The sequence below is a fragment of the Homo sapiens genome, chromosome 2 (genome assembly GCF_000001405.40).
Source record: "Homo sapiens chromosome 2, GRCh38.p14 Primary Assembly".
Classification (NCBI taxonomy): Eukaryota; Metazoa; Chordata; class Mammalia; order Primates; family Hominidae; genus Homo; species Homo sapiens.
The window spans coordinates 99,283,780-100,437,212 of NC_000002.12; the positions used below are offsets into that span (position 1 = coordinate 99,283,780).

The window sequence follows — 1,153,433 nt, forward strand, 5'->3', positions numbered from 1 at the left end:
TCTAGGGTTAAGATGATGCCAGAAAGTTAGCAAGTGACTTTCCTAAAGCCATTTCATACAGTATATGGGGCTGGCTGCCATCTTACCCTTTTTCTCATCAAAATTTTTCAATTAAAATGTGAAACACTGACTTTTATCAAAGAAGTTAATGTTAGGGTTGCCAGATAAAATATAGGAAGCCCAGATAATTTTGAATTTTAAATAAACAGTTAATAATTTGTTAGTGTAAATGTGTTCTAAATATTGTGTGGGACTTATACTAAAAAATTATTTGTCATTTCTCTGGAATTCAAATTTAACCTGGGCTTCCTACATTTTGTTTGCTAAATCTGGCAACGCCAGTCAGTGAAAAATAAAATTCACTTCACAGAAAACCCACAGCATGGCTAATGTCCATGAGAATACCTTTAAAGAAACACGGCCCTTGATCCACACAGACATACACTACATATTATAAATGCAGGTCAAAATTCTTCCTTTAATGTGATTCATGTTATTTTAATGACTTTTAGGTCAAACTCAGATTCCCAGTTACAGGTGCCCTTGGCTAGTTTTATCTGTGTAACATTTGAGGCTGCATATGTGATCATGGTCTTGGGTTTCATCTGAGATGTTAGAAGCCATGTCTCTTGAGGTACTTGGCTCGTGCAAGGACATCATTGCAGAAGTCACAGCTCAGGTCCTGGCTGCTTCGGACATAGCCAGCACCCCCACTGTAGGCACAGAGTCCACCTGAAATGCATGAGATAGGTTAATGCTGACCTAGGGTACTCAGCAGTTAACTCTGATTCTCTTTACTAACTACCTAACAGGAGGCAGCTGGAGTTTCGGGGAATCTGGTGCAATGTATTATATTTGTCCCTATTAATTCTGTGCTTGAGACAACTGACTGATAGCGTTACACGTACCTCTCAGGTACTGGTCAGGGGTCCAGGTTGGAAACCTCCTCTGGATTTCTTTGATTCTAGTAGTCAGAACTTCAGTTGTCTGGGAAACCTGAGACTCACTAATCCAGGATGTGGGAGCTTGAGAGCCAGGGTCCTGCAGGGAAGGAGGCAGAGAAGAAGCCACGTAAGCTGGGTGGGAGGGTGATCCGGCTTACTGGGCTCAATGGCGCTTGTTCATTTCCTGTCTCTTGTTCTCCTTTCACCTTTGATGGAACCAATGCCACCGTCAGTCTCCTGTGAGGTAGGTTAGATAGGGTGGTCATAGCCTCCCTTATGGGGAACAAATTTGCCAGACAGGTGGAGAGAACAAACCACTGACAGTGCACAAACTACATGGTCAGAATATCCTACAGTGCCAGACACGGTGGCTTATGCCTGTGATCCCAGCACTTTGGGAGGCCAAGGTAGGTGGATCACTTAAGCTCAGGAGTTCGAGACGAGCCTCAGCAACATGGGAAAACTTCATCTCAACAAAAAATACAAAAATTAGCTGGGCGTGGTGGTGTGTGCCTGTAATCCCAGCTACTTGGGAGGCTGAGGTGGGAGGATCACCTGAGCCTAAGAGGATCAATTGAGCCTGGGAGGCAGAGGTTGCAGTGAGCCATGATTGCACCACTGCATTCCATCCTGGGTGACAGAGTGAGACCCTGTCTTAAAAAAAAAAAAAAAATATTTGCAGTAAGGAGACAAAGAACAGAAGGGAAAATTCCCAAATCCATGCAAGCACAGAAACCCATGATTAGTGTCCTTGGGCTGACCTATGCTCATTGTAAGAGTGAAAAAAAAGCACACTCCTGGGTGGAGAATTAAAATGCTGAGACACGCGATGTATGTGCTAGCATGCACAACAATAGCGCATGTGCATCCCGGAGACCCTGAAACATGCTTAACAGCAATAACCATCCCCTCTGTCTTATGAATAATCATATAAGCTTTCCATGAAGGGATTTTCCCAATGTCACATGAGGCTGTCTCATTCTCCACCCAGCTACCAGAGTGTAGTTTTGCTTTGCAATAAACTTCTTCGCCTACTTTTAATTTGGACTCGTGCCCAAATTCTTCTGTGCGGCAAAGTCAAGAACTTGAACTGGCCCTCCAACAACACCTGGAGATCAGACAGTAAAGCCATTTATACCTGTTAGAATAGCTACTGTCAAAAATGCAAAAGACAGGTGCTATAATTTGAATGCTTGTCCCTTGTGAAATTCATGTTGAAACTTAATCCCCGATGTGGCAGTATTGAGAGGTGGGGCTTTTAAGAGGTGATTAGATTAATCTATGAATAGATTAATAGATTAGTGGGTTAATGGTTATCACAGGAGTGAGGCTGGTGGCTTTATAAGAAGAGGAAGAGAGACTAAGCCAGCACACTCAGCCTCTCACCATGTGAGGCCCTGAGCCACCCTGGGACTCTGCAAAGAGTCCCCACCAGCAAGAAGGCTCTACCAGATGTGTCCCCTTGACCTTGGGGTCCCCAGCCTCCAGAACTGTAAGTAATAAATTTTATTTTTCATAAATTACCCATATTTAGGTATTCTGTAATAAGTAACAGAAAACAGACTAAGACAACTAGGGTTGGTGAGGATGTAGAGAAACTGAAATCATTGTACATTGTTGATGGCAATGCAAAATGGTGCAGCTACCATGGAAAACTGTACTGTGGTTTCTCAAAAAATTAAAATTAGAACTACCATATGGTCTGGGTGCAGTGGCTCACACCTGTAATCCCAGCACTATGGGAGGCCAAGGCAGGTGGGCTCACCAGGCAGGAGTTTGAGACCTGCCTGGCCAAAATGGTGAAACCCCATCTCTACTAAAAATACAAAAATTAGCCAGGTGTGGTGGTGGGCGCCTGTAATCCCAGCTACTCGGGAGGCTGGGACAGGAGAATTGCTTGAACCCAGGAGGTGGAGGTTGCAGTGAGCTGAGATAATGCCATTATACTTCAGCCTGGGCAACAAGAGTGAGACTGTCTCAAAAAATAAAACAAATTAAAGTAAAAATTAATACCATATGATTTAGTAATCCCCTTTCTGGGTATTCATCCAAAAGAATTGGAATCAGGATCTCAAAGAGATATCTGAGCTCCCACATTCATTGCAAAGCTATTCCCAATAGCCAAGAGGTAGAAACAACCTAAATGTACCTGACAGATGAATGAATAAAGAAAATGTGGTATACACATATCATGGAAGATTATTCAACCTTAAAAAGAAGGAAATCCTGCATTATATGACAACATAGATGAATCTTGAGGACATTATGTAAGTGAAATAAGCCAGTCACAGGACAAATACTGCATGATTTCACTTATATGAGGTATCTAAAATAGTTAAGTTCATAGAAGCAAAGAATAGAATGATGGTTGCCAGGGGCTGATGGGGAGAGGGAAACTGGGAGTTGCTAATTAATGGGTATAAAATTTTAGTCATGCAAGACAAGTAAGTTCTAGAGATCTGATGTATGACATTGTGCCTATAATTAACAACACTGTATTGTATGTTTACACATCTGTAGCCAGCATTATCCTTAGCAAACTAACACAGAAACAGAAAACCAAATACCACATGTTCTCACTTGTAAGTGGGAGCTAGATGATGAGAACACATGGACACATACAGGGGAACAACACGCACTGGGGCCTATTGGAGGGTGGAGTGTGGGAGGAGGGAGAGGATCAGGAAAAATAACTAAAGGGTACAGGCTTAATACCTGGGTGATGAAATAATCTGTACAACAAACCCCCATGACACACGTTTACCTGTGGAACAAACCTGCACATAAACCCCTGAACTTAAAGGTTGGAAAAAAGGCTTTCTTTTTTTTTAATATTAGGTTTGTGACTGTAAATCTCCCTTAAAGCATTTTTACCATATCTCATAGTTTCTAATATCTAGTGTTTCTCTATCATCCTGTTTTAGTTATTTTTAAGTTTCACTATGATTTGTTTCTTTAACCTAAGAGTTACTTAGTGTTGTGTATGTGTGTGTGTGTGCATGTATTTTAAATTTCCATATGATCAGAGATATTTTTAATTTTTAAAATTATCTTCTAGCATAATTGTATTATTGTGATATCTGAAATTTTTGAGGATTTCTTTAATAGATGATATATGATCAACTTTTGTAAAATGTTCCTCATGTGCAGGAAACAATTGTGTATATCCTAATGGATACGTAAATAATTACATCCCCCTCATTTTTCTCTCCTGCTCTCCCTCCCTCCCCAATTAACAATCAAGCCTCTTAATTGTGTTCTTATTACATGTGTTAATTGTTTTACTTATTTTTCTTCTATATCTTTGCTGGTTTGTTTATTGTATAACCTGTAAATAATCAAGAGAGATGTGTTGAAATTTCCCATTATGATAGCAGGTTTATTATTATAGTAATAATAATTTATGCTGCATATATTTTGAGGCTATTTTACTGGCATCTACTTGTTTTAAATTGCTGTATGTCCTGGATAAATTCAATCTTTTTTGTTATGTCATAATTCTCTCCATACCAAATATTTTTTCTTCTAAAGTGTATTTTATTTAATATATCATAGTTATCAACATTATTTTGATTATTGTATTCCTGATAGGTCTTCTTTTTACCATACTTTTACTTCAAACTTTTGCATATTCAAATGCTTTAAGTGTTTCTCACATAAACCATGTAAATCTGGATTTGGGCTTTTAATCTCGTTCATACATCTGTGTCTTTAAACCAGTAGGTTTCCTATATTTATATTTATTGCCATTATTAATATCGTGTAGTTGCTACTATCATCTTAATTTGTTATTTCAATGTGTCTCTCTTTTTCTACATTCCTTTTTACTCTTGTCTTAACTATTATTATTATTAATATTGTTAGAGGTAGGGTCCCACTCTCTCGCCCAGACTGGAGTGCAGTGGCGTGATTTCAGCTCACTGCAACCTCCGCCTCCCAGGCTCCAGCGATTCTCCTGCCTCAGCCTCCTGCGTAGCTGGGATTACAGGCACCTGCCACTACTGCCTGACTGATTTTTGTATTTTTAGTAAAGACAGGATTTCACCTTGTTGGCCAGGCTGGTTTCAAACTCCTGACCTCAAATGATCCATCCGCCTCAGCCTCCCAAAGTGCTGGGATTTTAAAGACGTGAGCCACTGTGCCCAGCCTATTTTGTAACCGAAACTATGTCTCACCCTAAATAAGGCAAGGACTCTCTGATCCTTTGTCTCCCCACCACTGCTTCCAGCACCCATCATATTGACCAAACCTATACCCTGGGTTTTACTTAAAATGTGGTCCGGGAACCAGCAACATCAGCAACAACTGAGAACTTATTTATTAGAATTGCAGAACTTTGGGCCCCATTTCAGACCTACTGAATCAGAATTCTCATGTAAACAAGAGCTCCAGGTGTTCATATGCACAATAAGCTTCGAGAGTCAGTAAACTAGACTTAAAAAACAAAAATCTGTGGCCGGGTAAAGTGGCTCACACCTGTAATCCCAGCACTTTGGGAGGCTGAGGCAGGCAGACCACTTGAGTCCAGGAGTTCGAGACCAGCCTGGGCAACATGATGAAACCCCATCTCTACAAAAAATACAAACATTAGCCAGGCATGGTGGTGCATGCTTGTAGTCCCAGCTACTTGGGAGGCTGAGGAGGATCGTGTGAGCCCAGGAGGCAGAGGTTGCAGTGAGCTAAGATCATACCACTATACTCCAGCCTGGGTGACAGAGCCAGACCCTGTCTTAAAAAAAAAAAAAATCTGTTAAGATGATAGATCTCATGTTAATGTTAAGTGGTGTTCTTGCCAAAGAAAAAAGATAGTCAAGTTACAAGGTTTGGGCTAAGGAAGGGATGAGCAGACCTTTCACTGCTGCTTCAGCTTAAGGGTGTAACTCAGTTAATGACTGAGTTAGTGTAGGTAGCAGTGTGATGCCCTCCTTCAATGCTGCCAGTGCAAACCCTCCAAACAGTCCAGAAAGGGATTTTTCTGTCTGAACTTGTAATTCTTTTTCCAGATAGTCTGAACGTCTAAAGGGACTTCTAACCCTTCTTATACGCCTTTGATTATCACTTCCATGTAGGTTTCATCATATTTGGGAGAAATGTCCAAATCTAGAGAATTCTCTTGTTTGTTGTTGTTGTTGTTGTTGTTGTTGTTGTTTTTTGAGATGGAGTCTCGCTCTCTCGCCCAGGCTGGAGTGTAGTGGCATGATCTCAGCTCACTGCAACCTCTACCCCCCAGGTTCAAGCAATCCTCTCACCTCAGCCTCCCAAGTAGCTGGAATTACAGGCATGCACCACCATGGCCAGCTAATTTTTGAATTTTAGTAGAGATGGGGTTTCACCATGTTGGCTGGGCTGGTCTCGCACTCCTGACCTCATGTAATCCACCCTCCTCGTCCTCCCAAAGTGCTGGGATTATAGGCATGAGCCACTGCGCCTGACCCAAATCTAGGGAATTCTTATTTCATCTTCAAAGGAAATGGACTCATCCTTTCCTCAAAAGCCAGATTTTACAAAGGAGACAGAACAGCGCAGCAGAAATGATGCCAGCCCTAACATCACAAGATATTCAGTCCCAGTTCTGCCTCTTGCAGCTGCCATGTGACTTTGTAGCAGCAACTCCTTCCTTGTGATTCTATTTCCTCACTTGTCAAGGATGGATTACGTGTCCCTCACCTCATCTTATCAGATTATTGGATGGGTCTCCAAATCGAAGTAAAATAAAGTATTTGAAAGTACTTTAAAAGTATCATACAAAAAAGTCAAGGGAAGCAAATTTGGAGAGATCATTGAGAAATAAATTTTTCTAAAATCTTAAAAAAAAGACTGCAATACTCACAGGTTCCTCAACAACAACCACAAAAGCAGTGTGAGATCAATGGAAAAAATCAAGCCTCATTCTCACCCTTGCCATCACTGATTCCCTGGCGCAGAGTTAATTCAACAGTGGATTAGTGACCATTCCCCAGAAGTCTCTATCTGGCAAGTGACACCAGACGGAATTCATGCAAAAATAAAACTCAATCTTCAGAACTAAGAATTGTATAGAAAAAGGTAAAGGAAAATAAATTTAACATTTTTTGAGAATCCAACAGATATCAGGTACTTTTTTGCATTGTTTCATGGAATCTTCATAATAATGCTGTAAGAATGGCATTTTATAGGTAGAGAAACTAAGGCCCAGTGAGATTAAATGACTTATTCAAGGCCATGTGGCTACAAAGTAACTGAGGAAAGATTTAATCTGTGATCTTTCTCTTGGACCACTTAGGTCCAGAAATCCAGAATAGGGTGGCCCGGATGATATTCTGGAAACACGGCATTATTTACTGTGAAAAGAAATTGTGGCTCAACATGAAACAGAAATGTTGCTGCTCATATCTCTCAGGCAGAACTGTCACTGTCACAGCTCTAGAGACCTTCATTCATGCTGTGTTCTGTGAAGCTTTGCCATCATCCAAAAAACAAAGCAGTGGTGCCACATAGCAGAATGGCCACATGTGTCAACGGATGAAGAGTTACCTGCACCATGCTAGTCCTATCGCCCATGTTGACCAGAATTTTGTCACCGGGAGACTTCCTGGACAAGACACCAGCGATCACGGCAGGATCCATGCAGTACTTTTGGCCAATGGTTTGCATCATGGGTTGATATTTCAGGAGGTATGGCATGTCTATTTCAGCCAGCCTTTCAGAAGCACGAACTCCTAAACCAAACGCAAAAGGAATGATGCAGCTTGTTGTGACTTATGCTGCAACAGGAGCTCAAGGGGAGAGAGAAAGAACAATCCAAGGATCTGAGTAATGGTCGAGGACTGACAATCCCAGATTTTGGTCTTAAATCTTTAGTAGTGGCCACTCCCTGACCTGAGGTTAGGGCTCTCCTCCTGTGAGCTTGAGTCAGCATCCCCTGAGCCAGGGTCCCCTGTGGCTGTCAGTGCCCTTCGACTGGGCTCTCAGGGGCTGCTCTGGCCCACCCAGGACAATTCCATGGCCATAGGAACCATTGGTCCCATTCTAAGCACCCCAATAAAATGAAATGTGCCTGCCTATCAGCTGCAACCTGACATGAAGGAGAAATTCTGCAAACCCTTCAATAAGTCTTTAGATAGTGTTCCTCAACAAGTTTGTTCACAATTGCACAGTTTTCCACTCCTAAACGATACCAACAAATCATGCAAGTTTAAACCTTTCTGAAATAATAAGAATGCTGGGCAAAAGGAAAGCCAATATTAATCTACTTAGCTAGCCTTACCTTCTAGGTGCTTTTATGGTTTAAAAAGCACCCTCGGCCGGGCGCAGTGGCTCACACCTGTAATCCCAGCACTTTGGGAGGCCAAAGAGGGAGGATCACCTGAGGTCAGGAGTTCGAGACCAGCCTGACCAACATGGTGAAATCCCATCTCTACTAAAAATACAAAATTAGCCAGGCATGGTGGCACATGCCTGTAACCCAGCTACTCTGGAGGCTGAGGCAGGAGAATCGCTTAAACCGGGGAGGTGGAGGTTGCAGTGACCTGAGATTGCACCATTGCACTCCAACCTGGGCAACAAGACAGAAACTTATCTCAAAAAAAATAAATAAAAATAAAAAATAAAAAGCACCCTTGTCCACATTGTGTCAATCAGAGCTCACAACAACACTGTAAATACCGTACTGCTAGCCGCCTTGCCACGGATGCAGGGGCAGCTAAGTGACTTGTTCAAGAAGCAGAGCTTTGGGACCCCATACCCGGAACTCTTTCCAACACTCAGTAGCGTGAGGCATGGGAAACAGTGAAAGCCGGGGGATAGGTTGAGAGGGCGAAAGCTCATAGCTACCACAGTAGTTCAGGCCGTGACGTCTTCCAATCCCACAAGATGCTCCAGGGGTGTCCAGGCTTTGGATGTTTCCATAGCATCCCCAGTTGCTGCTTTCAGACAAGTCTACAAGTTGAGAAAAGTTCAGCCTAAGGCATGGAACTAGTTCTCATCATTCTTCTGTCCATGAATAAAATTACATTAATAAAAGTAACAATAATAAAATCCATTACATCACCTTCACTCTGCAATTGAAACTCTTGAAATTTAAATGAGAAATATCCCATAAATGATCACAAAAACTTCCTCAATACCAAATTCTCACCTGCTCCCCTGCAGACATGAGTAACTACTGGAGCTATTGAAGCAGTTACACTCTTTGTAAAGCTCTGGTGCCCTTTGATGTTGTCAGGTGGTATCTTGGAACACAAAGGAGAGGATTTGTTCCCTGTAAAGTAGTCCTCATCTTACTTTTTTTTTTTTTTTTTTTTTTTTGAGATGGAGTCTGGCTCTGTCGCCTAGTCTGGAGTGCAGTGGCACGATCTCGACTCTCTGCAACCTCTGCCTTCTGGGTTCAAGTGATTCTCCTGCTTCAGCCTCCCAAGTAGCTGGGATTACAGGTGCATGCCACCACGCCCAGCTAATTTTTGTATTTTTAGTAGAGACGAGGTTTCACCATGTTGGCCAGGCTGGTCTCGAACTCTTGACCTCAAGTGATCCGCCCGCCTCGGCCTCCCAAAGTGCTGGGATCACAGGCGTGAGCCACCGCGCCCAGCCTCTTCTTTCATCTTATATGAACTCTGAGCACTTCTCCGTCAAATACTCCTAACTTGTTGCTCTGATGAAATATTTATGTTTGCTCTGGAGAAACAAGTATAAAACCTGGATCTCTCTGGGATATCAACCCAGATCCAAAGTAAGGCACTGCTCGTAAATGAGGATTTGAGGCTGGCTACACTTTCTCTCAGGTACACTTCTAGATAAGAGCCTAAGGCTGCAGAAGGGAGTGAAGGAGAGAGGCATGGGACCAGTCTCCACATGGGATCACCCACTTTCCACTTCTTCCCTTTATCTCTTTCTCCTTTCCATCTCTCTCTACCTCTGTCATTCTAGTCATCACTGAAGGGGAGGAGTGGTTTCAGACACTCGGGATTTCACAAAGGCCATTGAAGAGGAGAATGTTCTTTCTCTTCACACCAGGAGGAGAGTGCATGAGTATTTAGATCTACAATTCACACAAGGTGGGTACACAAGTATTTATAATATATCTACAATTCACACCAGAATGGGGACACATGAGTCAGTACTAAGATACCTACAGTAGGCAGGAAATTGCTCCTTTTGAGAATCATCTCACCATTATAAGGCTGTAAGAATGTCTCATTAGATTACTCTTTAATTAATTAATTAATTAATTAATTTATCTATAGACAGGGTCTCACTGTCACCCAGGCTGGAGTGTAGTGGCATGATCATGGCTCACCACAGCCTCAACCTCCCAGGTTCAAGCTATCCTGCCACCTCAGCCTCTCAAGTAGCTGGGACCACAGGCACAAGCCAACACACCTGTGTAATTTTTTGAAGAGATGGGGTTTTGCCTTGTTGCCCAGGCTGGTCTCAAACTCCTGAGCTCAAGCAATTTGCCCGCCTCGACCTCCCAAAGTTCTGGGATTACAGGCATGAGCCACCGCATACACCTGGTTTACTCTGTTTAATCTATTTGATCCTTTGACTAAAGTAGATTAGATTATCAAACCTTAATGATTTGCAGATCTTTGGAGATATATCTATTGCCTATAATCATATGTGTCCTGTGTGTTTACATAAATGCATTTTCAGGTTCTACTTTCTTAGAACTTTATGGGGTTGATAAATACTCGTCTTTTGGAGTAAATACTTCTACTTTACAAACTTGTGATAAGTAACCTAAGAAAAATGTGGAAATGAAAAGACTAGATCTTTTATGAATATACTAAAAATTAAACCAGCTGACAGGTTCTTTTTTATTTTTTAATCAGTGCACTTTTATCTTTATGACTGGTGACAAATACCCTTAGTACTGCAGTTGGTTTTATCACTCCTTGGTTCCTGCCTTGTGGACCTCTCCCTAGCCACACTCTATGATCCTCAAAATTCTTTGTATTCCCAATGCTTAGCACCTTGTAGGCATTTTTAAATATTTGTTGAATGAATGGGTCAATAACTAAATGAATGACTATGAGACCTCATCTAAGAAATCTATTAAATTTAGAGTCAGGAAAATTTAGCTTCTCCTGAGGAACTTTGCTTCCTCCTTTTATTTATTAAAAAACAAGTAGGCTGGGCGCAGTGGATCACCCTGTAATCCCAGCACTTTGGGAGGCCAGATCACGAGGTCAAGAGTTTGAGACCAATCTGGCCAACATGGTGAAACCCTGTCTCTACTAAAAATACAAAAATTAGCCGGGTGTAGTGACAGGCGCCTGTAATCCCAGCTACTTGGGAGGCTGAGGCAGGAGAATCGCTTGAAACCGGAAGGCAGATATTCCAGTGAGCTGAGATTGCACCACTGCACTCCAGCCTGGGTGAAAGAGCAAAATTCCATCTCAAAAAAAACAAAAACAAAAGCAAACCAACAAAAACAAGTACTTTCCCTTTTTCCTCCAGCTGCAAAGCTGAAGTTCAATCACAGCAACTAAATCAGCCTCAGTGATTAGCTTAGTCATGTGTACTCGGTTGCCTTGATTCTGGTTTTCTATTTGAATTAGTCTTATTCATTAGTCTTATTCTGGCAACCACCTCAATTCTTCTATGGAAATAAATGCTTTAGGAATAAATTCAATTTGGCATTTTTTATAGTGGACAATGAGCAGCTATTGATGGTGTATATTTAAAGTCTGGCTTCAAGCAGTGCTGTTTTAAGCCCACCTTGCATTCCAGAGAACCCCAATCTTTTGTGGGACATTTGGGGAGAGGCTGATTGTTGGTGGCTGTTCCTAACTCCAGGATTTGTTGGACAGTTTAGGGAAAAAATAATCTTTTTTGTTGCATTTTCAAGTATTAGAAGTGCCATTGTGTTCCTGTGCTTATCCTTCCCATCTCCAAAGTCATTTGTAAAAATCAGCCACACTCACCCATCAGGGCAAGGAGGCCCAGCAGCAGCCACAATGCAGACATGATGACGATCTGGCTCTACGGCTCCTGAAACACTTTTAAAACAAAAATTAGCTTGAGAATACAAAAATATCAGTCATCATCATAACCACATGTAATATTTCCACAGAAGCAGGGGTGAAAAGAACAAATTTCCCCATATCTGACCTAAGAAAATGAATTATTTGAATCATAGTGAAAAAAAAGCAAAAGTAGGACAAGTAAGTGCTCCATTCATCCTTTCAATTAATCTAAAAATGAGAAGACTCTTACTCAGCCCACAGGAACTCAACATACAGTCAAGTTACTAACTACTTTATTTCAAGAAGGCAAGACACTTTGAATCTCAACCACCAAGAAACATACTGACCTGGCTCCAGACCCTGAAAAGCAAATTTCTGATGCCCATACCTCATCCCAAGAGCCTTTTTATTATCTCCATTATCAAAAGGAGAATTTTGTATTGGTGACTTCTTGGAATTTAGGTCCCTTCTTCTTCAGGTTTGAGGAAAGACCACGCTTTCCTCAGTGCCCTGGAATGTACACTGGTTGGAAGACGTTTCCCACTGCTCTAACCCCAGCCTGGAATCACAGACCCCCTTTATCACCTTGAGCCATGTTCCCCATTCCCCCTCTGTAAAACCCCAATGCGGCAACAAACCTGGACCAGAGCCCAGGGAGAATGGAGCTACCTCCACCAGCAAATCCCCAAGAAGCTGGCTCATGGGCAGGGGTCCCAGGATTGAACTCATGAGGTGCTCACAAGACTGGAGAATGAACACGTGGCCAACATGGAGCACCCGCTCATGTGCTCTCTCTCTCTCTTATCCCAACCATTCCCCTAATCACCTTCCATGAGTACAAACAGCCCTGGTTCTCCTACTGGCTACCAAACCAATACACAAATACCACCAAGGATAGTTTGCTGTTAACCTCAGGGAATGGTAGAGTTTCTGGACCTTTGCCTCCAAAGCGCCTCCCACCAAGCCCTGCCACTCCAGGGTGTATGTCATCATTGCCCCAGTCAGCAGAGCCTGGCAGCCTAGCATTTTGAATTATTACTGTCATTACATGTAGGAATGTGCATATAAACAAGGCACTTGGTACTTTCATAATGCTTCTCTCATCTCTTTTGTTTTGAGGTTAACCTTATGGGTTGTTTCTTTCAAACACCCAGGAAGAGATCACATCTCAAGATGGAGAGGCTTTAAGGAAGTCATTTGAAGCCAGGTGTGGTGGCATACACCTGTAGTCCTAGCTACTTGGGAGGCTGAGGCAGGAGGACTGCTTGAGCCCAGAGGGTCAAGGGTGCAGTGAGCTATGATCACACCACTGCACTCCATCCTGGGAAACAGAGCAAGAGCCTGTCTCAAAAAAGAAAAAGGAAGTTATTCGATTTCTGTCTTCTTAAACTGAGGGGGCATATGCCCTTCAGTTGCAGTCATGCTTTTTGTTATTCTCTCTACAACATTGAGATGGTCTGTCCGATTTTGCTTAGTTGAGCACAAAATGTCATGGTCAGTCCCAACACCAAAAAGATTCAGGGACCTGGAATCTTAGCTGGGTCTGCAGGAACGCTCAGATTTAATCACCCAACAGGAGTCATTTATTCAGCATCCTGAGCCTCCAGCAGTAAACAAGAGAGGACAACCAATCCCAGGAGAAAAGAATGGACAAAGAGCTGCTTGGGTATAGGAAAAGCTCATGGTCTCATGAAAGTGCATCACTGGCTTTATGGAAGGACCCTTCAGGAAAAAGCACTGCTCACATTCAAATGCTCCACCCAGGGTATTTCACTCTTTTTGCTGCTTTTCCAGGAAAGAAAAAATACTTCCTCTTGGAAACCCAAGTGGAAGGACTCAGCTTTTATTGTAACAGGAGAGCTACCGTATTTTCCATGCTTGGAACTAAATATCTGTGTTGAGAAGTCACTTTAATGAAAGAGTCTATGTAAATACATGTGCCACTTAATGGGAACACAGAATTACTTTCTAGTTGCTCCTGGGACCAGGTCATCAAGGTAAAGTTTTTCAATTTCATCAGGGAAGAGCAAGAAGTGACAATGGAATTTTTCTTTTTTTTCTTAGAGCCAGAGTTTTACTCTGTCACCCAGGCTGGAGTGCAATGGCACGATCACGGCTCACTGCAGCCTTGACCTCCTGGGCTCAAGTGATACTCCCACCTTAGCCTCCCAAGTAGCTGGGGCTAGAGGTGTATGCCACCATGCCCAGATAATTTTTTAGTTTTTATGTAGAAATGGGTCTCACTATGTTGCCCAGGCTGGTCTTGAACTCCAGGCTTCAAGTGATCCTTCCACCTCAGCTTCCTGAGTAGGTAGGGTTACAGGCTCAAGCCACCACACCTAGCTTGGAATTCTTAAATGGATGAACAATGTCATTTTGTCCATAAATACAGCATATTGAAGCAACCCAAACTCTATGGCCCAACTTTACAAGTGACGAAAAGTACTCTGTGTTTAGAAGAGATTGTTGAGACATCACTCGGGTGTGCTCAAAGAGTGTCTGTCAGTTCCCTATGACTCATTTGTTAATTCCCCTGTGGCTCCCTGCTTAAAACCATTATGAAGATGTCAGACCAAGGCAGCACAGTGGTCATGATGTCAAGCACAATGTTTATGGTAGCATCCCTCTTCTCCCTTCCCAGAGAGCAAAATAGTAACAAACAGCAAGGGGGTGTCAACAAGCTGGGGCAACAGGCCTGCCAGGCACACTGGAAACTGACAACCAGAGCATCCCTCAGGAGCTACCTCATGTTCCTGGTGGCTTTGATGGGGACATCTTCCTCTACTCACCCTCTCTCCACTGAGTACTTTGGAATTCCCAAAGCACTGTGTAAGTTTGTAAGGCATAATGGACCATGTCTTCTTCAGTTCATCAATTTTTCTAGAAAAGGTAGAAACAGGTATCTTTGGTCTTATGGTTTTCTCACCTTAGAAACTTTTCCATGAATGCTCTCAATCTTTACCTTGAACAGTATCATTGCAGGTCATTGGGGCCCTCCATCCAGCCCAGAAATGTGACGTATTAACACCTCAACGTGCCCAATGAAGGTGCCCCTGCCCCATTGTGGTGTCCCCATCTAATCCTGAGAGAACTGAGAACTCCTGTATGCATCCACATTAGGCATGGTCTCCTGCTCTAAGCTGTGTTGTCACCCTTGTTTATTGCTAACATGTCTCTGTGTCTACCTACTCATTGTGTGCCAACAGGCCTTTCTTTTTTTAATTTTTTAATTTTAATTTTAATTACTTTTTGTTTTGTTGGGTTTTGCTTTGTTTTGTTTGAGACAAAGTCTCACTCTGTCGCCCAGGCTGGAGTGCAGTGGTGCGATCTCAGCTCAATGCAACCTCCGCCTCTTGAATTCAAGTGATTATCTTGCCTCAGCCTCCTGAGTAGCTGAGACTACAGGCACTCCACGCCCAGCTAATTTTTGTATTTTTAGTAGAGATGGGGTTTCACCATGTTGGCCAGGCTGGTTGAGAACTCCTGACCTCAGGTGATCCACCCACCTCAGCCTCCCAAAATGCTGGGATCATAGGCATGAGCCACCGCGCCCAGCCCCTGGGTTTTTTTCTTTTTCTTTTCTTTTTGTTTTTTCTTTTTCTTTTTCTTTTTTTCTTTTTTTTTTTTTTTTAATCGAGACAAGGTCTCACTCTGTCTCCCAGGTGGGAGTGCAGTGGCCCAAAATTGTGGAATCATCTCACCATTATAAGCCTGTAAGAATGTCTCATTAGATTACTCTTTAATTTTTAAAATTGTTTTAATTTTTTTTTTTTCAAAACATAGTCTGACTGTCACCTAGGCTGGAGTGAAGTGCTGTGATCTCGGCTCACTGCACCCTCGACCTGCCTGAGCTCAGGTGATTCTCCTGCCTCAGCCTCCTGAGTAGCTGGGATTACAGCCCTGTGCCACCACGCCCAGCTAATTTTTGTATTTTTAGTAAAGACGGGGTTTCGCCATGTTGGCCAGGCTGGTCTCAAACTCCAGGGCTCAAGCAATCTGCCTGCCTCAGCCTCCCAAAGTGCTGGGAACCACCAACACCTGGCCTGTTTTAAAATTATTTTTAATTTTTTATTATTTTAACTTTTTAATTTTTTTAATTTTTGTTTTTTTAAAATTTTTAAATATTTATTTTATTCCATTTTTAAAATGTTTAAGTTTTTAAATTTCTTAAAGGCCTTACCAGTAGCATCATGTCGTACTCATCCTCTTCTTGCTATTCTAATCTTCTCCCTCCCTACATATATACACACACACGTACACACACACACGTACACACACACACATGCACGTACAGCAACACTCCAGCCCATTGCCTCACAGATTGCTATGCACCAACAGGCCTAAAATTAAAATAGTAATAGCAATGTAGTCACAAATATAAAATAATATAAAATTATTCTGCCACTAAGATCTTTTTTTTTTTGAGAAAAATACAACTTTTTAGAGCAAAAATATAGGGCAGCAACAGGAAGGCTCATTTTAAGCTGTTACGCTGCGTAGAGCTGCACCTTCACATGGCCTGTGAAAATACCTATTCACTGAATTTGGATTGTAATCAATAATTACCAGCCTAGAAGACCTCTGAAAGTTTGATCATTTTCTTCCCTCTGGGCAGGCAAATCTTCCCTGCATAGAGACACTGTGAGCTGGAAGGGAGTTCCTTCTCTCAGTGCGTCCTCTGTGCCTGCTTTTCCCATTTGCGTTTTTGAGAGTTCAGAACTCCAGGAAGGATCATCCTATGCTGGAGATTTCCCCGTGAACGTTTCCTTCTGCACAGAGCAAATCAGGGAGACTTGGCCCCTCTGTTCCGTCTATGGACTCTAGAGGCGTATCTGTCTTTTTAGTCTGTTAGCCGAGGCTGTTAGACATGTTGGCCTTAGTTCTTACACAGCTTGCAGAGAAAATAAGATTGTTATAGAACCAATACTCATGGTCTATGGGTTAATGTAGCATTGGCAAGACTGCCCATGAGGGCAGGCAAGGGATTTACCGTCTGGCAAAATACAAACACCTTAGTCTTTTGGCTTTCAGTTAACAAATATGACGTCGCATTTGGCCCTATTACAGCTACAGTTAAGTGCACACACATTTCTTTTCTCCCATTATTCGATTTGCACATGCTCACAAATCCAAAAGTAATGACATACTTGCATTAAAAGATATCTAAATTTTGATGAGTGTTGTAATGAACAGGAAAAATTATTCTATCATCTACAAATCTTTTCAAACTTGGGTTTTCTTTGCAAGGTCCTTAAGTTTCGCCTGAGTCCAATATTTCTTATGCAGCAGAGACACAATCATTGCCAACTGATCACCATACACTGGATTTTCATCCTCAATAAGCCCGAGTGTAAGATCCATGCCTCTGCTTCACACTCACCTGTCTTCAGTCAGTGCTCCTCCTTAGAGGTGGTGAGCCCACAGCGATTTATATAGAGTCCTGTTCTCTTGTTAAAAGTGTTCATCTCATCCTATTTTGGAGAGATTTATGACATCTCATAAATTATAATAATAATCATAATTATTATAAATACTCCGAACTTATATAGGGCCTTTTATTCGAGAATGTCCTGGCATTTTGCAAACATTAACCAATTTGTTTCTTGCCATACCTCAGAAGGCAGATCCTAGTTGTAGTTTAACTTTGACACATTGAGGTCCAACACTTGTCTTTATTCACATCATTTTCTGGGAATGTGGGTTAGGTAAGAAAACAAGGAAGGAAGAGAGAGAGAAAGAGAGAGAGAGTGAGAAGGAGAGAGAGAGTGAGAAGGGGAAGGGAGGAAGGGAAGAGGAAGGGAGGAAGGGAAGGAAGAAAGAAAAGGAAGAAGGAAGGAAGGAAGGGAGGGAGGGAATTGAACTTGGTGTGTCAGAAACTCATTATTGGTTTGTATTTCAGGTAAGCAGAGCGCCTAGACCAGGGGTTGGCAGCTTTTTCTTACAGACCCAGACAGGTTTTTGGGCTACGTGGTCTTTATAATGCCTCTGACATTGTAGCATGAGAGTGATCATAGATAATATTTAAATGAATGGCCAAGACTGTGTTCCAAAAAAAAAACTTTCTTTACTACACAGGTGGTGGCCCTAGGGCCGTAGGTTGCTGGCCCCTGTTCTGAACCACCGAGAGATACCAGTTCACATGTCCTCAGTTCAGCAATGTGGGGAGAGATGATCGGCTGGATGATGCTATTTTACAGACACCCAGGACCTACAGCGTGTTCCAAATGTCTACATCAATAAGTACTTTGAGAGGGTTCATATGAAGTTTCCAGGAAGGATTCTTTCCCAAGTTGTGGAAAGGGTGCATTTCATGACTGAAAGAGGGAGCCCCCTCCCTCACCACACCCTGTGCCCCAGCTCAGCTGAACAGCTTGATTTTCCCCAAACACAGCGCCATTCTTTGCACTAGGCATTCCTACAGGATCTTTCCTTTTTATCTAAACCCTCAGGGACAGGGGCTGTGTCTCATTCGTCTTTATAATACCAGCATGCAACACTCTGCATGATACATATTAGACACTCAGTAAAACACGTGGAATCAATGGCTTGCTTATCGGCTGACTGGTATACAGTCTGTTTCTTCTGCATCCCCTGCCTTAGCTCCCTCCCCATACCACAACTCAAACACAAGCTCCGTGAGAGCTGTGAATCTGGCTACTTCATTTATAAGACTGAGTCTTCAGTGCCCAGATAACAGCCTGGCACACTGTAAGTGTTCAGTAAATCTTTGTTGAATCAGTCAATGACTGAAGAATTCCTACAACCTCACCCAGCAAGATTTGGACTGGGCTTCCAATGCTGGGCCCCAGGTTAGACGTGTGTTCCTTGTGTTTCAAGCAACATGTGGATATTTCTACCATAGCACCTACAGCACTTTGGTTTGTTGTTGTCTTGAGAACAAAAACAAAGGCTTTTTTCTCCTGTATTCCTTATGGCACATAAGGGGTATTCAGTACATGTTTACGGAATGAGTAAATGAATGATTTAAAGCGTATTTATGACTTTTTGGAAGTCACTCACTCTGCATCCCCAGTGCAGACATTGAGGGTTAAGATTTTGTTATTCTCAGCCGGGCACAGAGCCTCACGTCTGTAATCCCAGCGCTTTGGGAGGCCGAGGCAGGTGGATCACTTGAGGTCAGGAGTTCGGACCAGCCTGGCCAACATGGCGAAACCCCATCTCTACTAAAAATACAAAAATTATCCAGGCATGGTGGCACACACCAGTAATCCCAGCTACTCGGGAGGCTGAGGCAGGAGAATCAGTTGAACCAAGAGGGAGAGGTTGCAGTAAGCCAAGATCATGCCAGTGTACTCCAGCCTGGGCCACAGAGCAAGCCTCCATCTGAAAAAAAAAAAAAAGAAGATTTTGTTTTTCTCTACTTGTGACTGAGATGGTGAGACCACAAGGCAGGGCACTGTGAGCAAGGGTCCAGATTTGGACACCCAGGGAGTTCCTGAACTTTAACTCTGGGAGGGGAGTGTGAGAACACTGGGTTCCTCTCGGTTGTTGGCAGAGTTGGGGTAAAAAGAGAACTAATGCACCCATTAAAAACTCTATCCTGACCCCCAAAATGGAACTCATCCATTTTATTTTTTCCACCAAGCTCTAGCACATACCAACAATTAAAAGGTATTACAGTGTGGGGAAATCTGGGGATGCCCAGCTCCACCTACAAAAGCACCCTGTCATCAGCCCAGAGGGCCATGTTAGCATCCTGGGAGGTTCTCCTGGGCAGCAGCCAGCATGTTGCCTGGCAAAGGCTCCACAGAGACGAAATGGCTTCTCACAAACCCTGCCTCTCTATGATGACTTCCACCTCCTCACCTGCTGCACCTGGGTCCCCACCCTAAGAATCCTAGAAGCTGAGGAGGTCGTTCTCCATCCAGCCTCCGGGACACTCCGCAGGCACATGACGGTCAGATTTATGTTTTAAAAAGTGTCCCCTGGCTGCTGATTGCATTGGAGGTGAGCCAGAGTGACTCGGGAGACTTCACAGAAGACCAGAAGAGAGATGATGGTTGGACTAGAGTGACGGGGCTATGGCTTGGCTGTGTCTCCACTGAAATCTCATCTCAAATTGTAGCTTCCATAATTCCCTTGCATTGTGGGAGGGACACAGTGGGAGACAATTGAATCATGGAGGCAGTTTCCCCCATACTGTTCTCCTGGTAGTGAATAAGTCTCAAGAGATCTGATGATTTTATAAGAAGAAACCCCGGCCGGGCACGGTGGCTCACGCCTGTAATCCCAGCACTTTGGGAGGCCCAGGCAGGCGGATCACGAGCTCAAGAGATAGAGAACATCCTGGCTAACACAGTGAAACCCCGTCTCCACTAAAAATACAAAAAAATTAGCCAGGCGTGGTGGGGGCACCTGAGACTTCAGGGGATTGTTGGGAAGGCAAGATTGGTTTTGAAATGTGAGGACATGAGATTTGGGAGGGGTCAGAAGTGGAATGATATGATTTGGCTCTGTCCCCACCAAAATCTCATCTCAAATTGTAGCTTGCATAATTGCCTTGTGTTGTGGGAGGGACCCAGTGGGAGACAATTGAATCATGGAGGCAGTTTCCCCCATACTGTTCTCATGGTAGTGTATAAGTCTCATGAGATCTGATGATTTTATAAGAGGAAACCCCTTTCACTTGGCTCTCACTCTTCTCTTGTCTGCTGCCATGTGAGACATGCCTTTCACCTTCCGCCATGATTGTGAGGCCTCCCCAGACAAGTGGAACTGTGAATCTGTTAAACCTCTTGCTTTTGTAAATTGCTCAGTCTCAGGTATGTCTTTATCAGCAGCATGAAAGTGGCTAAGAGAAAAAGGAAAGATATTACAGATCTATTTTAGAGGTGGAATTGACAGGACTCAGTTTGGGACAAGACGCCAAGGATGAGAGCAAAGAAGAGGACATAAGTGCCTGGGAGGATGGTACTAAGTCTGGAATGCTGAAGATGAAAGCACATTTACCAAAGAAGATGAAGTTTTAGGCTGGGTGGAGTGGCTCACGTCTGTGGTTCCAACACTTTAGGAGGTCAAGGCACTTCAAGACCAGCCTGGGCAACATAGCAACATCCTGTCTCAATTTATGAAAAAGAAAAAGAAAGGATTATGTTTTAACTCCCATGTAACAAACCTACACGTGTACACCTCAATCTAAAAATGTTTTTAAAGAGAAAAAATAACAAATTGTGGTGTAGATATGGAGAAATGGAGCCCTTATACACTCTAGGTGGGTATATACACGAATCTAGCCATTATGGAAAACAGTATGGAGATGCCTCAAAAAATTAAAAGTAGAAGTGGCATATGACCCAGAAATCTCACTGCTGGGTATGTATCCAAAGAAAATGGATATGTCAAAGGGAAATATGCACTCCCATGTTGACTGCAGCATTATTTGTAATAGCCAAGACACAGAATCATCCTAAGTGTCCATCAACACATGAGTGGATAAAGAAAATGCAGTATATACACATAATGGAATAATATTTTGTCATTAAAAAGCATGAAATCCTGTCATTTGCAGCAACACGATCAACCTAAAGGACATTAAGTGAAATAAGGCACAGAAAGACAAAATCACCCATTTGTGAAATCTAAAAAAGTTGATCATGTGTAATGGCCAGGTGTGGTGGCTCACGCCTGTAATCCCAGCACTTTGGGAGGCCGAGGCAGGCAGATTACCTGAGTCGGGAGTTCGAGACCAGCCTGGCCAACATGGTAAAACCCCGTCTTTACTAAAAGTACAAAAATTAGCCGGACATGGTGGTGGGCACCTGTAATCCCAGCTACTCAGGAGGCTGAGGCAGGAGAATTGCTTGAACCTGGAAGGTGGAGGTTGCAGTAAGCCAAGATCCCGCCACTGCACTGGGAAACAGAGCAAGACTCCATCTCAAGAAAAAAAAAAGGCGATCTCATAGAAGTAAAGAGCAGAATAGTGGCTACTAGAGGCTGGGGAGGAATGGGGAGAGATTGGTTGCATGCAAAATTACAGCTAGATAGGAGGAGTAAGTTCTGGTGTCCTATTGCACACTGCAGTGACTATATTTAACAATATTGTAGTGTATACTACAAAATATCTAAAAGGGAAGCTATTTAGTATTCTCATCAATTTGAGGTGATGGATATGCTAAATACCCTGATTTGATCATTACACAACTTATCCCATAAATCTATGCAATTCTTATGTATAAATTAAAAATAAAACTTTTACAAAATATATAATATCTTTTTATTTTGAGACGGAGTCTCGCTCTGTCACCCAGATGGAGTGAGCGTGATCTCAGCTCACTGCAACCTCCGCCTCCTGGGTTCACACCATTCTCCTGCCTCAGCCTCCCGAGTAGCTGGGACTACAGTAGCCTGCCACCATGCCCGGCTAATTTTTTGTATTTCTAGTAGAGGCGGGGTTTCACCGTGTTAGCCAGGATGGTCTCGATCTACTGACCTCATGATCCGCCGGCCTCAGCCTCCCAAAGTGCTGGGATTACAGGCATGAGCCACCACACCCTGCCTCATGATTTCTTATAAGTAAAAAACACACAAAAAAGGAGAGACCAGAGAATTGAATCCAGCCATCTAAATGGACATTGAACCCACTCAGCATGACAGAGTCAAGAATAAGACTTTGAGACAAGTGTGAACGTTTTCTTGAAAAAGTGAGGATCCAGGAGGTCTGAAAGGACAAGCCAGGGACATGGTGGCTCATAGCACAAGTTTCTGAGACACAGCCCCTGTCCCTGAGGGGTTAGATAAAAAGCAAACAGCCTGTAGGAAGGCCTAATGCAAAGAATGGCGCTGTGTTTGGGGAAAATCAAGCTGCTTAGTTGAGCTGGGGCACAGGGTGTGGTGAGGGAGGGGGCTCCCTCTTTCAGTCGTGAAATGCACCCTTTCCACAACTTGGGAAGGAATCCTTCCTGGAAACTTCATATGAACCCTCTCAAAGTACTTATTGATGTAGACATTTGGAACATGCTGTAGGTCCTGGGTGTCTGTAAAATAGCATCATCCAGCCGATCATCTCTCCCCACATTGCTGAACTGAGGACATGTGAACTGGTATCTCTCGGTGGTTCAGAACAGGGGCCAGCAACCTACGGCCCTAGGGCCACCACCTGTGTAGTAAAGAAAGTTTTTTTGGAACACAGTCTTGGCCATTCATTTAAATATTATCTATGATCACTCTCATGCTACAATGTCAGAGGCATTATAAAGACCACGTAGCCCAAAAACCTGTCTGGGCCTGTAAGAAAAAGCTGCCAACCCCTGGTCTAGGCGCTCTGCTTACCTGAAATACAAACCAATAATGAGTTTCTGACACACCAAGTTCAATTCCCTCCCTCCCTTCCTTCCTTCCTTCTTCCTTTTCTTTCTTCCTTCCCTTCCTCCCTTCCTCTTCCCTTCCTCCCTTCCCCTTCTCACTCTCTCTCTCCTTCTCACTCTCTCTCTCTTTCTCTCTCTCTCTTCCTTCCTTGTTTTCTTACCTAACCCACATTCCCAGAAAATGATGTGAATAAAGACAAGTGTTGGACCTCAATGTGTCAAAGTTAAACTACAACTAGGATCTGCCTTCTGAGGTATGGCAAGAAACAAATTGGTTAATGTTTGCAAAATGCCAGGACATTCTTGAATAAAAGGCCCTATATAAGTTCAAAGTATTTACAATTATTATGATTATTATTATAATTTATGAGATGTCATAAATCTCTCCAAAATAGGATGAGATGAACACTTTTAACAAGAGAACAGGACTCTATATAAATCGCTGTGGGCTCACCACCTCTAAGGAGGAGCACTGACTGAAGACAGGTGAGTGTGAAGCAGAGGCATGGATCTTACACTCGGGCTTATTGAGGATGAAAATCCAGTGTATGGTGATCAGTTGGCAATGATTGTGTCTCTGCTGCATAAGAAATATTGGACTCAGGCGAAACTTAAGGACCTTGCAAAGAAAACCCAAGTTTGAAAAGATTTGTAGATGATAGAATAATTTTTCCTGTTCATTACAACACTCATCAAAATTTAGATATCTTTTAATGCAAGTATGTCATTACTTTTGGATTTGTGAGCATGTGCAAATCGAATAATGGGAGAAAAGAAATGTGTGTGCACTTAACTGTAGCTGTAATAGGGCCAAATGCGACGTCATATTTGTTAACTGAAAGCCAAAAGACTAAGGTGTTTGTATTTTGCCAGACGGTAAATCCCTTGCCTGCCCTCATGGGCAGTCTTGCCAATGCTACATTAACCCATAGACCATGAGTATTGGTTCTATAACAGTCTTATTTTCTCTGCAAGCTGTGTAAGAACTAAGGCCAACATGTCTAACAGCCTCGGCTAACAGACTAAAAAGACAGATACACCTCTAGAGTCCATAGACGGAACAGAGGGGCCAAGTCTCTCTGATTTGCTCTTTGTGCAGAAGGAAACATTCATGGGGAAATCTCCAGCATAGGATGATCCTTCCTGGAGTTCTGAACTCTCAAAAACGCAAATGGGAAAAGCAGGCACAGAGGACGCACTGAGAGAAGGAACTCCCTTCCAGCTCACAGTGTCTCTATGCAGGGAAGATTTGCCTGCCCAGAGGGAAGAAAATGATCAAACTTTCAGAGGTCTTCTAGGCTGGTAATTATTGATTACAATCCAAATTCAGTGAATAGGTATTTTCACAGGCCATGTGAAGGTGCAGCTCTACACAGCATAACAGCTTAAAATGAGCCTTCCTGTTGCTGCCCTATATTTTTGCTCTAAAAAGTTGTATTTTTCTCAAGAAAACATGATCTTAGTGGCAGAATAATTTTATATTATTTTATATTTGTGACTACACTGCTATTACTATTTTAATTTTAGGCCTGTTGGTGCATAGCAATCTGTGAGGCAATGGGCTGGAATGTTGCTGTACATGCATGTGTGTGTGTGTGTGTACGTGTGTGTGTGTATGTAGGGAGGGAGAAGATTAGAATAACAAGAGGAGGATGAGTACGATGTGATTCAACTGGAAAGGCCTTTAACAAATTTAAAAATTTAAACATTTTTAAAATAAAATAATTTTTTTTTTTGAGATGGAGTTTTGCTCTGTCGCCCAGGCTGGAGTGCAGTGGTGCAATCTTGGCTCACTGCAAGCTCCGCCTCCCGGGTTCATGCCATTCTCCTGCCTCAGCCTCCCAAGTAGCTGGGACTACAGGTGCTCGCCACCACGCCTGGCTAATTTTTAGTGGAGACGGGGTTTCACCATGTTAGCCAGGATGGTCTCGATCTCCTGACCTCGTGATCCGCCCGCCTCGGCCTCCCATAGTGCTGGGATTACAGGCGTAAGCAGCCGTGCCTGGCCAAAGTAAAATAAATATTAAAAAAATTTAAAAACATTAAAACAAAAATTTTAAAAAATTAAAAAGTACAAATAATAAAAAATTAAAAATAGCTTTAAAATAGGCCTGGTGCTGGTGGTTCCCAGCACTTTGGGAGGCTGAGGCAGGTGGATTGCTTGAGCCCTAGAGTTTGAGACCAGCCTGGCCCGCATGACGAAACCCCGTCTTTACTAAAAATACAAAAATTAGCTGGGCGTGGTGGCACACGATTGTAATCCCAGCTACTCAGGAAGCTGAGGCAGGAGGATCACCTGAGCTCAGGCAGGTCGAGGGTGGAGTGAACCGAGATCATGTCACTTCACTCCAGTCTGGGTGACAGTGAGACTCTGTCTCGAAAAAAAAAATTAAAACAATTTTAAAAATTAAAGAGTAATCTAATGAGACATTCTTACAGGCTTATAATGGTGAGATGATTCCACAATTTTGGGCCACTGCACTCCAGCCTAGGAGACAGAGTGAGACCTTGTTTCAATTAAAAAAAAAGAAAAGAAAAGAAAAAGCAAAAAACCCAGGGGCTGGACATGGTGGCTCATGCCTGTAATCCCAGCACTTTGGGAGGCTGAGGTAGGTGGATCACCTGAGGTCAGGAGTTCGAGACCAGCCTGGCCGACATGGTTTATCTTCATGGCCTCAGGCACATTTCTTTTTTCTTTTTGCTTTTTTTTTGAGACAGAGTCTCACTCTATTGCTCAGGCTGAAGTGCAGTGGTAGAATCTCAGCTCACTGCAACTTCTACCTCCCAGGTTCAAGCGATTCTCTTGCCTCAGCCTCCTGAGTAGTGAGATTACAGGCATGTACCACCACGCCCAGCTAATTTTTGTATTTTTAGTAGAGATGGGGTTTCACCATGTTGGTCAAGCTGGTTTGAACTCCTGACCTTAGGTGATCCACCTGCCTCAGCCTCCTAAAGCGCTGGGATTACAAGCGTGAGCCACTGCACCCAGCCTCCTCGGGCAAATTTCTGAGTCGGCTTTGTCGTCTGTAAAATGGGAATAAAAAGAGTACCTACTTCACAGGGTTGTTGTGATGATTACTCAAAATAAAATATTTGTGAAAGATCATGACAATAGTAGCACAACTAACTCATCACAATGCCTGGCATGTAAATGTTACTTGTTAACTAAAAATAAATAGGTCTTTGAGAAGGTTAAATGGGACGTACAGAATAAACACATCCATGGCAGTGCCAGGTACATGTGTAGAAATAGAATATATGATCTCTTTGGAGCAGAAGATTTTGGGGTTTTCTTTTTTTGAGTCAGAGTCTCACTCTGTTGTCCAGGCTGGAATGCAGTGGCCCAATCACGGCAGCTCACTGTAGCCTCCAACTCCTGGGCTCAGGTAATCCTTCTGCCTCAGCCTCCCAAGTAGCTGGATCCTTGGCCTCGCAAAGTGCTGGGATTACAGGCATGAGACACCACTCCTGGCCAGAGCGGTGGTTTTCAATGGCTGCTCATTAGAATGATTGGAATCACTAATGTGATTCCAGCCTACTCCCTGGAACCTATGTACATGTTAAGTTACATGGCAGAGGAGACTCCAGTTAGTAGATGGAATTAAGGTTCCTCATCATCTGACCTTAAAAGAGATAGGATATCCTGAATTATCAAGGTGGGCCCTTAAATGTGGAAGATGGAGGCAGAAGAGTCAGTTTCACAGAGATGGAACCAGCTCTTGCTGCCTTTGAAGATAGAGGGAAGGGGCCAGGCGCTAGGGACTCTTGTCTCTAAAAATAAATAAATTAAAAAAAATAAACTTACATTGTTTTAAGCCACCAACATTGTGGTAATTTTTACAGCAGCAGTGGGCAACGCAGCCACATTTATGAACCACTGCAGGAGGGGTTCTGCTGCCTCTTGGCCATCGTTTGCCAAAATCTTTTCTCCGTTCCTTCCTGAGAGGCAAAGGCTAGTCCCAGCTGTTTCCAGTCTTCTTGATCAGAATTTTTCCCTTTACTTAAGAGATTCACCCTGCTTTAGTTGTAATTTGTGTCTTTTTTTTTTAAGAGACAGGATCTCCCTCTGTTGTTCAGGCTGGAGTGCAGTGGCACAATCATAGTTCACTGTAACCTCAAACTCCTGGGCTCCAGTGAACCTCCCATCTCAGTCTCCCCAGTAGCTGGGACTACAGGTGTGTGCCACCACACTGGGCTAATGTTTAAATTTTGTTTTCCAACTGGTCTTCTGACACAGGAGAATTTTTTTATCTTTTGTGGAGATGGGGTCTTCCTATGTGGCCCAGGCTGGTCCCCCTGCCTCCTTTTTTTTGAGGCAGGGTCTCTCTCTGTCTTCCAGACTGGTTTGCAATGGTGTGATCACAGCTCACTGCAGCCACAAACTCCTGGGATCAAGTGATCCTCCCACCTCAGCCTCTCAACTAACTAGAATTACAAGTGCGTGCCACCATGCCCGGTTAATTTTTAAATATTTTGTAGAGATGGTGGGGGAGGGGGTCTCACTATGTTGCCCAGGCTGGTCTCGAACTCCTGGGCTGAAGTGATCCTCGGCTTTGACCTCCCAAAGACGAGATTACAGGCATGAACCACCACACCCAGCCCTCAGGCTGGTCTTGAACTCCTGGCCTCAAGCCGTCCTCTATCCTTGGCCTTCCAGGCATGAGCCACCATGCCCAGCCCTCAGGCTGGTCTCGAACTCCTGGCCTCAAGCCATCCTCTGTCCTTGACTTCCCAATCCCCTGGGATTACAGGCATGAGCCAGCATGCCCAGCCTGATTTTTGTCTTTATGATCAGATCCTTATTGTTGCTATGCAATTTAAAACTTAGAAAACCATAGTTTTAAGTAACAAAGTTTTATTATATTAGCCCAAGGATGCTAATGACAAGCTCAAAATTATTTGTCAGTTGGTTTAAAAATACATGAAAAGAGTTAAGCATTTATATCCTGTATAATAAAAAAGGAAAAATAATAATACACATTTAATCAGACAGTTTTATGAAGGCCATAAGTTGTTTGTTTGGATGAACCTGGGAGGCTGAGGGGGCTCAGGCCCCTCAGAGAAGGGGCAGAAAGTAGGGATGGAAGACCCTGGCAGTCATCTCTAAGGGAAGGGAAGCCCCTAAAGGGGCCAGCCCTAGCAAAGAAATAGCAGGAAGAGCCTTGGTTCCCTCTCACCTCTTCAACCACTCTCCACTGACCAAGCCCACACCCCTTATTCTGTGGACATTTTCCCACTAAAATATTTCACTTGGCACTTTGGGAGGCTGAGGTGAGTGAGTTACTTGAGGTCAGGAGTTCAAGACCAGCTTGGCAAATATGGTGAAACCCCGTCCCTACTAAAAATACGAAAAATTAGCTGGGCGTGATGGTACATGCTTGTACTCCCAGCTACTGGGGAGGCTGAGGCAGGATAATTGCTCGAACCCGGGAGGTGGAGGTTGCAGTGAGCCAAAATCGCACCACTGCACTACAGCCTGGGCAACAGAATGAGACTCCGTCTCAAAAAAAAAAAAAAAAAGAAAGAAAATATTTTCATATGTACCATCTGCACAATAGAACACTTTGCATTAATTAGAGAGGTGGCACTACTGTGATGACATAAGAAAATGTGCTGGCTGTACAGGTAAATGGGAAAAAAACAAGTTGCAAAATAAAATGTACTCAGTGACCCCATTTTAACAAAGACAAATGTTAGTGTATGTCTAGAAAATAAAAATTTGGGAGAAATGCATCAAATCTTGAAAGAAGTTATCTGTGGAGATGAGACTAGAGAACATGCTTATTTTACATATTTCATATTTCCTTAATGATTGACATTGTATGCCTTATTGCTTTCATAATCAGAAAAAATAATTGTATAATTAATGGTAAAAACTGCCAACCAAGGCTGGGCACGGTGGCTCATGCCTGTAATCCCAGCCCTTTGGGAGGCCGAGGCAGGAGGATCACCTGAGGTCAGGAGTTTGAGACCAGACTGACCAACATGGAGAAACCCCATCTCTATTAAAAACACAAAATTAGCCGGGTGTGGTGACGCATGCCTGTAATGACAGCTACTCGGGAGGCTGAGGCAGGTGAATTGCTTCAACCCAGGAGGCGGAGGTTACATTGAGCTGAGATGGCACCATTGCACTCCAGCCTGGACAACAAGAGCGAAACTCTGTCTCAAAAAAACAAACAAAAACAACAACAACAACAATAAAACAAACAAAACTGCCAACCAAGTCTTTTTTCTTCTTCTATTTTTTAATTGAAATAGAGACAGAGTCTTGCTTTGTTGGCCAGGTTGGTCTTGAGCTCTCGGCCTCAAGTAATCCTCTCACCTTGGCCTCCCAAAGTGCTAAGATTACTGGTAATCATGCCTGGCCTAATCCAGTCTTTCCCCCTACTTTTCCCTAGACATTTAGAATATGGTGATATATAGTGATAGGGTTATAAAAGTCAGTCATTTTAAATTGTATCCCTAAATAAATGCCTGTAATCAAGACCATCTTGTGCTGGGTGCAGTGGTACATGCCTGTAGTCCTAGCTACTCAGGAAGCTGAGGTGGGAGGATCACTTAAGCCCAGGAGTTTGAGGTTATGGTGAGCTATGACCACCACTGCACTCCAGCTTGGGCAACAGAGTAAGACCTGTCTCTTAAAAAAAATCTTCTCTCAGCAGATCAGCCATCAAAATTATTGTTAGCCTGATGAAATATAGGTGGGCATACAATGTTAGAAGCCACCCTGACCTCTGCAGGGACTCCAAGTCCTCATAAGCACAAACAGTTCTAGCCTGCCATTGACAGTTTAAAGAGGGTGTCCTTTTGTCCCTCCTACATTTCTCTGTTTATTCATATCCTTCACATTTTTCTTTCTTTTGACCTATTTCATTCCTAAAATATTCTAACATCTGACTTCTCTCCCAATTACAATAGTAACAATACATCATGGGTTTTCCAGTGTAGTTACTTTTTAGTATATATTTTTTCAATAATGGCTATTCATTAAATATATATGATTTGTTTTGGGGCCACTGAAAGACTTCATATAGGTAAGTTCATATCATACTGTGATAAAGTTTTTGGTTTTTGGTAATGAAAACATGGATTTTGCACTGATTGCTCTGCGGAATTTCTCTCTGGATGATGCTTGATGACCTTCACATGGCCTCTTAGTCTTTTTTTCAATTTACCTCCTTTGCAGCCTTTAAAACTGTGAATCAAGTCTTCCTGTTTCAAATCTCCTTCCTTAGTTTTCATGAATCTACACTGTCCTTCCTCTGTAAATGCTTCTTTGGCCCTCCATATCCTTGGGTTCTGCATCTGTGGATTCAACCAACAGCAGATGGAAAATATTCCAGAAAAGGAAAAATATCTGGCTTTGTCTGTACCTATTAGGTGTAGACTTTTTTTGTTGTCATTATTGTCTAATCAATACAGTATAACAACTATTTATATAGCATTTACAATGTGTTAGGTATTATACATAATCTGGAGAGGTTTTAAAGTGTACAGGAGAATATGTGGCAGGTTACATGCAAATACTACACCTTTTTTTTTTTTTTTTTTTGAGACAGAGTCTCACTCTGTCACCCAGGCTGGAGTGCAGTGGCGCGATCTTGGCTCACTGCAACCTCCACCTCCTGGGTTCATGCAACTCTCCCATCTCAGCCTCCTGAGTAGCTGGTACTACAGGCGCATGCCACCACGCCCAGCTAATTTTTGTGTTTTTAGTAGAGACGGGGTTTCACCATGTTGTCTGCCTTTTTTATTATAATCATCCTGGCTGGTGCAAAGTGGGATGTCATTGTGGTTTGGATTTACATTTCCCTGACAGTTAATGATTTGAGCATCTTTTCATGTACTTACTGCCCAACTGTCCATTTCTTTTGGGAAGACGTACAGATCCTTTACTCATTTTTTTTTTTTTTTTTTGAGACGGACTCTCACTCTGTCGCCCAGGCTGCAGTGCAGTGGCATGATCTCGGCTCACTGCAAGCTCCACCTCCCGGGTTCATGCCATTCTCCTGCCTCAGCCTCCCGAGTAGCTGGGACTACAGGCGCCCACCACCACGCCTGGTTAATTTTTTTTTTTTTTTTTTGAGATAGAGTCTCACTCTGTCACCCAGGCTGGAGTGCAGTGGCGCGATCTTGGCTCACTGCAAGCTCTGCCTCCTGGGTTCATGCCATTCTCCTGCCGCAGTCTCCTGAGTAGCTGGGACTACAGGCGCATGCCACCATACCCGGCTAATTTTTTTTTTTATTTTTAGTAGAGACGGGGTTTCACCGTGTTAGCCAGGATGGTCTCGATCTCCTGACCTCGTGATCTGCCCGCCTTGGCCTCCCAAAGTGCTGGAATTACAGGCATGAGCCACCGCGCCCGGCCCCTTTACTCATTTTTTAAATTGGGTATTTATATTCTTTTTATTGGGTTGAAAGAATTCTCTACACATTCCGGATACATTTTATCAGATATATGATTTGCAAATATTTTTCCAATTCTGAGTTGTTATTCTAATCTGTTGGTATCAATTGCAGCAAGTGTTTTTATATTTGGTGTTCATCTATTTTTCTTTTGTGACTTGTCACATCAACAAGGCTTTGTGTAACCCAAAGTCGTGAAGATTTACCCTTAGATATTCCTCTTAGAGTTTTATAGTTTTAATTCTTATATTTAGGTGTTTGTTACATTTCGAGTTTAACTTTTGTATATCGCATAAAGGAGGGGTCAATATTTACTTGTCCCAAAACCATTTGTTGAAGAGACTATTCTTTCCCATTTGAATTGTCTTGGAACTTTTGCCAAACATCAACTGACTACAAAACACAAGGGTTTATTTCTGGACTTTTATTTCGCTTATCTTTATGCCTGTCTTATAATTGTAGTTTTGCCCTAAGTTTTGATATCCGAGTGAGTACTCCAAATATGTTATTTATCAAGATTATTTTGGCTACTCTGGGTCCACATAAATTTTAAGATCAACTTGTCAATTTTTGCAAAAAGGTATCTGGGAGTGGAGGTTTTTGTTTTTTTGAATTTGTTGAATTTGCAGATTAACTTGGCAGGGGCAGTATTACAATCTTAAGACTTAGTATCAAGTCCTCTGACTCATAAAATAAAGCTTTGCATTTCTTTTTCTTTTTTTTTTTTTTTTGTTTTAAACTTAAGAACACTGAAAAATGAAAAAACAAAAACAAAAACAAAAAACAAAATAGAGACAAGGTCTTGTTCTGTTGCCCATGCTGGAGTATAGTGGTGCAATCATAGCTCACTGTAGCCTCAAACTCCTGGGCTCAAGTGATCCTCTTGCCTCAGCCTCTCAAGTAGTTATGAGGTGGATGCCACCACACCTGGCTAATTTTTAAAAATTTTTTGTAGAGATGGGGTCTCACTATATTGCCCAGGCTGGTTTTGAACTCCTGGCCTCAAGCACTCCTGCCTCAAGCTCCAAAGCGCTGGGATTACAGGAGTGAGCCACAGCATTGGGCCAATGGGTTTTCTTATACACAATGAGTAGTTTTTTTTTCTGTTTTCAAGATTTTTTTCTTTCATTGTTTTCACTATAGTTTTGGTATGCATCTTTCTATGTTATCTTACAACTTGATCTTGGATTAATGTTTTCATCAAATATTTGATTTTCAGGCATCATTTCTTCCAATAATTTGCTGATTCTTTCTACTGTGAACACAATCTACTGTAGAGCTCCTCTAATGAATTTTTCATTACAGTTACTTTACTTTTGAACTCTAGAATTTCTATTTGGCCCTTTTATTTATTTTATTTTATATATTTTTTGAGATGGAGTCTCACTCTGTCGCCCAGGCTGGAGTGCAGTGGCGCAATCTCGGCTCACTGCAAGCTCCGCCTCCCGGGTTCACGCCATTCTCCTGCCTCAGCCTCCCCAGTAGGTGGGACTACAGGCGCCCGCCACCACGCCCGGCTAATTTTTTGTATTTTTAGTAGAGACGGGGTTTCACGGTGTTAGCCAGGACGGTCTCGATCTCCCGACCTCGTGATCCGCCCGCCTTGGCCTCCCAAAGTGCTGGGATTACAGGCGTGAGCTACCGCGCCCAGCCTATTTGGCCCTTTTAAATTCCTTTCTTTGTTGATATTCTGTTTGATGGAATATTGTAAGCATACCTTCCTTTACTTCCAGCAGTTTCCTTTAGTTTTTTTTGGAACACACTTATAATAATGCTTTGAAGTTTTTATCTGCTTCCAACCTATTGACCCTCTCAGTTTCCTTTGATTGCTTTTTCGCTCCTTGTATGGATTAGTTTCCTGTTCTTCTGTATGTCTTGTAGTTTGTTGTTGAGGACTGGATATTTTAGACACTGTGTCACAGCAGCTCTGGATAGTAATTTCCCTCCAACCCCTACCCTCTGCCCTCCAGCGCATTTCTTCTTGTTTAGTTTCTTGGCTGGATGATTTCAGTTAAGTCCACTTACCCTGAAGTATGCAGGCTCTGATGTCCCTCCTCAGAGTACAGTCTGGGCGTGTGCAGTCACCATGACTACTCCCTCTAGCCCCAAGGACAGTGGTTTTGATAGGGCTCTCTTTTACCTTTTCCTGATCTTTCGGGAAAGGTTCTAGTTAGTTAGAACCTCTTTTGTTATCACATCCTACTATTAGCACCCACTAATTTACTAGCTAACCACTCATTTTTTTTTTCATTTTTTATAGAGACAGGGTCTCACTATGTTGCCGAGGCTGGTCTTGTACTCCTGGCTTCAAGTGGTCCTCCCGCCTCCGCATCCCAAAGTACTGGTATTACAGGCATGAGCCACCACACCTGGCCACTCTTTTGTTTCTGACAATGCTCTGGGGCACAAGTCGCCGCAGTTTAATCCAGTTAAATTCAGGCCCCTGTAGAGTATCTTTGAGGCTTGTCTTAAACCTAGGACTAATAACAGCTGCCTCTATTTTTTTGAGACAGGGTCTCACTCCGTCACCCAGGCTGGGGTGGAGTGGTGTGATCTTGGCCCACTACAACCTCTGCCTCTCGCGTTCAAGCGATTCCCATGACTCAGCCTCCTGAATAGCTGGAATTACAGGCACGTGCCATGATGCCTGGCTAATTTTTAAACTTTTAGTAGAGACAGGGTTTCAGCATGTTGGCCAGGCTGGTCTTGAACTCCTAACCTCAAGTGATCTGCCCGCCTTGGCCTCCCCAAGTGCTGGGATTACAGGTGTGAGCCACCGTGCCAGGCTCTTTCTGTTGAGCTTGTTGGCATTCCCTTTTGCTTGTTGCCATCAGGGAGCTGTCAATACGCTCTTAATTGCTCCCCTCCCCAGATCCAACGTATTTGGTGGCACCTTTACACTTCAACATCTTCCCTCATTCTATTCTAGTCAGTCCCTTTATTAAATATTTTTAGTAGAGACGGGGTTTCACCAAGTTAGCGAGAATGGTCTTGATCTCTTGACCTTGTGATCCACCCACCTCGGCCTCCCAAAGTGCTGGGATTATAGGCGTGAGGCACCGTGCCCGGCCCAGAGCTGTTTTTATGACTTGCCATTTCCACTGGACAGAACCTCTGTTCTGCTGCTCCAGAGCTACGGGTGGGGACAGTGGCCTGCTTTTCTAGGAGTTATACTCACAGTCTACAAGGGGGAAAGGGGTGATATAACCCCTGGTCTCCTCCAAGTGCATCTCCTTGCATGGAACCTTCACTCTACGTACGAGTAAAGAGCCTTCATCCTATGAGTAAGCTGGGGCAAAAGCAACTAAGGCCCAGTATTCTCAGTCTGATATTCCTGGGTTAGAGTTTCTGTGCTGTAAGTGGGGACTAGGTGGAGGAAGGAGTGCCAAACCTCTTGGCTACTCTTGCTTGCAAAAGGGCTTCTGCAACACAGAGCTTCAGGGAATGAGGCATGCTAATAATCTACTCTTCCAGAGGAGAAACTGTAGTCCAGGATTGGGAACTGGAGAGAGGGAATGGGGTCATGGCTCCAATGCCACAGACTCCCTATTCTAAAAGATTGACTTTCTTGAAAAACTGTTTTTGTTGGATGTATGCTTTTATGACAATTTCCACATAAACTTCCAGTTACAGGTATTTTATTGAGCAGAGACAGTGAAGTTCCTTATGCTGTTATTTCAAAAGTGTTTCCTGGTTTCTTTTTAATGAATGTCTTAAAATACAAGCAATCAGGACCCTTTAAATAAGGCAGTATGTTCACAAATCAAAATAGCTTTCTGCTGGCATCAGTTGATTCAACATCAACATGCAGTGTCCAGAATGAATAAGCAGTTCTTTAATGGTTATTTAAATATATTCCAGAAGAGCGTTTATAATTCATTTACAAGTGCAGTATTGCGCTAGTAAATGTTACTTGACCTCTTGTATAAATAATGCCGATTAAGAATTAGTCCTGGAATAGTTTTCGAATTTCTAACTCTGTAGATCTAAAACACAATTGTAAATGGTATAAAGATGTAAGAATCATATTGTGATAAAGTCAATCTCAAAAATAGAGAATCCAGACCCTTCCCAGATAATTTAAGAACTGAGTTTTCCTCAACTTAAACATGATGGCCACACAGAAAACAGTAAAGACACTTTTCGATGTGATACAACTGTATAAAACTCGAGAATATGAGTATTTAGGTGACCAATGTATAGACATTAATAGAATTTTAAAAACACATTTAAATCTGAAGCAGAAAAAAAAAGACAATTTACAAAGAATTATTGAGCTCTAATCATCATCAGAGTCTGAATCATATTTCTTTCCTCGGATAGTTTTCTTTTCCAGCTTTGTGAAGTTTGTTCCAAATTTCTTTTGGTTCTGAAATGGTGGCTCCATTAAATTTCCACTTAAAAAAAAAAAAAAGCATTTTATTCTTTATGATTTAGTACTAGTATACTAAACTGCACAAAAATCTATCTTTGTTTTCTTCCTGTAACATAGAATAAAATTTCTTTAAAATGCTGGTGTCAGGGAAGAGGTATAATGCTTATATTGATATTGATGGTTAATAGCCTTAAACCTTATTGTGTCCTACTGAATGTTTTAGATCAATTTTATTTTCCTTTCTTTTTGAGACAGGGTCTCACTCTGTGGCCCAGGCTGATGTGCAGTGGTGTGATCACAGCTCACTGCAACCTCCAGTTCCTGGGCTCAAGCGATCCTCCCACCTCAGCCTCCCGAGTAGCTTGGACTACAGGCGTGTGCCACCATGCTCAGTTAATTTTTACATTTTTTGTAGTGATGACATCTCACTACATTGCCCAGGCTTGTCTTGAACTCTTAGGCTCAAGCAATCCTCCTGCTTTGGCATCCCAAAGTGCTGGGATTATAGGTATGAGCCACTGCACCAGACCTATTTTCCTTTTTATCATTAATTATGGATTAACATTTGGTTAACACAGTGCTCAGTTGTCACCGGAAATGAGAGAAACCATCACACACCTCCCGATATGATGCATCACTTCCATAATATGCCCGTCAAAAATCGATAATCTGAATCTAATCTTGAGGAAATTTAAGACAAACCCAAACTGGGAGATGTTCTCCAAAATAAACAGTTTGTACTCTTCAAAAACATCAGTCTTAAGAACCAAAGAATAACAATGGTAACTAAAGACGTAATAACTAAATGTGCTGCATTTTTGGTATGAAGGACAATTATTGGGACAATGAGAAAACTTGAAATAAGAGCGGTAAATTACACAATAATTCCTGTTTCAATAATTGTACTGTCGCTACGTAAGAAAATGTTCTTGTTCTTAGAAAATATATATGGAAGTCTTTAGGAGTAAAGGGACACTGTATTCACAATTTCCACTCAAATGGTTCCCAAAATACTTCATAGTATCTATAAAGACAATGATAAAACAAATATAAAATGTTTAAAATTGGGTAATATGGGCAAAGGGTCAATGAGGATTCGTTGTACTAGTCTGCAGGGGGTTGTTTCTACTAGTTTTTTGTAGAGACGAGGTCTCATCTCACTATATGTTGCCCAAATTGGTCTCAAACTCCTGGCCTCAACTGATTCTCCCACCTCAGCCTCTCAAAGTCTGTAATCTTCTGAGATTACACAAGTGCCCCACCCGGCTGCAATTTGTTTAAGGCTTAAAATTACTTCAAAATATATAACTTTATTTAATAAATATTAATATTTTATGTTAATATTAAGGAAATGAAACCAATTTCTACAACATAGGAATGATTTCGGCATGTCTAGGAGAGTCAGAGAAAAGACGGGAGGGAAATGGGGGAGAAAGAAAAACGTGAGAGAACCTTCTACTTCCTGAAAGGCACCATGACTCTGGAATGGTAAGTGCACAATTTTACCTGTTACTTTTGCAAATCAAGAAAAGGCAAAAAAGACAAGATGATATGCTCTGATTTGTGGAATTAGATAAATTATTTGTCTGAAGAAGTGGACAAAGAAATGGAAGTTGGATTTTAGATTGTTTTCAAACTAAAACTGTTCTTCATAGCAAGCAATGTAAGCTAGGCATAGAAACCTTTTTCTATTCATCAGCCTCTATAAGTAAAACAGAAATATCCATGTTAAAAATCTAGTATTTTAAAATATAACTTTCTTTGCAAGAGTCTGCTTTTAATTTTTATTTTATCAAAGAGAATCACTTAAGTCAGAATTCATTTGAGCAATCTGGCTTAAATTGGGGAATAGTCAACACTGGATTGCCATTTTAAGTTTCCAGATTAATACAAAATTAGTGTCAATAGTATACGTTAAGCTGAAAACTTTTATAGTCAGGAGTACGGTGAGACTCAGTTTTACCTATTAAATCAGTTTAATCTGTAAATCTGATTTTGCCGTAAAATCACGCTAATATTACACACTTCAAAAAAACATGCTTTTCCTTTGAGAAACTTTCCACATCTCAGCCAAAATGCCTTAATTTCATAAAATAAATGTTACAATACAAAAATCTTTTGTAAAAATATCAACTATATATGAATTAAAATCAATCTCTTCTTTTGTTAAAAGTTACCTGTAATTAAGAATGTCAGAAGAACCGAGCCTCCATTCTAAAGTTTCTGTGGTGAAGTCATCTGTATTTCCTAGGTCAGTAAACCCAACAACATAATCTTGTGTTTTCCCATCTTTTAGCAGTGCTAGTGTGGGAATGACTTTGATATGCAGTCTCTCACAAAGGAAAGGTGCTTTTTCCACATTCAGCTTCAAAAATTTGGTCTCGAGGTGTTTCTTGGACAATATTGCCAGATGTCTGTCTAGTATTTTACACCTGTAAGTGACCACACATAGAAAATTATAAGCTAAAACCACAGATCGCTTTTTTCAAAATAAATATCATCAAGGGAAATCTAATTATGTAGTTTTTCTGTTGACTCTCATAACATGGCAGCCAACTTAAACTTGTGTCAGATGACCTCACTTCCAGATCAGAGGTTAGCTGCCTGATTACGAGATGGGAAAACAGCCTATAAGATTCTAGAAAGTCAGATTTGCATTAATGATATTCTCTTTTAAAATATTAAATATATGCTTTAAGTCATAAAGGAAGTTGTCCTATCTCCTACACAGGAAACTTGAAGAGGAACAAACTGAAACTTGACAAAACTCGGAAGAGACTTACAAGAATCAGAAGTGCACACATGGTGCCATATTTGGAAGTCATGAAGAAAAACTGAACAGCATTACCGAGGAAAAACTTCTTACTCCTAAATATGCAACGCTGTCAGTAAGAAGCACATTAAGGCTAAGGGTTACTAATAATATTTAAATAAATGTGGCCATTATGCTTCTAGGAAATTAAAAAATACCAGTAGTAACTTTTTTATTTTTTATTTTTTTGGAGGTGGCGTATTGCCCTGTCCCCCAGGCTGGAGTGCAGTGGCACAAGCTCGGCTCACTGCAAGCTCCGCCTCCCTGGTTCATGCCATTCTCCTGCCTCAGCCTCCCAAGTAGCTGGGACTACAGGCGCCTGCCACCATGCCCGGCTAATTTTTTGTATTTTTAGTAGAGACGGGGTTTCACTGTGTTAGCCAGGATGGTCTTGATCTCCTGACCTTGTGATCCGCCTGCCTCGGCCTCCCGAAGTGCTAGGATTACAAGCGTGAGCCACTGCACCCAGCCTACCAGTAGTAACTTTTATTAAGCCATCTTCCAATGAAGACGGAAACAGAAGTGAGATTTTCTTGGCCAGGTGCGGTGGCTCACATCTGTAATCTTGGCACTTTGGGAGGCTGAGGCAGGCGGATCACTTGAAGTCAGTAGTTTGAGACCAGCTTAGCCAACACGGTGAAACCCTGTCTCTACTAAAAATACAAAAATTAGCTGGGTGTGGTGGTGCATGCCTGTAGTCCCAGCTACTTGGGAGGCTGAGGCAGGAGAATCACTTGAACCTGGGAGGTGGAGGCTGCAGTGAGCCGAAACTGTGCCGTTGTACTCCAACCTGGGCAACATAGTGAGACTCCATCTCAACAAACAAAAAAAGTGACATCTTCTTTACATTAAAATTTATTTTCTGGCCTGATGCAGTGGCTCACGCCTGTAATCCCAACACTTTGGGAGGCTGAGGCGGGCAGATCACTTGAGGCCAAGAGTTCAAGACCAGCCTGGTCAATATGGTGAAACCCCATCTCTACTAAAAATACAAAAATTAGCTGGGCGTCATGATGGGCACCTGAAATCCCAGCTACACAGGAGGCTGAGGCACGAGAATCACTTGAACCTGGGAGGTGGGGGTTACAGTGAGCTAAGATTACACCACTGCACTCCAGGCTAGGCGACAGAGTAAGACTCTGTCTCAAAAAATTCATTTTCAACTGGCCAATTCACGAGTGTTTCTAAAACAGACTATTGTAACAATCTTTTAGACCGGTGGTTCTTAACCCCAGGTGTTCATTATGATCAACTTTTATTTATTCATCTTTTTTGAGTTGGACTCTCACTCTGTCACCCAGGCTGCAGTGCAGTGGCGCGATCTCGGCTCACTGTAATCTCTGCCTCCTGGGTTCAATCGATTCTCCTTCCTCAGCCTCCCGAGTAGCTGGGATTACAGGCACCTGCCACCACGCCCGGCTAATTTTTGTATTTTTAGTAGCGATGGGGTTTCACCATGTTGACTAGGCTGGTCTTGAACTGCTGACCTCAAGCAATCCACCTGCCTCAGCCTCCCAAAGTGCTGGGATTAGAGGTGTGAGCTACCACACCCAGCCTGCCGTCAACTTTTAAAATATCCAGATGAATCAAAATTCTCTGGCAGTGGAGTTGGGAAACATACAGCTGTTCTTATGCTCAAATAAAGCTTGAGAACTACCTCTAGATGACTCACACACAAAATACTTCATGGTTATTTTTACCAGTAAGCTTTTTGTGCACTTGATGTAGTTTTTCCTGAACTAAGTTTGGCTCTAACATAAGTTATGTGTAACCTTGGTGCCTCATCACTTTTTCCCCGGATATGTTTTTTCATATGTTACTCATGTAGTTCAGTAACGAGATTTCAGTGAAAAATGGTAAGAGAGAACAAATTAATAAATGGTTTTTAAATAAAGCTCAAAACAAATGATAAATCAACCTTTATATGAGAAATATGTTCCTGAAAATTTGTAAATAAATCAACTCCATACTTTAACTGCAGTAAGGAACGTATTTTTTTTTTGAGATGGAGTCTCGCTCTGTCGCCCAGGCTAGAGTGCAGTGGCACGACCTCTGCTCACTGCAACCTCCACCTCCTGGGTTCAAGCAATTCTCCTGGCTCAGCCTCCTAAGAAGCTAGGATTACAGGCACCCGCACCATTGCCTGGCTAATTTTAATTTGTATTTAAAGAGCAAGACAGAGTGTCTTGCTCTGTTGCCAGGCTGGAGTGCAGTGGCACGATCTCAGCTCAATGCAACCTCCGCCTCCCAGGTTCAAGCAATTCCCCTGCCTCAGCCTCCTGCACAACTGGGACTACAGGCACGAGCCACCATGCCCAGCTAACTTTTTGTATTTTAGTAGAGATGGGTTTTCACCATGTTGGCCAGGATGGCCTTGATCTCCTGACCTCATGATCCACCTGCCTCAGCCTCCCAAAGTACTGGGATTACAGGCATGAGCCATGGCGCCCAACCCGTCAATCAATTTTTAAAAATCCAAAACAACAGTCATGGTATAAATAGCTATAGGCCTTTACGTATGTTTAAAAATAACTAAAAGAGCATAATTAGATTGTTTATAACACAAAGGATAAAAGCTTGAGGTGATGGATATTCCATTTACCCTGATGTGATTATTAAACACTGCATGCCTGTGTTAAAATATCTCATGTACCCCATATTTACCTACTACTACCCACAAAAGTTAAAAATTAAAAAAATAGCAATAGGCTTAAAACATGGGTTCCAATCTCTCTCTTTTTTTTATCATTTAGTATCTGAGTGATACTAGGTGAGTCAATTTCTCCAAATCTTGGTTTCCATACATGAAATACAGGAATAATAATAAGTGCCTCTGAAGATTATTGTGAATGTTCTAGGGATAATATACATGAAAGCATCCTGCCTACTATGTGCTAGGAACTTTGCTAATATATAAAGTTCACTGGATGATTTTGATTTTTCAGTTCTGTTTGAAGGTGAGTACTCCTGGTGATGCACTGTTTATACACCATCAAATGTATTTATTGACCACCTACTATGCGTCAGGCAGTTGCTTTAGGGCTATGATCCCAGAGAACAGTAGGTCACAATACAGGCAAATGCGCTGCCTCTACAAAACGAACAATCTAGTTGGGAAAGACATAAAAAAAACAAGTGAGGCCGGGTGCCGTGGCTCATACTTGTAATCCCAACACTTTGGGAGGCCAAGGTGGGTGGTTCACCTGAGGTCAAGAGTTTGAGACCAGCCTGGCCAATCTGGAGAAACCCTGTCTCTACTAAAAAGACAAAAGTTAGCCGGGTGTAGTGGTGGGTGACTGTAGCCCTGGCTACTCGGGAGGCTGAGGCAGGAGAATCACTTGAACCCGGGAGGTGGAGGTTGGAGTGAGCCAAGATCCTGCCATTGCACTCTAGCCTGGGTGACAGTGTAAGACTCTGTCTCAAAAACAAAAAAAAACAACAAAAAAAAAACAAGTGGACAAATAATATTTTACATACTAGTATATTTATATATCACCTCATCATATTTGTCAGAGGTTGGCAACTTGAGGAATGTGTGCCAATGCGAGATGGTTGTGTACCATAAGGGCAGAGGTTTCTCTGATACCTTTCTACCTGCCTAATCCCTTCTCTCACTGTTCCTCACAAGGGATTTCACCATCTCAATATTTTGTTTCATTTTTATTCTCTTAGTCAATGAATACCAGGCAATCAATTCTTGAAAGGTGTTAACTAACAATGAAGCTGTTGGGTTGTGAGATCAAGACAAAGGGGCAAGAAGGCCACAGAAATGAGAAAGAGAGCAGGGCTGAAACCACAGTGAGTGCCAGAGACTCTAGAGCACAGTGCTTGTCTGTCCTGGGTAGGCAGGTGCCAGTCAGCAGATGACTGCCATCATAGTTCCAGCTATGCTATTAGCAAGTTTTCTGATTTTTTAAAGAAAAATTCTAAGTGTGGATATTTTCAAAAGGAGTTATCTCTCGATTTTTAAGTGTTGGCAACTAATCAAATCTGTGCACAAAAAACCACAAAGGCTTGGGTCCTTTGGTTTACGATGTGACCTCTTCTGAGGAGGTATTAACATTTTATAAGAGATCTGCTTCCTTAGAGAAATTTGGAGACCTAGGGTGGTCTAAGAAAAATCACTTCTCCTTCTAGCCAAGACTGGCAGTCCCAACTCTGCTCTGGTGAAAGGTTTGGCCAAGCCACCATCTCCCCACCACAGTTGCTAGTTCCTTCAAGGAGGAACTGAAGGAACACTGACTCTCAACAGCTGTTGCCCGTTCCCAATATCATGGCTACATCACAATACTAGAGGGAAATAATTACTGTCATGGTGATAAGAATTTTAAGTGTACATTTCTAAGATGTTTTTAGTTAGCTAGTGAAAATACAATTCAAAAATATAAGCCATTTATATGGGAATATTGACTTTCAGTAATATTCATTTATACTTTTGCATGTAACTGTTCTTTAAGTTACTCTTTAAAATAACAATTAACTTTTTTTTTCTTTCTTTTTTGAGATGGAGTCTCACTCTATCGCTCGAGCTGAAGTGCAGTGTCGCGATCTCCGCTCACTGCAACCTCTGTCTCCTGGGTTCAAGCAATTCTCCCACCTCAGCCTCCCCAGTAGCTGAGACTACAGGTACCTGCCACCACACCCGGCTAATTTTGTAGTTTTAGTAGAGGCAGGGTTTCGCCATGTTGGCCAGGCTGGTCTTGAACTCCTGACCTCAAGTGATCCACCCCCCACTTGGCCTCCCAAAGTGCTGAGATTGCAGGCTTGAGTCACTGGGCCCCTGCCTGCTTAACTTAATACTAAATAACATATGAGAGAGTACAATGAAACAACTTAGGAAGTTTTTTCTTTTAGTTTTCTTCATTTCTCTAGTAAGCCAGTATATCTCCAGCCAAACAATTCACTGTGTTTTTTTAGAAAAAGTCACAGATGGAAACAAAGTTACCTGAATGTGGAGTCTCTGTAGAAATGGCAAACCACATTTTCACTCTCCTTGACTTCTTGAAAAAAGTCTCTTTCACTAGGGATTTCTCTGTATTCCCCATGTCCTTTAGAAAGCCATTCCTAATTTGGAGAGAGGCAAAACATTACACATGTGAGATATCTCTTTCAGAACCACTTGACATTTTAAGTGTCCAAATCACCATCGTATTTTGTAATGAAGTCAATTAAAAAAAAAAGTTTTTTTTTTGTTTGTTTTTGTTTTTTTTTTTTGAGACGGAGTCTTGCTCTGTCACCAGGCTGGAGGGCAGTGGCGCGATCTTGGCTCACTGCAACCTCCGCCTCCTGGGTTCAAGCAATTCTCCTGCTTCAGCCTCCCGAGTAGCTGGGACTACAGGCGGGCACCAGTATGTCCAGCTACTTTTTGTATTTTTAGCAGAGATGGGTTTTCACCATGTTGGCCAGGATGGTCTCGATCTCTTGACCTTGTGATCCGCCTGCCTCGGCTTCCCAAAGTGCTGGGATTATAGGTGTGAGCCACCGCGCCCGGCCCAAAAGTGTTATTTATTTATTTTTTTTTTGAGAATGGGTCTTGCTAAAGTTGCCCAGGATGGAGTGTGGTGGCATGATCATAGCTCACTGCAGCCTCAAACCTCCTGGGCTCAAGAGATCCTCCTACGTCAGTCTCCCAAGGAATTGGGACCACTGGCGCATGCCACACCACGCCTGGCATTTTTTTTTTTTTTTTTTGGTAGAGACGGGGTTTTTACTATATCGCCCAGGCTGGTGTCAAACTCCTCGGTTCAAGCAATCCTCCCACCTTGTCCTCCAAAAGTGCTGGGGTTATAGGCATGAGCCACTGTGCCTGGCTGAAGTCAAAGAAAAATGAATGTTTTTTAGCAATTTACTTTCCTGTTTCTACTGTCAATGCAAAACTAGTCTACGGACAGTGAACGTCTCCACAGCATGGCCTGGGTTCAAGACAATTACCTGTCTTTGTAGCTTAAAACATCTATTTTCTCAGAACTTTCAAAATAAAAATTTAGACTTGAGAGACTCAGAATGTAAATATCCACTTAACTCTATCCATGTACTCTTAAACTACTAAAACCAGAAGCATTTGATCCAAGTTACTACAAGTCTTTTAAAAATAATGCTCATGAGGCTGGGTGCAGTGGCTGATGCCTGTAATCCCAGCACCTTGGGAGGCTGAGGCGGCTGGATCACCTGAGGTCAGGAGTTCCAGACTAGCCTCGCCAACATGGTGAAACCCCGTCTCTACTTAAAAAAAAAAAAAAAATACAAGAAATTACCTAGCTGTGGTGGTAGGCGCCTGTAATCCCAGCTACTTGGGAGGCTGAGGCAGGAGAATTGCTTGAACCCAGGAGGCAGAGGTTGCAGTGAGCTGAGATCACGCCACTGCCTGGGCAACAGAGTGAGACTCTGTCTCAAAAATAAATAAAAATAAAAATAATGCTTATGAGATAAACCCAATTCGTCTTGGGGAGAAAAGGAGGATACTGCAGCTCTGAAGCTCAAGAGCCCTGTCTGCTTTTGATAACCACTTTATAAATGCTTAAAAAGTCTCTATACCTGCACTAATTGTTAGAAAGGTCATCTCACACTGAACTGCAATATATCCATAATTCTGGTCTGTGGATTCCAGCTTGGATAAAGATTAAAGTTTTAATCTCTTTCCCACGTGGGCCCTTCAAACATCACATATTGCCTAAGTTTTCCCTTCTCCACACTGAACACTTCCAGTTCCTTTTAACTGTTCTCATATGAAAAGATTTCTAGAGTTCCTACTCTTCCAGGATATCAACTAAACACACTCTAATTCACCAATGTCTTCTTAAAATGTGACAGAGGTCTGAATCCAGCCTCCAGAAGGGGTCCAACCAAAGAGCCAGGAGGGCCATCTCCCTTCCTCCTCTGGACGTCAGTGAACGTGGCCCAGACTATATTGATGACTGCGGTGTCAAAATCACATCCATTTACATCGAGCTGACACTTGCAGGATACCCTGATATTTTCTTATGTGAAATTTCTACACACAGTTTAACTCTCAAATACAATTCCCTAATGACATATGACATTTCATGACTGCTTTCACAACTTACCAATGATATGTGCCCTTAAAAAGTATTTGTTAGGCTGGACGCAGTGGCTCACACCTGTAATCTCAGCACTTTGGGAGGCTGAGGCAGGTGGATCACTTGAGGACAGGAGTTTGAGAACAGCCTGGGCAACACGGCGAAACCCTGTCTCTACAAAAAATATGAAAATTAGCCAGGTGTGTTGGCACACACCTGTAATCCCAGCTCCTCGGGGGCTGAGGCACAATAATTGCTTGAACTCCGAAGGCGGAGGTTGCAGTGAGCCAAGATCACACCACTGCACTCCAGCCTGGGTGACAGAGCAAGACCCTGTCTCAAAAAAAAAAGTATTTGTCTTTTAAAAAGCTGCTATTTCTAGGCCGGGCGCAGTGGCTCACGCCTGTAATACTAGCACTTTGGGAGGCTGAGGTGGGCGGATCACCTGAGGTCAGGAGTTCAAGACCAGCCTGGCCAACATGGCGAAACCCCACCTCTACTAAAAATACAAAAATTAGCCGGGCATGGTGGCAGGCGTCTGTAATCCCAGCTACTTGGGAGGCTGAGGCAGAAGAATTGCTTGATCCTGGGAGGTGGAGGTTGCAGTGAGCCGAGATTGTGCCACTGCACTCCAGCCGGGGCAACAGAGCAAGACTCTTATCTCAAAAAAAAAAAAAAAAAAAAAAAAAAAAAGCTGCTATTTCTTTTCATTATTTATTCTCAGGTATTTAACCAAGAGGCTGAAGACCCGAACCTGTCCTGGGCTCCTTTGAGGGAGGATGTGCCCATTCCAAACCTCTACCAATGCTCAGGGCCTCTCCTGACACATTCACTACACCCCTGTGCTCTTAGCATAGCCCCTTTTGGACAGCATGTGCTCCTAAGGTATCTGCAGAACAGAATCAAGCAGGATGGGCCTACCTGAGGCATGGCAGCTGGGCAGCACCTGGCTGTCAGTGGCTGTCACCCAAGCCTCTGCTTAACTCCTATTTCTTACCTTATCCCTCTATTCTGCTCCCTACCTAAGTGTGCCAGCTCTAGTTAACAGTAGGAGGGTGCTTGGCTGACAGAAGAATATAGATTCACCTAGGTCTATTAAGTGCCGACTGTAAGTCAATGCATACAATGATCTCCCCAATACCCTCGTGGATCAGAAAATCAAAATTACTGCATAATCTAATTACTGTATAATCTCTTATAAAAAGAATATCTATACAAATCACTAGGTTTCTTGACTATTTCCAGAAAATATTTTAATAAAAGACCTACTAAAATGCAGTGAAAGTTCTAAAATAAGACCCTCTGAATTACTCGATGACAAATTCATTTTAAATTGATTTATACATTAATAATAAAAAAGGCTTATAGCCAGTCTGCCTTAGTTGGTTTTAATTATATTCAGACCACTGTTTTGAACTGCCAAAAAGTTCCTTTAAGACATTATTTAACGTATGTTCATCACTGCAAATCAGGTGAATTCAGTCTCTCTACAAAAATATCCTAGTTACAAATAATTATTTTTAGTTGCACATTAGCAATTAGTACTTAAATGTGACTATGAAATATGAGTTTGTGGCAGAACCTAAACATATATTACCTTAAATTCCAATAATCCGTCCTTTGCATACTAATTATCAGCCCTATACTATGAAAAGAAGCCAATTGGGCCTGGTGTGGGGTGGCTCACACCTGTAATCCCAGCACTTTGGGAGGCTGAGGCAGGCGGATCATTTGAGGTCGGAATTTGAGACCAGCCTGACCAACATGATGAAACCCCATCTCTACTAAAGTACAAAAATCAGCTGGGCATGGTGGCAGGCACCTGTAATCCCAGCTACTTGAGAGGTCAAGGCAGGATGGGCAACAGAGTGAGACTCCCTCTCAAAAAAAAAAAAAAAAAGAAAGAAAAGAAAAAGAAAAGCAGCCTATTTTTTAAAATACGGTAGGGTACAGGTAAAAGCCATATAACGTACTCTATTTTAGAAACTCAAAATATAAAAATTTGGACTCACTTATAAAAGATTATTTCCTTTTGTAGTAACTCTTCTAAACATGAGGGTGTAAACATATCAAAGTGATGCTACAGCAATACAAACAAAACTCCTTCTCTTTTTTTGTGGGGGAACTGGGTCTTGCTCTATCATCCAGGCTGGAGTGCAGTAGCACAATCTCGACTCACGGCAACCTCCACCTCCCGGGTTCAAGAGATTCTCCTGCCTCAGCCTCCTGAGTAGCTGGGACTACAGGTGTGCGCCACCACACCTGGCTAATTTTTGTATTTTTTGTAGAGACAGGGTTTCACCATGTTGGCCAGGCTGGTATTGAACTCCCGACCTCAGGTTGTCCGCTCACCTTGGACTCCCAAAGTGTTGGGATTACAGATGTGAACCACCATGCCCGGTCAAAACTCCCTATTTCTTCAGAAAAGTTAAGCCTCATGTTTAAGTCACAGTCAACTGAAAAGGAACCAGAGTTGGTGATAAAGTATTTCCATGTAACCCAGTGGAAAAAATGTTTTAATCAAAATTCAATTTGGCCAGGTGCGGTAGCTCACGCTTGTAATCCCATCACTTTGGCAGGCTAAGGTGGGCGGATCACTTGAGGTCAGAAGTTCAAGGGCAGCCTAGCCAACATGGCGAAACCCCATCTCTACTAAAAATACAAAACTTAGCCAGGCATGGTGGTGTGCGCCTGTAGTCCCAGCTACTCGGGTGGCTGAGGCAGAATAATTGCTTGAAGCCGGGAAGCGGAGGTTGCAGTGAGTTGAGATGACACCACTGTACTCCAGCCAGGGTGTCACAGCGAGACTCCATCTCAAAAAGCAGAAAAAAAAATTTCAATTTACAGAATTTAATCCACTGGTTTCAGTCAGAGTTTACAACTCTGCGTTTATTCTACACAAACATTCTAAGAGGCAACAACGATAGAGCTGTGGCCACCTTTGTTACAAAGCATGCATTCTTTTGAATATGCCACATAATTATTTCATTGGAAATGCCTGAAATACATTTTTCAACATAAATTGACTTAATTGCTCTTATCTCATCTGTCTTATCTCGTTTGCTTTGAAAATAGCTAAATCGGCTTTAATATTACCTGAAATGGAAACCAATGACTCCCTAGCCCTCCATTCAACCAAACAAATCCAAGCTCAGAAAAACGATCTTGGGCAGATCTTTCTTTTACTCGACTGTGGATTAATATAGAGATTGGGCTAATTTTGAATGTCTTTAAAACATATTTTTTTCTGGGCAAATTTTTAACAGTAATAGGTATTCTGAATTTTAAAAACCCTAAACACAAAGAACGAAATGTAACTACTACAGCACATGTATATATAAGTTGTTAGGCGCATACTGTTATAGCAATTTCAGAAAGCAGGGCAGAGAGGTTACTTGTTTCTGCTGTTGAGCTTTCCTTAGTGCCTGGAGTCTCTTTTCTTTAAGGCGTTCCAATTCATCCTCATCCATCTGATCCAGTTTTTGAATTTCAGAATCCAAATGTTCTTCCACCAGTTTGGTAGTCTGAAGCAGCTGATGCTCCAGGACTTTGGAAAACATGTCAACAGATGCATCAGCTTCCATTCTTCCAAATGGTACAGAGTTCAGCCTGGGTGCTGGGGAGAAGATTTACAAAATACATTTTAAAAAATGCAAACAATAAGCAAGGTTTTCTCTACCATTTTCAAAAATTCTGGCAAGTGTATAATGTGTACTCTATGGAGTATTCTAACGACATCCAAGCACTTGATGCTGGGCTTAACAATTTTTATGTGTTTTTAAATTTAATTCTCAGTAGGTTCTAGTCACACCACTCAAAAACTACTTACAGCAAATTTAGGGTGCTTCTGATTTAGCATATGTTTTACTATACTAAAGCCAAGACAAGTCTTTAAGACCATCACCAAACCACAGAGAAATGAGTTGTGAAGTTATACCTAGTGATATATACTGACAATCAGTGTTCTTTACCAATGGGAAAGAGAAATCAGAAACAACTGCGAACAATAGGAAGGTATACCTACTGAGGTTTTACACATAAATATATATATTAAACTTTACTTAAACACAGAGTACAGTTGAGCAAAACACAGATTTTTTTCATGGCTGCTGCCCAAATGAGTTTCATTTAACTCCTAAGACGTCTCATTACCATTTATGTAAAGAAGAGTGCCTGGTGTTCCCTGAGCATTAATGTCCATTCCTGTTCTCCCATTACCTAACAAAAAAGTCTATGAGGTCACAAAAATTAATACTGGTTTCCATTTACTGACAGTGTTAACTTTGATGTAAAACACTCCAAATACTTTTCTAAATTTTGGGTTTTTTTCCAACATCACTCCTCTGTGTAAAATCAGAGTTTCAAAATAGAACTAATTCAGATTAGAAAGGAAGACCTATCTCAATTAGTCATGCATCACTTAACAATGGGAATATATTCTAGGCTGGGTGCTATGGCTCACGCCTGTAATCCCAGCACTTTGGGAGGCCAAGGTGGGCAGATCACTTGAGTTCAGATGTTTGAGACCAGCCTGGGAAACATGATGGAACCCTGTCTCTACTAAAAATAGAAAAATTGGCCAGGCCCGGTGGTGTGTGCCTGTAGTCCCCGCTACTAGGGAGGCTGAAGTGGGAGGAGGATACCTTGAGCCCAGGAGGCAGAGGTTGCAGTGGGCTGAGAACGCACCACTTGCACCCCACCCTGGGCAACAGAGCCAGACCCTGTCTCAAAAACCAAAAACCAAAAACCCACAAAACAATGAGAATACATTCTGAGAAATGCATCATTAGGTGATTTTGATATTGTTTCAAACATTATAGACTATTTACACAAACCCAGATGGTACAGCCTGCTACACACCTAGGCTATGCCATACAGCCTATTACTCCTAGGCTACAAATCTGTACAGCATGTTACTGTACTGAATACTGCAGACAACTGTAACATAATGGCATTTGTGTATCTAAACATAGAAAAGGTACGATAAATACAGTATTACAATCTCATAAAACTGAAATGTCCTTATGTGGCACATGACTATATATTTTAAAAGAAATGGAGTATTTTGTACTAGCAATTAGTACAAAATTTTACTTTTTTTTTTGAGACGGAGTCTCGCTCTGTCGCCCAGGCTGGAGTGCAGTGGCGCATCTCCGCTCACTGCTAGCTCCGCCTCCTGGGTTCACGCCATTCTCCTGCCTCAGCCTCCCGAGTAGCCGGGACTACAGGCGCCCGCCACCACGCCCGGCTAATTTCTTTTTGTATTTTTAGTACAGACGGGGTTTCACCGTGTTAGCCAGGATGGCTACGATCTCCTGACCTCGTGATCCGCCCGCCTCGGCCTCCCAAAGTGCTGAGATTACAGGCGTGAGCCAGCCGCGCCCGGCCAAAATTTTACTTCTTTTAAAAGAAATGGAGTATTTTGTACGAGAAATTTTATACCAACAATTAGAGGGCAAGTTTATGTGTATCTCAGGGTTATTACTGCAGAAATGATTTATAATTTGCCTATCAAAGCAGGAGGCTGTTGCATATCAATGAACTATGATACATTTGCAAATAATACTGAAGCACCCCAAACTTCACAACAAACTGTGAATTCATTCACTCAGCTTCTGACACAGATTCTGACCCACACAGGCCCTCTATAAACGTTGAGCTGAAGAGAAATATTCTTGCAAACTTCAATTCTGATTCCTTTTTCTTTACAGGAAAAGGATTTGAAAAGCATACTTGATTTCATCTTTGTATCTCCATAGAACACAGCAGGTACTCAATAAACATGTATTTAACGTTGAATGAACACGTGCCTGACTTCTGTTCAAATTACTACACTGTTAAGTTTCAAAAGTATTTGAGTCTAAAAAACCAAATTGTAAGCTCCTCGTGAGTGCTATAAAATTGGAAAGGTGCTGTATTTCAAACACAGCAAAGATTTCCACGCTCCCTATCGCCCAAGAAAAATGTCAGTAGGACTGTGACCCTCAGTGAGGGGGCTGGAAGGAGAAGATAATAAGATACTGAATTGAACGTTGGAAGCTGTGCTCCAGGGATAAGCACAGAGAATGCCTACCCTGGAACTTTATAGAATGAGCCCAGAATTTAATTATGGGATAACTGGAAAAAGACGAGATTAAGAAGAGCTATTCTGGGTGTAGGTGTTGGTGGTCAGAGCATTGAGAATGGGGTAAAGAGACGATGCAACCCCTCGTTAGCTTTTCATTTTTCAAACCACAGCCTCTGATTCTTCCTTTTTACAGCTCCGCTGGAAGGGTGGGACGGGACACAGCGCGTCCTCAAATTCCCTAGTCATTTCCTGGACACCCTTACAGGTATCCGCCAAAACAATCAAGGGGCCTGGTCCTTAACTGAACCCCAGGTACCTCCCCAATGGCAAGCCGGCCACTCCCTGCGCCCGGGGAAACAGAGGAAAGCACAGTCCCGGTGGCCCCAACTTCGACGCCTCCTGGTGCGCTTGCGCAAGAGCCTCTGCCAGGACACCGACACCGGTGCTGGGGCCGCGCCCCTCCTCCGCTCCGGATGTGGAGCAGCAGAATGTTCACCAGCACCCGGACGTGGTGGTCGGATTCTTCTCACTACCCTCTGCCTCACCTGAGCTCTCGGTGACGCCTGAGAAGTGAAAGAGCAGCAGTTTCAAAAGACACGTCCACTCCGGCTTTTGCCTTGCAGTAGCTGCCGGCGGCTGCAAACGGGCCGTCACATCCGCCTCCTTATTGGCTGCGAACCTCGCGCGATATCACCTTGGACGCCAGAGGAAGGGGCGGGCGGTCGGGTGGCGAACAGTTCTGCGCGTGCGCCTCCCGCCCAGCAGCCCGGAACCCAAGGTGTCCGACCCTTGCTTTCCTCCGGGTACACGGCCGAACTGGAAGGCCGCAAAGCATTGTGGGAGTTGCAGTTTCTTAGTGCGCAGGCTGTCGTGGCCGGACTTTCTCAGGAGCGTGCTTCAGTATTCACGGTCCAGTGCGCCAGACTGGAAATGAGACAGCTGTGCTCTCGCTCAGCCGTGACGCTTGAACTGCGTTTCCATTCTGTTAGTGTTGAATGAACATTTTTCTTTTTTTTGTTTTCTTTTGTTAACATTTTTCCTAAAGTCGAGGCATAAACATATACAGCACAATTAACTTTTGCATAGTTAAAACCCAAAATATCACCGGCCAGATCCAGATATAGAACATTTTCCACCACCCCTGTAGGTCCCCTCTTGACTCTTCGAAACACAGGAATTTTTAGAACTCGCCCTCGCTTTGAGGGTGAAGCTGAAGACCTATGTTAGGGAATTGATCGGCTGTGTCCTGTTCTGTTTTATTCAGTGACTGTACATAATGCATAATGCATGGATGTTACTGAGAGGTCCCTATTTTGTCCTGAATTTATCTCTCTCGCAAACCCCCAGAGGACTCTATTGGTTCGTTGTGGTTCTTTACTGAACTTCGTGCGGCTGAGAATACAAAGATATAAAGGGAAGCCCAAAGCCCACTCCTGAACCGAAGCGTGCGTTCCCCGTTGGGAGAGGGGTGAGGTGGCGAAATTGACAGCTTCATTGTCCACCTCCGGGTTCTAGAACGTGGAAAACCCGCGGGTGTCGGCTCGTGGCGGACGCTTGAGGGCAGGGGGCGCTCGGGCTGCTGCCTGGTCGGCCGGTCAACCGGAGACGCTCTACCCGAAGCGCAGCTCTCGATGAGCCGCGCCCTGCGTCCTCACGCCGAGGCGGCTGGGCGATGCGCTTGCGCACTGAGAACTCACACCATATGTGTCCTGTTCCAGTGCGCGGGTCTGTGGAGAGCCGGGTGCGAGCGGCGGCAGCACGAGGGGAAAAGAGCTGAGCGGAGACCAAAGTCAGCCGGGAGACAGTGGGTCTGTGAGAGACCGAATAGAGGGGCTGGGGCCACGAGCGCCATTGACAAGCAATGGGGAAGAAACAGAAAAACAAGAGCGAAGACAGGTAGATAGGGGTTGGGTCCGTACGGCGGCGGCCGCCGTGGCTCAGTGGAGTGTGCGGGTCTCGCCGGGCGCGGCGTCGGACCGGGGTCTGGGCTCGCGATGAGCTTCGCGGGGTACCAGGCCTGGGCCCAGAGTGTGCGGAGCGGGCCCAAGCCCCCGGGCCGGGTGGGCACGTAGGGCCTCGACGGCGGGCGGGTCCTCCCAGTCGAGCCTCGCTCCCCCGGCACCCCTTCCCCGGCCTGAGGAGCGGGGTAGTCATTTGAGGGTTCCTGGTCGCGCGGGGAGGGTCAGGCGGCTTCGCCAGCGTGGCCCAGGCCAGTGTGAGTTTTTTTCCGCGCTACTCTTGGCGAGGGTGGGGAAGTTCTTTTTATGCCTCTTATACCTGTGAGTACTTTGGGAGGGAAGGGAGCTTGAATGTGATGTACGGCCGGGTTTCTCTACTCGCGGTTTCAGGTACGTTAGAGTTATGGGGAGGTGTTTAGCAGTTCGCTGTCTCTCAACTTAATCTGATTTGGATACAGTTTTCGTTTATTTAAGGGCTGATTGTCCAGCCCTCATGCTTTTCGCTTTCCTTCTTCCGGCCTGTTTTTTTTTGTCGTTTCTTTGCTCTCTAGCCTTCCCCTAAGAAAGGAAGGGAAGAAGAAGAAACCAACCAACCGAGGTCGCTCCTTTCTAACCACCTGCAATGCTTTGGGGAGGGAGGATAAGGGTATATGCGAGTTACTTACCTAGAGATTTTTGAGACATTTCTGTGTGTCACATTCGATTGAGTTCTGTTACTCATGATGGAAAGAGTTGACTTCCTGGGAGTGAACAACATCTGTTACATTACACGTTCGTACACTACCCACCAAACTTAAATACGAGGCGGAGAGTAAGGTAAATTAAAAAAACTAGTGCTAGTTCATCAGTCTGACTCAAAACAGATATGTTGTCTTGAAGTTAAAATAAGTTTACTAATTATAAATTGGAAGCCTGGATCGTTTTCTCACCTAGCGTTTGACTAGCTTATGAGTAGAATTAAAAGACAACAAAGATAGTCTTGTATTTCAGTTTTAGGTCTATTGGAGGAAGTTAATTGGTTTGGAGAATTGAATTATTGTTAAACCAGATGAATGAGAAAATAAGGATTATGGGTGATGTAGGGGAACACAAATTTCTGTACTTTTGACAGGAATTTTTGATGTATAGGGTACTTTTTTCCTTGCTAATGTTCAGCTGTCTCTAGAAAATAGAGAACTGAGTATAATGAGCCTTTATGTATTAATTACCTGCCTTCAACCATTGTTAGCACATGACCTGCTTGGTTTCATCCCACCTACTAGAAGTGTGTGTATATATATATATATACAAATATATATACACACATATATATAAATATATATATATACAAATATATACACAAATATATATATACATTTTTTTTTTTTTTTTGAGACGGAGTTTCCCTCTTGTTGCCCAGACAACAAGAAACTTAGGGCAATGGCGCGATCTCGGCTCACTGCAACCTCCACCTCCCTGGTTCAAGCGATTCTCCTGCCTCAGCCTCCGAGTAGCTAGGATTACAGGCATGCACCACCACATCCGGCTAGTTGTGTATTTTTAGTAGAGACGGGGTTACTCCATGTTGGTCAGGCTGGTCTCGAACTCCCGACCTCAGGTGATCCGCCCGCCTCGGCCTCCCAAAGTGCTGGGATTACAGGCGTGATCCATCGCCCCTGGCCCCCACCTACTAGATATTTTAAAGCAAATCTCATTAGCTTTTCATCTGTAAATCCACCAAGTATATCTGTAAGAAATATTAATAGTGATTCTTAAACATTAGCAAATATTCAGTCAGTTTGCTGATTTCCCTGATTGTCTTATTACAGTTTTTTTTTCAATTCGTTCGTTTGGTTTAGGATTACACAAATGTGTTCTTTAGATTAAAATTACATATATATGTGTTTTTGTTTTGTTTTGTTTTTTGGAGATGGAGGGGCAGTCTCACTATGTTGCCCAGTCAGGTCTTGAACTCCTGGCCAGTGATCCTCCCACCTCAGCCTCCCTAGTAGCTAGGACTACAGGCGCGATCCGGCTTATATGTTTCCCTACTTACACTTTTTACTTTCCAGGCTCTTTCACAATAGAAAAAAGCCATTGGGAGACAAGATGTTTATTCTTGTCTGTGTCTTTTTAGGGAAAAGTGAGTGTCTCATTGATTTATAAAGATTTTCAGGGATGCTGTAAAGTTTAAATTGCACACTAGACCCTGTTGTTAAATGATTGGTTTGGTTGTGTAGAAGAAATGCTGTTTTTTCCCCCTCTCAACCTAATCTGTGTTTTGTTGTTGTTGTTGTTGTTGTTTTGGTTTGTTTGTTTTTGGCTCATGTTGAAGGGAAAGTGGTGGCAATATAATTTTAAAACATTTATTTTCTCATATACCAATATATGAAATTGATACATTTTGTGAGTGTGTGTGTGTATAAATGCCTCATGGACTCCTTTTTATGAATGGCTTTCAGATTGTGTTTAAGAAATCCTGAGCTTTAGCAGAGTTCCCTTTGACTGGAACTGCTTGGGTTTTTATTTTGGTCTTCCACATGAGATATTGGGAGATGGGGAATGGGAAGTTCCACTGCTTTGTGAGTCAGCTTTTTACCTTTATTTTAATATTTCTTTCCTTTCTTCAGGGATATTTTGAATATTTGTAAATGGGACAAAAACACAGACTGGAAAGAAAATCTAGAGGGAGAAAGTCCAATTTTAGGATTAGTATTCTTGTTTGTGTAAAATGAGATAGAGATCCGGTTTTATTCTCCTGGGTGAAGGTCCACACTTTAAAGATTTTACTGTCATTCCACCTCCCCTCCTTGGCTATGTCAGGCATGTTTCTGGCAAGGTGTGAACTGTGTGAGAAATGACAACTGCTTATTTAGTTATCAAGAGAAGGCATGGAGCCACTTTTCAGTTCTTGGACAGAACATACAATACTCACTGTCCTTAATTCTTATATTTAATTAATCCTTATTTTAACTTCTTAGCCACTCAGTATTCATTTAAAATTAGATTTTAACTTACCTAATTTTATTTGTACAGCATGTGTCAGTGATCAAGATATTTATTCTTGTCTGTGTATTTTTAGAATTCTAGAATTTTGCTTAAAGACCAAGTTCTAGAATTCTGTTCCAGTTTGTGAAAAATCTTCTTTTTTTTTTTTGAGATGGAGTCTTGCTCTGTCACCCCGGGTGGAGTACAGTGGCGCGATCTCCACTCACTGCAACCTCCGCCTCCTGGGCTCAAGCGATTCTCCTGCCTCAGCCTCTCAAGTAGCTGGGATGACAGGCGCCCAACACCTGGCTAATTTTTGTGTTTTTAGTAGGGACAGGGTTTCACCATGTTGGCTGCCTGGTTTCAAACTCCTGAACTCAAGTGATCCTCCCACCCTGGCCTCCCAAAGGCCTGGAATTACAGGTGTGATTCACCACGCTCAGCCCCAGTTTGTGTAATTCTAAGAATGAGATTTTGATGTGGTGTTTGTTCAGCAAGTTTTCCTGACCTTTTTCAGTTGACTCGGGAAACTTGTTGAGACAAAGGCTAGGATTCAATATCCACATATCAAACAAATATAATACACATAGCCTAGGTTTAATAAAGGAATTCATTTCTTACTTGCATATATTTGAATGAAACTCTTGTCTGCATAAATTACATCAAAAAAAGATGCATAATCAGAATTCTTTTGGTCTAGCCTGTTCCTATCCTGACGCTTTAGGAAGTGGTAGGGGAAGAAGTCCTAGTTTGCTATAAATTAATAAGAAAACAGATTATAGATTTTTGTTGATAGTAACCTCTCTAGCCTTCCATGCTGTCCCTGTGGGGAACTCATTCAGCTACTTTTAATGTTACTTGCTCATTTGTTGTGCTTTATTTATGCTTCTAAGTTTATTCCAGTATTGCAGTTGATCTATAAGGTGGGCAGAGTGTTGTTTTACCAAGGAACTGAGTGTCAGTGGTTAGGTTAGAATAGCAATTCTCAAATTCTGGTCCTAGACTCCTTTACACTCTTAAATTCCTAAGGAACACAAAAGGCTTCTGTGTATGTAGGTTATATCTACCAGTTACAGGTATTACAAACTAAAACTGAAAAGTTCTTCAAATATTTAATTTAAAAATAAAAATAAACTTACACTATGATACATAACATTATTAAATAACCATATTTTCAAAAATAGAAGAGCTAAGCGTTTTTGCAAACATCTTCACTATTATATGACTTAATAGAAGATAGATCCTCACATTTGCTTATGCATTTGATCTGCAGCATCATCACACATCATTTAGCTTCTGAAAAACTCCCCTGTACAGTTGTGAGAAAATGAGAATGAAAAAGGCTAGTATCCTCTTAGTATTATTTTGAAAATAGTTTTGACCCCCTAAAATAGTTTAGATTCCCTAAAGAGACCTTGGGAATGAATTTGAGGACTGCTGGCCTAGGGATTTCTAAACTAGATTTAGGCATTTGTGAGACATTTCTCAAGCTGTTTGACCATCGTTCATGTATGTCTTACAGGTGCTGAGAATGCTTGAGAATCACTTAAAGGCAACTGAAGACATCTGTGGGCATGTTAATGTTCTTGATATTTTAACAATTTGAGATTTTTCCTTTTTTTTTTTAAATGTAATACTTGCCAAGGTAAATATCAGTTGAGATTGATTTCAATTGGGAGTCCATTAAGTTTATAGATTATTTGTGACACTTGACATCTTTATGGTGTTGAATCATTCCATTCAAGAAATATATTGAGATTTAAGCACTTGAGTGCCAGATATTTTTCTGGATGCTAGAAATATATTTGTGAACAAATAAGTAATATGATTTGCCTCTCCATTTAGTTGGTTAATTTAATTCTATAACAGTAAAATATTATTTTCTTCATTTTAATCTTTAGGATTTGGCTTTTTCCCATGTATCACAGAATTTTTGTTGCTGTTAATGTAATCATTCCTCCCCCTCCTTTTTTTTTGGTAAATTGTAAAATTTTGTCTTTTTTGTCTCCTTTTCTCCTTCCTTTCTGTTGAGAGATGGAATCTCACTCTGTCACCCAGGCTAGAGTGCAATGGTGTGATCATCGCTCCCTGTAACCTTGAACTCATGGACTCAAGCAGTCCTCCCTCCTCAGCCTCCCCAGTAGCTAGGACTGCAGGCATACACCACTGTACTCAGCTAATTTTTAAAAATTTTTTGTAGAGATGGGGTCTCGCTTTGTTACCTAGGCTGGTCTTCAGCTCCTGGCCTCAAGTGATCCTCCCATCTCAGCCTCTCAAAGTGTTGGGATTACAGGTGTGAGCCACTGTGCCTGGCCTGGGTTGTCTTTTTCTTTCTTTCTTTCTTTCTTTCTTTTTTTTTTGAGACCGGGTCTTACTCTGTTGGCCAGGCTGGAGTGCAGTGGCGTGATATTGGCTCACTGCAACCTCTGCCTCCTGGATTCAAGCGATTCTCATGCCTCAGCCTCCCAAGTGGCTGGGACTACAGTGCCACCATGCCCAGCTAATTTTTGTATTTTTAGTAGAGATGCGGTTTCACCATGTTGGCCAGGCTGGTCTCGAAATCCTCACCTCAGGTGATCCATCCGTCTTGGCTTCCCAAAGTGCTGGGATCATAGGTGTGAGCCACCGCACCCAGCCTGGGTTGTATTTTTATTGTTGGGTTGTAAGAGGTCTTGATATAGTCTGGATACTAGATCCTTATCAGATATATGATTTGCAGATACTTTCTCTGATTTCTGTAGTTTGTTTTTTCCACTGTCTTTTAAAGTTTCTTTTTCACAAAAGTTTTAAATTTTGTTGAAGTCCAGTTTATTTTTGTTGTTGTTGCTTGCATTTTGGTGTTGTATCTGAGATAATCTGTTGCCAAATCCAGGGTCGTGAAGATTTACCTGTATGTTTTCTTAAGAGTTTTATTGCTGGCCGGGCACAGTGGCTCATGCCTGTAATCCCAGCACTTTGGGAGGCCGAGGTGGGTGGATCACCTGAGGTCAGGAGTTCGAGACCAGCCTGGCCAACATGGCAAAACCTACTACTAAAAATACAAAAATTAGTCGGGTGTGGTAGCACGCGCCTGTAGTCCCAGCTACTCGGGAGGCTGAGGCAGGAGAATTGCTTGAACCTGGAAGGCGGAGGTTGCAGTGAGCCAAGATTGCACCACTGCACGTCAGCCTGGGTGACAGAGTGAGACTCCATCTCTAAAAATAAAAAAAAAACAAAACTTTTATTGCCTTATCTCTTGCATTTTGGTCTTTGTTCCAGTTTGAATTAATTGTTGTATGTGGTATGATGTAGGGGTTCATCTGCATTCTTTTTTTTTTTGAGACGGAGTCTCGCTCTGTCGCCTAGGCTGGAGTGCAGTGGCGCAATCTCAGCTCACTGCAAGCTCCGCCTCCCGGGTTCATGCCATTCTCCTGCCTCAGCCTCCCGAGTAGCTGGGACCACAGGCACCTGCTACCACGCCTGGCTAGTTTTTTTGTATTTTTAGTAGAGACGGGGTTTCACCATGTTAGCCAGGATGGGTCTCGATCTCCTGACCTCGTTATCCGCCCGCCTCGGCCTCCTGAAGTGCTGGGATTATAGGCGTGAGCCACCGCACCCGGCCTGCATTCTTTTATATGTGGATATCTAGTTGTCCTAATACCATTTGTTGAAGAGAAGATTTCTTTCCCTATTGAAAGGTTCTGGCACCCTTGTCAGATCATTAGATGCTAGATATATGGATTTATTTCCGGACTTTAAGTTTTATTTCTTTGGTCTGTATGTCTGTGTCAGTGTTGCCACCACAGTTTGTTGTTGTTGTTGTTGTTGTTGTTGTTGTTTCTGGGTTTTTTTTTTTTGAGACGAAGTCTCACTCTGTCACCCAGGCTGGAGTACAGTGGTGTGATCTCTGCTCACTGCAACCTCCGTCTCCTGGGTTCAAGGGATTCTTCTGCCTCAGCCTCCGGAGTAGCTGGGATTTTAGGTGTGCGCCACCAGGCCCGGCTAATATTTGTGTTTCTAGTAGAGACAGGGTCTCACCATGTTGGCCAGGCTGGTCTCAAACTCTTGACTTCAAATGATCCACCTGCTTCAGCTTCCCAAAGTACTGGGATTATAGATGTGAGCCACTGCATCCAGCCGGCACCACAGTTTTGATTACTGTGGTGTGAATTTCCTTAGATGAAAAATTTCAAACACATACAAAAGTAGAATAGTCTAATGAACAAACATGTGTCCATCACCCAGGTTCAAATTCATTCATAAATCTCATTTCATATGTATTCTGCCCCCTCCTTTCTTTTCTCCATTATCTTGATACAACCTCAGACATTTGTAAATATTTCAAGAAATTATATAATGTATTATAAGAAACATTTATATCTTAAATATAAATTTTTAGAAGTGGTACATTTCATTCATTTGGAAAATTCACATACAATGGAATCGTTGTCTGTGTTGTCAGATAAATGAAATGTCATTGTACTTTTTCAGAGGCATTTAAACTAGCGTTTCAATTTATTGCTTCAGAAAATTCCATTTGGAAGTTTTATGATCAAAAGTACAGTAATTATTATAGTGTTAGACGTGTTTTTTATTAAACTGCTGTGTTGAAACTGGTTAGCCTTGCCTGTTGTATGAGAGTCGTGATTGCCACTCCAGAATAGGACTTTTTCCTTATTTATTAGTGCCTATTTGAAATGTCTAACATGCGACCGGGCATGGTGGTGGCTCGTGCCTGTAATTGCAGAACTTTGGGAGGCCATGGCGGGTGGATCAGTTGAGCGTAGGAGTTGGAGACCAGCCTGGCCAACATAGCAAAACCCCGTCTCTACTAAAAATACAAAAAATTAGCCAGGTGTGGTGGTGCATGCCTATAATCCCAGCTACTTGGGAGGCTGAGGCATAAGAATTGCTTGAACCCGGGAGGTGGAGGTTGCAGTGAGCCAGGATTGCACCACTGCGCTCCAGCCTGGGCAATGGAGTGAGACTGTCTCAAAAAAAAAAAAAAAAAAAAGGAATGTCTAACATGCCTTTCTGGTTGCCACTTGTAGAACATAGGTAGGTGGGCGGGGTGCGGTGGCTCATGTCTGTAATCCCAGCACTTTGGGAGGCTGAAGCAGAAGGATTGCTTGAGGCCAGGAGTTTAAGACCAGCCCGTGCAACGTGGGGAGACCCCATCTCTACCCCCTAAAAAAAATAGCTGAGTGTGGTGGTGTGTGCGTGTGGTCTCAGCTACTCAGGAGGCTGAGGTGGGAGGATTGCTGGAGCCTTGGGAGGTCAAGGCTGCAGTGAGCCATGTTTGTGCCACTGCACTTCAGCCTGGGTGACAGAGCTAGACCCTGTCTCAAAAAAAAAAAAAAAATGTGGTGAATTGGGAATACAAAAGGGAGTTTGCTGTTCTCAAAGGGAGTTACGTTTTAACATAGCAAATAGGCATATGCACAGATAATACAGAGTGAAGTGCTGAAGGGAGAAAATGGAGTATGAGAGTACCACCCTCGAGATTTCACATTTGCCTCTTAAAGTTATTGTTTATGCATCTTTAAAATCCTTTTCTAATTAAGTTTGCCATCAAGAGAGCGTGCAGATTGGAAGGAATGGGAGTATGCTGTGTGTTTCTGTGTCTCTAGAGTACCAAGGGTGACCATGAGGAATATTTGAGATCTTCAGTTGCTCCTGTATTGCCAATAATTTTGTACACAGGTGCAGCCAGACCATTCTAATGATGGTGTTCACCAAATTGGTTATTCAGAAATCTGGTCTTGAGAGTGGTTGTCTACATAAAACTTTTTGTTAAAATTTATTAGTAATTATTAGTTTGTTAATATTAATGATTTATTAATATTAGAGTGCCAGGCACTATACAAGTTAGGTGGGGAAAATCCTTTAACAGTGATTAAGGATCAGAGTTAACTTCTATGGAGTACAGAGACTGAGTTTGCTTTGAGCACTTACCATGTGATTAGTTATTTTAGAACATAAGTTGTATCTCTTTTTTTTTTTTTTTTTTTTTTTTTTTGAGAAGGTGTCTCAAGCAATCTCAGCTCACTGCAAGCTCCACCTCCCGGGTTGATGCCATTCTCCTGCCTCAGCCTCTCGAGTAGCTGGCACTACAGGCACCCGCCACCACGCCCAGATAATTTTTTGTATTTTTAGTAGAGACGGGGTTTCATCGCGTTAGCCAGGATGGTCTCAATCTCCTGACCTTGTGATCCACCCGCCTCGGCCTCCCAAAGTGCTGGGATTACAGGTGTGAGCCACTGCGCCTGGCCCATATAAGTTGTATCTTAAGGTGTTTATTGAGAATGTGGATCTGAATTTTTATCAATATTATATATATCTGCAGACATAATCCTAAATATAAACTTGTATCTCTGTAATTATGAAACCCAAAATATTCTTTTTTTATTATTATTTTATTTTATTGAGACAGAATCCCACCCTGTCGCCCAGGCTGGAGTGCAGTGGTCTGATCATAGCTCAGTGCAGCCTTGATCTCCTGGGCTTAAGTGACCCTCCCACCTCAGCCTCCTGAGTATCTGGGACTACAGACGCATGCCACCACACCCAGCTAATTTTTTTGATTTTTAGTAGAGATGAGGTCTTGGTTTATTGCCCAGGCTGGTTTTGAACTCCTGAACTCAAGTGATGTTCCTGCCTTGGCCTCCCAAAGTGTTGGGATTACAGGCATGAGCCACTGTGCCAGGCCCCCAAATAGTCTTATATCAAATAGTAACAAATATAAAATTTTGTAAAGTTCCAATCTGCAGTATTGATTTGAAAGATGATGCCACGTTGTTGAATCTAAATCAGGGCTTCTCAAACTTTGTTCACCTGGGGATCTTGTTAGAATGGAGATTTTGATTCAGTAGATCTGGGGTGAGGGTCTGAGATTCTGCATTTTTCAGTTTTTTTTTTTTTTAACAGGCCTGAGATTTTGCATTTTCAATAAGGTGATGATACTGATGCTGCTTGTCCTATAACTATACTTTGAGTAGTAGGATCTAAATGACCATTTTCATTGTGAATGTATTGCCTCTTACAATGGATTTCTTTTGAGTTCAGCATGCCTGAACTAGCAAGAGCTCAATTCTTCTGATACTTTTTTTTTTATTTGAACTAGTGATTTTGAGCTTTACATGACAGATTCTTCTCTTGACAAAAAGGTTTAATTTACCTAGTAAGTGTGCATCTGATCTTTTTCATCAACCGGAAACAATTTTGGGGGGTAGGGGTTGTAAACAAAACCTTGGGTTGCTGTTCTATGACAGTATACTGTGATAAAGTGGCTGTCTGTATTCATCTTAAATCTTTATTATCAAATTAAAATTTAAAACAGGTAAAACAGAAGTTGCTAGAGAATTTTGAAGCTTCTGAAATCCCTGCAACTCTGTGTTCCTCCCCACTTAATCCAGTTTGTAAAAGCTGTACTGATCTGATAGTTAGACATACTGGAATCTATAATACATATGAACTTAGGGTATGTGTATCGGGGGCGTCTACAAGATTTGTATTCTTATCAAATTAATGTATCAGATATTTAGAAAATAAAGGGTTAGGCTGAATTTTGTAGAAGGTGATAAGATACACATACCCTTTGCATTGCATTGTATAATATAGTAGCAGTATGGTTTCATATCCCTTTTAAAGGAGTCACGACTTCATAAGGACATCGTAAGCTGGGAGGGTTTTCTTTTGAGACATAGCTAGTTCTCAGCTTATTGATTGTAGTACTTGAGCCATAACTTCATTAAGAGAGTTGAGAGTGAAAACTGTTAAGATTTGTGGTTATAAGTGGTGGGGGCCACTGAGGAGCAATGACTGCTGGGCTTTCCCTTCTTTTGTCTTGTTTTTCCTCTTTTTGTATGTAACTGTTGATGATCAAAGATGTTCTGGGTAAGAAGATGAAGACTGGGGAAATGAGATGTCAGAAGGTAACCTGTAGAGAAGGTGGGACTGAATTTCCCGGTTTCTCTTATTGCAGCTGTTACTGCTGAGATAGAGTTAAGAATAAAGAGAAGGATTCCCTCTTATGCTCTTCTTGTTTACTATTATTAAGAGTTTTGGCGGAGAGGGGCAGAAGCCAAAGTAAGTGAAAAAGGGCAGCAACAGTGTTATATGTGACTTATCCTTCCTTTAATACTTTGAGGTTTTGGACAATTTGTCCATCAACTTGGGGATGGGGACGGAGGAAGGAGTGGTGTAGTTTGGATTTTACACTTCTACCAACATGCTGTCCATTACTATAGGTCCTGGTATTGATTAGGAATAGGAAGAAATATGGGGGTGCTTCGGTTATTATTGTACCATAACAAGTCATCCCAAACAGTGGCTTAAAACAAGAAAACTTGTGATTATCTTTCATGGTTCTGGAGGTTGACTGGGCTTAATCAGCTGGAGTTGTCAGCTGGAGCATCTCTATTTGATCTCTCCTCCTGACCTGGACATCCCCATTAGCTTGGCAGTGAGCATTCCAAGAGACAGGAAGCTGCCAGGTTAAGGCCTAGGCCTAGAAACTATAACAAAAGTTGCATCCTTCTATTTAGCAAGCAGTCATACAACTCCCACATTAAAGGAGATAGACCTCCACCTCTCAAAGAGTGTCAGAGATATTTTGTGCCAGGTTTTAAAACCTCTGCAGTGGGTAAAGAGGCATTGGAGAAGAGAGGTTGGTAAAAAGGAGTCTTAGACATCTTGGAGATTTTGAAGTGTGGAATAATTTGGAAAGGAGTTGAATTTCCTGTGTTTCTTGTCTAACTTTACATTCATTACACAAGTTTTCAGTGGAAAATACCTGTCATTATCAAATGAAATTTGCTAAGTTTGGAATTGAGAGGAGATTTGTACATGAGGTTAATTTTCCTTTTACTTTGCAGTGAACAATTTTTTGTAATATGTGTCTTTAAAAGGCTTTCTACTACATTGGTCTCAAGATGAAGTATTTGTCTTACTTTTTATTTTTATGTATGATTTTTATTTAATTCCAAAAGCCAAACTCCAAAGTTGAGTACATGCCTGCACACACAATAAAGAAATACTGTTTTTATACAACTGGAAAAATACAAGTTGTATTTTGTTCTTGACACATAATAATTGTACATATTTATAGGGTACAATGTGATATTTTGGTATCTGTATACATTGTGTAATGATCAGATCAGGATGATTAGCATATCTATCACGTCAAACACTTGTCATTTCTTTGTGATAAGAACATTCCAAATGCTCTTTTCTAGCTGTTTGAAGTATAATACATTATTGTTAACTATAGTCATCCTACTGTGAAGTAGAACACCAGAACTTATTCTCCTAACTGTAACTTGACCAACCTCTCCTCATTCCCTCTCCTTCCTACTCTTCCCAGCATCTGGTAACCACTATTCTACTCTTTACTTTTATGAAATCAACTTTTTTTGATTCCACATATGAATGAGATCATGCAGTATTTGTCTTTCCATATATGGCATCTTTCACTTAACATAATTACATCCAAGTTCATATGTGTTGTCACAAAATGACAGGATTTCATTCTTTTTTATGGATGAATAGTATTCACACTGTGTAGACGTACATTTTCTTTATCCATTCATCTGTTGATGGACATTTAGGTTGACTGCACATCTTGGCTATTGTAAACAGTGCTGCAGTAAATGTGGGAGTGTAAATATTCTTCAACATAGCAATTTCATTTCCTTTGGCTATATAGACCCAATGGTGGAATTGTTAGATTATATGATAGTTCTGTTTTTTTGAGGAACTTCTATACTGTTGTCTCTAATGGCTGTACTAATTTACATTTCCCCCCACAGTATATAATAGTTCTCCTTTCTCCATATTCTCACCATATTATTTTTTGTCTTTTTGTAAAAGCTAGTCTAAGGTGTGATATCTCATTGTGGTTTTGATTTGCATTTCCCTGATGTTTTTTTCATATACCTGGTGCCCATTTTTATGTCTTCCTTTGAGAAATGTGTATTCTGATCTTTTGCCCATTGTTTAGTTGGATTATTTGCTTTTTTGCTATTGTTGTTTTGAGTTCCATATGTATTCTGGATATTAACCCCTTGTTAGATATATAGTTTGTGAATATTTTCTCCCGTTCTATAGGCTGTCTCTTCACTCTGTTGGTTGTTTCCTTTATTGTATTTGTCGGTTTATGCTTTTGTTGCTTGAGCTTTTGAGGTCTTAAACAACGTTATGAAGTGTCTCTCCTGTTTTCTTCTAATAGTTTCATAGTTTTGGATTTTACATTTAAGTAGTTCATTTTGAGTTGATTTTTGTTAAGTGGTGAGATGAGAATGAAGAAATAAAGAATAAAATGTTTTTAAAAGACTCCTTCATTAAGTATCATTTTAACTCCACATTACTGTGTTTAATAGAAATTAAGATACTAGAAAAAGATTATAGATTTGTTCTTATTTTTGTAACTTATAAAAATGGATAAAAGGGCCAGGCATGGTGGCTCACCACTGTAATCCCAGCACTTTGGGAGGCCAAGGCAGGTGGATCACTTGAGCCCAGTAGTCACTGTAGTTTTCATGTTTTATTTTTGGTCACTGTAGTTTTGCCTTTTCTAGAAATTCATATAAGTAGAATGATAGACTACATAGTCCTTTTTGGCTGACTGGGTTTCACTTAGTACAGTATACTTTTGAGATTCATCTATGTTAGTGCTTGTAGCATTAGTACTTCCCTTTTGTTACCCAGTAGTATTATTCCATTGCCTGGATATATGACAATCTGTTTATATATTATCTGGTAGATGGATATTTGGGTTGTTTCCAGCTTTTCCTGATTTCGAGTAAAGCTGCAATGAACATTTGAGTATAAGTCTTTGTGTGGACATGTATTTTCATTTCTCTTAGGTAAATACCTAGGAGTGGGATTAGGAGTGGGATTGCTGGGTCGTATGGTAAGTGTATATTTAACAAGAAGCTGTCAAACTCTCTTCCAAAGTGACTGTGCCATTTTTGCATTCCCTCTAGGGATGTATGTGCTCCAGTTACTCCATATCCAGTCTCAACACTTGGTATTATTACCAATCTTCAATTTTAGGATTTCTAGTGGCTGTGTAGTGACATATCATTGTGTTTTTTTTTTGTTTGTTTGTTTGTTTTTGAGACGAAGTCTCACTCTGTTACCCAGGCTGGAGTGCAGTGGCGTGATCTTGGCTCACTGCAACCTTTGTTTCCCAGGTTCAAGCAATTCTCTTGCCTCAGCCTCCTGAGTACCTAGGATTACAGGCACGAGCCACCATGCCCAGCTACTTTTTTTGTATTTTTAGTAGGGACGGGATTTCACCTTGTTGGCCAGGCTGGTCTTGAACTCCTGACCTCATGTGATCTGCCCACCTCGGCCTCCCAAAGTGTTGGAATTACAGGTGTGAGCCACCACACCCTGCCTTTATTGTAGTTTTAATTTATGCTTCCTTATTAGTGATAACATCTTGTCATGTGTTTGTCATTCTTTCATCTCATTGGTTATGTGTCTGTTCAATCATTTTCCCATTTAAAAAATTGTGTTGTTTCTTTGTAGGCAAATCCTTTATGAGATATATGTATTGCATATATTTTCTCTCACTCTTTGTCATGGCTTTTCTTTTCTTCATTTTTTTTGAGACAGAGTTTCGCTCTTGTTGCTCAGGCTGGAGTGCAATGGTATGATCTCAGCTTACTGCAACCTCCGCCTCCTGGGTTCAAGCAATTCTCCTGCCTCAGCCTCCTCAGTAGCTGGGATTACAGGCATGCGCCACCATGCCTGGCTAATTTTGTATTTTTAGTAGAGATGGAGTTTTGCCATGTTGGTCAGGCTGGTATCCAACTCCCAACCTCAGGTGATCCACCCGCTTTGGCTTCCCAAAGTGCTGGGATTACAGGTGTGAGCCACCGTGCCCAGCCTGTCTTGCCTTTTCATTTTGCTAATTGTGTCTTTTTTTTTTTTTTTTGACAGAGTTTTGCTCTGTTGCTCAGGCTGGAGCACAGTGATGCTTGTGCCTTAGCTTCCTGAGTAGCTGGGATTACAGGCATGTGCCACCGTGCCTGGCTAATTTTTTTTCTATTTTTTAGTAGAAACAGGATTTCACCATATTGGCCAGGATGGTCTCAAACTCCTGGCCTCAAGTGATCCACCCACCTCCCAAAGCGCTAAGATTACAGGCGTGAGCTACTGTGCCTGGCCTATTTTGTTAACAGTGTCTTTTTTAAAGTTAAACTTTTATTTCAAGATTATTATAGATTCATATAGTTGAGACAGGGTCTCACTCTGTCGTTCAAGTTGGAGTGCAGTGGCACAATCATGGCTCATCATAGCCTCCCTCTCCTGGGCTGTCAATCCTCTCACCCTAGCCATTGGAGTAGCTGAAAGTACAGGCACATGCCACTATGCCTGGCTAATTTTTTCTTCTTCTTCTTTTTTTTTTTTTTTTTTTTTTTTTTTGAGACGGAGTCTCACTCTGTTGCCCAGGCTGGAGTGCAGTGGCATGATCTCAGCTCACTGCATCCTCCACCTCCTGGGTTCAAGCAATTCTTCTGCCTCAGCCTCCTGAGTAGCTGGGACTACAGGCACACACCACTACACCTGGCTAATTTTTGTATTTTTAGTAAAGACGGGGTTTCACCATATTGGCCAGGCTGGTCTCAAACTCCTGACCTTGTGATCCGCCAGCCTCGGCCTCCCAAAGTGCTGGGATTACAGGCGTGAGCCCCCGCGTCTGGCCTGCCTGGCTAATTTCTTTGTAGTTTTTGTAGAGTCAGGGTTTCGCCATGTTGCCCAGTATGATCTAGAACTCCTGGGCTCAAGCAATCCACCCACCTCGGCTTCCCAAAGTGCTGGGATTACAGGCGTGAGCCACTGTGCCCAGCCATTACACAGATAATGACATTGATACAATCCACTGATTATATTCAGGTTTGCCGAGTTTCATTTGTACTCTTTGTGTTTGTGTGTGTGTTTATATATTTAGTTCTGTACAATATTATTACATGTGTAGGTCTGTATATCCATTACACAGTCAAGATGCAGAATATCAGTGCAAAAATCTCTCATGTTGTACATTTGTAACCATCTCCTTCCTGTACTCCCTACCCACCTCCCCAACCCCTCACCTGTCTCTAACCTCAGGTGTCTTGTATGTTTCTAAACTTTTGTCTTTCAAAAATGTTGTATTAATGGAATTAAGTATATATATGACCTTTTGAGGTTGGCTTCTTTCTACTCAGCCTAATTCTCTTGGGATCTATCGAAGTTGTTGCATGTATCAATGGTTCATTCCATTTTATTGATGAATAATATTTCATGGAATGGAAATGAACCACTGTCTATTCAACCATTCACCTATTAAAGGACATGTGGGTTGTTTCCAGTTTTTGGCTATTGAAAATAAAATTGCTATGAACTTCTGTCTACAGATTTCTCCATGAACATAAATTTTTGTTATTTAGGTATAAATGTGCAAGAATGCAGTTGCTGGGTTATGTGGTAAGTACATTTTTAGTTTTGCAAGAAACTGATAGACTGTTTTCCAGAGTGGCATTGCCATTTTATATTTCTACCAGCAGTGTATGAATTTTCCAGTTCCTTTCTATCCTTACCAGTATTGGTTATTATCACTATTATGGGGGAGGAGGGCATTCTCATTGGTATGTAGTGATTCGTATGTAGTGATATCCCATTGTGGTTTTAATTTGCATTTCCCAAATAGCTAATGATGTGAACATTTATTTGCCATGTGTATATCTTCAGTGGAATGTCTTTTTATGCCTTTTGCCCATTTTTTAATTGGATTGTTTGGATTTATTTTACTGTTGAGTTTTGAGAGTTTTGGGTATATTCTAGTTGTTAATCCTTGTGATTTGGAAATATTTTTTCCCATTTTGTAGCTTGTTCTTCATTCCCTTCACATAGTCTTTCACAGCAAAAGTTTTTGATGAGTTCCACTTCTTTTGGATTGTGCTTTTAGTTTCAAGTCTTAACTCTTAACTCTTTGCTTAGTGCTAGATCTGAAAGATATTTTACTCTTTTCCTAAAAGTTTATGCTTTTATTTATTTTTTTAAGTACATCATATATCTTGGGTTCACTCTTGGATAAGGACTGAGGGTGAGGTTCATTTTTGTGTGATAGGTGTCCATTTGCTGTAGCACTGTTTGTTAAAGAGGCTACCCTCTGCTTTTGCACCTTTGTCAAAAATTAATTGGTTGTACTTTTTTTTTTTTTTTTTTTTTTTTGAGACAGTGTTTCCGTCTGTCACCCAGGCCGTAGTGCAGTGGTGCTATCTCAGCTCACTGCAACTTCTGCCTCCTGGGTTCAAGAGATTCTCCTGCTTCAGCCTCCTGAGTAGCTGGGATTACAGGCACCTGCCGCCACACCCAGCTACTTTTTGTATTTTTTAGTAGAGACGGAGTTTTACCATGTTGGCCAGGCCAGTCTTGAACTCTGACCTCAAGTGATCCACCTGCCTCGGCCTCCCAAAGTGTTGGGATTACAGGCGTGAGTCACTGCGCCTGGGCCTAAATGGTTATACTTCTGTGGGACTGTTTTTGGGTTCTCTCTCTTCTCGTCTTGATCTGTGTCTATTCCTTTGCCAGTACCAAGAGCTTTGCTTAAGTCTTGAAATCTGGTAGTATGATTCCTCACATTTTAGTCTTTTTTCAAAATTGGTTTAGCTATTCTAGTTTCTTTGCCTTTTCATATAAATATTAGAATAACCTTGTCTCTATTGGTTATGTCCTAAAAATCTTGCTGAGATTTTTATTGGAATTGCATTAAACCTGTATATCATTTTAGGGCTGATTGTCATCTTTACTGTGTTGAGTCTTATAGCCCATGAACATGGCATGTCTCTTCACGTAGTCAAGTCTTGGATTTCTTTCATAAGCATTTTGTAATTTTCCACATATAAGTACTTTACATATTTTGTTAGATTTAAGTATGTTACTTTCTTTGGAATAACTATAAGTAATATGATTGTTTTTTCCCCCTCAGTTTTTCTGTTTGTTTGTTTTTTTGTTTTTTGGGTTTTTTTTTTTTTTTTTTTTGAGACAGAGTCTCATTCTGTCGCCCAGGCTGGAGTGCAGTGGTGTGACCTCAGCTCTCTGCAACCTCCGTCTCCCAGGTTCAAGCAATTCTCCTGCCCCAGTCTCCCGAGTAGCTGGGATTACAGGCATGTGCCACCACGTCCAGCTAATTTTTGTATTTTTAGTAGAGACAGGGTTTCACCATGTTGGCCAGGCTGGTCTCGAACTTCTGACCTCAGATGATCCACTTGCCTGGGCGTTCCAAAGTGCTGGGATTACAGGCGTGAGGCACTGCACCCGGCCTCCCTGCTCAGTTTTTAAAAAATAAACTTTAATTTGTAGAAGTTTTAGATTGTGAAGATAATACAGAGTCTCCATGTGCCCCACACCTAGTTTCTTCTGTTATTACTATATTAGCATGGTACACTTGTTTCAGTCAACGAATCAATATTATTAAGCGAAGTGCATACTTTGTGTAGATTTCTTTAGTTTTTCTCTACTGTCCTGTATCTGTTCCAGGGTCCTATACAGGATACCACATTACATTTAGTCAGCATTTATCCTTAGATTTGTCTTATCTGTGATAGTTTCTCAGATTTCATTATATCACTGATGTCGATGTTGATCACTTGGCTGAGGCTGTGTTTGTCAGATTTCTACATTATAATGTTACTCTTTTCTTCCTCTTTCTATATTGTACTCTTTGGAATGAAATCACTGTACACAGCTCATAGTTTAGGAGTGGAAAATTATGTTCCACCTCCTTGAGGATGGGATTCTGCATATTTAGCTTTCTTCTGCACACGTTTGTCTCTTCCCCATTTATTTACTTAATCATTTCTCTCTAATAGTATGACTAGTGGAATTATTTCATACTTTAGCTTATAATTTAATATTGTTACTTAATTTGTTCTTCTAATTAATTAACATATTAATTTGTTGCTCCCATTGCCCATTGGGAGCTCTTTCAGTTGGCTCATGTGTCCCTTTGTCATAGACTCAACATTGTGTGTGTGTGTTTTCGTGTGTTTTGGCATTTTCTTGTTTGTGTGTTTGTTTTTTGTTTTTAAATCATTTCCTTACTTCCTACCATTACACAGTGCTCCAGGCTTGTTTTGTCTGTGTCCAGCCCCTGCCCCAGAATCAGCCATTTTGCTTTCTTACCAGGAATTGGTATTGTCAGTTTCTTGGATTTTAGCAACTCTGATAGGTATATACCACTATCTCTTTGTTTTAATTTGCATTTCCCCAGTGACAAATGATGATGAACATTTTTCATCTACTCCCCCTGCCCCTAATTTGACAAGGTGACTGCCCACATTTTAATTGGGTTGTTATTGTTGAGTTTTAAGAGTTCTCTGTGTATTTGGGATACAGGTCTTTCAGCTAGTAGTGCTTTGCAAATATCTCTTTCAGTCTGTGGTTAGTGTTTTCATTTTAATACTAGTATCCTCAGAGCTCTATTTCTGGGCTGCCTGGTCTGTTGCCTTGATCTGTGTGTCTCTTCTTTCACCAGTACTACACTGTCTTGATAGTAATTTTATAATAAATCTTAAAATTGAGTAATGAGGCTTGCAGCTTTGTTCTTCAGTATTATGTTGACTTATGCTAAGTCTTTTGCCTTTCTGTGTAAACTGTAGGAATTTCATAGCTATGTTTGAATTTTTCAAGCAAGTAAAAAACTAGATCATTTCCCATTTTCTAGGAAGGCAGTAGAACCTGGTGTTAAAATTTGGGCTTGAATTCCTGGTATGCTACTTTGTAGCTGGTGGCCTTTAAAAAATTACCATCTTTAAGAATAATTTTATGTAATTGTTATGAATATTAAGTGACAGTGTATATATTATGTCTAGGCATTGGTCAGCACAATGCCTGAATATAAGCATATTAAAAAACTGTTCATCTTATATTGTTAGTCACAAAAAGCCTTTCAGACTTAATAATGTACAAATGTAGTCCTATACTTTGTTATCCTAGAGATGTTTATTGATGAATTCTCCAGAAATATAGCTAATCACAAGAAGATTCTTGAAGCTATTTTGATGAGGTGAATATAGTTTGGGTGAGGGCCGATAAATTTTTGGAAATGAGATGCCAAACTTCAGCCTTCTCTTCTCATGCAGTTGTCAGAAGCTGCTGTAGTGTGAAATGTTGCCAGAGATGCCTTTGGGGATACTCCTGGGAGATGCTAGGGCAGACTTAGGTTCTTGTTACCTGAAGAGACCTGAGAATTGTCCTTGATTCTTCCTTACTCCTTTCTATATTCATCCTGTTGACCACTTAAGTGTTGTTGATTCTATTCCCTTAATATTTATCTAACTCATTTACATCTTGCCTGCCACTGGTGCAAGTCAGGTGCTCATTGTTTCTCATTACAGTTACTACAAAAGCTTCCTAACTGGTCTCCTTGCTTCCTGACTAGTCAGGATTCAGCCCTGCCACTCATTGTACCAGATGTAGCATTCTAAAATGCTTTTATATATATATATACAGGGTTTTACTCAGTGGCACAATTCTAGCTTACTGCAGCCTCAACCTCCTGGGCTCAGGTGATTCAGGTAATCTTCCCACCATAGCCTTCCAAGTAGCTGGGACAAGAGGCATGCGCCACCATGCCTGGCTAATTTTTTTATATTTTTTAGAGACGGGGTTTCATAGTGTTGGCCAGGCAGGTCTCGAACTCCTGGGCTCAAGTGATCTGCCTGCCTCAGCCTCCCAAAGCGCTGGGATTACAGGTGTGAGACACTGCATCCAGGCCTAAAATACAAATTGGATTATGTCAGCAGAAGTAAGACATCTGGCTATGGAATCAGACTTCCTGGATTCAAATCCCATATCTCCGACTCGTGTGATCCTGGGCAGATTCTCTGTGCCTCAGTTAGTAGTTACTTCATCTGTAAAGGAAGAAGAATGACAGTGTTCAGATCTGGTACACAATCACCTGGAAATATTGTTGCTAAAAATATACTGCCTGGCTTCCCCCTCAGTTTCTGGTTCCCTCTATCTTGGGTGGGGTCAATAAATACATAATGCTCAAACATTTCTTGGGTGGTTCAGATGCCTTTTGTGAGCCCTCTTGAGGCATAACACACCTTGTTGCCTTTAGGCTTTTGTACTTACTGTGTCTGGTATGTGTACCCCTTTTACTAAGAATAAGGTGCCTCTGACTTTCCCATTCTGGATTTGGTACTGTAGGAAGTCACCACCACTGCAGCAGATCAGTGTCAAATTATCTAAAATGTAGGAAGAAAAGGAGCACATTTCAATTCTGGCCAACTATTTATAAAAGCATTAAGTTCTTTTACTTCAAGGCATTTAACATTTTGCAATTTGGGGTTTACTGGTTTGCTGTCTTCCCTATTAAGCGCCTTAAGGCTAAATTCTATATCCTCAATGTCTTGTCATATAATCTTTTAATTATATTTATAATATGGTTGAAAGTTACTTCTCTTTAGAAATTTTCTTTACTGAGACCGGGAGCAGTGGCTCACGCCTGTAATCCCAGCACTTTGGGAGGCCGAGGGTGGCTGATCACAAGGTCAGGAGTTTGAGACCAGCCTGGCCAATATGGTGAAACCCCGTCTCTACTTAAAATACAAAAAAAAAAAAATGAACCGGGCATGGTGGCGGGCTCCTGTAGTCCCAGCTACTCGGGAGGCTGAGGCAGGAGAATCGCTTGAACCCAGGAGGTGGAGGTTGCAGTGAGCCGAGATCACGCCACTGCACTCCAGCCTAGGCGACAGAGTGAGAGTCCGTCTCAAAAAAAGGAAAAAAAAAAAGAAATTTTCTTTACTGAACTAAAGCATCTCTTACAAGGTGTCCATTATAAAGGCCACATTACATGAGTTGTTTTCTTACTGTGCCATTCATTTGGATTCATCTGCCTTTGCTACTTGGACATTTTAGACTGGACTGCCTTCATTTTCTGTAGGTTTTAGCTGGAACTTAATTTGGTTTACTCCAAGTAAGTTGGTAGGTGACGACATTGTTGGATGGATCCAGAAATGAAACCAGGAGCAAGCAGGTTTAGTTCTGGATTTTTGGTTAAGTATTTTATTTAGTGAATCATTCCTAATTCATTTAGATTTGAATGTGTGGTTATGTTTTTCTCAGGACATTCAATCCTTGTGCATTTTAGTTTTCCCATTGGTAAAATGAGATAATAGGCTAGGTGACTGATCTCTAAACTTCCTTCCAACTCTGAAATTTCTGCTATTCCAAGTAAAAATGCACAGGGATCCAAATATTTAGGTGTTGTTATTGATCGTCGAGAAATAAGACTTGTTTTATGTTTTAAGATCTCCCATTTTATAAATAACTTCATTCAGACGCACAAAAAACCTTTGGTATCTGTAAAAGTTAATTTCCTTTTCTTGATTACCCTGATTTTTTTCTGGAGCTTTTCATTATCTGTTCCTTATTTGAGTGTAATCCAGAAACTTCACTGAAGCAGATGTAGGGAGGCTGATAAGTAGATGTAACTTGTGTTGTAATGAAAGAACTTGCCAAATGATTTTTCTCATTGTGCTGCTAATGCATGAAAAAGGTTAAAATGATAAAATCTATATAAATGAATGATTATTTTGCTTTTAAGTAGCATTTAGGATGTTTTTGTTTTCATTTAAGCACCAAGGATGACATTGATCTTGATGCCTTGGCTGCAGAAATAGAAGGAGCTGGTGCTGCCAAAGAACAGGAGCCTCAAAAGTCAAAAGGGAAAAAGAAAAAAGAGAAAAAAAAGCAGGACTTTGAGTAAGTATATTTTAAATATATTTGATTTTTATTTGTTTTGGTACTGGATTCACTTAATAAAAACTATACCAGTGCTTCACAATGTATTTTAATCCTTTTCTAGTGAAGATGATATCCTGAAAGAACTGGAAGAATTGTCTTTGGAAGCTCAAGGCATCAAAGCTGACAGAGAAACTGTTGCAGTGAAGGTGAAAGACAGACCTTTGTTACCTATTCGTATTTCGTATTCTATTCTTTCTTCTTAATGTTGGTTTGGGGAGCTACATTTGGAAACTTTTGAGCAGTGTACAATATGTTATTTAAAAGCTTCTATGAAATCTGATGTCAAAGGGAAAAATAGGAATGTAAAGGTATTTTGTGGTATGTTGATTGTTCATAAAATTGGTACATTTGGAGTTGTGATGTAATCACTCGTTCCATCTTCAGTTTTCTCTGTTGTTTCTTTTTCATCCTTCGAATTTGGATAAGCCTCAGAGTAATGGGAAAATCATAGATATTTTTTCTTCTTTCAACTTGTCCCTTAGGCTTTGTAAAGTTAGTAAATGGGTGGTGACTAGTGCCTGTTTCAAGAGCCCCTGGATTCTGCAATTTACAATGATGCGAGATGTGTCTGAGGCCAAGGCCAACCTCTCTTGCTTGTTTGAATTTTATATTCCTGTGAAAAAGACTTTGAAAAAGATTTTGAAATCATTTTGAGATTTTTAAAAAATGTTTACTTAATGAAGCACATGACTCTGGTCTCAATTATAATTCTGTTAATTTTTTCTAACAATGGAAATTTTTTAGCCAACAGAAAACAATGAAGAGGAATTCACCTCAAAAGATAAAAAAAAGAAAGGACAGAAGGGCAAAAAACAGAGTTTTGATGATAATGATAGCGAAGAATTGGAAGATAAAGATTCAAAATCAAAAAAGACTGCAAAACCGAAAGTGGAAATGTACTCTGGGAGTGATGATGATGATGATTTTAACAAACTTCCTAAAAAAGCTAAAGGGAAAGCTCAAAAATCAAATAAGAAGTGGGATGGGTCAGAGGAGGATGAGGATAACAGTAAAAAAATTAAAGAGCGTTCAAGAATAAATTCTTCTGGTGAAAGTGGTGATGAATCAGATGAATTTTTGCAATCTAGAAAAGGACAGAAAAAAAATCAGAAAAACAAGCCAGGTCCTAACATAGAAAGTGGGAATGAAGATGATGACGCCTCCTTCAAAATTAAGACAGTGGCCCAAAAGAAGGCAGAAAAGAAGGAGCGCGAGAGAAAAAAGCGAGATGAAGAAAAAGCGAAACTGCGGAAGCTGAAAGAAAAAGAAGAGTTAGAAACAGGTAAAAAGGATCAGAGTAAACAAAAGGAATCTCAAAGGAAATTTGAAGAAGAAACTGTAAAATCCAAAGTGACTGTTGATACTGGAGTAATTCCTGCCTCTGAAGAGAAAGCAGAGACTCCCACAGCTGCAGAAGGTTGGTTAATACTTTAGAGGAAAGAGCAAAAGGCTTTTGATTCACAGTATAAGTTGTAATCATTGTGCCCCAAGGTCGTTTTGTTATTTGTCCATGGGTATAAAGACACTTGATTGTAAGGAGCCATCTAAAAAATTACGTCTAAGTATTTGACTTGATTTGCATTGTTAATTCTTTACATATATAGTATAAATATCTTTCAGATTATTTATGTACAGACTGGAATTTTTATAGAATTGCATTATGAAAACTATTTTTTTTGCTGTTGATAAAGGCTATAGAAGTTACTTAATGAAAAATTTATTCTTCCTTTCTGATAACTCAGTGTCAGATAATATTTGAATTCTTTCCTGTCTTTAAAAACCTAGTTCAATTTATGAAATTCACAAAGAAATGTTTTCATGAAGTTGCTAATATTTTCTGCTTCACTTAAAACTCAACATGCTAAAATTAGTGTCTTTTAAGCAATAATGAGCCATTTTTTTAACAACCAATTATAAAATAAAAGTTCTAGCTAATTTCTTCCTCTTATTTAGAATGAAAATAGCTAAAGATCAGATGGTTTGCATGGCCATACTATATTCTTAAAACAGTAGTTTTTGGGCTGGGCGCGGTGGTTCACGCCTATAATCCCAGCACTTTGGGAGGCTGAGGCAGATCACGAGGTCAGGAGATATAGACCATCCTGGCTAACATGGTGAAACCCCATCTCTACTAAAAATACAATAATTAGCCGGGCATGGTGGCGGGCGCCTGTAGTCCCAGCTACTCGGGAGGCTGAGGCAGGAGAATGGCGTGAACCCAGGAGGCGGAGCTTGCAGTGAGCGGAGATCGCACCACTGCACTCCAGCCTGGGCAACAGACTGAGACTCTGTCTCAAAAAACCAACAAAAGCAGTAGTTTTTCTTTTGACTGGAAAACTTTTAATGGGAAAATTGACACAACTTTTTTTTTTGAGACGGAATTTCACTCTTGTTGCCTAGGCTGGAGTGCAATGACACGATCTCAGCTCACTGCAACCTCCTCTTTACAGGTTCGAGTGATTCTCCTGTCTCAGCCTCCCAAGTAGCTGGGATTACAGGAGCCCGCCACCATGCCCGGCTAATTTTTGTATTTTTAGTAGAGATGGGGTTTCGTCATGTTCGCCAGGCTGGTCTCGAACTCCTGACCTCAGGTGATCCATGCACCTCAGCCTCCCAAAGTGTTGGGATTACAGGTGTGAGCCACCGTGCCCAGCAACTTTTTTAAATGCTAGCATATTTATTATCTGGATATATTCGAGGAGGAACACCATGAAAGTACCTTCATAGCTTTTAATTCTTTAGAGTTCTTGGAGTATAACTACCTATATTTTTGTATTTTATCCTACTAATACCCCCTAAAGTGGACATCATTCTCATTAACTCCATCTTGTAGAAGTGAAATTAGCTACAGAACTTACGTGGGTGTTAGTTCATTCTGATTGTTAGAACTTCATATAAGCATCTGTTGGACACCAGCCACTCAGGTACCATGGATTTAGAGATACATTAGGTACAGGATTGCCCTTTTGCTGCTGACAGTATCCTTCTGTCTTACTGTATTCCTCAGGACATCTGAGACCAACATCAGTATTGCAGACTTCTCAGGAGGCCATCTGTGAGTTATTCTGAGCTATTCTAGTTACCAAAGTGCTCAGGATGCCTTGATGCCTGTAGAACTTAGCCTGCTGCTGGCATCGGCCTTGGCCCATTATGGTCCTTGAATTGTGGTTGGGTTTTGCTCGTCATCACCACAGGGAATTGTTTTTTCATTTCAATGCTTTGCCTTTATTCTTTTTGGTAGATGACAATGAAGGAGACAAAAAGAAGAAAGATAAGAAGAAAAAGAAAGGAGAAAAGGAAGAAAAAGAGAAAGAGAAGAAAAAAGGACCTAGCAAAGCCACTGTTAAAGCTATGCAAGAAGCTCTGGCTAAGCTTAAAGAGGAAGAAGAAAGACAGAAGAGAGAAGAGGAAGAACGTATAAAACGGCTTGAAGAATTAGAAGCCAAGCGTAAAGAAGAGGTATGTTTTCATGAAGTTGGTAACATTGATATTGTGTTTAACTTAAAATCTATTCTCTGTAAAATATCTTTACTCTTCTAATTCTGAAAATTTCATAGTTGCATGGTAATTCAGTTATATTATTGTTCCGATACAAATAATAAGATGAAGAGGTACAGCACATCTTATCTTTATTTTCTCAAGAACAGATTGCTCGATACATAAGTTGCTTATGTATCATTGCCAATAATCTGATGTGATATTAATTAATAATCATGTATAACATTTAAAATACTTTGATTTGGAATCTCCTAACATAATACTTTGCATGTGTCTCAAGAGATTTATTTGAAGTTTGGATTGTTTACATTTGAATTTTATAGTTCATTAAATGAATACAGGTTTTGTCTGACATGTACTCTTTTATAGGAACGATTGGAACAAGAAAAAAGAGAAAGGAAAAAGCAAAAAGAAAAAGAAAGAAAAGAACGCTTGAAAAAAGAAGGGAAACTTTTAACTAAATCCCAGAGAGAAGCCAGAGCCAGAGCCGAAGCTACTCTTAAACTGCTACAAGCTCAGGGTGAGTGGTACTCTTCATTAACTGAATGGTCAGAGAGCTCTGCACATGCAGTTATATCCCTTAATGTTCAGAAGGAGAATGGAATTTGCATCAGGACAGTTCCTATGAAAAATCTGTGAAAAAGTTCAGTAAAACGTAAGGAATAGGTGATGTCATTTCATTGTTTAGGAAGATGACATCTACATGAGGATAAAAATTTATATGTAAATGATAGTATGTCTAAATAAGTTATCCTCCCACAAACAAGAATAGTGATAATAATAGAATGAGTCCCTGTGTACCTATCAGCCAGCTTCAACAATTAGGACCATTTGACATTCTTGTTTTGTACCTCTCCATCTACTTTTTATCCTAGCATGTTTTAAAGTGAATCCCAAAAAATAAAAAAGAAATACAGTGATTCCCAGACAGCATATTAGTTTGCCCACATGACCACGGTGAAAAAGTATTCATGACCATTTTTTTTTAACCCTTTCCTTACTTTCTGATGCAACAAGATATCCCAGGTTCATCTTGCATGGGCTGAGACCTGGAATCGGTTGTTTATCCAAAGAGCTTTTGTTCCTTTTAGAGGGTAATAGTGTTTAGAGATCACAACTGGGCATATAATTTATTACTTTTTTGAAAGGTAAGGTGATTTAAAATAGTGTCTTTGCTCCAATGAGAAGAATATATTGGGACCTCTCTTAAATTTCCTGCTCCTATATTCCCTAGATTTTTATATTACAGTCATTTTGGTGTTTATGCTATAATTACAGTAATAGCTACCATTTATTGTGTGCTTAGTGTGTAACTGATGCTACAATGTCTTTGACATTGTCTATTTTTCCCTCATAAAAAAATCTTATAGCTATTTTTACTTCCATCATATAGATGAAGAAATGGTGGTTCAGAGTGTAAACAGCTTACCCAAGGCCACAGAGCTGAAATTTAAGCTGGTCTGTGCAACTTTTTCTTACGCATATGTTCAGCTAGGAACATTAGATGTGAAGAAACCCAGTACTTAGATTTTAGAAAGTTTTATTCTTAATGGAGAATATAGCTTTTGTAAAATTTTAAATGAAATTAGGTACAAACTTGAATATAGTTAGCATTCATACATCAGATTTCATTGGTGACTATTGGAGAGGCTAAAAGCACCCATGAAGAAATTCAGATGGGACCAAGCAGGGAGTAATTTGCCAGTCTCAAAAATGCTGTTTTAAGGAGCAGTTAGACTTGTAGTTATGGAAATTACAGTGTAGAATGGTGGACTTTTAGCATCAGTCTTTAGCATTAGGCTTGTAAGAGATGCTCTCTCAAGTGGCATCCCTGACGCTGGTCTCTTACTCTTCATAGTGTTGTCCAGTGTTTACCATCTTATTAGTTCCCTATTGTCTACTAATAAGAATCCAAATTCCTTAGCTTGACATTCAAGGTTCCCCCCCACCCACAGCCCACTCATGTGAGTCATCTCATTAAAAGATCCTACAGTGTTGTTTCATCGTATGTTTGAAAGACAGCTGCTTACCACATTTATTACCTAGAATATTGTAAAACTTATTCATTGAGCTAAAAATGTACTCTCAGAGAGTGTAGGCATCTGCAGGTGTCTTCATATAATTGCTCTGAAATGTGCAGCAGGTTAACTTTTCAGTCATCCTTTAGCCTGTGACTACTAAGCATATACACACACACACATATATGAGTACTTTATCAATAATTTGTAATAAACTCATTTCAGGCAAAGAGCTTCTTCAAGAACTTGATTGTTATGTCTCAGTTTGCAAAGTGAATGGAATGTCTAAACACATACAAGTCTTGGTGTTGATTCCAAGTACAGCAGCTTATTTGAGAGTCTGAGACTAGAGCAGTAGTCAGTTGATTAAGTCTAGGGTGTTATTGGGACCACCCTTCAGGTAATCCAGCCTACAGTTTCCCCTCAGGCCCATGCTTTTCATCTTAGTAGGTGTAGGCTGCTAGGCAAGGAAAACTTAAAGTGATGATCTCTGCATTCTCAGCTGGCTTTATCCTCTTTCTTTGGTTTGTTTAATGTATTCGTCTTACCAGTCATAGCTATGGTTTTACCATTCTAGCCATTCTTCAGTACATGCACAACACACATCCATATACATTCCTACGTTAGAGATAACATTTTTAGTCATTTTCCTTTATTAGTGACTTCATTCAAAATCCCATGGTATACAATTTCTGTTGTCTTTATTCTAAGGCTTCTGCCCATAGTGAGAGACTGAGTCAGTAATCCAGTAATCTGTAGATTCAGTTCAATCCCAGTCAAAATCACAGCATGGTATTTTGTAGCTATCTGTCAACTAGTTCTAAAATGGATATGAAGAGACCAGAGAGTTAGAATGGCCAAAATATGTTTGAAAAAGGAGAACAAACTTAGAATACCTGATTTCAAGACTTAGTATAAAGCTATAGGAATTAATACAGTGTGATATTGCCAGAAAGATAGACAAACAGATAAATAGTCTATACATGGTTAGTATATAGGTGAAAGGTAATTCAGTGGATAAAATACAGTATTTGTAGCAAGTGGTACTAGAACAATTGGACATCTGTATGCAGAAAAACCCAAAACCAGTTTTAATTCCCACTGTATAAAAATTGACCCAAATGGGTATCATATGTAAATGTAAAATATACAATAATACTTTCAGAGGAAAACATAGGAGGATATCTTGTGTTAGGCAGAGTGCTTAGATAGGACTCTAAACCATAAAAGGAAAAAAGATACATTTTGAGAAAGACCAGTTCAGAACTTTTCTCTGCAAAAGACACTGTCAAGAGAATTCCAAGACAGTACCTCCAAGTCAGATATCTGAGAAAGAATTAACATCCAAAATATATAAAGACCTCTCAAAATTCAACTATAAGAAAACCAATAAGTTCATTTAAAAATGGGCAAAAGGTATCAACAGACACTTTCACCAGAAAGCTATACGCATCTGAAAAGAATGTTCTAAAAAAAGAGAAACCTTTACCACATTCAGAGCAGTTGAAACTCTTTTTTTTTTTTTCTCTCTTTTTTTGAGACAGAGTTTCGCTATTGTCCAGACTGGATTGCAGTGGCGCAATCTCAGCCCACTGCAACCTCTGCCTCCCAGGTTCAAGTGATTCTCCTGCCTCAGCCTCCTGAGTAGCTGGGATTATAGGCACCCACCACCACAATATATATATATTTTATATAATACAATTTTTTGTATTTTTAGTAGAGATGGGGTTTCACCATGTTGGCCAGGATGGTCCTGGACTCCTGACCTCAGGTGATCCACCCACCTCGGCTTCCCAAAGTGCTGGGATTACAGGCGTGAGCCATTGCGCCTGGCCAAAACTCTTCTGCATTAGTGGTGGGAATGCAAGATAGTATAGCCACTTTGGAAAACAACTGGCAGTGTCTTTATAAAAATTAAGGTCATATTTACCTTATGTTTCATCATTCACACTACAAAATATTTGCCCAAGAGAAATGTTCACACAGAAACCTGTCTGAAAATGTTCATACCTGCTTTATTCATAATTGCAAAAAACCAGAAACAACTCAAATGTCCTTCAGCTGTTGAATGGATAAGCAAACTGATATATCCATACAATGGAATGCTGCCCAACAATGAAAGTAAACGAAGTATTGACATGTGCAGCAGAGTGAGTGACTCTCAAATCCATTATGATGATAGAGGCCAGACCGTAAGATTCCATTTATGTGACATTTTAGAAAAAGCAAATCTTTTGGTTGGAGAACAGATCAGTGGTTACCAGAGGCTAAGAAGGTAAGGAGGGTTTGATTACATGGAGCAGCACAGGATGATGGAGTGATGGAGCTTTTCTGCATCTTCATTGTGATGGTGATACACGTATCAAAACTCTCACTGTATGTGAAACGAGGATTTTTACTGTATGTAAATTTTAAAATACCTTATATGTAAAAGATACAAGTTTTTCCATGAATATCCTTTCATATTTTAGGGTATGTGTCTCTGTGGTGAATGAAATGCTATCCTTTAAATAGTACTTCTCAGGTGACATGCAAGTAGTATAAGCCTGAAGTTTTTCATTTTTATCCCTCAGGTGTTGAAGTGCCATCAAAAGACTCTTTGCCAAAGAAGAGGCCAATTTATGAAGATAAAAAGAGGAAAAAAATACCACAGCAGCTAGAAAGTAAAGAAGGTTTGTATACAAAATAGCCTCTAATTTAGGAAATATGTTGTTTGCCTTTCCCCCACAATCTTCAAAACAGTGTCTGTAAAGAAGAAAGGAAAAAATCCGAAATGCATATTGAAACTTATTTTCTAAACTTATTTCTTATTAATGCCATTATTCTCACTTGATTCAAATGACAAGCTAATGGAAAAAGTATTTTACTTTGAAAAATCTGGGTTCTACCCTATGAATATTGTAACTGTTGTTAACTCTGAGAAGTAAAACTACCATTCTTATCTTTTCTTGGTTTCCTTCTTAGCCTTCTGTGATTTTTGTATTTTATTTATTGAGCAGAAAGAGTAGTTTCCTGTAAAACATATGACTATATTTAAACATTTTCTAAACTTGAAGAAATAGGTTTGCACAGGCTGGGTACAGTGGCTCACGCCTGTAATCCCAGCACGCTGGGAGGCTGAGGCGGGCGGATCACCTGAGGTCAGGAGTCCAAGACCAGCCTGGCCAACATGATGAAACCCTGCCTCTACTGAAAATAAGAAAATTAGCCTGTCATAGTGGCAGGTGCCTGTAATCCCAGCTACTTGGCAGGCTGAGGCAGGGAGAATTGCTTGAACCCGGGAGGTGGAGGTTGCAGTGAGCTGAGATTGTACCACTGCACTCCAGCCTGGGTGACAGAGCGAGACTCCATTTCAAAAAAATAAAAAATAAATAGGTTTACACTACTGTTTTTTATTCAGTACTTAATGGAGTATCTTAACAGAAATTATACACCAAAAAAAATATTATCTTGGTTTCTGCCCCTTTTTCAGTGTCTGAATCAATGGAATTATGTGCTGCTGTAGAAGTTATGGAACAAGGAGTACCAGAAAAGGAAGAGACACCACCTCCTGTTGAACCAGGCGGGTAGTGTTATCTGATTATTTAATTAGTGAATTCTTATTAAATAGTGTTGGTGTGTCATAAGTTGTCTTAGTTATTATAAATAATTGGGGAGAACCAAATAAGTATCTGGCTGGATGGCCCTCTTTCTTCATAGTTCTTTCTTTTCTATTTCTTTTCATTTCTACTTTGAATAAGTATCCAAGTGAGACTTGAATCAGTTGTGTTCTTTTCAGCAGTGTTAGAAAATGTTTTGTAGAAAGGATACACTTTGGGAGGGTGAGGCAGATGGATCACGAGATCAGAAGATCAAGACCATCCTGGCTAACACGGTGAAACTCCATCTCTACTAAAAATACAAAAAATTAGCCGGGGGTGGTGGCGGGTGCCTGTAATCCCAGCTACTTGGGAGGCTGAGGCAGGAGAATTGCTTGAACCTGGGAGGCAGAGGTTGCAGGGAGATTTCAGTGAGCCTAGGTTGCACCATTGCACTCCAGCCTGGGCAACAGAGCAACAGTCCATCTCAAAAAAAAAGGAAGAAAGGATAGTAGGTTTTGGATTTTCTCTGATGCTTTTATTTATGAGTCAGAAATCTCAAAAAAAGATCTGAAGGTCTTCATTTAATGCTTCAGAAGCAAATTGGAAGGATTTTTAACTAGAACTTTTTAAGAACCATAAAAATTGGCATTTTTAGACCTTCCTAAAGGTCGGCTTCTATTTACAATAATCAGAGAATTCAACTTACTCATTGTGGGGTATCTGTGTATATGTTGAGGAGTTGGGGAAAAATCTCTGGTTTTAAAAAAAAAACATTGTTCTAACTCTTACGACTAGATATTGATGGGAGAGCTGGGGCTGCCTAAATGTATGTTTGGTATTCAAGAGAATCCCCAGCGATTAAAGATAGGATCAGGAATGGGAAAAGCCTTTACAGAATACTAAGCCTGATTTACATTGGTGAATTATATTATTGATAGTTCCTTTCCTTCTTTTTCTCTTTTCTCTTCTGAGCGAATAGGATCATCTCACCTGGGTAGACCTCAGCCTAGCACTGATATGACGAGATTAGAGAAATTTAGATTGATATGCTTAATAGCAGTCCACTATTTTAGATCGTATTTTTAGCACCAGAAAGAATTGCTAATTTAGATGGATGTTTTGGGTACCTGAGTCTCATTTCCTCCTCAAGATAACTTATGCAGGCTTGTTAGTAAATAATGATTATTTCAGGGAAGCAGGTACCACATGTCCTACCCGTCATCTTACTTTCATTTAAGAATAGTTGTGCCTGGTTAGATTTCAGTAAAGAAAAGCATTCTTGTTAAGAAGAGTATTAGGTCTTTAATGTCTAAATAATATTCAGAATTTTAGCTTTCTGGCTGTTTTGGGGTTATGAGCACAGCATTGACCCAGAGTGATGGTGGTAGTTTTGTACCTTCAACTTCAGAATTTAAGTATATTTAAATACCTGTAAAGGTTAAAAGCAAAATAATAAATTCCTTGCATAAAGTATGAGTTGGATGATCAAAAAGAAGATATATATGAAATTTCATTTGTTTTCAAGAACTGAGTATATTCATGTAGCTTTTTCAAGATCTAAAGAAACATTTAAATTAATTAAATTAATGAAACAATTAGCTTGAATGTAAAATTGGTTAAGTTTAATATGTTGGCAGTAGTAGGAAATGGAAGCATTTAAGTAATAGTAAATTATAACATGCTAGCTATATTAAAAAGATAGTTCTGGCTGGGCGCGGTGGCTCAAGCCTGTAATCCCAGCACTTTGGGAGGCCGAGGCGGGCGGATCACAAGGTCAGCAGATCGAGACAATCCTGGCTAACACGGTGAAACCCCGTCTCTACTAAAAATACAAAAAATTAGCTGGCCACGGTGGCGGGCATCTGTAGTCCCAGCTACTTGGGAGGCTGAGGCAGGAGAATGGCGTGAACCCGGAAGGCGGAGCTTGCAGTGAGCCGAGATCACGCCACCGCACTCCAGCCTGGGCGACAGAGCAAAGACTCCGTCTCAAAAAAAAAAAAAAAAAGATAGTTCTAAAGATAATAGCTGCATACATATTTTTTACATAATTAAAACATTCTTTTTTTATGTCAGAGCATAATTTTTTACTTTTTTCTAAAAGACCTTCATATTTCTAAATAATTTTTGTGTCTTAAATGCAAATTTTTACTTACAGAAGAAGAAGAAGATACTGAGGATGCTGGATTGGATGATTGGGAAGCTATGGCCAGTGATGAGGAGACAGAAAAAGGTGAATACCTCATAAGCACACACTGATACATCCAGTGGTTATTAGAAATGAATGATATATATTTAAATGAATAGTCTTTTGATTATGAAAGCCATATGAACATTTCTGGGGATAGGGATAAGTCTCTTGTTCTCTCCTTTGCCATGGTTTCTAAGTCCTCAAGTGGATCTTCATTTTGTGAATGAGTGGTTCCTCAGAATGTTATTTGTAAGATAGCTGCCTAAGGTTTAGAATGCATTTTTTCAGAGTGATGATGTTACAAAATAGGGTTGTTACTAAAGCTGACCTACAAAAAGCACTGTTAACTTAAAAGGTAATGAGATAAATACTATAGTTCCTGATAAGTATGAATAGAAAGTAAACGTTTTTGTCATTGTTTCCCCTTCTTTATTACTGAAATCTCTACTTCGAGATTTAATTTCCTGTTAATTTTACTAACTTACTGATAATGATATCTGGCTCTTTGATTTTTTTCAGCCTCCCCCCATCTTTGTTTTTAAAGCTATACCTTTTTCTTTAAGCATGGCTTTAGTCAAATTCTGTAAGTCTGATATGTTGATATTTTCTCATTTTCATTTTGATGTATTAAGTTTTACAAGATTTATTTAGTGTATTTCTTTTTTTTGAGATGGAGTTTCACACTTGTTGCCCAGGCTGGAGTGCAGTGGCGCAATCTCGGCTCACAACAACCTCCACCTCCCGGGTTCAAGCCATTCTCTTGCCTCAGCCTCCAGAGTAGCTGGGATTACAGGCATGCGCCACCACGCCCAGCTAATTTTGTATTTTTAGTAGAGATGGGGTTTCTCCATGTTGGTCAGGCTGGTCTCGAACTCCCGACCTCAGGTGATCCGCCCGCCTTGGCCTCCCAAAGTCCTGGGATTATAGGTGTGAGCCACCACAGCCCGCCTAGTGTATTTCTTAATTTACAAAAATGGGCATTTTCTAATTGTCTTTTGTTACTTCATTGTGATCAGAGAAGATACATGATTCTATCCTTTGAAATATGTTGATTATTGCTATACAACCTAGCATGGTCAGTTATTGTAAGTGTTTCATGTTTGGAAAGAATTTATATTCTGCAGTAGTTGGATGCCTTGCTTTCTATATTTAGGTCAAGTTTGCTAATCATTTTGTTCAAGTCTTTCATAGCGTTCTGAGGGTTTTTTTGTTTTTGCTTTTGTTTTTTTTCTGATCTGTTTTTTCTCTCTGTTACTGGGACCAATGCCTTAAAATCTCCCATCATGATTGTAGATTGTCTATTTCTCCTGAGTTCTGTTAATTTTTGCTTTATGTATTTTTATGCTGTGTCATTAGGTAAACACAATCTTGTATCTTTCTAATGAATTGACTCTTTTATCATTGATATATATATTTCTAACAATGCCTTTTGATATAAAAGTCTACCTAAAACTCATATAGGTACACGAGCTTTGATTTACATGATCTTTTTCTATCTTTATGACTCTTTTTGTATCCGTAAATAGCATTATCTTAGTCCATTTGTTCTGCTGTAACAAAATACCACAGACTCAGTAGTACTAAAGAACAGAAATGTGTTTCTCACAGTTCTGGAGGCTGGGAAGTCCAAGATCAAGGCACCAGCATTGGTGCCTGGTAAAGGCTGCTGTCTGCTTCCAAGATGGCACCTTGGTGCTGCATCCTCCAGAGGGAAGGATGGCTGTGTCTTCACATGATGGAAGGGAGGGAAGGGCAAGAGGAGCAAACTCTCTTTGAAGGCACTTTTCTGCGGGCGTGAATCCATTTATGAGAGTGACTTAATCACTCCCCAAAACCTTCCCCACCACCCTCCTACCTCCTACCAGCAAAATGGGGATTATGTTTTAAACATGAATTTTAGAGGGGACACCATTTACAAATCACAGCTAGGATCTAGTTGAGATTTTTTCAATCCAGTTTGTCAATCTTTATATTTTACCTAGAGTACTTAGCCTGTTCATTAAATGTAACATTTGGTGTAATTAATGAAGTATATTGATTTTAAACATTTCATCTTACTAAGTCGTTTTTTGTTCTGCCTGGTTCTTTTTCTCTCCTTTCTAATCATCTTTTGGTTACTAGGTTTTTAAATTTTTATTTTTTTTTCCTTTCATGAGCTTAGCAGTTGTATACCTTTCAAACAACTTTTTAGTGATTAAGAAAATTTTTAGCAAGTACCTTTGAACTAACAATGTCTGATGTTATCCTCTAACAATGCAGGGACTTTAGAGTACTTGAATGACATTTACCCAATACTCTATTTAGATATCATTGCTCTCGGCCAGGCATGGCGGCTCACACCTGCAATCCCAGCACTCTGGGAGGCCGAGGTGGGCGGATCACTTGAGATCAGGAGATTGAGATTAGCCTGGCCAATGTGGCAAAACCCCACCTCTACTAAAACTAGAAAATTTAGCTGGGCGTGGTGGCGTGCGCCTGTAATCCTAGCTACTCAGGTGACTGAGGCATGAGAATCGCTTCACCCTGGGAAGCAGAGGTTGCAGTGAGCTGAGATTGCGCCACTGCATTCCAGCCTGGGCGACAGAGCGAGACTCTTACCTAAAAAAAAAAAAAAAAAAAAAAGATATAATTTTTCTCATTTCTTTTCATTATCTATTTAAAACCTCAAATTAGCTTATATTTTATATAGTCAATACTTACTATTTATAAGTTTACCCACATTCTTAACATTTTGTTGCGCTTCGTTTCCTGCATCTTGTACCTTCCATTTGAGATCATTTCTTCCTATCTGAAGAACACTTTAGAGTTTTTTTTAGTATGGATCAGTTAGTAAGACATTCTGTTTTGCTTTCTAAAAACATCTTTATTGCATCTTCATTCTTTAGTTTTATATGTTTACTGAGTGAGGAATTATTGGTTGAAGTTTAACACTTTGAAGTTATTATTCCCTTGCCCTGGCTTTCATTGTTCCTGTTGAGAAGTCAGGTATCAGCCTAAATTTTTCATATGGTCTTGCTTTTCAGCAGTTTTATCATGACGTACCCAGAATAGGCTTTTTAAAAATATATTCTACTTGTAGAGCTTTATTAATATATGGTTTTATGTTTTTATCAGTTTTATGTTAGGAGTCATTTTCTCCCTCAGAATTCCAATGATGTCTCTGATAGGCCCTCTTATTGTATCATTGTTTCCTATTTTCTTTTCTGTATTTTCCACCTAGTGAGTCTCTGTGGTTCATTCTGGATTGCTTCTCTTGACTGTCTTCTAGGTCACTGATTTTCTCCTTGGCTCTTTCTATTCTGAGGTTAGATCCATCTTTTGAGTTCTCAATTTCATTTGTTATATTTTTCAGTTTTAGTATTTCCATTTAACTTTTTTTATAGTTTTAATTCACCTTCTAAAATTTTAACTTTGTCTTTTGCTTCTGACTGAATGTTAGAAGCACAGCCATTTTAAAATTTTGATTTTATGACTTTATTAAAGTCCTTTTGGTGTTTTATATGTTGGTTCTTCTCACGTAAATTGTTTTCTCATGTGCCTTGCTATTTTTATAGCTGGATATTTTGCTTGGAGAAGTAATTTGAGGTCAAGGATGATGTTTTCTTTTCTCCAGAGCTAATTTATGTGTTACTTCCACAAGGTACCTGAGTGAACTAGCAATATGGAATAATCTTATTCTAGATTTAGAATCCAGAGGATCTGAAGGTGATCTGCCAATAATGGGGAGATCCTGTTTATTTCTTATTCATCCTTATTCCTAGGGTACAGCTCTTCATGATTGTACCCCACAGTAAGGGTGTAACCCAATGTCTGCTCACTGCACCCCACTGAATTCTTAGTATTTTGGTAGGTCTGGACTCCCAATGCAGCTTAGCCTTTCATCTGCCTCTTCCCGAATCAACAAATGACCATAAGGGGAAAGTGGTACTAAAGACTGTTCCACCTCCTTGAGTTTTGTTCTCCCATGGATTCTGTCTTACTAATACTGACTTCAGTCTGGATTACTGCCTTAAGGTTTTACTGTTAAGTGACAGATTTCGTTTTAGCATATAGACAAACACCTTGCGTTTATGATGTATGAAAACACCATGTTACTGCCTTAAATACAAGTTGAGCCTCTGAAATTCAAAAATCTGAAATCTGAAATGCTCCAAAATCAAGTTTGAGCACCACTACGTGACGCTCAAAGGATATGCTCATTGGAGCATTTCGTATTTCAGGTTTTTCCGATTTCAGATGCAAATATTCCAAATTAAAAAAAATATGAAGTAAGTATAGAATGCAAATATTCCAAATTTTAAAAAATCTGAAACAGTTCTGGTCCAGGCATTATCTCCTCCCCTTACTTTAAAGCAGGCTTGTCCAGTCTGCAGCCTGTGGGCCACATGCAGCCCAGGATGGCTTTCAATGTGGCCTAGCACAAATTTGTAAACTTTCTTAAAACGTGAGACTTTTTTTTGTGATTTTTATTTTTAAGCTGATCAGCTATTGTTAGTGTTAGTGTGTTAGTGTATTTTATGTGTGGCCCAAGACAATTCTTCTTGTAATGTGGCTCAGGGAAGCCAAAAGATTGGACACCCCTGCTTTAAAGTCTCTTATCTTGATATAAATCTATCATATTAATGTTTATTTATTTAAAAATATATTTGCTTTCGTAGTAGAAGGAAACAAAGTTCATATAGAAGTAAAAGAAAACCCTGAAGAGGAGGAGGAGGAGGAAGAAGAGGAAGAAGAAGATGAAGAAAGTGAAGAAGAGGAGGAAGAGGAGGGAGAAAGTGAAGGCAGTGAAGGTGATGAGGAAGATGAAAAGGTGTCAGATGAGAAGGATTCAGGGAAGACATTAGATAAAAAGCCAAGTAAAGAAATGAGCTCAGATTCTGAATATGACTCTGATGATGATCGGACTAAAGAAGAAAGGGCTTATGACAAAGCAAAACGGAGGATTGAGGTATTTATTTTACCGTTTCTCTCTACTTTTCTTCCCACTCCTCTGTGATGATTAAAACAGTACTCTACAACTAAAGGCTTTGAACAGCACTTTATGTATTCTCAAGAATAGAACACCGTTCAGTTTTTGTAATGTTGAAATATTACTGGCCTTTGATACTGGTCTTACCCAAGGACCCCCCGTCCCCGCTCTTACCTAAGATAGAATGGTGTGACTACTTCATTTTTTTCTTGTTTTCTCCAAATTTTAATGTACTCTTTGAGTGATAGTTTATAAGTATGCAGAGGTATTCTGAGCATATGCCCTCTGCTTATAAACATCAGTTATGTGTTTGCCTCACATATTTAGGTTAGTCACCATGAGGCATCTGATCACTATAGTTATATAAATCTGGTGGGTTGATGAGGCTTCTATTTAGTAAAGTCCGATACCTGATAGACTTTCTGTATTTTTCCTACTTAATGCAGTAGATTTCAGTATGCTTCAAGAGAAAGTTTTCTTTAGTTCTGTCAGCTTAATGTAAATAATACATTAAAATCTAGTTTGCTTGAGGATATTAAACTATTTTAAAGCTAAAAACTATTTTAGCTTTCCTTTTTGTGTATTATTAATTTTTTAATTTTTTGTTTTACTACCTATATATCAACATTTGCTTTTTCTCCTGTAAAGTCTAGGTATGGATAAATTGTCTAAATTTCTAAAGGACTAAGAGGATTTGTTATTCTAAATTAGGGTTTCTCAGCCTTGGCACTATTAAAATTTGGGGGCCAGATAATTCTTTGTTGTTGGGGACAGGGACTGTTCTCTTCCTTGTATGATACCAAACAACATCTTGGCCTTTGCCTACTAGATGCCTGTAGCATTCTTCCCCACCTGGCACCTCAGTTATGACTGTCTTTTCCCGTAGCACCTACTCCCACCAGCTCCCTTGCCATATACCCATGTTCGAGAGAGTGATGGAATATCTGTACTGTGCTTGCTGATTAACAAACAAAATAAGTATAAAGCAGAAGAGTTTCTCAATTATCCTGCTCCCTAGATTAGTTAATGGTAGTGTGTATGAGCTTCATGTTTTTAAAAATAAAGGCCCTAGCCCCCAATATAGTCATATGAGGGGTTAGGGCTTCAAGGTAGGAATTTTGGGGAAATGTTCAGTCCATAACAAACTTCATGGATCCATAAACCTTGCTACATATTATGATTTTCTGAAATTCACTCCATTCCTGGGTCAGAATCTCCATTGTGGAATGGGGTTTGTATTCTTGTCCTGTCATTGCTTCAGTATACTTAGAATTTCTGAGTCAGTTTGTAACTTATTGCCCTCCAAAAATTTTTAACACTTCACTAAGTGTGGGAGAGAGAGGCAGTTTTCAGCCATATCAAATAAAGTCATGATGTTTGAATTTGAGTTGTATGTACTGTGAGGTTGTCGGGTACTACTCTTTGCTAGTGATTAAGTCCTACTTTGTGCTCATCCCTGGCATCTCACTTTTGGTATTTTAAAAAGTTTTTCAGTTTCAGTTTCTACCAAAAAATCTAATGTCTAGTACTAGAAATGCAAGTAAAGGGTTCTTACAGAAATGGTTTTTAGATGAAAAATAGTTTTGTAAATGACATTACTTCATAGTTTTTGCTTCAAGTTTATCTAATTTGAATGCCAACTTTACTGTATTTGAGAGGTCATTTCAAAGAAAACCTATTGCTGGCATGTGTTTTTGGTCCTCAGAAAGCTGAAGCATTTAGGTAAATGCAACGGAGAAGCACGTTGTGGTTCAAGGAAAAGCTTTCTCGCTCTTACTGGTGTTCATAAAGTGGTAGAGCCTTGGAAAGTCAGGACATGTTTTACTTATTTAAGCTGAACCTTAAATAAACAGTCTCCTCCTTGAAAGGTTTTATAGCATTTGTATATTGGATAAAAGTGTGAAATAAATTGCCTTTAAAAATCTTTAAAATTCTTAGGTTCCAGTGAATTTTTTAAAATGTACAAGTTCACCTGTTTTTATATAAATCCTCACACAAATTCAGGGTTGCACTATATAGTCAGTATGATGGGAAGATTGATTCCTTTTCTAGTCATTATATTCCATTAAAGTAACTGTGTACAAAAGTATTCAAAAATTTTGAAATGACACTTTACAATATTCCTATTCGTATTCAGCAGTGCTGCTGTGAAATCTAAACAGGTTTTTCCTTATCCAGAGGTGCTGTGATGGGAATTCGATTGTAAAGTTCACATTATAAATTCCAATTATGTGTAGTCAAATCAACAAAGAACTTGGATGCAGGTTGTAGCATTCTTTTGCCAAGGCAAAACAGAAAATAAGGATAGTGAGGATTTGAAATAATATTTAATTTTTGATTTTTTTTTTTTTTTATTTCTAGAAACGGCGACTTGAACATAGTAAAAATGTAAACACCGAAAAGCTAAGAGCCCCTATTATCTGCGTACTTGGGCATGTGGACACAGGGAAGACAAAAATTCTAGATAAGGTAAGAAAGTATTAAATGTATTGATAGAACTTTGAAAATAAGTGAATGGTACCTTATAAAAAAAAACTTTAGAGACCAATAGGACATATAAGCAATTCTGCTTACAATAAATAAGTTGCTAATTTCTTATTATTTTTGCTGCTATCTTTTCCATGTTCAAATACCAATCTGTATTTGCTGTCTTCTCATAGCTCCGTCACACACATGTACAAGATGGTGAAGCAGGTGGTATCACACAACAAATTGGGGCCACCAATGTTCCTCTTGAAGCTATTAATGAACAGACTAAGATGATTAAAAATGTAAGTACATTGTATTTCATGTATTTTAATCTCTGACAAAAATTAAGATATGAACTATTTCAAACATAGAAAAAGGACAGAGACTAGGATAACAGCTCCATATACTCACCATTCAGAATTAACATGTACTATTTTGCCTATTTTGCTTTAGATCATTCTTTTTAAAGAATAAAACACTACATATTATAGGAGCTCTCACATTCCATTTCCTTCCCTCCCTCTCCCAGAGGCAGCCACTATTCCACAGTTAGTCATTTGCCTCCATGCTTTAACACTGATACCATTTATCCCCATAATTTAAAATTTTGTTTCCTTCTCTACTCTTTTCCCCTTCTAATCTAATCAATTTCTTTTCTTTTTCTCCCATATTTTTCTACTTGTTTGGAGGTATTCAGTTTATGTATGTTAAATGTAACACAGTAAGATAAATGTAAAGCTTAAAGAATCAGTATAATACACACCACCCTTTAAGTGTCACCTTTGTTGAGCAATATAACCTTGCAAGCTGCTTCAGAAGCCCTCCAGGTGTAGCTTTCCAATCAAAGATCTCTTCTCCAGCCACAACTTTTTAAGATAATCTCTACCTTTTAATGTGTTAGGAGTTGCAAAATGTTGATACTCGAACTCCATCAGCCATTATTGGATTACTTCTATAGAGAAACGTTACCTAATCTACTATTTGATTATTCAGTGATGGCTTATTTAGGAAAGGCAGAATTAATGCCTGATCCTTTACCTTCTTTTAACCAGCTTTTAAAATAAAAAGTGGCCAATATGATTTTTTTTTTCTTTTGTTTGCCCTTCATAGAGACAGGGTCTCCCTATGTTGCCCAGGCTGGTCTTGAACTCCTGTGCTCAAGTGATCCTCCCACCTCAGCCTCCCAAAGTGCTGGGATTACAGATGTGAGCCACTGTGCCCAGCCTGATTCTGTTTTGTATTATTATGAACTCATGGATTTAAACATATTTACTGTGCATTAGTCCATTTCAGTTATTATTGTGCTGAGATAGTCCCATCTTTGCCCAGTGGTTGGCTCTTGAATCTTTCTCATACAATTCTGGTTGTCCTAGTTTTGGTTGCATTCATGCTGTCTGATATAGCAGGATGTTCCCGGCTCATGTAATATAGAAACTACCCAGACTGAGAACTGGGCCTTGTTAATAATTCCTCAGTTTCATTATCACAGAGCAGGTGAAAGTGGTAGCTTTGGAACTGAGAAGCAGTAAGTTGAAAAACAAACAGAGCATATGTTATTATATGCTAATGTCCCCTTTTATTCCTTATTGAGTCTTAGTTCTGCATGTAAAAAGAGTCTATGAGTTTGTCTCTCCAGTTTTTGTTTTGTTTCTTTGTGACTGGGTTTTATGAAGCGTGTCTTCTAGTCAATTTCTAAGGAAGGAATTAGAAGAATTAACATTCCTTGAATTTTTGAATATTGAAGAGTTATTTTGTGGCCTTTATACTGGAAAGTCATTGGCCACATATAAAATCCTTGGTTGACATTTTCATTCCTTAAGTATCTTGTGTCCCATTTATTCTCGCATAAAGTATTGCTGTTAAGTTTGATCATCAGCTGAATTTCGTCTTTTTATAAGGCCTATGATCGTTTTACATCTTGATGTCGCTTCTGAGTTTTCCAGTTATGTGGTGTTCTATTATAATATGTAGTAGTGAATTTTTATTTTAGAACAGTTTTCTTGAATTATAGCTTTTCAAATTTATAATTTATTTTCATCCTATTTTAAACAGTATTTCTATGTTTTAGTCACTAGAGGAGAGGGTTCATAACACCTTATTCCACCAGTTGCCAGAACTTGAACTCTCGTTGTTATTTTAGAACGTAAGGAACAAGATTATTATTAGGCCTGTATTAAAGTTCTTGGGATAACCTTTATATGACAATTGTAATTACTTACTGTTAGTATATAAGACACTAAAGTGGAAATAATTATGGTGCTCAGTGAACCAGAATGCGGATCTGAAATGTTTTACGTTGCATTATTTTGATGTAGATCAGGATACCAAATTTTGGAAGATCATTTGAAGATTAGCAAAAAGAAAATGTAGATAAGCATAATACAAAAAGGGGGTGTGTGTGTGTGTGTGTGTGTGTGTGTGTGTGTGAAATTAGTTGGTCAGTGTTACTTTTTAGACTAAAAGGGAATGTCCAGATTAGATCTGTTGTAATGTTACTTCCATTCATTTATGTCCTTTTGTCCAGAAAGTCAAGCATTTATGACGTTATTTGAATACAACAGGGTATGCATTTACTCTTTAACACTTTTGATCAATGTGGTAAATTTACTTTAAAATGTACTTTTGGGATATATTTGAAGTCAGAATTGCTTTAAAATTGGACCACATAAATTTTCCCAATGCTGAGAACCACCTCTTGCATGTCAGATTTCTATAGAATATTTCAGATGACTGCCCTGCGATTCGTATCACCACTTACTTAATAATCTGCTCAAACTTGGACTACAGTCATAGTTGTAAGACCTTAAGAAAGGAGATATTTTCTCATTTAGTATTTTTTTGTTAAAATGCCTTTGGATTTTAATGAAAATACTGACAACTGTACTTTGCTGGTTAACTCACTGTTTCTAAAGCCATTTATATGGAAAAGGGAGTAGTGATACTTTCAGAGTTTTATGGCAAAAGGATTGTTCTGTAAAGAAGCTTTCATGTCTGACTTTCTTAAACTTTGAACTTTTCCCCATTGTTTCTAGTTTGATAGAGAGAATGTACGGATTCCAGGAATGCTAATTATTGATACTCCTGGGCATGAATCTTTCAGGTAAGAGCAATTTGAGTCTTTTCTCATCAAGCAATCTACTTGAAACCATTAAGTCTAAAAGTTCAGCAGAGTCATTAACCTTTGAGTAGTAATTTGATCTCTATAACTACCACTCCACCTTTGTACCTCATTGATTTAGTAATGTTTTCTTTGAATACTTGTTTTTTATAGAGGGAAGTCTTTACTGCTTTAAAAGAGCACCCCCTTAATGTGGAATGCAGAAAACATGCTAATACATGCCAGGCCTATCTCCTGTAAAACCCGTTACAAGTGGAATATTATGCTGTTGTCTCTTGTCCATATTCTTTAACACAGAAAACTTGGTCAGTAAAATTATTAGAAATATTAGTTGGTTCTAAAACTAGCTCATTCCACTTGAGGTCAATTCAAGTGATTGGTAGATGAGCCTTTGGCAAGTTAAGGGCTAATAGTACTTGAACAATTTAATACATATACTCTATTTTGTTTGGGTTTTACAGAGAAGTTTAAAAGTTTAAGAAAAGTATTAATTTCAAGATTTTCTACTTATAGATCTTTTCCTTCTTTTCAACAGTAATCTGAGAAATAGAGGAAGCTCTCTTTGTGACATTGCCATTTTAGTTGTTGATATTATGCATGGTTTGGAGCCCCAGACAATTGAGTCTATCAACCTTCTCAAATCTAAAAAATGTCCCTTCATTGTTGCACTCAATAAGGTATGTGCGCCTTCTGAAAAATTAACCTAGGAAAACATGTTTCTTAATTTTTTGTGATTAAAAAAAGTAGTATAATTAACTTACAAGCATAGCTCATTTTATTGTGCTTCACTATATTGTGCTTCACAGATATTGTGTGTGTGTGTGTATTTGTGTATAGTTTTTTTTTTTTAAATACAAATTGTAAGTTTGTAGCAGCCTTGCATCAAGCAAGAGTATTAAGTCTGTTGGTGCCATTTTTCCAACAGCTTGTGTTCACTTCTTGTCACATTTTGTTAATTTGCAATATTTCAAACTTTTTCATTATTACATTTGTTAGGTTATCTGGGATAAATGATCTTTGTTATTTTAATTGATTTGGGGTGCCACAAACCACACCCCTATAAGATGGCACACTTAGTCAATACATGTTGTGAGTGCTCTGACTGCTCCAGCAACCAGCTGTTCCCTTGTCTCTTTCTCTCTCCTTGGGCCTGTTTCCTGAGACAGTATTGAAGTTAGGCCAATTAATAAGATTACAATGACCTGTAAGTGTTCAAGTGAAAGGAGGAGTCACACATAGAATATCAGTCCAGCCACAACACTCCCTTAAGCCAAAGCCTAATCTAAAGCAAGGCCCTCTCTTCAATTCTGTGAAAGTTGAGGAAGGTGAGGAAGCTGTCGAAGAAAAGTTTGAAACCAGTAGAGGTTGGTTCATGAGGTTTAAGGAAAGAAGCTGTTTCTGTAACCTAAAGTTACAAGTTGAAGCAGCAAGTACTGATACAGAAGCTGCAACAAGTTATCCAGAAACTCTAGCTGAGATGATTGATGAAGATGGCTACACTAAACAACAGATTTTCAGTGTAGACAAAAAAGCCTTCTATTGGCAAAAGATGCCATCTTGGACTTTCATAGCTAGAGAGAAATCACTGCCTGGCTTCAAAGCTTCAAAGGTCAGGCTGACTCTCTAGTTAGGGTCTAATGTGGTTGGTGACTTTAAGTTGAAGCCAGTGCTCATTGACCATTCTGAAAATCCTAGGGCCCTTAAGAATTATGCCAAATCCTTTGGGAGGCCGAGGCGGGCGGATCACGAGGTCAGGAGATCGAGACCAAGGTGAAACCCCGTCTCTACTAAAAATACAAAAAGTTAGCCGGGCGTAGTGGCGGGCACCTGTAGTCCCAGCTACTCGGGAGGCTGAGGCAGGAGAATGGCGTGAACCCGGGAGGCGGAGCTTGCAGTGAGCCGAGATCGCGCCACTGCACTCCAGCCTGGGTGACAGAGCGAGACTCCGTCTCAAAAAAAAAAAGAATTATGCCAAATCCATTGTGTGCTTTATAAATGGAAATATAAAACCTGGATGATAGCACGTCTATTCATAGCATGGTTTGCTGAATATTTTAAGCCCATTGTTGAGACCAACTGCTCAGAGAAAAAGATTGCTTTCAATATATTACTGCTTGCTAACAGTGTACCTGATTACCCAAGCTCTGATGGAGACACACAAGGAGATTAATGTTGTTTTCGTGCCTGCTAATACAGCATCCATTCTGCAGCTCATGGATCAAGGAGTGTTTTCAACTTTCAAGTATTGTTACTTAAGAAATACATTTTATACGGCTATAGCTGCCATAGATCGAGATTCCTCTGATGGATTTGGGCAAAAGTTGAAAACCTTTTGGAAAGGATTCACCCTTCTGGATGTTATGAAGAACGTTCATGATCCATAAGAGGACAAAATATAAACATTGATAGGAGTTTGGAAGAAGCTGATTTCAACTCTCATGTATGACTTTGAGGAATTCAAGATTTCAGTAGAGGAAGTCACTGCGGATGTGGTAGAAAAATAGCAAGAGAACTGGAATTTGAAGTGGAACCAGAAGATGTAGCTGAATTGCTGCAATCTTAAGTAAAACTTGAACAGATGAGAAGCTGCTTCTTATGGGTGGGCAAAGAAAGTGGTTTCTTGAGGTGGAGTCTCCTTCTGGTGAGGGTATTGTGAACATTGTTGAAATGACAAAAAAGAATTTAGGATAGCAATCAACTTAATTGATAAAGCAGTGGCAGGGTTTGAGAGGATTGACTCCAATTTTGAAAGAAGCTCTATTCTGGGTAGAATGCTCTAAGCAGCATTACATGCTACAGATAAATTTCTTTTTTTTTTTGAGACAGAGTTTCGCTCTTGTTGCCCAGGCTGGAGTGCAGTGCTGCAATCTCAGCTCACCGCAACCTCTGCCTTCCGGGTTCAAGCGATTCTCCTGCCTCAGCCTCCCGAGTAGCTGGGATTACAGGCATGCGCCACCACTCCCAGCTAATTTTTTATTTTTGGTAGAGATGGGGTTTCTCCATGTTGGTCAGGCTGTCTTGAACTTCCGAGCTCAGGTGATCTGCCTGCCTCGGCCTGCCAAAGTGCTGGGATTACAGGCGTGAGCCACTGCGCCCAGCCAATGAATCTTTCATAAAAGGAAGAATCAGTTAATTGATGGGACAGACTTCTTTGCTGTCTCTTTTAAGAAATTGCTACAGCCACCCCAGCCTTTATGAGCTACCATCCTAATCAGTCAGTAGCCATCAACATCGAGGCAAGACCCTCTACCAGCAAAAAGATTATGACTTGTTGAAGAATCAGGTGCTCGTTAGCATTTTTAGCAATATTTTAAAATTAAGGTGTATACATTGCTTTTTTTAAGAAGATATAATGCTGTCACACACTTAATAGACTACAATATAGTATAAGCATCTCTTTTAGAAGCACTACTAGGAAACCCCAAAAATTGTGTGGCTTGCTTTATTGTAGTATTAGCTTTACTGCAGTTGTCTGAAACCAAACCTGCAGTATCTCTGAGTTACGCATGTATAAGAAAATGCACCCCATGCTAAGTGTTTAATTTGTTTTGACAAATTTACAACCACTGTCATTCAGAACATAGACCATCTCCATATTTCCAGAAAAGTTCTCTCATGTTACTTTGCAGTCATTCTGCTGCCCTCCCTAAACTCAAGCTAGTATTGATCTTTCTGTGTCATATGGACTAGTTTTGCCTGTTTTATGATTTCATATAAATGGAATCATATAGTATGTAATTTTTTAAGTTTGGCATTTTTTGTTACTCATGTTATTATGCTTTGTTCATGTTGTCATTACATGTATAAAGGGTTTTTCCTTTTTATTTTTGAATAGTAGTCCATTATCTGAATAATACTGCACTTTATCCATTTATCTGTTGAGAATTCTAGTTCCTGCATATCTTTGCGAATACTCGCCCTACCTCCAGCATTCTAGTAGGTGTGTAGTTGAGTGCAAAATTATTGTGGTCTAGTTTGTTTCCACAGTGACTAATGGCTTTATGCATCTTTTCATGTACTTATGCTTAGAGAGATGACCATATCTGTTTCTTTGAAAAATATGTTCAAAATCCTTTGTTCTTTATTAGATTGTTTTATTGTTGAGTTTTAAGAGTTCTTTATACTTCTGGTTCTATGTATATAATTCCTTTTTCACTTGTATGTACTGCTGATGTATTCTTATGGTCTGGGACTTGGTTTTTCATTTTCTTTGTTTTGTTTTGCGTGTGTGTGTGTGTGTGTGTGTGTGTGTGTGTGTGTTGGAGACTGTCTCTTGCTGTGTGTGTGTGTGTTTTTTTTTTTGGAGACCATCTCTTGCTGTTGCCCAGGCTGGAGTGCAGTGTGGCGCACTCTTGGTTAACTACAACGTCCGCCTCCCAGGCTCAAGCGATTCTTGTGCCTAAGCCACAGGTAGCTGGGATTACAGGCATGCACCACCACACCCGGTTAGGGTTGTTTTTTTCTGGGGGGCGGGGGGGCGGTGTGTGTGTGTGTTTTAGTAAAGATGGCCAGGCTGGTCTCAAACTCCTGGCCTCAAGTGATCCACCGCTTTGGCCACCCAAAGTGCTGGGATTACAGGCGTGAGCCACCACGCCCAGCCTCCTTTTCTTAATAGTGTGTTTTGAAGAGAAGAAATTTCTGATTTTGGTGAAATCCAACTAATTTTTATATTTTATTTATTTTTGGGACAGGGCCTTGCTCTGTCACCCAGGCTGGAGTACAGTGGCATTATCTCAGCTCACTGCAGCTCTACCTCCTGGGTTTAAGTGATTCTTGTTCCTCAGCCTCCCAAGTAGCTGGAATTACAGGTACATGCCACCACACCTGGCTGATTTGTATTTTTAGTAGAGACGGGGTTTCACCATGTTGGTCAGGCTGGTCTTGAGCTCCTGACATCAAGTGATCCGCCAGCCTTGGCCTCCCAAAGCCCTGGGATTTCAGGCATGAGCCACCGTGCCTGGCCCCAATTAATTTTTTTACGATTTGTGTTCTATGTAAGTAATCTTTTCCTATCCCAAGTTCATTAAATTTTTCTCTGGTGTTTCCAGATGTTTAATAGTTGGAGCTTTTTTTACATTGAGATCAGTGATCTTTTTTTTATATAGTGTGAGGTCAGGGTTTACTTTTTTTCCATAGAAATATTTTGTTATTTAAAGACTCTTTGCTGAAAAAATTATTTTTTTCCCCATGGAATTAGTTTGGAATCTTTGTCAATAATTAATTGACCATATATGTCTGTTCCTAGAATTTATCTTTTGTTCCATTGCTCTATATACATTCCTATGCCACTACTACCCTGTCTCATTATAGCTTCATAGTAAAGTTTTGAAAGCTGGTAGTGGTAAATCCTTCAACTTAGTTTTCTTTATATTGTTTTGGCTATTTTAGGTCCTTGGATTTCAATATAAAGTTTTCAGTCAGCTTGTTCGTTTCCACAAAAAGCCTTTTAGGATTTTGATTGGGATTGCGTTTCAATCTGTAGATAAATTTTGAGAGAATTGGCTCTTTTAGCAATATTGCATCTTTTGATCAGTGAGCATGGTATCTCTGTACATTTACTTAGTCCTCTTTACCATTTTTAAAAATTATTTTTCATTTTATTTATTTTTTTAAATAGAGACGAGGTCTGTGTTACCCAGGCTGGTCTCGAACACCTGGGCTGAAGCAATCTGCCCACGTCAGCCTCCCAAAGTGCTAAGATTTAAGACCTGAGCCACCATGCCTGGCCAGGCCTTCTTTACTTTCTCTTGGCAATATTTTGTAGTTTTATTGTCCACATGTTGGACATATTTTTCTGAATTTATCCCTAAGTATTTCATGGTTTAATGCTATTGTAAATAGCATGAAAACTTCTTAAATTTCCAGCTGTTTATCACATTTACACTCAGTTTGTATCTTGTGACCTTGTTAAATTCACTGATTAGGCCTAGTATCTTCTTTTGTAAATAATGTGAGTTTTTCTAAGTATGTTGTTATGTTATCTGCTTATAAATGCAGTTATGTTTTTTTCCCCTTACCTATATGCTTTCTACATCTTTTTCTTCTTTATTGTACTAACTAGACCTTCTAAATAATGTTGAATAGAAGGAATGACAGTAGACATCATCCTTTCCTTATTCCTGATATTAAGGGAAAGTGCTCAGTCTTTCACCCTTAAGTATGATGTCAGCTGCAGGGTTTTTGTTTTTTTGGTTTTTTTGTCAATGCCCTTTATTAAGTTTGAGGAAGTTTCCTTCTATTCTAGGTGGTTTAAAGTGCTTTATGTTTTTATTTCTTTAATCATGAATGGTTGTTGATTGTGTCAAATTCTTTTCCTGCGTATGTAGAGATGTTCATGTGGATTTTCTCCTTCATTCTGTTAACAACATAATTACTGTTGAATTTTTAGAATGTTAAACCAACTTTACATTATTAAAATAAACCCTAGTTGGTTGTCATTTGTTATCCTTTTGATATATTGCTAGATTTGATTTGTAATGTTTCATTGTTGTTTTGTGTCTATGTTCATGAGTGATATGAGTATGTAGTTTTCTTGTAATGTCTTTTATCTGGTTTTCATATCAGAGTAATGTTGGCCTCCTAAGACGAGTTGAGAAGTGTTTCCTCCTCTGTTTTCTGAAAGAATGTGCAGGAATTGGATTATTTCAAAGAATTAGCTTTTGGTTTTATTGATATTCTTTTCTAATATAAGCATTTAAAAGTGTTAATTTCTAATTACTAGTTAGACATGTTTTTATTATTTAGCTTTACAAGCTTCAGGCTTTTCCTTTAAAGGTGTTGAGCATGTTTATAAATATTCTAAGGACCTCATATGCTAATTTTAACATCTTCGTCATTTCCTACTGATTTGTCTCCTTAGTAGCATTCAGATTCGTCTGATTCTTTATTTTGTCACCCTAGACTCTGTCCCCAGACAGATTATGCTTTTGATTGTTTGTTTGGCTAGCAAGTATTTTTCATTTCTTCTATGCTCATTTATCTCTCATGTTGAAAAGTGAGGGAAAATAGATTCTGTCATTAACAAAACAGATTTAATCCTAATTTGAGCAATAAAATAATTAAAATAGGCTGTTCCCTTAGAAAATATATATTTTTTAATTTTTTGGTATATAATTTTATAGTGATGGTACTTGCTGGGATTGATTGATTTGTTACAAAAACTGTTTCGGAATTCCAACAATATACATTAATAGTCTTAGGATAATTCTAGGATGTTATCTTTTGCAAACAAATGGCAGCCACTTAGGAACTCATGGAGGCTGACAGGGGCAGCATGGCACCACAGCAGTTTCTAATTTAAGAGCAGGTGCCGATAAGCAGTCTGAAAGGAGCTTTTGGTACAATAAAGTGTATGAGTAAGTCACACTGTTCTGTATATATGAGACACACATGAGGAATTTTCTGGAGCTATTAATACAGTTCTTGAATGTTCTGAATTTTTTAGAGATCTTTCTCATGAAAAAACTTTTTCAGATTGATAGGTTATATGATTGGAAAAAGAGTCCTGACTCTGATGTGGCTGCTACTTTAAAGAAGCAGAAAAAGAATACAAAAGATGAATTTGAGGAGCGAGCAAAGGCTATTATTGTAGAATTTGCACAGCAGGTAAGAAGGCCTTCCTTCTTTCTGAAGAGCCTATCTCAGAATATGTATTATATTATCTTTATAATGAAGTCAGCATTTTCATTAATACTGGTTCTTTTCCTCTGTTGACAGCAATTACTTTTTTTAAATTCTTCTTCCCTTTTCTCCTTTTTCTTTGCAGTCTGAATACTTTAATTTAGAAAACTGAGTTGACTTAGAACTACTTTGCTATAATACAGTTAATGCTTATAGGATATACATGATCATTTTTAGTGTTTATGAGGAGTTTCAAAATGATGAGCCATTTGCTCATCCGGCTTCTAGTGAGGCACACCTATTCCAGATACGTTTTCTTTACAGCCTGGCATTTTGGATGATTTTTGCTCCTAGGGTTTGAATGCTGCTTTGTTTTATGAGAATAAAGATCCCCGCACTTTTGTGTCTTTGGTACCTACCTCTGCACATACTGGTGATGGCATGGGAAGTCTGATCTACCTTCTTGTAGAGTTAACTCAGACCATGTTGAGCAAGAGACTTGCACACTGTGAAGAGCTGAGAGCACAGGTGATGGAGGTAATGATCAACTTTTCAGTTTATTGTTTTTTTTTTTTTTAAAAATAGCAAGTTCCTTGAGTGGAGGATATTTACTACTTTTAGATTTAATGAACATGGTGCATTGTATGTATGTCTTTCTCTTTGCATTAATGCCTTTTAGGTTAAAGCTCTCCCGGGGATGGGCACCACTATAGATGTCATCTTGATCAATGGGCGTTTGAAGGAAGGAGATACAATCATTGTTCCTGGAGTAGAAGGGCCCATTGTAACTCAGATTCGAGGCCTCCTGTTACCTCCTCCTATGAAGGAATTACGAGTGAAGGTATGCTGAGGTGGGAAGCATTGACACGTGGGGACTTGTACAGTGTTTAGAAGTTCTGCTGAGATGGTTTCCTCACTTTGAAAGCTGTTTGACTTAATACAGAACACATACATCCCTCGCTCTCCCTTTTATTTTAGTTGTCATCATACAGGAAGGCCTGTCTGTCAGAGTAGAGATGTGTGAAAGTACCTGCTTACCAGACTGGGCCTTTGCCAGATTCTAAACTACACTGTTATGGTTCTACACTGCTAAATACGGTTGACTCTTGAACAACATGAGGGCTAGGGGCACTGACTCCCTGGCCAGTTGAAAATCCACATATATTTTTTGACTCCCCAAAAACTTAACTCCTAATAGCCTACCATTGACCAGAAGCCTTACCAATCACATACACAGTCGACTAACATGTTTTGTATGTTTTATATATTACATACTGCATTCTTACAGTAAAACAAGCTAGAGAAAAGAAAACGTGATTAAGAAAATCATAAGGAAAATAGATTTACTATTTGTTAAGTGGAAGTGGATCATCATAATGGTCCTCATTCTCATCTTCATGTTGAGTAAGCTGAGAGGGAAGAAGGAGAGGGGTAGGCCTTGCTGTGTTTGGTGGCAGAGGCAGAAGAAAATCTGAGTATAAGTGGACATATGCAGTTCAAGCCCATTTTGTTCAAGGGTCAGCTGTAGTTTTTTAACATTTTTAATTGTGAAATAAAACATTGCTCCTGAAAAGTACACACAACATAGAAGAAAAGTTTAACACATTTTTGGGAAGCAACCAGATGGAGAATCAGAACGCTGCTGGCACCCAGAAGCTTCCTGTGTGCTTCTTCCTGATCAACTCCCCTGCCTTCCCCTCCTACCCCCTGACCTTTCATAGAGTTAACCATGGTTGCATTTTATGACAGTAACAAATATCCTTGCTTTGCTTTGTTTTTGTGTCTAAGAGTACTTCCCTTAGAAGTGTCTGTAGACTTTATGTAGAAATGGAGTTATTCTCAGTGTGTACTTTTATAGCTGGCTCTTTTTTTTTTTTTTTTTTTGGTGATAGGCTCTCACTGTCACCCAGGCTGGAGTGCAGTGGTGCAGTCACAGTTCACTGCAGCCTCAACCTCCCCGGGGTTCAGGTGATCCTCCCACCTCAGCCTCCTGAATAGTTGGGACTATAGGTACGCACCACCACACCTGGCTAATTTGTTTACAGATGGGACTTTGTCATGTTGCCCAGGCTGGTCTTGACCTCCTGGGCTCAAGCAATCCACCCACCTTGATCTCCCCAAAGTGCTGGGATTATAGGCATGAGCCACCATGCCTGGCCTATATCTGGCTTCCTTTAGTGAAAAAAAAAAAGTATATAATTTTAAGATTTCTATTCCATTGTGTGACTATATCACAACATATCTATCTGTTCTGTTGATGGGAAATGTAGGTGATCTCCAGTTTTTTATGTTTATTTTATTTTATTTTATTTTGAGATGGAGTCTCAGTCTGTCATCCAGGCTGGGATTACAGGTGCACGCCACCACACCCGGCTAATTTTTGTATTTTTAGTAGAGGTGGGGTTTTGCCGTGTTGGCCAGGCTAGTCTCGAACTCCTGACCTCAGCCTCCCTAAGTGAGCCACCGCACCCGGCCCAGTTTTTGATTTTTGTTGTTACTAATAATGCTGCTGCTGTGAACATCTCTTGATGTGTTTGTGCCAGTTTCCCAGGGTATGTATACCTAGGAGTGAAGGCCACACTTGTCTACAGTGGGTGTAACAAATTATATTCTCAACTGCAGTATTTTAGTTTCATTGTTTTACAGCTTCATCAGTTCTTGGATGTTAGGTTTTAAATTTTTTTTGCCATTCTGCTAAGTGTGTAGCTCATTGCCGTTTCAGTGTGCATTTGCCTAATTGTTAACCTGGTTGGTCATTTAAAAATGTTTATTGGCCATTTATTTCCTCCTTCGTGAGATGTACATTTTTCTTCTGCATTATCTTTCTTACAGATTTATATGCGCTTATATATTCAGGATACCGGTTTGTTAGTTGGTGTGTTTTGCAATATCTTCTACTCTTGTGACTTTTTTTTTCCTGTGGTATTTTGAGAAATGGAAATATTTAATTTTAATGTTAAATTTATCAGTCTTGTGATTATTGCTTTTTGTGCCTCGTTTAAGAAACCTCTCTCTAATATCATGATGAGATTCTCTTATATCATCTTCTACTGCTAACCACTTTTAAAGTACATTTGGTAACAAATGTTTTTATCTCTGTAGAACCAGTATGAAAAGCATAAAGAAGTAGAAGCAGCTCAGGGGGTAAAGATTCTTGGAAAAGACCTGGAGAAAACATTGGCTGGTTTACCCCTCCTTGTGGCTTATAAAGAAGATGAAATCCCTGTTCTTAAAGTAAGTTCATTTAAAAATTTTTTTCCTTAAAAGCTATTTGAGTTCTGGCATGTGTCAGCATTGCACATGCTAGGGATGGTGACCAAAACTGGCTTTGTCTTTGTGAAGCCTGCCATTTCTTGGCCTCTTAGCAAACTTGATGCTTTTGAATTACTTCAGTTTGTACAATCATAGAAATTGGTATAATTTTTATATGTACTAGAATTATAAAAATAATGCATTTTATTCAAATAAAAAAATGAGTCAAAAGCTAGAAGTCGGCTGGGCATGGTGAATGCACACCTGTAGTCCCAGCTACTTGGGAGGCTGAGGCAGGAGAATCACTTGAACCTGGGAGGCAGAGGCTGCAGTGAGCCAAGATCGTGCCACTGCACTCCAACCTGGGTGACAGCAGGACCCTGTCTAAAAAAAAAAAAGCTAGAAATTGTATATTCTTTTTGGCCCATGTCCATTGTAGTTTCATAAAAGTGGACTTTGAGCCATAGTTTGTTCATTTGCCAAAGAGAAAATACAACTGTTCCCAGCACATGGCTCTTGTGTCCTGGGGCCGTGTTTATTATTTAGGCAGCATCAAGTCATGCTGTTGGGAATAAGCTATCTTAGGGCCAGTGAGAGAATAGGGCAGGCCTGTCTCTTCACCCAGTCCTGAGTATGGAGTGGACTTACGTCCCTTCAGTGGCATTGATAAACTTGTTTTACTTATTTCTGGTTAAAAATCTCTTCTTCCATTTCCCGACAAGCAGTGATGGAGGAAGGAGCTGCTGAGATCATGAGATTATGGTATTTCCTAGTTAACACAGACAAGCTGAACTTTTGGGCTATCATAACACATTACGTTTATGTGGTACTTTTTTAACTTTAAAAAAATTTTTCTTCTCTACTGTTTAATTCTGCCCACCCATCTACTGTATTTGCCAAGTGGAGCGGAGATTAAACATATTTCAAAGTTAGTAAACCTAAGACAAAGGTGAAGCGAAATACAGTTAGGGTATGGCCCCGAAATCTCCTCCTTCATTCCAGCACAGGTTCTGTGATGCCTTGCTCTATCTAAGCCTTAGTTTCATATTTGCAGATGAGTACTTAACCAAAGAGAGAAACACAATTTAATTCTAGACTGCTGAGGATAGAGGTGTGTTGACAACCTTATCAAATCTGATTTCTTTTCAAGGATGAATTGATCCATGAGTTAAAGCAGACACTAAATGCTATCAAATTAGAAGAAAAAGGAGTCTATGTCCAGGCATCTACACTGGGTTCTTTGGAAGCTCTACTGGAATTTCTGAAAACATCAGAAGTGCCCGTAAGTAACTACAACTCGCTCCACAAGTGAATGGTGGTTGGTCGTGGTTTTTGGTGCCATCGCCATTACCTGATACATACAGATAAACATGGAAACTCCCATTTTTTCAGTATGCAGGAATTAACATTGGCCCAGTGCATAAAAAAGATGTTATGAAGGCTTCAGTGATGTTGGAACATGACCCTCAGTAAGTAATTTCTCTTGCTATGAAGGCTTTCATGTTACGTAGCTATCTTAAAACTGTCCTATCTTAAAAAACTGTCCTCTGTGACATACTCTGTTTTTCACTGAATGGTCTTTGATGTGTTTTAACCTTTTAGGTATGCAGTAATTTTGGCCTTCGATGTGAGAATTGAACGAGATGCACAAGAAATGGCTGATAGTTTAGGAGTTAGAATTTTTAGTGCAGAAATTATTTATCATTTATTTGATGCCTTTACAAAATATAGACAAGACTACAAGAAACAGAAACAAGAAGAATTTAAGTAAGTTACTGTTTTTATTTACTTTGAGTCTTTGTTAATGAACATGATTGAGAATTACTGAATTCCAGAAAGGGCTGTAAACAGCAAAATCATGGCATTTACTCATCTACCAGAGGCTGCATCCTGAAATGGTGTGTTACAAACCAGAAACCCAACATACTGGGGACATTCCAGCAGTATGCAAACAAGTCTTGTCTGTGACTTCAGTTTAATAATCTTGGCAGACTTGGGTCTTGTTAATGGGTTCGTAGTTATTAAATGTAGGGACTTTATGTTGCTCATCTGGGATTATATAGATTGGAAGTAACAAAACTTGAGTGAGGAAAACCGGGAAATAAGAGATTCTGTGGGAGAGAAGTCCATTCCTCTACCAAACTTTCACTCAAGCACTCACAGTACCTACATTGCTGCAGTGGTAGAGGAGGCATCAGCAGAGAACCAGGCCAGCCTCCCTCCTCCTTTCCCTTTGAGACAGGGTCTCGTTCTGTCACCCATGCTGCAGTACAGTGGCATGATCATGGGTCACCCCAACCTCTGCCTACTGGGCTCAAGTGATCCTCCCACCTTGGCCTCCCGAGTAGTTGAGACTACAGGCTCACACCACTATGCCTGGCTAATTTTTTGTATTTTTGGTAGAGATAGGGTTTCGCCATGTTGGCCAGGCTGGTCTTGAACTCCTGAGCTCAAGTGATCCACCTGCCTCTGCCTCCCAAAGTGCTGGGATTATAGGTGTAAGCCACTGTGCCTGGTCTGGGACATGCTCTTATTGCAGGACAATTGACACATGTTGAGAAGTGCTGAAAAACCAAATAAAGCAGGGAAGGGCCTAGATAAGGAGAGGAGGGACTGTGATTAATGATGTGGTTTGGGAAGGCATCTCACCTCTTCAGACAGAGTAAGCCACACAGGCACATGGGGAGTGTCCAGAGAGAACAGCAGTGCGAGGCAGAGTGACCAGAAGGGACAGTGATAAATGAGGTCAGAGAGGGTGGCAGGACCTGTATCGTCAAGGATCTTACAGGCCATGGGAGGGATTGAGCTTCTCTGAGTTTTGCAAGAAGCCATTGCCAAGGCTGTGTGTTCACAATCAGACTGGTTAATTGGGTTGTTATGTGGACCTTGGGTTGTTAGGAAGTCAGTGGCAAGAGCCTGTCAGGAGGCTCCCACAGTCCAAGCAAGAGGTCTAGGTGATTCAGACCACAGTGATGATAGGAGTGATGGCGTAGTTTGGGATACATTTTTAAGTGGAGCTTACTAGTAAATATTAGGATTTAGACTGGTATATGCTCACTTTAGATCATGAAACCTGAAGTGAGAAGAATTCTACTTAACAAGACTGCTGGAAACTTTTAAAGCATTTTAAGCGTGTGCTCAATAAGCAGGGTAGTTATGTAGTGGCCTTTTGGATCAATGGTTTGGGAACGTGGTGGAGAAAAGGAGGGTGATAATACGGTCTGATGCCTATGTGATCCCCCAGTAGCCTACATATGTGCCTAACGAAGACCTGCCTGTCACCAGGTACTGCCTAGGTTCTAAGCCCCAGACTGTGGCTGACATCTTCAGCAGCCAAGCTCAGTGTTTTAGACTAGGAACAGAATGCTCCTGTGATGCAGCTTCTTTTGGAGGTAGGGCTTTAAAAGAGAAGAAAGCAAAGACTTGGGAAGCAACAGAATGGGGAGGAGGAGGTTAAGAACAAGGAAGAAGCGCTCTGGGCATGGGGTGGCCCTGGGCTGCAGCACCCTGCCTGCCCCTCTCCTGTGGCCGCTGGGGAAAGCTGCTTTCCTCTAATGGGAGAAGCCTGATGTTCAGCTGCAGTTTTTCTTTTTATGTTTAAGTGATTCTGTAAGCTTAAAATTCTTTTCTTTTTTCCTTTCAGGCACATAGCAGTATTTCCCTGCAAGATAAAAATCCTCCCTCAGTACATTTTTAATTCTCGAGATCCGATAGTGATGGGGGTGACGGTGGAAGCAGGTCAGGTGAAACAGGGGACACCCATGTGTGTCCCAAGCAAAAATGTAAGTTCTAGTTGTACATTCTGTGGGTCATTTCTTAAAGCACTAAATGAGTGTCCAAGAGTCGTACCAACACAGCTTTGTGCCTGTAGTTCACAGTACTGTGCTGTGTATTTAGTGTGGTCTCCACCTTCTTAACAAATGTTTCAGTGTTTTTACCTCAGTAGGAAGAAAATGTGGTAACTTTAAAACAAGCAGAGCCTGTCACCTTCTGTTGTGCTTCAGTATTGGTAAATATCAGTGCTCCATAGTCAGTGTTGACTCAGTGCTGATCTCAGTGCTTCAGTTAATTGGGGCTCCAAGGCACTTTACATTATTGCCTTTTATTTTATTTTGAAAGGTTTCAAGCCTGTGGAAAAGTTTAAAAACTAGTATAATGAACACTCATGTTTACCTTCCCTTTCTGTCAGCATACCTAAGAAAAATTAATAATATTTCAACAATATCCTATAATTTGCAGCCCTCAACATTATTTCACCAGTTATTCCAAAGATGTTTTGGTAACTCTCCCCACCAATCTGGCCCAGTGCCCTGCAAGCTGCATTGCACTGGGGCTTGTTTTGTGGCTGAGCCTCAGTCAAGAACAGTCCTCCATTCTTTTTGAAGTGTCCCTGTTGTTTTGCAAATCCCTCCTCCATTTGGATTTATCTGTTTCTCTCCCTCCCAACTAGACACAGGTTAGAATTATTGGAAAGACACTCATGCAGTTTCCCTGTGTGCCTGCCTCTTGCATGACCCAGCCTGTCTGACTGCTGCTGATGCTCTGATTTCCTGGGGAAAGTGCTAGACGCCAACCATCTCCATTAGAAACTTGCCCCTTTATAATTACTCTGTAATCTGTCTGGTACCTGGAGTTCCTAATGGATATCCTGTTTCTCAACAGCCTTTATCCCAGTGCCTTTAGTACCCACTGGCAAGCGTTGCCTAAGTCAACTATTACGTAGATGGTTGCAAAATTGTGGATATACCTGTCCCCCCATTTCTTACAAAGAACCTCTTCCCACTGACCTTTTTATTGAGTCATAGACTCAGTGGGTTTTTTTTTTTTTAATATAATCCATTACCTTTATTCTTTTGATACTCAGATTTTCTATTGTGGTCAGTAGGAGCTCAACTGGCTCCTGTATCCTTGACACACAGCAGTCTGAGCATCATCTTCCTTTCTGGTTGAGATGTTCCAGCCTCATCTAGTACTTTCCCTGGCCCAAACCTGGTTCTTGTAATGGGCAATGGCACTTAGAAGTTGTCATTGCTTTTCTACCATTTCAGTGGACTAAGCCTGGACATTTATTTGTGTTACTTTCTATGTGGCTTTGGCCTCCTAAACCAACCAGAGCTCTCCCTGTTTTCACTCTTACTCTCCTGAATCTTTTTCTCCACAAAGGAGTCAGGGTTTTTTGCCCCAAACTCTGAGATCACATCACTCATCTGCTCACAGGCCATCATTCTTAAAATTTCAGGATTGGTCCTCACTCTGACTTCATTCCCATCAGCCACTTCAAGCTCATTCCTGACTCAGACCCTTTGTGCCTGCTGATCCCTCCTATTACGGCACCTGTCACGTGAAATGGTAGAGCAAAAATAGGAAATGACATTGGGTCAACAGGGCACTTGGAATGTTTTGCAAAGCACATTATCTCCTGTCATTCTTACAACCATCATGAAGGGAATAGGGTGTTGGTGGTGCCAGCCTAGTTTACCAAAATGTTACACCGTGAGTGATGAAAGGATCGCACTGCCATGACTTTTAAAACAGGCTTTTGCTCTAGTTCTTACTTCAGCTATCCAGCCATGGCGCCTGTGATTGGCATGAATTCTTCTGCATGCATTTTAATTTGTTCTTATTTTATAGTTTGTTGACATCGGAATAGTAACAAGTATTGAAATAAACCATAAACAAGTGGATGTTGCAAAAAAAGGACAAGAAGTTTGTGTAAAAATAGAACCTATCCCTGGTGAGTCACCCAAAATGTTTGGAAGACATTTTGAAGCTACAGATATTCTTGTTAGTAAGGTAAGTATTTCAGCAAAAGTGGCACACTTTAAGCAACAGGGAATCACTCTTCTTGGGTCACCTGTACCTGTAGCTCCTTGGGCTTCAGTTTGATTGTAGAATCTGATGGGACTGGATCCCCCATTAGGGCTTGACCTCTAGCTGGGCCTTGTCTGTTGAGGAAGTTGCTCTATCAGGAAAGCAGCACCAACAGAGAAAGCTAGGACTTTTAGGTCCCCTCGTGCCTGACATGCAAACCAGATGTGATTTTGGAATTCTACTCCCTTAGGCAGGCAAGCCCTGTTTTTTATTTCTGCTTAAGCTTTTTAGTACAGTGAGAGCGGGCATCTGGGGCCACAGCTTTCTTTGGCACGTTTGTTATGTTCTGTTTACCCTGTTTGTGCCTCGGGCATTGCAGATCAGCCGGCAGTCCATTGATGCACTCAAAGACTGGTTCAGAGATGAAATGCAGAAGAGTGACTGGCAGCTTATTGTGGAGCTGAAGAAAGTATTTGAAATCATCTAATTTTTTCACATGGAGCAGGAACTGGAGTAAATGCAATACTGTGTTGTAATATCCCAACAAAAATCAGACAAAAAATGGAACAGACGTATTTGGACACTGATGGACTTAAGTATGGAAGGAAGAAAAATAGGTGTATAAAATGTTTTCCATGAGAAACCAAGAAACTTACACTGGTTTGACAGTGGTCAGTTACATGTCCCCACAGTTCCAATGTGCCTGTTCACTCACCTCTCCCTTCCCCAACCCTTCTCTACTTGGCTGCTGTTTTAAAGTTTGCCCTTCCCCAAATTTGGATTTTTATTACAGATCTAAAGCTCTTTCGATTTTATACTGATTAAATCAGTACTGCAGTATTTGATTAACCAAGCTTCTGCAGATTTTGTGATTCTTGGGACTTTTTTGACGTAAGAAATACTTCTTTATTTATGCATATTCTTCCCACAGTGATTTTTCCAGCATTCTTCTGCCATATGCCTTTAGGGCTTTTATAAAATAGAAAATTAGGCATTCTGATATTTCTTTAGCTGCTTTGTGTGAAACCATGGTGTAAAAGCACAGCTGGCTGCTTTTTACTGCTTGTGTAGTCACGAGTCCATTGTAATCATCACAATTCTAAACCAAACTACCAATAAAGAAAACAGACATCCACCAGTAAGCAAGCTCTGTTAGGCTTCCATGTTAGTGTAGCTTCTCTCCCACAAGTTGTCCTCCTAGGACAAGAATTATCTTACAAACTAAACTATCATCACACTACCTTGTATGCCAGCACCTGGTAACAGTAGAGATTTTTATACATTAATCTTGATCTGTTTTAATCTTGATCTGTTTTAGTAGAGATTTTTATACATTAATCTTGATCTGTTTTAATCTTGATCTGTTTTGTCCTAGAAAATTCCATCATACACACATTTCCTGATATTTGGGCTTAGTGCTTCTAAATTGTTGCAGACACAAAACTTAATGATTCATTCGTAGTAGTAATCTGTAGCTAGTTTTAGGGTTTTGCTGAAGTCAGTGTGGGGTGTTTGTTTGAGGAAAAAGTTCCAAATATCCACTAGCATAGAATTTTAAACTATTTTTATTTTAAAGTTATGGCATAACATATAACATAAAAATATTTTATATACGTTTGAAAAATCTATACCGTTCTTTTTTATCATCAAAGTTTCTCAATGGCCAGTAGAAGCAAAAAGACAACACCACCTCTGATCTACGGGACATAATGTTCCCAGGAAAAAAATCTTCAAGTGGGTGTGAGGGTGTTTCTAATTCAAAATATGTAGATTTCTCCGCATGGAAGAAGTAGTAAAGATTTTCTTAACATGCTCCTGTGTTCATGCTTGGAGACAAGAATAAGATGGTTTAGAAGCTTTACCCTTTCTTGGAACAAGTAGAATCCCGGTCTGAGACCTCTCAGGAATTTCAGAGCTTAGCAGTCTGGCCTGGAGGTTTTTCAGCCTTTTAGTATAATAAACAGTAGTTGCTTCCTAGAGTTGAGTTTTTAAGGATTCACAAAAAGGAGCCTGTACAAAATATACATACAGTTCTTTATTAAACAACTGTAAACACTTCACTGTAAAAATCCATAAAACTTTATAAACAAACATTTTGTAAATAGAATCTATGCTACAGTAAAATAATTAACACAATTATTTACATGCAATACTGACAAATTTGGCACTTTTTGAAAAGAAATGTACAAAACACTTGCTTTAAAAGAAATTTAAAATTATAAAAACTCCGAGCATTACTATCATGCACTTTGCAAATACCTCACAAGCACTTATGGCACAGCTATCAGAGAGCATCAGGCTCTCTGGTAATATTTATGTAACTTTTAATGTGCTTCCATAAGTTTGTTGTAAAACCACCTGGACATTGTCAAGAATAAAGTCAAATGCCATATTCCAAACCGATTCCACCGATTGCTGCATCAGCCTAAAGGTGGGGAGAGAAGAAATGTCATTAGGAATTAGGAAAGGTCCTTAAGACTAATTATTCCTTTTTATATATAAAAATTGACTTTGGCAAAAAAAAAAAAAAGTCCTGGCCAGGTGCGGTGTGGCTCATGCCTGTAATCCCAGCACTTTGGGAGGCCGAGGAGGGCGGATCACCTGAGGTCAGGAGTTTGAGACCAGCCTGGCCAACATGGTAAAACCCCGTCTCTACAAAAAATAGAAAAATTAGGTGGGCATGGTGGCACATGCCTATAATCCCAGCTACCCGGGAGGCTGAGGCAGGAGAGTCACTGGAACCCAGGAGGCAGAGGCTGCAGTAAGCCAAGATCCTGCCACTGCACTCCAGCCTGGGCGACAGAGTGAGACTCCATCTCAAAAAAAATAAAATCCTAGAACACTCAAATTTTTTTTTATTTTGTTTTGAGACAAGCTGTCGATCAGGCTGGAGCCATGCAGTGGTGCAATCATGGTTCACCGCAGCCTCCACCTCCCAAGTAACTGGGACCACAGGTGGGCACCACCACCCCCCCAGATTATTTATTTTTTGTATTTTTCAGTAGAGATGGGGTTATGCCATTTTGGCCAGGCTGGTCTCAAACGATCCACCCACCCCAGCCTCCCGAAGTGAAGTACAGGCGTGAGCCACTGTGCCCAGCCCACTTCCTATGGTTTTTTAATCACATGTAAGACCTTGAGGGCAACATATTTGGAACCTTATTTGCTACTTAGTCAACATGGCAAAATAAAGGATATCACTTTCTCATTAACCCTAATGAGTACAGTTTCCCAGAAAGTTTAAAACAACTCAGTACACCCTCAGCCATTGTGACATGCCATTTTTTCCCATTTGATAAAAGTGATGAATTACTACCTTTTCATGTATTTTATAACTAGATCCAGTTTTTCCAAATCTTTTTCTTCTATTAGATCAGTACAGTATTTCACAACTTGGAGAATGTCTTCTTCCATTGGATCTAGGAAGGGGGAAAAACTTCAAATGAGGACCAGTCTTTTTGAAGGAGAAAGTCAGAGATCTGCATGGATAAAGGAAAACTGCATTTCTACAACTATGTCACTAACAGCTATCAAAGGAATGGGCTTTGTTACTTTTCAAAGCAAGTCCCAGAATTTAAAAGATTTGGGGGTAGCTGCTTTAAGCTTATCAGAGTTAGAGAAATGGGTTAAATCTGCATAGTTTAGTCTGTTTATGTTCTCAAATCATGAGACGACTACATCTCAGCCTTGGGCCATCTAACACAGGCCAAGCCAACCTGAAATTGTAGTTATCCATTCTCTGAGCAAGGTCTTCACATCATTGAATTCAACAGCTCCAGCTAGATTGGGTGCTGGAGGTCTCACACAGCCAGCTGGGTCAGACTGCAAACTAGAAAGGCCTGGCACACCTGAAGTAGAAGCAGAGAGTTCTTCCTGTTAAGAAAACAAAGGATAAAATTGCTATATTCACACATTATCCAGGTATATTAAGATCTCATAAAGGTCAAAGTTAAGGAATTACCAGGGGTTTCTCTGCAGGAGGTCCTTCATGTTTTAGAAACCCATCAATTAACTTCTGGGGACTGCCACAGGCCCCTGGCAGAGTTTTTGCAGGACTGTTAAGCAGCTTGTTATTCAAAGGACTCTGAATCCTTTTTGGTGAACCAATGGTTTTTTTCTTCTTGTTTCTTTTCTTTTCTTTCACTGCTGCCTTTAGATGAAGTAAAGGATTCTTTGGCACTAAGAGCAGATGGATATAAGATCCTCAACAAAATGATAGTATGGATAGTCTGGATGACAGTATTGGGTTCTCTTTTCTCCTCCCAAATACAACAGGCTCCCTAGCCTACACCTCCCCTCCTGCCCCAAGTGAGAGGCAGTGAATGGCAATGGCCCAAAGTACAGGCTCTCCAATTCTCTCTTTGCTTTGCCACTTACTAATTTGACCTTTGGCATGTTGCTCATCTATGATGGGTAGTACTAAATGTGGGTTTGATGTTTGTGATGCATTTTGAACCAACATCCTTTAATGTATTCATCTCAAAGGACAACTAGCTGAACAAGTATTTAAGACATTTGTGGTAATGTCCTATTCCAACTTTTTAAAAAGTAAAAAGTGGTGTGTTTAAATCCTGAAAGTACAGACACAAATCCAACTAGAAATATGATGATATTTACTCATACTGTATACTTCAGATATTATCCCAATATGAAGAGCTCTTAATGCAACAGCTTAGACTTTGCCCATTATATACTGCAATAATTAGACAACAGTGACTCCATTACTCTTTGTCTTCATTTTTGTTACATGCCACTTCCAAGGCTCACCAGATGCGCTGGCTGACTGCTGGTGAGTGCTGTTCTCGCCCTGCCTTTGTCTTTGATCATACGCTGCTTTCAGCTCCCTCTGAAGTTCAGCAGGAAGGGCAGCAAATACCTCAGGGTCCACCTAGTGGAAAAGACGAGGTCAAAGTCAAACCTGAGCTAATTGTAGATGGTAGCTGGTTTCTCTTTTTCACAAAACAGACTTTGTTTTCAAATCTCACTTTTCTGATCTGTACGAATTCTTAACAGTTCCCCAATATCAAAGCTGATTAAATCTTCAAAATGGTTAGAGCAAGAATAAGGAATTAAGAGCAAGAATAAGGAATTAAGAGTACTAACTTAAAGAAACCCACTACAACAGCAGAACCTGGGCAAAATGCACTAGTAGAAAATGGGAAGCAAAACATTGAAACAGGGACTCAGGTTGTTACTGTCCCCCATGCAGGATTATACATCTCCGCTCTGTTGTATTCAAGTGTGGCCATTGATGTGTTTGCCCCAGATCAGTGTGTTTCTGTCTTAGCATGCCCTCCCCCGTCTCTTCCCTGCTGCTTCAGCGGGAGGCTGCTCTGTGTCTACATCCTGCAGATGCAGGAGATGGAGACAAGCCCACTCTCCCCTCCCCTCCCCTCCCCTCCCCAGTGGATGTGGTGTCAGATACAGAGGAGAAAGGGAAGTGAGACAGGTCCTAAGTTGGAGCAGGGGGGTGAGAATATTGAAACTACAGCAGAGGGTTCCCATATTTAACTTACCTGTGAAAATGCTGGAAGGGCTATTAAATTTATTCCTGCGTCACTGTTCGATTCTTGAGGTTCTGGTATTTGCAACAAGACTGTCCCAACTGGTTGTGGCAAAATTCCTGTATTACAGCCATTTACTGGTTCTTTCTTTTTGTCGCCATGTGACTCTGCTTGCTGGACAGCACAGACTTGCTCTACTTGTTCCCGGAGATCAGGTGGAAGTGCTTCTAAAACAGACTGATCCAGCTATAAAATGCCAAACATATGAGTAGGAAGTTAAAGCATGCTCAGAGATGAGGTGTTTGGGAGTTAACACGCCACTTTAAATTTCAATTTGAATACTGTGGATAATCAATGTAAGGTACAGACCATCAAGCTAGGAAAGCCACCTCCAAATCAGCACATTTTTGGAACGTCTTGGCCTTTTGTCATTGAAGCCTGAAGTACTATGTGTAGTCTGGAAAGAAGTGTATATATACTACCAGCCACTATCACATGACCAGGTAAGTCCAAATATACTCACAGAATGTCCTGCAATTGGGGCCAACAGATATGAATAGCCTTGGTGAAGCTCAAATTAGATCCCACCCCAGGGAGGGGTGAAGGCCTGAGGCACATGTTAAAATTCTGGACAGGTAACAGTCCTGGGTCAAAAGTTCACCTTTCAGATGAGAGACTGCCCAAAAATACAAATAATTCTACTCTGAGAGCAGCACACTGGAAGAAAGGGTTTCTAGAAGCTGAATTTTCTCTAACTTACAGGACAGAATCCACTGTTCCTTTGGCCAGGGCCTACCTGTGCATCCACATCTGGCCCTTTGGAAACATGCAATCCCATCAACTGGGTGGACCAATCTTATCTTGCCAGGAGTAACTAATTGTGGGTATCTGTCGCCATACAAGCATATCAGCATTGCCCTTTCCCCTAGTTTTGCAGCCAGTATTTAACATCTCCTTCCGCCTCCTTCCATGCAGGGGGAGCAGAGGCACAAATAAACTTGCCCAATATAGCTTAAGGTGCTACCTTACTTTCAAGGACCAGCAGTATATCACATGTACAGCCCACACACGCTGAATTAAACCATCCAAATCTCCAGAGACCTGTTTGCAAATACTGCAAAAACCCTTCGACATAAGGCCTCTACTTCACCACTAATCACCAAAGCTGCCTTGCTGAATACAGTAAGTCTGCATGATGACCACTGTCACAGACAATGGCAGTCCACAGGAGGACTGCCTTTCAGCTATGCTTTACAACTTGCAAGAGTGGCAAATCTTTGCAAAAGCACTTTCACTCAACCCAAATATTGCTTATTTAGAATCCAACATCATGATCTACCCAAACAAGTGGCCCGTTCTCCCTTTCTTGGTTAAACGGATGAAGAAATAAAAATGCCATTTTCATTTGTAAACTTGTATTTTTGTATTTATATTTAGGAGTATAAAATGTACTTATATTTAGGACTACAAAAATGTACCTGGGAAGGTGACGGGACCTCTATACTCAGGTTAAGTCTCGACTGCACACTGACAGGAGTATGTAGACCATTCCATTTCCCTGAAGACTCAGCCTTGTTAGTATCAGGACTGGTCGGCAGATGTGCAGGAAAAGGTGGCAAGAAAGTGCAAGTTCTAGAAGCAGATGATATTTCCAGATCCACAGCAGCCCGAAATACTACAAAAAGAAAATATATAAAATAGCCTCTTCAGATCATCGGGCAGGGCCTTTAATCCTCTGTCCATTACAAATAAAAAAACTTTATTACTGATTCATCATAATGAAGAATATAAATTTTTAAAATCACATAAAGCTGTGTCAATTTTAAAACCAACTGCCGTCTTTCCAAGGACATAAGCAGCACCTAAAAAAGAACCACATTGATGACCACCAACCTTCTTTGTGCTCCTCTTCGGTGGATTTCTTAGCTTTCTGAACTTGGAAGACATCACGGACAGAGTATGACCCACTAGGAAAGTGGCTTGACTGAACTGATGGGCGACTGGGACATGTGGAAGGGTTCAGATTAGTTGGAACCAACTGATTCACGTGAATCCCAACCTAGAACCCAGAATAAAGAGTATGCTTCTAGGAAAACTAAAGTGAAAATATGAATTCAGCTAAGCAAAATCCTCAGCAAATCCTTTTCACTATCTCCTGGATCCTGTTTCTAGAATAAAGGTAAATGAAAGTATTCAAACAGCATTCTATATGACTTATTACAAAAACAATTTCTAAAGTAGCTAGTGAGTGGTCATTCATCTCAAACTTCAGAGTATCCAATTCTCCCAAAATATACCAAAAGATCTTTAAAATCAGAAAATCCAAACAAGTGGAATACTGTATTCCACTGATGTTCTCGTCAACTAAGGTTTTAAATTAGGATAAAAAAAAATTAAGAGAGGACAGTCTACTTGGAAACTTCACTATTTTTATCTTTTTTAAATGAAATACTTCTCAAAAAATATTGGCGGGAGTGATGAACAGCAGGTACACTGCAGACCCCTCCATAAAGTGCCATTATAACAGTATTTCAGGGAGAAATCACAATTACGGCTGGCTTAGTGACTAATCTTTCAACAAAGCCCACATCAAGCCAGAACAACCCTTTACTTACATATGCACACATAAAACTAAACCTACAAAGGTTCTTTTTTTTTTTTTTTTTTTTTTTTTTTGAGACAGAGCCTCACTGTGTCACTCAGGCTGGAGTGCGGTGGCACGATCTTGGCTCATGCAAGCTCTGCCTCTTGGGTTCAAGTGATTCTCCTGCCTCAGCCTCCCGAGTAGCTGGGACTATGAGGCATGCACCACCACACCCGGCTAATTTTTGTATTTTTAGTAGAGATGGGGGCAAGTGCCTGTAATCCCAGCACTTTGAGAGGCTGAGGTGGGTGGATCACCTGAGGTCAGGAGTTTGAAACCAGCCTGGCCAACATGGTGAAACCTCATCTCTACCAAAAATACAAAAAATTAGCTGGGCGTGGTAGCGGGTGCCTGTACCCCCAGCTACTCGGGAGGCTGAAGAAGGAGAATTGCTTGAACCCAGGAGGCGGAAGTTGCAGTGAGCCGATACAACGCCATTGCACTCCAGCCTGGGCAACAGGGCAAAAACTGTCTCAAAAAAAAAAAACCCCACACAAAAATCTATGGTTTTGACATTTTGATGCCTCTTGCCTGTTTCAAAGGCATCTTGATGTGCCTGTGGTTTCACTCCCTTCTAGGTCATCATACAGCAGATGCAGAGTATGTTTCTGATTAAAAAGGAACTTAAAGGTACAAAATTTATGTATTCATATTCCTCACAGTCATATCTACTTCTAGGAAACAAGAACAGGGAAGACATGTATATTAGCCCCTGGTTAATCAGGGGTACCTTGGAAAAGTACAGTAAGAATCTAAGAAAATTATTCTAAAATGAAGGAGGTCAAAATGGAGGAAGTCAAGAATTTTTGTTTCTCTTTTCCTTGTATTACAAAGCAGCTAAAGACCTACATATAAAGTCCCTATACACCAGCAATAACCCTTTTGAGAGCAAGCCTCAAAAATGAGAGATACATTACACAAAGTCAGAATTTACAATGTTACTATATACTTACCCCTCTCATATCTGATATATTTAGTTTCATTGTATGAAACATGTTTAGCATCGCCTTTCCAATTATTTTTGCATTATCTGTTGCCTGGTCAAGAGTTACAGTCCTGTAAGTGATAGAATTAAAAAACAAAAGCTTCATTCCATATGTATTCACTAGTACTAAAGTAGTATGGAACTGTTTAAAAGAGTTATAGAAAAGTTGTAAACAGTTACAAAGAAGATTATAAAAGTGAATGCCATAGTCTCCCTTCAAGGAAGCCAGAAATACCAAATTAGTTACACTGGCAACCAAGGGGGAAAGAAAAATTATGGAACACTAGAACTTTAAGGTAAAAACCGTAATGGACACTTAGGTCAACTAAAAATAAGTTGAGAAATTTAGAAAAAGGTAGATTTTAGCTAACATATGCACAAATAAATACATATTTTCCAGCTAAAGCACAAGTGAATGGTAAACACAATGTTCTTGATTCCAAGAGAAGTTTTAGGTTCCAAGATTATGTATGCTGAGGTATAGCAAATATTCAGAAGAGAAAGATAAATTCTCTGTATGTTGTTTCTTGACTCTCCTTTCATTGTGTTTACAGTACAGCCAATAAACAATTCTTAGATCTTTAAGAACTCTTGAAGGAGGACCAAATGGTCCATCAGCATTATTAGGTCTCAAAGATGTGCTGACCTCACCCACCATTTCCTTCAGAGCCTTTTGAGCTTCTCTGGCATGAGCGGGCTGTCCCATTGCAAACAGAATTACTAACTCAGTAACAGATTAACAAATTACTACCAGTTCTCTTTCCAAAGGAAAGTTATTTCGTGTTTTGGATGATCCTTTCCATGTATAATGAACAAATGAAGTTCCAGGCCATTAAACAAGAAATATTCCCAGAAAAAATTATTATAAATTGAATTGGATTTTCCCATAGAAATGTTTAAGAAGATAATCACATTACTTCATCTGCTTATAGAAATAACCACTAAAAGCTGAGCACAGTGGCTCACACCTGTAATCCCAAAACGCTGGGAGGTCAAGGCAAAAGGATTGTTCAAGGCCAGCCTGGGCAACAGAGCGAGATCCTGTCTCTACATAAATAAGTTTTTAAAGTAAATAAATAAATGACCACTATTTACTATTTGAGATACATGTGTATCATAACAGGTAGGTAAATATAATTCAAGATAACCAACTGATAAAAAATGTATTTTATAAATTATGTTCTCTAATTGTAATTTATAATTCCTGCTTTCATGGTAACTTGGGAGTTTCTCTGTTTAAGAGCAGTCGTCTCACGACTTAGCAATATCATCATATACATGAATGCACCATGTATGGTTGGCATGAGCTAATCTTTAATGAAACTATACTTCATATTGTAAGTAGCTTTCAGTGTCAAAAGTCTCAAAATTTTGGTTTCACAGATGAAATACAGTGCAATATAAAATGACATGTAAAACCACACATCTTCATATTGGTCACGAATCTTACATGAAGTTTAATATTAAGTAGTTGGCCCTGACATAAAAGACGAGTGTTTCAGACCGGGCACATTGGCTCATGCCTGTAATCCCAACACTATGGGAGGCTGCGGTGGGCGGATCATTTGAAGTCAGGAGTTCAAGATCAGCCTTGCCAACATAGTGAAACCCTATCTCTACTGAAAATACAAAAATTCGCTGGGCATGGTGGCATGCCCCATAATCCCAGCTACCCAACAGGCTGAGACAGGAGGATTGCTTGAACCCAGGAGGTAGAAGTTGCAATGAGCCGAGATCGCACCACTGCCCTCAGGCCTGGGTGACAGAGCCAGACTCTGTCTCAAAACAAACAACCCCCCCCCCCCCCAAAAAAAACAGCGTTTTTAAATGCTTTTACCAGTTTTCAGACATTACAGTGATTCATTCATCTTTTTACCAATTAAATGTATACACCTATGTAAATGAAGTTGCTCTCCTTCACCATCATTTTTCTAGCTACTATAGTCTGCCTTTGTGTATCATTTTTTTGAGACAGAATGTTGCTCTGTTGCCCAGGCAGGAGTGCACTGGCGCGATCTCAGCTCACTGCAACCTCTGCCTCCTGGGTTCAAGCAATCCTCCTGCCCCAGCCTCCTGAGTAGCTGGGACTACAGGCGAATGCCACCATGTCCGGCTAATTTTTGTACTTTTAGTGGAAATGGAGTTTCACCATGTTGGCCAGGCTGGTCTCAAATTCCTGGCCTCAAGTGATCCAGCTGCCTCAGCCTCCCAAAGTGCTGGGATTACAGGTATGAGCCACCACACCTGGCCTGTATCATTGTTTTTAAGAACTACATTGAAATTTTCCTCAGGAAAAAAGTTTCACCAAGTCCCGAAACTATAGCAGTCCCTTTGGTCTGCAGCCTTGCCCTTTCTTTCTGTCCATGCAGTAAAGTTAACAGCCCAAAGATGCCAAGCAAAGGCTGCCAAGGTCAGCAATGCCGTCAAACCAACCTCCTGTGTGTGGGCCTCGCTGAAACCAAGTGCATTAACCTAAGCTGAATGCCTTGGGCTGATGCCTGCTTCTACAGAATACCAGATTAACGGGTTTACAGGTCTTTATTCAAACTCCTCCTTGGTTTTCTTCATTTTCTATTACTTACAACAACCTGTACTGAAATATAATTACCAATATCATTTCTGAGGTGAGCTTACCTGGCAATGTTATCACAAATTCCATGGCCTCCAAATTTTGCAGTTTCTACAGGAGCCCCAGGCTTTCGTACCATGATTTTGAGAGTTAGACGTTTACCCTTCATGCCAGTGGCTTCTAGTCTTCTTTGAATTTCTTCTGAAAGACTCAGAAGAAAAGCTTCTGCCTCTTTTGGCTATGGAAAGACAAACGTGGAGAAACTACCATTCCACTTTCCTATATACCTAATAATTGTTCTCAAGTATTTTAACTTTGAATATTAAACATGTTGGTTACTCACTATCACGCTCAGCATCTATTAAAAAGAAACGTGGCCAGGCGCGGTGGCTCACACCTGTAATCCCAGCACTTTGAGAGGCCGAGGCTGGTGGATTCGTCTGAGGTCAGGAGTTCGAGACCAGCCTGGCCAACGTGGTGAAACCTCATCTCTACTAAAAATGCAAAAATTAGCCTGGCGTGGTGGCGGGTGCCTGTAATCGCAGCTACTCAGGAGGCTGAGGTAGGAGAATCGCTTGAACCCAGGAGACGGAGGTTGCAGTGAGCTGAGATCATGCCACTGCATTCCAGCCTGGGCGACAGAGGGAGACTCCGTCTCAAAAAAGTAAAACTACAACAACAAAAACTGTTTGGTATACCCTCAACTATTAAATACAAATACCCACCTTCCCAACAAAGTGAAAGTAATGAGTACTTTTAAAAGATATTTTTCCTTTCTTTCCTTTTTTTTTTTTTTGAGACAGTCTCATTCTTGTCCCCCAGGCTGAAGTGCAATAGCATGATCTCGGCTCACTGCAACCTCCGCCTCCCAGGTTCAAGTGATTCTCCTTCCTCAGCCTCCCGAGTAGCTAGGATTGCAGGCGCCTGCCACAATGTCTGGCTAATTTTTTTGTATTTTTAGTAGAGACGGGGTTTCACCATGTTGGCCAGGCTGGTCTCCAACTCCTGACCTCAGGTGATCGGCCTGCCTCAGCCTCCCAAAGTGCTGGGATTACAGGTGTGAGCCACCGCATAGGGCCCCTTTCTTTCTTTTCTATGCCATCACTGACTTGTCGAAAATTCTTTTGTAACTATGTTAATAAGTTCTGCTAATAAAATGTGTGTTCCAACACTGTGCTTACAGCCCAAACATCATCTATCTCCATGCCTAAGGAAACAAAACTCCTGAGGTCCACAGTGTAGGCACAGAGGGTAATTAACTCATCACATTTCAAATCCTTATGATATGGTGTTGTTTGTACATACAAATTCAAGACATATCCAGCCGGGCGCAGTGGCTCACATCTGTAATCCCAGCACTTTAGGAGGCTGAGGCGGGCAGATCACAAGGTCAGGAGTTTGAGACCAGCCTGGCCAACACGGTGAAACCACGTCTCTACTAAAAGTACAAAAAATTAGCCGGGCGTGGTGGCGGGTGCCTGTAATCCCAGCTACTTGGGAGGCTGAGGCAGGAGAATCTCTTGAATCTGGGAAACGGAGGTTGCAGTGAGCCGAGACTGCGCCACTGCACTCCACCCTGGGCAACAAAGTGAGACTCCACCCTGGGCAACAAAGTGAGACTCCATCTCAAAAAAAAAAAAAAAAAAAAAAAAACATATCCAAATCCATAATCTGAAGGAAAATGGAAACTACTCAGCCATCTGTGCTGCAGCTTTCCAAAAGCTTGCATAAGGAGGGGTTTGCTGAAACTTAATTTTAACTACAGCTTAAAAAATATTTCAACATTAAAAATATTTTTCTCATCTTTTTTATTTTTTCACTGTTAATTAGAATAATTATAATCTCAAGTTCTCTAATAACTGGCCTCCAAAGCATAATCTTTTAGTATATTTCCCCAAGAGCTAAGTTTCCTCAGTCTCAGTCTTATCTGGGGCTACACCTTACCACACAGTGCCTTAAAAGGCCTTCTTAAGGCTCTGGGGATACAACAGTTTTAAGACTTAATTTCAAGCATTGAGGGTCTAATGGTTTAGTTGTAGAGGTAGGACTATGTAAAAATATAAAGAGCAACAGATGGCAAAATCTGTTCAATGATCAGTACCTGAGTAAACCTTATTCCATAGTTGATCTCAGCTGAAACAGATTTTCTTTCCTTTTCAGTTCGAACTGGTCTATCATCCAAGCCACGGCAGAACCTATAAAGCATCTGACCTGTTTTGGGACCAAATTCTTTTTGGAGTTTTGCCATGGTCATATACTGCAAGTCTCCACAAGTTTTAATTCCCAAAGATGCCAACTTAGATTCCATTGAATGTCCAACTCCTAGGAAAGGGAATATAGTTAAGTATGCAGAATAAGCTACTAATAACAAGTTTATTAACACAAAATACCCACCATTTATGCACAAAACAACTAGTTTAAAATAATCTTTAAAGTCTTTAGGCAACATAACTGAAGCATCCACAGGCTGAAGAATTTTTTGGTGCAAAATCATGCTAGTAGATGTATTTCTAGACTCTACTTCTCAATTTGGACTCCACATATAGATGAACCAGAAACTTTTAAAATATGTATAACTCAAGTTATCAAAAATGTCACTTTCTTTATTAGTGAATAATACCAAGATATGTATCTTAGTCACAAAATCAACTAAGGAATCAACTGTCATTTAAACAAGTCTATAGTGTGACTTACAGACATACTAACCAACTCACGAAATGTAAGGGATCTATTATGATTTCGGTCATCACCAAATCTCACAGTGGTATCAGCCACATTTTTTCAGTGAAAAACAGAACAAGAATTCACAAAATGGGCCAAAGTCCAGAAATGTTACATGCTATCACACATACCACTGACCTGAAGATGAAGGACCCTAACCAAACCAACTGGTGGTTGGGGTAGAAGACAGACTTTTTTTTTAATCAAAAGGATGATCTCTCTGAAGAGATATGAACTCTCCTACAGCTGGGCCAGCAGGCAGCAGTCCCTATGTCCTATTCTGCAAGATGTAACGTTTGAGCCCCACCTAAAGGATACTGATTAATTCTGTTGCTCTAAGTTGGAGTCTTGGTTTTCTTCAATTTGCCCTAAATGCTTTAAAAAGGTCCACAAATTTGGGAAAGAGGTTTGGAGTAACTGAGGGAAACTATAATGCTTATTAAAATGGTTCCACACCATCAAGTAAAAATTTTCCATCAATGAGGAAAAGACAGCGTTGTGTTTCTGGTCTTCTGTAGGAACTTATCAAAAGAGAACTCAGGCTGGGTGTGGTGGCTCACACCTGTAATCCCAATACTTTGGGAGGCCAACAGTCTGAGTTTGAGGACAACATGGGCAACTGAGGTAGACCGTCTCTATAAAATAGAAAAAAGAATTAGCTGGGTGTGGTGGTGCGCTCCTGTAGTCCCAGCTACTTGGGAGGCTGAGTTGGAAAGATCCCTTGAGCCCGAGAGTTTGAGGCTGTAGTAAGCTATGAACCTGCCATTCCATTCCAGCCTAGGTGACAGAACAAGACCCTGTGTTTAAAAAAGAGAGCTCAGAGTGAAGTCTGCTAACTTCTGTTCATAGCTCCCATCCTCCTGAGTGGTCTTCAGTAGCAGAAAAACTATCTAGTCCAAGTTCTGCCAGGAAAACCTCTGGAACCAGTATATAACACAAGGTTAGGAAGTCATCAATGTGGGTCAGACAAGTTTAAACCCAGACACTTTATTCCTTAATGGAAGTGAGATGAAGGCGTTAAGCGTGCTCGTTCACAATTGTGCCATTTTAAAGTCCAAGCCAGAACAAAGGGCAAGTAAATACCAAAGACCCCGAGTTAACAATTTAAAAAAAAAAAAAAATTCCTCCAGAGAAGTACCATTCACCAAAAGGTAAAATTTTAAGTGAAACCTAAGTGCTTTTCAAAATGGGGAGGAGAAACACAAGGGAATAGACAAATTACATACTTGGGTTTGTCAAAGGTAGACACTTTGCACAGCTATTTGCTTTTAAGAAAGACTTTTTTCTTCAATTTGCTCTTTTTGTTATTTCTTTTTTGTCATAAGACTTCTTAACATCAGGGAAGACTTTGTGTCTCTCTTTTGTCCCTCCCACTATTGCCTCACTTCCCACTCCCATAATCTGACCATGATCTTTCCGTTACAGTTCTGGGGAACAAATCTGTTCTCAGGGACTTCCAAGATTAGCAAGAGACAATCATCATCCTGGGTTGTGTTAGTGTGTCCATGTGTTGGGGTGGAAACCCCATAGTTTAAAATTTTAGAGTATCTTGAGTATACCACAACAAATTATGCACTACAGGTGCAAAGGAAAGGCTATATTAAACATCACCAAGTTAACCGTAATCAATCTAATCTAAGTGGACATCCCTCTATGAAAGAAGCACAGTTCTTCTCCATGCAGGCTCATCTGATGGAATGAAATGGCCTGAACCGGAGGTGGGGGAGGGAGGCAGGGCATGTGGTGTACCTCCAACTCCTATTGAGTGGGGGTGGGAAAATTAAACTTGGAGCCAGGACCAAAACCTTGAAGAGGGCTGCTAGTTTTAACTAAATACGTCAATTAAGTAGGTGTTTATAAGGGAAAGATGGCAACTCTATGGACAAAGTAAGGGGGGCTCCGGGCCCAAAGAGTGCAGCCACCTATTAAGGAAAAGGTGAAGGAAAATATGCTCTTTTAGAATCAAATCTCAACGAAGAGAGAGTCAAGGAGGCTCCTGGTCAAGCAACTGGGACAAAGACTTGGCATCTGTCCTTGAAGGGGAACTATTACCCTAGGTTAAAAGTGGCCAATAATGTCCCCTCCTTGGCATCCAGAACTTGGCTATCCAATACAGACATAGAGGAGTAAACTTCAAAGAATAAAGTTTTCACCATCTACAGGAGTGCTGTTCAACTGAACTTTCTGCAGTGATGGAAATGTTCTCGTCTGCTATCCAATACAGGAGAACCTTGCTCCATGTGACCACTGAGCACTTGCCATGTGGCCAGGGCAGTGAGGAACTGAACTGGTAGTTTTATTTAACTTTAATTTAACTCATATTGTACTAGCTTCACTTGGCTACGTAGCTACTGTATTAGTGCAGACTTTATGAATGCCTACATGATCATGGTGGTTCTCTGAAAATGGGATAGAGAGGGAATCCATATGCTAGATGCACAAACCTAGCAAAGGCTGAATGAGGTGCAGAGGGCCCTTCATTGAAGAGTGCATGCGCAGGTAAAAAGCCCTGCAAAGATCCAGAGAAAAAGTAGAAATGGTTCTTCAAACTGTAATAGTCGTTGGGGTCAATCCTTTCTTTCATTAGGTAACCGGATCATATTAAGAAACGTATTTATTAGTGTAATACACAATTATTATTCTGTGGAGTCTCCTAAAGCAAAAACTTACTATTGTGTTTTTCCTTCTTATGTAGTTATTCTAATTGTTTATTACTGTGCGCAGCACGTATGTGGTCACTAAACATTTATGGGTACAAGGGACTAAAGAGGTTGGAGATGGGGCAAGTTACCACTGAATTTCTCCTGGTTATGGTTAGAGAGCCAAGTTCCTCCAAAGCGTGTTCCACAAGATATAAATAGGTACTGTATATTTATCACCAAATATCTTTGAGAAATTACTAGTCTTTAACAAAGATAAATAGGTTTCTTTTCTAAAATAATTCCCAGGACTTTCACTGTACAAACCCCTCCACCACAGAAGGTTCCCTCTCCTATATGAAACCCCTTTTTAAAGGAACAGCTTATAATCTGTGGAACACACTTCAGGACAGGAGTAACAATGGAGAAGGGAGATATTTTATAGACCTGAAATGTTCTATAACAGTCAGGTTAAGGATTTGGGGATTTTATGAAAACCACATGAACCACTGTGAGCAATACAGAACCTGGCTCTGAAGAAGAGAAGGCCAACTCTGCTGCCCTATCTTTCAAATCTCCCTTAGGAAATTCAAGGCTGTGCCTCAGCTTGGCCAGGACATGTAACTTCACACTTGCCCTTCAAGAAATAAAGTCTCACTGGGCACGGTGGCTCATGCCTATAATCCCAGCACTTTGGGAGGCCGAGGCGGGCGGATCATGAGGTCAGGAGACCGAGACAGAGGTGAAACTCCATCTCTACTAAAAATACAAAAAATTAGCCGGCTGTGTGGTGGGTGCCTGTAGTCCCAGCTACTCGGGAGGCTGAGGCAGGAGAATGGCGTGAACCCAGAAGGCAGAGCTTGCAGTGAGCCGAGATCGCACCATTGCACTCTAGCCTGGGCAACAGAGCAAGACTCCATCTCAAAAAAAAAAAAAAAAAAAAAGAAATAAAGTCTTTCCAGCCAGGAAGCAAATGAAGGTGAATGGTAGGATTACTAGGTCAAGTAGCTAAAACGTCCCTATTTCTATTAAAACAAAGAAAACTACAAAAAGGGTTCGATTTAAAGATGGTGTTTTGGACTAAACTGTGTCTTCCCCAAATTTATATGCTGAAGTCCTGACCCCAGTACTTCACCATGTGACTGTATTTGTTTTTGTTTTGTTTTTTTCAACACAGTCTCACTCTGTCACCCATGCTGGAGTGCAGTGGTGCGATCTTGGCTCGCTGCAACCTCTGCCTCTCGGGCTCAAGCGATTCTTGTGCCTCAGCCTCCTGAGTAGCTGGGACTACAGGCATGTGCCACCTACCCCCAGCTAATTTTTTTTGTAGTTCTAGTAGAGACAGGGTTTCACCATGTTGGCCAGGCTGGTCTTGAACTCCTGGCCTCAAATGATCCATCTGCCTCGGCCTCCCACAGTGCTGGGATTACAGGTGTGAGTCACCATGCCCGGCCACAGTGTGACTGTATTTGGACACAGAATCTTTAAAGGGTAATTAAGATAAAACAAGGTCATATTGATGAGCCTAATCCAACATGACTGGTATCCTCACAAGAAGAGATCAGGACGGAGACATGCATATGGGGAAGGCCATGTGAAGACACAGGGAGAGGAGGGTCACCTACAAGCCAAGCAGAGGCTTCAGAAAGAGCCAACCCTGCTGACACCTTGATCTTGAACTTCCAGCCTCCAGAACTGTGAGACAACGCATTTCTGTTGTTTATGCACCCCAGTCTGTGGTACTTTGTTATGGCACCCCTAGAAAACTAATACAGATGGCTAGTGTAATAAACTTAAAACTCAAATTTTACATGCAACTTTAAATATACCAGTTCCTTCTTATATAAAACTTCAGTAAGATTTCTTATTAAAAATGTTTAAACTGTGTTGTCTACTACAGTAATTTGCTAGTTTGATTTTATAAAGTATTCTCAAATTAAATGTGAAACTAACCATCAAAAATGTCATATTACACATTTCTGACACTAATACATCGTTTTAAGTTATATACTACGGGGGTCAGGAAGCTTTAAAACTAACCTACCATAAAATGCCATTTCTGTCGTTTAATATTTATGGCCTGTTAACAGAAACTTCTAAGTTAGTTCGGACATACTTTTATTAGGCTTAAAAATAGGCATCTAAAAATGCCACTAAATCTACTTTTAACAAATGAATTTTAAAACTTTCACTATAAATGAAGATGGAAGACTTTACAAAGCTGACAGAGGCACTTTATAATAAATAGGTAACTACACAAAAATATGAAATAACTGAACATCCTGCCCCTTAGGTGAGAAAGGTTAAGATGGAAGGTTTTTTTCCATGAGTGGAGTTAATTGAAAACACAATCCTTCTTTACGTTTCCTTTTTCCTAATACAGCTCACACACATTCTATTTATACTTTTAAAAGTACTTGTTTAATAAACTCAGAAAACTGTCGCTAGTCCTGCAGCATGACATAGGAGAATCGAAGCTCAAAACTTTTATCTTTAGCCCAGGAGTAAACTATTTCAATAATCATTTATTTAAAGGACTGAAAGTCAATTTCATCATCCTCCCTTTTAACATTGTTTCTTAGAATCTTGCTACTTGAGAAATACCTAAAGTAAAACTGAATAGAAGCAAAACAAAAATGTAACATTAAGGTCCTGACAAATCATTTTAGGGGATATTTAATGCAGAATTCCAAATTTTGTTTTTCATGGCACTCAATAAGACTTAAAAATTTTTATATTCATGTCTGGGCAAAAAGAGGTCTCACAGTTCTATATTATAGATATGAAAAGTACTTGTAATGCCTGTAATAAAAGTATTGTTAAAATATTTCTATTTACCTGGTAGATTGGTCACTAGCTGGCCTCTGATAAAATCATCTACTTCTTCTGGTTTTAGGTGGTACTGCCCATCTGGTTTTGCTTTTCTAGTTGCCATTCTAGCCAGGAGAATATTAGAACCTATTAAAAAAAAAAGTCATCCAAGAAATAGTCACAATTATTTTTTAAATTTCTCAACAAAGATCTCTTCATACAGGTTATCCATCAAGTTTCTAAAAACAATGAAAATAAATTTTGATTATTTCAAATAAGGTGTAGAATTTTGCTAAGTATTTAGATTATAACCAACAGAGTACCTGGACAGAGGTTTCTCTTTGCTCTAACGCAAGTGCCACTTCAGCATCTAACCAGAAGCAGGAATAGAGAAAGCAGTCCTGATTTTTTTTTTTTTTTTTTTTTTGGGGGATGGAGGCTCACTCTGTTGCCCAAGCTGGAGTGTAGTGGTTGTGATCTCAGCTCACTGCAAGTTCCGCCTCCTGGGCTCCAGCCATTCTCCTGCCTCAGCCTCCCGAGTAGCTGGGACTACAGGCGCCCACCACCATGCCCGGCTAATTTTTCTGTATTTTTACAGACGGGGTTTCACCATGTTAGCCAGGATGGTCTCGATCTCCTGACCTCATGATCCACCCGCCTCAGCCTCCCAAAGTGCTGGGACTACAGGAATGAGCCACCGTGCCCAATCAGCAGTCCTGATCTTCAGAGTGGGTGTCTGTAGGAATTGAAGGCCATGATCAAAGAGTAGTTCATGTTCCCAACCACAGGAGACAGAGGAGGTAGGGAAATGACAATAAAAAGTGCGCGACTGGACTGGGGAAACCAGAAAGCCCAAAGCAGCAGTGGGAACTGAGGGTAGAAGAGTCCTCAAAACACAGAGACAGGCAGTGAGGTTCACGGTGTAGGTGTGGGCAGGGGCCACAGAAGCAGTGGAGGAAAAGGGCACCAAGCCCTGAGAAGGGGCAGGGATCTGCAGAGCTCAGCTGCTAGGTGGGCTTCTCCGTGAATAATAAAATCTCCAAAGGGAAGACTTATATTGAGGACATATCTTGGTTTTATAGAAGACTTATATAAACAGAGATTCACGAACAGGGAAAGTTCTGGGAAGTCACACCAAAATGATAAAAGTAGTGAGTTCAGGGGAGGGGAAAGGCACTGAGGAGTGGAAATATAAAGTGGGACTTTGGCATTACATATGCTTGAACTTAAAAGAATGGATTCACATGATCACTTATAAATGAAAATTAAGGACAATTAAAAACAAAAAAATAAAATTGTGCCTGACAATGGAATATAGAATTCCTAAGTGAAATGTTACCAATGTCTGTGGGCCAACATCAGGGGGTAAAAGGTAGGCTAGCCAGTAGCTGTAGGAATGCTGGGAATGTATTAATCATACTTTTTATTTTCTGTATCTCGCAGTGTTTTGAAATCTTAAAAATCCTGCTGGCTGGGGAGAGACTGCCCTCCCAGGGCTGGCTAATTCCTAAAGACAGTAAACCTCTTACCTGGAAGCACACTTGTCATATGCAACCTAACCACCTCCTGCCCTAAATTGTCCCAGGGCCAGCTACCAGGCAACTAGGGACCACCCCTATAGCCCAGAGCCCACCAGAATTACTCAAACTAGCCACTCCTAAAGTGTTTCCTCAGCCCTGCCTTGCCTTTCTGAAAAAAACCCTAACAAAGGCTCTGGAGCCTAGGCGCTCCGTCTGCCACTCCTTCAGCTTCTGTCTCCTAACCACCCTGGTGCTTCCCCAGTAGTCCTGTGTAGCACGGTGTGCCCCTCCTCTCGGGAAATGGAAGTAACAAATTCTTCTTTCAATGGCATTAGCCTCTCTGCATCATCACTCAGTCATTAGTAAATTTCATGGGTACAAAGGAGACAGGGAACTTTGGAAGAAGAAGGGTTTTTGGATGAAGATGGAGGAATAATGGTTGAAAGTGACAATGGCAAGCTAAGACAGTTAACTTTACCTTCCAAGCCTGTGGTATACTGAGTATGGCAGGGACAAACTGGCTCTAGTAACAGAATGGCAAGAAAAGGGGTATCTTGCCAGAAGGTAATGAGTGGGTTAAGAAAGGAAGAGGTGACTCAGGGAAGCTTAAGTATGAAAGAGTTCCAGAGGACACGGCTGGAAGAATCAACAAAAAAGCAGGGTAAGTGCTGGGAGCAGCTGTGGAAACAAAGTACAAGGTTTAAAGACAGCATGGATGGAGATGGAGGAGAGACTGGACAGTTACTGAGAGCACTTGGAGTCAGGGTGACTTCTAGAACTGAGTGAAGACAGGAATAGCTCCATGTGCCGGGAGGCTGAAGTGCAGAGAGTAACAAGACTCAGACTTAACACGCAACTCTAAACCCATACCACCACCTAGCTTTAAATACGGTTTCCGTTCACTTTTGGGAAAAAAAAAACTGTTTACAAATGTTGAATGAAACCTTCCCAATTTTTTAAGAATAAGTAAGAAATATTCTAACTTATTTATTGCGAAGATTATCAACCATTTACTTATATTTCCAGCACTTATCTCGTGTGTCACACAATTGTAAGCAATGCTAAAAACGGTTTTACAAGTGAGAGGAAGCTAATAAAAAGAAAAACTCCATAAAATTAACTGATATTCAAGAATCTCAAAGCAACTCTTTTGAGTACAAGATAAGCTAGATACTAACCAATTCCAACAGAGGCAGCACATTTCGTCTGGTCTTTGATTTCCATACGAACAGCATTTGCAAATTCATCAGGAGTAAGTTTGGTCTCTGCAAGGATTTCGGTAATGTCTACCAGCGCTTCATCACAACTGACAGCTTCAATGTTATGAGTGTAGCTATCAACACAGAGCAAAGGCAACGAATCACAGCCACAGCCACCATCTGGTAGACCCAATGTTGCAAAATAGTCTTCTTATCCTCTCTTTTTTCTATTTCCTCACAAAGCATTTTAAATGAATTGGCTGAAGTACCATTTTAGTCACCCAACTTTTAACTGCAAAGTTAATTAGTGTGTTCTCTTTCTCCTTATTAACTACCAAAATACAGCATATTGGATAGGAAAATGTTTGAGGAGTAAAATAACCAACAAAAAAAATTTAAACACAAAAAAACAAAAACACAGCATAAATTATTATTTCAGTTTCTCTATACTGACAATACTTCTATAAACCTTTGAAGAGTTGAAAACCGGTGGGTGAATTTGAACTGTCAAAACATTTAATCTAATGGTTTATGAGAATCCTTTAAGGAACAGAAAAATTAGACAAATCAGTAATTGCTACTCTCCTAAAACCAAAATATCACAGTTAAATTCCACTCACTGTAGCAGGCCTAGAATACAGAAGGAAAAAGTGGCCAGTCATCCCAACTGCTTGTCTGAGAATAGTTATCTACACTCTCTGCATGTGGACATACTTTTTAAAAAATCATCTCATAGGATCTATCCACAAAAAGGATTTGTTTTAATTAGAGAAAAGAAAAAGGAAGACAAGAGTTGCTATGTGGCCCCCATGCTAATACGAGGACTAAGAAATCACAAAATAGAACTGGACCAGAAATGGGAGGAAACTTTCCCAAGAGGCCTCAGGATCAAAACTATGTCTTTCATAATCCACTTGGTAATGTAGACTAGGAGGGCGGTCCTCATCTCTCACCTACACCTTACTGTAGGTAGGTTACAATCAGATTAAGATCTCTATTAAAGAAATAATCTATTAAAGAAATAAGTATGTTTTGTTTAGGCTTAAAGTATGACATTTTTAAGAACAGAAGGGTATATCTGGTATGAGGTATTTTGCTTCAGAGTGAAAGCTGCCCTGAGACAGGGAGAATATGAAGCTGAGATAGGATTTCCCAAGGGTGGTAGAAGAACACTACTGTGGATATTTTTCCCCTAAGAATAGAAACATGCCACTGAAACTGTCTCCAGCCTTCTACTGGGACCGTGTGCATGTGACTGTGTAGGAGTATAGGTCACAGCTCTCTCTCACATCCTCATAACCTCAGGCACAGGCTGATGCTTGCTCTAGGGCTTCAATACCCAGGACACAGGAGCACCACAGTACTGACCTCAGTCACCCATCCCTATCTAGCCCTCGTTTGGATGCTACCACTGACTTCCTCCTTTCAAAGAGGATTTAAAGCACGTTCCACTTGACAATACCAACATTCCTGTATTTGGGATTTATTTATTTAGTTACCCAACTTATAACTGGAAAGTTAATTAGTGTGTTCTCTTTGTGTTAATAGAATAGCTATAATAAGTGTCTTATCATTCAGCACTCACTCCTACATAATGACGCCAGGAAATAATCAGTTCCTTCACATTTTCTCTCTCTCTCCTACTAAAGCAAGCTCCCACAAGGGCAAGGATTAGATATTCCCTTCTGGACTAGCAGCATCTAGCAGTCACCTGTACTTAGCAGATACTGGTGTTCAAATTAACGCATAAAAAGGAAGAGGCAGAGGTGAAAACAGAGGCAAGAAGTCTATCTCTTGGAACATTAATACTGCCCAGGAGTTGACAAACCTTGGCCTAACATCCAGTAAATGCATTTTTACTGGAACTACACCAAGCCCATTCATATACATTCCCCGTGGCTGCTTTCCATTCACAACGCAGAACTGAGAACTTCTGTTGAGTGACAGAAACTTTATCTGGCTCCCTTCAGAAAACTATGCTGACCCCTGGTTTACAGCATAATAGGCTGGTTATACTTTTAAGAAATTTGAGTCCTGAGTTAATATGGAATATATCTACACTTTTAAATATTTTTAAATACATCTACAATTTTAAATATTTTTAAAATTAATCACCTTTTCTCAAGCCAACTCATCAACCATTTTGAAACTATTATTAAAGACCCACTTTTATGAAAACTAACTTTTGGCATATCCAATGATTTTAAGAAGATAAAGGTTTTAAAGTGTCTCCACTTGTTATCAACCCATCAGTTCTAATTTTGAACAAAACTATAATTAAAATGAAATAAAAGAGAAAAACCAGGTTAAAAAATTCCATCCTTCATCTATCTGGCTCCATGGGAAGAAAACCAGAACCACAGACTAGAAGTAATATAAGCAAATAATCAGATCTTACATCAACCAAGGAAGCACATGAACAATTTTGGCAATACAAAACTATCCTTTGAGATTGAGCTACCTGGAAATTGCCCAAAGAAAGGTCTCAAACTGGGATGCTGAGGAGTGGTTCCTGGAAGATAAAATTCTAACAAAAGTGATCCTGACAATCCTAAAGAAAACTTGAACTGTCTTTACTATTAGCTAAAAGAAGGAAAACACAGACACAAAATGACAGTTTGATACACTGTACCTTGCCAATGTTTCATACAATGTTTGTGCGACTTCCTTATATGCATGAAAATCGTATGGAACAGCTTGAAGATTAGGACATAGTTGTTTAGCATGCCCAAAAAACATTCCGTTCTTAATGCCAAGTTGCCTAGAGCGAGAACAAAACACAATGGAGGTTATTCTAGGAAGTTTTCAACTCAAATATTTATCAAATATGTTGATATCTCCCCATGCCACTAATTTATAATTTCCACTTAACTCCATTCTCATTAGGGATTAAAGATAGGCATTAAAATTTACAGCCTTGTTTTCCCCCAAAAGTCACAACTGTCTGAATAGTGTAAATGACACATGTAGATGTGCCAACTATGTCATTAAAATACCAGGTTTGGCTCTTGTATCTGAAGCTTTCTCCTAAAACTCATACCTCTGGCCCCTTTGCAGAGATGCCAGCATGCCATATGCTGGTGATATCACAACCACCACAGAGCAGGAATATGCTGTCAAAAAGAGGTTTTCTTCCCCTAATACAAGGCACAGTTTGGCCAGGGTTCATCCCCCAAAGACAAAGAATATAAACAAAAGAACTACACAAAACAGTGCTATGTGACAAACAGACAAAATGTACTCATCCTATTACCACCCAATTCCCAATTGACCAATTCCATGCTCCTGAAGTGGCTCCACAGTGGTTGAGATGCCAACAGCATTGTACATGGTAGGACATCACTCTGGGCAGGAGCCAGGGTTCCAGAACTTTGAGGGACCTAATTGAAAATGGTAAATTTTAAATCTGTGTGTCTCAGTGCCCCACATTACCTTTGACATTTGGAGCATTCACCACAAAACTATAATTATGGAATTATACATAATTAGTAAAATTCTATTTTATCACTCTGTAAAGAATCAAGAAAAAAAATTATAGTAAAAACAAGCAAAATAATAAAGCAATGTTTCACCAAATTACATATTATATAATAGGATAATGGTTATTCTATATATATGTTCAATAAATATTTACTACACAGCATGGAGACGTGCCTTGTTTTAAGAAACGTATATACAAACAGTTGCCAATTACTCATAGGCCTCTGGCACCCTCCCAACATCCAGACCATGAGAGCCAAGAAGAAAGAGTCCTCCAAGTTACTCAGCAGTAGATGCAAAATCACATGCATTTTTATGTTTATAAAAATAGTAATATTATAAATGGTCTCAGTGCTAAGTCCCTAGTAGATAAGAAATACCTAAGAGGAAGGAAAATGACAGAGTTGTAAAGAAAACAATTCTTGATGTGTCGAGGACTTAGCGAGGTGCTGGGTATAGGATGGCAAATAAAGCAAACTCCATGACCTCCATGGGGACAACCTTGCACTTGCCTAGAAAAGGATGACCTATGGTCAACAGGCTTTGTCCACTAATGAAGAAAGTAGATACCTAACAGTTTAGACATATATGTAGAAACATAAAATAGTTTAGAAACTTTATCAGAAAGCAGAAAAAAGGTCTGGTGTTGAAAAGGGTAAATTTCAGGTAATAATTATGCCAGATATATAGATTCAGCATGTAAAAGCTGAGTTTACAAATTAAAGATAACACATTTTTTAAAAATGTGTTTATAAGGCCGGGCACAGTGGCTCATGCCTGTAATCCCAGCACTTTGGGAGGCCGAGGCAGGCAGATCACCTGAGAGGGGGAGTTCGAGACCACCCTGACCAGCATGGAGAAACCCTGTCTCTACTAAAAATTAAAAATTAGCGAGAAGTGGTGGCGCATGCCTGTAATCCCAGCTACTTGGGAGGCTGAGGCAGGATAATCGCTTGAACCTGGAGGGTGGAGGTTGCAGTGAGCCGAGATCGCGCCATTACACTCCAGCCTGGGCAACAAGAGCGAAACTCCATCTCAAAAAAAGAAACCCAAATATGTTTATAGTCCAGGCGCGGTGGTACACATCTGTAATCCCAGCACTTTGGGAGGCCGAGGTGGATGGATCACCTGAGGTCAGGAGTTGAGACCAGCCTGGCCAACATGGTGAAACCCTGTCTCTACTAAAAATACAAAAAAATTAGCCGGGCATGGTGGCACACTCCTGCAATCCCAGCTACTCGGGAGGCTGAGGCAGGAGAATCGCTTGAACCTGGGAGGTGGAGGTTGCAGCGAGCCAAGATCGTGCCATTGCACCTCAGCCTGGGCAACAAGAGCGAAATTCTATCTCAAAAAAAAAAAAAAAATGTGTTTATAATCCCTATAAATATCATGTTCTTATATTTACAATATTTTCATTTTCAAAACATTAATTTACACAAAAATTTTCCGAAGCACATTACTTAGTAAAATATAGTACATCTACTTATGTACTCATGTAAAATGTACCCAGAGAAAACTGTTTAAGAGCCATTAGACACTATAAGGAAGTTACAAACAAAAAACGAAAACCTTTTTCCTTTGGTTTGCCTTAGGTTTGCCATACTAAGGGAAGCCAAATACCTTGAGTTGATGGCTGGGAAATGAGCTTTGTTCCATAGAAAATAAATGAGTAAAGACAATTACAAAAAAGTCCAAAGTGTCTCAAAGTGTCTCTTCATTACCGTGACTCATCTATTACAACTAAAATCCCATACAGGATAAATTACCAAAACTTCGTTAAGTGTATGCTGCAAAAACAGCTTATTCCTACATTTAAAGCACAGAGGACATATTCTGTCTGGCAATATGCTTTGTTCAGACAGTTGTATTTGGTGTTGGATTCAACAATATTAAAAAATTGCTGGCCGGGTGCGGTGGCTCACTCCTGTAATCCCAGCACTTTTGGGAGGCCAAGGCGAGCGGGTCACGAGGTCAGGAGTTCAAGACCAGCCTGGCCAACATGGTGAAACCCCATCTCTACTAAAAATACAAAAATTAGCCAGGCGTGGTGGCGGGAGCAGTAATCCCAGCTACTCGGGAGGCTGAGGCAGGAGAACGGCTTCAACCTGGGAGGCAGGGGTTGCAGTGAGCCGAGATAGCACCACTGCACTCCAGCCTGGGCAAAAGAGCAAGACTTCATCTCTGGGGGAAAAAAATTGCCATCAAACCACTGTCACTGTCCATTCTACATACTAAAATACATCCATAAAGTAAGAAAGGTAGTGGGTCCTTACAAAAGCACAAGAAAATGGGGTTTAGAAATTATATGACTTTAAAGATCTGTGATTCTAGGATATCTGTGTATCGTTACCTATTCATGTACAATCTACCTTCTCACTGATTCCATATAAAGTTTGCTCTCTACTGTAAGTATAGGCCAACTACTAACAGCAGTGCAAACTGTGACCCACATATACACATTCTACTTTGTATTTCTACCATTTCATATTCACATTCTATCCTTTGCTGGCCCCATTATTAAGCTATGTATAGTGAAAACTCACCAGTGCATCAAACTGAGCAGATCATCCCCACAATCTAGTCCCCACTCCAAACTCAGTAACATTTCTCTTATGCAAATTGTTAAAAAAATTTTCCTCAGATAAGGAAAATATAACCTGTTGGATGGCCACAAAACAAGTATCCAGAAACTATTTTCTAGAAACTTTCACTAGGAATAGCCTTCTAGAAAACAGAAAATCACAATTAAGGGACAAAAATCTTACGGCTGCATTTTTTTTTTCTTCAAGTTAAATTCATTTTCATCACTTTATGTATCTTCTTAAACATCTGCACTTAAGTGGCACTTGAATGGCTCACTATATAGTATTCTGTCCTCATATAGTCACCCCAATTATTTTGCAAGGCATGAAGCTTGACCAAATTTATAAAGGTAAATTTATATTTACCGTGGGTAAATATAAATGCACCATCCAAACACCCAACAGAAGCCTAGTGCCTACACACAATTGTGGCTCCTGGAGTCCAAAGCCACCAGAGCTGGTGACACTTTCACCTGGAGGCAGCCCTGCTCCCCAGCCAGCATTCATCTTGGTGGGGGACTGGGTATGAAGGTATAAAGGGAGAGACCCTGCAGAGGCAGCCTTAGCAAGGGTAAACGGAGCTCGCATTTTACCAACTAGCGAAATTCAAGGACTGGGAATATTTCTGGGCTTCATCACACCCTCCAGATACTGCACATAACTGTCTAGCCATCTGAAGTCCAGGCCACCATTCATTAACTTAGTAGAGAAAAAGAGACTAGCCTACTGAGCACAACATAAACTCAGCTCTAGAGTGCCTGTGGTAATAAAAAGCAGTATAACAATTCAAAACGTATTTGTATTTGACTTAATTATCATTTAAAGTAAGTTTCAATTCCTTGGCCACAGCATCAAGTGACAATGAAAACCATTAAAACATAATTCTGTTAATGAGAAAGGCAAAGTTAGCTGGGGAGGAAAAGTTTGGCATGTCATGAATGGAAAACAGTTTAAAATATAAGCATGCACGTTTGAACTTAATGCTTTTTAACTTAAATATACTTTAAATAAAATAATTAGCAAATTTAAAAAAAACTATTATGATTAGACGATGCTGAGCTCAAATATTTTTTCTTCAGATTAGATGCCTGAATAGCCACAACTCTGAATCAAGACTAAAAAGATGTAACTAGGCCAGGCACAGTGGCTCACGCCTGTAATCCCAGCACTTTGGGAGGCTGAGGCGGATGGATCACGAGGTCAGTTAGCCATCCTGGCTAACACGGTGAAATCCTGCCTCTACTAAAAAAATACAAAAAAATTAGCCGGGTGTGGTGGCGAGCACCTGTAGTCCCAGCTACTCGGGAGGCTGAGGCAGGAGAATGGCATGAACCTGGGAGGTGGAGCTTGCAGTGAGCCAAGATGGTGCCACTGCACTCCAGCCTGGGTGACAGAGCGAGACTCCGTCTCAAAAAAAAAAAAAAAAAAAAAGATGTAACTGATCTAAGACTCTGTTTCGATTTGAAATTATTGAATACTTTAACACTTGCCAGCAATGTGTAAGGGCTTGCTGTGTGATATAGGTAAAAATGTCTGTGTTTGGTTGACAAGGAAAAAAAAATGAAGACTTCTCTTTTTAATTATTACTCCCTCTACTTTTACAACTATTCCAATTATTTCAAAACGGTTTTTTAAATTATGAGGAAGATATATATATATGAGTGTGTGTGTGTTTCTTCCTATACTGAAACAGCCAATTATAATTATGGTTTCAGATCACTATAAGATAAAGACCTATACAAAAAGTTGGTGCTAACAAGTTGACAACACTCTTAACACTTTTAAGTGAAGAGATATTAAGAATGCCAATAATTCAATTATTTACTTATAATTGCATAGGCAAATGGGTTTTAACACTAAAAAAACTGAGTATCAGGAAGTATGGATTACAAGATTTTTTCTTAGCAATAAAAACAAAAGATTAGAGGGAATAAATATTAAAGTCCTCTTCCATTAAAAAAAAATCTAATTCTTTTATTTCACTCTTCAAAAGACAGTAAAAACGATGATCCCCAATTTCTTTTGGTTCCTACTACATGACCTATTGGTTCTCATCAGGGAACTAGTAAGCTGTTTGTTTAAAGTTATCTAGCACTGGTGGGGGGTTGTGGGGGGCATAGATGAGATGATTAAGGCTAAAACCTCATAACACGTCTGTAACATTTAAATCCACTTCAAAAGATTATAGTTCAAGAAATTATATAAAAATAATTAACCAAATTATTCATTAAGAATTGTAACACACAACTTCTACATACCTGGCCTCATAACTACAAGATGCAATTTCAGCCCTTGACAAAACAGAATCAATTCCATTTGCTTGCGCAGAATCTGGATTCTCCCACAATGATGAATCTGGTATATCTGCTTTAAAAATAAAAAAAAATTAATGGTTATATGTTATAAACTGATTTTCCCTCACTTTTTCAAGAAATTTGTTTTCCATTACTTTCATATAAAAATGTTCAGTAAATTCCAAATACAGTTATCTCTATTGGTATTATCTCCTTATCTAATAAAAGAAAACTCTAAAATGGTTCGCTTCCATTATATTCTTCATCAGCAGATAAAAACTTATAATAAATTCAAAGTGTCCTGGGAGGTTTGTTTTTTTTTTAAATACACCAGAAGATAAATATAAAATATCCTATAACACACAGTCCCTGGAGGTGGACATGGATGAGAAGTGATCAGGGAGATGAACTCCCTCTTATAACCTTAAAAGGACTGTACAGCTCTCGGTAGTGGGGAAAAGTTAACGAAAAATATAAATTTCTCTGAATATTCTTTGCTGTTTCCTAAAAGAACTATCTGTAAAACTTAAAGCTAACTAACGGGTACAACAAACATGAAATTCCTACCATCTATCTGATCAAACAATAATTTAGTAGGTCACAAAACATGAAGAGGTTTCATCCTAAATTCAAGCTTTTTCTTTTGTACACATGTCACATTATCCCCCGCTACAGGTAATTGTATTTTGGTTTAATAATGCATGTTCAATTAAAAACATTCAAGTGTGATCAGAGTATCGATGCTTTAGAGAACACAACTGGAGCCTAGTGTGGCTTACCAACATCTCTTAATATCCAAACCAAATTTACAACTTTACACAAGAAAACAAAACCACACACTCTGGAGAGCCTACTGGCTGCATGCCACTTTACTTCCTTTGCCACCTTTAGCTTCACTAGTAATTGAGAAATAAATTAAAACACAACTTCATCATAGGTCTCTTGGGATACTACTATTAGGTTCCAGGAAGAGTATGCTGTAAAAAAAAAAATCACATTCTAAAACCACAACCTCAGCCACATCTCTACTATTATAAACAAAAGTACCATGAGTAAAACAAACCCAAAATATATCACTTCAGCTATTCCAGACAAATCTATTTTGAGTGCACTGTAACAACACATAACTAAGAAACCCAGCATTTCTCTTTTGTTTATTTCAGACTCACTGTTCTGTGAAGTCAGCCACGTTAATGCACCACCAGGAAAACTGGCAAAGTCTCTGGCTTCATGGGCTTAAACAACTCTTCCTGGTTTGACCAATAATCATCAGCATCTTTCATCTAACTATGCAACCCATACAAGCATTTCTGGATTTCGGCAACCATATATACACAGCATAAATGCAAATCAAACTGACTAACATCTCGGGTCAAATCCTACTTGCTTCAAAACAGCAGAGTGTGTAATGTGAGCTAGTTTCTGACATATGAATAACGTATGCTAGCTATACTATTACAAATTAAAGACAGAATCCCAAGCAGATTACCCAGTGTTTCTGGAGGGTTTTAAAAGGGTAAATATAAATTTTAATAGTCCATTCATCTAAGCTGAAAAACTGTAAGAATTTCAGGACTGTCAGTATCACACTTCAACAGAGGGTGCTACTAGACCCCAAAAAAAGGAGTGCTGAAGCTTGAACAGCCACAACCAACTGTCTTTCCAAGGTGTAACCATGAGTTATGCCTTACAAGTTGGAGAATTACCTGACTTTGGTATCTGAAGGGCTAGTTATCTAAGATATTGTCTTGAAAATAACAGAAAACTTATGCTTGAGGAGAGAACAGTCTCTGTGGTCCATGCGCCCCCAGTGCCCTGGCCTGAGAGGCAGCACCATCGTGTTCCTCTCCATTGGGCTGGCTGACCTGTTCCACAGTGCAGCAGAGTGCGTGGGTCCCTCCACGAGCGGAGTGAGTTGCTTCATGTGAGATTCAGGGAAATGCAGGGACACACTGTCCTCACTGGAGGGCAAAGTAGAGAACTGCTCATCAAAACTTGACAAACTAGACGGGCACATGGAGAATGTGGAGGAACGGTTGGAGAAATCAGAGGCCAGGACCCAAGTCTGTGAAAAAGAAATCGCTGAGAATAAATCTATGACTAATACGATTTTTAAAACTGTTGTTCTTTAGAATGAAAACTGAAGTTGTCGATGGGATAGAAAACATCTGTATCCTGGAAATCCAGGAAGGGGTAAAAGGCCCCAACCATGAAATTTGGAGCATAAATTGTTCCAAACAATGAGATCATCAATGAGAAGTGTGACTACTGAGTACTGCTCAGGAAGCAGCCTCCAAAAGAAGTCATGGATGGATGAGATACCCTGGTTGCACGGGGCTAATTAAAGAGTTTTTGGATACGACAACTAAGAAACTAAAGTTTCAAAAAGGACTAAGGATGCTATTTGTCCTAATACTTTGTCTAGACATATAAGCCAAACATTAGAACTGATCTTTTTTTTTTCAAAGCTAGTGCACAGAAGCCAAAGATTCTAATTCCTAAACCGATCCTCAATATTTTTATATTTGGTGCCATGTCTGATAATGACCCAGAGAAAGAAAGATCAGGGAATAACAAGCAAAGAGGAACAAAAGCACTGAAAAAAGTTCTGAGCACAAGCTTAGTTGTAATCAAACTTTATAATAAAGGATAATCTATTCATTTTATATGTAGCAAATATTCTGGTGAGCTCCTAATACGTGAAAAGGCTTAGGATATAAAAGTAAATGACATCAAGTTAAAGTAAGAGTATAAAATACAAACTGTCATATAATCTTTTTCTAGTGACGGGACAATCTCCTTTTGACAATTTTCAATGGCAAGTGAAATTTAAATATTTCTCCTAATATTACCTTCTGGTTTACCACCCACATTTAGATGTGAAGGGGATGTGATTATAGAAGGTCATTAAAATGTTATAAAAATTAGGTGACTAAACTGATGAAGACAAGTAACCAATGACAGTACTGTGTTAATAAGCCATTTATAGTAAGATTGTAACAGAAGAAAAGACAAAAGAGGACTAGCTCTCTGCTACTCCTAAGGAATGTGAGCTTGTCAAGGTTAAAATTTTAAATGTAGGCTGCCGATAAAAGGACGTGTGTAACAAGACTACCTACCAGAGAGACTCTGAGCACTGAAGATGCTACTGCAAGTATATACATGGTGGTTTTTCTTCTTTCAGCATTCTTTAGTATTTCATAAATGCCTAATATATGACAAGTATTGTGTACTTCCTTAAGCTATTTCTTATTTTCTAGAACTTAAGATTTCATCTGTTTAATAGCACACAGAAAATACAAAAAGAAAAACCAACCTACCACAAAAACCATACTACCAATACCTAAGAAACTACCTATACCATAATACAAGTAAATCTCAACAAGTTCAGTAACAGCTACTCCACATCTACTCATGACACACAAAATTCTAGAATCTCAAAAATCTCTGAAAAGATTTAAAGACCAAGAAAACCTTTATAAAACTTGGAAATAAATGTACACACAAAGCATAAATATGTATCTGCAATTATGTTATTTCATACTTAAGACCACATAAACAGATGATCAAAACCAACAAAAAGACTATAATCCCAAAAAAGGTCCTCAGAGATGTTCGCTGGCTTTCCTTTTGCCTTAATTTCATTGGAGTCATTGTGACAAGCCCAACGTTTTATAACTGACAAGGGCACTGAAATAACTGCAATAAAACTAAACTGCATGCTTTCCATTTCACTGTATATCTAACTTCTGACTACTTTCTGGGTAATATATTTCTGAGAAACTAATTTTAAAAATTCTCTTTGGCTTTGCAAAACAACCATGAGAAAACTAATCAGTTACCAAAAAAAATTTAATTTCTAAGAAAACATTTCTCAGTGAATTTACTCAGGGGAAAAAAGCAATAGACACATGAAAATCTTAATAAGTATTATGACTAGTACAACTTATGATTTTGCTTATTAATATCCAAAATTAAAAAGTCAAGAGAGGCAACAAGGTTATTTCTCATAACAGGTTCACTAAAGCATATGGAGAATGATTACTGGTGTTTACTTTTAATTCCAATAAATTAAAAGTTCTACTGTTTGTTATTCTACTTCCTCATACAAATCTTGAGCAAGACAAACTTTAACATTCTTACTGTGATACAATAACCAGTAATTAACTCTCACAATAGAAAGAGGCTTCTTTAAATTCTGCCCATGATTTTTATCCCCAATCTAAATTTATACAAAGCAAATCAATCATATCTTGTAAAACATTCTTCACTCTCTACTTCAGGAAAATATCACCCTCCAATTCAACAAAACCTAACAGTGACATCCTTAAAACCCCTGAATGAAAAAGCTAATTGCTACAACTCTGCACTCATTTCTATTAACAACCATGCCAAATAGCAAAATCCAGAAGCCATCCACAGGAGCACTAAGACTTCAAAGAGAGCTCATTTGTACCTGCTTTGCCTTTCAGGATTTTATTCTGGTAATACTGCCACTCCAGCTGGGGGTTAGCGCCAGGACGTAAAGGTGCCCTTCCTGTGCCTCTGTTACTTGTAACAGCCACTGGTTTTCCTGTGAGGAAAATATTAAATTATTTCTGTATGTGGTACAGGAATGTTAACAACATGTAAGCAAAAATTTTTCAAAGGATTTTAAAAACATGCCTTTTTTTTCTTTAGCTTTACTTAGACATTAATCCTTAAAGAAGCTAATACTTTAAAGATTATCAATCACCATGTAAATGTCATTTAAGTTTCTTAGCACCTCCAGAAAAGCCAATTATTTGTGACCATTTTGATACATTTATTCAACCTGAAAGCAGCAGTCAACTCAGCCTTCCATGGTTTTTGTTTGATTTCGTACTGTAGGAAAGAGGCAACTCAAGAGTCTAGATTCAGACTTAAGTAGTGGGGAAAGAAAAACTAAATTTTTTTTTGTATTTCTAGAGTTAACATCTATACTTATCTCTCAATTTTACGCAACAGAAACTAAATACATATGCATAGGAATCACAATCTGACCTACCACATTATCAAACATGAGCATACAGCCCCTCAATTTTTGCTTTAGTATAAACTTACTTTCCTGTATCATTTCCTTTTGTATGCATGTTAAGTTACAAGATTACTATAAATTTGTAAAGCAATAGCAGGGATAAATATATATTTACTTAATGCATTATTCTGAGGACCAAGAAATAAAATCAACAATGCATTAAAAAGCTACTCTATGAAAATCAATTATTTAACATTCTAAAAACTCCTTTCAGAGCTGAGGAACTACTACCCATGACAAAAATAAAGTCCTGGTTTTAACACAGCAGCTTCTGTGCCATAGTGATTCCTTATTTAAGGGAAGAATTGATTCTCAGAAGAAAACACTAAGTTATCTCTTTCAGACAGAGGTAAACACTGAAAAACCCAGAATGTATGCTTTTTAAAATACTGACTAGTTCACAAATATCTGCAATTTCACTAAGACAAAGACTGTCCAGACGACTTAACACATTTTAGCAATATTCAATAATGCAAAACTATCCTACAATCAAAAAGTTGGGATGTTCATGGGCATCAGGACAGTTAATCAAGTTATTTGCTCAAGAGAAAGCATAGTGACCCAAGTCTCAAAGACAAGAGCCACCATAAAATTTCCATTCATTAACAAGGAATAAATACAGATAAAAATTTAGAAAATGCCCAATACAGATCCTGCCTACATTAGTCTTCGATGACATATCCTTCAGCTGAAGATGAATATTCTTCCCTGAAGATCCCTATAGGGAGAAAGAAAAACTCTAATTTCCCTATACCTTCCCTGATAATCGAATATAGAAAATTTGGAAGAACCGATTTTCCCAAGGAAAATCATAATTTTTTAAAAAAAGATTTTGTAATCTCTTTGAATATATATTTATAACAATATATCAGTTTTCTTAAAACATAAGCAAGAATACAGACCTTTGAGATCTGGTCTATTTCGTATACCCACTGATACAAAGAAGCAATCCATATCAACATGCATTATACAGCTCTGATGTCTGGGAGAATTCAATACTGACATATCTCCTAGAAGGAAAAAGACAGCATTCAAACCCCAAGCTAATTTTTACTATTTAAAACATCAGGTCTAGTTAATTTTAGAAATTATATTTAAAACATGCTTACACCCAGAATGGAGTCTTTTTAAAAAACCAGAATTGAGTACAGATTATTTCTATCACCTCAAGAGAAGCCAAATTTAATTAAGTCTCTAATTAGTCAAAAAGTGCATCTTAAAATTATTTCACTGTGCTGATTATTTTATAAAAATACAAAGGTGTTGGCATACATTTAGTTACATGAAGCTAAGTAAAACTTTTTTTGATGATCACTATTCCATGCAATCTACAAACGCGCCTGGATAAAATAACAACAATAAAAGTGACTACTATTATCCAGTGCTTGGTAGGTGTCAGGCACTGCTGTTAAGAGGTTTATGTGTATGTATTTATTTAAATTCTCACAACTATGAGGTAGGTAATCGTATCATCTCCATCTTGTAGACTAAAAGTTTAAGTCACATAGCCTATTATTAAATGGTTGAGCTGTGATTCTGTCTCAAGCAGTCTGATTTCAGAGCCTTTAAACTACCATGTTGCTGTTCTAAGTACTTAAAAACAGTCTATAAAATGTAAATCTGTACATTTTTATCCTTATGCCATTAAATACTATTAAAGATCAGAGCTGAATGACATATACCACATTTAAGGAGATAAAGGTGAGTGTCCTCACCTAAGGACAAAAGCTTCTAATCATCCTGAGCTACAAAGAGATTCATCAGGGTCATTTTAACCCTAATCCAGGCACAAGCAGAGCTTTCCTCTATTATCAGTCTCATCCTTAGCCTGTTCGTCTGGTCCTCTAAGATACACAAATCCTGGAAAAAGAACCCTGGGCTTGTAAAAAGTTCTGATCTCATAAAGGAGTTTTTCTCAGGCTTAAAAATATTAGTACTGAGGGTCAGTCTTTATAATAGGCTTCCAAAAACAGATATCCCCTAACAGTTTTGGACCACTCCATTTACCAAACTGTGACTGTGATAGCATGTACCTAATTCTCCCCCAACTTTTTTTTTGTTTTTTTTTTTTTTTTGAGATAGGGTCTCACTCTGCTGCCCAGTCTGGAGTGCAGTGGTGCGATCTGCAACCTCAACCCCTAGGGCTCAAACAATCCTCCCGCCTCAGCCTCCCAAGTAGCTGAGACCGCAGGTGCGTGCCACCACGCCCAGCTAATTTTTTTTTTCTTTTTGGTAGAGACACGGTCTCACTGTGTTGCCCAGGTTGGTCTTGCACTCCTGGGCTCAAGCAATCCTCCCGCCTCGGCCTCCGAAAGTGTGCGAATTACAGGCATGAGCCACTGTGCCCAGCCTGCTCATGTATTCTTAAGCTCACAACCCCATGAGGCAAACATCATGGACTATCTATCACTTCTATTCACAAAGAAAACTAAGACTCGGAGAGGTGAACTAACTTGCCCATAGTCCTGCAGCCTAAGAGTGGCAGAGTAAGGATTTAGATTCATGCTAAACTATCTAACTCCAAAGCCAGATACTTCCTTACTACCCTCTATATTATCTCAAGAAATGATTCATAAAATAATCTTAATCACAATTCTGCTGTATAAAAGTATTTTTCAAAATATCATATAAACATAATGCAAACAACTCAAAATAACGCTTTTAAACATTCAAGTAGTACAGAATGCATAAGCCAGTATCTACCAAATGCTTTCATACAATAACAAAATTTCTCATTTTATTCCCATTCACAGAACTAATTAATCATAGTTCTTAGAAGCATTAAGAATTAAATAACCTTCAGGTAACAAGGCCAAGACATGATGTAAGGATAATCTAGTATCTATATTATTCTGAAATATTTCATAAATACCAAAAAGCATTTTTTGACTAAAAGCACATAGGAATACATCAAACTCAGTAAAACATAACAGAAAACACCCCACATAGAGTCTCTATCACTTTCTAGGACAGAACCATGAGCTTCTCTCTATACCTCAGTTTCCACAGCTATAAATTATAGAGTATTAATCTCTGAGGTCTCTCCCCATAAAAAAATCCTATAATCTGTAAAAGGAACTAAAATTTCAAACCAGATACTAATTTATAATGACTGGCCCAGAAAAACAGTATGCTACTGTGTGTGCATTTGTTTTTGATGACAAGAAAAGTATTAAAAAACAAAATACAATGAACCAATGTACTTAAGATGTGAAATAATCTCACTGAAAGTTTACCACTGTTAATTACAACAGCTCTATGTCAAAATTAAAAAATCATTATGATGCAAGCTTCTAGAAATTAACAATTACTCTTATCAAACCAATTTCATTCTTACAGGAGTTTAAGCACTGGATAGATGTTATATTAACACAGTTCAAAACTTCACCAACTGATAAGGTCTACGTGAGGAATGAATGCTCAGAATCCCAACCATCTTACTGTTTAAATTCTCTGAAAATTTTCAGTCAGCCACAATTATATCTAATTGTTTTAAAAATATTTTAATAAATTAGCTTTCTATGTTATGCTTACTGTAACTTACATGATTTGACATACTTAGAGACTTTTATGAGAACTTCATATTGACCAGAAATACCAATAATAGCATAAGAGCAAAATGATCAAGCATGACTGTTTCTTAAGAAGACAATTTTAATAAGTATCTACCTGTGTCAGTTACAACAAGTGCAGACCTGCCTGTTTTCATTTTTTTTAACTTTTCCCTTCCTGGAAAGATACCATTACTTTGTCTTTGTAGGGTATTGACAAACTCAGTCAATTCACACTTCCACATTGATATGTGATGCAGTCTTGAATGAGAATAGAAGTTTGAAATAAAATTGCAGTCTGAAGGTTTGGATGGCACTGAAGGTGCTGCCTTGCTAAACGTAGATACTGAAGAAGTGCTTTTTGTGCTTGAAGGCCCCTGAACAGTGGAGTGGTGAGCACCATTGATTTTAGTGTTACTGTGCAAAGGTGATAATGAGAAAGAATTAGTTCTGTGTGGATTCCGCAAAGCATCTGTGTTTCTGGTGCTTTGCTGCAACTGCTGCAGAGTGCAGTCTCTGAAATCAGTGCTGCTCTTCTCAGCCTTATCCTCCTCCTGGGAAAAGGCTGGAGAAAGCCTGCTGGCAACACTGTTGACCATGGGCACCAAGCAATCCTGTGTCTTTAAGGCACCATTAGAGCTAGGAGTGTGTCCATTAAAAATGGCAGTGCTCCCTCTGGGATGCGGAATTCCATTCTGTTTCCTTCCCGGAGAGGTCTGCTCCAGATCCACAAAACTAAAATCATTATTTTCATCTTCTTCATTCCAACTGTTCATGCCATTGACTTTGACTTCATTTTCCGTTTCAATCTTCTTAACGATGTGATTTCTAAAGCAGGAAAAAATTTTTGAGTTAATAATATCTGACTTTTAGGTTAAAACAATTTTTTCATTTCATCATTTTCTTAGTGGTACACAGTTTGGTATTTCCCCCTTTAAAAACAGAAAATTCTTATATTGAATATTGACAATGAAAAAAAAAAACCCTGAAACTTAAACCACAAACTTTATATTCTGATTTGACAAAAGATCATTCTTTGCAAAAGTAGCAAGATAACTAGAAAAATTCTAGAATATTAACAGCCCTTTAGGTGTTTTTTGTTTGTTTTTTATTTTCACTTCAGATAGTCCCAAAGAAGAAATAAAATAGAACATTTCTCATGGCTGAAGAAAAACCCAAAAAACTTTTCAGTTATTTTTCCCATAAAAAATTAATTGGAATCTATAAGCTGTAAATACCCAGTTCTGAAGCACAGTGCTTGGCATTTACTACATGGTCAATAAATATCTGCTGAATTAATATACTACAAATAACTTTCATAAAAATGGATTTAAAAACCTTACTTGAATTCTTATTCCTAGTTTTAGTTTTTATGAAAGGTACTATTCAACACATTAAATCTAATACGAAACCAGATGGTTTCAGTAGGAAAAAAACTGACTATATTGATTAACCTATTAATGAGCTAACTGTTGCACAAATAGACAAAAAGTAAAGCCATGTCAATGTGTGGGGGTAATTCAGTAAAATTTACACCTAGAAAAATAAGGACGCTTGCCTTACTGAGAAGGGAAATTGCACTTCATTTCTAAGAAATGCATATTTAGATGCCAGGGTGGTACAAGGCAATCTGGACCAAGTTTCCTGATGACAGCTTTATAAATGCAGAACCCATGACAAATGTTATGCTAAAGTCACATCCTGGCTCCTCTAGACGTTTGTTTAGAAATGCATTCACGAGAATCATCTAAGTAACAAAAACAAAAACCTGAATTACAAAGCAGTAATTCATTCTACTTAGGAATGTCCAAATGTCCATAGCATTAATTCAATTACAGCGCAGGCTCCAGATGAAGGGCTGCCCTACAGAGTAGTAAGCCACAGGTGAAATTACCACAGTATTATCAGGTTCCACCTAAAGCCCCTCACCCTAATACCAACTTGGTTTATTAGTAATGAGAGCCTGACTACACAGAAAAGTCCCACAAGCTGGATGATCACCCATTTCTGGGTTAGCTCAGGCTCTGGCTAAACATCATATGGAATGTGACAGGCAACTGTGAGTAGATGCCATGCTCACAGATGATCATGCCAGTGATGGGGAAAAAGACAAAGTAGATATGATTAAAAGAAGAAAAAAAGAAAACCTAATTTGTCACATGCAGAGAAAGTTCAGCCTCTTGAGATAAACAGAATGCAAGGGAGCAAGAAGTCACAGATGAGCATTTCAAAGAAATGTACAAAATGTACTGAATATACCCCCCAAAAAAACCCCAGAAAACAACAAAAGTGATGTACGTCAGAAAGTCTTACATCTAGTTTTGTGTCAAAAACATTCAGACCCTTTACATGCATTATAGCAACACATGCAACAGAAAGCCATATATTGGCAGGAAAATACATTGTTAACATACATTCTTGCTGTACTATAGTTTCTCAGCCTAGACAAATGGACATTTGCAAAGTAGCTGTACTGGAAATATCACGGGTAGAGATACATTTTTTAGGCAATGGCATAAATGTATTAAGAAGTAAAATCTAAAAGGTAATTTCTTCCTAAAGTGTCACAAAGAAGATTTTGAAAAAACATATCTATTTTCTACTTTTATTAATGTGGGTAAGAAAAGAAAGCTAAAGCTACGTATTCTGTGAAAAGGTTTTCTGGTATTATTTGCTATATACCTTGATAGCACATTAAAAAAAATTAAAAGCTACAGGTAACATGAAAAATATTTGAATATGCTTGTGAGTACAAGTTAAATTAACAAATGACAACAAAAATTACAGAAGGCAGTGATACTGGATCCTCTCAGATTAATTAGACTCCTGGTGTTTTCGAAAAAAAATATATCCAACTCCCAAAGCAAGCAATTTAATAAATAAAGAGAAGGCTAACCATAATGAACCACCTGATATACAAGGTAAGGCAACCCACCAATTAATTGTGAAACAATTTATCCAGGGTTGCAATTAAAAGCTTAAATTAAAAAAAAAAAGCAGCCACATGGAATAGTCTAGATTCACTTTCAATTCTATAACCAAGGGTCACCAACTAAACTTCCATTTATATATTTACATATTTAGAATGTTATGAATTTTGAATTTTTCAAAAATAACCCAGAAATATTAACATTTTCATTGTCTTTCTATGCATGGAACACAACAAAAATATAGCTGGTGCAGTTAGTTCCATTTTTGAGAAAGCAATACAGCAAATTACTTGTGAGGAAATAATTACTTTCATAAAAATCCATGAAAAAACTTATTAACAATTAAGATCCACTAGTTTAAGGTGAGAAACCAGTATGACTGTAAAAACTTACTTACATTTATGAAATTATCATTATAAAAATAATTCATTTTTAGATAAGACACTCATACACACATATTTCAACATGTTTATTATAAGTGAATGGCCAGGGTTTGTATCTGCTTCTGTCTGACTGTAACAGAGCAGGGGCCATGCTCACTGCTAAAAACCAGCTTTGTGGCCAGGCGTGGTGGCTCATGCCTGTAACCCCAGCACTTTGGGAGGCCAAGGAAGGTAGATCACAAGGCCAGGAGTTCGAGACCAGCCTGGCCAAGATGGTGAAACCCCGTCTCTACTAAAAATACAAAAATTAGCCAGGCGTGGTGGCACACGCCTGTAAGCCTAGCTACTCGGGAGGCTGAGGCAGGAGAATCACTTGAACCTGGGAGGCAGAGGTTGCAATGAGCCGAGATCATACCATTGCACTCCAGCCTCGGCAACAAGAGCAAAACTCCATCTCAAAAAAAAAAAAAAAAAAAAAAAACCAACCAGCTTTGCAGTAATCCCCAACTAGACAAACTTACACCCTGTTGTTGAGCTGTTTGGCTATATTGCTTGGACCTGGCAGAGGATCCTCAGGTCTGCATACAGGATTAAAGCTGAGACCTTTCTGCACACTGGACTGCTTGGTGTACAGCTGATATGGAATGTAGGAGAGGAGTCGTCCAGCTTTGATGCTGAAACAAAAAGCAACACCAATTTAGAGTTCCATACTTGGTGACAATGAGCTTCATGAAAAATATTCAATGTCCTTAAAGATACAGTATTTCACCAACAACAGGTCATCTGTTTTCCTAGTTTATTCCTTCTTGCTCGGTTTTAGTGGTCCTAATACAATATGATCTTAGAGTGGGGAAAAACTGCAAGCACAGAGCTGAACTAGTCAATATTTTAAACCTCATGACTTTAGTATTTACCACCCTGTCAACAGTTAACAGAGAATCATCAAGACTTCATCAAAATCTCATCTATTAAGGTTTTCCAAGATAAATAAACTGAATAAGGATGCTCAATTTCCAAATTCATGTCAGAAACTGTAAAATAAAAATATAGGACAAAATAAAGAATCTCAACTTCAAGAGTAATAATTTATACTATTTTTATGTATACAAGAATGGTTAAGAGCCAAGGCCATTTGAAGATATGAACTCTACAAGGGCCAAAACTACCATGTACATCCTCACAGCATATCACACAACACCACTCAAATCCAGGGGAACACCAGTGTTCTAACGCTAGGTGGTACTAGCACTGTAACTGAAGTTCCCAAATGTCTGCTTCCTTTTGTACTTCAGAACTAAAACTAATTTGATTGCAGTATCTAAAACTGACATTTTCTTGCTAATAAACTGAGTTATATATGGCTACTCTACCTTTAAAATTATCATTTCACTTCAAATTTAAAAATAACCAATCAATATACTTATGCTATCATCCAAATTTCAAAACAAGCTACTTTAATATTAGAAAATATTTCAAAACAACCTCTGGATTTTAAACCTAAAATATATACCAAGGAATCATCCCTCAGTTATTTAGAAAAAGACTGATAAATAACATGATAAAAATATGTTTCTTATTGTCTCATAAATCCAAGACTTGACATTTTCATTTTCTTAAATGGTGTCACACAAAACTTTTTAAAAAATAATCATTTAAGAAATGACTGAATTGGCTTACAGAATACTAATTAAAAATAACTGAGTCAACAACTTGGAATACAGGAAAACATACTAACAGATTCTAAAAACGGAACTATATATGATACAGAGTATGTCCTTTATATAATTATGTCAATATATATTTAACAATTCTACCTAAAGTACCTTAACCTATATCAAATGCTATAACTATTAAATTATGATGGTAAAGAACATACTATACTAGTCGCAAGACATGTAACCAAATGGATTTATGACCAGGCTAAATGTTTTACCAAAATTCAGGTTACATTCAAAATACATTCAAAATTTCAGGTTACATTCAAATATTAGAATCGAAACCCTAAAATTCGACTATTTTTTACTTTATTCTTCCTCAAACCAACTTTTCTTCCTTTTTTTTTTTTGAGACGGAGTCTCGCTCTGTCGCCCAGGCTGGAGTGCAGTGGCGCGATCTCGGCTTCACGCCATTCTCCTGCCTCAGCTTCCCGAGTAGCTGGGACTACAGGCGCCTGCCACCACGCCCGGCTAATTTTTTGTATTTTTTTAGTAGAGACGGGGTTTCACCGTGTTAGCCAGGATGGTCTCGATCTCCTGACCTCGTGATCCACCCGCCTCTGCCTCCCAAAGTGCTGGGATTACAGGTGTGAGCCACCGCGCCCAGCCCTTTTCTTCCTTTAATAGTTGGTCTCAATTGCCTAACTATAAATCTTTGTTCTGTGGTATTATGTATATCAAACTCACTTGCTTCCCCCACCAAAAGAAGTACAGCTACTTAATACCTGAAATAAAATCCTAACCTTAGCTTTCCATCCTTTATCATAGATAGCTATAACTAAGAGACAAGTAGAGAGTGAAACTACACCCACTGTGCCAGCTGCACATCTCAGGTAAAACCAAAAGTGCAAGGAACAAAACGCCCTATGATCATTCTCGCTTTTCCTGCCCTACTGACAGCATGCTGGAGTGATGCAGACTCTACAGGTACTCTCTATGGTCAGCACTGATCATATACAAGGGTGTCAGGCCTTATCCAGCTCCTAACAAGAGCCATGTGGCCACCCACAGAATTCTTAGGCTTACATAAGTCAGTCCATGGAGACTGCTACAAAATTAGACAGCCAATTTAAATACTGCAAGTCTCAAATCAGATATCCTCAGAGATACTCAATAAAAAGAATTAAAGCCCAATGCACTACAGTAATGTTAGTGAAGTAATGTCAGTTATAATTTGAAGCCTAAACCACTATCTATCAGTTGTATACTCCTAACTACCCCTGCTTGCCCATTTATCTATCTATAGATATATAGACAGAAACATTATCTGAAAGCATATTTGTATAAGACCTTTTTAAAAATCTCTCTGGGATTAATTTCTCACATTTACTATTTCCCCTCTTGTTCTAAGCGCAAAGGAACTGTACTGACATTTTCTACTATTCTTTCAAAACCAAAAGGAGAGGATAATAAAAAAATCCATCTTTATCCAAAAGATAATACTACACGGTTTCCTTATACACTGAGTTTTTTCATGTACATTGAAACTATATTCTGATATATACATGAAAGAGTTTACATTCTATACAACGAATCAAAACATAGTCATAGCAAGTGAAATATTCATCTATTTTGGGAAGTCTTACTCTTGCTTTGTCCTACAGCCTCTGCGTTTAGGAACAAAAAAAAAAAACACAAGGAATGGCAAAAAAAACTCATGAGAGATAAAATTGCAATCAACTTTTATTTAAATGAGTTGCATAAGCACTCTAATATTTAAACACTGAATGTAATTAGAAACCAAAGTTTTGACTCATATGTAAGCACATGACAAACGTATATGGTTTGGGAGTTTAGAAAGAAAAGATAAACTGAAAGTCCTACTAGTAGATCCCATTGAGCTGGCATGAACCAGAACAATAAATTATCATTCTGTCTCAACTCCCAACAGATCTATGTGACCATCTAATCACGGGATATACAAATATAAAAAACCCACGCTACAAGGTTCTCAATCTACAAGGATCAACACAAAATCAAGAACAACAAAAACAAGAACAATCTGTAGCAACTTAGGACAATATTTTTAAATTATGCTCCATGACACTCCTCAGGTTTGGTGGGCCAGTGGGGTACGTCATAGCAGCTTCTCATCTATTCCACATTTCAAATTTCAAGGTAAAATTGTCTCAAGACAAAGACTGTGACAAAAATTTTTTAAACCATTACTTTTAATACACTATGTACAAGTGTGAGATTTACAAAACAAAGGTTTTAGTAAAATAATTTCACACTTTAATGTACACAGGCTCCTCATGAAAGGATTCCCTTGCCTCTTCAAAGTCAGGGCCCTATAACCATGCCTACATTAACTCAGATCTACTGACATACAGACATCAGGGAACTGAAATTAAAGCAACACCCCACATACTTACAAGTGGCAGTTCCTTTTCAAACTGCTCGAATAAAAACAAAAACTAATTATTCAGAAGAGTATGTAACGTTTATTAAATAGCTAATACATGTTAAAATTTTTAAGTATAATAAAATCTCATTAAAACACAGCTAAGAAGAGATCAACCAGGGATTAGAGTGTGAATAAAAACAGTGCCATGATTTAACCAAAAGGATTCCCTGTTACAATGACATAATGGACTCCTGGCATTTAAGATATATGCCAACACTGATCCATTTCCACATGGGCCATCTATAACAAGCTTAATTAAATGGTAAAAAGAGGACACAAACAGGATTCAGAACACCTGGACTCTAAAACCTACTCTGTTCTTGGGCAAGTCAGTGAGCCCCACTGGCCCTGTCTCCTCAAATACAAAATGAGGCCCATAGGATATATAATCATGCTGTCCAAAATCACTCTTAATTATTTAAAGACAAATGATTAAACCTCAGTCCAGACTAAGATAAAATCCATTAAAGTGAATTTTAACTATCTAAGTTGCTTTTTCTATCTTATGATCTCCCTAGGCGCATCTGGCAAAAAGAACACGTGCAAAACAAGCAACTGTAATGGAAAATAGCATTTTCTTTTCTTTTTCTTTTTTTTGAGACAGTCTCGCTCTACCACCCAGGCTGGAGTGTACTGGCGTGATCTCGGCTCACTGCAACCTCCACCTCCCAGGTTCAAGCAATTCTCCTGCCTCAGCCTCCTGAGTAGCTGGGATTACAGGCACCCAACACCATGCCTGGCTAATTTTTGTATTTTTAGTAGAGACAGGCTTTCACCATATTGGCCAGGCTGGTCTTGAACTCCTGACCTCGTGATCCACCCACCTTGGCCTCCCAAAGTGGGGGGATTACATGCATGAGCTATCGCACCCGGCCGGAAAACACCATTTTTCTAAGTAAATCAATTCCCCCCAGCAAGATCGCTTTCCCCTCAACTCTCCTCCTGTCCACAGAAATTCCCCATTCCCTCCAAAGCCTAACTATTGCCCCCAGATAAAAACTCTAGCTCTAGTGACAACACAGCTCAACTCTGAGTGATCCAACTTCATATACTAAGACCAAGTCCTTTGAAGAGACACATACCTAAAAGCCATTTTAATCAATACTATATCATTGATAGACAGTGGTTAGGTCATGAGACCACAGTGCAAAGGAAGGAATCAGTGGGATGTTATAGGGACGAGCCTTTGACTTTATCCCTCCAGGTTTAAAAAATCCTTAATATGTAAAATGTTATTTATTTGACTTTTTTTTTTTTTTAGACAGAGTCTCACTTTGTCGCCAGGCTGGAGTGCAGTGGCGTGATCTCAGCTCATTGTAACCTTTGTCTACTGCAACCTCTGCCTCCCAGGTTCAAGCGATTCTCCTGCCTCAGCCTCCCGGGTAGCTGGGACTACAGGCGCGCGCCACCACGCCCAGCTAATTTTGTATTTTTAGCAGAGACAGGGTTTCACCAAGTTGGCCAGGATGTTCTCGATCTCTTGACCTCGTGATCTGCCTGCCTTGGCCTCCCAAAGTGCTGGGATTACAGGCGTGAGCCACCGCGCCCAGCCAATATATTTGACTTTCTAGAGATAGTAATGTACTTTTGAATTTTTGGAATTTTCTAATAATTGCTAATGTTACAGAATAAAAATAAAATAGTAACAGTAGCTTCTTATATATTACACCTCTACAACATGCTAGGCACTGCACCAGGTTGTATGGACAAATGATTTTTATTTCTCACATAACCACAGCAGGCAGATATTAGCCTTCTTTCACAAATGAGGAAACAAGGTCCTGAGTGACTGCATAAAGTTTTTTTTTTTTTTCTTTTTCCTGAGACGGAGTCTTTCTCTGTTGCCCAGGCTGGTGCAGTGGCGCCATCTCAGCTCACTGGAGCCTCCCATCTCCTGGGTTCACGCGATTCTCCTGCCTCAGCCTCCCAAGTAACCGGGATTACAGGCACAAGCCACCACTCCCAGCTAATTGTATTTTTAGTACAGACAGGGTTTCACCATGTTGGCCAAGCTGGTCTCTGCCCACCTCGGCCTCCCAAAGTGCTGGGATTACAGGCATGAGCCACCATGCCCGGCCAAGCATAAAGTTTCTAAAATTATACCAGGTTATATGGATACTGAACTGCCGAGTTTGGAAGTTCTGAAGCCAAGTATGTCTCCAGAGCCCAGGCCCAGCCTTTTCCACCACGCTGCTTCTCCGTGAATTTATGCGGCTAAATACACTATACAAAGGAACTGAGTTAATACTTAATTTGTGGAACAGTTAATGGAGGGTGTTATAATTAGTAAAAGCAAGAACTAGAAAAAAAATTCAGCAACTGACTTAAAAAGATAAGCAATCTCTCATACACTGATTATAATCTATCCATACATAAAATTACTACTTTAATATTTTACTTCTTTTATAAATCAGTAATTGCTCATATGTATTACATACCTCATGTCATTTAAAAATATAAACCACTTAAGTTTTAGCTCATCTCCAAGGTTTCAGATGACATATTTAAACTTAGGAAGTCAATATGAATGTCACCACTGATTTACAACTTATCATTTCCAAACCAACAGCAGAGAAACCACAATATAATCATTAAAAAACAGTAAATAATACTGCGACTGTACTCCCTCCTTTCCCCCTACTCCTAGCATTCTAGGTCCACATTATCTTGATGTATTACCATGCTAAAAACCTATGTGATAGACAACATGGTATAATGTACTCATACATTACTCATTCTTTCTCTCCCAACAGAATATAAACTCCATGAGGTAGTGAAGGGATCTTTGCTTTGTTCATTGTTATTTCCCAAGAACACAGAACACTGCCTAGTCTTTAAGAGGTGCACACATATTTGTTGAATAACACGCTTGCTCCACCTTCTCCCATAACTGCTTCCTGACACTTTCCTGAGTCATCACCCCTAATTCCTGGCAAACACATTAACATGCTACTTTTATTAGGATGCCAAATCCTAGGCTATAGTATTATCAACATGAGCTTAAACGGTAGTGTTGTTTAAGACATTATTTTTCACCCTGTCAATCAGGAGGCAATATATTAGTTACAATTTTATAAAAGAAATAGAAAGGCCATGCGCAGTGGTTGTAGTCCCAGCACTTTGGGAGGCCAAGGCTGGAGGACTGTTTGAGTTTGAGACCAGTCTCGGCAACATGGTGAAACCCATCTCTACAAAAAATCAGCCAGGTGTGGTGGCGCCTGCCTGTAGTCCCAGCTACTCTGGAAGCTGAGATGGGAGGGCTGCTTGAGCCTGGGAGGTTGAGGCTGCAGTGAGCCATGATCATGCCACTGCACTCTAGCCTGGGCGACAAAGCGAGACCCTATCTCAAAAAAATAAATAAATAAAAAGTATTCTAACTTTAAAAATTTATTAATTAAATTTAATAAATTAAACTTACCTTTCCACAATCCATTCTGGTCGAATTACTTTTTCCCCCTTTAATTCTTTAATTTTGGCATTGGGAAGATTTGTGGCAATAATATGTGTTGTTTTAGATCTGGAATAATATACATGGTATTGACCTCCATGCAACATCATTAGTTTTCTCAATTCCTCAGCGGAAGGATCTGCAAAATTTATATTAAAATATATTAAGAGTCTTATGTGTAAGAAGTAGAACCCTAATGAATAACTCCTTAAATAGGTCAACTTTAAGAATGTCATTGGTTCACCTTCTCCTTGGCTGTGTTGCCAGTAAACAAAGCTGGGAGGTAAATCACAAAGTGAGAAAGCTATGTTGCTTTTAGTACATCCCCCTTCCCTGGCTGCCAGACAACCAACTAACACAAAAACATCTAAGAAGTGCCTAGCAGAGCAAATAGGGACCTCAAGTAATGAATCAAATACTAATAACAGTACAAATATTTTTACATTTTTTACTATACTTAGCATATGACCTTGATATTGTGTTTTTAAAAATTAACAACTATAAACCCATTTATGAATCATTTTACAAAGACTAATCCTTCCACTCCTCCAGAGTATACAAGAGGAGTCAGATAAATAATAGTTACTCATATTTACTAAAAAGGAGACTTACTGTAGGGCTTATTAGTAGATTTTACTTCTAGAAAGCTTTATAATTTTTATTTTTATTTAAGAAAATATCTTAAAACTTAATCAAATAGTAAATATTATCCAGTTCCCTAATATGAAATTTCATTAAGGCCAAAAAATAAAGTCCAGCAAAACAAAAAAGACTGCAAACCAAGAAACACCAATTTTTTTCAATTTTGTTTCAAATGATTTATTCTTAATAAAACTACAGAAAATATCTTATATGTCTTAAATATTGGAAATATTTTAAGAAAATATCTTAAAGACACAATGTGACTTATGCTTCCCCCTAAGAAGAAATGTCTGATTCACTAAAGTCATATTATGGCCTGCATTACTAGCATCACATTAATCATCACTGTTCTCTTTCTTTCACCTATCATCCTAATGAATGCTCTAACTCACACCTCCCCTAACAACAGCTGTACCCAGGGGGAGTTTCCACATGTGGCTTATCGCAAGCTTAATCCCAAGCAATATAGGTCCAAGTATTTAAATAAACATTTTCATTATGACAATAATTAGGTGAGCTTTAGTTTCTAGAAGATAAAAAACTAACAGCACATACAGACATACCAGGTTTGTCTAAATTTTACAGCACAAAATTTGACATTACTGATTACAAATATTAGCACTATTCAGTAGAAAATATTATGCAAGCCACATAAATAAAAATTTTCTAGTAACCTTATTAAAAACAGTAAAAAGGTGAAATTAATTTTATTTAACCCAATATATCCAAAATATTATTTCAACATGTAATCAACAGAAAAAATCTGAGATATTTACTTTCTTTTTTCTTCTTAAATCTCTGGAATCCAGTGGGTATTTTACATTTACAACGCATCTCAATTTAGAATAGCCATATTTCAAGTGCTTAACACATGTTACTAGCAGCTACCAAACTGGGCAGTGTCATACAAAGAGATTTAAAAGCATCCTTTTAAACAAAATGAATTCAAAATTAATAATGGAAGTTTTCAGGGTTAAGGTTAAGTTAAAAACTGAACTACAGCATCAGAGTGATTTAATGTGAAACAGTAGAAATTAAACAGCTAGCCAGTCAGGAATCTACAGTTCAGTTTCTTTCTCTAACACTAAAGAACCTGGCTGATCTTATAGAATAACAGTGAGAAGTATCAAATTAAAGGCTACATTACAATGCATTAATATGGGCACCAAATCCAATGAAATCACAGAAATCTAAAAAATTAATTTGCAAGTTAATCTGTAACTTTCCTAAACTAATTCTATTTAATGACTTAAATAGAAAACGGCTGTCCTTTACCGAATAAAAAGACACGTCAAGAACACATTAACTTTCCATATACATACTCATAAAGTACTCACCCGTCTACTAGCTGCTCTTTGAAAACTAATTACTCCAGAAATTTGGAACTGGAAAATACATTGCCCTTCTACTGGATGAAGTTAAGAGGGCTCTTTGAAGTTCACTTCTGAAAGCTCTTACATATTCTTCAGTGTGAAGTGAAGCATGAAAACCAATCTAGTTAAAAGGCAAGATCACATAAACTATGGAATAAGACCGATCTGAGTTTAATCTTAGCTTTCACACTCCTGAGTTGTGTGACTTTGGAGAAGTTGTTTAACTTCTTTAGGCTTTCTCCTCTTTCTCCATAAACAAAGCTGTTACAATGAAATTAGTCTGGCATGTAGAGGTCACTCAATATGAAAACTGCTATTATTATAAACTATGATCACACTAGAACTCCTTTCGAGTAATGTATATGACCTCAGGATCCTGCCCTAGACTCTACGAAAAAAAAAATGACAGAAGACAATATACATAGGCTGACACATGGTGACCCAAAGTTTCAACAAAAACAGACCTGCCAATAGTGCACTATGGACAGCAGCCAGGGACCACTTTGTCAGGTCCAACAGGCTGGCATGCTAACTGTTGGCATGCATGGTCGCTGGAAGCTACCCTATTTTGAATTTTTTTTTTTTAATTTTTACAGCAGTATTCCTCTCTGGTTCTATTTCTTCAATACTAGAACATACTCCCTTATTACAAGTCCAAAAGAACATACACGATAACTGCAGATTTGCATAATAAATTCATTTTTGTATTTAACACTCTCCTTTAATTCAGCAGATGTGGGGTTAATTAGAAAAAAAATTGGGAGCCAAGCACAGTGGCTCACACCTGTAATTCCAGCACTTTGGGAAGCCAAGGTGGGCAGATTGCTTGAGCTCAGGAATTCAAGACCAGCCTGGACAACAAAGTGAGACCCTGTCTCTACAAAATATGGAAAAAAATTAACCAGGTGTGGTGGTGTGTGCCTGCAGTCCCAGCTACTAGGGAGTCTGAAGTGGATACCTTGAGCCAGAGAGGCAGAGTTTGTAGTAAGCTGAGGTTGCACCACTGCACTCCAGCCTGGTTGACAGAGCCAGAGCCTGTCTAAAAAAAAAAAAAAAGGAAAAGAAAAAAAAAGGGGGAGATAATATCCAACATCATGAAAGCTATATGACATTAAACATTGTGTGACACACTGCCTACAGAACCCATCTCTGCAATGTACTGTAACAGTTAACTTTCTCCATAGCACTGATAATCTGAAATTACCATGTCTGTTTGTTTACTTGTTTACTGTCAGATTCCCCCCTGGAACATATGCTCTTTGAAGGCAGGAACCTTGTCTGTCAAGCACTTTCATATCCCTGACATAAAGCAGGTGCTCAGTGAGTATTTGCTAAATTCATTAACATCCTCAATGCATCCCAGACTCCTGCCTAGAATCCACCCTCCAGCAAAAGTGGAGTACAAGTGGTATAAATACTTAAAATCTCAAAACACTTATTCACTCACTCACAAATTAGAGACGCCATATAATGTATTAAGAGGACAGACTCCAAAGCAGGAATGACTAAGGTCAAATCCTGGCTCCATCATTTGCTAGTTACTTGGATTTCAGGCAAGTTATTTAACTTCTCAGAACCTCAGTTTCCTCACATGTAAACTGGGGATAATAATAGTGTCTCAAAGGACTTCTGTGGGAATTAAGAGCTAAAAATTATAAATTACTGAGAAAAGTAACTTGCATATAGTAAAAATTATGTGGCCAGGTGCAGTGGCTCACACCTGTAATCCCAGCACTCTGGGAGGCCAAGGGGGAGGGATCACGAGATCAAGAGATCGAGACCATCCTGGCCAACATGGTGAAACCCCGTCTCTACTAAAAATACAAAAATTAGCTGGGCATGGTGGCACGTGCCTGTAGTCCCAGCTACTCAGGAGGCTGAGGCAGCAGAATCGCTTGAACCCAGGAGGTAGAGGTTGCAATGAGCTGAGATTGTGCCACTGCACTCCAGCCTGGCAACAGAGCAAGACTGTCTCAAAAAAAAAAAAAAGAATTATGTGTCAGCTCTTAACAATATTATCAGTATTATTTTTACCATTTCTTACCCCAAACCGGGAAGCAAGAAGGAGCTCTAGAGCTAAAGCTGCTCTCTATTCACACAAAACATTAAATTTTGCAATTCATAATCCCTCCTACAAATCCTTCTCTTGTTGCCCACCCTTCAGTATATACTCCTTCAAGAATGTCCTTGATGTACTAGCAAAGAATAAACAGAAAATAAAAAATCAAAACAGGCCAGGTATGGCGGCTCACACCTATAATCCTAACACTGTGGGAGGCCAAGGCAGGCGGATCACAAGGTCAGGAGTTCGAGACCAGCCTGGCCAACATGATGAAACCCCGTCCCTACTAAAAATACAAAAATCAGCTGGGCATGGTAACACGCGCCTGTAGTCCCAGCTACTCAGGAGGCTGAGGCAGGAGAATCCCTTGAACCTGGGAGGCGGAGGTTACAGTGAGCCAAGATCACGCCACTGCACTCCAGCCTGGGTGACAGAGTAAGGCTCTGTCTCAAAAAAAAAAAAAAAAAAAAAAAATCAAAATAAAACAAAACTAGATTCAGGGAAATTCTATCCTCCAAATTTTTACAATCAATGTCACTGTTTTGAAATGTCAGAGTGAGTGCTTTTCTCCTCATTGTTCTTTGCCTTTTTATTTTTTATTTAGAGACAGGGTCTGGCTCTGTCACCCAGGCTAGACTGCAATGGCTCTATCATAGCTCACTGTAACCTCAACCTCCTGGTTCATGCTTGTAATTTGAAAGATTTGGGAGGCTGAGGCAGGAGGATCATTTGAGGCCATGAGTTTGAGACCAACCTAGGCAACACAGCAAGATCCGTCTTTTAAAAAAAATCCACAAAAAAACAAAAACAAAAACAAACAGAAAAGGCTGGGCACGGTGGGTCACACCTGTAATCCCAGCACTTTGGTAGGCCACAGCGGGTGGATCCTCTGAGGTCAGGAGTTCAAGACCAAGTCTGACCAACATGGAGAAACCCCGTCACTACTAAAAATACAAAATTATCTGGATGTGGTGGCATGCGCCTGTAACTCCAGCTACTTGGGAGGCTGAGGCAGGAGAACCACTGGAACCCAGGTGGCAGAGGTTGCAGTGAGCCAAGATCCCGCCATTGCACTCCAGCCTGGGCAACAAGAGTGAAACTCCAGCTCAAAAAAAAAAAAAAAAAAAAAAAAAAAAAAAAAAAAAAAAACCCAAAAATTACGTGTGGTGGCACACACCTCTAGTCCCAGCTACTCAGGAGGCTGAGGCAGGAAGATCCGTTGAGCTCAGGAGTTTGGGGCTGCAGTGAGCTATGATCAGTCTACTGCACTCTAGCCTGGGCAACAGAGCTTATCTTAAATAAACAAATAAATAAAATTCCACAATACTCCTACTATTAGTTTTATTTTGCAGAACATTCTATATGCAACTAAATTTGAGGTTTAACTAAAACCAGACATAGTGACAGACAATTGAAAGCACAGTAAAAGTAAAAGCCATATACAAGGACCACAATTTAGCCCACGTTTAGACCTAAAGCCCTACAAGTAAAATGTCACAAGAGCAAATGCCACCATATAACATCAAAACAGCCATATGAAGACCACTTTCACGTCTGTAGGCCCAGCTTATAGAAAGTTTTGCTCATCTGGTTAAAACAAATTCTATAAACAAAATTTTTAAATCTTGCACAAAAGCTTTCCTAGCTAGATCTCTATTGAGAAAACATTTACTATATGCACCATTTCCTCCTGCATATCCAAAGAACTTAATTAATTGTTGACTGTGCTATATAAATCACAGAAAGAAGTGAGGTGAATGGCTGCTTATACCTCCTTTGCTCCTACCATGGCAACATCTTCATTATTTCATTTGAGTTTCACAATCTTATGAATTAGAAAAGATAACTTATTGATGAGGCAACAGAGAAAACTTACTGTGCATACCCTTCTGTCTTTGGACTCCTGTCCCTCAGTTTCTGCAGCAGCAATACTACTCTCTTGACTCTTCTCACCCCTAACTACCTCAGACTTACCAACAGAGTCACCACAATCAACTAAAAGCCACGGATACACTCAACCAAACAAAAACTGAAGAAAAGTTTCAAATGCTTAGGGAACAAATTTTTGAGTACCAACTAGGTGCAAATTTCACATCAGGTACTAGCAAAATTACAGGAGGTGGCATAAATTAATATGGTAAGTCTTCTATGTCAGAGGTTCAATTCCTCCATCTCTTATCTACAAGATGAGAGTCTCACAGGAAATGGAAGGAGAGATATTATATATCCATACAAAATAATATCTGGGAGGCATTTATTTCCAAAAAATTAGACTTGTCAACACTAAAGAGAATCCTCTCCTAAAACACCACATTTGTATGTTTAGAAAACATCAATGTAAGCTGTCAGCTTTCAAACAAATCCTTATTTGAAATATAAGTCTGTTACACTTGCATATTCCCCCTTGTTTCATTTTGTGAATTGTGCTAAAGTACTTGTCCGGGCCCCCCTCCACCTGCTTTTTCACAAACTTCAGCAGTGCCAAAATCAAAAGACCTGGTCTTTTACCCATGTACTAAAGGAAGTAGAAAATAACCTGAACACCTCTTTCCATATGAACTGTCCCAATCTCACACCACTAAAGTGCAACCACTGTCCACTAAGTCTGAAGCACTCACTCCCCCTGGGCAGCTTTCACAAAAATAAACATGCCCAGAGCCTACCTCCCAGATTACAATGCAGGCCTCAAATGTGGCCCATTCCTTAAGACTGAGTTGATTTAGCATCTGAGTGAAAATATTTTAACATTCTGATGTACAAATACAAAACCTGTTATTTATTTATTCATTCAACTAATACTTATTGAGTATCTACAATGTGCCAGGCAAGGTTCTAGGCACTGGAGATATGGCAATGAACAAGACTCAAGTCTGTGCCCCGTGATAGCACTTGTATTCCACTGAGGAGACAAAAATAAGTCATGCAAGTAATACCATTTTAGGTGCAAATAAATGAAGAGGAAGGTGGATAAGGGGTTAGAGAGCGACTGGAGGGCAAAGTACACCTGTTTTAGATAGGTGAAGTCAGGGAAGGTCTCCGTAAAAAGGTAACATTTGAGCAGAGATCTGAATGATGAAGACCTGAGGAAGCAGAAGGAACTGCAAATTTAAGGCCCTGAGGTGTTATCTCTAATCCATGTTTGGCAAGGGATTACTATACATAAAACAGGCTTCCTAACGCCAAAGAACTTAATATAGAATTAAGACCTAACAACACAAGACAAAATCCAGGTGTCAAAATAAATGTTTCTAGCAATAATGCTATGAATTATATATCTCTCTATATAAAATACTACTACTATGGACTGGCTTAGACAGGGAAGGAGGCAAAACCTAACTATATCTGGATCTTAATGAATGAATATACTTCCAGTTCACAGAAGTGAGGAGGGAAGGAGTTTTTCCTCAGAGGCAAAAGAACAAACAGAAACACAGAACTGTAAAAGTAAAAAGACAAATCTAGAATATCAGGGTAATCTTGTTGAGCAAAATTTAAGAACATGAGGTTGAAAATGTAGGTCAGAATTAGGACTAGAATGTCTTTCTCCATTTTCATTTGGAAAATGCCTATTTATCTAAGACCAAGCTAAACATTTCGATTCCTTTATGAAGTATTCACTCCCACTCCCAAAGGCAATTGTTTCCTCTTCTGTGTTGGCACTCACCCTCCTCTGTTGATGTCTAAGGCTTAGAGATTACTTTTTCATCACAAAATCCACATTCTCCATCAACTGCTATCTCTTTTCAAACATAGTTCCTAACCCACAAGCAGCATCCAAAATATATCTGTTCAATCAACTAAAGAAAAATAAAATGGGATATAAGGTCTGTAAACTAGAAAACTCAACATAGTAAAGATGTCAATTCTCCCCGAACTGATCTACAGGTTTAATGTAATTCCTATCAAAATCCCAGCAAGGTATTTTGTGGATAAATGACTTATTTTAACATTTATATAGGTCAGGTGCACTGGCTCACACCTGTAATCCCAGCACTCTGGGAGGCCGAGGCAGGCAAATCACCTGAGGTCAGGAGTTCGAGACCAGCCTGGCCAACATGGCGAAACCCCATCTCTACTAAAAACACACAAAAAATGAGCTGGGCATCATGGCATGTGCCTGTAATCCCAGCTACTCGGGTAGCTGAGGTACAAGAATCGCTTGAGCCAGGGAGGCAGAGGGTGCGGTAAGCTGAGATCATACCACTGTACTCCAGCCTGGGTGACAAAGTGAGACCCTGTCTCAAGAAAAAAAAAAAAAAGAGAGAGAGAGGCGTAGGTCCTAGAATAGCCAGAATTATCTTGACAAAGAAGAAACAAGTGAAAGCAATCACTCTACCTGATATCAAGGCTTACCACATAGGTACAGTATTTGATATAGTGTGGTACTGGTGAAGGAACAGACACAAACATCAATGGAAGAGAACAGAGAACCCAGAAACAGATCCACCAAAATATGCCTAACTGACTGTGTTGCAACAACTGGAAATCCACAAATAAAAAAAAAAAATTGTAAAACCTCAAAATGAAACATTAACTTCAATGTAAAACATAAAACTATAAAATCTAAAAATATAGAAGAAAACATTTGGGATCTAGCACCAAAGTGACAAGTTCTTAGACTTGCAAGCACAATCCATAAAAGGAAAGATCAACATATCAGATCTCATCAAAATTAAAAACGTTCTGCAAAAGACCATTTCAAGAGGATGAAAAACTACAGACTGGGAGAAAATACCTGCAAACCACTTTTATGACAAAGCAGTAGTCTCTAGAATATATAATGAAATATCAAAACTAAACAGTAAAAAATACTAAATCCAATTAGAAAATGAGGAAAAAAATATGAACAAATGTTTCACCAATGATGATGTAAAGATAAGAAATAAACACATGAAAGAATGTTCAACATTATTAGCCACGAGGCAAATGCAAATTAAAATCACAAAGAGATACAACACCATCTATTAAAATGGATAAAATGAAAACCACTGAATGCTGGCAAGGATGCAAAGAAAGTTGATCCCTCATACAAGGCTAGTGGGAGTATAAAATACTACAACCACTTTGGGTAACAGTTTGGCAGTTTCTTACAAAAACTAAAGATGTAACTATTACGGGAACCAACAACTGTACTCTTCTTATACTCATACAAAAACTCATACACAAATGTTCATAGCCTACCAAGAAATAACTGTGATGTCCCTAACAGATGAAAGGTTAACAAACTGGTACATCCACACTATGAAATATAACTGAACAATAAAAAGGCAACAATTTTGATGACCTGACAGATAATTTATGCTCAGTGAAAAAAGCCAGCCCCAAAAGGTTATATGCTGTATGTTTTATTTATATAACATTCTTGAAATGACAAAATTATAAAAATGGAGACCAGATTAGTGGTTGCCAGGAGTTAAGGAAAGGCGGAGAACAGAAGTGGGTGTGACTATGAAAGAGTAACATGAAAGATCTTTGTAGTGTGGAGGCCGGGCGCGGTGGCTCACACCTGTAATCCCAGCACTTTGGGAGGCCAAGGTGGGCAGATCACGAGGTCAGGAGATCAAGACCATACTGGCTAACACGGTGAAACCCCGTCTCTACTAAAAATACAAAAAATTAGCCAGGCGTGGTGGTGGCCACCTGTAGTCCCAGCTACTCGGGAGGCTGAGGCAGGAGAATGGTGTGAACCCGGGAGGCAGAGCTTGCAGTGAGCCGAGATCGCGCCACTGCACTCCAGCCTGGGTGACAGAGTGAGACTCTGTCTCAAAAAAAAAAAAAGAAAGATCTTTGTAGTGTGGAAATGTTCTGTATATTAACTGTATCAGTATCAATTTCCCAGTTGTGACACTGTTTGCAAGTTTATTACATATTACCATTTGGGGAAACTGGGTAAAGGGTTCACAGTATCACTATGTGCTATGTCTTACAACTGCATGTGAATCTACAATTATCTAAAAAAAAATTAATTTAAAAAATGGATAGGCCAGCCATGGTGGCCCATACATGTAATCTCCACACTTTGGGAGGCTGAGGCAGAAGAATCGCTTGAGCCTAGGAGTTTCAGATCAGCCTGGGAAACACAGCAAGACCTTGTCTCTACAAAAAATTAAAAAATCAGCTGGACATGGTGGTACACACTTGAGGTCCTAGCTACTTGGGAGCCTGAGGAGAGAGGATGGCTTGAACCTGGGATGTTGAAGCTGCAGTGAGCCGTGATAGTGCCACTGCACTACAGCCTGGGTGACAGAGGGAGACCCTATCTCAAAACAAAGAAACAAACAAAACAAACAAAAAGGATAGAAGGCAAAGAAGTCAATCTTAACAAGCAAAAAACATTTTTGGGGCCAGGTGAAGGGAAGAATAGGTTGACAGGTGAACTATTAGAGGGTCTTCCCTCCAAGTTCAAGTTCAATGTTAACTGGGTTGGAAGGTATAGGGACTACGAAATCATGAGAGGCTCAAATGGCTGAACTGGGAGCTTTAAAGGAATCAAGAACACTTGGATTATTACAGTTTGTGGGGAGCATGGTTAAGAATCAACAAGAAGGGACACCACAGCTTCTTTTACAGTGAAAACTGCATCTCCCAGGTTTGCAAACTGTTCACTGGAATGAAGTCTCTTTCCTCCAAATTCCTTTTCAGAGAACTTTCTATTTTCTTTTTTTCACTCTATCGCCAGGCTGGAGTGCAGTGGCGCAATCTCGGCTCACTTCAACCTCCGCCTCCCGGGTTCAAGTGATTCTCCTGCCTCAGCCTCCCGAGTAGCTGGGACTACAGGCGCACGTCACCACGCCCAGCTAATTTTTGTATTTTTAGTAGAGACAGGGTTTCACCATGTTGGCCAGGATGGTCTCGATCTCTTGACCTTGTGATCTGCCCGCCTCGGCCTCCCAAAGTGCTGGGATTGCAGGCGTGAGCCACCGTGCCTGGCCTGAAAACTTTCTTTCACAATAGCAATGAGCAAAACTGACAAAGTCTGCACCTTTGGTGCTTACATGCTAATGGAGAAGAAAGATGATACCAAAATATATATATAGGCATTTTACAAAATAGCTGACCAGTACTCCTCAAGACTGTGAAATAAAGCTTATTTTTTTAAATCAAAAACAAAATAGCACCTCCTACTTGTCTTATTACATCTAAAGAGTTATTTTTACTTGCTAATTGTTAATGCTGTTTTATCTATAAAGTGGTAAAGTATTCACTAAAACTTAATTTTTCTAAAAATAAAGTTATTTTACAGCACCACAGTTTGGATATCTCGGTGAAATTCAGCATAATGGAACTTTATTTGTACAGTTATAATGAAATCTTAATAACAAGAGCAAAAATATTATCATCTCTATCCTGCAGAAAAGGATAGAGATAATAACAGATCTAAACAGAAAATGTTTTACAGTCACACAAAAATTAGTGATAAAAGCAGATTTAGAATTCCAGATTCTCAATCAAAAAGTGATTACTGCAATATTCATTTTTCTTCCCTCACACAAAGAATCTCTTTTTCTTCCTCCTATGTGAATAAGGGTGCTCTCTTGAACTGGAGACTTCCATGACTGGCTAATGTAAGAAGCAATGCCTGTTTTCATTAACGTTTTAATTTTTCATAGAGCATCTCAGGAAGTCCACAGAGCTTGAATTTGTCAGGATACCTTCCTACACAGAAAAGTTACAAGCTTTCTGCATGTGAACTTCCCAATGCTGCACCAGCATTTATTTTGAGATGACATTCTTGGACTAAATTCATCATCAATGATGCCTAATAAAACACTTAATTACAAGCAACACACTCTTCTCTTACTAAACCAGATAAATGTACCAGTTAATTAATACTTAACTCCAATTCAACAAATATGTCCTGAATGATTGTGTCCAGTCACTGTAGAGGCACTAAGGATATAGTGATGAAAATGTAGCTCCAGCTCTTGTCCAGTAAACAGACAACTATGGAAAGGTCTGAAGAATTCTAAGATGCAGATTCATTCAGGGAGCCATAGCTCCAGAAGAGCACAAGAAGTCACCTAAATCAGTATGAAGACAGTCAAACTATCAAGGGAAAGCGAGGCATGGAGACCTGAAAGATAGCAGGTATCAGCCAGCTGAGAAGGGGACAGGGGAATATGTAACAGACTGACACAAATATTTACAGCCATTCACTTCAAAAAATACAATGAAATGATAAGAAGAAGAATCCCCAAGAAAATAGAGAAAAATTTAGGCAGAAAACCTGGTAACTAACAGGCAAGTGCTAACTGACTTTACAGTTCAGCGAAAGATAAAACTGAAGCTGGCCATATGGAAGCTTGGAAAGAAGCTGCTTGTTACCAGTAAAACAAAGAGAAAGTCATGAAATAAACACACAGGCACCTTCAAAAGTGGATGTGTGGATAAATTCATCCTTGAAACTGTGCAACAGGCAAAGAAGCATTTGCACATTTCTTTCCTTTCACCAAGAATAAAGACTACACTACCCCTTCCAGATACCGGACTCAATGACAATAGGCACAGCTGGTGGGGAGGAGGTAGGAATGAGAAAATGAATAGAGAGACTAAGTGAAATTTTACTTCCTAAACTGTGAGAATTCAGGTCCTTTCCTTCCCTGCTTGGCGACCCAAATGCTGGCAGTTTACACTCTTCTACAGACAAGAGAGTAAAAGATTCTTCTCTAGGAAATCTGACACTGACACACACCCACACACCACCCCACCCTAAAGGACCTATGGACAATGACATCTAGAGATTTACCAATGAAATGGACCTACAGTGAAGCTCACAGTTTACAAGTCCTACTACCCATGTGTGGTAATTTCCCGTTTTTCATTTTAAACCTCACGTGACTTTTTGAAACTATGTACTTTGATAAAAGTTAAAGACAATGGCAGGTAAAAGCAACATGGAAAGGAAAAAGAAGTATCTAAGCAGATGATTTATTTCTTCTCATCTTACAATCATTTGTCTATAATAAATGAGTAAAAATAGAATTTTAAAACAAATCATTCTCAATCCTAATAAAAATACATGCCAAAATAGGGTTAAGTAAAAAGTACTCAACCTGTGTATCCATTAACATAGATGGCAACTCCACTAAAAATTGTAGATGAAGTCCCATCCTTCTGCATAGCAGCATCTGATCGAAACTGTTCCTCCAATTTCTGGACCTTGGCAGCCATATACCCACCCTAGAATTAAAGAAAAGGTAAACCAATCACAAAGGTTACATTTTCTCCCCCCTTTTTTGAAAAAAAAAAATTTTAAAAACTAAATAAATAAATGGACCTTATTCTGTGCTAGTGACCAGAACATAATGATGACCTCATAAACATAAACCATAAGGCAAGGCAATAAATAAAACAGGAAAGTTGGGCCGGGCGCAGTGGCTCACACCTGTAATCCCAGCACTTTGGGAAGCTGAGGCAGGCGGATCACCTGAGATCAGGAGTTTGAGACCAGCTTGGCCAACATGGTGAAACCCCGTCTCTACTAAAAATACAAAAATTAGCCGGGTGCAGTGCCAAGTGCCTGTAATCCCAGCTACTCGGGAGGCTGAGGCAGGAGAATTGCCTGAACCCAGGAGGTGGAGGTTGCAGTGAGGTGAGATGGCGCCACTGCACTCCAGCCTGGGTGACAGAGCAAGACTCCATCTCAAAAAAAAATTATAATAAATAAATATAAATACATAAAACACATAGGTCAAAGAAGAATTTTCCCTCTATCAACTCAAGTTTTAATTTTATTACATTCTTATGATTATAAAAGTTACTTTTAAAAAAAGCTAAGTCAATAATAATAATACTGGCTGGGCACAGTGGCTCACACCTGTGATCCCAGCATTTTGGGAGGCTGAGGTGGGCAGATCACCTGAGGTCAGGAGTTCGAGATCAGCCTGACCAACATGGTGAAACCTCGTCTCTACTAAAAATACAAAATCAGCTGGGTGTGGTGGTGCATGCCTGTAATCCCAGTTACTCAGGAGGCTGAGGCAGGAGAATCGCTTGAACCCAGAAGGTGGAGGTTGCAAACGAGCTGAGATCGTGCTATTGCACCCCAGCCTGGACAACAAGAGCAAAACTGCATATCAAAACATAGTAATAATATCACAAAATATTGTTCTTATGTACACAATTGAGCAAGCTACACCAAAGTTTAAACCAATTACAAATTTGACAAGTGGTCTCAGAGCATATTTTATTTTATTTTTTTGACAGGGTCTTGCTGTTGTCGCCCAGGCTGGAGTGCAGTGGCACGATCTCAGCTCACTGCAAACTCCGCCTCCCAGGTTCAAGCAATTCTCCTGCCTCAGTTCCCAAGTAGCTGGGATTATAGGTGCTCACCACTATGCCCAGCTAATTTTTGTATTTTTAATAGAGACGGGATTTCACCATGTTGGCCAGGATGGTTTCCAACTCCTGACCTCAGGTGATCCACCTGCCTGAGCCTCCCAAAGTGCTGGGATTACAGGTGTGAGCCACCACGCCCAACCTCAGAGCATATTTTAGACTGGCTTCCACTATCTCCCACATACAGAGGGCTTAAAATGAATTATTTCAGGTAAAAATGAGGCAACTGGATAAACCAGTGTAGTCCTCCCTACACATGGGAAAGAATACAATGAATGCTCCAGTGGCTAAATTCTGGATCTAATCAATCTATTTGATAGTAATATTAACTTTCATTAGATAACATTCACCTCACAATAAATATTAAAAAATAATTTTTTTTGCTAAACATCTTGACAGATCTAGGGATTCAACTATACTTTTCCTGAACTTTGATATAATTAAGCTTGATTTCAATTATTAGGTCTTTAAATTAAAGGTGTAGGTGGCTAGAAGTACATGATGTTTTTTTCCCAAAATGGAAATGACTGCATTATTTTTGCTGATTATTAAAATATTATATGCTCACTATGAAGTTTCTTTTCAGAAAATACAGGAAATATGGGGAAGAAAATTAAAACTGGTATAATCCTATTCATTAAAACTTTGGGGTGTTGTTTTCAAAGCTTATTTCCATAACTCAGAGCACAGAGGTTTTACAAACATATAATCATACAAAATATTTCTTTGTAACACATTGTTTTAGTCAAGGTTATCCTTCCAGGTTGAGATATATAAAGCTGAATAATGACTGTACAGTGCTCCACTATACACAGATAACTTATTTGACCAATCCCTTATTATTGGATATTTATGTGTTTTCCTGTTTTTCTGTATTATTAGCAATGCTGCAATAAAATCATCATATAGTAAATTATTGTGCACTAGGCATATTTATTTCCTCAGGGTAAAATTCCTGAGAGTAAAGTTTAGGGGATAAAGTTTATAAACATCATAAGGCTTTCAATACACTGTGAAAACTCAAAGATGTGGTGTCTAAAGTAATTTACAATTTAGAAAACAACTTAAACCACATTATAACAGAAGAATGAAAAATAACTAGACAGTTCGATATAATTATTTTTACTCTTTTAAAACACACCCATGTTTCCCAGCCATCATTTTCAGCTCGCTTCCTCCATCCACCTCGCCTCATGGTGGAGCTTCTGTATTGGGGAGGAAAAAAAAAATGTCAATTTTATAACATAATGTATTTCTAAATGATATTTTATTTCAATATCAAGAAAATGAGAAATTAAATTCAAATGTCCAACTGATGAAAGTATACAATATTAAGTAAACTTTTTCTGAAGTTCTCCATTCTCCAGCTTTACAAGTGAAATTTGTCTATAAAACACCCTCCTACACATGTTTAAATTGTAACTCTTATATTTAAAATTCAATAGAAAAATATCTTTATGCATTCCTGAGCACCAATCCTAACATTCACTTACATAAAACACCAAATCCAACTAACATGGCCATGCTTACTTTACTTGTTACCATTATATAAGACAATCTAACAAAACATTTCCCTTCATGAGTTGTCCTATAGTGTGGCTTTTAAACTCTGTCTTTGCTATTACATACTGGACACTTAAGAGTTCAGTCATAGCCTGATTCACATATTCTGCCAAAGCCCTAGAAGAAGTCAATTAAAAATGATGCAGAAAAGATTATCATTGATAATAAACTATAATAGTAAATCTGTCATTCTCCTTAAGGCAACACTTACTTAACTAACTATACTATAAAACCACCAGGATGACCAAATGATGGCTCACATTAAGTGGCAGCTGGCTCAGTGGCTAGCAAAATATATAATTCATAAAAAGAGGCTAAATGAAACCCCTTGTAAAGTCAAAGCCTTTTAACACAAACAGCTACATTTTGGGCTATGACTACATTTATTCTTAACAAAATTAATATGACTTCTATTAAGATAATTTTCTTCTAGTAACTATATACATGTGTATCAAATGGTTACCATATGAAGCCTTATATATTATCCACGTCAAATCAGCTCTGATATGATCTATGAGAATTTTTTACTTAACAACACCTTAAACCATGACACTTTACCCCACACACATTAGCAGATAATTTCTTTCTTTCTTTTTATTTATTTATTATTTTTTTTGAGACGGAGTCTCGCTCTGTTGCCCAGGCTGGAGTGCAGTGGCGCAATCTCGGCTCACTGCAAGCTCCGCCTCCCGGGTTCACACCATTCTCCTGCCTCAGACTCCCGAGTAGCTGGGACTACAGGTGCCCGCCACCACGCCCGATTATTATTTTTCTTTTTTTTGTATTTTTAGTAGAGACGGCGTTTCACCATGTGAGCCAGGATGGTCTCCATCTCCTGACCTCGTGATCCGCCGGCCTCTGCCTCCCAAAGTGCTGGGATTACAGGCGTAAGCCACCGTGCCCGGCCTCTTTTTTTTGAGACAAAGTCTTGCTCTGTCACCCAGGCTGAAGTGCAGTGGCACGATCTCGGCTCACAACCACCTCCGCCTCCCGGGTTCAAGTGATTCTCCTGCCTCAGCCTCCTGAGTAGCTGGGATTACAGGCACCTGCCACCATGCCTGGCTATTTTTGTATTTTTAGTAGAGATGGGGTTTCACCATGTTGGCCAGGCTGGTCTTGAACCTCTGACCTCAGGTGATCTGCCCGCCTATGCCTCCCAAAGTGCTAGGATTACAGGCATGAGCCACCATGCCTGGCCAGCAGATATTTTCTTATGAATATTTTTATTCTTAGTATACTGCAGGATTTGGTTTTTGTTTGTTGACATTTATAACAATTTGAATTTTTACTGTCACCCTTAAAAGATGCCTAAAAGACATGCAGAAGTGTTGTCAAAAGGTTAAGTCCCAACAGAGAGACAAGATAATACAAACGTTTTAGGGGCATGTGCAAGGTGCTCCGAGAAAAGGTGGTAAACTGATTAACCCTGAGGAGAGATTTCTTTTTTAAGTCTGATGAAGGCAGGAGGAGCATGAATACCCAATGTGCTCATTATCAAGTCCCAGAAGTACCACATGCTCTGTTAAATATTTCTCCTGTTTTCAAGAGGCTCATTTTGTCCAGTCCCAACAGACTTCAGCCCTTAAAGGAAATCTGGGAGATACATTAACACACAGCACTGGACTACATGTAAACTGAATCCATACACCTGCTGGAACAAGTAAAGAGTTTGGGAGTTCTGGCCATTATACACTAAAAACACATACCCCGATAATTAAAGGCAGCTATTAAACTGTTAAATAAAGGTAAATAAAGGAGTAAAGTGTATTTTAATACATTTGGTGGCCCAATCATTTAAGAGATCCAGTTGTGTAACGTCTGTTGTATACCTACTGCACAAGGCCAATAAGAAAATTCCTTAATGATGGTTTAATGAGGCTAGAAGCATGAAACACAGTTATAATACAAAAACAAAAATTAAAAAAAAAAACAGCTATTAAGGGTTCTTTCCCCCAACTCCAAAGTAACAAAACTATTCCAGACAAATGTTTAAAACTTTAAAAGGAAAAGGAAAGAATGAAGGACTGAAAATTTTAGCTTCGTCATTTCCAATAACTTGACTCATGAACAACAAACTCCTATTGATCCAGAAATCAAACAATCAAAAATTACTAGCCAACATTCCAAAGAGGACAAAAATCTTCAGAGATCTGCCACCCCACCTCTCTTCCCCAAACCAGATTATTTTTCCCTCTGAGAACATTTGGCAATCCTAGAAGAGTGGCTGGGAGACTGGGCAAAGTTTCTGACAAACAGTGCTAGGAGAGAAAAAGTAGAGTCCAAGGGTCTTCCAAGGATAAAGATTGCCGCAATTGCTATCAGAACCCTATGAGTAACAAGAAATTGGAAGTAGACAGACCAAACTTTGCAGAAACTGTATTCATTATTTCAATCTCTGAAAACAGATTAAGGTGATCGTGGGCCAGGCGTGGTGGCTCACCCCTGTAATCCCAGCACTTTGGGAGGCCGAGGTGGGTGGATCACCTGAAGTCAGGAGTTGGAGACCAGTCTGGCCAACATGGTGAAATCCCATGTCTATTAAAAATACAAAAGATTGCTGGGCACGATGGCTCACGCCTATAATCCCAGCACTTTGGGAGGCCGAGGTGGACAGATCACGTGAGGCGGGGAGTTTGAGACCAGCCTGACCAACATGGAGAAACCCTGTCTCTACTAAAAATAAAAAATTAGCCGGGCATGGTGGCGCATGCCTGTAATCCCAGCTACTCGGAAGGCTGAGGCAGGAGAATCGCTTGAACCCGGGAGGCGGAGGTTGCGGTGAGCCGAGATTGCACCATTGGACTCCAGCCTGGGCAACAAGAGCGAAACTCCATCTCAAAAAAAAAAAAAAGAAAGAAAGAAAAATTAGCCAGGCATGGGGGCTGTTTCTGCTAATCAGCAGGGATCTTCGAAAAAGAGACTCCGCCAATGCCTCTGTAATAACATCCAGGGAAAAGTTCTCCACACTAAGATGACTGATTTGCTTCTTTAAATAGGACTTTCCCTAGAACGGAGGAGGGCATTTAATCAGGATACCACTACTTGACAGAAATATCCTTCAGAAATAACACACTCCCTCTGTTTTTATCCTGTTCCAAGCAACCTCCTGAATTACAATGTGTCCTCTTGACTAAACCTACTCACTAAGAAGTGACTGCCCTGTATTGACAAACCATCCAATTATCAAGCTAGACTTGTAAACAAAAATTGCCTTCTAGTTTTCAGAGGAACTCTTGCAGACCAGGCTCCCAATTTAATTCCACATAACTTGATGACCTTGAGGAATGTGATAACAGTTTCTGAAACTGTGATTCACAACCTAAAATAACCTGCCAATCTCTCCTTATCCAGTAACTTTAACAGGGCAGCCAATTACTGTGTTTCAAAAAATTAGTTTAAAAAACGGATGAAGAGTGAATACATGAATGCAAAAGTACCCTTACCCTTAACATTTAGGGTACACCTTCAATAAACATTAACTACTGTTATAGTAATCTACTCTGCCAGTCTACAGAGTGAAAATCGAGTGAGACTACACACGTGGAAACCCTTTGAAAACTATAACACAGAGAACATCATTATTTTAAGTCAGTTATCCATGGTCTACAACATAATGATAACAGTAGACTAGATACGGACTCAAATCCCAATTCTACGACTGCCTAACAATGTGATTCAGAGTGAGTCTAACAGCACTGAGCCTAACATTTCTTCATCTATAAAACAAAGTTCGACTGCAGAATCTTTGTGGGGCCATGACTGGATGAAGGGTGGATATGGTGGGGAGAAGAAAAAAGTTGGGGGTAAAAACAGCAAGCAAGCAAGGTTCCAGTCTCTAAGCCCACCTTCAATTTTAGCAGCCATGCTTTTTTTCCCCCGTAAGTTTTAGGTTTAGGGTCTGAACAAGATTGTTCTTGAAGAAAAAGCACGACAACTTGAAAAAGACTGATAACTAAGAGTAATGAACTAAAAACTAAGTACAAAATTTCTTGGTTCTTTTCTGTTTCCATGTGACTCTGTAAGACAGTCACATGTGGAAATCTCCCAACCCTCGAAAGGTTCACAAGCTAAAACTCACCTACCAGCTAAAACTCAAGTAATCAAATTATAAAGACCAACTGAATTACAGGCTGTCAATACAGCCATGTCCAGTCCCCAGTGCTAACATGCAGTAACAACTAGCCAGGTGAGGTAAGGTTAAGGCAAATGGGAGAGCAGCTCTGTCTATGAGGAGCCCAGGGATCCTGAATGCCTACACAAGACTTCCTCTTTCCATTCTCTCAATAGGGATGTTCAAAACTCTATCAAGAGTCTCATCAAGGACATGCTTATTTAAAAATATAACAAGACTACTTATGCATGCATTTTTCCTAATGTTTTATCTTTTGCTGGAACACACTACTATCAGTTCATTCTAAACTTTATTCTGCTTTCTTTTTACTATAGTTATTGGTAGATTTTACTATCTACCCCGAGAATTATGTTTATCACCAGGAACATTCATTTTCATGTAAAAATGATATTTCCTAGCACTCTGGGGGGCCGAGGCGGGCAGATCACGAGGTCAGGAGATCGAGACCATACTGGCTAAAACGGTGAAACCCCGTCTCTACTAAAAATACAAAAAATTAGCCGGGCATGGTGGCGGTCACCTGTAGTCCCAGCTACGTGGGAGGCTGAGGCAGGAGAATGGCGTGAACCCGGGAGGTGGAGCTTGCAGTGAGCCGAGATTGCACCACTGCACTCCAGCCTGGGCAACAGAGCAAGACTCCATCTCAAAAAAAAAAAAAAGATATTTCATCTATTTACAAAATAATTACTAGCATTACAAGGTTCTAAACAGTTCATCACACACTAGAAAAACTTCCACTACATATCCACAAAATGTTCAAATGTTCAGTGTTAATCTGATGGTTACATATCTGTAACTCTAAAGTCTGTTGATTAACTAATGAAATTCATTTTGAGTGGCTTTTAATCAGTCTTTATTAATACAGTCATATATAAATGTATACATTTGTAAAAAGCAAAGTAGAGGTTCCTCTTCAGACTCTCCTCCCCGTGTAATTAGGAATAAATAGTAACTTCTCTTAGAAGCAAAATTTATTCAAAGACCTGTGCTAACATTCTTAAACATCTGCTAGCCGTAATAAAGAAATCAATGTACTTTATGTTCTTAGCTCCCACAATTTAGCCTAAATATTTGCCCCGGCAAGCTTATACTGGTCCAAGCAAGCGTTAGGTCATAGCCTGTTCCTCTTCCTTATTTGAAGGTGTTTTTACCTTTCTCTACATTCCACAAGTTACTTCCTCCTTCCTTTGTTCTCCTCTGCCTTTGCCTCTTTTAAAACAAGATTGGCTAAGTTGCTAGCCAATCAGAACAAATACAGAATGTGAGGTCCTGTTCCAGCCAATGGAAACCGGGCATAGCAGCAGGGTGGACGCATCAGGTTATAAATGACCCGGTCTCCTTTGTTCGGTGTACTCTCATGGCAAAACTGCTGGCGAGTGTACCCTTTCTGCAGAAAGTATAAAAATGGCCTTGCTGAGGAAATTAAATTTATGTTCAAGTGCTACTTCTTTACAGCACCAGGGAACAAGCATTCCAAAGAGGTTTATCCTATCTTTATGTAATAGTTATCTAAGAAATATTTACTGAATGTAGTTACAAATTGACATGCAAAGAATATGCAATGAATGAATGTGCACATTATAGTAGCATAACATAATTCATGAATATGACACAAATGCAAAGAAAGCAGCCTGTGGCCACCCCTTATCTAGGCAAGGTTGAAACACAATTTGCCTTTGGTGCCCTGCCATATCTCTACTCAACACCTCTCTGTTTTCAGTGCCTCTTTATCTTACTTAGCTGTCAATTCTCTGCTAAGGCATTTATTGACAACTAAGGAACTGGTTAATAAAGGGCTTAAGGTATGATCCAACCCAGGGTCATCTGTGTTTAAAAGAACCTCTTCATGACCATTCAATGAGGAAAGGACAATCTTTTCAACAAATGGTGATAGGAAAACTGGATATCACATGCAAAAGAAGTTGGACCTTTACACCATGTTAAAAAAAAACTTAAAGTGTACAAAAGACATAAATATAAGAGCTAAAACTATCAAACTCTTGGGAGAAAACATAAAAGCTTCATGACACTGGATTTTGCAATGACTTTTTGGGGAAAATGTAACAGAAAAAAACAGATAAACTGGACTACATAAAAATTTAAAACTTCTGTGAATCACAGGGCAAAAAAGGGTTAAAAGGCAATCCACAGAATGGGAGAAAATATCTGCAAATCATATCTGATAAGGGGTTCATACACTTACCAATATAAAGAACTCCTACCATAAACTGTAATAATAAACACACAACGCCACTAAGAAATAAAAAAAGGATCTGAACAGACACTTCTCTAAAGAAGATAGACAAATGGCCAATAAGCACACAAAAAAACGTTCAGTGTCATTAATCACTATGGAAATGCAAATAGAAACCACAATGAGATACCACCTCACACCCAGCAGGATAGCTACTATTAAAAAAAAAAAAAAAAAAAAAACAAGTGTTGATAAGGATAGGAAGAAATTGGGCCCCCGAGCCCTGTTGGTGGGAATATAAAATGGTGCAGCTGATATGAGAAACAGTATGGCAGTTACTCAAAAAATCTGAAATAGAATTATCATGTAATTCCACTTGTGAGTATATATCCAAAGGCACTGAAACCTGAGACACAAAGAGGTATTTATTTGTACATTCATATTAATAAGCATTATTCACAATAGCCAAAAGGTGGAAGCAACCCAAGTGTCCATCCACAGATGAATGGGTAAACAAAATGTGGTATATACATACAACGAAATACTATTCAGCCTTAAAAGGAAGGAAATTCCAAAGCGTGCTACAACTTGCATGAACCTTGAAGGCATTATGGTAAGTGAAATAAACCATTCACAAAAAGACAAATACTGTATGATTCTACCTATATGAAGTATTTAAAGTAGTTAAATTCAGAGACAGAAAGCAGAATGGTGGTTGCGGGTGGAGTTACTGTTTAACAGGTAGAGTCTCAGGCAAGGTGAAGAGTTCTGGAGATGGATAGTGGTGATGGTTGCACAACAATGTGAATGTACTTAATGTGACTGAACAGTTAAAATGGTAAACTTTTATATGTATCGTACCACAATTAAGAAGAAAAGAGTTTTTTAAAAAAGTAGTTCTGAAGCTGGAAACACTGTATAGGCACCTGCAAGCTGCAGTGGACAGGATCTTCAGGTGGGGTGCAAAGCTGGGAAAAAGGCTACTTCAAGAAATCTGTACAGCAGTACCTGGGTGTTTTGTTTGTTTTTTACTTTGAATTGGCAGTAGTGGGAGGCCATTTGTAGAATTTACAAGAACCAGGTATTGCCTTTATGAGTGACTAAGTACATAAAGTGCTAGCACGCATGCCCTAAAAAAAGTTTGGTAACAGTCTGCTCCAATGTGCTCTTATTCTGTCCTTTAATGGTAAAAGTTTTAACAGCACAAACAGCTTTTTATGTAACATTTAGATATAAAAATACAGCTGTTTGTGGGTTTTGTTTTGATTCAACCTTACAGACCATCATTGTCTACGGCTACAGTTTTCAAACAATTGCTGAAGTTGTACGGGCACTACAGACATGCACATCCCACAAACTAGTCAGGTTTTGATCTTGAAGGGACTCTCACCAAGGTATATAAAACAAAACAAAAGGCCGGGCCTGGTGGCTCATGCCTGTAATCCCAGTACTTTGGGAGGCTGAGGTGGGCAGATCATTTGAGGTCAGGAGTTTGAGACCAGCTTGACCAATGTGATGAAACCCTGTCTCCAAAAATCCAAAAAAAATATTAGCTGGGAGTGGTGGCGCATGCCTGTAGTCCCAGCTACTCAGGAGGCTGAGGCAGGAGAGTCACTTGAACCCAGGAGGCAGAGGTTGCAGTGAGCCAAGATCGTGCCACTGCACTCCAGCCTGGGCGACAGAGCGAGACTGTCTCAAAAAAAAAAAAAAGAAAAGAAAAGAAAAGAAAAAAGAAAAAAATTCAGACACCTAGGTGAAGGGCACAATTTCCCAGAAGTACAAGTACTGGCTCTGGAAACCTCTACTTGCTTTTAGCGACTGATTCTAAACCAAGCCAACAGTTCACATTCTAAGCATAGTGCTGCGTGTCTTTCATGTATTTAAGATATCTTTTAAAAATATACAAGTCTAAGATATTTAGATCAGGCTTTATTCCTAACCTAATAAAACCCATTTTTGCCACTTTATGTGTTTTTTTTACACCTTCAGCATACTGAAACATTTTCCTGTTGCTAATTTTTTCTGCTGCAATAAAACAATTTCTGTACCAGATGAGATACTATCTTGATAAACACAGAATTCAAAGAACTTCAATCTATCAAAGTGGCACACAGCACTCTCCACAGAAAAAATTACAGGTTTTGGTACATAAGCCTTTTCTTGAAGTAAGTATGATCTTTCCATCTTTTCTTGGGACATTCTCTATTATTCCTTCATCACTGACTTGTGTTTATACACTGCTTTGTAATGCTAAGTACAGTATGCAATCCTGCTAGGTGTTCCTTTTCAAAAATAGTTTTTCTTGCTCTATTTATAAAAGCAATTCGTGTTTATTGCAGAAAATTGGAAAATACAGAAAACAGAAAAGGAAAGAATTACCCAAATTCCTACCACCTAAAAAAATTCACCTATTAACTGACACTTTATATTTCCTTCCTTTTAGTGTTCCTTTAATTTTTAACATTCAAATTTAATTTATTTACATTTCACATTACTAGTAATACCTTTCACTTCTGAAGTATCCTTAGTTTTCCAAGACCCCTTTACATCTACCATTTATCTTTACAACTCATCCATAGAGTGAGTCAGCCAAGTCCTATTTATTTTGCACACAATAGTTGACTTCTAGGGTAGAGAAGCTAAAAAGTTCTGTAAGGCTGCACTGCTGGCTTGTGGTACAAAATCATACTCATCTTCTACAAAATTATGTTCCCAAATCTTCAATGGAAAAAATAATAATGGTATCAATATGAACTGCTAAAAAGTTAAGAATACTCCTATTGATCTGAAGTAACCTAACACAATTCAACAAAACAGATGCTTCTTCACCAGGTAATCTAGCAACAGTCTGGATCATAATAGAGCCATATATGTAACAAAACTAAGGAAGAAAACAGGTCCTACAATTAAGCTCCATCTAGACCCCAACTAGTCCATATTGATAAGCAGAAGTCGGGAGCGATGGCTCACGCCTGTAATTCCAGCACTTTGGGAGGCTGAGGCAGGCGAATCACATGAGATCAGAAGTTTGAGACCAGCCTGACCAACATGGTGAAACCCTGTCTCTATTAAAAAGAAAAAAATCAGCCGAGCATGGTAGCAGGAACCTGTAATCCCAGCTACTTGGGGGACTGAGGCACGACAATCACTTGAACGCGGTAGGCAGAGGTTGCAATGAGCCGAGATTGTGCCACTACACTCCAGCCTGGGCAACAGAGTGAGACTCCGTTTCAAAAAAGAAAAAAAAAAAAGAAGTAGAGATTCAAAGACAGCATCAACTTTGTTGCTAACCGGTTCTCTGAACTTAAGCAAGTCATAATCAGTCATATTTTAGTTCCTCCGTATGTGGAAAGAGTTGGACCTGTTTGAAATGCTTGTTCCCCGGTGCCATAAAGAAACAGCACTTGAACATAAATTTAATTTATTTAGTAAGGCCATTTTTATTTCCTGCAGAAAAGGTACACTCGCCAGCAGTTTTGCCATGAGAGTACAAGGAACAAAGGAGACAGGGTCATTTATAACCTGATGCGTCCATCATACTGCTGTGTCTGGTTTCCATTGGCTGGAACGGGACCTCACATTCTGTATTTGTTCCGATTGGCTAGCAACTTAGAACTTTTTAAAAGAGGCAAAGGTGGAGGAGAACAAAGGAAGGAGGAAGTAACTTGTGGAATGCTGAGAAGGATAAAAACACTTTTAAATAAGGAAGAGAACAGGATATGACCTAATGCTTGCTTGGACCAGTATAAGCATGCCAGGGCAAATATTTAGGAGCACAGGTCTTTGAATAAATTTTGCTTCTAAGAGAAGTTACTATTTATTTCTAATCAGATGGGGAGGAAAGTCTTTGAAGAGGTACATCTACTTTTACTTTTTACAGACCTGACAAATTCTAGAGTCTTTTGCAATTTTTTAAATGTACATGATTCTGCGCTTGAACCCAGGAGGCAGAGATTGCAGTGAGCCGAGATTGAGCCACTGTACTACAGCTTGGGTGACAAAGCAACACTCTGTCTCAAAAAAAAAATAAATAGGCCAGGCACAGTGGCTCACGCCTGTACTCCCAGCACTTTGGGAGGCCGAGGTGGGTGGATAACAAGGTCAGGAGTTCAAGACCAGCCTGGTCAACATGGTAAAACCCCATCTCTACTAAAAAATACAAAAATTAGTCAGGCGTGGTGGTGGGAGCCTATAATCCCAGCTACTCCGGAGGCTGAGGCAGAGAACTGCTTGAACCTAAGAGGCGGAGGTTGCAGCAAGCTGAGATCATGCCACTGCACTCCAGCCTGGGTGACAGAGTGAGACTTCGTCTCAAAAAAATAAATAAATGAAAATAAACAAATGTGTATGATTCTACACATCTAGTTTTAAAAACGCTTTCAACAAACACATACATATTATGCAACTTTACGTAACTTTTTCTATGCTTGCCAAAAAACAACAAGATGTACCTATCCACAGATGTGGCTGTGCAGTAAGAATCCTAACCCAAACAGATGTTTGGCCTTTGCCCTTGGTTCCTGGGAGGTAATCCTTTCTTTTCCCCCCCTTCACATGGTCCAAGATGAGACTGGGAGGTAACCTCTAAGCCCTTAGAACGTCCACCTTATGGGAGCAGTGACTCACGCCTGTAATCCCAACACTTTAGGAGGCTGAGGCGGGCAGATCACAAGGTTAGGAGTTCGAGACCAGCCTGGCCAACATGGTGAAACCCCATCTCTATTAAAAATACAAAAATTAGCCGGGCATGGTGGCACACGCCGGTAATCCCAGCTACTCAGGAAGCTGAGGCAGGAGAATTGCTTGAACCCGGGAGGCGGAGGTTGCAGTGAGCCCAGATTGCGCCATTGCACTCCAGGCTGGGTGACAGAGCAAGAATCTGTCAATAATAATAATAATAATAATAATAATGTCCACCCTGTTAAGTGCTTTTGTTTACCTGGGGGCTTTGAGCCACTCCAGATAGTTTTGCACTGTGATTTAAGGTGAAGGGCTTTGAGCCATGTATTATCAACCTCCTGAAGGGCTGAAAACTAAAGGTCAACCATGCCAACAGTCAATCATATCTAAGTGACCAAGTCCCAGTACAAATGCTGGACACCAAGGCTTGGGTGAGCTTCCCTGATAGGCAATCTCCATGAGTAGTGTCACACATCAGTGCCAGAAGTTGGCACCGTCCATAACTTCGCTGGCAGAGGATAACTGGAAGTTTCGTAAGTGGACTCTTCTGTGTGCCCCATGCACCTCTTCCCTTGGCTGATTTTATTCTGTATCTTTTCACTGTAATAAATCCAACCATAAGTAAAAGCCCTTTCAGGAGTTCTTTGAACCCTTCTAGCCAATTATTTAACCTAAGGATGGTGTGGATCCCCAAACTTGCAGTTGATCTCATAAGTGAGGGTGGTCTTGGGACCCCAACTCCACGATGGCAAAACGGCACTGTCCTCCAGTATTCATTCTTCTTTCTTACTTTTAGTAATGGAACACCTCTCCCGCCCCTCTTAGCAGGAGGCAGAGTGGGCAACCAGAGACTACATTTCCCACGCTCCTCTCAAAATCGGGGGTGGCCATGTGACTAAGTTCTGGCCAAGGAGGTATGAGCAGAGTGATGTGTACAAAAATATGAACCATATTCCTAAAGAAAGCTGTTTACTTCTTTTTCTGGGATGCAGTTGTGAGGTAACCCAGCTTCAACCATGGGAATAAGGACAATACCCTATGGAAGGGCTAAGCACACAGAGAACTGTGGAACCCCTAAAACACTGAGGTGCTCACCTACTACGGACTGCCTATCTACCTCTGGACTATTACAGGAGAAAGAAAAACTTAAAAATTGTTTGTTCCATTGTATTCTGAAGTCCCTGTTACAGCAGCTTAGCCTGTACCCTAATGCATAAGTACATCTGAGCATTTTAATATGATTTTGATTCAATATCTATATAAATTAAAAATAGACAAACAATAAGATGTACTGTATAAAAAATATTTGGATATATTAAACCTGAAAATGTATAACAAACATTTGTATGTCCCAGTTTGAGGCTGATCTGATTAAAAGGAAAGCGTCTATCCCAAACAATTCAATACAACAAAGAGTTTTCTCTTATTCTTCTTGTTATTCATAACTACCAAAAAAAGATGCTTGATTTAACAAAATCAATAGTTAATACAAACTGAAGGGGGCTTCCTGAAACAACGACTAATGCTTTTCTTCCCTTCAATTACAGATTTCCATAGAAAGGGAAAGAAGTAGAGACACTGTTTTAATAAAGTACCTAGGAGGCTAGGCACAGTGGCTCACACCTGTAATCCCAAGACTTTGGGAGGCCAAGGCAGGTGGATCACCTAAGGTCAGGAGTTCGAGACCAGCCTGGCCAAAATGGCAAAATCCCATCTTTATAAAAATACAAAAATTAGCCGAGCGTGGTGGTGCACACCTGTAGGTAGTCCCAGCTACTCGGGAGGCTGAGGCAGGAGGATCACTTAAACCCGGGAGGCAGAGGTTGTAGTGAAACTGAGATCACACCACTGCACTGGCCAACACTGAGACTCTGTCTCAAAAAAATAAAAAATAGAAAGTACCAAAGAGAACTGCCTTCTCTAGTTTTCCAGAGTGCGGCCAAATCACCCACTTTCCAAACACCTTCCCCTCAATTTTCCTGCTTTCCTGTGTTCCAAACCACATGGCCCAATTGCATTTATTAAGCATCTCCACTAGGATGTTCTACACATCTCAAAGTCAGCATGTCCATAAGCAGGATCAAGCTACGAAGGAACACAAAAGAATGTTCTAGAGATGACATGATAAAAATTAAGAGTCTAGAGGAAGGAGGAAGAAGCCACTGATCTTCACTAAGGAGAAGTGGTATAATCTCACAGGAAAGCCAAATGATTATCTGTAGAAAAGTTCAAGGTTGCAATAAATCAGGGATTCCAAAGGCCACAGCAGAAGAGCTAGTAACAGGAAGAACAGAACTTAGCTGAAGAATAAAGGAAATAATATCAAAGAAGAGGGAAATATATCTAAAGCAGTAATTCTCACACGTGAGCATGCATCAGAATCACTAGCACAGGGCCTGTTAAAACACAAGATGCTGGGCCCCAACTCCAACGTTTCTGATTCAGTGAGTCTAGGGCAGGGCTGGAAATTTGCATTTCCAGCTGGACTGCGGCACACACTTTGAGAACCACTGGTTTTGCCTGTACCTAAAAATGTATCTATAGTGGTGATAATAGAGAAAAGGACAGTTCAGTGGTAACGAGAAAGGTTATATACAGTAGAGAGAATGATGCTACAACGTGTCCTAAGTAGAATGAATTTCACATCAGGAGTAATGCAATTCACCAGGTGAAGGTTTTAATTAGATTGCAGGCGACAGGCTGGGCACAGTTGCTCATACCTGTAATCCCAGCACTTTAGGAGACCGAGGTGGGCGGATCACGAGGTCAGGAGATCGAGACCACACTGGCCAACATGGTGAAATCCCGTCTCTACTAAAAATAAAAAAATTAGCCAGGTGTGGTGGCACTCCCCTGTAGTCCCAGCTACTTGGGGGCTGAGGCAGAAGAACTGCTTGAACCAGGGAGTCAGAGGCTGCAGTCAGCCGAGATTAGGCTACTGCACTCCAGCCTGGGTGACAGAGCGAGACTCTGTCTCAAAAAAAAAAAAAAAAAACAAAAAGATTACAGGCAACAAAATCTCGCCTGTCCTGCCCCCCACTTCCCCTTACCCCAAATTCCAGGTCTGAGCTAATGGTTTTTCTCCATTCACTTAGAATTTACTATAATCTATAGTTTTCAAGGTGAGTAAAATGAGAATAAACCACAATCCAAGGTTATCAGAGATTTGCATATAACTATAATATGAGATCTGTAATCCCAGCATTTTTGGAGGCCAAGGTGGGAAGATCTCTTGCGTGAGACCAGCCTGAGCAACACAGCAAGACCTCATCTCTACAAAAAAAATAAAAATAATAAAAAGAGCCAGGCATGGTGGCACACACCTGTAGTCAGGAGGCTGAGGTGGGAGGATCGCTTGAGCCTGGAAGGTCAAGGCTGCAGTGAACCACTGCACTTGGCCTGGGAGACAGAACAAGACCAAAAAAGTAAAAATAATAATAATAATAATAATAATACAAGATCCTGCATTATAGGCACTAATGGAATGCAATAAATGCACAGAGAAAACAGCCATAAATCTCATGTTCGAGAAGACACCCAAGAAAGCATCACTGAGAGGTAGATCTGAACTAAGAACAATCAGTAGGATTTTACAGGATAGAAGGTAGGATAGAAGGTAGGTGGGAAGGGGTGACATGAAGGCAAAGATTTCAGGAAGAAGAAAAATTCATAATTAAAAACATAAAAGGGCCGAGTGCAGTGGCTCACACCTGTATCTCAGCACTTTGCGGGGTTACGGCAGGAGGACTGCTCAAGCCCAGGAATTCGAGATCAGCCTGGGCAATGAAGTGAGACCCTTGTCTCCACAAAAAATTTGTTTTTAATTAGCCAGTCATGGTGGTGCACGCCCATGGCCACAGCTACTTGGGAGAGTGGGATGGGAGAACTGCTTGAGCCTGGGAGGTTAAGACTGTAGTGAGCCATCATCACGTCACTGCACTCAGGCCTAGACTATAGAGCAAGACTCTGCCTCATAAAAAATACAAAAAGATGTTTAGGACAACATTCTAGAACTTACCAGTATGTAGGAACATGGCCAGATGTAGAGGTAGACAAACTAAGGTAGGTGGAGAAATATAACAGAAGGCCTTGAATATATCATACTAAGAAGTTTAAACCTTACTTTGTAAGTTTTAAGCAAGTGTAAATTGGGTGGGAGAGTTTCTGGCTCCTGAGCCTAGCCTACACCATAACGTATAAATCTTAGCAGAAGTCCTCACCTTGTGCATTCCACCCACACAAGTCATTAGATCTCTGAACTCACAAGGTAACTGGCATAAACAATGACACATAACTAAAAACAAATCCCTCAGAGCAACTGCAATTCAAAAATATAGTCAAACTCTTTTTTTCTGGACCTGCTATCAGTTCCAGCATTCACAAATCCCTTTTCTCACAAATGCTTCTATTAAATGTAATTCCAAATAAACATAAAGGAAGCAGAAGTTGTCACTGCTTCTGGAATTTTCCCTTGCTTACACCAAGAATATATTTAAAATTATATACTTTTAAAAAAACAAAAACATTACAACATGCTACATTCTTCAAGACACCAGAAGTCTTATTCAATGTAACAATTTAGCACACTATAATCTCTGAGGAACAGTGAGTTCCAAGATAATTCAATATAATCTTCAAGTGACAATCTGAAATAAGATTAGGCATAAATAATATGCAAAAGAATATTAACCTCCAACACAGTAAACTTGAAGTGTTAGTAACTTTGACTCAAGTGCTAAAATTCAAAACAGCAATTAAGTTACTGAAACATTTTACAACCCTAACACAAATAGATTATCAATGCCTCCACCCTACCCATAAATATCTCACTTCATAATTTCTTCTTCCAAATAACTAATGAATAATTACGTACATCTAAAAGTACAAATTCAAGACCAATACCAAAATTCAGATTTTTTACAGCCAATTATTAAGCTTTAAAGTATCAAGTATACAGTTTATAACCCAAGCTACAAAATTTATGTAATTAAAACATTTAACTCAAGTGAATAACCCAAGTTTTAAATTATATTGTATCAATAAAAAAAATGTTATGTAGTAATTCTCAACAGAAGGCAATCCTTCTATCCATATTCAAATGCAACCTGTTCCAATTTTTAATACAACAGAGGTAACTGGGTTACTATCACTACTACTAGTTTTAGCTGTCATAAATTGAGCAAGTGTCTGTTCTCACTTCTTTAGCCAGCATTGTGTAATAAAGAATTTGGGGCCCAGGCACAGTGGCACATGCCTGTATACCAGCACTCTGGGAGGCCAAGGCAGGAGGATCACTTGAGGCCAGGAGTCTGAAACCAGCCTGGGCAACATGGGGAGATCCCTACACACACACACACACAAAAATTTAAATTAGCCAGGTGCGGTGGTGTGTGCCTGTAGTCCTAGCTACTGGGGAGGCTGAGGCAGGAGGATCACTTTGGCCTGAAAGCTGGAGGCTACAGTGAGCTATGATAGCACCACTGTGACACAGTGAGACCCCGTCCCTAAAAAAACAAAAACAAAAAAATTTGACTGGCCATTGTCTGATTCCTGGAAAACTCTACTCTTGGAGTCTCCCAACTGATAGGAGTGTCTTTGTTATCCATGAATCCATAATGGGTCCTCCTTGGCCCACAGCTGAGTTTCTATTAACAGGGTGACTCCCAGTAGGCCCCTAGTTTCAGGATGGGGCCTGGCCATGCTGGAAATGCCAACCATGTGAATAGTGGGTTGGGCTTTGAGCAACCTGACATCAGCCTAACAACTTGACCTCCAGGGAGAAGGGGACTGGGGACTGAGTTCAATCATACCTATGTAATAAAAGTCCCATAAAAACTCCAGATGCTGTAGAGTAAGTGAGGTTTCCTGGCTGGCAATCATTCACTGCTGTACTGGAAGGATGACACGTCCTGAGGACATGGAAGCTTCATGTTTGGGACCCTCCCAGATCTTGTTCTATGTGTCTCTTTAATTGGCTGGTCCTGATTTGTATCATAACTGTAATTCCAAGAACAGCACTTTCCTGAGGTCTGCGAGTCATTCTACCAAATTATCAAACGTGAGGTGTAGTGGGAACTCCGAAAGTTGTAGCCAGTTGGTCAGAGTGTGGATAACCTGCAAGTCCTGGAGTTTGTAGCTAATATAAGAAGTGAGGAGAGTCTTGCAGACTGTACCCTTAACTTACGATGCCTTACCTAACTCTGGGTAGCAGGTGCCCAAATTACACTACAGCTATAAAATAGGATATGCTGCCTTACTTCTCTTCCCAGGACTCTTAAGAGAATTAAATGAGAAAAAAGTTAGGTAAAAGCACTCTTTAAGATATAAAACGTTGTGTTTGCTTCGGCTGCACATACACTAAAATTGGAATGACACAGAGAAGATTATCATGAGAAAAAATTCTGTATTAAAAAATTTACACTTTGGGAGGCCGAGGCAGGCGGGATCACCTGAGGTCAGGAGTTCGAGACCAGCCTGGCCAACATGGTGAAACCCCGTCTCTACTAAAAATACAAAACCCAGCTGGGCGTGGTGGCAGGTGCCTGTAATCTCAACCACTTGGGAGGCTGAGGCAGGACAATCGCTTGAACCTGGGAGGAGGAGGTTGCAGTGAACCAAGATCATGCCATAGCACTCCAGCCTGGGCGACAAGGGCAAAACTCCGTTTCAAAAAAAAAAAAAAAAATTTTTTTTTTGTTACGGTCTTTAAGATATTGAAGAAGAAATTGTTAAAACATTTGTAAAGTTCAGAACTGTCCAGGTTAAATGCTTTAAAAAAAAAGGCTTAAAATAAAAAGCTAAGGAGTCATCAAGAAATTGAATTTATTATGAGTAAAATACAGAACTTAATGAAAACCATTTAAAAGAGCAAAAAATCTAAGTAGTTTCAACTACATAACTCAGACCAGTGCCTAAAAGATAAAAATGCATTAAGTCCATTCCTAGAAATAGCAAATGTAGAAATGATGGAGCTTAGAGAATGTAAGATGCAGCCATTATTTTGTGACTAAACCTCCAAAAAGTTCATTTTAGCCTTGGGTATGATCAGGAATGACTGAGGTCAGTAAGCAACACTTTGCTTAATAGGCTATGAGTTTGAATACGAACTACTCACATCACAACCAACTTTTTTTGCCCATCACTACCTAATATTTTAATTCAAGCACAAAGCCATGGGACCCGACTAGTCTTTAAAAGGTTTCTCAAAGCATCCTATGTGGATAAGGCAGTCTCCTGCCTATATGAGAAAGTATCATTTTCAACTGCATTATAATAGAGGACAAAATTTTTTTCTATTATGTTCCAATGATAAAATCAAGACTTTAAATCGTAATTTTACAAGAACATATCGTTTTATTTTCCACCCTCTTGAATATGAGATACTAAGTGTTGCTGGTCTTTCCCTCAGTAATGCAGGGAACAGTTTGGTGTAGCAGGGGGAAAAAATGGCCTTGGGGGGAAAACCTAGGGTCTCATCTTATTTCTCCTCTTTAGCAGGCAAATGACTCTTGGGGTCTCACTTTCCTCCAGTAAGATATAATGGCATTGCCTCTGGAGTCTGTAAGATTCTTCCTACCCCTGACATTCTGAGGTGTTGAGAAGCCAATAACTCATAATTTAGATATTCTTACAAATTAAAAAAGCCTTGCAAGGAAATGTCAGAAACCATTAAAATTTATGTAAAAACATCCCACCTATGTGTTCCTCCTTATTGAAGGAGATCCAGGTAAAGATCTCCTATGTAGGCTATTATCCTTAGCAAACTAACACACGAACAGAACACCAAACACCACATGTTCTCACTTGCAAGTGGCAGCCAAATGATGAGAACTCATGAACGCAAAGAAGGGAGCAATAGACACTGAGTCTACTTAAGCGTGGAGGGTGGGAGGAGGGAAACGAGCAGAAAAAGTAACTATTGTGTATCAGGCTTAATACCTGAGTGATGAAACAATCTGTACAACAAACCCCCATGACACTAGTTTATCTATATAACAAACATTCATATGTACCCCAGAACCTAAGATAGAAGTTTAAAAAAAAAATTGCCCCATAGTCAGCAGGAAACACATCACTAGTAACTTTTACTAAATATTTACTTGCTACCTCCAATTTAGCCCTGAGCAAACTTAAGACATTTATGTTTTCTTAAATCTAATGTATTATATGCAAAACCTTTTCAAACTATTTACAAAGCTGAAGCACCAAGACACATGATTCTTTGACTTATTTTTAATGACTTTTAAATATGAGAAAAACATTAATTACGATGCAAGTCATCATCCTATTAAAACATTTCACTTATAATACAAGCATTTAAGTATAGTAGTAGTAGTTAAATCTAAAAAAAAAACAAAAAATTAGCCATAAATAATGATGAAGCTGCCAGTAGTTAACAACACACACTCACAAATAATGAGATAAATTTAACGGCAAGCTTCCAAACAAAAACCTTGTCATTTTAAGGTGTCCCACAGCAGACCGGTTATGACCTCGGGAACTGGCCTGAAATCTTGCCTCCTTTCTTGTGTAACCAGCCAAATAACAACACCTCTCTAAATCTGTTTCTTTATAATGGTGCCAACCTTATACGGTAGCTGTAGATATTAATTAAGACACTGCACCTAGGAAAGAGCCTAGCACACAGTAAATAATAACTCACAATTATTAAATTTTGGAAGAAATGTTACACAAAGCAGCAGCCCTTTGACTTTTAAAAAAAAATTTACACCTAGGGTTTAGGATCCTATTACTTGTTAAAGTTCAGACTGAGAAATGAAATAACAATCCTACAAAGAAGCATTTTACTAAGGACAAGTGAATTTAAAATAACTGGTATTATGCAAGTTCAATTACCACAGGCAGAATCTTAGTTTATGAGAATAATTCAAGTTGTATTAGCTGAAAATATCTATTATTACAAAGTCACTGTCTCCATCAATTCTTTCTTCTCTTATTTCTGTATCTGCTAAAGAAAAATAAATCATTATGAAAAGAACAGAAAGATACAGAGCACAGCTGGGTTACTTTAAGTTCCAATTAATAACCAAATATAATCTGAGGGGAAAAACCCAGTGAAAGAAGGGAGAAACTGAACACAACTAAAGATGATAAAAATTTCCTTCCCAAATACTACAAGACTCATATTTCAACTGGATCTTCAAGGACTTTCCTGTCTGAAGACACGAAGCCTCCAGCAAGTCCTTTCATCACCACAATCAGATCTCCAGCTGAACTTCAAAGGGAACTCTATAAAAGCCACTCTGGTGGGCGGTTGTTGAGATAATCACTCTTAGCATCTTCTACAGATTGAAAAATAAAAAACCTGACTTACACATTAAGACCAAACACCAGTCACCATTCTCAACAGTTTATTTTTTAATTTGCTCTAGACATCCACAAAATGTATTTTTTAAAGGCGTTCCATAAATACAATTTTGGTGGCTAACAAAAATTCAGCACCAAAGTAATAAATATAAAATTTAGCCAGACACAGTGGCTCACACTTGTAATCCCACCATTTTGGGAGGATGAGGCAGGAGGATGAGGCAGGAGACTGTAGCCCAAGAGTTTGAGACCAGCCTGGGCAAAACAGTAGGACCCCATCTTTACAAAACATTAAAAGACTAGCCAGGCATGGTGGCACATGCCTGTAGTGCAGGCTACTCGAGCGCCTGAGGCGGGAGGCTGGCTTGAGCCCAGGAGGTTGAGGCTGCAGTGAGCCGTGATCACACCACTGCATTCCAGCTTGGGCAACAGAGCAAGACCCTGTCTCAAAAAATGTTAAAAAAGAAAAAAATTCAATTAACCCACCTTTATCTCATGCCAAAATACAAAATCCTAAGTGAACAAGCTAATTTCAAATAGTTCCTAGAAGGTTTAAAATTTCCCTGTTCTGGGCTGGGACCAGTGGCTCACGCCTGTAATCCCAGCACTTTGGGAGGCTGAGGCGGGCGGATCACGAGGTCAGGAGACCGACACCATCCTGGATAACACGGTGAAACCCCGTCTCTACTAAAAATACAAAAAATTAGCCGGGCGTGGTGGCAGGTGCCTGCAGTCCCAGCTACTCGGGAGGCTGAGGCAGGAGAATGGCGTGAACCCAGGAGGTGGAGCTTGCAGTGAGCCAAGATGGTGCCACTGCACTCCAGTGTGGGCGACAGAGCGAGACTCCATCTCAAAAAAAAAAAAAATTACCCTGTTCTAAGCACTTTACATACATTAACTCAATTATTACTCACCATAATCCTGTGAGGTAGGTATTATTACAGTCATCCTACAGATGAGCAGAACTGAGGCACCACCAAGTTATTAACTTGCCCACAGTCTCAATCAGTAAATGGTGGGAGCCAGAGAATTCTGACCCTAGCTGTCTGATTCCAGAGCCAATATTTAAATCAACTATACTATTCATTTACTCAACAAGTTTTACTGACAGCCTACTATGTACCAGGCACAGTTCTAAGCACTGGGGATAAAGCTGTGTACAAGTCAGACAAGACCTCTGCTCGCTTGTTGAGAACAGGGCTGGCAGCAAACAAGTCTAAGGGGGGAAATAAATAAGTGGGAAAAAAAAAACAGTGTATCTTCACCTAGTAATAAATGCTATGGAGAAAAAGAGAATAAAGAATAAAAGATTATAAAGGAAGGGGCTGGTTCCTATTTTAGAATTAGAAAAGGCCTGAGGCGATGACATTTGAGCAGAAACACAAGACAAGACATGAAGAGCCTTGACCACTTAGAGGAAGGGGTGGTCCAGCTAAAAGAATAGTAAGTATAACATCCTAAGGAAGAAACACTTTGTTCAAGAACCGGCAAAATGACTATGGGACTGGGGTAGGTTGCTGAAAGTCAGTCACCTAGTAAGAGGTAACGTTAGAAGCTGGCAGCTGCCAAATCATGCTATGCCCTGATGGCGACTAAGATTCAAATGTAAGTGGTTCACAGGATGCTTTTAGAGGACACTAAGCAAGAAAGTGACAATCTGATTTACATTTTTAAAAAGATCCCTCTGGTTGTCAAGGTGAATCCCTAGGGAACAGTCAGGGAGCAAGAGAAATAAACCAGTAAAGGCACTATGGAAACACTCCAACCAAGAGATAATGGAACTTAGACTAGGATTCATGTACTGTTTATAAGTAGATGCTAACAGAAGAGCCTGCAACCTAATTGCCTCTAAAGAGCCTTTTTAATATCCCTTTTCCCGTCTCGTCTCCTGACTTGCCTTTGGAAAAAAATAAGATTATTTTTTAATGTCCATGTTAACGCTTCAGTTGGTGCTATTATAGTAAAAAAAAACTTTTCATTTTTAAATGTTCTGTTTAATATACTCTATGATTAGTAATACGCCACATATACACACCCATACATTCTTGAAAAGCAGAAAGACCCACAATGCTCTTTAGTGTAGGACTTGTTCATTTATTTGGAGACGAGAGGTACCTGTCACCTCTTCTGATTACCTTTCCTCTCACGCTTTGTCTCTAGCACATCCTGGCTCATTCTAGATTGTGAACTGCAATAAACAGGTATACCAAAGGGAATATGTATTTACTGAGCACCTCCTGAGTACCATGGTGTCACTAGATGTCTCACGTTTAAGAACTGATTTAATCCTCAGCTACCCAAGGTGGGAAATGGTATCTTCATTCTACAAACGAGAAAAAATCAGAGATACTAGTAACTTAACTTGTCCAGTCACCAGCTAACAATTTGTAGGGCCAGAAATCTAACCTCCATGTAACTGTGAACTTCCTGTCTTTCCACTACAGCAGCTATCAAAGAAAGTGCTTTCAAATATATATTATATGTAGTCACTGCAACTTCTTATGAATAATGACCAGTTTGTTGCTGGTGAGGACAACGTTTCCTTAATGCTCTTATGTAGAATCAGAGTTTTGAAGTTGCGAGTGGGAAGTTGGAAATGTAGTGATCTTATATATTCAAGCACATTATTTTTTAAAAATTATGTTCTACTTGAGACCTCATAGAAATTAATTTTAAAAGAGCAATTCCCATCTTTACAAAAAAAATTAAATATGTACGGTTTACCGTAAAATAGCGGTTAAGGTTCTACAACAAAAGATAGGAGTTTGGTACAGACTCTACCCTCAAAAGGTCCTACACAGTAAGAGAAGACAGGGCTAAAAAGATAAACGCAACACAGGAAAAGGCGCAAATAGCCTAAGAATTGAATGGAAGAGAGCCTTGTATACTGGAGAATGATTCCTGGAAGAGGAACTTTAGGTGAGCTCTTAAGTGTCCAGTACAGGAAGGCAGGGAACAATACGCAGCACTGGTCCCTGCACGGGCAAACCCAAGAATATGTGTGAAAGGTTGGTGGACAGATAGATGGTTCCCACAGGCTGATTTGCTACATACAGAACTCCATAGAAAGAACCAAGGTTATGGTTGGTCCTACCCTACCTAAACAGGAAATGGCTTATTCTCGGAGACTAAAGTGCCAAGTCCGGAAAGACCAGACAGATACACAGAATTACAGACTGTTACATAAAGTCCTTAATAGTTACAAGCCCTTGTTGTGCTATGTGCTAGTCTGCATTATTTTCACCTAAATGAAACCATTTCTACTTAGTACATGGCGTGAGAAGACGTGGAGATAAAGAGAATTAGCAGACGTATATTATCTGCAATTTATCTTACGGAGGAGTACATTAAGGAGTGTTATGTGAGATTATTTCTTTACAAACTGAGAATAGGTAGGAAGAGCAGCGAAACACAGCGCGGCTCGGTGCGCCCAGAGCGGCGTCACTGTAACAGTACAGAAGTGGGCAAGGGGCTCTCGGAAGGACAGTTGGGGAACGGCGCCCAGCGTATTTAGCGAACGGACAAGCAGCAAGGAAAAACAAGGGAGCAACAACCGCCTTCGGACATTCCGACCGGTTCTGGGATGCACCGGGGACGTCGAAGGCGGGGTGCGGAAAAACGCTGTGGCTGGAGTGCGGGTGGGAGCGGCGGCTCGACCGGGTCGACATTCTACAAACGCTTGTGGAACGAACGCCCGAACGCGCGCGTGAATGAATGGCGCGGAACTGAATGGCCGGCCGAGGCGCCGGCGCAGGAGGAAGGAGTTTGCGGCGCGGTCTGACCGGGCCGGCGGGATGCGGCCGGGCGCGGAGGGAAGGGCCGCTGCGCCAGGGGTCGGCGCGGGGCGGCCCATGGGGCTGGCGGCGGCGCGGGGCCGGCCGCGCCATGACGGAAGGGAAGGGGAGGGGAGGTCACACATTACATAACCCGGCGGCTGCGAGCGTCAGGGGAAGGCGCCGTGGACAGCCCAGGCCGCGACAGGACGGCCGCGGGCCGGGGCCGGGGCGACGCACCCCTCCCCCGCGCCACCTCAGGCCGACCGCGCTCTGGCCGCTGCCGGGCGGGTCTGCGGCGCCTCCGGGCGACGCGTGTCCGATCCCGCCCCTCCCCCACCCCGCCGCCGGCCCGGGGGTCGCTCACCTTCCGCGTTGCCCCAGACCACCATGCCCGGGCCCGGCGGCCTTCTCCGGCCTTGCGGACCCCGGCCCCGCCGCCGCCAGTGCCCTCGCCAGGGACCAGGGAGGAGGGCCGGGGGAAGGCAGCCCCACCGCTGAGCAGCGCCGCGGTCCACGCTCCCCCACGCTCGCGGCAACCAACCCCGCGCGCGCTCCGCGGTGGCTCTCCGCCCCTCCCCCTCCGGTTAGCGCGCGCGCCGCAGCCACGCCCCCTAGCGTTCCGCGCGCGCTCCCCGGCCCCGCTCGCGCTCACAGCCGCGCGGCGCACGCGCTCTGCTCCCCCCGGCCCGGGGCGACCCCAGCCTCGGGCGTAGCACCGCGGCGCCCGGCGTCGGCCTCCGTGTTCCTCCCCTCCCCGGCCCCGCCCTGTTGTTCTGCAGCCGCCCGCAAGGGGCAGCGCCTGGGCGGCACGTGACCGTCTCGCTAGCTGGGCGGAGGGGAGCGCAGCGCGGGCCCGCCCACGCACTGCGCCGCCTGCCCGCCCGTCCTGCTCCGGTCACCCCCGCGCTTCGTTGACCGGGTCGCGGCTCTTCGGTTGCCATTCGGACAGCGCGCCGCTCCGTGCACAGCGAGTCCCCGCGCCTGCCCCGCCTTGGGGCTCCCCAGTGGGGAAGGACACAAGTGCAGACACTGACCGGGCTTCAAACCCCGGTACTGTGTGAAGATGCGCCAGACGCCCGGGTTCCCTCCTTAAGCAATTGATTTACAGTGACATCTAGTGGAGAAAGGGACACACATGAACTGACATTTTCCTATGTCCAGAGCAACCGAGAACCACGGCCCACTCAGGTTCGCGGGAAGGAGCACTGCGCCACGGCGTTTTCGGGATTCGTGGCCTGCTCCCGCAGGGCACAGACACTATCTTCTGTCCTTTGAGTGCCCGGGCAGCATTGCGCCTGAGTATTTGTAAACGGAGGGCCGGTATCCCATCCCATGTACAGCGCTGGAGTTACCCGAGAAAGCAGTTTTCTATGAATATAAAAATAATATCCTATATTATGTATGCGTAAGTACAATTCTAATTGAGGGCCTTCTAGCAGAAAACAATCCGTCCATAAGGACCACTTTCTCCCTCTTGGCAGGGTCGCTTTGAAGACTCCACATTGTTACATAATAGTCTTTATTGTTGTAATGCACAAACATGAAGATACTTTTTTCCCACTCATTCCCTTGCCTAAAATGCTTCAGAGTTTGCAGGTACTTAGGAAACAATCAGTATTCTTTTGAAAACTGATTTGCAGAGTTGGAACTTGTTTACTAGCAACACAGAGAATACTCAAATAGCTCATTTCTTTCCCTTTCAGTTTTTTGCCATTTTATAGACTTCTATAAATGCACTTCAACTTCAGTATTCTCGTCGCTAATCCAACGAATTTAGATTGCATACTTTTCAAAGACGTCATAATTTAAAACAAATTGCGTAATTGCTTTCTTTTCTTTTCTTTTCTTTTGAGACGAAGTTTTGCTCTTTTGCCCAGGCTGGAGTGCAATGGCGCGATCTCGGCTCACTGCAACCTCCGCCTCCCAGGTTCAAGTGATTCTCCCACCTCAGCCTCCCGAGTAGCTGGGATTACAGGCATGCGCCACCATGCCCGGCTAATTTTTGTATTTTTAGTAGAGAGGGGGTTTCACCATGTTGGCCAGGCTGGTCTGGAAGTCCTGACCTCAGGTAATCCACCAGCCTTGGCATCCTAAAGTGCTAGGATTATAGGCGTGAGCCACCGTGCCTGCCCATAATTTTAACAGACTCACGACCAGTTGCCGACTGCAACACCAGGAGGTCATCTGCTGAGATGCTACAGAAAAACAGTGGTAACCCCTTGTTATGGGTGAGTTTTGTTTTGGTTGTTGTTCTTTTGCTTGTTTTAAATGTCTAAATGGCAGCATTCCTGCACGATTGTATTTCAATTTTCTTTTCCACTCTCGTATTCAAACCGAAGATCTTTTTTTTTCTTCTTTTTGTATTTTTCTCAAGGAAGAAACACAAACCTTGAGCCAACTGACCTTGGCAATACCTTTATAGAATACAGTAAAATGGTATTAACTGCAAACTAGTAGGCAGCCTCTGTAAAGGACGAAAAAAAATCACGTTGCTGTCTACATAAAATAGGATAAAAAGAGAGATGGGGAATACATAAATAAAAATGTATTTATGGACAAATTCTAGCATCCTTGTGACAGGGTCTTGCTCTGTTGTCCAGGCTGGAGTGCAGTGGCAAGATCATAGCTCAGTGTAACCTCAAACTCCTGGTCCCAAGCGAACCTCCCACCTAGGTGTTCCAAAGCACTAAGATTACAGGCATGAGCCACCTCACCCAGTCCAAAGTTTTATTTTTGTCCATTCCAGAATATTATGTTTTATGCCATCACATAATGAAGTCCTCTTGTTTCAATTTCATGCACCTACATTTATTCACCCACTTATCTATTTATATTTATTCTCATAGGATTATCTTTCTCATGTAAGGGGAGTCAGGCTGACCTTTGGGCCACTCTGGGGGTCTAGAGATGGCCGCGCTGGACCCCTACACTTGGGGGAGTGCTTTGGGGCACTGTACCTTATTTCCGTTTTCTGAACCTCATTAAAATTCATTTCATTACTGCTATCTCAAAAGGCCTATGAAAGTGCCAACCACTGACCTTTGGAGGGACAGCCATGGATAAGGACATGACTTCTGTCCTTTCACCTCTGTATCTGGCAGTAAACTTTCCTTGGAAACATTTACATCTAGTCTCTCAAATACCAAAAACAAACAGCATGAAACTACTAAAAACAGAGGTTTGTACTCAAGTCCCTTGGCTGATGTAGACACAATAACATGTGATTTACTCCATAGGAAAGAGTGTGCTGATTGTAATAAGGATTCAGTGCATTATGCTGAAAGATGAAATAATAAGGCAGAATGATCTCACACCCACAGAAACTTAGGAAATTGGCAGTGGAATTGGTTCACCAAGACTGAACTCTTTCAAACATACCATCATGTTTGACAATATGACTGAACTCTTTCAAACATACATGGACAGGTGTATATATCTGTATTTAAGCAACACTGTTCACAGATTTTAGGATGATGCAACAATCAGTTATCATGTACATTCTATATGCCTGTCCCTGTGCCAGACCCTGTAGGGTCAACAGTGGACAAAATACATTGCCTGCCCCCAAAAAGCTCCCAGTGTAGTGAAGGAGGCAAACAAACAGGTACCTGCAGTACAGGCTCAGGGCTGTTACTTGAGGGCAATCTATGAAGCACACAGGACAGGTGTCAGGGAGGCTTCCTAAAAATGTGACATCTCAGTAAGTTCTGAGAGACTAGTCCAGTTGGTTAGGAAATGCCATTTCCAGAGGGAGCGAGATGTGCAAAGGCAGAGAAAGGAGAGAGAACAGGGAACATTTTAGAAACTGCAGAGTGCAAAGTGCAGAGTGGTGTGGGCTGTGGGGAAGGGTCCATGTTGAAAAGGGAGGTTGGGGAGGCAAGTAGGGTCCAGCGCATGAAGGGCCTGGTGTTAGTCTGTTCTCACGCTGCTGTAAAGAACTTCCCTGAGTCTCAGTAATTTATAAAGGACTGAGGTTTAATTGACTCACAGTTCCACATAGCTGGGGGGGGCCTCAAGATACTTACAATCATGGCAGAAGGGGAAGCAGGCACCTTCTTCACAAGGTGGTGGGAGAGAGAAGAGAAAGCAAAGGAGGAAGACCCCCTTATAAAACCATCAGATCTAGTGAGAACTCACTCATTATCACAAGAACAGCATGGGGGAAACCGCCTCCATGTTCCAATCACCTCCGTCCTTTGACATGGTGGCGAGGGGATTACAGGTCCCTCCCTCGACATGAGGATTAAAATTTGAGATGAGATTTGGGTGGGGACACAGAGTCAAACCATATCAGGCCCCATAAAGTATCTTACTGCATTTTGACTGTATTCTGAGGGTGCAATGAACCCTTGAAAGGTTTTAGGCAATAAAGTGAGTTTTGAAAGTCTCTCTGGCTGATGCATGGAGAATGGGTTTGAGAGGTGGTCACGGGGTCTTGCAATAGTCCATGTGTACAGGTGCAGCCTAGAGAAATTAGGGGGCTAGATTTCACCAGGGTAGGGGGTCTGTAAAGCAATATAATGAAACAAGAAGAAGGCAAGGAAGTTGAGGGTGTAGGCAAGTGGGAAATCATAATGATTGATTGTGGAACTTAAGCTGAAGGGGAGAGAGCACATGCCAAGGGTAGGTGGAGGTTGCTGAAAGATGATATCAATGGGCGGGGGCTGAAGGGCAGGCATGGAGGTTGTTTGAAAGGCTCTTTGGAGTCAGGTATTAACATTACATTACATGTGGCAATGACAAGATTGCAGAGGGAGTTAGTGGCTGAGATACAAGGGAGGACAAAGTCATGGAAGAGAGAAGTTCAAGGATATGAGGGGCCAGAGTGAGAGAAAGATCATCTCTGTGTATATCGAAATCATCAAGAATAAAGACTGGAGTCGTGTTGGAGCAAGGGGCAGTGAGCCAGAATACGATCTTGATGGCTCCAGGTCAGAAGGATGAACATCATTCAGTATATTCCATTCTAATATAGTAGTGGTCTTAGGACAGAGGTTCCCAAACATTCTCTGTTCATGGCATCCTTAGTACCTCAGTAATTTTTTCCCAGCATCCCTAAGAGTTTTGCCAAAAGCTATATCTAACAGTTTTGCTTATTAAATAGGTAGGGCCAGGCCAGGTGCGGTGGCTCTAGAGTGGTAATTTTTTTTACCAAGTGGATATCCTCTTCAGCAATCTTTCACCATATGGTTTCAGCATCTATTAATGATTCTGGCCTGAATAAACCATTTTATTGATGTCTCAGTCTATTTTGATTGCTGTAAAGGAATACCTGAGTCTGGTTAATTTATAAAGAAAAGAGGAAGGCTGGGCACGGTGGCTCACGCCTGTAATCCCAGCATTTTGGGAGGCCGAGGCGTGTGGATCACTTGGGGTCAGGAGTTTGAGACCAGCCTGGCCAATATGGTGAAACCCCATCTCTACTATAAATACAAAAATTAGCTGGGCATGGTGGCAGGCGCCTGTAATCCCAGCTACTAGGGAGGCTGAGGCAGGAGAATCGCTTGAATCTGGGAGGCGGAGGTTGTAGTGAGCCAAGATCCTGCCATTGCACTCCAGCCTGGGCAATAAAAGCGAAACTCTGTCTCAAAAAGAAAAGAAAAGAAGTTTATTTGGCTTACAGGTCTGCAGGCTGTACAAGAAGCATGGCTCTGGTATCTGCTTTTGGTGAGAACCTCACTCAGGCTGCTTCCAGTCATGGCAGAAGGCAAAGGGGAACCAGCATGTCATTCCAAGAGAGGAAGCAAGGGAGAGCGAAGTCCCAGGCTCTTTTCAAAAATCAGCTCTCTCAAAAACTAATAGAGCAAGAACTCATTCATCACTTTCAGGATGGCACTAAGCCACCAAACTGTTCTTAAGGATCTGCCTGCATGACCCAAACACTTCCCACTAGGCCCCATCTCCAGCATTAGGGATCAAATTTCAACATGAGTTTTGGAGGGGACATACATCCAAACTATATCTAGTGGGTTGCAAAGGATGTTTTCCTAATTCCATAATTCCTTCTGCATTTATTAGTTGGCATTCTTCAAAGAACCTCCCATACTAACTGGGATAAACTATAATTTCTTCTTAAAAAGCAGCCAAGCAGAGTCTCAGCCTCCTGGATATCAGCTATTGTTCCTAGATGTGACTCTGATGGGCCACTTTCCTACCTCTTGCTGACTCTTAAATTGGACAACTTCCGCCTCTGACTCAGCATTTGAAATTAATTTCCCATGTGGGAATTTGCAAATAATCCTTACTAACAATTGATGTGTGCAGGACGGCCCAGCCACTGGCTTTCCCTGATAATCACAGCGATGACCCCAAGAAGTGCCCAAAGTTTGGTTATGTGTGACTAGTTTGTGTCTAAAAATGAGACCAAATGGTGCTTCTAAAAAATTCCAGTGACTTTCCCAAAGCTTTTTTGCTGGTCGTTTTCACACAATAGGTGTTTCATTTCTAAATTGTTGTATACTCTGATTTGGTCTTTCTGTGTTGCTTTGTTTATCATTTATTTTTCCCTTCAAGGTAAACGTGCTTCTTCCTATTTTGAAATCTTTCAAGTTTCACCTATATCTCTGTTTATTTGCTGAATACTCCTGAGACAATAATATCTGGGCTTGGCGCTCTGCTTGGCTGAAATGCATTCTGCCTGTTAATCATTTCTACTATCAGCACCCTTTAACTTAGCCTCCTGGATATCCGCTATTGTTCCTAGATGTGACTCTTCATTTTGGCAATTCTCTACTCTCTCCCTCTGTGAGTAATGAAATTGTCTTTTCAAAATCTAGTCTGTCTTTATCTCTTTTGTACTTTGAACCCTTCTTTTTCCCTGTGTAATAATATTTTATGTCTGTGTATATGGTTAAAAAGCCCATGATTATGAATACTGCTTGCAATATTGAGCCTCTTGATTTTTAAAATATTTTCCTGATTAAACTCATATATCATGATTAATTCTGCTTGTCTTTTATAATTCTCTTATCTTTATTCTGGCTTCTTCATATTATTTTTCTTAAAAGTCCAGAAACAAAAGTCTTCTCTATTGTTTTTTCTTTCTCTTTCTTTCCTTCTTTCTTTTTTTTTTTTTTTTTTTTTGAGATGAAGTCTTGCTCTGTGGCCTAGGCTGGAGTGAGTGGCATGATCTCGGCTCACTGCAGCCTCCACCTCCCAGGGTTCAGTGATTCTCCTGCCTCAGCCTCCCAGGTAGCTGGGATTACAGACACGCACCAACAAGCCCAGCTAATTTTTGTATTTTTAGTAGAGATGGGGTTTCATCATTGTTAGATATGAGTTCTAAATGTCTTTTCAAAGAATCAATATGTCAGTATGTTCAATTCTTTACCTTCTACTTTTAAACTTAACTTCCTCATAAAGCAACCTGTTCCATCCTGATTCATTTCAATCAGCTGCTCCACCCCGACTCATTCTGATTACCTGCTCTGTCATAACCATTTTTCCTGCCAAACCAGTCACCCCATCACTCTCTTTAAATTAGCCAATCGGAATTAGTTTAGCCTGTGTGGTCTAACCCTAGCCAATAGGGGAATGACACAGCAACAGGGGCCACATGCGTCAGGGATAAGAACCCCTTCCCCTCCCTTGTCCAAGTGTGCGCTCACCATTGCTCCATCTCTAAGGGTGCACCCTTCTATAGAAGTACCTTGCCTTGCTGAGAATTAAAAAGAAAATTTTATATTCAGGTGCTATTTCTTTTGCGGCACCAAAACTTTATATATAACACTTTGGGGGCTCACCCGTGATTACATTCCCCTCCTGGGACGGTCTCTGGTTCTCTCTCGTGAGGAGGCATGCGTCCCGCCCCTTGTGGTGGCCTCAGGGGTGAGAAATCAGAACCCACCCAGTGTGAGGAATAACCCAGCTCTCAGCAATGTGGGGGGAAAGAAAAAAAACAAAACTGGCCAGCAGTGTAGCTTAAAGGATCCTCACAAACTGTAGCGATGACTCTGTGCACAGCCCAAGGAAGGAGAAGCTGCAGGAGCCGGTAAAGTATTTCCCTGGTGTTCGGGACCAAGGTAAGAAAGCTTCAGGAGGTGTAGGGGGTGAGGTACTCCTTGGTCGGGTTGGCTTAGAGGTTAAAAAAGAGGCAAGACATCCCCATTGGGGGCATTTAACTTCACACAAATCTCCAGTAGTACAAAAGGTAAGAAATTTCCAGTGGGGAAATTGAGCCTCACCCCAAAAGGCAAGAAATTTCCAGTGGGGGGAGCCTCACCCCAAAAGGCAAGAAATTTCCAGTGGGGGAAATTGAGCCTCACACCAAAAGGCAAGAAATTTCCAGTGGGGGAAATTGAGCCTCACCCCAAAAAGTGAGAAATTTCCAGTAAGGGAAATTGAAACTTGAACCTTACCCCAAAACCATCAAGATGGGAAATACCCCAAGCAAGACAGGGAGCAAGGGGAATAAAGATGGTAACAAATATATCCCCCAGATAACACCCTAGGTCTCATGCTAAAACACTGGAAAGATAATGAAAGGATGAAACATAGGAAAAAGCAACAAATGATAAAATATTGCTGTTTTATTTGGACTCAGGGACCCATCCTCAGACCCTCAATTTTCTGGCCACAGTTTGGGTCAAATGAGGATGTAATGTGTCAGCTTCTAATCTGATATGTTAATGATAAAAGCCCAGTGTCTCAACAAGAACTAGGCTATGCCCTTTGTTGGAGGCAAGGACCTGCCCTCCTTTTCCCTTAAAAACAAATAGGGAGGAACCCAATCTGGCACCTCAAAATGAAAAGTCAGAGGAGCCAGCTCTCATGCCTAAAGACTCCAGCGCATGGGATCCCTGAGACTATCTCCCCCACTCATTGTCCCCAATCTTTCCCCTCAGACAGCCACTACTGCCTCAGATCCCATTCCAAATTCCCCCTCTTCTCACGTTATCCCTCCTTCTTATAACCCTGACACTTGGGAATTACCATCCCATCTCAGCCTGTTCCTTCCCAACCTAAATACCCCTTTCTAAAAGGACTCCAGCATGAAGTAGAACTATGTAAAAAAGATATTCAGAATTTCCCATTTCCCTCCATACCTAAGAGGTCAGCCCCGACTCTCTTCCCTTTGAAAGAGGTACCACAAGGAGGGGGCACCATTGGCTTTGTAAATGCTCCCTTAACCAGTTCAGAAGTCTGGAATCTTAAAAAGGAGCTTAAACCGCTAGTAGATAACACTTATGGAGTGGCAGACCAAATTGACCAATTCTTAGGACCTCAGTTGTACACTTGGGTCGAGTTAATACCCATCTTGGGCATCCTGTTTTCAGGGGAAGAAAGTATGATTCGTAGGGCTGCTATGGTAGTTTGGGAACGTGAGCACCCTCCCGGTGAAAACATTCCTACCGCGGACCAGAAATTCCCCGCCCGAGACCCCTGGTGGGACAATAACAACGCAGATCACCAGGAAAATATGCAGGACCTAAGGGAGATAATAATAAAAGGAATTCGGGAATCAGTACCCCGAACCCAAAATCTTTCTAAAGCATTTGATATACAACAGGAAAAGGATGACCGGCCTATGAAATTCCTAGACAGACTGAGGGAGCAAATGAGGCAATATGCAGGCCTCAATTGGATGATCCCCTTGGGCAAGGAATGTTGAAACTCCAATTTGTCACTAAAAGTTGGCCAGACATTTCAAGAGTTACAAAAGATAGACAATTGGGAAGACCCTCCCCTAAGTGAGCTTCTCAGGGAAGCTCAGAAAGTATACATGAAAAGGGACGAAGAAAAACAGAAACAAAAGGTAAAATGTATGTTTCCACCTTCCAACAGATGGCTCCAAACCCAGGTACTTCTAGACAGTTTTCAGGGAGCCAGAAACTATAAAGGGTCTGAACCCTCTTTTAAAGGATCCCAGCTTCCATCTGGAGGACCAGGGTTCTCGTCTACCAGGCTCCCTAAAGAGTATGGGGGAGAAGGGTTAAAGAATCCCAGAACTAAGAGGGAGGAAGGACAAGATAGGTGCTATAGATGTGGAAGAACAGGCCACTTCAAGAGAGGATGTCCTGAACTAAGAAAGGAGAAAGAAGCCCTTCCACTCATGACTTTTGAGGAAGAATAGGGGGATCAGGGGCTCTGTCTCTTTTATCTTGAGTCCCACCAGGAGCCCTTGATAAATTTGGAGGTGGGACCTAAACATGAGCTTATCACCTTTTTAGTCAATTCAGGGGCTGCTCACTCCTCTGTTTGTTTCCCCCCGTCTAATGTTGCCACCTCCTCAGAGGAACTTTTAGTCTCCAGGATAAAAGGGGAAGGAGAGGGGAGAACAGCCGCATAAGCAGCTGGCAGAGGCAGGAAAGACCAGCAGAGAGGAAAGAGAGCGAGAGAGAGGAAAAAGAGAGAAAAAGGCAGAGAGAGAGGAAGAGACAGAGACATAAAGAGGGAGTCAGAGAGAGAGGAAGAGACAAAGAGGGAGTCAGAGAGAGAGAAAGAGACAGATAGAGAAAGAGATAGAAGTAGTAAAGAGAAAACAATGTACGCTATTCCTTTAAAAGCCAGGGTAAATTCAAAACCTATAATTCATAATCGAATGTCTTCCCCGTGACACTATAACACTCCAATACCACTTTGTTGTCAGTGTTAACAAGGGCATAGCCTGAAAGCACTGAGGCTACTGATGACCCGTAGCCTTTCTATCAAAAATCCTTAAGCCAGTAACCCGCGGATGGCCCAAATGCATTCAATCTATAGCGGCAACTGCTTTGCTAGCAGATGAAAGTAGAAAAATAACTTTTAGAGGAAACCTTACTGTAAGCACACCTCACCAGTTCAGAAGTATCCTAAGTCAAAAAAAAAAAAAAGCAAAAAGGTAGCTTACTAACTCAAAAATCTTAAAGTATGGGGCTATTCCATTAGAAAAAGACGATTTAACATTAACCACTGATAATTCCCTTAGCGGGTTTCCTAACAGGGGATCTAAATCTTAATTACCATACAAAGGTCCAACCAGACCTAGGAGGAACTCCCTTCAGGACAGGGGGATAGATGGTTCCTTCCTAGTGACTGAGGGAAAAAGACATAATGGATATTCAGTAATTAATAGGGAAACTCTTGTAAAAGCAGAGTTAGGAAAATTGCCTAATAATTGGTCTGCTCAAATGTGAGAGCTGTTTGCACTCAGCCAAGCCTTAAGGTACTTATAGAACCAGGAAGGAAACATCTATACCAATTCTAAGTTAATTTGGACTAAACAAGGTCTTATTAATAGCAAAGGATAATTGAAATCCCAAACTTACAAGGTTTTCAAAAAAGTAAAGTTTGCTAAAAGTTAACAGTGTAACATGTATTATCCTGACTTCTAATCTTGTGGCGTTAGGCAGTCTAGTCCACAGACATGAAGGAAGTTCACTTTGGAAAAGAATGGTTATCATCTTTGGAAAAAAAAAAGGGGGGGAGTGGAGAATTTACGTAAAAAGAATGCTATATGGTAAATTATTGTGCGAAAATAAATTAACTGGTTGTTTAAAGAAAGGGATGTTTGCAACAAGACAAAGTTGAGGCATATCGAAGAATTGTCTGTGGAAGTCGTGAAAAAAAATGCATGTTATAAAAGGGGATTTATGCAAGAAATGTTGTATAATTTAAATGTATTTAGGTATCCTGAATGTAAAACTATTGAAGAAACAGTTTATGTGCAAGGTATATAAGGAAAGTAAAATATACTTTTGGTAAAAGGATTATAAGGAGGAATAAGAACGTGGATTTTTACCTACATTTAAAGGTTAAAAAATTGTTTTGAGGGTTTTAAGCAAGTTTAAAACGTTAATCGTAAAGGAAATTCTGTGTGCAAACGTATTGGCTAAAGTTATAAGGGTATCATCCAGTTTTTCTGTGAATTGGACATTAAAAGCACAGCGGGTTTTTCTTAAAGCACTAACCTGCTCTTTAACAAAAATTATAAAAGGTTAAAAAGAGTCTATAAAAATCTTACCTTATGGTCAGAAGTTAAAATTAGATAAATATGTCTACAAGGTTTTATTAAAATTGAGTTTAACATTAATAAACACTAATATAAAGGTGAAATTTAGTTTATCTGGTATAAAAATCATACAGGAAGCATTGTAAAATATCAAATGGTGTTTGGCTTTCTTTGGTCTAAAAACTAATAAAAATAGGTGATAAAGGAAATTTCTCAGTAAAAAGTCACCAGGAACTACAAAGTCCACTGCTGATGTCCCCACATTTAAAACAAAAGATTGATTTCTTAGAAATTATATACTTGGTGTATCTTCCACTTTCCTTTTCCTCAAAACTAAAAGTCTTTTAGCACAGGTACCACCCCTAGAATTTCTGGTAAACCAGCACCAGCCTGAAGGTCACGTTCTCATCAAAGAGTGGAAAGAAAGAAAACTCAAGACAGCCTAGGAAGGACCCTACCTTGTGCTGCTAACCACCAAGACTGCTGTTCGTACAGCAGAAAAGGGATGGACTCATTACACCTGAGTCAAGAAAGCACCGTCCCCTGCAGAGTCGTGGGCCATGGTCCCAGGGGAAAACCCTACCAAACTAAAGCTAAGAAAAGTTTGACTCTTTCATCTACTCTATTACTCTTTCTTCTTTCCTAGCTCTATTGCTGACCATCTAGTTATTAACATAACCAAGTTAATTTCGCCTCAAACTGTTGCATTTAATGCTGGCCTCGTTATACCCTGTGGGGGCTTGCCAAGTCAAAGACAGCTCTTGACTTCAGAAAAGTACCTCTGTCTGGCCAGGCGCGGTAGCTCACGCCTGTAATCCCAGCACTTTGGGAGGCCAAGGCGGGCAGATCGTGAGGTCAGGAGATTGTAGCCCTCCTGGCTAACACGGTGAAACCCCATCTCTACTAAAAATACCAAAAGAAATTAGGGCATGGTGGTGGGTGCCTGTAGTCCCAGCTACCCGGGAGGCTGAGGCAGGAGAATGGCGTGAACCCGGGAGATGGAGCTTGCAGTGAGCCGAGATCACACCACTGCACTCCAGCCTGGATGACAGAGCGAGACTCTGTCTCAAAAAAAAAAAAAAAAAAAAGAAAAGTACCTCTGTCCCTCCTGACTCTCCTCAGACTGGGCCTTAGTAAATTGGGACCATTTAATCCAGGGAGATTTTGATAAAGACCCCCATGTCAACCAGGAGTCTTGCCCCCCGATATAGAGCTTTTATGCCCTAGTTGGTCCAATGTTCTGTGGACCACTGAAGAGCAAAGATGGACTGCCCCAACCGGTTTTTGTAATTTCCTAAAACCATGCATTCATCTTACTAGAGGATCATAGAAGTTAAAGAATTAAAATAAACTTTGGCAATTAAGACAGGATACCAACATGCAAATGCCTGGTTGGAATGGATCAAATATTCTGTCCACACGTTAAACAAAAGCAATTGTTATGCTTGTGCACACAGCAGGCCAGAGGCCCAGATTGTCCCCTTTCCACTAAGGTGGTCTTCCAGTCGACCAGGCGTGGGCTGCATGGTAGCTGTTTTCCAGGATTCTACAGCCTGGAGTAGTAAGTCGTGCCAAGCTCTCTCTCTGCTATATCCCGAAGTCCAGCACCCTGCCGGTCAGCCCCTGAGGGCCATCCAGCTTCTGTCTCCCAACCCTGAGTTCACTTCATGTCTCTCATGACAGGGAGGAAACTTAGCATTCCTTGGAGACCTGAAGGGATGCAGTGAACTTAAGAATTTTCAAGAGCTTATCAATCGGTCACCTCTTGTTCATCCCGAGTGGATGTGTGGTGGTATGAGCGGATGTATGGCGGTATTGTGGTGGACCTTTACTGGACACTCTGCCAAATAACTGGAGTGGCACTTGCACTTTAGTCCAATTGGCTATCCCTTTCACCCTGGCATTTCATCAACCAGAGGAAGGAAAAATAAGACATGGTAAAGCGAGAGCAGCCCCTAATGGATCTTTCGACTCTCAGGTCTATTTAGATGCAGCTGGAGTCCACAGGGAACACCAGATCAATTTAAAACCTGAAGTCAAATAGCTGCAGGATTTGAGTCAATATTTTGGTAGGTGACAATTAATAAAAGTGTAGATTGGATAAATTACATCTACTACAACCAACAGCGATTTATTAATTACACTAGAGATGCTGTTAAAGGAATAGCTGAACAATTAGGGGCTACTAGCAGATGGCTTAGGAAAATAGGATAGCAGACATGATATTAGCAGAAAGAGGAGGAGTTTGCATCACGATTAAAACTCAATGTTGAACCTTCATCCCAAACAACACCACCCCTAATGGGAGTATAACAAAGGCGTTGCAAGGTCTGACTGCTCCGTCCAATGAGTTAGCCGGCAACTCAGGAGTAAATGACCCCTTTACAGGATGGCTAGAAAAGTGGTTCGGTAAATTCTTACTTCCCTCACAGCCGTAATGGGTGTACTTATTCTTGTCAGGTGCTGTGTCATACCATGCATCCATAGGCTGATACAGAGGCTCATAAAAATGGTACTTACTGAAACCTCCCTTAACTATCCTCCACCTTATCCAGAGAAGCTGCTGATTTTGGAAAATCAAGCAAAACAACTAAGCCAAGACATGTTAAAACAAGTTTGAAAAGAAAGCTGTAAGGAAATACCAGGGGAGGGGTTGTTAGACATGAGTTCTAAATTTCTTTTCAAAGACTCAATATGTCAGTATGTTAAATCCTTTACCTTCTACTTTTAAACTTAACTTCCTCATAAAGCAACCTTTTTCAATTACCTGCTCCACTGTGACTCATTTCAATCACCTGCTCCACCCTGACTCATTCTGATTACCTGCTCTGTCATAACCATTTTTCCTGCCAAACCATTTACCCCATCACGCTCTTTAAATTAGCCAATCGGAATTAGTTTAGCCTGTGCAGTCTAACCCTAGCCAATAGGGGAACGACACAGCAGCAGGGGCCAAGTAAGTCAGGGATAAGAACCCCTTCCCTCCCTTGTTCAAGTGTGTGCTCACCATTGCTCCATCTTTAAGGGTGCACCCTTCTATAGAAGTACCTTGCCTTGCTGAGAATTAAAAAGAAAATTTTATACTCGAGTGCTATTTCTTTTGTGGCACCGAAACTTTATAACAATCATGATGGCCAGACTGGTCTCAATCTCCTGACCTCAGGTGATCCGCCCACCTTGGCCTCCCAAAGTGCTGGGATTACAGGCTTGAGCCACCACACCTGGGCTGTCTTTTCTAAATTGAATATATTTCTGTAACCATTCTATCTTTTTAAAGTTATAGTAAATGAATTGTATTATTTTTAATATTTCAAGACAACATGATACAATCATTTCAACTCACCTTTAGTTTCAAAATCTTTAAAATGAAGGTTTTCATACAATTTTGGAGCTAGAGAATATGTTATGTACTGTAACACTTTCATTTTCAGACCAAGACTTTGAGGTCCAGAGAAGTTAAATTATTTGTCCAAAATTAAATAGCTCATTAGTTACAACGTCAGAACAAGAAGCCTGGTTCCTGCCTTCCTGTCCAGTGCTCTTTCTATAGCAGGACTGCATCTCCATTTAAAGTGTCATTTATATTTGAATACCATGAGTATAAGTCATCATTTTCACATCGTGTGTATTTTTCCCCTTCAGTATTCATAATTAGAACACCCACAAAAGAGAAATCTTCCAATAAAATTGGATGTCCCTACAGGTCCCCAGAGTTGTTATTGACAGAGTGAACAGTGAAAGTCCCTGGGCTTTATGTTCTGCTCTGCTGCTGATTTGGTGTATAACTTTGAGATTATTTCCCCCTTGGGCTTTCCTAATGTGTTGGATTCCAGTTATAGACAGAATATCTGAAAGCCCTCATCTAAGTCAGTCTATTGAGAAAAATGTGTATACTAACAGGAAAAATAGAAAATTAAAAAGACAGTTGAAAAACAAGATATACAGCATCATTTAGGAAATTAAATTTGAGGAAGTGCACTTACTTTTAACCCAGGAACTTGATCCTCATGTCTCTCACGGTGGTTAAGGGTATATTTCTAAGCCTCTCCTCTTAAGTGTAATAATCACTTACATAGATTATTGATCTATCTTGGCCAGAAAGCACAGACTCTGAACATCTGACATAAGTGTTATAAAGGACCAATTAACTGACCTAAGTATGAAAATAATCGTTTGTTAATTAAAAAAAAATCAAACAAGGTGACTTCCTGTTAAACTCTTGATTGAACACACATTAGTTTCTCTGGCCATTTTCAAATATAAAAATGACTGTAAATTTCTTTTTAATAAAAGGGACTTAAATACACAAGGAAAGGGGACTGGGAGAGGAGAGGAAATGTATACAAAACTTTGGAAGCTGGAAATCAGAAGGTGCGTGGCCGTATGCTTGACTGACCAGGAGAAGCTGGAACCAGGACATCACTGCTCAGAAAGTCTGTTAGGCAGGGGACAGTGGCTCATGCCTGTTAAATCAAATTTAGCCTAAAGCTGCCTCCTTACATATTTTAAGTTTGGCTTAAAGATTTCTCTGTACATGGTGAACTCTAACAAGTGGAAGTGTGAACAGACCATAGCCTACACTTGTGCCAATCACCAAGTTTTGGCCAATCAAATGTAGCCAGCTGTTTGAACTGTGTTCAAATAATGCTCACAGCTCACTGCAGCAGAGCCATCTTCCCCCACCATTCTGTCTGAAGTTGCTGCCACCACCCCTTGGTTCACTCTGCATCACACCAACATCCGTATCTTCTGTCTCCTCTTACACATGCACAGGTGGTCTTTGTCATTGTCTTCCCTCGTGGGAATATGAGCTCCTTTCAAAGAAGGACTCAGTTGTCTTGTTCAGCACTATGTCCCTGCCTGGTATGCTTTGCTTGCGTGAATGAATTCATGGTGATTATTTAGTTCCTACTAGTTCTTACAAAATGTATTTTCTTCCAAAATGCTGCCATCTTTATTCCCATAACTACCGTCTTGGCACAATCCCTCATCTCTTTACTCTGAGGTAAGCACAGTTGTTTCTCAATTACCCAGAACCCCACATGTTACTTCTAGACGATTCTTCCTAAAGTACCATCTTTGTTGTGAACTCTCCCTAGGATGGTTTTGTCGATGCCTGTCAGTCAAAGACCACCAGGAACACACTGTTAGTTGAAGAAGTTGGGTTTATTATTCATTGCAGTGAGAGAGAACACACGCCATGGGGACTCATGGGTGTCTCAGACAAAGGGCGTGAGAAAGAACCTATTATGTGACTTGGCAGGCGTGGTGGCTCATGCCTATAATCTCAGCATTTTGGGAGGCTAAGGTGGGTGGATCGTCTAAGGTCAGGAGTTCCAGACCAGCCTGGCCAACATGGCGAAACCTCATCTCTACTAAAAATACAAAAAAAAATTAGTTGGGCGTGGTGGTGCATACCTGTAGTCCCAGCTACTCAGGAGACTGAGGCAGGAGAATCGTTTGAACCCGGGAGGCTGAGGTTGCAGTGAGCTGGGATCATGCCACTGCTCTCCAGCCTGGGTGACAGAGTGAGACTCCGTCTCAAAAAAATAATAAAATAAAATAAAAAATAACCTATTATGTGACTTGGCTTTCGTTGAGTGATCTGAGGAAAGGCCCAAGGAAGTGCGGTATGCTCTAGATTGGATGTTGCCAGAAAGCAGGGGTGATTCTATGATTTCATGTCTTAATAAATCTTTGTTGTTGTTGTGGTTGTTGTTGTTTTGAGATGGAGTCTTGCTCTGTCACCAGGCTGGAATGCAGTGGTGTGATCTCGGCTCACTGCAACCTCTGACTCCCAGGTTCAAGCAATTCTCCTGCCTCAGCCTCCCGAGTAGCTGGGACTACAGGCACATGCCACCACGCCCTTCTAATATTTGTATTTTTAGTTGAGATGGGGTTTCACTATGTTGGCCAGGATGGTCTTGATCTCTTGACCTCATGATCTGCCCGCCTCGGCCTCCCAAAGGGCTGGGATTACAAGCATGGGCCACTGCACCTGGCCAATACATCTTAACTATAGGGAGAGGAGTTTAGAACTAGGATAAAGTTATAATTGGTAAAGAAGCAACAGCCACTCATTGGGGTGGGAAAGGGGGTGTTTGGTATTTTGTGATTGGGAGAGTGACCTTGTTTTGCCTGTGCTTAGATCAAATTAGGAAGTGGCCTTGCTTTTTCTCATTTTATCATGATCTCTTAATGGCTTTGTCTGAGATTGGGATTCTGTGAGATTGTTTATACCTATCTAATAGGAGATTAATATGCCTAGTTGGGAGAGTCAGACTTGCTTCTGAATGTCAGGGGCTGCCTTTTTTTTTTTCTTTTTTTATTCCTTTTATTTCCCTTTTGGCCAACGGCAGACAAAGTCAGACCACAGGACATTAATGATTATATCCAGATTTTCATCATTGCCAAGATATTGTTGATTAAGATCAGAAGATTGCTTGTTGAATGTAGCCTCTGATTGATCTAGGGTTAATCTTTCCTTTACCTTCTGTTGTAGGATGAGTGGCTGCACCTCTGATGAGACAATGGCTGCACAGAAGCATTTAAGACTCTGCACAGGATCCATCAGCCAACTGCACCACAGGCCATTATCAGAAGCAAAATGACAATTAGTTTTTACATTATGGTTTGAGGCCAAGGGCCTAGATTATGAAACCCAGGCAATGAAACCATGTCCCATAATCCATCTGAGAGAGCCAGATGGCTTTTTCTTTTAGCTTAGTCATTTACTGTTCTATTTACCCAGAAGTATTTATATAGGTGCAGCTGAAGTGTTTGCTGTGGCACAAACTCCTGCTTGGCTGGCTAAGAGAAAATCAAGGGCTGTACAATTGTTCATGACAACTCTAGCTAATGAGCTTAGATTAGTTCGTTTGGCTCCAAGAGCAGGAGTAGTGTTGTTTACAACTCCTGCTAAAGTCAGGGACAAATTTCAAATTTCAAGCCACTTTTTTTTTTTTTTTTTTTTTTTTTTTTTAGAGACAGGGTCTCCCTGTTGTCTAGGCTGGAGTACAGTGGCGTGATCATGGCCCATGGTAACCTCAAACTCCTAGGTTCTCTCTCTTCCTCCCACCTCAGCCTCCTGAGTAGCTGGGAGTATAAGTGTTTGCCACTACACCCGGCTAATTTTAATTCTTTTTTTTGGTAGAGATAGGATCTCACTTTTTTTTTTTTTTTTTCTGAGACAAAGTCTGGCTCTCTTGCCCAGGCTGGAGTGCGGTGGCATGATTTCGGCTCACTGCAACCTCCGCCTCCTGAGTTCAAGCAATTCTCGTGCCTCAGCCTCTTGAGTAGCTGGGATTACAGGCATGCACAACCACACCTGACTAATTTTTGTATTTTTTAGTAGAGATGGAGTTTCAGCAAGTTGTCCAGGCTGGTCTTGAACTCCTGACCTCAGGTGATCTGCCTGCCTCAGCCTCCCAAAGTGCTGGGATTACAAGCATGAGCTACTGCGCCCGACCAGGATCTCACTATGTTGTTCAGGCTGGTCTTGAAGTCCTCGGCTCAAGCGATCCTCCTACCTCAGCCTCCCAAAGTGCTGGGATTACAGGCGTGAGGCACCATACCCAGCCTCAAACCACTTTTCTAATTGTATTATTCCTATTATAGGAATCACAGCTTGCAGAGTATACATGAAGAGGAAATGAGGTATTGCTCCTGAAAGTTCCCTCAAATAATTTGTGTTTGCTTCATTTTGAAGGCTTCTGGATATCCTTCACAAGGATATAGGATCCAATAGAAGGATGATAGTTTTAAATATTTGGAAATCTCTGACAATTGCTCTGAATACACAGATCAGTGATCGTGAGGTAGGGAGGTATACACCTGATGTCCATTTAAGGAGTAGTATCCTTAGTGCAACATAGACTGAATTCCCTCGAGATTAACAAATCCCTTGAGTGGAATTAAACAGTTCCTGCAAGGCAGGCTGAAGTATCTCTGAAGAGAACAAACTGTCATGATCAGGATAGCCCAACATTAGCGTTTATTACCTATTGACTAGACTTTGCTGATACGATTGTGATGATCTCAGTAGAAACATTTCATTGATATAAAGTTAAGATTAATTTTTTGCAAGATTAGAGGTTGGGATTAATGACTTGAGGAAAACTCCAGCACCAGAAGGGTTCTGTAAAAGGGAATTTTCATTCTAAAGTATTTAAAGGAACAGCTGTTATATTTTTGTCCACAGGGTCAGTTAGGGGATTACAGATTCAGCAATCCATTGGCTTCAGAGCCACAGCTGTGATCTGGGAAAAACATATGAGAGTTTTGCTTTTTATTAAGGAATACAAAAAGATCACAACGGTCAGAAATATCAGGATGGGTCAGGCGCAGTGGCTCAGGCCTGTAATCCCAGCACTTTGGGAGGCCGAGGTGGGCAGATCAAAAGCTCAGGAGTTCGAGACCAGCCTGGCCAACATAGTGAAACCCCGACTCTACTAATAATACAAAAATTAGCTGGGCGTGGTGGCGCGTGAAAAAAAAATATTAGGATGAAAATAAGAGGCATTATATTAGTGTTCTAGAAGGTGTTGAAGTGGTACATTAGACAACATTGTATTGTTAAGGGAAATCAGAAAATTGATGACGAATCTGAAAATGTATCTTGTTCCTTCATCTTCAGGAGAAGCTGTCCATTTTGGAGCTTCATTATTTGTTCCATAATCTGGGGTCAGTGCTGTCCATTTCTGAAGTTGACAACTTCTAGAGAATTCCTAAGAATCTTCAGTTTAAGGCTTCAGATGAAATGGATGTTTAGTAGTCAGGAGGAAGAGATGTGTGTTTTTTTTTTTGAGACGGAGCCTCGCTCTGTTGCCCAGGCTGGAGTACAGTGGCTCAATCTCAGCTCACTGCAACCTCCGCCTCCTGAGCTCAAGCAATTCTCCTGCCTCAGCCTCCCTAGTAGCTGGGACTACAGGCACGTGCCGCTGCACCTGGCTAATTTTTGTATTTTTAGCAGAGACGGGGTTTCACAGTGTTAGCCAGGATAGTCTGGATCTCCTGCCCTTGTGATCTGCCTGCCTCGGCCTCCCAAAGCGCTGGGATTACAGGTGTGAGCCACTGCACCTGGCCAAGATGTGAATCTTTTGAACTGGGAAATGTGAATCAGAGGAACATTACTTTGGCCTTTTACTGCTATGTTATTTGTTAATAGTACCTGGTAAGGTCCTTTCATTGTGATTCAAGGGCAGTCTTTCTCTAGGGTCTTTTCCAGGAAGACTAAACCTCCATGTTGCAGATTATATAGAGGTTGTTCAGAGGGTGGTTTGGAAATGCACCTTTTGCTTGTTGATGAAGTAATTAATCATATCTGCCTGTAGAAAGATAATGTGTTGGCTTCCTAGGACTACCAAAACAGAGTTCCACAAACTGGATGGCTTAAAACAACAGAATACAGTTCTGGAGGCCGGAAGCCTGAAATCAGTGTATTGAAGAGCCACTCTCCCTCTGAAGGCTCTAGGGAAGAATCCTTCCTCTCCATAACTTTTGGTGATTGTTGGCCACACTTGGGTTTCCTTGGCTTGTAGAACCATCACTCCAATCTCTGCCTCCATCACCACATGGCCTTCTTTCTGCGTGTGTCTCTGTATCCAAATTTCTCTCTCTCTCTCTTTTTTTTTTTGAGACAGAGTCTTGCTCTGTCACCCAGGCTGGAGTGCAGTGGTGCGATCTTGGCTCACTGCAACCTCTGCCTCTCTGGTTCAAGCGAATCTCGCGCCTCAGCCTCCCTAGTAGCTGGGATTACGGTCACACATCACCATGCCCGGCTAATTTTTTGTATTTTTAGTGGAGACGGGGTTTTGCCATGTTGCCTGGGCTGGTCTCCAACTCTTGAGCTCAGGCAATCTGCCCGCCTCAGCCTCCCAAAGTGCTAGGATTACAGGCATGAGCCACCGCGCCCAGCCCAAATTTCTCTCTTCTTAAAAAGATGTATGTTGGCTGGGCTCATGCCTGTAATCCCATCACTTTGGGAGGCCAAGGTTGGCAGATAGCTTGAGCCCAAGAGTTTGAGACCAGCCTGGGCAACATGGCAAAGCCTTGTCTCTACCAAAAAGTACGAAAATTAGCTGGGCGTGTCAGTGTGCACCTGTAGTCCCAGCTACTTCGGAGGCTGAGGCAGGAGGGTTGCTTGAGCCCAGGAGGCCGAGGCTGCAGTGAGTTGAGATCACACCACCGCACTCCAGCCTGGGCAACAGAGTAAGACCCTATCTCAAAAAAAAAAAAAAAAAAAAAAAAAAAAAAGCACGAGGACACCTTGTAATTGGATTAGGGCCTACTGTGATCCATTGTAACTTAATCTTGATTGCATCTACCAAGATCCTATTTCCAAATAAGGTCATATTCACAGGTATCAGGGGTTAGGACTCGAGCATAAATTTTAGGGGAGACAATTAAGGTAGAATATAAGATTGGGGGTGAAATTCCCAAATACATGGGGCAATCTGTTATTAATTCATAAAGAGATAATCTGTGGGTTTTCAGAGGGGGTTCATTTTATAGACATTAAATCTAATGGTCATACTTCAGGCTATGGGAATTAAGAGTTCCTGAGTGCTTTGCTAATTTTATTTTAGAATTCCATTAGTTCTATTTTTTCCCTGAGTATTATGGATAATGCATTTTTGAGTAAAAGACAAAACTTTACAGAGTATTAGTAGTACTAATAAAAAGAATAGTACTAATAAAAAGAGAGATAAGTGGGAATTTCCCAAGTGGGAAAAACAAAAGCAAGATTTTTTTTTTTTTCTTAGAGGCGTAGCTCTCTGGCAAGGAGAAGATTCAACCAGCTCTGAGAATAAATAGACAATAACCAGAACATATTCATAACCCAGTGCAGGAGGCATTTATATAAAGTCCATCTGGAGTGTTCAAAGGGCCCTTGAGGTTTGGTTTCTGTCCATGTCTGATCTTTACAGTTTTGCCAGGATTGTGTCACTGGAAGGTAGGAGATGTTTTGGAAACATCCTCAGCACTAACTCTAAATTTAGCCCGCTTATGTTAGTCTAATATTGTTGCCAATTTATTTCTGCTATTACTTGTAATATCATGAAGCATCTTTACTAAATTCCATTTTTCATTTTTTGGCACTACTGGCAGATCATTCTGCAAATGCCAAATATTATCTATATGCAATGAGCATCCTAATTTTTTCCATTTGCTTTTTTCCAAACCAGGAGCTTGTCTCTGACAGTCAATAATAGCCTTTTTGAATTCTCCAAGGCCTCTCTTTTCTGTGTTATTACAGGAACAATTATGTTTGGCTAATGTTGCCTTTTTTGGCATAGTGGTCAGCTAAAGCACTACCATGAGATTTGGGATCCTTGCATTCTATAAGCAGGGAAGTAACTATAATAAAAGTGGAAGGTCATAAATTTAGGGCTCAGCCCTAAGTTTCTATTTTTAAAAAGAAACCGTCCACAAATAAAATTACATCAGATGGCCGGGTGCGGTGGCTCACGCCTGTAATCCCAGCACTTTGGGAGGCCGAGGCAGGCGGATCACCTGAGGTCAGGAGTTCAAGACCAGCCTGGCCAACATGGCAAAACCCCGTCTCTACTATAGATAAAAAAATTAGCCAGGCATGGTGGCAGGTGCCTGTAATCCTAGCTACTGAGGAGGCTGAGGCAGGAAGAATTGCTTGAACCTGGGAGGTGGAGGTTGCAGTGAGCCGAGACCATGCCACTTCACTCCAGCCTGGGTGACAGAGTGAGACTCCATCTCAAAAAAAAAAAAAAAAAAATTATGTCAGGGATATCTGGGGAATTGGTAACAAACCTGTATAAGATTCAGGTAAATCTGTAAGACGGACTTAATTGTGAAGTTCTCCTTCAGGTAAAGGAAGGGGAGTGGCTAGGTTTAGAGTGTTGCAGTGATAGTGATGTTTGAAGGTGAAAGCATAGCGTTTGATAGGATGTCAGGCAGCTAGCTGAGAAATGCTGACTATTTTCCATTAATAAAGGAGTGTGTACATGAGAAACCATTAAGTTTCATGGAGAAACTAGAACTGAGCCACCTGAGGCTTCCATAAATATGCTGGTGCTGCTATAGTTCTTAGACAAGGTGACTACATCTTAGCTACTGGATCTAATGGGAAGACTGAAAAAAGGGCCTCTGATGGTTGTCAGGTAATTGGGTTAGTATTCCTAGTGTTTAGACTTTTAATAACAAAATAGGAAAAGGGTTTATGATAAAAAGGTGACCCCAGGTTTGGGGACTGTTGCAGAGACTTTTTTAGGTTTCGGAAGTCTTATTATATGAATCTTCCTAGAGTAAGAGGTTCAGGATCTAAGGACTTAATTCACGGAAAGGGGTAGCAATGGCAGAAGAGGTTGGCACCCATCACCCATAATATATAGTCACCCTAGGAACCCTCAAAGTTGCTTTGTAATAGTTCGTTTGGGAAAACTGAATAATTTGTAATTTTTATGCTGCGAGAGATTTGCCTTCTTTTGATGGTGTGTGCCCTAAATAATGAACATTTTGTTGTTGCTATTGTTGTTGTAGCAGAATTTTAATTTCTCTTTGAAGGCTTTATGTCTCTTCTGAATGAAGGTCTTTAATAAATACACCAAATCAGTCTTAAAGTTTTGCTCATTTTTTGAACATAGTAAAAGATCATCTACGTATTATATCTACATATTATATTAGAATAGACTCACAAGGAAATCTCAAATCCTTGCAGTCCCAATTAAGAACCTGAGAGAAATAAGAAAGGATCTTCAGTAAATCCCTGAGGCAAAACAGTCCAGGTACAGTATATTGTTGATTTTCCCATGAGAAGGGAAATAAATATTGACTGCCTAGATCTAATGGGATGCTAAAAAACATAAGCCCATCACAGTGAAGTGAGTGGCTTCGGGTAGTATTGAAGACAAAATAGAATTTGAATTAAGGACCACTGGGAAAAGAGGAATCACGATCTTATTTATGGACCTCTGGTCTTGCATAAATCAATATCTATGCCTGTGAGGTCTTTTACAGAGCAACACTGGAGTACTACAAGGGCTGGTGCAAGGAATAATGAATGAGTCCCTGTTTATAAAATCTTCCATCATGGGCCTTGATGCTTTCTTAGCTTCGGGCTTTAAAGGGTATTGAGCAAGAACAGGTAAAGGTTTAGAAAAGTCGGTTTCTGCTTTGATGGGCTTGGTCCCCAGAATGCTTCCCTTATCAGAACTCTTGTCCCAGAGAGAATCAAGTACCTTACGTAATTCCTCATATAGACATTGGGTTAAACGTACAAGGACAAACAAAGTGCCATATAAATTGCATTATTAAATGATTATGCCTGGGAGAGTTTTTAGGTGCTTTTAGAAATAGGCCATCTGAGGAACATTTGAGTTGACAGTTCCATTCACACAAAAGATTCCTCCTGGCCGGGCATGGTGGTTCACGCCTGTAATCCCAGCACTTTGGGAGGCCGAGGCAGGTGGATCATGAGGTCAGGAGATCTAGACCATCCTGGCTAACAGGATGAAACCCCGTCTCTACTAAAAATACAAAAAAATTAGCCGGGTGTGGTGGCAGATGCCAGTAGTCCCAGCTACTCAGGAGGCTGAGGCAGGAGAATGGCGTGAACCCGGGAGGCGGAGCTTGCAGTGAGCTTAGATTGCACCACTGCACTCCAGCCTAGGTGACAGAGCGAGACTCCGTCTCAAAAAAAAAAAAAAAGCATCCCTCCCAATGCAATATACTTGTGTGGTGTCACAGAGACGAAATACATGCTGACTAGTGAAGAGGCCAAGAATTACAGTTACAGGTTGCGTAATGGGAAGTGTTTGAGTGCTGTTTTGAAATTCCAGAATAGTTTAGTGACTTTAAGGAAGATGAGTAGGAATCATGGTAGAATTTATAGTAGACAGAGTAGCACCTGTACCTATCAGAAAGATTTGCTTTCTCCCTCTATTATTAAAGATAATCCTCCTTAATGATTTGAAGGAGAAATTGGGCACTATAATATTGCCCAGAGTCCCTTCATTATTCCTATTTAGAATAACAGGGAAGGAGCATTACTTCTGTTTCATTTTAGTTAAGATGGGTTACTTTTCCTAGTGCTCTCCCCTTTGTTAAGTGCAGTTGGCCCTCTGTATCTGTGGATGACACATCCATGGATGTAACCAACCTCAGATAAAAAAATTTGGAAAAAAATGAAAAACAATAATACAAAAATAAAAATACAAATTTAAAGAACAATGCAGTATAACAACATTGTATTAGGTATTATAAGCAATCTGGACATGATTTAAAGTATAGGGGAGAATTTGTATAGGTTATATGCAAGTAGTACACCATTTTATTTTAGAGACTTGAGCATCTGTGGATTTTGGTGTCTGCAGCAGGTCCTGGAACCAGTCCCCTTCGGATATCAAGGGAGGATTGTACAAGTAAGTGTTTTTGTCAAAGGGAAGGTTTTTACTGTCTCTTGAGGTAGAGGAGGATAGAAATAATTGCTTTAATTGTTACATGATGTGCTTTGTTTCTGTGTTTGTTTTCCTTCTGGGTATCTGAAGCATCTTCAAAATGTTCCACTAAATGTTGAAGTTCAGGCAATATGGTAATTTGTAAGCCATGTTTTTTGAGTTTACGTTCCATATCTGTCCAACAGAAAAGGTGGGAAGGGCACTAGAAATGCCAACATCAGGTGTTAACCTAGAACACTATCTAAATGTGCTCGTTAGTCTGTCACCAAAGTCCCTTTGGTGTCTCTTTTGCTATTTGCAAGATTGAATCAAGGTCCAGTTTACTTTCTTTATTATTTTTATTTTTAAAATTAAAACAAAATTATTGTAGTAATAGTGTTACCATTTTATTTTAGCAGGAAGGTCTTGTGTTATAATTCCAAGAGGTTGTCACCCATTTGCTGTATTTTAAGTACTCCCAATTGAGCAAAATGCATTTGATTTTTAAAAATTAAATTTTATGCATGAATTCACATGCAATTCTGAGAAATAATACAGATAAATTTCATGTATTCTTTACTCTGTTTCCTCCAATGGCAACATCTTGCAATTATAATACAATTTCACAAGATACTGACATTGATACAATCTACCCATCTTGGTCAGATATCCACAGTTTTACTTGTATGCATTTCTGTGGGTGTGTGTACTTAGTTCTATATGATTTTATAGGTAGGTGTAGGTTTGTGTATTCACCACTACAGTCAAGATATAGAACAGTTCCATTATCACAAGGATCCCCTTTGTTGTTCCTGGATAAACCCATCCACCTCTCTCCCACCCCTTTTCCCCAAACTTCTAACGTCTGGCAGCCAATAATCCATTCTCCATTTCTAAAATTGCATCATTTCAAAAATGCTATATAAATGAAATCCTACCGTGTGTAACCTTTTGAGATTGGCCTTTTTCACTCAGCTTACTTCTCTGGAGATTCATCCAGTTGTAGCATGTATCAAATAGTTTGTTCCTTTTTATTGCTGAGTCGTATTCCACTTCTACCAATTCACCCACTGAAGGACATCTAGGCTGTTTTCAGTTCTTGGCTCTAATGAAGAAAAATTGATATGAGGATACATGTACATGTTTTTGCACAAACATAAGTTTTCATTTATCTTAAATAAATGCCCAAGAATATAACTGCTGGGTCATATGGTTGTTGCATGTTTAGTTTTATAAGAAACTGCCAGTTTTCCAGAGCTGCCGTACTGTTTAACATTCCCACCAACAATGCATGAGTGATCTAGTTTCTCCACATCCTTGCTCACATTTTTTTTTTTTTTCTTGAGACAGCGTCTCTCTCTGTCTCCCAGGCTGGAGTGCAGTGGCACGATCTCGGCTCACTGCAACCTCCACCTCCTGGGTTCAAACAATTCTCCTGCCTCAGCCTCCAGAGTAGCTGGGACTACAGGCGCACAACACCATGCCCAGCTAATTTTAGTATTTTAGTAGAGACGGGGTTATACCATGTTGGCCAAGCTGGTCTCGAACTCCTGACCTCAGATAATCTGCCCGCCTCGGCCTCCCAAAGTGCTGGATTACAGGTGTGAACCACCAAGGAATCAACTTCTTTCCTGATGAAGCCATTGTTAGTTTTGAGTCTCTGTCACAGCAGCTGAAGCAAGATCCTAGCTAATTTTTGTTTTGAGCCTCCTTCGCCCGTGAGTGACAAAAATTCTGCCTCAGTCAACTTGCTTTCCCTCAGTTTTTTATAAATTTGAGGTTCTTCATGGGACCCGGGCACTTCAGGGTCCTGACAGTGTCCATCTACGCAGGCTGATCCTGCTGTCATCCATGCTGGCTGCCGGTCCACATCCATGTCCTCCCGAGGCCCAGGCACCTCCACACTTTTCCTCTCTGGGTTTGCTGCCTTCGTGGGCTGTGTTAGGGAGGAGGGCATGGCCACTTTCTGCTCTTGGCTCCCACACACGTGTCTAGGGGTTGCACTGTCTGTAGGGCTCTGACCTGGAGCCAGTTCCTGGGCCCTCCCTGGAACCCGTGTAAGTCAACACTCATACCATATCCTCAGCCACACTTCCCTCAGCCAGCCTGGGATCACTCTCTAGCCTCCAGCGAGGCAACCACTCTCCTGAAAGCCTACACTCCTACTCTTGTTAATTTTAGGGCTGTGCCCTAAAATCCTCTCCCCTTCCCTGGGGGTTTTGGCTTTTGGGTTTCCCTCTCTTTTAGCCGGACACATCTTTCTCGTGAGACGATGAGCACAGAATATTGAGAGTGCTTGAATTCTAAGGTGAGGACAGGTGATAAGTTTAAAAATGTGGGAAAACAACTGACAAATACCTCAAAAAGTATTATTCTAGCAGAAGAGGAAATATTTAATTCCTTATTGATTCTGCTGATATTCTGTATACGCTACCTAATTCTTCTCCTCCTTCCCTTCCTTCTTTTCCCCTTCTTCTTTTTTTTTTTTTTTTTTTTGAGAGAGGGTCTCGCTCTTTTGCCCAGGCTGGAGTGCAGTGTCACAATCTTGGCTCACTGCAAGCTCCGCCTCCTGGGTTCACGCCCTTCTCCTGCCTCAGCCTCCCGAGTAGCTGGGATTATAGGCGCCCACCACCATGCCCAGCTAATTTTTATATTTTTAGAAGAGACAGAGTCTTGCCATGTTGGCCAGGCTGGTGTCGAACTCCTGACCTCAGGTGATACGCTCGATTTGGCCTCCCAGAGTGCTGGGATTACAGCCGTGAGCCACTGCACCCGATCCAGAGTGAGTTTTGAAAGCTGATAAGGAATCGGCTGAGGGAAATTGGAGAAAAGTGGTCTAGGGAGTGGGAAGAGGGTACACCAAGGCATGGAGTCACTCAAGTGTGGCTTGTTCAAGAATCCCCAAGTAGGCTCAGCATAATGGGAGCCCTCCATGGCAAGAAGTGAGCAGGTTAAGAGAGGCAAGGGCCAGGTCACTAAGGCTCTTATGTATCAAAGAGTTGGATTTTCTTCTAAAGCAGTGGTTCTCAATGTGGGGTAATTTTGCCCCTCAGGAGACATTTGGCAATGTCTGGAGACAGTTTGCATTGTGACATCGTGGAGACAGGTTGCTGCTGGCATCTAATGGTCAAGAGGTTAAGGTCAGTAAACATCCTCCAACGCACAAGGATATCCCCACTCCCCACCTCACCCCCAGGACTGGCTACGTAATTTGTAAGGTCCAGTGCAAAGTGAAATTATGGGACCCCTTGTTCAAGAAGCAGGAAAAAGGTGCCTTTAAAAGCATTAAAGGCCGGGCATGGTGGCTTACGCCTGTAATCCCAGCACTTTGGGAGGCCGAGGCAGGCGGATCACCTGAGGTCAGGAGTTCGAGACCAGCCTGGCCAACATGGTGAAACCCTGTCTCTACTAAAAATGCAAAAATTAGCCAGGCGTGGTGGCAGGCGCCTGTAATCCCAGCTACTTGGGTGGCTGAGGCAGGAGAATTGCTTGAACCCGGGAGGCAGAGTTTGCAGTGAGGCAAGATGGTACCACTTCACTCCAGCCTGGGTGACAGAGTGAGACTCCATCTCAAAAAAAAAAAAAGTATTAAAATATAAGGCCAACGTAGTGGCTCACATCCATAATCCCAGTGCTTTGGGAGGCAGGAGGATCTCTTGAAGACAGCCTGGGCGACATAGCAAGATCCCGTCTCTACAAAAAATTTAAAAATTAGCCAGCATGGTAATTTTTACATGCCTGTAGTCCCAGCTACTCAGGAAGCTGAGGCAGGGGGATCATTCGGGGCTGCAGTGAGCTATGATCACACCACTGCACTTCAGTCTGAGTAATGGAGCAAGACCCTGTCTCTAAAATTTTTTAAAAAGTATTAAAACCTAAAGTTTTTTTTTCCCCTTTTTTCCATGGTCTCTTTTTATTTGTCATCACGGTGTTTTTTATTTGCTATTTAATGCTATTCTAAATACATAAAAACTTAAAAATTTAAACTATAAGCATGAATTTTACCATTTACCTTTTTATCACTCAATGCCAGTTTTAAATTGCAAACATAAGAATATTTAATCATCCGCAGAATCATCAAAATTAAGCTATTTGTATGTCATAGTTCGTACATGCATAGGTATTTTGTTCTTACCAGAACAGTAGAAATGGTGCACAAAACTCAGCCACCTGTTTTTATTTCACTTCTTCATATTGGCACATTCCACCAATCCTCTCTACCTTCTGCTTAGTAATGAGGGAGGAAAGGCTGAAAGGAAAAGGAACAGAGTTTCCCTTTCCTTCTATGTAGGGTTACCTGATGAAATATAGGATTCCTAGTTTAATTTGGATTTTGGGTAAACAGTAAATAAAAATGTATTATAAATATGTGCCATTATATATTTTGGGACATATTTATACTAAAAAATTATTTGCTGTTTATCTGAGATTCAAATTTAACAGGTATCTTGTATTTTTATTTGCTAAATTAAACCCTTCTTCTGTAACATCATTTTCAGCATAAGTAGTTGGCAAGTTCAGGGAAGTAACATTAGTAAGAAAGAGTATGTTGGAGTTTCTTGGCCATTTGCATTTCTTAGTAGCCATTGCCTGCTTTCTGCATTCAAAGCAGGGTGTGGTCGGAAAGCATCTTGGGGCTATCAGGGACCCTGTGTACTCAACTGCAAACTCAACACACTTATTTTGTACTTGCTCTGATTTTCACAGAACCTCCATGCATCATGGGTCCACCCGAACTCTGTGCGGTGGGGCACTGGGAACATTATATTGCAAATGGGGCAGCAATGGCCATGGCGTGCATACTGCTGTATCTGCTCTGCTCATGGGCACACTGCATCGTCCCATTGGATTTAACTTACAAAACACAAGTTTATTTATTTTTTTTGAGACAGAGTGTTGTTCTGTCGCCAGGCTGGAGTGCAGTGGCATGATCTTGGCTCACTGTAACCTCCATCTCCCGGGTTCAGGTGATTCTCCTGCCTCAGCTTCCCAAGTAGCTGGGACTACAGGTGTGCACCACCACACTCAGCTAATTTTTGTATTTTTAGTAGAGACTGGGTTTTGCCATGTTGGCCAGGCTGGTCTCTAACTCCTGACATCAGGTGATCCTTCCCCATCAGCCTCCCAGAGTGCTGAGATTACAGGTGTGAGTCATTGTGCCTGGCCACAAAACACATGTTTAAAGTTAAGATTATTAGAATGTCAAGATGCTGAAGCAGAGCAGGAAACCAGGAAGAGGGCCCTTCTGAGTACCCGGCCCTGTGGGACTGTGTGAGCTGCATGCCCACGAATCCAGCCCTGTATGTGGCCCAAAATGTCAATACTGCTGAGGTGGAGAAACCCTGTTCTAAAGGAAATAGAGAGCCATTGAAGGATTTTAAACAGTTAGAGAAGACTGAGTTTGGTGACGGGTGGCAACAAAAGATTATGCTTTAGAAGAATCTTTTGGACACACAGTGTAGCATTTGGGTCCAAGTAGGGGAGGAGTGGACTTGCATCTTTCTTGCAGGGGAGAGGATTAATATATTTTATTTTTTAATTTTTAATTTTTTTGAGATAGAGCCTCACTCTGTTGCCCAGGTTGGAGTGCAGTGGAGCGATCTCAGCTTACTGCAACCTCTGCCTCCCAGGTTCAAGTGTTTCTCCTGTCTCAGCCTCCTGAGTAGCTGGGATTACAGGTGCCCACCACTATGCCTGGCTAATTTTTGTATTTTTAGTAGAGACAGGGCTTCACCATGTTGGTCAGGCTGGTCTTGAACTTCTGACCTCAAGTGATCCACCTGCCTTGGCCTCCCAAAGTGCTGGGATTACAGGAGTCAGCCACTGTGCCCAGCCATTAATATATTTTAAAAAGTGTGGATTGAAAAAATTGCATGTAGTCAAATACCCTTAAAATCCCTTAGGAAGGTGCTGGGTGGTGAAAGTCACACCTGCTTGCCATGTGCTACACCCAACCAGGTTTCCTCCAGCTTGGGTGCAGATTGTTCATCCTTCAGTTGGGATGATGTGTGAAGTTGGGAGCTTATGTTTAGCATCTGTGTTGCATGAAAAATGTTTAAACACTGGAATTGCACTCAAGGTAGGGAGACGCTCATGCCACCAGCAGCCCACAGGTACTGAGACTGACTGGGAGGAGAGCAGACACTGGTCTCTGTACCATGCTCACTCTAGAGTGGCCAGTCATTGGCTCACCATACATACTGGTGGGTAGGATTAGCAGTGCCATTTAAATTGCTGCTCCAGCATCCATGATCTCCTTGCCCCATTTTGTAGCAGCCATGTTGTGTGGGGAACTGACCCCAACCCCTGCCCTAGGCATGGGTCCTGACTAGTCTAAGCCAACCAGGTTAGTTCTATCCCCTAGCCACAGTGATTGGCTTGAATAACACAGGCCTAAGTCACCAGACAATGGCGGTCCCATGGCCACAGCAAAGAAGTGGCCAACCAACTTGAAGCCAGGACTTCTGTTCCATGATTTGGACCTGCTTGCTTTCTCCTTCTTGGTGTAAACAAGGAGTACCAGTTGCCACTGGAAGCCATATTGTCATGATGAGGAAAGCCATGTCAGCAAAAAAGCCAACACATGAAGGAAGACAGAGCTGAATGTAAGAATTAAAGAAAGGAGAGAGAAACACGAAGGTGGCTTGACAGTCAACAGGTTTATTTCAGAAAACAAACCTGGGAGGGACTTCTGACCAAGTTGGGTTAGGAGCCACACCCACTTACAGACTAAGAGTTTTTAAGGATTCAGGGTGGGAGAGTTTATTAGAGTCTTGGACTGCTTCTGTGTCTCTTTGTTGTGCTTATCTGGGAGGCAGAATTGCATGTCTGTTCCCATACATCTTTCTGCAGCTGCAGGCATATCCCCCGAGTCGGCTTTTAGCTTCCCTATATCTTAGTGCACCTGATGGGAAAGGAATGTACTTATTAAGGCCCACTAAGTTTTACTGGGGCCCATTGTATGAGGGTGAAGTTTGGCAGTTACCAAGAGACTTTCTTCCCACCTCCCTCTGTGCCCAAGCTGTCTTATCTGTGTTTTACTATCTGCTTTTTCTGGCTGCTTGTAGCTAGAAGAGAAATAATTTCTGGCTGGGCGCGGTGGCTCACCCCTCTAATCCCAGCACTTTGGGAGGCCGAGGCAGGCAGATCATGAGGTCAAGAGATTGAGACCATCCTGGCCAACATGGTGAAACCCTGTCTCTACTAAAAATACAAAAATCAGCTGGGCATGGTGGCATGCACCTGTAGTCCCAACTACTCGGGAGGCTGAGGCAAGAGAATCGCTTGAACTCAGGAGGCAGAGGTTGCAGTGAGCCAAGATCCAGCCACTACTGGACTCCAGCGTGGTGACAGAGAGAGGCTCCGTCAAAAAAAAAAAAAAAAAAAAGGCCAGGTGCGGTGGCTCACACCTGTAATTCCAACACTTTGGGAAGCCGAGACGGGCGGATCACGAGGTCAGGAGATCGAGACCATCCTGGCTAACACGGTGAAACCCCGACTCTACTAAAAATATAAAAAATTAGCTGGGCGTTGTGTCCCAGCTACCTGGGAGGCTGAGGCAGGGGAATGGCGTGAACCCAGGAGGCGGAGCTTGCAGTGAGCTGAGATCACGCCACTGCACTCCAGCCTGGGCGACTGAGCCAGACTCCATCTGCAAAAAAAAAAAAAAAAAAAAAAAAGAAAAGAAAAAAAGAAGTAATTTCCTTGAAATAGATGAGGCTAGAAAGGGAGCTGGAATTTAAAGTGGTGGTGTTTGTCCAAGGTGACGGTGCTCCTGCTCTGTCAGAGAGAATTGCCAATAAATGAAGCCAAATCATTGACTGAATTATACCTTAAGCCTCTTCCCATTAAGCTCTTAACTTTGCATTACAATCCTCTTTATGGCTTACTCCAGTTTGAAGTAAACTGAAGTTGAGTTTTGTGATGTTCTCAAGCACAGGCATCCTGCCTTTCAAGCAGGACCCCACTGCACACACAAGATGAAAGGTGTGCCGTCTTGTTGAGGAAGAGAGAATGAACTCTCAGAGAAGGGGGAAAGGGGTTCTGCTGGGTGTTCTCAGTTGACTCATACCCATAACAGCTCCCTTTGGGGGTGTATTGTCACTATTGTATCCATCTTGTGGGAGGTTTTATGACTTACCCACAGTTACATGCCACAGTGAAGTTGAATAAAGATGACTCTATCACCCTGTGCAGATGACTTCCAGAGGTTTGATGGTCCTTGGGTGCCACAGCGAAGTAATATTGATGAGGCTTAGGATACATGAATGGGAAGGTTGTGCATAATGAGCCAGTGCACACTCAACATCTAGTGTGAACTGGAATAGTCAGAACTCCTCTCTCCTCCCCGGTCAACACTCCTCCCCTCTCCTGGTTTCTGCTTTGCTCTTAGCCAGTTCCCATGTGGTAGGCAGAATTCTTAATTGGCTTCCCAAGATTTTCCACCTTAATCCCTGGGCCTGTGACTTTAATGAGATTATCCGCCCATGATTATGTTGTGTTACTACTGGCAAAAGAGATTTTGAAGATGTAATTAAGGCTAATAATCATTTGGCTTAGAGTTAATCAAAAGGGAGATTATCCAAGTGGGCCTAACTTAATTACATCCTTTTTAAAAGCAGAGTTTTCTTTGGCTGGTGGCAGATGAGGAGGTCAGAGAGATTCAAAGCATGAGAAGGATTTGGCATGTCCTTGCTGGCTTTGAAGATAGAGGGACCACACTCAAGGACCAGAGAGAAGCCACAGTTGCTGACAGTGACCCTTCACCAACAGCCAGCAAGGAAATGGACCTCAGCCCTGTGGCTGCATGAAACTGAATTCTGCCAGCAACCCCCAAAGAACTTGGAAGTGTGTTCTTTCCCACAGCACCCAGATGAGAGCCCAGCCAAGCTGACACCCTGATTTCAGCCCCTGAGTAGAGAATCCAGTAGAGTCTGCCTGAACTTCTGACCCATAGAAATGTGAGATAATAAAAGGGTGTTGTTTTAAACCATTAAATTTCTAGTAATTCATCACAAAGCAATAGAAAACTAATACACTCCATTAAGGTGTCAGCTAGTAATTCCTCAAGTGCTTTTTATTAGGAGCTCTGGAGGTAGACAAACTTAAACATGCAAATGTATGAATCTCTATTTTAAGCACCTGGTTGAAGAGGAAGATATTTTGGGTTAAGAGGTATGTCTGGCATCTTATTTTCATTTATTTATTTATTTAGAGATGGAGTCTCACTCTGTCACCCAGGCTGGGGTGCAGTGGTATGATCTCGGCTCACTGCAACCTCCGCCTCCCATATTCAAGCGATTCTCCTGCCTCAGCTTATTGAATAGCTGGGATTACAGGCATGTGCCACCACACCCAGCTAATTTTTGTATTTTTAGTAGAGATGGGGTTTCACCATGTTGGTCAGGCTGGTCTCGAACCCCTGACCTCATCATCCGCCCACCTCGGCCTCCCAAAGTGCTGGGATTACAGGTGTGGGCCACCGCGCCCGGCCTATTTTCTTTCTTTAAAAGCTGAGACCGATGATGTGGGAGCAATCACACACCTCCTATGCATATATAAAAACCAGTAAGATCCTTAAAAATAGGTTTGGTTTCCAATCATTGTTAAGGTTTTCAGGCTGGGTGCGGTGGCTCACGGCTGTAATCCCAGCACTTTGGGAGGCCGAGGTGGGTGGATTGCGAGGTCAGGAGTTTGAGACCAGCCTGGCTAGCATGGTGAAACCCTGTCTCTACTAAAAATACAAAAATTAGCTGGACATGATGGCGCTCACCTGTTGTCCCAGCTACTCGGGAGTCTGAGGCAGGAGAATCGCTTGAACCCAGGAGGTAGAGGTTGCAGTGAGCCAAGATCGCACCACTGCACTCTGGCCTAGGCAACAAGAGCGAGACTCCATCCCGAAAAAAAAAATGTTAATAAAAGTTATAAATTGGGAAAGGCACAATTATAGCTTTGTGAACAGGCATATGTAACCCTGATAGGCGAAGGGGCTGTCTTAGTCTGTTTTGTGTTGCTATAACAAAATACCACTGACTGGGTAATTTACAAACAGTATAAATTTATTTGGTTCACTGTTCTGGAGGCTGAGAAGTCCAAGATCGAGGGGCCATATCTGGTGACAGCCTTCTTGCTGCCTTATACCATGATGGATAGAAGGAAGGGCAAGGGAGGGCGGGAGAGAAAGCATGAGGGTCAGACTCCCTTTTATAACATCAACTTTTTTTTTTTTTTGGAGACGGAGTCTTGCTCTGTCACCCAGGTTGGAGTGCAGAGGCGCGATCTTGGTTCACTGCAACCTCCGCCACCTGGGTTCAAGCAATTCTCCTGCCTCAGCCTCCCAAGTAGCTGGGATTACAGGCATGTGCCGCCACACCTAGCTAACTTTCTGTATTTTTAGTGGAGACAGGGTTTCACCATGTTGGCCAGGCTGGTCCGGAACTCCTCACCTCAGGTGATCCACCCGCTTCAGCCTCCCAAAGTGTTGGGATTATAGGTGTGAGCCACTGCTCCCAGCCCTCCCTTTTATAACATCTGGCTCCCTCAAGATAACTAACCCACCCCCAAGTTAACGACACTAATCCATTCACCTCTTATTAAGCCTCACCTTCCAACATTGTTGCATATTAAGTTTCCAACACATGAACTCTAGGGGACACATTCAAATCACAGGGGGGTCTGATATAGTAACCTGGGAAAAGATAAAAACAAAAAATATTCCTTGACCTGTCTAATGACCATTTTAGAGGTGAAATGCTGCATTTAGGTACTAAATAATTTAAGTCTAAAATACATATTCAAGTAATGCATTTTAATTTTTTTTTTTTTCTTGAGACAGAGTCTCACTCCGTCACCCAGGCTGGAGTGCAGTGGCTCAATCTCGGCTCACTGCAACCTCTGCCTCCTGGGTTCAAGTGATTCTCATGCCTCAGCCTCCCAAGTAGTTGGAATGACAGGCGTGCGTCACCACACCTGGCTGATTTTTGTGTTTGTAGTAGAGACGGGGTTCTGCCATGTTGGTCAGGCTGGTCTTGAAATCCTGACCTCAAGTGATCTACCCACCTCAGCCTCCCAAAGTGCTGGGATTACAGGCATGAGCCACTGCACCTGGCCAAGTAATCCATTTTAAATTGGTACAAATGAAAGCAAAGAGGCAAATGCATGTATTAGAGTTGCAGGGCCAGATTCTGCCCATGAGGGTTTGTAATTCTCTTTACCTGAGTCTGCAGGTGGAGTGCATGAGTGTTGCCAAGGGAAACATCTAGCCCTTTCCTTGTCAAACATTGCTCTGAAAGCCAATTCATATGTACTCTTAATTGAACACCCAGTAATTTCACAGTATGTGCAAAATATCATTAGGCTGGGGGGTTAGGTGGAAGGATGAACAGGCAGAGCACAGAGGATTTTTAGAGTGGTGAGGAAACTGATACATGTAATGGTAGATACATGTCAGTATACATTTGTCCAAACCCACAGGATGGACAACACCAAGAATGAACCCTGATATCAACTATGGACTCTGGGTAATGATAATGTATCAATGTAGGTTCATCAGTTGTAACAAATGGACCACTCTGGGGAGGGACTTTGATAATGGGGGAGGCTAGTCATGTGTGGGGGCAGAGGATATATGGGATATCTTTGCACTTCCTCTTAATTGTGTTGGGAACCTAAAACTGCTCTGAAAAATTAAGTCTTAAAGATTTGGACAGGAAAAAAAATACATCAGGCCTCAGGAAGCTGAAGAAGATGCCTTTTGACCTAATGTGCTGATCAGGACCCCTTTGCATCATAAATATACCAACTCCCAATTATTGCACCTCTGTCTCATGTAAATTTCCTTCCAATGTTAAGAGGAAATGCAGCCTGTTCAAAAGTTTTCTTTCTTTATGCGTGTCCCATAAATCAACAAACAGGTAAAAAGAAAAACCCACTGTTTTTCTAGACATTAAGAATGCAGAAGGCAGGAAATATCAACAAAGTCTCTTCATTCATTCATTCATTCAACAGAGAGCAGGACTCTGCACAGCACACCACAGGCCGCCTCATTGGTTTTGGAGGTCAAGCTGGCTCATGGGGCTTCCCAAAGTCTAGGACCCTGGATCATCAATCCTAATGTAAAAGCCTGCATCTGTGAGTCCGTACTCCTGTCAATTCCTCTTCCTGTTCAGAGCCTCCCTGCATCTTACTTTCTGTGCACTCCGCAACTACCTCTTCTACTGCCTAATTGTTGACCTCAGATGTAGAATTTTCTTTCTCTTTTTTTTTTTTTTTTTTGAGATGGAGACTCCCTCTGTTGCCTAGGCTGGAGTGCAGTGGCACAGTCTCGGCTCACTGCAACCTCCACCTTCCAGGTTCAAGCGAGTCTTCTGCCTCAGCCTCCCAAGTAGCTGGGACTACAGGCACGTGCCACTATGCCCGGCTGATTTTTGTATTTTCAGTAGAGACGGGGTTTCACCATATTGGCCAGGCTGGTCTTGAACTCCTGACCTTGTGATCCACCTGCCTTGGCCTCCCAAAGTGCTGGGATTACAGGCGTGAGCCACCGTGCCTGGCCAAGATGCAGAATTTTCAAGTCACCAACTGTTTGGAGATTCTCAGGCCAAACCTGTCCATTTTCAGAATGAGTCTTTCATAGAAAGATACGAAGCGGCAATCCAGTGGGAAAGGATTGGTGGGCACAGATTCAGCCTGTGTGCCCTGTTAGAATTTGTCAGACTGTCGTGATCATTCAACCAGATAGAAGGGGCCTCCCTGAAGGTGGGAAATTATTTTCCTGACATCAGACATTCATCTTAGCATGGATGACGGCTCCTTCCTCTCCATCTTAATGAATCCATGTGAATTAAAAGAAATCAGGCAGATCTAAAGACGTCATTCAACTGTGTTTCCCTTCCTTGCTCCCTCCCTGCCTCTTCTCTCTTTCTTCCTTCCCTCCCTCTCTGCCTCCCTCATCTCCTTTCTCCTCCCTCCCTTCTTCTTCCCCTCTAGGGCTCAAGCGTGCACCATGGTCAACAGGTCTCTCCCTTACTACCCTGAGCTGTAGAGAAAGAGGCTGGGACCACAAAGAGGTGGCAGAGGGAAGAGAATCCACAGAAACCTCTAACAGTCCTCATTTTTCCTGGCCAGTCTGAGGTTGGGTTATGTGGCTATAGAGGAGAACAGAATGAGAACCTGTCCCTGCTTTACTCAGTGATTTCTTCATCGTGTTCTGGACCATTTGGAAGCTCCATGAGTGGAGTGAAGGAGAGAGGCTGAGCACCATCCCCGCTGCCCTCAGCTGTGTGACCATGAAGAAGTTGCATGTTTCCAGTTTCACCATGTGTAAGCCAACCTTACACCAGATAGGGAGCCCTAGCTTCCTGCCCCACTTGTTGCAAGGGCTCAGTCAATGGCAGGCCTGTGTGCAATGGGTTATTACATGAAATGCCAGTGCGGAAGGGATTGTAGGGGTCATTGAGCCCAACTGCTTGACCTTCCTGATGTGGAGACCACAGCCCAGAGAAGTTAATGCACTTTTCAAGGTCACAGGTGTTATTTAGTGGCACCATCCCCTGGGCCTCAGAGTCCTCGGCTGGAATTGTCAGCGCTTCCTAAACCCTTCTTGGAGTGAATACTCCAGAACCATTGAAATATGCATTTGCGTCTTCCATATTTTCTTTGATATGTGTACTGGCCATTGCTGAATACAGGGTTTGAAGCTATCTTTTTTACACCGAAACAAAACAGAATAAAACAAAACAACCCATTCAAGATGATTTACAAATTGAAGGCACCTAATAATAATACCTCGCATTTTTGGAGAGCTTTTTATTTGCAGAACACTTCCCAGACAGTAACTAATGAATTCTCCAACTCCCCTTAGGAATAGTGACATATGCATTCCCACGCACACTAGGAACTTAATTTACATGAAACGAAGAAAAAGTCATTATAAAGTGGCATTCCCCTAAATCATAATTACAACCTTCAGCCCAAGATAAACATGCTGAACCCTCCCAGGGATGCTGCGATGTTCACCCACTGCGGGGGTCTCCACTTCGATCCCAGCGCTGCCTGCATAAGGAGGACAGACCAGGAGTATTCACACAAAGTCAGTTCTCTCTGGGATCAAGGTCCCATTTTCCAGCCAAACAACTGGAGGTTAATGGCTTGTTAGGGGGCAAGTGCTGGGGCAGTGGTCTCCTTCTGTCAATTAAAAAGAAGACAGAGTGATGGGATGTCATGGAGGTGCCAGGGACTCGTGTGTGAACCGGGAATGTGGGTTTTTACAAAGAGGAGTCTGGAGGTGGACCTCCAGGAGTTTTTGGTCCCTGAGGGAGGGGCAGCAGTCTTCCCGGCACTTCATGAACCACATACTGGCTGTTGCTGCCTTCGCCTCCCCAGGGGGCTGGTCCCATGCTCTGGCGGCCAGGCTCAGGCATCCACCTGTCCACTCAGTGCCCTGGCCCCCTGCCGTGGGTCTTGCCTTATTTAGCACAAATAACCCTCAGTGCATTGTGATGACATCAGCCACCAATGTCGATGTCTCCATGTACCACATTTGACATGTCCCAGGCTAAATAGCTGCTTTTTTTTTTTTTTTTTGAGATGGAGTTTCACTCTGTTGCCCAAGCTGGAGTGCTGTGGTGTGATCTCGGCTCACGGCAAGCTATGCCTCCTGGGTTGAAGCGATTCTCCTGCCTCAGCCTCCCGAGTAGCTGGGATTACAGGCACCCGCCACCATGCCTGGCTAATTTTTGTATTTTTAGTAGAGACGGGGGTTTCACCATGTTGGCCAGGCTGGTCTGGAACTCCTGGCCTCAGGTGATCCGCCCACCTCAGCCTCGCAAACTGCTGGGCTTCCAGGCGTGAGCCACCGCGCCCGGCCAATGGCTGCTTTCTTAACGGCACAATGACTAAATGTGGAACTGCTCCTCTCTGGTCAGCAGGCACATTGAGAATGGGTCCCAGGGGGAGGACTGCACCCTTTTACCTGCTCCTCATCCCTCAGCCTTTTCCTGCCCATGGCTGATGCCAAGCGCCCCAGGCTCTGGACTCTGGGCTGTCCTGAGTCAGAAGCCACATCTCAGCCCAGGTGGCTCAGTCCACCCTCCTTGTGCTGCTCCAGCTCATGTGTCCCCGCATTAATAAGTGGCTTCTGGCCGGGTGCGGTGGCTCACGCCTGTAATCCCAGCACTTTGGGAGGCCCAGGGGGGCGGATCACGAGGTCAGGAGATCGAGACTATCCTGGCTAACACGGTGAAACCCCGTCTCTACAAAAAATACAAAAAATTAGCCGGGCGTGGTGGCGCGCGCCTGTAGTCCCAGCTACTTGGGAGGCGGAGGCAGGAAAATGGCGTGAACCCAGAAGGCGGAGCTTGCAGTGAGCTGAGATTGCACCACTGCAATCCAGCCTGGGTGACAAAGCGAGACTCTGTCTCAAAAAGTAAAAATAATAATAATTAAAAAAATTAAAAAATAAGTGGCTTCTGGCCAGGCATGGTGGGCGGATTGCCTGAGGTCAGGAGTTCCAGACCAGCCTGGCCAACATGGTGAAACCCTGTCTCTACTAAAAACACAAAAATTAGCCAGGCGTGGTGGCACAAGCATGTAATCCCAGCTACATGGGAGGCTGAGGCAGGAGAATCACTTGAACCAGGGAGGCAGATGTTGCTGTGAGCTGAGGTTGAGCTACTGCACTCCAGCCTGGGTGACAGATCGGGACTCCACCTCAAAAAAAAAAAAAAAAAAAAAAAAAAGGTGGCTTCTGCCCTTGTTCCTGGACTAGGTTCCTGGTTCATACCCAGCATAGGATGTACTGTGTTGACCCGCAGTGGGTCGGAACCATCTGGCCTTACTTCTGAGTGCACCTGTTTCAAGGCCAGGGTAGAAATGGTCTCAACGTGATCTCTGATAGAGAAAATATTTCTGCCTCAAGGGGATATTTTTAAAGGCTAAATTAGGAGTGCCTGCCAAAAATCTACCTCACACTAGACTCACAGCTGTGGCTGAGACAACAAAGGCCAAAAACAGGTTGCAGGGAGGAGAGACCTCCCCAGGGTCCCACTGGATGTACTGAGCAGAGATGTGGCAAAGCAGCCAGCGGGAATGAACAGCAAAGTGAACCAGGAAGGCCAGAGTAGCCAGAGCTGGAGCCAAGTAGGGTGGCAGCCAGCAGGGTTGCAGCCTCAGTGAGGTGCCCAGATGGCCAAGGCACTCTCAGAAAGCAAGTTAGACGGGGCCGGGTGCAGTGGCTCATGCCTGTAATCCCAGCACTTTGGGAGGCTGAGGTGGGCACATCACTTGAGGTCAGGAGTTCGACACCAGCCTGACCAATATGGTGAAACCCCGTCTCTACTAAAAATACAAAAATTAGCTGGGCGTGGTGGTACACGCCTGTGGTCCCAGCTACTTGAGAGGTTGAGACAGGAGAATCACTTAAACCCGGGGGCAGAGGTTGCAGTGAGCCAAAAAAAAAAAAAAAAAAAAAAAAAGAAAGAAAGTTAGAAGAAGGAGGAACCCACCCACCAGCATGCAGAACACCCCGTGGGAAGTCTGAGCTGCGTCAGATCTGAGGCTTACATGGAAATTCTCCTGCCACTGGCAAACATTTGATTTATTTTATTTTATTTTATTTTTTGAGACAGAGTCTTGCTCTGTCTCCCAGGCTGGAGTGCAGTGGTGTGATATCAGCTCAGTGCAACCTCCGCCTCTTGGGTTTGAGCAGTTCTCCTGCCTCAGCCTCCCATGTAGCTGGGATTACAGGCACGTGACATGATGCCTAGCTAATTTCTTTTGTATTTTTAGTAGAGATGGGGTCTCACCATGTTTGCCAGGCTGGTCTCGAACTGGCAGGAGACTTCAGGTGACCTGCCCACCTCGGCCTCCCAAAGTGCTGGGATTACAGCCAGGAGCCACCATGCTTGGCTGATGTTTTTAAAGCAGAGAGAGGATCAAGACAGCCATAGAGAAATAATAATAATAATAATAATAATAATAATAATAATAATAATAATGATAAAATCCATGATTTCATTAAAAATCAAGAAAGGGTGCCTTAAAAGGTCCAGGAGCTTTGAGGCACCTCTGAGAGATGGAAGAAGTGTGGGATCATTGTGAAGAAGGAAATCACAGTCCAGAGGCTATGCAGAATGAAAAATATAAGGGCCAGCTACAGTGGCTCATGCCTGTAATCCCAGCACTTAGGGAGGCTGAGGTGGGAGGATCACTTGAGGCCAGGAATTTGAGACCAGCCTAGGCAACATAGGGAGACACTGTCTCTACAAATAAAAAATTAAAAAATTAGCTGGCCACAGTGGAGGCACACCTGTAGTCCCAGCTATTCAGGAGGCTCAGAAGTTCAAGGCTATGGTGAGCTCTGATCACACCACTGCATTCCAGCCTGAGCAAAAAGAATGAGACCCTGTTTCTTAAAAAATAAATAAATAAAAAACAAAAAAAGGCACAAAAAGAAAAAAAACCCTAAAGGATGGGCTGCTTATGCTCATGGAGGATCCCTAGAGGAGCAGCAACTTCTCCATCCTCAGGCCAAGAAGCAGGCAGCAAGATGTGAGCCCCTAGTATAGAGCAGAGGGTTCAGATGGTTGGGATGGAGAGGTCGCTGGCGCCCCGGCAATGCCCAGGAGGGATGGCATGCTCTTTCTGTCCAGGAGGTGAAATGCAGGCTATAGAAAGAGCATTGGTGGAGAGGCTGCAAACCGAATCCCAGAGTTGAGCTCACACCAATAACCCCTCAACATTTGAGAAAAGCCATAAGAGAGGTATCAATCCTAACAAATCGAAAAGTTTACATCCAAAGAAGCAGTTTTAATAGAGGAATCCACACAAGGATTTGGCATATATATAATTAGAATCCTCAGAGAGAAGTAAAATGATATTGCATCCATAAAAAGGAATGTTTTAGAGATCTTGGAAATGACAAATTTGATGATTGAAATAAAAATCTCTGTAAATGGGCAGAAGCATTGGAGATTATAGAATAAATTGAAAGCCTGAGCCACAGGATGCTCTTAGAATAGCAAAAATGGACAAGGAGATGGGAAGTACAGAAAATGGTTAAGAGAATTCGAAGATAGACCCTATAGTTCCCAACGTGCACCTAACAGAGCTTCAGAAGACAAGACAGAGGGACCGGAAGAGAGAGTGTGCTCAGAGCAATCATGGAGGGTGGGCTCCCAGGGCAAGGGCAGGTGACAGCCCCAGAGTGAAAGTGCCCGGGAATGGCTGAGCAGAATCATGGGCAAGCTACAGCATGGTGACATTTCAGACAACAGGGATAAAGAGAAAACCCCAAATGCTTCTGCGGTCAGGGGAGTGGGGAGAGGTGAGACTGTATTACTACAAAGATGTACTGAATGCAAGAAGAAACTGGAGCAATCTCTTCCAACTTCTGAGGAAAATACTCCTGAATTAGAGTTCCACAGCAAGGCCAGGTGCGGTGGCTCACGTCTGTAATCCTAGCACTTTGGAAGGCTGAGGCAGGTGGATCACCTGAGGTCAGGAGTTCAAGACCAGCCTGGCCAGTCACGGTGGCTCACGCCTGCAATCCCAGCACTTTGGGAGGCCAAGGTGGGTGGATCACTTGAGGTCAAGAGTTTGAGACCAGCCTGACCAACATGGTGAAACCCTATCTCTACTAAAAATACAAAAATTAGCTGGGCGTGGTGGCGCATGCCTGTAGTCTCAGCTACTCGGGAGGCTGAGATGGTAGAATCACTTGAACCCAGGAGGCAGAGGTTGCAGTGAGCCAAGATCGCGCCACTACACTCCAGCCTGGGCACACAAAACAAGACTCTGTCTCCAAAAAAAAAAAAAAAAAAAAAAAAAAGCCAGGTGCAGTGGCTCATGCCTGTAATCCCAGCACTTTGGGTGGCTGAGGTGGGTGGATCACCTGAGGTCGGGAGTTCGAGGCCAGCCTGACCAACATGGAGAAACCCCGTCTCTACTAAAAATACAAAATTAGCAAAATTAGCTAGGCATCATGGTGAATGCCTGTAATCCCAGCTACTCGGGAGCCTGAGGCAGGAGAATCACTTGAACCCAGGAGGCCGAGGTTGCAGTGAGCTGCGATTGTGCCATTACACTCCAGCCTGGGCAAGAAGAGCGAAATGCTGACTCAAAAAAAAAAATGTATAGGGTTCAGTAATTTTTAGTATATTCACAAGTTTATGCAACCATCCCACTACTCAATTCCAGAATATTTTCATCACCCTAAAAAGAAACCTTGTCTCCATCAGCAGTCACTCCCCATTCTCCTTCCCCGACCTCTGGCAACCACCAATCCACTTCCTGACTCTCTGAATTTGTCCATTCTGGACATTTCATATGAATGGAATCTTACAACATGTGGCCTTTTTTGTCTGGCTTCTTGTACTTAGCACAATGTTTTCAAGGTTCTTGCATGTTGTAGCATGTATCAATATTCCTTTTTTGTTCTACTATATGGGCATACCCACTTTGTTTATTGATTTATCAGTTGATGGGCTGTTTTCTTTTTTTTGACTATTATGAATGACACTGCTATGAAAATTCATGTACACATTTTTATGCGAATATATACTTTCAGTTCTCTTGAGTATATACCTAGGAGTGGAATTGCTGGGTCATATGGTAACCTGGGTTTCACTGTTGGAGGAGCTGCTAAGCTGTTTTCCACAGTGGCTGCACCAGTTTCTGTTCCCACCAGCTGGCCCTGTCCTCTGCCTGAAGGGTGGTCACTTTGCTGGGCACTGCAAAGAGAGACAAACCCCACGGTGTCATTAGGCCTCACTTGAAGCCACGCAGGTCTTAATTCTAGTTTAATGGGAGGTTCACACAGGACTCTGTTTTCTGAGGAGTCCCCAAGACAGTAGGTGTCAACCACTCTCGTGTCCCACAGTGAGGTGAGGCCTACCACGCAGGGAGTGCAGATAGCAGAGAACTGCGCTTCAGAACCTGAGTTGAGATGACTTGCTTCAGGCCTGGAGAGGACGCTGGAGAGGCCACAGGAAGGGCTAGGACTACGGACAGGAAGAGGTGCTGTGTTCTGAGTCTCAGCCCTGCTCTCTGTGTTCCAGCACATCTAATGAGAAGTGCTGAGGAGAAAGTTTGGCCTGTGCTTCTGCAGCTTGCGTAGTGGGATAATTTCTCACACTCACAGGTGTGGAAGTCAAAGCTGCCTGTGGCAGCAGAGAAGGGATGTGTTTGGGAGGTAACCAGTGCCCCCCTGTCCTGCTTGGGTCAAATACATGTCCTTCTGTGTATCAGGTGGGGCCACATGCAAGAGAGCTGGTCTAGGCTTGATTTAGAGCCTAGCCTCCAGTCCTGCCCAAGATGTGTCCTGGAGAGATGTGGAGGCCTCAGCAGAGAAGCTGGGGGGTCCCATAGGATGCCCAGATGCTGAGGAGGGGCTGGATATTTGTTTGCTCAGGCTGCCCTAACAAAATTCCACAGACCTGGGGCTTAAACAACAGAAATAGACTGTCTCACAGTTCTGGAGGCTGGAAGTCCAAGATCAAGTTGCTGGCAGAGTTGGCCCCCTCTGAAGGCTGTGAGGGAGGGATCTGTTCCAGGCCTGGCTCCTTGGTGCTGTGCACCCCTGGTGGCTGTCTGTGTGTCCATATCTCCTTATAAGGACACCAGGTAGAGTGGATTAGGGCTCACCCTAACAGCCTCATTTTAACTTAATTACGTCTTTAAAGGCCCTATCTCTAAATGCAGTCACATTCTGAGGCACTGGGGGCCAGGACTTCTGCCTGTGAATTGTGGGGACATGCTCAGCCTATACAAGTTGGCATACTTCTGTCTGTCTGGGGAACCACAGGTGAGAGATCCCTGTGATGGGAGTGGAGGAGGCAGGAGGAAGAGAGTTTTCTTCCAGAGTCACGTTAAGGACACCCCAAGACAGAGTCAGCACCAGGCTAGGACCCCAATCCCAGGCACATCCAAGCCAGTGAAGGAAAAATCTCCCTCCCTACACTTTGGGCTAGAGTTGGAAGTCACTGAAGGAATGCTGGGCAGGGAAGCAGTGAAGAGGTGGCCACAGCCCTTTGCCTCTGATGACCTGCCACCAAAGGCACCAGGCAGTGCCTTTGGGTGGGACAGAGTGTACAAAGCAACAAATCCATGCAGGGTGCAGCAGGGCCGGAGCTAGGGGTGAAGGACCAGGGACAGGGGGGCAGGGGGAAGCTGCTGGAGTTTGCAGTCATAAAAATTGCTGGAACAGCTTTGTGCTTCTATTTGCCCCCAGGTCACCATGGTTTGGGGAGACATATTACATGTATAAAACACTGCAGCTTGGTGGGCAGGGGGCAGCTGGACACCAGCCCAATAACCCTCATATGGGCCTTGTCTCTTGGAGAACAGAGACTGAGAATGGTCAGGAATTTGGTTGGCAGTAAAAGGCTCATGAAGTCATTCGGTACTTTTCATACAGTCCTGTAAGCCATGCTACTAAGGCATGTAGTATTTTTTTTTTTTTTAAACTGGAACAGATAGTCCCCTGTTTGGAACAAGTTCATTTATAGGAAATATGATATGCAATGGATAGTTAATTTAAAAAGAAACATTTAGCCCAAAATAATCTTGCAAAAGAAGAACAAAGTTGGAAGACTCACATTCCTGATTTCAGATATTACTACAAAGTTACAGTAATCAAGATGGTGTGGTGCTGCCATAAGGATGGATATAGAGGTTATTGGAATGGGAATGAGAGTCCAGAAATAAGCCCTCGTGTGTGCAGCCAATTCATTTTGGACAAGGGTGCCAAGAAAATTCAATGGGGGGTGGGGAGAGAATACTCTTTTTAATAAATGGTGCTGAGATAGCTGGATATCCACATGCAAAAGAATGAAGCTGCACCCCTACCTCACACCATACACAAAAAGTAACTTAAAATGAATCACAGATCTAAATACTACAGCTAAAACTTTGAAAGTCCTTGAAGAGGATATAAGAGCAAATCTTCATGACCTTGAGTTGAACAAAGCCTTCTTATATATGACATGAAAGCCTGAGACAAAATTTCAAATGGATACATTAAACTTCATCACAATGAGAAACTTTTGCACAACCAAAGGCAGTATCAAGAAGGTGAAGAGAAAACTCACAGAATTTGAGAAAATATTTGCAAATCATATATCTGATAGGGATCTAGCATTCAGAACATATAAAAACCCCTTACAACTTAACAATAAAAAGACAAATAACCTAATTTTAAAATGGGCAAAGGATTTGCATAAACATTTCTCCAAGGAAGATATAAAATGGCCAATAACTATATAAAAGGATGCTCAACATCCTTAGTATTAGGGAAATGCAAAGCAGAACTGCTATGCAATATTACGTCACACTTACTAGGATAGTTAGAATAAGAAAAGATGGACCATAACAAGTGTTGACAAGGACATGAAGAAATGGAAAATCCCGTTCCTCGTTGGTGGAAATATACAATGGTGCTGCTCCTGTGGAAAATGCATTGGCAGTTTCCCAAAAGGCTAAACATACAGGTAGCACGACCCAGCCATTCCACACCTAGGTATATACTGAAAAGAATTCAAAACATATCTTCACACAAATACTTGTGCTATGAATGTTCATACTGGCATTATTCATAGTAGCCAAAAGGTGGAAATAACCCAATGCCCATCAACTGATGAATAGATAAAAACAATGTGTTTCTCTCCATGCAAGGAGATATTCAGCTGTAAATAAAAATGAAGTGCTGATAACATGCTACAATATGGATGAACCTTGGAAACACTGTGCTAAGTGAAAGAAGTCAGACACAAAAGGAGACATATTGTATAATTCCACCTATATGAAATGTCCAGAATGGGCAAATCCACAGAGATGGAAACTAGATTCGTGGTTGCCAGGGATTGTGGGGAGGGGAGATTGGGGAATGACTGCTAATGGGTCCAGGGTTTCTATCTGGGGTGATAAAAATGTTGTGGAGGCTGGGTGCGGTGGCTCACACCTGTAATCCCAGTACTTTGGGTGGCCAAGGTGGTTGGATCATCTGAGTTCAGGGGTTCAAGACCAGCCTGGCCGACATGGTGAAATCCCATCTCTACTAAAAATACAAAAATTAGCCAGGAGTGATCGTGGGTGCCTGTAATCCCAGCTACTCGGGAGGCTAAGACAGGAGAATTGCTTGAACCCTGGGAGGCGGAGGTTGCAGTGAGCCAAGACCACACCACTGCACTCCAGACTGGGCAACAAAAGCGAAACTCCATCTCAAAAAAAAAAAAAAAAAAAAAGTTCTGGAATTAGACAGTGGTGATGGTTGCATAATCTTGTGAATACACTAAAAACCACTGGACTTTACACTGTAAAAGATACATTTTATGCTTTGTGAATTATATATCAATTTTTAAAAACGTAATGAGTCAACTTAAATATCCATCAATAGGGAATGTTAAATAAACCAAGATGAATTGTACTACAGAGATACTGAGCAGAGGTCCCAAGCAATGAGGTAGATCTTTCTGTACTGATACTGAACAATGTCCCAGATTTCCTACTAAATGATAAAAGCAAGTTTCAGAACACAAAACAGCATGTATAATGTGAATCTATTTGTGTTAAATACACACACATACACACACACACACAGACATGTAAATGAATATGGACAGATATATCTAATTGACAAGAGTGGGTGCTGTGGCTCACACCTGCAATCCCAGCACTTTGGGAAGCTGAGGCGGAGGATCACTTGCGGCCAGGAGCTCAAGACTAGTGTGGCTCTCTTTGGGGTGAACTGTATGGGGATAAAGGGGAACTCTTATCTATTTATATTGTATACTTTTTTTTAAGCAGCATTGTATTACTTGATTTAAAATAAATTTCAAAGAAGAAAAGGGGAAAGAAATGTAGTGAACTAAAAACGGCTTATGTTGGGGTTTAGCATTGAATATTTTAAATATTTGTCTGCTGGTTATTTGAATTATGTCACAAAGTAACAGCTTACATTTGCACACTGCTTTACAGTAAATAAAGCTTAGACATATTAAAAAAAAACATAAAAGCAAAAAACCCCCTTTAGCAAGAATATTCCAGGCTCTATTACAGGTTATTTCTTTTTCACTCTAACGTGACACTTACTTAACATTTCCTTCCAAGAGTATTCTCAGATTGGTGTGCCTTTACTTTTTCTTTTTTGAAACAGGGTCTTACTCTGTTGCCCAGGCTGGAGTGCAGTGGTGTGATAATAGCTCACTGCAGCCTTGAACTCCTGGGCTCAAGTGATCCTCCTACCTCAGCCTCCCTAGTAGAGTAGCTGGGACCACAGGGACGTGCCACCATGTCTGGCTAATTCTTGTATTTCTTTTCTTTTCTTTTTTTTTTTTTTTTGAGACAGAGTCTTGCTCTGTCACCAGGCTGGAGTGCAATGGCACGATCTCAGCTCACTGCAACCTCTGCCTCCCAGGTTCAAGCGATTCTCCTGCCTCAGCCTCCCAAGTAGCTGGACCTACAGGCATGCGCCACCACACCCGGCTAATTTTTTGTATTTTAGTAGAGATGGGGTTTTACCATGTTGGCCAAGATGGTCTCCATCTCCTCAACTCGTGATCTGCCTGCCTCGGCCTCCCAAAGTGTTGGGATTACAGGCGTGAGCCACCGCGCCCGGCCAATTTTTGTATTTCTTGTAGAGTCGGGGTTTCACCATATTCCCCATGCTAATCTTGAACTCCTAGGCTCAAGCAAGCTGCCTGCCTCAGCCTCCCAAAGGGCTGGGTTAACTGGCCTGAGCCACTGCCCCTGGCTGCTGCTCCTTTCTTTACAATGATGTTGCCCATTTTAGTAGGTCGGGTGGATTCATACTTTTGTAGGGGAAAAGGTAGTTTTTTTATGATTAGTTGATTATATTTAAGACAAAACGTAACACATGTGAAAGGACAACATTTTACTTGGAAAGAAGTTTAAGGAAGAGACACTAGGATGTTTTAGAGACAGAGTGATGTTGATTTCAAGGTTTATTGAGACATTAAAAAAGTAATTTCACTGATAAATTAATATTTCCCTTTAAATATAAAAGTGCTTATGCTTACGAATCCTTAAGGCTCGTTCTGTTACGGTACAGTAAGATGTTTCCCCATCCCAGGAACTGCACTGCGTGAGTTTCAGGTGAATTTATAGAAACAGCAAAATCTCCAAACAGTAAAGTAAGTGGTCAAAGACTCCATCATCTTTGCACTTGTAAATTTTAGACTCAGATAAAATACAAGATCCTTCTAGACAAATTCTTAATATTAGATGTGTTCTCCACTCCTTCCTAAGATTGTGCCAAAATAATTCACTATTAAATTATTCATGATTTGAATGTGGAGTTTTCTTTGCAATATGATAAATGCAACTGTGGTGACACGAGAGAGAGAGAGAGAGAGAAAGGGGGTTTAACGTTTGCACTGCCTCATGCAGATATGGGTAACCCCCAAAGTGAAGATTTTAGGTTCCGGGTGTGCAGATATCTTAAAAGCAGACTGGGAGATGGGATTCCTAAACAGGAATAAGAGATTTGGCCTGCTTAGGGGGAGGGATCCACTTAAACTTCCTAGGAAGACTTAAAAGGTCACTGTTTCAGCTGATATACTTTGCACCCTCACCGCAGATTGCAAATTATTTTTGCACAGTACTACACTAGAACTATGCGCAATGTCCTCATAGTTATGTGTAGATGTGCTTTTATGAAGAAAACAACATTTATTGTAGGTTTTTAGAATTTCTTTTTCTCTTTTTTTTTGAGACGGAGTCTCGCTCTGTTGCCCAGGCTGAAGTGCAGTGGCGTGATCTCGGCTCACTGCAACCTCCGCCTTCCGGGTTCAAGCAATTCTGTCTCAGCCTGGTTTTTAGAATTTCTAACTTCAGAAGAATCACAAGCTCATTGCAGAAAATTTGGAAAACAGAGACAAGCACAAAAGAAAACACCAGTCTTCCAAACAGTGAAATATTTTGATGCATGTACTTTCCAGTCTATTTATATGAATGCCTTAAAATAAATTTTTATCATATATAATGTTTTGGAGTAGAAAAAAACAATAAAGTTTCCCTGCAAGAAGTATTCACAGATTTTGAGAAGAAAGGCTGGAAGAAGTGATTCTTACTAAAGCCAATGGTCTTTAATGAATTGCTTGGATTAACTTTTTTTTTTTCCCACATACTCAGAGACACAGATAGGAGCCTGCAACTTTCTCAGCCGTAGTGTTTGTAATGTTGCTGCTTAACAGAGCCATTACAGCTACTTGGATTAAAATAGTGACTATCAACACAGATTCTGGACTTTCTCCACAATCACATCCAAATGCACTAACAAGAAGCCCCAAATGAATATCACATAACAAAATGAACTTGATCTACTTTAATAGAGAATAACTAGAAGAGATATGAAAATGGTATTGGACCTAATAAACGGCATTTTCATCAATGCTACAATGTGTACATTTTCACGACATAAATTACTATACAGAATTGTCCTACTTAAAATCCTCTTCAATTCTTGAAACCATCCTAAGATTGATGGCTGTAAGAAGATGAAGATCTTATAATTTGTTTTTGTGACTGCCAAAGCTGGATACCTGGAAAATTCTCGAGGGAGATAAGCTGGCTCCCAAGTTGCTGACAGCTTTCCCAAGACCAAAACGCAGAATTTGAAACGGTGTTTGATGTGACACACTAGGCCTTTGATATCAGAATACTGAAGCAGAGTTGCTAGCTCCATGAATAAACCTCCAAGATGACACACACAGCATAAAAAAATGGTGGAATTTTAAATTCCTTCACTGACTGGGGCAGAATTCATGCGAGGGACTTTAGATGTTTACAGAATTGTGTAAGCAAGAGACTATTACACTGTAACAGGAGTATCTGTTCCTTAGCACCCTGCCTGAGAAAGGGTGAAGTCCAAGTGTCCACCTGGTGTATTTCCTCCTGCTAATAAATATTGTGTTGCCAGGCTGGGTGCTGTGGCTCACACCTGTAATCCCAGCACTTTGGGAGGCAGAGGCGGGCAGATCACCTGAGGTCAGGAGTTCGAGACCAGCCTGGCCAACATGGTGAAACCCCATCTCTACTAAAAATACAAAAATTAGCCGGATGTGGTGGCAGGCGCCTGTAATCCCAGCTACTTGGGAGGCTGAGGCAGGAGAATTGCTTGAACCCGGGAGGGGGAGGTTGCAGTGAGCTGAGATTGTGCAACTGCACCCTAGCCTGAGTGACAGAATGAGGTTCTCAAAAAAAAAAATTTTTTTTTTTGTTGCCACTCTAGAAGTTTTTAGCCAACTACTTGGAATTTGCTTGCACTGGGCAAGGTCTCGTGCACCTGTGAAAACAACATTAGTATTAAGTTAGGCATAAATCAGGCTGAACCTTTCATCATCTCCAGCCATGGTTCCTTTTATTTTTTTTATTTTTTATTTTTTTAACTGGAGAAAGGTTAGGAAAGGGATTTCCAGTGAATATGAAAAGAAGGGACTCTTCAGTATGTCATGATTACTTTGGTTAAGCTCAAAGCACTGATTTACTGATGCAAGGCAGACACACTGGCCCTGTGCCTAAAAAATGTAACAGCTAAAAATTTCAATCCACCATTTAGGGCTTTGACCCTAGTGGTATGCAACATCCAGATCATTAGTTGGATTTCTAGTCTTTGTCTGCATGTTTGGGGCTAGAATGTCCAGTCATTGGGCATCACAAAGATCAATGAGATCATATGTTGATTTTCCTCTCTACTGGTACAGCCACTAAAGTTTTTCCTACAATTAAATAGTTATGTTGATGCAACCACCTAACCTCCTAGAGGAAAAAAAAAACATCCATTTTCTCAAGAGAGGTTTCCTCTTTCTTTCCCGAAGCTCATGCATGACATACCTAAGTCCCTTATGACAGATCTCCTTTCTCAGAGACGAACCTCCCTGAGCAGCTGTCCTCCACCTCCTACCCCCACCCCCTAACAAAAATTACCATCAGAGGCACAAGATCCACATGAAGAGAACTCACCATGGGGGCACAGGAAGCCTGACTGTGCCACAGGTCTCTGGTGACGCTTGTAGCATGATGTGCAGTGCACACGCTGTTTTCTCATGGAAGATGGCAGCCATTGGAAGCTTGGACTCCATGTTGCTTCTTCCCCTTCCCATCTGGATAGCCCCTGCTTTTTTTTCCTTTTTTTTTTTTTGGGATGGAGTTTTGCTCTTGTTGCCCAGGTTGGAGTGCAGTGGCACAATTTCAGCTCACTGCAACCTCTGCCTCCTGAGTTCAAGAGATTCTTCCACCTCAGCCTCCCAAGTAGCTGGGATTACAGGTGCCCACCACCACGCTTGGCTAATTTTTTGCATTTTTAGTAGAGACAGGGTTTCATCATGTTGGCCAGGCTGGTCTCAGACTCCTGACCTCAGGTGATCCGCCTGTCTCGGCATTCCAAAGTGCAGGGATTACAGGCATGAGCCACAGTGCCCGGCCCCTCTGATTTCTTAAAACTAGGGTGTGATGATGAGGAGGAGGATGGGGCGTACCACCCACAGTGGGGTATTAGGTAGCCCTGCTGCCCTGCCCGCCTTGGTCTGTTAGAACTCTGCCTGCAGCCAGGAAGGACTCAAAGTGGTAGCCACACAGGTGAAGGAGCTCCCTCACTGGTGTCTTCCCTGGCTGGTCCTGTCTCTCTCCCATCTCATGGGGGTGGGTATGGCTACCCTGCTGTCATCCTCTTGGTCTGCTAGATCCTAGTCCAATCTAGACCCTAGGAGAAAATTCCATCTCCCACATTGTACATGTCTGCACCTTGGTGCCTGCAGACATAATATACTTCCTTTGCCTCTGTTCCTACAGTAATGTTTAAAACCCTGTCAAGTGTGACACCTGGGTATCTCAAAAAGCTTGCCCAGATCTGTCGCTCAGTAAGGTGATTGACATGTTAAGTTACACCTCACATAGAGAAAACTGAGGCACAGAGAAGAGCTTTATTCAAAGACCCGGTGCAGCAGGACAACGGAAGAGGGTGCTTGGGCACTCCAGTTACTGTTCCAACTGCGTGGCCCCAACATGAGTGCATTCTTACACTGGAGCTCCATTTCCTTAAAGCCTCCACTGTTGCTAACAACTGTTCTATTAATAGTAAGGAGTCAAGAAATGAAATCCGACTTATAGAACTTACAAGGAAAAACTCTAAAGGAACAAAAGATCAACCCAGCCCACAGAGGAGGACGTGTGTGTGTGTGTGTGTGTGAAGCCCTGGGAACTTCAAGGGATTAATAATCAGTTTGCAAATTACTCAAAAGTGTCAATGCTGCTATGTCACCATTTAAAGAGGCCTCAGAGATGGCTGGTGATGCTATGGAAGTGTCTGTAAGTAAAGATCCATGTGACACATGCTTAGAATTACAGACATCTCAGCTACATGGCCATCCTTTGGGCTTTGTGATCACTCATGCTACAGATGAAGGTAAGATGGGAGACTCCAAGAATGTTCTTTGAAAAGTCAGATACCCTTGGCTCCTGTGGATGGAATGCTGCTTAGTGAAGTAGTGCACATTCCTCACTGCTGAGTATTTTCTTTTTGCTCCTATGGGCATCTAGAAATAAAGGGATCTTGAATACTGGGGAAAATTCAGTTTTGTTTTATGGAAAATTGAAAAAGCAACGATAAGGAAACTAGAACATTGATATTATTTTAATTACCCAACAGCACTCTAAAAATCCTAAACATTGGTGCTATGTTATATCATGTCTAGATCCAAGTATTTCTGGATGAGCTTTCCTATTTTAAAAATGGGTAAAAAAAACAAAACAAAACAAAACCCAAGTCCCTGATTCAGCTTTTCAGGCTACATCAATACCCCTGGTGCTTCAACACAAATGCTGACCCTTGTACTGACTGGCAATTAGTGCCCTGAATTCAACCCTCAGATCAATGTCTATAAAATTGGCTGTAAGAGGTGGATTTTCAAAGTAACACACAGAGATTTAATCCCTTGATTCCCATTACTGTGAGTAAGAGCTGTGAACCTAAATCCCCTTGCAGCCAACACAAAATTTACCCCCTGCTGCCTCGGAGTGCCAATTAAAATAATAAAAACCAAAACCGTGGGCAGATGTAATTAGTTTGAGAACGGAGTTTATAATTTTCCTCATGCCAAGCAAACAAGTTAACCCCTTTGGTGACATATACAGAATAATCTGGACAAAGGGAACACAAATCTCAAGTCTGAACATTTCTTGTGCTATTTGCCAGGAAGTTGTAATATTGAAAAACTGTGCTCTTCTGAGAATGGGAAAATGAGGACATAAACTCTGGTTCCAAATGGTTGGAAGTGCAGTTTATGTGGTCAGGTTGTTTTTCCCCTTTCATTAAAAAAACTTTCAAGATTCCACTTGATCCGGGTTTCTTCGAAAATGTATTACTTTTTACAAATATAATTCTTATAGGGACAGACTTCAGCTGTGTAGCAGGCAAAGCTACAGAAGAGAACGTTCTTGAAAGACTGCTGGGTGTTTCTTAGCACAAACCACCTCTGAAAGAGTATCAAGCTCAGTGGTTGGTGAAGCAAAGCCAAGTTCCTGTCCCACCCATCTCTGGGATGAGGAGTTCTCCATGGTGACCCTGAGTCAGGCTTCTTCTGCACCCCTCTGCCTGGTTAATGAGGACTCAACTGAACTGCCCATCTGCAAACAAACCCTTTCTGCATTTTTCTCTCTAGACACGAGTGAGTTATGTCAGATGGTATAATGGGAAAAAGACAAAGGATATTTGAATCTAAGGACATGGGCTGGATCAGGTGAAGGGATGGTTTTGCTTTTGTTGCTGTTTCTGCTTCTTTAGTTTGGGGAGGAGGATAAGGAAAAGGGTTGGAGATAAGACTAAAAATGAAGTTAACAAACTTACCCTCCCACATAGGGGATGCTTCATGTCAAGCCACTGGTCTAATGCCTCCGTCTTCTTTAGTTCAAAATTATCTTATTTTACTCAACCAAATATTGCAAACATGATTCCACCATGTTGGTTTCAGTTGTGTGCAGTTCCCTGACTGCACACAAGTCAGGGAACTAACTTGTGACACTAAAGAATGACAAGCAAAGCGGCATCCCAGGGCTACTGGTTGAACAGGAACCCTGTGGCCATTGAGATGACCTTCTCAAGCTTCCTGTTGAGCCTTCACTGGGACACTGGGAGCGTGCATGTGCATACGTGCATGCATGTGCGCGCGTGTGTGCGTATGTGTATGTATCAGGAAATAGCAAAGACAAATAGTAAACTATAGTTATAATGAAGAAAAACATACTTCTTTTCCATGAAAAATGTCAGACTTCATACTGATAATCTGTGGGAGCTACATTTAAGCCATTTATGAAACAAAAAGATTGCTTTTCGAGATTATAAACTGGGAGCCAGAACAACTGACTTGAACGTATTTTGATTCTCAAGTTTCCGTGTAAAAATATTCACAGAAATTGGTGGATGTCTTTTACGTACAACTCAACTTCTCTCATTTACAACATAAATCATTTAATGTAACATTTGCAACCTTAGAAAGGCAGACATGTTTAATCCAAGTCCGTTTATAAATTCCAATTTCACATGGATTAAAAACTGCAGATAAATTAAGTCACAATAATATCCTGTACATGCATTAAGGCTGGTGACTGCTAAAGTCTCTTGGGAATCTACAAATAGGAAATCACACGCAGATTACTGGGTCTGAAGAGTGTCTACATTGTTAAAAAAATCTTGCTTTTTTTTTTTTTTGGTGATGCAGATTTCAACAGTAACTCTGGAAAACTGTGAAAAATGTTATTTAAAAATATATATGTATATGCTACTGCACAGTTTCAAAGATGTGATTCATAAATAATGTTGGCTGCACTGATTAATTTTATAACAATTACTGCACTTCCAAGTTGATGCGAACACGCAGTGACTCATACTCAATATTAGGCACTAGTAATATCCTTCAGGCGTACTACAGTTTTATGTTAGCTGTATTGTACATATATATTTTTAAATGTATGCATTTATACAAACTGTGTATATTATGTATGGGGTGTCAGAAATGTACACATCACTGTTATATAATACACACATCATTGTTGTACATATGAGGATAAGTTTTAGTGCAGAAAGTCTCATTGCATTGCATTCCATGTGTTCAATCTAGTACACAATTTGTCAACTCTTCAGATTATTTTTCCAGTACATTCCTCATTAGATTGTGGGTTTCAAGTTTCCATTTGCAATTTGAATGTTTCCAGAAATCTCTGTCTTAACCAAACCTCTCTCTCCAGGCACGATTCTGCACATGAGTCTGATCTGTGTAGAGTAGTATCATCAAAAATGCCAAATTTTGATCAGGAATATACCTGGACTACTCTCTTTCAAAGGCAATTGAACATCGTGATAAAGGATAGCATCTATTCAGGTCATGGAAGGATATGGTCAGTTGAACTTGTGTTGAACTTTGGAGGCAAATGTACGTCTTCAAATAAAAAGACATGGTAATAAAAATTATTTGCTTAAATTTGAGAGTCTCTGGAAGGATATACATCAAACTGTGAGCAGTGGTTGTCTCAGGCAGAAGGGACAACCAGGGACTTACACTTTCTACTTTCTACATTTCTGCACTGTTTGAGTTTTTACAATGAGTAGATATTACTTTTCTAATTAGAAAACACAAGAAAGGTATTTCAACTTGAAACAAAACTAAACAGGCCAGGCATGGTGGCTCATGCACTTTGGGAGGCCGAGGCCAAAGGATCGCTTGAGCCCAGGAGTTTGAGACCAGCCTGGGCAACATAGTGAGACCCCCATCTCTACAAAAAAAATAAAGAAAAAATTAGCCGGGTGTGGTGGCACGTGCCTATCTTCCCAGCTGCTTGGGAGGCTGAGGCAGGAGGATTGCTTGAGCCCAGGAGTTTGAGGCTGCAGGGAGCCATGATCGCGCCACCGCATTCCAGCTTGGGCTACAGAGCCAGACCCGGTCTCAAAACCAACCAAACCAACAACAACAGCAGTAACAACAAAACTAAGTAAAAGGAACAAGTTATGAATGACTTTCACAAGCAACAATTGGAGGATGGTTACTAACCAAAATCACCCATGCCAAACCCCACAGAAACTGCTGTACCAACGTGCTCCACACGTGCTCCACAGATGAAACAAGACAGTCATAAGAACTACACGCTCTGACCACTGCCCACAACGGTAAGTTTCAAGAAGTTTTCCTGGGAAATGTGGGCCATCAGAGTGCTGATAAAACACTGCTGGCCCACCTGTCAAATGGGGCTTCACAGGGAAGCTCATCACATAGATGTTACAACAAAGTCTGCAACTTTCAAGGTGGGCAGGACCAGAGAAGCTCTCCAGGTATGCAGGATAGACCTCCAGGGCCATCCCTTTATGTGTTTGAATATTTCATCAGGATTCTTCAAGAGTAGGTAGAACAAAGCCTCAGTCCTCCAAAAAAATGACTCAAAATTTCTTAAGTTAGGTTCAAGTTTCTGACATAGGATGGGATTGTGAACTCTGCCAAAAATTAGTGAAAGGGCTGGGTGTGGTGGCTCACGCCTGTAATCACAACACTTTGGGAGGTGGAGGCGGGTAGATCACCTGAGGTCAGGAGTTTGAGACGAGCCTGGCCAACATGGTGAAACCCAGTCTCTACTAAAAACACAAAAATTAGCTGGGCATGGTAGTGCACACCTGTAATCCCAGCTACTTGGGAGGCTGAGGCGGGACAATCACTTGAACCCAGGAGGCAGAGGATGCAGTGAGCCGAGATCGTGCCACTGCACTCCAGCCTGGGCAACAGAGCGAAACTCGTCTCAAAAAAAAAGTGAAAGGGTTGTAAGAAGCACCCCAGTTGGAGACATGTAAAATGGAAATTCTCTTAATATTTCCAAATGCTTGAAGGCCAAAGCCAAATGCAAATTCCACAAGCCCTTCTTATTTTCAATTAATTTCAAATCATCTAAGTTGTTCAGTCATTTATACAATTTTGAATCAGTGCTCAGAGCTAAGGAATTATGATGATCTTACTTCCCACCTACAGATCAGGCTAACAAAAATGTTAACACTGCAAACCAACCTGTAAGAATATCAGTGAATGTTTATGGATCAGCATCTAGTCTAAGTATTTTGTGCCGTCATCACCTTGAAAAAATGGATTGCACCACATATTACACCGCCTGCCTTTCTCAGACCGTCCTGGTGCAACTTTATCAAGTAAGAGGCCACAAGGACATTATTTTTGTTTTTAACGTGTGGCAAGATAGACCCTCTTTTTCAGGAGTTATTTTCTTTTCGTCAAGATTTCATATCCAAATATATTTAACAAGATGACTAAATCTAGGGCATAAGACACTACAAAAGAAAAAACATCAGACAAAAACTGTAAACAAGATGTCAAAGAAACTAAAATGTAAACTTAATTAAAAAAAGAAAACAAGAGAAAAACTCAGAGCAAGGTGTAAACATACCAGACACACAGGACACAGGAAGAGGCTCTGGTTGCTGCTGCCCCAGAAAGGAACTGTGATCTTCTGCATTGCAAGCAGCCTGCTAATCAAAGCCTGAAAAATCGCCCCCAAATCAAAACGCATCAAAGGGCTGCAGGTGCACATTCTGCATGAGGAGTGAGAGAATCAGCATTATCATGGCAAATAGCTCTCAGCCTGGTAAGCGAAGGATTCAGGCTCCTACTGAAGGGACAATCTAGGTAATGGCCTCATTTAGCCAAGAAAATCTGTAAGAAAGCTATTGGTGGAAAGAAAAGACTTGAAACAGATTGGCTGACAAATGCCATGTGGCTCTACAGCCACCGAGTCACAGTGGCAGGAAGAAGAAATGCATGTGGCTGGTGGGCTTGTTATCACAGGTGCAGAAAACTTCAACTCCTAACTGAGCTCCAACACACAGGCACTGCTACCTTAGTGTCTGTTAACTTTCAAAGACGCCGCGTTTTTGCTAAATCTCAGTGCCATTTGCATACTACTTGGAGGTGGGGCTGGGAAGGGCTGTGAGTGTCCATCTGTTTGCCTGGAATGCATTTAGTTGATAATAGAGTCAGATGGGGGAAGGGAATTAGAGGAAGAGCAGGGTATTTGGTAACATGCAATCTAGTAAACTTCCGGCACAAAAATACCTGGCTTATTTTCATTATTCAATTACCCATTAATACATACCAATCAAAAAATAATTGGGGAATAGTATATTAATACTGAAAGTAATCAACAGTATAAGAGCAGGTCCATCTTCACTGGCAGTCAAGCTTTTGGTGTGCTGTATTGCACCTGGTTAACTAACCCATGAGATTTTGGTTGAATTTTCTAAGAAGTCACGGTTTAGCACTGGAATGGAATAGAAAGTGTGTGTCTGTGATTGTGTGTGAGTGTACGGTGTGTGTGTGTGTGTGTGTGTGTGTGTGTACTTCCTCTAGTCAGAAACCTCTGATCACTTTGTCTAGCCTGGGATTATGGAAACTAGACAAAGAAGGTGTGTTCTGAAGAGCTGTGTATCTTACACACATACACAGGCGGCTTCTTATATACCCACACATACAAACACACATGCCCTGCAAAAGATCATTGTTCAATGCTGAGGAAATGTTCACCGCAGTCTGATAAATGCTGTGGCTGGGAGTTTCAGTAGCACAGTGTCCAAAAACGTTGAGCCATCTGTGGAGACCAGAGCCCACTCTGGCCCCAGGGTGAGGTCCCTATGACAGGTGGGCGCTGTTCCGCAGCCAGTGCAGGCCCTGTTGGGAGTACTGGACCAGGTGCTCCATGCTGCTGTGCAGGGTGACCGGCCCCATGAGCAGATCCAGGTCGTTGAAGAATTCTAGGGGGACAGAAAGAGTTGTTAAGAATGCCACACATGCTAGGTGTGCTATCCTGAGCAACTGATGTAAGGAAAAATTCCATTCATGGTCTCTATATAAATCAAGGATTCTCCGTTCCATCATGTAACTTTAGCATTCCTTTGAACAAAATAAAATCCAAGGATGGGGAACTCATCCTATATCCAAATAAATAAATACATGATATCTGCCATTTCTAACTCAAATGAATAGTATTTGCTTAGCCAAATAGCAAAGAAAATCCATATCCTCCAGCTGCATTCTCCTAGTCCAGTAATGCTTCCCACTCCTGAACGTGAACGTGGCTCTGTCGTCCCTCACCCTGTACTCAATTCTGGTATGCGCTGAGCCCCTGGAGTGAGTCCAAGGGGTGAGGCTCCAGGTTCCTGGGGGCAAATCAGAGATGGGTCACGAGACATCTGGACTGAAGTCACCTTCTAGCTTTTGAACATTCCCTAGGTTTGCCCTTTCACCAAATGTTTATGATGTGGCCAAGCACGGTGGCTCACACCTGGAATTCCGGCACTTTAGGAGGCTGAGGCGGGTAGAACGCTTGAGGTCAGGAGATCGCGACCAGTCAGGACAACATGGCAAAACCCTGTCTCTACTAAAGATACAAACAAACATTAGCCAGGTGTGGTGGCGCACACCTGTAATCCCAGCTACTCCGGAGGCTGAGGTGGGAGAATCGCTTGAACCCGGGAGGAGGAGGTTGCAGTGAGCTGAGATTGTGCCACTGCACTCCAGCCTGGGCCACAGAGCAAGACTCCGCCTCAAAAACAAACAAATATCTATGATGTACCAAGGCACTCTGCTAGGTGCAGGGGTGGGTAGGGGATGATAGCAGGATGAATTGTGTGGGCTCTGCTGTCTCAAAATCACAGTTTAGTGGCTGATAGAGGAAAACACATTCATATGGCTACTCTACTGTCATGGCTGGTCACTGCATACATTTCTTGGGAGTAAGCATCTGGGAGAAGTGTCTCAAAGGTCCTCACATACATGCTGAATGAAGACTTGCTGGGGCAGGGATGGGGAGGTGGCTAGGAGGTTGGCCAGGGCAGGGATCCAGGGGTAGAACAGAGGAGGAGGAGCAGGTAGGGGTAGGGGAACAATGCCAAGTCTGCACTGGACACTTGGCACTGAGCCCTCTGGTAGGAGACATCTAGCAGGCAGCTGGCAGTGCCATCTGGAGCTTGGCCTGCTCACAGTCTCCCAAACTGGACACGTGTATTTCTATACATTTGTCCTTTCTGTTTTGTCCACTGGTGACACCCACCCCACCTATTTCAGTCACTCAACTGCTAAGCGCTTTTCTTTTCTTTATTTTTTCCTTGAGATGGAGTCTCGCTCTGTCGCCCAGGCTGGAGTGCAATGGTGCGATCTTGGCTGTCTGCAACCACTGCCCGCCTTCCAGGTTCAAGCGATTCTCCTGCCTCAGCCCCCTGAGTAGCTGGGATTACAGGCGAGCACCACCACACCCGGCTAATGTTTGTATTTTCAGTAGAGACGGGGTTTCTCCATGTTGGCCAGCCTGGTTTCAAACTCCTGACCTCAGGCGATCCACTCACCTCAGCCTCCCAAAATCTAAGTGCTTTTCAAAGCCCTGTTCCATGGTTCCATGCCAGCTCCTCTAGCAAGCTCCTCCTGGTGGCTTCTGACCCCCATGGCATTCTCATTGGACTTTCTCTGGGCTGCATGTTATGTACTATGTGGTTTTATTTACAATCTCATGCACTCTGCCATACATTCCTTATCTCATCCTGAACATCTTGCTCTTTGGAGCTATCATGCTCCCATGCTATCATGGGAACATAGTTTGCATTTCATGGAGTGAACTCAGATTTGCACTCTTACCTGCTGCTGTAGGGCCAATAGTAAATTAGTATAATCTTTCAGGAGAAGAGTTAACAGCATATGTTGATATATATAACAATATATATCTTAAGAGAATCTGTATCTGTTGACCCCCAAATTTTATTCCACAACTCCCTCCTAAGAAAATAATCAGAAATATGGCCGGGTGTGGTGGCTCACGCCTGTAATCCCAGTACTTTGGGAGGCTGAGGCAGGCAGATCACGAGGTCAAGAGATCGAGATCATCCTGGCCAACATGGTGAAACCCCGCCTCTACTAAAAATACAAAAAAATTAGCTGGGAGCGGTGGCACATGCCTGTAGTCCCAGCTACTCGGGAGGCTGAGGCAGAAGAATCGCTTGAACCCAGGAGACGGAGGTTGCAGTGAGCCGAGATAGTGCCCATTGCACTTCAGCCTGGCAACAGAGCAAGATTCTGTCTCAAACCAAAAAAAAAAAAAAAAAAAAAAAGAAAAAGAAAAAGAAAAAGAAAATAACCAGAAATATGAACAATGACTTATGTAGGGATATTTACACCAACATTATTTGTCACAGTGGAAAAAAATTGGAAGGAACTTAAATGTCTAACAACAGGGGAATGGTTTGAGAAATCAGGATACTTTGTGACTGTATAATCAATGTACTAGGATATTATTATAGAACCACCATAAAGGGTGTTTTTGAACTAGTTAGTGACATGAGAAAATGCCTGATATAATGTCAAATGAAGAAAGGATATACAACTGTGTGAGTATCCCAGCTACTCAGGAGGCCGAGGCAGAAGAATCGCTTGAACCCGGGAGGCGGAAGCCCCTGGTTCCCCGTGGGGTGTGCGCTCACCTCGGTTTTCCTTGGCCAGGTTGTCGGCCATCTCCCAGTAGTCGTAGCTGTGCAGGATGCTGTTGGTGATGCTGACGTGGTTGGCCGCCATCTGGTGGATGCGCTGTGGGATGCTGACGATGGTCGACGGGGACAGGGCGCTGGCGTTGGAGAGGCTGCCCTGAGACCCCACGGAGCTGGCGGGAGAGGGGTTGGGAGACATGGGGGATGGGGTTCCAGTGCTCCTGGAAGGGGAGAGGTAGAAAAACCAGAGTGGCGAGGTCGGGAGCAAGCGAGGCAGGGCAGCCCCTTGGGGAACAGAAAGCAAAGCGCAGTGGCCCAGCACCATGCATTGTCTGGCTTACGGCATTGACTTTGGAAAAGCGAACTTACTTTCCACTGGCCCCCCACGGAGATGGGGCTTGGGCGGCTTTAGATGAGTTCTGCAAGAAAATAAAAACACTGACAGTGAGTGCCATCTGCGTGAGGTGAAACAGGTGACATGAACGTGTTTTCAGGTGACTGCAGAGAGAAGCAAAGGCAGACACTGCAGGAAAAAGGCACCTTCAGAGAAACTGGACCTGGGAAGTCTCCATCACAGTTCTCTGTTCCCTTTCTGGAAGGGAGTCGGGACAGCTGCCTGGACTTCGGAAGTTTAACAGTATTTCTCTTAAAGGGAGTTGCTCTTGAACATTCCTAAGAGAATATATTTAAATGTATTTCCCTAGCAGACAGGATACTCAAAAGTTCTAGTTTATCTGAATATTCTGATTTAGAAGTTATTTTGCATGGACAAGGTGCCTGCATCAGCCCTCAGTGAGGTAAGTGAAGGGCTTCACCCACAGCCTGGGTTTTTATGTACAAATTTTAGGTACCACATTAAGTCATAATCCCAACGGTCTGTTAAATCTTGAAGCAGCCTTACTTTTTCATTGTAAATTAATTTTTCTTAAAAGGAAAAAAGAGCAGGAACACCCTCATATCTCCCCTTATATACAATACTTTATATTTAAAAGTAGGACATGTTTGCAGAAACAGTCGACATACATTTACTTAGTGCCTGAAAATACATGACATCAGATTGTATTGTTTTAACTTAGGAAGTTTAAAAGTATTTCTTCTTAAAGTAAGTTGCTGTTGCATATTCCTAATAGAATTGATTAAAATATATTTCCAGAACAGACAGGATGTTCAAACATTCTGGTTTATCTGAATATTCTGGTTTAGGAAGTTCTGTTGCACAAGCCAGGTGCTTGCATCAGATATTTAAAAGTTTTGCCTCTAGTTAGGGAAGTTGCTCAATGCACAGTTAGATTTCCCCTCTGAGAACCCAATCATGCCTTCATAGGACTGTTAAGGGAGAAAGCGGTCTTTGTGATGCTGATGGGAGTTTTCCCCTTCCAGAGACAAGAAAACAGCCTCAGCCTGGTTCTCCAGAGACAACATGTTTCTTTTGGTTAGAAAGAACTTTATGGAGTGGTGACTGATTTTTCTGGTTTTAGTGCGGGTGTTATTAAAATGGCAAGAAATGGCCTGTCAGAACTCTGAGGTGCTACAATGGCAAGATGTAAATGTAAGGACAACACCGCAAACCATGCCACTTTTACCTGTGTCAGGAAATACAATTATTTTCATGAGGAGAATTAGGAAACCTTCCTGAACAGGGGAGCTTATCCTCCCTTTCTTGACACAATGTTACTGACACCTTTCTCAAGCTGGTGCTACTGGACTGATCACTTTGTTTCCACTTCATCCTGTGGTTCTGAGAACGTGATCTATAGAATGCATGTTCTGGATATAAGAACACTAATGGCAGAAGGGGAGAAAGGCTTGGGGGTTGCAGAAACAGTCCAGTAAAGGCTACTGAATGGAGGAAGAAGGCAGTGACTCACGCCTGTAATCCCAGCACTATGGGAGGCTGAGGTGGGTGGATCACCTGAAGTCAGGAGTCTGAGACCAGCCTGGATGACATGGTGAAACCCCATCTCTACTAAAGATACAAAAAATTGGCCGGGTGTGGTGGCACACGCCTGTAATCCCAACTACTTGGGAGGCTGAGACAGAATCGCTTGAACCTGGGAGGTGGAGGTTAGGGTGAGCCAAGATTGTGCCACTGCACTCCAGCCTGGGTGACGGAGCGAGACTCCGTCTCAAAAAAAAACAACAAAAAAAGAAGTCTTGAGTTCTCTTCCTCTACCACTAAGCCCCATGCCCAAGAAATACCGGTAGGAACAAAGTTCTTTTTTTTTAGAGATAGCTCTGTACTGATAAAACACATATAGCCAAATTGTCTTGGGTACCTAAAGATTTCATGGTTTCTGAACTCAAAGTAGCATTTAAATAGCCCTTGAGGCTGGGTGTATGGCTCACATTGGTAATCCTAGCACTTTGGGAGGCCAAGGCAGTAGGCTCGCTGGAGGACAGGAGTTCGAGAAGGGTCTGGACAACACAAGGAGACCCTCTGTCTACAAAAAATGAAAAAATGAGCTGGGTGTGGTGGTGTGTATCTGTGGTCTCAGCGACTTGGGAGGCTGAGGTGGGAGGACTGCTTGAGCCCAGGAATTCACAGCTGCAGTGAGCTCCGACTGTACCACTGCACTCTAGCCTGGGCAACAGAACGGGACAGAAAAAAAAAAAAAGTCCTTGAAACTTTGTATCCAAGTTTCAGTTATCAGGAATAAGTTCTGGAGATCTATTGTATGGGATGGTGACTACAATTAATAATGATATATAGTATACTTGAAAATCTCTAAAAGAATCGATTTTAAATGTTCCCATCACAAAAACGGTAAGTATGTGAGGTGATGGATATGTTAATTAGCTTGGTTTAATCATTCCACAATGTATAAATATATCAAAACATCACATTATACATAAGTACACGCAATTTGTTGTTGATTAATTAAAAAAATTTTAAAAATAGCTTTTGATGAAGGGTAAATGACATTAATTCCTTGAGGAGCAACTCTGATTTTCTGGTTGTGTTTTCCTTTTTTTTTTTTTTTTTTGAGACAAAGTCTCACTCTGTCGCCCAGGCTGGAGTGCAGTGGCGCCATCTCTGCTCACTGCAACCTCTGCCTCCCGGGTTCAAACGATTCTCGTGCCTCAGCCTCCCTAGTAGCTAGGATTACAGATGCCTGCCACCACGCCTGGCGTGTTTTCTACCCATTCTGTATGTATTAGTGGGCTGCAGAGAATATTAAGAACTTGTATCCCTTAAAAGTTTGTTGTAGCCCCTGGCGGCTTACAGAATTCAGCTTCCTTCTTTATTCAAGCATTTTCCTTGACTGTAATAATTCTCTTTAGTAGTAGATCTTACGTTCTGGATTTTTGAACACTATTGATGTTGACTTTAGGCACCTGAAGGAAAGGGAAGGCTCAGTGCTGGTTCTTGTCCTGAAGACACAGGACGGTCAATGGGCTGAGAAAGTGATGTCCATGGCCTAGCACCTGGTTACTCTACATGCACAATTGGAAGGCAGTGTGCTGAACATACCCCAGGAACCCCCAGCACAGCCTGGCCATTAGAGATCACCTCTAGAGGAGGTTGGGCATGAACAGATCTCAAATGATGGTTGTGTATCTGACAAAGGGCTGTTGGAGATAGAGACGGCATAATTTCTAGTTTCTATAGATAAACAGAGAAGAGGACCAGAAATCTCAAATTAATTATTAATGTAAGGTCGACCTCACAACAGTACATCAGCGAAGGCTTTTAAAAATTTATTCTCCCAGTGAAAATAATTTCATTCCCTGAGATAAGTAAAAGGTGGCATGGTTTGCAATTTTATCCCTATAGCTACACACTGCTATCTACTGCTTCTGAGTTCTAACAAGCCATCTCTTACCATTTTAAATAACGCCATTAAAAATTAAATAAGCTACTAGAGACTGGCTAAGAGGGAATGGCTCTAAGGGGTTACTTCTAAGGAAAAGAAGCTCTAAGTGAGCATGAGGAATTTATGTTAGCTATAAAGATGAATTTCCTAGGACAGTGGAACGAGTAACTGGATCTTCTTTCTCTTGAAGCCATAAAAATACCTGGACAAGGCTGGGCGTGGTGGCTCACACCTGTATTCCTAGCACTCTGGGAGGTGGAGGCGGGGAGATCACCTGAGGTCAGGAGTTCGAGACCAGCATGACCAACATGGTGAAACCCCATCTCTACTAAAAATACAAAATTAGCCAGGCGTGGTGGTGTGCGCCTGTAATCTGAGCTACTTGGGAGGCTGAGGCAGGAGAATTGCTTGAACCCAGGAGGCGGAGGTTGCAGTGAGCCGAGATCGCACCATTGCACTGCAGCCTGGGCAACAAAGAGTGAAACTCTGTCTCCAAAAATACATAAAAAAATAAAAATAAAAAAATAAAAATACTTGGACAAGAAGGCAGGGAGATACATTAGATGGGCTCTCAAAGGTCCATTCTGAGGCCTGAAAGCCACAAGTGTGGCATAAATGGGGTTACCTTGGGGACCAGAGGTGACCTGCATTAACCCCAAAGCAATGGAGTCTACCAGGTGCTTCACAAATTTGACAGGGAGACAAGTGAAATTAAGGAACAATTCTGCTCATTCACTAGACAGTACCTTGAAATAGTCGATTAGTGCTTTTGAATACTTTACAGCGTGGTCCCTTTTGAGTCGAAACATCCGCCAGTACAGGAGGGCCAGGCATCGGTAACTGCAGGCGAAAAGAGAAACAGGCCCAGAAGCGGCTGAGTGCGTCGTGCGCAAACAAGACTTAAACATTTTTGTTGTTGTTCTAAGGTACTCAATAACAATACCTTGTTTCTACATAGGAAATCTTTCTATACGTGCATATAATGTCTGTGAGGGAACATCTTTTGTCCAAAAATAGAATTCAAAATTCCAAGAAGGTATTCCATAAATACATTTATCACTAGATAATTTTACAGCATTAGGTGAATCACTCTGTTGGGTCACAGGGGCCGGCCGCTTCCTTCTTCCACCACGAGAGGGCGCTGTCTCTCCACGAGAGGCGCGAGGTAGCTCTAGTACGCAGCCTTCACTGCTTCGCGGGCGAGCCCCGCTCTGCGGAAAGGACGACGCTGCCACCTGATGTTACTGAACTATAAGCAGCTCCACTAAAGTCACAAACATGAATGTACTTTATAAACAACAAAAACACTATGCTGGGAATAGGTGCCATCATTATAAACAACAAAAACACTATGCTGGGAATAGGTGCCATCATTTTATTATTTCCTATAATATTTTGTATACTTATTTATATATCAGTATTCTATCTTATATAATCATATTATTGTCATTTAGTGTATTATTCCAATATGGGACTTAAAGTTTGAAAGGGGCACAAAAGGCGTTTCTGAGACTTATCCTCTCTTCCTTGGAGCTCTTCACTCAGTTATTTGCTAACTCGGATCTGATGCTGACATCCAGAATACCAACATTCTGGGTGCAATGGCACCATCTCCTCCTACCAACCAAATCCAGGACAGGTAACAATTTGAGACCTTTTTTGTGTCTGTTGCTGTTATTATTATTTTTTAATTCAACTGTCTTTATTTCACTGCTTGGTAGACATGTATTCTATCAACATTCTCTGCCTTCCACCTACTGATGAGTAAGAAAGGGCTGACAGGTAAAGGAACTATAGGTTACCCGATCGTTCCCTTTTTTCTGTGGCATCATTTTCAAAGTAAGCGGCTGCGCCGGGTGCGATGGCTCACGCCTGTAATCCCAGCACTCTGGGAGGCTGAGGCAGGCAGATCACTTGAGGTCAGGAGTTCAAGACCAGCCTGACCAACATGGTGAAACCCCATCTCTACTAAAAATACAAAAATTAGGCCGGGCACAGTGGCTCATGCCTGTAATCCCAGCACTTTGGTAGGCCTGTCGATTTTCAATCACTGTGAATTCAGATCATGTATAGTACGGCAGCAAAAAATGGTCTGGACTTTCCCTGGTCATTAGAACTGCTCTGGGGCTTTGTATGTTAGAAGACATTGGGCAAACACTATGCCTTTCAGCACCTGGTTTGCCAATGATGGCATGCGAGGCTGGGGCTGCTATTCTAAGCGGAGATGGGCACTCACCATAATGCAGCCAGTTGTTTGTCTTCTGGTGTGGCATTGGGGCCTGAGTGGGTTTTTAGTCTCATAGCATACCTTAGAAAAAGCGGGGAGGAGGAATAGAATAAAAAACATAAAAAGCAAAGAAATAGTAAAACTAGCTTTTTTATTAACAGAACTTCTATGATGGTAGTTCTCCCTGCCTGATCCTTAGCTTTTCATAGTACTTGCTGATAATTCTTTCTTAAAAGCTAGCTGGTGCTGCTCCATTTTCCCAAGTATTACATTACTGTGATGACTAGAACAGCTACTTTCTGCTCTTTAACAGTACAAGTTCAAATGCTACAGATTGTCGGGAGTGATACCAGTTCAAGAACTATTCATGTATATGCTAACATGTCCATTTTTCCACATTTTGATTTATGGCTGAGTGTCTGACAGATGGAGGTGAAGTTCTATCCTTCTGTGCTTACCTCCAGAAGAATTTCCATCCTGGGTATGCAGAGGAATGCTTAGATTTACCCCTCTTTCTTTGTTATGTAACTTTTACTTTGACAGCTACATAAGTGTCCTGAGTACATTTTTAATCTCTGTTTGCTTCTACAGACAGATACTACGAGAAACTAGTGGCTTTTATGGACTGCACTTAATTCCATTTATTTTTCTGAACCAAGGGGACTGTGGCCATTGCTTTCTCCCAACAACATACCAAATTACATATGCAGACTCTTTGAGAGAGCTGAGGCAGTATGTGTAATGATCAGATTGTCCTAGGTTCAAATCTCAGCTCAGCGACTTATAAGTTGTAAGTGCTTAGACAAATGTATTAACATCTTTAAGCCTCCATTTCCTTATCTATAAAATAAGACTAATACTGCCAATCACATAACATTGTGTTAAGAATTAACTAAGATAGCGTTTGTAAAGCTCTTGGGATAGTTGGCTGGCTTGTAAATTGCTCAAGAAACATACTGTTATCATCGCACTATCTCCTCAACATGCAGACTTGTAGCATTTTTCAGTGTTATCTCTTTGCATAATTTTTACAGCGGTTGCTCTGGATTTTACAATATACATGTAATTTATTGGTATCAACATTTTATCACTTTGGGATAGTATGGAAGTCTTACTTCAATTTAGATACCTTTACCTTCCCCACTTAAAAATAGCATTGTCTTGAGTATCAGATGGTGGTATAATTTTTTATTGTTTTGTTTTGTAGCAGTGGGGTCTTACTATGTTGTCTGGGCTGGTTTCAAACTCCTGGCCTCAAGCTATCCTCCCAGCTTGGCCTCCTAAAGTGCTGTAATTACAGATGTGAGCCACTGTGCCTGGACTGCTGGTATAATTTTTGTTTCAATCCTCAAACCTGGTTTATAAACTCATAAGGAGTAGTTTATTGTATATATATCTATGTGTCTGTTCTTCCTTCTTTCCCAATGCTCCCATATTCCTTCTTTTGTCATTTTATTTCTGTTTGAGAAACTTCTTTTAGCCAGTCTTTAAGGGTGGGTCTTTTAGAGACACATACTTGTACTTTTCCTAAATCTGAGGCTATCTTTATTTCCCTTCATTCTTGAAGAATAGTTTCACTGACTCTAGAATTCATGGCTTCACAGTTCCTTCTTTGAACCCTTGGAAACTGTCACGCCACTCCCTCCCAGCCTGCATGGTTTCAGAGAAGCCTGCTGTCATTCGAATTGATTCTCCCCTGCAGATAATTATCGTTTCTCCCTGGCTGCTTTCAGGATATTTGGCCTTTAGTTTTTGGAAATGTAATCATGGTGTGTTTTTGCATGCATTTCTTTGGGTTTATCTTATTTAGGTTTTTCTCTGCTTCTTAAATCTGTAGGTTTATGTCTTTTGACAAATTTGGCAAGTTTCAGCCATTATTTCTTCAAATACTCTCTCAGTCCTACTCTCTATTCCTCTCCTCTGAGACTTCCATGACACAAATGTTGGATTTTTTCTTATTGTGCTTGAGGCTGTGTTCATTTAATTTTTTCAGTCTATTTCTTCTTTACTGCTCAGATTGGGTAAATTATATTTTTTGTCCTCAAGTTCATTGACTCTCTCCTGTCATCTCCACTCTACTACTGAGTCCATTTTTGGGGTTTATATTATCAAATTCTACAGTTTCACAATTTCCATTTAGTTCTTTTTAAAATAACTTCCATTTCTTTGAAAAGATTTTCTGGTTTTGTTTGTTGAGTGATAACTGTGATTATTGAAGCATTTTTACGATGGCTGCTTTAAAAATCCTTGTCAGATAATTGCAGCAACTGATTCATCTTTGCATTGAGGTCTTCTGATCATCTTTTTTCATGCCAGTGGTGACTGTCCTAGTTCTTGGTATGATGAGTGAGTTCCTATGGTATCCTGGACATTTTGACCATTAGGTTAGGAGACTCTTGAGTCCTATTTTAAACCCAGCCACCCTGTTTAGGTCTAGCAGGAAGGCCCTAGCCTACTTTGGGGGCTGTGGTTCCAATGATAATTTAATTTTCAGAGCCTTTCTGATACTATTTTAGTCTGTGTGGTTGATCTGGTGCCACCGGGGCTTCAGCTCATCCCTGATGGTACTGCCTGCGGAGAGTGGAAGGGTGGGAGGAGAGGGTCACCAGGCTGAGCTCGTGTGGTGGCAGTGCTCCACTGACCCACGCCTGCTTGGCCATCTGGAGTTCCCTGGTGAAGGGAATTCTGCCCGTAGGGACAAAGTGTACATCCTGGGCTAGGTCATCTTGGTGGTGAGAACCCCTTGCCAGCGCTCCAGGCCCTTCAGTGTCTCAGTAGGGGAGAGGAGGGTCAGGCAGGGTGGGCAATGTGCGGATGTAATTAATGCTGTTTTCTTTTTTTTTTTTCTTTCTTGAGACAGAGTCTCGCTCTGTCGCCCAGGCTGGAGTGCAGTGGCGCGATCTTGGCTCACTGCGAGCTCCGCCTTCCAGGTTCACGCCATTCTCCTGCCTCAGCCTCCTGAGTAGCTAGGACTACAGGTGCCGGCCACCACGCCCGGCTAATTTTTTGTATTTTTAGTAGAGACGGGGTTTCATCGTATTAGCCAGGATGGTCTCAATCTCCTGACCTCATGCTCTGCCTGCCTCAGCCTCCCAAAGTGCTGGGATTACAGGCGTGAGCCACCGCGCCCAGAAAATTAATGCTATTTTCTAATGTAGGTTGAAAAAAGAGCTAGCCAGGTGCGGTGGCTCACGCTTGTAATCTCAGCACTTTGGGAGGCCGAAGCAGGCAGAGCACCTGAGGTCAGGAGTTCAAGACCATCCTGACCAACATGGAGAAACCCCATCTCTACTAAAAATACAAAATTAGCTGGATGTGGTGGTGCATGCCTGTAATCCGAGCTACTGGGGAGGCTGAGGCAGGAGAATCACTTGAACTCGGGAGGCAGAGGTTGTGGTGAGCTGAGATTGTGCCATTGCACTCCAGCCTGGGCAGTAAGAGTGAAATTTAGTCTCAAAAAAAAAAAAAAAAAAAAAAAGAAAGAAAGAAAAAGAGCCAAATTTGTCTTTTTGTCTTTGTTTTCTCTGTATTTTGCGTGATTCTATCGATTCTGAAGTATCTAGAAGGTGGACAGTGTTCTCTACCTGTGAAAGATTACTTCCATCAGTGGGCACAGTGGGTGTGGTACCCCAGCACCCTCTCTTTGATGGTATATCTGGCTGGCATGGTTTTTTGTTTGTTTGGGCTTGCTTGTTTGATTTTCAAGTGTGAATGCCTTTAAGCAGGTCATGATACTCCAGTTCACAGCAGGCCCTATGGCTTGCTTATTCATTGATTCCTTAATTGTTTATTAAGCACATACTATGTGCCAGAAAATATTCGAAGGGCTGAGGATTCCCCAGTTAGCAAATCAGACAAAACCCAAAAAACTCCCTGTGCTCAAGGTACTCACACTCTAGGGCATCTTCCAGCTTTGTCCCTGTCCAGTTTCTCCCACTTTCCTCCCTGCCTGCCTATGAACATCTCAGGCTGGGCCTTGTTCTGAGGAAGGAATGTATGGATCTAGGATCCGTTAGAGTAACTTTTACCAGTCTTTTTACTTTGCTGCTTTCATTTCATCACTACTGAAAGTAATGTGCCATATAAAAAGACAGTATAAAGGATTCACCAATATATTGATTTAGTAGAAATACTTTATTAAGAAAAATGGGCAGTGTTGACTTTAAAACATTCTTGAAAAATGCTTTATGGAGGTGATGTGTTCTCTGATGTCGGCATGACAGTTTCAAAGGCTGGAAACTATTTACTGAGGGAAAGTGGTGTGTAAAACACCAAGTAGCATCTTTGGGCCAATGTAGACCAAAAAGATCACATCCTAAGATGATTAGAAATCTTCCATGCAGAATGTTTGGACATGGTGGAAAATGTCTAAGCTTTGATTGCACAGAACCCCAGAATCAGAAAAACTTTTAAAAGTTAGTTTTAGGAAGAATTATTTCTCATTATGGATATTAGACATTATGTCAAGCAGTTAAACTGGCTAAAAACATAAACCATACTATGAAGGTTCTCAGTAGGGCTAATGGATGAAATTCCCTTAACTGTTGGTTACAGAGATGTGATGGAGGTGCCTTTCCAGGTCTCCATCATGGAGGATAAGTGTTTGCCATCGAATGCCTTGACACGTCTGCTCACAGGTCTTCACCCAGGTTTGGGGATGGTGCCCATGTCCAGTTTTTAGACCAGACAGTATAAGATGGCTTCTCCTTCCATAAAATCCTCCTGAATGTTCTTCCATTAAATACTCCAGAAGTATTTACTGATGGAGCTAAGATTTAGATGATACTAACCTGAACCAGATTTTTTTTTTTTTTTAAAGCAGCCTAGGGCTGAAATAGGCTCAAAATCTGCCACTTCCTAGCTGAGAGGAGCAGGCATGTCACAGCCCACTCAGACTCAGCCTCCTCCCTCAGCAATTGGGGGCTACAGCAGCTGCCCCCCTTGCTCACGGAGGACAGAGGGGGCAGGGTGTGCCAAGACGCCTTGCACGACCTTACCCTCTTATTTTGGGGGGATGAACACTGGTTCCTGGTGGGGGATGGTGCAGGCTGACATTCTTTTCTCTGTAACCATAGTGCTTCCACACATTCCTCACTCCTCCCCTCATCCAGCAAGAAAACACGGTGCTTACCTGATGAGCTCTACTGTTTCTGAATACATCGTATAAGGAGATTTGGATTCCATGGGGCCTTGTTCCATTGCATTTCCACACTCGATAAACGACAATGCTGCTTCAGCATAGTTCAAAGCCTTTCCAAACTTTTCCACCTGATCAACAGAGTTAATACAGTGTCTTCCTAAACAATAGTTTTTTTTAAATGGCATTGTCATGTAGTTTATACACCTTATTTGAGAAACCCAACTCTGACTTCTAAAATCCTATGAAGCTGAGAGAAGAAAGAAATAGAATACTTCTTTTCCTACTTATTTTCTCAAACTGCTACTGGCTTGGAGTAAGTGAGCGAACAGTTATATACAGAATTGTATCAAACCCATGTGACAGCTGTCAATCAACAGAGCTCAGAACTGCATGGCTGCTCTGATTTCTGTTTCCCTCTTTCTAACCCCTAATGGTTTGGCGACTTCATTCCTTGTTCCTCCATGCTATGCTAAATATGCATCAAAGTTGGTAGGTCTGGTCCCATATAAGAGTTTTCATACTTCTTTTGGTACATCCCCAACTTGGATGGTTCTAGGCCTTGGTTATTATCTTTTACATTATTTGTGGCACTTATATCTCCATGCCTTCCTCTTCTCAATTTTTTTTAATTTTTTTATTTTTGAGATGGAGTCTCCCTGCAACCTCTGCCTCCTATGTTCAAGCGATTCTCCTGCCTCAGCCTCCCACGTAGCTGGAATTACAGGCAGGCATAGGCCACCACACCTGGCCTCAATTGTTTTTTTTTTTTGTTGTTGTTAATATTTAGAACCTCACTTAAGAGTGAGAGTGAGTAGGGGAAAGGAGAGGAGATAAACCTCAAGGAGCTATTTCAGCTTTGCTAAAATAGGACAAAAAGTTGAAAATTATTAATAAAAATGATTTTTGGTTGGGCCTGGCGGCTCATGCCTGTAATCCCAGTGTTTTGGGAAGGTGAGGCAGGAGGATCACTCGAGCCTGGAAGTTTGAGGTTCCAGTGAGCTATGATCGCCCCACTGTGCTCCAACCTGGATAACACAGCAAGACGCTGTCTCTAAAGGCAAAACAAAACACATTTCTACGGGATTATCTGTAGCTGTCGAAATTTGTGTTATTCTTTCCCCACATCAGCAAGGGCAGCCACAAATCAGCTTTATATTCTTAAGATCTCATCAGTCTAAACTTATGCATCAAGTTCCTGGTTCCATACCTTACTACTCTTTGTAGGTAATTACATATTCTAACTCTGGATTGCAGAATCTCCCCAGTTTTCAAATGATTCATTCATCAATTAAAACAGAATGACATAATACTCAAATACTATTCCAAGTCTTGCCACTAAAAATACAAAAAAAACTTCATTAGTAATGATAGCTTCAAAACCAGAAATGCAGAGCAAAACTTCCTCTCCTTAGCAAATCAAAATTTTAAACTGCTTATAAAGGTAGTGTAGGCTATAATGCAACATTTCTTTTTTCTTTTTTTTTTTTTTGGAGACAGGGTCTCACTCTGTCACCCAGGCTGGAGTGCAGTGGCATGATCTTGGCTCATTGCAATCTCTGCCTCCCGGGTTCAAGCGAGTCTTCTGTCTCAGCCTCCCAAGTAGCTGGGATTACAGGTGTGCACCACCACACCTGGCTCATTTTTTTTTTTTTTTTTGTATTTTTAGTAGAAACAGGGTTTCACCATGTTGGCCAGGCTGGTCTCGAACTCCTGACCTCAAATGATCCACCTGCCTTAGCCTCCCAAAGTGCTGGGATTACAGGTGTGAGCCACCGTGCCTGGCCTATAATGCAACATTTCTTGATAACACTTTCAGATGAAGTCATTTCATTTAGTATTAATATTTCCTAAAGCACCCAATTCTGTGGTATGTGCACTCCACAAGCGAAAGCTCTTTCCAGGAACATATAATAGACTTGGAGAGAGAAAATGTACACCTACAAGACAGTTCAAAGTGCAAGGCAGTCTGTGATTACCCAACAAAATACAAAATGAGGCATCCAGTGCAAATGAGATGGAGGAAAGTGAGCTAGTGATGGGGCCGCAGAGAGGCTGGGAAGGCCACAGGGAGGAGACTGAATATGACGCCGGGAAGGAATGGTAGGGTTTGGCTAGATTTGGGGAGGATGCTGAGGGTGTGAGTGTGCCCATGAGAGTGTGTGAGAGTGAATCTCTGCAGGTGCAAAGGCCCGCTGGCTGGCAGGAGCAAGGTGTGCTTAGAGGTCAGTAGGGGACCAGCCTGGCTGGAGCAGAGTGTCTCCTCTTGGGAAATCGTCAACAGGAAAGATAGGGTTGGGCAAGAGGACAATGAATGAATAATGCTGTAAACTTTAGATGCTGGATTCAGGCAGAAAATCTCTTTCTCCTTAAAAATCTGATGCTCTTCTCCAAGAGTGGCCATTCATTGGCTTCTCCAGATGACCAGAACTGTCCATCAGACTCAGATTGTGTGGACAAGAGCTGTACCTTCCGCTGCCCTCCTCTATTTTCTGATACGTAGGGGTTATTCCTCCTGTACCCCAGTGTACATAGGCAGTGGTCTTCACGTAAATAAGTGTTTAATAGGTGACACTGGTAGCATTGGAAGAGGGGTACTGTTACTGTTTAAACATCTTCAGTATTCTGAAGGTCACTGGAAATGCCTTCTTCATTTCCAGCACCTGCCTCAATCTCAGTTATGAACACTGGAGGAGACTAAAACTGGAATTACTAGGTGGGAAGATGTCCCTTTGGACTTCATTCATTTAAGATGGAACAACCACATGATCTCTTTTAGAAAAGAAAACAAAGTTTTCCATCTCTTGCCTGAGAGCTTCAAGCTTTCCAAAACAGGAGATCATCCAAGCAAGAAAAGTTATTCTTTGAAAACATCAAATCATGGTGACTTTAGAGTCTTACGTGCAGATAATAGTTTCTGTGTTGTACAGTTTCAGAGAAAGCATTCATTTCGGCAGATACATGTGAAGAACACAAGTGTTTTTGAAAAGAGATTTGATCCTGGGACCAAGCCAAGGGTTTGTCAGGCTAACAAGAGAAAAATGCAAATCTAGATTTTACTTTTTAAAGGAAAAAAAAATACTACCGCCCACTGCCTCCACTGGCTCTAGTTACTATTCAAACCTTAGGACTAAATTGAAATATTCATTTGTCTAGGGCTTTTTCCCAGTCAGGCATTATTGGTTGAAGTCATACTTTATTGGGCTATGAACATTTGATTATATAAACATTTCTCCATTGAACAGACCCGGCCATCCTTGTAATAGATTTTATAATTACCCCAGCTATATTGTCCCAGTGATGAAGCTGCAGTACACACATAATTTGGAAGAACGTATCTGGAAAGAAAAGGGTCTCACCATTGCATCTGCTTTATGCTTCATTCGTTTAGCTTCTTGCATAAAATAATCGGCACTGCGAGGCCTACAAGGAGAGAATGATATTAAACGTCATTATGGCTTAAGTGCAACGTCTTTTTAAAATATTCCTTCCTTTCACTCAAACTTAAGGCACAATTTAAAAACTCTGCTTAATGCGGAATTAAGTGTGTTTTTTGCCTTTCCAAACTACTGCCTGTATGTCAAATACCACAATACATTTTCTCTTAAGTTAGCAATTCGAAACACACTCAACATACGCCAGTAGTCTCTATTTACAGTGGATTTAACATGGCCCCCTAGGGCCTAATTTGTGAATATATTTTTTTATTGTATGGTTAAAAAAAAAGCGAGAAATCTTATTTTAGGTAATATTTACATAAAACAATCCCCTTTTAATGTAAAGATTGTAAATATACCTCATAATAATTGTATGGCTATATATGGGTGAGTATATTTATGTATCCTTATGAAAATAAGTGTCATTTATATGCATATCTAGTACCTAGAGTTTTATGTATATATTGAATTATCTTAAAGCCTCACAGTGAAAAATAAAAAGAGGTAATGTTGGATGATTACATTCCAGTTGTAATGAAGTTAATTGTAAAATGATGTCTACCTTGTAACAATGCAAACATGCCATGTATTCTCTAGAGTTCTGATTAGCTAGCTGGTAAACATTAACAGCAGACATGTGGATTATTAAAGCAATAACCCTGGCCAGCGGTGACTCTGCCGGGAGATGAAGGTAACTCATCCAGAGACTGATTTGAGTGTGTGTAATGAGGCCCAGTTACGCTAAGGTACTCATTAGACAGTATCTTTAAGTGTTTAGCCCGATAGATTAAAAAAATGACATTTTTAGGCACCGGCAGCATAAACTTTATATAATCAATAAACTTGACCTATTCATGAATATCAAATATAAGCCAGGACTCTCTGAACGGGAGATTCGACGGAAGTAGTGATATTAATCATGGACTGTTTAGCCAATGATTACATGCTTATTTTGAACTGCCTTATTTCAGATCCTAATGGGTCTTTTACCTTATTGTAATATTAGGTAGTCAGAACATTCATGTATCCAAAGAGGTCAAAACGCTTAGAAAAGCAATGTGTGACAATGACATTGCATTTTAATCAAACAAACCAGAATCACAGCATAGTTTTGGGGTCAAAATGTTTCCTCACCCCATCCCCATGCCCCCCTCTGAGGGCTGGAGCCGTCCATTCATTGTGGTGGGTCTTTCACTGAGGGTGAGGCCTGAGGTCTCCTTCCTAGGAAGGCCCTGCTCCTGCCACTCCGTTTTCTCTCTTGCATCTCCTGGGTGCCCATGCTTTCTCCATATGAATGGCTTTGTTGTTGCCTTGGTGAGTTTTCCTTCTTTGTCCACATATTGACACATATTGTAAGAATGTCCATATATTGTCTGGTCTTTGGTTCCAACTCTGGCAATTGATGTTATTTTTGTTGTTGTTTTTTGAGAAAGGTTCTCACTCTGTCGCCTAGGCTGGAGGGCAGTGGTACAATCACCCATACTGCAGCATCAACCACCTGGGGTTAAGCGACCCTCCCACCACAGCCTCCCAGGTAGCTGGGACTACAGGTGTGTGCCACTATGCCTGGCTAACTTTTTGTATTTTTAGTGGAGACGGGGTTTTGCCATGTTGCAAAGGCTGGTCTTGAACTCCTGAGGTCAAGTGATCCACCTGCCTCGGCCTCCCAAAGTGCTGGGATTACATGGCTTCCATCACATCACCATCCTGCTCACAGACCTAAAATCAATCTCCAGGGTCTACGAGATAAAATCTCAGTTCAGATCCCCAATAATCTTGCCCAACCCACTTAATCATATTGCTTACTCACGAAGGCCCTTGACCAAAGTCAGAGGTGGCTCCTCATTGTCTTGATAACATGGCATCCTGGTCCGAGGAGCTCTGCTCATCACTTCCCCCACCTGGAACACTCTCCTCTCTGTTCATTCACTGAGTGCCTTCTAGGAGCCGAATGTTGCCTGGCCCTCAATTTCCCCCGCCGTAAGGCGTTCCGAGTAACCTTGGTCCATGTTCCCCTCTGTCCTTCCTGAGCTCACACAGCACTTCTTGTTTACTACACTTGGTATTTCATTATCTTCTGAGCTGTACTGGGCATGTGTGCAACTTGATTGCTGGTACGTTTTTAGTAAGGACCATGCTGTAGACTTCTTTGATCTTTCCCACCCTGTAGTTTTTGGCACACGGTAGAAGGTAAGCAGGTCTCCCTTGAATGAATGGCACTGAATTCATTTTGAGCTTAGAAAAGAGTGGTGCCTTCCGATGGGGTGCAGCATCGCATCCAATGAGCCAGAGAGTGTCTCCATGGCAACCTGAAATTCTCCACATCATTATCTGTTCTATACTCTAGTATATAAGTTAGGTCATTTTTTTTTTCTTGCCCTGTTTTGTCACTAACAGTTCACTACTTCAAATGCATTTCATTAAAGGATTATCTTGGTAATAAGCTATGGTATCTTAGTTTCCACCAGCCTTCTAAGTTACCCTTATGGATGGCAGTGGCTCACAATTCCTAATATAAGCTCCTTAATCAATATTGTTTTCATCTGCAGCATAGGGGCATATTTTTAAATCCTGATATGGAGGCTGAGTCACAGACTCTCACCATAGCACATGTGGGTAAGTAACACACCTAATTTTCTGACCGTATCAGAGCAGCTATAATCAGAGCAGTAACCTGAGATGCTAATAGCATAGGTACCATCTGGAGGCCACTTAACGAACACATTTGTTAGAACTCTCATCTTTGCATAGAATGGAGGGCTCACTATAATGAGTCACTGAAGATTGCCTGATGATTGGCCCATTTTCTCCTTTCGAGTGATTTCTAGTGCTGTACTTCCAGAGCAGATCATTATAAAGCCAGCAGGACCAATGGGATGTCACCCAGTGTCCAGCCTTGCCACGAATCACAAAGGCATCCCTTCTGACAGCAATACACAAGTCAGTAGGAAAAGTAAAATTGCTTGTCACCATTGTGACAGTTATAGAATATAATACAGCAAAGGTACTAAAATGAGATCTTATCTGAGTGTTCAAATAGATTTTCCATCTAATCTTCTATTTTTTTTTTAACATGGAAAACCTAGAGTTTTCATTTTTCATTTGTGTAATAAAATTCTTCCCATTGTTTCCCACAGTGATGGTATTTTATGATGACACATGAGCAAACCTAATAAAAGTTTAATTAAACACCATAAATGGAACTAACTGTGAATCATGGGCTCTTCAGAAACGGGGCTTGAGTGATCTGAAAGCCAGAGCTTAGCTGCATGCATCTTCATTATGAGAGCTCTCTCCAACAAAAGCATTCTGAGCACTTGATCCAAATAGAATGTTTTCTTTTCTTCTCTTCCCCCTCCCACCACCCCCCCCCCCCCACCTAGAAACACACGGTCTTGGTTCTCAGCAGCATCAGGGTTTGAGCTACCCCCATATTTCTTCTGGCATGGGAATATTAAAGCAACCTTGCTTTTTGTTCTCCTTTGTGGCCGGGATAGAGTTGAATGGTCTCCCACGGAGAGCCTGGCAGACTCCTTTCTGTAATTCCTACCTCTGTGAAATGCCGCCCTCAGTAGAGCCAGCCTGTTTTGTGAAAACTGGCAGGGATGAGAGCTCAATGTGTTTGAACAACAAGTTCCTCGGCGCGGCAGAAATTGGATGATTTTCTTAGGGAAGTTGAAATCCAAATCAGACAAATAGGCAACTGCATACCAAATGAATTCATCATCTGCTATCCGATATGTCAGCTTGTCATCTGATAAGCCCCAGAGGTGTTAATATGTCCCAAGCTTTGAGGAGAATGCATAAGAAATTAAGTAATTATTTTTAATACACAGAGTCAGTGAAGACTATGGATGAGGGCACTTCAGAGTCAGCCACTCCAGGATGCTGGCACTGCCTTTATAGGCACTTCCCCACAGATCCAGGTAGATTGCATTTGGGTAGCAAGGATTCAAACACAGCTTTTATTTCCACAACTTTGATGTCGGCTGGGGCTCAGAGTCCCTGGAACCGGGCTTCTCCCAGGCACAAGCGGTCATTCACTGTTTCTTCAGGCCACAGGACTGCTTCCCTCTCAGCCGGCCACAGAAGGCAGGGTTTGCTCTGCAGGACGCTCAGGCTAAGTGGGGCGGGTGTTGAATCAAAAGTAACTTTCTGTTGAAATGGGAAATTATCAATCTGATGGTTGTTTTTCTCTGAGTGTGACATTTAAAATAATCTTACAAAACCCTAAAGATGATTGGACAGCTGAGATTTCAATCCAGGAGATCTGAATGTCCTTGTCTCCGCACCCTGTCCCCCGCACCCCTTTGCAAATCCTACTTCATTTCTTTCTCTCTCTCTCTCACTCACTCTTACTCTCTCACTCTGTTTTGGTTAGAACAAAAGAAGCTCCTGGCCTTGAGACAGGGATTTCATAATGGGAGAAATTCCATATGAAGACCAATAAAGGCTTAATGATTAATCAGGAAAACAAAAAGGTAGGGTCCCTGCTTTGAAAGGACTAGGAGAGGAGACCCTCAAGAGAACATGCCCACTGCAAGCCCCTGGTGGGGGAGCGCCTTCCCAGCTGCAATTTCGCCTACTCAAGGATCTTAATTGGTGTCCTTTGACTAAATCATGCTGCTAGGGATTCAACCTTTTACAATATGCGAGTATTCCCATCCTCTATAAAATTAAAATCCTTTAGCTCTGAGACTGCTGTGCAAGTACATTACAAATGTCAAGTCCCTCTTCCTTCCTCCCGGCCACATTTCACATGCCATGGCCTTCAGCGCCTGGCGTCTATAGTCAGTCTTTCCTCACTGTCGGGAGGTTCAGGTAGCCGGGCTCCTGTTACGGGCACCATGGGGACAGAAGGGACGTTTGGTGGTTTGGCTGAATGTGCTGATTGTGACTGACTTTTCCATGTGACATACAGGCAGCAGCCAGCACTTCCTCCAGGGAGCGGCAGGCAGCCCTGGCACCTGGGGTTCTCTGGCTTCCTAGCACAGCAGAACGGTGGGCAGGATGGAGGAGGTGGTTTTCCAGCCAAGCATCTCACCACCACTTAGCCCTGTTCAGGACTTCTGTACGGAGGCCTTCATGACACAGTTGTTCTCTCTCAATTTTCCCCAGCCAAGAATTCCCCTGTCACTAATTATGATACCAAGTAACTTACAGCTCATGGCTTTGCACTAATAAGATCAGTTTCTAGGCCTCAAGTTGAATCAAGTGTTGTCATTCATTGACACAAATTCTTACAGATCCGTTTTTTAAACAAAAGTTTGATAACCACACTAGTGTCACCTTAATACTGTGGCTGTCAAGTAGTGAATGTTGTGCGTTTGCTTAATGTCAGGGGAGGAGGTGAGGTCACACTGCCACCAATATGAGCCCACAACATACAAAGGACAGGCTGACCTGATTACATTTTTAAAAATAAATGTTATTCTTCTCAGTTCTGTCTGTATCCCAAAGGAACTAACTGGTGCCTGTTTACAGGCATTATAGGGATTACAGGCACATGCTAACACGCCCGGCTGATTTTTTGGTAAGTAACCTAGGAAAACGGGCTTGGAAACCCATTAATTTACATTCACCTGCATGTAGATTCCTTATAGTCATAGAAAAAAAAAATTGCAGGCACTCTTCCCTGGGAATGTAATTTATAATTCAGCTGGGTTCATTCAACACTTGTTATTGAGAGCCTACTGGCTTCAGCTGTTGTCTGAATCCCATGTTTATTCAACCATTAACAAGTATTTATAATACAAAGAGATGAGTTTACTTTTTTAAAAAAGCTGCATGATGCGGCTTTAAAAATTAAATGACAGTGTGGCATCTGTTACTTTTTGGATCACTGTAACTGGATTTCCATCAACTCGAAATCACTCCAGTGTTAATTATCTAGTCTTTTCTTCCACTGGTGGCCTCTCTTTGGTCATTTCACTGCTTGTTTTTACAAATGGCTGAAGTTCACTCTTCACCCTCGGTGAAGAGAAGTCAAGGGAGGTGACAGGGCTGAGGTCTTCCTCTGTCACTGAGGCTGCTGGTGGGGAAGCTGGCACAGAATGGAGGTGGGCAGGAAGGAGGCCGAGAATTAAATTTAGTAATCCTAGGAAACCTTCCTGGAGAGGTCATCATGTGCCTCTCTCTCCCCTGAAGAACTGAGAATTAATTAATCATTATACTTCAGCTCTTGTGCCTGTACTTGGCACTTAGTAAGTGCTCCATATGTACCAAAAGGAACCTGGGAGACGTTTTGCACAATTTTAGGTGACATTCTAGCCCAGTGATCTCTTGAAGGTTGCTTATTTTTACTGCTTAAAGGAAGAGACGATGCCTATTTTTGCTTTTTTTTCTTTAAGATGGAGTTTCACTCTTGTTGCCCAGATTGGAGTGCAATGGCATGATCTCGGCTCACTGCAACCTCCGCTTCCTGGGTTCAAGTGATTCTCCTGCCTCAGCCTCCTGAGTAGCTGGGATTACAGGTGCCTGGCTAATTTTTTTTTTTTTTTTTTGTATTTTTAGTAGAGATGGGGTTTCACTGTGTTGGCCAGGCTCGTCTCAAGCTCCTGACCTCAAGTGATCCACCCACCTCGGCTCCCCCAAGTGCTGGGATTACAGGCATGAGCCACCGCGCCTGGCCTATTTTTGCTTTTCAAGCTTGAAGAATCTTTCCACAACTTTCTTAGTTCGATGGTTGAGTGGCTGTTTGAGTTGCATGTTTATTTTACTGTTATGGATTTCAAATCAGTTGGGACATATGGCAATTGGAATGCGACATCTATCTCTCCATATGATGGATATGTAACAGTGTTTTTTTATTCTATTATATCTATATCCATAAAAGGAGAAACAGTTTCATTGTAGCTGTCAGCCAGGAAAATTATACACATTGCTAATGGGAAGAACAAATGATAACAGCCTCTTTGTTGACACCAATAGTGACAAGATTATATTAGTTTCAGCCATAGCAGATTAAGAAACATTTCCTCTTATAAAAAGTCCAAGGGCTGCCAGCCACGGTGGCTCACGCCTATAATCCTGCACTTTGGGAGGCTGGGGTGGGAGGGTTGTTTGAGGCCAGGAGTTCGAGACCAGCCTGGACAACATAGTGAGACATGATTTTTTTTTTTTTTGAGACACAGTCTCGCTGTTGCCCAGGCTGAAGAGTGGTAGCACGATCTCAGCTTACTGCAGCCTCCACCTCCCAGGTTCAAGCAATTCTCTGCCTCAGCCTCCGGAGTAGCTGAGATTACAGGTGCCTGCCACCACACCTGGCTAATTGTTGTATTTTTAGTAGAGACAAGATTTCACCATCTTGGCCAGGCTGGTCTTGAACTCCTGACCTAGTGATTCACCTGCCCCAGTCTCCCAAAGTGCTGGGATTACAGGTGTGAGCCACTGCGCCCAGCCGTGAGACGCTTTTTCTACAAAAAAAAAAAAAAAAATTTAACTGGGTGTGGTAGCATGCATCTGTAGACCCAGCTACTCAGGAGGCTGAGGCAAGAAGATAGCGTAAGCCCAGGAGTTTGAGGCTGCACTGAGCCATGCTCATACCACTGCACTCTAGCCTGCGTGACAGGGCAAGACCCTGTCTCAAAAAAAAAAAAAAAAAAAAAGTCCAAGTACCTGTAGATCAAAGTACAATCATTTAGTTGTTGCTGTTTCTGACCTAGCTTTCTGGTTCATACACTGGAAAATTCCTTGCATTTTAATATGACATATGTGTTTGTATTTTGTGTGTATATACCATGCTCTCAAAACCACCCACTGCAAGTATGCGGTGGTGTGAGTACCTCAGGGTCTAATGCTCCTTCTGTTTGATCATGTTGTTGGGTTATGACTTCCAAATGCAAATTTCTATGTTATCCTTATATACAATTTTAATCTCTTCTTTTTACAAATGGCTGAAGTTCACATGAACAATTTATATCACTGAACCCTAATTATAAATGTAGTTGGCCACCTGACTGTACTCCCACTCCATGCCCTCCCTGGGGGGTTAATCACCACCTACCTCCCTGGCTGCTTGGCAAAGGCGATGAAGACAGTGAGAGGAAGCGGGGTGGTGAGGGCCAGGAGTGTGTGTGGGGTGGGACGCAGCTGCCACCACAGGAAGAGAAGAAACACACATGCCCTCCTGGGCTGCCCTCAAGCCTTCCTAAACCCAGTTACCTTGGAATGTGTTCATTTAACAAAACAAACAACAAATGTGGATTTGGCTTTCACCCCCAAAACCCTGTGCCCTAATTAGCTTACAGGAGTTCATGCAATACTTGAAGACTAAAACTTAGTATTTTAAATTTCCCAGGGAATTGTACAGAGGTGAATAAATAGATCATGCCGAGACTCCGGGTGGCAGTTAGGGATGGAGGAGCGGGGCGGACGATGAGGCTGGAGTAGCCACCCCTGCATGGTGCTTTCTGTGCTCCATGTGACACCCCTTAGGAGACGGCATTTAATGGATCCTAGGAGGGCCCCGCTGAGCGAGCTGTGGCATTTGTCACTGGGACTCTTGGACATGTAGAGCCATTTTATTTTCCAGTGTCCAGTGGGGTTAGTGGTTTGTAGTCTGCTCCTCAGCTGGACTGGAAGCCCTCAGAGGGCAGAAGTGCCTATTTCTGCTGCTGCTCCACCCCAGAGCTGAATTTTTCCTTGTTCACCCAGCCATGTATTTGACGCCCGTAGGACTGCTAAAGCTGAAAAGAGGATTCTTCTGCCTTCCAGGCTTGTCCTTGACACATACATTTTCCCTACGAGCCGAAATAATTTTCAGCATCATTTTATCATTTCTCATTTGTCATTTTCAGCCTCTCGAGAGCATTCCAGGATGTTGTTTTTATTCATCTTCTCCTCTTGTTTTTCCTCCTTTTAAAATGATGCTGGGAATGGAAGTTATACTTGTGTGAAACTGAAAGTGCTAGAATTGGGTGAAGGATGATGGCATTTTTCTTCCTATATAAGAATCATTTATACTATGATAAAGAATATAGCAGTTGGAGGAAAAAAGCTTTCAGGAGTAAAACACTATTATTCATTGCCTATTATAATTTACAAAAACAACAATGCTTCTCTTTCTAGTAGCATAAAACCGCCAACAGCCCAAGTACAAGTGCTTAGAAGTGTAAGACTCATTAATGCTATTTGCCTTTGTTTTTTGATGTCCTGGATCCAACCCCATTAGCACTGATTATTCCGTCTACCCAAAAACCCCACCAGGACTCAGGCGTGCACTCAAAATTAAGGCTCCAATTCCATTCAAGAGGGACATTTAAATGACCAAGTCCCAGGGGAAAAAAAGGCCGCACTGTAGCTGAAGGTGGCCACACCAAGGTGCCCATGCCCCTTCCACCTGAGCAGCTTCTGTTCTGTCTTGCCCCTCACCACATTTAAAAGCGTCTGAACTTACATATCATCGAAGACAAGTTTCTGCCTCTTGCAGTCCCTGTGGCCGTTGGAGCCTGGAGACCACGGCTTCGTCTGCGGCCGTGACTTGTGGAGGGGAATGTTTTCAGAATTGTTGTGAGCTGCTTTCTAAACAACAAACAACACACATCTTTGAGAAATTGGCCACCTGGTGAAGCGAGCAGCCCATCACATACATACATACGTAGAATATCTTTGGCTCTACAGAACATCTTTGTGTGCTGTATTAGAATTGATGGTGATTTTGTCTCAATAAAGAAATACATGCATTCTAGGTATTTGCTGAGGGCTTCTACCTGTGTTCTCAACTGTCATTCTTATGACACTATCAAAAGGGAAGTCATGACGCCTACTCTCACAGATCCAGAAACAGGCTTGGTGAGGTTCAGCAAGTTGCCCACACTCAGTGACTGTGGTGGAGGCCAGGGGTTAGGGTTTAGATGCCCACTTTTCCCAGTCCGCTAGACTGGAGGCTGGCCAGTTCAGTCTTCATCAGCATCCTCCAGGGGGCTGGTGAAAACACAGATTGCCAGGCCCCACCCTGAGAGTCTGGGATTCAGCAGGGCTGGGGTGGGGACCTAGAATCTGCCTTTCCATCTGGTTCCCGGTGATGCGGATGCTGTAATCACCCATGATCCTGGAACCACGCTTTCAGAACCATTCACTCATCTCAACAGTCAACCAGTCACTCATCTCACAGGTTTGCTGGTTCTTGTTGGCTGTCTGTGAAGACCAGAAGGAGTCAACAGGAATCACTAGGAATTACTTAAAAAATAAATCGACTGGGCACGGTGTCTCACACCTGTAATCCCAGCACTTTGGGAGGCTGAGGCAGGGAGATCACCTGAGGTCAGGAGTTCGAGGCCAGACTGACCAACATGGTGAAACTCCGTCTCTACTAAAAATACAAAATTAGCTAGACGTGGTGATACATGCCTGCAATCCCAGCTACTCGGGAGGCTGAGGCAGGAGAATCGCTTGAAACCTGGAGGCAGAGGTTGCGGTGAGCCGAGACCATGCCATTGCACTCCAGCCTGGGCAACAAGAGTGAAACTCCGTCTCAAAAAAAAAAAAAAATAAATAAATAAATTCTAGGCCAGGCATGGTGGCTCACACCTGTAATCCCAGCACTTTGGGAGGCCAAGGCAGGTAGATTACCTGAGGTCAGGAGTTCAAGACCAGCCTGGCCAACATGGCAAAACCCTGTCTCTACTAAAAATACAAAATTTAGCCAGGCGTGGTGGTAGGTGCCTGTAATCCCAGCTACTCAGGAGGCTGAGGCAGGAGAATCGTTTGAACCTGGGAGGTGGAGGTTGCAGTGAGCCAAGACTGCACCATTGCACTCCAGCCTGGACAAGAACAAAACTGCATCTCAAATATATATGTATACATATGTGTGTGTGTATATATATATATATGGAACACACTAGTCTGTGGAAAAGTTTTAAAAATCACATTACTTGGGATACAGACATTTACATGGCACCTATTGTGTGCCAAACACATGGATCATAAAACAATGTCAGTGGTTAGGAAATGCAAATGGTTTCTCTGAAGTAATTAAATTGAGTGTATACAAATGCTTCTTTAAATAGGGACTGCTTTTACGTGTAGCACTGTAAGGGTTAGAGTCTACTGTCATAGAAGACCAGGAAGCTCAGATGTCAACATTTTAAAATTGTTCTTAAACTCCTCCAGTGGCCTCTGCTTGCTCTTGGTAAAAGGAGCGATCCCAGCCAAGTGGCCCCTCAGCCATTCTTTGCCTGTGGCCTCTGTTCCCCAGATTCATGAGCGTGTGCAGTTCTTTCTCGGGACCTCTGCACTTGCTGCTTCCTCTGCCTGTAATGCTCTTTGTCTCTTAGTATATGGTGACTTGCCTTTTAGAGATCTCGCATCAGGGGTCAGCCATCTATGGCCAGGGAGTCAAATCTGGCCCTTTTTTTAAAATAAAGTTTTACTGTAAACCAATCCTGCCTATGTATTTATCTACTGTCTGCTTTCCTGCTACAACAGCAGAGTTGAGTAGCTGGGATGGAGACTGTGCAGCCCATAAACCCTTAAATTATTTATCTGACTCTTTACAGCAGCAGTTCTCAACTGGGGCAAGTTGACAATGCCCGGAGACATTTTTAGTTGTCACCACTGCGAGTGGGTGCTCATAGCATCTACTGGGTGGAGGCCAGGGATGCTGCCAAACATCCTACGTTGCACAGGACAGCCCCACCACAAGTAATTACTCAGTCCAAAATGTGAAAACCTGCTTCGCAGAGGCCGGGCGCGGTGGCTCATGCCTGTAATCCCAGCACTTTGGGAGGCTGAGGCGGGCAGATCACGAGGTCAGGAGATCGAGACCATCCTGGCTAACATGGTGAAAACCCGTCTCTACTAAAAAAATACAAAAAATTAGCCCTGGGCGTGGTGGCCGGCGCCTGTAGTCCCAGCTACTCGGGAGGCTGAGGCAGAAGAATGGCGTGAACCTAGGAGGTGGAGCTTGCAGTGAGCCGAGGTCGCGCCACTGCATTCCAGTCTGGGTGACAGAGCGAGACTCCGTCTCAAAAAAAACCCAAAAAACCTGCTTTGCAGAAAGTTTGCCACTCCTAGGACTAATTCAAGCTGCTTTGTTATAAGAGCTCCTAGTTCTTTGTGAGTTCCCTTTTTAGTACTGAAACCATTGGTGGTGAATCATGCATGTGTGTGATCCCCTGTATAAGGCTCTCTCCCTAGAACTGTAAGCTTCATGGGGGCACAAATGGGATCCGCTGGATTGTTATTGCATCTCTGGTGCTCAGCACAGTGCCCAGCACGTAATAAGTACTTACCGAATGAGCACCTCTTCGGTGAAAAATAACTAAATAAAATCTACAATTGGTTTATAGTTCTCTGCGTATCATAGTTGCTCATGATATAAGGATATAGAGGGAAATAAAAAAACTTGAGTTGGTGGCTTTTTGTTCCATGTTTTTCTAATATAGGTCTTCCCCAATTCTTTCAGTCTAGAATTAAAGACCACTGCTCCCAAGTGAGGGTGCACAAAAAAGGTTCATTTCCTGAGGATGCTGTAAGATTTAGGCTCTCGTGGGAACTTCCAGCAACTTGTAATAATCTTTAATTCATGGGATAAAGTGTTACACACTGCTCCCTCCCTCATCTTTCTCATCTTTCTTTGCAGAATCCTGTTCTTTTTTTTTTTTTTGAGACAGAGTCTCGCTCTGTCACCCAGGCTGCAGTGCAGTGGTGCAATCTCGGCTCACTGTAACCTCCACCTCCCAGGTTCAAGCGATTCTCCTGCTTCAGCCTCCTGAGTAGCTGAGATTACAGGCATGTGCCACCACGCTTGGCCACCCAGCTGGTTGTGATAGGCACAGTGATTATGACAGGGGAGGGTTTGGAAGTAACTAATGTTCCTGAAAGGATGAGTGGTCCAGGACCACTGGCTGTTAGAGGCTGGCATGGCAGTGAAGAGGAACTAACATGTAGTGTTAGTTGCTTAGGCGTCCCTAGGTGTTGGAGTTTTTTTTTTTTTTTTTTTGAGACAGAGTCTTGCTGTGTCGCCCAGGCTGGAGTGCAGTGCCGAGATCTCAGCTCACTGCAACCTCCACCTCCCAGGTTCAAGCAATTCTACTACCTCAGCCTCCTGAATAGCTGGGACTACAGGCGCCTGCCACCACGCTAGGCTAATTTTTGTATTTTCAGTATAGATGGGGTTTCACCATGTTGGCCAGGCTGGTCTTGAACTCCTGACCTCAGGCGATCCGCCCGCCGCAGCCTCCCAAAGTGCTGGGATTACAGGCATGAGCCACCACGCCCGGTCGGGGTCTTTTCATGATATTGTCTCTTTTAAGTCTTATCACTACCATTTTGCAGGTAAAGAAACAGGAGCAGAGAGATTAAGCAACTGGCCCAAGATCACACTGCAGCTAAGAGGTGAGGTCAGATTGTGAACCCAAGTCCCCTGCTCTTCCCCTGGGGCGTGCTGGAATCACCCGAGATCACTGGAAAAGGGGTGGTGGTGGGGGTCCCCCACTGCAGCTGCGACACTGGCCAATAAGGGCAGAGTGGGGGCCCTGTAGCTTTCAGTGTGGGGTTTCAATCCCAGATTTAACTCTGCCCTGGGATAAGAAATTTTTCCCAACAGAAAGATTGGTTGGTTCAAACTCCTAATTTACTTTGTCCCGGGATGGTATTACTTTGAGGTCTTTTCTTTTCAGAAGGAAAAATAAAATCTTGCCTAAGCAACCGAGGGTTAGAACTCTCCCTCAGGGTTCTTCTTCCCCGCTCTCTGTTGGGACAGTGAAGGGGGCTGTCCTCTGTTGGGTCTTCCTAGAAGCGGGAGGCATTCAGGAATTCTCAAGGGACCTCAAGCATGTGTTCAGACTGTGCTAGGTTAGAGACAGAGCTTGGGGGTGCTCAATTTCATTTTGGTTTTAATTGGGAAAGGAAGAGCATCAACAAACCGTGAGGTCTCCGCCGTGAGGCTGCAGCTGGCTGTCGGCCTTAGGCTTTTTGCTGGAAGAGGCTGAAGTAAACAAACTGTTGCCATTAGGTCGGCTGGAAGAAGTTAAGTCCTCGCTGGTGTATTTGTGTTTAGATGCATCAGAGAGGGGTGAGATGGGCGACCGAAGCATTTTTTCATTTTTATTTATTGGTATTGCCACACTGAAAAAGGAAATTACGGTAATGGAATGTTACAGAGTCAGCACAGGGAAAGGTAAATGTTTTCATATGACCCAAACCACCCAACTGGGACCTGTTGGTAGGAGAAGCTTATTGGGAATTATTATACCAGGAAACAAGTTAATGGCATTAGGATCATAACAAACAATAAGCAAATCTCACTCACTCTTTCTTTTCTCTTCCCATCAGGATGAGTAGTAATTCTGGAGCCAGCACCAAAGTACACGACTAAGACTAATAACACCTTCATTTTCCAAGTCCTTTATCCAAGGATCTCAAAATACCCAACAAACAACTTACTGTTTTCCTAACAAGCATAAGGAGCAAGCAGTGGGAAAGTCAATCAACAACAATAAATGAATTCTACATTTCTGTCTTTTTTTGAGACGGGATCTGGCTCTGCTGCCCAGGCTGGAGAGCAGTGGCAGGATCTTGGCTCACTGTAGCCCTAACCTCCTGGGCTCAGGCAATCCTCCCACTTCAGCCTCCTGAGTAGCAGGGACTACAGGTATGCATCACCACACCGGGCTAATTTTTCATATTTTTTGTAGAGATAGGGTTTCACCATGTTGCCCAAGCTGGTCTCGAACTCCTGGATTCAAGGTGCCTCGGCCTCCCAAAGTGCTGGGATTACAGACATGAGCCATCGTGCCCAGCCAAATTCTACACTTCTTTTTATTTTTTATTTTTTTGAGATGGAGTTTCGCTCTTGTCACCCAGGCTGGAGTGCAATGGCACAATCTTGGCTCACTGCAGCCTCTGCCTCCTGGGTTCAAGTGATTTTCCTGCCTCAGCCTCCCGAGGACTCCCGAGTAGCTGGGATTACAGGTGCCTGCCACCACATCCAGCTACTTTTTGTATTTTTAGTAGAGACGGGGTTTCACCATGTCAGCCAGGCTGGTCTTGAACTTCTAATCTCAGGTGATCCACCTGCCTCGGCCTCCCAAAGTGCTGGGATTACAGGCGTGAGCTACCGTGCCCAGTCCATATTCCACATTTCTAAAAAGACTTTTGCTATCTCATCTGAGCTTGTACTAAATATAATATAGAAAAATAATAAAACCAGAGAACAACCTGCAATATGTGAAGCCAATTCTTAATATCTGAGTTTATGACTTAACCAGGGATTGATCAGATTAAACCTAGAATATAAAAACGGTGAGTAGGAGGCCGGGTGTGGTGGCTCACGCCTGTAATCCCAGCACTTTGGGAGGCCAAGGTGGGCGTATCACTTGAGGTCGGGAGTTCGAGACCAGCCTGGCCAACACGGTGAAACCCCCTCTCTGCTAAAAATACAAAAATTAGCCGGGTGTGGTGGCGCATGCCTGTAATCCCAGCTACTCAGCTCAGGAGGCTGAGGCAGGAGAATCGCTTGGGAGAGGTGGACGTTGCAGTGAGGCGAGATTGCGCCACTGCACTCCAGCATGGGCGACAGAATAAGACTCCGTCTCCAAAATAAATACATAAATAAATAAAATAATAAATAAAAATGGTGAGTAGAAGTTACAGTTTCTGATTCCTAACTCCTTATTTTACCTTCAAAACTACTGTCTGTGCTTGAATGTAACATTCTCCAAAATCAACCATCAGTGAAGAGGGATTCACTTATATCTGAGTTTGCAATGTATATTATATTGTTAGGCCTCTATTACTTAAAAGTATTGTTTGGGGAAGACAGATTAGTTTGAAATAAACTCAGTCATCACTAATTTAGGATACTTCCAGAGGTCACCTGGTAGAGTCAGTTAAAAAATGGTAAAGCCATCTAACAAAGATTTACTCATTATTCTTGGGGTTGGGATCTCTTAATTGCACGTGTTGGTTATCACCGCAAAGAAGCCACTAAAGTCACTTCGAAAAGCAATTTCCTTAGCTGGTGGTCACAGTGGAGAAATTACAAACACAGACCTCTAGAACAAATGACAAAACCAAGGTTCTGAATGTTATGCAAATGGATACATGTGGGGATAGCATTTCTGGTGAAAAGCACTGTTCCAAAAGCACGGTGTGTCTAACAACATAGAGGCTGTGTCACGCAAAAGTGCTTTGGGAGAATCAAAAGTTGCTCATCTAGTGATGGCTAAGATGCTGATGCTGAAGATAATGCGAACAGCCTGATTATAATTGTTTCTCGAAATGTGAGTGAAGAAAGACCTTTTCCTCAGTCTCTATTATTTGACATACTTTATGATTTTTACAGTGCATGGAAAACAAAACTGTGACATTAAATATTATCATGGATATCATGATTGCCTGTTTTTCATCACTGCAAGTTTATATATATATTCAAGTTGGCCAAAGAAACTTTCTTTGGAGCTCTTCTTTGAAATTGGCAATCCCCTTCTCTTGGACTGCTGTACAGCACTGGTAAAACTTGATAGTAGTAATCACAATTCCAGAGGTACACAGACCACCTTTCTCAGAATGTACTCTAAGCATTTTATATGCATTGTGTCACCACTTAACAGCAACAAAACCATCAGAACTAAGAGGCTCTTCCAGGCTAAGTCTCTAGAGCAAGAGTTTTTTAACCTGGGGTCCAATAACTTGAATAGAGAAGTGACCTCTTCATTTTCACTAACCTCTCACTGTAACAGAACATTTCCTTCAACTATGAGTAAAGGTATGAAACCAGAGTCATGGTTTAGCAGGAGCAGTAGTACAACACTTGAGACCGTGTCACCGGTATAAATCACAGCTATTTTCTTTTTTTCTTTTTCTTTTCTTTTTTGAGATGGAACCTCTCTGTCGCCCAGGCTGGAGTGCCATGGCACAATCTCGGCTCCCTGCAACCTCTGCCTCCCGGGTTTGAGCGATTCTCTGGCCTCAGCCTCCCAAGTAGCTGGGACTACAGGAGTGTGCCACCACACCCAGCTAATTTTTTTATATTTTTAGTAGATACGGGGTTTCACCATATTGGCCAGGCTGGTCTTGAACTCCTGACCTTGTGATCCGCCCGCCTCAGCCTCCCAAAGTGCTGGGATTACAGGCGTGAGCCACCGCACCCGGCCAAATCACAGCTATTTTCATATCATATTGCAGTTGTGCATACATACGGTTTATATTCCTCACTGCTTAGAAATTCTGGAAGCCACCAGATCAGCTAGAAAGGTTATTTAGTGCATTAACAAGCACTAAAGGATATCACACATTTAAAAATATTTGGGGACTACATTTTCCCCATTTCCCCTTTCCCAATATTTTGGGCTGGCATCCACCCTGCAAAGAGGACCGAGGAGTGGGCAGCATGCAGGGGCAGCCCTCCCTCCTGCTCAGACCCACAGGAGCCCTCGCCTTTCAAGGTGATTCCGGCGCTGCAGTGTGCCTGTGTGTGTGCACCCTCACCCTCCAGTTCCCTCGCCAAGTTTTAGCACTGCTCTACATCTTTTCCTAACCTTTCAGTTTACATTTTTATGTGTTGTGCCGAGACATTCATCTCTCTTCAAAATTCTATGTATACGGTCAGGGAGGGTGAGGAGTGTCTTAGAGAGGAAAAGTGGTTTCCGTGCTGTGGTATTTCAAAATGGAAAGAGCTTCTACGACTGATGATAAGCTACTTGTTTCTAATAAATACCTGGGATCTTGCTTTGCTTGTAAGCCATTCATCACAGAGGGGAGTCAGTGCTGGATGCGTCCATCTGGAACCTCTTGAGAGGAGTGTGTGGGTGGCCATTTAACCTTGGGAGCACGGACCCTTCTAAGGCCACAATTTTAGTCTATATCCAATTAATTGCTTTAGGTGCTACACATGGAGATTCAGCTTGAAGTGTGTATTTCTTCGTCTGTGTAATAAGCTTAGTGTTCTTAGGAGTTTAGCGGTTACCATTAAAATATTGATTAGAAATTCAGTTATTAAGTTTTTTTGGGGGAAGGGCATGTCTTGGGGAGTGCAGAGCTGTGTGTAACTAGTATCTGGTCTTTGGTTATGGAGAAGAACCTTGCGTGAGTATCTGGAGCTATAATGTGTGGCACATGTGTAGCCATAATAATAAGATTTGGGTTAAAGGAGGGAAGCAAGTCTGCAGACCTTGACCAGAGTAGTCCTCAAAAAGCCTGACCCTCCTCCAACATAGCAGGTGACTTTCAGACCCAGAGATCTCTCCAGCTCACTTCCACTTTGGAGGGAATGCACGTACCTGTTGATGTTCATGTTGCAGTGGTTTGCAGACAAAGTATTACTGGTGGAGGTGGCCAGTCTTGAAGAGCTGTCTTTCTCTCCCTGGGACTTCTTGATCTCCCTGTAGTCGTCTTCGTTGTCACACTGTATGGGAATAAACTAAAGTCAATCAGCACTGGATTTCAAGAGGTATTATGAGTTCCCAGGCACCGACTTCCACAGAGCAAGGCCTCCTGGGAGCCCCACTCACCTGGCTTCCCCGAAGCACAGCCTGAGCAGCTGTGCCCCTGCCATAGCTTCCCCATTAGCTCCTCAACAAGCAAGGATGAAATCTGTCAGTTTTACAATTGACAGCTGATGGAGAGGAGAGGCACGACGCCATGATTCAACATTTTGAATTCTGAAAGCTGCTCTGCCATCAACCGGCTTAGGATTTAGCCCTCCAACTGGTCTGAGTTCCCACTGCAGCTCCAGCGGCACTCACCTTGGCATTTCTTGGTATCAGAATAAAGTACAGCAAGTGTGTGTTCTCTGGGATTCATGCCATAAGGGCAGTGGCAAGCCTGGACTTTTCTGTTTTAAAAATTCTTGCTTTGGCCAGGTGCGGTGGCTCATGCCTGTAATCCCAGCACTTTGGGAGGCCGAGGCAGGCGAATCACGAGGTCAGGAGATCAACACCATCCTGGCCAACATGGTGAAACCCCATCTCTACTAAAATACAAAAAATTAGCCAGGTGTGGTGGTGCACGCCTGTAGTCCCAGCTACTTGGGAGGCTGAGGCAGGAGAATCGCTTGAACCTGGGAGGCAGAGATTTAAGTGAGCTGAGATCACGCCACTGCACTCCAGCCTGGTGACAGAGTGAGACTCCGTCTCAAAAAAAAAAAAAAAAATTATTGCCTTTTGTGAACTGCAAGCAGAAGCTATTATCTCTTGGTGCCTTAATTCTAGTTTTCAATTACTATCCCATGACATCTTAGAATCCATAAAGTACCTTTTTCTAAAACAGTACTTTGATTGGATCCTTGTTGCCATGATTGGGTTTAATTTTATTTGTTTATTTAGAGACAGTCTTGCTCTGTCACCCAGGCTGGAGTGCAGTGGTGCGATCATGGCTCACTGCAGCCTCGACCTCCCAGGCTCAGGTGATCCTCCCGCCTCAGCCTTCCAAGTAGCTGGGAATGCAAGTGTGTGCCACCATGCCTGGCTAATTTTTTGTATTTTTTGTAGAGACGGGGCTTTGCCATGTTGCTCAGGCTGATCTCAAACTCCTGGGCTCAAGCGATCCTCCCACCTTGGCCTCCCAAAGTGCTGGGATTACAGGTGTCAGCTATCAGGCCAGCCTGTGTTTAACTTTAGATATGTGTTAAGGTGCAACACAAATATATTCAGAAAGTACCATTTTCCATGAGATAACAGGAACCTAGTATGGTATCCTCAGGGCTGTCTGCATTGTTTTCCAGGAGACAAGTGCCAACACCAAAGAGAGAAAGACTCTGACTTTCTCGCTCTGGCTGGGATTTTGCCACACAGCCTCTGCCACAGGGGCTCCCAGATGCCCACACTGTAATAGTACCCCCATGGAGGGCCCAAACCAAAGCTCCGAGTTCTTAGTCCTTAGCTCCAGGGCTCCAGCAGGGCGAGACTCCACAAATTTGACAGCCAGGTCTATGGGGTCCCATCTCCAGCACCCAGTACTGGGGTACTAATGCCCAGAATACCAAGTAAAGAGCACTATAAGAATGTTCTTTCACTTCTCTTGTGTCTGTGTTTAATGATTCTTTAGATTTTATGAGTACAGCCAGGTGTCAGGCTTACTGTAAATGAAGCTTCTTAAGTTAAAATAAAAATGGCCATAAGTAATACAACTATTTAAACACAGAATATTACGGAATTTTATGTAAGTCTTTCTGCACATCTCTCTAGTAAACTCTGCATGCCTGGATGGCTTTATGTATTTCCAATCTGTCTATATATTACCAATGTCTATCTCTGCATATTTCATGTGTATATTTCCATCAGCGTATTCAGTTAGCCATCCATCCCAGAGGTAATAGCCACACTCATTCCCAGATGATTAACTGATTGATTGATTCCTACACTCAACAAAGACTGAGCACCAGCAAGTAGTAAGGAAGACAGGGTGTGTAGAGAAAAACAGGAGGAATAGCAGGTAGGGAAGAAAATGAGCTGCCAAGTATTACTGAGTTGCATTGTTGGAACATATTGTGTGAATCTGACAACACCCCTGCAAAGATGTCAACATTTTTTTTTTTTTTTTTTTTTTTGAGACAGAGTCTCACTCTATTGCCAGGCTGGAGTGCAATGGCATGATCTCAGCTCAGTGCAGCCTCTGCCTCCAGGGTTCAAGCGATTCTCCTGCCTCAGCCTCCTGAGTAGCTGGGATTACAGGCACGCGCCACCACGCCCAGCTATTTTTGTATTTTTAGTAGAGACAGGGTTTCACCATGTTGGCCAGGATGGTCTCGATCTCTTGATCTCGTGATCTGCCCACCTTGGCCTCCCAAAGTGCTGTGATTATAGGAGTAAGCCACCACGGCCGGCCCAGATGTCAGCATTTTCTAGATGGAGAAACTGATGTTCAGAGAAAGTAAGGTCACCTGATTAAGGTCACTGAGGAGGCCAAGGACCATAAATAACCTTCTGGGTCTAGCGCAAAATGAAAACGCTGGGCCCTTTGTTCAAAAAGCAGGAAAAGAGTGATGTTATAAAGCCCTCAAATAGAAAACATTCTCCATTCTTTCACAGTCTCTGTCATGGAGGTGTCTACAGTATTTGCTATACACACTGTACTTCTTTGGGCATGGGGATACTTGGGGAGGCAAGTGTAGCCTCTCAAGGGCTCTGTCTGCCCTTGGACAAGGTATATGTGTGCAGCCCACCAGTGTGGGCGTTCCCCTTCTGCCAATCAGAGGCCCTACCTGTGGTGCCCGAGTTGTCAGGCATTTCCCCAACAACCCACAGCAAGTGGGCAACCCCCAGGGGATTTCAAGACCCTCTTTGGAATGTCTTACTACCTGGATGAGGGATGGGCAAGATTCTTCCTCTGCCTGCACCTAGGCCCCTTCTTGGGGCAAGGGCAGCAATAGTCCCTGGACTAAGACAGGAAGTGGGAGGCTGCCTAGGGCCCAGGGTGCCAGGAGGCAGAAGCGCAGGCAGAACCTGCCCTGCAGAAACAGGCAGGAGGTGGGAACACAGTGAGTCAAAGCTCCATATGCCCCTGCACATGTACCATCAATTTGCAGCATCACAAATTCAAAGATTACAGGAAAAATTTTAAGATGGCAGCCACAAGCATTCAATTCCAAGGGGCCCTGGGTGATGCACACCACTATGGTCCCATGCATGGGGCCCATGAAAAGCTGGACCTGCAGGAGGGAAACGGTAAAGACAGGATTTGAAGTCAGGACACTTTGGTGTGAAAATCCACACACTTTCCATTATATGTGAGCACTCTCAGGGCAATGGGGACCAACTAAGGGCGCCCACTGCCGGCTAATAATGGCCAGTGCTGGGTGGAAACTATGTTGGGGCCTCTTTATAAAATTATCTTTGCTGGCCACGTGCAGTGGCTCATGCCTGTAATCCCAGCACTTTAGGAGGCCGAGGCAGGCGGATCACCTGAGGTTGGGAGTTCGAGACCAGCCTGACCAACAATGGTGAAACCCCGTCTGTACTAAAAATACCAAATTAGCCAGGCATGGTGGCACATGCCTGTAATCCAAGCTACTCGGGAGGCTGAGGCAGGAGAATCACTTGAACCCAGGAGGCGGAGGTTGTGGTGAGCCAAGATGGTGGAGCATCATTGCACTCCAGCCTGGGCAACAAGAGCGAAACTCTGTCTCAAAAAAAAAAAAAAAAATTTTTTTTTCTTTGCATCCATACCAAGGAAAAGCAAAAAGCTGCCCCTTGAACATATTTCTTTTCATGAACTTTCTTGCAAGGGCTTCAAATTCTACTTTATAGGGATAAATTACTTAATGTTATTAATATTATGTGAAGAAAAACATCCTTTGGTACTTTATTTTTTATTTTATTTATTTATTTCTTTGAGATGGCGTCTTGCTCTGTTGCCTAGGCTGGAGTGCAGTGGCATGATCTTGGCTCACTGCAACCTCCGCCTCCCAGGTTCAAGTGATTCTCCTGTCTCAGCTGCCTGAGTAGCTGGGACTACAGGTGTGCACCATCATGTCTGGCTAATTTTTTGTATTTTAGTAGAGATGGGATTTTACCATGTTGTCCAGGCTGGTCTTGAACTCCTGAGCTCAGGCAATCCGCCCATCTCAGCCTCCCAAAGTGCTAGGATTAGAGGCTTGAGCCACCGTACCCGGTCTGGTACTTTAGAATGAATTTCTCTGGTCATAGGTGCCCTTAGGTTACAAAGATGATTGTCATAAAAAGGAGACTGAGTGCCTTCTCCATGCGCACTTACAAAGCAAGAAATATATTCATCGTGGCCAGGACAAGGTAACAAGCTGTACTCCTTAGTCCCCTTCTCAATCAGGGATTCGAAATAGCTGTGAAACGTATGTGTCCAGTCTAACTTTTCTATTGATAGACTAGACTGTCTTCAGAAAACTGGAAAATATACAGACCTCAGACTGATTTCTTATTGTGACGCTCTGAAGCCAGACAGCCTGGGTTAATTCCTGGCTCAGCCCCTTAGGACCTATGTAACCTTGGGCAAGTTGCTTTAGGCTCTCTGAGCCTCTGTTCCCTCTCCGTAAAATGGGTATGACAATATTTGCCTCATAAAGTTATAAGGATGAAATGATTTAACATGTATAAAGTGCCTAGAGCAGCATCTGTCATGGGGACCTATATACCTGTGAGCTGTTGTTACTGAAAACTTTGTCCTAAATTTGGAGCCATCCATGCATATTGCAATCTTGGTCTGTCACCCATTGTATTTTTCACAGTGATAAAAATTACTTATGAAGATACAGTAACAGGAGGGGTTAAAAACCCTCAAAATTGGCTTTAATGGATGATTAAGGTATTCCCCTGCACAAAAACCTTCGAAATGGGCTACACGTTCAGGCTCTGCTGCCAGAGATGCCCCCCAGCTCTCCCTGTCCTTGCTTTTGCTGCCCTTCTCACTCCCTGGACTCACCGCTTCCATTCCTGACCCTGGACGTATTCAAATATCCCTCCTCTACAGAGCCCTGTTTTCAGGGCCCCTCCACCATGAAGCCCTCCTTGATCAATGCTAACAGAAGCAACAGCTGCTGGTTCTGATGCTGCATCAGGGTCTGCCGTATTCATTTTCACCTGCCACAACCTTGAACTTCATGAGGCCACTGGCCTCTTGGGCCAATGAGTGATCCCACCATCAATGTCACCCCATTCCTGCCAGCAAAGAGTGAGGGTTCTCATGTGTTTAGCTTTCTCACAGGCCCTACATCCAGCTGCGTGTGCACACGCTTGATAAATATTTCCTATTTTGACATGCAGTGGGACAAGGCTTAATTACCTATAACTATAAAATAGGGATAATAGGCTGGGCGTGGTGGCTCATGCCTGTAATCCCAGCACTTTGGGAGGCTGAGGCAGGCAGATCACTTGAGGTCAGGAGTTCGAGACCAGCCCGGCCAACATGGTGAAACCCTGTCTTTACTAAAAATACAAAAAAATTAGCTGGGCATGGTGGTGGACACCTGTAATCCCAGATACTTGGGAGGCTGAGGTAGGAGAATCGCCTGAACCTGGGAGGCAGAGGTTGCAGTGAACCGAGATTGTGCCATCGTACTCCTGCTTGGGCGACAGAGTGAGACTCCCTCCCCCCCCCCCAAAAAAAGGGATAATAATGGTACTTCCCTCACTGAGCAGTTCTAAGGACTAAGTTAGATGTTAAGTGCTTACAACAGTGTCTGGATATAGAAAGTACCCTAGAAGTGTGTGTTAGGTAAGGACACACAAAACTCCTGCGGCAGCCTACCGTCCCAAACAGCAGCCTATGGGTGCTCTATCCAAGTACCCACAAGTTAAGAGATAGCCCCTTCCCCTCCACGCCCCCGCACCCCAGTCAGCCCCAGGCCTACCTTGCGTTTCCTCTTGGATTTTGGCAAAGCCTTTTCTGCAGGTGTGTCCGAGGTGTGGCTGGGCGGTGCGCTCTCAGAGTCCTTGGTGGCAGGGGCGCTCAATACCCCTGGCTCCTGGGGCAGGTGTTCTGGGATCCTGGACAGGAGGGTCAGGTCGATTTTGACCCAGAGAGACCTGATCTCATCACTGTCCTTTAGAGGGGAGAGAAGTTCGTTCCGGCCAAAGGGGACCAGTGTGTAGAACTGCTCCTCCAGCTCCTTGGCGATGTCACTGGTGGTCCTGGCGTTGATGGAGCCTACAGGGGCCCTAGGACCACTGCCCCCGTTGGCAGCGGCCTCCTTCAGCCTCTGATCATTCCCGGAGGAGGCAGAGGCAGCCACGGTCTGTGCTTTGGACAGAGGGTACTCCTCCTGCTCGGACTCCAGGTCGGAGTCCGAGGAGGAGGATGAAGATGACGACTCTGTCTCAATGAACTCCTTGGATTTGGGGACGATCCTGCTTAGCCCCCGCGTGCGGCGCTTCTCGCAGGTCACGGAGGAGCGCAGCTCCTTGCGGTGGCTCGCTCTGTTGTTGCCACAGGGCCTGGTTTTGGTGGGCTCCGGGGGGACCACCACGCTCGTCCCCAGCGCGTCCGCGGCCGCGGGCTCCTCGGGCCGGTGGCAGTTGGCGCCGTCCCCGGCTGAGGTCCTCTCGGTGCGCCTGGTGGGCTTCTTGCCCGCGGACCTCCGGGCAGGCGCGGGCGCGTTCTCCGCGGGCGCACAGGGCACTGCGGGTGGCGGGGCGGCTGCGCTCACCGCCACGGCCACGGCCGCGGGCGGGGACTTCTGCTTCACGCCTTTACTCCCAGGGGCCTTGTTGGCTGTCCTTGGCCTTTGCTCCTCCTTGCAAGTGCTCTTGATCTCCTTCTCTCTCAGGCTGGGCTGGCAAACGTCGGGGACTTTCCCACAGTCCTGGACGTCCTCTTTCACCGGGTTGTAGTACTGATTGCTCTCTGACCCGTGGCTTTCATTTTGGATCAGAATAGGAGGCTTGTGGGGATTAACTTTGTTTAGCCATTTATCCAGCTGCCACTTGTTAGAGGATGCCGGTTCAGCCTGAAAGCAGAAAACCGGTGACAAACAAAACATCTTTCATTACAGGCTCACTTAAAAGGGGCCTGGCTGTTTTTATCTTGACTTACTTCTCTAAGTATATGAGCAGAAAACGAATGGGCTGGAAGCAAAAGGAAAATGGAAGCATTAAGCGTGTGTGGCAGCCCCATGTGGCACTCAGGATGCCTGGATGATGCTGTCCTTACCGGCCCGTGGCACTAAATGTCCTTGCAGCACTTCCTCTTTGGAAAAATAAGGAAAGCATTGTGTCTCATTAGAACCCATTTCCTAGTACTTTTGAGTGTTAGTATAAATTTTTTTATATAATTATATGTACATATGTAAACTTGAAATTCCCCAAAACTCAGAGAATTGTTTAGAGGCCCTGAGCATAAATCACTTGTTTTTTTGGTGAGACTTAAAACTTTGGGGAGATCTGAAGGGGGACTAAGTGGAACCTACAATCCCAAACAATTAACACATGATTTATGTGTTGAAGGCAGGTAGGCTGTAGTAATTTGGTAGTAGGAGCAATGACCTTGGGAAGATGGCTTGTTTTGCATATAGAACTATTTCAGAGGTATTTGTGCATCTTTGGCAGCCTGACTGGGTCAGTCTATCCTCAACCTGCTTCCATCACACTTTGCTAGAAATATTTCAAACATGGAGGTGAGATGGAACACTTTCCTGCAAGCAGGTTTGCTAACTTAGAGCAACTCATGAAAGTCATTGGTTTTGAACTGTGGCCCCACAGGTTGGCTCTGTGGTTGAGGGTGGGGGGATGGCTAGGGAATGCCCTGAAATGGATGGGAAATGTGTAGATGCATTTTGTTTCTAGAAGAGGTCTGTACTTTTCAGTTGTGTCTCTAAGAATCTATGTCTCAGAAGCAAAAAAAAATTAAGGACCAATCCAATAATTTCACAGGGAGTAAATGCTGATGTCTAAAAAGTCAATTTATCCAGCATTATGATAATTAAGAGAAAACAGGTGTATTGAGAAGAATAGAATTTTAGCCAGAGTATTTTCAATTTGTGACTCTAAGTGAAATGGGGAAAGTATTTTGGCTAAGGTGATGTGTTTTTTCTTCCCTATGGCCTTCCACCTTTCGAATTCGTGGCATCCATTGTTTCAGAGGAGACCAGATACCAGGCTAGAGTAAGAAGACACTGCTTAGCTCCATACTTCAAGCTTGATCAGTTCAAGTCTAGAGCAAATTGGGTCTGTTGCCAGAGAAAAAATGGTTTAACACAATAAATAAAAATAATAAAGTTTAATAAAATTTTAATAAAAATAATAAATACATTTAAATAATAAAATTTGAAAAGGTTCCTTTGAAGTATCAAGGTTTGTTTTTCAACAGTGAGGCCTGTATTAAGAGCAGAACTCAGGGCTCTTGGCCTCACCCCAGGCACTGAGGATTTCAGAAGGGGAATAAGAGGGCTGTATCATAGAAGCAGGGGCCTTGGCTGAGTCCGGGCACAACTCAGGGAAATGGGAAGCCTCTGATGGGCCAGAACGGGTTGGGGCCAAGAGGAATTGGCCACAGAGCGTGGGGATCAGGCAACCAGAGCTATGACAGGGACCATGGACATCTTGCTGGTTGCCCCAAACCAGATGGGACCAACTGCCCTTTGGGGCAGACTGGCACAGGGTGTCTGGTGACTTGGAGAAGCAAGAAAATTTCAGTGAAGGCCAGAATGAGGATGAAGGCCCCTTCCCTGGGCTGTGAGGATGCGGAAGCCCATCCTGGAGTGCAGGTGGGGAAGGGGGGACCCCCTGGCCCCGACACAGATTCTGGTCTTTGACGTGACATTTTTCTTTGCTTGTTTTCATGGCCACCAACGGAACCGGGGCACCAGAGAAATATGCAAATGAGTAGAAAGACAGATGGTTTTTGTACCTCTGAGTTCTGCGTAAATCATGACCTCGCTTTATTTGGCTTCTCCAGAGAAAGGGAACACGGGAAACCTATGGAACATGCCCAGTGCATGTGGCGGTGGCAGATGCCCTCCCATGGTCAGAGAAAGCAGGACAGTGGGACACGGAACAGCTTCTCGGCCAAGGGGGATCCCTCACCTCCCCTGAGATTAGCTGAGAGTGCCTGAAAACTAATTTGGTGGCAAAAATCAATGGCTTCTAATTTTGTCTCCCTCAACCCCCATTTCTCTCATCAAGTCAGTGCCTTCGCCTGTGCCTCAGCTTCCCTAGACAAATGGGACACAGTAAACAGGAATGGATGCTGAAGGGGCCTCTTGCAGAAAGGGTGCACATATTGGAAGAGGGCACACACACACACGGCAGAACACACCCCTCACACTGGCCCCGCCACTGCGTTTCACACTAGTTCTCCCTCACTGCTACCATCCGGAGCCTTCTATAGCCCACATCTCATATGTGAGAGAAGTCTGTTTGTAGCCAAAACACAGCTGCACACAGGAAAATTCACACTGAAACTTCCTAGCAGGAGCATTAACAGAAGGGCAGAATTTAATACATTTAGTACAGGCCCACTGCCTGGTATGCTTTAGGGTCATTTTTTCTGCACTTCACAGCTGAGGAAATCAGTTTGAAGTACCCACTTTCAACACATCACTAAATCATACTTTTTTTTCCCTCAAGGATCTACAATAACCTCCTATTGCCTCTCAAACAAAATCCAAATTTCTAAGGGGGGCGTTTAAGGGCGTCCATTATCTCGTAATCATCTTTCATTGTCAGAATACCTACAGTTTAACTCCCACTTCATGTGTATTATCTCATTTAATCTTTACAGATAAGAAAGGTTATCATCCCTAACTTGTAGATGAGGCTCAGAGAGGCTAAGGGACATACCCAGAGCTGCACAGCTACCGGGCTCTACGGAGACTAACTTTGTACTCATCTAGGTTTAAAGACCAATTGTCTCCACGGCTGCATCACTGTGTCTCCCACTGTTTGGCATAGCCTCGTGAAAGGGGGACCGCATTCCTTTGAGAAATGTCAGTCTTCAACTTAAAATGACAGAATTAGATCTGAATTTTGGAGAAAACACCAAGAACACTCCAAACAGTACTTGTTGCCCTCTGTTATACTCAATTGCGTTGTCTTTTGATGTTCGTATTTGTTTCATGTGTATATATGTCTTGTGTCTTCAAAAAAGCCAAATGCTTCTTTCAGGCAAGGGCCAGGTCTCTGTTTCTTTAGTATCCCTTGCAGCATCTATACTAGGTCAGGGAGGCAGATTGCCACATCTCTCCTCCTAATAAGAACAACTCACAATGAGGTGTCACTCAAATTGTACCATTTATTCCTTTATTATCATCATTTTCCCCCCGACAACCTCACAGGTTAGGCAGAGCATGATTATCTGCCATTCTGGAAATGAGGCAATTGTGGCCAAGGAAGCTGCAAGGATACAGAGTTTAGTGGCAGTGAGGAGGGGAACCTCAGGCTGCAGACGCCAGGCCACTGGCATGCGGCTGGCCACAGTCCGCCTCCTGAGCCGTCCATCCGGGGTTTCTGCCCAAGGTTCTGGTTTGTTTGCTGGCTCACTGCTTTATATTTTCAGCCATGACTCTCCTCCCTAATTGATCTTCCCTCTGACTCACGCACCAGCTCTCCATCATGCACTCTGGTCCCTGCTTCATCTAAATCCTTCAAGTACCCGCTGCCATGGACCTCGTAGGCACCTAATAAATGAGAAGCTTGTTGAGTCAGCGAGCAACTTGAATCACATTTCTGTTGATTTTTAAGAACGATCTAGGGCAGCATTTTCCAAAATGTGCTTTTAGCTCATCTATCCCATGAAGGAGGGTTTCCAGAGTCAGATCAATCTGGGAAATGCCACAATGGAAAACACAGTACACCCGAGCAATAGTAAGGGTTGCGTGATGATTCGATAGGTAAAGAGGTGGAATCAACCTATTTTGTCCCAGATCTCTTTAACATTAGGTATCCAGGCTTTTTTATTTTATTTTTTTCCTCCACGTAATATATATTGTACAACAAAGGCCGAGTGAGTTCCGTGTGTGGGGTCAACATGTTAGCTGAGTGCAAAAGCAACTTCTCCTGCAAAGCTCTGGTATAAGAGGCTGTACAGTGCCTGGAAAGCAGATTAGACTCCGGTGAGAAAAAGTTGTCTGAGACCAATGAAGCCCACATCATGCCACAGAGAGGGCCCCTCCATGCTACGCGGGAACATGGCATTACCATACTACAGTGATTTACGTGAAACAAATTGGCTCTCAACACACACAGCCAGAAAGAACATCTCCTACGCAACCCAGCTGAGCCCAGTGGGTTTTCTGAGTGCTGGGACATGGTGGGGAGAATACAGGGCGCCTCCTACGCCCATAGCAGGATGTTACAGCAGGGGAGTGAGGAACAGAGGCGTTCTGCTTCAAAGCAGCACAAACTGGTCTGAGCAGCGGAATGTGAGGTGCATGGCTATGAAGAGCCTGACTGTCATGTGGGGTTCAGGAAAAGGAGTCTTACAGCTCTCTGTAAGGTGACCTGGGCCAGCTCCGCCAGACCAGGCAGCACAGCTGTGGAGGACACACAGGGTGATGTTACTTCCTGCCTTTGCCATTTGCAGTCTGCAAACTCATTTTCTTTCTAAAGGGTGTGTGTGTCTGTATTATCCTTAGGAAAAGTGTTAAAAGAACTTTACTTTTATTCCAACAAATACATTTCTTTCCTGCAGAAAGAACGAACGTGCAGCCTGGCTAACACATCACCTGCTGCTTCTGCAGTCCTCTGTGTAGGGAAGCCAGGAATCCAAAACCACACATAGCATCAGGTGACTTAAACTTTTAGGACTGACTCCTTTAGGAGGCTCTTGCCCCTCTCCTTAGCGAGGGGCCTCTGATAGCTGCTGGAAGAAATGACAAGAGCCTCCTTTCATCACCCAGGAGTTCAAGTCTTTGTAATTATCTCAGTGACATTTAGAAAGCATTTGCTTAAAGCACTTTATAACTGTACTGCTCTTTTTTTCTTTCTTTCTTTTTCTTTGAGACGGAGTCTCGCTCTGTCACCCAGGCTGGAGTACAGTGGTGTGATCTTGGCTCACTGCAACCTCCGCCTCCAGGGTTCAAGCGATTCTCCTGCCTCAGGCTCCTGAGGAGCCGGGATTACAGGCGCCCACCACCACACCCAGCTAATTTTTGTATTTTTAGTAGACACATGGTTTTACCATGTTGGTCAGGCTGGTCTTGAACTCCTGACCTCATGATCCACCTGTTCAGCCTCCCAAAGTGCTGGGATTACAGGCATGAGCCACTGCGCCCGGCCAACTGTACTGGTCTTAAATGAGGTTCCAGCCAACACAGGAGCTCTAGGACCTACATTTCAGGATGAAAATAAGCCTGAACATTCATGAATTTAACCTGCAAAGCCACAAGGAGGAGCCTGGATGGATGATCTTCACAGACACAAACAGTTTTTGGATATCCTCACTGCCTGCCCTGTCCTTGCACTGTCCCTGGGACGCAGTTATTTCTTATAACTAAATATTCCAGAATTTCTCCACAAAGTATAGCATAAAGCAGGCTTTAAAGAAGCCTGCTTAACTCTTCTACTTTATTTAACTCCTGTATTTTTTTCATTTTGAATTATCCCCATTAGAATGTCAGCTCTATGAAGATAGGGACATTTTTTGTCATATAATTGTGTATTCCAGGGCCAAGTACTGTGTGACTGATGCTCAGTAAATATTTGTTGAATGAATTCTGAATGAGTAAATGAATCAATGAATGAGTAAATGAAATTATGCTGAAGGAATAATAATTTAGTTTCTGGGAAAAGCCAGGGTTATGTTACCATAAGGCTTTCATAGGTTAATGTTGCTAAGAGCCTTCCCCTCATACAGAGATTGATAGATGGATAAATAGATGGATAGATACAGATGGACAGATGGAGAGGCAGAGACTGAACCTCATGGGAAGGAGAGCGTGGAGAGATGGCTTGGTTCAGGATGAATGGAGAGTCCTGAGCCAGGGCAGAAAGGTGCTGAGGAGAAAATGAGGAGTGTGGGGAAACAAAATGTCCCTGATTTCACAGTGCTCCTGCAAAAAGCTTTAGCCTCCTGAAAGAAGTAGGGAGGGGAAAAACCTGAAGGAACTGAAGAGCCACTCTGTGAACCTGAGATGGAACCACTGCTTTCAGGTGTGATAACATCCAAGGCACCGCTATAAAAGCTGGACACGGGGATGCTGATCGGGCCCATTAAGGTGCTCCCCTCCCACTGAGATGGTTTGTAGAAGTGGGTTTAGTTCCATTTCAGAGCCTATTTAGGAATATGGCCCCCCCAAATGGTACAGAGGGCTGTAAGTAAAAAATTAAACCTGACAATCATTAGTCATGTCAAATGTTTACGCACTCAAGAAGAAACTCTATTTTACTCCTTGTTTAGAAATTAGAGTCTACCCTTAGAGCTCTGCAGCCTGGGGAAGTTTCTCTCAGCCCTCTCCCAAGAATCTTCATGCTCTGAATTACTATTTAATTTTCCCCTTCCTACTTTAAAGTAGAAACAGCAATGGTTTTTATTGGTACCTTCTAATGTTTTTATAGGAGGCACCTAAATCTTCCACATAGATACTCATCACAGCTATAAAAGGTTTCATCATTTTTTTAGGGTGATGCTAATTTTTCTTTTTCTATTTTCACAAAGAAAACACAGTTAAGAAGGTTTTATTAATATTTATAGCCCTTCTTCTTCTGATCCGTGACAAACCGCAAAAAGGTAAGAATCTGACCATGTCCAACCCATAAAACCCCTTTCCCTGTGATTTATGGGTGGTCACACTTCCCAGGCGGTGAGTGGCTCTGTCCAGCGACTGCCCTGGCTGACCCCAAGGGAGACCTGAGCCATAGGTTATTTCCTGTCAGTGATGTTTATAGCATACTTGGAAATTTCTGGAAGTCAAGAGAGAATCTGGGGGCAATGAAAGTTGATGTTTCTGTACTTCAAAGGAACCTGTGAAATTAGGAGACTGTGAGGAGGGGGAAAATGTGGAGCCCGAAGCCCATAGCCTCCTCCTTCCCAGCACCTGGCTTGGGGTCTGCAGGAGGGAGGAGACCTGCAGCAGTGTGACAGTGACAATGCCCGGACTTGCTATCCTCATAGAGACAGAAGTGGGCAGAGGAGAGGCCTGAGCCAGGCAGCGCTTACCTCGGGGCTGGAGAAGTGGGGGGGCTTGCTGCCCTCACTCTCGCTGGAGCTGCTCTCGGTCTCCGAGTCAGATCCGGAGCTGCTCTCTGAGTCGCTGGAGGAGCTGCTGCTGCCGCTGCTGCTGCTGCTGCTGCTGCCCTTGCTGGAAGGCACCGAGGTTCTGCAGTTGGGCTGCTGGACCACGGCGCTGCCAGCCCGCGAGGCCCCCGGGAAGCAGAGGGAAGGAAAGCCAAGTGAGCAAACAGGAAAACACCACCAAGCTGTCATGCACCCTAAAGAGGGAGGAGGCACGCAGCCTACACATCTGTCAACCATGACCTGGAACTCAAAGAGCAGGCATCGAGGTCAAAGTCATCCTAAAGGTTAAAGCAACTCATATACAGAAATAAAATTGGGGGTGAAGTTGGTGCCCCTTGGTAGTCGGGCACTGGTTATTCGTGTGGCCATTTTGGAAGGGAAGGTGGTATAACATCCAAATGGCTGTTTCCATTTTGCTGCTGTTCTGGGAATGGCTTTTCAAATGCATCCCCAAATCCAATCATCTACAAAAATGCAAGGAAATCCAAAAAGCTTGAACTATTTTGCAAAGCATGAAAATGACTGCTTTATTTTTGCCCTAGAGGAAAATGCAGCATGATGGCAGGGATTAGGCAGAGGGCTGTCAGGAAGGGCACGGCGTTCTGCTCTGAGCTTTCATGACCTGCTGGAAGGTTCCAGAGACGAAGGGACTGTCCAAGTTCATGTCTTGCTTCCTCCCTTTTCCCACCTGTAGTTGAGTGCTGTAGCGATTACAGGTGCTGGGATGTTGTTATAAACTGTAACCTTCCTTTGAGCCCTTTCCTAGAGAACTGAAGATCCCTCACTGACACACTTTCGTATATTCCGGACTTTAAAATTCAATCCCGGTGCTGTGACTTATAGGAACTGCATTTCACATTTATACTTGATGTTTATATCCATGCTGAAATTTGCCAGAAAGTCATTACATACTCAAAGATAACAAGAAAAATTGACTGATGCTTTCCGATAGTAATTAATTAACCATAAAAATTCAAATAGCATACATCCACCCAGAAAGTGTTTGAGCAGAAAAGAAAATTTCAGTACTCACATAATATTCAACATCTTCAAAGTCCTTTATTAACAAAATTGAAACACACCATACTGTGTTCTTTTGAGGTCAAGCTCTAAATACCAAAAATGCCGGTCACTCTTGTATGTTGAGTCAGCAAACTGCTTCCAACTGTGACCAGTGCTTCTATAGGACCGAGCATCAATGAAGGCCAGGGGCCAGGGAGCTTGTGGGGGTTTACGGTCTCAAGTGCAAAGCAGCCTGGACATGGTAAAGGACTTGTTTCACCCATCCCTTAAATCTTTGATACGTGCTTTGCCCAAAGAGGACTTTCATAAATCCTGGGTATGGGGGTGGGGATGGAGGTAATACTCATTGGAGCTTTGTTTCTATAAAAACCACCAGACAAGAAACTGTCTTGCAGGGGATCTAAAAATAAAAGCACCTCTTGGAACGGCAGGGTTAGGGGAACCAGAGTGTGAACATAACTTTCCCTAGTGGGGTTTTCATTTCTTCCACCAATGTCACGGTCCACACTGATTGTCTGACAAAATTCTTCAGCAGCAGACAACATCTGCACATTTATGCCTTGCCTGAGCTGCAGCGATTTCTTTTCCAGCCTGTTATTTGTGTCTAGAATTGAGTGAGGAATCCTGGATCTTAAGACAGAGTAGGGCAAGGCACAGTTAGAGCTCAGGGGCTGTAATATTTCTTTCCTTCCTTATGAACAAAAATCTGTCTTTCCTGTTGGCTGAATCGAGATGGTTACTGTCATTGGAATCATAAAAAAAGGACGATTGAATTCTGACTGAACATGAACATCTGGGATCCATGTTAATAGTCTGTAGAACCTGACAGAAACAAGCAATGGGGAAAGGATTCCCTATTTAATAAACGGTGCTGGGAGAACTGGCTAGCCATATGCAGAAGACTGAAACTGGACCCCTTCCTTACACCATATACAAAAATCGACTCAAGATAGATTATAGACTTAAATTTACAAACTAAAACTATAAAACCCTTGGAAGACAACCTAGGCAATACCATTCAGGACATATGAATGGGCAAAGATTTCACGACAAAGACGTCAAAAGCAATTGCAACAAAAGCAAAAATTGACAAGTGACATCTAATTAAGCTAAAGAGCTTCTGCACAGCAAAAGAAACTATCAACAGAGTAAACAGACAACCTAAAGAATAGGAGAAAATTTTTGCAAACTATGCATTTGACAAAGCTCTAATATCCAGTGTTTATAAGGAACTTAAACAAATTTACAAGAAAAAACAATCCCATTAAAAAGTGGGAAAAGGACATAAACAAACACTTCAAAAGAAGACATACATGTGGCCAAAAAGCATATAGAAAAAAGCTCAATATCACTGCTCATCAGAGAAATGCAAATCAAAACCACACTGAGATACCATCTCACACCAGTCAGACTGGCTATTACGTAAAAATCCAAAAATAATAGGTGTTGGCGAGGTTGTGGAGAAAAAGGAACCCTTATACACTGGTAGAAGTGTAAATTAGTTCAACCATTGTGGAAGACAGTGTGGCGATTCCTCAAAGACCTAAAGATAGAAATATCACTCAACCCAGCAATCCCATTACTGGGTATATACCCAAAGGAATATAGATCACTCTATCATAAAGACACATGCACGCGTATGTTCACTGCAACACTATTCACAACAGCAAAAACACAGAATTAACTCAAATGCCCATCGATGACAGACTGGATAAAGAAAATGTGGTACACATATACCATGAAATACAATGCAACCATTTAAAAAAAAAAGATTATGTCCTTTGCAGGGACATGAATGGAGCTGGAGGCCATTATCTTTACCAAACTAATGCAGGAAGAGAAAACCAAATGCCACGTGTTCTCACTTATAAGTGGGAGCTAAATGATGAGAACACATGGACACTGAGAAGGGAACCACACACACTGGGGCCTATTGGAGGGTGGAGGATGGGAGGAGGCAGAGGGTCAGGAAAAATAACTAATGGGTACAGGCTTAATATCTGAGTGATGAAATAATCTGTACAACAAACCCCCATGACACACGTTTACCTATGGAACAAACCTGCACATCCTGCACAGGTGCCCCTTAACTTAAAAAAATCGTTTTTTGGTAGATCCCAAAACACTCAAAACACTGGGGGGAAACACTCAAAAATAAAAAAGCAAAACAACACATGGCTCAAAAGCTTCCTTGTTAGAAGGATGGGGTTGGGGGACATAGATGTGGAGGAAAGATATGTGTTTCTCTGTCACCCTCTGGAGTGACATCTGCCAAAGATTAGCAAATGAAGATGAATAAAGAACATTCTGATTGGTGATCAAAGCCATTGGACATCATAGAAAACCAATCAGTATATTCTATCTGCTTTCACTCAACAAAAAACATGCGATGCTGGTTCTGTGTGCTCTGGGCTTTGCGTGTACAGCAGAGGCAGCAAGGTGTGTGGGATTCCTTGTGGCTTGCACCACAAAGTGACTGTCTTTTGAAAACTGGCACTTTAATTTCTGGGAAAGCGCCCATTCAACAGTTACCATGCTGCCTGCCTTTAATGGCTGCGGTCCTGAAGTGATGAGGCACACTAGCCCAAGGAGGCAGCATCTCCGATCTGAATTACATTGGCAGAAAAACCTTATACGTTAATGTTTTCCTTTCTTAAATTACGAAATTCACTTAAAATGACAGTTTTACTGGCCTAACTATTATTTGTTTTTAAAACAGCTGAGAGAGCCAAGAGTTTAGGTTTTTCTTCATACTTTACTTGTAAGGGTTGTGAAATTTATGATGTCTGGATTAAATATATTCATGTTTCAATGGTCCCGGTAGAGCATGCATAATATCCAGAAACAATCATAGCAAAGATGGGGGCAGACTTTCCTGGAAGGGCGCTGGTAGCTCCAGTTGTGGGATCAAGATCACTCTCCCCACTTCCACAAAGGCAACTCCTCTAACCCATCCTTGCATGGGGCCTTGGGGTCAGCTGACCATTCTGGCCTCAGTGTAGTGACTGCTCCCACCACGGGTGCTTGCAGCTGCTTTACCCATCGTGGGGCAGCTGCAGCAGTGAGGGTGGCAGAGCCAAGATGAAGAAGCCAGGAATGGCATTCCCTGCAGACGAGTGCTAGTGAAAGGATGGACTCGGCTAAGCCACAAACACACACATATACATACGTCTATAGAATTTGTTGTTGCCCAGGCTGGAGTGCAGTAGTGGTCATAGCTCACTGCAGCCTCGAACTCCTGGGCTCAAGCAATCATCCCTCCTCAGCCTCCCAAGTAGCTGGAACTACAGGCATGTACCACCATACCCGGCTAATTTTTGTATTTTTTTTTTTATAAAGACAGGATCTTTCTATGTTGTCTAGGCTAGTCTTGAACTCCTGGCTTCAAGCAATCCTTCCACCTCAGCCTCCCAAAGTGCTGGGATTACAGGTATGAGCCACTGCACCCAGCCTAGGCTTTATATATTTAAAATTGCAAACTGAAAATTTTGGTGTGCCAATTGGTTGTCATGTTTACATACCAAAGATGCTTTAAAAAAATTAACTTAAGCCTGGGCAGCATAGTGAAACCCTGTCTCTACCAAAAAAACAAATTAGCTGGGTGTGCTGGCATGTGCCTGTGGTCCCAGCTACTCAGGAGGATTACTTGAGCCTGGGAGGTCAAGGCTGCAGTAAACCATGATTGTGCCACTGCACCCCAGTCTGGGTGACAGCAAGGCCCTGTAAAAAAAATATATATATTATAGTGGATTTTTTCCTGAAATGATAACACGGATTGGTTGACATGATGACATAGGCTTGGACAATTTTTAGCATGCTACCTACCAAGTTCTTGGACCCAGTGCCATCTCATGAACACGGTGCCATTTGACAGCAGCCAGAAAACATTATTGAGATCATGGAATAAAAGTCTTTGTGTCACCAAAGCTCAGCACAGTGCCTGGCACATAATAAGCGTTCATGTGTGATTACTAAATGAAAAAGTAAAGAGAAAAAATCCAACACTGGGTTAATGAGTTTTTTTTTTAAAAAAGAGATTGAATCTTTCGAGAAGGTTATAATGTCACTTTTCCAATTAAAAAATATTTAAAAGTACTTCAGGACGGGCGCGGTGGCTCACGTCTGTAATCCCAGCACTTTGGGAAGCCGAGGCGGGAGGATCACGAAGTCAGATCAAGACCATCCTGGCTAACATGGTGAAACCCCGTCTCTACTAAAAATACAAAAAGTTAGCCAGACATGGTGGCAGGCACCTGTAGTCCCAGCTACTCAGGAGGCTGAGGCAGGAGAATGGTGTGAACCCGGGAGGCGGAGCTTGCAGTGAGCTGAGATTGCGCCACTGCACTCCAGCCTGGGCGACAGAGCAAGACTCCGTCTCACAAAAAAAAAAAAAAAAAAAAAAAAGAGTACTTCAGCAACCTTTAAGACAGACTTCTTCCCTTCTGAGAATATTTCTTTAAATGTACTCAAGTTTCATCTGCTATAATTTAAGCACAGTTCCCTCTTGGATGGTTTGTTTACTTTTTGCATTTTGACTTCATGAAATGTTTGGCTGGTTTTGTGAGTGGTCAGAGCCAAATACACCTTTGAGAGGGGTCCAGCTTTCTCTAAATGATCTGCTTGGTGTGTTTCTTCCTATGGCTGTGATGACACCTTCCTTTTGGAATCTGGCCTTGGCTAAGTCTGAATGCAGATCATAAAAGAAAAGATCTGGAGGCTGGGTGCAGTGGCTCACGCCTGTAATCCCAGCACTTTGGGAGGCTGAGGCAGGCAGATCACAAGGTCAAGAGTTTGAGACCAGCCCGGCCAACATAGTAAAACCCCGTCTCTACTAAAAATACAAAAAATTAGCTGGGTGTGGTGGTGGGCGCCTATAATCCCAGCAACTCGGGAGGCTGAGGCAGGAGAATTGCTTGAACCTGGGAGGCGGAGGTTACAGTGAGCCGAGATTGTGCCACTGCACTCCAGCCTGGGCGACAGTGTGAGACTCTGTCTCAAAAAAAAAAAAAAGACCTGGAACCAAAATGACAAAATCTTGGATCTCACAGTCAAGGGTGCTCCTGCCTGCCAAGTGTATTGTGGGGCCTGAATACATATCCAAAATTGTCCACACACTTTTAACTGACAAGTAACTTGGAGAGAGGCTCTCTGCCTGGTTGTTGCTGTGTGGACAGCTGTGGTGCCCACATCGCACCACACATGCTGTGGGCACTCCACTGGGATTGACTGAATAACAATGTTTGCTCCTCCTCTTCAACACTCTTTGAGAACACATGCTTGATATCCAAACCATAATCAGTGTCCTGGCAACAGTATTCCTTTATTAATAGCATCACTATTGATATTAATTCATCTAAAACCATACCACATGGTAAGTGAAAATGGTAAATGCGGGATTGAAGAGGTTTGCTATTGCTAAGAATTGTCGTCTAAAAAAAAACCCAACTGGCAGGACTGTTGCTTCTATCCTGAAATGTAATTGTTTGTTCTGCAACACTTCCAAGAATGATTTCTCTATACAACTTGGCTTTTGAAGCTCTTCAGGGTCTGGTCTCAATCAGATTTCCAGCTTCACCTCAATGGGTCTATCCCTAAACCTTGGCAATAATACATTTCTCAGCGTCTGGACAGGCTGGGTCTGTTTCCAGCAGGGTGCCCTTGCATATGATATTTTCTGTGCCAGAAAGTCCTTTCTCCCTTTTTCCTTTGAGTTACTGTTACCTCCTACTCCCTCTGCAGGACTGAGTGGCTATGTTTCCCTACTCTGTAAAGGTTTTCCCAGCTCCCCTAGGCATCAATGATGTTTCCTCCTCTGAGTCCCTCTAGCACACTGCCCACTTCTCTATTGCAGCCCTTACCACGTTAAGGATTGGAATCATCTAATTTATCCATGCAATGTATTTTTTTCTGTTCCCTTGGGAATATGCAGGAGTTCTTAAAACTGGTAACTTTAGAATGCTATCATTTACATACGTATCAGGTTGAAAATTGAGAACCCACGGGGGCCACGCAAGTAGCATCCATGAGTGAAGTGTTCAGGTATAAGCAAAACAAATGTGTAACATTATAAATGGCAGTAGACCCTCAGCTCCCCAGCCGAGGGGAAGGAACCAAACTGGAGAATCCCACTAGGTCGAATGCTGCTTCTCCAGGCTAGCCTATCTCTGTACCTGGAAACAAGAGCTCATTATTACCAAATCTTTTGATTTTTTTTCACATGAAGCCCCAAATCCTTATGTTTATATCAAATCTCCTGATTTTAAAATGCTGGTAACTAATTTGAAAAGTTTTAACAATGAAAAGTTTCATTGTATTTTAGCAATGAAACACATTTGGTAAAGAAAACACACGTGGGTAAGAAGAGGCCTGTGGGGCACCATTCTGAGACCTCTGATCTATGTCCCATTATTACATGTTTTGAGATGGCTCAATATAAAATAGAAAAATATAGAGACCACAACCAGAAGAAGTTTTACCCACTCAGGAATTTAGACTAGCAGGGCCAGGGACAAACAAGGGGTGAACCAAACACTCTCACTTCCTCAGCCCACCTTTTTTTTTCTTAAAGTGAAAGCAAGTTTATTAAGAAAGTAAAGGAATAAAAGAATGGCTACTCCATAGACAGAGCAGTTACCAAACACCATTTTGTATTTTTTTCTTTATTTTTTTAACCTTAGGATTTGTTTTTTTAATTTTTTATTTCCATAGGTTTTTGGGGGGGAGGGGAATAGGTGGCATTTGGTTACATGAGTAAGCTCTTTAGCATTGATTTATGAGATTTTGGTGCACCCATCACCCTAGCAGTATGTACTGAGCCCAATTTGTAGTCTTTGATCCCTCACTCCCCTCCCACCTTTCCCCCAAATCCCCAAAGTCCATTGTATCATTCTTATGCCTTTGCATCCTCACAGCTTAGCTCCCACTTAGGAGTGAGAACACACGACGCTTGATTTTCCATTCCTGAGTCACTTCACTTAGAATAATAGTCTCCAGACCCATCCAGGTTGCTGCAAATGCCATTAATTCATTCGTTTTCATGACTGAATAGTATTCCATGGTATATATATACACCACATTTTCTTTATCCACTTGTTGATTGATGGATCAGTCCACTTATTTAAAAAATTCTATTTTGAAATAAATACAGATTCACTGGAAGTTGCAAGAAAAATAGTACAGAGATCGTTCTTGTGCCCCTCACCCAGTTACTCCCAAGGTTAAATCTTATGTAACTACAGTACAATACCAAAACCAGAAAACTGACAATGGCACAATATACAGTTCCTTGTAATTTTATCACATGTATAGATTGTCAGGCCTCTGAGCCCAAGCCTGCATGTATACATCTAGATGGCCTGAGGCAATAAAAAACTGCAAAAGAAGTGAAACAGCCAGCTCCTGTCTTAACTGATTGACCAACCTTACAACATTCCATGATGACTTGTTCCTGCCCTGCCCCAACTGACCGATCGACCTCGTGACATTCTTCTTCTGGACAACGAGTTCCATCATCTCCCCACCATGCACCTTGTGACCCCTCCTCTGCTGAGAATAGATAACCACCTTTAACTGTAACTTTCCACTGCTTACCAGCCTTGTTGCTCACACAAAGCCTGTTGGTGGTCTCTTCACACGGACGCGCTTGACATAGATTCATGTAACCACCACCACGATTAAAATGTAGAACTGTCCCATCACCATAAAGATCTCCCTCATGACACCCTTTTAGGAGCATTCACGCCGACCTCTGCCCTCTACCATTCCTAATCTCTGGTGACCACTCATCTGTTTTCCGTCTCTAAAATGCTGTCATTTTGAGAATGTTATAGAAACAGAATCACATAGTTATGTGTTCTTTTTTAAACTAAATTATTGAGATACAATTTATTCATAGTAAGTGTCCTTTTGAGATGGGCCTTTTTTCAGTCGACACAATGTCATGAGAGCCATCCATGATTTTTAATATATCCATAGCTTGTTTCTTTTTATTGCCGGGTAGGATTCCATGGTACAGACCTTTAAAGGTTCCTCTGTTTTTTAACCATTCACCCAATGAGGGACATTCTGGCTGCTTCCAGTTTTGGACTGTTAAGAATAAGGCTGATATGAATATTTCTGTATAGGTTTTTATGTGGATGTAAACGTCCATTTCTCTGGGACACTGCTTCCGGGACTTTCAAATTTGTCTTTTGTCTTCAGAATTGGACTCTGATGAGTCTGGGTGGGGATTTCTTTGAGTTCACCTTGTTTGGGATTTGTTAGCTTCTTGAGTCTGTAGGTTTATGTCTTTTGTAAAATTTGGCATTTTTAAAGCCATTATGAGTATGAATACTTTCTGGATAATTTCCAGCCTCACTCTTTCTCTTGTCCTTCTGGAACTCTGATGACACCCACGTAAGATCTTTTCTTACAGTCCTGCAGGTCCCTGGGGCTCTGTCCTTCTCTACCCCCCAGTCTGTTTATTCTCTGTTGTTCCTATCAGGCAATTTCTCTTGTTCCATCTTCAAGTTCAGTAATTCTTCCCTCTGTTCTCTTCATTCTGCGGTTGAGCTCATCCATTGAGTTTTTCAAATTTTGGTTATGGAATTTTTCAGTTATAAAATTTCTATTTGCCTTTTCCTTGTATTTTCTGTATTATTGTGGTGAGACCCCCCCTACTTTTTCAGTTGTCTCAAGCTTGTTTTTAATTGCTTACTGAAGCATTTTATGATGGCTGCTTTAAAATGCTTGTCAGATAATTACAACATCTGTGTTGGTCTCAGTATTAGCATCTGTGGATTGTCTTTTCTCATTCAAGTTGAGATTTTCCAGGTTCTTGGTATGATGAGTGATTTTCTATTGTATTCTGAGCGTTTTTGGTATTATAATACCTTGATTTTTAAAAATTATTGCTTGTTTTTGCAGGCCTCCACTAATGCGATGTTGGCAGGGGAAGGGAGGGTTGTCTCCCTACAGTTGTGCAAAGGTAGAAGTTTAAGCTCCCCACTCAGGCTTTGCTGATGGAGAGGGGGCCACAGTTTTTTTTCCCCCCACGGTGTTTGTCTGGAATAGGGTGGTTATTGTCTACAAGTTTCCCACGGTGGCTCACACCTGTAATCCCAACACACTGGGGAGGCCGAGGCTGGTGGATCACTTGAGGTCAGGAGTTCGAGAGCAGCCTGGCCAACATGGTAAAACCCCATCTCTACTAAAAATACAAAAATTAGCTGGGTGTGGTGGCGCGCGCCTGTAATCCCAGCTACTTGGAAGGCTGAGGCAGGAGAATCGCTTGAACATGAAAGGCAGAGGTTGCAGTGAGCTGAGGTTGCGTTACTGCACTCCAGCCTGGGCGACAGAGTGAGATATCATCTCAAAAAAAAAAAAATTTATTCTTGCTAGGATATGAATTTCCTGACCCTTTCACTACAGAGAACTGGCTTTCCTGTGGCTTCCGTCTGTGCCTACTGCCAGGTTGCCAGCTTCTCCAGCATCCACTCTGTGCTATACAAGGAAAAAAGGAAACCTGGGGAAGTCACCACCATGTCTTTTCCTCAGGCCCGAAGGCCCAAGCTGATTTGCCTTCTCCCCGCCTTTCAGCCTTATTATGTTTGTTTTATATGTAACATCCATGGAGTTTAGCTGTACTTAGCAGGAGGAAGAGGAAAAAGTGCATTAACATCTTGTCCCAGAACAGGCAACCACCCACTTGGTATTTAGCAAGTAGAAAGGAACCCTCTCTCAATACTTCCAACCTCCAGCTCTAGTTAATTATCTCAAAAGCTGACGAATGAAACAATTACAAAAGTCTCTGCTATAGTTCCTGCCCATTTTATCACCTAGTCAAATTAGGCATTAATTCATTCATTTAAAAACTGCTATTATGAGAATTAAGCTCAGATTTTACAAGGGTGTATACCAAACCTGAAAAGGACATGTTACCAAGAATGTACACAGCCTCGTGAGAAAAATGACTCAAATGAAATGAGGCTGTAAAAATGTTAAGGATAGAAAGTTGAGTGCTTTAAATGTTATGTTCATAGTGAAACATTCTCTCAGTATATCTGTGAGGTAATGGGCTTTCCAGGATTCCAGTTAGCTGGGGACAGAGAAATGGATTGGAATATCTAAGTGTTGACTTTGCTTTTTCCCTGGGAGAGGATAGGGTTTTGCTGATGCTGGGTTTTGCTCAAGATTGAGTTAGAGCCTCTTGGGGCACCTGGAATCTGAGCTGGTGCACGGCACACCTGTTCCAGCTCTGTGGGAGCACCTCTGCCTCAGTCATTCCGTGACCTTGCCTAAATAAGCCGAGGACCTCATCTAAACTCACAGGGTGTAAGTTTGTGGTCTTTCCCTGCCAGTGTGTGGGCTACAAAGCAGCATGATCACAGTTATGTAAAAATATACACACAGAGGAAAAAAATGCTGGAAGGATATTCAAATGTTAACTGTGGATATTTTTGGATGGTGGAATTATGGGGATTAAATGGTTTTTGAACTTTTCTGTATTTTCAAAATTCTCATTTTCTTTTCACCAATAAAACACATGACACCATTTTCAAGTCTACGTGATTGTGGGAAATGACTATTCATGTATTACTGAATTTAGCTTGCTCGCATTTTATTTAGGAGTTTAGGGGGTTGATATTCACAGGGGAACTTAATATTTACATTTACATATTTTACATTTTGGGGGAGATTTTTGGCAGGTTTTGTATCATGATGGTTTTAGCTTAAAAGTATAAATTGGATAGTGTTTTACCTTTTCATAGTGTTCTGGGAAACGTTAAGTAATATAAAAGTTATCTGTTCCTTGAAAGTTTAAAATAATTTGTCACCAATAAAACCATCTAATCTCAGAACCTTTTAGAATGGCAATTCTTTGATATCTTTCACAATTTATTATTTGGTTATTGGCCATTAATTCTTTTGTCAATTTTTGAATTTTTTTCCCAAAAGATCCTATTTAATTTATATTTTCAATTTTATTACCACAAAAGTTATATAATGTTCTCTTATAATAAAAGCATGGTATCTATTATATTACTTCTTTTTAAATTTTTCCTCTTTCTTCATTATATTTGCCAAAAGTTTTCTATTTTCAAAGAAACAGCTTTTGATTGATATACCATAATAACTCTAGTATTTTCTGGCTTTGCTGCTACATTTTCATGTTCATTTATAATACTTTTACAAACTTCTTGTGTTGAATGCTTGTTTCAGCTATGTTTACTCTTCCTTAATAATAGCAGCCTTTGCGACTATCATTCTGCCTCTGAGTATACCCGTGGTTGCAGGCGATCATCCTTGTTATGTTCTGTTTTTATTTTCCTTACTTTCTAAATAGATCATTGAAGTAGTTTTTAAGTCTTGTTTGATCAAATAGTCATTTAGAAGAATGCTTTTCAATACCTGATGACATTTCAGTGGGATAAACATTACACTTAGGTCCAAAAATAAACAGGATGGGAATGTATAATAGCTTAGCACATGTGGAAACCTCAGTGGTCAGCAGCTTCAGCCCGGGGCAGGAACCTTAGAGCTGTTTTGAGCCGATTTGGAAAAGGTGAGAGGAGGGACAGGCAGCACAGCTCATTAACTCTGAACCAGGAGTGGGATGGGAGTAGAGAATGGCCTGGGGAAGGGATTAGGCCATAAAGAAGACTTATGCACCACTGTGATATCCCAAAGGGCCCTGAAACCTTCTATTGGCCGTAGGGAACAATAAAAGTCAACAGAACCTGCCACATTTAGCAGAGGAGAAACTCAGTAATACAGGAGGTCCATAAACTTGGACATAAATTAAGTCTCACATTTCACTGCTGATGCTATTGTAGCATCTGGAACTCTTTCAGTTACAAACCAAAGAATTCAAAGATCCTCCTGACCAGCCCATTAGGCATTTACACAGACATATCAGGGAGTGAGGTGCTGAGGCCCAACTTCCAATTTAAGAACAGTGTTGAGACACAAGGCTTGATCCCCAATTTGAGATACCAGAGAGCACAGATGTCACCTTGTGGGGTCCTAGTTACTTCCATAAAATGTCATAGATGACAATAAGCCATTAGTTCTTAACCAGGTGCTGGATCCCGTGCTCTCTTGCTTAGAGGGGCGCTTTGGCTTGGGGAATCTGTTCTAACACTCGAAACATTTCTTAGTTTGGAATTCCTGAGTTTATAGCATCACTACCTGACTACTGACATTTGCTAAGAAATACAATTTCTTTTGTTCAGGGTTCAGCCCTGCTTTTGGATTTATCAGCTTTTCTTTTTCAGATGGGTGAAGAACCTTCTCTTGTAGATGAACCAAGACAAAAAAGCTATTGCTTGGAGCTCTGGGTCATATTGGGAACCAAGTTTTACTTTCAGTTGAATAAAGACCCACGTGTGGCCCCACCAAAGATAAAGGCATTTCACAAATAAAGAAAAAATACAATAATGTACAGACATTCATTGGTTCCCAAATATTCCTGGGCTTACTGATAGTTTTTCAGAGTATAATGTAATAATATATTTATTTAATACTAAAAGTCCATCAGAGAACAGTTTCTATACAGCTGTCTTCTCTGGACCCAGGGCTTTGAATGGGGCAGAGCCCTCTAGCCTGTCCTTCAGATGGAAGTGTTCTTGGAGATCTGTACATGTCACTGGGCAGCATGGAAATGGCTGCCGATCTTTTTATGTACGAACATGAATTAGGCTGGGAGTCCAGATGGTAGAGGGCCCTGGAGGACGCCAGGCTTGTCCGCTGTAAAAGGCTTCTCTGAAAGCCCTGTGTTGGCTTGGCCAGGTCCCCTCTGCACCACACAGCTTGGCAAGACCAGTTTGCAGCTGCACTTCCCGCCTGTCCTGGGCACTGTTTGAGAGACTGTGACAAGCGGCAGCTGCCTTCTGGTGATACAACTCGCCTCCCCACTTTCAGGCGGGTGGTACCACTAGAGACACTGAGTTGAAAAGCCCTTCTTGGCCCAGAGAGAACCTCAAGCAGGGAATTCAACATCCTTCTTCGACAACTGGGATGGGAGCTGCCATGTGGCCTGGGCCCAGCCATGAGAAAGCTGAGAACATCCACTTGGACAACTCCTCCCCTGGCAGAGGGAGCTGAAAGCGTGGATGGAGTGACTGCCATCTGGTGGGCGTGTGGGAGCCAGGGTGCATGGGATGGGAGGCGCTGCCTCTTTGGAGGCTGAGATGGCTGGCTGGCGGGTGGGATGGCCGTGCCAGGGGTTGGGGGCCATTGCCCTCCAGCTGCCAAGAGTGAGCAGGCTGCCCCAGATGAGCGAATAACCTCAGCAGTGTTTCATCTAACCTGCTTGCAGGACACAGCTTCCATATGCTTCCAACTTCCTCTGTGTGCTCTCCCTGCCACTGCAGCTGCTGGATATGGGCAGGGAAGCTCCTACTCGATGGCTTTTCAGGCACCAGGTCTATGGGGAAATGCTGGGAGATTCTGGGCTACCAGAATTGCCTGATACTCTGAGCTTCTTTCTAGCCCTAATCTCAGAGGTTAGATTCCCAGGGACTGCTTATAGAGGTGAAATCATGTTGAGGGCACCTCTGTAAACCCATCTGCTTCCTACCTCAATCCTGGAAGAGAGAGGCTCTACTGTGAGGAACACCTCTTTTACCCCAAGCAATGGGAGCGTTTTAAGGCAATGTAACCCATTAGAGATCCTGCCACCCATGCACTTATTTGTAATAGTCCTTCCATTTATTCATATATATTTTCAGTTCGAGGAGGCCTTTTGGATAGTGCGGCCTCAAACTTCCATCCTCATGGAAACTCCATAATCCATATGGCAGTAACACTCTACCAGAGCTCTTTGACTTTTTTTTTTTAAAAACATCTTTATTAAGATAAAATTTACATACCACCCCTTTAAAGTATATAATTCAATGTATTTTATAATCTTCATAGGATTGTACAACTATCACCATGATCTAATTTTAAAACATTTTTTATCCTCATTTATCCTCCTTAAAAGAAAACAGCACTTTGGGAGGCTGAGGCAGGTGGATCACCTGAGATCAGGAGTTTGAGACTAGCCTGACCAATATGGTGAAACCCTGTCTCTACTAAAAATACAAAAAAATTAGCTGGGTGTGGTGGTGTGCACCTGTAGTCCCAGCTACTCGGGAGGCTGAGACAGGAGAATCGCTTGAACCCAGGAGGTGGAGGTTGCAGTGAGCCGAGATCGCGCCACTGCACTCCAGCCTGGGTGACAGAGTGAGACTGTCTCAAAAAAAAAGAAAAGAAACTGTGTACATCAGCAGTCAATTCCCATTCTTCCCACTCCAAGCTCCCCTTGCCCCCAGCCCTAAGCAAGCACTAATCTCCTTCCTGTAGCTATAAATTTGCCTATTCTAGACATTTCATAGACATGGAATGATGTAAGTATGTGGTCTTCTGTGACTGCTTCTTTCACTTAGTGTAATGTTTTCAAGGGTCATCTATACTGTAGCGTGTATCAGCACTTTGCTGCTTTTCCTGGTTGAATAATATTCCATTGTATGAATATACCACATTTTGCTTATCCTTTCATTAGCTGATGGACGTCGGATTGTTTCCATTTTGGGCTACTATGGATAATGCCACTATGAGCATTCATGTCTAAGTTTTGTGCGAACATACGTTTTCATTTCTCTTGGGTATATACATAAAAGAGGAATTGCTGGGTCCTTTGTTAACTCTAAGTTTAATCTTTTGAGAACTGCAAGACTATTTTCCAAAGCAGTTGCACCACTTTGCATTCCCACCAGGAGTGCATGGGGTTCTAACTTCTCCACATGCTTGTCGGCAACTGTTATTGTCCATCTTTTTCATTCTGCCCATCATAGTGGGCGTGAAGTGGTGTCTCACTGTGGTTTTGATTTGGATTTCCCCAGAGGAAAATGATGTTGAGTATCTTTTCATGTGCTTGTTAGCCATTTGCATATTTTCTTTGGAGAATGTGTATTCAAATCCTTTGGCCTTTTAAAAACTTATAATTGAGTTATATTAATTTTCTATATATTCTGGATACAAGTTGTTTATCTGATATACATTGTGCAATGTATATCAGTATATATCTCTGTCTGTGGTTTGTGTTTTTACTTCCTTGATGGTATCATTTGCTACAACACAAACATTTCTAATTTTGCGGTAGTTCAGGTAACCTGTATTTTTCTTTTGTCACTTGTCCTTACTTGACTTCGCTTAATAGTAACAGATGTTTAAATATATAGGATTCTTTAACTGTTTTCAAGGCATTTTCTTTTCAAGTCCCACCTCTGAGCCTCACAACAAACCAAAGGAGTAGAAAAGTCAGCTACAGTTATGTCTACAGAAGGCAGAGCAGAGGGGTCCAGTGACTCACTCTAGGTTGCATATCAGGTTAGTGGAGGAGAGAGGTTGAAGCCCAGATCTCGGGCTCCTAATACTACCCTGTGTTCTCTCAGGAGTGAAACTTTCCCAACAAGTGGGGATAAATTACCAGGCTTCTGGTCCCATTTGGACACATCAGGTCATTTTGCCCCGTGAGGCAGGATGGTGCATAGTCAGACAGACCCAGGTGGACGTTTTACTGCCTCTGCTCGCTGGCTATATGACCTTTGGGAAGTTATTTACCCTCTCTGAGCCTTGGCTACCTCGTTGACATTTAAAGGGGTAACAAAAGTGACAACCTCATAGTGTTGCTAGGTGGTTTAGATGAGAAAATGCTCATAACATTCTTTTTTTTTTTTTTTTTTTTTTTTTTTTTGAGACAGAGTCTTGCTCTGTCACCCAGGCTGGAGTACAGTGGCGCTATCTTGGCTCACTGCAAACTCCGCCTCCTGGGTTCATATGATTCTCCTTCCTCAGCTTCCTGAGTAGCTGGGATTACAGACACTCGCCATCATACCCAGCTAATTTTTGTATTTTTAGTAAAGACGGAGTTTTGCCATGTTGGCCAGGCTGGTCTCAAACTCCTGACCTCAGGTGATCTGCCTGCCTTGGCCTCCCAAAGTGCTGGGATCACAGGTGTGAGCCACCGCACCCAGCCTCATAACATTCTTAACATAGTGCCTAGCACATAGCAAATGCTCAATTAATAGTTAATATTATTCTTTAATTTTTATTAACTGTAATGCTTCTTCCAACAAAGTAGCCTAACCAGTAAGAATTCTTCCAGTTTACCTGCATTATTAACTCACATTACCCATCTGGTCATTTTGCAGAATTATAAATGTTTTCTCAGGAAGGAATTGAAGAGATCAGCTAGTCCAACTCCCCAGAAAACGGAAGTGGTGTGTACAAGATTGCACAGCAAGTGAGTTTTCTAACACGACCTCTCAGAAGTCTCCTCTTTTGTTTCCATAAACCTGGCTGCTTCAGTGCAAAGCTACAGATAGCTCTGATCGATTCATTCATTCATTCATTCATTCATTCATTCATTCAGAGACAGGGGCTTGCTATGTTGGCCAGGGTTGTCTAGAACTCCTGGCCTCAAACAGTTCTCCCAGCTTGGCCTCCCAAAATGCTCGGATTACACGTGTGAGTTACCATGCCCGGCCCAGACAGCTCTGATTTTGAACAAGGTCAAAGGAAGCTCCCAAGAGAGACTGCAAGGACCCAGAGAGATGGCAGTGCCCAGATCTTAGTCTGGAATCACATTTGGCTCCTGAAAACCCTCTTTCTAACCCAGTCTCTGTCTGAACAAACCAATTCCATTTCTCTCCTGTGTTTAAAGCAAATAAAGTGAGCTCTGAATGTCAGCAGCATGTGGTGTTTAATTTGCATCTCACCAAGGAATACAAGACTTAAGGATGATGAGCGAAAAAGATTTTTATGGAAACCAAATTACAGCATCTGAGACACAGGCTTGTGGCCATATCAGCTCAAGCTGTGATCTTGTTAGCTGTCATAAACCAAGCTGGGTTTGTTCCCTGGGTGAGGACACTCAGGGCAAATGTGTAAAATATTACTCAGGTGTTTCTGCAGGGAGTGCTGTTCATCCTTTTCAAAGGCTGCACCACAGAGCACAGCTGATAGACTGTGTCTGGTGACAGGGAACAGGGACCACAATTAAAATGAGTGAAAACACAGTAAGAACATGCATGTCTCGCCATCAGAAGCCCCTAAGGAGGGGCGTGCCCGGGATTGGGTAATTCTGAGGCTCAGGGGCCTTACCAAGGACTTGGGCTCTGTCTGTCTTTCCTTACTGACACCCTTGGCTTGTCTTTAGGTGGATTCGCCTCACTCCTCTGATGGCTGCTGCGATTCTCACACACAGATGACAGTGTCCAGAGAAAGGGATATTACTGCCCTGTGTCCCTTGCTAAGTAGATCACCCCTCACTGGCTTGAATGTCACCACACGCCCATGACTAAGCCAGTTCCACAGCAAGGGTAATAAGGCAACAAATGCTAGCTTAGGCCAATTAACAGTCACCCCTTAGGATGGAGGACGACCAACCTCCCCTGAAGACCCTGGCCACTCAGAGTAGAGTGACCCAAACGGGTTCTCTGTGAGGAAGTGATGGATGACTGCTGAGCAGGCAATCAATGGTGTCTCCCTCATGCAGAAGGCCTGCTCCAGTAATGGGATCCTGGGTATTCCAGACAAACCAGATTAGCTAGACATCTGCCCCAGACCAACAGGCTGGCTTGGTGGGTCATCCCAACTGAGACTCCGGGAGAGAGGCATTGGGCCTAGGAACCTGCACACCAGGGCTCTAGTCACAGCTGTGCTGATAACCCCACTGTGGGTCTCAGTGACCCACATGAAGAGATGGGCTTGGACTAGATGATTTCTGTGGTCCGTCACTTCTAATACCCTTCGATAAATGTATACTTAATTAAAAAGAAAAAAACAGGCCAGGTCTGGTGACTCACACCTGTATTCCCAGCACTTTGCGAGGCCAGGGTGGGAGGATCACTTGGGGCCAGGAGTTCGAGACCAGAATGGGCAACATAGTGAGACCCCTGTTTCTGCAAAACCAAAAAAATTTGCCAGGGGTGGTGGTGCACACCTGTAGTCCTAATTACTCGGAGGCTGAGGTGGCAGGATCACTTGAGCCAAAGGAGTTAGAGGTTTCACTGAGCTATGATTGTACTACTGCATTCCAGCCTGAGTGACACAGTGAGGACCTGTCTCCAAAAACAAACAAAAATCCCCAAAGACCCTCTGAAACTTTGGATATTTGTCCTGTCCAAATCACATAATCTGAGCTGCATTGTTGGAGGTGGGGCCTAGTGGGAGGTGTTTGGGTCACGGGGGAGGATTGCTCATGAATGGCTTGGTGCCCTCCCCCAGGTAATGAGTGAGTTCTCACTTTATTAGTTTATGCAAGAGCTGGCTGTTTATAGGAGCCTGGTACCTCCTCCTCTTCTCCCTCTTCTTGTCATGTGACACACCTGCTTCCCCTTCACCTTCCACCATGAGTGAAAGCTTTCTGAGGCCTCACCAGACACAGATGCTGGTGCCATGCTTCCAGTACTGCCTGCAGAACCATGAGCCAAATAAATCTCTTTTCTTTATAAATTACCTGGCCTCAGGTATTCCTTTACAGCAATGCAAATAGATTAACACACCGTTTTTTAAATTACTATCCCTAGAGATGCCTAACCCGAATTTCCAACTAGAAGCTGTGTTAATTTCTATTTTAATTCTTTCTGTTCCTCCCATTTAGGCTGATGAGCAATGGCGAGGCCAAGAAAAGACCAGAGAACCCTGGAGCCAGAGTCACAGACAATTCACTCCTGCTAATCTTCAGTTGACTATAACAAGCTGCCTGGGGTTTCCTCCCTAAATTCGCACACAGCATTGCTGTGTAACAGCTGAGCAAGTGACAGATTCCTGGCTTTGCTACCTCTAGGAGTCTAGATAATTCTCATCATAACTAAGTCTGCTATGCTGTGCTGTGGGTAGAGATTTCTTAACTTGCTGTATATAAAGTGGCTTCAAGGGATCTGCCTGCGACCTCGTCCACCCAGAGCATTTTGGATTTCAGGTTTAGGTGGGTGAGGATTTTTCTGCCATGAAGAATGGTCGGTGCTCCTTGCCTGTCACTGTTGCTCTGCAACCATATGTGCCTGGTACTGTTCTGAGTGTGGTGGGGACAGAAGGCACAAGGTTAATCATGTCCTTATAGTTGGAGGACCTAGAATAATGTTTAAGAGAAAACAGTGTATGTCAAGCGCTCAATGCGGCCATAAAATTCCTAGTCCTAATTCTTAGTTCTAAGACTTGAGAGGCCAGGGGGAAGAACGAGGAGTAGAGTTTCCAGGCAGGAATTCTTGGAGGAAGTGGGGCCTGAAACACTGAGCAGGATTTGCTAGGAAAAGAGAGAAGGGGGCAAGCTCCAGGCAAAGCGGGTGGAATAACAGGAGGCTGGGATTTGCAGGGCGAGTTGTGTGGGGGAAGCTGAAATAGACGCAGGCCACGGGGAGGAACCATTTATCCTTCCTTCAATTTTATAGCATCCAGCACCAGGCAGCCCTTCTATTTAGATATGTGGGTGATAAGGAAGAGAGCTGAAAAAACAGACTGGGATTGCCTGGTTTCCTATAGGGTGTGAAGCTGAAATTCTATGAGCAAATCTATGTAATTTAAATAAGACTACACCAACTAGGACGTGCTGAGAACAATACAGGACCAGGGGTCTCCAGCCCCACTTTGGTACAGTCACTGCTGGAGTGGAGGGAAAATGAGTCGAGGGTGGGTGCGTTCTCCTCCAACCATGGCAACTCATTCTGAATGCACTGCAGAGGCTGTGCCCCCAGAGGACCCTCAGGGAGGTGGTCCTGATCGAAGATGGCTCCCACGTGCAGACGCTGAGAATGAGCCCAACCCATGAGAGGCAAATTACCACGAACACATTTTATTCAAGGGAAGGAATGTCAAAGCCAGGCCTTTGTTTCTTTAAGGTTTGCTGAAAATAGAAAGGTTGTTTTATGGGCAGGCTGAGCAAAGAGAGAGAAGGCAGAGAGGGAGTGGTAAGAAAAAGAAGGGGGAATGAAATAAACTAGAATGTGGTCAATATAATTTTATTTGCTTTATTATTCCTGAGTATGGTGCCAATAAGTCTGAGTTCTGCGACTCCCAGCTCCACCATCACAGAGAATGTGAGCAATCTCGCTTCCAGAAATGAGCTGCCCACTAAAAGGAAAAGAATCACCACATCACAGAACAGGCCAATAAAACTCTCAGCTCAGCCCAGCCTGATTGGATGGAGTCCTCCCAGCAGGTTCTGAATGACCTGTGCATCAGTGCTGGAGGACAAGGCAGGCCTGCCGGGCTGCAGCCCATTCTTTCATTGAACTCAGACCATGGGGTCAGTGGATGCAGAGTCAGGCCCTGGCTGGGCATGGGCACAGGCAGGACGACTCAGACATGTACTGGAGACAGTCCTTGCCGACAGGGAGCTCCCGGTGGAAGCTCTGGTTCATGTCTTTGATCAGAATGACTCTGCTTCAAACAAAGGTAGCCTTGCTTTTTTCCACTGCAGAAAAGATGAGTGAGAGAGTTCCCAGGAGACTTTTGGTGGTCGAAGGGAGAGAGGACAGGAGGAAGGTATTTAGTCAGACTTCAGAGCACACCTGGCAGCACGTGCCTCCGTTAACTCCAAGGAGCAAAATGCATTTGGGACCTCCAATTTTTTTTGTTGACCTCTGGTTCTTTTTTTTTTTTTTTTTTTAACTTATAAGATAGGCCTTTCCTGATGCCAAATAAGGGCAATGATCAGCTTCCCCATTCCTGGAGCCAGGACCTGCCACATCATTTGCAGTGCAAAATGCAAATGAGAGCCCCTTGTTCAAAGAGCAAGATAAAAGTGCCATCCTAGGCGCTCAAAATACAAAGGTTCCTCCTTTCTTCTATGGTCTGTCAATTGGTCAAGGCATTTTAATTTGCTACTTAATGTCATGCTTGCTGGGCACTGGAATACTCATGCGGTGAGTGTAGGATCCCACGGGTATCTGGAGGCTCGCCCTGCAATTTAGCATGTGCAAGGAGCTCCCCACCTCTGCCAGCCCAGGATGGGCGTGTGATGCCCTGGCTGGGGTGAGTGAGGTTGAGCCAGGTATCTCTGTGTCTCATGGGCCCAACCGACACGGGAGAGAAGACAATCCCCATGGGGACTGCAACCTTTGAACTGGGACACATGAGGCCTCTGGGTTAGGGTCGGGGAGAGGCTCGTCCCCCTGCCCAGCCACCCACTGCATGTGCCCTTGTGCTGTCAGCTTGGGGCAAAACGCGGGTGCCATGTCTGGGCCTGTGAGCCCTGTCCTGACCTGGCATGCACCCATGCCCTCCTGGGGTGCTGGGTAGCAGCAGTTACTGTGTAGGGTGGAACAGGCAAGGCCAGGTGGGGCCAGGGCAGCAGGCTGGAGCTGGCAGCTGAGAGGGACCCATGGGAGCCAAGGCTCTGAGCCCAGGCAGATGCTCCATCATCCCATTGGACTTCACTTAAAAAACACGAATTCAAAGATAAAGTTATTAAGGATTTCAATATGCCAACCACAGAGCATTAAACTAAGTAAGAGGCCATCGGCGTACAGGGCCCTGGGAGGCTGCACAGTTCACTGCTCCTGCCTGGAGCCACCGGGTTGCTTCTACCTTTGTCTTCCTCTAAAAGAAAATGCCCAAGCCACAGCTACCTCCAAGGTTCTGGGGATTGTTGCCTTCTGAAGGCATCCAGTTCCTGCCAATCATCTACCCAGCTACCTATCTGCTTGAATTCCCCTAGGTGCTTGCTAGTAGAAAGGTGGAAGAAAATTTCCCAGACTATCTCCAGGTAACCAAGGAGGTGACAGTTTGGGAAGCTTACAGAAAGCTCCATGGAGACAGAATTTTAAATAAGCTGGAGTCCCATGTAATTAAAATAATTTTGAATTAAAACTACCACTTCAGTAATTGCTTTTATATTATAATATTTACTACCATTGCCATTGTGTAACTTACCTCATTAGCTACTGTTGGAGAAAAGTCAGTCAATGAATAATTAATAGGATGTGATAACCAAGGGAGTAATGGTGTTTAAAAACAGAGCTTGAAAGAAAGTGTCACCCACACGCAGCCCCATTAATAAGAGCCTCGCAGTCCAATGCCACTTGCAAGGAGGTGAGGCCCTGGCCCGTTGCCTCCTGTTATTAGAGGTCAATAGAAAAATCTCCTCAGCCTCATCACAGACGTGCACATAGGTCAGGAATTCTCCTTAATGGCAGCAAGAAAAAGCTTCCACTTTATCAAAGCAGACAGTCCTTGGCACAAGTAACTCAGCAAAAATACAAATTAGAAATAGCACCCAAAGGCCAGCCAGGTGCTGAGGCTGCCAGCCATGCTTCAGAGAAAGTGGCAGTCTCGTGTCTGCCCTCCGGAGACGAAGGCGGGAGGGCAGCAAGTGGGAGCTCCGCCAGATGCCTCCGACCTGCATACGGCTCCACCCTACCGATTTCCAAACAGGCCCAGTGCTTGCAGCAAGCACCACACACACTTGACACACACAAGATACAGTCTCTCGTGGAAAATCTGGAGGAACGGTTGTGCACAGCTCCTGCTGGAAGTGAGATGCTTATTCTACTGCTTGGAAAGAGAGGAGATTCATTTTCAAGGAAGCTTTCTTGAAGGGCGAGATAGAATTTTGACTTAAGTTGCATCCACTGTTTGTATATAGATGGTCTTTCAAGATCCTGACATTTTCTTATGCAATTTCCAAGAAAGATCAAATACTTTTAGAGAATACTTTTTTCTTAACGGTCTTTCAATCAAAATATCGTTTGCGTAGGGTTGCCAGGCAAAATACAGGGCACCCCGTGAAATTTGAATTTCAGATAAACAATGAAAAATATGCAATATTAGGGACACATTTAGACTACAGAATTATTCATTGTTCCTGGATTTTTACTTGCTGAATCTGGCAACCTTAAGTTTGCAATCTTTCTTATCCATCCAACATAAAGATGTGTGGTGCTGAGCATGTCTGGTGCTGAGCACAGAGAGGGCCTTTCTTGGAGGGGTTGTGTATGGATTACTTAAGGAAGATAAATGACACCTGGAAACAGCATCAACATTAAACCATGTGCAGGAGATTTCCTGCTTGAAATTTTGCAAAGTGTCTTCTGGGTTGTATGACAGGATACTAGACGAAATGACAAGCGAGAGGATTAATTATAATTAATCACAGAAGGAAAGTTTGAGGGCCTGGGAATTCATATTTCAGGTTGCCAAAGCTATTTAAAAAGCAATGTAATACAACAGTTGTAATGGAAGAACAGTCAGAAGATAAAAGTAAAGCACTGATAAAATATCATATGAGTCTATTTCAAAGTTGCAAAATTCAAGGTTAAAATATTTCTCTTTAGAGCTTTTGAATTAGTTGAAGGGGATGAAAGGCAAGCTTTATGTAACCACTTTTCCAGTGAAATAAAACCTGTTTACATCTTGGTGACTGAAACACCTTCCAGCTAATTTAGAATTCTCAAGTGGCCACATGAAAAGATTAGAATTTCTATAAAAAGAAATGTCCCAGTTGCGTTCCAGTTCAGGTATAGAGAACGCAGTTACTGAAGGGTCTTCAGTTCATCTGAGCTAGCTGAGTGCCACCCATCGGAAGCTGCTGCGTTTGGACACTAGAACATTAGAAGATGTTATTTTATTCAACAGAACCAGCTTGGTAGAAATGTTGGAATTTAATAAAGACAAGCTCTCTTTGTGGTGTTTTACTGAAAGAACACAGTATCTGCAAACCTAGAGTCCATTTCCCAAGCTCACGTTTGTTGTTGCCAGTTTTATTTTTACACTACAGAAAAGGTAGAAAATTCCTTTGGAAAGTCTGCCTCCCTCCCTTCCTTCCTTCCTTCCCTCCTCTCTCTTTCCTTCCTTCCTTCCTCTTTCCTCCCTTCCTTCCTCCCTCCCTTCTTCCTCCCTTCCCTTCCCTCCCCTCCCTTTCTCTCTCCTCCCTCCCTCTCCTTCCCTTCCCCTTCCTTCCTTCCTCCCTCCCTCCCTCTCCTTCTCTTCCCCTTCCTTCCCTTCCCTTTCCCCTTCCTCTTCCTTCCTTCCTCCCTCCCTTCTCCCTTCTCCCTCCCCTCCCCTCCCCTCTCCTTTCCTTTCTTTCACCTTTAAGGTCAGGGGTACATGTGCAGGTTTGTTATACAGGTAAACTTATGTCACCGGGTTTGATGTGCAGATTATTTTGTCACCCAGGTGTTAAGCCTGTTATCCATTAGTTATTGTTTCTGACTATCTCCCTCCTCCCAGCCTCCATCAACTGACAGGCCCCAGTGTCTGTTGTTCTCCTCTATGTGTCCATGTGTTTTCATCGTTTAGCTTTCACTTGTAAGTGAGAACATACTGTAGTTAGTTTCCTTTCCTGTGTTCGTTTGCTAAGGATAATGGATTCCTGCTACATCCATGTTCCTGCAAGGAACATGATTTGTTCTTTTTTATGGCCGCATAGTAGCATAGTATTCCATGGTGTGTATGTACCATATTTTCTTTATCCAGTCCACCACTGCTGGGCATCTGGGTTGATTCCATGTCTCTGCTATTGTGAATAGTGCTGCAATGAATATATGCATACATGTGTCTTATAATATGATTTATATTCCTTTGGGTATATATCCAGTAATGGAATTGCTGGGTTGAACAGTTCTGTTTTTAGGTCTTCGAGGAATCACCAGTGTTTTCCACAATGGCTGAAATAAAATTTACATTCCCACCAACAGTGTATAACGTTCCTTTTTCTCCACAACCTCGCTAACATCTGTTTTTTTTTGACTTTTAAATAATAGCCATTCTGATTGGTGTGAGATGGTATCTCAGTGTCGTTTTGATTTGCATTTCTCTAATGATCAGTGATGTTGAGCTTTTTTTCATATGCTTGTTGGCCGCATGTATGTCTTCTTTTGTAAAGTGTCTGACCATGTCCTTTGCCTACTTTTTAATAGGGTTGTTTTTTTCTTGTAAATTTGTTTAAGTTCCTTAGAAATGCTGGATATTAGAGCTTTGTCAGATGCATAGTTTGCAAAAATGTTCTCCCATTATGAAGGTTGTCTGTTTACTCTGTTGATGGTTTCTTTTGCTGTGCAGAAGCTCTTTAGTTTAATTGGATCCCATGTGTCAATTTTTGCTTTTATTGCAATTGCTTTTGGCATCTTTGTCATGAAATCTTTGCCCATTCATATGACCAGAATATTGCCTACGTTGTCTTCCAGGGTTTTTATAGTTTTGGGGTTTTATACTTAAGTCTTTAATCTATCTCGAGTTGATTTTTGTAAATGGTATAAGGAAGGGGTCCAATTTCAATCTTCTGCATATGGCTACCCAGTTTTCCCAGCATTATTTATTAAATAGGGAATCCTTTCCCCATTGCTTCTTTTGTCAAAGATCAGATGGTTATAGGTGTATGGCCTTTTTTCTGGGCTCTCTATTCTGTTCCATTGGTCTATGTGTCTGTTTTTGTACCAGTACCCATGTTGTTTTGGTTACCATAGCCCTGTAGTATAGTTTGAAGTTGGGTAGTACGATGCCTCCAGCTTTTTGTTCTTTTTGCTTAGGATTGCCTTGGCTACTAGGGCTCTTTTTTGGTTTCATATGAACTTTAAAATAGTTTATTTCTAATTCTTTGAAGAATGTCAATGGTAGTTTAATGGGAATAACACTGAATCTGTAAATTTCTTTGGGCAGTATGGCCATTTTCATGACATTGATTCTTCCTATCCAAAAGCATAAAATGTTTATTCATTTGTGTCCTCTCTGATTTCCTTGGGCAGTGGTTTGTAGTTCTCTTTGAAGAGGTCCTTCACTTCCCTTGTTAGCTGTATTCCTAGGCATTTTATTCTTTTTGTGACAATTGTGAATGGGAGTTCATGATTTGGCTCTCTGCTTGCCTATTGTTGGTGTATAGGAATACTAGTGATTTTTGCATGTTGATTTTATATCCTGAGACTTTGCTGAAGTTGCTCATCAGCTTAAGAAGCTTTTGAACTGAGACAATGGGGGTTTTCTAGATACAGGATCGTGTCATCTGCAAACAAAGATAATTTGACTTCCTCTCTTCCTATTTGAATACCCTTTCTTTCTTTTTTTTTTTCTTTTTTCTTGAGATGGAGTCTCGCTCTGTCACCCATGCTGGAGTGCACTGGCGTGATCTTGGCTCACTGCAACTGCCACTTCCTGGGTTCCAGAGATTCTCCTGCCTCAGCCTCCTGAGTAGCTGGGATTACAGGCACGTGCCACCATGCTTGACTGATTTTTTTTTTTTTTTGAGACAGAGTCTTGTTCTGTTGCCTAGGCTGGAGTGCAATGGCACAATCTTGGCTCGCTGCAACCTCTGCCTCCCGTGTTCAAGCGATTCTCCTGCCTCAGCCTCCTGACTAGCTGGGATTACAGGCGCGTGCCACCATGCCCAGTTAATTTTTGTTATTTTTAGTAGAGACGGGGTTTCACCATGTTGGCCAGGCTGGTCTCAAACTCCTGACCTCAGGTGATCTACCTGCCTCAGCCTCCCAAAGTGCTGGGACTACAGGTGTGAGCTACCGTGCTCAGCCTAATTTTTGTATTTTTAGTAGAGATGGGGTTTCACCATGTTGGCCAGGCTGGTCTCAAACTCTTGACCTCAAGTGATCCACCTGCCTCGGCCTCCCAAAGTGCTGGGATTACAAGTGTGAGCCACTGCACCCGGGCCCTTTATTTCTCTTGCCTGACTGCTCTGGCCAGAACTTCCAGTACTTTGTTGAATATGACTGCCTTTTGATCAGTTTTGACCCAGTACTGCTCTCACTAGGTTAATCAGCCATTTCAGTTAAGGCTTGGCCCTGAGTGACTTTTGTCAGTGAAGTCTCAGGATACAAACTCGACATACAAAAATCACTAGCATTCCTATATACCAACAATAGCTGAGCCGAGAGCCACATCAGGAATGCAATCTCATTCACAATTGTCACAGAAGAACAAAATACCTAGGAATATAGCTAACCAGGGAGGTGAAGGACCTCTACAATGAGAACTACAAAACACTGCTCAAAGCAATCAGAGATGATGCAATTCCTCTGTAGACCCGATTACATAGACCCTCCGACTGTACTGAGTGCAGCTTTCCTTTTTTAGAACAGGCAGGTAGGATGGTGTCTCAGTCGGTTTGGGCTGGCTATAACAAAATACCATAGACTGGGAGGTTTAAACAACAGACATTTATTTCTCACAATTCTGAAATCTTCAAATCCAAGATCAAGGTGCCAGTGGATTTGGTCCCATGGGGAGGCTCCTCGTCCCGGTGTGCGGATGGCCATCTTCTTGCTGTGTGCTCACATGACCTCTCCTTTGTGAGTGGTCTGGTCCCTCTTATTCTTCTTATAAGGGCTCTGATCCCATGATGGGATCCTACCCTTATGACCTCACCTAAATCTAATCACCCCCACCAAAGGCCCCACCTCCTAATACTATCACATTGGGGATTAGGGCTTCATTGTGTGAATTTTAAGAGAACGTGAACATTTAGTTCATAACAGGTGCTGAGATAGATAAGCTAGTGACAAGTACCATGTTTCACTATAGACCCCCTTCTGAGGGCTGCCTATGGGGGCAAGTGTCCCCACACCTCAGAAACACTAACATCATGGAAGGGTGAGCTCAGGAAGACCCACATTTCTTTTACGAGCTTTGCCTTTTCTAAGGTTTTAGCATCAAGACTTCCAGGAGATGCTCTTCATCGGAAAGCTCATGGCCAGAGGCAAAGATAACACTGGAAGCATGATGAGGATGCGCTGCATGAAGCTTGCAAAGGGGGAGGTTAACACGGAAATGTTAAATACTAACCACAGTGATGGCAGTGGTGTTAGAAAACATCAGTCTACAATAGCTACTGAACACCTGTCTCAGAATTAAAGACATGACTAGGATACAGTCTTTACTGCTTCCTCAATAAATTTACAACAAAAATAGAGATTAGGCCAGAGTGGGAAGGATTACAGTCCCAGGGAGAATCAACAGGCATGCTTTCACATGGTTGGGGTACAGCAAAGGGGCCCCTGCCTTGGTGGAAAGAGAGGGGCCAGGTATATTAGTTCATTTTCACAGTGCTATAAAGAAACTACCTGAGAGTGAGTAATTTATAAAGAAACAAATTTAATTGACTCACAGTTCCACATGGCTGGGGAGGCCTCAGGACACTTACAATCATGGCGGAAGGTGAAGGGGAAGCAAGGCACGTCTTACATGGTGGCAGGAGAGAGACAGAGAGTGAGCAAAGAGAAAGTGCCACCCTTTTAAAACCATCACCTTGAGTGAGAACTCACTCACAAGAACAGCATGGGGGAAACCACTCCCATAATCCAATCACCTCCCACCAGGTCCCTCTCTTGACATGTGGGGATGACAATTCCAGATGAGATTTGGGTGGTGACACAGAGCCAAACCATATCACCAGGCGTGTTCTGGGCTCACCTTGTAGAAGAAGTGACGTAGCAGAGAACACAGGGTTTCAATGGTCAGTGGAGCTGAGACAGAGGAGGGCATTTCAGAAGGAAGCAGCTACCAGCTAAGGCTGAAGACAGGGAAACACTGTGAGCTGCTGCAGGGAGGCAGGCAGAGCAGAACACGGAGTGGGGCTCAGGCAGGGCCTGGCTCCTGGGAGTGCCTGGACGTGTGATCCTTCCCCTCGGCCGCCAAAGTCCCAGGACTAGCACTCTAGAAATGCATGTGCTCTTCTTTCCCAAAGAACCCCAGCCCCAGGTCAATGAAATGGTTAAGCTGGACTTCTCTCCACAGGTGGCCTGATTCTTGTGTGAACTGCCACCTGTCATGACACCCAATCCAGACAATGTCCTTTAAATTTGTCCCCATCTGCCTATCAAGAGATTACCCATAGTAAAATACATACAATATAAAAATAACCATTTTAACCAATTTTAAGTGTTCAGTTCAGTAGTGTTAAAGTACATTCACACTGCTGTACAACCATCACCAACACCCATCTCCAGAACCCTTTTCATTTTCCCAAACTGAAACTCAATACCCCTTAAATGGCAACTCCCATCTTCCATCACCCCAAGCCCTGGCAACAACCATTCTACCTCCTGTCTCTATGAACTGGACTACTCCAGATACTGCATATAAGTGGAATCATACAATATCTGTCCTTTTGTGACCATCTTCTATCATTTAGCAAAATGTCCTCAAGATTCATCCGTGTTGCAGCATTGTGGTAGAATCTCCTTCTTTTGTAATGCTGAATGATATTCCAGTGTACAGATATGCCAGTTTTGTTTATCCAGTCATCTGCTGATGGACACTAGGATTGCTTCTACCTTTTGGCTATTGTGAATAATGCTGCTGTGGACAGGGTGTCCAGACATCTGTTCAAGTCTCTGCTTTCAATTCTTTTGGGTAATAACCAAAAGTGGAATTGCTTGATGATGTGGTAATTTTATTTTTAATCTTTTGAGGAACTGCCATACTGTTTTCCACGGTGTCTGCACCATTTTAGTTCCCATAAAAAATGCATAAGGTTCCAATTTATCCACAACCTTGCCAACACTTTTTTTTTTTTTTTTTTTTTTTTTTAGATAGAGTCTCGCTTTGTCACCCAGGCTGGAGTGCAATGGCGTGATCTCAGCTCACTGCAGCCTCCACCTCCCGGGTTCAAGCAATTCTCCCGCCTTAGCCTCCCGAGTAGCTGGGATTACAGGCACCCACCATCATGCCAGGCTAATTTCTGTATTTTTGTAGAGAAGGGGTTTCACCGTGTTGGCCAGGCTGGTCTTGAACTCCTGGCCTCAGGTGATCTGCCCGCTTCGGCCTCCCACAGTGCTGGGATTACAGAAGTGAGCCACTGCACCTGGCCTCAACACTTTTTAATTCTTATTTTAAGTAGCCGTCCTAATGGGTGTGATAAGGGGTACTGAGTTTCAGTTTGAGAAAATACGATATCTCACTGTGGTTTAAACCAGGACACTTTTAAGAGTGAAGGAGGCACCACCTGTAATTATACAGAGGCATGGGCGCAAGCTGGGGTGACGGCAGCTATGGTCCGTCCAGGGCATCACACGGGGAGTGGTGCCACTGGGGCCTTCTGAGCTCCCCGGGGCTGGGGTTTGGAAGACCAGAGCGCCAGGCTTCGTTGGAGAGCAGAATAGCCTTCTTAGGGGCCCAGCTCCTACCTATCATCTACCCAGCTGCCTGTCTACCTGAATTCCCCTAGTTGCTCACTGAAAGATAGAAGAAAATTTCCCAGACTATCTCCAGGTAATCAAGGTGGAGACAGTTTTAGAAGCTCAAGGAGGCTCCTGTGGAAACAGGATTTTAAATTAGTTGAAGTCTCACGTAATTAAAATGATTTTGATTGTAATGGTCACTTCAGTAATTCCTTGTCTATGAAAATATTTACCAGCATTACTATTGTACACCTTATCACATCAGTCACCATTTGAAAGAAGTCACCAGCCACCCTAACCATGGAGGTGAAGAGTTGAGAGTGAAGGAGGAAACGGAGTGTTTGACTTTATCCTTTATCACTCGTCAAGGCCAATGGCGAATCATGTCGCTTTTTGTTTTTTTAGTGCGACTGTACTACCTAGAGACACGGGCTATTTGGAATCAGCTTTTTGTTTTACACGCCTCTTTCCCCAAAATCATCTGCTAAGGCTTGACAACAGTGCTGAGAGGCGGACGGGTGACTATTACTCTCTCCACTTGACAGATGGGAAAAAAGACTCAGAGAAATAAAGTCAGTCAGTCAATAGTCAGGGGTACATCAGGCACCGTACACGTGCCGAGATTTGACAGGCACAAGCTGGGGTTTGCTGTCCATGGAAGGCAGGAAATGAGGTGTCTCAGCACAGCAGTGATGAGGGTCACCAAAAGGCAAGCAGATGGTGCTGTGTGGACGATGGCAATGCATGGAGGGCCTGCTGGGGGATAGGGTGTTTAAGCTGTAGCCTAACGTATGGGTAGAAGGTGGCCAGGTAAGCTGGAGGGGAGGAAAGAAAAGGAGCCAGGAAAGGAAAACAGCTCCAGGGAGAAGGTCCAGCATGTGTGCTATAGTTTGAATATGGTTTTTCTGTCCCCCAACAAAACCAGCATTGGAGTTTGAGCCTCACTGTGTGGTTTTGGGCCTGGTGGGAGGTGTTTGGGTCATGGCTGTGGTGGATCCCTCATGAAAGGCTCGGTGCCGTCCTCCCAGAAGGGAGTGAGTTCTCATCCTGGCAAGATGGGATTAGCTCTCATGGAATGGATTAGTCCATGAGGGTGGGTTCTTACAAAGCGAGTGGTTCCCCACTTCCTGGCCCCTCTTTGCACCTGCCCACTTCTCCTCTGACCTTCTCTACCATGTTTGGATGCAGCACAGAAGCCCTCACCAGAAGCCAAGCTGATGTCAGTGCCCCACTTCCTGTACAGCCTGCAGAACTGTGAGCCAAATAAACCTCTTTTCTTCCTTCCTTTTTTTTTTTTTTTTTTTTTTTGAGATGGAGTCTCGCTCTGTCACCCAGGCTGGAGTGCAGTGGCATGATCTCAGCTCGCTGCCTCCTCCGCCTCCTGGGTTCAAGTGATTCTCCTGCCTCAACCTCCCGAGTAGCTGGGATTACAGGCATGTGCCACCATGCCCAGCTAATTTTTGTATTTTTAGTAGAGACAGGGTTTCACCATGTTGGCCAGGCTAGCTTCTGACCTCAGGTGATCCACCTGCTTCGGCCTTCCAAAGTGCTGGGATTACAGGCGTGAGCCACTGTCCCAGGCCACATCTTTTCTTTCTAAATCACCCAGTCTCAGGTATCCCTTTATAGCAAGAGAAAACAGACAAGACAATGTGCATGCACAGGTGAGGGAGAATGAAACCTCTGTGACTGTCTGTAGTCACATGAGGCTATGGCAGAGCTAAGCTGTGGCTTGGCAGAGCCAAGGCTTGAAGGGGACCCAGGAAATCACTGGTGAGCCCTTCCGATTATTCAGGGAATCTGCATGGTCTCCACAGCCCTGGAGTTTCACTTCCTCATTGAGGCAAGGGAGTTAGATGACTGAAGGCCGGTGCCCAGAGAAACAATATATGGGCAGGGTTCACATTTTAAAAACCCATGGCATACAAAGTTGGTGTAGAGAAGGGAGCAAAATTTGTCCTTCATTTTCAAATGCTAGTGAATAGGTAATAGTTCTCCAGTCAGCTGGAATGAAGGGGAAAAGCTTCAAGAAATATGTCTTAGGAAATAACGTTGGCTTGGCACTCCCCTCCTTCATTATATGTCTAAACACAACCATTGCACTTTTCAAGTTTTTTTTTTTTGTCATCTTCTATATTTAAGTGCAGAACACAGAAGGATGGTTGAAGTCCCCAGATCCACTTCCTTGGATAGAACAGAACTAGACGAGGTGTGTTCTTGCAAGCAGCCCCCAGCAGAATCCAGCCATCTGGGCAGGAGAACAGAGCAGCCCCTGGCCCCATGTGCAGTGCTCAGACTTGTGCTGTGAGCACGACTTGAGGCAGAGCTGGATTCTGTCATACACACACACACACACACACACACACACACACACACACATATGGTTGCTGTATATCATGTATATGATATATATCTCTATGTACGTGATATATACACAACATATCTATGAATATGATATATACACATATCTCTATGTATATGATATATACACATATCTCTAGGTATATGATATATACACATATCTCTAGGTATATGATATATACACATATCTCTATATATGATATATACACATCTCTATGTATATGATATATACACATATCTATGTATATGATATATATACGTATCACATCTATGTATATGATATATATCATATATACATATCATACATATACACATATCATATATGTATATGACACAGGGTCTTGCTGCATCACTCAGGCTGGAGTGCAGTAGCACAATCATGGATCACTGTAACCTCTGCCTCCTGGGCTCAAGCAATCTTTCCACTTCAGCCTCCCAAGTAGCTGAGACTACAGGTGTGTGCCACCATGCTAATTTGTGTGTGTGTGTGTGTTTCTGCAGAGATGAGGTCTTGCCATGGCACCCAGGCTGGTCTCAAACTCCTAGACTCAAGCGATCCTCCCACCTTGGCCTTCCAAAGTACAGGGATTACAGGTGTGAGCTACCACATCTGGCCAATTTTGTTCTATTTCAAGGGCACTCAGGTTGATGGAAGAGGGATCTCTCAGGCATCTAGCTCCATCTGCCAGGCCCTCCCTGCTGAAGGCCACAATGCCACCCCTAAACCTGGCTCTACCCCCTACTGTGTTCATTAACCTTGGGCAAGTGGCTCCATCTCTCTAGGCTTCAGTTTCCCCACATGTAAAATAAGGATACTGACATTTGTCCCCTGGGCTGTCTGGGGATGAAATGGGATGATGGCAGCAAGTCCCCAGCACAGGGCCTGGGGCAGCAAGCATGCAACCCTGAGAGACTACGAGGTCACATACGCCCCCCACATCTGCCAGGACCACATGCCTTTGCCAGAGAGGGGCAGGTTATCATCTGGCTTGGTGGGAACCTTCCAACAACAGCGAAGGCCATGACCACAGTCCTTCTGTAATTCCATTAAATAGTTTAGTGGCTGGGGCCATGATTCAAAGAGAACCTGGACCTCCTTCACGTAGTCCCTCAGATGACTACACCTTAATTTGCTGTGCTTGCATTGGGTCCATGGTTATTTTTCTTGGCTTCTTAGCACCAGCATTAGCCAGGCTGAATAGGGGTTTCTGTCTCCAAAGTAAGATGAGGAACTGTGGCCTAATGTGGCTCCCTGACTCACTGGCTGGGAACAGGGTGAACAGGGCCACAGGGAGGCCATGTGGGGAGCTGCCAGGGCTTCAGACTCTTGGCCTGGGCTGGGCTTCATCGAGGCCCTGTCCAGTCGGCTGGATTGGGGCCAGTGAGCAGGCTTACTTTGTCTGTGAAATAGAAAAAGGGGCCATGGACTCACCCTTCACAAGCAGTTGGTTCACTTCAACATTTTAATGGAACCGACCTGAAATTAATGAGCACTGTCACACTGAGTAAATACTGCCTCTCGGGATGAGAGCGGCAATGGGTAGAAGGCAGTGTGACAATTCAAACCCAAGGCCACGGACAATTACATAGAGGAAGTCTGTTCAGAATTTGGCGGATCGAATGGCTGTCCCCAAATAACAGGCATGCAGATGGCTGGAGTCTGATGCTGCCTGGCGAGGGCAGAGGCAGATGCTGCATTCTGAGGGCCAGCAAGAGGACACGACGTGGCAGTGGGCCAGCCAGCCACAGCCGGGAGCCAGCACAGGAAAGGGAGTTGGACGGAGTCAGAAGGTCAGGCCGCCCCAGTGAACAGGGAGCACATTAACCTTTCCAAAGCCACGGGGGAGCTTATCAGGCTCCAAAATGCAGTCATCAAAGGCCAGCCAGCCCAGTGCAGCCAAGGCTGGCCCGGGGCTACCTCTGGGAGCAGGTCACGGGGCGGCAGCCTGTGAGCGGAGGTGAGGGCAGGCCCTGTGCCCAGAGTGAGCAGCTGCAGGGTGGTGTGCTCCAGCTGGCTCTGGGAGTCCCAGGCTGGAGAGTGGAATGGTCAGGGTGGGACTGTTCCAGGGGTGGGAAAAGGGGGGAAATGGAGAGGACGGGAGTGGGTAGAGGGTGCTGGCCTGAAGGGCTCTTAAAGCCAGAGAGAACAGACTCCATGGGCTTTGGCCAGTTTTCTTTACTAAAAGGAGATGAAAAACAGAACAAAACAAAACAGATTTGATATCATGACTTTAACTCCCATGAAAAGTAGTTAAGTAGTTTGGTTTTAAACAAAGCAAAACAAAGCAAAACACCTCAGTCTATCTATTGGCTTTAAAACCACCCACTCATCACAGATGCTTTTGCGGCACGGCCTCCGCCCACTGCAGGCACAGGCATGAGTGATGAAGACAGTGGCACCTGTGTTCAGAAACACATACGGGCACTGAAATGCATCTTTTTTGAATCTTTTTTTCTCCCTGTCACATATATCATTTGTTGCGTTTGGATTGCTTTTGAGGTCAGATCTGGCTCAATGAGAATGGGGACGACATATGCAAAATTAAAAAGGGGGGACTACCAGGTGTACCTTCACATGGCATCAGTGTAAACATTCTAACAGAACCGACCACCAATTAACCAATCACCAACCAACACATTCCATGCAGACAGCAAGTGCTTAATTTAATCTAAGTACATTCAAGAAGGAACAGGTGTACTTCTACTTCAGAAATAGATATTTTAAAAAAAGAAGTAGGGTAGACAGCAGTGACAAACACTGAAAACTATGCTAATTAAGTCTTCTCTCTCTTAATTCCAACTATGAGACGTCATGCGTATTGGATACTTAAAATTTTTTTGGATGTAAATTTAAATATAAGTTAAATGAACCATTATGCATTAGATACACAGTGTTATGTTGTCCTTGGTCTAGAAGGGACAGCTACATTGGCATTCAAAAGGAGTGTGACATAGTGACAAAGACTCAAGTAAAAATAATTTATAGCTTAGTGATTTCAATATTTTACCCCTGGTAACTTAATATACTTAGTCTGAGGATGAGTTCAGAAGAGAGGTAGCACAAAGTGGGATGACAACGGGCCAGAACCAGTATTTTTTTTTTTTTGAGATGGAGTCTTGCTCTGTTGCCTAGGCTGTAGTGCAGTGGCATGCTCTTGGCTCACTGCAACCTCCGTCTTCCAGGTTCAAGTAATTCAACTACCTCAGCCTCCTGCAGGTGCACACCACCACACCCGACTAATTTTTGTATTTTTAGTAGAGATGAAGTTTTACCATGTTGGCCAGGCTGGTCTCAAACTCCTGACCTCAGGTGATATGCCCACCTCGACCTCCCAAAGTGCTGGGATTACAGGCATGAGCCACTGGCCAGAACCAGTTGTCTTTTCACTGCCTCTAGGGACAGTCTGGTTCCCTTTGGCCCTTTCCTGTGTTCGCAGACTGCAGCGAGGCTGGGGGACTCCGGTGGTGGGGGTGGGGGACTCTGGTGGTGCGGGTTAGTTTTTCTCGTCTGTGGTCACAGACACCTGGCTAAGGAGCAGGGGAGGGGTGGTGGGTGGGGCTGTGCCCAGCTGTCCCCCCGCCCACAGAGGATCTAAGTAACTTGCAGGAAGTCTTCTCCACTAGCAGAGAAGGAAAGGACGCATGTCCAGGCTAAAACTCCAGCACCTCAAACCCAGGAAAGAGAACATGGGATTCCCAGCCCAGGCCTATGAGAAAGGGGGCATCTGGAAGAACCTGGGAAACTGGCATCTGCAGGATGTTTGCTCTTACCCCCCACCGCCTGTTTTTCCTGTTTTTAATTCTGGAAACATACACATAACATCAAATTGGCCAAGGGTGTCCAGTTAGGTGGCATTAAGTACATGTATGTTGTTGTGCAGCCTAGACCACTATCATTCTTTCTGAAAGAGATCAAAACTCTTCTAACTGTGCCCCAGATCAAGTCACCCCATGTGTTTCTGCAGGCTCGTGGGAATTGTGAACATTGACTTGAATGGGTTAAAACTGAATTTCACCCGGAGGAGCCTTGGGCTGTGGCCTCCTTACCAGACATCAGGCAGCGAGTCTGTATTAGTCCTCAGGAATCCCTGGCCACTAAACCATCTTAAAGGGCAATTAGTGGCTTTATACAACTCGTTATTTATTTACTCAAAAGACTGTATCCTCAGCCTGCTCTCTTCTTCTATTGTGTAAAATACATATTTGGGACCTTTTAAAATGTGTGTTATGTACCTGATAGAACTCAATGGCTTCTCTGGAGCCATTCTGTTTTATTGTGGAAATTAGTACTAGGGGGGCTTTTAAAAGCTGATTTTTAGACCCGACAGCCTGCGTTTGTTCACGTTAATGCAGTGGATTGAGCTAACAGCCACCAAAGGGCTGTGAGGGACACCTCTGTGGCCTCTCTGTTGGAGCAGTGAGGCCAAGGGGCTCCACTTTTGTGACTATAGATGGTACTTGCTGGGCCTGTTAGAGAGGAGAGGACTGCATGGAGACTCAGTTGGCACTTATCTCTCTTCACACTGCCCCCGACAGTTCTCTGCCAGGGCTCCCCCACGTTATTGAACATTACTGTTTGCTTTTGAAATAATAAGTATTATTTACTTTGAAATTATAAAATGAGACCAATTCTTTGGAGATTAGCTGGAAAGGTGTCAGGATATGACCCAGGGTGACTTTTTTATGTATTTATTTTTTTAATTAATTTTTTTTTTTTTTTGAGACAGAATCTCACTCTCACCCAGGTTGGAGTGCAATGGAGTGCAATCTCGGCTCACTGCAACCTCTGTTTCCTGGGTTCAAGTGATTCTCCTGCCTCAGCCTCTCGAGTAGCTGTGATTACAAGGGTGTGCCACCGCACCCAGCTAATTTTTGTATTTTTTTTTTAGTAGAGGTAGGGTTTCACCATGTTGGCCAGGCTGGTCTTGAACTCCTGGCCTCGAGTGAGGGGAATCCTAAAGTGCTGGGATTACAGGCGTTAGCCACTGCACCCGGCCCAGGATGACTTTTTTCCGTGAGTAAAGTAAAAAGACAATGTGGCAGAAACAGGTGGTAGCCTCCTCGGAGGCATGCAGGAGCCTCACCTGGGACCCAAAGACCCACAGTTTGGCTTTTAGGAGAAAACAGGCTCTAGTAAAACATATTTCAAAATAGGGATGGCGTGAGTAATAGAAGGGATATTTCTTAGGATTTGTTGATACTTGTTTTTCTATAATATCAATGTAAAAACATGCCCCATACTACTAGTTATGAATTGCTTCAGACATTAAACCCATACTCTGTTATCTTCTTCTCTTGGTTTTTAAGCCTCTTGGTAGGACTTAAATCAAAGAACATCTTATGATACCTCATGCGTGATTTTTCTTGGTGGTGCGATGAGGTAATTACTATCATATGGAGGGAGAAAGGAAGCGCCTCTTCTATTCATCACCTCTTTTAATCTGTACATAAACCTAACAAGGAGGGCATTAGTAGCATCCTGCTTCTGCAACTGGGAAAGCTGAGACTTGGATGTGTAAATGCTTTGCCCAAAGTAAATTCCAGACCAAGTTCAAGGACTCAAAGTCCTGTGCTTGCTTCACGATGTCTTGTAAAAAGAGGAGAGAGTAGGGAAAGCTGGGCCAGAGGGTTTTTTTTTTTCTTTTGCTTTCTTGTCTCCTTAATCATGACAGCATAAATGAGTGGCATAATTTGTATTCTTGGTCTTACTGCATTCAATAAGTCATGATTGAGCAGTCATTTTGTATAAAGTACTACTAATAGTCAAGATGTGGTTCTTGCTCTCAGTAGTTAAGACCAGACATAAATAAAGGAGGCAGAGACTGTAAGCTGGGCCTATGCCAGGAATTACATGAGGTGCTGATGGAATAGGAGCTGTGGGCGCTGGGGCAGTTGGCTATTTAAGGTTTCCGTAGAAGATGAGGCTTGACCCCATGCTTGAGGGATGCACTGCGTAACCGAAGATCCCTCCCATGAGTTCTTGCACTGGCAGCTGTCTAGAGCTGGCTTCAGACACTTTCTACTCAGATGCCCACAGCCACAGAGGGGAGGCCTGCCACTCCCTGTCCACCCTGCAGCCTGGCCCTGCCCAGGCCATTCCTTCTGTGTTCTCCTCCCTTCTCCACTCCTGGGTCACCCGATGCTTCCTGTCCTCCACATGACACCTCATATGTGTCCTCCCCCTTCTCCTTCCCCTGTCAGAGAGTAGGGTAATATTGTACCTGTGTCCCTCCAGTGACACTGATTTCTTCATAGTCTGATGCAGAGGGCTGCTACTGAAGTAGCTAAGAGCACCAACTCTGGAGCTGCACAGACCACTCTGTGGCTTTCCAGACTGGGGGTGAATTACCTGAGTTTGGAAAGCAAGACTCACTAGGATTTTAGGGAGAGTACTTTAGAAGATGAAATGAGGCCAGGTGTGGTGGCTCACGCCTGTAATTTCAGCACTTTGGGAGGCTGGGGTGGGTGGATCACCTGAGGTCAGGAGTTGGAGACCAGCCTGGCCAACATGGTGAAACCCCATCTCTACTAAAAATAGAAAAATCAGCTGGGTGTGGAGGTTTATGCCTATAATTCCAGATACTTGGGAGGCTGAGGCATGAGAATCATTTGAACCCAGGAGGTGGAGGTTGCAGTGAACTGAGATCATACCACTGTACTCCAGCCTGGGCAACAGAGCAAGACTCTGTCTCAAAACAAAAACAAAAAAGAACACGAAATGAAATGAAATGGAGTTTCATGGAAAATATCTCTTTAAGGCCCTCACATTGCATTCTTCCTTCCTCACCAAGAGAGTCGTCGCGAGGACTAAATGAAGTAAGGTATGTGAGATGCTCAGTACACTACCGGACCTGCGACTGTTCTAAGGAGATCTATGACTACTTATGTGTATGCCAGCGTTGTGGTATACTCAGTATTTATGCACAAGCCTACATGTCCTCTACCACACTGTAGATTCCCTGCGAGTGGAATCCTTGGGTAATGAATTTTTGTGTCTTCTATAGAGACCAGCAGAATCCCTAACATTTTAGGGATTCAGTACTGTAAATATTCACTGAATGAATGAAGAAGTACAAATGCAAAACATAAGTATGAATAGTTGGTGAAGACAGCACACTTTAAGTCATGTCAACGGTACGAAGCACAAAAATGAGGGGGCAGGAGAGGGAGGGAGGAGCCAGAGGCTATCTGGCCCAATCCCCACTCGCTACAAGAGACTTCTCGATAGCATCATATAGTTCTCTTTTGTTATTGAGTTCTAATCTAATTCCACTCTAATTTAATTATACTGAGTGGTTTTGATCTTTTTTTTTTTTTGAGACTTTCTTGCCTACTTTTGGACTGAGTTTTTTTCTCATTTTTCCATTTCTTCCCCCTGTGTGTTTGGATTCTATAACATCCATACAAGCAGGCATGAACACCTCTTTGAGCCACTAAGCGATGAGCCCCTCATCATCTACCTGTGATTCCTGAGGCATCTGTTGCAAGGATGGATAGCCACAGTTGCAAAGAATTATTTCCTCTTTTAAGCCCAAAGTTGCCATTATTTTAACCACAAAGCATTGGTCTAGCTCATCCATTCATTTATCAAATGACTTACGGTGTCTGCTAATTGCCAGGTACTGTGCTAGGTGCTAGAGATAAAAAGGTTACCAAGCCAGAAATATTGTTACGATGCAAAACGTGGCCCAAACCTCCTATCTCCGACCCCAGCCAAGCTGCTCTATTGGTGCTTGATGGGAGGCAAGAGAATCATACTGACCAGGAGTCCAGGGACCTGGGATCTAGTCCTGGCTCTGCCACTTGTGGCCCTGGGTGAGTTGCATCACCTGTTCGCGGCTCAGTTTTCTCATCTGTAAAATGGGCCCCATCTATCTTTCAGGGTTGTTGTGAGGATCATAAAATGAGACAGTAAATGTGATAGTGATTCTAAACTCTAAAGCTCTCAAAGTTTTTATTCACAACTTAATTGTACATTTAAAAATAACTAAAAGAGTATAACACAAGGGATAAATGCTTGAGGTAATGGATTTTTTAAAAGTTTTTTATTCATATGGCATACTTAAAAGATTTTTTTTTTTTTTTTTTTTTTGAGACAGAGTCTCGCTCTGTCATCCAGGCTGGAGTGCAATGGTGTGATCTCGGCTCACTGCAACCCCCGCCTCCTGGGTTCAAGCGATTCTCCTGCCTCAGCCTCCTGAGTAGCTGGGATTACAGGTGCACGCCACCACGCCCAGCTAATTTTTGAATTTTTAGTAAAGATGGGATTTCACCATATTGATCATGCTGGTCTTGAACTCCTGACCTTGTGATCCGCCCGCCTTGGCCTCCCAAAGTGCTGGGATTACAGGCATGAGCTACCGAGCCCAGCCCTAAAAGACTTCTTTATAAGGAGCCATATTGCTTTGGGGAGACCGAAGGCTGCTGAGGGCCTCAGGGCAGGGTTGATATGCACCTGCCAGCACGCCACCATAACATCTTCATGGAACCTTAACACTTTCTTAAAAGTGCTCCACCTCCTTTTTTTTGACCCTTAAAGAAGAGACCAACTATTAGTACTGTGTGGCAACTGTGCCTGTCCTCTCACATGGCCAGGGGACTGGGTGACACATTACCCAGAAAGGTACACTTCTGTGCTGGTGGCCACTCCAACACACTTCCTTTGTTTGGCTGGAGCTCGTCCACTTGACAAGGGGTCAGGAAGATGAAGCTGAATCCAACCCCCTACACTGCCAGGTGGGTACCCGCTGCCCTCCCCACCTTGCTATGGACCATTTCTGATCTGGCTTCTGGACACAGACCATTTCACATTCTTCTACCTACATGGAGGTGAAACTCCCTTAGTTTTAGGCAATTCCTCATTTACTTAATTTCATTATATACTCCCTAATGGGCAACAAGGAGATTGGATGTGTGAGATTTATTTGAGAAAGGGCAAAACTGAGGGCAGCAAATGTGTAAGCCTTGTGAGTCCTTTCTCCTTGCAAAGGCAACACTCGTCTGGCTGGTGAAGCCAAGAGCACAGCCACACGGCTGTTTCTCATCCTGGCACCCCCAGCCCCAGCACAGCACCCCACAGAGCATGCTGGATGCGTTCAGTAAATATTTGTGAAATAAATGAATAAATCAATGGCAGTTGTTTGGATTTCAATATAAATGGATCTTGGGCCTGAGATACTGCCAGATGGGCAGACAGGTTACAGTCTGGTGATGCATCTCCAAGGCTATAAAAATGTAGCCGTTGCTGGAGTCGCAGGCTGACATTTCAGATGATTATATGCACAATTTAACCACATGGCTATCTGTGCCCTCCAAGTGCCATCGCTTCAACAACTGTTTTCATGTTGGCTTTTTTGCTCGTTCCTCTCTCTTTTTTTTTAAGTCAAGCATAATTTTTTGCAGCCTCTCGTATTTCTAGCTGAACGTGATTTATTCATATAAAATTATGTTCCATTTTTATAAAACCCAAGTTACTGCAAATGATGCTTGAGGTTTCACAGAAAATATTAATTCCTGATCTGCTGCTATAAAGCATGCCTGCTCGCTGAGAGCAGCGCTGTCACTCTGAGACAGATGGAAGCAGTCCAAGGGTATGATTAACTTCTTAGTCCTGGCAATTGCCTAGTGCTCCTCTTGCCCTAGATTTCAAGATTGACCTCCAGCTTCTCTGCAGACGCGCAGTTGCTCAGCTTGATAAATCACATGAATCCCTTTTTTGATCAGAGTTATCTACTATTTACTACTCATGAAGGGAAGTTAATCGTATTCAAGGCACTTCATATGCTGCACACATATCCTTCCTTCTTCCTAACGGCACTTTGCATATTTTCCACATTGGCGGTGATGTGGCTTCTTTCGCAGTGCAGAGGGTCCACACCAAAGATCCACCTTTATCCTGTTTGTCCTTCTTCTTTGTCTCTACTAACCAGCATCAAATACACCGACCCACAAGAAGAAAAAACACGAGAGGCACACAATAAGCAGTGAATAAGTGAGACGAATTCTGTCCCTTTGCAAACTGAGATTTTCTTGTAATTGGCTTCTTTACTTTGTCAAGAACTTTGCTGGGCCGAGTGTGGTGGCTAACACCTGTAATCCCAGCACTTTGGGAGGCCAAGGCAGGCAGATCACTTGAGCCCAGGAGTTCGAGACCTGCCTGGGCAACATGGTGAAGCCCCCCCTCTACGAAAAGTCCAAAGATTAGCCAGGCATGGTGGCTACCATGGCACTGGGCAGGGCACGGGGAGAGCTGAGATGGCTTGAGCCTGGGAGGTCGAGGCTGCAGTGAGCTGTGATCACACCACTGCACTCCAGCCTGGGTGACAGAGTGAGACCCTGTCTCAAAAAACAAACAAACAAACAAAACCAGAAAAGAAAAAAGAATTTTGCCATCTCTTCTTGCCCTGTTTGTCTGCTTTTTTCATTTCTGGGGGACATAAATGGGCCTCTGGTAGGCCAGTTGACTCTCAGTGGTATAAAATAGATAAAAAAATTCTACTGTCCAGAGTAGAAAAGAACAGACAACACACCATCCCACTCTCACACACCCCTTCTTGTCACTGCTGGGCGGGAGGCGCAAGTGAGTGGGGCTGAAGCCCAAACTCCCCTTCTGCTTGCCATGGTGATCCAGTTTCAACCTGAAGCACATTTTGCCTATTTGGGGTGAACCATAAATTAAGTCCATTGGTCAGGCAAAACCAAGCAAGGGAAAAGGTTTTTTGGGGATGATCACAGTTGATTTTTAAAATTTATGTAACGGAAATATCACAGTTTTAATTTATCAAGATGTTATATTGATTACAGAAGATTCTCTGAACTTTAAAGCATACAGTCTAAACTGTCAGATATTGGATTTGTGCTGAAATGCCAATTTAGAAAATAAATCAGGCGACTGGAGAAATGGAAAGACAAGACTGACTTTCCAAAGACATCTGGACATTCTCTAACCTCCAACAACCCAGAGGGATGAGACTTCTACCCACTCCTTAGGAAGGGAAAGGGAAACACACCCCTTTCTTTTTCTTATAACTGGTCTCATCAGGTCAGATCTCAAGGCTTTGAAGTTGGGCTTCCTTATAGGGAAACAGATAACAAAAACTGGCTTCCTACAGTGTAAACTCATGTCCTTCCACCAACCCCAAGTCAATGAAATCCTGTTTCATCATCGATTTGTGTATCTTGGAACAAAATAGCTCCGGCCTTGTCTAAATGTCCTTGTGTTCACTGGACACTCAAGGTTGAGGCTCAGTGGAAGTGAAATGAGCCCATGGATGAGCAAACTTATAGGACACTGAGGTTCTGAAGGAGGATAAGACCCAGAGTGTGTCACAGACATGCTCCTCCATGAGGAACCAGTGTGCATGGCCAGAGCCAGTACGGGCTTTTCTGTCCTGTCCCAGAATTATAGAACTCAGGAAGCACCTTTTGAGGTCTGAAAAGTGCTTCTCCCCCAAGAACAAAGATGAAGGCATGAGCTAATCATTATGAAATTTTATATAAAGAGGTGATAACAGGCTGAAAGCAAAAGGTTTAGGGAACCAGGATGGTTTGTGTAAATGAATGTATAATAGGTTAATACCAGGCTCCAAGTAGCCAGAGATATTGGGCCTAGAACCCCACTTTGGGATATTCAGGACCTGGGGAGATCTTTACTCAATTCCTTTCCCACCCTGAGGTTCCTCTGGCAGCCAGAACATTAGGCAAGTCATACAGTGGTCTGACTTGAGGCACTCGGGTCATTTTTCTAGAAAATATTGGTTTATTCAAAAGAATAAGTAATGTGAGAGAAAATGACATCTGTCACTTGATAAGTTATTCTCTACTTAAAAACTAGAAAATATGAATGCAATTAATTCAGCAAGTGTTTTAAAATCATTATTTTGAAGAAGGGTTTTAATTTCCATCTTGAAATGGTTACAAATGCTTATCACTTATGGGGATTACGTCTGTGGCCCTGAATTAGTAGAGAATAGACAATAGAAAAAGAATGGCTGTTATTGAAAAGTCAAAAAACAACAGATGCTGGAGAGCCTGTGGAGAAAAACGAATGCTTGTACACTGTTGGTGGGAGTGTAAATTAGTTCAGTCATTGTGGAAGACATTGTGGTGATTCTTCAAAGACCTAGAGGCAGAAATACCATTTGATCCAGCAATCCCATTAATGGGTATATACCCAAATGAATATAAATCATTCTATTATAAAGACACATGCACGTGTACGTTCACTGCAGCACTGTTCACAGTAGCAAAGACATGGAATCAACCCAAATGCCCATTAACGATAGACTGGGTAAAGAAAATATGGTACACATATGCCATGAAATACTATACAGCCATAAAAAGGAACAAGATCACGTCCTTTGCAGAGACATGGATGGAGCCATTATCCTCAGCAAACTAATGCAGGAGCAGAAAAACAAACACCACATGTTTTCACTTGTTAAGTGGGAGCTGAATGATGAGACCCATGACGGGGAAACACACACTGGGTCCTGCCGGTGAGGTGTCAGGGGAGGGATAACATCAAGAAGAACAGCTAATAGATGCTGGGCTTAATACCTAGGTGATGGGTTGATGGGTGCAGCAAATCACCATTGCACATGTTTACCCATGTAACAAACCTGCATATCCTGCACATGTGCCCCTGAACTTAAAATACAAGTTGAAGAAAAAAAAAGAAAGAAAGAAAAAAGAAAACACACAGAGAAGGTAGCTTTACACAACTGCACTGCTAGAATAGCAAAGTCAGCTCGTCACTTTGAAATGACCAATTCTGAATAGAAAAAGTGCTACAGTAAAGTAAGGGAAATGCCCTATTACATTTGAGGATAAAGAAATTTGTAAGAAGAGTGGTGACAATGAAAACCTCTGTTTTTGGGTGGGGAATGGGCTTGACAAGGGATTTTTTGTGAAAATATCAGAAAAAAAGGAAATGGCATTGTTCATCATTAACATCCATGGACATTTTCTCTTTAGGACAAAGTTGTATATGTTTTGGGAAGAAATCTTCGAATGTATCAGTCCTAGTTTCTGATGAATTGTCTTTGTATTTGTGACCATGTCTTCAAAATAAATCCTTATTTTCCTAAAATAGGTTTTGATTCATTCTACTAAAGGTCATAATGACCTTTTTTTTCCTGTATTTATATGTGTAGCTTTACTAAAATATAATTTACATTCCAAAAAGTTCACCCATTTAAAGCATACAATTCAGTGGTCTGGTATACTTACAAGGTTGTGCAACCATCACCATAATCTATTTTTACAACATCATCATCTCCAAAAGAAATCTTGTACTCATTAACAATGACCAAGTTTCCCTTGCGTCTCAGTGCATTTTGTTGAAGGAACTGCTTACTTAAGAAGAAAAGTCAAAGACAGAAAAGAAATATGTATAGGAAAGAAATGACTATGTTATATTCTACATGTGTTTTGATCTAGACTCTTTCCTCCTCCTACTGACACATTCAGAAGCAGAGCAGTCATCAGCTTTTGTGAAAATCCCAAAAGCAATTCCAGAAGATCATGTGCCAGCCACTCAGGACACGCAGGCTTGTGTGGTTGTCATGGGGAAGGTTTTGTAATTGAAATAAAAATACTCATGCTCAGTCTGCCACCACACAGAAAATGCTTTTCACTCATGCACACCAGATAATTCGCCTAAGTGACAGGTTTTACTTTGGAGGAAGCACCGAGCTAAGCTGGTTTACACAGTCAATGATGGCTCATTCCATGAAAAAGGAACTGGGAAGGAAGGCAGGGTGGTGAAGGTTAGCTAGACAATGTGGAGGTGGCTGCCAGCCAGTCAGCCAAGGGCACAGCTCCTCCTGCTGCTTCTAATGCTGTGGAGACACACAGGGATTTCATCTTTACCTCCTGACAGTTCCTCAAAACACGCGCGCACACACACACACACACACACACACACACACACTCTCTCTCTCTCTCTCTCTCCAATCTTAGTAAGTGAAAAAACAAAAACCAAAACCAACCAAACCAAACCAAGGGTCTGGTCTATTCTAGAAAGTGACTTTACATACCCACATTCAACTATCTGTCTACAGCCTTTCAGACAAAGCAGGATATAAAATACAGCCTGTGTGTGTTTCTTGATGAGGTTTACACATCTCATTCAGTAACACGCGCCAGGAGAAAGACGCCAAAGCAAGGAGTAAAAAGTCAAGCACGTGGGACCGTGAGTTGTTGGGTTATGTGCATAAAATATTTCAAGAGAGAGAATCTTATCAAAAGATAGATAGCTCCCGGTGAAATGATATGGAAAAAGTCTGAAGAAAACATCTCAAAATAAATGAAGTATTTATTGCTGAAAAATGAGCTTAGATCTCAGCCAGTTCCAAAGTTCAGAATTTACCGCACCACTCAGGCCTTTCTCTCTAAGTTTCTTGTCTCTTGTTTCATTGCACAACAAGGGATTCTTCATACTTGCTATGAAATACAACAAGGCGATTTTTGCAGTGATAAACTCCACACATGCATGATAAATCCAAGCATGCAAAATGTTTAACATCCCAGTTCAGAGATACTTTAGGGACAAAATCCGATTATGAATTATATGCCACAATAAATAGGGCTCAATGTTTCATAAAGCAATTTATAGTTCATAAAAATGACAAAATGTACCTGTCAGAGAGAGCGCGGAGAGCCGTTCTCTGAGCTGCCTGCTGGAAGAAAGAAAGGGCAGAGATGTTTATTTAATATTCTGACTTTTGAATTACGTGCTCAATGAACACTTAAAAAAAAGACCCCTGCATTACACACATTTTTGCCATGTGGCCAAATTTTAAACGACTAGCAATGAAGTAGAGAGCACTGTTGTAAAATGTGAAATGTGTGTGATGAAATGAACCTTCACGGACAGTTAACTGAAGCCCGGCAATGCACACCTGCAACTAGGGGATGAGTTTGTCGGGGGGGCAAAGGACTGTACCCAGGTAAGCTTGGACAGGCCTCTGGAAATTGGCAAAGACCAGAGCTACTTCTCTGAAATCACTTTCCCATTGCTTTATTGTCCTTTCCTATAAGAAAACAAAAAGGTCTGTTTTGGTTTCTTTGTAGCTTCTTTCCCAATGAAGGTGTAATTTTTCACTCGGATTTCAGATTGAAAGTTTCCACAGTTGGAATATGGAATGCCACTAGAAATCTCAAGGGATTATTGATTTGCTTTAGGCATAGTTAATGATATTATGACAATGGTTTTTAAAATTCACATTGAAATGTTAATGGATACAATTATCTGCTGTTGGGATATGCTTTAAGATAATACAGTGGGAGGGCTGGGTGCGGTGGCTCACACCTGTAATCCCAGCACTTTGGGAGGCTGAGGCAGGTGGATCACCTGAGGTCAGGAGTTCAAGACCAGCCTGGCCAACATGGTGAAATCCTGTCTCTACTAAAAATACAAAAATTAGCTGGGTGTGGTGGCATGCGCCTGTAGTCCCAGTGACTCAGGAGGCTGAGGCAAGAGAATCGCTTGAAACCAGAAGGCAGAGGTTGCAGTGAGCCAAGATCATGCCACTGCACTCCAGCCTGGGCAACAAGAGTAAAACTCCATCTCAAAAATAAATAAATAAAATAAAAAAATTTAAAAAATACAGTGGGAGAAGGGCAGAGTGGGTGGGCACATACATAAGACAAGATGGCCTTGGGCTGAGAACTGCTGACGTTAGGCGATGAGCACAGGGCAGGTTCTTATATTATTCTGGCCATTTCCCTACATGAAATGAACAAAACTTTCATTTTGTATTGAAAATGTATTGATTTGTTTTTTGTTTTTTTCTTCTACTAAAATTAATGTGTGTGTGTGTGTGTGTGTGTGTGTGTGTGTATGCTGAAATTTCCCATAATAAAAAAACTAAAAGAAAAAAATCATAAAAAAGGCTCTATTTTGGCCGGGCATGGTGGCTCACGCCTGTAATCCCAGCACTTTGGGAGGCCCAGGCAGGTGGATCACCTGAGGTCAGGAGTTCGAGACCAGCCTGACCAACAGGGAGAAACCCCGTCTCTACTAAAAATACAAAATTAGATGGGCATGGTGGCACATGTCTGTAATTCCAGCTACTCGGGAGGCCAAGGCAGGAGAATTGCTTGAACTTGGGGGGCGGAGGTTGCAGTGAGCTGAGATCGCGCCATTGTACTCCAGCCTGGGCAACAACAGCAAAAGTCTGTCTCAAAAAAAAAAAAAAAAAAGGGCTCCATTTCTCCATCGGATTCTCCCAAGTTTTGTACTTGCTTTCCTTTTCTCTGGCTATTCTATTTTTCACCCATTTGCCTTCTATCTCTGGGCCCAATGAGGCCAAGGAAGGCAGATGGCACACGATGCTCTCTGTCTCAGAAGTCATGACTGGGGAGGTCAGTAGACCAGGCCTACTCAGCATGCACCGGGAAACAAGGAGTGTGCAATGGTCCTTTCCTCTTTGCATGATACACAGGTCATGGTTACTGTTTTTTTTTTTCTGAGACAGAGTATCTCTTTGTCACCCAGGCTGGAGTGTAGTGGCCTGATTTCAGCTCACTGCAACCTCTGCCTCCCAGGTTCAAGCGATTCTCCTGCCTCAGCCTCCCAAGTAGCTGAGATTACAGGTGTATGCCACCACACCCAGCTAATTTTTGTATTTTTAGTAGAGACAGGGTCTCATCATGTTGGCCAAGCTGGTCTCGAACTCCTGACCTCAAATGATCCACCCGCCTCTGCCCCTCAAAGTGTTGGGATTACAGGTGTGAGCCACCACGCCTGGCCTATGTTTACTGTTGACCAAGGACCTCACAATACTTCTCATGCTGATAGCCCATCACATTTAGATATCAGGAAAAATAGAATCTTCAGGTTAGAAAAAAAAGTCACCTCAGAACCATTTTCTCTGTTATGGAAATAAAATACACCCTTGGTGACAGTTCCACATCTTGGGATAAAAATAAAAGTAGAAGCAGTTATCGTCCCAGAAAAGCTCCTTCCTAAGGTAGGAGCTGGATGACCTCGGTACACTTTTAGAATAACATGGACATGAAAGATTAAGGCAGGGCAGTGTCAGGAAGGTGCAGGGATGGGCGGCCACTCCTCAAATGGTGCCTGGAACCATGAGCCGGTGTCAGTACATATCTGCTGAGTAAATGTTAGAGGGATGAATCAGTCAGGAAAGCCTTCCCTCTGAAATCTGAGCATAATTTTAAAGACAAGGAAGGATGTGGTCAGGAGAGAGAAGGCATTGATAGCACTGGGCTAGACGGCACAGCAGGGGCCTGTCCCAGCCTCTGGCAGCAGCTCTCAACCGGGGCACCCATGACTCCCAAACCCTGGGTGTCTGGAATTGATGAGGGTGTTTCTGTGCATTACATTCATGAGGGGGATCAATAATGGCAGTAGTGTCTGGGGCCAGGGATACTAAAGCCCTTCAAAGAGCAGGAAGGTCCCTTGTATAATGAAGAATTGTCCCCTTAAAATGACAAAGGGTGCCTGCAGAGAAACACTGCGGCAGAGTAGGAATGAAAGGAGAGCAGAAAGAAGGGCTGTAGGGAACATGAGCTCCAGGGCCTGGCAAAGATAAGGGGAATTGAGACAACTTCCATAAGTAATGCAGCAACACTGAATTAGGAAAACCATCTAGTGTGTTGAGCCGGGGTTGGAGAGTCCGACATTCTGGGACAGGTTTTGCCATTCATTTGCTATGGACCTTGCGTCTGGCCTTCAACCTCCGGCTTAGTTTCCAAACCACCCTTTCCTTCTCTGAATAGGGTGCTGAAAGAGACAGTCAGTCCGTGTCCAGGCTACTATGGACAATCCAAGGGGTTACTGTCCCCTCCTCATTCCCTAGATTCTGAATGAAGACCCCATGTCCTGGTATTCCATTGTCATAGGATTACCACAACAGATAAAAGAATACAGATCTACTGATCTTCTTGATAAGGAGAGCTGAGGGAGCAGCGAGAGGCAGGGGAAGAGGACCGGAGCCTGAGGAACCCACGCAGACACCTCCAGGGATGGGTGCTTCCCTCTCCCCTCAGTCCCTCTCCTGTGCTCTTCCATGGAGCCAGCGCAGAGCATGCTGATAAAACGCACCCAGCAGGCAACAGGTGGCATCACTGCTGGCAGGTTTGTCTCCTGGAGAGTTTCCCTCTCACTCAGCAAGATGGCTTTCGCTTTAGGCCGCGATACTTGAACTTAATTTAACTCCCTACTCCTGACTGTTTGGCTGAATATACAAGAAGTATTTTTGAACTGCCCCAAAGAAAGGTGGAATGTATTATTAGTATTGTCTCTTAACATCATCTCAGCAGGAGCCATGAGAGACTGGCTCCTCCTGGAGTAACAGAAATCATAAGAGGTGTAACTAAAAGTTCAATAGAAACCTTCAACATGGCATCTGAATTTCTCCCTAGTCATGGAAATAGACCAAGGCTGTCAATATTTTAAAAGGCTATTGACTCTTTTCTCTCCCACCTCCAAACAATTCCTGCTGACTTCTGTGATACGGAAACAGCGCTTGCTGATGTGCAGCTGGTCAGAAAATGATTTAAAAAGCGAAAGGAAAACAAACAAACAAAAAGAAGAAACACTGCTGTCTGGCCGCCAATGGAGTGCCTAGGAATTGAGGCATCCCAGTGGCGGCACCTGTTGGCAATGCCACAGGACTGATGTTAGCCCCGTCTTCTAATACAAGCTGAGTTGGAAGCTTAGAGCAAGGGCTGCTTTCCTTTAGCAGACTGGTGTGATGCTGGGAACAAAAGGTCCTTCTGGGCCGAGAGACAGGGCACCCTACGAGGCACTAAGCAGTGTTCTCTGTTGATTCTTCACTCTTCCAATCTGTCACATGATGTATGCTACCACGCATGCAACAGCATGGTACTTAGCACCATCAATTGCCTGCACTGCTTTTTTTCTTTTTTTTTTTTTTTTTGAGATGTTGTTTCACTCTTGTTGCCCAGGCTGGAGTGCAGTGATGCGGTCTCAGCTTACTGCAACCTCTGCCTCCCTGGTTCAAGCGATTCTCCTGCTTCAACCTCCAGAGTAGCTGGGATTACAGGCATGCGCCACCAAACCCAGCTAATTTTTTTGTATTTAGTAGAGACGGGGTTTCACTGTGTTAGTCAGGCTGGTCTCGAATTCCTGACCTCAAGTGATCTGCCTGCGTCAGCCTCCCAAAGTGCTGGGGTTACAGGTGTGCGCCACTGCGCCTGGCCTGCTCTGCTATTTTTTAATGACTAATTTTCATTGTGCTATTTAATTTGCAGTCACTCTACATCATTAAAAATTTTACAAAAACTCACCATCTATTATGAAAGAAGAGGAGTATATGTCAGATGTTTTAAATAATTTGAGGAAAAAACCCTTCATGGCATTATATTAATTGTATATATACCAGAGCAAAGGCCACCAAGATGTTTTTACTGACTCCTCTCTTTAAAAAAACCTTCAGCTTTTGCACACTATTTTATTTTACTACTGGAAAATAATGAAACGAATAAATATTGGAATTAAATGGCAAAGAAAAAATTAGGTGACTCATGATTGAAACTTGAAAAAGTACTCATAGTAAACTAGATGAATTGCCCAATTTCATTCCTTCAAGAGTTATACATTACAGCAACTATATTTTTCTCTTCCTAAATCTCACATCATCTCTTCCTTGCGACTTGCCTTTTATTCAGTTCTCAGCAAAATAGGTTGAGAGGGTTAAGAGAACACGTCATTGATCCTTCCTGAGTTCATTATTCATTACGAATGATTCTAAACTCCAGTCTATGAGACAAAACATGTTCTTTTTTTTCTGCCAGAAATTGCCATTTTCAGGTTCTCCTCAAGAGATGACATATTTTCTCTGTCTTTATTATAGCAAGCTTGTTGCTTGGGAACACAATCAGTAGATATTCAGGTTTCAATGTATGCTAAATGAATTACAAGTCACATTCTGTTATTGAAGGGAAATCAAAGAGGAAATTAAATGCCCTTATTGTAATTGGGTCAAGCACTGAACAAGCTCATGGATCCTGGAGTGGGGAGGAAAACAAAGGGAGAGGCTGAAATTCAGAGGGCTCTCAGAATGATCTCATTTCTTACTTGATAGAAACAGAACTTACGCCTGGAGAGGTTTGTAATTCAGTCTGAAGTACCTACTATGTGCAAGCACTGGACTTGGCTTAGGTGGCAGTCACAACAAGCAAAGCCCTTGCAATATTGTGCTTAGTGTCTAGAGGTGGGGCAGACATGAAAAGCTACACACACACACACACACACACACACACACACACACACACACACACACACACAGCAGTCTACATTCCAAGGGGCATGGCTGAAGAGGACAGGGTGCTCTGAAACCAACTAATGAAGGAAACCTTGTTTGGAATGAGTGTCAAGGAAGGCTTACTAAGTAAGAAATAACAAAGCTGAGGCTTAAAGGATAAAGAAAAATGATCACATCAGAGAAATGGGGGTGGGTGGCGAGGGGAGTGCTCTAGGCAGGGAAGCTCTAGTTTGGGAGCAAAGGCCAGGAGCTGGCCTAGATCCTGGCTCAGCTGAAGAACTACAAGATGTCACTGTGCTGCGGTTCGGCAAGTGGTAGGGACAGCAGCAGAGCAAGATGAGGCCAATCCCAAGGGTTTTAGACATCAAGTGAAGTATGTTAGGTATTAACACAGGACAATAGAAAGTCATCGAAGGGTTTACATTAGGGGAAGCTGGGTGAAGCATGCATGGGGCTTGCTTATATGTTCTTTGCACTTCCTGTGAATCTATTATATAATTAAAAAAAATAGTACGGAGGGAGGCAATAAGATTTTTCAAACATCTTGCTGGCTTCTGCATGATGAATGGAATTGGGTAGGAAGCGACAAAGTTTGAGGTTATTGCAGTGATGTGGGCAAGAGAAGAGCATGGTAGTAGTGAAGATGGAGAGAGCTAGTGTTACATTGTGAAGGTCTGATTGAGGGAACAGGTGACTGATTGGATGTGGCAGGCCAGGGAGAGGCATCAGGTGTGAGGTCCAGGTTTCTGGCTTGGGCACCTGGTATGGATGGAGATCCACTTGTTAAGTGGATTAAACTGGGGGCATAAGAGCAGGGGGCAAAGGCAGAATTGAGTGTTGGGTGTGTGAAGTTAAAGTTGCCTACAAGATGTTTCAGTGGAGACTCTGAGTAGCTAGCTGGATGCATGCGACTGAAGTTATTAAATGCCAATTAAGTAAGAAACATCAATAACAGTCATAAAAAATGGATTGAGGTTTCTGGATCTACATTTTGCTACTGTTCTAAGAGAAAAAGATTTAGGTTTCAACTGGTTGGGATATATCTTTGTGTTTTCATTATGGATGTCAGTAACCTCCATTTTTGCTATCAACAGTATCAGATTTATTCTGCTGACAATAAAGGAGGTATCTCTGCACAGGGATTTTAATCAGCTTGTTGCACCTGTGATAGGACATTGTATCCATATTCAAATACTTGAATAAACGCCCTTGCAGCCAATCTTAGTTTGTGTTTTGCTGTTACTGAAGCACACTGTAAAATTTAGACCCAATCACATATTTTTATAGAAGTTCTATTTGTAAAGCCTTACATTTTTGCTGTTCTTTTTCAAGTTGAGACTTGTACTTATTAATTTATTTCACGGTTTAATTTCCTTCCACATCTATAAGCAATTTTATGTTTCATTATCTGAACTTTTATGCCATTGTTTTCCACTTCAGTCCTAGTTAATGGGTCTCTTAACTTTTTATGTTGTGGGCTTCCATTTAGTATTTTTCAACCCGTTTAGTAATATCTGCAAGACAAAGGAAAAATTCTTACTCCTCTCTATTTTTTCCTCAGCAATAATGAGTCTTTTGCATTTTCGGATTCCTAGAAATAAATGCTGCCTAGGAAGCATTTTGTTCGGTCAACTTTGACCTCATCCCATTCTCTATAGGGGTCAGGCAGTCAGGGATGATAATATAATTTATCATCCAAATAAGAACAAATTTGAGAGAGAAAGGGGATGCTAACCAGACTGGAGTCAGAGACAAAACGAGAAAACCTGGCTGTTCTGGGCACATGGGGCTGTACAGTCGCTCTAATGAGGACTGCTCTGTGCAAATATGACTTGCTGCTTATAAACCCTGTTAAATAAGATCATGATAAGAAGGCAGACCTCAGGGCCTGAGGAGCATGCCAATAACGAAAGCACAGAGCTGAACGGGGTCAGCAGAGGACGAATCCTTCTAATTCCTAATGTTGAGTCCAACTGATGCTTGTGTGATTTTCTGGCTCTCTGTCTATCAGCTCCTCCCTCTGTTCACAGCAGACACTCTGAGGTCTAGCTCACCCTTTGTGTTAAGTGTTAACTCTTTTGTAAAAGTTCTCAAGCTCCTCTCCATGCACTCCTAGTCTGTAACATGAAGTAGCCCTGGATTCTAGTCATTTTTGGGGAGTATGCCGTCTGCCTCATGACAATTTTATTTTTGGCTTCCCAAGTTCCTTAAAAGAACATTGATGGCAGAGATCCTAGCTCATTTTCCCTCCACCTAAAAGAGCTCTCTCTCAACCCATAACACTTACAAGATGTGAGCAGGTAACCTCGGGGATGACAAATACTACTGTTTGCCACGATCTCCAATCTAAGAGGTTTGTGGAAATACATTTTTTTCACATCTGTGTATTATTTCCCTATTTGCTTTATTTAAATACTTGGACACATTTTCCTCTTTGAAAAATATTTGACTATCTTCTGCTTCCCCACATTACTTAGGTTTGTTTATGTCTACTAGAAATTTGATAGACAATAAAAAACATTTATTGAGCACCTAGTATATCCTGAGAAAAATGCTGATTAGGGTTGACCATACCAGATGAAGTTTGCACAGGCAACATTATCTCATAAGGTGGATTCTGTTATCAACAGAGTGATCTGGGGGCCTTACGTGAGGCCAGATTGTCAGGGACGGCTCTAATTTGGCAAGTCAAATCCGAGAGGACTGAGAGAGACATACTTATTTTTTTGAGCATTTCTAGGACATTTCACTCCCTAGAGATAAACCCACGTGTGACATCCACTTCCTGGTTCTCCTTGCTCCAAAGCACGTGGCTCTTCTAGACTCTGGAGGCTTTTGCCATCACAAATGAAAACGAAGGCAGATGCTATCAGTCAGAAGCAAGAAGAGAAAGGTGTGAGGACAACATGAGAGGGTGCCGCAGGGACTGTCCCTGTCCAGGTAAAGGCTCTATGGAGGGCATAGAAGATACATGGCACCCTGCAGGGCAGGACATTCTGAACACCATGAAAGCAACATTATAGGTGAGAGGGGCCCTGAAGGATGCCTGGAGGAGGGCTGGGGGACACATGCCTGGTGTGGGGGTGGTAAGAGGTCACTCTGAAGTGGGAGGATGATGGCAAGAAGACCATGACCATGTGTGAGGTTATTAGTGTTCACCATGATGTGGGGTGGGTGATATCTAGCCCTAAGCCAGATTCTCGGGGCAACTCAGCCTCAGCCTCCTGAGTAGCTGGGATTACAGGTGCCTGTTACCACGCCTGGCTAATTTTTGTAGTTGTTTTTTAGTAGAGATGGGGTTTCACCACGTTGGCCAGGCTTGTTTTCATAATTTTATACTAACATTTATTTATATTCATAGAAAATATTTTATATTAATCTACTTTAATATTTTTGTCCAGTGCATTTAAGATATTGAAACAGAGGTCCAGGAAGATTAGCTTGCCTGTGGTCTCAGAGCCAGTAAGTAAAGGAACCAGGCCAGTGAGGGCTCCACAGAGCAGCCCCATTCTGTCTTGGCCTCACCATGGACTCCTGTGGCTGGAGGTTGAAAGCAAAGGGGACTAGGTGAATTCTGAACTGTGGCAGTTTCAGTGAGAAGAGGACTGCTGGGACACTGGGTGGATGCTAACAGACACTGGGGGAAACCTTTATCTGGGGATGCCAGTGAAGGGGAATAATAGGAGTCACCTCTTAGACAAGTGTTGGCAAAGGAGATGGGAGGATTTCAGGTTTCTGAGACTAACTTCTCTTCTCAAGAGGGTTATATCCTTATTGTTGATCTTGGCCCTTGTCAAAATCTTCTGGGGAAGAATTCTTTTTACCTCCAGGGCTCACCATGACAGAACTATGTAAAGGAAGTAGCTGTCTGGGTTAGGTCTGGGTAGGAGCGAACATCGCTGAAGATTCGCCTGGCAGAGCGGGCAAACCTACTGGTGCTGTTGGATGCTGGTGGAAGATCCAAGCTCAGCTGCCTGTTCTCAGAATCAGGTGGCTGAAATGTGGTTCCTGGGACTGAGTTTTGGCAAGGCAACTGTGCCTTCTGGATGTGCACACATGCATACATGTGCCTGTCTAGCTACAATTTCAAAGTGACAGCAAACAAACAAGAGTAGCCATCAGACCCAACGCTGGCTGAGCTGCTAGGAGATACAATGCAGGTAGTATATGCATCTAAACTTCTGGTTCTTAGGAATGGAAGTTTAAATGTGGAGTGCAGATGGTGATGCTGGTCAAAGTGAGGAAGTGATTTATCTTCTGGACAGCTGCCTTGGCTTCCAGATCTCACTAGAATGGGCAGGTCTTTTCTAGAGGTCTGTGACATACAATTTTAGGGGAAAAAATAGAAAGTAAATCGCCACTAATAAGTGCTAAGTTCGAAAAGTGCCAGTTGACTTGTCTTTCCAGATAGTTCCAGCCTTGGTGGAATTTAATGCAGAAGAGATGACATGTCAGAGTGACTGGAGCATGAGGCGATCGTATGCACACGATGAAGCTTTGCATAAAGGTGATACTGACGTAGCTCCTTATCACAGCCTAGACTATTTAGGTTCTGCTTGGACAATGGATCAAGTTTCCTAGCACAAAAAAGACCTGTGTGCGCAGAAACCGCTGCTTCGTGGTCCAATCCCTCCACCAGATGAAAGCACTAAGTACTGCAGGTTCCATCATGACTCTGTGGCCTGCTCATCTGGGCTTTGGTCATTCACATGTTCCTGGAACTCATCTCACAGGGCAATTTCAATGCAGGCCAGACCTTGAGCAAGGCCAAGATGGCGATGTCCATTAATGGCTTTCATCTTTGGCTCAGCAGGTGGATACTGGGATTAGTCATTTCCTATTTTGTTCAGTTTGCCAAATACATTCTGGACCTTTAAAAAGTCCTTATGCTATCGCAATATGATGCTTTGGTAGAGTCCTGTCCACTTTCCACTGGCCTTGGCAGGTGGTTGAGTAATATGAAAGCAACTAGCGCCTAAATTGTGAAATACAAATGTTACTTTGTTTTTGTAGAAAGACCAGATGAAAATAACACAAAATGTTTTGGTATTTTTGTTAAAAATGCAATCTGGGCTTGAAGAACTTAAATCTAAGTCTGGCTTTATGTTTCATTTAAACCTTTTTTTACTTAGGCAAAATAGCAATATTTGAAGGTAAAAACAGGTTTGTAATGATTAGGAAAGATTCTCCTAATTTCTTAATTGCACTTTGCAAACCAATTATACAAGAGAAAGCTGAACCAGTTCTGAATGTGTTATTATTGTTATCAGGATTTTTACCTCTCAAGTGAACAGTGCTTTACGATTTATATGTGAAAGTGCTTTCGCATGTAATGTATAATAATCACACAGTCTTCTTTGAAATGCCTTGAACTTTAAGAACAAATCCAGGTTGAAAGAAGAGGTACTCAGAGAAATAATGTGAATCAGATCTCTCCAGAGAATCAGATCTCTCTACTGGAATCCTTGCGTGCAGGGTTTTCTAGCGTGCAGATGACCATATCTGGGGGCCTAACATTCTAGCCACTATCTGGTCTGCTTCTTAAACATGGTCTTGTTTTAATTAACACAACCTTTTGGCTGCAGATCTGGTGGGGATGGAATTGGGAAGTGCCAAGGGACCTTGAATGATCACACATGATTTTTCTCCGTGTAGAAACAACAGGCTAAGAGAGTCTCCTGAGAAAAGCTGGGCTTGTGAGATAACCAGCCCTACTCGGAGAAGCTTTGGAAAAAGAAAAACAAAAACTCAACTTTACAACTGTATATCTGGACCAAACACCTGAGGGACTGTCGGTAAATCCTTTACTATATGACACTGCCCATGCCTGGAAATGAGGGATAGCGTATACTCCAAGGAACAACATCTCTTGTAGGGTTTCACTTCCTGAAAAGCTACTGAAGAAAAAAACCATTGAAGTCATGGGACAAAGGGCTATTCCTCTGAGTTAAATAACAATGTCCCCTGGAGGGAGAATTCCACTTCTTCTGCCAACCAGCAACCCTGCTGGCAGCTGTGTTTGAGAAAAGCGTGCCTATCAACTAATGATGCCTAACCCCTCTCCTGGCTCCTGAATGGAGAGTCTGTGTTGGTGGTATTGATACCCACCATTAACAAAAACTTCGCTTACTTTCAAAAATGTAGATCCTTTTATGAATTCTTCATCATAACAAAGGCAATGGTTTCCCATTTTTGTCTTAATTGTATGTTTGCCCAAATTTGATGGATCATGTTTTGGTTTTTATATAATTTTCTTTTTCCAGATTTCCATTTAGGGTCCTCAGGCTGAAACTAGGCATATCCCATGGCCCAGGCTGGTTGGACACAACTAAATCTACATAAATCTCCATTGAGTCTCCGAGGAGATTCGATGAGAAAATATTTTAGGAAACAGCGTTATGAGTCTCTGTGCTCAGTGATATTTAAGTTGGCTGACCATTTCAATTTTGGAAATTATAGTCCATTAACATGAAAAAAAGGCAATTACATGTTTGTATATTTCTACCTATGCTTGTGCTTTTTGCAAATGTTTATAAAGAGTGGCATGATAAAATAAAATAATTTTGTGTTTGCTTCTGGTGACAGTAAAATTTTATTTATAAAATACAATTACTGGCCAGGCTCGCTGGCTTATGCCTATAATGCTAACACTTTGGAAGGCCAAGGCAGGGGGATCACCTGAGGTCAGAAGTTTGAGACCATCCTGGCCAACGCGGTGAAACCCCGTCTCTACTAAAAATGCAAAAAATAGCTGGGCATGGTGGCACACACTTGTAGTCCCAACTACTCAGGAGGCTGAGGCAGGAGAATCGCTTGAACCCGGGAGGCGGAGGTTGCAGTGGGCCAAGATCGCGCCACTGAACTTCAGCCTGGCAACAGAACAAGACTCTGTCTCAAAAAAAAAAAAGGCAATTACTTAACTAAAAGCTTTAGGATGGTTAAACAAACAAACCAACCCTTCTGCTGAACATTTGAGTTTCACTGATTATGATGGGAGGTTCAAATATATGATTACTTCATATACGGATATGAAAAAGGTCTGATAGGCAGTTTTCAATTAGAGTTATTGTTCTGTTTCCATATTAATAGAAACCAATTAGTTATTATGAACAGATTGGGTATTTAGCTCAGGTACAACATAAAATGCAAGACTAAAAAGAAAAACGAACATACAGTATTCTTTTTTTCTGTGTTGCTATGAGGTTTAATATATTTAATATATACTTTTTGTATGGTCCATTGGGGCAAGGGATTTCCTGGCATTGAAAATTTACTCAAAATATCTGTGGTTAAGTTATCATAACGAATATTACTAATGTCTAATTCATTAAGACCAACAAGCCAGCATCTTACATGATGTTTGGTACTTAGTAGGTATTTGAGACTATACTCAGTTTTTTGCAAAAACTGTCTAGCTCTTGTTTGCCTACAAATAACATTGACAATACAGTTCATTTCTAATGTAGGAGAAACTTCATTTTGGAGCCTTGCCCCTCAAACCTGGTCCTGATTACTGCTTCAACTCCTGTTTATATAATTCTACACAATTTTGGCAGGATTCAAGAGCACATACCAGGGTGTTGGCTTTTATGAATCTCCTGGGATGTGAATGTCACGCTGACTGGATGAACCCTGGCCACAAATCCCAGACAAGCACAATGATTCTATTTATTCAGACTTGGCTGCCTGAATGCAGATTGACTCTGTGGGTAATAAATTTTCACAGGCCAAGAGCGTCAGGATCAACCAAGCTGATCCTGAGAAGAAAAATGCAACTAAGGAAGTAGAGTTGGGCTGCAAAAACCTCCTATGTTTTTATTCCATGTCTGCATATCATTCAGCTAATTCATTTAGTTACTGATTGACATGTACTGTCAATGCTTTCAGACATTTTAAAAGCTCTGCTTTGTGTTATGCAATTGTCATATTAAAAAGAAACAAGGGAAAAAATGAAGAGCTTCCATTACAATTGGCAATCTGCTTTTAAGAGTACACCCAAAACTGATGTGAGTCATCCAGTAATCTCTGTGGTAAAGAGCACAGAATTGAGATGGGAATGTTTCTTGTGCTGCTCCATAGGAAACCAAAGGAAACAGCAATAAGAACTGCAATTTTGTGCTCAGAGCAACCTCACCTACAATCTTGGTATCTTGATGAAGCAAGGCTTTACATTATTTCTAAGAGACACGACTATTACTCTATGCATTATAAATAAGAAAATAATTGGCTCTTTAATTTGCAGATTTATGTTAATGATCTAGATATCTATTAAATTAATTGCATGCTCTCCAAATATTGATTGGGGATTAAAAGGCAGCTTTTCATTGTGCAAGAAGTAAATTAACGCCAATGGGGAAATTTCCCTCTACAGATTAGATCCAATGATTGTTGTCTGTAAAATTAAAATAGTCAGTTAAAGGGGATAAACCATGTTCATTTAAAGAGAAAAATGTGGCAACAGAGTTAAAATAAAAAGACTGCCCAATATGTTTGGATAACGTAATTACTGGAAGCTGCAGGCATGTACATAGCCATTCAATTTAGATCCCTGGTCCCTTCCTCTCCCTAAGCTATGTATTTGTCATCTCCGAAACACTTGTCTGCAGTTGACACTATCTCAGCTGCTCCTTGCTGAAAGTCTTAATCATGTGTCCCTGTCCTCATGCCTTAGCTATAGTAATGCCATCTACTTATTTGCTTGTGTCCAACCTCCCAAGCTTACCCTGACTTGAGAGGCAGAGCTCATCTTTTTGCCAAATGGGAAGACATGCAATATAATTAATCAGTCCCTTCCTAATCTATTAAATTTTTTTAATACTTACTGTCTTAAGTCTTCTAATTCCTTCACATTGTTTCACAAAAACATTGGTCTTTGGAATTGTTAAAACCAACAGTTACAGAAAGGAGATCAAACAAATTACTCCAGGTATCACATACCTTTCATTTACTCAGATTAAATAAGAAAGCTGATTCTCAGATATTTTGTGCTATTTCCAGTTGGAACCTCATCCAGTGTGAAAATCATAGGTGCAACCATAAGGCTATGCTTCCATTTCATTTATGTTTGTAAACTTTCTAAGGAAACCTGGTCACAACCCCAGCACTAGAGGCTACAGCCAAAATTTGGTTATTCTTGAAAGGGAAGGCTGTGGAGAAACTCAGTCTCTTGGTTTTGAAGACTTCTGTTTGAGATAACTTATGAAAACTTGTAGTTTCAATATAGCTTGATGTAAGCATCCTTAAGAAGGGGCTATAGACATTTCCATGGAGATCGGATAAATGCCTTTTTTCTCAAATAGGTTATTTGTGTATTAATCTATAGCCAATTTAAGATATTGGGCCTTATATTTTTGTCATCTCTGTCAATACTTTTGATGTTTGGACAGAACTCATTTGAAAAATCATAGAGTTCAGGAAAAGGAACAAAGGCAGAGCAAAGGTCATCTTTGATATTGTACAATGGACAGTGGGAAATACTCTCAATTGAAGGCATCACTATGCATTTATCCACGCATTCGTTCAACAAATATTTAGCAGTTCTGCTGTGCCAGACACAGTCCCTGCCCTCAGGAAACTTCCAGTTTAGCTGGTGTAGACAGATCTTAGAAAAAGTAAACATAACATATAACTAAAATTACGATGAGATTCAGGTAAAAAGATGAAGGATACTGTGAGACGGACTAACTGGGAGTTGATTAGATAAGAGGGAGGTCTCCCTGAGGAAGTGAAAGTTATGCTGTGCCTCCAACATGAGTAGGTGTTAGCAAGGCAAAAGTGAGGGAGTAGAGGCCTATGGAGGCCCTAAGGCAGCAGAGCTCAGCTTCCTGCAGGAGCTGGGAGAAGGGCCGGGCCACAAATGAGCTCAGTGTGAAGATGAGACGTGGACAAAGCCAGATGGTGCAGGGTAGTGTCGGCCATGCTGAGGGCTCCGAATTTGATCCCGGGTGGGATGGGAAACCTATTTAAGATTTTAGACCAAGGAATTACTTGATCTGATTTTTAAAAGATCACTGTGGGGAGGCTGTATTACAGAGGGCAGGAAATAGAAATACAATAGTTTATACCAGACTGGTTTTGACTAGCTGGGAATGGAAAGAGGTAGATGGACCAATATTTAATTTTGGAGGCTGAGTTTATAGGACTTAGAGATGAAGTGACTACCTGAGTGAGGAACAGGGAATCATCAAGGATGAGTCTGAAGTTTCTAGGCTGGAACAGCTGGGCATCTGGCAGTGCTAGTTTTGGAAATGGGAACAATAACAAGACGAACATGTTTGTGTGTCTGGGTAGTGATGGCAAAGGCCAGAAGTCCAGTTGGGCACAGACTGAATCTGAAATGTCTGTGAGACATCCAAGTGGAAAAGTAAAGTAGGTTTGCGGTTCAGAAGAGAGTTCTGAGCTGGGGATATAACTTTAGAAATTGTCAGTATATAAAAATTGAAGGTCATAGGAATGGGTGAGATCACCCAGAGAGCAGACATGGAGAAGAAAAGTCAGGAATAAACATGGAAAGTTTCCAACATTGGGCAGAAAATCAGAGTCAGCAAAAGAGCCTGAGAAGAGAAGCCAGAGGGGCAGGACCCAAACCAGGAGAGTGTGGTGTTAGACTCCTACAGAGAAGTGGGTGATGAACAGTGTTCAATGCTGTAAGTCTTCTAGTAAGACAGGGGACTGAAAAGAGCCCAGTATAATTGGCTCTACAGAGGTCATTGGGGGCCCAATGAGGAGCATTTCTGGTAAAGAGATGGGGTCATAATGAGATCAAAAGAACAAGTCTCTATGTAGCTCTGAGGAAATGGATGAACTTTGGATAGGAGCAGGGCAGTGTCCTCTCACAACAGGAGGACACAGGATGAGTGAAGATGGAAGCAGTGGTGCAGATGTGGTATTGAGAAGTTTAGGTTTCTCTGCTAGAAGCCAGTCAGCCATGGTATGAGGTAGGGAAATAAAGATGAATAAGATACACGGTGAAATTCAGGTTGTTTACTTATGAAGTTGGGAAGACAGAAAACTACATTTGTATCACCTATTATTATTCATTCTGTAACAAAGGTAATTATAGGATATTAAGGGAGAAAGCATGCAAAATGACAGTACCAGCGAACTGTTATAAGTTATGTATATATAGTGTAATACCTAGAATAGCCACTAAAAAAGCTGTACAAAGAGATACACATAAAAATGTTACAGACAAATCAAAACAGAATTCAAAAGGTTTAAGGAATACACAGAAAGGCAGGAAAAAGAAAATTAAAACCAGGAAGAAACTAAACAAAAAATAGAGTGGTAGACTTAAGCTTTAACAAATCAATAATTACATTAAATGTAAATGGTCTAAATGTATCAATTAAAACACAGAAATTGGCAAAGTGAATAAAAATATGACAACTATTAATTTATGCTGTATATAAGAAACTCATTTCAAATATAACCATATTGGTAGGCTGAAAGTAAAAGAATGGAAAAAAGTTACATTATGAAAGCATTAATCAAAATAAAGCAGGAGTAGCTGTGCTGTTATCAGAAAAAGTAGACCTCAGAGCAAAGAAAATGACCAGAGACAGAGTGGGACATTACATAATGATAGAAGGGTCAATCTAAGAAAATATAGCAATCCTAAATGTACACACACCAACTAACAGAGCTGTGAAATATGTGAAAACAACCCGATTGAATAGAAAGAAGAAATAAACAAATCCACAATGACAGCCAGAGACTTCAACACCTCTCTCTCAACATTAGATAGAGCAATGAGACAGAAAGTCCAGAAAAGATACAAAAGAACATCAAATAAGATTAATTGATATTAATAGAACACCCTACCCAACAACAGCAGAATACACATTCTTTTAAGTGCCTATAAAACATATACCAATACAAACCATATCTTGGGTCATAAAAAATCCTCAACAAATGTATAAGAATTGAAGTCATACAGACTATGTTCTCTGACCATAAAGGAACCAAACTAGAAACCAATAAAAGTTAAGATTAAGGGCGATCTCTGAGCACTTAAAAATTAAACAACACATTTCTAAATAATCCATGAGTCAAAGAAGTCTTACTGAACTGAATGACGATGAAATACAACACATCAATATTTGTGGGATAAAGTTTATAGCATTGCTGAGAGTCAAATGTATAGCACTAAATACTTATATCATAAAAAAGAACGAATCTCAAATCAATAATCTAATCTCCCTCAAGAAACTAGAAAATGGGCAAAAATGTACCCAAAGCAAGCAAGAGGAGGGAAATAAAGATAAGAAATCAGTGAAACTGAAACAGAAAAAACAAATAGATAATATTAATGAAACAACAAGCTAGTTCTTTCAAAAGATCAATACAGTTAATAAACCTCTAGCAAGACTGATATAAAAAAGAAAGAAGACAAATGATGAGTATCACTAATGAAACGGGCTGACACTATAGATCTTGCAGTCATCAAAAGGATAATAAAGGAATATTATAAACAACCCTATCCACATAAACATGACAACTTAAGTGACACGGATAGACTTATTACTGAAGAACAGTGTACCACTTATACCCAGTATGAAACAGATAATCTAATAGCCCTATGACTATTAGATAATCTGAGTAGCTCTATAACTATTAATATTTTTTTTTTGGCTGGGCGTGGTGGCTCACACCTGTAATCCCAGCACTTTGGGAGGCCGAGGCGGGTAGATCATGAGGTCAGGAGATCGAGACCATCCTGGCTAACACAGTGAAACCCCGTCTCTACTAAAAAAATATAAAAAATTAGCCAGGCATGGTGGTGGGCGCCTGTAGTCCCAGCTACTCAGGAGGCTGAGGCAGGCGAATGGCGTGAACCCAGGAGGCAGAGCTTGCAGTGAGCCAAGACTGCGCCACTGCACTCCAGCCTGGGTGACACAGTGAGACTCCATCTCCCAAAAAAAAAAATTTGTTTTTGTTTTTCTCCCCGAGATGGAGTCATGCTGTCACCCGGGCTGGAGTGCAGTGGCTTGATCATAGCTCACGGCAATCTCAGCCTCTTGGGTTCAAGCAATACTCCCGTCTCAGCCTCCCGAGTAGCTGGGATTACACGTGCACACCACTATGCCCAACTAATTTTTGTATTTTTAGTAGAGACTGGTTTTCACTATGTTGGCCAGGCTGGTCTCGAACTCCTGACCTCATGATCTGCTCTCCTCAGCCTCCCAAAGTGCTGGGATTACAGGCATGAGCCACCACACCCCGCCGGGAAATAGAATTTTTAAGTTTAAAAATCTCCAGGCCCATATGGTTTTACTAGAGAATTCTGCTAAATAATTATCATCTTTTTGTTTTTGTTTTTGTTTTGTTTTTTTTTCGAGAAGGAATCTCACTCTGTCACCCAGGCTGGAGTGTAGTGGCACAATTTTGGCTCACTGCAACCTCCGCCTCCCAGGTTCAAGCGATTCTCCTGCCTCAGCATCCTAAGTAGCTAGGATTACAGGCACATGCACCACGCCTGGCTAATTTTTGTATTTTTGGTAGAGAGGGGGTTTCTTCATGTTGGTCAGGCTGGTCTTGAACTCCTGACCTCAGATGATCCACCTGCCTTGGCCTCCCAAAGTGCTGGGATTACAGGCCTGAGCCACTGTGGCCGACCTAACATCATTTTTTAAAAGCATAATCTTTTTGAGAAAAGGGCAGGGGACCCTTCTTAATTCATTTTATAAGATCAGTATTACCCTGATATCAAAACTAGCCAAAGACAGTATAAAACAGAAAACTTCCAACTAATATCCCTCATGAACATTAAAAAGACAAATGTGTGGTGAGGATGTAGAGCAACTGAAATTCTCTTACACTGCTGGTGGGACTTTCGACTGGTACAACCATTTTGGAAAATGGTTTGAGATAATTTACTAAAGTTGAACATGCACATACCCTACTGCTCAGCATTTATACTTCTGGGCATAGATCCAACAAAAATGTTCCCATGTGCTCAACAAAAGACCTGTACAAGGATGAAAAGACCTGTACAAGGATAAAAAGACCTGTACAAGGATGCTGATAAGAGCACACTATTCTACTCCCCGACCCCTGCCAAAATATCCACATGCCCATTAGCAGTGGAATGAATAAGTAAATTATGGCATACACACATAATGAAATAGGATACAGCAATGAAAATGAACAAACTTCAATTACAGGTAACAACATGGGTGACTCTCATAAACAATGTTGAATGAAAGAAGCAAGACACAAAGAGTACATGCCGAATAATTCCATTGATACAAAGTGCAAAAATAAGCAAAATTACACTATGGTGTTAGAAAACAGGAAAGTGGTTATTCTTCTGCAGAGTGGTGACTGGTGGGAGCATGGGGGCACCTGGGTCATGTCTGTATTTTCATCTGGATATTGGTTATGTCATACACATATAAAATCATTTTTAAAGACATATCATTTTTATAAATCATATACAAACAGGCTGGGCACAGTTGCTCACACCTGTAATCCCAGCACTTTGGGAGGCCGAGGCGGGTGGATCACTTGAGGTCAGAATTTTGAGACCACTCTGGCCAACATGGTGAAACCCCGTCTCTAGTGAAAATACAAAAATTACCTGTAATCCCAGCTACTTAGGAGGCCGAGGCAGCAGAATCACTTGAACCTGGGAGGCGGAGGTTGCAGTGAGCCAAGGTCATGCCACTGCACTCCAGCCTGGGCGACAAGAGTGAAACTCCGTACACACACAAAATATGCCTATTGGATCTGGTGACACGAAGATGATGGGTGACCTCAAATTTCGATGAAGTGGCAGCTTGGGGATCTAGCATTAATTCCAATTTTACAAACAGAGACACTGAAGCAGAGAACAGTTCAGAGGCTGGGCCAAGGTTGCAAAACTAAGTAGCAGAGTGGGGATTTGAACCCTTGAAGTGGGGCCGCTGTGCTCTTAACCACTAAACTAGACTGTCTTTTGACCTTCAGGATCACAAAGGCAATGGGGAGAAAAGGAAACCTCAGATAGGAGTGTTCAAAAGCATGGAGTCTGAGGCGATCTGAGGAAGGGCAGGCAGGTATAGCAACTTGAAGCTCTTGTAGACACCTCTTTATTACAGTGGCACATGGGCTGGTTGAACCAATATTCACAAAGACAGCCAGATATAATGTCAGAAAAGGTTAAGGATTTTTCATACACTGTAGTGTTTACTGAGGCAAGGGATTTTTAAAATATTTTGGGTTTACGGTGCAAACTCTGATTACATCTAGAAAAATCATTTATGTTAAATGTTCAATTATCTCAGAATGCCAGGGAATGAGTGTATGTGTCTGTGTGTGTGTGTGTGTGTGTTCGTGCACCGGCTATGCTGCTTCCGGGATAAAGCATAGTTTGGTCTTGAAGAGAAAAAAATACCATATCATTAGTCTTGTTTAAAAGTATGGGAATTACAACTTTGTGATTAGACCAGGTTATAATTATAGGCCAAAGCAGGACAACTTAATGCAATTACTGTTGAAGCAATAACTTAAACTATCATACGCAAAACCACTGTCTGGAGTCTTAATTAGGAAAAAGGGATTAATGTATAAAAATTATTCATTCTGTCAGTTCCTTTTATTGCAAAAATAGGAAGGTATATTCACATAGGAATTAAATGCAAGAATAAAGGATCTGACCTGTACATTCATAACACAATATTATCAATGAGTACAGAATGGAAGGGGGTAGCTTAAAAAGCAAAATGAGTCAACTAAAAGCTCTTACTGCCTTAGAGAACATGTATAGTACGTCATTAGTAATGTTTATTAAAATTGAGTTTTCATTGGAAATACTTCCTGGAAATAGCTCAGGAAATTATTTCCAAATTTAAAAAGGTTTGCAGATTGAAATAGTCTGTGAACCCTTTTTCTAATAAAAAGCATACACAATTTACATGTTTGATATGATTTAATCCATAATCTATGTATCCAGGCCACTTAATGGGAAAAAACACAAAGAGTTGAAATCATTTGCTTATCATCATGTAGATAAGAAGCCAAAATTAGGAGTGAAGTCATTCTACATTTCTGCTAAGATTGCTGTGTGGCAGATATCTGGCTGCCCTGGAAACAAATCAACAGATCTGTAAAACACTCGAAGCCTGAGTGGCCTTCTTTGCCCAGTTAACCTTCTTCCACTGGGTATTCTCCACCTGCCAATCTGGTTTCCAGACTCCTCAAGCTCTTCTCCCTTTTTCGTGCCTCAGTTTCTCCCATGACATGAGTAACCTCTTCTGTGACCTCATAGCTATGCTCTGCTCACTCTTCCTCGAAATTCTCCTTTGACTTTTATTTAACCTCTGCTTGTTCTCTCTGTAAGTTATTTGTATTTGCATGTCTAGACAGCAAATCATCTGCATAGCATTTCATGATACCTTTCTATTAATTCACTATTCCAAAACCAACAGAACAGCATTATTATTTTGTACTGCATACAAAAATGACTTATTAAAAAAAGCCTCTCTGAATTGTCTTTCTACCCATCACATGTATCTAAACTTGACAAAATACAACATAGGGGATGAGAAAAAGAAAACAGAAGTGTAGAAAAATCTGTCTTTAGTGTTTTTAAACTTGCTTTGAAATACAAACATTTCTTGAAATGCAGAAGTGAAAGTGATGAATGTTAAGTGGATATTTTTTCACCTTAACTGACTGATCAGAAGAGTATTTATAACCCCCTAACTGATGTCTCGAGCTGATAAATCAACACCAGGGGAGAATATTTCAAGCACATTTATCATTTAAGACAAACAGCCTATACTGAGCATAATTACTTTTTATTCATCATTTTGGCTCACCTCTACATTTGCTCCTTCTCAATGTTAATAATATCTGTGTAAGACTTCTCAATATTTAATGTTACGGATTGCCTGTTGCATGCTGATGAGGTTAAGGTCATATGTTTGATCTCCAGAAGGCCAGTTAGCTTCTCACACACACACACACACACACACACACACACACACACACACACACACACACACATGAATAAATAAAAAAGAAAAAAAAAAGGCTCTGTCTACTTCTGAGGGAAGCCTGATCTTAGCTTCCTTGTAATACCCATTGCTGGTCTCAATATCATAAAAAATTACAGAATTCAAGGCTTAAGGGAAATTATGGGCAAGCTATTTTAATATACTGACCCAACTGCATAGAAGCTCACACTTAGCAGACAAAAGACCAGCAGCCTGGAGTGCCACCATTCAGCTTGGTTAACACCCGGCACAGTCCACCAGGTAACTGTTACCAGTGTCACCTCCAAAGGATGATGACATAAAAGAGAATCTTACCTGTTCATTCTCCTCTTCATCACTGCTTAGCTTAAGGTCATCTTCCAGCATTCTGAAAGAAGGAACAAAGAGGTACAAAGAGGTACAGATAGTTAGTGGATTCAGAATAATTCAGCACCAAAATATCACCTTAATGTTGTTATTAGAGCAACATTTTGGAAATAAGTCTATTTGATTTCCTATTTTTTTTCTTTCCTTCTTATGCACTTTTCCTCTGGTGCACTTAGGAAATAGTAGACAGCCCCATCATAAAAATTAACCCTCACAACAGTCATCAGCTAAGACGGGCAGCTTTCAGAAGATGCTGTGTTAGCAGGGAAATAATACTTAACAATAACGTATTGTATATTTCGAAATAGCTAGAAGGGAAGAATTGGAATGTTCCCAACAGGAAGAAAAGATAAATATTTGAGGTGACGAATATCCTAGTTACCCTGATTTGATCATTACACATTGAATCCCTGTATCAAAATATCACACGTACCTGAAAATAGCAATAAAAAAGAAGATGCTTTTTTTTTTTTTCTCTCAAATACATAGGGGCTTTTCCCCTGGGCAGTTTGCATTCCACAATTACTTGTTTAGTGTTTTCCAAGCTCCCAGTGCTGGGCTGTGTCTCCGTGCCTGCCCCAGGGGCTTTCATGGTAAAGAGAGATGAGAAAAAGAGCCATAAAGCCATAAACTTGAGTTGTGAGCGAAGCTTCTTAGGCCATCCATCAGTCAAAGAGCTGGAAAAGATGTTGTCCCCAAGATCCTACCTAGTGGGGAAAACCAAGCAGGAGGGCGCTTTCTGAAAAGCCTGTGAAGGTGATTCCCCAGCCCACCCAGGTCCCCCCATTCATCCTGAGGAGACAGCGGGGAAGCACGAGGTTAAAAGTGAAAAAAAGAAACAGAACTTCAGACTCTGTTATTTGTTATGATAACACTGTATTCTTTTCAGCATGGCTAAATTTTTCTTTATAGTAGTTTTCAGATTAATTCATTTCAAAAGAAATCTTACTCAGAAGTGCACTGTATAAAAGCGTGCTCTCCACGCAGAGACGCTCTGAGGGAGCAGGGGAGAGCCCACTTCTGAGGGACCCTGGGGCTCCATACATCAGTGTGAAGCCCGCTGAGCCCTTGTGCTCAAAGGCCTCATTGAAGCCAGCTTCCAAAGGCTGTCCCCTAAAATGTACCTAGTGTCCTTTAAAAGCCGGTTGTAGGCCTATCACTGATACATGCCTCTGAACATTCGTAGGAGTCATTTCAGTCACTTTTGGGGCGAACTGGGGGGTAAAGAACTGGCAGGATAAGGCATGGCCCAGGCTCTGCCCCACCTGTCTATGCATGTGGGGTGAGTCGCTTCACGCACCCTGACCCCATTTCCCTATTTGTGCAGTGACGTGTTATAGAGGGCAATCCTAAGGTTGAATCCTGCTTTAGATTCCGTTGTGAGTCTACAAAATAAATATGCTCCCCAGTTTCGTCAAGGAGAAAAACCCTTCTATTTGCTCTAGAGAATACAACGGAGAAACTTCTAAGTAGTTTTTAGGGTACTATTTAAGGCATTGCCATCAGGGCACCAAATCTGCTTCCTCACAGGCTCCTGCTCATCTCCCAGTGCCGAGAGGTGTCGTTCTTCTATTATTTAAACCACAAGTGAACAAATGAACACGTCAGCAGAGGCTGTAAAGCGGCACCCCCAATTCCTCTGCATGTCTGGCACGCCATTCATTTCCTTCACCTCACAGACACATACGCTTGGCTTCAAAGAGAAGAGACCTCTTGGTGATTTATTAGAGCACTGTTTGGGAGTAGCCTAGGGAAGTGGGCTGTGTTTCCTTTGTCCTTGAGTCCCCAGTGACCAGCACAGTGCGGCACAGAACACAACGCCAGTTTGCTGGCTGGGATGAGGCCCCTTCCCCAAGACTGTTTTCCTACCCAAAGGCACAGATTTCTTCCTAATGAAAAAGACCAGAGAAGGGGACAGGTCCTTGCCTCCACTCCCATGCCCTCTTTTGGGTAAACCACCACTGCAGTGTGGTTTAATCTCTAGGACTGCCCAGCAAGCACTGGGTCTTTAAAGGGTGGGTGGTCCTGCTGGTGGGGGTGGAAAGAGTGGGGAGGACTCACACAATCATGGTTAACAACCCCCTTGCTGTCAGATGGAGGCTGTGTGGCTGGGAAATTTAATGTTTAAATGGACAATACTGTGCGTGGATTGGAAGGCCATCATCCCCCAGAGCAGGAAAGCCCAACATGGCCCGAAGTGAGGGAGCTTGGGTTGGCTGCAAACTAGCCGTGCAACTCAGTCACCACATGAGCCTGGCATGGCTGAAAGTCACCACAACGGTCAAAATGCTGCTGTGTGAGGCTCTCTTTCAAGGTAGGGAATGCAGCTTACTTCTGTTTATTTCAAACATGTGCTAAACGCGTCCACACGTAAACACGCATCTGTTTGAATCTCAGAGCCCCTTGCACCACAATCTTGTGTGAGGTGCACCTCTGGGGCTGAGCATTTGTGCTTCTATAATGAGACTCATCTATCTCATCATCATTTCCAGAAGAAAAGCAGTCAGAGTTCAACCTTGCTTTGTGAATAATCATCACTCTGTCACTGACTTTACCTCTCTTATATTAAAAAAATGAATTTATTGTGTTTCCGGCTGGGTTCTAAATACAACAAATCACATGTAAAAATACACTGCCTTCAAGAGAGACTTCAAGAGAAGTTCAAATCTAACTAAACTTCAGAATATTTCGAAATATGAGAAAGTGGCCATGGAAACACAAACTCACACAGCTTATACAACATTCCCGGAGCAATCCTGGGTGATGCTATTCCCAAAACATGAAATCACAGACCTGGGAGAGACGACCACGGCCATACCGCATCCCAGCCCCGACAGGCACAGAGGTACACCCTGAGGAGACCCAGGCTCCCCGCGGTCTGAGAGCAGGAACCCTTTGCTTTATTCTGATGGTCATGAGCAGGCCCTTGGCTCAACTCCCTAGCAAACGGCGCTTGTTCTTGTCTGTGACCACTGCATCTTCAAGTCCGGTTTAACATTCACAAACAACTCCATGTTGAATGCTGAACATATCCAAGTGGCCTCTTAGAGAGCCTAAGGAGGGGCTGAAGTTTATAGCTGAACAATGAAACATGGTTAGGAGAAGAGAAAACCCGTGACACTCACAGGATCATAGGAACTGTCTGTACTTGGTGTATGGCCAGCAGACAGCAGGCATGGCCGCCTTCACCAAACACACAAATGGCACCGTGGTGGTCATGGGCCCAACCCACTCCCAAACCCTGGGGAACATTTTTATCATTTGTCTGTTTCCCTGTGGAAACATAGGTATATCAAACAATAAATAAACAAACAAAAGTGTTCAACCAAGAGTAAAAGGAAGATGCAAATTAAGTGCTGATTAGGCTACTGGGGAGGGGTGGAGATCTCCTACTGTTTTTTTTTTTTTTTAAAGGGAAGGCAAAGACCCTGCTGCTCTAAGGGGCTCCTGAGGGCTAAGTCATCTGCACGGAAGGACTAGCCATCTGCATGGAAGCACAGGGCCTGTGCATCCATCCACAGCACCCTGGTTACACCCCTACTCCTGGGTTCCTCCAGGCCCTACCCCAGCTGATGGGGCCCCCAACCAGGGCCACCCCTTTCACGTTCCCTTAGCCCCTCCCCTTCATAGCTCTTCAGATCCCTCCCAGGGGATGAAGCCCTCAACTCACAGCAGCAGCTCTCATTGTTTAAGGGATGTCCGTCCGTAGCAGACCAGCTAAGTACTTTCTAGATGTTACTTTGTCAATCCCTGCAGCAACTCCTCCAAGGTGGGAGGTGGGTGCTACAGGGGGCTGTGGACCGTGGTAGTCAGAGCAGGGACTCCAGCGTCACACTGCCCAGGAAGAATGCTAGCTCTGCCTTTCATCTAGCCCAGGGCCCTGGGACCTGCCTCAGAGGGCTTCCTGGAGAACTTACTCCACAATCCTTGGATAGTGCTAAGCACGGGACCTTACGCCAGGGAGCCTCCAATCAATGCTCATTTTTATCAATGCTCATTTTTACCAATATTCCCTTTTCCCTAGGAGGGAAGTGGGCCTCAGAGCATTTAAGAAACTCATGTGGATAAACAAGTTGAGACTTTGAGATGTCTTTGTAATGATGCCTTAAAACAGGGCCATTTGCTCTATTTTCAGGCCATTTTGAAAAGAAAGGGTCATGTTCCTGAGAGATGGTGGAGGGGAATATATTTTGGCCTGTAACTGCTGTCAGCTGGTCTGAGTGGCTTTATGTCGACAGGACAGTAAACACGCCTATCAGCCCCAGTGCACGGAGAGGTCTGCCCTGGGAGCTAGCGGGTGGCCACGAGGCCAGGAGTCCCTCCACGAGGAGCCAAGGGGGTGTTGCCAGATGACAATGGGGAAGTTGAAATAAAATAGGTACTAAAATTGAACTTTTTGGCTGCACGCGGTGGCTTGTTCCTGTAATCCCAGTATTTTGGGAGGCCAAGGCTGGCGGATCATTGAGCCCAAGAGTTCGAGATCAGCCCGGGCAATATAGCAAAATACTGTCTCTATAAAAAATATATAAAAATTAGACAGACATGGTGGTATGGACCTGTAAACCCAGCTACTAGGGAGGCTGAGGTAGGAGGATCACCTGAGCCCTGGAGGTCAAGGCTAGAGTGAGCCGAGGTTGTACCACTGCACTCCAGCCTGGGCATAAGACCCTGTCTCAAAAAAAAAAAAAAAAAAAAATTGAACTTTTTGAATTGAGAACAGACCTGGACTTCATGGCCTTAACACTTGAAGAGTTATCAAACTACTGTCAGGGATACTCCACGTTAGCACCTCATGGTGACTTTACAGTAGAGTCTGAACCAGCTACATGAGAACTGTGACACTTTAAGGACAGAAGCAAGATTTTTTTTAACGTGCGATTAAGCGATTGAGATTCCACCTATTTTTACTTGGGAACTTGTCCTTACAATGATTGTTGGGCATGTTGTAACACCCTTCCTGACACGCAGACAAGGAGTCGAAGGGTTATGAGCCCCCAGCTGCACTCGCTCACGCTTTCATGCAGGGAGAGCGGGCCTTGCAGGAGCTCCGTAGAGGAAAGGACACAATGGGACTTTCATTCAGAACTCTAAAGAGGGAGCCAAAGATAAACAGGCCCATTTGCAGTTTGCCGAGCACTACCCTGGAGGACCTTTTTCTTTCTGAAAGGGAAAGATGAATGGAAACATGCCTCATCACCACCAGCGGAACCAGTATCCAAACTCCCAATTGTTGTTTTGTTTTGTTTTAGAGACAGGGTCTTGCTCTGTCATCTAGGCTGGAGTGCAGTGGCCCAATCATAGCTCACTGCAGCCTTGAACTCCTAGGCTCAAGCAATCGTCCCACCTCAGCCTCCCATGTATCTGGGACTACAGACGCCGGCTACCACGCCTGGCCAAACCCCCAACTGTTGACTCATTCAATTACTTCTGTGTCCACTGTGTGGCAGGCACCTATCCACAGAAGGTGTACTGTCTCCCAGGGGTGGTTCCCCTCACACACGACATTCAAATCAGCATTGTCATTTTACGTATTTTTAAATGCCTTCGAATTGTGAAGCTCTGGCAAATACAACTTTTGCAGAACCCAACTGTGTCATTTGAAGGTAAACTCAGTACTTTTCAGAAAAGGGAGTAATTCAGTACAACCTTTGCAATTTTAACATTTGATTACCATAACTTCCCTGTGTGTATTGTTTTCTTAATTGAGCAAGTGATAAATTTATGTTGTAGCTGGCGCCTGCATTTTTGAGGCCTAAAATTTCTTGGGAAGCAGAAATAGCAGCCTACACTTAACAGATGGCCAACTGCTTCCAAAGCTCATCTATATCTTCCACAGGTATTGCAAACGGGCACGTTAACTACCTGCAAATGTAATGGCAGCCATTTCACAGAGTAGTGGTTTTTAATTAATAGGATTTTCCCTGAATTAGTTGTCATTTGGGGCCCTTAACAGATCGGAATCCTTTAGTCCTTTAAAGTCATTTCATTTTGCTTTGTTTTAATGGTTTTTTAAAAAATCTGAGTTTTAATTGGGCTGTTTGATTTTCAGATTTGTTTCTATAGCTGGTGCTGCTACTATCTCCACCTACGTGAGATTTAAAGCCTAAGACAAATGTTTATGAATCTCCATTAAACATATTCATATATGCAAATGTCTATTCTAACAATTAGCATTGCCTGAGAGCCTATTCATTATGCAAGTGCATCTCTCTGCAGTTATTCCCCAAGCCATCATCTCCACTGCTTGGAACACGGGAGGGAAAGTTATACAACTCATTTCATTCTTTCTGAAGTCTACTGCTTTGTCAGGGTCAGTGCTACCATCTGCCTGTGGTTATTTTCATTAACAAGTAACCACCTTCTTCTCAGCGTTTGTTCGGAAGAACTTAGCTCATGCCATCCCAGCTAACTGGGAACAGGGAAGGCTAGCATGGGCTCACTCTAGGGGTTGGCAATTTAGTGCATCCAAGGCACAGGTGAACTCACTTAGTCTGGAGGCAAATGGAGAAATCAGGAACAAGATGAAGGGGTGCTCTACTTGACCTAAGTGTTTCCAACTCTGATGTTTTAAAACCCAGGGATCTCTACATCTTTTGAAGCAATTTTGGTCCATAGCAAGGTGGTATTTGCTCACACATATCTCCTTCCTGGACTCCCTCCCTCCCGGGGAGGGATTGTCAGTGAAATCATCCATGATCCTGTAACTCTGCCATGTTGAACCTGGGGTGAAGGTGCACTGTCTCGCTTAAGTTTATGACCTTATTTTTAGTTAGGGACAGCAACTTCTGATGGTCCTTTTCTCCACTGACATGCTGAATCCACTTGCCACCTTCTCTGCAGGCCCATCTTCCCTGGGGGACGGCATCTCATCTCCTACCCTAGAAGAACCTCACAAAAGCCAGTCTCATTTGGGAAACCTGCCAAATCCTGGTGAGATGCTGGATGATGTGTGTCTTCAAAATCTCAATCAGTCAACTGTCTTTCCCAACAGTAAGCATATCTATAGTAATAGAAAATAAGCAGAAATAAAAGGAAAATGGAAATCAACAGTCATAAGAAGAAACAGTCAGTGGTACAGAGTCTGGGGTGGTGAAATAAATTTTGAAATGGCAGCTTGGAGGCTAGCCAGCATTAGCCTGAATTCTGTCCCTAACTAGCTCTGTGAACTTAGGCAAATCACCCACTTCCCCTAGACATTGTTTCCACATCTCCAAAGTGAGAGTTGGATAAAACAACCACTATATATCCTCTTATTGGTCTGAATTCCTTGGTTCTGTGCCTTTACCAATGGGTAGAATGTCCAGGAAGACTGCTGGAGAATGAGATGATCTGATACTACTCAGCACATTCTAGGTGCTAGAGATATAAAACTGGAGAAGTCTTCCTTTTCAAGTGTCTCACTGTTTACTGGGAGCAGCAGCAGTTCCTTGAACATCCCATGATGCTTTCCAGCTAGAAATATGTAAGTGCCACACACGGTTTGTGTGATTGTGAAAATATAAAAATGCTCCATCTTTTCCACTTAGGGCAATCTAGGCCACAGTTATGAAGTAGCATTCTCCAAATATATTAGACTTTAAAATTGCTTCCTCCTAAAAGAATTACAGGGAAAGAGGGCTGGATATACTCTATCATTTCTATCAAAAAACTGAGGCTTTAGAAAGAGCACTTTAACCCGGAGTGCTTTCTCCCTGAAGATGGGTTTAAATCCTGTCTTTGTCTGTTTTAAGGACTTCTAGAAAATTAGTTTCTGAGCTCGATGTTCTCAGTATTAAAGAATTGAGTTTCTAAGGCTAAATGAATGCAAGTAGTGTGTGAAAGAACATGATCCTTTCCCGGGCAGACAGCAGAGGACAGGTCAGAGGATTCTGACTGGGAACATAAAGTTTCTGTGGCTGTACAGATTTGGTGGTGGACATTACTTAAACCTCTTTGAAGGGGGATGTGCACCTAACCAGAGGGGAAATGAGATATGTACGTATTTATATGGCTCAAATCTGATGTTGAATATTGATAATCAGTAAATAAGTAAGTTAGCTGCCTATTCTGTTTGCTAGCTAATGGTGTGCTTATTTAATAACTTCTGACAATAAGAATGCATTGAATCTGTAAGGGTCATAACATACATCAGGTTAAGATTTGTTCTTTGGTTGGAAACATCAGTTTTTGCATTTTTATGGCTGCTGTTATTGATAAGTTAATTGCTAAAAGAGTCCCTAATTAAGAGATTTGAACAGATAAACTGTTAGAATTAGAAAAGAGAACCAAGCATAATCTCCTAATTAGCAAATCCATGCACTTTAAGCTATACCAGCGTTCACACATTACCTGAGGATGGCATAACACAGTGGTTTCCAAACTTTATTGCACATTGGCATCACTTGGGAATCTTTAAAAATTATTGATGCCCAGCTCCACTCCAACCCCATATTCTGACGGGATAGGTTTGGGGTGCAATCTGGGCATCAGGTTTTTTTTTCTTTTCTTTTTTTAAAGCTCCCTAGGGAGCTGATTCATGGGCCTCAGCCCCAGATATTCTGATTCACAGCAATGTTGGGACCCACTATATAACACAGAGCTGGACTGACTCATAAGAGCTGAAGGTCATGAATAGCTCTGCACCTTGGATCAAGTCCCATACTCTAAGTTTTAGTTTGTTCATTAATATAAGGGGATGATAGTTGAGATTCAAATGAGACAATAAAGGTGAAAGCCCATTGTAAACTGTAAAGCTTCATAGGAGTTTTCAGTAATGGGTTTAGCATTACCTGGGATGTTTTGAAAGATACTGGTCTATGGGCCTTACCCCCTGGGATTCTGATTTAATTGGTTTTGGATTGGCCACAGGCATCAGGACTTCTGACAAGCTGCTATGGTCTGAATGTTCCGTGTTCCCTCAAAATTCACATATTGAAACCTAACCTTAAATGTGATAGTATTCAGAGATGGGGCCTTTGGGAGGTGATTAGCTCATGATGGCAGAGCTTTCATGAATGGGATTAGTGCCCCTGTAAGAGAGACCTCAAAGAGCTCTTTCGACTTTGTGTCCTTTCCACCGTATGAGGACCCAGCTCGTAGGTGCTGTTGATGAACCAGAAAGCAGTTTCTCAACAGACACCACATCTCGTTCCTTGATCTTGGACTCCCCGTCCCCCAGAACTGTGAGGAATAAATTACTGTCATTCAGCAGCTTCCCAATTTATTTTGTTACTTTAGCCTGAGGTATTTTTTTTTTTACAGTAGCCTGAATAAACTAAGACATGAACATCCTAAGTGAATCTTCTATTCAGCCAGGGTTGAGAACCACTGCCTTAATTCTATTTTTTTTTTTTTTTTGAGACGGAGTCTCGTTCTGTCATCCAGGCTGGAGTGCAATGGTGCATCTTGGCTCACTGCAACCTCTGCCTCCCGGGTTCAAGCAATGCTCCCTACCTCAGCCTCCTGAGTAGTTGGGACTACAGGTGCCTGCCACCACACCCGGCTCATTTTTGTATTTTTAGTAGAGACAGGGTTTTGCCATGTTGACCAGGCTGGTCTCGAACTCCTGACCTCAGGTGATCTGCCCGCCTTGGCCTCCCAAAGTGCTGGGATTACAGGTGTGAGCCACCACACCTGGCCACTGCCTTAATTCTAACGGAACTATCACCTTCCTATTAAAATCATCTCCAATCCATAGGACAGAATTAGTCACTTCTTATCTAAGTGAATAATTTGTACATAACTAATGCATTATGTTGGAATTTTCTAACTTATCTGGCTTCACTCTCCCCCCATCTTCCATTGGAATAAGAATGCTTGAAGGGAAGGGGTGTGTTTCCTCAACGCCTAGGATAAGGCATAAGCCCATCATTACTAAGGAATTACCACGAGGCATTTTAGAATTCTTCAGTAGTTGTTTTGAGAAACCACAAGGCAGCGCTGGGGAATCTGAGATTCCAGCTTGTTCTTCAGCCTTGGGGAGGAAACAGAAAATTTTATGAATGCCACACCTTTCAAGCTCCCTGGAGAAGTCCCCACACTTTCGTCAAGACTGCATAGGATAGTGTGCTGGGTTTTCTGTCTAGTGGCAACTTGGCATCATCTCCCCTTTGAAGCACTCCTTTCTATCACAGGGGCTGGAGGCCTGGGAACTACATTTCCCCAGAATCCCTGCCGATAGGGTTTTTGGTTAAATGTTGCCAGTGAGAGGCACCTGAATAGGGCTTGGAAAATCAAAGATTAACAGAAGCCTTTACTACTCCCAGGACAGTGAAGCAGGTGCAGAAGCTTCAGCAGATGGCAGATACGAGGTTCTGTGAGTGGCTTCCAGGCACCCTTCTGTGAATAATGCCTGCTGGAGACATCTGAGATTACTGTTAGCAGTTTTCTGTTATTCTTGCATTTATTGATTTCTTGAAATGACTTTCTGAACTGATGGCTGATTTCCTGTTGGTCCCCCTTCCCTGGCCCTCCTGATGGGTTTGGAAGGCACTAATTCCCTATGTTAAGTGTCTACTTGAAATACCTAGAGTGGTTTCTCTTCTCCAGATCAAACTGACTGATGTGTATAGTAATTAAGAGCATGAGCTCTGCAGTCAGAAAGCCTGGTTTATTGATTTCTATCCAGATGCTGTACCTCATGCTAGTTGTGTCCTTATGCAAAGAACTTAAAGTTGCTCTGCCTTCTGTTTCCTCATCTGTAAAATGGAAAAACGAGAGTGTTTACCTCCTAGGAATGTTGTAGAAAATGTAGAAAACATTTTATACAGTGTCTGGTATGTAGTAATTAATAAATATTCAGTATTCTAACTGGAATTTTATTACCCATTCCATCTCGTGACAACAACTATGTTACAATTTAAGTCCATTTTTCCTTTTCTTTTTCTTTCTTTTTTTTTGAGACAGAGTCTCACTTTGTTGCCCACGCTGGAGTGCAGTGGTGTGATATCACAGCTCACTGCAGCCTTGACCTCCCAGGCTCAAGTGATCCTCCTGCCTCAGCCCCCCAAGTAGCTGGAACTATAGGTGGCCCACCATGCCTGGCTAATTTTTGTAGGGACGAGAGGTTTTGTTATGTTGCCCAGGCTGGTCTCAAACCCCTGGGCTCAAGTGATCCACCTGCCTCAGCCTCCCAAAGTGCTGGGATTATAGCCATTTACTTTCTCTAACAGAGAAGATAAACTTCTTAATTTCTCGACCACCTCCGACGAGCACATTCTAGGTGCCAGAGATATAAAACTGAAGAAGTCTTCCTTTTCAAGTGTCTCACTGCTTATTGGGAGCAGAAGCAGAAAAGAAAGCCAGCGAGGTGATAAATACTATGGGAGCACAGATGACCATCTTTTTTCCTTGTCAGACAATCCCGGCCCTTTTATTTTTCCTTGTAGTTTTATTCTTCAGTCTGTAGTTCTCTTCTGTATCTCCTACAAGTTCCCCAGTGTCCTTCCAAATTTATAGTCACGTGTGGGACACAGTCCACTCTACAGGCTCTATCGGCATGGACTGTAGGGGGAGAATGACCCGCTTTATGTTGGAAGTCAACAGCTCTGAGAATTAAGGCCTAAGACTCATAACTTAAAGCTTTCTCCACCTAAGCTCATTTAGTCTCTCCTTCCCCAAATGTCTTGAGGAAAAAAGCCATCTGCCTCCTTGTTCAGGACAGCCATGGGGTCATTTAAGACTCATCATGGAATTTTAACAACCTTATCCTACGCTGTGTGGACCAAGATGACCATCTGGCTCCTGTGATTGCAGTGGGGACCACATTGTACCTGGGTATTACAGAGGTGCAGCCATCTCCCCTCCCCCTGCAGCTGTCCAGTTCCTGGAAAACGTGCTCCCAGGACCTTCAGCTGCTTGTGACTAGATGGAGGCTTTCACACTAATCCACTAATCCTCTCTGCCACAAACATCATAAGCAGATCGTATAAACGTGAAGAGGAGAAAAAGACTTCAATGTTCCATATTAAAGAAAAAGCATCCTATGAGCTATTTATTGGCTGGAGATTGGTAGATGATCCTCACACTAAGGCATTTCCATGAATTCATTTTTTTTTTTTTTTGAGACAGGATCTCACTTTGTCATCCAGGCTGGAGTGCAGTGGTGTGATCACAGCTCACTGTAGCCTCAACCTCCTGGTTTCCAGTGATCCTCCCACCTCGGCCTCCCAAAGTGCTGCGATTACAGGCCTGAGCCACCGTGCCCAGCCCATGAATTCAGCTTTAATACTACCACTTTTGCAGCACTTTGCATATTTTCTCTGATACTTCCAGAATTTTTCATTATAAAATGAATCCAGGTGGTTTGAATATAGAAATCAAATAACTCTAATCTCAAAAAAACTCACTATATACCAGGACTTTTTCTTTCTTTCTTTTTTTTTTTTTTGGAGACTGAGTCTTGCTTTATTGCCCAGGCTGAGGTGCAGTGGTGCTATCTTGGCTCACCACAACCTCCGCCTCCCATGTTCAAGTGACTCTCGTGCTTCAGCCTCCCAAGTAGCTGGGATTACAGGTGCCCGCCACCACACCTGGCTAATTTTTGTAATTTTAATAGAGACCGGTTTTCACCATGGTGTGGCCAGGCTGGTCTCAAACTACTGACCTCAAGTGATCTGCCTGCCTCAGACTCCCAAAGTGCTGGGATTACAGGCCTGAGCCACCCCCCTGGCCTTTCTTTTTTAAAAATAGAGTTGAAAATTAGGCCAAGTATATTGAGAGTTCTAAATCCATTGTCAGGTACATACAACTGGCTTTTGCAATGAGAAACCTGATTACCCTGCCAACATGCCTCTCTATACACCAATTACATTCTACTGGGAGTTGTTCAACTCATGGTGACACAGAATGTGTCAAATAATCCATGTAAATTAAGCCTTGCCATATCCATTGCAGAAGAGGGGTGCATTTACTGGGTTGGAAGTGGTGTCACCAGGACCAGTCAAGGCCACTCCTTAAGAAAGGTTCAGCATTTCGTCATGGTTTTATATCAGGTATATTTCGAGTTTATATAAAAAAAGAGTAAAACTGCAGAATCAAGTCCTTTGTTGCCTTCCTAACTTTTTAAACATATTCATCTATTTCTCTTTCAGCTGGAAGAAACGAATCTTAAGTGCAAGAAAAAAAATTCCTGTGAAAAACTCTAAGTGGGAATGTACACTTCTGAGATAGGATCAGACTACAGAATCGTGTTGCTTCTGCTTAGTGCTTAAGAAAATAACCAGGAAAATAACGATCTATTTAGTTACTATCCTGGAAGTCATGGTGTCCATACTGCTAAAGTGGGTCTATTCACTGATGGAGGACAGGAGAGTAGGGATAAAAACAGACAGGATCCAGGCCGGGCATGGTGGCTCAAACCTGTAATCCCAGTAGGCTGTGGGAGGCGGAGGCGGGCGGATCATGAGGTCAGGAGATCGAGACCATCCTGGCTAACACAGTGAAACCCTGTCTCCACTAAAAATACAAAAAAAATTAGCCGGGCTTGGTGGTGGGTGCCTGTGGTCCCAGCTACTCAGGAGGCTGAAGCAGGAGAATGGCATGAACCCAGGAGGTGGAGGTTGCTATGAGCCGAGATTGCGCCACTGCACTCCAGCCTGGGCGACACAGCGAGACTCCATCTAAAAAAGAAAGCAGACAGGATCCCAGTCCAATGCAGACTTTCTGACTTTCCTATTTTAGATGAGTCAAGAGTCCTGATCCACAGTTTCAATTAAAATGACAGAAAGTCAACTGATTTCAGAGCCAACACCAAATAACACTGTGAAGGAAGTTGAGTTTACCTTTGAAAACCCCTACCACTTCAGGTGCACACTCCCTCTCCAGGACTCATACTCCCATGTAGACTATTCCTTTCTGACCAAGGAACTGGAGCTATTCTCATGGTCTGGAATGGGTCTCCTTTCCTGCCTACTTGCTAAAGTGTTTCTCTTCTCAGTCCCATACCCTTTGGATTAGTTGTGAGCCAGCCATATTGCATATTGAAGAGTTGGTAAGATTTGACTCCTTCTAACAGGTTCCCAAGCTCTATTGACCTGTAATTGCAAAAAAATACAAATAAACAAAACCCCAACAGCAACAAAGATCCTGAGGGAGTGACATTAATGGTAGAATTTTTAAGGTACAGCGGTAGCCCCCAAATGGGCCATTTTTCCTTCGTCTAATCTTATTGCATGGCAAATATAGACAGCAGCAGGCATTCCTGACTGAGAACCCTGGTGATGGCCTGATGGAAGCAGAGATGAGACTGTCTGATCCACTCCAGGCAGCATGGTCCCTAAAGGGCCCTCTACAGCTGGGAGCCTACCCTGTTCTGTAATAACAGCACATCAGCAACCTCTATCATTGTGGCAATGGTAATCAATTATTTAAGTCATATTTCATTGATTGCCTTTATGTGCCAGGCATGTTGCCAGCCAATGCAAACCAATGATGAATAAGAAATGGTTCCTCCCTTAGGGAGCTCCAGTCTGGAAGGGAACTCAGGCTCACTGAATTTTCTTATCCAGGCAACAAACTGTCCCAGGATCTTTTAAACAGTTTCCTGAGTGCAATGAGTATGTAACATTAAACTCAGAACAAAGAGAAGGATCTAGGAATGCAATTTCCTATGTGGCCAAGAGATGTGTTCCTACCACAAACGTATTCCTGGCTTCTGAGGCACTTTGATCATTGTCACCCATGCAGCCATTTTTAATAGTAAATAGCTAAATATTCAGAAATAGGCACTTCACAATTATTTATTTGATTTGGGTAGTGTCAGGCTAGGGAAACACTACCAGGACACCAAGACAAGAAGAGAAATGTCCCGGTATGGCAGGGGCCAGATGCGGGAGAAGGAGGACCAGTTTTATCAAATGAGCCAGGTGGGTAATGGGAGTGAGTGGGAGCTTCAAGTCATGGAGAACAGACGGAGTGTTCTAAGAACTCAGCGAGGACACTCTTCAAGCCACGAGGCTGAGCTCCTAGAACTCTAGGAGACAGGAGCTAGAGGAGAGGTGGGCTCTCACTGGCCTGTGGAATAAAGAGGCTGATGAACCTTCCCAAGCGAGGGTCTCATAAGCAGGGAGGAAAGTATGGGGCTTAGAGGGAGAATCAGGCTGGTGGCCAGTCAGCTGTTGTTATTTATAAATATGCTTTTATAGTAGTTTTAGATTTACAGAAAAGTTACCAAGAGAACACAGAGGGTTCTCGAATACTCCGTGTCCAGTTTTCCTTGTCCTTAGGATCTCACAGCAGAATGATACCTTTGTCACAATGAATACACCTATATTGCTATGATAACGTAAGTCCATTTGAAATGGAGTCTTGCTGTCACCCAGGCTGGAGTGCAGCGGCGTGATCTCAGCTTACTGCGACCTCCGCCTCCCAGGTTCAAGCTGTTCTCCTGCCTCAGCTTCCTGAGTAGCTGGAACTACAGGTGCCCGCCACCACGCCCGGCTAATTTTTTGTATTTTTAGTAGAGACAGGGTTTCACCATGTTAGCCAGGATGGTCTTGATCTCCTGACCTCGTGATCCGCCCGCCTCGGCCTCCCAAAATGCTGGGATTACAGGTGTGAGCCACTGCGCCCGGCCCCAGTCATTTATTTCTATCAGTATGGACTCTTGCATGCTTTCTTGCTTTGGATTATAATCCAATACTAGTCAACTGTTCCTGAATCACATATAAGGTACTACACTATAGTGGTGCAGGCACTCTGTACATACAGCAAAGGGGCAGAATTACCATGTGCTGCCCATGGTAGTGATGGACACAAATCAAAGGCTTATCATTACCTGTGCAAAGTGGTTAAAATTCTGGCCAAAAAGACATTTTCAGTCCCAACAATGCAATCAGATGCTTGACCAGCAAAAGCAGTATACTTTCCAAATTATAGGTATCTGCATATCCACACATATACCTTAAAACTACTGGGGGCATTCAATTGCCAAATCAAATGGACACCTTGGTCTCCTTGTCTTGCTTGGTCACTCTGATTTATGTGACATTTCGTGTATTCCTTCATTGAGCTGTTCTTGTGCAGCTTCTCTGATTCTCGAGGCGCTCTTTCTTTTCCTTTGATGATTCTACCCCTTTCTGGCCACCCTTCAGAGCTGCTGTCACCCTAGGATCCAGCCTCAGTTTTCTTCTGAGGTCTCTCATGTCCTCATCCACTCCCAACCATGACATCCATGACTGCTTCCTCCAAGTGCCACCCCCTCAGGCCACTGCGCCTGGGCATCTCTGCACTGTGGCTTCCTGGAGGCTCGAGCTCATATTTTATCTCACGGGCATCTTCAGCATCTAGGAAAATGCCCGGCATGCAATCACCACACAATACATGTTTGTTGAGCCAATAAGTTAATCCCTACTTGGATGTGCCTCCACCTTGACTGGCCTCAAACCAGAACCTATTACCTCCCCACCTGGAATCCAACGAGCACCCACCTGGTCCTCTGCACGTGGGTTTTGACTTCCTCTCTCTCCTCCCTACAGACAACAAAACTCCTAGCAGTGTCCATCTTATTTCTCAAGCTTTTCTTGGAATTCCTCCCTTTCTCCATCCCTTGTGACGCTGCTTCGGTTTACATTTCATTTCTCACTGGCATAACTAACTCCTCTCTTCAGTCCCTTCTCCAGGCTCTATTTCCCACCTTGCTGCAGTCCCCCTATGATTTAAATTCCTAACACTGGCTGCTTCTTAGGGTAGACAAGGCTCTTCATGGTTGGCCTCAGCTGACTGCAGCTGCTGCCTGGTCCCAGCCCTGTAACTCAATACTGGAATGATGCAAAGTCTTTATAGTTCCACTTCTCTGAGTCTCGGCCTGGGCTGCCCTTCCTGCCTGATGCCCTTCTCCCTGTTCTCATTTATTACTCACTCCTCAAAGACCACCCCAAAGGGCACAGCTTTTTGGTGCTCAGTGACCTTATTGAATTACCCTCTGCTGTACCCATGTCTATTAGTGCACTTGCCACTCCACACTGGAATGATTAGTCTTCATGTCTGTCTCATCTGCCTACTCATGTGCTTCTCAGTTGACAGTACTGTCTGAGCCTTACTCCTTTCTGTATCTCCAGTGCCTTGGAGACACAGGTATTTATTTAATTGCAAAAAAAAAAAAAAAAAAAAAAAAAAAGAGCATTCACCCCTTCAAAATAGGAGACAAGACCTGCAAAGAGCACAGTCGATCCACGACTCCAAATGGAATGGAATACATTTAAAATACATCTGGAGTGGGCAGAAAAAGAAAAATGAGCTCAAAATAAGTTATAAAAGCTTACTTTAAAAAACAACACTTAGAGGCCAAGGCAGGTGGATCACCTGAGGTCAGGAGTTCGAGACCAGCATGACCAATATGGTGAGACCCCATCTCTACCAAAAATACAAAAATTAGCTGGGCATGATGGTATGTGCCTGTAGTCCCAGCTACTTGGGAGGCTGGGACAGGAGAATTGCTTGAACCTGGGAGGTGGAGGTTGCAGTGAGCCGAGATCACACGACTGCACTCCAGCCTGGGTGACAGAGCGAGACTCTGTCTCAGAAAACAAACAAACCCCCCCACCCCCAAAAAAACCCCACAACACCTAAATTTATAATAACCACAATCTTTATTATTATTATTATTATTATTATTATTATTATTATTATTATTTGAGACAGTCTCGCTCTGTCGCCCAGGCTGGAGTGCAGTGGCGCGATCTCGGCTCACTGCAAGCTCCGCCTCCCGGGTTCACGCCATTTTCCTGCCTCAGCCTCCCGAGTAGCTGGGACTACAGGCACCCGCCACCACGCCCGGCTAATTTTTTTGTATTTTTAGTAGAGATGGGGTTTCACCGTGTTAGCCAGGATGGTCTCGATCTCCTGACCTCGTGATCCGCCCGCCTCGGCCTCCCAAAGTGCTGGGATTACAGGCGTGAGCCACCACGCTCGGCCAATAACCACAATCTTTAAAGTTCATTGTCTATTAACTTTAAAAACAAAGGAATGGTTGGGCAGATTTGTCTATTATGGAATCAGACCAGCAGCAGGAAGGGCTCAATTGGAAAGTGCTGAGAATCCCACGGCTTCGATCGGTTGTATGGGTGCTTATGAAATAAAAGTTGCAAGAATGAGTGAACATGTACTCCTGTTAGAATCCATGTACGACTTTTTAGCCAGAGCTTCTCCCAGAAAAAATCAGACTTTTCACAAATATATTTTGGTTAAAAGTATACTAACCCAAGGTAAGAATTTTTTTTTTTTCAAAAAAAGAAAATCTAATGTGTATTTTGAAGAGTTTATACTCAGGCATAGTGGAGATCCCTTCTTTCTGTTTTCTTGGTGGGAAAGGCAGAAGCAGAGAGGTCAGGAGAAAGGAGATGGGGACGGATAACAGCATGGTGGGCAGTGCCAGGCATGCTGGGTGTGTTTCTGTTTGAATGTCCAGGCTGTGACAAAGGGAAGTAAGGAATGCATGTTGGAGGGACCCATTTCTCATTTGCCCTCATGTCTAGGGCCCAGAGGACCAGTCACTTAGGACAGCTGAAGCCAAGCAACTGTTGACATTTCTGGCCTTGTCTCCTCTTCTCCCTCACCAAAATGATATTAGCTGGGACTTCCTCACCTCCTATCCACAATGCATTCCCTGTTCCAGAAACATCTCAGGCTGCTGGATTACCAAGGCTGGACCCAAACCAGGCTGTGCTCAGTCACTGCTCATTCCGCCCATGTGGAGGAAAAGGTTCAAGGGGATACTTAGAGTCTCATTTGTTCACTGAGGGCTCCATAATAAAGTTCTGCTAAAAATGCATGTTGCTCCTGAACTCCTGCAGCCTGCGGTTTGGGACAGAGTGTTATTTTGGAGCATTCAGAGTTGCTGATGCTATTGTGCCCTTGTCCCCGCTTGGTGTCCAAACTGGAGCATTTCCTTGCTTTCTTAGAGCTGCCTTCACTTGAGGCCACAAAGGACTCGCACTATTAATGAGCTTGTGCACCAGACCAACTGCTGCCTCATAATCCTCAAAACAACCTAGAGAATTTTTTAGAGGTGAAGAGGCTTTAGTGATTATCAAGACCAGCAGTTTATCAACTTTGGTCTTGTTTTTGGCACCGCAACCTTTTCTTCAAAAGAGTCTTAAGTAAAGTTGTATCACTTATCCTTCCTGTGGGGATAGAGTTGCAAAAATGCAAGTGTCACTCTGATGTCTCTTGAGTCAACTGCTCACCTGCTGTCAGTGACAGGGTGTGGGGTAATGGGATGAGCCCTGCAGAGCCCATGATCATAGGATTAGGTCAGGAGGAAGACGAACTCCAGGAAAAAGCTCCCACAATAGTAGGGCTCTTAGCTAGAAGGTGGAAATTCATTCTAACAGAGGTCTTGTTCACAAGCATATTTAATTAGTGGCAAGAGCCCAGGAAAGGACTAAATTCTTGTAATTTAGGATGGTCTAAAGTATGGAAGGCTTTATGTACATTTCTGAACAGCCTTCTCCCCCTTCTTGGAGGCAGCTGTTTCAAGTAGCGACTGGTGCTCAGCCTCTGGAGCTGGCAGCGGAGCCCGTGGGTGTGGCGAGGTCAGAAGAGCTTTGCTCAAAGCCAGGGTGGGTGTGGCTGCCTCTGCAGCCCTGGCCCACACCCTTCCTCTGTGGACTGAGGCCTCCTCCTGCCCAAATCCAGAGAGGACTCTTAACTCTTCCTCCTGCAAGACTCAGTCCCAAGGCCCAGGAAAGCCCCAGTTGCTAACTCTGATTTGGCCCTTGTTGAGCTCTCCATGGACATGGTGGCCCCTGTGGACAGGGAGACAGGAGAGTGGATTCTGCTCTCCCCCTTCTTCAGCATCACGTTCCTCATTCTCACTCTCTCATCTTATTAATGGCGGCAAGAGTTGGGAAGATGTCACAGCATATGGGGGCAGGAGGCAGGGGCTATGCTTCAGACAGGTGAGTGATTGCAAAGGACAGGCTGATGAAGGGCCTGGAAGAAGGTTAGGAGGGGAGTGGGGAGGGAGCAGTGAGCCTCATCCCATGGTGCTGCATGCTGGGCTCCCACCTGCAATGCCTGGCCTCCTTCCTCTGCCAATTCAAATCCTACACACTTTTGAGAGTCCATCCCAAGTATCACTCCTCTAGAAGTCCACCAGACATTCCTGCCTTCCCCGACCTTCCCTCTTCTCTGAACCCTATGGAGGATATGTTGTCTTGGACTGAGCCCTGGCAGATCTTCCTTCACCAGACTTCTGGACTGAGATGATGCATTAAACTCCTCTGTATCCTCCAGAGAGCCAGGTTATCAGGCACTAACCTAATGCAGAAGGAGGTGACTTAGTCTTAAGCTGTATCAGCTTCCTGAAGGCTCAAGTGCCTTCCTGGGACAGGTGGCTCTGTAGGGCTCTGAGACTCTCTGAACAGGTACCTCTATCACAGCTCCTGTCACCTTATATTGAAGTGACCATTCTCACTCCAGCCTCGCCCTCTGCAGGGCAAACTGCTGCAGTCACCAATCCATACTCCCATATGCATTTTGTTATTTCCAGGGCATTGCATAGAATTAACAGGGCAGGAACTCAACAAATGGACAGATTCCCAACAAACCAAATGGAAATTAAGAGACTACTGTGAAGACACAGAAAAAAGAACTGGCTGATGAATAAGGAGAAGTGGGATTTTAAAAAGTTGTGATGCAAATTCCATTATAAACTGGAATCAAAGTCAGCATTAACTAATAGTAACATTAAAATTATTGCCCCAAAATGGGTAATTTTAAATGTGACTGTACAAGAAAAATCTTATTTTTTCTTGTGTACGTTTAATCAGATTCTTGGAAATAAACTTTCTTTCTACTCTTGGATACTGCAAAAACTGGATATGCCCAAATCTAATTTTCATATGGAAATAGTTGATATACTATTAGGATTTTTAATCTAGTATCACCATTTATAGAAATTTTAAATTTTTTTCTATTAAAGAAAAATGCATAATTTTTTGAGAAGTCTAGATGATTTCAGCCAAAGAAAAATGAAAGAGTTGATGAGTATTAATATAGAAATGGCCTCCTGGATACTGCAATTTGTAAGTCTTAGATTTATGGCCGGTTCCTTAAGAGCAGGGAAATGGCTATTGCATGCTCCCAGGCATGATTCTTTTTATCCAATGATTCTAATACTTTTTCTATCTTTCCCTTATTACCAAAAAATAATGTCATTAAAATCTTTTTTAAGGAATAAAAGTGAAAGCCAGTAGGTTTTGGTTCCTTATTCATACACTCAGGTTTGTAAATAAGAAAAACACCCCAAACACTTCTTTTATTTCCCACTGCATCATTATTTCCAATGTTAAGTTATCCCATCTAAAATCTAGCCTTTTCACTGTAGAAATCCACATTTCTCATTCCTTAATACTTTTTTTTTTTTTGAGACAGAGTCTCACTCTGTCACCCAGGGTGCAGTGCAGCGGCACCATCTCGGCTCACTGCAACCGCTGCCTCCCGGGTTCAAGTGATCCTCCTGCCTCAGCCTCCCGAGTAGCTGGGATTACAGGCATGCACCACCACACTCGGCTAATTTTTGTATTTTTAGTAGTGGCCAGCTGGTCTCGAACTCTTGCTCTCAGGTGATCCGCCTGCCTCGGCCTCCCAAAGTACTGGAATTACAAGTGTGAGCCACCGCGTCTGGCCTCATTCCTTAATCCTTTGTTAGAACTTTCTAGTCAATACATTAGAGATAGGTGCTTTAGACGTTCAAAGGATTTTATGCACATTAAGGTCAAATTCTGACTGAAGGGAAGACCCACTGGGCACTCTTGACCCACTAGCCAGACAACAGGTGTAAAGACAGGGGCACATTTGGTGTGAGCTATGAGCAGTAGGCCACAGTGGCAGGCAGAGGAAGCTGGGTGCCCTAGACATGAGTGAGGGTGCTGGGTGTGTGCTGAGGTCACCCAGGCGCCAGGGAGAAGCCAGGGTGGCTGAGGGCTTTTAAGAACATGGACGCCTACTAATCAGTGTGACATTTTTTGCATTGCTCTCCGTAAGTCCTTTCCCTGTCCCACCCCACACGCTGAATCATTCTCTAGAACAATGTTCTCTAACAGAAATATGTGAGTCGCTATGTAGTTTTAAATTTTCTAGGAGCTATGTTAAAAAAGCCAACAAAAACAAAAACAAAAACAAAAACCCAACGAATTTTTTTGTTTGTTTGTTTTGAGACGGAGTCTTGCTCTGTCACTCAGGCTGGAGTACAGCGGTACATTCTTGGCTCACTGAAACCTCAGCCTCCTGGGTTCAAGCGACTCTCCTGACTCAGCCTCCTAAGTAGCTGGGATTACAGGCGCGTGCCACATCCTGGCTAATTTTTGTATTTTTAGTAGAGACAGGGTTTCACTATGTTCGTCGGGCTAGTCTCAAAATCCTGACCTCGTGATCCACCCATATTGGCCTCCCAGAGTGCTGAGATTACAGGTGTGAGCCACTGTGCCTGGAGTTAATTTTAATAATGATTTAATTATTAATTTAAATAATATAATTAGTAAATTTTAATAATATATTTCACTCAATCCAATATGTTGTCCAAATACTGCCATTTAAACATATGAAAATTACTTATGATACTGCTTACATTATTTTAGTGCAAAGTGTTCACAATCATCTGTGTATTTCATACTTAAGCCTACCTCAGCTCAGACTCCCCATTTCAAGTGTTTGACAGCCGCGTGTGCCTGGTAGTTCCTGGAGTGGACAGCACCAGTGGCCCTGGCTGGGCCAGTCCTTCGTATCTTGGGTGTTTCTGGCCCCACGCTCAGTTCTTCACTGGGCGAGTCTCCCAGGGTGGGACCCTCATATACTCAAGGACTTCACTGCTGACAGCTTGATTCATTTAATTCATTAGCTTCCCAACAACCAGGGGATATACTGCTGGCTCCTACATCTATGGGCACACGTGTATTCTTTTTAGTCGGGTCTCTTGAAATAGCCTGGAAATGTGCCCTTAAACTGCAGGGGAAAAAAATCTGGGAAATGCCTTTTCCTGTAAAAGCTCTGATTTTACATGCATGCCCACAGCCACCACAGTCAGGGCTGCCACACAGGACAGACAGGGAGGGGCCGCCCTTCCCTACTTTGCTGTGTTATAAATGAACATGTTCAGTTCCAACAACCTTAATAAGCAGAAGATTTCTCAAATGCACAACACAGTACTCCATTTCTACTTTTTTATTGGTAAGCGATGGGATTTCATTTGTAATGTATAATTCTGAGAACTCGTGGGCACTTACAAGCACTTTAATGCTCTAAGATGATTGAGGTGATGAAGAGACTGCAATAAAATATCTCTGAAACCAAAGATGATCAATCACAGGGTCGTTTTCCCTAGCCAGAGAGCTCTCTAGAATCTATGAAAAGATTACTTACTGGAAAAATGAAAAAAAAAAAAAAAAAAAAAACCAAAAGAAAAAACCAAAAAAAAAAAAACTAAAAACAAAGCCCCAACCACTCCAACAGGGCTCTTTAACTGAACATTAGTCATCCCTTTCCCAAGAAAGACATTCACTCCTCACAGCCTGACAGCCTCAGACAACAGTTAGCTGTCCAAACCCATTCAGACAAAATTGATTATTTTTTTTTTTCATGAGGGGTGCAGATAAAATTCTCAAATGAATTGCCTGAGAAGTCAGTTTGACATAATATCCCATAAAATCTTTGCTGCTTGGAAGAACTATAAAAAGTTTCATTAACATAGAGCTTCATTCCACTCCAACTCTTTGCACCAACTTCATGGCACGTTAGAGCATCAAGGCTCAGGTGATTTACACACAGGGAGCAGAAATCATTGCATCTCAGCCAAAGAGTGTGCAATTTTAAGTCGGTTTATCTAACACTTCTATTACTCAAACTCTGCATTTAATATTTGCAAAAGGTCTAATGCAGGGTGTGCATCGGCATCCTACACAGTTATATCTGCACCCATGTGGTTTTCTACGAAGAGAAGAGAATCAGGTCAAACTTATTATTACACTTGTATTGCTCTTTCTTCCTTCTGTATTAGACATGGTCTCTGGAAGCCCAGAGCATGGACTAACAAGCTCTGCCACATCTTATAGCACAGCATGTGCTTTCTAACTATGTAATAATGAAATTCTTTTTTTTTTTTCTTCTTTGAGTCAGGCTCTTAATTTGTTGCCCAGGCTGGAGTGCAGTGGCTCACTGCAGCCTCAAACTCCTGGGCTAAAGCGATCCTCCCGCCATAGCCTAGTGTAGCTAGGACTACAGGCACGCGCCACCATGCCCAGCTAATTTTAAAATTTTTTTTGTAGAGATGGAGTCTTGCTATGTTGCCCAGCTTGGTCACCAACTCCTGGCTTCAAGTGATCCTGCTACCTTGGCGTCCCAAAGCACTGAGGTTACAGATGTGAACCAGCATGCCTGGCCTGATGAAATTCTTGATGGCTATAGGCAGGGACCTGCCAGCCTTGCAGTTTCCTTTGCTTTCCTCTTCTATCACCCATTTCTTTCTAAGGGAGTGAGGCCCTTGTCATACCCTGAACGTTTTGAAGGCATCAAGTCTCTTAATCCAACTTCTCTTCCCACCTCGGAATCTCAGTCCAGGGCAAAAAGTCCACCTAGCTCTTGATAAGCAGAGACTAGAAGAAGTAGGAGAAAGCTGGCGAGGGCGTGTTTTACAAGAGTTCCATTCAGTTTCCTGCAGCTTTGAGAATCCTAAATGCCACATGGAGTCCTGCCGCCCATTCAGCTGGGCAGCACGGCAGGTGGGGCGAGATGGCCTTCCTGCCCAAATTCTGCCCAACTTCTGCCCATCACTGTCCTGGGTGTGGGAGATTGGGAGGGTGTGTATGTATGGTTGAGATTGTAGATATCTTACTTTGAAAAGGACTTTCCAACCCAAAGAGCAACTGTGAAGAGTCCAGAGTTTTTACAGAGAAAAAAATGCAAGTTTCAGGACTACAGAGCAAATATAGTGAGGAAGAGCAATTTGTAAAATACTAAACTAGGTTTCTGGACATACCTCTACTGTTAACAGTAATTCTTTATTTAAATAGGCAAGACATTCTGCTCTTGCAGAAAGGCCCTTGCGATCAGAATAAGAGGAAAATAGATCCTGGTAAGGACCCAGGTTCTGAGAACACCTTTTAGGGTCTGACATCTCTGCCAGGTGTGAAGAGCTGAGAATCAGTGGATCTGAGTTCTAGCCCTAGTTCTGGTGTTAACTCCTCAGCCATAACTTCCTTGTGCTTTCTTTACAATGAGGATAATAAAACCAGCTTTGTCTTCTTCACAGGCTATTGCTGAAGACAACATGATATAACAGAATTGGAAGTGCTTTCACAAACATTGTTTTATGAACACAAGGTAAGGTAGTGAACAAATACCTGACTTTGTGAATTTGCATGCTGCCAATATATGCACACCTGCATCATAAGGTCTCATTTATGATGCTCTATGTTTGTTTTTTTTCCTTTAAAAATTTTCTGTGTATTCCCAGCTGTTCAAAATATAATTCCAAGTGTGTATCATCTGTAGAATTGGGCCACTGCAGAGCACTATGTTGTTCCTGAACCTAATCCAAAGTTTCAAGAGCTAGCCCATCTCTGAACTTCCCACCAGCATGAAAACCCTAATCTAATCTGTGCAACAATAATCTCTAGATAGGCATCTCTCACACTTGCTTTTGGAGTACTGTTTTAGTAGCTTACTTGTGTTTTTTAAAGTTCATTTCTCCACCCACAGGATAGCTCCATATCTTCCAGCACCACTAATGAGTAAGTATTAGGGCCAAGCTGGTATCTGCAGAGTGCTGACTGGCCAAGAGTCTGCCTGTGACTCATGCCTTAGGCTGTCCAGCATTGGGGTGCTGGGGGGCTGTAGCCATAACATTTGCAGGATTTGGAAATTCCACCTCAAGCTCCAATCCCAGGGTGTTGATTCTGGCTAACCATGTTTATGCAAAGCAATCCAAGCACTTTGACTCACTTTGGGAATCTGGCATTCTTGGGCTTTTGATATTGAGACAGTGGAACACTTTTGTATCAGTTTAGGTTCTGCCAATAATTGCTATCCATTTAAGCACTTGATTTTTTACATATTTACCAGCAATTTCCAAGGCTTTAATGGATAGAGTTAGCACTCTTCTGCAAGGAGAAATTGCTCCACAGTGCTAATAGTCGTGGATTCACAGGCACTCAGTGAGAATATTTTAGGCATAAGCTTAGTTTTATTATTGTACCTTAGAGAAACCTTGTATTTTTAACTAGGTGGTAACTTTTTACTGTATTAGTTAATCAAAAGAAACATAAATATAACCAAAATGTTATTTTTAGTTTGTACTGGATTCTATAAAAATATGATTACCCATTCTAGCTTTATTTTGATGTTAATATTTACATTTAAATAGAAGAAAAACAGTAAAGGGAGCACATCAATGTAAGAAGTGTATGGCTTTAGTAAAATATATAAGAAACTTTGGTAAACAGGGATTTAAAAAACTCTAATCCCTTCACCAACTCAGAATGCCAGTTCCTTACAAAGCTGCATACCTGAGCAACCACACATGTGGTTTCTGTGGATGAGACATTTAAATGATGCAATCATTTTGGGATAACAGTTATATAATATAAAGGTTTCACATGAGTGTCTAGCTGAAAAACCACTGCGTTTTCCTATGAATGCAAAGAAACCTCTGCTCAGGTGTTGGAAGCTGTGCCTCTCCAGCTGCCTGCCACCTTCCACCCCTTCACCTGTGGCTTCCGCTGGTTTCTGATGGGCACCCTTTGATCACTGGGGTCAGTTCAATTTCCTGGGCCACTGGGTCATGGGCAGGACATGAAAATGTAAGAAGAGGGACCATGCGGTTCACCTAAATGACACTCATTTAATAACAACATCAAAATCCTTGATGTGACAGGACCTATCGCCTGGCATACTAAAAGTGGGGAGAGCAATTCTCTCATCTTCTGCTGTAGTTAATGATATCTTCCTAAACCTGCATTAATCATCAAGTGAACTTCTAGGGATAACGTAACTTCTGGGAGAATTTAAACTGAGATTGAATTTGTATCTCAGACGGTAGTGCCCACAGAGGTGGGCAGTGGCACAGGCTTCCTTCAGCTTGTGTCCCAGGTTTATGGGAGAACTCTTCTCCCTGTCCCTCAATTCACACACAAAAGTGCAAAACAGGATTATGGGCATAGGGCATGGGCAATTTCATCTACAGCAGTGCCGATCTCTGCCTCACTCTTTGAGGTCACCACAATGCTTTCCTTCTGTTCAGAACCATAATGGTTTCTGTGTATCAATTGTTTGTGGGCAACTGCTGAAAGGGAATCGAGGGATAAACATGATTCTAACCAATCGCATTCTGTGGTGTCTATGGGCTTCCACCTGTTAACATGGGAAACTTTCTGAATTTAGGTTCATCCCCATCTTGTGGAATTGGATTTCCACCAAGGGTTCCTGCTCCTCATTTAGCGTGGAAGAAAGTGGATTTTGCAAATAACATTCATGATGTTTTGGGCAGTATCTACTCTGCCTGCAAGGTAAGAATGAGTCTGTGGGAGAACATCCAGCTGCTGCAACTTGCTTCAAAGCCTCCTTTTTTTTTTTTTTTGAGACGAAGTCTCGCTCTGTCGCCCAGGCTGGAGTGCAGTGGTGCGATCTCAGCTCAATGCAACCTCCGCCTGCCGGGTTCATGCGATTCTCCTGCCTCAGCCTCCCAAATAGCTGGGATTATAGGCGTGTGCCACCATGCCCGGCTAATTTTTGTATTTTTGATAGAGACAGGGTTTCACCATCTTGGCCAGGCTGGTCTTGAACTCCTGGCCTTGTGATCCACCTGCCTTGGCCTCCTACAGTGCTGGGATTACAGGCGTGAGCCACCGTGCCTGGCCAAAGCCTCTGTTTTATTGGCTTCTCTTTGGTGCTCAAAATTCCCACGTTCACATTACCTTGTTTATTTGAGGTAAAGGCTTTCATCAAAATCTTCAGTTAAGATAAAAATGGCAGGAAGATAAAGGTGGGGACTTACAAATTACATTCTTAAAAGCCACCCACATTTTGGTTTATATCTCTTATTAAATCTGCAGTACAAATTGGTTTGTCAGCTCTGTTTACCTGAAAGTGTCCTGAGGGAACAGAACACATGGCAGAGAAGCCTGTCTGGCAGAATTAAGGACTAGGAGCTGGGAAGTTCCAGAGCTTAGAACAACGTCCAGAAGACAGACTTGCAATTGTGCTGCAGAAGGACAAACTGTTGCCTGTTGGCAGAAGATGGGGACAGGGGGAAGGAGGAAGCACAGAAGGAGGAACAGAAAGGGCCAAAGACAATGTCTGTCTGTTGTGAGGTCCACTGGGGCTGGCCTTGGTCACCTGCCTGACCTCCTCGGAGTGAGCGTGAGACGGTCACGTGTACTCAGGGATTGAGGAGGCCCAATGCTTTCACACTTCGTAAATTCCCGGGGAACACTCCACACTCATACTGAAAGGGACAGTGTGGCCCTGACTGACAGCATGTCCAGGACCAGAGTACTAGGCATGCTGGACTCCATAGGATTTAGAATGCCACAGTGGCCGGAGCAGCAAGCTGGCACACTGGGTTAGATGGCAAAGTGAGGATGTGTGGGTGTGGACGTGGGTGTGTGCGCAAGGTGGCGGCAGGATAGACTGGTAACACTCACTCCCATGCATTTTCAGCTTAGGCTACAAATGACAAATGGCACACCAAAGTGAGGTGTGGTCGTGCAGACAGAAAAAGCAAGGGCCTCCTAATGCCCAGGAAGCAAAAAGGAAAGAACGTCTCTTCGGTACCTCATGACTTCCTGCTAGAGGCCTGAAGTCACTGGCACACTGGAGGATTCTGTTAGTATTCTCATCAGGTATGCTGTTTATTAGACAGATTAAGACTAAAAGAAAATACACAAAAATAGAAAGCTGCTTCTTTGAGAATGATGAGTATGTTTTCAAAAACTTTAAATTTTAAATATTTATAGATTCACATGAAGGTGTCACAAAATGTACAGGGAAGTCCTGAACACTCTTCACCCAGCCTCTGCCAAGGTTAGTGTCATGAGTAACTGTAGTAAAATGTCGAAACCAGGAAACTGACATTAGAACAATCCACAGAGCTTATTCAGATTTCAACAGTTATGCATGGACTCATTTGTGCATGTGTGTGCACGTAGCTATATGTAATTTTATCACACGTGTAGCTACACGTAACAGTCTACCACAATCAAAGTATTTAACCACACCATCACCACAAACGTCTTTCATGCCAGCCCTGTATAGCCACCCCTCAACCCCAACCCTAACCACAGGTAACCACTGATCTGTTCTCCGTCTCTATAGTTATGCTATTTCACAAAGGTTACATACGTGGAATGTGAAGTATCTATCCTTTTGAAATTGGCTTTTTTTCCACTCAGCATAAATTCCCTGAGATCCATCCAAGTTGTATGTATTAACCGTTCATTCCTTTTATTGCTGGGTAGCATTCAATGGACTTTTAGGTAGTTTCTGGTTCTTGGCTATTGCAAATAAAGCTGCTATGAGCCTTCACGTACAAGTTGCTGTGTGAAAATATATTTTTATTTCTCTGGGATATATGCCCAAGAGTGCAACCGCTGGGTCCATTTTCAGCTATAAAAGGAACTACCAAATTATTTTCTGGAGTGTCTATACCATTTTACATTTTCACCAGCAATATGTTAGTGAGCCAGTTACTCCACATCCTTGCCAGTGTTTGGTGTTATCATTATTTTAGACATTCTGGTAGGTATGTACTGGTATCTCATCTCATTGTGGTTTTAATATGCATTTTCTTTTCTTTTTTGAGACAGAGTCTCACTCTGTCACTCAGCTGGAGTGCAGTGGCGCCATCCCAGCTCACCACAACCTCCGCCTCCCAGGTTCAAGTGATTCTCCTGCCTCAGCCTCCTGAGTAGCTGGGATTACAGGTGTGGGCCACCACACTCAGCTAATTTTTGTATTTTTAGTAGAGACAGGGTTTCACCATGTTAGCCAGGCTGGTCTCGAACCCCTGACTCAAGTGATCTGCCTGCCTCAGCCTCCTGAAGTGCTGGGATTACAGGTGTGAGCCACCATGCCTGGCCTTAAGTTGTATTTGCTAATGGCTAATGAAGTTCAGTATCTTTTCATGTGCTTATTTGCCATCTGTATATTCACTTCAATGAAATGTCTGTGTATGTCTTTCATCCATTGTTGTAACTGGATGGTTTCTTTAATGCTAAGGTCTGGGAGTTCTTTATATATTCCACATACAAGCCCTTTGTTGAATATGTGGTTTACAAATAGTTTCTCCCAGGCCATAATTTCTCTTGACATCCTCTTAGTAGGTCTTTCACAGAGCAAAAGGTTTTTAATATTGATGAAGTCCAATTTACCAGTTTTTCCTTTTATGGATCAAGCTTTTTGTGTCAAGTCAGAGAACTCTTCATCCATTTCCAGGTCCCAAAGATATTTTCTTATGTTTTCATATTAGTTTCCTATTGCTGCTATAAGAAATTACACAAATTTGGTAGCTTAAAACACCACAAGTATATTTACCATTCTGCAGGTGAGAAGTCCAAAATCAGTATCACTGGGCTAACATTAAGATGATGCAGGGCTGTGTTCCTTCTGAGGCCTCTAGGAGAGAATCCATTTCCCTGTTTTTTCCAGTTTCTAGAGGCGGCCTGCCTTTCTGGACTCATGGCCCCTTTTTCCATCTTCAAAGCCAGCAGCATTTCCAAATCTGTCACTGGCTCTGCAAAGTTCCTTCTGCCACGTAAGGTAACACAATCACAGGTTTTGGGGATGAGCATGTGAATGATACGGTGGGGGGCATTATTCTATCACAGTTTTTTTCTAGAAGTTCGAATGCATTTTGAGTTAATTTTTGGATACGATGTGAAGTTTGGATTGAAGTTCATTTTATTTTAGCCTATGAATGTCCGATTGTTTCAACACCATTCATTGAAAACGTTCCACTCCACCAATCTCCGTCTTTTAATTGATGTATTTAGACCATTTACATTAAAAGTAATTATTGACGTGTTAGGATTGAAGTCTGCCATTTTCTTCGTTTACTGTTTTATTCCTTTTGTTTCTCATTTCTCTCTTTTTTTTTTTCTTTTCTTGCCTTCATGTGGGTACTTGAACATTTTTCTTCTTTTTTCTTTTTGTTTAGAGACAGAGTCTCACTCTGTCACCCAGGCTGGAGTGCAGTGGCATGATCATAGCTCACTACATCCTCACACATCTGGCCTCAAGCAATGCTTTTGCCTTGGCCTCCCAGAGCACTGGGATTACAGGCATGAGTCACTGCAACTGGCCTTGAACATTTCTTAGAGTTGCATTTTGATTTACTTATAATGTTTCTGAGTACACTGCTTTGTACACAGTTTCCTTAGGGGTTGTTCTAAGTATTGCCATACACATAGGTAACTTATCACAGCTTACTGGTGTCAATGTTTTACCACTTCCAGTGAGGTGTAGAGACCTTACCTCCATTTAGATCTCTGTATCCCCTCCAGTTTTAAAATACAATTATCTTAAGTATTTCTTCCACATGCACTGACCAGCACCATCAGATGTCATTATAACTTCTGCATCACCATTTCTTTCATATGATGAAAGAAGCTCATGAGATAAAGAATAGTCTAGTATGTTTACTTCTATTTTTACTCATCCTGTTCTCCCTGCTCTGAAAATCTCAGCTTTGGGCTTTTACCATTTTCTTTCTGGTGGAGAAGTTCCTTTAGCTATTCTTTAAGGGTAGATCTACTAGAAACAAGTTCTCTTAGTTTTCCTGCAGCCATGCTGGAGACCTGCATGCCTTAAAGTCATCAGTGGCTGAGCCTCCTGGAAGACCTAGCACTACCCACGTGGCACTCTGTAGACACTAACATGTGCCACTTCAGCTCCTGGCACCCTGATAATGGCCAACACCAGGTGGCAAGGTGCAGGCTAGGCTCCCCTTGCCCACTCTTGGTCTTGGGCCCAAGGAAATTAGAGTTGAGGCCTATTCTCAAGAGAGACAGATCCCTTAGGAGGTCAATCAAGGATAGCAGTGCCGTGAAAACTATCTTCAATAGCTCAGCTGGGTCAGAACAGTGTTCTAGAAGTTTGAGTCTAAAATATGTGAGCCCTGAAATCCTTCAACTTCTAGGGTGACCTTGAGGTGTCAGAGCTATTCCTATATCCAGTAATACTCTATTGGCACAGGCCCCAGGCCTGAAGGTACCACATATAACACACCCTCATTCATGACCAGGGGTGTACCTTACAGGAACAAGAATATAACCATTCATTAGGGCTCAGACCTCAGATGTCAAAAACTCTTAGCAGAAGGATTGGCTAAGAGCTCCAGGAAGACATCAGAGTTAGAGATCTCGATCTGGGAGGCATCTGGACAGAGATGAAAATTGCAGCTATAGGAATGCATGAGATCACCATGAGAAGAAGGTAGAGGAAAAAAACCAAAACAGACCCAAGGCTGAACCCTGGTAGGAATATCAAGAGGATATAGTAGGATGGCAGCAAAGAATAGACGGTTCGAAGAAGGCCTTGTCAATGGGGTTCCATGCTGCAAAGAGGTCAAGGAAGTTAAAGACTGGGAAGATGTCAGAGGCTTGGCCCAGGGGCAACTAAACCATGGAGGCCCACAATGCACAGATGCTGGGAACCAGCTGTGAGGGAGGAAGGGCTGGTGAGAAATTAAAGGATGGGAAAGGAGAGAGTGCTCAGTAGTCACAATGGTTGATGGATTTGCCTGTGTTTGTATTGTTTGGGAAAATATGGAAATGTTATAAGCCTGAGTAGGAAGAACAATTAAGAAAACAACAAGAGAGGGGCTGGGAGAGGAGGGGGAGAGAAAGAATGAGGTCAACGGCACCAGAGGAGAAAAGGATCAGGCATTTCTTCCTGAAATGGGAGAGAAGCAGGCATGAATCAAGCTAGAAATAAGTTTAAGGTGAAAAAAAAATAGAAATTTAGGATGCTGCTCCAAATGAACTACACAGCTGACTAGCTTATTTTTCTTTTGCATTAAAAAACCTTTGGGTTGGCTGGGCATGGTGGCTCACGTCTGCATTCCCAGCACTTTGGGAGGCCAAGGTGGGTGGATCACCTGAGGTCACGAGTTTGAGATCAGCCTGGCCAACATGGTGAAACCCTGTCTCTACTAAAAATACAAAAATTAGCAGGGCATGGTGACGGGCACCTGTAATGCCAGTTACTCAGGAGGCTGAGGCAGGAGGATCACTTGAACCCAGGAGGCGGAGGTTGCAGTGAGCCGAGATCGTGTCATTGTACTCCAGCCTGGGTGACAAGAGCAAAACTGCGCCTCAAAAAAAAAAAAAAAAAAAAAAAAAACACGCCCTTTGGGTTGCTGAAATTAATGTGATCCTGTTGGGGCAATGGTGGTTTCCAAATCTGACCAAACATCAAAATCGATTAAGAAACTTTGCAAAAATACAGCTTCCCAGGCCCCAACCCAGCCACACTTAAGCAGAATCCCTGGTAGAGGGGGCCCAGGAAGCAGCATTTTAAAGTTTCTTCAGTGATTTAGAGGGTTAAACCAGGTTTGGGACCTCTCGAGTTACGATGTTCAACCATGTATGTATATTAGAATCATAAGGCAGGTATTGGTAGACCCAGACTCTCCAGATTACAGGTATTAATATTTTTAAAAAGCTCCACAAGTGCTCTGATGTACACCCTGGTTATAAACCATAGTCAGGGGACTGGTTTGGAAAAATAAACTATCTGGATAGGATACTTGACTTTACCATACCGATTGGTCCTCTGTCATTCAGATTGCCTGACAATTAACTTTACACTTTTCTCCTATTAAAACAGCACCTGCTTCTATCCGGGCTGTCACTGGTGGGCTGATGGTTCCCTGTGGCTTCTCAGCGGATTTCTCCAGGCAGCCAGGCTTGTGGGCTTACCATCTCTGGCCCTCTGGAAAGAGCCTGGCTTTGGAAGTTTTTGTAGTATCTTTAATGTAAAGTATACAAAATTTCATTGTTCTTTATCTGAACTAACCACACAATGCACCTTATAAAAGAAACAGTAAGACACAGAATGGAGGAAGGACTATAGAAAAGGCAATAATAGTTCATATTTCACTGATTAGAAAAAAATATTATCAGGCAGACCCATAATTAATTTGGTGAGAAAATTCCTTGCACCATTAGGCCGATTTTTTGTTTTAAAGCAGCAGTAACATCACCAAACAACTACAGAAATGAGAGTCTCGCATATAGCTGTTTGGCTTTGAGGGAAGCTGTAAGCCCAGCCCTCTAAATGCCTCTCAAAGAAATACAAATTCTTCTTTTATCTAAAATGATGGTGTGATCCAATTCCTGCTCCAGCAGCCCCAACATATCATCTGTTGGACTCTTTAAAGTTTACGGCACAGACAGAAACTGTCAGTTCCTCTCCTCTTTTATAGGACATTCACATTTGCATATTCAGCAGACAGCACAAGCCTCAAAGGCCATATTCCCCAGAATGTAATCATCCTACTTTTGAAATACCGAAGATATAATAGTACAATGAAAATATTCTTACCCCGATGAAGGCTGGCTCCAGTTGTGGCTTAGCAAGTCAAAAACTAGTAAACTTGCCTGTAACAACATCCTAAAATTCCAAAGGTTATTCTTCCCCATCCACAGTTAAAAAGCCATCTCCTACAGAACAGTGTCATATCTGTGACATGTCCAAGATTAAAGGAAGAGCCTTCTTGCTTTTAGTAATTTGTCTGGTTAGAGATTAAAGAAAAAAAAATCAATCTTGAAGCTGTCAGTTAATATTTTTAAATTAAAAAAGCCATCTTCATGCTTCATGGGAGAAATGTGTGATTTTTAAACAGAGGTAAATTCCTCTTCGTATCAAGTATCAGATAATTTTTTTGCATTTCAGCACGAGGCAAACAAACAAAAGGTTATCCACGAAGTTTCAAACGCGTCTTAGTAACATAAACTGAAGTTAGGTAGCCTTCTTTGATATTGAATTACCAAAGTATCTCGCTGAAAAAAAAATCCCCCTTGCAATTAATAAACAAGTTGTGGTATTTTAACAAAGTTCCAAAGCTAAGAATCTTCACATTCCAAATCTTTCCATTCCTGGAAGAGCTTTGGTATTTAGATGTTAATAGGATGCCTGCCTTTTTTTTTTTTTTCTTTTTTTGGCCAATCTTCAGGCTAAAGAGTCTGTGAAGCAGACTTTTTCCATCCTATGACCTCAGTTTTAGGATTTCTTTCTTGCAAAATTTAGTTATTTTGGTTGGCAGATTGCCAGAATTCATTCTTATTTTCTTTCTCCTTCTGGTACTTTCTCCCTTTACCCCCTTCTGTTTCTCTCCCTTCTTCACCTATCTTGTATTATTCTCTGAATTGAATTAAGAATTTAAAGTCCGGTTGGTGGACTGGACTACAGTCTCTATGATGTTTGGTAGGGTTGTTAGAATTAGCAAATGAAAATACAGGATGCCTAGTTAAATTTGAATTTCAGGTAAACAACAAACAAATTTTTAGCATAAGTATGTCCCAAATATTGCATGAGACACATTTACACTACAAATTATTTTCAAGTATTGCATGGGACATACATATTGTAAAAAATTACTGTTTATCTGAAATTCAAATTTAACTGGGCGTCTTATATTTTATCTGGCAACACTACTTTGGAGGTTCAATGGAAGGGATTTTAAAAAAAACAAAGGCATCCATTTACAACTCCTGGAAGAAGAGAAATTTCCACTCCTATCCTCTTGAACGCTTTTTGTCTAGATGTAATGTTCTTGATTACCTCATTTTAGTTTATTTTTGACCCAGTAAGTTGTACTAAAAGCTCCACAGAGCATGTCACATCCTTATATTAAAGAAGTCCATCCCAGGTTTCAGGTCTCACTCGGTGTCAGGCCAGGCCAGAGCTTGCAAAATTGGTCCCCCAGGCAACATGGGACCTTGGCGCAGTAACAGAACAATGCAAATGCTCCAGTTTTAATTTTTTCCTTCAAAATCTGAACACCAAATTTAGTACTTTTGAAGGCACTGATATAGTTTTCTCTCCTCAGTGCTCACTTTGGGGCAATTTAGCATGATTAGTAATAGTGATTATTAGAAAACCCAATAGAATTCACATGAATGTTGAAATGTAATAAAATGATCACTTTTTGGGCATTTTGAAAGGGCAGATAAAAATATTGATATGCTTCTGACATTTAAAGATAAGATGAAGATCTTAATTACATTAATTATTAATTCAGGTGTATTTCTGAACATCTAAAGAAACCCAGGAGGGCGACACATAATTCCAAAATGCCGTTCTCTTATTTAGAGACACATTGATATTCAGTATTTTGGAACTATTTTGAAGTTTAATAGCTGAAATGGAGGCTGTACTTTAAATTCTTAAACTGGACTTTAAATTCTTAATTCAATTCAAAGAATAATACAAGATAGGTGAAGAAGGAAGAGAAACAGAAGGGGGTAAAGGGAGAAAGTACCAGAAGGAGAAACAAAATAATCACACAGAGGTGTGAGAAAAAGTATGGGCTCTAGGCGGGTGCAGAGTCAGGTGCTCTAGCACCTGTTTGTGAACCCAGCTACTCAGGAGGCTGAGCAGGGAGGATCACTTAAGCCCAGGAGTTCAAGGCCAGCCCAGGCAAATAGGGAGATCTCTTTTTTGAAAAAAGTATGAGTTCAGGAGTCAAACTGGGTTCAAACCCTAGCTCTGTCACAAACTAGCTGTGTGAGGCTGGTCCAGTTTCCTAACCTTTCTGTGCACATATTCCTTATCTGAAAATGGGGATAACCACCCCAGAGAGCCGTAAGAGTATGAGACAAGCACTCAGAACAGTGCCAAGAACACAGTAAATGCTCAGTAAGTTTTAGGGGTGAAGATCACGTGATCTAGCCCAAACTATCAATAGAAAGATAAAACTCACCAAGTCAGAGAATGTCTCCACTTTGATAACTGGGTCATGAGAGAAAAGATTTTTCTCTTGCAGTCAAATGGGTATTTTAAAAAAATTATAAATAGCAATATTTTATGTATTTACTCATTAAAAAGAAACTTCTCTTTATTTTCAGAGGATACAACTTCCAAGGTTGTGTGAAATTAGCATGATACTACTGTTCCAAGAAGTGAAGCTATATGGTTATCAGTTCTATCCAACTACTGGTTATTCTTGTTTCACCCTACTTATTATTCTATTTACTCCCAGAAACTCCACAAGCAAATAAATGACACTCTTTCTCATCCCTACCCCCAAAGCCAATTAATCGAACTTGATCGTCTAGCTTTACTGTTAAGCAGATTTTCAAATGAAATAGTCCCAAATCACTGGGTTTCCAGCCATCTGGAAACCACTTTGAACTTCATTTGTTTATCCATGTTTTTAATGCAGCTCAGGTGTCTGTAGTCTGAGGCAGTGAGGAAAACAAGTGCTTCTGAGTCAAACACCTCTGGGGTAAAATCCTGGCTTGGCCATGCTGCCTACCTGGGTGAGCTCTCTCTGCCTTGGTTTCTTATCTATACAATGGGATATTCTAATGTTGTCTCCTTTCTGAGTTGCTATAAAGATTCGAAGAGCTGATTCATGTATAGGGTGATCCTATGTTTCAGCTTACACTTATTGTCCCTGCAGAATTGTTACACTATTACCCTTATTTTTATAAAGTATTTAATACAGAGCCTGGCACACAGTATTCAGTATTTGTTTTTTGTTTCTTTTTTTGAGACAGAGTCTCTATTGTCCAGGCTGGAGTGCAGTGTTGCGATCTTGGGTCATTGCAACCTCTGCTTCCCCAGTTCAAGGGATTATCATGCCTCAGCTTCTTCCCAAGTAGCTGGGATTACAGGCGTGCGCTACCATGCCCGACTAATTTTTGTATTTTTAGTAGAGATGGGGTTTCACCATGTTGGTAAAGTTGGTCTCGAACTCCTGACCTCAAGTGATCAGCCTTCCAAAGTGTTGGTATTACAGGTGTGAGGCACTGTGCCTGGCCAGTATTCAGTATTTGTTACCTCTTAATCATGATATACCAACACCTGCAGTATTCTAACTAAATCCTTGAAATCCCATGGAATCCTTATTTTTAAAGCAAGAATAGCCTTTTTTGACACAAAAAGGTGAGTGCCTGCCTGAATGTGAAAGTTTGGTCACCTGCCCATTATCTCCACATTCCCTGTCCCTTTGGATATTTCAGTCATTTAAGAAGTTAAAAGTGGGGGTGGAATTCTCTGCGGTAGAACCTTGGAGGCAGAGGCTAACATATTTTACATGCTTTGGCAGGATCATGTGAGCACAGCTTTACTAAAATACACTCTGCCAACAGCAGAAGGCCCTCTGAGGTGAGCAGGTGGGACGAGGCTGGGAAGCTGTCACTTGACTTCTGCCAGCTACTCGGAATGTCAGATGAATCCCAGACTGCAGCCCCTGCGGTTTCCAAGGCCCCCATCACTGCACAGAAATACCAGGCTCACTCAGCGACAGGAGCCAGGCTTCCTCCTGTCGCTCCTCCCCAGCCTCCTCACAGCCTCAAGATGCAATTCTCTTGACAGTAGGGAGGGAGGGCAGATATTAAGGGCTTTTAGGGAAATACCAGCCCTTTCTTCAGAAATGGGGTTTCTTCCTTAACATCTCTCCCGTTTCATGTGCCCTCTGTGCCAGGCCGCGTGTGGTGTCTCCAAGAGGATCTGGAGCAGGCGGACCCAGTCGGAATCTTGGCTCTGCGGCTCATGACTGCAAACCCCTCCAGGAGCCAACTCACTTCTCTGAGACCTCGTTTTTCTCTTCTGTAATATGAGATGTAATAATGTAATAATACATCTCATTGGATTGTTATGAGGATTAAATGAGACAACATGTCCAGTAGACTGCCTGGTACAAAATAGGCATCTAAGGCATGCCAAGTATCTTTATGGTCCCAGGCTGCCTGAGAAGGGGTCAGCATTAGAGGCATGCGGGTGCAAAGAGAACCTGCGATCTAGGGGTGGAAGGTGGGCGGGCTTCAGTGTGCAAATATGCAAGCTTGGCATTTAGGAGGTTTTACATCTCAACTAGAATCCAAGGAAGAGGGAGAACAAATCCAGCTGATGGTATTTCTGAAAGAAGACGCACAGCGAATGTATGTGTTCCAGCCATCCTTTGTAGTATCCTGCATTCCTTCATTTATTCATACTGTACTTGCTTATTGAATAAGTACTATGTTCTCAATGCTAGAAACACTTCAACACAAGAGCATGAAGATTCATTAAAGATAACATTGGGAGGAAGCACAGGCAGTCTGTTAATGTCAGGCAATATTTATTGATTGCTTGCTGCAGTCAATAAATATGGTAATACCAGCCACAATCTCCCACAGCCCGGGCGACTCCTCAGAAAAACGTTGGCACCTGTTAAAGCCACAGTGAGTATGGAGTAGCTGAAGTTTCTTAACTCATGTCTCTGTGGACTGAAGAGCTCATTGCAAAAGGGCCAAACTCGCTTCCAGAGACTGTTCCCCACCTTAATCATAACTGAAGTAAACCATTGCTTATGTGGTCTAACTGGAGTCACTGAAAACTTCCCTTCTCCCATGACATATATTCCAAATGCCTACTTGTTGAACCTATGAATGGGTCCTAAAATATTCTGGGTTGTCAGTTCTTTGGGTTAAAACTTTCCTAGGTCCTACTGGAATGCTCTTGGGTTCTCCAAGGGGAATACTTCAGGGAGCCATATATTCTAGTCGCCTCTTGGCAGCGTGCACCAGAGGAAAGGCCTGTGTAGGAAGACACTCACTGGCTGAGCTCTTTCAGCCTCAGTTTCCTCATCTGTAAATTGAGGAAAGACGAGCCCAGCTTTCAGAGCTACTGGGAAGACTGAAGAGATCATTTACACAAAGTGACTAGGCCAGGGCTAGAAACATGGCAGGGGCCCAGTGCATGCCATTTCCTTCTCCTTCCTCACTCCTTTGGCACAAAGCATCTCAGAAGTTGGTCAGTAACCTCTACTGTGTTTTGTGAACAGGGGCTGACAAAAGTGAACATGTGCAATTGTGACCTGCATTTAAAAAGATGAGGAATAGAAAATGTCAGAGTAATGGTAGGTGATCTTTGCGACACTTTTGCTTCAGTACACACATTCACAAAGGATACGGTATAAAATGTACTTCTGACTGTGTAGGTTATAGTCATAAAGTTTTGAGGTGGGTATATACCCCCAAAAATTAAGAACAGGGGCTCAAAGAGATAATGTAAACCCACGTTCCTGGCAGCCTTATTCACAATGGCCAAAAGGTGGAGCCAACCCAAGTGTCCATTGACGGATAAATGGATAAACAAAATGTGGTCTGTACATATAATGGAATATTACTCAGCCTTAAAAAGGAAGAAAATTCTGACACATGCTGCAACATGGATGAACCCTGTGGACATTACACTTTGGAAAATAAGCCAGACACGCAAGGACAAATACTGTATGATTCCACTTATATGAGGTCCCCAGAGTAGTCAAATGTAAAGAGACAGCAATGGTGATTACCAGAAATGGGGAGGAGCAGGGAACAGGGAGTTATTGTTTAATGGGCACAGAGTTTCAGTTTGGGAAGATAAAAAGAGTTCTAAGGAGAGGGTGGTGACGGCCGCTCAACATGTAAATGTATTAATCCTTGATGCCACTGAACTGCACACTTGAAAATGGTTAAGATGGTACATTTTATGTTATGTGTATTCTGCCAGAGTTAATTTTTTTTTTTTTTTTTTTGAGACAGAGTCTCGCTCTGTCGCTAGGCTGCAGTGCAGTGGCACAATCTCGGCTCACTGCAACCTCTGACTCCCTGGTTCAAGCGATTCTCCTGCCTCAGCCTCCCGAGTAGCTGGGATTACAGGCACGTGCCACCACGCTCAGCTAATTTTTGTATTTTTAGTAGAGATGGGGTTTCACCCTGTTGGCCAGGTTGGTCTCAATCTCCTGACCTCATGATCCGCCCGCCTCAGCCTCCCAAAGTGCTAGGATTACAGACAATTAAAATTTTAAAAAATTAAATTAAAAAATATTTGAGGAACCTTGACCTAGATAACCCCCCGAGGAAAGGTACATTTGGAAGGAGCCTGGGTGTAGAAGACAAAGGGTGGGCCCTGGGCAATTAAACAGGAGACAGGGGAATATAGACTCCCTATTTTTTTTTTTTCTAGAGAGAGTCTTGTTCTGTTGCTCTGGCTAGAGTGGCAATGGTGTGACCTCAGCTCACTGCAGCCTCTACCTCCCAGGTTCAAGCAATTCTCCTGCCTCAGCCTCCTGAGTAGCTGGGATTACAGGCGCCCGCTACCATGCCCGGCTAATTTTCTTGTATTTTTAGTAGAGATGGGGTTTCACCATGTTGGCGAGGCTGGTCTTGAACTCCTGACCTCAGGTGATCTGCCTGCCTCAGCCTCCCAAAGTGCTGGGATTACAGGGGTGAGCCACCATGCCCAGCCAGACTCCCTAATTTTATAAACTCTCTTTTACGACCTCTGGGAACCCGGACCTTCCAATGTCGTGCCAGAACACAGAAAATGGGGTTCGCAGTCTTTTTCTATGATGGTATCATTTCCAACAGACATTCCTGTGTTTTAGTGTTTTATTCTGAGAGCAAAACAAATACAACAGCAATGCCTAATCGCCCTCTCAGGTGAAACTGACCTTTCCTCCTCACCTCTTCTCCTTCAGTAACTCTCCCCAGCCCAAAGCTGACTCCTTGGTAGGCAAAGGCTGGTCAGTCTTCCTTCCTTATTCACTGAATAAGCCATGCCCCTTTGCAGGCCTCCAGTCTAATTTGTGATTCTAACTAATGAGGTGGGGTCTGAGGAACTTGAAGAGGCCCTTTCTATTTTATTTTTTATTCTTGGTTTCCAATAGTTGGAGAAACAGGATCTGGCCAACTTTCTCTAGACAAAGGCTGTATGCTAGGTTTTTCATTTTCTTAGCTGAAATGATTGTGGCAAATCACTTAAACAGATACAAAAAGGAGGTCTCTGTGGACGGACACCTCATAGACTAAAAGATCAGCCACAGTTCATCATTTTAGACATATATTGCTAGAGCCAAAATAAGTATCAGGAAGGTTTCAAGTTTCTCTGGAAAAGAAAATCTTTTGGTAACAATTCTCAAATCGACCTTGATCTCTCAACTTCCAGACACTACTCTATGATCAGTTTGTGTAACCTTATTGTTAAATGCACTTGCATAAATGATAGATTTCTTTATATGTTTAGCACACAATTGTTCCTCTGTATTTTTTCCCTCCATATTTAATGTTTTCTAAGATAGTGCTACAATGAGCTAATTAAAAAATTTTAATGAATATTATATCAATGCAGGGACACTGACATGAACATGTTGCACTTTGCATGTTTCTATATGACTCCAAGTTGCACATTATGTACCTGAAAGAGCCTCTGGGCATCATCCAGACCTGCTCCACCAATCTGTGGTGCTCACGTCTTCCAAGACATTTTGAAATAGAAGTCAGTGGTGGAGGTGAATTCTTCAGCCTCCTGCAGGACCTGCATCCTTCACTCTGGGGAGAGGTAAAGCCACACGCTTCTTGCTGATGGTCCTACTCTTGGAGAAGGTCCTGTCCTTGGAGAAGAGCTCACTCTGGCTGGCATCTCTGGAGTAGACCACTCAGTCTTTCTCCTCCTCAGCCCTAGCTTCATGAGATCTTTTAAAACTTTCTATTAATTTTTGTTTTTACCACCCTTAACATCTTCTTAGTTTTCCACGTTTTAGTTTTAAAAAAGAAGAGAAAAATTCTAGTAAAGCTCTGATCAGTATCAACTGCAGACACGAGGCTGTTTTATAGCTTTTATAAGTTATGAATATTGTTATAACAGGAGGAACAATGATTTATTTAGTGCCTATTACGAAACAGGCACTTTCCATATATGAATTCCAACTAATATATTAATTTTTGAAGAAGGAACATTTCATGGGTCTGAGCTTATAACAGTTATAAGACTTATAATGCGGTCTGAGCTTATAATAGTTTCCAAGTCTTTTACTGTACACCTGGCTGGATCATTTTCCTTCTGCCTCATTTTGTTTATTTTTTCCTCCGAGGAGTTCAACACTCTCTGTTTATTTCTGATTTATGTAGGTCATTTCAAATCTTTTTTTTTTTTTTTGAGATGGAGTCTCACTGTGTCACCCAGGCTGGAGTGCAGTGGTGTGATTTCAGCTCACTGCAAGCTCCGCCTCCCAGGTTCACGCCGTTCTTCTGCCTCAGCCTCCCGAGTAGCTGGGACTACAGGTACATGCCACCATGCCCGGCTAATTTTTTTGTATTTTTAGTAGAGACAGGGTTTCACCGTGTTAGCCAGGATGGTCTCGATCTCCTGACCTCGTGATCCGCCTGCCTCGGCCTCCCAAAGTGCTGGGATTACAGGTGTGAGCCACTGCGCTCAGCCTCAAATCTTCATTTATTCTTTAAGGCTACAGTTACTTTGTACGATTGAGGGTTATCTACAAATGTAGAAGGATATGCTCTTGGGATCTGTCTACAAGCCTGTGTAATTGACCCTTGACTTGAGAGTGGATTTTCAGTGGTGGTAAATGTGGATTGAGCAAGCACAGTGATCCTGCCAAATTGTGGCCTTCATGGAATCTTGGAAATCTTCATCTGCTCATTATTCCTAGAATTTTTCTAGTATAGGCAACAGTCTAGCAGGATGTTGACCTACTGCTTTTCAGGCATTATTTCAATTACTTGATCTTCTTGAGATGGTTATTGTCTCTAGAGAAACAATATAAGAGCTCTGGGATAGTAGCAGAATGGGACAGTGGTTAAGAGCTTGGCTTCTAGGATCTGAATCTTGGGTTCAAATCTTGGCTTTGCCACTTTAAGTTAATAAACACAGGGACATTAGTTCGCCTCTTTCTACTGGTAAAACAGGAGTATTACTGGATTGCTGTAAGGGTTAGAGAGGATAACACATGTCAAGTGCCAAGAGTTGTACCTTGTTAAGGTAAGTGTTCAAAACAGGTTAATTATTATCAGGTAAAAAAGCTGTCACATAACTATATATATATATATATAGGCTGGGTGTGGTGGCTCATGTCTGTAATCCCAGCACTTTGGGAGGCCAAGGTGGGCGGATCACTAGATCAGGAGTTCGAGACCAGCCTGGCCAACATGGTGAAACCCCATCTCTACTAAAAATACAAAAATTATCTGGGCGTTGTGGTGCTTCCCTGTAATCGCAGCTACTTTGGGGGGGCTGAGGCAGGAGAATCGTTTGAACCCAGGAGGCAGAGGCTGCAGTGAGCTGAGATCACACCACTGCACTCCAGCCTGGGTGACAGAGTGAGACTCCGTCTCAAAAAAAAAATATATATATATATATCCCATCATGGCAACTCCCAATCAATCCCCAGCCTCTCACAGCAACCCCTGTTGCCTTTTTCTTGAACTTCACATAAAGCAAATTTTACAGTATACACTCTTATGTGTCTGGCTTCTTTCATTTAACATAAGCTTCTGTGATTGATCCATGCTATAGCGTGAGCAGTTTGTTGCTATTTGATTAGAAGTATTCCATTGTATGAATATACCACAACTGTTTATTCACGAGTTGATGGACATTGGGGTTCAGTTTTGCACAGTTATGAATCAAGTAGCTACGAATATTCTTGCACGAATCTTTTTAATGAATATGTTTTTCATTTTTCTTGTACTAATGCCTACAAATGCAATGGCTAGGTCATGCAATAAATGTGTGTTCATTTATAAGAAACAAACAGTTTTCAAAAATTGTTAGGCCATTTTACACTCCTACTAGCAACGCATGAGAGTTTAAATTGCTCCATACACTTACCATGATTTAGTGGTATTGGTATTTTTAATTTGAGCCATTCTAGTGGGTGTATACTGGTATCTCATTGTGGCTTTAATTTGTATTTCCCTAAAATAAACGTTATTAGTGAAAAGCACCTTTTCATCTGCTTATTGGCCAATTTGTGTATCTTCTTTTGTCTGTTCAAAGCTTTTGTCCATTTAAGAAATTTATAATTTTGTCATTGAATTGTCAGAATATCTTATATATTCTAGACACAAATTATTTGTCAGATACACGTATTGCGAATATATTCTCCCGGTTCGCAGCTTGACTTTTCATTTTGATGAGCAGTTATCTTTAAATTTTGATGAAGTCCAATCCATTAGAACTTTCTTTCATGTTGTGTGGTTTTGTGACCTCTGTAAGACATCTCTGTCTGTTCCTAGTTGTAAAGATACTGTCTTCTGTTTTCCTCTAGAAACTTTGTTGTTTTAGCGTTTATATTGAGATCTGTGCTCCCTCTCAATTGTGTGTGGTATGAGATTCATTTTTCCCCTGAGAAGTTGCTCTGGCATCATTTGTTGAAAAGACCCGGCTTTCCCCACTGGACTGCTTTGGTGTCTCTGAGGAAAATCAAATGACCATATCCATATGGATCCACTTCTAGACTATTTTTTCTATTGATTTATTTGTCTGCCCTTATATCAGTGCCACACTGTCTTAAATTACTTTAGTTTTACAGTAAGTCTTGAAGTCAGGTACTGTAAGGCCTCTAACTCTGTTGTTCTTAAAGACTGTTTTGGCTACCTCTTTTGGTTTTCTATAAAGATTTTAGAATCTGTAAAACCATTTTCTATAAAAATGTCCTGCAGGTCTTTTGATCAAGATTGTGTTGAATCTATAGATCAAGATGAGAAAAATCGAGATGTCAACACTATCAAGTTTTCCAATTCATGAACGTCTCTCCATTTAGTTAGGTTTTAAATTTCTCTCAAAGATGTTTTGTAATTTTCATTATACAAGTCTTACACTTCTTTGGCTACATTTACTCAGTTTTTATGTTTTTTATGTCAGTTTAAATGGAATTGCTTTTTAAATCTCATTTTCCAATTGTTTATTGTTGATAAATGGAAACACAATAGATTTTTGGTTATTGACCTTTATAAGTTTACTTACTGATTCTAGTACTTGTTTAGTAGTAGTCCTTAGATTCTTAGGACTTTGTCCATAAACAGTAATTATTTTCAATCTTTATGTCTACTACTTCCTTTCCTTGCCTTATTGCCTGACCAAAACCTCCAGGACAATGTTGAATAGAGGTGATAAGGGTAGATATCATTGCTGTATTCCTGATCTTAGGAAGAAGTGCTTGGAAATTCACTATTGAATATGAATTTAGCAGTAGGTTTTTCAATTTTTTTTTTTTTTTCAGAAGGAGTCTCACTCTGTTGGCCAGGCTGGACTGCAGTGGCACGATCTCAGCCCACTGCAAGCTCTGCCTCCCGGGTTCATGCCATTCTCCTGCCTCAGCCTCCCGAGTAGCTGGGACTACAGGTGCCCGCCACCATGCCCGGCTAATTTTTTGTATTTTTAGTAGAGACGGGTTTTCACCGTGTTAAGCCAGGATGGTCTTGATCTCCTGACCTCATGATCCACCCGCCTTGGCCTCCCAAAGTGCTGGGATTATAGGTGTGAGCCAACGCGCCCGGCCTTTTTTTTTTTTTTTTTTTTCCTGATGGCCATCATTAGAATAAATAAGTTTCCTTCTAGTCCTAGTTGGCTGGGAGTGTTTTTTTTTTCTTTTTAAATCATGAATGGATGCTCCATTTTGCCAGAAGCTTTTTCTGCATCTATTTAGATGACCATGTGGTTTTTCTTCCTTATTCTATTCATATAGTGGAATACATTAAGTGATTTTCTAATGGTAAACCAACCATGCACTCCTGTGATAAATCCTGCTTAGTCATAGTGAATTACATTATTTTCATGCGTCACTGAATCAGATATGCTAATATGTTGTGAATAATTTTTGCATCAGTGTTTGTGCAAACATTGATGGGATATTGTATGATATTTTTCTTTTCTTATCAAGTTTATGTCAGGTTTTGGTATCAGGGTTGTACTGACCTTATACAATAAATTGGGTAGTTTTCCTTCTCCCTTTATTTTCTGAAAGTTTGTATAAGAGTGTTAGTTCATTTGTTGGTGTTCCATTGATATAAATATATCTTAAAGTTTTCATAGAATTTACCAGTGACCTTTTGAGTATTATAAAATGTCCTTTTTTGCCTCTTATACTCTTTGTCTTGAAGTCTATGTGGTAGCATTAATATGGTCACGAATCAGCTTTCTTATGCTTATTATTTACATAGTTTATCTTTTCTGTCTTCTGGCTTCAACCTACTTGTGTTTTATTTAAAGTACGTATTGGCCGGGCACGGTGGCTCACGCCTTAATCCCAGCACTTTGTGAGGCCGAGGAGGGTGGATCACAAGGTCAGGAGATGGAGACCACGGTGAAACCCCATCTCTACTAAAAATACAAAAAATTAGCCGGGCATGGTGGCGGGCGCCTGTAGTCCCAGCTACTCAGGAGGCTGAGGCAGGAGAATGGCGTGAACCCGGGAGGCGGAGCTTGCAGTGAGCTGAGATCGCGCCAATGCACTCCAGCCTGGGTGACAGAGCGAGACTCCGTATCAAAAATAAATAAATAAACAAACAAACAAATAAATAAAGTACGTATCATGTAGACCGCAGGCAGTCTTAATTTTGTAGCTGGTCTGACAATCTTTTCCTTTTAATTGGAGTTTTTTCAGTCCATGCTATAGTTTGGATATGGTTTGTCTGTCTCCATCAAATCTCATGTTGGAATTTGATCCCCAGTGTGGTGGTATTGGGAGCTGGGGCCCAGAGGGTGGTGTCTGGGTCATGGGCATGGATGCCTCATAAACAGATTAATGTCCTCCCTGAAGGTGAGTGAGTTCTCACTCTTGAGATAATAAATTAGCTCTAGAGGAGATGAAAGAGTTCCTGGAAGAGTAGGTTGTTATAAAGCCAGACCATCTCTTAGGTTTCCCTCTTCGCACCTGCCCATTTCCCCTTTGCCCTTCTCTATCATGTTTTGATGCAGCATAGAAGTCCTCACCAGAAGCCAAGCAGATGCTGATGCCCTGCTTCCCATACAGCCTGCAGAACCGCGAGCTAAGGATGCCTCTTTTCTTCATAAACCACCCAGGATCAGGTATTCTGTAATAGCAACACTAAATGGACTATGACAGTCCATTTGTATTTAATGCAGTTACTAATATGACTGGGTTCAGGTTTACTATTTTTCAATTTGTTTTCTATTGATACCTTCTGTTTTTCATTTCTGGTCTTTCTTTCCCGCCATCTTTTATGTTAATCTATTTTTTAGTATTTTATTTTAATTCCTACAATGACTTCTTAGCTCTGCTGCTTTTGGATATTTGTTTTTAGTGGTTTCTCTGGGTATTATACCACACATCTTTATCTTATCCCCAGTCTATTTAGATTTAATGTCATATCACTTCACATAAAATGTAAAAACTTTGCAGTTGTGTAGAATTCCACTTGCCTTCCCTTATTGTTTGTGCTATTTTGTTATATATTTTACATCTGCATACATCACAAATCCCACAAAATAATATTTTGATTCTTACATTAATTAAAAAAAGATTTACCCACATATTTATTATTTCCTATAAATATTTTCTTCTTGTAGGTTTGAGCTTCCATCTCATATTATTACCCTGTGGCCTGACAAATTTTCTTTGTCAATTTATTGTAGTGTAGGCCTACTGGAAATGAATTCTCTCATATTTTGTACATCCCAACATGTCTTTATTTTACTGTCAATTCTGAAGGATATTTTTGATTATTTAGAATTCTGGGTTGGGTGTGGTGGCTCATGCCTGTAACCCCAGCACTTTCGGAGGCCAAGGTGGGCGGATCATGAGATCAGGAGATTGAGATCATCCTGGCCAACATGGTGAAATCCTGTCTCTACTAAAAATACAAAAATTAGCTGGGCATGGTGGCACGCACCTGTAGTCCCAGCTACTCAGGAAGCTGAGGCAGGACAATCGCTTGAACCTGGGAGGCAGAGGTTGCAGTGAGCTGAGATAGCACCACTACACTCCAGCCTGGGGACAGAGTGAGACTCTGTCTCAAAAAAAAAAAGAAAAAAAAAAAGAATTCTGGCTTGACAGTTCTTCCTTTTTCTCTTTTGTCTTTCAGCACCTTAAAGATGCCTTTGCACTGTATTACATATTTGTGATGAGAATTCTTCAGTTAATTGTATCTGTGTTCCCCTGTGTATAAGATATTATTTTTCTCTGGCTGTCTTAAAGATTTTCTTTTTCTGTTTAGTTTCCCATAATGTTCCACGGTGTAGTTTTATTTGTGTTTATCTTGCTTGCAGCTTGCTGAGCTTCTTGAATCTATAAATTAATGTTTTCATCCAATTTGGGAAGTTTTCAGCTATTATTCCTTCAGATATTTTTTCAGGTCTATTTTGTCTCTCCTCTCCTCCTGGCATCACAATGCATGTATATCAGACTACTTGATATTATCCTACAATTCACTGAGGCTCTGTTGATTGTTTTTTAATCTTTATTCTGTTTTTCACATTGAACAATTCTTACTGATATGAGTTTAAGTTTACTGATTATTTTTTCATTTCTATGCTTCATTTATTTCAAATGTTACATTTTTCAGTTCCAGAGTTTTCATTTGGTTATTCTTATTGGTTTCCATTATCCTGCTGAGATTCTCCTTCTTTTCAGTCATGATGACTATGTTTTCCTTTACATCCTTGGACATATTATAGTAGTTGCTTTATAATTCTTGTCTGAAAATTCTAATATCTAGGTCACCTCAAGATCTATTACAGTGGCTATTTTTTCTCTTGATTATGGGTCACATTTTCCCACTCATATGTCTTTTAAGTTTTGGTTAGATAATGAACACTGTAAATTTTGTTTTAGAGATTCCAAACTCTCTTCTTTTAAACAATGTTGATTGTTTTTTGTTCTATCAGGCAATAAAATCTCTAGCTGATTAGCTTGAGCTTTTGGGTACTTAGTGTTATACTTTGTTAGGAAGGATCTGTTTCGGTTTTGCCCTTAATGTTACGGTGACTCCTTTACACTGAAAGCACACACCCCTTCTGGGGTTTCAATAGAAAATCTGAGGCATTTACCAAGCCCCTCTAACTTGGGTGGGATTCAGATTCTGAACTTTGTAGGCAGTAGCTGTAGGCAGTAGGCAGCAGCTGAAAAGAGTCTCTGCTCAGCATTTTTGGCTTTCTAGTTATTGTTTTCCACTACGCTCATTGGCATATTCCCCACACATATGCAGTTTAGGGGTTATTCAAGGATTGATGGAAATTTATATACAGAATGGAGGGCTCTCTTCTTTATGGCTCTTTTCTTTCTGTGACTTACTCAATTCCCAGCCACTCTGGCAGCCCTAAACTCTATCCCCTGACACCTCAAGCCATTACAGCTGTGGCTTTCTCCTTGAGTTCTAATTGTTCTTTGTGGACTGGGGCATGCCTTCATGGGAGAAGCTATATAAACATAGTTCTCACTCTTTCAAGGATCAAATGACCCTCTTTCAAGGATCAAATTTCCTACATTCTCTGCCTTCTTTTAGTTAGACTATGAATAGTTTTTTTAACAAAAGTATTTTGTCCAGAGTTTGTAACAGCTATCTGCAGGAGAGTTAGTCTAAGATAGGTTCTTCCATCATTAATATAACTGGAAGTCTGTCACAGACATTTTAATTTGTGCTTTTGTGTGTGCACGCATGTTAAGATTAAATCGCTCCTTTCATTGCCCTGAATGCTCATAGGATCACTAAATAATATATATTGAAGGATTACTCGGGTGTTGTCCAGACTGTGTCATACTGCCAAGCATTGACCATCTGAAACCAATCATGATCGATCTCCCGTTTTTAAAGGAGGCCATGAAGAAAGATGCTTCCTTAGGAAATAAGCTCTTCTGTTTGGAGACTCCCAACCTTGTATTACAATTTAAGTCCATATAATGGCTTTAATGACTCAGGGTCATAGAGTTATACAGACAGAGGGATGTATAGGCCTTACTGAAGCCACACTGGTTCCACCACACCATGAATATGAGAGAGGCATCTTTCCCAGTGCCCCATGCTTGCTAGCCCTGTTTTCTTCGCTCTGCTCCACTCCTGCAGCTGCCATGGAGCCTATTATGTTTCATGTTTTACTTAGGCTGTCTCCCCTTTTCCCATTTTCAGAAATCTGTGTACCCCTGGTTCTGTTTACCTGACTTCTGAATCACTCTGATTACTCTGCCCCTTAATGTTACAGGCCAAACTACTTCTTCCCAAAATTTATATGTTGAAATCCTAACTTCCAGTGCCTCAGAATGTGACTTTATTTAGTGACAGGGTCTTTACAGAGGTAATCAAGTTAAAATGACGTCATTAGGGTGGGCCCTAATCCAATATGACTGCTGACTATATAAACAGACACAGAGATAGACATGCACAGAGAGACGATGACGTGAGGACACGTTGGGAGGAGACGGTCACCTACAAGCGAAGGAGAGAGGCCGGGGATAACTCCTCTCTTTACATCTCCCAGAAGCAACCAACCCTGCTGACACCCTGACTGGGACTTCCAGCCTCCAGAACCATGAGAAAATAAATTTCTGTTACTTTCGCCACCTACTTGCTGGTACTTTGCTCTGGCAGCCCTACCAGATCAGTATGCTTGCCACTTAACAAATCCTCTGCTCCCAATTTTCCTACTTGATTGTGACTCATGGCTTTAGTTTGTCTCTTGAGACCCACACCCCCTCTTGGTATGGAAAATGGGCAAAAATCAGAAGGTTTATGCTCTAACTCCTCACTTCAGTGGAATGACCTTTCTTTTTTTTTTTTTTTTTTTGAGACACAGTCTCATGCTGTTGCCCAGGCTGGAGTGCAGTGGTGCAATCTTGGCTCACTGCAACCTTCGCCTCCTAGGTTCAAGCAATTCTCCTGCCTCAGCCTCCCCAGTAGCTGGGATTACAGGCGCATGCCACCACACTCAGCTAATTTTTGTGTTTTTAGTAGAGGTGGGGTTTCGCCATGTTGGCCAGGCTGGTTTCAAACTTCTGACTTCAGGTGATCCACCCACCTGGGCCTCCCAAAGTGCTGGGATTACAAGTGTGAGACACCGCACCTGGCCTGGAGTGACCTTTCTGATCCTCAGATTCCTTATCCATAATATGGGGATATTGTTTCTATCCTACCTACCTAAAAAAGCTCAGATAGATGCTGCACATAAGAATGTAAAATACTACACAAATCAAAGGCATCCTGAATCTCACTCTTTATCCGTAATGTACTGTACCTCATACCCAATTATAACAGAACCTCTGTTAGAGGTCTCTTGAGCGGTTTCAAGTTCAGAATTCTCCATTCATAGGAGAGATGCTTGCAACCTGTTATTTCTAGTTTAAGAGGCAGGTGCCTAAGAAACCGTTTTGCTCAAAGAGGCAGGAATATGGGGTGATGCTTCAAGCTCCCATTGTTTTTATATTTCCAGAGGGTTTAAAAGTAATTCCTCAGACAACTTACCTATTTTTTTTCTTTTTTTTTTCTGAGATAGAATCTCCCTCTGTCACCCAGGCTGGAGTGCAGTGGTGCGATCTCTGCTCACTGCAACCTCCGCCTCCCGGGTTCAAGTGATTCTCCTGACTCAGCCACCTGAGTAGCTGAGATTACAGGCACGCGCCACCATGCCCAGCTAATTTTTTTTTGTATTTTTGGTAGAGATGGGGTTTCAGCATGATGGTCAGGCTAGTTTCGAACTCCTGACCTCGTGATCCGCCCCCCTTGGCCTCCCAAAGTGCTGGGATTACAGGTGTGAGCCACCGTGCCTGGCCAACTTACCTATTTTCATAGATGTTATAAGAAATAAGGTACAGAGTAAAGCAAACCAGTGCTTTTAGGCAATAAACTTTTTATTTTTTTATTTATTATTTTTGAGACAGTCTTACTTTGTCACCCAGGCTGGAGCACAGTGGCATGATCCTGGGTTTAAGCTATTCTTGTGCCTCAGCCTCCCGTGTAGCTGGGATTACAGGTGTCTGCCACCACACCCAGCTAATTTTTGTATTTTTAGTAGAGACGAGGTTTTGCCATTTTGGCCAGGCTGGTCTCAAATTCCTGGTCTCAAGTGATCTGCCTGCCTCGGCCTCCCAAAGTGTTGGGATTACAAGCGTGAGCCACTGAGCCTGGCTGGGAACGGACATTTTAGAAATACGTAAGGGAAGGAGAACTTTAGAAGCACATCCAACTGCCTTAACCAAATGGGTGCCTACTGAATGTGATTTTTAACTATGTAAAATTAAATGTAGGATGCTAGTCACTTTCCAACATACTTTGTATATTCTTTGTCAGTCTTTAAAATAATTTCATTATTGAGAATTTGAAAAAATTGTTTCTACAATTAAAACTTTTATAAAATAATTTATTAAAAAATACAACTTCCCCCAAATAGCTTACATTCTGGTTGCATGAATTTTTATGCAGTTTCTACTGTTACTCAAAAGAACTGAATTTTCAATGATTCTACCCTTTTCAGTTCTCTAGAATGCCTCCAGATGGCATTAAAAGCCTTTCCCATTATATTTTACAACACAAAAAAATTAAAAATTAGTAACATTTTAACCATTTAAGACCAGTCACATTCATTATAACATCTGAAAGCAGGACAATGGAACTATTTAAACTTTTAGGGAAGTATCTTAAGAAAGACAAACATATAATCATATCTCTTATGAAATACACAGCTCTCCTATTCAAGCCAAAGGATCTTTCTAGACAAAGAAACAGATTTTGGACAAAATAAGACACTCAGTATTTTACCACAAACTGATTTCCAATCAACAGCACTTAAAAAATGCTGTTTTTTAAAATCCTGATCCCCATACAGATAAATTCACAAAGCCTATCTTATAATAAGAAAACACATGCCACTGCTCATAAGTGATAAAAATAAAGATTTTTAAGGAGCAAACCTGTTATTGACTCTTATGGAACTAAAATAAAGTCACTTGTTAGCTCATGAATTTTTTAATTTAAATGTTGGTATATCAATTTGGCATCAAATTAATCAGTAAAAATATATTTGGATTCCTTGAATATTGAGAAGAAACAGACAAAACATAGAGTGAGGAGCACATGTTTTATAAGGGCCTTTTCTTATGTTTTTAAAACTGCTTTTGTTAATTCAAAAAAGAAACTCTTGAGATTCCAGAGATATCGATAATTGTGCTTTTCACATAATTCCAAGGTGAGGTTGCAGATGGCAAGCTTCTGAAATGACCTTGTTACTGCACAGCTGTGTGGGACAGCATACCTCCCAGTTTAAGTGTGAAAAGTTCTGCAATTCTTAAGATGATGCTGAAAGTCTCCAACCAAATCCCCCCAGCATACATGCTCAAATCTCATTACATTTCTACTTCATAAAGAGAAGCATTTGCATTTTTCAAGATTCCTCTTACTCTGCTAAAGCATAAAAAATGCATCTGCACCCAAAGCATTTAGAAAGACATTATCATGAGAAAAGAGAACCATGGGCTTCCTTCCATCATCATTATTACTATTACAAGATACTTGCACTATCTCATTTTATGAGGCATATTTAAGAACAGGCATCTCTGATAGAAAATGAAAGAAACTTACGATGTATTCGATGTGCCATTGTCTGGACTCTCTGGCTCTGCATCACCTTTCTCTTAAAAAGGAAGCAGAAAAAAATACCGACATATGAGTCTTACAGTCTTTAAGATTTAAGAGAGATTAAATATATTTCCATGCTCCTATTAACAATCTTTCAAAATGTGTAGCAGGAGGCTTTTAAAACATCTTTTATTGTCTGAGAACCGGATTTGCAAAATAATTTCTTTTCTGCAATGCAACTGCCCAGGCACAAATCTGTGAGTAGGTACTGAGGAGCTATTTGCAAACAACCAGAGGCTTGGAGTGGAGACTTTGCCAGAAGATGAATATCTTACAGATGGAACCTGTTTCCTTCCACTTCACTTTACAGAAAATTTCAGGAAATAAATCCATTGGCATTCTATATCCAAGGCACTTTGAACTTTGATTGCTTCTGCTAACATAAGCCAAACCAGGTCAGGCTGAATCAGAACTTGGAGGAAAGAATTTTTTTTTTTTTTTTTTTTGAGGCAGAGTCTCACTCTGTCACCCAGGCTGGAGTGCAGTGGCACAATCTCGGCTCACTGCAACCTCCACCTCCCGGGTTCAAGCAATTCTCCAGTCTCAGCCTCCCGAGTAGCTGGGACTACAGGTGCCTGCCACCACACCTGGCTGATTTTTATATTTTTTGTAGAGACAGGGTTTCACCATGTTGGCCAGGCTGGTCTCGAACTCCTGACCTCAAGTGATCTGCCCGCCTCGGCCTCTCAAAGTGTTGGAATTACAGGCGTGAACCACCACGTCCGGCCAGGAGGAGAGAATTTTTACTGAACACTGAGGTTGCACTGTAGGTCCCAAGATCCCCCTATTTTATACCCCATAGAGAGCCCTGGTGGCAGGTTTTGGGGCCCCTAGCTTAAAGCAGAATGAGATGTAAACCAGAAATCCTTTCTGACCATCTGAAAGGCTAGTTAAGGAAATGCTTCTGTGGGCTGTGATCACTGAGGAATTAACGAGTTGTACGTAGTTGGGGGAGCTTGGAACCAGTTCACTTCTTGTAGTTTACAGTAGGCTTAATGTAATTCCTAATCCTTAATCAATTGGTGGTTTGAACCATGCATCCTCATTCTGTAAGGAGTTTCTTTGTATTTCCTTGAGGCTTGGAGATGGAAGAAGTCACTGATAACTGAGAGCGTGGGCTCGTGTGTTTCCTGATGGTTGTGCAGAGCCAATACACCCCAGAGAAGGCTGTGAGTTGCAAGAAATAGGACTGTGGTAGTAACTTGGTTTGCTATGCTCTTTCAAGTCAGGCCTGGAGATCTCTAGAATCCCTTGGTCTACTGCTCACGTCCTTGGGCCCACACATTGTACCATACCCCTTTTGTCAGCTGTCAACATTAGCTTGTCGTCACCTAGTCCCAGGAATGACTCCCTAAATTACATAATGAACATATCCCAAAGGTATTGCCCAAACTGAACTCAAAAGCAAACTTTATATGTCCTTCTCTTTTTCTTATAGGAATAAACAGTTGTGAGAAAAAGAAGACACAGTTTCTACAGTTCGTACATCTATCTCAGACATTTATCCAGTGCCAGAACAGCTATGAGGGACTTTGGCTAAAAGCTGGTCAGATGAGGGGGAAAAACAAAAAAGCCACAAAATCTATTTTAACTGCCTTGATAACAAACATTGATTAGGCAGGGCCTCAATACATATAAAACCATGTTGGAATAAAGGCTAAAGTAGCAAATTAATAAATTTGCTTTAAAGCTCATTCTTGTATATTTTCTTTTGTCTTCCAGGCAAGGTCTGTGGTGCACTCATTTAGGAGGCAAATAAGGCCTGTTCAACTGGTTTCAGTGCTGGAAAATAATTTAGTACTTTGCAGAAACATTTTTTCCATGGACTAACCACAATCCCTCTTGTAATCCTAAAATAGAGAGTTATAACACCTGCATTATATAAGACAAAACTAAATGGAAGTATATTTTTTTTCTCAAATATATGGATCCTTTCCCCCAACCTGCTTTAATTTGGTGAAACTGGTTACTTTCCCCAGTCTCTAGCCTGCAGTAGTTACCACATTCCATCTTAATGAAGAATGTAAAACAGCAGGCTTGGAAGCAGCAGGCAATGGTAAAATTCCCAAACAATTTATGTCAGAAAACAGGAAATTGAAAATAAAAACGAAGGCATTGTTTGGATGTTTGAAGAAATATGTTTTGCCTTGACCAATCATGCTGCCCAAGTCTTCAGCATGGGGACAGATGCGCAGCTGATTATCTTTGCTCTTAGCAGCACTTATGTTGTGGCAACAGGGCAAACAGAATAGGTTCTGGCAAATAGGAAGGATATAGTGGGGCCAAACAGGACATGGTGAACAGTCTGAGAGGGAGTGTTCTCAGCAAATTCAGTGCTGATAATGAATTTGCCTTTCTGGGGGGAAAAGTAAGCTGGTCAGGAACGAGATGGGATTAAAACTATTTTTGTCCTTCAGAAAGAATAAAACACAAAGCTTCCCCCACATCTTGAAATTTTAGGTGATGAAATTTCTGAAGTTAACTTGAAATGTTTAAGTGTATACACCACTGAGAATTATGGTCTCTTTATTAGGACCCAAGGGAAAATGATGAATGTAATGGAACATTCTAGAACATTAGTACAAATTTTTTTTTTTTTAGTTGGGTGTGCAGGAGATGTTTCCCACCCCGCCCCCTGCCCGCCCCACCATCCAAAGACAGCTGTCTCCAGGGTCCTCCTGTTTGTGTCAGCTGTTTTCATGATGGATATTTCATGATGGACCAATGTTTCACACTGGTCTCTTTGGGAGGGAATCTGCATTGGTCATTAATAAGCTGGGTGCAGGGAAGCCATTTTACATGCGGAAATACAATTACAGAGAGGAAGAGGGGAAAAAATGAGCCACGGAAAGAACTATATATGCAAATATATATGCATATATGTAAATATATGTAAAATCTATGTATCTATGTGTATTATACACTTTCAATTTGACAGTCCATATTTGTCTGGCTGGGCCTTCCACATTGCCTAACATACACTAGGTGCTCAGTATGTGTCTTCTGTTCTGATGCCCTGTCACTAATACAGAATTCCATGCTGCAGTGGGAAAAGATGCTTAAGGTACCCTCGCCAGTGAGACGAAATATACAGTTTGAGATATGAAACAGCTTGCTGACTCCAATAGGTCACTTAAAAAATTATAACAGTTACCTTTTTAACGCAATGTACAGAGGACTTCTATGTTGGGTGCTCTTGTGAGCATAAAGATAAATAATGTGGAATTCATGCTCTTTAAACATTTAAATGGACTGCACTGCTGGAGTATCTTACTTTCCATCAATAGTGTCATATAGGGACTAAATATGTTTTTTGAAAAGAAAATCAAAATAATCCTGCATTAAACTGAATTCTGCACAGGGAAGTTTTGCTATACTGCAACTTTTTTTTTTTTTTTTTGAGATGGGGTCTCACTCTGTTGCCCAGGCTGGAGTGCAGTGGTGCACTCTCTTCACTGCAACCTCTGCCTCCTGGGTTCAAAGCGATTCTCCTGCCTCAGCCTCCCGAGTAGCTGGGACTACAGGTGCCTGCCACCATGCCCGGCTAATGTTTTTATTTTTAGTAGAGACGAGGTTTCACCATATTGGCCAGGCTGGTCTCCAACTCCTGACCTTGTGATCTGCCTGACTTAGCCTCCCAAAGTGCTGAGATTACAGGTGTGAGCCACCGTGCTCGGCCATATACTGCCACATTTCTACACAGTTATATCAAAAGCAATCCATGTTTATGGTTTTAAAAAAATGAACAGAAAAGAAAAGGTAATGACTTTGCTTACTTTTATTTTAAATTCTGTTAGCCCTTCAATGATTAGTCTAAGTGATGTGTTTTTCTTTGCTTGAGATGGAGTCCCAGTCTGTTGCCCAGACTGGAGTGCAGTGGTGCAATCTTGGCTTACTGCAATCTCTGCCTCCCGGGTAATCTCAAGTGATTCTCCTGCCTCAGCCTCCTGAGCAGCTGGGATTACAGCTGCATGCCAAAACACCTGGCTAATTTTTATATTTTTAGTAGAGATGGGGTTTCACCATGTTGGCCAGGCTGCTCTCGAAATCCTGGCCTCAAGTAATCTGCCCTCCTTGGCTTCCCAAAGTGCTGGGATTACAGGTGTAAGCTACCGTGCCCAGCCAATGCGTTTTTATTTCTAGATGTACCAACTTTAGACAGTGCCTAATGATTTCTGATATGAAAGACAAGAGGCAAGGTATTTAATAGTCTCCCCTCCCTTATAATTTTTATTAGTTCTGTTATTATTTTTAGTGCCTCTAGTGGGCATTTGTAACTTTAAATATATTTAATCTTATTTCTCTTGATTAATCACCTTCTGACAGTATCTTTTCTTTCATACCATGTAAAATGAGGAAACTCACCCATCTATCCTTCCCTCCCACCTCCCCGCTCACAGCTATGTCTTTCCTTTTATATCACCAAGATTTAAAATATTCATACTCTGTTCAGTAATTATTGAGTCATCCTCCTTAATACTAATTTAGTTAATAATTTAATTTTTGGTCTTGCCTATAGGTCAAGTAAAAAATCATAAACCAATAATGAGAATTTGCAATATTGTGACAATATAAATATTAGTCACTAAAGAAGAAAGCAGCTTGAGTAGACCTGAACAGGAGGCAATGTCACTAAGGTAGAATGAGTGCAAATGTTCCCGACATTTATGTCAAATGAATTCTCATTGTTATGTTCTACCACGTCACAGGTTTGTCTCAAGCTAAGGTTATGTTCTCCCTAAAATACTGTTAAATAGAGCACGCATTTAGTGAACATAAAATGTATATTTACATGAAATGTATATAGACACTTTCAAAGCATTAAAATGAATGAACTGTGAAAACACCTTCCAGGCCAGGGATGGAACATCATCGAAAGTGCCTTCACTGGCTCCCATCTCTTCCCACCCTTCCCACCAGCTATTGGTAAAAGAATTGTGGCTGGGCACAGTGGCTCACGCCTGTAATCCCAGCACTTTGGGAGGCTGAGGCAGGCAGATCACGAGGTCAGGAGATTGAGACCATCCTGGCTAACATGGTGAAACCCCGTCTCTACTAAAAATACAAAAAAATTAGCCAGGCGTGGTGGTGGGCGCCTGTAGTCCTAGCTACTCGGGAGGCTGAGGCAGGAGAATGGCATGAACCTGGAGCTTGCAGTGAGCCGAGATTGTGCCACTGCACTCCAGCCTGGGCAACAGAGCGAGACTCTGTCTCAAAAAAAAAAAAAAAAAGAATTGTGTGTTAATCATTCTCTTTGTTTTCTGGAGAGTTTTTTTTTTCTTTTTAACCGCCTATGTATGTATTAATAAATTAACTCTGTTTTGGTAGTTGTTGTTTCTAAACTTCATACGACTCTAATCATACCTAGGCATTCTTCTGAGACTCACTTCTATCATGCAGTGTTATGAATTTTAGATTTAGCCATCATCCTGCATGTAGCTACAGTTTGTTCATCCTCACTGCTGTGCAATACTTTATTGTATAAATATACCAGTTTCTTATTTGTTCTTCTCCTGATGGACATTTAGATTTTTGCCATCATGAACAATAGAACTGCAAACATTCATGAACACCCTTCCTCATGCACATGTTAGGAGTTCTGGGCCTTAAGACTTCCATATGGCCAACTTTAGCAGGGAATCCAAAACTGATTTCCAAATTAACACTCCCCAGACAGTATATGAGACTTCAAACTGATTCACATCCATACCAACACTTGTTATGATCAAGGTTTTAAAGTTTTTTCTAATTTAATAATGTAGAATATAATTTTGTTGTGGTGTCTGCATTTCTCTGAGCACTAATGAGGTAAATATTTTGTACTTGCTCTTCTGTGTCATTTCTTAAAAATTATTTTTTAGTATTAATTTCTTATTCATAGAAACATTTTATTGTCTCAATAAGAGTCATACATATAGTCGTGTGTGTGTGCGTGTATAACTTTTCAATACATATATAAAACTTGGCCGGGCGCGGTAGTTCATGCCTGTAATCCTAGCACTTTGGGAGGCCGAGGCAGGCGGATCATGAGGTCAGGAGATTGAGACCATCCTGGCTAACACAGTGAAACCCTGTTTCTACTAAAAATATAAAAAATTAGCCGGGTGTGGTGGCGGGCGCCTTGTAGTCCCAGCTACTAGAAAGGCTGAGGCAGGAGAATTGCTTGAACCTGGGAGGTGGAGGTTGCAGTGAGCCAAGATCGCGCCACTGCACTCCAGCCTGGGCGACAGAGCGAGACTCCGTCCAAAAAAAAAAAAAACCAAAACAACAACAACAACAACAACAAAACTTTTCCCAGTGTTAGCCTTTTTATTTTTTCTATTATCTTTGGATAATGTTAAGTTCTTAATTTTAATGTACTCAAATTTATAGATAATTTTCTTTATTTGACACTTTTTGTGATTTAAGAAAAACATCAGAAAAATGTTTTATACTGTCTTCTAAAAGTATATACTTTTACTGATTTTTAAAAAATACCTGGATTGGTTTTTGTATATGGCGTGGGGTAGGAGTTAAGTTTCGTTTTTCTCCCTAGAAATAACCAGTTATTATGGTACTTGAAGTCCATTCTTTCTCTATTAATCTATATCATCATCTCTGCCATGAGTCCAGTTTTCATACGCCTGTGGATCTGCTTCTGGGTCTCTACTCACTCACTTTCATTGCTCAATTTGTCTATTACTGCCCTCATTACTTAGCTTTAATATATATTTAAAAATATTCGTAAGGCAAAGCTCCAACCTTGCTATTTAGGAACATCTTGGCTATTCTTAGCCCTTTGATCTATTGTATAAATTTGAGTATCATCAGTTTGTCAATTTCCACATACCCAAAAGTTGGAAATTTGATTGGAGCTGTATTAAATCTATAGATATCTGAAGAGAACTTGTATCTTTACAACACTGCATCTTCCAATTCATGTACTTGGTATTAGGCGTCTCCATTTATTTTGATATTTCTTAACGTATTTCAATAGTTTGTTAATTTTCTCCATAGAGGTCTTAACACATCTCTTGACAGGGTTATTGCTTAGTAACTTATATTTTTATACTAATATTAAAAGTTTTAAACTATAATTTTCAGTTGTTAGTGTAGGGAAATGAAATTAATTGTGTATACAGCAATCTTGCTAAATTTTCTTATTAATCCTAATAATCTGTAGATTCTTTTGAGTTTTCTGCATAAACAATATAATTTGAGAAAATGAATGTTCTTCTCCTTTCTAACAGGTACTTTTTTTTCTTAATTTATTGCCTCGACCAAGGATGTCCATCCAGTATAATGTTGCATAAAAGTGGAACTCATGTCTTGTTCCTCATCTTGAGGGGAACGCTGCAAATGTTTCAACACTAAATAGGATTCTTGTTTTGAGTTTTTTTGGCAGATACTGTTATTGTGTTAATGAAGTGGGCTTCTATTCCTGATTTGCTATTTTTCCTTTAAATCATGTATAGTGAATTTTATCAAATGCTTTTTCTTAATTTATTGAAACAATCCTATTTTTCTTTTAATATTTTAATATAATTAATCATGTTAATATTATAAAAAGGATCCAATTTTGAATTCCTAAAATAAGTACAGTTTCTTAATTATGAGTTATATTTTAAAATATATTTTGTACTTGGCTGGATGGAATTTACAAATATTTGACCTAGAATTTTTACATTTATGATCATGAATGATACCTGTGAATTCTTTTTCTTGTACTGGCTTGTCAAGTTTTGATATCAAGGTTATACTGCCTTGATATAATGAGTTGAGAACTGCTGGCTTTTTCTAATTCTCTGAAGAAGGGTGTAGGTTTGGAATTACCTCTTCCTGTGAGTTTGGTAGAATTCTTAGTAAAAATGTCTAGCCTTGAAATTGTGTGGTGGAATGATTTTTAAAAAATTACTGGGCCAATTGTTAAAACGGCTATAGGATTATTCAGGTTATATTTATATGTAAATTTCATATAAAACATATACATATATACATGTAATACCTGAAAAATCATTTTAATCATAGTCATTTCGTCTAGTTTTGAAAAAATTTTGGTATAATTTTGCACATAACATATTTTTGTTCTTGATCTGCATCACAGTTTATTCCCTTTTTGATTCCTAATATTATTTATTTGTGCCTTTTCTCTTTTTGTCCTGATCAATCTCTCTGCAAAGTTTGTCAACTGTATTATAACTTCATTGAATAAACTTTTGGCTCCATTGACATTTAAAATTTTATCTCTGCTATTTTATTAATTTCTGCTTTTGTTTTTTTTTTGTAAATCTCTTTTCCATTTGTTTTGGGTTTATTTTCTCTTCTTTCAGCTCTTAAGATAGATGCTTAGTTCATTAATTTTTTGTTTGCTAGTATGAGTCATTTCCTTATTTATTTAGAGACGGAGTCTCACTCTGTCATCCAGGCTGGAGTGCAGAGGTGAGATCTCGGCTCACAGCAACCTCCGCCTCCCAGGCTCAAGCGATTCTCCTGCCTCAGTCTCCCGAGTAGCTGGGACTACAGGCGCCTGCCACCACACCCAGCTAAATTTTGTATTTTTAGTAGAGATGGGGTTTCACCACGTTGGCCAGACTGGTCTCGAATTCCTGACCTCAATGGATCCGCCCACCTCAGCCTCCTAAAGCACTGGGATTACAGGCGTGAGCCACTGCACCCAGCTTCTAGTATGAGTATTTCAGATGCAAAGCTGCAACTTTCCCTCTAATTTAGTTTCTTCCTCCAGTTTTAATATTAGGTATTTCTATTACCTTTCAGTCCCAAATATTTACTAATATCTAGAGTGATTCTTAATTTCTAAACATGTGTTTTCCCTCCTAGTCATATTTTCATTATCAATTTCTAATTTAATCATACTGTGGTTGGAGACCATGGTAAATATAATATTTATCTTTTAAAATCTGTTGAAACTTGCTTTATGGTCCAGTAGTTGTCAATTTTCATAACTGTTCCCTGTCTGCTTGAAAATAATGCATATTCTGCAGCTGTTGGGTAATGTACTCTTGCTCATTGTGTTGTTTAAATCTTATGTATCCTTACTAATTTTTCTGTTTGCATTATACAACAGTTACGAATTTCTGTTTACATCTTCCATTAAGATAATACATTTCCCCTTGTAATTTGTGACTTTTACTTTTAAAAATTTGAAGCTTTGCTATTTGGAATTTACATATATCAAATTATTTTGTCCATATGGTAAGTTGTATCTTTCCTTGGGTAGTGACCCTTTTTAACTGTAGTAATGCTTTTTGCTTAAAGTTTATTTTTCTGGTATCAGAATAAACATATCATGCTTTTTTATCACCAGTATTTGGCTGGCATATATTTTCCTAACCTTTTTCCTTTCAAATTTTCTGAATCTTTAATTTCTAAATGTGTCATTGTAAATAGCACAGAGCTAGAGTTTTATTTTTTAAATCAATTTGGTCAATATTTGTTATTGAATCATTGCATCTAATCCATTTGTTTAAATTACTGATTTTTTTTTTTTTTTTTTTGAGACGGAGTCTCACTCTGTTGCCCAGGCTGGAGTGCAGTGGCACAATCTTGGCTCACTGCAACCTCCACCTCCCAGGTTCAAGCGATTCTCCTGCCTCAGCCTCCTGAGTAGCTAGGACTACAGGCATACGCCACCACGCCCGGCTAATTTTTGTATTTTTAGTAGAGATGGGGTTTCACCATGTTGGCCAGGCTTGTCTCGAACTCCTGGCCTCAAGTGATCTGCCCACCTCGGTCTCCCAAACTGCTGGGATTACAGGCGTGAGCCACCACGCCCGGCCTTTAAATTACTGATTTAATTTATGCTACCATATTTTTCCATATACTCTGTTTCATTTTCTCTTCTTCAATTCTTTTGGATTAACTAATAATATTCATATTCTATTTTTAGCTTGGTTTGTAAGATGTTCTCCACATTTAGTTTGTAGGTTAAATACCTTTTAGTATAGTTTAGTGGGTACCCTACAAATTGCAAATATTTACTTAATTTATCAAAGCCCAAAGTTAAAATTTTTATCCTTCTCCAAAATAATTACAGGAACTTAGAAGATTTTAATTCCACATTCTCATCTTATTTTATGCTATTGTTTTGTGGATTCCAATTGTATTTATTTTGATTACTTAACAATATATTATTACTGGTGCATGCAATCAACATTGTTTAAATTTTCCCCATATTTACTTTCACTGCATTTAATCTTTCTCGCACCTCACATTCCTTCTGAACAAAGTATGTCTTTTAAAATTTCTTTTGTGAGGATTTACTGGTGGCATACTTTCCCAGCTTTTGTCTGAAAATGTCTTGACTCATTAAATTTTTTTTTTGCAAGATACACAATCCTAAGCTGATAGTTATTTTTTCCCAACTCAGTGATGCTTCAGCTTCTCTGTTTGCAGGCTCCCACTGATGCTGTTGTGAAGTCAGGTGTAAGTTGGTTGAGTTGTTGAAGATATTAAAGGGTATTTTAATTTTTATGTGCACTTTAGCTATAATGTGTGTAGTGTGGACTTTTTTTTTTTTCATTTATCCTTGGTATTCACTGGGTTTCTTGACTCTGTGGATTAATGTCTTTCAAGTCTGGAAAATTCTCAGCCATCAATCATCTTCAGTACTGTCTCGCTTCCCTTTCCCTTTCTGAAATTCTAGTTAGATGCATGTTAGACTTCCCCACTTTATCTCCATGTCTCTTAACTAATTTCCTGTTTTCCATTTCTGTCTCTCTAGGCTGCATTCTAGATAATTTCTTAAATTCAACTTTCCAATTCATTAATTCTTTCTCAGCTATGTCTAATGTGCTGTTACATCTGCCCATGGAAATTCTAATTCCTATTATATTATTTTATTCCTAGAATTCTGTTTAACACTCCTCCAAGTTTTCTTGCTCTTTACCACATTTCCAATCCTCTCTTTTATTTCCAGAAATTAAAGCAAGGGCTCTAATTTCACATTCTAGGCTTGATAACCCCAGTTTCTGAATTAGGAGTCTGATTCTCCGCTGTCCTGTTTGTTCTTGCTCTTGCTCGTGGTCTCGTTTCCTTTTTTGTAAGGGGTTCTTTTCTGATTGTAAGTTGCTCATTTCCCTTAGTGCTCTATTTCTGTTATTATTCATTCCTCTCCATTTTCTTTTTCTGCCACCTTGACTGGCTGTGTATCTTCAATCCCTTTCATATTTTCCATCTGTGTTTTGCTTTATACTCAGAAAAAAAAAGTTTTCAACTTTATATTCAACGTTTCAGACTTCAGCTATTATCATCCCTTCTATTGTTTGTCAATCATATTTTTAATTCTCAAGTGTTCATTTGTTCTGTAATTACCTCTTTTTCATACCAATCTGTTCTCTTTTTATTTAACACAAATAATTTCAAATCTTTCTAAGGACTGCAATTATACTTGAAACTTTTTTCTTCTTTACCTTGAATTAGATTTCCTAGATTTCCTTTGGGACTAGTCTTTCTTTTTGGCGTCACTGGTTATATATTCATATTTTTAAATAAAAAATTGGTTAACAAAGGTAGTTGGCGTGGCTTTCCTGTATCAGTATTCCGATCAATTTTTCTAACACACCTATCCTTTGTAGGGAAGAGCTGATTTATGGCTCTTTGTAAGTGGGCAGGGTATGCTGATGTGAAGGATTCATTTAGGGCTCAAGAGAAGAGAAGCCTCCAGGCAAGCTGTAAGCCCAAGCCCTTCCTCCACCCACTCCTCTAAGAAAAATATAAAGCACTGTACTTTAGGTGTATAGAATTTTTGTTTATTTCCCTTGAGAAATAGTTGACTCTTCTGCCATTACTCCATGTCATCTATTTTTAAGGTCTGGTACTATCTTAGAATGTATTCTGTTTCTCTCTTTGGTATTAGTTCTCAGTGAGGAGTGAACTGTTCAATTTTTTTTTTTTTTAGCAAATATTATGGTACTTTTTGTTTTTGGGGGTTTTTGAGAAAAAATCATCCTGAAAGCTCTGTGTGGGAATCCGTGAGGATGGGGGTGGAGGGGTAATGGTTGAAGGATGGCCAGGTGTTCCCATCACTGCAAGCAATTCGCACTTGTTCTCTCTTGGGGTCCAGTGGAAATGTGGTCTTTCCTGGGGCTCCTGGGGGCTGTTCCCACCACCACTAAAACTTGTTCCTGTCTGATTCTTCCTTTGCTGTGTCACGACCTTCCCTGTTCAGGGGTATTTTTCAGTAGGGTTTTATTACTTTCGGCTTTCCAGAACACAACTAAATTTCTGGTTTGCTGATGGCACTTATTCTGATGGTGCTATTTTGGATTTATTTCCATTTCTACAGCTTCATGGCTATTAGGTGGGGATTCTGAAGGAAGGGGAAGGATTGCTTAAATGCAGTCACTCAACTGAACAGGACGTTCTCATAATTTTTAAAAATGTAGACATAAATCATCCATGTTAATATTCAAGTATCTCAATGCTTAATAAGCTTCCATTTTATAATATCAAGTTCAATTGATCAGTAATTCAGCAAACGATCTACCTTTTAAAAGATTTGTATTGAAAGTCATTTTCTGTTTATACAATCTTTCCTTTAGTATCTATAATACAGTCTTTCTCACTTCAAAGAGAATAGAAGCACTGGCCTAAAATAATGAGTTAGTAATCAATCCACACAGATATTTTGTTTTTGGTTTCTCTGAAGCTCAGTATTTCTCTATTTCTTTTTTTTAATTTTTATTTTATTATTATTATACTTTAAGTTTTAGGGTACATGTGCACAATGTGCAGGTTAGTTACATATGTATACATGTGCCATGCTGGTGTGCTGCACCCATTAACTCATCATTTAACATTAGGTATATCTCCTAAAGCTATCCCTCCCCCCTCCCCCCACCCCACAACAGTCCCCAGAGTGTAATGTTCCCCTTCCTGTGTCCATGTGTTCTCATTGTTCAATTCCCATCTATGAGTGAGAATATGCGGTGTTTGGTTTTTTGTTCTTGCGATAGTTTACTGAGAATGATGAGTTCCAATTTCATCTATGTCCCTACAAAGGACGTGAACTCATCATTTTTTATGGCTGCATAGTATTCCATGGTGTATATGTGCCACATTTTCTTAATCCAGTCTGTCATTGTTGGACATTTGGGTTGGTTCCAAGTCTTTGCTATTGTGAATAGTGCCGCAATAAACATACGTGTGCATGTGTCTTTATAGCAGCATGATTTATAGTCCTTTGGGTATATACCCAGTAATGGGATGGCTGCGTCAAATGGTATTTCTAGTTCTAGATCCCTGAGGAATCGCCACACCGACTTCCACAATGGTTGAACTAGTTTACAGTCCCACCAACAGTGTAAAAGTGTTCCTATTTCTCCACATCCTCTCCAGCACCTGTTGTTTCCTGACTTTTTAATGATTGCCATTCTAACTGGTGTGAGATGGTATCTCATTGTGGTTTTGATTTGCATTTCTCTGATGGCCAGTGATGGTGAGCATTTTTTCATGTGTTTTTTGGCTGCATAAATGTCTTCTTTTGAGAAGTGTCTGTTCATGTCCTTTGCTCACTTTTTGATGGGGTTGTTTGTTTTTTTTCTTGTAAATTTGTTTGAGTTCATTGTAGGTTCTGGATATTAGCCCTTTGTCAGATGAGTAGGTTGTGAAAATTTTCTCCCATTTTGTAGGTTGCCTGTTCACTCTGATGGTAGTTTCTTTTGCTGTGCAGAAGCTCTTTAGTTTAATTAGATGCCATTTGTCAATTTTGGCTTTTGTTGCCATTTTGACATGAAGTCCTTGCCAATGCCTATGTCCTGAATAGTAATGCCTAGGTTTTCTTCTAGGGTTTTTATGGTTTTAGGTCTAACGTTTAAGTCTTTAATCCATCTTGAATTAATTTTTGTATAAGGTGTAAGGAAGGCATCCAGTTTCAGCTTTCTACATATGGTTAGCCAGTTTTCCCAGCACCATTTATTAAATAGGGAATCCTTTCCCCATTGCTTGTTTTTCTCAGGTTTGTCAAAGATCAGATAGTTGTAGACATGCGGCGTTATTTCTGGAAGCATTCCCTTTGAAAACTGGCACAAGACAGGGATGCCCTCTCTCATCACTCCTATTCAACATAGTGTTGGAAGTTCTGGCCAGGGCAATTAGGCAGGAGAAGGAAACAAAGGGTATTCAATTAGGAAAAGAGGAAGTCAAATTGTCTCTGTTTGCAGATGACATGATTGTATATCTAGAAAACCCCATTGTCTCAGCCCAAAATCTCCTTAAGCTGAGAGGCAACTTCAGCAAAGTCTCAGGATACAAAATCAACGTACAAAAATCACAAGCATTCTTATACACCAACAACAGACAAACAGAGAGCCAAATCATGAGTGAACTCCCATTCACAATTGCTTGAAAGAGAATAAAATACCTAGGAATCCAACTTACAAGGGACGTGAAGGACCTCTTCAAGGAGAACTACAAGCCACTGCTCAATGAAATAAAAGAAGATACAAACAAACGGAAGAACATTCCATGCTCATGGGTAGGAAGAATCAATATCATGAAAATGGCCATACTGCCCAAGGTAATTTACAGATTCAATGCCATCCCCATCAAGCTACCAATGACTTTCTTCACAGAATTGGAAAAAACTACTTTAAAGTTCATATGGAACCAAAAAAGAGCCCGCATCGCCAAGTCAATCCTAAGCCAAAAGAACAAAGCTGTAGGCATCACACTACCTGACTTCAAACTATACTACAAGGCTACAGTAACCAAAACAGCATGGTACTGGTACCAAAACAGAGTATTTCTCCATTTCTTACATGTTTACTGGAATCATGATTCCTAACCATATACAAAAACAGCAAGGGAAATGCTGGTGGGGTCAGTTCTCCTAAAGTTTCAAATGTGCTGTAAATTGCAGAGAATTCTCAGACTTAATAGGAATATTATTTTTGTATACATGTGCTGGGGTTTTGGAGAAAGATTTATTTAAAAATGAAAAAAGGCCAGGTGTGGTGGCTCACACCTATAATCTCAGCACTTTTGGAGGCCAAGGCAAGAGGACCGCTTGAGGCCAGGAGTTCAAGACCAGCCTGTGCAACATAGTGAAATGCTGTCTATAAGAAAAATTTTAAAAAGTGGTATGTGCCTGTAGTCCTGGCTACTTGGGAAGCTAATGTGGGAGGATTGCTTGAGCCCAGGAATTCAAGGTTATAGTGAGCTATAATTGTGTCACTGTACTCTAGCCTGGGCAACAGAGCAAGACCTTGTCTCAAGAAAATGAAATTAAAAAAAAAATCCCCTTACTCCTAGAAAAGAAAAAGCCAATCAAAAACCTTTCTTGGACAATGAAATGCCAGAGGGTTTTATACCACACAGGGATAGTGCCACATCATGTCTTGTAGAAGAAGCATCCGTTTTTATAGAATCTAAATTGCAGTGAATATTATAGCATGCCATAAAAATATGCCGGGTGCACACAGAAATCACAGCAGACAGTCCTTGGACAATAATTCAATCTCACGGTGAAGTGATAGCAGCAGCTTTCTGGGAATCAACAGAGTGGGATGAAAAGCTCGTGTCTTTGGGGCAGAGAGCCCTGAATTCAAATTCTAGCTGTCATTTTTTTAGCCAGGTGATTAAAAAATGACTCGTTATTAGCCTCAGAAACTCATCTTCTTCATGTGAACACTGAGATCATGCAGCTCATGCAGCTATTGTAAAGATTAAGTGAAATACTGTAAGTCAGGACGCTAGCGCAGAATAGACACTCAACAAGAATTTCCTTTGCTCTTCTGTCTGTCAAAAATGCCAAGCTGGCAGAAGGTGCATTTATTCATCTGTGGGATTCCCCCTTTACCCTGAACATTTAAATTCAATGGTGAGACACAGGGAGGAAAGCAAGGGTAACTCTTCAAGACACTCTAGTCTGTGGTGTGCGATGCTGACGTCTGTATACCACGACGTGGACTTAACCAAGTGTTTCTTCTGATCTCTTTTCTTAGGACTAAATTCATCATTTTCTTCAGATTTCATGTCTTTTGTCATTTTGCCTCATCGCTGGTGCCTGTACCCACAGCAAATCCCAACAGAGGGTGGGATAATTAAGTGATATTGCCTCCGCACCACTGTGCCATCACCCCCTCCACCGGCCTTTCTCTAGCTGCGCATGAAAATTCTGCTGCTTCCCAGTGCATTTGCCAGGACATCTTTTCTCTCCGGCCCATTTGCCTCACAGATGCCCAGTGGTTGAGCCTCAGTTCCACAGACAGATCTACAGCTCAGAGGATGTTCAGTCTTCAAATGCAGCTTTGTAATTGGCAAGGGGTGCTCTTAGCTTGCTGGCTGGTCGTGAAACTAACAAAGCCCAGTCTTTGTGAGTGTGCTTTTAGGACACGAGCAGGGTAGCTTATGAATTTTTAATGCTCAAGCCAACGTTAATACCAATTAGTAGTGCCAAAGAAGAGAATTAAAACACTACTTCATGGAATGATAGCATCCTCTCTTTGACAAAAAAGCCCATGTGTTTTAATAGCCACCAATTCAATAAGGAAACTGCTTCTTAGATAGTTGAGTCTGTCTATTTCTGGAAGAGGGCACAGTACATATACCCAGCCGGTTGTGACTTTTCTTCATGGATTCTAAGGTCAATTATCTTAAGGTCTACTGATTGATTTTCTTTGCCCACTCATTTTCCTTTAATTTAGACAACCAATTATGTGCCTTTTAAGTTTTTTTCTCCCTCCACATATACTAGGAACAGCCATAATAAAGCATGAAGTTCCTTTCTCTTGGGATGGCTTTGAAATTCACCATTTTCTGTTTTGGCCTTCCTTTCCTTGAATATGCACACTTAAGGTCATCATAAATCTTATTCATTTGGGCAGCACTTGAACAAATGGCCCCTTTCCCCAGTTTTTTAGTGAATTTCTTTGAAACCTACTGTCCAATGTGTGCTCATCCTCCCTCCCCTTCTGCCCTCTGCCCCCACCCCCTGCTCCCCAGATGAAACTCCAGAGCGAAGTCTTTCTTACTTGGATTATTGTGTCCAGAGGATACAAGCTGAGAGTCCTGAAAGAACAAGAAATATCAATTAATTTTCTTATTTTGACTTTCAAAATCCAAGTTAAACATGAGATCATGTTTAAAACTGGTCATTCAGAACCGATTCATTGCTCTCAATCTCTATCAGCTACTTTAATGAGAAACATATACATGAAGGTGGACACATACATGTTAAGCAGTTCTGGGAATATACTTCACAATCATTTTTCTTTTGTATTAATGACTTTCTGTTTTGTTTATTGAGGTGAAGTTCACATAACATTAAAATTAACCATTTTAAAGTGAACAATTCAGTGGCATTTGGTACTTTCATAAGGTTGTGCAACCACTACCTCTATCTAGTTACAAAATATTTCCATCACTCTGAAGTCAAATCCCTTACCCATTAAGCAGGGTCTCCCATACCCCTGCCCTCCCAATGCCCCAGCCCCTCACAACCACCAATTTCCATCTGTCTCTTGGATTTATCTATTCTGGATATTTCATATAAATGGAATCATACAATATGTGACCTTTGTGACTGGCTTTTTACTTAACATAATGTTTTTGAGGTTCATCCACTCTGTAGCATGTATCGGTTCTTCATTCTTTTTATGGCTGAATAATATTGCGTCACATGGATATACAACAATGTGTTTATCCATTCATCTGTTAATGGGTATTTGGGCTGTTTCTACCTTTTGGATATTGTAAATAATACTGCCACGAATATGCAGGTATGTACACTAGTTCGAGTCCATGTTTTCAATCCTTTTGTGTATATACTTAGGAGCAGAATTTCTGGGTTATATAACTCTATGTTAAACTTTTTAAGGAACTGCCAAACGATTTTCCACAGCAGTGAAACCATTTTGCAATCCAACAATGTTTGAGGGTTCCAATTTATCTACACCCTTGTCAATGCTTGTTATTTTCCATTAAAAAATGATAGCTATCCTTGTGTGTATGAAGTGGTATCTCACTGCAGTTTTGATTTGTATTTCCCTAATAACTAATGATGTTGAGCATCTTTTCATGTGTTTGTTGGCCATTTGTACATCTTTGGAGAAATATCTATTCAAGTCCTTTGCCATTTTTTAATTGGTTTGTCTTTTTGTTGTTGAGTTGAATGAGTTCTTGATATAGTTTGGATACTAGACTGTTACCACATTTATGATTTGCAGTATTTCCTCCCATCCTGTCAATTGTCTTTTCATTTTATCAGTAATGTTCTTTGATGCACAAAAGTTCTAAATTTTCTAAATTTAAAGTTCTAAAAATTTTTAATAAAGTTTAGTTTACCTAATTTTTCTTTTGTTGCTCATGCTTTTGGTGTCATCGCTAAGAATCCATTGCCAAATCCAAGGTCATGAAGATTTAAACCTATGTTTTCCTCCCTGATACTTATGGTTTGGGTTCTTATACTCATGCCACTGACCTATTATCATATTGACTTTTAATCTAACTTTTCTTTGAATGAACCTTTACTGCCACCCATTTCCTGTAGATGGGTTTGGCAATCATCCCACCAGTAACACTCTATTAAACAACTGTTGTCAATCTCACGATGGTGGATAAAAAGATTAGTATGGTATCTACTTATCTGCAATGGAATAAAGCCAGTACTACACAGTATTTTAAGTTTAGTTATTGCTCAGGTAAATAGAGATTGAATTTGATTTTACTTGCATTAAAACAAAATGTTAAAATCTGTTTTGAGGATTTACATCCTCTTTCTTTGCAAAATTCTCATTTAATAGAAAGTAAACCACATACCATATGTTCTTATAAGTGGGAGTTAAGCTATGGGTATGCAAAGGCACATAGAGTGATATGATGAACTATGGAGACTCAGAAGTGGGAGGATAGGAGTGGGACATGAGATAAAAAAACTACATACTGGGTACAATGTACACTACTCAGGTGATGGGTACACTAAACTCTCAGACTTCACCACTATATAATTTATCCATGTAACCAAAAACCACTTGTACCCCAAAAGCTATTAAAATAAAAAAAATTTAAATATGAAAGACTTACACAAGAATGCGTGAATAGGAATGTAAAAAAAAAAAAAGGTAGCAGGACATAAAATCCAGCAAAACTCCTTTAAAATTTTGGCACATGGAACAAAAATCCATTGAAATTGAATGAACTTCTATTACGTGGCTTAATGTATTTTACCAGAATTTTGTTCCACGAGTATAGCTGTTATGGGGTAAAGGGTGTCATTTGATGTGACTTGTGTTATATTCAAATCCAAGTACTAATGTCTGCTTTAAAAAGAAATTCTACTGAAACAGTATAAAATGAGCCAGTCGGTGGGCAGAGGTTGGGTAGGAAAATTGAGACGGGAAGGGATTCCCACTCTATTAAACAGCCTGAGTCATATGCAGATGCCTAATAAACCTCTTTCAATTATGGTAATAATGAGCTATTCAACTGAAGAAAAAGAACAAGCTCAACTCTCACCCTGAGATTCAGTTTTTGGAAATGATTATATGAAGATGAAATATCGTTCCTGAAATGGACTAAAATATCATCTGTAAGAATGATTTTGGCCTATTTTGGATAGATGCTGTCACTAAGAAGACATCCACAATTAAATCCCCCATGTAGATTGGTACGTTTTCCTTCTCTTCAAGGGAATTCAAGAGTTTATATCTGGACATAAGTTAGTTTTAACTTTGGCACGTGAAAATACTTTGAGTCCCATTTAGTTAACTCTGCTGTCTGTAGATCTGGGCCATTTGGTGGCATCTGTACTAGGGAGGGGAAATACACACCATCAAATGGACAAGAATGGTAATTGACATAGTTTCCAGCATTAAGCTTATTTAAAAAAAAAAAAAGAAAGGAAAAAAAGAACAGAATTTTTTCTAAGACTGTTAACACAAAATATAATTATTTTATTTACTTATTTATTTATTTAGAGATGGAGTTTTGCTCTTGTTGCCTAGTCTGGAGTGCAACGGCACGATCTCAGCTCACTGCAGCCTCCGCCTCCCAGGTTCAAGCAATTCTTTTGCCTCAGCATCCCGAGTAGCTGGGATTACAGGCACCTGCCACCAGGCCCTGCTAACTTTTTGTATTTTTAGTAGAGATGGGGTTTCACCATGTTGGCCAGGCTGGTCTCAAACTCCTGGCCTCAAGTGATCCACCTGCCTCGGCCTCCCAAAGTGCTGGGATTACAGGCTTGAGCCACTGCGCCCGGCCTATCTTATTTATTTTTTAGAGACAGGGCCACATTCTGTTACCCAGTCTGGAGTGCAGTGGCACGATCATGGCTCACTGCAGCCTCAAACTCCTAGGCTCAAGCGATCCTCCTGCCTTCGTAGCTGGTACTACAGGCACGCGCCGCCATGCCTAGCTGAAATTGTTAATTTCTTGGTATGTCCTAAAACCCACAGGATGATTGTTGATCACAAGCAGAGAACCAGAGATGAGCTTACAGATGACCTGAATTAGGATTACAAACCATAAGATCATGTATCCCATAGATAGTAAACTTTAAATTTTAACTAAAACACCTGTGTGATTAATAACCATTATTATTTCTGTTTTGTGTGATAGGGAGTGAAGAGAGACTTCAAAATGGTTGAAATAATTGGTATAAAAAAAATCTCTGTGGAAGTCTTCTGTAGGAGAGGCAAGAATAAAATCAAAGACTTTGTCCCTAATATATACTCTCATGTTGCTAGCTGATGTTTTCTTGGTGGTACATTGAAACAACAACTGCTAGTGCCAAAGTAATTGGCTATAAACCCAGTGTTCTAAACTGTGCCACTCTGCGGGTACAAATAATGTCCCATTATCATTCTTACCGGCATTTGGCCAGCCTGCTTGTGGAGGGGTCAGCTACCTTACCAGGCCACTCCCACATTTTAGGTCCTCTTATCAGACACCCTGATAAGGTGTCTGCTGGCAAACCTCGGGTCCTGGGGCTGCAGCTTTTGAAGGAGGACTGTTCTTCCCAGCCAGCTGCAAAACCCCAGGGGCCCCACAGGCTATGCAGCTCTCTTATTCTTCACAGAGCCAGAGCAAGGCTGGGTCCAGAACAGAGGGAGACCAAAGTTCCTTTCTCCAAAGGGACCACACACTGAAGTCCTTTCCACTTTTGTGTCTCCTGCCACCCCATCCAGATACCTACATATGTGTAGCTTCTGTCTCACCAGCCTTCTCTCCCCTTGCAAATGTCTTCTGTAGGTAGGTGCCTGGGGAGGTCCAGCCCCATCTGTGCATTGGTATTGTCCCCCTCTGGGAGCACTCTACTAGGCCTGCAAGATTCTCTACTAGGCTTTTTAAGGGTTACAGAAGTGAGTCCAGCAAGTTAGCGGTGGAGGTGACATGTGTACAAATCATTAGAGCCCAAGGCTGAAAGTGATGTGGTGACTGCCACTCCCAATACTTCCAGCTGTGTATCCTGTTCTGATCCCCTCCCCCTGGAATGCTCATCCTGCTGCTTTCTGTTTCCTGCCTGGCAAATTTCATTCTTCCTTCGAGGCTCTGCACAGGTAAACTCAAGGGTTACCCTGTGCTTTGAAACCTTCTTGACTCTAATGTTTTTGCTACACTGTGTCATACTTCCATTACAGTAATTATTTTTTCAACAATGACTTTAAAAAAAAGTATAAGTGACAATAACACAAACCGTACATATTTAAAGTTAACAATTTGATAACAAGTCTCACATGAGGAAGGCTACCATTATTACTTTCTTGACCCAAGGATGGCTCTGTAACACCTATTCATTGACGAAAAATCAGCAAAAGTGTTAGCTGCCAGCCCCTGGAAACCACGATTCTCCTCACTGCTTCTGTGTGTCGATTTTAGATTCTACATATAGGTAATGACATCTAGTACTTGGCTTTCTGTGTCTGGCTTAGTTCACGCAGTACAATGTCTATGCTGTGTGTGTGTGTACACATATGTGTGTGTATGAATAATATATGATGTATCAGAAATGTGACTATAGTTAACAATGAGGGTAGATCTTTAGAAATTTATTAGGAGGTAATGTTCTCATCACCAAAAAGAGAAAAGAAAATGGTAACTATGTGATATATAACTTGGTAACTATTGATATATTAATTAGCTTGATTGTGGTGATTATTTCACAATATCAAAACATCAAGTTGTTTACCTTAAATACATACAATTTTTGTCAATTACACCTCAATAGAGCTAAAAAATGAAATTTTTGTACTAATGATTTAAAGTCTTAATTTTACCTCAGAAGTCAAGTCATTACTTGCACTTAAGCATCTACATGAAACAAAACAGAACAAACTGGTACAATATTTTTGGAAAAGTCGTAATAAACTGTGCTTTGGTATGTGCCCAGTTATATCAAAAGTTGTACTTATACCATGATACCTACACATAACAAAAATGTCTATGATTCTATTTTGGGTCTGGATTATCTTGGCTAGATTACGTGCAAAGATTCTAAGCATTGTGCATTTTATTCTAAGGATGGCAGGGTGCCACTGGAAGTACACACTGAATAAACTGTTCAGTTAAATTCCCCTGTACTCAATGGAAGGGCTAGAAGCCTGGGAACTTCACATGGGTTCTGATGTCAATTCCACCAATGAGATGCCACATTTCATTCACTGAGGTGTTGCCTACAAAGCCTTAACTATTTACTATATGATCCTTCACTGAAAAAGCTTCTTGACCTCTGATTCGAACAATGAATTCTTGGGAAAGAATTAGATAAACATGTCGAAAAACAGAATAGACAGTCCGGAGACAAATCCATGTATTTATGAGAAGCTCAACTATTGACATAGGGTATTTCAAACCAGTGATGGGGTGAATGGGCTATTACACTGATAGTATTATAATAACTTACTGACCATTGAAAAGAAGAAAACAAGAATCCTACATCGTAACATCCACAACTAAAACAAAGTATAAGAGAATTAGAATAAAATAGAGGACACTTAGAATATTGGAGCAGGAAAGATCTTTTTTCTCTGACATAAAAATTAAACACTTTGCTAGTGTAAAAGCACATAAAAAAGGTTTGCAAGAAAGTAGTTGTATCATATATAATAGATAAATGAATAAGAGTTAAGGAGTTCCTACAAATTAGTTTTTAAAAAGTGGTAATGGGTAATGAACAGGCAATTTGCAAAGGAAAAACAGTCAATGCTCAAGCTTAGAAGTAACTGGGAAAATGCAAATGAAAACAACAAGATATCAACTTTTCATTCATCATACAGACACACTGATAAAAAACCCAGATGATAATAATCATTGGCAAAGATATGTAAAAAGTACTTTTTTTTTTTCTTTTCTTTTTTTTTTTTTTGAGACAGCGTCGTGCTCTGTCACCCAGGCGAGAGTGCAGTGGCGTGATCATAGCTCACTGTAGCCTCGACCTCCTGGGCTTAAGTGATCCTCCTGCTACCTCAGCGTCCCAAGTAGCTGGGACTACAGGTGTGCCACCATGCCTGGCTAATTTTTTCATATTTTTGTTGAGATGGTGTCTCACTATGTTGCCCAAGCTGGTCTTGAACTCCAGACCTCAAGCAATCCTCCTGCCTTGGCCTCCCAAAATGCTAGGATTACAGGTTTGGGCCAACACGCCTGGCCAAAAGTACTCTTGAAACACAATCCAAAGTAACTGTGGCTTCTGATGCCCAGAACCACAATTCCTACTCAAGGTATCCTTATTAGAGGCATTCAAAGAGGCATTTGATCTAACAGTGTTTGTAATAATAACAAGCCATACATAATCTCAGTGTCCACTGAAAGGAATCTGATTAAATTATGGTAAATTTATACAAAATATTTTGCTGCTGTTTTGAAGAATGAAGAAAATCTCTATATATTCACTTGAAAAGGTCTTCAAATACGTTTTATTGTAAGAAAAATCAACTCTTAGAATGGAATTTATCTTTGTGATAACAGCATGAACAATTCTTTCAATAATTCACCTTAGAAAGCGGTGATATTGACAGTTATTTACTTTTTTGTTTTGTTTGTTTTTGAAACAGTCTCCATCTGTCACCCAGGCTGGAGTGCAGTGGCACAATCTCAGCTTACTGCAAGCTCCACCTCTCAGGTTCAAGTGATCCTCCTGCCTCAGCCTCTCAAGTAGCTGGGATTACATGCATGCACCACCATGCCTGGCTAATTTTGTATTTTTAGTAGAGATTGGGTTTCAGCATGTTGGCCAGGCTGGTCTTCAACTCTTGACCTCAACTGAGCCACCTGCTTTGGCCTCCCAAAGTGCTGGGATTACAGGAATGAGTCATCATGCCTGACCAGAAAGCTGTGATATTGATATTTAGTAACGATACATATTGTTGAAAAAAATCAACTTTTGGAAAAAATGCTCTTACTATACAACTTAGGAATTGGAAAAATATACATATTTTCTATATATAATGCACAGGGAAAATGAAATGGCACATAAACTCCTGATAGTAATCTCTGGGTAGGGAAATAATCTCTGGCTTGGAGTGCCAGGGATGTTGAGATTTTGGTCTCTTCCCATTTGTATAATTTGATCCTTCATAATGAGTATGTAGTATGTGTCAGTTATTCAAATCAAAGAAAGCCTATTAGACTCATGTATATAGTCATTTATTTTGTGGCCAATTTTTTGGTGTGCTTTTCCTTAGAAAATATAGATATCTTTTTTTAAGTCCTAGAAAATATCTTAAGCTTTAAAAAAGATATTCAGGGAAATTAAATACCACACGTCTTCAATACTAAGACATTGATTTTAAGATACATCATTAATTTAATAATAGCTTTTCAGAAAAATCCAGGACATACAATTTTATACATCACATTGAATGTTTAAAATGATTATAAGATGCATTTCAACTTCATGAATGTTTTTTAGACAAAATGATAATTACAGTAGTATCACATTTTGCAGAGAAGTGTAGGTAAGTAAGATTGGAGGCTTGATTCTCCCCCTTTCATAAATGAATAAGTATGCGCTTGCAAATTGTGAAGGATCAGATTCACGTGCCTCTGGCAGGAATATTTACAGAAGAAAAGACAATCACGGGTAAAGCCCACTGCCCACTAGAAATGCCTGCATGAGTGAAACATATTCCTCCTGAGGGATGCAAGATCTCACCTTATTTGGAAATGGAAATTTGGTTGGTTCCACTTTGCCAGGTGCTTGAATAGCAGAAAGTGGTGGAAGCCAGGTCATCTCCTGAAGGACGGGATAAAAACAAACAATATTGTGATACAGACAGTATTTAAAATCAGCGGTATGTAAAGCAGCTGTACAAGTGGGCCTTCATAAGGCAGGGAAGGGTTAAAAAATGTACAAAGGCTGAAAGAATTTTAAAAAAAGATGTGAAATCCACTTTTATGATTTCATTTCCTAATTTTACCAATTCTTGACTCCTTGGCTCTCCCCATGCTCCCTTTATACCTTAAAAAAGTTTGCAAGGCTGTCCTATTTTCACTTCATTTAAGGTCCTGAGTAAAGGGACAATCTAGTAGCAAAAGTTCTATGGAAAATGCCACATGAAGGGGACTCGGACTTGATCCCACAGAATTCACAGGGTGTCTCCAAAGAAATGCATAAGGTACTTTTAACTTTATGAATCTTTATTAGAGGAGTTATTTATACAATTAGAAATAAAGTATCAGTTCTCAATAAGGCCCACACATCACTTTGGTCTTCATAAAATGTCATTCACGGAGAGTGAAAAAACAAATCACGCCTATGAAATACAGAGACAGAATGATGTCATTTCTTATAACACAGTATTAAGAACACAACATGAGCTTAACATGGAATAATTTCTCATCCACTTTTTGACACACTTTCTCTAAGCCTTGGGAAAGGGAGAGAGGGGTTGTTTTATTCACTTCCAGTATTCACCTTCAGTTTCATCTCTGGAAGGGAGTTCCAATCAATAAATGATTACAGAATTACATTGATTTCTGATGACCAGGACGCCAACTTGGAGTTTACGAATTAGATGTGAACCCTATTATTATTATTATTATTATTTTTTGAGATGGAGTCTCACTCTGTTGCTCAGGTTGGAGTGCAGTGGCGTGATCTGGCTCACTGCAACCTCTGCCTCCCAGGTTCAAGTGATTCTCCTGCCTCAGCCTCCTGTATAGCTGGGATTACAGGTGCGTGCCACCATGCCTGGCTAATTTTTGTATTTTCAGTAGAGATGGGGTTTCACCATGTTGGCCAGGCTGGTCTCAAACTCCTGACCTCGGGTGACCCGCCCACCTTGGGCTCCCAAAGTGCTGGGATTACAGGCATAAGCTACTGCGCCTGGCCGAACCCTATTTCTTGATTTGCCTGCACTTCCAAACCTAAGCAAGCACAGAAGCAGTGGTCGATCCATTTTCAGAAAAGTGAGAAATTCTCTCGCTCGAGGTGAGGACATTTCCTTACCTCCCTTTGGCGGGTGGGTGTTGAAAAGCGATTCTGTCAGGCTTTTGGAAGGAAAGAGCTCTTGGGAATGGTCGGGCACCTTCTTTTCTTGGGTCATTCACCTCCCCCAGCACCTCAGATAGTGCAGAACCCACACAGGAAGCCGTGGGAGGGCGAGTGTGTTCAAAGCCATGTGGGAAGGATTTACTGACCCCATATCATCTCTCCCACACCACGACACGTGACACAGACAGTAGGTGGGTTAGGCACATACGCATTCTAGGTGTCCCTTCTCCATTCTGGTGTTACCAACCAATTGTATACAATTTTATACATCACAAAGCAAAGCAAAGGTGGATCCAGTGACCCTTTAAACTGTCCCTCTCTCCTCCCATCTCTGCCCTGCTGGTGCCTTGGTCTCCCTTTGAGGAGGCTGATAAGCAGGACTGTCAAGTTTGCGTCCACAGTGGCATCTTTGTCCATGGAGTCAAGGAACTATTCGTCATTCTCAGAGTTGGGCCACCTTGTCTAGGACCTGGTCAGCTCTTACCCAGAGTGTTACTACCCGATTAAGAAAGCCATGAAGACACAAGTGGGTTTTCCATACCTTGGCTCCCCCATAGGGCCATCTCTCCTCTACAAGGTTTCTGATTTTATCCTTCCATTTTCATTACTGGAGAGGATATGTGATTTTGCTATAAGTGGCTTCAAATCTTCTGTAGAGAAATTATTCATCAATTACAAACTATTAAACCAATTGTCCTTTTCCTCTTTTGTTGACTGTCTGATGTGTCCCTGAGTCCATCCCACTGCTAATCAGCCACTCAATAGCTTCCTTTGCAATCACTCTTTCGCTTACACAATTTACATTGTCTGATCCTCAGGGGACAACATTGCGAAGTACAAACTAATTACTCATGATTAAACATCAGACTTACACATACCACCCCGGTATGTCTATGTTAACTTTGCATACAGACTCCCTCTGTGTATCAGAATGCCTCACATTTGTGCAATTTTTCTCTGACTGTAGCTAAAATCCAAAAAGATAAACTATTATTTCAGCGTGTCCTCCAGCAACTCAAGAATAAATAAAATGAAAAGTCCATAAAAAATGAGTAACAGTACTTTCAAAAGAACACTTCCTAGACCAACAGCTTCTTACAACTGACACTTTCAGGTTCAAATCTGTTTAATACACCGTTTATCCAAGAGTGGAATAGCAGACAAACTTTGAGATACCACTAAGCTGTGATTCTTAAGGGTGGAAACTGTCCTCCTGATCTTCGTACCTTAATCAGGGTCCATCCCTGAGCACCCACTCATCCCCTGAACATTTCCTGAAAACTTACCATTGGCAGGCACTGTAACTGTGTCTTATGTACACGAAGTGCTCAGTTCAGCATCTACTGAATTTGAAAGTTAGGGTATCGGCTCTGGCTGTGTCTATTATCAGTCTTTCTTCTCTAATTCCAGCTATGCTTGTAATCAATCTTTCCATTTCTTTCTTTCTTCCTTCCCTCCAACTCACCTATTCATTAATCCAATAACCACCCAACCTCAAAAGCAATATCCACAGAAGGCAGATGACACATTCTCTTAGCTTGCTGTCCTCATGCAAATACCCCTTCTCCTTTGAAGCTCTTGCCAGGTGGTTTTGGACCCTCACTAAAGATGAGCTGCATCTTTTTCTGTCCACTCCACTCCTTTAAATCAGACTAACGGCTCCCTCCAAAATTGCCTCCTGCCCTCCCTACCTTCATGATATTTTCCTATTTTTTTTTTTTTTTGAGCTGGAGTTTTGCTCTTGTTGCCTAGGCTGGAGTGCAATGGCGCGATCTCAGCTCACCGCGACCTCTGCCTTCCAGTTCAAGCAATTCTCCTGCCTCAGCCTCCCGAGTAGCTGGGATTACAGGCATGCGTCACCACACCTGGCTAATTCTGTATTTTTAGTAGAGATGGGGTTTCTCCATGTTGGTCAGGCTGGTCTCGAACTTCCGACCTCAGGTGATCCGCCTGCCTTGGCCTGCCAAAGTGCTGGGATTACAGGAGTGAGTCACCGCGCCCGGCCCCTATTGGTTTTTTAAAGGCAACTGGGCAATCTTATGGGCACCCCCAAGCATTTCTTTTCACCTTCTTGACATGTTCTTCTTCTGAGTCCATCTCTGCTCCCCTCAAATTTTTGGCTTCACAACCCTGACTTTAACTCTGATCTTTGGACTTCGTCTTGAAGATTCGGAATCTTGGCTTTTCCCAGTCTACTCTGAGCCAGCTCATTCCAGGGAATCGCCAGGCCCTATTTCTCATCCGGTAAAAATCGGCATATCAAATTGCTCTTGAAATTCAACACCCAACACTAGCCACCTTGCAGACATCTTAGCTGGCTTCTCCTACACAAGGGGAGAATCAATGGTAGGTCCATACAAATCTGGATCAAGCCCTCATGTCTCCATTTTTGGACCAAGCTCTCATTCTGGCTTCTCTGATTCTATACTTGGGCTCCTTAGGAAAGGTAACTGTGCACAATGGTGGGATACAGAAGTAGGACACGGACTTCTCTAAACTTGGGCCCTCCTTTCCTTCTCCTTTGAGGCTCTTGCCAGGTGGTTCTGGATCCTCATTAAAGATGATCTGCATCTTTCTCTGTCCACTCCACCCCTTTAAATCAGCCTAATGGCTCCCTCCAAAATCGCCTCCTGCCCTCCCTACCTTCATGTCTTTCTATTGGTTTTTAAAGGCAATTGGGCAATCTGGTGGTGGCTTGGGCCATGTGGCTTGGGCAATCCTTGAATTCATTCCTAGTCTGTTCCTTTTTCTGAGTTCCTCAAACATTCTTTCCACATTGGTGATTTTTCTTGAGCCTCACTTTGATCCCTGCTTTCTCACAACAGGTGACCCTGCCTCCTATGGCACTGAATAAACAAAGGCTCTTAAGTGTAAATGTTTCCCAAGGACAGACCTGTGGGTGTTCATGCCTGACCCCGTTGCCTTCCTTCTGGTCTGACTGGAAGAGGCATGAGTTCCAAGCTAATACCTGCCTGCACCCTCTGTCTGTTACTCTGTCCTTGGGGATCCAGTTCCATCAGTATCTCACTGGTATTGGTTTAACATCAATCTTTCCTTCTCCACTGGCTTTTTCCCCCAAGACTGACAAATGATCTCAGGCCTCAGCCCTTCCTGACACTGTATTCCTCCTCCAGCTGATCTTCATTTCTCTATTTCTCTTGATAGCTAACACTCTCAAAGAAGTCTTTATACTTGCTGTTTTGACATCCTCACCTACCATTTCTATTTTTGACTTAAGATTTTTTGTTGCAGATTATACACATAAGAGTCCATATAATATTGTGCATGTGTGTGTGTAAGCTTAAGATTAATGAAACGAATACCTGTGAACTCATGACCCACCTTCACATTTCCAAGACCTTAGCAACCACTTTCAATAGAAGCAGCCCTGACATAACTCCTTCTGTTGTCAAGGGCATTGGATTTCCTTGAATGCTCATTTCCCCCTGACTCTCTTCCCCCGTGGCTCCCACGCTGTCCTCCTGGCCCAGCTCCACTCTCGGAGATCTCATGCTCATTCTTTTTTGCTGAAACTTCTTTTCTCTCACTGTTCCTTGGGTGTTTTGTGTTCAGCCTTCCTCTCACTACCCTTCTTTCCCTGGCTGATCTTGCTACTGTGGCTTTAAAAACCATGTGGTATGCTGGTGATGCCTAAAAGCACATCCAGGTCTAACGTGCCCACTCTAGATGTCTACTGAGCCACTCAACCTGGGTGCTCATGAGCGATTCAAACTCACCATGTTTAAAGCTAAACTTACACGCCACACAAACTTTTCTTCTTCTTGTACTTTATATGCTGGTTAATGGCAGCAACATCTATTAACTCTTCAAGTCAGCATACCTGGAGTTATGCCAGATTCCTTCTCTTTCACTCCCTCTCTCATAATAATAACAATAATTCTCATTTATTAAGCATTTAAAATATATTATGCACGATTTTAAACGCTTTATGTGATTTGCTTAATTCTCATACCCACCCTGAAAGGTAGGCTTTATTATTTTCTTACTTTATAGATGAGGAAACTAAGTCACTAAAAGGTTAAGTGATTTGCTGAAGTTCACCCAGCAGCTGGACTTAACCATATCCTGGGCTACCTCTAAGTGGATCCAAGACCTTGTATATTCTAGCCAACTCCTAACTCCAGCCTCTCAAGCTGAGATCCCCTGAATATACCACGCTTTGCACATGCTGGTAGCACCTCCCAACCTCCTATTGTTTGCTGGGTTGTTTACTCATCAGTCAAGACCCAGCTCCATTTCCTCCTTTGCTATGAAGTCTTCTTTGGCCAAACCAAGCCACCGTTGACTCAACCTTCCTTTGTGCCACATTTCCCACGTACAGGTCTCTTTTAGAACACTTGTCCCCTCTATTGTGGTTACTTGTTTATACATCAGTGCCTCCCCTCTAACCTGTGATGAACCCCTCAAGGCTGTGTATTTTTTGTCTGGTGGCCCAGCACCTAATACAGAGCCTGGAGCAGAATGGGTGCTCACTTCATTTCTGAACAAATACTGAATTGAACATTCAGCAGTGAATCTCTGCAGTGTGTCTACCTTTCTCTCCTTTCTGTTACCTGAACTGCCATCCTAATCACACCTTCATTATCTTTAACCTGAAGTACTCTTATAGCATCCTGATTGGTTCTCTGTCTTCTGTTAGCAGTCCACCCTCCACACTGCTGCAAACTCAATTTTCGTAATTCAGAAAAACTTCACTGCTCTAAAAATCTTCACATGCGGTCGGGCAGAGTGGCTCATGCCTGTAATCCCAGCACTATGGGAGGCCAAGGCGGGAGGGAGGATCACCTGAAGTTAGGAGTTGGGAGACCAGCTTGGCCAACATAGTGAAACCCTGTTTCTACTAAAAATACGAAATTAGCCAGGCGTGATGGCGCGCGCCTGTAATCACAGCTACTCGGGCAGCTGAGGCACAAGAATCGCTTGAACCTGGGAGGCAGAGGTTGCAGTGAGCCGAAATCATGCCACTGCACTCCAGGCTGGGTGACAGAGCGAGACTCCATCTCAAAAAAAAAAAAAAAAAAGCTTCATATGCATCATCACATCACAATGATGATGATGATGGCAATGGTGACGCTGAAGATGATGATGGCTCCTATTAAGTTTTAGTTTTCAAAATACTTCCCCATGCATTTTGTCACTTATGCCCAATCTTTAACGCAACAATTGCCATCTCCATAGTACAGCAAGGAAGTTAAAGCTCAAAAAGATTAACTGATTAGTCCAAGGTCACTCAGTTTCTAGGTTTGGCCAGATAACTCTTTACTCCCAGTCCAGTATTTGTTTTCCAATCTATTGAATTTACCCTCAGAATCCTCACCCTAGTACTCAAGACCTTCTACAATAAGGTCCCAGTCTTCAGCTTCATGCCTTTTTATTGCTCTACAAATACTCTACCTACAAGAAAAACTAGCCTCTGCTTTTACTTACACCATCCCCTTAGTGTGTGAATACCCTTCCTCATATGTCTCTGAGTCTCTTTTTATCCATTAAGGCTCATCTCAAACATCATTTGTGTCTTGAGGCTTTTGCAGATTTCCCTTCTATGCCAATATAATAGGATAGTTCTCTGCTCATGCTCCTCCAAAGCACTTATTTCTTTTTCTCTTACATTCTGTTTTGTGTTATAGTTTTATGAATATGTACTTCAATCTACACCCAACCATTTATCTCTCTTTGAATGCTCTTTCTCCAATGTGAAATAAAAGCAATACTTAGGAATCCTAATAATCTCTTTTAAGAGCATTCAGTTTTACTAGGCATAATCCCCAAATAGGAATTCTAATAATCCCTTTCAAGAGCATTTGGATTTACTAAACATAATCGCCTAAAGAAGTAATATAAATTTCCTCTGAGAGGGATATTTACTTATCTTTGTGGAGACTGGAACATCTTACATAGTAAGTGCTCTATATAAACTTGTTGAATTGAACTGAACATCCACATTTCAATGCAAACTTGCTTGCTAATTTTGCTTTAATTATAGCTAAGTATTTCCGTGTGATTTTTCCATCTAACAAATTCTACTAACTACATGAAGGAATAGTAAAGAAAATATGGTTACTTAAAGCATTCAGGTCTGTAAGAATTTCCAAAACCTAAGAATTATTTCTATGATTTTAATACATTTATAATGTAATGCAAATACAAAATATGTAATATACATACAAAATGTAATTTATGAGGTACAATGCTTTTATAAGATTGATTATCCATTACATTAAAATTTCACACTAGAATTGCATGGGAAAATCAAGGGCGAATGGACTATCCTGATTTCCTCTTCTATCACTTGCTAGCCTCCTGAGCTTAGGTAAGTCACATGCTCAGTAAACTACCGTGATTTCAAGCTGTGGACTTTACGATCAATCAGATCTCAGTTTGTGGTACCTTACAACCAGAGGAAATGGGGATATAACTATCCCATGGTTTAGTCATAAAGATTAAATGAGATCATACATACATACATATATAAAGAAACTAGTATAGTTCCCCTCCCATTTAAGCATTCAATAAAAGACAGTACTGATTAATATCAAGCTGAGTTTCTGAATTGTCTCTAAAATGAGAAATATAACTTCACTCTGAGCTTTAGTTGTTGGGAGTCTGAGATGAGAGAATATATGGGGAAGAGTTTTTTAAATAAAAGAATAAGTATCATGCAAATGTAGCCTGTAATTAAGCTAGGATTATTAATGCAAACTATGTATTACTAAAACAGAAAGATATTTAAAGAGATTATTATTATTCCTAAGTATGATCTGTACTTTTTATTGGAGAAAATGTCCCTAAGTTTTTTCATAGAAACAGATTTCTGACAAAATAATAGTCAGTGGGATAATACGATTTGATAAAAATGTATTTCATTTGCACCTCATTTCTGGTAATGATTTAAAATATAAGCAAAGGTAAAATTTATCATTCCTGCTAAAATTGCACTTAGCTTGCTCCACATTATTTTATCACTGAGAAACAATGCTATTTCATTACAAGGACACTGATCCCACGTCACTGTAGCCATGGTCCTCACCCCTGCCTGTGTTCCCCACTTCACCCCCAACCACCCTTTCATTGCTGCTTTGCCTCTATTGACCTACTTTGGCCATCCTTTAACCACTTCCCAGACCATATGTAAGACAGGAAGAGAAATGTAATGTTTAAAGCCACTTACTCCAAAGTCTAGCTGGCGACCTTCGGATCTTATAAACTCCCCTGCCCTTTCTTTGCTTTGTCTGCCTTCTCTCCTTTTTCATTTTCTTGTCACTCAGGAATAAGCCTGTACCCTATTCCCCTACTCTTGAGAGGTCCTCAGTTTTGCCCTTGGGGTTTCTTAGTCACCTGCCCTTTTTTTTCCTTTTTTTTTTTGAGATAAAGTCTCACTAAGTTGCCCGGGCTGGCCTCAAACTCCGGGGCTCATATGATCCTCCTGCTTTGGCCTCCCGAGTAGCTGGAACACAGGTGCAGGCTGCCATGTCCCACTCCTTAGCCTTTTAGATACTCCAGGTGATGGAACTGAGAATCCACGTATCTGCCTCAACACAGCATCGCCAGTCCCTTCTCCCTACACAGATGTCTAGTTACTCAAGGGATACGTTCAGGTGACTTCTTTTTTTTTTTTTTGTATAGGCTTATAATGCCAAGACTCTTTATATTAAATATACTCACTTTTCTCCTAAAATGAAAGAATAGATGGTTAAATGATAAGGACACAGAATATTGCTCTTCATAACTGGCTAACGTTTTCTCTATCCTCCATATCCCAATTTTCAGGAGGTCATGGGCACATGGGCCAGTTTCCATTTTCACGTCTACTCTACAGCAAGACTGACGCCAGTCTCCAAGAACCCACACACTGATGGTGCATAGACTTTCATGTGCTCCATCTGCACAATGCCCTCCATGTAGCTGACCACTCTTCTGATGCCAGCTGCCTCTGCCTGTTTTAGGACAAGTGACAGGAGGCCTTGGGCATCCCCACCTCACGTAGCAGCTCTTTGTTACCAAAGGAGAGAAGAAACAAAAATAGAATTTTAGCCTCAAGTTAAATCTTCGAGTTCAGAGTGTGCAGCTATGAAGACCTGCAAAGTCTGTTTAGCTTACAATAGGTTCAACTAGAAAAAATTTAAGCCATGTTTTCATTTCCCTATTAAAACAAGTGAGGAGAAAAACACTTTTCCTGGTCTCTCTCCCTTGTCTGTCACTGCCACAGGAGAGTTCCATCTCGAACACTTACTATGTCACCTTTGTTCCAAAGTTTCCAGTGACCCCGGTCCAATTGTTCAAGATGCTCTGTCACATGGCACCATCAAGGACCACTGTGGCATTACCGCCTGCTGCTTTTCTATACACTGTCTTCCCCAAGCCTGATGTCTTACTTCTTGTCCTGCCCCAGGCTTTCCTGCCCCCATCTTGTTTCTCTTTTCCTTTCACGTTATTCCATCTCACTTACCTCTGCATTCTTTCTCATCCTGGCCTGTCTGTGAAGGTGACCTGTGCTACCCTGAGCGAGCCCTCTCTACCCTCCACTTATATATAATCAATGCCACTTTTTTTTTTTTTTTTTCAGATGGAGTCTCGCTCTGTCACCCAGGCTAGAATGCAATGGCGTGATCTCAGCTCACTGCAACCTCTGCCTCCCCTGTTCAAGCGATTCTCCCGCCTCAGCCTCCTGAGTCCTGGGACTACAGGCACATGCTACCATGCCCAGCTAATTTTTGTATTTTTTAGTAGAGACGGGGTTTCACCATGTTGGCCAGGCTGGTCTCAAACTCCTGACCTCAGGCGATCCACCTGCCTTGGCCTCCCAAAGTGCTGGGATTACAGGTATCAGCCACCGTGCCCGGCCAATGCCACTTATTTAGCAACTACATGCTACTCAGTGCTGTGAGCTTTCTTGTCATGTGTTACCACTATCAGAATATTTTTAAAATCCCTACTAGATTACAAACTCTTCGAGGGAAGGGATCATGTCTAATAATGCTCTTGTAACTCCTCAAAGGCCTAGCACAATGGTCAGAATAATAGGAATTAATTGAACTTCTCTGTAAGTCTCTTTTCTTGCCTGTGAAATAATGGTAGCAAGAAATTACACTGGTTTCACCAAGCGTATGTGACTGTTGCCAGGATTGAAGGATCTGCCTGGCAGATGACCGCAGTTAACTCCAGAATTCTTTGTGCTCAGAAACTTACTGTTTTCTAAACAAGACACGGGATGAATTCTGCGACTTGGGAATAAAAATGCAAGATGCTCACGTTGATGTTTATGTGTGGCAGTGGCTGCTGATCACAGTGTGATTTCATTTTCAGTTTCTGTATCAGAATAATCATTCAGCTTTTCAGTTCTTCTCACACGTATTATTCGTGTTATGACACTCTTATCAGATAAGTGCTGCCAACAACAGACATGGTGATTTTTACAACACTGCATCTCATCTAAATGCTGGCAGCTAATGCCACTGTACCTGGTGAAGAGGAAAACACCCCTACGGGCCTGTACCTGGGACACCAGGCAGTAGCCCTGGAGTAAGATCAAGTGGGAGACACATATTCCTCCCCTAATGGGACTGCAGTGTGCATTCTGCCTGTCAATCCATTCCTAGCATTTGTGGGCAAAGACCCAACATCCCCCTTTAAACACAGATTCCAGGGTCAGGCTGGAAGGCTCAGAACTAGGAAGTCACACTTAAAACCTTTAAGTTGGCCTCTAAATCAACAAAAATTCACAAACAACCTTATTTTACCACTCTACAGTAAAAAACAAACAAACCTGTATAGTTTGAAAAATAATAAATATAATGCATTCATATCGATTAATATTAACAGGCCAGGAACAGTAGCTCACGCCTGTAATCCCAGCACTTTGGGATGCTGAGGTGGGAGGATCTCTTGAGCCTAGGAATTCTAGGTTTCCGTGAACTATGATTGCACCACTGCACTCCAGCCGGGGTGACAGAGGGAGACCCTGTCTTTAATCACAACAACAACAACAATAATTAGCATTTTGATGGAAATACTACTGATTGAAAACTTTTAGGAAAATGGTAGCTGCTGAAAAAAGTGCCTTTAAAAAATATCTATTTCTCATAGTATAGCATAGGCTGCTAAAATGCCAGAAACCAAAATTGCAACTGATTCAAACACAGATACAAACCAGCAAATAACCAAAAAGACTGCAAAAAAGAGGGTTAACAAAAATCGTAGCAAAATCTTGTTTCTTCAATCTGAAAACCCAGGAATATGTCCAGTTTGAACTGAAACAGGCCTGAGAAGGGGATTCCTGGGAGCTGTACACGTGTTTTCTGGTCTTATACCGACCCACTGGATGACAGGATCTCAGAATGGGACGCTGATTAATCTACTTCATTGCAGTGCCTGAGCTTCTGAACTCTGCCCCTGCCTGCGATGAGGTTAATCATCAAAGGATAAAATGGGGGTAACAATCAATAGAATCAGTTTGAGAGGCAGCTTTCAGTTCAGGTTTTGCAGACTGACAAGTACGAAAGTAGCCATTCAAACTGGAAACACTGAGGGTAACTCAGACCTGTGCATCCCACTTGCTCCTTGGTCTGTAGATTCTCACTTATCTAAAAGCAGAGGCCACAGGGCATCTGGCCTTTCATTACTTCCTTTGCATCATCAAAAGCACTCCTTATTGCAGGGAAGTCAATTCCATGCCACTGGAGACCCTACCTTTCACCTCCTTGACTTCAGCTTCCCTGGAAACTGAACTCTCCACAGAGAGGATTAGAACATTGAGAAAAGTCAAGATACAGTCTTCACCTTAAAAGTTTGTTTCATGCTAGATCCCTTAATTTTGGACCTTTCTGGAGAATTCTTGTTCTCGTTTTGCATTTTTCCAGCTTTCTTTTGGGGCAGAGGATGAGAGTCACCTGTCTTATTATCTCTCTGTGTCAAGTACATTCCTGTTCTATTTATTTACTTGAAACTTTTTTGAACAATAAAAATGAAACATTAAAAAAATTTATTCTTCGATCCACCTGGTTTTCAATGTTCATTTTATTACTTGTGTTTAAAAAATAATATGATTCTCATTCTTTAACTTGCAGATTGTTCTTAGAACTGAGCATTGCATTAAAATATTCAAAGTAGTAACATTTAGATTGGGTCTTCAGAATTTTAGGAAGATGGTTTTGCTGCTGAGTATACAGCTGCATGGACTGAGTGACTCTTGTTAAACCCAGGTGACTCCAACTTCACCACGGAGTCCCTGCTGCAATATACAGACACCTGCTAGTTTCTGGCACTCCTTCAAATCTCGTGCTCATGATGAGAAGCAATAATTGGCCTGATTTTAAATTTTAAAAATGCTTTTTTTGACAAGCAAAAAAAAAATTAAAACATTTGAGGGGCACTGAGAGAATTTCCCAAATTCTGAATCTGGGGCTGACACATCACTGCGTCATTTCTGAGCCAAATCTTGTCAAATCGTGTTAACTCGAGGTTTATAAAAAGTGAGCCAAATTTCTGATCAGCTCAGGAGAAAATGCACGTTACTAACTATGCCACTGACACTTTATTTCTGACTCACATAATACTTTTTAGTGGTAGCACAAACACCCAGAAGTGAGCCTTCCTAACAGACAAATAGATGATCGTTGAACTAACTGTGGCTTGCAACAATCAAACCACTCTTTCATATATACTTAAAGGAAAAAATGGCATTATTTGGGACAGACTGGAAGACTGTGGAGGCTGGAAGGAGAAGGGGGTGAAAATTACATTCTTGGCCACGTTTTCCACACAACCCATTCCTGAACCCCTTTCCACAGACAATTTGGAAATGTGCATTCAATAAAACCCCTGTCGCAATTGCAGAGAAGCAGAGGGTAGAAGAGATCGGGCTTGGAGTCAGCATCTGGGAAACCTTGTATAATTTTGGCCTTGCCATAAACCAGCAGAATGACCTCGGGCAAGTTTACTTTTCCGATTATTAGTGTCCTTATCTGTAAATTGGTATCAATCATTCTATCTTGCAGGATTACCTGAGTGGTTAGTGATAAATATACAAAGAACCTAGCGTAATAGCTGGCACATAGTAGGTGCTCATAAAAAATAATTATTGCTGTATTGCTACCTTTATAACTAGTGTTGACAGCTTCTGGATTCGACCTGGTGAGGAAAGGGGATAAATATAGAAGACGTTTATGAATTTGTTTTTTAATCTATTTTACTCTTTAATTATTTAATATTTAACTGGTTAATTATTCATAGTCAAACAGAAGGCTTAATAAAAATGTGCTTATTAAACAATAATTTGCTTCCTTAACTCCCTTCACCACTAAAGCAGCATGTCCATAAAGGGAAGGAAGAATGCTATCTCAGGGTCTGGAATTTTTCTTCAAAGGGATAGTTACTAGAAATCAGCATACATCCTCTTTCTAGTTTGGGGCTCTACAGATTAGAAGCTTTGCCCTCATGCTATAGACTACCCTTGCAGGCACCAGCTTGGGTAGTATAGGAGGTGTTAGGCAAGCTGGGAGTGTAGCGGGAGGCTACCTGGCTATGATGACAGGGCAGTGATTACTGTCCAGGCAGGTGGCTGAGCAAGGTGACAAGCCTGGGCAAGAATAAACCCTGGAAACTACTGGGGCCAGGATCAAAGTTCCCGGTCAGGTGGGACTTCTGGTTTACCAGAGGGAAGGTTAGGACAATCCTGCCGAAGGCACATGCCTTTCTCCCTTTCAAATGTTTCCCAGCTAAACCACTTCCAAATGAGCAGGCTTCTACTAACTTTATGCAAGTATTTTTCTCAGTTTTGAGAGGTGATTTATAAATCACTGAATGGCATTGCCCTAGGACAGCAGGGATGTCTCTGGGTCTTAAGGATGAATGTGAAGGCAGGATGACTTTATAGGAAACAGAAAATGTCTACTAACATGCTCCAGATATTGACAGTAAAATCCAGAGGCTGGAGGAAAGCTGGTTAGCCTTGGAAAAACCATCTTTTCTTTTTCTTTTCTTTCTCCTTTTTCAGAAATAAGGTTAAACTATCCTTAAGAATAAGAAGGAAAATATTAAAACATTCCCCCCCAAAAGTTCATAGATCTTCAAGAAAAGAGAAGTTAGGACCAAAATATAAACAGGATGACAACTGCTTTTATTTGAAGAAAATAGAGTTTTCTAGAAGACTGAATCAGTATAGCCTGATAAAGTGCTTATCCATTGGGAAAAGATATTCTATGGGAGCAAACAAATAAAGATAAAAGAGGAAGACATTAAATTAATAATGGCTAAAGAAGGTGAGAGCCTGAACTCACTTGCTAAATGTGTCTTTAAAGAGGGAGCCAACATGATCTCACAAGAGTCTCTATGAGAAGGTGAGAAGGAAGGTTCTTAGTACTCAAGGGCGAATAGGCAATCTACAAATTTCAGACCAATGTTTTTATCCCTTGATGTTCACTGACAACACAGACACAGTTCCCTGTTTTGAAAAGAGGTCTAACAATCATGCTGAACAGTCTGAGACTTAATAGAGCCAATCAGTTCAGTTTCTATTAGTGCACCTGTACACTCAGGCATGCGTTCAACCAAACACACATTTAGACACTCAGACTACTCTAGGTCTTGGGAAACAAAGCAGAATACAACAGACATGGCCCCTGCTCTCAGGAGGTGTAAGCACCATGAGAGGAGAGAAGCAATAAACAATGAACAAATACATGTAAACGCAACAGATCTATATTCGAACAGTTGCTGCATGGTTCTGATGGGTCTAATTAGCATTTTGGCAAAGAAGAAGCATGAGAAGGGCATGGATTCTGTGTCAGACATTTGAGGGGCTGGCTTGTGGAAATGACATTATGTGTGGTTTAAAGCTACAGGGAAGATTTTGGTTTTAATAAACTTCCTAACAATTTCTGTCACTAAACATTCCACAGGTGTTTTGTGCTAAGCACTGTTCCAGGTGGCTACATTCTGGTAAAATGAGGTAGACAGTAAACATGTATATGACACTATGTAACATCACACGTTGTAACCCAAAGCAGCATAATTTGGCATAATGTAATATAACATAGTAACCATTAAAGCTGTGCATCAGTAAACTGGCCATCACCATCAGTGAAATGGTGAGCTGCAGCTGGGTGCGGTGGCTCACGCCTGTCATCTCAGCACTTTGGGAGGCCGAGGCGGGCGGATCACGAGGTCAGGAGATTGAGACCACGGTGAAACCCCATCTCTACTAAAAATACAAAAAATTAGCTGGGTGCGGTGGCAGGCACCTGTAGTCCCAGCTACTCAGGAGGCTGAGGCAGGAGAATAGCATGAACCCGGGAGGCGGAGCTTGCAGTGAGCTGAGATTGCGCCATTGCACTCCTCGAGGCATTTGGGATCACAAGCAGAGTGGGATGTCTCTGGGAATCCCCAGCCTGGAGCAGCTTCCTCTGACTTTGGTGGAGCCACATGCAGGGCTCAGGGCAACTTCTGCTCTCTATTCTTAACCTTCCTTAATTGTTGTGTCTCAATATTTTCAGTCTCAATTCCTGACTCAATGAAGTTCTTAATTTCATATGTGATCCCTGGTGGGTTTGGGACACATGATTTCATTTTAGTTTTTAATTGAAAAAGTATTTATTGAAAAAGTATTTCCATAATATTTTCTGCTTAAATAACATATGCTTCTGGTTAAAAAGTTAAACATTGCAAAAAAAATAGCAAATGCAGGAGAGTGAAACCCCCCAGGATCCTAACACCTGCAGATAATGTCAATGGTGACCAGTGTTAAGCACTGGGTACTTATCTGATTTTTATATACATGCACTAAGATGGGGATTATATTAATATATGTATATTTAATGAGGTCATACTGTTTGGTGATATACTCTTTTTCACTGAGCATCTTTCCCAACACAACATACAAATGGGTCTTCTTTTTTGCAGTTATTATTTTGGATTGGTTCATCTTAAAAGTCTTTCTACCTAAGAATAGTTTACACACCATAGTTACAGTGTTGCAATATTCTGTTTTTCTGTGTACTTACTGTTACCAGTGAGTTTTATGCCTTCAGTTGATTTCTGGCTCATTAATGTCTTTTTCTTTCAGATTAAATATCTCCCTTCAGCATTTCTTATACGACAGGTCTGGTGTTGAGGAAATTCCTCAGCTTTTGTTTGTCTTAGAAAGTTTTAATTTCTTCTTCCTGTTTGAAGGATATTTTCACCAGATACACTATTCTGGGGTAAAAGTTTTTTTTCCTTTAGCACTTTAAATATGTCACGCCACTCTCTCCTGGCCTGCAAGGTTTCCGCTGAAAAGTCTGCGGCCAGATGTACTGGAGCACCATAGTATGTTACTTGTTTCTTTTCTCTTGTTGCTTTTAGGATTTTGTATCTATCCTTGACCTTTGGGAGTTTGATTATTAAATTTCTTGAGGTAGCCTTCTTTGGGTTAAATCTCCTTGGTGGTCTCTAACCTTCTTGTCCTTGGATATTGATACCTTTCTCTAGGTTCCGTTATTATACCTTTGAATACACTTTCTCCCTATCTATTTCTCTCTCTGCCTCCTCTTTAAGGCCAACAATTCTTAGACTTGCCCTTTAGAGGCTATTTTCTACATCTTATACCTGTGCCTCACTGTTTTTTATTCTTTTTTTCTTTTGTCTTTGCCGATCATACATTTTCAAACAGCCTGTCTTCAAGCTCACTAATTCATTCTCCTGCTTGATCTGTTTGGCTATTAAGAGACTCTGATGCATTCTTCAGTATGTCAGCTGCATTTTTCAACTCCAGAATTTCTGCTTGATTCTGTTTAATTATTTCAATCTCTTTGTTAAATTTATCTGATAGAATTCTGAATTCCTTTTCTGTGTTACCTTGAATTTCTTTGAGTTTCCTCAGAACAGCCATTTTGAATTCTCTGTCACATACCTCTGTTTCTCCAGAATTAGTCCCTGACACCTTATGCCTTATCTAGTTCATTTGGTGAGGCTGTTTTCCTGGATGATGTTGATGCTTGCAGATGTCACCGGTGTTTGGGCACTGAATAATTAGGTCCTTATTGTAGTCTTTGCAGTCTGGGCTTGTTTGTAGCTGTCCTTCTTGGGAAGGCTTTCCAGGTATTTGAAATGACTTGGGTGTTGTGACTGACACTGTATCTGCATTAGGGGGCACCCCAAGTCCAGTAACATTGTAGTTCATGCAGACTCACAGAAGTACTGCCTTGGTGGTCTCGGATAAGATCAGGAAGAATTCTCTGGAATACCAGACAGAAACTCTTGTTCTCTTCCCTTACTTTCTCCCAAACAAATGGAGTCTCTCTTTCTCCCTGTGCTGAGCAGCCTGGGGCTGGGGGTGGGGTGACATAAGCACCCCTGTGGCTACCACGACTGGGACTGTGCTGGGTCACACCTGAAGCCAGCACAACACTAAGTCTTACCCAAGGCCACTCCCTGGCTACAGCCTGTATTTGCTCAAGGCCCTAGGGCTCTATGATCGGCAGACGGTGAAGCCAGCTGGGTTTGTGTCTTTCCCTTCAGGGCAGCGAGTTCCCCCAGCTGGGTCCAGAGATGCTGTCTAGGAGCCAGGGACTGAAGATAAAAACCTTAGAAATCTACGTGGCCTTCTATTCCACTCTGGCTGAGCTGGCACTCCAACTGTAAGCCACAGTCCTTCCCATGGTCCCCTCTCCTTTCCACAGGCAGAAGAGCCTCATCCCAAGGCCACGACCACGACAGGCCCACAGGGATTACTGCCAGGCCACTGCCGATGTTAACTTAATGCCCAAAGGCCCCTCAGTCAAGTCGTGGTGAGTGCTGCCTGGCCTGGGACTCACCCTTCAGGGCAGTAGACTCCCCTCTGGCCCAGGGAAGGCCCAGAGATGGTATCCAACAGCCAAGGCCTGGAATCAGGGACACCAAGAGCCTGCTTAGTGCTCTACCCTGCTGTGGCCAAGCTGGTACCTAAGGTGCAAGACCAAGTCCCTTTTACTTTTCCTTCTGCTTTTCTAAGCAGAAGGAGTCTCTCACTATAGCCACCACAGTTGGGAATGTGGTGGGTCTCACCTGCAGCCAGCAGTCTCAGAGTCTCACCAAGGCCCATGGCATATGACCTGGGTATCACTGCTGGTTATTCAGGGACCAAGGGCTCTTTAAGTCAGCAAGAGATGGATCTTGCCAGGACTTGGTCCTTCCCTTCAAGGCAGTGTCTCCTTCTGGCCCAGGGTGTCTCTCTAGAAATGTTTTCTGAGAGGTACGGCCTGAAAATGGGGCCTCACAGCTCTGACTGGTACCCTATCCCTCTGTGGCTGAGCTGATAACCAAGATGCAAGACAAAGTCCTCTTTACTCTTGCCCCTCCTGTCCTTAAGCAGAAGGAAGGGGTCTCTTTTGAAGCTGGGAGCTTTGTTGCCTGGGTTTGGAGGAGGGGTAGTGTAAGCACTCCCTATTCACAATAGCAAAGACATGAGATCAACCCAAAGGACCATCAGTGGTAGACTGGATAAAGAAAATGTGTACATATATACCACAGAATACTACGCAACCATAAAAAGGAACAAGATCACGTCCTTTGCAGGAGCATGGATGGAACTGGAAGCTGTTCTCCTCAGCAAACTAATGCAGGAACAGAAAACCAAACACTGCATGTTTTCACTTATAAGTGGGAGTTGAACAATGAGAACACATGGACACATGGATGGTGGGGAAAAACACATACTGAGGCCTGCCATGGGGGATCATCAGGAAGAACAGCTAATGGATACTGGGCTTAATATCTGGGTGATGAGTTGATCTGTGCAGCAAACCACCGAGGTACACGTTACCTATGTAATAAGCCTGCATATCCTGCATATGTATCCCAGAACTTAAAAAATGAAGAAGAAAAAAAAAAAAAAACCAGAGCAATTCACACTCAACAGCATGCCAGGGAAGATGTCTCAGCCCTGGTGTCCTGACAAGAGCAGTTTCTGAATAGGAAGAAGGCTGGCACAAATGGATACAGCAACACATTCTAGAGATGCAAAGTTCCAACAAAAGCATTTTAAAGGTCACCTTGTTTATATAATATTTATGTTTTAAGACCTTATGATTCCCCCAATATTTCAAAGCTCTCAGAGACAAAAGAATAACATGGTATAAAGAAGTGGAACTCGGAATGAGGAGACGTGGACTCTGGTTTCAGAGCCACAGGAAACTGTGGAATCTGGAGGTGAAGACAACCCCAGGAAGTGACGTATTTCTAAATTTTCTGATGAGGACACCCGGCCCCAAGAAGTTCTGTGAGCTGCCCAAGGCCTCTCAGTCACTTGTGATACAGCCAGAATGCAGGGCAGGGGCCACTGTGTCCTTCTATGTTCCTTCAGTCTGCAAAACAGCGATAAGAATAGCTAATTGGGGTTTTCTGAGAAGTTACTGTATTGGAAACCATAAATATGTCATTTAATGAAGAACAATGAGCTTCGGCAGGATTTCTTAAGTGTGAATGCAATCGACATGCGGTATTCCTGCCTTCTTGGTTCTCTCGTCTCATACTCAACTCTGGTCCCCTTTCCCATCCTCCACCTCAGAAAACAAGAAGTGGGACAAAATAGGAAAGGAGAGAAGAGGAAGAATAAACAAGAAGTGGGACAAAATAGGGAAGGAGAGAAGAGGAAGAAAAGAGTGACGATGAGCCCCGGGCGAGGTGGCAGGGGCCTGAGAGGCAGGGAAGGCAAATGGGGAGCTTTGTTCTGACCAGGCCGTGTGCTTGGTCTGTGGGGCCTCTGGCTTCCCATGGGTGAGTCCTGTGAGAAGAACTGTGATAGTCTAAGTGTCTGCCAAAAGAAGGGAGTGAATTAGATGCAACCCATTCCACCCTGCCTCAGGAACAATGTACACACAAATACATGTCAGGATTCTCTCTGAACTTTACACAGAAATTGCCTGGCTATGTTCAGCTCTTCTCAGGGAGAGAAACAGAAAGTATTTGCTCTGGAAATCTTGTATCAATATATAACCAAGATCTTAATGTTTTCAGACTTGCCCCTTCCTTTTTCTAGCATTTGTTTTTTCTTCTGTATCTCCTCAGGAAGATATGGTGGCAATTAAAAGAAAAATTATTCTGAACAGCCTGAAGTGATATGGCTAAGCCTAGCACCACTTTTATTTCAGAGTTAAACAACCATGACTTAATTCTCAAATTGCTTCCCAACCCTGGGAAGTTAAGGTCCTAGTCTCCGGCTAATTCTAGAACCATCTATCATTAAATGAAGTTGAACACAAAGAAGGGGCGACTGCAGCTAAGGGAAAGGCCGTCAATCCTGACACCAGATTAATCTTCCCCAAATGCCTTTCCTGCCTGAGAGGGTTTGTGGCTGCTTGTTAGACTAGATCCAAGTTCTCAGCCTTGTCTCAGGCCTGCCTGGCCATTGAGTGTCTCACATGCTTCCCACCATTCCTCATGGGAGCCTGGGTTCAGACCGGCCAGGTTCCCACTCCCGTTCACAGGAAGGAGGCTCTGCGACTTTCACCTGCAGGCTCTGCTCACCCGTTGTCACTTCCCCATCCACATCCTACCCTTCTATCACATCTTCCTTCAAGAAGACTCACACTGTTCAGGAAACACCTGCTCACTGCCTCCTTAAGTTCCTTTCTCTAAATGTCTACAGTGTTAATAGTTTATAGCACTCAGCCCACTGATTGAGACCACAGCTAAGTTTCTGAGGGCAGAGACCCCCTCTGTTTAGTTCACTGCTCCTTCCCCAGTGTCAAGCTTAGCCAGGTGCTCATTAAAGAATTACAAAATGAGCAAATGGTTACTTGACTCGTGAGGTAGGATAAGACAATGAGACTGATTCTTAAACTACTTGCTGTAATATAAACTCATATAATTTTTTTTGTTGCTACAAAGCTGTCATCTAGGCAGGTGAGTCTTTTATTACTAAAATGCTTGGAGTGCTCAAACGTTTTGGGAATTCTTCTTTGGAAACTGTGCTACGTCAATTCCTGGGGTTGGGGTTGAGGTGGTGGGGGTGGAGGTTGGTGTGATGGGGGTGGGGAATCTCAGAGTTAAGACTGGATATGAATTAACAAAGAGACAAAAGTCACTCAGGGCCAAGCCTTAACTGAAGTGGCTGATTAAGCTAGTGAGAGCAGTTCTGGATCAAAACTGATCAAAAGTCAGTCCTATTCAACATAGTATTGGAAGTTCTGGCCAGGGCAATCAGGCAAGAGAAAGAATTAAAGGGTATTCAAATAGGAAAAGAGGAAGTCAAATTATCTTTGTTTGCAGATGACATGATCCTATATCTAGAAAACCCCATCGTCTCAGCCCAAAAGCTTCTTAAGCTGATAAGCAATTTCAGCAAAGTCTCAGCATATAAAATCAATGTGCAGAAATCACAAGGATTCCTATACACCAACAACAGGCAAGCTGAGAACCAAATCATGAAAGAATTCCCATTCCCATTCACAACTGCCACAAAGAGAATAAAATACCTAGGAATATAGCTAACAGGGGAAGTGAAGGACCTCTTCAAGAAGAACTACAAACCACTGTTCAAAGAAATCAGAGATGACACAAACAAATGGAAAAACATTCCATGCTCATGCACAGGAAGAATCGATATCATGAAAATGGCCACACTGCCCAAAGCAATTTATAGATTCAATGCTATTCCCATTAAACTACCATTGACATTCTTCACAGAATTAGAAAAAACTATTTTAAAATTCATATGGAACCAAAAAAGAGCCCAAATAGCCAAGGCAATCCTAATCCTAAGCAAAAAGAATAAAGCTGGAGGCATCACACTGCCCAACTTTAAACTATAATACAAGACTACAGTAACCAAAACAGCATGGTACTGGTACAAGAACAGACATACAGACCAATGGAACAGAATAGAGAACCCAGAAATAAGACCACACACCCACAATCATCTGATCTTTGACAAACCTGACAAAAACAAGCAACGGAGAAAGGATTCCCTATTTAATAAATTGTGCTGAGAGAACTGACTAGCGATATGCAGAAAACTGAAACTGGACCCCTTCCTTACACCATATACAAAAAATCAACTCAAGATGGATTAAAGACTTAAATGCAAAACCCAAAACTAAAAAAGCTCTAGAAAAAAACCTAAGCAATACCATTCAGGACATAGGCATGAGCAAAAATTTCATGACAAAGATGCCAAAAGCAATTGCAACAAAAGCAAAAATTGACAAACGGGATCTAATTAAACTAAAAAGCTTCTGTACAGCAAAAGAAACTACCAACAGAGTAAACAGACAACCTACAGAATGGGAGAAAATTTTTGCAATCTATGCCTCTGACAAAGGTTTAACATCCAGCATCTATAAAGAACTTAAACAAATTTACAAGAAAAAAAATAAACCGCTCCATGAAAAAGTAGGCAAAGGACATGAACAGACACTTCTCAAAAGACATACATGCAGCCAACAAACACATGAAAAAAGCTCAACATCATTGATCATTAGAGAAATGCAAATCAAAACCACAATGAGATATCATCTCACGTCAGTCAGAATGGCTATTATTAAAAAATCAAAAAACAACATGCTGGCAATGTCGTGGAGAAGAAGGAATGCTTTTATACTGTTGGTGGGAGTGTAAATTCAACCATCGTGGAAGACAGTGTGGCAATTCCTCAAAGACCTAGAAGCAGAAACACCATTTGACCCAGCAATCCCATTACTGGGTATTACCCAAAGGAATAGAAATTGTTCTATTGTAGTGCTATTAGCAATAGAAAAGACATGGGATCAACCTAAATGCCCATCAATGATAGACTGAATAAAGAAAATGTGGTACATATACACCATGGAATACTATGCAGCCATACAAAAGAATGAGATCATGTCCTTTGTAGGGACCTGGATGGAGCTGGAGGCCTTTATCCTTAGCAAACTAACACAGGAACAGAAAACCAAATACTGCATGTTCTCACTTATAAGTGGGAGCTAAATGATGAGAACACATGGACACATGTGTGGGAAAGACACACAGTGGGGCCTGTCAGAGGGCAGGAGGAGGTAGGAGGAGGGAAAAATCAGGGTGATGGGCTGATAGGTGCAGCAAACCACCATGGCACACATTTAACTATGTAGCAAACTCGCACATCCTGCACATATACCCCAGAACTTAAAATAAAAGTTGGAAAAAAAAAAACCCAAGTCAGGATGCCATTCCTCATGGCTCATCCTCGCTCTCAAGAAGAAAGCCATTATAGGAATTCCTGAAAGACGACAACATCATTAGAATGAGTATTTAGATTCTCAAGATGACTATTTCAAAGGACAGTAGTTCCTTGCATGCACTAAAAATACCCCGAAACATGAATACTTCTTTTTTAAAATGAATCTAGCAACTAGCACACAGAAGGAAACAAGTCAATACCCACTGACCTAGTTGTGGTAGAACACTAGTTTAGTTCTGGGCAAATATAAACTTTAAAATAAACCCGATGCTTTAAAAATACCAAGCTTCTACAGTAGAACGATAAAATAATACAACAGTAGGAGACATGTGAAAATGCATGACTATCTCTCAGGAGGAAACAAAGTGTGGGGAACTTTTAAAATACAACTCTCAAAGGGGTTTCAAATGGCATCGGGGGAAAAAAGGAATGCACTTGATGTTCCTGGAGTTCCTTATAATTGTGTCTCTTTGGCTCCTAACAAAGAACCAGCAGCAGAGTCAAAATTATTTTGGGCAAATTTCAAGAAATTAAAACAAAGGTTTAAAAAATCACAGAAGAGTAGGGGTCAGTTTGTTTACCTAGCACAGACAGATGGTTGTATTTCTGTAGTTAGAGGAGCAATGCAGAAAGACTTCCAAAGTTCCAGATGAGGCACATTTGCCAAGAAAATGCTTCAGGTTGGCAGAAGGTAGAAACCCTGTATTGGCTAAATATTTAGCAACACTGAAGAATTTTTAACACTAATATCTCATTTGGAGTGGAATATGCTTTATGGTCTGAATTCTTTCCCCACTCTGTTTTATAAGTGATGATAAAAATCAAAACATAATCACCTGTCGAGGATGAATCCTGCACCTGTGAAATTATATTTCAAACAAGCCAACTTCCTAATTACAATGGAGAGGGAACTGGCATGAGGAAGCAAGTTATTTCCACCATTCCGGCAGTGGGCTCCAGGCTCCCAGATGAAGAGCTGTTGGTACAACCACAAAAAAACTGCTAAAATCATCTTTTATTATTCCTGTCTGCACAACAAATAGCTCCATCTGGGGCTCAATGGTAGACTCCAGCCAAAATTTGTAAGGGCTCGGCTCTGAGGCATCTGATAGCAGCCCTGCATAAGGCAGAAAATCAGACCACCATCAGCACCAGGATCACTGTCTACATGAGTTGATGAAGAGTTTGTGGGGGGCACTGGGCCGAGCATGTCAAGGGGCACAGAAAATTGGAAGCATGGACCCTGCTTTAAAGAAGCTTACAGGGCAGTTGGGGAGATAGGAATCTACAAACACACATATGCTAAAGCACAACAGTCCCTCAGTTATGTGTGGCAAATTCCAAATGAGGGACAGGCGGTGATGCTTGGAATTGAGCAAAGTCAGAGCCCGCTGTGAGTGGCAGTAGCCAGTGCCACACAAAGCAGGCAGGGTGTGAGCATCTTCTGAGAACTTCCTACATGTAAGTCTCCACGCTGAGTTCCTACCCAGGTCCTCTCATTTACCTGATTCCTTCCCAGGAGCATCCTGGGAGAGTGCCACTAGGAGACCACAGTTCTTCCTGCACAGAGGAAACCTTCCATTTCTCCACAACGTTTGCTTGATCCTACTTGACTCCAGGCCCTTCCTGCTGGGCTTTAAGCCAGTTGATACCACAGTGGCTGGCGCAACTCTGAAGTGTGCATGTTCAGAGTCCTGAGTCCCTAGACCCTGGGCATCTGCAGACTGAATGCTGCTGCATCCCAGGGCTCAGATGCTGAGTCATGGGGAGTGGTCTTTGGGCTTTTCTCAAAGGAGTACACCGCACTGGATATTTATGTCCTTAGTTGGGTTGGGTTAAGCATTCCCATCTGCGTGCCCTGGTAAGCTTCTCCAATAGATGTTATGTACAAGGCTCTTCATTCATAACTCTTTCAAATATCTCAGGTAAGGATTGCTAGCTCTTCGCCTCCAACATCTGGCAGGCTTTCTACCTGGTTCCTTTGCTTTCTGCCTCTATGAAAATGCTCTGAAGTGCTGGTCTTGGCCAGGCAAGCTACCTGTAGGCCATGTCTTCATGCACACAGACAAGTTGGCTGCCTTCTACCAGCTCCCGGTGGTCCCACAGAGCAGATGCGCCACAGGCTGTGTCCTGTACACCCTGGCCCTGGGAGCGCAGGCTCAGTTTGCACAGCATTACTGAAGCAGACCCTGGGGTACTTAAAAAAAGCAAAAGCAAAAAAAAAAAAAAAAAAAAAAAACAAAATGCAAAAATTAGTTCCAGCACTATCAGTTCAAATGGGCAATGTGCATGTCCATATGGCTGGGCTCCTCCAGGTCTGACTGTGCAATAAAGACAGGTTTCAGTTGGTTTGTTCCAGGCCTGAGAGCCAGAAGGCAGAGCAGTCTCTGAAGCACTGAAGCCAGAGTGACCCCTGCACATCGCATCCCTTCTGGATCCTGCCTGGAGCTCTGTCTGCCCGGAACACCCTTCTCCTCCTCCTTCCTCTGGTCTCCTCCTCCTTCTCCTTCTCATCTCTTATCTCCTTCAGGTCTGTGGCTTTCCCCAGCAGTTTACACAGTACCTGGCACTAGGTGAAGCTCAAAAATATTTGTTCAAAACATGAAGTAATGTACAATTGATACAAGGAAGGGATGACACAAGGTGCCTCAGACAGGCAGAAACAGAGGGGATTAACAGCACGCATAGAAAGCAATAGATGTATTCATGCATAAGCACACCAGCAGGATGCCACCCAACTCCCACCATAACTGGCTGGGACAATGCTTGGTAGCCTGTCTCTCCCCACTCCCATCTCTAGATGCTCTTTCATGTGAATATCAATGTGATCTATGTCATCGGTCTGCCAATCTATCTTAACAATATTAAGTCTTCCTATCCATGAGCACAGAACATTTTTCTACTTTTTTAAGTTTTAATTTCTTTCAACAATGTTTTATAGTGTTCAGTGTACAAGTATTGCACTTTCTTGGTTAACTTTATTGCTAAGTGTTTTATTCTTTGGATGCTATTGTAAATGAAATTTCCTTAATTTCATTTTTTTGATTGCTCATTGCTAGTGTATAGACACAAAACTGATTTTTGTATATTGATCTTATATTCTGCAACTTTGCCAAACTTGTTTATTACCTATAATTTTGTGTGTGTGTGTGTGTGTGTGTGCGCGTGTGTGTGTGTGTGTGTGTGTGTGTGTGTGTGTGGCGGGGTTGGCTCTTTAGGGTTTTCTATATGGAAGATAATGTTATCTGTGAATTAGAGATAGTTTTACTTCTTCCTAATTTGGATGCCTTTTCTTTTCTTGCCTAATTGCTCTGGCTAGTACTTCTAGGATAATACTGACTGGAAGTAGTGAGCAGACACCCTTGTCTAGCTCCCGATCTTAGGGGGAAAGCATCTGCTCTTTTATCATTAAGCATGATGTTAGCTGTGGGTTTTCCATGGGTATCTGTTCTAGCTGGAGGAGGGCTGCCTCTGTTCCTGGTTTGTTGGGTGTTTTTATCATGGATGGTTGTTGGGATTTTGTCAAATGCTTTTTCTGTATCTATTGAGATGGCCATGTGGCTGTTATCATTTATTTATAGTTAGAGTATGTTATATTAATTTCAATATATAAAATCAACTTTGAATTCTTGGCATAAATCCCTAAGAAATAAATTCTTAAAACAACAGCAAGATGATAAATATGCTCATAATATTACATAGCAGTGTGGTGTTTCACATTTTTCAGGGAATTTTCACAAACAAAAAACCCTGGGTAAGTGACCACACAGTCACAGTTATTATTCTTATTAGTCAGTTACGTATTTTTGTGTATTTAGAGGGTACAAGTCCAGGTTTCTTACATGCATATACTGCGTAGTGGTGAAGTCTGGGCATTTAGTGACCCCATCACCCGAAGCGTAAACACTGTACCCAGTAGATAGTTTTTCAGCCTTCACTCCCCTCCCACCTTTCACGGTCTATTATTCCACTTTGTATGTCCATGTGTACCCATTGATTAGCTTCCACTTGTAAATGAGAACATGTGGTATTTGATTTTCTGTTTCTGAGCACACAGTTATTATTATTAGTCTTCATTTTACAAGGAAAGAAACAAAAGCTCAGAAACTTCTCCAAGGATACAACATTGGCAAATGGCAGAGCCACGACCTGGATTCAGGTCTTCTCATTTGTGGTCTAAATAGTCACATGCACGGAGAGAGTGTTACAGTTATACTGAAAAGATAGCCGCACATCATTATAAGAAAAGATAAAGAACACATCTCATTCAAAACTAGAATCCCAGCATCTGAAGGACTACTGAAGTGTCTAATGAGCATGTGTTCATAATCCTTTTCTATGGGTTGTTCTGATCACTGTAGGAGGAGCAGGACTTATCTCCCATCTCCAAACACTCTCCCTTGACCTCACAGCAGACTAGAGCAACTATCCCATTTCTCTGCTCCTCTTTATAGCAAAACTCTCCATCTAAACTCCCTGTCCTGATTCCAGTCTGTGCTTCAAGCTGACGCTGGTCTGGCATTCCTGGGGCTGATTCTCAGTTTCCCGCCTACTGAACCTCTCAGCGCTCTGTCTGAGTAAATAATTCTCTCCTAGATGGATCACTTTCCTCCTGGCCATCAAAACATCTACTCTTAGCTTCTCCTTCCCAGGTTCCTTTGTAAGATCCTTCTCACCTTCCTGATTTTTATATGACTGTGCAACCCAGGGTTTGGCTCTACAATCACTTCCCTTTTCCAGATATACTTATGTTCTGGATGATCTCATCCTGGCCACGTTTACCCTGCCAAACTACACCTTTCGCCTGAATGCCAAACTTGTGCATCTAACTGCTTCCCAGCTACCTCCACTCTGATATCTGAATAGAACCCTAAGTGTACACATTTAAAACTCAACTCTCGAGTTCCACCACAAACCTGCTTTTTCCATTGTCTTCCCCATCTTAGTGAATGGCAACTTCATTCTTCCATTTGTTCAGATCCAAACCCTGGACTCATCTTGACTTCTCTCTTTCTTTCACCCTGAGCATGCCATATATTACTGAATCCTGATAGCCCAACCCTCAAAATGTATCCTGGATCTAGTCACCTGCGACCTCCAAGGCTGCCCACCTTAGTATACAACACTGTCATCTCTCATTTGACTTTTCCTGAGGTCTCTTGCTTCCACCCTTGTTCCCTGACAAGCCTCTTCTCCCTATAGCAGCCAGAGGGATCATTTAAAACACAAAACAGATCATGTCAGTCTTCTGCTGAAAAACTTCCAGTGGCTTCTTATCTTATGGAGAATGAAACCCAAGGTTCTTGGATCTGGCCCTGGTTCCCTCCATGACTCAGTACTCATCATTCTCCCCTTACTTACTCTACTTTAGTTACAATGATTTTCTCCAAACAAACCAAACAGGTTCCTGCCTCAGGACCTTTGCACCTACTGTTCCCTTGGCCTGTCCACCCTTCTCCATGTCAGCAATGCCACTCCCTCCCTTACTTGATAGATCTCTGCTCAACCACGACTTCAGCAGAGAGGGCTTCCCCGTCTGCCCTATCTTAAATAACACCAGCCCAGTCATTCTCTATTCCCTCACCTTGCCTTATTTTTCTTCTTAGCACTTATCACTGCCTACCATTTATATATTTATTGGTTTATCTGTTTATTATCTCCCCTTGCTAACATGTAAACATCATGAGAATAGGAAACCTTCTCTGTTTGTTCATTGCTATATCTTAGGGCTGGGTCAGCAAAACAATGGCTGCCAGGCCAAACTGGCCTGCCACATTATTTTAAACGATGTTTTACTGGAACACAGCCACACCACTTCACTCACTGCTGTTATCCATGGGTGCTTCTGTGCTACAGAAGCATAATTGAGTTGTCACATCAGAGACTGGATGGCCCTCAAAGCCTAAAATGTTGACCATTTGGTCCTTTCCAGAAAACGTTTGCTGGCTCGTTTTGGGGTCTAGAAGACAATGCTGGCACACAGTAGAGGCACCAAACACATTTGCTCGATGAATAAATGAATGAATGAATGAAATAAAAGAAGAAACCAAGAAGCGGATTAAGAAATATTATACCAAAAGGGCATTTGCATTTGTTACCAGATTAACCAAGTATAGCAAAATATTAGAAAGAGTGATTTAAACTTAACAGAAATCCAAATAAAGAAAAAAAAAATCTTATAATTCTGTTTTCTATAAATTAAGAATTATATGAGGTGAGGGAAATGCTGGGGTGAATACTGCTAGCCTGTGTGACATTCAAGCTTATACAGAACTTTATTATCTGGGGGACTTCAGTTCAAATAAATGAACCCACACACACTAAAAACGATCGCTTCAGAAACCTGAAAGGGTTTTTTCTTTTTCTTCTTTACAGATCTTCTTTACATTCAGGCCAATGTTTTGATTTTCCATTTCCCCTTGGGCATGAAGACAGTTTTCTTTTGGAGTTGGGGTCCCCACATTGTAATAACTGTTAACAGAGTGCACCTGAAAGGCTTAAAGGTAGACCCTACCAAAAGCCCTTTGGCCCAAACATCTGTAAATGCTAGTGAACATTATCAGATAAAGAAGCAGGATTCCCTTTTTATGTTTTTAAGGTACCAATTCTGCCAGCATGAGAGAGAGTAGAAGGAACAGAACTCAAAAAGTACAAGGTCAGAGTTAAAATTTTAAAAGATGGTACAAAGTCCCCAGTGAACAGTTGCAGGACACACTGCCTGAGCTGTGCTGCCGCCATAGGAAGAGGGGCCTGCCATAGTCCTGCAAAGCTTTTCCGCGGCAATCCATCTGAAACTGCTCCTGAAACTTTGTCAACTTTGACCTGCAACACTGGTTCTCAAGAAAGCCAGTCAACAAGCATTTGCTCAAGTCCTTCTATGCTTTACTTTGAGTTTAACATCAAAGGCTCAGGCCTCTCTTCTGATATTTGACCACTTTGACTGGTAATTAGGTTTGTGGATGAACAAACACCTCCATCTCAACACACGTACAAATGCAGTGTTCATGGCAAACTCAGAGACAAGACTTCTGCAGGTAACATTAGTGTTCTAAAACCCACAACAACACACAAAGTATTTTAAACTAATGGCATTTAGAAATCCAGAAGCAAAAAAGACACAAATTCTTATTTTGGCACATGAGTGTGTAGAGGATCTGTTTTCTCAAGCACAAATATTTTCCAAACAAATAGTTTTAAACATCCAAAAAGTCTGTCTTTCCTTGCTGTTTTAGAAAAGTTCCTAGGGCTTCTGAGAATTTTATGAGAGATTAAAGACAGTCAATGGCTGCTTGGTACCTGGCGCCCAGGCTGGACTTATCTTTTCTTCGCATATCTTTGGCAGAGGATAGCGGTAGATAAAATCCATTATTGACAGAAGGAAAACAGACAATGAGCAGAGAAGTAAATGAGAAAGCTTCATTATTTACCCAACTTTGAAATGGTAATAAAGCTTTTGCTCTATCCCAAAGTTTGACAATTGCCATGCACTGCCAACCCCTACCTCTCAAGTCCCCTTTAATATCCTCCTCCAAACTTGAGGGGTTCCAACTGTGGAGATTCTGAAAAGCTGTTGCACACCACCTCCTCTTCTAGAGCCTGCCTATCCCAAGGGGCTGACGCACTGTCAGTGTCTGGGGACGCTGGGTAGACAATGCAAACGAGAGGGTGTAAATGTAAATTCTGCATTTGGGTACCAGTGGCTGTGCTGCAGTGTGAGGGAACTCATCCATCTCAGGAACTCTGGCCTCTCTCACGAGAGAAGAAAGATGCCCTGTGAGAGCAGAGGAATACACGGCACAGGAGGATTCACTTCTGCCTCACACTGTCCTAAGGACTAAGCCATGCTGGCCACTGACGAAATACGTGTTCTTTTATTAACCAAACAACATCTTTGCTCAAATCATCTGTAGCAAATCATTTAGCCTGACTGCTTTTCTGGAATCCAGAGCTGTCTTTCTAAAATTTGTGATGTGGAAGCTGTCATTTGCAGAAACTTCCAGAAAAAGAAAGAATGGTCAGGAGACCATACTGAAGGTATATATCCAGCCACTTTTCTAAAATATTTTATTCTTGCTGTGGTACATGACAGGGCCCCCCTGGAAAGGGAAAGTGATTCAAGAGGGTCTCCTATACCTGACTTGAGCGGTAAATCAACAAACCCTTTCAGCACCTACTATGTGCTAAACATAGATATTGTATTTCATCAATTATATATTGCCCGTTGCAAGTACTTTTTGAAGCTGCATTAACTCTCTTTGATCAAAAACTTACTTTTTAAGCACATCCAAGTGTTTCTGAAAAGTATTCAAAGAAAACACTAAGGTAACCTCTGCAGATGCCTTGCCGAGAGGCCAGTCTGCATTCCCCTTGCCAGTGGCTCTAGCATAAGTGATTAGCAGGGGGGTTAAGACCCAAAGCCCCTCAGGGAATCTGGATACAGCATCTGTCAATCAGAACCAAGCCCAGATAGCCCAGTTACCAGAACTTTGTCCTCTTGGATAGTTTCCCATCTAGAAACAAGATTTGGGTGAGTCTCCACAAGTCTGCCGTTTTCAGCACCCTCGTGGATGGTCTGGAGGCATTCTTTGGGTTGTTGCGGAGCATGTGTGTATATTTCAGTGTAGTAGTATCCTGCCAAACCTCTGCAGGCTCTAAATATGATAGAGCACGGTAGTCTCGCAAAGGGAATGTGCTGCACAGCACAGAAAGGAGATGAAAGGTACAAGGCCTTGGAGTTAGTCCCTCTAGAGGCCTGAAACAAGCCCAGAGCAAAGGGTGACCGGATGGCAAATAAAAGTGCACAGCTCAGTAAATTATGCAAGTTCACATTACATGCTAGTATGATATTGGAACGGCATAAAGCTTTGCGCAGTATTAAGACATTCTGTTTCTCAACTTTAAAATCTTAGGCTATCGGCATTTGAGAGAAGAAGCTCTATCAGGCATTTCGCTGCAAGAGCAATTTTATTCTACTGAATAATGTGGACTTACTTTCTCTTAGCCACTTTTTATTTTAGGATATGAAGTATTAATAGGTATATACCAAATGTAACTGTATTGTCCTATCATTCAGTCCATACCTTTCAGGTGATCTCTATAGGCTGATCTTGAGGTGAGTACATTTTAAGTTATTAGAGTTTAAAAACTCATGATAACCTGATCAGGAGGTTGTGTTCAGCTTCCTCTTTGCAAATATGTCTTTGCTACCGTGGCTGGCGTGTTCCCTCACTCCTTAACTCCAGCTCTGCAATTATCCTGACTTGTTTTTAAACCATTGCATGTTGCTGAGTGTTTGCATACAGCAGCGATGTTGCGCCCTCTGAGGTTTTAGTCACTTATCCTCATTTATATCCCTGCTTGTGTCCCGGTAGCCAGGAGAGAATGCAGATGTGGAAAGAGCAGGAGAGTGAGTTCCAGTTACTGCAGGTCAGCCTGAATTGGCTTGTCTGTTCTTAATCGAACTCTGGCAAAGCCACTCCAGGTTCTAATCTATGTGGACCTCTATAACAGAAAGCAAGTGAAATCGAGAATTACAGTCATGCAGTCCACGACAAATGAAAATCTATGTTACTACCTTAGTGCCACACTCACATTAAACGGCCATTTCCAAATTTAAAGTAATAGCACAGAAGTGGCTTCTACCTGCCTTTATAAGGACAGCGCTAGTTCGAAAATTATATCCAAATCTCCAAAAATTACCTGTAAAGGTTACAACTACCAGAGACAGGAAGATTAGCTTAGAAATAATAAAACTTTACTCTCTCCTTATTCCTCTTCTCTTTTTACAATGCAATCTCATCACAGGTTCTACATGAACAATAAAAGGGGGACATTTTTATTTCCCCTTAGATTTCTTTTACTTAAAAGTTCTAAAAACTGTTGTAGATAACAGGCTTTTCTGCTGTCTCCTTCCAGTGAATATGTGGAAGAGTTTAGAACTCTTCAGAAAACTTCCTACTTTTCACATACACTCAAGAAATTCTGAGAGTTTGAATCAGCATGAACCTTTAAGTGATTTTTTTATTTTTATTTTTAGACAGAGTCACGCCCTGTCACCCAGGCTGGAGTGCAATGGCGCAATCTCAGCTCACTGCAACCTCAGCCTCCCGGGTTCAAGCGATTCTGCTGCCTCAGCCTCCCGGGTAGCTGGGATTACAGGCACGTGTCACCATGCCTGGCTAATTTTTTGTATTTTTAGTACAGATGGGGTTTCACCATGTTGGCCAGGCTGGTCTCGAACTCTTGACCTCAAGTGATCTGCCTGCCTTGACCTCCCAAAGTGCTTTAAGTGATTTAAGAAGAACTTGAGTTCACTTAGTGCCTGTGCCCCATTGACATAGTCTCTGCCTGATGCCCCATGGCCATTCGTTGAGTGCGGACTCTCAAATCTTGCACAATTACGGGTGCTTTCTGCAAAAGGATGGTAGGGAGATGAAGGGTTTGGGCTTTTTATTCTGACTGCCATTTCTTCTCTGTACTCTTGGGAATGTTGTTTAATCCCTCAGGCTCAGTTTCCTCATCTGTAAATGGGGACTGGAGATTGATAACGGTATTTGACTCATGAGGCCAATGTGAGGCTCCATGAGATATTGGCACTAAAGCCACCATCAGTCCGCACACACTAGCTCAGTGTACATCCGTTAATGTCAGTTGTGGCTATTGCAATGATTAAAGATTAACACGGCCATAAAGCGAAAGGTAGAATATTGAATGTTCAGATAAAATAAAGTTCACCTTTAAAACAACAGATGTTTAAAAAAATCAAGATTTTCCACCTTTTACTTCTTGATCTTACATGGTAATAATGCAAGTATGACAGCGCAATGCAGTAAGCGTAAGGTTGATAATTGTGGCTCTGCCCAGAAATCAGGGGTGTGGGGGCCAGTAAATAGAACAGATACTGAAAAACATTTGTGGGTTTTATGCCGTAGTGCTATAAAGTTGCATAGTAAAAAAAAAATAAACTATAACTTCAAACTAATCCTTTTATGCCAGCATGCTGTAAAATATTTAGAGGATTCGGGCTGGCTTTAGTGATGGATTCAATGTGCCGTGGAGTTTTGTCCTTTCCCAAACTTTAGCTGCAATGGCTGAATTCCCACCACACCATCTGTTCCTGACACTTGGTCTCATTAGTACGAGTATTTTTATTGATACACACAGTAATGCTTCTCATACCATCTTAGCTAAGCATTATTTATTGTATCTATATATACAACAATATTAACACAGTCAAGCACCAGGATCGGTACTTGAGGGCATCATTAAAATCAGCCAGTGTTCAGTGAGAGACTTAATGATGGATTTAATAGTATTAAATGGGCAAAAATGCCCTTGGCCTTTACATGCTCATTTAAAAACATATAAAAGAGCAGTAATTCAGGCAGTTATACTTCTCTCAAAGATTTTGCTCTAAATCACAGATGGCAGCGGGAGGCCACGGCTGTGTGCTGGCTCACACCCCACTCACTCCAACCGAAGCCAGAAGTGCTCGTTGGGTCATAATTAGCAAACCACCCGCAAACTCGACTCTTTAAATCAGAGGCCAGTGACTGCCAGGCTGGGGCATAGACGGGAGAAAACAAGCAGAAATGGTCAAGGTGCTCTCTGGAGCCTGCCTTCGGATAGCTGTGACCCCCACGTTAGGCATCAAGACAGGGTTCCACACCTGCGCCGCCACCCCTGCAGTGTGAGCGCTGTATTTTGCTTTCTGAGAAAGCCTCACGGTTTGGCTCTTTGGTGCATGAGGCTTTAAGGCGATGTGCCCCCTGCCCAGCTGTTGCCCAGCTCCCAGCCCTTGCCACAGACAGCATACATCTCTGTTTTAGAAACAAATCATTTAGTCACTTAATCATGAATTCCCGATGATGTACGTCCTGCAGAGGTCTGAGCTGGGGCTGCTGGTCTGAAAGTCTACGTACTTCTGACTGGAGACTTAGGCTAGGCTGGGTTTCAAATTTGGATGAAGACGGTTTTGGCTGAGCAGGGAGAAGAAAACAAACAAACGAACAAACAAACAAACAAACAACAATCCGGGAGCCTGGAGTTTGCTGAGAGGCTCAGCTTTGGGGAGATCTGGGGCTGGCCATCCTTGGAGTCTGCTTCCTTATCAGCAAACGCCTCCTAAAGTTGTTATGATACTTCTCAGAACTAGACAGCATATATGAAATCAGATAATGCACAGTTGTGCACTACTTGGTGACATTTTGGTTAATGACAGACTGCATATATGAGGGCAGTCCTGTAAGATTATAATGGAGCTGACGTCCTATCACCTAGTGATGCAATAGCCATTGTAATGTCACAGTGTAACACATTACTCACCATTGTGGTGATGCTGGCGTAAATAAACCTAATGCGATGCCAGTCATATAAAAGTATGGCACATACAAAATTATGTACAGTACATACTATTTCATAATGATAATAAACAATGATGTCACAGGTTTATGTATTTACTACATTACACTATACTTTTATTATTTTAGAGTGCACTCCTTCTACTCATTAAAAAAAAGTTAACTGTAAAACAGCTTCAAGCAGTTCCTCATGAGGTATCCAGAAGAAGGCACTGCTATCAGAGGAGAGGACAGCTCCACGCATGTTACCACCCCTGAAGACCTCCCAGTGGGACAAGATGTGGAGGTGGAGGGCTGTGATGTCGATGATCCTGACCCTGTGCAGGCCTACACTAATGTGCTGTGCCTTTGATTTTAGCCCAAAAAAATTAAAAAGAAAAGCATTTTTAATGAAAAAAGCTTACAGAATAAGGATGTAAAGAAACTATTTTTGAATAGTCGTACAGTGTTGTTTGTGCTTAAACTAAGTGTTATTACAAAAGAGTCAAAAATTACACAACTTTAAAAATGTATAAAGTAAAAAGGTTACAGTAAGAATAGGCTAAGGTTAATTTATTACTGAAGAAACAGAAGTTTTTTAAAAATAAATTTAGTATAGTCTAAGTTCACAGTGTACAGTAGTGTACGATAATGTCCTAGGCCTTCACATTCACTCAGCACTCACTCACTGACTCACCCAGAGCAACTTCCAGTCCTGTAAGCTCCTTTCGTGGTAAGGGTCCTATGCAAGTATACTATTTTTAAAAAATCTTTTATGCTGTATTTTTACTCTACCTTTTCTGTGTTTAGATACATATATAGTTATCATTGTGGCACGATTGCCTATAGCATTCAGTATAGTAGCATGCTGTGCAGGTTTCTGGCCTAGGAGCAACAGACCATACCATATAGCTTGAGTGTATAGTAGGCTATACCATCTTAGTTTGTGAAGTGTGATGTTCACAAAACAATGAAATGGCCTAACGACACATTTCTCAGAACATATCCATATTGTTATACCATGCATGACTGCATATGAAATGCTTCATACAAAGCTTGGCATTCATAATTTTAATAAGTTGTTGGCCAGGTGCGGTGCCATGCCTGTAATTCCAACTCTTTGGGAGGCCAAGTTGGGAGGACTGCTTGAGGCCAGGAGCTCGAGACCATCCTGGGCAACACAGTGAGACCTGTCTCTACAAAAAATTATCTGGGCATGGCAGTGCATGTAGCTGGGCAAGGTGGTACATGCCTGTAGTCAAAGCTACTTGGGAGGCTGGGGCGGGAGGATTGCTTGAGTTCAAGAGTTCGAGGCTGCAGTGAGCTAACTATGCCACTGCACTTCAGACTAGGTAACAGAGTGAGGCCCTGTCACCAAAAAAAAAAAAAAAAAAAAAAAAGTAGTTGAGGATTCAGGCCACTGGTTCTGCCTTCTTTTCCAGACACCCTAGAAATCATGAAAATGGAACCAGAATGACAGTATGGCTGCCCTCTCCCAGAACTTCCACCAGGCCTCTCTGCATCCCCCCTGGGATTAACCTGCATGGATGGCAGCCCAGCCTCTTCCTGCCTCTGGCCTCAGGAGAGACTTTCATTTTGGAACTGCTGACAATCACATCAAGAACAGGTCATGTCAGGAGAGGCTGGGAATGATATTGCTCGAGGATTCGGAGGCTGCTTCCATGGGAAGTTACAGACCTAACTGAGTCCTTCTCACACTTCTTAAAGGCTTTCAGGAAAAATAAACATCAGTGGCATAAGCGCAAGCTCTGCAAATTAAAAGATGGCTACAAAATGATCTTCTTTGCATTTTAAGCAAATTACAGAATCATTCAACTAATTTCAACAATGAAAGGAATGTAGATCCAGTGAAAATTACACATGCATGGACCCTGGTGATGATACCTAAAATTAGATTGTTGATGGCAGCTCCTGCAAAAATAAATGCAAAGTGATTGCTCATCAGAAAATACATACTGAGTTCCCATGTGAAACTCCTGCCTGTGATAAATTCTTCCAACGAAATGACTACTCAAGCATTTACCAACCTGCCTTAGAAAATAGTGCAAGCTAATGTTTCTTGTCCAAAAATGTGTATACAGCACAGATAAGAAAAGAAATGTGACAGTAACAGCAGAGTCTTGAACTGGCTGAAAAGCCCATACAGTAAGTGCTATAAGGACATCAACTAGGAACTGGGCTAACGTGGTAACTAGTGTCTGACAGCAGCACCCACAGCAAGACAACTCAAAATTTATTAATAAAACTACCACAGGCTTTCAACATCTACATACAATGGGCCTAAGGCTTTGTAATCTTTGAATGAAATACACTACAGAGAACCTCCTAGTGAATGAATGAAAGATCTAAGATTTTCTTCTCTTTGCAAAGGAACCCTGAGCTGTATTCATGCATTTGAGGATAAGATGTTTCCTTTATGGAGGAGTTTGCTTTTACAATTTTATTATCAATATCCATTAAGTAGCAACTGAATTTTATAGCAGGTTTCAAACAGGGGCAATGTCTGGAGATATGTTTGGTTGTCATAACAGAGTGGGTGCTACTGGCATCAAGTGGGTAGATGCCAGGGGTACTGCTAAACATCCTACAGTGCATAGGAGAGTCCCACAACCAAAAATTATCTGGCCTAAAATGTCCATAGTCCTAAGGCAAAGAAACCCTGATAAATATACAACAATCTACAACTCTGATAAATGTACGGTGATTGTACTCTGGGTATTTACTCAAGATAAATGACAACACACGTCCACACAAAAACTTGCACACGGCATAGCTTTATGTACAACAACCCAAACCGAAAACTCGAAATATCCATGGCAAATAAACAATGGATAAAGAAATTATGATATACCCATAGAATGGAACGCTTCTCAGCAACAGAAAGAACGAAGCGAGTACACAAAACATGAGTAAATCTCAAAAACAGTTTGGTAAGTAAAAGAAACCAGGCACAAAGAGTATATTCCATCTTTTTCTAGACAGGTGATGTTCTAGAACTGGCCATGCCGAACTAGGCTATACAGACCACAGGCACTTCAGTGATCATGTTGGCCTGGGGATAGGAGAGTAAGGGTTGAGGTTCCTCTTCTTTTTCTTTATTCAAGATGGAAATGTGTTGAAAATTAGTTGGTAACATACAGTTGTCCCTCGCTACCCTTGGCGGATTGGTTCTAGGACCCCTGTGGATACCAAAATCTACGGATGCTTATATAAAATGATATACAATGGTGTGTTTCCATGTAATTCTCCTATGTACTTTAATAAATAATCCCTAGGTTACTTACAACACCTAATGTCATGTAAATACCATGTAGATACTTGCTTTATTGCACTGTTCGGGGAATAATGACAAGAAAGATAGTCTGTGCCTGTTCAGTACGGATGCACCATTCTTTCCCTGGCGCCTGAACGTTTTTGATCTGCGGTTCATTTAACCTGTGAATGTGGAACCCACAAATACAGAGAGCCGACTGTACAGTCAACCTTCATTATTCACGGATTCTTTATTTCTGAATTTGCCCCCTCATTAAATTTACTGATGCCCCAAATTTCATACTCACAGTGCTTTCCTGGTCATTCATGGACACGCACAGAATGGTGAAAACCATGACTGGCCCAATGTGCATGTTTCCAGACAAGGCTGAAAAAGGTGACACGCTGTCTTCTTGTTTCAGCTTTCCTACTGTCCTTTTTGTGGTATATTTAGTGCCATATTTTTTGCAATTTTGTGTTTTTCTTTTTTTTTTTTTTAATTTTGCTGTTTAAAATGGACCCCAGGCATCGTGCTCAGTGCTGTCTAGTGATCCCAAGTGCAAAAAAGTTGTGATGTCCCTTATGGAGGAAATAAGTGCATCAGATATGCTTCATTTGGGCATGGGTTATAGTGCTGTTAGCTGTGAGTTCAGTGTTAGTGAATCAACAATATATGTTAAATAAGGTGTCTTTAAACAGAAACACACATACAACAAGGTTATATACTGATTGGCTGATGTGTGATCGAAGGCTCACAGCAACTTAACTTTGCATTTTCCCTAGGTTCAGTATTTGCTAATTCAGTATGACTCTGTAAAACATAATACCATGAATAATGAGAATGGACAGCATATGTGAGTCTTTTTCTAGACACTATTACACAGAACTCTGGGACTGAGGCTAGAGGATCACTCGAAGCCAGGAGTTCAAGACCAGCCTGGGTAAGAAGACTCTGCCTCTACAAAATATAAAAAAATTAGCTGGGCGCACTAGCAGTGCATGTGTGTAGTCCCAGCTACTTGGAAGGCTGAGGTGGGAGGATCTCCTGAGCCCAGGAGATTGAGGTTACAGTGAGCCGTGATTGAGCTGCTGCACTCCAACCTGCCTGAGTGACAGAGTGAGACTCTGTCTTAAAAAACAAAACAAAACAAAAACAAACAAAACAACAAAAACTCAAACAAAATGAAATTGGCAAGAGTATATCTTTGCCTTAGCATCTTCGGAGCAAAGCAATTTGTTCCTTTATCATTAGTTAAGCTACTATAGGCTTTTTGTGGATACCCTTTATCAAGCTGAGGAAGTTTCCATATATTCCTAGTTTGTTCAGAGTTAAATATATCTTAAATTTTGCCAAATGCTTTTTCTGCACCGATTGAAATATTCATATAATTTTATCCTTTATTCTGCTAATACAGAAAATTATACTGACTGATTTTTGTACGTTAAACCTTCTTGGCATTCCTGGAATACTTTACTTATTATATATTTCTGAATTTAACTAGCTAAGTTTTGTGAAAGGTTGATATCAGACTAATGTTAGCCTCATGAAAAATATATCTGGGACATGTTTCCTCCTCATTTGTTTTCTGAGTAATTTTGTACATGGTTAATATTTCTTCCTCAACCGGTAACATCTGAGTGACACCATCTGATCACGGTGATATGGTTTGGATATTTGTCCCCTTCAAATCTCATGTTGAAATGCGATGACCCCTGGTGTTGGAGGTGGGGCCTATTGAGAGGTATTTGGGTCATGAAGGTGGATCTCTCATGAATGGCCTGGTGCCCTCCCCATGGTAATGGGTGAGTTTCTAGCTCTATTAGTTCCCGCAAGAACTGGATGTTAAAAAAAGAACCATGGCACTTCCTTTTTCTCCAGCTCCCTCTCAATGTGACACGCCTGCTCCCCTTTCGCCTTCCATCCTGACTATAAGCTTCGTGAGGCCTCGCCAGAAGCGAATGCTAGCACTGTCCTTCTTAAACAGCCTGCAGAACCCCGAGCCCAAACAAACATCTTTTCTTTGTAAATTTCCCAGTCTCAGGCATTCCTTTACAGCAACACAAAACAGACTAACACACATGGAATTTGGGGGAATTACAAATTCAATTTCATTAACACAGATAGGACTACACAGATTCTATTTTTTGGGGTAGATTTGGTCATTTTTATCTTTAAATAAATTTGTACATTTCCCCTAAGCTGTTGAATCTATTGGCATAAAGTTGTTAACAGCAGCCCTTTATTTATTCTTCTAATGTTTGTAATACCTGTGGTGATGTCCTCTCTTTCATTGCTCATATTAATCATTCGCGTTTTCTCTTTTCTGTTGTTTAGCCCACTTAGAACTTTATTAATTTTATTGATCTTTTCAAAGGAGCAGCTTTAGATTTCATAAATTTTCAGTATCTTTGTCCATTTTCTATTTTTAATGAGTTCTGCTCCTATCTTTATTATTTCTTCCTTCTACTTCCTTTGGGTTTAATTTACTCTTTGTACTTGAGATTCTTAAGGTGGAAACTCAAGGAACCTGACGTTCAACCTTTCTTCTTTTTCTGTTATGAACATTTAAAGCTATAAGATTTCCTTGAAGAACTGCTCTAACTACATTTTACATACACATCTTCATTAGGGTCAATATTTGTTCTAATTTCTCTGATGATTTCTTCTTTGACACATGGATTTAGAAATATGTTGTTTCATTTCCCCATATTGGGGGATTTTCCAGATATCTCTTTTATTTCTAAATTAATTTTGTTTTGGCCAGAAAACATATTCTGTATTTCAGTCCTTCTAATTTATTGAGATTGGTTTTATACCCAGAACATGGTCTATTTTCCTTTTGCTATGGGTCACATTTGCTGCTTCTTTTTCTTACAATTTTGGAATGGATGCTTAACATTTTGGATGTTGGTAAATGTTTTTCTTTTCTTTCTTCAGAGACTGATGAAGTTTGTTTTGTCGAGAAATTAGGTTACTTGTGTATCAAAGCTTATTTTTAAATTGTGTTAGGGTGTAGCCAATCCCTTTATTCTAGAGATACTTTAGCTGTATTACTAAGACATAGCTAGTATCTCTACTTAATGCTCTGGGTTGTTAACAGGGTCTTTCCATTAAGGCTTGTGAGAATTTAAATGTATCTTTGCTGTATGTGAGTTCTGGGGATTGTTCATCTAGTAGCTCCATGGCAATTTTTATTTGCATAGCCTTGTGGAATTTCATATTATGCATGCAAGGATTAGTATTCAGCTAAAGACTCAAGGGGTCCCCTATGTAGATTTCTGGAACTCTTCCTCTGAGTATCTCCACTTTAGTATTCTGTCTTGCAAACTCCAGCTGCCTAGGCCTTTTCATAGTCTATTTTCCCTCAACTCAGTGAGACTTCTAGTTCTGTTTAAAGCTCTGTCTCTTCACTACAGTCTAGAAAGCAGCTCTGAATATAAATCTGAGATGACTACAGTAGTCACCTAATTTATTTCCCTTCATGGGATCATGATTCTGTACTGACTGTTTTCCAATGTCTGAAAACAGTGATTTCATATATTTTGGGTAGTTTTCTAGTTGTTTATGGCAGGAGGGCAAATTCTATACCATTTATTACTTCATAAGAAGAACTAGAGTAATCACTCAAAAGTACGAACCTGATGATATCACTCTCCAGCTTAAAACCCTTCCATGCTGACTATATAATTTGCTGTCTATACTGGTATATTTCTGAAGTGCTAAAATGCTAACCAGAAGAAGTGCTGGTGATTCACAATAGCAATGATATGGAATCAACCTAAGTGCCCATCAATGGATGATTGGACAGAGAAAAAGTAGTGTGCATATAAACACACACACACACACCATGGAACACTACTCAGCCATGAAAAAGAATGAAATCATGTCTTTTGCAGCAACATCCCTGGCTGCACTGGAGGCCATTATCTTAAGTGAAACAATACAGAAAGTCAAATACTGATAGTCTCACTTATAAGTGGGAACTAAATAATGTGCACACATGGACACAGTATGTGGAATGACAGACACTGGGGACTCAGAAGGGCAATGGCTGGGGGGCAGGTGGGAGGGCAGTGAGGGATGCGAAATTACTAATGGGCATAATCTACATTATTCAGATGGTGGATACACTAAACGCCCAGATTTTACCACTACACAATATACTCCCATAACAAAACAGCACTTGTAGTCCTTAAATTTATCCAAGAAAAAGGTGTGGGGATAATGAGCATAAACCAGGATGATCACAGGAAAACTAGCACTTCTGTCACTGCTAAACTCCTCGGCTCGGCTTCTAGGCTCTCATTACTTCCCCTCCTCATTTCCCTCCCACCTTCATTCCTTTAGCTTGAATGCCTCTACAGTGCTGTATTTCTTACGTGTAGCAACTCTCCTCTCCTGTTCATCTAGTAAACTCCTCTTCTGCCCTCCAGGTGGTTGAAACATTAACTTCCTCTAGGTCTACACGGTGCTTTGCACCTGATTTGGCTTGCACCTCATGCTATTCTATTAATTTATTTGCATGTTGCCTCCTCTTCTAGACTAGGTTTTTGAGAAAGTGAGAGAAAAATCAAGAAATCTGTTTTAGAAAAATTAATCCAGAAACAATATTTGTGAAAAATTGGATAAAGGATGAGGAACAGGGGCAATTTAGAAGATTGTTTAGTATCTATATTCTTATTTAACAGCAGCCTTCAGAGCTAAAGAAGCCCAAAGGCCTCTTAACACCTAATCACCCATTTATTCCTCTTAAACTCTCACCTGCAATCAAAACCTATTCAGAAAACCAGAATTTTAATGTAAAGATCTCAGTATGAAGGTTTTTGGTATTTTATGATCTAAACAAACCTTCCAAAGTCTGGTGAGGCTCAAGTTGGCAAACCACCTGCAATCTTCCCACTAAACTATATTTAGTATCCCACTGTAGCACCCACTGCAACTGACATATGAATACACTGTGCTAACAAATACATTACTTAATACAAAACTCTTCAATTTATTACATTGTGTCATAAATTTGTTTTGCTTTATAAGAAAATAGATTTTAACTCAAAAAGTTTCTTATTTGGAACAAATGCATGAAGCAAAGGTTTTCAAGCACTGGACATCAAGCAACCAACAACTTAATTCCCAGGAAATGAAAAACTGATGAGGCAAGCTGTATGACTGCCCCAGCTTACTGCACTAAGAACTTCTGGGCTATAGCACAGGGAGGGGAAACCATGAGAAAGCCCAGTGAACACACTGAGCTGAGAGTCTGGGGAGAACAAGTTGACTTGAGTTTGCTGCTCAGGACACAAGAGCGGAGATTGCTGTACAGAGAGAATCTTGAATATCTGCAGGTCTTCCTTGAGTATTCAGCAGAGTTCTGAGTGGCACAAGTACATGAAAAAATAACCTGAGGCTAGGGAAAGAATCATCTGAAAGGATTACAGAAAAAAATACCAGGTGCTTACAAGGCCAGGAACAGAAATTGTGCTCACCAGCCAGACTGTAAAACCTTATAATTAACAGGGCATTGGATAGAGCACTCAAAAGAATCTTGCCTCAGAACTAGGCAATAATTAGCCATAGACTAAATGATGCTCTTTCTCACCTGACAAACTGTGGAGACAAAACCCAAAACAATCACACTATTTCCAAGTAACTTAACTACATCCCAGAACAAAGCACAGGGAGATCTGTAGAAACACAAAAAAGCAAAACTCTGTCTGGGTCCAACCAAAGATTACCAGATAGACAGATCACCATACGTGCAAAGAAGCAAGAAAGTGCAACCCATAGTGAGAAAAAAATAAGACAACCCAGAAAGGCCACAGGTGTCAGACTTATTGGACAAAGATATTAAACAGTTACTATTTGTAATATGTATGTCCAAAAAGTTAAGTAGAGACATAGAAGATATACCAAAGACCCAAACTGAGTTTTCATCTAGAGATGAAAACTATATGAAATGCAAATATACATTGAATGCAATTAATGGTAGAATAGAGATTGTAAAAGAAAACATTAGTGAGCTTGAAGACATAACAACAGAAACTACACAAAATGAAATACAGAGAGAAAAAAGAGCATAAGTAAACTGCAGAATGACTTCATGTGTGATCTAATGTACATAAAATTGGAGTCCCTACAGGAGAAAGGGGAGGGTAGAAAATATATTTAAATAAATAATGAAGGAACAAAACTGTAACATTTGATAAAAAACATAAATCTACAGATGTAAGAGACTCAGTTATGATAGGTACAGTAAACATGAAGAAAGCTACAAAAGGACAAAGTATAATCAAATTGCTCAAAACCAGTGGTAAAAGAGAAACATTTAAAAGCAGCCAGAGAAAGACGAAACAGAGATTAGGATTACAACAGATTTACTGTTGGAAACAATGCAAGTAAGAAGACAGTGGAACAACATCTCCAAAACATGGAAAGAAAATAAATAACTCCAAAATATATATATGACAAAAATATTTGTCAAAAACTAAGGTAAAATACAGACATTTTCAGATATGCAACAGCTGGAAAAGTTCATAACCAGCAGATCCGCACTATGGAAAATGTTAAAGGAAGCCCTTGAGGCAGAAGGAAAGTGCTAACAGACGGAAATATAAATATACCCAAAGCAATAAAGAGAACTGAAAAATGGTAAGTCTATTAAACATATTTTATAATTTGAATATGTTTAAAATATAATTGATTAGTTAAGAAAAAAATTATATTTTTGGAGTTGATAACATATACAAGTAAAATGTTTGACAACAATAGGAAAAAGGTGGCTGGGGAAGGAGTAATGAAGAATTGCAAGGTTCTTACACTGAACATGAAGTGGTAAAATATTACTTGACAGTAAGCTAAAGATGTCTACTATAATTCCTAAAGCAACCACTAAAATAACAAAGCAAAGAGTAATAGCTAATAAGACAACAAATGAGATTAAATGAAAACAAAAAAATAACTCAATGCAAAAGAAGACAGGACAAGAGGAAAGGGCAATAATTATTCAATTACATTAAATAATTGCATTCAATGCTAACTGCATTGAATTACATTGAATGTAATTATTGATACGGTTAGGATTGTCTATTTTCCATCCTGTTTTTATTTATCCAATCAGATAAATAATAAATAATATATGTAAACACTATAAAATCCCAGTTAAAAGACAGAAATGAGCAGACTGCATTAAAAGATCAAGACCCAATTATATGCTATTTATAAGAAATATACTGTAAGTATAAGAAAAACCAAATAGATTAAAATAAAATGATAGAAATATATATTACATGCTAACATTAATCAAAAGAAAGCTGAATTGGCTATATTAATATTAAGGTAGATCTTAACGCAGCCAGGGATAAAGAAGTTTATATCACATTGTCTAACGGACCAATCAATATGACGTAAAAATCTAAATGCTTATGTGCCTAACAGCAGAGCTTCAAAATACACGAAGCAAAAGTGAATACAACTTCAAGGAGAAATAGACAGTCCCTTAATTATAGTCAGAGATTTCAGTATCCTGCCCTAGTAATTGATAGAATACATAGGAAGAAAATTAGTCAGACTTTTCTGACTAATGTAGCCTTGAACAACACTATGACACCATGGTCTAGGTAGAAAATGTAATGAAATCTACAGAAAAAGCTACTAAAATTAATAAGTTAGTTTCACAAAGTTGCAGGATACAAGATCAGTAAACAAATATAAATTACATATCTATATGCCAGCAACTAGTAAATATAACCTGAAATTTAAAGATAAATGCCATGTATACTAGTATCAAAAATAAAACATACTTAGGAATAAATCTGACAAAAGATGTTCAAGTCCTGTATATTAAAAACTATAAAACACTGCAGAGAGAAATTAAAGAGATCTAAATCTCTAATGGTAGAACAGAGATTATAAAAGAAGCACTAGTGAGCTTCAAGGCATAATAATACAAACTACATAAAATGAAACACAGAGAGAAAAGAATAGTGAAAAGAGAAAAAAAGAATATAAGTGAACGGTGGAATGACTACATGTGTGGTCTCACATAAAATTGGAGTTCCCTAAAGGAGAAGGGGGAGGGTAGAAAATATACTTGAATAAATAATGAAAGAAAAAAAGACCCTTAACATTTGATGAGAAGCAAATAGAGAGACATACCATGTTCATGATTTGGAAGAATCGATATTGTTAAGATGCCAATTCTTTCTAAATTCATTTGTAGATTCAATGCAATCATAATAAAAATCCTAATAGGCTTTTTATTTGTGTGGAAATTGACAAGTTGGTTCTAAAATTTACACAGAAAAGGTGTTAAAATAACCAAAATAACTTGAAAAACAAGAATAAAATCGAAAGATTATACTATTTGATAGAAAATCATACAGCTATAGTGACCAAGACAGTGTGATACCAGTGTAAGGACTGACAAGAACCAAACAGAGAATCCAGAAATACACCACATATCTACAAACAACTGATTTTCAGCAAAAGTGCAAAGGCAATTAAGTGGAGAAAGGACAGTATTTCAACAAATGGTACTGGAATAACTGGATACTCATGTGCAAAAGTTGAATTTCCATCCACACTTCACAATGAATCTTAAACCCAAATGTAAAGTCTAAAACTGCAAAGTGTTCTGAACCTAACATAGAAAAAAATCCATTGTGACTTTAGATTATACCAAGATTTCTTAGCCACAACTCCAAAAACAAGAACCATAAATTAAAAAATGTAAAACAGAACTTCATAGAAATTAATTTTTTAACAAAGTTTGAAAGACATGTCTTTACAATCTCTAAAGACAAGCCCCATACTTAGAGAAGATATTTGCAAAGTATGTAAATAACTTGAATGTAGAACATATAAAAAAGACTTTTCAAAAATCAACAATGAGAACAAAACAACCTAGTAAAAAAGGCCAAAGTTTTTTGAACACATCACCACAGAAGATACATGGATGGAAAATAAGTGTATGAAAAGATGCTCAATACAACCAATCATGAAGGCAATGCACATTAAAACCACAATGAGATACCACTACATACCTATTAGAATGTTTAGGATTAAAAAGATCAAGTGTTGGCAAGGATGTGGAGAAACAACAACTCTCCTCCATTGCTGGTAGAGATGTAAAATGATATAAGCACTTTGGAGAACAGTTTAGTGGGTTTTTAAGAAAATGTTAAACATACTCCTATTATTTGATCCAAACATTCCACTCCTAGGTATTTACCCCAGAGAAGAGAAAGCACAAAGACATTTTGTGTGTTATAAACATGTGCACAAATATTTATAATAGCTTTTATGTATAACTGCCCCCAAATGGATACAACCCAAACGTCCTCTGACAGGTTAAGGGATAAACAAATTTTGTTATGTCCATACAATGGAATACGGCTCAGCAATGAAAAGTAATGAACAATTGATCCATGCAACAACATGGATAAATTTCAGAATAATTACACAGAGTGACAGAAGCCAAACAAGAAAGTACATGCTATATGATTCTACATATATAAAACTCTAGGAAAATGCAGACTCACCCATAGTGACAGAAAGCAGAGCAGTGGTGGCCTGGGGATGAGTGGGGTGTGTGGAGAAGGGTAGGAGGGATCAATTACAAGGGGTCTGAGAATGAATTTGGCAATGATGGATACATTCATTATCTTATCAAAACAATAATAATGCAAATTCTATAGCATGAGTTACTTACATATAATTATACATATGTGATATTTTCACCGGTATATACCAATGTGAAAGCTTACCAAATTATCTAAATATGTGCAATTTACATGTCGATTATATCTCAATAAAGAAATGTGAAAATGATACTTCCTATTTCTTCCTAATTCCATGCAATTTAGACTTCATACATGTAATACTTTCTGTAAGCTCCCAGCAAGGTTTCTTTCATCAACATCAGCTAAATAATTTGGAGAAATTTATCAGAAATTTCAAAGTATGTCAACTTCAATTTCTTCTTGTAATTTCATAGGTTAACTTTCTTCTCTAACCTTAGTCCAAATGCACTACAAAATATTTTCTCATGCTTTCATTAACCTGGTCTTCAGTGCTTCAACAGATTTTGGTGATTGTAATATTTACAGAGTCAACAAAGTGAAGCCAATAGCACTACTGATTGGAAAGGCAGGGGTGGGCCCCTAAGCAAGGTAACCCGCAGACCAAGCAGGAGACTGTCCTGAGCAGATACTTCCCCACTCTGAAGGGAGTCTCAAGTTCCCACTACTGAAGCACAGAACTTGTACTTCCCATTTCCTTCGGGACAATCTGGATGCAGGAGGCTGCTGTGCTAAAAAGTTTTCACCATGTCACTAGCTTGACATCTACTTTTACGACCTCTCATTCTTAATTATGTCCCTGAATCCCAGCTCCTGAGCTCATGTATTTATCTTTGTCCAGAAAAGCGGAAATTGTAAAAACAAATTCTATAGCATGAGTTACTTATATATAATTGTTATGTGGGGTCTCTATTATTTCAAGTCATTAATCAGCCAAGTTCCATTATTTTCTGTAAGTCAATCCTTTTGCCACTCTTCCCATAAGCACCTCCCAATAGAACTATTTCCTTTGTTAAATGCATGCATATGCAGGTTTTTACATGTATATTATGTATCAATTATCATATAATTACATAATTACTGTAATCGGATTTAACTGTATAATTAGAATGTGTAATTACATAATTAAAACATGTAATTACCAAGTTTAAAAAGTTATGGAAATTATTTCTTTTAAATGAATAATGCATGTATGGGAGACAAACTTTCAAAGCTCACTACTTAGGCCTTCTAAAAGTCATTTTAACTAAAAACACAATTTAAAATCCACTAAGCCAGTTATTTCACATGACATGTTGAATACCTTAAACTTTTTTAATGGATTTTTATCTTAAGAGAATATTAGAAACCTTCAAGGGCTCAGCATCTGGATGTAGGAAAAGGAGACAAAAAGGCAGCTCTCTTCAAGTGATCATGAAGTCTGACTGCATTTTTAACCTATTCCCACTTACATTAAAAGTTTTCTTGGCTGGGCGCGGTGCCTGTAATCCCAGCACTTTGGGAGGCTGAGGTGGGAGGACTGTTTGAGCCCAGGAGTTTGAGACCTGCCTGGGCAAGATGGTGAGACCCTGTCTCTACAAAAAATTTTGAAAACTTAGCCAGGTGCAGTGGTGTGCGCCTGTAGTCCTAGCTACTCAGGAGGCTGAGGCAAGAGGGTCACTTGAGCCCAGTAGTTTGAGGTGGCAGTGAGCTATGATCATGCCACTGCACTCCAGCCTGGCCAATAAAGTGAGACTCTGTCTCTAAAAAATAAAAAGTATTTTCCTAGGGTGTCTTTTTTTTTTTTTTTTTTTGCAGCTATTGTAAAAGGGATTCAGTTTTTGATTTGACTCTCAGCTTGGTCACTGTTGGTGTATAGCAGTGCTACTGATTTGTGTACATGAATTTTGTAACCTAAGACTTTACTGAATTCATTTATCAAATCTAGAGGTCTTTTGGTGGAGTCTTTAGGGTTTTCTAGGTGTACAATCATATTACCAGCAAAAAGAGATAGTTTGACTTCCTCTTTTCCAATTTGAATGCCCTTTAGTTCCTTCTCTTGCTTGATTGCCCCAGCTACGACTTCCAGTGCTATCCTGAATAGAAGTGGTGAAAGTGGGTATCCTTGTCTTATTCCAGTTCTTATGGGGAATGCTTTCAACTTTTCCCCATTCAGTATGTGTGGGTTTGTCATATGTGGCTTTTATTATTTTGAGGTATGTTCCTTCTATGCCTAGTTTGTTGAGGGTTTATATGATAAAGTGTTGCTGGATTTTATCACATGCTTATTCTGTTTCTATTATCATATGGTTTTTGTTTATAATTATGTTGGTGTGATGTATCACATTTATTGATTTGTGTATGACGAACCATCCCTGCATCCCTAGTGATCATGGTGAATTATCTTTTTGATGTGCTGTTGGATTCTGTTTGGTAGTATTTCATTGAGGATTTTTGCACTTATGTTCATCAGGGATAGGAAGTGAAAGATCTCTACAAGGGGAGCTACAAAACACTACTGAAAGAAATAATAGATGACACAAAGAAATGGAAATACATCCCATGCTCATGGATTGGAAGAATCAACATCATAAAAATGACCATGTGGCTCAAAGCAATCTACAGATTCAATGCAACTCTTTTCAAAATACCAACATCATTTTCACAGAACAATAAAAAAAATCCTAATATTCATAAGGAGCCAAAAAAGAGGCTGAAGAGCCAAAGCAATCCTAAGCAAAAAGAACAAAGCCAGAGGCATCACACGACATGACTTCAAACTATACTATAAGGTTATAGTAACCAAAACAGCATGGTACTGGTATAAATGTAGATACACGGACCAATGGAGCAGAATAAAGAACCCAGAAATAAAGCCAAATACTTACAACCAACTGATCTTTGACAAAGCACACAAAAACATAAATTGGAAAAAGGACACCCTATTCAATAAATGGTGCTAGGAAAACTGGACAGCCACATGTAGAGGAATGAAACTGGATTCTTATCTCTAACCATCTACAAAAATCAACTCCAGACGGATCAAACACTTAAATCTAAGAACTGAAACCAGAAAAAAATCTAGAAGAAAACCTAGGAAAAACACTGCTGGATACTGGCCTAGGCAAAGAATTTATGACTAAGAACCCAAAAGCAAATGTAACAAAAACAAACAAACAAAAAATAAATGAGACCTAATTAACTGAGAAGCTTCTGCATAGCAAAAGAAATAATCATCAGAGCAAACAGACAACCCACAGAATGAGAGAAATATTTGCAAACTATTCATGTGACAAAGAACTAATATCTAGAATCTACAAACAACTCAAACAAGTCAGCAAGAAAAACCAAATAATCCCATCAAAACATAGGCAAATGACATGAATAGACATTTTTCAAAAGAAGATACACAAATGGCCAAAAAATATATGAAAAAATGTTCAACATCAGTAATCATCAGGGAAATGCAAATTACAACCACAATAGATACCAACTTACCACAGCCAGAATGGCAGTTATTAAAAAGTCAAAAAACAATTAATGTTAGTGTGGATGTGGTGAAAAGAGAAGACTTATACACTGCTAGTGAGAATGTAAATTAGTACCACCTGTATGGAAAACAGTATGGTGATTTCTCAAAGAACTAAAAGTAGATCAACTGTTCAATTCAGCAATCCCACTACAGGGTATCTATCCAAAGGAAAATAAGTCACTATGTTAAAAAGACATCTGCACACATGTTTATCGCAGCACAATTCACAATTGCAAATATATGGAACCAATCTAAGTGCTCATCAACTGATGAGTGGATAAAGAAAATGTGATATATACACCACAGGATACTATTTAACCATGAAAAAGAATGAAATAATGTCTTTTGTAGCAATGTGGATGGAGCTGGGGGCCATTATTCTAAGTGAAGTGGCTCAGGAATGGAAAACCAAGTACCCTATATTCTCATTTAGAAGTGGAGGTAAGCTATGGATATGCAAAGGTATACAGAGTGGGAAAATGGACTTTGGAGACTCAGAGGAGGGAAAGATGAAATGCGGGCAAGGGATAAAAAACAACACATTGGGTACAATATACACTACTTGGATGACAAGTTCACTAAGATCTCAGACTCCATCACTACACAATGCATCTTGTAACCAAAAACCACTTGTACCCTAAAAGCTATTAAAATAAAATATATGTATTTTAACAAGTTTTCTTAGTGTAATTGACAGCAAATAATGAGCAGTGATGACTAGTACAAAAGTCATCACCCAGCTGATGTTTTGGTAAATCCAGGAAATGGTATATCTGATTCAATCCCATGCTTGGTTTCAAAGGCAAAATGTTACTTAAAAAAATAAATGTTGACTATATACCTGCTTGATAATAAGAAACATTCACCTCTCTTCGTTTAAGTTCAACTTAAAGAAGAAACATTTTTGAAAAGTGAGAAGTGTGTTACATTGGTGGTATTATGATAATAATTCAAGTGTGCTTGATGCTGGGGATAAAATGACAAATCAGATGTGTTCTCTGGCCTTGCGTTGTTCAGACAAACACATGAGCCAATAAATAAAACACAAAGAGAATATGGACAGTAATGGCTTTCAAAACTTAAAAAAATCTAATAATAAATCATTACAATTTGTTGCCTGAGGAAATAATCCTCATCATGTAAACCAGAAGTCAATTATTGATTTTTCTGACCACAATCAACACCACAGCCGAGTATGCTCTGTGCAGGAAAATCCCTACTCCTCTTCAGACCTGCCTGTAACACTCTATACATATTTAATCATTAATAACATAACACTTATCCTATTGCTTCACAATTATGTATATGTCTATTTCTTCTTTTGAATGTGAGTTCCAGGAGGGCAAATGCTTAGCGCAGGAAACATCTGCCTGCAGGAGTCTTACACACACACACACACACACACACACACACACACACACGATGAAGGAACATTTGCCCGCTCTTTTCATGGAACAGGATGCTTTTGTTTTTGTCTCTTCACATCACAAGTAACCAGCACATCTTTGAAAACTCAACAGTTTAACCTGGAAATGTTCATAAAGATCATTCTCAAATGACAACTTATTCTTGGACAAAATAAGAAATGCAAATGCAAAATAAAAGAATGTGTCCCACAGAGATGATAGAAAAAAAAAAGAGCAGAACAGTTATAGTAAACCACAGGCTAAACCCTCATATTATGCATTGCATCAGCCATGATAAATAAGGTTCGCATTTGTCAGATCCGATCAACTTGGTTTCTAGGGTAGTCCAATTTCAGCAGACTGCTCTAGCACTAATCATCTTGTGAATTCATCTGTGGTAGGTTAATGTTCAATTCATTAATTAATTACTCCCATCAACATTCATTGAGCTTCTGTCTACTACATGTGAAGCAGCATGTGGGGTATGGGATATGCAACACAGAGCGGAAAATAGCCCCTGCTCTCATGGAATTCATGTTCCAGGAAAAGGGCAGACACGTAAACAAGCCTAACACTGCAAATGCTCAGCTCTGCGATGGGAGTGTGTGCCAGGACCCCAGGAGCATGGAGGAGGATGAGGACCCCTGAACAAATTCAATGCGATGCACCAGGAATCTCGCTCCCTATGGCTCCCTATTTGTTTCCTCTGGGGAACCACTCCAGACTTGATGGGGGGAAATCCCAGTTGAACTTGATATGACAGAGCAAGTAACTTAGAACAACACTGATTCTGCAGAACCTGGACTAGCAGACCTACTAGTCACAGGAGTCCTATCCCTTCTTCATATACCTGTCTCCACGCCCCCACCCTCATTCAAGATAAAACATTCACCAGCATTCCTCTTAATGCATCTTTGTTGGGAAGATGACTGGAGCCCAGCACAGTGTATGGCAAACAGTAGGCGCTCTGTGTTGAATGCTGAATACTTACATGAATACCACTGAGAATCCACAGTAAAATACATTTGTGTGTTTTGGTTTTGTTCCAACAGATTTTCATCATTTCTGAAGAAAGAGACATACTCCTGGAATGTGGCACATGGAAACTTCCTGGTTTATCAGGAGTTGATCATGACCTCTAAGAGCTCAAAGCTCAGCTGAGGCTTTTGCAGAACTGGGAAGCATGGCATTCGTCTCAGCCTAACCCCCCACATTCCCTGTGTTGCTTGTGTGGTGTTACTGGCGCCACCAGGGCTATCCCTTGCATTCATCAACAGATACCGAGAGAAAGTTGCTGTTCCCATGTTCATGAATTGAACCTGTCACCCATGAATGCACTTTTGGCTCATCAGATTAGCTGGTTGTCACCTCATAAATGAGGAAACAGGGTCCTGGATGGAAGAGGATGGTGCATAGGACAAGGCAGAGAAAACGGAGTGGTGGGTGGGTTGCTGCATGGTCTGTTGGCTCCCGAAGTCTAATAAGATGACAGAATCTGGAGTTTGGAAAGGATCCTGGACTCACCATGTACCTAATGCATGAATTCCTACCAACGCACCCAGTTTCTGTTCTTCCTGGGATGGAGAACTGTCACATCCCCTAATTGACCATTTGGCTTTCTGATATCTCAGCTGGTGGAAAGGTCTTTTTGATATTGAGTCCCAATTCATAAATTCTACTCCGTGGTCCTGGTTTTTCACTCTGAGGTCAAAAGAACCAATCTAGTCACCTGATGCTGTGATCTTAGTCCTGAAATTAAGAGTCAATATTACTTGCTGCCTTGACATCTGGTAAAATAAGGCAGGCCTCAATTGGCCTAACTGCAAGTTCTCCCCACACTGCCCCTATGGATAAAGTCTTGTAGCAAAACACCCTCTTTAGCAGGGGGACCAGGCACAGTTCCTGCTTATCGCTGAGTGGCGGGTTTAGCTCCCTGCCAGCCTGTGGAATTAGTCAAACAAGCCAATCACATCCTACTGTGAGAACCAGGGGTCAACCTACCCTCTTGTTACTACAAAGCTGGCCTCTGGCAGTCCCCGCTGGCTCACTCTGTTCCTGAATACAACCCCTCTGTGCCCCTGAGCCCCTTCCCAGGCTGTGAGTATATGTAATTAATAAGTGCCTGTCAATCTCATCTGTTCATTGTCAGGGGCTGTGTGTTCAGCCATACCCATCACCATAGGGTAGGAATCCCTCCCTCGCCAATGGGGTGAAGGGGAGGCAACCAAAATAGCTACGTCTTAGAACGAGGCTCTGGGAACCTTAGAAGAGTGGGTTAAAGAGAGGCCGGAAGAACTCTGTTTGATTAGAATTTAAAATTCCCATTTCCTCCCTCTTTCCACCTTTCCTAAACACCACTCTCAAGGTTTTCTCAAGTGACTGTGGGTATGGAAGCTGATGTAACACAATGGCAGGAAACAAGAACAAGAACAAGTGAACAAGGCAGAATCAAGAGAGCCATACTTTAGGAAAAGGTATACAAAGAAATATTCTGGGATCCCAGGACCATCAATGACAGTAAACTTACTCTAGAAAATAAGTGTCATTATTCACTGGATTCACCAGCACACTCTATTGTTCTTACTGTAGTTCTTTGGCTACCAGATGCCCAGGTACCAGAACTCTATTTGTCTCTGTATGAAAATACAGAGTGATGAACAAGAAAACTAGTGATTACAACTAATGCATGTGTTCTAGTTACAAACACAAACCTGCCCCTCCCCCTCCTCTGAGCTAATGGATGAACCTCAATCAATACACTCAGGAAAGACTGCAGAATCAATAACAAGGCTTATTTAACAGAATTAAGAAGTGGCTTTTTAAAAAACAAAAGAAAAAAAAACAAGAAAGTAGACACAATTGCAATAACTGCATTCTTATGTTGCCTGGCAACAAGATATAAAAATGATGTACAATGTCAGTGACTTATTTTCACATAGAGAAGCAGCCCCCTGCCTTGGCAATGCTATAATGTACTTTCCCCCAACTAGAACTCCACAGAGACTATTAATGCTACCATTTTCCATAATACACTGTTAAACAATCATGTGTTTTTGTTAGTGCATTAAAACACTGAATTTACTTAATGACTACTCAGTGAGGCAGCGGCTACAGAAAAGGGAGGAGTTTTTGTTTCCTTTGCAAGCACAGGAGTTCGTTCCCTGGGCAGGAGAATTTAACAGGTAGCAATGGATATGAATCAAAGCACTGGAATTCACATACCTAGAGAGGAAGGTGCACTCTTACGTCTTTTCAAGGGAAAGCAGAAAATGAAGTCGAAGTGCAGTATTAGTGTTCCTTGACTTTAAAAAATTTTCTTTAGAATATGAAAGAAGTTTCTGGAAGGCAGAAAGCCTTTGAGGTTCCAAGACATATACTTGGACATGGGAGTGAAGGTTCAATAGAAAAGGAAAGTGACAGCAGAGCGCTTTAGCTGAGAAGAAGAGAAGAACAAGGAGCGGCTACAGAGGCACCCAGCTCTCAGGGTCTACGGGGCAAGCCCTCAACGCGGGGGGCTGGCGCTCCTACTGCAGCCTGCACCTCTGGCAGTGGGGAGGGGGCACAGGTTTGCACCCTGCTGGGGGTCACACATACATTAGCTCATTTCATCCTTCTATGAAAGCCCATTCAATAGAAGCAGAAAATAGATTCAATGGGATTAGGTGATTACCCAGTGTCTGTCGGCTAGTGAATTGGAAAGCTGGAATTTAACACTAAGCCTGTCTGTCCTCAGAGCCACCACACACCTTTGCCTCCATTGGCTGTCACTAATTTCCAGCTGTAGGGGATGTTCTGGGATTGCTGCCATTTAGTGCCCATGGAGCACAAGTAAGGAGGAAAGCTATTTCCTCCAAAGAAGCAATAAAACAAATAAAAAACAAGAAACCACTTTCCTGATGAGTCCCACATCCCACTGCGCTGTATTTATGTGCACATTTGTTAACTTGCACACTTCCATGATTTTTTGCAAGCTTCTTACTCATTGTTCACTAACTCCTTTGGTACAGGGCCAGGTGTTATATTTTTATAAGAAATAGTTTTAAAACAACTGTTTTCTGCTGAATAGAGCATTTTATTCAGGAGACCTCCAGTAAATACTGATGGACAACTTGTGGGTAAGGGAAAGGTCACTTTGTTTTACAAAATCTTTGGGAAAAGGAATCTGTCTTATTCACAGTGCTATCTTCAACACCTGCACTGGACTACAGTAAGTGCTCAATAAATAGGTACAAAATCAACATCATGCACTCAGGAATTTCAAAGTCTTCCTGATATGCTGATGGACCAGTGATTTTTACTCAGGATCCTTGGGGGCTTGAACCAATACTGGTACCTCACAGCCTAACTGAAATGAGCAAAAAAGATGGATAACGTGAAGTGGAATGCTGTGGTTATGGAAAGGGCAGACAATTATAGGCAAAGACAACTTGATGTCAGCTCAGCATCCTCCCGGTTGCTATGCAACCCCAGAGAAGTCCCTTGTCTTACCTGGCCGCTTTAACCTCACCACACCTGTTCCCCCATCTGAGAGATAATTACAACACTTACTGTGTCAGGCAGTCAACAAGTATTTATGGAATGCCCACAGGGCACAGAGCAATAAACCTATTGCTTACTTAAGCCAGGAAATCAAGCTACAGCAAAGCAGAGGATTAGTACAAATACCTGGGCAAACGTGCCACCCGCAGAAGCATTAGGTTCTTAAATCCTCCAGGTAATTGTGGTCACACATTAGTCTTGGCTTTAGGGCCTTTTAAAGTAGTATCTGAAATATCTTGTCTATCCACTTTAGTTCAAGTGTGTGAGTGTGTGTGTGTGTGTGTTGGCTTTCCATCTCCGCTTAACAAATCACCTCAAACTTAGTGGCTGAAAACAACACAGATATATGATCTTAGAGTTTGACCGCTAAAAGTTTAAAATGCATGAAAACCAAGGTGCTAGCAAGACCACGTTCTGTTCTGGAGGCTCTAGGGGAAACTCTGTTCTTGCTCCTTGCAATTTCTCAGGGCCATCACATTCTTTGGTTTGTGGCCCCTTTTTCCATCTTCAAAGCCAGCGACACTGGACAAGTCTTTCTGATGCTCTCATCTTTGGAATTCTCTTTCCTCTGTCTTCCTCCCCCACATCTAAGGGCCTTTATGATTACATTGTACCCATCCAGATAATCCAGGATAACCTCCCCAACTCAAGGTGGATGATTAGCAACTTTAATTCCCTCTTGCCATGTTACCTAACATATTCACATGGTCTGCGGATTAGGACATGGGAGGGACGTGCTTTTCTGCCTACCACATGTGTGTCTGGCTGTAATTATTTATCTATTGAGAGCAATGAAAGGTCATTCATTCTATGGGTACAACTCAGGACCTTATGTAAGATCATCTATTGCCTTCAGAACTTTATGCTCTCAGGAAGGTGATAAGTATGTAAAATATTAACAACCAAAACCAACCCTGTAGTTTGCAAAGCACTTTGACATTCATCCTTTTGGTTAGAACCTCTCAGCTACTTTGCAAGACAAGTAAGGAAACTATTATTATCTCTGAATCACAGATGAGTAAACTGAGGCACAGAGGTTTTTTGGTTTTTTTTTCCCTTAAGGACAGAAAACAGCATATTCAAACCGAGGCATGTGGGTTTCTGGTCTGGTGCTCTTTATCCTCCCCGTACTGCAAACACCTTTACAGTATGTGTCATATTGACATATGTTGCCAAAAGAAGAGATCCTGCTCCTATTTCATGAAAGGAAAACAGATGTGAGGTTGTTCAGAAACTCAATAAAGTGCATAAAGTATGCCCCTTGCAGAGCTGAGGCACCAGATTCTCCCTCCATTAATTCAGTCTTATCCCTGATCCATGCTTGCAAAGCAAGAGACAAGGGAACGAAAGGACAGAAAGAATTTCTACAGGTTGAGTCACCATTTGGACGCAGAACAACGTGGCAATGTGGGCACTTCATGCACACAGTTAAAATAAGTCACACGCTTTATGTCTGCATATTTTCTTTGTATGAATAAAAGAATGCAGCTGTACGATGGCCTTGGCCTTGTGTGGACAGTGGTAGCTACGTACCTGAACACAGACAATGAGAGAAGTTGAGAACTTTCATTAAAATATTTCAGTCATGTAAGCCAATGAGCATTATTTTAGTCTCCATAAAGCTGCATTGTTTCAATAGAGAATCCAAGGCCAGAAATGTGCTCATTCTAGGCACAATCTCACAGTTTGTCCTGATGTCTTACCTTGAGGGGGTGTGGGCAATGATTCTTGTGCCCAATGCAAAGAGATGCCCTGATGATTAGTGTAAGGTGGCCAATCCTGATGACCAGGTTCAGACATCCAGAGCCTGCCAGCCAGCAAATCAGGCCCTACATTTTCTCCCTCTCCATTTTTTCCTTTCCTTTCCAGAAGCGGTCAGCTTCTAGAAGCCACCCACAGTGGCCTCTACAAATAAGATGTTACTTCTGAAGTAAGATCATTGTCTTCCTTCCGATACCCTCTGACGAAACCTCTGAAGGTGAAACACTAGCAGAGGCTGAAAAGTCATGATCACCTGCTGGTAATGCCCCACAAAGGCACGGAGGACACACGTGCTGAGCAGTACCTGATGCAGCAGCCTCTGGAGATAAGACTTTCCCCAGAATCCCCAAATTCTCACGTACACGGCATCGTCCATGACTCTGACAGTCATATTGATGACAGATACGAAAAAACATGGTCGTTGGTATCATAGAGGAAACTACATAAATGTAAATGCATAAAGGGAAGTCGAGTGTGACTCCCTTTCTTAATTGTCTAACGCAATTCCCACTAGATGCATAAATTGCAGTTCCTATTAACGGCACTATGAATAATAATCGGTTTACTTTCTGACTTGTATCTAAATATACTTTCTATATGATTTCATCTTTTATTCAGCTGTTTAAAAGCAGAACATCTAATTACAGTTCCTATTAGTCAACATTAATTTTTTTTCTTTTTGCCATGGAGCATGTGTGATGACTGATTTTCTAAAAACAGAATTCTTTAGCATATGGAACAAATCGTGTTATTATTAATGCATTCCCAGATGACTCTGCATATCAATTCTCTTAATTATTTAGTCATTGCTGATTATGTCTTTTTATAATTCATTACCCTATTTCTCGCAGTGCAGGCATTTTATTCATTAAGTGTCAAAATGAAGGGCTTGACCTCCAAAAAAAAAAAGATAATCAGGAAATACCGACACAGTTTTACAAGTCTGCGCTTCCCTTCTGGAACATTTTCATGCTGTGTGATAACATGCTTTAAACAACTTTTCCAAGGACATCAGTAGGTACACATGACAGGGTTGCAGGCAGAGGTTGGAGGGACGTCGAGCAGGGGAGGCTGTGGAGTTGCTCACACGAGGTTTTTCTAAAGATGAGACGGCACCAGTTCCAACTACAGCTCAATCACACTGCCATGTTCTCATTCTAAACAAAAATGCCATTTGTGTAATAGATTTTTATACCAGTTTTATTCAAAAGCTAACAGGATGCTTCCAAAAGAGCTCTTTAAGTAGTAGTACTGGGAAGTCTAGGATAAGAAACATTTACTAAATTAAAAGAGGACTAGGTCTTAATAAGAATTCACTTTGCCTTCAGGCTGATCCTACTGAAGTTATGAAACCTGACCTGGAGTACATAACAAGGCCTGTGTACTACGATCCTCATGCTCATGTTGGCTCATTATTTCAGTGAGGTCTGTGCACCTTGTCTGAGACCAAATTCATTACTTAGAAAAGGCAAATAAAAAATATGAAAAAGAATCAAGGAAGCTGAGACTGTGAGGAGATTAAAGGAGAACAAACACACCTACTTCTACCTGGTTAGAGCCTTCTCTGTATCTAAGATGTCAGCTTCACACAGATGGAATTTTGGGAAGAATCTCCCCAGGCTTCCTCAACAACTCTGCTTTATTTGTAACCTAGATGGTAGCCACTACAGTAGCAAAGATCACAGTCACATAGAACAAAACAGTTCACCTGTTTATAAAGTGCACCTTCCAGCTAAACACATGGCTGCTGACCCTACCAAGTTGAGTACTACTGAGCAAGTTGTTCTAATGAAACCCATTCTGTCTGTTTTCTGACTAAGAGCAAACAATAGATGCCAAATACTCAAAGAAGGGGTGTACCTAGGCACAGCCAACCTTGCAATGGAGGGGTCCAAGAAGAGTGTTATGACCTTCAGCTCAATACCCACCTGAGGGTCTACAAGGGTTGAAGCTGAAGAGGCCAAGAAAGAAACTTTCTTGGGGGAAAGTTGCTGTAGTATGTGGCATTTTTCCTCCCCTATCTGTAGTGGGTAAGGGGATGACAGATATTTCTTTCTCACCTCTAGCCTAAGTAAAAGAGCTTCTAATCACACAAACCACCACCACCACCACCACCACCACCCTCAAAGGACTTTATATTTGTTCTGGGGGCTTGGGGATAACTAACTGAAGCCTGAAAAAGCCCACAGGGGAAAGGCAACTGAATGGCCTGAGATATAGCACAGAAGGGTATACTGGATGTGAACTGCACTCCCACCTACAGAGAGACAAAATATACTACTGCATGCAGAAGCTGAGTTGGAGCACGCATAGGGAAGGAAGGGCAGGTCCTGGGGAAGATTGAAAGGGAGGCACTACCTTCATCAAGGGAGCTACAGCTTGACATTCACATGGGGAAAATCTTTCTGGAACCATGAAAACATCCCACAAGAAAAAGAACCCTCCAATCTCCAATGCCAGCTCACAGGAATAGCCAAGTAAGATTGTTCCAGCCCCTTACCACTCTTTTATCACACTAGCTCCGGCTCCTGGAGGAGCCAGGGCCCCAGCTAAAAAATAAAAGAAGGAGAAATACAAGGCAGTGGAAGAGAGAAGGGGCAACCATGTCCCTCCACCCCTCCCAGGATTACAGCCCAAAGAAGGCCCAAGGTGGAGGAAGGAAAAACTTGAAGTTTAGAGCTTTGACTATGCCATATGATTTGGCATTTTAATTATACTTTTTTTTTTTTTTGAGATGGAGTCTCACTCTGTCACCCAGGATGGAGTGCAGTGGCGTGATCTTGGCTCACTGCAACCTCTGTCTCCCAGGTTCAAGTGATTCTCATGCCTTAGCCTCCCAAGTAGCTGGGATTACAGGCGTGTACCATCCCCCCCGGCTGATTTTTGTATTAAAATGACACATTTTTGTCACTAAGAGTGACTGGAGAACTTTTTTATTATATAACAATGTCTAGAAACACCATGGAAGCTATGAGATTTCATCCAGGGGCAGGGGAGGAAGTAGCCCACAAAAAAGGTCTAGAGAGACAATGAGAAGAAAAATAGAGTTGCTTTATGATCATGAATTGTTCAGTCTTATTCCTTGGATGTATCAGTTGCATTTTTTATTATAGCAAAATATAACAAAATTTTACCACTGTAACCATTTCTAGGTGTACAGTTCAGTTTAAGTATGTTCACACTGTTGTACGACCAGCACCACCATCCATCTGTAGAACTTCTCCATCTTCCCAAACTGAAACTCCATACTCATTAAACAATATGTAATGATTGCATTTTAATGAGCAAATAGAAGAATTCAGCACAAGTCCCGGCTCCTGCCTTTGGCACTTACTCCATGCTGCTGCTGCTGTTTTACTTTTACTTATTCAATTTCTGATGCTCTTATTTTCTTTGTGTAGATCTGACTTTCTGACTATATCATATTCCTTCTGCCTAAAAAATTGCCTCCAACATTACTTGTAGAGTATGTCCACTAGCAATTAATTCCCTCAGTTTTTGTTTGAGAAAGTATTTCTCCTTAACGTCTGAAGCATATTTTTGCTGTGCATAGAATTCTGGGTTGAGAGTTTTTTTTTTTTTTCCTCTTTCAGCATGTTAAAGATGTCACCCCACTGTTTTCTTGCTTGTTAGTTTCTGACAAGAAGTCCGCTGTACTACTTATCCTGGTTCCTTCTCTCTCTCTCTCTCTCTCTGTGTGTGTGTGTGTACATGGATATTTACCTTGCAAGGTATCCTCTTGAGTTTGAGCTTCTGGGGTATGTGGTTTGGTGTCTGTCACTAATTTTGGAAAATTCTTGGCCCTTATTTCTTCTGCCCTGCTGTCTTTATTTTCCCCTCTGTGATTCCAGTTACATGAATGTTACCATTTGATATTATCCAATAGGTCTTGGATGATCTGTTCTTTTTTTTTTTTTTTAAATCTCATTGCATTTCAGTTTGGGTAACTTTGGTTGACTTATCTTCATGCTCACTGATTGTTCAATGATGTCCAGTCTATTGATGAACTCATTAAATGCATTCTTTATCTCTGTTTTCCATTTTAAAAATTTTTTATTTGGCTCTCTCTTGTAGTTTCCATCTCTTTGGCGACATGGCCTATATAATCTTGCATGCTGTTTACCTTCTCCATAAGAGCCATTAACATATTGATTGTAGCCATTTAAATTCTTTGTCTGAGAGTTCTAACATCTGTGTCAAATCTAATTCTACTTCTGATGACTGCTTTATCCCTTCAGACTGTTATTTCTTGCTGTTTTGTAAGTCTTGTAATTTTTTGTTGAAAGCCAAACATGTCATCTAGGACAGTGGATTCCAGGTAAGCACATTGCATGCTTGGAGATGAGGATGCCTTCCTCCTCTGTTAGTTCTTCAGTGTGGAGGTTTCTGTTAATGTGGTCAGGAGTCTAGTTGTTTGTGAAGACTGCTATCTGCTTGGCTATGAGTGTCCCTCCTTGGCTTTGGGTCTCCCTTTGCATGGTTCTCCAAGTTGTATTCCACTGTTATTCTTCTCAAAGCTTGTTAGTGTGGTGGTTGGAGAGTGGAGGAGAGAAGATGGTATCTGATGTTCCGATTAAGCCTCAGCCTCAGGTAGGCACTCTGAACAAGAGTCTTGGTGGTGTGTCCTTCACAAGTGTTCCTGAGCTTTCTCCAGATATACCGTAATGTTAGGTAGCACACATTCCTGCCCCTTCCCCATGGGTAGAGTTTTTTGTGTTCTTCTTTTCTCCTCCTCTGGGTACAGTGAGTTTCCACCAGGAACCTCAGGATACATTTTGGTTGCCCTTCCTCCTGTAGATTAGGGCATTTGTTTCTTAGGAATGACAGGGAATATGATTCTGAGTTGAATATTGCTAGTGGTTGCCATTCTTCTTCCCCTTCTCTAGAGGGATCCACCAGTGCCCTCAGGCTGCAGTTCTGTATCCTTCCTGAAGATTAATGTTCTAGTCAGTAGGAGAGATGAAGGACATGGGTTCAGCTAGAGGTTCTGCAGTGGCTGCTGTTCAACTTCCTCGGTCAAGACCACAGGAAAGGCTTCTCGAGATTCTCCCAGGTCTTCCCTTGGGGCACCTGGCAGAGGAGACGCCTACAACAAAGTACAAACCTCCCCGGGTCTGCCACCCTCTCCTGCGAGCCCATGTTCAGCCTTTAGCAATTTGTTTAAAGTTTCTAGCCAGATCTTCTTACTGGCTCATACGGTCTTGTGTGGTGTTCCCCATGTAAGCAAATGTCCAAGTCCTGCTTCTTCCTGACACGTCTATCTCTCTTCATATTTCAGACTGTTGTTTTCCATGCTATTTCAGATCTCCCAAAGGAGTTTTCTGTTTCTTTGGCTTTTTTTCCTGTTCTAAGAGGGGGATTACTGCTCCTTCCAGATTACTGCCTTTAGCTCTGAGTTGAAATATTGCTGAGTTTTTATTTTGTTTTGTTTTTAGAGATGGAGTCTTACTATGTTGCTCAGGCTGGCTTTGAACTCCTAGGTTCAAGCAATCTTTCCACCTAAGCCTCCCGAGTAGCTGGGACTACAGGTGCATGCCACGGTGCCCAGCCTGTTGCTGTTTTATCAGCACTTTACCAAGTTGTGTGCAATCTTTAATCTCTGAGCTAAACAACTAGCCTGGGTCAAGCACATGTTGCAGCTTCCATTGTCGGAGAAGAAAATGAGTTAGAAAACTTATTACTGTATTTACTACATTGAATATGCATGACCAATCCTTCATTTTCAAGTAATCACAGTGTCATTATAAACTCTAAATTCACTCAGAAGTGACTTCTTATCAGAAGTAAAAAAACAAAGTTTATAATTTTAGATGCCTTTGCCTTCTTATGAAGACATATGCAGAATTCCATCTCTGACTCGTTTCTGGACCCTGGAAATAACTGGCTTTTTATAGCAATAACTCAAGGGACTGAATATAATTTAAAAGTAATATACCCAATACAGGTTGAGCATACCAAATTCCAAATTTCAAAATCCAAAATCTGAAATACTCCAAAATCTGAAAGTTTTTGAGCACCAACATGATGCTCAAAGGAAATGTTTATTGTAGCATTTAGGATTTTAGATTTGGGATGTTCAACTGGTATAATGCAAATATTCCAAAATCCAAAATCTAAAACACTTACACTCCCAAGCATTTCAGATAAGAGATACTCAAATCATTAAAGTACTTATTGAGACTATTAGGTGGGTGCTACAAAATCATTTCCCGACAGAAATGTAGGGAATCTCATTCTAATCAAATTAAAACTGTACATCAATGAAAAATACAACGTTGAAACCGACAATCCTTCATCCATGGTAAATGAATGTCAATCAATTTCCCCTCCTGTGTCTTTGTTTAAACGTCTATGTAAAGTCTGGAGATTTTCTGAGCCTATCTCTTTGGCAACTCCCACTATTTTAATTCACAGTCCTTTCAAGTCCAAGCAAATTTCTGAGTTTCACATTGCTCTCCTAGTTGGATAAATCTTTATATAGAAAGCACTTACATTTCAGTAGGAGGGTTTAGTCATTTGTCAATAAATGAGATAGCTGGTTCAAGCAATCTACCAAGTTTATTTCTATGTGAAAATACTGCTAGAAGTTAGCAGGTATACATGATCTACATGATTTTAAATTCTTTGTGAATTCTCAAAATAAATCTTTAGAAATATAGTATACTAGAACATGTATTATAAAAATTACTTTGCCTGGGTAATCTAATTCATCATTGGGCATACTTAGTATAGCCATATATACATACTTATAAACACAACTTACAGGTATAAGTTGACATAAATGAACATAAACTGACAATCAACTAAGAAGGCAAAGACATTTAAATAAGCACATTGTATTTAAAGAGATAAAAAGCTATCAACTACCTATCAAATGAATGTTCCACCAGGGGGTGTAGTATGCATTTATTATGTCTGCAGCCAATTTACCTGGCGTATGCACCTAAAAACAGTTGAACAAAAAGTATATTTTTGTAGAATGATTTATGACGTCCCACTGGCTTTCATTTTTATTCCAAGGAAGCTTTGTCTGTATATTTTATTGCTTTTCAATTAAATCCAAAGTTATTTCCAACACTTTTGGTTTTCAAATTAAAGCTAAGTTGTAAAGAAAACTGTAAACAAATATCTAGATTCTTCAGGGAAGTCTGCTATTAATGCTAGATTAATTCTTTCCTATAGCCAAGAATCTTTTAGCAAAGCAATTGTTTCTTAGCGTTAAATACAATCTCACAAATATTCTACAAATGGATTTTATAGGTTGAGATTTCCTTTAAGTAAAGCTCGTCGCTAATGAATCTGGAAATATTCAGTTATTTTAACAAGAATAATAGCAGCTAACAGTCATTAGTCCCAAAATAAAGTGTTTCCTTCAATCTCAGATTTACAAAATTGGTTTACCTCCACAACCACATTTGATGAATGAAAACATTTTATTAGATATGTTGATTCACTAAGATGTGCGTATTCACAAATTTATCCAGCAATAGATGTAACAAGCATATGAAATAATAAATGAGAACAGTAGCTTTTTTCCTTGCAAAATGTACACTCTACTGACATCTATATTGGGTCAGCATCACCCAGCCACTAAGCACCAAAGCTGTTGTTGAACGCAGGAGTGGCTGATGCTAAGGCTCAAGCTCTGGTGAAAACCCACACTGTGTGGTCAGGGGAGCCGGAGCTTCTGCCACTGGGAAACTCTTGGTTTCTCCTGACTCTCCATCTTTACCTTCCCCCTCCTGGGGAAGAGGACAGCCTTGCCTGTTGTTGCTCTTACTGGGGGTAATGTGGGAAGGATGCCTCCACCAGGAGGTGCCAGTCATCATAGAGCTCCATGGAAGGCAGCACAGCACAGGCGGATGCAAAAAGAATCCAACATTTCGAGATGCATTATTCAGTAACTAGGTTACACATGAATACACACTCAAGATCAATTTGTAAGGAACTATCAAAGGCACAGTCATGCATCGCTTGACAACAGGGATTCATTCTGAGAAATGCGTTGTTGGGTGAATTCGTCGTTGTGCAAGCATCATAGAGTGCACTTACACAAACCTGGGTGGCACAGCCTGCTACACACCTAGCCTATATGGTATGGCCTATTGCTCATAGCCTACAAAACTGTGCAGCATGTTACTGTACTCAATACTGTAGGCAACTGTAACACCCCTGCAACACACGGGTAAGTATGTTGTGTATCTGAACATACCGAAACATAGAAAAGGTGCAGTAAAAATACAGCATAAAAGGTTGAAAATGGTCCATCTGTATAGGGCTTTTTCCATGAATGGAGTTTGAAAAACTGGAAGGTGCTCTGGGTGAGTCAGTGAGTGAGTGCTGAGTGAAATGTGAAGGCCTAGGACATTACCGTACACTACTGTAGACTTTATAAACACTATGCACTTAAGCTACACTAAATTAATAAAAATATTTTTCTTTCTTCAATAATAAGTTAACCTTAGCTTGCTGCACCATTTTTACTTTATGAACTTTTAAAGTTTCTTAACTTTTTGACTCTTTTGTAATAACACTTAAAACACAAACACATTGTACAACACATTGTACAAAAAAGTCTATATCCTCTTCTGTGACCTTTTTCCTATTTTTAAGGTTTTTAAATTTTTTTCTTACTTTTAAAACTTTTTTGTCAAAATTAAGTCACAAACATACATATTAGCCTAGGCCCACACAGGGCCAGGATCATCAATATCACTGTCTTCTCCTCCACATCTTTTTTTTTTTTTTTTTTTTTGGATAGAGTCTCACTCCGTCCCCCAGACTGGAGTCCAGTGGCGCAATCTTGGCTCACTGCAACCTCTGCCTCCCAGGTTCAAGCAATTCTCCTGCCTCAGCCTCCTGAGTAGCTGGGATTACAGGTGCACGCCACCATGCCTGTCTGATTTTTGTATTTTTAGTACAGACGGCGTTTCCTCATGTTGGCCAGGCTGGTCTCCAGCTCCTGATGTCAAGTGATCTGCCCGTCTTGGCCTCCCAAAGTGCTGCAATCACAGGCTTGAGCCACTACATCTGGCCTCCCCTACATCTTTTCCCACTGGAAGGTCTTCAAGGGCAATTATATGCATGAAGTTGTCATCTCCTAGGACAACAATGCCATCTTCTGGAACACCTCTGGAAGGATCTGCCTGAGGCTGTTTTACAGGTAACTTTTTAATATATAAGCAGAAGGAATATGCTCTAAAATAACAATAAAAATTATAGTATAGTCCAGGGGTATCCAATGTTTTGGCTTCCCTGGGTATACTGGAAGAAGAACAAAATTGTCTTGGGTCACATATAAAATACACTAACACTAACAATAGCTGATGAGCTAAAAAAAAGAAAAAAAGAAAAAAAGAAAATAAAAAGGTCCGTGCATAAAACTCATGTTTTAAAAAAGTTTACGAATTTTTGTTGGGCCGCATTCAAAGCCGTCCTGGGCTGCATGCAGCCCGCAGATTGGACCAGCTTGGTATAGTCAATACATAAACCAGTGACACAATCGCTCCTTGTCATTCTCAACTGTTCTGTATTGGACATACCTGTATGTGCTGGGCTTTTATCCGACTGGAAGCACAGTAGGTTTGCCGACACTAACATCACCACAGGCAGTGAGTAATGCCTTGTGCTATGACCTCGTGATGACCAAAACATTGTTATGCGGCACATGACTATTTCTAAGCTCACTAGGGCCCCTCGTGTCACACAACAGGCATTTGAGAGCCTCAGTCTAACTTCTCACAAGCAATCTGCAGCTTCTCACCAATGAAGAAACAAAGGCAGCCAGGGCACAACCTTTCATTTCCCCAAGGCTGTGAGAAAGAGGTGGTATAAACACAAGTCTTGTGTCCCCAAAAGAAGAATTTATTCCTTCTTACATTTTGGAAATATTGATATTTTAAAAAAATTACTCTGTGTGATTTTAGGAATGTGAGCTGGGCTCTGGGAGGCCTGAGTTTAAACTCCGTCTCTTACTCGCTGTGTTAACCTCTCTGCATCTCAGTTTCCTTCTCTGTAAGACAAGATGACGTCACAAGACGCTTCATATCCCTGCGCCTCAAAGAAAGGCAGTCATCACGCAATACTGACTTAATGGGCCCTTCATCATTTTTTGGGGATAAGAGGTCCAAGACACATCTTTTGTGGGAAGATGAGTTTTCCCAGTGATGCTAAGACACTGGGGGATGGGGGTGGAGGTCAGGTTGGGGGTGGGTTTGGGGTAGGGAGGTGGAGGCACACATTAAAAAAAATTGCCAAACCAAATTTATTGCTGATCTCATTTTCTCAGCATTTCTTCTACATTCATCAAATATTTTAGCCACTGCCTTTTCATTTCATTTTCCTCCAGTTGCACGTGCTTTGCTTTTGATGTGGCACACACTTTGAAAATACATTATTAAACAGATGAGCCTGTCACCCCTGGAGCTGGCACTCTGTCCCCTGCTTATTCTTAACAAATCTCTCTTTGTGTTCTTTTGTGCTGAAGTGATTAATCATTTCCACTATCCAAGGGCTGCTGACAATCTTTCTAGATGGCTCCGCTGCCATGACCCCTCCCCGCATCCACACAGTTTGAAACATGCTAGGAATCTGCTGCTGTTCCCGGGGCTTTATTCCCATCACAGTGGGCTCCTCATCCATACGGTAACTAGCCAACCTCCAAAAGAGCTCCGCTTTTATTTCTTGCCTTTTTCCAGAGTTCGGGGTGGGGGTGTGCGTGAAGGGGCTCCTGGCGACTTCAGCAGGAAAACAAGGAAACTGTAAGTTAAAAAGTCAGAATGATAAATGCTTATTTTGTAGACCAGACAGGAGGTTTTTATCTCACTGTCTGGACAGAACCTGCTGCACCTCATTTTTCTGGGCAGTATCCTCCTCTTCACTGCACTGTGGCTGGGTTTTCTTCTCCCCTTCATGCTTTCCCTCTGGTTATCTGTAACAAAGTTTTCAAATGGCTCCATATTGAAAGCCCAGGCTTTGACTCACCAGGCTCTCAATCTGTAATCTGGTTTCCAGAGCTGCAGCCTAGGTAGGTTTTGGGAAGTTGATCTTTTTTTAATAAGTGTTTACAAACATTTTTAAACTAACTTTAAAGGTACTATTTTAAAAGCCTATCCTTCCCCAACCCCCCGCCCGCCCCAAGCATGCACTGTTAAACTGAATTCAAAAACATGTTCAAAGAACTGACCAAAAATACCATTAGGTCACAAGTTACTGCCAGAGAAGGGAAAGCTACAATGATTCAGAAAGTATTAATAAATGTGCAGAAATAAGTATTCTGATAATGTTAAGGTAATTAGCATAGAATCCCAGGGTGATTTTTAAAAATAATATGTACTTTACATGTAGAAATAAATCTATATTTGAGACTATTGAAAAGATATTTACAAGCACTTGAGGAATAGTTTTAAATTAATACATTATAAGTGTAAAATAAGCATGCTGATCATATGATTTTAACTAGGTTTCAGAAATGTAATTACTGTTCATAGAAAGATACTTAAAAAAATGAGTAGTCATATGTTCTTTGCAGTGCTATTCACAGTAGCAAAGACATGGAATCAGTCTCCATGCCCTTCAACAGTGGACTGGAGAAAGAAAACGTGGCACGTGTACACCATGGAATACTACGCAGCCACACAAAAGAATGAAATTCTGTCCCTTGCGGCAACGTGGATGGAGCTGGAGGCCATTATCCTTAGTGAATTAATGCAGGAACAGAAAATAAAATACCAGGTTCTCACTCATAAGTAGGTGCTAGACACTGACTACACAGAGACATCAGGATGGGAGCGATAGACACCGGGGACTACCAAACGGCAGGGGCTGAAAAACCACCGATCGGATATACCCAGGCTCACTACCTAGATGAGGGGATCACTTGTACCCCAAACCTCAGCATCATGCAATATACCCATGTAACAAACATGCCATGTACCCCCCAATCTAAAATAAGATTAAAATTATTAAAAAAGAATATAAAATCCTTTTTTTTTTTTGAGATGGAGTTTCACTCTTGTTGCCCAGGCTGGAGTGCAGTGGTGCGATCTCGGCTCGCCGCAACCTCCACATCCAGGGTTCAAGTGATTCTCCTGCCTCAGCCTCCCCAGTAGCTGGGATTACAGGCATGCACCACCATGCCCAGCTAATTTTGTGTGTTTAGTAGAGACAGGGTTTCTCCATGTTGGTCAGGCTGGTCTTAAACTCCCAACCTCAGGTGATCCACCTGCCTTGGCCTCCCAAAGTGCTGGGATTACAGGTGTGAGCCACAGCACCCAGCCCAAAATCCTTAATATTTTTAATTCCACAGAACCACAGATCTCTAATTGTTTGAAGTCACAATAAAAAAGGCACTAAAATAAAAACTTACTAACCAAAAACTGCAATAATAAAGAATGAACTGCCCATAGGATATAACTTTTATAACTTTCTAAGGAATCCAGGGGAGAGAGAAATACACACACTTGCATACATAGGTGTACCTTATTAGTGTGTGTATGGGAGTTATGATAAATAAAATATATCAGCTAGTGCTAGCATATGATAATTCCTTTCAAACCTAGTATCTGGAGACACATGAAGAGGTCCACCTACCCTGAGCTGTCATCAGAAACTGAAGCTGCTTAGGAACGTAGTGCTGGCAGAGGGAGGGTCTCTAGAGTGTGGAGGTGCTGCACACGGCACTTTTCTAGAATTTCTGAGGTACAAGTGGGCCCAGGAATGGAGTTCTGGGCCAATGAAATAATGGCTCATGTTCAAAAAACAGTTAATTTAGGAGTCTAAACAACCCCAGCGGTGGGTTAGCGATTGTGAAATTATGGGCTGTGTGGACTGCTTCCAAAATCAGAACAAAACAACATGCAAATAAATATGGGAGCATGCTGGAAGAGTTCTGGAAATAGGTCTGAGTTCCAACCCTGCATTTTCCCAATACTTACATTCCACTGAATCCAATGAGCATAAAAACAAAGAATGGCACATCCACACATCAGATTTATCAGAACGTATAAAACGATGGATAAATGCAATGGCAAAGGAGAAATTAGGTTTCTGAGGTTTTTTAGGTTATAATGAACTAAATGATTACAAGACTATAAAAAGGTAATTATGTCTTATTTAAAATATATGATTATTATCTAGATAGATGTTCTAATTTTTCAAGGCTTATATTGCTTTCATCCTCAAATGATCATTTTCTACCTTAGAAATTATTTTCTAAGATCTGTGTGTGTACAATAGTAATTTGCAGCAAATCAGTGTAATTTCACAACCCTTAATTTGAAAAAATAACAGAGGACACTGTATGTGATTTTCATGATAATAAATACAAATTTAAAATGTATGTTTCGAGTTGATCACTTTGGATAGATGTGTTTTAATTGTTCCAAGAACTGCTTTACACAGAGCATATTAGCAGTGGAAACAGTTTTGACTTCCAGCCCTTGATTCTACCAGCAGCAACATGGTAATTAACCAAATTATCCCTGCAAATGTATTAGCTTGATTTCTTCAACTTGTAAAAATTCATTACCTATCAAAATGAAAGGCTTAGTCTCATGAAAGATACTCAGGATAAAAGTGGCAGACACAAAAAGTCTGAGTTTTCTGACACACACTTTAGCAGGAGCTGCTGCACTCCCTCCTGTTTCTAGCCCTCAGGGGTTAGCATGTGAATTTTCTTCTCTCTTGCATTTGTGCCAATTGTACAATGTGTTCTAATGCTTCCAGGTAGCACAACAGTCTTGGCAGTCCTTGGAGAGCTCATGTTTTAGGGGATGGTACCTTGAACCATTTGCTTCAGGACTAGAAGGACAAAAGGGTGAAGAGCAAGAGGTCAAAATCATTCATTCATTATTCTTCATCCATTTATTCACTTAAAAAATTTTTTTTTAATTTTTTGAGATGGAGTCTCACTCTCTTACCCAGGCTGCAGTGCAGTGGTGTGATTTCGGCTTACTACAACCTCTGCCTCCCAGGTTCAGGTGACTCTCATGCCTCAGCCTCCTGAGTAGCTGGGATTACAGTCCCCCGCCACCATGCCCAGCTAATTTTTGTATTTTTAGTAGTGACGGGGTTTCACCATGTTGGCCAGGCTGGTCTCGACCTCCTGACCACAGGTGATCCACCTGCCTCGGCCTCCCAAATGCTGGGATTACAGGCGTGAGCCACCCCATCTGGCCATTTATTCACTTTTTATTAAACATCAACTAAGTGCCGGTCATCGTGCTCACCCCTGGAGGTAGATAACAACAGCCCAGGAGAAAATAAGAAAGACCATTACATATTAAGTATTGTAATAAGAATAAAGTGTAACTGGCAGACATGGAAGAGGAACCTCTAACTCAGACTTTGGGAATCACAAAGGCTTCCTGGAGGGAGTGACATCTCTAGTGAGGCTTGGAAGATATGCAGGAGTCGGTCAGCTAAATGTGTGGTCAGGGGTAGGCAGAGCATGTGCCGGGGTGGGGAAGAGCATGAGTTGCGCCCAGAGGTGATGGTGAGAGCAGTGGTTACGCCTGCAGAAGTGCAGCATGGAGTGTGAGGGGCAACGTGGTGAAAGATGAGTCTGGAAGCATACGCACGGCCACAGCATGTGCGACTCTGCAAACCACGTCTGGGGGTCTCTGGCCTGACTCTATCCTGAACTCAGGGGAGAGCCACGAACAGGTTTCCAGCAAACCTATGCTTTGGAAAGTGGATTCTGCCTCCATTGTGGAGACTAGTGGGAGGCAGAGGGCTGGCAAGCAGGTCTCTGGAGTCATGTAGGAAAAGGATGGTGGATGAACAAGGAGATAGCTGGAGGTAAAGAGAAGTGGACCCACCGGAGGGAGACAGAGCTGACAGGCTTGGTGAGGAACTGAACATGGTGAGTGTGAGGGAGAAGAAGAACCCAACAGCATGGACAGCCGGGGAATGAAGATAATCCAAGCTGCAGGAAAAGCCGGCAGAGGTGTGAGATGAGTTAAGGTGCAGGTGTCCATGACACATCTAAGTGGAGCAATCTGGTGGCCGCTGGGCAGGTGACAGAAGTTCAGGAAACAGAGCTGTGTTTGAGACACACTTGAGACCCATCCCCACACAGATGTTACCAGACACCATGGAAGTACAGCATCTAAGTAGAGAAGAGTCAGGATGGGACCCTGAGGAACACCAACATCAAGGGGGACTTACAGGAAGACAGGTCCACGTAGGAGACCCAGGAGAAAGGACCACAAAGTGGGTGAACCCAGGAGGGTGTGACAGAGACACCAAGGGCATGAGCATTTTCACGTGGATCCTGCAGTCAGCAACATCAAATGCCTGCCAGAGATCACATGGGGAAATGCTCTCTGTACTTCTGATAAGCAAGCCTGGGGTGGTAACCTCAGTAAAAGCCATTTCAGGAAGGAAGGTGGTGGGAGAGATGGCAGTTGGTTGAAGGGGAAATGAAAGTGAAGACACAGAGAGACTTTGGTCTGGAGAGTCTAGTTAGGAAGGAAGAAAGAGCTGCAAGCAATGTAGCACTGAAGATATATATATATATATGTATATATATACACACACATACATATATACACATATATATATGTACACACACATACGATGGAAAGAATCTGTATGTGTTTACTGAGAATGAGATGCCAGCAGAGAGGCAGAGGTTAGAAGAGGGCAGAGAGAGGAGGTGCTCACTCCTGTGCTGGCTTCAGTAGTGCCTGTTTCACTCACCCTTGTACCCCCAGCGCCGAGAACAGAGCCTGGAACAGTGACTGTCTGATGCCACTGGCCCAGGGGTGCTCATTGGATGGCATCCATCTCTCTGGGGACAGAGAAGGTGAAGCGTCTGCGGAGGGTGACGAGGACAGTGACAAGGAGGTGCTGGTGTCACAGGTGTGCAGCAAGCAGGGATGGTCTAAGCCAGGCATTCCCAATGGGCACCTTACAAAATTGGTTCTTGGGGATGAGAAAACCTTACTCTGTGTATAAAGCACAGACTCACATACCATGTACAAACAGACATGCGGTATCTCTGTGGTATTAGAATTTCATTTGGGAACAATTGGGAGAAAAGTGTCTTAAAGGTTCCTGAGGGGGTTGATAAAGTCAATGGTAAAATGACTGAAGGATACTCTTCAAGTCAGTAATGCTGGTGAACATTGCATTGATGGTGAGCTCCAGCGGGGAATAAGTTACCCTTCAAGGAAGAGAGCATAGTTTGGTTACTGTGATCCTGCCCTGGCAGTGAGATCCAGCATAAAGCAGACGTCGCAACCGGCTGGCTGCCTGGAGGGGTCCGCGATCCAGACCTCCAGCACTGGCTGCTGGAGAGAAGCAGCCTGGACTCCAACCTGTCAGTCCTGGAGCAAGTCAGGAGCAGTGCAGACCAGAAAGTGGACAAGCAAGGCAGCAAGCACGAACGTGTAGCGAGCTAGCAGAGACCGCCACGAGACGGACCCACTTCCAAAGGGGGCCATGACTCAGTATAACGATCCCAGCCACAGGCTGAAACCAGCAAGGCTTTTGGGGAGAAACACTGTAGTGCCCTTAGGGAATTTGATGGAGGCAGTAATGGGACTGAAAGGTCTTTGGTGGCTTACACTCGAGGACCTGTTTGCAAGAACCAGCTGCCTGATGGAATTCCTAGGTCAGAGTGAAAAGTTAAAAATGTTGGGTAGAGCTGAAGTTCACAGAGCCCTTCATGCTAGGGATTTTATGGCACAAGAATTACACACACACATCACACACGTACACACATTCACATTCCAAAAATACTTTTAGTAGAATCTTATTTGCCTTCATATTTTAAGTACTAATATCACTTCAGCAGATATTTTGGTGTCTCTACACTAAGTCCTCACTTAATGTCATCAATAGGGTCTTTGAAACTGAGGCTTCTAAGTGAAATGCTATATAATAAAACCAGTTTTACCATAGGCTAATTTTGATATAAACAAGAGTTAAGTTCCTACAGCACATTTCTGATCACAAAAACATCACCGAACTTCTCCATAAGGTCCAAACACTTTTAATATTAAACACTGAAAAAATGTGAGCTATGCATACATTAAGAAAGATTAATAAAACCAGAAAAATACCATTCAGGACATAGGCATGGGCAAAGACTTCATGACTAAAACACCAAAAGCAATTGTAACAAAAGCCAAAATTGACAAATGGGATCTAATTAAACTAAAAAGCTTCTGCACAGCAAAAGAAACTATCATCAGAGTGAACAGGCAACCTACAAAATGGGAGAAAATTTTTGCAAGCTACCCATCTGACAAAGGTCTAACATCCAGAATCTACAAGGAACTGAAACGTATTTACAAGAAAAAAACAACCCCATCAAAAAGTGGGCGAAGGATATGAACAGACACTTCTCAAAAGAAGACATTTATGCAGCCAACAAACATATGAAAAAAAGCTCATCATCACTGGTCATTAGAGAAATGCAAATCAAAACTACAATGTGATATCATCTTAGGCCAGTTAGAATGGAGATCATTAAAAAGTCAGGCAACAGACGCTGGCAAGGCTGTGGAGAAAGAGGAATGCTTTTACACTGTTGCTGGGAGTATAAATTATTTCAACCATTGTGGAAGACATTGTGGCGATTCCTCAAGGATCTAGAACCAGAAATACCATTTGACCCAGCAATCCCATTACAGGGTATATACTCAAAGGATTATAAATCACTCTACTATAAGGACACATGCACAAGTATGTTTACTGCAGCACTATTTACAATAGCAAAGACTTGGAACCAACCCAAATGCTCATCAATGATAGACTGGATAAAGAAAATGTGGCATATATACACCATGGAATACTATGCAGCCATAAAAAGGATGAGTTCATGTCCTTTGCAGGGACATAGATGAAGCCACCATTCTCAGCAAACTAACACAAGAACAGAAAACCAAACACTGCATGTTCTCACTTATAAGTGGGAGTTGAACAATGAGAACACATGGACACAAGGAGGGGAACATCACACACCAGGGCCTATCAGAGGGTGGAGGGCAAGGGAGGGAGAGCATTAGGACAAATACCTAGTGCATGCAGGGCTCAAAACCTAGATGACCAGTTGATTGGTGCAGCAAACCAACATGGTACATGCATACCTATGTAACAAACCTGCACATTCTGCACATGTATCCCAGAGCTTAAAGTAAAAAAAAAATAAAAATAAAAATAAAAAAACAAGAAACCAAGTAAGATAATTACTTACACCATTCTAGGTGAATCAGTGAGTGACTGCAGTTGCAGTGGTGGTGGTTTCCATCAAAGAATAAATGTCTGCAAAGCAAAAATTGTAAGGAGCACCTCCTCCTGCCACGAAGTTTAAAGATAATCACGGGCCAGGCCCGGTGGCTCATGCCTGTAATCCCAGCACTTTGGGAGGCCGAGACAGGTGGATCATGTGAGGTCAGGAGTTCAAGAACAGCCTGGCCAACATGGTGAAAACCCTTCTGTACTAAAAATACAAAAATTAGCTGGGTGTGGTGGCGGGTGACTGTAACCCAGCTACTCGGGAGGCTGAGGCAGGAGAATTGCTTGAACCAAGGAGGCCGAGATTGTGCCACTGTACACCAGCCTGGGTGACAGAGTGAGACTTTGTCTCAAAAAAGACAAAAACAAAAACAAAAACAAAATAAAACAAAGACAATCACAACAGGACCTGCTCACCTAGTGCTTTCATACCATGCTGTTTATTGTTGTGCATCTGTATGACTATTGTAGACTTGAAGATTTGTATGTTAGAATCATTTCTATTCATTCATTCATTTTCAGGCCACTTATCCTAGTTCAGTGGGGTGGGTGGCTGGAGAAAGGCAGGCACCAGCCCTGGCCAGGATGCCAGACAGCCCCTGGCAAGGCACGCTCACACACACCCACACTCACTGACACTAGGACTGTGAAGACATGCCAGTGAACCTAAAGGGCACATCTTTGGGATGTGAGAGGAAACTGGAGTCCCAGAGAAAACCCGCACAGACTTGGGGACAATGTACAGGCTCCACACATGGTGGCCCCGGATGGGAATTGGGTTTTTTTCTCATCAACCTTATAACAAAACAAAGTTGAATGAAATGATGTTATTTGAGCATCTGCTGTATGCTTCTTAATTAGCATTCTAAAAATCCTTTTAAATGCCTTAAAATACAATAACTATAAAAGTAATCTTCAGTTCTCATCTCCAGTAAGTTTTCAAAGTCTGATGAATACGTATGGTGATATTAAGTATGGGAACAAGAAAGAAAAAATAAAATTGCATTGGTTCTCTTAAATAAAGTTAACAAATGACATAAACCAGGTTAGCTGGCTAGTACTGAACACTAGCATTTCACTGTCGGAGAAGAACACTCAAATGAAACCCAGATTGAAAATAAGTTAAGTGTTTGGGGAATTTACACATTTGAAGGTACTGATAGATACTATGATTTGACATGTATTAACCTTTTCAACTCTGTACAATTAAAAAACACTGCAATCGAAAACCTCATTCATGGATAAAGATAAGAATTTGCACTTATTGTTCTATGTGATTCACATTTAAGCCCTTATTTTTTGAAAATGCTCACTAAAATATAAAGAAGAAAAAACTATAAAGATGTTATGAAAATGTGAACGGACTATATGGATGACAATGTGTAGTCCAATGGCCCACACACATACGAGGCCAGTAAGGTTGTTATCTCTCAGCTCCAATCCCACCCTTCTACCCTCTTGTTTTGTGTTGCTGGGGCTGGACTCTCTGCAAACCACCTTTCAAGGACATACTGCTGTTGAAAGAAGCACACCTCTATTTGTTTTCTCCTCTGCATTCCTCCTGTAACTCACTAATCCCACCCGCTCAGTGCCTTCTGCATGTGGCAGCTGTTCAAAGGTACTGAGTACATCTACATTTGACGTACTTGCGTCAGTCCTCTAGTGTAGTGCTGAAGTTCTCCAAGTATCTCCAAGAAACTATGAAACCTTTGCATAAAATATTGACAAACGCCCCGTGAAAAGATATTGACTGCAGTATCAGAACCCGCTTTTTACTGTTAGGGCAGAAGTTATAATCTCACAGACTTTTAGATGCTTGGGCTGCTAACATGCCCTTCATCTTCTAGGCATATGGTTCTGCAAACAACTTTGTGATTTCTAATGACGTGCATCAAAATGAAACAGGTAAGTATCAAAGGGCGAAGCTGTTCATTCTCAACAGGAGCTTCTGGACTTCCAGTATTCCTTTACCCATCACCCCAAAGCCTCCGGGCTCAGAACAGATTCTGAATTAAGGTGGTCTCTTGTCCCACCTCTGCTAGAAAATGAACACCTCCAGAGTCACTGCCAAGTCCACAGATTGTAGTCACAGGGCCCTGCAACATAGTGGCAAGCTGTTGGCCACAGCTTGCAGGCACCAGGGTGCCCTTAGCAGGTAGAAGTGGAGCCCTTTAGGAAGGGCTTTTGGTTTCACCCCAAAGGATTAGCATAATAGCATTTATGAACAATTAATCTCACAGATATAAAATGAGATATAAAAGTGTGGTATTTCTGTCCCTAACCGTTCAGATGGCTAAATGCAAAACGAAAACACAGGACTACCAAGTCAACTAACTTATCTTGGCTAGACTTATTGTAGGTTTTTCTCAGTGAATTTCTCTAGCCCTCCATCGGGCTGACTTTTGTTTTGAGTTTATTTTGCTACAGCAAGTAATGGGATATATTAATGGCGCACCTCTACAGTTACACCTGGATTGATTTTGCCATTGGTGGGCTTCATTTCATCACTAATGATGAAATCTTTGCTCTTGGAAACAAATGAAATAACTTATAAAGGAAACAGTATGAGCTAGAAAAAAAAGCCTGCCTGGTCTGAAGCAGGGAAGATTTGACCTAGGTCCAGCTCTGCAAATGACCCAAATAGGTCACTGAAAACAAGTTATCTCTTTGTTCTCTACCTTCCAGTAGGCAGAGAATGGCAAGTATGTTTTCATTTGATTGACATTTGTGAGCACAAGGCTTCTCTTGTCCCACCATCCGGGGTCTGTACATGTGAGGGGCTATCATGATGTGCATTTCCCAAGTCAGTGCCCTCAACTCACAAATCTCCCAGGACCACAACTGGAAATCATCCCATCCAGGATGCTCCTGAGTTTCTGGAAAACCAAGGAAAAAATGAGTTCCCTTTATTTGCCTCAAGTTTGTTCCACTATAATGTCAGGAAACTGGCTGAGGTCTCCAAAATTTAAACAAGTACTACTTACCCCCTTCAGATAAACAGAAAATGCAACTCTATGTAAATATTCCTTAAGAATATTTTGCAGCACACTGGAATTAAATTAGTGCTAAAGATGATGAGAGCAAGAAAGTAATCTGCTCAGATGTTACACTGAAATTGTCTCTAAATTCATTCCTTAAGTCCAAACCAGAATCTCAAACACTGATCTCTTATTACAAAGGCACTCTATGTTATGAGTGTCTTCAACAAATGCCATGTAAAGCTGTCTTGCATAAAAACTGTACATCCTAGATTCCAGCCCAGCACCCCCACCCATTAAGTTATAAACCAATTTTATTTGCTGAACAAATGTTAATGCCATTCTACGTTAATGGATAATGCTATGAAAAGCACCTAAGTATTACAGCACTGGAACATTTAAGGATAAAATAGAGTGTAACTTGGAAAACTGCCTGTTACAAACATATGTCAGCCATGAAGCCTTCTAGCCCTGATCGCCCATCCTCACAGAACTCTGTTTTAATTTCTCCCTCAGTTAAGAGAATTTTGCAATAACACACAGATTTATTAGGTCCCAGGAATAAAACTCTCGGAGTAAGGATAAAAAATAATTATATGTTAGAACACAACGTAATATTCAAATGACTTGAAAACAGTCACCTCAGCAAAAATAAGGAGAGAGGAAGAAGTTAAAGATGAGGTTGATAACACTGGCTATAAAACCTCTGAATTTAAGTGCATAAATGCATGATCTGGCACTTCCGAATCATAAACAGGTAGAAACGGGAAACCTCCCATTCACAATGAATTGCCTGACTGGTTTCGTTAATGAGCCAGGGGGACGTCTTCATCTAGTAAGTCAGTACAATGTTAAGAGAGGTTGCTGTGCAAGGCGTCTTCATTAGAATCCCAGCTCTACCACTTGCTAGCTGTGTGACCTTGGGCAAGTTGTGTTTAACTTCTCTTCACTTCAGTTTCCTCATCTGTAAAATGGGAATGTTACCAATGCCTACCTCATGAAGCAGCTGTGAGGGTTAAATCACAGCTTAGAACTGTGCCTCACACATAATGCATCCTCAGTCAACGTCAGCTCTTCATCACTTGGTGGTTGTTATTGTATGAGGGACGTATTGCAATTGGAAAGGGAGCTGAAGGGAAGTTACAGCCTTTCCTCCCAAGAAGTCTCTAAATTCACTGACTGCATTTTCTGTTTTCTCGAGTTTGGCTTCTGCCCCCTCTACTCCACCAAAAGGGCACTTGCAAAGGTCACCAGCAACGTTTCTGTGGTCTAATCCATTGTGTGGTTTTAGATCCTCATCTTTCTCGTCCTCTCAGAAACTCTGAACACCACTGAGCTTGAATCTCATTCCTTGGATTCCATGACTTTTCACTGTCATAATTTTCCCTTCACTTTTCTTGTCACTCTCTCTCACTTCCACTTGCCAGCGGCTATTCCTTCCCTTAGTCTCTAAAAGTCAGAATTTAGATTCTCAATGTTCCTCGGTCTCCAGTCTCTCTCCAGAAAAATTTACCTATTTCTACGGTGTTATTACCAATGGCATGCTAATTAATCCAAAATGTTGGTCCAACACCTCAGACCTCTGCTCTGACCTCCTGACCTCCAATATGTTGTTCTATGTTCTCTGTGTTTACTTGAATGTCCCAAAGGCACGCCAAACTCACCATGCTCAAAAATGAATTTATGATTTCCGCCCTTCCCGCAAACCAGGATCTTCCCTAATGTTTCCCATGGCCGTAAGCGCACCACCAAGCATCTCTGGGCTGGACTCCTGCAATAGCCTCCCACTCCCTCTTGCTTCTCCTTTTCCCGGTGGATCCCTCTCCATAGCAGCCAGAGTGGTGCATTTAAACTGCTAATGTGATCACATCACTCTGCTCAAATGCTCAGCTGATCCGCATCTTATAGGATCTACGACCTAGCTCTGTCTGCCTCTCCTGCTTAGCTTTATCTACCTGCTCACCAACTATTCTGCCTTTCCCTCTCCTTGGAGCCACAATCTTGGAGGAAGCCTGGTGTGTCACAGATACACAATAAATACTATGGGCGGTAACCAAGAGTCCTGGTGCTTGCGTTTGGAGGTGAAGAGGGGTAGAGGATCTTGGAGAATGACTAATGTCAGTGAGGCAGGCATAGACAGAAAGCCATTCCAGGAAACACTGGGAACACTAATGCGATCCCCTAGGAGCTCCCCAAATACCAACTACTACTACTAACGCCTTAGGCTGACAAGTAGGGAGAGAGAGTAAAAAGCTCCAGGCTCAACTAGCGCCACCATCATCTCTCTTTCCTCCTCGTCCATCCCACCTCCCCTCCTGACTGCTGCTCATAGGCTAGGAAGAGTGGAATTTGGAGCTCAGTTGCCTCCTAATCCAGCCACCACCTCCACTGCCCTCTCGCACACACATGCAGACTTCAGCCTTGCATATGGACACAAATCTGTGATCCGGTGGGTCCACGTTCTCTCTTTGTTTCAGGCCTCATCCAAAGAGTGTTGTGGCACAGGTGCAGCACTGGCGGTGGGAGGGAGGGGAGGACTGGGGCGAGAGGGGCATGAGGCTCTCATCAGCTCTCTTTAGAAAACAATAACTATAAAGCTGAATGAGCTTTTGATTGTGACACTCAGTTTTATTCAAATTGAATTTTGCTTTACCTAAACTCTATCCTTTTGGTGTGTGAATTACTCAAGTCTTTATTCAAACTTCAAGCCTTGTATGGAGAACAGAATAGGAAGGTCAAAGGATGGATTTCTTCCATATCCTCAGAAGGGCCAAGAGAGAATAAGAAGGTAGACTTTTTCTACTTAGGGAAACCAAAGAGGGGATTGGTGTGTTCTAGTATTATCCTTTTGTGGACATAAACACTATAACCAGTTAAAGGAAGATGGCTTAAAAATGGAATATGTGAACTGCAAATATGAAAGTATGTTGAAAGAGAAAAATAGGAAAAGTTATATCAGCATCTTAGGTTGATTGTTCTTTAACTGGAAACAAAGCCCCAGAATAGAGACAATATAGATATAAAATATACTATGTATTTTATTTAACATATACTTATATACCAGAAATGAAGCTGCCTGTTTTGACAATTGCTTTCTCTATAAATCTCTGCCAGAAAAAAAATCATTATGAATTCAACAAATCACATCTCAATTAGTTATTCTGGTCAACTTGAGACTTAGATTTATTTATGAAATAATGCTTTCCAGAAAGAAAAACATCTGGCCTTTTAAAATAGTTGTTAATGTAAAATTTTAACCCAAGTAATTGTATTACTGTAACTCACTAGCAATTAAAAAAAAGTGTGTAGGATATCCAAAAGAAAGGACCATATTAAATTAAAATAAAGTGTTTTTTTTTTTACAGTAAAATTCATACCATCTGGCCTAATTTGTCTTGGTGTTTTGCCCAGTGTAGTATCAGCTTTTTGAGAACTATAAATTATTAGGTAACTCCCCTGAAAAAATATGAGTGAAGAAAAAATATGGGTTGATGACGACATCCTGATTATATGTCTGAATATTTGGGAAAACACTGATGTGGTGGAACAGCCCAACCTAAGTCAATCTGGGCACGAAACTGGTTCAGGGAGGGAACCCACACTAGACACAACGGTGATGAAAAGGACGGGCTCACAGAGGGTGACAGGGAAAATAACATGTGAAACAATAGAGAAATAACAGTTCCAGATCCTGAACATTACCTCTTTGTCAAGTGCTTCTGATTCCAATTAAGTTTACAGGAAAAATAACCAGGCAACCCCTGCCTGACTCAAAAAAATGTACAGACTATTAAAGGATGCTTTTAAATAGCAGGGTGATAAATGGGGCATCCACATGTGAGCACCAGCATATTTTTCATCTAAATTCTGTTCTTCTGTCTTCCAGCTGATCACTTTAATAGGGTGTCACCTCAGCCTGTGCAGAGGTGCCCAGAGGGGGTGCAGCTCCTAGATTGTTAACAGAAGTGTTGTTTCAAAAACTTATGTGACTACTCTCAGAAAAGGTAAATGTCAAACCACAGACTATGGGCTCCTTTATCATGGAGCCGCAGGTTTCCTTTCTATTTAGAGTCTATGTCCCACAGATTGATAAGACTGTTTAAAGAATAATCTTACCCGGATTATTTCTTCAACACAGCTGTTGGTTTCTCCAGATCTACTCTCCTGAAAGCAAAGAAAAAAAAATTAAGCCTGATGGAATAGATTGATGACCACACAGAAGACATGCAAGGTTCCAAATTAGTCCCCCCCAACAAAAAAATTCAGCGAGTTACAGGTTGAGGGGATGCCTGACCTGGGACTGGCAGACAGGCTCCTTTCCCTAACAGCCGGCTCCCATTGTGGCTGCTGCTCCCCCTTCTCTGGCTGGAGCACCACACACGCACCCCAGAGGCTCAACTGTGGCCCCTCCAACCACCCTACTTTAAGTGGGGTGGGCTCCTAGGGGTACAGAACGTGACCTGCAGGTATGAGCTCCATCCACCTTGGGTGCCATTAACGTGTGGAAACTGTGGCCTCCGCTACAACAGTGGATCCAATTTATCCACCAAATATATGCCGTGGGCCTACCAAGTACCACAATGGTTGCTACGGCTTAAGTAAAAGTCTGGTAGTTCCACCGTCCTCAAAGCCTTGGTTTACTGGTTTGATAGGCAGAAAACTGAAAGACCAAAAAGAGAAACATCCTCTGGATGTTGGACTGGCATGTGGGGCGTCACGCTCAAGTCACTTGTTCTGTCACTCAGCCTGCCCTGTGCTGTGCAGATGTTCCGAGGTGCAGTGGCTTCAGGTCACAGCCGACTCTGGGGAGCATTTTAAGTTCCAGAGATGCTGTGTGGGTCCTGCTGGCTACACAGCCAAGAGTGCAGGATGTGGGTTTGTGGGGACACAGAAGCAGTGGACGCTGGTGAAAGTGCCTACCTGTGGTCTCAGGGAGATCACTTCTCTTCGTCCTGCAATTCAAGGATGTCAACCTGAGAGTAGATGTCACTGTGACATCCTGGAATGAGGCTTTTCTCCACAGTCTCTTCTCCAAGGCCACTCTCCCTTCCTCCTCACTGTTCTCTCTCTACCAAGAATGCTATCTGCACCTTTCCTGGTTTTTCTAGTTAATTTCCTAGTTAATTCCTAGTTAAGTCATCCTTCGAACAGCAGCTTATCCACAGCTTCCTCCGAGCAGCCACCCTGACCCTAGAGTGCTTGCCCCCAGCAGCCTCCACTTCTTCAAAGCCCTCACCACGACGGCAATTCAATAGTGAAGTCTCCAGCAATATCTCCTCCCTCTAAAACATCAGCTCCCTGGATTCCAGGGCTCCCTGTCTTCCAGCACCGTGCTCCACACAGCATGGGGCACCCCCAATAACTATTGGCTGGTGGTAGGTGTATGAATAAATGAATGAGTTTACTTCCTGCAGTTCTGAGGGGCATGAGGCTCATCAGAATCAGCACTAGGACTTTAAAAAATATTATGAAGGCTCTACCAGTGACCGTTCCATCACACTCTCCATGCCCTGTGTCTGCCAGCTCATTCCTTGTCCTGGGGTAGAGCATTTCCTTTGAAACACTCTACCCTTCACTTGAGTTAGGCGCCAGGCTGAAGGAAGGTATGTGAGGCTTGAAAAGGTCACACACATGATTGAGACCTTCTCCTACCCAGAATTAGGGGATTTATCCAAGTCTCCCACCTGAGGCCCAGAAAGTTTACACAACTTGCCGAAGGCCACACAGAGTTACCATATGGTAATCTCTGTTTTAACTTTTTTTTTTGAGACCGAGTTTCGCTCTTGTTGCCCAGGCTGGAGTGCAATGGCGCGACCTTGGATTACTGCAACCTCTACCTCCTGGGTTCAGGCGATTCTTCTGCCTCAGCCTCTCGAGTAGCTGGGATTACAGGCTCCCACCACCATGCCCAGCTAATTTTTGTATTTTTAGTAGAGATGGGGTTTCACCATCTTGGCCAGGCTGGTCTCAAACTCCTGACTTCAGGTGATCCCCTCGCCTCGGCCTCCCAAAGTGCTGGGATTACAGGCATGAGCCACCGTGCCTGGCCTGTTTTAACTTTTTGAGGAACTGTCAAATTGTTTTCCACATTGGCTGTACCATTTTACATTCCCACCATCAATGCATGAGGATTCTAATTTCTCCACATTTTCACCAATACTTGCTATTTTACTCTACTTTATAATAGCTATCCTAGTGGATAAGAAATGATGTCTCATTGTGGCTTTGATCTGCATTTTCTTTTTTTTCTTTCTTTCTTTTTTTTTTTTGAGACGGAGCCTCGCTCTGTCACCCAGGCTGGAGTGCAGTGGCGCGATATTGGCTCACTGCAAGCTCCGCCTCCCAGGTTCAAGTGATTCTCTGGCCTCAGTCACCCGAGTAGCTGAAACTACAGGCATGTATCACCATGCCCGGCTAATTTTTTTATTTTTAGTAGAGTTGGGGTTTCACTATGTTAGCCAGGCTGGTCTTGAACTCCTGACCTTGTGATCTGTCCGCCTCAGCCTCCCAAAGTGCTGGGATTACAGGCGTGAGCCACCAGATCTGCATTTTCTTAATGACTAATGATGCTGAGCATCTTGTGTTTACTGAACATTTGTTTATCTTCTTTGGAGAAATGTTTATTCAAGCACTTTGCCCATGTTGTAATTGGGTTGCCTTTTTATTGTTTTATTATAGGAGTGCTTTGTATATTCTGGATATCAGAAGACTCTTAGCAGATATATGATTTACAAATATTTTGTTCCATTCTTTGGGTTGTTTTTTCACGCTCTTGGTAGTGTTCATGGATGCACAAAACTTTAATTTTGATGAAGTCCAATTTACCCGTTTTTTTCTTCTGCTGTTTGAGCTTTTGAGTATCATATCTAAGAAACCATTGCTAAATTCAAGCCATGAAAATTTCCCTTTATGTTTGTTTTCTTTCAAGAGTTTTACAGACAGTTTTAGCTCTTTTGTATAGGTCTTTGATACAATCGTCTGGGAACTTTTAGGTGAAGTTTATTTTCTTGTGGATTATTTGGTGAATTTTCGTTAAAACAGGAATGTTATCTTTTTGCTTCATTCTAGTCTCATCATTAAAAGACCAACAACAAAATGTGCAAGGCACAGCCACTGCTACTAGTAGTGCATGAAGACAACATGCACTACTTGGCTTATCCTTATAAGCCAAGAAAAATAGTGTTCAATATCATGACACCAATGCTTTCACTAATACTTCACACCCTTTCCTATACTCATCCTTCCTTCTGTTTTCCCAAAAGCTTCAGTTGGCCACATACTTATTACAAGCTTTCACTCCCATTCCCAATTCCTTACCACAGGACTGCTCTGGAAACATCACCATTCTGACACTCTGATACAACTGGATCAGAGAGCTCTTTTGGAACCTGATCCTTTTCCAGGGAAGCCTGAGGTGACCATCACAAAGGTTATATAGGAAAGTCTCAGTCGGGCCGGGGGGCTTGATGGTCACTTGGAAGGATTTCCTTTGGCGTTCATGGTGGGAATGAGTGGTCTGAATTAGAAAATGTACCGTCAAACCTACAGAATATCATTAATCATGACTCTTATCCTACTTCTAAGTCCCAACCATTTCCTACTGCATAATATGCTGGCAGGGCAAATGCTGAATTCTCAATGTGCTTTCTGTTTTCTACCACAAAACAATTAATCAAGAAAAACTTGACCTCAGGTCCTCCTGGTGGAATCACCCAGATATAACAGCACACTACAAATACTCTTAAAATTAAACTTCGGGTTTAATTCCTTAAAGCTAAGCTTCCCTGAATATCACACTTTAATTTCCTTTGATGTAGTTTATATAAATGACAGGTTGCTTTTATAACTATCTCCCTTATAATCCTATACATTTCAACTATTCTACTCTGATAAGGAAATGCGCTGAGAGAGAAATGCAGGATAGATGCCCTATTAGATACTTCTCTCATCACTGGAGACATAGATGTAGGATCTTTACACTAAGTCATCTCTAAGGCAGCTCCAACCAGAAGCCTTGATGGTCTGGACAGACATCAGGTCATTCCCTACTAGGAAGGCCCTTTGTAAAGCTAAGGAGGCGGCAGAGGTGAGGCCAGGGTGAGGGACTTCTAACAACAGTCTCAGGAAGTCCTGGCCTTAAATTACAGCATGGACAGTCTTTGGCAGAGGAACCTCTTGAGTCTTTTCAGAACACTGAGAAATGTTCTGGGGACTCAAGAAGAGTACCACATTGGTTTGAATCTCCAGGACCCCATTTAGATTGGAGTGAATCCATGGGCCACAGTATCGTAGAAAATCTGAATGGGAAAGAACTTTGGAGCTCCTTTCAGCCCAAGTCAATGACTTTAACAGATGGAGATGCCATGGCTCAGAGAAGTGAAGGGCTCTGTCCAAAAATCATTCTGACAGCAAGACACAGTTGAGGCAGAATCCACTCACATTTCAACACCAGCTCATTGAGTTCTCTACTATCTCATGCTGTCTTCCTGCAGCTCAATCCCTAGAGCTGGCTCATGCTGAGGTAACTTGCATGCTCACAGTATGAAAATAAAAGAATGCAGATAGTATTGGGGTAAATTTCCTCCTCCTTTTCCACGTGGCACATTACTCAGCGCTTGATCATTGCCTCTCACTAGCTAATCTCCAACACTACACGTGTAGACCAAAGGGGGAAGAGAGGAGAGGGGAAGTAGAGAGAAAAAGTCAAATCTACTACCCCTTCTGTGACATTAAAAAATAAGGGGTAAGGGTTTGTGTCCTTAGAAGTAGGAGGATGGAATTCCACCTTATCTTTTCCAAATTACAGAAAGCGTAGGTAGATAGGTAGGGTTGGGGTTGGGGGATCTGGGGTACGTTTACCTTCTTGAGGTCTTTCTCAAATCTGGTTTCAGCTGCAGTTGTGTGCTTACTTTGATTATATTTACATTTTGAAAACTTTCCATGTTTATCAACAAGATTAAAATATGCATGTAATTTACATCTCCAAATTCGTGTTTATATTTTTCACAATAAAGTTATTGCTTTCCTTGGAAAGGTACCCACTGAGAAGGAAGGCTGCACAATGCACATTTTAATTACTCTGTATTTTTTGACGGTTTGTAGCTGTTGTTTCATGCTGAGTTGCTGAGCTGTTGCTCCGTATTTACTCCAACTTTGAGGAACCCACCTCATTTTCCTATCATTACATTTTGAAATCTGTCATAACAGTCTCACCTCATTGAACCTCCAACTAAACTTCAATTAAGAGCTAGCAACCCCAGCTGATTCTCCTCTTCTACAGCACTGTCTAGCATGTGATTTCCCTAAATCCTACCATTTAAATGTACATGCCGCACACTGCCAAGAAATGTACAGAACTATGCTGTGGGTAAGTGTAGCTCGGGGAATAGCCAGGAGCATCCCATCCCTGATGGTGGAAGTCCCTAATTACCATGCCAAGCACAGAATATGGGGAGAAGCAGGGCTTAAGGAAAAAGAGTGTGATCAAATCAGTGGGAAATGGTATTTCATTGCAGAGATGGGCTGCACAAGTCCTCATTTTTGAAAATAGTTTAACTCTTTATCACACACATTTCAGGTGGAACTTGCATTCTAAAATACTACTACTTTCAAATCACAATGCCTTTGTTTATCTTCAAGCACTCAAAAGACCCTCAAGCATTTAGAAATTGTGTATCCCATGTACACTCTTAAACACTCCTGCAGAAATATTTTTAAATCAATCTATTCTTGATTTATCACAAACCTGACATACAAAAAGTTAGGTATGCTGTCAATACCACAAAAGCATTGGTGAGAATCTGAGCTCAGATGCAGGGACCATCATAATTCCATGGGAAGTCCATCCCTACAACTGTGTCTCCTGCCTTATCTTTAAGGATAGGGCCACCTGTGAACAGAGGCAGACAGCCAGTTCTCTCCCAAATTCAGCCTGTCTCACACCTAACCTGTACCATCCCCTGTCAGGGGCTTCACTCTGCTCCCAATCCCCAAGCTAGAAGCCCAGCTGCCTCTGAGCCTCCTCTGATCCTCCTGTCTCCACCATCATCTATATATGTAGATGAGGAAAATGCAAAGGAAAAATACACAAACAGCCAGGGCTTTAACAGAGCATCAAAATGAGATATGCTAGGAAAAAGGAAGAGAAATATAATTATTATAGTTAGAAGTATTTAATCCATCCCTATTTTTCCTAACAGACAAAGGATACAAAAGCTCAGCTTCAATACTCAATTTTAGGGTCCTTTTAATGTATTGTATCACCAAGGGAAAATAAGTCAACTGTATTTATATCAGCTTACAGAGTGTTTATCATAAATCCAGAAAAACTGAAACTCACTGTTATTTTAAAATCGTTAATAATTATATTAGTTGACTATAAACTAAACAGTCAAATCTCAATAGCTCTTCTGTGTAGCAGTAAACAATTTAAAAATATTTAAAAATCCCATCCATAATTTAAGAAAAATAAATAAGGATAACCTCAACAAGAAATGTTTGAGATTTGTTTTTAAAACTTCAGAGTTAGCCAGGTGTGATGGTGTCTGTAGTCTCAGCTACTCTGGAGGCTGAGGCAGGAGAATCACTTGAACCCGGGAGGTGGAGGTTGCAGTGAGCCAAGAGTGCACCACTGCACTCCAGCCTGGATGACACAGTGAGACTCCATCTCAAAAACAAGAACAACAACAACCAAAAAGACCAAACAAAAAAAAGGAAAATAAAAAACTTCTGCGTTTTACTGAAAGATACAAAAAAAGACCTGAAAGGGACTGAGCTAGACTTCTCAGATACCTCCCAATTCTGGTATATGATATAAAGCCAAATCAATGTACGAAGAGGAGCAAACCACAAACTACATTAATTTTAAAAAAATTATTGAGGCAAAATTCAAGTAACATAAAATCTACCATTTTAAAGTAAACAATTCAGGGGCATTTCGTACATTCACAATGTTGTAAACCATTATCACCTCTATTTGGCTCTGTAATATTTCCACTGTTTCAAAGTAAAACCCTGTAACCAATGCGTAATTTCTCCCCATTCCCCATCAATACGAGAACTATTTTTTCTTTTCTTTTTTTTTTTTTTTTTTTTTGAGACAGAGTCTTGCTCTGTCTCCCAGGCTAGAGCACAGTGGCGCCATCTCGGCTCACTGCAACCTCTGCCTCCCGGGTTCAAGTGATTCTCCTGCCTCAGCCTCCTGAGCAGTTGGGATTACAGGCATGCACCACCACACCCTAATTTTTGTATTTTTAGTAGAGATGATGTTTCACCATGTTGGCCAGGCTGGTCTCAAACTCCTGACCTCAGGTGATCTGCCCACCTCGGCCTCCCAAAGTGCTGGGATTACAGGCATGAGCCAGCATGCCTGGCTTACTTTTTACAATGATTTTACTGTATTAAAACATTTTACACTGCACTGAAAAGAAGAACATGAGAAAATGTTCATGGGTACCATTTGCTTGTACTGGTAGATTTTCCAGTGGATGTGCTGCCTCTCATTTACGTGTTTCTGACCAGTTCCTAGCAGAGAACTCAGTACAACAGAGCAGGCATTCGATTATATTTGTTGAATGAATAAATTAATGACCAATACACTAAAAAAAAAAAGACTATTTACAAAATGAAAGTCCTAAACTTTATAAGAATAATGCCGGTTATCTACATTACAAAGAAATGTCTTTGCTTTATCCAAAAACTACTACAACAGCAGCAAACCACCAATGTTCTAAATTCTTAGAACATCAACATTTATTTACTTCATTAAAATTAGGCTTATATCCATTAAGTACAGAAACCATTAACAAGTCATTTGACTTCCCTAATTCCCACATTGGTACCTGTAAATTAGAGAGTAAGTATCAGTCTTCTATTAGCAGACAATATTGTTAAAGAGCTAATAATTTTCTGTCAGATATTTAGCACTAGGACAAGGTATTTCAATTATGTTATTATTTTTATGAACAGAAATTAGCGATCTGAATCAGAGCCTATAGTTAAAAGCATATTTGGTTTTCAGAAAGTTAAGTGGTCTGTCAGTGTGCTGACGATGTCAAGAACCTATTGATGGCATGAAGAGATGGGAGATGAGAAGCAGACAGTGATTTCATATCCTGATGACTAATTGATATTGAGTGCTTATCCATGGGGTCATGTCTCAAAAAAGTACCACAGTACTGTCTACTGGGGTCGTCTTTCACACTGCTCTGTCAACACTGGGTGAAGAAACCATGTTACAGGGCTTCCCACTTGCAACTTGACATTGATAAGAATACTTTAAGATTTCTGTGTTCTTTCACCTAAAACCCTACGTCGTTAATTTTACCAAGAAGAAGATCACACAGGTTCAGGCAGGAGTGACAATGCTGAAGTCATTTAATCCTCACATTACAGGCAAACTTCAGTGAGATTTTGCAAATGTACCATTTCCTCTTGAACATTTTCCTGAATCTTTATTTTAATTAAATTAATTAATTAATTTCTTTATTTTGAGACGGAGTCTTGCTCTGTTGCCTAGGCTGGAGTGCAGTGGTGCGATCTCAGCTCACTGCAAGCTCCACCTCCTGGGTTCACACCATTCTCCTGCCTCAGCCTCCCGAGTAGCTGGGACTACAGGTGCCCACCATCACACCCGGCTAATTTTTTGTATTTTTAGTAGAGACGGGGTTTCACCACGTTAGCCAGGATGGTCTCGATCTCCTGACCTCGTGATCCACCTGCCTCAGCCTCCCAAAGTGCTGGGATTACAGGCGTGAGCCACCATACTCAGCCTATGTATTTACTTTTGAGACGGAGTTTGGCTCTTGTTGCCCAGGCTGGAGTGCAACGGGGTGATCTTGGCTCACTGCAACCTCCACCTTCCAGGTTCAAGTGATTCTCCTGTCCCAGCCTCCCGAGTAGCTGGGATTATAGGCACCCACCACCATGCCTGGTTAGTTTTTGTATTTTTAGTAGAGACAAGGTTTCACCATGTTGGCCAGGTTGGTCTCGAACTCCTGACCTCAGGTGATCTGCCCGCCTTGGCCTCCCAAAGTGCTGGGATTATAGGCGTGAGCCACTGCGCCTGGCCGAACATTTTCCTGAATCTTTATACAATTCCATTTATATGATCTAATATTCTTTTTTTAAGGGATGGCAGGAAATGTACACGAAAACACATCTGATTATCACTTATAGTCAGTTTTCTAATCATAAAATTCTGAACACAAAAGCTTGCAAGACAAACAGAGTAATCTAATGTGGCTGAAGAAACTAACCACTTAAAGATCCTACTTAGCACCACTCTAATTTGTGTCCCACAGTAAGATGGATAATCAATTCCCTTTTAGCCATGAATGGAAATGACCATTGTAAATGGCAAAAGTGCTGCTGCGTATTTGACGATATTCTATTTGGCACATTCTATTAATTTTATTTAAGCATTTTGCTAAAAGAGCAGACTCACAAATCACCCTTCCTATGTCATGTTCTTTATGGATCTTTCTCTCCATTATCATCTGACCTTCCCCACGGGGTCTCAGCTCTTCCTGACCCTCAGAACAGGGTTCATTCTGCATACTCAACATCAGCCATTTCTATGTATGCTCTCTGAGGTGATACGCTAGAAATAAATGCTGAATAAATAAATACAGCTAAAATCAGCCAGAGCACAGGAGAGAAGGCTTATCTGAGAGGTGGGAGCAGGTAGCACTGGAAAACATGAGTGAGAAACTGGCACTTTTTTTGTTGGCTGCTGAGGAATTTTTCAATACTCCAAGTTTTATATTTTTAAATCGATCTACCTACAACACCCTATTTTAAATTTATGAACATTTATAGCATTTTCATTCTTTTTGAGACAGAGTTTCGCTCGTTGGCCAGGCTGGAGTGCAATGGCGCTATCTTGGCTCACTGCAACCTCCGCCTCCTGGGTTCCAGCAATTCTCCCGCCTCAGCCTCCAGAGTAGCTGGGATTACAGGCACCTGCCACCACGCCCAGATAATTTTTGTATTTTCAGGAGAAACGGGGTTTCGCCATGTTGGCCAGGCTGGTCTCGAACTCCTGACCTTTAGTTCGTGCCTGTAATCCCAGCACTTTGGGAGGCTGAGGTGGGTGCATTTTCATTCTTTATTCTACTGGTGTTGCTTTACTGTTAGTCTTGGAAAATATTTGCAGGATATGAAGAGAGCTATTATAGTGGCAATCTATTTTATCTTTTCCCTTCTACTCCCATAAAATGTTCAGAGCCTTGAAAAACAAGGTGCGTGTCCCAGTAAAAGGCAGAGTGAGTCCTTCTGCTTGTAGAACTTGGGGTATCTGGGGCTGAACTCAGATATTAATCCTCACATGTGTCCCCTCTCGTTTTTCAGAGCTGGCTTCAGAACGTCTCAGCAGTGACTGCTGACCACTGAATTTTCACGTAAAACATCACCAGATAAAGTTAGCCCCGGGTGATCCTGCTCAGCAACTCAGAAGGGAAGGGAGCTTCAGAACTGCTTTCTATCCTCATTCTAAAGCCTCTGGGTGGGACCCAAGGTGAAGACAATCTCTCTGTATCTTGACGCCCACACTATTATTATAAAACTCCATGGTATTGTAATCTAAAGGGAGAACAAACAGTTGTACAAAACAAAAGGGTCAATAAGAAATAGACATCAGAGGCTGGGTGCGGTGGCTCATGCCTGTAATCCTGGCACTTCAGGAGGCCAACGTGGGGGGATCACCTGAGGTCAGGAGTTCAAGACCCTGTCTCTACTAAAATTAGCAGGGCATGGTGGTGTGTGCCGGTAATCCCAGCTACTTGGGAGGCTGAGGTGGGAGAATCGCTTGAACTTGGGAGGCAGAGGTTACTGTGAGCCAAGGTCATGCCACTGCACTCCAGCCTGAGCAACAGAGCCAGACTCTGCCTCAAAAAAATAAAAATAAAAATAAAATAAATAAATGAAATGAAAATATAAAAAAAGACATCACATGTAAAATATGCTGAGATTATTCTGGCATGATTCTATCTGGACAGAATGCAGATATTCCTGCTTCAATGCCACCTAACACTGTGTATGAGATCCGCCACGTACAGGGAAAAGCTGCAAAGAAAACCATGTGCTTAGGCCACTTTTTGGCTTCACAACCTTTGGCTTCTCTCAAGAGAATATTAGAGTATAGAATTGATCATAAAGCAAATTTCTGCACCAAGAATTTACCTTTCCAATGGAGAAAAGTTTGTGTTTACTGAATATAAAATAAATTAATTAAAAAGGCTTGTAATCCAACTAAAAGACATCCAAGATGATGTTGGAACAATCTAACAAAAAATGATCATTTTGTGATAAACACCCATAAGAGCAGTCAAATTAAGTCAGTAAGTATAAACGAAAAATTGTCATGGTTATTTTCTATCTAACGCCATGACTTAAAGGCTTACAGAAAAATAAAATAAAAAATCATTCAGTTATCTCTCGAATCTCCTCTCCAACATAATCACGCTAAGGAATAATATGCTTAATTATGGACTTGATTTCTAGCACTGGGAAAGTAGATGGTTTTTAGAAACTACTTCCATTAGGCTAAAAAAAGAGGACACTCGGAAACCTAGCAGTAGTAAAGGAGTAAATGATACAGACTACTTAATGTAACATGCAACCAAATGGGGGACTTGGAAGATGTGCCAGGTAGTCTAAAGAGTGAATGTAAGAAAAGACTGGCTACTGCTTAGGTAAATGGTGTAGTGTGAAATGGTACAAAATCAATGGATGACAGAGAAAAGCATGATTCCACTTCTACCTCACTTCTGCCTGCACACCATAAACCATCCTCAAAGTTACAAGCAGAACAAATTAAGAGAGGACTCACCCCAGTTAGATGGCAATAGTAAGAGAATGTTTTAACCACTTTACATGGCAGCCCCAGGGAAAACAGCACCCATGGCATTGGAGGGACTGGCAGATACAGTCACAGAACAACTCTCTAAAAGAAACCACAGCCAGAAAAAGCAAATGTCCTAGCTCTTCCCTAAGATAGGATCCTCAAATTGCAGACTAATTTGTTGCTGGGTCCTCAAAATCACCAGAGGTTGTGTGGCGCAGTAGGCAGGAACATGGACCTTTGCAAACCCAATTCTGCCATTAGTTACATATGTCCCTGCGGTGGGGGCGTCATCTGATTTCTCTAGACCATACGTTTTTCATTTGTAGAACCGAGACAGTAACAGCACCTACGAAATGTGAGGGCTAAAAATGAGGCAACGCATATAAAGCATTTACAAGGTGCCTACTACACAACAGCTGATCAGTATATAAATACGATTATTTTATTTTAGAATTACATAAAAAGTATTTTCGTATTTAGAAAAGAAAGCAATGATTACTAGGAGGCAACAAGAGTTCACAAGAACCAGATGATGTTATCTCTACCATTCTCCTCTGGTTTTTAAATATAATGTGTTTAGATTTCTGCAAGATTGATTTCCCAGTGGGTAGAAGGAAATGATGGATTGGTTGCTCATATAGCTGGACGGACTGGTAGCTAATTGAACAGCCATGCCTAAGGAGTATTGTTCAACAAATACTTCATTGTGCTTACTATGTGTTCAGCATGTCCTATATGCTAAGGATTCATAAGTGAATAAGACAGACAAAAATTCCTGTCCTCATGGAGTTTATATTGTAATGAGATGAGGCAGTAAAATAATAAATAAATTATAAAGTATAGTAGAATATGGAATGTTATAGGGAAAAGTTAGACCAGGGTAAGGGTATGGGACTGTGGGATGGGGCTTTATGCTTGTAATCTGTCTGTTAAATAAGCATGCTATCTGACATCCAAAACACAGTATAAGCCCCAGGCTGTTAGCCTCCTCCCCTCTTCCTACTTATAAACCTGTAGTATTTTTTCCTTCCACTATGAGAACTTCATTACTCTGAGTCATAATTGTGTGTTTAATGTTTACCTTTGTCGCTAAGCTGAAAGCTCCAGAGTCTAGGGAGAATGGCAAGACCAAGGAAGGGTCTCAGCATTTGAGGAATGGCTGCAGAAAGTGTCACGGGAAGGAGAATCAAATGGACCACACTGGATGCCTCGTGTTTTTAAAGGACATTGTTATTAATGGGACAGGGTTCATACTCATTCTGGGTCATTCCAGACACGGGAGTTTGAACTAATGGGGGAAAGTCCAGGGACTAGTCCAGCTTCCCAAAAGTTCTTTTTCACAGTTAGAATAATCTACAAAGAAAGTAAGCATGATTGATTTCATGTTCAATCAGAAGTTAAATGATTAAGTGGAAGTTACTTATTAACCTACACTTCTAAAATGTAAGATTCTAACTTTAAGACTATAATTCTGGTCATTTCCAACAATTTTATTAATAAAACGTTGAATGGTAAATTTCTGTATTTTCTGGGTTAGTGTAGTAGTAAGTCTATGACTTCTTTGTTAAGAAAACCCATACAGAGAATACAAAGATTATTTATTCTAAAAGTACCAATCTAAAATTATGAAATAAGAGTCATTATAGCAGCTAACAAATTAAATGGATTAATTGGGTAGAGATTTGAGAGATTATAATTAATGATAAATCAATAAAGTATTCAACATGAAAATCTATTACAACCCTGTTTATGTTATTTAACTTCAAGCATTCAGTTCTGTATGCTTCTAATTAGCAAGCTATAAAAGATGCCATCCATAAAAACATAATGAGAAGAACTGTTTATAATGATAATTAAGATTCATTTGCTCAGAGAGAAGGGTTCACACGGCTACAGGTTGCAGCAAACAAAGGGTTAAGCTCATTATTGAGGAAAATACTACATTTAGGCAGCATTTATTAGACATTTAACCCTATCAGGCAGAGCCTTGCCTTAGAAAATACATCATAAATAATGCTTCTTACAAGACAGGCAAGATTTTCCAAAGTGAGGTAGCAACTACTGGGAGTCCATGACATTCTGTAACTTTGCTGGGCTTGACTCATCCAACTGTGTTAGTAATAATTAAACTCTAGCTGATGGCTTTTATGTTCTCTTTCTGGTTTCTCAAGTCTTCCCTGCATTGATGTTTTATTAAAAATATATTGTGTATTGTGAAGGCCAGTGGAGAAAAAATTTTACATTTTCCCTTTCCGCCTCTGGGCTGGAGTTTGCCTTCTATAGCACTTTGTCTCATACTCCGAGCACTGTTTGAGGCTTCTCATGGGCTTGCCAGTGGCAAAATTGAGGCTCAGAGGTGGGAAACATAAACCCATAATACAAAGACCCTCACTTTTTAGATCCTTTTGTAATTCTGGCTTTAGAAAAATCAAAGTTTTCATTCAGCAGAGAAGAAGCTTCTTCCCCCTTTCACAGAAACTCTAATATCTATAAAGACCCACTCAGTGAAGCCCAAAATGCTTTCTAGACACATAATTGTAGCAATAAAAGTGTGTCTTCACCTCCCACTGTACCTCTGAGCTGATAGATACAATTTGTTACTCCATTGACAACCTGCCAACACTTCACAATAATTAGAGCCAATGGTCCTTTTCTAGATATAGCATAATGTAACCTTCAATATTAACGTTTTTTTCCCCCATCAGTGCAGGCCTAAGACAGAACAACTCTAAGACTAGTCCTAGCCTGAAGTCACAGAGACCTTTAATGCAGGTCACGGGCAGGACAGCAATGATCAAGGGTAAACTCTAACACATGAACTGGTAACCCAGCAGTCAGCCACTGTGTGGCCTGCTACATTAACCGCCCTCTGAGCCAAGCAGGCACCCCAGCGGTCCTCATTTAAAAAGAAAAAAATATAAGAATCTTAATAGAGAGATTGGGGGGCTTATTTTTCATGATCATGTGCCTTTAAAAGGAAAGTCCTAGAGTCAGCCCTGATCAATACAGCCTCTCCTGCTTCCTGCTTTCAATCTGTTAAGCAAGAAAATGCTTTCATGTTGGCACTAATCCCACTGTGCCCCCAAAGAAGAGAAAAAAACCTCCCGAGAGACTATTTAATATCCACACAGTCGGTTTTTAGAAAAACAAAACAAAACAAAAAACCCAAGGAAATGAAGACTATCAGGAGAACACTCCCGGAAAAACCCTCCTGAAAACATGCCTGAGTAAAAGAAAAGTCAAAAGACTAGATAGAGAAATGATGTCCAGGGAGCTCATAATCTGCCTGTGCAAGAATTCTAGTTTCTAGAAAGTCACTGATTAATAAATTCATGTGCTCATTCATCCATTCACAGATAACTGCTGGGCACCAATGCTGTGCCAGTACCAGGGATACCATAGCGAGCAAAACCCGTAGGGCCTACCTCTCAGGGAGCTTGCACATTCTACGGGGGAGCAGGCAAAAAACAAACATAACAATTTTAGATAGTGACAAGTACTTGCAAACAAAGTAAATAGTGTGATGTAAAAAGGCTGGTCTGATCATTACGATTCCTTTCAGCATGAAACTTCCCTCATATCACAAGGTATAATGAGGACTTTTAGTCCTTTGGATGGAAGTCCTAAGATGAGAGACTATATTAATCATAATAGGTGTAAAAGACAAAAATACAACAACGTAAATTTCAAATGAAGAAGCAATATGCAATCTCAATTTCTACCATATCCCCAAGACCCTTGGAAGAACCTATTTATAGCTTTATCGCAGCCATTTTGAAAAGGTAGAGAAAAAAACATCACAGGTTTTTGAAAAGAAATTTTGCAAATAACATGGCAGTATTGCAAAATGCAAATGGAAATGCTGCTGAGCCATCTGCTCAATATTACAGCAACATTGGGAAAAGGCTCTGAAAGAAATGATGTTTGAAATCATTAAAAAAATAACATGTCAAGTTTAAAATACTCAAGAATCTTAAAACCAGCATCAACACATTCAGCAACCATATGGCCCTACAGCAGGTTAAAAAAATAATCGCCCTGCTTGCAATTTCTACTTCAACCCAATGGTTTCTAAAACATGTTTCTTTTTCCCATTTGAGTACCTTTTCTTTCCATTGAATTCCTTGGTGTTTACAGTTACTTGAATTATACCTGGAGCATAATTTTTGTTTCACCCTTTCTGAAGTAGAAATAAGATAGTAAGGAAGATTAAAAGTCACCTGTTCAAGAAAAAGGAATGTGCAGATGACTCTATATAAATTGTTGAACACATCTTGTTTTAGGTTTATTGATTTCTCCATCCTGATCTCACTGTCTCAGTAATAACTGCTAATCTCATCGAGTATCGTAATTTTCCAGGCACTCTGCTAAGTGCTTTATAGTCATTATATCATTTAATCACCACAAATTTATAAAGTTGATGCTGTTATTATCTACATTTTCTAGATGCGAAATTTCCTCAAGGTCATACAGGTAACATGCGGCAGAGCCAGAGTCCAAACAACTGTGGGAGCCACGTCTGTGCTCTTAACTGCTATTATATGCAACAATTCAGTGTTCAGATGTTTGTGCTGACTTCTCAAGGTTAAAAAATGGGCAACATAGCAAGATCCCATCTCTGCAAAAACATTGTAATTTTTTAAATTACAAAATTTATGAAGGCCCAGAGAATTACAAATTTATAATGGAAATCCTTGGTGTTTCAAATGAATTAAAAAAGTAGTTTCATTCAACTTACTAGCTTCACATAGTAGCTTGTGGATACAGTAGGAACTCAATACATGATTACTGATAGCAGTATTAATTCACATATAAAAATATTACATCAAATGATCTGTGTCTGGTGCATGTATTTTAAATGCTAAAGTTCCTTTTGTATCTGGATCATAAGAAGACTTTTTAAAATTACAAATAATATTTAAAGGTGATGATTAGTTTAGAACGGACCTGAGGGAAGTCAGGCAGTAGGAATATCTGCCAAACACTTAAGTTCTCTAAATGTAGAGATATAAATGAAGTTATAAATGTAACACTATCTATAGCAAAAAAAAAAAAAAAAAGGAATAGATGAGCGTTACTGATGTGCATGGCCTCATGCAATGGTCTCAGTGCAGAACTTTATTTGGTCTTATGAAACACTTTACCAAAACTTTCACTTGGCATTCCTCTGTCTGTTGCTTTTGCCTAATGATCTTATCTCTTCACTGATTAGCAATCTCGTCTGTCTTTAGCAACCCTTTAAATCTCATGCAGCCAAAAGTTATAAATAAAACAAAGCAAATAAACAACGTGGGTAAAATAAATCAGTGTGATAAGCAGTTGTGAAATTACAAACTTATTACGGAAAAATCCATGTAAACAAATCCACTAAACACATAGTCATTAATTACAGCTCACAACCTCCCATCACTTCTGCCTTCTGTTCTCTAACGTGGGGTGCTTGGTAAATCTCTGGTCTAGAGTGGCATTTTATTTTTGCAATCCTTGGCTGTAGGTAGAGCTTGGCCTCTTTTCCACTCAACAGGAAGTCTTGAAAACAAAGATGCTAAGGTTTAGAGTATTATAACTGGAAATATGAAAGGCATTTTGCAATATTACCAAAAACTTGAAATGAAGGTTAAGAAATAGATCTGCATATAATGATCCATTTATTTTTGATGAAAATGATTTGTCAAAAGGTAACTCAGTGAGGAAAAGGTAATGGTTTTAAAAATGGTTCTAGAACAACTGGCTACCCATATGCAAATAGATGAACCTTGAACCTTGCCCCATAGCACATAATTAAATCGTCCCAAACTGGATCTCAGACCTAAATATAAGAGCCAAAATACAAAATTTCTAGAAGAGTAAACATCGGTGAAAATCTCAATGATTTTGGGGTTACGAAAATATTTCCTAAATAAGACACAAAAACACAAACTACAAAAAAATCGTTAAAATTAAATACTTTTCTTCTTCAAAAAACTGTGAAAAAATGAAGATATAAAGGGTAAAGGGTTTCTTTTGGGTGTGATGGAAATGTTTGAAAATTGGTTGTGGTGATGGTTGCATAAGTCTGAATACAGTAAAAACTGAATTGTACATTTTGAATTAGCAAATGGTATGATGTGTGAGTTATGTCTTATAAAGCTGTTACAAAAAAATTAAGAGAATACACAGTCTGGAAGAAAATATTTGCAAAACATATATTTGGCAGAAGGTTTGTAACCAGACTTTACAACTCTTAGAGCTCACTAAGAAGACAATCACCTCAATAAAATGAGAGCAAAAAAAATACCTTGATGGAGTATGTCAAAAGGACAGATAGCCAATAGAAAGAACTTCTAATGGCTAAAGCTAGAACAAGAAAAGAATTAAACAAAGTAGCATTGGATTATAAGGTGAAGTATTAAAAAAATTTTCATGATCCCATATTGATATAAATGAATGCCCAAATAAATAAATAGGATAGGATAAATATCTTGCGCATAAGAATTAAAATAATTTACGTAGCTACTCTGCCCTCAAGAAGGTGGAGCGTAACTCCCCAGTCCTTAAGTCTGAGCTGCCAATGGTGACTTCTTTCCAAAGAGTATAGCATGGAAGGAGGGAAAAAGGATAATTCTGGAGTGGAGAAACCTGTCAAACACTGTCTCTGCCAAGTGATTAAGGTTAATGTCAACTGTGCTAAGTCATATTGATAGTATGTAGACCTGATATGATATGATTAGACTGGCACTTTGCCTGTGTGGTCTTCCTCCCTAAAACTCATAATCCCAGTCTAAACATAAGAAAAACATCATACAAATCCAAATTGAGGGGTAGTCTATAAATGTCAGACCAATATGCCTTAAAACTCAAGGTCATCAAAAATAAGGGAAGTCTGAAAAACTGTCACAGTCTATGGAAGTCTAAGAAGATATGACAACGAAATGTGTGGTATTCTAGATGAAATTCAAGAGTAAGAAAGACATTAAGTAAAAACTAAGCAAATCTGAATAAAATATTGACTTTACTTAATAATAATGTATCAATATTTGTTCCTTTGTTGTAATAAATATACAATACTAATATAAGATGTTAACAATATGATTTAAACAAGAACCAGAATTTTATTACACAATATTCAAAATGTCCAAGATATAATCCAAAATTACTAGGCATACAAAGAACCGGGAAAATATGAACTCACATGGGGAGAGACAACAGATGCCAACAGTGAGATCATCCAGATACTGAAGTTATCAAATTCATTGAATTGTCCATTTAAAATTGGTGAATTTTATTACACATAATTATGCCTCCAAACAAAAGGAACAAAACAGCAGCAAAAGTTTTAAAAAGAGTACAGATAACATTGAAGCATTACATTAGTATTAGTTTAGCTTGAGAGTGAGATAAATTGATTCTTATGGACTATTCTGGAACCAAATAACTACTATTCACACCATTATTTCTTAGATAAATTACGTTTTAAGTTTCAAACAATCAGCTTACAAAAAACCTTCTGGCGCCTAATCCTTTCTTAAGTGGATGGCCAAGCATTTCAGAAAATGTTGAACTCCAGAGACCCCATTTAAACCCAGGAACATGAGACTTCTGATTATTTGGGTATTAAATTATATATAAGTATGTTAATGTTATTCATATCTCTCAAAGGATTTTGGAGACAGTTTGGAAGAAAGGATTTTAGAAAACTCTCTAAAATGATGACTCGGCTGACATGGGGCATATAGGAGAGAACTATTAAACTTTCTCCCTTCCTCTGGCATTGAAATTACTGTTAGAAATGAATGAGTTCTGCTTTTATAGAGTACTACTCATTAAGTTCCTCGGTCCTTTCCTAGAAAGAACCACAGAGACAAATAGTGTTCTAATTTTTATCTTTACTTTTTACTAAACTATTTGCATAGGTACATAGGTTTCAAGAAGATTGCTCAAATGAATATTTATTTTCTTACAGAGAAACATCTGTGAAACTGATCATCTTTCACTCTAAATAAATAAATAATCATAATTGGTATCTGTTTGAGAGCTCATTTGCAAACTGTTCCTATAATTGTGCCACTCATTTACAGGCACAACAGAGAGAATCAGAACATAATCCTGCACCCTACTTATTTGCATTAATTGTGATCAATTGTCACAGTTTGTTTATAAGACTGAATAATTTTTAATTCTAAAATAATTATGCTGATTATCAAATGATTCTGTATGATTTAGTTTTTAGAACATGTTTAATACAATCATTGCATTCTCAGATGTTTAACTACAGGGCTGTTTATTTCACTGTATTTGCTTTACGTCCAAGAACTGAGAGGTTTTTCCAAGTCATTCTGTCAAGAGTTCATTAGAAAAATAAACTAAAGTGAATATATGCTGTGCTTTTTAGGTGTAATAAACATTAAGATATAGGAATGTAACATTGGAGCTCATACACACACAAATCCCAGCTTGCAGCAGATCAACTTCCTGTGTCTGATGGTGAAGGATCCCACTCATCCTTCAACCCTACTCAATTCAACCTTGGTCCTAAAAATAATTAATCATTCTCTTTTATATTCTTCCAAAGTACTTTGTGTCTCCATTGTCACATTTTTCCTTGACTACCTTTAAGTTAGGGAAGTCCTTCTCCTCAAATTGACCTTAAACCCATGGAATTCAAGATCTCATTAATGACTTTTTTCCCCTGACATAAACTAAAGAAAAATAGCTGGTTTACCACATTATACTGGATTCCTGTTCAGAAAATAATTCACTCCCCTCCTCCTCCCACTGTGGATGGAATATCCTCCCCTACCCCTTGAGTTTGGTTGGTCAACTAACTTGCTTTGACCAATGGGATGGACTGGACATGACAGCAGCTGAGGCTTAAAATGTGCTTGCTCAGCAGGGCTCACCAGCCTGAACTCCCACCATCATCATGAAAAGGACATGCCCCAGGTAGCATATGGTTGAAGGAGGACTGACTTGCAGATCAGATCTGAATTCAACCTTCAACATGGAGCTGGGCCCAACCAGTTCCAGCCTGGGCTGGCAGGCCCACAACGGAAGCAAAGTGAATAAATAATTGCTGTTTTGGCAGGGCGTGGTGGCTCATGCCTGTAATACCAGCACTTTGGGAGGCTGAGGGGGGCGGATTGCTTGAGCCCAGGAGTTGGAGACCAGCCTGAGCAATGTGGCGAAACCCTGTTTCTACAAAAAAAAAAAAAAAAAAATTAGCTGGGCATGGTGGCATGCACCTGTAGTTCTAGCTACTCTGGAGACTGAGGTGGGAGGACTGCCTAAGCCCAGGAGGTCGAGGCTGCAGTGAGCCACAATCTCCCCACTGCACTCCAGCCCAGGCAACAGAGTGAGACCTTGTCTTAAGAAAAAAAATGCAGCCACAAAAAAGAACGAGATCATGTTCTGTGCAGGGACATGGATGGGGCTGGAGGCCATTATCCTTAGCAAACTAACACAGGAACAGAAAACCAAATACTGCACGTTCTCACTTATAAGTGGGAGCTAAATGATGAGAACACATGGACACATAGAGGGGAAAAACAGTCACTGGGGACTTTTGGAGAGTGGAGGGTGGGAGGAGGGAGAGGATCAGGAAAAATAACTAAAGGGTATAGGCTTAATACCTGGTTGATGAAATAAACTGTACAACAAACCCCCATGACACAAGTTTGCCTGTGTAATAAACCTGCACTTGTACCCCTGAACTTAAAAGTTAAATAAAAAAGAAAACAAATGTTGTTCTAAGCCCCAGAATTTTGGTGTGGTTTGATCTTCAGTAATAGCTGACCGATACACCTGCTTTATAAACATGGAACTTTATTCTCCATGAATATGGCTTGGTTAAATCACATTTTGGAAGAACTGCCAAAATAAAGCAGCTCCGCTTCTCCTGTCATAAGCACAGTGCTAAATTGAGTTTGGATGGCTTTCCTCTAATAGAATTATTTTACACTTGCCCACATCAAAGCTAATGTTTCTCCTTGCTGCCCACTCAGTCTTTCAAGATTTTCCTGTGAGTTATCCTCAGCACTCTGGTGCACTACTCTTCAGAATAGCTGGAGCTATCTGCAGACATGCCACTCTACCCTGCCTTCTAGAACCACATCCTTTTTAGCATGGAATTTCTTTTTCTTTTGAGAGTGGTCTGGGAACCACCGGCGGCACAAGCATTTAGAACTGCTGTTAAAATTACCAATTGCTGGGCCCACTCCAGACCTACTGAGTCAGAATCCCTGGGGTGGGATCCAAGATTTTACATTTTTAACCAGCTCCCTAGGAAATTCTTATATTACAACCAGGTTTGCGAAACCCTGATTTATGAATATGCTAACTAACCAGATCCTAAGCCAATACCTAATCCTAGAGGATTTCGATGATTATCCACCATCATCTAGAAATGCATTTGTTTATTCCTAATTTTTGTTTTCTATGTGTTCATTTTCTGTCTACTTCAACACGTTTTCTTCTCTTCATTTTTCATCACATGAAAGGTCAATTTTTTAAAAAAGTACTCTTGGTACAGAATATTTTCAAAGCCTTTGTCTGAACAAGAGAAGAAGTTGCAAAATTCTGAGCAAGCACCAGGAAAAATCATCTTTGATCAGTTGGTTGTAACCTACAACATGCTACAGAAGGGCCAGACGAAACCGGGAGCTTAGGCCTGGGGGTGATCAGCCAGGAACACCCAGTCCTAGCAGACCAGGCTCCTAGAACTTTCAGCCAATAAAGCTTATGGTCGCCCCCCGCAAAAAAGGATAACCTAAATAAGTTATTTCAGTGGTTATTCTTTACTAAGAAATGCATATATTCTCTCAAAAATGTGATACTTGGGTTAGTCAGGTATTTTCCATATAGAAACCACACTCTCCGTTCCTCAAAGTGTTGTCCTTGCACTTTTAACTTTTTAAACTTATTAACAAATTTTTATATTAAAATATTTAATTGTGGCTGGGCACAGTGGCTTACACCTGAAATCTCAGCACTCTGGGAGGCTGAGGCGGGAGGATCACCTGAGGTCAGGAATTAAAGACCAGCCTGGTCAACATGGTGAAACCCTGTCTCTACTAAAAATACAAAAATTAGCAGCTGGGCATGGTGCTCATGCCTGTAATCCCAGCACTCTGGGAGGCCGAGGTGGGCAGATCACGAGGTCAGGAGATTGAGACCATCCTGGCTAACATGGTGAAACCCCGTCTCTACTAAAAATACAAAAAAACTAGCCAGGGGTGGTGGCGGGTGCCTGTAGCCCCAGCTACTTAGGAGGCTGAGGCAGGAGAATAGGGTGAACCTGGGAGGCAGAGCTTGCAGTGAGCCGAGATGGTGCCACTGCACTCCAGCCAGGGCGACAGAGTGAGACTCTGTCTCAAAAAACAAAAAACAAACAAAAAAATTAGCCAGGCGTGGTGGTGTGCGCCTGTAATCCTAGCTACTCAGGAGGCTGAGGTAGGAGAATGGCTTGAACCCAGGAGGTAGAGGTTACAGTAAGCTGAGACCACATCATTGCCTAGCCTGGGCAACAAGAGTAAAACTCCGTCTCAAGAAAAAAAAAAAAATTAAATTGACAGATAAAAGTAGTGTATATAATTCAAGGTATACAATGTGATCACCTGACATATGTATATATTGTGTAAAGATGATCACAATAAAATTAACGTGTCTGTCACTACCCATAGTTATCATGTTCTGTGAGTTTGTATACATGTACAGTTAAGACACTTAAAATCTGCTCTCTCATCAAATTTCAAGTAAGCAGTGCAGCATTATGAATAGTCACCATGCTGTACACTAGGTCCCCAGAACGTATCCATCTTATAACTGAAAGTTTGTACCCTTAACCAACAGCTCCCCCTTTGAATTTAGTGATTCTCTCCTTTGTGGAGAGAATCAGAGGGCTTCAGATGGAAGTGACTCACAAATCCAAATTCTTTAGGTTTCTTATGGAAAGAAATCATACTGGTAACAGACCAGATTTTCAGCAATGTTGCCAGTTAAATGATGGGTTTTGGTCAACAGCTCCAAAATTGATGTTGCCACTGACTCTGTTTCATGTGCAGCTTCCAACATTGCCAATTCAAAAGATATGTTGATCCTTTCAATGTAAGAACTCATGCAAACTTACATGTAGGCTCTTTCTATGGTAATACGATATGGGGAGTAGAGAAGTGGCCAAGAACAAGGGCTTTAGAGCCAAACTACCTGGATTTGATCCTGGTCACTCTCTGTGTTTCAGTTTCCCCCACTACATAAATGAGGGTAATAACCTACCACACAGACCTGTGTATAAGATGGGTTATACACTTAAAATAAATGGTTAAATAATGTCTCATGCACTAGAAGAGGCCAAGACTTGAAAGTTGTTATCATTCTTCTGAAATTCTGGAGTGTATTCTTGGCACTGTTATAAAGCTTTGGTTGAGCTGCTCTGTACTTAACCACTTCCTCTTTTTGTTTTCTTATCTTGAAACGCATCATACATAACAAAAGAATGGACATAATTAATGTATATGTACCTTGTAGAGAATAACAGTAAAATAAATATTTGTGTACCCAAACAGCGTAAGGTACAAAGTTATAACAATAAATGTCCAGAGCCACTGTGCTCTTCAATTATCTCATCAAACCCCCTTCACCATCCTAATTGGTGTTTTTGTCATTCTTTTGCTTTTCTTTATAGTTTTACTATATATTTGTTCATCACTATTTTTAAAGAAACTTTGCAAGTTGCTCAAAAATTCTCTTATGGCCTATTTTCTTGTTTACACTCCCCATCTGCCACCTTTTTTAGGCTTCCCTGCTCTCCTCAACCAGGGAACTGCTGCAGATTTAGAAAGATGTTTTAGTCTCCACATTGGCCAAACTGCTTTTCTTCACTGATTAGTTTTTGAAGTCTTCCCCCACACTTCCCCCACCCTTCCCCAAGACCTCATCATTGTGATCCTGGGTAGCTAATGATAAATGATTTTAAAGTTTCCAGGTTTTCTTTTAATATCTATACTTCCTATTTTTTTTCCTAAAAGCTGAATTTTACTGCATTTTCTCTTAAATCTGTCAAAACACGGGGTAGAGTTCTCTGGTTTTGCTGAATTCACTGGAATGGTCCAGCTTCCGGCCAGGGACTGTCCTCTGCAGCACACTATTTCATCCATAGATAATGTCCGGGGTGTTTTCTACTTACTGGGGCCAAAATGTGCTGAACTTTTTGGGTTCTGAGTTTCATGTTTCAGAAACAATCATATGACCTACGTACATGCCTTACTCCAGCCAAGAGGACTTTTCTCAAACCCTGGATCACTAAAATTCCATTTTCACAGCCTTATCTAATTTTTCAGGTGCATTTACAGATAATGCCCCACATCACTAGGTCTGGCCCAGTGCCCCACGGTGTGGTCCTGATGTTGGCCCAAATTACTGAGGAAAGGGAATTTCCACATTCCTAGCTTGTTCCTTTATGCTCTTCATCCTGTGTAAGAACCAGTGTAAAACAATATTTTACAAACATAAAAGGGACCTTTGAAACTTATTTGATGTGTTAGCCTGCCAAAGGCAAAGTCATCACGAAGTGGACCGAATGAGGTTGTGGTTAAACTTCCTCAATTTTCTCTTCTAAATTAAAATCTAGTGCCAGACACCAAAAGGTTTCCTCTTCCTGTCCCTCTTTTATTAAGTAGTTACAATGGCAATTAAAAAGACCCCTTTGGTCATTCCACACTACTCTCTACTCCAACCACTTCCTATAATCTAATGATGCTATCTTGGCAAACTAATATTATAAAGATTTTTTATTAAAATAAATAGGTTTTAGAAGAAACACTCAATCAAGTATCTCAGTGGATGTGTTTCCTGCAAAGGCAATGGCAGCACAGAAATTAAAAACTAATTCATCCTTCTAGACAGCTGCCCACCTTGCTCAATAAAGACTCTACTATTCATTCCTTATGGCCATTGATTTTTGCAAGTAATAACAGAGGTTGAGAAGAAAAGCGTAAGCTTTTTTACAGATGGATGTTTCTATCATTTGCCAACAGCTTCTGCATTGTCTATGTAATGGGGAAAATGTAAAAATTTATCTTGTGCTAAAAGGATAACTATTTCAGAGTAAAAGTAATGCTTTTGGGCAATAAAGATAACTATTTCAGTGTATTATATTTTCTTTTGGGCTATGAAGTCAGATGATGACTGATTTAAACCACACAAATATCAACAGTTAGACTATTCTATTTGTCTCCTCTTTAAGAAAAAAAAAAGTTTCAGAGAAGAGTTTGCATAATCCCAACCCTAACTCTTCAGCCACTATATAAAGTATCTTAAATAACTATGACTTAGAGATACTGGAAAAATATTTGGATTCCTCTGATTTATGATTTTTACATGCAATGTTATAGAGAACACTTCAAAAAATCAGCTGTTGATGTATACGTGATGCTCTGACCCCAAGATACAATCAATATTATTTAATGGAGACTAATTTACCCACACGGCAGACCCTTCTTAAACAGGGTATATCCAGAAGTTATTGGGCTAAGTGCGGCAAGAATGCATGAGTCAGCTGGTGGTTAGCACCCAACTGAGCAGCCCTGGGCCAGATTAGGATGGATACAGCAGATGAAAGAACATGACAGGTTCATGCTCAGTTTTCATTTGAAATGCATATGCCACAAAGATGTCGCTTCTTTCACAATGGTGGAGCAAACTCTCCATGTTGGAAATGACAAAGAAGGGACAAAAGAAAGATAACATGAGGACCTTCTAAGCCATCAGAATATCAGGAAACAGAAGCAGACATAACCATCTACTTGGTGCCTCCATTCCACAGAATCCTCCAAAAGGAAGTCAAGAAAGTCCATCGTTGCCACAGAGTCCTGAGCAATAATTCACCACTACTGGCAACATCTGATTAGATGAGCTGCTTACTAATCTCAGCCACTGTGGTCTTGCAGAATTGCAGCTTATCTAGCTTTCCCGTGCTTATGTGATCCAAGGAACCTGATGATGGCTGCATAACACAGGCAAAAAACAGATGGGGAATAAGTTCAAGGTCTATTCTCTGGGACTGTCACCTTTACCAAAGGTGTCTGATCCCACTGGTGGACCTCCATTCTGGGTCCCTGATAAGTTTATCTGCTGATAAAAGTCCCTACATGTACCACCTACTCTTTTCCTTGATGAGGAAGCCAGGAGTGGCAAAAATGACTGAACCAACAATGTCTCCAATGTGCCTGCAGTAGAGCCCCAGGGTGGCTCTCTTGTGTTCAATCTATTTTATACAATCATTTTTAAAAACACAAAAATAGACTTGTAGGCTGGGAGAACTATCCATCTAGTCCTTTGGGAGAGTCTCTCAAGTTAACAGGCTACCATTGTCATGAAAAGGCCTCATGACCAGCCATTCAAGGGCTGCCTGCCCACAACTGCTCTGAAAGACACCCATATTCCAGATACTAGAAACACTCTGCTGCGACTGGTACCCGACAAACCAACAATGAGCAATGAGAAGCTGAAGTTTAACATGTTAGCCAATGCCAGGGAACACTGCAAGTAACCAAAGGGCTTCATCGGGGAAAGAGAACTGAAAGCTTTGCCTGAATTCTGCTTCACAGTCCAATGTGTTCACTGGGCATAAAATAGTAAGGGCTAGGTAATATGTTCTTTGGGAGTGTGATAGGCAGAGTTCAGCATCATGAAGACCTCACAAAATTCAAATCAAACAAAAGGGCAGAGTCATGCTTTCTTGGCAGTTGGAGACTGAGAGGTGACATGAATGTCGCATGTTGCTCCTGAGGCATTTTAATCAGTGTCCCCTATGAACTTCCTTTAGCACTGAATAGAAAGGAAAGAGATTCTGAAACAGAGCCAATCTGACAACACTGCAACACTCAGTGTATTTGCTGAGCCCAAACTGCTGAGAACATGTGGTGGTTGGATGGAAACCAGACAGTTAAGCAACGGTCGGGTGAGATGCTGAATGGAAATGAATATAAGCTGGGTGGGTGGACAAAATCCTCTAAGGGCACAATGGCACAGCTTCCATTGCCATGGCCCAGCCATCAGGTGTGGGGGAAAGCAACAGTTGGACGATCTTAGCCAGTGGAAATGAGACAGCTTCTTTGAGTGGACTCTTTGAAGCCTTCAAGGAAAACAGCAGGCAGCTTTGGCCCATGAGCAATAGGCTCTAGAGACAGAGAGTGGTGAAATAACAAGCCAAAGAATAATTTACATGAGCATGGAAGGTCCTGGCTGTCAAATTGCTTGGGTGAGCCACACAGAGTTCACGTGTTTGACGACAGAATCAGATTCAGAAAGATCTCGGTTAAGCTGGATGGACCAACCCAGCAAAATGAAATGTAATAGAGATAAATGGGTATTATATGTAGGTCCAATGATGAAACTCCAAGAACATATATATGAGTGGCAGCTTAGCAGCCCTGTGTGTCTAAAACTTAGAAGTTATAGTTGGGAGCCATCAAAGAAGCAAGTTGATGAAAAATTAATTTGATTAATAATGTAAAACAAAGAAGGAGACAACCCTGTTTACAGACCAAAGGCTCCAGATGTCATCCATTAGGAAGGTGTTCAAAGAAGAGGAATACAGGAAGTCACTGACAGCATTTATTCCGGGGGTGTGAGAACTCAAGGACATAAAGGCTTACATTTTAAAGGGTTATGATGTGGACAAGAGATTGAAGTTATTCTATAAGCCTATTATGGATAAAATGAGAAGCAATGATGGACACTACAGTTCAATCATTCATTCAACAAATATGTTAAGCTCCTACGATGTGTCAGCCATTGTGCTAGGCAGCCCGATTGGCAGTTAAGGAAAACTTTCGCAATACTCAAGCTTTCCAGAAATAAACAGGGCTACCTTCTGGACACAATTCACACATGGTTGCTGAAGAGAGTAAGGCAAAAGTTGAAATTTCAGTCTTAGACTGGTTGGAAATGGAATGCATGCATCTTAAGCTCCCCACCTCAGAGAGGTTTACAATCATCTGTGAGTTACACTATGTACCTCTCTTTTTCAGTTCTTCCACATTTCAAGAGAGATGCTAACCAACTCCACATGGTGTTCAGTAGAAAGCAGCCAAAGCCAACATTGGCAAATTTAAATTGAAATGAATGGCATTTTAAAGAGAATACTGGGTTTCCCATAGACTCTCCAGGAGACCTGCAAAAATAGGCTTGAAGACCTCATCATCAGAAAAAAAGCCCAGCCATGCACTGCAGAGCTGGTCTGGGACGACGCCTCTGCAGCGAACCATGAGCTCACATCACTGTCAAGGGACGCTGGATGGTGCTACAGGAAAACAGCAGCCTGGAAACCAGAAGAAACTGCCACCATCATCACCCTCCTCACTGGAAGGGATTCCAATCATTCTCCAGGTCTTTGTGTCACCAGCCTCCACAAGAAAGTCTGGTGAGGCTGAATCAGACTGGAAGAGTCTGGGTCACGCTGGGTCATGGCTCTAAGTCCTGGCTTCAAGGCGGGATAAAAAATCAAGCACTGGCGGTCGGGCGTGGTGGCTCACGCTTGTAATTCCAGCACTTTGGGAGGCCGAGGCAGGCGGATCACCTGAGGTCAGGAGTTCGAGACCAGCCTGGCCAACATGGTGAAACCCTATATCTACTAAAAATACAAAATTAGCTGGGTGTGGTGGCACGCACCTCTAATCCCAGCTACTTGGGAGGCTGAGGCAGGAGAATCACTTGAACTGGGGAGGTGGAGGTTGCAGTGAGCTGAGATCACACCACTGCACTCCAGCCTGGGTAACACAGCATAATAATAATAATAATAATAATAATAATAATAATAATAAAAAATAAATAAAATAAAAATAAAAAATAAAAAAAACAAGCACTGGCATTTTCAGTTTCTATAGGTGGGCCCTGCCTCACAAGAAAGGGGATTCTATGAGTACACTAGATGCTGAGTTTCAACACCTTAACAAAGACCAAAAACATTCAACATAAGGTGTAGCCATTCTTCTCCCACTACTCATTTAACAAAGCCCAACACTTGAAGACAAAAGGTGAGAAAATTAAAGTTAGCAACATAACTTCCCTAACTTGATGAATAGCATTTGCTTCGAAGGATCCTTCTTTAGGAAGAATTCTGATGGTCACAGTCACTCACAAATGGGGTTGACATTGACTGGGAATTGTCCCAGTGGGTTTGAGATAAGGCGGCTCTCCCCTGAATGGAACTGACAGGAGGACAAGCTGAGGAGAAACCAGGAGTTTCAGCTTGTATTACGGCAGATGAGTTTTCAGGTCATTCTGCTGGGAAACTAAGTGACCAGGAATAACTTCCTAGTATCACAGGAGTAAGAGAAACCTCCAGCAGTCAAGAAATCCACCACACAGTCTCCCCAAGGCCTATATTTCTATATTAAAAAAAAAAAAAAAAACATAGCTGGCAGCCCCCTTTCTCCAAAAGCCTTGAGAGAAAGTCATTTGATAAGTGAGAACTGCAGGTGTTCGGAATGTTCCTTGCTAATGTCTTGTTCTTTCTCTCCATATCCCCCCAATCCCCGGGAGTGAAAGCAGAGTGGAGTGGAGGGGCTCACCATCTCTTCCATCCATTTCCCTGTGGTTTCCAGAAGACAGTGCTGAGGTCAGAGCCAGGATAACCTCTCTGGCTACACAGTGACGCATCCACTGGGGCATTCCAGACTCTGGGTGACACTTCATTACGCCAGACTTCCTCCAGGAAGTGTGAGCAGGCTAATCACGCCCCTGGGCGAGGCGGGCACGTGGAGGGAGAGATTAGCGTTCCCCCACAGCTGTCAAGCTGGGCCCCTCTCATTAACACCCACGACTCTCTTTCTTTCCTTTTTTTTTTTTTTTAGGTCCTTTGACGGCAGCTCGTGTACTTGAAGTATGTCACTGAAAAACGCACAGATGGGATCTACCAGATCATGAGAATGCTTTCACAGCTTTTGAAAGAGTGCTGGGTTTCTTTCCTTCAGAAGAAAAAAGAAATGCTGTATTCTCAGGTCTACCCATTTTCCACTCTCTTCCTGCTTTAGAAATAAACTATTGCAGAAGCCAATGTAGTAATAACCAACAGGGCAATAACTAAAATCTAGATCTTTTGATTTTTTTTTAATGCTAAAGTAGCTAATTGTATCTGCTAATCATGTCTTCATAGTTCACAGAGAGGGTACAGCATCTGAAATATATTCAACATTAGCTGCAACCTACTGAAATCCAACATCAGGCCGGGAGGGGAGACAGCAGGCCAGGCGAGCGAGTGTCTGACAGATTGTGCCCTGAGGGAAGATGTGTCCCAAAGCAGGAGGAAGTTGCTCAGGGAAGGGATCTTTTATCTTGCTATAAAAGTTCTGGACAAGGGTCTGGGTGCTTTAACATGGAAGCAGTAAGACAATGAGGCCTGGAGGAAGAGGACCAAGAACTGTGAGTCTGTCTCGGATGATCCAGAGGCTTTTTGAGCATTTTAACCAGTATCATCTATGATCCTCTGAACAATATCAAAGAGGAAAAGAGGATAAGGTTACTATTCTCTGGGTGGTCACTGTGTTCTCTTTTGTATGAAGCTGTCTCTTTGTGCATAGAAGAAAAGGAGCTATGCCAAGGCCCAACAGTCCTATTATTTTCTGTTTTAGAGATAGGGTCTCGCTCTGTCACCCAGGCTGGAGTGCAGTGGTTTGATCACGGCTCACTGCAGACTCGACCTTGTGGGCTCAAGCGATCCTCTGGCCTCAGCTTCCTGAGTAGCTGGGACTACTGATGTGCACCACTGTGCATGGCTAACATTTTTATTTTTTGTAGAGATGGTCTCGCTTTGTTGCCCTGGCTGGTCTCGAACTCCTGGCCTCAAGTGATCCCTCTGCCTCTGCCTCTGCCTCCCAAAGTGCTAGGATTACAGGTGTGAGCCACCGTGCCCAGCAAACAGTCCTATTTTTAATATAAGTTCCTAGTTCTGGACTTCCAGGTGGCACCTGCCACACCTACTGCACCCAGTCAGCTTAGGGCTTTCACCAAAAAAATCTGACACCAAGAAAAGCGGGTCCCCAGGAAGCGGTAAACTACAAGAAATGGACGGGATTTGCAATCTTCCCAGAAAATACCCAACAGCATTTATCTGTAAAGACTTTGCTGCTGATAATATTACAGTACTTCTTAAATCTCAGCAAAGGCCTTCCATAAAAAGAAGGCATTCACTCAATAAACATTTACTCAGCACCTTCTATGCCCATGTGTCAGCTGTAGAGCTGGAGGGTGGGGGTGGGAAGAGAGGAGGGAATCTAAGATGATTTGATAGGCTCGCTACTGCATAGAACCCCATCATTTAAAATGCCACTAATACAATCTTGGAAATTATGAAGTTTGGGGACTTCACAGGACTTTGACTGATAAGTAATATTGAAAAATAATTACTCAAACATGCCCATTTATCTCCAGCCCAGTACAGCCACTATTGTGCGTCCTTTCAAGGGACATCAGGGCAGCAGCACAGCTTACCCTGGGGTCCCCCTGGGCACCCCAGCATAAGCAGTGATGTGCTAGACAGCCACCAAAACCAAAGTATAACTACAAAACCTTGTTCCAAAGGGTTCTGGGGGAGATTCAGGGGGAAAAGTTACATATTCTTAAAATTTTGATCACTGGTGGATGCACTCAAAATCCTGCTCTTCTCTGGGAGCGATTTTCATGCTGTTCCTGAAAGCTCAGAAAGAATAGGAAAATTTTATGTTCAGTGATAGATGGGCTAGACAATGGGAAACCTGCACTGAACCAGACACAAAGGACCTAGCAGAGGTGACGCCTGCCAGGGCTGTGCACCTGTGTTTCCTTAACATCTGCTGGGACCCCATTAGTAAGTTTCTATGAAAATGAATTAGACTGTGTGCCTTCTGGTCTTGCGGGTCAGTCTCTTACCTCAACACCAGTGTCTGAACTGAACAGAGCTTGGCAGATTCTGATTCCCCCTCCAACCTCTGCCCCAGCCTTAGCCTCTGCACCATCTTCTTGGCTCTGCTCTGGTGTCAGGAGCAGCAAACAGTGCAGTCTGCAGTTAGCACCTTGTCACTGCTCAGCCATAAGCCCCTAGACGTGACAGAATTACTCCTCTGAGATTGAGGCTGTAGTTGGCTATCTGGACAACCTGCATCAACTTCCTACACCCACAACCCTCTGGACCTAGATTTCTACCCTGACTCTGCAGCCACGTAGGCCCCTTCCCCACAGCAGGTGGAGGAGAGGGCAAGGTCATGTCTGCCCTCTTCCATCATGTGTGAAACTGGCTGAGAAAAGCGGGGTTGTACCCTCAGCATCCTAGCTCTGAGAAGAACCTGCACCAGCCCTGCTGGATCTACCCATGCAGACCCCACCCCTGTGATCTCCTGGAGAGCTACTTCCTAGATAAGGAGGTAAAACTCATGGAGAAGATGGGTGCCCACCTGACAATCCTCTGCAGGCCAGCAGGCCCCCTGGCAGGCTGGGCAAGTTCCCCCAAGAAAATAATTGAAGGCACTTTGTAACCATCTTGGACCCTTCTCTCTTAAGCTGTGGAAAAAGTGCAGACAATATAGCTTTTTGTTGGAAAAAAACAGCAACCATAAGAAACAGAATTTGACAATTTATCAACTACACCAAGAAGCCACTCTGTGGTCCCTCAAATTGATTTAAATACCATAATATGTCATTTAAAATGTGGACTCTGGAACTGGGCTGCCTGAGTTCAAGCCTCTTTGTATCTCAGTTTGTTCTCCTATAAAATAGGCAATATAAGATTATTCTCCTCATAGGCATTTTGTAATTACAGATTGCACATCCCTAATCTGAAAATCTGAAATCCAAAATGCTCCAAAATCTGAAACTATTTGAACACCAACATGACACACAAGGTGAAAATTCTACACACAAGCATTAACACAAACTTTGTTTTGTGCACAAAACTACTAAAATATTGTATAAATCACCTTCAGACTATGTGTACAGGCATATATGAAACATAAATGAATTTCATGTATAGACTCAGGAACCATCCCCAAGATATCTCATTATGTCTATGCAAATATTCCAAAATTCAAAAAATATATAAAGTCAGAAACACTTCTGGTCCCAAGCATTTCGGGTAAGGGATACTCAATTGGTTTCGGATGGACAGCAAAGTGCCTGGCATCTACTGAGTGCTCATCTAACCAAGTAAATATGAGCTATCATTATTTCTATTAAATATTTATTTAAATCACGGAACTATGCTTGGTTCTATTTCTCACCTCAATGAATTCTCTATGATCCATCGCGAAAATAGATTAAAAACCCAGATAAGGTGATAAAATTACTGTTCACCTAAGGAAAGGCTCATAAAACTGGCTTATTTTGCAGATGTTTCTTCAAGGCTGACTCTTAACAACTAATCGAAGGCCGTATTGTGAACATTGTTACTACACATGGAAAATATATTTTGAGAAATAAATGATAAAAGTTGTAATGTGAACCCTGAAATCATAACAATTAACTTTAAAAACTCTGTCACATTAAAATCTACTGGTCTTAGACACTGGGGACTCCAAAACATGGGAGGAATGGAGGGGGAAAAGGGTCCAAAAACTACCTGTCAGGTGCTATGTTCACTACCTGGGTGATGGGTTTAGTTGCAACCCACACAATACATGACAAAGCCCTCAGTATCACACAATACATCTATGTAACAAATTTGTACATGCATCCTGCCCTCCCAAATCTAAAATAAATATAAAAAGGGAAAAGTGGGCCAGGTGCGGTGGCTCATGCCTGTAATCCCAGCACTTTGGGAGGCTGAGGTGGGTGGATCATGAGGTCAGGAGATCAAGACCATCCTGGTAACATGGTAAAACCCCATCTCTACTAAAAATACAAAAAATTAGCCAGTCGTGGTGGTGGGCGCCTGTAGTCCCAGCTACTCGGGAGGCTGAGGCAGGAGAATGGCATGAACCCGGGAGGTGGAGGTTGCAGTGAGCCGAGATCGCGCCACTGCACTCTCCAGCCTGGGCAACACAGCGAGACTCCATCTCAAAAAAAAAAAAAAAAAAAAAAAAAGGGAAAACGGCACATGGCAAGAACATCTCTAATTAGTGATCACCGTAGAAATGCCTTAAGAACTTGATCCATATATGTGCTTTTGCCTCTGAGTCCAAACCTATTTGTCTAAATACCACATTTTGGGAGTTTGGGGGAACAGATTTCAAACGATGTGGAGACAAGCACTGAGAAAGACCACCACAGAGCGAAGGGGATCTATACACACAGACAGGCAAGCACAGTGTTGTCTCTGCCTAGGAACAATCCCTCCAACCCGAGGAGAAATCCTAGGTCTCATTTTAAAAATATCCTTCAGAAAAGAAATACCTCTTCAACCCACACAGTTCCCAATGAAGTCCTATGCAAAAATGCTTCTTACAAAAATAAAATAAAATAAAATAAAATAAAATAAAATAAAATAAAATAAAATAAAATTTATCGGTCTATCTTGAGCTCTAAATGAATCTTTTACACATGAATAATTTTTTAACATCATGCATCGGTCATTTAGAAAATCTTGGTTCACTGAGTTGTACTGATTTTGCAATATAACATCGTTCATTATACGACATTTAAAAAGCCCACATTCATTAACATTACCACTGATCTCATCAAAAAAATTCTTTAAGTATTTAAGTTAAAGTAGTTGTCAAACTCCTGGTGGCAGATACAAGTTTTCTAAGTTCTAATTTTTGCTTAAAAGCTCAAATTTTATCATTAACAACAAACACTGTCAGTTGTTTTCCTTGAAGTGACAAGTTCACTCCATTCATTTCTGGGAAAAGGTCTGTCAAATACTCAAGTTTGAAAATCATAGTCTGTCTCTTACCCATTCTTTAAAGTGAAATAGTGTTTCGTGAATAAACGTAGCTTTTCTCAAGACAACCATCCTACCTGAACAGGCAGAAGCGCCTTGCACATATTTCATATTTATAGAGTATTAGAAAGCACATACTCCACTGTTGAGATTTAATAAAATTGGTAACGTTTGTTACTTCATCAAGGACATTCTTAAGTGAAACTGGCATTTTTTAAAAACTGGGTGTTCGTGGCAGAAAAGAACAAAATGACTGCTAATAGCGTTTGGTAGCACCGCTTTGATTCCTGCTAAGTTGCCTGCAGTACTGTCATCCATTGTTTTTACATCTATCTAATGTATTATCAACACAGTGAAAAAAGACAAACAACATTTTTGTATTATTATGAAGATAGTTTTGATCTTGGGTATGCATTGTAGGCATCACTGGGCTTTCAAAGACTCTACCTGGAAAATCACTGCCTTAGGTAGACTCCTTCACCTCTGCATGCCTCAGTATTCTCATCTGTAAAATGGAGAGGATTCGCAGTACATGTCCTGCAGGGATGTGGTGAGGACTAACTGGAATAAATCATGTAAACAATGAAGAACAAAGCTGGCCTATGGAGATGCCATCTATGGACTGGCTATAAGGAGATCAGACATCATTTGAGGCTCTTGGTTAATCCAGGTGTGACAAAAATCACCATCTTAGTGGTTTTTTTTTTTTTTTTAAAGAGCATTTATCAGCTATCTCCACTGCATTTATCAATTATGTCCACTGAGAACATTCCTGGTTATTTTCCTGAGATTGTTAGAGACACCAACAGGTCAGAGACTCTTTCAAATGCCAAAACAACTAGACTTCTCTTTAAGAAGCTGGGCCGGGCGCGGTGGCTCACGCCTGTAATCTCAGTACTTTGGGAGGCCGAGGTGGGCAGATCACGAGGTCAGGAGATCGAGACCATCCTGGATAACAAGGTGAAACCCCGTCTCTACTAAAAATAGAAAAAAAAATTAGCCGGGCGTGGTGGTGGACGCCTGCAGTCCCAGCTACTCGGGAGGCTGAGGCAGGAGAATAGCGTGAACCCGGGAGGTGGAGCTTACAGTGAGTCGAGATCGCGCCACTGCACTCCAGCCTGGGCGATAGAGCTAGACTCCGTCTCAAAAAAAACAAAAAACTCTACTCACTGTAATTTCCCCTGATGTGGCCTGAGAACATTACCTAGCCCACTTCTGCAGACTTCAGAGCATGTCTTCTTAGGGGCTGTCGCTCAAAAACACTGGAGGAAAAAGGTGGATGTTTATATTCATGTCCTTTTGTGTGTCTGTGTTCTCAAAATATTGTGACACCAAGAGACAGAAGAGAAATTGCCTGGTCCCTGAACCTGATGTGCAATGTCAGTTCTCTTTGGTTCAACGTGGTTTTCAAAAACGGACAGACTCTAAACAAAGGTATCTGTCCCTTTAGTCAACGAGACAGGGAACTGATTTGGGGGGTTGTTTTTTCCTAATGATACTAGGTTGAATTTTTAAAAATTAAAGCAGATGTGGATATATTAGGAAGTAAAATAAAAACTTGTGTGATTTTTTTAAGACAATTTTTTTTTTGACTAAAGAAACAGAACTTACTGAAATGTATGATTCTGGATCACAGGGCAGAAGGTTGGGGCATGGGAAGAGCTACAAGAATCTTCATTAAGAAAACTGGTGAAATGTGAATATATTCTGTGGATTATATAATAGTATTATATCGAAGTTAAATTTCCTGAATCTGAATGATTGTCTGTGTTTATGTAAGAGCTTGTCCTTGTTCTTAGGAAATACATTGAAATATTTAGCAGTAAAGGGGCATGATGTCTGCAAGTTACTCAAAAATGATTAGGAAAAAAACATTAGAGTGAGACACGGAGAAAAAGAAGTAAATATGGTAAAATGTTTAAAATTGTGGAATCTGAACAAAGCGTACATAGGAATTATTTGTATTATGCTTGTAACTTTTCTGTAAGTTTGAAATCATAAAATAATCAAAATAGAAAGTTTTAAAATGTCATTTAAAAAAAGGACAAGACATTCTTTTGAGTTTCTTGTGTCACTTATTAATGACAGTGCTCCCCAGGCAATTTGCTCCCTGCTTATCTGTTTGGCCTTGTCCTGTACCATCTCCTTGTCCAGCTCAGAGCACTGCAACCTCTGGGCCCTTGTCTCTGACCCTCAAGTGGGCCCCGATCTGCCCCCGAGGCCTGTGGTTCTGGGTGCTCCCTAGTCCTGACCACTCTCCAGGCTCTCCTCCTCCAGGGCTGCCTGTTATCACCACCTCAGAGGCCTTTCCTGATCCTCCTATTTAAAGGAGTCCCCTCACTTCCACTTCTGTCACTCTTTATAACCACTTCTATTTTATTTATCTTTCAAATAATATTACCACTGCCCAAAATTGCTTTATTTACAGTTATCTATCTTCCTCCAACGGATTATTCTCCATCTGGGTAGAGACCTTGCATTTTTGGTCGCTACCACTTGTGCTTGGAACATTGTAGGCACGCACTAGATATCTGTTAGCTGAATGAATGAACAGATGTCCCCAGGATCTGGCAGTGGGCATTCAAGCTCTTCCTCCACCAGGGGTACCGGGCATGGCAAGTACTCAATATAGATGTGTTGATTGAATGACAATATGTGAATGAGTGGATAAATTAGAGAAAGTTTCTAATTCTAAAAAGGACTAGTTCTGGAAGGCCGGTGAGCTCAGGGATTATACAGAGAAACCCACATGCAGCCTGGCTCAATATGGTCTCCCAGGCATGCACTTTGACATTTACCCTCCAAACAGCCCCAGTCTGGCTTTTGTTCCATTGCTCCACAAAAGCCGTCCCTGCGAAGGCCATTCACGATCTGCATGTTGCTGAATCCAACAGGCTTTTCCATCTTTCCCTTCCATGTCACTCTAAGCAGCACTTGACAGAGTGGGCCCCTCCCTCCTCCTTCAGTGACTATTCCTCAGGCTTCTATGGCACTGGCGACTTCCAGTTTTTTCCTGATTCTCACTCTCCTCTGCCAGCTCCTCTCCAATCACTTAAGATCCCTAGGGGTTACAAAGAACCCAGTCCTGGGCCTCCTCCACTTCTCACTCCATGCTCATTCCCTAGGACATGCTATGAATCCCGGTGGCTTTGAAGACCATTTGTATTCTAAGTTGAGTCCTGAATGTGCATCTCCAGCCCAGATTTGCTGGCTGACCTCCAGGTACCTTTATCCAACCGCCTAGCTGATACAACCATTTGGATATCTCACAGAAATCTCAAAATGTCTCAAGCTGAACTCTTGATCTTTGCTGCTAAACTTCTCCTTTTTCCATCCTTCCCGCCTCAGGGAACATCCACCTTATAAACCCCCTGGATCTGTCCCTCTCACATTCACTTCATCAGTAAGTCAGGACAATTCTGCCTCCAAAAGATATCACACATCTACGATACCCCGATCCATCTCCAGTGCTGTCACTGTATCCTAAGGTACCATCACCTCTCCCCCGGCCTGTGTCCCACTTTCCATTCTCGCTCAACTCCACTCTTTACATAGAACCCAGAGGAGTCTCTGTAAAAGAGGAATCAGATCATGTCATTCCCCTGCTTGAGATTCTCCAACGGCTTTCCATGGCCAGTAGAATAAAAACAAAAATTCTTAACATAGCCTAAGTGGTCCTATACGATCTAGTGCCTCCGCACCCTCATGCCAAAATACTTTCTCTTGGCTCACGAAGCTCTAGTAACATGGATCTTCCCTCAGTTTCCCTAAAATATAAAGACTTCTCCTACCCCAAGTCCTCTGCACATGCTGTTTCTCAACCTGGAACGTATTTCCTCCAGCTTTTCAGCTCTCTAAGTCATCCACAGGCTCTCATTCATATTGAAAGGTTTTAAGAAGGAAAATTGCTTAAAGTCGAGTTGGATTTTATAGTGGCAAAAGAGTAGAAACTGAATTGGAGTGTTGCTGGACATAAGGGCAGGTTGGTAGAGTGGGTGGAGGCTACTAACGCTGAGGGAGAGAGGAAGATAAGAAGGTCTAACCTAACAACATTTCCAGGACAGTGAGGAATACACAGATTCTTGGGAAATTCCTGTCTCCCACCATTCTTGGGAAACATTCCTTAAGGACAATCATGGGAATCAGCTGGACATGGTAGCCAGCATGGAAATGCTGAAGATGCCCTCTCAGTTTCTGGGTTGGATGAATGACTCGTCAAACAGTGAAGCCACTGAGAAGTGGGATTGAGGGGGAGATGTAATCGGTATGAAGGGCAGGAGGAAGATGATGAGCTCAGTTTGGGGCATGCATTTGGGATGCCAGGGGGCCTTCAGGTACAGATGTCTACCACCTGCTGTGATGGGGACTTGGGAAAATGCTAACAATTGGAATCACCACTATGAGAAATGAGACTGAAAGTGATTAGAAGCATGAAGAAAGAGGCTGTGAGGCCCATGGGTGGTGAAAGCCATTACAACTGATGGCAGCATAGACAGGGAACCTCCTTTATGACGAGACTGTCACTGGCACTTTATTAAAGACCATCATTCTATAGTCAGAAGTTCAGACCATGTTCACAAAACACATGAAGCCAGGATGATTATTTTTGGAATGCAATGAAAAGATTAAATGAAAACATAAAACTATTTTATGAGCATAATATACTACTTTGTTTAGAAAAATATATACTGCTTGTTTGTTACTAGTATGAAGGTTGCTAAATAGAGACTAGACACTATCTAGACTCTAGGTGTTAATTTTTTTCCATTCCAAAACAAAGTAATTCACAAAAACGTGCACTATTCATTCATGCAATAAGTATTACTAAGTCCCACTGTGGGCCAGATGCTATTCTAGGTGCTGGAGAGAGAGTAGTAAGAAGTACTGAAGGCACTAAAAAAATGCATGTTGGATGAACACATCAAATCAAATCACTCTATTATTACATCACACCCTCAACACTGCTCCCCAGTTCCACAGACATGATACTATCAGTCAGCTTACCTTGATTAGTAATCATTAAATGTTGCAGAAACACCTAACAGTTAAGTCCTATGTTGAAAAAAAATAGACATCCAATAAAATGCAAATTTGTGGTAAGCAGTAGGAGAAAACAAGAAGCGGAAAGAGGAAGGTTGCCTAACCTCGATGGCAATATTCTCTAGGTCATCCGTGAGCTTTGAGTTGTGAAGAAAAATCCAGGCAGGTCAATTTGACCTTGGAACAGAATTCTTTTGGTTGAATGTTAAGTGGCTAAATTACAACTTTGGGGAGAAACAGTTCTTGCAATGGAACGCTCTTCCCTGCCTGATTAGACTTAATCAGACTTTTTTGTACTTTAGGGTCAGGGAAAATTTTCAACCTGTAATCATGTACTTATTGGGACACACTAAGAGTTCATGATGGATTTTTAAACACCCAGAGCCTTCCAAATTAACTCAAAGTCTCATGATTTCTCCCTTTAATATGTTACTTTATAACAAGTAGATTTTAATAAAAATTAAGGGAAAAAAATTTCAGGTTTCTGCCAGGAGGCACTGACTTGTATTTCTTCCAAGTCTCATGCTCTCTGGGGGTATGCATCTACTGAATTCATAAAATAAAAACATAGTAAATGGTAAATGTAAATGTAAGAAGAGGTAAGACATTTCCATCAATTCCCTAAGAAAACTATCACCAAACTCTTGATTTGGAAATAATGAAGTCTCCCAAGTAAAAGTAAAAGGAGGGTTGGCTAGGGGATTCCCAATGCCTGCCAACAAAACCTGGTTTAGACTTTCTGTTTTAGAGCATTCTGGCCAATAAACTTCACAGAGATTTAAACAATAGCCCTTTGGATTCACTTTGGATTCCTTAAGTCCATGGACTGTCTTTCAAATATCTAAATGAAACTAGACAGAAGTTAGAAAAAAAACAACTAGATAACCCTAAGGCCACAAAATTAGGTAACTTCAGAGAGAAGATGTCAGAATTTTTTTATGTGCATCAAGTCTATACTCATGGGCAGCCCAGGAATCTGCGGGTAAGAAGCACTGAAGTGATAACTCATAGGGTTGAAAAAAATTCCGGAGCTGATCACGGTGAAGGAAACATAAAGCACGCAGTTCTAAAACTGTTTTCCAGATTGTATTCTTTAACAAAGATACCTATTATTTATGCTTTTGAAAAAAGTCAGTGACGTCCCTACACAGTTCATAATGAGTTCTGCAGATTCATGGAATTCCTTTCTTGAAATCATTTCCTTTCCCTGAACTTCTATGTTTATACCATCCATAGTATCACATCCATCTTCCAGCTTATTTAAATTCTGACTGTGAACAGGGACCATGTTTGTATCTTCTGGGCTGTGCTCATCAACTTCCTAGTAGCTCCATAAACGTGTATAACAACAATATTAATAATATTAATGAAGCACTACATTAAAAACTACAGCGTGTGTATCAGTATTTCTTCTATTTCCTTGAGGTACAGCAAGCAACCTTTGTAGAATTTCTCTATCACCTCGTGGGTAGGAGAATGAAAAGAGTTTCTCTGTCAAGATGATTTGGAGCTTTTGGATAGTTTGCTCCAAGTCAACAGGGTATAAAAGAATGGTCCTTATACTCTTGTGTATTTTGCCAAAGGCAGCAAAATAAATTAGTCATCATTTCACACGTGGCCAAGTTCACAAACCATCACATCTTGCCAACGTGCCCAAGGACCATATCTGTGCTCTGCGACCTAAATACAGAAACCCTAGTCTTAATGTCCACCACTTTCTTGAGTATTTTATGTCCTTTTTGATTACTATTAATGTCCATGGGAACAGATAAAGTAGCTACAAACTCTTTTAACAGGTATGAGTATCAGCTATCACTGTAACTTTCATTAAAATATAAAAACAGTTAAAAACCAAACAGAGCATCACTTTTTAATATTATCTAAAATAACAATAAAGGTGGTCAGATGGTTACGTGTTCATTTAATTGCTAATGAAGCCAGACCAATAAGTCAAAGCTGGATTCCCTGTAGAATATCGATTTGAAGTATTAGCAGCAAGGATCGTTTGGTAAGACAGATTTAAAATAGGAGTAAAGATTTTACTTTCCAAGGATTCATCTTTGAATTCTTGTGGGTGGTTGTTTTATTTCCAGCCTGCTAAAAACCATAATATCACCTGAAGCAAGCAGGCATGAGCCTGGAACGGGAGTGAAATGACAACGAAACATTTGTACATGTTATTAAAGCTAATGAAGCAAGACACGCACTGCCTGGTTTTGTGTCACGCGCCCCTGGAGAGCCCAACTGTGTTCTGGGGCTGGCTGTGGCATCTCCCCAGGATATGGCTCACCCTGAGGCCTCTGATTCAGCGGCAGAGCTGTTTTTCCCCTCGGGAAAGACCAAACAGACACCTGACCTTTTATAAAACCTCTAGGATGAATCACAAGTAAAGTTCTTTGGCATTCTGAGGTGGTGGGTGGAAATCAAGGCTTGACAGGCGGCCATGGGATGGGCAGCGTGGGCTGGCGCTATGGGCTATGCCATAGCGTGGAGAATCCCTCACACTAGGACCCCTGGCCTGCATGTCATCTGGCATCCAGAACTCCCACTCAATTTCCAAAAGGTGCTACCCACCCTGGAAAAAAATCTAGCCCACTGAGTAGCTGGGAAAATCCACAGCCAGGGAGACAGATGGCTCAGGAAGAAGCAATCTGGAATAATAGTGAGGGTGTGGGAGTTGGAGTGTAGGCTGGGCAAGGAGATCAGAGAGGAAAGAACGGGCATCTGTATGTGGCGACAGATGACGGAGTGCTGTTTGGGACGAGCAGTTGGAGGAGGCAAAGGAAATGGAAGTAATGTACTTATGCATAAGGGCTGTATCATAATTAGGAAAATTCCCCTTCTGTCTACCCCGCAAGTCCCACTTGGTTCAGATGGGGGCAGACAGCAGAGAGCACTTACTTCACGGAGGAAGCAGAGGCTACCCGCTATTCCAACAGGCTTTCTATTTCTGATAGAAACAAATCCAAACTGAGCTAATTTGTGTACAGCTGCAGGCAATATAAACACGGCTATTTAGAATTCTTTATAGAGTATAGGCCTTTGTACTCTATACTTCATGGAAGTTAATAAGTAGGTGTCAAACTCTGAATTAAAATTCCCAGAAGAGGACACAGCACAAAGGACAATAAAAATGATTTTTAAATAATCATAGGGATAAATAGCATCCACTTCTGACAAATGTAAGTGCTGGCATAAAATGTTATTAGGCTACAGAGATTGTCTTTTGTTCAGGAAGTATATTTTATTCTCCTGCCTCATCATTCATCATCCTAATGAGCCCTCAAAATGTAAATTAAATAGCAAAGACGGATTCATTTGAAAAGCATCTTTTCAAAAAAAAAAAAAAAGCTAGGTGTTAAACCATTTTTTCTACTTTTATTCTATATATTGTTTCATTTTTTCATTGAAAAAAAGCCCTCAGTACTTGAACACTTTATGGGGTAAGTTCATGCAATTCATATTTTCAGTAAACAGTTCATTCATTCTCCAGTACTATGGGATTGGTGATTTGAAAAGAAAAAAAAAATCGCATTTTAAAATGGTATGCCCTGTAAATGATGTTTGATCCGGAAAATCTGAGAAACCTGTGCACGCATTCACTTTTTTGTTTTATTCAGAAGTGATTTGGTCCAGGGAAACCCTCAATGGAAAAGGATTAGTGAAAATTTCAAACAGCTTTAGTTTACTGAACTGAATGCATTAATGGCTAAGCAAACACCAGTTCAACCATTAATGATAAAAGAAGAAGGTCATGAGCCAAATTAGTTGCAATTTCTTGTTATGTATTGATAAGAACATTACCCGTTCCTATGATGAATAGAGAAATCAGGGTTTTGTACTTGACCTGAATTTATGCATGAGCACACACAACAGAAGTGACTGAACAGCTCTGCTGGGGAGGCACCCAGGAAAAACACGCTGGGAAAGGAAAATAGCAGCAAATCATGTCTCATTTTGGCATGATTGGTCCTCATTTGCCTGTCTCTCTCTCTCTCTCTCTGTCTCTCTCTCTCTCCCCCTCACTCTCCCCACCCTCTCTCACTGCAACCCATAAATCATTCTTCGCATTCTTTGGCTGTTCCTGCTTATGTGAGAGAGCTCAGCTCCCAGCTCTCTGTGGGTGAACATATATAAAATGAAGACACAAGTAACTGCACTGTTGAGGTTTGCCTGATGTCCAGGGAACAGCCATTAATCTGCACAAGGGGGTTTCAAAAGCCCCACTCTGCCGAATAAATTATCGTTAACCAATCTAGGCATTCTAAAGACACTATATTTTTATGAGGTCAAATGTTGCAGAAATATCCCAGAGGGAGGGTAGAAACTATCCAGCTGTGAAAGAAGCTAGTGACAGCACTGCACAGAAGCCTGGGGGGTCCTGCAGTGGCTACAGACCGGCTGCAGCCCTGGCTGAAGCACATCCTCAGTCTGCCTGGTTCATGAGGACTGCTGCATTTGGGAAGCACTCATCCCTCACAGCAGTGCCCAATGCAGGCTCACCTCTAGAGAAGGGGCATCTCTCTTGGAAGGTCTGGCTGATGAAAGAGCATATCATGACAGACAGGAGCTCATGGTAAAGCCTGCATAATCCACTGGCCATCCTGTTCCAGTTTACTTACTCAGTTATTTTTAATGGAGAATTTTCTTTTTAATGTGACAGAACTGAACTCAATGCAAGGCTCAAGGCTGTCGTCATGACAGTTGCCCACATAAAGAAACTGTAGTCTGGGCCCAAGGCATGGCCCTAGCAATTTCCCAGTAATGCACATTTTGACGGGCACATCAATTGGTTTATGATGTAAGAACAACACTAATTAGTGAGGAAGAAGCCAATGTCCTGTGTTGATAGGGCCCGGTGCAGTTTAAGTGATGAAGTGAACGTTACTTCTAACAAAGGAAAACAAGGTATTATTCTGCACAGATATTTAACTCTGAAGAAGTGTTGAACAATGATAGATGTATTTTAAAGTGGAATTGAAGCTTCATCCACAGTTTAGGAAGAGAACTGGCTAGGATATCAATAAATTGTTTTATATTTGACCCCAGGCAGGAAAAACAACATGCAACCCAGGGAAGGGATGGTGCCTTGCTGTGAAATATGTGCATTTTAACCTTTGCAATATGTTAATAATTAATATGAATTCACACCAATACGATATCTTCATAAAAACACAGAACTCTCATGTATAAAACCTTTCAAGTATAAAAGAAATAAGCTACCCCCTAAAGGTTTTCTGAAAAAAATTCCCATTAAAGAAGGTTCTCACAGTCTGAATGTAGAGACTTTTAACCAGACCTAAAATTCTTGCGAATAAGCCCCATGCTATATGACTGACAGCACCATTAAAAACGCTAAAAAATAAAATACACGCTTCATTAGTCTCCCAGCTGAACTCAGAATCTCTGGCCCAGAATAAATCTTAGCCTTTAAGAATAAATTCTCTTCTGAATTAACATCTCAGAGTCATTAATCTTTGGAGTGACCCTTCAATTTCATTTGGAGAACTACTACATTCCTCAAAGGTCTTTTTTCTTTTGGCAAGCCATGATTTCATGGAGAGAAGGAAAATAACATGATCTTTCTTTTATCATTTCCTCATTCTCGCCCTCAGGGTGGCTTCTCTTCCCTTCCCAACTGAAACATCCTAAATCTAAAATCAACAGAGAGCCTTCTACTGAGTCAGCAAGGAACTAAAATTTAACTTTAGGGATACGTGAAAATAAAAACAAGACTAGGCAGAATTATTATTATACATTTCAGGAAGAAAGGAAGCATTATCGTGAACACAATTTTACCAAATTAAAAATGGTACAGACTTTATTCTCTATTTCAGGGGCCTTGTTTATTAAGCAGACAGAACTCTGCTTGATTATTCCATGAAGTCGCCAACCATTAATCATGCACATTTGTTTAACAGGTCAAATGAAGAGAGGAAATTTGTGTGCAGTCACGGCAAATACTGCCTCATTTTACCCACTGTGATACTAAAGGTACAGACATCATGTTGTAACTACATTAGGAGAGATTGGTCCATAAAGTAATTTGATTATAATTCCTTCTTGAGCAGACAACTATTTTTGAAAAGCAAATAACTATTTATTTTTTGATTATTTATTTTTAACTGATAAAAAGTATACGTATTTATGGGGTTACGATGTGGTGTTCTGATAGATTTATACATTATGGAATGATTAAATCAAGCTATTTAACACATCCATCACCTCACGTACTTTCGTTGTACGGCTTGAACATTTAAAATCTGCTTAGCAATTTTGATATATACATTGCTATTAACTATAGTTACCACGCTTATTTGCTTATGTATGTATGTATTTATTTTTGAGACAGACTCTCACCCTGTCTCCCAGGCTGGAGTGCAGTGGCATGATCTCGGCTCACTGCAACCTCTGCCTATGGGGTTCAAGAGATTCTCCTGCCCCAGCCTCCCCAGTAGCTGGGACTACAGGCACATAACACCACACCTGGCTAATTTTTGTATTTTTTTTTTGGTAGAGATGGGGTTTCACCATGTTGGCCAGGCTAGTCTCAAACTCCTGGCCTCAAGTGATCTGCCAGCCTTGGCCTCCCAAAGTGCTGGAATTACAGGCATGAGCCACTGCACCCGGCCTGCTTATTAATCAAGATTTTCAAAGTTAGATGTTTAATTAAAGGATAATATGTCTATACCACTCATCCAACAATTTTCACTGTGAAGACCACATTAGCCAGCTCCCAGAGGAGACACATTCTGGTGAGGGGGTGGCTGGGTTCACCATATTCGCTTCTACCATCCTCCAATCCCAGCCTCTCCCTCTACCTGGGGGATTCACTGGAACCATCCATTTGTATTCCCACATTTTTTGTGTTCTTAAGCCAGAAATGTCTCCCATATAGCTTGCCAACTGCCCACCGCTTCCAAACACCTCTATCCTCTACTGCCACGTGAATCTTAAAATAGAGCTTCCACTGTTCAGTTCTCCAGACTCACCAGCCGTTAATAGCCCCTCATCACCTAGAGGATAAATCTATAGTCCTCAGAGCCAAAAGCAGCCCTGCCCTCAGCCTTCTCATCTGGCTCATTTGGGCAATTTCTTCTGAACAGTCTACAGGCGTTCCTATTGGGAACATCTGCTCATCCATCCCACCTGCAATGCCTTTCAAAATGTGATTCAAATTCATCCACTTTACCCTACCTCACACACAAAGGCCTTTCCCTCATTTTCCCCCTCAAAACCCAATGACCACACTGTCTTGCTTGATATGCATTCCCTCCTGTCTCACAGGGCTATTTAACATTTCACTTGTTTAAGTCTTATCCATGTTTCCCTGAGAGCAGGAATTGTGTTTGGTACTCACATGCACACAGCCTGCATGTAACATCACACCTTACCCAGAGTAAAGACTAAAACAAAAATGTAATCATTTAAAACTTATTTTCTTGTTCCTACTTTCAATCAAGGAATCATGAGTCTCAGAGATACTCTAGGCCCCTAAATCTATATTTGTGCCCAGGAGTTGCTGATTTCAGGGATGGGAGTTTCAAAGAGAGGGTGCAGGGTCTTTTTTAAGTCTTGACAATTCCATCCATGGCCCCTTGTAAGTTTTAGAGGTTGTGAAAGATACTGAATCCTTGGGGTTCCATGAACTTGTCTGTAGTGGGTCTGTGCATTCACTCCATCATACTCTTGGTTGGCAGAGAAGCTCAGCCACTTGGGCCACTGGAACAAGGTCATTTGGAGGGCAGAACTCAGCTCTGGGGCAGATCATACGCACAGGATTGGTTTTGGAATCTATCATGTGATAGAGCTTCTCCACCTACCTTCTCTTACTACATTAACCCATAAGAGAGGCTTACCTGTTACCAACTAGTTTCATCACATACTGTCTGGAGATATGACAGGAGATACTGGAACAAGGAACACGCAGACAGTGAAAGTTTATTGATTCAGTTTACATTTAATGATTGATTGGTAGAAAGAGAAACAAGTCCTGAACAAAGTGTGCCCCTCCTTCTTGATGCCCCAAAATGCATTTAAAAATCTCTTTCAAATATACCTCGTATGTACCCTCTGCCTCATACCTAACACTGATCACATTTTGTCCAGTTAGATTGCACCTTTCCTACCTCAGAAAGGTTTACCTGACCTTACTTGACCATGCTAGCGAGGTCTGATCACCATGTTCCATGCACATATTTTAAAGTTGGTGGAGCACTTACTTTGTCCCTGGCCAGCTCCTGCTGGGGAACCTTGTCTTTAAATGGACTGGCCTTAGCCTGTCCCAACATACACATGCCCCAAGATGCTGACAGTAAATTACAACATACTCACTCGAGTCATTACAATTTTTTTTTTTTCAGGAATAAAGGAGGTACGCGCAAGGTCAGAGAGCCTCCTAAAGCAGTTTGGACACATTTCCATGATGCTCTCTGCCTGAGAGCAGAGCTAAAATCATCCACAGTCCTCTACTGCCTCCCCCTCCATGCTACAAAAATGTAAAAGATGCACATTTGCCATTAGGAAAACTCCTCATTGCATTTTGGACTTGAAGTCCACTGGAGTAGGGCCATTTAAAAATGGTCTATATACCACGCTTCATGAACAAGTTTTATTACCCAAACTGAAAAAAATTAGTGATGGAAAAAATAAGGCAGATGTATATTACATCAGAATAACTGCTGCAGAAAAAATTCCAACATCATATTTCATTTGAAGATTTCTTGAATGGCCAAAGAGCAGTATTTGTGAAAATTTTTACCATATGTATTTAGGATACTTTCTTAAAGTTTTATTTTTTAAAGACTTCAATTTAGGAAAACCATGTTTAAAATGCATTGACTTCAACTCATACCTAGTGCTGTAAGAAGTAATGCATCTCCCTTAACGAAATGTCCAGTTACTCCTAATTTTTAAGATTTCATCACTTCTCTCTTAACTTCCCTTAATGAGAAGGCTGAACTAGCTCGCCTAGCTGAATTTATCAGTAGCCCATGCTTGAAAGAGAAATGGTTCTGCCCTCTGTTGGGGGCAACAGGTGTGCTGATGGAAGACAGATGAGCTAATCTGTTCACCTGAATCCTCTCTGTCATGTTCAATTTAGCCTCAGTCTTTAGAAACACAACCTAAAAGGTCTAAGGCAAATAGCAGCTGTCCAAATCAGAGACCAAATTAGAGACCCTGTCCCTGAGTCCAGAAAGGGTAAACATACTCTATTGTTTCCTCACCATTTGTTTTTGGAAACACAAAATTATAGGAGGGGGAAAACCTTATTGTTATTAGAATCATCTTTCAGCAAGAAAGACAATAAATTCTAAGACCCTTAGCCTTTTGTATAACTGTTCAGTCAGGGGAGTGTTAGCACTGTGCTTGTTAATTTAGAATCTAGTTTATGAAGCTGATTATCTTTTTAAAGCAACACATTATCCGTGCTCACAAAATATCATAGTATTACTAGGAATGTAGTTATCACATTATATTGTAATTATCACTTAAATATCTGCGCTGTTTACCAGGAAATATAAGCTCTTCAATGTCAGGAGTTACTCCTTTTTCAAAAAAATCATGGTTCATAACACAACATTTGAAACATGTTTAGCATTAAATAAATATTTATTATTGCTATACTTATCATTAAACTACGCTAGTAGATATCAACTATTGAGTTCTTATTGCAAAAGGCATCGTGCTCAACTCTTTCCATACATTGTCTAATCCTTTATGGCATCCCTATGGGACAGGTATTACCACCCTCTGTTCACAGGTAAGCAAACAAGGCTTAGTAAGGTAGGTAATTGCTCCAGATCATTCAGCTGTGTAGGGAAGAGACAGGCTTCCATCCAGGGCCACCCAACTCCAAACAGGCACGTCCCTAAATGCTACACTAAATATCCATGGACGTCCATGATTCTGAGAACTAGCTCTCTGCACTCACTATTTGTAATCAAAATCAGCAAGTGTTATATTAATAACTTCAGAAACGCTGTCATAGTCAAAAATTTGCATCAAATGTCTTAGAAATGAGCCTAATAGTCACAATACTTTTCATCATCCCCAAGAAAGAGACGAAAAAGTATATTCCCAATAAAATACTTGGATGGAAAGGCACAACTCGAAAAATAAAACATTGTAAAACTTCACTGTAATATGAGAACAAATGAAGAGAGCAGATGATGAAGGTACTGGAATAAATTAAAGAGAGCTCATCTATAAAGCATAGATATCGAGGACAAACTTACAACTTCAAATGAATAAAAACTGTTAATTAAACAGGAGCTTCAGTATACATATAATGTTTGAACTTTGTCATTTAAAAATAGCATTTCGTTTTCTGCACCACTAGAAACTACATTTTGAACACATTCAGGATTTCACAGCTACAATACTAGAAATGTTTATTCCAATTAAATGTTACAATTACTCTACTGTGTATTATCTTTTCCTTTATTTCTCCCTATTTCATCAATTTCTTTTTAAAAATTGTGTAAGTCATGCAGTTTTTGAAACTCACCATCTTACAATGACTTTTATTCTTAAGTATGTCAGATGGACATTTAACTCGATGTGACTTTAAGAACTCTTTCTTTTACGTAATCAATCACTTGTCCTAAAAAGACTAAAGCATGTGCATCAAAACTGTATCTTTTTTTTTTTAAGCATGCAGCTGTCTTTGTCAAGCACTGCATCTTTTCAAGGAAATGTCAGCAATGTTATTCTTGGGCCTCCTTCTGCCCAAGAGGCCAAGGAGGGATGAACAATGACGGCAACAAGACACTTAATCAATAGCAGTCACAGCACCATTTTTTATCCTCCAGAATCTTCATTTTCAATGAGGTTTACATCATTAAAGTAAGAAAACAGGACCGTCAATCTCCATTGGCTTCAAGTGGTGGACGGAAGAATTAATTTGACTGCCATAAAAATAATGATGTAGCTGTATGCTTTAAACCTTTAAAAATTTATTTTTAGGCTTAAAACCTAGGAGGAGGACAGACATGTTGCCTAGAAATAAAAGCACTGATTTATCAATTCTTTCTTTTTCTTATATTCTAGACAGATTTTTTTTTTAAATTTTATAGATGTGGTCTCACTGTGCTGTCCAGGCTGGAGTACAGTGGCTATTCACAGGCGAGATCATAGCTCACTGCAGCCTCAAACTCCTGGGACCAAGCAATCCTTCAGTCAGTCTCCTGAGCAGCTGAACTACAGGCCTGTGCCATGGGGACTGACTCCACACAGATTTCTAACAGATCTGAATCTTGTAAAGAAAGGCAATAGGTTTCAATCCAAGTCCTTTTAAGGTGTTATGAATAATCCATTTGAAATATATTTATTAGCAGAGGTACCTGTGCCATTGTTTTTGAATCATGTTGACACATGCCATCTCCAACATGTGTTCTCACTATGACAGATTTATATGAAAGGAGTAAAAACATCACAAGCACCCGCATAACGCCTTCCCAGGGGCAGAGGCAGGTTATCTGGGCCCTTAAAAGCTATAATGCTATCTTTAAAGAAAAAAGCAAAATTATGGGTTTGAAATTAAGTAGAGGGCCTTAGAAGAGGACACTCAACCCCGGAGCCCTGAAACTTAAGCTGTTTTTTTGAGACAGAGTCTCACTCTGTTGCCCAGGCTGGAGTGAACTGGCGTGATCTCAGCTCACCGCAACCTCTGCCTCCAGGGTTCAAGCAATTCTCCTGCCTCAGCCTCCTGAGTAGCTGGGATTATAGGCGTGTGCCACCACACCAGGCTAATTTTTTTTATTTTTAGTAGAGATGGGGTTTCTCCATGTTGGCCAGGCTGGTCTCGAACTCCCGACCTCAGGTGATCCACCTGCCTCAGCCTCCCAAAGTGTTGGGATTACAGGCATGAGCCACCGCATCCAGCCTGAAAGTTAGACTTCTTTAATGGTAAATCTGCCCCTGCCTCATCCACCAGAAAACACAGGTGCCCTTTTGCGTGTGCACAGGCGAGTTCTGAAATAGGAGGGCTCTCTGTTTGGTCTTTTTGTTCCCACAGTGTTCTCCCCCGAGTGCCCCAGACATTCTGTGTGAATTTGGTACATGTACCAGCATACGCCTGGAGTGGTAATGGGACACCAGCTCAGCCAGCGGTGCTCTGTGAATTTTCTGGAAAACTACAGGTGGCCACTTCCACCCAATGAGGCAGCAGCAAGGGAAATGGCAGGACAGGTGAAGGGTTTTGATTGGTACAAAATTCAGGGAACACACAGGCTCTGTCATTAGGTGTACGTTCTGGGTTCTCATGCCTAGCTCTATACATTCAAATACTTTGCTTCTAATCCTTTAGTTTTGGTATTCACTTCAACTGAACATTCATCAGAAATGCAATTAAAAATACTTTTAACAAATGATTGAGATACATGCATTCCCAGCTCATTTTCAATTATGACAAAAACAAAACAAGCCTTGCCTGGACAGTCACGAGGCTTGACCGGGCACACTGAATGCTCAGAGGTCAGAGTGGGCAGGAGCCCCGGAGCAGGAGGAAGAAGCGGGCAACCTCTCTGAGTTCTGCACTTTCTCCCAACCAGCACTCTCTCACAGGCTGCACACTAACTACCCCTCCGTGCCCCTGTCCTTCAAAGGGCAGGACTGTGGGGGTGTTGGGGGCAGGCTTTGACGTGCACCACTTCTGTCTGGGCACAGTGACCTCTGCATGCCCCTGGCCTATCAGGTACAGATCCACAGCCTGTCAGTTGCACCCTCCCTGACACCACCACCGGGACCTGCACAGACTGGGAGTTCATTTCCTTGCTCACTGGGGCCTGCCTTCCCCAGGCTGGTGTCTTCTGATAGCCAAACTGAGGGGTGGGAGGTATTTTGAAATGCAGATTTAATTATTCATGTGTGGTGAGGCCAACAGATCAGGAGATAACTGCCACTGAAATGATAGTTTGTTACACACAGTTCCCAATGGGAGGGGACATGCCACACACGGTGGGGGTCACACAGGGAAGCACCAAGGTCAGCTGGGAGGTAGAGGGAGCCAGGGAGAAAAGTGGGCAAGAGCCTTTATTGTTTTCCATGGGAGGGAACGGACAAGGATTTGAGTAAGTAGGTTTAGGATTGGCTATTTGGAATAACTTCAGCGAGATCTGGAGCACAGAGGCTGTCCTGAGTTATCTGGTATGTGTCCTGGATTGATTAGGGCAGGAGACAGGGGCCCAGAGTGTGAGAGCCCAGAAAAGGAGGTGGGGTATGGGCTTTGGAGCAGTTGTTTGTGGGTGAAAGGCGTGTTCCCAGCAGCAGGCCAGGCTTTTGCTGTCTCCGGGAATTAGCTAGCCTTTCAGGGTCAGTGAGGCCCTAAGATGTCAAAGCTTCAAAATGCAGAATAAAAAGACATGATCAGTAAAGAAGCGAACAAGGAGCAGGCAGGTGAGCATCACAGCCTCCAGCAGAGGCAGCCAGAGTCTGCCCAGCCCGGCAGGATGCTGAAGCTGGGGAAGACAGACTTCTCTTACCCCTGCTGCAGGTGCGGGCAGGCGGGCGACTGAGCTTTCCACTTTGGTCCTGTGACAAATGGAGGACAGCTGCAGATGGATGTTTCACCCAACACCAAGCAAGCAGACATAACCTCACTGTGCGAGGCGATACTGCCTCACTGTACAGATGAAGACACAGAGGTTCAGAATGTGTGGAAGGGCTTTTCCCAGGGTCCCACAGCTCATAGTTGGTAGAGCCAGGATTATCTCCATTTTCTCTCTCAGGCCCTGGGCTTAAAGCCCACCAGCACATTTTTTTTTTTTGAGACAGAGTCTCGCTCTGTTGCCCAGGCTGGAGTGCACTGGCATGATCTCAGCTCACTGCAAGCTCCGCCTCCCGGGTTCACGCCATTCTCCTGCCTCAGTCTCCGGAGTAGCTGGGACTACAGGCACCCGCCACCATGCCCGGCTCATTTTTTGTATTTTTAGTAGAGACAGGGTTTCACCGTATTAGCCAGGATGGTCTCAATCTCCTGACCTCGTGATCCGCCCGCCTTGGCCTCCCAAAGTGCTGGGATTACAGGCATGAGCCACCACACCCGGCCAAAGCCCACCAGCTTTTGAAGGTCTCGCACAAATGTTTCAGACCTTTAGAAGGAAAATATATGGGCTCCAAAATAAAAAGAGAAAGCAATAATGTCAAAATTAATAATGTTTAATTAAACGTCTAAAAACATATTAAGCCATTTTTATTCATTGTTACATTTAGTTTTCATTACAAAATTCATTACACTTGAAAATAATATGTAGCTTAGATTTTTTCCCACATTCTAAGAATTCTTGAGTTTGCCTAATGATAACTGAGAAGCCAACTATAAATTAAATGAATTACTCATAGTCAGATAACTCCAAAAGCAAAATTATAAAAGCTCTTTATAAAGAGCTTTATAATAAACTTTATAAAGTTTAAAGAATTTTTTCAACTGTTGTATTTAATATGGGATGTGAGTCTATTTTAATCTGTCTCCCAGGATGGGGTGGGGCCTCTGAAAGAAAGCAGGCCTACTGTTTCGGAGGTCTTCAAAGGGCCCTGCCTGCATCAACCTGCTCTCAAATTCCAGCTCCTTCTACTCGCATTCCCTCCCCAGCAACACCTGCCCTGGACGGCAGTTCCAGAGGTCCCTTCAGAGCAGGCCCACTGCTGAGAATGGCTCAGGGGCTCTGCTTCCTGCTCAAGACAGCATCCGATCTCTGTAGCACTGCAGGCCCTGACTGCTCCCACAGAGTGTTATGGCCTCTACGCACACCAACATCCTGAGCACCAGAGGGAATCTTGGGAGATCAATATAATTGTGGAGAATAATTCTAAGATTACCTCCCAGCTCGTGGTGGGGCCCAGCATTCAACTCTGGGTCCTTCCATCCTAGAACAGCATAGAGGGAAGGTGTGGACTTGGGGGGTGACCAATGCCAGTGACCAAGGAGAAGCTGTTCCAAGGGTGGGCAAGGAAGGGAATATGGTTGCTTAATTCTCACCTCCCTGGCGCTCCCACAGATCATTCTGTGCCCATGAAGAAGACATCACAGGGTGAACCATGACCATTAACAGCTTTGCTAAAAAAATCCACGTAACTGTCTTTGTTACCCATGGCAGGACCTGCCTGCTCCCTGGTGCTGGGGCCACCTTCTGCTCAGGATGTGACAATGGTCACACCTTCTCAGAACCTTCCACAACAGGAATATATCTGATTATATGAATATATGTGAAGTATTTCACAGAGTGTGCTACACAGAGCAAGCATTTAATACGTATGACTGACTAGGAGCCTGACAGTCTCTATTTAGACAGCACTGTGGACTCAATGCACGTTTTTCCTCAAAATTCACAAGTTGAAGCCCTAACCCCAGTGTGATGGGATTTGGAGATGGGGCCTTTGGGAGGTAATTCGGGTTGGATCAGATCAGGAAGGCGGAGCCCTTGTGATGAGTGTCCTTGTAAGAAGAGACATCAGAGACACAGCACAAAGGTGGCTGTCTGCAAGTCAGGACTGGGGCTCTCACCAAACACTGAACCCTGCCCGGCCCTGATCCTGAGCTTTTCAGCCTCCAGAATTCGGGGAAAATAAGTTCCCCTTGTTTAACTCTACAGTCTATGGCATTTTGTTACGGCAGCCCAATAATGCTCACTGATGGTTTTATAAACTAGAGAAGAACATCAACTAACACTATTTGATTTTCATAAATTGAGAGGGGCTAGACACAGAAACTTCCAAATACCTTTATCACTATCCTTAAATTCTATTTGAAATTTTTATCTATCAGTATTTAAGGGACTCAGAAACTGAGAATCTGGGTTCAGACTACTTGAGTTTACATCCCGTTCTGCCACTTTCTAAGTTTTGAGGCTCCATGTATCTGAACCACAATCTTCTTATCTGTAAACTGGAGCTAATAACCGGCCTTCTCTCATGGAATGGTTGTGGAAATTAACCCATTTATGCCAGAGGTTGCAAATTTCTTTTTTTGTGCAAAATCAGACCTTTGCAATGACCTTGAGTAGTAGGATATAAATAACTCCCACAAGCTTAGCAATAATGGAACCAGTAATGGAACACTAGGCATAAATGGGTTAAACAGGATGTTCCTCACAAAGCCCAGAAAAATACACATTGATATGGTGCCTGGATGCCTTTTTTTGAAAAAAAAAAAAGGAGGGAAAATAAAGATAATATTTATGGCTACATGTGCATCTGCTTAAAGAAAACTCTAGAAGGACACACAAGGTAATACTAAATATGGTTGTGGTGGGTTGAATGTTGAGGGAAGGGAGGAGAGAAAAAAGGGAGGAGGAAGGGAAGAAAGGGAGGGAGGGAAAAAAGGAAGGAACCAGAAGCAGTGTCTGGTACTTCATCAGCATTCTGGTTGTTTGACGTTTTTTCTGATCAGCGTCAGGAATTTTTTTTTTTTTTTTGAGACGGAGTCTCGCTCTGTCGCCCAGGCTGGAGTGCAGTGGCGCGATCTCAGCTCACTGCAAGCTCTGCCTCCTGGGTTCACGCCATTCTCCTGCCTCAGCCTCCCGAGTAGCTGGGACTACAGGCGCCCGCCACCACGCCCGGCTAATTTTTTTTTTTTTGTATTTTTAGTAAAGATGAGGTTTCACCATGTTAGCCAGGATGGTCTCGATCTCCTGACCTCGTGATCCGCCTACCTCGGCCTCCCAAAGTGTTGGGATTACAGGCGTGAGCCACTGCACCCGGCCAGGAAAATACTTTTAAAATGCTTAAATTACATAATACATAGGTGTATGCTTTTAGAAACATCACACAGTACAAAAGCACACAGATTTAAAAATGTAAGTCCCTCTTCTGCTTCAGTCTGTATCCAAAATTAACCAATTACTAATAGCTTTGTGTGCCATTATTTAAAAATAAAAATGGAACCACGCTATGTACAGGTGTGGCAGCTGCCTTTCATTCAGCATTTCTCGAGGCCTTTTCATTGCCAGCACACATAGGTTGGCTCCATTTTGTGTAACTGACACATGAGAAACCACACCATGATTACACCACGATTTACTGAACTTCTTCTGTATAAGAAAGCACTGGGGTTGTTGACAGTTTTTCTGTATATGAGTTGATGCATGAGCATGGCTATTTCTACTGGATATGTTCTGAGCAAGGAACATCAAGCTCGAAGGGCTCACACTTTCAAATTGTATAGATACTGCCAAATTACATTCTGCAAAGACAATGCCTGTGTCCAATCCCACCAACAAGGTGTTTCCCATACTTTGGAAGAGATTTATGTAAAAATCATGTAAACATTTTTAAAGTGTTTTTTAAGTTGAACCGCAATTCAGAAACATTGAGTAGAAGTGTGTCTTTGATTTTAAAAAGATGATATGCTGAAATTTAGATACGCTGAAGTGCAGAGACATTCTTGTGGAATAGGGATCAGAGCCTTCCCTTATATATTATTGAACTGCATCCATTTACATAACCTTCTGAAGTCAGTTTTATAAAGAGGCCACCAGGCTCATGGCAGACAGGATCTTACCCCTGATAAAGGCTGACCTCTGACACTGCAAAGCCCCTCACCACCGTGCCAGCCACAGTGAGCGTCCGGGCTATGCTCTCCATCCTTGCTGACGAACAGACAGAGCACACAGCAGGGACTCGGTGGGAGTGATTTAAAGTACTGAACTGAAGAAGGGAATAAACCATATTTGCACATTCTCCATAGCTGCTTCTACACTTATAAAAAGCTGTCTCGGATGGGCGTGGTGGCTCACGCCTGGAATCCCAATACTCTGGGAGGCTGAGGTGGGTGGATCACCTGAGGTCAGGAGTTCGAGACCAGCCTGGCCAACATGGTGAAACCCCATCTCTACTAAAAATACAAAAATTAGCCAGGCATGGTGGCACACGCCTGTAGTCCCAGCTACTTGGGAGGCTAAGGCAGGAGAATTGCTTGAACCCAGGAGGCGGAGATTGCAGTGAGGCGAGATCGCACCACTGCACCCCAGTCTGAGTGACAGAGTGAGACTCCTTCTCAAAAAAAAAAAAAAAAAAAAAAAAGCTATCTCATTTTTTCTTTTTTCCCCTAAATTTCAATGGAGAAACTGGCAATATAAAACTCAAGAAAACTCTGTCCACCTTAAGTTTCTGGATAAATAACTAGGGAGGCCTAAGTTGGTTGTATAATAAGTAGGGCATTTATATGACCTTGTAAATTTGTATGAAACTGTGTACTATGGAATGCACCAAACATTCTGCATTGAGGAGTTTCCTACTACTATCAGGGACCTCTGAAGCTTCCCCATCTAAAGACTCACCTGTGATCCCCAAATTCCAGAAATATAGAAAGCCATCCTGACCCACTCCCATGCTGCAGCCACCTGTCCATAAGCCCACTCCTGCCACTTCTGCAGGAGTCTCTGGTTCTTGGAGTTATCTTCCTGGGTCAGTGCCTGATGCCTTTTGCATGAACTGTCACCCAAGAACCTGTCAGAAGTTTCCAGCTGAAGTGAAGCAGATTTAAGTGAAATGACTCTAAATTTCTAGTCAAGATGTTTCATTTGATCATTTACTTCCCTGTCAAAATGCTTTTTTTTTTTTTTTTTTTTTTTTTTTTTTTTGGAGACGGAGTCTCACTCTGTCACCCAGGCTGGAGTGCCGTGGCACGATCTCGGCTCACTGTGACCTCCACCTCCCAGGTTCAAGCGATTCTCCTCCCTCAGACTCCCCACTAGCTGGGACTACAGGCACGCACCACCATGCTCAGCTAAATTTTTGTATTTTTAGTAGAGACGGGGTTTCACTGTGTTAGCCAGGATGGTCTCGATCTCCTGACCTCGTGATCTGCCCGCCTCGGCCTCCCAAAGTGCTGGGATTACAGGCATGAGCCACCGCGCCCGGCCCTGTGCATTCTTATTTCATAGTTCTCTCTCCATCTTCCCAGGTGTACATGAACTGTTTTGCAAGTACACCCCGTGAATTTTAAAGAAATGGTTTACTTTTATTAGTTACTACATATAATTTTTTTAATTGTATTGTGAAGGCTTTTTAAAAAGCTGAACAATAGTTGGTTACTTTATCTACTAAAGTTAAGTGAAATAGATATTTACTACAAAATAAATGAAAGGTGAATTCAACTAATTTACCATAATTATGATTGCTATTTTGGGATAACAAAGACCAATATTTAAACTGAATTTCAGGACTTTTTATTCAGCAGCAAGTATAAGACAAATTGGATGGTAAGCATATATACTTTGAAATTTCATTTTCAGTCACATGCAATTAATTTGAAAATAAAACACCCCCCTGGCTCCCATTCTCTCCCCCTAAAACATCATTCCAGCCTATTTTCATAGAATCGTAGGAGTGAAATAGAGTCACACGGACTGTGGCTATCAGGCCCCCTCAGACTTACTCAAAATGTCTCTTTGGCCAGGTCTGCCCATCCTTTGGTGGAGGCCTGCTCAGACCCACTCGGGTCTCTCTGCTCATGTTGGTCATCTCTCCTCACACTGACCTCCCACTGCCCACACCAGACCACCTTTTCAAAACCCGGCTTCTTATCTCACCTTGCAAGGCCTCTGCTGAGGATTTTAGTGCCCGGTTCTAACTTCCTTCCAGTTCTGGAGAGCTCACTGTCTAGACCACTCCTGTTAGTCCTCATTCACTTACCGTCTTCTATCATCATTTGACAGTCCTTTCTGATAAGATCCTTTAGGAGTGAGACACACATATATTGTTTTATTTGACCAGTAAGGTAATGAATATGTAGTTAGCAAATGCCAATAAACACTGAATTGAAATACGTAGTTGAAAAAAAGATGTAGGCAAATGAATTTTATGCACTTAAGAGCCCCAGAACTCTAATGCAAAATTATAATCTGCCAGTTTAATAAAAACACATTAATTGTGAATTGATAAGAAGAAACAAAGCCTCTCAAGTGATTACCTTCTGAAAAATACTGGAGACCTCATCTGATAAGCTGGGTTGACAAGTCTTAAGGCTTTTCAAAGTCTAGCTCCCTCTGTAATTTCCACCAAGTACACGACAATGTTATATGAGAACCACAGAAAAAATGTGGCTGCTTCTCTTCCTTCCTGTTATTAACAAAAATGTTTGCAGAGTGGAAGATGTCTGAGTGCTCATTCCCTTCATTTCTGCTTTAGCTTCTTAAAGAATGGACATTTTTTCCCTAAAGGATCTTCAAAATAATAACCACTCCCATTTACTGGGCACCCACCCCGTGTGCAGCACAACGTCAAACGCCATATGGGATCATCTCACTTTACCATCACTCAAGTCATAGAGGCCAGATCCTCCACAAGGACACTGAGGCACCGAGAGAGAGTGGGTACCACGATGCCATCTCGCAGCCACATCCTTGCCCTGCTGCCAGGCTAGCTCTTGATGCTGACCACAGCTCTCCAAGCCCATCGCCTAGGAGAAGCTGTGGGTGCAAACTTCAAGAACAAGCTCTTCCTCAGGAAGAGTGCTTCTGTGAGCCACTGGATCTGGGGCAACTTCTCCTTTTCCATCATCTTCTCTGCCCCGGGCATGGCATCACAGTCTTGTCCACAGTCCTGCACTTGCTCACGTTGACACTGGGGGCTGCCATGGGTCGCCTCTGGCCCACCTGCTGCACCCGGATACTGAGGAAGCCCATTCCCCAGGAAGCCTCTTGCGGCCACCCACTCTGATCACCTCCTGCCACCAGACCAATTTTTCAGTCATACATTTTCATCTCAGCATAAAATTCTAAGACAGTCCCCACTGCCTTCAGGCCTGACATCAAAGGCTCCACTGCCTGGGGCTCTCTCGCTTTGGCCAACGCTGACTCCCACTTTGCCCTGCCCTCACAGGGCCTGTCCTGCCTCCTCCCCACCAGCAGCCCAGTCTCCTTCCTGTTTCCTGTCCTCCACTCCTTGCTCCCACTCTTCCCTCAAACCTCTGCTTATGCTAATCTCACCTTCTAAACCAAGACCACTGCAAATGCCGTATTTCTGCTACAGCCATTGTCACAGGGCTGGGCACACAGATTGTCTTAATAAGTACCTGTGGATTTGACATGTCTGGATTTTGGCAACACAAATGGAATGCAAAATACTGAATAGATAAGAAAACAAAAATGCCTACTTCTGAAAAAATACCTCTTCCTACTTTCACGCCACATTCACAAATATACACAAGTTCTTCCAACTCTCCTAATCTTGGCAAGTTTAAACTACAGTTTTCTGAAACAAAGGTCACTTGCTCAGCTACAGATAAATAAAAATTCACAAGCATCTCCAGGAAAATCAATACAGGTACTAAAAAATCTAAGTTGATAATAAATTTCAGTTCCCCTTGCACATAGCTCAGGAATGTCACTATTTACTGGAATCACTGTAATATCAGATATTTCAGAAGAGTATTGATTTGGCCACTGAAGTGTGACTAAAGGGATAAATAAACTGCTCCTGGGGTCAATCGATCCATTTATCTTCACTGGTATTTTATAAAAAGTCAAAGTAGCATAAACTTTGATAAATAAATGTTATCATGAAAGAAGTATTGCTGACATAAGGATTTGAAGGAAAAAAGAACAGACAGTTCCGCTACCTGAACGCCACACAATTGGCTTCACATTTTAGTAGTTTTAATAGTAGCTACCGACATAGAAACATTCTTTTTCTCCTGCCCTACATAATCCATGGGGCCAGGTCAAAGTCTGAGCCACATGGCCAAGAAACAGAGGGGCCACAAGTCAAGTCCTAATGAAATAGAAAGGCAAAGGAAATAACATTTGTTTCTGCCTTATTAGAAAGTAACTGCTAGGGTCTCCAAGGTAGACACATGTCTTTGGATATTTTGAAGGCACGTCTGGAAATGGCAGAACTATTTAGACTTAGAAAATCAGGATGGTGTGCACTCTGAAGTGGCTTTTTAGGGCTTTATTGTTAAACCATGCTGCACCAATAACCACTTAACTGCACTGCAATGATCCCATAAGATTTCAATGCAAGGCCATGGAGAGCTCACAACATCGTGGCTGTAATAGGATATTAAGGCTTGAGAAGAATTTTAATTCAAATGTAGGAAACGTGGGAACCCTGTGAAGAGGCTGTAACTTACCATGAGAAATTATACTGGCAAGGTTTTACTGCAGTTGTAGGGAGACAGTATTACCATCTCATGATGAAACAAAGTGATGATGATGAAAGTACATGAGTTGATACTGTAATTTCAGCCCAATAAAGACTTCACTTAAATTACCATACCCCAGGGGAACGCACAGCTTTCAGGATGCAGAGACTGTTATAGATCAGAAATTTGGTTTGGGTCACCTCTAAGAGGGCTCTCAAGCTTTAAAACATTTCCAATCCAAATATGTAGCTCTAAGACTCGGGCCCACCCCCACTCCCCTTCTCAGTGACCACCCAGGGCTCATTCAGAAGCTCCTTATTTTAATTCTTGCCTTCACACAGACCACTGGACCACTGCCGCCTTCAAAGACCCCTGCCCATAGCGACAACGTTTTTCAGGGTCCCATTGGAGGAAAGCCCACTCAGCATTTGGTGAGGCAGCTAAAAGGGCTGTACCTCCTGCGGGCTGGTGCAGTGCCCAGCAGGACACAGTGGGCCCTGGATACAATGGCATTTACTGACTGGAAGTGTCTGGGTGGCCAGACCAGGCCTGGGATTCTCTGAAGGTCACAGAATGTTGGCAATGTGGTTCTAGCAGCTGCTAGAGCTACTCTGGGCAAGAATAGAGCGGTAGCCATGGGTACAGTCAAAGGGGGAAATGCCCATGACGAAAGGCTGTCTGGCAGGTTTGATGATCTCCGCAAAATAGGTCTGGCTCAATTCCGTGACGGCAGGTTGCTAGAAAGAGTCCACAGAGTGAACAATGCTACTCATTTTCCTCCTTCTCCTAAAGAGCCGCAAGTGCAGGATTAGCCACAGGCTCGTAAAAATGCAGGTCCCCTCTAACAGCAGGTTGCTCCATGTCTTTTGAAGAAACAGACTGTGTGCGTACATGCATGTGTGCATGCCTGCATATGCATGTGTGTGCATGCATGCAATCTGGCTATGAACGCATTGCAAAAAGTCTCTCTGATGTCATGACACTAAAGAAATAAGGTGAGGTTATCTTTGATGGGATGTCTCTTTTCTCTTTTTTACCCCTCAATTCTTCTGAGGTGTGCTGGGATCCCTGAAGATACCTCCCCAAGGCATTATGTCTGCGTATTTTGAGCCTGCTCTTTCTCTACCATGGATCTCCTCTACATGTGGATTATTTAGTTTGGCTACAGAAAATCTAAACATCACTGCAGCTTTGTCTGGGTGCTTGGGCTGTGCAGCAATCTGTGTTTCTCCCGCTGTCAAGTGGGTTCTTCCAACCCTGCTGGCACTACTAAACCATTGCCCTCCTCTCTCTTCACAGCCGAAGGGACACCTCCACTTATAAGAAACTCATTATCGTGATCCCAACCTGCTACTCTTCAGGTGTTCACTATTTCAGAGAATGGCTGGCAACTCCACCCTTCCCACTGGCCAAACTGGGAATCTGGGGCTTAGCCTCTCCTCCCTCCTCATTTCACCCCCATCCAATGCATCCTCCAGTCTTTCTGAAGAGCCATCTTCTCTGGAGACTCCTCTCCGTTGCTGCAGTACTGAGTCTAGCTCAAGCTTCCACTCATTCTTATCAAATTGTTGCAGTCACCTCCCTGCATCTGCTCTTTCTCCAGTGGTTTCCCTTGCTGCAGTCACAGGGATGTTTCTAAAACACCAGTCTGATTATGTTGCTCCCTGCTTGAGACACTTTGATAGCTGTGCCCCCCAGAGCAGAAGGCCAACTGCTTGTCACAGCTAAGAAGGCATTTCATGACCGGTCCCACAGTCATCTCTTTCAGCTCCTGTCACAACTCCACGTTCCGGCCTCTTTCCACGCTCACCCACACTTTGAGGCTTTGAAAATGTTTTTCCCTCTGTGCCTCCTTTGCGTCTCTGCTTGGATGTAATTTTCTCCTACTTAGAGGCAGAGGTCCCTCCTGGGTGCTCCCACAGAACCCTTGTGTGCGGGTGAATACTGTTCATCAAGTATAGATGTCTGACATATTTGGAAGTATATTTGCTTATGACTGCTTAAACTGTAGGCTCATGGACTTTAAAACAGTATAAACTTTAATAAATAGTATAAATAATTTATAGCCCTGTAAATTCTTAAAATCTGGAAGTCACATGCTACAATTAGTATTGACTTGTTATACATATACAATGAAGGAAATAATTCTTTTTTATGGACAAACTAAGCATTTGTTTAAAACCAATGAGCGATAAACTCTGATTTCCAGTGTGCGGCTCTTCTGAACGTTTTAAATGCATAAATACACAAACACACACCGCGCACTCACTACATGCTTGGGCATATTCAGCAGAATTCAACTGTCATCTCAACTCAATGCAGGTGTCCCTCGTCAAGGCAGGTGTACCTCATCAATGCAGGGGTACCTCATTTTACATGATAGGCATTCTTTTAAAGTAGCATGCAAACTCAGTTTTTGTGAATCAAAGTTGATTTTAAGTGTCCCATTTGAGCAAATTCTATGGTAACTGTATGTTCAAAGGGAAGAATCACCTCCAAATTTAACCTTCTTGAGTAATCCAGACTTTCATAATTGGATTTACTTAAAGCAGTATTATAAAGTAATTAAATTGATTTTAACGAAGAATAAAACACAAAGAAAAAACAGTAAGATGTGTGGATCACATTACACACTGCCAACATCCTACATAATGCAAACACTGAGATGATTAAGCTGTCTGAAAGGCCTCCCATGCATAATGATGGAAAAAATATAGGAAAGTTTAGAGTTTATATTCTTGTGAATCCCATTTTATCTACTAATTCAAATTTTTCTTTCTCTTTTACTCTCAATTTACAACTACCAAGGACACAAAGAGCATTCTATATTGAAGCCATTTCTCCTCCAGAGGCATAACAATGAGTTTCATGGAAGAAGAATCTCAATTTTCTGAATAAATATGAATAAGTAAATAGTTGCTTAGGTACACCAGCATATATGTATAATATTATTATGTAATTGTACCATTACACCCTATTTCAAGGATTCTTAGATGCTACCAGTATAAGACACTACCACGTTGTGTGCCATTTAGAGAGAAAAACTGCCAACCAAATTATGACACGTAATAGATTGTAAGACACAGTCCAATTTCAGAGCTATTAAAATGTGAGAAATGTGTATCTTTTAATCAATGATATATGGTAACAAACTCTCTTCTGCTTTATCTCCAGCATTTGGAAAAGTGCTTGGCAACAGTAAACACTCTATCAATACTTTTTGAGTACAGGAAGAAATAATAAGTGAATATTCAAAACAATGAAATAGGTATGTATCTTGCATTTAAGACAATTATAAAATGATTGGCACTGATCAAACGTTTTAAAGAGCAGTAGTTGCTTTATATACCAGATTATCTCTTCTTTAAAATTAGAGTTCAAGAAATTGGAATATCAATAATAAACTATTTACAGACTTCCATCACATAGATAACATCATCAAGTTTAAGATAAATAAAATCAGATATGAATTTAATGAGATTTTTAAAAACTAGATGGTGAAAATTTCTGTTATAGTTTGAAATATATTTGTATTTGTCTCCTAGTTGACTTATCTCTCAGGTCTGGGGTATCTTAATGTTACTAGACACCCTATAGGCTTCTGTCTTGAGTCACATCCATTTGAATGGAAAATGCCATTTTATCATTGCTAACAACCTGCTGATGCTGCCAATTACGAACCTTCTTCCTAAATACATTACAGGAAGTCCACTCTATTTATCTTCTCTATCTGACATCCTTTTAAGACATTCCCAGTAGACAGCCCTTTTCTAAATGAAGAGAGAATTTAATAACATCTCATTCCTGCTTAAATTTGCTAAGTTTAAAGCAACTGTTTTATATATCTTCTTTATTAATTTTATCATTCATCTGAAAACTCTTCTCTTTTCTTCCTCACTTGTTCTGCCTTCCTGGGCTCATGAGTATGAAACTGGAAACTAGATACGTCATTTCTGATAGCTTTACCATCTGACGCTCAGCTGGAAATGGAAGCTACGATTTCCCCAAGCCTTGATCTCCATGTATAAATGCTGGGCCTGTCAGGTCTGAGATAAATCTGTGTCTCCTCTGTGCCCAATACACAATGCAAAACAGGGTCCACGCCCCTGGAGAGTAGCTAGGCAAGGACATCATGTTCTATCTTTAAAATAAAATGCACATCCTCCCATTAAATGGCAAATCCTTCATTTCTAACGGTTGAATAGGATGGTACTTACAAATGAATTCCACTTGGTTAAATTTAGAGTTCGGAAAAAAAAAAAAAGTCCTATCCAAAAATACACTCTGCCTTGGGGCCCTTTTTGTCTGATTTTGAATTAATGTATTTACACCCTTTCCTCTCAGTATCTTGTGAGACAAACACTAGTTGATATAACAATATCAGACTCTGAAATCTGAAACTTGAATACTCTGATTTAGTTCCTTGTACAGTTATTTATTTAAAGGGGGCTTTCTTTTTATTAATATGCTTTTCAGGGAGGGCACTATTGAAAGCTTGTGTGTTTTTCATTTTGTTTGTTTCTTCAATAATCAACCTTCCCTTTGCCGCTTCCCCAGACAACCCAGGAGTCCCTCCTTTCCCACAGGGAGAGGGGAAGATAATCCCGAATGAGAATGGCCCGTTCCATAGCCTGTCTCCTTCAAGATTCTCTCTGCAAAACTAACATAGGTGGGTCCTCTTTTTCAGGGCCCCTTAGGTCTAGAGTTCGAGCCGTTCCCATATTGCTGGTGCTTGCAGCCCTCCCCACAGCAGTGCTGGGCTGCTCCAGGATGGTGCCTAGGTGCCCAGTGGCCCCATCATCCTGACTCCCCTTTCCTCCAATCTCCCCACTGCTGCTCCCACCACTGGCTTCTTCCTCCTCATGCCAGACTTTGTGGCCTTCTCCTCTGTGGCTGTCACTCCAGCTTTTCCTCCTCCTGCTCTCTCTACCACCTCTGCCCCAATGCTGAGACAGCCCAGAAACATGCTACCCATGGCAGCATCAAGGGTTGTGTTCTGGCTGCTCACAACTTTGTGGGAATCTGATGGCGCACGTCTGTTCTGGAGGAACTTGCTGCTCTTGCCCTCCGTGGAGCCCACGTCTTCACAGAGTTGCCCTGGAGATGCCTGCTCAGGTTCTTGCTAGCCTAACCCTGCCTGTCTGGGGAAAGGCTTCCAACAAGAACTTGCATAAGAGCTATCCTGGTCATGGTGACCATCAACACAGAAGGCCAAGGATGGTCACCCATGAGCCTGCCTCAAATTCTCAGTCCGAATACTTTTTGTCTGCCCCTCTGCCCTCCCTTCCTCTTGCTCAAAAATTAAGACTATATCATCAGCTACAGTTTCTTCTCTTGTTGTTTCAGATGCTGGTTATTGTAAAATGCCAAGGAGGAACCACACTGGCTTATTGTTTGTTCCCTTTGCTCTCCTGTGTTTATTCCTAGCTTCCTGCATTTCTGCGTATTGGCACAAATATAAGGCTTTTGTTTGAATTTTATATTTCAAAAACTATAACAGATATTCATGAGTTTAATTTAACTGTCTACTTACTAGCAGCCATGCTTGTTAAGGGCTGCAATAAACCAACTGAAAAATTAAGCACTCCACTTCCTCACATCCTAAGCAATGCATTATTTTAAGAGTCCTGTCATTAGGAATTCAGTTGGTACTCATACCAGCAGCAGCAGATCCTAATGACTCCATTTGGTATTCATACAGATGTTATCATGTATCACGCCCTCCACTGCCATCAGAGAATCATTCCCATTCAATGTTTTTTTTTTAATTCCCTGTGTTTGATAAATACGCTGATAATCTTTGCTCTGCACAATAAAAGAATATTAAATTCAGGCCTGACTAATGCATGGCTGGAAACATAAAAGAAACTTTCATAGGTCCCAACACCAAAATACTCTGACCTATTCCTACTACTCCAGCCAGCTGATTTTTAGGCATTCTTACATTTCTGGACGCCATTCTAAATAATGCGAAGATAAAACTCTCTAAATTGAATCTTAAATCTTAAAATGTACCAAACCATAACTACCTTTGACTGTTTACTTTTATCATGCCAGATATTCACTTGATTGTCTTAACAGCCCCATGAAGCCAGCATTATTAACCTCATTTTATGCAGGAGGAAAGAGAAGCAAAGAGGTTAGGAAACACGCTTGGCCACAGAGTGAGGATGTGGCAGAGCTGGGCTTCAGATTCAGGACTTCTCAACTACCAAGTGGGTGCTTTCGGACCTATGTGTCAGCCAGCAATGTAACCCTACCCCTATCTATCTGGGATGGTCAGTTCTATATGTCAATGAGGCAAGACCTCAGTCCCCAGTCATTCAATCAAACAGAAAGGTTATTCAATCCAGGTCTTTCTGTGAAGTTATTTTGTAGATAAGATGAAAGTCGATAACAATAATAAAAAAAAGTCTATCATCAGTTGACTTTAAGGAAGAGCATCCCAGACAACCTGGGTGGGCCTGATTCAATCAGTTAAAAGGTTCTAAGGGCAGAAATGAGGATTCCCTGAAGAAGAAGAAATTCTACTGGTGGACTTCAGCTTCAGCTCCGGACCACATGTTTCTTTCTACACTGCTCTTCCTGATGGCCTGTCCACGGCTTTTGGACTTGCCTGCTAGCCCCATATTCGTATAAGCCAACACCTTGCAATCAATCAATCAATCAACCTACCTATCCATATTACACACACACACACACACACACACACACAATCTATGTACACATCCATATATCGCCTACTGTTTCTGTTTCTCTGTTGGAGCCCATACTGGTACACCACTGAAGGGCTTTTACTGACGACTGAAGAGCTCTCAGGTGCTAATACTATGCCAGGCACTCTCACCTGTTAATGTACTACAAGTCTATATGTGTACTACATGCCAGGCAATTACTGAATGAGCCACAGTCTTTAAAATCAACCTCCCTCAACCCCTTAATGACAAGCAATTTAATTCTAGCAACACTCATGGCTATTTCTCCTTTTGTAAGCTGGGCCTCTTTTTATCCTAACGGAGGTGGAAAGTTACAACCCTTCCTCTTCACAATCTGAAGCCACTCGTGTTTATCATGTCATTGATAAAAAGATGATAAAATTATGTAAAACCTGTAAGTTGCCTAACACTGTGCCAATTCTGTTCACTGTGTGTAATTTTATTATTTTATATAATTAACAAGTTCATGCAAAACTCAGTCATTCTATGTGCAAGATTAAAGTGAAGTAATTCGAGTATTACCAAAATATTATTCCTTAGACACCAGTTTAGAAAAGCCTATTCTTCTCTTCAGGTTAAATAACCCACGCTTTCTTAATGCTTCACTGTGAATCATGCACCCAGACTTGGAATTACCTCCCTTGTCTGCTGTGGAGCTTTTACTATTCTTTTTTTTTTTTTCTCATTCAAAGTAGCTAACATTGCCTTTGGTCTTTTAATAAATGATTCTGAATTGTTGAGGAATTCTGGTTTTTTTCTTCTTGTTGTTGTTTTGTTTTTTTTAGATAGGGTCTCACCCTGTCACCCAGGCTGGAGTACAATGGCACGATCCCAGCTTACTGCAACCTCCGCCTCCCAGGTTCAAGCGATCCTCCCACCTCAGTCTCTCGATTGCAGGTGTGAGCCACTGTGCCTTGCTGGAATGCTACTCTTAATATAAAACAAATACTATGTTTACTAACCACATTCATTCTTGGGTTCACTGTATCCTTTTTGTCCCACTAGAGTCTACCTTCTGATTCTCCCCTTCCAAGCAAAGAGAATCTTGATCCTTTACTGTCAGTCTTGATTCGAGTGAATGAGTACTGGCCTATGACCATGGGATGCGTACAAATTATCTGGTCTTTAACAAAACTGTCTGCCTGATGCTTGTTTCCATTCAGGTGGCTTATGCTTGCCCAACTTTCTCCTATTTCATAAATTTTAATCTGTTTTGGCTATGTCACCTCCTGCCTATTGGTCTAAACCAATAACTGGTCACCTATTTGCCACTGAACATAGTTTTCAACTTTTCACTCATGTCATTGATCAAGAGATGAATAAAAATAACCTTTTTTTGGAATAGGTGGGGAAAGAATTCCCTATTTAATAAATGGTGCTGGGAAAACTGGCTAGCCATATGTAGAAAGCTGAAACTGGATCCCTTCCTTACACCTTATACAAAAATTAATTCAAGATGGATTAAAGACTTACATGTTAGACCTAAAACCATAAAAGCGCTAGAAGAAAACCTAGGCAATACCATTCAGGACATAGGCATGGGCAAGGACTCATGTCTAAAACACCAAAAGCAATGGCAACAAAAGCCAAAATTGACAAATGGGATCTAATTAAACTAAAGAGCTTCTGCACAGCAAAAGAAACCACCATCAGAGTGAACAGGCAACCTACAGAATGGGAGAAAATTTTTGCAACATACTCATCTGACAAAGGGAATATCCAGAACCTAAAATGAACTCAAACAAATTTACAAGAAAAAAACAAACAACCCCATCAAAAAGTGGACAAAGGATATAAACAGACACTTCTCAAAAGAAGACATTTATGCAGCCAAAAAACACATGAAAAAATGCTCATCATCACTGGCCATCAGAGAAATGCAAATCAAAACCACAATGAGATACCATCTCACACCAGTTAGAGTGGCGATCATTAAAAAGTCAGGAAACAACAGGTGCTGGAGAGGATGTGGAGAAATAGGAACACTTTTACACTGTTGGTGGGACTGTAAACTAGTTCAACCATTGTGGAAGTCGGTGTGGCGATTCCTCAGGGATCTAGAACTAGATCTAGAACTAGGAATACCATTTGACCCAGCCATCCCATTACTGGGTATATACCCAAAGGATTATAAATCATGCTGCTATAAAGACACATGCACACGTATGTTTACTGTGGCACTATTCACAATAGCAAAGACTTGGAACCAACCCAAATGTCCAACAATGATAGACTGGATTAAGAAAATGTGGCACATATACACCATGAAATAGTATGCAGCCATAAAAATGATGAGTTCATGTCCTTTGTAGGGACACGGATGAAGCTGGAAACCATCATTCTCAGCAAACTATCGCAAGGACAAAAAAACCAAACACCGCATGTTCTCACTCATAGGTGGGAATTGAACAAAGAGAACACATGGACACAGGAAGGGGAACATCACACACCGGGGACTGCTGTGGGGTGAGGGGAGGGGGGAGGGATAGCATTAGGAGATATACCTAATGCTAAATGATGAGTTACTGGAGGGAGGGGGGAGGGATAGCATTAGGAGATATACCTAATGCTAAATGACGAGTTACTGGGGGGAGAGGAGAGGGATAGCATTAGGAGATATACCTAATGCTAAATGACGAGTTACTGGGTGCAGCACACCAACATGGCACATGTATACATATGTAACAAACCCACACGTTGTGCACATGCACCCTAAAACTTAAAGTATAATAATAATAAAAAAAAAAGAAAAGAAAAAAGAAAAAGCGTTTCTCCACAGAGTGGAGAAGTTCTTTTGGGTCTCGGTATAGGCCATGTCAGCTGCACAGTGAAAACCAAGAATGTGGCATTCCTTGCAAAGAAAGGAGATTCATTTTGAAATTGCTTCTCAACTTTCACGTAAATTATGCCCAATATTTTAACACATTGACAATATGATCAGCTTTCTACTTCAGAATGTGCTGAGTTTTTTCCCTATCTTTATGCAGTTGTGAAGTACCTATGAAACCAAGTGGATAAACACAGTGTTATGGGCTGAATTATATTCTGCCAAAAGTTCATGTGTTGAAGTCCTAACCCCAGTTCCTCACAATGTGACATTATTTGGAGATAGGGTCTTTACAGAGGTAATAAAGTTAAAAAGAGCTAAAAATAAATAAATAAATAACCTTCTTATGTATAGCCGCAGTATGTTCAATCTGAAATGAACTTTGAAATACAAAATGTACTGATTTGGATTGAAAAGAGCATTACTACAATGCTATCCCCTGCCTCAGAGACTATTCGCTAAATATTAATTCTATTAAAATGACCATTCAGGAGAAAAGCACTCTTAATACCTGATTTGAGAATAAGCATACTTCTGTTTAGACAATAATAGAAAACAATTCTCCCATTATTTATTCACTAAGCATTGGTAGTTAGCATTTTTATTGCTCATTTGTTTTCATTTCCAAGCAGATTTTTCAAAACTAGACTTGATTAATAATATACTATATTATGTAGTAGCATTTGGATATTATAAAACATTAAGGAAAGGTCTAGATAGAGGATACAAATATGTTCTTCCTCCACTGCTACTGTACTTCATTTTGATCACTGCATGTGCAAAGGTATGCATCAGAAACTTCTAGATGAAAACTGCTAATTATTACAAGGATGCCATAAACAATCTTGCCTTCTGCATCACTGTGTAATAGTGCAAACAGGAATAACATGTCTTGGACCAAAGTGTAAGGAAAACTGTGCTTCTCTAAGTTGCTAAGTTGATATTTAAGGACAATATGACTCTCAAAGCCCTTCGAGTTTCTCTTTTAACTTCAGCTGCTAGGAAGCTCAAATCCTGTCTACAGGCTACTTTTACTTACAATGTAATAATTGCATGAATTTTAACAAGTCACCTTACATTCTTTTCTAAAGAAGGACATAAGAATAGCATTGTAGTTTGGAAGGCTAAGATATATGTGATCATTTCGGGAGCTCTGACCAGCTTCGCTGTTTGGCTGGACAAATCACATAATTAGAGCTAACATTAGACACTTCTCCACATAGGAAATTAAGACTCTACAATGCCTTCCCTCTTATCCAAGCTCACTCTGATATTTGGTGAAGTTTAACTGAAGAATCTTAAAAGAAAGCTTTTACATAAATGCTAAGGAAGGCATAAAAAATGCTTCTGATTTGCGCACACATGCCGTATAATAACCCAGTGCAGTGTCTGAGTCAGAGCTGCTAGGGTGTGGGCTTCCTGGGGCGGAGCACCTTAGTCCATCTATTCTGTTAGTTGTCTGATGCTTTCCTTTTGACAATCGATTGACCTGTTTTGTAGGAAATGTGGCACTATGGGTCTTCATGATTTTGCATGATTAGCCGGGCATGGTGGCACATGCCTGTAATCCCAGCTACTCAGGAGGCTGAGGCAGGAGCATCACTTGAACCCAGAAGGTGGAGGTTGCAGTGGGCCGAGATCGTGCCACTGCACTCCAGCCTGGGCAACAGAGTGAGACTTCATCTCTGGAAAAAAAAAAAAAAAGAAAGAAAATGCACTTTTTATGCTGAGGGACAGGCAGTGCAAAGGATGTGAGTCTGGCTGCTGTCGCAGGTTCTGACCCCTTTGACATGGAAAAATTCCAAGTAGGAAGGTTCAGTAGTCATTTGGGGTTTCCAGTGCCCTAGGACTCATACTGAACTTTACTGATCAACACTTGAACTGCACAGAAATGCAGCTTGTAAATGCAGGTATTATGTATTATTTGCAAAATGGTCCTTTGAAAAATTAAGCTGCTCTCCTCAGCAGCAGCTGCCATCATCTCCCTGAAAGAAGGCTCAGTGGTAAACGAATGGCAGCCCAGGGGCTGCAAGGAAAGACTTGTATCAAAAACATGTGCACCACAGACACAAAACCCACTACCTGTGCCAGGTGTTAGAGAACTCTGTGTTGTTATGCCATAATGTGAAGTTTCAAGAAGAGGTGAGTATCTGCAAAGCAATTTAACATTTTAAAAGCTGTAGGTGGTAAAGGTTAACCTCCCTGGTGATTCATCAGGACTGTCTTGTTAAGAGTGGCAGAATTTACAAGCACAAAATAATAGCTGGCAGGAGAAAGTGCCCAAATGAAAGAGGAATAGAATCCATCTACAGCCAGCTCACCAAGCCTCTGAAACAGGATTCCTTGGCATGTGGAAGTAATTCAGAGATCAATGGGAGTAATATATTGCTCTTTAGCCCAAAGGAGAATAAGGCTACATTCACACAACTAAGGAATAGTGAGTCCTGATTTCTACAAGAGATTAGCCTATAAAAGGAAGACTGTCCTATTTATTAACATAAGAACCTAGCATTATTAGAGGCTTAGGGCAAAACTCCACCTTGACCCATGCGAAAATATTTGCCCAGAAACTAACAATCAATTGTTTTACATTTAGCTAAAGTTTTATGCTTGATGACAAACATAGTCCATAAATGCCACTTGGTAATTTGCATTGGTAAAAACTAGCCAAAAGTCACACTTAGGGCATATGTGCTTCCAAATACCGCATAACTTGTTATAACATGTCCTCAAATTTACAACTATGCTGTATGTCCCCATTAAAACCCAATAAATAATTTCTCTTCACCAGTGATTATGAAGATTTTTCTTCATTAGAGTAGCTTCCAATCATGCAGTGATTTCAAAAGGTCCTATTTTTAACCCCAATAAACATAGTTGTATTTCTCACCAAATGGGCCCTCGAGATCAGAAATCACTAGGATATGAAAGAGATAGCTACATACTCAATCAGGAAACCATAAATTTAATGAGGCAAAATCTCACAGGGTCATACATACCCAATGGATAACATAGGGAAACAAATTCTTAGCTTACTGTTTCTCTATTAGGGATTGATTTTTGCCCTGCCAAAATTGCATATCCATGAGCAAAATAAATTGTTATGGCTACTTTAAGTCACTTAATTTTGCAGTACTTTGTTACACGGCAATAGCTAACCCAGAAATGTCCTTAAAGAGATTTCAGAGATGCATGTGAAGGGCTGTCCTCTTTACAGAGACACACACTAAGTAGGACCAAAATAGACAAGAGAAAGGAAAAACCTCCATCTGCGCCCCAACACACTGTTCCCCACTAACCCCACACTCCATCAGAGCCTAGACTCACAAGCCCTTTACTGTGTTCTGATAACCACTGTGACAAAACCAATTCAATTTCACCCCTTCAGTTCAGAGGGGAAAAGAAAGAAGAGAAGGAAGTAATTTAATGACAAAGACAGTGTCTTATTCAGCTATAGCCCCTACTGTACCTACATACAACAGGAAACTTTATATAAAGAATTATTTTAAACAAATATTGAATTCTAGATAGCAGCCTTGATTTTCACAATGTTAGCAATTTTGAATCCACTTTTTTGTGTATTCTGATATTGATCAAATAAGTAAGTATACTGTGGATAGTGGGAACAAGTTTTCTTATAGTCAGAGAAGGGAGTTATAAATGCAGAAGCGGGAACACTAGAATAAACCTGTGAAACTGGACTGGAATTGGAGATGTCAATATGAACCCTAGTTTCTATTAGATAGATTGGTAGACAGATAATAGATGATCAATACTGAAGTAGATGTGGACAGATATACGTATGTATATGTATATATGCACATGAAATACATACACAGTCTAGCTCTGTCCAATGAACGGGCCTAGAACACACAACACTTAAGTAGTAATGAGCACATGTGGTATCCGGATCTTGGTTTCTAAATACCATGTCCGCAATCAAAGGAACCAGGGCTCTCTTGAAAACTGGCTGATTCTAGGTTGGGGTTGTAGAATGATGAAATGATTCTAGAACATCTTGCTATACTGGAAAAAGAAATAATGAGGAATGATGGGGATATGTCAAATGAAAACAAGCCAACTTGAAGGGGATCCCATTGACCAAATCTCAGATAATTTGACAAAAAAAAATGTGAATAATCAATCATAACCTACTGAATAAAATAAAAATCCATGAGTTCATACTGATTAAATATAAATAAGGTAGAAGAGAAAGGTCTTCCTTATAGAGGAATGCCAAGTAATAAATGTAGAAATAATGATGCATTTCTAGAAAATCACCATTTGGCAAGCACCACTGTATTAATTGCTTCTGGTAGGTACCACCAACGAATGCTAAAAGTAATGTCTGAGAGCTTGATGAAAAGATGTCTACACGGTCTCAAAAAGATACTTATTAATAACTTCAGTGGAGAAACTTGGCAGATACCCTCTTAACCAAGTGATGGCATTCACATCACCAGTAATGGGACAAATCAATGTCACCTGCCTCTTGACATGATGTGCAACGAACTGAGAAGGACCAGCATCTCTCCTGGGTATTCCTGCAAAAAAATGTAAAACTTGAATCTAATCATGATAAAATATTAAACAAACCTAAACTGAAGAAAAGTCTGAAATGCTGGCTTTTATTCTTCAAAAATGTAAAGTTTGTAAGGGACAAAACAAGCCCAAGGAACTGCTACATATTAAAGGAGCCTAAAGAGACATGTGAACTAAATGGAAAATGCATGAGCTTGAAGTGGATCCTGGACCAGGAAGGTGAAAGAGCCATCATTAGGACAACGTGAGAAATTCAAATAAGGTCTGTAGATTATAGCATTGTATTCATGTTAACTTCTGGATTTTGATCATTATATTATGGATATGTAAGAGGATATTCTTGCTTTCTGGGAAATACACACTGAAGTATTTGTTAATAAACATCATGCTGGCCGTGTGCAGTGGCTCATGCCTGTAATCCCAGCACTTTGGGAGGCCGAGGCGGGGGGATCACAAGGTCGGGAGTTTGAAACCAGCCTGGCCAAAATGATGAAACCCCATCTCTACTAAAAATACAAAAAAAAAAATTAGCTGGGCATGGTGGCACACGTGTGTAATCCCAGCTACTCAGGAGGCTGAGGCAGGAGAATCGCTTGAACCCAGGAGCTGAGATTGCACCACTGCACTCCAGCCTGGGTGACAGGGCGAGACTCCATCTCAAAAAATAAATACATTAATTAATTAATTAAAATAAAATAAAATAAAATAAACATCATGCCTGCAACTTACTCTCTGTAGATGTGTAACACATGTGTTATACATACATATACAGAAAGGGGCAGATCAGGCAGGGTAGGGCAGGGCAAAGCAACGTGGTGAAGTGTTCATGTTTAGGGAATCTGAATGAAAGGTGTAAGGGAATTCTTTGACTCTTCTTATTATAGCTTTTAAGTATGAAATTCTTATGTCTTAAAATTAGATTGACATAAAAAGATTTTAAAAAGGCTCTCGATAATGGAACAGATTAAAACGTTACATATTATCATCTGACAGCAGTTAACATAAAAAAAAACCAGAGCCACATGGATCAATAGGGATATCAATAGGGATCAAAAGGCAAGTTAGATAATGTCACGGACAGCATGGTACCATTTACGTAATTTAAGACACATACAGGAAACATCACTACACGTTATTTATATAAACATACAAATGTAATAAAAGCCATACAAACCTGGCCTGGATACCTATTTAGTTTCATCATACTGATGATCTCTGCGGTGGAGAAAAAGGAACTGAGAATGGGAGTAAAAAGCAAAAGCCAGGGAGGGGAGTTCAAATCCCTTTGGAGCCAGGGCTATCCGACGCAGGCACAATCTGGACAGTCACACAGGGCCTTGAGATTGGTTTAATTCACTGCCTGATGCCTTGAAATTCTTAACAATTTTTTAATTATTAAATTAATTAATCCCACATTTTCACTTTGCACTGGGCCCCATGAATTATGTAGCCAGTCCTATTTCTTTTACTTCTTTCATAAAAAAATAACTGAAATGAATTTGCTATTTCTGGGTAGTACACACCCAGGTGTTTACTGTATTAGTCTATGTACTTTTTGGGATTTAAATATCTTTTTCAAATTTTTAATTATGGAATTGAATTGAGAAGAACCAGCTTCTCTCCTGGGGATTCCTGCAAAAAATATAAAACTTGAATCTGATCATGATAAAATATTAAACAGACTTAAACTGAAGAAGAGTCTGAAATGCTGGCTTTTATTCTTCAAAAATGTAAAGTTTCTGAAAGACAAAGCAAACCCCGGGAACTGCTACTTATCAAAGGAACCTAAAGAGACAATCTGAACTAGATGGATCTTTTCTCAAGTTCACCTTAAGGTGTTACTGTAGCCTGTGGCCATAAAACTGGGAAAAACCCCATAACAAATCAAAATTCAGCGTTTCAAAGTGGGGTGGCCCTACAGGAGAGCTCAGTTAAAAGAAAAGCTCTCTGCCTGGGACACTCTTCCCTTCTGCGAGACCTTAGCATTACTTCTTCAGACATTTTCTTAAACTCCCCATCTGTAATCCCTCCCGTCCTGCCTGGACTATCACCTCATCCCTCACCCTGTTTTGGTTTTTGCACAGCATTTACTACTGTCTAAAAGTCTATCACTTATTTACAAAGTTACGCATTTTTTATTCTCCCTCATCAGAATTTGAGCCCTGGGAGGTCAGGGGATCTACATGCCTCGCCTCCTGCCATGTCCGCAACACCTAAAACAGGACTTGGCACACAAGACATCTAATATACGGTGAAGAATTGAACTTAGGATGAGAGGCAGAGACAGAGAAAGACTGGCAAAGATGGAGAGAGGCCTAAAAGTATCCATCCTTTTGGAGAAAGCTCAGAGCAAGATCTTCCAACAGGTTCTCCAATGGCCTGCAGTATGCAAGCACAGTACAACCACAGTCAAGAACCAGCAGGCCAGTGGCACACTGGTTCTTGAAAATCACCATCTCCAGTCACGTCCTGAGAACGCATATCATGGTAACACTCCCTAGGCAGAATTAGGAGCCACTTCTTCAGATGCAGCGGCCTCCCTAGGTCATCAATTCTGGTTGTCTCAAACTTCACAACAGGGGAAGGCTGTGACCGAATCTCATCCTCATGAGGCCACAAGGCAAAGACACCTGCAAAGATGAGGGGCCTGATGCTTAAGGGCGGGGATTCCTTGGCATCTCCTTGGTGAGCTAGGATTGCCAGAGATCTCTCAGAATATTTGCACTTTCTGTGCATCTCTGCTCTTGTTCATACTGTTCCACCCCAACTTCCAACAACAGACTCAAACTTCCCTCATACACTTGCTATGATGACTGAGCCCACTGTACAGGCAGGGTCCTGGCAAATGGGGCAAGCTGGGTCCTGGCAGATAAGGGTTTAATAAAGGGACTATTTGCCTACCCCATTGCAGGGATATGGTACGACTCTGTCTGAGGTTAGAAACAGAAGGGTAGTGACCACCCTTTGGCCTGAAGGGCCAGAGCCCTGAGGCTACTAACAGGGTGTCGGGGAAGAGGAGAAGACCTCACTCTTCTGCCTCCCTCTGGTCTCTTGATACTCCTCATTGGCTGAACCCACCCAGAAGCCAGAGGGCAGGAGATCCTGATGTGGTTCCTACAGTGGACTTCCCTGGCACTAAGGGAGATCGGGGAGTGGATCCAGGAGCCACCGATAGAAGAGACTCTGCATACTCACACTAACACTTATAACAGGGAATGTGGATTCTACCCCTTTTTGTGTGAGTTCTGCCCTTGCTTCCTGTGTGCTCGCCTTGTCTCCCTCTAAGAGTTTAGATTCTAGGCTCGTCAAGGAAGGTGAACAACCCCTAAAGAGCTTAACATATAATCATACATCATATCATAGAATGACAATAATTTAGTGATGATGTAATAGATTACTGAACAGGCTGCCAGATTTTTCTATATTAAAAAGGACCCCAAAGTATGAGAATTTATGATATTCTGATAATAGTGATAGCAGTGGGTATCTATCTCATTAACAGTAGCCAGAATTCTACACAACTAATTTACATTTCTACACAGGATACAGCATTACCTAGTAAGAAAAGTAAATGATGGAGAATAGTTTGCTATTCAACAAGGAAACTGCATTATCTGCCCTGCGAACAGTGCGCAAAAAAATTCTGTTGGGTATTTATTATATGGCCGTTATATAAAAATATTACAGAAATAAAAATCCTAGGAAGAGAAAAAAAATCTTCACAAATTCTTATAGGCCTGAATGGTAATATGCTAGTGCACAATCAATTCTGATAGAAAATAAGGTAAAAGAAAAAACCTTGCTTTTTTCTTTTAGTGTAGTTTTCTAAGTGGAATAAATAATTCACTATTCCTTCAACCAAGAAACTCTCTCGCTTATTATTTAAAAATATTTACTGGTTGCAGTTACAAAATATGGTGCATTTTTCCCCCTGGCTTGCCCTTTGTATTGATGTATATCTTCTGATTATAAGAATGGTAACTCAGAAGTCATAAAGAAAAGTTTTTTGAAACACCATCTTGCTTTAGAGACAATAAGGAAAGGGTAATCAATCCAAGTTTGAAACATTCTGGGTATATCTTGGGCCATTTAGAATAATTTGAAATACCTTAAACTAGACTAATTCACATCACCTTCTATGTTCTTAAAAACTCTCCTAAAAAACATGTTCATTACCCTATTCCTAGTTCTGCAGCACTCCAGAAGGCAGAGTAACAGATCAAGTCACCACTTACCAGGTTCAGGTCCTGCCTTCCATAAGGAGAATGTCTGTTCTCCCGACAGTGTTTGTAATACTAATTGCTCTAACCTTTAATTCATTAACAACTTTGCATTCCTTTATTCATTCATTCTGACAACAAATATTTATGAGGTGAGACAGACCTAACGCAAATAGGTATTCAATGACTGTTACAGTCAGTGCTAACCTAAAGGCTACCTCACAAAAGTGGTAATTAAGTGAAGTATGAATAGTGAGTACTAGTAATTACTTGAAACCAAAACCCAGTAGAAGCAGCCTCTCCAAATGCAAACCTTTCATAGGTTTTAATCTCATTTTCAAAGGTTGTTATACAAATGAATAGCACCAACAAAATTCAGTAGAAAAACTTTTGCATGAAGACCAAACTTGGGTATCTTTGAGTCTTTGTCATTCAAAACCATTTTTGCACAAAACCACTATATTCCCCCATCTCCCCACAGAAAAGTTGATTTTCATCAGGGGAATGAAATGCCTGGCTATCCTCCTTTAAAAAGCAGGAGTTAATACCAATTCTAATCATTATTTTTACTGCTTTATGGTACATCTTAGGTTACTGTCTCATTTTTATGAATATAGACAATAATCATTAATTCCCCCCGGTAGTAGTACAGAATCATCTCCCTCCACTGCAACGTTTTCCCTCATAAAAGACATGGATGAAAAACATTTGGGGCACCTAATTCTTCTTTTATGGATGATCCATGAGCATAAAACTATTAATGTTTATCTCTTAAGTGTAATTACCATATTTCCCACATCAATGCCCACGGTTGAACACATCAATTAAAACTAGATATATAATTTTCACATTTCAGATGAATTTAATTATGTGAAATCTGTTTTATGCCCTCTTGTCTATATATTTCTGGAGGTGTTAGTTTGCCAGTTCTAGAATGGGTTGTCGAATACGGGATGGCTCCTTCTATGAACTAACCCAATCCTCCAGGCAGCTGCCATTAAGAGCAGAGAAGCCATGACTGTTCAGATTATTTTATGTTGAATAGGTGAATTCTGTTCATTTTTAGAAAACTGATATTAAGTTCAACTTACCTACAATATTTTTTATTAAAAAGTCTTCATTATTTAAAAAGTATTTCATACTAAATAATCTCTTTTGTCCCCTTCCTAACCAACTGGTAGTTCCTTTAAGACAAAAGTTAAAAGCAATACAGTTCCCCAAATTAAACCAAAAGTATGCACAAGAAAAATAATACAAATAACAGGAAATAAATGAAACAACTGAAAAATAAAAAAAAAATTAACAAAGCCAGAAGTCAGTTCTCTAAAAAGCCTAATAAAATTGATGACCATTTGGCAACACTGATGAAGATTTTTAAAAAGAGAGAAAACCAAAGTTACCAATATCAAGAATAAAACAGTGAATATGACTACAGATTATACAAAAATTTAAAGTATGAGGGAATGTTGTGAACAGCATTATGCCAGTATATTCAACAACTTAGATGAAATAGAGAAATTCCTTGAAAAATACAACTTACCAAAAGGACACAGAAAGATATAGAAAATCTAAATAACTCTATATCTGTTTAAGAAATTGAATTTGAAATTAAAGAACTTCCCAAAAGAAAACTCTAGGACTAAATGTCTCCACTGGTAAGTTTTTCCAAAAAATGAATAAAGAAAATAATACCAATCCCACACAGTGTCTTAGAAAATGAAGGAGAGAACACTTCCCAACTCATCCTGTAAAGTTATTATAATCCTAGTACCAAAACCAAAGACATTATAAGAAAATTACCAACCAAAATCCCTCATGAGCACAGATGCAAAAATCTTTAACAAAACATTATCATCTAGAAACATATAAAAAAAAATATGCCGCAATCAACTAGAGTTTATTTCAGGAATTAAAGGTTTGAAATCAGCGTAGTCCAATATATTAACACATTAAGTAGGAAAACTCATGATCATTTCAGTAGACTCAGGGAAAGCACTGACACATCTATTTATGTATTTAACATAACCCAGTTGTGTTACTACACCCATTTATCCTAAAAACTTTCAGCAAACAAGGAATAGCATTTTCTTAGCCTTTAATGCACATCTAGAAAAAATGTATAGCTAAGGGCATTTGACAGTGAAATTTTAAATGTTTTTCCCTTAGGTTGGGAAGACAAAAAAGTCCACTCTCACTATCTTTATTCAACATTGTATTGGAGGTCCCTGCCTGTACAATCAGATAAGCAAGAGAAAAAAAGGTGTACAGATTGGAAAGGAAGAAGTGAAACTCTATTATTCATCATGTGTATGTAAAAAATCTGAAAAAATCTACAAGAAAACTACTAGATCTGACAAATGAATTTAGCGATGTTTCAGAATACAAAATCTATTAGCAATAAAAATTGTTAAAAATGCTTTTTACAAGAGTATGAAAAACATCAAATACATACTTGGGGATAAATTTAACAAAAAACAAGCCAGCTTTTTATACTAAAAACTCTAAAACATTACTGAGTGAATACATAAATGGAGGGATATACCATGCATGCATGAATTGGAAGACTCAACAGTGCTCAGATGTCAATTCTTCCCAAATTGATCTAAAGATTCAATACCATCCAAGTCAAAATCTCAGCAAAGTTTTCTCAAAAGAAAACACATAAAAATACAACTTGAAACAGTCACAGACCTAAACATCAAAGCTAAAAATTGTTATCAGAAACAATGAGAATGCCAACTCTGTAACATTCATTCTTTCTATAACTCACAATTGCAGTCTCATCATGAAAAGAATTTCAGATAAACACATATTGATGGTTATTCTACAAAATTCTTAGAGTAGTCTTCAAAAGTGTCAAGGCTATAAAAGACAAGGGAAGACTGAGGAACTACAACAGATTGGAGGAAACTGAGGAGTTATCACAACCAAATGCAATGTAGTATCCCAGATTGGATCCTGGAATGAAACAGGACATTATGGGGAAAATTGTTGAAATCCAAACAAAGTCTGTAGTTTACTTAATCTACTGTAATGTTCATTTCTTGGTTTTAATAACTGTACCATGGTCATGTAAAATGTTAACATCAAGCGTAGCTGAAGGAAGTGTACGTAGGCACTCAATGTACTATCTTTGCAACTTCCTATAATTTTGAAATTATTTCAAAATAAAAAGCTTTAAAAAGAGTTATTAGAATGAAAGAGACACTTCTTGTAACACAGAAAGGAATAAATGTGAAAGAAAAATTGGACTTCATCACAATTAAAAATATCTGTTCATCAAAGAGTACCATCAAAAGAATAAACAAGTAAGCCACGAAATGAGAGAAAATATTTGCAATACATATATCTGACAAATGACTTGGATCCAGAATATAAAAACCACTCTGGTACTCAATAATAAAAATTAGCAACAACACTATAAAAGATAGGCAAAAGATTTGAAGAAACCCTTCACAAATGAAGATAGCACATGGCCAATAAGCACATGAAAAAGTATTCAACATCTTTCCTATGTAGGAAATACAAATTAAAGCCACAATGAGATACCAACACTCGCTCACTAGAATGAATAAATGAAAAAGACTAACAACACCAACTGTTGATGAGGATATGGAGTAACGATATGGAGTAACTGGAACTCTAAAAAACCGCTGACTAAGTATGTAAGATGGCATAATCCCTTTGGAAAACTCTTTGGGAGTTTCTTTAAAAGTTAAACACAAATCTACTCCATAACCCAGCACTTTCACTCCTAGGGGTTTATACAAAAGAAATCAAACCATGTATCTACAGAAATTCCTATATTACAATATCCACATTCATTTTATTCATAATAACCCCAAACTAGAAATAGCCTGGATTTCCATCAAGGGATCAGCCAACTGCGCTTTATTTATATAGAAGATTACTATTCAGCAATGAAAAAAAGAATTAATGATGCAGACAATGATACTGATGAATCTCCAAAATATTAGTACTGTGCTGGATAAAAAGAAGCCAGAAACTTAAGGCACATACTGTATGACCCCATTCCTACAAAATTATAGTTAAGTAAAGGACAACCTATGGTGACAGTAACCACAGCAAAGCCTGCTTCTGGGGGCCAGGACAGTGACTGGAAAGTGGCATGGGGGAGCTTTTAGGGGTGATGGATATGTTCTGTGTCTTGATATGCATTCATCACAACTGAGTGAAAGGTAAATTTAGTAACTGAACACTTCACTGCATGCAAATTATACCTCAAAGAAAGTAATACCGTTTTCAAGAACTAAAAGAACCATTATAAGATCTTCTCAAGTAAACATTTGAGAAGTGTTTTTTCCTTCATGCCTAGATTCTTTTCTACCTCTGGGGCTAAAATAAACCTCACGGTTCCAGGCCTCCAGCCACTCCTCTGCCAACAGTAGTCTACATCTATTTTCTACCCAGCCTTTTGGAGCTCTCAGCCAGGGAAGGCTGCTGTGTGTCCCTAAAATGCTTCTCGAACGTAGTATACTACATTCATGCTTATGCCATTCGTTCCTAGTGCAGCACCCGGAGTAGCAACCTTATAAATGTTTCTGATTTTACAAACTTTAAAAAAGAATAGTAATTTCTGCCCTATACCACCTTTGGAAGAACTGAAAACTACCATGCCAAATTCATTATGTTTTAAGCTAACTCTTCCTCACCCCACAGGAAGCACAGCAGTACTGAGCTCCATCTCCATTCTAGATAAGATACACCGAGGAAATCTGAAGACAAGGCAGAATTGGGGTTCTCTTTAACCTGGATCTATTCAGACCATACTGCTCAAAGTTCAATGGCTCCTTAGAGAGCTACAAGATTTTGTTCACACAGTGTTGATAAGGTCTGAATCACATTTGTGATGCTTACCACAGTACAGATTGTTAATTTCTACATATTAGCTTTTGATGTTGAAAAGCATACCAAGTAGCTCGAAAGAAAAAGGCTCTGGACTAAAGAATCAGCAAGTATTTTATTTCGTTCACATTCTACCCAAGTACTCTCAAGAGCCACAATTGCAAGCTCTATAAACTTAAGAGTAAACTTATATTTATGCAAAAGGACCAACGAAAGATGATCAGGATCCTCTGACGTCTAGCTGGATGTAGAGTGAGGTCCAATGAATTCACTCAAAAGAAATATAGCACAAAGCAACAATGGTTGTTCAAAATGGCAAATGAACATATTGTTCGTTCTTTTCCAATAAAAATTCAATTTTTCTTTAAGAAAAAAATTCCCAAAATATAAAATTTCTGCATCCTTGGTTTCTTACATTTAAAGAGGCAAAAAAAGAAAAGAGAACATGTTATGGCCTACCGCAATATGTGTGCTCCAAACATATTAAATGTTTGCTGCCTCTAGAGAGTCACGGTGTATAATTCACTTTTAATTTTATAATTATTACAATTAAAATTAAACAAAGGTAAAGAAAAAAATCAATACCTACCTATAAAAGATAGGAAAATCTCACTTTAAGGAATATCTCTGCTTTCTGAGTATAGAATGGACAAGAGAGAATCTGAGCAGATGACTTAATGCAGTCTACTGGGAGTGAACCTTCCTATGAATCGGCCTGCTAGATATGACCCTCAAAGAGGCATCAGACATTTCTCCAACTTAAGCTATTCCCATGTTTATTGTAACATTCCTCCCCTGAGCTCACCTGCCCTGTCCTTTCCAAGTCTCACTGAACAAACTTCGGTGTTCCACACTGGACTGGGGGATTCGGAAAATTTCCCAAAAGATATGATCCCTGTTGTGGGGGGTTAAATTATTTTGGAAAACAAATAAAAAACATACACACAAAGACAACAATGTATATCCTCTCCCTTCATCCAACACAAATCTTAAATATCCTTCAAGGTTCCACTTGTCCATCAGCTCCTTTGAGCTGTTTTCCTAGAGTTCCCAAAGAAATGAACCCTGCTACCCATATTACGATTAGCATCTTTATTATAGCTCCTACTTACAATTCATGTCTGAAATATATGTAGTAGGCTCTAAGTTCCTCTCTAGTCCTCTCAGAATTCTTTCCATGGTGCTTAGCATAGCACCTTGTATGCAGTTAGTGGTCACCAAATAATAGTTGTATTCTCAATCTTTTCATTTAAGTCTGGAGTAGGGAAGAGGGCTGTCATGAGGAGGAGGGTTAAGGAGTGGAAATCCTGCTTCTAATTACCAGCACCATTCTCCAGTCTGTCACATTACTTATAAACTCAAACTTCATTTTACCTTTGCTTACTGCAATGAATTCAACATCGATCTGGAAAAACCGACATCATGAGGTCAATCTATCACGTGCTATGCTGCAGATTTAGGAATTATTAAAATGACATATAGAACCCAAAATGCTACTTAATCAACTTAATTTTCCTGTGTCCATACACACCAAAAATGATTTATTAATTTTTTTTTTTTTTTTGAGGCAGGGTCTCACTCTGTCACCCAGGCTGGAGTGACATGGCTTGATCATGGCTCACTGCAGCCTTGACCTTCCGGGCTCAAGCAGTCCTTCCACCTCAGCCACCTGAATAGCTAGGACCACAGGTGCGCGACATCATGTTCAGCTAATTTTTTACATTTTTTTGTAGAGACAGGGTCTTACTATGTTGCCTAGGATGGTCTCGAACTCCTGGGCTCAAGCAATCCTCCTGCCTCAGACTCCCAAAGTGCTGGGATTACAGGTGTGAGCTACCACACCAGCCCCAAAGGAGAATTTTTATTTTAGAACTACAGCATGAAGTATAAATGACTACGGTTTTATTTTATTATTATTGTACATTTTTTTTCCTTTTGCTCACACTGATTTATTAAAATTTATGTCAGGCTTGACATGGATGATCAATCCTTATTTTTTCAAGCTTACTAAGGATATTTTCCTACAAAATAAGTATATAAATATGTTTATATGCAAGCCCTTCTAAGGAATGATTCTCATCATCACAGATCATGATCTAGGAATTTCTGTCAATTACTCTTGAGCTCTTTGAGGTCAAGGACTACATATTAAAGTCTTTGTACTTTCAGCACATGGCACAGTGCCTGGCACATAGTCGGCACTCAGTGAAAGTTTGTGAAATGAGTGCTCTGCCATGAGTCTTAGGCAGATGAAAGAACAACTCAAAAGTGAAGACAGACAGTATGCTGAACTCTCAGCCTTCTGCCACCACGGAAATATGTCTTTACATGCTTCCACAGGGTTCAAGTCCTGGCCCTCACTGAGGCTGTCTGGGCAGAGCATGCTGTTCAGAAGTCATGTGCAGGTAGAGTGCAGGGATGCTGCATACAAGAACATGATTAAAGACCCAGTCCCTGACATGGGCTCAGCACAGAGGAGACATTCAGTGAATGTTCAATGAAACTGCTTATGTTGTTCTAAAGCCAACAAGTTGAACTTCCATTCCCAGGGAGTTGCTGTACTATCAGGGAATCAACCAAGGTCTCACAACTATGGATCAGGAACCAATAATGTTGGGATATAAGCTGATGTCCCTTGCAACTGTGTAGTCTTTGCAGGCATTTTGATTAATATCTGAAAAAGCTGCTCACAGTTAAATGCAATCATCATTTAGCAAACATGTATTGAGCCCCAATTCAACTATTCAAGGAATTGAGGATACAAAAATAAATAATTTGCAGTCATCAGTACTCATGCAACTCTCAGGCATGGGGTTACAGCTGTAGCATAAACCAATGAGTACGATACCAGAATCTAAATATATATGCCTGGAAAGGAAAGCGAGAGAGCTAGTGAGACTGCAAGTGCAAAGTGCACATACAGGGGTGCAACAGCACAAAAGAAATTTAAGCAGTGCCATTGCTCCCACCTGCCCTTCTCCCCAGTAAGCATGCACACCCGAGTACACTGGAGTGGAAGCCCGGGGCCTGTTACCTCCTACAGTCAGGCACTGGTTCTTTACGCTTCTCATTTCTCTGCACTGAGCTGGATGCTACTGTTTAAAGATACAAATTTTTCATATAACAAAGCCTCCAAACTCAAACCACCTACTTCAGGCATTATTAATTTCTACATACACATTACACATACATACATATAGGACCGGGTAAATTAGAATACGGATTAGCTGTTTTTTGTGAGAGATTTAGGGAGCCTCAGGGACAATTTCAATTGTGATTTCTGCTTCATACTCTGAGTATGAGTCTAATGGTTCTGTGGAACAAGCAAAGTGCTTCAGAAGCATAGGAGCTGGTGCAAGGGGCAAGCCTGCCCTGCCTGGGGGTTACAGAGGATTAAGTATGGTCTGTACTGTCACGATTCAACAACCTCTTAAAAAATACAATATATGCTTAACAAGGCTTCTGTTGACCTCTTTCTGGAAGCCTGATTTCTTTCCTCCACTTATGTTAACAGATTAAAAATTTAAAAAAAAAACATAATTTTTTTAAGTAAACACAATCAGGATTTTGCCCCCAAATGTAAATCTCCAAAAAATCTGAAGTGCGGCATCACAGCCAAGTGATGCCAATCCTGGTCTACTTCTACTGCCCCTCCAACTGAGACCAGCAATCTCACACAGGCTCAGGGCATAAGCTATGTGTAGGGTGGTCCTAGAATTGTTGAGAGCCTGGACTCCTACCTCCTTAAAGGAAAGGATGTGAAAACTGCACTATGGATATCCCCACTCTCATCATGCCCCTACTTGCACAAGCCAAAGCTTGCTTCAAGTCAAAAGCTTAGGAGATGAGCAATTAAACAATTTTCCAAAGGTTTCTAAGTGAGTCAGAAACAATCCAGCCACAGGGCCTCTCCAGGGCACTCTGAAAAGTACTAAGTGTCATGCACACATGTGTCCATTGCAGCACTATTCATAATAGCAAAGACATGGAATCAACCTAAATGCCCATCAATGATAGACTTGATAAAGAAAATGTGGCACATATACACCATGGGATACTATGCAGCTACAAAAAAGAATGAGATCGTGCCCTGTGCAGGAACATGAACGGAGCTGGAGGCCATTATCCTAGGCAAATGAACTCAGGAACAGAAGACCAACTACCACATGTTCTAACTTATAAGTGGGAGCTAAATGATGAGAACACATGGACACATAGAAGGAAACAACACACACTGGGGCCTTTCAGAGGGTAGAGGGCAGAAGAAGGGAGGGGATCAGAAAAAAATAACTAATGATTACTAGGCTTAACACCAGGGTGATTAAATAGTCTGTACAACAGACCCTTAAGATGTAATTTTACCTATGTAACAAACTTGCCCATGTACCCCTGAACTTAAAATAAAAGTTAAAAAAAATTTTTTTAAATACTAAGTGTCCTAATCAGAGAACCATGAATGTACATACTGAGAGGCCCCAGAGCACGTGGGAGACTGATATGGTTTGGGTGGTTTTGTGTCCCCACCCAAATCTCATCTTGTAGCTCCCATAATTCCCACATGTGGTGGGAGGGACCCAGTGGGAGATGACTGAATCACAGGGACAGGTGTTTCCCGTGCTGTTCTCATGATAGTGCATGGGTCTCATGAGATCTGATGGTTTTAAAAATGGGAGTTCCCCTACACAAGCTCTCTCTCTGCCTGCTGCCATCCACATAAGATGTGACTTGCTCCTCCTTGCCTTCCGCCATGATTGTGAGGCCTCCCTAGCCACGTGGAACTGTAAGTCCAATTAAACCTCTTTCGTTTGTAAACTGCCCGGTCTCAGGTATGTCTTTTATCAGCAGCGTGAAAACAGACTTATACAGAGGCTGTTTCATGCTTCAGAGTCTACATAGCTATTGTGGGGCAGATGTACTAATATGGGAAGGGAAATTAAAGTTTAAGACTAAATAACTTCATGAAAATCTCAACGCAGCAGGTAAATGGCATTATGTAAGTTTTTAAAATATATAAAACATTAAGCCAGGGATTCTTCCTTGAATACAAGTTCAAGGAAGCTTGAACTTGTTCCTTGAATACAAGCTCTTTGTCCTCACAGACAACTACAAGGGAAAGCTGATATTTCCAGGTCATCTTCACAGCACATACTCACCTAATTACATTTCTATAACTAGAACAAGTTGTTGTTCTCGTAAACTTTGTTTTCCAGTGTCAGATGGAGCTTGAAAGCTGCCATGGATGAAAGACTCCTTCAAAAGTTCAGTAACTGTATCTGTGTAAACTAAGTTAGGTTCCTCTTTTTATCGTATCACTTCAGTAAATAAGGCCAGTTGTGCTCATTTGTCAACAGGAAACACAGAAAGGAACCAGAAAACAAGATGCAGCCTCCGGAGGCCGGTCTTGGCCATGTGCTGGGTAAGGTAACACCATGGCTGTGTCTTGAGACCACCCCAACCTCAGTTCACTTGAATGAAGAATTTTATAATCTCAACTCTAAGGGACCTGTCAAATTAGTCCAGGGTGAGCTCAGACCCACTCTCTTGAAGTGGCAGCAGCCTTTGATGATAACAACTCTGACCGCACAAACACTACACAGCAGTGTGCGACTCACACATCACAGAAACACCACAGGAGCCACACTTTCAGGTCTAGAAGGAAATACTGTAGATTAAAGTCAACTTTTAAAGAAGTAAAAAAAGAATAATTGACATCAGTTTAATACATTTTGGACAATTATTTAAGAAATGGCATGCGTAAATGAAAGTAAAAACTCAGCAAGGTGAAGTTGGGAGTTTGAGACCAGCCTGACCAACATGGAGAAACCCCGTCTCTACTAAAAATACAAAATTAGCCAAGCATGGTGGCACATGCCTGTAATCCCAGCTACTCGGGAGGCTGAGGCAGGAGAATCGCTTGAACCCAGGAGGCAGAGGTTGTGGTGTGCCAAGACTGCACCATTGCACTCCAGCCTGGGCAACAAGAGCAAAACTCCATCTCAAAAGAATAAATAAATAAAATAAAATAAAAAGGCTTAGCAAGGGTGAGAAAATTCAGACTCATTACGTTACTTAATCAAAATTCATAAAATTAATTTTGGAGCAATTCAGCTCCAGCAACAGAAAGAACCTAATCATCCCTTTCATCAGTAACTGCTTATCTTCTTCATTTTAATTTTATGTTGATGTGCTTATTTATTTTTATTTATTAATGAATCTAGTTTCTTGTTACCCTGGACTTCCCATATTAATAATCTGAATAAACAACCTTATTCAACACATATCTTTTTACCAAAAAATGTCCTCTTAGACAAAGCACACTCTGACATCACGTTGCCTTGCCTTCACTTGATTTAGACTCCAAGTTCACAGTGCAATAAAGTACAAGGCAATTGAGAAATTTTAAAGCAAATGTGTTTTGGGTACAGCATTTTACAACCAAAAGAGCTTTAAAATGGCATTTCTGAACAACTGAAGAGGCTAGAATGCCAACAAATATCTGAAAATGAGCATGACATTAAAATACAGTTTGACATGTTCAGTGAAAGAGAACTGGGGGTAAATGCGCCATTATACATTTTGAATTTTTAGCTTTTTTTTTTTTTAATGAGTATCTGACTTCTTCATGTGTTACAAACTCAGGAAAGCAGACAGTCTTGGGATATTAAAATAGATAAAGTGTTTTCAGGATGAGATGGAGACTGCCACAGAACTGTACACAAGCATCTCTCTAAACTTAAAGAAAACACTGATTCTGGGCTAAGAGAGTGTTTACTGTGTAGATGAGGTCTACAGGATAAACTCAATTTATCCAAATCCTGTGCCTTCCAGCCAAGAAACTATAAAAGAAGACTTTGTAGAATGAAGCAAAAAGTCATACTTCCTTTCCTAAGGATTGCAACCTGTTCACAAGACAGGCAGAGCTGAACAGCTGGTCCCCTTCCAGGGCTCCAAGAAATGTGAATTCCAAGGACAAGGTAGCCCTGAAATGCCTGCCTCATGGGATCCTGCCCTGTCAGTAGTAAGCATCTTCAAAGTGGCTCCTGCAGGTTGGTCTCCTCAATCACAGAGTTCAGACAGAACCCTGACACCAGCCACGTGTACCATGCGGTCAGCCAAATGTGTAAGGAACTTGTTTTGAGAGGAGAGAAGAAAATTCTATAGTAGGCGAGACAGGCTTCTCTCTCCTGCTCCTCCTCCCTTTCTTTTTCTCTCTCTCCTCTTTCTTCCCTCCTTCTCTCCCTCTTTCTCTTTCTCTCACACAGTTCCTACATTTCTGCACTGGGGGACAAACCAGGCTTCTGATCAAAGGCAATCTGAGACTTGGGTTCAAAAGCTTTGATGAAGATTGGTACCTGCTATGCAGATGGGGGGAGGGAAGAAGAGACTAGCCTAGGGGCTTTTATATTTCTTTAAAGCATCAGCCATTAATGGGCTAAGTTTACCACTGGGACCCAGAGAGCTAGTCCCCAAACACAAGCTCAAAATGTATGCATTTTCCAATTCATGGTTTTCAAGGACATGTTCCATTTCTATGAGGCTCTAATGAGATCTGAGAGATGTACATATTTTTTTAAAGTCACACTTACAATGGCTCTCACAGCACATCCGGGAGCAACTCAGTAACTTGTCTAAGCACTTACATACTGAAGTTCCGAGAACCACCAGCTTAAGGTTCAGAATTGAAATTTACAGACCCAGTCTTTGCTTTTTTCAACTCTGTAATCTTGTAGACGGTTCATAGGTTTAAGACATTAAATAACCATGGATTATCATGACTCTAGAATCAGTTGGATTTGTGACAAAAATTAGCAAAATGATGAAATAAATGTAAGGACCCCCTTCCCATCTCATTACTTTGGTTAGTTTATGCCCCAGGTGGGATGGGTCAGGACTTAACAGTCATCCATTCATGGAACAGTTATTGAGCTCAAGCCACTCCCTGGAGATGTCAAGAAAAGTGAGCTGCTTTCTCTGCAGGAAAGCCAAAGAATTAGGCTGGTGCAAAAGTAACTGCAGCGTTGCCATTAAAAGCAATAGCAAAAACAGCAATTTCTCTTGCACAATATATGGATCTTTTATAAGGGAGAAAAAAGGTATTATTGATCGATATGGCTAGAAACAGGCTGGACCTTTGTGGGTATAAACCCAGAAGGGCCCTGGTGTTGAGGTGTTGGAAGAACACTGATGGATTCTTTATTTTTTTCATTAACTACTTAAAACAACAGTTATTGATAGGGTACTGTTTAGAGATCACTACAATTCCTTTGCAGTTATTTGACATATATAAACATACTATAGGCTGGGTGCAGTGGCTCACGCCTGTAATCCCAGCACCTTGGGAGGCTGAGGCGTGTGGATCACCTGAGGTTGGGAGTTTGAGACCAGCCTGGCCAACATGATAGAACCCAGTCTCTACTGAAAATACAAAAATTAGCCAGGCATGGTGGCGGGTTCCTGTAATCCCAGCTACTAAAGAGGCTGAGGCACAAGAATCACTTGAACTCGGGAGGCAGAGGTTGCAGTGAGCCGAAATGGTGCCATTGCACTCCAGTCTGGGTGACAGAGTAAGACTCTGTCTCAACAAAACCCCAAAACCCAACATACTACAAGTGAAAGTAATCTGCATTGTAAGGTTTGTTATGTGCCCTAGTCTGCCCACAGGAACCCTGAAAAACAAAATGTTAAATGGCACAGACTTTTTAACTGCAAATACTAGGTGCATTTACCTTCCTTAATACAGCACTGTGATCACATATATGATGGTATAGATCAAGCTTGTCCAACCTGCAGCCCATGGACGCATGCAGGCCAGGATGGCTTTGAATACGGCCCAATACAAATTTATAAACTTTCTTAAAACATTATGAGATTTTTTTTGCGATTTTTTTTTAGCTCATCAGCTATTGTTAGTGTTAGTTTATTTTATGTGTGGCCCAAGACAATTCTTCTTCTTCCAATGTGGCCCAGGGAAGCCAAAAAACTGGACACTCCTGGTATAGATGGTGTGGCTCATTCTGCTCATCCTTCTTTGAGAAAGCGCATTTCAGAAGCTATTTCTCCTCATTCCAGATTTTATGCTGATTAAAGAAAACAAGATTTGCACACAGAGCATCCTCTAGTTATTTGGGTAACAGACACAGCCATGAGAATGTTCCGCTCCACAGGGGCCATCAGTGCAAATGGCCTTCCCCACACTACATCGACCACTTCCCCACAGCAAGCTTGGCCAGGATCCAGCCAACCAGTGCTGACGTCCTTCGCTCAGGGAGGTGTTGGGCCTTGCACACTATGGCCCCTTACACACTCCATTGCAATTTTGTTCATCTCTGTCCAGCTAAACTGTAGAAACCCGGAGTGTAGGGACTGCGTCTTGAATTCATCTGTGTCTGGCATGTGCAAAATGCTCCACAACATCAGTTTTACACTCTTAGGATAAGAAAATTCATTTTCAAGAGTTTTAATGACTACAGAGAGGTGGCAAGGTAAACAGTTTCCACGTGACCCCATAGACTTCTCCATTAATCATAGTTTCCAATTAACTTTTTTGTTGTGCTACATAGATCTTCTTGTTCTATTCCAGATCATAATGTACAGTTTCAATAATATGTTTTTTTAATTGATGTTAAATATGCTCCTAGAAGCTGCACTGCAACAAAGTAATTTCAGAGAAAGGCAAACTGGATTCAGTTTTCAGATAATAAATATATATGTGCATAATTAAAAGAGATTGATGTTTCCAGAAAGGAGCACAATGGAATGAAGAAGGTGGTGCAGAAAGGCTGAGCCCTGTGCTATTAGTGATGAGTTTCACCGGAGGTCTTTTTTTTTAAATAAAAACTTAATTTCTCTGTCTTTGAATTCTATGAGATCTCTTTCAGACAAACACAACATTCTGAAAATCAAAGACTTGGGGATTACTTGGGAAAAGTTCCTTTGAGAACTCATCAAGAAAGCAAGGGGCTTAAACTTGAGACATAGTATTTAGCTTAAGAATTGGAAAGACTCTTTTTTTTTAAGTTCTGGGACACACGTGCAGAACATGCAGGTTTGTTACATAGGTATACGTGTGCTTTGGTGGTTTGCTGCACCCACCAACCCATCTTCCAGGTTTTAAGCCCTGCATGCATTAGGTATTTCTCCTAATGCTATCCCTCACCTTGCCCCCCACCCCCCGACAGGCCCTGACAGACAGGGTGTGATGTTCCCCTTCCTGTGTCCATGTGTTCTCATTGTTCAGCTCCCACTTATGAGTGAGAACATGCAGTGTTTGGTTTTCTGTTCTTGTGATAGTTTGCTGAGAATGATGGTTTCCAGCTTCATCCATGTCCCTGCAAAGGACATGAACTCATCCTTTTTTATGGCTGCATAGTATTCCATGGTGTATATGTGCCACATTTTCTTTATCCAGTCTATCATTGATGGGCATTAGGATTGGTTCCAAGTCTTTGCTATTGTGAATAGTGCTGCAATAAACATACATGTACATGTGTGAAAGGCTCTTTCAAATACGAGACTTGACATCTGGTAGAACAAATAATTAATGGTGTCCGGAGGTAGTTAAAAAGGGAGGGATGGAAGACAAGCTTCAACTCCAGTGCCAACCCCAACTGAGCACCACGACCATCCCTGGGTCCCCGTAGCTATCACTGCATAATATCCACCATGCATTACAGGCTTTGGAGGTAGCACCAGCATCTCTAGGGCAGCCAGTCATTTCTCTAGAATGGTGTAGAACAACAGCACCAGGAACTGAAAGGAACCTGCAGTACAACACAGCAGGTGAGGAATAGAAAGCCTTGCCCGAATCTCACCACCAGAGGTGCCCTTGGACTGGGACTCAGGTCACTTCTTTCTGCCATGTGCCTGGTGGGAGTAGGATCTAGACAGGGGTATCCAGATGAAGTGTCAGGTCTCCTTTAGTCCTGTGGTTTGACATGTTTAGTTCAATGGTTTCACACTGAACACTGACCCGACAAATGGGCATTTTCATGTGTGGAAGGTGAATGAACATGTTCTGTGAGCTTTCATAAAGTTCTGCTTAAAAAGTTTCCAAGCAGATCCTCCCTGTGGCCCCGCATGTATAGAGCTATAAAGGGAATTCCCTAAAACAACAGACAAACCTCCAGGGCCTCCACGGTGCTGCACACATGTTCTTAAGCATCTCACAAGCAGCCAATGACATGTAAAGCAAATCACCTCTCAAGAACCACAGAAGCAGGGTAAGGAAAGGGAATATCCCACAAAACCTCTAACTACAGGAGCAGAGTAAGGAAAGGGAATATCCCACAAAACCTCTAACTACAATGAGAAAAGCACCCAGTGGGGAAGAACCCTGCCCCCTCAGAAGCCACTGGGAAGGGGCACTTCCACCCTTGCTCAGCCCCTCACTCACAACCCCCTGGGCAGGAGGACCGTCTTCTATTAGTGCCTCTGTCGGGGAGAAGAATGGGTGCACACGGCTCAGCTAGGTCCTTCTGGATCTTCCCAAGGAGAAAGTGAATCTGTGCTGCTCTCCTGCCATGCAGAAAACTTAGCTAGCAGGGTCTGCCCTCAGGAGAAGCTGTGGCTGCTAAGCATCACCTGAGACCAATGTGACTGGGATGTTTAATTCCAGGGAGAAGAAACACAGACTGAAGGTCACCTTCTCTGAACCTACATTTGACTGTCATGTATACCTTATTTCTCAAAAAGTTTTGAATTCAGGAGAGAAAGAAAAGATGTGTGTTTATGAGCCTCTTAAAATCCCAGCACATTCATGTCTGAACATGGGAGGTCATCTAATGTTTCGCATTAGCACAGGGATGGCAAATGTCTACTGCCTTCTCTTGCACATGTGGCATTCTCCAGAGCCATGAAGACCCATCAGAATCCCTGTCAACATGGTATTCATGGCGGGGCAGCTACTTGGTGGCCACCACTGCAACATGAAATATCACCTATTTGTTATGGCTGACCTTTGCCTATGGGACACTGGCCATGTCACTTTCGGAAGAACCCCTTCTTACTGTGCTTAGCCAAACAATTTACCTATAGTCATTATTCTCATTCAGCCATTCTACAAATATTTCATAAGCACTTTATAACTCTTTTAAGGGAGAGGGGAGCAGGTATTTTCTTTAAGGATCTTCTCTGAAATAAGGAAGTACTAAGAACAAAGTACCATGAACCTTACTGAGAAGACACATTCTCACTACAGTAGCATGTACAATTTAGGAAGAAGGGGACTGAAACATTCCAAAGTGTGCAGAGATGGTGGGCCATCCCAATGATGGACTGTGACAATCTTACATTCCATATGATGACTGACAACTTCCTGAGACCTTGGCTCCACCATCAGTGTTTCTAGGACCCCATAAATAGACCATATCAAAGAGCTATTATCTACCTGAATACTCTAGTGCCACTTTTCTATTTTGGCAGGGTCTGCCCTCAAGAGAAGCTGTGGTTGTTGAGCATCACCTGGGCATCCCCTCACAATTTGAATACACTTCAGTTTTTTCCATTCCACTTAAAGGAGCTAGGAGAGTAAGACATCAGAGTCCCCAGCGACATGGAGGAAGGAACTGAGACCGTCTACGTGAAACAATACAACTTCAAATAAAAGGTCTTCCCAGTAAGTAACCCGGTTACTCGTCCTCAGTTAAGGGAGTTTCATGATGAATCACTGAATAAAAGCAGGAGGAGGTAGGAAGTAAGAATATAAATTCAAACATAAATCTTTAAAAAAATCTCCATTATTTGTATTCTAAAATCAGAAGAGGAAGATCACCCATACTAACTGGCTAATCTAACCCTCAGGAACTACAGCCTTTGGGGAAACAGATTTGGGTATTTACGAGCTGGGTATGAATTAGAGGATCTCAGTTGGCTGGTACGGAAAGATTAGCAATCACTAGCCACACAGTCTCAGCTAATCCCCCATCTGAGGCACAGGAGCTGTTACAGCCTGGTGGGGCTATGTGGGCAGGAATCCCCAGGAAATCTGAAGGATCACTTCCTGACAGCTTCGTGTGCTGAGTATCAGCACCTGGCCTGCTTTGATGATGGGTTTTACCCTAATCAGACCACCCAGAAATGAAAGGGACAAGGGAGCCAGCTGAGTTTCAGGGAGATGTCCAAGAAGCAACCAGGAGGATTAGAGAGGAAAGGCGTTCTTGTTATCTGTCAAATCCCCATACGTGCTGACAAGGACGGGAGGAAATGCCGTTTGAGGCTGTGTACTTACACAGTTTACAGGCTGTAACTTCATCTTCTAACCTGTAGGATAAATTACCCAAAACTAAAGGGACAAAATCCAACTTCAAACTCAGAAGACCCCAGGAAGGAAAAGGCAGGAGGGTGCATTCATTTTGTCTGCAGACTCGGGCTCATGGGGAGAAATGACTGGACTTCCGAAGTGCAAACACGCTTGCTAAAAAGGCAAACACACTTGAGAGTTCTAACGACCTTCATCAGGAAAGGGTTCTTCCTTCAGTAAGTATTGTCATGCATTTTTCCCCCCTCAGCTGAGACACCAGCCCAAGGTGGATTTAACTGTGGCACTTTTCATAAGCAGTGTCAACTCAGGACACCTCAGTAAGCACAGCTCTCAGCCTCTCAGGTCTAATCCCAAGACAGCTATGGTTTTTTCATGGGTCCAAAAGCCCAGAATATAACATTCTGAAATGATGATTTATGTTCAGGAAAAGAGAAGCAGGGTAGGACCTATTTCTTGATGGACAGGAACAGGTCCATCTGAAAATGCTGGGACTGGAAGCATTTTGGATTTTGGATTTTTTTTTGAATATTTGCATTATAGAATACCGGTTGAGCATCCCAAATCCATAAATTTGAAGTCCAAAATGTTCCAATGAGAAGTTCCTTTGAGCGCCACGTCAGTGCTCAGAAAGTTGAATTTTGGAGCATTCTGGATTTTGGATTTTCAGATTTGGGATGCTCAACCTGGATAAGAGCCAGTGATGTCCTGGTCTGAAAGGCTGAGAGAGAAGGGAAAAGGTCACTCACAAAGACATTTAGGAGGATATGGAGGAGCTATACATATAAAGGCCATAGAATTTAAATGAATTGAAGGATTTTTTTTTCTTTTTTAAGACGGAGTCTCGCTCTGTTGCCCAGGCTGGAGTGGAGTGAGCGATGTCAGCTCACTGCAACCTACGCCTCCCAGGTTCAAGCGATTCTCCCGCCTCAGCCTCCTGAGTAGCTGGGACTACAGGCGCCTGCTACCACGCCCAGCTAATTTTTGTATTTTTAGTAGAGACGGGGTTTTACCATATTGACCAGGGTGGTCTCGAACTCCTGACCTTGTGATCCGCCCGCCTCGGCCTCCCAAAGTGCTGGGATTACAGGCATAAGCCACCGCGCCCGGCCCTGCATTTGATTTTTAACAGAGAAGATGTAAAAACAGTAATAGAATAACAGACTTTGCTTAAGGATGGTATGTCTAGTGACAACTGGTCAAACATGAGAGTGTTAAGAGAGGGTGGTTATAATTGGGAAGAATGTCCTGGAACATTCAGAATGCACAATCCCTGGATTTAAGGAAAAGGTTATAAAAACCAAGTAACCAGTCGTTGATGTATTTCCAGAGTCACCTATTCTTTAATGTTGCCTTGATTCTTTTAATACTGGTAAATTTTCATAGGCATCTCACAATCACAAAGAGATGAATGTGGATCCTGGCTCCATCATTCAGAGCTCCATGACCTTGCTCAGGTTAGTGGCTTCTCAGAGCCTCAGCTTTCCATCAGTTAAAATACCTACTCTTTAGATACTTTTCAAGATTAGGGTGCTTAACCCGGTCCTAACACACAGTAACTGCTCAAAAAACAGTAACTACCATTAACTCAGTGAACAATTACTGAGCACCTACCAATGAAGAATAACATCAGCCATGTCTTCAAGGAAAATTTATAGGCAAGACGGACATGCGCACAACCAAGTTAGACTAGCTATGGAAACTGTGGGCATGTTATTTGACCCGTCTGACTGCAAACCTATCATCCATAGAATGCATATAGTAAGAGTGTGTACCTGACATGGTTGTGGTAAGGATCCACTGAGTTAATACATGTCAGGTGCTCAAAATAGTACATGACACACAGTCGATGATGATGATGATGATGATGATGATATGATGTAATGGTTAGCTTTATATGTCAACCTAGCTAGGTCACAGTACCCAGACATTTGGTAAATACTAGTCTAGTCATTTCTGTGAAGGCATTTTTTAGATGAGATTGACATCAAAATCAGTAGGCTTTGAGTAAAGCAGATTACTCTGTGTAATGTGGGTGGGCCTCATCCAATTAGTTGGAGGCTTTAAGAGAAAAAGACTGAGGCCCTCAGGGAAGAGGGAATTCTGCCATCAGACAGCCTTTGGATAAGACTGCAACATCAACTCTTCCCTGGGTGTCTAGCCTGCTGGCCATCCCTGCAGATTTGTGACTTGCCAGTCCCCACAATTATGTGAACCAATTCTTTAATATGAGTCTTAGTGTCTTTCTCTGGCTCTCCATGTATATAATATACACTTGTCAGAGACAGAGAGATTCTATGGCCTTTATACATGCAGCCCCTCTGTATACACCTATAGAATTACCTTTTTCCTCTCTCAGCCTTTCCAACCAGGTCATTACTCGCTCTTATATGGCTTGAGCATTCCAAATCCGAAAATCTGAAATGCTCCAAAATTTGAAAGTTTTTGAGTACCAACATGACACTCAAAGGAAGCACTGTTGCTCTCTCTCTCTTGGTCTGACATATCCTATTAATCTAATACAAATGTTATTTTGTTATTTTATTATTTTATGGCTAAGAAAGAAAGGAAGTGTGAGAAATCAATATCACAAACAAGATTTCTGCTTGATCAACTTTTTCTGCGTGGCCCTGGAAGGACTATCCTGTTTCATCTTTGTTCCATAAATCCACTGGCAGAATGCCAAGAGAAGTTACTTAATGCATACCTGGTCATTTGCTTTTTATTAGAAAATAAATACAAATGTTTAATTAAGATAAACTTGGGTAACATTTAACCTTCCTGATGACACCATGGGGCAAAGGTTTTCACACTTAACTCAGTTAATCACATAAACATAACTAAGTTCTCTGATGCAGGAGAGAAAAGGGCCCTGGTGAGTCTCCCTCTTTACTCTCTTAAAGAACACCTAAGCTCCTCTCCTACAGAAGAGCTCATTTCAGTTTAGATTGACACTGTATTTAAGGAACATTTAAATATTTGCAACAAATTGAAATGAATCACCCAAGATGAAAAATCCAACTTCCATACTGCAGCTTTAGAAAGGCTATGATATACTGAAATAGAAACTACTAGTTGTCTTACTCTGAACTCCATACAGGAATGTATATGGCGATTTCCAAAACGAAGCTTCCTGAAGCATCTGATATTCTGACTACTTCTGCTGGATTAGTGGAACACTTTAAATGTAAAAAACGCAATCTGTATTTCTCTCATTATCTGTTTATAGCACTAATAAGAACCACTCTGCTCTACTGTCAGTTTTCCGCTGGGATAGTTTTAAAGTTTTAAGAGTACCTAAAAGCTTTATATTTAAGTCTTGCTCTCAATGATGGGTGTATTGTTCTGGTGGGGCCTATATAGCTTTAGATGATAGTTAGATGTGTTATGCTATAGTCATTTAAAAGTTAATTTTGGGGAAACAAAATTTCTCAATAAATACTAAGATCTTAGACTTTTCAGTAACTTCCACTGCCAAATGCGTATGTCTAATGTGGCAAATGCCCCATGCTATAATCCGAAGTCAGGACACCTGATGCTCCAGGGTTTCCAGACATGTGTGTGTGAGTGTGCACAGGGTCTATGTATGCTGGTACACTTAATCTGCTAGATGGGCTTTCTTCTGGGATTATAAAGTACTTCACACAAATTAAGCCATGAGAATAAGACTTCTCTGAAATGGATAGAATATTCCAGTTCTCCATTTTATCCTCACAGTGTCAGAGGCATTTGAATCAGAGCAACTCCATCTTGAATAGGAGCTGGGTAAAATGAGGCTGAAACCTACTGGGCTGCATTCCCAGATTGTTAGGCATTCTAAGTCACAGGAAGAGACAGGAGGTCAGCACAAGATACAGGTCACGAAGACCTTGCTGCTAAAACAGGCTGCAGTAAAGAAGCAGCCAAATCTCACCAAAACCAAGATGGTGACGAGAGTGACCTCTGGTCGTCCTCACTGCTGCACTCCCACCAGCACCATGACAGTTTACAAATGCCATGGCAATGTCAGGAAGTTACCCTATATGGTCTAATAAGGGGAGGCATGAATAATCCACCCTTGTTTAGCATATCATCAAGAAATAACCAAAAAAATGGGCAACCAGCAGCCCTCAGGGCTGCTCTGTCTATGGAGTAGCCATTCTTTTATCCCTTTACTTTCTTAATAAACTTGCTTTAGCCTTGCACTTGTGGACTCACCCTGAATTCTTTCTTGCATGAGATCCGAGAACCCTCTCCTGGCATCTGGATTGGGACCCCTTTCCTGTTAACAACAGTGTCGAAAACCAAAACCAGAACTAGAACCAGGAGGCAATTCCAGCTCGTGATTTTTTTTCTGTTTGTCATACCCCCACCTGTCTTTGTTTCGTGGCCACCCGCTCCCGGCTCCCACCTGTCTGGTGCAGCACTCTGGGACCACTGGAGAGGAAATCAGAAAAGGCTGACGGAGGCTAAAGACACTGTGGTAGAGCAGGAGCATTCCCAGGCAGCACAGGCTGTGCTTCTGAAGCCCTGAGCAGGGAACGTGAGCTCTTGCTGAGAGCACACCAGGAAAAACTAACCCCTGCCAAGAAGGTGGGTCTGACCAAGGGCCCGTCTCCAGGCCACAGACGGTGACCACAGGGGAGTTTCTCTGGCAAACAGTCAGAGAGAAAAAAAGAAAACAACGATCTCAGCACCACTCTGACCTCATAGGACAGCAGGGATTCTTTAGAGGATTGGGCAGCTCTCACTGCTACTAAAGGCTTCACCTGAAAGAAAAATTGAACAGCCTCGTGGGCAGTTTAATGATGTACCACGCTACTGTTATTTACTGCACTTATTAGAGCAGCCTAGCACACCATAGTAAATCTACTAAAGTTTTACATTACCTTAAGTATATATGGTAGCAGAGTCTGACAGCTGCATATCACGATGATCCATTCTTCCATTCTTCATGACTAACAGCCCCTGAATTTTGTTGGATAAGGCAATGTAACCAACTTAAAAACTACATTTCCTAATTTCCACTGTGACTACACATGGGACTAAATTCTGTTCAATGAGATCAAAGAAGCTCTATCTGGGGGCTTCTTACAAAGCTTCCTAAGTGGGGACTTAGCTAAAACCCCTCTTCTGTCCTTCCTCCTTCTTCCTCCTTCCTATCAGGAATAGAGACACGATGGCTGGAGCCACAGTATCTTGTGACAGTGAAGCAATTTTGAGAATAGAAGTCACACACTAAGGATGACATGATAACGAAAATGAATGAATCTGGGGTGCTGATGACATCACGGAGCCTCTGCTCCACCCCTGCAGTGCCTACCTCTATACTTCATGGTATGTGAAAGAAAACACAAATATCATTTTGTTAAAACCATTGATTTTCAGGTCATTCACAGACAACTGCAATTCCTAACTGAATGAGTGTACACTGAACACACAGATACAACATATATATAAGTGTAAGCAGCCTGCTGAGATCAACCAATCAATCATTGAAAGATTATCTCCCAGGCAGCCGCAGTCATCCCTTTCTCTAGTGAATCGTTCAGCACTTACTGAGTGCCTACTTATCAGCCAAGTGTTGAAGATACGAAGATGGATGAGACACAGCTCACGCCCTCAAGCAAATGACGATCTGCTGGAGGACACACTCAGGAAGTAGTGGTAACTGCTGTATGAACAGTAAGATGCATGCAGTGCATCCATTTAACAGATGTCTGTTACACACCTACTAAGTGGTAGGCAGTCTCCAAGGGCTACGTTCACAAGTCTATATTCTAGATGGCATGGGGCAGAGCAAGTTAGAGGGTGGACAAGAAAAATAATAAAGAAGAAAATGAAGGAACAAGACAACTTCAGAAAATAAGGATGATGTGCTAGTGAGTGACTGCTGGGAGCTATTTTAGACATGGTGACCAGAAAAGGCCTCAATGTAAAGGGTATATTTAAACTAAGATTATGAATTAAGTGGGGGGAGGGGCGGGGGGGGGGTCGCGGCACAGGGAATGGCCTGTGAAGGGCTTGGGGAAGAACATTTTTGGCAGAAGGAAGAGCAAGTAGAAAGGTCCTGAGGCAGGAATAGGTCAGATAGAATGTTAGAGGGTGGTGCTCATGGCTCAGAGAGGAGCTTTGATTGTGGGGAAATGGAGAAGTCAAGGAAAGTTTCCCAAGTTGCCCTTGACTACAACCAAGTCTTCCTCCTCTCTAGAGCCAGGGGATTCCCATCAGAGAAGGAGCACAGCTGCCTGAACCCCACCCTCTCCACCCACCTGGCCTCACAGCTGGCTCAGTGACACCTTTATCTGTGCCTTAATCCCAATATATTTTCCTTCCCTGAAGAGCAATATGGATGCCGTCTCCCTCCAAGTATAAGACTTGGGCTGAGGGGAAAGCAGAAACCCCTCCTTTTCCTTCTGCGTTAGAGAAAACCATTTTTCAGCAGCACTACCACTTCAAAAGCAGCTGTCCTGAATAAGACCCAGGCTGCTTTCAGATCAATGGCCATACGAAAGCTCACTAAAACACCATTCCTGTTCGAGGTTTGCCCAGTACCACAGTTCAAAAGGATCAACCCCATTGTCATGGGTCATAGTCCACACCAGTGTAGAAGAGCAACAGCCCCCAGGATCTACAGCTGCAGAGAGCACCAGGCAGGATAAACTGATGCAACCTGCCCCCTTACTCCAAAATCCTAAGCTGGTCCCATGCGAGGGTCCATGAACAGGCATGACCATGCTGGACAGTGTCTGCAGTCCTAGGTACCCTCAAATAGCTTCATCACAAATACCAAAAAGATGATGACATCCCTAATCTTTTGATTTAGTTACTATTATTTACCCATCAGGAAATGCACTAGGAATGCACTAGTCACAGAATCAACTTTAGAAGACTTCAGGGGTGATACATCTGATTTTCAATGAATGGTGGTGTTATTACATGGACAGTGATTCTTTGATCAGTAAAAGAAAATGTGACACTGCCTTCTTTCCAAACCCTACCTCTTTTCCTCTGAAAACTATGACTTTATCAAGTGACTGAGTTTTTCCCTATTTTAACAAAGACTTTCTATCCTTTCATAGATTCACTGCACTGAATAAATTGTCTGTTTATTACCTGTTGATCTACTTCTAGTGAATTCTGCTTGTTAAAAAAGTGGAATCGTAATTTCTCACTGGTTTTCTATTAAGCCTCCACTCAATGTTCTTGGTCTCCTCTCTAACAATGGAGCTGATGAGTTTAGTGGAGTCTCCCGGTAATTTCCCTCTTGTATTGCATGTTTCTCTCAGATGAATATTTCAGTTAAAACTGAGACTAGTTGATAATTTTTTCCACTGAAGTCTGTATTCCAATTTTTTTTTTTTTGATACAGGGTTTTGCCCAGGCTGGATCACAGTAGCACCACCACGGCTCACAGCCTCGACCTCCTGGGCTCAAGTAATCCTCCTACCTCAGTCTCCCAAGTAGCTGGGACTATAGGCATGCACCACCATGCCTAGGTAGTGATTTCATATTTTTGTAGAGAAAGGGTCTCCCTAAATTACCAAGGCTGGTCTTGAACCCCTGGGCTCAAGCCATCCTCCCGCCTCCGCTTCCCAAAGTGCTGGGATTACAGGCATGAAGCACTGCACCCGGCTCTACTCCTATTTTTGTCTGGTTGTTCATCTGGATCTGACCAAGTACGGCCTATCTGCCTCACCCACTTCTGTCTTCCATAAGCTCTGTTTAATGTCAGATAACATGTATTGACTTTTTGTTCTATCTGCCAAAATTGGGATTGGAGTTGAGTATATTGGGTTGAAGTTGATTATATTCTTTCCATGTTGTCACACTGTGGGTGTTTTTCACTGTAAAATTAGAGCTATTTAAATACATTATCTGCTCACCTACAAAAGCTCTCACTTCTTCAGAAACACAGAGGTTGGTCAATGCTTCCCATTCCACTGAATTCACACACCCTGCTGGGAATCCAGTGATGAATGGAGAATGGGGAGGGTCAGCCTCACCTTCCATGCAGGTCAATATGTTTATTTTTAAAGAAGAGTCAACCTGCTCTACTACTTTTTGTTTTTTTAATTCCTTAGTACTCACACACTATGAACCATGCACGCACATGCTACGAACCATGCTTGGGGAAGGTACAAGAAGGATAAGACAAGGCATTGGGTGACAGAGCTGCCACGGGGCTCGCCTCTAGCCAGAGTGATATATAGTAAAGGGTCCACAGGACCTATGTCCAGAAAGAGTTTTCTTTTTCCAGCAAAACATAATAAACAAAATCTAAAATATATATTGTCTTACACTTGAGAGAAAATATATGAACCATAAGAAGCTAATTATTGGATTTTTTAAAAAACAGACTTAGAGAAAATGCAGTCATAAGGACTTCACGTGAGTCTTTGAGTAGAATTCAACCATTTAAGTACTCCCCACTCATTGGACACCTATGCACGTAGGCACTGTTAGTGCTGGAGTAACAAAGGCATGACCTGCATCCTGCTCTTGGGGAGACCTGGCCCTTAGACATGAGCACATGTATAGAGGTAACTCATGCAGGATGATAAGGCTGGTGGAGAGATGCAAACCGAGCACACAGGAACCGGCAATCAATCAAACAGCCTTTAGCTGGTTGTGGGAAGACCACGTTAGCAAACAGATGCTGAAGTCTTCTTTACACACAGAATTAGCAAAACTAGTAGCAAAACAGATCTTTGACCAGGTAAAGCCAGTAGCCTAACGGGACTCTGAAGTAAGTTTTTACACTTTCCTTGAAGACTCATGGCAAATATGAACCTCCTATTTCTGCTGATGGGGTGAAGAGCTGAGGTCAAAGAGCCTCCCTGGGTCTCCCAGTTCTCATCACACTTTCTCACCTATGAGGGCAGACTGCCCACCCAGGCATCCCAGGGGCTCCCACCCTGGGAGTCATCAGGTTTGGCCCCTTTTCTTCTTTTCATGAAGACAATGAACAGGAAGGAGTTAGTAACAGTTCCTGCTTTCTACTTGCTCAATTTTTACCTCCTGCTATCTAGCAGGGGAAAATGAGAAACTCTCCATCGGCCTCACCCTCACTGGAGAAATTGTATGTGATCCAGGTTATGTAAACAACTCTTCCTTCAAACAGCTTCTTGTGGACTTTATAACCTCGTCTACCAGTATTGTTATAGATGGCTCAGCTCTAAACTCTGAGATGGATAATTGATATAGAAGCCATACTCCCTGAAAGTAAGCCATGCTTATGGAAGATGCTTGGGGTTTAAAAACAAAGGCTGTCAACAAAAGCCCTCCCAGCCACTCGGCACCTATCAGAAAACCTGTGAAGGATGTGACAGAGAGATCCAGCACACCCAGCAGAAGTCTGGATGATGCTCTAAATATAGCTGTTGAATGATTAGTATCAATGACTACGTATGTGCAAAGCCAGTTAACTAAATTTTGACAAATAGAAATTCCTTGGTTAACTATTTCAATGATTTTCTAAACATTTCATAGGAAATGAAATTCAAGAAACATGTATCTTTCATGCAGTCCTCCCCTGGGTTCTACCAGACACAACCCTTACCCCAAAGAGGCAGATTATAAAGAGACCACATAGGCAGTAACAGAGTGGTAAAAAGATGGGGATGGGACAGGGTGTGGTGGCTCATGCCTGTAATCCCAGCACTTTGGGAGGCTGAGGCAGGCGGGTCATTTGAGGTCAGGAGTTTGAAACCAGCTTGGCCAACATGGCGTAAACCCCATCTCTACTAAAAATACAAAAACATAAGCTGGGCATGGGTGGACGCCTGTAATCTCAGCTACTTGGGAGGCTGAGGCAGGAGAATTGCTTGAACCTGGGAGGTGGGGGTTGCAGTGAGCCGCAATCACACCACTGCACTCCAGCCTGGTTGACAGAGTGAGACGCCATCTTAAAAAAAAAAAAAAAAAAAAAAAAAAAAAAAAAAGATGGGGATGGAACACAAGGAAGCTCTGACTTCTGCCGGAGGGTTCAGGATACCCCACTGTCTGCAGAATTTCCCCATACCCCCAAACTCAGACATGGAGCTTCCCTAGCAGACTGACAGTTACCAAAATATAGGAAAGAAAATTAACTTGGGGTACCCTAATTTGAAATCAATAATAAATAGGAATTAGGCCAAAGTTTACGTTTTTTACTACACATATAAAATGGTCTGTTGGAGGAAACAACAGTACCAAGAGTTGTTGTGTAGGATAAGTCATACTTAACCTACTTAGGAGACTGGAGTATCTCAGACATCTCTGCATCCGCAATTATATACAAATAACTAACAAACTAATTACAAACCATTAAGGCAGTGACTATGTCTTTCATTTGTGTGTCACTCAAAGGGCCTTGCCCCCCATTCTAGACAAAATGATCTTTGTTAAAATGTGTCACTTATGGGCTTCTACTTGGCAACATGTTGGTCATCTCCTGCAAGCAGATATATTATTTGATTCGGTCGTTCATTAGGTAAATATTTATTCAATATTTATTATGTCCAAAGCTCTGTATTAAGTGCTATAACTGAATATAAAGGCGCATAACACATCTAAACAAATATACGGGATATAAAGTCAGAAAGTGAACATCCAGCCGGGTGCAGTGGCTCATGCCTGTAATCCTAGCACTTTGGGAGGCTGTGGTGGGCAGATCACTTGAGGTCAGGAGTTCGAGACCAGTCTGGCCAATATGATAAAACCCCGTCTCTACTAAAAATACAAAAAAATTAGCCAAGTGTGGTCACAGACACCTGTAATCCCAGCTACTCCAGAGGCTCAGGCAGGAGAATCACTTGAACCTGGGAGGCAGAGGTTGCAGCGACCCAAGGTCGTGCCATTGCACTCCAGCCTGGGAGACAGAGTGAGACCCCCTCCAAAGATAGAAAGACAGGAAAGACAGGAAAGACAGATAGACAGACAGAAAAAGAAAAAGAAAGAAAGAAAAAGAGAGAGAGAGAAAGAAAGAAAGAAAAAGAGAGAAAGAAAGAGAGAGAAAGAGAAAGAAAGAAAAGAAAAGAAAGAAAGAAAGAAAGAAAGATAGATAGATAGATAGATAGATAGATAGATAGATAGATAGATAGATAGATAGACAGACAGACAGACAGATAGATCGATCCAAACACAGGCACACTGAGTGAATACATTACAGGAAGTGGAGGTGGCATCTGACCAGGGAGATCAGACGGAGGCATTCAGGACTGGCTTGGGGAATGCACATGATTCTGGTGTGTGGAGATAAGAGGGTTGGACACCAGCTCAAGAGAGATGGAAAGCATGGCACGGGGGCCATGGGCAACACTGAGACATTTCTTTTTCTCAGCGCTGGAATAAATGAAGGGCTGGGGTTGAAGGGATGAATCAGAAGAAAACATGGACTCAGCACAGAGCATCCTGCAGCCGAGATCAGGCATCTAGATTTGGCAGTCCAGAGTGAGTGCTTAAAAGCACTGAATGCTTTTAAGCCAAGAAGGTTGTGACAATTGTATTTAAAAGCAATAAAACCAAGTTGCTTCTCCAGTCCTCCATAACTTAGGGGAGCCTCCTTCAGGCTGGCTGACTCCTTTCTCCCACGCGGGTCTGCGCTGATGAGAGGCTGCTGTACAGGTCACCATCTAGGGTGGGACTCGGAGCTCTCTGGTCTGTGGCTGAGGTTCACTGCATGTCATGACTGCCTGTGTCCACCTTTTTTCCCAAGATGGCCTGACTGCTCCCCATCTGCAGTGCTCAGTTCCTGCAAAACTCACCCCTTTATGAAGCTCCAAGTTTTGAAGACTCCTACCCTTAACACATCCTGCAACAACTGCTCATAGTGCCTCGGGTTCCATCTCCCTGCCCCATTACACGTTTTAATATCTGCAGCACAGTCTGAGGGCCCTGGTTGGCTTTATATGCAAATAGCATGAATAATTTTCTTTGATGTTTTATTCTATTGTGTTTCATTTGGAACAGAGAAACTCAAAGGAGGAAGGATGATGAATGAGAAAAGAGGGCAGCAAGCGCCTCCATGTAAGGTGCTCTAACTTAAATCAGCTTTTTGCAGATTCTCTGCTATCCCCAAATCATCCTCCTTGCCTAATTCTCAAAAAGAACAAAACTTCTCCAGACAGAGCCCGCAAGGCCAGAGCAGGACAAGCAGTGTGTGCATCCCCCGCTCATCCCAAATCAGCAGTCCATGTAGAATTAAAACCAGTCTCAAAACACAAGAATAAAACAAAAAAAAATCAGACTAAAAACCCCCAACTGTCTTCTGTATCATGAGCTCACAACAAGATCCAATCTTCCCAATTACAGCAATATGAATACTGGGAAAGAAATGCGTGAAAACCTCCAAAGTATCCTCAATTTACCTCCTCCAAAGTAAATTTCATTTGGGAAAAATAAAGGTAAATACATAACAGAGGGCCTTGTTTAAGTTGACAATAATATTTGGCATAGTGTTTATTTCAGCTAGGAGGTTATGCCAGGGCACAAGGGGTAAATCCATGGATTTGGGGGTCAGAACACCTCGAGATTTAAATCCTAGCTCTGCCACTTTCAAGGGTGACCTTAAGCAAGTAACTTAGGCTTTGGATTCCTCATCTGTAAAATGGAAAAATAATATTACCAACCCAATGGGGCTGTCAAGAATTAAGTGAAATACCTGCATATAAAAGTACTTAACACATCCATTTAGGATATTTTATTGCTTCTAGCATTCATATATCTAAACTGTTTTAACTATTTCTATCTCCTTAAGTAAAATATTTGTTTCTTTTTAGTTCACCTAATGCAGCAGTCCCCAATCTTTTTGGCAGTATAGACCAATTTTGTGGAAGACAATTTTTCCATAAACTGGAGAGCAGGGGGGAGGATGGTTTGGGGATGATTCAAGTGCATTACATTTATTATGTACCTTATTTCTATTATTATTACATTATAATATATAATGAAATAATTATACAACTCACCATAATGTAGAATCAGTGGGAACCCAGAGCTTGTTTTCCTGCAACTAGATGGTCCCATCTGGGGTTGATGGGAGACAGTGGCAGATCATCAGGCATTAGATTCCCATAAGGAGAAATCTAGATCCCTCGCATGTGCAGTTCACAATAGGATTCATGCTTCTATAAGAATCTAATACTGCTGCTAATGTGAGCTCAGGCAGTAATGCCAGCAATGGGGAGCTTCACACAGATGAAGCTTTGCTCACTTGCCAGCTACTCACCTTCTGCTGTGCGGCCCAGTTACTAACAGGCCACTGACCAGTAGCGGTCCGTGGCCCAGGGGTTGGGGACTCTTGCTCTAAAGGCAGAAGAAAAGATAAACTTTAGGGAAATATGTGGATTCCATTTGGTATATGAATGTTCTAAATACTCATAACTCTTATAAATATTTCAAATATCAAATAATGGAATAAAATGTCTTTTCACATCATCACACAATAACCATGAAATGATATCCAGGTACTGAAATCACTCTACTCTTCTATTTTCCCTAGCCACAACAAAGGAATTCTAAAACATCCAATCTCTGACACTAGCTATTTGATTTACAGGAGGCAGGCAACAACACACTACTAACAAAGTGACTTTAGCTAAATCTTACGTACATGTGCCACTGCATCAACTCAGTTTGGACAAATAATTATATAATTAATTGTGCAGAAGCATTAAATGTAACATAATAGTAAGCTTAAATGGATTGTTTCTATACTCTTTTCCTTAGCCAAGTATTTCTGGCTGTGTGGTTGGGATTCTGGTTTTTGTTTCATTTTACTTTAACCTGTCAAAAAATAAGGGAAAAATAAGTTAAAGAAGAGTAAGTATGTGGGTGAATATGTGGTAGAGGTTCTAGGAGAGGAAGAATAAAAATACATGGGTTGAATCTGAACATTCTCTGGTGAAAGGCATATAAAGTCACTGTATTCTGTATACCAGAGCCTGGGTCATGTTTGTTTCCTGCATGAATGATCACAATAATTCATTGCTACTACTAATAATGAAGATCATATGACTGAATGAAAATTTAGAGGGATTTTTCTTCTCTTTCACTAAATTGTCATATCCATGAAATCATTTTATCTTACAACCTCAAAATAAGGACAGATTTAACCATTCCAAATTCATAGATTGAAAATTTATGCATCCATTTAGCAAATATTTCATAAAAACCTACTATACATAATTACAATCAGACTCATATCAATATGTGAATTTTAAACTGTGTATTATTTATGTTTCTTGCCTTACTGTGACAAACTCTTGAGAAGCTGAAAACGTACTTCCTATGACAAATAAAATCCAATTTGTAGACAGAAAACTGAAGTTGAAAAAAATTAAGATAATGAGACTACATATGTCTACATCCAAACACACGTGCCTGTGTGCACACACATACACATATGTCCCTTTATCAAATTTGGTGTCCACAAGGGGCTGCATAATATGAATCCACTGAAAATAGAGGTCATAGTTCTATACTCAATAGTGAAATAAGCCTTTATCTAGTCTAAAGACTAAGAAAAATTTATTCTATAGCTTAACATTTTTAAACATTCTAATTGAAACTATACCTTCACCCTTAAGCAAAGAATGAATCAAGTCATAATTATTTATCAAAATAATTTTTCTGATAAAAATTATGTGGTTTCCCTTGAAAATATCTTTCTGATTTTGTATTCATAAAGAGGATCATTTTTGCAAAAATAACTTACGGTTTCTGCAATTCTTGCAAGAGCTTCTCTTTTTTTAAGATTCCTCCTATGCCATCATCCACTCGATTTTCTCTTTAATTACTAACTTGCCTAACCCTGCCAAATGCTCATTTGCCAGTGGCTCTGCCTGCAATGCAAGCAGGTCTCCAACATCACTTTCACTGACATCATGAAATCCCGTATTTTTGTAAGATTTACACTCATATTTCCAAATTGTATTGTACCTGCAGTTCCTTGAAAGATGTTTACAACAATCTTATTAGTGAAGGACAAGTAGAATGGATGGGTACAAGAGATGACAGGTTAGGAAAGAGGGATGTTTGAGAAGGAACCAGTTTTACAAATGGTCAGTTTATTAGTAAATACTGTCATATTACAATACCTTTTTATTTATTTATTTTGAGATGGAGTTTCACTCTTGTCCCCCAGGCTGGAGTGCAATGGCGCAATCTCGGCTCACTGCAACCTCCGCCTCCCAGGTTCAAGCCATTCTCCTGCCTCAGCCTCCCGAGTAGCTGGGATTACAGGTGTGTGCCACCAGGCCTGGCTAATTTTCATATTTTTAGTAGAGACAGGGTTTTGCCATGTTGGCCAGGCTGGCCTCAAACTCCTGACCTCAGGTGATCCGCCTGCCTTGGCCTCCCATTACAATAACTTTTGATTGTCTTTGCAACCCTGGAACTGACTGAAATCTCTGAGAATAACAGCTTGGAGGACATAAAAAGAAGCGCTAAGCTGCCTTGCTTAGAGAGCAAGAGGTACAGGTTTGGTTACTCTCCCTTTATTTCAGAAAGGCCTTTGTTTTCTAGTATGGTTTGGATCTGTGTCTCCAACCAAGTCTCACGTCGAATTATAATTCCCAATGTTGGAGGTGGGGCCTGATGGGAGGTGACTGGATCATGGGGGCGGATTTGCCCTTTGCTGCTGTTCTTGTGACAGTGAGTGGGTTATTGCAAGATCTAGTTATCTAAAAGCATGTAGCACCTCCTCCAAACCCCTTCCTCCTGCTCTGACCATGTAAGACATGTCAGCTTCCCCTTTGCCTTCCACCATGATGGTAAGTTTCTTGAGGCCTCCCCAGAAGCCATTATGCTTCCTGTACAGCCTGTAGAACTGTAAGCCAATTAAACCTCTTTTCTTTACACATTACCCAGTCTCAGGCATTTCTTTACAGCAATGCGAAAATGGACTAATCCACTTTTCAAGCTCCTAAACCCTCTTGCAGACCCCTCTGTCCCGCTGCCCCCATCATGAAAGCGCCCTGCCTTGGCTGACCTCCCATGACTCGCTTTTCTTCCTTCCATGACTGCCAGTCCTGTGTGTTATTATTTCTAGGCTTTATTAGAAAGATGAATACATCAAAATAGAAATAACTTATATAAAAATTATATTAAAAACTCATCTTAACGATACTATTTATGATGAAAAGGGTGAGCCTGCAGAAGCCCTCTCACATGTCTCATGTGTCATGTTTTCCTTTACAAGGGTCCTTCTGCTCCTTAATCAAAGGACTGACTCACTCAGGCAGGGCACCTGCACCCTCCTGGTCAGGAATGTGAGTGTGGAGGGCAGGCAGCTTGGGTGCAAATCCTGCCTCTCGAACTTACTATGTGACCACAGGTGAGTTGTTGAATCATCCTGTGTTTCAGTTTCCTTACCTGTAAAATGGAGGTAATTACAGTGCTGTACTTACTCCGCTGAGTAAGAGGATTTAAGTGATAAGATAATACATGGAAAGTGCTCCATGGTGCCTGAGGTCCAGTAAGCACCAAGTGCTAGTCTTTACCGGGAACATCAAACACCAACTGGTGCTCAGCAAACACGAAGCCCCACACTAAGGCCTGGGAATACAGAGATCGTATACATGCCTCAGGCCTGAAAAGGGTTCTAAGATTTTAGAATTCCAAAGGTATCCTCACATTCACAAGCTGTGCAATTTGGGGATGGGGGACTGGGACGGACATTCAGTGCCACCTGTGTCTCCTGGCACCTCTACAACTCTAGATTGGGCATCTCTAATGTCTTTAGACTTTCCTCCACTGGAAAAAAAATGGAGACAATACACCTTAATCCACAAGTTCTTTGGAATGAGTATGGCATACAAGACACATTTGAGAAAGCGTCTAGGACAGACTCACCCCAACACTCACAAATGTGCATTTCCCTTCCTTTGTTTTTAAAAGAAGACCATAAACGTAACTTGAAAATACCTAGAAGAAGATGTGCCATTTAAATGAAAGTGATCTGTGATTAATTTTAAATCCTTCTATGTCCAAACTACAAGTCTTAGAAGATTGTGGATCGGTAATAGCTATAACTTCTCAAATTCCTCAAAATTTATTTTTTCATCCTGTACTGAAGTGGCTTACCAATGAACTAAGAAAGTTATATTGTAATACCCATTCTGGGGCTCTGTTTTATATAGAAGATGAGAAAAATAACAGTTTCTAAAAATAGGTAAGAAAATTACGTGAAAATGAGAGGTGAAGTGAGGAATGGCAAGAACTGTAGAACCAAATCAGTGGGCTGGACACATGAGGGACGGTGAGGGATGGTGTGGGAAGAACCCAAGTGGGAAGCTGGGCTTCCACTGCCTTGACCTCCACATCGCCAGGCTTCTCTGGCATGTTCCTTTGATCAATGGTCCAAAGAGGGAGAGACTCAGCTCTCACCCATGCACCTGAGTGAGTGACTGGGGAGACACAGCAAATGCTGAGTAAGCACAGAGAGCCTGTATCTGGTAGGTTTGATTGCTGGACAAGGCCATGGCCTAAGTTGCCTTGTATACTTATTCCAGGGACTTTTTGTCTATGTGTGAATGGAGTGATATGGATCCTTTACCACTACTGGAAACAAATAAGAAACCTCAAAGAATAAGTACTACCAACAGAGGGTCAGTGATGTGTTTTTGTATACCTTTAGCATTATCTAAATGCAGGGACATAAAAATGCATGGTACAAAAAAAAAACCCACTTAATTAACAATTTGCCATTCTGATAATTATACATAGAAGGCATTGTTTGGGTTTTTCTATCTTTGGTCACATCTTAGGGCTATTCTGATTTAAAAGTATAGAGTATAAAAGTCAGTGTGGCAATTTCTCAGGGATCTAGAACTAGAAATACCATTTGACCCAGCCATCCCATTACTGGGTATATACCCAAAGGACTACAAATCATGCTGCTATAAAGACACATGCACACATATGTTTACTGCGGCACTATTCACAATAGCAAAGACTTGGAAACAACCCAAATGTCCAACAATGATAGACTGGATTAAGAAAATGTGGCACATATACACCATGGAATACTATGCAGCCATAAAAAATGATGAGTTCATGTCCTTTGTAGGGGCATGGATGAAATTGGAAATCATCATTCTCAGTAAACTATCGCAAGAACAAAAAACCAAACACCGCATATTCTCACTCATAGGTGGGAACTGAACAATGAGAACACATGGACACAGGAAGGGGAACATCACACTCTGGGGACTGTTGTGGGGTGGGGGGAGGGGGGAGGGATAGCTTTAGGAGATATACCTAAAGCTAAATGACGAGTTAATGGGTGCAGCACACCAGCATGGCACATGTATACATATATAACTAACCTGCGCATTGTGCACATGTACCCTAAAACTTGAAGTATAATAATAATAAAATAAAATAAAGAAAAAAAAAGAAAATATTGCTGGACTTTGGAAACTACAAAAAAAATAAATAAATAAAGAGTGGAGAATAAGAAAGCTGGAAAAAAAAGTATAGAGAGGATAGATTTCATATATTTTTGCAATAAATGGCAACTTCCACATAACACAAATCCTGAAACTTTGTGGAAATGTTAACAAGGTAATTGTATAACATACAAAACACTGTAGGGAAGTATAGTGTTTAGAAATGCTTCAATTATCACCAAGGTGATGTAGTTAAATAAGGATAATAAAATATAATTAAACATTCATTACAGAAACTATCAAAAATAATTGACCTGTACAAAGCACAGCACTCCTATTAAAAGGAAACTGATGGATAATAAAATATATAGAGTATTCTGTCCTCTAGACATAATTATTCCAAGGCAGCAATTAAATTTATAGAAAACTGTTAAGTTTCTTCTGTGACGCTTTACTACTGTGAACTCAAGATGTTTTGAGTGAGAATTGCCTCCAAAAAATTCTTATGATTGTTTAACATCTTAACAAGAAGTACTGCCATAAATTTAAATATGTGTGTTATATACAAAAAAAAGATGAATTTTAAGATGCTTAGGACTCTGCTATATTTGTCATATTTCTGGTGTCCACAGGATTGACTTTTGCTCCAGTTGAAAATGTCTAATTCTTCTATAGCCAAATCTGAGCACAGTCTAATATTGAAGAAAAATTTAATGTTAATGCAAAAATAACATTCTGCAGAAAGAGTGACAGAATATATTTTTATGAATAATTATCAGGCCAAATTTTTTATACAAGTTTGTTTCTTCATCATTTAAGGAAGCGGGACACTGTTCCATGAAATCATTCCAGTGTCTTATGGGAAGCATAATGTCTTTAAAAGGGTACAAAAATCTCTCCTTTTGGCCTTTTTCTAGCATATTCAGAGAGTATTGAGAATTCTCTACATAGAGGCAGTTGTAAACATAAACTTCTTTACACTGCTGCTGGGGGTGAGAGGAGAATAGAATATATTTTTATACTGACAAATGTTTTAACCACTGGAAAATGAACATGACTTTAGTAGGTAAAATTATCATGTACAGGCATCAGAAAGGAAAAATAAAAGCAGAAAAACTGAGAACTGTGTGTGGAGAACAGCCTTCAAAAATCCAATTGTATTTCATCTTCCTCCTCATTTAGTCTTTTTTTTTTTTTGGCTGCAAAGATGCTTTAAAAATATATTGTTTTAGTCCAAAGATACCCCTGGCACAAGCGACAATAATATTACAGGGACATTAAATTAAGGAAAGAACCAACTGATATGTGTCTATGAGAGAAGAGCTACAGGGTGAGGAACTGGGAACAAAGGAGGAAGACACTATTAGCAAGCACTGGGGCCCTCCTTTATTGACGTGGGGGAAAAGTCTGAGTCCCAGAATGAATATTTCCTGAAGCAGAGCTGAAATGGAACTGTGACGGACATGTAATGTAAACCCTGATATCAAAAGCCACTGAAGTTGGAGGGGGGGGCTGTTTGTTACCGAAGCATAACTTAAGCATAAGCTGACTGACACAAAGCCTAACATCCAGTTTTTACAAGCAAGTTATGGTTTAAGGACCTGATTTTAAATGACTAAAAATGTTATCCCTCACCTGCAAAGCCTTGTTTTTACATTAAAATAAATTTAAATGATTTGGCAACATTCCTTAAATATGCCAGATTTTGACAACTCAAAATTATACCACTAAAGAAATTCCAGAGACATGTGTGTTCATCATCCATCTCTATTCATGACAGAACATTTCAGCAATAACTGAGCAAGAGGCAATTTTTTATACCTGGAGTGCAGCACTAGGTAATTCTGGCAAGGAGTTTCTGAGAGAGGAACAGAAAATGGAATAAGGAAGTCATTGATACTATATGGAAATTCACCACTGTTGCTGCCGTGACTGAAGAGGCAACGTGAGTTCTATGCCATAAGAATCATAATGTAAAATAGGTTAAGCATAAAACAAAATAATATAAGCACCTACCCACAAAAATTAAAATTTATGGAAGATTCGGCAGAAACAGCTGAGAGTGGTGCTTAATAAATCCCAGGCCTTGTGCTAAAGCCTTGGGTTATGAAGATAACATACATTCTGTTGCCTGTGAAATCTGAAAGGGGTCTGTAACTGCATGAACTGCAAAGACACCCTCACATTCACAGGCTGTGTGTGGACATACGTGTGTGTGTGTGTGTGCATGTACGTGTGTGTGTGCGTGTGTGTGTGTGCGCGCGCGCGCATTTTTAGGTAGAGACCAATTAGATACCTTATTCAATTCAACATAGACCCCTGAAAATCTGGGAGGTCATTCCCCTGTTATTGTTAAACAATTTATCACTCTTACTGGAAAGGAAGTAATGCTTAACACCTTAGGGTTGCATGCAGAAATCAATTAAAATCTAAAGACAATAATCCAGCATGATATTTCACTTAAATGAACCTCCACAGCCTGTCAAATTAGAAAATTCATTTATGTATGTGTGTGTGCTGTGGAAGGGGGAGAAAACAGAACACAGAGGGAGTCATTGTATTTCTTTACAGAATCAAAATGACACGGTGCAGTCACAAAGACACCGGCCCTTTGGTGTTGGCCTACAGAGCACTCACGAGGCAGCACAGTCTCCAAAGATGGCATGAAGTTTTAAAAGGACCAACTGGCCCATCCAGGTTAGAAAGATCTTTCACTAGTGCTGTCTGTGACAGACAATAAACCACTGTCAGGCTGCGAAGGTCTGTAGAAGACAGAAGTCTGCACATTAAGTCTTTTTTAGAGGGGAGTTCACTGAATGTGTGGAAACAAAGGCTTGGTCTTGTTCTGCCTATGGAACCCTCAGCATCTGAGGCAGAGGAGCAGGGGGTCTCTGGATGGCAGGCCAGGACTTCTAAAGCAGGCAGCAGGCCTGGCCCAGTCACACTCAGTCACTGGGGCTGAGGTCAGTGTGACACGCTTTTTAGATGCTTGAAGAATTCTTGGTAGACCTCACTTTGCCACAGTAATTAAAACGGGATGGTTTTCAAACTCCTGGGCAGTTTTACCCCTAGAATGAGGAAACTGGTCATTGTGATGCATCCTGCCCCAATAAGAACACTGTTTTAAGTTTTAGACACACCTACAAGAGGGACACGATCCAAACAAGACCGAACAGACAGACAGGCTTCAGAAATGTTGATGGGAAACCATAGATGCAAAGCCTGGAAAAATTGATGGAACTGAGTAGTTACCTCAAAAACTGGGGGATACAGGCAGGGCAACAGTGGCTCACGCCTGTAATTCCAGCACTTTGGGAAGCTGAAGTGGGCAGATCACTTAAGGTCGGGAGTTCGAGACTAGCCTGGCCAACATGATGAAACCCCATCTCTACTAAAAATACAAAAATTAGCTGGGCATGGTGGCACACACCTGTAATTTCAGCTACTCGAGAGGCTGAGGCAGGAGAATCACTTGAACCTAGGAGGTGAAGGAGCCGAGATCGTGTCACTGCACTCCAGCCTGGGTGACAGAGCAAGACTCTGTCTCGAAAAAAAAAAAAAAAGGGAGGACACAATGCGACACAATTCAATAAATATTTACTGAGCAACTTCCAGGTGGACGATCCTATGCTAAGCACCGTGATGGGAAATGTAGATAACGATAAGAAACAGCTTCTGTCCTTAGGGAGTCTGCAATCTAAATGGGGGACAGGGGAAGGGGAGGTTGAAAATAAGCAAGTCACAAACACAAAACAGGCCTGAGGAAACACACAGTATTATGACCTATGGGTGGAAAAGACCACGTTTCACTAGAGGACCTTTCTGAGAAACAGATAGGATTTTGGGAGCCAGAGGATTTTTGAGGGGAGGGTAAGGAATAAGAACATTATCAAGGCCGGGTGCGGTGGTTCATACCTGTAATCTCAGCACTTTGGGAGGTTGAGGCAGGAGGATCATTTGGGCCCAGGAGTTCGAGATCAGCCTGGGCAACATAGGGGGGCCCATCTCTATAAAAAATACAAAAATTAGCCAGGCGTGGGTCACAGCTACTTGGGAGGCTAAGGTGGGAGGATCGATTGAGTCCAGGAGTATGAGGCTGCAGTGAGCTGTGATTGCACCACTGCACTCCAGTCTCGGCGACAGAGCGAGACCCTGCCTCTGATAAATAAATAAAGGAGAGGACAGCAAGAGTAGATGCTGAGCAGGCAAAGACCAAATGCTCTTAGGGAAGAAAAAGGAGGTAGCAATTTAATCAGCTTCCTTTCTGTCAAAAGGCTAAGCCCTAAGTAGTTTGAATCCTAATAAAATATTGCTTTTGTTGTTGTTTGTATTAGAGACAGGGTGTTGAGCACCACCATCCATGCCCAGCTAATTTTCGTATTTTTTGTAGCAAGAGTCTGCCAAAAAAAAAAAAAAAAAAAAAAGAACATTATCAAGAATAGGACAAAGAGTCAGAAAACAAAATGTATGCGGCTGGAAAAATATCAAAAATAGTCTAGTTTTGGCTGGAAAATAGGGCTTGACAAGAAAAGGAAGATTAGCACATCTAACACATATTTCCAAGGCATATTTATACTTAAAAATTTTTATCACATTAATATAATGTTCTCATCACAGTTAGGAAAATGAAGCATAAAAAAAATCTTCCTCACAATCCCTCTGTTACACGTAATCCTTTTAGTCCAGCACATTGCAAGCGCTCACAGATTGCCGAGTTGAATGGAAACATGAACTTACATTTTAAAAAATAGTGTATAGCATATATATATATATATATATATATATGCGATTATTGGCATTTTTCCTCCAAAAATCAGTCATGTGTTTCTCCCCTTTCTATCTGCTTGTAAACACAGCCCGCTCTTGCTAAATCCATGTTCACAATATGTTCCCCATTTTAACCCCGTGTTAGCTTCCTCTCTACACCCAGCATAGCCTATGGCTTCCCCCTGCATCAACCAATCACATCTGCACCCAAGCAAAGGACCACAGATATTTTAACAGTAACCTAAAGAGAATAACCAAGGACAGGGATTTGTATGTGTGTTGCTTACTGTTACATTTCCAGTGTCTAAAACAGTAACTGGCACAGAGTGTGTTGATCAATAAATATTTTGTTGTTGAATAAGGTAAACAGATTTGTAAACTTACACAGAATAAGCCAAAATACAATTATGTATTTTATTTGCTTACCTGCTACTTAAGATTATTCATGGTATTAATAGAGTAGCACAATCAAGATTTTACAATAAACGAAATGTGAAAATGTATCTTTTAAAAATCCTTCTTTGATGGGCACTAGTGTTAACATCTGAGTAATTACTCCCCCAGAACTCATCTTTAAATGTTTAATTGTGTTTAAATAATAATAATACGGGTTAGCCTCTACTGTGATTTTTAGACTCAATCTGAACTTTCTGGTCATAAATAACGTCACACATTCTTAACTGTTAAAAAAAAAAAGTACCGTAGTCATTCTGATACTTCATTTAATATTACTATTTACAATTATTTTCTATGTTTACTGAGAAAATGACTAGCACCATATGGACTAACTCAGAGGTATCCTGCTGAGATGCTATGCTTTATCAACAATATGCTAAATGCTGCTCTCCTTATGACAACCCCCAAACACTTTCTCTTCTAACAAGTGCTTTGCTTCACATTACAACCTTTCGTTAAGAAGTCAAGCTTGCTCTCTCCGTCCTCTGCTCTTTCTTCTTTGCCTCCCTCTCCTGTCCTATCCTTTGTGCTTGCTTACATACTAGCTAGGACAGGGGTCCTCCAAATTCAGCCTGGGGCTTGCTGCATTTGGGGAAGAGACATTTGCAGGTTCCAAAATGGCCTGGATGTCAGCAGCAGTGCACATGGAAGAGGAAGGCGTTCCAGGACTCCTAGAGCACTGTGATATGCTAATCAGGACCCAGCCTCCACACTTGCCAACCCCCATGATGTGCGGCTCCTTCTGAGCTGCCCTGATGTAGCTGCCAAACCTGTGACCTACTTTCACACAGCCTTGTGCTCCTGGCTCCCCACAGGCAATGCCCTTCCACAGGGTGGACTTGCTATCTGTTTTCTCAAAACTGGAACTCACATTGAGCCAGCCAGATACCCTTTCAGCCTTTCAGTCCTACTGCCTGTGGAGCTTCAGTCATCATGTGTCAGCATTTTAAAAGCCACTCATTGTCACAGAGTTCTTCCCATCGCTCTTCTCCCACTAACATCTCCCCACCTTGCCTCCCACTCCCCCAGCATATGGTGAAGCAGGGCCAAGACAACTTGGGAAAGGTGTCTTGTTTTAAGATGCTAATCTCCAGCTTTCTGTTCCGTTCTACCAGCTAGAGGCCTCTTTCATGTGAAGATCATATACTTTGGGCATCACAACTGCTGAAAAACTGTGGTTATTAATTGCTCAAGTCAGGCTGGAAGATGTATTGATCTTTCCTCCCTCGGGGGCCCCGGTGTTTCTTGCCCATATCACTCACTTGGCAATTAATCACATTTTGCCTTGAGACATCTGCGGTTTCACTTTTGCCATTTTCCTTAGCTCTTTGTTCCCAACTGGCTGGTCCACTTGATGCACACAGGTTTTAGAGATTATCTGTCTCTGAGTTTTCCACAGTCCTACACAGTCCTACACAAACTGGGTCTCAAAAGTATTTTGGACTGACTTCTTGTCTGGAAAATTTCTTCCTGCTCCTCCCTGCTAAGCACAATGATAAACCCTGAAAATACCACAAGGGGCAGCCAAAGGTTCCATGTGAAAGGTGAAAAGAGTAAGGTAAACTAGTCAGAGACGCTGCCCTGCCAATAGAAGAAGGCAACCCGGACCTGGCATTTCCCAACCCACAGCCTATATACAGCAACAGAAGGCAGTCCCGGTAAGTGCATTCCTTCTGCAAATTGAAAGAGTCTCACCAACAAAACCAGGAGGGGTGGAATCCGCAAGGCGGATAGATCAATCACCCCACTGAAAAAACTTGGCCAGATGAAGCACTCTCCTACCTCTCTAGGCCTCAGATTCTCCTTCCCAACTCAGACCACCATGCAAGGGGGATCACCCAGCCCAGGAAGGGTTCTCCTTCCCTACCAGGCCTCAGAAACATGAGGCAGCTGGGCACACCAGAAAAGGGAATCCCACCATGAAAAGTACCCAGCCCAGGAAGCACTCTTTATCCATTTCCTTCTTATAGGCTACATACTCCACTGCTCCACATAATGCAGTAGGGAACCTGGCCTGACAAAAACTCCTTCCTCCTCCTCAAGCAGCTGCACCAGCAGCGCAAGATAAACCAAGCAGACCAAAGTAGCACTACAAAGGCTCTGAATGTTAAGTCATCCCTACAACTACAGTCCACAAAAGTAGCCTGTGTGCTAAATGTTAAAATGGAGACTCAAAATAATAGCCAGAATGTCAGGAGATGATAAAAAATCACCCATCATACCAAGAACCAGGAAAATCACAACCTGAATGGGAAAATACAATTAGATGATGCCAATGCTGAGATGATCAGTGTTAAAATGATGACACAAGACTTTTAAAGCTGTCATCAAAAAAATACTTCAACAATGAACTATAAACTATCTTGAAACAAATAAAACCAAAATCTCAGCTGAAAGAGAAGTTAGAAAAATGAACAATATTGAAACTGTATAATTAAAAAATACTATAACAGAAATAAAAACTGACTAGATGGGCTCAATAGTAAAGTGGAGATGACAGAGGACAGAATCAGTGAACCTGAAGACATATCAACAGAATTTACTCAATCTAAACAGTAGAGAAAAAATACATCTCATTTGTCTTTTCCGTTTTTTTTAAATATTAGCAACATCCACACTGATATTTAACTTCTTTTTTAATCATTAGAGTACCAAAAGGGAAGAGGAAAGTATGGATGAAAGAGTATTCAAATAATAATAATAATAATAATAATAATAATAATAATAATAATGGCTGAAAATTTCTTAAATTTGGTGAAAGAAATAAACTCACAGATTGACGAAATCCAAATAGGATAAACAAACCCAAGCAAATCCACAACAACACACATCATAATTCAACTTCTAAGACCTCAAGACGAAGAAAAAACCTTAAAAGCAGCCAAAGAGAAAAGGTGCATTACCTCTAGGGGAGTAACAATTCATATGATAGTAGATTTCTTGTCCAAAACCATGGTGGCCAGAAAAAATGTCCCTGACATTTGTCAAATACTGAAAGAAAAGAACTATCAACTGAATTCTATATTTGGTAACAATATTCCTAAAAAATGAAAGGGTAAATAAAGACATTCCTAAATGAAAGAAAAGAGCATTTGTACTAGCAAATCTACCCTTAATAAATGGCTAAAGAAAGTTCTCTAAACAGAAAAGATACACAGAACCAAGTTTGAAACTTCAGGAAAGTAAAAGAACATCAGAATGGCTAAAATTGATGGTTGAAGCAAAAATTATTGCAGCATCTGATGTGGTACACAATGTATATACAGGGAATACTTAAGACAATTACATTTAAAGAGAGGAAAGGATAAAGATACCCAAATGGCAGTCAGGTTTCTACATTCTACACGAGGTTTAACACTCATTCAAAGTGGTAAAACACTGATAGTGGCTGTGATATGTTTTTTATGTGTATTATCATACCTAGAGATACCACTAAGAAAAGTATACAAATAGATGTACTAAAAAACAAAAAAAAACCCCAAAAACAAAAATCACTGAAAACAAATCAACACAGAACCATTTTTTAAATGTTCAAATAACCCACAGACAATTAAGAAAATAGAAACAGAAGAATGAGGAGTCAGAAAAACAATAAAAGACTTAGCCCAAACATATCAATAATTACCTTAAAAGTAAATAGTCTTAACAACCAAATAAAAGACAGAGATTGTCAGAGTGGATAAAATAACATGATCCAATAATATGCTGTCTATTAGAAACTGATTTCACATACAACTTCATATGTAGATTGAAAATAAAAGGATAGAAAAAGATATACCATACAAACAAATAAAAAAAGGCAGAAATGGCTATATTAATATCAGATAAAGTAAACTTAAGAGCAAAGTAAAATACTAAAGACAAAGAAGAATGTGACATGATCATAAAACAATCAATTGACTAGGAAGGTGTAACAATCCTAAAAGTATATGCACCAAACAACAGGGCCTCAAAAATTGATACAGCTGAAATGAGAAACAGATAAATCCATAATTATAGCAGGGGACTTAAATACCCTACTTTCAGTAATAGTCAGAACTACTAGACAGAAAATCAGCAAGGATATAGAAGAAATGTACATCACAATCAACCAAGATATAATTGACATATATTTTAAAACTCTACTCAACAGCAGAATACACATTTTTCAAGTGTTCATGGAACGAATGTTCATCATGATAGAGCATATTCTGTGCTACAGAACAAAATTCTACAAATTTGAAAGAACTAAAATCACACAGAGCATGTTCTCTAGATCATAACAAAATCAAACTAGAAATCAATAACACAAAGACAACAGAACAATCTCCAGATACTTGAAAATTAAACATTCATTTCTAAATACTGAATGGTTCAAAGATGACATCTCAAAAGTTATATTTAAAAATCCATAGAATGTAATAAATATAAAAATACAACACATCAAAATATGTAGCATGCAGCTAAAGTAATGCTGAGCGGGGAATTTACAGTACTAAATGCCTACATTAGAATGAGGAACTTCTAAAGTATTACATGCAAAAATTCTCCATAAAATATTAGCAAATTAAATCTAGCAATGTACAAAAAGAATTATGCACCATGATTTATTTAGGATTTATTCCTAGGACACAAGGGCAACATAAGGGATCTTTGTGGTCATGAAACTCTTCTGTATCCTGACTGTGTTAATGTCAATATGCTCATGATTGTGTTGTAAGATATTAGCACTGGAGGAAAATGGGTGAAGGGTACACAATCTCCTTGTGTTTTTTCTTACAACTGCATGTGACTCTACAATGATCTCAACAATTAAAGCACCTGTGGATGCTGACTATAATTCAACTCAGCCATCAATGTTTAAGCAATGTTATGTTATAGAAGACTGACAGTGTCGTGGTTGTTGATACTCAGGGGTAAGACTCTCCAAAACTAGGATTTGAGATTGTTGTCTGAGATTTCAACTTTATAAACCACGCGAAATGAACAGAAGATGAAATACACAAATTTTCAAAAAAAATCACTATGATCACTATGATTGTTAGACATATAAGACTAGATTATAAGCTGACAGAACCCACCTATTCAAAGAAAGGACATGTGGCTCAGAAGGATGGTTGAAGAAACCATGCTAACAAAGAAACAAAGAAAGTGCACAGCATCCATCCCAACTACTTCCAGGGGAAAAGAAGCCTTAGTCAAATCTATTACTAATACCCTGTTGGTAAGGCATCTGCACCATGGAGGAAGAAACACAAAATTGTATTCATTGGACTTCAATTATTCCAGTCCTGCTCTCTTTCCTGGAGTGCACAGTAGATAAATGAAAATATTTAGAAATCCACATTAAACTTGCATCGGAAAACTGAGAACAATAGCTGAAATTTATGGTTGTACACAGGTCTGCCTTTGCTTTTTTCCTCTAAGCCCGCCAAGATCACAATCCTATATTCTTTCCAAAGCCTTTTAGTCCTTTTCCTGTTTAAATGAATAAATTGACATTCTGGTTTCACATGTTTGTCGTATTAGTTTAGTTTATGTGAATCCACTCTCAAGAGTTTGGTGGCAAAACTAGCCTTCTGAGCCCAAGGCCCAGCCTATGGGCTGTGAGAAATTCACCACTGAAATGGCACCAACCACAGGTGACCCGTTAGAAGTGGGGCGAGCTCTCAAGATGACGGACATTCTTTCTGTTTTGTGGTCCAGTGTGATCTTTCAAACCTACTAGTCATATTTCTGCCAAAACTAGCTAATTAGACATGGTGCTTTGTTCTTTGACTATATATATTAACACAAATGCCTCATGATGAGTAGAAATATACTATACATGAGATTTTTATTTTGACTAGCAAAAAATTTTGCATTTTTGTTTACTTTAAAGCACTACGAAAAATCCAAGATATTAAAATTATTACAATAGACAATGAAATTATTTTCTTCCAATACCAGATTTTGATATAGACTTTTATTAATAAATTTATATTGAGTTTTCCAAACCACATCCATCTTTCTCTGTCAGGACTCCCACCTAGTTTCCTAATGCCCAGTGCTCAAGTAGCCTGTCAGGTAAAAAGCAACTAAATTAGATGGACTTAATAGGTTTGTACTTAAAGATAAAGTAAAACTTACATGGCTGTAATGGCCAAAGATTACAATTTACACAGATGAAATACTGCCTAAAGGGTCATTTGTTATTCATGGACAAAAAATAATAATAATAACCTAGGGAAACTAAACCCAGAAAAGATGGTTTTAAAAGAAAATGAAGAGGCCGGGCGCGGTGGCTCACGCCTGTAATCCCAACACTTTGGGAGGCCGAGGCGGGCGGATCACGAGGTCAGGAGATCGAGACCATCCCGGCTAAAACGGTGAAACCCCGTCTCTACTAAAAATACAAAAAATTAGCCGGGCGTAGTGGCGGGCGCCTGTAGTCCCAGCTACTTGGGAGGCTGAGGCAGGAGAATGGCGTGAACCCGGGAGGCGGAGCTTGCAGTGAGCCGAGATCCCGCCACTGCACTCCAGCCTGGGCGACAGAGCGAGACTCCGTCTCAAAAAAAAAAAAAAAAAAAAAAAAAAAAAAAAAGAAAATGAAGAATGACAGAGGATATAATCAGTAAAATTCAATAGAGATATTATTTTTAAGTCATTGATAAATAAAATCTTTATCATAATATTTATGAGGAAAATAATTGATTCTGATTTAAATAATTTCATTAAGATAAATATGAAAATGGGAAGAAATTGGAAACAGATTAATAGCACTCTATGGAAAATTGATTATGGGAAGGAATTAAATTGGCTTAATGATGTTCCCTCAGGAACTTCATGAAAATTAATTCATGCTGGGCCAGTTCTGATTAAAATGTTTATATTCATAAGTTGGAAGTCAAAACATCCTATGTCCTGATGACATCACTGTGTTTCTTGGACTCTGCTGTCTTCCATACTGCAATTCTGCCTTCTCACAATTCTCACCCCAGCCCTTCCATTGCTCTTTCCCCCAGTCCTTCACTTCTGTGTTTTTCCCCATCTCTTACCCTTATACACAGGTACACAGGTATTCCCCAAGGTTCCATTTTCAGCCCACCTCTGTAAATCCTGTCTCCCTCCCCCTCTTCCTCTCCCAATTTCTCTGCCTCTCTTGACCACCCCCCCGCCCCCAAGCACTTTAATGCTGATGACTTCCATCTTCACATCTTGCCTGATCCTTTCTCCTGAGTGCCAGTTCTAGGCTTCCAATGCCTGCCTGACTCTTTCCTATGGACGTTCCACTGTTGCATTAAATTTGAACCATTCAAAACTGGATTGGCATCTTTCTCTATAACCTACCAGACACAGGGGTATGCTGGAGCTGGCTCAAACCAGCTTGTGAACTGACTGTGTCCATCTCTTCCCACCTCCACATTCAGTGGCACTGTCCTGGGGGCAGACTGAAATGGGCTTTGGTGAGGGCATTTACGCCATGGAAACTGGCAAACACAACAAGTAGAGCCCTTTGTTCACCAGAGAAAAAAGCACACCCTTGCTTATACGGTACCACCATATCCTTAAACAGCAAAGAAACTTGAAGCCATTTCAGGCACCTCACCCACCTTACCCTCCACATTTAATTAATTACCAAGTTATTTGTATTCTACTTCTGAAATGACTCTCACACAGCCACTTTCTTTCCAGAACCAATGCCACTGCCTTAGCCCAAGGTCACCTGTGTGTGCCTACGCTCTTGCAACAGTTTCCTAGCTGGTGTCCCTGACTGCCGTCTTTTATAACACAATCCATCCCTCACACAGCCACAGGATTGTCTCACTTTCAACACAGCCTGCAACATACCATTCTGCTTTAATGTCTCACCATGTTCTAAAGAACAAAGCCCCAAAACATCTCAGCAACAGTAGATCATTCTGTGTTCCCTGACCACAAAAACATGCACCTATACACATCCATCTTTGCCCTGTCCCGAGTTCCCTCATCCTCCTCTCAAGGCCCACTCAGCTGAGAAGCCCCTTCCCAGCTCCCCTCAGTAAGAATGAACTAGTCCCTCCTCTATGCCTACATGACCTTTGTCTTGGTGCCATCCTGTTCTTCTGGCCTCATGCTTTAGTGCCTCCCACTTGCTCAACTTGGTCAGCAACTGACTTCATTTCCTTCCATTTTTAAAACATACTTTTGCCCTTAAGTGGATTCTATTTTCCTCTCAACCATGTATTTTCTTCATTTTGCTTCCCTAACCCAATTGCAATTATCCCCAAACCATAAGCATCTACAGAGTTAAGGATGCCTACTCTGTCTGTCACAATCATGCAAGATGAAAGGATGTTTAACCCCAGGCTGGGTGTTCCAAGTGGCTGCAATTAAAGCAAATCTTTTTTTTCTCCACTTTGGTTGACTCTATGATTAAAAAAGAAAATGATTTCATTAAAGATAATTTAGTTGACATTTCTGCTTTGGTACAACTAGGAGTTGAGATGGCTTTCACTGCCCTGAAATAATTTAGCATGCAGGAACATCAAGAAACAAGGAGCAGGAGTGCCATCAACATAGACGAGAAACGAGAAACACAAAGGGAGCCACAGGGGACAAATGGCCCATGGTTAAGTTTGGTTTGTCATAAAAGGCATGGGCAGCCACAACAGCTTCCGGCTAGAAGGTGCATTGGCAACCTTCCTCCTGCCTTTCCCTTTATAAGTTTCACCTCCCTCTACCTCTCTTTGCTCCCCACTTCTTAAGCAACTGAAGAGACATCTTCTTCATCATGTGCCAAAATTTAGCAATGTGCCACTGCAAAGAAAGAGAACCACAGGCTCCAGGGTCCTAAGTGAGATGAGATGAAAAAGCAGCAAGAGGGAGTGTGGCTGCAGAAAGAGCACAGCAGGCTCTGGAGTCGGGCGGAACAAACTGACTTCTGCCCCACACTCCTGCTGTCCTCATAAGATCCAAGAAGAAGCAATGGAGTGTGGGAGCAGTTTTCTGGCTTCTTTCTCTCCATTGCTTGGGTATAAGGGAGAGGAGAAGATGGAGGTGCACTGCCCCAGCACATATTCCGCCTCTCTTGTTAATGACTCCCCATGGGTGTCAGGCCACAGCATCACTCCATTTCTACCCTCAGAGGTGACACACAACTTCATGTTCTCTTTGGGTGACTAGTGACCTCAGTTCACTTTGAACAAAACGTACTCACTGGTATGAAGATCCATGTTTGGACAACTCCTCTCACATATGGGATGGAGTAAACTCCTTTGTCTATGAAGACAGATTATTTCTTATTAATGGAAAGTTATTAACCTGAAAATCTGCACCATATCTACCAGATCATTTAGACACAAATTTTATTTTATTTTCATTTATTTATTTATTTATTTATTTTTTGAGACAGAGTTTCACTCTTGTTGCCCAGGCTGGAGTGCAATGGCACAATCTCAGCTCACTGCAACCTCCGCCTCCCAGGCTCAAAAGATTCTCCTGCCTCAGCCTCCCTAGTAGCTTGGATTACAGGTGCCTGCCACCCCACCCAGGTTTTGTTGTTGTTGTTGTTGTTGTTGTTTTAGTAGAGATGGGGTTTCACCATGTTGGCCAGACTGGTCTCTACCTCCTGACCTCAGGTGATCCACCCGCCTTGGCCTCCTGAAGTGCTGGGATTACAGGTGTGAGCCACTATGCCTGGCCAAATCTAGATACAAATTTTAAAATTAACACCTACCAATACAAATAATTTTTAGTATTTCTAAGTCTGAATATCCATTTAGTATCTTTTATAATTAGAACTTATGAAATTTTACACAGAATTATCAGAAAAGTGTCCCACATTTGTATAATGTTCTCCTCTTGCAGGCATTCTCTGTCTCAGTCTCATAGCAGTTCTCTGTGCTGCTCTCCGAATGCTGCAGGAGAAGAAACAACATATCGCATAATAGCAGACGAATGGTGATCTGCTCTGTGAGAGGTAAAGACATTTTCTGATAAGGGATAAAGGAAGAAAATGGCAAAAAGCACAGACGCAAAAAGATGTGCTCTCTAGTTTTTCTTTAGGGCATTTACTCGATAGCTAACAACAGACTGGGGTTGTCCGTGTACCGTCCTGAAGGGAGAGGTGTCCCCATCTTCTCCACCTGTGACCCAGAGACGTTCCTTCTCTTTCCAGATCATCATCCTGACCCTCTCCCCTGACCATCCTTTCTCCCCTTCTGCTTTCAAACAATCACAGATCTTCTACAGCTTGAAACAGCCACTGATTAGTGCTGCTGCTTTTCTAGAAAACATCTCCCTCCCTCACCTCCCGTTTCCTTTCTTCATTACTAAGTTTGGTTTAGAATCAATATCTCTATTTCATCATCACCCACCCACACACTTTGACTTCCTTCATGAGCTGGCTCAAATTCTTTATTAAACTATTTTTATTGCTTGCATAAAAGTCAACGACAAGCTTCCCTTCACCACAGAAACGAGCCTTCCTCATAGCCTCTCCAGGCATGGGACAGTTTCCCCTGCCCCACTCCTTCCGGACATGCTCCCCTTCCTGCACGTCCAAGCCTCTAACCCTCCTTCTCCTCCCTTTCCTATTGGGGTCTACCGTTGCCCCTAGTGACGCAGGGGCTTTGACGTGGAGTTCTTAGCCTCCTGCTCTTTCTTCTCTATGTCTCCTTCCTGAAGAGCCTGAACCACTGTGCGGATGAAGACATGGGGGAGGCGTGTCTCACGCACCTTTGCTCTACCTCCCGGGCTTCCTCAGCACTCACTGCTTGAGATCCTCAACCGTCAACCTGGCTTCTCCATGCTCACAAGGCTTGCACTCCCTAAGTTTCCTAAGTGTCTACGTCTATAATACGAGCATTGAAATATCTTTCCTGCCTGATCCAGAGGGTGGTTGGAATAATGGAATGGTTTTTAAATCTTCATAAACACCTACAGTATTGGCATATCAATTATCCTACCAACCCCCTGACTCTAAATAACTCTTTTTATTAAGCCACAAGATCTAAATCCTCTCCAATTTGTTCTCCCTTCACCTCGGTGGGATGGTGAATCTCCAGGTCCTAGGGTTTTCCTCTGATGTGTCTCACAAGCCCATTCTTGCCCGTCCAGTTCCTCTTTCCTCACTCTTTCTGCCCAGGTCTCCGTCCGCCAGGACTTGCTGCCTGCAATAGTTGCCTAATTCACACATTTCCAATTTTCCCTCTTTGATCCATTCTGCTACCCCCAGAATAATCTTCCTAAACCTTAATTTCTACCACATCTCATCCCATTCCCTAAAATGATTATAGTTCCCACTATGGCCAGGAAAATATCCAAACTCTTCTGGCTGACTCTCAAATTCTCTACAATATAACCTTTTCTCTCCAGCCAAAATTATTTCCAAGTCATTCCAAAGCCACAACCCACAACCCACTACTCCTAAATGTAAATGTCATAACTCCCTTTGCAGCTCCATGTGTGTGCCTGTGTCTACGTTTTAAATTTATTTTGCATAATTCACACTGTGCAGTCCACTGTTGACTGAGCATGTAGTTTTGATCCACTTTGTATTGAAAACTCTAAGCAGGGTAATATGATCATAAAATATAATTTGAAGGGCATTTTGGTTTAAATAATGACTCACCATCGAGCCCTCCATTGGGGAGTCAGGCCCAGAGCCAAACCAAAAAAAATGAGCGACAAGAGTCAATGCATTAGTTAGAGGCTTCAGCTCAGTATGACTGATCTGGAAACATATCCTGATGCCTGGTTAAGAAAGCTTTATGGCAGAAAAAAAAGAAAAATTTGAACTGATGTCCTCTGTCTAAATCATGAATAGGAAAGCAAAAAAGCTTGATGTGTCTGTTTTAAAAATAAAAGAAGGCTAAATCCATTAACAGGTGAAACAACTGACAACGGACCCACATCAAGCCAGAGTCCTTCTCAGCATCACAGAAATCTCCTTACCTAGGGCCAGCTGACCATCTGCCAGATGGCTAGTGGTTCTAAGAAATCCACCAGGGACCAAAAGCAGGGGACTATAAGATTAGGCATCACACAAATGTATTCCAAATCCTGGAGCTGGGGTCACTGATAGTCTACTACAGAAATCAAAAGAGGTGCCTCAGAAGACACAGGCTGGCTTCACAGTCATCCATGTGTCTACCCTGAGATCTCAGAGGTCACAGGAAGACCCAAAGATCTATCCAGCAGAAACATTTGGACAGAAGCAAGTCCAAGAGAATTCTTTATATTCACAGCTGCTACAGTTGGTCAACTCTTGATTCAGGCAGGTTTCAAGCAAGTCCTTCTTCCCTCCCTGGTCTGCACAGGGGTGATTTTAGGGAATCATAAGGGAAGAAGGGGACGTTTAGAAAAAGACAAAGAGTGACACCACACACAGAGTTTCATGGAATGTCCATATTGCTTGCCTTTTCATCACAGATAGTATTTTACCTCATTAGTTCATTCATTTGACACACAGTTATTGGGCCTTTATGGTATGCTAGGCATTTTTAGGTGCCAAGGATATAGCAATAAACAAGACAGACACAGCCCTTAGTTTGTTAAGGAAGCAGGCAATAAGTCAGCAAATGAATAAGATAATTGCAGACAGTGCTAAGTGATATGAAGAATCTGTAAGTCTACAAAGAATGGAGAGTGACTGTAGAGTGGTCGGGAACTTTAAGCATGGTCAAGGAAGGAACAGGAAGGAGGCAAAGATATGCCCCCAACTCCTCGCTCAACTCCCAGAGATGAGAGGTGCCTCTTGGCTCCAGCTCTGCAGCCACTTCTGCTCAAAAGGTACGCTGCGTTGCTTTCTTTATTCCTTTGTTAAACCTGGCACCAGCAAAACAGGCACCTCAACACCTATAAATGGTTAGGAATAGATGGGCATGCAAGCTTTTCTCCTCTACTGATTTTACTGGGCATAATAGTAGGCTTTTTGATATACTTGATCTGATCAGAAATAAACCCGAAAACAACACATGATACCTGTAATTGTTTTCCCTGGTTTACCTTGTGTCATTTCTAAGGCTTAGATTCCCATGACCCCCAGCTGTTCTCCACTGAGTGCTCACTGTAGAGAAAGTTGCTCTTCTTTTTCTTCCTGTTCTCTAGACGCACTTACCTCTCTAACTCTGGTCTACGCCTCCTTATCAAGGCACAGATGCAGCTAAAAAGCATTCCACCTGCTCCCTAGCAAAGGACTTCTTTGTTAAGCTTTGACATAAGGAGGGAAAACAGAGACCTCAGGACTTCTACTGTGTTGACATTGTTTTAAGCAAGGTGGGAAAAGAGAACAGATAAGCAAGTCGTTCTACTGGCTCCACTTTCCCACCACCTAAGTCAATTCAGAGTATTTCCCGAACATTTTTTACCCATAGATTCAGATTACCCCTAAGACAGATGGTTATGGTTTATTCCGTTTTGTGCACACAGGGGTAAAAGTCACTTAAAATTGGACTCAAATTACTTCAAAGTTTGATACCTGCCAATCACCATTTCATCTTGGGTATACAAAACCATACTGCATAAGCTCCAATTGCCTGATTCTAATTTTCAATGTTTTCCCCTTTTTAGGTAAATACCATCTTCAGTTTTTTTTTCCTTTTTTTTTTAATGAGCAGTTTAATGGAAAATAATTGCTCCAGGTACAGGTCTTCTAGGCACATTTTGTCTCTGCAGCTATTGTTTTAATTAGTGGGCCTGCTTGTTCGCTGTCCCTTTGTTGTGGCCCGCTCTGGGGCAGGGGTGCCCGGGGAGGGTTCCTCTTGTGGAACGCAGGCGTTAATGAGCCATTTCAGTAATAAGAGTCCTGCCTTGAGCCAGAAGTCAGAGCACCCAAGACACCCCAAGCAGCAGAAATGCTCATGAATTTCTGAAACTGCCTTTCTAATTTGCATTTAAACATAACTTCCAAAGAACAATTTCACCTGTGATTTTCTGAGCTGGAAAGGTAAGGGACTTTAGATGTTGAATATGTACAAATTATGTTAATATAACGGAGGTAAATGAAAGTCAAATGCATTGTCATGTAAAATGTAGACGTCTTTTCTAAATGTCTATTTTCTACCAAGGCTTGTTTTATTTTCCCCCTAAGTGAAATGTGATAATTTTTTTTAATTAAGTGAATCTCTATAATAATTCCTATTTGATTGAAACTGATTATTCCTCATTTTCCTGTAACCTAGACTTCGGAAACCTCAGCAAGAGGAGGCTTAGTTGGTGCCTGGTGACTTCCTACAATGGATTGAAACCAATCTAATTTAACACCTGTGTGCTCATCAATAAGTGTACTCAAGCACAAAAGTGAGCACAGTGTTGAGCGATTCTGACACTGACTGCATGACAACCACAGACTCTGTATCCAAACACTCGCAGACAAGAAGCTAATTGCAGTGATGAAAGGCACACCACTAAAAGCATGAGTAATCGCTGCAGTGATGCACAGATAACCCTCTCTCCTTTACTACCAGGGTGCTGCGGCATTTATCTCAAACCTGTCTCTACCCAATCTGACAACCTTTTGTCTCTCTGACCAATGGAAAATGGAAATGATTTTTCACTACTGTTCCCGCAGCAGTGAAGGGTCTCTTCTGAGTGTGGAGATTTAGTTCAACAGTTGAGTATAAAACAAATGCAAAAGCTGACATTTGTCATCCATGGCAGAAATAAAAGGCTAATTAATGAGATCTGTTGGAGTCCCTTCTCCCAGTGCACCCACTGGTGCCCATGGAGAATGCACACTGCCTTCCCAAATTGTGACACGTGTGACAAACTCTACCAGAGTGAATGATGGTCTGGGAAAGGTATGGCAGTGCAGCTCCGTGGCATGGTGAAAGGAAGAAAACATCATCAGGTTTCAATTCAAGGCAGTGGTAGTTAATAATGGACTTCCTGAAACCTGTAGCTCAATCACTAAGGGAATATTAAGATTTTCCACTTGAAATAACCAGGATTATGTGGGCCATCCTAGAAGCCTGCTGAACTGGAATGCATTCATACCCTGGTAATCATATTAACTTACTGTTAGGCCAAGGTCAACTTGATTTTGTGTTTCACCAAAGCTCACTGGGTCTTTTCTCTTGACAGCCATTGGGCAAGTGAGGGATACACGGTTGACTTGAAGCTGGAATCCACCCAGACCCAATGAATCACTGACCTCTCATTTTTAACCCTAATGAATTGGGGTAGAATTAGATATTTTGAATTATCATACAAAGCAGAGTAAACCCAACAATCTATCAAAATTATCTAACTATCTAGACTGAACAATTTTACTTGGAAAGGATATACCTGCTTATGAAATACTAATGATGACAGCAAGAAAGTCTGATTTCAAATCTATGGGTGCCAACATTCTATGTATGGTCATGGAAATACATATGTAAACTTGATACACTGACAAGTCATTTCCTATGACATTTTGCCAATCAAAATAAAGTAAAATGAAGAAAATTGTTTAGAAAATCTGGATCTTGTTTCCTTAAGGTGTATGTAGGAGGAAGCAGTAGGAGGCAGGAGGCATTTTCATTTTTATTTTACTGCACCAGTGTTTGGAGCTCAGCAGCTGAGATGGGGTGAGTAACACATGAGCTTTGATGAGCAATTGTGGACACAGCCCTTTTTGCCAACATCTCACTCATTACCTTTTCCCTCCACTTTTTTTTTTTTTTTTTTTTGCCAAACCACCCTACTAGATTATAACAGTCTGCATCAAGAAACATTTCATTTAATTCTGGAAAGGCACAGCCATGGAAATAGAAGATTAAAATGAAAAAAAAAAAAAAGAAAAAAGAAAAAGAGAAAACCCACACAAAAAAAATGAAACTAAGAGATTCTGAAAGCAGCATTTCCTAATTAAGAAGGCCCAAGAAGGTGACAGATGTACCCAGGTCCCCACAACCAGCCAGTGGCAGAACCACCAGAAGAGCTCATTTTCCTAGTGCCTGCCCAGGTTTTTTCTACAATGCTCACAGCATTGCAAGGAGGAGTTAACGCCAATTCTTATTCAAAATTAAATTCTATTAGATATTAAGGATTTCTGGTGGGAATACTTCAGAAATGAAAAAGTATTTTCAATTTAAATTAAATTAAATTTCCAATTAAGTCACAGAGAACTGTACTTCAACAGGAATCTCTTTTACTCTACCCCTTTACAAAAGAAATATTTCACTTTTTTTCTTTCTGGTCATCAATTAAGAGTTTTATGTAAAATGTGTCACTTTCATCTCTGATTAAAACGCATCCTATTTTAGGTTTTGAGATTAGAAGCTGAGGCCCAAGGACTCAATGAAATTGTATGGCATCGTTCCCGCAGATATACATACATATGCTCCTAGGAAAAAGGTTCGTAGCATTTATCAGATTTTCAACTGGATCTATAACTCTTCCAAAAGATTAATAAGTTCTGTTCCAGATAGAGCTGAGGTTTTGGCAAAGGTAAGGAATCCTTACTAAAGAATCTTGTTTCTCTCAATAGCCCCTAAATCTCTTCAACTCACATAATTGCTTTTAAATTCACAAAGGAAATCCACAAGGCCTACAAGGAAAAGCAAATTCCAGCCCCCACTAAAACGGGAATGGACAGCAACTGATTAATTCTGCAGTAATGAAAATTTAATATAAAACCTTTAATTTCATTTCAGGTAGCCTGAACTTCAGATTGGACATTTTCAGTAGAAAACCCATTTCTTTTTGTTCCTGTTTTTTTTTTTTTTTCCTAAAAAAGGCTTATATTTACTTGATTTGAATTTTGCTAGCATGCTTTTTCTTCTGAATTCAAGTGACTAGAACTGAAATTATTCCACCTGGGGAGAAGAGACAGCTGAAAGCCAATTTAGTATTGGTTTTCAAATACATGAAGGGTACTCAGAGAGAGGATGATTGCCAAAGAAAATGGTCTTTGAACCATAGAAAGAATCTGAGCTTGCTCTAAAGTTAAATTTCCTGACTTACAGAGTTTATGACATTAAACTGAGAGACCAAGGGATCCTTTTTGGAGACTTCAAAAATAGGATAGATCCTTAAATGCCTGAGATGGCTTGGATGTGGCTTTGTCTGAAGTCAGGAGGATAAATCTTACCACTGATGGTCCCTTCAGGCGTGTGAATCTATGGGTTTGACTGGCATGTCAGAAGCTAGAATGCCAGCCCAGGACATCTAGAGAGTCATCTCTCCAATGCTGGGTAGCAGTCTATCAATCGCTCTCACTGCCTCAACATCTCTCAGCTCGCCTCCACCACCATAGGGAACCCAAGGCCTGCTCCTGTCTGAGGCTGATTTCCAACGTGGCAGAGAACTCTGCTCCCTCACTGTACCACAGCCTCCACCAATCCCTCGGAGAGCCTAAGTTTTTGAGAAAAACAAAAAGAAGTCTCATCTGTGGTAGTAGAAATTGTGTGAATGCCAATTTTTTTTAAAAATCAGTATTTAACTTTGTAGCACTCCTTTTTCCTTCTTGAGGAAAGCTAATAGCCCAGCTCTGCTTCCAAAACAAACGTCTCTAAGATTGGACCAGTCTTTGCTTTTCTTTTTGCTGGACAACCTTGTCCCAACTTAGAAATGGAGGAGATATCCATAGCCTTAGACCTTCAGATTGGGCTCAAGAGCCTTTGTGTGGACCCAAAAGGGGAACCCTAGGGGACACACAAGGAGCTGGAAGTTCAACTCCCCCTTCATCTCACCTGTTGTGGCCTTACAGGCTTAGAAGTGCAGAGTTCTTCAGGGATCCTGGAAAACCTCTGGTCAAACCTCATCTGCAATGCATGCCCCTTAGTCAAAGCTCCCAGTATTTGCCCAGCTCCTGCTGGAGCTCCTCCAGAAAGAACTCCATACTCACAATCAGCCCATCCCAACACTGTCCTGCTCTAAGGAGGAGAAGAGCTCAGCTGAAACCTGCCTCTTCCTCTTGTCCTTACATGTCCACTCCACACTAGTCTGTAAAACTCCTGAAGATCTAAATGCAGAGAACGTTCACCTGGGCAGTAAAGTTCAAAGAGAGCTGTACCATCTGCTGCCTCTGAGGTTCAGGAGGAGAATTCCTATTAGGTTAATGCCATTTCCCCTTTTAAAATGAAACAAAATCATCTGAAAAGCATGTCTGAACATGCTTTATAAGTTAAGACTGCTCACAGAACTCTGACTCCCAGGAACTACAAATCTAAATAGGATAAACATGTTTATATGTGAGTGCCTGTTGTAAAGCTAAAAACCCAGCAGATACCAAAAGATGCTAATAAGCTCAATATGGAAAAATTACTTAGAAAAGGTTTATGTTATGGTCTTAACATTGCCAATGCCTAAATTATTTATTGGTCAATAAAAAAACCCAATGCATCAATAAGAGTAATATTAAAGTGGAAGTTATTAGCAACTTCTAAGACAGGCCCAGCAGCTGACATGACAAATACAAAAGCTGGACACCATCGGGATAACGGGAACATCATTCTCCCCCCAGACAAACCCAAGGTGCCACGTGTGTGCATGGCATGGCAGGGAAGAGATGAACAACCACTATAATCTCACTATCTGTGTCCCCACAAAATTCTCATGTTGAATATCATAACCCCCAAGGTGATGATATCAAGAAGAGGGGCCTTTGGAAGGTGACTAGATCATAAGGGCAGAGCCAGTTGAGAATGGTGCCCTTATAAAAGAGACCCCAGAGAACTGCCTTACCCTCCCACCACGTGAGGATACAGCAATAAGATGTTATCTATGCGGGCAGGCCCTCACCAGATAACGAATCTGCCACCACCTTGATCTTGGACTTCTCTGCCTCTAGAATGAGAGAAATAAATGTTTATTGTTTACACATCACACATACTCAGTGTATGGTATTTTTGTTACAGCAGCCCACATAAACTAAGACAGCAACTAACAGGATCAAAGGCAGGTGGTGGAAGGACTGACTACATGGGCTCTTCAACTGAAGAGATCAACGCAATGATCTCTTCAATAGAATAGTCTGTTGAAGATCTGGAAGTATATAAATAGGGCATATTGTATTAATAGATATATTTGCTTGCCTCCCTAGTATCCTCAAAAGATGAGGACCGGGACTAAGTTGTTCTTGTATCGTGCAAAGACCCTGCAGTGTGTTATATACAGTGTGGGTTTACAGCAAAGATTTATACTGAACTCCACTGCTTTTTTTCCCAAGGGAAAAATCAGTGCCTAAGAACTAGCTCATCTTAGTGAGAGGCAGCCTGTGAGATGGGCTCTTGAAGAAAAGGGGTAAGAAGGCTGATCCAAAGCTCAGAACAGCTATGGCTCTGAGGCTGAGAATATTTAGATTCAAGGAGAAGTCTCATAAACCATGAGAAAGGACTATTCAGATTCCATGAAAAGGAGAATAAACAGCTCCCCATCTTTAGAAATTTTTTTAAATTCTTTATCTCTTTTTTTTTTTTAAGTTAGAAACAGGCAGGCTGGAGTGCAGTGGTATAATCACAGTTCACTGCAACCTTGAAATCCTGGTGTCAAGTGATCCTCCTGTTTCAGCCTTCTGAGTTGCTGGGATTACAGACATGCACCACCACGACCAGCTAATTTTTAAATTTTAACTTTTGTAGAGATGGGGTCTCTTTATGTTGGCCAGGCTGTCTCAAACTCCTGGCCTCAAGCAATTCCCCCTCTTGGGCCTCCCAAAGCACTGGGATTATAGGCATGAGCCACTGCACCCGGCCTATTCTGTTCTTTACCTTTTATTTTTAAAAAATCATTCCCTAGTTCTACTATCTCTATATTCAAAATCCTCTTTCCCACTATAAATCCACTATCTGAACTCCAAATATCACCAAGAACCAGAATTCCATAAAGTACAGGCAATGTAGATACGCAAACATGGCTCTGAGAATCTTACTGCCTGTATTTCTCACTCTCTATGGTTTTCAGCTACACCCCTCTTGCCATAATTGTGTGCCCTTAATTAAATCTAAGTTTCCAGCCATTTTTTTTAATGTGAAAACTCATAACAATGTCCTTGGGTTTATAGCACCACTATTGTCATAGCATGTTATTCAACCTCAGCTAGTGCTTGACTTAACAGAAAATTCTGAGTTTCATATTCATTGTAGTAACATCAGTTGTGGAAACAAATATTGTGCTATTTGCCTTTCCCCTGCTGTTCCTCGATCTCTTTTCAGCCTCAAAGGCTGTCTGGTACACTTGGTTCTTGTGCCAGGATGGAAGACACAAGATGAGTCCTCAGAGACGTGGTGTCAAGGAGTCCATGTTTTCTTTCCTCTAAGTGCAGACAGAATGACTCTCTGGAAGGAGCATACATGAGCTGGCAGTTAGAGACAGCACAGCTCAGAAACAACTGTGCTGGAGGGACATGAAGAAAGGCAATGATTTCTCTTTCCCAATATGTGGCAATTTTCAGATGTCAAAGGAATAACAGACAGATATACCCTATGAAAGGATTTGATTTGTGGCAACTGCTTTTCTTTTCCTGATTCCATTAATGCCAGGTTTCTTGGCCTTAAGCAGAGAGCCAGGTATTTTCTTTTTATTTAGTGCTCCCTGGGCAGTTATTATCTGTATCAATTTTCCTTTATCCAGGTTAATTCTCTTAAAAATACATGCCTTTCAGTCACTGTATTGTATTTAACCAAAATATCTGTTGGTACAACATGCTCTTGTAGTTCATCTAAGGCACCTTTAAGTCACAGAGTTATTTTTAAAGTATATGAGTTACTTCTGATTATAAAAGTAATTCAGGTTCACTGTAACAATTGGAAAAGAGCAAAAAGAAATGAATAGCTCATAATGCCACCAATCAAGATAAGCTCTAGTAACAGACTGCATATTTATAAAATTGGGATCATCCTCTATATATTGTTTTTATATACTTGTTTTTCAGTTAACATATGAAAATTTTCTTATGACATTAACTCCTCTTCAGAACTATGTGGTTTTTTGTTTTGTTTTGTTTGAGACGGAGTTTCACTCTTGTTGCCCAGGCTGGAGTGCAATGGCGTGATCTCGGCTCACTGCTGCAACCTCCACCTCCCAGGTTCAAGCGATTCTCCTGCCTCAGCCTCCCAAGTAGCTGGGATTACAGGCATGCACCACCATGCCCGGCTAATTTTGTATTTTTAGTAGAGATAGGGTTTCTCCATGTTGGGGAGGCTGGTCTTGAACTCCCAACCTCAGGTGATCCGCCCACCTCAGCCTCCCAAAGTGCTGGGATTACAGGCATGAGCCACCGTGCCCGGCCCAAAATCATGTTTTAATATCACATTAGGGCATAGAGATTTTTTCCAATTCCTTGAAGTGTTTAATGAAACTATGATACATATTCATGCACCCAATCTTTTAATTGTCTTCACTCATATTCCAAATTGCTCTTCATAAAGTTAACAACTATTTAAACTTCTAGAAGGATACTAGAAGTTTAGATTAGAATCTTGGTTCCCAATCCTTCACTTTTTCAAGTGAAGGATTTCAAGTTTTGCCAGTTTGCTAGATAACACATTATGACAATGATATTTTTATTTGCATGTCTTCATATTCATTTTCCTACATGTTTTTGAATATCTGGAATCTTCTTTTGTGAATTGTCTGCTCAGGACCTTTCCCTATTGTTTTTAGAGCACTGGGGCTTTTTCTAATTGATATATAAGAGTACTTCATATCTTAAGGATATTAACAAACTGTCTGCAATGTTTTCCCAATTTGTCATCTGCCTTTGAATTTGAGATCATGTTTTTAAAAATGCAAACAAATAGGAACTTAGTATTTCTCACATGAGCTTCAAAATGCCACTTACAATAATCAGATGCATGTTATGTTCTTGTCCATGGACTGTTAACTACTAGAGTCTTTTTTAAAAAAGAGAGCCCTGAATTGTCAACTGTGGGAAGACAAAAGAAGCCAGTACCTTCTGTTGCTTTTTTGCCATTCATAGTGCCAGGACCTGGCAATGCCTCAAAGCTGCTATTCCTGCACAGGGCTCTTCCTCAGCCTGGAGAAGACACACACAAGCAAGCGAAGGTGGGTGGGACCAAACTACCACCTTCTGGAATTCAGTTTGGCCTTCCAAGGTGACTGATATGGTTTGGCTGTGTCCCCACCCAAATCTCATGTTGTAGATTCCATAATTTCCATGTGTTGTGGGACAGACCAGGTGGGAGATGACTGAATTATGGGGGCAGGTCTTTCCCGTGCCGTTCTCGTGATAGTGCATGGGTCTCACGAGATCTGATGGTTTTAAAAATGGGAGATTCCCTGCACAAGCTCTCTCTTTGCCTGCTGCCATCCACGTAAGATGTGACTTGCTCCTTCTTGCCTTGCCTTCCGCCATGATTGTGAGGCCTCCCCAGCCATGCGGACCTGTAAGTCTATTAAACCTCTTCGTTTTTGGAAATTGCCCAGTCTTGGGTATGTCTTTATCAGTACCATGAAAACAAACTAATACAGTGACCAAACCAAAAGAACATAAACATAACAGAAAAATGCAATCCAGCTTAGGAGCTTAGGCAACCACAGACACTAAGTTACCTGAATTTCCAAGTTTCATTCTGGCATGCTCACTACTGGAAACATTCCTTATGACTCTCGAGGTCTCAGTTTCCAACTCCCCTCATGCTATGGACCCAGGATACTGAATCGACTAGACATTTGTAGAAAACTTTAAATGTGGAGTTTTTAACTCATAATGAAACTAAAAACCAGGCAATCAAGAAAGGAATTATGATTTAAAAAAATACAGAAAATCAGAACAGAAAAAAATTCCAAATTAAAGATGGGAAAGTTCAACAGTGGAGGAAACAGAACATTATGCTTTATGACTTAGGTTCGCTCACCTATAATGACCCAGGTAATTGCCATATATGGGTAACCCCTGAGGAACAGGATGTAATCTTAGTCACAATTTGTAAGTACTCATTCATACTTCAAGTACATAATCAGGCATACAGAGTATAATCCATACATAGTTTAATAAAGACAAAAGTCTCAGCCCCTTAAAGAACTATCCAGGTGTCTGTGGCTGATTGGAACTCAAGCGTAAGAGATTAGAAATGTATTAAATGAAATCTAACTTCTGCTTAATCAGAAGAGCCTGGTACAAGTATGTGATTAATTCAAAGTTTTCCTTGAAGAGGATGGTCTCGTCAAGTCATCAGCTACCAGCTATCCAATGGCAGAGGTGGCAGAGCTGACTGAAGCCTATTCTTCATCTAGCCCATTTGCTCCATCCTGCTTTGAATGGTTTACAACATTCCAATCCTTCAGGTAAAGGCTGTTCCCCAATAGATCTTGATCCTATCTCTGTTTTTTTTTGTTAATCCAAGATGATTCAATTCTTTTTCTGTGTGCACTACTTCTGAATTATTTGTCAATGTCTTTGTGATTACTATTATAATTATTGTTATTAATATAGCCTGGAATAATATCAAATACTTGACAACATCTCTGCTAACCAGGCAGCGACTTGACCTTCAAGGGTCTGCTGTTGTTTGCCATCTGAGGGGAGAACCTCAAGGGCAACAGGACCAGTCTCCTTTTATCTACTGACTTCAGAAAGGCTGGAAGGCAAAAAACATAATGATCTGGGCAATCTAGGTGAGAAAAATTCACTTTTCCCTGAATTCTCTGTGTAAAGAGGCTTTAATGGACTGAGTTACTCAGGTAATTGTTCTGCATTGGTCTGAGTTTAATCAAAAGAAGAAAGAGGATAATGCTGTCAGGGAAGCAGTTTTCAGAAGGTTTAGAGTTTTGCAATTGTACTACAGAGCTCCGAAAAGTGCCAGCAGAGCAGAAAAATTAATGTAAATAACATTAGTTTTAATTTCATTCATTTTGGAAAAAAAAAGCAACTTCAAAAAGGTTTTTATAAAACTCTGGTTTTCAAGCATGAGAAAGAAAAGCTATTTTACATAAAACAAAAAATAAAATAAAAAAGCTCTTTTAAAAAAACAAAAAGATCTTTTACATAAAATGAAACAAAATATAGAAGGGTTTTGCCCCCAGATTGTAAGAATAAGCTTTGTTTTTGCATTTGTTTTAGTCTTTTATTTTTTAATTTCACAACATAGTGTAAATTAAAATTTAAAATGTGAAACTTCAAGTGTTAAGGCAATTGTGGCTAGAGCTGAACATAATATGGACAGTGAAGAAATACACAATGTATCCAAGATTGATATGTAGGTATCAATTGCTTCCAGTGAAACAGTTCATTGACTTCTCTACAGGAAAGGAATCTATGAGCTTCTAAATCCAGTCCTGAGTAGAAAATTATAACAGTGAAAGAGATCACTTTCACTCAGCTTCCATTTCCAGTTTTATGCGAAGTCCTTACTTTAGTATGCTAGGAAACATATTGAGAGGAAATAAATATAGTCCCCTTCTGTGGCAGCCTGGACCAAGTATTAAGGTTGCTTAAGAACTAACCTGAAAGATCATCTAAATGTGTTTTTGCTTTGTTTGGGTAACCTATAGGATCAAAAACATGCTACAGCTCTAAGAACGTAAAAATAATGGAATAGAAATGGAAAGATGCATATTAAAAATCTACAAATCTAAAGACAAAATAGTGTATTAATACCATCTGTTCCAGTTCTATATGGTCCAAGTCTGCCCACCCCACCAACCCCCCAACCCCATCACAAGGATCTAGTTAATTCACAGGAACTGCTTGCTGCCTGAAATTCTTGCCAGAACACTTAACAGCCCCCTCATTTGTTGGGTGGTTTTATAGGTCTCTGGTGCTGAGCTGAGGTAGGACAGCTTGCAGTGTGTGAGGAGGACAGATAAAACCACCCTGCTGTGTAGATTTAGTCCATTTGCACTGGCTCTCAGACAGAAAACAAATTGCAACCTCTCACAAAGCAGCCCCGTTCTGCACTAGCAAGCCTGAAAAATGCAGGCAAAAATGAGTAAATCAGGCAACTTCACATCAGGAGGAAAAAAAATGGCTACCACTCTAACAGCTGCTCTCGTAATTAAGAACAGATTTCATCACTAAACTCTTCCTGGTTATGTCTGCAGCAAAACAAATACACAGATGTGAGGCATTTGCATACTGGAAATTGTGTACTGGATAACCAAACCAAATTTACTTTTTCTGCTTTAAAATATTCCCTTAAAAATATCCAGTCAATAATAAAGTATAAGGCAATGTCCAAACCTAAGTACAACTATATTTCTGTCATCATCTTGCAACTAAATTTATTTTGGCATTCTACCAAATTCACTTTCTTTTTACATATTCGAAATTGCAATGGACTGCCATGAACATGACCTCCTTTGAATAATGAAAATGTGCTACCCATTTCTTTTACTCATAAAATTTGCTAAATTTATTGCTGCCTCATTTATCTATGTTTTAAAAGGCTGCATGGCACATGCAGTAAAAGGAATCGCATTTGACCTTTTTAAAGGTAAATTGGTGTGGAGTTAGATCAGAGAAATAAAACTAATGAAATGATAAAATTACAGCAAAAAGTGAGAGGTAAGGATAAATTAATGGAACCACCCCACTACCATGAGAAAGAACAATTTAAAATTCACACAACAACATGGATGAACCCCACAAACAAAATGCTAAGCAAAAAGGCCAATAATATACAGCACAAAAATGAGCAAAAGTAATTGTATCATTAGAAGTCAGGATAGTGGCCACCCTTGGGTGGGTAGGGCCATCACAAGGAGGGGGCACAGGAGAGCTTCTTCAGGTCTGGTCATACTCCATTTCTTCACCTGAGTGATGGTTATACAGGTGTGTGCAGTTTGTAAAAATTCTTCAAGTTGTATACTTAGGATTACTTTTCTATATAGAAATTGTACTTTCATAAGAAGAAAAAAAATAAAAAGGTGGGCCAGGCGCAGTGGCTCACGCCTGTAATCCCAGCACTTTGGGAGGCCGAGGTGGGCGGATCACGAGGTCAGGAGACCGAGACCATCCTGGCTAACATGGTGAAACCCCGTCTCTGCTAAAAATACAAAAAAATTAGTCAGGCGTGGTGGTGGGTGCCTATAGTCCCAGCTATTCAGGATGCTGAAGCAGGAGAATGGTGTGAACCCAGGAGGCGGAGCTTGCCGTGAGCTGGGGTCATGACACTGCACTCCAGCCTGGGCGACAGAGCGAGACTTCATCTCAAATAATAATAATAATAATAATAATAATAATAATAATAATAATAATAATAATGTAGGACATGCACTGTGTTTTCTGATTTTCAGTGTCAACCATAGCGTTTACTCACCACTTTTAGCCACAACCTCTTCAAGCGGCAAAATCCATCCTGCGTTTACACACCTTTATGACACTGTAATAGCAGTGTCCTTATTAGCCATTTTTATCAAGTCATAAGTTTCACTTTTTAAATGAATAAACTGGCCAAATGCTGAAGCTTAAGTAGCACAATGTTCTAACAGAGTCCCTTATTTAGTACTTTAAACTGATTTTCCTCCCCAAAGGTGCAAATGCTACATAATTTTCTATTGTGAACTGTATTATTAGTACTATATTTAAAGCAAAGAAGCTGTTTTAAACCTGTAATTTTCAGTCAAATGTGGTTCTAAGTGCATTTTAAAAATGACTTATTATACTGTTTTACCTAAAGAACAATAATTCATACAGAAATCCATAGATGTAAATAAGCTGATACAAAAGTAGAAAAGGAAGATCATGCCTATTCAAGATGACCTAGTATGTTCTAAGACCCTGAATTAAAATGACATTTCAGTAGGGTTGACTGGGAGTTTAAATAGTAGAGCTTTTCATTCAGAATTGTACTTTTCCAAGTTGAAATTATGCTGTGGAGTAACTAGGAAGGCATTAGAGGGCCTAGAGAAGTAAACTTAGGAAACAAGTGGTGGTTGTTAATGATGAGGGTGGTGATAAAACATGCAGGGTGCTCTACAGGCTCTTTCATCCTAGTTAGGTCTTTGGTGAACGAAAAGGCCGATCGTTACAAACGTAATCACACACACTTTGCTCTAAGTGGCTTCCCAGCTGCACTTCTCAATTGGTGACCATCAATGCATGAACCAGGGGTCAAAGGCATAAAGAGACTTTCTTTCCCCTAAAAGGAGGGTCTCTCTGACCTCACCCTTTGGGTTTGTTCATCTATTTCAATATTGTTGCAAAGGCTGAAGTCATTAGTGTTTAAACCATTAAACCTAAAAGACAGGGGTACGGAGAACTTTATCCACATTCTTTCCATTCATCAATCTGGGGTCCTCATTTATAAGCGAAAGTCATAGACGATGTGTACCTAGCACAATGAAGCACTCCACAGATGAGTGTTCAGCTCTCAACTGCAATGACTGCAGAAATCAGACCCTATACTCTGGGCTGGTGCATTAAGCTAACGTTAGTTTAGATCCATCCACAGACCCTCCTGTAATGCCAGTCTGAGATCTAGCTGGGGGCCAAGGGCAGTGCCACAGCTCATTTAATTGTATTTATTCTCAACTTTAGCTGAAATAAGCAATGCTACCTGGACTTCCCCTTATGCCTGGCTGGGGGCATTTGTTTTCAAGCACTTTTTCTGTAGCCACAATTTGAAAAAACTAGGTCTGCATCCTTAATGAAATTATAAGATTTAAGATTCCCATTCATTCTTACAGTGTGTACACTCTCCTACCTATCATCTGCTACCCCAAAGGAAGGTTCACCTGTGAGCCTACTCTTCCAATGCCCATGTTTTAAAAATGTATTCTATGCTGTTTAAGAAGTTAATGTCCAGGCAGAACTCTGACAGAATGTAAGAAATAAAGTGTATTATTTTCTCAATCTCCAGCCTCAGATAATGCTTGCTTATAAAACACTATGAACCTGTTATGAAAAAGAACTGCTCTGTGATTTTTAAAGCTTTTTTATTTAATTCAACATTAATTTATGAAGCACCTGCATGTTAAGCACTGTACTCAGTGCCAAGGATATAAAGATGAATAAGAGAGCATGCCAGCCCTCCAGGAGCACGCAGAACAATAAAAGAGGCAGCTATGTGAGCCGACTGAAAATATAATATGATGGATGGATGAATGGATGGGAGGAAGGAAAGAAGGAACAAAGGGATGAAGGATGATAGATAGATGGTAGACAACAGAGAAGCCAGGGAGTGAAGGCAGGGGGAGAAGTGCTATGAAGGAACATAGAAAGCAACTCATTCCATGAGGAGTAGAAAAGCCTTCTTGGAGGCAATGATAAAGAAGATTTAGTGCCAGCTTGACTTCATCAGGCAGGGTGAGTAGATGCATATTTCTGGTATGGAGAAATTCACGCTAAAAGCATGGAGGCCTGCAAAGTGCACAGCATGTTAGGGGGACAACAGTCAAGCTCTGAGTAGCTAAAGTATAGTGTACCTGGCACAGCATCCTGAGGTTAAAGCTGGAGGGGTGAGGTGATGTAAAGGGTCCTGTATGCCGGACCCACAACTCCAGCTTTTTCTCTTCTAGGTTAGTGTTTTCTAGCATAAGTTTCCCAGAATACTAATTCTATGGGTTGCTTTGCAAAAGCAAAAACAAAAAACCATTTTGTGGCCAAGTACATTTGGGAAATGCTGCCTCCTACAATCTCCTTTCAGAGATTAGTAACATATATTTGGTCTCGAGGGGGCTGATAAGCGTGGCAGGAAAGAAATCAGTTTAACTTGGACACCATTTTTGCAGAACTCCTGACATCCCTCGGCACTGGGTTCTGTAGAACACATGGGGGACACTGAACACTGCCCTAGGAAAGAGAGGACAAAAGGAGCTATTGGAGCATGAATGTAACATGATCTGATTTATTTTTTCCTTTTCCTTACTACAGAAAAATATTTATTTGGCAGTCTATGTCTGGTAATGATATGGAGGTTGAACTAAGTTTGGAAGAGATTAATGGCAAGAAGCCAGGTGGTGATTAAATGCAGAAGTGAGAGAGCCCACTCAAGAGACTTTCTAGGATAAAATTAAAAGGAATTCACAACGGATTAGATATGGAATGATGGGAGCAAACCAAAGAGTAACTTCAAAGGTTCTAGCTTAGGAGCCAGGTGGAAGACTCTCCTTTAACTAACAGAATTACAGAGGAGAAGCCTGCTCTACAGAAAAGGTAGTATGGTCAGTGCTGGTCATTTTAAGTATGGAATGTTGCAAAAATATCCACATAGGCAAATCAAGATAGCAGTTAGAAATATGGCTCCTCAGCTTACAAGGAAGGTCAGGACAAGAGATACACACTGTAATCACAGAGCCCACAGAAGAAGTCATCTGAATAAAGTCCTTCCAGGAAAACACACAGGACAAAAGAATCCAGAATCCAGGATACCCACATTTCAACATATAAAATACAAAGTTAATCCATCAGCTTTATGGACATACAACATCCATTAACACTGCAGTCCTAGATCTGTGTTTACCTTATCCAGAACAGAATACAGGGCTGAGCCCGACAATGGTTTATATTTTTAATATTTGTCATCAGTATATAGTATAAAGGAATCAAAATATGTTTGGAATAGAATAGGATCTAATTAAATACACCTGAAGGCCAGAGCAATTAAGAGAATTGACCAAAGCCTTATAGCTAGTCTCATTTGCAACTAGTTCAACAATGATTTTTTTAAAAAAAGAAAGCGTGAATCATGGGCTCAGGTTTGAAAAGGACCCTGAGAGGTCCATCTGTGAATTTTCATCAAAATTGTATTTTTAATTCTATGAAAAAAGGTTGAAAATTAATTCAAAATATGATATTCTCTTTCATTTTACTTGTTTCTAAGGCATTTGAGGATGCAAATAAAATCAGATAATTCACTTGAAAGTAAGATCATTATCAGGTATTAGAAAAGCATTTTGCTGCTTTCCCACGTTATCTTTTTATTTTTAATTGCTATGATAGAAGAGTGCTAACAATATTAGCTGTTTTTTATTGATGTAATTGAGTTGTGTTTCATCAGAATATCATGGGAATTAGCCTGTATTCTTGTAAGGGTGGTCAAGAAAAGCTGTATTCTAGATCAACAATGATCTTATCAGCTCACGCAGCCACTCAACAGACATTATCAAGGGCCTTACATGAGTGAGGCACAGTCCTTACTCACAGAGGAGACATCCAGGAAAAGGATGAGGAAGTAGCCCACTCACAACTGAGTTCGAGGAGGTTTCCGTTGGCCACTACTTAATTGAATATAATGCATTCAGTGACCAGTATGAAGTCCTTAAACACTTCAGTATACATACTTACAATCCTGCATTAAATGTAACAGGATTTACAAGTCTCTTTTGTGAGGAATAAAACCAAAAACCCAAGAATTATGAAGTTTTTTTGCACAACAATGTGAACAGAGTGAACACGATCTAATTGTTCACTTTAAATAGTTAAGATGGTAAATTTTATGCTGTGTGTACACATAGCATAAAATTTAACATCTTAATCATTTTCATACAACTAAAAATTTTTTATATTATGAAATTAAAATATCTTTAAATAACTGACGTTTGTCCATAAATTGTTTGTTCTACATCCTGCAAGGATTGGGAGCTTGTCAATTTTTTTGAGCTGAGGAAGAAAGAGGTGAAACTGGATCTTTAGGAGGATTCACCAGATAATGCTACTCAGGGTTTATGAAAGAGAAATTGAATCAGTGGACACTCAGAAGTTAGGAAAGCCAGCATGAAAGTGAAATATTTAAATAGGAAGGTAGCAGTAAAATTTGGAAGAATATGAGAGACCTTCGAGAAGAGCAATCAACAAGGTGTGGATATGGTATGGATACGGAAAAAGAATCCAAGACGATTCCAGGATGTCGGATTTCAGCAAGAACATGGTATTTATTGTTACTGTCAACCTGAGTTGAAACCAAGAAAATGAAAATGCCCAGGGCGCAGCTGGAAAAAGGAGACCACAGTTTAGATGCTGAACCACCATGGACCCCAAAGATACCAATCTGTGGTGTGTACCAGAACCACAGGCTCAAATGAGGCCCCGCTGCATCCAACCTTCACGAACCTTTATCTTTACCCGTGGAACCATCATGTTCTCCCAAAGATACCATGCTGCTCACCTGCCCCTACCCAGTCTTCACCTGAGGTTTACCCAAGCAGGGAGAAGGGATTAACAGAGAAAGGTAAAAATAATTTCACTTCAAATTTGATGAGACTAAAGAAATTTCTGGAGGGCCAGATCTCTTCTGAAAATTTCCCTGGCTCTAGGGAGACAGAAGAGTCAAGCCTTTCACACACTTAACGCTCTTCAAGATTCTGACAACTGTTGATCTTCTTGCCATGTTTGGGTCTTAGCACTGCAGGAAACTCAGAAACTCTCTTGTAATCTGCGCAGAAGGTCATTTGGTGTATCCCGATCCATCTCTGCCGTGTTCCTCTCGATAAAACAGCAGATTAAATTAATCCTTGCTGTTCAACATTCACAAGACTTGCAAGTGTCTCCTCTCTGTTGCCAGACTTAGAGGGAAAAAAGCTGAGTCAGAATGTCATGATTTGAAGTTGGAGAATCTTATTGTGATGTATAAGGAGATGAAGAAAAAGAAAACTGTTTTTAACTAAAACCTTCAGAACCTTATCACAAAATGGGCCGGGCGCAGGGGCTCATGCCTGTAATCTCAGCACTTTGGGAGGCAAAGGCGGGCGGATAATTTGAGGTCAGGAGTTCGAGAGCAGCCTGGCCAACATGGTGAAACCCCGTGTCTACTAAAAATACAAAAATTAGCCAGGCGTGGTGGCGCATACCTGTAACCCTCGCTACTCAGGAGGCTGAGGCAGGAGAATTGCTTGAACCTGGGAGGTGGAGGTTGCAGGGAGCCGAGATTGCGACACTGCACTACAGCCTGGGCAACAGAGCAAGATTTTGTCTCAAAAACAAAAACAAAAACAAAAAAACCCAAAAAACCTTATCATAAAAAGTCAGTCTTGACAGATTAAATGGAACTTTTCCACTTACAAGAAGCATAGCCAATTTCAAAGATTAAAAAAAAAAGGAACTTGGAAAAGTGAATTTATTTTCACTAGAATGTATACATTTAGAGTATCTTCCCTATCTCTGTCCTTTAAATTTAAGCTTAAACATTTATTTTTTATTAAAAAGTAGGCATCCTTTAATTTCTAATCTAAGGAAAGAATGGTTTAATTAAAATTTTATTTATTTTTTTTACTTCTGCTAGCTATTTAATCTAGGAAATACAGCTCAGAAAAAAAATGCAGTCATAAAACCTGTTGGTATAAAGATAAGCAGTTTATTTAATATCTAATTAAATGTGGTCACCAGAGAAATCACAGCTTATGAAACTTTATCAGAAAAAGATTAATCCATTTCAGGCTTAACCCAAATGTCATAAGAGAACTCATGAATTTAGATAGGAATCCACTTATTATCCAAAGACGTTTTCATATCAAGTTAGGTGAGCCTATATTACTAGCTATATTTATACTTACTTCAATCAAATTTATATACTTTGTAGCTATCACTGATGTGGGGCACAATTATCGAACCAGAATAAGATAATAGGGAGCCTTTCTGTCTTTATCAAAAATTTCTAGAATGTTCTAAAACACTTGGAGTTTATAGATCCCACTCTTTCAGAAATTAAAAAAATTAGACTGTCATTTTAACTGAAAAGCAATTCCACAACTAACTACTAAACACCTATTAGATCTTGGGCTCAGGTGTTAAGAAAATGAGGATGGAGAAAATGATTCCTTCCTTTGAAGGGCTCAGAAAGTCGTAAGTGAGATAAACCCTTAAATAACCACTGATATAAAATAATGACAACTGTAAGGCAGGGGTTGCTTGTTTCTCTCCAATGCCTAGTCTGGACACATGGTGACCCAGCTTAAAGACCTCATGTCCCAGCCTAAAGCTATAGCCAGGTGATCTCTGGCCAGTACGGTGTGAGAAAAAGTGGTTCCTGCTCTTCCAGACTGCACCTCTATGGGCAGGATATGCCCTCCCCTTTCTGTTCCTTCTTCCTGATGGCTGGAAGGGAATATGGACCATCTTGGATCATGTGGATAAGACTAACACTCCTATAGGTGGCAGAGCAACAGAATAAAGGGAGTCCAATGTCACAGAGCAGAACTAGCACACTGCCTCAGATTGACAATGATAGAAAAATAAGCTCTTGTCTTGTATTTAAGCCACTGTTATTTGGAATCTATCCCATGAAACAGCCCCATGCTCTAATTAATATGTAACGGAGATGCTTCTTTTTCTAAGGATTTTTGGTTCTGAAAAATGCCGCCTTAAAAGAAAGAACCAAAATTGAATAGTATAAGCAAAGAAAAGTTTAATTTCTAACTTTTTCATGAAAAATAACACCTTTAATTATGACAATCAATCTTATAAATAACAAAATAGAGATTATAATTAAAATCTTGTAAATTCTCAGAAAAGAATAATTTAAGTAATCATTGGGGGGCATAAGTTTAAAAATAAAATTATATAACCACATGCTGGAACTAATTTTAAAAATTAGAAAACTAAAAACTAAAGATAAAACTAATATATAAAAACTAAAGATAAAAATAATATACAAAAACGAGAGAGAGTTGGAAACAAAATGGACACTTCAAAATACAAGAAAGGCTTAGGAAAATAACAGTGAATGTAGCTAAAAATACAGATCAAAGCAATTAGAGAGAAACTAATAGATATGAAAGAAAGACAAAAATGATTAAGCATAAGGACAGTTTCAGTAAGGGACAAATCAAAAACAGTTTGTGCAAGTAATGTGTACAAACACTTTATCTTTTTTTTTTTTTTTTTTTTTTTTTTTTTTGAGACGGAGTTTCAATCTTGTTGCCCAGGCTGGAGTGCAATGGTGTGATCTCGGCTCATTGCAACCTCCACCTCCTGGGTTCAAGCAATTCTCCTGCCTCAGCCTCCTGAGCAGTGGGGATTACAGGCGCCCACCACCATGCCCGGCTAATTTTTGTATTTTTAGTAGAGATGGGGTTTCACCGTGTTGGCCAGGCTGGTCTTGAACTCCTGACCTCAGGTGATCCACCCGCCTCAGCCTCCCAAAGTGCCGGGATTACAGGAGTGAGCCACTGCTCCCAGCCAAACTTAATCTTTTTTAAAAAAAAATTCCCTGAGCTAGAACAAACTGATACGCAGACTGAAAGAACACTCCATGTTTCAGGAAATGCATAATACTGAGACATATTTTGGTTAAGCTTCAGAAATCCCAATAATACTTTAGGGACTCAAATAGAAAGAACGAATGATCTATAAGAGCAAACAGAGTGGGCATCTTAAAAGACATCAAAGCTCAAGAGAGGCTCCAAATTCGATGAAACCAAAGAAACAGAAAGAGAGAGGTAAAAAAAGTGAGACACTGTCATCTCTGAAATGAAGCTCAATTCATGTTTGTTAGTTTTTTTTCCAGATGGTGGGATTTGAGTTGATTTTTAAACTTCATTTTTCTTCATTATCCAAATTATCTAAATGAGCATGTAACCTGTCAATATAAACAATTAGAAATTAGACAGAAAAATATCAAAAATAAGATGGAATGCAAATATCCCAATGACCAATTTCCAAAGATTATTATCATTTTTTAATAAGAGGAACGGGCCTTGAAGGAATAATCTGGTGGGAAAACTAGAAAAGGATATTACTCCAGGCATACGCAAAGACAGAAAGGTATGAAAGAAAATGATGGTTTAAGGGAATGGCAAGAGGTCTGATAAGTGGATGGAGATCAAGCCTGGGTCAGATTATATGCTATGCTTGAACTCATTCTAGTGTTATTCTTTATTTTTGTCACTGATCTGCCTGACATCATTTGAACCAGTGAAAGTAGGGTTCACCCTATATTTGAGGTACAGAAACTCAAGTCCAGACATCAGGGACAAAATTATTAGAGCTGGAGTACCAGCTCTAATAGGACCCCATCCTAGAAGATGACAGCCCAAAGACAAGTGAGAAGGGAACTGTCCTCAGAAAATTTGTGAGATCAGATGACACCAAATAAAAATAAATAATAATGTATGGTAATTTAACACATGTGGACACTACAGGAATTGAGAAGAAAGGAAGGGGCACTTTGGTGGCTGGAGCAGGTGGGGGAAGTGGTAAGACTTGCACTAGGTCTTGAAGGAAGGACAGAGCATTTTAACTTAAGATTTCCAGTTTCACAAGAAATTGTCTTCATAGGTGACTCCTACCTGTGGCTATAATTCCATAAAAAGAAAGCATTTTTTCTTGCTGAAATTATAGAAAAAGGATGGACTAATAAGTCAATTATGCTGGGATTTGACTATTTAAAAATTAAATAACTAAAGCCTCATCTTACGTCAAAACAAATTCCAGATGATAACTTTTCATCTATTCCTTTTTTTTTTTGAGACGGAGTCTTGCTCTGTCACCCAGGCTAGAGTGCAGTGGTGCGATCTCAGCTCACTGCAAGCTCCGCCTCCCGGGTTCACGCCATTCTCCTGCCTCAACTTCCCGAGTAGCTGGGACTACAGGCGACTGCCACCATGCCTGGCAAATTTTTTGTACTTTTAGTAGAGATGGGGTTTCACCATGTTAGCCAGGATGGTCTCAATCTCCTGACCTCATGACCCACCCACCTCGGCCTCCCAAAGTGCTGGGATTACACCACGCCTGGCCCATCTATTTCTTTTATAGTGTCCTATGTTAGATTTAACTCTAATCTTTGGTAACAGTCTTTGTAACCATACTAACAAAGGAAGAGAGAGAGATACAAAATTTAATTTGTCCACTAAGAACAAAGGTTAATCAACAAACTGGAAAAACTGTTTACAATGTAATTAGGAAAGATTGATTTTCTTAATATTTAAACAACTCTTTTAACTCAATGAGAAAAAATATATATAAACACTTCAACAGAAAAATGGGTAAAGGATATGAACAAAAAATGCACAAAGGTTTATATATGAGAATTGTTTGCTCATTTTGGAATTATAAATTGGATGTCTAAGAATTTTTCTTAGGAACAAATCACATATATATACAAAATTTACTTAGTCACTCATTGCAGAATAATTTGTAATACTGAAAAAACCTAAAACAGCTTAGATAACCAACAAAAGGATTATACAAATAAATTATAGGATAAAATCACTGAAGTTGTCCAAATAAATGAGATGCTGAACCACTAAAGACCAAGTATTGAATGTTACCAAAAACTGTATAACGACATGGGAAAGTGGTTACAATAAGTAAGGAAAATAAATTAGATAACAATCAAATATAATAGCTTTAATCCCAATTTAATCAGAAAGATGAAGTACAGAAAAAAGACCAGAAGGATCTGCTCTTTAACCAAAACATTAACTGTGATTATTTCCAGATTATAGAACCACAGGTGATTTTTTTCTTCTTTATGTTTTTGTTGTAGTTGTTGTTGTTGTTTTGAGATGGAGTCTCACTCCGTTGCCCAGGCTGGAGTGCAGCGGCGCCATCTCGGCTCATGAGTAGTTGGGACTACAGGCACCTGCCACCACGCCCGGCTAATTTTTTTTTTTTTTTTTTTTTTTTTTGTATTTTTAGTAGAGACGGGGTTTTGCCATGTTAGCCAGGATGGTCTCGATCTCCTGACCTTGTGATCCGCCCGCCTCAGCCTCCCAAAGTGCTGGGATTACGGGCGTGAGCCACCGCGCCCAGCCCTTCTTTATGTTCTTAATGTTATCTAAATTTTTATAACGAAGACCTGTTACTTACAAATTCTTTGCTGTCCTTTGCAGCAAAACTTCCAGAAAGACTGTATGTAATGTCTCTAATTCCTCTTCTTGCTTCTTTCTCAAACCCAAGTAGACGTTGGCCCCAAAAACTCTCATCAAGGGAAATGCTGACCTCCATGTTACTAAGCCTAACACAGCAGAGGTGACACTGGTAATAACTCCCTTCCCTTCTTGAGATCCCCTTTCCTCGTGGCTTCCCGAAGCTATACTCTACGTTTTCTTCCTACCTACTGATCCCTTCTTCTCTTTTCTGCTGGTTCCTTCTCATCAGACTGACCCCTTTAGGTAGGGATACACCACAGGTCAGCCCTCGTCACCTGCCCTCACTCCCTGGGTTATGACATCCAGGTTCAAGGCATTAGATGTCACGTGTATGCTCACAACTCCCAAATCTACACCTCCAGCCCAGATACAGATTTCGTTCTCCAAACTCCAGACTTGTGGGTCACCTCCACTTGGATGTCTAAGAGACAACTCAAACTCAATAAGCCCAAGTGAGTAAGTAAACTCTTGCTCTTGCCCCCAAAACCTGCCTCACACATAGTTTTCCTCATCTCAGTTGATAGTAACTTCTTCCTTTCATTTGCTCAGAACAAATATCTGTCCTCAGTTCCTCTGTCTGCCAACCAAGCTGTCAGCCAATCTTACTGGCTCTCCTTCAAAATATATAGAGAATCCAATCTTACCATCTTTGCTGTCCCCATGGTCCCAGCAACTATCACCCCCCCCCCAGATTAGCACAATAACCTGCCAAGCCATGTTCCACTTCTCCCCTGACCCATTACAGCTCATTCTCAGTGCAACAGCCAAACCCATCATTTTCATACCTACGTCAGATCATGACACTCCTCTGCTCCAAACCCTTCAATGGCTCCCAATTCTCACAGTAAAGCCACAGTCCTTACTGAGGCTTGGCAGGCCTTGCAAGACGTGGCCTCCCCTGCCACTTCTCCCATCCCATGTACACCACTGCAGCATGCTGTCTTGTTGCTATCCCAGGCGAGGAGGCACATTCCCACTCAGCCTTCACTCCAGCTTTCCATCCTACTCCACCTGGCATGTGCCTTCTCCCTGCCATGTCTTCCTGGCTAACTCTACCACGTCCCAGCCTCACTGTTCTCCTGCTCACATCTCAATGTCTCAGTGCAGTGACCCAGCCACCCTCTTGATGCTGCACCCAGCTCCCACCCTCCACCCCCATGGGCATCCCCAGCCCTCTTTCCCCTGCTCTGCTTTTTCCTCTCTCTGTACCACTTACTGTCAACTGCCAAAAGGTTAAAAATCAAAATTCTAACAGGAATTTAGGTAGGCTATGGTGACACAGGAAGGCTCCTCTGACTTTCAGGTCTGTCTGGTAAAGGGTGGCATGACCCTGTGTGAGGTACTGTCCTGAGGGACACAGTAAGGACCTCGTAGGTACGAATCAGTCATCAAAGATGGATGAAAATGAAATCGCCAGCAATTAAGAAATCCCAGGGGCATGACCAAAGCTAAGAAGCGTTAAGTTATAGATGGGTTGATTTGTTCATCAGCATAAGGGTCAGAGTTGCCCAAAGATGAAAAGGGCACCCCAGGAGGGCACCATCCCCTTCTGCTGGGGGGTTTCAACATGAAAGTGGGGGGTTTCAGCATGTAGCAGCATGAGCCTCAGCAGGGATGCCACAGAGAGCATAGAGCATCCCTCGGGGGATGGAGGAGGTCTTCATCGCTGATGGAGATATCCAAGAATGGGGGAGAGGTGGGCAGAGGGCCTGTCTATACCTTTTGTCAGGGCTTATAGAGAGAAATAGCTGAATGCATACATTTTTCTATTTTCTGCTGTTAATCCTTTTGTTACACACATAAGGGGTCAACCGTTTAGTGTGTATTAAAAACATGCCAAGGCCTATATGGACACAGATGCTATTCCTGAAGGTTATGTCTGTCAGATAACAAATACACAGAGCTCAGGAGACATACACGGCTTATGTTCACCTAAATTATGAAACAATGCAGCATTCCCATGAATAACTGAACGAGGAATCGTGACAGAAACAGGATTGGTAAAGTACTAAATGGCATGCAGAGAAAAAGGCTGAGAGACATTCTGGGAAACAGCACCCCATGGGGCCAATGGGTGTTTCTAAGAACTCTGCATATTTTAGGTCTTTCGTACATTAAAACCTAGTTCATGTGGCAGAGACGCTGGAAATGTGGGCTCCCTCCTATATTGCTCTGTTCCCCTCATCACCCTCCTTATTCCCACATCATCTTGTGGCCACAGAACACGACCATCTGTGGGAGCACACGCACAGCACACCCGCACACACTACCCCCGGGGAAGGACTTCTGCTCATGAAAATCAAACAAAGGAGAACAAGGAAAAAGAGGCAGAGAACACAGCGTCCCACTCAGAGCACTGCCTGTTAAGTGTTTGTTTCTGAGGCCAGCATCTAGCTCTATGATTTATTTTATATGTGCTGTGTTTACATACATCAGTAAATACGGTTTCCATTTCGCTTTGTAACAGCAGCTATAAATTATATGTTGGAAGTGTTTGGCTCCTCTCTTCCCATAAAGGTCTGGCAGGGATTACGGAGGCCCCAACACGGGAAGGCCCAGGATTGGTGGGGAGCACCTTCTTTCATCCATATCCTTAAATTAATTAACTCACCCAATAAGTATCTATTGAGCACAAACTATGTGCCAGGAACCATTAGAGATGCTTCAGTAAGCAGTACCATGAAAATGGGACAAAATAAACAAAAATCCCTGGTTTTGTGGAACTTATAATCTAGTGAAATTCATCCACCTCTCTTCAATTTCTACATTCAGAGCTGTCAACCCATCTGGGGTTGGACACATGAGCAGGTAAATGCAAAGCAAATAGGGCCACTATAAATAACTATAGGAATTATTATGAGTGTGAATTGTTTCTGAGGGCTATGTGCCAGCCACCGTGCTAAGCACTGTAAGTACTAACTCATCTAACAGTCATAAAAATGCTATCAGGAGGTTCTACCATGATTCTGTCACAGATGAGGCAACTGAGGCACCAGGCCATCTGGCCAGCAAATGGAGTGAAGAAACTCAGACATTCCAGCTCTAGAACCCACACTCCTCGCTCTGCTCTAGAACCGGGCCAATTACAGCAGAGAGAGGGGTCCCAGTCAGTATCACTTCCAGAGGCATCTCTTGGTCCCACAGCCCACCCTTTGGTCAGAACAGCAACAGGAGTGTCCAGGCATGGTCAACGGGTGCTTGCCACATGAGTAGCTATGGAATGGGATCTGCAAACAGCACCAGGGAGACTCCATTTTCATCTACTGTAAATGTATTGCTAATGCTGGTTAATCATGTGGAGATAAGTGATTCTACTGCTCAGCCCAATTAAACACACTATTTAATACACTGTGGCTTCAGACAGATCTGTCTCAACAAGTCATTCTAAATGCTTACTATGTGAACATTTTAATACTTGTCCTCAGCTCAAATCTTGTTGATTTAGTATTTCATTTAATTGGGAATAAAGCTCTCATGTGATAGGTTCCACTATAGATAATAATAGCTCAGAAAAAACAAATACGCAGAAAAAGAGAGAAAAGGTGATCTCAGACTTGAAAATAAAATCTCAGGAGGGGGCTAGCATCAAATAAGGAAGAATTACGCTCACTACTCAGGATTTGTGATATTAATCCAGGATAATCTTGGTTTTCAAGATTTCAGTTATTTCTAATACAAAGGAACTTGTAGAATTTCATCTCTCTCTAGCACGCGCGCACACACACACACACACACATACACAAACATAAAATCACTCTCAACAATATACTCGCTTTTCTATTTTGTTTGCTTTTGTTTCAAAGGTGTTTAAATAACAGAAATGTAGCCAATATTTGCCAAATGCTTAGTATATTGTCACTGTGCTAAGCATATTACATACGTCTCATTCACTCCCCGCTGCTGCAATAACTCTGCCAAGCAGGTATCATTATCATGTTCTCCACCTCACACATAAGGAAACTGAGGCCCTGAGGAATTAAACCACTTGCTCCCCGTCACACGGCTGACAGGTGGCAGGCCCAGTTCTTGCTGGTCTCCATAGCTGCACCCATTCCACAGCATTCTACCTCTTCCCTGTATATCTGAAAGACTGCACAAGATTTCTGACCAAAGAAAGGATGAAAGACACAAGCTTTTCTCACGAAACTGGAAGAGTGACACCTCCTTTCTGGGTGGAATAAACACGGGATCACACATCACTTTCAACCAACTCCAAACACAGAAGCCCGGGGGTTCTTGAGCAGCCCCAGGTGCGGAGCTCAGGCCCTGGAGGCTGCAGCTGAAGGGAAAGCAGCCCTGTAATCTGTTCAGACGCATTCCGGGGGAGAAAGCTTTACGAGAACTGAGAAAGTATGGAAAATAAAGTGGGCTTGCTAATAATCTCCCTCCAGGTCCCACCCTCCACGCTTTCTGGTCAGTGGTAGTTTCCCACCCTTGAGGCTAGAAAACTTGGCTTAATGATATAAGTCTGAAGGAGCCCAGAGAGGAAAGAGAAAGCAAAAAGTCTCTAGCACCTTCACACACACGATACATTTTAACGCACTTTCTTCAAATTTCTCATCACAAGACTATAGAAACTGAAACTGAAGTTTTTTCATGTTAAATGCCTTACCTTTTTTTCTGTTTTGTTTTTTGGTTTTTGGTTTTTTTGAGACGGAGTCTCACTCTGTCGCCCAGACTGGACTGCAGTGGCATGATCTCGTCTCACCGCAATTTCTGCATCCCGAGTTCAGGCAATTCTTCTGCCTCAGCCTCCTGAGTAGCTGGGATTACAGGCATGCGCCACCACGCCCAGCTAATTTTTGTATTTTTAGTAGACACGAGGTTTACCGTGTTGGCCAGGATGGTCTCCATCTCCTGACCTCGTGATCCACCCGCCTTGGCCTCCCAAAGTGCAGGGATTACAGGCGTTAAGCCACTGCGCCCAGCCCAAGTGCTTCACCTTTTAAGACCCCAATGGCCAAACATAAAAGGACTGGAAAATATGGAAATATTTCCACTTGCCAGTCTTCATTACGACCTTCAGAACGACCCATCTAAACTACAGAAACCAAGTGCTTCCCTCCAGCATCTGAGATCAAGGTTTGGGTCTCCACTCTTTCGGGTATACGCAGTACAGGCACTCCACGTTCTAAGCGGACGGAAGCTGCCCATCGAGCAGACAGGAGGAAGCGCAGAGCGTAACCATCCGTGCTGTTGCTATGCCACGCTGTCCTGAGGGACGTGGCCTCCGACTGCCATGGGTGAGCGAGGGTGATGGGAAAGATGACACCACGACAGGTGGGGAAACTGAGTCTCCAGGCTTGCCACACACCCTCATTTCTCCCAGGAGCAATCAGATAGCAAACTTCAATTTGAAAACATTATACATCTCAAATGTAATTAAGAAATTCGACTGGCATGAATATGTAATGTACACATTGCTTTACAGATGCCTTTTTTGCCCGACAGGCTGGTGCCGACTTTCATTTGGAAGAAATCCATTTTCATACAAAGGTAACCAAGAGTGACAGGAAATAGGAAGCCTACATCATTTATCTTCTGTGAACTTTAGAAAAAATCAGTTAATTGCTTTTCTAGGAAGCTATTTTATGGAATCGCAGTGCTTCATCTTTCTATTCTTTTTCATGGCATAAACGGCAATTTTAAAATGCCCTTCATGAAAATTCTATGATTAATCAATACATCTTAGACTATTTAATTACTTATTTTAACAAATAAAATTCTGATCAACCATAAATGGTTTCTCTGTTCTTATAGATGAATTATCAACCACTACGAAAACATCTAGGATACCACAGTCTATTGATTGATATCCAAATTCAGGTGTCTCTTTCCTTACCACTGACTAAGCTATGGGCACCAGCTCCTGGCTTCCTCTGCTCTCCTGGCTTATCAAATGAATTCTGTTCCCAGCCACTGGAGCCCTCTGCAACAGCAGTTTCAAACTATCACTACTTATTAAATTGCAAACAGAAAACTATAAATGTGTAGGTTTTGGAATACACTGCTGAAGCTGTAACTTGTCAAACCACCAACTGCAAAAGGCCCAGGACACTCCTGTGTTGTCTCAATGGCTCTGCATGTTAGGTTTTTCACACCACTGTCCTATTTTGTGCCCTGCCCCCATCACCTAACATATACATACGTATTTTTAAATTCTACCAAGTTTAGGCTAATGTAACTTTTTTCAAATCCAAAATGATCATCTTAGTAATGATTTTATATTATTCCATGAGCCAAAGACAGATACACTATGAAGTTAATGATGCTTAAGCTTCAGGGTCTCTAAGGCTCTGGGGAGTTGGGGGTCGGGGGGGTGGGGGTGGTACTGTGTTAACACAGTTATATGTCTTTGAAATAATGGCAAAGGTGAGATATTTTCTATTCCTTCATTTCTAAAGAAGATCCCCAAGACTGCAAATTTGAGGTCCCACAAAACTGTATCTGCCTCTCTAGGTTAACAGTCCCCAATGTTTGAATCTGGAATTACATGCTGAGCACAAAATATTAATTTGCGTGTGTGTGTGAACAAAAAATAATTCACTTCAGTCAGAAATAAAATTCAGTGTGCTGTGCCCTAGAACATTCTAGAGGGCATGCTTTGGCTATTCGTTAGTCCCTGGTCTCTCACCCAACCATAGACAGCTTTCCAAGGGGCACTCCCAGGGAGGCTCACTTAATGAGGAGTGGTGTTCAGAATAAAAGACTCAGCTACAACAACAAAAATATGTTTTTCATTAAACACAAAACTGAGTCGGAAAAAGCCAGCCAAGAAGCAGGTGTAAGAGTTAAAGAATTCTCTTGAGGTCTTTAACTTCTACATCAAATTGCACTGGATTTTTCTGCACTAATTACCTATTATTGAAGTCTCAGGAATTACTGCAAATAATTTGCCATAGCAGCAGGTAGGGTGCAGATGTTGTAAGGGAAAGAATGAAGAGTTTATGAAGTGTAAAACCAGGCAAAGGGATTCAAAATTTCCAAATTTTTAAAAATAATACAGAATTGTTTTTCTACTACAAGGGTGATGAAGGTGAGGGAATTTTCCTAGGGCTAAAAGGCCAATTTTAAACTTAATTTGGACTGTAAATGAGAGAAACTGCAAATTAAAAGCTATGTGCTGCAGTCTAATTTATTCAGTTAATGTAAATTTCTTGGAGGCAGAGATTACATCTTACACTAAAAAAAAAAAAAAATTCTCTCATTGCATTGCACCTAGTTATTAATCTGATTTTCTTATGAGGAATGTACCTATACGATGCCAAACAGCTATTTTTGTATGGCCCTCCTTGTTTTTATGTCATTTTTACCTAACCCTTCCAGCCCCCAAATTCTTCACACTGTGATAAGTCTTGCTCTGTAGCTAACATCCTCAAAAACCATAGTCAAGTAATAACCTTGCAGGTTATTTTCTTTGGAAATTTCCCTAAAAAACCCTTCTCTACCTCACTGGAAGTTAATGTCTGTACTATTGAGAGGACATTTTCATACCAGCAGTATCTTTATTTTTAAAAATATTGGCATGAATATTTTTGAAATTGTCACATTAAATCGTTTTACCTCTTTCAAAAAATAAAAATATTTATTCCCTCAAAAGTAAAATCTGGTTGATAAAATTCTTCAGCTTCTATGTTATGATTGTGAATTTTATTTTTTTATTTATTTTTTGTAGAGATGGGATCTCACTATGTTGCCCAGGCTGGTCTTGAACTCTGGCCTCAAGCAATCCTCCCACCTCAGCCTCCCAAAGTACTGGGATTACAGGAATGAGCCACTGTGCCTGGCCTGATTGCGGATTTTATTGGAATAGCCTATAAATATTGAACAATGCACCTGCGAAAGAGTATGTCTTAATCTTCTCTTGGAATACTGTCAACAAAGATCTCTGAGTTTGAAGGGTAGAAGTAACTCACTACTTGGCTGCTGACTGTGAAATTTAGTCATGTTTTTATTGTGGGAGTGGACTGATTAAACAGACAAGTGTTATAAGGTTCAAATTACAACATTTCTCCTAATATGCAGTGCTTTTAACTATGATAAACACTGCACCCCCCTTCACAAAAAAAAAAAGAACCCACCCACCAATTTTTAACTTTCTTCTACAAACACCTCTTATCTCTTCTCTATCAAAGCATGACTGGCCTTTTTGAAATATTCAGGACAAAAAGTTAGGAAGAGGGCAGGCTCGCTAGTTCAATGTCACTACATATAGGGGAAATGGAACACTTCCCATAGAAAGCTCTGATTTCTCTCAGCGTGAGTCTCTGTCTGAGGCATCCCCCTCTCTCTCTGCTAACCAGACACCATACACAGCATGTTCTTTCCAATCTGAGTCCTCAAAGGGCATCCTGAAAGTGTCCAGGTTATTAATGACATACCCAAAAGCCTCATAAAAACTGCACAGTTATCTGCTTAAGGCTTTACTGGCAATCAAAAATTCATCTTTTTTTGTTTTAACTAGAGTTTTATGAACTCACTGAATTCCAAAATAAACAAACATGTAAATTATTACCTAATAAATCTGAAGTTTCTTTGGTAGATAAAAACCATTTTAACAAGAAGTCAATTGAGATTGAAATAATGAAGGGGTTCCTGGTGGTTGTAAAAGTCAGTCACCACTGCTCAAAGATATGCCGGAATTTATTTGCTGCTACCAGTCATTTGATGATGACGAATCAAACAGCCTGATGAATTCAGTTTTGTAAGATGGTACCTACGTGTGTCTCCTACAAACTTTTAAAAACGTAAATGCCTATAGAAATTACATTTTGCTTCCATTAGTTTCTAGTGAACATTTTCTAGAATCTATCATAAACGTGTAATCAAAAAAAGTTACGGTATACCTGTCACTTGATCTTCTCTACAAAACCAGTGTAAACATCTCATAGATTAAAAAAGAAGTCTTTTCTAAACGGTGATATGTTGATATCCCTATCAGTCCGTGGTGATCTCTGAGATGATAGTTCAGAAATGTTTAAGCTCAGCCTTGTCAAAAATGCAACAACAAATGTCAAATCATTGCTTTCATTTGGTTATTAAATCAAATTAAGATACAAAGAATATTCTGGCCACACTGTTACTCAGTCTTTAAAGAATATGTTAAAAAGAGAAAAAACTGAACAGTTCCTAAGTATAATGTTCTAGAACTCACATTTAATTTTAGTTAGTATACAATATCACAGCAAAAAATATGTATGCATGGTCATATTTTTTTCTTCATGTACTCTTCACAACCATCATCAATTTGGAATATGGTCTGAGACAGGACAGGATTTCCAAAACATTTGAATAGTTCACCATATTCAAAGTTGAATAATTTAAACAATTAATTTAAAAACTATTATGAGGTTTATTTGGTAAAGTTTGTGTTAAAATATTTCAAAACACGAAAATGTTAAGAGTTTTGGAACTCTTTTACATAAAAATTTACCTTAAATAGGTAAATAGATACTGAAATTATAGCCTTTAAGTGCTTTTCTTACTTCTGAATCACTTATTCACTTATTTCTTAATTTTATTTATACCCTCAGTGAACACTAGCTATTCAGAAGAAAATTCTCAAACTATAGTGAAGGGGACATTCCTTCCCTAACTAATACATACACACACAACTGCATTTGCTGGAACTCTAAAAATTCAAATTATAATAAATTTGAGATTTTAAGAAATCACTATTTAAGTCTGCCTCCCCTTTCAGTGACTGCTACAAATCCTACCACATGAAGTTAACCACATCACTGAAAAAAAAGAAACATGGAAACTGAATTCACGAGGGTCAAATTGTCACTTGTAACTATGCAGTTGCATGTGAACGGTGCTGATAAAGACTCACCTCCCCCTGCTTGGGGATGCTGAACTTGGAGAGCTTGGCCTTGGCTCTGGCAGGCTCCGGCTTGCTGGCAGGGACTCCCCTGTATGATGTGCAGTGCACGCTGGTTTCCGAAGACGACTTCAGCTTAGGAGACTCATCAGGGGCCTGATCTTGGCCGTCCATTGGCCTCACATACGCGGTCGGTTTCTGCTGGACCAGGCTGGGTTTTGAAGCTAGGGATGGAGGAAAGTTCTGAACACAGTGTCCGCTGCTGCTGTGCTTGGCCGCCATGGCAGGTGGCCTCTCCTGGGTCTGAAGGCCCACCTCCACATTGCACACTTGTTTGGCCCGAGGCTGCTGTCTGCCAACACCATCTCCAAGCAAGGTCCTGAGAGAGCCCTGTTGTGCTGAGTTGGAAGAAGAAGAAGAGGAAGATAAGGATGAGGGGGGTCGACACATAGGGATTTTCTTTTTTCATTATAGTTCTCTGGGTTTTAGCAGATTTGTGCAAATCAAGCAACCTGTGCCTGTGCTTACTTGCTCTCTGTTGGCCGTCAGAGGGTGGGTGCCCAGCCTTCTGCCAGCCCATAGTGCCTCTCTTACTCTGCTGCACGGGGACAGCTGCTGGTGTGGAAGTTGTAGTGCTACAGATAGACGAGGGCTGGTTCTGGGCTCTTGAATCTGCAACAAAATGTTCATCGATCTTGTTCACAGGAGTCTGAGGAACCCCAGGTTTGGGAACTCCAACGAGATGACTCTGATTGGATCTATCAGTTAAAAAGTCTTTCATTTCATCATAATTGCCTAAAGTGTTCTGGATCCGGTTGGAGAGTTCATCCCCCTTGTTAGTCTGGAGAAAGAAAAACACATCCACGCTATTGTTAGAGACAACAGAAACACCGGAGATAATCAACAGGTGCCCTTATCAATCACAGAGCCAGGGTTGTCACATGCAGAATGAGAGCTGAGAGATGAAATCGAAATCCTTATCGTCTCTGAAGATGTCTGTCAGCACTTGGTGATGCACCAGAACAGGAAGCCTGTAATGGCCTTGGGGTGCATAAAAAGGGATCTATCCGGCCGGGCGCGGTGGCTGGCTCATGCCTGGAATCCCAGCACTTTGGGAGGCCGAGGTGGGCGGAACACCTGAGGTCAGGTGTTTGAGATCAGCCTGACCAACACGGCAAAACCCTGTCTCTACTAAAAATACAAAAATTAGTGGGGTGTGGTGTCGGGCTGCTGTAGTCCCAGCTACTCAGGAGGCTGAGGCAGGAGAATCACTTGAACCTGGGAGGCAGAGGTTGCAGTGAGCCAAGATCACGCCACTGCACTCCAGCCTGGGTGACAGAAGGAGACTCTGTCTCAAAAAATAAAAAGGAGCAGGGGGATCTATCCTTGGTACTGTGTGTGTTGCAGCTAAAACAGATTACCTGGAAATCAGGAAAATTAACTATTGCAACTTTAAAAAATGAACTGGATTAAGTCTTTCTATGATTGGATTGTCCTGTAATTGTAGTCCCGTTAGAAGCTTTACTTGAAAATTCAGATTTGGCTCGGGATTAGTCTAAATATCATTCTTGCCAGAAATCCAGAGTGACAGGCAAGAGATGTCAATGTGAAGCTTAAAGGAACATGGGGCTAAATGTGCAGGAAGCTGGAATGACCCAGAGCTCCATGCCGCCTAAGGTATTTGTGAAATCTGGGATGACATTTCATTTTGGAAGCAAGGTTATATTTCTGGCCTTTGGTAAAAATGAGAAATAATCTTAGACTTTCTTTCTCATTAGCCCTAACAGGTACTCTAATCCTAGCGTGATCCATGTACGACAAATATGTAACACAACCTCCTTCTAATAGTGTTTGTTTCCTACGATCTGAGAAAACATAACAAATGGGATTGACCTTATAATATGTCAACGCGGAGATGAAGTCTGTATTATTGATAAAAATCACAGCAAGCAGATCTCAATAGTAAACAAAAGTTGCATGTTACTGAGGGAGTGGCCAGTAAAGCCATGTGAACCACACACCTCAATTTCTGGGGGAAGACCCCGTACTTGGTGGCTGAGCTGTCTTCCCTGGGCTGAACAGACAGAAGATGCAGTCAAGTTTGGTCGGCCAATTCTTTTAGTCAAGGCCACCGTCACAGGGAGTGAGAGAAACAAGTGAGAGGTAGAGATGAACAACTGAAAACCATCTACCTTGTAGGGCTCACTGAAGAGAGAGTAACTAGAATTAAACGTGCCATCATCCTGTTGAGTTTCTTGATTTCTTCTTTCTCGTTCTTTCCTCCGTAATGCATTTCTATCTGGTTCATAGACACTGCATCAGGAAAAAGAAGAGAGAACAACCACACACACAAATTAAACTGTAAAGCCCAATGTAACACTTGTGTGAGTGCAGAAGTCTGGTTCGTGGACAAATGGTGATGACAACAAGAACATGGATGAGACAAAAGCCAGAGTCATCAGGCAGTGTGCTGGGGTGTCTAACAATTACATTCTTTGGGGGGAAAAGAATCCTTAGGACCAGTTCCAACCAGTACTAGGTTTCTCTTCCTGGTATGTGAAAGAGGAACTGTTTAAGCAACTTTGACAGGAGAAGACTGAAAGTAATCTTAAGGCAGACGGTAATTACAGTGATGTGTAAATAGAAATTATGAGCATATTTTCTCTATGACAGAGCTTCTGAGTGTTATATGGGAATGCTCCTGTTCTTTTTTTTTTTTTCCTTTTTGCATGGCTGTGTTTCTGCAGTGATTCTTTCATTAACTAGCTCCCTAAAGAGCTGTTAAAACTGCATGCTGCAGTGGTTTTCACAGTTATGAGCCTTCTTCTGATCTCTGTTAATCAGTCAAGTCGTCAAACGACTACTGAATCAATTCTTCCTTCTGATATATTTGACACTATCACTCCTCCTAACTATGAAAAATGTGCCAGGAGGAAGGGGTGCAGGCAATGAGGGGAGAGAACGGAAATTGAATTATGTTGTGTCATCAAGGAACTCCGCCTTTTGTTGAAGAAAATTAATATCTATTCTCTCAAAATACAATTATGAAGTGGCCAGGCACCAGACAACTGGAAGAAATGAGGAAGAAATAAAGTGTTCCTTCCCCCTAATAAGGAGAAAACAAAGGGGCTAATTCAACTAGTGATGAGGAAGTGACCTGTTTACTGAAGGAAGGAAATGCACTTGTTTTTCTGGCTCCCTGGATAAAGAAATCTGGCCTCCGTGTAGACAACAGAACCAACACTACCAATCAAAAAGAGCTTACAGATCCCTTAAGATGAGCTCTGTCCTCCTTTCCCAGCAGAAGCAGGTGGGTTCAGTGACCTGGCCATCATTCTGCTTCCAGCTCCCACTTGGTCTAGTGGGCAGATGCTGAGCTGGGAGTTGGCACACTCACCTGCGAAATGTGGTTCTCCCCAAATCAGCGACATGGGGATGGAAAAGCCACTCGGTCTCTCTACGCCTTAATGACTTCATTACAAAGCAGGGGCGTTTCATGGCACTGTTATAAGGCTTAAATGTGAAGGTAATCTATAAAATGGCTTTGGAGTAGCTTTAGGTGCCACAAAATCCAACATATTGCTAATAAAATATTGTTAATAATAAAAGGATCTGTGGGTTCAAAGGAACTTATAAAAATTGTGATTTTTAAAAGCTAAATAACTATCTTTAGTAAAACAGAAAGTATATGTATCATGTAGCTGTAGGGGGACACACAAATTATTGTAAAATAAATATTGCTTATCCTAGCTCTGCCCGTGTGGCTGGGGTACAGTTTAAATTTGCTGTCTAAGGGGTGATGCGATACTAAACATGCTTCTGGCAAGGCTGCTGCAGCACCTAAGGCATTTAATTTAAATTTAAGGTTAGGGAATGTAAAGATATCCAGAACATGGAGCCTATTAGCATTTTAATTCATCCTTAGTATATTACCCACAGTTATTAGATTTGGGAGTCCAACCAGTGACCTTCATATAACGGGGACTGCAGCCTCTAGAATCTTCTACCAACTGAGAGGCTCACAGCGCTAACATCACGATCACTGATCACTAAGAACTCTCTGGGGTGGCTGTGGTGACAGTGACCAGCCTAAGGAAAGCAGGAGATGGGAAAGACACTCTTATTCACAGAACCAGACTTCCAGTTCCCAGTAGAGGGTATGATGGTCCTGCCCTGCTTGTGGACATTTGTAATATGAAACCCCGGCTTTCAGGAACATTCCATGGATTTAAAATGGAGACTGCTCTGAGGATATATGACCCACACTGCAGATGGATATGAAGTAGCCTTTAATCAACAGGAGAATTCTAGTTTCATTATGCACTTCTAGCTTTTGGAACAATATTGACACCTGCAGTTAGAAAACAAAAAGCAGCCGGGCGCTGTGGCTCATGCCTGTAATCCCAGCACTTTGGGAGGCCGAGATGGGTGGATCACGAGGTCAGGAGATCGAGGCCATCCTGGCTAACACGGTGAAACCCCATTTCTACTAAAAATACAAAAAATTAGCCAGGGGCGGTGGTGGGCACCTGTAGTCCCAGCTACTCGGGAGGCTGAGGCAGGAGAACGGCACGAACCCGGGAGGCGGAGCTTGCAGTGAGCCGAGATTGCGCCACTGCACTCCAGCCTGGGCGACAAAGCGAGACTCCCTCTCAAAAGAAAAAAAAGCTTGCACAGCATGCATCATAACTCTCCCCTTTTCCCATACATAGCAGGGACTCCCACACACATGCTTGCTGCCCTCAGTCAGGTCAACCCAACCAGACACACAAGACTGGTGTGATGCACGAAGTGGCCTCATGTAAGATGGAGCAGGCAGGTGGTCATTGAGAATGATTTCTGGGCTTCTCAGAAGGCCCCCATGCCCAAAATAATACCTCCTGCATCTGCTGGCTGATGACTGAAATTCCACAACTAGAGAGTCATTCCTCTGGTTTAAGATGTCTTCACCCCTGCAAGAAATATAAACACCACAAGAAGCTGAAACACTTTAAACCTGATTAGCCTTGAGTATCTTAGCGTGCATGAGTCTGTCAGCATATTTTCCAGAAGCCGAGGGGAAAGAATCCAAGATCCCGGAGGGTCAGAACGGGAGGCAAGCTGAACAAAGGAAGGGACAACAGTAGATGCAGCCATGAAAACAGATTCATAAACTCCACTTATTTTTCAGTGTGGCTTAAATGTTTAAGACAAAGGCAATAGGATAAAAACCAAAATTAATTAGGCAGATATCAGACCCAATACATTTCCAGGGTCTGGGAGTTATGAGTCATGTCCTACTCTGAAAATGTTGGAGGTGAGAGAAAAGATGCTCCTCTTTAACTAAACCTGCCTCATCCCCCAACCCCTTTAAGCTGAAGGATACCCCAAAGCACTCCAAGATGCTTTATAAAGCATCCAGATTGCTAGATAAAATCCACTAATGAAGTTCTACCCGCATAACCAGCCTACAGCTCCTACTACCAAGAAGGAGTGAACACCCTCAGGACCACTTACTCATAATCTTCTAATAGAAATCCACTAGTCGTCTTTTCAGGGGCCTGCCATCATGCTCGTGCCATGCTTCCACACCATAAGATGAACCCAGAATGACTCAAAATGGCAACGTCCCCACTTCTTCAAAGGAGAGGAAAGGAAACTCAAAAAGAAAGGCAATGCCTTCCCTTTGGTTTCTCTCCTCCTTCCTTGGTGGGTAGCTCTGTAGCCTCCACTGAGCTGCTTCTTAAAACTAACCTACCCATTCCTTCTCTTTAACTAGAAGCACAAGCCCCCCACCACATATCATTTCATGGCTAGGGAGCTAAAATGTCACTTGCTTAAAGCAGATGTCACTGTAAGAGAAAGGCTGGGCTTCCCACCCCCTGTATCTCCCTAAGTGTCTGAACTCTCACCTTTCTACCAATACTAAATGTTTTGACTCATAAAGACAGTAGCTTCTCGACAGTGAGCCCCCATCCCACTAATTACAAGTGAAAATTGTGCCGGTGCTCACCAGCCTGCAGAGTGCCTTTCTCTTCATCTCTTGCCATGAAAGCTTAGCCCTCTTCGTCCCCCTGCCATTTGAGCAATGTGAAGATCATGCTTTAAAAGCAAAGAAAGCTTTCGCCTGACAAGCTGAAAGTCAGGTCAGCTTCCCCTGGGATGGCTGACTTAGGTCTAAGAGAATTCCAATTCCCGGCATGCCAACATATACATTAAACTCAAAATGTGTTGCACGTTATGAGTTATGTTTCTTTGTTACTAGCAGATGGTAAAAATTTCTATCATCTGCAAAGTTGCTCCTATTTCCATAAAAATTACAAAAATCACATTCCTCAAATGTATGTCACCAAATGTATTTATTTATTTTGCATGAAAGTGGAGGTAGCCAACTGCTTCAATATTATTTATCATTTGTTGCAGATGCATAACATTCCCAGAAAATAAACCTTTTTAATCAACTCCTTTTAAAGGGCCTATTTATTTTTAGAATTAAAAAAAATAGCAAATAAAAAATGTAGTGAAAACATTTTTGATCATTTCTCACTTATTTGTTTTTAATCTATAAATTGCGGTATCTTGTAGAGCTCCAGCCAAGGCCAATTATGGTGGTTAAGTAGAAATAGACGTCTAAACATGAAACTGTCATCATTTCCAAAATTCATCTATTCTTGATCATACGGTAACAGCATGAAACTAAATAAAAGTAACATCTATGAGCCCGATGGCTTTTCTCTTCCATTGAGCTCAAAACATTTCACCTATATGTCCCTTAATTATCCTCACAATGCCCCTTGGAGAAAGACACTGATGGTGAATATTATGACTAGGTTAACTCTTTTAAAGATCAAGAAACTTAGGATAAGAGTTTGATCATCAAAACAATGTCATAAAGACACACTGTGTAAAAGGAACAGCAATGTCCAAAGTACCTTACTCAGCTCTGCCCAGAGAACAGGAGCTATCCTGGAGCCAAGAAGTGGTGGCACCTCTTAAACCCTGATGTCTGACAAGCCCAGTAGTGAGAAGTAGTTAACATGAGCCCCAGAGGCAAAACAGGAATAAATGAAATAAGGCAAGCTATTTCCCAGTCAGACAGAGAGAACCATAAGGAGAATTCTGGAATAAAGTCTCAGCTGTTATAATTTTTTACAGCCCCCAACTGACAAAGGATAGAAATCAGTCTCTTTCCACAGCTCACACACAAAGCAGACCTATGTAACCTAGAATTGTGGAATGGAAGATAGAGAAGTGAATAAAAAAATAAAAAATGATAAGATTCTAAAGTTGCCCAGCGAGGGCTACTGATGTCACTATTTTTATCAAGTGCTACCCATTCATTAGCCTGCTCCAATCTCTCCCTAGGCTGCCCTACTGGTGAGAAAGGTGCTGGAGCCAGGACAGCCTGCCCTCTGGCTGAGTCACAGGTTGATTCAGCAGACCCAGCCAGCCAGGGGGGGATGACCTCCTTCCCACTGCACTCATCCACATGCAGCCTGATGAAATCTGATGAAATGCAGTTTGCTTGGAGCACTCGCTCCAAGCAAACTGCATTTCCCATGGAGGAGACTTTTAGGCAAGGGTATATGAAGCCAATTGTATCCCTTGACTAGAATCATCAAAATGTTTTATTCTTATTTTTAAAAAACTATCCAAACTACTGATATGTCTCCAGGGTTGTGGGGAGTCTAAGAAATAAGCAAATTCAAGGAGAAGAGAATGAACCACCTCTCACCTATCTTTTGGAAAAAGTTATCATGTTTTGCATGTTTTTAAAATACAGTCCTTTTCAAATAACAAAAACACAATTCACTTTCGTCCAAAAGCATTTTCTGAATACCACTGTGTCAGATACTAGGGAGACAGGGTCGTGATTGAGCCATCCTGCTGATGAGAAGACAACAGTCTGGGGCAAGGAGAATGGGGAAAAGGAAGAAGGGCACCAATTCACAATCAAACAATGTGAGCAGCCTGTGGTCAGGGCACTGGCAGGGGTAGCACAAGGAATCAGCATTGTTTCCTGCAGGAGACCAGCTTTGAGCTTGAGAAAACGGCAGGTTAAGGAGATGGAAAAGAAGAAGGGCTTAGAGGTACAAAATACATGGATTACTAGTAAGTGGCCTTTGGGAGTATATTCAGAGGCGGTTATGTTACTCTCTCCATACCTCCATACCACCTTGCTTCCTTTTTTTTTTTTTTTTTTTAGACGGAGTCTCACTCTGTTGCCCAGGCTGGAGTGCAGCAGGGTGATCTCAGCTCACTGCAACCTCCGCCTCCCAGGTTCAAGTGATTCTTTTGCCTCAGCCTCCCGAGTAGCTGGGACTACAGGCATGTGCCACCACACCCAGCCAGCTAATTTTTTTTTTTTTTTTTTTTTTTGTATATTTAGTAGAGACAGGGTTTCAGGACGTTAGCCAGGATGGTCTCGATCTCCTGACCTCATGATCCGCCTGCCTTGGCCCCCCAAAGTGCTGGAATTACAGGCGTGAGCCACTGTGCCTGGCCCACCTTACTTCTTTAACAAGGTGGAATTCCTCATTTAAAGTTTCATTTATGTGGTTTACCCACTGCTAACCTATCATTGCTACCTCACTCTAAACAGGTTCGTCTGATCCCTTCCTAAGAGCAGATTTGGTTTGGAGCAAATGCATGAAGAGTGGATGCAGAGGACACAGAGAAACACTCTCCCCCTTTTTACAGTTTATATCAGGCTGCCTCTAAGCAGCCTGGCCACAGAGAAGACAATCTTTTCAGATACTTTGAGACCTGACAACATGCTAACATGCTCCCTGGGCATGGACCTGGAGCCATGAGGGTGAGGAGGAAGAAGAAAAGGCATAAGGAGGAGAGAAGAACGTTCCCCAGAAACTCCCCTGCTCTCCAGAGCAGCAGCGTAAGCACTGTGTATAATTAAGGAAATTTAATCAAACACTCCAAATTTATAACAATTGTTTTAAATTTAATGAGTCAAACTAATTAACATCTCTTGTTATTTATAAAGCAAATGATAAAAATTAAAAATTGTTTTTTAAATTAGAGTAAAGCAAGGTTGCTGAAGTGTACTTGCAAATTCCCTTCTTAATCTATAGACATAGCTGGTGGACTGAAAGGCAGAAAGACAGTGAGCATGGGACAGAGGCAACTCAGACAGAGAAGGTGAGGCTGAAGGTAGAACGTGGTAAAAAGGCAAGAATCTCCCAACTGGAGTCTTTTGAAGCTCTGAGTTGTTGTGGTTGTGATGCTATAGGTGCGATGGTGGTGATAGTGGTGGTGGTGGTGATAGTGGCAGCAGAAGTACTGGCAGTAGTGTTGGTGGTAGTGATGGTGATGATGGTTATGATGGTGGTGGTGGTGGTGATGGTGATGATGATGGTGGTTATGGTAGCAATGGTGACAGTAGTGGCAGTGAAGGTGTTGTGGTAGTGGTGGTGGTGGTGGTGATGGTGATGATTGTGATAATGGTGGTGATGACAGTGATGGTGATGGTGGTGGTAGTGGTAGTGATGGTGGTGGTGGTAGCAATGGTGATGGTGGTGGTGATGGTGGTGGTGGTAGAGGTGCTGGTGGTGGTGGTAGTTGTGGCGATGCTGATAATGATTGTGGTTGTGATAATGGCAATGGTAGTGGCGGTGATGGTGGTGGGGGTGATGGCAGTGGTAGTGGTGGCGGTGGCAGTGGTAGTGGGGGTGATGATGGTGGTGGCAGCGATGGTGACAGTGGTAGTGAACATGTTAGTGGTAGTGATAGTGATGGTGATGGTGGTAGTGATGGTGATGGTGGTGGTTGTGATAATGGTGATGGCAGCGATGGTCATGGTGGTAGTGGTGGCAGTGGTGGTGATGTGGTGGTGGAGATGGTGATGGTGGTGGTAATGGTGTTGGTGATGAAAGTGGTGATGGTACTGGTGGTGATAGTGGTGGTGGCGGTAGTGGTGGTGATGGTGGTAGCGATGGTGATAGTATTGGTGGTGAACATGTTAGTGACAGTAGTGATGGTGGTGGTGGTAGTGGTGGTAATGGTGATGGTGGTGGTGGTGATGGTGGTGGTAATGGTGTTGGTGATGAAAGTGGTGATGGTACTGGCAGTGATGGTGGTGGTGGCGGTAGTGGCGGTGATGGTGGTAGCGATGGTGATAGTATTGGTGGTGAACATGTTAGTGACAGTAGTAGTGATGGTGGTGGTGGTAGTGGTGGTAATGGTGATGGCAGTGATGCTGATGGTGGTGGTGGTGATGGTGGTAATGGTGGTGGTGATGAAGGTGGTGATCGTGCTGGTGGTACTGATGGTGATGGTGGTGGTGGTGATGATATGGTGGTGATTGTTATGATAATGGTGATGACGGTAGTGAAGTTGATGGTGGTGATGATGGTGGTAGTGGTGGTAATGGTAATGATGGTGGTGGTTGTGATAATGGTGGTGACAGTAGTGATGGTGGTGGTGATGATGACGATGCTGGTGGTGGTGGTAATGGTGTTGGTGGTGGTGAAAGTGGTAGTGAAGGTGCTAGTGGTTAAAAATCTGTTGAGGAGTGAGAAACAGTCAACAGTGCATATAACAAATTCTTAAATCCTAAAGAACATGACTATGCCCCGGCTCACTTATCCTGGATTTTCCTTATGAGCCAAGTAATTTCAGTTCTCATGAATGTTCACTCTACTTTCCCCCAACAGCACTATAACATTGGCTCACCAGCACTCCTTTCACCCACAGTGTATTATTTCTACCATGGACTCCTCAAAAATATCGGTCCCCTTTTACTTGTTTGTCTCTGACCACAAACAAGTAAAGGTTATCTCAATCTTAATTCAATCTTGAAAATATTTTCTGGGAGCATTTCTAGATCTCTACTTTAGCTATGCTGACCTGTTCTACCAGAGCAGGAATGAGATTGAGGGTGGTCTGTGCCATAACCACTTCTGTACTCTATCTTTTGAGAAACTATGACATTAAAGGGAGTCACAAAGTCACAAAGACCCATAGACAAGTTTAAACCACAGTCACCCCAAATAATTTTCTGGGTCTATGTCATCCTCCCAGGCCCATCTGGCCCATGTTAAATGTTGCTAGTAACAACTACTCTACATGGACTTTACATGAATTACTGCATTTAAAACCCCAAGAGGCATTCTCCCTATTTACAGTGGAGAAACAAGAGGCTCTGAGGTTAACTAACTTGTCCAAGTCCCATAACCAGTAAGCGACATCACTTAGATGTGAAGCCAGGCAGTCTGGCACCAGAGACCAAATTCTTAGACTCTGCTCCACTGCCTCCCTGGGGAACTGCTCACTGACAAGCTTTGACAAATGGTACCTTCATCCTTTGTTAGTAAATGCTAGGCAAAAGGGTATTAATTTACAGATCATGCCTGTTTCAGTTCATTCTTCCAAGATCTGCTATGCCTCCTTGGTTGATATGTGTGTGTGTGTGTGTGTGTATATATATATATAGGCTAATTTTAAGAATTCTTCTAAAACCTATAAAATATAACTGGAATATGCAATTCAAATGACACAGCACTAGCAGTGAACTAATACTCTAGTCCCTACATTTTTTCAAACAGAAGATTTCAGAAGCTGTAAGGTAAACAGACTCGCCCATTTTACCGATTTTTTAGTGTGAATTCTGCATACTGAATTCCTTAAGAAATACAGAATGCCATGGTAAGTTCATTTTATGACAGAGCTAGCACAGTTGAGTTGCTGCAAACTGGTATTGGACACTCATCAGTTTTTTACTGATCATTTACTGAGTCCCAACTCCATTTCTAGTTCAGTGGAACGATGACTGTTTCAAATCTCTCTCGTAAATATACTCCAGTGGGTTTTCGAGAGATGACAGATAAATGACAGCTTTGCATTTCCAAGGGTTAAATGCTTTTCCTGAGGGATCCTAAGTCTTGGTGCCATGAGAACAAGTGTCAGGCTCTAATGGAATTGTTCCATGATAAATAAACTGCCAGGCTGTATGACAAGCAGCTTTCAGAGTCTTTCTATATAGTATAAACAGCAGAAGTTAATTTGAGTTTCTTAACAGGACCTTTTTCCTTTACAATATAAAAGTGCCTTGGGATGAAGCAATTACTCTGATTTACCATCTTCTCCTTGGTAGAATATAAAGATGCAGCAGAGCCTCACAAAGGCAGTAACTTAACCAAATGAGACCCACTTGCAAAGTCCCTACTATGCTATTTCAAAGAGCTCCCTTCCCGGCAGCAGCACAGGGCCGTCATCAATCACAGGTGTCTGCGATGAGAAGGATGCTGACTCTCAGGGCTTTTCATGGGAGAGCCAATAAACTATTTTTCCTCCAACAAATGCTCAGTTAAATTTCATTTTCACTTTACAGCACCAGTTTCTGAACTTCAGCTCCTAGGAATTTTAAAAGCTATCTACACAATGAGTCATATTTTATAACATGCTTATGTTTTAACCATGATGCCCTTCCCTGCAATCCTTGCTGTGGCCACTCAGGCTCATGGGCTGGTGCCTGAAGTCAGAAGGGAGAAGGGTGTCTGAGTCCTCTCATCCAATCCCCATACTTCAGGTTGGTCAGTCTCACGGACCCAGAAAGCCCAGAGACCCTCAACGTTAGCCGTAAAAAAAGGCTCATGCTCTTCCCGAATCCAACTCGACTTCTTTTTCTCCCAGGACTACTAAGGAGATAGGCTGTGGTTGAAATGGGGTTTCTGAAAAGGACTAAGAGTCACCTTGAACTACTGCTATCCATTGAACTGAATCAACTTACCTGTGAGGTAGAGAACAAGCCCTAGGCTAGAAAGAAGATAAATGGAACCGACTTTTCAAAAAGGAAGAATTAAAAGGAGATGTATGGCCCCAAATGCCTCATGATAGCTAATCACCCTGACAGGCCAACCATCACGGTTCTCCACGGAGACAACACAGGTGGAAACCAACAGAATAAGCTCACTAATGTACCTGAGAGGAAAGGACACCCTGTGTGAAGAGAGAATGACCTGTTTTGGTACAGGCAGTTTGTCAGCTTAGCTGGAAGTCTCAGCGGGTCAAGAGGACACAGAAGAGAGAAGTAAGACAATAAAAATATCAGAATCTGGAAGAGAACACAGAGCAGCCCCTGTGGTCACCACAAAAGCAGAATCGGGATGTGAGGTCAGGGGCTCGGTTCCGCAGTCAGCAGTGGTCAGATGCGCCTCAATTTCCCTCCTCCAACCTTCCCTCACCTCAGTCTTCACGCCCTTTCCTCCTCTCTGGGGGGAGCCCTTTCTCCTCCCCAGGCTAACTCTCCCACCTGGGCTCTGAGGCCTATCCCCCCAACCCCACCTTCCCATAGATGCCACTTTCTCGTGTTTGCTCTTGGTCTCAATTGGCTTTTTTGAATCAGCAAATAAACCTGGTCAAGGCCTCTCTGTATTTAGAAAAAGAGAATGATAGGCCCTCCCTGACCCTCTTTCTTGCCATTACACCTTCTCTTATCAGCCACAGTTTTCTGCAAAGCTGTCTATACTTGCTGTCTCTCTCCAATTCCTGGTTTCCCTAAACATGCAATCTGGTTCTCCTGTTCACGGCCAGGCTTCAACTTCCTCATGGGGCAATCCGTGGATGCTTTTCACTCCCCTATCTCCCCTTGGCTAGCACTGCCCTTCAGAGGTCTCCTTCCCTGGCCCTCTGGTACCATGAGATTGTGGTCTCCCTCTTGTCTCTTTGGCTGCTCCTCAGTCTGCTTGCCATTTTTCCCTCCTGTGACACTCCAGGCTCTGTGCAAAACCTGGTCTCTTCTCAAGTGACAGTCTTTATGGGAGATGTCATTCATTCCTTGCTTTCAGGTGCCATCTTTATGTTGATGTTGTACAACTCTCCAAGACTCACTCAAATCTCTCTTCTCAGCTACCAATTATCCAACTCCCTATGTGGCCTTCTCAAGTCAGGTTTCTCATAGACAGCCTGCATGTCCAGACTTAGCTCACCACCACACCGACCCCAACCCCAGCCTCTACTTGTTGCCTGTGTCAGCAGACCGCAGCACTACCCACCTAGTTGCCTGAGTCAGAAACCTGGGCATCATCTGGACTGTGTGATTTCCCATGCCCCCCATATCCAATCAACCCTCTCTAGACCTGTCAACTCTACTACCTGAAGACTGCTCATACTTGTCCAACTCTCTCCTTCTGCACTGCCAACTCCTTGGCCCAGGCCACCATGGGCTCCCTTCCAGCCCCCTGCAGAGCCTCCTAAAATGTATCTCCCGGCTGCTCTTCCTACCCCAGCCCATTCGCTCCTACCCCAGCCCAATCGTTCCTCCCCCGTCAAGCCAGGGTGGTGTTTCTTTAAAAAAGAGCAGTTTGGTCATGCCACTGCCCTGCCCTCAGGATAGCATCTCAATCTGGTAGCCCTGCTCATCTGCTCAAGGTCAGCTCCCAATCTTCCCAGTTTCTATGTTATGGCTCCTTCCTGTGCCTTGAACACCTCTGCTGTCCACCTGCCCTCTTCCTCCTGATCCTGAAGGTCTCACTTTAGTGATTTTTCCCTCTTGGGAACATTCCCAGACTCCCCTCACCAAATCCCGGGGCCCTATATAAGTCGTACGTAGAACCCTCCACTCTCCCCGATAATGGCACTTCTTATGCTAATTATCTGAATCCTTTATTAAACCATACCATAAGAAGAAAGTCTACATCTAGTTTCTATCAAACTGTATCCTCAGCACATAGAAGAGTGCCTGGCACTCTAATTCCTGGTTTCCTGAAACACGCAACCTGGTTCTCCTTTTACACACTGGCACAGAGTGGGCACTGAATAAAACAGTATAAGATACATTAAAAATATGTGGTAAATGAACGTTTGTTTCATGCTTTTTCCTTCCTTTTCAAAATTTAGGCTGTATGCATATCACCATTTGAACACACAGAACTAAACCCCATTCAGATCCTGAGTCCTACATTTTATTTATGGTTATAGAATTTAGTAATAGTGGGAATCATAATAACAGTAATATTGAGCAACTGCCTGGTGCTGGAAAGCTTGTAAAGAAAGTTTATATTTGTTATTTTATTTACCCCTCAACAAACCTCCTTATTTATACAAAACACAAACTTTTAATAAAAGGATATAAATCTAAAAATGATACAAGATCTGTGCCATAAACATTATTATGCTCATTTTATAGATAAAGGCCTTTCATCAATGAAAAAAGTGGGGCTTAGAAAATTTAAACAGTTTGCAAAAGTCACACAATAAGTATTAGAATCGGGATTCTAAGTTGCATGGAAACTGTGGATATTAAAAACAATTTAAGTTCTAAAAAGTTTATGCTTTTCAATTTAAAAAATATTATTTAATGCTCATTATACACAAAGTACCAGCTACACAGGACAAAAAATGTCTGTGACCACAACTTCCACACAAGTACTGCGGAGGACATTTCTGTAACTTCCTTTGGTGAAAACTCTGTAGTCAATCAAGCTTGACTCAGAGGAAGACATTAAGAATTATGAATTATTTGAATTCCACAGTTCTATAATTCATTCTGTGCTAGTGACACTAAAGACGATTAATTCTAAATATCCATATAACAATGTCAGAAAACCAAGGGGTCTTCCTATAGCTGTGGCATCACTCACAAGTTCCCAATTTCAGTTAGACACCTAATCTATCATACAAATATTTTACTTGATTCCCTAGAACATTAGGAATGTTATATATCATGGGGCTGCCTAAGCATGATAATTATCACAAATCTTTAAGAAATGTTGCAAAGAGGACATGAAGTCTACTCTAACAATGTGTTTGTTTCCTCTTACCTTAAAATGTTTCCCTTTTTTTCTTTTCCTCCCTTCCCCACTTTTTTTTCGGGGGAGACAGAGTCTCACTCTATCCCCCCGGCTGGAGTGCAGTGGTGTGATCTCGGCTCACTGTGACCTCCGCCTTCCGGGTTCAAGAGATTCTCATGTCTCAGCCTCCCAAGTAGCTGGGATTACAGGCATGCGCCACCATGCCTGGCCAATTTTTTTTATTTTTAGTAGAGATGGGGTTTTGCCATGTTAGCCAGGCTGGTCTTGAACTCCTGACCACAAGTGATCCGCCTGCCTTGGCCTCCCAAAGTGCTAAGATTACAGGCATGAGCCACTGCGCCTGGCCCTGTCTCTTTTTATGTTTCCCATATACACCCACATACAACACAGCAAGTCCAATGCCACAGGCAATACAGGCAGCTAGCTCTGTGATATGGAGATAAATTTATTAATGTGAAGAGAGCCCATGAAGACGGCTCTTCTTCCTCGAAACACTGCACAGAACAACAGACAAGCTAGGGTAGGTGGGGTTGGGCATTTAGTTGTATACACAGGAAGAGATAGGGGGAGACACTTCACATTTCTCCCCATCCTTGATCTCTGCCAACTCAACATCAATTAGTCCTCTGCCGAGTTAGCAGGCCTCCATTCTGTGGGCCTCCATCTGGGTTTCCCAGCTGTCTGGGCCCTTTGGGGTCTCCATCCACTGGACTTCAGAGAACACACCTCTCAGCTTAGCTGAGAACAAGCCCTGGCTCCCCGTAAGCACTCAATTACCATTTGTAGAATGGATGGATGAATAAGTATCTGGTGTTCCTTCTCACTGAAGCCCTCCCTTCACTGAGCCAGTAAGGATAAACAATACGTGAGATTTGCCTGGTCTTCCAGGACAGTTAAGCGCATACTATAATACATAAAGCTGCTTCAGGTACATTCTGGAAGCAGCAGCCTCAAGGAGTAGATCAAGCTAGCTTTTACCAAATTTTGTTTATGACTGGCACAAAGAAACATGGAAGTGTCAACATTGTCCTTTTGGAATTAAAATTCTACATGCATTAACAGAAGATACTACATAATTTCTGGGAAACATACTAGAAAATTACTAAACTTGAAGATGTCTTCAACAAGAAGCAAATGATTCCAGATCATCTTAGAATTACAGAAGAGGGAGAAACAGCAAGGCCTCCCATTAAACAAGAAGAATACTTCCTATCACTGAACGCATAGTTTCCAAGGAGCCCCCTCTACCTCCAAAGATATTAACATTGTGCCAGAAATGAGAAGATTCAGCTAAGGTCCAAGCAGAGACAAGTCAGGACTCTGTGCCTTACCCCCTCATCTCAAGCAGGGTTAAGAAACCAATCCATACATTGTGATCAGTGGTTGGCAATGTTAAAGTGCTCTGCCAAGGTAAAATATCATCAATACCTAAATGAAAGACGACTAACATAGCCACCATTCAGAAAGAAACACTATTTCTCCATCTCAGACAGGTGGCCTGGGTAGGCTGTCATTAAACACTGACTTCGAACCAGCAATAGCATATTTAGGAATATACTATTCATATTTAGAATTTCACTACAGAGGCCGGGCACGGTGGCTCATGCCTGTAATCCCAGCACTTTGGGAGGCCGAGGCGGGCGGATCACGAGGTCAGGAGATTGAGACCATCCTGGCTAACACGGTGAAACCCTGACTCTACTAAGAACACCAAAAATTAGCCGGGCGTGGTGGCGGGCGCCTGTAGTCCCAGCTACTCGGGAGGCTGAGGCAGGAGAATGGCGTGAACCCGGGAGGCGGAGCTTGCAGTGAGCCGAGATCGCGCCACTGCACTCCAGCCTGGGCGACAGAGCAAGACTCCGTCTCAAAAAAAAAAAAAAAAAAAAAAAAAGAATTTCACTACAGAATTATTTATAATTATAAAACAGGCCGGGCAGGGTGGCTCATGCTTGTAATCCCAGCACTTTGGGAGGCTAAGGCGGGTGGATCACCTGAGGTCGGGAGTTCGAGATGGATCACCTGAGGTCAGGAGTTCAAGATCAGCCTGACCAACATGGAGAAACCCCGTCTCTACTAACAAAAAAAATACAAAATTAGCCGGGCATGGTGGCGAACGCCTGTAATCCCAGCTACTCGGGAGTCTGAGGCAGGAGAATTGCCTGAACCCAGGAGGCGGAGGTTGCGGTGAGCCAAGATCATGCCACTGCACTCCAGCCTGGGCAACAAGAGTGAAACTCCGTCTCAAAAATAATAATAATTATTATTATTATTATAAAACAAAAATAATTGTAAAACCAATGAAATATCCATTCTTAGGAGACTGGTTAGTAAATTATAGCACTTCGTACAATAGAAGACTGTAGACATTGCACTGGATGGAGTGGATTTAAATGTATAGATATGGGGAATATCCAAGATACAAATATTAAGTGAAAAGAATAATTTGTAGAAAAGCATGGATTATATAATCTCTTGTACATAAAATGTGTGTGCATTTATAGACACATGAAAATTTTAAAATAGTTATCTTGAGGTGAAGGATAGAGTGGTGAGGAGTGGGGAAGAATTTATATTCTTCTGCTTTAGTTGGGGGTTTTACTGCAAATATTACTTTTTAAATACAAAGCATTATGTTTTAAAAATATCGACAGTGTAAGTTTTAATTTGTTCTTTCCCTTTAAACTATCTATAAACATGAAAAATGTAAAATTAAGGTAGTAACTATCAAATACAGCACAGGATTATGTGCTACACTATACCAGGATCCTGGCTTTCCCTACCAGGCTAGGCCTATTTTCTTCATTCTTCTTCCTTCCTAACCAACCCCTTCCTTCCTCACTCCCCAAAAATGAACTAGACCATTCAGTAGCTCTCCTATACACCAACAGCCACCAAGCAGACAGTCAAATCAGGAACTCAACCTCTTTTACAATAGCTGCAAAAAAAAAGTAAAATACTTAGGAATATACCTAACCAAGGAGGCTAAAGACCTCTACAAGGAAAACTACAAAACACTGCTGAAAGAAATCACAGATGACACAAACAAATGGAAACACATCCCATGCTCATGGATGGGTAGCATCAATATTGTTAAAATGACCATACTGCCAAAAGCAATTTACAAATTCAACGCAATCCCCATCAAAATACCACCATCATTCTTCACAGAATTAGAAAAAAAATTCTAAAATTCATATGGAACCAAAAAAGAGCCCACATAGCCAAAGCAAGACTAAGTAAAAAGAACAAATCTGGAGGCATCACACTACCTGATTTCAAACTATACTATAAGGCCGTAGTCACCAAAACAGCATGGTACTGGTATAAAAATAGGCACATAGACCAATGGAACAGAATAGAGAACCCAGAAATAAACCCAAATACTTACAGCCAACTGATCTTCAACAAAGCAAACAAAAACATAAAATGGGGAAAAGACCCCCTTTTCAACAAGTGGTGCTGGGATAACTGGCTAGCCAGATGTAGGAGAATGAAACTGGATCCTCATCTCTCGCCTTATACAAAAATCAACTCAAGATGGATTAAGGACTTAAATCTAAGACCTGAAACTATAAAAATTCTAGAAGACAACATTGGAAAAACCCTTCTAGACATTGGCTTAGGCAAGGATTTCATGAACAAGAACCCAAAAGCAAATGCAATAAAAACAGTGATAAACAGCTGGGACTTAATTAAACTAAAGAGCTTTTGCACGGCAAAAGGAACAGTCGGCACAGTAAACAGACAACCCACAGAGTGGGAGAAAATCTTCACAGTCTATACATCTGACAAAGGATTAATATCTAGAATCTACAACAAACAAACAAATCAGTGAGAAAAAAACAAACAATCCCATAAAAAAGTGGGCTAAGGACATGAATAGACAATTCTCAAAAGATGTTATACAAATGGCCAACAAACATATGAAAAAATGCTCAACATCACTAATGATCAGGGAAATGCAAATCAAAACCACAATGTGATGCTACCTTACTCCTGCAAGAATGGCCATAATCAAAAAATCAAAAAACAGTAGATGTTGGCATGGATGTGGTGATCAGGGAACACTTCCACACTGCTGGTAGGAATGTAAACTGGTACAGCCACTATAGAAAACAGTGTGGAGATTCCTTAAATAACTAAAAGTAGAGCTACTATTTGATCCTGCAATCCCACTACTGGGTATCTACCCAGAGGAAAAGAAGTCGTTATACGAAAAAGATACTTGCACATGCATGTTTATAGCAGCACAATTCACAACTGCAAAATCGTGGAACCAACCCAAATGTCCATCAATCAACAAGTGGATAAAGAAACTGTGATTGATATATATAAATAAATATATATATAAATATATATATATATAATGGAATACTACTCAGCCATAAAAAGGAATGAATTAACGACATTTGCAGTGACCTGGATAAGACTGGGGATTATTGTTCTAAGTGAAGTAACTCAGGAATGGAAAATCAAACACCATATGTTCTCACAGATATGTGGGAGCTAAGCTGTGAGGACAAAAAGGCATAAGAATGATACAATGGACTTTGGGGACTTGGGGGGAAGGGTGGGAGGGTGGCAAGGGATAAAAGACTACAAATAGGGTACTGTGTATACTGCTCAGGTGATGAGTACACAAAATCTCACAAATCACCACTAAAGAACTGACTCATGTAACCAAACACCACCTGTACCCCAATAACCTATGGAAAAATAAAAACAAATAAACAGAGAAAAAAAGTGAACTAGACCAATGTTTCCACAAACCTATCCTATAGGCTTTAATCCCAACCAAACTCCAGGTTGATTAAGGACATTCCAAGTCTCAAAGTAATTCCTCTGTACTCAGGCAGGCGAAAAACAAAAACAAGCTCACTGTATCTATTCTGATAGCACCTAATTTGCATCTGCTCCAGAATAATGGTGGTCTCTGATAAATAAGCTGCATTATTCCCCAGGATACCTCAGAAGATAGCAGGTCTTCTGACACCAGGCCTGGGGGCTTCTCTTTATAAACTCAACTTGTCTCCTTCCAAGAGATACAGGACCTCCAGACTGAACTTGCAGACTGAACTTGGGTACCAAGGCTTCTAGAACTTTTTAATTTATAGATAGATAACAATTTACGGAACTGCCAAGGCCTTCCAGGAAGTCTGAATTCTACTCTCCTGGCTACAGATTTACTAACCGTCTATTCCTCTTCCTTATTCATCCCCCTAACCACATCTCTCCTACCTTTAAAATTTCATCAGTACTCTTCTCAGTTTTTGCATAAAACTGTATCCTTTACTCCTATCTAGTTAAACTTTGCTGTTTGATAAACAAGTTATTATTTCTTCCCAAGTAAGTATGTAATAAAATTAGAACTTTAGATAAAAATGTGTTCCCTGTTCACAAATATTTACATTTTAAGCAGTTTTTTTCTGACTAGTATTTACCAGTCTTACATAGCAAGGAAATCATCATTAATAAATGTAACACCATTTCTTAATATTAATGTTAAGCATATTATATTTTCTTAAACATTAAAGGTTGTTAACTAATAGTATCTCATTACTTTACTATGAAAACATTGGTAATTCTGCAAATTCACTGTCCATTTACAATCCATGTGAATTATTTTAGCAGGCACATTAAATTCACAAAAGAATGATAAATATCTGAAAACTGCATATCCTCATTAATCATCAAGGAAATACAAACCAAATCAAGGTGAAACCATTTTTACCTGCAAAGTTGAAACAGTTTTTTTCAATTAGTTGGAAAGGTAATATTCAATACCAGTGACAGTGGTATTAGGTGACAGTGGTGTCTCCCAGGCAGCTTGAGGAAGTGTAAATCAGAAGAAACTTCCTAAAAACAATTTTGTATTTTGTAGAACATTTTCAGAATCTTTAAAAAGAACACTTTACTTCGATAATGTCCTCCTAGGAATCTGACCAAAGAAAACTGTCAGAAATGCTCAGATTTATGTGTATGAATTTCCATCAGAGAATTGTATGTAAGAGGGGCAAACTAGAAGAAACCTAACATGTAATAATCAGAAAATAATTAAAACATTATGTAGCTATTAATACTCATGTACCTCAATAATATTTAATGACACAGGAAAGGCTCATAATGTAATGTTAAATGGGAAAAATCACATAATAATATAAAATGTTTACATTATATAAATGGATAGTGTGCATATACATATATATATGAATATATCCATAAAATAAAATCTAAAAGACCACTAAGATGTTAACAGTGGCTATTCTTGAGACACAGAAGAAATAAAATTTTATTTTTCCATTTTCTGTTCTTACTATTTTTGAATGTTTTATATTAAACATTTATTATTCCTTATACCTATTAGGATGGCTACTCTCAAAAAACAGAAAATAACAAGCATTGGTGAGGATGTGGAGATATTGCAAAGAAACCCTTGAGCACTGCTGATGGAAATACAAAGTGGGCACAACTACTGTGCAAAACAGCATGGGAGGTTCCTCAAAAAATTAAAAGTAGAATTATAATATGATTCAATAATCCTCCTTCTGGGTATATATCCAAAAGAACTGAGAGCGGGGTCTTGGAGAGATATCTACACCCCCACGTCCACAGCAGCATAACGCACAGTAACCAAGAGGGGGAAACAACTCAAGCGTTTATCAGTGGATGAACAGATTTTTAAAGTGTGCACACTCATAGAATGGAATATTATTCAACCTTAAGAAGAAAGAAAATCCTAATATGTGGTCAATGTGACAGGCTGAACTATGTCCCCTCAAAAGCCATATGTTGAAGCCCTAACCTCCAGTATCTACTGTATTTGGAGACAGGGTCCCTAAAGAGGTGTTTAAGTTAAAATTGGGTCATTAGGGTGGGCCCTAACCCAATCTGACTGGTGTCCTTATAAGAGGAGGAAACTGAGACAGACATAGAGGGGCAACAGGGATGCTTGGGCAGAGGAGAAAGGTCACATGAAAAGGCAGCAAGAGGCCATCTGCAGCCAGGGACAGAGGCCTCAGAGAAAACTGGCCACCACCTTGATCATGGAATTCCAGCCTCCAGAATGGTGAGAAGATAAGTTTCTGCTGTCTAAGCCACCCGGTCGGTGGCATTTTGTGAGGGCATCCCTAGCAACTAACGCATACAACACGGATGGGCCTTCAGGATATGATGCTGAGTGAAATAAGCCAGTCACAAAGAGATAAATGCTGTGTGATTCCACTGGCAAGAGGAACCTAGGGTAGTCAAATTCATTGAGACAGAAAGTAGAAGGACGGCCACTAGGGGATGCAGGGAGTGGGAAAACAGCATTTGTTGTTTAATAGATATAATTTCAGTTTTGCAAAATGAAGAGAGATTGGTTGCACAACAATATGAATGTGCTTAACGCTACTGAACTATATACTTAAAAGTAACTGGTTGGGCACAGTGGCTCATGCCTGTAATCTGAGAACTTTGGGAGACCAAGGCAGGTAGACTGCTTGAGCCTGGGAGTTTCAGACCAGCCTGAGCAACATGGCGAAACGCTGACTCTACTAAAAATACAGAATAATTAGCCAGGCATGGTGGTATGTGCCTGTAGTCCCAGCTACTCAGTAGGCTGAGGTGGGAAGATCACCTGAGCCTGAGTGGTCGAGGCTGCAGTGAGCTGAGATCATGCCACTGCACGCCATCCTGGGCGAGAGAGCAAGACTGTCTCAAAATAATAATAATAATAATAATAATAATAATAATGATAAGATGATAAACTTCTTGTTATATATATTTACCACAATTTTTTAAAAGTAGACTTGAGCCTTAAAAATTGTTTCACAATGATACATGTTGACACATTTCATTAATATTTCAGATAAAACACCATGTAATTTTCCTCACTAGCTATCAGTAGCAAAATGACAGTATTCTAGAAGTTTACCTCAATTTTACAATAAGATTTGTCATTAGGGAGTTGCAAAATAAAACAACGAGATACCGCTACACACCTATTGTGATGGCTAAAATCCAAAAAGCTAATGTACAGCTTTTGGGAAAGATGCAGAGCTGGCTGGAATATAAGCAGCTGGATATGGCGGCTTAGGAAGATAGTTTGGCAAGTTCTTAGAAACTAAACATAGTCCCACCATGCAATCCAGCAATCAAGCTCCTAGATATCTACCCAATTAATCTGAAAATGTACGTCCATATAAAAATCTACATGCAAATGTTTATAGAGATTTATTCATAATCACCAAAATCTGAAAGCAATCAAGATGCACTTCAATAGATGAACCATTGGTGGTATATCCATAATGGAATATTATTCAGCAATGAAAAGAAATGAGGTATCAAGTCACAAAAATACACAGATGAATCCTAAATGCATATTGTTAAATGAAAGAGGCCACCCTGTAAAGCTACATATTGGATGATTCCAATTATACGACATGCTGAGAAAAGCTAAATATAGAGTAGTTTCCAGGTTGGGGACAGGAAGGTAGAGAAGGTTGAATGTAGAGTACAGGAGATTTTTTAGGGCAGTGAAACTATTCTGTATGATACTGTAATGATGAATACAAGAAATTAAGCATTGGTCAAAATTCATAGAACTTTATAAACACAAAGAGTAAACCTTAAATCTCATTCAGGAGATTAGGGAAATCCCAGGAAGAAAAGCAGAATGAGATTATACATATGCATTTTAAATGTATTTTAAAAACCTCACTTAACAGTATGAGGAAATAAAATCCTGACCCAAATAATAACTTTAGAAATAAGTGGAGTCTGTAAAAAAAAGACAAAAGGAACTTCATATAAATATCATACTCTAGTTGATAAAGCTGTTTCCCGATGGAAGTACAGGATGATAATGCTGAAACTGCTATACATGCATACTGGAATTAAAGATGTAAGTAAATAGATGGTGAATAATGGAACCAAGATTTCTCAATGTTGAAGTGGGTGGGATTACACATATGCAACGGAAGGAAGTTAGAATGATCCATGTGATAAATGGATTAGAGCTGGAGACATCAGGATGAACTCAGTAGCATATGTATTAGCTTACTATAGATATAGAGGGTTACATATAGAAATGTATACATACACACAGAGAGATTAGTATACACACATGTATTTCCTTGCCCTGTAGCTGAGTGACCCTACACCCAGTAGCAATGAGTACACCTAGCATCCTGATCTTCATTTCTAATAGAACCAGGGCCACTTGGAAAAATGGCTGATTCTAGGACTGGGGCAAAAAATATACAAAATAGGTCTGAGGCACCTTGTAGTGCAGAAAGCAAGAAAATGCTCACAACAACAATAACACAATAATGGGTATGTATCAAAGGGTTACAGGAGGCAATTGAAAGAGTTTCCAGTGGCTAAAGCCAGAGTAATTTGAGCAACACAATAAAGTAGTATTGGCTTATCACCTGAAGTATAAAACAAATATCCATGAGTCCACACGGTAAATAAATAAATGGGGAATAGCTGAATCACCCATGTGGAAGAATTCCAAATAATTTATGTAGATATTCCAAGCTTAAGGAGGTGAAGCATAGCGCTGCACTCTTTAAGAATTACAGCTATATGCAACAACATCAATCTCACAAACATAATATTGAGTGTTACATATTGAAAGTATGTCATATTGAAAGAAGCAACACAGAGAAGAATACCTACTATATAACTCTGTGTCTATAATGTACCAAACAAGTAGACTTATAGTCTTGGAATTCAGCATATAGTTACCTCTAGAGAAAAGGGAAAGGGTAATGATTAGAAGTATGCCTGAGAGAGGCCAGGTATGGTGGCTCACGCCTGTAATCCTAGCACTTTGGGTGGGACAAGGCAGGTGGATTACGAGGTCAGGAGATCAAGACCATCCCAGCCAACATGGTGAAACCCCGTCTCTACTAAAAATACAAAACAAATTAGCCAGGTGTGGTGGCGGGCACCTGTAGTCCCAGCTACTCAGGAGGCTGAGGCAGGAAAATCACTTGAACCCAGGAGGCGGAGGCTGCAGTGAGCCGAGACTGCGCCACTGCACTACAGCCTGGGCAACAGAGTGAGACTCTGTCTCAAAAAAAAAAAAAGTATGCCCAAGAGAGATTCTGGGATTCTAGCTGTGCTCTGTTAAACTTGATCACTGATCTAAGTTCTGTCGAAGTTCTCAAAGTTATAACCAATTCAATGAATTGTGTACCTCACACTGTATACAAACCAACTTCAGTTCAGAAAAAGAAAATATGAACTTAATTTTGATGTAATGAAGATATCTAGTACAATTTTTTTCACATGGTGATCCAATTGACCCACTAATGGTTAAACAGATCATTATTTTCCCACTGCTCCGCGGTGCCAATTTTTGTCAAAAGTTATGTCTTCATATATGCTTGGTTCTGTTCCTGGACTGACTTTTCAATTCCATGTGTATATTTGCCTATCCCTGCATCAACACTGTGTGTCTTAATTACTATAAATTTATAGCTTACTTATCTACCTATTTACTATAAGTAATAAGAAAAATTATTTATTATAAGTAATGAGTAATTACCATAAGTAGTAAGTAATAATTACTATAGATTTAAGTCTTGATGTCAGTAGAGTAAGTCCAACAACCTTATTCTTTTTCAAGATTGGCTTGTTATGCCTTATCCTCTGTACTTTTCATACATGTTTTGGAATCAGCTTGCCAATTTCCACATACAATTTTGTACACAACTGTTGGAAACTAGTTTGGGAGCAAGTACGTCACATCCTTGCATATGCCATACCCATATTTCCTTCCTTGCCAAATCTGGAAGCATGGAGATGGAGTTTCTCTTTGCCTGAGTCCCTGAGTGAGGCCAATGTTGCAAAGAGCCTTCACCCCCATCAACACATTACAAACATACAGGGTTAGCAAGAAATAAACCTCATTATTAAAAAAAATTAAATTATATGGCCCTAAAACTTTAGGTAAGAGGAAGCATTAAAAGAGAAAGATTTGAGATTAACTGTGGATTTATTTTAAATATCTGAGCTATGATAAGCTTATATGCACACATACACTCATAAACACAAATGTGGGATACGTGAATCGTTACTTCTATATGAAACATCTGAGTTACTTGCAACTCTCTGAAATTAACTCAAACCATTTACCAGATGGTAAATTCTGGAGATAAATTTAAAATATGCAAAACAATGCTATCTGACATTTCTATGAAACACAGAGTACCTAATTGTAACTTAACATTTTAATTTTGGGAAGAGGAAACAATATAGAATTTTTATTTCTAATATTAGCTTTGAATGATAATCAATTCTGATTTGCAAAACGGTCTATGTTTTGTTAACAAATCAGCATTTCCCACTTGCTGTTTTTATTGGACAATAAAAGCCATATGGGCTAAGAATTCATCACGATTAATAAAAAAGATGCAAATTCTTATAATACAATGTTCCACATAACTTTATAAGAACCTCTGCAACAGCTTTTGTGTATATCAAATTAAAATTTACTATATAATAAAATTATGTAGTAATAATTTTCAACCTCTAACTAAAGTCATATGATTCTTCAACATTTATCCACTGCTACACCACAGTACATAAATCATGCAGGCTAATTCTCACAATACATATTATATAGGGCACAGAATTATTTTGATTTAATTCTCAATAAGAACCGAAGCAGTAACTTGTTATTTTAGACTGGCAAATCAATAGCAAATGCTTGTTCTAAGATTGGTTATCACTCCAGTCATGCAAGTAGCTTAAAAACTGACATATTAGCATTGACAAAAGGATTGCTCTATTTGTTTTCCAAAGGCTTTCCCGCATGACTCTATACTTAGTTTTATGCCAAAGAAAATCAATCTCTTTATTCAACTTGTCAATCAGAAAACACATGTAGAAACAATTATTTTATTGCAACACATAAAAGTACACTGAATCATATAGGATGAAATAGAAATAAAATGCCAAAGTATTAACATGCCTGTAAACAGAATTAAGACTTAAATGCAAAAATAAAATTAAATATAGAAATTAAACCTAAAGGATAAAAATCAGTTGAATAGACTTACTCCAATCCTCAGTTTTCAAATACACCAATCTCTTTTCATTTCAGAATTTTAAAAACTCATTAGAAGGACTAGCTTCTTCCAACACAATGGAAGTCCATAAAAACCTAATTTTCCCTTTTTTTTTTTAATCTGCAAAAACTAAGCTTTCTAGACAGATGATAATGCTGGCACATTTATATCAGAATATCAATGAAGAAAACATTTCTCTTTACAACAAGGATTTTGAGTGATTCTAAATTACACTTTACATAACAAAGAACCAAGAAATACAGATGCCTGGCTTTTGATCTAGTGCCTATAAAAAGAGCCCCAGAAAGGTCTACATGGAATACCAAGGTAGAAAGCAACATAATACACAAGATCTAATGATCACCTAAGTTCCCCCGGTTCCATCAAGGTCACTCAAGTTCACATGCATGAAGTATTCAATGTCATTCACATTAACTGCCTCATGTAAATTTTCCTTTGTTTTAATGGATGAGTATTGTAGGGCCTGGTTGTAAAATATGAAGTCTGACCTAGGAAAGGAGTCAAATCTTTGTCCCAGTGTCCATTCCCCTGGGGATCCTCATGTCCCCAGACTTCAGCTCCCTGTATCCTCAAGGCCACCAAGGAGGCAGCACACCACTTCACACCACCACATCATAAACAATACACCTGTCCAACCATGGCTCTCTCTGCTATGGCTACAATCAACTGCCTCCATTTAAATTTTAGTCTCTGGGCACCTGTGGAATCACACAGATGCACAAAGTGGCACATGCTTTGAAGACGCTCAGGCCAAGACATAACCTCACTTTACACCAACTCTGTCAAAACAAGGCTGCTTATGAAGCATATTTCACTCAAGTATTAGCATCCTACATGGAGCCTTTTATTATGCTAAAGAAATCGTCACTGACTTAGACAACACTTGTCCCTATCCAAGAATACTGTTGGTGTGCAAGGAGCTTCCAAGGGTGAATAGATCACATTTACTCAACAGGAGTAAGCAGACATCCCAATGATGAACAAAAATGATTGCTGCAGACTATGATGACTAAGGAAGACCATCAAATTCTTATAGCTGAAGCAACCTACTAACTTTTTTGATCAGCCTTAGCGAAGAAGCACATGGGAGCAGACACCACAAAGTATGGTGTAGCAGAAAGAGCATTACTTGGAGTCCACAATACGGGCTTTATTTCCAGCTCTGCCTTTTAGTTTACTTAAGCATTTGAAGAGCAAAAACCTTCTTTTCATCTATATATCCTCAGTACCTAGCAGTGTTTGCAAAACTGTGAACCCTCGATGAGTATTTGTTCAATGAAAGAACAAGAGAATATATAGGATGTATGTGATCTTAAGCACTTAACATCTTTGGGTTTAAGTTTCCAAATCTTTAAAAATGGGGACATAGTAAGGCAATGCATGCCTTTTACACTGGGTTGCTGAAAGAACCAAGCAAACTAGCAGATATGAAAGTTATCTGTTAATCATAAAGTCTGTTACAATAGTACACTGCAAGTAAAGAAGCATTCTTTGAATTGGGGGTGGTGGAAGCAATGAGGCTACTTCAAGGAATATGGCCTTGAAAAGCCCAGATTTCTCCTCTGTCCCTTGAATCCTTTAATCTACCTCTTGGCTTAAAAGGGTGTTCAACTCACTGAGAGAGAAAATTGATATGGTTCTAATCAAAACCAAAAATGTGTGCCAAGTTCTGAAAAATACAGTGCTAAAAAAAAAAAAAAAAAAAAAAAAAACAACTTTCTCAAAGTCTTTCCTGGCAACAGTCACCCTCATGAATTTCCCCACTAACACAATGGCACCACCCTGCTCACAATGTGCCAGCCCTTTCCCAGCCACCCCAGGTCCTTCTACTTAATAATCCTAGCATTGCCCACACGTTACCCTAGCACCCATTAGTATCCTACCAACTTTTCTAAAACCTAACTTCATATAATTACAAATCCATGAAGAAAAGTGGGCGCTTCAATCAACTTACTTTTAGATTTCAGAATAACAGGTAAAATATTTGGGAAAAAATACATTTTATTCCTACCTTGCATTTAAAAAAATGAATTCCAATAAATTAAAGAATAATTATTTTTAAATGAAGCCATTAAAAAACAAGAAAGAAAGGCAGGGGCTGGCATTTCTTAATCATTAAAGCAATGAGAGAGAATGTAAAAAAAATGGACATATTTGATCATGCAATCATATACACATAACCACAAAGTTACAAAATTAAAGATAAACTAGGAAAAAGATATGTGACATATAAGAGAAGGGGCAGTAGTCTCATGATATATATAAAGAGCTCTTACAAATGAAAATGGTTGAAAATCAGAGAAATATGAGTTGGGACATGAGGTGGGGGTGAAGAGGGAGAGAAAGTAGTCAAACAAGTACAAAAGCAGCAGCCTACTCCAAACAGAAAAAAAAAAAAAGAAAAGAAAAAAACAAAAACAAATAAGGAAATACCATTTTTACCTACCAAATAGGCAAAGAACTAAAAAGTGTAACCCTCAATAACCTACAGACAGCTGTGCAGAGCGGCAGGAGGTCTCATGCGCTCCTGGTGACAGCCAAACAGGTAAAATCCTTCTGGAGGGAAACTTGGCAATATATCAAAAGCGTTCTGAAAGCTCACGTCCTCTAATCAGTAATTCTATTGTTAAAAACTGTTACTAAGAAAATTAACAGCAATGTGTGCAATGATTTCTGCACAAGAATGTTCACCATAGCACATGTTCATGTAACAGCCAAAATATTAGAAGAAAAAAATCTCAAGGTCCAAGAATAAACAAGTTATGGTATATTTATGTAATGTAGTTTACAAATGTGTTTTCAAGAAAAATATGGTATTTAATAATAGATGTTTACAATACTAGTGAAAATGTAAGATTCAAAACTATACAGGGTATGATCTGAACATGTGTGAAAGGCCCAAATAGGAATACACATATTTTATACATACATGTATGGGGGGTATATTTATTTCATATATATTTATTTATTTATATATAAATATATATTTATATTTTATATATTATTTATATATAAATATATATTTATATTTTATATATTATTTATATATAAATATATATTTATATTTTATATATTATTTATATATAAATATATATTTATATTTTATATATTATTTATATATAAATATATATTTATATTTTATATATTATTTATATATAAATATATATTTATATTTTATATATTATTTATATATAAATATATATTTATATTTTATATATTATTTATATATAAATATATATTTATATTTTATATATTATATATTTATATATTATATATATTTATATTAATTTGTGTATAATATATATTATTAAATATAATAAATATATTTATTTTTATATATTATATAAAAATATATAATATATAAAATATATAAAAATTAATCTATATCTATTTACAAATAAACATATATAATATATAAATATATGTGGGTGTGTATATATATATATCAGCGAGAAGGTCAAGGACAGTAGTCTCAACTTCAACCTTGAGTGTTTTTGTGTTTTTAATTTTGTTTTGGAATTATTGGATTTGGATCTCTGCAGACTCTGAAATGACGATGGGTAAAAGAAAACTTTTCAAGGTCAATTATTATTTCAAATTAGAAAACTCTAGGCTTTATTTCTTTGTACCTGGGAAGTCCTCATCAAGCCATTAAGGGAAGAGGAGAGGGTGAAGACACTGCAGCCATCAGTCCCCTGCAATGAAGTCTAAGACAGAAGGATCTGCAGGAGACGCCCAAGGACACCTCAGCTGGGCTGGCACATCTAAGCCCCGCCCGCTTCCCCACCACTCTAAGCGCTAAAGTCGCTGTCTGGTCTTACTCCCGCAGATTAAAACCACATGAGCCACCTGGACCCCAACCCCATTCACTTTGGGATTCCAGCCTTCCAGCAACAATCAAGTTGTCTTATATTTTCCTCAAATTAAAAAAAAAAAAGGGCTCATTTATAAAAAAGAGAAGGGCTGCTCTGATCAAAAAGTGTTTTACAGAAAGACAAAGAGTAAACAATCTCAACCATTTTGTGAGCTAATAACACAAAGAGAGCTTTGATTTTATTTCTCATATATTTTATAAACACAGGAGAGGGTGGGTAAAAGACATCATGTGGCTTGCAGTTGAGGGGACAGAGGCTGGGCACGGGTCCAAAATCTCCCCATGATGTTACCTGTGACACATACATGCACAAAAAGTCTGCCACATAACGAAGCATTTAAATAATTTAATTTGTATCTAAGGGTCATGGGACTATGCAGCATATTTATTTTCTTCTTCTTCTTCTTTTTTTTTTTTTTAGACAGAGCCTCGCTCTTGTTGCCCAGGCTGGAGTGCAATGGCGTTATCTCAGCTCACTGCAACCTCCGCCACCGGGTTCAAGCGATTCTCCTGCCTCAGCCTCCCAAGTAGCTGGGATTACAGGTGCCCACGACCACGCCCGGCTAATTTTTTGTATTTTTAGTAGAGACGGGGTTTCACCATGTTGGCCAGGCTGGTCTTGAACTCCTGACATCAGGTGATCCACCTGCCTTGGCCTCCCAAAGTGCTGAGACTACAGGTGTGACCCACCATGCCCAGCCTATTTTCTTCTTTATAGTTTTTCTACTTTTGAATTTTTCTGAAATTAATTGTTTTACTTTTATAATGAGAAAAAGGTCAGCAGTGTCTAAAATTTTTGTAGTTAAGTGAAATACCAACTTCACTATATCTCTTTCATCCTCAAAAATCTACAATGGCTTCCCCAATAGCTATCTTATCGAATTCACAGTCCTTCAAGTGTTTTCTACCAGACCTGATGTCCAGAATTTTGGCATAACATAAAAGGTCCCCTTGGGCAGCGCACAGTGGCTCTGGCCTATAGACTCAGGGCTTTAGGAGACCTAGACAGGAGGATTGCTTGAGCCTAGGTGGTCGAGATCAACCTGGGCAACACAGTGAGACCCCATCTTTACAAAAATTAAAAAACTAGCCAGGTGTGGTGGCTTGTGCCTCTAGTGTCTGCTACTTGCGAGGCTGAGGCAAGAAGATCACTTGAGCCCAGGAGTCAAGGCTGCAATGAGCTATGATGGCACCACTGCACTCTAGCCTGGAAGGCAAAGGGAGAACTCCTCTCTAAAAAAAAACAAAAAGGCCCTCCCCCATGGCCAATGACCTAGCCTGTCTCCCTTATTAGCTCTACCCGTTAATCTTCTGCGTGGGTCCATATTCTTGATGTCCGGGCTGGCTCCCTAATGGGTCATGTTCCTTTACATCCATATGCCTTCGCTCACTTTCTAACTTTGTTTGAACTTCCTCTTCTCCCCACCACATCCCACTTACTGGCTGGCTCTGGTGAAAGTTCCCCTCCTCTTGGAAACAGTCCCTGAGGTGATTGCCTGTCGCTTCCTCCTTGTTCCAGGCACCTTGTGCTCACATTCAGTACAGACTAATTTTCCATTGTTCTCTCTAGGACAGGAACTCCTCTTTGCTGTCCCCAGCACAGAGCTCAATGACTAGCCTCAGTGGATAAATGTCTGTCAAATTGTGTTTTCATCTTAATCATTCTTTCTTATAAATTTCCAATGCAGATTCACTACCTCAGCCTTGCAATCATCTGCCTCAGCATTAAGAAGGACTGCAAAACCCAGTAACAGCATGTGCCATGCTTCCTCACTGGAATTTCATCAACCTAAATGACCCATACCTTTGCCCCCTTTTCACGACCCTCCACGCTCTTGTCACAAGAAGCCTCCCCTCCCAGTGTTATTAAGTAATATGACGATTATTGCTTACAACCTACCCTGTTAGACTGCAATCTCCTTCATGAAAGAAAATGTGACATATTATCTGGAATTCCATCTCTCCTGAGTCCCTATACAGTGTTCCACCCAAAGAAAGACCTCCAACCCAATGACTGCAGCACTACTTTGCTCCAGGAAAGAGTTCCAACCAGCTGAGATACAATTATTTTACTAATTTGGCCAATATACATCATTGAGTTTCAAACATTCCAAATGTTCCTGGAGACCATCCTCTTCTCAGTTAAGAGGCAGAGGGAAAACAAGATCATGAATCCCTTTTCTAATCATGAGCAATAAGAGAAACAAAAATGTCCTGGTTTTATCAGTTACATCAGAGGACCACCATGAATCCCTGATGAGAGCAGGATGTTGAAGGAGCGACCAGGGCTGATGTCAGGTCGCCTGCCTATGAGAGCAAGGCAGAACCAGGGCTCTGGCACACCTGCTTTGTTCCCCTGCTACCGACAGGCTTGCTATTTCTTTCAAAGATTTTCTCATGGACCATCACAAGTGAAAGCAGTGTTAGAAAACAGCTTCAGGGCTTGGGGAGGCAGCGTTGTTTTAGACTGGCTGGAAAGTCATGCTGAGCAGCAAGAGGACAGATCTCTTTTAGAGGAGACAGCCCCACCTGGCTGCACCCTCCAAGGAGGCCACAGGGCATATCATCCAGGTGGGTCAGGTGGCACTGGGGCTCACAGTCAAGCCATCATCAGGTTACTGCCTCTGTTTCATCACTGTGAAAGTTAAGCCATGATCCAGGTCTCTGGGTCTTCCTGAGCAAGTCAATGCAGAGCCAAAGCCTGTGCACAAATGAATAACCTCACAAGGATGAGAGCTGTGTGTGATTGATGGCTCTACACAAACCATCTCAGCAAAGGAGTTCAGTAAGAGCCTTGTGAGCATATGACACTCTCCAGCTCTACTAAAGTGATAGATGGGTTCACACGGAAGCTACTAAATGGGCCTCATTGCAAAGGCATGGCTTCAACCATAGCTGGACTTCAGGGAGCACAGTGTTTTCAACATATACCTTGGAAAATTCCTCACTCATAAGTAAAGATTACATATGCAGGGGCCCAGTGAATGCTTGCCTAAAAGACAGTGTAATGCTAAGCAAAATAGTCTGTTAATAGGAAAAGAAATATCATGATTTTAATTCTGGAGTGCTAAGTCGCCTAATCTTCAATGTTCTGTGTTCAGATGACAGGCAGGAAGCTGAGCTAGAGTTTATGCTTGTCCAATTAATCAAATAACCTCCATGCCACTTATCCTTGGAACTGGCATTAGAAAAGCCCCCACGTGCCCCCAAATCATATAAATTTCACAGTTTCCTAGTCATTAAATCCAGGTTGGCCTAATGCTGACGTGTCATATTTTGACATGTAGCCACAGGGGATATACAGTCAAAATTAAGAGGAGACCCTGAGCTAAAACTGGCATGCCCTACTCGGAGGAACAATTTATGCCCACACATAGATAAAACTGCATGTATCTTCTCCAAATGATGAATATTAAACTGTTAGAAACATAGGGAGATATAATTCATTGACTCATTTTGCATAAAACATTTCTTTTAGCTTTCAACCAAACATATAGAAGGGATATTTGCATCATCACAAGTACACAGGCTATTATTACATGTAATTACATGCAGACTTTCAATACTACTATCACAATGGTATTTATTGAATAAACCTGCAGCATTAATAAAATCATATTTTCCCTGGCTTTAAACCCTACATGGCTTCCCCATGCACTTACTATAAACGTTTATCCAACCCCTCACATCGCCTCCAAGGCTCTCTGAGCCCATCTCTACCACCCCCACACCATCCCAACCTCTCCAGCCCCCGGCCCGGCCCCACCATCACTCATTCTGCCCTGCCACACTGGCCTTCTTCCTTTGTTCTTTGTCTCTTGAACAAGCTAAGAGAAAGGCCCTTGTCCCCGCTGTTTTCTTTGTTTGAAAGGCTTTCTCCCGAAACCTCCGTGCAGTAGTTAACTCTCCGATCTCAGGTCAAATGTCACCCCACAGAGGGCCCTCCGCAGCCACCCCAGCGAGTGCTGCCTTTCACCTGCAATCACCATTATGCGCCCCGCACTCACTTCATTTTCTCTAGAGCATAAGTATATTCCAATCTGAAATATATTGTTTTTTTTCTGATTATCCGGACCACAAATATATAAGCTCCAATAAGAAAGTAGTTTGCTTCCACTACAGGGTCTAGAACTGTGTCTGACACACAATAGATCCACCACAAGCATTTGTTACACAGATGAATGCTGTGCTAGAAGGTGGATAAAGCAAGTTACAGACATGGCAGCCTACCCACTGGGTGCTAATGATTGAGAAACAAGTGGACAAATAGCCAAGAAACACAGAAAAAAAAATTTAGCAGCTGCATACTTAATTATGATTAAGTAATCAAAGTTAGTTGAACATATCAAACGTGAATAAATTATTAAGTCAAGACATGTCATATGGAAATGCTAATGACCTAGGCTGGGAAAGCTCTCTGAGGTTTGAGAATGAGGAACTTTATGAAGTTTCTAACATGGTCCCTGCTATGGCACCTAACTGCCTAGAACATCAGAGTTGCTTAATAAATACTGCTGAATTTTGCAATTCTTAAACTAAGAAAATGTTAAAATATTATTTTAGCTTTCTTAGTGAATATTTTTAAAGACCACTTGTCTATAATTCGTACTGATGTTTTTCTCGGCATAAATACCAGATATATGAGTATGAAACTTAAATAGTAGAAAAATCATCCATGGATGCAGGTAAGACACAACCCAGAAGAATTTTTTTTTTTTTAAACACAGAGAATTTTTTTTTAGCCTGACAAATTTCAAAGAGGCTTTGCAAGTGCAAACAGACTTCAGCTTTTTCACATTCCTATGCCCAGAAACTGGGACGTGAAAATGCCAGGAACCCTTTCAATAACTAGACTATGTGATAGATGCAGGAGAAACTCTCCAACCACCAAGATTACTCCTATGGAGCTGCCAAAGAACCAGATGCTTCCTTCAAAAGCATATCAATTTGGCGGTGAAAAACCCTGTGGCCTCAGCTCCAGTCGGGAAGGGCAGGTGGGATGGCATGGTGCAGGATGCCTGTTCCCACTTGCCTCAGCAACCATCTTCTTCTGACAGCAAAACTGTGTTACTCCCAGGCTTGAAGGCATGAGCAAAATACATGGCTTTGCTATATATAAGGACGGGACTTGGAAATATTTGGTCTGAGGCCATGCAAAATGAATTCCATACATGGGGAGACTGTAATATCGAAAAAGATGAAAATAGTTTCACTGCACTTGAAATTTTTATCTTCAAAGAAATTGAACATAGATGAAGGAAAAAATAGCTGCATTTAAAAAAAAAGTTTCATAATGCAGGACGTTAGAAAATAAAACTTTTTTTAACCAATACATATAACAAAGAGCAATTGTTTTTATGACTGCCATCTACCAAACCATCAACTGTGAAATCTTTCTCTTTAATCACGAGTTTTTAAAGGCTCTATTCATGTGCATCCATTTTCACAAACTCTTGTGAAACTAGCATGACCTGGCTTGAAATAATAAACCCAAAGGGTTTCTGTTGTAGTTGTTGTTGAGGCATTAGTGTTTTTATTTTTTTAAGAAAGCCAGGACTTCATTTCTGCATATGAAGCTCCTCGTGGTGTTCATCCTCACTTAAATTTGCAGCCAAAATTATTTTTTCAGTCTCTTTAACCCTGGTGGGCCCCCTGAGAGCATGTGTGTTCTGGGCTTTTGTAATTAGGCAGCTTGCACCTGAGCGTCTCCATCTCTAGTAATTAGAGCTCACCGCGGCAGTTTCCTTCCCAGCCGATCTGGCCATGGGGCCAGGAATGAACACATGGAGGAGTGATGAGGGTGGTGTGCGGCTGTCTTGACCTCTTCTGCACCTTACCCTACTTCAGGATGGCAGGGTTCTCAGTTACACCAGGGGTGCCTGAAAGGCAGGACCCGCATCCTCCATTCTACCCTCTCAGCACCGAGCAGGATCCCCTCTCGTGGAAAACAGCTCACCCCGTGTATTCATGCACAGCTATGTATTTTGAGGGAAGTGGCTCTTTCTGTTTTCATCTGTCACTGTCCACTAAGATACAAATAAAGAGAAAACCTCTGCATCTCTAAATGAAAACACTGAACGTATTCAGAATAGCTCCGTTTCACAACCCCCTTCCATCTATCTACCCAAGTCATAGAGTGCAATGAACCTCAATGTCTTTTTTTCAAGCTGTTTTTCATTCTAAACACCTAAGTTGACTTTCCTGTCCCACTGCAGTAGCCAACAGCTAAAAATAAAATGAATTTCCCTGGGCAATATATAGAAAGGCATACTCTCTCACTTTTTTCCTTCGTGGGCTAGACAGATGCTTGCTGGTTCACTTGCCAATAATGATCGACCTGGCACTCGACTGAGCCTTCAAAACACTAAACATATCAAAGGCCCCAGGTTAACCTCTGAGATTTACTTTGGAGTAATTAATAGGTTTATAGTCCTTAAAATAATCTATGGATGTGCCAAAGAAAACTGTACAACAGTACTGTCCGTTTAGAGGCCCCATCAAACATGGGGGATGTCTGATGGGGCCTCGAAATGGACAGTACTATTTCTAAACCTGGGGGATACTCCACAGCAGCCTCGCTGTCCAGCAAGTCAGACCATCACGTCAAGCAGACATGAAGAGAGAGATGGGAACAAGCTAGGGGGATGTGGACAAGACGGCAATCTGCTTTGGGAAGAAGAGCATCAGCCCACAGCATCTTTTTTAATCTTTCCAACAGAGGCTCCAAAGCACCTCCTCAGCCCAACCAGCCTCCCTGATGAAACTCAGGGCTGTGGCTGGTCAGGAAGAGAAATGAAAGGAAGGGGAGGGGGACTGGCCATGGCAACAGAGGTGGGGAAGGGGAGGAGGGTGAGGAGCTGGCCGTTTTCCTTATCAAGTGGTCAGTGGTAGAGAAGACGGTGAGGTCACTCAGAAGACAACTGAGCTAGGGAGCAGCTGAGTGCCGCAGTTACTACCCGCCAGCAACAGTCGCATGTTCACCGGCGCTCTTTTCTTCTCGTTCTGCCTCTAAGAGGCACAGAAAACAGACAAGCAACTGCAGACTAATGTACTTCTTAATAAGAACAGCAGCTCCCGTGACTGCGTTCTCACCCTATGTCAGATACTCTGCTAAGAACTGCCTTATGTCTTCCCCTTTAAGGCTATCAATGAATATTTATTATTTTAAGTGAGGGCTTTCAAAAATACAGTTGATCCTTCAACAACATGGATTTTAAAAACTGCATGGGTCCACTTATTGTAGGTTTTTTTTTTTTTTGATAAAAGTTACAGCAAATGTGCCTGCCTCTCCTGCCTCCCTTTCCCCTCCCTCCACCTTTCCCACCTCTGCCAGTCCTGAGACAGCAAGCCCAACCCTTCTTCTTCCTCTTCAGCCAGTATACTCCACAGGAAGATGGAAAGAATGAAGACCTTTATGATGACCCACTTCCACTTAATGAATAGTAAACATATTTTCTCTTGCTTATGGTTTTCTTAATAACATTTTCTTTTCTCTAGCTTATTGTAAGAATAATATCTATCATATATTAACAGTACATATAATACATGTAACATACAAAATGCATGTTAATCAACTGTTTATGTTATCAGTAGGGGTTCCAGTCAACATTAAGCTATTCATAGTTGAGCCTTTGGGAAGTCAAAAGTTATATGTGAATTTTTGACTGCATGAGGGTTGGCACCTCTAACCCCAGAGCTGTTCAAGGGTCAACAGCACACACTCCTGAGTTCCAAGAATAGTCTACCACTTGCTGATCACATGATCTAAGGCAAGTAACTCAACCTTCAAAAGAAAACCTTTCTTGATCTGTAAAACAGGAATAACAGAATTAACAATGCATGTAAGGCATGTACTTAGCTGGTGCAGACAATGATTCTGATAACAGCTAATGTTTACATTATCCTATACCTACTCTATAGTGCTCACACACAAACAGAATGAGGCACAAGAGAGGCCCAGTAATGTGTCCAGCCCCACAGCTAGTCAGCGGTAACATCAGGATTCCAACCTATAAGTCTGGTACCAGAGTCCATGTTCTTAAACCATTAATCTACGATGCCTCTCAAGTAAATAGTCAATAAGTGGTAGGTGTGAGGCTGTAGGAAAAAGAGGAGACGAAGGGACAGGAAAGCAGTCCTCATTGGAAAACTAGGTTTCGACTGGCACTGTTGGACTGGGCTGCAGTTTAGGTCCTCCCACTGCTGAGTTCCCTCACTTCATCTCCTGGTGCTTCTGGTTTCCCATTTATAAAATGCAAGGGAAGGATTCTATTTATGTCACAAGGTGCATCTAAGGAGTAAAAAGTCACGTCATGTTTGACCAATGTTAGTCAGATCAAGATTTATTTTAGATAAATTATCTGTTAGTTTTAATTACCATGACTCAGTTTTTATGTTCACTTTTTGGTCAAAGCTAAATAAAATATATAAATATATAAAATCTGGGCTCCAACCAGACTCCCACACACTCTCAGCCAGGCATCTTGAGCAGGTACCGTCCCTCTTGTCCAATGGCTGTGTAAAAGTGAGGGCAGGAATCCGCCTTGACAAAGAAAGTTCAACCGTCTAAACTCAGTGGATTTGAAACTATTTCAGAATAGGATTTCTCAGAATGAAAACAAATCTATGACTCCTCTTAACAGCCAAAAAAAAAAAAATCTTGAAATAATGACTTTAAGAGTAAGACTTTAAAAATACAGATCTACACTTTCCACTGTAACAGCCACTAACCACATATGGCATTTAAATGTAAATTAATTAAAATTAAGTTAAATGCTAAGCTCAGTTTCTTGGTCCCGACGGCCACGTGGAGCCAATGGCACCCGTGCTGGATGGCTCGGATCTAGGGCCTCTCCACCGTCGCTGAAGGCGCTCTTGAGCAGTGCTGAGCCACATGCTACGTGGACAAGTCAATTTTCCTTTAACATGTGCCCAATGTACTTTATTTAAAACACTGAACTTCTTATAATATTTGTCACTCCTACATTATTCCATTATTTATGTAGTCCTTCCCTTTGTTCCTTGGCTCTGTCATAGTGGTGACAGAAGGTGAATGCAATTACTGATTTACTTTTCTATCTCCCCAAGGAGACGGTGAGTTCCAGAACTCGGTAAATGCTGAGTCTTACAATTCTCAAAGGCACAACACAGACCCCGTCCTTATTACATTACCATCCTACACCACGAGGATAAACTCCAGACAATCTGAATACAACTTGAAAACATTTTTAATTACTCAAAAAATAATCCGTAGTATATATTCTCAACAATTTTTTTAAACAAGATACAGTTGGAGTGATTAAAATCTTGAGTTAAAAAAAGTCAGCGATTAGCTCTAAGCCAATGTTTAGGCAATGCAGTAATGCTTAAGTTCTTTATTCAACCATTAGTATACTGATGAAATTCTCTGTAAGGAGTAAAACATCATGTCCTCTGTGACAAATTAAGCTACAAAGCTGTTTCCTCTGTTCTCTGCTTTCTAGCTTGTATTAACTAGTGCCATAAAAGAAAGCCTTTAAGATAATATTTATTTGCAGAAACAAACACTGATTCAAGGCACTTAGAAGCACATATGTGCAATGAGGGGAACACTTGAGGGAATCCTAATATTTTATCATGTCCTGGATATTACTGCCGTTGTACCTGCATATCTCCATACTCATCCCACTCTCGATATTTCATGTCAAGCTCTACTCCCAACCAAAGACGTTCTGGTGTTATACCTGCAGATTACCCACAATAATGGCACCAGTAAATATCACGTCTCACCCTTTGTCAGAACTGTCTAAGATTACATAAACATGACATATTTTAAGAAGGAATGCATCCCTGTTGTTTACAATGTAACAAAGATAATGCCGTGACAAATATCCTAAGCTATAAATAAAGACATTTACCATTGTACTGCACTTACTCATCTCTGGGTTGAACAAATGTTAATTATAGAGAATTTGAAAATGGGACTTGTTAATGCCATTTTTAATTTAGCATGTTACAGTGTAAATGTTTTCCATTGTGTTAATTTACACCTGTTATCACAAGCTTCATTATTAGGTTTATAGTGGAGCAGCTCTCCGTGACTCTGAAATTTGCTTAAAATGGCAGAAACAATTACTAATTAGAAGGGCATGTTTACTTTAATTATATTTATTTCCTAGTCTAGTTTTACATGTAATGTACTATGGAAGTGTATGATTTAATTAGTGAAACCCATTTATGAAGAGCAATTTCTCAAATGAGTACTGCTTACAAAATACAACAGATTCTTTCAGTGTTTCGTAAATTCCTTGGGTGATATTTCTACAGAGAGATATCCACATGGAAATCTTTCACTCATGAGTTCAGAGCATTTCCCGTTTTTGTTCCAAATACTGCAATAATTACCAGTAACAAGAATTCAGCTCTAGAAATTTTTAATGCAAATCTTAATATATGGTGTGCAAAATGTAGAAATGTATGAGTATAATCTTTAAAAATCTATAACCAAAATTAACATGGGATTTCTTTATTGATGTTCACGCTCACAAATTTCAAATCCTATTTTATCAAATCCTACTGACAGTCACACTCACAAATTTAAAAATCCCACCTTAATATATAAAAAGCAAATTCGGTTTTTTAAAATAAAAAAGACATGGCTTTTTTCCTCTCTGAAGTCATTTCTCTGGCTTCCAAAGCACAACTGCCTTTTGTTTTTGTCAAATATTGAGGCACAGTAACTACCAATGAAATAACCAATTCAGGCAAAGATCATTCTGCGAAAGACTACGGGGAATGGGATATTCACCTGGTCTCAAAAGATCACCCCACAGGCTCCTTAATCACAAAAGGAAGAAAGAACCTTATAGCACAGAGAAATCTGGTGGCCACAGCCTTATTCATGTGACCATACATCCCACCAAAGGGATAGTGTGACACCGTGTACTTCCTGTGGTGCCACAGGGGAAGGCCACTCTGTCTTGATGGGATATTCTCGCATCTTATAGGAGGAAACAATTGGAACTGGGGGACATTCCGCAAGACCTAGCCTGGACTTTTCAAGATGCTACATGTCACAAAAGACTTTGAAAAAGCTGGAAGACTATTATAGATTCAAAATGAGGCTAATGAGATGTGACAACTAAACATAATGTGTGATCTCTGGCTAGATTTCGGACTTTAGAAAATAACGGCCATAAGAAAAATTACTAAGACAATTAAGGAAATCTGAATATAAACTGTGCACTAGATATTATTATATTCAGGTTAAAGTGTCCTGAGTTACACTAGAAATGTTTAGGGATTAACTGTAGTGACCTCAAAGAGTCTTTCAAATGTTCAGAAAACAAAGTGAGAGCTATCAAGAGAATGTGGCAGAATGGCTAGTGAATGTGGGTGATGAGTATTCGCCCATCTCCATGACACCATTTTTTAAACTTTTCTATATACTTGAAATTTTAAAAAATCACAGTTGGGAAAATATAAATAATCCAATGGGCAGAGTGGGAGGTCAAACTAGGAGTACTCCTCATACAACATCTTACACCCCAAACTTCAAGAAACATTACTGCCCTATTCTGAATGTAAGCTTTCTAGCATTAATGTTAAACCCATTAAAATGGCAGTTACTCGGCCAGGCGTAGTGGCTCACGCCTGTAATCCCAGCACTTTGAGAGGCTGAGGTGGACAAACCACGAGGTCAGGAGTTCAAGACCAGCCTGGCCAACATGGTGAAACCCTGTCTCTACTAAAAATACAAAAATTAGCCAGGCATGGTGGCATGCGCCTGTAGTCCCAGCTACTTAGGAGGCTGAGACAAGAGAATTGCTTGAACCAGGGGTGAGCCGAGATCACACCACTGCACTCCAGCCTGGGTGACAGAGCAAGACTTCATCTCGGGGGGGAAAAAAAGGCAGTTATGCTTGCAAATGGCTTCACGGTTGTCTCTCAAAATATTTAGTCACAACATTCCCATGAAGCACATTCTTCACATTGTCACATAAACATTCTTATGTTTTATTTTACTTTTTATTTTTGGGATAGGGTCTTGCTCTGTCACCCAGGCTAGAGTGCAGTGGCACGATCATAGCTCACTGAAGTCTTGATCATAGCTCACTGCCGTCTTGCAGTTCAAGACTCCTGGATCGAATATTCTTGTTTTTAGATCCCAGAAAGAATCCATGCCACAGAGCAGCCAAGATGTTTCTTGTATAAAGACTCATGCATCTTGCCAGCTTAGGTGAGAGTTCCTGTACTTGCTGTCTAGAAAAGATGTAACTGCAGAGTGTGTTTCAATTTTAAGATCCTTACTATAAGGTCCACTACACAGCACTGTGCACAAGTGTGCAAAAACACACTTTCTTAAAGGAAAGTAAACGTCAGTGCACGTAGGATTTTGTCTGACCGAGAGAAATCCCCAAGCACCCTAAAGGGCAGATCATTACCCCCTCATCTCCCAGCAGTCCCTGCTTCACATTTCCACACTGCCCCTGCAGATGCAGATGGGCTTGACTGATGCACCAATTTCCATGCAGGAGCTGATGCTGACAACCTCTTCTGGGGATGCTGCTATTGACTAATGTGGAGTAACAGCCAACAAGGGAACAGTCCCGCGGAAAGAAGACCTGCCAGAAGAATGCCACATTCCAGGTTCCCTGTCTCCCATCCTCTCCTACCCAGACAGAGAAACTGCCCAACATGCTCTCCGCTAATCCTTGTGACTGACACAAAGCTTTCCAGCAACCTATGTCGTTTTTAGAAATGCTGGGGAAGTTATTTACAAGAGTCCTGATTTCTCCCCACGGCAAAGCCCATTTCTTCCACCTCAAATAGTCATTCAGGTAGTCTTCTTTAAATGTGGTTATCCTGCCGGTTAGGGCAGACATCAAGCCCCTTTGTTTAAATGCGCACCCACTCCCACCCCAGCCCTGGATGAAACCCCTGGGGTAGACCAGCCCTAATAAGGGAGGTAAAAAGTATTTTGAAAGAGAGCTGGAGAATACGAGCTGAGCCCACGCAACGGCTCCCAGGAAGATGTCGAGGGGCTTCCATGAAGAACTAGTTAAGGCGGGAGCTGATCTGCAGATAAATCAGCAGCTCAGCAGCTTTCAACTCAGTCTTCAAACATACTGCTCTTGCAATGTTCTGAGGCTGAAAATAGATATTCTGTCTCCAGAAAAGGAAGAATTAGGATGAGGCCAAGCTTGTTAGGAGAAACAAGAGAAGCTGGTATTGAACCTGATTAGACAGGAGCATCTTGCTAGTCCCCTTTCCCAAGCTGTAAAAAGTTAAGATGAAAAAAACCAGCATGGCTCACATTTCTTATCTACTGTTAATATAGAGTTTAAATTAAAACTCAGGGGGTCTCTACATGGACAGATGACTTGTAAGTGTCCGCCTCTGTGTGTTCACAGATGTACAACATACACTGTGTGTGTGTGTTTCAAGAAGGGACAGCCCAGATAAAGGGAGGTTACTGAAGCAGGCTAAGTTTCAGCAAAATGTAACCTTCACCTTAGAAACCAGGAACCAGAGTAATTAGATTACAATCTTTCCAACACTATGGGAGAGATTTGATCAATTAAAGCCAAGATCAGTTACATTATTTGGTTTACCTAAGTAATGGACCCTTAAATGCAATCAATACTTCTCTAGGCTGTGAGTCTTCAAGACCTGAGATGCATTCAAAAAACACAAATGGATTTTCAAAGGGCCTCGGGATGTTCATCACAGGCTGAGGAGGAGGACTGCAGAGGGTGGGGGGCAGAAGGAAACAGACAACAGACCTGAGCTTGCTGTATGAAGTCTTCATTTCCTTCCCTCACTGATGTGCTGCTTTCATGTTCATTTTGTAGTTCATGTATGAATTAAATTTGTTTTACCAAAGAACCTTAATCTAGGGATGAGCAGCCATGTCACTCAATTCATTTTAAAATTGCAGCATTAAAACTCATTTAATAGGATAAAGAATACGATTAAGATTTCTATTTGTGTTTCTGAAAATCCACAAAACTTACATTGGGAAGTTACGAAGAAAAAGGCAGAAGTAGCTCTAGATCTTCTACCTCGTCCCCCATGCCATCCCTTCCACAACATGGATTTAGGGAAGGACAATGACCCAGTATGCTTGGGACCCAGGGCCATGACCCAGTATGCTTGGGACCTACCTGGAGCTGACCATATCCTGCCTTCTAGAACTACCCTGGCTTAGAGTGGATCCATAACAGTCCCGTGTTAACAGCAAACTTTCACACCACCTATACTCCTTGTCCCCACTCTATGTGCAGGGTCTGTCTCCAGTCCTCCCTTACCCAGACAGAGGAACTGCTCCACAGGAACCCAGGAAATGCTCCTGGGTTTAGAGATTGTGATTCAACTTGGTGGGTCCATTTGCCAAATCATACTGTTTTAAAGCCTAAAAATAATGTATCTGTATGTCCAGATAGAACACTGCCCAGGCCACTCTCAGTCCATTCACTAATGAGGACTCCTGCAGGGGCAGGGCAGGACAGGGCGCTGCACCTGCTCACATTTCCTCCAGCCGCCTTCCCCAGTACGAGCTTGAGCATGCGCACCTGCAACATGTGAGGCTCTTATCAGTGATTTTGTTTAACACACTTGTAATAATTAGAAAGTGAAGCAACTAATTCCTGACTTCCCCAAGAGCAGGGCTTCTGTTAAAAGGTGTGGGGAAATGTGACAAGAGGGGAAGTGGAGAGGGGGAAATTGATCCTGAGAGTTTACTCTGCATAGCTTTGAAGTCTCTGCAGTAATGATGAAGACAAGCTAAGGTAATCTAAAACAACAGGTAATCAAAAAGTCATTTATGTTTACCTTTTATCATCAATTATCTTCCTCTTGGCAGCAGTTGAAAAATTATGTTTTACTCAAAAGTCAGGCTGTTGACTTTATTTATACAACACTTGAACTGTGTTGGGTGTCAGCGTGTTAGCCACTGTGGAATTTCAAATTCTGCTGTTTGACAGTACCCGAGAGTTGACTCTGAGAGTGGTCTTCTAATAACTGTATTCTTGGTTCCTAAAATGAGATGTTTTAGCTCAGTGCCAAGAGTGTGAAAACACATGGGGGCATTACATTAGAAACCTGGGACCTGTCAATTAATATCATTTTCCTCCAACATGAAGAAAATACATCCAGAGCTCAGTCTTCTCATTTATGGAATGGGGATAATAATGTGTAGCTTGCCTTTCATAGTTGTCTTTTAGACCAGGAAAGATAATGTATAAGAAGCACCTAGAATCATCTTTGACATGGGGTGGGAGCACAGCCTATTATGATGAGACATATCCCTGAAAAAGAGTCCCTTTGAGTGTCTTCGTCTTTCCGGCTGAATCATCTGCTGATTCAAGAAGAGGAGGCCATATGCAGACAGCACAAAGGGAACTCCCCCATGGAGCTTCAGATGGTAGCCCTGCACTCACTTAATTATTCACGCCAGCATGAAATCTGCCTGACATCCCTCTTCCTCATCCTCTTGACAGCAACAGCATTAAAGGATTAAGTAGTATTTGGGGCTCTGAAGGGGCCTGAAGAGTGTTTGTGTACAAAAGGAAGAGCTCACAATCCAAGTACATAAGACAGCGGACATCACTTGGGTTTACATTGACCTCCTCTGTATCTAGGCAATGGTCTCTTCAAAATCAAGCACCACACCCCCAATGGCTGCAGTTCTCCATCCTGGTTAAGGCCTCTCCTTCTGAGGAATGACTTCTTCCATTTAACAGTCAGTCTAACCCTGAGGGCTGGAGAGGGCCACAGAGGTCATTAACACAACCTCTACACCTGCTGAACAGTGTGGCAGGAAGAACATAGGGCTGTGGAGTGAGAAGACCTAATAACCCAAGAGCTACCTTGGCCACTGACCAAGTGGGGGCACCTTGGGAAAGTTACATCCTCTGAGACTCTGTTTTCTCATCCACAGGATGAGGAAGTTGCATTAGATGGATTTTCTGTGTCATCTTGCTTGGGCCATGGGGTGCCACACATTTAGTCAAACATTATTCTGGCTGTTTCTGGATAGAAGTAACATTTCAATCTGAGTAAAGCAGGTTGCCCTCCCTAACATGGGTAGGCCCCAGACAATTGGCTGAAAGCCAGAACAGAATCAAAAGGCAGACCCCTCCTAGATATAAGGGGGAATCTCTTTCTGCTTGACTGCCTTGAGCCTGCGACATCAGTTTTTCCCTGCCTTTGGACTCAAAATGAAACACTGGGTTTTCCTAGGTCTTAAGTCTGCCAGCCTTTGAACTGGAACTCACACCACTGGCTCTCCTGCATCTCCAGCATGCTGAGTCATTCTGCAGATCTTGGAACTTGTTGACCTCCATAATCACATAAGCCAATTCCTTATCCTAAGGATTTACGTGTATTGTTTTCCATCCATCCTATTGGTTCTATTTCCCTGGAAAATCCTAATACAATCCCCAAAGATGAACTTTCATTTCTAACCCCTACCAAATGGCCATCTGATCCACTTGTACACCTCTTAGAGACAAGACTGCACTGCTCCCTGTGGCACCTCACCCTGCTCTAAGGGCAGTGGAGGTCAGCCTCTTGGGAAGCACTACCCCAGGTGACTCCAAAGCTGAACCAGCCACATTCCCACCCACAAAGAGTGTTTCTCCAACAGGTGTGATTTGACCTGAGCAGATACAGTAGAAATTTTATCCCTGCTTTCACTGTAATTATGTCAATGTAGGCTGAGATTGCCTTGGTTGTTATTGTTGGGTTTTATCTCGTTTTGGGTTTCCTGGTTATCACATACTGTTCGTTGGCTCATATTGAGTCTGCAGTTAACCCTTAACTCATTTTCACATCCATTTCACTGGGTGTGGCCAAATCACCACCTGACACTTCTGAAAGAGACTTTTAGTACATAGGGAAGGCCTTTATATTTTTTACTATACCAACATCATCTTGTTACCTTAGGGCCAGAATTTTTGCAGTTCTTACCCTGTCATCTAAAGAACCATGTCCACCTCTCCCTCTGTGTCATCCAGAGATTGGATTGCACAGTACATCATTAACCCTCATAGGAAACAGGAGATGGCACACACGCCCTTGCTGCACTCCCCACTAGCACCCTCCCTCCTGGCCAGTGGTCTCCAGCTCTGACTTCACATTACAATCACCTAGAAATCTTAAAAAAAAAAAAAAAAGAAAAGAAAAGAAAAGAAAGAAAAATGCCAGGCTCAACCTCTGATTCTGATTTAGTTGGAGGGGCTGAGGAGGAAAGATGCTTGGGCATTAGTAAGAATGCTTTAGGTGATTCTAATGTACAGCAGGCTGAGAACCAGTGTTCTGTCTAGGCCAGAGATCAGCAAACTTTGTCTGTTAAAGAGCCAGAAAGCAAATATTATAGGCTTTGCGGGCCAAATGGTCTCTAAAGCAACTGCTCAGCTCTGCTACTGTAGCACGAAAGCAGCCTTAAACAATACATAATAAACAAATGGGCACAACTGTGTTCCAATACAACTTTATTTATAAAAACAAGCAACAGGCCATTTTGCCCCAGAAGCTATTTCATTAGTTGATCAATCTGTTCATCACCCAGTTTTAAAATAGTTGTGGGCCCAGCACAGTGGCTCACACCTGTAATCCCAGAGCTTTCAGAGTCGGAGAAGGAAGGACTGCTTGAGGCCAGGAGATCAAGGTTACAATGAGCTATGATCATGCACTCCAGCCTGGGCAACAGAGTAAGACCCTGTCACTTAGAACAAAAAAAAAAATCGCTGTCTCTCTCTCACACACACACACACACACACACACACACACACACACACACACTGGTTATGGCAGCAAATATAAACTCATCAAACTGTATTATCACGCTAGTCACATCTCTCCATCTTGTCTGTGACACCAGAGACTCTCAAAGTGGCTGGCTGAAATCAATATTCACTCTCTATCCGGCATTCCCTTCATGTATCAGACGAATGATCCCATCTAAACAAGAAAAAGACTTGTTCTTAGAGGATCCTTTCTGTCTCCCATTACTCACTGCTGCCTTATTATATGTTCACAAACGTCTGCTTAATATTGCTTCTAGAATTCCTCAGAAACTGACTTAAGCTCACCCATCTGTAGTTTCCAAACCATGCTTTCCCCCTTGAAAGCTGGGACATGTTTGTCAAAATCATTTACAATCTTCTGGCATCCTATTCTCCTTGATTCACAAAATATTATCTAAAGTGGTTCCACAATCACATCTGCAAGTTCCTTCCGTGCCCAGGAGGCGTAAAGGCATTTTTTTAGTCATTCTCATTATCTCTTCTATCTTGGGTTTTAATGTCTCCTAACCATGTTTATTCTACCCTTTCCAACTTAAAGATCATTTTTCCTGATAAAGATGATAAAATCAAAATAGAAGTTGAGCAGTTCTGTTTTGTCCATGTCATTTGTTTACTCTATACCATCTGTTCTAAATAAGGCTATGTCCTTTTTTGTGGGGAGTGCTCCAAATAGTATTGTTTTAAAACTCTTATATACAGGCAACCACACTTTCTGGTTCACCTCAGGCACTCTGGTATATACTGTCTGCCCTGGGGTAAATACGAATAGAGGCCTCTTTACTCTGAAAAGTGTCTGGTTTTTTGAACAGCTGGTTCAATAAGTAAAGCTGAAGAAATGGTAAAGCACTCCACAGGGTTCATGGGCTCTCAGGTCTTCCACACATTCAAGAAAAAGAGAAAACTATTTCTGTTGAAAACTTTGGCCACACTGGGCCAGGCATGGTCACACCTGTAATCCCAGAACTTTGGGAAGCCAAGACGGGTGGATCACCTGAGATCAGGAGTTCGAGACCAGCGTGGCCAACACGGTGAAACTCTGTCTCAACCAAAAATACAAAAATTAGCCAGGCATGGTGGCGGGCGCCTGTAATCCCAGCTACTCAGGAGGCTGAGGCAGGAGAATCACTGGAACTCGGGAGGCAGAGGTTGCAGTGAGCTGAGATCACGCCACTGCACACCAGCCTGGGCAACAGAGCAAGACTCTGTCTCAAAAAAAAAAAAAAAAAAAAAAAACTCTAGCCACACTGGATTCATATCCTAGGCCTGCCACTTACTAGTTCTATGACCACAGGATAAGTTACCCAATCTCTTTAACTCTCAGCTCAACTCACTGGAATCTCTGTGCCTATTTAATACTAAATGCATGATTAAAGCACATAGCATTTACACATATCACATGATAAATGCTCAAGACCAATTATCATTGCCAATATTACTATCAGTGTTATTAACTCCCTCAACCCCTCCACAGCAACATGGTATCTGTGACTCTCTATTGGTGCAGTTTGTCCTTCCTTTTCAGAATGTCACATCTTGTTTTCTCACCAATCTCTTGCTACTGGTTTAAACTCAATGCTACCTCCCCACAATCTCGTAAAGTCTTTCTCATCTTGACAAAGAAATCTTTGTCTTCACTAGAAATCTGGAATACTCCAAGGAAGTTTCTTCTCTGGCAAAGAAGCAACCAGCATTTATAACAAACATAATTTGTGAGCTGCTCTGGAAAGAAATGCAAACGTGTATTCCATGAATCCCTCAGCAACTGTCTTTCCTGGAATCAAGATAAACTATTATTCTTCATGGTTCCCTTGGGAACACACTCTGAAAACTTAGGAGACTGCAACTCTCAAATAGCTTGAGTAAATCACCCTAGCTAGAAAATAAAATGACATTAACTTTCTGAGAAAAGGACTGACCCAAGGCATATTCAAATAGGGGAATCATAAAAGGGACCACACAGGAGAAAAATGAGTGATAGCTACAGTTTTAGTATCAACTACAAAAACAGTAACCATTTACTGAGTAACTAAGATATGCCAAGAAATGGCATACCAGGCATTTTATAAACATGATTTCATGGATTCTTCTCAACAATTTTGCTGGAAATTGAGGCTCAGAGGAAGCACTTGCCCAAGGGACATAACTAGTAAATGGCAGGTACAGCACTTACCACGGGTCTTCTGCACTCTAAGTTCAAGCTCTTTCAGACATACCATGCTACGTGTATTTTTTTACTGAAGGTGCTCCAAACTAGTTTTTGAGACAGTTAAAAATAAAAGGACATCATGAAAAAAGCAAAAATAATATTTACATACATTTTAGAAAAAAAAATATATAAACATTGTTGGTTAAGTGGATAGCAGACCTTTAATTAGCAATTTTGAATGATGAAACAGCCACATAGGTGCAATGCTTCTGGCCAGGGCAGCTCATTAGGGACTCAGTATCCGAAGTCTTTCTTTTTTTTTGGATGGCTAGCCATGTATACACACTGTATAGCCTCTACCAAAATTACATACCACTTAGCACGAATGCAAGAGATCCCTTCCTCGTACTATAAACAAAAATTAACTCAAAATAGATCATGAACCTAAATGTAAGAGACAAAACTATAAAACTCTTAGAAAATATAGGCCTTGATTAGCAAAACCTTCTTAGATATGACACGAAAAGTACAAGTATAAAAAAGTTTTCATCAAAATTAAAACCATTATCAAGAAATTGAAAAGATACACACAGAATGGGAGAAAATATCTGTAAATCATGTATCTGATAAGGGACTTGTACCTGAAATATACACTGAATTCTTACAACTCAATAATAAAAAGAAAACCTATTTTAAAATGAGCAAACATTCTTGGCCAGGTGCAATGGCTCATGCATGTAATCCCAGCACTTTGGGAGGCCAAGGGAGGTGGATCACTTGAGGTCAGGAGTTCAAGACCAGCCTGGCCAACATGGTGAAACCCCATCTCTATTAAAAATACAAAAATTAGCCAGGCTTGGTGGTGGGTGCCTGTAATCTCAGCTACTTGGGAGGCTGAGGCAGGAGAATAGCTTGAACCTGGGAGGCAGAGCCTACAGTGAACCAAGATCGTGCCACTGCACTCCAGCCTGGGCAACAGAAGTGAGACTCTGTCTCCAAAAAAAAAAAAAAAAAAAAAAAAAGCAATGGATCTCAATAGACATTTCTCTAAAGAAGATAAATGAATGGCAAATAAGCACAGGAAAAGGTGTTCAACATCTTTAGTCTTTAAGGAAATGCAAATCAAAACCACAATGAGACACCACCACACATGTAGCATTGGGATGCCTATATCAAAAAGACACATAATTAAAAAGTCTTAGTGAGGCTGTGGAGAAACTGGAACCTTCATACACCACTAGTGGGAGTTTACTGGTAGGGTCGTAAAGATATTCTAAAATTATGGTGATGGCTGCACAACTCTGTAAATATACTAAAGCCATTGAATTGTACACTTTATATAGATGAGGTGTATGGTATGTGAATTATATCTGAATATAGCCAGCGTGGTTGTTGTTTTAAAGAAAATGGTATGTCCTCATTTCTTCCAAATCCAAGGCAAGTTAGCAAAGGCATAATGAGAAAAAGAGGTCTAATTTTCATTCAGAGGCCACATCAGTGCTCCATCTGGACAAAGAGTCAGCCAAGAAGCCAACTGCCAGGAGTGGAAGATGACCACTTCCAGGATCTGGCAGAGAGACTTTGCAAGTGCCTTTGAAAGAGGACAATGAAAATGTATCTGGCATGAAACACAGCAGGATCCAAAGAACAGGCTTTGATATTGCCAGTCATGATGCGTGTCTTTAAGATCACAGATAACGTTCTGTGTAACAACAAACACAAAATGCCTATGACTAAGTGTATCCTTCTGATCCACTCGTGTGCAGTTAGAGAACACCCAAGGGGTCCCACACACACACGTGAAGGGGACACTCCCAACCCATGAGGGAAACACACCCTCCATCCTCCTTTGGTTCAACCCCAGCCTCCGAGAACAGGTAATTTCATAGGAGCTTGCTCAGCTCTGTGTTATCCACAAACTTGTCACCTTTATAGTCACTTGAAGAAGTTGGAAAAATACAGTGAAAGTCCTGGTGCTACAACAGAGATGTAGCCTATGCCAGATAAGCTTTACATGTGTTACCTCATTAGTCACTCAACACAGGGTGATCATCTTACAGGAAGAGATACTGAGGCACAGGAATGTCAACTTGCCTAAGGTCACAAAGCTAGAAGGAACAAAATAGGGCTTCAAACCCAGTCATTTTGGCTCCAAAGGCTATGCCTTAACCACTGTGCTAAGCGCCGCCTGCTTAACCGGGCTACCTTTTCCACCACAATTTCTCATCCCTTCTGAAAGATGGTCACAGGTGTTGCTGAAATACAGGTAACACTATAGATATATATCAGCTCTCTGAGCTATTAGATAAATGATTTAAATATTTATTTTTATTTAAAAATATTTAAAAATTCTACTTAAATAGAATTTTAAATAGTTTTACATTTAGGGGTACAAAAACTTTACAAAGATAGTGCAGAGAACCCTTGTATACCCCTCACCCCCTGGATACCCCTCACTTGGTTTATTCTGTTGTTACCATTGACATTACTACGTACATCTGTCACAATGAGGGAGGCAACACTGGTATGATACTATTGACTACACGCTACACTTTCTTTGGATTTCACAACTTTTTTCCCCTTAATGTCCTTTTCTGTCCCAAGATCCCATCCCACTACGTTTAGAGCTCATGGCTCCTTTGCCTGGCCTGGTCAGTGACACTTTGCTCAGACTTCCCTTGTTTTCGATGACGTTGATGGTCTTGAGGAACACTGCCAGGCATTTGGTAAAATATCCCTCAATGTAGGTTTGACTGATGCTTTTCTCACTCATCACTAGACCCAGATTATGGGTTTTTCAGGTCACAGAGATGAAACATCCTTCTCACCACATCCTGTCAAGGTGTGACATAGTCGATGTGAACTGATCACTGGGATGAGAAACTGTTTGCCAGGTTTCTCCACCTCTAAGTTACTTTCTTTCCTTGCCCTAGTGTGATGTTTGAAGCTAAGTCCCAAAGTGCAGCCCATGCTGTAGGAATGAGGAGTTAAGCTCCATCTCCTTAATGGGGAGTAACTATATAAATATAACCTTATTTTTAATGATGGTTAATCCGTATGGCATTAAAAAAAATAAAACAACATGCCAAGTGACAGTGTACGGCCCTTCCCTATTGTTGCTGACTCTGCAGTGGCTGTAATGGCTTCCTGATCATCTTTATGTCTCAGAATCACAGGAGGTAAGAAGCACTATCTCCAAGGTGACAAAAAAGTAAAACAACTGGCCAGCATGGAAAGAGGGAAGTCCATTCCATTCTAGATGATGTTTAACAAACAACAGGAGTCAGAGAAAGGAGAAAAAACTATCCCATGATGGAGGCAACACATGCTGCATGTTTGTATGGGCAGGTATTAAACTGGAAGTTTCAAGTAAGTTTCCAAGCAATGACAGATATAAATTTCCAAAGTGAGGTGCCAGGCTCTCCAAAGGAGCTTTTCAAAGTTAATGTGTCATAACTAGATTCATGATTTTTTATACCCCGACCTACTCTGAGTGAGAAACAGAAGTCAACAGAGAATTTTGTTTTTCTTTGAGGGGGAAAAAAAGAGCTGTGCTGTGATCCCCTCCACCATCACCAAAGAGATGGGTAGCACAGTGGAGGGGGGGGGGGTGCCGACTCTCAAGTCCACTGACAGAGGCTTCAAAGCAGAAATGCACAGCACTTGATATAATTTCCGTAGAATTTTGGAGGCCTGCTGGACTGGCAGCTGGTACACAGCTAAAAGATAGAGGCTAGCTAAAATTGCACTGGGAAGGACCTGAACTGCATTCTCCCTCTGAAGTGGAGGAAAGGCACCTTAATTTGGGAAGCCAGATGTAGAATTTATGATGGGGATGTCGACCAAGGTCATCCTGCCCAAGAGATTTCTTCCAGGGGGTCAGATGGACCCAGCAGGGTCTGGATGAGGCAGATCTCATAAAATCAGAAGCTGCGAGCAATGTGGGAGCAAGGGAAGGCAAGGCTGCCAGAGTAAGGTGGCTGCAGTTGGAGGGGCCCAGCAGAGGAGCACACGGAGTGCCCATGTGGAAGGCCCTTTAAAACCAGCTCAGGCTTCCAGAAGTATGGCAGACTAATACTCTTGTTGTTTTACTGTCTACCAGTAATGAATGAATGAAAACCAATTATTATTGTTTTGTTGGGTTCAGAGGAAATGAAAAAAAAATGTCTACAGGGGCAAAAAGGAAAAGGAACAAACAGTAACAACCAAAAATCCCTGGGCAGTGAGCCTCAGAAAAGGGGAACGGTCCTGTGAGGACATGTGGTGATCTCACGTGATCTCTGGGAGGCTGGGCCTCAGCTCTGTGGCTGGGTGGGGGAACTAAACTAAAATTCCGGGGTTACATGGCAGCATCTGGAAGGCAATGGAATTGTCTCAGGACCGCAGTACCCCCGCAGGACAGCAGCACCCTATGACTACTGGCAAAAGCAAAAGCAAATACTCTGAGAAAAGCATCCTTGACTTAGGCCCCAAGACTTTTTCTACAATTAGGATCAACCAAATATGAGCTAGCAATTAAGGTTTACTAAACAGACAGGGAAACGAAACATCAGGAGTGAGAGAAAGAACAGATGCAAAGTGCCAAGGACTTCAGATGCTTCAGTTACCAAATACTGACTATAAAATAACTACATATGAAAGGCTAAAGAAGTAAAAGACATAATCACAAAAATAAATAAGTAACAAGTGACTATCAAAAATGACCAGGCAGGGCTGGGTGCAGTGGCTCACGACCGTAATCCCACCACTTTGGGAGGCCAAGGCGGGTGGATCACCTGAGTCCAGGAGTTCAGGACCAGCCTGGCCAACATGGTGAAACCCCGTCTCTACTAAAAATACAAAAATTAGCCAGGCGTGGTGGCACTTGCCTGTAATCCCAGGTACTCGGGAGGCTGAGGCAGGAGAATCACTTGAACCTGGGAGGCGGAGGTTTCAGTAAGCCAAGATCGCGCCACTGCATTCCAGCCTGGGCAACAATGAGCGAAACTCCATCTCAAAAAAAAAAAAAAAAAAAAATGACCAGGCAGTTTCAGCTTTGCAAACTGAAAAGAGCTGTGGAGATTGGCTGCATAACAACGTGAATGTACTTAATATTAACTGAACTGCGTACACTTAAAAATAGCGAAGATGGTGAATTTTATGCTATGTGTATTTTACCACAATTTTTTAAATGACAAGGAAGATTTTAAAAGAACTAAAACTTTTTAAAATAAAAACTATGATTATTGAAATAAAAAAATTTGCTAGCAAGATTATACAGCATTTAGTCAAAGCTAAAAATAGAATTAGTGAATTGGAAGGAAGAAATGAAAAAATTACCTAAAAGGCAATACAGTAAGACAAGGAAATGAAAAATATAAAGAAATGTTAACCTAAATGGAGAATACAATGAGAAGGTCCAAAATATGTCTCATCGGAGACCTAGAAGAAAAGAATAGAAAGGAAGGAGGAAAGGGAATATTTAAGGAGATGATAACTGAGATGTTTCCAGGAGTGTTAAAAGACATAAATCCACAGATATACTAATCAGGGTAAATGAAAAGAAATTCAGGCTGGGCGCGGTGGCTCACACCTTAAACCCCAGAACTTTGGGAGGCTGAGGCGGGTGGATCACCTGAGGTCAGGAGTTCAAGACCATCCTGACCAACATGGAGAAACCCCATATCTACTAAAAATACAAACTTAGCCGGGCATGGTGGCATGCACCTGTAATCCCAGCTACTCGGGAGGCTGAGGCAGAAGAATCACTTGAACCCGGGAGGCGGAGGTTGCAGTGAGCCGAGATCGTGCCACTGCACTCCAGCCTGGGCAACAAGAACAAAACTCCGTCTCAAAAAAAAAAGAAAAGAAAAGAAAAGAAAAGAAAAGAAAAGAAATTCAATCTAGGTGATTGTCATAAAACTGATAAACAACAATGATAAAGAAAAGAGATGTTAAATTGCAACAAGGCCCAGAAAACACAAAGCCAGCATATGACCAGACCCAGTGAGAAATCCCTTCTATTTCTTACTATCACCTACCCCTCCTCTACTCCTTTTCTCCCCAGCATTCACTCAATGAGAAAGAGTAGCTGGAGCGGGTGGGGAGAGTATCAATATGACACTAAACCTACCTCCTCCCACATAATCTGGATGGATGCCTACAGCCATGTCTTCAATGGGCAAGGAAAGTCTTACTTTCGCATAAGTGAAATTTCTGAAGTTCTCATTAACATATTAATATTCTTGACTGAATATCTGAATTGCTACTAAATTAAGATGGTGTGTTTTCAACTTAACACAACTGTCCAATGTAGGAAGAAAGAGAGACATGTGAGTTAGCCTTCCTCAACAAAAAGCTTGTGATAAATTCCTGTTACCTATGCATTGCAAGTTGCAGAAGAAACCAAGTCTATCTCTCACCATTTGCTTTCCCAGGGTCAAAAACCACAATCATCTTGATAAACAAGGCCTATGCAAATACAAAAATACATCGTCATGCAGCGATAATTTCAATGCCTGCACTCACCTCCATCCCATTTCTAATATGCAACGTATTAACTGCCAACTCATTGTGAAAAGCATCTACGCTGTTCTCTTTTTTATAAATTCTATAGATTCATTATGATTAGATACTCTCCATATACATCAGCTAGCCAGAAAAGGGGAGGAGATAATGAATAATACCCAAGGGAAGGAAAATCCCTTTTTCAGCTGGTTTAAGTCATGCCGATAATGTGCACACAGCACTATGCATTTACCATAAAGCTTTTCAATTAGTTCATAGACAAGTTAACCTTCTAACTCCCAGAAAATATAATTCACGCACATTTTATACCACACAGCATCCTGCTAGCTATTATCCATCATTTACAAGTGTTATTTGTCTATAAAAATGACACTAAAGTTTTGAAAAACGAGGCTGCTCTGCCTTCTTCTGGCTGTGTTTTAACAAATGGTATCAATGCAAAAGGCTTATAAAAAGTCATATAAAAAGCAATTAGTCAAAAGAGCAATAAATTTTTTTAAAAGGATATAAATGACTGCCTGTCTAGATAGCCAAATGTCTGAAGGCTGATACACAATGAAATAAGGGTTAACATAAAAGAGTACACTTCATTATTTATTGTTAATAAAGTTAATCAAATTCAGTTCTTCTTACGCATGCATTTAAACAGAAACACAAGTACGATATGCATATTTATAGAAAACAGCCCTAAAGATCATTATCTCTAAAAGAAAATCCAGCAAAAAGAGATGCATAAAATGTAGCTGTTACCCTTTTACAACATAAACTGTTTTGCTTAAAACACAAACATTTATTTTAAGTAAAACTATTAAACTAAATAATATTTTCCACAACTGACAACCATGACTAAAACATGAATTCTAGGATTAACATTAAAATAATTTTGGGACAGAGGGAAACAGAACCCTTCCATTTTTCTTTTGCTGGTATCTTATCCACCTACACTAGTTTTGTTCTTCCACTCAAAAATCTATTCTCAAAAGATATATTAGAATCTTTTTAAAACAAAATTAGATAAGCATAAGCTCATCAATCAGCAATTTCTAAATGCATTATCTTCAAGTAGTTTGGTCTTTTATGTCACTTATCTGCTTAAAATTAAGTATAAAAGAGTTTCCAAGAAAAGAAGATATAAAATTAACTTCATTTCATAATAAGTTCTCCAATCATGCCAGCAGACAGCTGACATTATTACAGCTCACACTTATAAATCAGTGATTATATACACTAGTTAAGCAAGAAAAGAAATGAAGAAGGCAATTATATAGTGGTGAAATTCCCAAGAAGCACATTTGTAGTCAATGTTGCTAAACAGTAGTTCACTCGTGGTTAAAATAAAAGCCCCCTCCCCCTGCCAGATATTTTTGGGGTTGTGAGTTTTGAGGGGAAGAAAGTAGAAACTCTATGCAATTTGTTTTACAAATAAATTAAAAAGCCAGCAAGAAATCAATGAACTGTAATTTTAACTCATTTTACTGTTTACTTTGGAGCTGAATTCTAAAACTTCCATATGACATTAAGCTATAAAATAGTACTGAATCAAACGGAGAGTAGAATACTTTGGAGGAAGGGGTGGTATCTGAATATCTATAGACATTTGGTAATGAACGAGCCAGTGACGAATGAAGACACAGGGAACTGAGCTGAGCTTGGTTTCCACACCCTCTTCTGTTCCCTGCCACTTGAATAAGAGCCAAAATGCCACTTCTAATCTTATTTTCCATTTCTTAAATGTGTTTTATTAACTCCTCTTTTATTGCAAAGCTAAATATTCTAATTGGCACATTATAGACATACAGCTACTAGATGTCAATTACACTTTAATGTGTTTGTAATGCTCTGCAGCAGTGAGGTTCTGGCAGACCCAGTGAGGTCCCATTTATTTCTTCACTTGTAATAATGGCATGATAATACAACCTGAGTAGTGCATCAGAACACAGTAGTTAGCATCACTGCAAGAGAAACACTCTCTTCCATCTTAGTTATATTGCTTTGAAGAAATCAGATATCCTTTCTACTCATTCAAAAGGAGAACCGAACAATGCTGATTATTCCTGAAGGACCTTTTGATTTTCAAAGCATTTGCTAGTAATCTGTTAATTAATCCACGCAGCCCCTCCGCAAGGAAAACTAGAGGAGAACTGCGCAATACTGTACTAACATTTTAGAGACAACAACAGGAGGGGACAGATATTTGGAGAACCTGACAAAAGTCTGAGAGCTTCTACAAACACAACCTGCAGAAAATGTCACTTGATTCATATCTTCAACTCCAGGGTTATGCCCTGAAGGAAATGCACTCATGATGATGTGAACTGCAATTCGTGGACTTGTATCTTCATCTAAACCATCTTACCCATAATTCATTCCCCCTTACCTAGCACACTTTAAGATCTGTTCATGCTTCCACATAGTTAAAAAAAAAAAAAAAAAGGTGGGGGGAGGGTGTAGTTCAAAAGACAGACAGATAATCCTAAACCCCTTTCGTCCCAGGACTTAGAAAGCTTATTTTTTCCAGTCCAATATACAGCCAAAGGAAGGAGCAGGATAATCTACAAGGGAAAGTGCCTCTTATCTGTTTCCTTCCTGAGAACAAATGGACCAAGCATACAGATGTGAGTGTACACATGTGTGCACACATGTGCCCCTCTCAAAGTGCATCTGAAGTAAATTAAAAGAATCCTTTCTGAGTGATCAGTCTGTTCCCTGAAAGGTCAGAATTTTCTGGTAAATATTTTTTATAACTCCACCCTGTCTAAACAGCAACAACGACAACAAAAATTTTAGCTAAAAGCATGCTTGAAGAAGAGTCTAAATTCCATTGATAAGCCAATAGTGGCATTAATAATAATGGCAATTAATAATGCACACTAGCATGATGTTGTTTTCTGTAGCACATTTTTCTAGATATCTTAAGACTCTCGGTAGCCCATATTTTTATCATCCCTCTCCATGAGGTAGGGCAAGGGTACTTATTATCCCTATTTCACAAGAGAACTATGTCCTAGAAAATTAAAAGACTTGTCTAAGCTCTAAACTGGTAACAAGGCAGAGACATGAATTTGGGTCTCCAAACTCTCTGCTAACTAAATAATGGCCCAGAAGACATACAAAAGTCAACACAAACAGAGTGCCAGCTGTTATTTACACTGCCTACAATAAATGTTTGTTCCAGAAAAAATAGTTCAAACAAGATGAGAAATAGTTTAAACACAAAAGGCTGAAGGGTTCAATATAGGAGAAAAAATATGTTTGCTTTTAATACAGTGGAGGAACTGTTCAGGAACAGTTTGTTCTTCTGTAAAGGCTGGCCTTGTTGTACTGCCGAAGGCCGCAAGATCACAAGCTACGTGGAATTGAGACGCCAGCTCGCTTCGGCACAACCAACTTCTCTCTTAATGCTCTAAGTTCCTGTCTTCTTCATAGCTTTGACCTGAACCATGAATGATCTTTTTGACAAACAAAATTTAAATGTGTGTTATAAACAGGGAGCAAGTGTCCTAATTTTGATACAGGGTGCTAAGAAATACAGAAAACAAAGGAAATTAACTGGGAGATCCAGGGAGGCTAAGAAACAATCTGCCACTGGGAGAAACAGCCATAGCTTCTGATGAGCTAGGAAGATTTTGTGGTTGATATCACAGCTGTTTGTTGAGGCTGTGGTGGGATTTCTTTTTCAAGAGGGTGAAGGGAGATTTGAACTTGGCGCCTGACACAATTATCCTAAAGTAGGAAAGCCTCAGTTGGAAGAGGATGAGTTTCTTTAAATAGCCCAAAGGCTGTGATGCGTAAAAAAGGACTTGACTTATTCTGGATAGCTCCAGAGGGCAAAACTAGCAAGTGGCCAGCAGGAACACACATACTCAGAGTAGAGCAGAGCTTGCTAATAATTAGGACTGCCTCATCCATAGCAAGGAACACTCAGAGGCTCATCTCCTCTGAACTACTTCCAGCTGGGACTCCCGACGCCCACCATCAAGGATGCTGGGAGGGAAATCCCACATTAGTAAAGATGATGGACAAGATAAACGCTAGGACTCTTTCAACTGTTAGGATTTGAGGGTGATTTTCAAGGTCCCCATGACAGTCACTTCCAGACTATGAGGTGGAGAGTCACACAGAACTGAGTCCCAACCTCAGTTCTATCACTTTGGGTATTTTTTTCTCCTTAGATGGTAACCAAACCTTGTATTTTTTAAGTTTTCTTTGAAGTTCAGGGGTACATGTGCAGGTCTGTTATACAGTAAACTTGTATCATGGGGGTGTGTTGAACAGATTATCTTGTCACCCAGGTGTTAAGCCTAGTACTCTCTAGTTATTTTTTTTTTATCCTCTCCCTCCTCCCAACCTCCACCCTCCAACAGGCCACTAAAAGAACAAGATCATGCCCTTTGCAGGAACATGGATGGATTTCTATCATTTTTTTTAACTGTGTGATACTGAGTGGCTCTGCCACCCAAGTGTGACCTCCAAATCAAGGTGTTTATTAGAATCAAATGGGGAAACTACTTAACTCTAAAGATAATCAGATCTATACCCCAGAACTTCAAAATCTTACCCTCCAGAGGGGGGTCCAGGAATGTCCATTTTTTCCCATGAGTTGCTAGCAGTCCAATTTTGGAAACCACCAATAAACATTTTTAGCCTATGAATTCATTTGTAAAATAGGAAACATGATAGTTTTTGCCTAAATGAGTCATGGAGATATTTAAATAACACGTAAAATACCTAGTATGATGCCTCTACCTAGAAAACAGTCATAGTCCCTTTAAAAAACATTTTCTGCAATATATGATCAAGCTTAAGAGCATTCACTGATTAAAAATGAGGACAGAATGGCTTACATAGAGTTAATGTTTAGCCATCTCCTATTTTCTTGCCTGTTTTTTAATCCTGTCTTGTTCTTCAAGCAACACAAAATCAGAAAGAAATTTGATACGATATAACTTGAATCAGTTTAATCAAATGCCTTATCTATGTGAATAATGCCTTAAAATTAATGTATCATCAACACGCATTTAAAAGTTGAATGCAGTAATAGAAAGCCTATGATTTTTTGCTCTTTTATAATAATCAGAAGCTCCAGATATAAACTCCTCACTCAAAAAAGTTTAAAATTCATACATATCTCCCCATTCTCAGGTAAAGATAAAAGATCCCATGTCTCTTCTCCTCTGTATCACGCAGTTACACTCACTCCTTTAAAATCCTGCAAGGTATTGAAGTGGAAGAATCATCCTGTCCTGACATTTATATCTCTACAAATGGCTTCAGTTCTTTAATTGTGAAGTTGCTTCTACACATTAGGGTGAGTGTTAAGATACTCCCAGACAGAAAGGAAGAGGGAAGGTAATTGGAGTAATTTGTATCAAGTGAAAAAAGTGTCTCCTGGATTTCTGTATTCCTAGTTGCAAGTTATTAGACTGTTTCTGTTTGGGTGGTTTTATAAAAAAAAAAACTGTAAAACGTGGTTGCGTAAGCACATCTAAAGGTTAAACTCCAAGCAGCTAATCTGCATGTGAGAACAAGTAACTGTCAAACATTTAACCTTTTGCAGATTAAAACCGTCTGACTAACAGATGTGAAACCATCGTTGCTATAATTGTTAGAAGTAGAAATCTGAGCATTTTTAGAAGATACAACACTTTTTGGAGCAGTCATGTTTATGCTCCAGGTCAACTTTCCTGTTCATGACTGAGATGCAATCATAGCCTTTCATTTATTTTCACACTGTGATTCTCCTGAATTATTATACGATGTTCATAGTTTATTCTACAGACATGCTCTTAGAAAGTTATAAGTTGAATTCTAATCGTCAGTTATATTTGCACACCGTTTCATACATGATAATTTTTTTTCCATTAAAACACTTAGTTTTCTTAACAGTACATGATAATTTTAGGAAGGCATTAGCTTCATTTCCAACTGATCCAAACTGGCCATGGCTCCTGAAGATTCTCTCTTCCCTTCCATTTCTCTACGCTCATTTCTGTCACATAATTACAAGTGTCAGCTCATGGTAGATGCTCAACCAAGATCTGTTGAATGAAGTAATTATCTTTAACACCTAAAAGATCTACTCCCTGAAGACATTTTTTTCACGAAAGCCTTTTTTTGTATTGCAAATTGCCATCTCTAGTGAACTTGCGTGATAATTTTTAATTTTAATAAATGAGATTTTTCTTATAATAGGATATATTGTTTCTGGTTTTCAGTATTAAAATTGCTGATAGGAATGAACATTTTGTAATATATAAAAGGACGTGACAGAATAATACTGTAGCTAAATACTTATCCAGCACAGTGTAGATACTCAAATATTTGTTTAAAATTACTCTACATTTCAGAAGTTGTGGCATTAAAACATTTGACTTGAAACACACTGCAATTTAATGCTACATTTCTTCTTGTCAACCAGGGTCTAACAGTATATGACCTGTTTCTAAGAAGAAATAGAATGTATGCAAAAGCTTTTAATTCTGGAAATGTCATCATATACAATAGAGAAAAAAATTTAAAATAAAAATGTCTAATACTAGAAGAAATCTGAGATATCTTTTACACGAAAGTATAAAAGTGACAGGAGGGGTTCAAGTCTCCGAATTCTGAGCTTTTTATGTGAATAGCATATAAAACATGAATTGTGAAATATACAGTAGACCATCTGTGAGTAAGATGACTCCATGATGCCATACTTGACAAACACGGACTTAGATCTGAAAAACACACAAAGCAAGCATCCACTTTACCCACGAAACACGTCGGGAGAGAGGAAGTGTGGTTCTGTGAGGCCCCTGGTCTGTAGAAAGAAACCACCACGCTCTGGCTCCTGCCTGAAGCTGCACAAATGAGCTGGCTCAGTATTAGTGTCTTCTTTTAAAGGTTAGCACCTTTAAATTGCTGGCATGGCGATTGGTGGGAGCTAGAAGGGGTACCCCTAAAAATTCTTCGAGCAAAACCGTAAATACCAAATTACGACATAAAGGGGCTGCTACTTTCTTTACAAAACCTCGGCTGTGGCTTGTTTCTCCTCCGTGAATCAACTGTCTTTTTCCAACAAAGACACCCACTTCAGGGTTTCAAGGGATATCTATTCAAGGCACGTACTGTACAGCATATGTGGTTATCTACAGGTAGTACAGCCTGTAAACCTAGTTTGCTCAACTAAATAGCATTTATCATGTATTTTTATGCCTTCTGACATCTGCTACTAAATACAAACAATGAAAGCATCTCCAAAAACTAGAGATTTCTACTCTAGGAGATGTGGTGGCTGGTAAAATCACCTGCACTTTAACCATGGAACAAGACATTTCCCCTCCCCATGTCCAGCCCATGCCCAGACTGTCCTCTAAATCAGGGGTCCCCAACCCCCAGACCATAACAGTCCATGGCCTGTTAGGAACTGGGCCGCACAGCAGGAGGTGAGTGGAGGGTGAGTGAGCCTGAGCTCCACCTCCTGTCAGATCACCGGCGGCATTAGATTCTCATAGGAGAGTAAACCCTATTGTGAACTGTGCATGCGAGGAATCTGGGTTGTGCTCTCTTTATGAAAATCTAACTAATGCCTGAGGATATGAGGTGGTACAGTTTCATCCTGAAACCATCCCCACCCTCACCTCCTCGTCCATGGAACAACTGTCTTCCACGAAACCGGTCCCTGGTGCCAAAAAGGTTGGGGATTACTGCTTTAAATGAACCCTTGGCCTTTAAGGGCACATGCTGCACACCTGGAGCTGGACCCATGGAGAGCTGATCCTGAGTTGGGCTGGGGCAGGCTTGCTGGCCGGGCTATACCATGAGCTAGCTGCCTGTCCTACTGGTAAAGCCTGCAACCCCAGAGAAAGTGCCCATTTCAGACCAAGAAGGGAGGTGCTCACAACAAACGGAAACATCTCTGCAGTCACACCAAGAGCTGCACCCTTGTTCCTCATGTGTATTAAGTGCAGGATTAATGCCATGAATGCTAGGAATCCACCATATCACAAACACTGACCTGTTGGGTCAACCAGTTTCCAAAATAACCTCATTGCTGTTTCTTCTCGTTTGTATTTTATCTTTGCCTTTTCACCTTCATTTCCCTCTTTCCTGCCATCCCTTTTACCTTAACTGAGTTCTTTGTTTCCTATTTCTGTCCCCATATTAAATGACTTGGCTAGTTCACTCGTTGATTAAAATACGAAGAAGTTATTGTTGGAATGAGACATTGTTCACTGCAATGTCTTTTTTCGATGGAGAACAAGATAAAGGCCAACGCTGTGAGTGTCAATGTTGAGGACAGGTTCCCTAACTTCAGCCTCAGAGGATCTTCCCATGCTGTAGTCTAACATGCTGTTACAGGTTGAATTGTGTCCCTGCAGACCCCACAATATTCAGATGCTGACATCCTAATCTCCAATGCTTCAGAATGTGACTTTATTTGAAAATGAGGTTGTTGCAGACCTAGTTAAGATGAGGTCACTCTGGAGTAGGGTGGGCACCACAACCCTGTGTGACTGGTGTCCTCATGAAAAGGGGACACGTGGACACAGGCATGCACACAGGCAGAATGCCCAGAAAACATGAAGGTGTCGGGTGATACATCCACAAGCCAAAGAACGCCAAAGATCACCAGCATCCACCAGAAGCTGGAGAGGCATGAAGGGATTCTCCCTCACCACCCTCAGAGGGAACCAGCCTTGCCAACACCTTCCTCTCAGCCTTCCAGCCCCCAGGACTGCCAGGTGACACACACCTGCTGTTGAGGCTGTCCAGGCTGTGGGACTTTATAGGGCAGCTTCATCAAATTAATACATATGCCATGCATTTTCTCTGTCTACCCTGAAATTCAACAAAATGTGTTATTTGGTCAAATAAAATGAAACACAGAGCACCAAATAACTAAGACACTAACCTCTTTCTCAAATAAAGGCAAGTTCATATATCATAGTCAGAAGTTAAAAATTAAAAGAACAATTGTCGTTGTCTATAATCTAAAGGTTGCTGTCAAGGGCTTTTCAGATGACCTCTTCATAGGAATCCTGTTTATTCTTTGCCTGTGAAAATTTTGTGTTGCACCTAAGTTTAAAATTGTAAATAAGGAACCTAATGTGCAAAATGCAACACTTTACTTCATCCATGACTTTACGGACCTGAATAAGAGACTAATGAAATGAGAAATTGTTAAATTACAAAAAACAAGAACACGTGATCTGTATAATAGGGTACTATAAACACAGTCATATCAGAGGAACTAATCTCTCACAAGTCAGAAGGAGACTGAGTAGAAAACTGCGAACGACCACCACCCCTGGTCCCTTGTTGTAACTCAGCCACGGACCCAATGCTGAATCGCTGCAAGCCTTGGTTTCCTTGTGTGCATCCGTCAGGTGTCTCAGGCAAGGCTGCCCGCTCCACTGTCTCCCGATCTAACGGAGCTCAATGACTTTGCTGCGTTTTACTCTGCTGACCCCTCACTCCTTGGAATTTCCCACTTCCTGAGCTCCTGGACTTTTCTGCCTCCTGGCCCTCCTCCTGCTCTGTTCCTCCTCCACCTGTCCAAAGTATTCCTCAGTACCCTCTTGTTCTTGCCACTCTCTGTGTTCTCCCAAAGGGAGCTGGTCCGCTATTTCCCTGCCTGCATGTCCAACCCTGACCTCTCGCCTACCAAGAGCAGTCTCTAGGACAGCAGCTATGTTAATAATCATGATAATATGCTTGCACTTACGTATATTTATACTGTGCTGAACACTACGATTTTACAGTGGATCCATACAGTATGAAGCAATAAGGTGACTTAAAAAATGGTTTGTTAATAGATTAGTTTCTTTAAAAAGGTCAACATATCCCAGCACTGTTTACAGAATTCTTTGGTTTAACAAGGGCTTTTATCTCATTTTACTTGGTGAAAAGTTAAAGCCCAGTTTGTCTCTGAATTCTAAATTAGACGGTACACAATAGGCAAAGTGCTTTCAATTGCATCCAAGGTGAGGATGTGCAGGTCCTTCCTAAGACTCAACACCCAGTTAGAGATAATGGACAAAGCCCCAGCCGAGGGCTTATTGACCTTATTTATGCCAATAACACAAACTCTGACTCTGGAGAATTAAGGGATGTTGGAAACAGTCACTGCCACTTGGAGGTCAATTAAAGTCCACCTTTGAGCACTGGTGGAGAGGAGGCAGGAAGCCTGCAGAGATAAAAGTATCCTAATTTAAATGTTAAAAGGACCATTACAGGATCTTAATTCCTTCTAGCAAACAGAGCATGTACTTAGATGACAATGAGTATAAATACAACCACTCTAGAAAGAAAAGACAGGAGCTCTCTGCTCCAAAGAGTATTACAGCTTTCACAAGAAGGACCTGAGCTAACTTCTCATGTTTGTAGGTGGGCGATGGGATAAGTTTGCAGAAGACCCATTTACGGGGACCATGGGCAAACAGAAGCAGACCATGAACTAAGTTAAAATTCAAGGCCCCCAGGTAAACCAGGGCAAACATCCCTGACTCCCCAATCCACCTCTTCTAAAACTCTCTTAAGAAACACCATGATCAGTGTCTTCATTTAGCAAAGACGTCTTCAAGAACCACAGCTCGTGTTTGGGGCAATCATTTTGCCCCCTCTAGTGAGGGGGCATTTCTTTATATTAAAGCCCTGAGAATTAAAGAAAAACAATATGCAGAAAGTGCAACAAATTATTATCCAGGCTGTGTGCTTCTCTTTCTCAGAACATTCTATTAAGATTCTTCACTAAAGAATGCCCTTCCACAGAGCACCACCAGACAAGAGCTTGGAGAATAAGTACTTATATTTCCTAGAAACTGTCAGACCAGAATAATCCCATTTCTAGAAACGGCAACAACAGTGGCCAAAAAAACTGTTTATTAGGGAAATAATTATGGAAATTTCACTATAATTAGGGAAAATCTCAAATTCTGTATTTTATGTTTCCAGCTTTTACTTTTTCTGATAGGTTCTGGCCAAATTCCCAGAATGCATTTATCTGATGATGTCTCAAGTGATGGCAAACACAGAATATTATATTTCAGTTGTTTGCACTGCTTGTTTCTCCATAGTTCCCACCCTCGATGAGATGTTTTGTGCCTTTGGAGGCATAGTGCTGTCCAAATGCTTTGGGGCCCGTAGGATGGAGCTTGGTGTGACCTGGCTACTTAAGACACAGCCACACCCAAAGGCAGCTCAGATTCTCCTTTAAGACCCTGGCCAGTGTCTCTCTGCCATTCCAGGTAGTGTTAAATCTGGTTTGTGGACAGGTTAGCATGCAAAGCAAATTAGAATACAAAAATGGGCTGCAGACATGTAAATGTCTCAGGAACCAAGTGAGTTTCCTCTGATGACATGAATGTCTACGTCAAATCAGGGTATGGATGCAGAGCAGCTGGTGTTCATGGTGAAAAAGATGTGACTCAAGTGCCACTGACTGCTTCTCCCGAACTCTGCCTTATCCTCAATTATGTCTAACTACAAACCGAGATATCTTCTTATCTAATGCAGTGACAATTAAAATGTCACCCTTGAGATAGTAAGAGTAGGGCTTCTGCTGCAGAGAACTCTAAAGACAGTCAGTATCACATTCAGACTGTGTGCAGGAATTTCTTCCCCACAGAGGATGTGACAACTTCCCAGGGCTTTAAAAAAGCCTCGATACCTGAAAGTAAATACACGTCACCCCAACATGGAAGGCAATGTGGTCACTGCAGGTGAACTCTCAAAATGTAAAACCTAATACCTCACCAAGTTGCCTAAGAGACAGGTCTCAAAACACCTATGGCTCCAGCCCCGGGAACCCATTTCCCTTTTCCTCTGCACCACTGAGTCCAAGTAAACAGCACACTCTGCTTCTGAGGACACTGAGGTTGACTCCATTCGAGCTGATAAAACTGCCTCCCCAACATGTAGTTCTTTTTCCATTTTCTCCCCTTTTTCCTTTTAATAAATTCCCTGCTGTGGTACAAGGGACCGGAACAGTAAAGCTGAAAGTCTCTCATTAATTATAAAAATGATTTAATCTGCTGGAAATATTTATTTCCAGAGAGGGAAGTGTGGTGTCCCAGCTCTGTAATGCTATCAACGTTATGTATGTGCAGTAAGTAGAAGAATGGCTCCCCAAAGATGCCCACCTCCTAATGCCTGCAACCTCTGAATGTGTTCCCTTCTATGACTTAAGAGACTGTGCAGATGTAAGTTAAAGATCAGGCCTGGCCAGGCACAGTGGCTCACACCTGTAATCCTAGCACTTTGGAAGGTCAAGGCAGGTGGATCACTTGAGGCCAGGAGCTGGAGACCAGCCTGGCGAACACAGTGAAACCCTGTCTCTACTAAAAATTCAAAACGTAGCCGGGCATGGTGGCAGGCACCTGTAATCCCAGCTACTCAGGGGGCCATGGCAGGAGAATTGCTAGAACCCAGGAGACAGAGGTTGCAATGAGCCGAGATCATACCATTGCACTCCAGCCTGGGCGACAGTGAGACTGTCTCAAACGAAAATAAAACAATTAAAATTAATCTTAAAAATAATAAGATCAGGCCCAAGGTAGTCGCTAAGGCCCTTCTAAGCAAAAGAAGGAGCAGGAAGGTTAGACAAGTGAGGGCCAGAGTGAGGAGGTTGTTGGCTTTGAAGATGGAGGATGGGGCCGTGAGTCAGAATGTGGAGCTCCTCTAGAAGCTGGAAATAGCAAGGAAACAGATTCTCCCCTAGATCCTCCAGAAGGAGCACAGGCCTGCCAACACCTTGATGTTAGCCCAGTGAAACCCACTGTGGACTTCTGATTTTCAGCACTCTAAGATAATAAATGTGTGCTGTTTTAAGCTGCTAAATTTGTGGTAATTTGTTATAGCAGCAATGGGAAACTACAGTATCTGTTACTTCCTCCTTCCTGATCTAATCCAATCTAGGAGTTTGGGGAAGTGGAGGGAGGAAATCTAGCTAATACCCAAATTCTCTTTCTCTACTATTTCCACTACCAAGTATCTGTTCCATTATCAGAAACTAACCAAGTGATGGTTTATTTATCTGGAAACCACTCAGCATCATAGAGTTTTTAAGGCTGGATAAACTAGAGGCCATTTAAGCCAAGCCTCTAATTTTATCCAAGAGGGAAAGAAAAAAAAGAAAAAAGGACAAAGAAGGGTTCAAGGAATGCCCTTGGACACCAGTTAATGGGTGAATTTTGCTGGCTTTCTAATCCAGTTCTCTAAATTTCTCATCTCTTGCTAGTATTGTCGACAACTCACTCCTTCAGAAGCATTCTTCCTGCCCTAAGCCAGTTCCCTTGGCAAATTTTCCTTTAAAATGAATATTTCAATTAGTAAACTACACATATTTTGCATATTCCAACTAGAAAGCAGCACAGACTGGCCAGCAAATTCATGCCAAGCTAGACTGGCTCAAAGAGCTTCAGTTCATATGACAACATCCGTTCACAGGCTCAGCCCAGGTACCACATTATCAAAGATTGAAATTTTGAAACCTGGTGAATTCAGCTTCTGCTGAAATGCAGAAGATACTGTAAGCGAATATACAGGTTTGTCAAGGTCTATGAATTTCATCCAAAATACTAAGGAGAGTTTTTACTACCCTAAACTCACAGCTTTTACAGGGCTTGTTTTTATTTATTTATTTTTTTGAACCAAAATCATAGATTTAGAGTTGGAAGTGACCTTTGTGATCATTATTTCAATCCTTTCAGAGAATTCTCTCTGCAGGAATATCTATGTAGGACTTGGATTTGACCCAAGCACATACAATGTCTCAGAGGGCTCTCTGCTCCTGGCCAAGAGCATCAGGTCTTGTTTTTAATATAATCAGTGTTGTAAATTATGGCACAGAGAACAGGCTCATTCAGCTGTGGAATGAACTGAGTTAAATGGACTTGTAAACATCCCTAAATGAAAGAATTAAAAAGTCAAATGAGGAATTATATAGCCGTCCCTTGGTATCCTCAAGGGATTGGTTCTAGGACCCCTGGGGATACCAAAATCCTAGGATGCTAAACTCCCTGATATAAAACGGCATAGTATTTCAATATAATCTAAGCACATGCTCCCATATACCTGAAAGCATCGCTATAGATTACTTATAATACTTAATACAATGTAAATGCTATGTAAATAGCTGTTATACTATAGTTTCTTTATTTGTATTATTTTTTATTGGGGCTCCTTTGCTGAATATTTTCTTTTTTTTTTTTTTTTGAGACAGAGTCTCACTCTGTTGCCTAGGCTGGATGGAGTGCAGTGGCGTGATCTCGGTTCACTGCAAGCTCTGCCTCCCAGGTTCACGCCATTCTCCTGCCTCAGCCTCCCGAGTAGCTGAGACTATAGGTGCTCACCACCACGCCCGGCTAATTTTTTGTATTTTTAGTAGAGACGGAGTTTCACCGTATTAGCCAGGATGGTCTTGATCTCCTGACCTCGTGATTCGCCTGCCTCAGCCTCCCAAAGTGCTGGGATTACAGGCATGAGCCACAGTGCCTGGCCTTTTGCTGAATATTTTCAATCCAAGTTTGGTTGAATCCACAGATGTGGAAACCGCAGATATGGAGGGCCAACTGTATCATGTCAAATGTAATTAAGTTTTACTTACACAGTAGTATCCTGAATCTAAAATTAATTAATTAGTTAAAGCCAACTAGAAACTAGCAAACTAGAAAACAGATTTCAAGATTCTCAACTAGGTTACAAACTCCTTGAGGGCAGATGCTGTCTAAACATACTTCTCTCTCTTGCCTGCTGCACCTTATTTAACCACAGGTGCACAATCAGCATGGGCTGAATTCAACTGGTATACACAGTTCCTGCTTAGCTCCCAGAAATGAATCTAGAATACATTTCCTAGGAATCTAGAAATATGAAGCAATATGATGAACTGTACTTTCTTGTGGCCCCCCAACAGAACTCACGCTTCCCCAGCTCATAACCACTTGCAGACATAATTTAAATTTGTCCTAATGGCCCAGATTCCTGTACAAACACCAGATTCCTGTACTAGTGTTTGCTCCTTGGTCTGAAGCTTATTTTTCTCAGGGTACAAGAAAGGTCTGATGCCGCAGATGTTATATCTGCGTTCTGGGTCAATAGACTCACCACACAAAAAGAAGAGTAACTCAGCCTCCTTGACGTCTGATGTTCCTCAAGTGCCTGGCCATGAAGACAGAACTTCCTGATCTTATTTTCCTTGCTCTTAACTCACTATGTATTTCACTGTGACTCTTGTCACTATCACTTCAGCAGAGTTCATCACACAGCAGCACTCCAGTGGCCTAGCTCAGACACTGCAAACCAACCAAGAATAAGAACCAGAATTTACAGTTTTTTAAGAGAACTGTACTATCCTTTAGAATAGCCAGAGCCAGAGTGAACACCTGCTTTGCTGCAAATCAGAATGGCATGGTAGAATGACATCAGGTCGGATGTCAAATTCAGGCTGAAACCTAACTATGCCTTGGTTTCCTTGTATGTTTGATAGAGGCACTGTGTCTGCTGCATTAGGTTATTATGAGGACTAGAGAGAATATAGGTAAAGATGCTATTATTAGTAGTTAGATGTTTATTGTAATTTTGTTTAGCTCTGTCAAAGAATATTACTTTTAATTAAAACGTTAATATAGTTCATCTTGAAGATTTTCTTTTTCCTTACATTTTTATCTGGGGCCTTAGCTGAAACTAAAAACAAACAAACAAACAAACAAACAAAAACTCTATGCAGATTTGTCACCTCTCTTATAAATCATTTTCATTTTCCTGAAACCTGGAGACAAGAGGCAAAATGAAACCTACCATCTCTTCTAAAGGGAGGGAGGGAGGAAAGGACAGTCTATTAGCAAAAAAAATATATACATATATATTAAGGCAAGACTCCAGAAAAAGAAAAAACACAGGCATGAACCAAGCACTAACCAGTGTGCCTCAATGTTTTACTTGAGGGAAATGATCTGTATGTTGCCCCCACCCCCGGCCAGGATGCAGCCAAAGGACCTGGATAGTGAACTCTGCACTTCTCTAAAAAAGATGGCTCTCAAGAAGGTGGAAACCTAGGATGACAGCCAGGAAAAGGTTGGAACCAGAGGTGGGGTCTTTATTGGGCTGGGAGCAGACTAAGTTGTACCCAGTAGCTGGCAATCAGGATCAAGGAAGAGGCTACAAAGTCAGATCACAGTAGAGATCTGGGATACACACAGAGGTCAAGGAAAAGCAAGGTTCAGAAACCAGCAATGCAGCCTGAACCACAGGCAGAAAGCCACAGCAACACTAAGATCTGATGCTTCTAAGTTTTCTGCTGGGGGCTGGAGCCATCCACAAGGTAAGCCAAGCCCACAGTCCACAAGTGGAATCAGGTCACTGTCCTCAGGAAGTAGGGCGACAAGGGTTAGGAATTACTCACTGGGTACAATGTCTGTCACTCAGGTGACGGAAACCCTAAAATCCCTGACTTCACCACTATGCAATATAAGCAAGTTACAAAATTACACTTGTACTCCATACATTTATACAAATATTTTAAAAAAGAAAAAGTCTTGATACAGAGGCCCATTTTCTCTAACCAGGAAGGAGTTTCCAAACTACAAGTCAATTCTTTCTAAAAGCACCTCTCTCTCCTTCACTCAGATCTGGAGACAGAAGAGGATGCCTCTGGGCAGCCAACCCAAGCAGAGCTGGGCAAGCGAGAAAATCGCCACCATGTCAGTGACCACCTGCTCACCCAGGCACTTCCTCCAACAGAAGACCTTCTGTTGAGCCTCCACCCTGCATCCGGCATTCCTGAACGTCCCCTGACCTGCACCCCCTCATCATCTGGCTTAGGAACCATTTGGCCTCTGACCCACCCATGTTCTATATTCACAGACAAAAGAATAGGGAGACTGTGGATTAGGATCACAGGGCCTCTATAATTAACTCTGATTCACCCTTCACACTTTCTGACACACAGAATCATTGGGGGAAAACTCTTCTGATTTATTGAGGGTTGAGTGTAAGGTACTGTCATAGGTTAGCTGTGAAAATTCATTTAATTCTCACACAACCCCATGAGTTAGACAGGATAGTGTCCCCATCCTCACTTTATAGACATGAAAATAAAAAAATCAGATTCCAGTGAGTGGCATGGTCAGAAGTAAACTCACATTTGGCCTCTGGTTGATCAACAGTTCTCAGTAGGCAGCCTCTGTAGAGGAATTATGTCTCTTAGGGATAAAACTGAGATGTAATCTCACAGAAAGCTCTTGTGCGTTTTTTAAATTCCTTTAAAGAAAAATTTGTATTGATAGTTCTTCCCTTGATTTAGGGATTTTTTTAATACCTGGTTTCTTGAAAAGCTTTTTAAGAGGATCTGCCAAATTACATAAGCATTTCTAGTTTTTCTTAATTTTAATTCTCATTATGAGATTTTCTCATCAAAAATAATTCAGATAGTTCTAAAAATGTCCCGTAAGTAAACAATGTCAGGAAAAAGTGAGATATGTTGAAATACGAACAAACGAATGAATGAATGGACAAACTTCAGAACAAACTATCTAACTGCAGCAAGAACTGGGACTGGAAACACCTAACCAATGACAGCCCCATAGTGGTTTCTGGATGCTAAATATAGACAAGGTCCAAATTCCCAAAGTCTAACTCTGGCTTTATCACACATACTTGGCAAAAGAATGTTATCCTGATAAAGCCCTCCTGTCTGGCCATGCTTAAGTAAATGTCCCAACATGGACTGTCTTCCACCTAGCTGCCAGGGGAAAATGGATCACTTCTGTACTCTTGGTGTGTAGCCAGACTATATTAAAAAGTCCTTCATCCTGCCTCAGCAACAAAAAGTGCACTGCCATCAGTTACGTTAAAGCTGTTGTGTGATAAATTTGAATATTGCATAATGGAGGGGAAAAAATCAAGGACTTACACTACAGCTATAAAAGGGATATGTGAAGCTATTTAGTCATGATTTTGTCATGGAGTAGTGACCTAGACAACTCAAATTCCAATTAATACTTGAAAAGCCCTTGGGACATAGTGTGATATGCATTCCTATAAAATGGCTCTTGGCTGGGCTTGGTGGCTCATGCCTGTAATCCTAGAACTTTGGGAGGCCAAGGCAGGCAGATCACCTGTGGTTGAGAGTTCAAGACCAGCCTGACCAACATGGAAAAACCCCATCTCTACTAAAAATACAAAATTAGCTGGGCATGGTGATGCATCCCTGTAATCCCAGCTACTCAGGAGGCTAAGGCAGGAGAATCACTTGAACCCGGGAGGCGGAGGTTGTGGTGAGCCAAGATTGTGCCAGATAGTGCCACTGTACTCCAGCCTGGGCAACAAGAGCAAAACTCCGTCTCAAAAAAAGGATAAAATAAAATAAAATGAAATAAAATGGCTCTTAAAATAATGCATTTGAATTCCTAAGTATTTATATACAACATTGCCCCCTTAATTTTATTTTAAGCAAAGAACAACGGTATTTTTCATTTAGCAGTTGTGACTTGCTACGAGGAAGTCTAGGTCAATCAGCCGGTTTGCAGTTCAGGCAAATCTAAGCTACCTGACTCCACTGTGCCATGAGGAAATGACAGACAAGAGAACGCCCTACAGGCCCTGAGGTTTTCCTGGAGTACCTTCCAAACCATGGCCTGCATTGTGCTTATGACCTGGACAGGTCACCGCAAGCCCCTGCTGGTCCAGGCAGTCAAGAAGGGACTCCACAGTGTCTTCACAATCACCGCACTTCTGCCTGGCACAACGGCTTTGCCAAGCTACCCTCTTCGTGCCCACCGTTTCCTTTGCTGCTAGAAACACTCACAAAGCAATAGAGTTCTTACAGTTCTCTGAGCTCCACCTCAGCGCCTGCTCATAATGGAAAACGGCTGCTGCCAGAGCCACTTCCACCCTCACGGAAGCGGGGTCACGGCTGCCTTTGGGAGTCTGATGAAAGCTGTAGGCTGTCTTCTCAGGAAAGACAAAAATGAAAGAAAGGAACAGAAATGCAGAGACGATGAGAGGGATTCCCTGACCTCCAGGTTAAGGATCCTCAGCTTTACAAGGCTAAGGGAGGAAGAATGGAGGGGGTGGTGGAAGGAGAGGCAGAGAGGGAGAGAAGGGAGTACGGAGTGAGCCAGCTCCAGGGACCAGCCACTGAACAAAGTGCTGCCCTTGTCTCAGCCTGGAATCAGACGGTATGGGTTCTGGCTCAGGCTCGAGATTCCCAGTGAAAGCCACAAAGTTCTATGACTTCATCAAAAATGTTCCCTTGCCCACAGTGCCATTAGCTATTCCACGTGACCACACCAATCTTTTTGACCAAATATTCTCTCTCACTGATTAAACTATTCTACTACAAATTGTTGATGCCTTTGGGCATATACAGGATGGAAATAGCTTAGAAAAAAAAGTATTCTATTTAACAAAACTTTACAGTAATCGGTACAGTCCCTCATTTAGTCAATAAACACTCGGCGACCACATGCTATGTGTCAGGTCATATGCCAGCTACAATTAATAACAACTTAAAAAGTAATCATAGCTAAACACATTGTGCACTTAACTGTACTAAACACTTTACGCATATTAGCTCATTTAATCCTCACATTAATCCTTTGAGGTACGTATTATTCTTTCTTTTCCACTATTCACAATAGACAAAATAGAGCTATCCACAGCTAGCTGGTGGCAGAGCAGGGGATCAGAACTCAGACTATCTGGTTCACAGTCTGTGTTCTTAATCATTACAGTTCCTGCCTTCAACCAACCCACACAACAAGGAGAAATGTAACAGTACCAAAAAGCACTGCTTGTGTTTGACAGTTCGACAGTGAAATGAACACAACCAGACTTGATCATTACACGTCGTATGCATGTAACAAAATATTATATTATACGTACCCTATAAAAATGTGCACGTATTATGCATCGTTTAAAAATAAGTTAAATCATAGAGTTAAATTTCTTAGAAAAAGAAAATGAACACAACCATAAAATATGCATAGGTATAAAATAGTTTTTTCATAAAAGGGGAATTCTGTTTGATGTCTTATTATACACATTGGAGAAATAAAATTTATTATGAAGGATTTATATAGATTGTCCAATTTCGTGTATCTTTATAATATCAAAAGTTCCATAAAGAGAATTCACTTTGAGAATAAAATTATTTTCAAAAAGAATAGCTTATAGATGTTAAGTGTTTTCATTGGTTGTCCATAGTACACCTCTTTATCCAAATATATTAGCATATTGCATATAAATTACTTTATTACCAAGAAATTCGGAAACTGAGTATACAAAATTATCAGTTTCTGTCTCAACTATTTTGAGATGGCAGTGAACAGACTAACTATGATTTGATGATAAACTAAAGAAAAATATCACGCTTTGTCGAATATAATCAATTTGGAATTGAAGAATTAATTGTGATGCAATTACATACTTTCTTAAAACTAAAAAAAAAAAAGTCAAATTGACTATCAAAATGTCTTTAGCAGAAATATACTCACAGCTCTTTTTCAAAGCAAATGTACAAAATCTCCTACAGCCCCTTGCTGTCCAAGAGAGTCACGTGACGTAAAACATCTTCCTCATCACCTCGGCCACACCAGTTCCCAATTCCATATGCTCACCTAACTGCACCCCTGTCCCCAAAGGCTCCAGTCTCCCTCAATCTTACCTGCCCTTTATGCAACATCATTTCCTCCCTGAGGCTCTTTCTTGGTCTTTCACTGAGCTCCCAAAATCCTAGATTCCAAAACCACTCTCAGCCTGTTACCATTCCCAAATCCAATAAGCAAACTATAGGACTTATGAACTCCAAAATAAATACCTGGGTCCCTACCCCAGGCACTCTGGATCCCCAGCTGATTCTGGGAAGCAGCTAAATTTGATAAGCCCTGGACTACACCATAGAAATAAGCATTTAGTTATAGGCATCACTTTCTCTGCTGTACATTGAGGGAGGTGGGCTGGAAAGATGATCTCTAAGGTTCCTTCCAGACAGATCTAACAGTCCAAGAGTCCAGACTCTATAGCTATTTCATGGATACTGGTTTCTCTCCACACAGACTCCATGCTTCTTCAGAGCAGGGGCCACATTACTTTTTCACTGTCCCCAAGCCAGCATGGTGTGTTATGCATAGAAGGAGCTCAATAAACTTGTGACTCGTGGGTTTCTATGACTGTGCCCGCTGACTGAGGGTAACTAGTAAGCTGAGCCAGGCACTGCTGTGGCAGGGCTACTTGGCAGATCTTGTGCAGACACTGAGTTACATCTTGCTCCAAAGGAACCTCCCACAAAGGCATCAAGATGTCAACACTGGATTTACTGTGGTCAGAAAACTGTAGAAATCAAACTCTTTCAAATTCTAGTATACCAAAATACAACAAGTTCTGACTTTCTGTTTATATGTTAAGGAAACCACAGAAAGCCCTCAGAGATAATGTATCTGGTTTGTAAGAATTATGATGCATACTGCCATAGTGTCATAAGAATTCCCATATCTGGCTGGGCGCCATGGCTCATGCCTGTAATCCCAGCACTTTGGGAGGCCGAGGTGGGCAGATCACAAGGTCAGGAGACTGAGACCATCCTGGCCAACAAGGTGAAACCCAGTCTCTACTAAATATACAAAAATTAGCTGGGTGTGGTGGCACAAGCCTGTAATCCCAGCTACTTGGGAGGCTGAGGCAGGAGAATCACTTGAACCTGGGAGGCAGAGGTTGCAGTGAGCCAAGATCACACCACTAAACTCCAGCCTGGTGACAGAGTGAGACTCCATCTCAAAAAAGAGAGAGAGAAAAGAAAAAAGAATTCCCATATCTAAGAGAACCTAATGGTGAGAAGAACGTATCATGGATCTTTTTGCTGGAATGACAGTGGGGTGATCCAGGTAACAATTCAAGTCCAGGAAGTATATTAAATGGGCTTGAATCTATTACCAAGGTTATTCTACTATTGAAAAAAGATGTTTCTAGCTGGCCTTCTGGAGTTGTCCAATGCCTGGCTACTAAACCTTCTTAACAAGAAAATCACCTTTGTTGAGATAATAGAAAAGCTAAGATTTATACAGAGAAACAACATTCCACACATTTATAAAGGACTTAATAGCTTGAATCATTTCTATCTGTTATGCCATTTAAACCTCTTACAACAGCCCTTAGAGTTAGGCAAGACACACATTATCTGCATTTTACAAATGAGAAAATGAAGCTTTGGAGAAGGTAAAAACCTACCCCACAGTGGAGCTGAAGCTCAACCCTAGGGCCTTACACTTCATCAGTGACCCCCTGAATGAGGGATTCTATAGAGGCAGATGTATGATGTCTGGCCAAGAAAGTACAGGTGTGGGTGTGTGTTGTTTACTGTATTTTGCTTGTTTTGCTTTTCATCTGAATGTATTGAAGCAAGGTAGTAGAGCTTCAAATGGACCACAAGCCCCATCACATCCAACTGTGATACTGTTTCAGACATTTATTTGGTCTACTTGGCCCTGAAGGTATTTGAATTTTTTACCCCTGTGCTAAATAATTATACTTACATACTTATATAAATAATTATATCTTCCCATCATGTAACATCTTATGAGCATATTCACTGCATATTTTATTTCTTCCTTATAATCCTGTTTACTCATTAGAGGACTAAGCTAAAAAAAATTGAATGACTTGCACAAGATCAGGACCTAAAATCTAAATGTGTCATATAAGAAATTACATTATGTGAGAATTTCTTAAGCAGGTGTCAAGTTAAAATTCTTCAGAAAATCATTACATAAAAGTTTCTGAACTTGAGTACTCAAGTACTCAAATCTCTTTTGAGATTTGATTATTCTTACTTACAGGACTATCATTCAGAGAATATGCAGAAACAATGCTTTCGTGTTTCCATGGGCATGTCCTGAGAAAGTCATATTCCTTTATTTTTATCTCAAGTGTTCATGAACTTTCATTATCAAAGAAGAAAATAGGCAACTGTTTCTGAAAAAGGAAGTCATTCAACAAAATACTAGCAAAACAAATCCAGTGATATATAAAAGGATTACATACCATAACCAAGTGACATAGTCCAGGAATGCAAGGTTGGTTCAACATATAAAAATCAGTCAATGTATTAAAGTATATAAAAGTATATTAATAGATTAAAGTATATTAAAGTATATTAAAGTATTAATAGATTAAAACCCATATGACCATCTCAATACATGTAGAAAAGCCTTTGACAAAAATCACACATCCTTTTGTGCTTAAAAACACTCAACAAACTAGGAACAGCAGGAAACTTCCTTAACCTGATAAAGGGCATCTATGAAAAACCAACAGATAATATCACACTCAACAGTGAATGACAAAGCTTTCCTTTCAAGATGAGAAACAAACCAAAGATGTCTACTCACTCCACTACTATTTAACATTCTCCTGGAGGTCCTAGCCAGGCCAATCGGGCAAGAAAAAAAAATTAAAAGCAACCAGATTGGAAAGGAAAAAGCAAAACTATCTCTATTCACAGATGACATAATCATGTGTATATATATAAAATCCTAAAAAATACACACACAACTATTAGAACTCATGAATACACTCAGCGAGGTCACAGGATACAAAATCAATATATAAAAAAGAAAGTAAAAATATCAGTGATCCATGTTACCATCACTAAATAATCACTGGCACCTAAAAAGCTTCCTCTTTTAGTTTTATTACTCTCAACCTGGGATATAGAAATCTAAAATCCAGAGTTTACTTTAGCTTTTAAAACTATCTATGATATCAGGTTAAAAGAAACATTTCCTGGCAGATGCACAGCTCTGGAAAATTTTGTTTTCCAAACGTCTGGAAAACAAAAGGAAAGCTTCCTTTGTTTACATAGCCAAGAAGGTTGAGTGATGAGAATCAGAAAAGATTTTGAAGCAATACAAGATCTTCTCCTAGGGCCATTAGAGATCAGCTAATCTGTTCAAGTTTTAATTCTCTTCTAATGGGTTTCCTCAAAGTACTTTACAGCAGTTGCAATCAGTTCCAAATATTGCATCGTGATACTCACATAAACTGGAAAGTAACGGCTACATTTCCATTTATTTCATTTATATTTTTACTTTGGCCAGTCTCGTAAAGATTTTAAAAACCATTAAGTACTTCACAATATTGGTGGGGACTGTTTCCTTCTTCATTTTCATTAGAATAAACACAGAAGTGGTATCTATCCTAATAATACAGAACATGCTTCTTAGGTAATATAAACCAAACACAAATAGAAAGAAGCATTGTTATACATTTTAAAAAAGTGTTACACTTATTTTTCTGCAGGCCTGAATACAGACCCTGCCTGCTCTAAAAGTCACGAGGTATAAAGTGTGAACCTATGCTCTGGGGGCTCCTGATAAGTTCCAGGAAACTCCTTTCACAGCCTCTATCTCAGGGCCACATCAAATACACGTTCACTCACTGGCCTCAACAGTCGATTATCACTCCCTATTTATTTGTAGGTTCACATATTTTTGCCATTTAAATTTTTTCAAAAATTAAAACCTGGCTCAAGTTACAAGTAAAGCTTGGGTTAAGGAAAGCATTCATGAAACACTTTGTTTTCTGTAAATCAGATAGTTTATTGCCTGGTTCCCTTCCAATATATATGTGGGCTTTACTCTCCATTCAGAATTTGATTCTAATTTTTAAGTGGCAAGCAAAGTCGAATTATTAATTAAAGAATCAAGACATATAAGTATACCTTACTCTCTACATGGTGAAGGCAAACACTTTCAAAGACAATTTCCCTAATATTTTAAACCTATCACATGAAAACTTTAGCCCTTTGGATGGAAACATTTCACTGACTTTCTTCATCAGTCCCCCTTTTTTGCCATAAAAATTCACGAGATAATAAATTCCAGTAAAAAGAAAACCACACAGTAAGGCACAGATCTTTGATAGTATAAAAGAACATTATCTAATTTAATCCCCATAACAAATCAGTGACAGTATTATCTCATTTATATATAAGGAACCTGAAGCTCAGAGATGCTGAGTTACTAAAGATGGCACAGCTAGTAAATGGCATGTCAGAATCTGAACCCATTGCTGGATGGCTCTGAACCCTTTGCCCTTCCCAACATTAATTCGTGCCTTTCTGGAATTTTGCCAGCCAAGTGGATTTTTTTTAACCTAACTTAAAATATTCAAAAATAACTAACGTTATTTAACGTCTTATTCTCTAAGATTTTTTAAAAAAACATTTAAAGTTATTTTTGTCATCTGTTTTAATATGTCCCAATCCCTTAAGCTAAGAATCTATCATTTTTACTTTACCCAACTATCTCGTGATATAAATTAAGCCTGTTTACTCTTTCCAGGTCACTGAAGCAATGCTTCTTTCTAGAATTAGAGTCATACAACTAGAAGAGATGGTCTGACTTTGTACAGACCATTTGTACACCATGTGTAGTTCCATTTCTAAGAAGAAACAGCAAAATGATCTACATGAAAAAAAAAATCACCTTACAATTTCAGATGACTTTCATGAAGTGGTTTTATAAATTGTATTGCTGTACCATCATTATTGTTATTAATGAAGTTACATTTAGGTGTTATGGTAGATTTGACCAGATGTGGCAAACAGTTGTTACCATTGTCTTCATCCATAAAATTTGTCAAATTAGAGGTTTTATGGAGTATACAACTAATTGCAAGAAATTATATAGGCAGTGTATTTTTAACATTTTAAATACTAACAAAAACAGCAGGACTTAATGACAGTGAACTACAGACAATCCATGCACAGTGAAGCCTGTTTAATTAGAATTCCACTAGTCTAAAATCTGTAATAGCTTGAACACAATATACTATTCATTCTGAGTTTGAAAGTTCAAAATAAATCTCAAGATGTTTTTCCATATATACCTCACTGTACCTGCTGGAGACCATTTACATACATACATACATATATATATATATGTTTGTTTTTGAGAAGGAGTCTCGCTGTGACACCCAGGCTGGAGTGCAATGGTGCGATCTAGGCTCACTGCAACCTCTGCTTCCCAGGTTCAAGTGATTCTCCTGCCTCAGGATCCCGATGAGCTGGGATTACAGGCGTCCACCACCACGCCTAGCTAATTTTTGTATTTTTAAATTTTGTATTTTTAGTAGGCAGGGTTTCACCACATTGGCCAGGCTGGTCTGGAACTCCTGACCTCAGGTGATCTACCCACCTCGGCCTCCCAAAGTGCTGGGATTACAGGCGTGAGCCACCACGCCCAGCCTATATCACATATATTTTAAGGTCGCATGGGACCTCAGTACTCATGCCCTCTGATTCTGTCATTAAGAGATACATATTACAGGATAGTGGTGATGTGTAGGGGCTCTGGAGCCAGGCTACCTGCATTAAATTCCCAGCTCTGCCTTACTAACTATGGGACCTTGGGCAAGTTACCTTGTGCCTTTGTTTCCTTCTCTATAAAATGGGGAATAGTAGAATCCACCCTACAGGTAATGAAGATTAAAAGAGATAATACATACCTGTGAAAGGCTCAGGACACTTCTTATGTGTAAGAAACACAACACCCTGAGGCCAGCTGGCCTAGATGTCTTTCCAAGGAAAATCTGCCATCAAACGTTAGGACAACATCGTGGGACTCCTGTCTTTTCTATTTGAAAATAGTTTTTAAAAATCCATTTAAAACAGCCCACAATTAGACAAGCTCACTAATTTTTCCTGGCTATGTACCTTCACCAAATTACTTCTCAATCAAAATTACTTTAAATTACAGATAGTATGACATAGATGTATGCCAAAGGGGCTTATGCGGACTTTTAAGTCATATATTCAAAAATAACTAGGAAGAACCTACTAGTTTCCCTTTACAATCTGATGTTTCATATTACCCTCTTCTTTGTAGTTCCATTCTGTGAAACTTCCATTTCTCATAGGTATTTTGTTAAATATCACCCCTACCCACAAGGTTTATCCCAAAGTATCTACACAGATTCCACCCTCGCGTTCTTCCTCTGATTCTGGGCCTGGCCTGCCCACATCTCCTCTGAGGCCTTCCTCCATCAGTTTGCCCATCTTTCCCCTCAAGAGTGGGAACACGCATAGCCGCCCTCCCACCTCCCATCCATTCTTTCACCCTCACTGCCAACTCCAAAAAGCAGCTGGTCACAGACCCCACTGGCTCATGGCCTCGCCCTGGCTGATCTTTCCTTTTCAACCCTCTTCACCGGCTGCTTTCCCTCCCACTACACCGTGGTGCCTGCAGCCTACTTCTCATTCTCTCCTCCTCCGCCCTAGACAATCTTGTCCAATCTCAAGGCTTTCACCAGCACCTGTATGCTGATAACGCCCACTTATTTCCATCCTGACCTTTTCCCTAAATGTCAGGATCTTTAGTAAACTTCCTAGAGACAATTTTATCTTCATGGTCCAAGGGCATTTACACGCAATACATTTAAATCCAAAGGGTTCCTCTTTCCCCACTCAGCTTGCTCTTCCTCCTACTTTCCCTATCTCATCACACAAGCTAGATAGCCTCAAAGCACCCTCATCCCCTTCTACCCAGAAAATGAGTGAATACTGTCTGTGTCATGCCCCCAACAGCTCTCTACTCCCTCTCCTCCTCTCCATCCTCACCGGCCCAGGCTAGTCAGCCCTCACTCCTCACTGACCTCCTGACCTTCAGACATGGCCTCTCACAACCACCAGACTCATCCATCTATAGTGCCTTCTAGAAATAATAAAAAAATGCAAACGTGACCATTTTGCTCCCCTGCTTAAAGCCCTCATGCAGGCCATCACCTACTGGAAAATGTTTGAGCTCCTTAGAAAGCCATGCAAGGCCCTCTGAGAGCTGCTCCCAGCTCCACTGCCCAACCTCCCATCCTGCCATTCCCAACCTGAATGCCAGGGACCTGAAACTGACCTGCACTGGTCACTGCTATTGTTCACAACTTGCTAATTTTCACCTCTTTGCCTTTCCTTACATTATCGTACCTGCCATATCCCTACCCCGCTCCCAGCCTGGCTAACTCTTATCCTTCCTTTAAGACTGCAATCAGATGTCACTTTCTCTAGGAAATCATCCCTAAAATACCATGCTGAGTAGGGTACCCCCGTACATACTCCACAGGATTTGGGGCAGGTAAAAAGTCTACTTAGACTAATGAAATAATCTGTTCTTATTACCAGGCTAAAATATAAACATATCAAGGGCTAGAAATGTGGTCTCTTCACTTCTGTGTCTGGCTCAATAAAAGGATGCTCATCTCAACCCAGACACCTAGAAATCCAGAGGAAGAAAGTTACAAAGAGCAGCTTCAAGCCCTCTATACTGTAGACGGATTGCGTTACATTATTATATATTTTAGGGCTCTAAAACATTACCTTTTTTTTCTTTCTGAGACAAGGTCTCTCTCTGCCATCCAGACTGGAGTGCAGTGGTGCAATCATGGCTCATTGCAGCCTTGACCTTCCAGGCTCAAGCAATCCTCCCACATCAGCCTCCCAAGTAGCTGGAACCACAGGCATGCACCACGATGGCCAGCTAATATTTCTGTAGAGATGGGGTCTCCCTATGTTGCCCAGGCTGGTCTCAAACTCCTAGGCTCAAGTCATCCTCCTTCCTCGGCCTCCCAAAATGCTGGGATTACAGGTGTGATCAGCCTGTACCACCATGCCTTGTCTAAAATATTACTTTTGTCCTGCTGAGGAATAAAAGTAAGGAAAAGAAATCAATTTATGTAACTAATTATTTACCTAACTATTAGAAACCAACATACCCTACTTCCTCTCAGACTCCAAAGAATTTTCTCAGGTGTTCCATTCATATTCAAAGATTAAACTCTACTTATTGAAAAAAATTAAAGGAAGTCACTTACAAGGATTGGTTCTCAAAAGCAGCTATGCCATGTTCTGGGGAAGGAACTACCTTCAATGAAAGGAACACAAATAAGAGAGTCCTGGTGTTACCCGCTGAGCTGTCCTCTCCTGCACGTAGACATGCTTCTGCAAAAAACTCAGCAGGCTCCAAGTCAAACTCTGTCCTGGGCTCTACAATATGCCGCCGCACGTGATGATCACTGGTGCTCAGGCAGAACGGACTTTATCCACATCACTGTAACCTGAGCCCAGACTTCATCCTAGACAGTCACACAGCTAGGGCCACAGGTGGCACACCATGGTAAAAACGTGAGACCATCTGATTATCCATCAAAACAGAGGGCCTACTGCACATAGACATAGATGTGAGTTGGAGTAGTGTGGTCTTCCCATTTCTGATGTTGCCATCTATTTCCTCGAGATGACAGACAGCTCATATATTTTGCTCAAAGGGTTGCTAGAGCTGTATCCTCCTTTAAGGTGAATCCTCATTTCTACTCCCACAACAGAAGTGGTCCTCAACCTCTTTGGCACCAGGGACCAGTTTTGTAGACGACTTTTTTTCCATGGACCAGGGGTGGAGAGATGGTTTCAGGATGGTTCAAGTGCATTACATTTATTGTAGACTTCATTTCTATTATTACATTGTAATCTATAATAAAATAATTATACAACTCACCATAATGTAGAATCAGTGGGAGCCCTGAGTTTGTTTTCCTGCAACTAGAGAGTCCCATCTGGGGGTGATGGGAGACAGTTACAGATCATCAGGCATTAGATTCTCATAAGGAGAAACCTAGATCCCACACATGCTCGGTTCACTATAGGGTTCATGCTTCTGTGAGAATATAATGCCAGTGCTAATCTGACGGGAGGCGGAGATCAGGCAGTAATGTTAGCAATGGGGAGCAGCTGTAAATACAGATGAAGCTTCTCTTGCTCGCCATCCACTCACCTCCCACTCTGCAGCCCAGGTCCTAACAGGCCCCGGACCAATATTGATCCACAGCCCGGGGGCTGGGGACCCCTGCACTCCTTAACAGAAGAGGGGCCTGGCAGGATGTTTCAGAAAGTGGAAGGAAGTAAACATTTGAATCTTCGGCACACTGAGAAGGCCTGGCAAGGAAAGTCTACCTGCTTCTTCCCAGGATGCTCTGAGCTTCTATTTTAGTAAACTACAGAGTCTATGGCCAGTGAAGATACCTACTTCACAGCCTGAGATAAAGTCCTCGGCCTCCAACTGTAGTTTCTACCTCAGCAGTTCTGAGAAAGGACACTAGAAGCCTCCCTGCCATGGAATATGATTGGTGGGACAAGAAGCAAGTGGGCCATGTGGGCAACCTATCTTCTCAACCAAGGCAGGGTCCCAGGGCAAAAGCCCAGACAATGCATCTAAAGGTCAGAACCTACCTGACCATCATCAGTAGCTTTTTCTATTCTTAAGGAACTCCTGAATGTCGCTTCTTGGGACCCAACAGAGTAAACCTCTGAGTCTGACAGTCTTTTTTTTTTGGTGTGTGGTGGGGGGCGGGTTGTCTGAATCACCTGTTATTTGTACTATTTATTGATAGTAAACTGTATTTTCTTAAATGTAAAAGAAACTGTATTAATTTGATGACACTAGTACTGAAGCAATAATCAAATACTTGCTTATCTTACTACGGGCCTGACCTACCTTCAGGCTTGAGGGCAACTGTTTTCCTCTCTCCTCCCCCACAATCTGAAGGAAGAGTTAGAACAGTGGAAAGTAATGTTGCATATTACAAGAAATGGTTAAACACAATTAGTCAGATCATATAATGGACTATGACGTATTAAGGCAGTATCACGGCTACCAGGAGTACAGATACCAACTATGGCCCCAAATAATGCTAAACACTATTGCAAGAACTTCATCCACGAGTTCACGTGTCTCAAGACTGCAAGATTTAAATTTGCCCTACTATTCGTGAAAATTCACCTTTCTTTTCCAAATCTGGAATACCCCCCATTGTTTAAATCCAGTCTGGGTTTCTCTTGTCAGTAGCAGTCTTCAATGTCTACTTCAGAGAATGAAAATGTGTGTATGTGCACTCATGTGCTTATGTGCACGCACACACCCTCCTTAGAAAGATAAAGTCAATAAACTTCCTGTCAGTATCACAGAACATGCAAAGTCAATTGTGCAACATTTCCTTGCATTATCCATCCTATATGCAAACATTCTAATGAAATAGAACTGGAAATTACACATGGAAACTGCAGCTAAGTTTGGCCACCTAATGGACTCAGGGTACTCCGGTAACGGCGCAGAGAGAAGAAGGTTGGCCGAGCGGGGATGCAAGGTCCCCAACTGAAGTATCTGAAACCTACTATGGGTTCCACGTAGAGTCTTCAGTTGTGATTTCTCGTAGGACACTAGGAAAGTTGCAATTTGCAGCTATGGCCACGGGGTAGTGCAATAATTCTGCAAATAGCTGACCCCACCCCCAACACTCCCATCCCCCCAACCCCAGCCCTCCCAAAGACAGAATGGCTAGGAGAGAATGGGGACATTTGGTCTGAATCCTGGGCATCCACAGGGGTTACTGAGAGATTCTCCACAAATCCAAAAGTGTCTGTAAGACTATACAGTTACTCTCAGCATTCGAGCCCGATACAACAGAAGGTCCCGGGCTTTGAAGGAATGATGAGAACTGAGAGGCTATAAAAAGTGATTAGCCTATTTATTACAAATTGTGTTTACTTAGGTTTTTATGTTTACTTCCCACCATATCTCCACCAGAATACAATTAACCACCCCCTCACTCATCAGAATTGTATTAGAAAGACTCACAAAAATAAAATAAATACTGCATCTAAACGCAACCGTCAAGCTTTATGGAACTGTACTGTTATTACACAAAGGTGTCCCCAAAACAGGGAGAAGGAAATGCAAATTTTGAAAGGTCTTCTTTTCAAAGGAAATTTTTGTCCATTTAGTCCTTACAAGTCAAAGTTTGGTCTGTGGACCAAAACTAATACTTGGGAGCCAGTTAGAAATGTGGACTCCTGGTTCTATTAGATTAGAATGTGTATTTTAACAAGGCCTCTAGATTATTTGGATGCACATGGAAGTTTGAGAAGCATTCCCCGAGTGAGAGCTAAGCATACTGACCTATGCTCTCAAAACTATTTTCTACACCCTGGGTCTTTTCTTCTTCTACAAGCATTCTACGTGAAAACAAATATATTTTGAAATTTTAAAACAAAAACAGATTATTTCCCAGAACTGGTGGTGATCCACTACAGTAAAGCCTCTTCCTATCTAAATTGCCAGGTAACTAATTAACATGTCAATGAACACTGGCTGAAATTCTGTTCTGTCACTTCATAACGCAGGTAAACAGTACAGATATGAGAAGAAAAATTTAAGACCAACAGACTCACATCATGGTCCTCTAGGGGATTTTCGAAACTAATTTCCTGCCCATATAAAAGGAAAAATAAAATTATTTCCAGTATCAAGTTAAGCACATAACTCTCTAAATGGAGTTGCTATGTTAAAGTGGTCTCCAAATTACAGTCATTTTTGTTTACCTCCGCTAACAATGAGCCTCCTGGGAAGAAATTATGTGAAGAAGTTTAAGTACCCTCTATGCCTTTCTCCACAGGTGAGTGGGGAAATTGCAGAGGAAAAATACACAAGTGAATACAATTAATGACTTCTGCACTCTTTGATTCCTGCTACCCTGTGAGGGGAATGATCATAGAATTTTGAAGCTGGAAGGAATCTCGGAGATAGCCTATTGCTGCCGCTCTGCCTACCCAGGAATGTCTTTCTACAAAGTCAGGTAATTGTTACCCTTTGAGACAGCCCACATCACATCACTGTTAAATGCTCTCACACCCACTGATCTTACTCGTGCCCTTGAGCAACCCAGAACAACTCTATTCCCACTTCCCAGCTAAATGCCTTCAAACACTTAAGGCCCCTATCATATCCCGGGTGGTAGTTTCCTTAGATTGAACCCATTTAGTTCCTTGGATTGGGTGGTGTCCTCTTACTCTGATATAAACACTGTGTATTTTGTTTCCAGTGAAACTAAATTATGATTAGCCTGACATAATTTAATGAGACCCACAGTGCCAAATGAAGTCATTCGATGTAATGGTTGGTAATGCAATACATTCTCAGTGAAACATAAAAGATTATGTAATGGTTAATAGATCTACATATGTGAGTAGTACCACCGTAAGTAAGAGCATATTTGTCTGCTGGACTATGATGCACGACTAAGAAAAGCTACCAACCTCTACTCAAAACCGTCCCAGGGTCCTGTTGCCAGGGACAGAACGCTGCACCGCATGGACTGCTGAATCTGACCTTATGCGGCCTTTCTGTATTCTTCCTTGTTTATGAAAAAGAGACATTTTTAAGAAAGCAAAGGGTATAGAAGAGCTACATTTGGCATTCAGAGCAATTGACACTTTTATTACTTAACATCACAACCTTATGAGGTAGGCCAGTCTAAGTGCTGTCATTTTATAAGTGATTAAACCAAGACTGAGAATAGGAAATGAGAAAAATCATGAGCTGCCCAGGGCCAAACAGAAAGCAAGGTTGGGGCCAGCTGAATTCAGAAACCTCAATTAAATTCCAAGACAAAAGGGAACAGCCAACATTGAAAATAAGTTTTATGGATTTCACTTTGAAATAAAACAACAACAAAAAAATTATGTTACCATTAAATGATATTAAAATCGTCTTTTATGGGGCCTCGATTTTGCCACCAAGGCTTTATTCCCAAAAATTAAAATAAAAAAAAAATCAAACAGGCAAATCTATTCCAGGTTAAAAATTCCACTTACACACAAAATCTTGCATTCCATATTGAGAGGTTTTTTTTTCTTAATTTGCCTATTAATCTGTATTAAGCCAAAGGTCTTCGTTCAAGTTGCTCAAGTGTCATTGATTAGACCCATTGTAGTTAACAAGGACATTCTCCCAAAATAGATTCTTAGCATTTTAAAACCCTCCTACATTTTCACAAAAGAGAATCTGGAACACAGGAAGGAATCATTTCCCCACACACAATACTCATCTTCATCGTCATCCAGATACATTTGGTTAAAAACCTATCCACACATTAAGGTGCACACTCCCTGGGTTCCTCCTCCCTGGTATCCTCTGGGGCCCCAGCCCAGCTGGAGTCCCCAAGTTCTCGGCGCCCTGAACTAACCAGTCTCTCCACCCAGCTTTCTCCAAAACACACCCCACACGAGGGCTGAGCTCCTCCACAGCGGATGCAACACTCCACTGCTTCCCATCGAGGCCCCCTGCCTCCTCCAGGCTGATGAGCAGCCCCTTCCCCACTGCTGCCCACAGCCCTAGCCCTGGAAGCCTCTCTTCTGAGAAGGCTTTGCCTCCTCGTACCTGCCGAGGCCCCTCCAGGCCCATGCTGAGGGCCAATGAGAGCCACGCAGTCAACTACACGGTGACCTTCGGCCAGTGTGAGTACACGCAGCTCTGCAGAGCTGCTGTCTACCAATCAGCTCCAGGACACCTGGGGCTCAGACAGGTGCACTCTCCTTCTGCCCTTTCTTTGTACTCTGTTTTGACCCATAAGGACTGACCAAAAGGATAGGAATAGGCCTTAAAATGTTTGCTTTACTGCAGCTGGAGGAAAGGGTTAGAGGCACCTGAAGGTCAAGATCAGGGATCTGTAGCATTTTCTGGCACTATGAAGTAAAGTCTAAAAAGGCCTGGAGGAAGCCGCCCACTGGCCTGCGCATGCCCCCTGGCAGTTGATTTGAAGACAAGCAAAAGCATCAGCGGGCACTACTAGGCAGCATCCTTAGGGAGACTAAACTGCTAGTGCCTCTGCATCCCTCCCTGCCTGTGTTAGCCTACCTTCACCAAACAAGATCCACACTTTATTCCCTCCATGTTTCTATTCACAGTCTTCCCACCACGTGGTTTTCCTCCTTTCCATTTCCTCCTGAAATTCTACTCCAGGACCCATTTCAAATGCCACCCCACCATGAATATCTTACTTTCAACAGGATGTGCCCATGCCCCCTCAAGCAGGCAGTGTCAGCCTTGGATTACAGGTATTTATGGGTATGGCTTATTCTCCTATTAAGTTCCCAAAAAACACACTGTCCTTTGCATCCTGTACAGCAGGGTTTCCTAAACTGCAGGTTTCAGCCTATGAATGGGAAATTCTAAAAAAAAGAAAAAAGAGAAAGAAAGAGGATAGGAAATATCCAAGTGTATCACACATAGTAATAAGCGTTATTTCATGATGCTCTTGTTTCACTTACGTGTATGCATGTTCAAGGGGTGGTGGGTGGCAGTGTTAAACGTGTATTTGTTACTGGGGGTCATGGTCTGAAGCATTTGAAAGTCACTGCCCTGATGGTACCTCTCCTCTGTCTAATATTCTGTGAATGCTTATTGAATTGAACAGGTTGATGAGTATGAAATGATCCATGTATTATAACTTCAAAGGCTCCAACTTAAAGGAATATAAAGAATAATGCCTATCTGAACAAAAGTGTGTGGATTCTGGCTTATATGAAGCTGTGGAGGAATGGGGTGAGTGGTAGGGAAGATCAGAATATTTATTATACTGTTGTATGTTGATAGACTTTCTCTCCAATGATTAAAATGTGTTAACATTTAAGGAAGATGAAATACAAGTTCATTTTGGAAAACTTTTCTCATTCACTGAAACTACCTCATGACTACAAAGTTCTGCATCTTTAAAAGAGACAGTATAGGTAATTCCACCATGATGCATAAAATGATCTTTTAGAGACACCATGAAAGCCCTTGTTCAAGTTTTCTTTGCCCAAGATGTCTCCATGTACTCTCAATACCCCCACCCACACCATCTGTCTTCCAAGACTTAGTTCAAAGGCCACCTATTTCATGGAAGCCTTTGTTTTTTAACTCAATTTTTCCTCTTTCCATCCTCCACCCAAGTCCCAAATATGGTCTCTTTTCTGAATCACCAGTGTTGAAAACTTCCTTTTTCATGTGTGTTCTTGTCTTAATTTCCTCACTTGACAATAACACTAATATGTACAACCTACGCCTTACTCATCCTTGCATCTCCCACAGAAACCAGCACAAGGTCTTCTACTTAAGAGATGATCAACAAATATTTGTTAAACGAATTAAATGAAAGCAACAGTTAGCCTGTTAAAAGGGATGGTCATTATTTTAAAGGCCCTGAGGAATGGCTTATATGTCTAGCACCTAATCAAAAGCTGGTGGACCACAGAAGGAAGACCAGGGAGTGGAGGGGGCAGCCTTGTGCCTCTGCATATCTGCTGCCCCTGTAAACTCACGGAATGCCCAACTCTTCAAGACTCTACAGAACAAAGCTACAGTGTTGGGTGCTGAATGAACACCTTAACCTTTTTCCAAGTTCTCCAGTCTTGCTTCAAACCAGAAATTGGAAGTGGAATTAGAGGTGGAAATTAGGGCCATCCTTTTCAACTTTAAGGTATGGCTGAAAAAGTTGAAACAGCCATCTGGATAATTCAGGCTCAAAAAACCCATCCTGAAGAGTAAGTATGGATGTTTCTGAGTGGCAGGAAGAGTGTGCAAGAAGGCAAAGGAGGTAGTTGTGAATTATCAATTGATTGTGTATATTGATTATATTCAACAGAACTGAGCTTTTCCCTTTTTATTTTCTATAAGGACACTCTCTGTGACTGCAAGAATAAACTAGCTCAGATTCAAAGCCACAGTCACCACTAATAAATTCCAATTTGTTCAATTGGAAAATGATGTCCATCAATTAGAAAAAGTTCTTAGGGATTAAGATTCTCTTTTGCCATTAATCTGTACCTCCTCCTTCCTCCTTCAAAAAAGTTTTTCTATGATCAATCAAAGGAAGAAGTTTTCAATGGTCTTTAAAATGTATATTGCTCTAATACAATAATTCATAATTAACAGGTATACTTTCCTAACTATGGTAGTTTATTTTCAAATTTTTAATTTTAATACCATTTAGGGCTCTCTCTCTTTGTTATTTTAGTAGGACCTTAACTTCCAGTCCATCGAGGTTTTGTTTTGTAATTAATTTCAGAGCTGTCCTTATAAGCTGAGAGATATTTGAAGTACTCTAGAAAATGGCAATTGTCTGACCGGATTTGAAGTCAGATCACTGGGCTTTGAAGCTAATTTCTGGTTGAAATATGGCTGCCCCATTTTTAGATGTGTGACTCTGGGCAGGTTACCCTATCTTCCCATCTTCAATTTTCCTATCTTTAAAATGGAACTAATAACAGTACTTGCTTTATAATTAAATGAGCTAAAACATGTAATGTACCCAGAACAGTGTCTGATAAATAATACGTGTTCAGCAAATGTTAGTTTTAAAAAGTCTGCTGTCATCTGTTTTATGACCTCAGTAAAGTCATTTAACAGTTCAAAGCTTCTATTTCCTCATCTATAAAATGGAACTACTACCACTTACTTACCCTTTCCAGGATTAAGAGATTCAAATAAGAAAACAATGGATATGAAAATATTGGACACACAGAAAGTTCTCAAATATTAGTTATTTTGAACCATCTATAAGCTTAAAAGTAACCATAAACTTAAAAATTTACGTAAACCATAAAACTGAGAACATAGCATCCAAAAATTCATCTGTGAGAAAATGTCTAAACATATTAGAAATGCATACTCAAGCTTGGTTTTTCTTTAACTTATCAGAAACATATAAGCTTTTGTAAAATGTAATTCTACATCTGCAAAACTAGAAACCCTCCCGGTCAAGCCAAACTGTCCTAGTATATTGTGATCAAGAAAGTCTACATGCCTTCATAAGCCAAAACTCGATGCACTGATTAAAATGTGATTGCACGTACATCAACTTTTTAAAAAACGTGTAAGTTTTTGTTTTTTTTAAAGTAATAAATGTACTGCTAATGTAAATTTCAAGTCAATTCAACAGATATTTATTCTGTGACACTGCTCCAGGGTAATTCAGCTGGGAACTAAGGATGCAAAAGGAAACAGAGCTCAGGTTCTGTGCAGGAAGACCCCACAAATTACGCTGATAATCTCAAAATATTACTTATGAAAGTCATAAGGGGGTTCGCTTTGAGTCAGCAAGCAGACAAGCAGCATAAAAATATACCGAAACAGTAAGTTCTTCCCTTTGACTGAAAAACTGCCTTTTAAAAGCAAACAGCATTTTAAAAGTACAGTTGCTATCTGGAAAGCTATTGAATTTGCGCCAGAAACCAACATTTCTAAATGTAAACCTATAAAATAATAGGTATCTGTAAATGAAAGGCTGAAATAACCCCAGGAGCAGCAACACAGTAATTAGCAACTTTTACACAGTCATAACATGTTTCATATTCTTTCTGCCCTGGCTCTTTGAAGTTTCCAGTGCAATACGTAAAAGTTTTATTACATTAGGGCCCGTCCTTGTGTGTTTTACAGGCACCAACATTATGCAGAGCAAGCTGTACTTACTCATCATAGGATCTTTTATAAGAAACCGTTTGATAATGTGCTAGCTTTGTGTCCAGTTTATTTTGTTACACCTGTCTTTAGGAAAATAAAAGTCACTGGAAACCTAAATCACAGAAAATACACACAGATCCACATATCATCTATATGTTATAAATCATAAAGCAGTTTAGCTTTAAAATTGTACATTGCATATTCATGTGCACACCACTTGCAGTTTTAGACACATGTGAACTCTTTACTGAATTAAAGCAAAAGGAAAAAAAAAAAAGCTCAGCTCTACAATAAGCGATTACCAGAGGCAGAACAGAGTGCAGTTAATATGCTTGTTCCAGCAGATGTTCATCCCCGTAAATATTAAACATAACACAAGTTCCTCCAGGAATATGCAGGCAGTAATTTTACCACCTGAATAGTGCTGGTTGGAAACATTTAAGAGATAGTGGGGGGTTGGGGGGAGCAGAGAAAGAAGGGGGAATAAGACAGATACTAAAGCAGCCAATGGGATTTTTAAGACACCCGCAACTGGAATTAAACTGCTTCCAGCGGCGATTTACCTACAGCAGCTCCCCAGTGTGAGATCCCCCGAGAAACGGAACCTGGAGTGCCCCCCGGGCTGCGAGCTGTGAGCGTGGCATAAAGGGATACCCGGGGCGCCCGGGTGGGGTGGGGAGGAGGAGTGCAACTGTGACGAGGTGTGAAGAAAGGGCCCAGAGGAACTGTGAACCCCGAGGAAAGGAGTCTCCCTGGGCTAAGGCCTCTGGAATACCGGCACGGAGAAACACTCGTTTCCTGCCCTGGATGTTCACTTTTCCATCTCGGTGGAAGTGGGTGGGAGAGACAGAAAGGATGCAGCCGAGACCGGGCGCAGGCGGGGAGGCTGGAGCATCCTCTAAGGGCACTTCGCAGCAGCACCAACTCCAGGGGGTCGGTGGTGCCAGCCGGAGGAGGGAGGGGGCGCAGTCGGAGGGAAAGGAAGTGAGAGGAGCAGGGGGCCGACGGGTGGATCCCCAGGCATTAGTGACACAGTCTTCAAATCGCTTCTTTTCCTCCCCACGGCTGCGCTCTGCCCCTGGCTACCTAGATCACCAGTCCCTGGGCTGGGGCGGGCCGCCGCGAGGGAGGGGAACAGGAGAGGGGGAAACAGACGGGCAGGCGGCCACGCATCCCACCCGGGGAGGCAGAAAAGGGCTGGCGAGGCAGGCGCCCCCGACCCACCCCACCCCCACGGCGGCCGGCCGCCCGGAGCCCCCGGCCCAGGTGAGGACGCGCGGGCCGCCGCGGCCGCCCCTCGCCGCTCCCGCCCGCCCGAAGCGGCCGGCACGGGGACTTACCACAGTGACTCGAGGTCCCATTCCTGGAGCAGGGCTAAGTCGAAGCTGTCCATGGTGGGAGGTGTCAGCGTCGCCGCCGCCGCTACCGCCGCCGCCGAGGCTCGGGCCGCCCGCGCGCTGCAACGAAAGGCGCCGCTCAAGGTGCATCCCAGCCGCGCCAGAGCGGCCGCCGCCCGCCCACCGCCCACCCCCAGGTCGGGGCTCCCGACGCCCCCCGCCCCCGACTCCGGGCCGGCCGGGCTGGCTGCAGCGGCCGGCGCACTCACCCGCTCCCCGGCTTGCGCGCAGGCACACTCAAGAGAGAGCAGCGAGCTCGCCGCGCCGCCGCCGCCCCCCGCCCCCGGCCCTGCGCCCGCCCCTCCTCCCCTCCCTCGCGGCGGCCCGGCCCGCTGCTGCAGCCGCCGCCGCCGCCGCCGCCGCCGCGGTGCTCTGCGCCCGCCCGCCCGCCTCTTTCTCCTCCGGGAGGCGCGTGTGCGCGGGCGAGGCCGAGGCGCGCGCGCACCGTGAGCCCCGCGCCGCGCCCGCCCCGCGCGCCCCTGTACTCCCCGCGCCGCTCCTCGGGGTCCCGCGGCGCTCGCAGGCCGCGCCGCCCTGCCGCCCCTCTCTCGTGGCTTTTACGGCCCGCCCGCCCCTCAGCAGCCCTGGGGTGCCCGGGGCGGCCCTGCAAGCGGGAGAGAGCGGCGAGGCGGCGGCGCCGAGTGCGGGGGGATGCGGAGCCGTGCCCGGCCCTGTCGCATCCCTCGGCCGCCCGCCCGCGCCCGGCCCCGCCCGGCCTTGCCCGGGCTGCACGCACTTCTCCCGCGGCCCAGAATCCACTTGACCCTGCTGGGCGCTCCCGCGGGCGGCGGACCCGGGTGGGTGCGGGGGAATTCCCCGGCCGCCCAGGCGCGGGGAGAGTGAGCTGTGCCGCCCGCAGCAGCGCCCCAAACAAACCGTTTAAGGTCTCTGGAGCCCGCAAGTTCAGCGAAATAAAGCGGCGGCGCGGAGGAAACCTCTTCCACCCGGACCTGCTCTCCGTTGCGGTTTGGCCTCCAGTGGTGGTCCCACCCACCCTCTAGCTGGCCAGCCCTGGAAACCAACCTCCTTTCTTTTTATTTCTCACCGGGAAGGGGGACAAACTGGCCTCTGGGTGTCGACTTCAAACTTGCCGCCCGTCTCCGGTCTGGAAAGGCAGGTGATCAGCTAGAAGGGTGATAAGAGTATCATCGTGGCTCCTAAAGAGTAATAATAATCTCCCTCATTGTAAAGACAGCTCTTCCCCCTGGCTTACTTTTTTAGACATGCTGAGAAGCGCATGTCTCCATCAGGGCCCTACCTCTGCTTCTCCACAGTTGGCCTAGAACCGGAAGCCCCTCCAAGGCCCCCTGACTCTCCTGACCTCTTGGCCACAGCTCCGGATTCTCACCAGGGATTCCCCAGAATTCCTAGAGAGCAGCTCAGAGCCCTGCAGTTGTGCCTCACCACGCGAACCAAACCTCGCACTCCCCGCCAAAAGGGAGTCCCTTCCAGCACTCTCCCCTTTGTTCCTTTTTCTGGGCAAGAACCGCTGACTGGGGCTGCCAGAAATGTAAACCCTGGGTGCAAGTGACGGGATCCCTCCAGCGTCAAGCCGAAGAGTCATCCTCTCACCTCACCCACCTCCGAATGAGGATTAACAAACTCAATTCAGGACACAGGTAGAAGACCAAAAGGCCAATGAGACTTCTTTCCTATTTGAGATCGGATTTGAGAATGCTCAGCCTGGCTCCCTTCTTCCCCCAGCTCTGAATCAATCCTTTCTTCATTAGCATCCATAACTAATGTGCAAAATGTAAAACGCTAAATTAAGACAGAGTTGGCATCAACATAGTCTGAGAAAATGAAATTGTTATTTTACAAGCTGATAACTCTCAGCCCTCAAAAACCCCTCTCATTAGCTGAAGGTAGCAAGTAGCAAGAAGATTAGGTAAAAACATAGAGAATATGAATATAGGAAAAAGTACAGGTGTGAAGGGCTGGCTGCCCAAATCCCAATGCACAGTGTATTTGGAAAAAGAAAAAAAAGAAAAAGAAAATCTGTCTTTCTAATATCCCCTTAGCATACGCCTTGTTGGAAATGTTTGCTTTGGCGAAAGTGAGATCGAGACATTGAGACAGCATTCCCAGGAACAAAGGCTGGGGGTGGAGGGTGGAGGAGGGAGCAGGAACAGCCCCTGTCTGGAAGAACTGCAAGTTCTGAGGCCTGAACAAGAAATGTGTCCTGTTCCCGTGCTCCTGGCTGCAGCTGGGAAGCTTCTTCAGAAAGGAGACCTCCCGGCCCTCACCGGGATCTGGCTTTCCTTCCCTTCCCACCACATCTGTTTATACAAAGGAGGGCCGCTGAAGGACAAACATAACCGTGTTTACTGCGAGTCCCATGCTGGGCCTGGAGCTCAGATACAGATTTGCCCTCACCATGGAGGCTGAAGATAAATAGATGATCCCAGAAAAGGAAAGAGGGAAGGCCCTGGGATGGTATAGAGCTGGTTGAGGGGTTTACTCATGAAAGGCCTCTCCCAAAAAGCCATGTAGTAACGGGCAGATTTACGTTTGAATTTAAACTCTGGTGCCTTGTGTTAATATATGAGAGTGTGTGCACCTAAAGCAATTGCAAGGCGGGTATTTAAAAATGTTTCTTTAGGAATAGCCATGATTTTCTGTTTGGGGCCTCTAACATGGGGATAGTTGGATTGATTATTTCCAGTGTTATGTTTTCATGTAATAGTGTCTTGGAGAATGAGGACTTTTGAGGAAACCCAAATAGTAGTTGCAGATCCTGTTTTTTACTAAGCTGTCATGGAGATAAATCCAAAATAGTTTTTACAAGTAAAATGTAGAACAGTTAGTGAGAGCCTTTATGGGAGATCTTTATTATTTATCTGGTTTATGAAGATGTTCCTATTATCCTCCAGCCTCTGGGTATGCAAACCAAAACAAGCACTTAATCTAGTTGTCAAAATTTTAACTCCTTAATACAAAGCAAAAAAAGGGTTTGGACTTTTGGGGATTAGAATGTCAGAACTAAAAGGGAACTTTTTTATGTAAAAGAGAAAGAGACTCTCTAAAAATAAAAATGTTAGAGTGATGTTTTCTATGAAGCTGCCTTAGCTTTTGCTCATCCTATAGTGCTTGTGACCTGAGGGTCTTTTCTCCCCACATGGATGCAAGCAACACCCCTGGGAGCTGAATCAAACCACCCAGCTAAGGGGAGGGCTGCTGGGGGAAGCTGCTAAATGAGAGGAGCTGCTTGGCTTCCCGGGTCAGGTTGGTTGGTTGGTGTAGACTAAATGTACCAAAGAAAGGGACTAACAAATGAATCCTGCTCAGTCTGGGGCCCTACTCACATTCTGCCAACCTAGTGCTGGAAGCCTCCTAAATAAATCCAGAAGCAAACCTATAGCATCTAAGATCTCCCTTCAGATATGATTTGATAGAAGAGAAGCCTTGCATGGCTTTAATTCATGCCTTATCCTGAAGACGCAGCTGCAACTCAGAGGTCATTTTTGTAACCAAGTGGGATTTTTTTTCTCTCTTTATAATCCCACCATTCCCCTAGAAAAATATGTCTGGCCAAAAGCTGGCTCTGCAGGTGGTACTGCTGGAAGGTGATAGGAGCATCATCAAGCTGCCTCAGCCCCTACAGCATCTCCTCCAGCTTTGTCCCTAAGGACACTACTCTCTCCTGTTCCAGCAAAGCTGCAGACGCATGACTCCATCTGCTTCTCCTTCCAGAGGCTTCTTGGGTGTTTGTAACTGTATCCAGGGATTGCAGGATAAACCTTCTAGGCTTTCTCCTTGCAAATTACATGCTAATATGTTGAACCCCAGGACAGCGTAGATTTTAGATCCACCCAGGAGTTCTTGTGTCTTCAGGCCTTTCCCTCTCTCTCCACAGGTATCTCTGAGTGGTTCTAACCTAGGATTCGAGGTGCCTTTCTTTCTGTATTTTTTCATCATTCACCAGGTCCCGAGCAGATGGTGTGGCTGTGCTGACTGTCATCACTCCTCCTATGTTTCCATGGAAACATGGGGCATAGGGACCATCTCCGCCTTGGGCTCTCTGACAGTATCCTCTGGCGAAGAACTTCAGTACTTGTGCCCCTCCCCCCAGCCTGTCCACTGTCCTAGGGAGTTGGAGACCTTTCTGGGGCCCTAGAAGCCAGGGTCATTTCAGAGATCATCTAAGGACATACTCCCTGCAAATGGTTTTGAACTGGCTGGGAAAAGGAGGGAGGGTAGAAAGGGGGCCAATACCCCGGTCGAGGGCTGAGAACTGTTTTAGAAGGCAACATATTTGGACTATCTGTCCCTGCAGCCAGCTTCCATAATAGCTGATTATTGCCCAGATGTCAAAAGAGCTGCTCCTAGGGTTCAGTCTGCTCATCAGACAACAGATATTTATTGAATGTAAGTAGTTGCTGAGGTTTTATGCTTCACTGACATTCTACACCCTGGGAATGAGTGTTTCTGGGAATGTGCATTTCTTTCCTTTTTTTTTTTTTTTTTTTTTTTTTTTAACAAAACCAGGTTTTTCCCTAAGGAATGCACCTTCCCCAAAGTTTCCCGCATCCTCCTGCCTACATAATTCACTTATATAGTCACTATGACATTAATTAGATTCAGAAGTCTGTGGAAACAGCAGAGCTCGGCAGGGTCAGAGGGCAAGCAGGGCAGAGAAAAGAGAGGGGAAAATGAGCTCCGGGAGAGGGGAAGGAAGTGGAGGGAAGTTTTTCATGCCCTTCAAGTACCAAACAAAACAAAGATAATTTCAAAAGTGGTCAGCCACTATAACACTGCTTAGAGAATTAAAGTATTGACAAATTGAAGAGTGCTTTAAAATAAAGTGGATGGGGCATAAGCATGTATGTCTTGGTGTTAGTTGCTCCTTATACAGCCGGTACTAAAGGCTGGTGGGTGAAGCTTACCACATTTTAAAAAGAAAAAGGCAGGCACACATACTAAAGTTGAAAATGCAGGCAGGAAGGACATTTACTTTTCATAAAAGCGGATCAGAAAAGCATCTCCTATCACAGATCATGTATTTTATGCCATGCTGACCAATGTTGGGGGATAATCTCATTATTTTGTGATATGAGAAGATCCTTTGATGCTGGTAACAAGAACCAATCATCCTGACTTAAATCTTAATATCCCCACAGGTTCTTTGTCATGCTTCTTCAAGATGTGCCCTGGCCATTCATGCAAGTTTCAAGGACTCTGAATCTGTTGAGAATAGGACATAACTAATCGTATCATTAGCAAACATGTCTATATTACTGTCAACTGGGTGCTGTTCTAAAGTATCAACTCCATTTAGTCCTCCCAAAAGCACATGAGGTATGTTGCCATTGTTTTTATTTTGCAGGTGAGTATGCTAAGGAACAGGTAAGTGTCACAAACCCAAGCATGGCAGATCAGGAATTGGTATGGTATTACTGGTAGCTGTGATACCATACTCCACCTCCCACAACTTTTGCCTTAATTATCTATAGCATTGGCGCATTCTCATGCTCACAGGCACTGAAATAATGAAAGTAATACAGTCCCAGTCGGAAGGCGAGAGAGAGCCCTCTACCCCTCTCTGCAATTCTCCTGCCACCCAGTTTTGCCCCTTGAGTTCTGCCATAACCGCACCTGGAGTGAGGCGCTCCTTGTCTCTAGCCTCAACGTCTTCCTTTGCAACATGAGAAGGCTGGATTGGGTGTTCTTTGTCTCTGTCAGTTTTTGTCTCTGACAGTTCTGAAATGTTAGAGGTCTGTTTTTTTCAGTTGTTCTTCCTGAGCACTGCCAGACAGGAATCCCTGGAGTATGTCAAGAGAGTCATAAACCTTTTCTTGTTTAAAGGTAGGACCTCCTTCTTGGCTTAAACAAATCTCAAGGTGTTGGTCTGCTTCAAACAGGAGTGCTGTGCTATCTGTGAAGTATTAGCAGACGGCAAGAGGAATGTGTTCAGGAAGAGGACACTTAGCTTAGGTCTGGGGGAAGCATGGGGAAGAAGTCACAACACAACTGTGGGTGTCAGGCTCTTTTCTCTGGGGCACCAGAGAGTATTCAAGCATGGATTGGTAGTCCCCATGCAGCCCTCGGAGGAAACCGAAGCTGCAAATGCAGCAATTATGGCTTACAGCCTGAAAATGGTGACATTCCAAAATTGCATCTTAATGGGTAAAACATTGGTGGAGAAAGGGCAGCAGAAGATCCCCACAAGGTCCTTCAGGTACAGGCATCTCCCACTGCTCAGAGTCCTGCTGGGGGTCCCCAAGTCCCAAACAAGAAGAAGCAGAGAGCAGAGTTCACCTCTTCAGGAGCTTAAGATAAACAAGTTCATGCAGCAGACACGGCTGGCTGCCCACCCAACATCCATCTGCACTTGTCCTTGATAGCAAAACCTGAGTCTGGTTTGGGGAAGTCACAAGCCCAGCTGACATAACTGTATTTTCTAGTCTCTCTTATTGCAAGAACTGGGCATATGACTTAGTTCTGGCCAATAAGACACCCGTTTATGTCAGTCAGGATTTCTCAGAATGTTTTGCTTCCCTGCAGTAGACACCACCCCTTCCTCTAGGTCACTTTCTTCTTCCTGTCCAGAAAGGTGGAGAAGCCATCATCAATTTTAGGAGCAAAAGCCACAGACTAAAGTTGGCAAGTCTGAAGTTAAAAGGAGGCTAGGTCCTTGATGACTGCTTCATATAACCCTACCATCTTTGGACCATCCTACCCAGATCTGGACTTTTAGGAACAAAATAAGACCCTATGTGGCTAAGCCACTCTAGCGGTGTTTTGAATATTGCAGCTAACCCATTAGAGAAGTCACAGTCCCTTAAATGTGCCCCGCACATTGCCGTGTATAGTCAGGACTACCAGATATCCCAGCCTATATGCCCCAATGGGGGCAGCACTGCCAAAGAATTAAGTGTGATTTACAAAAACCTGTGATTACTTCCTTACATGTAATCTTGACTACTTCTGAGTTCACTCCAATTGTAAGCAAGTTAATTAATAAGAAACTCATGCTCAATTGTCTGAAGACTGATTAATCTGGCTCCAGCATTTTTTGAATATTCCATATTATTTGTTTCTTTATTTTCATGTTATTTGTTAACCTGGTTAAGTTGCTGTGACATCCTCACAGGGATACCAACAGATGGCATTTACGAAAAACAGTGTAGGAATAATAATAGTCAGCCTTTCTTGTGTCCTTGCCACATACACAAAAATATGTATGTTTCAGAGTTTGTCATTGTTTCTACCAATAAACTAATTATCACTGTATGAAGCTGATTTACTTCAGAAGAAGTTTACGAAAACAACTAATTAAGTACAGTATGTTGAAATATAAACTGCATTACAGGGTTAGAACCCTATAATAAGATCGCAGAAGCTTGAAAGTTGGGAGAAGCCATCAAGTCTCTCTCTAGCTAACCTGCTACCCATTGCAGCAGTTCCCTCCATATCAACCCTGCTATGGGCAGTCTCCACATGAATGTTTCCAGTGGTGGGGAGTGCGCTCTCTGAAGAGCCTCCCTGTTTTACTTTTCAAGGGCTCAGCTCTAGCTGGAACAACATTCTTCCTTATATTTATGGATCCCAAATTGATTTCCCTGTACCTTCTTAACATGTCACAGGCTCACAGTAAGCATGCAATTAGAGCTCAGCTTTGCTGAACTCCTTCTATTGGTCCTCCATATATTGAGACTTACGGGCTCAAGTATTTCCTCAGCACTTTGGTAAGTGAAAGAGCAAAGAAAGAAGTCTTTGCTCAGTGGAATACCATACAGAGAGGGCGAGTCAGTCTCTTAAGAGGAGCACATGGCCATGGAGATGAGAGAAACCCCACCTTCTTCTAATTTGTAGTTGGTTTCTTGGAAGAAGGGAGCTTCATAAAGAAGCTAGAGCTGGCCACAAGAAGGAAAATGCCCACAACAAGATAGGAGGCAGGAAACCCCTGGAAAAGAAAGATACCTACCTGCTAGTTCTCAGGGAAGAGGCTGGGCCAGGCATGGTGGCTCATGCCTGTAATCCCAGTACTTTGAGAGGCTGAGGCTGGAGGATCACTTAAGCCAGGAGTTCAAGACAAGCCTGGGCGACATGGTGAGACCCTGTCCCTACAAAAAATAAAAAATTAGCTGGCCATGGTGGCACACACTTGTAGTCCCAGCTACTCAAGAGGCTGAGGTGGGAGGATCACTTGAGCTCCAAAGTCAAGGCTGCAGTGAGCTGTGATCACACTGCTGCACTCCATCCTAGGTGAAAGAGTGAGACCCTGTCTCCAATGGAAGAAAAAAAGAAAGAAGCTGCACAATGGGAGGTAGAAAGCAGGAGCCCAAGGTCGTGAGAGGAGGAAAGTGAGTGAAGGAAGGGGCTCTGATTAGAGCTACAGGCCCGAGGGCCTGCCCTGCTCCACCACTATCTATAATGAGAGCAACTCTTTCCAGGGATGGCTCCCAGTGTTTTTCCAAAGCTCCTACTCACCTGTGATGCTTATTATAATTCCATATACTTGGCACAGACAGTTACAATTTTATGAATTTAGCATTGCTTTCTGTCACTCTCTAGACAACAATATGAGGTTTATTACAACATAAAGGGAAATTCATCCTCTTGGACTTGACTGAGTGTCAGCCCAAATCCCCATGCTGTCATCTCTGTCATCTTCCCTTGAAGAATGCAACCTCAAGTCAGGGCTGAAGTCATTGGGGATACATTCCCAAACCAGGGTCCTGGGGTCAGGCCTCAAGAGGATAATCTCAATGATCACATAAGTCATTTCAGATATTGATTTACTGAACAAACATTATTGAACACCTATTACATGCCAAGCAGTGAGCTAAGAAAGAAGATGAGAAAGAGAAGTTTGAAAGGCCAAAAAGCCCACTGTCTAGAAGATAATGCACACACATCTTAATGCACTTACTCATCCTTGAATTGAACAAATACTTCTTGATTCAGTTAGGTGCTTAGAACTATGCTAGGTACTGAGTTTATTACCAAAGTGAAACAGACATGGTCTCATGAAACAGGCCATATACAATGTTGTTTTAATATGCTTAGTGCTATGATGAGAGAAGTGCAGGTACTCAGGGAGATCTTTCCAGAAAGAACGACTGATTTGCATTCCAAGTCAAGAACTGAATTATCAAGACTAAGTGAATAGGGGGGAATGGAATAGAACAAACGCCGTGTACTATAACGTATTACCTGCTATGACAGAAGCATGTCTGTGGAGCTACAGGAGCAAAAGAAAGTGGATGATGACCAAGGCACTCCTAAAGGGCTTAATACAGCCCCTAACATTGGGTTGGGTCTAACGGAATGAAAGTCAAAGTGAGAGTGAGGAGGCAGTGATGGAAGAGCATTCCAGGCAGAGGGAAAACCACAGAATAGAGCACAGAGGCCAGAAGAAGCATGCCATGTTCCCCTAGCAGAGAAGGTTCTATGTGGTCAAAGTGTTGCCTTGAGGTGGGGGGGTTGTAGAAGTCAGTAGGTCAAATGGGGGTTAGGGGAAGAAGCAGAATGAAGGGAGATGGAAAAGGAGCCAAGGCCAGGGCAAGAGATTGGGGCCAGATGGTGAAGAGGCCTGTATTGATGTTGTAAAAACATTTTCAAGTAAGCAGGAAACCAAGATCAGAGATTCAGTAAAGCAGCTAGTGAACACCCAGCTGCCAAACCCAGGGGAACAACTGAGAGTTGAAAAGAGGAAATGTCTTCTGAGAAGCCAGAGAAAGTATTTCACAGAGGATTCAGCCCAGGGGTTTTTCTTTTCTTAGTTGTAAAATCCAGCAAGTCTGGAAACCCCTTCCCTCTGCACAGAGCTGGCCCAGAGCACAGTGAAAATGTGAAGTGCCTTGTTCATCAATTATTAAGAATTCAAAATGTTGACAGCAGAGCTTTAGACAAAGATAGCACCCTTCTAAGGGTACGGCCCTGTGTGACTGCACAGGTCACAGGCTCATGAAGCCAGCCCTGCACTGTGTTTTTCTGAGACAGAGTCTCGTTCTGCCACCCAGGCTAGAGTGCAGTGGTGTGATCTCAGCTCACTGCAACCTCTGCCTCCCGAGTTCAAGGGAGTCTCCTACCTCAGCCTCCCGAGTAGCTGGGATTACAGGGGCCTGCCACCACGCCTGGCTAATTTTGATATTTTTAGTAGAAACAGGGTTTCACCATGTTGGCCAGGCTGGTCTCGAACTCCTGACCTCAAGTGATCCACCCACCTTGGCCTCCCAAAGTGTTGGGATTACAGGCGTGAGCCACCACGCCTGGCCAGCCCTGCATTTTTGCACCATCAGGCATCCTTTCACTAACAGAAAGGGTGGGTGCTGGCTCCCTGGAGCCTGGAGTCACAAGGACTAGATGAGCAACACATTGAGAGCTCAGCACTGAACTCATAACATCATGCAAGCCCCCGTGTTGAGTTCATTCCAAAATGAAAAGCTTCTTTTAGTTCCTGATTGTATTGATAATATACACACAGGAAGACAATTCAAGCCATGCACAGCAGTAAGTACGTGATTGGGGTGGAAATGTCAAATTATAGGTATGTATTTCAATTTTTTTCTCCCCTTTCTATGAGAGAGTCCTCAAAAAGACTTTTGTTTGTTATGCAAGGTGATGATCAAGATGAATCTTAGGGAAACTGAGAGGAGGAGGAAATGGTTGTACAAAATTAACATGTGGGATTTCCTGGTGATCTTCCTAAAATTGGCTCATAGCTCAATTGCATTGTAATCACAGAGCAGACTCTTTATCTATCATTTGGATACTTTAAGACTTGTTGAGATTTGCTCTGTGATCCCACCTATAGCTAATTTTGTAAGTTTCCATGCATGCTTAAAAATATGTGTATACCAGCCAGGAGTGGTGGCTCACACCTGTAATCCCAGCATTTTAGGAGGCTGAGGCAGGCAGATCACTTTGAGGCAGGAGTTCCAGACCAGTTTGGCCAACATGGTGAAACCTCGTTTCTACTAAAAATAGAAAAAATAGCTGGGCATGGTGATAGGCACCTGTAATTTCAGCTACTAGGTACTTGGGAGGCTGAGGCAGGAGAATCTCTTGAACCCAGGAGGTGGAGGCTCCAGTGGGTTGAGATCATACACTGTACTCCATCCAGCCTGGGTGACAGAGGGAGACGCTGTCTCAAAAAATAAAAATAAAAATAAGTGTATCCTGCTATTGTTGGTATGGTATTCCTTATTTGTTCATCCGTTATATTTTCAGCTCATTTTTTTCAGATCTTTCTATTCTTACTGATATGATGTCTGATGTATTATGTCTATCTTATCTAAGAGGTTTGTCAGAATACCAGTATTTCCTATGTTTCCACTGGTGAAGAATTCTCTGTGTCTTTTAGTATGGGAATATCAACTTTTCTTTTGTTTCTTTCAGTCTGGAAATATCAATTTTATGTTTATAATTGAAGGGTATTTTTGCCAGGTTTAAAATGACAGATAAACAGTTCTTTTCCTTAAGTACTTTGAGTGCTGTCAATTTTATTGTTGTTCCTATGAGATGTTTGTCAACATTTTCCTCTATAATTGAAGGTTTTTAAAATTTCTTCTTATAATTTTTTTCAAGTTATTCTTTACATATTTGAAATCATGCTATTATGTGCCTAAGATTTAGAATAGTTACACCATCCTGTTGAACTGGCCCTGTTAACAATGATGAGTGGTCTCTCCTAATCTCTAATGATGATTTTTGCCTTAAAAATCTACATATCTCATACAGATATAACTGCATCAGCTTTCCTTGGGTTTATGTTTGTAGGAAAAGTATCTTTCCATACTTCTCCTTTTTGCCTTTCTATATCCTTATGTTTTATATGTGTCATTTGTAAACAACATATAGCTCTATGTTTGCTTTTTTTTTTAACTCAGCCTGACAAACTTTGCCTTTTAATTAAAGAAATTAATCTATTTACAGTTAATGTAATTACATTTATATTGGGCTGTAAGTCTACCATTCGCAAGGAGCTATTTGTTCTGATCGTTCTGTTCCTTTGTCTATTTTTGTGCTGTCCTCATTTGGATTATTTGAGTATACTTTTATTGTCCTATGTTCCTTCTCTATTACCTTGGAACATACATGGCTTTGTTTACTATTCTTTACTGTTGAACTTGAAAGTAAATCATGAATTCTTGACTTATCAAAGTCCAATATTAATTGTTATTTTTATTTTCTTCCAGGAAAATTCAAGGACCTTAGAACTTTTTAAATCCATTTACTCTTCTCTATATTTGTGTATCATTGTTGTCATGTACTTAATTTTCTATATATTAAACCCCCAAAGACATTATTATTTTATATAGTTAATTTTCATTAGCATTTTGCTTGCCCTTCATTCATTCCTGCACCTCTGGTCTTCCATTTAGGATAATTTTTCTTCTCCTTAAAGAATACCAGTATTTCCTGTGTTTCCACTGGTGAACAATTCTCTGTTTCTTTTAGTAAGGGAACATCAATTTTTCTTTGTTTCTTTCAGTCTGGAAATATCAATTTTACATTTATAATTGAAGAGTATTTTTGCCAGGTTTAAAATGACAGATTAACAGTTCTTTTCCTTAAGTACTTTGAGTGCTGTCAACTTTACTGTTGTTCCGATGAAAATAAAACCCCTTTTTCCTCTGTCTGCTTTTAAGATTTTCTTTTTGTCCTTGATTATCAGCAGTTTTACCATAATGTACCTAGGTGTGGATTTCATTTTATTCATCTTATTTGGAATTCATAGGGCTTCTTATCTAAGTTTGATAGCTTCATCAGTTTGGGAAGTTCTTAGCCATTATCTCTTTAATTATTTATTTTGGCCCATTGATTCTCTTTCCTCTTCTTCTGAGACTTCAATTTTATGCATGCTAGAATTTTTAGCTGTCTTTCTATCTTTTACTTTCTCTTGTGAAATTTTACATTTTTGTCTTTTGAAAGCTTCTTTCTGAATATTTTATTCTAATGTGTCTTCCAGTCAACTAGTTTCTTCTTCAGCTTTATGTCATCTCTTGTTAAACCCATCCACTGAGTTCTTAATTTGGGGTATCACGATTTTTTGATTCTAGAATTTCCACTTGGTTATTTTTTATTGTTTCTAGGCCTCTGCCAAATTCTCAACCTTATCTTTTTGCCTTTTGGAGATTGTAAGCATAGTTATCTTAAAGTTTGGGTCTACTGACTCTTTTACGTGGAGCGCATAGGTGTCTATTTCTCCTATCTGTTGTTTCTGCTGACAACATTTCATTAATCTCCTTGTAGCTAGTTATTTCGAATTATGTGATCAACATTGTATTTGAAAAACAGTAATATGCAAAAACATTTGAGACCTAGGGTGATATTATTTTTCTCCAGAGAGCATGTCCAATTCTGCCAAGTACTTGGGGGCATTAGCAATTCAAGATTATCTTTACATAATTTCACAAGTTCAGGGGATTTTAAAGTATACTGCAATCCCTTTAGGGACATGTATACTTTCAAGACCTCATTTCTTCTAGTGTATGCTTTCAGTATTCCAACCCAAATGATAGAGATTCACTGTACTCGAGTTTTCCCCATTGGACCCTCACTTCATTGCCTCACCTGAGCTCCAGAAGACTGTCAAGAGCATAGTTTGCCTCTCTTCCACCACCTCCAAAACCAGGGAAGGCCACCAGGGGAAAAGTGATCCTAAACACCACATTTACTTCCTTTGATTTCTATCTTTTCTGGAGCAGGGTGCTGTAATTCTTTACTCAGTTGTTAGATCCTTAATGCCCTTATATCCTAATTATTTGAAAACTTCTTTTAGATGAACTAAATAAATGCATATATTGCATTTATATGCACATTTATCCAAATAAAGTTTTATTTGGATTTGAGTAACTTGCTCTTCCACTGACTTTCACAGGATGCCTGCAAACTATCCTGTGAATGGGCTAAGAGCACAAGATTTAGAGTGAGCAAATCTGGTTCTAATCCTTGTTATGCTCCTAGAAGCAGTGCAATTTTAGGCAGCTTACTTAAACTTTCTAATTACCACTTCCCTGACTGGTAAAGGGAGCTGATGGTTATAGCTCCATTGTTGATAAATCAATGAAATAACATTGCAAAGTTATATTACAGTGTCAGCATCTAGTGTAAGCACTCATCAAATAGCATCTATTCTTATTTGATATGAGCCATTTAAATGTAACATTTACCAAGGATAAGTATTTTAGATTGAAAATGGTTATAATGATGGGATTTTTTTTTTCTGGTCGTTGTATTTCAGGAAGGAACTCTTAGGTCATCATTTTTGGCCCCTGGGAATACCTGCTTCATAACTTTCCTATGCCCAAATCTTAGCACTGTTTATGCTGTAGAACTCAGCCCTTTGGAATACTTCCTTGCATTCTTGGATCAATAACAAATTCCAACTAAGGAAAATTCTGACTTTTTTTTTTTTTTTGAGACAGAGTCTCGCTCTGTCGCCCAGGCTAGGGTGCAGTGATCCCAGCTCACTGCAGCCTCTGCCTCCTAGGTTCAAGCCAATCTCCTACCTCCCGAGTAGCTGGGATTACAGGCGTGCGCCACCACACCCAGCTAATTTTTGTATTTTTAGCAGAGACGGGGTTTCACCATGTTGGCCATGCTGGTCATGAACCCCCTGACCTCAGGTGATCCGCACACCTCGGCCCCCCGAAGTGCTGGGATTACAGACGTGAGCCACCACACCTAGCCCTAATTCTGGATTTGTATACACATAGTCTTAATGCATACCTTCATGCAGAGATGTGTGAGACCCCTGCTTATGTGTCTCAGTTTCTACAATTGCTCCAGTTGTCTTAATGCCTTTACTAGCTCCCTTTTTACCCACAGGTAAGGCCAAAAGTGCACTGGTAAAGTCCCTGTGATTACCCTCAGGGGCTTTGTTGTTACAGCCCTACTTTAAGCCACTTGTCCCTGTTTTACATGTCTAGAGATTATCCACTCTTCAGGAGACCATTCCTGCTAATTCCCACTGTTGGGCATTTGAAAGCATGCTCATTTAAACATCAGTAACTAGGAGTCTTCATTGGCCTCATGCTGCTTAATTCCTAACCTGGTCTTGACCCCAGAGTCAAAGCCCTGTGAAAAGTCAATACAAGCAGCAAACAATGGTATGTTATTCTTGGCCGACTTTGCAAAACAATGAAAGAGTTCAACAATAGTTAATTATGGCTTAATAGTTGCTAACAAGTATTGAGTGTTAATAAAGTGGCAGGCAATGTGCACACATTCTCTCATTTGATTCACATAACAACCAAATGAGGTAGGCACTGTCATTATCCCCATTTTACAGGGAAGAAAGTGTGGTTTACAGGGGACAAACTATTTAATCTGAGGCCTCAAGCCAGCAACAGTGTTGCATGTCAGCCATTCCCGGAGTCTGTGTGCTCCCCCACATAGAATACTTGCCTGAGAAACACAGACCTTCAGTGCATTATGGAGGAAGCCATTGTGAAGTTTTTGAAGGAATGTCTAACAGTGAATAAGTCTGTAGTTATTAACAGAATCGCTCTGTTAGAATGGAGTAGATTACGCTTCTAAAGACTATCCTGATGGGGATAGAGCCTGAGGACCAAATTAAAGCAAACAGGTTAGCAACATCAAAACCAACTCATCACAATAGGGGGAGAAAAGACTGGCAGCAAAGGGATATCATCTAGTCACATTAGTGATGATGTTTAATACATAGTCCATACGAGAAGTATTATCAGGTCTTGAGAAGTAGCTTCTTAGAGAGGCTTACGATTGACAAAATGGAAGGCGACACACCTGCCAGTGTATGCCTGTGAAAAATCAGCCTTCTAGGCCCAGCTAGAATATGTATTTCCACAGGATCTCTGACTGGACACATTCAGCATGAAACCGTGGTCACAGAATTTACCCCCATTAAGGATTCTAACAGCTCAGTCTGAGGCTTCCCACAGAAATCATTGCATTTGAGTATCTTTTATGGAGGCAAATTAAAATAAGAAAAAAAATTGGTAAGTTACTTAGTGGTCTGGTTGCCTTGCCTTCTTAGGAAAGGTTTTCTTTTTTATTTTGCTTCTGCACCCCCAACCCCCACCCTCTGCCTTGTGAATACTTATCCAACCAAAAGCCTGTAGCCAAAAGGCTGAGATCCACATTTACCCAAACAGTTTTGGTTATTACATATCTGAGGAAGGGAAGAAATTCTCCCCTTAACTTTTTGAGGCAATTAAAATGTAGCTTCAGAAAATTATTATGAGATTGAAGAGTCCCTTCACTCCACCTTAGCCATTTTTTTTTAAGAGATTGGGCCTAGCTCCATCACCCAGGCTGGAGTGCAGTGATGTGATCATAGCTCACTGTAGCCTTGAACTCTTGGGCTCAAGCGATCCTCCATGCCTCCATGCCACCATAACTGGCTAATATTTCCTTTAAATTTTGTTAGAGATGGGAGTCTCCCTATGTTGCTCAGGCTGGTCTCAAACTTCTGGCCTCAAGCGATCCTCCTGCCTCAGTCTCCATGAGTAGCTGGGATTATAGGCATGAGTCACCATGCCTGGCCACCTTTGCCTTTTATCCTAGTCTCACCAAAGTCTAAGTAAGGATAGAAATAGATTCAGGGACTGTGAATGTCAAGGTTTAGGTGTGAAGGTGAAAAGGTCCGAAATATTTATTACAAATGATAGGGACAGGAGGCAGAGAAATTCTGGGAGGGCAGGTCCCTGGTGAGGGCCCCACTCTCAAGCTGAAAAGCCTGATACCACAGCCCAAAGTGAGAACTGACAGCCCTGTTTTCCTGCTTGAATGTTGCCTTTTCCAAAACCACCCATGGTCCACCCTGCCCACCATCCAGTGCCCATAGAAACCTCAGGCTCAACCAGCAGAGAGAGGAGAAGCAGCTGGGCTTCGGAGAATATAGTTGAACATCGGAGAGAAGTGGTTTGACTTCAGAGGGACAGCTTGATAGTGTAGCTTTGGAGAGGAGTCCGGCCAGGGATGGGAATATCCTGCTTCACAAAGATGGTGGCAATGAAGGAGCAGTGGTTATATAGGCTAAAGCAGTGGCTTCTCACAGTGAAGATATGGAAGTGAAATTCTCAATAAACTAGCTCTGTACACTGCCAGGCAGTAATACCTGGCACACGAAGTGCTCAATGAATGCTTGCTAGGTAAATAAATTGATTTTGACAGTGTCTGAGCTGGCCAAGCTTTTCAGCTGAATCTTAAAGGATGAGCTTGGCAAGTGGAGAGGGGATGGGTTCAAATCAAAGCATATGCAAAGGCACCTGGGGTGAGGAAGACCTTCAAGTTCTTGTCCAGGCAGTTAGGTGGGCAGTGGTACCATTGATAAAAAAAGATGGCAGATGGAGGAGGAGGTGTCAGTCAAATTAATAACAAGCATATGGCCGGGCGCGGTGGCTCACGCCTGTAATCCCAGCACTTTGGGAGGCCGAGGCGGGTGGATCATGAGGTCAGGAGATCGAGACCATCCTGGCTAACAAGGTGAAACCCCGTCTCTACTAAAAATACAAAAAATTAGCCGGGCGCGGTGGCGGGCGCCTGTAGTCCCAGCTACTCGGGAGGCTGAGGCAGGAGAATGGCGTGAACCCGGGAAGCGGAGCTTGCAGTGAGCCGAGATTGCGCCACTGCAGTCCGCAGTCCGGCCTGGGTGACAGAGCGAGACTCCGTCTCAAAAAAATAAATAAATAAATAAAAAATAACAAGCATATGCTATTTTGCCACAAGTTGGGGAAATTAATGTTTAAGAGACTGGTACATCATGACAAGTGTTACTGTCTAAAGTTGCCCTTCTCCATATTGACACAACTTACATCATTCTACAGTCTTTTTTATTGGTGCATTCTTTGACTTTCCTAGAGCCCATCTTTTAATTTTGTCATTTAGCACAATGGGATATTATTTACTAAAGATTGAGATGATCATGAGAGAACCATCCAAAATCAGAAACTTTATTTCAAATTTATTTATTATCACCTTCCTGTAATAGCTAGGCTGTCACTTTATTTAATTTCTTGCTAAAACCTATGTGTTATTGTGTCAACATTTTGTAGATGCAGAAACAAAAGCATTAAAATAAAGCATCACTCAAGGATGTGCAGGGCAAATTAAGAGATGGTCGCAGCAGAGAGGCAGAGAGTGAAGACTATAATAATAAGGTTGCCCAACCCAAAGTTGTAAAAACTGAACATATGAGACCCTGAATTGGAAAATGACATGCCTGAGAGTCATGGCCCAGGTGCGTGCAATTGAGAACAAGTATGTCTCTAGAGAAGAGAGGAAAGCAAAATGGCTGTTTGATAAATGAAGTCAATGTTTCTCAAAATGTGAGTTTTCTAAAATGAGCATTTCCCAAAATGTACATTTTTCAAATTTTAAATCTTTAGAGATTCACAATGCATACTGGCAATGAGAGACTCTGAGAATACCGGCAACAAAGAAAACTATTTAACTTCATTTAACCCAATGTGGATCAAACTAATTTGACCTTGGAATGCATTTTTCATGGAACATCTATTACCACCTCCCAGGAAAGTGTGGGAAACACTGAGTTAAAAAACGAATGTTTAATTTGGTAGATGATCAATAAATGCTTATTTTTGAATTTTTATGAGTAATTTTCTAATGAAATCTGTATCTGTTGTCAACAGTTGTTCAAAAATGGATGTAAAAAAGTGAAGTAGCCATGACCTTCAGAATGAGAAGAAAACCTTAGAAGTAGGAGGAATATGGCTTTACTAACATCCACTAAAATAATGCAAAAATGTCTACCATTTGGCTTGGCCAACCCAGGGATAAATTATTCCCTCAATTTTTGTAGCATGTAGTTCCTCTGAAACTGCTAATTCTGCTTAGATGCCTTCTGACTGTAAGCGAAGTTTAATTATTTCATTTTCTTTAATAGCAGAGGGTTGGTAAATTGTTTAAGAGGAACAAACAATGTCTTGTTACATAGGTGGAAGGATGCAGAGTCCTGGTGTGCTCCTGGTGACATGACTGTCAAGGCATATGAAAGTCGATATTAACAAAAAATAGAGCTAATGATTCATATAACACCATTTTTCACTTTACATTGAAATGTGTTGGGTTTGTAGAATGAGAATATATGTGATTATTGGGCATACTCCAGTTCAAATTTTGGCTTCATTACTTGTAGCTCTGTAATCATAAGTCTCTGTGCTTCCGTTTTGTATTTGTAAAACGGCATCGATAGTGTTGAATAGTGTAGAATAAAGGCCTCCTCATTTTGACTCTTAGAAATCTCCAGGAGAGCATAGCTCATCATCATCCTACCCTGAAGCAAAATATCCTAGCAGACATGCCCCACCCCATCCCACTCACAGTTCTAAAGGAGAGAGGTCAGAGCCAAAACATAGACCTGCTAACAGTAAGCACGTGAAACACAGTCACTTAATCCCACTCCCTTAGATAGAAATGCAAAGCCAAGGAACCACCAGGCACATAAAGAGAATGGCAGCATGAAAGAAGAAGAAACAAGAATGCCTTCCCCCCTGAAAAAAATGACAACCGAGGAACAGAAGACAACATTAAAAGTGCTCTAATTAATATGCCAGGGGGATTTGGGAGAAAATATTACACTCTTAAAAGCAGAACACAATGCTAAGAAAAAGAAACAAAGAATAAAAGAGAGTGTTCACAGGTTTAAAACAGGGACTAATTACATTTTAAAAATTTAAAATATTTGGAAAATAAGCCCAAGAACTCTCTTTCCTCTCTCAGAATGTAGGGAGAGAAAGACAAAGGAATCGAAAACTATGAGAGAGATCCTTGAAGATGCGTCTAGGAGATTTAACATACAAGGCTGGAGTTGAAAAAAATTATCAAAGAAATACTTGAAGAAAAAATTTCCAAAGCTGAAGGACAAAATTCTTCAGACTTAAAAGGGTTTCCTGAGTGCACAGAACAATTAGTGAAAAGAAAGCTTGCCTAGGCACAGCTTTGATGTGTCAGAGTACCAAGGATAAAAACAAACATCTAAAGGCTTTTATACCCAGCCAGATATCAATCAAGTGTGAAGGCAGAATAATGGTATTTTCAGAAAGAAAGATCTCAGAAAGTTTATTTTTTATACATCCTTTTTTAAAGGGTATTATAGACATATTCCAGAAAAACAAGACTGAGATAGGAAGTTGTGGGCTCCAGCAAATTGTGGTTCCAATCCAGACCCCTGATAGCAGTTAGAAGAAATTTACAACATGGCAATTGCATTGCTGACATAGAGGGCAGCCAGTACAGGTGGAGCAGAAGGGGGGAGATGGGGGGGTGTATCAGGTCTTCAGGAAAAGGGACTTAAAAAAATGACTTGGGGAAAATTAATCAAGGGCAACTAATGCAAGAAAACAACATCAGCTGGAAACTCTGAAAATCAGGTGGATGAATGTATAATAAACCTGAATGTATAATAAGGTCATAATTCATATATGAAGCAAACTAAAATGTGGCAAAATTAGAGCATAAAGACAGAGAGAAATTCCACTGAATCATGATTCTGGGAACCTTGATCAGCCCAGGGGTCATGACCTTAAGACATATTAAAAAGAACACATTCCTAATACATGACTTCATCAGTCAATGACAGAATCATAGCAACTTGGTTGCAATTTCAACACAAAAACAAAAGGTAAACATGTATCTGGAAATGGGACATGAATGGTGGGGATAGAACGTGGAGAAGAGGAGAGGGCCATCAATAACTTTATCTTTTAAAGTGGGAAATAAAGAGACATATTGTTGAAAGTTGATAAAATGAGAAATGGAGATTTAGCATAACACCTTACATTACAACAATAAACACAAGAAGAACAGAGATAAAAATGCAAATGTCAGACCCTGGCAATGTCCAAGATTCTGGGAGGAGAGGGGTGGTATTATGGAGCTATATCCTCAATTTTCATATTATGGAGTCTGTAAATATCATCTATTATTGACAGATTAAAAAAAAATAGAGGTATAAGCATGTTGTCTATGTGAAGGCAAGACCAGAAGAATAGAGAATGGAAAAATGGAAACAAGCTCGCAGAGTGGGGCCCATGCCTGTCTCATTTGTTCAACGTTGTATCCCTAGAGCCTAGAATGGTTGGGTGCCGGGAATACCTGCTTAATGAATGCATGAAAAGAAGTTCACCCTGGGCAATGGTACTGGAGGTGAAGAGAAGGGCCAGGGGCTGTTGCTTTCCAACACTGAGTAGTTGCAGATGGAGGTATTATTTTGGTTAAAAAAAAAATCTGTAATTGTGAAAACTATGGAAGAATGAGGCATGCTGTAAAGGGGGTGGTCACCTTGGGGAGGGGAATGTAGGAAGAACTCTGGAGGAGGAGCCAGCCAAGGAAGGAGAGGAGGTGTTCCCAGCTGAGGAAATAGTGTGGAGACTCCAAGTGGAAGGAAGACAGATCCAGCTGGCTGGAGCACAGCAGGGGGTGGGTGACAGGCTCCGCGTGAGCCTGGGGAGGTAGGCAGGGGCCAGGTTTACACAGGCATGGTAGGCCACATTCAGGATGCTGATGAACTGCTCAAGAAATGCTCTGTGCACACACTTGGGACCAGGGTGCCATGGCATTCTGTTCTTAACTGATCAGGAATGGCCTGGACCTTTGGATTTGATGTATGGGATCTAATTACTTTGAGCAACCAAAAAAAGAGAAGAAAATGCTACCTATTAGATAACTGAATAAATAGAGCGTGGCCAACTTCTCACACCCATCCTGTGCTTATTGCATGAGGCGAATGAGATGTGCTGGGAATGCCGGGGAAATGGCTGGATTTTCTCCTCACCAAGGTGTTGCTACTTGTCAGGAAGTTGTGACACTGGTTTAGCACGGAGGCAGAGAAACACGATCAGGACAATTTAGGCATTGATCAGTGGCAAAGCATGTTCTGTTCGAGAAGCCAGAGGAGTGTTTACTGGGCTCTCAGGAGCATGAGGCCGGGCCAGCTGCCAAGGATAATTGTAAAGATATGGGCTCTATTCTGAAGAAGTGCCCATTCTTAGAAGACAGAAATAGATGTGGATGCACACAGATCCAGATTCTCACAGAGCACAAATGCTGCACGGGGATTAGGCTTGGTGCTCTGGGAAGCTGAATTAACTCTTCCAACCCACTAGGGTCCTTGTTAGTGCATCGAAGCAGTAATTTACTCAATGACAAGAGTTCACGTCGCTTTCTAAGGCACTTAACTTACTCCCAGGATGTTGGTTGCACACCAGGGGAATCTGGCTCACTAATCTTTAATACTTGTCATAATTATTTTTCTTTCAATAATACTATTTCCCCCTTGAGAAACTCAAAATTATTACATAAGAAATGTAGAAATATAAGTGTGTGATATTTTTTAATAAAATGTAGTCAGTGGCCCCAGGGAATTTTTGTAGCAAAAGCCTCTCAAATCAATTATGTTTTCTCATTTCTGTTTCCAATAATTGAATATTTTATTTCTATATTTATTTAAGTTCTTTCAAAATGAAAAGGTGGAGTTGTGTTGACACACTGGGAAAGGAGGGTATTATTAATTAAACTTGTTTAAAGTCTAAGATGGAAACAGTGCTGATGCATATACATTTGCTTCAATGAGCTGTTGGCTGCTCTGTGAGGTTACAGAAATATTATTGGCAGTTGCGGGTGGTGGCACCATTATATGCATCATTCCATCCTCTCTGGGAGGTCCCTGGTGGTGGCCCTCCAAGAGGCATCATTCCATCATCTCTAGGAGGTAACTCTGCAATCACAGTTCATCCAGTCAGAGAAAAAATGACCGAGGCTCCCCTAGGTGTTTAGTGTCCATGACTCAGCGGTTTAGAAAATCCAGGATTACGGACTGCATTTGTCTCATTTTAATCTGGATGTTCAGTCCTGCTCCCTCCCTCTGTCACTTCAACTGGCCCTCACTGTCATGTGCCTCCATTGTCTCATCTGATTCTAACATTCCTGCTGTGATGTGGGTGGGGGTGAAGGTCATTCCCCTTTCATAGGTAAGGAACACAAGGTTCAGAAAGGTTGAGGACATTTGCCCAGGGTCACAAGGCTGCTTGGTGTCGGAGTCAGAACTAGCCTGGGGTGGGGAAATGGGGTCTTCTGGTTCCTTGCGGTCACTTCCTGTGGAGTCCCTGACCTCCGGTCCTGTTTTGCCTGACCTCTCAGCTTCAACTGCTCTTCCATGCCACTGCTGCACAAATGCTCTGAATGTTTGAATAAACAACCCCTGAGAAGAGTAGCCCAAGGAAGTCCCTGCCCAGAGACTGATGAGTTGTTACCCAGAGGCCTGGAGAGCTCCCAGGATGGCAGACACTGCCTGCAGGAGTTGGCATTCATCAGAAAACAGTTCTTCACGGAGTAGGTAGATCTTCAACCCTGTCTGGCTAGCTCCCTTTCTAAGCTGGAGGTGTCAGAGGCGTGTGAACCAGAGCAACTCCATCTTGAATAGGAGCTGGGTAAATGAGGCTGAAATCTACTGGGCTGCATTCCCAGACATTTAAGGCATTCTAATTCACAGGATGAGATGGGAGGTCAGCACAAGATACAGGTCCTAAAGACGTTGCTGATAAAACAGATTGCAGTAAAGAAGCCGGCTAAATCCCACCAAAACCAAGATGGCCATGAGAGTGACCTCTGATCGTCCTCACTGCTACACTCCCACCAGCACCATGACAGTTTACAAATGCCATGGCAACATCAGGAAGTTACTCTATATCATCTAAAAATGGGAGGCACGAATAATCCACCCCTTGTTTAGCGTATCATCCAGAAATAGCCATAAAAATGGGCAACCAGCAGCCCTCGGGGCTGCTCTGTCTATGGAGTAGCCATTCGTTTATTCCTTCACGTTTTTAATAAACTTGTTTTCACTTGACTCTGTGAACTCGCCCTGAATTCTTTCTTGCGTGAGATCCAAGACCCCCTCTCTTGGAGTCTGGATCGGGACCACTTTCCTGTAACAGAGGCTCCTTTAAAACAGGTATGGATAATACCACCCCTAGTTCTCTCTCTTTCCTCTAGCCCAGCCTCATGGGGAAACCTCTCCAGAGGCCTCTGATTTTTTCTGTGGTTGGTTAAGGAAGACCAGAGTGACCTACTCAAGGAAGTTAATTTCAGAGGTCAAGCAATGACTTTCCCAGAGTCTGCCTCTTCAAACTCATGCCACTGGAGATTAATAAACGTTGGTTATTGTTATTTGGCCCCAAGGAGGCTTTGAATGCGGAGAATTGCGACCTGCATGCCTAGGTCAACCCCATAGCCTTAGATCGAGCCACTGTGACACCAGAAGGTGAAATGGGACACAAGGGTAGAAATTACAAAGAGGCTGCCTTCAGTTTGAAATAAAGGACTTTCAAGTAATTAGAACTCTTTCAAAAAGGAATGGCCCTGTCAAAAGGTTTCGTTGCCAGAAGTAGTTAAAGAGTTGTTGACTACATGTCTAAGTGTGCTGGGAAGGGAGAGGATGGTTAGAATAGATGACCTCTAAGGTCTCAGCACGGAGATATTTAATTTGTATATCCTTCCTGTGGACACATTTCTGTGTCCTGGAGTACACAGGGAGGGAGTGGGGTCAGAGGTCAGGGCCAATGGTCAGGGGGCTCCAGAGCATCTGCCTCTGGACACAACACAGGCCCACAGCTCATAGGCCTGGCTACCTTCTCAGTTCCCCTGGTTTCATCAACATTGTCACCATTGACTGGGTTAGCAGCAGCAACCGCTTAACGTAACTAAAATATCTATTCTGATGAGATTCTGGAACAAAAATCCCAAATGACTTTTCCCCTCGAATCATAGGAAACTGCAGCAGAGATATCACTGTATCACTTGAATGTGTACCTGCTTGCCAGTTACTCCGGATTGATGCTTCCCGATGTAAACAATGGCTGATCGTAAGGTCTAAATCATATGTGTGAAACTTTCTGCAAAACAAAAGCGATTGGGTATTTAGGCAAAAACATCAGTTTAGTAGTTTCCCTGGCAAATGTCCTATAACTCTGTGTGTGTGTGTGTGTGTGTGTGTGTGTGTGTGTATACATATTCATGTATAAAACAGTTTGCTTTACAAGCAAGTAATGGTCAGGTCATTCTGCTGGGCAATTTACTCTCTAGGAACCCAAAGGGGCCTGTGTTACATGCATGCTTTTTTACAGGTTACTCAGAGCCATTTAGAAAATTACTATTGTGCTTCACAAAATGCCCCACCAGCCTGAGGAATTAACCCTCTTCCCAATACGTCTAATTCACTTGTTCTTCAGGTAATCGGCACATTAAAGCTGATGCAGATCCAGTGTCTATATAATAAAAACAGCTAATTTTTACTGAGCGCTTAGCATGTTCCCGGAACTCTAAATGAATTGGATACAGCTTCAATAAATCCTCACAACAACCCAGATGAGAGTTCCATTATTGTCCCCATTTTAACTGAAGAGTAAATTGAGACTCAGAGAGAAAAGTAATTTGCTCATGGTCACATAGCTTCTAGTGCCTGGCATGTATGAGGCCTGCAATGAGTGATGATTAATATTATTTTATAGTGGGAGGCACAGTTGGGATTTCAGTCCAGGTCTAACACTCAATGAAGCCTTTACACGTGGCCTCTATGTAGTCCTGCCTCATAGAATTCATATTGTGCATGAAAAGGAGGCATGCCATGGCCAAGTGCTGCCAGCGGGAATCCCTGTCCTAAGGGAGGCATATTGTGTATGTCACACTTTCAGTAGCTCCCTGTCAGTTGACAGCGTGTGGCACGTAAAGCAGAATGATTGAGATAGGAGTCTCCAAACTCAGGTAGGATGCGTGAAGTTTCCAGAAGTTCATGAATACATTCAGTGTTAGTGCAAACTATGGCTAGGTTCATAGCTTGCAGATGTCATCCTTCCTAAAACTGATGTGCCCGAGAATGCTCTGCAGGCAAGGCTCCATGCCAGCTCCACGTTTCTGCACCCCAGGTTTCTGCCAGACCAGATACTCACCTCATCTGGGCCTGTCCTCTGCGCAAAAGTAAGAGACACCCGCTCTGAAGAGTGCACCCCATGGGCACAGGGCTCGATGAGATGCCAATGCATTTGTGAGAATTAGAAAACAGATTTCCCTTTCTCTGAGCAAGAGAAGTGTGGGCTGGATTTTAGTCTCCATCCACGGGCTCAGCCGTGTGCCCACAGGCACATCACTGCCTGCCCAAATCTTATAGCAGTGCGTTGCCTAAGTAATAAAAGCCCCTGGGCACCAAAGGGGCAGTTTCAAATACTGATTTCCAGGAAGCTTCGGAGTATGGAGTTTCCTGTAGTTCTTTTAGGAGGTTTGTGAGCAAAATCACTGGCTGCAGTGTGGGTTGATGAGATCACTGGGCTGCCATCGCAGGTCCCTGGGGCATGAGCTACCTCCAGGACAGCCCCACAGAGACAGCCCCACAGAGACAGAGACACTAGCAGTACCACAGGCTTCTCAGCTGAGATGACAGAGGGCACCTGCTAGGCCAGAAGGTTAACCACTCACTCTTCATTTCCAAACAAAGATAGTCAAGCATCTCTTAAAGTACAAAAATATAACTGCAGGCCAGACAACAATAAAGATTGAATAATAGACTCATAAAATTAATGGTCAGAAACTCCATAGCAATATTTTCAGCTCCACGTTTCTCTAGCCCCAGATTATAAACACCATACTTAAAACAACAAAAAAGATGCACTCAACTTTCCAGCCACTGCTTAAGAACGGGGCAGCTTACTAATCCTGGGAAACTTACACCTGGGGACAAAGTTTATTATTGGTTTAACCAAACTGAGAAAGTGCTGGTTTAGTCTCTCTATGGTACTTTCTCATCCCTTAAGCTACTTGAATGAGTATGATTTTCAGGTTAGTATTAATGATATGATGTGAGTGCAGTTTTCGTGGGAGAGGCTGCCTTTTAATATAGGTTTCTCAAGAATTAAAGAACTTCTGCAGCACCCTCTCCATTATATATATGAGTCAAATGTTGATATAAAGCAGTGTTGCCACCAAAGACTACCACACACCCCAGGGATCTAGGGATGAATGAGTGAAAGAATAAATAAACTTTTTTTAAATTTTTTTATTTTTATTTTTTTTAGAGGCAGAGTCTTGCTCTGTTGCCCAGGCTGGAGTGCAGTGGTGCAGTCTCAGCTCACTGCAACCTCTGCCTCCCGGGTTCAAGTGATTCTCCTGCCTCAGCCTCCCGAGGAGCTGGGATTATAGGCATGTACCACCACACCCGGCTAATTTTTGTATTTTTAGTAGAGACGGGGTTTCACCATGTTGGGTAGGCTGGTCTTGAACTCCTGACCTCAAGTTATCCACCTGCCTCAGCTTCCTAAAGTGCTGGGATTACAGGCGTGGATAAACATTTTTAAAGTTCCATCTGTGTGTCATACATGGCATTAGAAGATAATAGTAATGTTAAAAGCTAATGTTTGTTGAGCACCCACTATATCCTAGACCTTGTTCTAAGAAGGGTTCATATCTTTGCTCATTGAATCTGCCATCCCCTTTTACAGAACAGGTAACTGGCTCACCCTCACTCAGCCAGGACATAAAGGAGTCAGGGTGGGATGGAGTGCCTGCCTTGAGGGGTACATTGCTCCCAGCTCCGAGGGAGGACCGGCCCGCCACACACTCCACCTCCTTTGGCAGAACATTTTTAGTTCCACATCTTGGAGAATTGGTTCCCCATCTAAACCCACAGGTTGTACCTAGGATTCTGCTGTTGAAATTGAAGGATGCCTCAGTTAGACAGGAGGAATAAGTTCAGGAGATCCATCGTACAGCATGGTGACTATACTTAAGAACAATGTGTTATATGCTTGAAAATTGCTTAGAGAGTAGATTCCAAGTATCCTCACAACACACACAAAATAAGTAAATGACAAGTAATACATATGAATACATATGTTAAATGGCTTGATTTAGCCATCCCACAATGTATACCTATATCAAAGCATCATGCTATGTGCCATAAATATACACATTTTTGTCAATCAGAAAATAACTCTAGAAACAACAAAACAAAGCCAACACTACTAAAAAGACAAAGAATGTAGTTAAGTCTTTTTTCTGCTTAATCAAGAGAAAGATCAATAAGATATAATAACTTAATGAAGAGAGAAAAAAGAAAAAGACTAGAGAAATTTAGAAAAGTTTCTTGAAAAACAAAGGGTGCGGTATCTTTTTTCCTCTTCATCCTCAGCTTTAGTTGAAAATTAAGTGAAGTATAAGGCAGTATACATACACTAATGCCAAGTGAATAACCAGACTCTCGCTGTCCACTATGGTAACCACTAACCACATGTGACTGCTGAGCATTTGAATCATAGCTAATCTAATTTGAAGACTTAGTACTCAAAAAAATGTTAAATATCTCATTTCCTGTTTTTATATTGATTACACATTGAAATGATAATATTTTTTCTTGTTTTGGATTAAGTAAAATATATTATTAAAAATTTTAAAAAATTGAATGATGCTGGCCTTTTCAAATTTGAAAGAAGAAATTAGGTCAATGGGTTGGGTTTTCTCAATGTTCTGTTTTTGTTTTTTTTTTTTAGATACGGGGTTTTGCTTTGTCTTGCAGGCTGGAGTGCAGAGGTGTGATCAGCTCACGGCAGCTTCGAACTCTTGGGGCTCAAGTGATCCTTCCACCTCAGCCTCCCAACAGCTGGGATTACAGGCATGCACTACCATACCTGGCTCTCATATTTTAAAAGACTATATTGCTGTCTGGGTGCGGTGGCTCACACCTGTAATCTCAGCACTTTAGGAGGTTGAGGTGGGAGGATCACTTGAGCCCAGGAGTTGGAGGCTGCAGTGAACTGTGATCACCACTGCACTCCAGCCTGGGTGACAGAGCCAGACCCTGTCTCTAAAAAATAAAATAAAATATGAGAAGTAAAAACAATTAAAAAAAAACACCCTGCACTCATCCACAATTCCATCACTGGAAATATTCACTTTAATGTTTGAAAATGTATCTCCTAGTATGTATGTTTCGTTGTTTGTTTTTTAACCAGAGTGCAGTCATACTACACATACTACTTTTTTTTTTCTTTTAGAGGCAGGGTTTCACAGTGTAGTTCAGGCTGGAGTGCAGTGGCCACTCACAGGCATGATCATAGTGACTTACAGCCTGGAACTCCTGGACTCAAGCAATCTTCCTTTCTCAGCCTCCCAGCTGGAATTACAGGCACATGCCACTGTGCCTGGCTCTCATGTACTACTTTTTATCCAACTTTTTTTCACTTAATAAAATAGGCCGGGCACAGTGGCTCATGCCTGTAATCCCAGCACTTTGGGAGGCTGAGGTGGGCAGATCATGAGGTCAGGAGATCGAGACCATCCTGGCTAACACGGTGAAAACCTGTCTCTACTAAACATACACAAAAATTACCCAGGCATGGTGGCGGACGCCTGTAGTCCCAGCTTCTGGGGAGGCTGAGGCAGGAGAATGGCATGCACCTGGGAGGCGGAGCTTGCAGTGAGCTGAGATCGCGCCACTGCACTCCAGCCTGGGTGACAGAGCGAGACTCTGTCTCAAAAAAATAAATAAAATAAAATAACAATAATAATATAAAGGGGCCATCTTTATATTTCAAAAGAAATATATATCAGGATTTTACATGACTGCATAGTATTTCACTGGACTAATATGGTACAATTTGCTCAAGCCACTCTCTATCTTTGGAAATGTAGCTTGTTTCCTCATTTTTGCTATGATGAAACACATTATGATAAATATCTTTGCACATACACCCATCAGGAGAAATATCTAGTTTTTAAGGCTTTTGACAGCTACTACAGGGGATTACCCACAGGAAAGTTTGTACCAACATGAATTCATATAAGCCTTGTATAAAAATATGCATTTTCCAACACTAATACTAGCATTAAAATTTCATCAATATTATTGTATTTCAATGTGTAGCTTTGGTTTACTAATAAAGTAAAATTTTTCTTCCCAACTGCTTATTAGGCATCTGTATTTTTTTTCTGAATTTATTTGACAGAGCTCCTTATATATGAAGGATAGTAAGCTGTCATTATATATTGAAGTATTTTTCCAGGTTTGCCATTCATCTTTTTATGTTTTTGTGGCATTTTCGACAGAGTCAAAGCTATCTTTATTTTCATTTATACTTTATTTATTTGGTATCAGGCTTACAAAAAACTATCATCCCAAGATCATTTAATCTTTACCTGAATTTTTCCCTAGCAATTTTACAGCTTTATTATCTCACATGACGATCCTTTTAGAATTTATTTTGATTTAATACACTAGGTTTGCATCTAGCTTTTACTCTCCTCTCCACCACCCATAGCAGTTAGACAGCGTCTCAATATCATTTACTGAAAAGTTATCCAATCGTTCATTTATTCAGTAAACAGTTTATCTAAGACCCATAGGACCAGGCATTGTTCTAGGTCCTTGGGATACAAGAAGGAACTTTCATTCTAATGGAAACAGCAGATAATGGCAACTAAATATATATGGTAAATGGAGCTAAATGCAGTGAACAGGGAGAGGCTGGCTATTTTATACAAGGTGGTCAGGGAAGCTCTCTCTGAAATGGTGGCATTGGGCAGAGACCTAAAGGGAGTGAGAGGTGACCTATGCATCTGGGGAAGAGCTCCAAGGTGCTAGGCCATGACATAGGAGTGTTCAAGAAATGATGAAGAGACCACTCTACTGGAGCAGTACCACAAATAAGGGAGAGAGCACCAGAACAGTTCAGAGGGGTGACAGGAGCCAGATCATGTAGCCCCTGATAGGTCACAGTGAAGACCTTGGATTTTGCACTGGGTGAGGGTAGTGGATTGTATTTCCCAAAGATGGCCACAGCAGTGTGTGTGAGATCTTTTGCAATGTGACATTGTCACGCCTCCCTCAGGAGGTGGAACCTATTCCTCAACCTCTTTGAGTCTTAGCAGGCCTGGTGACTGCTTTTGTCAATAGAAGACGGGATAAAGGCTGCTGTGTATTTTAGGAGCAACTCTTAACTGCTGTGGCAGCTTCTGCTTCCTGCCTCTTAGAAACCAATCACAATGCAAAAAGTGCAACCACCAAAACATGGCCATTCTGTGAGAAGCCCAAGGCACAGGGAGAGCCTGGGAGAATGAGATGCCACATGAAGAGAGAGAGCGCCCAAGGAGCTCCAAGGCACCAGACGTGTGAGTGGAAGGGGATCCTCCTGCTCAGCCAGCCCAGACAACCAAATACCCAGATTCATGACCCATGACATCTTGAGCAAATGCGGAAGGTTGTTTTGAGCCACCATGGTTTAGGGTAGTTGGTTATGCGGCAAGGGACAACTGGAACTGTGAAATAGGGACCCATAGGAGAGTTCTGAGCAGTCATATATTTTGACTTAAGTGTTATAAGAATTCCTCCAGCTCTGCGCTAAGAACAGTGTGAAGGAGGGAGAGTGTGGAAAGAAGATTACTTTGGAGAGCAGGGGAGAGACCATAGGATCTAGGACCAGGGAGGCAGAGGCTAAAGTGCTAAGAAGCAATTCAATTCTGGATGATTTCAAAGAACACACAGATGGGATTTGCTGATGGATTAGCTATGGGTTGTGAAGGAAAGAAGTGAAGGATGGCTTCAAGGTCCTAGGCTGACACTGGAAGAATGAAGGGGCTTCGTGGGGATGTGAGAAAACTGTGGGAGGAACAGGGCTGGAGTTAGAGAAATTAGCAATTCTGCTTCGGACATGTTAAGACGTAAGGTTGAACACACATTCAAAAGGAGAGACTGAGTGTTGTGCGAGAGCTGGGTCTGTAGTTGGGAAAGAAGTCAGGGCTGGGAGATGTAAGTTTGGGCATCGTTGGTGTTTCAGTGGTCACAGTGGACCAGATCATCTGGGAGCGAATGCAGATAAAGCAGGGCCATCGGGGGACTGGGGCGCTTCACCACCCGGAGATGTGGGAGAGGTGGAGAAGGCACCCAAAAGGGAGGCCGAGAAGGCGCGGCCAGTGTGGTAGGAAGAGAGGAAGAGAATGATGATCTGGGAGGCAGAGGAGGAAGGTTTCCAGAAGGAAGAAGTGAATGTGTCAAATCAGCTGAAGAATCAAGTCAAATGAAGACTGACAATTCTCACTATGACTGTCCTCATTCTTGAAATTACTGATTTGAAAAGGGGCTTTTCCCATATTCTAAATGGACACATGTGGGAGTGTGTGTGCACTTTCACACTTTCCCTTCTCCCCCATTGATCTGTTTATCCATTTGGAGCTATGTGACCGCTGAAGCTTTTGTATCTGACAAAACAAGTAGCACACTTCCTCTTTTTCTCATCTTTTTTTCAAAAGTATCCTGGTTATTCTTATCTAAAATTAATTTGAAATTTGACATTTGAATTTTATCAAGTCCTCTCCCTCCCCAAATGCATTGGAATTTTAATTTAATCTTTTAAAATAAAAATTGGTTTCCTGAGAGTTGATATTGAGTTTTCTATGTGGTATATGTTTCCATTTATGTATGTTTTACATCGCTAAGTAGATTTTATAGATTCTTTTTATATAGGTCTTGTGGTGTTTCCTCTTAAATTCTTTTCTAGGTATTTAACTTTTGATGCCTTTTATGAATTGCATCCCATTTCCCCATTGCATTTTCTTACTGACCTTTTTCTTTTTGCCATAAGGAATCTATTTATATATAAAGAATTCTATTATTTTGAATTATTTTACTGCTGATACAAACAGATTGCAACACCTTTATTATTTTCACCGCGTGGGATCCCACATGTATGAAGTTATATAACCGATGTATAAGGCTGTCCTAATCTCTGCTAGTAAAATCGTTCCTAGTTTGGAGGATGGGATTTAATATGACAGGATTTCATGGTGTTTCCCAAAGAACTTCATGATTTCCAGGTGCTCTGGGAATGACTGTAGCCACACATCTCAGAATGTCCCAGATATTCCCAATTTCAAAGATTTTTCCCTTTGTTAACCCATGAGTCAGACCATATGTCCTTTGATCTTTGCTTCAAAAAATATTGCCATGGTATTTAGAAACAGGGACAGCCCAGGCAAAGTTGTAACACATGGGATGTTTTTCCTCTGAGCCCCTAACTTACCCCTCAGTACTCTTCCTGGTTATGTGTGCCTGGTGCGTGCATGTGTGCACGTGCACACGTGCATACACACACACACACACACACACAGACACACAGAGGCATCCTGGAGGAAAGGGATTTTATTCAAATACAACCACATGAACTGCCTGTACAGCCTAGACTCAGGATCGCCCTAAGGGAGTTGGCATGGAAGATTTCAGAGCTGGGCAGACTGGGCGGGGACCTCTCATCTGTGTTTCCTGAGGGTCACCTAGCCTCTTTGAGCCTCCGTTCTCCATAGGTGAAAGGAGTGTATCATATCTGCCTTGCAGGGGTGTTGTGGGACTCAGAAGATGTCCATAACATCTATGCCCAGTGTAGAGTAGGAACTGGGAAATAATATCCATTACTGTGATTTTGTGAGGAGTTCCAGATAACTGCTCAGGTCTTTAAGAGAATTCCTTGGTCTTCATACTCCACTCCCAGCTGTGGAAGCAAAGCAATCAGAATGAGGATGCAGGAAGCATGGGGTGGCCATCTGCCAGTTCTCCCTTTTGTATGCCTATTTCTGCAAACAAACCCACCAACGATTAGATTGCCCATGATAACAAGCCAGCCTCCACTCAGAGCTCACCGTGCAATGACTGTGTGGAAGACATTTGTGATTTTTTTGCTGTCACCACCAACTATCTTCCCTTCCTGTTACCACCGCAGTCTTCCTTCTGGGGATGCCTCACCATGCATAGATGTGGGAGATAGGCCGGAAGTCTAATGGAGGGTCTACCTTTCCTCAAGGGGCAAGCATGTGATCTAAACAGGGGTCATCACTCTCTCCCCTCTTTCTGGGATTTTAAATAAGTGACATCCCAATATGGGGACAATTGAGGTCATATCTGTCACTGTGGCAGCCACATCATGTGGCCCAGACTGTTGCCACATTTCCATTCCTGTGGTTCTTAACGGTGTTCTTACCTTTGCTTGCTGCTCTATTTTAAGTCAATCAGCCCCCAATATTGTTCTGCTAGATTGACATTTTGTTCAGCATAGCCTGATTCAGTTTCTGTCTTTTGCAACAGGAGCACTATCTGATACAACCAGACTCCAAGAGGAAAATAGAAAAAGGGAGCTCATACCACTTAAAAAGATTTCTCTTTACTGTGGTCATCATCCAGGGCTTGGGAGAAAGGTGAAATCTTAAAAGATACCAGTAGGCCGGGTGCAGTGGCTCATGCCTGTAATCCCAGCAGTTTGGGAGGCCAACGGGGGGCGCATCACCTGAGGTCAGGAGTTCGAGACAAGCCTGGCCAATATGGTGAAACCCCATCTCTACTAAAAATACAAAAATTAGCCAGGCGTGACGGTGGGCGCCTGTAATCCCAGCTCCTCAGGAGACTGAGGCAGGAAAATCACTTGAACCCAGGAGGCGGAGGCTGCAGTGAGCCGAAATCATGGCACTGCTCTCCAGCCTGGGTAACAGAGCAAGACTCTGTCTCAAAAAAAAAAAAAAAAAGACACCACTAAATGGGACACAACAACTGAGTTGAAGTTATGCATCATTACATTAGAGAGGATTTGGGGGTAGAATGCCTTTCTGTTTGCCAATTTATCATCAAAGGGGCAAGAGGATGAAGGGCGGAAGGGAAGTGGTGAATATCAACTTATACAACCACCACTCAAACACAAACTCTTTGCATGCTTTTAGGAGAACTTGAAACAATTTCAATTTTCAGGATGGGGAAAAGTAAAAGCCCTATTTGCCCTTTCTCTCTTCATTATCCATGGTCTCCACATTGCTCCTTGGTCCTGAGAAAGCTGCCACAAAGCATTTTACTAGTTATCTGATTGTCATTCCATTTAACATGTCCCCTGGTCTGCTGGCTGATGGTAGTTTAAGCAGGATCTAATTGGTAACATATTGCCGATTGAATTAAGTGCCATATGATAGAGATTTAAACCATGGTAATTTTTCCATAAAGAAAAATCTGTCAACAGGCTATAGGGGAGGAACAGCAATAAATCAAATTGTCGTGTTTATTAGTTATTGCAGGAGTCTAGTTGTCTTGTATTCATTATAACCCCCCATTTTTAGTGCAGATAAAAACTACAAAGAGGAATATCTGTGCAAGATGCTTTTTAATAGGTTTGTATTTGTACACAAACACCTGCTTGTATTTTAATGATGAGAACAATGGTGCCATTTCACTTTGAAAGGAGCATGTATTTTTGGCTGTTTTCTGGATGAAGAATAATGTTTTTAGTTTTTGTCAAAGCTATGTTTTAAAACATTGAGAATCAACTCACTAATAACCAAAAAAAAGGCAAATGAAAGCAGAAATGAGATATGACTTGTTTGTCAGACTTGGAAATACTAAAAGAACAGATAGGATGATTGCACTAAAGGATTTCTAGAACAGTCATTGCAATTTAACTTGTGATATTCAAAAACCGGAAATCAACTAAATTTTCATATATGGGAATGGTTGCACAAATTATGGAACATCAGCTCCAGAGGGTGCAAATGGGTCATTTGAAAGAACAAGTTAAATCATACCTAATGACATGTCATTAAGAACCAACATTATTTATACTTTTCATTTCCATTTAACTTGCCTTTACCGAAGGTGGATTTCAACACGTTTTCCTTACATGACTCGGAAATAATATAACAGCATTTTACGTATGTAGACTCATTGAGCCCTCATAAAATCCTGTGAACTCTGTAGGACAGGACATTACACCCACTTCACAGAAAAAGATGTGGAAGTGCAGAAGATAAAAGTTATTTATGGAAGGGTCCATAGCTGTCAACCTTGATAGGCAAGACATCAGGTCCTTCCTCTGAGTAGTGGTGTAGAAAAAATGGTTGGAATTTAGAAACCAGCATCCAGCTCCTCACCATGCCTTCAGCTTTCTCTGTGACTTTGAACTTGTTTCTTAAACTCTCTGAAACTGGACGTCCTCACTGGTCACGTTTTGTTACTACTTGCTTTGTATTCTGGGTGTGATGGGTGGGGGATTGGGACACAGAATCTGGAGATGGTCAGATCCCAACGCTGCTATTTCCCTGCTCTGCACTCTTAGGCTACCTACCAATCTCTCCTCTAAAATAAGCATAATTGCAATGGCTCAGATACAATAACAAAATGTGTGTAAAATGCCGAGCACCACGTCTCACACCTGAGAGGCACTGAATGCATGTTATATACTATCATTTGGATGTCACCGTTCCATGTGCCTATTTCCTGGTTTGCTGTACAAGATGTGTATGAGTACATGTCATCAAGCCCACAGAGCTCCAGAACATGTTCCTCTCACAAGCAGGCCTCATAGGGAGGGGTGTTCTGTGCTGTTCCTCTTTCCTGCTCACTACTTGTCTGTAGCTACAGTGTAAGGACTGTAATGTCACTGCTCTGGCCTTAAGTGTCACCCCCCAAACCCATTTTACACACACCACCTCCCACCTTTCACCTTTCCCAAACTCTTACCATGTCCCTTCAAGTTTGATGGCTTAATTGTACAAAAGGTAGTGATGATGATGATGATGATGATGACAATGATAACAGCTGCTAATACTTACTGAGCCCTTTCAATGTTCCAGGCACTTGTCTAAGCACTTTACATGTATTAGCTTATTTAATTCTTAAGAGGAAGGGATTACTATCTACTATTGTACTTGTGTTACAGATGTGGGAACTCCGATGCAGAGATGTATAGTGACTTGCCTAAAACCATCATGTTAGAGTGGGAATTTAAACCTTGAAATCTGGAAAATAAGCAATGTATATATTTTTCTATTTTCTAAATGCAAATCAAATATACATATGCATAACACCACTAAACACTAAGTGCAGTTACGCCTAGAACAAGGGAATAGCAGTTGACAGAAACACAACCAAAACTAAGAATATTAAATGTCTGTATTACTTTCACTGTAATCACTTCACTTCAACAGTGAGATGGGATAGCCCTAGGTAAAGGAAGGTGCTCTTGTAGTTAGAACATTCTTAAATTTTGCACCAAGGAACACATGCTTTTAATAATGGCAGAGACAACATTTTTTGATGGATTATTTAGTTTGTACGATCAACATTCAAAGAATGAGTTTACCACCACTTTGTTATTGTAAACACTTGACCTTTAGCTACCTGAATGATCCCCTCTTTGAATAAAAGGAATTATGAAACACATGTGTAGACATATTTCATTTTTATATATGTGAGACTCGAATAGCAAGGAAATCACATATTAGGAAAAAAACCCCTTTGTCTTGCTATTAGTTCTCTTTGGTTTCAAAAATCTGGTCACTGTGTATATTGCATTATATCATATGTGTGTGTACATATATATACACACATAAACACACATACACACAATGTCATGTGTATAAATACATGATGTGTTTATGCACATACACAGACACACACACACAAATACACACATATACAATGTTCCATCCAAGAAATACAAATATAGTGCTGTTAGCCCCTAACAGTGAGGAGGTCATTATTCCAAGTCATTTCTGCAGAAGTGACGGTGGCCTTAGGTGGAACTGCCCATGATCTCTCCTTGCAAGCTCACTCACTGGGGCCATTGACTGGGATCCAGTCTGTGGCCATGTCATGGTTTCTATTTTTGAGGTTATAGCTAATGAGCAACATGAGGTTAAGACACACTTTTCATAAGGCCCCAGCCAGCATCATAAATATGTGTGTGAGCATGTTCACACTCAGGTTATGTCTTCTTTATGTGCACCCTCTACCACACACACACACACACATGCACACGCACACACACTGACGGCTTCAGTGACCAACTTTGGTCACATCCCATCTCTTCCTTCTCAATCCCTCTGGCTGTTCACCAGGGCCTGGACCATCTCGGTGAGGCTGACCAAGAATGCTCCCCCTGCCCTGACCAGCGGAGCATGGGCACAGCTACTTAGAGCGCCACCCTTCAGGACACAAAGTCGGGGCTACCTCTCTTCCAGGCAAGGCATCCTAGAGGGCCCGCACACCCTCCAGTTTGATCTTACCTCTCAGCTCCCGTTCCTTTTCTTTCTCTCCCCAGTAAGTCGTTGAACGTCTTTCTTCTGAGGCTGAGCGTGGAGCTCTCTTCTCGCTGGCGAGCTTTCTGAATGGCACTTTCTGTACAAACAGGAAGAGCATGTGTGGTCACAACCCAAGTGTGCAGGTGTTGATAGAGGATGTGAAAGTGTGGAGGCGAGTGACTAAACCAGATACCCAACCGGCCAACTCTCACTTGTGGCAGGGCCTGGTCTACCAGAAGGCTGGAAGCAGGAACCTGGACTCTACTCTGGGGAGACCAACTGACAAAAGCAGAGGATGGTGGCCCTGGAGGCCAAGGGAGAAGGTCTCTTTGACTCCTGTGCTTTCTAACCCTATGCAGACCCATAAAAGAATCCCAGGAACATTTTGGAATCTCTTAGATATATGATTATCAAGAATGTTGATTTCAATGGGCTGCTTAACTTGTCCAAAGCTCTGCTGGTTTCCCAGGCTGTCTGGGCCTCCAAGAGATCAGGACCAAAGGCTCATCCTGCATTGGAACTGTGACAAGTCTTCCAGACCTTTCTAGAACAAAGCTACACCAGGAAAGAAGAGTCTTAGGCAAGGAATCAGATGTCCTAAGGCTGCTCTACATGACCTACATGATGGGTGTTACCTCCTCATCTCCCATTCAGTCAACCCACGGGCACTGGACTTCCTGCCCGACACCCTTCCCTCTCCCCATTCATGCCTGGAATTATTTTCACTAATGACACCAGGGATTCACTAATGGATGCTTTTTCAGTTCCTGTCCTATTTGTCTCCACTGGCAGTGTTTGACTTCCCTGTAGTGTTGACCATTTCTTTCCTCCCAGAACTTCTGCCTGGGCCGCCATGACTCCATACTCTCCTGGTTTTTGTCAGGCGGTCTCTCACACTGGCAGGCTTCCATTCTTTGGTCTTAATTTTCGCCCTCCTGCAAGCTCCACTCTCCGCCTCATGGTTCCTGTTCTCCATGGGTGGCCTCTTCCCAGCTCCAGATGGAACTTGCCAAGCCCACATCCATAGCATCACACATTTCTGCTGTTCTCCTGGAACATCCCCCAGCACCTCCCGTCAGACTCGCCACAATGAAACCCTGCTCTGTCCTCTACCCCACTCATTACTTACCATGTGGCCTGTGAATTCCCTCCTGCCTTGTCCCAGCTTGCTCCTCAGGTCTCTACCCCCTTCTGAGTTTACCACCTTCTGATCTCTCACTTTGCCTCTGCTAATCTGGCTTCTTCAGGTTTGACCCTCCATTATCCTCATCCAAACAGGCCCGTCCTTATCCTGAGAATGGATACCTAGAAACTTCCCCACCCAGTCCTATCCCAAGCCCTGGGAAATTATCCCAGTATTGTCTGCCTCATGTCCCTGGCAAGGAGAAAACGTTTCTTTATCTTATACCCAAACCAGAAATGGGGAGGCTTCCCACGTTCTTCTCTTTGCTGAATACTCTTCAACCTTCCATCACCAAGCCCTGCCCATTCTACCTCTTCAGTCACTCCTCAGATCCTTCTTCCCGTCCGCATCTCCACAGCCACACCCTCCCTCCATTGCCTCTCATCACTGCCCTAATCCCCAAGGGGTACGTGCACCCAGGGCACACCAGACCGTTCACTGAAGGATGAGAAGAAAGGAATTGAATGTCTATCTACCCACACTTGTCTGGTTTTTGTATTTAATTAAGACTCACATACCATAAAATGAGCCGTTTTAAGATGGGGAATCCTGTGGCATTGAGTACACTCACAATGCTGTGCAGCCACCACCTCCATCGAGTTCCCAGACTTACATCTATTTTTACGTCATGTTTTTAGTGTTTACATTTTGTGTATGTTTCAAGGCATGCAATGTGTGAATACAGTTGTATTGTATATCATTTGTGAATAATCATACATCTGCTCAGAATAGGCGGCAAAGACTTTTTTGCTGAAGAAGATACAAAATTAGAAAAGTGGGGACACGTGACCTCCTAACTCATCTCTCACATGTCAGGCTCTAGAGTGTTTTCCAAACTGCCTCCAAATTTTCTCTGCAAAAGACTACAAAAATGATGACAGTACACTCCCCTCACCCCACGACCAGTCCTTAAACGCTTCAATGGCTCCCTGTCACCCACAGGAAAATCCCAAGGCTCCATCGCTGGGCAGGCGAGATGTTGGATTCAGTGGCCTCTGCCCACTCCCCAATACCATCTCTTGCCATCCTTGATACCACTTCCTTCCTCACCACCCAACAATCCCACCACCACTCATGGTTTCTTGAACTTTCAGGCTGCTTTATGTCACAGCTTTGCACATGCTATTTCCTCTTTCAGGGTGCCTTCACTTCCATTGGCTATCTGGCAGATCCCCATGGATATTAAAAACCCTTCCATCCTGCTCATCTCAAAGCAGAATTCCTCACCTGTGCGGGCTGAAGCCATTGCCTTCATGTTAGATGATACTATGGGCAATTTGATGGTCAGGAGGGTGGGCTCTGCCTCCAGAAAGACCTGGGTTTGGGTTCAGCCTCTATCATTTACTAGCAAGGGTAACTTGGGGATGTTACGTTCAGCTTCCTCGTCTATACGGTACCCACTCATAGAGTGACTGTAGAAATTAAACAACATAGTGTGTGTGCAGGATGTCATAAGTATTCAGTAAGTGGTGGAGATTATCATGATGGTTATTCTGTTTGTTTACCTCACTATTCTGTAAACTGCTTGTAAAATTTATAAATTTCATACCAAGGAGAGCTACTACTTCTAAGGCAGAATGTCTTCATTTTAATTAAAAAGTTGGCCAGGATTGGTGGCTCATGCCTGTAAGCCCAGTGCTTTGGGAGGCTGAGGCAGGAGGATTGCTCGAGGCCAGGAGTTCGAGACCAGTCTAGGCAACGTAGTGAGACCTTGTCTGCACAAAAAAATTAAAAATTTTTAAAAAATAGCTAGGTGGTTAGACGTGGTGGCTCATGCCTGTAATCTCAGCACTTTGGGAGGCTGATGTGGGCGGATTGCTTGAGGTCAGGAGTTCGAGATCAGCCTGGCCAACATGGTGAACCTGACCAACATGGTGAAACCCTGACTCTCCTAAAAATATAAAAATTAACCGGGCATGGTGGCGCACACCTGTAATCCCAGCTACTCGGGAAGCTGAGGCAGGAGAACCGCTGGAGCCTGGGAGGCGGAGGTTGCACCGAGCCAAGATCGCGCGGCTGCACTCCTGCCAGGGTGACAGAGTGAGACTCTGTCTCAAAAAAAAAAAAAAAAAGAAAAGCCAGGCGTGGTGGCATGCACCTGTAGACCCAGCTACTCTGGAGGCTGAGGTGGAAGGATGGCTGGAGCCCAGAAGTTTGAGACCAACCTAGGCAACATAGTGAGACCCTGTTGCTACAAAAAATAAAAAATCAGCTGGGTATGGTTGCACACACCCATAGTACCCGCTACTCAGGAGGCTGAGGTGGGAGGATCATCACTTGAGCTGGGGAGGTTGATGCTGCAGAGAGCTATGATGATACCACCGCACTCCAGCCTGGGTGACAGAGCAAGACTCTGTCTCTAAAAAAAAAGTTAATTTTTTAGTGTACAATTGAAACAGAAGTGCTGAGAATGCACTTTCTGCGAGCTGTTTAGGTGTGGACATCTCTAGCCACACCACATCCACGTTGTCCTCCACTTATCCCCTGCTGCCCCCCAAACTCCAACCAACCTCTCTGGGCTGTGTCTGGCCACTGTGCATTTGTATGAGGTCCTCGCTGCCCCTGAGCTGCCTGGGAAGACTCAGAGGAGCCTGCCTGCCACCATCTGCCCCATGCAGACATCCCTGCCATGGCCAGCGGCTTGACACGCTGAAGGCAGACATCCAGTGAGAGCAGCAACAGGTCCCTGGAGGCTGGACTGGTCACAATATTCATTCATTTAAAATTATTTCCAGCCTCTGGCAGAACATCTAGCACGATGGTTAATAAATGTACTTCTCCTGCTGCAACACCCGCCACACTTAATTATAATCAATTAGTCACTTGTGTGTCTTCCGCCTGGTACTGGAGGCTTTGTGAAGTTGAGATGGTGCTGGCCCTGCCCACGCCTGTCTCTGCAGGACCTGTTGCACATAGTAGAATCTCAATAAATATTTGTTGAGTGAATAAATGAATGAAAAGTTTACTAGACTGCAGTGAGGGAAAACAAACTTGAGTGCCAATTCGGTCAAATAGTCACTGTGTGACCTCAAGCAAGTTGTGACATCCTGGAGCTTCAGTTTCCTCAGCTGTAACATGGAAAGCCCAGTCAATACCCATCCTCCCACAGGGGCACGGTTGCTGCCAAAGCAGGTCATAAACTGCAAAGCTTTTTACAGAAGTGATGTGTCTGGGTGTATCTGGACTCTTCTCCTTTCCTGGTGTAGCTTTCTTCTAGAAAGGTCTGGAAGACTTGTCACAGTCCTGACACAGGATGAGCCTTTGGTCCTGGTCTCTTGGATGCCCAGACAGCCTGGGGAGCCAGCAGAGCGAGGCGTGATGTTAGAAGATAGTGGGAGGGTTCTGGGCCATGCTGTGTCCACACAGGTTGGCGGCAGGAACGCTGTGCACCAAGCAGGCCCCACTTCTCCAGCAGGAGAAAGCCGGGGCTTCACCACCACCCCCAGGAAGGGCTGTGTCTCTGCCTGTAGCTCCCCTGGGCCATTTCCCTGTTTACCATGCAAAGTTCCTTTGGCTTTCCTGGAGGGAAGAAGTGCATCTTGCAGCCGAAGCATGCCCTGTGATTGGGAATGAGACCCTAGGAAACACACCTTGTCCTGTCCTCCAGGACCCCGGAAACAGGCCCACACAGCCTGCATTCTCTGGGCATGAGGATGGCAAGGACACAGAGGGCCTGCGTGAGTCTCTTCGTGAGGCTGGGAGGGGACAGAGACATGCGTATGGGAATCCCCATTGAGCAAAGGGACAGCTAAGGTGGTAGTGGGTGAGGGAGTACTGGTTAGAACTGACTGGGGCCATTTATCATAATTCCCAACCAGGCTGGGTGTTGGTGGCCCATTCTGTCCTGGTGCTAGGTTGGGTACAGAAATGGGCAAGGAGGGAGGAGGGTCGTGAATGCCCATCAGAGGCCAACTTCATCTTCACTGACCCTGTGGGCTCCCATTTCACAGCTGACAGGGTGGCTGCCCTCAGCAGGTACCATGAATTTTGGCTGAGTGAACAGGGGATTGAATCTAATCAATGCCTGTTGTGTGTATATTTATATCTCTTGTTTATCCTATGTGATAATAAAAAAGCTGTCATTTATTGAAGCTTACTATGCACCGAGAAGCACTTCTATGCATTAATGTATTTAATCTTCATGATTACATGAATGTATTTAATCTTAGCCTCATTTTACCAATGAGGAAAATGAGGCACAGATGTTTAAGAAATTGCCCAAGGTCAAACAGATCGTTAATAATAGAGTAAGGGGCCAGGCGTGGTGGCTCTCTTTTGTAATCCCAGCACTTTGGAAGTCCGAGGCAGGGGCATCACTGAGGTCAGGGGTTCGAGACCAGCCTGGCCAACATGGTTTCACCGTCTCTACTAAAATACAAAATTAGCCGGGCGTGGTGGCGTGTGCCCACAATCCCAGCTACTGGGGAGGCTAAGGCAGGAGAATTGCTTGAGTCTGGGAGGTGGAGGTTGCAGTGAGCTGAGATCGTGCCACTGCACTCCAGCCTGGGTGACAGAGCTAGTCTCTATCTCCAAAAAAGAAAAATAAATAAATAATAGATTTAGGGTTCGAATATAGGCATGACTGCTCCAGAGCATGCAGTCTCTCTCTCTCTCTCACTCTTGCTCCCTCCCTACACACACACACACACGCACACACATTTCATTCACATACACTTGTATGTATGTGTAAAGACAGGTGTACACATTGTGTTTATATTTGTATGTAAATCTATACGCATAATGTTTATTCCTGGCATGGCTGTCCCACATGAAATTTTCATTAGATTACTCAGCCTTGCTATAAACAACCCAAAACATACGCGTGTATATAAAGTGATTTTACCTCATATGTTAGAATCACATAAATCAAATGGGGGAGAAAATGAGAAGAGGCTAAGTTAGTTGAACAACGTATCTCTGTTAGAACCAAATGGCATCTAGTTTTAAAAGTAGATTAAGGCCGGGCACAGTGGCTCATGCCTGTAATCTCAGTGCTCTGGGAGGCTGAAGTGGAGGACTGCTTGAAGCCAGGAGTACAAGCCCAGCCTGGGTAACATAGTGGGACCCTATCTCTATAAAAAATTAAAAATTAGGCAAGCGTGGTGGCATAGGCTTTTTGTCCCAGCTACTCAGGAAGTTGAGGCAAGAGGATAGCTTGAGCCCAGAAGTTAGAGACTGCAACCCCTACTCTTAAAGAAATTTTTAAAAAAGTAGATTAAAAAAGAAACAAAAGGAAAGGAGGCACAAGTCCCACACATGCATTTTAGAAAGACATCATGCAAGTGGGGAATGCATTCAGGGGAGAGATGTGGAGCAGCCCATCACCAATAAGAAAAATTGCTGCCTGGGCCACTCCGTATGTAATTCATGATTGGAACATGAAGCAGGGACTGCAGCAGTGATATAAGAAGACACAAATAGGGCCGACAGGGATGGAACATAATTACAGAGACACTCAATCTGCTGGTAGCATTTACCAAAGAATAAGTTGCATACACGAGAATTTGCATACAAATGAGATACAGAAAGCACAGGAACAGGATAGCGACAAGGCCTCATACATGGTATTAAAGCATGTCAGAGGCAAAAAAAAAAAATCATTAAGTTGATACCATGTAGGGTTAGCTATATTACATCACCAAAATAAATTTTAAATGGCTGACTGAGCTTTAAACAGGTACATGGCTTTCAAATCACAATATTAGCCAGTATTTGGGGTGTGTGTATCTCATTTTTATTGGTTGGCCTTGTGTATTTGAAATATTATTTTAGGAAATAATATTTTAAAATGAATGCCAAATTTTCATAAACATTATTTTTAATTCTCTTGTGATAGGCTGCATACAATTCCTAGGCAAGACTTTTTAAGAATAATTTCTTCAAATACTTCTTTGCCATTGACACAAACTCTGTTTACACAAATAGGTCAGAAAAATATAAACGTATACATAACCATTCAAAATGTTACAACAGTTACAATTATGTTTAAAGAATCTAATAGTGTTTCTTTACTTTTCTTGAAAAATGCATTGTTGAAATAAATTGTGGGCCAGGCACAGTGGCTCACTCCTGTAATCCCAGCACTTTGGGAGGCCAAGGCTGGAGGATCACTTGAGCCCAGGAGTTCAAGGCCAGCCTGGGCAACATGGTGAGGTTTTGTCACTACAAGAAGTTAAAAAATTTGCTGGGTGTGGTGGTGCATGCCTGTATCTCCAGCTACTTGGGAGGCTGTGGTGGGAGGATCCCTTGAGCCCAGGATGTTGAAGCTGCAGTGAGCCGTGATTAGGCCAATGTACTCCAGCTTGAGTACAAATAACAGTGAGACCCTGTATTTGAAAAGAAAGAAGGAGAGAAAGAAAGAAAGAAAGAAAAGAAAGAAAGAAAGAAAGAAAGAAAGAAAGAAAGAAAGAAAGAAAGAAAGAAAGAAATTGTGAACGGTGAATGGATTTTGTACTGAACTAAGCTACATATCAATGTTTTAAAATAGTACTTGGGAGATTGAGATGGGAGAATTGCTTGAACCCAGGAGGCAGAGGTTGCAGTGAGCTGACATCGCGCCAATGCACTCAAGCCTGGGTAACAGAGCGTGACTCCATCTCAAAAAAAAAAAAAAAAATAGTAATGAAGCCCTCATTTGCAGTTTGTTGTGCATGCATTGCTAGGAGGATTGCTCTGCTCCTAGCAAACTTTTGGACAAAAATTTCCAAAGTATATAATGATAGAGTTTTACAGCTGAGACCTGGACGTGTTCCTGCTCACTCTCCCTGATGCCCAGCCTCATCCCTGCTGTGTAACTTGCTCTTTGGGCACCCCTCAATGAACTTACCTGCTCCGTGAGGGGCCCCTGCAGATCTCTTTGGGTGGCTGTGGAATCAGATGCCCAGGCAGTAGACACTTCCTGGCCTGTGCTCAATGTATGCAGTCCAGCGGAGAGAGCCAGGAATAGCTCCTTGTATTCTGTCTCTGACATATTGTGGGCCATGTGGTCAGACTCCAGTCAGCTTAGGCTGTCATTAAGGAGTCTCAGAAAAAGCTGCTCAACCTGGAGGTGGTCAACCTGAAGTTTTCCGCAGCTGTAAGCTCTGTAGGTGACCTAAGGACTCAGGCGATCCTCCGGCACAAGGGTGCTTATTGTTTGGGAAACTCTGTTCTAAACAACAGAAGCTAAGAGTTTGCTATTATTTTCAAACTCAATATTCCATTGGCTGATACATCTTTGTTACTGTAGCCCTTCCTTTGGGCTTTGTTAATTACTTTTTGTCTTACAATTTTTGCTTTCTGTCTTCTGATGCTATGTGTTTGGGCACATGAATGTTCCTGTTAACTTTACTTTTGATGTTGATTAACCAATTTATAAAATGATTCAATTTCTCATTATAACTCTAATGTATTTTACATTGAATTTGAACTTGTTTGAATAGAAATACCATAAACCCTGCTTCCTTTATGTTTAGCATTTTCCTAAGAGTCTTTATTCTGTAAATTTTAGTATTTCTTTATCATTTTTATTTATATGTTAGGAGCCTAGACGCTTAGTTAGAGTTAATTTTTTACCTAGTATTTGCCCTTTAGAAATTTTTCCCATTTACTTTTATTGTCTTAATTAGTTTATTTGCCTTTTCTGATTTTTAAAGACTTCTCTTTGATTCTATTTCTATTTGAATTGTATATAACTTTCTTTAAGATAGACATCCTGTTTCAGTCCCATTAGTCTTTTATTCTCTAAATCTAATCATTCTGAAGCTGGTAAAAACCAAGCAATATTTAAGGGTTGAAGCTTAGTAAAATGGATACTATGTTGAACAGAGTCACGTGTTAAGTAGAACTACTAATGGCACAACTACAATAATTCTAGTAATTCTGGTAGGTGCTAATGTGAGCTGAGCGTTTACCACATGCCTGAAACCTGGGCTGAGTGTTTCTTTTTTTTTTTTTTTTAATTATACTTTAAGTTTTAGGGTACATGTGCACAACGTGCAGGTTAGTTACATATGTATACATGTGCCATGTTGGTGTGCTGCACCCATTAACTCATCATTTAACATTAGGTATATCTCCTAATGCTATCGCTCTCCTCTCCCCTCACCCCACAACAGGTCCCGGTGTGTGATGTTCCCCTTCCTGTGTCCATGTGTTCTCATTGTTCAATTCTCACCTATGAGTGACAACATGCGGTGTTTGGTTTTTTGTCCTTGCGATAGTTTGCTGAGAATGATGGTTTCCAGCTTCATCCATGTCCCTACAAAGGACATGAACTCATCATTTTTTATGGCTGCATAGTATTCCATGGTGTATATGTGCCACATTTTCTTAATCCAGTCTATCATTGTTGGACATTTGGCTTGGTGCCAAGTCTTTGCTATTGTGAATAGTGCCACAATAAACATACGTGTGCATGTGTCTTTATAGCAGCATGATTTATAATCCTTTGGGTATATACCCAGTAATTGGATTGCTGGGTCAAATGATATTTCTAGTTCTAGATCCCTGAGGAATCGCCACACTGACTTCCACAAGGGTTGAACTAGTTTACAGTCCCACCAACAATGTAAAAGTGTTCCTATTTCTCCACATCCTCTCCAGCACCTGTTGCTTCCTGACTTTTTAATGATTGCCATTCTAACTGGTGTGAGATGGTATCTCATTGTGGTTTTGATTTGCATTCCTCTGATGGTCAGTGATGGCGAGCATTTTTTCATGTGTCTTTTGGCTGCATAAATGTCTTCTTTTGAGAAATGTCTGTTCATGTCCTTCGCCCACTTTTTGATGGGGTTGTTTGTTTTTTTCTTGTAAATTTGTTTGAGTTCTTTGTAGATTCTGGATATTAGTCCTTTGTCAGATGAGTAGATTGAAAAAATTTTCTCCCATTCTGTCGCCTGTTCTGTTCTCTCCTCTCCTGTTCTGTTCTCTCCTCTCCTGTTCTGTTGCCTGTTGCCTGTTCACTCTGATGGTAGTTTCTTTTGCTGTGCAGAAGCTCTTCAGTTTAATTAGATCCCATTTGTCAATTTTGCCTTTTGTTGCCATTGCTTTTGGTGTTTTAGACATGAAGTCCTTGCCCATGCCTATGTCCTTAATGGTATTGCCTAGGTTTTCTTCTAGGGTTTTTATGGTTTTAGGTCTAACATGTAAGTCTTTAATCCATCTTGAATTAATTTTTGTATAAGGTGTAAGGAAGGGATCCAGTTTCAGCTTTCTACATATGGCTAGCCAGTTTTTCCAGCACTATTTATTAAATAGAGAATTGTTTCCCCATTTCTTGTTTTTGTCAGGTTTGTCAAAGATCAGATAGTTGTAGATATGCAGCATTATTTCCGAGGGCTCTGTTCTGTTCCATTGGTCTATATCTCTGTTTTGGTACCAGTACCATGCTGTTTTGGTTACTGTAGCCTTGTAGTATAGTTTGAAGTCAGGTAGCATGATGCCTACAGCTTTGTTCTTTTGGCTTAGGATTGACTTGGCAATGCAGGCACTTTTTTGGTTCCATATGAACTTTAAAGTAGTTTTTTCCAATTCTGTGAAGAAAGTCATTGGTAGCTTGATGGGGATGGCATTAAATCTATAAATTACCTTGGGCAGTATGGCCATTTTCACGATATTGATTCTTCCTACCCACAAGCATGGAATGTTCTTCCATTTGTTTGTATCCTCTTTTATTTCATTGAGCAGTGGCTTGTAGTTCTCCTTGAAGAGGTCCTTCACATCCCTTGTAAGTTGGATTCCTAGGTATTTTATTCTCTTTCAAGCAATTGTGAATGGGAGTTCACTCATGATTTGGCTCTCTGTTTGTCTGTTATTGGTGTATAAGAGTGCTTGTGATTTTTGCACATTGATTTTGTATCCTGAGACTTAGCTGAAGTTGCCTATCAGCTTAAGGAGATTTTGGGCTGAGACGATGGGGTTTTCTAGATATAAAATCATGTCATCTGCAAACAGGGACAATTTGACTTCCTCTTTTCCTAATTGAATACCCTATATTTCCTTCTCCTGCCTGATTGCCCTGGCCAGAACTTCCAACACTATGTTGAATAGGAGCGGTGAGAGAGGGCATCCCTGTCTTGTGCCAGTTTTCAAAGGGAATGCTTCCAGTTTTTGCCCATTCAGTATGATATTGGCTGTGGGTTTGTCATAGATAGCTCTTATTATTTTGAGATACGTCCCATCAATACCTAATTTATTGAGAGTTTTTAGCATGAAGTGTTGTTGAATTTTGTCAAAGGACTTTTCTGCATCTATTGAGATAATCATATGGTTTTTATCATTGGTTCTGTTTATAAGCTGGATTACATTTATTGATTTGTGTATATTGAACCAGCCTTGCATCCCATGGATGAAGCCCACTTGATCATGGTGGATAAGCTTTTTGATGTGCTGCTGGATTCGGTTTGCCAGTATTTTATTGAGGATTTTTGCATCAGTGTTCATCAGGGATATTGGTCTAAAATTCTCTTTTCTTGTTTTGTCTCTGCCAGGCTTTGGTATCAGGATGATGCTGGCCTCATAAAATGAGTTTGGGAGGATTCCCTCTTTTTCTATTGATTGGAATAGTTTCAGAAGGAATGGTACCAGCTCCTCCTTGTACCTCTGGTAGAATTCGGCTGTGAATCCATCTGGTTCTGGACTTTTTTTGGTTGGTAAGCTATTAATTATTGCCTCAATTTCAGAGCCTGTTATTGGTCTATTCAGAGATTCAACTTCTTCCTAGTTTAATCTTGGGAGGGTGTATGTGTTGAGGAATTTATCCATTTCTTCTAGATTTTCTAGTTTATTTGCATTTGTAGTATTCTCTGATGGTAGTTTGTATTTCTGTGGGATCAGTGGTGGTATCCCCTTTATCATTTTTTATTGCGTCTATTTGATTCTTCTCTGTTTTCTTCTTTATTAGTCTTGCTAGCGGTCTATCAATTTTGTTGATCTTTTCAAAAAACCAGCTTCTGGATTCATTGATTTTTTGAAGGGCTTTTTGTGTCTCTATTTCCTTCAGTTCTGCTCTGATCTTAGTTATTTCTTGCCTTCTGCTAGCTTTTGAATGTATTTGCTCTTGTTTCTCTAGTTCTTTCAATTGTGATGTTAGGGTGTCAATTTTAGCTCTTTCCTGCTTTCTTTTGTGGGCATTTAGTGCTACAAAGTTCCCTCTACACACTGCTTTGAATGTGTCCCAGAGATTCTGGTATGTTGTGTCTTTGTTCTCATTGGTTTCAAAGAACATCTTTATTTCTGCCTTCATTTTCTTATGCACCCAGTAGTCATTCAGGAGCAGGTTGTTCAGTTTCCATGTAGTTGAGTGGTTTTTGAGTGAGTTTCTTAATCCTGAGTTCTAGTTTGATTGCACTGTGGTCTGAGAGACAATTTGTTATAATTTCTGTTATTTTACATTTGCTGAGGAGTGCTTTACTTCCAACTATGTGGTCAATTTTGGAATAAGTGTGGTGTGGTGCTGAAAAGAATGTATATTCTGTTGATTTGGGGTGGAGAGCTCTGTAGATGTCTATTAGGTCTGCTTGGTGCAGAGCTGAATTCAATTCCTGGATATCCTTGTTAATTTTCTGTCTCATTGATCTGTCTGATGTTGACAGTGGGGTGTTAAAGTCTCCCATTATTATTGTGTGGGAGTCTAAGTCTCTTTGTAGGTCTCTGAGGACTTGCTTTATGAATCTGGGTGCTCCTGTGTTGTGTGCATATATATTTAGGATAGTTAGCTCTTCTTGTTGAACTGATCCCTTTACCATTATGTAATGGCCTTCTTTGTCTCTTTTGATCTTTGTTGATTTAAAGTCTGTTTTATCAGAGACTAGGATTGCAACCCCTACCTTTTTTTGTTTTCCATTTGCTTGGTAGATCTTCCTCCATCCTTTTATTTTGAGCCTATGTGTGTCTCTGCACATGAGATAGGTGTCCTGAATACAGCACACTGACGGGTCTTGGCTCTTTATCCAATTTGCCAGTCTGTGTCTTTTAATTGGAGCATTTAGCCCATTTACATTTAAGGTTAATATTGTTATGTGTGAATTTGATCCTGTCATTATGATGTTAGCTGGTTATTTTGCTCATTAGTTGATGCAGTTGCTTCATAGTGTTGATGGTCTTTACAATTTGGCATGTTTTTGCAGTGGCTGGTACCAGTTGTTCCTTTCCATGTTTAGTGCTTCCTTCAGGAGCTCTTTTAGGGCAGGCCTGGTGGTGACAAAATCTCTCAGCGTTTGCTTGTATGTAAAGGATTTTATTTCTCCTTCACTTATGAAGCTTAGTTTGGCTGGATATGAAATTCTGGGTTGAAAATTCTTTTCTTTAAGAACGTTGAATATTGGCCCCCACTCTCTTCTGGCTAGTAGATTTTCTGCTGAGAGATCAGCTGTTAGTCTGATGGGCTTCCCCTTGTGGGTAACCTGACCTTTCTCTCTGGCTGCCCTTAACATTTTTTCCTTCATTTCAACTTTGTTGAATCTGACAATTATGTGTCTTGGAGTTGCTCTTCTCGAGGAGTATCTTTGTGGCATTCTCTGTATTTCCTGAATTTGAATGTTGGCCTGCCTTGCTAGACTGGGGAAGTTCTCCTGGATAATATCCTGCAGAGTGTTTTCCAACTTGGTTCCATTCTCCCCATCACTTTCAGGTACACCAATCAGACGTAGATTTGGTCTTTTCACATAGTCCCATATTTCTTGGAGGCTTTGTTCATTTCTTTTTATTCTTTTTTCTCTAAACTTCTCTTCTCGCTTCATTTCATTCATTTGATCTTCCATCACTGATACCCATTCTTCTAGTTGATCGAATCACCTACTGAGGCTTGTGCATTTGTCATGTAGTTCTCATGCCTTGGTTTTCAGCTCCATCAGGTCCTTTAAGGACTTCTCTGCATTGGTTATTCTAGTTAGCCATTTGTCTAATTTTTTTTCAAGGTTTTTAACTTCTTTGCCATGGGTTCGAACTTCCTCCTTTAGCTCGGAGTAGTTTGATTGTCTGAAGCCTTCTTCTCTCAACTCGTCAAAGTCATTCTCCATCCAGCTTTGTTCCATTGCTGGTGAGGAGCTGCATTCCTTTGGAGGAGGAGAGGTGCTCTGATTTCTAGAGTTTCCAGTTTTTCTGCTCTGTTTTTTCCCCATCTTTGTGGTTTTATCTACCTTTGGTCTTTGATGATGGTGACATACAGATGGGGTTTTGGCGTGGATGTCCTTTCTGTTTGTTAGTTTTCCTTCTAACAGTCAGGACCCTCAGCTGCAGGTCTGTTGGAGTTTGCTGGAGGTCCACTCCAGACTCTGTTTGCCTGGGTATCAGCAGCGGAGGCTGCAGAACAGCGGATATTGGTGAATAGCAGATGTTGCTGCCTGATCATTCCTCTGAAAGTTTTGTCTCAGAGGAGTACCTGGCCATGGGAGGGGTCAGTCTGCCCCTACTGGGGGGTGCTTCCCAGTTAGGCTACTTGGGGGTCAGGGACCCACTTGAGGAGGCAGTCTGTCCGTTCTCAGAACTCAAGCTGCATGCTGGGAGAACCACTACTCTCTTCAAAGCTGTCAGACAGGGACATTTAAGTCTGAGAAGATTCTGCTGCTTTTTGTTTGGCTATGTCCTGCCCCCAGAGGTGGAGTCTACAGAGGCAGGCAGGCCTCCTTGAGCTGCGGTGGTCTCCACCCAGTTCAAGCTTCCCAGCCACTTTGTTTACCTACTCAAGCCTCGGCAATGGTGGGCACCCCTCCCCCAGCCTCGCTGCCTCCTTGCAGCTTGATCTCAGACTGCTGTGCTAGCAATGAGCGGGGTTCCGTGGGCGTAGGACCCTCTGAGCCATGCGCAGGATATAATCTCCTGGTGTGCCGTTTGCTAAGACCATTGCAAAAACGCAGTATTAGGGTAGGAGTGACCTGATTTTCCAGGTGTCATCTGTCACCCCTTTCTTTGACTAGGAAAGGGAATTCCCTGACCTCTTACGCTTCCCAGGTGAGGCGATGCCTCGCCCTGCTTCGGCTCATGGTCAGTGCGCTGCATCCACTGTCCTGCACCCACTTTCCGACACTCCCCAGTGAGATGAACTGGGTACCTCAGTTGGAAATGCAGAAATCACCCATCTTCTGTGTCGCTCATGCTGGGAGCTGTAGACTGGAGCTGTTCCTATTCGGCCATCTTGCTGAGTGTTTCAAAGAATGCCTCAATGACAGTTTGCTAGGCCAAAGGGGTAGCAGGGGATGGAGCTGGAACCTGAACTGCAGGCTGTGTGATTCTGGAGGCCAAATCCCAACTCAGAAGGAAGGTCCTCAGAAATCTTGGAAGGAACAGCCTCTCCCAAAGTGGCCTTCTGTGGCTCCTCCAGGGATGTTCAGAAGGTCTCCTTAGCCAAAGATAACTGGTCCTGGGAAAACACCACTTAAATCCACTTAAAGCAGGACCAAAATTTGACATTCAGTAAAAGAATAATAGGTTTAATTGTGATTTTATCTTGAAAAATAGAGTGAAAATTATGAAAATAAGTTTATCTTACATTTATTAAAATGCACATTATAATTGTAATTATGTATGTGCTAATTTGTAAGATAGAAAAGGAACAAACTGAGTGGTATTAGGGTGGCTTTTGGGTACAACATTCCCGACAAAAGAGTAGGGTAGCTCATCAGGACATCCTTTACTTCACACAGAGTGTTACGTCACAAGCATAAGGAAAGTGTCTCTTTTATTAAAAAAAAAAATAGATGCAAAGGATTCATATATTTCCCTGATGCCTCTCTTAATCCTTTGGCATTAAAATCACTTTCTTTTGCAGTGCCTAAGCATTGGTTTTCCTTTCCATTTATAACTGGAGAAATTGCCAAACTAAACAGGTTAGTAGTTTTACATGTGGTTCGTACAATTTTCCAACATCACTTTTGTCTCCTTCATGAAATCCCACCATCTTTTGCAAGAGGTGTTATTTCACCGTGCAATTCACTTGCATTGCCCTTTCATTGTATTGTGTGGCCTTGTGCTACTGTCTGACAAACAAGGTGGGGCAAACTGTACCAGCCCTGGGTCCTGCAAGAAATAGATGGCATACTCACCCAGACTGCATAATTGAGGAGAGTTTAATAAAGAAAACTTACAAAATGTTGTTGGGCAGGGTTGGGGGAAACAAATAAAGGATGCTGAAGGATATCTGGGTTAGCTTCAGCAGGAAGCCATTACAATCTCCCTCCCCCAACCTACCTGTGATGCAGAGAGTTGTAGCTAGAAGGGAGAGCTGCCTCAAAGGAGCTGTGACTTAGGTCACAGTCATTCATGGTAACCCAGCTGAGAGGGAGCTGAGAGAGCGATTGCCCGGGTTTCACTCTCTTCCTGTCTTCTGGCCTCCTGCCACTGACTCCCACTGGCCAAGCCCTAAGGGATTCCAGAGAGTAAAGGAGTCCCTTGATTACATTGATAAAGTTCAGCTTCCCAGGACAAAAAGTTGGGTAGAAAGGGAGAAATTGGGCCAGGTGCAGTGGCTCATGCCTGTAATCCCAGCACTCTGGGAGGCTGAGGCAGGTGGATCACTTGAGGTCAGGAGTTCAAGACCAGCCTGGCCAACATGGTGAGACCCCGTCTCTATTAAAAATACAAAAATTAGCCTGGCGTGGTGGTGGGTGCCCAACACCAGCTACTCAGGAGGCTGAGGCAGGAAAATTGCTTGAACCCAGGAGGCGGAGGTTGCAGTGAGCCGAGATCATTCCACTGCATTCCAGCCTGGGTGACAGAGTGAGACTCTGTCTCAAAAAAAAAAAAAAAAACAGAAAGGGAGAAATTGGATCAGGAGGGACAAACAAAAATATCTCTTATACCGACGTAAAACATGTGGATTTGTTGACTCAGTAGACTGATGTTAAGTGGAGAGGGAAGTCTGAATGGGAAAAAACTTTACAGGTGGTCAATTTGTTATGGACCTTCTCATTTTATAAGTTGCCCTTGCTACATTACCTCATAACTGTGGTGATTTGGATAATGACTACTAGGCTAATGTAATCTCCTATAGTTTCCCTTCTAAAGGAAGCAGAAGATTTCCCTTCTATTGAGAAGAGAGTAGAAACAGAACCAAGGATAAATTGGACTTCCGTTGGGGGATGGATATATTTGTATACACATACACGCATACAGAAAATTGTCATCTATATTGCATGAGTGAATTTACTGAGTTAGCTAGGAGTGATGGGCATTTTGATCGCTAGAAATGCTTTCTGGCATTTTAAAGCATGAAGACATATTTAAAATTTAAGATTTTAGGCTGGGCATGGTGGCTCACCCTTGTAATCCCAGCACTTTGGGAGGCCAAGGCAGGCGGATCACGAGGTCAGGAGATTGAGACCATCCTGGCTAACATGGTGAAACTGCGTCTCTACTAAAAATACAAAAAATTAGCCAGGTGTGGTGGCGGGTGCCTGTAGTCCCAGCTACTTGGGAGGCTGAGGCAGGAGAATGGCGTGAACCCAGGAGGCGGAGCTTGCAGTGAGCCGAGATCACGCCACTGCACTCCAGCCTGGGTGACAGAGCAAGACTCCATCTCAAAAAATAAAATAAAATAAAATAAAATTTAAGATTTTAAGCCTTAACTTAACCACCAGTTTCATAATATCACCTGATTTACAAGGTTTAATGAGCAAAATGAAAGTTTCAAAAAGGAATTAAGTTGAAAATCTCTCCCTGTTGTATCATACTTTCAACGGCTTAAGAAAAAAAAAGTTAACTTCTGATTCCTTCTGTGAGTCTATCAGAAGATCTGAAATGAATGCCATCTAGAATAATGATCAAAATCTACTTGGTTCTATACATTCAGGGTAATTTCCCTCTTTTTGAACATTCTGCTTGTTAATATGGGACAAATAATGACAAAGGAAGCAGAATGCATCATCCTGATAAAAAGCTTAGTACAGGCTCTGCTTTCAAAGAAAAGCGCTGGTTTGTAGCTGGTGTTTTTCACTTATTTTCAAGATGCTATCTTATTAGTATCCACTCAAATAGGAAACAGACCACTCAGTAGTGTAAAGGATTCTTTTAAATTTATCACCCCTTCAACAAACAGTCACAGGGCCCTCTGGAAGGCTGACCATGACCCACAGCCCAAAGCCCTCATGCATCCCCAGCCTTTCATCTCTGGAGTCTCCTTGTCTCCTCTGGTTGCTCTCTGGGAGCCAGGTCCTGGCATAACTGCACTAGTCCAAGCCAAAAGCCTTAGTATGGGTTGCTCCAGAAGTGGACTCTGAGACAAGGATTCCAGGGTAAATAGCTTCTTTGGGAGGTAACAGAAATACCAGTAGGAGAGTTGGGGAGAGAAACAGGGAAAAGAAAGCAGTCCAAAGTGGGTACTATCAAACACTGTGGCCAACTGGAGCTTAACCTTCTGGGGAAATGACCTGGGAACCAGCGTAGAACACACAGCTCAGCTCAGGGGTGGAGGGCTGGAGTATTTATATTGAGTATTTCAACCAACTCTTATCAGTTGAAGGCTGCTTGCTACAGGCATTAATTCTCTGGCACTTCCAGTCTGCCATAGACAAAGGCAAAGTGGGATTTTGAGGCCATTGAAAACTCTCAGTCAAAGAGATTCAGTTAGTGGCAGTTGGAAGTCAGACTGGCAACTGTTAAGGTAGGTCCGGAGGGCCAGAGGATGGGGCAGGCATCCACAGCATCTGCTCCATCATGGCTCTCTCTAAGTATGCTCTCTTCCTATTACCACCAACTCAGGGAAGCTATTTTCTTGTCTTGGAGTGGGGAGAACTCTACTCTCTCTACTCCATTTTTCTCAAAAACGTTGTGGAGTTTTTAAATTCTCTAAGTTCTTCTAAAGAACTAAGTTTTGGGTTGGGCACGGTCGCTCATGCCAGTAATCCCAGCACTTTGGGAGGCAGAGGCAGGCAGATTACCTAAGGTCAGGAGTTCGAGATCAGCCTGTCCAACATGGTGAAACCCCATCTCCACTAAAAATACAGAAATTAGCCAGGCATGATGGTGCATGCCAGCCTGGGCAACAAGAGTGAAACACTGTAAACAACAACAACAACAACAAAAAAAAACCACACTGTTTTGGAAACACCAAAGCCAGAAATGCACAGGTCTCTTTGACTCTCTATTCTAACATATTGTCACATAAGAAAATGGACACAGAGCAAACAGTCTGTACGATGGATAAAAACAAAGGTGGAAATAATGGGAGGTTTATCTCAGAACTTTATCCTTTCCTAGAATCCACTGTTGTTACTACCAACACGACCATTAGTTATTTTATCACTGTGAGTACATCAGAAAACATTATTATGAAAACACTCATGAATACTAATATTAGCAAGAGTGAACCACTATGGTCAAAAAAATAATATGCAATCTTTGACATTAGGAGCTCATAGTTCAAACTTGTTTTTATTAAAATCCATCAGAGTATTTCTCTTTAAGCTATGATGGAATGACTTGCAGTAGACTAATGCTTCAGCTGAAAGCAAGTAGAAAAGCTGGAGAAAAAACAAGATAAGCTTGTTTGAAGGCATTGGAGAGATGCTGGGATAGATGCCAGGACTTTAGGGGCCAAACTCCTAGAGAAAAGGGAAGTTCATTGAGGAGAACTCAGTAATTTTTATTCTACTCATCCTCTTAGGACATTTGCTGATTCCTGATCCAAAGACAGTAAGGTTAAACTGGGCAAAAAAAAAAAAAAAAAAAAAAAGGATGCCAAGAATCAAATAAGTCTGAAGAACTTTTAATAATCTCAAATAGGAGTGGAAAGGCAAACAGGAACTTAGGGTTGCCAAGGCAGTCAACACTTGAAGGGCCAAGCATTCAAAGAGAAGTGAAGTTCAGAAAAGTGGGCCTAATATGCCACACTAGTTTCTGCATTGAGACATTTGGTGATTCTTAATTTTTGCAATGCAAAAGGCTCAGAAATCTCTGACAAAACAGCTGGAAAATAAAACAGAGGTTTTAGTGGCCTTACATAGCTGGGGAGACAAAAATTGGAGTCTAGTCTTTCCAAGCTCTAGTAAACGCCCTAGATCTCTGTTTAGAGTCTTGGGTATATACTAAATGTAGATTTGAATGAGAGACAGATTCAGTCTTACAAAGGCTGCAACATAGCTTTGAGCCAGGGATTTAAGTAAACTGCCCATATTTGAGTTGTCTGGCAGAGAATAGGATTAATCCTCTCTGAAGGAAGATAAATCATTCTCAGACTTTTCAATTTTTGTGTATAATATTTGCCTCTTAATTAAAGTATCAGGTATATATGACACAAAGTTAATAGAAACAGGCAGTAAAAATAGACCCAAAAATGATCAAGATATTTCAGTTATTAGACACAGATATTCATATATCCTTTTTTTGAAAGAAGATGGCAAGATAAAGGATTTCTTTTTTGTTGTTGTTGTTTTTTGAGATGGAGTTTCACTCTGTCACCAGGCTGGAGTGCAGTGGTGTGATCTTAGCTCACTGCAACCTCCGCCTCCCAGGTTCAAGTGATTCTTCTGCCTCAGCCCCCCAAGTAGCTGGGATTACAGGCATGCACCACCATGCCCAGCTAATTTTTATGTTTTTAGTAGAGACGGGGTTTCACCATGTTGGCCAGGCTGGTCTTGACCTCCTGACCTCAGGTGATCCACCCACGTTGGCCTCCCAAAGTGTTGGGATTACGGGCATGAGCCACCGCACCCAGCCAAGATAAAGAATTTCAACAGAAAACTCTAATATATTAAAGTATTATGAACATTCTAGAAATTAAAAATACATCTAAAATTAAGACCTAATGAACACAACAGATGGAAAACAGCTAAGGAGAGGACTAGTATATTTGCAAGTCAGTAGAAAATTTTCACATTGACACAAAGATTAAAAAAAGAACAGGAAATATTTTTAAAATGTTAACAACATATGGATTAGAATGAAATGGATTAGAATGAAAAAGTCTAAAAATATGTACCTAGAATTTCAGGAGGAGATAGATTGATTGGGATACAGAAATAATATTTAAAAAGATAATATCTGAGAGTTTTCCAGAACTGATGAAAGACATGACACCACAGCTTCAAGGATCATTCTTACTCTAAAACACTATAAACAAAGATGGAAAAAAAAACCCCACATACCTAGGTACATTATAGTAAAATGAAGAATCTTAGAGACAAAAAATCTTAAAAGCAGAAAAAAAAAGACAGAGCAGCACTTTCAAATGAGTAACAAACAAATGATAAGGCTAACAGCTGACTTCCCAACAGAACTTCAGACACCTGAAGACAATGGAAAGATGTCTTTAGGCATTGAAAAGAAGTGATAGCCAAACTAGGAATTTATATTCAAAGAGATGCTTTTTTAAAATTAAGAAAAAATAAAAATACTTTTGAACAAACACTGAGAATGTATCACCATGGGTACCCACACAAGAAACACTACATTGGGCTTTTAAGGCAGGAGGAAAATGATCCCAGACTGAAGTACAAAAATGAATGGAGAATAAAGGAGAGACACACATGCACAGATGAATAATACATTAAGAAGAAGAACAACAACTTATGTATCCTAAAATGTATGCACATTTAAAGTTCATGACAAGCATATCACAAAAAGCAGAAAAGGAATAGAGTTAAAAGTCCTAGCCTGGGAACTGGTAAGAGAATTAATTTATATTGAACCTTAAAAAGTAAAAAGCACAGGTGGTAGTCTCTAGGGTAGCCATTTAAAAAATAGTAGAAAAAAACTAAGAGGAAATACATAAAAATTGTAGAATAATAATAGATTTTTAGTTATGTAAAAGAAGTTTTTTTTTTAAAGGCTAGATAAAAGGTGTATATAACAGGGAGAATGGCAGCTACCCAAACAAATTACTGATTACGTTAAGACAAAATGGCCTATTTAAAATACAAAGACTTGGCCACTTGGCTGGGCATGGTGGCTCACATATGTAATCCCAGCACTTTGGGAGGCTGAGGTGGGCAGATCACCTGAGGTCAGGAGTTTGAGACCAGGCTGACCAACATGGCGAAACCCTGTCTTTACTAAAAATACAAAAATTAGCTGGGCCTGGTGGCACGTGCCTGTAATCCCAGCTACTCAGGAGGCTGAGGCAGGAGAATCACTTGAACCTGGCAGGCAGAGGTTGCAGTGAGCTGAGATCGTGCCATTCCACTCCAGCCTGGGCAACAAGAGTGAAACTCCATCACAGGAAAACAAACAAACAAAAATACTAAGACTTAGGCTAGATGAAAACAAAACAAAACAAAACAAAACCCAAACCCAATTATATATGGCTAACAAGAGACACAGCTAAACAAATGACAAAATAGAAAGGTTGACATTTAAAGGATAAAGTGAACTGTGCCTTGCAAACACTAAGGAGAAGAAAGCTGATATAACTGTACTAATCTACCAACTACTAGTCAACTGACAAGGTAGACTTTAAGGCAAGAAACATCTCCAGAGTTAAGGAGAGGCTTTTTTTAATAATAAAAAGGTTCAGCCGGGCGCGGTGGCTCACGCCTGTAATCCCAGCACTTTGGGAGGCCGAGGCGGGTGGATCATGAGGTCAGGAGATCGAGACCATCCTGGCTAACAAGGTGAAACCCCGTCTCTACTAAAAATACAAAAAATTAGCCAGGCGCGGTGGCGGGCGCCGGTAGTCCCAGCTACTCGGGAGGCTGAGGCAGGAGAATGGCGTGAACCCGGGAAGCGGAGCTTGCAGTGAGCCGAGATTGCGCCACTGCAGTCCGCAGTCCGGCCTGGGCGACAGAGCGAGACTCCGTCTCAAAAAAAAAAAAAAAAAAAAAAAAAAAAAATAATAATAATAAAAAGGTTCAAGCCTCAAGAAGCATATGAAAATTAATAAAAGGTTCAGGCCTCAAGAAGCATATGTATTTACTTAATTACATGGTTACAAACTATATAAAGCAAAACTGAAAGAAATAAACCAATCCACAACCTTACTGGGACATTTTAGCTGAATTTCTAATTAACTGACAGAACAAGGTAAAAAAAATTCAGTAAGGGCATAAAAGACTTGACTTGCATAATATCACTAAGAAATTTGACCTGACATATAGAAAACTCCACCCCAAAACGCAGTGTTTTCAAATCTACATTGCATATTTACCTAAGTTGAACATTTTGTGGTCCATAACACAAGCAGTGAAATCATTCAGATCATCTTAACTAAAAGTGAAATTAGACCATAAATCAGTGACAAAATATAACCAGCAAATCCCCAAATTCTTGGAAATTATGTAATACATTTCTAAACAAATCATGGGTCAAAGAAGAAATCAGAATGAAAATTAGAAAATATTTTGAAATGAGTGATAAGAGGCTCTGTTTTCAGCAATGGTGGAGGAGCCTGTATTAGATTAACTCACTCACAAATAAAAACCGTAAGCTCTGGGGAAAATACTAACAATCTCTGAACAACAGCAGCAATGAAACCAAATGACTGTTTGTAAATTAGTCATGTCATAATACAAGTGCTTAAAACCAGTAAAAGAAAAAAATTATAAAAGCTTCAGACAAGAAAGACAAATTATGCACACAGGAAGATTCCAGCAGATCTCTTGATGGAAACAATGCCAATTAGAAGACAGTGGAGCAAAATATTTAAAGTACTGAAAGAAAAAAATCTGTCAACAAATTCTTTATTCAGCAAAAATGAAGACATTTTCAGGCATACAAAAGCTGGAGGAATTTGTCACAATCAAACTTGCACTTCAATAAATGTAAAAGGAAATTCCTCAAGCTGAAGGAAAATGATACAAGATGGAAGTCTGAATCCACACAACGGAATAGGGAGCAGCAGTAATGGCAATTATATGGGTAAAAACAAAACTTTTTCTTACTATTTGAATTTCTGCAAAGGTAATTTCTGGGTAAAAGAAAAATAATAATGTACTTTGAGGTTTATAATACGCAATAATCCCCTCCTTATTCATGAGTGATATGTCAAGACCCCCAGTGATTGTCCAAAACCACAGATAGTACTGAATCCTAAATACATTGTAAACAAATTCCTTTTTCCTTCTTTGCAATTTCATGGATAGAAGATTCATTCTTACTGGAGGCCTTAGCAACCTCAGCGTGCCATTTTTTCTTTCCTGATTGTCAATAGCTTTCACCGCTTCACTTAAAGGAAGCACTTTACAGCTTCCTTGCCATATCTGAATTGCCATCATCACCACTCTTGTGCTTTGGGGGCATTATTAAATTAAATAAGAGTGACCCGAACACAAGCACTGTGACTCCATGACAGTCAAGCTGATAACCAAGACGTCTACTAAGTGACTAATGGCTGGGTAGCATATACAGCATGGATACACTGGAAAAAGGGATGATTTATGTCCTGGGTGGGACAGAGCAGGACGGTGTGAGATTTCATCTTGCTACTCAGAAAAGCATACAATTTAAAATATATAAACCGTTTATTTCTGGAATTTTCCATTTAACATTTTTGGACCATGGTTGACCATGGGTAATGGAAACTGTGGAAAGCAAAACCACAGATAAGTGGGGACACCTGCATATAGAAGAAAAAGGCATGACGGCAATAGCACAAAGGCCAGGAGGGGATAAATGGATATAATCTATTGTAATGTTATTAAACTATATGTATAGTGCTTTATAATACCATTTGAAGATAGATAATGATAAGTAAAATGTGTATACCATAAATCCTAAAGTGACCATTAAAATAACAAAACAGTTATAGCTAACAATAAAAGAGATAAAATTAAATCACAAAATACACTCAATCCAAAAGAAGGCAGAAAAAGAAGGAAAGAGAACACACAATAGGTGAACAAATAGAAAAAAAATAGCAAGATGATGGGATGAAACCAATTGTATCAAAAAGCACATGAAATGATCCACTACCTCAATTTAAAGGCACAGATTCGCAGATGGGATAACAAAATCAAGACCCAAGTATGTGCTGCCTAGAAGAAATGTAAGAGAAATGTAAAGACACAAATAGGTTAAAAGTAAAAGAATGGAAAAAGAAATACCACAGTAACACCAATCAAAAGAAAGCTTGAATGGGTATATTAGTATCAGGTGAAGTCAATTTCCTTGGAAAAGGACAAAGAGGGTCATCTATAATAATAAAAAGATCAGTTCATCAAGAAAACTTACAATTCTAACATTTATATATCTAAAACAGGTCTTCAAAATATATGAATCAAAAATGGGAGGAACTGTGAGGAGAAATAGAGAAATACACAATTATAATATATTTCACCATCCATGTCTCCATGACTGAGAGAACAAGTATACAGAGAATCGGTGGATAAAGAAGATGATCAACCCTATCAATGTATGTGAAATAATTGACATTTATAGAACACTCCACTCTATAACAGCACATAGAAATAGACCAAAACAGACCATATTTTGGGTGCACTTAGAAATAGACCAAAACAGGCCCTATTTTGGGCCATAAAACTATTCTCAATAATTTAAAAAGGGATCAAGTCATACAAAGTCATTGCTCTCTACAATGGCATTAAATCACAAGTAAATGACAAAAATCCATAGAAAATCCTCAGATATTTTGACACTAGATAACAGACTTCTAAATAACCTATGGATCTAAGAAAGACAATCAAAAAGGAAATTAGAAAGTATTTTGCACTGAATGAAAATGAAAACACAACCTACCAAAATCTATGAGATGCAGCTAAAATTATATTTAAAAGGAAATTTATAGCACTAAATGCCTATTCTAGAAAAGAAAAAAAATTCAAATCCAAGACCAAACATTAAAAAGCTAAAATAAGAGGAGCTAATGAAACCTAAAGTAAGCAGTAAGAAAGAAAATAATAAAGATCAAATCAGAAATTCATACAGTAGAAAACAGAAAACAATAGTGAAATATCAATGAAACAAAAAACTGGTTCTTTGAGATTAATAAAACTGATGAACATCTAGTCAAATGGCTTTCCTGTGATTTTTGCTGAACATTAGTTTCCAGGTTACTATCTTTTATTGACAGTATGTGTGTTACATACGTTGCTTTTTTTTCTCACTCTATTGCCCCCATTCTTATCCATATTATCAAGATTTTTATTGAAGTAGCTTAACTAGTTTATTTTACAGCTGGTAAATTTCCATTGATAGAATCCACTGACCTTATTCAAATTTCATAGGTTTTACAAGCCCTCGTGTGTGTGTTGTGTGTGTGTGTGTGTTTAGTTCTTTATATGTGTGTGAATTTCTGTGACCACTACCATAAGCCAAATACAGAACAGTTCAGTTGCAAATAGCCCTTATACTACCTTCACATATCGAGAGCCACCTCCTTTTTACTATCTCCTGCTTCATCTCCAATCCTTGGCATCAACTACTTTCTTTTACTCCATAACTTTATCATTTTAATAAAATTGGATAAATGGAATTAAACAGAGATTGGATTTTCTCACTCAGCATAATTTTCTGGAGACCCATCCAAGTTGTTGCACAGAATAATAATGAACCATTATTAATGCTTCATTCCTATGTATTGTTCCATAGAATCCTATGGAATAGATGAACCACAGTTTGTTTAAACCTTACCTGTTGGAGGACACTTGGGTTGTTTCCATTTTTTGACTATTACTAATAAAGCTGCTGCAAACACTTCTGTACAGATTTTTGTGTGGACGTACGTTTTCATTTCTCTGCGATAAATGCCCAAGCATGCAATTTCTGGGCTGTAAAGCAGTGACATGTTTAGTTCTATAAGAAACTGCCAAACTAAATTAACACAAAATGAATCATACACCTACATGTAAAACCTAAAACCCATACATTTCTAGAGAAAAACAAAATAAAGATATTCATGAACTTAGGTTAGGTATCATATTAGATACAATATCAAAATCAGGATACACACCAAAAAATTGATAAATTGTATGTCATCAAAGTTGAAAAGTTTCATTTTTCAAAATATATTTTTAAGACAATGAAAAGTGAACCACAGACTGGGAAAAAATATTTGCAAGTCCTATTTCTCATTAAAGACCTGAATCTGGAATATATAAAGAACTCTTAAAACTTAGTAATAAGAAAACAAACAACCCAATATAAAATGGGCAAAGATTTGAACTGACACTTCACCCAAGATGACACACAGATGCCAAGTAAGCACGTGAAAGATGCACAATACTATTAATATGAGAAATGCAAATTAAAACCACCATGAGATATTACTACACATAGATTAGAATGTCTAAGATTAAAATGTCCAAATGTACCAAGTGTTGGAGATGATGTGGAGCAACCGCGATTCTCATACATTGCTGGTGGGAATGTAAATGGCACAACTATTTTGAAAAACAGTTTGGCAGATTTTTAGAAAGTTAAACACATACCTACCATATGGCCTAGCCATTCTACTCCTAGATAGACTAGACAAGAAAAGAAAACGTATGTCCACGCCAAGATTGTATGCAAATCTTTTTAGCAGGCTTATTTGCAATAGCCTCAAATGAGAAACCAACACACATCAAGAGGTGATTGGTTAAATGAATTGCAGTGTGTCCATACAGTGGAAGTATTGCCCAGCCAAAAAAAAATAAAAAAGAATTATCAATACAAAGCACGATGCAAATGAATCTCAAAATAGTTATGCTGAGTGAAAGAAGACTGACAAAATGAACAGACTTATGATTTTGCCTCTATTAAATTTAAAGAAAAGGCAAATAATAGAAAGTGTCATCAAGCTGAGGGATGAGGCATGGGGAGGGCAGTGGGAGGTACCACAAAGGAGCACAAGCAGTCTTGTGGGAATGCTGGAGCTTTCCATTATCTTGATTGTGGTGATTGGTAATGGTCTCACGGGTGTATACATATGTTAAAACTTATCAAATTATTTACTTTAGGTATGTGTGCATTCTCATCTGTCAATTCACTTCAGTAAACCTGTTAATAAATTTAAATACAGTTTTTCTACAAAGATATCTTTTGTCCTAGAGGTAGTCACTGGTGAATTCTTCTGAACTTAAGGAAGAAATAATACCATTCTTACACAAACTCTTTTAGAGAACACATGAAAAGAAAATACTTTCCAACATGTTCTATAAACCCAGCATATTCTTGATAGCAAAACCAGACACAAGAAGACAATACAAAAAAAGTCAGCTAATCTCTCTTCTGATGCAAAATCCTAAAGAAAATATTAACAAACTGTATCCTGCAATTTATGAAGAGTATAACATATCACAAGGAATTGGTTTTTTTCAGTAATGCAATGTTAGTGTAACATCTGAAAAAATAGTTCAATGTAATTCATGTTATGGATGTAATTTCATAATAGATGTGAAAAATCATATTATTTCAACAGATTTATAAAAAGCATTTGATTAAATTCAAGACTGATTTATTTACTTTAAAAAACACCAAACTAGATATAAAAGGGAACGCCCTTAGAATGACAAAATATTTACAAATAGTCTACAAGAAACATTTTACTTAATGTTTCTTATAGAAACATTATAGAAAAGCTAGTGAAAGCTTTTATCCCTGTGATTAGGCATGAAACAAAGGTGTTCACTCTCACTGCTTCTTTTTTTCTTTTTTTTGAGACAGAGTCTCTTTCTGTCGCTCAGGCTGGAGTGCAGTGGTGCGATCTCGGCTCACTACAACCTCTGCCTCCCAGGTTCAAGCGATTCTCCTGCCTCAGCCTCCCGAGTAGCTGGGATTACAGGTACCCGCCACCACACCTAGCTAAATTTTGTGTTTTTTAGTAGAGACGGGGTTTCACCATGTTGGCCAGGCTGGTCTCAAACTCCTGACCTCAAGTCATCCAGTCACCTTGGCCTCCCAAAGTGCCAGGATTAGAGGGATGAGCCACCGTACCTGGCCTTGCTCTCACTGCTTCTGTTCACTATTATACTATATAATATGGCCAGTACAAGAAGGTTAGAAAAAAATTACAAGAATTGACAGGAAATAATAAAACTGTTATTCTTCACAGCAGCATGATTGTTTATGTAGGAAAGATTCCACAAACACTCAGAATTAATAATAAATGTAGTGAGAACACAGAAAACAGAGTCAAAATACAGCAATCAATTGTATTTCTACATATGAGGAACAATCACAAAATAAAAATTTAATAAGATACAATTTAAAAAAATCAACAAACGTCATATAACTAGGAATAAACTTAATGAAAGTTATGTAATTCTTCTGCACTGAAAATTACAAGATAGTATACAGAGAAATTAAAGGAGACCTAAATAAATGGAGGATATACCATATTTATTTTTTATCCTATAAAAATCTCATTTCTCCTCAAATTGACCTATTGATTCAGTAAGTTTATATGGGAATGCAAAGGGCCAAGAAGAGTCAAGACAACCTTGAAGAATAAGAAGAAAGATGAAGATCTTATCTAACCACAGAGTAATTCCTTATTTATTTATTTATTTATTTTTGAGACAGGGTCTTGCTCTGTTACACAGGCTGGAGTGCAGTGGCATGATCATGGCTTACTGCAACCTCCACCTCCTGGGCTCAAATGTCCACAGGGGCCACAGGCGTCCACCCCTGCGCCCGGCTAATTTTTGTATTCTTAGTAGAGACAGGGTTTTGCCATGTTGGCCAGGCTGGTCTCAAACTCCTGGCCTCAAGTGATCTGCCCACCTTGGCCTCCTAAAGTGGTGGGATTACAGGCGTGAGCCACTGTGCCTGGCCATACCCACAGTGTAATTTCTATGGAAACAATGGAGAGTCCAGAAACAGACTGGCATGTACATTGTCACTGATTTATGACAAGGGTGACACTGCAGCACAGTGGGGGCATTTTTTCCAAAGGCAGTGCTGGGCCAATTGGATACCCATAAGGGACAAAAATCTTGACATCTGCGTCACACCATACAAAGTTACCAATTCCAGGTGACTTGCAAATCTACCTGTGAAGGGTAAACCATAAAACTTCCAGAAGAAAACATTGGAGAATATCTTTGTGACACAGGGTTAAGCAAAGATTTATTAAATAGGATACAAAAAGCATTGACTATGAGGGAAAATTGATAAATTAGACTATGTTAAAATTAAGAATTTCTGTTCCTCAAAAGAATAGAATGCTAGGGAGTTAAGGTGCAAATCATTGAATAGATCAAAGTATTTGCAATTCATATCTAACAGAGAATTTGATAAAGAAATTATACCAATAAATGAAGAAAATGCAGACAAACCTTGGACAAGACATGCAAGCAGCTATATCACAAAGGGAAGACAAATGTTCAATATTAATATGAAAGCGTTTCACATCATGAGACATCAGATGAATACAAACCAAAATCACAAGGAGATACTACTGCATATACACCAAAATGATTAAAATAAAAAAGACAGACAATACCAAGTGTTGATAAAGATGTGGAACAACTGGAACTCCCAATCACTATTGATGAGTGTGTAGATTTATACAACTCTTTGACAGTAAAATCTACTAATGCTGAATATCTGCATAACTTATGCCCCTGGGTATATCCCCAACAGAAATGTGTACACACACTCCAAAATGCACATGCAAGAATATTTATAGCAGCATTACTGATGGACGCTGAAACGAAAAACAGCCCAAACGTTCTTCAGCATCAATACATGAATCAATAAATTGTGGTATAGTCCTACAACAGAATACTCTACAGTAGGGATCAGCAGACTTTTTTGTCAAGAGCCAGAAAATAAACATCTTCAGTTTTGCAGATAACAGATTGCCTCTGTTGCATATTCTTCATTTTTTTTACAATCCTTTACAAAATAAATGTCATTGTTAGCTTGCGACTCATACAACAATAGGCCATGGTGGGCTGTAGTCTGCCGTTCCCTGCCTTAGATCAATAGCAATGAACGTATTACTGCTACATGCAATAATGCAAATAAATGTCACAAACAGAATTTTGCCTAAGAGAACCCATTCACAAGAGAGTGCATACTTATAATTCCAGGCAAAACTGATGATGGTAGAGGACTTGACAGCAGTCACCTTTGGGGATAATGGTAGTGATGAAAGAGGGCACATAGAGAGCATCTGAGGTGCTGGCAGCATTGTTTCCTGATCTGGGTGATCATCATATATGTATGCATTTAGTGAAAACTTAGTTATACACATATGATTTGTATAATTTTCTAAATGCATATTATACTTCCATAATAATTTTACTTAAAAACTCTATAAAATCACCAATGTTCAGTTTCCTCTGCAATTTTTAGTTGCCAGTAAAGTTAGCCAATTCTTAACTGCCACTGTATGCCAGTTTCTTTTTAGCTGTCCTAATCAGTAAAACCTTAGCCCACCAAAATACCTAGCACCATCTAAAATGTTTGCCAGTGGCCCAGAAGAATGTGTTTGTGGCTCATAGTCAATAGACTGTTGTTAAATAAAAGCAAAATTATTGGCTTTCCTTGTCATGAGAAGGGGGAGAGAGATCGAGAAAGAGAGAGAAAGAAAGAGGAAGCAAGACAGAGTTGGAAAGCAACGAGAGCATTGCCCTTGAGGACAATGGCCCCAGCATCTGGCCTGCGGTCCTTCTGCTGGATCACAACACTTCTATTTTCAGTAGAAAAGAATTAAGAGCACTCTTTCATTAGAAACAAAAAGCCTAGCTGAACATATTTTTCTCATTTGTACTTTATCCTAAACATTTGTAAAGATTTAGCAGCTCACTCCAGCAAGCCTTTTTAATCCACATTCCAGTAATAGAGATTACAGAAATGCTTTCTCAAGGACATTCTTGTGTCCAGGCTTCAACAGAGCCAAGATACTTCATCCTCTTAGGGCGCCTGGTGAAACCTCGAGATCGTGACCCACAGGACAGACAAGAAGATGATTCTCTGAGCCTGGCGTTCTCAGACCAGCATTCTGTCAGGATGGGATTGGAGGGCAAACCCCAGGGTGTGGGCATGAACAGTGGCTCATGCCTGTAATCCCAGCACTTTAGGAGGCCGAGGTGGGCAGATCACCTGTGGTCAGGAGTTCGAGACCAGCCTGGCCAACATGGCGAAACTCAGTCTCTACTAAAAATACAGAAATTAGCTGGGCATGGTGGTGCATGCCTGTAGTCCCAGCTACTCAGGAGGCTGAGGCAGGAGAATCACTTGAACCCAGGAGGCAGAGGTTGCAGTGAGCCGAGATCGAGCCACTGCACTCCAGCCTCAGCAACAGAGTAAGAGACTGTCTCAAAAAAAAAAAAAAAAAGAAAAAGAAAAAAGAAAAAAAGAAAAAAAAGAAAAAGAAAAGAAAAGAAAAAAGAAAAAGAAAGTGGTCAATGCTAGGAAATGCTGCTGTGTCTGAACTCTGGGTGGAAAAAGTAATGGATCCTGACTTTTCTTTCAATAGTAGTTGAGCTGGATATGCAGTAGGATTCAGCATCTTGAAAAAATGTGGCTTTAAAAGCCGAGGAAGGGAAAAAGTATAGGGTATTAACTGGGGGCATGGCATCCAGGGGCTTGTGATCCAGGATGGACAGGAGAGTGTTTAAAACTATCAGAATGGAGAGAAAGGCCAGAGTGTCGGAAGTGTGTGGGTAGGCAGCAACAGGAGGAAGAGAAAATGCAAGTCCAATGTGGAAAGAGAAAAATACAGAGAAAATGAAGTGAAAGGATAGAAAGCAGGTAAAAAGACATCAGGGAAGCTCCCAGGGCTAGCACACCTTGCCTGCTTTCGCCTCCTGGCCCAAGGAGCAGCAAGTGATGGGATAACTCAACTACTGATGACTAGCCCCCGAGGACAGAGTAGCTCTCCTTGACCAAGAGATCTGAGCCCCTCCCTACACCTTATTACCCTATGCCTGTGAATGGAAGAACTCTGGAGGCAGAAAGGGGAGAAGTAAGAATAATAACATGTAAGAGTTCCAGAGAAACTAAGACATGGATATTATATAGCCTGCCCGAGGCTTCTCAATCAGTAGAGGTGTAGCTGGGATTTTAGGTCCTCATATTCCAAAACAAAAACTCCGCCTCCTGGGTTCACGCCATTCTCCTGCCTCAGCCTCTCGAGTAGCTGGGACTACAGGCGCCTGCCACCATGCCCAGCTAATATTTTTGTATTTTTAGTAGAGACGGGGTTTCACTGTGTTAGCCAGCATGGTCTCAATCTCTTGACCTCGTGATCTGCCCAATTTGGCCTCCCAAGGTGCTGGGATTACAGGCGTGAGCCACCACGCCCGGCCGGTAAACATGAGTTTTGAAGGGACATTATCCAACCCAGTGCAGGCATAATAGTCATTATAAATCATGTGGGTTCAGATGACTGCTTTTGATAGCCCAATGGAGTTAACATAGGGAAAACACAAAAGAAAACCCAGAATTCTTGGACAATCAGAAAACCTCTATGGAAGCACTGAGTGAGTCCCTTACATCGTATAGCTGCAGGGGAGCTACAGACCAAGGCCAGGGTGAGGTTGTAACAACTGCAGTGTTGCTGTATCCATTAATTGCTCAACCCTACTAGGTCTCTTATGCTGTTTCTTGTATCACTGCATTAGGACACTGTAGAGAATAAGACGCACCCTAAGAAATGAAATGGGGACATTTGGGCAGACAATCGAGGAGAGTTTTGAACTACCAAATCCCCCTTAATCCCTTGAGGCAGAAAGCAGACATTTGCCCTTCCCCAAACACCTTCCCTCCAGCCTTTCAGTAACTGCACTTGGCAGTTGTAGCAGAAGACCCACTGCCACCACCCTCATTGCCTCTGGGCCCTAAAGACAGCTCCATCCCATTGCCGGCCAGATGGAGATGTGTCAGGACTGCTCTGTGAGGTGATAACCCACACACTTACAGGGTCTCAGAACTTTGCTGAGTTTTATCAGCAAGGATCTAGGAAGCATGTATGGAAGTGAATTCTCTGGACATAAAGCCAAGGAAGAAAAATCTAAAACAAGATTGGGACAAATTAATTAATATAGATGTACTTGCTCAGGCTTTGGGATTTAAAATACTGGTCTAGGCCAGGTGCTGCGGCTCACGCCTGTAATCCCAGCAGTTTAGGTGGCCGAGGCAGGCAGATCCCCCGAGGTCAGGAGTTTGAGATCAGCCTGGCCAACATGGCGAAACCCCGTCTCTACTAAAAATACAAAAATTAGCCTGGCGTGGTCTCATACACCCGTAATCCCGGCTACTCGCGAGGCTGAGGCAGGAGAATCACTTGAACCCAGGAGGCGGAGGTTGCAGTGAGCCGGGATTGCGCCCCTGCACTCCAGCCTGGGTGACAGAGTGAGACTCTGTCTCAAAAAAAAAATTAATTAATAAAATAAAATACTGGTCTTGTGCACTTGACGCTGGCATTAGTAGTTGGTTAGGATTCATGGAGGTCTGGACTCAAATGGTGGCCTATAATCAACGAGGCTAAACTCCCCTCATAATGCTTTGAAAACTTTGGTGTGCCTAAGAATCACCAGGTCATAAGAAGTGCGCTGGAAAAGAAGTGGGCCCTGCAATCCTTGAGAATTTCAGTAAAACTCAGCAAAGTTCTGAAACTCTTTTGAGGGTATGGCATATCACCTCCCAGAGCAGGCCTTGCGCCCCTGCATGAGGGCTGCAATGGAATGAACTCTCTTTAGGGCCTCGAGGCAACAAGGGAGCTGGCAGTGGGCCTTGTGCTATAACTGCCCAGGGCAGTTATTGAAAGTTATTGAATAGCAGCTCTGAGGTGGTGTCTTCTGAAGGTTGGAGATATTGGTAGGTGTGGCAATTTATTGAATTTTCTTATCTAAATGGAGACTTGACATTTTTGAATCCAGATGATTCTGTTTAACCTTCAGGGACAAGGCAGGTGCAAATATCACAATAAACAACAGCGGGCTGTTATCAGAATGCTTTAATGTGAGTATGATAAGAGCTGGGTCCCTGGGGTCCCTGAGAATGAAATAGATGGTGCTGCTTGATCTATGGAGGTAAAAAAAATTCGAGGTCTGATTAATAGAAGCCTAACTTGAGTTGACATAGTGGGAATTCAAGGTCTCTTATGCAATTCTAAGACATAAGCCATTTTGTAGCTCAAGGACATCTTTTTTTTTTTTTTTTTTTTTTTTTTTGAGACAGAGTTTCGCTCTCTCGCCAAGGCTGGAGTGCAGTGGCTCGATCTTGGCTCACTGCAACTTCCACCTCCCGGGTTCAAGAGATACTCCTGCCTCAGCCTCCCAGGTAACTGGGATTACAGGCACGTGCCACCACGCTTGGCTAATTTTTGTATTTTTAGTAGAGATGGGGTTTCACCATGTTGGCCAGGCTGGTCTCAAACTCCTGGTCTCAAGTGATCCACCCACCTGGCCTCCCAAAGTGCCGGGATTGCAGGCCAAGAACTTCTTAATTGAAGGGGTGACTGCGTTCTTTTGAAGAAGGATACAGCACTATGTACACAGAGGTATAGTATCCTGTGAAGAATCTTCCAAACCTCCCCAGAGAGACCTGAGGCCATTTTTCAAGACTGTGTCCTGAGGTACCCAGACTTTCCACGCGTTATTAGACCCTGGCTCTGAACTTGTGCTAATCCCTGGAGAACCAGTAGCCACTGTAAGGTTAAGAGACCGGCAGGACTTGTTTTCTGGTCACAACCCTACTGACTGACACAGAATCTGGTCCAGATGGGATAAAGTGAAAAACTGGCAGAAACCAGCAGGTGGCGATGAAAGTGATTCCCTAAGCTGCCCTTACGCTCATTAACATAAGACACTCCCACCAGCGCCATGACAGTTTACATTGCCATCGCAATGACCCAAAAGTTACCTCTTTCCATGGCAACAACCCGGAAGTTACTGCCCCCTCCCTAAATAACCTGCCCCTTGATTTGCATTGGCCCACCCCTTAATTTGCATATAATTGAAAGTGGGTTTACATGAGTATAAATATATTTGCCAAAAGCTTTCCTTACCACTCTGGATATATTGCCTATGAGGTAACTCTGCTCCCAGAAGAGCAGTACTGTTCAACATCACCTGCTTATCCTTAAGTTCTTTCCTGGGGGAAGCCAAAAACCTTCCCAACTTTGGGACTCACCTATTTTGCCGCAGCAGTGGGCCACACATCACAGTAGAGACATTTTGAAATAAGGGATAGATAAAGTCTTTGCCCTAGACTATGTCACAGAAAGTCTAGTGAGACTGGGAACCCATCCTGTGGTTAATTTCCCCGCTATCAGGATTACAATGGGAATAGATATTCTTAGTGACTGGTCCAATCTTAACATTGGTTCCTGGACGTGGAGTGAAGACTACTACAGTAGGAAGAGTCAAGTAGAAGTCTCTGGAATTTCTCCAGCACCCATCATTAAGAAAGTAAACCAAAGATGTGCCATGTTCCTGCGAATTTGCAAAGATGAGTGCTGCTGTCAAAGACCTGATATAAGCAAGAGCAGAGACTCCAGTCACATCTCTACTTAATTACCTGTTGAAATAGCCAGATGGCTCCTGGACAATAACAAGATGACAATATTAACCAGAGGGTGACAGTGATTACAGTGATGGTTCTGATTACGCTATAATTATTGAAGTAAATCCACAGATTGATCTGATTACCAAAGGGGAGATGGGTGACCACTACAGCATGGAGGAAGGAAGAACTATGTTTCTAACCACGGGGTTCCCTAGGGTGCCTTTTAGCACTCACTTGCCAGAAATCCTGGACAAATAAAAAACTTTGGCAACCTGATGAAGGCAGGACCACTCAGGACCAAGATTTTGCAGGAATAAAGATCTGAGTCGGCCAGGCGCAGTGGCTCAAGCCTGTATTCCCAGCACTTTGGGAGGCTGAGATGAGCGGATCACAAGGTCAGGAGATCAAGACCATCCTGGCTAACACAGTGAAATCCCATCTCTACTAAAAATACAAAAAATTAGCCGGGCGTGGTGGCAGGCAGCTGTAGTCCCAGCTACTCTGGAGGCTGAGGCAGAATGGCGTGAACGCAGGAGGCGGAGCTTGCAGTGAGCCTAGATTGGGCCACTGCACTCCAGCCTGGGTAACAGAGCAAGACTCTGTCTCAAAAAAAAAAAAAAAAAGAAAAGATCTGAGTCACCCTATCTGTCTGTCCAAGGTGATGGCAGAGGGAAAGGTGGAAGAAGGAAGCAATGTCATCAGCTCAGACCTTGACCTAGTACAGAAGAGGGGACTGTAGCATCTGTGTGTCTGATAATGAATTGTGGTTCCTCCTGTTTTCTCCCCCTCATGAAGAGTACAAGTCATGGATAATGTATGAGGTTTCAGGAGAGAGTATGACCAAATTAACCCTAATACAGTCACTGAGGGGACTTTGTGTGTCCCTTGGTTGGAGATACCAATTATTTCCTGAATAAAAGAAAGGACTCTAAGGGGCAGAAGGGTGAAGTTGGCTGGCTAGTTCCCTTGTCTGGGGAGGCTAGCCTGTGTGGACCACACTGACAGACGTCCCTGCCCTCTGCCTTCTGGTTAGAGGGTGGGGAGAGAGTGAGGTGGAGGGATTGATTCTGCCAGCTCCCTGCATACGGATGGTCTGGGGCTGGTTGCCTCCCTCCAAGAAGGCCATGGCATCCATCAGGCAGCCCTCCTCACTCCAGGCTCCAGTCCTATCTCAGGGTGGTAATGGCTGTTTCTAATGCTTCTGTTGATTTCCCTAAACTCTGCCTGTACCTTTGTAAATAGCTCCTTTATTAAATCATCCAACTACCCAGTTTGTGGTGCTCTCTGTGTCCAGCCAGGACCCTGAGTGATACATGGATGAATGGTTTCAACCCCCATTAATAATTTTCAGTTCCCACATGGCAATGCTTGGGCCCAAGATAAGGTAGTTGGGGGTCAGAGCCACAGATGCCCTTGACCCCCCTGTATGTCTCCTTTCCTTCCAATCAGACAAAGATTCGCAGAATCCCAGGAATACCTCCCCACCTGCACCATCTTCTACCTCCCATCCGACCTGGGGCTTCTTGTGGTCTTCACTTTCCTCAGTTTCCCTCAACAACGGTGTCCTTCCCTGAGATCCGCCGCACCTAGCTATTATACTGTCACCATCTCTGTCTCCAGCTCCATGGCTCCGGCATTCCAAATCTCTTCCACAGGCAGTGGATGAATCTCCAGGAACCAGGACTCAGCCTCTCTGCCACTGTCCCTTAGCTGCCTGGCTGGTCACCTAGAACTAATAGCTTCACATATCAGAACAACTGTCCCCACTCAACCACAGTGCCTGACCACCAATTGCACTTTTGGAGCCAGGTCAGCCTCTATTCCCTCCACTCCTGGTCAAAATTTCTTGACCTCTGCTTAGTTCACATTGGAGCTGCCCCCGACCAGACACACACATACTCCAAGGCTAGACAGTTTCACAGCCCCTAATGCCGTGCCTTGCACACAGAGGTTCCTCAATACACGAAACAACACATCGGGAGGCATCTTGTGTGAAGTCCTAGGACAAAGGGTGCGATTTTAATTATTTGTTGAATATATCAAAGGACCAGCATGTACACAAGAGGTTTGAGATTTGACATAGCCTTTTACATAACTGATGTCTGTAATGTGACAGTGAAAGAATCACATACAAATGTCTTTTATAAGTGTCTTTTTTTCCCTTTCTTAAAGGATCGTTTGGGAAAGGCCCAACTTTGAATCCATGTGGAAACGGTGAAAACATTCTGGCACACTCTCTAGTGGTGAACTGGAGTCCATGGACCACCAGGAATGGTGCACAGCAGTGTGTGTGTGTGTGTGGTTTGTGTGTGTGTGTGTGTGTGTGTGTATGTACATGTGTTGGGGCAGTCAGTGCCCCAAGGTAGAGACAGAAGACAGCAGGGCGGCCAGTAATCCTAGCACTTTAGGAGGCCAAGGTGGGTGAATCATTTGAGATCAGGAGTTCGAGACCAGCCTGACCAACATGGTGAAACCCCATTTCTACTAAAAATACAAAAAAAAAAAAAAAAAAACTAGCCAGGCATGATGACGCTCACCTGTAATCCCAGGTACTTGGGAGGCTGAGGCAGGAGAAATGCTTGAACCCAGGAGGTGGCAGTTGCAGTGAGCTGAGATCACGCCACAGCACTCCAGCCTGGGTGACAAGAGCGAAACTCTGTCTCAAAAAAAAAAAAAAAAAAAAAAAGCAAAGAAGACAGTAGGGCTCAGGATTTTGAACTACAGGTTCAGAAGAAAATTTTGGCAGCGGGGGTGTTAGGAAGCGAATGGGTGCCTTTCCCTGAGTAGGATGGAGCAGCTGCAGCCAGGGCCGTGGGAAGGTTCCAGGCCAGCACAGAGTCAAGAAGGAAAAAAAATCACATTTTTAGGTCTCGAAGAAGACAGTGTTTAATGACATAGGAATTACAGCAGTTAAGTAGTGATAGGAGGCTTAATTTGTACTCAGGGGTTAGATTTATTTTAACTCTTGCTATACCTGGTGGTAATTTGGAGTTTATGAAAAGAGAAATAATAACAGCAATAATGATGATGGTAACTAAGTCATGATAAACAGAAAAGCCTCTCCTATCAGTTCATTTAATTCTGAAACAACCCTCTGAGACATATTCTATTAGCATCCCCACTTCACGGAGAAGGAAACTGAGGCACAGAGGAGTTGAGTGCTAACTTGCCAAAGTTCACACAGTTGGTGGGTGGTGGAGCCAGGGATCCCGGTCCAGCTAGCGTGGCTCCAGAGTCTTTGGGGTCTACCTGCTAAACTGGGTCATGTGGAATTTGTCATAATACTTTAATATCTGTAGATAAAGCAAGGAGAGTGAATCTTCTGTTTGATTTTTGTTACCCAGGTCTGAAAATACTGAGTCATTTTTCTTACTGTACCCTAAATCGGCTACCCTGATATTAGCTAAAAGCAGCGTGACCGACTGCCCCGTTTTCCCCGAGACTGCAGGTTTCTCTTGGGATTTTTGGTGCTAACACAGGGAGCATCCAGGCAAACCAGAACGGTTGGTCATCCAAAAAGTGTGCCATTTAGAAGGAACAAATATATCTCTATGGACTCTCACTGATTTACTTTGTTTTGGCAACAAAAACATCACGGGGCAGTTCTTACATTTTGTCTCTGGCAACAACTAATACTGTAGTTTAAGTATAATGGCCCTCATTTGCTTTTCATTAAGCAGTGGCTTTCTTCCCAGGCGTCCTGGGATGATTTTGCTTTGTTGTTTAATAGAGGGATGATGTGGCTAAGGGGATCCCCAGGCTTTCAAAGCCACTGCAGGTTGGGGGATGTAGGCACAGCTGGGTGCAGAGAGAGGCCCCTACGAAGGGAAAGGCCACTAGGGAGAATGAAAAATCTTCTGGGCTGTGGGGACTCTTCCTTCCAGGAGGTCTGACCTCTCTAACCTTTCAGGAACTCCCCTTGTACCGTGGCTCTCCCTGGGCAGGCCTAAAAGAGGATCTCATCTGGCGAGGACACACTGTAAAGGCCCAGACACCCGCATGCACCACCTTGCATCCGTCAGACAAACGCACACCGGGTTAGCCTTTCCATTCTTTGAGTCACTTGAAAATTCAGTGCCTGGTGCACAGCCAGCGCGCCTTTGATTTCTTCGCAGTAATTGGGCCATTGTCCGTGTCTCTCACCTCTCCCCAGTGCGGCCTCAGAGCGTCTTTCCCATTGTGCCCTTGGCTTTCTTTGTCACTTGGCCTCCTGCCATCCGCTGGAATCTTTCCCTTCACTTGAGTGACTTGGGAGACGGCACATTAATGCCAGTCTCTGTAGCAAGATCATACTGTCTCCGCTCCATGCGCTATCTCATTTTATGCAACAGTTCAATCGTCCTGGGTGGGAGGAAAGTCCCTCTTGCTGGCTCGTTCCATTTTATCAGACCAGGCAGCAGTCAAAATGAAGTGACAAGTGCTGGCGGGTGCTCGTTCCCTACGCCTCCATTTGGGCTCACTAATGATCTGCAATATCTGGGCTGAGGCATGTAGATTTGCGGAAATAAGCCCTAATGGCTGCTAATTTCAAGTGGCATCAACTAAGTCACTCGGTCGGAAAGGCAGTATGCAGGTGGCACAAATTGTACAGATAGCCAGTAATGGGGATACTTTCAAACTCAATTCTTGCTTAAAAGTGAATAATTGAGAAATGAATAACCTGGGATTTGGAGTCATTTGTGTAGAATTCTATTTGCATAAAAAGAACCTATGTACCAGAACCAGAAACTCCGGTTTCTGCAGCAGACTAAATCATCCCAAGTGGTGATGGCTAAAATGGAACTCTGAATAATTTCCTGACATTTCCATATCTCCTCTGCATGAGAAATAAGTTCTGAAACCCAAACAGCTCCTCAGAAAAAAAAATTATAAATAAGAAACTAAATATTATTTTCTCCCTATCTCTGGAAATCGAGTGGTAGCACTTCAAAAGAGGTGCAATTAAACCGTTTGAAACCCCAATCTTAATCCATCATAAAACTCTAATAGTAGAGTTCTTCCTGGGGGCAAACTCCAGTCTGCTCTGAGGTTCCTGCTTATAATTATTTTACCGTTATAAGCATAATCATCTTTCTGAAACCTGGTGTTTACTCTTCTAATCTATTTGCTTTACTCCCAACCATCAGCCAGCTCCCAGTTACAAAGACAAGCCTGGAAGGGAATGAAGCCCTTTCTAAGAACTAATAAAAGACCATCTCTTCTGCAAGTGGTGTTTGTATCATGTTTGTCATCATTTGGCTAGAAGAGACTCTAGGAAATGGGAGGGAGATTATTACACAAGAATACATATTGTAGGGAGAAATAAAGATGTGCCTATCAATTCTGTGTTCTATCCCAGAAATTGGGCGATGCAGATCCAAGATGCTCAGCGATGCTCATTTATTTGCTTTGGAGAGAGAGAGAGAGCGGGAGAGAGATGAGAGGGAGAGAGTTGGAAGGTGTTTCAGCCCTGGGAAGCCAGCACTATTGTGCTGGGCCCTGGCATGGCACTGAGGACATTGCTTAAGAGCTCACAATCAACTTATGATTAAAAATATGATGGAGAAGATTCTGGGTGTTGTCTGGCCTGGCAGACTCCTCAAGCTTAAAAGGGGAAGGAGGTTTCCTTTCTGTCAAGTTTTGCTTCGTGAATCAAGAGAAATTGTGTCACAGGTCCAAATTTAGAGTGTTTAAAGGATATTGCCTAATGACATATTAACTTGTGGGCTTACTTATTCACTGCTGACTCTTCTTTCATGGACTCTTCTCAATTCTGCTTTGAACTGGGAAGGAGGCGACAGCTGTGGGTAATGCGAGGATGCTGGGATGCTGAGGTGGGGGTGGGGGTGGTGGCAGTGGACAGATTGGTCCCTCCTCATCTCAATTGTCCTTCCTTTAACCCTGGGCAATATCTCAAACAAGCCCTGCCTCCTGAGGGGTGAGATCTCAAACAAGGCTCACCATCCAGTGCAGCCTGCTCAAGGCACTCTCTCTGCCAAGGGCCTCACAGCCCCTGACCTGGGCTGCTTCCCACAGCATCTGCCAGCTCCAGGCTTATCCCACATCAGGACCATTCTACCAGAAGCTGTATACCTTGCCAGGGGAAATCTCTTACCCTGCCACATTTTCATTATGATACTCCTCCCACCTCTACACCTATAGTGCTAACTCATTGGCTACCATATTAGTGAAGCCCCAATTCAGTACCATTTCAACCCCTCTACCAGGCAGCAGTGTTGCCAGCCTACCAGGCAGTGTAGCTCTGCCTCCCAAAGGCTGAGGAGGATGTCGGTCATTGATGACCACACTCTGATTCTCCCAAATCTTTCTCAAAGCAGCCATCAAATGGCCACTAGCTACAAGCATGAGTTAGCAAGGAAGATTGCTCAGCAAGTAACTATTTGTGGCTCCTATGCTCCAAGCACGCTTCTGGGCCTTAAAGACAAAGCAGAAAACACAGAAAAGCACATGCCCTCATAGGAGACAGACAAGCAGGTATACAATTGGGCGTCAGATAGGGAAAATAACATCATGAAGAAAAACTAAAGCAGGTTAAGGAGATGAAGTTTCCTGGGGAGTCATTTTGCTAATGGGAGTCAAAAAAGGCCTTCTAAGAGATGGTATTTGAATAGAGAACTGATCGAAGTGAGGGAACCAGCCCTGCAAACATCCAGGGGGAGAGCCTTCGGGGCAGGGGACAGCAAGTGCAAAGGCCCTGGGGTGGGAGCCCACTTGAGATCTGTTTGCCATCCTTGTCTTGCAGCCTGGCTCCAATCTACTGCCCCAGCCCATTTTCGTCTCCTGGCCAAGGGCAATCATTGTTCACACGTGCGTAATTCTCATCTTTGTCTCTGAGTTTGCAGTTACAATAAAGTGCTTGCAAAGTCTTGTTTAAATGGCTGAAATCCCTCCTGGAAGCTGCAGGAATTCAGAGGCTTGGATGTAGGTAAATGAAACAACCCTTGTTTTGCTTTCTGGCTAAATGTTGACCCTTCTTATTTATGTAAGGAGATCAATTAGTCATGGAGAAGGGGTCAACTGACCTCTTGGATATTTGGTCCTGAACCATTTAGGAAGGTTTTGCCTTTTATTTAAGATCCTTAGCAAGCTTCCCTTGAAGTTACGTCTATTTTTATAGCCTGCCCCCTCACCTGCCCTCCGTCCTTCTTTCCTCCCTTCATTCCTCTCTTCCTTCCTCCCCACCTCTTTCCCTCTCCCAACTTGCTTTTCCCCCTTGTCTCCATCCTCCCTCCCCACACCTCCCCTGGTGTTCTGTGATGAACGCAGTGATGCAACTTGGGGCTTGTGGGTCTTCCCCGAAGGACTTCTGGAGGGGGCTCCTCCTTGATAGCCCCCATGCTGCCTGTTACCTGCACAGTGGGGGTCTTAGAGTTCATCCTGGCCTCCTGCCTGGGAGGACCCTAGCAAGCTCCACCTTTGGGATTTCGTCCACCCCTGTCCAGTTGCTGCTTCGCTCCTCTTCTTGGTTTGGGTTTGCTGGCTTCTATTATTGGAGGTGGATCTCAGGGGATCTCGCGGGAATGCTCAGCACACGCACGGTTCATCTACTTAGGCTCCACAGTGCCTTGTTTTCTTTATGGTCAGGCATATTTTGTTTCCATATTACTGGATCCATCCAGAGTCATTTTGAAGATTTTTTCCAGTGATACTGTTGGATGATGGAGAATCTCTGGATATGTGTGGGGGCAGGTGGGCAAAGGGAGTTGGGCATGGAGGTGGATTATAACATCAAACATTCGTCTCCAGCTCTCAGAACAAACCAAAGCCAAATATCCACATTCTGAGTGTTTCTGCTTCTGCCAGGGCCGAACATCTCCCTTTTCCATTTTGTTTGTACCTTTAGGACTTGTGTCAATGACCTCCCCTCTGACCTTTCCTACATCTGAAGAACTCTTATTTTTACTTTTTATTTTTTGAGACAGAGTCATGCTCTTTCGCCCAGGCTAGAGTGCATTGGTGTGATCCGGGCTCACTGCAACCTCTGCCTACTGGGTTCAAGCGATTCTCCTGCCTCAGCCTCATGAGTAGCTGGGACTACAGGCATGCGCCACCACACCTGGCTAATTTTTTGTATTTTCTAGTGGAGACAGGGTTTCATCATGTTGGCCAGGCTGGTCTTGAACTCCTGACCTCAGGTGATCCACCCACCTCAGCCTCCCAAAATGCTGGGGTTACAGACATGAGCCACCACGCATGACCAGAACTCTTATTAAACTCATACTTTGCTTTTTGTTTCATTCAGGGTATGCTAGTTATTAAAAACAAACAACAAACAAAATCTGAGTGGCTTAAAGGAATGACAACGTAATTCTTGCTCATGTCACAGTCCATGTGGGTTGGGCACTGGAACCAAGTCCCTTCCATTGTGGCAGAAGCATCTTCAACCTGTGACCTCCTAGGGTACCAAAGAAGGATGGAGAGTGGAGGATCTCCTTGGAATGTTCCAGAGGCCAGGTCTGAGGGTGGCAGGTGTAATTTCTCACCATGTTCTTTTGGCCAGAACTCAGGCAGCTGGTCCTGCCTCTCTGCCAGAGGCACTGTAATGTAGTGAAGTTATCGGCCCAGGAAGAAAAGGGACACATTTGATGGGCACATAAGCACTGTCTCTGCTCTATTTGTTGATGCTTCACTTTGATTATATGTTGTCTAATTATCTTCATGGATGCAGAAAAGTGTTAAGGGGCCTCAGAAGTTTAATTTAAACATCTCATTTTGCAGATGAGGCCCAGAGAAGCAAGGTGACTTGCCAGGTGCAGTTTAGACTAGAATATTCCTCTTCAGATTCCTGGCCCGGAACTTACAATTCCACCCCTAAGCATTTTGCATTATTTTTACCTGACCAAGAAGCCATATACTCACTGAAGTTGGGAATTAGGTCTCTAATCCCAGCTCTTAGATTCGTGCTGGGTGTGAAGTAAACCCTATAATTGATCAGAAGTGAAGTTGCAGGGCACAAGTTTCCCTTTCCAAAGGGGAAACTCTCACGAGGACCTTTTTTATACAGAGGGAGAGGGTGAAAGAAAGAAGGCATATGGCCATATTTCACAAATCTAGGACGCCAATGTCTGAAAGATGCCCCATAATTTAGTTACCACCAAGGAAAAAAAACGCTGTAAATTAAATGTAGCAAAATGCTTTCTTATCACTTCAATTATAATTTTATACTTAGTAATAGAGCTAATATAGGTTTAATAAGATAGATTTGTTAAACTGGAGTTACATATCCATAAAATTCACCATTCCAACCTTTTTTTGGGAGGGAGGGGGTCTCTCTGTCACCCAGGCTGGCATGCAATGGTGTGATCATGGCTCACGATAGCCTTGAACTCCCAGGCTCAAGTGTTCCTCCCACCTTAGCCTCTTAAGTAGTTGGGACCACAAACACGCACCACCATGCCTGGCTAATTTTTAAAAATTTATTTTTGTACAGACAGGGTCTCACTGTGTTGCCAGGGTTGCTGTCAAGCTCCTGGGCTCAAGCAATCCTCCCACCTTGGCCTCCCAAAGTGCTGGGATTACAGGCATGAGTCACTACCCCCAACCTTCAACCATTTTCTAAGTGCAGAGTTAAGTGGCATTAAGTACATTTACATTGTTATGCAACCATCACGCTTTATCTCTAGAACTTTTCTGTCTTTTCAAACTGAAATTCTGTACCCATTAAACAATTCCCCAGTAACTCCTCCTCTGAGCCCCTATTACCCACTACTCTATTTTGTGTCTCTATGGATTTGACTATTCCAGGTACCTCATGTAAGTGGAATCATACAGTAGTGGTCCTTTTGTGAGTTGCTGATTTTGTTTAGCATAATGTCTTCGAGGCTCTTCCACATTGTAGCCCATGTCAGCGCTTCCTTCCATTTTAAGGCAGAATAATAATATTCCATTGTGTATATGCACATTTTGTTGTCCATTCATCCATGGATGGGCACTCAGGCTGCTTCTGGCTAGTGTGAATAATACCGCTACGAACATGGGTGCGCAAATATCTGTTTGAATCCTTGCCTTCAGTTACTTTGGTATATAGCCAGAAGTGGAATTGCTGGATCATGTAATTCTATATTTCATTTTCTGAGGAACTTCCCTACTGTTTTCCACACTGGCTGCCCCATTTTACATTCCCACCCATAGTGCAGGGGGTCCCCCTTTCCCCACACCCTTGCCAGTACTTACAATTTGCCATTTTAAAATAATAGCCGTCCTAATTGGACATAGATTTTTATCACATAGCACTCTTGCAATTGTGTAAAAATGAAAATATAAGTGAAATTAATCATTTCAGGCATTGCTTAAACTTCTTTGCATCCAGTCTGACTTTCCTGAGGCACTGTGTGATTCAGAGAAGGTGACATTTTCCTGCCCAATGTTATGCTCTGTGCTGTAAGACCATCAAACTCACTGGTGATGCAGCATTTTCTGAAGAAGGCCCTAAAAGCACTGGTGCTGGGCTCTTCAGCTAATGTTCTTTCTGTACAGCCAGCCCACTTGTGGCTCCTGCTTTGAGAATATTGCTAAGTATGCCTGGCTTACCATCTAAATACCATCTCCCTACCATGTCCTGGCAACCCCTTAGCTCCCAGGAGTTTAAACAGCACTCCACTCTGACGTCGGAGAGTTTCGTCCCAGCAGCTGATCTCTATTCTGCATGGTTTTGATGCTGGTATTTTAGATGTCAGTGCCTGCCCAGGACTGTTGACAAAAGACATACGATGTCATTGATTGCAAGGCGTGTCTTAATTCCCGAAAGGTTAAAGTAAAAAAAGAATGTTTGTCTTAGAAAGGATGACATATATTGATAAACTATTATAGGTAAGTATTGTATTTTGTACATGGATCACTTGATAGGAAGCCTCTGCTGTAGCTCAGCCCCTCATTTAAAATTACCATTTAATAACTTGGTGAGCAGGGCAAGGAGGGCACAGCCCACCTCATTGAATGAGACTAGAGCCCCTTTCCTCCTGGAGTCACATGAGCAGGGGTAGCAGTGCTGTCCCAACAGGTGGAGAAGGTACACTGGGTGACCTGCAGGGTGTGGAGCCTGTTACTCTTGGAGACAGAGTTTAGTCTGGTCCTTTGTAGAAGAACAAGGCCTATATGGAACAAACATGAAGGCTTTTTCCAGCCATGAGACAGGGGAGTGGACATCATTTGTGCACTGAAGAGAGTCAGTTGTTCTTTCTGATGTGTGAAACAATTTTTTTCATCTCTGTCAATACTTTTGGAAAAGGTTAACCCTTTAATTTGTCCCTGAACTCTGTTCTGGGTTTATTTACTGTGCCGCAGGATCATAAAGAAGTGTGCAACCTGGAACCTGTGCATCTGGATTACTCCTGGGACATTTGAAGGAAATGAATGACAAGGTAGAAACATCCAAAACAATCATGAAAACAGAGAAAAAGATCCCAGGAGAGAAAAATTTAGAAAATTCGTTAAACCCACGATGATGAATTTATCATTCATTTGCATTTTTATAATTGGAAAATATAATATAGTTAGAAAGAAGTGTATTAAAAACACACATTCCAGTAAGTCATAATTATAAAGCCCACGGATCAATAACTGGAATGCAGTTAGCATCCTAGAAACCCAGCCCTGCGTGCCCCTCTGCCCTACCCGCCTGCTTGTTGCCCATGTACCTCGCAGCTTGAAGCTCTTGGCTCCAGGCAGGACTGGCTTCATGGATGCAAAACCTGCCCAGGCCCATGGGGCCCCACTCTTGGAAGGGTCCCAGGCTGGATATTTGATGCTCTGCTCTCACCAGCTTTAAATTCTTTTTTTTTTTTTTTGATCCAGAGTCTTGCTCTGTCAGCCAGGCTGGAGTGCAGTGGCGCGATCTCGGCTCACTGCAAGCTCCGCCTCCTGGGTTCATGCCATTCTCCTGCCTCAGCCTCCCAAGTAGCTGGGACTACAGGTGCCCGCCACCACACCTGGCTAATTTTTTTGTATTTTTTTTAGTAGAGACGGGGTTTCACTGTGTTAGCCAGGATGGTCTTGATCTCCTGACCGCGTGATCTGCCCGCCTCAGCCTCCCAAAGTGCTGGGATTACAGGCATCAGCCACCACGCCTGGCCCACCAGCTTTAAATTCTTAATAGTTCTTTGAACTTGTGTTTTGCAAGTCAAGTCCAATGTGGCAATGGAACATTCATGTAAACAGAGGAGATGTACGTAGGGAAGTGAAAACCTTTTTATTTTACTACCTTTTTCTTTTTTGAGACAAAGTCTCACTGTTACCCAGGCTGGAGTGCAGTGGCATGATCTCGGCTCTCTGTAACCTCTGCCTCCTGGGTTCAAGTGATTCTCCTGCCTCAGCCTCCTGAGTAGCTGGAATTACAGGTGCACGCAACCATGGCTGGCTAATTGTTGTATTTTTAGTAAAGACGGGGTTTCAACATGTTGGCCAGGCTGGTCTTGAACTCCTGACCTCAAGTGATGCTCCTGCCTTGGCCTCCCAAAGTGCTGGGATTACAGCTGGGTGTGGTGGTGAGCCATCACACTTGGTTGTATTTTAGTACCTTTAATGCCACTTTTTTCCTTCTTTTTGGACAAGGGGCTTCATGTATTCATTTTGCACTATGCTCTGTCAATTGATTACAGAGCTGGTTCTGGCAATAGAAATACTTTTTGCAAAAAAAAAAAAAAAAAAAAGAAAAGAAAAGAAAAGAAGGAAAAGATAAAAAAAGGAAGGAAGAAAAGAAAAGAAAAAAGTTAACTGGCAATTCTTGTTAAGGAAACCTGTGGATATTTTCTACTGACCCAGCTGGAGGCAGACCTCCAGCTACTTCGGTGGTAAGGGAAGGGATGACCACTCAGCAATTCATCTCAGTCACTGAACAAACATAAGGGCCAACCATACGAAAGGTGCTGTGACAGATTAAGGAAGAGTTTCCTCAGGGAACTGAGTTTCTGGGACAAAATAAAAGATACATTTTCCTCCCCAACTCTTATTTTGCCTGTCAGTGTCCCTCTATTGCACCACAGTGGGAGTGATCCTTCAGATTTAGGACACTTCTGTCCTTAAAGCCTTTCAATGGCTTCCCAGTGCCCTCGGGATAAAGTGCAAACTTCCTAACCAGTGGTGATTACTCCATACATTTCCTGCAGTAATTATCAGACAACAGAACTCATAATGGGTCAACAATAAGAAAATTTCATACCTCACAGAACAAGAAGTGCAAGGAACAGAAGCTTCAGAACCACTTAATTCTTCAGCCCAAGGATCCCATCATGGACGAAATTCTCTGCATCTGGCCACTTTGCCTTCCAGCACATTGATTCTTCTTCTGAGGTTGGTTTTTCTTTTGATCCTAAGATGTAGCCAGAATATACCCACAGGGGAATAAAGGCAAAAGGCAGGGAGGGGACCTTTGTTCCTGTGCCACTCTTAGTTATTAGGAAAACCTCTGTAGAAAGCTCTTTTCCCCATTGTCTTCTCCGCAAGCACAGCATTGCATTCTTTTTAGTGTGAAACCAATCCCTGGAGTGGTCATGGGATATTACCATGATTGGCTTAGATCTTGGAGTGGGGAGGGGCCTCACCTCCTCTCAGTGACTTGCTGCTTCCTAATTAAATAACTTAGGTTCCAGTTGTGAAGAAGTATAGCCAGGGGTAGCGCAATCAGCAGTGCCTCCCACACTGGCCCAGCCAGACCTTCTCTACCAGCCCCGCTTGCTCACTCAGCCTCTCCATGACCATGTCTCCTTCATGTCCCATTCCTCAGCCAATAAAATTCCTCTTCTTTTCTCAACCTGCCAGCTCTGACTTTGTTTGCGGTGTTTGCTCATGCTGTTCTTTTTACCTGGAATTCTCTTTCCACTGAAGCACCTATCCCCAGCCCCCACCACACGCACTCACATATGTGTGTGTACACTAACACACACACACACACACACACACACACACACTGACCTCTCTACCCGGCTAACTCTTGCTTGGCCTTTAGGTCTATAGTTGAAGCCAGCAATGGGAAGTTGGCAGCCTCTGGTCTCTTGACATATTGCATTTGGTTTCATCAGTGTTTTTCTATTTTTGGATTAGTTCTGGACATTTAAAAATAAAAACCCAGTGTTTTGGACGTCTCTTGAAAATTGGGAACAGACACCAGGTCCACATGGTCTCAGCACTCCATTGTGTTACTGGACCGACCTGGAGTCTGCTCACCTGGTGCAGTAAGACCAAACATTCACACTGAGGTTTTGCAGTAGGAGAAAGGAGGGTGCCAAGCAAGGAGAACTGGGCAGCTCACGCTTAAGACTTGACCTCCCTGATGGCTTGCAAGCAAGAGTTTTTAAAGGCAGGGGTAGATTTCAGGAAAGCAGAAGTTATGGGCAAAATCGTAAATCAATGCATGCAGGTTACACATTGGTTTGGCCTAAAAAGGTGGGATATCTTGAAGGTGGGGAAGGCCTTACACATCATAGGTGGATTCAAACATTTTCTGATTTGCAATTGGCTAAGGAAGAGAAGCTTTGTCTAGAGACTTGGAATCAGCAGAAAAGAATGTTGGGTGTGGCCCGTGGGCCTCATTTCCTCCAGGCCCCTCAGGAAGAAATTTAGAACAAACAACGGTGGTCAGAGTTTAGTCCGCAGTTTCCTCTTATCTGAGGTCTATAGGCCAGCAGATCCATTTGGTGAGGGCGGGGTTTCTGAGGAACAACTCAGGGACATACGTTAAGATGTTATCTTTAGTTTCCACAGGGAACCAAACATCTTGTGATTTTTAACTTCCATTGGCTATTGTTTTAAGCTGCTATCACCTTCTTGCTTACCAAGTTGCTCATTTACTTTCTCAGGGCTAGCTAGGTTCCTAGAGTTTCCCTTGAAGGAACTCAAGACTTTATTTTATTTCCATGTATGATAGGGAGTCGGGAGGGACAAAAGAATGGGTCCTTGTTCCTTCTCAATTGCTTCTCCTGGGGCTAAGGGACAAGAAAAGGAAACAGTCCTGTTGGAGCAAGGAGGCAGAGTTGTGGACCTGCTTATAATTGGAGGCCTGGCCCCAAGGTATGGAAGAAGGAAGAAGAAATTCCCTCTTTTTCTTCATGCCTTCCAATCTCTTGCCAGCCTCTCCCATTGGCTGAACTCAACCAGAAGTCCTGCCAGCACAATGCATTTTGCAGAGGGCAGCCTACTACTGGGGCACACACCGAACAGAGCAGAGGAAGGGAGAGAAGTGATCTGGGTGGGGAGCAAGCAGACAGCAACCAATGCAAAGTCCTTCCAAGAAGAGCTCACCCTGGAGCTGAAGCAGAAGTATGGAGGAAAAGTATAGAGGAGAAAATCCTGTTTTCAAGATTTTTGGTTGTTGTTGTTGTTCCTTTAGAGCTTTTCTGCTGTTGATGCTGTTGTTTAGTTTGGCTTATTTATCAGTTATCGTTTTATATATGGGGAAGTTGCTGTCTGGTTTGCAGTTATTAGCACATGTAAATGTGTCTGCTGAGCCAGCTACCCCTTGTAAATCACAGATAATGTCTTCATTCACCAAGGCAGAGGAGCTCTATTTAACATTTGGCCTTGGGAGTAAAAATCAAAATGAGGTGCTCAGTAGTGTGGGGGTTTTGTCTTGTTCTTTCAATGACTGAGTGCATTCACTGATGGTCAGACCTCCACAACGGCATGTGCAGCACGTGCTGTTTCCAATGCCACAGGGAAGGGTGGAAACTACTTTTGTGATCAATCTAGATTTCCCTGTAGCTCTGAATTAAACAGAAAACTTGCATAAATCTCCTCCTTTCAAAACATAATTCTCTTAAAAAATGAGATTTAGATTGGCTTGGTCCTTCTGTTTCCTGAGACAGAAGGAACATTCGGTAGATTTGGTTCCTCCACCACTGTAGGGAGAACGGCCGGGGTTCGATTTCTGCACTTTGGGGAATGAACCTGGGCATAGACTTAGAGGAACTAAGATCCCATTGTTATTCAAACTATGCAAGTTTAGAATGTAAAGTTTGGAGTAGATTTCTTACTGTGATTTAGTCAGAAAAATCTCAAACCCTATGTCTCTCCACCAGAAGTTCTGAAAAATGAGACCACGACAATAGGCGTGCACTCTGTTGCCTCCCCAGTAAACACCCAGGGGCCAGGCACTGTGCAGGTTCCCAGCTATGACTGGAATAACAGACACACCTGGTGACCACATTGAAGGGGCTCAGGTGGTGCTGTTTATGCTTAAAGTGCAGAGAACAAGTTCCAGAGCTCTGTTGTGCAACACAGTGCCTCTAGTTAATTATGCAGTTCTGTGCACTTGAACATTAAGAGGGTAGAGCTCATGTTAAGTGTTCTTACCACACACACAAAAGGCGGTAAGAAGGCAAAAGACATTTAAAGAACTTGAAGGCAGCAAAGGTGCTTTTAAAAGCCTTTAATGAGAGCTTATACTAAAGGATTTTGACCTGGAAAACAGATTGATTTCCAATTCTCTATTGCTTTGTGCTGTCAATGCTGGCAGTCTCAAGGAGGCTATTCTCTGTATGCTGTAATTTTTAAGATTATGTAGATTTAAAAAATGAGTTATGTATGTCTACGCCACATGCATTTCAAAGGAATACTTTAAAAATCACCCCAGCAGGATGTTGATATCCCATGGGTTGTGGAGGGCCATGGTGCATCCATCAGAACTGGAGTGGAGAGACTTGGGTTCTAGCGCAGGGCTTTTGACCCTGAGCAGTGGCGGAGCCTCTCTGTGGCTTAGTCTCTCAATGACAAATCTATGATGCACCTCCCTGCCTTGCTTGTCTCACTGAGGGCTGATGGGGACAGAGTGAAAGCTTGTTCAAGTGCTTCAAGCAGCACAGAGCATCATACAAAGGCAGTTTGCTAGGCATACGGGGCTATCACCTGGTTTGACTCCTAGGGGAGTTGGAAGGAGGAGGGGGCGTGGAAAGGATGGGCTGTTCCGCAGCAATGCAGTGCGTCTTGGCTGCTCATATGGCAGCTGGTTTGGGCAGATGTTGAAGGAGGTGAGCCGTGGGTACACCCCTAGCTAGTGATGCCAGCCCCTCCCTGATCCCAGAAGCTCTAAGCCCTGTTTTATCACTAATCATGGCGTATGGTAAGAACAGGGGTCATCTCCGGACTACAGGCAACGTGAGCTGCAGTGTTTTTCTTTCATCTCAAGTGTGTTGCCCTGATGTAAACATATGTGGGTTGGGACTCCCAAACCATGGCAACCTGAGGCTGTGGTCAAGGAGGTATGGGTCTGCTGGTTGCTTTGCTTACGACTCCCTAAACCCTCTTTCCCCCACCCCACAATGTCCTTCTAGCTTCCTGGCAGGGCTCCCAGGTTAGTCCCATGTGGTCCTTTAGGGTACTTTGCCTCTGAAGTCAAGACACTACCCTTTCTTGTTCACTGTCAGCAGCCTCCAATGCCTCTGCCTTCCTACGGGGCTGGTGACATGGCGTGGCCCTTGTGCAACTTTTGGTTTGGCCATGGCTTTGATCTCTCTTGTTAATGTTGTCTCCTTAGTCACCCCTCATTGCCAATGCTGGGCCTGCCTCCCTCTACATAATCCTGGCCGTATCCCTTGTGCAGGGCAAAGACTCTCTGTCTGTGTTAAGACCTAAAAAAAATTAAGTTGTCCAACAGGGAGGCTTAGAGTCTTACAGTGACCCTAGGCTGCAACACTTTTCTTTTTCTCTTTTTTTTTTTTTTGAGATGGAGTTTCACTCTTGTTGCCCAGGCTGGAGTGCAAAGGTGCGATCTTGGCTCACCGCAACCATCTCCTCTCAGATTCAAGTGAGTCTCCTGCCTCAGCCTCCTGAGTAGCTGGGATTACAGGTGTGCGCCACCACCCCCAGCTGATTTTGTCTTTTTAGTAGAGCTGGGGTTTCTCTATGTTGGTCAGGCTGGTCTCAAACTCCCGACCTCAAGTGATCCATCCGCCTTGGCCTCCCAAAGTACTGGGATTACAGGCGTGAGCCACCGCGCCCGGCCGCTGCAATGCTTTTCTTTTTCTCCGTCTTTCATTTCAGTGTAGTGATCCCACCCCCTTCCCGCTGGGGCCTTCGTTTAAATTCCCTGAGGGTGGACTTCAAAATTGTTCCCTCCCATCTTTCCGGACTGGGATATGATAACTGCTGTTCCCAGGCCCACGGTGGGCATTTTATCCCCATCTGATCTCCTCCCAGAAAAGCCGAGAGGAGGCCCTTTCCTTTCTATCCCCGGACATGTGTGAGGGCCCCAGCTGCAGGGTGGCCGTGACACCCTGGATCCTGCAGGCCTCTCTGCCCACTTGGGGAGACGTGATGCGCAGAGCCGGACAAGCACACTGTCCTTTAAACTTACCCTGTAAATTGAACTTCAGGCCAAGACAAATATGGAGTTTTGAGCTCAAACCTATTAAAGGGATTTATGTGTGACTAAAAATAGAGAAAAATTCATTACATTCTTTTCTTGTAAGAAGCTGGATTTGCTTTGCCAAGTGTGTCTCAGAAAGTGCATCTTTTTTTTCCTGTCAATAGTTTCATTTGCTGCCATTCCCAGCAGGGCAGATTGTCCATTAAATAATCACAATATAAGGAAATCCTCAATAAAATAAAATCTTAGCTCAAGAGTACATAGGTACACCTCGCTTTAAAGAATAGAGATGTTCTTCAAAGTGGCTTTTCGGTAAAACAACTAAGAAATACCAGAAATGCACCAGAGGGAAATAAAAAATGTGGCTCTGACTCTAGACAAGAGGAGAGGTTGGGGTGCGGGCAGCAGCAGCCTGGGGGAGGGGCAGAGCTCATGCCTGGGCCTGGCTGTGGCTCCAGGAAGCTGGACGCCGCCGCCTGCTCCTGGGAGGCTGCTGCCCAGAAGGCCAGCAGGGAGCTCGGGCCCCTCTTCCCCGCCCTCTCCCTTCCTCGCCTGCTTTGCACCATTATCAGCCCAAGGCAGAAACAGTGAGAGATGGGAAGCTGCCTTGGAGATGATCACAGAGCCAATAGGAGAACAGCCTTGCTTCATGGACAATTTACAGCAGCTGTCTGAAGCACAGTTGCTTCTGGAATGCAAGGCACAATGGGTACAGCTCGGAGGAAGGCATTTTATGTACTAGAAATTTCTGTGCTGAGCTTGGGAAGCTGCCTTTTAGACACACAAATGGCTTATATAACCCAGAGGTCAGCTGGGGCCTCTGTGTCCTTGGAGAGCTCTGAAGAGGCTGTCCTGTGAGGTAAAGGTGGCTTCACAAACTCCCCCTTTTCAGTGGCCTCCTGCTGACTCCTGCCACCCCCAGACTGACTCTAGGTGTGGGTCCCACCTGCCTTTGGCTCCTGTGTCACCTGTCCTGAGGAAGAGTCAGATATGGAATCCCCCAGGCCCTCCCCCTGAAATCCATTTACGCAGAGGCAGCACAAGGCACCCTGAGGACTTATCTGAAGGAGGTGGTCAGGGTCACAGTTCCAAAATCCCCACAGGCTCTCCTTTAGCGGTGATGGACATGTTTTAAGACTGGAAAGGGTGACGGCTGCGTGCTTCTGGGGAGATATTAAATGCTCCTGAGTTGTGCTATATAATTTTAAATGCTTCATCTTACATGTATCTCACCTTAATAAAAAACAGAAACTAAAACATTTTCCCTGCAAACCTGCCCTCGGCAGAGCACAGCCCTTCTCCCCCTCGTCCTCCCTGCTCTGCCTGGGGCACCCGCATTTGCCCTCACCCCCTCCTCAAGAGGCTCAGCAACTCAGGGCCTGGCCGGGCACGGTCACGCCTCCTCACAAGCAGTCAGTGAAGGATGGTCCTTTCAGTCTGTGCCCTGGACTTAGCTGGAGGAAGGTTTAATTTTTAGTGAGCCAGCAGCTTCTGTGGCACTATCTCCCAGATGGGGCTGGGCCCCAGTGAGCGGGATAGACAGATCCTAGCCTCAAAACTCCTCAGGTTCTCAGAGGAGAGCTTGTCAGTGCACCTCCGTGGTCGGTTGGGGGCTCTGAAGTTGGATGGCAGCCCTGGAAGGCAGCCTGCCGTGGCTTCTGCCCTGCTCAGGGGCCTGTGCCTGCCCTCCAGGCTGTGGTCTCAGCCTCTCCCCTCTGTGAATGAGGCGATTCTGCTCGCCTCATTGGTGATGGGACATGGCCAGCACACAGTGAGTGACAGTGAGTATCAGAGATCACCCTTCTTCCGCCTTGGAGCAGGGCCAGCAGAGGGACTCAGCTGTGTGGGGTTTTGACCTGAAGTTCCTATGGCATGACCAAGTATATTCACCTTCATTCTCAGCATTCCAAGGGAACCTGCCCAATATGGACTCAGGCATTGGGGTCCCTGGGATGGCTAGGCTGCCTGGAGAGCAAGCGGCTGGAGGTCCCTGGGCCTCACCATCAGTGCCTTGCAAGGCAACTGGATCTTGGTTAATTGCTTATATTTATATTAATTACAGTTTACAAAACACTTTCACAATAATTTTCTCACTTGTTTTCACAACCACCCCAGGAAGCAGATTTCATCTTCATATTTAGAGATGAGAAAGCTGAGACTCGAAGAGGTGAGGTGACTTGCCTAATGTCACACAGCAAAGAGCAGAAGCAAGAGTCCAAACCAGGCACCTGACTCCCCAAGTGACCTCCTAGGCAGGAGCTCTGTCCATGAGATTGTCCTTAGCAGGGCTCTGCCATGGGCCCGGCACTGGGATGGGGTTTGGAGGGACTAATGGAAGCGAGGTTCACATGGATCTTGTCCCCGTGAAGCTTACAGTCTCCATAAAGGCAGCTGAAGTTCAGCAGTTCCTGGCCCAAATGGTCACCAAGACATAGTCCTCAAATCTCCAGGTCATGTGTGATCATTTTATTTTCTTCAAGAGCATATTGTGATGGTGAGCTGGCCACTGTGAGAAAAGTGGTGGCCGGCTGCTAAGGTTTGGATCTGTGTCCCCACCCAAATCGCATGTTGAAATGTAATCTCTAGTGTGGAGGTGGGGCCTGGTGGGAGGTGATTGGATCATGGGGGCGGTTTCTCATGATTTAACACCATCCGCCACTTGGTGCTGTCATCATGATAGTGAGTTCTCATGAGAGCTGGTCATTTAAAAGTGTGTGGTACCTCCTTCCTCCCTCTTCCTCCTGCTCTGGCCATGTGAAGTGCTGGCTTCCCTTTGCCTTTGCCTTCTGCCATGATTGTAAGTTTCCTGAGGCCTCCCCAGAAGCTGAGCAGATGCCGCCGTGCTTCCTGGACAGGCTGCAGAACGGTGAGCCACTTAAACCTCTTTTCTTTATAAATTACCCAGTCTCAGGTATTTCTTTGCAGCAGTGAAAGAATGGATCAATACACCGGCCCTCGGTGCGGTCAGGGAGGTGGCCCAGCGGAGAGCAGCCTGAACCCAAGGCAGAGTCAGGGACCCGGCTCCCTAAGCCTCTGCTCAGTTTTCTCATTGGCCAAATGGAAAACATCAGAGTATCTGCCTCCTAAGCATATTCTAAAGATTGAATGAGAAAATCTACATAAAAATATTTAGCTAGCACAGTGTCCAAAGTTGTATTACCACCCACTCAGGCAAGCTTGGCTCCATGTTAATCATCTTCACTAACGGGCATTAGCTGATCCTACAAGTTTTGCAAATGATTGTGTCCTATGGGATTCACTACTTCACGTGCAATTAACCACTCAAAGTTGGATGTCCTTTATTTTTATATATGCATTTAGGCATAGATAAAAAATGTAGAGTACTAAAAACACTACCATAATGAATAGCAGACAACGAAATTATTCCTTGAGAGCTTTTTTTTTTCTGAATCCTCCAGCACAAAAGACATTTGGAGGAGAACAATTTAATTATAAAAGCATTTTTTTTACATCTACTATTTCATTTATTGTCAGATTAGGGGATAGACCTTAATTATAGTTTTTAATAAGTATTCTTAACCTGTTGCATATCTATGGTGTTTTTCAAAGTTACTACAATACAGTAAATAATTCTCAACAGATTAAGAAGGTAATAACATATTCCTTTTAAAGAAAGATATTGAGAAATATGTAAGAAATGATAGTCTCCTATTCTCATGTCTGTGTTCACTACCCACGTGTTTTCTGGGAAGAAATATGAAATAAAATGATTTTCAAAAGAGAGTCCTTCTCAAACAAATACTGACGGTTAACTGCTTTTACATATAATGGCAAGTTGAGTCAGCCACCATTTTTAATAAAACTGATTAATGACTAAGTGTGGACAAAACAGGGAAGTGAGTAATCAGGTGGAATTTATGCTATCCTAAAGCCGGAATAAAAGTCTATGAGATGGAAAAAAAGTCTTTAGGGGCTTGGCCAAGTTCTTAAATAATTGGGAGGCTGAGCAGAGGGGCCGCTCTCAGGAATCAGCATCCAGTTGCACAGACAGAGCCTATTAAAAATTAAGAAAATAGTTTGAGATGACTATTTTAAGCGTTATGAATTGCCAAATGGCAAATGCCTAGCTGAACAGATGACTGGTTTGGATTCTTAATAGCCAATTGTAAAGGAAATGGACCACAACAGGCTTTCAGACACAGAAGTGGCCGTCCGTGCTGAGACCGAGGTGTGGGGTACATCTAAATGTAAGGATCAGCAGTTCCCCAGAGAGCAAACGTGAAAAGCTCAAGTCTAATTTCCCATCATTGTTGAGCATTTTCCAGAAAATTAAGGGCCAATCTGGAGCTGGAGATAGGAGTGTAGGGAGCATCTGCATTGGACTGAGTCTTAGAGTTGGGGAAGCCCAGGGACGGGGTGAGACTATTTTAGGCGTTATTTAACAGTCTAATAATTCGAGGGGTTTTTAAGACCATTGTATTAATCATGCTTTTTCTTGTCCATATTTCCTGGTGCTTTGACATCTTGGGGCCCTGCTTGACTCTGAAGAGACTGCCCCTTCCAGGGCTGGCCAAATCCTAGAGATAGTAAGTGACTTGCCTTTACTACGCCAGTAAGCTATAATCACCCAAGGCCAAGTACCAGACAACCCAGGAAGGCATCTACACCCCAGAGCCTGCTGAAATTATTCAGACCAGCCAATCCTAAGCCTGCCTACACTGCCTTGTCCTTTCCTTCCTGCAGAAACCACAATAAAGGCTGTCACCCATGTTTCCCCCTCAATCTCTCTACCTCCTGACAGCCCCTGGTACTTCCCATGTGGCCCTGCATGGCATGGCCTGTCCTCACTTCTCGGGAACTGTGAGTAACAAACTATCTTTTCAATGGCTGTCATCTCCTGATCTCTAGGCCTCACCATACTGGAACAATACTAAAACCTACATTTTAAAACAGCCACATCAAAATGTACTCAGCATCAAAGAAGCCCTATTAAAGTGTCATGTATCCAGAGAGGGCAAGGCCAAAAAGTGACTTTGGGCTCCATCCTGGGGGCCTTACATGCCTGCACGAGGCAACTGCACTTCATGCCTGGGACAGTGGGAAGCTTCTGCAAACTCCTGAGCATACAGACAATGACCACAGATGTCCTTGAGGAAGACCAACCTGGCCCTAGACTGTAGGATGTACTGTAGAGGCAGGGAGACCAGAGAGGAGGCTGCAGTAGCTGCCTAGGCAAGAGAGTCCAGTCCTGTACCTGGCAGAGGGAATCCAAAGGACACTGTAGATCAGAAAGGACATGATTTGCCAATGAATGGAACGTGGTGAGCAGTGGAGGAAGAATCATAATGACCCAGGGCTTCCAAATGCCAGCCTCTGGAAAGAGAGGGGAAACTGAGGCAGAAAGGGAGGTTCTGGAAAGATGAGAAGGTTTGCAAGTAAGGGATCATTAATTCCTTCAGTTCCTCTTTTCAAACCTGGGTGATGGTCATCATCACATCACGTGTGCCTCATCCAAGCATGTGCGGAGCTCCTTCAGGCCCTGTCCTAGGTGCTGAGGAGAAAGTGGTTGAACGGACAAGCCAAAGTGCCCATCTGCACAGAGCTTATATCCTGGGGGTGGGGCTGGGGAGAAAGGAATGGAAATACACGCCTTTGTTTCTTTCGAGAGCATTATGACCTAGGAACTGCAGGCCAACCATGCTCTTCTCCAGCGATTTGCTATTCATTCACCCCTGAAAACAGGTTCCCATCTGCTTCATCAACCTCACTCACACTGACATGAAGATATCATTAGAGCTTTTAGCAGGAAAGCTGGAGTCAGTTATAGCCAACTTAGAAATCCATGTTTATTTTTTTTTCTCCTTCAGGTTATCAAAGACGTGTTCCTAAAGAGAGCCAAGGTGTCCCACAACTATCAGTCAAGTGCGAGCGGGTGACCTGCTACCCGCTAAAGAGAGGGATTTTTCAGTTGTTACTCATTCTTAGTTCCTAGCACCGGGGCTAAGAAGCCCACCCTCCCAGCTCCAAGGACCTCTCTCATTTATATGGCGTATACCTTTCTTTTTTTTTCTTTCTTTTGTTTTACTTTTTTGGAGATAGAGTCTTGCTCTATCCCCCAGGCTGGAGTGCAGTGGCACGATCTTGGCTCACTGCAACCTCCGCCTCCCAGGTTCAAGGGATTCCCATACCTCAGCCTCCCGAGTAGCTGGGATTACAGGTGCATGCCACCATGCCCAGCTAATTTTTTGTATTTTTAGTAGAGACAGGGTTTCACCATGTTGGCCAGGCTGGTCTTGAACTCCTGACCTCAAGTGATCTGCTCACCTCGGCTTCCCAAAGTGTTAGGATTACACGTGTGAGCCACCGCACCTGGCCAGCACGTAACTTTCTATTTGTTTTTCTTCTGCCTTCAGAATAATCATTTTGCTTCTGATTTCTTCTCTGACACTAAGACTGGGAGTCACAGGTCAAGAGGAAAACCACAGATTAGGAACAAAGAGGAATGCACTAATGGGCAAGAACATATAAAGCTTACAAATAATAGGTTGAGAGCTTTTCCAACTGTCCGTCTTGCCTCTGCCCTCTGAGGTTGGAGGTCGGCAAATGTGTTCTGGCTGTGGGTAAAAACTGCTGTGTTTTCCTCGTTGACCTAAGTGCCATAAATGCGTCCTCCAGGTTCTCTCATTAAAGATGAATTTGGGTAGATTAGAGATGGGGAAAAAAAAACAGCGGAAGGTAAAAGGTTTTCATCACTTAATAATACCAATTTTATCATCACTTAGCATAACTTATTTCTGCCAATTTTATCATCACTTACAATAACTTCCATTAGGGTAATAAGGCATTAAGTATATGTTGATTGCAAATAATCTGGTTACATTCACTAATTATATGGAGACTGATTTTTTTCCTGTTTGAAATATAATTTTAAAACATCTCTACTTCCTAAAAACAGGACATATCAAAGTAAGGAGACACATATGCTGTGGAGATAGAAAATGAAATTCTTGTGTATTTGGCAAGTGCCTGATTACAAGATGAAAATAGACGGAGAATTCATCTGCAGAAATAAAGAATGTAAATGGCTTGCTGCGGCTGATTTGCTCTCACCTTCTCTCCCTTGGGGTCAAATTAATATATTTACTACTGATAAGGTGTTTTATATAGCAGAGGTGTTGGTGCTCAAATGCCATCTCACAGAGTAGGGGGCTGCTCTGAACACATGCTCTTTAGAGAGATTAAGTATAAATTGCCAGGCTCGGAATTTTATGAGTCTTCCATAGCTGTGAAGTGCTGGTTTAGGTAGGGGATAGAGAGGCTTTGGATGCATTAGATTGTCATTTAGAGCTGCTATAAAATTTTGTAAGCCTGTCCATTCTAACCCAGCTTTCAGATGGCTATCATCACTCAACGGTAATAATGACACTACTAGTATGACTAGCAAGTTGCAACTTGAAGATTGACACATATGGACTAAATTCAAACTATTGTTTCCAACTTGATAAAACACCCCTTGGCTGTTTGCAAGTTTATGAGATCACAAATGCCCTGTGCATCCAAACCAGAGCTAGATTTTCAGAGATGCCATTTTTGGTATTTCTGGAATTGGAAGTAGTTTCCTATCAGCCAGCCACAGACATTTTCCAATCTATTTTTCAGTAAAGTGTTCAGATTTTTTTTTTTTTTTGGCTTAGAAGAAATAAAAAATGACTCAGATTTCAATTAAAAACATAATGATAATGATAGTTTGCACTGTGTCATATTTTCAACTATTTAAAAACAATTTTGTGTTTTTGCTCGCTTTTAAAGATCCTGAGCGTGAGGAGAATTTGTGTGATTTATTGCACTTTATAGATTAAACAGGCATTCGCTCCATTTTACAGACAAGGAACTGAGGCTTAGAGAGACCAGTGACTTGCTCAAGGTCACGCATCAAGTAAGTGTCAGCATGAAGACTGGGAGGCTCCAGGTGTCCTGCTCTGCAGCTTTCAACCGTAGCACATGAAATATGGATGATAGGAAATGCAAACCACTCCTTTCACTGTTAACTAAACCACAATGCACTTTCACCGCAATCTTCATGAGTATGGCTCTTACAGAAGGCTGTGACCTTTCGTATGAGATCTGGTCAGCCTGGGCCGATGTGAGGGCCTGTCAAGCTCACGGGATGGTGTCTTTATGTTTTGCACACTTGCCGTCAGATCAGTGTGAAGAGGTGTCTGAGACAGCCAAAACTGGGCTGCCTCTATGTTTGGAGAGTGGGGCACATGTGAAGTGGCTGCGGGGACACCAGCTGTGCCACAGCATTGCCAAGGGCCTTCAGGGCTCATTGACTGCACCTAGAGGCATCTCTCAAGTTGCGCAGTCACTGTGGTTTCCTTCCTAAAAGTAATGAAAGGTGGGAATAAGTTCTGTCTCCCTGAAGGTTTCCAGACAGCAAATAAGAAACCTAGCACAGGCTGGGGCACTGTAACTCACGCCTGTAATTGCAGCACTTTGGGAGGCTGACGGGGGAGGATCACTTGAGACCAGGAGTTCTAGACCAGCCTGGGCAACATAGCGGGACTCCATGTCTATAAACAATTTAAAAATTAGCCAGGCATGGTGGTTGCATGCCTGTAGTCCCAGTTACTTAAGGGGCTGAGGCAGGAGGAGTGCTTGTGCCTGGGAGGTCAAGGCTCCAGTGAACCATGATTGTGCCACTGCATTCCAGCCTGGGTGACAGAGTGAGACCCTGTCTCAAAAACAAAAAAACAAAACTAGCATAATTCAAATTTGAATATGCCCTAAGATAGGATAAGTATGTCCCTTCTGATTGCAGATTGTTACCTGAGGGTGTATGCATTCCCAATGACATTGCTACTATACTTGATATCTCACCTTGGGAGAAAAAAAAAGGTCAAGAAAGTTTAAGTCAAAAAAAGTCATAGTCCAAGGAGGAGAGCTTTCCTTGATTTCAGTCTCTCCCATCTGTGTGTGCCATCCACAATTAGAATCACACATTACAAGTTCCTGGGTGATTCCAGGGCCAAGGGAAGCAAGGTTTATATATTGCTGAGGAGAATGCTCCAACCTGAATTGTAAGATGCGTCTTGCTGTCACATTCTACTTGCATTTCTAAAACTGTAAAAAGGAATTGCTTGGCTTCCCTAAGTGTAAAATCACTAAGGTGAGATTATGTTTCCATGTTACGATGCCCCCATCACCTCTTGAGATTTACTGAGCAAGATGCCTTGTGGGAGGGGGTTTAAATGCACAGATGTAAGCCCTGCAATCCCAACACTCACAATCTTTATATTAACAAGAACATGCTTCTAATTATTCCAAATTCTGTTAAAATTAAGCCCAAATGTTCAATTTTCCACGTGTTCCTCTTAATTAGAAATGAAATGAAAGAGAAAAAGAAACCATCAAAATTATATAAATAAAAACAGATGGAAGAGAGTGTTGGAAGCTCTTTTCTATAACATTCCCTTTAATAAAATTCATTGGTTAATTTGGTTGATAAAAGCAGCGTTAAAATTAAATAAGAATTAACATACACTCGGATAAATATTTGTCGCTTCTTTCATGTGCTACCATGATAAAGGTAATTTAGCTTAAAAGCAGTCATCATCTTTCTTCATAACTGATAAAGCATTACTAATTGTGTGTGTTAATATGGTACAATATGGAATTGAATAGAGATTTTATCTTAATAACATCTCCATTAAATTAAGGACAGTGTTGTATGACAGGAAAGATAAGTCTGTTTATTCCAAGCCAGCACATCAAAAGAACAACTGTGGGAGATGGTGCAATAACTAACATTTTCTATAGTGTTCTAGCTGGCAGCCTCACATTTATAAGGCTTGTAAGCAATGTTGTAAGCAATGCTGTTTTGTGAGATAATCTAGATAATGTTTCATTGAGAAAAGTGATATTTTAATTATGGTGTAAAAGATACTGATCTTTTCCTTTCTGTGTCTAATAGGATATTTCTACAAACAAGATGCTGGATGGAAAATGATCTGATTCTATTTCAATAAAATAACCACCCTTTGAGGCAATTTCACCACCCCTGAGCCTCTGTGAGCAGGACATGAGGGGCCAGGGGTTACCAAGAAGAGAGTTGACAATAACGACTGGACTGGGGGAAAGAGGGGGCCATGGTGTCAGTGCCTTCCTCCTTCTGTCCCTCATGGGGCTGTCTTGTGCAGGACTGCCTTCCTGCCCCATGGCGGTGCACTCAGCTATGTCCCTGCAGGCTGGTAGGCCAGGATTCCCTCTGCCCATTAGCTGCAGACAGCCTGGCCCGGGGCTGAAAAGGGGGAGCTGAACCCTGATGGCAAAGAGGGAGTTAGAGTCCAGAGCTCCCTTCCCCACATGAGCCTGGGGAGCTTAGCTCTGATAAGTACATCGTTGCCTTGGCACCATCTGCCCTGGAGGACCAGGAGATGTTTGGAATGCCAGTTGTTGTGTCTGTTAGTTTGTATTTTAAAAGCACATGCCACAAACTGCCTATTCAGAGACCGGATTTGCTATGACTGTGAGATGCTGTGCCTTGATATGCTGACATTCTCCCATGTCATCTCTCTGCCTCTGGGAGCAAATGTCCTCCAGCCCTACAGACACATGCAGGGCCTCGGAAGACGTATCTCTTTACTGCCACTCCGGCCACGCACATGTCTGATAAGAAGCAGTATTATAGTGAATAGCCAGAGTCAATATTAAGTATTGGATAAGAATGAAAGTAGTTTGGGAATAATTATAACCACCTCCCCTACCCCAAAAAATATGCTGTTCAAAAGTCAGTCTGGAGACACAGATAACAACCCTATTTTTATACCAACCCGACTGAATTCTTAATACATGGCAAAAAAGAAGATCATGGCTTAACATAAAGCAGGAGATGTAATAAATAATGAACTGCACTAACAGCTTAGCATCATAAGGAGACAGATGGAAAACTTCTCTCCCGAGATCACTGCTTCCAGAATTAGAGAAAGGGCTTCTGGACGTGTTCAGGGTGGATAGTTCAAGCCTGAATTTCAATGAGATGGGAACACTTTTTAGTATAAACGCAAGATTTTCATGTCTCCCTTTTAGGAAAAATAGGGATTATGGCGTTCATCTGTTTCATCCAGAACTAGAAGCAAAACCCTAAACCTCAGACTCTTCCAGCATGTCTGATCCAATCAAACAAGGGAAGATGCTGCGGGTGCTTTGTATGCTAAGGAAGTGCTACGATGCCATCGTCTGTCCAGGAAAAGAAAGGAACACCCATCCATGTGGTTAAGCCATCAGAAAACTGGAGCATTGGGAATAAAGGAATTATTTCCACGAGACAAGCACGCCAGCCATTGGCTCATAATGAGCTGAAAGACCAATGACTGCTTCTCAGAGACTCCCTAGGGCCCAGTGTCCTGGGGGCAGACCTGTGGCTGAGTCAGCATGGTGCACAGCAGAAAGTGGGGGGAGAGTGGCCAGCGCTGCCCCGGCGGGCTCTGTCTGCATCACCTGGAGCGGCACAGACCCTTCAGTCTCCATTCTCTCTTCAGGAAAGAGGCCTACTCGCAGATGAACGCACCAAGGCTCAGGTAATCTCAGGAAGCTCATTTACTCACACAGTCCTGGCCCATCGGGCTCTCTGGAGGCCCTTCTTCCTTGGCTGTCACCTATTTCTAAACTGATATGTAATAGTTGTACATATTTATGGACTATATGTAATATTTTGATACATGCATGCAATGCGTATTAAGTCAGGGTAATTGGGATATCCAAGACCTCAAACATGTATCACTTCTTTGTGTCGGGAACATTCCAAATCTTCTCTTCTAGCTATTTTGAAATATACAATATGTCATTGTTAACTGTAGTCACCCTACTGTGCTATCGAACCCTAGAACATATTCCTTCTATCTAACTGTATGTTTGTATTCATTAACCAACCTCTCTTCATCCCCTTCTACCCTCTACCCTTCCAGCCCCTAATAACTATCATTCTACTCTCTACCTCCATGAGGTCAACTTTTTCTAGCTTGCACATATGAGTGACAACATGCTATATTTGTCTTTCTGTGCCTGGCTTATTTCAATTACCATAATTACCTTCAGTTCCATCTATGCCGCTGCAAATGACAGGATTTCATTCTTTTTTTTGTGGCTGAATAGTACTCCACTGTATATACATACTGCATTTCCTTTATTCATTCAACTATTGATGAACACAGGTTGATTCCATATCTTGGCTATTGTGAGCAGTGTTACAAAGAACGTGGAAGTGCAGGTATCTCTTCAACATACTGATTGCCTTTTCTTTGGATATCTACCCAGCAGAGGGATTACTGAATCATATGGTAGTTCTATTTTTAGGTTTCTGAGGAACCTTTATACTGTTATCCACAGTGGGTGCGCAAATGTTCATTCCATCCATCAACAGTGCGCAAACATTGCCCGTTCTTCACATCTTCACCAGCATCTGTTATTTTTTTGTCTTTTGATAGCAGCCATTTTAATGGAGGTGAGATGATATCTCATTGTGGTTTTGATTTGCATTTCCCTAATGATTAGTGATGTTGAGCATTTTTTCATATGCCTGTTGGCCACTTGTATATCTTCTTTTGAGGAATGTCTTTTCAGGTCATTTGCTCATTTTAAAATCTGATTATTTTTATTATTTTTTTGCTATTGAGTTGTTTCAGTTCCTTACATATTCTGGTGATTAACCCCTTGTAGGATGGGTAATTTGCAAATATTTTCTCCCATTCCGTGAGTTGTTGCTTCACTCTCTTGACTGCTTCCTTTGCTGTGCAGAAGATTTTTAGCTTGATGTTACCCCCTTTGTCTATCGTTGCTTTTGTTGCCTATGCTTTTGCAATCTTACTCAAAAAATCTTTGCTCAGACCAAGTCTTCAAGAGCAAAATTTGCATAATATCTGATTAGGGTCTGGGGACCATTCAGAGCAAGTCCCCTGGGGCACCTGAGCCAATACGTGATCTAAACCTTCACCACAATCATGAGCCATCACATCAAATAGACCATTTCTTCCAAAACCCAACTGACTTTTTACAGGAATTGTGCATTTAAAAATGTTGAAGTCATGCTTCCTTCTCTTGGGGACACTGCAAATAATGGGGTGCTCTAGTTTCACTAAAGTGCCTCAGATGAACTTTCCAACCCACAACCCTTAAACACAAATGAGTAGTAGCATGGACAGTCAAGTGCAAGCTCAAGTTCAAAATGCCAAAACACAGGATATCAGGCATAAGATTAATTTACCTCTTACTTGCAAGAAAAGGTAGGAAATGATAAAATCAAAGGTACATGTTTTCAAAACCAAAAGAAACAACAATACATACAAAATGTTAACAAAGAGATGATGATTGTGTCAGTTATTCCCAAGGTCAGGCTGGGGGAGAGTGTAGTTGGGAAGACATCAAAAATCAGAAATTGTGGATGCCTCAGTGTCTACTCCTTCCAACACAGTGGAATATAGACTGGTCTGAGAATGTGATGGTGTTCAGGACAATGGGTTTTCATGAGATTGGGGCAGAGCTTTTCTTTTTTCTTTTCTTTTCTTTTCTTTTGAGACGGAGTCTCACTCTGTTGCCCAGGCTGGAGTGCAATGGCACAACCTTGGCTCACTGCAACCTCCGCCTCCTGGGTTCAAGTGATTCTCATGCCTCAGCTTTCCAAGTAGCTGGGATTACAGGTGCCCACCACTATGCCCAGCTAACTTTTGTATTTTTAGTAGAGACAGGGTTTCACCATGCTGTCTAGGCTGGTCTTAAACTCCTGACCTCAGGCAATCTGCCTGCCTCAGCCTCCCAAAGTTCTGTGATTACAGGAGTGAGCTTGTTACTTAGAAAAATTTCAAACTCATAGAAAAACTACAGTAATTACTCCTATATATCCTTTATGTGGATTCACAAAATGTTCACATTTTGCCACATAGGCTCTCTCTCTCTCTCTGTGAACATATATAGTTTTATGTTATTTTATTTATTTTTTGCTGAGCCTTTTCAAAGTTGTCGTTATGATGATTCCCTACATACTTCAGGATGCATTTTCCATAAGTGAGGACATTCTGTTACAGAACACATTCACTCTCATTTTCCATTACTGCATTAAAGATTACCACAAACCTAACAGCTCAAGACAACACTCATTTATTATCCCTTAGTTTCAGTGGGATTATCCCGTAGCCTGGGTATGGCTTAGCTGGGTTCTTTGTATAGGGTTGCACAAGGCTGTAATCAAGGGTGGGTCAGGGTTAGGGTCTCATCTGAGGCTTGCCAGGGGAAGAATCTGCCTGTCTTGGCAGAGTTCAGTCCTTGCAGCTGTAGGACTGAGGGCTTCAGCTCCTTGTGGTATCTCTGCTGGAAGCTGCTTTCAGCTCCTAGAGGACACCCTCAGTGCCTCCCATCACAGATAACCCACAGCATGGAAGCTTGACTCTTCAAAACCAGCAAGAAAGTGAGAGACGCCAGCAGGAAGCGGCTACAATGTTACGTAACACAATCATGTAATGATGTGCACATAACTGCAGACCTCTAGTCACTTTTGCCATAATCTATTGGTTAGAAGAAAGTCATAGGTCTTGCCCCTTCTCAAGGGAAGGGTGTCACACAAGTCAAGAACACCAGATGGGCTAGGTGCAGTGGCTCATGCCTGTAATCCCAGCACTTTGGAAGGCCAAGGCTGGCAGATCACTTGAGGTCAGGAGTCTGAGACCAGCCTGGCAAACATGATGAAACCCCATCTATACTAAAAATACAAAAGTTAGCCGGGCGTGATGGTGGGTGCCTGTAATCCCAGCTACTTGGGAGGCTTGAGCCTGGGAGACGGAAGTTGCAGTGAGCCGACATTGCACCTCTGCACTCCAGGCTGGGTGACACAGCGAGATTCCATCTCAAAAAAGAACACCAGGTGGTGGGATCATGAGGACCACCTTAAGTATCTGCCATAGCATTATACAATGACCAAATTCAGGAATTCATGTTGATATTGTCCTTCTCAATGTATTAGTGCCTGATGTCAGCTTGTCCCATTGTTGGTGATATTAATTCTGATTATTTGGTGAAGGTTTCTTATCTGTTAAATTTACCAATTTTCCTTTTGTATTTATTGCCATAGCCTTCATCAAAGTTTCACCCCACCATTTTAGCAAAATTGCTGATTATTTGCCTGATTCAATTATTACCATGATGATTGCAAAATGCTGATAAAAAAAAAACTCCATCATTCTTTTTTAACTCCATTATTCAACATGTATTAGTTGGTGATTGACTGTAAGAAAGAGCTTTCCCTCTGCTGTATATCTGAGGGTATTTCCCTGTTCAGTAGGTCATCAGGCTGGGCTGCAAGATAGAATATAATGTGCATATGGCCGATGTTAAAAAGTAGATAAGTGTCCCCCGGGGAAGACACCAGACAGGATTTGAGGTCTTTGAGAACAGACAACATGCACACCTGGCTCGAGTGGCCCAGCGATGACTTGCAGCCAGGGGAGAGGCAGCGTGCACACAAGATCTAGCCCCTTGCATTGCGCTGGACCCCATGGCTGGTGGGTCCACACTCCACAGTGTGATCACACACAACCCACTTCATGGACCCCAACTCTTCCCCACGTAGGATCTGAAATGCAAAAAGCTGGGGATGTGTCTGACAGCCATCAGATCACACACTGAAGCAGAACACAGGAGTGCACATGGAATTTGTAACAGGGAACGATATCCCCTCCCAGGTGATAAGCCCAGCACAGGCTATGCAGGCTCTTTATCTTCCCATAAGAAAATGTTCCAGGCCCAAGGCCCATCTTCCACAGCTGAGAGTGATGCACAGACCACACGTGACTGCTTTCCCAGTGGTGGCTATGTATTTATGCAGGCATGGACTTGAGGAATCTTATTATTTTAATGGCTTAAAATATATTACTGGCAGGACTTGTTTAGATGCTCTAAATTGTCCCATGTTTGGTCAGTGGGAGCCCTTTCAAGCTGGCTTCTGTCTCCTGAGTCCTTTGAACATGTCCCCAGCATTCTTTGAGTACTTCCTTACTTTCTGGCATTACAAGATGATCCAGGTCAATCTTGTTCTTTCCTGTCCCAGTCCTGGAATCAGCCATTTCTCTAAGCAGCCCAGATTTCTTGTGTATGGAAATGGCATTTAGAGACCAAGATCAGTGTGCACGGGAGAGTTTCAAACAAAGACATGGGTGATAGAATTGGGAGAGGACACTGCCGTGGGTGGGACATTGGATGCCAGCTGTACTGTAGATTCTTGAGAGGCTGAGAGTTAACTGTCAGCAAAGTTTTCTTGAATGCCCCCAAGTGTTTAGAACCACATTAAACCTTTAATGCGTCCCCTTTTCATGCCTGGTTGATTGATTCATTTATTCGTTGACTGTACTTATTGCTTGATAATAGAGCCAAAGTTAGTTTATTAGATGTAATTTCATGGACTATTGCAATAGGTGCAATAAAGTGCATGAGCAGCTTGGAGGTCATCCAGGCCACACCTCCATTTGGCTAATGAGGCCTCTTGGACCTCAGCAGGGGGAAATGCCATCTCCAGGTCACACACTTGGCCGACAGCAGAGCCAGGTCTGGACACCAGCCCACCCGGCTCACTCTGGCACCTCTCATCAGTACAGCCTATAATGAGATGCCAGAAAGAATCCTCTCCTTTTAAGAGCAGAAAAGGTCCCATAAGCCTCACCATGACTTGTCTACTGTGGCTTAGCATGGGAGCCATGCATTCTGACCAAGCCCACTGCAGCCAGCATTCCTAGCCTGAGGCTCATGGGCTGTCACTAAAATCCAAACTGGAGGCTGCCAGTAGGCAGGCCTTCAGTTAACAGAGTCACCCTCAACCATGGGCTCTCTGGAGTTCTGAGGCCAGCCAATCCACCAGGCTTTCTCCACCACTGACCATCTGCAGGCCCCTAAATTCTAGAGGCTGTGGTGATTCTGGGAGTCTCAAGGTCCCCATTTCCACCCTGAAGTTCTCTGTGTCTATTTCACTGTGAGAGTAAGCAATGGTACTCCTCATTCATTCAAAATAAATAAAATGTTCTAAAAAGCTAGTGTCGCAAGCGTAGCTGTGGTTCACTGAGGCCTTAATCCATGCCTAATCTCTTGCATACTTCCTCTCTGGTCATTGCAACCACCATGCAAGGAAGCTATAATTATCTCCTCATTTTTCAGATGAAAAACCTGGGCCAAAAGAGACAAACAACCTTGTGTAAAGTCAGGGTAAGGGTGTGGAAGTGTGAGTTGGCAGCTGAACCCTGATCCATGGACTCTGAGCAGGTACCTCCCCTCTGCAAGGATGAAAGGACATTTAAGGCCAACAGGCTGAGTGGAGGTGGCTGGACACTGATTATTCTGCTCCCCACCACTGGGGTTGGCCTGCGTTCCCAGGATTGCGGTGGCCCCTTGGCTCTTCCCCTACCCCATCCCATCCCTGGGCTTCTCTCTCTCACTCTCTGCCAGCCCCAGGCGGGCTCCTCGTGGCCCCAGGCTCTCTTCTGCCAGCAGCAACTCCTGCACTGGCTTCCTGCCTCCCTAAAAGGACTTAGTTCCAGCTCTGTTTTTAAATCCCAGAAAATGTTCTGGCAGGGCCAGCCCATAAACGTCCTTCTTTTGGCTGGAGCCACACTAGAGGTTTCCCCTTGCAGTCCTTGGCACGTTGCCTGGGGGCTGCTGTGCAAGGGTGGGCCTTGGCGGTAGAGGTTTTCCTGGCCCCCTTCCTAGGAAGCACTTATGGGACAGTACCTACAGATGGAGACGAACAGTTGGTCAGGGCTCAGACAAGTTTAACTTCCACTGTGGGATCAATATTCAAATAAAAACGTTTTAGTGACTCTGATAGGACTGATACTGGGGTTCCCAGTAGCCATGAAGAGGTTACAGAGTCAGACCTGGACTCCAATGCCAGTCCTACCCGCCACTGGCCATGGGACCTTGGGCACATTATCTAACCTGGCGAGGGGTGAAGTGCGTGTGACCCCCGTCTCAGGGGTTGATCTAGCCTAAAGCTAATGAAGCTTAAGGTTTTTGTATTTGTAATTTTGTATCCTTTGCTTGAGGGAGCACCTCAAATGGTATGAGCTGCAAAGACTTGGAGCTATTTCCACCCATTATCGAAGGCTATTTACCTGTTTTAAGGGACAACTGTTTTTTCTCTCTAAGGAAGAAGTGAAATGGTGACTTTGATAGCTTTGTGACCACAGAACCCAAGGAATAGACCCAGAAGTCTCTGGAAGGGAAACATCACTGTCACATAGCCCTCCAGGCCTTGGTCCAAACTCCTCCCCTTCCCCCACCAGTCTGGGTCTCCTGAGCCATGCACGTGAAAGTGCTTGGAAATGGCCAAGTGCTGTTCAGATGTCGGAGTAAGTAAGTGCTGTTTTCAGGTCACGTTCCTCTAGCGCAGCAGATCCCACCTGGCTACACGCTGGAATAAGCAAGAGACTTCCAGAAACACAAATGCCTGGGCTGTACCCCAGAGAGATTCCATCAGAGTCACAGGGAGCAGGACTCATGTCTTGGCACCTTGTTTAGGTTGCTCAGAGGATGCCACTGTGTGGCCGAGGTTGAGAGCCTCTGCTCTCGAAAGCCATCCTGGGCCTTCCAGATCATGTGCTTCTGCAGTAATAATTCTGGAGTATTTATCTTTGCTGCTCATTTGGTGCTTAGCCTTGTCTCCTTGTCCTGTCATTTGCTGTTTCTCCTTCACTGACTAGGCAGTGAGGACCCTCACAGCCTCTTCCCTGCCATTGCCCCAGCTCTGGGCATTTATTTAATTCTGCCTAAAACTGCGAGCAGGAGGATGTATCTGACTGTTTACTGTGCACTCAGGCATTTCCAGTCCCGCTGGATAGGTGCTTCAGCCCGTCTTATGTGCTAGGAGACTCCGTCTCATCTAAGCCCTACAAGAAACCTGCAAAGGAAGGAGTTTAGTGGCTCTATTTTACAGATGAGGAAGGTGAGGCTCAGAAAGGTCAAGTAGCTTGCCCAGGCCACAGGGCTACCCAGTGCTGGAGCTCTGTGTGCAAAGCCTCATGCCTCTCTCTGCAGCATGCTGCCCTAGCTATGGTCTTGTCGAAGCAAGGACTGACCAGAGAGAAAGTGTGTTTGGGTGCAAAGCTGGAAGCCAGCTCAAATGGTAATTAAGAAAACTGTAAAGCTGAGATTTGAGTTTTTTTGCTGCAGAATTTCATGATATGATTCATGCTCATTTTGTGTGGCCAGGGTTAGCTCTGAATGATTAGGTCAGCTATAAAATGTGGGTGCTTTCCTGAGTTCCTGCCGAAATAAATTAATAATAAAATGACCTATAAATATTTAATAGCCGATTAGAGGTTTTTCTCTTTTTTTGGATGAGTATCAACATCCTTGGATAATTGCACTTGAAAGTTGCAAATAATCTCTGACCCTTGTATTTTTCGATATAACCTATGTAAATTACCTCTCCAGAAAAATCTGTTTGGAGTAACAGACCTTGCAGGAAACGTGAATAGCAAAACCATTCAAACCTGGAGGTCACTTCACTCTGAGAGGTGAGGACAGCGTGCTGGACCAAGAAGAGGTGGCAGTGGGTGCTGATATTCCCTCAAATGACAGTTGCTTCTGTGAAAGATACAGCTCCCCAGTGCCCCCAGCCCTCTTCCTTTACGCCCAGAAGACCGTCAGCCAAATTCCACAGTGACCTCAGATGACTCAGAACTTTCGCAGCCAGGAATGATGGTTCATGCCTGTAATCCCAGCACTTTGGGAGGCCGAGGCAGGTGGATTGCTTGAGGCCAGGAGTTCAAGACCAGCCTGGACAACATGGTGAAACCCTGTCTCCACCAAAAATACAAAGATCAGCCAGTCTCATAACCCAGTCTCAAGAAAATAAATAAGTAAAAATTTAAAAGTAAAATTAAAATATTAACCAAGAAGAACCGACCTGCCTTGTAGCTATGCTGGAGTCAAGACCACAAGGATTTCCTTCTAAGGCAGCTGCTCTCCCTTAGTGGTTGGGTGAATGGTCCTGGAGCTTGCTAAAAATGCAGGTCAGTGGGGCTGGCCAAGGCAGCGCTCAGGAATCTGTCATATTAGTTAGCAGTCCAGACCCCCTTGAGGTTGTGAATACAGACTTAGCATCACAGCCTCAGGACACCTCAGTGGTCATCCAGTCCAACCTCTTCCTTTTTGTCTGATCCGCAATCCCATCTCCGCTGTTGGAGTTCCTCTGGGCTCTCAGGATCAACACTGGAGAAGGAGGTGGGATTGGGAGGGTGAGAAGTTGGGCTGTGATGCCCAGCGAAGGCCTCAGCCAACCTCGCAGGAAGCTCTGGAGCCGGGATGGTCCCTCAGATGTGTCCACGCCAGCTCTGCCCCAAGAGCTGCTCACAAGTGTTAGACACATTCACTTTGAGAGCTGGGTCTTGGTCCCATTGGTGAAAGGTAAACCAGGTGTAGTGAACTAAGGTCTTCTTTAGGAATTGGTGTTAGAAAAGCCCATTCCCCGTGGCCAGGGCTTCAGCAGCCCTGCTGGGATGCAGAGTCCTTACTGCGGTCGTCTATCAGCCTTAGCACAAGGTCTTGACCAGTATCTCTCTAACATCCTTATATTCCAGGCTTTCCTAAGCAGAATAGTGTCCTTAAGGGATCCTCCAGTCATTATATCAGCAAGCACAAATATCCTTGTTGAGTTCAACAGTTCATCAGTTGATGAAGAAATTGAGGTCAGGGAAAAGAAGTTGCATGGTCAAGGTCACTTCACACGCTTGTTCTTTTTCAGGCCTTGGAAGTATGACTCTTTTAAGGTGTATGTTTCAAAGCATCCCCAGATGTCTCAATACAAATACGATGACACACCTCCCTTTGTTTCCCAGAAAGGCTTTTCTCTAACTGGAGTGTTTTAATAGAAGCAGGCAAGAAACCCCAATATCATAGAAAAACTAATTAGCAAGAGTGGAGGTGATCCTTCAATCCCATCTGTTGTCCCCAGTGCCAGAGTCCTAAACAGGGTGGGGCACCCCAGGTTTTGTGTCAGGGCTACAAGATACAGAAGGTGCAAAGATTCCAAATCTCATTGTTAATGCAACTGATTGAACAATGTGCAGTTCCTGCCTCAGCAGCACCCCCAACTCAATGCACACCTCATCAGACTCAAGGCAGGCCTGCTCCTGGTCCCCCAGCTAGCCAGAGGAGAAGGACAGAGGGGTGACCAAGGCCTCCTGTGATCTGGGGGTGCCGTTCATGTTTGCTCATGAGGGTTGAAGGTTTCTTTTCTATCAAAGTGCCCTGCCTTGGAGACCCCATGCTTGTCCTGCTTTACCTTCCAAGGTCTCTGATTCTCAGAGAGGAGATCTGAGGCTGGCATGCTCTTCCTTCCTCTCTTTTCCCATTCATCTCCACTGCACCCCACCTACTGCATCAAAAACAACCACTTGCTCAGCCACCACAACCCTGTGTAGCAGAAAGATGTACAATTCTGACTCTTTCAGCTTCAACGTCAACTGAGCCCTTTGGTACGCAATGACCTACATACTGTTTAATATGGAAATAGAAGAATGTTTATCTTAAAAAAAATCTCTGACCCACTTTCAGGCCACCAACACAGGTACTCTTGGGTAAGGCAGATTCCTGTTGACTCCGAGCAGCACAAATGCTAATATCACTAGCATGTCTCCTAGGATTTAGAATAATTCAATCAAACCCCTCCTCCCTCCAGCAAAGGCCAGTTCTGAAACTCTCCTTAATTCATTTGTCAGAACCCAATCGCTGCATCAAGGGCCTGAATTAAAACAGCAAATTCTCAAACACAGGCTCATGGCATAGCAATTTACACATCCTCTATAGGGTGCAGTCTTTCGGGGCAAGAGATCAACTTAAGCATTCTAATGATGAATTTATAAAAGGAGTGCTTGTCACTCTTCTTCTCCTCAGTTTTCAGTCGATCTAAGAAACTCCTTGAAAATTATTTTTTAAACAATTGTTGTCTCATATTAAAGGGTATCAGCTGTGATTTAAAACCTCTATCTGGGGAAAAATAGACAAATTCCTTCCACATCAGGGTAGTTGAAAGAATCCATGATTTGGAATTTAGAGACCTGGGCTTAGGTCCTAGCTCTACTGTTTAATAGCAGGGTGGCCTTGGGTGATCATTATCTTTATGTTCTACTTTCTTTCCCTGAAAATGGGAATCACATTCATGTTTACTTCTATGAGCTACTTATAAAGACCAAATGAGATCATGCACAGGCATTATCAACTGAAAAGCTTTATCCAAGGATAAGGGATCTTCCTTTATTTTTGATTGACTATTAGAGGGGCCAAAGCCAACACTGAGAATCAAAAACTCTTCCTTTTCATCACCCTTTGCTTCCTAGATTATCTTTAGGTCCTCAGAGGTACCCAACCTCTCTCCATTTTCATCCATGTATAGCATGAAATGGGTATAACTTTATTCATTACCAAAGTGTAAATGTCTCTCGTGGGGACATTTTCTTAGTTACAGGAAACAAAACTTTGATCTGATTTGCTAAAGTTCTTTGAATGAGGGATTAGGGGACTCATTTGAGGCTGGGGAGGCATTTTGGTTTCCCCAAATTCAATTGCTAGGGAGCTGTTTGCTTGTGGATCCTTAAGGACAACCCTGTGGCAAAGGGATGTGGTCTGAAAGGAGCGGTTTCCCACAAGAACCCAGGGTAACTTGCATGGATCTGTGAACCTGCTGGGAGTAATCACATCACTATCTTTAATGGGGCCACTTGTAGTTGTAATCTTGACCAGAGGCTCCTCCCCTTAAAGCAGATGGCCCTCCCCACTGTGGGGGGGCCTCATCCAATCTGCTGAAGGCCTAAATAGAACAAAAGGCTGAGTAAGAGGGAATTCTCTCTCTCTCTCTCTCTCTTTTTTTTTTTTTTAAGACAGAGTCTTGCACTGTTGCACAGGCTGGAGTGCAGTGGCGCAACCTTGGCTCACTGCAACTTTTACCTCCTGGGTTCAAGTGATTTTCATGCCTCAGCCTCCCGAGTAGCTGAGATTACAGGCATACACCACCATGCCTGGCTAATGTTTGTATTTTCAGTAGAGACAGGGCTTCACCATGTTGGCCAATCTGGTCTCAAACTCCTGGCCTCAAGTGACCCACTTGCCTCAGCCTCCCAAAGTGCCTTGAATTACAGGTGCAAGGCACCATGCCCAGCAGAGAATTCTCTCTTCTGCCTCACTGTCTTTGAGCTGGGACATCTGGACTAAGACTCAAACTGGATCTATCCCATTAGCTTTCCTGGGTCTGGGCTTCTTGGCCTCCAGAACCACCTGAGTTAATTCCTTATAATAAATATCTTTTTACGTATACATACAGATGTATATATACACATCCTATTGACTCTGTTTCTCTGGAGAACACCAACTAATACAACACTACTTGATCATGGTTCATAATCCTTTTTACATGTTGCTGGATTCAGTTTGCTAGTATTTTGCAGAGAATTTTTGCATCTGTATTCATAAGAGATATTGGTCTGTAGCTTTTTTTCTTGTGATGTCTTTGTCTGGCCTTAGTATTAGGGTTATACTGGCCTCATAGTATGAGTTGGGAAGTGTTCCCTCCTTTCCTGTCTTTTGGAAAAGTGTTTAAAGAATTGGCATTCATTTTTCTTCAAATGTTCGGTAGAATTCACCAGTAAGAGTTTGGACTTGGATATTTCTCAGTGGGTAGCTTTTTGATTAATAACTCAATCTCTCTTCTTGTTATTAGTCTATTTAGATTTTTTCTATTTCTTCTTGACTGGGAAGCTCTTAAGAGAATCAAGTCACCTTTAAGAGTGAACACTGTTGGAGGTAAAAGTCAAAAACTCTATTGAGTTGATACCTGTGGCTCAGTCTTTTCTTCTTCTAAGCAACTAGATTGTGGTTGGGTCATCTAGAAACTTTTCTTGAGTGAGCTGAACTCCCTGAACCATTTGATCCAAAATATGAGCTTGTGAATTAGCAAAAGTGTGATGAAATTAAATTCCCATCATTTTGCAGCCCAACACAAAGTGCAACAGGTGTTAATTCAGATGCTGGTGGCACTTCTCTGAAGATGGAGATGGCTAGGTGATATTATGTGGCTTCTTGGAGATAGTCATCTTTCAGGAAAAGCATTAAACAATGTCCTTGTTTTCTGTCACTTTTGGATAGCTCAGAGGCCTCTAGAAAGTTGTCATCAACAATAAGCACCTTCCCCACCCCATTGCATCAGAGCCTTCCAGAGTTGTCACCATGGTCCCAGTTCCTTGTGAGTTATTTTCCACTCCAGCCTGGCTGCAAAGAAAGTTTCCACTTGCTTGACTTCCCAATCTCTTCCTATCTCTGTGAGGCATTTCATTGTTATTGCTAATCACCGCAAATGCACTGAGGGTGTCAAACTAATAAATATGGGGAAGTTGCAAGGATCAAGAAATCCAACCAAGTTCTCCCATTCTTGGACTATGGTTATTGACTTCTTTCCTGCCTGGAACGCAGAAACTCTTTGTTGTTGTTGTTGTTGTTGTTTTCTTGTTCTCCAAGTTAGTTCTCAAGGGAGGCCTTGTCAAACTTCCTCAATTATTTAGACTTTCCTTGTCTCAAAGTCCTATAGGTCTCTTCCCTGAGGGGGTCTGCAAAGGTAGAATGAGAACTGACAGTGAAGGGCCATGATGGCATCCCCCACTGACCACGCCCCCATAGCCTCTCACCTGGGTGACTGCAGGGATCACCTTGCAGCTCTCTCTGCTTGTTCTCTCACCTCCAACTTTATCCTCATCACACAGACCAGAGGAGAGCTCCACCTCTCCACCTGCTCCGGTTTCAGTGGTCTCCTTAAAAACACCAGGGACGCTCCTCCCTTCGCATTTGCTGTTCCTTCTGCCTGGAATACTCTTCCCTAGATATTCACAGGCTCACCCCTTTACTTTCTTCAGATATTTATATGTCACTTTCAAAGTGAGGCTGTCCATGACTACTCCATTTACAGCGTAATCCCCAACCCCAACCCCTAAAGCACTCTATCCTCTTACTTGCCTTGTATCTTACTTCTCAATTCTGTTATTGCCTCCTTCCCCATTAGACTGTAAGCTACATGAGGGCAGGAGCTTTGCTATTTGTTCACTGAAGGGATTGGAGGTTGAGTAAGAATGTCATTTACACCACCTGACAGCTCATCACTCAAGCAGCTGCCAGTGGTACCTAAAAACCTCATTAACTGCATAACAGAATCTCTCCTGGATCCAGTTTATGGGCTGAGTGAGGCCCAGGCCACCATGTTAGTTAAGCAGCTTGAAGAGAAAATGTACCTTCTTCTTTCCCCAAGCCGGAGTTTTATTACTCTCCTTTTTAAATGCATTATTCCTAGAAGATGCCTTAGCAAAGTTCAGACTTTCCTGAATCAAGTTAGTAAGAAGTTAACTAGGAGCTAATTAATAAGGCAGTTAGCTTTTCAACTTATCTCTCTTAGACTTTTAGCATTGTACATTTGTGCTTCTATAGGTCACTCATTGAAGCACATTGTACATTTGTGCTTCTATTGCTGTCACTCTTTTGTCTAAAGATGGGAATATGAAAGAAGCTATGTTCATGAAGAACATCGTAGTAGATCCTTTAAATTTTAGCCTCCTTTTTGTCCAGGGTTAGATTCCAGTGTGATCCATCATTCCTGTGCTTATCCCTTAGAATTTCTGGCCCTCTTTCCCTGCACTACACTTGCATGCAAATCCCCAATCATGATGAAACCCAACCCTCTTCACACCTGCAACTGAGCAGCTGAATGGGGCTGACTATAACCACACAGCCAGCCAGCAGGTCTGAATGAAAAATCCTGCCCACTTGTTTCAAGTGGTGCCTAAGCACTCCTGAACTCCCCTCATCCATTCACGTGCCCGCTCTGCTCTCCTTGACAGCTATTTTCACCCTCCTTGCCTCCAACCATCCTCTCAGCCAATGAACTTGCTTCTTATTCCAGTGAAAAGACAGAAGAAACCAGAAAAGAACTTCTGCAAGCTTCCACCAACAAATCTAGGAACTCACCTAAATCTAGACCTAGGTACTCTGCCTGTTCCTGCTTACCATGGAGGAATTGATCATATGCCTACTGTAGCCCACACTTCCACTTGGGCATTGGTCCTGTCCCCTCTTGCCTATTCAAGGGCTTCACACCAGCAGTTGTCCCCTCTTTTTCTCAAATCATAATTTCTCCCCTCTCTACAGGAGCAAGCAGACATAATGAAATATCTCCCAGTTTACAAAAAAGGAAGAGAAACCCTCTTGTTATTCATTCCCTGTGAACTACAGCCCCATTTGTCAGCTCTTCTTTATGGTAAAACTCCTCGAAATGGTGGTCTGTAGTCTCCATCTCCACTTTCTCTTTGAATCTCTTTTCAGTTCACTCCAACCTGACCTTCATTTGCATCTACGTCAACTTCTGTCAAGGTCCCCATGCTTAGCCACATGCTCGGTTTCCAGCCCTCCTCCAACGCACCATCTCTTCCTTGAAACAGTTTCGTTCACCTAGCTTCCTGGGCACCACATCTCTTGGCTCTCCTCCTACCTCAGTGCTGCTTCCTAGCCTGCTTCCTCTTCATCAGTCCTACATGGAGGTTGATGGAGTGCCCTGGGCATGGTTCTCAGCTCTCAGCTCTTCCTCCCCTCCGAACCCGTTCCCTAGGACGTACTATGACTTTCAGTTGCTCGTGACCACTGGGTTTGGATTTGCAACACAGGCCTCTTACAGGAGTGGCAGGCTCCCACCAACTGCCCACTTCACAGCTGCCCTTGGCTCAAGGATCGTCTCAAAATTCCTAGATCCAAAAATAGAGTTCTGGAGCCAACGTGCCATTTTCTACTTCTACATGGTAGTACTTTAAGCCAAAAAAATTTTGAGTTGTCCTTGGCTTCTCTTTTTCTCTCACATGTGACAATCAACCCATCGGCCAATTCTTCAAACTATGTCTAGAATCCAACCATTTTTCACCACCTCCAGCATAACCTCACCAGGAATACTGCAGTGGCCTCACTGGGCTCTGCTTCCCCTGTGCCCCTCTATCATCTTTCCCTACACAGCAGCCAGAGGAGGCTTTTACAAAAAGCCATGTCATTGGTATCAACCACTTCCATGCCTTAAGCCTCAAGATGGCTTTCCATCTGCTTACAGTCAAATCGGATCCTTTCCATGTCTCTGACCTCATCCTAAATTGCTGCATAGCAGCCCATGGGCCTCCTGTCCTTTCTCTAATATCTGCCTCAGGGCCTTTGCACTGTCTATATCCTCAGACTATAGTACTTTCTCCCCAGATATCTGCTGGCTTGCTCCCCTATCTCTTTCTAGTCTCCTATAAATCAGACCCTCTCTAAATACTCTCCATAAAACAGCTTGGACTCCACCTCCCCACCACCCTTGATTCCCCTTAGCCTGTTTATTTTTCTTCACAGCACTGCTAGGAGCTTCACAGCTCCTGCTGACATATCATGTGCTTCTCTGTTTAGGGTCTGTTTCTTCTGCCTACAGGGGAGTGTGAACTCCTTGAGGGCAGTCCCTCTGTCTAATCGGTTCACTGCTATAGGAACAGTGACTGACACACAAAAGCCACCCTTTTAACATCCACTGCATGAATACAAGAGTCTATTGATAATAGTGGAATTCATAAACAACCCATATCCAACAGCAGAAAAAGGATGAAGTAAATTACATTTTGGCTCCTCAGTGGAATTTTAGAGTCAATAAAATAGATGAAATCATTCATAGGTATTAGTTAAAGGACACAAACAATTTTCAAAAACGACTTTAAATTGTTAACAGATGCACAGGGCAAAAGTTTCACCCACCTAACAAACAAGAAAAAGCAAATTAAAAGAACTATGGGATATCACATTCCTGTTACTAAATTAGCACATGTTTCTCTTTAAGCATACACCACTAGATTCTGGAAAGGCTTTCCTGGGGTAAACTCTCTCCTAAGGGATGTAAATTTACACAACACCTTTGGAAAAAAAATCTAGACAAAAATACACCATATTACATCAAGATGTTCATTCTTTCTCATCTGGTATTTCTCCTGGGACTATCACATAAGAACATAATAAACACCATGAATATAAAAAAAAAAAAACAAAATAAGAAAGCCTACATACCTAATGGTTAAGAAGATAATGATGCCTCTACTCCATTAAGCATTATAAAGGCACTCAAATTATGTGTATTAAGAGTTTTATTGACTCGGAGAAATGTTTATACTATAATCTGATACTAAGTTAAAAAAAAAATCAGCCCTGGGAGGATGCCAGGTTATCCACATAGGAAGCAAAAGACATCACAGATTTCCTTTAGGAGCCTGGAGAATTTGGACTCCTGCTCACAATTACTGACTCGATGTTTTCTGTTGTGTTTCCAATGGTCTAATTAAGTTTCTCTTCAGATAATGCTTTGGCCAAGCTCTTTTTTGTTACAAATACACAATATAAAGATTTCACTCTGCATTCCCCGTTACCATCCTTCTGCATCAGTACCACACACAATTAAGTTGATCATGTTAGAGGTTCTATGCTTAATTTTTACACGCTGAAGAATTATTAGGATTTTAATAAGTCACAGCACTTAACATCTATTAACGAGTATTGAAACTCATAAACTATTCAATTTTCTACCACAGTGTAGCCATTTTTCCCATTAAAAAGCAAGAACAACAGAAATCAAGTCAAAGAACAACAGAAAAGTGCTATTGACAGGAAAAGCCTCACCTAGACCACATCTCGCTTTTTAGAATTGATGCAGATAGCTGTGTGAAATGTTGGAATCAGTAGTGTTTGGCAGGGGAGAAGTGACAAAGAGGACTTCTTCTAAGTGTCCTCATTCTCCAGAATCCAGGAAGGGTTGAGGCTAACAATTGAGTTGCCAGTTAACCCCATGGGACCCCAAAATCACAAATACTAAACCTGAGGCTCTGTTCTCTGTTGCATACATGTGCACCTGCACACACACACCCCAGCTTCAGTTCACCCAAAGAAGTAAATTACCTACTGATTGTTTTTAAAGCAATTTAAAAATTTTGAAATAGTTATAGATTCAAGTTCAGAATAACACAGAGACACCTTTATCCAGTTTTCTCCTATGGTAATGTTTTGCAATACTAAAGCACAATACCATAACCAGGATATTCACATTGATAAAAATCCACTGATTTTAGATTGCTCCAGTTTTACTGGTACTTGTGTGTGTGTGTGCGTGTGTGCGTGTGTGCATGCACGTGAGTGCATGTGTGTATTCTACTCAATTTTATCACATGTGTAAGGCTGTGTGTGTGTATGCACATACCACAGTTAAAATACAGAACAGTTCCCTCAACACTGGGATCCCCCTGTTGATGTTTTATAGCCACACACTTCCTTCCCCAGACTCCTGTCTGTCCCTAGTCCCTGGCAACCACTCATCTGTTTTCCACTTCTATAATTTTTACTTCTATTAAATTACATAAATTGAATTATGTAACATGTACCTTTGTGGAACATCTTGTCATATGCTTATTCGCCATCTGAATATTTCCTTTGGTTAGGTGTCTGTTTGGGCCTTTTGCCCATTTTTAAATTGAGTTGTGTGTTTTTTCGCTGTTGAGTTTTAGGAGTTCTTTGCATGTTTTTGATAACAGTCCTTTATCAGATGTGTCTCTTGCAACTGTTTTTTCCATTCTGTGGCTTGTCTTCTCATTCTCTTGATTCTATTGAGTTTTAAGATACTACCACCTTCATTGGATATGTGGCTTGGAAATATTTCCTCCCTGTCTGTAGCTTGCCTTTATATCTTCTTCATAGAATTTTTCATAGAGGAGTTTTTAATTTTGATGAGGTCCAAATTATCAATTGAATTGTGGTTTTGTGTCAAGCCTAAGAATTGTTTGCCTGGCCCTAAGTCCCAAAGAATTTCTCTTTAATGTAAAAGGTAACCAAAGGAGTGCTCTGAAAGGTGAAAAGAGGAAGGTGAACTGATTGGAAACTAAGGAGTGGAGGAACACCTTGGCAGCATGGCTATGCTGTGTGTACAACCTTCCACCCACTTGAAGAAAGAGACTCACATCTGTGATTCCCAACACCGAAGTTGCAATAGGAAGTGGCCCAGGAAGGCTCATTCCTCTGCTGGATGAAACAAGAGTTCCCTGGACAATGCCAAGAGAGACGGGTCGCGAGATCCACTGGCAAAAATCTATAAGGGAAGTACTCTCTTTCCCTGCAGGCTTGAGACCTTTCTCCTCCACTGAGAGACACCAGAAGCTGGGCAGTACTGGCAAGGAGGGTTTTGCCATGGGAAGCTCCGTCTTCTCTGTCTTCTAGTCTCCATGGATGTGAGATTCCTCTCTCCCACCCAGACACATGGGTGGCAGGGGGGCCCCAGCAAGAGGGATCCTGCCCAGGAAGCGCTCTTTATTTCCAAGGCATAGAAGGGTCCCTTTCCACCTTTAGAGGCACCAGCCTAGGGAAATTCTTCATGTCCCCTCAGGTAGCACCAGGAGGGTCCAGTGGGAGCCTCAGCAGCTCCAGAAAAACCAGGAAGGCCACAGTAGTACCACAAAGGCTGTGAAAATGAAATTAGCATTGCACTCACAGCTCACAAAACTAGCATGCACACAGAACCTAAAAAGATAATCTCCAAACCTAATAGCCAGGCTGTTCAGGATATAATGTAAAAAGTTACCCATTGTACCAAGAATCAGGAAAATCACAACTTGAAAGAAAAAAGACCATCAGTGGATGCCAATACTGACACGAATCAGATGTTGAAAGTATTTAACAAGTATTTAAAAGTAGTCACTGTAAAACTGCTTTAACAATGAATTACAAATTCTGTTGACACAAATGGAAAAATTAAAATCTCAGAAAATAAGTAGAAGCTATAAAAAAGAAACAATCAGAAATTATAGAAGTGAAAAATCCAATAACTGAAAAATATTAAAGGTATTACATGGGCTCAATAGTACAGTGGAGCTGAGTGAGGCTAGAACTGATAAACTTGAGGAAGGACTCGTAGGCTTCACCCAATCTGAGCAACAGAGAGAAAATAAACTGAAAAACAAAAGAACAGAGCTTCAGGGACCTGTGTGAAAATAACAACAAAAAAAATCCAACATTTGTAACATCAGGGTCCCAGAGGATTCTGTGGCTGAAAGAGAATTCAAAGAAAGAACGGCTGAAAACTTCTCAAATTTGGCAAAAAGACATAAACCTACAAATTCAAGAAGTTGAGTGAATCCCAAACAGGATACATCCAAAATAATCCATGCCAAGACACATCAAATTAAAGTTCTGAAAACATAAAGACCAAAAAGAATTCTTGAAAGCAGCCAGAGGATAATGACACATTACCTATGGGGAAACACCAGTTTGCGTGACAGTGAATTTCTCTTCCTCTGAAACCCTGGAGACCAGAAGAAAGTGACACATTTTTCAAGCTCTGAAAGGAAAAAAAAAAATACCTGCCAGCCACAAATTCTACATTTGGCAAAACTATCCTTCAGGAATAAATAGTAAATAAATCTATTGTCAGATGACAGGACACCAAAAGATTGTGCGGTTAACAGACCTAATTTCAGAGAATGGCTAGAGCAAGTTTTCAAACAGAAGGGTAATGATGAAAGAAAGAATCTTGAGCATCAGGAAGCAAATACAATGGAAAGAGAAAATATATGGGTACATACGATAGGCTATCCTATTCCTTATGAGTGTCATCAATCATATTTGATTGAGGGAATCAAAATTACAAGACCAGTTCTCACTTGAGTCAATGAGGGGAAGGTAAAGGGGCCTGAATGGCAGTAAGGTTTTCACATGCCACTTGCAGTGGTAAAATGTTGATAGTAGTAGACAGCAATAAGTCACATATGTTCACTGTAATACCCAGAGCAACCACTGAACAGGCTATTCAAAGAGATACACTCAAACACATTATAAACACATCAAGATGGAATTCTAAAACTTGTGCAAGTAATCTATAGGAAGGTAAAAAAAAGAAACAGAAATGAGAATCATAGGAAAGTTACAAGAAACAGAAAATAAAATCGCAGGCTTAAGCTCTAACATATCAATAATTACCTTACATGTAAGTAGTCTAAACATACTAATTAAAAGGCAGAGATTAGTTTAGTAGATTAAAAACTGTGTGTCAACTATATGTTGCTTTTAATAAATTATTTCAAATTCAATGACAGGTACATCGAAAGCAAAAGTATAGAAAAAGATAGATGCAAGCAATAATACAAAAACAGAGGTAGCTGTATTGATATATGATTAAGTGGATCTCAAAGAAAATTACTTGGGACAAACAGGGATATTACATAATAATAAAAGAATCAATCCACTAGGAAAAATAACAATCCTAAATGTGTGCACACCGAGTAACGGAGCCTCAAAATCCATGAAGCAAAACTAATAAAACTGAAAGGAAAAATAAACAATTCCACAGTTGTAGTTGGATATTTCATCAGCTTCCTCTCAGCAACTGATAGAATTTCTAGAAAGAAAATTAGCTAGAAGACAGAAGATCTAAACAATGCAATTAGCCAATAGGATCTAATTGATACATATAGAACATTCCACCCCATAACAACAGAATATCAATTTTTTTCAAGGGCGTTCTGAAAACATACACTATCCTGGACCATAAAACAAACCTCAAAAAGTTTAAAGAGATTTGGCCAGGTGCAGTGGCTCACACCTGTAATCCCAGCACTTTGGGTGGCCGAGGTGGGCGGATCAAAAGGTCAAGAGATCGAGACCATCCTGGCCAACATGGTGAAATCCTGTCTCTGCTAAAAATACAAAAAATTAGCTGGGCGTGGTGGCGGGCACCTGTAGTCCCGGCTACTCAGGAGGCTGAGGCAGGAGGATCGCTTGAACATGGGAAGTGGAGGTTGCAGTGAGCCAAGATCATGCCACTGCACTCCAGCCTGGCGACAGAGCTAGACTCCATCTCAAAAAAAAAAAAAAAAAAGAAAGAAAGAAAAAAGTAAAGGGATTCAAATCATACAGATTATGTTCTCTGACCATAATAAAATCAAACCAGAACTCAGTAAGGTAAGGAAGTCAGGAAAATCTCTAAACACTTGTAAATTAAACAACACACTTCTAAATAATCCATTGGTCAAGAAGTAAGTTCCAAAGGAAATTTTAAAATATACACAGAACTGTGTAAAAATGCCACCACATTTTAAAAGCAGCCCTTGAAAATAAAAGTTTTTATAATGTGGACCTATAAAATAATTTAAATATGTTTTATTGTGTGATTTAAATATTGGATTGTCAATACACAGCTTGTCATCTTTTAAATCAAAATTGTAGAATGCTGCTTTGACTTCCACAGTTTTAAGAGGTTATAGAATACTACATATTCCTTTATAAAAATGGCATAATTTATTGAGAAGAGCCTATCTCTTATTTCACATATCCCAGGGACTGTGGTGGCAGGCAGGGAGCATGTGGTTGGGGTATAGGCCATGTTGCTCCTTTTCCTCTGCTCAGCTTTTAAAAGTCAGGGCCTTCCTCTTCTCCATTCACACTCTCTCCCCAAGGTCTCCTCCAGTTCCACAGCTTTAAATGCTGCCATGTGTCAACAAGTCTCCATTAGATGACTTTGGCTCTGGACTCCAGAGGCACTCATCCAACTGCAAGCTTGATGTGTCCTCCTGGATGGGCATCTCGCCCACCCACAGCAGGGCTCTCCATTTCTCCTCAAACCTGTATCTCCCTCATTCAGCCAGTCATTCAAGCTAGAATCCTGGCAGCCATCCTAGATTCCTCCTGTTTCCTTACATCCGTTTCATATCCATAACACACATCAGCAAGCTCTGTGGCCCCCACTGCTGTCCATTCCTCTCCTCTCCACCTCCCTCCATCCCTTCCAGCCAAACTGCCTGATACTGTTTGGCTCTGAGTCCCCACCCAAATCTCATCTTGAATTTTACTCCCATAATTTCCACGTGTTGTGGGAGGGACCCGATGGGAGATAATTGAATCATGGGGGTGGTTTTCCCCAAACTGTTCTCGTGGTAGTGAGTAAGTCTCACGAGATCTGATGGTTGGATAAGGGGAAACCCGTTTTGCCTGGTTCTCAATCTCTTTTTGCCTGTCCCCATCTATGTAGGATGTGGCTTGCTCCTACTTGCCTTCTGCCATAATTGTGAGGCCTCCCCAGCCAAGTGGAACTGTGAGTCCAGTTAAACCTCTTTCTTTTGTAAATTGCCCAGTCTCAGGTATGTCTTTATCAGCAGCGTGAAAACGGACTAACACACCGCCATCTTTCTGGTCTCCAGGAACGCAGCAGCCTCCCACCTGCCCTCCTTGCTGCTGCTCTCCTCTCCCTGCAATCCACCCTCCACACAGAAGGAAACCTTTTAAAACATGTAAAGCAGATGACGCTACTCCCTGCTTACAAATTTCCAGTAGCTTCCCATCACACTTAACACTTGTTTATTCATTTATTGTGTTTCCTTCACCAAGAATGTGTATTCCATCAGAGCTGATTCCTTTCTGTCTGGTTCACTCCAGTCCTCTCAGGACCTGGCCCTTAATGAGGGATTCCATAAGTATTTGTTGAATAAACAAATAAATAAACAGGGTTTGAGGAGGGCAGCAACAGCCAGGATCATGAAATAAACTATTTTGGGAACCTGTATCAATGTACAATGACATGACTGTTATTCACGTATATAATCTGATCACAACAATGTAAAAATAATGTGTGTATAGAAAGTGCCTGGAAATTAATAAAAATGTCAGCAACGTTTTCTTTAGATGGTGGGCTTATGAGTGATTTTCCTTTGTCTTTCCTCTAAAATTGTATTCTCTAGGATTAGCATGAATATGTGGCCAAGTGTGGTGGCTCACATCTGTAATCCCAGCACTTTGGGAGGCTGAGAAAGGATTGAGGCCAGGAGCTTGAGACCAGCTTGGGCATCATCCCTGTCTCTACAAAGAAAAAAAAAAGTGGCATAAATAATTTTATGATGGAGAGAACTTAATGAGCTTTCTTTCCCCCTAAGTTACTTATTGGGGTTTTCCCCAGGCTGAATTATTCCAACATCTTTTAACTATTTCATTTCCTTACTCCTTAATCATCTTCTGGGCCCTTTGCAAGAGAATCTCTCTCACTCATCACAACCCTCAACAAGTTTTCATTCATACTTTAGTCCACAATATTCTGCAGGTTTGAATATTCAAGGAAAAGAATTTTTCTTTTCATAGACGGTGTCATGGAGCAAATGTGCTCAAAAGTAATAATAAAGAACTGATTTTAGGAATATCTCCTAAAGAGAGCTGGGAAGATTCTGATGGGATATAAAAACACTGGTAATTAATTTTTAAATTAATACCTAAGAAACCCTAACGAGCCTCGCATGTTTCCTCTTTTTATAAGTGGGGTTGAATGAGTTATGTTATTCACACTCTTCAAGTGTGAATCTTAAAGTAGGCTTAATTGTGTTTAGGCCGAGTACTATGAAAGCAACATGGTACTCAAAAACTAATCTAGGGAAATTAAAGAAACATATGTAGTGCTACAAATGTGAGCATTTTTCTTAAAAAAATAAATCAGATATCGTTGCCAGGTACATGAGTATACATAGCCTTGCCCTCCATCAGGCAGTGACCCCAGTGAAGGTGGTGACATATTAATTTCAGAAATGTGTGTCTGAGAGGAGAAACACAGAACATGTTTTATGAGCAGTTCCACTCAGGGGCAGAGGTCCAAGCTGGCTTTGGGGGTGGTCTTGTGGCCACCTGGACAAGTCAGGTTTCTTGCCAGTTCTGGAACTGGCTCATTTCCAGCTATCATTAGATGAGGTTAAAATAGAAAGGGTGGGAGGAAGGGCAGGTCAAGTTGTCTGGGGAATCCAAACAGAGCAGACCCCCATGAACACCAGAGCCAATCAGATCCAGGGTAGAGTCAGAACCTATCCACCCAGCAACTTCCTTCTCATGGCCATCGGCACCTGCCATACATGAGGTCTATTGGAGACCAGCCAGCATATGCCCCATGCTGAGACAAGAAATAGCTCAACAGGCCAGAGTGGAAAATGATTAAAGTCTGAGGTGGTGCAGGCCAGCAGGGGCGAGGTTCATTTCTCACTGTTGGTCCTGCAAGTTTTACCTTATGTGAGGCATCACCCTTGGAGTGATTGTAGAGGTGGCTGCCTGATTGGTTGGAGAAGACACCTGTCTGTGAAACAGAATTGTTCTTCAGCGCTCTCATCCAGCTAATATCATCCCTGTTGTGTCAAGGCAGCCAGAAAATGTCTTGGTTATGAGTTTTGAATATGGTAACAGACACGTAGCTGGGCTAATGGAGGCGCGTGATGGTACCGCTTGTCTGAAAGTCACTTACTCTCCGCTCTGAACTTTAGGGTGTGAATTTGCCACTTATTGCCTTCTGGCTATGTTTTGCTAACTAAAACATCGACTAAAAATGTGTGGATACTTCCCATGTATATATGCATTAAGGGGTGAGAAAAGTCAAGAAGCAGTGACTGGCCAGGAAGAGGAAACAAGGGCTAATCAAGATGTGCTCATTAAACTGCAATGACATATTGTTCCACTTATCAAATTGACCAACGTAAAAATGGGCTGATGAAGTTCAGCATTGGTGAGGGTATAGGAAGTAACTGGCACCCAGGTACATTGTTGGTGCAAGTGTAAATCAGTACACCTTCTTGGCTTGCAACCTAGCAATATCTACTGAAATGTTTAAAGTTCTAATCTTTTAACTCTGTATTTCTACTTCTAACATTTAAGCCTCTAAAGCCTCAAGAATGTTCCTTGGGGCTTTGTTTAAAGACTTTAAAGTATTAAAAACGTAAAAGTAACCCAAATGAACTCTGAAGAAGAAGATTAAATAAATGCTGGTACAGCCGAAAGATGAAATACCACACACGTCTTAAGAATGGGTTAGACCTTCCTGTCCCTACTGATATGTAAAGTGAAAAACGCAAGCTCCGAACTGCATTGGTGGTATGAGTCCACATCCAAAGTAATCAACAGCAACAGTAAGAGGGTTAGTATCAGTGTGAAAAAAGAAGACGGAGAATTATGCACCAATTTTTGGCAGCATGTCCCTAGAAATGAGATTACTTACATTCTTGTAAGGTTTGGAATTTTACATAACTTTGCACCATGTCATCAGAAGAAAAAGGCAGGGCACATCTTAGTGTAGGCTGAAACACATTTCCATTCAGTGGCTATCTGGAGGGGTTATTCATGAAATTTGTAAACATGTGGGCATTCAAAGTGATATTTCATAGAGGCTCTAAGAGACAAATTTCCCACATGAATAAACAAAGGAAGGTATGGGGAAGTCTATGTGGCAAAGTTTATTTAGATCCTCGAATCAAGAGTTGCAATTGGTTACGTGTCTTTGAACAACTAATTTGTAAGCTTCCCAGAGTCCTGGTTTTCTCATCTGCAACGTGTGGTTGGGCAAGGCAACCTTCTTAAGGACTTCTCCAGTTGAAATGGGCTCAGCCTGCAAGTAAGTGGAATTTAGGTAAATGATAATCCTAGCAATGGAAGGTGCTGCTCATGTCTGCTAGGACGAGTGCCTGAGAGCTAGCGGACTTCAAAGTCAGCTAAACAGACTTTCCCAGCTTAATGTAGCTAGGTGGCCTTTTCCCCTTCAGCACTTTCTCTCCTTCATCCCAGGTGGTCTGCTTCCCCATCTCTAGTTGACTGAAGAAATTAAAGAGAAAAAGAGAGAGAGAGCAAGACTGAGATGGAGAGCGTAAAGAAAATCAAATGTATTAGGAAGAAGAAAAGATGAATGGTGTGCGAACTGGGTCAGATAGGAGGGAGGGCAGTTAAAGATGAGTTACTGGAGGTGCAAGTCACACTAACAAAACTTTGAAAAACAAACGAAGGCCTGGTGAGGCGATGACTAACACAGCTATAGATCCGGGCATTGCAGGCCGTCCCAGAGGGCCGGCTTTACAACGTGGCCATTGATCCAGCCCAGGTGTGCACAGCCTCGGCCACTCTCATTTCCCCTTCCTGCCCACAGCCTCCCCGCTGCTCAGGAAGCTGTGCAGCCCTGGCTGTGCATGTAGAACTCAACCGCAGGTCAGGGAGCCTGGGGAGCTGGGGGCTCCAGGCCCTGTTCTCACTGTAAGAGCAGCTTTTGTGTCAAAGGCAAGTTCACAGCCGCTGAGTCTTCCGAGGCATTGCAGAGCTTACGCCTTTACCGCCAGCCGGTGCTAGGCCCAGGGAGAATGATGAAGTCGTCGAGGATATTAGAACCACCATAACGTATTTCCTGGGCATTTTGTGGCCTTACCTGCAGGTAGGTATGACGATAAGCACATCAAGCAGACGGGGAGGTCAGGTGACTTGTCCAAGTCACCCAGCCAGAAGTAACAGAGCCAAGACTCAAACCCAGATCCGCTCAGTTTCTCCTGCTCTGATATTGCTGCCTTTGATTTTTGCCTTTGGATCTTTCCAGACCTATCTCCCACCCCTTGCTCCATCCCACTGAGTGTGCCCCATGGCTTTCTTGTATGCTGCGGGCCTTCCAGCCAGAAAGCTGGACCTGGCAGTGAAGGTGTGGACACACCTTAACACATGGAGGTTAAAAGCCACGACAGTCGGGAGCTCACTGAAATGGCTTATTGCTGCCTCTCCTGGGCATAACTGCAATCTGGGTGAGATCCCAGGAGACCAAGCCAACTTTAAGATGCAAAGGGACAAGTCTCTAAGGGTTTTCAGATATTGGTGGGTGAAGGATAGGGAAAGAGCCCAGAGGGGCAGGGAGGAGAGGAGCGAGGGGAGAACGAGAGGCCTTCCACAGTCTCTCAATGTATCAGAGTCAGCTGTTGCCACAGCTGTTATGAGTTGAAGTGTGGCCCCCAAAATTCACAGATTGAAGTCCTAACTCCTGTACCTCAGAATGTGACCACATTTGGAAATAGGCCTGTTGAGATCACATTGGATTAGGATGGGCCCCTAATCCGTATGACTTTATACAAAGGGGAAATTTGGACACAGACCCACATACAGAGGGAATGCCGTGTGAACATGAAGACGGCTACCTACAAGCCAAAGAGAAGGGCCTGGAGCAGATTCTCCATCACAGCCCTCAGAAGGACACCTGCTGACGCCTTGGTCTCGGGCTTCCAGCCTGCAGAGCTGCAAGAGAACACCTCTCTGTAGTTTATGTTGCTCAGATTGTGGTACTTTGTAAAGGCAGCCTTAGCAAACGAATGCAATAGCTCATTTTCAAAGCCCTTCTCAGAGAAACCTATGCCATGGACAACAGTTCTCAGGTGTGAGAGAACTGTTAGGGCAAGATTCTAGATGGCTTCAGAATGATTTCTAATTATTACACATTATAATACGGCAAAGGCAGAGTTAGTGATTTCAGCTCAAAATCACCATGGCTTTTCTGTGACATTTCCCTCACTTCTCAGGAAACCTTCCAAGAACCATCCATGGAGAGTGGTGTTGTGCATTCTGTAGGAAGTACTTGTCTTTACTGACAGATTTCAAATAAGCACACAAACAAACACCTTGGGGAGAGGATACCCAAAGCACAAGGTCCCGAACTATTAGATGATAATTAGAATGAATGCATATTGATTACACTTAACCATGTTTTAGTCTTCTATATAATTGCCAATTGGAAAATCTATGCATCTGACAAAATGATCTAATTTTTCCACTTAGCATTCTTACATTTTTGTATCATACTGGGAAAGAATGTATCTGTAGAATATGGGCTTCAAAACAAATGGAATCAAACAAAGATGTTCTTTGTTTAAGGAACATATTCTAAATTAGGGCCATGAGAACATGCACAGTTTTGTGGCAATTTTGCAAAACATGGTTTACTTTGATGACTTGATAAAACCCTGCACTCTATCTACAGACATTTCTGATTTTTCTGTAATCAGATATGCATTTTGCTGGGTGGAAGTATAAACACAAATTCCTTTCTGTATGTTTTCTCATGTCACCCAGCAGCCAGCAGGCGGTGAGAAGGACATGAGCTCACCAAAGGTGAGGCTTGTGTTTAATTTGCTTCGTGCAGCACTAACATGGTACAGTGTGTCACACACACAGATGCTGAATATTTCATTCATTCATTCAACAAATGCACACTGCCCTCCCGTTGGCTGCGTTCAGCACTCAACGGTGAGGAATCCCACCGGGTAGACAAGCAACTCCTAGGAGGAAAGGAATGCAGCGCTATCTTCCCTCTCTAGGTAGACGTAGTCTAGATATGCGAACTTTCACAGCTTCACTTAAGATTATGGGAGGCAAAACTCAACAGGTCCGTTTTCTATTTGTTCTCTGGGGACCTGGAAGGTCTGAGTTGATGACAACTGTAAACGGTCAGGTCTTGTTGGGCCTCTCCTAAAAACCTTAGCCATGGAACAGAGAGGAAAGCTGTCGTACAGACTGTCTTTTCTAGTTTACTGCTTTTGACTAAAATAATAACATTCACTCTGACATAATGACTGCACCAATTAGACTTAATTAGACTTAGGCAAAAAAACACCCCCACACACAGACACAAAACAAAAAACAAAACAAAAAAAAAACTCTGATGGAATAAATGTAGCGGTGGGAAGGGAGACTTCCCCAGGAGTCCCTGCAGTCATTATCTACCGTCTCCCAGGGGCCGGGTGACAGGCGCAGTGCAGGGCAGACGTCCACTGGGGGCATGAGTGTCACAGAGCCACGGGCCTCCCCTCCCACAACCTCCTCCCTAGATGTGTCACCTCCTTTCTTACGATGCACTCCAGCACTATCTGCTGGGGAAGGGGGTGGGTGTCCAACAGGGAGAGCTGACCAGCAGAGCTCCAGGCAGCAGGAAAGGCTGAAGCCATGTAGCATCTCACTTTGAGTGGAAGCCCCTGAGGGCAGGGCCTCTTCCACCCAGCTGTGCCGTAGCACATATACACTCAATGAAAGAAGGGCTGGATTCAATTCCAAGGATATTAAAACCCTTCTTATAACAGTCCTGGTCCTTTCTCAGGGTATCTGTATAGAAAAGGAGTTCCTCCAATACAACCCTGAGAGTGTGTATGGGAAACCTAGAGTGAGGTGTAGGGCTGTTGTCACAATTTCTTGGGGGCACTGAGTTACACATCAATAGACAAGGGCAACTTTAAAGACAAACTAAAATGGAGGTTGCATAGAAAGTAATTTTGAATAATTGTTTAAAAAATACAAATGTCACTGCAGTATGGCCAACAGACACAAGTCTTTATTCTATTTTGTTTTTTAATTGAAACTGTCAGCAAAGTTAAAAAATCCTTTTTCTCCCTGGCCACTGCCTAAAGGCTGAATGAGGCCCGCCCTGCATCCACTGCAGATGCTCACAGAGCGGCAGCCCCTCCCTGGGGATGTGATTAGCATCCCAGGGTCCTTAAAGAAAGGGAGATGTGAGGAGCTGATTAGGATTCAGATCAGCAGCCAGGCCCAGGCTGTCTGGAGCTGACATCGCCAGGTAAATAAAAGGGCATTCACTGCAGCCTGAGCATGTTCTTAGGTCCCGCGGTGGAGAAGTGCAGAGCTGCACCCACGGGAGGCACAGCCCTCCTGCGGCAAATGTCTGCAGCCCCCAGACACACGGGGATGCTTTGTGCACAAGATATTTCATTATTTCACATCACTTGGCACCCCCTCCTAACTCTAACATCCTTAGCGCTCAAGCATTGGCCAGTGTAGACCTAGCATTGGGTGGGGACTGATGACAGCCAGGGCCTGCTTCTCTGTTCCCCCATCATTTCCTGGGTGACACCCCTCTGTATGGGAACACTGTCCACTGGTCAGTAATGACCTGTATCAAACAACAGCAAAGCCATTGGCTCTGTGGCTTTAAATGAATTAACTAAATGACCTCTCAATAATGGCTAACAGTTATTGACTTCTTTTTCTGTGCCAGGGCTGTGCTTAATATTCATTATTTCACAGCAACCCTACGAGGTTGTTCCCCTCCTTGTTATACAGGTAGGAAAACTGAGACAGAGGATGTTAGTGCCAAAGGTCACACAAGGCAGCACACAAGGTAGCCGGGGCTCAAATCTGTTTTTTCTTATCTCCAGAGCCTAAGCCTTGACTCCTTCACACTGTCGCAGCTGACAAAGCCCCTTGTTTTCCTCCCCTCCAAGGGTCAGCACAGTCCATCAAGTTGTGCAAAGCGATTCCTCAATCTCATACAAATTCTCTTTTCCTTGGGTATCAACCCAACTTCATCTAAAAGCCCATCTTCCAGTTAGCTTGCAGGGACTGAGGGGCTGTGGTACAGGGGAGTTCAGGGCCTCTCCTGGGAATGTCTATCTGCGGTAAAGACTAAACCCTGCCGCATAAATCTTGTCCAGGAAAAGAAAAGAACCTGGGTTGTGCAGGGGTTGAGTTACTCCAGCTGCCGGGACCCCCTGCTCACAGACTCCCGGAGATCAGAGGGGAGCCAGGCCAATTTGATTCTTGGCCCAGGGAGGCCTGTTTGAAGTGAATCTTCTCAGGTTTCCAAGGAGGGCAGGTTGGCTGGGGAGCTGGGAGCGCTGAGCCCCGGGGATAAATTCCGCACTGTGTGGCTCCTTAGAGAAGCTTCAGGCTGCAGGCTGGATAGCCAGCCAGGCTCCTTTCTCCCACAGGTAAGAGAGAGGTCCTCTGTCTCCCCATGTGTTATTAATACTCTGCTCAGGCCACTGCCTGCCTGTCCAGGTGGGAAGAGGGGCAAGCACGGTTCTTTTCCTACAGAGTGAGAGTCAGAAGAGGCAAGGGATGCCCACCCCCCTCCACCCAGGTTATCTGAGGAAGACGTTGACAGAGCTGAGAGCCCACAATGCGATGTCTGGGTCCTCATCCTGGCGTCAGGTAGGGGCGGGGGACTCAGCCCCAGCTCAGCCTGGAGGCTGCCATCACTACTCTCTCTTTCCTGCAATGTAATCAGATTTAATAAAACATGAATATTGTATAATAAATACTGCCTTTTCATAAATCTGCCTGTGACATCAAGTGGCATGCTAGAAAATATTATGAAATATGTCTCGAAGTCTATTACAGCCTCCTCTGAGCATTTTATATAAATCTTTACCTGCAAGAACAGTTCAGGGATAGAATCCGGACTCCACAGAAGACCAGAGCCTTTTCTCCGTGGCAGTGACATATTATTAGCATAACATTTTAAAAAATGCAAACTAGCCACTGGAGTTCCCAAGGCCTGCACCACCTTCCTAAGAAACAACATGTTTTCCATTCACACAAACAATCGCTGCCCTGGTCCTCGGCCCTGCACCGTGCTAGCCCCATCATCGGCAGCAACCCAGCTCCTGGGGTCAGCGGTGTCCCCTCCTACCAACTCCTGATGGCTGGCTTCCTCCTCACTCCGCCCATCCTTCTGAGAGGAGCCAGTCTGTGCCATGCACCTCCCATCCTCCACCATGGCCCTCTTGTCTTTAGTGACCAGTGAGTGATGTGCAGAGCTAGTTCATCGCACAGGCATCCCGCAGGCATCCTCCCTCACACGCGCCCATCTTTATTCTCTAATCTCTTCCTCCTTCTCATTCTCTTGTGACTCAAAGGAGTTTCTCCAGGAAAATCTCTTTCCATTTTCCATCCCTCTCTTCCTTCTGTTTGGGAGCTAAATACTAACCAAAATCAGGGGCGAACAATGTGGATGTGGCGTTGGTGATCATAGTGTATTGAGGAAAAGCACACACCACACCCGTGTTTTGCTGGGGAGGTCAATGCAATGATGCTCCCGGGCCTTCCATTTCTAAAGTTCTGGAACAGACCCAGAAGCACCTTTCAGTCTCAGTGCTGTCTCTAACGACCTCATTCCTTTTCTCCAAGGAAGCCTGCTTTCCTCAAGCGCCAGCATCCATGATGAACATTAAACATACTATTCTACTCCAGATGATTCCTTTTCTGTTGACTTTCAACGCAAGAGCCTTGATGTTTTTCCCAGGACAGTTTACTCAGAAGGGGGCTCAAGGTGTTTGTGGACTTGACTACAAGCTACACTAGTCATTGTTTATTCATAACACTCTTTCTATGGAGAATTGTGGTCTAAACACTGACCCGTTCCCCACGGTGGTCCGTGCTTGTGTGGATAACATCTCTTGTAACTCAACCCAGCTTCTGCAGCCTCACCACTGGGGCAGGAACCAGGTCCCATCTGGTGGCAACCAGCTTCACCCCGGAGTGAAGAACTGACAGTACCCTGCCTCAGGACCTCCCTGTGATGCCCAGGTGTGGGGCGCCTGAAACTGCTTCACATCCCTGTCACCTGGGAGTGCAGCAGAGTTCATACCCCGGAAGGAGCCCCTTGACCTGGGAGGCATGAGAGGGGAGTCATTGTGCTCCCTGGTTTCTCAATTGGCAGGTTCAGAAGATTCTTGAGAGCATCTATGACTGATTGTGTTGCCCAATTCCATAATGCCTATCCTCCCTGCCCTCTTTCCTGCCCCTCACTCCTACTGTTGGGGATTGCATCCCTGAATAAACCTCAATCCCATCAGCCCTTGTCTTGGGATGTACTTTAGGGGAAATCAGGCTGAGACAGGGTGTTTCTATGCATTTTCTGCTATAAGCTCATAACCATGGAGAACCAGGCAGGAACATGGCTTCTCAGAGCAGTGCTCCATAAGTGTGGCAGTTGCTTCATTTGGGTCCTCTGGGTGCCCGAACTAGAACTATATTCATGACGAACCCCAGAAGAGTTTTAATTAACGTGAGTGTCCCTAAAGACAATGAAAGGAATAGTTAGTATCTTTGCTCTAGAATGAAGACAAAAGACAGTTTGTCATCCAGTTGACTTCAACATAACATAAAGTCAGCTGTAGGTAACACAGAATGCTTCTGATATTAATGTTCAATTCCTCACACCAACAAACATGAGAACATCATTCACTGCATATGGAAAAGGTGCTATGTCTGTCCTGAGCTGGTCCAGACCACCTGCATTTCTCATTGCCTGGGTCTGCCTTTTCTCCTCTCTAGATTTTACTTACCCTGCAAAGCTTGTGTTGGGATGTCATTTCTAGGATCGGGTTTAGGCTGAGCCCCAGGGGTTTTACTGGTGGGACTGTGGAGAAGGCTTGATACCCTGCAGTACTCTCTGGAAAGTACCTTCCTCCGTTCGGAATCCCTGAGCTGGTGCCCCTTGCAGCCTGCACAGCTCTGGCCTCTCGCCGTGGATCTCATGGCCTCTGCTGCCAAAACTAGAGAGGAGGTTCATCCTCTGTCTCTTTGTGGAGAAGAGTCATTTGCTGACTGGGTGCTAGCTGAAAAGGGACTCCCCACAGAGCAAGAACAGCTGTCCTCTTGCTTCATGCACTCAAATTCCCTCCGTTGGGCCGCCCTGGGGATGCGCTGTCGGCCACCTCCTGCCTGATGTGGTGTGGGCTGCCCATGAGATGAGGCAGCTGTCCAAGGTGGGTGATGTGTGCTCAGACCTCCAGGAACCGGCGAATGAGGCCTCATGGAAAGAACGTGAGGTGGCGGTGGAGGGGAACAAGAGTGGGGAAATCCCTCCAGGCGGCCTCCTGCACCCCCAGGCTCTGGAGACAGCCTTCACTGGACGCTGGAATATCAGATGGGGTGAAGACAGAAAATGCTGTGCTGGCCTGGCCCTCCCACAAACACTCCAGTTTCACGGGCTGAAGAGGGTAAGTTGTGAATTCTGTTTCTTCAGGAATAGAGAAACCCAGATGCCAAGACCTGGAGGAGGCAGGAGGCTATGCTACTGTCTCCCCCACTTCTGGAAAGCACTGTGTGAGGTTTCCTCACCCCCAAAGGACAGGCCTGGCTTGGGCTCTCTGGAAGACACTGGCTGAAGGCCGGAGGGGGTGGCCTGGCTGTTTCAAAGCAGGAGAAGCAGGATGTGGCCTCAGAGTGCCACCTGGAGGCAGAGGCGGTGTAAACATGCAGAGAGATGCAGGCACAGGTGCCCCAGGGACAGAACATTCCTATCTGGACAGGGTCTGTCCTGCCCTCTGTCCCCACCTTCATTCATCTGCTCTGAGGAGGCCTGGGAGACCCCAACCTCACACCTTCAGCCTTGGACAGGCTCCAGCGGGGCCAGGGCCCTTCACCCGCGAGGGCCCAGGGACCACCTAGATGCAAGGAGAGCCCAGCAGGCCCTGTGCTCTGCCAACTCTTTCTGAACTTTTGTTTTCAGTTCTTTTCCTCACAGTCTTACCAAATGTTTCCCAGCCCCACACATTCTTAGACCTCAAGGAGGAAATGCTTATTTTTGTGAACTAAATCAGCACAGAGTAAGTAGGAAATCTCTATTTCTTAACTCAAATCTTATGACCTCCCTTGGTTCTTCTTTTGAGGAATCTACATTGTATCCAGCTACATGCATGTGTTGTTAGTTCCCCAGCATAATCATGGCCGGCTCAGAAAACATGATCATGAATCCCTGGTTCTAAAGTGTTCTCAGGTGCTTTCTAAATACGATAGGTCTTGTCCCCAGGAGAAATTTAATGCACCCATCTCCAAACTAACTTAAATACAGTTTCAAAACGTTGATGAATCACTCCTCTCCCCGGTTCATCTGTGGATGGATTAAAAGTCTATCTCTGGGCCGGGCACGGTGGCTCATGCCTGTAATCCCACCACACTGGGAGGCCGAGGCAGCCAAATCATTTGAGGTCAGGAGTTAGAGACCTGCCTGGCCAATATCTGACTGTAACTGTGTAAGAAGCCCTGAGTGGGAACCACCTATATAAGCCCAGGCAACCAACAGAATTATGAGAAATAATAATAAATTATTGCTTTAAACCACTGAGTTTTAGAATGATTTGTTACACCACTACAGATAACTGGATAAATGTAGTTCCCACTCAGGGTTTCTCACACAGTTACAGTCAGAGAGTGGCTGGGGCTGGAACCATCAAAGTCTTCCTTATTGACTTGCCTGGGCTCTGCTAGGGTGGCAGGAACAGCAGGGAACTGGTTGGGTATCCCTCTCTCCACGCTGCCTTTCCATGAGGCTAGCTTCAACTGAATTGCTATTGGGTTTTCAGTTAACTGAGGGAAGGAACAAGGAAGGATTTGCAGGGGGATCAAAACTAATTTAGGCTGTATCCCAGGGTGGCTCCCTCATCACAGCCTTGCTGGTCATTTCTCTGGTCATATCCTTCCTTGACCTCTCTAAAAGAAACACCTTCACATTTTAGGAATGGCGAAACCCTGTCTCTACTAAAAATACAAAAAAAAAAAAAAATTAACCGGGCATGGTGGCATGCACCAGTAGTCCCAGTGACTTGGGAGGCTGAGACAGGGGAATTGCTTGAACCTGGGAGGTGGAGGTTGCAATGAGCCAAGATCACATCACTGCACTCCACCTTGGGTGACACAGCGAGACTCCGTCTCAAAAAAAAAAAAAAATCTCTCTGTCTGTCCTATGCCCGAGGGTGAGGTACTGCAGCTGGTCCTGAGGAGCTGGTTCAGTTGTCTATAGCGGTAGAACAAATTATTCTAAAACTCAGTGGTTTAAAGCATAACTTACTATTATTTCTCACAATTCTGTTGGTTGACTGGGCTTATATAGGTGGTTCCCACTCAGGGTTTCTCCCGCAGTTATAGTCAGAGGGTGGCTGGGGTTGGAACTATCAAAGCCTTCCTTACTCATTTGCCTGGGCTCTACTGGGGTGGCAGGAACAGCAGGGGACCAGTTGGGTATTCCTCTCTCCATGCTGCCTTTCCACGAGGCTAACTTGGGCTTCCTCACAGCATGGTGGTCTCGGATAGCTGTACTCCTTACGCAGCCTCTGGTTTCCCCGGGCATGTTTTCTGAAAGGTCTGGGCAGAAGCTCAAGGCTTCTCATGACTCAGCCTCAGAAAACCCAGAAAGTCACTTTTACCTCATTCTACAGGCAAAGGCTAGGGCCAGCCCAGAATCCAGGGGATGAGGACTAGGAATTTGACTCTTTCAGAGAATGGAGGAGCAAAGAATGTGTGACCTTTAATGTGTGTCTTTAATCTTGTGACCATGTTTAAGCCACACACCTTGTTTCTCTGGCCAAGCACTGTTACGTACTTTGAGTTTCATATTAAATGCCATTTTCCTAGGAGGCTCTTTCCTAAGCCACTAGACTAGGATAATTTCTCCATTTTGTATGTGCTTCTATAGAGCTCTAATACACCCACCCACACACACAGAGGTTTTTCATACTTTCACACTTGCTTAATATCCATCTTCCCCATAGACAAATCCCACAGGGCAAAGGCCATGTTTTTTAGTCTTTTACTCACTGCTGGTCCCAGGCGTTTATACAATGCCTGGCTTGGTGTTCAGCTTCTGAATTGAACTTAACTGCTATTGGGTTTTCAGTTAACTGAGAGAAGGGACAAGGCAGGATTTGCAGGGGGGTCAAAACTAATTTAGGCTGTATCCCAGTGTGGCTCCCTCATCTCAGCCTTGATGCTCATTTCTCTGGTCGTATCCTTCACTGAGCTCTCTAAATAAAAGGCCTTCATGTTTTAGGAGTCTGCTGGTCATATGGGCTGACCCCCGTAGACTGGGAGGACTCCAGCTATGGGGTGGGACAGATCCTAGGGGTAGTCCCCTCTGCCAGGGCTAGAAGGAACTCCAGTCCCCCAGGCAGAACATGGCAGTAGAGGTGCTGGCACAGTCAAGAGGTGGCCAGTCATCCAGCCCCGCTGTCAGACCAAGAGGCTCCACAGAGGCTGAGGGTGTCCCAACAGCGGGGCAGAGCATGGAGACAGGATATTCCCAGCAGACCCTCTTCAGAAATTGAGTCTCAAGGGGTCTTGGGGAACTTGGTCAGCAGATGTCATGGCTTCATCTGTCAGCTGGTGGGTCAGCTCAGCGGGACTCCTGTCTTTAGAAGGGAGGCTCAAGTCTTTACTCTGTACCAAGACAGAGATGGGGGCCAGGAAACAAGACATGCAACCATTTTCCATCATCAAGGGGCGAGATGGTGCTTGGCATGAGGCAGAACTGGGCTCTGTCAATGCCACGCATCAGGAGGAACCCCTTTTCTGTTTCAATCCCTCCTGTTCATGTGTGGTGCCCGTTAGAGCTGGCGTATACTTCTGTTCTCCAGTGTCTGAGGACATGGAGGACCCATTTCCTCATTTTCCCCCTTGTGGTTGGATGGGATCATGCACCCAGTTCTCGTTGAGACCAAGATGCTGAGGTTACCGTTTTCTTTGTGGGACCAAAAAAAGAGCTCTAATTCGGCTTGAAACGTGTGTGTTTGTGCGTGCGTGTGAGAGAGGGCAGGTGCGTAATGGAGAGTGTGTCGGTGTTCCATGTGTGAGAGTGTGTAGGTGAGTGTGTGTGTGTGAAGAGATGTGTGTGATAGTGGTGTGTGAACTTGGGAGTGTGTGTCTGTGGTGCATAACTGTGTGTGTGTGTATGTGCAAATGTGAGTGTGTATGTGTGTTAATGTGTGTATGTGTGTGTGACTAAGGCGTGTGAGTGTGGTGTGTGAGCTTGGGCGTGCGGGTGTTGAAATGTGTGTGAGTGTGTACACGTGTGTGAGCACAACAGTGTGTGAGTTTGGGGTGGGCACAGGCCACAGCTAGTCTCTCTTGGGGCGTTAGATCTCTGCAACCCAAGCACCCCAAGTCGCTCTCCTTCCTCACTCCATCCTGAGCTTCCCAGCTGCTGCCTCTGCTCCGAACTCCCACGGGGAAAGCAGCGTCTCTAGGACCAGGGGCTCCGAGCATGGCACAGCGCCAACTCTCGTCTCTTGCCGCCTCCTGAGAACCTGGGTGCAGCACAAAACAGTCAAATATTTTCCTCTTCTGTCATCACTAACTAGAGCTCCACAAGTTCCCAGATTGCCGTGTTAGCTCTTCACCATAATTAGCAGTTTTCTGATATCATGCTAACACTCCTTAATTCTTCCCTCAGAGACAAAGCAAATCCGTGGGATGCCGAGGGCACTTGGATAACTTCCGCTCGGGAGAGAAGCCCAAACTCCGCGTCCCGGAGACCTGAAGTGTGGCCGCCAGTGGACACCCAGCTGAGGGATGAGCAGGTGGGCCTCAGTGGTGGCTGTGGGGTCCCTGGACACTGCTCGCCACTGGCCTCCAGAAGCATTGTAGGCTTTGGGGACCTGCTGGTCCTCCGGCCCTAAATGTGGCCCTGGAATGATGAAGGAAAGTTTGCCATCTCCATCCTCCTCAAGCTGCCTGAGCACCCCAGTAGCACCCACCCTGTCTGTGCTCCCGTCTGCACCCCATGTCCTGGGGCCTGCTTTGTGTTGCACCGGATGACAGGAACCAGTGCCCTGACTGTGACTTGCTTCTCCCTTCAGGGACACACAAGCACTTTCACAGCAAGGCTACTTTTCAGCCCTTCTGCAGACAGGGCTTCCTGCAGGGATGCTGGATGCAGAGGCAGGACGAGGATGCAGGGCCTGGGTCCAGGTGCGACTCCTCTCACACCTGGTACAGGTGGCCCCTCTCCCGGCAGGGCACCTCGGCTCCCTGGGGAGAATGAGAAAGGGGAACTGAGAGTTCATTGTTCCGTGGGGCATGCCACAAACCCCCAAAGACCCATCGGGTGAAAAGAAGAAAAACAACCGCAAAGCTATTTTCACCTGAGGCGGTCTCATGGGTGAAGCAGACGCCTGGATTACTCAATCCAGGCAGGGTCTCCTGCCTGGATTACTCAAATAATGACCCGGTGTGTCCTCCTTCCACCAGTGAGAAAGTCCCTTCTCAGTGGAAAATTATGGGTTGAGGTCTTTTACCTGGGGCCTCCTCTTTTTGTTTAAGATGGTAGTTTAAAAAAAACAGTTTTTTTTTTAGAGAAGTGTTTGTTTCCAGCAAACTTGAGAGGAAAGTACAGAGGTTTCCCACGTCCCCCCTGCCCAAGCACATGCACAGCCTCCCCAACTACTCACATCCCCCATCGGTTATCCATTTGTGACAACTGATGAACCCCCATGGGCACATGATCATCACCCAAAGCCCAGTGTTAGCATTAGGGTTCATTCTTGGTGTTGTACATTCTATGGGTGTGGAGAGCAGGTAATGACATGCGTCCACCATTTTAACAGAATAGTTTGCCCGCCCTAAAATTTCCCATGCTCCTCCTGTTCATCTGTCCTTTCCTCCAATCCCAGGCAACCACTGATCTTTTTACTGTCATCATGGTTTTGTCCTTCCCATAATGCCACATAATTGGAAGCATTTACATTTCCTCCATTTCACTTCATAGCTTGGTACCTCAGTTGTTTTTAGTGCTGAATAATATTCCATTGTCTGGAGATATCCTTATTTATTTATTTATTTTGATGCAGTCCCAGTCTGTCGCCCAGGCTGGAGTGCAGTGGCGGGATCTCAGCTCACTGCAACCACCACCTTCCATGCTCAAGCTATTCTCCTGACTCAGCCTCCTGAGTAGCTGGGATTACAGGTGCCCATCAACACGCCTGGCTAATTTTTGTATTTTCAGTAGAGATGGGATTTCACCGTGTTGGCCAGGCTGGTCTTGAACTCCTGACCTCAAGTGATTCGCCTGCCTTGGCCTCTCAAACTGACCTCAAGTGATTTGCCCACCTCGGCCTCCCAAAGGGCTGGGATTACAGGCGTGAGCCACCATGCCCGGCCGGCATGTATCAGTTTATTTATCCCTTCACCTGCTGAAGGACATCTTGGTTACTTCCAAGTTTTGGCAATGATAAACACGGCTGCTATAAACATGTGTGCTCAGGTATCTGTGCAGACATTAGTTTTCGGTTCATCTGCACAAATACCAAGGAGCATGATTGCTGGATTGTGTGGTAAGGGGATGTTTAGTTTTGAAGGAAACCACCAAGCTGTTTTTCACAGTTTGCATATTTTGCATCCTAACAGCAATGAATGAGAGTTCCTATTGCTCCACGTCCTCACCGCATTTGCTGCTATCTGTGCCCTGGATTTGGGCCATCCTGATAGGTGTGTGGTATCCGGTAGGTGTGTCTCATTGTTGTTTTAATTTGCATTTCTCTGATGACATATGATGTGGATTATCTTTTCATCTGCTCATTTGCCATCTATATATCTTCTTTGAGGCATCTGCTCAGATCTTTGCCTTTGGCCTTTTGTTATCTCTAAAACACAGAAGGCGGTGCAGGGTGCGTTAAGAAGGCATGTCTGGGCAAGTGGGTGCCTTTGCCTCTCCCTGCTGCCCCCGCACAGGGTTTCTCCAGGCTGTCTTGTCACCCACCTCTATTTGGTTGGGGCCACATTTACCAGGGATCCCCACTATCCCAAAACTCCTCTTGAACACATTGTCTGTCCAGGAGGGGCCTGTCGAGCTGCAGTTTATGTTCTATAGGTTCAGGCAGCTGCTGCTAAAGTGACAAGGTGACTCTCTGACCTGGTTTGCTGAGATAGTCGCGGATGACACCTCTTTTCCTGGCTTAATGGTTACAACTCCCACCCCACCAAAGTGTCTCAGTTTGGACAATAACCACAGTTATTATCCTTGGGAAAGGACATTTGGGCTCTGACATCTGGCCTGGCTGAATCACCTCCTCCCTGTTGGAGGGGGTCAGGGGTCAGGGTTGCTTCCCTGGAGCTCTGGAAAGACCAGTGAAGGTGAGGGAGGTGTGACAGTAGAAACTGCTGCGAAGAGCAGACTCCTCTGTCCATGGGCAGGGACCTCAAAGGCTTTCACTTCACACCCACCTCCATCAACGTCAATGGTCACCAAGGTCCTGAAGCCTTCCTGAATTTCTTCCTGCATTTCTCCAACCAGAGCAATTCTCTTTCTTTGAGTCCTCAAGTCCACACTGAGCTTCTTTCTCCTCCCTTAGTACATTCCTTCTCCTGAGAGACAGGTTAACATGCAGCAGCTCTGTGACCTTGGGCCTCAGTTTCCCCATCTGCAAAATGAGGAGGGTCATAGTGCCTGTCTCATAGAGTCATGAAGAGGATAAAGTGAATGAATACATGTGATGTGCTGGGAGCAGCTTCGGACACATGGAAATGTTCGCTATCATTTTAAGCACTGAATCTTAGATTGTAAGCATCTTTCCTTTAAAAGAGCAAAGTTCAAAGTTATATGTTGAGTAATGACCATATGCCAGGTGCTTTCACACCCACATCAATGCTCCAGACTCCAAGAGCTGGCGGTCATTGGATCCAGTTCATAGGGTGGAGAAGAGGAGGTTCAGAGTGGTGAACTAACGGGCCCAGGTCACACAGCAGAACAGTGAAAAGGTCATGGATGGCTTAAAATACCAGCCCTTCCTTCACCCTCCTTCAGCCTCTTTCTCTCTCTCTCTCTCTCTCTCTCACACACACACACACACACACACTCCCTTCATAAAAATCTCACAATGGCAAGTGTCTTATATGAGACACACAGAGGAGAAGATCCTGTGAAGAGGGAGGCAGAGATTGGAGAATCACAGCCACAAGTCAAGGAAGGCCGACAACCACCAGAAGCTGGAAGGGGTAAGAGCAGCTTCCCCGCGCTGTTTCTAGAGGGTGCATGGCCCTGCCAGTACCTTGATTTTGGACTTCTGGCTTCCACAGTTGTGAGATAATACACTTTCCTTGTTTTACGTCAACATTTTGTGTAATTTGTCTCGGCTGCCACAGAAAGTGAATAGAAATAGTTTTCCCTCAGCGCAACCTGGTGATGCACGTGTTCACTTTGAAAACACGTCATTTCCACCTGCAAAGGTTTTAGGTTCCTCAAAGGGACTGTGCAGAGGGATCGCTGCAAGTGAAGTCAACATTTGGCCTCATTCTGTTAGAACACCTGCAAGAGGAGGCTCAGGTGCTGACTGAACAAATCCCCTGGCTCTTGGGGTGGTCCATGCCTTTACCGAATGCCTCCTTTGTTGGGGTCATTCTGCTGGGAAGACATTCCCATTGGAAGATACTGGACCTTTCCTTTACCATGTCAGGCATGACACTCCTACGTTAAAAAACTGTCCATACCAAGGGCATGACAGGCAATTCATAGAAGAAAGCAGGATGATCAATGGCCTATGAAAGGATCCTCAGCTGTGGCTAGGCGCAGTGGCTCACCTCTGTAATCCCAGCACTTTGGGAGGCCAAGGCAAGAGGATCACTTGAGCCCAGGCGTTCGAGACTGGCATGGGAAACATGGCAAAACCCCATCTCTATAAAAACTTAGCTGGGTGTGGTGGCATGTGCCTGGAGTCCCAGCTACTCAGGAGGCTGAGGTGGGAAGATCATCTAAGCCCAGAAGGTTGAGACTGCAGTGAGCCACCATCGTACCACTGCACTCCAGCCTGGATGACAGAGTGAAACCCTGTCAAAAAAAAAAAAAAAAAAATCCTCAGCTGTTCTAGAATCAGAAGGCAAATAAAAACCACAGTGAGACACCTTTCAATTACATCAGATCACCTGAAATCAAAAGTGTTTCACAACAGCACTGGTAAACAATGTTTTTTGTTTGTTTGTTTTTTGAGATGAAGTCTTGCTCTGTTGCCCAGGCTGGAGTGCAGTGGCACCGTCATGGCTCACTGCAACCTGTGCCTCCCAGGTTCAAGCAATTCTCCTGCTGCAGCCTCCCAAGTAGCTGGGGTTACAGGTGCGCACCACCACACCTGGCTAATTTTTGTATTTTCAATAGAGACATGGTCATGTCTACATGTTGGTCAGGCTGGTCTCAAACTCCTGACCTCAAGTGATCCTCCCGCCTTGGCCTCCCAAAGTGTTGGGATTACAGATGTGAGCCAGTGAGCCCGGCCATAAACAATGTTAATAATTGTAGCTTTGTTTAGTTCGGGAAAAGGAAAGAACCCAAATGTTCACTGGAAAGAGGATAGACCTGTAAATTGAGGCACAGTTACACAATGTTAATTACCGATAAAGCTGGGCCTAACCACAGGTTGCAGGAGATATATATATCTATATAGGACACTGTGGAAGGTTGGTCAGTGTTTGAGGACTGGGGTGAGTAAGAACACACGCTTGGTTAAGGTGATTTTCACTTTTTTACTGAGGAACAGCAGACAAACAGCACAAAGTATGTAGCCAAGTTTAAGGGTAAAGTGAACGGCTTAGATTCCTTTTTTTTTTTTTTTTTCTGAGATGGAGTCTTGCTCTGTCACCCAGGCTGGAGTGCAGTGGCGCAATCTCGGCTCACTGCAACCTCCACCTCCCGGGTTCAAGCGATTCTCCTGTCTCAGCCTCCTGAATAGCTGGGATTACAGGTGCACGCAACCACATTTGGCTAATTTTTTGTATTTTAGTAGAGACGGGGTTTCACCGTGTTGCCCAGGCTGGTCTCAAACTCCTGAGCTCAGGCAATCCACCCACCTTGGCCTCCCAAAGTGTTGGGATTACAGGTGTGAGCCACCGCACCCCACTGGCTTATATTCCTTTTTACATCTTTAGTTCCTCAAACAAGCTCCATGGTCGGTGGTCTCTACAGCCTGTACAGAATGAGGAGTTTCCCAGGCTAAAGGCCGGATCTGAGGGCTCACTCACTACCTGTGTGTGTGTGTGTGTGTGTGTGTGTGTGTGTGTGAGTGTGCATGAATGCATGTGCCTGTGTGTGCATGTGTGCACACACACAGACGTTGGGGGAAGGATACACCAGCACTCACAAACCTATTATTTTTATTATTCTTTATTATATCATACTACCTATAATTGTTCACGTCTTAAAAATAAATATGAATCAAATCCATAAACATGTTAGGATTTGATAGAGTCAACAATGGGGCCAAAGGTGGGATTATATTCACAGGGCTTTTCTGTAGTATGCAACATTTCATTTCAAAAATCCGTCCCTGGGTCCTGTCAAGTTACCATCTGCCATCCCAGGTAGAAGTCAGGAACTAGAAGAACTCGCCAAGGTTTGGGAACCTTTGCAAATTGACCACTTTTGTGCTTTCTGTAACCCAGTCTCTCCTTGCAGGGATTATCAAAGCCGTTCTAAAAGTCGAAGAGTCCTGTGTATATATGTTTTGGTGGTCAGAAGAAAGAAGCGAGTGCCCAGGAGGCAGTGTGGAGTTTTCATGGATGACCTCCCAGGCTTGTCTCCTCCTGAGCCAGGGCAGGCCGCCAGATGGGCGTTCCAGCCCAGGGGAGAGCTGTGCTCAGCGGAGCCCCAGCTCCGTAGAATGTGAGTCCCTGGGCCAGGGTGGAGGGGCCCGGTTGGTGAAACCTTGCTTCTGGCCCTGAAAAAGACTTGGCAGGCTTTCCTGCCCAGTGGCTTAGGTGGCGCCTGAGGCATCTTAGGAAAATGCTGTTCAGTTCTTTAGAACCTGAGGTCTGGAGGATCTATTAACATGCTTTTCCCTGGGCTGACCTTAGGACCAGTTCGTTTACCGACATGAAGCGGCATGGCTTTCAAAATGAACAGTGGAGCCAAAGAGAGCAGGAAAGCAGAGAGACCCATGTCCACCCTGAACGCTGGTTGTAGAGGTCCCAGCTGATCACTCCTGGTCTTGACCACTTCCCTCCCCTCCCTTCAGCTGCAGCCTCTCATGCCTTTTGATTATGGTGCTGATGAAAGCGGTGGAAGCAGCTCTTCTCTCAGCATCGGCTACTCCACTTTGCAAGGCCTGCGTTTGGGTTGTGCTTTTCAAGTAAGGAGATGTTGCTACCCTGGGAATCACATCAATGTGTTCTTAATATTTAGGGCTTATTGGTACATGCCTGCTGACTCAGTGAAGGTCCTATTGGATGACAAAAACAAGCAGACCAAAAACTCAAAGGGACTGATATGGTCTGAGTGGCCACAGCTTGATCTGGGCTCATTTTAGAGGCGCTGGGCTGTGCTGCCCTGTCCCAGGCTGCTTGCTGCACACAGCTGTTGGGCGCTGGAAGAGTGGAGAGTCGAGCGGAGGTGGGTGCCGAGTTGAAAACCCACACCAGATTTCAAAGACAAAACAAAGGAAAATAACTCATGAATAGTTTTTCTATGGATTACATGTTGAAATGCTAATTTTTAGATATTTAATATATTAAGTGAAATAAAGTAATATTAAAATTGGTTTCATCTGTTTCTCTTCACTTTTAAAAAATATGGCTACTCGATTACCCATGTGGCTTGCATGTGTGGCTGACATTGTATTTAAGTTGTCTTAAGGGAATGTTACCCTATATATACTAAGGAATCCAGGCTTAAATGAACAAAAAACAAACACCCAAAAAAACAGCAACCAAACCAAACACTCTGCCCGGATGACCCAGCTGTTCCAAAGGTTCTTCTTCTTTGTCTTTTTTTGAGATGGAGTCTTGCTCTGTCACCCAGGCTGGAGTGCAGTGGCAGGATCTTGGCTCACTGCAAGCTCTGCCTCCCAGGTTCATGCCATTCTCCTGCCTCAGCCTCCCAAGTAGCTGGGACCACAGGTGCCCGCCACCACACCTGTATTTTTTTAGTAGAGATGGTGTTTCAGCATGTTAGCCAGGATGGTCTTGATCTCCAGACCTCGTGATCTGCCCATCTCGGCCTCCCAAAGTGCTGGGATTACAGGCGTGAGCCACTGCGCCCGGCCTTATTATCTTTTAACCAATGGTGGTGGGAGTGGCTGGCCTGAACAAGGGAAGCAGGAGGTGCATTGTCTATAGAGAATTTAAAATGAGAAGAAAACTAACTCAAGTTTAGCCCTCTTTTCATCACCACCACAAGCTCCGTTGTGAACAATGTCAGTCCTGAATGACGGCTCCCTGCCCAAATGGGCGGCTCTCGCAGCCCCTGCCCGGCCAGATGTGTCATGTCAGGTGACTGTGTGGTACCTTGGTGTGACTCTTGGCCTTTCTCCCGTCTGTAGAGGGGCCCTCTGGATCCAAGTGGCCATGGCTAGCTTCCTACAACCCAGCCTTCCTGACTTCTCCCAATTTCCCCTCAGCCTCCCGGCCTTGGGCTCGCTCTCCAACGTGAAGTTCTTGCCTCTGCCTTGAATCAGGACTCTGTGGCCTCACCACCACCTGCTGGCAAGCTCCTACCCTTGCCTCAGGACCCGGCCTGGCCTCTCCCCTTCGGTGAAGCCCTTAGCGTCTCGGTCAGTTGGGGCTGCAATAACAAATTACCATAGACTGAGAGGCTTCAAGATAAACACTGATGCTCACAGTTCTGGAGGCTGGAAGTCTCAGGTCAGGGGCCACATGGTCAGGCTCTGGCGACGGCCCTCTGTCAGCTTCTCATGTGTCCTCACATGGTGGAAAGAGGGCAAGAGAGCTCTCGGAGGTCACTTTTATAACGACTCCAATGTCATTTATGGGGGCTCCACCCTCATGCCTCAATTACCTCCCAAAGACCCACCTCCCAGTACAAAGCCATTACACTGCAGGGTTAAGACTTCAACATGAGACTCTGGGGGGCACAAACATTCGGTCCATAATTGCCCATCCACATGGAACGCCCCATCTGTTCATCCACTGCGCCTGCTGCACACCTTAGGGTTGCACTTTAGTATTGCGTTATAATTTTTTATCATTAAGTAGAGCCAGACTACTTGGGTACACACCCCAGATCTGGCCCTTGAGAGCTGTGTGAACTTAGGCCAATCACTTAACCTCTCTGTCCTCATATATAAAATGGGGTAAAACCTCAGTTTCCTCATATATAAAATGGGGTAATAGTACCTCCTCCACGGGGCTGCTGGGAAGATGAAATGAATTAATATCATACAGTAGCCTCTCTTGTCCATGGCTTCATTTTCCACAGTGTCAGTTAGCAGTCATCAATGATGGTTCGAAAATATGAAATGGAAATTTTCAGAAATAAGCAATTCCTAAGTTTTTCATTGCTGCCATTCTGAGCAGCATATTAGACTCTTGTTCTGTCCACTCCCTCCATTTGTCTCATCATGCCTGCATTTCACCATCTCGCTCATCGCAGGAAGGGTGAGTGCAGTACAATCAGATATTCTGAGAAAGAAAGAGGCCACATTCACATAACTGTATTACAGTATATCGTTAGAATTGTTCTATTTTGTTATTAGTTGTTAATCTCTTTCTCTGCCTAATTTATAAATTGAACTTTATCCTAGGTATGTACATTTAGGAAAAAGCAGTATTGTAGGATTTGGTACTACCTCAGTTTCAGGCATCCAGTGGGGGTCTTGGAACTTTTCTCCCATGGATAAGGGGGTGACCGTACATGGGGCTAGAATAATACCAGGAACAGTGCATGGCACGCTGAGCTCCATGGAAGGTGCTAATATTAATATTGGGGGCGATGCTGTGTCTGTCTTCCCTTGAGGGCAGGCCTGGGCTTTGCTCACTTTCCTGTACCCGGGGCCCATCACAGAGCCTGGGCAAGGGAGGTGCTTCATTGTTGTTTTCTGAGTTAATATGTTGTTTTCTGACTAAGTGATAAGAAACAGATGTTGCAGCGAGTCTGCTATGCCCTGGGGCGCCCCTTGGGACACTAGGGTTGGCTGCCACCCCGGCCCCCACCTGATCTCTGCTGGTGCCCCCAGTGTCAGGGGCCGCATCTGACGGGGAGGCTGCATTCCGACCTCTGCTTGGGGGCCACAGGCTGACATCCCCTCTGCTCCCACCGGTCCCTCACTGGCCCCCAATCGCTCCTGACCTCCAGTCCTGACCCCGCTCACCCACCACCCTGCCCACCTCCTGGGCCTGCGCTTCCTCCCACAGCCCTTCCTGGAGGGCAGGGAGGAGGAAACGCTCTTCTCAGGGATGAGGGTCCACTGGGAAGGGGGTCCCCTGGGTTCAAAAGACCTTTGTTGTCCCCACGACAGCTTTGGTGCTTCACTAAGTGTCCTGGGGCTGCAAAAAGCATAGAATTGAAAAGCTCCTAGATGAGGGTTCCCTGGAAAAACAGAACCAATAGAAAGTGTGTATCTGTATTCACAGAAATATAGTTATTCTAGGGAATTGGCTGTCGCAATTGTGGAGGCTGGCAAATCCACAGGCCTGATGTCCCAGTTAGAGTCCACAGATGGAAAGTTATTGGAGAACCAGGAAAAGCTGATGTTCCCATTCAAATGACAGCAGTCAGGTAGGAGAGGCACCCTCTTCCTCAGCCTTTTTATTCTATCTGGGCTCTCAGTTGATTGCAACCCCCTCACCTCACATTAGGGAGGGCCATCTGCTTTACTCTCTCTATTGGTTTAAATGTAAATCTCACGCAAAAACAACCTCACAGAAACACCTGGAATCATGTCTGCCTAAACATCTGGGCACCCTGTGGCCCAGTCAAGTTGACACATAAGATTGGCCATCACAGCTCCTCCCAGGTGGGTGCCAGGGAGTGATGAGGAAAGGAAGGGCCCGTGCCAATGAGAGAGACCAATAAGTGGCATTGATTTTCTGGCTCAGATCCTTAGTTGTGCCACTGCCCCCTATACAACCCTGGGCAAGCCAACTTGTCTCTTTGTGCCTGTGTCTCCATCTAGGCAGTGGGGCCAGGCCAGTGCCCACCTTGGAGGCAGCACATGCAAAGGGCCCTGAGCTGTCCCTGGCACCCTGGGTGGTGTCATTGGTAGTTTTATAGTGTGGTTGGGACCCTGGCCAGAGAAGCTGGAGAAATTTGGGGCAAGGAGAATGAGGAGTGAGCCAGGAAGGCTCCCAATTAAACTAAAAAATCACTGCCGTGGCTTTGCATCTTATTTTCTTTTATTGCATTTTAGCTTTTGGATTTAGGGCCTTTTGAAGGTGAATTTCATCAGACTGAAGAACTGTGTGAAAACCTGCTTTTTCTGGACTAAATACACACAGGCGGGTCAGATACCCAGGACGCCCAGAGCCCTCCCTCTACAAGGCATGGGCGTTCCTCCTGCCCTCCACCTTCCAGATGCCAGGGTCTTCAGGGTCCTGCATTCATGCAGGGACGCTGAGTCCAATTCAACTACCTGCTCTCTAATCCCAGCTCTTTCTAGCGGGGCATTTTAGGTGATTCATGCTGCAGCCTGCACGAATCAAAGCTAAAAATAGGCACATTTTCATGGCAAGAGAAAACAGAGTCCTTAGAAAACACGACTCCCGGAAAAACCAAATCAGTAATCCAGACTCGGCGGCCCTGGGCGGATGACCAGTCATGGGTTCAATTTGTATTTCCTGAGCACCTACTGTATACAGGGTGCTGGGGGTGGGGCCCTTTTCTCTCTTCTCATGGATCAGAAGGAAGGAATTTCCCCTCCTTTGTCACCCCAGGAGAGGAGCGCCTTCTCATCTGAAGTTTGAACTTGACATTCACGGTCCATCGTTCACCTGTGGGCACAGTGCTCCTGCCCCTCCCACTCCTGGCTCCATGCTCACGATCCTGGAGGCATCCTCCTGGAGGATGCTCATTCCACAGATGTGCCCAGATAATGTAAGATGCATAGACTTCGTTGGCCTAAAGAAAATGTCTTCCAATTAAGCTGTCTTCCTGCTAGCATTGTCTCTTCAGAGACACCCCATGGGGTCTGGGGGGCAGAGAGCTGGGGACGGCATTGGTGTAGGGCAGGGGTAACTGGCTGGGGTGGAAAGCCTGCTCCCCCAGTCCTCAGATGTGTGAATGGCAGCAGGGTCACCTAAGCTCCTTGAGTCTGCCTTCCCTCCTCTGTAAAATGGGATAATAGTTGTGGAGCCCATGGGCTTGCAGTGAGGAGCCCGCAGATGTCAGATGCTGTGGCTGTCCTCGTCATCATCATTATTAGGACTGCTATTATGATGGCCCCACCAATGGCGGTCTGTGCATTAGCCATCTGAGGGGTGTCCAAAGGCCACGGACTATCCCCACATCTGCATACATCCTTGTGGTACTTTCTCTTTTTTAAGGTTCTTAAGAATGCATGCAATTTTTTTTTTTTTTTTGCAGGTGAATCTGGGATGGGACCTTATTACTCCCCTTACACCACCAGTAAAAATTGGCACACCTGATGAACTCATCGCTACCCACTGCTAGATGCCAGAGCAGGGGATGGAGGAATGAGCAAGTAGCACCTGGAGTCTGATGGGGGGCAGCAGGAAAGGTAGGGGTTGGGAATGCCGAAGAAGGAAGGGTCACCTTAAGGAAGCTGGTGCTGGGGGCAGACTTCACCAACAGGAGAATGGCTGAGGCATGGCCACAAGCCACCCTTTCTCTAGTGCAGTGCTTTTCTGACTCTCGAGCACATGCGTGGCTGCTGCAGGTTTGTTAGAACCCAGCTGGCTGGTCCCCACCCGAGAGCTTCTCATTTGGCAGATCTGGGATGGGGCCGAAGACTGCATGTCTGGCAAGTTCCCAAGCGATGCAAACATGGCTGCTCTCAAGAATGAGCTTTGAGAACCACTGTTTAAACCCATAATCTTCAAGTGTTTCAAAGCCAGGGATTGGTCAAATGAAATATTTTGGAGGCAAAAATAAAGCAATGAGGCCGGGAGTGGCGGCTCACACCTGTAATCCCAGCACTTTGGGAGGCCAAGGCGGGCGGATCACTTGGGGTCAGGAGTTCGGGACAAGCCCATGCAACATGGTGAAACCCCATCTCTACTAAAAATAGAAAAAGTAGCTGGGAGTGGTGGTGTGTGCCTGTAGTCCCAGCTACTTGGGAGGCTGAGGCAGGAGAATCGCTTGAACCCGGGAGGTGGAGGTTGCAGTGAGCTGAGATCGTGCCACTGCACTCCAGCCTGGGCGACAGAGCAAGACTCCGTCTCAAACAAACAAACAAAAACAAACCAAACAATAATAAAGCAACAAACAAGGTGATGGTACAGGGCTTGGCAGTGCCAGACACTTCCTAAGGCACAATTCCAAACCAAATGGAAATTCTGAAGTTCCCCCTTGGCTTTAGACCAGGCATCAGACAGCAGTGAGTCCAGGCCTTGTGTTGTGCATCTTAAAAGAACTGGTTCCAACCACATAGTATTCAGGATTGGGTGTCCCAGCAATCTGTGTTTCAGTGAACCCAGATGCTTCTGAGTGTGTGAAGGCTTGAGAGGCACTGGCATATATCACTTATAGTGGCTTCAGTTACCTGCTGATGCCCATACCTGCAGCTGTATCTCACCCTAGGTGGCAGCCTCAGGTCTCCTGAGCTCACAGCCAGCTCCACCTGCACCTGCCTTTCCCAGGCTACTGAGAACTTACATCTGAACATATAGCTGAGCTCAGATCCTTCTCCCCAGCCTCTCTTCTTCCTGGGCTCCCTAACCCGAGAAGAGCATGGTCATGTACTAATTGCTCACTATGTGCCTTGCACTGATAGGCGCTCCATATACATTAACTCCAAACCAAGGTAGATATTAGAATTCTCATTCTATAAATAAGGCTTTCAAGTCTCCAAGAAGTGAAGCACCTTGTCCAAGGTCACCTAGCCAGCAAAGATTTAAACCCAGGCCTGGGGCCTGCAGCACAGTCCTTTGACTCTACCACGCTACCTGGCATCATGCACCCAGCAGACCCAGCAGACAGAGCCAGAAACTCACTCACCATCCAGGACCTGGATTTATTGCATTTGATATTCACACCTTTTTACAGAGAGGATCTACAGATTTCATCAGCTGTGAACAACAACAAAAAGAGTACGTAGGAATTCCAAAATCCTGTAATAACAATGAAAATCACGGTAAGAGTAATATTTTGGAAGACTGTTCTCTGGTTCAAGGCCTTACACTAAGCGCCTTCCCGCCTGGCCGTGGGGAGGGACTTAGCATGTCCCAGGCAGCTCAACTTTGCAGAAAAGGAGCATCTCCCATCCCTTCCACAGGCAGCAGCTTTCTCCAGTCCATGCTTCAGAGACAGAGGCACCCTGCCGAAGTCCCTCCATTCCTGAGGGTGCAGTGACCCCATGTGGCCAATTCCAAATGTAGCCACTTGATGGACATTGGGCTGTGACTGCTATTTCTTCTTCATTTAAGCAATTCTCCAATTGCTGTCTTTTGCTGAAGTTTTGCTTTCATTCCACTGAGGAGGAGAGGCAACAGAGGCGGCTTGGAATGGGAAGGGCGGGGCTGAGCTTGCAGGGACAATGTCCACCTAGCCTGCTGGCCACAAGGACCCTCCAGCTCTGAAGGTGCGCTGAGAGCGACCCCTTCGGGCCACATTGGAGGGGCAGCAACAGGTGATCTGGATGGCTGGCCTGAAGCCTTCTAGGCCCCAACCAGGCTGCTGCATCGCAGAGAAAGGAGAGAGAGAGACAGATGAGACCAAGGAAACTCTGCACTGAGTCACCCCCAGACTCAGGAGGGGGAAATGGGGGGCTGTCATGTGAGAGCTGGGAGGGCCCATGGGGTTATCAAAGTCATGGCCACATTTTATAAAGACAGCGAGGGCCAGAGTGTGACAAGGTCTCTCCTTAAAGCCGCCCACTAATATGTGTGAGCCGGTGAGGAACTGCATGTGGCTGCTACCAACATATGCCGAGTCACAGGGGCTTCAGCTAGGTAGGGGTGTCTTTCTCTTATGTAATCTGAAATTTCTCAGAAGCAGGTGGTCCAGGGCTGCTAGGGAGGCCCCACGATGTCATGAGAGACCCCAACTCTGTCTTCTGCTTCACCAGTCCTAAAACATGGCATTTCTCCACAAGCCTACATCATGGTCACGACATCTGCTTCAGCTCCCCTCTCACTCCTGAGTCCCAGGCAGGGAAAAGAAAGAAGAGGGAAAGCTCAGAGGCTGACTGTCAGAAGCATAAGCTTCCCCTTCAATAGCATTTCCTGAGGTTTCACCCAATAACTTCCTTTTATCGTATTGGCCATTGGAACTGTAGTTTGTAAGCTGAGCGTATTCCTAGAAGGAAGGAGAGAATGAAGATATAGATTACTAGAGGCCTCACCCATCTCCACTCGGGATAATAACAGCTACCATTTCTTTGGAGCTTACTATGTTTACATGAATTTATCTATCCTCAGAATAACCCTGGCAGATGAGTTTGTTATCCCATTTCACAGGTGAGGAAAGTGAAGTTTAGTGAGCTTAGGTTAACTGAACCACACCTAGTGAGGGCTGGGGACAAAATCTGAAACTAGATATGACTCAAATCCTACAGTCTTCACCTTACAGCACCTAACAAAGGGGCAGAGACACAGGACTCAGGCTTCCAAAGCTATGTTACAAAGCCACTCTCCCTTGGCGTGGTAACCACTGATACTTCCCTGTAAATGGAGGAAGCAGCATGAAAACAGGCTTTTTGAGGAAGGAGCTGCGGCCGCTGTCACCATTGTTGGGAAGGACAGAGCACTATACTCGGTTTGTATCTAGTAAGCAAGTTTGCCCAAGAGTTCATTTCCCCAGACTCTTAATCCATTCTCTGACCTGCTGTCACTCTTACAGACTCCAGGAGAAACCTTCCACATATCTGTGAAACTAGGTGATTTTGGTTTCACCATGATCAGTAAAAGATAATCAGTTCATCCTCTTTTACTATTTATACAGCTGTGTCCAGGATTTTGTAAAAAATCTTTTAAATGTACAATAAAGGTAAATCCTTTGGCTTTGTGAAAAGGTCCTTGGCTTCATAAAAGGACTCATTCCAGGGCTCCTTTAAGTGAAGGTCTCCAATATCTTTAAATATAAAATATTTTAAAGTAATAGCCACTCAAGAAAGAGGCCTGAGCACAGAGAAACTTAAAGCTAGAGTGTGTGACACAGCGCCACCTGAAGATCAAGCGGAGATGAAGAAGGGTAGCTATGTAGGTCAGCGGGGAAATGGAGCTGGTTGACAACAGGATCTTCCAACTGGCCTCTTTGACAGAGGGACGTCCAACTCTGCCTAGGGCATGTGACAGTGGAGAGACATCTAGGGTGGTCCTGCTTCACAATGATATGGCCTATGGTTTGTCGTCTTGAAGCCATTCGTCCTGGGTTCTCAGCGAAGCCTTGTCAACGTCGCTGATGTATCCCAAATCTTTGGAAAGCAGGGAAATCCTGCTCGCAGCTCATACCCGGGCTCTCCAGTCCCCTGCAGTACTGGAGGATGTCCAGCAGGTGGCGCAAAAGACAAGGGCTCGCCTTACCCATCTCTTGTCCTTATGAAGGAAATTTGACCAAAATGACAGCCCCCTCCTTCCTTCCCCTCCCTCCTTTCCTTCCTTCCATCCTCTCCTTCTCTTCTGTCCCTCTCTTTCTTCTTTATTCATTGAATCATCAAGTATCCATGAAAGACTACAAGCAGAGCTCTGTGCAAGATAATGGGGGGATGAATTAGGACAGGGTCCTTTGCCTTTGAGGAACCTGGAGTATAATAAAAAAGTAAAATAATAAACAACCGAAATACAAGAGGTGGCACAGGCTTCTGAGGGAGCAGTGTCACTCTTGAGCTGTATCATCGCAGCCTGCAGGTTCTGGAGTCAGACCAACCTGTCTTGTCTGTCTTCTGGTCCCGATTCCACACTTGCTGCAACCTTGTGCAAGCGCCTTAATGCCTCAAAGCCTCCGTTTCCTTATCTGTAAAATGAGGATAACAATAGATTGTCCTATGACATGTTCATAAGGTTGGCATAAGGAGTTAACATACCTAAAACATTTAGCACATTTTTAAAAAAACCAAAACGTTATTTAAAACATATAACTCATTCGTTCTTGCATGCATTCATTTATTCTATAGGCATTTGCATGACAACCATGTGAAGAAGGCTGTCCTTGTTATTATAGGAGGTACAAAGTAAATAGAAGGAATACTTCTCAGTGTGGGGATTTGCAGTCAGGGTGAATATTTCTTCAACATCTTCTTGAACACTTTTCTCTGTGACAGTCAAAATCAGCCTGGACTGAAAAGAGAAGAAAGCAGCCTAGCTGTTAATCCCGCTGGGAGGACACACTCTGATAAAGCCAGCTGCAGCATCCGCCGAAAATGCCATTTCTCCCGGGGTCAACCTATAGCTGGAAAATGCCAGGATGATCTCCCTTGAGTGAGCACTGCTTCCTCACCAATCGTGCCCTAGAGCCGCTTTGCTGCACCCCTCTTTTGCTACGAATCCCCAAATGCTGAGCCCTCCTTGCTCTTGCTGGCACCCAAACAGTAGTCAATCCTGCTGTTCCTGAGACTGTCTTGGAAACAGCAGCCAGCACAGGATGGATCCCACTTCCTCAGACCCTCATCAGAGTCTCCAGGGAGAGCCCAGACCTTCTAGAAGGGGCTTCCCTCCCCCTCCCCCACCAAGTGTGCAGCACTCCCAGATTCTAAAGTCATGTCAGTCAGTGGCATTTTTCGGACCGAGGGGTGCATGGTGGTCTTCGGCAGATGGAAACTCACTTTTGCGAGCTCCCTGATAGCGGGGTGCAGGCCTCCACCTCCTCAGAGGCCCGCATGAGAAATCTTGGCAGGGAGGGAGGCAAGGGAGGAACGGGGCTCAGCTGGAATCCTGACTTCAGCAAAGGCGATGGAGGAAAGTTAAGGGCAGTGGCTGCAGTTATGTGAATCAGATGCAGCCCCAGCAGAGCTTCTGGTGCCCAGGCTGGAGCACCCCCAAGTGCCCCTTGAGCTATGAGCATCCAGCGAGACACTGGGCGTGCACAGCCTTATGGTGGGCTGTGGCATCGAACCACTGAATGAGAGAAGGTCTCTAGTAGAATCCGCCCTTCCTTCCTCCCCTCCCTCCTGCCTCCATCTTTCCCTTCCTTCTTCCCTCCCTCCTTCCTTCCACAAGCATCTTTGTGCAGGAACTGTGTTGAGTGTTGGGGGCACAGATGCCTCTGGCCAGTCCCCACATCCCCAGGCTTCTGAAGATTTCATCATGACACAGTGACAGTGGAGGGACAATCTCCCAGGTGGGGCGGCATCTGGGGGCAGGTGGCACCTGTGCACCCTTGAGCATGGGTTTGAGGGCACCCTACCGTTCCATTTTTGGGGTCTGGGCCAACATGCAGATCTGAGCCTCTGCAGGCCTGTGAGGCTGGTTCCGCTCAGCTGGCACCTTGGTTATCTGCTGAGCAGTAGCGACTGCTCTTTCAGGCCACAGTGTGTGCCACCAGGCCCATGTTAGGGATCTTAGGTCTCAGGGGTGTGTGGAATACCACGCCCCTCACTCTCCCTGGGTATGGAAGGGTGTGAGACACAGCACACTCTCCTCCCTAGCCAGACTGCAGGGATCTCCACCTCCTCCCCTAGAAATAAGGGTACTGTATGCATAGTGCTAGGAGTCAGAGCCCCCACCTCAGGACTGGGAGGAGGAAGAAAAAGGGCCCTGGGGCATGGAGAAATGTCTGACTCTCATCTCCCAACACACACACCCACCCTTCTCCTTCTCCCCAGCCCTAAGCCCTCCCTCCCCACAGGGAGTGTCAGCTGGGTGCAGGTGCTCGCTTCACGCATGCTGTGCTGAATCTTCTGGACGCTCCCACACTGCCTGGCCTGACTCCACCCTTCGGAGGCCATGCGCTCTGTGAAAGGGCATTGGCGGCAGTTGTGTGAATCAGAAGCAGTGGTCCTGCCTGAGACCGTGGTCCGGCCAGAGGCAGGGATCCAGGAGGCCTGGGGCCTAGCATAGGCCCAGGTTAGTCTGTGACCTTAGCAGTTCACTCCCTTACTTTGAGTTTGAGTGAGGGGTTGGGTCGCTGTGTCCCCAGGGAAAAATTTCCCTTTGGAAACCCAGACATTTCAACCTGCAGAGCTCAGAATTCAGGGCATGGGAAGCACAGATGCTCCAAGTTGGCTTCTGGGAGCTGGAGTCAGCACATCTTGGTTTCCAGACCTGAGGGCTTTCTACTGGGGACAAAGTGTCATGTAAAAGTGCTTGATCCCAAGTGCCTCCTGCATCCTGGAGGACAGCATCCCATTCTTGTCAGGTAGTGCCTGTGAGCTGGCACTAGGCCTTTAACAGCCATGCCAATTTCCTATAAGATCAGAAGCTCCTGTCTAGTTCAGTAGGTGACAGGCATCCACCATCACAGCCCATGCTGCGTCCTTCACAATGGAGGTGCTGTCCACTGCCGACAAAGCCAACACTCCATGAGCCCTGTCTTAGTGCTTCTGATGGAGGCCTTCTGGTTGGGAGAGAAATCTGTACTCAGAGTAGCAGTCTATTTAGATTTCAGAATGAGTCAGTGGCCCTTCGGCTTTCTATCAAGTTCAGTATTTGTCTCCATTACTGGCAGACTGGACACTTGGTGGAAGCAGTAGCTACATTATCTTTGGTAAGTAGAAGGCTGTGCCATTGGGCTCACTCATAGCCTCCATCCCTGCCACCATTGTGCCAGCACTGGGGGGCCAATGACACAGGCTGGCCCATGTTACCTGACTGAGTCATTTCGCCTACTTGGCTGCTAGGAGCGTCTTCTGTGGTGGATGCTCTCCAGTGAGCACTATCATGTAATAAGACTGTCATCACGCTCTCCGCCTGCCACTCCCATGTGCCTACCCGCATGCCTCTACCGGACCTCCCTGCCCCAGATCTTGCAGCCTTTGTCTTTCCAGGCTCCTGAAGCCAGACAAGCCATTTGGCACTGCCCACGAGTCCATGTATATTCTAACTCTGGCCTAGTTTTCCTTCCACACAAAGTGGATGACCAGGTACTCTGCCCCAAATTCTGCCCATTGGGAGCTTTCTCCATCGCTACTGTCTTTCGAGGCCACCCTTGATCAAGGCTGTATGCAGCTGCCATCTATGTGCAGCTCACACAAACACGTCAAGCCCACTTGAGCATGAACTGAGCTTGGATGTTTTCTTCCTCCTTTGGTTATACAGAATTCCCCACATAGCCATGGGTATGAACTGGTAAGATGCAGTGGTACACACATGGTGGATGACAGAGGTCTGAGCTATGTTTGTGTAGTGTGCCCTGGTCCTGCTCGTGTGTGACTGTAGGGATACCACTTTCATCTTAAGATGGATTTTTGCTGACCCGCCTCATCTTATATGATGGTTCTGCCCAACCCTAACTCATTGGGGCAGCTGTGGCTGCATGTCCACTTTCTGCCATGGCCAAGGGCTCTGTCTCCACCAGGACCCAGCAGCATGCTGGCAGTCTTGTGATTCTCCTATTATAATTTGCAATAAATTCCACACAGCTCCTTTCTTCTGTTGTATTATTTTGCTAGGGTTGCTATAATAAAGTACCACAATTGAAAGCCTTAAACAACTGCAATTTATTTTCTTGCAGTTGTGAAGGCTAGAAGTCAGGATCAAGGTGTCAGCAGGGTTCGTCCCCTCTAAGGGATGAGAGGGAAGTGTGTGCTCCAGGCCTCTCTCCTGGGCTTGCAGATGACTATCTTTCCCCTGTGTCTTTACATGAGCTTCCTCCCTGGATGTAGTTGTGTCCAAATTTTCTCTTATATGGACACCAGTCATATTGGATTAGGGCCTACCCTAATGACCTCATTTTACCTTTATTAACTCTTCTGCAGTGACCCTGTTTGGGTCACATTCTAAGGTACTTGGATTTAGGACTTCAACATATGAATTTCTGTGGCAGGGGGATGTCAGCTGACACAATTCAGCCCATAATACCCTCCAGTGATCCTCTTCATGTCTTAGTCGGCCAGGTGATGTGCCCAAGTGTCAGTGCCCCACGGACCACAGCCTGGGCCCCGTGCAGAGCTCTTTCCTGCTCTTGGCCCTCCCCAAAGCAGGCAGCTTTTCATTTCACCCAGGACACAGGTCTGAGCAACACTCCCAGATGTGTCATATGCTGCCTCCAAAACCCAAAGAAGTTTACAAGGTACTGTGCTTCTTTCTTCATGGTAGGAGGTGCAAGATGCAGTGATTTGTCCTGAATGCCCCTCATCCCTGCCTCCCTAGAAATTTCGTTGATGTGGCAAAGTCCCTGAATCATTGTAAGGTTTATCTCCAATCCTCTGGCATGCATGTGTTTTACCCAGGCCTCTGATGTGCTAGCCACTTCTTGCTCATCCAGTTTGAGTGGCCTCAGTGATGTAATAGATTGTGACTTGATGCTCTACAAATCTTCTAGATGGTCCAGATCTCTTCCTACTTTAATTATGACAGAGGGCAGGCAGGTCAACATTAGCCCTGAGGCAAAACTATAAATGTACACATTGTTTCATGCGAAAGTAAAGTGCCTCTTTCCTGATAGAAAATGCACTTGGAAAATCAATGTGTGTACACCATTTGCTACAGTCTAAGTGACTATGTCCTGGCAAAGATATAAAAATATATCTGGCACGGCAGATGGCAATCAGTGCTAATCCTCAGTTGAGTTTAGAAGAGTCTACTCTCATTTTCTAAGGTCAACCAGGAGTTTTCAATGGCAAGACTTGTAAGTTAAATAGATAAATCATGGGCTACAACCTCACATCCTCTAGATGTTTAACAGTGATGCTAAATTCTGCCACCCCTCCTGGGACATGATATTGTTGTTATTTACTGGAGTGGCTGAGGGGAAGAGGAAACAGTTTTGGAGGCTTCCACTTCCCTTCTTCACTGTAATAGCTCTTACCTCTCAGGCCAAGAATACTCTAAAATGTGTCCATTCTGATAATATATTTAAGTACCAGAAAAATGACCCACTGTGACCCAAATCCTGGCTGAGGCTGCATTTATTACCTGGTCCCCATGTACCCACTCTAATAGGGGTGTCACGATGATGTTTCATGTCCCTGGAAGCGGTGTGGACTTGGACCCCCAGAGTCCTTGAAATCCACCATCTCCCCTTCCCCCCAGTGTACTGTTATCTGGGAGAACGGGTGATGGCACCTCTGGAGGAGGACTGGGGAACCCGGCCATGATATCGCAGGCCCTTCCACCTGGTTCTCTTCCTCAGTCAATGGCTTCTGGGTCTGAAAGCAGCTCAGACATGGAAACCAGTCCAAGGGAATGTGAATTTTGATTAGGACCAGACCCCTTTGCCTCCTCACCATCACTCCTGATTGCTTTTAGTGGGGCTGAGCGGCTCCCTGCTGGCCGTCTATTTTGCCCCGAGGGATGCACTGCTTTAATAACCACCTCTGTACCTATGAGCCAACAGCAGCCCTCCCTCCACTCCCCAAACACAGTACCTCATCACAGTCATCGTGCTCACCTGGCTTCTGGTGTTTCCACGTGGCCTCTGTTGTTTTGGAATTATACCATCCTGATTGCCATGAGGGAGCCGAGTTCTGTAGCAGCCTCTCCTATCATCAGCTCTGGCTTGGACTTCAGTGTGGCTGGTGTCCCTTTCACCAGGATAATCTCCCATCTCCCGGGCTCCATGTTAGTGTGCTAAATCCTGAATCCTAGGACAGCACTCCCAGATTGGCCAGCTCTCCTTTATTCAATGCTGTATACCAGTCCCCTGGATAAAACACCCTCAGGTTCCCACCCAGTGTACAGTTTCCTGGCTTCTGCTGGTCCATGCTGGCTAAGGTCTTACAGCTCCTGGGGAATATAGTGCTTCCCTCCCCCAACATCAGGCTCAGAACATCCCAGTGGGTTTTACTGATATTTCACCCTAGTTACAGGCTAAGTAACCAGGAGGGAAGGTGAGGGTAGATTCCGAGAGGCACGTGGCATCGGCCCCTGCAAGAAGAAGCTTTCATACCATCATCTCCAAGCTACTTCTATAGGTTCAGGGGAATCTGGATATTCCGATTCTTCCACTGGTTTCAGCTGGTGATTAACTATTCATATATTTTATCTTTTTCCAGAGCATTGGCCAATTTTAGCGATAGCTACCTAATTCCATTGTCCTTATAGTTATGATTTACTCCATATTTCTCAAAGGGCTGATAGATTGCAGGAGCTAGTACACCATCCCAGTTCACGACCAGTGAACGTTTTTGTAGGGAAAAGAAAGAGAGATCAGACTGTTACTGTGTCTATATAGAAAAGGAAGACATAAGAAACTCCATTTTGACCTGTACCCTGAACAATTGCTTTGCCCTGAGATGCTGTTAATCTGTAACTTTAGCCCCAACCTTGAGCTCACAGAAACATGTGTTGTATGGAACCAAGGTTTAAGAGATCTAGGGCTGTGCAGGATGTGCTTTGCTAACAAAATGTTTACAAGCAGCATACTTGAATGTTTACAGGCAGCATACTTGAATGTTTACAGGCAGCATGCTTGATAAAAGTCACCACCATTCTCCATTCTCAGTAACCAGGGGCACAATGCACTGCGGAAGGCCACAGGGACCTCTGCCCTGGAAAGCCGGGTATTGCCCAAGGTTTCTCCCCATGTGATAGCCTGATATACGGCCTCGTGGGATGGGAAAGACCTGACCATCCCCACAGCCCGACACCCATGAAGGGTCTGTGCTGAAGAGGATTAGTAAAAGAGGAAGGCCTCTTGCAGCTGAGATAAGAGGAAAACCTCTGTCTCCTGCCTGTCCCTGGGAACAGAATATCTCGGTATAAAACCCGATTGTACATTTGTTCTATTCTGAGATAGGAGAAAAACTGCCTTGTGGCAGGAGGTGAGACATATTGGCAGCAACGCTGCTCTGTTACTCTTTACTCCACTGAGATATTTGGGTGGAGAAAAGCATAAATCTGGCCTATGTGCACGTCCAGGCATAGTACCTTCCCTTGAACTTATTTGTGACACAGAATCCTTTGCTCACATGTTTTCTTGCTGACCTTCTCCCCACTATCACCCTGCTCTCCTGCCGCATTCCCCTTGTGGAGATAGTGAAAACAGTAATCAATAAATACTGAGGGAACTCAGAGACTGGTGCCGGTGCAGGTCCTCTGTATGCTGAGTGCCGGTCTCCTGGGCCCACTTGTCTTTCTCTATACTTTGTCTCGTCTTTTTTCTGTCTCTCGTCCCACCTGACAAGAAATACTCACAGGTGTAGAGGGGCTGGCCCCCTTCACGTTTTAAAAATTGGACTGTCACTTCATGATGGGGCTGTGTTCCACCTACCACCAGTGATAGGGGTTCTTATTGCTAGAAAAGTGGTGAGTGATCCAGCTCCAACCCCCACTCCTGGTACTAACTAACCATTGCAGGCTGGCTCTAGGGAAGCAGATCTGAGACAAGGACTTAGCAGGCAAGGTGCTTATTAAGGAGTGTTCTTGGGACTCATGCCTAAGGAAGGAAGTGGCTGTGGGCAAAGGGAGAAGTCCAGCTGTCCTGCAGGTGCAGTGACAGTATCAGTTGAACGCAGAGCTCAGAGCAACCTGGCCCTTCAGAGTTGTCCCATGTGTGGCTGAGGTGGCTAGGCCTTTATGCAACGACTTTGATCAGTCACAGAATGTTAACTTTCCCAAAAAGGGAGAGCCTTTGGGTAAGGTGGCCCTGTGAAGGGGCAGGCAGCCAAAAGCCACCACCAGTAGAGCTCCCCGCAGCGGCAGCAACCAGTCTCTCACTGAAGGGGAGGTGGGCCATGGACCACGGGTGCCCACCACAGAGAAATATGTTGGATCAGTAAAAAATAAACCTTTGCCACGGAGAGCACTGAGATGTGGGGGATGCTTCTTACCACAGCATCATGTAGCCCATCCTGACTGAAACACCTGACTTCATGTGGAAAGGAAGGAAAAGATCTCAAGAACATAAAGAGGAACCTGTCCAGAAGCATACGCCTGTTCATTTTTAAACATATTGATTCAATAGTCATTCCAAGCATATTCAGGTGGGTGAGTGAGGTGGACAGTTTTGTTTATAATAAACCTTGGTTAGTTTTCACCAAATCCACTGGCTCAGGCCCCAGTCAGTGGACACAGTCACTGGGCCTGGAGGGAGGCCCAGCTGGGGACACAGAGGTGGGCCACGGGGCCGGGAGGGGGCAGCTTTCTGGAGGAAAAGCCAAATGTTAAAATCAAATTAAATAAAAAATTTAGTTTCTCAGCCACACTAACCACATCGTCAGTGCTCAAAAGTGACATGTGGCTGGTGGCTACCATACTGTACAGCACAAATACAGAGCATGTCTAAGTACTCATTTTCCTTATGACTCCGAGCTTTATTTCCAACAATGTCCGTCATCACAGAAAGTTTCATCCAACAGTGCTGAAGGAGTTAAGATTAGTCACTGCATGAGGAAGCGGGAAAATGCCTGATCCTTACAACTCACATATAAAAGACTTCATCAGAGGTTTTCCCAGATTTGACAACCATCCTATTTAAATGACATTACCAATAATGACTTGTGAAAACTGAAACTTTTAGTCTATGATTTTTGCCCCATATCCATGTTAGAGGAAGAACTTAAATATCATTCTCTCTTTAGTAACCAACACAAGATTGTCCTAAGAAGAAAAAGATGATCAAAGAGTATGCAGGGTTAGGTGCAGTGGCTTATGCCTGCAATCTCACACTTTGGGAGGCCAAGGTGGGAGAACTGCTTGAGCCCAGGAATTTGAGACCAGCTTGGGCAACACAGCTAGACCTCGTCTCCATAGAAAGTAAAAAAATTAGCCGGGTATAGCGGCATGCACCTGTGGTCCCAGCTACTCAGAAGGTTGAGGCAGGACAATCCTTTGAACCCAAGAGGTTGAGGCTGCAGTGAGCTATGCTTGTACCACTGCCCTCCAGCCTGGATGACACAGCAAGACCATGTCCCCCAAGAAGAAAATAAATAAATAAATAAACAAACAAACTAACCAGAGTATGTAGGTTAAAAAAAAGAAAAAAAAAGATGGGAAAGGTATCATAAAGGTGCCAGGAAGTTAATAAAAATACTTTTCAGTATTTTGTAGAGTGTTATGCTGTTTTAAATATTGTAATTTATGCCTCTAAAAATTCCAAATAAATATATGCTTTCATAGTTAACTCAGTATTTGCAATTCATATTCCTTTTCTTAAGAAGCACTACCCCCTTCCTCCCAAATAAACAACTATACAAGCTTCAGTTCTTATTAAATCTTATCTGCCTTGGATAGAAATGATTTTTAAAAGTAATTATGGTTTTAAGCCAAAGCCATTGGCAGCCCTCTTTCCTTTTTTTTCCTACTAAAATTAAATTGGAATCGTTCCACATCTGCACTGTGTTGAATACTGTTCCTCTAAAATTCATGTCCACTAGAACCTGTGGATATAACCTTATTTGGAAATACAGTCTTTGCAGATGTAATCAAGTTAAGATGAGGTCATCCTGGATTAGGGTGGAAGTTAAATCTAATGACTGGTGTCCTTATATAAGGAAAGGGATATCTGGACACAGACACACAGAGGGAAGAAGGCCATGTGACGATGGACACGGAAACTGGAGTGATGCAGCCGCTGGCCGAGGAAGGCCGAGGTCGGCCAGCAGCCACACCAGCTGGAGGAGATGAAGGAGGAGTTTTCCTGGGGCCTTCAGAGAAAGCCCGGCCCTACTGGCACCTTGGCTTTGGATTTCTAATGTCCAGAAATGTGAGCGAAGAAAACTGATTTATTGTGAAAAGCCGTCAGTCTGTGGTGATGTGTTAGTACATCCCTACGACACAAACACAAAGGCCTAGGCACTGATTTGATCTAATTTCTCATCAGTCTAGCCTATTACTTAGGTGTGATTATTTATTAAAGAACATTTACAACACTGTAAGTTTTATTCAGTTCAAATATCACATATTAGATATACAATACCAATTAATTGAAATGAACAGTACAAGAATACATGAAGTAAATATCATAACATTTAAGTTTCGTCTCACTTAGGCAACAAGAAATGCTGAGTAGTATTATTACATATTCAAACCAGACTTAAACTTCAGAAACAGAAGGCCAGATGAGTGACCTGTATCACAGGATATGACAACACATCACCTATCTCCAAACAAGAAAAAGCATGATTATTAAGTTTATCTACACCAGCTTATTTATTCAAATTTGCTCTTCTTATTAAACAGAAAAAAAATACACATTCAATTCCTAATTGGTAAAATCATTTCACAACTCTAAAATTAAGATGCTAATGACACCACTCTCCACTAGCATGAAAGAACAATATATGAATAGAGTACACAGCTTTCCAACCTATTAACAGGTTCTTATTTTCAGAATTGAGTGGGAAATTGTGTGTGGGGTAAACAGCATGAGAGAGAAGTCGGTCACTGGTTGAACTGTTCACAGTACAAAAAGGTGACAAAACTATGAAAGTGAAAATACTATGGTAAATAACGAAGGCCCCAATGCAATTTTTGAAAATGATCCCTGAAAAGCAAAAGGTTAGAGATACTCATGTTGCAAACTCCATCTTCATCCTTCAAAGGTCACATGCGCCAACCAGCCGAGACTCATGACAGTAAACTTCCTCAGGGTTCTCTATTATGATCAGGGCCAATCCTTCACCTCGAGGGCTGTCGTAGTACCCCGGGAGCCTCACATGACTCTCTCAGCCCCTCCCTGCTCTGAGTGACTGAGAGAACTTCCTTAGCTGCAGGGCTGCAGGCAGGTGCTTCTGCTCCTGAGCTCCTAAACACACCAAGGGGTGCTTGAAGGTCCAGGCCCGCCCCTCTCTAGAGGAAAAACCTACTCATTTGAGACTACAAACCTCTTCTAGAAGCTGTAACCTGAAATGCTAGAATGAGCTTATATTAATCATGCTTTTTTATAATGTATAATGTTTTCACATCTTGGGGACCTCACTGACTGGGGAGAGACTGCCCTTCCCAGGGCAGGCCAATTCTTAGAGATAGCAAAGGGGTCCCTTGGGAGTGCACCTTTGCACACTAACCAACTCAGAGTCCATCTCCTCGATTTGACTCTTCCACTGCAGAAGGCAGTATCCCCTCACCCTGATCACCCAGGGCCAGGCACCAGGCAGCTGGAGACCACCCCTGTAGCTACTGCCCAAGACATTCAAACCTGCCAATCCTACACTCTGCCCCCGCCCATCTTCGCCTTTGCCATGGAGACACAGTGGAAAGCTGCTCGCCTAGTTCTGCCTCCTGACCACTCTGGTGCGTCCTCCTCCTGTGGCCCTGCGTGGCCTGGTGCGCTCCTTTTCTCCAGAAATGCAAGTAACAAACTTTTCTTTCAATGACAGCAGCCTCTCCTTTATGAATTAAACGTGGGTACATTTCGATACCACGGGCACAGTGAGCAGGGTGAGTCCGTGTGTGGCACAGGGCATGCCTCGCCTCTTGGCTGCGCGTGGCTTACTAACTGGACCCCCACCCTGGGGAGCATGGCCGCTGCTGGCATGTTTGCACTTTGGCTGCACCACGTATGCTGTGTCTGCCAGTGTCTGTGACAGTCCAGCCTAAATTATAAGAGGACTGAGCTCATTCAGTCCTTGGTGCTGCAGACTAGGGTGATGTCAATCGCAGTCCCCTACACAGGACCTTCTGGGTATAATTGTATAATTGGATGCACTGGGTCCCTCTGAATTCCCTACCTGGACATACCTACTTTCTTGGCTGGTGGTCTCAGGGCAATGACGGTAGCTCCCTCCACAAGGAGCAAGGAACGGCTTTCCCTGTGAGCTTGTGTTGGATGAGAGTCTGATAACCGAGCCAGCAACGCTGAAGTCAGTGGTGGGCTGCTCACCTGAGGGGCCCTCCCCCAGCATCCAGTGAGGAATTAATCGCACTCCTGGGCAAAGGATCTGGGTGTTGGTCTCCAAAGCGCTGCAGGGATCCTCCGGCCATGCGGCCGGTGAGAGGCACCCTCCTCACAGAAATGACAGCCGCCAAAAGGTTTAAATGTTGCTTTAAGAGCCTTGCAGCTGTTGTGACTCATTCCTCAATCCGGTGGGATGCAAAGGATCTATCCATAGAGACCAGTGGCTTGAGGTTTGAGGAAAAGGGGAAGGGGTGGGACACTTTGTTCCCACTCCCCTGAGACCTGCAGAAGCCCCTGAGCTACGTGAGCCTGTAACCACCCCCCACCAGTGTGCCTGGGCACTCTGAACACCCTGCCTGTCAACATGCTGGGACCGCCTCCTTCCAACTAAATTGCCACAAAATCAGAAAAAAAGGAAAAAGCGAGAAAAAGCCTAGGTACAAGGGAAAAAACATTAAAGGTAACTAAATAGACTGTGTATTTATGCGTGTGAGTGCATATACATACACATACACACATATATACACATGCAGATAGGCTATTTTAACGCAAATATATAATAAATTGTACATGTATATGTACATATGCAGCTAAACGGAAGGTCCCTAATCTGATCCAATTAGAAATCCAACGCTTATACACTAAAAATGTATACAACAAATTATATACTAATATTACAAATAAATAAGATGTATATACTGAAACATTTAACCAAAACATAAAAGGGTGCCTATTGGCTTTTGTGTCTCCATAACTTAGGTTCTAAATTAATTGTAACATTTGCTAAAATGTACCCATTGACAAAGCTTCATAGTCTTAACACTGGGGCTCAAATTACAGTTATACCTGGAGATCCCACTAAATCTAAACATTGTACCCCTATAATCTTTTTAAAAAGGCAACTAAATATAAAATGGGGGGTGGATGGGTAAGGTATGCTTCACTTTAACTGTAGCCTGTCTAAATTTCCTGTGGTCATAGTACCCAACGCCCTAATATCCCATATTGAACACAGACACTCTAATAAAACAAATAATAAATTAAAATTAAAGTCAGTCTTTGGCAGTTATAAACTAGCTTGATAAAATGATGCCCCATGGACCTCCAGTTAAAACAGTTAATATGAGGTATTCAAGGATTAAAACTTACTAATTAATAAAGGGGTGATTATACCCTTGTTTCTCCATTGAACAGCCCAATCTTTCCTATCCTTAAACCTGGAAAAAAACAAGTGTGCCTCATGGTGGATTACTACAACCTTATTGCTGCAGTCCCATCCATTACCCAATTTCCATTATTATTAAAATTATTAATTCTACACAATAAATAACTGGCCAATATTTTGCTCTTACAGATTTGGCTAACATGTCCCATTAAGTGTCTACTTGCACAGCTTCTTGGCTGCCGTTTGCCTTCTGCCCTGAGGGGCACATACACCTTTGCAGGCCACCCACAGGGAGCTCCACGGCTTTGCCATGGCACACAATGTCTGCAGACAGGGTCTTCACCACATCCGCCTTCTCCAGGAGCACAAATGAGGAAACTCATTGTCACACTCATTAAGGACATACAAGTCCAACATCTTTAGATACTTTCGAGGTTCTGATGGCAATGTAGTCCTCATTTACAAATTTTACTTAATCTTCTTGCTGCTGCTTACAAATCAGCTTGCTTTAAATGGGGCACCCTCCATAAACAACCTCTATAATCAAACCTTAAAATCCATGGGCACTCCTGTTGGTGCCCTCAGAGACCCCTTCATTATAGAAGCTCTGGCAAGCTCTATGCAGCCCTGGAGTCTCTGGCCCACTTAGGATGGACATAAGGTGCCTAAGGGCTTTGGATGCAAGAAACTATCCCTCTCAGCCTCATGCTACCCTATTAAAGCAGTAAATGGCTGGATGCCTACTGGGCTCTCCTGGACACAGAGGCTCTCAAAGACCTAAGCCTAGGACCCCAATCTCCAACTGTCCATTATAAACACCTGACAAGCTCAGCAAAACTACCGATGCCTCCTTAACACAGGACAGAGTCAAGCCTGGGCCCTCTGGTGTATTCTACCCACAGGAGGGTGGTCTCCCATGTCCTCAGTCCCTTGTGAGGTCATCCTCCCGCAGACCCCTTGGTGTCCCTTAGATTAACTGAGTGAACAGCAGTGGGAGTTCACAGAGGGTACAGATGGCATTGCCAACCCTCATATAAATGATGGAGCCCAAGAGAATGTTGCTGCTTCCCATCTTTTAGCCAGCATGCCCTGATACGAAACGGAACCCAAAAAACAACGCATGTGGCCAAAGTTAGGCAGTCGTCTTAACGCTGGATGCCCTGGTCAGCACAGCGCCCCAGCTTCACATTTATGGCCAACTGTTGGACCACTGCCCAAGAGTTGCCCCCTTCAGGATGAAAAACTCTGGGACTCTTCCTCACAGATACCCCAAATCCAAATCTAAATCACATCTCTCCACAGGTGCTACAGCTGGGATTCCAGGTCTTGCCAGGACACTCCTTCATCTCTTCAGAGTGGCAGGCATCACTGGAAGTCACTGAGACACACATGCCACTTCTCGGAATCCACAATGCTGGGCTCTGGGAAAAGGCATTCGCTACAACTTCCACAGCCCTGATAGGTTCCACACAATCGGTTTCACGAAGACACACAATGGTCTCCTCAAACAACTCCATTTCAAATTCTGGTCTGCAAACAGACCCCGAAATGGGCCTCTATCTTGCACCACAAACCTGAATCTCTCTTAATTTAGGGCCTTTCGGTTGACTCACACCTCACACAAACTTTAAAAAACATTACCATAGTCCCCTTTAAACATAAAAAGAGGGCTATGTCTTGCATTCTTGTATATAAAAGCTCATTACATATTGGGGCCTTCCATAATGTTTCCCCCTATTCCTATAAATCTTGCATCTTATCCCCACCCCATCAGGGCTGGAGCCCAGAGAGAGAACACATTCTCTCCTGGACCCACTAACCCCAGGGCTCCCACAGGCCGTGCAGCTGCTCATCCGATACGGGACCCACTTGAGCCTAAACTTCCACCAAAAAGCAAGAACCAAAACCCTATCAAGCACAGCTGCACACATTCTGGGGTCTATTGATCTTGTCACCACTGATGTGGGGGCTTTCGCTGGTTTATGATCCAGAGACCCAGACCCTCCAGGTAAGCCACTGTTTCAACCAAACGCGGCAAATGCTGGGACCCACATCAGCACGAGTGGGGGTCCGCTTAGAAAGGAGACCCCACGTCTCACATCCCAGAAGACATTGCCCAGCCCAGCAGCTCACGGCTGAAGATGACATGGTCCCAGCCACGACCTCGCCGTGGGAGATAACTTTGTCCCAGATATTAAAACCTCTGCCCTAGCGATGTCCACGGGCTACCTCTCCTGAGGCACAAAGTGGGCACATGACATGTTTGCTGTTCTTCCTTTTAATACTGAGGAGTCCACTAATGCTGATACATGCCCTGCTTCTGCCGAAACATGGCCCCCTACACTCCCATGTCTAAATGGAAACTCTGGTAGAAGGGACTACTCTCTGTACCATTCTAAAACTTAAGGGAGCGTCTTGCTTTCCCAGGAGGTAACTGCCCCCTATCAGTCAACTCCTCAACCCCTGGGGGAGGAGCACCCACCCCCGGTGCCTTCTCCTACCACCCCAGCCTGCTTTCCACCGCGACTTCCTGTCCTGGGTCTCCACAGCCACTCCCTCCCTGTGGTGACACATGAACACCACGAGTCTCTACTTATCCTTTACTGAACTATCAGTGCACACCCCCAGCCACACAACCGCCAGACCTGCCACCCCGAGCCGAGAAACACCGCGATATCATCATCAGACTCATATGTTTAACACATGTTAACAACTGCACCAAGAAATGTTAGAGACCCCCCCCCCGCAAACTGCAGAACTACATTCTTGACTAATGCCACACACATGAGAGACTCAGCTATGGGCCAGCCTAAGGGACTCCTGTATCTCCACGTGTCTTCCTCCTTTCTACTCTCAGAATAAAATGTTTTCTATGCTCTTCAGGGCAACGTATGCCCTACTCTTTAAAAGTTTCTGCTATCAAAAGTGACCTTAGTATGTCAAAACAGCAGAGGACCAATTGTATTAATCATGATTTCTATATTTTATGATATTTTGACATCTCAGGGGCCTCGCTGACCCAGGAGAAACTGCCCATCCCAGGGTGAGCCAATTCTTAGATACAGCAAAGGGCTACCCTGGGAGCAAAGTGACCAATCCAGAGCCCATCCTCCTCTATCTGGCTCTTACAACCTAGGAAGCAATATCCCCCACCCTAACGACCCGGGGCTAGGTGCCAGATGGCTAGAGACCACCTGTATAGCCTAGAGTCTGAGCTGTTATTCAGACCAGCCAGTCTTAGCTATTTCCCTGCCCTTTCCTGCAGAACATACAGTAGAGGGTCTGAGCCACGTTCCTCCTCACTCCTGCTTCTGCCTGTCTCCCATGCTTCCCCTCATGGCCCGGTGTGGTCTGCTGGGCCTCTCCTTCTTTCATTTCTGTAGGAATTGTGAGAACAGTCAACGCTGTCAATGGCATCCACCTTTCTGCGTCCTCAATCAGTTACTTTTATCAGACCTGGGTGCAAATTCGAGTTTATGTCCCCAACTTGGGGGAGTGCAATGGTGGCACTTCAATTTCTTCATTATCTGTGCTCACCTAAAAGCTGAGTCACTGCTAAAAGGCTATTTTATAGAATTCAGCAGTTGAGAAGTGAAAGTCAAGGTGAGGCTGAGGTGAGGAGTTGTAAAGGGAAAAAGACTTTCCCCTGGGAGTCAGAGCCAGTGCTCTGAATGAAGTGTCTCACCCCAGTAGAGAGGGGGTGATGCTGGCAAAGGGGTTCGGTTATCTCCCTGTGTGGGCGATGGCTCACGCAGCTCATCCTTCCCATCCAGAGCGGGCTTCCCTGGGAATTAGTTTTTGGTGAACAATAGAATCAGAATGTGGCCTTTGGGAAGGACGATGTTGAAGGGGAAGAACTCCTTCCACTGAATGCCGCTGCTGTCTATGCTAAAACATGGGGAGATGGGCCGGGCACGGTGGCTCACGCCTGTAATCCCAGCACTGTGGGAGGCCGAGGCGGGCAGATCATGGGGTCAGGAGTTCGAGACCAGCCTGACCAACATGGTGAAACCCCATCTCTACTAAAAAAAAAAAATACAAAAATTAGCTGGGTGTGGTGGCGCGTGCCTGTAATCCCAGCTACTCAGGGGGCCAAGGCAAGAGAATCACTTGAACCCAGGAGGCGGAGGTTGTGGTGAGACGAGATTGCGCCATTGCACTCCAGCCTGGGTGACAGAGTGAGACCCCATCTCAAAAAAAATAAAAATGGGGATACAGGGACCTCCCTACCCTACTCAATAGTTATACTGGGGAAAAATAAAACTCTGTGCTTTCAACTAAAAGAAATCACCCACATTTATTTTCTTCTAATTTGCTATCACCTTTCTTCTTCATATCTTTCACACTTCTTCTTATTTGATAGACAGTATTCAAATTTTGAAGAGTGGTATTTACCCAAGTAATTTAAGTGGTGGGGCACAAAAGAAAACAAGAAGGAGAAGAAACAGATGGGTATTTTTTTAAAGCCCTTAAAAATTATAACAAATTCTATGTAACACAGGCAATGGAGTATTTCGATGGTAGCAACTGCCAATTTTCCAAAAAGTTTATAATAAAGTGATAATATCATAGTTCATTGTTATTCTACCATCCATAAACTTCAACTGTTCCTTGATGATTCAAATGTCCTGTGGTAAGACTTAACATATATTAAGAGTTGAGATACAATTTGTTAAACAGTCTTGGTGTGTTTTTTGTTTGTTTGTTTGTTTTTGTTTTTGAGAGAGGGAGGAGGTTTAAGTGCAAAAAGGACACATTTGTGACCCTAAAAATGAGATAATACTGTTGAATTTGGTACATGAATTGGTTAAGAATTATTGTGTTTCTATGGATAAACCTTAACATTTTAAATTATTTTCTTTTGAAACTTTAAAAAGTATCCTAACTTTCAATTCTGAAGATGAGGACACACACGGGGGATGGGATAAGCTAAAAATGCCACGGGCTTTCAGAAAGCTGCCTTTGGGATCTTACTTGCATTTCAAAGACACAGGCAGGTTTGGGCGATGAATGGAAAAATACAGAACAGCATGTATTGTTCCTCAAGAAGAAAAATGACTCCCCCACGCTGCTATTACTCTTTTCTGCTTTGATTCCAATGTAACGAGAGCATGCCTATTGGAGCACTTTCAGTACAATTAAGCTGGAATGTCCTGACATTGAATGAGAGATTACATTATTTTCTGAGAAATCCTTAGAATTGGCATCTCCCCAACAGAAAAGAGGCAGAAGGGGGCAGGCGGAGGAGGAAGCAGACCGTTCTGCTTTAGCTTAATTGGTAGCAAACTGAAGCTGGGGTTTTTTTTTTTTAGGTTTGTAAGGGAGGCTTCCTTCATGATATGACCGTAGGATGCTGTCACCCTGACCCGGTTCCTGATGCGTGATGTTTCTAAGTGCTCAGTAAGTACCAATCTACTCCCACACTGCAGTATGTGGGCGTGTGATGCTGAACAGAGAGAGCACGATGTGATCATAGTTAATTCCCTCTGGTATCAAAAAAATAAAAACCTATCAAAAAATAAAAACGTATGTTGCTCTCGTCTGCGTCATCATTGTTGTTCAGACTTTTACATAACATGCCGAAGGAGAAGACTCAGAAAGCCAGGCAGAATCATGAAGAAATAACTGAATAGTTCTGATTCCAAGAACTGTGTGACCTTATGACATTTAAAGAGTGAGGAAGAGAAAGCAACAGGTTCCAAGTATTATAGCAAGCATACCAGCTTTACTTCAGGAAGGCTCGTGGAGAAGCTGTGATCACATTGTGGTTATTTAGATACTTCCAAATGGAAATGGCATTGATAACTATTCAGCTGTGATATGAAGGTACAAAAAAATTTTCCAAAAGGGAAAGGCAGAGAATGGTCAATGCATACTGATTTTCATGAACCACTTCTGGTAAAGGTCTTCTGGCATGTGAGATGCATTTTGTTTTCTTTATTTTATTCCAATCAATGAATGATTCAGTTATTCCAATCAAATGATCGGGTTAGGTTATAATGCCTAAGAAAGTTGAATACTATTGTTAATGCATAAATTAATAAAATCTCTTAGAAATCACTTGGCCAAACTGCCATTAAACCATCTCAAGATGATATTTGAGATTCACAATAAGTGAGGCACTTGAAACATTGGATTGGAAAATACTTTCACATTTTCTCTTTACAATTAAGTGATGCTGGTATTTTCTAACTCCCATGATGAGACTGAAAACTAAAAGAAAAATTAATAATATTATAAAGTCTTTATCTACTGAAACTACTTTATCTACTGAAAACTAAAGAAAAATTAATAATATTATAAAGTCTTTCTAATAAAATGCTTGATGGATTGATATACCATCAACATTGTATATTATGAGATATATATATTTTAAAACTAAAAAATCACCTTCAATGAACAAAGCAAAACTTGCAGCTGTGATGTGGTCGTGACCCTCTGGTTAAGAATGTCCACCTTACAGACGAGGAAGCCAACCAAATGCACCAGCTGGTTGGGCCAGAGAGAACATATGAGTATCTCAGATTCAGTTATTCCAATCAATATCACCAACGTGCATTACAGGATGGAAGTCATACTACTGTCCTTTAACAGATAACACCTGGTCTGATCACCGTAAAACTTTCTTTCAAAAAAATAAAGATAATTTTAGGTTGGTGTTGGAGAAAAACTTACTGAATATTTACATCCCATACCGGCCATCCTCCCTTCATATATTCTGATCTATTTTCCTGGAATAGATAGATTACCATGGCATGGCAGATTTTTTAATGTTTTTGTATATTAATAAATGGATAGTAAACTGAAATTTACTGATGGGGCTAATTTCTAATGCAAATCCCAATAGAAAAAGATGACTGTTTCCTAAATGCTTAGTAACCACTGATCAATGAGACAAGGTTCTACTTTCAAAGCATTCTTTGCACTTGGTGGTTTTATGTTTGACATCCCAATGCATATACAATTTTAACTCACTTTATTGTGTGTAAATATATATATATATATCCTCAAGTGAATGATACTGTTCTCAGGTTTTTCTATATCCAAGGTATACTTTCTTATGTTTTGACATTCGTTTGATTACAACATGCAATTTACAACACCTGGGACTACAACAGGACATTAAACACAGTTCTATCCAGAGGCTACTACTTCTTGGGTAAGGACTAGTTTGGGCTCCTGCACTGAACAATGGTGTGATTATTCGATTTCACAGACAACTTCACAGCAACACGCAAAGCCTAAGCGTAGTTTTGGTTAGCCTGTGTTCTAAGAAATCCACTTCCAGATAAAAACGTGGTTCCCCCATATTGTCTACACACTAAAGCACGCCTTTACCATCTGGCAGAGCCAGATGCTGACTGGGAAGTGAATCCTTCTTTCTCGTGAAACCCAAACCACATGTAAACCATCTGCAGGGTCCTGTGCTGTCAGTGAACTGCATTCCCCAAGCACCTGCTTCTAAGAGATTTTCTTAGGTTGTTTTCCAACTATGGGCTCCATTCAGACTTCAGGCTAACCTCACACAAGGTCAGATCCCACCAGACACAGAATTGTCATTTTTGAGGAGGACTCAATGTTTGGCAAGCGTCCCATTTTGGAACCTCATCCACAAGCACTTGATGAAGCACAATGAATGGACGGCTATTCGTCCATGCCTGACATTTATAAAAGCACAAGGGCTGCCAGAAACCTTGACAGAGAGAAAAATCAATTATTTCTCTCCCTGGCATTAGCCAGCTCTTGCCGACTATTCATCTTACGCGTGATGATGACTAATATCCGTCGGATGGCAAGGAGCCGCTCTTTGAGCGAGGTCATGCCGAGGATGGCCAGCTGAGCCTTGCGCTCCAGGGGCAGCACGGCCAGGATCCACCAGGACCAGGCAGGGCCGCTGGGATTACTCTGCAAAAGAGATGAGGGGAAAGCAAGGTTAACACTGGAAATGCAAGCCTGTTCCCCAACACAGTCTTTTGCTCCACCAACAGACACGTGAGCAAGAATTAAATGCCACCTTGTATTTTAGGGCTAATTCACAATTCATTCAGCTCTCAAAATACATAGTTTACTTTTATGGTACACATTTAAAGGTGGGGGAACTCACAAAAGGAAGAGCCTGCAAAGAGAAGCATCTTCCATGGGGAGATTCTATGAATTAGTTGCTTCTGTTCTCTCAAGCTTTCAGTTAAGAGTATATACCAGTCAGAGGAGAATACTATCACTTTAACCTTCACTTTCCAATGTTCTGTGCTATTATTTTTTATGTCTTAAGCATGCCATATAAAGCATAATATTATAAAGGCTAAAAGTATGTGTACAAGTTTGAGTGACATACTCAATGTGGCAAATGAGTGTATGTATGAAACATATATATGTATGCATGTCATATGCAAGAGTTATCATAAATTATATATATAAGAATTATTATGCCACCAAATAACCTTTATTTCACATAATCAAACAAAGCACTTCTAGACTAAGTGCTAGGCAAAAGCCGATCATAAACTCGTTCTCAATATTCTTAGTACTGGAACCAAGATATCCAGGCCTTTTTGTTTCCAGGGTCTAGGATTCTTCACTCTATTCCTTCTCCAAAAATGTGCAGGATGCCGATAAGAGCTGGGAGGGTGAACTCTGGAGTCACCTTAGTTTAGGGTGAGGTAGATTATGCTGGAGGACTAGGAATAGCACTGTGGCCAAAGCTCACCAGGGGTAGCCCAAGTCACTGTGAGGAAGACATCAACCTGCCCTTCAGAGGTAGAAAGGCACAGATGGAGAAAACAACCTTTTATACAGATTCACACTCTTTTCCCTGCCTCATCTCACAGAGAAAGAAAAAAACTGAGTAGCACGCTTAATGGGAAGGACCTCATATAAAAATTGATGTATTACCTAAAATCCCTCTGTAGTCATGAGAAAAATGGTCCCCCATATGGTACCTTATATGGCAGAGGGAATTGGAGGATGTGATTCAGTTAAGGACTTTGGGATGGGGGGATTATCCTGATGGGCCCAATGTGTTCATATAGGGTCCTGTCTGGGCTGTGGTCAGAGGGACATGTGGCTTTGGAAGAACGGTCGGAGAGAAGCAACATTGCTGGCTCTGATGGAGGAAGGAAGCCGAGGAATGCCGCCAGCCTCTACAAGCTGCAGAGACAAGGAAACAGACTCTCCCCCACAACCTCCAAAGAGAAACGCATGCTGCCATCACCCTGATCATAGTCTGGCCTGCAGAACCAGGAGTGAAAGATAATACATATGTGTTGTTTTAAGCCACCACGTTCGTGAAATTTCTTAACAGCAGTAGTAGGAAGCTAATATACCCGCCAAGTAGAGATTGATTAATTTGGTTAATAAACAACAACTCCTAGGAAAAAGAATGACTCATATCCTAATGCAAGTCAGTGTAACCACCATGCTTTCTGAATCTGAGTTCCAGGATACTGCAGAACAAAGGCTTATGCAAAAAGGGCAAGCCAGGAAGGACTTAATGGCAATTTCTGGCAGTTAAAGCATTTTTCTGTGTTTGGAAAAAAAAAGAATTCAGGCAGGGGGTAAAAGATAGAAGCTCCAAGAGACAGAAAAAAAAAGTTAAAATGGATGGGAAAAGACCTTTCACATCACCCTAAACCAGCTGAGAGCCAATCCCCCTCCCCTACTGTCTTTGACAGCTGAGCATCCATGTACAGGTGGGAGGTATACACTCTCAGGCACAATCTTAAACCAGCCCAGCCTGGCTCTCCCATCTAATGCAGAGGAGAGGCCCACCTGAGCTTAGAAATGCTCCACAAACCTAAGCTCATTCATTGCTTAAAGAACCAGCTTCACCAAAAGTACTTGTAGGGAGCACCAGAGAAAGCCCATGACAGCTGGGCAGCAGGGTACTTAGAGGACAAGGAAGTCACGCTACTAATGTCACAAGAATGATGGGATTTTTCTCTTCACTTATTCAACATCTCTATACCAGGTGCAAGGCAATGCTATGCGCCAAACGTGGAATGTTCATGCCAATACAATAAAGTTACTACTTAAATTTTAAGATGTGAGTGAAAGAAGCAAAAGGCTACAAAAGCTGACAGCCAAGCAGAATAAACTGATTGTTGTTAGAAAAGAAATTATGTTCTGTTAGAGAGCCTTTGTTGTTTTGCTTCACAAGTCATGTGCTACCACAGTAGGTGCTCCTTTGGGCTGTTAGTAGATGAACTGGTTCATAAGCAACCACATTGGGGTAACCAGCATCATACTGCCAAGCTCTCCACCAGAATGATGGCTCAGCACACTACAGCAGGAAGTAACAGAATTATAAAGGAAAAAGGGAGGGCATACCTGAGGCTCAGGTTCTCTGTCTGGCATTACCCCAAAATGACTTAAAATTTGTTCTTTCATGCGATCCTGGAGAGACGCGAACCAGGAAACAGACTGTTGATGCACAGAATCGTGGAGAGCGGCAAGTTCTTCATACTCTGGACCCTCCACCTGATCAGGGAAAGAGGCACAGCTGTGTGAACCATTCACAGTAATGCACGTAACACAGTCAGCGACCTCTGCACCTCCACTAAGTGGATTTGTGGCAGTTAGCATTTTAATAATTCATCAGTTTCACAAAAATGGTACATGCTCAATATAGAAATCTGCATTTTTTGCATAGTTGAAATCTATCAATTGTATCCTGATTTTTCTCTTAATACCATAATATAAGCACATTTCCTGTAATTTTGAATAATGTTCAATGGCTGCATGCAATTATATATTTGAGATACATGCCAATTTACTTAACTATTCACGTAAGTTATTTAGAATATTCTAGCTTTTTTATTTTTAAAAATAACACAATAATATAAACATTTATGGAAAAGTTGTTTTGTTTTGTTTTGCTTTTTTGACAAGGGAGGGAGGTATGGTTTCCTCAGTGTAGTTTCCTAGAGACCTTGACAGAATTACCAAGTCAAAGGGTGACATTTTAAAAATTGTATTCCATATCACCAAACTATATTCCTAAAGGCACGACAGGGCAAGACTACACTCATTACATTGGCCTGGGCTGATGGACTCCAGCTTGTGGTCGGCCACAGCACCTTAGACTGACCAAGCTTGGCCTCTGGTCCCTATGTCACTATCACATCTGTCATTTAAATTACGCCTCAGTCCTGTTCAGGAACACCTGGTAGAGGAGGAAGAGCATGGGACTGGGAATCACGGGGCCAGGGTTTGGTCTGGCTTCATCACCAACTCTCATGTGTGAATCTAGCCAGTCTCACAGCCTCGTTAGGGCAGAGTTTTCTCATCTGCATAATAGGAATAAACCATGAAGGTCCTTTCCTGTTACAAAATTCCAGTACCTACAAAAACTACGGTGTGCTGAGAAATTATAATATAATGCATATACCACCCTCAATTTGATTTATACAAATCAAATATTCATATGTGATAGAGGATTTTCTTATAAAAATAAGCTAAAATTATTTCATGTTGTAGCTATTTAAGCCCCCATTTAAAATAAGCGCATACACTATTAAAAGCTGTCATCTACAACAACGGTCAATAAACCCTGCCGTCAGGTCTATCCATCCCACAGAGAGACCCTGAGAATTATCACTTTCAGCTGTAGCTTTGAAACCCAGCTTTCTGGTCCAGCCTGGGAGCTGGGCTCCCTGCTCTGCTCCCATGCACTGGGATGACCAGAAACAGCAGCTGGAGGAGGCACAGAGACAGTGTCCTGGGTGTGACTCCATTCACAAATCCTAAGTGTACACCACTGCCCCCAAAATGACTTCCAGTGTGATGTGGGGTGGCTACGTACCCTCACTTCCACAATTCCAAATGTCAACCAAAGAATTTAAAAGAGGGATACAATAATTCCAAGGATTTCCTCCTTTTAAGTATTTTAAAATTTCTTGCTGCAGTATAATTTACAGACCAAAAAGTGCATAGATCTTGTTGAGCTCAAAGAGTTTTCTCAACTGTATACACCAGTCTGACCATCACCCAAAACCAGATAGACATTTCCACTACTTAGAAAGATTCTTCACCACTCCCTCCAGTCAATTACAAAGCCAACCCCACAAGCCTTTTCTGACTTCTGTCCCCAGACTCTAGTTTTGCCTGTTCCTGGAAGTATACAGATGAAGCCACGCGGTATGTGTTCGTCCTGTGTCTGGCTTCTCTCACTTAGCATAATGTCTGTGAGAGTCATCCATATTGTTTCATGCACGAGTGGTTCATTTCTTTTTATTGACAGGTAGTATTCCATTGCATGAATGGACCACAATGTGTTTACTGACTCAAGTGTGATCAGCACCTGGGCTGTTCCTGGTTTGGGGCTATAATGGAGTAAGACTGTTATGGACATCCTTGTGTAAGTCTGTTGGAGAATCTCTCAAAACATTTTGCTAATTTGTCAAATTATATGTCCTGATATTTCTATTAGACACATGAAAAAATTCTTAAGGGTTAATAAATTCAAGTCTTTTATATTTAGCTTTGGGAGGTATTTTTTAAGTTGTAGATTTTGTCACATTCTGAATTAATACCAACCTAGAGAACAGGGACTGACAGACTGCTGTTCATGAGTCAAACCGTGCTCACCACCATGTTTCCGGAAGTCACATTTAACGGAAACCAGTCATGCTCATGCCTTTACACATTGTCTATGGCTGCTTTTGCACTACAAGGGCAGAACTGGGTAGCTTCGACAGAGACCACATGGCCTCTGGAGTCTAAAGTACTTATTAGCCGGCCCTTTACAGAAAAAGTTTGCCAGCTCCAGGGCTACAGCATCAAATACAAATCAAAAGCCTATTTTGCAATGCGCAGGTTTACATGTTGCATAAGTACAATAAGGTCTTTTTTTTTTTTTTTTTTTTTTTGAGATGGAGTCTTGCTCTGTCGCCCAGGCTGGAGTGCAGTGGCACGATCTCAGCTCACTGCAACCTTCAGCTCCCAGGTTCAAGCAATTCTCCTGCCTCAGCCTCCCAAGTAGCTGGGACTACAGGTGCCCGCCACCACACATGGTTAATTTTTTTATATTTTTAATAGAGCCAGGGTTTCACCGTATTAGCCAGGATGGTCTCAATCTCCTGACCTCGTGACCTGCCCACCTTGGCCTCCCAAAGTGCTGGGATTACAGGCGTGAGCCACCATGCCTGGCCAGATCATTTTTTTAAAAGGAGATTTCTGTACCAGCTCCCAACTCAGGTAAAAATCCACTGAGAAAATAAATAACTGCTGAAGGCAGGGGCTCATGCCTGTAGTCACAGCACTTTGGGGCTACTACACTTTGGTTGAGGTGGGAGGACTGCTTGAGCCCAGGAGTTTGAGACCAGCCTGGGAAACACAGGGAGACTCTGTTTCAACGACAAACAAAATTTAAATTAGCCATGTGTGGTGGTGTGCACCTACAGTCCCAGCTACTCGGGAGGCTAAAGCAGGAGGATCGTTTGAGCCTGGGAGGTCAAGGCTGCAGTGGGCCAAGATCATGCTGCTGCACTCTAGCCTGCACGACAGAACAAGACCTTGACTCAAAAATAAACAAATAGATAAATAAATAACTTAAGTGATGAATTAAGGACTTAAGTAATATTGTCAGTACAAGTTTGACAAAGCTTTTCCACAATGCAAAGGGAAGCGAGAGGACCGACTGCTATAAAATACACCAGTATGATAAGCCTTACCTTTTCATCTTCAAGATATTCAATGTCCGCTGTGTTATAGCCATCTCTGTGGCGGTGGCTTAGCACTCGGAACCGACTGATGCCAATCGCGTCTACAACAGAACTTCCATCAGGAAACGTTCTCACGTCCTTAATCTCCAGCATGCATCCATACTCTGAAAGCCTGAAAAGACAGTTAGGAGAAATGACTGTGATTTTTAAAATGCAGGGGGCCTTCTTTTTCCCTGGATGAGAGTTTACTTTTAAAAGGAATACAAAGCCACACAAAACAGTGTCTCCACATCAGACCAGCAAGGTTATTGTCGCTAAGAGACACGTGCACATGGTCGCTTCTGTTAGATGTTAAATATAGTGGTGATGGTGGCTGCAGGGGAAGGGCTCCAGGTGAGACAGGACTTGTGCCTTAGCGGTTCCAACGGGCTAGTGTTTTGGGAAGGACCCGAGAGATGGGAAGAGATGAAATCTCAAATGTGGCTCCTCAGCCACCTTGGCGGGGCACCATCAGGACTGCCCAGCTGGTGCCACGCACACACTCGGCTTTCCAAAGCTCTCCCCAGCTCTTACCCACACTCCGATTGTAACTATCACCCTTATCCTAGTGATATTCTCATGCTACCACGTGCCAAGCAACACACGGAGCAGTTTATAATACATATGAATTCAAGCCCACACTTAAAATTTGATTCATCAAAAGTCAACAAAGTGAAAAAACAAGCTATGAGTTCCATGTGCACTGAGAATATAGAACACTAAAAAGAATGTGAAAAACGACAAGGAAAACCAGATAAACCACAAAACATATGTCTCTTGAACCCACCAGAGGGTGGAGATTGCTCAGGGTAACCAAACAAAGATCCCACAGGGAGAGAGTAGGCAGAACCCAGGAAGAGACACAAAAGTGTGTAGGAAGCATTCAGCTATTTTTTTTTTAAACAAATTGCCAATGACCTTGTGTGGGCTGGCACCAGAGTGCAGGTCTGGAGAGCTGCACTCACAAAGGGAGTTTGCATCACACACAGGATCCTGTCCACAGATAAGAGCCTCCTTGATGAGTCATGCCCTGCAGTGAGGCAGGCTTGGAGGAGCTGACGTTTATCTGGAGGCCTCTGCTGGTGCTGGTTGCTGGGGCAGCAAGTCCTCCACCTTCAAAGGCACTCCGCTCCTCCTCCCTCCTGCCTTCGCCCACAAGGTCTTCACCTCATTCCAATTCTGCCAGCTCTGCCCTCCCCAACCAAAGTGCCGTGGAAAGCAGTCCCCGGCCACTGCCTTCATCTCCTTGCCTCCCCCTCACTCCTCCATATCCTACCGTTCCATTAAAATGACTCCAAAAGAAGTCAGAGATGCCCTCTGAATTGCTCAAATCACTTGACAGGCTCCTGTCTGACCTCCCTAAGGCACGGCCCTGCAGACTGTTGCTGAGCTAATGCTTCTGCTCTCCTGAACCCTCTCTAACCAGCCCGGCCCTTCACAGCCCCTACCTCTGCATGTCCCTCCTGCTCCATGCTGCCCAGGGTGGTATTCTAGGCTATGTCTATTCTCATTCCAAAGCTCTCCCCAGCTCTTACCCACACTCTGACTGTAACTATCACCCGTAACCTAGTGATGTTCTCACGCTACCACGTGCCAAGCACCACACACAGCAGTTTATAATATATACGAATTCAAGCCCACAAAACACGGAGGCTCAGAGGAATTAACTTCTCTAAGGCCACAGGGAGATTTAGAGCCAAAATGAGAACTCATGGCAGTGTGATTCTAAAGTTCTCATGGTGAGCAGCTTTACTACACGTCCCCCAAACTAAAGAGCAGCGATGATTCAAACTGCCACCTGGATGCCTCTACTTATATACTTAATAAAACTCTCTCTTCCTGGTATCTAACAGGATGATCTCATTCATAGCATGGTGAAACTGGAGGCGCCCTGAAGATTCCTCTTCAAGGGAGGACTGAATGCCCCAGCAACCAGCAGAGGCCTCCAGACAAATGTCAGCTCCTCCAAGCCTGCCTTGCTGCAGGGCATGACTCATCAAGGAGCCTCTTATCTGTGGACAGGAGCCTGTGTGTGATGCAAACTCCCTTCGTGAGTGCAGCTCTCCAGACCTGCACTCTGATGCCAGCCCACACAAGGTCATTAGCAATTTGTTTAAAAAAAGAAAAATAGCTGAATTCTTCCTACACACTTTTATGTCTCTTCCTGGGCTCTGCCTACTCTCTCCCTGTGGGATCTTGTTTGGTTACCCTGAGCAACCTTCACTCTCTGATGGCTTCAAGAAATACATGTTCTGTGGTTTATCTGTTTTTTCTTGTTTTTCTTGTTGTTTGGATGGGAATAACATTCTTTTCAGTGTTCTATATTCTCAGTGCACGTGGAACTCTTATAGCTTATTTTTTCTCTTTGCTGACTTTAATCAAATTTTCATATATTCTAATTTACTAATCTCTCCCTCTGTTATGTATTCTCAGCACCTTGTATAAAAAATCTTTCCCCACTCCTAATTATAAAGGCAGTCCCCAATATTTCCTCTTAAATGTTTTTATATTTTGTTTTTCACATTTCACATTAGGAATGCAAATGTGTTATTTTTTTATTTATGGCATAAGGTAAAGCTTTTTCCCCCCCTCTCATTTGGACCACCCACTAATTTTCTGGGCACCCTTTACTGAGTAGTTTGTCTTTTCTCATACAATTGTCTATAAATTTGGCGTCCACATATGAGTGGACCTGTTTCGGATCTCTACATTATTGTGTCACTGGTCTACTTACTAAGGCTTGTAAACTTGATATTACAGGAATGTTCTCCTGTTTGTTCAGCCAGATCTGGGCTTAGTCTTTTGCTTTTCTACACGGATTCTAAAATCAGCTTGAGCAAGTCCATGAAGAAGCTTCCTGGAGATGCTGACAGGAATTACTCTGGATTTGTGGAACTGGATAGAGATGGCATCTCTACAGCATTGAGTCTGTGCACCAACGGACATGGCATTTCTCTCCTTTGATTCAGAACTTCTTATCTTTCAATAAAATTTCAGAATTTTCTCCATAAAGGTCCTACACATATTTTAAAAAGATCTGTCCCTAGATATTTATGGTGGAAAATTCTGAGTGGCCCTAAAAATGCAGTCTCCTCTTCTTCCTGGGCACGTAGGTGGACTATATTTGCCAGGCTCCTTTGCAGCAGGTGTGAACAGGAGGCAGCCCCCTTTCTCCAGAGTCCTTTAAGAGCATGTGCACCTCCTCCATAGCTAGCACTTGAATGCAGTGACCTCATCATGACTATGTAGGGCTGACAAGGCCCTAAGGGATGGGAGGGTCCTGAGTCCCCAAATCAGTCCACAGAGGGGAATGACCTGCTGGCTTGCAACACCCTCTCTGGACAAAGACGTGAAACGAGGGGAGGTGAAAACCAAGCTTAGTGTGTTTTTGTAAGACTGAAAATGATTTGGCTGTAGAGACAGAGAAAAAGCTTTGCGCAGGATATAGACATTTTTCTTTTTAAAATGTTTTTGTAGAGATGGGGTCTCCCTATGCTGCCTAGGTTGGTCTCCAACTCCTGGGCTCAAGCGATTCTCCCACCTAAGCCTTCCAAAGTGCTGGGATTACAAGCGTGAGCCACCAAGCCCAGCCGCAATTTTCCTAGACCTCAGAAGTTGGACTAGATTTGTTTGTATATAAATGGGGATAAAGAAAATTGCAGGCAGAGGGAAGCACAGAGGTGTGGAAGCATGAGCTGTCACAAGAGAAGGGCAAGTAGCATGGCAATGGACTAGTGGGTGTGATACTTGAAAGGAAGAGGTGGGCAGTGAGGCTAGAAAGAAGGGATGGGACTGCATTGTGGGCAGCCTTGAACTTGGACTTTGTTACGTAACGGGAGCCACTGGAGGTTTTCAAGCATCAGCCTAAATCATTCTGCAAGAAAAATGACAAACGATGCCCTTCATTAGGACCCTTTGAACCAAATGCTAACAGTTCTTACCCCGCGTGCTCAGCAGATAAACACATGCCAAACCGCTTGGTGCCAGTTTCCATGCATCTTCTTATCATAAGCCGATAGCGGGGCTCAAAAACGTGGAGTGGACATGGGACCGTGGGGAAGGCCATGGCACACACAAAGATGGGGACGTCTCTGGTCAGACTGCAGAGCAAGGGGACATGTTATCTCAGATGTATGAGCTGTTAGATCAGAGGGTGGTACTGGCCACCAAAACAGCAAAAGCCAGCCAACCTCAGTTCTCCCCTCTACAAAACAAAACCCTCAGGCTAAGAGGGACAAGAAAGCCAAGGACCATAGCATGTGAAAATTCTCTGCTCACCCAGGTTTCCTGACAAATCTGTCTTATTTAACTTGAGGAAAGAGAACATGCTGAATTATATTACTTTGCTTGGAAAAGTTATACCTTTTAAGCACTCTAAAAAAATTCTGATAAAAGCAAAAACTACATAGTAGTCAAAGGCAATGAGTTTTAGAAGAGTGGAAGAGTGATAAGATCGCTACTAAAATACAAAACTTTTACCATTTTAAAAGATGAAAACTGTCAAGCCTGCTGTGATTCGCAATCCTGGGTATTAGTTCTCATTCTCTCTACTTTTTAAAACTGTGCTTCACTTTACTCCACTTTGCAGACATTACATTAAAAATTTTTTGAGGTAAAATATACGTATACAATTTGCTATTCTTAAGTGTACAGTTCATCAGTAACAAATACATTTATATTATTTGCCTTTTATTTATTTTTAATATATAAATTATTTTTAATTATTTATAATAATTTTTTAATATAGAGGTGGGGTCTTGCTATGTTGGCCAGGTTGGTTTTGAACTCCTAAGCTCAGGCAATCCTCCTGCACTGGCCTCCCAAAATGCTAGGATTACAGGCATGAGCCACTGTGCCTAGCCTTCTTTGCTTTTTAAATCCTGAAAAATTCAGTATCACTTATTTACATACAAAAAGCAACTATACAATTTTGTTAAAACACTTTAAAAATATCTTATAAAAAAAGAAAACAAATTCTTATAACTGCTTGCAATTATGTTTCCAAAAATATTTTGCAATTAACATCCTTTTCCATTTACAGACCAAGAGAGTTCTCTGCCATGAAAAGAAAATCTGAGGTGAAGCTGAAGTTGACAAAGTTCAATCTGAACTTAAGACCAAGGACACACAACATGAGCACTTACTTTGACAGTTCTGACATTTCTTCATCATAAATTCTCTTCCTATCAGACAATTCATCCGGCAAATATCGAAATATTAATTCTTCGGCCAGAACAGTTATGTTAAAGTTTCTGCTTGCCAATAACTGTAACAAAAAAAAGTCAAATGATACTGTATGGTAATTGATTCTAAAGGACGAAGCTTCCGAGTGGAAAGGTGAACAAGGAGGTGGTGGGTGGGATCTCTGAGCAGGTAAGAAGGAAAAGGGATGGAGAGAGAGGCGGGCCAGCCTGTAACAAGAGCAGGGGCAGCCCCTCCACTGTGAGAAAAGGCCAGGAGGAGGCGTTCACCTGGATGAAGGATGAGGCAACTCAATCTTGACAGCATCTACATTTTCAACCAAGTGCCATGATGTTGGTGAGAGGGGAGGAAGTGAAGTAGGGCATGTTGGGAGAGGAGAGACTTTTGCAATGATCAGCTTGGAAAGTGAAGAACTGGAACTACTAGAGAAAGAATGTAAGAATGATTACTTATGTTTTGAGTCTAAGACTTAAAATTTTTCATTTAAACTGACACCAATCTTCCCAACATTATGTTTTTTTCTAGCTTTGTTGTATTACTTAGGATGCATGCAAAAGGCAAAGGTTGACTTTTTTTGGATTGAGAAAGAGAGAGAGGGACCATGGATTAAAGCGGGATGTGAAGGGAAGGTAGGAGACTGAACAAGAAAGTGCTGGGATCGGTGGGTGGAAGGGCCACAATGTGGCTGAACTACTACTCTGCGTGTGTGTGTGTGCGCGTGTGTATGTGTGCACACAGATTAGTAGTTTGGTAGGTTGCACTGTTTTATTGCAGGCATGTATACTAGCATATAGTAGCTCTTTTCACTGACATTCTGATGCACATCAGGGACCACTGCAGGTGCTTTATTAGTCCTGAAAACAGTATAATACTATAGTTGTTCTCTCCACTGCGCTCATAAAGCTGTGATTCAGAAAGGGTAAGGGGTCAGTGCTGAGCCACCATGGCATAGCGAGGACCCCAGGCCTGGCGGGCTTCAGGGCTCTGCTCTTTCCTTGGTGGCCTGCTGCATTTCTGGGCTTGGGATGGCTCCACGTATTTCCAACACACCATGGCTGGGTGAGTCCTTCGCATACTGCCAGGTTTCCTTGTGGTTGGTGTGAAACAAACTAAATGTATTGCTGTGATTGACTGAGAACCAGGAGTTCAAACTTTGGAAACGCCTATGTTTGAGAACCACCATCACAGGGTAACTGGTAGAGAAACAGGCTATCATCTCACTCACAAAACTGCTTCATAATTGTCATTATTAATGACATAGGTATTTAATAAATGGTTTATGATGTCCTTTTATTGAAGAGTAATACAATAAAACATGCTCTACTTGGCATGATGCTAGCCAAGGGTTCTGGAGATTCATATATAATTGATGATTCAGGTCCCTGGTAGTGCATGCAAAGTCATTTATGTGCATGATGTGACTCCCGCATTGAAGAAAGACAAAACTATAATTTTGGATTTTATTTCACTTTATAGCATTCTAATTTCTGGAACATTAGGAACCCATGTATAGTTTGCATGTAATCATTCATTCATTCATTCAACAAAGACTTCTAGAGTCTCTGGTGCATGTGCTAGTCCCTGGAAATACAGGGAAAACAGGTCATAGGAAGTCTCAGTACTTAAGCAGCTTCTATTCTTTTTTTTTTTTCTTTTTGAGACAGAGTCTCGCTCTGTCGCCCGGGCTGGAGTGCAGTGGCGCAATCTTGGCTCACTGCAAGCTCCGCCTCCCGGGTTCACGCCATTCTCCTGTCTCAGCCTCCCGAGCAGCTGGGACTACAGGTGCCCGCCACCATACCTGGCTAATTTTGTTTTTGTATTTTTTTTTTAGTAGAGACGGGGTTTCACCGTGTTAGCCGGGATGGTCTCTATCTCCCGCCCTTGTGACCCACCCGCCTCAGCCTCCCAAAGTGCTGGGATTACAGGCGTGAGCCACTGCACCCGGCCAAGCAGCTTCTATTCTAGTGACGACCTCCAGCTATCACTTCTTCACTCAGCCCCCTACAAGGCAGCATCGAAACAGAAGTGAGTAAGGTCTGTGTTGTAAACAGGGCTCACACATACATGCATTTTATTCTTGTAAGAACAGATGAGCCTGTTCTGGCCCAGGCAGGCACCAAAACAAGAGGCAGTGGGTCCGATGCATCTACTAGCAAGAAGAGACAGCAAATGCCCAGAGGAAAACTGCACAGGGGCCACCAAGGAAACAGCTCTGCAGACTCAGAGCACAGTCACCACTGTGACACACAGCGCACAGCACAATAATTGATGTTCACGAGAACTCTGAAGAATTTAAAAAGATTCAGTATGCATGCAATTTAATAAAGCAAGTATGTGCATACAATGTTTTAGAAAATGTTTTCAATTGTAACTAGTTATTTTAATGTTTTGGCAGTAAATTTTAAAGGTTATAATTATTTAAAACTTCACTTAAGTATAATATCTCATCTTATCACATCAGATTTAAAAAATAAATTTTACTGTACGTTTGTAAAAAGAAAAAAAAACTTTATCCTACTTAAAATGCATTCAATAAGTTTAATCTCTGGAAAGTAATTAAGGCAAATATTATCAGTCTCATTTAATGAATGCAAAACAAAGGAAGATACTCCCCACCCCCTTAAGATGTTATATGACTTGCTCCATAGAAAGTTCATGGCACTAATAGGACCACAGCCCAATACAGCTGATATGGATTCACTATTTCAGGAATTGATCAGAAGGTCTTCAGCTTTTAAATACTCTTCATTGTATTTACCATACCTAACGTAAATGGATTTAATAGTTTATATTGGGGCTAAATATCATTAAATAGCTTCCCCATGGAACCTGGATTTAATAGTTTATATTGGGGCTAAATATCATTAAATAGCTTCCCCATGGGACCTGAATTTTACTGGTTTTGATTTCAGACCAAAGACAATAATAACTGACAACTGTAAAAGCCCTAAAGGGACTCACCTGTGGTCAGAAATGATCAAGTCTTCAATCCTACGAAAAACTCTCAAGATGAAAAAGAGAATTCCTGGAGCACATTAAGTGCACCATGACAACGTCTCAACCATTTACAATGAACGTAATGTAGGGTTCATAATGTTAGCTATTTTCAATCTATCTCAACTAAAATTTCTACCTAAAAATGTCCTTAACATTTAGCAATTTCTGTATGTCAACCTTCCTTGTGTATTTCTTGATTCATCAAAGAGATGAGAAAAGACCTATCTTTGATTGGAGAAATCTCAGTTTCTTTAACAACTGGGTGGGGGAAGCAACACGAGACAGGGAGTAAGCGTCCACCAAGGGATGAGAGGAGGAGCTGTCCCGTCATTTCCTAAAGTGTACTTACTTCCGAAAGTTTGTCTTTGCACAAAGGACAGTGTGGGGCGTGGTCAAGGCAGCGCTCAAGGCATTTTAGGCAAAATGTGTGTCCACAGGGCGTAGTGACAGGTTCAAAGAGCAATCTGGAAGAAAATATCTGTTTTCAGCCAGAAATGTCCAGGACAGACTTTCAAATCATGGACTGGTTTTTGAAGGATTCCTTATGCAATCCCCTTTCTGTTCTAGAAATCACTTGCATGCACTTTCATTTTATATCTTATTAAATCTTTAGAAAATAAATCAATTATTACTGAGCTCTCCCTAGTTTCCGTGATAATAAAAAGCCCATTACACTTTGGTATACATTTCAGAAAGGCTGCAGTTTTAAAAGAGTTGCACGGATTCTGTACCATCCTACCTCATGCAGAGGGCACACTCAAAGTCAGTTACATCAAGCGAGAGCCCCTGACTTTCTTCTGTCTCAGAGTTTGGGCTCCTTTGAAGTGAGAGATCTGAATGCGAAAAAATTTAAAACGCTGTAATTAACACCTAAGCACCTGAACAACAGCATGCAAGAAATGTATTTTCTCTGGACCAAACGTGTTGTATCAATGTAACAAATCACACTGGGCAGAAATAGTTCCTGCCCAGTTAACAGCATACAGCAATAATTTATCTGGATGGTAAGCATGAATAAAATTTTAAATTATAGCTAAATTTTCTCTGCTATTTTTGACTATGAAGTCTTTGCAGTATAAAACATCTAAAATGCTCTATAATCTTAGAGCTGATATAATCATTTCATTACTAATATTAAATGTTGTAAAAATTTAAAAAATATATTGAATACTAGTTAACATTCTATCACTTTGGAGTCACAGAACTGCCTGATGAAAACAGTTCACTGACCTTTCTTGGGAATTTTTCCAGGGGCGTTCAGGTCAGGTGCATCCTCCACGTCATCCGGAAACTGTCTCTTTAAGCCAGCGCTGGGTGCTGTTGGAAGGATGCTTTCTAACGCCTTTTTATCCTCTTCAAAGTGTAGACCCAGTATAAAATACAAAACTGAAGAATTGGTATTTCCAAGCATATCAGATTTCTCAGATGAATTCTGGTTAAGTGGGAAAAAAAGGAATCCTGAGTATTAAAGAAATCATAGCATAAGAGAAAAAGAATGCAGAAGCCTGTACTAGAAATCTTTGGAAAAAAAAAGGGGGGGGCATACACTCTTCTTCATAATTGGTTTCATCTGTTAATTTCTAAGATGAGCTTTATTCTTTTCACAGTAAAATACAGGATAATTTCTTCCTGAGCCAGGGCAAGTGAAAAGTTATCTTCATATGCAATCTGTCTGTCTGTCTATCTATCTACACACACACACACATACACATACACACGTACACACATAAAATCATATATCATATTCAAATCATCCCTTTGCTTTATTTTTTTTTAAATTACACTTTAAGTTCTAGGGTACATGTGTACAACGTGCAGGTTTGTTACATATGTATACATGTGCCATGTTGGTGTGCTGCCCCCTTTAACTTGTCCCTTTGCTTTATTTTCTCCAAGCCAAAATAACTTCAAGTCTCCTGCCGTTTGGGGTGATTTGGTGGTGTTCTAAAGCTTCTTTCAATCTTTAATCATTTTCATTACTTCCATAGACTTCATGTAAAAGTTCCAACTCCCAGGTTGAGGAGCTACAACTGGTCTTGAGAAATATGTCTAACTAACATAATGCCATAATGTGTGAATAATCTGTAAACTGTTTAAAATGAAGCCATTATGTAAAGCTTAATCAAGAGAATCCTGACAAATGCATGCACGTCATACCTCCGAGCTCCCTGCATCACCTTCTTCCAGCAGAGCCTGGGCATTCATGTGGCTGTGACCCTGAGCCTTTAATCTGCTTTGGATGGAAGATGTTAAATTTTCATGCACATTTGCTGTAGCTGAAAACAGCACTTCACACATTACCTATAAAATTGCCAAGAAAAGAAAAAATATATATTTTAAAACACTTTTGTAAAAATATAGTATGTCTTATAGATTCAGAGGAAACTAAGAGGCCAAATAAGCCTAAAATGTTGAAAAGAATAATTTTAACTGCCAACCTTTTAAAATCCAAACATTTTTGAAACCAGAGTCAATATTTTAAGTTATTTTAGCTTCCAATCCCTTTCCATCTTACACTTCCCAATGACAAAATGATAGCAATACCACTTCCTTCTACCTGGTCCTTACACACTATATAAAATCTCCCCTAAAAGCCACACAGATAAAAGAGAAAGGGAGTGTAAAGGTTGCTGGGGGCCTTGAATTAAATCTAAGCTGTGATCACCCACAGGGCTGAGGTCACTATACAGAACTGCTTTATTTATGAGAACCAGAAGACCCACCTCGTAAAGAACTTTAAAGGAAGAGAGAGGGAAAGGCCCTAATTGTGGTTCAAGAACCAGGGAATGGCATTGGTGGGGGCAGGGGAAGGGTGGTCAGCAATGGCCAGTTAGGCATTCTAGCTGACACCCAATGCTAGCAGACACTCAAATGGTCCTGTCAAACCTCATGGCTTCAGCTGCATCCAAGGCTTGAGGAAAGCAGAAAGGAGTGACTGAAACCTAAACAAAGACTCCTCCCACTCTCCACTGTTCCTCATGGTTCAAGGTGAGTGCGCTAGAATCCATGGCCTTGCAGCAATGCGCACCACCACCCTCAGCAGGGACATCAATGTCCTCAGCCCCAGCTCTGAGCAGCCTCAACAGAGCTGCTGGAGATGGAGCCACATTCCATGTGAACAGGCTAACATTGTTTTTGGTACCGTCTGTGATACAAGATATCTATCAGCCATAGAATGTCCAGGGGAAAACACCATGTCTGAAAACGCTCCAGGTAGACAACAACCCAGAAGACCTAAACCCTGGTCCAGGAACCTTGGTGAATGTGCTTCATCTCTTTGACCTTGGACTGACTTTCTCAGAAAAGTGTTATGAGAATCAGTTGAGATATGTTTTAAGATTCTTAGGAAGTTTCCGTATAGGACAAAGCAGGCAGGGATAGCTGAATAGCAGGCTGAAGATGCAATATTATTTTGACAAGTTGAAATGATGGCCAAAAACCAATGAGTGATACTGGTCAATTGAACAACTGTCAGGACAACTGAATGGGACTAACGCCAATCAATTGCACAAGAGAAGATAAAAAACAACATTGCTCTGAAGTTCTTACTTTTAAAAAAGAGGAACGAGGTATTTAAAAATAAACATGCCCCTAATGTGAACACAAGTGAAGGTAAAATTTCACCAACTGTGGCTGTCAAATGTAGATGCTAAAACACAGGGTACATTAGAACACATCCAGAAGAGGAAATCTTAGAAACGCCACTCTGTGAGAAAAGAATGTTTGGCCCACAGGGTGACATTAAGGCAAAGATAATAGCTGTTCCCAAACATCTAACGTGGTTTGAATTGTACAAGGAAGAACTGATTCATTTTCTGTTGCTCCAGAAAATAGAACTACACAGGTAAGTAAAAATTACAGGGTAAATACGTGGTAGAAGTTGACAATAAACAGTGTTAAAACAGGGAAGCGCAAACATAAAAACATAAAAACGCTGGTCATTGGAAATGCTAAGTAAATACCAGGTAACTATTGTATAAGCTTTTTAACAGGACAGATTTCCACATTCAGTGTGACTGGATGATGGGTAAAAGAGCAGGTATTTCTGCACTATGCTGGTGAACCTTTGCTGAAAATTACAGGTCACCCTATAGAGCCGAATTGATACATTTTACATATATCATAATGTCTTTTATGAAGCTTCTACACAAACTATAATAACCTTGCCTAACATGTGTCTTTATGTCAACAGAATCGAGGCATGTTTACACTGTCTCATGAAACACTCTGCTTTACCCAGGGACAAAATATAATGTTTACCTAGAAGTTATCCAATGTATGAACCTTACAATTATTGCCATGCGTTTTTTATTGCATTATCACGAACATTCAGAATTATATTTCTTGTTTATTTCACATGCAAGGGTTACTCAGCATGGACATGAAGGCTATAAATAAGACCTGATAGAGAAAGTCCTTTAACAGAACTCATACCTTCTGTGCTTCTTTCTTCACAGAGTTACATTCAGGATTCAGAGCAAGGCAGTAGAGAAATTCCTTTAACACTTCCTTACTTCTTCCCAATCCAGAAAGAGCCTGAGCTTTTACTTGATGTCCCTAGATTCACCGAAGACAAAGTGTACATTTTTAAAACCCAGCATGATTATATACTTGAATACAAACTTCCCTGAACAAATTTATTAGAACAATTTGTTTTAATTTCACATTACATAGAATAAACAAAGCCCATCAAAGGATGACTCTATCGCTACTTTCTCTACCCTGGAAACTTAGCAAACTTCAATAGCTCATAAATACAATCTACAGTCAGAACACAGGAGCTACCGTACCTGAAATGTTCTGCTCAAAGGAGTTCTAAGGGACGTGCTAAGAGAAAACTGGCTATCCACTTTAAATTCATTCAGCAGTTACAGGTCATTACCATCTTCCTGGCTTCCAGGAGTTTACAGTCTCATGAGCTAAGACAGACACGACTAAAAACAATTACAATACAAATCATAATATACTAAGTGCCACAATAAAAGTAAACAAAATACAATATGGATCAGTAATTTCCCATGGCATTTTCTTTTCATCTTATGAATGCAGTATTTTCTCAAATCTATAAAAACACTATTTTTGTTTCTTTTTTTACTGGTTTACATATAGTTGAAAGACTTTCTCTTAGCACTTGAAATATGTTGTTCCAATGTCAACCAGCTTCCACAGTTTCAGATGAGATGACAACCATAAATATTATTTCCCTGTATGTCATTTTTCTCATTCTCATTCCATGTCATTTTTCTTTACTGCTTTCAAGACTTTCCTTTTATCTTTGGTTTACAGCCTAGCCATTTGATTATGACTTGAGTTTATCATTGCTTATAAGTTGAGTTAACCTTCTTGGATCTGAAATTAATGTTTCCCACTAAATTTGGAAACTTTTTACCCATTATTTCTTCTTTTTTTTTCTTGCCAAACATTTTCTGTCTTCTTCTGAGATTCCAATTGCACATACGTTGTACCACTTCATATTGTCCCACAAGTTTCCAAGATTCTTTTTGTTTTTCTTTAATCTTTTTTCTTTCTGTTTTTTGCATTGAATAATTTCTCTTCCTATAGATCTATCTTCAATTTCACTGATTATTTTGCCATGTATAATGTGTTATTAACCCTACCTAGAAATTTTAAATTTCAGCATTGATAATTTTTATCTCTAGAATTTCCTTTTTTTTTCTTTTTTAGAGACAGGGTCTCACCCTGTTGCCCAGGCTAGAACGCAATGGCATGATCACATCTCACTGTGACCCTTAACTCCTGGGTTCAAACAATCTGCCTCAGCCTCCAGAGTAGCTCAGACTACAGGCACATGCCACCCTGCCTGGCTAATTTTTTTGTAGACTTGGGGTCTCGTGATGTTTCCCAGGCTGGTCTTGAACTCCTGGCCTCAAGTGATCCTCCTGCCTCAGCCTCCCAAAGCATTGGGCATACATGCATGAACCATGAACCCAGCCAGAATTTCCATTTTTTATAGTTTCCATCTCCCTGTTGAGATTGCTCTTAAGTCAAAGGTACCATATTGTCCTTCAATTCTTTGCATGCAATTTAACTCTTTGAACTTATGCATAATAACTTCTTCAAAGTCTCTTTGTGGAAAATATAATATCTGGGCCCACTCAGAGACAATTTTAGTTGACTGTTTTTTTTTTTTTTTTGAGACAGAGTCTTGCTCGCTCGTCCAGGCTGGCGTGCAGTGGTACAATCATGGCTCATTGGAACCCCTGCCTCCCAGGTTCAAGTGATTCTCCTGCCTCAGCCTCCTGAGTAGCTGGGACTACAGGCGCCTGCCACCATGCCTGGCTAATTTTTTTTTTTTTTTTTTTTTTAGTTGAGATGGGGTTTCACCATATTGGCCAGGCTAGTCTCAAACTCCTGACCTTGTGATCCACCTGCCTTGGCCTCACCAAGTGCTGGGATTATAGGCGTGAGCCACTGCACCCAGCCTCCATGGCTCCTTTTTAAGCCTTGTGGTTCTCCCTGATGCCTATGAAATTTGGAAATAAGCCAGGATTTGGCCAGAGCTGGGAATCATCCACTCCGGGATTTCTCTGCTTTTAGGGATTCCCCTAATTTCCAGCTCTTCTGTTAGAACTCGGAACTCTGAACTCCTGGTACTTTCACGTAGTGATCCTGAGTGTTTGTCCCAGTACTGTTTTTGTGCAGCTGCAGCTGTGGAGATAGACAGAACTCAGGGACCAAAAAGACAAAACAAAAAACAAACAAACAAAAAACCCACACACAATTCTTTTCCTTTTCATGTGCAGGTTTTTTTAGAAACTCTCCTCCAGCTTCTGTTTTTGGATGTTTTATAGTGTCTTTATTTTTTTTAATACAGTTCTTATAACTGTTTTCCCCTCTGGATTCACATGACGACTTCACTCCTTCACTATTACCAGAAGTAAACCACTACCCCTGTTAATGTCATTTTAATTATTTCTGTATAAAAATTCTCCAGAACATTGGCAGCCACTGATGGGTAAATGTGAAGGTCTATTTTCAGGTCCTGTCTTACTGCACTTCTCTCTCCATTGTTTGAAATACCATGACTGTGCTGATGGTGCCCAGGTTCCATCTCCAGCACCAACATCTCTCCTCATGCTTGCTAACTGTCTATTCACACATTGCTTACCTTGCAGCCCTCTGGAAGAGCAGCCATTTCAAAAGACATGATGAGTACTTTAGACAACAAATCATCAGTTTCATCCCTGAGCTCCCTGAAGTCTCAAATACACTTCAGACAATCAGTGATTCATCTATGGGACTTTACATTGATAATAAATGTGAAGTTTTACTAATTTTCTTATTCTCCTTTCACAAAAGCAGAATCACAAAAGATTCAGCTTTTGTGGAGCCTGAATCTTACATAATTTGGAAAGTCTGTTTAAGGAAAAGTACAAAATTGTTATTATTATTATTTTTTGAGATGGAGTCTCGCTCTGTCGCCCAGGCTGGAGTGAAGTGGTGCCATCTCGGCTCACTGCAACCTCCACCTCCCAGGTTCAAGTGATTCTCCTGCCTCAGCCTCCGGAGTAGCTGGGATTATAGCTGTGCACCACCACACCTGGCTAATTTTTTCTTGGCTATTTTTTGTGTGTGTGTGTATTTTTAGTAGAGGCGGGGTTTCACCATGTTGGCCAGGCTGGTCTTGAACTCCTGACCTCAAGTGATCCTTCTGCCTCAGCCTCCCAAAGTGCTGGGATTACAGGTGTGAGCCACCACACCTGGTCAGGAAAAGTACAAAATTAAGAATACAAAGTTGCTAGGGCCCCTTTCAGGCCTTATAAAAGTCCCCAACTTTCATGTTTCAGTAGTGTCTAAATTTGCTTCGATTATCAAAAGTTCTGAGAAAATAATACTGTCTTATACGCACAAAGAACTTCACGTAAAGTTTCAAGTTTTTCATACATGTGCACAGAATCTCAATTGAGATTTGCATTTTTTATACCACAGTGTATCAGTAAATATTTATTAACTGAATTAACTGGCTTTTAAGTAATTTTAAGTCTTATAAGTTCGCTGTTTGGGTAAGATCAAACTAATCATGTGCCTATATCTATTTCTGCAAATGGGCAAATATTTTGCTGGCAATGGATTATCTCCAGTTGCTCCAAAAGCTTTGAATCATTAGCCATGATGAATATTAGCCATGCCTGGATGCTTGAAAGGGCAGTTTTGCTTGAGTGAGACACACTGCTGTAACCCACCTCCCCCCAGAATCTAGAAGTGCTTCTCAAAGTGCTTGGTTCTAAAACAGCTTCCATCTCAGCTTGATCACACTCAGCCACCTTAGTCTTCCCCTCAGTGAACTTACTTCCCATCCCCTTACCTTACCTTCCAATGGCACTTCTTCCCCAATCCTTAGTTATAATAACAAACTTAGAATATATCTTTTACTATCTTAAACTTACTTTTTTTTTTTTTTGAGGTGGAGTCTCGCTCTTTTTTTTTTTTTGAGGTGGAGTCTCGCTCTGTTGCCCAGGCTGGAGTGCAGTGGTGCTATCTCGGCTCACTGCAACCTCCGCCTCCCGGGTTGACGCCATTCTCCTGCCTCCGCCTCCCGAGTAGCTGGGACTACAGGCGCCCGCCACCATGCCCAGCTAATTTTTTGTATTTTTAGTAGACACGGGGTGTCACCGTGTTAGCCTGGATGGTCTCGATCTCCTGACCTCGTGATCCGCCCGTCTCGGCCTCCGAAAGTGCTGGGATTACAGGCGTGAGCCACCGCGCCCGGCCTAAACTTACTTATTAAACTACGTTTTGGCTGAAGCTGCTCTTCACTGGGCATCTGTCAAGAATTGAGGTCCACAGATTTGCAGTAAACCCTGCAGATATGACCACCGTCTCATACCATCTCAAACACTAAATATTCATTTGCTGCCTCCCTTGACAAGTTATAATTAGCCACGTACCTCTGTAGAAATTAAGTCTATCTTTTGTGAGAGTCACACTGTCAAGTTTTTAGCTCAAAGAATACTACGGAGAGGAATCTAGCTTCAGAGGGCAATGCAGAGCTGCTGTCAGTCAGAAATAATAGTTATAATTCATAATAACTAAGGCTTGATCATTACTGATAGAAATTAGCTCAGAAGAAGAGTGGCAGGGGAGAGGAATTGGGGCGACGTCAGCCAAAAGATACAGAATTTCAGCTGAACAGGAGAAATAAGTTCAAGAGATCTATTATGATACCATATGTTGACTACAGTTAATAACAATGTACTGTATTCTTGAAAACTGCTAGGAGAATAGATTTTAAGTGTTCTTACCACAAAAATGGTATGTGAGGTAATGCATATGTTAATTAACTTGATTTTGCCATTTCTCATTGTATACATGTTTCAAATCTACATATTGCACCTGATAAATTATATAAATTTTTGCTTGTCAATTAAAAACATAATTTTAAAGAAGAATGGATGAAGGCATAGGAGAAAGGGCATTTGAAATTGGAGTCTAAACTTTTTTTTTAGGGAAGCAAACAAGCAACAAAATAGATTTCTGAGCTTAGTCCAACAAACATCTGCTTCCATCCTTGGGCTTATCCCTAAGTTGAACTTGACACTCAGGCTAACCTCAAAGCATTTGTTTTAAAAGATGGGAGGGAGGCCGGGCGTGGTGGCTCACGCCTGTAATCCCAGCACTTTGGGAGGCTGAGGCAGGCAGATCATGAGGTCAGGAGATCGAGACCATCCTGGCTAACACAGTGAAACCCTGTCTCTACTAAAAAATACAAAAAATTAGCTGGGTGTGGTAGCACGCACCTGTAGTCCCAGCTATGCGGGAGGCTGAGGCAGGAGAATTGCCTAGCCTAGGGGACAGAGAGACACTCCGTCTCAAAAAATAAAATAAAAAAATAAAAGATGGGAGGGAAAAAGGGCAGGCTTCCCAGTGCTTGTCTACTAACCTGGCTTAATGTCTCTTTAATGTTTATAAAACAAAGTTGATATAAAGTAATATAGCAAATATTTTTAATTATTAACTGACTAAAAGAGCATGCTATAGCTGTTAATTTCAAGTTCTTTAAAACTTTAAAATTCAAAGATTCATGAAAAGGCTTTTATTCTTTGGCTTCTTAAACTTCTTTAAGTACAACTTAAGTTATCATTATTAGATCCGCAAAGTTCGTTTTTTGTCATGAGAGAAATAGTAAACCTTTCCAAACAAAACACAGAGACTAAAATTAGTGTAAAATGTACACAAAATGTTAACTCTTTCACCAATAGCATTGATTTGTTCATATGCATATTAGGACCCAACAGCTAATCATGATCATTATGTGATCTTCCTATTTACATTATAATTTTAAATATTTTTTCTTCACTTACAACTTTATAAAATTTGATGATTTTATTTATATATTTTTTCAATGTAGAGAGCATATTATTCAGCTAAATATCTATTAAGTGTAATAGAAATTAGTGTTTCTCAGCTAAATCAGTTGGAGATTTAGTCTTTTAAATTAGGTTGCTTTAGTGTGAGGTGGATTGCTAAACGTAGGCTACAGTAATGTGAGGGAAACATACTTTGTCTATAGGTACCTGATCACAATAATCTTACTTTTGTTTTTAAGAAAATCATATAAACTTCACATTGATTATCTCCAAAGCTAACAAATACAAATACCTTAATCAAGAGAGGTTCATTCTGACAAGCTGCACTGGCATCTTGGAGAGCTTGCTCATAGTTCTTCATGGTCAAATATAACTCCGCCCGCAGCAGCAATAATGAATTATCATCAGGAGCTGAAAGACAGGAGGAATACAAATCAATAAAAATGACTGCATTTAAAAACAAGTAATCTTAATGTCATTACATATATTAAAGTGTATATATACATATGTATAAAGTATAAATACAATACAATACAAAATAAGTATAAAAACAAAATAAGAAAGAATTCCTCCCTCCAATCATATTTAGAGTTTAGTTATTTGATAAGTATATTTTAGACAGCTCCTCTCAGGAAAACAGGAAGAAGATTAACAAGACTTGAAAAAGCACCAAGAAAAACAGACTGCCACTGAGTATTCCTACACACACACGAGCTACATCATCTCCAATAATAAATTCAGCAACTGCTGAATCCTCTCACTGCTATAACTAGGTATTTTTAGAAGAGATTTAAAATAATTTTTATGAAAGTATGCAAGGAAATTCATGTTTAAGAAACAGAAAAGTAAAACATAATTTTTTTTCTTTTTTTTTCAGACATCGAGTCTCGCTCTGTCACCCAGGCTGAAGTGCAATGGCATGATCTTGGCTCACTGCAACCTCTGCCTCCTGGGTTCAAGCAATTCTCCTGCCTCAGCCTCCCCAGTAGCTGGGATTACAGGTATGTGCCACCACGCCCGGCTAATTTTTGTATCTTTAGTAGAGATGGGGTTTCACCATGTTGGCCAGGCTGGTGTCAAACTCCCGACCTCAGGTGATCCACCCACCTCGGCCTCCCAAAGTGCTGGGATTACAGGTGTGAGCCACCATGCCTGGCCCATAATTTGTTTTTCTACACAACTTGGTAGATGTTGATTTGTCCCCATAATTGTACCTACAGTATATTCTCTTAAGGAGGGAAAGGAAAAAAAAACTCCTTTCTCTGCATTCCTCAACAGCAGAGGTCCTGATAACAACTCACATGCTGCCACAGACTTAAGTCCAGCTACACAGAAGCCAAGACTGGCCTCTCTTTGAACTGACTTGCAGTCTACGAAGTATTGACTTGGCAGGGTCCCATGGAAAAGGCTGGAAGCCAGACCTCAGAAAGGCAGAACCATCACAGCCATTTTCCATACTGTGGGGCCTGGCTCACTCTACCTTTGCCCACCTACGATCCTTGTAGGAGGGCTACAGCTATGCATTTTAGTTCAACCACAAATTTTCTGAGCTCCTAAGATGTGTTCTCATCCCTCTACCTAATGTACGTTTTCAGTTTCCTCCAAAACCTTGACCTTGATTCTTTTCAAACTACCCACTTGGTGCTTTCCAAATGCCACTAGCCTCCTTTTAGTTTATGTAGGTAACTGAGCAAGCATACACCGAAGAACTTACACACAAAGATATTACATCAAGACATGGTGAAAAGTAACTACTTATAAATGTGTCATCACCACATATGTGTAATATAGAGAAAGTATAACAAGAAAAAAGTAGAAGGGGAAAGAAACAGCAAGAGTTAAACAATACAATTTTAATTATTAAGAGAGACATTGCTGGGTATGGATAACTGGCTAGAGCAGGTGGCAGAAACTTTTTTTCTGTAACAGGCCAGATAGTAACTATTTTAGGCTTTGCAGGCAAAGAGGCAAACTGAAGGATATCATATAGATACTTGCTTAACAAGAAGGAAAACAAATTTTGACAGATTTCTTATTGACGCAATTTAAAATATGGTAACAATAATTTAAGTACTTTTTTGTAATACAGATAAACTAATGAGAAGAATGGAATTCTTGTTTGGGGAATAACATTTTTCTTAAGTTTCCAAGTTAGTGTTTCCTATCATCAAAACAACTGAAAATATTCATCTGTTAATTATGATCTAACATGAGATTTTATGTATTTCATCTTTGAAAATGCACATAGTAACTGTGAAAGTGCTGGCATCAATTCATATGATTTTAAATTGAGCATTTTAATTGCTGGGAAGACATTATAGAATTCTATTAGATTCTCCTCACGGTATCTGCCTTTTTAGCATGTTATTAGATTATTTCCAACTAAAAGATTGGTGAAAATGCCTCAATCACACAGTTAAATGCATTTTGAAATATACAATTCTCCTTTGGAGATTTCCAAAAATCCAAAGGAGATTTGGGGAAAAAAATGTAATACTTACTATAATGCTGATTTTTTTCCACATCTTCCAAAGGAGATTTGGAAAAAAAAATTTTGGAAAAAAAAAATGTGCTCCTGGAAGTATAGTTTTTTAGGCTTGGGTTATGCCTGCTGCAAACCTGTGTGAGAATGGAGATCTCATATCCTGTTTCCACTTGGCTACAGTTTCTTATTAGTCCAATCTGCCAATGGATTCTCTTGAATATTTTAAACAAGAATGTCATGTGCAATTCACTCCTTTTCATTCTAGTATTTATACTCCTATTTCCTCATGCTCTCATATTGCAATAATAGTGACAGCATTTTCTCTTATTCTTGAATTTAAAAAGCATGTGTCTAATGTTTTAACATAAAATATGTTTGTTGTAAGTTTCTGAGAGAAAATATTTATCAAGTTAGGTGATTTCTCTCCCATTCCTAGTTTTCTGTAAGGACTTTATAACAAGTAGGTGTTGAATTTTATAGACTGCTTTCAGCATCTGAGAGATTACATATAGTTATCTCCTTCAACCTGATATGGTGAATTACTCTGAAAGATTTGTCTAGTACCGAATTATCCTTATGGTCCTAGTATAAGCTCTTCTTGGTCTTAACTCCTATTACACTGCTGGACTCAAAATACTAAGAAATTTAATTAGGATTTTGACATCTATATACATATGTAAGACTAGCCTACACATTTTTTTTTCTTGTGCAAGCTTTACCTGATTGTGGTGTCAAGATTATACTAACCTTATTAAATGAGATGAAAATCTTCCCACATTTTTCTATGATCTGAAATAAGATGGAAATTAGTCACTGAAAGCTGTAAGGACTTTCTTGACCTTAGCGCCTTTTCAGCAGAAGAGAATCCCTGAGGAGCATCTCAATTTTTTTGAAGGCTTTTACTTCTTCATGGATAAATATTGATAATTTGTATTTTCCTTAAAATTGTCCTTTTTATATAAGTTTTAAAATCTTTTATAAATATCCTTTTATATCCGCAATGATGCTTCTTTATTCCTTATGGTATTTATGCCTTGCTTTTTCTTGAACACATTTATCAAATATTTGTCCCTTAATGGCCTTGGCAATGAATCAGTTTCTCACCTGTTAACTAACTCAATTTTTTTCTGTTTTACTAATATCTTGTTCATTATTCCTTTGCTTATACTATCTTTGTGTTAGCTTAATTAATCCTGATAAAGTTTCTAGTGTTAAAAATACATTTCATTTACATTTATTTTTAATCATTCTTTTCTAATGAATACATTTAAGTCTCTACTCCTCACATTCTAAAGGGTGCTTTAACTGAACTCCAAATTTCATAAAATTCACTTCCCATCTACACTTGATCTTAGCCAAAAGGCCAAGAAACAATCACTTCTCATCTCGACACTGAATGAATCACTGTTTTCTTTGTTGACGTCCACCATTTGGTGATACATTTGTGAGGACAGCACTTCACAATTTAGTCTTTTAAAACACATAAAATAAATGCTTACACATTTTCTAAGGATTAAACCTTAGGCTCAACAAAACTAAAGGAGTTCTCCAAGGATCCCTCAAAACTAAGTGGAAGAGGAAGTGCAAATTATTAAAAGTCTTTGTGTAGAGAAAACATATGGAAGAAAAATGTACATATGTACTTTCCAAAGAATTGATGCAACATTTCAGTAGGTTCACCAATTAACCCCTCTATGGGGAAAAGTCATAAGAGGGCAGCCTAAGACCCAGGCTTTGAGAGGAAAAGAAGAGATGTCTACCACAACTGTGTTTAGGGTCGACCAAAGGCTGTTTTCCAACAGCAACCCAGAGCCACTGTTGTACTAGGAGCTAGGGTTACTGCTATAAAATCTATCAAATGTGTGCAGTGGTGAGAAATGGAGGATTACATGTTATTTTACACAAGTTAAATGAGCCAGGCGTGGTGGCTCACGCCTGTAATCCCAACACTTTGGGAGGCCGAGGTGGGCGGATCACTTGAGGTCAGAAGTTTGAGACCAGCCTGGCCAATATGGCGAGACCCCATCTCTACTAAAAGTAAAAAAATTAGTCAGGTGTGGTGGAACATGCCTGTAATTCCAGCTACTTGGGAGGCTGAGGCATGAGAATTGCTTGAACCTGGGAGGTGGAGGTTGCAGTGAGCCAAGACTGTCCCACTGCACTCTAGTCTGGGTGACAGAGTGAGACCCAGTTTCAAATAAATAAATAAACAAACAAATGGACACATAAAGCAATAAAAACTGGGTAGTGTTCTCTATGAAAAGAAAGAATAAGTGGCAATACTCCTCAAAGCCTATTTATTCAAATTGATGGAAGACTGTAATTACAGAGTCAAGTCCACAAATCTTAGGTGTATATCTCAACCTTTGCATGTGTACCCGTGCCATCATCATGTAGTTCATTCCCAGGGCCTAAGAAGGTTCCCTTGTGCACTATCCCACTCAGTGTGCCCCTCCTAAAGGTAACCACCATTCTCACCTCTGTCACTTTGGATTACTTTATCCTGTTTTCTAACTTCTATAAATGGATATTTATAAATGGAATGTACTTTTTTGTATCTGACTTCTCACTAAATTATCATTCTGTGAGATTCATTCTTATTGTTATATGTCTCAGTAATATTTTTAAATTAATATTTTAAAAAATTTAAAAATTGCTGTGTAATATTACACTGTATGACTTGATTTATTTACTCATTCTACTAGTGATGAACAATTGAACTGTTCCCCAAATGTTTCTGGCATATATAAATAAAGCTGCAATGAACATTCCTGTACACATATTTTGATGGACATAAGCATTCATTTTTATCTAGTATATACTCAAAAGTAGAAATGCCACATCAGAGGTTGTACGAGTTTAGCTCTAGCAGGTGCTAACAAACACATTTCTTAAGTTGTTGTACAAACTTATGCTTCCATCAGTAATTTAAGAGTTCCAATTGCTGCAAATAAAAACTAAGTATTGCCAGTTCTTTTCATTTCAGCTACTCTGGTGGGGATGTACTAACTTACTTTCATTTTAATTTGCATTTGAGCACTAATTATGTTGTGCAGTCTTTTAGATGTTAATTGCTCACTTTGAGATCTAGTTTTTAACTCTTTGCCTATTACGTAGTTTCAGCTAAAGTTGTTTCTATCAATGGTGTTAAGTGAGTACTTACTGTGTTTAGACAGATTGGCTTTTTCTTTTTGAATCATAGGCATTATTTATTCTGCATTAGAGGTCTCAGTAAGATATTTGTATACTCATCCCCTTCTCACTTTTTTGGGGGCCTCTGAGGAACAGAAGTTTTATTGTTATGCTTTTTGTGTCTTATTTAAGAAACAACTGCCTACCCCAAGTCCTTGAAAACAGTCTCCTATGACTCCTAGATACTTAATTGTAATTTTGTTATATGATGTGAGATAGGTATTCAGGTTTATTTTTTTCCATATAAAAAAGCAACTGACTCTTTTTTCCCCATTGAATTTTTCCCCATTGAATTCCATTAGCATCTTTCAGAAAATCAAGAGACTGTATATGTGAGAGTCAGTTTCAATGTGTCTATTTTTAAGCCAATACAATGCTGTCCTAATTACTGCAGCATTATAGTAAGTATTGGAATCTGCCAGTGTAAATCCTCCAGCTTTGTTGTTTTTCTTCACTGTTGCCTTGGCCATTCATCAATTTCCACCAAAAACACTGGCTAGGATTTTCTCTGAGATTGCACTGAATTTACCATTCAATCAGCAGAGAACTGACGTCTTGCCAATACTGAGTTTTGCAATCCATGAAAAAAAATGATATATCCATCCATTTAAGTCTGCTTTAATTTCTCTCAGAAATGTTTCATGTTTTCAGTGTATTGAAATGAAATTTTCAGTGTAGAGGTATTAAACATCTTTCAGCTATTTCAGGATTTATTCCAAGGAATTTGTTTACATAAATTGTTTAAAGTTTTTTTCCTATTTGTTTTTTCTAAGTATATAGTTATGTTTGATAACCTCTATATTGACCTTGTAGTCAGCAATCTGGATAAATCATTTATAATTTCTAATAGTTCCTACATTCTTCTGGAGTTTCTATGTATGCCAGGTCATCTACAAATAATGACAGTTTTTTGTTTTATCTTTTATTTTTCCAATCTTAATACATAGCTATCTAGAATCTCCAGTGAAATGCTGAGTGGCAGTGAGAATAAAACAGTGTTACCTTCTCATTCAATGGGAAAACATTATTTCATCATTAATTATGATAGCTGCTATCTCATTTTTGTAGACTTTTAAAAAATTAAGAAAGTTCCTTTTTATTCGTAGTTTCCTGAGAGATGCATCATATCATTTTTCTTTTTTCTGTAAAGATGGTGAATTACATTGCTTGATTTTCCAGGATTAAACAAAACTTAACCTGCTTGCTACTGATGTGATATTCTTTAAGGGTATCAATGGATTCAGTTTGCTAATATTTTATTTAGGATTTTTGCAACTATATTCGTAAGAAACATTGGGCTGTATTTTTCCTGTCTTGTTACTGATTTTGGCTCCTTTATTTCCTTCTTTGTACTCTCTTTGGATTCTATTTGCTTTTCTTTTCCTAGCATCTTGAAATGGAAGCCTAAAGATCACTGACTATCAGCTGTTCTTTGGTAGTATGGGCATTTAAAACAGTAAGTTTCCCTCTAAGCACTGTTGCATTGCATCCCACAGTGTTTGATATCTGTATTTTCATTATCATTCAGGCAAAATAGAAAATTTTCTGGCCGGGTGCGGTGGCTCACACCTGTAATCCCAGCACTTTGGGAGGCAGAGGCGGGCAGATCACGAGGTCAGAGATCGAGAGCATCCTGGCTAACACAGTGAAACCCTGTCTCTACTAAAAATACAAAAAATTAGCCAGGCGTTGTGGCAGGTGCCTGTAGTCCCAGCTACTGGGGAGGCTGAGGCAGGAGAATGATGTGAACCTGGGAGGCAGAGCTTGCAGCGTGCTGAGATCGTGCCACTGCACTCCAGCCTGGGCAACAGAGCGAGACTCCATCTCAAAAAAAAAAAAAAAAAAAAGAAAGAAAATTTTCTAATAATTATTAGAAATTCTAATAATTCTAATAATTATTAGATAATTAGAAAATTTTCTACTTTATGTTGTGATTCATTTTACCCATCATTATATAAAAATATATTGCTTAATTTCAAAATATCTGAAGATATTCTATTTATGTGCTATTTAATTTTAGTTTAAGTCCACAGTGTTTAAAGAACATATACAGTCTGGTTTCAATCTTTTAATATTTATTACGACTTCTTTCATGGCCTAATCCAGGAGTTGGCAAACACAACCACAGGCCAACTCCAACGCTCTGCCTATGGTCATGGGAGCCTAAATGGCTATGTTTTTGCAGTAGTTGTATGTAGTGACACATATTAATTAAATCTAAGTGCTGAAGTATGTTGTATCTATATCCTTACTTATTTTGCAATCCTTACTTTATCAGTTACTAAAAGTTTTGTTCAACATCTCCAATTATTTCCCCTTTTGCTTTTGTCTCCTTTTGTTCTCTCCATATGTGTGTGTGTACACTTGTTGTTAGGTGCATAAAAATTTAGGCATATTATTACACATTTTTTTTCTGTTGAACTGGCCCATTCATCATAAATGTCTTTATTTCTTCTGATATTCCTTGCCTTAAAGAATACTTTATCTGATAGTCACTTTGCCATATCAGGCTTTTGTTTGTCAGTCTTTGTTGCCATCCTACTAATTTTAACCTTTTTTTGTGTTCTTACACCTAAAGTTTACCTCGTGTGTAAACAGCATGTAGCTATACTTCACTTAATCCAATCTGCCAACATTTAGTTTTTAAATGGGAAATTTAGGTCTTCACATTTAATGTAAATTAAATCCCCATTTTTCTATTTCTTTTCTAGTTGTCCCACTTATTCTCTCCTTCTCTATTCTTCCCTCCCATTTTCTTTTGGATTAATCCAGTATTACTTTACTATTCCACTATAGCTTTTTTTTAATTTTACCTTCCTATTGGTGGTTACCCAAGACAACAGAATATGCAAACCTGATTTAGCAGTCTACTTTAAATTGGTACTGTTACTACCTCCAAAACAGTGTACAAACCATACAACAATTTAACTGTATTTACCCATTCTGGCTTTGTCCTGTTGCCATATCTTTCACTTTTATGTATGTTACAAATACCACAAGACATTATTATTGTTATTTGAAATAGTCAATATTGTCTCATATTGTTACACCTTCTAGCACTCTTTACTCTGTGCATTAGTTTCACGCTTCCATATGGATACGTTTCCTTTAGCCTGAAGACTTTCCCTCAGTATATCATGAAATGCAATTCTGATGGTAATAAAATCCTTTAGCTTGAGTTATTTCTTTGGTTTAAAGCACCTTGATTTTGTGAAAAATATTTTCAGGTAAAGAATTCCAGCTAGGTTTTTTTTTTCTTTCAGCACTTTAAAGACATTATTCCATTAGCTTCTAGCTTCAATAATTTTGTCTAAAAGTCAACTGTCAGTCTTCTATGATTCCTTCGAAGGAAATATGTCCTGTCTTCTCTAAATGCATTTAAATTCTCTTTATCTTTGATTTTCAGGAACTTGACTATAATGTACTTGGATGGGTTTTGTGTGTATGTTTGTGTGTGCACTTGTGTCCACCCTGTTGGGCTTAGTGAACTTTTTGATTCAGTGATTTAAAGTTTCTCATCAGATTTGGAAAATTCTCAATTACTTTTTTCTTTAAATATTTCTCTTGCCCTTCCCCTCTCTCTTCTTCCAGGATTCCAATTTCATCGATGTTGGAACTTTTGTCTGTGTCTCACATAACTCCCATGCTCTCTTTTAGTCTTCTTCTGTGATTCAGTTTGGATATTTTCTGTTAACTTGCTTCTGAGTTTTCTCATTCAGATTTCTGATGTGTGCCATCTGGTTTGTAACAAATCTAATTCTCAACTTCAGACATTGTATTTTGAATTTCCAGGATACCCACTTGGTTCTTTTTTATGGACAATTGTCTTCTGAATGCTTTATATTTTCATACATTTATTTACCTCTTTCAACATACGTACTAGTTATTTTAAATTCCACTCATAACTTATCGGCCAAAAGTAGTCACATGGCTCCACCTAATCACAAGTGGAGCGGGAAGTGCAATCCTACCTTGCCTGGGGAAGGTATAGAGATAGACCAGCACTAATGACTACCACACTTCGCTAAGGTCACATAATAAATAAGCATCAGACATCAGGTGTGGTGGCTCATGTCTATAATCCCAGCACTTTGGGAGGCTGAGGCGGGCAGATCACTTGACTACAGGAGTTGGAGATCAGCCCGGACAACATAGTGAAACACGTCTCTACTAAACACACACACAAAAAAAATACGAGGCATGGTGGTGCATGCCTGTAATCCCAGTTACCTGAGAGGCTGAGGCACGAGAATCACCCTTGAACCCAGGAGGCAGAGGTTGCAGTGACCGATATCATGTCACTGCAGTCCAGCCTGGGTGACAGAGCGAGACCTTGTCTCAAAAAAAAAAAAAGAAAAGGCCAGGCATGGTGGCTTACACCTGATATCCCAGCACTTTGGGAGGCTGAGGCGGGCGGATCACAAGGTCAGGAGATTGAGACCATCCTGGCCAACATGGTGAAACCCTGTCTCTACTAAAAATACAAAAATTAGCTGGGCATGGTAGTGCGTGCCTGTAATCCCAGCTACTTGGGAGGCTGAGGCAGGAGAATTGCTTGAACCAGGGAGTCGGAGGTTGTAGAGCCACGCCACTACACTTCAGCCTGGTGACAGAGCAAGACTCCGTCTTAAAAAAAAAAAAAAAAGTCAGAGCTTGGATCTAAACACAGGTATTTCTGATTCCAAACATCTGTGAACTTTTTTTTTAACTATATCAAAACCTCTTTAAAAGGGCTAATTTATTTTGAAATTAAATGTTTTCATAAAATTTTAAGCTAATCTTTGAATAGAAAAATGAATACATTCTATATAAGTTCTCATATGAATTTACTGAAATAGCCTATTTTAAAAACGTTTAAATTAGGTCTAATATATATACAGAAAAGCTAAAAATATAAGTATATAGTGCAATGAACTATTGCAAAGTGAACACACTTGTGTATCCATCCCCTAAATCATGAAACAGAACATCACCACTACCCCACAGATCCCTCTCATACTTCCTCACAATCACTATTCCCTTTTCATCCCCCCAAGGTAACCATTGTCCTTACTTCTAACATCCTACAGTAATTTTGTCTGTTTGGGCTTACAGATAAATAGGATCATATAGTAAAAATGCTTGAGTCTGGCTTCTTCCACTTAACATTATGTTTGTGAGATTTGTCCACATTGTAGTTTGTAACTGTAGTTGATTTATTTTCTTTCTGTATAGTATGCTATGAAAACATAATCATATATTCACCCCTTCTGCTCTTACTGGACATTTGGGTTGTGTGCACTTTTGGGGTATCTCTAACAATGACATACACTCTTGTATCTAATTGCACATTCTTTTGGGGGCACATATGCATATACCTCTTTGAAACTATTTGGCCAAGGACAGGCTTAACATCTGTAGATACTACCAAATATTTTTCAGGGGCATAATTTGCAGTCCCATTAGCAGCATATAAATATCACAGTTTTCATTTTTCTACATCTTCTCCAACATCTAAATACAGATGAAGTATTTCTGATGAAAATTTGATGTTGGAATTGGGTAGTGCAGTAAATGCAAAATATATAACGAATTTCAAAGGCTTAGTTTAAAAAAGTAAAATCTCAATTATTTTTTAAAATTGAAGGCATGTTGAAATAATATTTTGGATGTATAGGGTTAAAAATTGCTAAAATAAATTTCACCTGCTTTTTTCACCCTTTTAATGTAGCTACAAGAAAATCCCAAATTATGTGTGGCTTACACAATAGTTCTAATTGGATAGTGCTGCTCTAACACCATCAATACCTAAATTAGTAGAAAACTAAAAAATATGCCTGTTAAAGTATGGATATGTTGGTTGCAAAAACTACAGAATACTCGTTAGAAAAGCTGAGTTAAGTGCTCTATTCCAGCAGAGAATATCCCAATTTAGATACAGATATTGAACACTTGTTCAATATTTGGATCTTTTTTTTTGCAAGACAAAATTGAATGCTAGTCACTTTATAATTTGTGCCTTCTAAAAGGGAAAACCTTAATCCTAAGTTTAAAATAAAATGTGCACTGACTACAGCATGGTAGTAGATTATTTTAGTAACAAGAGATTCAACAAGTCTTCTCGGCTAGTGCTTTAAATCGTATATGCCCTATTATAAAACCGGTGAAACCAGAAAGCAAACCGTCCTCCTCACACTGCCCAAAACAACTGCCAATAGAGCGCATACTCATATGTCAAAGCCAAAACGATGACAGAAGTTTGGTCTTCCTTTCAGCTAAATAGTGTTAACAGGTGGTGGCTGGGTGAAGGCAGGAGAGTGCCTGTTGCTGGCCTTAGGCCTCAGATAAATAAGGAAATGACTGAATGAACAATTTAAAACTACACACACTAGTCAGTGTAACTATCTAGTAAGTTAAATACGCCATGACATCTAATGATGGCCTCTGAGACAGAGAGCAGGCTAGAGCCGGAGCGTTTGACGTGATTACAGCAGAGTGGAGGCGGTTCCTTCCTGGCTATATTAGCTGAAACCCAAAGCAAATCTTGCCCCAGCACAAGGCACCCCTTTCTGCGCCTGTAGTGTGTCAGCTATGTGCATTTTCCTTCAGGATGAGCAAAAATATTTCGTCATCCTCCCCGCTCCTCAACAGCGCAGAAGATGCCGAAAAGCAATTACAGGACCTTACAGAGCTGCTCCGGGGGCCGCGGGAAACTTACCAGCATCCTGGAAAAGACAAAACCAGTGGGGTGCACTTGGCCTCTCCTGGCTGCAGGGTGTGGCCGCCCCCACCTTTCACCTTCCCATCCTTAGGAAGCAAAGTGACCCCTAAGCCTAGACAAAGCTCTCGAAAGCCCAAAGCCTCGGGCCCACCGGCCAGCTCCCCACCCCGCTGCTGGGCCGGACAGGTGTAGGGGAGGCGGACCCGCCCCGCAGCCGACTCACCCAGCTCCAGGGCCTGGTCGCACCTGAGCAGCGCGGCCTCCGGCTGCTGCTGGCGCTGCAGGCTCCGCGCCTGGCCTGCCAGCCTGCGCAGCCGGCACTCGGCCGGGAAGCACTTCTCCAGCAGGCCGCTCAGCACCACGTTCACGCGCCGCACCTGCGGCCGCGCGGGCCCTGGCTCCACGCAGCGCTTGCAGACTGTGAGCCCGCAGGGCAGCGTCACCGGCTTATGCAGCAGCCGCCGGCAGCGCGGGCAGCCGAGCAGGTCGCGGGGCGCGCGGGGCTCCGGGGCCGGCCCTCCCTCGCCGGGCGCCTCGGGCTCGCCGCCCGGGTTCTCCGCGGACAGCGGCCGGTCGCGCAGGCCCACGGCGCGCACCAGGCCGCCCGCCAGCTCTTCCAGCTCCTCCGGCCGCAGCGCCCCGAGCCGCGCGGCGCCGCGGAACGCGCCCAGGGCTTCGGGGAGGCGGCCGGCGCGGGCCAGCGCGTCCCCCAGCCTCAGGCACAGGCCGCGGTCCGGCTGCGCCAGCCCGGCTAGCATGGAGCGAAAGAGCTCGGCTGCCATCTCGTAGTCGCCCGCGCGGAAGGCCTCGTCGCCCTCCTCTAAGCGCTGGGCGATCGGCTCCGCGCGGTCGCAGCCAGGACACTGGGGCGGCGGCGGCGGCGGGACCGGCTCGGGGCTCATCACCGCGGGGCTGCGACGACGCGGGTCCGGAGCGAAGGCGCGGAGCAGGGAGGATGCGCTGCTGCTGGGAACTGGCCGGCGGGAGCGCGGTCTCAGCCCTCGCCAGCAGCCACGCGCGTCTGGGGGCGGCGCGCTGCGAGCGGCTGAGACCGCGGGCGGGGGCGGGCGCCTGGCTTGGGCAGCGTCCTCAGCGCGGTGTGGGCGGCGAGCCCCGCAGGGCTGCAATCGTTCCGGGGTGGGGGCCGGGACAGGCACCGCGGGCGCAATCTGAGCCCCTGCCCACGCGCAGCGGCCTCTCAGTCCCGCCGGCTTAGGTAACCCAGGTCGCTGCGGTAACGCAGTGACCGCGCTCCAGGTCCGCGTCTCTTGCGATGCTTCCCCCACTCGCCTGAGGGCTCCTGCGCGACTGCGCGCGCGTCCTCTGCCTGCCGCCTCCCCGCAGAGGTGCCGGGGCCCTGGGAGCAGGTGGCCTTGGCCGCGGGCTGCTGGCGCGCCGGCACCGCGGCACCTGCTCTTCCCCAGAGGCCTGGCCGCCCCCACAACCTGTGGCTCCGCTTAAGCAAGAACCCAGGAAAAGTCACCAAACGCATCACGCATCTCTAGCTTCGACTTAGGAAATTGTCCTAAATGACTGGGGAGGCTGAAGTGGGCACCCAGAGGCCCCGCCTCAGCGAGCTTCTTCTCTTAACTCTAGGCTGAGGCCTTTGAGAACTCATTTTAACAGAGAACGTGGAGGGCCAAGAGAACCAGATACCAGGAGGAGGAGGGATTCGAGAAGTGGACAATTGTATTGTGCCCTTGATTAGGAAGCAGAAATAGAATTAGAAATAGAATTCTAATTAATAGAATTAGAATAGAAATAGAAAGGGTGCCCTAGTATGGAGTACTGCAGACATAAGTTGCTGGGGAGAGGGAGCTAAACGCTCCGTTGGTGTACAAGCAAGGTTTAAATTAAAATCCTCTGTGCGTATTAACCGGGTTCATAATTTCTCCTATATAGCCTATGTATTTCTCCTATGTAGCCTGCTCCCTTCTTCCTGTCGTCACAGTATCTGTTTTATCCTGTGTATTTGAATACAATAAAATGCATTACAATATTCTAGAATTCATACTACTGTTCATATTTCAAGAATAAATTTTTTTAAAAAATTGGAGAGGTTTTTCTACATCTAAAACTGCTGGCTAAAGAAAATATACAATACCTCGACCACATCTGGCTTTGGGAAAGGAGAAATGCCTCATTAAGTGAGAGAACATTTTAGACCAGTTCCTAAAAGGGAAAAAGGGGCAATTTTTGGCCAGCCCTCTAGTTCTACAATAAACAAATGCAGAGTACCCACCTCCTTTTCCATGAAGGATTTCCCCCAGCTGTCTACCTAACTTAATTGATAACAGTGTACTGTTTGGGTCTCTTTTTCATTACTGAATTATTTCAAATTCACTTTTTCAATCACTGTTTGGATTTTTATCTGCTTTCTTTATAGAATAACAATTCACTTATATTTGAGGGTCATTTATCCATCAAATTCACAACCAACAATCAGGAAGCAATGGGGAAAAAGCTTCAGAGCACAGACCATACAGTAAAGATTGTGAAACCTTATGATCTCAGATCCTATTTGTTCTTATTTTAGACAAATATCTAGCAAGAGAACAGAAAGAAGCTTGCCGGAGGTATGCCTGCTGAGAGCCAGAAGTGTTTAAAGCAAAAATGTTAGTGTGTTGTGAGGTTTATAACACATAGAAATAAAATATATCACAAATATAACACAAAGGCAGGTAGAGGAGAAATGGCAGGATACTGTTGTAAGGTTCTAATGCTATATGTGAAATGGTATAATGTCACTTTAAGAAAGACTGTAATGAGTTAAGGATGTGTCCTCTAACCCTAAAGCAACCTCCTAAATAACACAAAGAGCTATAGTTTAAAAGCCTATAGAGATGAAATGAAATTGTTAAAAAAAACTCTATTAATCCAAAAGAAGGCATAAAAAGAGAGGAAGGAAACAATTAGATAAAACAAATAGAGAACAAATAGCAAGATGGCAGGTTTAAACCCAATTATATCGGTTAATGTTCATTAAATATTGTCTAAATACCATAATTAAAAGGCAAAGATTGTCAAAAGGAAGACCCAGATATATGCTGCCTACCAAAAAAGAACTTTTAAATATGAAAATACAAATAAGGTAAAGGTAAAAGGATGGAAAAAGATGTTCTAGTTAACTCTAAGCAAAATAAATCTAGAGTGACTATATTGATAGCTGACAAAGTCTATTACATAGCCAAGAACATTGCTAGGAGAAAGGACAGCCATTTCATAATGATAAAGGTGTTAGTTGGTCAAGAGGACATAATAGTCCTAACCGCGTGTGTTCCCAATAACAGAGCTTTCAAATATTTGAAGCAAAAACTGATAGAACTGTAAGGTGAAATAGGTAAATTAATAATTATAGTTGGATATTTAAATATCCCTTTTTCACCATAAAAAGAACAAGATCATGTCCTTTGTAAGGACATGGATGGAGCTGGAAGCCGTTATCCTCAGCAAACCAACACAGGAACAGAAAACCAGATGCTGCATATTCTCACTTATGAGTGGGAACTGAACAATGAGAACACATGGACACAGGGAGGGGAACAACACACACTGGGGCCTGTCGGCGGTGGGACCGAGGAAGGGAGAGCATGAAGAAAAATAAGTAATTCATGTGGGGCTTAAAACCTAGGTGATGGTTTGATAGGTGCAGTAAACCACCATGGCACACGTTTACCTATGTAACAAACCTTCACATCCTGCACGTGTACCCCAGAACTTAAAAATAAAACACCCCTCTTTCAACAATTAATACAAGTATACTGAAAATCAGTGAGGCTATAGAAGACTTGAGCAATTCTACAAACCAACTCAATCTGATTGATGTTTATAGAACACTCCACCCAACAATAGCAGAATACACATTCTTTCCAAGTGCACATGGGACATTTACCGATATAGAACATCTTAGAGCCATAAAACAAATCCCAATTTAAAAGTATTCCTTCTAGGGCACTGATACATCAATAAATTGGATCAAATTGAGGACTTCTGCTGTTTTAAAGACACTGCTAAGACATGCTACACACTAGGAGAAAATATTTGCCGATCACATAGCTGATAAAGTACGAACCAAAAATATATAAAGAAATCCAAGAACTCAATAAGAAAATACAGAACTGGATTAAAAAGTGAGTGGAAGATTTGAACAGTCATTTCATTACAGAAGACATATTGATGGCAAATAAGATGCTCAGCATTATGAGCCACTGGGGAAATGCAAATGAAACCCCAAGCAGTTAGTACTGCACACCTAGTGGAATGTCTGTGATTAAAAAGGCTGACCATGCTGAGTGCTGGCAAATACAGGGCATATGCAGAACTCTCACACATTGTCAGTGGGAGTGTACCATGGTGCAGCCACTTTGGACTACAGTTTCTTAAAATGTTAACTGTATACTTATCATATTAACCACCCATTCCACTTCTAGGTATTTATCCAAAAGAAATAAAAGCATATGTCCATTCAAACACTTCTACATGAACCTTCATAGCAGCTTTATTTGTAACAGCCCCAAGCTAGAAATAATTCAAATGTCTTTCAACGGGTGAATGAACAAATTATGATTTCTCTACACAATTGAAAACTACTCAGAAATAAAAAGGAATGAACTATTAATGTATCAAATAACATGTATGAAATTCAAAATAATTATGCTGAGTGAAATAATACAGCAAGATAGAGTACGTATGTATAAATTATTCTATTTATACAAAAATCTTAGGCTGGGTGCGGTGGCACATGCCTGTAATCCCAGCACTTTGAGAGACCAAAGCGGGCAGATTGCTTGAGCCCAGGAGTTCGAGACCAACCTGGGCAACATGGTGAAACCCCTTCTCTACTAAAATTACAAAAAATTAGCCAGGCATGACAGCACATGCCTATAGTCTCAGCTACTCAGGAGGCTGAGGTAGGAGGATCGCCTGAACCCAGGAGGTCAAGGCTGCAGTGAGCTATGATTGCACCACTGCAGCCTGGGCGACAGGAGTGAGACCCTGCCTCAAAAAAAAAAAAAAAAAATCTTGAAAGTATGAGTGAATCTACACTAATAGAATCTACACTACACATGAGTGGTCATGTGGGGATGGGAAGAGGGATTACAAAGATCCATGAGGAAACTTTTAGGGATGATGCATACATTTGTTACCTTGATTGTGGCGATGTTCTCATGGGTGTATTTGTGTGTCAGAACTTATCACAATGTATACTTTTTTATTACAAAAACCATTTTTTATAGAGATGGGGTTTCACTGTGTTGCCCAGGCTGGTCTCGAATTCCTGAGCTCAAGCGATCCATCTGCCTTAGCCTCCCAAAGTGCTGGGATTACACACATGAACCACTGCACCTGGCCTATATACTTTAAATATATGCATCTTATTGTATTGCAATTATACCTCATTGGGGCTGCTTTTAAATATGTGTCGATTTAAAGAGAGGTACTCAAAAATTAAAATTTTAAAAAATATATAGGATGCTTCTAAAGCTATATTTCACAGAAAACTATAGCCTTAAATGCTTGTGTTAAAAAATAATAAAAACTAAAAAGCAATGTGTTAAACATCTAATTCAAAAAGTTGGGGATTAAAAACCAACAGAATAAACCCCAAAAGTAGTAAGAAGACAAAGAGAAGAAACTAGTGAATAGTTCTTATCTTGGTAAAAAGAAGATACAGATATCAACTCAAAAGGTGAGAAAAAGGAGCAAACGGGCAACAAAATGAAACACTGTAAGAGGACAGAAATAAGTTAAAATGTATCAAAAATGTTAATAAATGTAAGAAGACTAAATTTACCAATTAATCACTGAATATATCAGATTGTAAAATAATCCAGTCCAACTATATGTTATTTTAAAGAGGTACACCTAAATTATGAAAACAGATGTAAGTTAACAATAAAAAGATGAAAAAAGATATATCAGGTAAATGCTAACAAAAATAAAGCTAGGATGGCTGTATTAATAGCAGATAAAATAGATTTTAAGGCAAAAAGCACCTAATGATACAAGGTTCAACTCACCGTGAATATACTAAATTCTAAGCGGCTATGAAATTAATAAGATTCTCAAAATGTATAAAGAAAAGAAATTGATGCAACTACTTGGGTAGACAAGAAGTGGTGAGTGAAAGTGAAATTTTACTCTTTTTAAAAGGATTTTTTTTTATAAAGCCCCTTTTTTTTATTTTTTATTTTTTGTTTTTTGAGACGGAGTCTTGCTCTTTCGCCCCGGCTGGAATGCAGTGGCGTGATCTCGGCTCACTGCAAGCTCCGCCTCCTGGGTTCACGCCATTCTCCTGCCTCACCCTCCCGAGTAGCTGGGACTACAGGTGCCCGCCACCACGGCTAATTTTTTTGGTATTTTTAGTAGAGACGGGGTTTCACCGTGTTAGCCAGGATGGTCTCGATCTCCTGACCTCGTGATCTGCCAGTCTCGGCCTCCCAAAGTGTTGGGATTACAGGCGTGAGCCACCGCGCCCGGCCAAAGCCCTTTATTGTACAAGATTTCAAGCAGGCATAGCCGAAGCAGAGAGGAGAGTAGTAACAAAGCACCACGTATCCATCTCCCAGCTTCAACTCACAGCCTATCTTGTTTCTCACTTTTCCTTCCCCTGCCCTTTTCAACAGACATCTAGATATCAAATCGTTTCATCTGTGAATAACTCAACATGTATCCCCAAAGGGTAAGGAATCCTTTAAAAAGAAAACACCACACCTTCATCACATTTTTTAAAAAAGTCATGTGATGTCATCGAATATCCAGTCAGTTCGTAATTCTCTGACTGTCTTACCACTTTTCAAGTTTGTTTGCTTGAGTCAGAATCAGAATTCAAATAAAGTCCATATATTCTTATTGGTTTATATCTCTCATCAGTGTCTTTCAACATATAAGCTCTCCTTTATCTTTTTAACCTTTATTTATTTATTTATTTATATTTATTTTTTGAGACAGTCTTGTTCTGTCGCCCAGGCAGGAGTGAAGTGGTGTGATCATGGCTCACTGCAGCCTGGAACTCAAGCCATCCTCCCACCTCAACCTCCCAAAATGCTAGGATTACAGGTGTGAGCCACGGCCTCGACTTTCCTTTTCAATTTTTTGACGAAGAAACCAGATCATACGTTTGTAGATCAAAATGTCAGGTTGTCTGTTTGTGCTGTTAACAGCCATTGATGATCATTGCCCAGATCCAGTTTCATTCATTAGAAGTTGCCAAAAGGTGATGTTTTAATGACTGTTCAGTTCTTCTTAACTTATTTGCTGCAATACTTCTATAAAGAGAAACTCCCTCTCGTTATCTGTTTAACCCAACAGTTTGAATGGGAATTTTAAAAAATTATCAGTTTTAAAAAAACAAGTTAGTTTCCTAACATCCTCCAAAGGTAAATGGTATTTTATTATTCACCATTATGAACACATAGATTTAAACATATCTGATATACTTTAATCCACTGCTGTTATAATTGTTATTAATGTTCCCATCATTCCAGTAGAAGCCTCTGAAATTTGGGGGCTGAGATTTTTTTGACATGACCCTGGAAGTCTTTGAGAGCCTCCTTGCATTCTGGAATAACAAAATGTAAGTTCCTTTGGCACATTTTCTGTGCTGGGTTTGGAACCAGCTGTTTCTCCAAGGAGCCCTGGTTTCTTTAGTGGGAAAGAGTAATCAGAAAATAATCTGGCCTTAGGGGTGCTTTTTTCTTTGTTTCTTCTGGGTGGGTCATCGTTTCTAGACCTCTTCAATGGAAAGTGGTTTTCATTTTATCTTTATGCACCATGTTTTTGAAAAATATGCATATATATATATATTTCAAAAATTTTTAGGAGTTATCTAGATTTTAGGGCTATATGTTTTACATTAAAATATAATGTATGTTTAAAACACATATGGTATTCAACTTTATGCTTTTTATTTTAAAAATATAATAAATGTTAAAAATATATGTGGTACCAATGTCATCCTAGTTCTCTAAAACTAAAAAATAATAATAATAATAATAATGCATTTCAAGACTGGTCTGAGAGTGGTCTGGTATTTCAAACAAAGCATTAAGTATCTACTATTCATCTAGCAATAAATATCTTTAAGGATACCAATAAAATAAGCAAATGAGAATTCCTGGCACTCTGTCATTTAATTTAGAGATTTTTAAAGGAACTGATGGTTATGAAATACTTGGTATGAAGAAGACTATTTGCCTTTGTAATTAATTCCAGATAATTTGATAAGCAGCACTATTTTTTCAATTACAAATAGCAATGTCCTAGATGCTGAGATGTGTCACTTCTTACAGCACTGGAATGAAAGATGTAAGTTACAAAGATACAAGTTATAAAAAAAAAGTTACAATAGCATGTTACAAACACTTCTCAGCAACATGTTCCAAGAAGCATTCAAGTATGGTAACATTTATGTGGGTAATTACCTGTAAAATAAGTTAAAACACTTTTTAATAATTTAGTTATGATGGACAGCAGAGCTTTTTTTTTTCCAACCTGACTTGTAGATTGTTTCTCAATATTTATATCACCACAGGCTAATAATCTTACTTCTCTGTGTCTTATTCCCTCCTGTACAAAAGGAAATTAATACACATTCCTTATACTACCATATATTCACTACATTGTTTTTGGAAAAATTCACATAGAATTTCAAATTCTATGTGAAATGCGTTTGCAATGACATCTTTGGAAAAGTATACATTTTTGCTTTTTTCTGCACATTCTAAAGGCTGTCATAGTATTTTTATCTTGGAACATATTTGGGGGTAGCAGGGAGGGAGTTCTGCATTTGAAAGGGCCCAATACTTAGCTAGAGTGGAAAAAGAGGGTGCTGCAGGGCTCTGATCCTTCCTGCAGAAGGGGTGAGCCCACCTTGACAAATCTAATCTTTATATTGCAAGATCCTCTATGACAAAGTTTCCCAATCTTGTTTTACTAGTGAACACTTTTCATGGAAATATGTAACTACAGACCCCCTGTAGATCATAAGTTTTGTAAGATATATGTAAAAAGGTGACTTTCAGTTAAAATCTTTTAAGAACAGGATGTTATTTTTACTCTTTAAAAAAATGTCGCCCAGGCTGGAGTGCAATGGCGCGATTTAGGTTCACTGCAACCTCTGCCTCCTGGGTTCCAGTGATTCTCCCGCCTCAGCCTTACGAGTAGCTGGGATTACAGGCACCCGCCACCATGCCCAGCTAATTTTTGTATTTTTTAGTAGTGATGGGGTTTCACCGTGTTGGCCAGGCTGATCTCGAACTCCTGACCTCAGGTGATCCACCTGCCTTGGCCTCCCTAAGTGCTGGGATTACAGGCGTGAGCCTCCACGCCCAGCCAAAATTTTTTTTTTTTTTTTAAGACAGGGTCTCTCTCAGTTGCCCAAGATGGAGTCCAGTGCCGCAGAGTTCACCGCAGCCTTGACCTTCCTGGACTCAGGTGATCCTCCCACCTCAGTCTTCCTGCAGCTGGGGGTATAGGTGCATACCGCTATGGCCGGCTAATTTTTAAATTTTTTGTCTTGACATGTTCTCCTTATGCTGCCCAGGCTGGTCTTGAACTCCTGGGTTCAAGCGACCCTCCCACATTAGCCTCCCAAAGTGCTGGGACTGTAGGCATGAGCCACCACACTTGGCCAGGAAATTATTCTTAAATTATATTAAAAGTAATTTTAGTACCTTTATAAAGTATTATGTAAAGAAAAAAATACTGTTTTCCTAATATTAAAGACACATCACCCAATTTAATTATGTAAGAAAAGAATGATTTGTTGACAAATGTGGAACTGCTCACTGTTCTTGTTCTCAGAAATGAGTGTGCACTGAAGTGTAGATTGAAATTTAATTAAGGTTTAGGCCTAAAAATACGCAAAAACCACTATTATGTCTTAATATTTGGAATTATTGAATTTTGGCTTCACAAAAAGCAACAGGTTTCTACTTACAAGTAATGTTTTGTTACTAAACAACCTGATGACAGAATTTCAGACTGCTTTTTATTAGACATTTCATCTGAAGAATCATGTGTTACAGATGTGGATAGTTCCTCCCTCTCTCGATAAATGAAGAGAAAATTAGAAATAATTGTCACTATATTTTGTCTTTCAAAATGTTGACTTTTTAAATACTAGGGACAGCTTAATGTTCTGTATTAGAATTTTGGTGAGAGGGAAGCCAGATCATCAGTTCACTGGTCTAATGAACGTCCTTAAATTTTTAATTTTCAAATTTTTAAGGTCCTTATTAATTTTGTGTGTTTCAATAGCACCATTTATTTTTTTCAAACCAACAGTCCATTTTGGGGATGAATTAAACATTATTTCATGAGAATGAAGACAATTTAAAAGTGTGTAGCAGTCCACCTCCACCCCTGGAAGAGAGGGATGTTCAGTGGACACACTGAGTAAGGGGTCGCCTGTGTGAGTTCCTCTCTGCTAAGCCTCTCACTATGTCCACACTCAGCTGACACTGCCCTGTTTTCAAAAGTAAAACCTATTAAACTGTCATTTTATCTATTAATTATTAAAACAAGAAATGGCAGCAGATGCTATTGCTACCCTTAAAACGCTGCCCTAAGAGAATCAGACGTATTCACCCATACACCTATGACACTATTGTACACTGTTGGTTGACCCTAACCTCTCATTTTGCATCTAAGGTCTTTTGGTGGCTGAATTACACAATTACAGAGCTGGACGGAAAGATGAGCACCATATAATTTGCCCTGTTTATTTGTTTATTTAATGATTTATTTGTGTAATTGCAAATGCCCGTAACATTTGAGAGGTTAAGTGATTTTAGTTCAAAGCCAAGTCACACATCTATTCAACGATAGAAATAGATCTAGACCCCAATTCACTTTTCTCAGATCCAGTGTCCTTCAGAGAGGAGTATTTCGTGGGACTATTGGCAACTATTTATTGGATGAATTCGAGATCACCTCTCAGAATTATAATGGCATTTCACCCTTTACCTAATTTCCATTATGGCAGGTGTGTTGGCTTTAATGGCAGATGAATTACTGCCAGGGACTTAGCAAGAACAATTGAATACATGTCATCCACCTTTTTACTAGAAGCACGAGGTACGCTATGATCTCATTCACCAAATCTTATGGTCAAAACAGACATACAACTGAAATTTGTAAATTGTTTTAAAAACTCAGTCTAGCCTTATATCAGACAGAACAACAGAGCAGAACTCACATTCAGGGAAATGTGCTTTGATATTTTCCTTTACTTGTTCACACACAGTTGAAGACAGAACAGGATTGAAGCCTGGAGAAATCTTGAAATGGGTGAATTAGTCTTTGGAATCTGTCACCCCCTTTTCCTGGGGCCTTTCCTTCCTTTGTATTTCAGCTGGAATTGGTGGTGGAGCTGGTCAAGTGGTTACCAATCTGTAGTAGGCAAAACACAAAAAGGTCAACACACAGCATTCTAGTTCCCAAGCAAAAGATATTTGTACATCAATTAAGAGCAAGGTGAAAGAGAACCAACCTGTTCTCTTGACTATAGCAAATAGGTGGTGAATAAAGCTGATTTAATATAGTTTTCTCCATCTCCACACCAGGCAGCTGAGCCAGTGATACGGGAGTGGGGCAGGGAAGTGTTGGGTAGGGTGGGGTTTCTGGCAGGGGCTCCACTCTAGAGCCTGTACCCATGGACCTAAGTGAGGACAGGCACTCCTGTTTTCATGCCTGAATGTTTCATTTTCCAAGACCACTCTGGCTTGCCACACACCCCATCCTGTGCCCATAAAAACCCCGAGACCCTAGCGGGCACAGACACAAGTGGCTGGATGTTGAGAGGAGAAGAGGAGCAGAAGAGCACACCAATAGGCAGCAGGCACTGGCAGGCCACGACAGCAGGACAACGTGGAATTTGGTCAGGGGCAGTCAGAGGAGAGTCCGGCCACTGGATGGACTGACTCCAGGGGAAGACCACCTTCCCACTCCATCCCCCTTCTGGCTCCCCATCTACCTTGCTGAGAGCAACTTCCACCACTCAATAAAACCTTACACCCATCCTTCAAGCCCACGTGTGATCCGATTTTTCTGGTACACTAGGGCAAGAGCCCGGGATACAGAAAGTCCTCTGTCTTTGTAATAAGACAGAGGGTCTAATTGAGCTGATTAACACAAGCCACTTGCAGAAGGCAAAACTGAAAGAGCACACTGTAACACATGCCCACTGGGGCTTCAGGAGCTGTAAACACTCAACCCTACATGCTGCCATGGGGTCAGACCCCAAAAATGCTCCCCATGATCTGCCTTTGTGCATGCTCCTGCTAGGGGGTTGAGCAGTGGGGCACCAAAGAAGCAAGCCACACCCCTGTCACACACCTGGTGAGGAGGATAAGGGAACTTTACCCATTTCAAAAGGGAGCCGGGAGAAAGGGATCCAGGACTCAGACTTCCTTTTTAATTTTTTAAGATATAATTATGCAATTGTTGGGAACAAGACCCCCAAAATCTGGCCATAAACTGGCCCCAAAACTGGCCATAAACAAAATCTCTGCAGCACTGTGACATGTTCATGATGGCCATAACGCCCAAGCTGGAAGGTTGTGGGTTTACAGGAACGAGCACAAGGAACACCTGGCCCCCGCTCAGGGCAGAAAACTGCTTAAAGGCATTCTTAAGCGACAAACAATAGCACGAGCGATCTGTGCCTTAAGGACATGCTCCTGCTGCAGTTAACTAGCCCAACCTATTCCTTTAATTCGGCCCATCCCTTCGTTTCCCATAAGGGATACTTTTAGTTAATTGAATATCTATAGAAACAATGCTAATGACTGGCTTGCTGTTAATAAATACGTGGGTAAATCTCTGTTTGGGGCTCTCCGTTGTGAAGGCTGTGAGACCCCTGATTTCCCACTTCACACCTCTATATTTCTGTGTGTGCGTCTTTAATTCCTCCAGCGCCGCTGGGTTAGAGTCTCCCCGACCCAGCTGGTCTCGGCATGCAATCACACCAAACGAGCAACAAAACAAAGGCTGAGTATATGAAAGAATTTAGTACTATAATCAAACCAAATTTACAGCAAAGTTAATGTGATAGCTATTTAACAATACAAATAAGCATAGTTATCCTCAAATGCTAGAAAAACGAGTGTAATGTACGATAATTAGGATGGATAGTGAGAGTTCATACTAATAGCACCAATATAACAAATTAATGGAAATTTGAATTTCCTGGGTCAACTGAGGAAAAGCGGAGTGAGCAGAGGAAGAAGCCACTCTGAGTCTCTTCTGAAAATCTATGGAGCCGTAACCCTGGGGATCCCAGGGTGCTCTGCCTTGTTGGTTAGGTTACCTTCATCCTGTATTTTCTGGAGACCAAGGGCTATGAACTGTCCTGTCCACTCCCCCTCCCTGGGGCCTGGCTTTATGGTACAGAAGAGTAGAGTGACTCACAGCATTACTACCAAAGTGAGGTAGTACTTCAATCTATGATGAGTATGTAAACAGAGGGTAGGCACTTAGAAACCTCTGCAGCAATGTGACACGGTGACACTGTTGGGCTATCTAAGCCCTGGGTTTCTCAGGGAGCAGGGTATCGACAAGTTTAGTGTTGTCAAGCCCTCAAGGTAAGCCTCCTGCACAGCAGGACCACAATACAATGTGTGATATTTGCCAAATGTATCCTACAAGTGTATAAAATGCTGAGAAAATGTAAACATTTATTTTATTTTATAATTGTTATTTATTATAATTATAATTTTCACAAAGTAATTTTTAAAAATTTCTGGTTTACTGTTATAAGCTAAAACAGGGAAGTAAAATCTGTATTATTTATTTGAAACTCTGATTTACAGATTGATAAACAAGCTTCTCTGGACTATTTTGTCAAGAGAAGACACAGGTTTTCCGCATGCATCTGTAGACATGAAACAGTAAAGCTCATGATGATGACGTAAGTGATATGAGGAAGTAAAGACCAAAAATTAGCTTCAATTTTCCTCAGAAGTGTGATTTCTCACATATTGAGTTTGGATTTGTGGCTGTGATTGATGGTGAAAGGCTCAAACCACAGTGTGTTATTTGCAGAGACATCCTGGCTAGTGAAACAATGAAGTCATCAAAGCCTAATGGCATTTACAATTAACCATAAAGAATTAAAAGCCAAAACTGAAATAACCCCTTAAGAGAAGGATTATTCTGAGGCAGGCAGATCACTCAAGGTCAAGAGTTTGAGACCAACCTGGCCAACATATAGTGAAATCCCGTCTCTACTAAAAAATACAAAAATTAGCTGGATGTGGTGGTACAGCCTCTAGTCCCAGATACCTGGGAAGCTGAGGCAGGAGAATCACTTGATTCCAGGAGGCGGATGTTTCAGTGAGCCAAGATTGCACCACTGCACTCCAGCCTGAGCAACAGAGTGAGACTCCATCTCTCAAAAAAAAAAAAAAAAAAGAGAGAGAGAGAGAGAGAAGGATGATTGAGTAGCATAAAAGCTGACAGAAGAAACATTTAATATTTTACATATGACATGAGTGCCCCAAGCACATCTTACAAAGTAATACTTTGAAACACTAAGAAAAAAGATATAGATACATACAACACACACACACACACACACACACACGCATACATTAGTGGAAAACTGCATCAAAGATGTTTGTTTAAAATGTTGAGTGAATCTGAGGCAAAGAGAATAAATAGCTCAAGAACCACTTCCCAATGACATGTAGCTCAAAGGATTGAAGAACTGGCTAACGTTATGAAAAACCACCTTACAGAACAGATGAAACTAGCAAAGCATTGTTTATTGAAACTTGATGAATGCACAGATATTATTAATGTGGCAATTATTTCAGTATAATTTGAACAGTGTGTTGATGTGGAGAATCCCTTATTACAACCTTATTGCCAACAAACAACGAGTTCTGAATAGTATACAGGTAGGAAGAACTGCATGAGAAGAATTACAGCAAAGTGTTTGGATTTTAGGTTTTGTGTAGACATGTGTTCTGTTGGTGAAGCTGCAATGATAGGAAAACATTCTGGAGTTGTCAGATTAAGCACTTGTACCAGAATGTAAAATAATGCACCACTGCTTTCACGGAGAAACGCTTGCTCTGAAAACAAGTCAGCTCAACTAAAGTGACATAGTATAAATAGTAAAATGTGTTAAACTCAAGATTTTTTTTAATTGTGTGAAACCATGACAGCTGATCACAAATAACTATTATTATTGCTCTTGAGATATTTCAAAGAAAAAAGTTCTGTTGAGAATGTTTGAACTTCAAAATGAATGCTTAGGCTCCTGCAATATAAGAAACAAGTTCAATCCCACTTTTTAAATATGTAAATTGGACAGTCAGACTTGTTCATTTGTCTGGTATTATTTTTAATTGTCTTAATAATATAGCAGCTATTAAGAAATTATTTTTAGGCAGCTAGAAAGGGCAAAAGAGTTCTTGGTGGAATATTCCTTTAATAAAAAGCAGCCCCCAAACCATTTCTTCTTTAACAGAAAGCAGCCTGAAAGGTCAGGCCGCAAGCATAGATATACAAACCAGGAGCTTTCAGCTTCATATGTCAATGCCGGCAGCTGTACCTGCATCGAGGTACATTCAATATGGCATTTTCCACTCTCTTTTCCTTGTCACCTTGTGTGCGAGTGTCATGGAACTGTCCAGGTAAAACCACATGTGCAGGTGTTATGGCAACTGCGAGGTAGAAGCCACATTTGCATAATAAAAGATTAGGTTGGGAGGGCCAGTCTTTTCTCGGGCTAGGTAAAGGGCACACCTGGTCAAACCAACCTCCTGGGCCCTATCTAAATCAATCACTGCCTCCTTAAGCCTCTGTACAAAATCAGTTGCGTTCTGCCCCAAACCGTAGACCCTATCTTGGACGACCCACTTTCTCAGCATGAGGAAGCTGTCTTTCTCTCTCTTCTTTTTTGTCTATTAAATTTTCCACCCCTAAACCCACTCCTCATGTGTGTCTGTGTCCTGAAATCTTTCTCTGTGTGAGACAAAGAACCACGGGTAACTCCCCAGACAAGAGTCATTTCATTAATACGTCCACTCAAGGAAGGAGTGCAACATGTTTCTCAATTTCAGATAAGATGGAGGGCAAAAGAGAAAGTTGGAAGCATGGAGGAGCAGAGCTTCTACAGATTGTTAGAACATGCATGAGCTAACCTCAATGATAAATTATTTAGGTGATGCTCTTGATATTGCATAGCTGTAAAAAGTTATCATCACACTTTTTATACATTTGATACAATGCTTTGAATTTTTTTTTTTGAGACAATTTTGAGACAACGTCTTGCTCTGTTCCTTGGGCTGGAAGGCTGGAACACAGTGGCACGATCGTAGCTCACTGCGCTTGAACTCCTGGGCTCAAGCAATCCTCCTGCCTCAGCCTTCTGAGTAGCTGGGACTATAGGCCGGCACCACCACACCCTGATAATTTTTATTTTTTGTAGAGATGGGGGTCTCACTATATTGCCCAGACTGGTCTTGAACTTCTGGCTTTAAGTGATCCTCCTGCCTCGGCCTCCCTCCTACCTCGGCTGGTATCACAAGCATAAGCCATTGTGCCCAGCCCTGAATTTAATTATTCATCAAAAGAATTTCTCAGAAGAAAGTAATAAATCAGGAGTAATTTCTTTCATCAAAAGGTAATTAAATTCAATTCTAACTTTACAGGACAAATTTGTTGGAACTGGCTACTGATGAAGGATTGAAGATTAATTTTGAAAATATAGTATAGTATCACTTGCTTCATTTTGGAAAGAGTTCAAAATAAATATCCTGAATTCACTGAAATTCCTTTAAAATTTAAACATTTTAAATTGAAATTTTGGTCAACATTCCTCTGTGACATGGTTTCTCTACTGCTAATGTTATTAAAACAAAATATGGAGCAAAAAAGAAACCTTGTCTTCTACAAATGGCATTGTTGGTAATCTAATTCAGATGAGATTAACACACAAGAAGCATGCTCATTTGTCACTCTAAAGACTTCATGTATTAATATACATGGTGTTCATTCAGAGGGTGCATACAGATATTTCATATGGAGAATCACCTTTCACTCATTACATTTTATCTAGTTACATTGGTGACACAACCAAAAGTTACAAGTATATAGACTACCTGTACAAATGCTTGCTTTCAGTACATGTGTATAATTTTTGTAATTCTTTTTTTCTAATGTTATGTTTGTGTTGATTATATTTATTGAACTATAATTTTATGTTGAATGTATTACTAAGTAGATTCTGCTGAATCTATTAATAAAAATCTGGGCTTGTATTTTGTGTATCTTTATTTTCTTTTGTTTTTCCTAGTAATTTGGTTTTTTGTGTTTTACAAAAGTATTTATTTGCAGTGACTTGGAAATTAAAGATAGTTTGACAAAGACTGACTTACTGAAATCCCAACTTTTTTTCCTCATCTAATATTTCCATTCTCTTTATGCAGATTAATCAGATTGAAATGATTAATGCTCACTCCTTTCCCTTCCTTCTCAACTCTTTCTGGGATGTGTGTCTGGGTGATTTAGCCAATCCTATCCTTCCCTTACCACTCCCTAAAATTCACTGGTGTAATTTTAGGGAGCGTCAAGGGAAGGATAGGATTGGCTAAATCACCCAACTTGGCTGTGTGAGAGAGGAGGGAACAAAGCTAGCATTACTGCATAAATGGTTTGGTGAATCTCTACCCCAGCTTTTTATGACTTCCTCTATCTGTTAAAAATATTTCACTGCTGAACTGCTGGCCATCTCCTCTCCAAATGCCTCCACTTCAAATCTCAGAATTTCAAAGTCTGTAAATGCACTCTCTGAGAGGGGCTAATGATTACTTGCAGTGACTTACTATTATGAATAAGGCTTAATCCTTTAAAAGAATATTCATACTTTAAAAATGAAATGAGTTAACCCAAATGGATGAGGGCTGCTCCTGTGTTTAGAAACCCATCTGTGACCATGCTGCTGTAATCCATCCTCTTTCCTTACCTGGTCAGGCAGCAAAACATAAGACCATGGAGTCACCATCCATATCCACCCTTGTCTCATTTACAAACAAGCTAAACTGAAACAAATAGTTTAATCCTAGAACCAGCATGTACTGGTAGAGGTTGAACACCTAATACATGGAAGCCGGACCCAGCTTACTTTGGGGGATAAAATTTGAATACATCAGTATCCTAAAACTGCTTAAATAATTCAAAAATGTAAATAAGATGAACCTGGCGCCACCTGCACAGGTGCTGACAACTGACAGCCCGAGGACAACTCCGATGGCGCCATACTCCCTCACCATCTGCCACGTGTGCAGGCTTTTTTTGTGCCTGTCTCCCTCATGAAACTGTGAGTTCATGTAAGGAGATGATATATGTCCCCAACAGCCCCTAGCATGGGGTCTAGCCCATGGTTTATGCCTAATAAACCTCTGTAGGATGAATGCCATCTCACCTCTTCCAAATCCACAAAGCCCGGTGACCATAGAGACATATGGCCGGTTCTGTTTATAGAAAACGGGAGCCAATGAATGAGTAACTCAGATGCTTGCCTTTTAAGAGTGGCCATCCTGGAAATTTTCCTTATCAAACTACGCCGTCACCTCAGCTTACACACCAGAATGTGCTTTGTTTTTGACTTCGAAGCCTCATAGAGCAGAGAGGAAATTGATTTGTCATCCAGGTGCATTGTGTCTAGTGATCCAGACAGAAGCATGAGCTCTCAATGATCTCTTATGTTGAACAGCATAAACAAGCCATCTGGAGCAACAGGTTCACCATGCTCAGGCACCGAGCGGCCGGGGAGGAGCTGCTTCCACCATAGCAGCCACACTGCCTCACTCTCCTTCCCTTGACAGATCTCAAGAGGAGGCACTAGATGTCTGGGGAGCTAGACCAGAGCCCAGCTGCCAGCTTGTCCTGTTGGTCCCAGCATGCCTGCCGGTCAGCACACCAGCTCTGCCAGCAGCTGCACACCCAGGATCAGGGTGAGCCAGTTCCACAGCCGGGACCTCAGAAAGGAATGTTCAGATGCTGCAGTGAGCAGATGGGATGTTGCAGCATCTGTGTCAGTTTCCTGACTATTTCCAAAGCTCCTACCCCAAACAGGAGATGTTTGCAGACATACCTGTGCTCATCAGGTGCTGAGATACTTCCTTTCCTAATGAAAGACAAGGTCAAGAGCACACCCCTGACGTTTCCCACAAAAAGACACTAACTCCCCACCTTCCCCCACTACTGCTCTTATTTTGTGGTAAAAATAAAAATGAGGAAACTGAGCACAAGGGGTTTTCGTACCCCACCTGAGAGGCCCCGGTAAGGCCAGTGCTGATACTTGAATCCAGACAAACAGGTTTCAGGTTCTCAGCTTTTGACCACTATGTACCCTATGCCCAGTGGCCAGCGATGCTCATTTCTAGAATTTAGACATCTGCAGCCCCGTTTGTAGTCGGGGCAGTGTGGTGATCCAGTGGTTAGAATGTTCTCTGACCTTGACCTTCCTCCATTCAGCTTCGGCATAAATGTACTTCCTATGAAAATATTTTTACAATTGCTTTCTTTTTATATATTATCCAAGTGCCTTAGCCTAACCTCAAGATTATCTACAAAATAACCCACTTACCTTTGGCAATATTTAGAAAATGTCTTCACTGTAATAGTCATTTTCACAGGGGTGACAAATTGATTAGTGTAAATGAAAAATGATACGTCTTAATTCCTGAATTCAGGTGGGCCAATAAGACTGGAATGTCAACCCAATGCATTTAATAAGAGAGTACTATCTCAGGTCCAGCTAGAAATAAAATTGGAATTTGTAAAAAATATTATGTCGGAATATTTTTAAATAACACATGTTAATTACATTAGGTGCTGTGAAATTTAGCTACTTTCTTTTTTCATTTTTATCTGTTTTGTTTTGTTTTGTTTTGTTTTGAGACAGGGTCTTGCTCTGTCTCCCAGGCTGGAGAGCAGTAGTGTGATCACAGCTCACTGCAGCTTCGATCTCCTGGGCTCAATCAATTCTCCCACCTCAGTCTCCTTAGTAGCTGGGTTTCCAGGCGTGTGCCACCATGTGGGCTAATTAACTACTTTCTTTACTGTTCAGCTGTGTATTACAGATATGTGCTTAAATATAAAGTTAGACAGAAAGGGATTGAACAATGTGTATGCATTTGTGTAGGGGCAAAGGATGACTGTGAATTAATTACTAAAACCAATTAGGGCACCCCCTGAAGACTAATAGAAATAAGTTTAGTTTGCTACATTACTGCTCTTACTCATGGATTCCAGAAGGCTTTAATTAAATTCATGCTTTATAACTTGTCAAAAATAAAATAGACATGCATAACAGAGTTATTAGATGGTTGTCATTGAACCAAAACAGGAATTAAAAGAGAAAGAGAAAAGAGGGCTCAAGAGGAAAGAAAAAACCTCAGACTATTTGGAAAGAGTGAGTGTTGTTTTTATTTGTGTGTAAACTTAAAAGCTGGTCAAGAGGCTGCTCTGTCCAGCATTCCCTTGAGCAAACTGACTTGGGGAATCAAAGTGAACCATTTCAGTTATGTGCGGAGGATCTGAGAAACTTTGAAAGTGTCGGTGGTAACTGGCAAGTGATCTTTGTCCTTCTATGAGCTCCTCCACCTTAGATAGGCCAATGTGGGCTTTATTCAAATGGATTTATTTTCCACTATTTTCTGGAAAAATTGAGATACATTTATTTCCATCTTAAAGAAAATATAAGAATCTCTAAAGTCAAACTCTCTCTATATATTTTTTTTAGTTTTCAGAAAAGTTTACTCTGAAAATCCAGTAGAATTGATAATATCCATAAGAAATTTAGCAAATGCTCAGGAAAAACTCTAAAAGAAATACTACCTGAGCATCAAGCATGGTAGTAAAAGAGTAATATGGAACTACAGTTTGAAATGTAATTGGATTTAACTGTATTCTGACTCTAAACATAATCAGTGGTTACATTAGCTATTGAACAAGAGGAAGGATGAACCCCAACTGTGCCCTTCCATGGCTTAAGCCAGGACAGTTCCCTGGCTTGCAAAGGACTTAGCTTATCTCTGTTCTGCCTTCCCCATAGGAAAAGCTGGGAACTTGTTGGGAGGTATTTGAATATCAGCCTCTCAGGCAAGGCTCCCTCTACTCCCTCCTTCACCCCCTTCCTGCCCAATCTTGCACATTATTCTCTTCCTATGAGGTAAATTGTCAAATCTCCCCCAAACCCAGCCTCCCTAAGTGGCTGGTGCTAACCCTTGTCTTGCAACTGTATTTGCAATCCAGTAATGCTACTGATAAGGTTTGGCTGCGTCCCCACCCAAATCTCATCTTGAAATGTAGCTCCCATAATCCCTGCGTGACATAGGAGGGACACAGTAAGAGGTAATTGAATCATGGGGGTGGGTTTTTCCCATGCTATTCTCATGATAGTGAATAAGTCTCATGAGATCTGATGGTTTTATAAAGGGCAGTTCCCCTGCACATGTGCTCTTGCCTGCCACCATGTAAAACATGCCTTTGCTCCTCCTTTGCCTTCCACTATAAATGTGAGGCCTCCCCAGCCATGTGGAACTGTGAGTCCATTAAACCTCTTTTTCTTTATAAATTATCCAGTCTTGGGCATTTCTTCATAGCAGTATGAAAATGGATGAATACAGTAAATTGGTACAGGTAGAGTGGGGTACTGCTATAAGGATACCTGAAAATGTGGAAGCGACTTTGGAACTGGGTAACAGGCAGAGGTTGGAAAAATTTGGAGGGTGCAGAAAAAGACAGGAAAATGTGAGAAAGTGTGGAACTTCCTAGAGACTTATTGAATGGCTTTGACAAAATGCTGACAGTGATATGGACAATGAAATCCAGGCTGAGGTGGTCTCAGATGGAGATGATGAACTTGTTGGGAACTGGAATAAAGGTGACTCTTGCTATGTTTTAGCAAAGAGACTGGTGGCATTTTGCCCCTGCCCTAGAGATCTGTGGAACTTTGAACTTGAGAGAGTTGATTTAGGGTATCTGGCAGAAGAAATTTCTAAGCAGCAAAGCATTTCAGAGGTCACCTGGTGCTGTTAAAAGCATTCAGTTTTATGTATTCACAAAAATATGGCTTGGAATTTGAACTTATATTTAAACGGGAAGCAGAGCATAAAAGTTTGGAAAATTTGCAGCCTGATGATGCAATAAAAAAGAAAAACCCATTTTTTGAAATGAAATTCAAGCTAGCTACAGAAATTTGCATAAATAATGAGAAGCCAAATGTTAATCACCAAGACAATGGGGAACATGTCTCCAGGGCATGTCAGAAGTCTCCCCAGCAACATTCCCATCACAAGCCAGGAAGCCTATGAGAAAAAATGTTTTTGTGGGCTGGACCAGGGTCTTGTTGCTTTGTGCAGTCTCGGGACTTGGTGCCCTGCATACCAGCTGTGGCTTAAAGGGGCCAACATAGAGCTCAGGCTGTTGCTTCACAGGGTGCAAACTCCAGACCTTGGCAGCTTACACATGGTGTTAGGCCTGTAGGTGCACAGAAGTCAAGAATTGAGGCTTGGGAACCTCCACCTAGATCTCAGAGGATGTATGGAAATACCTGGATGTCCAGGCAGAAGTGTGCTGCAGGGGTAGAGATCTCTTGGAGAACCTCTGCTAGGGCAGTGTGGAAGGGAAATGTGGGGTGGGAGCCCCTACACAGAGTCCCCACTAGGGCACTGACTAGTGGAGCTGTGAGAAGAGGGCCACCATGTCTAGACCCCAGAATGACAGATCTGTTCCCGGACTGAACCAGGTCTGGCTGCATTTTCTCATGGCCCTATAATGAGATGCATATGAATTGGGAAAGAAGAGAGTTTGCTTCTGTAACTGGATACAGGGAGAGGGTCAGAGATAATTTGTTAGACCAACTCAGGATTATAAATTTTTTCCAGTGCCTACATATGTTTAGATTGTATGCCTATGTTCAGTACCATATTCACCTAAGTTTATAGGTGATTAATTTTGTTTTAACTACAAGGCCAGAGGCCAGAGATGTCCTCTAAATCTACTTAATCCATGAGGGCCCTGGAATCATGGTGATTAAGAAATGTCTCCTAAGTCTGTTTAATGAGGGCCCTGATACTGGAGTGATTACTTCTGTCTTATCTTACCTACGATTTGTGTCTAGAGAGTTGCTTCAGACCCCCAGTAAATTTATTCAACCCAAGATGGGTCTTGGTATGAGGAATGTAGGGCTGTCTTTGTTATCTTGACTTACCCCAGGTGTGGTCAACCCAAGATGGGTCCTGTTACAAGGAATGTAAAGCTATTTCCATTATCTTTACTTGTTCCAAGCTTCAGGAGAAGCCTGAGCAAGACTCTCCTGAAACATATGTTTCATTTCTGGCTTTAATGTCTGGGCATCAGTTTCCCTAGGTTTAATTATTAACTTACTGTTAAGGCAGACGCTGTGGAAGTTTGCCTGTATAACTGGAGTGCTATGGAGCCCTGTCTGTGTGACTCTCAGGGAGAATTGGCCTGCCACAGATCAACAACGGCTTGCACTGTGTGCCTGGAAAAGCCGCAGCCCGTGAAAGCAGCAGAGAGGGAGGCAAAAAGCCACAAGGGCAGAGCTCCCCCAGACCATGGAAACCCAGCTCTTGCATCAGCATGACCTGGATGTGAGACATAGAGTCAAAGGAGATCATTTTGGAGCTTTAGGATTTGACTGCCCTGCTGGATTTTGCAATTGCATGGAGCCTGTATCCCCTTTGCTTTGGCCAATTTCTCCCATTTGGAACAGATGTATTTACCCAATGCCTGTACCCCCATTGAATCTAGGAAGTAACTAACTTGCTTTTGATTTTACAGGCTCATAGGCACAAGGGACTTGCCTTGTCTCAGATAAGACTTTGGACTGTGGACTTTTGAGATAATGCTGAAAACAATTAGGACTTTGGGGGACTATTGGGAAGGCATGATTGGTTTTGAAATGTGAGGACATGAGATTTGGGAGGGGACAGGTGTGGAATGATATGGTTTGGCTGTGTCCCCTCCCAAATCTCATCTTGAATTGTAGCTCCCATAATCCCCACATGTCATGGGAGGAACTTGGTGGGAGGTAATTAAATCATGGGAGCAGGTCTTTCCTGTGCTGTCCTTGTGATAGTGAATAAGTCTCACAAGATCTGATGGTTTTATAAAGGGCAGTTTCCCTGCACACACTGTCTTGCCTGCCACCATGTAAAACGTGGCTTTGCTCCTCCTTTGCCTTCCCCCATTATTGTGAGGCCTCCCAGCTAGGTGGAATTGTGAGTCCATTAAACCTCTTTTTCTTTATAAGTTACCCAGTCTCAGGTATTTATTCATAGAATTATGAAAATGGACTAATACAGCTACTTCTTCCCCAGTGGCCCAATTTGTTAAACTACCCTAAAATATACTCCAACAACTACTGGGAAGTCAATCCTGCTGAATAATTTTTACCAGTTCACACATTAATTTGTTATTTATTAACAGCTGAAGGAGGACAAGGAGCCTGCAAAAGCTCCTAGAATGTTACAGGCATTTCTTTATCATTCCTGCACACTTGATACTGACTTGGGAGTTAGTGAGTAAATATAGGTTAAAAAAGAGGTTGGGATGGAAGATAAGCCCTATTCTTACAGAAACTTGTGATTAACTCTCACCAAACCTTGGCATATTTAGTTTTCTACATTACATATTTTTCTATTTTTCTTCTGTAGAGATGATAGTTGCCTATTATAAATTGTAAATTTGGGACAAGTTAAGATCACCCCAGGAGTGTAAAATCTTGGCAGCTGCTGGAAGTCTGCTCAAGCACAGTGTAGTTGGTTTTCCTTACTTACCCTCATAGATATCCGCAACTGAAAATAGGTTGTATGGCTTTCAACTATAGAAATACGGCTCTTTATGCTATGGGTCTTTAGAGGACAAAAATAACCCTGGCTGCAGGGCGTCATGAACAGAGGTGTGGATGAGGACTAGTAGGCTTTTCCCAAGGCTAAGTCACTAGGTCCATTTAGCTGATGTGCAAGGAAAGGGAGGCAAGGCTTGGAAAATAAGTTGGCAAGGGGAAAAGGGCCCTAGTGACAACCTGAAGAGTCCGTGGTCTGAAACCTAATACAGTGGAGGAAATGGAGCAGTGGAGACTGCAGTGACTCAGAAGAAGAACAGCAAGGATTTTATTCATCCATTAGAAACAATTAAAGCTCCAATGTAACCCACATGCTCCCCTTGGTCAAAAGCCCTTAGCACAGATTGTGGCTCCTGAAAGGCTATTTAGCTACCATTTTAAAAATCATTCTGAAAGTTAAGGCAACAAGAGCAGGATCTTCTGCTCTGGGCTCAATTGTAATATTGGAGAAAGGACTATGTGGCCAAGCAGAAATTATGGGAACTTGGGAGAAATTCCCTGCCATGTTGGAGTGAATTCCAGACAAGGGAGATGATGGCATTGTCTTATGGGTCTTACATTTTAAGAAGATGTATTTCATAATTTCCAGAGAAAAGATAATCATAAATTCTTGGTGAAATTTTATTTTAAAAAGACTCATAAATGTGTATTTTTGCTAATCTATTCATAATTGAGGTCACAGTGGTGGTGAGAATTTGAGAGGAGAGGGTCAAATTGTGCCCAACCTCACAGGCTATGGCAGGGACTTCAGCATTTACTGTGAGGTGGAACACTGTTGGAGGGCTTTGAGCATAGGATTCATGCGAGGTGACTGACATCTGAAAATGTTCACACTGGCTGCTCTGTTTACCTAGCACCTCCTCAATAATTATGCAAAAAGTTTACAACAATATGTAGGAGTTTACTTTCACTCCCTACATATCTTTTGTGCTATTATGTCATATGTATTTTTTCCTGATAAAAGTTTTTCTTTGCCTTTATTTTTGCAGGCTATTTTTGATGAGCATAGAATTCGAAGTTCAAAGTTACTTTCTTTCAGCATGTTAAAGATGTCATTTCATTGTTCTGGCTTTCATAGTTTCTAGTGAGAAGTCTGTGACTGATTTGTGTTTGTTCCCCTATGTAATATGCTGTTTTTTCTTCTGATTGCTCCTAAGATTTTTTCCTTTATCACTGGTTTTCAGGAATTTTATATGCCTTGGGGTGGTTTTCTTTGTATTTAACCCTCTTGGAGTTCACTGAGCTTGTTAAACTTGTGGACATATAGATTTAATCAGATTTGGAAATTTCGGAGGCCATTATTTCTTCAAATATATTTTTCTGTTCCCCATTTTCTCCTTCTGGTACTCCCATTACATGTGTGCTAGACTATTTGACATTATCCCAGAGGTCACTGAGATTCTGTTGATTTATTTTCAGTGGTCTCTTTTTTATTTTGCATAGTTTCTGTTCTATCTATTGCTATGCATTCTAGTTCACTAATCTTTTTTTCTGCATGGTCTAGTATGTGAATTTTTTTTCCCACACAATGAATTTTTTTTCCAGATATTGTATTTTTAATCTCTAGGACCTTCCATGTGGTTCCTTTATATATCTCCCATTTCTCTCCTTACTACACTGATGTTTTCCTTTAAGCACTTAAACATAATTATAATAACTGTATTTACATCTTTTGCGGCCACTTTCATTATTTCTATTATTTCTAGGTCTGTTTATATTGACTGATTTTTCTCCTAAGTTGTGAGTCACATTTTTCTATTGCTTGGCAAGTCTAATAATACTGAACTGGATGCTGGAAATTGTACTTTTATTTAATGAGTATCTGGATTATTTTCTTTTTAAGTACAGGGCAAGGCTGGCCATGGTGGCTCACAACTGTAATCCCAGCATTGTGAGAGACTGAGGAGGGAGGATCACTTGAGTCCAGGAGTTTGAGATCAACCTGGGCAACAAAGTGAGACCCCATCTCTCCAAAACAACAACAACAACCAATTAACTGAGCATGGTAGCGTGTGCCTGTGGTCCCAGCTACTTGGGAGGCTGAGACGGGAGGATCACTTGAGCCCAGGAGGTCGAGGCTGCAGTGAGCCATGACTGTGCCACTATACTCCAGCTTGGGTGACAGAGAAAGACTCCCTCAGCCCCCCAAAAAGTATAGGGCATTGTTCTGGTAAAGTTACTTTCTGTTCCTTTTGAGGCTTCTTTTGAAGTTTTGTTATGGTGGATCTAGAGTTGCCTTTATATCAAGGAGAGCGTAGCCTTACTTCTAAGATGTGGCCCATCTGGGGGTTTCTATTGGGTGCCCTGAGTGGTGAGGGACAACTCTTTACTCTGGCTAATGGTGACCTTGCATAATTTCTAGGAGTGTGTGAGCCCTGAGAACCATTCAGCTCATAACTCTGACCTCTCTTTGCTCTACCTCATGGAGCTTCATCCTACATGTGCACACTTTATAATTCAGGAAAGTCTCAAGGCAACTGCCAGGTAAGTTTCTGTAGCTCTTTCTTTCTCCCTCCTGTTTATTCTATCTTTCCATTCTTGTACTCTGCCCCCACAACTTTCAGTTGCCTGAACTCCAACCTCTGTCTCCTAAGCCCAGGGAGGATTCTGTTCACTTTTGGGATCCCCTCCCTACTCCATGGTCCACAATGAGCCTCCAGACAGAAAGTTGGAGTATATATAGAATTTTTTTGAATGCATGGAATAATAGTTAGCTATTCCATATGCACAGTATTTGTTACTGAAGTAAAAACAATCCTTCCACTATTTTAGGATCAATTTAAAATTAATATGGTTAATACAAAACTGAACACATGGAAGAAAACTACTAAAGCAAACAGGTATTTCCTGCCCCCCAGGCATTCCAAAAGAAAAAAAGCTGATATTTTCAGTTTCCTGCAGGATCTTTACTCACCAAGATTAATTTCAATCAATTCCAGTGCACTGCAGTGGAGCAATGGACAGCCCTCACAATATGATGGAAAGGTGACTGGCCTGTGAACAGGGAGCCATGGATTCCAGTCTTGATGGTGTCACTGTGTGGTTTCAGGCTAATTCCCTCAACTATAAAGGAGGCAATGATGACTGCTCTACCCAACCCCCAGAGTTGTTTTCAGGATCAAAAGAGCTAGTGGAGGCCAGGCGCTGTGGCTCACACCTGTAATCCCAGCACTTTGGGAGGCTTAGGCAGGTGGATCACTTGAGGTCAGGAGTTCGAGACCAGTCTGGCCAACATGACAAAACCCCATCTCTACCAAAAATACAAAAATTAGCTGGGCATGGTGGCAGGTGCCTGTAGTGCCAGCTGCTTGGAAAGCTGAGGCAGGAGAATTGCCTGAACTCAGGAGGCAGAGGTTGCAGTGAGCTGAGATGGCACCATTGCCCTCCAGCCTGGGGGACAAAAGTGAAACTCCACCTCCAAAAAAAAAAAAAAAAAAAAAAAGCTAGTGGACATGGAAGTGCTACATAAAGAATAAAGGGCTGGATAGAAGGATTATCATTATTAGACTCATGAAAAGTACATTATGTTCAGGAGTAACTTAAGGTCTCTGTAGTAGACATTCTCAATTCGGAGAAGCAAGTCAGATTGCACGTCAAGAACACAGCAGGGGTGAGTGGGCTTGACCTCTCCACACACTCTCCAGGCAGAGTTGTGGAGAAGCACACCAGAGCAGTTTGCAGGAGTCCATATTTTGTCACGATAGGGCCCTGAGAAGTCCACCTTCAGGGATCACTGATATGATTTGGATTTGTGTTCCCGCCCAAACCTCATGTCAAATTGTAATTCCCAATGTAGGAGGAGGGCCCTGGTAGGAGGTGATTGGATCATGGGAGTGGATTTCCCCCTTGCTGTTTTTGTGATAGCGAGTGAGTTCTCATGAGATCTGGTGTTTCAAATGTGTAGCACCTCCCTCTTCTCTCTCTTCCTCCTTCTCTGGCCATGTAAGATGTGCCTGCTTCCCCTTCACCTTCCACCATGATTGTAAGCTTCCTGAGACCTCTCCAGCCATGCTTCCTGTACAGCCTGTGGAACCTTGAGTCAATTAAACCTCTTTTCTTTATAAATTACCCAGTCCTAGGTAGTTCTTTATAGTGATGCAAGATCGCACTAATACAATCACTCTACTGAGTGCTGTCACCTCTGTGCCATTGGAGTCCCATGGTGCAGATTAACTATTGTTGAGGCTTGGCAGGACCTGGCAAGCTCTGTTCTTCCTGGCTCGTGCTCATGGCCAGTCCCAGCCCCCTCCAGAGCAGCCTAGATGAGCTGGGCCTCAGGACCCCTTTTGTCCCCCCTATCCTCCAGAGAAGTGCCATTCACTGGGCCTCCCACCCAGCCACCTGGCTTCTGTCTTCTGTACTGACAGTCAGAAATCCATTCTTATTAACTGCTGCCTAATTATCAGCTTAATTAAGGGCACTTGCTGGTGAGATAGGCCCCTCCGTTCCAGGTTCCTGCCATACCTATCACGGTTAATTTGTTCCTGAAGAATCAGGACCGAAGTCTTGTTTCAGCCAGACGTTTGGTTATCCGTAAGTCAGCTCCCACTCAGTCCCCCTGGATAATTGGGAATAGCCTGTGCAGCGGGGCGGGCCAAGGCACAGGAAGAAAGTCTCCCTGAACCCAGCTGTTAACGGTGTCTGCCAGCCAGTAGCTTTGGCATCACCTGGAGCTGCTTCAGAATGAACCATCTCAAGGCCCGCCACAAAACTACTGAAGCAGAACGTGCATTTTAACCATAGCCACGGGTGATGTGGGGTTGAGAAGCACCGCCCCAGACTAAGGAATGACTTGGACAGCACTGGAGCATTGCCAGAGGCACCAGGGAGCGTCCAAAGACAGCGTTTACGCTGCTGTATAGAGGACACCAAAGGAGCAGTGAGCCAACTGGAGGAATAAAGGGAACACAGTTACCACCTACATGGAGGGGAAGGAGCTGGGTGGCTCTCGAGGCCTGAGGGTTACGACTCCCTGCTGGGTAGATCTCTCTTATCAACAGTGGGAAGGGGCAATTTGAGAAGCACCATTCAGTGAACACAGTTTTCACCTAACCCAAGAAAACTGTAAAAATATGTCAAACGGGCATAAGCCCAGTCTCTGGATAATTCTAATTTCAAAACAACAACATTCCTTTGAGCATACCTAAACAAGGTCAAAATGAACAGCGTCAGAATGGACCAAGGATTTGTACAAAAACTAACAAACAGAAACCAAAACAAAACACCCAGCCAAAATCTGGCTGCAAACCCTCTAAGCAAATGAAAATAAATGACATATATACTATGAGATTAAGCGTTTGCCCTCTTGTTATCAGTGAGAAAGGGCAAGGTGTCATCACAGATGAATCAGCAATAGAGTTTGAGATAAGAAATTGGAGGACCTAAGTTTGAATCTTGGTTCCACTTCTGTGACAGTTTCATACTTTTACCTTGTTGACAATCTTTGATAAAATAAAGCTCATAAGGCTGGGTATGGTGGCTCATGCCTGTAATCCCAGCACTTTGGGAGGCCGAGGCAGACGGATCACATGAGATCCAGAGTTCAAAACCAGCCTGGCCAACATGCCAAACCCTGTCTCTAATAAAAATACACAAATTAACTAGGCATGGTGGCGTGCGCCTGTAATCCCAGCTACTCAGGAGGCTAAGGCACAAGAATCACTGGAACCCATGAGGCAGAGGTTGCAGTGAGCCAAGATCCTACCACTACACTCTAGCCTAGATGACAGAGCAAGACTCTGCTTCAAAAATAATAAATAAAAATAAATAAATAAAGCTCATAATATGTTTCAAGGGAGTGTCATGGGAATCAGCCAGGATGGCTGGAATACACCTACCTGCCTGGCACCTGAGTCAGCTTACGGTATATTCTTCACTCTTCATTCCTCAGCCCAAGGTGATATTGGGCTTAGCAGGGCTGGGACCGGGCTGCATCTGGGAATAAGGGGAATCCCGGGCGAAAGAAGGTTAGAGGACAAAGTGCCGTCTTTGCTGGAATCAAACATTGTCTTCCAGAGAGGAGTCATTTTGGGGTCTGGATAAAATTCTGGTGCATGGGCCCAAGACTTGGAACCCATCCCAGCCCTGGTACCAGCCAAAAAGATGTAAGGCAAAAATGAGAATCCTCTCTCCTAGTTAATTTTAAAAGACATGAAATTTCCTCAGTTTTCTCCATGTATTTATATGTTTTATGCAATTTTGCTTAATACGTAGATCTTTCTTTTGCCTAGCCCAGCAAGGTCGAGAGATTCTCCTCTCAATTATATTTTACAGCTAACCTGCTCCTATACAAGGAAGTCAGGGTATCGGGATATGTATAGCAAGATCCAGCAGAAAATCAGAGAAGAAAAGAAAAAAAAATCAGGGATATAAGGTGGATAGGAAATTTATGATTTTCAGTGTTGAGTGAGTGGAAAGGAGAAGAAACTGGAAGAAAAGAGGTGAAGAAAATGATTGAGAGGAGTTTTGATGACGAAAGAGGCCTTTTAAATAGCAGATTCTATAAACCTGCAGGCTAAGCCAAATGAATATTCAGTGACAAAATATAACGTAACAGCAGTGAGGGCAAGGAAGGCATGGGCCACAAATGAATGAGGCATTAATAAAACACTAAACCCTCCCCTCACTGGAGCACCAGTATGAGAGGTGCTAAAGCATAACGATGTGCAAGTTAATAAATACCATGGCCAAACAAGCGGGTGGCAAAGGCACTCAAGCCATTGAAATCATGCTGAAGATACTGACAAAAGATGTCATGAAGTGCCTGGGAAATACCGCCCTGATCTACTTACAGTTGACGGGGTCGGGGTGCAGGGTGGGCAATTTTGTACTCATTTATAATTTTAAATTAGTTTTCCTCCTCCAAATCCTTCACTTTATTTTTAAAAAAATAATTGTGGGCTGGGCATAGTTGCTCACACCCGTAATCCTAGCACTTTGGGAGGCCAAGGCGAGTGGATCACCTGAGGTCAGGAGTTCAAGACCAGCCTGGCCAACATGGTGAAACCCCATCTCTACTAAAAATACAAAAATTAGCCGGGTGTGATGGTGCATACCTGTAATCCCAGCTACCTGGGAGGCCGAGGCAGGAGAATTGCTGGAACTCAGGAGGCAGAGGCTGCACTGAGCCGAGATAGTACCACTGCACTCCAGCCTGGGTAACAAAGCGAGACTCCATCTCAAAAATTAATTAAATAAATAAATAAATAAATAAATAAATAAATAAATAAATAAATGATTGTGGAAGAAATGCTCAGAAAAAAAGTAACAAGTATTTGGAAACAAAGCAAAGCATAGCACAGAAAAAAGGAGGAGAAGGACGAAGAGGAGAAATTGTAAAATACAGTTGGGACTGTCCTTCTATTTGTGACAACAAGAGAAAAGAGTCCAGGGATCATAGTGAACCACAAACAAAACTCAAGTCAGCATTGTGGTGTACTTACACCAAAAGGTAAATATATTTGTTGCCATGATGAGGAGCAGAAATAGAGTGTGTTTTAGAAAGAGCTCTGCACTGGGGTTAGAAACTGCTAGAAGTGACTGCCATGCACTTTGTGTTCATGAGGATCCTGCGGCTCTGTTGAGGCTCGGTGGGAAAGAGTGCAGGACTGTTCTCTGCCAGAGGCTCCTGGTGTCTATTAGACAAACCTGTAAGTTATCGTGTTTATGTTGCTATGAAAAAACTGTGTGACTCTGGATATTTTCCCCAATTTACTTAAGCCTAAGTTTCCCCATATAAAACAAGGAGGGTAGACAAAATGATCTCTAAGGGTTGATTCTCTCCAGCTGGCTGGAGGGTGGCTGGAGGGAGGCTGGAAGTGGAAGTCCATCTGATTGCATCAGGTGAGCCAATGCACTAGGATAAGATGGTCACTGTCACAGCTGGGTTCCAGGGGTAAGTGAGGTTCCCAGAACAAGGGGAAAATCAAGCCAATCCATGTGGAGAAGGCCACTGTCAGGTGCTTGAAAGGCCAATAGGAACATGCACCTGGAAGACCAAACCTAGGGTCAAGGTTTGAATCTTAGAGTCAAGAACTCCAACTCAAGGCTGAATTCAGAAGAACAGTCTGGGAAAAAGCACAAGGCAGAATGTCCAGTAGGGGCAAAATCATGATGGTATCATAGTTTTCTGACTCTCCTTTAAATCCTCTTAATATCCCCCTCTAAAATTCCTTAAATCTCCTCCCAAAAATGAATGAGAGCTGGGTGCGGTGGCTCATGCCTGTAATCCCAGCACTTTGGGAGGCTGAGGTGGGTGGATCACCTGAGATCAGGGGTTCGAGACCAGCCTGGCCAACATGGTGAAACCCTGTCTCTACTAAAAATACAAAAAAAAAAAATTAGCCAGGCATTGTGCTGGGCACCTGTAATCCCAGCTACTCGGGAGGCTGAGGCATGAGAATCACTTGAACCAGGAAGGCAGAGAGAGTTTGCAGTGAGCCGAGATCAGGCCACTGCACTCCAGCCTGGGGGATAAAAGAAGACTCCCCCCCGCAAAAAAAAAATAAGGACAGAAAAACTTGTGGACCACATCTTCAATGAAATTAAGTGACAAAATATCCCAGAAGTCATGAAATATGGATAAGTCAGCCAAACCATCTGACAACAATTAGACCTTCTAAGACCCATGTGAGATCTGCAGCTCTGGGCAGGGGAGAGTTGGGCCCAATAGCGGACCCCAACTTGTGTGGAAACCTCTGCAAGTAGATCTGAGAACCACTGGCAGCATAGGGACATCTCCACAGGTTCCTTTGTGAGTATGAATGCAGAAAGATCACAGGACCCACTGAGGGGCAGCAGGGAGATCAGATGGGGGCCAACCCTTTAACACAACCTCCCTTGCAGAAGAAGTAAGATGCACCATGAGGAAAACCTGCTACTTGTAAACCCAAATGGAGCTGAGTAAGAACTGGGGCATCAGTTCTGAAACATGGGAGGATCAGAGGAGCCCAACTGCAGAGAGAGGCCATTTTCTATTACCTCCTGGTAACAACAGAGTAAGAAGCCTTTGAGTTGTACAGCGAGGAAAACTACCCTGGCCCATCCACACCCTGAACTTTGGAATTTGTTCCTAAATGCACAGGAAAATGCTTATTTAAACATGAACAACAGGAATAATTATTTAATTATATATAAAGATTTGTGAATAAAAATAGAACCTAAAACAATATGACAGAACTAAAATTTAAAAACGTATACTTTAAAATACATGTCTAATTAAAATACATGACAACAGGCTGGGCATGTTGGCTCACACCTGTGATCCCAGCACCTTGGGAGGCCAAAGCAGGTGTATCACCTGAGGTCAGGAATTTGAGACCAGCCTGTCCAGGAGTTTGAGACCAGCCTGGCTAACATGGTGAAACTGCATCTCTACTAAAAATACAAAAATTAGCTGGGTGTGGTGGCACACGCCTGTGATCCCAGCTACTCGGGAGGCTGTGACAAGAGAATCACTTGAATCCAGGAGGTGGAGGTTGCAGTGAGCTGAGATCATGCCACTGCACTCCAGCATGGGTGACAAGAGTGAAAGTTCATCTCAAAAAAAATAAATAAACCATGACAACAATAATATAAAAGGAGGGAGAGTAGTAAATAAAACTAAAATAGCATAACATTGTTTCATTGTGTGGGAAGGGATTAAAATTGGAACTGAAAATATACTACCTCCTTGCAGTCCAGACAAGATGGTGTGGATTCATCTCTCTCTGCTCCTACCCACTAAGGACAACTGGATAAACCCTGGATATGTATATATTTTTTTGGTTGCCAACTGGCTATCTCCTTTGGAGATGTCAAATGTGGTAGAAAGATGACACACTGGCTTGGAAACCTAAGACTGGAGAAATGGCACTGTGGCAGGTGCCCTGTGTGTTCCCTGTCCCCTTCCCCCTCCCCATCAGAAGATGACTCAAACCTGGAGTTTTCTGACCCTTGATGCAGCAACAGAAAGCAGTCCAGGTAAGCTTATCTTCCCCTGTCTCTAATGGAAGTCCATCTGATTGCATCAGGTAAGCCTGACATCATGAGCAAGGAGATTGCTGCGGATCAGCCAACAATAAACAACTAACTACTATTAATACTTCCCTGCTAGGTTTGAGACTCACCTGTTCCACCAGAGAGATCCCAGGAGGGTGGGACTGAGGAACCCCTTCTGCTCTGATACAGTTTGGCTGTGTCCCCACCCAAATCTCGTCTTGAATTGTATCTCCCATGATTTCCATGTATTGTGGGAGGGACCCAGTGGAAGATAATTGAATCATGGGGGCGGTTTCCCCTGACTGTTCTCATGGTAGTAAATAAGTCTCATGAGAGCTGATGGTTTTATAAGGGGAAACCCCTTTTGCTTGGTTCTCATTCTCTCTTTGCTGCCACCATGCAAGATGTTCCTTTCGCCCTCCGCCATGATTGTGAAGCCTCCTCAGCCATGTGGAACTGTGAGTCCATTAAACCTCTTTTTCTTTATAAATTACCTAGTCTTGGGTATGTCTTTATCAGCAGCATGAGAACAGACTAATACATGCCCCACCAGATACTAGGGTTAATGAAAACAGCACCACAAAGGTTCTGAACATTAAGTCATAGGCTATGGAAGTAGGACAGAATCTGCATGATAATTAAACAGGGTGACTTTTCATTAAAATAAAGGACTTTATAAGACCCAGAGTCTCTTAACATAACAGATAAAATGCTAAGGATATAATTTTAAAAATCACCTGTGGGAAAGAACAAAGAAAATCTGAATTTGAAAATCAAACAACTGACATCAAGACAGAGATAATTTTTAGGGTGGAATTATCTGACAAGTACTTTAAAGCAGTCTTCAGAAGTCTTCAAAAATCAATGACAAATTATCTTAAATGAAATGAATAGAAAATCTCGGCCAAAAAATAAAAGTTATAAAAAAGAGCTAAACAAACATTACTGAACTGAAAAATACAATAGATATTTTAGAAACTTCCAAAGGATAGAATCAGTGAATCTGAGGACAAATTGATACGCTCTTCCAATCTGAATAACAAAGAGGAGAAAGACAAAAAAAAAAAAAAAAAAAGAAAAGAAAAGAAATAACAGAGCTTCACAGATTTGTGATAAATAACAAAAGATCAAACATTCATGTCAAAGGGAATTCCAAAAAGAGGAATGTGAGACTGACAAAATATTCAAAGATACAGTGGCTGAAAACTTGCAAATTTGATTAAAAACACAAACTACAGATTTAAGAAATCGAACAGACCCCAAATAGAATAAACCCAAAGAAAATGACATCAAGACACATTGTATTTGTTTTCTATTGCTATCATAACAAATTGCCACAAACTTGAAACAACACAAATTTCTTATCTCTGGTTCTGTAAGTCAGAAGTCCAATTCAGAGCTCACTGCATTCCTATCTGGAGACTCTGGGGAGAATCTGTTTTCTTAAGTTTTCCAGAGTGTAAAGGCAGCCCATGCTTCTTGGTTCATGGCCCCCTCCTCCATTTTCAAAGCCAGCCGTGTGGGCTTTCTTCAGTCATCATGTCTCTCTCTGAACACAACAGTTAAAAAATTAGGTTGTGGCCAACCAGGTAACCAGGAAAATCTTTCCATCTCAGAATGTTTAACCAAATCCCATCTACAAAGTCCCTTTTGCAATGTAAGCTAATATAGGTACTGGGGATTAGGGTGTGGACATCTTTGGGGGCCATGATTCTGCCTATCACCCACATCATAATTAAACTTCTGGAAACTAAAGGCAATAGTAATAATAATAATAATCTTGGCCAGGCACTGTGGCTCACGCCTCTAATCCCAGCACTTAGGGAGGCCAAGGTGGGCAGATCACTTGAGGTCAGGAGATCAAGACCAGCCTGGCCAACATGGTAAAATCCTGTCTCTACTAAAAATACAAAAAAAAAAAATTAAAAAAAAAAATTAGCTGGGCGTTGTGGTGCATGCCTGTGATCCCAGCTACTCAGGAGGCTGAGGCAGGAGAATCACTTGAACCTGGGAGGCGGAAGTTGCTGTGAGCAGAGATCGCGCCACTGCACTCCAGCCTGGGTGACAGAGAGACTCCATCTCGAAAAAAAAATATGGCTGGGCATGGTGTCTTATGCCTGTAATCCCCGCACTTTGGGAGGCTGAGGCAGGTGGATCATGAGGTCAAGAGATCAAGACCATCCTGGCCAACATGGTGAAACCCCTTCTCTACTAAAAAAAAAAAGACAAAAATTAGCTGGGTGTAGTGGTGCACACCTACAGTCCCCACTTCTCAGGAGGCTGAGGCAGGAGAATCACTTAAACCCAGGAGGTGGAGGTTGCAGTGAGCCGAGATCATGCCACTGCCCTCCAGCCTGGTGACAGAGCGAGACTCCATCTCAAAAAAAAAAAAAAAATTAAAAGTAAATAAAAAATAAAAACAATCGTGAATGAAGCCTATCGTAACATAGGAAAAATCGGTCTTTTTCTTATTCTCTACTCTCACAGTCTTTTTCCTACTCTCTACTCTCATACAGTCTCTTGTAAAAGTTCTCAGAACCAAAATGGTATCACTTGTGTTAAAAAACAAACAAACAAACAAACAAACAAAACAAAACAAAAACCTAACAGATAGATCCCGGAAAGGCCATAATGGAAGATGCCTTAAATCCCTGATAAAAACTATTACAAAAAATTCTGCAAAAGCTGCAACCTTGCACAAAGGCTATGACTACACAAAAACTATACAGGACATTGCCAGGACATCTGCCCAGCAACTGCCTGTCCAACCCCAAACTGGCGCCATTCTTGTTACTGATCCCTGTAGCCAAGGATAATTATGTCAAAAAATATATAATCCTATCAATTTTTCCTTTAAAAACCTTGTCTTCCTTTGCCTCCCAAAATACACACATAGTTTACTATGGCATGCATATTCCCGTTACAATGCCATATTCCTAAATAAATGTCAGCTTCTTTTAAAGAGCCTCTCTGTTTTTTATTTAGTTCTGTCAACAGTTTTGACACAAGATACGGGGTAGGGGGATTCCAACACATCAATCAATTTTCTGGAAGATTCTCCAGAGGCTAGAAGCTGCATATCCTCTAATTTAACTCGATTCTGACACTCAATACCTGGAGGCAGCATTAGGTCCCATGTCAAGGATCAGTTCCACAAACTTGTCCCACTTCAGATGCCACTGAAGCCACTGACTGGCTATGAATCCAGGTTCCCTTAATGCCTCCTTGAGTTTGATTAATTGCTAGAGTGGCTCACAGAACTCAGGGCAACACTTATATTTACCAGTTTATTAACAAAGGCTATAGCAGAAGAAACAGATGAGTAGCTGGATGGAGACATGTGTAGATAAGGCACATAGGAAGAGGTGTGGGGCCTCCATGCCCTCTCTGGATGTGCCACTCTCCGGGAACCTCCACATGTTCAGGTATCTGGAAGCTCATCTGAAGTAGTTGGGTTTTTATGCAGACCTCATTACACAGGCACATTTGATTATATCATTGGCCATTGGAGATTAATTCAACCTTCAGCCCCTCTCCTCTTTCCAGAGGTCAGGAGGATGGGGATAAAAGTTCTTACCCCCTAATCACATAGTTAGTTCCCCCTGGCAACTGGTCTCCATGCTGAGGTTATTCAGGAGCCCACTAAGAGTCACCTTGTCTGAACTGAAGATGCTCCAGTCATCCAGAAAATTCCCAGGGACTTAGGAGCTCTGTGTCAGGAATCTTAGTCAAAGGCTAAAATTAGAACAGAAGATTCTCCTAGTATCCCTATTGCTCAGGAAATCACAGGGGTTTCAGGAGCTCTGTGCCAGGGACTGAGAGAAGATACTAATATAAGTATTTCCTATTATTTCACATAGCCAGAGATAAATGATACAACACCTATAGGGAAACACCAATTCAGAGAACAGTGGATTTCATCTGACACTACAGAGATCAGAAGGAAGTGGCACAGCACTCTTCACATGCTGAAACAAAAAAACAAACAAAAAAACTCTGTTAACTGTGAATTTAATATGGGATAAGACTATTTTTGAGGAATAAAGGAGAAGTAAAGACATTCTCAGATGAAGGAAAATGAAAAGAATTTGTCATTAGTAGACCTAGTACTAAAGATTGGCTAAAGAATGTTATTCAAACAGAAAGAAATTGCTAATAGAAAAAATCTCGGAGCATCAGAAAGGAAGACAGAATGACAGAAAAAACAAGGGTCTAAAGGTACACCACAGGCTAGCCTCTTCCTCTTGAATTGTAGAATGATACATTTTATTTTTAAAATCATATTCGATGATTGAAACAAAAAGTAAGACACCATTTGAAACTCAAAACAATTATATTTAAAAGTGAGAGAAACTAAGGGGCCTAAATGGAAGACAGGTTTATGTATTTGACCAGCAGTAACAAGGAAGCAGTGTCGTTCATCTGGGGTAATACCTGGAGTTCGTTGCCTCACGCCAAGGAAATCAAGGACATGGACACATGTGGAGTGAGGTTAAGAGCGGAGGTTTAATACACAAAAGAAAGAGAAAAGAGAATAGTTGTCTCTCCTGCAGAGAGAGAAAGGTGCCCTACAGGTCTTTGGTTTTGTGGTGAAGTGCATGGGGTTATACAGACTGGCTTGAGGAGATGGTGTTTGATTTACATAGGGGGCAAAGATTGGTTGGACCAGGTGTGACGTTTATGTAGCACATGAAGAAGCTGGCCACCCCACCCTAATCTTATTATGCAAATGCATTTCCTACTTGGCTGGCGCCATGTTGTCTGCTCCTTACTGTGAGCAAGGAAAAGGGCCGATGGAGTTGCCATGTTAAACATGTGTGGCCCCCGGGTAGCCTTTTCCTATTGGCACAACTGCTGATATTCACCCATGCAAGCTTCCAGCTTGCTTATCTGTGTCTGCAGCTCAATTTTACAGACTGCCCTTTGTTAGAAAAGCAATGATTTGGGGGCTGCTTTTCATTAAAAGGAAAACCTTACCGAGGACTTCCTTACCCTTACTACCTGCCTAAATAATTTCTTTTTTTCTTTTTCTTTTTTGAGATGGAATCTCGCTCTGTCACCAGGCTGGAGTGCAGTGGCCTGATGTTGGCTCACTGCAATCTTGGCCTCCTGGGTTCAAGCGATTCTCCTGCCTCAGCCTCCCGAGTAGCTAAGATTACAGGCATGTGCCACCGCACCCAACTAATTTTTGTATTTTTAGTAGAGACAGGGTTTCACCATGTTGGCCAGGATGGTCTCGATCTCCTGACCTCGTGATCCACCCATCTCGGCCTCCCAAAGTACTGGGATTACAGGGGTGAGCCACTGTGCCCAGCCAATAATTTCTTTTTAACTCCTATATCAACAACATGTTGCTAACAGTAAATGGTGAAAAATTTCACATATACAAAAGTTATACAAATAGAAACACTCAAAAACATTATAAACAAATCAAGACAAATTTCTTTAAAAAAATTCAAGTAATCCACAGGAAGACCAGAAAAGGAAAACTGAGCAAGAAACATAGGAAACTGAAAAAAATAAATAAAGTGGTAGACATAAGCACAAACATATGAATAATTACCTCAAATGAAGGCCAGGCATGGTGGCTCATGCCTGTAATCTCAGCACACTTTGGGAGGCCAAAGTGGGCAGATCACCTGAGGTCAGGAGTTCGAGACCAGCCTGGCCAACTTGGTGAAATCCCATCTCTACTAAAAATACAAAAAATTAGTTGGGTGTGGTGTCACGTGCCTGTAGTCCCAGCTACTCCAGAGGCCAAGGCAAGAGAATTGCTTAAACCTGGGAGGTGGAGGTTGCAGTGAGCCAAGATCATGCCACCGTACTACAGCCTGGGCAACAGAGTGAGATCCGTCTCAATAATAATAATAATAATAATAATAATTACCTCAAATGTAAATGGTCTAAGTAAACCAAAAGACAGAGATATTGGGGAAACCAGCCCCCCGATATTCAACGTGGGTCCTTTTCTATTTTCCCTAAGTGTCGGCCAATCTGAGAAATAAAGGGAAAGAGTACAAAAGAGAAATTTTAAAGCTGGGTGTTCAGGGGAGACATCACATATCGGCAGGTTCCGTGATGCCCCTCAAGCTGCAAAACCAGCAAGTTATTATTAGTGATTTTCAAAAGGGGAGGGAGTGTACAAATAGGGTGTGGGTCACAGAGATCACCTGCTTCACAAGGTAATAAAATATCCCAAGGCAAATGGAGGCAGGGCGAGATCACAGGAGCGGGGTGAAATTAAAATTGCTAATGAAGTTTTGGGCATGCATTGTCATTGATAACATTTTATCAGGAGACAGGGTTTGAGAGCAGACAACCAGTCTGACCAAAATTTATTAGGCGGGAATTTCCTCGTCCTAATAGGCCTGGGAGTGCTACGGGAGACTGGGGCTTATTTCATCCCTTATCTACAACTGTAAAAGACAGGCGTTCCCAGAGCAGCCATTTTAGAGACCTCCCTCTAGGAACGCATTCTCCTCAGGGATGTTCCTTGCTAAGAAAAATAATTCAGCAATATTTCTTCTATTTGCTTTTGAAAGAAGAGAAATATGGCTCTGTTTTGCCCAGCCCACAGGCAGCCAGACCTAATGGTTATCTCCCTTGTTCCCTGAACATCGCTGTTATCCTGTTCTTTTTTCAAGGTGCCCAGATTTCAAATTGTTTAAACAATTTGTGCAGTTAACGCAATCATCACAGGGTCCTGAGGCGACATTCATCCTCAGTTTACGAAGATGACGGGATTAAGAGATTAAAGACTGGCATAGGAAACCACAAGAGTATTGATTGGGGAAGTGATAAATGTCCATGAAATCTTCACAATTTATGTTCTTCTGCCATGGCTTCAGCTGGCCCCTCCTTTTGGGGTCCCTGACTTCCTGCAACATCTCTCCCTTTCTTTTTATATAAATGTGCCATGGCGATGAAGGCTTGTTCGTTCTCTCGATTTTGATGCAAGATTCTTTGACTGGTCTGGCACACTAAAAACAAGCCAATTAAACAGAGAAACATAATTCCAAAATTTACTACAGTGGAGCCCCCAATAGACTTAATCCAAGTTGTGGGGTTTAGTCCAGAAAGATTTTCTGCTGCCTGATCTAATGCCTCAGCTCCAGGCACAATGGATAAGTGAGCTTGAGAGGCTGCAAAAATTTGTTTCTTTAATTCAGTTATGTCCAATGATAAATTATCTTCCCTACCCAGAAGGTGTCCTTTGACCATTTCCCATGAAGGATCAGTCTCATTATAGGAATACGGGGTGATACAGAAATCCGAAGTATTCCAATCGCACTGCATTTGCACGCGATGTTCGAGACTCACCACCCTATCTCCAAGCCAAATAACAGACTGTCTTAAATCATTAATTTGATTAGCCAATTTTTGATCAATGCCTTGTTGAGAATTCCACATTTAGGTGGAATTGGCTTGCCAATCATTAACAAAATGAGCCATTTGAATAGAGTGATGTAACGCCATTCCGGCAGTGGTGGCCATTGCAGTGACTGTAATTAGGCCCATGATCACAGAGATTAAAGTGAAAACAAATCTCTTAGATCTTTTTAGAATTTGCTGTAACACTTCATTAATTAAATGTATTGAGGGGGAGGATTCCCAAGCTCTGGGCAAAGTTACTGGAATCCAGATTCCTTCTCGAGCTCGAACCAACATTACACTTTTTCTGGAGTCAAAATGGGAGTTAATACAAGTGTATAAATGACAATTAATGCATTGGATAGTTTGATTGTTCATCAAAATTTTGATATTTCTTGCTAACAGCATGTAAGGAGGCTTAACACAACTCTGTATGGGAACAGTCAGGTTGGAGGTAAGTAAAGCAGAATGTCTGGATCTACGCTGATACTGAGAGAGGGGGACGGTAGTGGAGACAACAGACAGAATAGTTTCCCCTACCCATACTCACAGTCCAGACATGGCAATAGCCAATTTTCAAAGTTCTGGGTGTTCTGGGCTCAGAATGGGGAGTATCATACGAGGCCTCAGTCGGGGGGTAATGCCTTTATCTTCCCATTTTAAGGGAAAGAATGAGCTGAACCTCCTATGCAAAGTAGAATGATGATTCTCATTCTCCCAATAAGAAATAAAATAAGTAGCCTCCAGGCATTCCCTTCCACCAGAGGAGCAATTGTTTTTTAAATAGGCCTTTGGTGTCCAGTCTATTACTAAACCATATGAGTCATTTTTTAATATTACTGCATGTGAGATAACACAGTCTTCCCAAATTAAACTTTTAGATGGGCCCTCAAAATTTTTAGGGCATGGTTTTCCTGCAGGTTTATATTGAAAGTATGGGGTATCTCCAATTACTCCCCCTTTCATTTGTTTTAAAGGAGAAAGGGAGAGGCCAGAGACCAAATGTCCCGGTTCCTCTGTAGCTGATCTCTCTGGAAGATAAGCAGCCCAGATTTGAGTTTCTAGATGGATACAATCAGGTGCATGTCCGAGGCACAGAGGAGGATATTTATAACCCATGGTAACATTAAATGCAGTGCCTTCTTCTCCTGGTTGAGCAGGGCAATGGTCATCTATAGCTCCAGGCATCCACACACTATTATTAGTGTAGATTTCTGCAGGAGCATCTATCCAGGTAAGAGGTCGAATAAGTGGAGGAAAAGGCACATAAGAATAATTATGTGTAGCAGGTAAATCAGTGTGAGAGGAAACTGGTGAGACAGAAAGTATAAGGAGGAGAATCATTAAATAAAACCTACTGTAAGCGAGATTCAGTGCTGAAGGAGGAAGAGAACAGAGGGATGTTATTTTCAGGCTAATAGAAATAGTGAGATTTTTAGGTTTGTAAGGAGAAAAAGAAAGGTAATCAGGAGAAGTGGGATTAGTTAGATGGGTCTCCATTGCCATTAGGGAGGGTTGAATCAGACCCATTGTGATTTGGTGTGCCTGCTTCTGAGGAGTCGGCACAGATCTCACCACGTCTGAGGGCGGTCTCTGACACAGACGTCTTTTCCCTGTGGTTTTCATTGTCAGTATTCACCCGAAGCTTGAGTCTCCTGGTGGGTACCCAGACAGGGGATTGATGATCTCCTGGTGAAATACAAGCATATCCTCTTCCCCACGTTATAATTGTGCCAGGTTCCCAAGTATTACTTTGGGAGTTTTTCCATAACACTGGCTTGCCTTCGTTTAGGGAGAATTTTTTGCCTGTATAATGGCGTTTGGCTGCAGTTAGATTATTATTCTTAGGGACATTTAAAAAATTTAAAGTAAACAATGCCAAATGTAATTGGGAGTGGGGGGTAGTTAAATTATGTTTTTGTTGGTCAGACTATTTGGACAATTGGGCTTTTAAAGTGTGATTGGCCCGTTCCACCACAGCCTGTCCCTGAGGATTGTAAGGGATTCCAGTAATATGGGAAATTCCCCACTGTTGCATAAATAAATCAAAAGCCTTACTAACACATCCAGGGGCGTTGTCTGTCTTAATTTGATATGAAAGCCCCATAACTGCAAAGCAAGAATACAGATGTTTTGTAACATGGGCCGTGCCTTCCCCTGTTTGGCAAGTAGCCCAGTTAAAACCTGAGAAGGTGTCTACAGAAACATGCACATATGACAGTCTGCCAAAGGAGCTCACATGAGTCACAACCATTTGCCATAAAGCATTAGGAATTAGGCCTCTGGGATTAACGCCAGGTTCCTGGTTTAGAAGTACAAAGACTTGACACTGAAGGCAGCTGTGAACAATAAACTTAGCCTGTTTCCAGGTAAGAGCAAATTTATCTTTTAATCCAGCAGCATTGACATGAGTGAGATTATGGAACTCCTGAGCTTCTTGGGTTGCAAAAGAGACCAAACAGTCAACTTTATGGTTACTGGCAGACATGGGTCCTGGTAAACCGGTCCCTCCATTCGGGGTCCCTGACTTCCTACAACACAGAAACTAACCAAATATGTATTAAAAAAAACTAATTATCTGCTGTTTAAAATTCAGTGACATTAGGCAGGTTGGCTGAGGCAGAAGAATCACTTCAAACCCGGAGGTGGAAGTTGCAGTGAGCTGAGACCATGCCACTGCACTCCAGCCTGGGCAACAGAGCGAGATTCCATCTCAAAAAAATAAATACATAAAAAAAATGATACAGAAAGATATACCATGCAAACATGAATTTTAAAATTAAAAGTCTAATAGCTAAAATTGTTAAAAATTTAAATTTATTGTGATATCTATTTCATTCCTGACATTAAGTTAAAATTATTAAAGTGCATTTATTTATTTATTTATTTATTTATTTATTTATTTTTTGAGACGGAGTCTCGCTCTGTCACCCTGGCTGTAGTGATCTCTGCTCACTGCAAGCTCCGCCTCTCGGGTTCATGCCATTCTCCTGCCTCAGCCTTCCAAGTAGCTGGGACTTCAGGCGCCCACCACCACGCCCAGCCAACATCTAAGGCCAGGCATGGTGGCTCACACCTGTAATCCCAGCACTTTGGGAGGCTGAGACAAGTGGATCGCCTGAGCTCAGGAGATTGAGACCAGCCTGACCAACATGGTGAAACCCTGTCTCTACTAAAAACACAAAAATTAGCCAGGCATCATGGTGGACACCTGTAACCCCAGCTATTTGGGAGGCTGAGGCAGGAGAGTCTCTTGAACCTGGAAGGCAGAGGTTGCAGGGAGGCGGAGGTTGCAGGGAGCTGAGGTTGCGCCAGTGTACTCCAGCCTGGGTGACAGAGTCAGACTCCATCTCAAAAAAAAAAAGTTTTTTAAAAAGTAGGCTATATTAATATCTGATCAAGTAGAAGAAGAGCAAAAATATTCCAAAGAAAAAAGACAAAAATAAAGATGAGAGAAAAATAAAATTGAAAATAAGACACTAATAGAGAAAATCAATGAAACAAAAAGCTTTGAAAAAAATTAATATTAATAAAACTTTAGCAAGACTGATAACAATAAAAATATAGAAGATACAAATCATCAATATAAGGAATGAAATAAGGTCTATTACTACAATTCTGCAGTCATTAAACAATAAAAGGGTGATATCACAGAAAATATCACAGTAAGGACCTTTGAAAATTATCTCCTTCATAAAAGCAATTAAAAAAAACTGGCAAAAAGAATTGTCAGAATCAATGTTTTTAGAGCTCTGCAAATTAACCAAAGGGTTGCAACAATTCAGGACACATTAATTCAAAAAAAATGGGTGAATCTTAGAACACTGAACTGAAACTGCCTTTGCAAAAATTAGAAATCTAACCTAACTGATAACATCTTGTTTCTAAACCTCACAAGCTAACTGCCTTTGTTAGCTTTAAAACAAAGATGGTAACAGTCCCTTCCTTGCTATCCCCCTCCTTGCTCAGGACTGAAGTCACTTTTGTAAGACCTATGAAAGACCACAAGATTAGGATTATGGGAGGGGCCTGAATGTTGCTAAAATGTGGGCCTAGTTAAGCGATACCAGCCATTGTTCCCTAGTTTGCCTTTCAATAATTGTTTAGGGCTCTGAAGGTCACAGGATTTGTTTTGTTTGTTTGTTTTAAACTTCCTGTGAACGTTTCTTCTACTTCAAGTAACAAAACCTGTGAAGTTCTATGTTTTCATGTACAGTTATATAATCCTCTGAAATATACAATATACAGAAATCTCTATCAAGTAAACCTAAAGAAACACACTTGATTTTTACGTTTGTGTATTTAAATTAGAAAACAAAACAATAACACACATGCACAAAATACACAATCATTTAAAGTTTTATGAAAATATTTCTAGAGATACACAATAAATTTTTAAAAATTTTTTTACAGTTCAAATTTTAAAAAATTTACTAAAACTCAGTAAGAACTGCAAGAGTCTGTGGTATTTAAAACAAGACCTGCACTGTCTTCCTGCTCCCAGCTCAGCTAGATGGAAACTCAACTCCAGACTAGTACAGCCAAGAACTCAGGGACTCTTTTTTCCTCTCTCCCATGCAAACTGCTAGTCAGAGGGCTATCTTTCCAGGAGGGGCAGGGCATGAGATTTCTCATCCTTCCCCCAGATATTTGTTGCTGTGGCCAAGCTCCAGGTTAGTGCAACAGAGAGAGGTTGGCTCCCTTCCTTTGGCCAGCTCACACTCATGGGATGAAGGCTCTCCCTGTGCAGAAGGATACTGAGAATCCTGGGGTAACAATTGCCTTTGCCCTGGCTTGTGTGGCAAGCTGAGGAGACCCGGTGCTGCTTCCCTCCATCCAGTGAGTGCTCAGCTCTTAAAGCAGGGATGTCACTCAGAAGCTTGCCATTGTCCCTACCCCCAGGACAAGAACAGTGGCTCATAGATTTTGCCCAGGGAGATAAGCAAGCTGTACAACAGAGTTCCAAATCCAATAAAAAAGCAACTGGCTGCAGTTGCAAGAATGTGGAGAAGCTCAAACAGTGCAAGGTGTAGTGACAGGCAGTTGGGAGGAGATTAATAGATTCATTGGAGATATAGGCTAAACTGCAAGCTAGCTATTTTCCAGAAAAAACAAAAAACAAACAAAAAAACACAAAGAGACAGCTTAGAAGAAACTTTCTGGAGTCAGAAAAAAAAAATCTCAAACATATGCAGAGGGAACTATCCTTCCAAAAGACCCCCAGGTTGATTGGATTAGCCTGTGAAGCAATATATGCCCCAGGCTTTGTTGAAAACAATAAAGAAATCAACTGGCAATTACTGAAGCTTAACACCTGGGTATAGTCAAGAAAAAAGAGCACTGCCAAAATTACTGTTATCCCAAAGTCACTGTGGGCATACAGGAGGCTATACCCTCTGCAGAGCAACATCAGACATGAGAGGCTTGACACTGAAGGGGAGATGGGGGAAGGTAGGATGAAAAAAGACTTAATAATCCAGCCAGTCACTAACAAATAAGCAAATAACAATAACAAACCCCAAAGGTGGGGGAGGGACCAGTAGCCAGAGTTACTACAATGTATTCTACTGTTACAGGAGCAATAGGTTCATATGCCCACTGTGCATTGAGACAGCAGGGTTTGCAGCAGAGAAAGACATTAAAAATAGAAGCACAGCCAAGTGAGGAGATGGGAGAAGACCCTCAAATCCATCTCCCTGAGGAGTTCTGGTCTGGGATTTTTAAGGGGATTATGAAGGGCAGGGGCTGGAAAATTGAGGTCATTGATTGGTCAGGGTAAAGGGGATGAAATCACCAGGATCTGGAAACTGCATTCTTTGGTGAATCAGCTTCTTGTTGGGGTCCTGAAGACCAGCTTGCATCAGCTGTTTCATTAGTATGCAGGACCTAAAAGAATCTCTCTTTTTTTTTTTTCATGATCTGTGATTGTAATTATCTTAAGTCTTATGATTGATTACACATAATTTTTAAATTTGCGTATATCTCCTCTACTTTAATCCTTTAAGTTGGCAAAAGCACCATTCCTAATCACAAATACAGAACAGTTCTACAGTTTTATGTTTCTGAATGACTAAACAATCCTAAATTATAACTTAGTCTAACTTAGATAGTAAAGAATTTTAAAGTGATGCTTAACTTGCTACTATTTTTAAAGCATCTGACCTTATAGATCATCACATTTTATAAATGTAAGAAGTATTAAATGATCTTTATTCGATATTACACACAAACCACACTACAATGCCTTTCAATAGGTCAAAGGAACCATTTTAGATACAGGGAGTTGTAATCAGATCGGCACAGTTAAGGCCAAAAATATAAAGTAGACATTCCTACCTTATCTTCAGCTCTTGCCTTTAAGAGGCAAATGGAAACAAAACACAGGTGCATCTTACTTGGTTGTGAGACAGTGAAGGAATTTCCTCAGTATTTAAATATATTCACATAACCGGTTATATAAACCTAAATATAAAACCAATCTCCAATAGATTTTAAGATGGCATTCACCATCTTTATGAAAAGTTAAACATTACTAATGAAGCCCAATCATATCTTTAGAAGGGGTAAACAGTGATAGCTTTTACTGAATCAGAGTTACCATTAAAATAAAAAAAAAAAACTGAACATGTTCATTTAACCACAAGCCAGTCTTTAACCACAAGCCAGTCTTGGCTAAATCAGGACCGCCCAACAAAAATATTCTGTCAGTCATTCACGATCTGAATTCTGGTGTATGAGATCTATTAAATTATGGTACATAAAACAAAATCATTACACATTTTTGTTTTGTAATAAAACAGTGGCCAATTATTACTCATTACTAGCTATCAAGCCTGCCTTTTCTGCCTTCTTCTTAATGCTGGCAAAGATCATTTTTGTTCCAAGGATGCACTTCTTGGGATTCTCCAAATACTCCATCAGTATACCCTCTCCCCAAGTGATGCCTTTGTTCTTATTGGGGTCCATGTAAGAGAATCCAACAGCCTGACCTGTATTCTGCCCAAAGAGGCCATGGAGATTTGTCTCAGTCTTGCGCTTGCCTCCCTTTTCCACGGTATGGCACTGGGCAAACTTCTGAACAAAAATCTTATTGCCTTTCTCAACATCACTCATATTTAATTTTCTCTTTTGTTGCTGGCATTATGAAGGTTCCTGCTCAGAAGCTGGATGTCCTGCTTCTTGAGATATTCTTGAAAGAATATCTCAAATGGGAAACCTAATGTTTCACAGTGCTTAAGTTGTTATCTATAGAGCAGTTAAAAGGAATGATAATCTTTTTTTTTTTTTTGAGACGGAGTCTCGCTGTTGCCCAGGCTGGAGTGCAGTGGCGCGATCTCGGCTCACTGCAGGCTCCGCCCCCCGGGGTTCACGCCATGAGGAATGATAATCTTATAACAGGATCTGCATGATTCTTGGACAGTAGGTAGCTAAAAACTTTGAGGAAGCAGGTCTGAGAGTAGCTGATCTAATGATCAATGCTGAGTGTGCTGCAGGTTTGGTTAGTTTCCCATCTGCCCCTCTCTTGCTCCTTGATTAACTCTATAAAGTTCATAGGTATGGTGTCACTATAAAATGACCAGTTTCTAACAATAAAAATATATAAAGCATACAAAGAACAGGGAAATATGACCCATCCACCAGAGCAAGCAATGAAAACTGGCTATGAAAGTGACTAGATGTTGGATTTAACAGACAAATATTAAAAGTAGCTGTTACAAACCTGTTTAAAGAGGTAAAGGGAACCATGACTAAAGAAGTAAAGGAAGTATGATGACAATGTTGCATAAAGTGTAGAATGTCAATAAAGAGATAGAAATTACACACATATGTGTATATATACACGCACACATACACACACACACAGATGCTCCTTGGCTTATAATGGATAAGTCCATTGTAAGTCAAAAATATGAAGAGTCAAAAATGTATTTTTGCTGGGTTTGGTGGCTCATATCTATAATCCAAGCACTTTGGGAGGCTGAGGTGGGAGGATCACTTGAGCCCAGGCATTCGAGACCAGCCTGGCAACATAATGAGAACCCGTCTCTATAAAAAAATGCATTTAATATCCTGATAAACTAATCACAAAGTCAAAAAATGTAAATCAAACCATTGTAAATCAGGGACTGTCTGCATATAGAACTAAATGGATAAGTAGAGCATTAAAAAGTACAATAACTGAAGTAAAAAATTCACTTGAGTCTCAACAGTTGACTTGAACTGGCAGAAGAATTAGCAAATTTAAAGATATCCCAATACAGATTATACAATCTGAAGAGCAGAGAGAAAAAAAAAGAAGAGTACCTAACAGAAAGTTTATACCTTTAATATACCATTAAGCATATTAACATACATATAATGAAGGTACCAGGAGAGGAGAGAGCAAAAGAAGCAGAACAAAGAGTTGAAGAAATAATGACTGAAAACTCCCCAAATTTGATGAAAAATCATTAATCTACACAACTAGGAAGCTCGATGGACCTCAAATAGGATAAATGCAAAGATATTCACAAATAGATACATCACCATAAAAATGCTGAAAGCCAAAGACAGTGAGAACATCTTGAAAGCAGCCAGAAAAAAAAAAAAACAATCACTGTCCAAGAATCATGCAGATCCTGTTATAAGATTATCGTTCCCCTTAACTGCTCTATAGATAACAATTTAAGCACTGTAAAATATTAAGTTTTCCATTTGAGATATTCTTTCAAGAATATCTCAAGCAGGACGTCCAGCTTCTGAGTGGGAACCTTCAAGGAAACTCACAAGGAAACTCTTATAAGATTATCCACTGACTTCAGTACAAACAATGAGAGCCAGAAGGCATTAGGATAATATAGTCAAAGTGCTCAAAGTAAGCAAAAAAAAAAAAAAAAAAAAAACTGTCAACAAAAAACCCTATATTCAGCAAAGCTATTTTTCAAAAATGCAGGCAAATAGAGCTTTTTTTTTTTGAAAATGCAGGCAAATATCTCATAGATAAGCAAAAAAGGAGAGTATTTGTTATTGGCAGAGCTGCCTTACAGAAAACACTAAAGAAATTCTTCAGGCTGAAAACAAATTATCCCAGACAGTAACTTCAATCCCCATGATAAAGCACAGACCACCAGGAAACATAATCATGTAATTATAACATACAGTATAAATGCATATTTCTTCTCTTTTATTCCCTTAACTGTTTTACAAAGTAATTGTATAAAACTATATATGTGTGTATATATGATATAAATTATATACATAAGTTAGAAATTATATACATGTGTGTATATGTATATGATGTGTTATGAGGGGTCTATAATATATAGAAATATATGCCAATAACAGCACAAGTGGATGAGAGAAAAAGTGTATTTGGCTGAGAAAATGACTCCAGCTAGCAACTCAAATCCAGGCAAATAAAGAGAGCCAGACATAATAAATAAGAAGACTGAAATAACAAAAGCTACACATATATACTTACTTTTTTTCTTTCCTTCCTTAACTTCTGTATTAGTTTTCTGGGGTTGCCACAACAAATTATCACAAAACTAAGTGGCTTGAAACAATGTAAGCTAATCCTCTCACAGCTCTGGAGGCTACAAGTCTGAAATCAAGGTGGTAGCAAGGTTGAGTCCTCCTGCAGGTTTCTGGGGGACAATCTGTTCCATGCTTCTCTCTTAGCTTCTGGTGTTCAGCAATCTTTGACATTCCTTACCAGGTAGATGCATCACTCCAGTCTGCCTTCCCTGTGCTTTTCTTCTCCTTGTGTGTCTCTGTGTCTTCACATGGCATTCTCCTTTTTATGTCTTTCTCACTCCTCTTCTTGTAAAGACACGACTCATATTGGGTTAAGGGCCTACCCTACTCCAAAATTATCTCATCTTAACTAACTATGTTTACAATAAGCCCATTTCCAAATAAGGTCATATTCTGAGGTTCTGAGGCTTAGTACATATCTTTTGGGGGAACATAATTCAACCCATAACAGCTCCTTTAAAATACATAAAATTATAAAAATAATAATTATTAAAATGTAGTGTTACATGTTTAACATTAGTTTATGTATAAAAATAATGCCCCAGAAAGTGAGGAAGTGAATAGAGCTATAGCAGTGACATTTTTATATCTCACTGGAATGAAGTTAGTATGAACAAAGTTGTCAAAGCTTTAACTAGAATTGCCAAGAAAAAAAAGAAGGAAGACAAAAAATACTAGACTCAGAAATAAAAAAGGACATCACAGAAATAGAAAAGATTATAAAGAAATATAATTTGTGTGTCAATAAATGGATAATTTAGATGAAATGGACAAATTCATTATAAACTCATAAACTACAAAAACTGATAACAAATAGACAATCTGAACAGACCAATAGAAAAGAGGTTGAATTAGTAATAAAGAACTCTCTACAAAGATAACCACAGGACCAGATGGATTCACTAGTGAATTTAACCAAACATTTAAAGAAGAATTAATTCCAATTATTAACAAACTCTTCCAAAACATTTAGAAAAAGGGAAAACACTTCCCAACTCATTCTATGAGGCAATTGCTTCCGTGATACCAAAACCAAAGACATCATGAGAAATTGATAGACCACTATTTCTTATGAATATAGACATAAAAATCCTCAACAAAATATTGAAAAACTGAATCCAGAGTTGTATAAAAAGGATTATATATCATCACCAAGGGGGAATTTTCGCAGGCACACAGTGTTTTTTTAAACACTGGAACATCCATTAAATTAATATGCCAAATTAGTAGAAGAAAGGAGAAAACCATTGATTATCTCAATTGATGCAGAGAAATCATGTGATAAAATCTGACAGCATCTTATGATAAAAAGCACTAAACAAACTAGCTATGGAACTTCCTCCATCTGACAAAGGGCATCTACAAAAAGTTCGTAATTAACATCATACTTTATGGTGAAAGACTGGATGCTGTCTCCCTAAAATCAGGAACAAGGAAGGAATGTCGTATCTTACCACTTCTATTTGATGTTGATTGCTACATGCTACAACATGGATGAACACTTTGAACACTTACACTTAGTCATAAAAGCCAGACATAAAATATCACGTTATATGATCTTATTTATATAAAATGTCCAGAATAAGCAAATCTATAGAGACAGAAAGTAAATTAGTCATTTCTCGGTGAGGGAAAAGGTGGGGAAGAAACAGAGGATAATAGTGAAAGAGTATGGTGCTTCTTTTTGGCTTGATAGAAATGTTCTAAAATTGACTAGGTAGACAGGTGCACATACCAATTATACTCAAAACCATTTAAATTGATAAATTGTATGATATATGAAATATATCTCTGTAATAGAGATATTATAAAATTATTTTCACAAAAGCACTTTTCAAACAATTTGACATTTCCCTAATCCACGAAGGAACGCTCAACAAAAAATTAAAAATTTTGTCTACAGTCTGAATTCACTACCACAGTTTAGTGATATGGTAATCATTAAAAGGACTTAACAAGCAAACAAAATACGAATTTCTAGCAACTATACATATTTATGTTAAAGGTATTTTTAAAAATACATCTAAAAAGAATGTCAAAGTCAAAATTCTTTAGGACTAGACAGCAAAAAGACCTACAACTCAAAGACTGTGCTGAGAGAAAAATTAGAGCCTTGAAGAAAATTTTAAAAATTTTAAAATTTCTCTCAGGGAAAAAAAAAGAAAAAAAAAGCAAGAAAATAAACTTAAAGAAAGTGGACTAAAGTAATCATAAAGGAATGAACAAAAATTAATAATAGAAAATAAAATAAAACAGTAGATTTGACTAATAAAAGTCGAAAGCGCTGGGCGCGGTGGCTAATGCCTGTAATCCCAACACTTTGGGAGGCCAAGGCGGGCAGATCACATGAGGTCAGGAGTTCAAGACCAGCCTGGCCAACATGATGAAACCCTGTCTCTACTAAAAATACAAAAATTAGCCGGGCATGGTGGCGGGCACCTGTAGTCCCAGCTACTCAGGAGGCTGAAGCAGGGGAATTGCTTGAACCCGGGAGGTGGAGGTTGCAGTGAGCCGAAATTATGCTACAGCATTCCAGGCTGAGTGACGAAGTGAGACTCCGTCTCAAAAAAATAAAAATAATTCAAAAGACCAACATCATAAGACCAACATTTGAGAAGACCAACATCATAGACAAATATTTAGAAGTATAATTAAGACAAAAACCAGAAAGAAGACAGTAATGAAAAACAGAAGCAATGAAAGGAGGCTTAACTACAGATACAAAAGAGTTTTTTAAAATTAGAAATTAATATTTCTTTACTTCATTGAATTTGCAAGCTTAGATGACATAGGCAACTCACAGGATTATAAAAGTTCCAAAGTTGGTCCAAAGTGGAGTAGAAAGCTTATGCAAACCAACAACCATAGAAAAAAATGAAATAACATTTGAAGAGGTATTCTGTCTGCCAAAGGTTCAAGGCCCATATGGTGGTTTGGGGTGTATTTTCTAAAACCTCCAAGGAACAAATAACTCATAGCTTATGCAAACTGTTCCAGGGCACAGAAAAAAAAGGGGTGGGGGGACAGGCAGGTGATGCTAACCAGCTCCAGCTCATTAGGAGCCCAGTATAATCCTGTGCTCAAATGAGACAAAAGAAGGACAAGAGAATTTCATCTTTCTGGTTTTCAAAAACTGGTTCAAAATCAATGAGAACACTTGGACACAGGGTGGGGAACATCACACACCGGGGCCTGTTGTGGGGTGGGAGGAGGGGGAGGGATAGCATTAGGAGATATACCTAATATAAATGATGAGTTAATGGGTGCAGCACACCAACATGGCACATGTATACATATGTAACAAACCTGCATGTTGTGCACATGTACCCTAGAACTTAAAGTATAATAAAAAATAAATAAATTAATTTAAAAAATTGGTTGAAAACTATGGTTAGTGATACTTCTTGTAATTGTCCTATTCTGTCTGCTCTGTTTATGATGCTTCCTCCTGTAGGTTCCTTCCTCCTGTAGGTTCCTTGTGGGCCTTGCTGCCCCTGTTTATGGTGCTGTTTCCCCTCAAGTGTCTCATGCTCCTTGGTTGTGAGGTTTGAGGTTCCCTGCTCCCATGTCATTAACTGCTGTCTCTTTGCAGTGCCCTGCCTCCAGTGTTTGAGGGGAAGGAGGAGGCATGTCTCTTTGGGAGGAAGGTGTGTAGCAGCTCATCTCCTGAGTCCGAGGCTCCCTGTTCCTCTTTTTTTCTTTTCTTTTCTTTTTTTTTTGAGACAGAATCTCGCTCTGTTCCCCAGGCTAGAGTGCAGTGGTGCAATCTTGGCTCACTGCAACCTCCGCCTCCCGGGTTCAAGTGAGTCTCCTGCCTCAGCCTCGCAAGTAGCTGGGAGTACAGGCATGTGCCACCACATTCAGCTAATTTTTGTATTTTTAGTAGGGGTGGAGTTTCACCATGTTGGTCAGACTGGTCTCAAGCTCCTGACCTCAAATGATCCACCCACCTTGGCCTCCCAAAGTGCTGGGATTAGAGGCGTGAGCCACCGCGCCCAGCCTCCCTGTTCCCCTTGAGCTATGTGGAATCTCCAGCCCTGGGGCACATCCACTCATTACTTTGAGCTGAGGGCAAACACCTCTGCTGTTACCTACTTGGCACAAGCTTGGCAAAGGGCCAGACCTAACTGGGAACTCTGAATGTCGTTCTCGACCCAATCGCTTTTCAGGTTTCCCAGGTTCCCTGCTGCTCCCTGTGTCCAATGTCCCCGAACTTGGAACATTCCCAGAGTAGTGGCCACTCTTTTGCTGCCACAGCCCTTTCTGGGTTTGAGGCTATCATTGTCTTCATTAATCATATTCTGTCTGTTTTCTGTTTCGCAGGGATTACCTAAAATTTGCCTTCAATTGATGACCCTTTTTCTTTTCCTGGCACTAACAGCATTGCTATTAATTTGCTTTACTAGAAAGGTATTCGGTCACTTCCTCTCAAGTTTGGCCTTTGGTCAGTGGGGACCCATACGGGTTCAACATGCTTGTTGAGAAGTGTTATTTCTGTTCGGGGCCCATCTACCCTGGCCACGGCATGATGTTCACCTGCAACAATTCCAAGGTGTTCAGATTTTGCAAATCTAAATTTCACAGAAAGACATTCTTCTGCTATTGCTAGGGAATGTTCTTTCTGCTTCACTGTGCTGCTTTGCCCCCAAGTGTCTGATGTTTCTTGATTGCGCATCACTCATTATTAGGTCTGAGATTCCCTGTTCGCTTGTTGGTAGCTGCTGTTCTTGTTTGCTGTCTCCTGTCCCCAGTGTTTTAGGGGAAGGAGGAGGACTTGTTGCCTGGGTAGGTGGGCAAGAAGAAAGTTGCAAAGAAATAATGAAAGCAAAGGGAAGGAGAGGTAGGTGGGTGTGCTCAGCCAGCCCCTTTGATCTAATCTTTATATCTATACTAATTTCAAGGTGCTTTTAGTTATAAACTACATGTTGTTCTAACACTGAAATAGTGAACTAACTTTCTTAAATTGGTAAAATAGGTACTTATACCAATGTTACTTAAACAATAGAAATAAAAGTAATATTATTACTGCTTATCTGGCAGCACAGTTGTCAACTGGTTTCACCTTACCCCCTTAAAGCCTACCTCTTTCTGTTTCTCCCTCTCTTATGTGGCACATTCAGTGCTCTTGGCGTCCTCAGTGAAATCAGCTCTTTGCTCACCCAACACATCGAGATTCTCAACTAAATGAGAAGAGCATCCTGAAATGACTTCCTACAAGAGGTCCAACTTCTCCACAATTATGTTTGCTTAAATTTACATTTTTCTCATTTACCAAGAGGATATACTAAATGATTAGTTGATTTTAGAATGTACATTCTTAAGGGCCAGAGAGTTCCTATCACTAGATTATTAGCTCTTTGCAGATCATATATTATTAAGCCCTACAAAGGGGTGTTATTTGATGGTGATGATGACAGGGATGATGCTCTATGCAGTGTATCCTTCTGAAAGAGAGCCTGGTAGTGTCCATTTATCAACCTCAAAGTGCTGTGTAAAACCAAAATATTCTACTCTCATCATTAAATTCTATACTTTATTATTTACTATAGCATCTAAGATCTTCTTGATCTTAAGCACATTTTTAGCCTGTATCACCTCCTAAACACAAACATTCAAGGAACTATAGTTAGTTTTTATAGCATTATATCCCAGGATGGTAGCTGGCATTATTGTGTCTACTGAAAAGTACTAAGGAACACACAAAGGTGAAGTAATTAATCATATGCCAAGACAGCAAAAGAACCGCAATGACATGTTTTAGGTGTAGAAACCCCTGTTCTACCTAGTAGACTCGGTGCCAGCCCCTCGGCAAGCACTGAGCACGCCCGTTCCTCATTTTCACAATCAAACTTACCTACCATTACATCAAGAAGACATGCTGATTCCCAAATGAGCAGGACTGGCTGAACATTAAAGCCAAATGATGGATGAGGAGTCCCTGTGGGATGGTGCTATGAACACGGGCCACCACAATTAACATCACGATCACTGTCGTTACATACTGGCCCTTGGCAGACAAGTTTTCACCATCAGGCCCAGATTTACATGATTCAAAGCGTATAAAAATAAACTATGAACAACATCCCACCTGCCTGGGACACAGATGCACATTGAACAGGAGATGGCGTGGATTTCTGTATGAAGTGGCCATTAGTCATTCTACAAGTACAGACCTTGTTGCCAGGAGTGGAAACAAGCCATCATTAGTGTTAATGGAGTTATTGGTTGAGTGGTAATGAGGCTATTGATTGGACAACAGCTCTGTGGCCTTTTTTTCCCTCTTAGAAGTCCCTGAACCTGAGCATGTACAGCATTACAATGGAAATTTCTCGCACCAAATCCTTTGCATGTGTCCTGGTAAATCTTCTTCACAAAGTAGTTCTTATATGTATAACTCAGTTTCACAGATCTCGTAGATATCGGTTGGCATTCTCCAGAATCATGTGGCAAAAAAAAAAAAAAAGCAGGAAGCAGGCTAAAAAGAAATTAGACATAGGCTGGGCATGGTGGTTCATGTCTGTAGTCCCACACTTTGGGAGGCCGAGGTGGGTGGATCACAAGGTCAAGAGATGGAGACCACCCTGTCCAACATGGTGAAACCCTGTCTCTACTAAAAATACAAAAATTAGCTGGGCATGGTGGTGTGCGCCTGCAGTCCTAGCTACCAGGTAGGCTGAGGCAGGAGAATTGCTTGAACCCGGGAGGCGGAGGTTGCAGTGAGGCAGGATTGCGCCACTGCACTCCAGCCTGGGAGACAGAGCGAGACTCTGTCTCAAAAAAGAAAAAAAAAAGAAAGAAATTAAAGACATAAAGCAAGCCTACCCATTTCTACTTCACATTACAGCTCTTTCCACACCTGGTGCCCATTTCTCAGATTCTCTCACTATACACCTTCCTGCCCTTTATTCCTGGCATTAAATGACTGTATCTGCCAGGGTGTTCCCAGCCAGGTACGTTCACATGCAGATTCCCACAAGTAATTGTCACCCAGGCTGGAGTGCAGTGGTGCGATCTTGGCTCATTGCAACCTCCGCCTCCTGGGCTCAAGCGATTCTCCTGCCTCAGCCTCCCAAGTAGCTGGGATTACAGGTGCCTGCCACCATGTCCAGCTAATTTTTAGTATTTTTAGTAGAGACAGGGTTTCGCCATGCTGGCCAAGCTGGTCTTGAACTCCTGACCTCAAGTGATCCACCTCAGCATCCCACCTCTGCATCCCAAAGTGCTGGGATTACAGGTGTGAGCCACTGCACCTGACCCCCACAAGCATTTTTAAAGCCATCTGCCATTAATACCACAAAGACAGAATCAGCAGGATGCTGTGTCTTTGTGCAGGAGAAACATATCTCAGGTGATACAGGCTGAAGGTTGTCAGTGAAGTGTGTACACGATAACATGGGAAGCAAGAAAGCAGTCAATGTGTGGAGCAGAAGGCTTTTAAAGGAAGAAAAACCCTGCTGCATTACATAAAAGCAAAGAATACACTTTATATATCTTTGCCAAGAACGGAAGCTATAGCTGTAGGCTTACTGAAACCAACCTGAGTTATATGGTATGTATATACACGTACACACACATATAAAGCTTTTTCTGAATATCTTGATTTTACTGTTTGCTGGGTTCTTATCAAGCAAGAACATCATCTGGAGAATAATCTGCAACTTTGAGCAATCATTGAATAGAAAAATTGCTCACAAATGCTCCCTGCATTTAGTTAGATGGGTTTTGTTGAAGCTGATGAGCACAACTCTGCCAGGCACTGAGAGGCCTCTTTTTCTAAAACTCCCTCCAAAGCCCTGAGGAGCCTCTATTCAGGCCAAGGTCGGCTAACACCCCTGTGGCTGAGAGTTGCTTTCTTCACTGCAGGTGAAGATACCCCTTTGTAACTGGAACGGCTGCTCTGGGCCCACCACAGGTCACCATTCCTTTCAGAGGAAGACATACATAGTTAGTGTGACTTGTCCCAAGTATTGCTGGGGCAGGCTCCAGGATGGGTAAAATCATGGTGAAACCATACAAAGACCAAAGCAAGGCGTTCCAGATTTCAAACAAATCACTAACACCACCACCACCACCACCAACAAAACCCTGTGGGTTTTAGCAGCCTTTTACTAGGAATTATCTTCTAGGGAGGGAAGCTTTGCATTGTTTTTGAACTTATGATTTAATAAAACAGACAAAATTTCTGTTCCCGCAGCTCTGAGATTTTTGGTGATTTCTGTACACTTGTTTTCCCATTCTCTACCTGCTCTTCAACAGAGAAAAATCTGACCACGTATGTCCTAGGCCTAATCTCCGAACAGCGGTGTTTTGTAACTGTCATGATTGTAGCTTCGGAGAGTACCTTGGTGAGTTTCCCCAAGTGAGTTTACAGAAAGGGAACCTGGCTTTAGCAGGAGCTAGAATAGGAAACAGCGCCCCCTGGAGGAACATGGGGAAATGAAACTGGCAGAGAAACTTCCAAGTGGATAGCTTTGAATGGTAGCCCAAGAACCTCCCTCATTTGTTGCACTTCCTGTTCTTTGATGCCCCTCACTGTAAAATGGGTACTCTCACTTCTGCCATTCTGTTCATCTTCTTATGCTTGGAAGTGTGTAAAATACTATGCAGATCAGAGGTTCTGGACACTTTCCTCCTCAGGAACCACCTTTGATTTATCCAAAATTATATACATCTTCATATTTGCCTCTTTTTAGGATCAATGGGAGGTAACATTAACGGGAATGCTGGAATTGTGAAACATCAGGTACTTGGTGAAAGTGAATCACAAGGCTTCATGCAGACATGCTGGGGAGAAGGATTGTCAGCCTCTTCCCGCTTTCCACATCAGCTGTCATGGGGCTGCCCAGGGCAAGCATGGCCACACCCTTCTAGACTCTGGTCTAGAAGTCTACAGCTTTTGATCATAATTGTCTAATATGTACATATATATTTTTTTCTTTGAGACGGAGTCTCGTTCTGTCGCCCAGGCTGGTGTGCAGTGGTGCAATCTCCGCTCACTGCAACCTCCGCCTCCTGGGTTCAAGTGATTCTCCTGCCTCAGCCTCCCAAGTAGCTGAGATTACAGGCACATGCCACCATGCCCGGCTAATTTTTATGTTATTTTATTTTTAGTAGCGATGGGGTTTCGCCATGTTGGCCAGGCTGGTCGCGAACTCCTGACCTCAGGTTATCCACCTGCCTCGGCTTCCCAAAGTGCTGGGATTACAGGCGTGAACCACCACACCCGGCCATAATTACTAATATTTAAGGATCAACTGTAGACTAGAAAATATGTTGCTGTTATTTTTATAATTAACCTTTTAGTTTTCAGATAATTTATCAGTGCAATTTGCCTATGGCTAATTCTTTAGTTTTATTCTCTCTGTAACATGGAAGTTCAGCCTAGTTTTGCCCTTTGGAAAAGCCATAACATTGATTTTCTTTTCATTAGAAAAAAACATATTTATTACCGGCAATTCCATGCCTAGGTATCCCATGGAAGTGGAAACATATACCTACACCAAGTCTTGTATGCAAGTGTTCATAGCAGCATTATTCATAAGAGCCAAACCTGGGAAACAACCCAAATGTTCATCAAATGGTGAATAGATAAAATTGGTATCTCCATATAATGGAATTCCCACAGCAGTAAAAATGAACTAATTTCTTTTTTTTTTTCTTTTTTTTTTTTTTTTTGAGACAGGATCTCACTCTGTTACCTAGGCTGAAGTGCAGTGGTGTGATGTTGGCTTACCACAACCTCTGCCTCCTGGGTTCAGACAATTATCCTGCCTCAGCCTCCCAAGTAGCTGGGATTACAGGTGCCTGCCACCATGCCTGGCTAATTTTTGTATTTTTAGTAGAGACGGGGTTTCATCATGTTGGCCAGGCTGGTCTTGAACTCCTGACCTCAATGATCCACCCACCTTGGCCTCCCAAAGTGCTGGGATTACAGGTGTGATCCACCGCGCCCAGTCTATGAACTAAATATTGATACATGCAGCAATACGGATGGATCTAAAAGACTATACTAAGGGAAAAAAGCCATACTCAAGAATTTATACATCATATTAATTCATTTATGTGAAATTTCTAATAAAGGCAAAAACAGAAACAGGAGGAAGAAGAGTGGTTGCCTGGGCCTAAAGCTGGACCTCAAATGGGTATTTAGGAGATTTTTTGGGTAACAAATGTGTTCTAAAACTAGATTGTAGTAATAGTCGCAAAAGTACATTTACTAAAACATAGAACTGCATACTTATAAAAGGTAAAATTTATGTTTTGTAAATTACGTGTCAGTTAAGCTGAAGAACAAAAACTAATTTTAAAAAAATCTATCTTTCCAGGTTATTAAGATTTTGTCCCTAAAAATAATATAAGTTTTTGATAACTGAACTTCACAGTTATTAAGTTGACTTACTGACTTTTAGGAATTTATTTTTGGCATGCTAGTTTAAATCAATCATGACAAACTTTGGGCAGCAAAAGCCTCGTATTGTTCAGAGTCTGTGAGACAGGGCTCAGCCTAGAGGGGAGGGAGTGGCAGAGTATGGCAGGTGCTACTAAGTCCTACAGAAAGTAGCAAAGTCCAAGGTGGCAGAAAGCCAGAGCCCAGGAAAGACAGCTAAGGCCAGTTCTACATTATCATCTGTGACCAGGAATGGAGGCTGAGGATGACTTTCCAGGTCTCTCTGGGGTTCTGGAAAATGCAGAGGCCAGAGCCCACGTCAGTGTCCAAACAGTAAGGAGTCTGGGGCTCAGCCACAGAGCCTCCGAAAGTCTGGCAGCAACAGCAAGAGGGGCATTCTCAGCTTATGGAGATCCTGTACCCAAATCCCACAAATTCTGGTCTGTTCATTTCTGTCACTGAGAAAGGAATAGCACGTAAAACACATCACGCAAAATTAAAGATGGGTGCATATATTTCAGATTTCAACATTAGTGTAAAAAATACACACTATGATTTTACATCAGAACACCAGAGACAAACATCATGGATATTAAGGAAAACAAAATATTAAATAACTGAGAAATAAAATGAGTAAACACTAAGCTAATCGGGCTTTTTACTATTGCAACATGTCTAATGAAGTGGTTTCAACCATACAAAAAGGATCAGGACACGAGTATTTCCAGTCTACTTGGAATAAATGGATCTGATTCTATGAATCATTTAATAAAACCTGGTCCTGGATAACAGGACAGGATCCACTTCCCTGGTGGTTAACTTGGTACATTCTGTCCTACGCTAGTTTTTACTTTCAAACTTGAGTACTGAGCAAATACTTTAACCTGTCATTCCTTATCAACATCTTGGTGAAAACTGAGGGTTTGAGGGCAATTCACTTTCTGAAAAACGCAAGGCCCAGAGCCCATTCACTTATTCGTGTAGGGTCATGGGTACTAGTTCTGAATTTACAAAATGGAGTAAATGTATTAGTGTAGAACCAAAGGGCCTGGAAGCCAGATGCTCCAAGTCTATTTCTTGCATAAGGGATCTAGGAGGAAGGTAAAAGGAATTCTCTTTTCCTTCCTTAGCACCTGGGTTCTCAGTGGGTTTTCTATGAAGTCCTTGAATGAATGCTTATTAAAGCGCATTCTCATCCAGCCACAAAGCACCATTTCTAACCTCTACATGTAGACAAATTTTATTACCAGGACCAGTGTGGAGACAGGTGGCCATACTTTCTTCTTTCTGGTTATGCTCAGCCCATTCCATTCCGGCTTAGCTTGCAGGCATAGCTACCTCTTCCTTTAGAACCTCTGGGCCTGGAGGAACTCACTGGGCCTCCAGGTCTTAAGGTGGAGCACGGCCAACTTGGCTGGCTCGAGATGAGATTCCCATGTCTTTTATTTCCAAAGCAGTGGGGCCTGACATGAGTTGAGCTGCTCAATGTTCATAGACAGCTTTGATATTATGTGCAAAGATCTCTAAAGTATATCTTACACTTAAGTTACTTTGAGATTAATGAAAGTGCAAATTCCTATTGTTGTTTTACATCTGGCACTTTTCTAAGGGAGAAGGCAAGAGATGGCCCAGAAAAAGAAAATACACATTTAGAAATTGGCAACCACTTTTCTGTGGGAATGATCTTTTATTTTTCCTCATCCCCATCCTCAAATTATGGGACAGGAAGGGCGGGTGAGAGCTGTTCATGATAGGGTTTTGGAATAGGGTGAGGGTAGAAGGAGTTTCAGTTAATATCTTATTCCCTAGTTGAATCCTGGCAGCAGGGGAAGGGGGGAGGAAGATTCAGTGGTTGCTGCATCCATGCCAAGGTATACAATATATGGGTAGCCAAGGAGGTCAGTGAATGTCCAGATAGAAAATGCCATATCCGCATGAACATAACAAGTCAATTCAACATTCATGAAGCACCTATTGTTTTCAGGCTTGGGTGCTGCTATGGCAAATGTAAATATTCCCTGCCCTGACGATCACATAGTGTTATAGCCTGAATGCTTGTGCGCCCCAGAATTCCTATGTTGAAACTCTAATCCTCAGTGCAATGGTAGTTGAAGGTAAGGCCATGGAGAGGTAATTAGGTTTAGATGAGGTCATGAGGATAGGAACCCATGATCAGATTAGTATCCTTATAAGAGGAGGGAGATCAGAGCACTTTCTCTGCCACATGAGGACATGGTGAGAAGGTAGCTGACTGCAAGCCAGAAAGAGAGCCCTTGCCAGGAACTGAATCTGCCAACCCCATGATCTTGGGCTTCTCAGCCTCCAGAACTGTGAGAAATAAATTTCTGTCCTTTAAGCCACTCAGTCTATAGTATTTTATTGCGGCAATCCAAGTAGACTAAGAAATTACTACCAAGAAGTGGGTGCTGCTGTAACAAATAATGTGGAATCAGCTTTGGAAACGGATGATGTACAGATAATGGAGAAGTTTCAGATGCATGCTAACAATATGGACATGAAATGTGATTCTGATGAGGACTCAGATGGAAAAGAGAGGCTGGGCATGGTGGCTTACGCCTGTAATCCCAACACTTTGGGAGGCCGAGGCAGGTGGATCACCTGAGGTCAGGAGGTCGAGACCAGCCTGGCCAACATGGTGAAACCCTGTCTCTACTAAAAATACAAAAATTAGCCAGGCATGGTGGTGGGCACCTGTAATCCCAGCTACTCAAGAGGTTGAGGCCGGAGAATTGCTTGAACCCAGGAGGCAGAGGTTGCAGTGAGCCGAGCTCGCGTCATTGCACTCCACCTGGGCAACTGAGTAAGACTCCTTTGCAAAAAAAAAAAAAAAAAAAAAAAAATAGAAAAGAGGAGAGCTGTACAGAAAGCATCCATCTTCTTAGAGAATATATACATAATTATGAACAGAATGTTGGTAGAAATATGGAAGGTAAAGGTCATTCTAGTGAGGTCGCAGACAGAAGTGAGGAAAATGACATCGCACAATGCAGAAAGTGTTATCTTTGTTATACAGCAGCAAAGGATTTGCCTGACTTATGTTGACGTTCCAGTGTTTTGTGGAAGGTACAACCTGCAAGTGATGACATTAAGTACTTAGCTGAAGCAATTTCTAAGTAGTGTTGAAGAAGCAGTTTGGTTTCTCCTGATTGGTTGTAGTAAAATGCAAGAAGAGAGAAATGACTTGAAGACTGAATTATTAAGCAAAAAGGAACCAGAGCCAAAAGATTTTGAGATTCTCAGTCTATGTTGCAAAAAATAAGAAAACATGTTCAGAAGAGAACAAGGGTATGGCTGACCTACCATTTGATAAGGAGATTAGTGTGGGTGTGGAGCATGGACCTAACCAGCCATCTCAACAGAGATGGCCAGGAACAGAAATGGGATGATACCAACAGAAACACTGCCAGCTGACACTAACGACAGCAGAGGCCAGGCGCGGTGGCTCATGCCTGTAATCCCAGCACTTTGAGAGGCTGAGGTGGGAGGTTTGCTTGAGCCCAGGAGTTTGAGACCAGCATGGGCAACATAGGAGGTGGGGCAACAGGCCAAGTCATGGGAGTGACTTTGCCACCCCAGTGGTTCTGGAAGGTGAGACCACTGCTCCAGTGGGTCTGGAGGGCAGAGCATCAAACCAAAAAAGATTAATCTTAAGCCATAAACCCTAATGTGATTTGCTTTACTATGTTTTGGAACTGCTTGGGACCCATCATCCCTTTCTTTCCTCTGATTGCTCCCTTTTGGCATGAGGATGTCTGTGCCTGTTGCACCATTGTATTTTGGAAGCACGTAACTTATCTGGTCATAGGTTCACAGATGGACAGGAATTTTGCCCCAGGATGAATTGTATCTCAAGGAAGGGCATCTTGGGCTTAAGAGTTCCTAAATGCTTTCTGAGCTGGATATTAAGGGATGAATAGCAGTTAGCTACCTGAAGAGAAGGGGTGCAAGGAACAGCCTGTGACAAGGTCTGGAGATGACAAGAGGCCATGGCAAACTCATGGAGATGAGAATAGATGGCTACAGCCAAAGCCTATGGGTTGGGCATGGAGTGAAAGTGAAGGAGATGGTGAGAGATGAGACTGCAGAGGAACCAGAGTCTAAATCCTTAAAGACCTTGTACTTTATGTGGAAGAAAATGGACTTTTTTTCTAAGAGCAATGGGGAGCCATTTAACAGTTTCAGCTAAGGAGCAACACAATTAGAGTTTTATTTGACAAAACCCACTCTAGCTGTGGGGTATAGAAATGATTGCAGGTGGGGCCAGGCATGCTGATTCATGCCTGTAATCCCAGCACTTTCGGAGGCCGAGGCAGGCGGATCACCTGAGGTTGGGAGTACAAGACCAGCCTGACCAACATGGAGAAACCCCATCTCTACTAAAAACACAAAATTATCCGGGTGTGGTGGTGTGGTGGCGCATGCCTGTAATCCCAGCTACTCAGGCAGCTGAGGCAGGAGAATCACTTGAACCTGGGAGGCGGAGGTTGCAGTGAGCTGAGATCGCGCCATTGCACTCCAGCCTGGGCAACAAGACCAAAACTCTGTCTCAGAAAAAAAAAAAAAAAAAAGAAAGAAATGATTGCAGGTGGCCAAAATCAGAGGCAGAGGCAGGGGGAGCAGCAGGGCAGGCATCTGTGTTTGTGGGTGTGGCCCGCCTGGGACGTCTAGTGGCCCATACTGGAGAGGTGGCAAAAGGGATGGAAAGAAGTGGCCGGGAACCCGAAACCTGTAAATAGTTGAATCTACTGGAAGTGGTGACTGATTGGATGTGAGGAGTGAATAAGAAGGAGTTGTCCAAGATTCTGACTCAGATTTCTGGTTCAGACACCTGGATGGTTTGTGTCACTGTTCCCTGAAATCATGGCCACATATAAACCAACAGGTTTGAAGGGGAAGATGAAGGTTCTGCTCAGGAATTAATAAGTTTGAAATGAGTGTGGGGCAACCAGGAGGAAATACCTAGTAGGCAGGTGGTATAAGTGTCAGAAGCTCAAAAAGACATGCAGACAGAAGGCACAAACTTGGGTCTAAATCAGCATTCGAAAAGTCTTGAGAACTTTGTGCCAAGCACTGTTTTTAGAGAGTTGTGCTACCACAGCGGACAAAACACACAAAAGTTCTTGGGTCCCCATGGGGCTTATTTCCACACAGATGGTAACTGAAGATCTGCAGGGAGGCCTCCTTGCCCAGAGAGAGTGGTGACAGAAAAGAACTGAGCTAAGAATACTGGGAAGCAATAGAAATTAAAGGATGCACAGAAGAAAAGAATCTGGAAAATTGACTGACTGCCCTGAAAACTGCTAGATTCAAGATGGAGTGGGGGTGACAGGTAAGGCAGGGCCCCATGTGGGATGGGGAAAGAGCTAAGGCAGGATGGTCTTAGGATTCGAGAGCCCTGAACGTGCTTGAATGCCACCGGGAAAGAGCCCAGTGGGGAGAAGGGGTGCAGATACAGGAGCTGGCACTAGAGCAGGAGGGTAATTCGGAACAGATGTGGGGAGGTGCAGAGCAAGGTGGGAGGCAAGCCCCGCCCACTGTAGTAGAAGGGGGAGAGGATGTGTGGATACAGGAAGTTTGCAGGTGTGGAGCCAGTATGTTGGAGAATGCTCATCTGATGGCACCTGTTCCCTCTGTCGGGGACAAGGTCATCTGCCCACAGTAAATGAGAATGGAGTGGAAGTTTGAGAAAAATGGACAATGTTGAAATAGACACCATGGTGAATGGGGAGAGCAAGCTGAGAAGCCAAGGGGAGCTGCTGCTGGGAGGCACTGGGTTGGGGGCCTTGGTGGGGTGGTCAGATGAATGAAGGGCAATGAACCAAAGAACAGCAGGGTTAAAAAAAATGGATTTGAGTCAGTAGAATGTAGCTGGCAGTCAATGCTGTGGGCTCTGGTGTCAAAGTACTGGGACTCAAATCCCCAGTCTGAGCTTCTCAGGTGTGTGCACCATACAAGTCACGGTAAGTGAGTGGGGCAAGGGGCAGATGAAATGAGAAAGGGAATTTGTTATACAAAAACTGTGGGGCCCGGTGTGGTGGCTCATGGCTACAATCCCAGAACTTTGGGAGGCTGAGGCAGATGGATCACCTGAGCTCAGGAGTTCTAGACCAGCCTGACCAACATGGCGAAACCCTGTCTCTACTAAAAATATAAAAATTAGCCAGGCATAGTGGCACATGCCTGTAATCCCAGCTACTCAGGGGGGTGAGGCACGAGAATTGTTTGAACCCAGAAGGCAGAGGTTGTATTGAGCCGAGATCGCACCACTGCACTCCAGCCTGGGCGACAGAGTGAGACTCCGTCTCCAAAAACAAAACAAACATAACAAAAAAACAAACGGTTGAAGCTGAGAGCTACTTGGAGTTCAGTGATCACTTTGACACACACATGTATTTTTGAGAATGAGTTTCACTCTTGTTGCCCAGGCTGAAGTGCAATGGCGAGATCTTGGCTTATTGCAACCTCCGCCTCCCGGGTTCAAGCAATTCTCCTCCCTCAGACTCCTAAGTAGCTGGGATTGCAGGCATGTGCCACCAAGCCCAGCTAATTTTGTATTTTTAGTAGAGAGAGGGTTTTTCCATGTTGGTCAGGATGGTCTTGAATTCCCAACCTCAGGTGATCTGCCCGCCTTGGCCTCCCAAAGTGCTGGGATTCAGGAGTGAGCCATTGCACCCAGCCAACATATATTTTTAAATTTATATAATAAAAAGAAAAAATAAATCCTCCAGAGCCCCTATTACCCAAATGACACCCAAACTTGCAGAGCACAGCCATTCCTGGTCACATCAAGCTACCTGCCCTTCCCCTCCAGGCACCAACTACTTGCTGTAGGGGTGTGAGTCTGTACTGGTGCATGCTCCTCCCTCAGCTTTGGGGACAACCCCCTATCACCCCAATCATCACAGCTGTTGGTTGCCTTGTGTTTGCCCCTCCTCCCGGAGGGGAAGAGCACACCCCTGGAAGCCCTATGTGATGCTGCCCAGCCTTCCTGTCTGGGCGCCCACATTTTTCACAGCCGACCCGCCATACCTTGGATGCAGCTTCCATCCCCCTGGGCATCCTCTCCTCTGGCCAACCCTTCTGTAATGCTCCCCAAGTGTGGCTACCTCACCTGCCTGAAGCCTCCTGACTCAAGCTGGATAGGTGCAGCCTTGTCCTGGCACTTCCCAGGCCTCTCATCTCCTATGAGCCTGCGGTTCTGCTCAGCCCTGTAACTGCACTATCCTGCTGAGGGTCTCGGCATGTCCGAGGAGCTTGGGAAACTATGCTGCATAATTTGAGTTTAGTCCAATAGGCTGCCTTCGCCTCACATTTAGCTGCTGTCTTGATTTTTCCCTTTCTGTTCCCTGCTTCTGGAGATTCCAGATGAGCAAAGCATGCCGGGGTTTAGAGCGAGAAAGCTGGGGGGTGAAAGGGAGGACCCCCCCCAGTGCTGTGTCAGAGGCTCTTCTTTTCAGGAACCCAGGGCAGAGGCCACCTGGGTGCCCTGCAGGCCGTGAGTGCACACCTTCGTGTGCACCCAGTCAGCCACTGTGAAAATCAAATCTCATCTCAGCTCTGGGCATTTCTCTGTAGTGGTTCTCAACACAAGACCAATAAACCTGACACGCGCTAGGAGTGAAATCCAGTAGGAGAGAAGCGGTCTAAAACACAAACCCATTAAGTCAACCTCGTATTATTAAACTTCCTAATTTAGGAACTGCCCTCCGGGCCCTAGCACTTCTTGGAGGCAGGGTCGCTGTTTGTTTCTCTCAAACCCAGGCTGTTAGTGCAGAGGTCCCCCTAGGCCTGCCTACTCCAGCCACCCCCACCCTGGTGTCACTGCCTGGGAATGAGCTGTGCCACCATCCAGCCCAGTCCTGAGGAACGCCCAGACAGGGTAGCAGAGCCCTCCACATGGTGGTGCCTCAGGGGGCAGAAGGAGGTGCACCACCTGCTGTAAGCTGAGGAGGGAGTTAGTGGATCTGGAGCCTCAGAAGGAAGTCAGGGGACAGGGGAGTGGGGGTACTGGCTGTGCAGAAATGAACGGGGTGGGCTGCCGTGCTTGGCGGCATCCTTGCTGTGGACACAGTGAGATGTCCAGGAGATACTATGGTAGCAATCTCCACTTGTGTGGCAAAATATGTTAGGAAAATGACCCAAATGCCAAAGGGGAGGAAGAGACCACCCCAGGGGCCAGAATTTTGTTTCTGAGGGAAAACACTATTTTAATTAAGACTAGCTTTAAGGCCTTCCATTCATATACAGATCCACAGTTAGATTCCAAACAGCAAAGAGGTAATCAATCAGCTCATTTGGTCTGAAATTGTAACAAGACTTTGCTAAACGTTACAGAAAAATAACCCAGTGTGGCGTCCTCGGCCCTGCGTGTCCATGGCGGCTGAAGGCTGGGCCTCCTGCGGTCTGCTTACCCTGAGCAGCTATGCATGCGTGCGCACATGCCTACCCCACCTGCCTGGGGCGCGCGTGGCCACAGGCACCCTTCCCAGAACCGCAGCTCATGTCAGGTTTGGCACATAAATTTTATTTAACTTTCACATTGACACAATCAGGAAACCATTCTGAGAAAAGGTAGAGGCCGCCTTGAAGCGAAGCCTGGCTCCCTCCTCCACCCCGGGCTCGGCGGCACCATGCAGGCTCAGGCTGGCACTCATCCCAGGAAACTGTCCCAGTTCTCAGCGGTCCTGGCTGTGGACGGTATCTGAAATGGTCGCTGCGGCTTGCCCTGCACCAGGGCCTACCTTGTTGCCAGGAAGCCGCACTGCTGGAGGCTACCTGGGCGCTGGGTTTTATTGCTGGTGAACTTGGTTACCCACCTTCCAGTCACATGGTCCAGGATGGTGGTGTGATCAGAAATGGCTCTGGCAGTGCCCATTTTGCTGAGATGAAAGGAATCGAAATGTATAAACTACACTGAATTCTGTGATGCTGGCAGGTTGCCCCTGCTCGTCTTCAGCCCCAACATGGGAGCTCCCTGGAGAAGACAGGTGGAGATTCACTGCTGTCCACCCAGGTAAGGCAAGTCAGAACTGATGCGCCGGGATCCACAGCAGCCTGAGCTCCAAGCCCAACCAGCGCCCCCATTCCTGGGCCATGGTCCTTTTAAGGCCCTCAAAGACACTCCCCTTCTCAGGTAGAAAAAGCCTCCCCTCCCCTCACCTTCTAAAATCGTATGTCTTGTGCTGAATGAAATAGGCGCTTGGCAGACACAGGTTCAGAAGCATGGACCAGCATTACACAGGCATGGATTCTGGAAAGATGGACCCCTGGACACCACACCACCCTCTGGCCATCGCTGACTGTCTACAGGAACAAAATAGTCACAGAAAGAATGCTTTGCCTCCACAATTGTCGCAGCACCAAGATGAAGGCCAGAGGTGCCGTTTTACTCCTCAGATCTGATGCTGCAAAAGTCTCTGCGATTTCAGCAGCCCCCTTGCTTCTCTGTCCCTCCTCAGAGTCCTGGGTGCTGTTCCTGCAACCCACCAGTGATGGGTGAAGCCACCCTGACTAGCCAGGAGAACCTCAGGGGCATCCCCTTCCTTAACACCTGAAGGAAACGGCTCCTAACGCTGTGTGATGCTTCCTCCCTGCTGGGCTGTCAAACTGCAAATCTTTAGCCTTTTCTCCCCTCTGAGGTGAGCAAAGGCCAGCGACATCCTAATGCACGCAGGGGTGTGGGCAGGGTCCTCAGAGCATCTTACATCCAAACTAAGTTGTAACAGTTGGGGTTCTGCGTCATATGCCGAGGCAACTCACAGGCCTGTGGGAGACCCCGGGCGTCCTCAAAGGAGGGGTGTGGTGGAGGAAGGGTCATTTCTGGGCTCAGATCTTCACCTGGTTAGCCCCAGGTCTAATAAAGATATTTGAATTCATAGGTCTTATGCATTAGTTTAGCAAAAAGTCTGGTTTCTGGTACCCAAAGAGCTTAAAGTCCCCTTCGAAACGGGCATACAGGCGTCGGATGTCTCGTTTGCTGATGCCCAGGAAATAGTGCTCCACCTTGGTTCTGTTATACACGGTAATGCCCGGAGGGATAGTCGGGTATGACACCAGGTGGTCAATGCCAGCCTCTTTTAAGATGTATGGGGCATCGTCCTCCAGGGTCTCGTGGTGTCCAATCACACTGTACATTATCTCACAGGGAGCACAGAGCTCTACATACGTCACCCAGTGAATGATGTGGTCCCCAAACTGAAGGTCTAGCCATCTGTGGTTCGGATCGCCGAGGTAGCGCACGAAATCTTCAAACTGGATCCCCCGGGTCTCTGTCCGGTTCCTCCTGTATTTTCTGATGATGCCAGGAGCAATCTCATGCCTGTACCAAGGCTCAAACCGGGGATTGTGAACAAATTTATCCTTAAATGCAGAAATAAGTCTTTCGAAGGGATCTCTTACAATAAAAAACTTGAAGTATGTTTTCAATCTAAGGAAAAAAACGAACAAGAGGTTAACTTGATGCCACAGGAGGTCACAGCTGAGGGGGCGGGAGAGGGAAGAATGAGCGGAGTGCAGCACTGTGTATGGGACCCTCACGTGCCGAGGCTGCCATGAATGCATTCCACACGTCTCTTAATCTACTCCAAGATCCTGTGGATTAATCCTGTTATTACCACACTTTGCAGGTGAGAAAACAGAGGCTTGGAAAACCTTACCTGTCCAAGGCCACAGTACTCATTGTAGGCAGTCACTGTGAAGACATCTATTTAATCTACCTTCTGTTTTACTTGAATGATTCAAAACTTCAAGAATGTTTACAAATTTTGTTCCTGGGCAGAAAATCATAAGGGCAGGAACTCTGAGTCAGGAATAGATGGTGCCAGGGAAAGTTACTTTAAGGGCATATTTTTAAAAGTTCAATTCAAATTGCCAGGGGAAGGGGGGCAAGAGAAAACAGAGAGTCAGGCTTCACGCTCCAGAGGGCAGGAGCAGGTCTGGGTGAGCTGCAAGCGGGCGGCAGCAGAGCATGGCCCTGGGGAGGAGGGCCGGCAGCAGTGACGATGACAAAGACGATGACAACAGTGACATCACAGAACACGGTGTGATTACGACAGGCCAGAAACTGCTCTCTGTGCTTTGCCGTGTCTTCACTCACTGAGTCTCACAAAAGCCCCATGAGTGCTCAGGGCAACAGCAGGACACTCCTCACCAGGAGCATCTCTGGTAAGGGTTGTAAGGATGGGCAGGTGCCATGCAGGTCAGGCGCCATGCAAGGCAGGTGGCTGCAGACCCAGGAGGCAAAATCCAGCTGGTGACCTGACGTGAGCCGCTGCTTTTGCATCCTCACTCCTTTTCAGCCTTGCTCTCCTGGGCCACCTGAGAGCTACTACATGAGAACTTTCTCATCTATTAGCTAAGGACTCCATCTTCTTTTTTTTTTTTTTTGAGACAGAGTCTTGCTCTGTCGCCCCAGCTAGAGTACGGTGGCCAGATCTTGGCTCACTGCAACCCTTGCCTCCAGGGTTCAAGCGATTCTCCTGCTTCAGCCTCCTGAGTAGCTAGGACTACACGTGTGTGCCACCACAGCGGGCTATTTTTTTTTTTTTAGTAGAAACGGGGTTTCTGTCAGTCACACTTGTCTTGAACTCCTGACTTCAAATGATCCGCCCACCTCGGCCTCCCAAAGTGCTGGTATTACAGGCATGAGCCACTGCGCCCAGCCTGGACTCCGTCCTTGCTGCGATCAGGGGTTCCGTCTCTCTACCCTGCCCATGCTGGATGCAGCCCACACAACCACTGCAGGGGCAGCTCCCACAGCAGTGGGCACAATGCCTCTGGGAGAATCAAATACTCAGTGAGATCTCTGCAATCCAAATCCCTTTCTTATAAAGAAAAGATCATATTCAGCAAGCAATCTATAAAACTTTACCAAAGCAGAACAAAGTTGCCTGCTAATTTCTATTAACAAAATGATGTCACCTTCATGTTAATGGACTGTGTGAAGGTAAGGCTGGAAATTCTCAGAAGGAACTGAGAGTTTTGAGGCGCCGAATGGGGGGTGTAGCTTAGCTGCCTCTCACTGATGCAAACCGACAGCCCTCTGTGGTCCTCCGATCAATCTGCCAAGTACAGAACTCAGCCTGGGGTTTTCCCCAAATTTCTTCTCAGGTTTACAAAAACTCCCCCCTCCCCTTTGAGGAAGCTGTTCTCACCGCTTCTGAATTTCTGCATCACTGAAGGAAGAGAGCCGAGGAAGGCCGTTCTTCTCGTGGTCGTGCACCACGTTTTCGGGGATCTCCTCAATGGAAGAAAATGCTCCTGGGAAGTAAACGGAAAGGAAGGCAGGTTGGCTGCTCCAGTACGCCCCTTAGAGAAGGGCATGTCCTTACCTCATCTTTACCTTGGGCCTCATGTTCCCCACGTGTGCATGACAAGCCCACCCCCAATATCCAAGTTTAGGTCTTTGAATTTCAACTGCTTCTGCCAGCAGGATGAACGAGTGAAGAAAAGCTTCTGGGAATCCATAAGCCAACTAGAGGAAACTGATGATTTCAGGGAGGAGGGGGAGGGAGCAGGAGTGGAAATGCTGGCAGTGCCTACCCCTGGCAATGGACCTAACTGGGCTAAATCTGCCATTAGAGGAAGATCGCTGCATGCAAACAGAACTCCTAACACCAGCAACACTTACTCTACTCTGAGACTGGGGGAAAATGCCAGAGAAGCAGGACTTTGGAACGTCATGCTAACAGATGCCCGCAGCAGCTTCACAGCCCCATCCCATAGACAGGCTAAGCTCTCCAAGCACCACATGCCCCTGGCCCACAGTGGCTCTCAGGTACCCCAGCAGCATCCCAGGCTGGCAAAGAGCAAAGACCTTTTGATGCTGGAAAAATCTGACTAAGCTATGGGAGCTGTGATACATTTGAGACAGGAGTCAAAAGAGGACAAGGTATGTCGAGAAGGCAGGGCCGTGCCAACAGCCAGGGTCTGTCATCAGGGACCAGTGCAGGTCCAGGCTGCTGAATGGAACTTGGGCAGAGACCATCCTAGGGTTGGTGGCTGAGCAGGTTTTTCACTCTTTTCTCAATACAGACAAATGGAAATACACTGTCAGTATGCTGAGGTTTTCTCCAAGTTTCTGTAAGCCTTAATATCCATCTTTGTGTTAATCCGGTAGGGTTAAGATTGGAGTCCTGGCAGGGAAGAATCTCCCTGGGCCATCTGACCAGTGGACACAGTCTTGTCTGTTTTATTGATTCCTCCCCCGAGTGTTTAAAGCCCAGTCCAGAACTCTGCGGTACATGCTATGGATGGCTGTAAACTAGGCGTGGGGAGCACTGCTCTCAAGGGGACAATGACAGAACCAGCTCTGTGGGTCCACATATGGGCCCATTCATGCACCTGTCCCCATCCAGGTGCACTAGTGGTTACCGAAGATAGCCACAAGGACCACCCGCTTCTGTATTACATGATCCAGCAAGCCCACTCTGATTTCTATGCTGCCCTTCTAAGTGGGTGTTTACTTCTTAAAGTATGCTGCTTCACACTGTGGTGGCTGATTTGTGAGCCTTTGTATATTCCTTGTTTTCAATTCGATTTGCAGCCTCATTCTGCTTCTGAAAACCCAACATGCTATCCAATCACTGCAGAAGCACATTAATTATATGTGACAACCAGATGATGAGGTGCCACCATTCTCTCTCCCAGCCAACCCCTGCGAAGGCCAAACAGTGGCCAGGAGTGACCACCGACTCTGTGGGCAGCATCAGGAGTGGCAAGCAGGACATGGAGCCTTAGGGCCACCTACCCATGGTGCCCCAAAATCCGATTTCTGACCCAGGAGTCCCACTGCTGTTGACTGGAACTAACTCCTGTCTGAAGCTAAATTTCATAAGCAGAGCCCATAATTATTAGGATCGGTTCAGACTAATTGGAATTTAAATAAATAGACATCTCTAAAAAGAGTAGTGAGTAATCAAAACTGCAGTGTATGAGGTTACTTTGTGATGATCTAATTTGTTCCCTAGCAAACATCAGGTTTCCTGAAGCAAGCTGACTCAATCCTCTGAACACAGATGCTTAGTGTGAAATGGGGTACAATTTCTTCCTGCTCGCTGGCACAGAACGCTTGGTCTGCAGGTAAAGAGGCTCCAGGCCCCGGGCCAGGGCTCCCCTCCCAGGCTCTACAGTGTGAGCCCTTCTCACTGCAGAGAGGGTGACCGTGAGGCTTCCTGGTGGCTCTGCGAGTGTGGGGCCCTGGGGATGTCGGACAGAGTGGGTGACTATAACCATCAGCACAGGGAACCTGAAGAGACAAAGGAGGGGGGCCTGGGGGTGGGCGAGCCACCTAAAGTGAGGATCTGCTGTGACAGGTGAGGAGAGCTGGACTGTGGCTGTGCCCCTTTGAAAAGAATCGGTGTCTAAACGAGCCCCACTAACTTGTAAGGCACAACACTAACAGGAAACAACAAAAACAGGCCTGTCTGGACGGCCACCAGTCCCTTCAGGTCAAACCAGCCCTCTTGTGACTCCTCCTTGCTGTCCTCCCCAGCCTCCTCAGCACCGGCCACCAAGACCCTTCCCAGTGGACATTCAGTAGACCCACACACACCATTTAGAACAATCAGCACTTTCTTCCACTGGGTGTTGCCCACTTTGGGAGTCTGGCAGAAAAGAATCTTGTGCTTGTCACAGACAAATATTCGGTCCAGGACAAACTTGGAGACAGGAGTGTGCGAGAGATTCTTCAGGGCATCATCCCTGCAGACGTTTCTGATGAGTTCCAGGCGCTCCATGTAGACCAGGGGCTGAACGAGCTGGCTGTCTGGAAGCTCCTTCCCAGTTGGCTGCAGGTGACACAGAGCAGAAGAGGCCCAGGGACCATTAAAGGAGGCAGGACCGGGCCAAGCAGAGCCGCTCCTGCTGGTCTATCCCCTCCTTTCCATCTGGAGCCTTCTCTTCTTCCCTTCCTTGTCTGTCTACAGAGTGACACCCACTATCCCCAGCCCCTTCATGAGGCCTTCAGAGCCTCTCCACCAGCCCGATCGGCAGGCTGGGCAAGGAAAATGAATGCAAGCTTGGTTCCTCAGATCTTTGGAGAGAAGTTTGACTTTAAAAAACAAAATAAGGCCGGGCACAGTGGCTCATGTCTGTAATCCCAGCACTTTGGGAGGCCAAGGTGGGCAGATCCCAAGGTCAGGAGTTCGAGATCAGCCTGGCCAAGATAGTAAAACCCCATCTCTACTAAAAATACAAAAATTAGCTGGGTGTGGTGGTGCACACCTGTAATCCCAGCTACTTAGGAGGCTCAGGCAGGAGAATCACCTGAACCCAGGAGGTGGAGGTTGCAGTGAGCCTAAGATCGCACTACTGCACTCCAGCCTGGGCGACAGAGCAAGCAAGACTCCGTCTTGGGGGAAAAAAGAAATTAAAAACCAAAGTAAGAAGTTTGGAATCCTCTAGCTAGGGGGAAAAAGATGAAAAAGCTCAAATTCTACATGCTGGTCCATTCTTTTCAGGGCTGTTTTAGAACCTAAGAGAATACCTGTAATGTGAGAGGCCTTGTGTGTGCATGGGTTGGAGGGGGCACAGGGAGATGTGCCAGTACACACAGAAGTTGCTCAGAGGCCCCCTGTCCTCGGTGAGTTAAAGTCCCCTTGCTGCTCACACCTCCTTGTTCTCTGGAGGCATCCTGAGGGCATTCCTGAATAGCAGGGCAGCCTCCACCAACCCCATCGGCCCCCTCTAGTTGTGGCCCTGTTTCTCAGCATTTTTAAGGCTTCAGCTGCTACATCTCTCTCTCTCTCTTTTTTTTTTTTTTTTTATGAGACGGAGTCTCGTTCTGTGGCCCAGGCTGGAGTGCAGTGGCACGATCTCAGCTCACTGCAAGCTCCGCCTCCCGGGTTCCCGCCATTCTCCTGCCTCAGCCTCTCGAGTAGCTGGGACTATAGGTGCCCACCACCATGCCTGGCTAATTTTTTGTTGTATTTTTAGTAGAGACGGGGTTTCACTGTGTTAGCCAGGATGGTCTTGATCTCCTGACCTTGTGATCCGCCACCTCGGCCTCCCAAAGTGCTGGGATTACAGGCGTAAGCCACCACGCCCGGCCATATCTATCTCTTAAAGCTACACAGAACTTCCCAAAATTTCAAAGCAGATGATCCTTCCAAATAATTGTATTGAATGGACCCAAATATCCTTGTTATATCTTTTAAAATGCACTGGGCTTGCCAGGAAATCCATTTATAGGGTAGTTTTAACAACCTGTCCTCCCAGGGGACAACGTCAGTTAGAAAATGGGAAGGACATAAGACTTCTAGAACACACTAGAACCGGGACGCTGGAACTATCAGGATGACAGAGGTCCCCCCTCAGGGCCCCCCACCCAGCTCTTCCTTTATGGATCTACTGTAACCAAACTCTCTTACACTCATGACCTCTGGCCAGGATGCTTTCTCCCTTGTGTGTTTAAGTGAATTTCCTGGGATTCCCTGGTGGTGGGAAGAGCATCCTGGGGGCTACTGACTGCCTGCTTTTCGAGATGAAGACACTGGGGAAGCGAGAGGCCCCTTTGCAGAGTGGCCTCCGTTCCTCCCCACAGGGCATCAGCGGCTGCCCGGGCCCTCCACCCACCATGGAAAACCAGGAGCCACGCCAGGCACTCTCCTTGCTCTTACAAGAACGGGTCTCGTTTAACCTCATTTCCTCATCCATCCCACCTCTTGCTCACTTATCCCAAAAGAGCCTCTCTGTCTTCTCCTCCCTCTCTGTTCCAAACCTAACCCTGATCATGGATGGCACTCAAGAACAGCGCATCAGGAGAGAGCACCTCCCAACAAGTTCCCTTTAGAAAATGCAGAAAACTCTGCACTTTTAGATACTGCTTTTCTTTGAACAAAGAAAAGATATTAGATATTGCTTTTCTTTTAGCAAAGCATTAGAGACAAAAATTCTTCTTCTAAGAGACGAGGTCTTGTTCTGTCACCCAGGCTGGAGTGCAGTGGCACAATCATGACTCACTATAGCCTCCAACTCCTGGGCTCAAGTGATTCTCCCACCTCAGCCTCCCAAGTAGCTGGGGTTATAAACACACACCACCATAACCACCTGATTTTTGTATTTTGTGTAGAGATGAGGTCTCAGTATATTGCCCAGGCTGGTCTCAAACTCCTAGGCGCAATCGATTCTCCTGCCTTAGCCTCCCAAAGTGCTGGGATTATAGGCGTAAGCCACCATGCCCAGCTAAAGAAAAAAGATTTCTTGTTCAATTGTGTGTAAGAATGAGCATTGTTTTCTTTTTTCCCTTTGGAAATATACAAAGCCAACTTAAAGACAAATATTATTTTCTATTTTCCATTCAAACATTCGGCTACACCATGCACAAAGTAAACTTTTTTTCTGAGACCGAGTTTCGCTCTTGTTGCCCAAGCTGGAGTGCAATGGCACGATCTCAGCTCACTGCAACCTCCGCTTCCTGGGTTCAAGAGATTCTCCTGCCTCAGCCTCCCGAGTAGCTGGGATTACAGGCACATGCCACCACACCTGGCTATTTTTTTGTATTTTTTAGTAGAAATGGGGTTTCACCATGTTAGCCAGGCTGGTCTTGAACTCCTGACCTCAGGTGATCTGCCCGCCTCGGCCTCCCAAAGTGCTGGGATAACAGGAGTGAGGCACCGCACCTGGCCAAAATAAACTTTTAAAGGTGAGCTACAGAATCTGATCATGTTGATAAATCCCCTTTCTTGTGAGAAGACACATGCTGAGTTTTGGTGTCACCTAACGGCATGTGGCCTCAGCGGACATCACCTCTGACATCCCCCACTTCCCTCACCTCCCATCTGAGTCTCATGAGAATGACTGGGGCAGCGGGTAAGAGAGGGGCACAGAGGACACTGAGTTCAAAGCCCAGGCCCACAACTTGCTGTCCAGGGGATACTGACCCAGTGAGCACAGTTCCTTGAGCCTCATGTTTCCCAAATGCAAACAGAATAAAAATATACCTCAGAGGGCGGCTCGGAAGACCAATGAGATTGAAACCCAGTAAAGTACACTGCAAACTGTAAAGCACATTCAGGCGCAGTCTTTTTATTTGCAATGACTCCTGCAGGCTGGCAATCTCTCCGGGAGCACCCTCCACCCGGAGAGGGAGCACCAAGATGACCACCCTCTTCCTCACAGGGTATGGCATCCTTGAGGGAACCTTGTTGCGACACTTTGCCAAAGGCTTACCCTACCTTTGTTTTTATCCATGTAACTTTGATTTCCTATTAAATCCATCCTATTAAAGCCACTCTCCTATTTCCCATAAGATTTTTTGGTTTCGTTTCTGTACCCCATCCAAATTATTTTCTTACCCTGGGATGCCTCAACCTAAAAGCAACATTTAGGCTGTCTCAGAGTTCTGTAAACTTGGCCTCCATTCCATCAATGTCCTACGAGAAGTAACCTCCAGCAGCACTCTACTGACTGGTGTATGTTTTCTATGTTTATTGAGTTCTAATTTATCATCCTTACACTGTGACCCATGGATAGGAGCTGTCCCAACCTCTACGGCTTGATTCTGGGCTAAAAATATTTTTAGGGCTCGCTGTACCCATTTCATTCCTTCTGGAACAATTGCAACTTCAACCCTCTAGATCCAGAATGGGGGTTACGAAGTGAGAGGCCTTCCAGAGTGCACCCCTCATCCCAGCTAGGGAATGATCAGGAATTTAGGTGCACAAGAAGCCTGCAGAGAGCCATGGAGCCAGAATGTCAAGCCAGCAAGGGCTGGGTGGAAGTCAGCAGCCTTGGGCTCCGCCAGGAACTCCATGGGACTGTGGAGGATCCACCTTTTTTCTAGGCTCAGTTCTCTCATCCATACAATTTGGAGGCTGAATTAGTTGTTCTGCTGTCCAGGGCCCCCTTTCACTCTAAAACCCCATGACTGGGTGAGATGTCTTCTCCCACTTCTGGTTTCCTCCTGACCCTGCCCAATACTCTCGGCTCCCCAGGCAAGGCTCATGTTCAGCTGGTCAGGAATGCTGCACAACCAACAGTGACAGAGCAGCCCTGATGCACAGAGCTCTGTGAGGGGCACAAAAATAGACGTGACCTGTGCCTCTCCCAAATGGAAATTAACAAGGTGAACTAACATGGAGAAGTAACACAGGAAAAGGCTCTAACGCAGACGTGATGACAAGCGGAACCAGCCACAGGGGAAGGCCAGCTCCCCGCGACAAGGGTGCCGTGTTCAAGAGGACAAGGACCACGGCCTGGCTGTGCCCACCTTCAGTTCCTCAGGAATGTGCTTCTCTTCTGGCAACTTCCTCACTTCCGGCATGGTTGTCAGGAACAGAAACTCCTGTTTGGCACTGTACACTGGAAGACAGAGAGGTTGAATGTCTTCTCTAAAAGGAAAAGGCACACAGGTGGATGGGACAGAACAGAGGCCCCAGAAATAGAAGCTCTCAAAGATGCCCAAATGCCTTTTGACAAAGCCATAAAAGCCATTCAGCGGAGGAGGGCAGTCTGTCCAACAAATGGTGCTGGGGCACCTGGACATTCACACACGGAACAAACCTTGATCCAAACCTCACCCCTTATTCAACAATGAACTCAAAGTGGATCACAGACCTGAATGTGAAACATAAAACCATCAATCTTTTTAAAAAACAACCAAAGAGAAAATCTACACTGTGAAAGCCCATTTGAAGAGGAGGAAAAGACAAGCTCCAGATAGGGAAAAAATATTTATGAACCACTTATCTGACCAAGGACTCCTATCTAAAATATATAAAGAATCCTCAAACTCAACAATTAAAAAACCAACCAATCTAATTAGAAAATAGGTACGATACACCCAGACATTTCACTGGAGAGTATCCGCAGATGGCAAATAAGTACATGCAAAGATGGTCAAGGCTGCAGAGACCTTCACATCACAGGCTCTGCCCTCAAGCGGCTCAGAACCAATGAGGAAGTCAACCAGGAGAGGAAAAACCAGCGCCTACAAACACAAACCAGGTCCACAAGGGCATCATTTTGAGTCTTGCCATATGATTCCATCACATTCCCTTCGCTGAGGGGGATTTATTTTCTTATGAGAAAGTCTAGTTACAACACCTGATCCTAGTTCAATATGATACTGAAATTTGCTAACTGAGGATAAATCATTGCCACAAATATCACTGGCTCCACTGCTGAGCTGAACAGAAACTGTAACACTAAAAAAAGTAAGTGTTGCTTTAAACAGCAACTCACGACAACCATGCTCTTCCTAGGGGCTCCAGTGGCAGGAGAAACCGGGAAAGGCAGGTAGGTGAGAAGAACATGCACACCACTGATGGGGGTTCTGAGGCTGGCCCTGTCCCAGAGGACAGAGCTGAAAGGAGCAGCCCGGGAGCACTGAGGCCAAGGCTTCTCCACGCACTTTCCAGGAAATGGAACTCCCCACCGTGGACACTGCCGTGTCTGTTATTTCCTGGTCTTGACACTTCACAATGGGCTTCTGGTTCATAATCAAAAACACCGTGAACGTGTGTGAAATAAACTCCAACATGTGAGAAGCCCTTTATGGCCACGAGCTTAGAGGGGTTCCTGTGCTGCCCAAGATCCAGGCTCCGGGACACACTCTCTAAAGCACAGTGCTGGAAGGGCAGGCTCCAGGGGAGAGGCCTACACCACCCCAGCCCAGGGCCTCTCTGACGCCTGCAGGGGCAGGCTCTGAGTGTAAATGCTCTTGATGCTTCAGCCCAGCGTCCTTGTGCACTGGCAAGATGCTGGGTGCCAGCTCGCATCCTGCATCCAGAACTCAGCTGGCGGATATCCACCTTCAGGATCCTAACCTAACCAGGTCCCTTGGGACAATTAGGTAACATCTCACGCGAGTGAGGCAGGCTGGGTAGTGCTGTGGTGGTCACCCCGCAACGGGAGTGGGCCCACAACAGAAGATTCTCACTGAGTTCACTGCACACTGTGCGGCCAACAGCATCCTCACCACCAGCAGCCCCTGCCTCGGGGTCAGGGGCAGCACTCCCATCTCAGTGACCCAGCACCCACACACCACACCAGATCTCACAGGGCAGGGAAAGTGCCCCCTTTCACTCGCCTGAAGGCAGCCGGCTGGAAAGATCTCACAGGCAGTATTAAGGACCGCTGCGGTGCTCCTCTCCAGGTGTAAAATCCGAAAGCCCTTCATCTTTCTTCATAGGTTTTATCTCCTAACACTCCTTACCACTCCTTTTCTCCGCTTCACAAAACCCTGTTCTGCGCCTACACTTGCTTTTTTTCTAACCGGGCCTACCCCTGCTTAGCTTCCAGGATCAGTGTCTACACTGAAAACATTCAGCACAAAACTTGATACATCAAAGGAGAATGAGACCTCATTTACCAGATGCCGCTGGGAAACAAGGCATTCTTTAGAGGCCATTCTGCCAGATAACAGTAAAACACAAAGGCACAAGTCTTATTTAACTATTACCTATAGAAGTCTCACTAAAATGTATTACATCTACTCCTACTTTTTTAAGCAAAATAAACCATAAACAATTTAACCTCATGACCTGCCTTTTGAGTGCCTTCCATACCAGGAGGTGACATTTAGGAGAATCCTGAGTAACACCTATTTCTTATTCTCAGCAGCTCTGTTTCTCTTCAGTTCTCCAGCTAGGATCTACCACTGTGCTTCTCAACTGGGCCCCACCCCTAGTGATTCTCCTTCACTGGGTCTCAAGCAGCAGCAGGTCTGTAAAGTCCCACAGGTGATTCTGAAGTGCTGCGGGGATGAGAACCCGGCTCTAGGGCTTCAGGAGGGATCTCTCAGTGGCATGGCACTGTGCTGAAGCTGCCATGGAAATGTCCAAACTGTCAAACTGAGATCATCGTGTCACATTCCAGCAACCCTCCAAGAATCGACCCTTGCTCTGCTGACGGAACCCCGAGTCCCGGGCGTGAGCTGTCATGCTCAGTGACACCTGCCCAGATACCTGCAGGTGTAATATCACCTCCCGAGGCTGTGCAGACCTCACAGGTTTCTCTCCAGGGCTCCTGGAGGATGAGGCAGGACATGTGATGACAGCCAATCAGGGCCCAACAACTGTCATGGGGAGAACCACCATGTGGGCTAATTTCAGGGTGTCCCTCTTTTCCCTGCAGACCTCCCTTCTAACCTTGCTGTCCCTCTGCAGACAAGGTGGGGCAGAGAGAGGATGGGGCAGGAGGTGTAGGACATCGGGCAGTCCTTGACACAGCCAGGGACATGCCTGGGAGCTCTGTGAGGTGGAGCAGGGGCCTGTCCCACACAGACAGCACAGGTCAGTGCAGCCTCCAGGAAGAACTGCTGGCACAGAGGCATCTCTAACTGCCCCTTTCCAAGGCCACCATCGGCAGGAGGACAAAGTACGGTGCAGAGCACAGCAAAGTGCTGTGCTCATCCACGTTCCCCAGTATCTCCCAATCAGCCTAAAGGAATGGGCCAATCCACGGCACAAATGAGGACTTCAATGACTCCATGTGTCTGGCTTCCTCGTGCTTGCCTGCTTGGCCACTCAATGAAGTGGCCTCGGGGCTGGAGAGCATATCACACACCTCTTTGGACATATCCAGCACTCCACAGACCACAGAGCACCTCACCATGCTCAGGGCAATCATGGGCGGTGCCGGAGCAGGCAGGGTGTCCATTTGGTGGAAGAAACATTGTGATGTAGATAAGCAAATGACAAGAGCACGAAGTAGAATCAGCATTCTGAGACCCAATTTGGCGCTCTTTATCCGTCCTCATCTGAATGCCTACGTTCAGTAAAGGAGAGCTAAGAAAGCCTCCAAGACAACCTGAAGACATACATTTAAATGACCCTCCTCCGCTGCATGGAGGGTGACCTTCAAACATGTGGCCACCACACGGGCATGCCAAGCAGTTGAGGCTGCACCTCTCATGATGACATGAGGCAAAGAGAATTCCCAACTGCGAGCCTGAGAGGCGCCCTGCTGCAAGGCATAAGGCCACTGTGCTGCTGGGAGGAGACCCTGCTCCTTGCTCCTAGGCACCACCCAGGCCTCAGCCACAAAGAGCAGCTTCCTTCCTCCAGAGGAGATGCTTGAAAAGACCCTCCAGCCCCTCCCACCCTACCTCCCCTCACACCTCTGTAACATGAAGGAACGGAGGCCATGACCTCCAAGGTCCCTGCTGGCATGAAAGTCCTTTGACTCTGTGACAGAAGTCATCTATGCATGTACCTAGGAACAGTGTTGCAGCTAGGTCTAAATTAGCCAAAATTCGTTCCACCATGAAGCATACGTACCATCTGGGTCTTTAAAGGTCAACGTGATGAACTTGCTAGCCACCATGAACATGAAAATCACCCAAAAGCATGCGGCCAGCAGAAGCCACTGGTGGTGCATGTTGTCACACCGCAGCCATTCACTGACTCTTCCTGGAAAACACAAGCGAGATGCCCCTGCTGCTTACAAATACATCAAGTCAACAAAGAGGAATGAAAACGACAGGTGATTTCAGTCAGTAAGTATCAGCACAAATATTTCCGTTTTTTTCCACTGCTACAATAGGTAGTTTGACTTGGCATTTAACATTTCATATTGAATTAATAATATAAATGATTGATTCAATAATAAAATCAAATTTAGAACACCCTAATGGAGAGACATGATAATGAGAGAAGACCACTTCCTTGTGTTCTCAGAACACAGAATAAGACTCCTTTGCACATTTGATCCCTGACTCCTGTTGGGCCCAGGCTAAGGTCCCAGTGAGCTCCCACGATGGTCTGGAAGCAGGTGGCAGGAAGAGGCCTGCCAAGGACTAGGCCTTAGCTGAGGGTCATTCATAGTGGGCAGAAGCCATGCTGGGGCAATTAGGAGCTGGCTGTGTTTAAAATTCTGACTGGCTGACAAGATGTAGCCACACCTAGAGAAGCTCTAAAAAAGCAAAGGAATGAACACTGACGCTTCTCGCCTCCGCCCACTTGCCAGCAGCGGCCTGGGTAGAACACTGAGGTGGGTGTTTTTCATGCTGTCACAGCCAGGGAGCAACACGGGGCATGTCGGTCCTCAGCCTGGCACAGAAGCCACACTCTCCTGCAGGAGGCACATAAAGAACTGGGAAGTCACTGTCAGTTCTTGGCAGGTGACACAAGAAAGTGTGTTTCATTTCACCTTTAACACAGTGCTTCTTCAAGCCAAAGCTCTCCACGTACAGACAAGACCCTGGGCTGAGCTGGCTTCCACCGACTGACTGAGGCCATCCATCACTTCTGCATGGCAGGGAGAAGTGGTCCCCTCAACACAGTGCTGATGGCAAATAATTTCAGAGAGAGCCTCCTAACCCTGGGTGGGTCAGAGCTCCATGAAGACCCAGGTGAATCACTCTCCTTGTCTCAACATTTACATCCTAGAATCTCACAGGAACCAGGCATCTGGAATGCAAATAGGATCCATGACACACCCACCACGTAGTTATCCGGCCACACCTGAATACAGCCTGCAGTGGGGAGCTCACCACCTGCCAAGCTGCCTGGGTTTTCTCCGGATGGCTCGCAAACCACCCTCAGGTGCCCGTGTATAAGGCTTCGTGTGTTTCCTGGGGTCACCAATAGGGTTGCCTGATTAGACAAATAAAAATACAGGACATCCCCCAAGTTAAGATTGAATTTCAGATAACATAAAATTTTAGTGTAAGTATAACCCAAATATTGCATAAGACATACTTATACTCCCCCCCAAAACCAGTATTTTTTGTGCCCAGATATGAGGCCCAGTGTCCTTCCCAGGTTCCCCAAGTCGGGTTGAACAAATAAAAACACAGGATACCCAGTTAGATTTAATTTCAGTTAATTTTTTTAGTATAAAGTATGTCCCAAATATTACATATACTTATACTAAAAAAAAACAAAAACAAAAACCTATGTGTTGTTTTCTGAACTTCACATTTAACCGAGTGTACTGTAGTTTATCAGCAACACCACCCAGCAGGGGCATGCCAAATTCCTTGCAAGCCAGCTGTCCTGTCTCCTGTCTCCATCCCACAATCCCCTCCTCCTTCCGCCACTCCATGTCAGAGATAGTGAGGCACAAAGAACCCCAGACTTGGTTCAAATCCCTGCTCACACCCATTAGCTCTGTGACTCCATAAGTCACTTAACCTCTCTAAGCCTCAATGTCCCATCTCTAATAGAAGGCCCTCCTCCTACCACTACCTCAGAGTGGCCATGAGGATTAAATGAGACAATGTAGACAAAAAACCAGCACCCACCTGGCCTGGTGCAGACCCCCAGTAAAAACTGACCAATCCCTTGGCACTCTTCGTGATTTTCCAGCTTAATCTACACCTTTCTCAGTGTGGTTGCCAGAAATTAATGCGACAGTAGGGTCTACACCAAGAAGAGAGAAAAAAACAAGACACACTCTTATTCCAGCAACTGCTAACTTCCCTTCAAGAAACTGAGGCTTAGACTGTGGCCAGAGGATGCAGGGCCCAGCAGTACCAAGTCCACTGAGCTCAGCCCTCTAAGACAGTGCACTCAGGGGGGTCCATCCTCATGGGTCACAGTGAGAGCACCCCCCTGAAAAATGCCAGCTGCAGGCCATTTCTAACCAAGCAGCAGAGGCACCAGGGTGGGTTGGGGAGGGAGTAAAAGGAACAGGATGTACCACGCAGGTTGCATGCAATTCTAAACAGACAGGTCCTGGCTCTGAGTGTCCTGGGGCTTGCAACCCACCCTCTCCTAGGATCAGTGCTATGAAAAAGGGAACAACGATAAGAGGCACTGCCTCCCTCCTGCAGGTGACGCGCTGACTCTGCAGAGCATGTGGCGGGAGGACCTGGGAACTGCATATTCCACTGCCTGCTCTGCTCATTCCCTCCAGGCTTCCAACCCCTGATCACCCTCGCCCGGCCTCAGGACAGCACTTTGGAGGTTTTTATAGTTTAAGAATCAAATCTTTCCAATGGAACTAGTCTTCTGAAGGAATGTAATATGATTTCGCCCACTGAGCTCATCTGCAGGTAAAGTGGGAAGATAATGAAGCCTTACCTGAAAATGAATAGCACCTCTTCTGTTCTCCAGGAAGCCAGGTGGCCTAGGGATAGGATTTCTCCAACTACATGAGTTGAAAACTGAGAGGTGCACTCTCCTGAAGCCATATGTGCCTTCCTAAGTATTGGATTTTCATTTAAAAGTCAGGAGCTCTTAGCTTCTTTCAGCTGGGCGGGGGGTCAGGGGCTGGTCTACACTCACCCTCTCCCTAGCTAGTCTTTCACCTGGGCTGGGGTCAGGGACTGGTCTGCACTCACCGTCTCCGTAGCTAGTCTTTCACCCGGGCAGGAGGTCAGGGACTGGTCTACACTCACCCTCTCCCTAGCTAGGTGGCTGTGGGTGTGTCAATGAAGAGCTCTTCGGGCTCCCATTTTTCATCCACAGGAACAAACAGCTACCTGCACACTCATCAGTCAGAAGACCTTCTCAACAATCATGCAACTGACCATGTATCATCCAATGTGTTCTTTCACATGGGTATTTCATTTTCAAAAAATCCATTTTTAACTTGACTTCTGCAAACTCTTACTAAACTAAGATATACAGAGAGTCCCTTCCCTGGCCACTCCATTAGGATAGGAGAAGGGTGGACTGCAGGGTTCCCACCTCCTTCCCCTGCTTTTTCCCTGCTTCTTGTCCCCGGGATGGTACCAGGACACGTGGAGACTCCAGTGGGGGATGTGGATTTGCAAAGCTTCAGGGGCAAAACCCTAGCCCTGCCAAAACCACTCTCTTGAGAAGAGCATTACACCCCAGGCCCCTATCAGCATTTCAAGCACAGCTGCCTGCCAGCATGCCCATATCTGGCTGTAGAGCCCCTTGCAGGCCACAGAGCCTGTGGGCAGTCACTGCGGGGTCCAGGAGGGAGCTCTCTGAGGAGCTGCTCCCGGCCACTGGGCTTCTTGTACACTCGGGGTAAGCAGGGCCTGCTCCCTTTCCCATGGGCAGCAGAGGAAGAGTCAGCTCTGCCTCATCACCACCCAGGTGGCACCCCCAGCACCGCTCTGCGCCACCTGACCTTGCTCCACTTCCTCCACTACACCCAGCACAGTCCAGATGCTCTCGCTATGTGCCATTTGCTCTCCTTGCAGAATATGGGCTCATGCTGGTCAGGACAGCAGGGACCAGCACAGTGCCTGGCGCACCATGAGCCAACAATTGCTATTTGCTGAATGACTGTGTCAATTGAGCAACTTACTAGAACTCAGGAATGTGGAAAGGTACTTCAGGAGGCAGCCTGCCCAACCCTCTCCCTGAGGGTCTCCAGGCTTTTTCAAGAATGAGGCCCCCTTTCAACCTCAAAATATTTCTCTAGTCTCCACAGAGCAGTTCTATGTTTAATATCCATTAACTGAGACTAGAAAACAACCAAATGCTATGAGGACTTCAGTATTATTTGAAAACAAAATGATCTAAGCCACAGCATGTATATGCATTCAAATACACTTACTACTTAAAACACATTGATTGGGGGGTTTAGGAAATCATGCCGAAGTCCAAAAACATTTTCATTTCAAATAAAACTCTATGATGAAAGGCAAGCCAATGACATAGATCCATATCCAAAGTGTCAAGATATACCAGTAAACAAAAAAGACAAGTTGCAGGATGGAATGTATGATCCCATTTGTTAAAAAAATCATGTATGTGTGAAATATATATGATTACACACATATACAAACATAGACACATATATGTAATACATAGAATAAAATCATGAGAGGACAGTAAGAGCTCTTTTTGTACTTTATACAATTCATATTTTAAATATTTGTAATAAGCATTTTTTCTTTTTTTTTTTTTTTTTTGAGGCAGTGTGTCTCTCTGTCACCCCGGCTGGAGTGCAGTGGTGCAATCTTGGCTCACTGCATCCTGCACCTCCTGGGTTCAAGCGATTCTCCTGCCTCAGCCTCCTGAGTGGCTGTGATTACAGGCACGCCACACCTGGAAAATTTTTATATTTTTAGTAGAGATGGGGTTTCACCATGTTGGCCAGGCTGGTCTTGAACTCCTGACCTCAAGTGATCCACCTGCCTTGGACTCTCAAAGTGCTGGGATTATAGGCGTGAGCCACCACACCCGGCCTAGTTAAAAATTTAGAAAACTGGGACTTGTTCTACAAGTCACATCCTACATGAGCCAATCAGAACCAGTAAGACTACAGCCCAGTACTCTCTCAAAATACCCACTTCCCTCAGGTCCAATATCTCTACAGTTTACAAAATACAGCACTCAAACATGAGTAGGTGTGTATGTGCATACAAGTTTAAGGACAAAATAACCTAAAAATAATGACTTCAAGCTCATTATTCATTATCCAGTATCCAGTGTATTCATTCATGCAGTAAAACAGCTGCCAAGGATATGACCCTGAGTCCCTAACTAAACACACACAGTTCTTGTCCTTACAGAGCTTGTCGTCTAACAGGCCCACACGAAGGAAAGAAGCTATCTGAGGAGTGGTACTTGATGGTGTGAGAGGGACATGGTGCTGTGGGGAGAAAATACAATGGGATGTGCCTTGGGCAGAGTGGTCTGGGACAGCACAGTTACCTAAGGTGAAGGGCAGGGTTCCAGGCCAAGGGAATGGGCCCCTGAGTAACTAAACGCAGGCCCATGTGGCTGGAGTTCTGGGGCACAGGCTGAGGCAGATGCAGGCCAGACAACATGGGGCCTGCCAGGGCTATTATGGTCTTTTCTTTGCAAGCAATGGGAGCCCCTGAAGAGAGTTTTACATGAAAAGAGGGGTGGTGATGTCATGATCTGATTTAAATTTTGAAACAGTTTCTTCAGCAGCAGAGTCAGAGGTACAAAAAGCAAATGCCCACTCAGCCACTGCCCAGTCTCAAGGTCATTTTCATTCATGGAGGAGGGAGAATTCTAACCCGGCACAAGCAACCCCGGTTGGGTGCTCCACATCCCATCATCTCTGGCTGTGGCTCTAGAAGCCAGCGGATGAGCTACGAGGATCCACATTATCTGGTGTGGTGGGTTTTGATGAATCCTAAAGAGTGGTGTGCCCAGCTAAGCATGGTGTCATTTGCTTCGGGATTATGTGCCTTCTGAATCTAGACATCTACCTGAAGGTGTCTGGCTTTATGTCTGGGGCGGTACCTGGGAAACTTCCAAGAAATACAGTGATACCCCGGGCCCCAAGAATACCCCAGCCAAGACAACACAAATCTCTGGAGGCAGTACCCAGGCATTTTTTAAGAGCTCTGTTCGTGACTCTAATGAGCAGCTGGGACTGAGAATTGCTGGTCCAGGACCTCACCCCTTCTTAAATTTTAATGCCTACATGAATCCCCCTGGGGATCTTGTTAAAATGCAGACTCTAGGCATTCTGGCATAAACGCCATTCTCCCACCACCTCCTTCCATCTTAAGAAGGAAAATTGGCAGCAAAAAAGCATCTAGTCAACGAGAGTCTATTGATGCTCTGAATTACAAGTGTTCCAAATACACAGCTAAAAGAGGTTTAATTAGAATCTAAGACCTTCCATCACTGCCTTCATCTTACTCTCCTTTACAGCCCTCCCATCTACGGTTAACTAGACTCTGTAGAATCAGGCTTTGTCTGACTTTGGAAAACAACACAAAACTCTGCCCCATTTTTTTTTAAAAGAGAGGCATTCCAAATTCACTTCACCCCAGCTCCTCTAAGTCCGCCCCATTCTCTGCATTGTTTCCTTGAATACAGAATTTCACCATGGGGTTTGCCTCCTATCTGAGGATGACACCACCAAGGCTCATTATTTCTGTCTACAAGAGGACTGCGGCCTGACATAAAGAGTCTTTCCTCAGGGCTCTGCCAAGGGCTGCTGCTCTCCCTACAGCTAGGGGACAAATGGCCTTTAAAAAGCCTGGCATTTTCTGTAATTAACTCCCCTTTGTTCAAGGAGCCAAGACAACTCTCAGAGTGCCTCTAGAGCTAATGGTGGGAGCAGAACCTGAGCCCCTACACGCCCTCCCTTCGGTCATGGCGCAGGCCCTGAACAGAGCCTCCTGACCCCTAGAATCTGCATATCCATCTTCAGAGCTTTCCTACTTCCAGTCATTAAATGGGATTTTCACAAGTCAAGATGTCAGGATCTGAAACCAAGCCAGAGGGTTTGGTTCCTCAGTTCAACCCACAAGGATGAACTGGCAGCTGAAGAACTTAAGGCCTTATGGGGAAAGCAGGGTCAGGGAAGGAAGAATCTACAAGAAGCCCTAATCTTCCCCCTTCCCCACCTTAAATAAAAGATAAATAGCACACATTGTACATGTTTGTAATAACTAACAATGGAAATGTTACTATTACCATCTCTTGATGCAAATCCTTCCTCCCCTGCATTTTGAAAAGGAAACTTGTAAATTCATTTTGCTCAGCTGCCAATACCATTCCCGCCAGCAGCTTTTCCCCATGTCTGAGTTGTCATCCAGAAGCACAGCGCCTTTCTTACTCTGCTGATGAGTTTGCCTCCCACCTGCCAGGCCCCACTTTTAATATGCGCATTCACTTACTAAAGTTTCTGAAAAGTCCCATGGTAAATAAGCCCACTTAACTCTGCTTAACCAGGCTTTTTCCAGACATTTTTTCATTCAGCAATATTTACCAAAGCCCTCCTCTGAGCCGGGGCTGTTCTAGGCCCTGGGGATATAGCAACACACATTCCCTGCTCTCACAGTGCTTCCTACTAACAGACATAGACGGGCCATAAACAAATCAAGTGATCAATGTATATGATCAAGCCAGGTGACAGGTGCAGTGGCTAATAAACAAGGGCATGGGCAGGATGTTGAGAAAAGGCAGGACAGATTGTGGGAGCAAGCCATGCAGACCCCTGGGCAAAGACTGTGGTCTGGGTCCCAGAATTCCAAAAGTGGCAAGAAGGCCAGTGTTCCTCATGCAGAGTGGGCAAGCAGGGACAGGGGTGGGTCAGATGAGGAGGCCTGTCAATGGCCCTTTACTGACAACCTCACCTCATACACATACCAGGGATCACATGTCCAGGGCTCAACTTTTAAAACACAGCCAGACTCTAAAGGAAACTTCACACACACACACACACACAAAAACCTGGTAATGTACAAGGAACTGGTAACCCCAGGAGGATGACAGGTGAGATGAGAACTAGACAGACCAGGGCTGCAGAAACGGGGACATTTCACCATCAACCCTGAGCACATTCTGAACTACAATGCATTACCCTATCAATAGAATCATTAAATTACAACTCCATAATGCAAAGTGTGGCATATGAATTTATACTATAAAGTTCTATTGCATGTCACTGAGACTTTCAAATTCATAGTAAAGGTTTCTCTCAATCTGCGTACAGAAATTTCCTTTGTCTTCTCTGTTGTCATCCTTACAATTTACCGCCTTGGAACGATTAACCACCCTTAGTTAGGAGAATGAAAACACTCTTAACTGTCCAGTGAGAAATACACCTGTAGTTAAGACAGGTTTTCATGAACAATAATAATAATATACAGTAAACACCTGTATGGGGTTCACTCTGTACCAAGCACAGGTCTCAGCAGGTACTAACTCACATAATCCCAGCCTCAGAGCATGCTCCTATTATTATATTTAAGGAAACGTTTCTAAGCACACATTTACATACTCCTAATCAAGAGTTTACAATCTGCACAGGCAAGAAAAAAGGCAGGAACAATACTGAATGGCATGCTCAAATAACTGATGAGCTCACATTCTCCTTCACGTACCTTCTGCAGCCTGGGGCTCACATTTCCTTGCTGTGTTTCCCCTGAACTGAGGTTCTTGGTTCCTCTTGTCACTGGATAGGAAAATTAAAAAAAAAAAAGCATTATTAAAAGTTACAAGATCAACTTACTTAATACAACTTGGTTTATACTTAGGAAGGAAATAGTGAACCATTTTGATGATTCAAATATATTTGGCAGAATGGGTCTCTTACAAAGGCAGGTTATATTTGGATTTCTTGGTAAATGAATATTCTAAATGTACCAAAACCACTAGCTGTTTAAAAGACTCTTCCATGTAACTTAGTGTGAAAAATGAAACATTTTTTGTAGCAAAAATAATCAAATCCAATTATGCCTGTTTCGTATGTTTGAAATAGTTATAGGATTCCTATACAAGATGATCAATTCTTCCAATGCAAAATGTTCTCTGGATTTTCGTACTCCTTACACCTTTAGCACCTGGAAAATTTTAGCCAAATGCCATATCATAAAAAACCAGAAACAAGCCAAAGTCATGGAATTAGATCATGGATTTAGGAGATCTACCAAAATAAACATACAACTCATTTAACATACAATAAAGCCCAAGCTGACTGGGACACATGCAGCACGGTCTCTCTCTGCCTCCCTTTACTCTAAGAACTCAATGCTAAAATTAAAAGCAATTTCCTATTATGTTGATTGAAAGATTAAGCTTTATATACAGTCATTCATCACTTAACAATAGGGATACCTTCTGAGAAATGTATCGTTAGGCGATGTTCTTCTGCAAACATCAGAGCGTTCTTACATAAACCTAGATAGTACAGCTAACCACACACCTAGGCTATATGGTACAGCTGACCACACACCTAGGCTATATGGAATCATCTATTGCTCCCGGGCTACTAACTTGTACTGCTGTTACTGTACTGAATACTGTAAGCATCTGTAATACAATGGTAAGTATTTGTGTATCTAAAATTAGAAAAGGTAGAGTAAAAATAAGGTAGTATAGTCTTATGGGACCACTGTTGTATATGTGGTCCATCATTGTTAGAAACATCATGTACGGCATTTGATGGTCCTCACATCCAGGTTATCCAGAAGTGTATGAAAAGAAAATGAACTCCTGGGTTTCTGCAATCTCTAAGGTCCTGCAACCACCTCTCTCCCCTGTTTCTATTCCTGGCTCTCTCTCACCTTTTTATTGTATGAACTCCTCAAACACTGAAAAATGATCCGAATATAACTGCAAGTTGCCTGTGATGTTTACAAATTCTTTCCTTTCTTTGTTCAGTTTTGCAAACACTCCAATTTTCATTTCAGCGAAGAAGAGAATTTTCTGCTCAGGTATTTCTTTGAGATTCTATTCTTCAGGGTCAAGAGCAATTCTGAATTCTGAATTCCAATTCTGAGCCAAGATGGACTAAGCTCTTAATTATAATGGGGAGGGAAGGGAAAAGACCACTTCTCTCTTTGTGTCTTTTCATTTTAACCCAGTCACTGAAAAGAGTGAAGGAGGAGGTGGTTGGTTATCAGAGAGCCAGAGCTAAACTGAGCTGCCTAATTTTAACAGCGTCTGAGACATTTCTCACTCTGGCACTCTAAGCAATGCAATAACCCAACTCCTCATGGCCCAAAGCCCCAGACTCTGGTTTTCAGACAAAACAACAACAACAACAACAACAACAAAAACCCACCGTTATGACAGTCCTGCCGCTGAGCTAACCAGAACCTGGCTGCACTACTTTCCATTCACTGCCCAACCCTTTCCTGCCTTGCAGACTTGGAAAGCAAAAATGACATTTTGGAAAACCTGGTTCACCTTCCCAGCCAGAAGTGCAGAACTGCATGCCTCAACCTCCAACTTCGGACAGGCCTCCTGACAGCGAAGATCAGAGGCTCAGGGCACCCCGGGGCCCCTCAGGCAGGGAACGTGCATTCCCACCCCTGACTCCCCTCGCACCGAAGCTGCACATGCTCCTTCTTCCCTGCCTTCCTCTGCATGCTCCTTGGACCCAAGCTGAACCCTTTCTTCCTCTCTCCATCTACAATTACAAACGCAAATTCTCAGCCAAGGATGAAAGAAGTAAATTGTAGGCTCGCACAATATCAATAATTCCGCGGGTCACAGCATCCCGCACAAGGACGCCTTCTTATTGCATAATTAACGCGAGGAAGGCTCTTCCCGCTACTCCCGCGAACTAGGGAGGTCTTCAAGTCGCCAAAACACACCGGGATGTGGCTCGCCAGGACAAAACCCGCGGGTTCCCCGGTTTTTCCGTGCGCCCCGCGGCGGGGAGAGGGGCCCAGGCGCTGAAACCCACCCGCCTGCGCGTCCCCGAGCTCACCCTACTGGAGCGGCGCTCGTCCGGGTCCTTAGGCTCCTCCCCTGGCCCTGGGGGCGCCGCGCGGGTCGGGCTTCGCCGGGCCTGTGGGCGAAGCGCGCGGGGTCCTGGGAGCTCGGGAGGCCCGCCCCACCTTGCCCCGAGGCCTCCGCGCCGCGGCCCGTCGGGTCCCGGGATGTGGCGGCGGCGGCAGCGGAAGTAAGGAAGACGCCCGGCGCGCTAGACCGGCTTTGGGGGCCAGAACGCCGGCACCGCCTCACGCGGCCCCCTCGCGCCTATCCGGCCGTGCGCGCCGCCTGCCCGCGCGCGTCCCCGCCGCCGTCCCCGGCCGTGCGCGTTCCAGCGGGTCGCGGGGAGTGGGGAGGGGCGCGGCCGCGGGACCCCAGGCCCGGATCCCGAGTCTCCCTTTCTGCCGCTGCAAAAGCGTTCTTTCTGACCGAGACCTGCGGCCGGAACAAGTCCCGCTGGGCCTCCATCCAGAAAACAGGTTCGCTTTTTGAGAAAGAAAAAAAATCCCAAACTTGGAAAAAGGCAAAAAACCAAACCAAAACAACAACAAAGTCACACACACACACAAAACCACCTTGGAAAAATACAAAAAATAGATAAGTAAATTTCTTAAATCCCCAACTTGGAAAAAGGCCACTTGCTTGCGTTAAGGGTAACTTCTAGCATTTTCTAATAAGCCTACTTAGTAAAAGGGGGACGTTCTATTCTTTAAAGAACCCCCTTGGCTGTCCGGGTTGGGGATGTAACTGTTGTCTAGGTACAGTGGATTAACGAAGGACAATGATAACGGCCTGACCAGTTTACAGACCTGAAGAATTGTAACTTCTTAACCTGCAGAAATGGATAAGGCCTGAGTCAACCTCAAAGGTATTGGGATTTTATTGCCCCAAAGAAGATAAACTAGTTTTATTTTTATACAACCTACATGTTTGTTAACTACCCGACTATATCTGTGTCTATTTAGCAAACAAGTAAAATAGATACGTGTATGTATACACACACACACACACACACACACAATTTTTCAAAGCTTTCAAGGAACAAGCGTTTTTGTTTTTGTTTTTTTTCTTTTTTATTGGTTCCCTCCTTAATGAGTTAATAATATTGAGGGAGCTGGCTGTTTGAGTATTTCACTTCTAGCCCCATTACTAATCATGGTTTAAAGGTTCTGTCCCTCATGCAGAAGACGTTTACTGAGCCCTTTTTTGGGGCCCTGTGGTTGAGATGAGACATTGGGTTTCCCTTTGAGGATTTGAATCGATACACGTGCACGGCAGAAAAGAAGTAAGTAAATGTGAAGCTTGGATGTGATGCAGCATATTATGCAGGATTTAAGGATCAAGGCTCTGGGAATCAGACCACGTGGATTCAGAGCCTTAGTCACTGCATATGACTGTTGACCTTGTCACACTCTCATCTCTCTGTGTCCCAGTCTTCTCATCTACAGAATGTGGTACTAGGCCGGGCGTGGTGGCTCACGCCTGTAATCCCAACATTTTGAGAGGCGGAGGTAGGTGGATCACCTGAGGTCGGGAGTTCGAGACCAGCATGACCAACATGGAGAAACCCTGTCTCTAATAAAACTACAAAAAAAATTAGCCAGGAGTGGGGGCACGTGCCTGTAATCCCAGCTGCTCGGGAGACTGAGGCAGGAGAATTGCTTGAACCCAGGAGGCGGAGGTTGCGGTGAGTCGAGATCTCGCCACTGCACTCCAGCCTGGGCAACAAGAGTGAAACTCCTTCAAAAAAAAAAAAAAAAGTGTGGTACTAAAGAATATTGTAGAGGATGCATTTAAAATACAAAGCACAGTCATCCCGCAGTAGTAAACACTGCAACAAACACACACTATTGTCACTGTTATTACTGCATTCCCAAGATACTGTTCAAAACTTTAAAAGATGGAGTTTGTTCTAGAGGCTTACACATTGACAACTAAGGTAACTGAGGTTTTTTGGTTTTTTTTGTTGGAGTTTTTCAAAATAGTTCCTCTTTTTTTCCTATAAATGAATGTCTAGGAAAATATTAGTATTTAGTCTTTTTTTTTTTTTTGAGACGGAATCTCGCTCTGTCGCCCAGGTTGGAGTGCAGTGGTGCCATCCCAGCTCACTGCAACCTCTGCCTCCTGGGTTCAAGTGATTCTCCTGTCTCAGTCTCTCAAGTAGCTGGAATTACAGGTGCGTGCCACCACACCCGGCTAATTTTTGTATTTTTAGTAGAGACGGGGTTTCACCATGTTAGCCAGGCTGGTCTCAAACTCCTGACCTCAAGTTATCCACCCGCCTCAGCCTCCCAAAGTGCTGGGATTACACGTGTGAGCCAAATATTTAGTCTTTGTAGCAGGAGGATTGTTTCTAAAATAGCAGTTCGCAAAGAGTGATCTCCAAAAAGTGGATCTTTAGGAGTCTCCAAGATCCTTTCAGAGGATCTGCAATGACAAAACTGTTTTCATAGTTGAACTGGGACATTATTTGTCCTCTTTACAATGTAGACATTTGCTCTGATTGTGCAAAAGTAAGCACAAATCCCAGCAGTGGGACAACACCAAATCAGTAGTAACTGCATCCTTCACCACCATGCACTTGCAGTAAAAACAAACACAAAGTGTCACTGAAGAATGTCCCCCGTGAAGCAGTCATGTCCCTCATGACAGGGTGGGAAATGCACAGAAACAATCCTGCTGCATCCCAAGGATGATGGTTGCTGAAGGCCGTGCCATTGTGCAATGGCCTGCAATGCACAAGCTGCAGCTCTTTTTTATGGAACGCCAGTTTTACTTGAAAGCAGAACTGACAGACAAACTGCAGTTACCCAGATTTGGGCATTTGGCAGACATTTCCTCCAAAATGAATGACATGGGCCTGTCACTTCAAGAAAAACAAATGATAGTGTTTGTTGTCTGTGATAACATTCAAGCTTTCAAGTGAAAAATCAGACTTTTGCAAAACCTGTATCCATCACTGTAAGTTTGACAGCTTCCCAATATTTAAAGATTTTTCTGATGAGATCAGAAGTAGTACTAACAACTAGTTGTAAAAAAATATTGTATAGTGATCAACCAGTTGTAGTGTAATAAGAAATATGTATTTGGCCTTTGACCCTGGTTCCTGACTGATACAGTTTGGCTGTGTCCCCACCTAAATCTCAGTTGTAGTTTCTGTCATCCCCACGTGTCATGGGAGGGACCCTGTGGGAGGTAATTGGATCCTGGGGGCAGTTACCCCCATGCTGCTGTTCTCCTGATAGTGAGTGAGTTCTCATAAGATCTGATAGTTTTATAAAGGGCTTCCCCCTTCACTCAGCACTCATTCTCTCTACTGCCGCCCTGTGAAGAGGTGCCTTCCACAATGATTGTAAGTTTCCTGAGGCCTCCCCAGCCATGTAGAACTGTGAGTCAATTAAACCTCTTTTCTTTATGAATTACCCAGTCTTGGGCATTTTTTCATAGCAGTGTGAGAATGGACTAATACACTGACATAAAGCACTTAAATCCCTTGGAGTTTCCTGGGTGATAGGAGTATCTTTTGTTCTAATGAAGCAACTCTTGCTGGGCCCCTAAATATTTTCAGATGGAGACTGGTCACTGGAAAAACCAGGCCTCGTATGGAAGCCTCCAATTTTTTGCCCTATACCCAGTCCTCTGGAGAGATGAGAGGGGCTGGAGATTAAGTTAATAATGGATCATGTCTGCATGATAAAGCCTCCATGGAAACCTCTAGACCACAGAGTTCAGAGAGTTTCCAGGTTGGTGAACACATTCAGGTCCTGGGAGAGTGGTGTGCCCAGTGAGAGCAGGGAAGCTCTGCACCCTTTCCACTTACCTTGCCCCATGCATCTCTGCCATCTGACTGTTCCTGAGTTGTATCCTTTATAACAGGACATAAACTGGACATAGTAGGACATAAACTGTCTTCCCAAATTCTGTGAGCTATTCTATCAGATCACCAAACAGGAGGGAGGGAGTCATGGAACCCCTGATTTATAGCCAAGCTGGAAAGAAGTGGGATAATCTGGGGACCCAATTCTTGCAACTGGCATCTGAAGTGAGGGAAGTCTTGTGAGACTGAGCCCTGAACCTGTGGAGTCTGACTGTAACTCCAGGTAGTTAGTGTCAGGATTAAGTTGAATTGTAGGACAGCCAACTGGTGTGTGGAGAATCAGATAAATGGTTGTTGGTGTTGGAAAACATGCCAAAGTGATGAGTTTTAATGTCACCAAATATAAAATATTTATTGATAGGGTTTTGGATTCCACATTGTACTAACCTTTAGACGGCTACCACTTGTTGGGTTTAGGTGTGGAAACTCAAAATACCCCCAAATTATCTGAAAAGATTTAAATATTTCTTCCTTTTTCTACTTATCTGTGTGAGGAAGGAGTTTCTTCATATTCTTTGACCAATATATTGCAACAGATTGAGTGCGAAGAGAAGTATATGATTCCAGCTGTCTTCTATTAAGCCAGACATTAAAGAGATTTGCAAAAGGGTAAACAATGCCATATTTTTGTTTTGAAAAACATAGCTGTTTTTCCTTAAAGTATGCTATTTAAAGTAACATATAATGGGAATATTCATTTTCTAAAATGGATTACTAAAGGTTTTTAATTTCTCATGTTATAAGTATAGATGGATATCATCCAGATTAACAAAAGCTCTTTGGGTTCCTTGATAATTTTTAAGAGTGTAAATGGGTTCTCAGGAAAAAATGATTGAGAACTTCTGTTCTCAAAGAAACCCAAATTCTTAATAGTAAAAGGAAAATATACCAGGTTCTTTAACAACCCGCTACTCCCACCCCACCCACTATGAAGTGAATATTTCTGTTTTGAACCAAACCAAGGCCCTTCCTGAAAGTGGAATAATAGAACAGATGCATCTAGAAAAACCAATATATCTCTTACAGGGATGGGGTCATGTGGAGAACCATCTCCTACACAGGTAGGGATTTGCCAGTTCCCCTCAGCATTCTAAGACAATTTGATAAATTTCTCCCCTATTCTTCATTTTGGGTTCAACCTGTATGAACTCAGGGTCCTTTAGTGCTAGGTGCTAGAATCTGACTTTGTTTTCCCTCCGGCCTCTTCCCCAGCTCCTAGCTGTGCTACAGAGAAGCTCCTGCAGTTTCCATGTCAGCCACAGGAGGGGACAATTCCTAGAATCCTGGCCCTCCTAGTCCTGAACTCTCCTCTCAGTATACACAGTGGCTACCAGTCACTCAGGCTTTCTTGGGGTTCCTTTAAGAAGTGGGTTTGGAAATGACTTCTTGGCCACTCTTGGCAGTAAATGTAATAGAAAATTGCAGAGAGTACATATCTCGGTTCCTTTCTCTGAGCACACTGAAAATTTCCATTTGGCTCACTTGGTGGGTATATGAGAAGCTTACCAGAGTTGAAATGAGACTCTGTCCAGGGTAAAGTTGTAGAACTGTAGGGACCGCAGCCAGGCATCTCTGTGTTGTACCATAACTGAGAAATGTTCAGCCAGAGGGCCCTTTTCAGTAGACGTAGAGTTGGAGGCAGGGATTACAAACCTACAGAAGTTGATTTCCCTTTCCTATTTATAGATGGCAATGCAGTTCAAAGACTTTTTGTTTTTAAGTAGGAGATGGCTGAATGAAACAAGCTGGATTCCATACTCTAGCCCTTGGAAACCTTTGGTGTGTTTATTACAGTCTTAATGGGGAGCTGTTTTGCCTTGTTAAGAACTTCTAAATTATCCAAAACATAATAGGGCTGCACATTTGAAAAAATTAGACAAGAGGAATTATTTCATATTTTAAGCCCAAGAGACATCTTCAATACCTACGTTTAATTTTTATTTTCACTAGAGATGATGTTTTGCTATGCTGCCTGGGCTGACCTTGAACTCCTGGCCTCCAACCATCCTCCTGCCTCGGCCTCCCAAAGTGCTGAGATTACAGGAGTGAGCCACCATGCCCTGCCAAGCCCTACATTTTGAATTCCTGAAAATATATTTTAACACTTACCAAAATAAGAAAATTTTAAAAAGTGCTGAATTCTTGAGGTGAGATCACAGACACCTCCCACTGTCAAGTTAGACTACATTCCCAGTGGAATTGGCTAAGGATACAAAATTATGCTGTAAGTAAGGTGACTCCACAGAGTTTGTTTGGGCTGCATGACTGGGTTCTGGCCAGTGAGATGTGCATAGATGTGATCTAAGCCACCCCTAGGGCTCACCCTTAAGAACATACCTATGATCCTGAAGTTTTCTTCCTCTGATATGTGCCATGTGTTCTAGAAGGTGGACGCACAAGATGAAAGCAGCTGTGATCCCTACATCACCATCTGGAGGAAAGTTGCATTATCCTCATGGAATGTGATGAGCAAGTAGTTGATACCTATTGTTTTAAGCCAAGGATAATTCAGGACATATGATTTACACAGCACAGCCTGCCCTAATACAGGATACCAGTTCAGTGATGAAAACACTGGACAGAAAGTCAGGAGGCTTGTGTTCTATGATGTTGAACTATAAGAATTTGTTGGTTTTTAACAGTTTTTGATGTTCAAGTGGCAGTTTCACATGATTCACCCCAGGAATTCATGTGACCCCTGGCCAGCTTGGTATGTGACATTGAATTAATCCATTACTCCCATCTGGATCTCATTTTTCTCATCTATAAAAATCAGATCTAATAAACATCTATAGAACACTCCACCCAGTAACAGTAGGATATACATTCTTCTCAAGGACACATAGAACATTTATCCTCATATATATGCTATAGGCTAATCTGTAAAATAAGCCCCAGTACATTTTTTAAAATTAAAATCATACAAAGTATGTTCTTTAACCACAACAGAATTAAACTTGTTAATAATTTGACAACAGCAGGAAATCTAGGAAATTTACAAATAATGTGGAAATCAAATAATGTACTTAAATAACCAATGGGTCAAATAAATCACAAGTAAAATTAGACGTACTAGTTCGTTTTCATGCTGCTGATAGAGACATACCAGAGACTGGGCAATTTACAAAAGAAAGAGGTTTAGTGGACTTACAGTTCCACATGGCTGGGGAGGCCTCACAATCAAGGTGGAAGGCAAGGAGGAGCAAGTCACGTCATCAATGGATGGCAGCAGGCAAAGAGAGAAAATTATGCAGGGGAACTCCTCTTTATAAAACCATCAGATAGTCAGGAGGTGGCTCCAGTGGCTGTGGTGGCAGCATGAGTGCCAGGAGGTGGTGGCTGCAGTGGGACAGGTGGTTGCACAGTGGCGGGCACAGGTGTAATGGATAGGTAACAGAGAAGACCTCATCCCTTCCTAGTCAGGGCATCAGCATGACAAAGTGCTTCCTGCCCCCCACCAGCAGCCCCAGTGAACACCACAGGGTGGAGCATGGCAGTGGGCTTACCCAGACCCCCAGCTCTGAAGAGATCAGCCCTACTAAATTTCCTGGATTGTACCACACTGGTGAGCCCTCACCTCCCCATGACATCCTCCACAAGCCTCCTGATATAGTGTCTGATGATGAGAAAGACCATGGGAAGAAAAAAGGAAATTTTAAGAAAAAGGAAAAGAGGACCGAAGGCTATGCAGCCTTTCAGGAAGATAGCTCTGGAGATGAGGCAGAAAGTCCTTCTAAAATGAGGAGACCCAAGGGAATCCATGTGTTCAAGAATCCCAGCTTTTCTAAAAAGAAGGAGAAGGATTTTAAAATAAAAGAAACCCAAAGAAGAAAAGCATAAAGAAGAAAAGCACAAAGAAGAAAAAAAGAGAAGAAGTAAAAAAAAAAAAAAAAAAAAAAGAAGTCAAAAGACTTGACAGCAGCTGATGTAGTTAAAACAGTGGAAGGAAAAGAAGTAAAAGAAAAAGCCATTTCAGGAGCCAGAGGTGCCTGAGATTGATGTTCCAAGTCTCAAACCCATTTTTGGAATTCCTTTGGCTGGTGCAGTAGAGAGAACCATGATATATGATGGCATTTGGCTGCTGGCCGTTTTCCGTGAATTACGTAGAGAAGTATGGCATGAAGTGTGAAGGCATCTACAGAGTATCAGGAATTAAATCAAAGATGGATGAGCTAAAAGCAGCCTATGACCAGGAGAAGTCTACAAACTTGGAAGAATATGACCCTAACACTGTAGCCAGTTTGCGGAAGCAGTATTTGTGAGATCTTCCGGAGAATTTGCTTACCAAAGAGCTTATGCCTAGATTTGAAGAGGCTTATGGGAGGACCACAGAGACTGAGAAAGTGCAGGAATTCCAGCGTTTACTCAAAGAACTGCCAGAAGGTAACTATCTTCTGATTTCTTTGTTCGTTGTGCACATGGACCATGTCATCACAAAGGAACTGGAAGCAAAAATGAATATACAGAACATTTATATAGTGGTCAGCCCAACTGTGCAGATCAGCAATCTAGTCCTGTATGTGTTCTTCACACATGTGCAAGAACTCTTTGGAAATGTGGTTCTAAAGCAAGTGACGAAAACTCGGCGATGGTCTAACGTGGCCACGATGCCCACGCTGCCAGAGACCCAGGCAGGCTTCAAGGAGGAGATCAGGATACAGGAGTTGCTTTTGAATTGTTTACATCAAGATCTGCAGGGTGGGATAAAGGATTTGTCTGAAGAAGAAAGATTATGGGAAGTACAAAGAATTTTGACAGCTCTCAGAAGAAAACTGAGAGAAGCTAAAAGACAGGGGTGTGAAACCAAGATTGCACAAGAGATAGCCAGTCTTTCAAAAGAGGCTGTTTCCAAAAAAAAAGATGAATGAAAATGAAGAAGTTATAAATATTCTCCTTGTTCAGGAGAAAGAGATCCTGACTAAACAGGAGGAGCTCCTGGGCATGGAGCAGTTTCTGCGCCGGCAGATTGCCTCAGAAAAAGAAGAGATTGAGTGCCTCAGAGCCGAGACTGCGGAAATTCAGAGTCACCAGCAGCAGGGCCTAAGCGAGACTGAGGAGTACTCCTCCGAGAGCGAGAGTGAGGATGAGGAGGAGCTGCAGATCATTCTGGAAGATTTACAGAGACAGAACGAAGAGCTGGAAATAAAGAACAACCATTTGAATCAAGCAATTCACGAGGAGAGTGAGGCCGTCATCGAGCCGCGCATGCAGCCCTGGCTGCTCCAGTTGCAGCCAGACAGGGCCAAGCAGCAGGCGCAGGAGGACGAGGAGCCCGAGTGGCGCGGAGGTGCCATCCAGACGCCCAAGAATGGCATCCTCGAGCCAGTAGCAGCTAAATAGCCACCAAAGGCAGGCAAGAAGCCGGCAAAGCCATTGCCCAGCAGGCACAGGAAGGAGACGTCCATCTGAGCAGCCTCCGTGGCCATCCGGAGTCCGTGAGACTGAAAGGACTCATGCATCTTACTGTAACCCGGGGGCCAGGCTGGCTCTCTCGCTGTACATTCTGTAAAGGTGTCTTCTCTTCTCAGACTCTTCCTCGGTCACACGTCTGACTCCTTCGCGTCAGGCTTAGGTTCTATGGGAGGACGAAGCAGGGGATGCATTGTGGGCTTTAGGGACAGATGAGTTTTCCAGGTAGTGTCAGCATATTTGAAGATTTTAATTTTCTTCCTTAACTTGAAATAACTATTTTAACCCTTGAGTGGCTTCTTTTTAAACCACAAATCGTCTTTCTTTGCTTTTTTATCACAGCAGAATCAGGATCATTCAAGTGGGGAACCACACCAGGTCAGTGCTGCGCCCTCCGTGATCTCTGGTACCTTCACTCTTGCTTGTGCCTTCAACACCTTGGTGCAGATCCCTATGGGGGAACTACCTCAGGTTCTCTGAGTGGTCAGAGCAGTGCATGGTGGGTGTTCCCTGGTCCACCCTCCTAACTCTCTCCTTCTGCAGTTCTAAACCACAGTCCATAAGCCAGAGTCACCAGGACGGCCTATCTGGCCGCAGACGGGCTGCCTGCGGAGCCAGCCCATCCACCCCGGGCAGCGCAGGCCAGCCGAGAGGCCGCCCGTTCCCGCCGGTTTCTTACTGTGGGGACCAGCAAAGGCCTTCTCACTGGGTTGATCAAAGATAGTCTCCTTGGCCTGGTGCATCCACAGAGGATGTTGCTCAAACCAGAAATCTTTTAAATGACTGACCTTTCTTAAAAACAGAATGACTCTGCTTGCTTGGGCTAGAATGTACACGTCTTCTTGCCTGAATAAGCCATATATATGCTCTTAAACAAAAGTTTGATACTATCCATATCGTCTCAGTGAACCTACTAGTGGACTCCCAATTGACAAGATCGAGCAATAAAAAAATTCCTTTCCTTTGAATGATAGTTGTGATTCACCCCGTCCCATTTTCTTGTTTCTGGTCCATCTGCTGAAATGGATGCTCTGATGCTCTGAAGCTTCTGGGAGGCCGGGCTCTGGAGGCAACGTGCTGCAGGCGCACTCTGTCAGAGTGAACAGCACCCGCGAGACAGGCCAGGCTCCTGGCTCAGAAGACAAACCCCACACCCACTCAAGGAAATGAAAACAAACCCCACACGAGGGCGCTCTCCTCCTCCTCCTAGGTAGTATTTATTTTCAGCACCTCTTTGATGCAGTTTTTAATCCTCTACCTATTGCACTGTTGTGACTCGTTGGCCATTATTTGATTTTTGTACGAAAAAAAAGCTTTGTTATAGAAATCAGCATACTATTTTTTAAATCTGGAGAGAAGATATTCTGGTGACTGAAAGTATGGTCAGGTGTCAGATATAAATGTGCAAATACCTTCTTGCTGTCCTGTCAGTCTCAGTACATTCACTTTATACCTGCTGGCAATATTGAAGGTTCCTTTTTTGTTTGTGTAAACTCTAATTTCTATCAAGGTGTCATGGATTTTTAAAATTAGTATTTCATTACGAATGTCTCAGCATTGCTTAACTCATTTTTGCCAGAACCATTATTGATCAAGCAAATAAATTCAGCCATTTGGGAAAAAGAAAAAAAAAACCCATCAGATCTCGTGAGATTTATTCACTATCACGAGAACAGCACGGGAAAGACTTGCCCCCATGATTCAATTAACTCCCACTGGGTCCCTCCCACAACAAGTGGGAATTTAAGATGAGATTTGAGTGGGGACACAGCCAAGCCATGTCATTAGAAAATACTTTCAGATGAATGAAAATGAAAGTACCACATACCAAAACTTATTGGGATGCACTGAAAGCAATGTTCAGAAATTTATAGCTGTCAATGTCAACTTTTAAAAAGAAAAAAATCTGAAATCCAACCTAATCTTTCACCTTAAAAAACTATAAAAAGAATAGCAAATTAAACTCAAAGCAAGATGAAGAAATAATAAAGAGTAGAAACAAATGAAGGAGAAAATAGGAAAACAATAGAGAAAATCAACTAATGAAAAGTTGGTTTTTTGAAAAGATCAACAAAATTGATACACCTTTGCCTAGACTGACCAAGAAAAAGAGGAATCAAATTACTAAAATCAAGATTGAAAAAAGGAGCATTATTACAAACCTTACAGAAACAAAAAAGGTCATAGATCAATTGTGTGCCAACAAATTAGAGGACCTAATGGAATATACAAATTCCTAGCGAAACAAACAGGTAAATTAACTCAAGATGAAATAAAAAATTTGGATCAAACCTTAAGAAGTAAGAGATTGAATTAGTAACTTAAAATTTTCCTATAGAGTAAAGACACAGCCCACTTAACTTCACTGTTAAATTCTACCAGACATTTAAAAAAGAACTAATACCAGCACCCACAAACGCTTCTAAAAAACAAGAGGATGAAATACATCCTGTATTCATCCATTTTCATGCTGCTGATAAAGACACACCTGAGACTGGGCAATATACAAAAGAAAGAGCCTTAATGGACTCACAGTTTCATGTGGCTGAGGAGGCTTCATAATCACCTCGGAAGACAAAAGGCACATCTCATATGGCGGCAGACAAGAGAAGAGAATGAGAGCCAAGCAAAAGGGGTTTCCCCTTATAAAACCATCAGATCTCATTAGCCTTGTTCACTACCACGAGAACAGTGAGGGGAAACTGCCCCTATGATTCAGTTATCTCCCACTGGGTCCCTCCCACAACATGAGGGAATTATGTAAGCTACAATTCAAGATGAGATTTGGGTGAGGACACAGCCAAACCATATCACATCCCAACCCATTCTCTGAGGTCAGTATTACCCTGATACCAATACCAGACTTATACATCACAAGAAAACAAGAAACCAATACCACTTATGACTATAGACACAAAAACTCTCCACAGAATACAAGCAAACTGAATCCAGCAACATATTAAAGAATTATATACTATAGCCAAGTGGATTGTATCCAGGAATTAAAGGTTGTGTTAATATATATCAGTAGGTCAAAGGACAAAATCATATGACTAAATAGAATCAGAAAAAGCAGTTGACAAAATTTAACTCCCTTCATGATAAATACATGCAACAAACTAGGAATAGAAGGCAACTTCCTCAAACTGATAAACGTGATCTACAAAAACCCACAAATAACATCAATGAGAAAAGACTAAAAACTTTCTCTCTGAGATCAGGAACAAGACAAGGATGTCTGTTTTCATCATGTCTATTCAAGATTCTGCTTTCATCAGTTTTTTTCAACATTTTATTGGGGCTCTAGCTATGACAGTTAGGCAAGAAAAAGAAAGCATCTGTATTGGAAAAGAAGAAGTTAAACTATCTCTATTTGCAGATGGCATAATCTTGCATGTAGAAAATCCCAAAGTCTCCACCAGAAAACTATTAGAACTAATACATGAGTTCAGGAAAATTGTAGGCTATAAGGTCAAGATATAAAACAATTGTATTTTTATAGACCAGCAAAGAATGACCTGAAAATGAAATTGGGAAAATGATTATATTGAAAATAGCATATAAGGGAATAAAATTATTAGGGATAAATTTAACAAAAAGAGGTTCAAAACATATACTCTAGAAATATTTTTGAAAGAAATTAAAGAATACCTAAATAAATGTAAATGCATCCCATGTTCATATATCAGAGGACTTAATACTGTTAAGATATACTCTCCATATTGATCTACAACTTTATTGCAATCCTCATCAAAATTCCGGCTGGCTTCTTGGTAGAAATAGCCAATCTGAAGCTAAAATTCACATGAAAATGTAAGACACTCAGAGTGGCCAAAACAATCTTCAAAAGGAAGATCAAAGTCTGAGGAATCACACTTCCTGATCTTAAAATATACTACAAAGCCACAGTAATCAAGACAGTGTGGTAACAGCATAAGAACAGATATATAAATCAGTGGAATAGAATTGAGAGTCCAGAAATAAGCCATTTATGGCCAATTGGTTTCCAACAGGAGTGCTAAGACAATAAAATAAAAAAGGAATAGCTTTTTCAATAGATGGTACTGAGACAACTGGATATCCACATGCAAAAGAATGAATTTAGATGCCTCTCTCACACTTACACAAAAATTAACTCAAAATGGACCATAGACTTAACAAGAGCTAAAACTAAAAATCTAGTAAAAACACAGGCATAAATCTTATAACCTTGGGTGAGACAGTATCTTCTTAGATATGCCACCAAAAGCACAAGCAACAAAAGAAAAAATAGATAAATTTTAAAAAATTTGTCCTTCAAAGGATACTATCAGGAAAATGAAGAGAAAATCCACAGAATTTTTTTTTTGCAAATCATATATATGTGTATTAGTCCATTTTGCATTGGTGTAAAGGAATACCTGAGACTGGATGATTTATAAAGAAAAGAGGTTTATTTTGGCTCATGGTTCTGCAGGCTGTTCAAGCGTGGGGCTGGCAAGCATGGTGCTAGCATCTGCTTCTGGTCAGAACCTCAGGAAACTTTTATTCATGGTAGAAGGTGATGGGGGAGCAGGTATGTCACACGGTGAGAAAAGGAGCAAGAGAGAGAGCGGGGAGATCCTCAATTCTTTTTAACCAGATCACACATGAACTCATAGAGTGGAAACTCACTCATTACCATGAGGGGGGCACCAAGCCATTCATGAGGGATCCACCCCCATGACACAAACATCTCACACTAGGCCCCTCCTCCCACATTGGGGATCACATTTGAACATGAGTTTTGGAGGGGACAAACATCCAAACTATAGCAATATGGTAAAGGACTAACATCTAGAATATCTACAGAATTCTTACAGTGTAATAATAAAAAGACAAATAGCCCAATTTAAATATGGGTAAAGGGTCTGCATAGACATTTTCCAAAGAAGATATACACATGGCTGATAAGCACATGTAAAGCTGCTGAACATCATTCATAAGTAGGGAAATGCAAATGAAAATCACAATGAAATACCACTCCACCCCAGCTAGGATGGCTATAATGACAAAAGACAATAACAAGTGTTGGTGAGTTGTGGAAAATGGAGCCCTTACACATTGCTGGTGAGAATGTAAAATGGTGCAGTTGCTTTGGAAAACTTTTTGGCAGGCTGGGCATGGTGGCTCACGCCTGTAATCCCAGCACTTTGGAAGGCCAAGGCAGACAGATCACCTGAGATCAGGAGTTCGAGACCAGACTGACCAACATGGTGAAACCCTGTCTCTACTAAAAGTACAAAAATTAGCCTGGTGTGGTGGCATGCTCCTGTAATTCCAGCTACCCGGGAGGCTGAGAAGGGAGAATCACTTGAACCAGCAGGTGGCGGTTGCAGTGAGCCAAGATCACGCCACTGCACTCCAGCCTGGGCGACAGAGCAAGACTCCGTTTCAAAAAAAAAAAATACTTTTTGGCGGTTTTTAAAAATGTTAAATGTAGAGTTACCATATAACCCAGCAATTTCACTCCTAGGTATATACCCAAGAGAAATGAAAACATATGTCTATGCAAAACTTGTACGTTAATGTTCAAGACATTGTTATTTTTAATAGCCACAGCAGAAAAATCACACATTTCCATCAAGTGGTGAATGAACTTTTATTTTATTTTTATTTTTTTGAGACAGGGTTTCACTCCTGTCACTCAGGCTGGAATGCATGGTGCTATCTTGGCTAACTGCGGCCTCTGCCTCCTGGGTTCAAGCAATTCTCCTGCCTCAGCCTCCCGAGTATCTGGGACTACAGGTGTGCACCACCGTGCCTGGCTAATTTTTGTATTTTATGTAGAGACAGAGTTTCACCATGTTGGCCAGGCTAGTCTTGAACTCCTGGGCTCAAGTGATCTGCCCACCTTGGCCTCCCAAAGTGCTGGGATTACAGGCATGAGCCACCATGCCTAGCCCAGTGGTGAATGAATTTTTAAAATGTGGTACATTCATGTACTGGAACATTATTTGTCAAGAAGAGTAGATGAAGTACTGACTCATGCTGCAACATGGAGAACTTGAAAACATTATGCTAAGTCAAAGAAGGTAGTCACAGAGGACCACAGATTCTGTGACTCCACTTACATGAAATGTGCAAAAAAGGCAAATCTATAAACAGATCATAGGTTAGTGGTGATTGGGGGCTGGAAATTGAGAATGACTACTAATAGGTACAGAGTTTCTTCGGGGGGTGATGAAAATTCCGAAATGAGACTGTGATTGTTGCACAACTTTGCGAACATCCTAGAAACCTTGGAACTACACACTTTAAATGGGTGAGTTTTGTGATATGTGAAATTATATTTCAATAAAGGTGTTATCTAAAAATGTGGATGTGAGCTAGATGTGGTGGCTCACGCCGTAATCCCAGCACTTTGGGAGGCCAAGGTGGGCGGATCACAAGGTCAGGCGTTCAAGACCAGCCTGGCCAATGTAGTGAAACCCTGAACCTACTAAAAAAAAAATACAAAACTTAGCCGGGCATGGTGGCGTGTGCTTGTAATACCAGCTACTTGGGAGGCTGAGGCAGGAGAATTGCTTGAACCCAGGAGGTGGAGGTTGCAATGAGCTGAGATAATGCCACTGTACTCTAGCCTGGGTGACAGGGTGAGAATCCTTCTCAGATAGATAGATAGATAGATAGATAGATAGATAGATAGATAGATAGATAGATAGATAAAATGTGGGTGTGTGGTGATTTAAAAAATACCCTGACTGTGATGGTTCATTGTATATGTCAAGTTGACTGGGCTAAGAGATGCCCACATAGTGATGAAATTATTTCTGGGTGTACCTGTGAGGACATTTCTGAAATAGATTAGCATTAGCATCAGTAGACTGAGGAAAGAACATCTGAGCAGCCATCACCCCATCCATTGAGGACCCAAAAGAACAAAAATGTGGAGGAAGGGTGAATTATCTCTCTCTCTCCTTCACCTGAGAATTCATCTTCCCCTGCCCTTCAACATTGGAGCCTCTGGTTCTTGAGCCTTTGAACTCAGAATAAATTGCTTTCCTGATTCTCCAGCTTGCAGAGGGCAGATGGTGGAACTTCTCAGCCTCCGTGATTGTGTGAGCCACTTCCAATAATAAATCTCTCGCTCTCTCCCCTCTGCCTCCCCAACACACTCACACATCTATGTGTACTACTATGTATATTGCATCTATTATGTGTATGTATGTAAATATATACACACACATATTACATATATATACACAGTATGGTTCTGTTTCTCTGGAGAACTCTAATACCCTCACGCATACTCCAGTTCACTTCGTTGCATGCATCAAATGAATGGAATGGTAGGTGGAAAGAAGGCTCAGCTACTGTTCATTTCATTCTGTCTTTGTTGTTGACTCTGGTAAGTCACTTAACTTCTGGGCTTACGTTTTTTAATAAGAAATCAGTCTGTTATTTTGAGTGACTGCTGGGTTCCCTTCCAGCTCTAATACCCTATTATTCGATAGAAGCTAGACCTGAATCCATGCAGTCACTTTAGGGAATATACATTTATATCTGGATCTATGTCCTGTAACAAAAGTAGCAAAATATGGAAGGAAAAATGTAGAAAAAATGAGGAGAAATAAGGAGAAAATGTAAGAAATGAGTAAGTTGATTTTTGTGTGTGGCATATAGCTAGATAATTACCCATCCAGTTGGTTGAAAATATAATCACTATTTTCTCTCCAATCATGGAAGGGTGAGACCTATTTTTATGTGTCTTATGATAAACAGAATACTAATTAAAATAAAGTTAACTATTTTCTTTTTTCATACAGGGTATGTTGCTCAGAATGCAATTGTGAGACCATCTCTTATAGTAAAGTAATGTAGTGCTAGGTTGGCACTTGAAAAATTGGTCCTATCTCTCTTCTAATATTGAGCTCACATAGCATGAAAAAATGTATCCCTCTGAGATGATCTATTAATAATAAAGCATGAATAGACTCTAAGTATAAAAAAGTAACAAACTCCTGCTGTCTCATTACTGAATATTTTAGGGTTGATAGCAGGAAAGCTCTGCGTCAATTGCAAAGTTGGAAACTCACCACGCATGTGCTTTATTTTCTTTACCATCCAAATCTCTTCCTGATATTAATTTAGCTGCAAAGGAGGTGCATTGATTCTTCTGAGCAGGGGGGAACCACTTGGAGCATGTAAAAGAAGTGCAGATCTGTGGGCCAGTGTTACTCAAGTAGGTCCAGGTGAAACTGGGAGAACCTCATTTTTAAAAGCTCCCTAAACAATTCCAGTGAGCAGCCAGGTTTGGGAACACTGACCTAATCAAGGCCCCAAACTGATGGATATAGTCAGTACTCACATGCCATTGACTATAATAAGATTCTATGTTCATTTACAAACAGTTTTTGTAGGAACAGGGCAGAGAAACACTACACTGATTGTACCAAAACTCTTTTTGCGAAGTAATCACATATACTTGCAATTGCATATTTTTTTTTCTTTCAGGACAATTTTCAAAGTTTTAGCCTAAGTCCTCTTTGTTTTTAGAATCTAAAGAGACTTCCCTGCTTCCCTGGCAATAATACACAGCATTGTGGAAGCGAGCTGCCCTCCGTAATCTGAGTGTGTGATCTTGATCCTTGAGAGTTCTCAGAACTGAATGAGTGATTCTGAAGCACATCAAAGAATACTAGCATTTTATCTGCATTTTCTATTTGGTAAAAATAGTTTTTTACACACCCTTACCTCCCCTTAATTGGACCACTCATTACTGGATGTTTAAAAGCTCTTTTTTTGGACTTGGCTGGAGGCTTTTGACAATGAGTAATCCAAAACACTGAAATAGACCATTGCAATGTATACATTGGTTACCATTGGTTATAATCACCTCTCCTAGCTTTGGGCATTCTGTGATATGAGAGGCCTGATAATTCCCCCAGCCTTTAAATTGCTTTGCTTTGTACACCCAAAGACACTGTTTCAATGCTGCATTGTAGTTGTAAGGCTTTTCTTTTTAAATGAAAATTAAGAATCCAAATTCAAGTTAAAATTCAGCCACACTCAATGCCTGTAATCCCAGCACCTTGGGAGGCCAAGGTGGGCAGATTGCCTGAGCTCAGGAGTTCAAGACCAGCCTGAGCAATATGGTGAAACCCTGTCTCTACAAAAAATACAAAGTTAGCTGAGCGTGGTGGCGCATGCCTATAGTCCTAGCTACTTGGAAGGTTGAGGTGGGAGGATTGCTGGAGCGCAGGAGGTCGAGGCTACAGTGAGCTGAGATCATGCCACAGCATTCCAGCCTGTGTGACAGAGCAAGACCCTGTCTCTTAAAAAAAAAAGAAAATCAGCCACATATGGGTCCTCCAAAGTAATTTACCTAATTGAGGTGACAATGGGATGAACACTGCCTTCATGAATGAGTTTGTGCAGGCTGTGGCAACTATATTTTCTTCTTTCTGGTGGCCAGCAAATTTCTTTGCTATCAGTCGTAAGAGGCCAACAAGGATCCAAGTGATACCCTAATTCCTAGTAAGAGTCAAGGTAAATAATATCTTAGCAGAAGTCACTACTCTCAACCCTCTATTGAAACCACTCTATTAAAAGCCACTGATAAACAAAGTAATTTGTTCATAGATGTTTTTCAAGTGCATACTGTATGCCAGGTACTGCGCAAGGTTCTAGAGAGCCATAAATTACTAATAACAGTAGCGAACACTTACATAGTGCACACTGTATGCAAGCAATGTTTTTCAAACTGCACATAGCAACCTATTAGTGGGTCACAAAAATCAAGTTCGTGCTTCACACCCACCCATCATTTAAAAGAATAGAAGATAATTGAATCAGAAATAGTAGAGTGCTTCCTTCTTATGAAGGGTAAGAATTATTTCATAAGGCTGGGTGTGGTGGCTCACACCTGTAATTCCAGCACTTTAGGAGGCTGAGGTGGGAGGATCACTTGAGCCCAGGAATTCAAGACCAGCCTGGGCAACCTAATAAGACCCCATCCCTACTAAAAGTAAAAAATTAACTAGGTGTGGTGGCATGTGCCTGTCATCCCAGCTACTTGGGAGGCAGAGGTGAGAGGATCACTTGAGCCCAGGAGGTGGAAGCTGCAGTGAGCTGTGATTGCACCACTGCACTCCAGCCCGGGCAACAGAGTGAGACCCTACTAAAAAAAAAGGATTGTTTTACAAAACCTTTATTTTATACATACACTCACACACTTCACACACTCACAGATCTACGTGCACTGATCACAATATAACATGTATTTTGTATTGTTTTGGTCAAAAGTTTTAAAACCAGTGATATAGAGCATAATTACAGAAAAAAATATGCATTTTTTCACAATTTTAGACACATTACAAGAAAATAAAGTTATAGAGCAGTATTTCTCAAAAAGACAGAAAAGTCTTAAGTAAAATAATAGCAAATTGAATTCAATTATATAGAAAAGGGTTAATGCATCATGACCAAGTAGAGTTTATTCCAGGAATGCAAGGCAGGCTTAATATTTGAAAGGCAACCAATGTAATTCACCACATTAAAAGAATAAAGGCAAGAACAGTGTGATTA

General features: G+C 42.0%; 7 protein-coding genes, 4 long non-coding RNA genes and 2 pseudogenes across 87 annotated transcripts, besides 53 other annotated features; 6 read left to right on the forward strand and 7 right to left on the reverse strand.

Annotated features, from left to right (window-relative positions):
- Positions 1-458: 458 nt before the first annotated feature.
- Positions 459-20,996, reverse strand: LYG1 (lysozyme g1). 5 transcript variants are annotated; one of them, XM_047443275.1, is made up of 9 exons: positions 20,861-20,996; positions 19,114-19,234; positions 17,271-17,361; positions 14,680-14,770; positions 11,849-11,923; positions 8,757-8,861; positions 7,458-7,642; positions 909-1,041; positions 459-732 (listed from the first exon to the last, which is right to left on the reverse strand). In XM_047443275.1, the coding sequence occupies exons 5-9, from the start codon at positions 11,889-11,891 to the stop codon at positions 614-616; spliced, it is 585 nt and encodes a 194-aa protein (XP_047299231.1). In that variant the 5' UTR covers positions 11,892-11,923; positions 14,680-14,770; positions 17,271-17,361; positions 19,114-19,234; positions 20,861-20,996; the 3' UTR covers positions 459-613. The 5 variants fall into 5 exon arrangements, with proteins under 5 accessions (XP_047299231.1, NP_001358309.1, XP_011508882.1 ...); NM_001371380.1 differs by lacking the exon at positions 19,114-19,234; XM_011510580.2 differs by lacking the exons at positions 19,114-19,234; positions 20,861-20,996 and adding an exon at positions 18,911-19,045.
- On the forward strand, positions 2,312-38,004 carry LOC107985923 (uncharacterized). Of its 2 annotated transcripts, none has more exons than XR_007087152.1 (2): positions 2,312-2,436; positions 37,347-38,004. It is a non-coding gene; the product is annotated as an uncharacterized LOC107985923 (long non-coding RNA). The 2 variants fall into 2 exon arrangements; XR_007087151.1 differs by lacking the exon at positions 2,312-2,436 and adding an exon at positions 23,293-23,700.
- Positions 22,405-52,554, reverse strand: TXNDC9 (thioredoxin domain containing 9). 2 transcript variants are annotated; one of them, XM_017003147.3, is made up of 5 exons: positions 52,460-52,554; positions 49,243-49,463; positions 43,756-43,874; positions 38,176-38,430; positions 22,405-23,006 (listed from the first exon to the last, which is right to left on the reverse strand). In XM_017003147.3, the coding sequence occupies exons 2-5, from the start codon at positions 49,429-49,431 to the stop codon at positions 22,994-22,996; spliced, it is 576 nt and encodes a 191-aa protein (XP_016858636.1). In that variant the 5' UTR covers positions 49,432-49,463; positions 52,460-52,554; the 3' UTR covers positions 22,405-22,993. The 2 variants fall into 2 exon arrangements, with proteins under 2 accessions (XP_016858636.1, NP_005774.2); NM_005783.4 differs by lacking the exon at positions 22,405-23,006 and adding an exon at positions 35,203-36,020.
- Positions 52,039-52,268: an enhancer, noted in NCBI's record as "active region_16281". NCBI's record gives its function as "activates an Ori minimal core promoter by ATAC-STARR-seq in GM12878 lymphoblastoid cells {active_cell/tissue: GM12878}" and the evidence as "EXISTENCE:reporter gene assay evidence [ECO:0000049][PMID:35858748]".
- Positions 52,322-52,862: an enhancer, noted in NCBI's record as "H3K27ac hESC enhancer chr2:99952564-99953104 (GRCh37/hg19 assembly coordinates)". NCBI's record gives its function as "activates a minimal SCP1, AML or CMV promoter by ChIP-STARR-seq in primed H9 embryonic stem cells {active_cell/tissue: H9 hESC(primed)}" and the evidence as "EXISTENCE:reporter gene assay evidence [ECO:0000049][PMID:30033119]".
- Positions 52,399-52,448: an enhancer, noted in NCBI's record as "active region_16282". NCBI's record gives its function as "activates an Ori minimal core promoter by ATAC-STARR-seq in GM12878 lymphoblastoid cells {active_cell/tissue: GM12878}" and the evidence as "EXISTENCE:reporter gene assay evidence [ECO:0000049][PMID:35858748]".
- Positions 52,699-52,848: an enhancer, noted in NCBI's record as "active region_16283". NCBI's record gives its function as "activates an Ori minimal core promoter by ATAC-STARR-seq in GM12878 lymphoblastoid cells {active_cell/tissue: GM12878}" and the evidence as "EXISTENCE:reporter gene assay evidence [ECO:0000049][PMID:35858748]".
- Positions 53,209-53,258: an enhancer, noted in NCBI's record as "active region_16284". NCBI's record gives its function as "activates an Ori minimal core promoter by ATAC-STARR-seq in GM12878 lymphoblastoid cells {active_cell/tissue: GM12878}" and the evidence as "EXISTENCE:reporter gene assay evidence [ECO:0000049][PMID:35858748]".
- Positions 53,269-53,348: an enhancer, noted in NCBI's record as "active region_16285". NCBI's record gives its function as "activates an Ori minimal core promoter by ATAC-STARR-seq in GM12878 lymphoblastoid cells {active_cell/tissue: GM12878}" and the evidence as "EXISTENCE:reporter gene assay evidence [ECO:0000049][PMID:35858748]".
- Positions 53,369-53,478: an enhancer, noted in NCBI's record as "active region_16286". NCBI's record gives its function as "activates an Ori minimal core promoter by ATAC-STARR-seq in GM12878 lymphoblastoid cells {active_cell/tissue: GM12878}" and the evidence as "EXISTENCE:reporter gene assay evidence [ECO:0000049][PMID:35858748]".
- Positions 53,491-53,992: an enhancer, noted in NCBI's record as "H3K27ac hESC enhancer chr2:99953733-99954234 (GRCh37/hg19 assembly coordinates)". NCBI's record gives its function as "activates a minimal SCP1, AML or CMV promoter by ChIP-STARR-seq in primed H9 embryonic stem cells {active_cell/tissue: H9 hESC(primed)}" and the evidence as "EXISTENCE:reporter gene assay evidence [ECO:0000049][PMID:30033119]".
- Positions 53,491-54,038: a biological region, named in NCBI's record as "H3K27ac hESC enhancer GRCh37_chr2:99953733-99954234".
- EIF5B (eukaryotic translation initiation factor 5B) lies at positions 53,610-117,547 on the forward strand. The gene is made up of 24 exons (NM_015904.4): positions 53,610-53,810; positions 76,457-76,582; positions 76,686-76,770; positions 77,369-78,041; positions 79,866-80,083; positions 80,492-80,642; positions 84,714-84,812; positions 85,613-85,702; positions 87,877-87,951; positions 92,568-92,857; positions 95,240-95,347; positions 95,539-95,649; positions 98,380-98,447; positions 99,001-99,142; positions 105,939-106,070; positions 106,440-106,622; positions 106,765-106,926; positions 109,188-109,319; positions 110,488-110,619; positions 110,730-110,806; positions 110,940-111,104; positions 112,981-113,119; positions 114,969-115,130; positions 115,528-117,547. Exons 1-24 carry the CDS (start codon positions 53,776-53,778, stop codon positions 115,633-115,635), a joined length of 3,663 nt encoding a protein of 1,220 aa, NP_056988.3. The 5' UTR covers positions 53,610-53,775; the 3' UTR covers positions 115,636-117,547.
- Positions 53,699-53,808: an enhancer, noted in NCBI's record as "active region_16287". NCBI's record gives its function as "activates an Ori minimal core promoter by ATAC-STARR-seq in GM12878 lymphoblastoid cells {active_cell/tissue: GM12878}" and the evidence as "EXISTENCE:reporter gene assay evidence [ECO:0000049][PMID:35858748]".
- Positions 53,879-54,038: a silencer, noted in NCBI's record as "silent region_11807". NCBI's record gives its function as "represses an Ori minimal core promoter by ATAC-STARR-seq in GM12878 lymphoblastoid cells {active_cell/tissue: GM12878}" and the evidence as "EXISTENCE:reporter gene assay evidence [ECO:0000049][PMID:35858748]".
- Positions 53,993-54,492: an enhancer, noted in NCBI's record as "H3K27ac hESC enhancer chr2:99954235-99954734 (GRCh37/hg19 assembly coordinates)". NCBI's record gives its function as "activates a minimal SCP1, AML or CMV promoter by ChIP-STARR-seq in primed H9 embryonic stem cells {active_cell/tissue: H9 hESC(primed)}" and the evidence as "EXISTENCE:reporter gene assay evidence [ECO:0000049][PMID:30033119]".
- Positions 116,698-206,423, reverse strand: REV1 (REV1 DNA directed polymerase). 26 transcript variants are annotated; one of them, XM_017004311.2, is made up of 24 exons: positions 206,326-206,423; positions 181,143-181,206; positions 178,717-178,843; positions 165,557-165,725; positions 158,538-158,690; positions 154,822-155,531; positions 152,055-152,162; positions 150,553-150,669; positions 146,061-146,169; positions 141,013-141,120; positions 140,373-140,501; positions 137,720-137,874; positions 135,049-135,168; positions 128,952-129,172; positions 126,916-127,088; positions 124,250-124,352; positions 122,546-122,711; positions 122,131-122,327; positions 120,665-120,898; positions 119,916-120,036; positions 119,110-119,327; positions 118,865-119,021; positions 118,465-118,567; positions 116,698-117,573 (listed from the first exon to the last, which is right to left on the reverse strand). In XM_017004311.2, the coding sequence occupies exons 2-24, from the start codon at positions 181,194-181,196 to the stop codon at positions 117,462-117,464; spliced, it is 3,864 nt and encodes a 1,287-aa protein (XP_016859800.1). In that variant the 5' UTR covers positions 181,197-181,206; positions 206,326-206,423; the 3' UTR covers positions 116,698-117,461. The 26 variants fall into 26 exon arrangements, 21 of the variants coding, with proteins under 21 accessions (XP_016859800.1, XP_047300675.1, XP_016859801.1 ...); XM_047444719.1 differs by having other exon boundaries at positions 146,061-146,166; positions 206,326-206,409; XM_017004312.3 differs by lacking the exon at positions 206,326-206,423 and adding an exon at positions 206,038-206,238 and having other exon boundaries at positions 146,061-146,166.
- Positions 119,599-120,798: an enhancer, noted in NCBI's record as "CDK7 strongly-dependent group 2 enhancer chr2:100019841-100021040 (GRCh37/hg19 assembly coordinates)". NCBI's record gives its function as "activates an origin of replication core promoter dependent on BRD2, BRD4, P300/CBP, MED14 and CDK7 cofactors, with strong dependence on CDK7, by STARR-seq in HCT116 cells {active_cell/tissue: HCT116}" and the evidence as "EXISTENCE:reporter gene assay evidence [ECO:0000049][PMID:35650434]".
- Positions 138,947-138,996: a silencer, noted in NCBI's record as "silent region_11808". NCBI's record gives its function as "represses an Ori minimal core promoter by ATAC-STARR-seq in GM12878 lymphoblastoid cells {active_cell/tissue: GM12878}" and the evidence as "EXISTENCE:reporter gene assay evidence [ECO:0000049][PMID:35858748]".
- Positions 139,047-139,116: a silencer, noted in NCBI's record as "silent region_11809". NCBI's record gives its function as "represses an Ori minimal core promoter by ATAC-STARR-seq in GM12878 lymphoblastoid cells {active_cell/tissue: GM12878}" and the evidence as "EXISTENCE:reporter gene assay evidence [ECO:0000049][PMID:35858748]".
- Positions 156,116-156,785: an enhancer, noted in NCBI's record as "OCT4-NANOG hESC enhancer chr2:100056357-100057026 (GRCh37/hg19 assembly coordinates)". NCBI's record gives its function as "activates a minimal SCP1, AML or CMV promoter by ChIP-STARR-seq in naive H9 embryonic stem cells {active_cell/tissue: H9 hESC(naive)}" and the evidence as "EXISTENCE:reporter gene assay evidence [ECO:0000049][PMID:30033119]".
- Positions 191,818-192,481: an enhancer, noted in NCBI's record as "H3K27ac-H3K4me1 hESC enhancer chr2:100092059-100092722 (GRCh37/hg19 assembly coordinates)". NCBI's record gives its function as "activates a minimal SCP1, AML or CMV promoter by ChIP-STARR-seq in primed H9 embryonic stem cells {active_cell/tissue: H9 hESC(primed)}" and the evidence as "EXISTENCE:reporter gene assay evidence [ECO:0000049][PMID:30033119]".
- Positions 195,263-195,342: an enhancer, noted in NCBI's record as "active region_16288". NCBI's record gives its function as "activates an Ori minimal core promoter by ATAC-STARR-seq in GM12878 lymphoblastoid cells {active_cell/tissue: GM12878}" and the evidence as "EXISTENCE:reporter gene assay evidence [ECO:0000049][PMID:35858748]".
- Positions 205,713-205,792: a silencer, noted in NCBI's record as "silent region_11810". NCBI's record gives its function as "represses an Ori minimal core promoter by ATAC-STARR-seq in GM12878 lymphoblastoid cells {active_cell/tissue: GM12878}" and the evidence as "EXISTENCE:reporter gene assay evidence [ECO:0000049][PMID:35858748]".
- Positions 205,863-205,962: a silencer, noted in NCBI's record as "silent region_11811". NCBI's record gives its function as "represses an Ori minimal core promoter by ATAC-STARR-seq in GM12878 lymphoblastoid cells {active_cell/tissue: GM12878}" and the evidence as "EXISTENCE:reporter gene assay evidence [ECO:0000049][PMID:35858748]".
- Positions 206,073-206,742: a silencer, noted in NCBI's record as "silent region_11812". NCBI's record gives its function as "represses an Ori minimal core promoter by ATAC-STARR-seq in GM12878 lymphoblastoid cells {active_cell/tissue: GM12878}" and the evidence as "EXISTENCE:reporter gene assay evidence [ECO:0000049][PMID:35858748]".
- Positions 206,073-207,061: a biological region, named in NCBI's record as "H3K27ac hESC enhancer GRCh37_chr2:100106417-100107302".
- Positions 206,176-207,061: an enhancer, noted in NCBI's record as "H3K27ac hESC enhancer chr2:100106417-100107302 (GRCh37/hg19 assembly coordinates)". NCBI's record gives its function as "activates a minimal SCP1, AML or CMV promoter by ChIP-STARR-seq in naive H9 embryonic stem cells {active_cell/tissue: H9 hESC(naive)}" and the evidence as "EXISTENCE:reporter gene assay evidence [ECO:0000049][PMID:30033119]".
- Positions 220,535-220,634: an enhancer, noted in NCBI's record as "active region_16289". NCBI's record gives its function as "activates an Ori minimal core promoter by ATAC-STARR-seq in GM12878 lymphoblastoid cells {active_cell/tissue: GM12878}" and the evidence as "EXISTENCE:reporter gene assay evidence [ECO:0000049][PMID:35858748]".
- Positions 245,890-246,517: an enhancer, noted in NCBI's record as "H3K4me1 hESC enhancer chr2:100146131-100146758 (GRCh37/hg19 assembly coordinates)". NCBI's record gives its function as "activates a minimal SCP1, AML or CMV promoter by ChIP-STARR-seq in naive H9 embryonic stem cells {active_cell/tissue: H9 hESC(naive)}" and the evidence as "EXISTENCE:reporter gene assay evidence [ECO:0000049][PMID:30033119]".
- Positions 261,640-858,811, reverse strand: AFF3 (ALF transcription elongation factor 3). Of its 28 annotated transcripts, XM_047444279.1 has the most exons (28): positions 858,705-858,811; positions 845,445-845,527; positions 828,607-828,745; positions 826,275-826,554; positions 821,725-821,804; positions 820,623-820,739; positions 727,718-727,792; positions 725,033-725,153; positions 723,369-723,681; positions 722,853-723,238; positions 553,698-553,745; positions 468,442-468,522; positions 460,325-460,361; positions 443,298-443,349; positions 388,759-388,810; positions 365,847-365,887; positions 317,656-317,842; positions 309,416-310,510; positions 303,375-303,499; positions 299,019-299,220; positions 294,548-294,672; positions 285,073-285,136; positions 281,708-281,844; positions 276,586-276,657; positions 275,096-275,189; positions 270,904-270,953; positions 270,532-270,755; positions 261,640-267,816 (listed from the first exon to the last, which is right to left on the reverse strand). In XM_047444279.1, exons 4-28 carry the CDS (start codon positions 826,323-826,325, stop codon positions 267,695-267,697), a joined length of 3,951 nt encoding a protein of 1,316 aa, XP_047300235.1. In that variant the 5' UTR covers positions 826,326-826,554; positions 828,607-828,745; positions 845,445-845,527; positions 858,705-858,811; the 3' UTR covers positions 261,640-267,694. The 28 variants fall into 28 exon arrangements, with proteins under 28 accessions (XP_047300235.1, XP_047300237.1, XP_047300236.1 ...); XM_047444281.1 differs by lacking the exons at positions 826,275-826,554; positions 828,607-828,745 and having other exon boundaries at positions 821,703-821,804; XM_047444280.1 differs by lacking the exons at positions 826,275-826,554; positions 828,607-828,745 and having other exon boundaries at positions 821,556-821,804.
- Positions 270,136-270,684: an enhancer, noted in NCBI's record as "H3K4me1 hESC enhancer chr2:100170377-100170925 (GRCh37/hg19 assembly coordinates)". NCBI's record gives its function as "activates a minimal SCP1, AML or CMV promoter by ChIP-STARR-seq in primed H9 embryonic stem cells {active_cell/tissue: H9 hESC(primed)}" and the evidence as "EXISTENCE:reporter gene assay evidence [ECO:0000049][PMID:30033119]".
- Positions 270,685-271,232: an enhancer, noted in NCBI's record as "H3K4me1 hESC enhancer chr2:100170926-100171473 (GRCh37/hg19 assembly coordinates)". NCBI's record gives its function as "activates a minimal SCP1, AML or CMV promoter by ChIP-STARR-seq in naive H9 embryonic stem cells {active_cell/tissue: H9 hESC(naive)}" and the evidence as "EXISTENCE:reporter gene assay evidence [ECO:0000049][PMID:30033119]".
- Positions 271,616-272,122: an enhancer, noted in NCBI's record as "NANOG hESC enhancer chr2:100171857-100172363 (GRCh37/hg19 assembly coordinates)". NCBI's record gives its function as "activates a minimal SCP1, AML or CMV promoter by ChIP-STARR-seq in naive H9 embryonic stem cells {active_cell/tissue: H9 hESC(naive)}" and the evidence as "EXISTENCE:reporter gene assay evidence [ECO:0000049][PMID:30033119]".
- Positions 288,433-288,934: an enhancer, noted in NCBI's record as "NANOG hESC enhancer chr2:100188674-100189175 (GRCh37/hg19 assembly coordinates)". NCBI's record gives its function as "activates a minimal SCP1, AML or CMV promoter by ChIP-STARR-seq in naive H9 embryonic stem cells {active_cell/tissue: H9 hESC(naive)}" and the evidence as "EXISTENCE:reporter gene assay evidence [ECO:0000049][PMID:30033119]".
- Positions 317,828-318,390: an enhancer, noted in NCBI's record as "H3K4me1 hESC enhancer chr2:100218069-100218631 (GRCh37/hg19 assembly coordinates)". NCBI's record gives its function as "activates a minimal SCP1, AML or CMV promoter by ChIP-STARR-seq in primed H9 embryonic stem cells {active_cell/tissue: H9 hESC(primed)}" and the evidence as "EXISTENCE:reporter gene assay evidence [ECO:0000049][PMID:30033119]".
- Positions 374,271-378,037, forward strand: LOC124906051 (uncharacterized). The gene is made up of 3 exons (XR_007087155.1): positions 374,271-374,487; positions 375,872-375,971; positions 377,120-378,037. It is a non-coding gene; the product is annotated as an uncharacterized LOC124906051 (long non-coding RNA).
- Positions 408,420-417,801, forward strand: LOC105373504 (uncharacterized). Of its 2 annotated transcripts, XR_007087154.1 has the most exons (5): positions 408,420-408,686; positions 414,035-414,105; positions 416,164-416,288; positions 417,442-417,623; positions 417,738-417,801. It is a non-coding gene; the product is annotated as an uncharacterized LOC105373504 (long non-coding RNA). The 2 variants fall into 2 exon arrangements; XR_007087153.1 differs by having other exon boundaries at positions 417,442-417,747.
- Positions 424,254-424,454: a silencer, noted in NCBI's record as "peak3800 fragment used in MPRA reporter construct". NCBI's record gives its function as "represses an SCP1 promoter by STARR-seq MPRAs in K562 erythroleukemia cells {active_cell/tissue: K562}" and the evidence as "EXISTENCE:reporter gene assay evidence [ECO:0000049][PMID:32103011]".
- Positions 451,614-451,814: a silencer, noted in NCBI's record as "peak3801 fragment used in MPRA reporter construct". NCBI's record gives its function as "represses an SCP1 promoter by STARR-seq MPRAs in K562 erythroleukemia cells {active_cell/tissue: K562}" and the evidence as "EXISTENCE:reporter gene assay evidence [ECO:0000049][PMID:32103011]".
- Positions 583,535-584,734: an enhancer, noted in NCBI's record as "BRD4-independent group 4 enhancer chr2:100483776-100484975 (GRCh37/hg19 assembly coordinates)". NCBI's record gives its function as "activates an origin of replication core promoter dependent on BRD2, P300/CBP, MED14 and CDK7 cofactors, and independent of BRD4, by STARR-seq in HCT116 cells {active_cell/tissue: HCT116}" and the evidence as "EXISTENCE:reporter gene assay evidence [ECO:0000049][PMID:35650434]".
- Positions 621,312-621,811: an enhancer, noted in NCBI's record as "H3K27ac hESC enhancer chr2:100521553-100522052 (GRCh37/hg19 assembly coordinates)". NCBI's record gives its function as "activates a minimal SCP1, AML or CMV promoter by ChIP-STARR-seq in primed H9 embryonic stem cells {active_cell/tissue: H9 hESC(primed)}" and the evidence as "EXISTENCE:reporter gene assay evidence [ECO:0000049][PMID:30033119]".
- Positions 763,248-763,542: an enhancer, noted in NCBI's record as "tiled region #9249; HepG2 Activating non-DNase unmatched - State 21:Repr, and K562 Activating non-DNase unmatched - State 13:Ctcf". NCBI's record gives its function as "activates a minimal TATA promoter and a strong SV40 promoter by Sharpr-MPRA in HepG2 and K562 cells {active_cell/tissue: HepG2 | K562}" and the evidence as "EXISTENCE:reporter gene assay evidence [ECO:0000049][PMID:27701403]".
- Positions 821,020-821,045: a tandem repeat, named in NCBI's record as "fragile site, folic acid type, rare, fra(2)(q11.2)".
- Positions 821,020-821,045: a repeat instability region, noted in NCBI's record as "repeat instability region; expansion of the (CGG)n trinucleotide repeat (CCG relative to the plus strand of the reference genome) is associated with intellectual disability". NCBI's record gives the evidence for it as "EXISTENCE:polymerase chain reaction evidence [ECO:0000082][PMID:24763282]" and "southern hybridization evidence [ECO:0000078][PMID:24763282]".
- Positions 835,265-836,208: an enhancer, noted in NCBI's record as "OCT4-NANOG hESC enhancer chr2:100735506-100736449 (GRCh37/hg19 assembly coordinates)". NCBI's record gives its function as "activates a minimal SCP1, AML or CMV promoter by ChIP-STARR-seq in primed H9 embryonic stem cells {active_cell/tissue: H9 hESC(primed)}" and the evidence as "EXISTENCE:reporter gene assay evidence [ECO:0000049][PMID:30033119]".
- Positions 924,475-967,705, forward strand: LINC01104 (long intergenic non-protein coding RNA 1104). Its single transcript, NR_103730.1, has 3 exons — positions 924,475-925,041; positions 963,333-963,459; positions 965,285-967,705. It is a non-coding gene; the product is annotated as a long intergenic non-protein coding RNA 1104 (long non-coding RNA).
- Positions 964,151-964,260: an enhancer, noted in NCBI's record as "active region_16290". NCBI's record gives its function as "activates an Ori minimal core promoter by ATAC-STARR-seq in GM12878 lymphoblastoid cells {active_cell/tissue: GM12878}" and the evidence as "EXISTENCE:reporter gene assay evidence [ECO:0000049][PMID:35858748]".
- Positions 965,132-966,331: an enhancer, noted in NCBI's record as "P300/CBP strongly-dependent group 1 enhancer chr2:100865373-100866572 (GRCh37/hg19 assembly coordinates)". NCBI's record gives its function as "activates an origin of replication core promoter dependent on BRD2, BRD4, P300/CBP, MED14 and CDK7 cofactors, with strong dependence on P300/CBP, by STARR-seq in HCT116 cells {active_cell/tissue: HCT116}" and the evidence as "EXISTENCE:reporter gene assay evidence [ECO:0000049][PMID:35650434]".
- Positions 971,228-971,727: an enhancer, noted in NCBI's record as "H3K4me1 hESC enhancer chr2:100871469-100871968 (GRCh37/hg19 assembly coordinates)". NCBI's record gives its function as "activates a minimal SCP1, AML or CMV promoter by ChIP-STARR-seq in naive H9 embryonic stem cells {active_cell/tissue: H9 hESC(naive)}" and the evidence as "EXISTENCE:reporter gene assay evidence [ECO:0000049][PMID:30033119]".
- LONRF2 (LON peptidase N-terminal domain and ring finger 2) lies at positions 988,096-1,038,722 on the reverse strand. 4 transcript variants are annotated; one of them, NM_001371783.1, is made up of 13 exons: positions 1,037,636-1,038,722; positions 1,028,268-1,028,309; positions 1,025,328-1,025,446; positions 1,019,142-1,019,264; positions 1,016,865-1,017,008; positions 1,015,938-1,016,139; positions 1,015,447-1,015,540; positions 1,015,057-1,015,171; positions 1,011,653-1,011,774; positions 1,010,450-1,010,608; positions 1,006,479-1,006,641; positions 1,003,135-1,003,284; positions 988,096-1,000,713 (listed from the first exon to the last, which is right to left on the reverse strand). In NM_001371783.1, exons 3-13 carry the CDS (start codon positions 1,025,394-1,025,396, stop codon positions 1,000,519-1,000,521), a joined length of 1,536 nt encoding a protein of 511 aa, NP_001358712.1. In that variant the 5' UTR covers positions 1,025,397-1,025,446; positions 1,028,268-1,028,309; positions 1,037,636-1,038,722; the 3' UTR covers positions 988,096-1,000,518. The 4 variants fall into 4 exon arrangements, with proteins under 4 accessions (NP_001358712.1, NP_940863.3, XP_047299493.1 ...); NM_198461.4 differs by lacking the exon at positions 1,028,268-1,028,309; XM_047443537.1 differs by lacking the exons at positions 1,028,268-1,028,309; positions 1,037,636-1,038,722 and adding an exon at positions 1,037,410-1,037,602.
- Positions 990,484-990,533: a silencer, noted in NCBI's record as "silent region_11813". NCBI's record gives its function as "represses an Ori minimal core promoter by ATAC-STARR-seq in GM12878 lymphoblastoid cells {active_cell/tissue: GM12878}" and the evidence as "EXISTENCE:reporter gene assay evidence [ECO:0000049][PMID:35858748]".
- Positions 1,007,152-1,007,792: an enhancer, noted in NCBI's record as "H3K27ac-H3K4me1 hESC enhancer chr2:100907393-100908033 (GRCh37/hg19 assembly coordinates)". NCBI's record gives its function as "activates a minimal SCP1, AML or CMV promoter by ChIP-STARR-seq in naive H9 embryonic stem cells {active_cell/tissue: H9 hESC(naive)}" and the evidence as "EXISTENCE:reporter gene assay evidence [ECO:0000049][PMID:30033119]".
- On the reverse strand, positions 1,085,852-1,086,826 carry CYCSP7 (CYCS pseudogene 7; annotated as a pseudogene).
- Positions 1,107,491-1,107,991: an enhancer, noted in NCBI's record as "H3K4me1 hESC enhancer chr2:101007732-101008232 (GRCh37/hg19 assembly coordinates)". NCBI's record gives its function as "activates a minimal SCP1, AML or CMV promoter by ChIP-STARR-seq in primed H9 embryonic stem cells {active_cell/tissue: H9 hESC(primed)}" and the evidence as "EXISTENCE:reporter gene assay evidence [ECO:0000049][PMID:30033119]".
- Positions 1,107,992-1,108,492: an enhancer, noted in NCBI's record as "H3K4me1 hESC enhancer chr2:101008233-101008733 (GRCh37/hg19 assembly coordinates)". NCBI's record gives its function as "activates a minimal SCP1, AML or CMV promoter by ChIP-STARR-seq in primed H9 embryonic stem cells {active_cell/tissue: H9 hESC(primed)}" and the evidence as "EXISTENCE:reporter gene assay evidence [ECO:0000049][PMID:30033119]".
- On the reverse strand, positions 1,108,081-1,133,889 carry CHST10 (carbohydrate sulfotransferase 10). 15 transcript variants are annotated; one of them, XM_017005381.3, is made up of 9 exons: positions 1,133,595-1,133,889; positions 1,131,262-1,131,332; positions 1,124,764-1,124,881; positions 1,123,668-1,123,927; positions 1,122,797-1,122,928; positions 1,118,785-1,118,876; positions 1,114,129-1,114,363; positions 1,111,730-1,111,835; positions 1,108,081-1,110,003 (listed from the first exon to the last, which is right to left on the reverse strand). In XM_017005381.3, the coding sequence occupies exons 5-9, from the start codon at positions 1,122,894-1,122,896 to the stop codon at positions 1,109,466-1,109,468; spliced, it is 1,071 nt and encodes a 356-aa protein (XP_016860870.1). In that variant the 5' UTR covers positions 1,122,897-1,122,928; positions 1,123,668-1,123,927; positions 1,124,764-1,124,881; positions 1,131,262-1,131,332; positions 1,133,595-1,133,889; the 3' UTR covers positions 1,108,081-1,109,465. The 15 variants fall into 15 exon arrangements, with proteins under 15 accessions (XP_016860870.1, XP_016860869.1, XP_047302393.1 ...); XM_017005380.3 differs by having other exon boundaries at positions 1,123,668-1,124,113; XM_047446437.1 differs by having other exon boundaries at positions 1,133,479-1,133,597.
- Positions 1,110,232-1,110,301: an enhancer, noted in NCBI's record as "active region_16291". NCBI's record gives its function as "activates an Ori minimal core promoter by ATAC-STARR-seq in GM12878 lymphoblastoid cells {active_cell/tissue: GM12878}" and the evidence as "EXISTENCE:reporter gene assay evidence [ECO:0000049][PMID:35858748]".
- Positions 1,110,872-1,110,981: an enhancer, noted in NCBI's record as "active region_16292". NCBI's record gives its function as "activates an Ori minimal core promoter by ATAC-STARR-seq in GM12878 lymphoblastoid cells {active_cell/tissue: GM12878}" and the evidence as "EXISTENCE:reporter gene assay evidence [ECO:0000049][PMID:35858748]".
- Positions 1,111,252-1,111,511: an enhancer, noted in NCBI's record as "active region_16293". NCBI's record gives its function as "activates an Ori minimal core promoter by ATAC-STARR-seq in GM12878 lymphoblastoid cells {active_cell/tissue: GM12878}" and the evidence as "EXISTENCE:reporter gene assay evidence [ECO:0000049][PMID:35858748]".
- Positions 1,111,682-1,111,941: an enhancer, noted in NCBI's record as "active region_16294". NCBI's record gives its function as "activates an Ori minimal core promoter by ATAC-STARR-seq in GM12878 lymphoblastoid cells {active_cell/tissue: GM12878}" and the evidence as "EXISTENCE:reporter gene assay evidence [ECO:0000049][PMID:35858748]".
- Positions 1,121,336-1,121,837: an enhancer, noted in NCBI's record as "H3K4me1 hESC enhancer chr2:101021577-101022078 (GRCh37/hg19 assembly coordinates)". NCBI's record gives its function as "activates a minimal SCP1, AML or CMV promoter by ChIP-STARR-seq in primed H9 embryonic stem cells {active_cell/tissue: H9 hESC(primed)}" and the evidence as "EXISTENCE:reporter gene assay evidence [ECO:0000049][PMID:30033119]".
- Positions 1,128,172-1,128,699: an enhancer, noted in NCBI's record as "OCT4-NANOG-H3K27ac-H3K4me1 hESC enhancer chr2:101028413-101028940 (GRCh37/hg19 assembly coordinates)". NCBI's record gives its function as "activates a minimal SCP1, AML or CMV promoter by ChIP-STARR-seq in primed H9 embryonic stem cells {active_cell/tissue: H9 hESC(primed)}" and the evidence as "EXISTENCE:reporter gene assay evidence [ECO:0000049][PMID:30033119]".
- Positions 1,133,385-1,133,534: a silencer, noted in NCBI's record as "silent region_11814". NCBI's record gives its function as "represses an Ori minimal core promoter by ATAC-STARR-seq in GM12878 lymphoblastoid cells {active_cell/tissue: GM12878}" and the evidence as "EXISTENCE:reporter gene assay evidence [ECO:0000049][PMID:35858748]".
- Positions 1,133,545-1,133,994: a silencer, noted in NCBI's record as "silent region_11815". NCBI's record gives its function as "represses an Ori minimal core promoter by ATAC-STARR-seq in GM12878 lymphoblastoid cells {active_cell/tissue: GM12878}" and the evidence as "EXISTENCE:reporter gene assay evidence [ECO:0000049][PMID:35858748]".
- Positions 1,140,763-1,143,082, forward strand: RALBP1P2 (RALBP1 pseudogene 2; annotated as a pseudogene).
- The last annotated feature ends 10,351 nt before the right edge of the window (positions 1,143,083-1,153,433 follow it).

What these genes read in the sequence shown, in the direction of transcription:
- LYG1 (XM_047443274.1), bottom strand. Translation starts at nt 11,891, where the DNA reads ATGTCTGCATTGTGGCTGCTGCTGGGCCTCCTTGCCCTGATGG. An exon ending in ATAGGACTAGCATGGTGCAG is followed by an intron (nt 1,042 to 7,457) that starts GTAACTCTTCAT and finishes CCTTCCCTGCAG; the next exon opens with GACCCTGGCTCTCAAGCTCC. An exon ending in CCCTGACCAGTACCTGAGAG is followed by an intron (nt 733 to 908) that starts GTACGTGTAACG and finishes CATGCATTTCAG; the next exon opens with GTGGACTCTGTGCCTACAGT.
- TXNDC9 (NM_005783.4), bottom strand. Translation starts at nt 49,431, where the DNA reads ATGGAAGCTGATGCATCTGTTGACATGTTTTCCAAAGTCCTGGAGCAT. An exon ending in TACAGAGACTCCACATTCAG is followed by an intron (nt 38,431 to 43,755) that starts GTAACTTTGTTT and finishes GGTCACTTACAG; the next exon opens with GTGTAAAATACTAGACAGAC. An exon ending in TCTGACATTCTTAATTACAG is followed by an intron (nt 36,021 to 38,175) that starts GTAACTTTTAAC and finishes TTTTTTTTTAAG; the next exon opens with TGGAAATTTAATGGAGCCAC.
- EIF5B (NM_015904.4), top strand. Translation starts at nt 53,776, where the DNA reads ATGGGGAAGAAACAGAAAAACAAGAGCGAAGACAG. An exon ending in TGATGAGGAGACAGAAAAAG is followed by an intron (nt 87,952 to 92,567) that starts GTGAATACCTCA and finishes TTGCTTTCGTAG; the next exon opens with TAGAAGGAAACAAAGTTCAT. An exon ending in AAGCAAAACGGAGGATTGAG is followed by an intron (nt 92,858 to 95,239) that starts GTATTTATTTTA and finishes TTTTATTTCTAG; the next exon opens with AAACGGCGACTTGAACATAG.
- REV1 (XM_017004310.2), bottom strand. Translation starts at nt 196,207, where the DNA reads ATGTCACCCCTTCCCACCTACCTTCTATCCTACCTTCTATCCTGTAAA. An exon ending in ATGATGGCTGGGAAACATGG is followed by an intron (nt 178,844 to 181,142) that starts GTGTGTTTTAAA and finishes CTTTAATTCTAG; the next exon opens with GGTGGGTATATGGCTGCCAA. An exon ending in ACTTCAGGAGCATGGAATTG is followed by an intron (nt 140,502 to 141,012) that starts GTCAATTGGGAA and finishes TTCTCGCTCTAG; the next exon opens with GCAACTTGGCATTAAGAACG.
- AFF3 (XM_024452883.2), bottom strand. Translation starts at nt 822,243, where the DNA reads ATGACTCTTCGGCTTGACGCTGGAGGGATCCCGTCACTTGCACCCAGG. An exon ending in GAAACAGTAGAGCTCATCAG is followed by an intron (nt 276,658 to 281,707) that starts GTAAGCACCGTG and finishes GCTTTTTCTAAG; the next exon opens with GTATGCTATGAGACTAAAAA. An exon ending in CACTAATCGACTATTTCAAG is followed by an intron (nt 270,954 to 275,095) that starts GTACTGTCTAGT and finishes ATTTTCTTGCAG; the next exon opens with AACTCATCTAAAGCCGCCCA.
- LONRF2 (NM_198461.4), bottom strand. Translation starts at nt 1,038,314, where the DNA reads ATGAGCCCCGAGCCGGTCCCGCCGCCGCCGCCGCCCCAGTGTCCTGGC. An exon ending in TGGAAAAATTCCCAAGAAAG is followed by an intron (nt 1,015,541 to 1,015,937) that starts GTCAGTGAACTG and finishes TTTCGCATTCAG; the next exon opens with ATCTCTCACTTCAAAGGAGC. An exon ending in GCAAAGACAAACTTTCGGAA is followed by an intron (nt 1,011,775 to 1,015,056) that starts GTAAGTACACTT and finishes TTTTTGTTACAG; the next exon opens with TTATTGGCAAGCAGAAACTT.
- CHST10 (NM_004854.5), bottom strand. Translation starts at nt 1,122,896, where the DNA reads ATGCACCACCAGTGGCTTCTGCTGGCCGCATGCTTTTGGGTGATTTTC. An exon ending in AGTGCTGATTGTTCTAAATG is followed by an intron (nt 1,111,836 to 1,114,128) that starts GTGTGTGTGGGT and finishes TTTACTTCCCAG; the next exon opens with GAGCATTTTCTTCCATTGAG. An exon ending in GATGCAGAAATTCAGAAGCG is followed by an intron (nt 1,110,004 to 1,111,729) that starts GTGAGAACAGCT and finishes TTTTTTCCTTAG; the next exon opens with ATTGAAAACATACTTCAAGT.